We start from the raw sequence: 1,153,433 nt of genomic DNA on the forward strand, positions 1-1,153,433 counted from the left end.
TTGGCAACAGGATGGAGCCCCTCCCCATTGGAATCTCTTTGTATGACAGTAGTTGAATGTCGAAGTCTCTGACCGTATGATTGGTCGTAATGGTCTAAATGACAGAGATCTTTATCGCTGGCCTCCGCGTTCACCTGACATAACGCCATGCGATTTTTGTTTGGAGCTTTGTAAAAGATCGTGTCTACGTTCCGCCGCTACCTAATGATTTTCCAGAGTTGAGACACAGAACTGAAGAGGTTATTGCCGGCTATTGCCATTACTCCAGAATTGTTAACCAAAGTGTGGGAAAAATTGTACTTTATGTTGTATGAGTGCCGTATAAATAAAGGTGCTCATCTTGAACATTATAACGAAAAACTAGTTTAGTTTACATTTTATTTGTTGCAAATTGTCTTAATTAAATTGCTATAACGTATCACTTACTGGGACATTATTTTACAGACGTACTGTATAATGGGTGTAAAACGTCGTGCAATTGTTTATAATTGTTATAACGTGCGCGAACGTTTACACATTTTATATCACACTTAGTAAATATCTCTTAAAAACATTTGTGACAACAAATATTACAGGGAAGGTATAGTGTTATATGAACATAAATAACCATTAACGAATAAGAAAAAATGGCGTCTTAAACAGGTTGAATATGCACAGGGAATGCAGAAAACGGATATGTTAAACTAACATTTATTTTAATTCTTAATTTATACGCCAACGTGATACTTTGAGTTTATGTTCAAATTAATTATACTTATTATCAATGAACTTAACGAAAATATCATAAAATTCGCGGATGTTTTGAAACCAGAGATTTTCGTAAATAAGAGGGAAAATTTAAACAGTGGCATATATCATACTGAGTGATTGTACCATCGATATTTTGAAAAGCCCAGGACGAACTTGAGCTATTTTGAGTGGCCGGATGATTTTGCGAATTCATCGGCAGCAAAGTGGACTTAACATTTGTTTAAGCCTCTGCTTCACCCAATATGTGGGTATTAATGTGACTTTAGAAGTTCAATCACACGAATTTCTCAGCATTGAAAAAAAAAAAAAAGATATGAACTTAAAGAGAGTAACCCTGGCACACTTAGCCCAGCAAAAATGGTTCACATTGAACAAATGCCTATCTCTTTGCAAATATAAAATTATGCGTATGGTATATTTAGCGTCAAAATATGCAACTAGATATGCTACGCTATTTGTTTGTAGTAAAAATTGATAAATGACTTTGAAATTAAACTGACATGAAAATTCAATTACTCAACTATGAGGTCGAAGAAGATACGTTTTTGTTTTTGTTAATACTTGTTTAATGCGATGCATAGTTAAAGAATTAGGGAAAGTGGAATTGCTCATTTGGGGTCTAAGAGAAGTGATAGCGTTTGCAAACCAAGTTAGGTCAAATATACTAAAGTCAAATATTGAAAATGAAGTACGTTTAGGGGTGAATTTTCATCGAAATCGTTTAAACTGGAGAAAAGTTAGTAAGGACACACACACACAAGCTCACCAACACACACAAGCTCACCAACACACACAAGTGTCTACGCATAGCTATACACAGCTACACGTTTGGCTACATAAACACAGGAAGGTGAACTCAGTCATATTTTCCTTCGGAAACATTTGACTTTCCAAAATTGGCAGTTTCGAATTGTTGTATTTGAAATTTGGATCACAAATAAGCCTACACAGTGTAAACAAATGAAATATTTCAAATGATTTTGTTTTAAGGGGTTCTATTTCAGATCATTATTTTGTATTTTCGTTCCACACGGTTAAACTTGCTGACTTTTTGAGTCCCTGAACTTTCACAAAAATAAATTAATAAATCGCCTACGTTTTGCATAATTAGCTGGCACTGTTGAATTTTCAAAGTTTTCGTGCAGTATATATAAAGAGAATTAAATGGAATATAAAACTATAGCTTTTAAGTTTGAAGTCAATTTTACTCGTTACTATGTGATATAGTTTAATTTCTTTCAGAAAAAAAAATATTTAAATTTACCAAGCCTTTTAAAAACGTCATAATTTTTTATGATTTAAAAGGCCAAATAAAATGTCAATTTTTTTTTCTGAAAGAATTAATACCATATTAAGCAGTAGTTACCACCATTGCCTTTAAACAGAAACAAAATTATTCATTCAATTTGGCTCTCATATCCATACCGCACAAAAATTTTAAAAATTCAAATTTGCCATTGCTAGATAATTATGCAAATATTATGTGTGTGTGTATATATCTTTTGTTGAAGTTCGACCACTCAAGTTTAGCAGTTTTAAACGTAATTATAAAATAATGGCATGGAATGGGATGTACCAAGATAAGTTTTCGGCAAAAGTTACAACTCGTCAATACTAAAAGACAGATTTGAGCAGGCTATCAGCTTATCTGCTTCCTGCGCAACTGTCGCTGAAGTGTTGAACTCATTACCAGCGGTGGCAGTAGGCATCCTGCTGTGTTGCGGTGAAAGCCATTACTGTACACATTCCTTAGCTTTGCAGCTCAGTTCTGCAACTACAGCTATTCCAGTAATCCCTGCTCCCAAAAACACACACACAACTTTTCAATTCTTCGAAAACGCCGTGGCGTTGATGTCTGAGGCATGCCCATTTCCTGCATCCTGCAGAGCGACGCCACAAGATGCTGGATGCATGCGGTGACCTTGCAAGATGCCAATATTGCACGAGATCAGGTGCAAAAACATCTCTGAACCCTTTGTGCAAGATGCTATTGGCTGATTGCTAACTGGATGGGATCGACAGGTGGTGCACAATAAAAACCTATGCTTTTATCAGTAGTGGACTCAGCTTCGAATTTTGGGGAAGACGAATTTTTATAAATTTATAAATTTTTATAAATAACAGCAGCTTAAAGACTATTTTAACTCATTTTTGACAAAGTCAATAAAATTCCACACAGTGAAGAGAAATATTATTTTAATGTCTGCGAAGAGAATTGCTTAATATAGTTTGATTAACAATAATTGTTAATCAAACTATATTAAGCAATTCTCTTCGCAGTACAAATTATTTATACTTAAACAACACAGCCTATAATTATTTGATTATTTGAAGATTTTTCAATCATATATAAATAATAAAACAAAACATGCCAAATACCTACTTAGAGTAATCTAATGTAAAATGGTCTGGTCAACTTAGAATGGTTTTTATATTTAGTGTATCAGCTTACTCGATAAAAAAATATTTTTTGAAGGAAAGAGGGGAAAAGGGGGATCGAGGGGTTAGATGTTCCTTTTCGCCACACCTATTGGACCGCTCCTGGCTTTTACACCCAACAATGAGTTTCACATAAACTATAGTACTAATAATAAAGAATAACTACGCCGAGCATCGTTCTGTTGACGGCTATCAGTATTTTCAGCTTGCCTATGAACTATAAAATAAACAACTTCATTATTTTCGCATTCGTATAAAACAGATGATAATGCCCTAAGCGCGCAATTCCACGAAATGCAAAAACACCGAGCTGAAAATGATCTTTGCAAGAAACACATACTAGTTTTATATTTTTGTGCAATAAAGTGCAAGGCCGTCTGAGTTGCAGGAAACAAGCGATTATAGTGGTACATTTAAAACTACCTGCCTCAGCTAACTATGCACAGCGTAAAAAAAAAATTTCTTGTAATTTACGTAAAACACCAATTATCCAGGAATATACTTGAATTTACGGATATCTAAGTAAATTTACGGGTGCTGAGTTCATTAGTTCCGAAAACTTACAATAATCAAATTGGAGCGTTAACAAAACATTCATTACCTAAGTTTACCCACAGCAAAATTAAAATACTCTTCTCTTTTTTTTCTAGGAGCTGGTTGACCTTGTTTTCAACGGTCACGGGATTTCGGGATTCAAAATCTGGCGCAGTTTCTACAAAGCTGCAGTTAGTAATCTGACGGAACTAAGAACCGCACTTTCGTTTATTTGTTGTGTGCGCACTTCGCTGGAGAAATGGGCTTACATGGCCGGATGTTTTCTCGCACAACCGGTGGTGGGCTGAGTTGAGTCGAGGAACCTGTTGCGAAGAGAGTGGGGAGAGAAGGAAAGGGTTCCTCTCTGTGGCGATGAAAACCGCTGAGTTATATCCGACAGCAAGTGAGACCCCGAGCAGAAGAACATTCGTTTAGCGCCTGCCCCCCCCCCCCCCCCCCCCCCCCCCCGCGTGGGGCCAAGAGCTGGACACGCCCCGCGCGACGGGCGGAGACCCCCCCAGCCGCAGGGCCTAACTGCGGCCGCCGACGACGGGGCGCGAACCCGCCCGACCGCGATATAAAATTTTATCACCGGACGCGGTAGCACGCGCTAATAGCGGGGCCCCGTGTTTGCGCAGGGATCAGCGCGCGTCGGACCTCCCCGCCGACCGCATTTGCATAATCCTCCAATTTACTGCCATTAGGACGCGAAAGACGGTCCTCTTCCACCCCGTCTTGTGGACGGACAATATATATTTTTTTTACACCCCCCCCCCCCTCTCTCAACAACCCCTTCTTTCATTGCGCGCCCCTAATCACACAGCCTTCATTTGTTACAGGACGTCTCCCCGAGTGTCCGATGGACAGAGGGGTGGGGGGGCAAAAAAAAAGATAGGCGGTCCCTCTAATTACACCGCGCGCATGCTCGGGCATGTTGAAAAGCTTCGGACCTCACGCATGAATGAGTCTCTGAGTCAGGTAATGGCGGATTGCTGATTCGGGGTTTGTGGACAGCTTTGCGCATCGCGACGTCGTGTGTGCGGATGGTGAACTGCCGGACCTTCCCGTCCAGGGAGATGGGTTCCCCCCCCCCCCCCCTTTTCCTAATCGTAGTCATCAATTACTTTCGGACAGTACCTACTGTGGTTTCGTTCCCTGAAAGCCAGCCTCGAACTCTGAAAAGAAGTCGCCGACAGTCATCAGTCACGTGCGTTCGGACTGGAAGCAGTGGCGTACGCTGAAAAAAGGGGGGATGGGTGAATTATTCCCTCCCCCCTCCCCTTTCCCAGTCTTACAAAAAAATCTATCGTTCTCACCAACGAAAGTAAAGAATTTAAAAACAAATAGCGGACAATATTGTTCTATTCCTCTCTCTCCTCCCCCCTCTGCTGAATGAAATTATGCGGAAGCTCTTGACTGGAAGTTATATATATATAATTTATATATATAAGTTATATACAAGCATGAGAAGAATTCGAATTCACTTTCTGGATTACACTCTCCTGAGGAATGACCAAGAACTGTCAAAATAGTTTCTGTGGTCCACTTAACCAACTGTGAAAAAAAAAATTAGAAATCATAATTTTTTTAAGTGAAACTTCGTAACAGTTTGTATATAATGAGTCGACGCGATGAGTCATCAGAGCGTAATGAAAAGTGTAAAGCTCAGAGAGTAACCAAATTTGCAAACTCGAATTTATCATACTTAAGCTATCATGAAACATGTCAGTGATAAGTAGAGACATGCAGAATTCGCGGATTCATTTCGCGATGGGCTAGTATCAAAACAACTATACCTTCGTACCGCTTCTGCGATTGGCCCACATTTTATCCGGGGAACTGTGAGCCAATGGGAAACAACTAAACCAAGAAAGTGCCGAATTACGGACAGCCTATTTGAGACGTCTTACGCGTCAGTAGCCAATGAACAGGTGTCATTTCCGCGAGTATTTAAATGACTGTGGAGACTATCCTAGAGGTCGATGAATCCGCGAATTTTGCAGGTCTCTAGTGATAAGTATATCGTATGGGTAGAGACTGGAAAAATTCGCGCTTTCGATGACCTCTAGGATAGACTCCACAACCCTCTACATACTCAGGCAAATGTCACGTGCTCATTGGCTATTGACTCGTGACTTTTGTCAACTGGGACGCTTGCGATTCGATACTTTTTTGGTTGAAGGTTTCCCATTGGCTAAAAGTCCTTCAGATAAACTGTAAGCCAATCACAGAATCAATATAAATGTACAGTTGTTTGGATTCTAGCATATCGTGAAATGAATCCGCGAATTTTTCCGGTCTCTACGTATGGGTGTTTGCAGGAAGCATGCTGACGAGTCATAAAGGACTACGTACCAGGGACGTCTCCAGGGAATCCTTTCTGAGGGGGCCATCATGAAGGAAATGATTGTTTTGCAAAACACGACACGATGGCTCCCTTCACACTGGAGCGCGCCAACAGAAACAGCGCCACGCCGTGGTGACACGAAACCAAACAGCACTATTCACACTCGGTGGCGCATTCACACCGTCAGAGGCCGGGGGGTCGCGCACACATTGGCCCGTTTATAACCAAGCCACTTCCTGCCGCATACGAGTTGCTGTTTCTTCCACTCATGGCGAAGCTACCACACCGAAAGGGTTTATTTTAGAAGTTCCTGACGGAATCGTAGTCTGCGACATGCCTGCAATAGAATACTCAAAATACTTATTTTAAAAAAAAGTGTTGTTTTAGAAATCGTATTGTTATCGCTCAACGAAGGATCGTATGAATCCCGTATCTTCTGTTTTTTTTTCCGGCAATTATTTCGCTGTAGCAACAACACAAAGACTGCACTTGCTTCCACCAAGTCCATTTTCACACTGGCAAACTGGGAAAGTGGTGAAGTGGCCCAGCGTGAAGGAACCTAAGTAAGTCAGAAGCTTGGAATATTTACAAATTTATGGTATCAAATACTTATGTAATATTAACAAACAATTTTTTTTTACTAAAGAAAACATTAATACGCGAATTAAAGCATTTGATTTAACACATAAATACAACTTAGAAAATAAAATAAAACGTGATGTTTGGGTTCGAGATGTGCTATCGCCCCCTGCGGTCTCTACCTCCCCCCACCTCCCTCCAACAAAAACCCAGCAAGGAGCCACGCTTGCTATGTACTTGCCAGAAAGTGAGCCTGAATGGCCTTGGTGGAAGGTAAGTGATCTGAACACTCACCCCGCCATGCACTGGTATTTGAATACGATCATACAAACACATGCGGGTGTGGTGTTTACACTGGCAATCGATAACATGTTTGCGTTATAGCACAACTAGCTGCAGTACCCGGTTTTGCCCGGGCTGAACACCGGGTGATATATTGTCCGCGAGTTACAGCAAAATGGATAGTGATATGTCCAGTGTGGTGGACATTAAGAAATGACACATAATTACTGTTTGTGTATCTGTGACCTATGATTTTCTGTTTACCCATGGCGATCGGTTGAAAGGTTTAGAAGTTGATGCGCTGCAGCGCCATCTAGCGGCAAGTTACAAAAAAATGGATAGCATAAAAACCTTCTCCATGATAAAAACACTTCGATGTGCCAACTTTCATGGCGATCGGTAAAACGGTGTAAGAGTTTATCGACGTCATACATGCCAAAATCCAATTATATATATTCTTATATTTCGAAATTTTGGGGCTTTCACTTTTGAGGAAGGGGGGGGAGGGGTGGATGTTCAGGACCTCGAATGGTTCGAAACACTCCATCTCGAAAGAAATGATATTTGAAAATCCTGAAATTTTCGAGATTTTGGGGCTTTGTCCTCAGAGGGGGAGGGGTATTTTGAGGACCCTGAATGGCAGGGAACCACTCAAAATCGAAAGAGAATGATTTTTGAAATTTTTGAAATTTTGAGTTTTTGACTCCTTGTGGGGGAATTATAGTTTGAGGACCCCGAATGGCTCGGAAACACTCCAAATAGTAAAAAATTTACTTAAATTTAAGAAATTTTTAAAATTTTCCCACAAATTTGATGGGGAAGTCGATTTTGGGTAAACGTTCCACCATCCCCCGGACACTTTAGTTCGTAATGACTTAATTTTAATACAATTTCATCCAATTTTTCGAATTTTTGGGGTTTTCAGATTTGAGGAAGGGGTGGAGGTTCAGGACCTGGAATGTTTCGGAACACTCCATCTCGAAAGAATAGATATTTGAAATTCCTGAAATTGTCGAAATTTTGGGGCTTTGTTCCCAGAGGGGGGCGGGGGGTTCGAGGACGAAAACACTTAAAATCGAAAGAGAAAGATTTTTAAAAATTTTTAAACTATCGAAAATTAGGGACTTTGACTACCTGGGGGGGGGGGGGGGGGGGAGAGAATAGAAAAAATTAGTAGGCCCTGCCAACATATTAATAAATTTCGAAGAAATTTATTAGTTTAAGAATTTATGTACCTACATAATATTAAACTTGAAACACTATCCACACAATAAAAACCTAAGAATGTTAGTGAAACTAATTTTTTTTATTTGTCATAATACCTAAAAAAAAACGTATGTTTTCAAAATGAAACAAAGTATAAATAATGACCAATTTGACAAAAAAAATTGTACAACTCGAATGACATTGAAAACATACACGTGAATTTTAAAAGAATTATAAGTGCCCTAGGTAGGGAGAAAATATATATAGAAGAAATTAAATAAAAAAATCATATATAAATAAATTTACCTTGCGATCAACCAAACAAAATGTAACAATATAAAAGTACGTATTTTTAGAGGAATAAATTAATTCCACTGGAACCGTACATAAAAATGAGCCTATGTCACTCTCCAGCCCATAAATTATCTCTATGCAAAATTTCTTGGCGTAGCAAACAAACACTCGCTTTTATAATATTAGTTAGGATGTGCAAACTATAAAACGATTTAAAAAAAACAGTGACATCTACTGGTGTATTGAGGTACTACGATGCAGAGCTTTAATTTTTCTTACTCTCTACTAAATTCCTTACAATAGCAAAACGTAACGCAATGGCTTGAAAGCTATTGCTCGGCAGACATAGAGGAATGACACTAACAGTTTGTATATCTATGACACACATTACATAAAATTAAGATATATTTTTTTAACCCGTTTAAAATTTATTTTTTAGACAAAAGATAGCCTATGTCCATCCCCAGGATATAATCTATCTCCTTGCCAAATTTTATTATGATCCGTTCAGCCGTTCAGCCGGGAAAAGGTAACAAACAAACAAACAGACATACAGACAGACAGACAGAGTTACTTTCGCATTTATAATATTAGTAAGGATTGCATACTTGCGCGCACACGCATACTCACATACACACACAGTCTTACACGCTCGCTGTGTCGCCTGTGCACTTGCGCACTTGTTCATGTCTTTCAAATATTTTGTGTACACTCGACAAATTTCCTGTCTCTGCATTTATCATACTAAGTTCGGTGGTGTAGGAGACAGTGTACCGAGATTTTAGCCCTGGATCATTGGATTCAAGTCCCGCCTCAGGGCAAGAGTGTGTTTAGGATCATTTAGTGCAACCAATTCACACGCATCATCACAACAATTTCCTTGGTTTCTCTGAAATTCTCTCCAATTCATAATCCATTGGTTTCACACTACGTATTGTATAGTATCTTTATATCAAGTTAGATGTGTATGATGTTATCCATATGTACTTCTTGCTAAAGTACATAGCGTTGCCCGGGCTTTAAGAGGAGTATAGAAGCTTAGTTTAAGGGGATGGGGGTAGTTTCAACGAAATATCAGGTATACAGTGATTTTTCCCTTATTTTGGTCCAGGATCAACTATCACAATTTTACCAAACTCTAATAAAACAAACAACCATACGAGCACTCATATCGTAATAGGACAATATGGGAAACTCTGGAAAAATAGCTTTGGCGAAGCGCGAGCCACTACTGCAATGCTTTTGAGCTATTTTTGACTCCAGGCCGGTAGATTCCACTACTGTAACTGGTTTTATCCACTTAAAAACGTAAGAAAACTCCACGCTGCCAGGTTTGTTGCAATCACTTGTCTCGCTTTTTCTTACCAGTTTCTCACATTATGCCTTTTGCGATTCTTGCTCATATAAATATATATATACATACATTTTAAATTTAATAAATTAAAACTAATGGTGGTAGCAAGGATGAGAAAAAAAGGCCCTGTCACTGAAATTGTTAACGGTTTTGATGTAAAATATGTAGAGCATACTCATGATTTTATAAATACACCATTGCATTTCGAAAAATTAAAATAGTAATTATATGAAACATTGCATTCTTACTTTCCCCTTAAGTAGGTTTGGTGTTATGATTTTGTTATTCTTAAACCAAACATACCTATATTCATATTATGGAAAAGAAAATCGGAAAATTATAAGAGGTTTAGGACTGCAAAGAAAATTAATTTAGGGATCACTATATTGTATCATTCTGCCGTGGCGAGTGTGGGTATTCGCATCGTCAGTTCTGAGTTCGTCGCTCCGGAGACGCTCCGCGTGTTTGCCATTCAGTAAGTAACAAGACAAATCGATGTAGCTCAAAAACGGTTTATTTAATAAATGTGAAACTTTCAAAAGTTTAAGTTAACATCCTTGCAATGACTTCTGATCAGCTGTTCGATAATATTTTGTAAACATACCCTATAAATAGAGACCGGAAAAATTCGCGGGTTTAATGAACTTCAGGATGGACTCCAATATCCTTACACACTCGGGCAAATCCCAACTATACATTGGCTGCTGACTTGTGAGTCGTCTCGACTGGGTAACCGGTGATTCGACACTTCTATGAGTGAGGGTCTCTAATTGGCCCTCAGTCCTCCAGATTAACAGTGAACCAATGACAGAAGCAGCACTACGGTAAAATTATTTGAATTTTAGCCTAACATGAAATGAACCCGCGAATTTTTCAGGTCTCTACCTATAAATCAGTCATTTCAAGATATCAAGTCTGATTGAAATTGCACCGTGGAAGAACAGCTGTCCCGTGATTAGATTTTTAGATGTAGTGTATCCATGTAAGGATTTTAAAAGTTTATGGGGAAAAATCTTTAAACCGTTTGAACATTTACAAGTGGGTGGAAAAATTTTAAAAGTGGCCACGAAAGTATCGATGATGAGCAGAGGAGTGGCCGACCAGTCTAAATTGCCACTTCCTCCTTTGAATATTGCATTGACCAAAGAATTAGAGACAACAGAAGAATTACCGTTGAAATTATAGCTGGAAAAGTGTCAGCAAGTGTTGGAACTGTCCATAACATCATTCAAAATAAACTGCAATACAAGAAAACCTCGCAAGTTGGGTACCGAGACAAATTACGGACACCCACAAAGAAACGAGGCTTCAAATCAGTAAACAGTTGAAAGCTCGATTTTCCATTGAGGAAGAAGCTTTTTTTTTGAAAGAATTGTAATGGCCGATGAGACATGGATTCACTATTACGAGCCTGAGGCGAAGAGACAAAGCCTTGAGTGGAAACACACAAGTTCTCCAACGTGGGAAAGTGATGCTTACTTTTTTCTGGAACTCACGAGGCCCTTTTTATGCAATTATCTTGAAGACCAGCGAAGAATTAACAGTCAATATTACACTGATATGCTGAAAAACCAATTAAAGCCTGCAATTCAAATAAAACGTCAAGGACTTTTAAGGGGGAAAAAAAGTTCAATTTTGCTTCACGACACTGCATGGCAGCATACAGCAAAGATAACGCAAGAATACATTCAACAACTGGGCTGGGAGATTCTTACACACCCTCCTTACAGTCCAGATCTCGCCCCCACAGACTTTCATATGTTTGGTCATGTTCCGCCACAAACTATAATATATTTAGTCTTATCAAACTTTTTACACACGTTGGTGCAGTCTTTTTTTTGCAACAAATATGTCTTCTTTAATATGAATTGTAAGCAATTTACTTATTTGCTTGTTTGATGGAATAAAACTACCTACTGAATGCTTGCTGGGAAACGAGCTATTTAAATTTTAGATGAATTATGAAATTCATATATACTTTCGAATTGTTATGAACTTTTGAATACCTATGTGGGTATAAGTAAATGTATTGCAGAATGCATATTATAACAATAAACTTGATTTCGTATAGTAAAATTCAATTTTATTTTACACAATAATACGAAAGAACCATATACATATACGCAGTAATGAGAATATATGACAACTATGTATCAAAAGCATTCAAGCACGTGAGACTTATTACAGTAATGACACCTATCTGAAGAGTGTGAAGCGCAACATGATATTCAAATGTATGTGTTACTGCAAAGTTAAAATATGAATTTGCTTTTTACTGTTATTTGTTAGTAGTTACTATTACTGGTAAATTGCTAGATTATATCAGTATTAAAAAAAGTGATTTCGCTGATTACGTTTTGGAAAACTAACGACATTTTTGAAGCTGAATGCTAGTCACAGAAGACATTTAGAGGTTAATTCCGTGAGAAGCAAGTAACAACAGTCTAGCTAGCATGAGTGTAGTTATTTAATTCGCTCCATACTCTAAGAAATTTTCAAGTGTAATTATTTGCCCCAACTTTGGTCTAAGCATTTCTCAAACACATTTTTTCTGATCCAAGCTCACAACAATCAATATTTATAGGGCCTTACACAATCACCATAGCCTCAATTTATACGTCAATACCGTACAGGTTACTTTCTTCATCAAAGATTTTTAAACCAATGAACCCTCTTAATATATGCTAGCGTCCCAGGAAATATTTGTTCTGAAAATTATTTATTTAATTTTATTTGAATATATATTTTTTTTTTTTTTTTTTTTTTTTAAGTTTCGTGGTGGGATACAGAATTAAGTTTTGATTTTAGTAACAAATATAATTTTAAAAACTTTCACATTACTTAAATTACTTAAATTAATTTTAAAAATTTGCTAATCAGTTTGGTGGACAGGGAGGGTTGCTGTGGACCTCATGCTCTGCTCACATTCCAGAGGATACTGCTTGACCCCGGTCCGGCTAGTCTGACTACTGTTCAACTTGGTTTACCTGGGATCACTCCAGGCAAACGCTAATGATGGTTATATTCAGTAGGTCGTAACCGATTCTTTCCCAAACATACCAGTTGCGTTAGTTGCGTGCTGTTTTGCCAAGATGTGTGAAGTTTAATCCATACCGCTGCTTTAAACCTGACTGTACTCGTTTATGATTGGGATATACATAGCATTCAAAAAATATCATGCGCAAATTTAATAGGTGGAATATAATGACAAAATAAGCTGTTTTAATTAAGGAAAAAATGTCGGGAAAGCAACTGTCCAAAGTTACAGGTATGAAACGTGGCGCGCAGCTTACCGGAAGCACAACGCAGAATCTGAAATTACCATTTTTTTTTCAATACCTTCGCGGGCGCGAATTTACATAAATGAGTATCAGAATTTGGTTTCCGAAGAACGGTTAAACTGGTGCATTTATAATATAATTATTATACGTATATATATATATATATCTTTGTTTACTTAAAAGGCCTATAGATAAGATATCTGTGTGATCTTGGAAATTTGATCACATGCTGTTTTTTTAGAATGAATCTTAAATTTGATTAATACTTAAATTTTTAATCTCAAGCATAGGCATAGATTAAAAATTCCCTGTAAACATGGATGGTTTTTTAATGTGCTTTTTTAGTGTATATGGTCACTTCATATATTGCTAAGATTTATGTGGGGAGAACTACTGAGTTCGTAAGAAATGGCCCAATTAGGTTTTGTTACAGTTTTATTAATTACTAATATTTACATTACTAAAAATAATTGTACTTAAAATTTGTCGATAATCAATCACTGGCACTTAAAAATTTTAATTCGCAAGTCACTCAATGTCTGTTAGGTACCACAGTTCACACTCCTCACTGTATCTAGCTCAAAAGTGGTTCGCCCCTCACCACGCACCTGTTCACACACACAGTTTAGCGCCACTCAGTCGCACTCTCTCGAGAGGGTCTCTCACCCTCTTCGTCGATGTCGCACTTCCTTTCACTCGCGGAACTCTCCGAACTCGCGGAACTCCCGCGGAGGCCGGCGTCGCTGCTTAAGTAACTGTGGCGCCCTTCTCGAACCGACGAGAGCAGCTGTGACAAGTCGCGTCATCCCGGGCCGACCGACACCCGATTCATCGAGAACGGCGACGCTCGTTCACGCCACTCCACGCGGTGGCCTCTGTAAAGGTGATGATAGCCCGAGGCGAGACGATGCGCGGTGAGCGGAGGGGGGAGGAGATAGCGAGGACCCTCGTAATACAGTCAGGCACGCGTGGCATGCATTACATCAGTAAACCGCACGAACATGATACAGCACGTGACGCCAGTGGCCGTGCAGGGCGGCCAGCCAGCTCGGAACCTGGCACTGCGGTCTGGTCTCTCGCGTTCGTAACAATATATTTCACTATTGCTTGTCGCACTAGTAAGAACAGCATGTTCCAACGACGCGATGCTTTACGGTCGCGTCGCATCCGTCGCACTGCAGTGATTCCAGCATTACTGTCCGTATTAACACGGAATATATAGCTTTAAGGGTGATTAGGCCTCGCCATCTTGCCATTTCAAATATTTTGATAACACTTGCAATAAAACTAGGTGTTTTTTTTTTGACATGACATTGGACTTAGCTTTGGCTATTTGTTGAAGTCAACACTTATGAAATTGTGTGTTTATCATGCCAGTTGTAGTCGTCCGCGAGATATAATACGTTATTTCCTCGCGGCGCTTGCAGACTAGAACCTGTTTGCAAACATGTGGTTGCAACAAGGTATGTAAGGTCTGTGAGATATGATTTATGCCTTGGTACAACGAAAATTTGAGATAAATAGCACAAAATTTGAATTACAGCAAAAAGATTTAATAAACCGATATGGCGGGGCCTAAACCCCTCTTACCAGCGTGTCGCTTCACGCGTCTGCGCGCGGAGATGTTTTCATTTCTCCGGCCCCGCCTTTAAGACCCGCGAACCAGCTTCGGCGGCCGGCGATCGACTCGTCCGACGTCTTTCCAGAGGGTCTTTTCCGCCGGGTCGCGCCGGAGGTGGCGGCGGGTCAATCGAAGTTTAAGCGACGGGCGGGTTGGGGAGGTCAAGTCCTTAATCCTCGGCCCATCCCCTCCCCTTCCCGCGCTCGTGGCGCTGGCCGCTCGCACTGGTCAAGCACGGTCATTAGGAGCGGGCCGCGGGGACGACACTGATGAAGATTTAATGTGGCCGCCGCCGCCCAGACCCTTCCTCAACCTCCTCCTGTCGCCAGTCCATCCCCTTACCCCCGCCCGTGTGACTACTTCAAAGCCGACCACGACCTTCTCTTGGCGGCGTACGAAGACCACGCATCGCGGCTTACCGTCAGCGACCAGTCCCGGCGGAACTGTCCGCGCACACCTGGGGGCGATCGCAGTGAAGCTTCTTTAGGCGCAGATTCCCGCCCGCGCGCCGACACGCCCCGCTGCTTCCAAACCCTGCTCCAAGAACTACGCGAAGTTCCTCCCTCCACTCGCGGTTCCCGTCTGTGCTGGCATTTCCCGTGCCTTTCCATCCGACTGTTCCAACTTCGGGGACGTGTCCAAGGCCACAACTGCAGCCAGGGCACCAGACCACACTGCTGCAGCCACATGTATGCGTCCTAGACCTAGAGCGTATAGGGCTTGCCCTGAGACGCACTCAAATCCCACCCGCTCTCAGCTACTGGCATGCATGCCGGAGGGCCGTAGAACTGTGACGGGGCTCACCCTGGCGTCACGGGAGTCCAGCTGATGTTCCCCTCAATGTCTACCCGACACCTAAAAACATTGGTCTACGTGTGTGTAGTGTTTGCGTTGTGGTATCTGTTTTAAATAACTGTATTCTATGTAAGTGGCCGCGTTAAAAAAAAAAATGGAAATTCTGAACTGATAACTATCATCAGACGTGGTCAAGCACCATTTCCACAATTTTATTGTTGTTGCAATATGGCGATGGTGAGGTAAAACGTGACCTCAACTACGCCATAGAATGCCGTCTCCTGGCAATTCATGACTCCACGGAGGACATTTTCATAATCTTCCCGTGAAAGCTTTTCTTCTTTTAGGGACGCCACTGATGATGAACGAATTAATCAATTAATGTTGAATGGCTTTAACGTTTCAGCGACATGGAGGTCATTTGAGATTTGATTGGAGCATTGAAAGTAATGAAGGACTATGGGGAAACGAGAGTACCCCGAGAAAACCTCACCGATCTGGTTCGACCCCGTCTGATATCAAACCTGGACCATCGCAGTGCAAGGCTGGTACAACAGCGCTGTACGGCTTAAACAAATCATTCTACATGATGTTTACGATAGCGAAAGAAGAACCAAAGGTTGTTTTTTTTAACTACAATAGGGTATAGTTGTATTTAATTTCGTTATAATTAATTAATAGTTCTGTGGATTCCCCAATAATCGGGGCCGAGACCATATATTAGTTCAGCTAGTATTTTATTATCGTTTAGCGTTTAACGATTAACACAGCCCACTTATAATATTTTTAAAGGTATGAAATCACTAAACATGTTGATATTGGGTCAAGGCATGAAAAAAAATTAACACAAAAATTATAATTTTTTTAAATATTTCTTTTTAACTAAAACTTTTTCGGATTAGTGGGGTTCGGATTAGCGGGGTTATTTCATATTTATTTCATATTTCATGTGAACCGCGAAGTTATTGAAGACGAACACACACGACGAACACAAAGCAGGGAGATTAGGAAATGAAACACCGTGGTTTACGACAAGAATCAGCGGTGGAATTTGCACAGAGTTAATTCGGGGAACCATGGATAGCACAATTCAGGATTAACGACGGGATCCGGGATCTGAACCCCGGTCGTCCAGGACGCGAGTGCCATAAGGGAGTATGTCCCGTTACAGGTCATTATTTTATATCTACGTGTTACACGGTTAAACTTGCCGACTTTTCGAGTGGCTGATCTTTCAGAAAATGAATAATTAAATATATATCGCATACATTTTGCATAATTAGCTGGCTAAGTTGCATTTTTAACGTTTTTGTGGATTATGGCTAAGGAGAGTGAAACTGAATATAAAACTGGAATTTGTTAGAATTAAATGCAATCTTCCTGGCCGCTATGTGACTCCATGGAAGATGCTGAACTGAGAAGACAAGATCCAGGCCAACGTCTCAAGATACAGCCTGCTTGGACTCGGCAAAGGCGAGACTCTCTCGTCGCTGAGAGAGCCGCTGAATCGCCTGCTCAGCGCAGGAAAGGCGTGACGAACAAGCAGAGCGTCAAGCTACTTTGAGGGCCTCTGAGACGCAGGTTCAAACTGAACTACGTCTCGCAGAAAAATGCAAGACGACAGGCTGCTTAAGAGGCCACTCCAGTGTTTCAGGGGCACTACGCAACCCGCGTTAACATCATAAGATTCAATGCTATTTTCATTTTGTTTATAACTTATTAACTAATATATATTTAGAAATGATGCTTGCTTGATATGTAAGACAACGATTCTCTTATCAAAGCCTCTTTCTTCAAAAACGTGCATAAATTATGGTTTTATACTAATCTTTACTAATATGCAGAAGTTTATTGTCTAGGTTTGAACCATAATTTATGCACGTTTTTGAAGAAAGAGGCTTTGATAAGAGCATCATTGTCTTACATATCAAGCAAGCATCATTTCTAAATCTATATTAGTTAATAAGTTAGAAGCAAAATAAAAATAGCATTGAATCTTATGAGGTTAACGCGGGTTGCGTAGTGCCCCTGAAACACTGGAGTGGCCTCTTAAAGGCCATCCGAAACTCCTGAATTGTTTTTTTTATTTTTTTAATACAGATCAACAGTTTTACTCCGATCTAGATGACGTTTTGCACACTTGACCTCCGAAACACGAGAAAGGTTCTATGCGAGATTTCGAGAAACCCACCCGTTGAAGCAGAATTTTGATCTCCTTGACAACGGGAATTGCGTTTATTATTTTTTTTTTCATTCGAAGCGCGACAGTGGTGTACCTACGAGAAGGAGCATGCATAATGACTAATAAGCTGTGCGAGAGTGTTCTGTCCGAAGACTTCCATAGTGAAGCACGGGTAAATCTGCTGGTATAAAAATAAAACATAAACATAACATAAATGATAGTAGGCTATATGTGTGTATGTGTGTATATAAATAATTAATTTTATATACTCAATGACGTGAAAAATTTTCGTTTACAATAATTGTGTTAGCAAATGTTCATAAGAATTTTTAAAAATAATTATCAGTTGTAAACTTGGCACGATGGTTTGTGTTGTCTTACATTATTCTCATGTACACGTAAACAAACAAATTTAGTGTAGAGACACTGCAGTAGCGTGCTCATTCCGCGATGTGCCACTGTATCTAGCCTCACACAGGGCGGGCGCCGTTTATTAAAACGGCTGCCGATCTGTTCCCTTTCAGGGATTCGGTTCGGACACGTTCTGGAATACGGGCCGCGAGTAAGGTGACGGTTGCGTCCCCACATGGCAGTGCTTGTTCGCTAGCTCACCCGAACGTCTTGGAATACCAGCCTAAGTGTTTCGGAACCCACTCTAACCTTGGAGGTCTCGTCGCCTTATTCCTATATCACCTTGACCTTGAACAATGCGACGTGAAACGTCATGCTGGGATCACAATAGCGCGATAAGATGGACGCGAATATATTTTCTAAAGCTGGATCCACAATAATCCATCGCATCCGTTCGCCCCCGTCCGTCTGTCAATCACGTTACCACACTCTCCTGCTCTACCGGTTTCCCCACCACGTACCTAAATATTCCCCTCATGTGATCGGAATTTTCGTAACCCTCGAAAATTGAAGCCCCTCAGCAAAGAAGTTTCACTTCAAAAATTTATAAGTTATTCATAGAGACCTGCAAAATTCGCGGTTTTGATGGCCTTCAGGATAGACTGCACATACCCCTGTACACTCGGGAAAATAACGCAAGTTCATTGGCTGCCGACTTGTAAGTCGTCTCAGCTGGTTTGTCTGTGATTCTATCCTTCTTTGGTTGAGGGTTTATAACTGGTTGAGATTCGTCCAGATGAACAGTAAGCCAATAGCAAAATTATCTAAGAGGTATATGTGTTTGAATTCTAGCCAATCACCGAATGAATCCGCGAATTTTGCAGGTCTCTAGTTATGCCTGTTCTAAGCTGCATGTATCTAAGTTATAACGATTCTAAGTCTTGTAGTTTTGTGTTGTGTGTTTCTAAGTTACGTGTTTCAAAGTTATGACAGCTCTAAGTTGTGTGTACCTAAGTTATGACGTTTTTGAAGTTGCGGTTCAGCGTTGTGTGTTTCTAAAATACGTGTTTCTAAGTTATAACAGTCCAAATTTGTGACAGTTCTAGGTTATGTGGATGTTTTCAATAATTGTACGTTATGAAGTTCTTAAGTCATGTGTTTCTAAGTTACTGGTGGATCGTCGCGACTGGAGGACATGGGGGCCGGCGAGCGATGACCAGCGGTCAGTCCCTCGCGGCGCGTGCTGACCAGTCTCGGAAGGGCGGGAAGGGCGGGAAGGGCTGCAAGGTTTCCCGCTTCTGGGAGACGCGACCCCGAGGGCTGGGCAGGGTTAGCCACAGCTGACCGCCGCGCGGTGACCCACAAACATCCAGGTCGCTCGCCTGCTGTCGTCTAGCGGCGCACCTCAGCAAGGCGGTTTCGGTCCCCCCCCCCCCCCCCCCCCCCAACCATTCCTTACACGGGTCCTGGCGTCCGGCGGCCGAGAAACAAACATTTATTTTTCATTGTTTTATTTCGAGGTGAAAGAGATCCAAACGTTATATATACCCTGAAGATGGCGACTGCAAGATCGACCGAAACGTCGGTAGAATCTTCGCCTTCGTCGCTGCTTCAACCCACAAGCCAAGCAACTTTCTGTAATTTTTTTTAAAAACCAAATATTTTCTTCATATTTCTATTTGAAAAAAACATACAATAGAATGGTTTTCACGACACGAAGTAATTAGTAATATGTTAATTTAATACATTTTTTTTTTAAGTTTTGTATTTTCCTCATGAGAAAAATTATTCAATTATATTTTTCTACGAAGCGAGTTTGGCGCAGTGAAAACACAATGTACCCGCTTCAAAAGAACCCGGGCTCCAATATATATATTGCAGCCAGGCAGTTCCGGTTTCCCAAGGTTTTCCGAAATCTCTCAAGCCATTTGCTGGGATGGTTACTCGTAAAAGGCCACACCTTTGTTGCTTCTTCTGTGACAGATGTGTGTCGCTCTGTTTTTCCCTCTGTAACAACTTCGCTGGCGCAGAAGAAGAAAATCAGTACACAAGATGGCCGCCTTGCATTGGCCTTAGCAAGATGATTGATTTCACCTGCAAGATCACCTACTACCATAATAATCTCCACTTTCTTACTACATTTTAACTTACTTGCGGTTCTGTAAATAGAAATATGGTGTATACTTAAACCGATAAATGCTTATAACTACTACTTTCTATTTTATCAGAGGGTAAACCACCGACAGCTAATTGAATTGTAGTGTAGTAAACATCTTGTAAGCATCATTGGCACCCTCGGTACACGCGAGATTCCGGGTTTGATTCCCGGGTAAACTATGTAAATGTAGATACGGTTGTCGTATGAATCGTACTTCGATTAACCTTACAACATGAAAAGAGGGTGTTCACAATGGGGACGCCTCACCACATCAATAAACTACACTAAAAAAATGAACCAATTACATGTCAGGGGAAAGGAGCCCCTTTTTTTTGTCATATACCAACATCGGAAGCTCTGATAGAAAAACGTAAACTGTCAGCCGATTCACAATCAGAATTTTGTAGAAACTAGTCGTTGATATATTTTTCCTTGGCTATGCATAGTACGTATGTATTACTTAGTAGTCATTATGATGATGTTGAATAGGTTTACAAAGTTTACTTTACTAATGCTTAATAGTTTTGAAAGTACTCTTATCGTTTATATAACCAATAATTATATTGTTACTACATTACTCGTCAAAAAAATAAATATTATGTAGTTATATAGAAAAAATAGTTTATTTACACTCAAATCTTTTTATTAATTGAACGAATTTATAAGCATAAATAAATGAATTTGAATACCAAATAAAAACTTAATTATACCTACCTATAGTTTAAAATTTCGGTCTGCTAATCAAATGATTCAATAGTATACGTAGCTGCACTGACAGCGAATTCTAGCGGCGGGTGCGGAAACTAAACGTGATTCGCGTCCAGAAATGTAGTTGAAAACATAGTTTGCGTATATTTATCACGGCTCTGCATTATTAAGTTAAACTTCGTGTCCGAGTTTCGTACCATAAGTGTATTTGCAAACATGGAGAACACGTGAACTTGCTCTCGTTGCCGACGTAAGACGTTGCACGTCTCTGGCGCCACCGTGGACCGCGGGGAGGCTGCGGTGTTGAGTCATTCGCTCTTCTCCCTCGCCCTTCATCTCGTCGGCCCAGCCGTCCTCTCGGAGAACCTCTTATCGTAAATTACTTATTCCGCCCCTTCGGCGAAACAAACAGACCGCGGGTCAGCGAGCCGCGACCGTGTGTGGTCCGCTCCCAGAGCCCTCGGGAAGCTCCTTTCGGAACTGGCAGTGGCCTTCTCCTTTCTTCTGCACATTTATTTAGTGCAGTGGAAATCAAAAATAAAATATATTCCATTATATCTAAATTTTAAAATTTATAGCAATTATACTTACAATGTATTTTGTTTTATTTGTAACTATACTAAATACGCTTGAAGTGGATCTGTGCAAGTAGCTAAACAGACAAATTATTTCGAAACTTTAAATTAAGCAAGCACTAAGTATATCGGGGTAAAAACATCATCTTAATTATGTAAATAAATTGTGCCTACTAAGTTATGTGTAATTTGTTTCAGGAAAGTGGTTAAGTGGCCACAGTCTGAGCCACGTGACTCGTCTCAGATCCAGGCAGTTCTCAACAGTAGTGCCAATCGTCTGCGCACCCTCGAAAATGAATAGGGACAATGTGGGAAACCTGTAAGAAATAAGCGAGACAAGTGATGCCTGCGAACCTAGTGTGCCTACGTTTTTAAGAGCGTGAAACTAGTCACCGTGGTAGCATCTAGCGGCGTGGAGTGTGAAATAGCTCGAAAGTAATGCAAAAAAAAAAATTATCTCTTTTTTCACCAATGCTAACTGGCCATAGTTTCCCGTATTGTCCTGTTACGATATTCGTAGTCCACTGTGGTTCTGTCAACAGCGGTTGTAAACAACTTGATGTGGTTGTTAGTTTTCGTTAAAAAAAAAAAAATGTTCCAGGTACAAGTTCGTGTAATATTTTACCGAACGCAACAAAAAAGATGATTATGTAAATATTTTATTGTTTTAAAATTGATGCTGTTAGTAATTATCTAACAGAGGTACACTTGATCAGATAAATAGGATCCACAACACATTCATTCGATGACAGTAGAAAGTCGGTTATGGAATTCGACATATTTGATAATAACTGCCATGTAACCGTACACTTTCGCGTTTGTGAACATGTTTACTTAAACCTGTTCACCTGGAGTAGCTCGGAGTTCCGTGTAACCGCGCCCTAAAACTGTCAAGGTTGAGACAAGTTAGTTGGCACAAGACTTAAACAACATTTCTGCGGTTGCGAACACTACGAAAGCGTAATTTTGTTCAACTACATATACTCTGAATCCATTAAATGATTTGCAATGTCAACACAAGAGAAATGACACCTATGTAATGCCTGCGTGTGTACGTTACAAATCAGGATTCACAATTAAGGGGATTAGTCAAACATGCTCACACCATAAATATCAAAGCCTGTAGAATACAACAAACGTTTGATGAAACTAAACTAACACAAAGGCCTAATGAATCACGCTTGACTATCATAACTTTAAATGAATTTAATTTCCTAGCAAGTTATTGCTCAAGAAACATATTTTGTGCATTATTTCTGAAAATAAAATGTAGGTATTGTAACTCATCACTAAACAAATAGTACTTAAACTTTTATTGTTCGCATTAATTACTACGTGTCAGCAAGACAGATTGGTAGTCTACATAACAAGTTACTGAAGTGTTTTCGTTTTACTAGAGATTAATATGAAAACACGTTTTCTAGTTATAGTAAAAGTAATCTTTTAAAAACACGAAACAAATCCAAACAAAACACTTAAAGTGGTATTCCAAGAAGTTTGGTTAACGTCAGGTAAAACCACTGGCTTTTTGGGATACAAACGTAACCTAATTCCAACCTATGTGGAATATGCAAGTTTTACCTGGGCCCAACTTATCTAGTAGTTTAGTCTAGAGCAAAGAGTGGGGCGCCAATCGCTGCCATGGCTGGCCAATCCACGATGCATGCTACCTCACCTGCATGGCTTAAACCCTGCATGATTAGAGCGTATAGTCTTCGGCCGGAGACGCACTTCAGAGTTTTCCCTGCCTATACCCCTCCCAAACACTCTTAGTTTTAAACTTATGTCAGGAAAAGAAAAAAAAATCATCTCCTTCGACTGTCTTCGGGTGATCGCCCCCAGAGCCAACGCAGGGACACTTGAATCGCGCTCCAGAAAACACGCATAGGAAAAAAAAATTTGGCCGTACTTTCAAAAAATAAAATTCCTTTGGAAACCAGTCCAGTTGCCAATAAATAGTTTTTTACTCTACAACACACATCAATGGTTACTTTTGCATACATGAAATACGTTTTCCGATATAACACTGAGTATTATTTACGAAAATTGGCGCATAATTTTATATTTTAATTGATGTTTCATTCAAGCATAATTAATTTTAAAATATAAAAAAAGATAATCAAATACTTAAAAATCTGACTTTATTTTGTTGAATCACGCTTATTGATGTGCGCAGTTAATACTGGAAAAGTATTCAGTGATCGGTTTAAAAGGTACTGGGACATCACAAAGCATAAATATCTGCGTAAGAATCCGAACCGAGTATCAGTGAGAACGATATTCTTAAGGATATAGTTTTTTTTCCATGTAAGTGTACAAATTTATAAATATCTGTAATTCTACGTGAATGTTTCTGTTCCATTTACAAAAAAAAGTGGGGGGGGGGGGGGGGGGGGGTTTTGTCTGTAAAGTTGGTTTACGGACGATAATTTTACGTGATAAAGTCATAAGAAAACATTGATGAAAAATTGCATACCTTAACCTGTTTGATATTATAGAAGATTTTCTCGCACGGTGGTTGGCCGGTTCTTGCACTCTCAGCTCAGGCGGAACGTGACAATGATCATGCTTTTTCGTGCGTGCAGCCGACGTTCATAGATTTATAAGACGTAATCACGTCAAAATAAAAATGAAAGTGCGGTCCGGCCATCCTTTTTTTGGTTTTCCGTGGGGATGCTTCTTTGCTAAGCACCAATACCTTTTCTCCATTATCCAATAGATTTCAAAGTCTTCGTCAAATAACATGCCAGAACTCTAAAGAAAACTAGACTTGTGACATGTGTTGCACCCAAAAGTAGTTGCCAATCCGAAGCTAAAAATGTTTTTATTTATTCAGTCAACCATTTATTTATTTATTTATTTATTTAAAGTATTTGCAGGTAGCTAATTATGCAATGGTCTTATTTTACACTTTACCACATTTATTGGCCAACTATTGCTACATTGGATCTTGAAAATTGACAATGAAACAAAAAAAATTGAGATGACGATAATTAAAACCAAATTTAATTAGGTACTCGTTAAATGCTCAAAAACAAGAGTAAAGCGTTACATAATTCATCAAAAACCTACAAAATTGACAATTTACCCTAAAGTAAGTATAGGCATACACCTGGTATAATTAAATTAAGTGTAAACATTACAACTGAAAAAAATTGCATTTTATCAATACCAGTCACACACAAATTAACGCAGTATGTAAGCAGCGAAGTGAGTGTCCAAATATGCTTTTTTCTGCTTGTGTTAGAAGGTATCCAAGTTTTTAGCTTACTTCGTCACCTTGGTTCAGTTCGATCCAAGCCTTTCCGCTCATGCGTCTGTCGCATTTCTATGGATCTCGAAAATGTAGTCTCAAGCAAGGATGCATCGGTATCACTGTTCAGAACTTGGAAGCAAAAGCAAGCATGACCGCGTCCATCACGATCAACTTCCCGTGCATCCCTCAGCTACGGGATACAGTAGGTCGCCGACGGGAGACGGGCATCATCTCAATGCTGTGCAAGAATGCTCGCAAATAAAATGAGGCGGGAGGAAGCACACTTTATGAAATAGTTCCGACGGGCACCAGATGTGTGTGATAGGGCCAAGGCGCAAACAAAAGCTTGGAAGCAGCTTGATATAATGTTATGGACGCCCAGAAAATACTTCCATCCCCCTTGCGTCCTATCGGAATGATCTGAGCGCGCGACAGTTCGGGCCAGTTGTTCACTTAGCAGGGCGAGGGCTATAAAAGTCCACAATGCGGTGGAAGTCTCTACTAGTGATACCCCTCAGGGAGGGAGAGCTCCCCCCCCCCCCCCCCCCCCCTTTTTCGAGGCTCCTTTTTCCCTGCCCCCAGCGGGAGGGCAATTTTTATGACTAGAAAGTTTCGCCCCGTGACACTTTATGGCAGTCAGTCACCTCCCTTTTGGACGCCGCGCCGCGAGGAAAATGCCTGGCAGCTACCCCCTCGGGAGGGGTGTGTCGGAGCGGTCATCGGCATGTCGTATTAAAAGCCTCTCTCCCCCAGGGGTGCAGCCAGCCTCTGCCGAGCCGTCGACAAAGCCTGCAGCGAGGGGAAGGTGCAGCGTGAAACAGGACACTTCCCGGCGGAAGCACGGAGCCCGTGCTCGCTGCGGCACCTGAACTACGGTACGCATGACGCGCGCTCGGCAGCGACACCTGAACTACGGTACGCCCGAGGCGCGCTCGGCAGCGACACCTGAACTACGGTACGCCCGACGCGCGCTCGGCAGCGACACCTGAACTACGGTACGCCCGACGCGCGCTCGGCAGCGACACCTGAACTACGGTACGCCCGAGGCGCGCTCGGCAGCGACACCTGAACTACGGTACGCCCGACGCGCGCTCGGCAGCGACACCTGAACTACGGTACGCCCGAGGCGCGCTCGGCAGCGACACCTGAACTACGGTACGCCCGAGGCGTGCTCGGCAGCGACACCTGAACTACGGTACGCCCGAGGCGTGCTCGGCAGCGTCACATGAACTACGGTACGCCCGACGCGCGCTCGGCAGCGACACCTGAACTACGGTACGCCCGACGCGCGCTCGGCAGCGACACCTGAACTACGGTACGCCCGACGCGCGCTCGGCAGCGACACCTGAACTACGGTACGCCCGACGCGCGCTCGGCAGCGACACCTGAACTACGGTACGCATGACGCGCGCTCGGGAGCGACACCTGAACTACGGTACACCGGAGGTACGCTCTGCTGCGACACTGCGTGTGGAGGAAATGTCAAGAGGGCTTAACGACCTATCATGGTACAAGGCAATCGCAGTTATAGTACACCAGCACACAATTATAGTTTATTATTAAAACAATATTGTACATTTTTTTTCAAAATTAAGGTACATCAGCCCACAACAATGGCATACTAATAGGAAATAATGGTACTAGGGCACAAAGCAATGGTGCATTACTAAAACAAATATTAATATGACATGACTTAATGAAGCGTGCAATTTTTTGTCAGGAATTTTTCTCATTCCTATTATCGAGCATTTAACGCCTTAGAAGACTAGCAGGCATGTCGGAAGAATTCGATGGTCCCGACTTTATCTATACGGAACAAGACAAATTACATTGAGATTGAAACGACTGTGTTTCTTCGATCGTTTTCACTGCTCAAGCGAACCATTTCATGCAGTTACGTATCAAGTTAACTGAGTTGCTCTACGCACAACAAAAAATACTGCGCGTTACTTAAGAGCATGCACTTATAAGTAATACCACACTAGAAACACTAGTGAGCTTCGCAATTATCTATACATCTCGCTAACACACATAGGCACACCACCGGCTAGGCAGTATTATTGAATACGTCTTTGTTCTGGGCCCAACATTACTTATTTATTTAATTTTTATTGTGTTATTTTATGTGGCGAAGTTAAGGCGTGCCCACCTTGTCTTTAACCAAACTACATTAATCTTCTACAAAGTACACGTAAATTATTAGTATAACAAATTTACATAATTAAGTTAGTCTAAATAAACACAATAACCAAGAAGATGAAAACAAAATTACAGGTACAATACAAACCAAATAAAAGAATACTTGCAAGAAGCCAATAAAATATTAAAAATAAAATTTAAAAAAATAAAATAATATGCATTATTATCGTCAATCGTTTTGTGGTATAACATTTTATAAAACGTACCAAAGACATTAACTAGCCTAAACGTACTTATACATTTTCTAATAATATTAGCATATATTTACGCATATTAAATTACACACATCACTGATACCACAGCTAAACCTGAGCATGAGAACCTAGTAGGTACCTTCAAATATTTTCTTAAACATCGAAAGTGAATTTTGGAACCTGATTGACAAGGGTTATTCATTCCTGGAATGTACAGTAGTCACAGACAAATGTTTTGCATATGTAGCTGTCTTATGTTGTGAGATGAGCAAAGAACAATAATTTATCTGAGAACGTGTGTCCACACCATGTTGGGAACCTAGGTACTGAAACTTGCCAGAAAGATAGGAATGGGACTGTGTAATTATATAAAGTTTTCTTAAATGGTTAAGTACCACTGCATTGGCTATTAATAATTGACAATTTGGCATAAAAAAGATAGAGTTAACGATAGTATAGATAATATTATAGAAAACAAACTTTAAGTGCTAGTTAAATCTTCAAAATCAAGAGTTAAATGTTACAAAACCAACCAAAAACCTACAAAATAAATAAATTACTATAAATTAAGTATAGGCATACACATGCTGCAGTTAAATTAAGGATAAAACAACATATCTAAAAAAATCTCTTTCGGCACAGCCTACAGCCGTAGATAGATTTCGAAGTATCCATTTATTCTGTAAATATTTTGGAAACTTCTATAAACTTGTGAACATTTAAATAACTTAATGTACATAACATATTTATGTTCTCCAATATTACAAAACGACTGATTAAATATTTGCCTATTTTCCATGCAGCTAAAATATTGCGAATATTTTTAACTCAATGTATCCAGCATTCAATAGTTTACAAAGCAGTATTGAATAGCTTAGAATAAATTTCATATTATATGCCAACTAAGGTATTTATTTCATTTTTTGATCTTCAAACACTATTTTTTATCCCTTGCACTAATAACGTGGTCGTATTAAAATTTGATTTGTACCAATATTAAGATAATATTGAGATGGTTTGAAATAAATTCGAACGAATTTTATACTGAGAAATTTTTGAATTTCTTTTTTTAATTTCTACCCGTTTTTACGGTAATAACTCATTTTATCTAAAATTGTCTCAGCCAAAGTTTTAGATGAAGTTTGTAATTTATACAATAAATTATAACGGATTTGATAGTAAATATATATTTAAAAAAGTAATGATTATTTTTTACTTTCAAAATTTGTTATTTCCACCTCTTGCAATAATGGGGTTAGATAAAAATTTATTTTAACAATAGGTTAAGTCAATATTTAGAAAGTTAAACAAAAATAAGAATGTATTCGATGGTGTACATGGAAGGGAACTTTATTTATGTTCTTATTCCAACCCCAGGTTTTTTCAACCCCTTGCAATAATGGTTAGAGAGTAGCATATAAATTAATGTTCTGAGACTGGAGACGGAGTGAGGATCAGGAGCCGATGTCCCCTATCTTGGATTTTGATGTCACGGAGGCCATATTGGATGACATTGACCTTTACCTTTAACCTTGACCTTCAAAAATTCCTTACAATTCCTAAAAAAAAGTCACTATTTCGTGGGAAAAATTCCCGTTTTGAAGGAAAATTACCCGTTTTATTTCAAAAGTTCGAAATTCGAAATGCCTCACAATACTTTTGCCTTAGAAAAAACGAAAATTTCCCAAAGCTGCTTAAAATCCCCGTCGAAAATCCACCCTAAGTCGCTGAGGCCATGATCTTGACCTTGACCGTAAACTTGATATTATTTTATTTTTGGCCAAAAATTTCCGAAAAACATTCCCACACAACAAGTGTTGACAAATACAAGCTACAGACAAAAATTATCAAACCAAAAGGTAGGAAATCAAATATACTGCAATGAATCCTCGTGTTTGTAATTGAGTGTAAAACAACGAACTATGCTTGAACTTCAGAAATTGGTAGAGGCCGAAAGTTATAAGTCCGAACTGCACCAGCACACTGAACGCGGGATCGCAAGTACAAGCACACAACTACTGTGCACTTGGACCAGGTCGCGGCCGAAGTCCCCGCTACCAGCCGCGATGCTTCCCGTGCTTGTTCATGGGCGCTTCCCGTCTACACCCCCTCGCTGCGGTGTTCCTGCAGGTCGGGCGAACAGTCGTAGCTCGCGGCAGAGAAGCGGGCTACCGCGCAGTTGTTTGCCCGACCAGAAACAACGGCGACTCACTAGGGCGAGCAGTGAAAAACCACTCGCTCGCATAGTTCTATTTTTTTTAATTTTATTTACGGTATTTTAAAATTCGTACATTACCTTACAACATTAACCACTATCCAATTATAGCCAGTTGCATTGAAAGCAATCGAGAGCCAATGTTCAACATTATATAAATCTTGTAGTAATTGCTTGAAATGATTTCATACAGTTTTAAGTTCCATGTGATATTGCTGCAAAATACCACGGCTACTATTATAACTCAACGAAAAAATAAAAAGCTATCTATTAAAATGTAAATTTTAGTTTATTTAAAAAAATACAAAACACACTTTCATTGTTTTATGAACTAAAAGTAATAAAACTTTAGATCAAAGTAATTTGTTCAACAATGACAGACTGGACTATGTATATATATAAAGTAATTGTTTAATACGCTTAAAATAAGAATCAAGTATTAAACAAAACAATAAATTTAAATGAAAAAAACCGTAAGGTGCTCATATCAGTTGTTTTAATTTTCTATCACTAATAGCTATTCTTTAGAACAGAATCAGTATGAAAATGAAAAAAAGAGCACCCCACGCTTGTATGTAAATTAAAATTGATTTTTTTGTTTATTACTTGATTCTAATTTTAAGCTTATAAAAATACTTTATTCAATGTCGTAGTTCATTCTATCGCTGTCGAACAAATTACTTAAAATCAAAGAATTATTTTAAATCTTAGTTCTTGGAACAATGAAAGTGTGTTGTTTTTTGTTTTTTTTTTTAGTTTTTGAAATATAATTTTATTTTTTACTTTTTAGTTCATATTGAATTAAATTTTCTATAGATTGCTCGAAATGCACCATAAAATAAATTTCCAATTTCCCGAAAGTTTAGGGGAAGGGATAAATGAACCACACATTGCGAGGGGGTCCGATGGTGCCAGAAAGCCTCAGAATCATTGTACTTCAATTTTCCCGACTTTAAAAATATATCAGGGGGCATATGACCTCCCCCTTCCTTTCCTGAGGTCCCCAAATGTCTCGGAAACACTACATATCGAAATAGATTTTTTTTTTACATTTAAACCCCTTCCCTCCCAATTTGTACTATAAAGTCCAGCCTAGACAGTCTATCGAATCGCCAACCTAAAAAACGTCTCATTTCCTTCAACAGTTCGCGCTATATGACATAAACGCACACAAAATCTTTAGCTCAAGAGCCCAAGAATTCGATGTTCAAAATTAGCCTAAAAATAATTACATAGGCTGCGTGCGTTGGTACTTCTGCTTTGGATGCGGAACTTCGAAATTTGCGGGTAATGAACATGGAGTAAGAAACGGGATTCACTGCGCATGGCCGTTTTCTCATAGGCTGCCACCCCTGATTAGGAGTTTTTGTTATTTTTCATTGAGAAACAATTTTCTTACAACTTAAATCTTGTTTATTTGTGTCTAACTAATTATGTGTTTTGTTCCAAAAATGGTTTGGCAACACAACTGTTTATAAAAAGAACAGAAGAAAAAAATATTTTTGTTAAAACTAGCTCGCAAGAAATATTGTAAACTAATTAAAATAAATAAGTAAACAGTGGAAAATCGGGGGAAAAATAGCACACATACATAATAAATTTCAGATCAGTTGTGCCTTCAGTGGCATAGTCTACACAGTTCTTAGTCCCAATTTATTGTGAAGATATCACATCTAAAAATTATAAAAATAATAATTATTTTTGTAAATAGGTATCAGTACTTCAATTGAGTAGAAATTTACTTTGGCACTTTATCAATGTCGTGCTCATAAGTGCAAAAAATTCTACAGTAAAAAATAATAATCAAGACTATAAAATAACCCGATCCCGCTTCAGATTAACTACAAACCTTCAAATAATATTAAATAAAAAGTTGGTCACACTCGACACACCCCCTAATCGTAGTTTGAATAATTTCTTATCTAATTTTACATTAACAACAGCTCTGTGTACAGTTCATAATTGTGACAATTGTCTTTATAGAATAATCTCTAATTCAAACAAATTCAATCTAATTTTTTATTGAATTTATCTTCAATAATTGTTTCACATATTATTTTTACTATGTAATTGGCATGTACAAAAGTGTATATCTTATTAATATTGCCATTACTATAGCAATTTTTATTGTTTATTTTTTCTTGTGTTTGTGTACGTACTGTCTTGATCTTGATCGCTGCAGATTTGTGGCCTCCACACCTTCGTATGTTGGCCTTTTGCGCTTGAACATGTGCCTGCTTGCTCTTGGTGGAGAACGTCCACAGATTTTGCAATGACCACTATCCTATCTTCCTACTTGTCACCTGTCACATCCCAATTGTCACTTGTCACCTGTCGCTTCCTAGTTGTCACATGTCACCTGTCACTTCCCATTTGTCACATGTCACCTGTCATTCCCCATTTGTCACTTTTTACTTGTCACCTGATTCTCTGTGTGTGTGTGTCGTGTCCACCGCAAAAGCCTCCGGCTGTTTGTGGGCATGTTACGAATGTAATAATAAATAAATAAAAGTCAAGGTCGTGATTTGTGAATACAGAAATAATGACTAGGGGCAGGAACTTTTCGCGAAAAAATCTGAACACCCATTAGACTGAAATAAAGTAAGCCCGCGGCGACGGTTTCTTCATTATAATTGGTTGCCGTCTGCAAGAGAAGCCATTGCGCATTGCATTATTTGGCCGGGCCACTGTGGACGCACAGTTTCCACAAAGAGCTGCTGTGATTCTTGTGCCGACAGGAGACATGTGCATGAAAGAAAATCAACCAAAATCGAAACACAGACGATGCTATAGTATTTTAACACACAGTTGGTATCGAACTGTTTTCTCGAAAAATACATGGCCCTAGTAATGACTAAGAATGGCTATACAAACAATTACTAAATCTTAGATTATGTTTGAAGTCAGTGTTTAATTTTACTTCAGCGGTTTTAAAAAAAAACATTGAATTAAATAATTGTTATTTTTATGTCTGAAAATTGTTCTAATTATATATATTTTGATCCGAACATTAATATACCCCCATTTTTTTTCATTACTTTATTCCTTTCCGCCTTCCTGTTTTTCTCACGTTCCAGCTGCATCTTGCATCTTTCAGAATTTTGTCGCGAGAACATAAAGGTGCTCTAAAAAAAACCATAACTATTCATGTAGGGTATTTATATCAGTGTCTCCCGCCAAGTAGAGTTAGTAGTTTTTGTCACTCTCAGACTATTATGAAGAAATATCTCAGGAAATAACCGTATAGAATCAGTTATGTAATGTTATGTAATGTGTTACCTAAATGTGGAAACGCGGAATGAATGATTCAGGTGACACAGTTAGTCCGGAAATATTTTGAATCTAAATATTTTCCTGTCTTAAAAAAATTAGATAACAATTAGTATATATATATATATATATATAGCAAAGGTTAGAACACATTACGCGAAGCAGATTGTAGCAGATGCAGGATGTGGTAGTTGTGTGAGTGGAGATGAAAAAAAACCGTTGCATATGTATGCAATCAATTATTTCCACCATAAATGCAGTGTTTGTACAGTGCAACATTCGGTAGAATTTATTCTAGATGATAAAAAAACTAATGAAATAAAAATCCAATACCCTAACATTGTGGGCTAAGCTGACCAATAAACGTACAATATAGAAAGAAGAATCCTAAGTCTAAAATAATATGTACATTTAAATTATTTTACTCGCTCTTTCTAAATGAATGCAGGTTCGTCTCGGCTGTCAACCTGACGGAATGGTCCAGTCTGACAGGGCTCGGATCTGGGGCCGAGTGTACTTACTGGGTTACTGGCATCAGTGGGTCTCCCCCTCCCCCCCCCCCCCCCGGGGCTTTGTCTTCTGTCCCCTCTCCCTCGCTTCCCAACACCAAAAAAATAAAAAAAATCGGTAATCCCGCGAGGATGCCACCAGCTGTCCCGCGCCTGAAGAACTGCTGAAAGGTGGCACAAAAGGCCATCCCAGTAACGGTTCTCCCTGCGAGGAAGACGACGACGACGTTTGGTTCGGGAGAAAGTAAGGGTGCAGGCCCCCCCCCCGCCCAACTTTTTTTTTCTCTTCACAGATGACTTCCCATCGCAACTTCCCCGCGCGGTGCGGGGTCCATGATCCCAGCCACAGAGAGGGAAGGGCGTCGCGTCTCCCAGCAGGGGAGGAGGAGGAGATCTCGTCCTGTAACTGGAGCAGCGGCGCTTCTTCTCCCTCCCTCGACGGTGTTCCCAGGGCGACGAGTGCCCTACCCTCGCATGGGAACCCCGGATCACACGCAGGGGAGAGTGGCCCCCACGCCGCAAAACCCCCTTCGAGCATCCCTCATCGCAGCAGGGAGCCCCAAACAACTAGGTGTTGGCCCGCCGGATTACGCCGGGGACCGATAAATGATTCCTCCCTCGGCGCTTCCCACGATCGGCGGAAGTGCTTCACGAGACCTGCTCAATCAATGTTTTCACAGCCCGGACGTATCAGTCCGAGATATCAGGGCGAGATACAAAAAAAAATTATTAAGAAGTGAAGGACCTTATTCTGCTTATTTTACTTCTTCAGAAAAGTTCAATTTATTCTTTGAAAACTTTAATTTACGTGCCGGTTGAATCCTTGGAGGACCACTTTTTTTTTTCCAGCACGCCAAGATGAAATATCATGGTTTGAACGTGAGTTTGCGAAATTCTGCATGTGATTTTTGGAGCCACGGACGTGCTTGAATTCGTTAAGGTTTGCGTTGGTTCAGCGGTGTCGACCTTTGTGGCTCAGTTGGATGCAAGCCGGTTGATGGCGTGAAGGTTTCTGGGTTTAAGCCATCAGTAAGGCGTGGGCGGAAATTTTTGTCGTCAAAATTGGACACGCGTCACTTTTTACGGGGGAAAAAAAAATCATCAACGAACCAAATATTAGATTAAATGTGGTCGAATCACTCGTCGCCCACGAAGGTGGTCCGGGTTCTTTTTCCGACGGGGGTTACATCCTGAATTTTCAGCAATTGGTAAACGTGTCAGACGTTGCCGTGGGACGTTGTATTTTTCTCAGTAATTTCCGTTTTTTCAAACACAACACATTCATTCCTGTAATTTCTCCGCTATTATCTAACTGGGCACAACACAATCATCCGAGTCATGAACACTGGATACTGGTTTCCTGAAACTGCGAAATTTGCTATATTTGTAAGGGAACTTGGGCCGGTATTCCAATACACAAAAATAAGGGTTAAGTTAATGAAAATGCTACACCTGTACCGTTACCGTATCCCTAGTGCACGATGGGACATGGCCAGTCGCTTGTTTTTAGGGAAGGGATCTTGGGGTCCTGTACGTTGCCGTTCTGTTGCCCGAATTCCGTGCATGCGCAGAGCTCACTTTTCCGTTGCTTTCGTCCAGATGGCGAATCCAAGTCTGGCGCCATGAACTCGTATATAGTCACTTCAATCGTGTTTGGTGTGCGAAATTAAACGTTATGATAGCGAATATATTTAGTACACTTGAATGGTCATAACAAGAAATAATATCAACTATAACAAAGTGCTTCAGAAAATTAGAAAGGCGGTTCTATTTTTGTGCGATGGTGCTGCTATCTTTAGTATTTTTAAGGTAACAAATTGTATCGATGGTTACGAAACGTCTGCTAGAATGCGTTGGAAAAAGGTTCTAGCCTCGCGCGGGACACCGTTTATTAAAACGGTTGCCGATTTGTTTCCTTACTGGGATTCGGTTTAGACACTTTCTGGTATACAGCCCACGAGTTAGGTTGCCGATGTATCCCAACAAGGCAGTGCTTATTCGTTGCCTCACCCGAACGTCTTGGAATAACGCCCTTGATATTTTTAATTATTGTAAGGCAGTCTGGGCGTGCGAGTGTGTGTACTCGCATCTTCAGCAGCCGCCGTGCGAGGCGTGTGTTGTGCTGTTCAGGAGCGCTTCTCTTTGTGGAGGAATCGCTTTGGCCCCGAGTGTGGGTGAACGAAGGGTCACTTGGACTTGTGGTAGAAGCAATGGGATGAGAGCGTAGTTACGTTATTAGCGAGAGTATGGAAATGATATTTGTGCAGAGACATACTTTAATGGAAGTGTTTCATATATAACTAGTAGAGTGGGTTACCTACCCTGTCCCCGGTTCGAAGCCAGAGAGAGCAAGAGCATCCACCGTCCGAAGCTGTAAAGTGCACATACGCGTCAAAGACAATAAATAAGACAATACACAAGTGTTTAAGGAACCGGACAGGCGTGAGAGTAAGTAGTACCTAAGCACATCTTATTACTCCGTAAGCATGAAGATCCAGAGATCCAGAGTAACGCCTTGACCTTTGCCCTACCTAACCACATCTCCTTCCTTCCAGAGTTTTCTCTGGTGGTGTCAGAACCTCGGACCATTACAATAAGGACAAGAATAATTATAGTTCCGTTTCACTACCTAGTAATGGGCAAGAGATAAACGGTAACTGTTTATTTTCCTGATGTATTGTATATTTATTTCTATTTTTATTTTCATTGTATTACATATAATTTTTATTTTTCTATATTTTTTATAATTTGCATTTGTTTAAGATCTTTTGTATTTCATAATTATTTTTTAAGTTTAGTTTTACCATACGATAAATTAATGTCGTAAGTTTTAGTACCATAGTTAAGTTGTTCAATTGTTAAAGTAGCTATAAGGAAAGGTTGTTACACATTAATTTTTCTTCCATAATGCAAAACCTACTCGATATATTAGAGCTGAAAAGGTCGTGCATGAACATAGTGTTAACACAGAGAAAAAACTTAACACTCTATATATGCATTTTGAAATATTTCACGTTTACGATATTGTGGCCGTTTTAAAGGTTTGCGGTATCAAAACCGGGTCATATTACTTTTTTTTTGCTTTACCACAGTTAAAACGTTTGTTTAATAAAATTCTATACTAATTACAGTATTTAAAAGTAAATTCCCTACACAAAGAAAGGTGTTTCTGGAGTAATGTTAAAAACAAAGCACGGAGTTATCTACAGCAGCAAGTTTTGAAAATTACAGAAAGTTGCGTAATAAATGCAGTGTGGTGGGATAAAATGCTCTATTCATTTGATTCCATTAAAGCTTGTCGCTCGTCGAAGGCACTGTGGCGAAAATGCAAACGATGATACCCAAGTTCCAAATTTTTCTCCGTAGGTTTTTCAAAGCTTGCTTCAGTGAACCACCTCTTCCGACAGTAAATTTTGATTGCAGCTTCGATTTGGTGACAAAGCATTTCGATAAATTCACTCCTTACTCCTATTAAATTCTCCAACGTGTACAAGTACATTATGCGTATTACGTCCAGAGCTGAAGGTGCTGTTAGCGTCAGCATTTGGTTTGTCCAGAAAATCGTTCTTTACGTTCTTCCCGCGATCACCTACGTTGCAAACTAATTTGTCTCTCAGCATTTGGAAACTTTCGGTTGTAAAACCACTTGCAAAGAATAGGAATGCTTCACAGCTAAATGATTTTCGGACTTGTTAGCACATTACCTGCTTCGTCCAGGGCGCTTGAATTCATCGCAAAACCAGCAATTTTCTAGGTTTTTTACACAATAATTCTCTTCTCGATGGCTGTCAATTGGGTTTTCGTAGTTGCCACAGCGCATGCACTGCCCTAAGTAATATCACAGATGATATAAATCTAATCATGGATGACCAGTACGTAAAAATACTAGCGCTGTTATATCTCAGCAAATCATTTAACACAATTAATCACAACATTATTTTAGATAAAATCGGGCATTATTTTCTATTTATTTAACGTGACGTCGAATAATTCGATGAACGCCGGCTGCACGCACGAAAAAGTGTCCCGTTACGCTGTGTCCCGTTGCACACATTGTTCCGTTACGATGTGTCCCGTTACGCTAATTGTACGCTTGCGCCGCATCTATCTCTCTTCCACTCGACTGTTTGTAAAGTGAAGTGAAAAGTTAATGTGGTTTTCATTGCTTATTACAACAACAATTTCGGCAATAAAGGTTAATTATTCTCGCATTAAAAAAATCTTATTACTAGTATAATTTCAAGTACTTATTATTTTATTATTAAAATAAAAATGTTTCAATTTTATTTATAAAAGTATGCAATCATTTCATCAATGTTTTGTTATGACGTTGTCACGTTAAACTATCGTCCGTAAACCGACTTTACAGACAACCAATTTTTTTCGAAAGAACAACGCAATGGCTGGGATGATGTCTGAGTGGTCGCCGGTAGCGCGCTGCAGCAGACGGCAGTCCCCGTGGCTGGCGGTCCGTGGCTCTGGAGCGCCGCAGGGCTCGGCCCTTCAGTGACCTGCCCCAGTGCTGACCAAGTGCAGACACCACCTCTACTCTGACGACCTGCAGATGTACCTGTCAGTCCCTGTGGAGCTGCTGTCGAGGACATCAACTCCGATCTAGAATCTTCACATAGATTGTCATATGGGAATTGTTCGACTGTCAATTCAGAATAATATCTATCAATACTGATAGGTAGGGACACCTGTATTTCGCGATTTCATTTCATGTCAAGGTATTTCACAAAACACTGAAGCCTTTTCTAAGAGTCGTGGCAAATTGTGAGGGTGCAGCAGTACGGTGACCACATTCTCATTGGCCCCGTCAAGAGCGGGACGACACCTCTCACCGACCTCAGCCAATAAACCACAGGAGAAAAGCTACAGTATTTTGTGAAATACCTTGACACGAAATGTATTCGCGAAATACAGGTGTCCCTACTGATAGGATCAAAACATATGTTGGGTAGACTGGATTATGCCTTAGGTACTGTCAGAAATCACTTCAGCGGACATTCCTATAAAATTAAAACAACAAAAAGTAAAGAATTTAGGCCGTTTTCCTAGACAATGATCCGTATTGGTCTGGGCACGTGAGAAAATATATGTTCTCCCATTTCGTGCAAAGGTGACTTTAGTTGACTCTGATGTACTGCCACTATTGCGATGCGGTGTATGATAATTTAACAGAAAATCTGGCATCATCGTTCCAAAGGATCCATAATACATGTTTGAGGTTGATGTTTACCTCGAAGTCTCGTGATCATCTGGGGGGGGGGGGGGGGGGTGGTTAGAACACTCGCCTCCCACCAAGGCGACCGGGGTTCGAATCCCGGTGGGGCCGAACCCGGATATCCGCAAGTGGGAAACGAGGCGAACGCCGCCGAAGGGTGCTTCCACCTCCCCCACTGCCCCGCACTCCATCCCCCCCACCACCATGCATTCCCCAGGCTGGTCAGAGCGACAGGTCTGTTCCTCGGGCAGGGCAGCCGGGCCCTTATTCCATCCACGTAAAGCCGGCCCCCGACACGTGTATTTTCATTTTACCGTGATCATTTGTCTGAGTACTATGAGTTTGGTTGGTTTAAGACTTCTTGAAAAAACGAATTTTAAATCGCTCAACACTTTTTTTTTTATAAAATTTTGAAAAACAAATTCCAGCCCAGATTATTTGTGGAACCGACTGGCCTCGTTGAGTGATACCCACAGTTTTAATACAAGCTCGAAATCGGATAATTAAATTTGTATTCCCGCCCACAAAACCCGATACTACTCCAACTCCTTCGCAGTTTCTGCAGCGCGATGGGAACAGGCTCCCTGCAGAGTTGCGAGGCTCAGAAACGCTCTCCGAGTTCAAACGTGAGGTTGCGAAATACATTGTTCAATGTCGCCAATGATTCCACAAGAACTTCGGCTTATGTGTATGTGAAATGTTTGTAACCACTTGTACATCTGCTGCATTTCTGTTTTAAGTTCTTTTAATTTTTAATGTTATTAACTTTTGTTTCTTTGTGTTCTTTACTAGTGCAAATATCTGGATTATTATTTTCTAACCTATTAGTTTTAGTATTATAAGTTCATGAAGTATGATTTTTTTGTAGTAATATGGTTAGGCGTAAGAGAAGGCTAAAAGCCTTATCTTCACCATTGAATCAATAAATAATTAAATGATTAAAGCAACACAATTTGGAGCTGGGGCCGTGAGAATGTGTTTTGCAACGAAACTGACATTATTCAACCCTTCACGACAGGCACTACAGCTGATGAATGAAAAAAAAATGAAGGCTACGAGCCTTCTTACCCCAATCCTATCCCGTCCCATGCATCCTCCAAGCTGGCCGGAGCTGCTAGCTGTCGAGGCCCGCACACACGATCCGTCCAACTGCTCAGCCCGAACTGACAGGTGGGTTTGAACTGAGGCCTTCTGCACACACCGTCAGTCTCGTTTTATTTTGACGTGACAACGTCTAATAAATCGATGAAAAGCCGGCTGCACGCACGAAAAAGTGTCCCGTTACGCACATTTTCCCGTTACGCTCATTGTACGCTTGCACCGCATCTATCTCTCTTTCACTCGATTGGCCTATGAATCTACTATTATATTAAATAGGTTAAGGTAGGGCTTTTCAAAAGTAGCTTTTAAATTTAGTACTTTTAACTAAACTGTCATTTCATCGATGTTTTTTATGACGTTGTCACGTTAAACTATCGTCCGTAAACCGACTTTACAGACGACCATTTTTTTTAAGTTTGCTTGCGGAAGTCAAATTTGTTAGTTAATGTTGTCCAATGTGAAAAATCAAAACTAAGAAGTATATCAGATAAAAGCATCGCTACCACAAGGTGTCGATACATTTCATTCGGTACTTGAATGAGTACGAGAAAGGAAGGGGGCGAGTGTCCGTGGAAGGGGCGAGCCGGGAGGGGGGGTGGATGTGGCGCCATTGCTCCGACACCCTCCGTGACAGCCGTCGTCCAGCCCCCCCCCCCCCCCCCCCCCCTTTTCACTCTGGCGGCTCGCGGGCCATATACCTGACCCGCGCTAATTTTGTAAAGCTCCCCCCCCCCCCTGCCCCGGCGGCCATTGTCCGCGGCTCCCCTTGTGCCTCCCCGCGCCGGACTCTGGACATTGTCCGCTCCTCGCGCGTCACGGACTGTAACGGGTCGGGCGGATCGCGGAGCAGAGTCTTGTTTCACGAAGCGTTAACGGAACTTCCCGCCGCGCGCATCGAGGGCTGGCGGATCCACTCACAAACATGGAGCTGCCACGACGTAGAAACAACATAACCTAGAAAAACACGAGTTATGTATAACTACAACTCAGAAACACACAGCTTATACTGGCCACAACTCGGAAACATCATAGCTTAGAAACACACAACTTAGAACTGGCACAATGTATAAACACGTATCTTAGATATCCATAACGTAAATAACATGACATAATTATCATAACTTATAAACACACAACTTCGAACTATCATAACTTAGAAACACGTAACTCAGAAGCTCAACGCCGAACCACGTAATTTGTACACACAACTTGGAACTAACATACCTTGAAGGTGAAGCACACAACACCGAAGTACACAACTATGAAACAACATAACTTAGAAACATCATCACACAACTTAGAACTATTATAACTAGAGTCCCGGAAATTTCGCTGATTCCTCTGGCCTCAGGATATAATTCAAAGTTATAGGTGTGCTCGACCCATGTTTACTTTCCCATTGATTGATTTCTTAGCGAGAACATTTTTATCCTTGTTATTTGGCACTACCTGATTCGCTTACTTCTCTCCTATCTGGACATCGTTGGCTCACGGTCGTAGAGGGGCGTGTCCAGATAACTGCGGTCCAATCATGAACACAGTGCGACAGTGTGGAGGTCTGCATTCTAGCTTGCGACTAAATGAATGCGCGAAAATTCCGTGGCTCTAATTGTAACTCATAAGCACACAACTATAATTGGTGATAACTTAGAAACACGTAACTGAGAAGCACACAGCACCGAACCACGCAACTTAGAACAGTCATCTCTTACAAGATGATATCTTGTGTGCGTGTAAGTGGCTACAGCAGCCCGAGGACTGTCTCTCGACTGGCAGAGACCTCGATACCTCGCTGACTGCTCGCTCCGTGCGCACCGTCTCTTGTCTCCTCGGCGCGGAACACTCTTCCCTGGAGGAGGCCTGACCCCTCCGCCCGTCCCCGGACACACCCGGGACATTGCCGGAACACCGCGTGCGAGATTTCACGCGCACGCACCAACTATTTCAGCTTACTTATTTCAAAATTCGCTGACCTAACATAACCAACCTTTCATTTTAGTGGCGTTCGCCTTAGTCGTGCGAAAATATACGTACCCACTCAGAAAAAAAAAATAATGAAAATTAATTTTTGCGAGAATTTTACTTATGTCAAACATCAATCCCAACCTTTTACAGCAGCCAAAAAAAAAAAAAATTATTCTGGAAGATGTATGAATCACAGATAATTTGGGTGTCTGACTCGGAAATAGTGAATATTTTGGTTTCACAAGCGATTTATAAACGACTCAAGGGGGGGAAAAAATATGTTAATATTCTGATACGGAAATCGTACACCTGTTTCCTGATTTCGCTTTTAACTTTTTTTTTTGAGGGTCAAAATGGTAATAAAAAAAACAGTAATTAAATTCTCAGTGCAGATCCTTTAAAGCACCGTAGATAGGCAAGTGCGTGAAACACTTATCTTCTTCGATATGCAGTGAAACGTCAAGAGTCGTGACGTTAAGTGACGTAGCTTCCCTGTGCACGACGAGAAGACTGCGCGCCAGGTCGGCATCACGCGGCTCACTCTGGTGCGGTGACACGCGGACCGTGTGAACCAGGCTTGGATGGCCAGTGACTAGTGACCGGAAAAATTAGCGGATTCAATGACCTCTAGGATAGCCTCCATTAACCTCTGCACTTCTCAAGTAAACACGCGTGTTCATTATTTACTAAATTGTGAGTCGTCTCCACTGGGTAGCTTGTGATTCGACGCTTCTTTGGTCGATAGTCTCTCATTGGCCCAGAGAGCTCCAGTTAAACCGCGAACCAATAGCAGGACCAGCAGAATTATACACATGTTTGAATTTCAGCCTACCACGAAATGAATCCGCGAATTTTTCCGGTCTCTACCAGTGACCGCTCACGCGAGCACATTAATGGGTGCCTCCCTCGCTGTGTTTTCTTTTACCTTGTGTTTATTCTTCTTCTGTACTCTCTAGCATGTGAGTATTTTAGGGCCAATTTTTAACTACTTGTATTTACCTTATACTTACCTTTCAGGTATACTTACCTGTTGTTGGGGGCCTAATGGTCCTTCGTTTCCATAATTCTTGTAATATTTAGTTTCTTCCCTTTGTGAGCCGCTATTTTGGCCCCCAGATTCACTTCTTTCATTCTCCCATCTGAAACCAAGGTGGCGAACTGCTTTTTAATCTTGTTTTTTCCGACCCTCCATCTTTCTTTCATTCCTTCGGGTCGTTTTTAATTCATTACTGTTCACTATTTACTTGCTGTGCTCTGGTTTTTTTATACTTTTTTCCTGGAATTTGTAATAATGATATTTCTTGTACTTTTGTGTTGTTTCTATTGTATCATGTATTTATTTTTGAGCACGAAAGAGCTGAGTCAGCTGGAGCGTACTATTTTCTTGCCGGTTGTGTTCTTTTGTAACTATGTATTTTACTGCTGAAATAAATGAATTTAAAACTAAAAAAAAAATGGACTCTCGGGTCTCACATTTTCTTGTCTTAATCAAGACACTTTCCTGTGAATTTATCACGACAGCTCTCTTCTTGCGTTCGTTGTTAGGTTACTAATTTTCTCATTTTATACATATGCTATTTTATATTATTACATTATATATTATATTATAAAAATATATTATATGACATCAATATATTAGAATTTATTACATTTAATTTTTATATTTTAATTATTATGTACTTATTACATATGTATTTATCATATATTATTGAAGTTATAGGTACTTCTTTAGGCGCGTTATAAAAAAAGTATTATAGTGCATTTTTACCTTAAACGAAATTTTCACAGGAGGAAAAAAGGCTACATACAAATAAAAATTATATGTATATGTGCTTTTCAATATTTTACTTTAATAATTGATATTGAATACTGGTCCATATTATTAAAAACATTTATTCTTTTGTAAATATTAATGATATAAGTTATGTTAAAAAACTTTTTCAAGTGTATTTATATAAGTGAGGTTATGTCCCCGTATGTATAATTTAGTTGAACTATAAATTATTATATATTGTTTAATATATAATTGAAATTAATAAATTGGAATAAACATTGAGCATATATATTGATTTTCTAATTATTAAAATTTTATCTCGATTATTTTACTAAATTAAATGTATTAGCGTGTTTCTATTACTATTGATTACTGAGTACTTATTTGCATTTATTTATTTCTTTGATTTTATTATTTACAAACCGTATTTATTATATCACTCCAGTCCTTAATTATTTTATTTATATTAATTATTTGCATCAAATAAGTATAACTTCGAACCGCGTACATAAATTCACGCACCCAATTTTTTTTATATTTATTGTGTATTATACATTATGAATGTAATATATATTTTATCGTTATTTTGGAGATGTAAGAAGTAATATGGACACTTGCTTGATTGTTTACTATTACAATATAATCCTTATATGCGGTGATGATGTTCGATTAGAACCGTAACAAGCAAGAGAGCTGACGTGATGAACTTGCGGGAGAGCCCGTGGAACGACAGCAATGCCGAGGAAATGAAAACAACCAACATGGCGTAAGTGACAGGGCCGTCACTCCCCGTCTACGTGGAGCTCACAGACGAGGTGAGAGTGGCGTTCTCTGGGCTGGGAGAGACGGGATAACCCCGAGAAAACCCTCCGCCAGCTCGCGGCAACGACCGCCACGTTTCCCGATTCGCGAGGGGAAAAAAAATAATCCGAAGGTTCGACCTTCCAACTGGGCATCCAACCCGGAGTGCCTCAAGGGGTGAAGGGGTGGGGGGTGGGAGAGTGATCTGACCACTCATGGAAGAGTGATGAGGAGATCGAATTTAGAACAAAAAATTATAAACGTCCGCTCGTTGGTGCCACAGTCGCACTCAGTGCAAAAAATAATAATAAAAATATTAATTGGTTTTCTACGACATTGATGACAAAATGGCGGCCCGCGGGTCGCATCCTGACCACGCGGTATAGTTTAACCCGCCCCGCGGGGAAGTACCATGTATATATACCTACTGTCGTGTATTAGCCATTTTGTACGCATATATGTAGACTAGAATATCTAGAAGTGTTTAGCCTCATAATTCAAGAATGTCCCAGTTATATACTTTAATAGTAGTATAAATTGTGAGCGTTGTCGAGTTTTGACACAATTGAAGTTCACAATTAAAGAATAACTTAAAACAGTTTCAGATAAGCGCATGCGCGAATACTGCTTAGTTGTTTTTTCGTTTGCAGACTCCTGAGCAAAGGGATTTTTTTTTGTTCTGCAATTTGCTAAGAGTAAAACTGTAATTTTTGTTCAACGTGCGTTTCGTTTTAAGTTGGATTGGTCGTAATGGTCGAAACGCAGAGCTATTTTTCGCTGGCCTCCACGTTCACCTGACATGACCACCCCCTGATCTGGCCCTTAAAAAGTGTGAAGTAGGCCATCACTGGTCCACAAAATGGATTTAAAAACAAACACTAGAGTGCCAAATGTGTACTGAAACAATAATATTGACTAATGTGTATACTAGAAGCGTGGCTCCAGAAGGGGGGAGGGGGGCAATAGCCCCTCCTGAGCTTGACGTTTATTTTTATTTTATGTTTACATAAATTCTTAAATACAAGTGTTCAACTTTTAATTTGTCAAGCGTTGAATGAAACTACTAAAGCACGATTAAAGAAGACAATAAATTTTGCAAATAATCCAAATTAATGTGATGTCTTGCAACAGCATCCATCTTTGCACAACAAACCCCTCCCAAGAAATTTCCTGATGCTGCCCTGGTATACTGTGTTGAACTTATCATTTGTGCTGTTTTTAAACCGCCATGAAAAATAAATACGAAATTATGATTGCATCGCGATTACATCCATTTCCCTATTATTTTGATTATATCGCAACCATACGGTATACATAAATCGCTTTGTAAACTTCCCCTCGAGAGAAATTAAACGTAGTTATTTAATTTTACCCAGCACACCTTTTAGATTTGAGATAAAATTCGTCATGAAATTTCGTTTGCTTGAAATTGCTAGTGACCCTCCATTACAGCCTATCGCTTTGTGTTGGGGTCGAACATTCCTCCCTCTATAAAACCGCTTTGAAACATTACATTTAGCACTTTTCGGTTTTTATAGTTTCGTCACGTGAACTTTCCGCCACCCGCCCCCCTCGTGAAACACTTTTATAGAAAAAAAATATTAACGGTGTGAACAGAAAGCAAGTTTCATTTCTTTTGAAAAATTTGCCGGAAGTGGGCGAGGCAAACCCCGTATTATCACGTGACACCCACATTTCCGGCACACCTGCTTTCACAAAGACACTCCGTGAAGATGCTCGATATCCTTCCAAGGCTTTTTTCGGAATCATGTGATTTCTCACCGGTATTCCATTTTGTCTTTTTCTTTTTTACCTTACATCGACCTACTTACAGTATAATTTATTCCCAAGAAATTATTTTTTTAGATTTGAAATTACGGTAAATGTGAAGTCGTATTAAAATATGCATACACATACAAAAAAATAAATTATATTTAATCCAAACAATTAAAAAATATACAATCATTACAGCGCTAAAACTTTTAATATGTGTTCCATTAATAACATTTGTCCTGCAAAGCAGTAGTGTGTTAATAAAATTAAGCCTTATCTATGACGCCTGAACTCTATGCATCATCCTGGTCCAGTAGATACATGCAAACACACACCCCCCTTCTCTTCTATGGACCGATTGACCTTGTCAACGGACTTATAAATATCATATTTTTATGAACTATTTCTTTTCCGTGCGAATTATTATTTAAACAGTGATGTTCCAAGCATAATTGCTATTTTTGACTTATTGGTTGTATGATTGTTACAGATAAAAACGGTGATATGCACGGCCTTTACAGCCAACCATATGCCAGCATTTCAGTTTAAGTAAATTTTGAATGAACAATAAAAATTCCTTCTCTGTAATGACTAGATGACACCTGTGTGAAGATCGAAGAAAATCCGATAGAGCTAGATCGAGTTAGCAACATCACAAATTATACAGATACTTTTTGAACTTATTTAAGTGTGTAAATGTAGTGTGTAGGTAATAATTTAAAAAAAAAGTATTGACAGTAGGAGTGATTTTGTGTAAGTACAATTTCACCAACGCTATCCTCCTCTACACACGAACACTACAGCATCTTGTGGATCATTAGTAGACATTAGACGTCTCATTTGAAAACAGTAAAATTTAAAGTATTAAAGCAAAGTACTGATTTAATGTAACGTAAAGACAATTGAGTGTTAAACACCTACAGTAACAAACGAACTATTATAACTGTAAATTATCATCTTGAATTTACGAGGCTCTCCGACCCAGTGGTCCTGTTTGAAATAGTCTTACTGCTAGCCACTGTTGTAAAGTTAGCCGCAACGAACCCATCTTTTATTAAAACTTTGAAATGCATAATACAGAGTTGTGTTATTTGGATAATACTTGAAGCGAGACAAATGTAAAGATTTTTGTTTCCTGCCTGTGCCCAACTGCACAGTATCAAAATACATAAAAAGCCTTTTTTCAGTATATCGACAGATTATTGGATGAACTGGCGTCAAATAAAAATCTTATATCATAATAGTAAATAATGGTAGACAGAGAGAGAACAATAAATTTTGTGTACTTTTCATGTATGTGAATGCCTACACAAATTGTGTAGCTCCGTGTGATTTGACATTGCTGATAGTATATAAAATTATTTCATATGTTCTTGTTTTCAGCCTATTCTTTATTAAGCATTTTGTTTCCCTGGCTACATTGTATGCATTTACGTGGTACTTCTTGTCTTATAACACACACTGTATGCCTCAAATTAATAATACTTTTGCTGTTCACTACAAAGTGCAGTGGTAATTATATTGTTACGAACGTGAGCAAGGCCGCGATACGTGCAGGTGCAGAGCTGGCTGGCAGCCCCACACAGCCACTGACGTCACATGGACGTCGCAACATGAGATGTGCCGCGCGCGGTAGATTACAAGGAGCGCCGCTTTTTCCCCCTCCATCCATCTGCTCCCCGCGCGGCGCTGATAGCTTGATATCTGACACCTGACAGCTGGGGAGTCTCACGCGCCACCTGGCAGCTGCCGACACGTGTTTCGAGAGATTTCTGCAGTCGGGTCGGCGCGGAATGACGCGACTGGCCCCAGGCGCGCTCGTGAATTCTGGAAGGCGCCTGGACTGATATTTAAGCCGAGGACGCCGGCCTCAGAGTCCAGTCGGGAGTTCTCCCGCGGCGGAGTTTCCGGGGCGATTGTGCCGCGGGGGGCGGCAGAGTGGCGAAGTCCCTGGACGAAGGTTCCAGGGCAGAGTTCAGTTCCGGGCGATAGTGTCGCGGACGCGTACGATTCCGTACGATGTCCCGAGCGAGGCGTCGAGTGGGTCCTCGGCGAAGGGAGGTGCGACGGCGGCGGCGGAGTCCTACGACGGAGGTCCGCGAGGGGTGCTGCGGCGAGAGTTGCGCCAGAGGTGCGGCCCAGCGAGGTGTGCGGTGTGTGGAAACTGAGTGACTGGGGAGTAAACATTTTTAAGTGCGATTCATTATTTGCCATTTTAGAAAATTATTTGTAAGTGACAAGTAGTGGCCATCAATAAAACTGTGTAGTGATAAAATCTTTAGTTGGGTTATCCTTTGCGAACCCGCGATCGTAACAGTATTATAAATACAATAAAGAAACAGCATAGTTTATTATTAAAAACTTAATCCATATATTATTATTTTAAAACTTTAAAAATAGCAAGAATATTTGAAAAGGGATTTCTATAACGTACCTATACACTAATTATATGGTTTAAAAACAAAAAGGATATGAACATATATCGAAAGATTTGAAGTAGAGTATTTTGTTTTTAATTATTCAAAATTCGACATCACATGGGTGAAAGGGAGAAAAATGTGGAATAACAAATCAGAAGCATACTTCCAAAGCTATTTAAGTGAGAATCTAAATAAATAAATATATAAACTGCTTTTTATAAGGCAAAGTTAAACAACCGAAGATTATCAAGCACAATTTATAAATATTGGATATATATATGCACATATAAAAATTGCTAACCATTTCCCCTTTACCATTTTGCGGGATTCCACCCCAATGGGTATAAAAAATAAATTAAGTTTTATGTGTAAACGTTTATATCTCTGAATCTAATAGAGCAAGAAGTAAGAAACTGGACAAGAACTCCTTGCATTCAGAGTGATGTGTTTTTTTTGTTTTGTTTTTTTTTTTGCTCTTCGTATTCTACAACTAAAATTGTAAAAATAGGAATAAATTTGATTTTATAATAAAAATAAGTATTAGACACATGTTAAGTGATATATAAAGATTACTTATTATGAAATCACACACTAGAACTTTGCTTCTTTTCCTATCTATATAATGGAGCTGCAATTTATGATGTGAAATATAAAGTTCAGTATGTCGTTACAGGTAATTCATTACCGACTTCACAACTCGCATGAGTTAATATAAGGTTATATATTACCTGGTATCGGCCACACAGGTATGCACTCTAACTGGATGGAATGAAATGAACTGTGATTTATTGTTTGTTTCAAAGTTCGGATCATAAATTTGTGCCAAAAGCAAACTTAATAATATGTTGTACTTACAGATTTTTTTTTAAAACAGCACAGTGGACTTAGATAAAAAAAACGTATACTTATAATTGCACTGTTCGGGCTCAAAAAAACCGATATACCTAGTTCCTTAACAATATAAATGCTTACTTTCTTCAACATTATGTACTCTACAAGATAGATCTTATTATACTAAATAATAAATAAATAAAATGTTTTTTACATTCTCATCGTGAAATTATAAATATTTGCCCCTTGCCATATGACCGACGTTTACTGGTACAAAATTTGTCTTATCAGAGTTCAGTTAAAAAAAATTGTAAATTTTAAAATACTTCTATAAAAATACAAATTTTCAAGCAATATTAAACGTAGTTCTGTTCTAAGAATACGTAAATATTTATTATAAAACAAATATTTTTTCCCTAAACTAACTTAAAGCTAAAGTGTAATATGTTTAAAAGGTCTGGGCTAGGGAACTATTTGCGTCTCAAGCTTAAACCTATACGCCGTCGACAAGACAATTTAATAACCTAGTTATACCTTTAAACACAGCCTGAAAAAGCAACTTTGGAACACCTTTTCGGAATAATAACTCCGCGGCTTACTTACTGCGTGAATCTGTGTGAATGATATCAACCTCACATTATCTTACATTGGCAACCAATTACTTAACCTTTAGTTACATTCCAGGATATGTATGAATAAGTATTCAAATTACATTTTATCTTTGAATATGTACTTAACATTCAAGTTTGTTTTATACAATTTCATCTACATTATCATTAAATCTATTTTATTTACGTTTTATTTATTTTCAATATATATTGGAAATTTTGAGAATATATTATTATGGTTAAGTGTAAGAAAATGCTAAACACTAAGGAGAAGAAGTTCGTCTTGTATGATAGTGATTCTTAGCCATCTTAAGTCATATTATTTGACTGAGTAATAAATATATATATTAAATTTTACCTGATAAAATTATTGTAAGTGCGGATTTAGTAACAGAAATTCACTAATTCACTAATAAAACTGCATGTTCCATTAAGTAAAAATTTCTCATGCAGAGTTTGATATTTCAGAAATTACCAGAAGCACTCGGAGAACATCAGCAGAAGTCTCGCTAGGAATAACCAGGAGCACACGGAGAAAACCAACAGAAGCGTCACCATGAATGACGAGAAGAATTTTGAGAAGCCATCAAATTATTGGCAGGAATAATCAGGAGCACATGGAAAAAACCATGAAAATAATAAGATGAATAATCAGCACACTAGAAAACCATCAAAATATTGGCAGGAATCATCAGGAACACGCGGAGAGAACTAATGCATCCCACATGCAAAAAAATAATAATAATATTTACCTTCACGCAACCTGAAACTGGACATGGCCAATTAAAATGTTCGTTGAGTATCGTCGATTAAAGAACTCTTGGTTTGGAGACACTTCTATAGGTACGCCTAAATTTATATATTCACTGTTTAAAATGTGCACCGAGTATCGTCGAAAAATACCTCTTGGCTACTGACTGGATGTTTCTGACCACCAACTGGGCACCTGGCTACAATCTGGTTGTGTTGGCGTGATAACCTTTCCCACTGACTGGTAGTACGTATCTGGCCAACCGACTGATGTGCATGGTCACCGACTGGGCGTGATAACCTTTCCCACTGACTGGTCGTACGTATCTGGCCAACCGACTGATGTGCATGGTCACCGACTGGGCGTGATAACCTTTCCCACTGACTGGTAGTACGTATCTGGCCAACCGACTGATGTGCATGGTCTCCGACTGGGCGTGATAACCTTTCCCACTGACTGGTCGTACGTATCTGGCCAACCGACTGATGTGCATGGTCTCCGACTGGGCGTGATAACCTTTCCCACTGACTGGTCGTACGTATCTGGCCAACCGACTGATGTGCATGGTCTCCGACTGGGCGTGATAACCTTTCCCACTGACTGGTCGTACGTATCTGGCCAACCGACTGATGTGCATGGTCTCCGACTGGGCGTGATAACCTTTCCCACTGACTGGTCGTACGTATCTGGCCAACCGACTGATGTGCATGGTCTCCGACTGGGCGTGATAACCTTTCCCACTGACTGGTAGTACGTATCTGGCCAACCGACTGATGTGCATGGTCACCGACTGGGCGTGATAACCTTTCCCACTGACTGGTCGTACGTATCTGGCCAACCGACTGATGTGCATGGTCACCGACTGGGCCTACCTTGCCACCAACTGGACGTGGCTGGTTAATCGACTGTCATGTAGAGATTGCCTAAAAACACATGTGAAGGTATGCAAAGCACTCGCTTCGCCTTCTAAGAAAACTGTAGACATCGAGAAATGGTTGTAATTTTTTTTGTACTTGTAGAATGTTGTATAAATTTTTTATTGTAATTTGTTTTCCTCGAACCTGACATTTTTGTTAATTTTAATTAAATTATCTTTTTTTGCATCGAGTAAGATTCGAACAAAGGACGCACATCGATCGAATTCATTAATATTTTAACAAGTTAATTTATTTACGATTTTTGGAATTTTTTTTCCAAATTTTAGCTTAATAATTAGAGAATTTCAATATACGCCCAAATTTCAAGATGGCTGATGTCAAAGTAATATATGATTCCTGCACTCTAGCAGGTAAATGTTAAATTAATATTGTGACAGCGCCCTTTGGCAGATGTGTGTACTACATGACACTAGCGCTCTTGGTATTTATTACTGAAAACAAGATGGCGGGAACGCTCTCTAACAGATTATGTGTGTTAACTAGCGCTTCTGGTATCATGTATTGAAAAAGTAAATTTGGTGGCTTTGTCTCGAACATATGATGATATTTATTATTCCATTCTATTAAAAAAATTACAAGTTCACATATGTGTTAGTTTTTTACATTTATTTAATTCTCAGTCTGTTAATAGCCTCGAATGCCATGCGTTTAAAGACGTATGTTTTCCAACCCAGAGGTCAAAGCTGTGATGGTTTGAATCACAGAGCTTCCAATGCATTTTGCATAAAAAATTAAATTTATTGTGTTTATAAGGACTACAAGAACATTAGGAGGTAATGGAACATCGACTTTACGTGATTTAGACATCTCGATACTGGCGCACTCTAGGAACACACACCAAAAACAAAGACGACTAAATTCAAGATGGCGGCCTCTATGAGAACATAAAAAAACAAGATGACGGCCGTGACATCTTCCAAGATGTCGGACTCCAGGAGACGACAACAATATGGCATCTGTGTCATCAGAATCTAAAAATGTGGTTGACATCATATCCAAGATGTCGGACATGTTATTAGTATTCGAGATGGTGACTGTAACGAAAATTGCAAAGTTCTGGAATTGGGGCGCTCGATGACAATATGGCAGAATCATAGATGGCGACTGAGTTCAAAGATCGAGGTTAAAGGTCAAGGTCAATGTCAAATGTCAAGGTCTTATAACAAGGTCAAGGCCAAATAATGTCAAGGACATGGTCAAAGGTCAAGTTCAAGGTTTTCCAAGACGGCCGCCGTAACGGCACAATCCAAGATGGCGGCGGGTCACTTGCTCCTAGCTCTCCAGCTCCAGCGCTCAGAGGAACATTTATAAACTACTAATGGTCTACGTTTTCTTCTGCCACTGTTCTCTCTACGGTGCTGTCAAATTTAGTAAACAATCATCAGTGTTGATCTTGAAGTGACAGTTGGTAAATGGGTACTACTGGTACTACTTTTGAAAACTTTCAAATGTGAAATAAATTTACGTGACACAGGCTGTATATGTAGGCCTTTGCGTGGTCAAGGAGATCCGCTCGCAACAACAAACCTGGGAACAAAGGGAAATGTGAGAGATTTTAGGAACGTTAATTCCTTCCTAATGAACCCCTTTCTTTCTTCCGGCTACAATAGAGGCCATTCACAGCTTCCCCGCAGCTTCTCAGAAAGGTGTAACTGTTCCTGGAAAAGATTATCACCGTTGTCAGCGGAGAACTGCCTCCTCATTCTTTCTCAGGCGATCACTATCTGTTGTTTCTGGAGGAGCTTTACGCTCAAGCGTTGGAGGGAAAAAGAAAGTGGTTTCTTGAATGACAGATTCCTAAGAGCGCCCATGCGGCGCACGCATTGCAGGAAATAGAGCACCAATAATGCGGGTTCGAGTCCCAAGAACTCTACCGCTAAATTAAACGGAAATGAATTACATTTCATAATTTAATCCCATAGTATATCCCACGGTATCCCACTGTATCCCACCAATCGTATCCCCCCGTATTCCTCCAATTGTATCCCATTGTATTCCTTTGTATCCCACCGTACCCACAATATTTCTCCAATGGTATCCCACCGTATCACTCAATCGTATCTCACCATATCCCCCCACAATTGCTTTTACAGCAATTATAACCTAAATTCTATACAACAGTAACTTAAGTAATGGGTGGCACTCTGTTGCCCGGGACTCATCGCGGGCCCGTGGTTCGACGCCCAGCAAAGCACCGGGACCGCTAAGCCTGGTATCACTGCGATGATAGTGCATTCCGCGGTACGTCCTGCCGCGGTATTGGCAGACCAAAGGCCACGTCACAACATCAAATACTTTTTTTTTTTTTTTTTTTAAATAAAACTAATGCTTTACAGAGCTGGGTGGAAATTTTAAACTTGTCATTATTTGTGCTAATCTTAACTTTTAAAAACATTTGACGTAATTCAGAATTGTATGGACATACGCCATTATTGTGTTACGGGTGTAATTGTGAAGGCCCGTGACGTTCTCATTTGTGATCCCGGACTTGACTTTACAAGTGTAGCCCATGGCGGCATGCCGTGTTCACTACAGTAGCCCAACAACACGTCACTCCGACGTGGCTGGAAGCCAGTTCGATCACGAGCGTATGGTTGAGTGTTCTCAGCCCTTCTAGACGAAGAAGTTCGTCACCCTTCCGGGTACATAAGCCCCTCCGTCGGGCGGACAGGGAGAGATGACTATAAGACACCGCGCCGAAGCCGCCTCTGCGCCGTCTTGACCGCCGCCCGCTCTCCGTGACGTCACGCTGCAATAGCCAACCGCCGCAGCCAGGTTTGGACTGCTCAGACTGTTTGCTTATCAGACAACACTGCGACACAGTGTGCCGCAAACTGTATTGTCATCATAGCAGTTGCGGGCCTCGTGGTCCGTATGCCAGAACAAAGCATCGAACCAAGGCCCCGCGAAGAGTTCCAGGCCGCGGATTGCCGCCCACTACCTCTTGTTTTAAAAATAGAGTTTATGTGTGGATGTCTGTGAAAATATGATGCTGAGTTACTTCTATAGTGTTGTTTAACTTGTATCCTTTGGTGGGGGCGGTCGGGGCTTTAAAAACCTACCCCCTGCTGAGGGCTATTTGTGGATAAGAAAGTGGGGAGGGGGAAAAAAAAAAGCTTTAGAAACGGGTTTGAGTCCCAATATGAGCAGTTTCAGTCATACTGCCTGCCCGGTGCTCTAGTTGCCAGAGTTGACAGCCTGGATATGCAGAGAGCGTGTATGTGTGTCAGCGTTGAAAGATTGTGTAGTTTTGTCATTTTAGATTTTTTTCCCTCTTTTTCCCCTTCTCTCTCCCTTTTTCCCTTTTTTTTTCTTTTCTTTTTGAGTCTTTCATTTCTGGGCTCTCAGAATGTGATGATGATGTTGATGATCGGTTTCGGCGCGCGGGAGTGAAAGGCCCAGCCCCTGCTTCCAGGTATGCTTCCCGCTACTGATGTGAATTATTGTGGAGATGAGTGAAGTGACACACTGCACAGGGCGACAGCCCCGCCCAATACGACCCCTGGGAGCTCTCCCCGCGACAGGCCGCCACTCGAGTCCCTCGCACGCTCCAGGAGACTGCCGGCCATGTGGTAGCACAGCCAGTGCTCTGGCTCGCCGCTGTAGCGCACAGACTCGCGGGCGGGTTTCCCGATACGAGAGGTTAGAGTAGGCACCACCGTCCCGCCTCCCCCTGCACTCGTTGCGGTCAATGCCAGAGTCGAGGGTTCGCACACCGGTGACCCCAGATGTTCCTTTCTCGCCTTGCACTACCGGCTTGGAGCCCCCGAGAGAACTCGCGACTGTCGCACCGCGGGCGCGCGGGCGCCAGTACAGCCGCGGCGTGTTAAACGCCGCGCCCGCCTGCCCTGCTCGCTCTTCGAGGCACCTTTAACGACTGCGTCCTCTTAGATTTGCCTTTGTCGACCTCCTGTGCCCGCACACTTTTGACCCGCAGTGCGGAGCTCCTCGGGCAGCGTGCACTGAGTCTATTGGCTGTGGAACGATCTGTGGGTCGGTGTTGTTGCGTATCCGCTTCCCTATCTTTCAGGCGTGAGTGCGGGGTTGGTCCCGGAGTCTGTGGTGCGTGGCTCGACCCCCGCACTGAGTCCCCACGGCCGGGAGCCGTGAGCAGCCAGCGCACGAGTTCCCCGCAGAAACTGGCAAGAAGGAACTTTCTTATTTCTGAGGACGGACTTAGTGCGGAAACAGTCGGCGACAGCATGGATCATCCCCGAGGACCCGTCAGACTCCTCTACAAGGTAACTCGCTCGACCACTGTTGGACGCCACTCGCGCAACGAGTTGAACTCGCTCCGAGTGTAATTAGTTAAAAACTCGCTCTGCAGTTTTGGAAGGTAAATAGAAGCGGCAAGTAACTCGAGGAACTCGGCGACGACGATAATTGGTTACTCTTCGGACGAGTTTGAATAATGTGAGTAAAGTGAGATTTCTTCGTGCAAGGCAGTCACGTAGGACAGCTGGGAAGCAACGACAGTTGTTGCAACGGCAGCGCTAATTAATGTGGTGTTATTACGTTGGACAGTGTCTGGGATTCCACAGTCCCTCTTCGGCACGTCTTCGGAAAACTGATACAAACAGCTGTGAAGGTGGTATTGTGAACTGACACGTGGTTCAGTGGATGTGTCAAAGGTCAGAGTGAGCGGTACTCGCTCCGAAGCAACGCCGCACTCGTCGTGGAGTTGGTGGCGGCCCCCTGGGACAGCAGGAACCAGCCGTCGGCGAGGAAGACCGAGCTCAGCAGTTCAGAGAAACGAGTGTGCGACTCGTTGGAAGGCGACTGGAGCAGAAGACTCGCTGCAACGCCGACTCGCTATGATCGACCACGACATTGAGGCTAATGTAAGCCTTGTGTTTACCCCTACTGCTCAGGGGTTCTTACTCGTCGTGATTAGCCATTTTAATAATATTTATTACCACGCTTTTGACTGGTATTAACTTCATCTGTTAGACTAAATATGTTGTTATTCAAGTCCAGCCGGTATTTAATCAATCAGTATTATATTTTAATGTAAAAAAATCCCATTCGACTCAGCCTACAGGCGTAGGTAGATTTCGAAGTACCTATTTATTATGAAAATAATTTGGCAGCTTCTACAAACTTCTGAAACATTTTACTAACTTAATGTACATAACATATTTATGTTCTACACATTACAATTTGATCGATTAAATATTTGCCTATTTTCCATGTAGCTAAAATATAGCGAATATTTTTAACTCAATGTATTCAACATTCAGTAGTTTACAACACAGCATTGAACAGCTTAGAACGAATTTCATATTATATGCCAACTAAGGTAATTATTTAATTTTTTTTGTTCTTCAAACACTATTTTTCATCCCTTTCTCTAATAATGTAGTTATATAAAATTTTTTGCACCAATGTTTAAGATAATATTAAGATGGTTTGAAATAAATTCAAACGAAATTTATATTTGAAATATTTGATTTTTTTTTAAATCTCAACCCAGTTTTACGGAAATAATTCGTTTCATCAAAAACTGTTTTAGCCAAAGTTTTAGATGAAGTCTAGAATTCATACAATAAATTATAACGGGTATGATAGTACCTATATCAATTTTAAAAACAATTATTATTTTTTTTTTGCTTTCAAAACTTGTTATTTCCACCCCTTGCAGTAATGGGGTTAGATAAAAATTTATTTTATCAATAGTTTTATTCAATATTTAGAAAGTTAAACAAAACAAAGAATGAATTGACTAATCTACATGGTAGGGAAGTTTTATTTATTTTCTCATTCCAACCCCTTTCAATAATGGTTTGTGCTTTCAAAAATTGTTTCATACAAAAATTTTAAATAAAAATTATAATATTTACAAAAATTTGTGCGGATTTTATAGTGTTCCTACTAAGGGTGCTATGCATTTTTTTATTATTCAGCCCCTGTTTATTCCACCCTTTACAGTAATGATAGGTCGTATGATAAATTATTTCAGACAAGGTGTTACAATATATTAGAACGAATTTATTAGTGTACATGGTACTGAAATTAATAATTTTTTTAAAACTTTACCCTTTTTTGTTTCAACTCCATGCAGCAATGACTCATCTTATCAAAAATTATTCCAGAAAAAAATTTAAGAAATAAACTATAAGATTTGCAAACAATTTGAACTGATTCGATTGTGTACTTACTAAGGGAGTTATACTTCCAACCCTTGTTTTTTCCACCCCTTTCAGGTATGGTTGTTTGTATGGCAAATTATTTCAACTGAAAGTTTTAGATAATATGTATACGCTTTACAGACAATTTGAACGGATTTCATGGTGTTCATATTAAGGGAGTAGTGAATTTTTTTTGTCTTCAGCCCCTGTTATTTTACACCCCTTGCAGTAATGATTGGTCATAAAAAAATAATTTCGGACGAAAGTTGTATAAAATATTTTTAGGTTTTACAGTAAACAGGAATGTATTTAATAGTGCAAAGAAACGTATTTTTTTTATTTACACTCCTTTATTAAAACCTTTGAAGCAAGGGTAAATTATGATTTTCTGGAGCTCATACTTGAGGTAGTAAAAAAGTGATGAGTTTGGATTTTATTGGGTTAGTACAGTTAGATTATTTTTGCCATTATTTTCAAGAGCATATGAAGAAATGTTTATTTTGGCTATTTCTTCTGAAGGCATATGGAAATAGCTTATTTTTACCATTGTTTTCGATATCAAATGGAGATAGCATCAAAAAACCAAGAATCGCCAGGTGTTTTTATACCTATTCCATCCTTAGATGAATTGAGGGGGGTAGGGGTTGAAAAATGTGTAGTTATTTTTCATTAAGAGTATGCATAACTACTAACAGTAGGCTTGCTATCCTTAAATTAGTAGGTATATTATAAATTTTTAAAAAATATTTTTAACAGCGTAGGTATCCCTTGTGCGATTCCACTGTAAATAATATCATTGTAAAGATATAGTACACTGTAATTTTTTTTGTTAAAACAGTTTTCAATTTATTTAGAATTTTAATACGAAAAATTAGTTGCCAACTCAAAATACTGTTACTTCTACACTCTCCAATTTAAGTGGGCAAAAATGTGTTATTCACCTCAAACAAATCATAAATATTACTGATGGTATTTAAAAGTGTAATCGAAAATTACTGTCAATTTTCTTAAAGTTTATGTGTAAAGTTGGGTAGCAAAATTTAAAAAAAAATTCATTTTATTCAACTTTAATGCAATTGTGTACTGTGGCAATACGATAATTTATTTCAACCATCACATGTAGTAAAATTTACACCAGCTTTCTAGGATGTTTAACTGGTGTAGTGTAAGAAAAATAGCCTGAGCTGTTTAATCACATTAGTTCTTATTGTTTTTGTATTTTATAATAAAAATTAATTAGTGAAAATTGTAGTTAAAGGACGAAAATATATTTTCTGAAGCTGTGAAAATATTTTGTTTGTAGTATAATCTTAATATCATATTTTATAAACTCTCAGGTTATAGCTTAAGGGCGAAGTGATAAAAAATAAGAGAAATAATTTTCTTTACATTTATATATATATATATATTAAGTGTGTAGTATATCTTCAAAATGACACATTTTAGGAGCTCCCAAAAGATATCACAATCAATTGAAGTAGCCTAGATTTTGTAATGATAGGTACATGAATGTCATTGGAACTAAAAATGTATATAGATTGCTGAGTAATGAAAAGCCCTTCTAATTGATGTTTGCGCACCAGCCGGAGTAAACTACGGCATTTCTCTCCATCCTCCAGCTTAAGCGCTAAGGAACGCTAGGCATAGCATCGGCAATGTACGACCTGGAGATAAACACATGAGGAAGTCACAACTTTGAACAGTTATAACAGACTTTTCGCAAAGCTCCACGTAAGAAATAACGGTCATAACTTACTGAAAACACACAAAAATAGATCTATCATCTATACATATAAAAATCTATGTGTGTATGTATGTTCCGTATGGACTCCGAAACGGTCGCTAGTAACTTATTAAATCTTATCTTTAAAATCACGTTACTTAGAAAAAATTATAACTATCATAACTAAGAAACACACAACTAAGTACTGTCATCGCTTATTAACACACTACCTACTTTGAAGCACATAACATAGAATAATCTTCTTGTATCTTTCTAAGTAATTTGTCCTGCACTTACAAAAGGCATTTTCGGTACTTTAAAAATATGGAGAAAATATTTTTTTCCCCCGAAATTACGGCGGACATAATCCATTTGAATTTGCGGTAAAATGTTGTAAACATTTAATTGTATCGTCGGACAGTTTAAAAGTTGTATAGCTAAATAGCTCAGACTGTTTGCTTATCAGACAACACTGCGACACAGTGTGCCGCAAACTGTATTGTCATCATAGCAGTTGCGGGCCTCGTGGTCCGTATGCCAGAACAAAGCATCGAACCAAGGGCCCGCGAAGAGTTCCAGGCCGCGGATTGCCGCCCACTACCTCTTGTTTTAAAAATAGAGTTTATGTGTGGATGTCTGTGAAAATATGATGCTGAGTTACTTCTATAGTGTTGTTTAACTTGTATCCTTTGGTGGGGGCGGTCGGGGCTATAAAAACCTACCCCCTGCTGAGGGCTATTTGTGGATAAGAAAGTGGGAAAAAAAAAAAAAAAAAAAAAAAAAAACTTTAGAAACGGGTTCGAGTCCCATTATGAGCAGTTTCAGTCATACTGCCTGCCCGGTGCTCTAGTTGCCAGAGTTAACAGCCTGGATATGCAGAGAGCGTGTATGTGTGTCAGCGTTGAAAGATTGTGTAGTTTTGTCATTTTAGATTTTTTTCCTTTCCCTCTCTGTCCCCCTCTCTCTCCCTTCCTTCCTCTTTTCTTTTTCTTTTATTTTTGAGTCTTTCATTTCTGGGCTCTCAGAATGTGATGATGATGTTGATGATCGGTTTCGGCGCGCGGGAGTGAAAGGCCCAGCCCCTGCTTCCAGGTATGCTTCCCGCTACTGATGTGAATTATTGTGGAGATGAGTGAAGTGACACCCTGCACAGGGCGACAGCCCCGCCCAACACGACCCCTGGGAGCTCTCCCCGCGACAGGCCGCCACTCGAGTCCCTCGCACGCTCCAGGAGACCGCCGGCCATGTGGTAGCACAGCCAGTGCTCTGGCTCGCCGCTGTAGCGCACAGACTCGCGGGCGGGTTTCCCGATACGAGAGGTTAGAGTAGGCACCACCGTCCCGCCTCCCCCTGCACTCGTTGCGGTCAATGCCAGAGTCGAGGGTTCGCACACCGGTGACCCCAGATGTTCCTTTCTCGCCTTGCACTACCGGCTTGGAGCCCCTGAGAGAACTCGCGACTGTCGCACCGCGGGCGCGCGCAGGCGCCAGTACAGCCGCGGCGTGTTGAACGCCGCGCCCGCCTGCCCTGCTCGCTCTTCGAGGCACCTTTAACGACTGCGTCCTCTTAGATTTGCCTTTGTCGACCTCCTGTGGCCGCACACTTTTGACCCGCAGTGCGGAGCTCCTCGGGCAGCGTGCACTGAGTCTATTGGCTGTGGAACGATCTGTGGGTCGGTGTTGTTGCGTATCCCCTTCCCTCTCTTTCAGGCGTGAGTGCGGGGTTGGTCCCGGAGTCTGTGGTGCGTGGCTCGACCCCCGCACTGAGTCCCCACGGCCGGGAGCCGTGAGCAGCCAGCGCACGAGTCCCCCGCAGAAACTGGCAAGAAGGAACTTTCTTATTTCTGAGGACGGACTTAGTGCGGAAACAGTCGGCGACAGCATGGATCATCCCCGAGGACCCGTCAGACTCCTCTACAAGGTAACTCGCTCGACCACTGTTGGACGCCACTCGCGCAACGAGTTGAACTCGCTCCGAGTGTAATTAGTTAAAAACTCGCTCTGCAGTTTTGGAAGGTAAATAGAAGTAGCAAGTAACTCGAGGAACTCGGCGACGACGATGATTGGTTACTCCCCGGACGACTTTTAATAATGTGAGTGAAGTGAGATTTCTTCGTGCAAGGCAGTCACATATATGACAGCTGGGAAGCAACGACAGTTGTTGCAACAGCAGCGCTAATTAATGTGGTGTTGTTATATTGGACAGTGTCTGGGATTCAACCGTCTCTCTTCGACATGTCTTCGGAAAACTGATACAGACAGCTGTGAAGGTGGTATTGTGAACTGACACGTGGTTCAGTGGATGTGTCAAAGGTCAGAGTGAGCGGCACTCGCTCCGAAGCAACGCCGCACTCGTCGTGGAGTTGGTGGCGGCCCCCTGGGACAGCAGGAACCAGCCGTCGGCGAGGAAGACCGAGCTCAGCAGTTCAGAGAAACGAGTGTGCGACTCTTTGGAAGGCGACTGGAGCAGAAGACTCGCTGAGATGCCGACTCGCTCAGATCGACCACGACATTAAGGCTAATGTAAGCCTTGTGTTTGCCCCTATCGCACAGGGGTCTTACTTGTAATTAGCAATTTTAATAATATTTAGGTGCTACCACACTTTTGGCTGGTATTAACTTCATTTTTTAGACCAAACATATTGTTATTCAAGTACAACCGGTCTTTATTCAATGAGTATTATATTTTAATATAAAATAAATCACATTCGACTCAGCCTACAGGCGTAGGCAGATTTCTAAGTATCTATTTATTATGAAAATAATTTGGCAGCTTCTACAAACTTCTGAAACATTTTACTAACTTAATGTACATAACATATTTATGTTCTACACATTACAATTTGATCGATTAAATATTTGCCTATTTTCCATGTAGCTAAAATATAGCGAATATTTTTAACTCAATGTATTCAACATTCAGTAGTTTACAACGCAGCATTGAACAGCTTAGAACAAATTTCATATTATATGCCAACTAAGGTAATTATTTAATTTTTTTTGTTCTTCAAACACTATTTTTCATCCCTTTCTCTAATAATGTAGTTATATAAAATTTTTTGCACCAATGTTTAAGATAATATTAAGATGGTTTGAAATAAATTCAAACGAAATTTATATTTGAAATATTTGATTTTTTTTTAAATCTCAACCCAGTTTTACGGAAATAATTCGTTTCATCAAAAACTGTTTTAGCCAAAGTTTTAGATGAAGTCTAGAATTCATACAATAAATTATAACGGGTATGATAGTACCTATATCAATTTTAAAAACAATTATTATTTTTTTTGCTTTCAAAACTTGTTATTTCCACCCCTTGCAGTAATGGGGTTAGATAAAAATTTATTTTATCAATAGTTTTATTCAATATTTAGAAAGTTAAACAAAACAAAGAATGAATTGACTAATCTACATGGTAGGGAAGTTTTATTTATTTTCTCATTCCAACCCCTTTCAATAATGGTTTGTGCTTTCAAAAATTGTTTCATACAAAAATTTTAAATAAAAATTATAATATTTACAAAAATTTGTGCGGATTTTATAGTGTTCCTACTAAGGGTGCTATGCATTTTTTTATTATTCAGCCCCTGTTTATTCCACCCTTTACAGTAATGATAGGTCGTATGATAAATTATTTCAGACAAGGTGTTACAATATATTAGAACGAATTTATTAGTGTACATGGTACTGAAATTAATATTTTTTTTAAAACTTTACCCTTTTTTGTTTCAACTCCATGCAGCAATGACTCATCTTATCAAAAATTATTCCAGAAAAAAATTTAAGAAATAAACTATAAGATTTGCAAACAATTTGAACTGATTCGATTGTGTACTTACTAAGGGAGTTATACTTCCAACCCTTGTTTTTTCCACCCCTTTCAGGTATGGTTGTTTGTATGGCAAATTATTTCAACTGAAAGTTTTAGATAATATGTATACGCTTTACAGACAATTTGAACGGATTTCATGGTGTTCATATTAAGGGAGTAGTGAATTTTTTTTGTCTTCAGCCCCTGTTATTTTACACCCCTTGCAGTAATGATTGGTCATAAAAAAATAATTTCGGACGAAAGTTGTATAAAATATTTTTAGGTTTTACAGTAAAGAGGAATTTATTTAATAGTGCAAAGAAACGTATTTTTTTTATTTACACTCCTTTATTAAAACCTTTGAAGCAAGGGTAAATTATGATTTTCTGGAGCTCATACTTGAGGTAGTAAAAAAGTGATGAGTTTGGATTTTATTGGGTTAGTACAGTTAGATTATTTTTGCCATTATTTTCAAGAGCATATGAAGAAATGTTTATTTTGGCTATTTCTTCTGAAGGCATATGGAAATAGCTTATTTTTGCCATTGTTTTCGATATCAAATGGAGATAGCATCAAAAAACCAAGAATCGCCAGGTGTTTTTATACCTATTCCATCCTTAGATGAATTGAGGGGGGTAGGGGTTGAAAAATGTGTAGTTATTTTTCATTAAGAGTATGCATAACTACTAACAGAAGGCTTGCTATCCTTAAATTAGTAGGTATATTATAAATTTTTAAAAAATATTTTTAACAGCGTAGGTATCCCTTGTGCGATTCCACTGTAAATAATATCATTGTAAAGATATAGTACACTGTAATTTTTTTTGTTAAAACAGTTTTCAATTTATTTAGAATTTTAATACGAAAAATTAGTTGCCAACTTAAAATACTGTTACTTCTACACTCTCCAATTTAAGTGGGCAAAAATGTGTTATTCACCTCAAACAAATCATAAATATTACTGATGGTATTTAAAAGTGTAATCGAAAATTACTGTCAATTTTCTTAAAGTTTATGTGTAAAGTTGGGTAGCAAAATTTAAAAAAAAATTCATTTTATTCAACTTTAATGCAATTGTGTACTGTGGCAATACGATAATTTATTTCAACCAACACATGTAGTAAAATTTACACCAGCTTTCTAGGATGTTTAACTGGTGTAGTGTAAGAAAAATAGCCTGAGCTGTTTAATCACATTAGTTCTTATTGTTTTTGTATTTTATAATAAAAATTAATTAGTGAAAATTGTAGTTAAAGGACGAAAATATATTTTCTGAAGCTGTGAAAATATTTTGTTTGTAGTATAATCTTAATATCATATTTTATAAACTCTCAGGTTATAGCTTAAGGGCGAAGTGATAAAAAATAACAGAAATAATTTTCTTTACATTTATATATATATATATTAAGTGTGTAGTATATCTTCAAAATGACACATTTTAGGAGCTCCCAAAAGATATCACAATCAATTGAAGTAGCCTAGATTTTGTAATGATAGGTACATGAATGTCATTGGAACTAAAAATGTATATAGATTGCTGAGTAATGAAAAGCCCTTCTAATTGATGTTTGCGCACCAGCCGGAGTAAACTACGGCATTTCTCTCCATCCTCCAGCTTAAGCGCTAAGGAACGCTAGGCATAGCATCGGCAATGTACGACCTGGAGATATACACATGAGGAAGTCACAACTTTGAACAGTTATAACAGACTTTTCGCAAAGCTCCACGTAAGAAATAACGGTCATAACTTACTGAAAACACACAAAAATAGATCTATCATCTATACATATAAAAATCTATGTGTGTATGTATGTTCCGTATGGACTCCGAAACGGTCGCTAGTAACTTATTAAATCTTATCTTTAAAATCACGTTACTTAGAAAAAAAATATAACTATCATAACTAAGAAACACACAACTAAGTACTGTCATCGCTTATTAACACACTACCTACTTTGAAGCACATAACATAGAATAATCTTCTTGTATCTTTCTAAGTAATTTGTCCTGCACTTACAAAAGGCATTTTCGGTACTTTAAAAATATGGAGAAAATATTTTTTTTCCCCGAAATTACGGCGGACATAATCCATTTGAATTTGCGGTAAAATGTTGTAAACATTTAATTGTATCGTCGGACAGTTTAAAAGTTGTATAGCTAAATATGCGGGGTTCAACTGCGAACACTCGCGTTGTCCTGTCCCTGCGTCTATGCAGGTTTACCTGGGCCCATCTTAGCTAGTTACAGTCCAGAGTTTGAGATAGAGGAGTTAGTCATGGCCGTGGCTGGGCAATCCCCACCTAACACACGATGCATGCTACCCTTTCTGCATGGCTGAAACCCAACATTGCTATTTATTTATATTTATTTTAAATATAGACTTTATTGGTGGCGAAGTTACGGCGATACGTCTTTTCTCACACTTGACCACATTAACCATTTACATTTACCTACATTATCACTGCATTTTAAAAATAAAATAATAACGCATAGCAAAATCAAACTTGATCTAAAAAAAACTTTAATGTAAACTAAATACACAAAGATAAAAGATAAACAGAAAACTTGTTTGTATTCAACTCGAGATTGGCATACACACCTGCTGAAATGCAATTAAAGTTTAGGAGTCATATGTTGCCAATATGATGTATTTTCATTGATACCATTCTCCCACACATTTACGCACACATTTACGCACACATTCATACAGTAGGCAAGCCGCGAAGTGATCATACTGAGTAGGTGTTCCAGAGATGTTTCTTCAGCTAGGTTATTAGATAGCCTTGTTGCCTTGTCCAGTTCGTTCCATAGCCTTTTACGTAGCTGCAAGAGATCCTGATAAGCTATTGGATGAAGGCTTTGGCACCTAGATCCTTCCCCAACCCAGACCCCTCCCTTGCGGCTCCTAGCCCTGAAAGACACAGGTGGCGCGGCGCGGGAGGGCAACTAGACAACTAGACAACTAGGTCACGGCCCCACGCCGCCAATTGTCCCGGCCGTCCCTCGGCGTGTAAGAAAGAGAAGAAGAAGAAAAAAGGGCAATGCGAAAAGGTAGGGGTGGTATAAAAAAAAAGTGGGGCGGTTATCGTAGAAGACACCTCTGCCGGAGATTGCGGCACCAAACTTTGTTTCACCTCCCTTCTCTAAACCAACTAGTGACTAGACAAGTTCGCACTCCTGTCTCTCATGCCTCTTTTTTCAAGTCCGACGCAAAAAAAAAAAAGCTGAGCTAAACAAATAACAATGTTATATTGATATTTACGATGGACATTTGTCGCATTTGGAAGTGTTCTAGCTGCTATAACCATCAGCCCCTTATTAGTCTAAATGTAAGATATGTCATATTTAAATTTTAAAAAAAGACTCATGATTAATATTTATGTATTTCGTGAAATTTTTTCAGAATATTAGAATTATTTTCCCTTTTTTTAAATTCTAATACTCAAGATTGGTCCGTAATATCTCGTCAGCGTGAACGCAATTAGAGCCGGGAACACTCCAGAGAAACACGAATAAGGGAGACTGTGACCTGTGTCGGGGCATCATCCCAGCAGGCATCTCGCTGTGATGGGAGAGGAATAACCATCACGGAGACTTGCACTGGGGTGGAAGCCACGACCCTCAGGAGCGCGAGTCAACTGCCTCGGCACTGCGCCTCCTCGCGTGCGTCACACGCAGTCTGCGTCACGCACCCACGCTCTGACTTGACATTCCTCAACAGTAGCAGCAGTGGTAACCCTTCCCCCAACTATCAGTCGCATAGCAACACACACGATTTTGTATAAGTACACTGATAATTACATGGAGTTGTTTACAAATACTGTTGAGAGATAAACAGTTGCGGAATGATACGTAGGCCATTGGCACTTTTTTTTTGTAAATGGAACGTAAATATCCATGCAAATACAGGTTATTACATTTGTTCATTCACATGAGGAAGAATCTGTATCACTACAAAATAGTGTTCGCAATAATACTAGGTTCGGATTCTTAGGTGGGTATTTATTGCTTTGTGTCGCAGTTATCCCAATAGTTTAAGTTATTTGTAAATCGATCCCTGGATAGCTTTCCAGACTTAACTGCGTGCATTAATAAGCATAATAAAACAAATAATGTTCGATTATTGAATATACGTAAATCTTTTCCACAGGGCTAGTTTTTATAAACCACACCGCATTCCTAGTTCCTAGTTCTGTGATCCATTGTAAACAAGGTAAACATGCACGTGGAAGGAAGAGGGGTGTTTATGTAAAATTTACAAGTTTTCAGCGAGTTAATATTAAAAGTAAGTAGATGCAGTAACTGGAAATTAACGAAGATATCAGTATGTGGGTAGAGACCAAAAAAATTCGTGGATCATTTCGTGATAGTTAAGAATTCCAACAATTGTATCTTATTACTAGAGACCGGAAAAATTCGCGAATTCATTTCACGACAGCCTGAAATTCAAATAGTTATACCTCAGTGCTGCCTCTGCTATTGGCTCACAACTCACCTGGACGACTCTGGGCCAGTGAGAAATACTCAACCGAAGCTTTATCGAATCACAGGCCGCTACGTTGGGACACCTTCACAAGACAGCAGCCAATGAGAGGGTGACATTTGACCGGGTGTACGTAGAACTATAAAGTTCATCCTATAGGTCATTAAACCCGCGAATTCTTCCGGTCCCTACTTATTACTATTACTTCGAATGGAGGGCCGGGAGCCAATGAGAAGTCACCCGTAACAATCCACGACTACACTGTAATATTATTATTTTTTTGTAATTGGAACATAAATATTCATGTAAAATTACAGATATTTGTAAATTCGTACATTTACATGAAAACAACTGTATCACTACAAAATAGTGTTCGCAGTAATACTGGGTTCGAATTCTTACCTGGGAATTGTATTTGTGTTGTCCCAGTACCTCCAATAGTTAAAGTTATTTGAAAACCTTTCTCTGAATAGCAGTATTAACTGCAACACATTAATATGCATAATAAAACAAAATTAAGTCCAATTATTGAATATTTTATTATCTTTTCCATATAGTTAAAAAATGTATGCTTGACTGAAACGTCAATTGAAATATAAAAATTTTCGCCAATTTTCGTAAGAAATACTCAACATTAACTCGAAAGCATATTTTATATATGCAAAAATAACCATAGCCATTTAATTTACAAAGTTAATATATTTCTCTTGTAGTGTTACAAACTATTTCTTGACAACTGGTTTCCAAAGGAATCTGTTGTTAAAGTACAGAAATTTATTTTTCTGTGTATCTAGAAGTCACCTGTAACTAATCCACCACACCACCATCCAGTTCAGACAGAGACATCTCATAAATCAGGACCCAATGAACAAGTTACATTTGCCTCAGAGTGTATTGGTGTGTGGAGTCTATCCTGGAAGACGTCAATCAAACTTGCGAATATTTCCAGACCATATCCATGGAGACCGAAATAATTTCGCGGATTAATTTTATGATAGGCTAAAGTTTTAATACTTATAAGATTGTGCTGGGTCTGATACTGACTCGCAGTTCTTTCGTTGAATTGGGCCAGTAAGAAACACTCGACCAGAGAAATGTCGAGTCAGAGACTAACAGTGAAGACGTCTCTCAAGCCAGCAGCCAATAAACGGTTACATTTGCCCGAGTGTGCAGAGGACTGTGGAGTCTATCCTGGAGGTCAATGAACCCGCGAATTTTTCCAATCCGTATACCTAGTGGCATGTTTCTATCGCGAAATGATTTCAAGACTAGCTGAGAATTAAAACACAGTATATTAGTCTGTATTTCGTGATTAGCCAAATGTATTTCACGTACATGTATACTGTCAGCAAACCAATCACAATAATTCAGGACGGAAGTAAACGTGTCCTGAGTGGCCCGGTCAAACGAGGCAATGGCTTCTCTCGCAGACGACTGCCAATCAAAAGGAAGAAACAGATGGCGCGGGCATACCGCATTGCAGTCCAACAGGCGTTCAATATTTTTTTTTCGCGATAAATGCCTGAATAATTCGTAAATTTAAGGTGGAAATGTTAAACGGTGTATCGGCCCCACCGAGCGAAGGTTCGACAGTCGGATTGCCGGTGTTGGCGGAACTGCGTTTCCGGTCGGCGCGTCTGGAGACACGGCGCAGTGTGGCGGGGCGGGAGGAAGGAGTGAAGGGGAAGGAGGAGTGCGAGGAAGGGGTGGGAGGGGGAAAGACACGGCAGCAAATTCGCGGAGATTCGTTACAAGACAAGAACCCCCCTCAGACGCGACGCCGCATTTCCTAACGGCCTCTTCCGCCGATATATCTTAACCTGTCTCGCGATCTTTTTCACTGCACACTTGTTGCTCCTTGCGGGGCCCCAAGAGAGAGAATGGGTAAGGGAAAAAAAAGAGGAGAGGACGGAAAAGGAGGGGGAGATGCGAAAGAGTGAATGAACTTAAAAAAAAAATACCGCTCCAAGGAGATGCAATTTAAATTGTATGAAAGACTTCCCTCTTTACACGCCTTTTTTCCCTTCTTCCCTTTCCTTCGTGGCTGCTATTCATCTGTCTCCCGGAGTTTTTATCCCGGAAGCTCTTTAAATCATGTCGGCCTCAACCCTTTCGGGGCGCCCTTCGTGGCCTGCGCCCTCCCCCCCCCTACCACCCCTCTGCCCCGCGCACATGATCCACCCTTGAGGCCCTAGGGAGAACAGTTACCTTCCCGCGGGCCGCCGGAAGTGGAGGAAGAGAACTGCTCCTGGGGACGGCTTGCGGAAACAACCCGCACCGCCGCGGATTACTGCTGAGTCCCTGAGCGCAGTTTCTCTCGCGCTGAACCTGCACTGATGCGCCTGATCTTGGAAGGATAATCCGCTGAAAACTATGTACAATTATTTTTTTCCTGCACTTAACTACATATAGATACTTATGTTATATTTTAACTAATTTTCTCATCAAAAGTAGTTGCTATTTACTATAAAATTGTTTAAGAGACCATTACTTGCTTTCAGTCATTTGATGATTTTATTATTCATTTAATAAAATTATTAACAGGTACACTTTCAACAACAATAGGCACAAATCTATGATTTGTTCCACAAATTTCTGAGCATTGACCATAAATTAACCCATTTCGGTTTGATATTATTCTTGCTTGATTTAGTCGTCCAGGTGTTCCACCAATTTTAACTCCACTAGATGGTAATATTCATGAATGAATTACGTCTATAGATGTATACATTATATGATGTCGTGTCTTTCAGTACTCACCAGAGATTTGTATCATCCGACCTCAGTAACGAGCAAATGCATGTGTTTTCATGACGCAAATACACTCGGACTGGAAATTTAACGTACAATTCTTTAAAATAATGCGGAGCGTAAAGAATATATATGTATATTATATATATATATACACACACACACACGAAAATTGTGTTCTCAACAACATTTCTTGACGCGGATCACACGTAGTTTCCGAACCCACCGCTAGAATTATTTATTGGAGAAGCTACGTTGACTATTAAATCATTCGATTTGCAGACAGAAATGTTAAACGTTATGTTAAACGTAAATGTTAAATGTTAAATTACATAACGTAACGGTTCCCATGTAAGCGAAAAAGACTTGAAACGATACTAAACCTTGGCTTTCGCGGCCTCATTTTCGACAAGTAAATTTATAAATTCTTGCCCACCTTGTTAAAATTCATTAGTCAGCTAATACCATAAGTTTCCTTTTGGCTTTTTGAATTTTGGTTCGCGCCATCCGCCACAGATAGCAGCACCGTGGTTACACATTTCCGTTACATGTGACTTCCGCTCCATTCACGAGATTACTCATACTAAATACCGTATACCGAGAGCTAACATGTTAACAAACATTAAAAAAAAAAAAAACAGATTTGTGACCAGCACAAACTTCTTTTTTAACATAGACTCTACCAAATATTTTCTCGTAACAGCAAAAAAACCCAACAAATCTATTTATTTATTAGTGACAACAAAATTTCGCTTTCTCTAATAAGCCACGTGGACAATGCACACAGAATTATTTTCTGTCGTTACAGAATATTAGCTAGGGTCAGTAATGACAACATATTATGTGGGCATCTCCAAACGATTTTGTTGGGGTAAAGTTTAGGCCTATTATTTAGTGGCGAAGTGTTTCAGCAAGAATCGTGGGTCCTACAACGAACAATAAAGCTGTTTTGTCCTTAAGAAAATTAATTTGGAATATTCTTTGGATTTTTTTTTGTAAACACGGAACGAAATGGGCTGTGTTAGTTGAGATCCTAAGTATCTATATCGGGTAATCGGTTTTGCTATGCATTTCTGTAAAAGGATTTTAAAGATGTATTTTGATTGAAAAAAAATAATATGAAGCACTTATTTCGCGTGCATTTATACGACAAAAGTAAATAACCTCTTGCTAGTACACAGTCGGTTGCGATTTTTTTTTTTTAAGGGCCCTGTCCTCTTCTCGTTGCTGAAGGTTCATCAACATGCGATCGCATTCCATTTTCTACCGTCAGCGCCCGAGTATACTTACGAGCATTCCTTCGCATCCCGGCGCTGCGGGTCCGCTGCTGAGGATCGATGCGCTGGCGTCTGGGTCGGAGGCCATGCCGGCCGAAGGCACTGCAGTGAAGGACACGTGCTCGCACTAGGGGCGGGAGCAGGAAGGCAACTGTACAGGCGGAATATGGCCAATAAAAACACCGTGCTGCTCAGAAATACCAACATCAAAAAATTAAGTTTTTAATATAAAGAAAATATATAAATCTCTTAAATGTAATGATTAAAATATTTGATTATCCCTTTCCGAAGGAAAATTTCCCATTTCCCCCCTGATAAATATCCGGAGGGAACATTTTCCTCAGAGAAAGGAAATTTTTTTTGTAGAGTGCAAGTTTAACATGTAAATCCCTATACCCGGTGGACACGGGTGTAGACTAATTTATGGAACGGTGTATCGACGGATCGGCGTATTGAGTATAATTTCAAACTATTATAGCTACTTCGGAAATTTTTCGACAATGTTGATTTATCTTGGTAGTAATTAAATAAACATAGCTGCCATGTGCACATGTGTAGATGTGTATGTTTTGCAACTGAAATTGAAGTTATCACATTTTCAACACTCATACTTTGCGGCTATGCAGTTTTTTATGTTTTGAAACAAACGATAAAGCAATTTAATATAGCTTTTTGGTTGTTCCGTGATGGAAAACAGATAATCTGAATCATTTATGGTGAATATTCCCAGCAACGAACGACAAAAAATAAAGGTAGCCAAAGGTAGCCTTTCAAAAAGTTAACGACTTGTTTAGGTTTACCGCACAATTCTCTGATTTCCAAAGAAAATAAGAGCTTTTAGTTGCGACTGTGGTTTGTGGGCAAGAGGTGGCGTGAAATGTCGTGCTTATGAGGTGCTCCTAACCTGCAATATGATTCAACTTTCTGATTTTTTTCAAAGTTTAAGTTTAGTGAGTGTATTGAGCGATATAATCGATTCACAAATTTGCTTGTGTAAAATATGTCAAAATGTTCATTTATTAATGTTGAAAAAAAATTAGAGAATGCATACGCCATTGAAACAATGAACGATACTCGCCAACTAAATAATAGTTCCTCACAGTTCCAGACAACTGGATGTTCGTAGAAACTACTCCTTATTCCGGCTTTCGAGTTATGTTGCAAACAGGTTAAACATGCCAGTAGAAGGTATACTATACTTAAACAAGTTTCTTAAGTGTATTTAGTGTTCTGAATTATTTTTGTTAAATCATGTTCCAAGTAAACTTAATGTCCGTAAACTAAGGAGTACATCCGTAAATTTAATAGTATCATTGGATAATTGGTAACCAGTGTTTTTCACAGCTTTCAGAAGAAATGTATTTTTTTTACAGTGTACTGCTGGCAAATGTTTCACGAGCGAGATAGCCGACGGGACAGTGGTCAGACCGAATGGTTTTCTACCGTCTTTCGGTGTCAGTGTGTGGCCGGGTATAAAATTTAAGGTAGGCTGTATTTTTGGGTTTGTTTCGTGAAATTCCATCGCGCTGAATGGGAATGTTGTGTATGAAATAAATAAAAAAATTTAACACAATTGATGTTGCTTGATTTTTTGACGTGAATTCGATGAACGTCATACTGGACGGCTTAACTGACTCCATACCAACATCAGAATCCTCAGAGACAATAATCTGCATGCCCCGTCGCTTCTCGCGAGGCAGACTGCTGAGGCTCGCTCGAGCGCAAATATCGCGTCTCGTTCGCGGCTCGTTTTGCCCCGCTGGCTCATTTCGCTCGGCTTCCCTTTTGCCTCATTCGATACCTGCGACACTTCTGTGCAGTTTTAATTGCTTTTGCTCGGGCGACTTCGCTTGTTTTCTTTCTATTTTCCAGCATAACCTGTTTTGCGGTAAACAGCTCCAGAATCTAAGTAAATAACTAGAGACCTGCAAAATTCGCGGATTCATTTCGTGATATGCTACAATTCAAATAATTATACCTTAGCGCTGCTTCTGCAATTGGTTCACTGTTAATCTGGAGGACTGAGGGCCAATTAGAGACCCTCGCTCAAAGAAGTGTCGAATCACAGACACTCAGTCGAGACGACTCACAAGTCAGCAGCCAATGAACAGGTGGCATTTGCCCGAGTGTGTAGAGTGTAGTAGAGTCTATCCTAGAGGTCATTGAATCCACGAATTTTGCAGGTCTCTATAAATAACTTTATAGTTTTTCCACTCAACTAGCACCACTCATTGCTCACTCACGAGCAACTTAAAGTTTAAATCACGCAAATTACTCTCGGAGTCGCAGCTGTCACTGACTTCAATTCTCCACTCCCCAAAAACGCTCATTACGACATCACTGCAAATGTTAATCGGGTGTCATACGTATCACGATCAAAGTCAGCTCTACTAAGATATATTTATGTTAACCCTGTAGCTTTCAAAGTGATTTTCTTTAAGGAAAAACGTGTTTGTATATTACGCTCAGTTGTGAATTATTGTAATTTTATTAGCAGTGTATTTATTTGGCAAAACGATTAATAAACTTCAGGTTTATGAAGCACTGACTATATTGTCACTGTACCATCGAGTGAGCAAGAGATACTATTACTGAACACGCTTGCATTTTGTGTGGTCTTGGTATCCTTAGTAGGAAGTTTCCTTCACAAGATTTATTAGGGAGCCCACGATTTTATGATACTGCCAGTTTGCTCAAATAACTATAATTAATGCAATAGTACGACCTGATATCTTTCTTGAGCCGTAATATTGACACGACCTATGATTGGTTTTTCAGTTTTAAATAAATATCAAATGCGCAGAGGATTAAAAAATTCACAGGACTCCAGATATTTATTAATTGCTGTTTTGCAGGGAACCTAAAGGCTGTTGTAATGATTTGCAAAAGTGCAAAAAAAAATGCCATGCAAATTTTCGGGATAACTGCCCAGAAAGTGGAATATAGAAAAACGAAGATAACGAAAATAAAATTTGAAATTTTCAGTTATTACTTCAGTGAACTTGCAGTTCATGGCGAAGGTTAAAAAAAAAGCTAACACGTGGTCTGGACTTGGACAATGTTTATTCCTGGCCTTATACATGGACTTTAAGAGTTTTTCTTGCATATATCAAATGTATGCCAAGTTCCAGCAGTCGTACTATGGTCATAGAAAGTCATCAAAATTGATTCCAGTTGCATGACCAAAATTCCAAAAATCTTCCTGCACCCGTGGTGCCTTCATCCTGGTGCCGAACCTACTTAAGTATACTATTGATATGTATATCGAAGCAGTTTAAAAAAATGATCTGCAACATAATAAGAGCAACATTCAATTAGGAAACTAGAATGTTGACTGTCGAGTTTACGACTAAATGTCGAGTAGTTAGTAATGACTTTCAGTGGAAACTGCAGGTGTTATAGAATATTCTACCATTTAGTAGAAAAATTTCATCGTATATTTTTAGCATGATTTAGATAAACATTTTATATTGATATTTTATTGCGACTCTTTCATATGTTTTTAAGTGGCACTAGCTAACTACCAATGGTTTTACGAATAAATAAGATAAAAAATGTATATCTGTGAACAAGGGATATGAAGTGTTTTTAAATTGTCAACAAAGGTTTTCATTGTGATTATGGATTTTTTTTATAATTATAGGTTTTTAGTTGATTTTTGTATGTGAATTCGTCAAAAATGATTCGAATCGATTATTGAATGTAAATAAGTAATATGAGTAAATTTTATACATTTTAAACTTCAACTTGGAAAATTGGCTTCAAGCTATTTTTTTACGACTTTCCCAATGATATGCATATTTAAGGGCGGAAATTTATTCTTTAAAATAAAATGCGGGTATATGGGGGGTTTTGGGCGGAAAACATCCACATGATTGTTCCAAACAAAAAAGTTTCTTTATGAAAAAAAAATCGGGTATCGTATAAGTATTATAGGCCTACTACATCCCTACCTATTCTAGTCTAGAAGCTAGAACATGATACCGAAAGTAAATTATCTACGGTACCGTATTCTATACTACAATACCACCCAATTTAGTATAGTTTGCGATGCCACTCTTGTTACCAAAACTTTATCATCTTAAAGTTCACTAAAATATTTGTGTCTTCTGCAAATTATGTTAAGTTACAATTGTTTATACAGTTTACAATATCTTTATGTAGATAAATAAGGAATCATATTGTACCAAAGACACAATTCCTTGGGGTTTTTAACTACCACACTTATTTCAAAAATTTCTCATTTTTTCTGTAACTAGAGACCTACACCGGCTTCGTACGGATGCGAGTAGTATATATTGGTACTTCCTGGCCCAGGGTTCAAAGTGTGGTGTCGTTGGTGTCGACCGACTTCAATGACTGTGACGTCACGGCGGCCATCTTTGAAGACCTCGACCATTGATCTACATTTTAAAAATTTTCTAAAATTTGCCAAAAATTATCCAAAATTTGTCTAAAATTCGTCCAAATTTCCAGTTTTTATGAAAACAAAAACTCGGAAAAATTAATATTTCCCTGTTTCGAGGTAAATATTTCAGTTTTGAGGAAACAATTTCCCATTTTATTCCTGAAAAAATATCGATGGCTTGAAGATTCCACAAAGTGGTTTAAATTCCCCAAAGTGGCTTAAATTCCCCATGGGCAAGCCGCCATATGTCGGTTAGGTAATGACCTTAACAATTCGGATGTTATGATCGCCATTTTGAATGTAAATATGTCATCGTTGCAAGTTTCGTTACGGCTGCCATCTTTAAAATAAGTAGGGGGAATTTTCAAAAACTAATAAACAATTTTAATAATAAAATTTAAAAAATGTTCCACTTTTTTTGTAATTATGACTTCACATCATTGTATAGGTATCTGAAATTACTATCGGAAAAAATTGGGAAAATTGTTAAGATCAAAAATTATTTAAATACAAATTTAATAAAATTTTATTTTAAAAAACACTAACGACATGGAGTCCTCGGTAAGAACGAGAGCAAAAAAAAAAAGAAAAAAAAAAAGAGCAACGGATACCTCCTTCACAGAAGCCAACGGAAGACTGACTCCCAACCACTAATGCCAAGGTATATATTTTACCAACTAGTATTAAGTCACGTCCACCATCTTGTTTTCGTCTGCTGGAGGGCGCTATAGCCATGTAAGTATAATTTTTACTAGCTAGAGTGCAGTAATCATTTATTGCAAGGGCGCCCGCCATCTTTCGGCCACCTTAAATGCCGTCTTGGAAATTCGTAATTATTTAGCTAGAAATTCGGGAAAAATTCTAAAATTCATTTATAAACATCTGCAACTCCTGTTATTGGTTAGATACTTGATCGGAGGGAAAAAATAGTAATTTTACATGAAAAATTAATTCAAACAAATATGGTGGAAAGTACTACAGTAGGCTTAAATTTCTCATCTATCAGCCTCCAGTAAGCCGATGATGACATATTTAGTACCATATGAGAAATCAGTAATTTTTTAGCTAGAAATTCGGGAAAAATTACAAAAATCATCAAAAAGGTTAATAATTAAAAAAAATTATTGACTAGATTAAATTCCATAATTGGTTCGATTCTCTGTCAGTGATAAGAATAACTAAAGTTAAAAATAAATTTTAATTTTTGTTTCCCATTACATTTTGTGGAGTTTATTAATCATTCTCTTTACGAAAAACGACTCTATACAAGATACCTGTCCAAAGAAATAAATACGTTGCCACTGTGCCTACAATGGAAGACTAATTTTTCGATACTTTGAATACATTCCAACTAGGTCTTGTACAATCAGGGGCGCAACAACTAAATTTCCAAAGGGGGGGGGGGGGGGGGCAATATACCTTTTTATAAAGAATCATTGATCCCCCTATTGAAGCGGGGGGTACTTAATGCACGTGTATGAAATGTGAATTCAGCAATAACTGATTCTGTTTTTCTCCCTTTGATTAGCCTATGCTGTGATGTATTAAATAGTTGGAACCCAATGAGATCATTAACATGTTTAGCTTTAATTGCTGTTTCAACATATTTTAGTTACATTTAGGATGGAAATTGGCTGGTAACTTTGTATGTTAGTTTATCACCTTTGTTTTTGTTGAAGATCGTTAAATAATTAATTAGCATTATTTTAAGGATGTTATTACGTATCCCATCCATACCCTTTGAGTTTGAATGATGAGTTGCAGATCTCAAGGCAGGAAAACACATTTCATGAAGTTAATATTTCCACTGAAGCAGATTTTGAGTATTTTAAAATAAAGCATTTTAAAACTCGATTTTCAAGGGGCTCACGCCTCTCTAAATATTCACGTTGGCCCACAAGCAGCCATGTTTCTTAGCCCATTGTGCACGAGGAATTGTTACCTGGAGTTCATAACCACTCTGTATATGATGAGTTTCACTTCCCCATTTTTAGCTGGTCCAGAACAATTTCCATCAGAACTTATATTTTTAATGCAGGTTTGTGAGAAAAATGAGCGGTGTTTACTGGTATGCGTTGGTGCAATTAGGTGTGTGTAGGTTCGCCTGTGTGCTCTCCGCATCTCTGGAGCTAATCAAGCGGGATGTAAGTTATGTGGTATGATGTATACACATGCAAAATCTACCAACTCGTTTTTAAAACTTCGTGAAGTTCTACTTTTTAAAAAGTGAAATAAGGTGTTGTTTTAGCATTCAAAAATAATAACAAAAGCATTATACATATGAGCGTTCGCTAGTTTTTGAACAATCCCTTATTTGTCTGCTACAAAACACAATTATCTAACTATTAACTAATCACTTTTGCTAGGAACGTGAACATTTGGTTGGTTTTGCTTCATAGAGCTTGCGAACCCCAACCGTTTCACCCTCTGAAACCAGGATTTCGTAGAGCACATTAATTCTACTTCACTCTTTATAAATTTCCTATCTGGTTTCGATGAGAAAAAAGTGGATTTCAAAACATTTTTCACGTCCACATTTGTTTTCATCTATACTTTCTTCTTTTTTTTTTTACCATGCCATGCTATTTTCACCGACTTTAATTCGCTGTCAGCGTGGTATAGGGGAGGGGAGAGGCGGCAATATTGCCGCATCTTTACGGCGCGGCGTCTGTAAGGGCTTTCGTGACGCTATTGCAATTCCGCGTCCTCCGAATTCGGGGTTCGCGGAGAGGAGGGAGGGGGGGAGGGGGTAGGATTTACGCGAGGAAAACGTGACCGCTGATGAATACAGTGTAGGAGCGGGTAGGGCAAGGGATTTGAAGGGAGACGGGGAGGGAGGAAATTTGTGAAAACACTTCCTGAGGGTGAGTTGTGGGCGTTGGGAAAGAGGGATTGGAAAAGGGGTGGGGGGATGGGGACAGGAAGTCGACGGAGCGAAGAGGTGCAGCCCTCGCAGGAACACAGCCCCTGTCTGCTCCGCTGGTTGTTTCCGTTCGTCTCGACACAAGTGCTGCACCCCCGGCCGTGCACCTGGCGGGAGAACAGGGCAACAAGTTCTGGTAGCGCCCGGCCGTACCCGGTGTTTCCAACTCGCGGCTTCACCAGCACAACACACTAGCATTACGACACGCAGTCGGGGAAAAATATATATTGGCTGCCATTATTTGATCTGTAACATCTTAGCTCTCGGTATACGACATTTGGTATGGGAGTAATTTCGTGAATGGAACGGAAGTCGCACGCAACGGAAAAAATTTAACTACGGTGCTGCCATCTGTGGCGAATGGCGCAAACTGAAGTTCACAAAGCCAAAGGGAAAATTTAGAGTATTGATTGTTTATTGAATTTTGAACTAGATGGGCAGTATTTTAATAAATTTCCTCGTTGAAAATCGGATCCAAAGACGGGGGTTTAGTACTTGGTCCAGTATTTTTCGCTTTTGTCGTTTTATTTTAATAGTTTAAAATTTCGGTTTTGCAAATCGAATGATTTGATAGTCGATGTAATTACAGGGCAGCGAATTCTAGCGGCGGGTGCGGTAACTGTGTGTGATTCGTGTCAAGAAATGTAGCTGAAAACACAATTTTCCTTTATATTTATCACTCTCGGCATTATTTTTTAATAATTCTACGTTAAATTTCGTGTCCGATTCTCGTATAATACGTGTGTTTATGATATGAGAACAATTGATTTTGCTCTTAACCGAGGTTAGATGATACACATCTCTGTCGAGTACTGAAAGACTCGTTCACCTTTTTTTTTTTTTGGGGGGGGGGGGGTGATTTTGAAGTGAAATTTATTTACAGCCGTTAGGGTATTTCGAGGCGACGACGTCATCAAATCACCAAGAAAACGCGTAACGAAATTAAGGTCAACGCTCAGAGCAAGTATAAGTTCGGACAACTATACGATTATTTGTATGTTATTCGTCTGTTATTCTTCACCATGTTTGTTACAGTTTGTGAGTTTCCAGTGTCAACCTCCATTGTGTACCTTGTCAGCTATAAAACTATTTTCCGAAAATACAGTTGTCAGCAGCAGCAGCACTCGATGGCATGTTTGTATTAGAGCGCACTTGTGTACCTGCGCACTAGCATACTTGCCAACTTGCACTCTTCCGCACTCGGATACTTTTCACACATTTTTACACGCTCGCTTGTACGTTTGTATACTAGCACAATTGTACACGTGTTTTAAACTTATGTGTAGTCTACAAATTTCCTATCCTTCTATATATACATTTTCACGGTTGGTTTTTAACTTGAAGCCTTGAGTTCTGTCCGAGTATTATGACCAGCATTTTTTGGTTCCGACTTCATTAAAGACGGACTTTAAATTGTTTAACACTTGTATATAAAATTTTGAAATTTGTAGCCCAGATTATTTGTAGAATCATCGACTGGTCTCGTTAAGTAGTACTCACAATTTTAATACACGCTCGAAATCGGACCTTAAACTTTGTATCCCCGCCCACAAAACCCGATACTATTCCAACTCCTTCCCTGTTTCTGCAGCGCGACTGGAACAGGCTCCCTGCAGAGTTGCGAGGCTCGGAAAAACTCTCCGAGCTCAAACGCGAGGTTGAAAATTACATCGTTCAGTGTCGCCAATGATTCCACAACCACAGCCGCTTATGTGTATGTGTAATGATTGTAACCACGTAACTGGTATATTCCTGTTTTAAGTTATTTTAATATTTAACGACTTTATTAACATAAGTTTGTTTATGTTCTCTAGAAGTACAAAATGTCTGAATTTTAGTTATCAAGCAATTAGAATATTTTAGTATTTAAGATTAGGAAGTATGATTTTTGTGTGGTTCTGTAGTATCACGGTTAAGTGTAAGAGAAGGCTTGACAAATTTACTTCGCCGTTAAGTAGATAAATAAATAATTTTAGCTTCTTACGCATGAAGCGGCCACGACCCATTTTTTTTATTTAATTGTTTTTAACGCATAGTCGCCGGCAAGGTGATTAGAGACGGTAACACACGACCACACGGAGCAACACAATGACTGGGAACCATCCCAGCTTCTGCCTGGAGATATTTGTGGAAGCTCTGGAAACCACGTCGGCCGGACCGGGATTACAACACAAGTTCCCTGGAATGCGAGTCCAGTGCCTGCCTGGCGACTGCGCCAAGCCTCGCTTATTAGGAACTGAATATCACAGAAAAGGCATTGCTTTACGCTTGCTACGGCTCGGCTGAATTTATAACTTGTTACGTATTCAAATTTTGTCGAAAAGCACTCTTATATAAACGATATTCATTTATCTCTATTTAAATCACGGGTGTATGTACACAGTGGTTTCGTATGGAAAATTGTTTGCACGGACTTTTTGTAGCGATACGTCAATTTTAGATAGTTCTTTTAAGCAGAAAGAAATTTAAAATCAAATTCTAACATATTTTCCCCTGAGCACTGAATGCTGTGAACAAATTAAAGTGTAGTTTTAGAAATTTCGTGAGATCGACACGCATAACGTGCCAGGTGCTGTGACGCACGCAGCCAGACTGCCTTCCAAGTTTTTTTTTGTCCTGTAGGTTGGTAATCGTGGCTGGATGGACGCTGGGTTCCCGTTTCCCTCCTCCAGCGCTGTAACGCTGTTGCCGCGATGTTGATGGCGGCTTCTCTAGGGGGGTAGATTCTTGCGCCCCTCGCATTTTCTTATTTTCTTCCCCGCATCCTCCAGCTCCAACCCCCTGACGATTATCGCCCCATCTACTTCTATCTCTCTCTTTCTTCGTCTCCTCCTCGCAGCCACGTTCAAAGGAAGGATTTTTAAAAGACGCATCAGCTTCTCTCCATCTTTCAAACGTCCCGTTAACTTCAACGCCATTCCGTTAGGGGTGTGTAAAGTGCCCACGACTCAACTACCAGCACGGAGACCCGTGGCCCACGCATGGGAAGCGGAAGAAAAGGCCAAATGACCCATTGCGTCATTTCGCTTCACCTGTCAGCCAAGGGTGTGCAGCGCTTCAGAAGAAGCCACGCGATTTGAAAACTGCTCGAGATATCCGAATGGGGTCTGTTTACAAAAAAAAAAAAAACTAAGATTATTCTAAAGGCGGCTTAGTAGTTTTGTTTCCGTATTTTCTTTCTAAACTGTGTTTTTAGTAGAGGGTAAATGGCTTGAACGCGCGTTTTCAGAATAATTTCCGAGCATGAAACGCACGGAACAGAGTTTTGAAAGCACTTGTATTGAACTCTTATCTTGATTTCTATGTCATATAATGTTACGGTTACCGCTCAAAGCTCACAGTTGCCCTATGCACGACGAGAAGACTGCGCGCAGACAGATCAGAGCCTTGCGTTTAGAGGCGATATTGTGTTAGAAGCACCGGCGAGCGTCGCACCTATCATCCCTTCTCACTAACTCAATACACCCCTGACCTAGGCGGGGCCGCGGAGGTTGCAGTGGGCATTTCTCGGATCCCGACAGACTGAGAGTAATGTCGGGATGTTGGGATGGAATTCTTGCACACTAGCACTTGGATACTTGTCACACATTTTCATACACTTGCTTGTACGCTCGCTCACTAGCACGCCTGTACTCGCCGAAATGGAGGGTGGCATTTGGCGATCCACGGCAGCCGAGGATGTTAGCGAAGCCTGGAGGTCGGACGCAGTAGCGCCTGCTCCGTGCCCGCAGACCGCCCATCTCCGGCCCTGATTGGTCCTCGTGAACACTCGCAGTCGAAGAGACACCAGCAAGCTGGGCCAAGGGCTGCCGTCTGTCCAGCCGCAGTCTGCTGCTCCCATCGCGTACACCCTCATTTCCCTCCAAGCTTTTGCCTAGCTGCATTTTGCCTAGTCACGTTACTCCTAATTGGGCTGCACCTAAATGCGTTGTGCCTAACGGCATTGCGTCTATTTGCATTTTGCCTAGTTACGTTTCTTCTACCTGGGTTGCACCAAAATGCGTCGCATCTAAATGCGTTGTGCCTCACCACATTTTGCCTAATTACGTTCCTCCCACCTGGGATGCGCCAAAAATACGTTGCACATAACTGCTATGTGCTTTACTGCATTTTGCCTAATTACGTTTTCATAATTAAGTTGCGCCTATTTGCATTTTGCCTAATTACGTTTCTTCTACCTGAGTTGCGACAAAATAAGTTGCACTTAAATGCGTTGTGCCTTACTGCATTATGCCTAATTACGTTCTCCAAATTAAGTTACGCCTATTTGCATTTTGCCTAATTACGTTTCTCCTAATGAATTTGCGCCTAAATGCGTTGTGCGCCGTGCGCAACTGCGTTGTATACATTTTATAAAATCATTGAAAAACAGTAGTGAATTGATTACATGCATATATCATTCGTACATTCGAATTATTATGTATATATTTTTAATTTTTAAATTCTTTCGTTTGTTAGTACCCATTCTTTGTATAATTGTGTTAAGAATTGTGTACAAAATTGTGTGTAGAATTTATGGTAATTTTTATACTTTGTAAGTCTGAATTCCACCGACAAATTTCAGCTGCATATTCATCACTTAAAAAATAAGTTGAAAATATATTACGGCCTTTGGTCTTTTTCCAACTTTAAAACTTGAAACTGAACAACATTTTAATTGTATAGATAAGAGAAAGTATTTAATTCGGAACACTAAGCGTTTGAATTATGTTTAATTGAACTAAGTTCACCAACCACCGCGAATTTTGTCGCTGTAACAAAATTTATTTCATTGAAATAACTGGGGCTTGTAACTAGCATCAAAAACAAAAGGGGAAAACAAAAGTCGCCTAAATGATACAGCAATGTGTTAGATATAGTTATAGCCTGTGTACACGTAAGAGTCAAAACGTTTACGAATAACTTTGTCCCTGTCGACCAAAGCTAGAAGTGGTGATCACGTACGATGATTGGCTTAGGGTGTTGCACTGTAGCACGGTATTATTATTATTATTATTATTATTATTATTATTATTATTATTATTATTACTAAGACCAATTAATTAATATACTGTTTACCCTTTTTTTTCTATAAATACAGGTGCTGATTGGCAGTCAAGTGAACGGCCCCCTGTCCCATTTTGGACACATTCCTCAGGCAACCTCTTCGGAATCTAAACACGTGCGACCGTACCAGTCGCTCGCAGGAGCGAACCTAGTTACTGCGTGGTATACTGCAACCAACACGACCGAGCCCAAGGTTTTTTTCCTGTGCAAATGCAGATTTTTTTTTTCCCGGGGCCCACCAATCTGGTTAGAGTTGTTCATGGCGACAATTGCTGCAATTGCAATGGTCGGCCAATTACCCAGACAAAGCACTCCAATTGCATGCGACCCTTCCTGCATGGTTAATACCCATCATGATTATGCGTGTTGTCTGAGACGCACATAGGTCCATCCTTAACCCCAACCCATTAAACATGTAACAATTTAGCTTTGCGTTAGGTTAGGGGAAGAAAAAGTAATTACTGGATATAGAATAATGATACTTGTATTCAATCCTGCAGTGAACAACTTTAGGTTGAATTGTTAGATAAAGCATACATAATTAATTGATAACCTGTTTGTATAACCATACAACTAAACTTGGTCTAGTTATATATTATTCAAGGATTGTGAACATTTCTTATAAGGCCTATTATACACTTTATATATATAAGCTTAGATGAAAGTACAGATGAGCTAAATTTTTATCATTTAATTAGTTACCGATTTCTGCCTGTGACAGGTTTGACGGTAGTCCTACACAAAAAATGTATCAGTTGATTATTATTTAATTATATACGATGAATAAAAAATTAGTAAAATGATCTTTTCTGTCGTTAGGAAGAAGGTTAGACGGTTCAAGCCCGAAATGAAAATCGTTTCTGCTCTTTTCGAGAAATAATTTTCAAGTACAAAAACTGATCATATTATATAATATGTATCTGTTTTCAGGAAATATTAATTCTGAGAACTTTGAAAATTGTGGGGGGAAAAAAAGGGGGGGGGGGGGAAATCTGGCATGCTCAGTCGTGTCCGAGCCACAGGGTTTACGTGAAAACGTAACGATCTTCAAGTTCCTGCTCTGCAGACTACAACGGGCTGCTGATGGCGACTCCTCAGATCTTCAGTGGATAACATGACTTTTCATTGCAAGTTCATTTCGGGCGGGCTTTCGCGAATTCATAATCAAAATATGGCCCATTTTCACTACCCAGAGCCTAGACAAAGAAATACAAGTCTTTTTTTTTTTTTTAATATTTGTCGTTAAACTTCTGCCAAAAATAATTTCTTACATTACAATTTAAGACTTTAAACATTCTACACAATACTGGTTTATTGCACAGAATTTAGATTCGCATATTATTTAGGTAGGTACTGAATGTAGTATTGATCGGTGGCAACTGAAGAACGAAACAAGGCACACACTGGATCCAGTTGCCCGGCGAATGTCACGTGATTGCTGTGTTGCTTGTATTTTCTTAGCGGACGCTAGAAGTTTTTTTGTCTGAAATTCCTCAAAGGTCATAGTTTATGAGAGAGGAATTTTGCTAGTTGAACATCCACCATAAAAAAATATTTCGTATTCCTGACGTAAAAATAATTTAAAGTTTGGAGGTTCGTCTCGGGATACATTGCCTCTACAGGTCAGTAGACTGGGGCACTTGATTGCGGTCCTCGTGCTTTTATTTGGAATGCACTGCCATTTAATAAATTGTGTATTCGCTGCAGTTTCCCACGCCAGGTCCACTTACACAACAATAGGGCTGAGGAGGGCTTTACATGGCGATAAGCCATTTTTAACTTGGCTGCTCATTACTCTATCCTGAGCGAGTGCTCGCTTCGAATTAGTGTAGTTTCTCACGTGGCGAAAATCTGGCAATGATGCCACGTTTTTTTTAAAAAAAAAAAAAAGGAAGATAGGGAAAGAGGGGTAAAACTTTTTATTTTTATTTTTATTTTCTCTTCCTCTCTATTTCTACCTCCAGCTCTGGGGGTTGTTTTTCCTTGGTCGCTGCGGGTTGAGGAGTGTACGGGGGGAAGGAGGGGAGGAGAGTTGTCAGGGTGGTTGTTTTGTGAGCATGCCGGCGTGGGGTGGGGTGGGGGGAAGCTCTGAGGGGTTGGAGGGAGGAAGTTTCGTGAAGGTTGTTCTACCTGGGACCCGGGGTCGCGGCGCGCCAGGCCCGACGCGCGCCCGCTGCTCCCTAGGGTCAACGCTTATTTTCTGCACGTGATTGTAGCTACAGTTCCGGGCCTCTGGTCACTCGCTGACCGGCGCCCACAGAGGGGGAGGAAAGGGGTAGGTAGCGGGTCGGAGTTCACGGTAGGTGTAATGTCATTTGAATGAACTGGGGAGAGGAAGGGGGGAAAAGACCCAACTAAAACGAAACACGTCGGGGAAAAAAGGTACAAGAAAAGGGGGTTTCTTAAAAAAAAAAAAAAAAGAAGAAGAAGAACATGAATACGGAGCAGTAGTTTGATACCTCTCCCATTGAAACTCTTTCGAAAACCCTTCCCTTGTCGCTCTCCGTTGCGATAGGTCGGGAACTCTGGTGGTCACCCGGGACTGACCCTTCGCCGGCCGCCAGGAAGCGACGCGAAACTGTCTTTTCCTACCTGCGAGCCGGATTCCCGTTGTTCGTCGGACGCGCGCCTCACGGACAAATTTCCGCCGAAACTCGCTCCGCCCCGAGCTCTCCACTAAAATGATTTTTTATCGCTCGACCCCGGTCGCTTGCACGCACTTTTACATCCTTAAATTCAACAATCAGACGGTACTCTAGCGGCGTAACGGGCAGGTAAAAGAAACATGTAACATGTCAACCTTCATCTTTACGATATTATTAAAATATAGTGGTTCCTGGAGGGAAGGGTTGGTTGCCGGGGGGGTTGTTCTGGCCAGAGTCCCCCCGGAAGGGTGGACTGTCCGGTACGAGCCGCGTCCAGGTACCCGCCGTCCGTCGGCGGAGACAAAGGCTTCCCCGGGCCGCGCAGATGCGCCCCGCGGGCTCGCAGCGACAGCAGCAGCGGGGAGACGCGCGACGCCGTCTGTTAGCGACGCCGCCGCCGCCGGCCCCTGGGGCGGAAGAGCAGGTCCCGGACACCCGGACACCCGGACAGCTGAAACCCGGGCGTCTGACTCCCGAGGACTGTGTGCAGACGGGATCCCTGGCCGTTTCCCCCGGCTTCAGACCGAGATTCGCCGACAGGACTGTCGTTTATACCTCCCTAACCCAATTAAAATTATGCTGTATTTGTAAGAGGAATCCCGGTTAAGGCCCTCGCCAACCTGGGCACACATACGGTGTGCAGAGCTTCAGGAAAAACAACGCGATTTTAAAACTACTCAAGATATCCGAGTGGAGTCTGTTTACGAATAGCATTTAAGAGTTCGCTGAGGGGCGAAAAGTACTTTTAATTTCGGATTAAGTTTTTAAACTGTATTTTTAGAAGCGTTAATATGGCTAAAACGCGTGTTTTCAGAGTAATTTTTAGGCATAAAACAATCTGTACAGATTCTTGAAAGCACTTAAGGGACTTGCATAACACCTTTATCTTCATTTCTCCGCCATATAATGTTACGGTCACCGCTAAAATTTCACAGTTATCCTGTGACGACGAGACGAATGCGCGCCAGTTCAGAGACTTGCGCTTAGAGGCTATACCGCGCTGGAAGCACCAGCGAGCGTCCCGCTTATCATCCCGCCTCACTAACACACATACACCCCTGACGAGGCGGGCCCCTTAAGGGGGGATCTAGGTGTGTCTCAGGCCGATGCCTATGCACCTAGTCTAGCCATGTAGGGAAGGGTCGTATGCATCGTGTGCTTTGTTCGGGGATTGCACTGAGAGAAATGTTTATTTGCTTCAACAAAATAATTGCTTGTACATGGTGAAATAAATTAATTTTGTTGATTCGAACAAATTGTTTGTAGCAGAAAAGATTTTTTGTTGACCCAAAAAAAATAATGATTTTGTCAGCTCAACTGTGAATTTTGTTAGATGTAAAAACTCAATATTGTGTTACTCATCAAATTTGGTTAGGCTAACAAAAATATTTTGTTACAGCGAGTATATATTGGTTTCGCTATGTACAAAACAAATATTTGTTTGATTCAAACAAAACCATTTTCTCTGTGTGGTTGGCCAAGGCTGAGTTTGATATCGTATATCTGGGCCCAGGTAAAACCTGCAAAACACAGGGGAAAAAACCTGGGCACAGACACGTGGAGTGCAATTTGGCATGCATTAATAGTATAAGAGAATAGAGGAGACAGAGGATGGTCGCTATGAGATTCATTGATTCACTCGATCAGTCTCTGAACATGCCGAAACTCGCCCTTTGCTCGTGCAACTTTGCGATCAAAATTTAAAAAAAACTTTTATGAGAGATTTTATACGTTTGTACGATTTGAGAGTACCTACTTTAAATGCTGCTGACCTAACATAACTAAACTTTCATTTTAAATACTAACTCCTAGCCAACTGAAAATCTACTCCACCAAAAATATTTTGGAAATTTTATAAAATAACACGCATAACCTAACCTATTTTTTTTTACTTTACAACAACTGCATACAGACACACACACGCATATATATATATATATATATATATATATATATATATATATATATATATATATATAATATATGATGCACGAACCTCAATTATTCGGGCATCTGACTCGGGATCAATGAATAGGTTTCCTCCAATTGCCGAGTTATTTTGTTTACTCACTGTACACCAACAGATACCGGTTTTTGTTATAATTTTTACATTTTTACGTAGGAATTTGACACAGGACATATTTGAATAGAACTGTAATGACATAACAAACATTGAATTGAAACCCAGACATAAAAAAAAAGTGATTTTGTAACCTCTACGATGTATCAGCTTTTATTCGCCACGACTTTTTTTTTCACAGCTCTATTATTTAGTCCCTGTTTGTACCTGGCAACGTAACGTCAGACCTGGCAACACTGCGTCGGATCCGGCAACGCTAAAACCAACGGCGCGAGATGTACATAGCTGCTTCTACCCTAGAGCATTGATTACCAACTTGAATAATACCGCGATCCAGTGCAAATAAAAGCTACTAAGACCCAACCTTTGCTAAGACCTACTATCATAAAGGTGTTAAAAACACAGATGGTAAAATAGTGTACCAAACAAACTTGTGTCTTAAAATACTATTTATTTTTATATTATTTTTGGTACCAGTGAAATCGACTGCAGCTTACAAGCCTGGAACAAACCAACCAGCTTCAAAATACGTGTTTAAAAAATAAAAATGCGAATGAATTAACGACATGATTACGGGTCGAGGCTCGGTTATTGGTAAAACTGCTCTTTAGAGTTTCTCGCGCTACCCAGTAGGTCTTCGAAACACGTCCTTATTTTTCTTATCGTATTAAAATATTTGAATTCTGAGTTGAAGACCACTGACTCTTACTCGTGCAGCCAGACAGTGCCGGATAATGTTAGTTCGGCAGCTTCACGAGGGGTGTGTTAGCGCCGCCATCTTGAGTAACTCGTGGGGTCCTTGGAAACGAAGGGTTCACGGAGAGAAGATAGGCCCTAATGTTGGGTTATGATTGCAATACTTCATGGGTTGGCTGCCACAGGCATATTCCAGGAAGGACTGGGAGGTGGTTGAAACAACAATTCTCCCTCTGCCTCTCCTTTGTGTCAGGCGGGAGGGAATAAATTGCAAAAAAAAAAAAAAAAAACATATAAACAGACGTAACGTAACTGGTATTCAACGAGAACAATTCATCCCTATTACATTTGAACCTTATAAAATTATGTCATATTTGGATTGTGGAAATCATTTCAGACAAATGTTTACGTACCGTACGCCATGGGTAAGTTTAATTCTTATCCAGTTTAAGATGTTCAGTCGCCAGATACCAGGGGCATTCGTATCTTATTTTCAGAAGAAAAAACATGGCTGCCTCTGCTTTTTGCACAGATATATGTGAAAGTTAGTTTGTGATAAAAACATATCCCAAATTTTTACAGCATAGATGATTGATTAGTGTACTTATGAATTGAAACATGTACTCGAGTATGCTAACCACTGGCTAATTTCACGTATTTTTAGAAACTTTATGACAGAGTTAATTTATAATCAACTGCAATAACCAGTTTCAATCTCGCTATCTACTTAATCATAATATAATAATCATACGTTTTTTAAGGCGAGTTTAAACTGCCAATTTGAATTCATAAAAAAGTATCACGTCTGCATGTTAACTCCGTGAATTCAGTCCCTAAATCTGAAAAAAAAAATTAGGGATCTAATTTTATCAAGCATGTAATAAATTTCTAGCCTGAAATTGTGATTTCGAGAGCGTTAGTGGAGACAAAAAAAACTAGCCAAATTATTAATTTTTAAATCAAATCTGCGTAAAATTAAATATTGGAAGCACACTTCAAAGCACTGAAAAAAGTAAAAATTTTCCTTTATGCGGAAATTGAGCTTGTCTCATGATTCGGGGCAAGCATTTTTTCGCGAAAAAAAATCTAAACGTCCATTAGACTGCAACGTGGTATACCCGCGCCAGCTTTTTCTTCCTTGTGACTGGAGGCCGTCTGCAAGAGAAGTCATTGCCTTATTCGAACGAGCCATTAAGGACGCGTTTGCCTCTGCACTGGATTATTTTGATTGATTTGATGACAGTAGACATGCACCTGAAAGAAACTCGACCAGTCACAAACAAAAAACGATGTAACAGTATTTTGCTCGTCTCAAAATCTTTTTGCACATTCACGTACGGCGGACGTGTTACGCAGAAGGAACACGAGCGTACCTAGCGGCAGGAATTTTTCCTTTGCCAAACTCGCCCATTAGAAAAACGTGTTTCTTTCTAACCATAAGCATGGCTGATTCCATGGAGGTGTTGGACTATGGAACGGGTGTCTGTTCTGAAGTTTAGGTTAACTGGATAGCAATTTGATAGCAAAATAAATAGTAGCTGTATAAAGACTATAAATTCAATAAATTTGTTTAATAGCTTGAAAATAACTATCTAGGAGGAATTGTAAAGATGCCATCATGTGGTGAATATTATTAAACAAACATAATACCAACACATCTGCAAGAAATTGGCGTTAAACTTCATTATAATCAAAAATTGTTCTGCTATGTTGATCGGAAATGGGAGTGAGAAGTTGTTCTCACTTTTACTTTAAGTACTAGATAATGCCCGGCATGCGTTGCAATGCCTCAATCAATTTTTTTTTGTAATTTTTTAAACGTATACTAAGCATCTCTCTTTATCTCTCTAATTCTCTATCTCTCTATGTATATCTCTATAACTCTCTCTAACATTCTATTTATATCTCTATCTCTCTATATATCTTTCTAGCGGACCCGACAGACATTGTCCTGCCCAAATGTACTTTTTGTGAGATATGGATATGGCGGTAAGTATTTCTACGCTGGACATTTTGTATCTTCTCATTATACATACCCCTCCTCTTGGGCACGCCACTGCCGTTACCAAAAACCTTTCCCATGGTTACGCAGAAGGCAACAACAATGCAAAAGCCCGTTGCCATGGAGGCTAATTATCAACAATGCTTAGTTTTTTTTTTTTGCTTTTAAAGCGTGTATTTTTAGTTTTTCTTAACTCAGAATCGAGATAAAATATCCAATTGTGAATCTAAACCATCCTCGAATCCCCGTGAACTCACACACAAAATTTCATCAAAATCGCGTACAAACAGACAGACAGAAAAAGTACTGTTTTATTATAGTAAGATAGATAGATTATTCTTACATGTTCGCATCCATGCAGTATATGAAAAATCAGCATGCATAGCCCCACACCTATAACTATACGTATCTGCTGCCCACGACTTTTTCCGCATGGAATTTTGTATTATCTTGCACCATTTAGAAATTTAAACATTATAACATAACAGTTGATACAGTTGTAGTAGTTTTCTTATGTTCACAAATGATAATTTTTCTCACCTCTATTTCAGTCTTTGAAATAAAAATATGTTACTACCTAAATTTTGAGTAAATATGTTTCTACTTTCAAATGTAATGACGGGAAGACACTTCATAAAATGTCTTTGTAAACCAAATTTACTGTTTTTTCCGTCTCGAGCTAGAATGTAAAGATTGTCTGCATTACTGACCCGCGAGCAAGCTACATACATTTCAGAGAGAGAGAGAGTGAGAGAAAGACACCTATTGAATGTCTATCTAACTAATTTTTTTATGAGAGCATATTTTCATTAAATAAATCATGAAATCATTCAACGATAAAAGCTGTTTATTTAATTAAGCGGACGGGTTCGCTCCAAGGAGAAAATTGACGCGGCGAGACCTCGTGGACATAGAGAAATGACACACACTCACTATTTGTGTGGCTATGAAACATGATTTTTTTTTGCAATTTAAATTGTAATATACAAAAAGGGTATTGAAAATTTAAACAAATATGGCGACACTATAAACTGTCAGGATCATTATTTTTTTCTTACTCTCTACTTAGTTCCTTACAATAGCAAAACTTAATGGCTTCTAATAATGCGTTGCAATTTTTGCTTTTAAAGCGTGTTTTTTTTAGTTTTTATTAACTCAGAATCGAGATAAAATATCCAATTGTGAATCTAAACCATCCTCACTATTTGTGTGGCTATGAAACATGATTTTTTTCTGCAATTTAAATTGTAATATACAAAAAGGGTATTGAAAATTGAAACAAATATGGCGACGCTATAAACTGTCAGGATCTTTATTTTTTTCTTACTCTCTACTTAGTTCCTTACAATAGCAAAACTTAATGGCTTCTAATAATGCATTGCAATTTTTGCTTTTAAAGCGTGTTTTTTTTAGTTTTTCTTAACTCAGAATCGAGATAAAATATCCAATTGTGAATCTAAACCATCCTCGTATCCCCGTGAACTCACACACAAAATTTCATCAAAATCGGTCCAGCCGTCTAGGAGGAGTTCAGTGACATACACACGCACACAAGAAATATATATATAAAGATTAACAAGGAAAATATGGCACACACCAACTTCCTTACTTCTTACCTCCATGGTTGTTTCCTTCCCCACTGTTCGGGTACTCTGTCATTTAGCCAGGCCCACACAATACTCATTTCCTTGGCAGTTTTCATACCTATTTTCTGTTAGCGCGCCTGCTCTCGTGTAGATATATCATTTCAGCGCCCTTCCAAGGGGTTTGGCTCTGGGTATAAAAGTTTTCATGCCCGAAGTCTTAGCCCAAACCGTAATAGAACGTGTTCTATTTTTCTGCTATACCCACGAGCGGAAGGCAAGATGGCGGACCCACGTGTAGCAATATAAACCCGAATATAGTTTGTAAACATTAGGGGACGTAACAAACGTAATGGTATGCTTAATGAAACTTTATGTTAGTATGACTACCCTAGAATATTTCATCAACTAAAATAATCATAGAAAGAAATAATCGCAAGTTTTAAAATACGCTTATAAAAATGCATTACAGCATTATAGCAGGGAATAGAAGTCTAAGTAGCAAAGTGCACGCGGTTGTAGTGTCCGAACGTAATTGTTAGTATGGTTCAAAACCTTGTTACGTCAAAACATTTTTTTTTTTACTTTTGTTTAAATAACAGATTTCTGGATTATACATACTGTGCTTAAATTATGTGTTCACATGTAATTTAAACCAAAAAATGTAATTCCCTGATTAAAAATTCAAGGTTTATTATAATACGAATGTCTATAAATTATTAATAAATAAACACTCCATACAAACACACAACTTGTTAGACTAAATGAAAATACGAAATGGTTTTCCTGCACTCTAGATTTAAGTTTATTATACGAACTATGCAGGTTTCTTTGTCTCACTGGTTTAGAAAATTTGTTAGATACAATTTCTCAAAGTAAGTGGTAAAATAAGCTGGTAATCAAGTAACATATTTAAAATATGTGAATCGGGAGCAATTTTTTTTACTTCTACAGTGAAGTTATCCTAATTAATATTGTGAATATTATTTAAATGAACCGTCTGATTAATGTAATATTATAAATATATCATATATATAATACATTAAATCAAATCCAATTTCCCTTGTATCCTTTAAATTTTATATTACTAGATTTTGAAACAAACCTACCAATAAAAAAATTAAAACTTCGTTAATTTAAAAATTGCTCTCTTTTTGTTTTTAAATACTAAATCAACTTTGTTATATATATATATATATACATATATATATATACATATATTACAAATGAACTATAGAAGATAAAACATCAAACAATTATTCACCAAGTTACATAATTTTTAACATAAACAGCTGCAATTATCAAATCTTTTTTCATTGTTTGGTTAAATTGACAACATGTTTATCCTTGCCCATTATGCTTGCTTTGATCGGCAACTGCGTTGGCTGGTTTTCTGTTAACATTATAGGTATCGTGTGTATGGATGTAAGAATTATTTCTTCTCTCCTGCTATACTAACTTTTATATCCATGGGTATAACATAAGTTATAGCAGTAAATCGGCATCGTGTGGGGTGGGCTTTAGGAATTGGAAAAATTCGCGGTTTCGATGACCTTCAGAATAGACTATACAGTTTTCTGTGTACTCGGTTAAATAACGCCAGTTCATTGGTTTACTGACTTGTGAGTTGTCTGAAATGGTTTGCCTGTGATTCGATACTTCACTGGTTGAGTGTTTGTTACTGGCCCGGCGTCATCCACATAAACACTGAGCCAAAAACAAAAACTGCTTAAAGGCACTATATTTATTTGAATTTTAGCCTATTGCGAAATGAATCCGCGAATTTTTCCGGTCTCTATCTACCATTATTCCCAAGCTTTATCGTAAACATTTCATCAGAATACAGGTAGGCTGGAACAAACAACAGCAAAAGGCTTAAAGAAGCTGTAATTAATTGGGGAGCTGGCGTGCTTTTTCCTGTTCCGTAAATTAAGAACAAACATGCAGACGGTAGATCTTGGGCTCTAACTTGGCCCATGTTGGTTAAAGGACCTAAACGGGTACTGTTGTACACTGGTTGTAAGTATGATTGCACACAAGTAACGAACCCTACCGTGGCGTGTTGCAAACAAAACGGGCGGTGCACGCATTCCAAAATACCGCGTGTACTATTTGGCTTGTGAATAATATTCACGCTACGATTTTATACCACAGCATTTTTGAACGTCACTTTCAAAGCCTCGAATAAGTATAAAATGCGCTCTCCCGTTACAACTGACGTACAACCGTACACACTAAGGCCATATTTAACGTATGTTAGTTCGCTTCTTCGCACAACAGTTCATGTCCATCATCGTCAACGCATGAATCGCTTGTGGTGCTGCCCTCATTTGCTGGAATTACAAAATCGCAACAGACGTGGCGCGAAGGACACAATGTAAGAACATAAATAGCGTATTTTTGGTAAACATGCTTCTCTTAACCGTGCAACAAAATAAAACCAAAAAAAATACCTACATATAAAATATATGTATTTCAATACCACGGCCACCGGTGTTTATATGTTGGTTTGAATTGCCGTATTGGGGGAAAATTCCTTTAACAACATTTTAATATTTATTCAAAAAAGCATTGCCCACGAAAGTATTAAATGATTTCACAAACAAATTTAGTAAAAAATTTAGAAGATATACTTATTGGCGTACTAAAAAACTAACTTTAATTTTGCATTCAATTAATTAATATCAATAAAAAATAAAAGGACTGGAATGATGTTAAAAAAATATTTTAATAAATGTTTTGATGTTATCCATTTTCGATAAAAAATTCATTTTTCAATAATCATCATCATGCTCCAGTAAGTGTGATGTATGTGCATTAATATATTATTTTCTCTTTTTTATATGTTACAATATCTTGCGGAGAATATTGCATATAGAATGGGTCAATATAAGAACTTTCACAGATAAAAAGTCACGTATTTAGGTAAAATATTTTAACGGTTTTAGAATGTATCAAATTGCAAAATCAAGCAAAAAATGTTTACATGAGATTTTTATTATTAAATAGAATAAGTACTTGGGAAAAAAATTATAACCCAGATAAAGAGGCCTACCAATTTCCCAACTTTCACTTCACAGACACCGACAACCAGTGTCAGCTCAACCAGGTCTGCCACCCTTGGCAAAAGTCACATTTGCCACCCCTCCCACAAGTAAGGTGACCACCTTTGCGAACACAAATTATTGAACACTGTAGATAAGAAAAAATATGTCACATTCTCTCATACAAATTCATACCCCCACTTCCGATAAAAAATTTCAAACGAGATATTGAAATTTAACAAATAAATAACGAAGAAAAAACGGATATTTTTTTCAATTGATTTGGAAGGCGATGTTGTGTATGATGTTTAGCAATGTGAGTAAAACAAGATGTCGTCCACAAGCAACTTTATTCAAGTAGAGCTAGCATTCGCTTTGTTATAAAACCATTTTCAATGCTCTGTAAAATAAAATAACAACCAATGAATTGAATAGAATTAAAATTATAAATCAATTTTGAAGAGACAAATTTTCATTTGACTGTTTTTTTCATACTACATAACATTTGGATTTTTCCCCTCCCTTTTTGCAGCTCCTAATAAAGTATGTTGCCGCCCTGGGCGGTTACCTGACCCGCCTAATGGGTTCGCCACAGTGGCAGAATGATACGTACACCATTTGTACTACTGTCAAATGTGAGACAAGTTACGTGACGCGGAGTGTGCACCGAGATACACTGGACCACTGTTATATGGAATGTAAAATCGGCGAACGTGCGCGAAGTACGCTGCTTGGGTGTCGAAGGTTTGGGCATGGTTGTAGGTGAACCCTGCAACTATGGTGTTCCGCATAACAGGGCTCCATGGAATGAGGACCGGTCCGGCTATCCTGATTTCGATTTCCTACAGTTCCCTGGAATAGCTCCACGCGAATTCTACGATGTTTCCTTACTGCAGTCGTTAATACAGGCCATGTTTCGTATATTTGAGTGCCTTAAAGCACAAATGGTGTGACTCCACTTATTTTTTAAGTTAGCTTTAGGATCTTGTTTAGAAGAGCGCAGACGGTGTAAGTTGTAGTTCACCTACCAACCGCACAGGTAGCAGCACAAGTGTTTGCAGTCAGTGGCTCCATTGTGTAACAATCGTAATAAAACATTGAATATCCCCAAACAAATATAATTTGAGTTACACCACTTGTGCTTTAAGAGGCTCATTTGTGGTTGCCGTCTCTGATAAAATGTATGTCGTTACGCCATTTCACACTAACCCGGCCGTCGGTTGACCGACACCCAGCCAGCAACATCCAACCGACAACTGCACGTCCACAAGAAAACACAAGGGCCGGTATTCCAAGACACAAAAATAAAGGTTTAGGTGTTGAATATCTACACCTATACCGTAAATGTATTCCTAATGCACGATAGGACACGAGCAGTCCCTTATATATTTGAGAACGGAATTTGGTGTCCTGTTCGTTGCCGATTGTTGCCCAAATTCCGCGCATGCGCAGCGCTCATTTTTTCGTCGGTTTTCCAGATGGCGGACCCACGTCAGGCGCCATTAACCCGTATATAGTAATTTTTGTGATCATCTGGGAACCTACCTAGCGTGTTGATGTGCCAAATGAAACTTTATGATGGCGAAACTATCCTGGAATACATTTAGCACGTTTTAATGGTCATAACATGAAATAATTGCAACTTTTAAAAATCTTGAAGATATTAGAAAGGCCGTTCTATGTTTGTGCGATGGTGCTGCTATCTCTAATATTTTTGCCGTGGCAATTGTATCGATGGTTGCGAAACGTCAGCTAGAATGCGCTGAAACCAGTTTCTAGCCTCGCGTAGGGAACCGTTTATTAAATTGGTTGCCGATTTCTTTCTTTACTGGGATTATGTTTAAACACGTTCTGTAATACGCTGTGGACTAGGCTAAGAGCACATACAATAATAGCCTTTAAGTATATCAGCTTTTTATCACTTATGTGTTTTATTTATAAGTTTATATGAATGTTTATTTATATAAATACAATTTTAACAGCTGAACAGTAGGTAGGTAAATTTAATTAGTGAATTTAAACAACCGCCGTAACTCTTATTTACTCTTTGAATGAAAATGTAAAATTATTTTAGCGTGTTCTAAGAAATCTTAACTGAACTATAGTTGTGGTGAACATCGTAGGAACTATTCTGAGTGAACTTCAGAAGACAACTTAAGTGCGGCGCTTGTTTAATTACTGTTGGTCAAGCAATGTGTGTAGCTCGATAGATACTATCGGCCGAGTGAGAAAACAATCGCCAGTGGTGTGGACGTGTGCTCTGCGCACCGATTGTCGAAGGAAGCCGAATTTTCTTTGGTACCAAAAAATAAACTGTAATGCTTGGTGGTTACTGATTGTTAATTCAGGCTATTTCTCAGGCCATTATAAGTAACATGTCTTATGAAATTCCTAGTGGAGTTTACGCGGGTTGTAGGTAATTAAATGATGTTTAGAGTTTGTTGAAGCAGGTATCTGTTGAGCTGTCGCTTTTTTTTGCTGATGGTACAAAATAACAGGAATATTGTAATTTTCATATATATATATATTTTAAAGCAATAATATTTTAGAATTAGGTAAATATTTTTTGTTGCAGTATTCTATTTAATAATAATTTTCGTGATTGTCGTTTCATGAAGAACTTTATAGTCACTATAACAGCCGTTTGTTATTTACTGATTTGAGCCGTATTAAGTTCCTTGGTGAATTATAGTAACAAAAAAGTTTGCAGTTATTGATAGTTATGTGGTTTTATTTTTTAGTTTCCCTCCTAAATACATGCAGTCATCCTGTAATTGTAACTCTGCTATATTAAAACTGGGTTATATACTGCTATTTTGTGACCGCCGTTCCCGGGAGTTGGGTGTTTTTGAGAATGAATTTAGCTCATTAAAGTGCTTGTGGGATTTTCTCGAGACCCAACTCCTGGCAGAGCGATGGGGTTGCGAGCCGCCGTTGTCACCACGGCCCGCGTGTTAGCTTACGGCTGTGTCCCAACAAGACAGTGCTTATGCGCTACCTCACCTGAACGTCTAGGCCAGGGGTAGGCACACTTTCGAGTGAGATGAGTCAGATATTAAGTAAAGAGATTCTCCAATTTTTTAAAGAGCCGCAATATGTTTTTCTCTGTGTCTACGTGGAATTTTAAGACCATAAAAACAAAATATGTTATCCACAAATTCAACATAAAAGTCTTTATAATAGCTTAAGGCTACCAAGAAAAAAACCTGGAAAAAAAATGGTATTCATTAGTAGAGCTCTACTTATAAGACAAGAAAACATAAATTATTTTAATCAATTATTAAAATAAAATAAAAACCGGGCGAGTGCGGTAGCAGGCGTGAGCGCTGATTGAGAGCTTGCCTTGTGATTGGGCCGTTTCATTTGGTTCGACGTTTTTTTTTGTGCTGTGGCAGAGCAGTGAGTTGTAGAACCGTAAAATCCTATGAATAGAGCAGCATGTGGCTCGCGAGCCGCGGTCGCTGGTCTAGGAATACCGCCCAAGGAGAGAACACAGACGACAGACGACGCATCACGGCTAGATGTGGTCTCCAAATAGGATACCTCGCATACAGGGGCGCAACAACTAAATTTTCAAAAGGGGGGGGGGAATATACCTTTTTATAAAGAATCATCGATGCCCCCTATTGAAGCGGGGGGTCGGGGGGTCCTCCCCTGGGAAAATTTGTATTTGAAGGTGGAAAATGGTGCTATTTAAGCTGTTTTATTATCTAAAAATTTATTACACAGCACTTTCTTTGCCCCCGTTTGCCCCCAACTTCAAGGTTTCAGAAGGGGGGGGGCAAATACCCTTGCCCCTCCCCCCCCCCCCCCGCCCCCTGTTGTTGCGGCCCTGCTCGCATATCCACTACCTTCGCCGGCTTTTCTCTCGACAGCGCGGCAGTCGGATGTCGTTTATACACCGCCAGCATGAAATGTCTCGTACTCTTCTGTTTCCCCTCAAACATGCACAGGACATCGTTCACCCGGCTGTAGGGTAGGTGTGAAACAGGCCTAAAGCCTAAACGAAAAGAAGAAACAGGACTCGAGTGGATCTCCGTTGACGCGGTAACAGAATCCAGACCTATGTCCAGGACGGTGCAGATCCTCGTGAGCAGGGGCGAAGAACCGGGGGGGGGAGGGGGTTATGGGTTCAACCCCCCCCCCCCCCCTTTAGCAGCAAATCTTTAATTAAATTCTTATTCATCACTCAAACCAATTTCATATTAAAATTAATAACATTTTTACCATTGCAATATTTTAATTTAAGTACTGAAAACTGCTAAAAATAGCACTGTTTTACACCTTAAAATCCAAATTTTCCCGGGGGGTCCACCGCTTTAATACGGGGGGGGGGGGGGGGCATGCTTCTTAACACCACCCCCCATACACAAATCCTGGCTACGCCACTGTCGTGAGTGACGCGTTGTCCGTGCGCAGCCTGGCGTGTCAGAGGGCCGGAGTGGAGCCAGGAACCAGGGCACACCTGCTACCCCTCGACATCCCGCGCGCCATCTGGCCGGGGTGAAGGACCTCTCCCGCTGGCGGACAAGGGAGGCAACATCCCCTCCGGCCCTTCCCCAACTACACTCTTCTCTACCTCAAAGACAGCGATGATGTTCAGCCCACTTTACAGACATTACCAATTCTGCGTTTGTATTTGAGTTATGTTGTTGAAAATGCCCAGAAAATTATATCATGTTTTGGGTTATAGGCCCCGTTAAATAGTGTGTTTGGTTACGATAGGTTGGGCAATTTAAAATTGCTAAATGACGTGGTTCAGTACTCAAAAATACAATTACAAATTTTTTTTACGAAAGAGCACTTACTCCATAAAATTACTGGATCTTCTGAACACTGACAGCACGACGCCCCCAAAAGACCAGACCTGACCAAGCCAATGCGGACTTAAAGTCCAAGTGCCCCACCCCTTGCACAGTAGAACTTCTGTGGCCATAGGTGGCATGGCCACTTGATTTTATATTTATTTTAATTAATTTTGAATTATGGCTGTGACGTAATTTTAGTTTTAGTATTTGCCCTTTTCCTTTTTTTTATAAGTATTGGTCTTTTATAAGTTTTGTTAATCTTATTTTTAAATATGTTTTTATATTATTTTTTTTTTTAATGGTTTAACTTCTTGATATTTAATTATATCGTTTTGGACTTTGAATCATAATACGGTGTACGACGCTTCCCCCCCGTGAACATTCAAATGGACTGTTCCAAGGCAATAAGGTGGTGGGGGAAATACGTCAAGAGGGACGGAATGAGCTGTATGAGAGAGTCGTCAGCTGATCGCCGTGGTGAACGTGTATGCGCTTCGGGCGTGACGAGCGCGGTGATGGCTTGTGGTATTGGCCCACCATAACAGTGAACAATTTAAAAATAACTTTTGCCAAAAGACCCTAATTCCCACGTCGAGTGTATGTTGCGTCCTCGTACTCATTTTTATCGAAACTTCCGTCAAGCTTGCCATGAAGCGTCGTAAAATAAAATCACCCGGGTGTAATCAAGATGTTGTAGAGTGACATTAATTTTTACTAACTTTTATTTGAATAGTATTGTAATTTATTATTTATACATATATATATATATATATATATATATATTTAGAGCGGTTTTTGTATCAATGTCTGAATTTATTTATGCGTTTATTGCAGTATTTATTATTTATTGGTATATATTAAAACGTGGCTATATTAAAAGCCTCTGTAACTTTATAGGGCAAAAGGTTTTAGATATAATTGTAATACTTTTGATATTTGGTCTTAAATTAATTTTCTTACCATGCTCATGCGCAAATGGTCTCATTAAAGTTTTTGACATTTCAAGTAATTACGTTCTTTTCATTTTAAATACTATTAATCTGTTCTCTTCCTTTTCTAAAAACTTTTTGAATAATTTATTTATGAATTTTGGGGCACTCGTTTATCGGAGCATCGTGCAAAATAATAATTTAAAAAAGATAAACAAGATTGGAGTGTTGAAGGCTGTTCCCAGACGGGTGTCTAACTTGTGGTGGTGTGACACCGGGAGTGTCAACCGCGACAAAGTGCGCCACTCTGCTTGGAAGAGCAGATTTTTAATAGTATTTGCGACTATTTTGTGTTTGAGCATGGCGGTAAATTGGGTATATGAACTTGAGCGGGGCGGAATTATGGCTAATTTAGAAGCGGCAGGAGTAGTAGTCGAAGACGATGATGACGTAGAGATACTACAGCTCAAATTAATAGAAATGATAAGTAGTATGTAAATGGGGCTCCGAGATCAGGATGCAGGATGTGGTGCCGGTGCCGGTGTCCGCCATCTTGGATTCTGACATCACGGCGGCCATCTTGGATTGTGACGTTACGGCGGCCATCTTGGATGAGTATAACGGGACACAGCGTAACGGGACACATCGTAACGGGACACAGCGTAATGGGACAAGTAGATCACGGCGGCCATCTTGGATCCGCCATTTTGGATGACGTCATTGTGTTCTCGAACATTCCGACGATGTGTTATCCGCCATTTTGAATGATGACGTCACCGTTGCATTTTCCGTTACGGCCGCCATCTTTAACTTTTTTATTTATTATCCGATTTTAATGAAATTTTTTTTTAAAATTTATAAAAAAAATTAAATAATATAAATTTAATAAAATATTTATAAAAAATATACATTTACGACACGGAGTATGGAGTCTTCGGTTCGAACCCGACGAGTGCAAAAAATAAAAATGGCGACCGATCCTTCCCTCGCGGTGGCTGCTGGCAGACTGACCCCACCACTTATTTCAAAGTATATATATCTTCACCTAGTATGACGTCATGTCCGCCATCTTGAAATTTGGACGCCATCTTGAAAATCTTTATTTATTATCCGATTTTAATGAAAAAATTCCAAAATTCATCAAAAAATTAACGTATTTGAATTCTGTTTGATTATATCGATGTATGTCCTTGGTTCGATTCCCGGCGAGAGTAAACAGTCGATCCTTCCTCCATGAAAGCTACCTAGACTGATCTACCACCACCAGTACCAAGGTATATATCATCAACTGGTATGACATCATGTCCGCCATATTGTCTTCATCCGCTGGAGACCACCATATTGTTTTCGTCTTCTAGAGTGTGCCGATACCATGTAGTATAATTATCTGGTCACCATACTTTTGTCCTCAACTGTTGACATTGAACATTGACCTTGGCATTTGACCTTGACCTTGAAATTAGACCTTGACCTTGAAATTTGACCTTGACATTGAACTTTGACATTAACATTGAAATTTGACCTTGACCTTGAACTTTGACCTTGACCTTAAAATTTGACCTTGACCTTGAAATTTGACCTTGATCTTTAAAATTGTCCTTGACCTTGAAATTTGACTTTGTCCTTGAAATTTGACTTTGTCCTTGAAATTTGACTTTGTCCTTGTCGACCATCATGGATCCGACATTTTATGTTCAGTACATGCTACCAGGAGCGACCACCTGCTGGAGTACTCCATCTTGTGTGTGTGTGTACTCGTCTTATTCTAACCCGCTAGGGTGCAGTAATCATTTATTACCGAGGAGCCCCCCCGCCATCTTGAAATTTAGATGCCATCTTGAAATCATGTAATAATGTAGCTAGGAAAGCGGGAAAAAATCCAAAATTCATCAAAAAAATCACACATTAATTTACATATCGATTCGATCCGCTCCAGTCCTTGGTTCGATCCTCGATCGTTGCAATAATGTTTAATTTTATGTAAAAAATATTAATTTCAATAAACCATGTTCAACATTCGTAAAGAGACTCTAAATCCTCTACGACCTTCATCCTATCAGACATCAAGACCACCATATTGGAAATGCGTAATTTTAATGTTAGAGATTCGGGAAAAAGTTCAAAATTCATTAAATAATTCACTCATTAAAGTAATGATTGATTAGATCGATTCACGTTTTTGGTTCGATCCCTGACCGATACCAAACAACTTTAATTTTAAAAAATACCACAAAAGCGACAGGTTTGAGAAAATAAAAAAATAAAAACCGCAAGTTCTTTTAAAAAATCCTTTTATTACATAAATTCTACACTACTACAAGTACAAAAAACACAGACAAATTACAAAAGCCTTTTGGATTTTTCGATTCAAACAGTCTTCTTACTATACGGACTAAGCCTTTTACATGACTTTAAATGTCTATCCGATCCGTTCATCACCGCAGCCAGAGACGGACGGAAGTTCATATCACTTATATAGTCTCATTAGCCGGTACAACACACGAGTCAAATCAATAACCATGTTCATTATACTTCTCGGAGCATTTTTTATAATGACGATGTAAGCTATCTGGACGTGAAAATAGTTTATTGCACTTATTTCACTGAAATTGTATTCTTTGAACATTATTAGAACATCCGCTTCTTTCATGTCTGCGAGCATTTGAGGTGATAGTAAATGATGCACCACAGTATTTGCACTGATGCGAAGTACGCTCTTCATTAATTGAAGTATTCAATGCTGATGAAACTTCAGCTGATGGTAAAACAGCACATATCGAAGTCTCCTCCAGTGTTGTCATCAACGTTGCCAACGGGATCTGCACCTTCTCCGTCGTAGCTGTCGTAAAGGTTCCCGTAGACGATGATACAACCTCCGAGTTCGACGTTAAAATCGGTAAAGATGCCATCGTGTTCGCAAGAACAGGTAATTACGCGATTTATGCACCAGATTAAACAAACTAGGTGATCCTTACACCGCCGATGTCAGTAACAAACTAAGCGTCCTGCTGTCTAGGACTCGCTTATATATACATGCACCGTATGGAATAATACGCTAGTCAAATCAAGAACCATTTACAATAATACTAGAGTCAAAACAACATTAAAAATAGAAGCACCATCAACAAAAAGGAAGCACATTTGAAAGCACTGACAACGAAAAGGCACCACATTTGGAAGCACCGACAACGAAAAGGCAGCACATTTGGAAGCACCAACAACGAAAAGGCAGCACATTTGGAAGCACCGACAACGAAAAGGCAACACATTTGGAAGCACCGACAACGAAAAAGCAACACATTTGGAAGCACCAACAACGAAAAGGCAGCACATTTGGAAGCACCGACAACGAAAAGGCAGCACATTTGGAAGCACCGACTACGAAAAGGCAGCACATTTGGAAGCACCGACAACGAAAAGGCAGCACATTTGGAAGCACCGACAACGAAAAGGCAGCACATTTGGAAGCACCGACTACGAAAAGGCAGCACATTTGGAAGCACCGACTACGAAAAGGCAGCACATTTGGAAGCACCGACAACGAAAAGGCAGCACATTTGGAAGCACCGACAACGAAAAGGCAGCACATTTGGAAGCACCGACAACGAAAAGGCAGCACATTTGGAAGCACCGACAACTAAAAGGCAGCACATGTGGAAGCACCGACAACGAAAAGGCAGCACATTTGGAAGCACCGCCAACGAAAAAGGCAGCACATTTTGGATGCACCATCATAAAGGCAGCACATTTTGGAAGCACCATCGAATAAGGAAGCACATTTTGGAAGCACAATCGAATAAGAGAAGCACATTTGAAAGCTCCATCAACAAAAAAAGGCAAAAAAGAAGCACAAGTTGCGAGATCTAAGTCTTAATTAGAAATCAGAATACAAGAAATAAAAACAATACATTTTTATAATTTAAATTATTTATTTTATTTCTTTACATTATACAAAAGCAAGTAAAACAAGCCATTATTGTATGTAGCCAGCTTTACTCAGTTCCTTGAGTATGAAGGATATTTCTTTGATGCACGAATAGTTTCCTGCACAAAGCGAACTATGTAGAAGTCTTAGCCGGTCAACCAATATGTTTGGATCTTTCCATGATGTGTAATCCTTCTCTTCTACCACCATCTTTCTAGCACGATTATAATAAATATTATGATCTCTGGTGTCTTCCGTTTTACCACCAACCTCAGGGTAACTTTCATTTTTAAGACGGTGATCATCACAAGCTTGATCAGATTTATTTAATATATCACGTGGTTTCATCGTTTCGGTCTCAGGACACCACCATATTCTTCGATCTTGTCAGCTTTAGGTGCTTCATCATAGTCTATTTCTTTGTCAACAGCCTCAGAGTCACTGTAACAATCACCGTAGAAGGAATCGTCTTCACCCAATTTACCGTAAGAATTCGATGTTGATAATGTTGAAATGTCTTCATCGTCTTCATGCTTCCTTTTTAGGAGTCCATCATTTATACAATGTAGGAAAGATATACTTGAATTCGGCTGGAATATATTCTCACTTTTCACGTTAAGGATTGTTCCACTGTCTTCATTCTTCCATAAATCATCAACCTCCTTCAATTTAAGTTCTTTATCGAGATCGGAAGAGCCAGGAAAATTATTGTTGTAATGTAGATCACTCTTCCTTAGTCTAGTAGATTCATTGTTGTCCTCTAGCTTGTACGCAGGCTTGGCGTTACAAGTTCTGCCATGTCTTTTTAAGCTCTCTCTCCGCGTAAAGGACTTGCTACATCGAACACAACTTATCATATTGCGTAGTGGATTTTTAACACAGTCATTCTTCTCGTGTTGTCTTTTATTCTTTCTCAAGATAAACTTTTTGCTGCAAAACTCACACTAATGTTCTTTCGATACAGCGTCAGATCCTAAATCGGATTTTATATTAGTTGCCGAGACTAATGCCAGATGCAAACTAAGAGTTTAAATTAATACCCATTACTTAAACACAATTTTTTAAATATTTCGTCAGCGAGAGTTAATTTTTCTTATGCAAAGGTACTTGCTGCAACTAGTTCCGCTTTTCAACATCAGATGACGTCACGTATTGCTTGCAGGTAAATAATATTTATTTATTTTATGCAGGATGCGGGATGCTCACTATCGATCGCATAAGAAGGATAGCTACGATAGTCTCCAAGGAGAAGGAAGTTCGTCCTTCCTGCTAGTGCTTCTCAGATTTCTCACGGTCCGCCCTCTTGGATTGCGACGTCACGGTGGCCATAATGGATGAGTGTGACCTTGAACTTTGACCGGAACCGCAGGAACGATCGTAAGCACACGAATTAACCATCAAAATATTAACAAGAATAATCGGAAGCACACGGATTAACCATCAAAATATTAACAAGAATAATCAGAAGCACACGGAGAAAAACGGCACAAGTTTTCTTTGGTATCATACAATTTCAGGGTAAAAAAAAAATTTTAAAAATAAAAATAAATTAATAAAAAATAAAATAAAAAACACATAAATATATTCTGCTAGCTTGTGAACTTCTCATTGTTGAACAAAGATAGAGTTCTAGTACAAGCCAGAATGTTATGTATTTTTTATTTTATTTTTTATTAATTTATTTTTATTTTTAAAATTTTTTTTACCCTGAAATTGTATGATACCAAAGAAAACTTGTGCCGTTTTTCTCCGTGTGCTTCTTATTATTCTTGTTAATATTTTGATGGTTAATCCGTGTGCTTCCGATTATTCTTGTTAACATTTTGATGGTTAATTCGTGTGCTTACGATCGTTCCTGCGGTTTCGGTCAAAGTTCAAGGTCACACTCATCCATTATGGCCACCGTGACGTCGCAATCCAAGAGGGCGGACCGTGAGAAATCTGAGAAGCACTAGCAGGAAGGACGAACTTCCTTCTCCTTGGAGACTATCGTAGCTATCCTTCTTATGCGATCGATAGTGAGGATCCCGCATCCTGCATAAAATAAATAAATATTATTTACCTGCAAGCAATACGTGACGTCATCTGATGTTGAAAAGCGGAACTAGTTGCAGCAAGTACCTTTGCATAAGAAAAATTAACTCTCGCTGACGAAATATTTAAAAAATTGTATTTAAGTAATGGGTATTAATTTAAACTCTTAGTTTGCATCTGGCATTAGTCTCGGCAACTAATATAAAATCCGATTTAGGATCTGACGCTGTATCGAAAGAACATAGGTGTGAGTTTTGCAGCAAAGAGTTTATCTTGAGAAAGAATAAAAGACAACACGAGAAGAATGACTGTGTTAAAAATCCACTATGCAATATGATAAGTTGTGTTCGATGTAGCAAGTCCTTTACGCGGAGAGAGAGCTTAAAAAGACATGGCAGAACTTGTAACGCAAGCCTGGGTACAAGCTAGAGGACAACAATGAATCTACTAGACTAAGGAAGAGTGATCTACATTACAACAATAATTTTCCTGGCTCTTCCGATCTCGATAAAGAACTTAAATTGAAGGAGGTTGATGATTTATGGAAGAATGAAGACAGTGGAACAATCCTTAACGTGAAAAGTGAGAATATATTCCAACCGAATTCAAGTAGATCTTTCCTACTTTGTATAAATGATGGACTCCTAAAAAGGAAGCATGAAGACGATGAAGACATTTCAACATCATCAACATCGAATTCTTACGGTAAATTGGGTGAAGACGATTCCTTCTACGGTGATTGTTACAGTGACTCTGAGGCTGTTGACAAAGAAATAGACTATGATGAAGCACCTTAAAGCTGACAAGATCGAAGAATATGGTGGTGTCCTGAGACCGAAACGATGAAACCACGTGATATATTAAATAAATCTGATCAAGCTTGTGATGATCACCGTCTTAAAAATGAAAGTTACCCTGAGGTTGGTGGTAAAACGGAAGACACCAGAGATCATAATATATATTATAATCGTGCAAGAAAGATGGTGGTAGAAGAGAAGGATTACACATCATGGAAAGATCCAAACATATTGGTTGACCGGCTAAGACTTCTACATAGTTCGCTTTGTGCAGGACACTATTCGTGCATCAAAGAAATATCCTTCATACTCAAGGAACTGAGTAAAGCTGGCTACATACAATAATGGCTTGTTTTACTTGCTTTTGTATAATGTAAAGAAATAAAATAAATAATTTAAATTATAAAAATGTATTGTTTTTATTTCTTGTATTCTGATTTCTAATTAAGACTTAGATCTCGCAACTTGTGCTTCTTTTTTGCCTTTTTTTGTTGATGGAGCTTTCAAATGTGCTTCTCTTATTCGATGGTGCTTCCAAAATGTGCTTCCTTATTCGATGGTGCTTCCAAAATGTGCTGCCTTTATGATGGTGCATCCAAAATGTGCTGCCTTTTTCGTTGGCGGTGCTTCCAAATGTGCTGCCTTTTCGTTGTCGGTGCTTCCACAGGTGCTGCCTTTTAGTTGTCGGTGCTTCCAAATGTGCTGCCTTTTCGTTGTCGGTGCTTCCAAATGTGCTGCCTTTTCGTTGTCGGTGCTTCCAAATGTGCTGCCTTTTCGTTGTCGGTGCTTCCAAATGTGCTGCCTTTTCGTAGTCGGTGCTTCCAAATGTGCTGCCTTTTCGTTGTCGGTGCTTCCAAATGTGCTGCCTTTTCGTTGTCGGTGCTTCCAAATGTGCTGCCTTTTCGTTGTCGGTGCTTCCAAATGTGCTGCCTTTTCGTAGTCGGTGCTTCCAAATGTGCTGCCTTTTCGTTGTCGGTGCTTCCAAATGTGCTGCCTTTTCGTTGTTGGTGCTTCCAAATGTGTTGCCTTTTCGTTGTCGGTGCTTCCAAATGTGTTGCCTTTTCGTTGTCGGTGCTTCCAAATGTGCTGCCTTTTCGTTGACGGTGCTTCCAAATGTGCTGCCATTTCGTTGTCGGTGCTTCCAAATGTGCTGCCTTTTCGTTGTCGGTGCTTTCAAATGTGCTTCCTTTTTGTTGATGGTGCTTCTATTTTTAATGTTGTTTTGACTCTAGTATTATTGTAAATGGTTCTTGATTTGACTAGCGTATTATTCCATACGGTGCATGTATATATAAGCGAGTCCTAGACAGCAGGACGCTTAGTTTGTTACTGACATCGGCGGTGTAAGGATCACCTAGTTTGTTTAATCTGGTGCATAAATCGCGTAATTACCTGTTCTTGCGAACACGATGGCATCTTTACCGATTTTAACGTCGAACTCGGAGGTTGTATCATCGTCTACGGGAACCTTTACGACAGCTACGACGGAGAAGGTGCAGATCCCGTTGGCAACGTCGATGACAACACTGGAGGAGACTTCGATATGTGCTGTTCCACCATCAGCTGAAGTTTCATCAGCATTGAATACTTCAATTAATGAAGAGCGTACTTCGCATCAGTGCAAATACTGTGGTGCATCATTTACTATCACCTCAAATGCTCGCAGACATGAAAGAAGCGGATGTTCTAATAATGTTCAAAGAATACAATTTCAGTGAAATAAGTGCAATAAACTATTTTCACGTCCAGATAGCTTACATCGTCATTATAAAAAATGCTCCGAGAAGTATAATGAACATGGTTATTGATTTGACTCATGTGTTGTACCGGCTAATGAGACTATATAAGTGATATGAACTTCCGTCCGTCTCTGGCTGCGGTGATGAACGGATCGGATAGACATTTAAAGTCATGTAAAAGGCTTAGTCCGTATAGTAAGAAGACTGTTTGAATCGAAAAATCCAAAAGGCTTTTGTAATTTGTCTGTGTTTTTTGTACTTGTAGTAGTGTAGAATTTATGTAATAAAAGGATTTTTTAAAAGAACTTGCGGTGTTTTTATTTTCTCAAACCTGTCGCTTTTGTGGTATTTTTTAAAATTAAAGTTGTTTGGTATCGGTCAGGGATCGAACCAAGGACGTGAATCGATCTAATCAATCATTACTTTAATGAGTGAATTATTTAATGAATTTTGAACTTTTTCCCGAATCTCTAACATTAAAATTACGCATTTCCAATATGGTGGTCTTGATGTCTGATAGGATGATGGTCGTAGAGGATTTAGAGTCTCTTTACGAATGTTGAACATGGTTTATTGAAATTATTATTTTTTACATAAAATTAAACATTATTGCAACGATCGAGGATCGAACCAAGGACTGGAGCGGATCGAATCGATATGTAAATTAATGTGTGATTTTTTTGATGAATTTTGGATTTTTTTCCCGCTTTTCTAGCTACATTATTACATGATTTCAAGATGGCATCCGAATTTCAAGATGGCGGGGGGCTCCTCGGTAATAAATGATTACTGCACTCTAGCGGGTTAGAATAAGACGTGTACACACACACACACAAGATGGAGTACTCCAGCAGGTGGTCGCTCCTGGTAGCATGTACTGAACATAAAATGTCGGATCCATGATGGTCGACAAGGACAAAGTCAAATTTCAAGGAAAAAGTCAAATTTCAAGGTCAAAGTCAAATTTCAAGGTCAAGGTTAAATTTCAAGGTCAAGGTCAAATTTTAAGGTCAAGGTCAAAGTTCAAGGTCAAAGTCAAATTTCAAGGTCAAGGTCAAAGTTTAAGGTCAAGTTCAAATTTCAAGGTCAAGGTCAAATTTCAAGGTCAAGGTCAAATGCCAAGGTCAATGTTCAATGTCAACAGTTGAGGACAAAAGTATGGTGACCAGATAATTATACTACATGGTATCGGCACACTCTAGCAGACGAAAACAATATGGTGGTCTCCAGCGGATGAAGACAAGATGGCGGACATGATGTCATACCAGTTGATGATATATACCTTGGTACTGGTGGTGGTAGATCAGTCTAGGTAGCTTTCATGGAGGAAGGATCGACTGTTTACTCTCGCCGGGAATCGAACCAAGGACATACATCGATATAATCAAACAGAATTCAAATACGTTAATTTTTTGATGAATTTTGGAATTTTTTTCATTAAAATCGAATAATAAATAAAGATTTTCAATATGGCGTCCAAATTTCAAGATGTCGGACATGACGTCATACTAGGTGAAGATATATATACTTTGAAATAAGTGGTGGGGTCAGTCTGCCAGCAGCCACCGCGAGGGAAGGATCGGTCGCCATTTTTATTTTTTGCACTCATCGGGTTCGAACCGAGGACTCCATACTCCGTGTCGTAAATGTATATTTTTATAAATATTTTATTAAATTTATATTATTTAAATTTTTTTATAAATTTTAAAAAAAAATTCATTAAAATCGGATAATAAATAAAAAAGTTAAAGATGGCGGTCGTAACGGAAAATGCAACGGTGACGTCATCATTCAAAATGGCGGATAACACATCGTCGGAATGTTCGAGAACACAATGACGTCATCCAAAATGGCGGATCCAAGATGGCCGCCGTGATATACTTGTCCTGTTATGCTGTGTCCCGTTACGCTCATCCAAGATGGCCGCCGTGACCTCACAATCCAAGATGGCCGCCGTGATGTCAGAATCCTAGATGGCGGACACCGGCACCGGCACCACATCCTGCATCCTGATCTCGGAGCCCCATTTACATACTACTATGATAAAAGAAAATTTAGATGGGGGACGCGATAATATTCAGCCTGTTTGCACAAAAGAAAGGGATGTGGTGAGCCAAGTAGAAGCTAACCAATTAATTAAAGAGATTGACTCGTTGCCTTTTTTGCAGAAAGGTGGTCCCATGGAATTGCTAGAATTTTGTAAAGGCGTAGAGGAATTGTTGCAATTGCGCATTTTTACGAGCGCGACCAGCCTTTTTAAATGCATAGTTGGTAAATGCGCCGGTGTGGGGCGGACTATTATCGCGCGCGGACTCGCGGAAAATTTAGGTTGGAAAGAGGTTAAGGGTTTACTTTGGGATAACCTGTGTCTTAGACGGGTTAAATACGGGATAATCCATCAATATGTGAATCGGTTTCAAAGAAGAGATGAGTCAATGGGTAGTTACGTGCATGAAATTTTGCAATATGCGAACATTTTTGAAGATAATTTTTTGGAGGGAGAAGTAGTGAGTTTAATTTTGGAGAATATGAAGCCCGAAGTTCGTAGGGAGTGTTCATTCCTAAAGAGACCTGAAAGGGTAGGTGAATTATTAGAGTGGGCCGCGAAAGTTGATAATTTAATGTTCGCGCGGGTAGAGTACGAAAGGACCGCGCGCGTCGATAATAAGAGAGAGGGTGTTGAGGGTATAAAAACTGATACTGCTGAGTCCGAGAGGGAGGATTTTCAGAAAAAGGTAATTACAAGAACATGTTACCGATGCCATGTTCCAGGGCATTATGTGCGGCAATGTAAACAAGAGAAGAGGGTTCCGGGTTACGAGTTAAGGCAAAGAAAAAATGATTTTATTAAATGTTGTATAATTAAAGATAATAAAAATGATGCAGATAATTTAAGGCCACGTAAGGGAGCGAAGGTTGAGCATAAGGTATGTTTTTCTTGTGAGAAATTTGGGCATTTAAGCCGGAATTGTAACCAAAGAGATGGAGGGCCGAGAATATGTGGCTATTGTGGGCAAGAGGGACATCTCGCGAATTGGTGTAGAATAAAATCGCGTGATAAGAAATATAGGTTTAAGGAAAAACACATATTAATGGTAATGCGAAATATTAATAATTTTTGTATGAAGGTTGAAGTGGGTGATAGGAAGGTTACTAGCCTAATCGATACGGGAGCCAGTCAAAGTTTTGTGAATCAAAAATTCGCGGATGAATACATGAAAATAAAAAAAAGGATTAGGGAAGAGAAAAGTGAACCCCTGTCACTTAAAAATTCAACTGGCGGACGGTAAAATATATGAAAGTAAATCAAGCATTATTTTGCACATAAAAGTTGAAAAATTTTCCTGGGACCGAAAATTTTACGTGATACCTAATTTGATATTTGATTTAATTTTAGGTATGGATTTCCTGAGCGACACAAAGGCTATTATTGATTGTAAACAGAGAAAATTGAATTTTGGTTTTGAACCTCGGCATCAAATAATGTTAGAAAAACCTAAGACAAAAAAGATGGTGTGTGGGGGGATGGAAGAGGCACGGGAAAGGTTAAGTGAAAGAGAGGCCGACAAGATACAGCAGGTAATAGAGGAATTTAAGGATGTTATTACTACTCGGATAGGGAAATGTGAGTTGGCCCCATATGTCATTAAAGTAAACGATGAAGTGCCAATAAAATGTGCCCCATACCAGTGTGCTCCCCCGAAAATGAAGGCTTTTAAGGGTATTATTCGAGATTTACTCGAACAGGACATTATTACGCATTCTGACTCACCGTATGCCTCTCCCGCATTTTTAGTAAAGAAGAAAAGGCCAGGGGAATATAGGCTTGTGCTGGACTATAGATTTTTGAACCAGAAGGTGCTATTAGATCCCCATCCCATGCCGAAAATAGAAGTTCTATTGCAATATTTGAGCAAGGCTAAATTTTTTTACGGGTTTGGACCTGATTTCAGCTTTCCATCAGTGTATGTTGCACGAATCCAGTCGTAAGTACACGGGGTTTGTCACCCCCTGGGGTCATTACGAGTGGAAACGAGTCCCCTTTGGGGTAAATTTTGGTGCTCAATGCCTATCACGTATTCTGGGGAAAATTTTGAATGAAGAGCAGTTTAAATTTGTGCTTAGTTTTCTTGATGATATCTGTATCTATTCAGAGTCCTTAGAGGAGCATGTCAAACACGTGAGGGTAGTGTTGGAAAAATTACGATCTGCGGGATTTACCATTAATCCTGACAAAGTTTGTTGGGCCAAAAACCAAATACATTTTCTCGGGTTTGTGGTAGGAAATGGGAAGTTAGAACTGGACCCCTTGAAAGTGGCACCGATCGTGCGTTTCCCTCCCCCTAAGAACGTAAAAGGGGTTATGCGTTTCTTGGGAATGGTAGGGTTTTTTAGTAGATTTATTCCGAATTATGCGGAAATTTGTGCATCCTTAAATCATCTCAAGAAAAAAGGTGTAGCTTTTATATGGGGAGAGGAGCAAGATAGAGCATTTAAGGAACTGAAGAAAGCCCTTTCGGAACCCCCAATACTCTCGTTGCCAGACTTTGACAAAAAATTTATTGTGCAGGTGGATGCGTCTAGTTTAGCATTGGGCGGGGTGTTATTACAGGAAGGTCCTAAAGGCTTGCAGCCGGTGATGTACGTCAGTCGTACCCTTAATCGGCATGAACGTAAATATAGCGTGTATGAGAAAGAGGCTTTGGCCTGTATTTTCGCTGTAGAACGTTTTGAAAATTTTTTGGAACATGCCGAGTTCGAGCTTTGTACCGAAAACCAGGCGCTCACATGGTTATTTTCCCACCCCCGCCAATTAGGGAAAATAGGGCGGTGGATAATGCGCCTAACCCGTTTTAAGTTCCAAATCAGACACGTAAAAGGTTGTGAAAATGTCGTTGCCGACGCGTTATCCAGAATGTATGATCCTCAAGATTTTGAGGCTGAGAAAGAATATAGTGAGGTGGATGAGTTAGATGGGAGTAGTGAAGCTGAGGATATGGTAGTTTGTAACGTGTTGGGAGAATTTCCCGAATGTTTTGTAGATTTGAAGGAATGGCAAAGCAAGGACCCGGAAATTAGGGATATCCGAGCGGGTATTCATGAACCTAAATTTCAAGATTTTCAGGTAATTAAAGATAAAGTGTATTTCGTAAAAAATGGAAAAAGGTTAGTTTATGTGCCGAGAGGATTAATTAATATGGTCATTAGATATTTTCATGACTCAGTAGTAGGGGCTCATGGGGGCATTGAAAAAACTTTTGAAAAAATTTCGGCCAAATTTTATTGGCCTGGGATGCGGTCTGACGTGGAGCAGTATGTGAGACAATGCGAACTTTGTCAGTTGGCCAAACAGCCACGTAACACTAAAGTGGGAAAATACTCCGTGGAGAAAATTACTCGACCATGGGAAAGGGCGTATATTGATGTTTTTGGTCCCTTACCCAGGTCTATGAAAGGGAATAATTGCTTACTTATACTGGTAGATGGTTTTAGTAAATTTTGCATATTTTTGGCTATGCGCGATATGAAAAGTGCTCAAGTGGTGAAGAATTTGGTAGAAAAAGTGTGGAGTTTATTCGGGGCCCCTGAGCAACTAATTTCGGATAATGCTAGTTATTTTAATAGTGAAACCTTTAATCGTATGTGTTTAAGCTGGGGCATAAAGCATATTAATACTAGTCCATATTTTCCTAACCCGAACTTGGTAGAAAGAGTAAACAAAAATGTTAAAGTTGCCCTAACCATTTTTCATCAACGCGATCAACGCAAGTGGGATTAATATTTACCTTTTTTAAACTTGGCTTTTAATACGACCAGGCATAGTGCTACAGGAGTAACCCCCGGGCATGTATTTATAGGACGTGAATTATGCCATCCATTGTTAAATATTTGGGGGTTGGAATCCGATAATTTGCTTATACACAGCCCCCGAAAATTAGAGCAGCTATGGGAGCAAGTTGCTACAAATTTGGATAAAGTGAGGCTTAAAATGAAGTCTCAATATGATAAAGACCGGCTACCCAATCCTTTCACTGTGGGTCAAGAAGTAGTGTGCCGTCAATTTTGGCAGAGCAACAAAGCCAAATTCCGTGCCGCTAAGTTGCAAAGTCCATATGGGGGGCCGTTTATTATTAAGAAATTTCTAGGCCCAGCAACAGTGTTGCTTGAAGAAGTAGGAAATAAGTTAAGAGTGCGAAAAGCTCATATTACGCATCTTAAAAAATTTTGTGGTAAAAGGTAATGAGTATGTAAGTTTAGGAAAAGTTTATTAAATTTTGTTTAGTTTACTGATTTAAGTTTACCATAGTTGTACCTGTTCCACGAGTGTGTTCTAATTACGTGTTGTTCTATCTTGTGAAGCATCCTAAATGTGCCTTGAGGCTGTTGAGGCTGTTTCTAATACTCTCCTTTCGAACTCTAATTTTCATACTTGTCTTATTATATGTTGCTTTAAGTGTTCTAGACTTACGTGGAACATAGGTAGTTGTAAGATTATGTATTTTAGTTACTATTTTTAGATTTTTTTTTGGCCGGGGAGATTTGTGGCCATAGGTGGCATGGCCACTTGATTTTATATTTATTTTAATTAATTTTGAATTATGGCTGTGACGTAATTTTAGTTTTAGTATTTGCCCTTTTCCTTTTTTTTATAAGTATTGGTCTTTTATAAGTTTTGTTAATCTTATTTTTAAATATGTTTTTATATTATTATTTTTTTTAAATGGTTTAGTTTCTTGATATTTAATTATATCGTTTTGGACTTTGAATCATAATACGGTGTACGACGCTTCCCCCCCGTGAACATTCAAATGGACTGTTCCAAGGCAATAAGGTGGTGGGGGAAATACGTCAAGAGGGACGGAATGAGCTGTATGAGAGAGTCGTCAGCTGATCGCCGTGGTGAACGTGTATGCGCTTCGGGCGTGACGAGCGCGGTGATGGCTTGTGGTATTGGGCCGGCGGGGACTCGTGAATATTTTTTAACATAAATCAGCTGACGTATATTGAGCTTCGGGAAAGACTTACATTGTGGCGGGTGCTGCCAAGAGGATGAAGAGTCCACGCTACATTTTTCGTTAATGAAGCATTTAGCATGTGTGCTAAAGTACAGCCGGCTAAACTCCGGGCCAGGAGGTCCGGGGTGGGATGCGACGTACAACGTTCAATCCAAGTAAGTGATTCCGGCTCCGAACTTTTGCCCCTGTAACCCCGGGGCGTTGATATAAACTTTGCCCACCATAACAGTGAACAATTTAAAAATAACTTTTGCCAAAAGACACTAATTCCCACGTCGAGTGTATGTTGCGTCCTCGTACTCATTTTTATCGAAACTTCCGTCAAGCTTGCCATGAAGCGTCGTAAAATAAAATCACCCGGGTGTAATCAAGATGTTGTAGAGTGACATTAATTTTTACTAACTTTTATTTGAATAGTATTGTAATTTATTATTTATACATATATATATATATTTTTAGAACGGTTTTTGTATCAATGTCTGAATTTATTTATGCGTTTATTGCAGTATTTATTATTTATTGGTATATATTAAAACGTGGCTATATTAAAAGCCTCTGTAACTTTATAGGGCAAAAGGTTTTAGATATAATTGTAATACTTTTGATATTTGGTCTTAAATTAATTTTCTTACCATGCTCATGCGCAAATGGTCTCATTAAAGTTTTTGACATTTCAAGTAATTACGTTCTTTTCATTTTAAATACTATTAATCTGTTCTCTTCCTTTTCTAAAAACTTTTTGAATAATTTATTTATGAATTTTGGGGCACTCGTTTATCGGAGCAGCGTGCAAAATAATAATTTAAAAAAGATAAACAAGATTGGAGTGTTGAAGGCTGTTCCCAGACGGGTGTCTAACTTGTGGTGGTGTGACACCGGGAGTGTCAACCGCGACACTTCTACCACACCCCACTCTTCTTCCAGGACCATCCTTCTATTCCTGTAATCCACCTGCTTGTAATAATGCATGACCTTTGCATCCCGCATGTATGTGCCCAGGGTTTTCCCTCTGTCTTTACCTGGGCCCAACTTATCTAGTTTTAGTCTAGAATTAAGAGTGAGGGGAGTTAGTCATGGCGAAAACGTCTGCCATGGCTGGCCAATCCCCTCCTAGCACATGATGCACGTGACCTTTTCTGCGTGGTTTAAAACCCGCATGTTTAGAGCGTATAGGGCTTGCCCTGAGACGCACTTAGAGTCTTCCCTACCTAGACCCCTCCCTTACACACTTAGTTTTAACTTAGGTTAAGGAAAAAAAAAAACAAGTTCTCCAAGTGAAACTTCTTTGCTGAGTAGGGCTACAATTTTCGAGCGTTACGAAAATTCTGATTGCACGAGGGAAATATTTAGGTACGTGGTGGGGGAACCGGCAGAAGAGGAGGAGAGTGCGTCAGCGGCGACGCCACTCCAACGCATGCGCTATCGGTCGTGCTAATGTGCTGTGATAAACAATGAAGTACAAAATTGGTAATGATAACTGTATCAAACACGGCGAAGTTTTACTTTGCGACTAAAAATAATCAAATAAACTTATAGTTAAAAAAAAAATGGTTTTATCTTTGAATTAACTAAAAACTTAAAAAAAATAAAAAAATAAAAATTCAATTTTATGTCCAACAGCCGAGTAATGCACCACAACTCTGCATAACTAAAAGCGTGAGATGCTTGAAATCATTTGTCTTACATTTTCTATCACTATTTTTAGGATGTAGTCATTATGAAAATGAATATATGAAATTAATAACAATATGAACTTAAAAAATAGTAATTACGAAAATTGTAGGATATATTCATTACGAAAATGAGAGAGAGAGCACCCTTAGGCTTTTAGTTATACAGAGTCGTGGTGCATTATTCGGCTGTTGGACAAAAATTAATTTTAAATTTTATAATCGCGCTTTTTTTTTCTTCAACTGTATGTATGAATGGCCCAACAGCCAAATAATGCAACACAACTCTGTATAACCAGAACCGTGGGGCGCTTTCTGCTTTCATTTTCATAATGAATATATCCTAACATTAGTAATAGACAATTTAAGACTAATTATTATATCAATCATCCCCTTGCCATCGATCGGGGGAGGGGGGCAGAGGAGCCTGGGTCCCCCTGGAATTATTAAGAAGCCCCATGCATGGGCAATGTACAGCATACGGACACCGCATCCAAATATGACGTGTCGGTTAACCCCACGTGCAATATTCTCGGGCCACGGTTCTTCCCCCCTGCCCAGTAAATTTCCGTGGGCCCCACTTGCGAATCCTACAGATTTGCACCCCTGAAGCACCCCATTACTATTTTTAAGTTCATTATTGTTATTATTATGTTCATATATTCATTTTCATAATGACTTTATCCTAAAAATTTCTAAATGACTATATCCTTAAATTTTCGTATTTAATATATATCCTAAAATTAGTGATAGAAAATCTATTACAAATCATATTTTTATTACTGATAGAAAATTTAAGACAAATTATATCAAGCACCCCAAGTTTTTAGTTATTAAGAGTTTTGGTGCATTAATTGGCTGTTGGAAAATAAACTTACAATTAGTTTTTTTTGTTTTTTTAATTTTTAGTAGGCTACATTCAACGATAAAAGTGTTTTTCTATAAACTGTAAGGTTTTTTATTTGAAATCATTTTCGCATCCCTACTATTCTAAATAATTTATTATCTCTTGTTCAATACACAAGTACTGTTACGAACGCGAGAGACCAGACCGCGATGCCAGGTTCGGAGCTATCTGGCGGTCCTGCACGGCCTCTGACGTCACTGGCGTAAGGCAATGTTACGCGCGCCTGGTAGGATTACAAGTGTCCTCGCTACCCCCTTCCCCCTCTTCTCCCTACCCATCGTCCCACCTCGGGCTATTATCACCTCTAGCGGCCTGGGAATTCCGGGCTTACAGAGGCCGCCGCGTGGTGTGGCGTGAATAAGCGTCGCCAATATCGATGTTTCTGGCGTCGGGTCGGCCCGGGATGACGCGACTAGTCACAGCCGCTTTCTATTGGGAGCGATGATGTGCACTATACTTATTTTTGTGTCCTGGAATAACGCTCTTATATTTGACTACGTTTTAAAAATATGCGTAATACTTCCGCAGTTCTACAATATTCTCATAATTATACAGTATCATTTTAATCTAAATTATTTCTACTAATTTCCATTCATTGCAGTCTAAATAACATTATTTAAAAAATCTACGGAAAGCAATGTTATGACAAATAGTTTTAAGTACTTTTGGTAATAATTCAGCACACTTATAATATAGTAGGTACTTTTATTTCCTTCTCATGGACTATTATTATAGGAAAGAATTTAAAGTAATTGTGTTCACATTAAAAAAACTTTCTTTAGTATTTGACTTCCTAGGAATGATTCCACGTTATATTTAAATAAATCTATATCAACTCAGATCGAAAGGCATAACGCATAACCTTTGCTTCTGCGACAAAAACAGGCATTTTTTTCTCCGAAATCAAAATTTTTCCGTACCCACTCCGTACAAAATTGTATACAAAACTCATGACTCACGTAGACTCTCTGTATTTTCTACAGCAATAAAAGCTATTTCACTTACTCGACCATATAATCGACAACCATATCATGGTTATTTGTTGCACGCTTTTTTAAGGCCCGCCACGTTCACGCAGTCACGTCTGGTGTTTTGGTTGGAGCCCATTGCGCAGTCGCGCGGAGCGGAAATGTCCGACAGCAGCTGGCGAACTTGAGCTCCGGAGGTCTGACGGCATCATCTGCATCTGACTCCATGAACAATATTCGTCAGTGAGAAGCATGGTGAGTATGAACAAGCTGTAAAATCGCGTGAAAATAATTATTCCTGAATGAAAGTTTTTTACAGTACGTTTAAATGATTTCGTCTTGGGCACCATTTTGTTTAATTTGTTTTCCGTTATGTTACTTTGAAGAGAAAACGAAGTACCAAAAAAAGTACATAAAATGGTAAACGTGTGTTTGGTCCTAATATATACATTAAACTCTTGGATAAATTTTTTTAAAGTATCGAAATTCCATTAATATGTATATTTAAATTATTCTCTCTTTTGTATCTCAAGTACAGCCAAGATAAATATCTACAGCAATCTACCATGCCGTCCTGTAGATACAATCAAGTGAACCAGATGCATCAGGAAAAAAGTGAATGTGGTACGTTGATACAGATAATACACCAGACAGCGTGGTCGGACAACACTGCAAGAAATTGGCAGGGCCTTTACTTTCATGCTGTATTGTGAGGCATGATTCAAAATTATTGTTTGTCAGAAGATGACGCATCCTTGTTTTGGTAAAATTAAGCTTAGGAAAAAAACTAGCTCACAACTTACTACAGTAAAAAGCAAATACTTATTTGTAATTTTAACGACGCCTTCTGTACAACATACAGTACATTATTGTAGTTTTTGGAATTTTGAAGTCCCATTTGAAACCCAACTCACGTTTGACACTAAAATTGCCGATACCACTATAGCCTGTGAAAAGTAACTTGGCTCAAATCCGATAATTCTCAATAGTAGCACCAGTATCCCAAATATTTCTTGCAAATCAGTTCATGGTGTTTGTTCGCAAAACACTAATGACAGAACACGATTGGTCTACTTCTTTTAAAAACTGTAAATTTTAAGACAACAATATATATTTACATAACAGTGTATAGCTAACAACCATCCATTGGCTGCATCCGAATACTAGCCTAATGGATCAACTAAAAGTGCAGCGTAGTGAACACGACCATCTTTACGTTGGTTCCGAATTCTCACAAGGGATTCTTACATGCGTCCACTAAAATTGAGATTTATAGGGATGCGTCCCTACGTTCATAAGCTTTTTTTTGTATATATTATTACTTAAGATGTTTGGCAAATTTGTTTAAAACGTAATAAGCGTGATAACTCAGAGAGAAATAAAAACGTTAATAAAAATGACCGAAAGTCGAACTTATAGGGGTATTTAATGCTCATTATAAATATTTTGGGATTCATAATAAAAATTTAATTTAAATCTTTAATATTCACAACATCCATGCTTCATTATTATTATTATTTTTTTATTTTTAGTTATTAACGTTTTGCTGAATATTCGTAGATATCACGACTCAAAATGGCGACGTGCACATGAGTACGCCCAACTGTACAGGCGGTGTTATTAGTAAAAGTATTCGGATACCATTCATCACTTGCATTGAAGGTGCATTTGCTAAGGGATGAAGGGATGCGTGTGCTATGGACGTATAAGTATGTATTCGTATACAGCCATTGTTTCTCTTCACAAGGCGCAGTGGTCTCCGAGGCGCATTCGAATCACGAAATCTGGCAAACATGACAGGATATAAGGACTTTTAATTCCGACTGTAACGTGGTAATAGCTGGATGCCTCGATAGTGCGGGTCTAATGTCTTGAGAGCGGGGCTCCATTGTTCGATGTAACGGACCGGCAGATACACACTGTTCCCGGAGACCTGCGGAACCAAATAGTGCTCGCTCGGCACGGGTCGGTAACACATTAACATTTCTAAAAACATCGGATATCGTAATGACGCCGGTGCGTGTATCTACATATCGATGACAACGCGCAATGATAATGAAAATTATTTGTCTCTAGTCTCCTTATCGCAAATTATCACATTGCATAATACCATTGAATATATAATATATTCAATGATAATATGTACTAATTTATTTACTGAAAACCACTCTGTTCTTGGTAGGGACCGTCTATAAATTACGTGAGGCGGGGGTCGAACCGAATCTCACGTGGGAGGGAAAAAAAAGAAGGGGAGGGGGTGTTTCCGGCAAATATCATGTAATGTTTTTTCCCCACAAGAAACAGTGTAAATTTGCGAGAGAAAACTGGGTTAAATTAAGTAACACATGTTTCTCCACTAAAATATGGCTAAATCCTACACAATAACATTTATCACGGTTGTGCGAACGCCACAAAGTCACTCTTGAGACCACACACGAGTCCTCGTGGATTGAATTAGAATGAATATTCTTTTACGAATTTTAGTAGTTCCTATTTAGGTATCTTATTGTTCGATTTTCTCACTGTGATTCTAGACTAAGTTGTTTTAAATAAAAATATTAAGGTAATTTTTTTATTAAGAAATCCAACGCAATCAAGCCCAGATTAACTTATTTACACTAAAAATACGCATTATGAACAATCTCAAGTGTGGTTAGGGTGGGAGGGGGTCGAGCCAAATCTCACATCCCACCAAGGGGGGAAGGGGAGGTCAAAAAATCGCCAGAATCGCCCCATGTAATTAATGGACGCCCCCTTACCATGCTCACCTCTCGGTTAACATATCTGGAATGGGTCTTAGGCATTCTTTAGAAGAAAATTGTCAAGCCCAAAATTTCCTTGGTCACGCCCCACTGATGCTGAAGTCAAAATTGCGTGACGGTGCGATAAGAAAATGTTCCATGCGACAGCAAAATGTCGCGATAATTTTAACATATTACCTGCGCGACAACCAAAAAATTAACGATTGCATGTCAAATGTTTTTTGCTATTGTTACATACTCACCTAACACACGACAGACATCGATGCTTGCAAGATTTTTTAAAATATAATATGTATGTCTGAGAGAGAAGATCCACATGTATTTTCCCGCCTGAGGCAGGGTCTGCATGGATGGAATGCGGCTGACTCTTTAGGACACCCGAGGGACGGACCTGTTGTTCCGACCAACCCGGAGAATGCGCGCGGTGAGATGAAATGGGGTGCGGAACAGCGGCGGAATGTATTGGTGATAAAAATCCGGGGTTTCACCCCGCCGCGCCGGAATAAAAATCACTATGCGTACACACTTTCTAGAGATTTCACCGAAACATTTCCTAAACAAAACCTTATAAAAGACAAGAATAATACCAGAATTACCAATGCACCATTTCAACCGTCTTCTGAAATCAAAAGTCTGACACGCCTTTCATTAACGCCATGCTCACGACAGGAATAGAAAAATAGTTCATAACGTGGGTTAAGATTGGAAATTAATTAAGAATTGAAAATTAGTCATGTACCCAAGATATCACTCCATGTATATGCCTACTAGTAGGTATAGTGCAAAAGTAGTATGAAATGCGGAATAGTATGTGTCAAGAAACAATTGGACGGAGTTATGCAACAAGAGACCAACCAACAATTTGGTTGAAAATCCGATTTTGGCCCCATCTGTTGCTCACTCGCGTAATTAACTGAGAAAAAATCAAGAATGATATACATGTACTCTGCTGACATCTATGAGTAGATTTTGTTGTTGCAAATTCAAAATATCTGTATTTTATTTTTCAACAATAGACTAAGTAATGATCTAGTGTTGATTTAACTGTATAGTTGGTGATTGTTTTGCAACAACAGACCAACTGGCATATTTGAATTTGTTTTTGTTAATATTCATTTATAGTTTATCTTTGCACAGTTGGCATTATCGTTGTTGCTGTGACGTCGTCCGGCCGAAGGCCACCCTAAAGCCCGACCTGCAACCGCCAGTATCCGACCCCGCTAACGGAACGCGCCCCTAGCCATGGCCCACCCGAGTCAGGCGAGCGCCGCGGTACTTAGGTATTTCAACGCCCTTCATTAATTGGCAAGTAAAACTAAATCTGTTACACAGTAAATTCACTAAACCTTAATGAACCCACCACATTTAATTAATAACACCATACAACACAAGTGCGACGTAGGAGTGCCCGGGTCATTCACGTGTAACTTTCTACTAAAACAGCTGTGAGTGCAACCCTTGCGGCCTTCAGCCTAAATTCAGTAGTGAAATATGTGACGTAACTCAAACCGCCCCAAATTAGCATTATCATTCGCCACTGGAGTAGTTATCAAGAAACAGACAGTCTCCAGCTTGACTCTAACATTCAAACTTATTTTAGACAAACTTATTAAATGTCATTTCTAAAACATATGTAGATATTAAATTAATCATTGTGTTTTATTATGTGAATTTAGAGCCACTTAAATTTCGTTAATTATATCGATTTTTACGAATAACGGAACTTTAGAAACTGTGGCGCGACAGGGAGCTCACCCCTCCCCTCGTGCCAGGGCTGCACGCCAGTACAGCGCGACTCGCGGACCGGGACGGACGCACGTCCCACGGGGAGCCATCATCTTTCGCATTCATCGAACTTCAATCTGGTAATTATAGTCACAACCGAAACCTTTTTTAAATACTCCCCGTGTGCGCCCGGTCCTTTTCCGGTGTAGGGCCTAACCCAGCCGCGTCAATTTAACACGCCCCACACAACGCATTACGTGGGGCCGTGCAGTATACGGTACGGGCCGTCTCCCGCCACCCCAGAACTTTACTTAATTGCTTAGTGCACAGGCACTAGCTACATCAAAGCGTAGACGTGTTCTTAATTTAATAGCGAGCCGCGGTCCACACAGGTGGGCCCGCGCGTCGCAACTTACCAATTACGGGATTAGCCGATTCTAATCGAACACTCTCCCTCAGCTGCAACTGGCGTGAGGGCATAACGTTAGTGACAGCGCGTCAGAGCGCCTCGTGTGTAATGGACAATGTACGTTATGTTAGGGAATTCGTGTGATTGTAAGTGCCGTGTAATTTGCCAACGTAATTAAAAATCCACTCCGCACACTCTGTGCGTGACGTGCGAACGACAGTGCAAATGTGTACATTATTTCTAAACCTCACCAATCCAGTTAGGGATCAGCGTCCTATGCTGTGTAGGGCCAGTGGGGCAACAGGCATCAGGGATCCCTAGCATCATCACCACCGCAGCAGTTCCTAGTGGGCCACGCAGGGGCTTCCGAACCTCACGACCCACCTCGTGGCTAACCACCGCGTTAGCCTGGCGCCCTCCCGGACACGTTTCCCCGCAACAGAACAGCCTTCCCGCTAGGAACACCGCCGAGTCTCGAACACGAGAACCCGGGCGACGGCAGCTGTCTGATCTTTTCTGAGGAAGTTATGTTAAGATAACAATTTCTTAGTAGATTTTATATAGTCAGTATTTTAAGTAAATAAGGATAACATCTCAGATAGGACAAAACGTATTATGGAAATGTGCACAGTGCCATCTAAGTTGATATACTCTACAGAATACGAAGACAAACCAGAAAGTAGCTTAACCAAAGAGGTAAGAAGAATCCATATATTGGTTATAACATGAAACAAGTTTATTGCATATAATATTAATGCATTTTTTAATGTTTCATACTATTGAAGTTAAACAATACAATTCATGCATAAACTTTACTAATTAATTATGTGTTTAGTGTCCCGTTAAAAGTTTTAACACAAATATTTATTTTACAGGTGGACCAATACAATTTGAAACAAATACATCCTGTACTTAATGGCAGTGAAGGATGTATGGAAATTCTGAATGGTGACAAAGTTCTGGACTCTACAAATGCTAATGAGGTATATTATAATCAATAGTGTAATGTAGTCCATAGAAAAAAATAACATATTTATTACAAGGAGGTTAAGGTTGATGCAGTGCCAGTCCTGGGGTACCTGTATTCTATAATGAAATAATGTAGTTTTTAGCATTTTGTCGTAAATTAAATGGCATAGTTATCAATTATATATGTTTTATTTGTGTTCCTCCGTCACTATTTTGTGCTTTAAATGATCTTAATGATGTTTATAGGTAAAGGGGCGTTCCCCGCAGTACATAAAACTGACATCACATTACTGTCTATTTGTGTATGTTATGAATCATTGCAAATTAATACATTTGTTTTCCAGGCCTGCCCAATAAATTCTGCAGAAAAATTTAAACACCGAGAAACTGGAGAAGGTGAAGAGGAGACTGTAATTTTGATGGATTTGTGGATGTTATTGATATCACCGAAAATGAGCTGTTCAGTCGTGATAGAGTAGATCTGGCGGGTACACATCGTTTGCCCTACAGGCGTTTGCCCTAAACGTAGGGCAAATGCCTGTAGGGCAAACGACTTTAGGGCAAATGCCGTTTAGTGCAAACGACTGTAGGGCAAACGCCGGCAAGCACTTATGTTTTGGATTAACGAAACCGCACCAACTTTTAGGGCAGACGCCTGTAGGGCAAATACCTGTAGGGCAAACGACTGTCGAAAAACTTCTTTTAGGGCAAACGCCTGTAGGGCAAATGCCGGAGACTGGTCCGAATGGGATTATCAAACATTTTGTGTAAACGCCTTTAGGGCAAATGCCTGTAGGGCAAACGCCTGTAGGGCAAATGCCTTTAGGGCAAACGCCTGTAGGGCAAATGACTTTAGGGTAAATGAAGTTTATGTTATTTTGGGTAATGTAGATTTTTTCAATTATGTATCGATTCAAACAGTGTTCTTGTAGTTTAAATTTCCTCCGCAGGTGGCAGTACCTCAATAAATGTTTTCCCTCTAAATGCAAAGTTTACAAAAACGTCGCTAGATGGCACTTATGTAAGCCTATATCGAGGTTTGGTGGGAATTCGTTTGGTATGAACTTCCTAGATTCACCAACAGATGGTTCTCTGCGCTAAGTTCAATGTTATCGAATATTTTTTCTGTAAAATATTTCGGAACATAAGGTGATGAAAGGTCTTCGACCAAAAAAAAATCGTATGATAAAAAAAAAACAGTATTGGCGATTTAACAAAAATATCGCTGGAAAAAGGTTCAACTTTTTTTCCGGGGCTTTGCTTATTTCAATTTCAGCTGTCAGACGTGCATTACGCTATGATTACTTAAAATATTACGAGCATATAGGTAAATAATGCGAATACTAGCTGTTAAACATTTTCTTAATTAGCATAATAGTACTAATGCGGTTAAACTCCTACATATTGTTCATACTATTTTATTCCATAATGTATACACAACATACAGCTGAAGTACACAATGAAGAAGTATTCCAGTTCGTTTTGTTCTGGGGTTTCCAACATTTGCATTAATTACCTCAAAATCTTATTCACCCCTTTTTAACCTCTTAGCGATTGCATTTCGCTAAATGATTATAGTTTGATTAGTAGTGTTTAAGTCTTTATTATTACTAACATTTATTTTCTTTATGCTTAGTTATTTTTAAAATATATATACTTATAACCCTTTTTCACAGCTTATGGCTTGAATTCCACTAAATGGAAAATTCGTGGTTGGTAGAAATAGTATGTTTATTATTGGTAGTCAATATCTTTTCTTATAATAGATTATTTTCACAGATAAAACTTTTATTTTAAAACCATATATAGGTACCCATTTCACCTCTTTAGGGGTTGAAATTTGCAAAATGATAAAATTTTTGTTGGTAGTTTTTGAATGTTATTATTAGTACCCATGGTATTTTACTGCGCGTTATTAGATTCGGAGATATAATTTTTCAATTTTCAAACCATATTTATCCCTTTTTCACCCATTGGGGTTGAATTTCGAAATATGATGATTTTGTTGTTTATAGTTTTTGTGTGTTTATTATTGGTTCCCATTATATTTTGTAAAACTTTATTAAATTCAAAGATATGATTATAATCATGAACACAATTTTCACCCCTTTTTAACCGCTTAGGGGTTGAATTTAGTAATTAAAATTTGCGGTTATTAGTTCCATTAAGTTACGTTTATTATTGGTACCAAATATCTTTCATTTTGCTACATTAAATTTGGAGATTTAATTGGTAATCTTAAAACCATATTTACCCTTTTTTCACCCCTTTAGGGGTGGAATTCCGCAATTTCATATAGCATAGTATAAACGACATCCGAAGACCTTTGTTTGAAAAAAAAAATTTATCAAAATCCCACCAGTAGTTTTCAATTGATGCCGGAACAGAAATACAGACAAATAGACAAACATAAAAAAATTTTAAAAACTATATTTTCCAGTTAACAATACTGTAAATAGGCGTTTAAAAGTTGTTTCGTCAGTACTTTTGTATAGACTTTTCATCTCTAAAATAGATAATCTATAGATTTGGTAGCCGAGGTAATTTCCCATGTTACAAGAGGTAAACAAGCTGTGTAACCTGACAGACACAAAACAAAAATAAATAAATAATATTGATACCTGAAAAGAAAAATTAAACAAAATTACTAAGTTACGTATTAATTGTGAAGCATACGTTATTAATAATAAAAATAAGAAAAACATAATAAGTAATTACTTACGCATATAGCGCCTATCTGAATTGTCAAAATGCATTAGTAGTGATGATGGTTAATGTGCGAATAATAAACTCAAAGCGTTAAATTATATGTCGTTTATACAATATTAATACTTTATATATTGTAAAATATATTTTTTACTCGATATTTGACGGTTATGTTCCGAGAAAGACAACTGTCAACTCCGTTGTATTGTTATTTAATGCGTTACATTATGTCCTTAGAGGGAGAAGGGGAAGGGGAAGAAAAGAAGGCACATAAAAAAGAAAAAAAGCTCTTATTTGAATTCCTGATACAAATACTTTCTTTGCAACAATACAAAAATGTTAACTGCTTTCATATGAATGTGACATATTGTTGGGCCGGTATCAACAACAGTCTATCAGTTTATACCGATCCATATTGTTTACGATTCAAATGAGTATGACACGGAAACAAAATGTAAAAGGACAAAAAAAATACAGCCTTTAACATTCCAAGCTTTTGTGAGGTTAATTACTTTCGATTTATCTAAGTCACGCTATTTATGTGTCGAAAGAAACTTGAGATGGATAATAAGTTACCTGGTATGAACTGTAGTAATTATACTTCACATACATGGGTAAAAGGAGGGGGAAGGGTACTGTCTTCCAATTAACCGAAAATGTTGAGTTTGTTAGTAACAAACCTGCCTTATATGCGACAAAATATATTCATATTTAATAACAAATATTAAAACATAAGTTACAAATTAAAATAAATTTTATAAAATATTGGGAAATTTTGAAACTAGCCCATGTAATTAGTAATAATAATATTCAACACATGATAGTAATCAATCACTTGCATATATATAAATATAAACAAATAATATTATGTTATATATAAGAAATTTTCCGAACAATCACAGAAATTTCCAAATGTCGTCCCTACCACACTTAATTAAGCAAATCTCTGCCTAGTATGCCTACTAAGGAATACCCTAAAAACTATTAATTTGAAACATTTGTGTAACTTTATACATATATTCTTATAAAAAAAATTACAAATCGCGGTAATAAATAATTTTAGTAATAGTATCCATGAATAAGAACGAAATAAAAACAAGTGAAACACTGCTTTCTGCGAGTGGGATTTGATGACAATGGTTTCAAGCTCAATGTTAAACCGCCCTAGCTCTCAATACTAGGCTGCCGGGTAGGGCCTACATAAGTATCGCAATAGGGCATTCATCACATAGCACATAAATAAAATTTTAAGGGGTGAACTCTTTCAGTAGCATACACGAAAACACCTTTTCTATTACGTAATCGCATATCACTATAAATACGGCTGAGAAATCATACAATTACCATGTTATGTGTACTAAGGTTGTATACAAATTGATGTTTTGTTTGGATTCATAAACCATGTCAAAATATGAAACTAAACTAATAAAAACTACAAGTAATTTGTACGATTTCAAAGACGACACGTAGACAACATGGCATACACTGCGCGCTCAAAAATAAAACTGTCATTGTTATCTAGAAGTCTAGAAGTCTTTCCAGCACAGCATGAACATAGCAATGAGACAAAACAAAAATAACAAATAACGTATTTATTTATTAAACATAGGTGATGGTGAAAAGACGTCACTTGCTCCTACTAAGTTATGAATAACATATTTTCCAGTAAATTCTGTTTGTTTAATTGTTTTGAAAATATATTAACTAAAATTACACCTTTTTTGCGAATATGCTGATTCATTAGCATCTGAAACAGAGTTATAATTAATGATCTTTCTATGTTAATTATACTTTTACGTAATTCATTATTGTACATTCCACGACATATCAAAATCGTTCCTAGTTTACACTCATACCTATGACATTCATTCAAATATTGTGGCAATATGGATGAATTGATTAAATGCATTTTGAAAAGTTGTACCTACATTTCATTGGCTGTCACACATTAAATCAGTCTTTTATTATACTTCACTTGTTCCCATAAAACTTATTAGGGGTAAAGTTAAAGATGGTCTGGGCGAATTAGCAAAATATGCACACTCTCGATGGAAGTATTTTCACCGCATTCTACAAACATATTAATAAAACGACAGATTCAGTTGGGCACACGTTATACAAAAATTGAAAATAGGCATGAAGGTCTCAAAGGCTATTTTAACAGTAACTTTTAAACACTGAAAATGTTTTTATAAATGCATATATATAATCCTCTGCCTTAAATTATTTTAGGGTCATCGTTTTTTGGACGACTTCAAGTGAAAATTCCAGCAGGCAAGGATAATAAAATTTTGTAAGCTCCTTTTGCTAACGCTTGTTTTTATATATAGCAGCAATATTAAATTAAGTTAATTTGTTCGCTAGTTACCCCCCCCCCCCCCCCCCCAACCATGGAAAATATTAAATCATCAACATCTCTGTTAAAAAATTATTTAAAAAATACAATCCAGTCACTGAGATTGGCGCACCATCTGTTGTAAGTAAGGTTCAATTACCAGCTGCATTCTTAGACTTAAACGTTGGGAAAGCAAACCGTATGTGCTGCCATCTAATTTGTGAATTTTTTACTTTGTACTCATTTGGAGAATGGTTCCAACATTTGTCAACAGGGGCGACACACGTAAGGACATCTATCTTCGAAACGGTTCGTAGGGCAAACGACTTTAGGGCAAACGCCGGCAAGCATTCATTTTCGGATTATTGAAAATTCGCAAACTTTTAGGGCAAACGCCTGTAGGGTAAACGCCTGTAGGGCAAACGACTGTCGAAAAACTTCTTTTAGGGCAAACGCCTTTAGGGCAAATGCCGGAGCTTGGTCCGAATGTGATTATCAAACATTTTGTGCATACGCCTTTAGGGCAAACGCCTGTAGGGCAAACGCCTGTAGGGCAAACGCCTGTAGAGCAAACGACTTTAGGACAAACGCCTTTAGGGCAAACGCTTTTAGGGCAAACGCCTGTTTGGAATGAGGAATGCGAGAATATGTTTCGAAAATGCGTTTAGGGCAAACGCCTGTAGGGCAAACGACGCACTCCCGATCTGGCAACATTGCCAGTTATTACAAATAATGAGTATGCAGATGCCATAGAAGTAGAAGAAGAAGGCCAAGTCTTACAAGCAGATGAAGATGGCTTAGAACTACCACTTTCTGATTGTGTTGTGTCTATACCAGAAGAGGCTGAAGAAACATTAGAACTACATTCTTCTGATTGTATTGTACCTGTACCATAATAAGCTGAAGAAACAATAGAAATACTACCTTCTGATTGTGTCGTACCTGTACAAGAAAATGCTGAAGAAGAGACTGGAAAATGTGCGAGTTTTAAAGGACGACCCAGTAGAGGACGGAAGAGAAAGTATGCTGATCAAACAAGGCAGTCAAGGAAGAAATATACGAACACAAACAAGCCTTATATCAGTTCAAGAGGGGTTCCTGTTGAGCCTAAAGAATTCAGGGCTTTGTAAACTGCAGATGTCGTTACAGTCATAAAGTTTCGTTAGATGAAAAGAAGATTATTTTCAATAAATTTTGGGGAGCTGGCTCATATGAAACTAGATGTTTACTGATTGGAACAATGGTTTCTCAAGGAATTACGAAGAGATCAGGCAAAGCAACACATGATAAGAAGAGACATTTCTCAAGAGTTTACACCTTGGGTAGTAAAAATACACCAGTTTGCAAACCATACTTTCTGCAAACCCTCCGTATTTCCAGCTGCATGGTACCTACACAGAGCTATGTCAAAGGTTATTGCAGAAAGCCCTGTTAAGGACAAGCGTGGCTCCATGGGTGGCCACAACACAATTAAAAAAGAACGAGAGGAAGAAGTTGTGAACCATATCAGCAAGTACCCACAGAAATTAAGAAGCAGCATTTTGTTGGAACTGAAAAATTGGAAACTATGATAGTCAACAGAAAACACGACACTGACAGAAATAAAATTAACTGGTTGCAAATCAGGGAACTGAAAATCACAAGAGTACAACCATACTCCATATTCATAAAAACAGATTTCACACAAATTGACTACGTAGAGATCAATTTACAAAAAAAGAATCAGCCTGCTCAACCATATTTCCATAAATGTCTCGCTCAACTCTGGCAAAATGGGAAGCCAATAACACCAGCAAAACTTAAAAGATCTCAGATCTCTGATGCATCTTATTCCAAGTGACTGCAGGAAAATGTACAGGAGTCTTGTTGCTCAAGAAGGAATCGAAGATGATATTGATGGTTTTGGCAGGGAGCCAGACTTCGACATAGAAATCCAATAAGAACTTTTCCCACAATGATTCTTTAATACAAATGTAGTTTACCAACAACTGAATTTTTATTTATTTAGTTTTAAAATACTAATAAAAAGCAAAGAAAGATTACTGTTTATTTCCTGTTCATTTTATTTATCAATCGGAATATGCAACAAACGACCAACTACATAATATGTCAGAAAATGTCTAGTTATGTACTATGCAACAGTAGACCAACTGCTCATATCAGTACATTTTTGTCAAAAAAGGTATGTAATGAGTTATACAGAGTACAATATACTGACTAATTAGATACGTACATATAATTATTTTACATATTAAATCACTTATGTGTACAAACATCGATTACTGTGGAATAAATAAGGTACTTCCATCTTTGATGGTCAATATCTCAAAACATTGGTTTTATCGGTTGGTCTCTTGTTGCATAACTCCATCCAATTATATGTTTAGAAGAAATCTGCACTAAACACTTAGGTACCTACTTAAAGCTCTGATTAGAATCTTAATTTTGTTTAATAATTTCAGAAATTTATTATTTTAAGGCGTTTCTGGTTTATTTTTGCTATCATACGAGTCTGTGAAAGTGTTTACAACTAACGAATATGTTTCATGTTAAACATTTGTTCTCATTTGTGCACAAATTCTAGGTTATGAGCTCAAATGTTGCAACTTTTAGGTTCTATCATAGCTTTGTGTCTGTAGGTGCATAGCCAATTTCACAATGGATAAAAAAAATTTGTTAACAAATTATTAGAGACCTGCAAAATTCGCTGATTCATTCGGTGATAGCCTAGAATTCAAACACATATACCTCTTAGATAATTTTGCTATTGGCTTACTGTTCATCTGGACGAATCTCAACCAGTTATAAACCCTCAACCAAAGAAGGATCGAATCACAGACAAACCAGCTGAGACGACTTACAAGTCGGCAGCCAATGAACTTGCGTTATTTGCCCGAGTGTACAGGGGTATGTGCAGTCTATTCTGAAGGCCATCGAAACCGCGAATTTTGCAGGTCTCTACAAATTATTAATCAACAATTATCCAGTACCAAAATGCAACTCCAAATGCAGATCATACATACAAAAATTCAGCTTTTATAACATGGCTGAATTTAGCCTGTTTTCATTGGCTGTAATATGACCAATTCAATCATGAACTAGATATTTGTGGTATTGCTTAACCGTGTGCTAATCTGCATGCAGGTTAAGTATACAAATCTTAAGTTTTTCAGTTGTAAACCCACCTTAATGTTTAATTTTATCGATGTGTCGAAAGTGACTCTCCCTTCTGTCGCGCTTACCACTCACACTCTTCTCCCCCTCAAAGACAGTGGTTTAAGATGTTCAGCCCACTTTATAGACATTACCAATTCTGTGTTTGTATTTGAGTTATGTTGTTGAAAATGCCCAGAATATTATATCATGTTTTGGGTTATAGGCCCAGTTAAATAGTGTGTTTGGTTACGATAGGTTAGGCAATTTAAAATTGCTAAATGGTGTGGTTCAGTACTCAAAAATACAATTATAATTTTTTTTTACGAAAGAGCACCTACTCCATAAAATTACTGGATCTTCTGAACACAAGCCCAAATTAGACACATTCTACAGGAACACGTGCCTATTTTGAAGTAGGTATCTATTTATCCTGGAATGTTCTAGAAACTTCTGGAACATTTTGAGAACCTGATGTACACTTCCTACATATTCTCCAATTCCAAAATTATTGTATAAGCATTTTCTTATATTCAATACGGCAAAATTGTTTTGATTTTTTTTTTTCAATTCATTCAGCATAGAATAACTAGAACAGATTTCACACTATTGCTATTAAGTGCTTGTTTATTTTTTTTTACTTTCATACATTACTACATTACTATATATCATTCATTACACTAATAATAGTAAGGGAGCCCAATAGATTTTGGGATTTCCTCGAGTGCAGCAGATGAACATAAGCGAGGATACCTTGCACTTTGTTGAGTATCTCCACAAGCCCCTTATATAGGAGCGTGTGTCTAGGGCAACCCATCAGAATGGTAAAAAAAAATTGATCGTCATAAATACTCAAGCGCGCCAAATTAAGGTAAGGTGGGTTAATTACTAGCTGAAAAGTATGCAGCTCAATAATCTGATGATTTGAGCGTAACATAAGGAAGTGGGAGGGTCACAAACTTGCAAAAAAAAAAGTCGTCTTGACATTCCCTAGCGTGGTTGATTTTTTTTATTTTCAAGGAAATAATGCAAAAATAACGGGGAAAATATAATCTGCCGATTTCCACAAGCCGAAGTAACAAAAATTGTCTAAAAAATTTAGTCCGTGCAGCTAGGGTAAAGCTTGTATTCCCCACTCCATGCCTTTTTCACTTTCACTTTTTCCCTATCTCAGACTCTCTCGCACCTGATTCGTTTGTAATCACCTACCAGAAGCCTGTGAAGATGTTTTCATAACACCAGTTATTCTAGGAGATACTTCTGATTTAGGTATATTTCTTTTCAATACTTTAAGAACGTGCTTTTCATGGAATAAATACAATATTGTTAAGTGTTATGACGATTTCTTGTTACAAATATGGAAACCGCAGTTAATATTGACGACCCAGTTGAATCAGTATATTTGCAGTACAACGATAATTCCTCGGATGACGATGAAGATTGAAAAAAATATGTATATATTCAACAATTATATTTTATTTAAATTATTTTTCTGAATAAATTATATTTCTAAATATCTACTTAATTATATGTGCTTTTATTTGTCATATTTCATGATTATAAAAAAAAAAACATTCATAGAAAAAAACTTTTCTACCTGTCAGATTTTAGACTAGAACGACTGGGACATCAAGCTGAACCATCTGTATAAAATTCTGACACATTCGAGTATTTGAATAATGTGATTTTTTTTTTTTTTGCATTTTCAAAAATTCGCAACAAGCTTGCATCACTTCCAAATCGTCAGTCTTTTGATTGGGAGCATTTTTAGGGTTCACTTAACATCCCCTCTGAATATCTTATGCACTCGAAAATATATTTTTTTAAATTTTCTACCCTTCTGGATGGTCACCCCCACCACGTAAGCCGGCAGATTAGTATATTTTTGATATCAGAGATATGTTGAGGCACCTAAACTATCAATATCTGACACGCTCAAGTATTTCTATGTGATGGTTTATTTATACATTTTTGAAAACCTGTAGAGGCTTCCCCCACAGCAGAAAGAGAAAAGATTATATAACCTTTTATTCTTCCTATCATCTAATCTTCAAAATCCAAGAGGTCCCCACGATGCTCGAGCAAATCCCCACTTAGCCTCTAGCCTCATTAGTTCCCCTACTATAAGTGTTCATACAAAAATTTGTTTTCGGCTAAGGTTTAAGATGTTTAGGATTATAATGTGTTAACGAATCTGTTATTGTACGTATTAAGGAAGTTTATTTTATTTTTGTGTACTTTAAACCATTTTTCTAATCCTTGGACTAATAGTTTGTCTTTTCAAAAAATTTTATTCAGACAAACGTTTTAGATAATATTTAGATGATTTACTTTTAATTGTAACACATTTTATAGTATATCCAATAAAGAGTATTTTAACCTGTTTTTTTCCACCCTTTGCAGCAATGGTTTGTATAAGGTTTACAAACAGTTTTAACATATTTGATTGTGTGCCAAATAAAAGTTTTGTGGATTTTCCCCCCTTCAACCGCTATTCTTTCCAACCCTTGCAGTTGGTTGGTCGCATAAAAATTATTTCAGACAAAGTGTTTGGTATTAATCTACCAAAATATTATAACTTCATATGAATGTGATGTTTGTCATATTAAGTTGTAGACATTTTAATGTTTTTCAAACCAACCGTCCCCATTTCTACCCCTTTGGTCGATTTTTGCCCATTAACAAATTCAACAGAGATTTTCCATTACTATAGTTTATGTATCTGTTGATTGGTGTAAAATAACAGCATTTTTCAGTTCATAAATAAGTGATACTTACATAGTTCTACTTACTTAACTAGGAAATTGTATAAATACTTTCGTGAAGTGTACTGTAGAAGGTACATATTAAATCCAGCATGTTCAAGACCACGACCATACCAGACTAGCAATTATATCAGATTTTCTAATGTCAATATGCTAGTTTAAATGAGGATACCATATGTAAAAAACTGAAATGTAAAATATAACACATCAAAAACAGGAAACACTGTACTGAAATGAAAACTTACAGTAACTATTAACTCTGAACTATAACACAGGCAGCACAGTAATGTGACCAAGGTCAACAGTCAGAATCCACAAAAAAAGATTTGAGCTTGAGCAACTTGGTTCGTGCTAGATTGCAGAATGAGCCGAACTATAGAATGTCGGATTAAAGACCTTTCACTGTACTACAATCAATTTAGCTTTCTTATCACGTAGTATTCCATGTACTTTTGAAACTTAAGCCCGGTATTCCAAGACATAAAAATAAATGGTTTAGGCGTTGAATATGCTACACCTGTACCCTAAAACATATTCCTAGTGCACAAAAACGCTTCCAAACCTTTAAGATTATTTTGGTGTCCTATCTGCTACCTATCTGTTGCTCAAACTACCCGCACATTCGCAGAGCTCACTTTTCCGTTGATAATGTCCAAGTGAAAGCTCAGTGTCTGGCGCCATTATATAGTATAGCCACTTTTGTACCAAGCGTGTTGGCGTGCCAAATGAATTTATGATGGCACAACTATCCTGGAATACATTGTAAACTTTAACAGTTATAAGATATAATTGGAACTTATAATGTAATTGAGAAAATTCTATTTTTGTGCGATACTGCTACTATCTCTAGTAATTTTGCTGTAACAACTGTATCAATAGTTGTGAAAAGTCGCGCAAGGTACAGTTTATTAAAATGGTTGCTATTCTGTTTCCTATTGGGATTCGGTTTGGACACGTTCTGAAATATGACCAGTGAGTTAAGTTACGGTTTTATCCCAACAAGGTAGTTAGTTACCCAACGATCTTGGAATACCACCCTAAGAACTGGTTTTAATGCAGAAACATTATGAAATTAGAAAGGGCATTATTGAATAAAAACAAAAATAGTTTTTACATTGTGTATATTTTGTGAAGTAAGCAAACCAACAGCAATATTTATTTTTTGATCAAGACTGTCAAATTTCATAAGGTAAATTAGGTTAAGGATTTAAACTTTATATACAATAAAAATATACTGCCTAAAAATATTGTATGAAAATTATTCAGTAACTTATGTACAATGTTTTAAAAAATTTGTTAGAAGTAAAGCACTTTATACATAGAAATTTATGGACAGAAATATCAGATACTGTAAGTAACAAGATGGAAAAGTACTTCAAAATTATTAATGAATCTACTAACAGAACCAGACTACAAACTTATACAGTTAAAATAACTGAAATAATCAATGAATTAATGTCAATTACTCAGCATCATGTTTAATTACACATTTTGTCTTCAAATTCATTTTGAATCTCATTAATAATAATAAATCTGTTTTAGTGGTTGCTATTTGGTATAAAACCTATCGGTTTATATTATGTAATCATACAAATATATGCATTGAAATCTGCATACACAGCAAAATACTAAAGAACTTATCCAACTCACTAAAAATGTTGCTAATTAAATTTCCTCATTTTTCATTGCACATTATAAAAACACAGTAGAAATGATCATGGAATAATCAATGGTAGAAATTTAAAAATCTACAATATGTACATGATTCATAAACTTTATGCAAAATATGACCACTCTTACATACACACATAAACATTCAACACACACATTTATAATCTGAAAAGTTTTTTCAACAACTCATAGCAGAGATCAAGTTACAAATGCACCATAAAATTTCATACCAACATGTAAAAACCAAATATACAACTGTATATGTAGCTATAATGGACTATTTTAACTTACTGTCACATTTAGTGACACATCATCTTGTACACATGTAAATGGTGCAAGGTATATTCTGGTAATGCCTTCATTACACCAAACTGTAACAAATAAGTTATACAAATTTTCTTTTGTTATTATGTAGTAATTTTAATGCATAAAATAACAAAGTCTAGTTTTGAAACCTTCCCTCCAATTTTAACTCCCTCTCCCTCTACAGACTTATTTTACATTTCACTTTATTCAGCACCATTTTGCTCGAGTCTCATCTATTAATTTTAATTTACAGTAAAATTTCCACACATAAAAAAAACATCCTAAACTCTTCTGTCTACAATGAATAAAAAACTGGGGTAGCTTAGTAAAAGTTTAATATTACACAAGGCATTTTCAGTTCCACCTCTCAGTATAAAAACTTATTTTTATTTTCCTTCACCTAACTTTCCTCTGCAACAAAAGTAATACCCCATTTAAATTTTATTATCTTTTATAAAGTCTGCATTTAAAAAATTAAACGAAATAATTAAATTACTTATTTAATATATTTTAGAGAAAAAAACAAATAATTGAAAAAGTGTTTAAAGCATTTGCCTACTGTATGAAATACATCAATGTTCTACCATTGTTAGCAATGTTAGGTATGTAATTGATATATTCACTAATTAGTTAAATCTGTTTTGTATTTCATTAACAAAGGTTGTTTTTCCAACTATTTATTGCAAGACTTAGATAATATTGTAATTTTAAAAAAAAATTGTCACTACAATACGCAACACTTTATGTTTGATTTTACCATGTACGTAAGCGCTAAAACAAATGTACAATAGTTATAAAATTTTATTATACAGAGGTTTCCCTGAAAAAATTTGTTACTACATATGTTCTAAATTTTGCACATTTTTTATAAAACACTTTTGAAATTTCATAAACGAGGGTTTTAAAGAATTAATTTATGAAGAGAAGTATATAAATTTAGTATAAAAAAAATCCTTTATATGTCCCAGACAAATTTTCCATGTTGAGCTACTTTGTCCAACTTACTGTTTTCTTTCTTGCATTATAAATATAAACCAATAATGTAAAAAAAAATACATTTTCATCATCGAATGTGCGTTACGTACAGCTACACTGATGCTGTCTCTATTATGGCCAAGAAACATTTATTACAACAAACAGCAAAGAAGCAACAGACAATGGTTCTCGACATACTACAATGAAATGTCAGATCAAGTAACACTGAATGTAAGCCATGTAGTTATAAATAAAAATACAGTAATCTTCCAGTTTAACGATCTTTCTATGGACTGTGGAAAACAAAATGAATAATGACCACATTCTTCCATTAGGTGTCAAAAAAGGGGCACTTGCTTGTGGTTATTATTTTCTTGTATATGACAGTACAAAACTCTCAATTCGGTGTCAAGTTTTAAGCATATCATTATTAATTTTAATTGAGGTGCCTTGTTCAAAATCAAACAAGGATTCTAAAGCCCAATTGCAAAGTCCTGACGTGAGGCAAAAGAAAGTACTAGGTACTCCATTTGATTAACTTCCAATTGAAAAGTTTTAATATTCTGAAGAAGTAATAGAAAGGACATGTCACTGAAAAATTGTAGCAAAATACTGTCGGCCCCTGCTACCTGCGTTTGGTTCTCTCAAGTAGTCAATTTATTTGAAGAAGCAACCGTTTTGTTTATTTTCATGCACGTTTGTTCAGCGTCATAATGCCTTAATGAAAAATCCAACAATGAATGATCAAACTGCATTGTTCTGTGACTGTAGACTTGACAGATGATCATTATCAAATTGAAACAGTCGTTAAACTAAATAAATACTGTATTGAAATGACAACTTTAAAGGCGAAGGGAGAGGGGATCTATTTATGAAGTGACAGTAAGAAATACAGCATAAGAGATCTACATTCTAACCTAACAACAATATCAGCAGACGCCTCTCATTTAAACTTTGGTAAACAAACATCAATTTTTTCCCCCACCCAACTGATTGCAAAAAAATCTTTCTGCTACAGCGGCAAGAAAAATCCATCAACATTGGCACATTTAAATTTCTTATGCGACACACATTCGTCGGCACAGTAGAAGCTACCATTAGATGTCGCAACAAAATAGAAATAAGGTACAATACAAAATGCTGGGAGACTGGCGTTACGACAGATAAACCAGCAGTCAGCATCTCCGGCCGGCCAGCCTACCATCAGTGCAGTCTTGTGGACAGCTGCGTCGTCTCGCTTCTCTTGGGTGGAGGAGGCGGTGGCCTCTTCTTCGACGCCAGTGCCGCAGCAACACTGGGAGCTTGCCTATTACTATAATAATCCACTCCGTTACCCTGACTCCTGGACACAGGCCTGGAAGCGTACGTTACTTCTGGCACAGTCGGGTTCTGTGGATCCGAAGTCCTGTTCCCACCAACTAAGTACACGTTTTCGTACAAGTTATCACGGTGTCCGTAGTGTTCCTGCACCCAGTTGCTGACGTTGGTCTCCCGGTAGTCTGCAATTGGCGGCGGGGGATCCCGGAAGCCCAAAACTTCGTGTGGGGTCGTGGACGTGTCTAGCTTGCACTTCTGGGCCACTTGCCACTTCTTCCGCATCACTCGCTGCAAGTCTTTCAAAAAGTCTTTGGGTGGTGGAGTTAAGGTGGAGTCTGCGTCCGAAAGTCTTTTCGGGCTCATTCCTGCTGCGCTGAGTCTCGTACTCTCGCTCCTCTTTGGCGGTAAAGGTTTCTTATTTAGGGACCGGCTTGCATACGTGGGTGATGCAGGGGGGAGTGGGGAGCCTATTTCTTCGGGAGTGAAATTGAATGAGATTTTCTTTGGGGCTGTCCTTGACCGCTGTTTCGTCAGAAGAATGGGGCTCTTTGGTGCGCTGGACAAACGTGGAGGCGAGGAAGGAGTTGCTGGGCTGATGGGACTCTTTGTGCTTGATCCCATGGATGCATCACTCGAAGATGATGTTTTCCTCACCAACATGGGCGAGCCAGCTTTCAGCTCGGCCAAGTACGGAGGAACAGCGTAGTGCGAAGAGGAGCCGGAAACACTCCCGGTGCCATTTTCGAAGCTCTGTTGCCGTGAGAGGGAATTTTGTTTGTGGACAGGAAGAGGTTTCGGAGGCACCCGGGGCGAGGCAGGAGGGTCATGATAAGGAGGTGGAGAAAAACAGGCCCGTGTTCTAGTCGGGGTTGTTAAGGGCGACAAGGTGTTGGTGGGAGTGGTGGATGCTGAGGAATGGGGAGTTGTTGTCTGCTGCTGTTGCCTCCGAATTGTATTGGTGTCTATACAAGGACTAGGTGGTGGGGGCAGGGACACTAATGACAAGGAACTCCCACAGATATCAGTGTACACCGGTAACTCTGACGGCAGAGGCGGTGGGGGGAGCGAGTCCAAACTCAGAGTGCTTTCAAACATTTCTGACGGAGGAGGAGGCAAGGACATGGTCTCCGGATCACACACACTATCCTCTTGTAACTCTAATGGAACTATTACAACTTCTTCCTCGGCTGTGCTTTCCACCACTTCAGCTTTTGAGAAAGACTTGGTCGGTGACACAATTTCTTCTGTTCTCTCTCTAATGGGCGTAGATGCATTCGAGGATGATGCGGAAGGAGGGCGGTTGGAATCAAGAGAGTTGCAATGGTGGCTGTGATGCCTCTTCAGGGTTCCGGAGTTGCTACCCGAATCTTCGGTTGCACACGACCGCCGCCTACTTTGTCGCGTCAGTCCATTTCGCGTCAGAGTGCCGCCCCCGCTGGAGCTGGAACCCGGGCTGTGGCAGCGATCTGCCATCTCCCCGTCCACCACAGTCTCACCAACTTCTTTTAACTGTCGAGTGATAGACGTGAGAGGAAGTTTCGGGTTCATTGACGGCTTGCGCTTGATCGTACCCATAGGGAACTCACACTCGAAGCCCACTTCACAGGAAGAAGGCGCTCCATCACTCAGGCAGCCACTGGAGCTTGAGCTGGATGCACGGCTTCGCGATGAATCCTGACGCCGCAAACGGTTCGTAGGACCTGAAAAATATTATCATAAAATGTATAGAGCAAATATTTTCATACCGTTTTGGTAGTCCATCACATTTAACTTGATACAAATATTTTATATAATGACTAGAGAGTTATGCATTAGAATTGGAAAAGTGTTTGGAAACATCTAAAAATTATGTTCCGTGAAGTCACGAATCTTTAATTAAATAGTGAGTTATCACCAACTGCTCTTCACAATTGTGATGGAGTATTTGTAAGATGTTGCAACAATTAAGGTGTGTACTGAAGAACAAGAAAAGCCATCACAGGCCAGTTGCAATGTGCTCACAGCTGTAAGATCTAGGCCTGTGCGGTTCCCTGATTTTTTTAGAATACCATACTTGAACCAACCTTTAAAATCTTCCGTTTCGGTCCCGGGTATTTTTTTAAAGTTTCTATTACCTCCCGTAGTGATTATGTTTATTGCGCAGGAAAGGTAAACAAACACATACTTTTAATGTGACCAACATCTCACGATATAATAATGCACAAAAAATGTATGTCATAGTGTAAGTTACAATATAAAACATAAGAACCGTTTCACATGTGCAACTCAATTGTTGGCTACTGAGTGGCGGGTGAGTTGCTATCAACTGCTGAATCATTGTCTTGATAGGGATTTCCAGCGAGCGTTCACACAGGCAACTGTCTGGTCAAGGTCGCGCAACTATCGAGTGATAGTTTCTCGCAGTTGCTCTCCCCATCAGTTGCCTAGCTCTCCCCATCAGTTGCCTAGAATTGGCAGCTACCACCATCAACCACTGTTCCGTTCAGTTAAATGAAAGCTTTTACATGGGCAACTGTGTCTCGATAAATTTCCTTCTTTTTTACTGCAAACATATGTTCTATGTTTTGATACCGAAACATTAATTGATTTGGTCATGAGAGGCCAGCTCTGTGGGAAATATCTACTGTTGATTACCCTAATAAACTTGTAGAAAAAAATATGTAATACGAAATTTACGAACCTAGTACAATATCATCAACTATGTATTAATTGGTTATTATAAAGCTATAATAATCAAAAATTATTCTTGATGTATTTAGCTCATGATAGTATATTTTTCTAAAGTTACTATTGTTATTTAAGGGTTGCACATTCGTCTAGTCATTTTATTATTTTGTTGTTTCATGTCATTCATACAATTAATAACTGATTGTGACTGCAACTCATTCCTAAACAGGTAATCATCAACACTACTTCAACACCAGTTTCAAAATTTGGCTCAGATCATTGAATATTTGTAGTGACATTATAAAGTAGTTATAAAAATTGATCAAAAATTCAGTCAAAAATTGAGGAAATATGAAAGAAAAGGCTCCTTTCTTAAATCTGGCAGCATTGATAGGATGCGTCCATAAATTCTTTTTTATTGATTACTTTTTGATGTGTAACATCTTAGCTCTCTGTATACGGCATTTGACAGGAGTAATTTCATGAATTTAACAGAAGTCGCATGGCAGATGGTGCAAACAAAAATTTAGAGACAAAGGGAAACTTTATGATATTAACTGCTTAATGCATTTTAACAAGATGGGCAGTATTTTATAAAATTCCTTGTCAAAAATCAGGTCCAAAAACATGTTTAGTATTTTCCCAGATATTTTTCACTTTAATCAGAGCTGTTTAGTTATAAAGTTAAACATTTTACTCTGTGAAATGATTTACTTGATAGTCGTTATAGCTGCTCCGGCAACTAATTATTGGGCAGGTGCGGAAAGTACGTGTGATTCCCGTCCATAAATGTATTTTTAAATAATTTTCGTTTTATACGGGTATTTAAAACATGAGAACAAATTAATTTGCTTTTTACAGGGGTTAGATCTTACACATCTCCGACAGTCCTGAAAGACTCGCTCACATTATTTTTACTTCCTATGGACACATTCGCCCATTACCAATGCAATTAAAATGGATTTAACACCCATAACACAAGAGCGTGGTGCTCACTTCAGCGAACCAAACAGTTGAACACTGGGTAATATTGATTGGGATCTCCTCAGCAATTGGGTAACTATCGCTGAAAAGTTTTTGGCATGGCAACTGCAGTTGCCAGGTCTTGGCAACTTGTGAGCGAACGATCATTGGCAACTCAGTTGCCAGTGTGAAAGGGCTCTAAAATGCTATCTTAGTTTCAAAAACTTTTTTGGCCATAATTTTATTTGTTTATTTTCTGTCAAAGCATAGTATACAGTCAAACCTCTATCTATCGTTTTTCAGGGGACCAACAAAAAAATTCAGTAGATGCGGACATTCAATAGATGTGGACTTCACTCTTAGGTTTTGAAAAAAATATTTCAACCTCAAAATTACTGTCAGAAATATATCAGTTACTTGTCATTAAAGTTTAATCAATTGAAAAAAAAATAAAAATGGAAGCATTTTACTTAATTCAATTTACACTTTAAAAAAAACATAGCCTATGCACAACAGACCTACAATTCAATTTCAATTTATTCAATAATCCTAATTCGTTCATCAAGTGTTCTCTACTACAGTAAAACCTCGCTCGTACGGCCCCCGGTTCGTACGTACACCTCGGTCGTACGTACAGATTTTCGAAAAAAAAAAGTTTAAAAATATGAAAAATTGTAAGAAATACGTTAAAGTTAATTAAAATACAGTCGTATCCTGCAGAGTTCAGAACAAATACGGGCTACATTACACATACGCATTGCCCCACAGTAAAAAAAATTGAAAAAAAAAAGGCAGCAAAAATGTAAATTTACCGTCAATAGCGCGCCATGCGCGGAGAAAGGTTATTGTACTCGATCAGCTGTTACGGCGCGGCGTAGCCGCCGGCTGGCTCTCTCTGTTCTCAGCTGCGCATGCGCAGTATAACTCACTCTACGCTTCGCCCAGACTCGTGACGTTCCATCAGTAGCCAGCCAATAGATACGAGCTTAGCGGAAAAAAATATAAGCTCCACCTCCCGTGTACCAGTTTTGTCCAGTTCTAATACCAGTTTATTGGTATACGCACCAGTTTTCTCGCTGCCGTGACATGTTCAAGTTTACGTTCATCTTGATGTCTTTATACCACTAATTAATTATTTACGATCCCCAGAAATAAATGGTTAGTTTAAAAAATATGTGTCAACTTACAATACCCTACTTCCGAAATTATAAAATACGTATAAAACAGTTACCAAGACTCCGCTCATTTTATCTTGTGAAGTTTAAAAACGAGACGTCTTAATGCTCAGTCATAATAAGGGACATGTTTATTCTTGAAGTGATTTTATATACGTACGGTATAAAATGTTTTGTTTTTTACGTTACCATTTTAGCCGACATGAAAAAGTTTCGTACATAAATACAAGTCGATAGTGTGGCAACGTTTCGTGACGATTCGATTTCACAAAATATGGCACCAATGTTAGCCATCTACTGTTTGTTGAAAGTTCACTCGTAGCTATTATAAAATGGCTGCAGTTTTAAGGTGATTTTTACTATTTCTATATACTATCGTTACTGTTTTTATGACGGTTTCTTTCTAAGAAATGGTTATTTCTGCAAAATCTTTATGGTTAAACATTCATCTATTATAATTTATAGTGACGGGACCACATATTTTGTACGATCAATGCAGACAAAACGATAATTCGAACATCGGCACAAGCGGACTTTTTAACCTTAGTTGTATGGCAATTTTGCCGGGACCGTAGAAAGTATACGATAAACACGGACAATCGATACATGCGAGTTTGATAGATAGAGGTTTGACTGTATTTAAATATAATGCCTGAAGACATAGTAACTGGCTGCTACATACATTTTTCTGCGTGATCTCATCTTTAACAAAGAAGAAATTTCAAATAATAATGAAACGAATGTAATGGTATGAATACATCTAAAACAATATGGTGTCTTTCAGTTTCTTTCATATTTGGGTGAAACTGTATTTAGCCGGTTAGAATATTATGATTTCTGGCCTTTCGTACATTAAAGGCCAATTACAATATAAACAAACCATGCAAGCGATGCGAAACATATTGTGTTATAAAGCAAAGTATTTAAAACTGTAGACTATATAAAAAAAATGAATCCCATAACTGCAGAACCAAAAAAATTACGATGTATCGCCGCCGTCAGGATTTTGATGCCAGCAATGATTGACAACCTATTCTAAGGTTTAAGTTTAGTTATAAAATATAGTGGTGCACCGATGCGGATACCGATGAATCGTAATCGGCGATTATGGGTACTTACCGATTAATCGTAATCGGCGATTATCTTAACGATTACTTTGCCGATTATCTACGTCCCTGCGTAATTAAGTAGGTTTTTACCGTGTAATATTTTGTTACACATTTTAGGACGAAATACGGTAATATTTGTATATATTACAAAATTCATCTAACTCCGTCATATCAAGATTAGAGATATTTCGTTAAGTTTAATAAATCTCATTGCCTCGAACAATAAAAAATGCATTTTTCCTACACGTTTATTTACGTTTCGTCTTTTGTTCTGTCTTTTGTTTAGTGGCCTTGTATATTACCTATAGCCAGAGACGTAAAATAGATGGCACGCAATCAAAATACCACAAGCAGTTGCAGTGTATTCTATGAGAATCGATCTTTTCGAGTCGATAGTAGCGGTTCAAAATCGTGGTCCCGATACCTTTCAGAGTTTATCACTGCGTTTTACAAACTCGTTATGGTCGTCTTCTTTGTCTTCGTCGTCTTTGGTAACATTATCCGTTGTGTTATTTGTATGTGACGTTAAAAATAAAAAAGTATTTATAATTTTATACATTCAGTCAACATTAATAAAATCACATGTGCTACAATTGGTTTTGAGTCATTTTTTTATAATTATAGTGAGATGGCGACTAGGGAGAAAAAAAGGGAAGTGTGGAAACATTTTTCTATAAACTCAAGTGAACAAAATATAGCAACATGTTTACATTGTTAAACGGTAATTTCTCGATGCAACCTTATGTGATAGTCGATAATAATGCTAGTTTTCCGCAACAAAAACTTACCCACTGTAAATTACAATTATTAGACTGTAGTTCAAGTTGTTTACAATAACAAATATAAATAGAAGTTAATTTAATTTACACTTTGCAATGACTTAATAGTGTATTTTATATATTTTTATACTGCTATTATAACTGTATTCTCGATTTTACCTAACTTTGTTATTAAATTCACATGGGAATAAAAAATTTTGTGTGCATTATTACACTTAAAAAAATTTGTTCATTATAATCGGTAACTGAATCGGTATCTGCCGATTATTGCTCTCATAATCGGTAATCGAATCGGTAATCGGTAAAGTCATATTGGTGCACCACTAATAAAATACTTAGGCTAATGCAAAAAGTGTGCACCCTTTTTTTGTTTCTTAAAATTGTTTTTAATAACCAAATAATAACCCAGTTAACCTCATTCATAGCATTTTGTAGCACTAATTTTTTTTTGCTCTATAAGAACCAAAACCAAAACCAAGGTTCTTGATGAAAAACTGAACCGGAATGGAACCGACCAATAAAAACCAGAACCGTACAGGCCTAGTGCCTTACTATGATTGGGTAGAGTAGTGTGGGCAGTGTTTAATGTTGAACAACAGCAATATTTTCATGAAAGAGCAGTAAAGGCACCTAAACGCTTTACAGCACAACCTTGACTACAATAACTCAACCTCATACACCAACATCAGATTATGAGGCACATCTATGAGCAGAGAAGTAAATGATAGAGCTGACAACCACTACTAAGTATGTACATGAGTGCTGGAAAATAGACTACCTTATCAACTGAACAGGCCCCAAAACAGCACAATTTTGTCTGTCAACCTATAGTGAAAAAGGCTTAACATGAGAGGTTGAGAATTATTTACCTCCAATGATAACAGCATTGATCAACAAAATAAGTGTTTCTGAAGCAGCCAAGGCAGATGCTAGACACACCAGCTCCTACCTTTTAAAAGAGATGTACATAAAGGTAAAAATGCCTAGTGTTTACAAAAGTTTGTCTAAAAACTTTTGTCTGTACTGAATACAAATTTTTGTGCTACTTTTGCCTGGATGACTTTACAAGAAACTTTAAAATCATCATGTATATTTAAGAACCTTCTATTTGCACATTGAATCAAAATTCCAACATCTTTATCTTTTAAGAATTCTTTTTCTAAAATTATAATAGTAAGATGACAGTGTTTAAATCAAATTAATTAATTTATAAGACAAATTAAATTTGAACCTATACCACGGATTTTATATATATATATATATATATATATATATATATATATAAAAAAAGACCATTTGTGTGTTTAAATACCATAGCATCATCCTTTGTTTTGGTATATACCTAATGTTCGGACACAAATCCTAACACATCAACGCACCAAAAGGAAAATAGCTCATGTTGAAAACAGCTGCAAACTACAATCTGATATTAACATATATTTCAGAATAGCAAGCATTATAATTCTTTCACGAAAACAGAAATAATGTCATTTTTGCCACTGTTCAATAATTAGTACAAGTGGAATTGGACACATCTAAAGAAACTAGACAGTCAGAAGCTGCATGCAATAATCAGAATTTCAATTCCATACTTTAAAATCTCAGTACAACATACTTGAAAAAACCACAGTTTTGGTACTAAATAATAAAAGTACTTTATATTACACATTTACTAAATTGAAATAATGTAGTAGAAATCTGAAAATATCACAGTTCAGAGTGAAATAAAATATGTTAAATTCATATTAAATATTTGATAATTGATTCAAAAACTCATATTGAATAATTATTTTAATGAAAAGAATATACCCAACACAAAGTCAAGAGAAAAGAATATACTTAACATAAATAAAGCCAATATTTAAATTTGTTTTCTGCAAGACAGTAACTACCTACATACTTTTAATACATAGCAAGTATCTTCTAATAATGAATTATTAGTATATTATTTCATTTCAATAATATTATAATTTGTGAATAATTGGAGAAACTTATAAAATACACACATTAAAGTTAAATCCTTTGAAATTAACTCCTTATGACGAAGTTTCACCTTACACATATAAATATGCATTCACAGGATGTCACACACAAATTCATAATAACATTTCTCTGATTTTTACCCGAGTATTCCAGAACCAAAATTTCAAAATTACCATTCCAATTTTTTAATTTTTTTTTTTTTTTTAAATAAAGAACATCTGGACACCACCATCAAATAGCTGACCAAGTTCTCTCCACATTTCCTTTAGTTCAAACGGAATCTTGCAAACGCCAATTCATAGTGCGTATGACTATGCACTTAAAACACCATCTTTAAAAAAAGTGCTTCCTCAGCATCGGTGAAGGCATACTGGAGCGTCGAATTTTACCTCGAATCAGCGTTACTTGAGAATTAATTTCCATGCCTTTTCCAAGGATTTAAATTTAATTATCCGATTTCCACGACCAGGGGCGCAACAACTAAATTTCCAAAGGGAGGGGGGGGGGGGGGGGGGTGCGCCAATATACCTTTTTATAAAGAATCATCGATCCCCCCCTATTGAAGCGGCGGGGGGAAGTCCGGGGGAAAATTTGTATTTCACAAGGTGGAAAATGGTGCTATTTAAGCAGTTTTACTATCTAAAAATTGATTGCACAGCACTTTCTTTGCCCCCCGTTTGCCACCACTTCAAGGTTTCCGGGGGGGGGGCAAAATACCCTTGACGGCCCCCCCCCCCCCATCCACGACTAAAGCCATCTTTCCCGTCCCTCGCCCCCTGACGTTCCGGAACGCGGACACCCTGCTCAGGAGTGTCTGAGACAGGGAAGGGAGAGAGAGCCACGCACCTGGCAGGCCGTCGGCGCCGGTGGGGGTGGAGGCCTGGCGGTCGCCCTCGTCGGAGCCCGGGGTGGCGGCCGGCCGGCCCGGAGTGGAGGCCGCCGCAGCGATGGAGCTGACGGAGCAGCTGCGGGCGTGGGCCAGCAGGTCCAGGTCCTCCTGGGCCAGGTCGTCCACCAGGCCGCGGTAGCTGTCCATCAGCTGGCGCCCGTGCTGCGCAGACGAACGCACGGGCTCGGCTCGGATACACGCCTCTCGCCGCCCACTTTCCCAAACTTTCCTCTGTTTCCCTTAACTTTCTACCCGTTTCCCTTAACTTCTCCCTGTTTTCTCAAGTCTTTTCGCTGACCCATCTAATCCCCCCCCACATCTCCTCATTTCATATCATCAATCTATATCAGGCATGATAACAGATATCTATCACATTCACATTTTGCACAGATATCATATTTTTATGTAACCAACACTAATATTAGTCTCAAAAATACAATGAACATATTCGTCTGATAAAACATTGGATTTTTTTATTGTCACGCACTTAACGCATCACTGTTTATAATAACCTTCATGTTAAAACTATTCCAGGTGTTTTTCCGATGATTAACATCAAAATAATGTTTCAAGTTTTAAGACGTTGAGAAAATGCTACGGTGGTGGTAGCCAAGGTAAAATTGCTGATAGCTACGTATATTTTGCAACCAAGGGTTTTGTCAATTCCCCAGTGTTTTGAAGGTTTTCAATACACCTTTCAAATTTCTCAAGTTTTTCCCTGTCCACAAGATTTTTCTGAACACAAAAAAAAGCAAGCTGCACAGATTATCTGTCTTTAGTAGTGATGGGTTAAATCCCAAATTTCTTGAATCCAAACAGTACCTCCAATATACCACTCAAATCCGAAACTGTGGCGATTTCGTGCTAATTGAAATTTACAAATGTACTATTCAAGACTGGGGCAGAAAAATTAACATTGCACTAAATAAATTCACGTAATTTTGAAGACGTGGTAAGTGAGGGACTGGTGTAACCTATGTAATAGTGCCACTCAAGCCACTCATAATTATTAATTATTGATTAGAATAATTATGAACTATCCACAATCCCTGAAATGAAAATGAACCCTCAAATATAACTTTATCTGGTTTATTTTATAGATTGCACACATAAATTTTTTAACAACCATAAATACATCAAATTACATTTAAAGCTTTGTGTTTGGAAAAACTTCGCAAATTCACAGAATTCAAGGAGTGAAAAAATTAATATTTCATAAGTGTTTTGCACTTCAGTATTTTGGCAGTACCTAAAAAACACCAAAATTAAAAAACCTAAATTCTTACATAAATTCAGAAGTAAAAAATTTGTTTAGAGGCTAAATAGAGAAATTTTCAGTCTCAAACCGTTCTCAATGTCGTCGAGGTTCACGCGTGACTAGCGAAAACTTAAACAAGTAGCATGGACATATGTCTAATAAATATCATCAAAATCACATTACTTAAAACATTTTCTCCTGCAATTCACAGTTATCCCTGGACATTTCCTGGTTTTTTCTGATCAGGGTATCTACAAATACCTAGTGAACCATTTTCTGGACTTTTTTAAAACCTTTTAACAACATTTTCTACAAAGAATTTTTTTTTACATAAGAGTGATTTTTAAATAAAGATCCATAACAAAATTTAACATGAGCAAATGCAATACAAAATTTGAGGAACGTAGTGATTTTTTAGGTTGGATAGCTAAAACATTTTCAGAGATAATGTCCACTAGCGACTATAAAGTGAAGGGAGGTGTAAAAAAAAAATACAAGTTAGCAAAAGGCTCCTGGAAATAAAAGTTTTGTGACTTTCAGCACCGTTACTGTTCATTTGGGAACATTTTCATGACTTTTTGACCAGTTCTTCCATTTCCTTTCTTTTTCGTGACTTCCATGACCTGCGGACACCCTGCTGATGTTCTGAAATTCCCTGATTTTTCCCAGTTTTACCTGCCTGTAGCCAACCTGTGCATCTTCTAAACATGCCAAAACATTCACCTTCAGATGACGCAAGGACACGATTTTTCAATTCTGAATGACAAGTCTTTGAATCATTTGTGATTAAGTAAAGGAGAGGAATGTTTACTACATGTGTGTAATTGTGACTGAAAACCATTTCAGAGCATAACTATAGTAGTACCCAGGACTTACGAATTCCCATAATTAACACATTTTTTATTTGAAACATTTTCCTCAATTGTTTTAATGCATTATTTTCCCACTTTTATGAAAAAAGTATTTCCCACTATTTACGTTGCAACAGCACTGCATTTACAAGAAAACCATTAGAAAAAAGTAATTAAGTTGAAATTGAATATTATGAAGTTTATTTGGTATACGTTATTGTGTGGTCACTGCAGTTTCGTTTGCAATTATAAATAACCATCAGGTTTTTTTGTGTGTCACGTGCCACAGTAAACCATAGAGCCATGAACTGAAACTGGTGATGTGATAACGAAAATTATCAATCAAATTATCAAATTATAAATCAAGATGGCATCTTTCAGTGCATACCTTGGCTATTCTAATGCCAACAATCCACCTCTGCAGCGTGCTCTCATCTTCAGCGCACAAGAACTTGATGTACTTGGTGGACTTGGGTTGCTGAAGCCGCGGGTGCTTGATAGCAAAGCAGAAATCTGTAGGGGCTTTGTATTTCTTCTTCCAGCCCAAACCACAATACACCTGGAACAACATACATGGGTTCACGTTAGTTTGGCATTAGACAAGTGTTAGATTTTATTGCTGCACACAAAAGTAAAAAAAACATTTATTTTCATTTTGTAATAGATTTCATAATAAATAAATGTACAGACTGCTAAAATTTGCAATTAAAAAAATGTTTTGCAACCGTTCACATACGTTTAGTGACGAAGCACGCGCAGGTCTGACTACACTATCGGCTGTTGTACAATCATCTATGGAAAGTTCAGTTGCAGCTATGGAGTGTAAATAACAAAATGTTTTTTACATCCATGCCTATGCCGCCGTGCCGTACCATTGTCGCCCAGCCACAGACCTACAGTTGGAATCATGGCTTCCCAGTGAGAATGTAATGCATTGTGTTCACTATTTAAGACAAAACTAGAAGTATTACAATGTGCAGAATGTCATGGAAGGCCACACTTATGTTGGTCGCACTTTAGTTTTAAGCAAGTCAACTGTGCACACGATCGTACAAAATAAGGACTCTATGAAACATTTGTATAAGTCTGATGCTGTTGGTTGTACTAGCGGGAATATATTTGACATTAGATACTGGAACAGAAATTAACAGATGATTCGCATGGAAAAGGTTGTTAAATGAATGGCGCAATGAAAAAAAAAATCACGGGTCTGACAGGATTGGTATGAACCAATTGATGATACGTAAATGACTTAAATTTTTGAAAAATTAAAATATCAATATCGGGACAGTAATATCGGTATCACTGCCAGTAAAGGATGGTTTGGAAAGTTTATGGAAAGGTACTCTACATGAGTTGAAGGTCACACCCGGGCAGGCAAGCCAACCAGCTGACTGACGATAAATACATAACCACCTGTCTCCCGTTACATGGTGTCGTATTTATTATACAAAGTATTAGATGGTAGGCTTATGAAGACTAAATGATGTGACATATTTATCGTTGAATGTTATTTTATGCATTTATATTACGTAAAGATTTCCGTACACATTTTGGAACACTTTAAGTAAATTATTCTTGCTATTTATAGAGACCAATGCTTCAGAATACGCAATGTCGAATAACACAAGAATTTTTAGGAACGAATTAGCCGTGCTAAGTGAGGGATAGGTGTACATGAAATGTGAACATTAAATCACTCACCTGATTTACGTCGAATGTCGCCAAGCAAACAAGGTCTCGGGAAGACTTGACCTTCTCTTTGGGCCAATAATACAGTCCAGATGCCCTGAGCACGAAGTGGTGTTTCTTCCAGCCCTTCTTAGAGTCTGCTTTCAGATACAAGGGCCCTTCCACTTCGGGAACACCAACACCAGAGCCCGAGAAGAATTCCTGCACATTGAAGTGACACACGTCAACACTTGTATATTCAAATCATAACAGCAACTGCCCATGCCTGTAAGCTGACCCTTGTAGCTAATTACAGTAGAACCTCTCATATCCTACCATGACGGGACCGAGCCATGGTCAGAACGGCATAAATGTTGGATATCCGTAGGAGCAAAAAAAAAAAAAACTCCTTTCACAGCTATACAGTAGGGCCTATTATGTATAGTAATTAGGGATGGGGCGAATCCTGATTTCCTCGAATCCGAATCCTAACTCAAATCCTCGACTGGAATTGCCGAATCTCGAACCCGAATCCGAATCTTTTAACAGATGTCCACATATCTAATGTAAGTGAGATGTATTCTGCTTGCACTAAAAGTCCCTTGGCTTTATCACATGTAGTTTGGTACATTTCTGGTATAGCCTAAGTGTATATAAAGACAAAAAAATTTTCTTGAGAAATTTCAGTTTTAGTACAGATTAGCGGTTAGGGTTTTTTCTATAAATAAGCTAGAGGTCTGCGAGCCTAAGAATTTTACTTCGAGCCGAGCTCGAGCTTTTGTGGTACAGTTACACTTTTGGGAAATTATTTTTATCTTAAACTTAGTATAATGTTTGAATAAAGTATTAAAATGAAGTGAGCTTATTAATTTTGGGAAAGTATTGACAGTGTGTGTTTACATTTTGCACTGCTAGAAAAAAATAACATTTTTTTTTTCCATTGAATCTTACCTGTTTCCATTGGTTCATTAGTAACTGATATCATCCAACTAACATAACCAAGTATATGTTTGTGTAAATGTAACATATCTTTGGGAAAATTTCATCCTTGTCAATTTTTCTGGAGTCCTTACTGAGCTTCAACAAACTTAGCACCAAAAATCATGTTGTTTGAAAAGTACATTCACATTGTTTCAACATTTCCTCTTTTCAGCACAATAATTCTGAGAGAGATTTGTCACAGAGTATTAAATTCTGTTCTTTAATCTATCATGCAGAACAATAATTTGTTCGGTAAATATTTACTTGGGCGGTATTTCCGAAAATTTTTTTTAAAAATCCGAAAATACCTTTTTTTTATGCTCTTCAACTTCCTCTTTTCATTAAAATCGGCGGAGATTACAAATTCCAAATACTTTAGGAGATATCGAATTTTTAAATTTCTTCATATGCAGTTGAGCGGTATTTGTGAAAAAAAAATGTTAAAAATCCGAAAATACCTTTATTATATGCTCTTCAAATTCCTCTTTTCATTAAAAGCGGCGGAGATTAGAAATTCCAAATACTTTAGGAGATATCGAATTTTTAAATTTCAGCACAAAACCAGCGCATTCCTGTGGCGTGCGTGCACCATTGTTTCTTGTTTACGTACGAGTATCTATTTTTTTTATTGGATAATGATGTCACGTGATTGTTCGTGATAGGCCAGAATTCAAATGAACTAATACGTGATTATTTAGTTCAATTATTGTTTAAAACGGTGTTTAATTACCGCCTCCAACTTAGGTGAGTTTTTAACGTTTCTAATTTTAAAGTCTTATTTGTTATTTTGATATTGTTGCGCAAGTAATAAGTAACAAAAAAATTTACGTGAGTTGTTACTGTACATCCTTTGTTACGGGTTTGTTATGTAAGGTCAGTTACATTATAAATAATTTAAAACTAAAGAATAATTAAATTTAATTCACATTATTTTTAATATCACCTTAGTTTGAAAGTATTTATAATGTAACTGACCTGACCTAATCGACCATTTTAGTTTACTGTTCACCGTCTGTTCGGGTTTGTTTGGTCAGGTCAGTTACATTATAAATATTTTAAAACTAAACAGCCATTAAAATTAATTCACAAAATAATTTTTAATGTCGGCTTAGTTTGAAAGTATTAATAATGTAATTGACCTGACCTAATCAACCATTTTATTAATTACGCATTCACGATTCACGTATTCACGAACACACGGCAAAATAACAAAAATGGCGCCGCTCGAATGGTTCCACAGGTCTTGTATTGCAAAATTAAAAAATTCGATATCTCCTAAAGTATTTGGAATTTCTTATCTCCGCCGCTTTTAATGAAAAGAGGAAGTTGAAGAGCATATGATAAAGGTATTTTCGGATTTTTAACATTTATTTTCGCAAATACCGCTCAACTACATATGATGAAATTTAAAAATTCGATATCTCCTAAAGTATTTGGAATTTCTTACCTCCGCCACTTTTAATGAAAAGAGGAAGTTGAAGAGCATAAAATAAAGGTATTTTCGGATTTTTAACATTTTTTTTCGGAAATACCACCCAAGTAAATATTTACCATTTGTTCTGCACGTTAAGGAGTTAAATTAGCTCTACGATTGGCGATAGTGTTTCCAGCAGAAGAGAAGCGTCTCTCGCTGGCAACCTGCTTGGCTGGAATGCTTTAGTAAAATTGCTTAACCTCAAAATTAGTGTCATAAATATCTGTAACTGGTCATTAAAGTTTAATCAATTGAAAGTAATAAAAATAAAAGCATTTTACTTCATTCAATTTACACTTGCAAAAAAAACATACACACATAAACCTACATGGAAATTAGTCTTTTTCAATATCCTGAAATCTGAAATATGTTTACTCATGTCATTAAATGTAGAGCTGTATTGAAGAAGCCGATTTTGCCAATATTTAGTTGAATCGGCATTTCTGCCGACTTCCGATACAGTACGCTTGTTAATTTTCGGCCGATATTACTGAAAAACGAGAGACTGACATAACCTAAAAATCCACGAGTACCATTTTAACTTTTCGTAGTAGTACTGCATTCTTTCACATCACATTATTTCTTAGCAAAATGTGCCAACCGTACATATCAAAGTTTAACATACTTTTTTTTTTCAACAATGTTCTTTAATTTAATATGTCATAAATACATAATACATTACTATCACGGTAAATATACGTCTCGGTTGTTACGGTAAATATAGTGCAAATATGGTAGCCATCATGCTTCTGTGGTAATTATGGTATTCTACAAAGAATCTTTAGTTCTTATTATGGTAATTATCTTAAAATATCTATTGGGTTTGTACTGTAGTTATGGTACATCATCCATATTTCTTCGTATGTTGTTGTTCATTTGTCTTTTCTTCATTTACGTTTTACGTGCGCCATAATTTGAGACAGAAAGTTTCAGAAAAAATTTTAACGGACTTTATATCACACATTTAATGGCGTAAATGATGAGACCTCGGGCAATTTAAACGCTTTATACGGAAAAACCTACCATGCGGGACCTCGTAAGTGAGTTTTACTGTATTTTTCCCCCGTAAATAGTAAAAAACCGAATCCTTTGACGAATCCTATATCAGACCCGCCGAATCTTCGAATCCCTAGGATTCGGCGGATTCGGCGGATATTGGATTCGGTCGCCCCATCCCTAATAGTAATACAACTTATTTGTAAAAATGTTGCTGTATACATTTCAAACATTTACTTTTGTTAAATTATAAATGAGAAGATGAGTACAATGTAAGCATACCTTATTTAAAAAATTCAGTAATGTATTTTTGTTTCAGTTTTGTCAATCTTGATTTTGCGGAAGTGTCCCTCCACATTTTTTGCCCCCAATACATTAAGTTACATTAAAAAACATAGAACAGTACAAGATTATAGTACGAGCACATTCTACACCAACAATCACGGCTGAACTGACAGTTTGCGACATGAAAACATGTACTACATTTTCAAGTCTGAACAGGCTCGCCAACCACGGAGACTAGGTCGGATATCCGGAGGAGTCGGTTGTGGGAAGGTCAGATATGAGGGGTTTTACTGTACTAGGAACAAGATATGTTGGATTGCGATAAAATTGAAACAACACCAAAAAGAATGTCAGAACATAACACCAAAATTAAAGTTAATAAACCATATAGTACCAAAAAGCAAGTTATATCACAGAATTAAGCAGCATTTAACCAAAACTTAATTCAAATCATAAAAAAAAAGTATTCTTTTAATGTACGAAATTAAAGGAAAGACATTATTTCTGGACAAAAATTGTACCAGAGTGCATGGACAAAAAAAATTAATTTAATTTGTTTTATTATACGTCTCTTAAATCACTTTTAAGCCACAATTTATTGCTAATTTATATTTGTTGTTATGAATGTATCCGTTTTAGACCCATTTATTACAAATTATGCTATCGTAAAATGCAGCATTTAAATTTACCACTATTTTGGTAGAGCAAGTATTACAAAACAACTCGTTTTAAAAATAAAAAAATATAACATCAATATCCTCTGTTTTAAAAACAAGTTTGGACTAAATATAAAACCATAAAAACTTGTCTATACTAATTACCAGCAATCCAACATGCACAACTAGGTTCACAAGATAGAAAGAATCCAATTCAAATCTAATCGGACCACAAAGTTAGAACGCTTCAACATTCCTGATCAGCCACCAAAATAAGCGGTGAAACATGCTATAATAATTTAGGTATTTGTAATGTTTATTTTTAATTTTTATGCACCTACCAAATAACAAAAGGATTTAAATGAACTGTAAGATTGTGGCTAGAATGCATTATTAGATTTTATTACTCGAGATTTATAATTTACAATATTACTCTAGCAAAATATGAACACCTCAAGAATCTGCGAACAGTAAAATTTAATACAGTCGTTCAATTGACCAACCAATAAACATTATAAGAATAGACAATAACAATTTTATAACATAACAAAATATCTACAAATTCTGTAATTCTGCACCAATAGCTGTTCCTATTTGAATTAAATGTTGAAACTTCTATTAAGAGATGACATTGCTTAGCAAGCCCTGAAATTCTGCACATTTCCACTGTACACATCACAGTCCATCCTCAAATGGAACATATTTGATTTCATTGTACTTTTTTTTGGCCATGGTTCTTTGTCTGAAGGCGAGAAGGTGCGGTGGTTTGCCAGTTGCTTAATAGTTTTAGAGAGAGAGCGAGAGAGAGCGAGCGAGAGAGAGCGAGAGAGAGAGCGAGAGAGAGAGAGAGAGAGATACAGTTCAATAGCGTGAGAAAGGACTCAGTGCTGTTGCCATGCTCCAGGATTGCTGATATTTTTTTTTTTAGGTATTTTAGTGATTAAGTAAAAATGATGTCACCGGACTGCAATTTTTTTAGTGTTATAATTTGTGCCGGAAAAGCCTCATTGCGAGGGTTCGGAAATTTTATACTGCTATGTTTTTGTGAGGGATGTACTGTCACTTTCTGTGGGTGGTAACCATTTGTTTTGTCAGCGTCTGAACGAGGTACCGGTGTTTGCCGGGCAGTGGCTCACAAATTATATATTAATGTGAGTTCACAGAGAATTTAGCAGCTGTGGTCCGGGCGATAGCTTCTATAATCAACCTTTCATTTCGAACTGTAACTATTGACCAAAGTCGCAGGTATTTTGTCCACAATAAGAATCATGTGAACTTCATGTTTGTTCCGAGGACTCAGCCCTTTGGCTTGTACCGTGAGTTCTTTTGGAACCTTGTGATTTACTTGTAAACTATAGTATAATATTTATTTTTTGCGAGAGGTATTGAGTGATCTACTTGTGAATTCAACATGTATTTTTCTCTCGTGGTCTGGAAATGGCGACCAGAATGACCTGAGAGTTTTCATGAAATAATAGAAAACAGTTAAAAATTAGTTTGTGTTCGAGAGACATTATTCTAGTAACCGATCACCTAGAGTAAAATTTCTTTGGAACTAACATGATTTTTCGGCACCATAAATGAATCATGCAAGTATTTATAAACTACACTCCAGGCCGAATATTTTTAACTAGCCCCAGAAGGTCTGGGATACTGCAAAGGTAAGATAATGCGAAATAATATGTAGGTTGTCTCGGGAGAATCACCTGGCACGAGGCAACCAATGAAAGGGCATTTACCTCGAGCAGCAGGGCCCTGGCGTGGTCGTCGAAGTCGCAGCCCTGCTCAGAGGTGCTCAGGAGGAAGTTCTCCGGGTGGGTGAACAGCTGGATCTTGTCGGCACGCTCCACGAACAGCAGCTTGTTCTTGGAGTCTCTGGTCCACATCATCAGGTTCTCCACCAGCAGCTCATGGTCCTCGTACACCCGCTCTGCGAGAAAACCACCCAATAACGGTCAAAAACACGAGAAGAACAACAGTGGACGAGACAGCATCAAATCCCGGGTGAGCCAAATATCTTTCCAATAAAATATGGAGTCACAAAATGAGAGAGAGAGGAAGAAAGAGAGAGTGTGTGTGTCTGTCCTTATAAAGCTATTTTAATGCATTTGTGACTTGTTGAAGAGTGATAAAAAAAAACACATGGTTTTATTTGAATATAGGTATAGCATCGTAAATTAAAAAAAAAAAAAAAATAGACAACCCAGAACACAGACAAATAAGAAAAGATTGCCAAGGGAATTAACTTAAAACCATTTATTCAATCAGTTTACCGATATCCCATCTACCTTAAAAACTTGACCAATTAACCAATTTCGAAGATCATTTAGGCCTGGAGTAGAAAATATTTTATCTACTCAGTTGTTTCTTCAAGATGTGAAATTGTTACGTACAGAATGGGGTAGGCCTGTGCGAATTAATTTTTTTTTTATGTGAAGCAAATATCAAATTAAATGTTTTAGGAATTTGAAAGTCAAATCAAATTGCAAATATGTTTTTTCTTAATGTGACTATTACACATATTATTAAAATAATGGAAAAAAAATATTTTGACATTAGTAATGTTTATTCTTATTATAAAACCATTTGGGCCCTATTCAATAGAAATTAATTAATAACCAAGCATGAAATTAATTTTGTGCATTGATAAAAGCAGACATGAGCTTCATCAAAAACACTGAGCTTCACATCAGACGCGAAGCTTTGGAGCACACAATAAGCTAAAAATAAAACAAATACCAAATTCCATGATGAAGTAAAATCAAATATTAAAAATAGCTTTGATTTTATTTACAGTGTTTTATTGCATAATCGTCGCACATTGAATACTAAAATCAAGTTTGAAAAGTAGGGGTGGGACTTTTATGTGAAAAACACAATTGTTGGAGTTAAGTTTTTCATAAAAAACAAAACATGTTGCATAGAAAGTAGGTTATCTTGAAAAGTAAAGTATACAAAAGCATGCCAAAAAAATTAAATTGATTCGCCATGCAACAAAAAATATATTTCATTCAACTTAAAACATTAAACCGAAAACCGTGACCCAAACGTGAACCGGAACTAACGTAGTGTACCGTACCCATAACAAACAAACAAACAAACAAACAAAAAAACTTTACACTATGCATATGTAAAATAGTTATAAACAAAAATAAAGCAGTCAGCCATTTTCACTAGATATTCAAGAATATTAAAATACATTATGTATCACTTTAATGTTTTTTGCAAAAAACAACGATAAACCAAATCCCACTATGGTAGGAAAATGTTTTGTAATACTTCATACTGTTGATTGTGTCTAACATTAAAATATTTTCTTTTTAAAGTTTGTTCTACGATGTACAGCATCTACTCCAAAATATTTTCCCCAGCATTTAGAAACCTAATTGCGGGATGTACGTTATACATATTTCGGGCAGTGTAATTATTTAAAAACTGTAATTTAAAAACACTAGGAAAATGTAAATACGAGATTATGATGTGAAGTGCTTGCAAACTAAACATTCACGATTTTATGCTTGTTTTACATAACATAGATATGTATCACATTTTAAGAAAAATACCATTAGGTTAATTCTGTTAGCCAATCTGTAAATAAAATCTAAAGGATTTAATGTTGCCTCAAAGCAAGTGAACCACGACATGAATCACACACGGAGTGTGAATGGAAGGCCACGGCACCAGTAATAAGTTGAGATTGGTTAAAATTTATGGCAAAACAATAATCTGACAACACATGAAAGAAAGGGATAACGCATCAATAAGAAAGAAAAATTGGTTGTCTGTAAAGTCGGTTTACGGACGATAGTTTAACATGACGTCATAACAAAAAATTGATGAAATGATTGCATACTTTTATGAATAAAATTGAATCATTTTTATTTTAATAATAAAAGAATAAATACTTGAAATTATACTAGTAATCTGATTTTTAAAATGCAAGAATAATTAACCTTTACTGCCGAAATTGTTGTGATAAGCAATGAAAACCGCATTAACTTTTCACTTCACTTTATAAGCAGTCGACGAAACAGTTCACGTGTCGTGGATAGATAGCGCGATTGATTCGTTCAGTTCGCGTCCGTCACCATAGCACCGTAGGGGAATAATATTATTTTGTTTTTATAATACGATTTTATAACAAATACGCATCCCAAATACACCAAACTTATTTATAATGTGTAACAATATTGTTTTAAAACATTCTGCAAAAGATCCCGGGTGCAATTTAAATTATTATGAGTAACTGTAAAACACCATTGTTTGTTAAAAACGTATTTGAAAATTCAACATTCCTTTTAAATAACCGTACCGATTGTGCTGAAAATCGGTGGACGATCGTTAAATTACATAATATTAATAATTCAAACGACGAAAACATTATTGAAAAGTCAAATCGATGGTTGTTCCAATCGAGTGGAAGATAGATAGATGCCGCGCAAGCGTACAATGACCGTAATGGGACACTTTGTAGTGGGACAATGTGTGTTGCGAGACACTTTTTTGTGCGTGCAGCCGGCGTTCATCTATTTATTAGACGTACTCACGCCAAATTTAAAAAAAATATGCTGTAAAAAAAAATTTTTTTTTTTTACCCATGTAGAGGTCGGGCAGGTGCTCGATGACGGCCCACTTGGGATCCATGTGGACGTGGTTCTTGTCAGCGAGCAGCCTGGTGACGTAGGCGCACGTCATCTTCTCGTCCACCATCAGGCTCTTGGTGCTGCCGTCCACCGAGAAGGCCTTGATGAACAGCTTCTTCACGCTCGCCTCCTTCATCTTCTCCAGGGCTATGCGGATCTTCTCCGCCTTGATTCGGCTCGCCTGGTCCATCTGACCAGCAAAACACTCAACATGACTACAAAGCTAAATGCCCACACTTAGGGACTGAAAAAAAAAAATGCGTATTCATTATGCGATAGGTTAAAATTCATTGGTGATTACCTCTCTAAGCCAATTTTTTTCTGGCACACAGTTTATAGGTAATACGTCAGGGTCATTGAGAAACCATCAACTACAGAATTAACGAGTCACAGGCTACCAGTTGAGACGTGTCACCAGTCAGCAGCCAATGAACAAGTGACATTTGCCTGAATATACAGAAGACTGTTGAGTTTATCCTAGGGGTCATTGGAAAAAAAAAAATTGTCTGGTTCCCAGTCATACATTTTAAAGATGTAAAAATATAAAAAAATATAAACACAAATTAAAATTTAACTTTATAGGAAACATCATGCATAGCGGATTTAAAATTGATTAAATGATTTAGTTACAAATAAAATATATACATGTTTATTGGCGCAAAAATGCTAACTACAACTCTCCAGTGAATTTTTGCGACACCATTATTTTTTCGCACTTATTTTCTCATGATCAGGCCAATGTTAGGTTAACTGTAAGTCATGGTCATTGACTACAATTACATGTGAACACGGTAAAAACAATGCTCTCTTCTGTGAGTGTTTTGTGTTACAAATCTAACAGGCATACCTATATCTATGATGTTTACGTTGTTCTTTAAGTGTGTGAATAAAGGTTAAACTTAATTTTTCTACAAGTTTGGAATAATAAATGTTTTAAGTTTGTCACACTAAAATAATAAACAACTTGTAGCTCACTATATTTTTTATGTAAAAGTGTAACTTTACGTGAAGTTTAAAGTAATGATTGAAACACAACCAAATTAATGATCAAGGTTTTTGTTTATAAAGATGAATTAGTTACTCTCATATCAGTAGAGCCAACATTTTATGGTGCCATAAAAAAAATATTTTATCATTAAATATACTATATTTCATATTTATTAACATTAAAAATTAAAACACGTAATAATAAGTTAATATCAAAAATAATTACATAGATAAACTGCTTCAAGTCGTAAGACACTTCAAATGTCTACAGTAAACAATACTACTAGATATATTGAGAGTAAGTTTAACAAAAATATGCATCTTAAATACACACATACACACACGACTTTCATGATCTGTCGTCATCTGACAGATAACATCAAACATCTGAGGACCAAGAAAGCACGGCTGCACCTGTGTCGGCGAAGGAGCAAGGCTAAGGCCACTGGACTTGGAGCCATCCGTCCGTCCACCGCTGCCGCCGCTAGAGGCTGAGCTCTCGCTGGACAGCATGGACACATTGTCGGAGAAGGCCGAGTCGTTGTCGGGGCTTTCTGTTCTCATCACTGCGGGCAAAATCCAACAAGTCAGTGTGTTAGGAAATAAAAACATAAAAACAGGCTACAGAAAAAAGTCTAAAAAAAAAAAAAAAGCGTAACGGTGGGTATCGAACCCGAGCTGGCGGATTGCAAGACAATGCGCTTGACTACTGTGTTATGCTGCTGACTTGACTATTCATGAAAAAAAAAACCTCCCCCTATACTTTAAAATCTTTAAAGAACTTTTTCTTGCTTCCTAGGGCCCACTCAGGGAGATATTTTAGGACGTTGTAAAGGGCACCTGCCTGCTTCTACACACACAGTTTAAGCCAAATCCGACCATCCCCTTGGAAGGAGATGATCTTATAATGTAAAAAGTTATGCTAGTGTTCATATCTGTGACTAAGTACATGACCTAATGATTCAAAATAACCTATAAGTAAATTAGTGACCATGCAACAAATGATGGAAGCGAATCAATTTACAAGAAAATTGCTTAGTTAATCATTACAACAAGAAATTTTAATAGCCAACATGTCAAGTAAAACCATGCCTTAATGATGACTTGTTTTGAAGGATTTTACATTGGGCAATCATCGGTAGGGACACGTTTTGTAATTTGAGATAAATTTTGATGCAACTGCTAATTGATTTTATGTTTTTTGTCACACTTTTGGTGCCAAATCATTAATTAACTTTCATTTCAGAGTTGTATGTAGTATTTACATGCTTTGCAGTGCGATATCGGTCTTATCTAGACCCCCCACATCGTTCTGTGGGCCCCGTTGCTAGAAGTCATGATCCCCCCCCCCCCCCCCCCCCTCTAACAGAGATAAAAAATGTTTTTTTTTCCCTTTATGTACATTGCTTTAGTTATTTTTTTTAACCTTTTCACAATTATTTTTTAAACACATTAAAACTAGTTTTAAGTCAGTGTTTCGATTGTCAACGTAAATTTATTTTGAATAATGGCAAATATATGAGTGTAAGTGTTCTGCACTGTCAGCATGGTGTAAAGTCAATTGGTGGTGGTTTTGTTACTCACAGTTGTAGATTCAGACACGCTCTGTACGCACAGCATATTCCGAATAATAATACTCTGGTGTAATATTTCATCGGTATCCAAATTTAGGCCGTACTGTTTAATTGTTCTCTCTGATTTGTTTAAAATTGTCTACTTTTTTTGTTTTAAGTTTTTTTTTTCCTTCGCAGGCCCCCTAGACCCATGGGAACCCTGGTCTTATCACAAGCCACCATAATCTTGTCCCTAGCGAGAGGATCTGCGAGATCAGCGTGGGCGCCGAACCACCCGGGCACACTGACTGGTTGGTTGCATGTAAACTCACATCCGACGAACCGCTTCAGCCAAACCACCCGGGCACCGACTGGCTGCTCGTAAACTCACAACCTGCAGGGAAGGGAACTCACCCCCTTCGCTCTTGGCCAGCGGGTCGCCGTCCCCGGGCTCCAGCTTGAAGCGGTTGCCCTCGGAGCTGGACCGTGAGTGGGTGCGGCGGTGGTGCTGTGGCGGCACTGCCCCGGGACCCTGCAGCTGCTGGCCGCGCGCGCCGTCCAGGCCTGCCAACACACGATACACCAATTCTCACAACCAACACACTTCTTCCTCGCCTCTCATTTCCCATTGGCTTTGGAAGAAACTTTAGTTACACACACCTTCACACTGCAGGACAGGCAGTAAAAAGCAAAGCTTTGGTAATAAACTGACTGTTTTTTCAATTTTTGTTTCGTAGTTATAAGAAACTTAACTAAAATAAATTTAAAAATAAATCCTTCTAGGTATTTTCAATTCGTTTGTTAAAAAGTTATATTAACCCACCATTGGTTGCATGGTAATAATAAATTTTTTTCACATTTTCTTCATTCATTATGAAATCATATCTGATCAAATAAATGAATCTCCAATGACTACTTTCATTATTTATTCCATATATTATTTTTGCCCTCAATTTATTTTATATTAAATGGACATGAAGATAGGTTTTAAAAAAACAACAAAAACTATTTAAATATAAGTAGTTTCCATTCAATTGTTCAGAATTTGTCTTTAGTATTAATTTAAGCCCATTAAAATTTTTATACATTATACAAAACAGATTATAAATATAAGTGAAGAGTTTTATCCCCACAGAATATTTATCTTCGCAGGTTGGTATTGTATAAGAAGAACTTCTAAGAAGAAGGGTGCCTCACATGTTGCACTCAGTTTTGAATTTTTCCCTCTTTTTTTTTTTCCTGCAAGACAGATAAACAGATCTAATTTAAAGAAATATGTTCCAGCACTACTGTTAAAAAACTTAACTCTTTCTGGAGTGTCACATTGTCTCCGGTTTTACAAATGCAACAGGTTGCACTATGAGGAAAGTTCTGACATACTACCCACGCCATTAAACAGAGACCTGTTTCAATGCCAAAATTGAATCATTTGTTGCAACCAATTTGGGCGTTGGCCAATGAAAGTTGAACATTCAGCTAGATTAGCTTCTTTGAATTGTCTTCAAAAATAAAACCATATTATTTTTTAGTTTGAGAGAAATGCTCATAACACCACCAATGACTGGTTAAGGCTAAGTTAGACGTGCCTTAACCCTCACAAAAAAATATATACCTTGGCACATATTTAAAGATATAAAACAAACAATACCTTATATAAATCCAAAAATTAAAACAAAATAAGGAAACCAAGCATTTAAGAACATCTGACATTGGACAAGTAGACTTTAAGGTACACGAAATGCAGGAGAGAGTACATCTAAGTATGAATGATACAGTGAAAAGCTTTTAATCCGGCAGTTTAAAATTAGGCACATTCTATAATATGGCATTCTATTGTTTGGCACATTAAATAGTTTGGCAAATTTTGTAATCTGACATTCTAAAATGCGGACCATTCTGTAATCCGGCATTCTATTGTTCGGCACATTATGTAATTTTGCTTTATAAAGTTTAGCGCATTCTGTCATCTGCCATTCTATAATTCAGTACATTTTGTAATCCAGCATTCTATAGTTCAGTACAATATATAATACGGCATTATAAAGTTTGGTGCATTCTGTAATGCGGCATCAGTCCAGTCGCTTACATTCAGATTTTTTTTTGTTTGATTCTGGCTGTTTACCTTGGCTGCCAAGTAACATTACCGCAATCTGCCAGCATTTTTAATTCACTCAGAGTTTATTGTTTCTGTCCGTTTTTTCTGTTTTCTAGTGGGTTGTATTGCACTTTTAAATATTTGGCATTCCAGTAAAATCTATAGTAATGTTAAATAGTTCAGACTGGTAATGTCACAGACATGCTGGGTTAATGACTTTTCAATGCATTTTGTAAGCACATGAGTAAATACAGAGTTTCTTTTTACTCCCCAAAACTGCAGAATTCGTACCTCAGTTATAGGGTTATGATAAAAAGAATTTTAAAAGATGGAGTTTAAAATAAGGGTTTCATGGTGCATGGTTTTGTGGACAGTTTTTATATTCTTTTTATATAAATGTTATTTTTAGCACATAACAATAAAAATTAAAACTAACGCAATACAAAGTCGGTTGAAGAACAGGTTATTTTTTAAGTTAGAAAGCTAATTTTTTTCCAGTTATAATTTCCATGCAATTTAAGTGGAAAGTCTCTAACTACTTATTCTTAGGAATGCATAGACAAAATAATTGCAACTTTTCACTGACTTTCATGACCAGTGATTCAGTTCATTAATTTTTTTTTAAATTTCATATTGGATACAGAGACTCGAAAAATTTGCAGATTCGCTTCGTTACATGCTAAAATTCAAATGGTTATACTTTAATGCTTCTTCTGCAATTGGTTCACAGTTATTCCGGAGGACTGTGGACCAAATAACAGACCCTCAATCAAAGTAGTATCGAATCACGAGTTACCCAGTTGAGACGCCTCGCAAGTCAGCAGCCAATGAACAGGCATCGTTTGCCTGAGTATACAGAGAGAGGATCATGTAGTTTATTATGGAGGTCTTTGTACACGCAAAATTTTTCTCCAGCCCCTAGTCATTAATGAAGTAAACTTGCACACGAAGACAAAGCAGCAATCGGCACAAACCGAAACCAGTGTTGCACGTACCCGAATGCACCGCTGGTGCCGATGTTCGCTTGTTGCTGTTCGAGGCGTTCCTGCCGCTGCCAATGGCCTGGTCGTACTGGGACTCCAGGGCGCACAGTTCTCCGAGAATTGCGTCCAGGTCGACATCTTGGGAATCTGAAAGAAAAACACTTATCAGTTAAGAAGCATTTAGAAATATTTGACAACAACACTTAAGGAGGGTCCGTGGAGCCAAAAAAATCACAAAAAAATTAGATCAAGTAATTTACAATGCTTAGTTTAGGCTACAGTAGAATATAAGGCAGTATGACAAACATGGATATACATCCAAAGTGGTGGGATGGGGCATGAGACAACCCCCTTCTTTTTTTTCCCCCAAAAAAAAAAAACACACACACACACAGAAGTCAATCCTGGATGGACTGCTGTGAATATCCCAAAAACAATATATTTAAAAGACCTCGAAAAACCAAAAACTAGATAGCGTATTTGAAATATGATCCCCTAAAATAATTTAACTAACCGAAACCATTAAAACATGACAAAATTATTTATTTTTCTTGGTTACATACATCTCAGCATTTTTTTAAAATCAATAACAGCTTTTCTCTGTCATAGAGGTCAGAAATGAGAACTATTACTGCTTTTTTTCTCTACAAACACTTGGCATTTAAATCTAGTTCACTGCAAAACACTTACATACCAGTGATACCACTGAGTACATATCATTCAATGCAGTAATTTGAAGGAACCATTTTTATTGGTATTTAATTATAATTGTAAGATTAATTTTCAAGTACTGTTTAGCTCCTTGTTGTACTCAAATCAATATGTATACTATAGTTCTTTGAGACCCAGTAATTTTGTAAATTCCTCTGGTAGTAATTGAATGTTTTTTCAGAGTTTTTTTTTTTTTTTTTTTTTTTTTGCTGAGATGTGACAATATTAGGTATGTGGTTATAATCCACTGTGCCTGTCATGAATAAAATGCACTTCTTTCTTCCATACTAGACTGTTTATTTCTACATGATTTTAAATAAACTGATAATACAATTATATGTAATTGTTGAAAATAGTTTTTTTTTTAACTAAACAAGTTCTCATCTTTTTAGTTTTTTATTAACTTAGAGCCAAATTTTTATTTCAGCCCTAGCATGCACTCAAAGCATGAAATAATGTAGCGAACAGTTCTGGATTAACCATTTCTATATAGCTTTTGTCTTCAAATCTTTATTTCTCAAATATTGTTCATTAAATCAATAAACAAAAACTACAGAAAATTGAGTTTTTCAAGGCGCTGGGAAAACCTGATTTTTACTGATTTATGAATGATATACTAAAAATAAAGAATTTTAAGATAAAGGCTACATACAAATGGTTAATCCAAAACTGTGTAACACGTGATTTCATGCTTTCAGTAGGCCCAAACTATGATTTGACATTAAAATTGGCTTTTAAATTAATAAAACAAACATTAAATGATGACTTGTTTAGTAGAAAACCCAATTTATAAACAATTAAATATGAATTTATTAAAAATCATGAGCAACAACGCAAAATATAATAATCAAATTAATATAGGATACTATCCCCACAAAGAGTGATATGAGAATATTATTTTGCTTAACTTGCATGTTGTCAAGTCTTTTCTTAAAATTATAGCAAACATGATAACCAAAATCTAGGAACCAAAATTAACAAACTATTTAGATCGTGGGGCATCCAAAATTCCCTTCTTGCTCAAAAATCAATCACAAAATAAAATAAAAAGGAAGCAAATTAAAAAAATATATATGGCAACATGTTAGTTATAACTAATGAGTAATATTGAAGATTTAGCTCACCTTCTAAATTGGCCATGGAAAATCTATAGCTGTCGATTCTAGGCGTGTTCAGATCAGAGGGCAAAGTACGCAGCGTCCCAGAGCTTACATTGTCAAGTCCCTGAAACAATGAAAAAAAATAAATAAATAAATAAAAAAATAAATGTATGTTAAAAGTTACATAACAATATGAAGCAACTATCTTTACACTTGCTGTCAGCAGTAATTTTACCCTTCCAGTATTTTAAAAAAACATACATGAAAACATCAGTTTCCTATAAAGAAAAACCATAGGAAGGACTATCAACGAAGATTTAATTTTCTTTATTATTATAACAGTTGTATATGTATACCGAATGTTTGAATTACGCAGTTGCTCTTCTTCTAAATGCTGCTATATTAATGTGTAACATCTAACCCCCGTAACGATGTTACAGGATGTACTCGTTTTGCAAATACACATATAATACGAAACTCGGATACGAAATATAACGTAGAATTCTTTAAAATAATGCAGAGCGTGATAAATATACACGCAACTACATTTCTTGACGCGAATCACGCGTAGTTTCCACACTCGCCGCTAGAATTCGTTGCCGGAACAGCCACGTTGACTATCGAATCATTTGATTTGCAGAGCGAAATATAAACTATATAATGAAACGGCTCCCATAAAAGCGAAACAGACATTTGAAAGAAATCTAAAACCAGAATTTAGACATTTTTTCGACAAGAGTTTTATTAAAACTGTCCATCTTGTTAAATTAACTAAACAATTAATTCTATAAAGTTTCCCTTTGGCTTTTGTGAAATTTGGTTAGCGCCATCCACCACAAATAGCGACCCCGCGGTTCCATTCACAAAATTACTCCTACCAAATGCCGTTTGTTTAATAAAGAAATACAAACTCATTTCTGAAATAGCTTTTTTTATATGTTAGAACTAACTTGTTGCTATAATTCTATTATGCTTTAATAGTTTCTTGCGGGATAAAATGGAAGTTAGAAGGAAGGATACAGGGTTATTAGTTTTAAGAACATGGCAGCCCTGATGCCTTGCGGCGCGCATACGTCAGCGAGACGCCCGACATGCATCTGGGGCTCTCGTGACGTAGAAACGCCGGCGGCGCCAACGACCGCGCCGGAAGTGGCTGCTGCGGTCCTGGGGCGGAAGACGGGTGCAGGGGAGGCCGCAGTGACGCGGCTTCTTGCCTCGGATCTTCCCCACCACAACCAACAACAGAGGGGAAGATGTACAGGCAGAGAGGGGAGGGAAACAGACTCGGGGCGTGACGTCAGCTGCGTAGCCATGGCGACCCCGCATCCACGCCGCCGCTAGCGCCGCGCTGCGCCAGTCGCGTGTATCACCCGCGGCAGTAACAGACGTATTCACCGTGTTTTTTTTTTTAACCTTTAAAATAAATTAATGAAAATATAAAATATTTAATAACATTTTTGCAACTTACCGCGATACGTGTGGCATTCACAATCTTTTTTTAGAAACACTTCAACGAAATCAATTAATTAATGCATCTATATATTTTTAGTAGAGTTGTTTGGGCAATTCCAGACATTTATTTAATTAAATATCAGCTTTATCACGCCTGGTGATGATTTGTAAGTATAAATTTGAATTTCAGTAGCTAATAACACATTCATTTCCACGAAAGTCCTCTAAAACTGTTCCAGCAGTGCAAACACCTTCCCTTCCACAAAAGTGAGAGGCTTCGCGCAAGAGCAACGTTCTTAAGACACCTGCTTGGAACATCCAGTCTCATGCTATCACATCTCAGCGGGAAAAACAATAGCAACGCACCGTCCATGTTATCTTAGCATCGTGCGATTTACGCAGCGCTCGCCTGTGCTCGACTCTTTCAGCGATTCAAGTAAAAAAAAATAAGAATACTCTCACAGCAGTGCGAAACTTCGGTCACGTGGTAGTGATACCAGTTCCCTATAGGAGCAGGTTCCGTAACAACAAAAAAACCTTTCCTGTGGCGATTCTGGTCCGTATAAAAAAATAAGTACGTCCGAAATTGGCGGCCCATTAAACATGCACCTAATAGCTGGTTTCACTAACGGTTATAAAATAAAAATATGAGAGTCGATATAACAGTATGAGATTTAAAATATTTTAACTTATATTTTTGTCCAGATAAAATGGCAAGATTTAATCGCCGGAATTAACAATTAGTTACAAAATTTCAAAATTGGGTTAGAATTGCACTCTTGAAGTAGGTGATGAAATCGGGCGAAAAACGATAAAAAAAGGGTTCCTCCTAAAAGATAAAAAAAAAATATTTTTTTGAGGATTTGGAATGCAAACGTAAATTAAGTAAATTTGTAATAATATAAATTAAAACCATATCAAGAATAGTATGTAGCATTGCTTTAAGCGATAAAATAAATAAAGTTTCAATTTCTTTAATGTAGCGTATTTGATTTTGTTAAAAGTTTAAGCTGCTCAATAAATCTACAAGTTTAACAGTTCATCGTAAATGTAAAATAATGACCTTGAATGATACGCACCCTCTTGATGGACAAGCACGCAAAATCGCATAAGCAAAATAATTTAACAAAATACCCTCTTTATGTGTAATACCACATATTTTTTTTTTTTTTTACTCGTTCGAACGTTCAAATGGTCGCGTGACAATAATGCTCACGTGTCAAGGGTGTTTTATTTTTCCTTATTTCAATTTAAAGCAAGGTAACCGGTTGGTAGAAATTGCTAAAGGGTTTCTTTTCTATACATTCTCCGATGCAGGAAAACAACACAGTGAGACAACAGTGCGCAAAGACACGGAAAGAGGAAAATAGACTACATACGCCAACTGGAGCGTGAAGAACCCCGAGAGTGGTAAGAGGCAGAAGAAAGGAAGGGAGAATATGGAGGGGCGCGAAAGAGGTTCAGTCACGAACACGAGATCGCTGTCAAGACACGCGATTGCCGAGAGGAACTCAGAAAGTCCTCCCTCCCCCCCTCACCAACCAAGCAAGCAATTCCCTCCCACAGGATCCCGAACGGCGTTATAATTCACAATCAGCGACGGACACACGAATTTAATTCGGGAGGGTATTTGAAATTTAAAAAAATGTATCAAAGGAAAACATGGGCACGTGGTCGCTCGCGCGTTAGAAGTGAAAATTCGCACGTTAAGAGGGATAGCAAATTTTCTAGAGTATTCTCATATTTGAAATACACGTAACCATGCGTTGAGAAGAAAAAAATACATCTATCTGCTAGTGTATGTATATGTATCAAACTGAGAATGATTTAATGGGCTTATGGTAGCCAAAATGATAACATGCCCCTAATGGAAATGTTATATACAAATTGTCACAATTCCAATGCTAACACCGGATCCAACCTCGAAGTTGAGAGTTTAGAAGAGTCGCGAATTACGAGCTGCGAAAGTGTGCAAACATTTGAAAAAGTATGAGAAAGTATATGAACGTTTACAAAAGTACTGGAAAGTATAAATCATGCACAATCTGTAACCGGCTGTAAATGCGTTTCAATCCAAAACTTTTTTTTAAAAAAACCCCGCTACATTGAGCAATATTTGTTACAACATTAAATCCATTTCCTACCTCAAATTACACTGTGATTTTGATATTACTCTACTGGCTGTAAAAGGGTAAAAGGTTTCACTTCAAAACTTACGTCAACAACAAGGTGTTTGGACAGTCACATTATCATTCTCAGCATGCAAAACTGCCTTTGTGATTTGTGATTACATGTGTTGTAACAGTCCACCTTTCACCACCTAATATCATACTACCTTCTCTTATATTATTTTTTCATAAATTCAGGGGAGGGGGATGTATCCCCTTTAACCCCCCCCCTCCCCCCCAAAGTAAATGCTCACGACCTATACGAAACTGGCGAGAAGTACACAGCGTGTTTCCAAAATCGTGGTACTTACGTTTGGTGGTGATAAAAACAAACATCCCACAACGTACGCTAGAAACTCAACCGGTTGAGTTATGAGAATGGATTGCACCGTCACTTGTGCTTGTCTATTTACGATCTATCAACTCCTAAAATATTTTGTGTTAATTTTGACACAGGCTGTATATTATACAATTTAAGTATACTCGGTTGCGTTAGAAAAATCAACGACTTTGAACGAATTTCAGTAAGCTAAATGAGATTTCCGAAGGCCGTGGATCAAAATACAACGTAAGACTACACGCATTTCAGCTTAATCTGTTTTAGTTTCTGAAATTTCGATTGTCAGTTAAGCACACAAAACATTGTTACGAGTATAATGAGGGGGGACTGGGTTCACAAGGGATAGCTCAATTAAATTTTATTACAATTTTATCAATGACTAATATTTACATTTATACTAATAAATAATTGAGCTTAAAAATGTCTGATCACCAATCACTGACACTTAAAAATGTTTATTCGCAAGTCACTCAATGTATGCCGATGTATGTTCTACAGTTCGCACCCCTCACTGGAGTCAGGCTCAACAGTGATTCGCCCCTTACCCCGCGCCTGTCCTCACACACAGTCTCGCGCCACTCAGTCACACACTCTCGATCCCGTCGCGCCGCTCTCGAGGGGGTCTCTCACCCTCTTTGCCAATGTCCCTTCACTCGCGGGACACTTCGAACTCTCAGAACTCTCGCGGCACTCCCGCGGAGGCCGGCGCCGCTGCTTAATTACCTTAGGCGCCCTTCTCGAACCGACGAGAGCAGCTGTGACGTGTCGCGTCATTCCCGGCCGACCCGACGCCCGAAAAGTCGGCGCCCATTCGCGCCACTCCGCGCGGCGGCCCAAGGCCGAGGCAGGGCGATGCGCGATAAACGAAGAGGGGAGGGGGTAACGACGACCCTTGTAACCCCGGCCAGGCGCGCGTGGCATGGCTTACGTCAGTGGACGGCATGTGACACGACGCCAGTGGCTGTGCAGGGCCGCCAGCCAGCTCCGAACCTGGCATCGTGGTCTGGTATCCCGCGTTCGTAACAATATGGACCAATTTATATTTTAATCCTAGCATGAACTGAGAGGATTATATCGTGTGTTATACAGTTTTGAATCAACCGTTTGTACATGCGTTTGTCTAAAACTCTTTACTTCAACGTTTATCATGCATTATCATGCAACTAAAAACTATGTTTTCTCAAAAACATGAAAAACTTATATTCTAAGCTTTTTTTGAAAATCAATTATTCAACATTTACAAAAAAATTATATATAATAAACATAAAATCCACATATAAACGTTTAATTTAAAATTGTATGGGTAATGCACGATTTAATGCTATTTGTCCATGCTACGATTGAAATATAAATTTGCCTTATAAACCATTAGCCATAGTTATATTACGAATAAATTAAAGAAAAAAAATAGAAAAAAACGAATTTATAGAAATATAATTTTGGACAATGCCACTTTAAGGTGGAGAATTCACCTCCATCTGGGATGTGTATCCTTTAGAAAATTTCTATATTATCAGAATTATATGCCAAACCTTTTTTTTTTATGGACTACGGAATCCCCTGACAAGTTTATTGTATTTGTTAATTTAGGTGATGTTTAACATCTTAAGCTTAATATGATGAAATAAAAAAAATATTTGTATCATATATGGCCAATTTTCATAGTTAAATTCCAAAATTACGTTGTTGAGAAATATATATATATATATATATACATTAATGTAGTTATTGCAATTTCTGATTATTATTTTTTGTGGTTTTAAAGAGTTTATGCCTACGGTTATTTATAAATGACAAAATTGCATATTAAAGTGCAACCAATTTAAATACCGAGACTTAGGTTTCCGAAATATCCGTTTCCACTAAATTCCCGGACAGAAATGAATCCAGGACGACGTGGGGGCCAGCCAGGGCTATTGTTGACGAGCCCGGCCCAGAGCGCGCGCTGCTCGCCCAATGAGCTGACGGCATGCGAACAGACGGGCCCCTGATGTAGCGACAGCGAGGCAAGATATGAATTAACACCGAAGAAGCTTCCGGGCGTAAGGGGAGGCGCTTTTCGTTGGGAAGCATTAAAGAACAAGAAGGGGGGAGGGGTAAGAGAGAGAAAGAGAGAGAGAGAGAGAGAACCTAGTGTAAGGAAGGGCAGGACTACTACATCCGGCGCGGCGGTCGCTTCCATCCGTCTACGGGGTAGACGAAGACCACTGGAGGGGAAGAGGCAAGGGGGAAGTAGGAAGCATGGTAGCGTCCCCCCACGTGTGTTTGCTTACTTCCCCCCTCCTCCCTCCCATACCAACCATTCTCACAACCCCTTGCTAGCAGCCCGAAGACGTGGCTGTGCAAACAGCGGCGGGGCTTAGCAGCGACGGACGCCACGTGTCTACCGGGGGCGACAGACGCCGACGACGACGACGGCGGTATCCATCAGTCACTCTCCTCTCCCTTCCTTCCCCCCCCCCTCCTCCTCCTCCTCCTCGAGAGAGACCCTTCCGCCATTTTGGACGAGAGTGCCGAGGAAGGAAAAAAAATAAACCGGCGGCGTTAAGTGCGAGTTAAAAACTCACGCGCAAGATACTAAAAACAAATAATGTCCCGCGCAACAAACGTTAAGACACGTGTGTTTAATTTATTTGCAACATTATTTTAGACTCATGCCATTCACAGCTGCATGTCATAGAGAAAACCTGATGAATGGACAAAGAAAAAAATACAACCACGGACAGAAAACAAGCCAAACTCAAGTCAGTCAGCCCACTTTGTTGGTCTTAATATTTAAAAAGCTAACATAAATTTAATGATGTACGTACGTTGAATATTTGATAAATAAGTTTACAATCTCATTACACGAGCTACTTAGGCGAAATTAATCGCGTGAAACAATGATACACACCCTATTTCAGAAACATCATTAAGTTTTTTCTGCTTCCGTAGTAAACAAATAACATGCCATGATCCCGCAGCTCAACATTTATATCAGTGATAATTACGGGAAATCCGCAATACTTGGCGGCACTGGCCTTACGCAACCACGTAGGTCAGGGCCAGTTGCAAACGAGCCTGTGACGAGATGGAACTTTCTCCTCGATGGCGAGCGAGGGATCGTATTCCCGCGCCATCGGCGGGAAAGTTGTGATGGCGTATCGGGCCCGTCCACACGCCGCTTATCCGGCTCAAAAATATAACACGGGAGGGAGGGGGGTATTTTTCGAACATCAACTACGGCGCCCAGCAATAATAAACAGTAAAATAAGGAAGAACACTCCGTAATACCTTATTATTAAAAAATTAAATATAATTGCAATAAGTAAAAGTTGGCTGCATCATTTTTATTAAATACTTTATGCAACCTATTAGTGTGTGTGTATGTATATATCGGTATTGTCACAAGATTTCATCCATGTAACAAAAAATAAAAAGATAAAACAAAGCCGCATCCCATGAGCCATCAAAAATAATATAGCCATTTCCTTTTTAGGAAAATAATTATTGCAAAATCATCATTTATTTAATTTTTAAATTTGTTATTTGTGAGGATTCGCACTGCTACGTTGGGACTTTTCACGAGACAGCGGCCTATGAATGGATAACATTTTCCTAAGTAAACGAAGAACTGTGGATACGTTGTGTTGTCGCTCAGTCCTAACACATATCACTACAATGAAACATGAAATGCGATAACCTTTGACCAAGAACAAACACATTGTAAATAAAATAATAACTCCTAATGTTCACCATCAAAATATTAGCCATAGTCAAGACTGCTGCACCTACTTAGCAAACTCGTCCTGATTGGCCAACCGTGGCCGTTCACTGGGACCAATCACAGCTCGACTGGGTGCTGCGCCAGAACACCAGGCCTTCAGTCATCAATTGTTCTCGAAGTTGGCTGCAAACAGCATGCTGAAACGTTGGGTATACCATATTCTACCGACGTGGCCAAGAAGTATCAAGTGTCTCTGGCCACGAACTGCTTATTTGCCAATATAACTGTTAGAAAAACGTGTAATTTGAGAAAAATACTTTTACTTATACCGAATACTAATACGTAATACCTCCCAAAAACCAAATTTGTCTTCCGCTCTTTGGTCAAAGTAGTACAATAAGTGTGGAAATATTGTTTCTTACTTGTATCGTTTACGAGGTAGAAGCCTTTGATAGATGGACAGTCCTACGTGGGAAAAAAAAAAAACCACTTAAAACCATATTTCATCTGGTATTGTGGAAACCTAGTTGCTTTATTTACCCGCATGATCAATCGAGGAGTATCATTTACAGTGACAGAAATTTAAAGAAATATAAAAATACCACGCTCAGTGGCTTAATACCCCCCAGTGACAGCTGTCTCAACAACGTTCACAATGCTGGTAAACAACGCGTGTTTACAGACGGCACTATGTTGAGTAACGAAGCGTGCGTGATTCAGTAAAGAGGAAACAACCTTGCAAACAATTTGGTTTACAAAACCACCAGTGACCCTCCGAGGCCAAGGTCAAGGTAACAAAGGCGTCAAAGTAAATCTTGACACGTTTAAAATAGTGATAGGTTAAATCCCAACTTTTTAGAATCCGGATTCCAGAAAGTACCTTGAATACGCCCCTCGAATCCGAATCTAGGTGTCAAGTATCAAAAATCAAAAATAATGTACAATAAATTAAGGGAAAAAAATTAATTATGGTGTTGAAACAGTCTACCTTTTAAATGGTTGTTTCATAAACTCAAGTTTCTACACGTATTGTAATTTTATTCAAATTATTAAATGTTAAAAGTTCAATATATTGGGGATTGGTAACATGATAGGTATGAAGAAATATATGTATCTACTAAATTTTAGATGTTATCAGTGTTGGATTTTTTAATTCATATTATTTCCTCTAATATTTATTTCATCGAATAGTTTTTCCTCGAATATTCTAAAACTAAGTACACTTGAGGATTTGATCGCCCCGTCCCCAGTTTTAACTTAATCCAAGTCAAGTGCAGGCGCATCGATGCAGTGGTGGTTTGAGCGGTCAACTCAATCGCCTCCCGTCGGACATTTAGCACGTGGGGAGCGTGGCGGACGCTGCCCCGTGAGCCTGTGGCGTTTCTCGGGGCACACCCGGTTCCCCGCTACCGTTCATCCCGACATCATCACCCTTCGTCGTGTCTGCCACCTCGATGTGGACGAGAAGCTTGCATAATGCCTACTCGGGCACACTCACGTTATGCAAGCTTCTGCAGAAGAAAAAAAAAACCAAGCTATTTGAAAACTGCTCACTGTATTTGAGTGGTGTCTATTTACGAAAAACATTTATGAAAACTGCGTGGGCATATGAGTAGTCCTAATTCAGTATTTCGTTTTTAAAACATTTTTTTTTTGAAAAGTGAAAAAGGCTAAAAAAAAATTCAGAATATTTTTTAGCCATGAAACTCCCAGTATATATTCTTCGAAGCACTTCGAAACACTTGCATTACAACTTTATCTTCATTTCTCCGCCAAATAATGTTATGGTTATCACTCAAATCTCATAGTTGGCTCTTGCACGCTGAAAAGACACGGCAATCCACAGCCTTGCGCTTGGAGGCGATACCGCGTTAGAAGCACCAGCGAGCGTCGCATTTATCACCCCGCCTCGCTAACACCCCTGACTAAATCATTATCTGATGCATTACAAGTTGTTACTATTTTATTATACACGCTCAAATTTCCGGAAATAAACTCGAGTGACACATTGTTATGCGCAGACGATACCTCGCGCTTCTCCCCTGGCGACAACCTACAAAACAATCGCATCCAAGGCCGTTCCACTGCTGCGTGCAGCAAGTAGGTCACGTGTGGCTTCATTCGCGAGACCGGAACACAAAACAGTTGGTCGTACCTATGGGGACAAAGGCGGGGAGAGAATGAAAAGAGCGCCTCGCTAGAAATTCTACACCGCTCACAACACGGACTGATCTGGATGTCACGAACTACTAACATCATGCTATACAAACGGCGGGAGTTTGCACTTGAGATTTAAAAAAAAAATACTTATTTTTGAAATTCCATGAAATGCATAGTTTCACTTACTTAAATCGCACCACCAGTCACGTTTTGCACTAGATTTCGGACAAAAGTGATGCAATGGTGTTCCGAAAACTGTAAGGCCGTAAACATGACACAATATTCCACGCGCAATTATGTGCTGGCAATAATCCCCGTACAATCATCCAAATGTCAGGATCTTTTGCAGCCATGAACAAACAGGCTCTTGAATGAACTAGAAAATGCAACAAGGCAATCTAAAAACCTAGCTAATTTCAAACACAGGCTGAAAAAAAAGTTTTTGGTACACCTACTTACCTACTGCTTGAATCTGAGTGTTAATGTGTGACTGGTTTTAATGTAAAATTACTAATTATTGCCTTGTTTTGGAAACGCCGGATTTTTAAAGTGATAATTAGAGACTAGGAAAATTCGCGGGTTCAATGACCTCCAGGATAAGACTCCAATATCCTCTACACACTCGGGCAAATGCCAACTGTTCATTGGCTGCTGACTTGTGAGTCGTCTCCACTGGGTGGCCTTTGATTCGACACTTCTATGAGTGAGGGTCTCTAATTGGCCCACAGTCCTCCAGATTAACAGTGAACCAATGACAGAAGCAGCACTAAGGAATAATTATTTGAATTTTAGCATAACACGAAATGTGTCCGCGAATTTTCCGGGTCTCTAGTGATAATTACTTTCCAGTATGTGTATGGCTATGTTTGGTTTTTGATTACCTGTTATTACCTATTTCATAATCTATTACGTTTATTTTATGGTTTTTTTTTTAAGTTTAATAGAAGAAAATATGGTTAGGTGTAAGTAAAGGCATATCGCCCCAACTTCGCTACCAATAAACACGGTAGTAAACAAGCGCGTAATTTAACGCGACGTAGTGTGGATTAGATCTATATTGACAAGCTGTTCGTAGCATGTTGGGGCCATTTTGAAAATACCACGGCTCGTACTGCCTTGGTCACGTGCCTAGCAAGGGTCGCTACAACTGCTGCAGCACTTCGCTCTCGTTCACTGAAATGGCAACAGAATATTTCATTTTGTACTGGCTTCCTTCTTCACACAGACGCTATTTTTCTGTCAAAACTTCAGAAAGAACGTGTTTCGACACGGTAAAAAGATTACAAATACGTCACTAAAACTAAGAGAGCACATCAGAAGAGGATACTAGGAAAAACTTGAGAAAATTTTGAACGCAAGCCGCCCCTGCTAGCAAACATTTGGTCAAGCAACTGCAGAATATAGCAGTAAGTGCATAATTTCGCGAGGAAAAAAATCAGTGAGTTCGGAATCATTATCTCATTTTAAAACGCCAAGAACTATGGAGTTTTACAGCCAATATGAACACTTTATAAAACTCACTACGTATTATATTTGTCGTGAAGGCTTTAAAAAAATGGAAATAGTGTAGACAGGATATGTATGAGTTGAATTTCATATAGTTGTTGACAGGAATGAGGAATGGCAGTCTGTCTATTCCAAACGTTCGGACTAGCTGCAATGCGTTTCAAACATGCAGTGTTAAAGACGTATCCAGAAGCAGCAGACACCCGCAATTAAACGCACCGGCCACAGAGAACTTCCGAAAGCGGTCCACCAAAACTTCCATTTTTGATTTCATACTTAAGTAAATTATTTACGAGAGCAAACTTTTTCAAGGAAAAATTATCCAAAAATATATATATTTTTTTAATACTACTAATTACGCTCTACTTTTTGCAACGGGTCTTTTTTAATTTCACTACATTCTTAATTGCATGATAGTGTTGTAAAGGCATTAAAACGTTAAAAAAATTTTTAGAAACAATTATAAAAAAAACTAGGAATTATATTTAAATAAAATATTTTTTAATAATTTCCATCCATATTCACTTCCGTTTTTAAACATCTAAACCACGATTTCTTTCGACTCCAAAGCGCTTCGCAAGTTCCTAATTTTACAGAGTTCTCCCGAAAAAAAATTACAAGAAATAACACTTTCTAAGAATTTTAAAGTGTGCATACCTACCTTAACTGACGTTTCACTTACACATACGAAAATTTATCCTCCACAAAACATAAATAAAATTACTTTCCTTGTTTTGTTAGAATCTTTATTAAAAATAAAATGCTCAGTGCCTTAATAGAAGTCCCACAGCGACTCGCTGAAGCCGGGTAAAAAAGAGAAAAAACAGCGTGTGTAACTCAGTACACGTGATAGTAGTGAAACGTGGCAATCCAAACCTCGAATGTTAAGTATATTGTAAGGGGTAAAACGGCAGAGAGAGAGAGAGAGAGAGAGAGAGATAGATAGAGAGAGAGTGAGAGTGAGAGAGTGAGAGAGAGAACAATTTTCTGAATAAACATGAATTATTAACAAAATTATTAATCACTTCAAAATAACTGCTCAAGATATCAATAATTATAGATTAATCAATAATGATTAATTAGCAATAAATATTACTCACTGTTGAAATTTGTATAGTAAATATAAAAGCTAGGATTTATTATAATAAATTAGTTGGATTAAAATTCGGTCTTGAAATTTAACTCCCATCGCGCCCAAAGAAGTTTCATTTAAAAAATAAACTACGACAAGGCCGGTTCCGCGCGCAGCGGAGAGAGGTCGTCGCCATTCCGCCAGACAGCCCGCTGCGCAGGCGCGCACCGGAAATGCAAACGTCGCGACGGTTTGGGAGGGTAAAAGGGGGGGAAGGGGGGGTAGTTCGGTGCACTCACCTTGGGGCGACCCCGGCTGACCCGCGTCTGGATGCTGCGCAGGCGTTCAACGACCCCTCTCTATCTCCGTCGCAACCCTCCCGCCATTGCAGGCAACACACACACACGCACACACAACGCGCACGCAGAGGTTAATTCGCACGACCCGCACCAGATGGCGCACCTGGACGGACTGGCCCCGCGCAGGGAGACGACGGACTCTATTGCCACTTCGCGGCAACAACACTCCCTCCCTTTTCCCCCCCTCTTCAACACCCCTCATCATCGTCGTCGTCCTCTGGCGAGACAAGACTCGCGCATCGACCGCCTCACGCGCGAGAGAGAGACAATTCCGCGCGCGCGGAAAAAAAAGGTTGGCAGCACTGCCGGCGTCCGGCAGCGTACGGCGGATGGGTGGGGGAGGGAGGGAGGAAGGAAGGGAGGGAGGGGAAATACACACGCGTCCTGGGGTGCGTGCAGCAGACGTACGTGTGCTATATCGACGCGACGCCGATGATGAACGACGGACAGACAGCCAGCCCCTGTGTGCCTTGGCTTAGTGAGTCAGCCAGAGGGGAGACAGAGAGAGACAGGAAGGGGGAAGTGACGTCACGCACCGCGGCTGTGATGCTGCTGGCTGCCTGATCCTGCCCAGAGCGGCCCGCGGAACTCAGGCAGGCGACGGTCGGATCGATGCAGCTTACGCACCACCCTTCTCCCCCCTTCCCGCTTTTCCCACCCCTACACACCCCTCCTTTACCAATTTCCTCCCCCCCCCACCATAACACACGCTTCATACAACCCACCATTGTCCCCCGACTACCTTCCCCTCCTCCCTCCCCTCCAGCACACTGCTGCCCGCGGACCGCAGACTGCCGCTACACTTTACTGCTGAGAAATATGCGCGCGTTTTCATCGCGTCAGCACACAGCTTCAGAACGCCACAGCGATAACCAACAAGCGGGCAAAAAAATACCACACACTGTTCGCTTTAGATACTTAGTATGACCAAACTCTTGTTCTGAACTATGTATTATGGTTTACCTATTTTCTGCGTTAATTTCTATTTCTTAATTAATATGGACTGGAAAAAAGTTCGTGCTTTCAAATACCGCTAGGACTGACTCCACAATCCCTTACGTGCTCAGCCAAATGCTACCAACCAGATATGATATTTAAATAAAGGCTATTTTAATAACGTCCATCCATATTCACTTCCGTTTTTAAACAGATAAACCACAATTTCTTTCGACTCAAAAGCCTTTCGCAAGTTCCTAATTTTACAGAATTCGCAACAAAAAAAAATCACCTGAAATAACACATTTTAAGAAAGTTTGCATACCTAAAACCTAACTGACGATTCACTTTTGTTGCGATCACTTAAACATACGATAACTTATCTTCCCATAAAACATAAATAAAGTAAACTTGGATGCTTGCGATTCTATACTTTTTTTATTAAAAAGTTTTCCTTTGGCTCAAAGTCTTTCAAATTACCTGTGAGCCAATCAGATAAGAAATATGAAGGTACCTTTGGATTCTAGCCTATCACAAAATGAATCCATAAATTTTCCAGTCTATGTAAATGAGGAATCAAGCTGATTTTCACTATAATCTTACTGATCTTTTTATCTATATCCATTTCATTTTTTCGTCACATCTGTTCTTTATGCGCTAACCAGTAGCCAAGTATATAATTTTCAATGAACATAATTCAAAATCATAAAATCCAATTTGTATTACACGCGTAAGTAACTCAACCAAATGCCAAGCTTTTAATGTCCGATTTAATAAGGGATTGCACCCGAGGTGAGCCAACTACGGCATTTGGGCCAGCCAAGGTTTGGACAATTGCTCACAATACTAACAGATCACTCTGCTAGATCAACTCGAGGCAAACAAGAGTGCACATTCTTGCAGAATGTAAATCAGTTAATTATACTTTTCAATTGCTTTGGCTGATAGCTGGGATGTTACTTGACAGTTACATAATGACTAGACCGTATCAGAATTCAAGCACTCAGTTATGTACTTACGACATCACTACATAGTATAAAACAAAGTCGCTTCCCGCTGCCTGTCTGTCCCTATGTATGCTTAGATCTTTAAAACTACGCAACGGATTTTGATGCGGTTTTTTTAATATATAGAGTGATTCAAGAGGAAGGTTTATATGTATAATACATGCATAATATAGTAGAGAAACACTGATAATTTTAGAGGTTTTCTAATGTGATGTAAATAAACACTTTTTTTGCGCTTACATTTCAAACGCTGGCTGAACCCTACGAGATATATCATGTTGTTGATTGTTGATTATCTTTTGTTTTTAGTCGAACGAATAGTAAGTAAAACATTTTTATTTAATTATCGAAAATCGTAGTTTAAGGTAAGGTATTTAAATTCAAAAAAGAACTGAATAGAATAGGTATCTTTTGTTGATATTTGCTTATTATCTTTTGTTTTTAGTCTATATTTATATTTATAATTAGTATATTTAGTATCAACATTGCTCCCTTGCGAATCCGGGGTGGGTCGATAGTCGTATAATATACTATGTCTAATTGTGTACTACATCAGTTCGAACGTATGCACTTTATGGCCTCCACAAACTATAGGCCTAACCGACATATGATGTTGTTTTACAATAATTTTTGCTCTCTGCGTCGTGAGTAATCATTCTTCTACGAAATAGTTTATTAAAATGCACTGACGAACTTCGCAAATACTTGCGTTTGAAACGTGGAATCATAACTCCTAAAATTAAATTTAAATTGGCGTCACAATCCACTCCCGCTGTACACGCTAGGATTACGAATGAGGCCATCGTCTGAACGGACCCCAGCTGCATGCCCAGGAGTCATGCATGTCCTGTCTCGGCGTGCAGCGGGACTAACACATCCTAACTCACGTCACGCACACCGCATCGTTTATTAAGCCCACCCCACACGATGCCCATTTTCTGCTATAACTTCTGTTATACCCATGGGTATAAAAATTTTCATAAAAATTTGTATAGCAGAACCGCAGAAAGATTTCTTAACTCCATACACACGATACCTAGAATGCTAACAGAAAACCAGCCAACGCAGTTGCCGACCAAAGCAAACATATCAGGGGAGGATAAACCTGTCGTAGTCAACTTATCAAAATACTGAAAAAAAAAAAAAAAAGTGAAAGTTACACCTATTTGTGTTAAAAATTATGTAACTTGCGGAAATATTATTTGATATTTTATCTTATATTATTCATTTGCAAATAAATAACAAAATTGGTTTAGTATTTAAAAACAAATTAAGAGCAATTTTGGAATTAAAAATATATTTTTAAGTTGTAGGTTAATTTCAAAATCTAAAAATATATAAATTTAAATGATACAAGGGACATTGGGTTTACTAAATGTAGTTTATGTACGGTTTAAATTCTAATATTAATTTAATTATACAGTTAATCAAGCTAATTTCATTGTAATAGTAAAAAAATGCTACCGATTCATATATGTTATATATAAGATTTATTGATTACTTATATATTTAACTACATAATTAGAGGAATTGTAACTAATATTTTTTGTAACCCAGTGAGACAAATAAACACGCACATACCGCGTAATAAATTTAAATCTTAGGTGAAGAAAAACATTTTGCATGTTTTTTTTTACCCTCACAGGTGTGTCGCTATGAAGTATCAGTTTATTCATTATTAATTTATGGACACTCGGTTTTTAATAAACGTTGGCGTTTTAATTATAAAATTAACTTTTGGTTTAAATTATTTGTGAACATGTGATTTTACTTTACTATTTTAAAAGTAAAAATAAATCTAGGTACGTAGTACTATGAATAAAATCAATGGACTGAGACACCTAAATGTAGTTAATAATATTATATCATAAATTAATTCTAATAATTTATATTTGCAGAAAGCACAGTATGTACAATTTAATTATCTGTTATTTAAAAAAAAACTAAAAATAAAATTGGACTGATGAGGATTCGAACCACATTCAAATTCACCTTTCTTCCGCTGCCATCGTGCCCTTCGCCACTACGCTACCACAACTTCAACGAATGTCATAGGAGATAACGGGTAATATAGAATGCAACGTATTTTCATAACGTATTTTAAAATTTCCGATTACTTCTTTCTGTGGCAATTTCAGCTTAACAAATATATTCCATAGTAGTTTTACTATTATAAAGTTTCATTTGGCATACCATTACATTTGTTACGTCCCTTAATGTTGACAATACAGACTATATACGGGGTTATATTGCAACACGTGGGTCCGCCATCTTGACGGCTCCAGCTCGTGGGTATAGCAGAAAAATAGAACACGTTCTATTACGGTTTTGGCTAAGACTTCGGTTATGAAAACTTTTATACCCAGAGCCAGACCCCTTGGAAGGGTGCTGAAATGTTACCCACACGGGAGCAGGCGCGCTAGCATAAAAATTACATGAAAACTGCTAAGGAAATGGGTGTCGTGTGGGGCAGGCTTTACGAACAAGAAAGTAAAGCCGCGGGTCCATTCGGCTGCCAAGAACGACGCGAGAAGTTTACCCGGCACTTCAGCAGTTCCGACAACTATTACATTCTTCAACCCATCAACAACAAAGGTCACAAATTGGGGGAATCAAATCAGCTCTGTAAATATTTGAAACAATGGAAACTATCCCGTCGTTTCTTAACAGTAGCAATCAAAAAGGTTTGCCGTACATTGAAAAATTAAAAACTAACTGCTTAAACTCGCAATTCGAACACGTTCCAGGGAAATGGTAAAACGGGGGAGGGGGTTCAATTACGATCTAATTGTCGTCGTGTTGTACAGAACATCTGCTTAGTTTCAGTATTATCTGTGCCGTCTACACATTCACACACTTAACATTGCTGGTTTTGACTAGTTTTCTGTGTGCTTGCGTATTAATCTTTCCTGTCCGTCCTCCTTGGTTTCTCTATGACTAGAGACCGGAAAAATTCGCGAATTCATTTCGCGACAGGATAAAATACAAATCGTTATACCTCAGTGCTGCCTCTGCTATTGGCTCACAACTCACCTGGATGACTCTGGGTCAGTGAGAAACACCCGACCAAAGCTTTATCGAATCACAGGCTGCTACGTTGGAACGTCTCACAAGACAGCAGCCAATGAGTGGGTGACATTTAACCGAGTGTACGTAGAACTATCTTTGAATATATATACTGTATGGAAGTCGCCAGCCCAGGTTAAAATTTCTATTACGGTTTTGAGGTAGTTGGTTCATTCACCGCCGCAATCACCACCATCTCTAGGGCATCGACTTGTGGTGGTCCCTAGCGGAGAAGTGTCGAACTCTTCAAACACCCTTTCCCCCTCCCGTTGAATGACCTTGAGCTGCAGTGAATGATAGATGAGGGATGCGGGGAATGACAGCGGGCGACAGTGCTGCGCTCTAACGTGTACATAACAACTAAGACGATACAGGGCGTTACGGCAGCGCACTGCAGCGGTGAAGTTCCCAAGCTGCTCTTCATACGCTTCTGAAAAACGTAGAGTAAATCCTATCCACTCGCGACTTCTATACAGTATATATATTCAAAGGAACTATGGAGTTCATCCTGCAGGTCATTGAACCCGCGAATTTTTTCCGGTCCCTATCTATGACACACAGTGAAGACCAGCAATAGCGTACGTCCATAAAATTTTTTTGATTTAAATAATATCTATTTTTGACGCCGTTTGCAAAACGCACGTGTCAAACACGTGCGCAGGTTGTGGACAGGTTACATTCACATTGGTACTGTGTGCTTCGAGGTCGCGGTGCATGCCATTAGCGCCGTGTCGCCACACGGGAGCCATTGGCAAGAGGAAACATGGCCGCTGCCAGGCTCTCCCCCTTCCACCACCGGACATGCGAACAAGACCACGACGACGTCAGCTGATTAAAATTCCAGATGCAGGCGCCTGGAGGCGAGTTCTCGTAACGACCGCTTCTGCTGAACGCATCAGTAGATTGCAGTGCCGAAAATTATCCACAGCCAAGTTTGAAAGAGAGAATTGGGGGGGGGGGGGGGGGTCCGACGCCGATTTGATCACTACTCAAGGTTACGCAACTGGATCAAGGAACACAAAAAAGGCAAAGGTTTACCATCGGGGGAAAAAATACTTTCGGGTTCTTTATACGCAGTTCTGACAAATATTACGGATTGTCCGTAATTATTACTGATTTAGCTGTCGGGTTACGGAATCATGGATCTTTATTCGTTTACTACGGAAGCAAAAAAAAAACTTAATGGAACGTCTGAAATATTGTACGTATAATTGTTTCATACGATTAATTTTGCTCAAGTAGCTCTTGCAATAAAATAGTAAACTTTTTTTATAAAATATTCAACATAAATATAAGTCATGAAGCTAATTTTTGCTTTATGAAAAATCAAGTGGTTTGCTAACCTGTGTATTATTTCAAATTATGTAAAGGATGAATTAGGTCCTTACTGTATAGGATTGAGGGTTAAAGTATTTTATCAAGTCTAGTATTTGACATGAACTTTGTACCGTGTTCGTTTTACGCGTGGTTTATTGCGTGCATATGTGTTATTACTGATGTATGTACCTGGAAATTCGCAGCACTGCGTACGCAAAGTTTACATCAACCGACATTGCTCTTGTGCGAGAAATAAAGATTGCTCTGTCGAATTAGATTTTTTTTTATGAACCATTTCCAAGATTTAATACTGCTCCGTACGGTATTCAAAACTATTTCCAGGTCTAACTTACGAAACATTACCTACAGTTACGAAGGACACTCATCAGGAACTTACGTTAGTCGTGCTTATCTTATCTTTTACAACATTTCAACTTTTTTTTTTTTCCTTTCTGACTGCTCTACTTTAGCTACCAAAAAGAGTTTCCTGCCGCATCCGTTTTTTCAACTAATACTAGTACCCTGAAAACAATTCCAAAAAAACCAAAGAACATGTTCAAACAAATGAACAGAACACAGTGATTCATTGATGTGCAAGTACGTGGAGTTGAGTCCGATATGAGAAAAAAAAATACCGCTAACGTAAATTTCACTGTTTCATCTGGTCACAAGGTGAACTGCAAAACATTTATCACATCTGCACTTTTTTGGTGTTTTGCCCGTAATTCTTTCGTGACTCTTCCTGCCGCTGTACATTTAACTACCAGCCAGCAGTAGATTGCATGGAATCACGTCGATTTAATCAAGAGAGAGAGAAGTTATGCAATAAACAATATGTCCAGAAGTCACAGCATTCGCAAAGAAATACTCCAAAATATTATTTATACTCGTGTAATCTATATTTTGTTCGAAAATAATAGTTTATTTTTATATTATTTTTGTAAATACTATTTTTAAGACTTTTTTTTTGTTCCTTCATCCCATTTCACATATTTACATAGATAGTATTCGCTGTAACGAACGTCAGGGCAAAAAAAGTTGTTGATGACTACTACTCAGAGTGAGCTGTCCATCAGTAACAACAGAAAACTGTGACCTTTAGTCTGACACCACATGAATCAGCGAAATTTCCGGGTGTTTCGTTCATGGCACCATGAGAAAACCACGGCTCACTGCTCAGTGAAAGTATAGGAGGGAATACTAGACAGATACCACCTGATAACCCTTCCGCCATTGACGAGAGAGCCGACACAGTGCAGCAAACCATTTCAACGAAGCCCTATTGCCAAGTCTCTACTCTAGCATCCCGTGAACCAAGGGCGAAAAAATGTGTAGACACAAAAAATAAGGGTTCAGGTCTCAAATATGCTACACCTGTGCCCTAACCGTATTCCTAGTGCACGATATGACAGTCCCTTATTTTTAGGGAACGGATTTTGGTGTCCTATCCGTGACCTGTCTGTTGCCCAAACTTCCTCGCATGTGCAGAGTTCACCTTTTCGGTGTTTTCGTCCAGATGGCATACCCGTGTCTGGAGCCACTAACTCTTATAAAGTCACTTTCGTGAACATCAGGGGACGTACCAAACGTATTGGTGTGCCAAATGAAACTTAATGATAGCGAAACTATCCTGGAAGACATTTTGTACATTTTTAATGGTTATAAGAAGAAATATTCGCAACTTAAAAAGTGCGTGAGAAAATTATAAAAGCGGTTCTATTTTTGGGCAATGGTGCTGCTATCTTTAGTATTTTTTATCCGTTAAATTTTTAATTCCCCCAGTCATTTTTTCAACTCTTTGCAACAATGGTTCATAAAATCAAAAATGTTCCAGACAAAAGTTTAAGATAAAAATTAGAACATTAACAAACAGTTTGTACGAATTTGATGTGGAGCCTATGAAGGGAGTTATGATTTATTTTGTGCTCCAACCTTTGTTTTTTTCCACCCCTTGCAGTTACGGTTGGTCGTATCAAAAATTTATATAATGGCTAAAATAGGTAGTATTTATTTGAAATCTACCTAAAACTGTACTCGCGCTAAGATTTTGCCGACTGTATCAAATATACAATGAGGGAAGGGAAAATTTGGGAGGACGCCAGTTTATAGAAATACCACAGTGCCATACGTGCATGCCTTTTGATTATCTTTCTTATCTCTCTATCTCTCTCTCCAATTTCTACCATTTTTTTCCTCTCTCTGGCTTGGAACCAATTTTTTTTACGACGATATATTATATATATATATATGTGTGTGTGTGTATATATATGTGTGTGTGTGTGTATATGTGTGTGTGTGTATGTGTGTGTGTATATGTGTGTGTGTGTATGTGTGTGTGTGTGTGTGTGTGTGTGCATCGATATAGACGAAATTACGAAACTAAGGTGAAGAAAAAAGAGGGGGGTAGTCGTTCTGAGAAGCAGCAGCATGAAGAGGCCTCGCAAATCGTTAACCCATTTCACGGGGGGTGTGGGATGGGGGGGACCGCTGGCCCACCACCAAGGTAGTCCTGGCGGGTTTGGAAACATCCCCTCCCACCAACCCAAAAATAAATCAAAATTAAAAGAGCCGCACCGCCGCTCGTGCGGGAAAGCTGGAGTAACGGACCTGCCGACTCGCCGGCGCCGCACGCGGGCGATGGTGGCGCCCGGGAGCCGCGGCGGCGGAGCGCGGCAACACGTCACGAAAACACGCGCGTTAGTGTTCCAGGGCCGCATTTACAAACTACGCAAACGACGCAGCGTCGCAACCATAGCAACCAAAGCACGTAAGTCGCAAGACGTCACCATCCTACGACTTAAATAAAAAAAATAAAAAAAACCTAATTTATCACCCCCCGGGCTCCTTTTAAAACTTCATATTTTTATAAGGGTTATTTTCTTTCACTGTTCGAAATTTCAGCAAGTATAAACGTTCATGTATATAATACAAACAACGTCGCTATGTTTTTTTTTGTGTGCACAGAACGCCTGCGTATTTTTGAATAAAACTTTTCCCGGAACACTTCACTTCAAATATGGAACGCGAAAACGCAAGCCAACACGCAAAATATTTAAAGTTGTCGGCTCTTGCATTGCGTTTTTGCGCAGTGCGTAGTTTGTAAATCCGTAATTTAAAAAAAACTTGTAGTTGAACATTTTACGTATTGGGTAGTTTATAAACTAGGCCTTATCGGGAGAAATCAGTTCGGACGTATTATTTCCGTCGATCAGGCACCTCAAAGATCTATAGCCGACTTCACAATGTACCTCCAATTCCCCACAGTCATCAGTGTTTGCGTTTATCATTTCTTATTTACATTTACATTCAGTTGACCAAGATTGCGTCTCTTGTATGAAGATTGATGAACATCATTTAAGGCAAGTTGATTTCTGGATGATTGATCGATGATGGCGAGTGGTGATGGACATGAGAACGGGAGTCGTCAGCCAAACCAGAGGCGCAAATGGAAAAGAAATATTCACGTAAAATTACATATATTTGTAAAGTTTTACATTTACATGAAAACAACTGCAACACTACACAATAGTGTTTGCAGTAATACTGGTTTCTGATTCTTACCCGAGCATTTTGTGTTGTCCCAGAACGTACCTCCAATAGTTAATGTTATTTGTCAACCGTTCCCTGAATAGCTTACCACTATTAACTGTGCATATTAATAAACATAATACAGCAAAATACAGTTCAATCAATCAATATTAGACTATATTTTATATGGTTTTAAAAATTATGCGTGAATAGAACATAAATAAAATAAATTATGCGCCTATTTTCGTACTAAATACTCAGTATTATCTTGAAAATCGTATTTTTTAATATATGCAAAAATAACCATAGCCCTGTGTTATACAAAGTTTCCATGTCTTTCTTGCAGTATTACATACTAACTATTTCTTGGCAACTGGTTTCGAGCAATGCAATCTTTAGTAAATGTATAGAAAATGTTTTTTTCTGTGCACTATAATCTTAGCCGTACGATCTCCCCGGAAGCTTCTGTCATAACCGTGCGACGTAAAATCCATACCTTGGGCCTTTTTTTTCTCTCTCTCTGTGGAAGAATATGGAGGACGGATAAGAACACATAAAACAGAAGCGAAGCGAAGTGATCAAATTGACGCAAAATACTAGGTTCTACAAGGTGATTAACACATACTGATACTCATACTGTAACGAACAAATCAATCAATTGATTTAAAAATTGGATGTTTGCAAAAAAAAAGTCAGTATCAGAATTTATATCCACGTTAGTGTATGAGCTATAAAAGCTAATTTACAGAACTAAACGGGGATACACACTTTTATTTCACACATATTAATTTTCTGATTCCGTTAAAAATTAATAACACTGCGTAACTGGACTTCTAAAGAACCTGTCACACTGTCAAAATTTCGCTTCCAACACCTTTCAATATGTTGTGTCAAAGTTGGAGGGTTATGATGTCACCGAAAACGTCACTAGAGCAGCTATGTTTGATGTTTGTCTCGAAAAGTTGAATGACGAGTTTCCATAAAATATTTTGTGTATAGGACGGATTCTAAAATATCTTTGATGTTGGATGTCATCGGCCAATCAAAATCGTGTGTAGCGAAAACGAAATTGACATCCAATCCCGCCACAACGAATCTTTAAAATGGCGAACAACAAAAGGGGCGTTTAAAGAGGTTATAAAAGCAAAATAACAAAAATAAAGTCGATATGAATGTCGTGTGCGAAAAAAAAAAAAATTGTGTAAAAAGGAAATTTAGTTTCCATAACTTTCAAAAAAAGAATCACTAACATGTATTTCATTATGTAGCGAATATTATTGCGAATCTAATTTATACATTTTCAAAAACAGCATAACAAGTTGAAGAATTTCATCCAGCACTGATATGCATAGTTTTAATTTCCAAATTTAAATATAAATTGAAAAAGTCTGCGATACCTCTGACCAAAAAATACCCTTTGATAGTGTGCCATGATTAAAAAAACATATTTTAGGGTTGTCTGTCCAGTTATATATTTGATGGAGAAAATCGGAAGCCATTATTTCCCGTCCGGTACTACGCCCACCAAGTATATTGCCAAATATACTTACTGGAGACGAATAATTAAAAATGTCTTGAGTCAGTAACAAGTGGCAGAGAACTGCACGCTGCCCCCCCCCCCCCCTCCCGAGTCCCCAGGTCGGCGCCTCGCGCCAGGGGAGCGCCGCGGCGCCAGTCCGCTCTGACGTAACGCCGCGTCGCGCCAACAAGGTTCAGTGTGTCAAGGGAGAGCGCGGCCGAGGCAGGCGAGACCCGCCGCCGCGCGACGTGACAGATTACATTCCCATCACAACCTCCTCGCATCGACCCTGTTACACGTAGATTTTTTTTTATAGATTTTTCGCCACGTCGGGTTGTCTCATTTCCTTTTCCATTACTATGAATTTAGGGACTTTACTGAACATTTATTCCGTTAGCCCCCCCCCCCCCCTTACCCCGGGCGTGCACTGATGGAAATCACCGAAAATTTAAGGACTTTTCGACGAAGAATAACCTCTAATAAAACGTAAGAGTTCTTCCTGATTCCAAATAACTGAATCTTCATAGAGACTACGCCATATTTATATTTCCGAGTTGTATGTAACGTTCTGAACAAAGATAAACACCTACGTGGACAAAAAAAAAGTGTGTTAGCAATTTTTTCAAAGGTCTGTTAAAATACCGAGAATATTATTTTTTGTATTCATGTTCAAAGAAATTAAACTCGGTGTTCGTAAATTTACGAAGGAACATCGATTATTTGTAAGCAGAGTTCTTCGTAAGCTGAAGGCGAACACTATTGTCAACGCTGTGTATCGTACTTGTGAAGTTTACGCCCCTGAGGTCTCGTCCATGTAGTTATGAGGAGCTTACGCTACAGGGAGACTGTGCCACTTGGCGGAGTGTGTCGCCAGAGCGGCCGGGCAGCGAGCCACTCTCTCCTCGAGGTTGGAACAAGAGGAACCAGGAGACAGCGGCCTCCACTCCTGGACGTCCGCCCGCCGCCATCGCCCGGGTCGCAAGATGGCTGCCGAGCAAGATGGCTGCCGAGCTTCGAACCCTGGCCGCTCGCTCCGACTCCTCAGCTCCGCCGGCAGGCACTCACGGCGGTGCGGACATCAACTCAACGAGGTCCACTGTTCCAATACTGTAGCACGTTATACGTGCTGATTTCGATACCCACACTAGTCGTGTCAATATGTATAGAGTAAATTTCACTATGTAACGTAACATGATAAATGTAGACAGGTAATTATTATTCATCATATAACATAACTTACACATACAGGTCTTTAACTAACCCTTATAATACGTTATAAGTTATAAGCAAAATAATATATCACAAATCGATATGCATGATAATACAATTTGTTTTTGAGTCACGAATTATGTCACATGACCACTGATGGACCCAGAAGGGTTGCTATAGTGGCAAACACCCCCACCCCCCTCCCCAACATAAACCCAGAAAAATTATCATGTTCCTCTAATTCCTTATCATAGTTTGCCAAACTCACTTCAGTATTAATTTACTGCAGTGCTACAGATAACAGGACGTACTTGAACCACAAATAATATGTACTAAATATTTATATTCAACATGTACTAAAATTGTATTAAAAAAATTAATTTGGCCCTCCCCTGGCCATCATTCTGGATCCGTCCTTGCAAATGACTACTAAACGAAACTTTTTGATTCGGTTTTTGGTAACGTGCTGTATGTATACCTTTGCATATTAAAAATGAATACACTTCGGACATAATGGTACTACAGCTCTGTACCATTACATAGAGCAAGAAAAAAGGTATACATCACGGACATGACGCGAACTACATTTCATAATAAAATGTACTGGTGTTCTCTGTCGCCAACGAGGTACATAAAAATAAAAAAGTCACCTAGTACGAAGATTACAACTAGAAAACTTGGCCGCTATGGCTGGCTCATCCGCGACTCGTGCAACACTTTCCCGCCGACGACGCGAGGCCTAACGAGGTCGTATTGTGCCCCGGGACCCGGTAATCAAACAACCCTCCCCCCTCCCCCAAAACCCTATAGTTCGTGGACCTTCGCACGCAACGGTGCGTGGGTACGCGAGGGCGTGGCACGCACCTACGCATCGGCCCCGCCCCGCAGTTTCACGCACCAATCACGACCCGAGGTCAAATTACCACCCCCTCCCCCCTTTTCTCTTTCTGACCCTTCGTCCTTGCCCAGGGACGCGTCACTAACCGCCCTTTTCCGCTTCGCCACGTGGTCCGAAATCCTGCCGTTTTCATCTCCGGTGACCAGGCCCGTAATAAAAACGCAAACGCGCGTACTTCCGCGTGCAGTGGAGAATACAACCGAGTCTTTTTTATATTCCAAAAACAGCCTATAAAACATGAAAACAAAACCAGAGAAAGGTTAATTTTGTTTTTAACACTAAAATATAGCTGAAGGAGTCCAACCAGCAACATTTTGCACGTTAGAAAAAAAACTTATCGAATTTAAAATTATCTCTAGTTGGTGAGTGCAAATATACAAGAAAAACTATTTAAAATATCGTAAACACTATAACTTCTTATCCACAATATCAGCCTCATAAAATAAGCCTAACTTAATATCTGTATTTAACATTTACAGGTAAAGTATATTTATCAGAAAAATTCCAGTAACCACTTGCTACTGTAAAACAAACCTAAAACAGACTTTTTTTTTGCTTTGCGCAATATAACGGTAAGTGAATTATGACAATGACATAACAAATTCAAAGGAAGGAGAATAGAATTCGTTACAGAGCTACAAGCACATATTCCAAATATTTATTCTCCAAGTCCCGAAGGAATGCGTTAGATAAAGTACAATCTACTCGATAACTCGTTACATAATTCACGAAATAAGATGATTGTGAAAAGGGGGAGGGGAGCATACAACCAAAGTCTTTCGTAACCCATTTCCATGAACCATAAGAATAAATAAGCTGTCGTTTAAAAAGCTAGTTCGCGGAATGTTGACTGTTCTGAGAAGTCTCAAAAAATATACCGTTCCTCATCGAGCCTCTGTTAGTCTGAGAGTTGAATTTATTGGAAAGCCTCAAGATAATAGTGACTGGCTAATACAAATAGCTTCCCATTAGTAACGAATAATGTTTTTTTTTTTAATGACAACTGTATCAATGCTTTAATTAGAAACTATGCTGTAGTCATTGTAAATCTCTCAAGATATCTCTTCTTTAACGAAGACAAAAATTCAATATTACAAATAATATTATGACATATACACTATTAAGAATTTGGAAAATGATTCTTGTATTAAACAACATACTAAATTTTTAGCAGTAATGTTCTATGTGTATGGAAGAGTAACATAAATGAGTAAATCTAATAAGACGTCTTTTTTTTATACTACCTATTCCTTTAGCGATACAAGGCTTCGAAATATATATATCATACTTTTTTTTTTTTGTTTCTCGTACATTTCGCGTGTTGCATTCTGCGCTAGCGCTGTTTACTTCATTTCATCAACTTCACTAAATTCCGATACACCGCGGCCAATGAAAAGCTGATTTTTTATACAGTAAAACCCCTCATATCCGACCTTCCCACAACCGACTCCTCCGGATATCCGACCTAGTCTCCGTGGTTGGCGAGCCTGTTCAGACTTGAAAAAGTGACGCATCTACAATATGTCTTCGTGTCGCAAACTGTTCAGTTCAGCCGTGATTGTTGGTGCAGAATGTTCTACTACTATAATCTTGTACTGTTCTGTGTTTTTTTTTAAACGTAACGTAATGTATTGTGGGTAGAAAAAGTACATGTATCAAGCGACGGCGCAGAATCCCAGAAATTGTTACACGTATGTATAATTTATCATTTTTTGTGTGTAACAGCTTAGCTTTCCGTCTCGGTATAATGAATTTTGTGGGGGTAATTTCGTGAATGCGACGGATTAAAGGAACGGAAATGCGCAAAAACATGGTGCTGCCATCTGTGGCAGATTGCGCCAACCAAAGTTCACAAACACAAAGGGAAACGTTTATACTATTAACTGTTTAGTGAACTGGAGCAAAACGGGCAGTATTTTAATAAAATACCTTGTCGAAAATATGGTTCAAAGCCGGGGTAAGTTTTTTTCGCTCTTATCGAAGCCATTCCATTTTATAATTAAAAATTTTTGTCTACTAATCAAATGATTTAATAGTCAACGTAGCTGCTCCGGCAACGAATTCTAGCGGCGGATGCGTCAAGAAACGTAGTTGAAAACAAAATTCGCGTATATATTTATCACGCTAAGCATTATTTTTTAAGAATTCTACGTTAAATTTTGTGTTATAAGTGTATTTGCAACATGAGAAAACACGAATTTGCTAAGACTCGTTCACGCGTTTTTTTTTTATGGCGTAACCTCTCCTCCTTTTCACTCTACTGCTAGCTAGTAGAACATGGAGCGTCATAGTTCAATGGAAGCGAGTTGCTAGGAACGGACCCGGCCAAGCCAAGCAGTAGTAGGTTGAGCCCTGTGGCGAGAAATAGCGCAGATTCGAAACGGCCTGGTTACGTATCAACCGTTCCAAAAACATCAGTATTCGTAACGACTGGTAGCAAAGTTTGAACGGGTACAGCACTGGAAGTCAGGGAAGATTCTTCCAAACCTCCGTGGTTAGTGCGTGGTTCGGAACGAGCGACGCGAGAGGCGTCCTTCCACGGAGGAGACGGCTATTCACACCGAGCAATACAAGGGCAGGCAGTGCCGGGCCCGCGCTATTTACAAGAGAGCGGGCACTAAACTCTGGCTATTACGGCCCCATTGTGCGAGCAGGAGGCCGCCCGCACGTGCCGTCACCCAGGGGGGGAAGGGGTGGGAAAGAGGTAGGGGGCCTCGCGGAGGGGGGGGGGGGGAGGGACGCCTGCAGGCGTACCAACGTCACAACAACGCGGTGTCGTTGAGTGACCGCCTCCCCCGGGGCTTGGCTGTGTGACAACTTGCCGGCGCTCGTATCCAAGATGCAAGGTCCTCCTTTCCCTTGTGACCCAATAACGGAACAAAAAGGTTCAATAAAACCAACCGTTTGACAATCTCCTATAGTCTGTCTCCTATAGTCTGTATCACGTAACTTGTCTCAAATTCAACAGTTCCCGAAAGTAGTATCCTTCTCCCACTCTTTCGTCAACAGTGTTTGCAAAAAAAAAAAACCTCCGTGTGGTTACCAGCAATAGTAAACAAACAACAAGTAATATGATAATTTAACACTGCTTCTTCAGTGCTGTCAAATGTGCGAAAAGTCACATTTAGATACTCAGTTATGAATATTCAATCAACCACAAATATTGTAGGATCTGGGCCTACATTTACGCGATCTTTAATACTCGATATTTGATTCACACAGAGTAGACCACCAACAGTAATTAGGCATTACAAAGAAAAGTAATTGGTACCCAAAGACTCGGTAAGTTTCTTGGCAAAGTCAAAAATAAATGCGAGCGCAGTAACTACACTTTGCAATAAATTTATTTCGCGAACAAAAATACGATAACGAGTTCTAGAAAATTATGTCCATACAATACTATAAAATGCATTTACTTCTAACTTGGAATTTTCAATAAAATGAAAATCTATGCTTTTCGCTGAGGGAAACTTGCAGTACTGAACATGCACAGTGCATCGCTGAAGCTAGTTGTTTTTTTTTTTCGTGTGCAACAAAAAAGTATTTATGCTAACCCTGTTCACAAATGTACTTCCAAACCATTTTGTGTGTAATTCTAATGGTTATAACAACATTAATTTGCGCCCTGTTGTAGAAAGGGTTGCTGATTTGCCTGAGAATTGCCTGGCGTACAAAGACTAAGAGAGAAATATTTAAAAATCATTTTAGTTTAAAAACAGAGTAGTAAATTTGGAGGGACCAGAGTTAGAATCATTATCTGGCCATCCTGACAAAATGCAGAGGTTGGGCCTCACAGATGGCAACCGCAGTTCGTTGCAACATTCACGCACCCGCCGCTCGTCGTTGGCAGAGTCTGGTTCTGCACTGTACTAAATTATTTTTTTAAATGGAACAGAAATAGTCATGTAAAGTTACAGATACTTGTACATTTACACGAAGGAAAAAAACTGAATCACTACAAATTAGTAATAACAGTAATACTGGGTTCGGACTCAACCCGGACATTCATACTTTTGTGTTGTCGCCGTACCTCCAATATTTAAACTTTAGTTGTAAGCCGTTCCCTGGGAAGCTTTCCAGTATTAACTGCACACATTAATAAGAATGATCCAACAAAATAAAGTCAAATTGATGAATATTTGAATATATTTTCCATAGTTTAAATAATTATGCTTGAATGAAACATCAATTAAAATATAAAATAATGCGTGAATTTTCGTGAGAGAAAAAAACTATTATTAACTCGAAAAACTTATTTCATAAATGCAACAATAACCACACCATATGTTGTAAAAGTTTTCAAATATATTTCTTGCAGCATTAAAAAGTACTTCCTGGCAAGTGGTTTTCCAGAGGAATCTTTTGTAACAGTACATTATTTATTTATTTTTTGTGTGGGTTGCGGCAGATCCACTGTGTTTAAGTAGACCAAGCGGGTCGCGAGACGGAAAGTTCATTAAGAGCGGAGCGGCGACGATTATGAAAACCCGAAAAACGTTAACTGCGAGGTTTTATGGCATTTACGACTCACGAGAAGATTTGGCAACACAGGATGGTGCAAGTCGCCACACGCGAACCTTACCAAAAACATGAAAAGGAGCCTTAACGAATATGTATAAAATTAATTAAAATTTAATAATAGCTATTAAGGCTCGGAACCACACGTCAAGTTGATCCTTCTTATTCATCCTTACTCTTACTTAAAAGCTACTTCTAGAATTTCAATCGGGTGCACTATTTGTTTGAAAATATTTGTGACCGAACAACAAATGAAAGGGAAGTATCAAGTTAAATTTTAGAAATAGTCCCGAAAAAAAAATGATGACGATAAAACAAGAACAAAATCAACATGGCGTGTGAAAGTGAGCCTTAGTTGCAATCTCCATTGCAGTCCCGCTCTGGGCCTGGATGTTTTTAGAATGTCAGCTCGTTAACCCGTAATACACTTACACTCTCAGACTTAGTTCAGAACGTATAATATCCTACATTATATTAAATTATATTACAGGTTAAAAGGCAGCAAAAACCAAACCAATCAAACCACAAAACCGATCCTACTACAGTGCAAGTGACATATATTTTAACTCAGTTTTAAACCAAGGAGGAAAAGGCAAGACTTATAAAAATATTGCAGAAGTACATTACTCAATGTAAACAAAGAGGAACATATTAATTTTCCAGTTTACTCTGGTAAACAACCGACAATCTACATCTTTACAAATAATTTTAAAAAAAAATTAAACCCGATGCCATTAGCGAAGCCTACCTTATATATTTCGGGGTTAAATGCTGCCTTCCTTCATTGCCTATTGCCTTTCCAATATAATACTGTTCATGTCAACTACCATTGGTTTCTCGAAAAAATAAAGTTTTGTTATTGTGTACATACAATACAGCCATATCCGTAAACGCAACCAAAAGTTTTAGAAAAACTTCTATCAACAGAATGGCTCCCTAAGAAAAGTGGAGCACTTGCCCCCTTGTTTTTGAAGGATTGATTACACGATAGGTAAATTAAATGTGTGGTTTTTAATATTCATAATTTATAAAATGTCTAACCAGGAAAAAAGGCACATGAAATAGATGTGTGTGTATGTATGTAATCAGAGGCAGTGATGTTTCGCGAAACAATCTGTTTGCTTACTAGACTGCAATACGGTATTTTTTTTTTGCAATTGGTGGTCGTTTGCCTTATTTGGCCAGGCCATCTAGAGCGTGTTTTCACCTGAAGGAAACTGAACCAATCACGAAACACGGGCAATGAAACTGTTTTTTTACACACTGCTTGTCTCCAAATCTTTTCGTGAAAATTCACTGGCCATATATAAGCTAGACATATAAACAGCGCTAAATATGTAAACGCCCACAATAATAAAAACGCCCCTTCCCCTTCCCAACCAAATGCCCGGATCAGCCCTTGCATGAACTGTTCAAAAATAATTTACATGATCTGTAAGAAATTTTTCGGTAACATTTCTGAACATGTAATGCAAGTTTTTAACATACATGAGTACAACAGTACGGAAAATTGACCATAAAATATTGCATATTAACTGCGCATTTAACACTTTCCTAAAGAAAACACGAAGAGCTGACATACTTTTAATGATTAATTTACTGTACAAATGTACAGGTTAACAACCTCCATTATTACATATTTAGAAACGTTATCTAACATTGAAAAGAGTGATGCTTGCACGACGAGGCGTCGCGATACACAGAGCTATCTGGTCGTCATTACGTCACCGATACTCGTTAAACAGACGTCGCGATGAACGAACGAGGTGACGAGCCGTCAGGCGGCATCAGTAAATCAATCAGCTGTCGCGATGCCATCCATCTCTTCGACCTCCCGCCGACCGATGCAGAGCGGGGACGAGCCGCCTGCACCAGGAGCGGTTGGTTACCACTACTTACACGCAGCCCACACCCACCGCATGTACGTATGCACGTGCTATCTCTCATCCTAGAGACCTGCAAAATTCGCGGATTCATTCGGTGATGGGCTAGAATTCAAACACATATACCTCTTAAATAATTTTGCTATTGGCTTACTGTTCATCTGGACGAATCTCAACCATTTATAAACCCTCAACCGAAGAAGGATCGAATCACAGACTAACCAGCTGAGACGACTTACAAGTCGGCAGCCAATGAACTTGCGTTATTTGCCCGAGTGTACAGGGGTATGTGCAGTCTATCCTGAAGGCCGTCGAAACCGCGAATTTTGCAGGTTTCTACGTCATCTGTGATCAGGGCGTTCGGCGAAACCTACACGCAGAACCAGGGCTCATACAGAACGTCAGGATCTAATTGCCTTAACATTTTCGAGGTTTGCCTGACAATAAAACGAACAATTTCTCGTCGGTCTAGTTGGAAAACCTCGAAACTTCCTGTATACAAATTTTATATGCAAGAGAAAAAACGTGTCAAACTTCTTTATTACGAATACTAGTTGTAACAAATTGCTACATATTAACGCCTCAGTTTTACTATTCACCAAGAATATTAATAATACTAAGGTAGATAAACACAATTATAACTGCTAACTGTAATATAATGCATACTTACATCTGTTAAAGAGGCTTGCTGAAATTATCATTGTTTCACAGAAAAAAAAAATTCTAGGTTATAATACTTCAAGAGGACATTCAGAAAATAATTGCGTGTAAATGTAAAACTTTACAACATTGGAGTTACAAAGTTTATTAAGTAACTTGACGTATCTATCTAATCATTTTTAGGATTAATATTTTAATCCAATATACCAACAATATTATATGTTCGACTGTTTTAAGTCAATGTGGTTTGTAAGTTGTAGGTTACTTTTCTAAAGCCTTTTTTTTTAATTTAATTCAATTCTTATCCTCTTCTTAGTTAAATTTTTTTATTGATACTCGTGGTTACTTTTTTTTTTATTAGGGAATGTTGTATTTCTAAAAGGAGCATTGGTATTTAATTAACGGTATATTTAAGATGGAAGTTTGCCACTTAAGTGATTATTCTCCCTAACCTTTCGAAGTTTTCCCTTACATATTTTCCCTGACACTTCCATGTTTTCCTGATCTGAAGCAACTCTTGAGAATTCCCCGAGTGTTATAGGTCTTTTATAATTTTTCAATGACCAAAAAAAAGAAGAAATATTTCTATAGAAACAAAAAAAACTCAAATGTTGCGTTACTTATTAATGCCGAAATTGTCCTAAAGTACTAACGGACTCTTCGATGTCGTGACAGAATTGTTTGCACAGTGAATAAGAAGCCTGGAAACTAAGAATATAGTTATGTCTCTTAAATCGCATCCCGAGACTCCGCCACGGACGGAATTCAGCCTCGCGTGCAAATAAGTACAACTTAGCTGCATTAGAGACCCGTGAATTTCGCGGATTCAATGACCTCCAGGATAGACTCCAATATCCTCTACACACTCGGGCAAATGCCAACTGTTCATTGGCTGTTGACTTGTGAGTCGTCTCGACTGGGTGGCCTGTGATTCGACATTTCTATGAGTGAGGGGTCTCTAATTGGCCCTCAGTCCTCCAGATTAACAGTGAAACAATGACAGAAGCAGCACTAAGGTATAATTATTTGAATTTTAGCATAACACGAAATGAATCCGCGAAATTCACGGGTCTCTAATTATGACAGATGAAACAAGATACACAGGTTGTGTTACAACGAAGCTTTGAACCCAGCTCCGAAACTTACTGGGTTCTCACATTCGTGACCTTCCCGCGGCAGAGAGCGAGCAGCAGTCTTGGATGCATTTTACAGGAAAACCTTTTCATTAATATGAATGGCAACGAAATGGAACGGACGACTCGAGGCGTGGGACCAGAAGCGCCTCACCGTAAAGAGATCGATAAGGACTGGAAGCAACAGGGGGGGAATGAACCTCTACCTACCCATGCCATCCTAGGCGGAACTCGCCACCAGGCCCCCCACATCATTCTGTGGGCCCCGTTGCTAGAAGTCATGATCCCCCCCCCCTTTTTTTTCTAACAGAGATAAAAAAAAATGTTTTTTTCCCCTTTATGTACATTGTTTTAGTTAGGTATATATATATATTTATTTTTAACCTTTTCACAATTATTTTTTAAACATTTTAAAACTAGTTTTAAGTCTGTGTTTCGATCGTCAACGTAAATTGATTTTGAATAATGGCAAATAAATGAGTGTAAGTGTTCTGCACTGTCAACATGGTGTCACGTCAATAATTGGTGGTGTTTTTTTTTTTTTGCTCAAAGTTGTAGATCCAGACACGTTCTGTACGCACAGCATATTCCGAATAATATTACTCTGGTGTGATATTTCATCGGTAACTAAATTTAGGTCTTACTGTTTAATTGTTTTCTGTGATTTATTTAAAATTGTCTACTTTTTTGTTTTAAGTTTTTTTTTTCTTTCCTTCGCAGGCCCCCTAGACCCATGGGCCCCGTTGCCATAGCAACGTTAGCACCGGCCATGTGGGGGCCCTGCTCGCCACAGCGAGGTGGAGGTCATGCTCCGCGGATGGAGTAATTGGGGGGGGGGGTAGAGGAGGGGAGGCAGGGAGGAGTAGGAGTGCGACGACGGGATTTTCGGCGGATCACAGATTGCCGCGACGAGCATCGATCCAGGGCAGAGCTCGCGGCCCGGGGCCAGATTCCAGGCACCTCCGGCGTCGAGTGTCTTCCGCGGTACGGGTGCGCGCGCACTTTAGTCATGGTTAGGGATCCTCCATTAAACACGTGAGGCTCGAAAAGGGGGGGAAAAATCACGAAATATCACAAGGGGGGAGGAGGGGTGTAGAGAGATATCACGTGTATTTATTTTTTCACGCGATTTCTACTAAACCGAAAAGCGACGCGTGACCTTGACTCGCCGTAGCCAGGCAACAATATCCCCGCCCGGCTCGGCTTGCCAGTCGCCAGTAAGACTGTGATTTTGGCGCCGAATATACATGCTGTGCTTAATTTTCCAGAATTAAATTAGATTATACATATATTTAAAGATAATATTCTGAAATTTTTAAAAATATTTTGTACCGAAAAAATACACTTGATTTGTTGGGGGGGGGGGGAGGGGTAGTCTAAAATTTCACCACAAATCACTAGGGGGGAGGGAGGGGTCAAAAATTTGCTAAAAAAACATCACGTGATTAATGGACGACCCCTTAGGGCCATGAAAATTTCGCGAAAAGATTCCGAGAGTAAGCTGGAAGTTAAAACGCTGTAGCATCGTCTGGGTTTCGTGATTGGGTGAGTTACTTTGAGGTGCGTGTCGATTGTTACAACGACCAATCACACTAATTCAGTGTGGAAGCAAACTCGTCCTTAGTGGCTCGTGCAAACAAGGCAACGACTTCTCTCGCAGACGGCCGCCAATCACAAGGAAGAAACCGCTGGTGTGGGTATACCTTATTGCAGTCTAGTAGGTGTTCAGTTTTTTTTCGCGAACATTTCCTGCCCCTAGTCATGGTGCATCCATGACCGAGCTCCAAACGTTAATTTCATTCCCACCGATCTTTAAAATTACCGTCACTGACCAATTATTTCCCGACATTGTCTAGCCCAGCGAGAGAGAAAAAAACAGAACACCATTGCTTTAACAATTTTTAAAATAGATACCCGTTCCGCAATGCGGAAGCAACAACATTGTTCATCTCAACCATGCCGTTTTTCAATCACGCAAACAGATCAAAAAATAATTAAATATAATTTCTTGACATTAAACTCGCACCTCATACATACGCCAGTCGTAAATTGCCACAGCTTGGAATTCCGATAATCATTTGAGTAAAAAAAAAAATTATTTGGGGAGTGGCGTGACTGGTTAGAAAAATTCTGTTTGCATCGCATCCTTCCTCGTCGCGCCCTGCGCACTCCTGAGATTCCAGCATTACTCGGTAACGTTTTAAAACCGAAATGTGACGAAGATGTGGTTTTCAAGCTCGCATCTCAGTGAAACCTTTGAATATATATGAATCAGGAATTTGCAAAAGGTACCAAGTCCAAGTAAGTAGATTGTTGGGAAACAACATAAAACATATTATTGTCGACCTGGTAATGAAACTGGTTATCAGTAATTGATCAATTGAAAGTATAGTGGATGTGTGATGATTTTAAACGTAATTCAAATATATACACTTTTGTCTGAAATATTTTAAAAATCAGTAAAGTTAGTGGACTTGGTACTTTTTGCAAATGAATTATCATTCATTCAAACAATGGCACATAAAACATAATGTTTTGGTTAGATAATAGTGCTGTGTTGGTATATTATAATGCAAAAATTAATAATATGATACACAAAAACATATTTTACAACACCACCATCTGATACCATTTACCCATAAAGAAATGTTAAGTATTAAATTTACACATCTGAGAATGTGTAGTGTCATTGGTATAGATTAGTTGAATCTTAGTACATGCTATTTAAATAACTACAAACGACATGAAAACAGATCCTTCAAAAACAATCATGTAAGTCATAAACAAAATAATGCACTTGTTGCATACATGGGCATGTCTGTTAGTCTGTGGCAGGCCAATGTAGTATATTGTCGTAGAATGTGAGAGCTTCATCATGAACTACAATGTACTGCAAACACTTGCGAATTACTTCAAGTTTTTTTTTTTTAATTGGTACAGTTCCATTTCTGTAAGCTTTGTTTGTAGGCATTACAATGTGTCTCAACTGTCCTGGGAGCTGGAGATGAAAGGTATGATTAACCAACCCCTGTAGCTGGTCATATACTTCAACAACACCTTTCACATCAGATTTGTACACAAGCTGGTGGTACTTAGAAATAGAAGTCCAGGACTTGGTACCTTTTGCAAGTTCCACATATATTTACTAGTCCATTTATCGTATTTCTTATACAGGACTTGGTTCCTTTTCTTGCGGACAGCATAGAGAACACTTTGGAGATTCGGAATCTCATATAACATGAATTTGCTCAAAAAGTGGACTTGGTACCTTTCGCAAATTCCTGATTCATATACTGTATAGAAGTCGCGAGTGGATAGGATTTACTCTACGTTTTTCAGAAGCGTATGATGAGCAGCTTGGGAACTTCACCGCTGCAGTGCGCTGCCGGAACGCCCTGTATCGTCTTAGTTGTTATTTGCATGTTAGAGCGCAGCACTGTCGCCCGCTGTCATTCCCCGCACCCCCCACCCATCATTCACTGCAGCTCAAGGTCGTTCAACAGGAGAGGGAAGGGGTGTTTGAAGAGTTCGACACTTGTCCGCTAGGGACCGCCACAAGTCGATGCCCTAGAGATGGTGGCGATTGCGGCGGTGAATTAACCAACTACCTCAAAACCGTATTAGAAATTTTAACCTGGGCTGGCGACTTCTATACAGTATATATATTCAAAGGTGAAACTGAACGTGTTTGCTTATAACTATCAGTAACCCATATCACCTCTTCCCTTCAATGAGAATCCCTCTTATCGCCACTGCTTTCTAGGTGAATACGACCACCCATGTCGAACCCAAATTAATCCTCTTTTCGTTCCTTTCCCCATTTTCTTCGAATCCGTCCAAGTCCTCCTACAATCCTCCCACCTCTGCATCCCCATATACCTATAACACGGTCATCTTCAAAGTCGCATGTCCCCTTTTATACATTCTTCAATATCGTTCCACATGATATCCGACAGTTCGTTTCCTAATCGTTGGAAACCGGTAACAAAGTTATGCAACCAGTTTTCCTTAAAGTAGGCCTATATCTAGTTTTGGCGTCACTATTACGTTTACAGTTGAGATTGACCCTTTGACCCCCCCCCCCCCATTATTGCTTAGTGGCTTTATAATCCTGGGCTCTCCAAGGTTTACGCCCATCTTACAGATGTTTAAGTCATAACCCATCATTTTGTATGCGAAGCTCTGAAAACGTTAAAAATAAAACACGAATTTATCACTTTTTTTTAAATACATAGACTTAAAACAGATTTAAGAAAAGAGCTCTATACAACCCAAGAGAAATGCCTTTACTCTTTTCTCGAGTGAACACGAACGGGTGTATAGCCATACAATTTGATTTTGTAGCCAAATTCCGGAAGATCTGGAGCTAATGAATCCGCCGGCGATTTCCACAGACTCTTCAATAAGCATCTTGTTTCGGAGAAGGGCCGGAGCTAAATCGTGAGGAGCACGACGACGCAAGGTCAACTGATGTGCCGGGTAGTCATCCCCTCCCCAGTGTTGTGTAGCCGGCGGCCGTAAGTGGTGCTAACACCTTCCACAAACTGTGAGGAATGGGAGGGGTAGCGCGCGCCGGGTTTTTTTCCCCCCCTGCAGCCGCCATTCCTGAAATACCGGCCGGCCGCCGCACAAAGCGATCGGCTGCAGGAATCTCGTCGTGGAAAAAAGCGGGGCGGTGGCTGTTCGATTCCGGCTGTTCCTCCATCGAAGGCTCCCTCTTACCTGCCTTGCCGTCGAAATCACAACCCGAACACTGTGCCGCTTGGTTCCCATCAGTTGTACATACAACGGGCGATGATCTGTAGGTCTCACCGCGGGATCAAGTTTAGCATTCCCATCTCACAGTTACGATTTTGCAAGCGTGATCGGGTCCTCTCAGCAAGGAGCTTTTTTATTACAAGGGGCCCAGGCCCCCCCTGGCCTTCCCACCCTTACGGATCTACGCCCATGAAAGCTATAGTCTTATTCTGGTATGTCCATCTCGATTACGCTTTGTCATGGACACCCGAAATACCTCCAGGCAATTGAACGGATGGTTGATCACTACAGACCATGACGTATTCCTTCCTCAATTTCTCTGATCTGTGGTTGCATATGTCCGCCTTGTTTGTCAATTAAAGGCTAACCAAAATTATATATAATGATACGGACAGTTTTCTTGTTTTTGACCAGAATTGGATTATAATTTCTACCCAGGATTATCAAAATCAGTTGATGTAAACAATTCCACGTTTTCAGTAGTAAAGAGAGTGATTCACGAGCGGTTATTGCCACTCAGAATTTTTTTTTTATTTGTATCATTCAAATGTGGGTCCTATTCTCAATATTGACGGAGCAATTTTAAAAATTACGAATACTATACTAAACATTACTTCAGCGTTAAATGTGTTGCTATATTATCAGACCGCACTGTTTAGTAGAGCACAACTGCGTGTAACAAGCTCACACATGTCCGTACACTTGTACCGCTCCGCACGTGTTGCTCCACGTGACTGCACGCGGCTGTCTTTGACTACTGTAGCGGCGTGCGTGATGCGTTTTTGTGTTGTCCTTCGGTAACCAATGTCCTTCATCCGTCCCCATACGCATTTACCTGTTCATTGTATGGCATATGCAATTTGTCAGATGACCATGTCGATGATGGGATAAAAGAAAATAAAAAAATAATAACTTACATATTTTATACAACAATCCCAATAACTAGTGAAGGTCCGTGATAATTAAGTTGTAACAAATCAAACTTGCTCTCCTGAAAAACTTAAAAATTTTTGTGACACAAGTGTCCTCTGCCGTCGGAATAGAGAAATGTTAACTTTATGAGCGTTTTGCTTGCTCTCTCCTTCCACGCGTCCCCCATCCGCTCTCGTAACGATACACGAACTAGTTAACTGACTGTCGTAAACAGCGGGCGAGGCGAGAGTCGTAAAAAAAAAAAGGCGTGGGAACGAAAACCCGACGTTCGCAAAAAAACCACATCTCCGCCATAATTAACAATAAAAAAAAGGCACCACCCCACATGTCCAAGCAAACACTGACTACAACCAAGAGGACTGGCAGTTGGCTGGGAACAGTTTTGTAAACCACAATGCATAACGTGTAGAAACGCTGAACAGTTGAAATACATTTTGTACTAACTCGATTAATAAATAAAAAATTAATATGTAAAGCTCAAACAGGATGTACAGCAAAATCCACACAATCTTGGATTTCCTTTGACTTCTCCCGGATTTGTGTTAATTATTCGCTGACCTAAAAAAAGAAGTTAATTCCATAGAAAATAACCAAGATAAATTTAAGCACTTTTTCCCAACTTTCCATAGAAAATAATGCTTATAAATCAAATGTTCACTATACAAAAGTTTAACAAATTAATACGTGATGTATTGCTATAATAAAAACCAAATCGTGGTCTTCGATGCACCTACACGTTTGCGTCTTTAAAAAGTTTTCGGAATGCTTTACTTCCAATAAGGATGACGTAACCGCCAAGTCCAAACGCAATATGTTGAAACTTGGTTGATGACTGAGTTACGTTTTTTGCGTCTTGCGTAGTTTATGAACGATTATTTGAAAACATCGTTTATTTACTTTTTGCGTCTTGCATTTATTGTGTTGTTGCGTAATTTTTAAATCAGGCTTTACAGATTATTAATGTCGAGACACATCACAAATGGCATTCGGCCTAATCCACCAAAAAAAAAAAAAAATTATGCATCTCTGCACAAAACTCCTAGGCGCACTAGCAATGCAACAAACAAAATCTGAGAGAAAATAAAACACACACTAGGTCAGTTGATGCATCAACGATATAGGATCAGCCTTAGCCCGGCCATTTCGTTTTAACTCTCTGACATAAGCATGTTTCTCTTGATTTTTTTTTTCCAGAAATATAAAAAAAATCTTGACAATTGTCTGATTTTGGACGCCCTGTCAAATAAGGAGCTGTGACTTCGGTGGCTAAATCCAAAAACCTCGGCACGACTCAATTTATAAGCACCCAGTCCGTGCCGATTGGTTTTGAGGACATTTATAATCTCGGGAGGTCCCGTCATCTTTCGCCTCTGTGCATGACCTTGTGACGTAAATCCTTATCTTTACCTTCAACGATTTACTTAACAAACACTCTTGTCCCACTTTCACATACATATAATATAGAAACACACCTCGACGGTAACCGAGCCTAGATGTCCTCGGTTGTGTGGGAGTGACCTGATCTCAGCGCTCACTACTCAATGGTGCAACAGATAATGTGGTCGAACGTTGGTCACGCACGAACTCTCATGGTGCAAATGGCCCATGAGTCGCGTCCCAAACTTGTTGGGGATCCGCTGCAGTGCACCGGGAAGCCTTCATTTCACAGACGAGAGAGCCACACCCGAAGTTCCCCGAAGTTCATGCTCGCTTTTTTTTTTCGTTCTATCTCATTGTATAAACCGGTGTGGCATTAAATTTTGCGGTCGATTAGGATAGGTTAGCTACATTATAAATACTTTAAAACATTGTGGATGGTTGGTTATATTAGGTAAGTATAGCTACATTAAAAATAGCTACTGTAAAATCATTTTATGGTTGCTTAGCAAATAACTTTTTAATATGTAGCTATCCAGGGCTAGGAAACCGTTTACATGATTTCACAGTATCTTTAATGTAGCTATCCTAACCAAATCAACCGTCCACAATGTTTTTAAAGTATTTATAATGTAGATAACCTAACCTAATTGACCATTAGTTATCATGAGTTACAATGAACAAAAAAAAACCGAAGATACACGATCGCGCGTTTGGCTCTCTCGTCTGTGAAAAGAAGGCTTCCCCAGCGCACCACGGAGCGTGTCGTGCGCGCAGGTAATTTCGCGCGCGGAGGTTGGCAGCGCGAGTTAACTGGAAAGTGACGACACCCACTCCCGCTTGAAAGAGTCGCCCCCCGGTCAAGGAGAGTTCTCGGTAGCGGACGACCGCGAACACTAAACGGGAGGGGAGGGGGGGTGACGTCACACGACTGCAGGCAGAGTTAGTCCGCCAAGAAGACGTTGCTGACGTCACACGCGGCCTGCAACACTGTCGTGCTGACGCAAACAGTCGGGCGAAGCTGCGGTAAACACTGGCGACGTACATTTTGTTTCCCACTTTCCTAACATCGCATTAAACACTCGTGGTTAGTTTCTTATTTTAGTGTTACATGCATGCCTTTACAAGTCTATAATGATCTATTAAATTACCCGCTAAACACTGCACAAGAACAATTCTATCTACAATGCGTTCAAGATACAATAAAAGCTTATCCGACTAATAATAGACTATATAGTAGGCCCTACCTTATTGTAAATACTTCATTGGACTTTTTTCTTTTACATTTATTGTTATTGCAAGCATGTCAATTTTATTGTAAGTTGGTCAGTTTAAAACTAAAATTGAAAATAAATAAGACTACTTAAAATTTAAATAATAAAAACAAATTTATGGACATAAGTTATTGCTGGTATAATCTGTTTGTGCCTGATGACGGGAGCAGATGTCAATTGCCAAAACGTCGCAACTGTTTTGTCGTATGAAGCCTACTGCGTTTGTCTCATATGTTGTGTAATCCTGAATACATCTTTGCTATCATCGTTGGGTTCCTCTTTTTTGTATCTGCGTTGTCCGAGGTTCTGGTTTTGCCCGTGTTTTCTGTTCGTCTTGAAACTGTCTTGTTGCCAGTCAACTGTGTTCGTATAGGCTGTAATATTTTTTTTTTTCTTTTTCCACGACATTCGCTGCAAATAATTTGTAATCTCATGATTTTGGCTTTGCCGCGTATTAATGTATTTAACGTTTTGTTCCATTCCTGAATTTTTTTTCAATGAAATTGTGTTCAAACCAGCATTGTTTGTCCATAAATTTGTTTTAAATCAATCTTCACATTACAAGAATCACTCAAAGAGCGCGAAACGTCAAATATCTGGTATGATAAATGTCATTAGAATTTAAAATAACTTTATACCTCCATACTTGCGTCAATGTACCGATCGTGCATTTATTATCTACTCATTAAATCCTGCTTAATTCAATTAAAAAATTAGATCTATTCAAATATTTATACGAGTTGATAAATGTGTTTTCTTAATTTGCTGCCAACTTTATTGTGTGATTACAAGATAATGTATACGTTAATTTAGGGTATTCGATGTTACGCAGGGTTGTTTTGATTTAAAAAGTATCTTAATTGGGAGGAACGTATTTTACTGGTCCTGTTTAGCCACCAACGTTTCAACCACGTGTTCAAGATTTCAAGTGGTAACGTTATCTTAAATTAGAAGACGCTTTTCCAGATTCTCAAAATTGTGTTTCTTTTTAATTACGCTTATATCTGTTAGAAAGGAAACACTTCTCTATAATCTGCAGTTAGCAGGGTTTAAGTATTAAAACCTAGATGGACAGCAGATTCCAACATATTAACAAGAGACTACAATCGTTCACTTTGGTCTGGATGAGTGAGTTTGGGCCAAGGCAAACAAATAGGAAGTCACTACTCGATAACCAATTATATTTAAATAAATCTGTACACTAAACTTTTAAAATAGCTATGTATGGGAACAGTCCCTTTACTGCTCACTTGCATATACTTGTGTATCTAAATAAACCAATATGTCGAAATATAATACCAGAGCGAAAAGGTGGGTGTGTTTGTTTTTGATGTTAAAAATTCATAGAACATACAAACTGGCCCTCTAGATATTTTAATTTTTGTAATTTACCATTATCAAGAGCGAACGCATAATATCGTTTGGGTGAAGGGACAGAACCACTTTGCCCGCTATTTGCTTTTAAATTATTTTCTTTTGTAGGTCAGAATGATATATCAATAAAGATCGCTGGCTTTCGCGGCCAATGTCTGGAGTAGCTTGGCTTCTGGGTTGTAGCCGCGTACAGGTCGAATACATCACCGACGTTTCGGGCGACATTGCTGTCACTCCACCCTATTCGCCTTGGACTCTAGCCTTGGACGCGGCTACAACCCAGAAGCCAAGCTACTCCAGAATGACAGATGTTTTAGGATTTGGGTACGCCCCTGGCCATCGTTGTTCAAACCTGGTCTAGATAATAAGACGACCGCGACACACAGAGATAACAAAAATTTACCAAAAAGCTGCAAATTACGATTCTTCGCAGAGAACCATCAAAACAATAATTTGCGACCGACGGGTACCGGGCTGGTTTCGCATGTTCGAGGCCCAACACCGCTCCATCGCTGCGAATGATTGTTATCGAATCCCTGAGTGCCGCGGGAGGGGAAGGTGAGATTACGTCGGCCGCTTCCGGAAACCGCCCACTCAGCACACGAGTGCGGTGACGCACCGATTACCGCCAGGTGACTGAACGAGCTTCGCCTGCAGTGGGCGTGGCAGACTGTTCTCATCCACGGCATACTAGACGTTTTCTGTAGGAACCCATGCAGCACATGTAGATATATGATGAAATGCCAGTGAGCATAGGTCCAGAAACACTTATTTCTATTGCTACAACCGTTACGGGTTTTAATACACACACACACACACTGAAGCCTTATGTGGAATTCCATATCAGCAAACGTGCTGCAGCAACTGGAATATCAACTACAAATATTTTTTTTCCTCCTCTTTCTGTTCCTCGGCCTTTTTTTATTCTTTCCCTTCGCCCGCTGGAAATTAACTGTAGTTTACACACAATTAAATTATTTGAATTATTTAAAATTAACCTTAAATGATGGAAGAAGCACAGAATGCCCAGAAAAACCCACAATACAAACTGAATTCTCTTTCATAAAATTGTTCACTGTGGTTCTTGCATCAAATGAATATTTTTAGTTTCGCCACGAGAATGATTCACCTATTTCAATCAATGTAGGCGTATGTAATGGGGTAGATGAGTTAAAAGCATGTGTGAAGGTCGTTGCATAGACAGTCGTTGGCGATACACTAGGCAGTCAGTTCTTACAATTCGGCAGGGGGAAAGAACAGCACGAACTCCAGTTACGTCACGTTGATAACAATGGCGACGATAGGGCCGGGAGCGAGGTCGTGAACTGCAGGCGGACACGACGCGACGTCGACAGGAACTGCTGCTCACGTGGGAACAGATGCACTCCCCTCCCCCACCTTGTAAATATTCAGTGCGCCACCTACACTTTCGTCGGGTAGGAATAAAATTTAAAAAAAAAAAGCAAGGTCTCAGCCTTGGGATTACAGTTATGCGCTAAAAATAATACTGTTGATTTCAATATTGTTATAAGTGGTTCAGGGTCTCCACACGAATCTGTATTGAAATTCCCCTGACTTTCTCTGTCCACAAACTCACACACCTATTTTGCTATCTTCTGAAAGAATAGAGATAACTCAAATAACGAACATCTCACAGCCAGCCTAGTGTTCTCTACATTTTCGTATTTCAAACAAAACCTTGCATGTGCCATTTTATAGTTTGTATGACTAGCCACTAATTTTTTTTATATATACACAGTCTAAAGCTAGACGATGGCAGACAAGAGCATGACATTTTCTCCTCAAATTACTATCGCTGGAGAATTTCCATGTCTTCTCAATGATTTAAAGTAAATTCCCTGACTTTCAGGAATTTTGACATCCTCAATTTAATCGTTTCAAACCGAGCGAGAAAACGCAAAGGTAAAAGTTAGGACTCTTCATTCGAAAAGACCCGGGTTTAATATAATAATTAACCATTTTGTTTTTGGCAAATTTAAGTACGTGATTTTGTTCGTAATAAAATCAAAACAATGTATAACCTAAATAAAATATCTGCCAGCACAAAAATAAAGACATTGATTACCTATATAAACACCTTTAATGTTGAAATAATTTCGGATTTGAAATTTTTATTTGAAATATAAAAACTATTTTTTTATCATCGCTACCAAACTTTAATTTAGTTTAATATATTTATACTTCAAGTTGGTCATAAATACAAATCCCAACTTTCTTTGGTAATTTCGAACCTATTACATCTGTAGATATCACAAGGGCGTATCCGTTATGAATCATCATTAAACGTCAGAAAAATTGGGAGCGTCTGCTCTGCTAAATTTCATAGCTAGTGATTGTTTTTGCGAATTTCGGGCGGAAAACAAGTTTAACTTTTTTTTTTCCCACTGAGTTCACTAGGAATTTGAGTCAAAAGACTACGCGCCCACTACATAGAGCAGAAAATTTAAGGAACTATGGAACAGTGAGTTTTCGGAAATTTAATAACTCTAAAAAATGAGGTAGAAAAGAATGAGATACAAAGAAAAAAACTGCAGTTGAGTTGGTATAAAACACATCGCAAACAGATCTCGGCATTAATATATACATTTTGAATATAGTGAATTATGTGTTGACGATCGCAAGACTCAAAACTACTTTACTCCATAATTTCCATTTTCCTACGATCACAAGCGGCACCTCTCGAAATTTGAGTATAAAATACAATTTCACCACATATTTTCATCCCATGAAAACGAATAAATTATCAATAAGCATTCTAAAATAATTCATGTCACAAAAAGAGCGGGAAAGGGGGGAAAATTATTACAAGTGGAATCAGTACTGGAAACAAATTAAGCTGATAAAAAATGTATAGTTTAAAAGTTTTTCTGCTTATTGCATGCATGCAGGCCAAAATATGGGCAGTATACAACATACAAGCACCGTATCCGGAGATGACGTGTCTGATAACCCCACGTGCAAAACTCTCGCCCCTCCCCCTTGTGAATCCTACAGATTTGCGCCCCTGATACTGTGTGTGTGAGAGATATATATATCGATGAATTTGTACAGGGCAATAAGTAGAGACCGGAAAAATTCGCGAATTCATTTCACTATAAGATAGAATCCAAACAACTGTACCTTTATACTGCTTCTCTGATTGGCTCACAGTTTATCTGAAAGACTTTGAGCCAACGAAAAACCTTTAACCAAAAAATTATCGAATCGCAAGCGTCCCAGTTGACAGGTGTCACGAGTCAGTAGCCAATGAGCAGGTGGCATTTCCTTGAGTATGTAGGGAATTGTGGAGTCTATCCTAGAGGTCATCCAAAGCGCGAATTTTTCCAGTCTCTAGCAATAAGTAAACACAACAATTGTGCTCCTCTCTCTCGAACGCGCTCCCACGGGCCACTCACCTCGTGCCGAGACAAGTCCCAGGATATCCTTCAGCCGGTAGGGCCTAGGTCCGCTGTAGCGCGGGAAGTCGAGGCACGAGACACACGCCACGCCGCGCGGACACGAGTTTAGCTCGCTCCCAACCGGGCGACGACAGTTACATGCCCGCGCCCAACCGTGGTCTGCGCTCACAAGCCAGCCCGCAGGTGAGAGCGCGCGGCGACGCCAGCACGCCCTGGCGGCCCGTCGCCCAACTAGCTCGCCCGCCTGGCCGCGGCCCAGGGTTGCCAAGCGCTCACAGGTCTGGGTTCCCGCTCGCTCGCGTGTACACAGCGCCAGCTCGCGATCATCCGTCGCGCCCGTCCTTCGATCACGTGGCCTCAAGCCAATCAGAAGGCCCGGAAATTTACATCCGTCCATCCGTCAAAAGCTCCGACGGACGGACGGGAAAAAAAAATTATAACCTCCAAAATGTTTGCAAGGTATCGCCGGCAACCTTTATTACCTTAAAATGTTTTGAAGATTGTTTATTCGTTTACCTGCTCGCATACCATGTTTTTAATTTGCGTTTGAACTTTTTTTTTTTTTTAAATTTTGACATTTGAAATACAGCTTGAACAAAACAGATAAATGTTATTAATGACGCACGTTAACCTCTAAAGTATATAAATAAATACCAGAGCAAAAAAAAAAAGAGTTTAATTATTTATAAGTGCTTAGCTTACATGATTATCACACTAATACACCTTTACATAAGAAATTGTATACAATTTTAGTCAGCTGCCAGCATCCAAGTGGAAAATTACTGTGAAGGACGCACGGAGTATTGGGAATCGATCGGCCAGTTTTCGGACGGACGGATGACGGACGGACGAGACTTATCATTGAAAGCTCACCTGTCGGGTGGGTTTGTAAACTGCGCAAGAACCGCAACACGCAACCAATTTAATACGTCACCTACCTTAAAAATTACAAATTTCTTCCCCAGGCTTCTTCTGAAAATTTAAGTTTATGACGAAAACATATCAAAACCTACATAATTTGATTTTAAAGTGTTGTTTTCATTTGCTGTGCGAAAATGTAACAAAATATTGGCCTTCCGTGCACAAAATTACTGCTTATTTTGAAGTTTTAAAATATGGAAGGCGAAAACGCAAGAAGTTTAAAGTTGGCCTTGGCTTGCGTTGCGTATTTGCGTGGTTTAGAAACGGATATTTGAAAACCTCGTTGTAGAATTTGAAAATGCTGTCACAGCACTCACGCACGTAATTACTATTTACTATCCTCTGTGTTCTTCGCAGCCATATGTACCTACGCTACGCCAACGCAACAAAGTAGATAAATGTTGTTCTGATATTTTCATTTCGAATATGAAAAGCGAAACTAACTTGAATATGGTAAATATTTTTCCGAAGCAAAGCTCTGTACTTAAAAAGGCGCAATTAAATGCTTGTAGGCCATTTAGGCAAACATCTGTTTCATAAAATAATGGCTGCACTGATTTTTTTTATAAATATTCAAGTAAAATCACAGATATTTGTAAATTTGTAGTGACATGAAAACAATTGTTTCACTACAAAATAGTGTTCGCAGTAATACTTGCTTCGAATTCTTACCCGGGCATTTATTCTTGTGTTGTCCCAGTACCTCCAATAGTTAAAGTTATTTGTAAATCGGTTCCCTAAAAGCTTTCCAGTATTAACTGCGCGCATTAATACGCATAATAAAAAGTCCAAACATCAAATAATCGATTATCTTTCCCATGGTAAAAAAAAAAAAAAATATTATTCTTGAATGAAACACAAATTAAAATATAAAATTATGCGCCAATCATTATCTCACAAAATTGTATTTCGTATATGCAAAAATAACCATAGCAAAATATTTCTTGGAAACTGGTTTTCAAAGGAATCTTTTATAAAAGTAATACAGAAAATGTTTTTCTGTCTATAATTATGAACAGAGAGGCTAATGCAAGAGATGTCATGAAGTTTTGTACTAACCAAAGAAAAAATGAAATAACACCACTAAATATTAAAATTTTATTTAAATAATTAACCCCACGCCATTTTAATCCCCTCAATATGATTCCTGTTACATAAATAATTGAAACTATTAGAATGGAGATTAGACACTGTAGTTGTCTTAATATGAGGTCCTGAAGATCCTTACAACCCGAATATGGCCGAGCTTTCTTTCGCAGAGACCCTCTGGTTTAAGGGCGCAGACACAAGTTTATTTCAGGAAAGGAGAGAGCAGTAATTGTCCACTTTTCAGTGCGCAGCATTTGGAGCGCGACTACTAAACTGGAATAGGTCTACATCTATTCTACAGTTTTTTAAAGGTGTGTGGGGGTTTGGAGTTATATTCTGATATTCGGGCTTCACCACTGCTCAGGTTACCAACTGCACAACTAACGCACTGCAAAGCTAAGCGGGATTTGTTGTCAGTTTCAACACTCGTACCCCAGAAAAGGCAAGCTGAGGGTTCCGACATACATGTCGGTTACCTGAGTTCTTTGACCCAGAAACTGTATCCTTCATTGAAAATAAATAACAGCATGAAAAAAAAACACATTACACGTGAGTTTCACTGCTGATGCAATGGTGCCACGCAATACATTCTTAAAGAAACAGAGATCGGGTGCGCTATGAACATTTCTCACGGTGACTAGTAAAATCAGCACCTTTCGACGTTATCTAAACTTACGACCACGGGCCACGTGGTACCTCCAAGTCAGCCATATTGAAGCAAACCAGTGATATAAACAACTTAGGACAGAAAAGATGATACCAAGCTGCAAAGAAAGCTGTGCTTCTGTAGTGAGCAATTCGCTTTGAGGGGCCCGTCTAGTCTGGGTGTATGTGTATGTGAGGCGGGATGATAACCGCGACGTTCGCTGATGCTTCTGGCGCGGTATCGCCTTTGAGCACAAGGCTGTGAACTGGCGTGCTATCTTCTCGTCGTGCATACAACTGTGAAATTTGAGTTGCGACCATAACATTATATGACATAGAAATGAAGGTAAAGATGTAATGCAAGTCCCTGAAGTGCTTTCAAGAATCTGAATAGGTTTTTTTATGCATAAAAATTACTCTGAAAACATGTTTATTAGCTATTTTAACTTTTCCGAAATCAAAAGAACTTTTCGGCCCTCAGCGAATTCGTAAATGCTTTACGTAAACAGACCCCACTCGGATATCTTGAGTGGTTTTGAAATCGCGTTGTTTTTCCTGAAGCTCTGCACACTGTATGTGTGCCTGGGCAGACAGCGCCCTTACGCATGACAACATTAGGGTTTTGTTGCTACGTTCCGCCCCATCCGATGGATTTGGTGTTTTAACAGTGGAGACTCGTGAAGAACAAAATCTTCGTTTTAATAGTTTATGTTTAACATTTTATTTATTTACTATCGTCTTTATTGGTGGCGAAGTTAAGGTGAAATTCCTTTTATTACAATTAAAACACAATTTCTGCTGTTATATCATACATTAAAAGTTAAAAAAAACATAAGCATAACATAAACAAAACAGATGATAAAATAGGTAGTAAGATATAAAGCAGAAAGCAGGTTTAAGTTTTAATTAAACGTTCAAAGGTAAGAGGTAACCATGATCAAATTTAACCAAAAAGCTAATTTACAGATAACTAAAAATTAAAAAATATGAATACACGTGTTGTAAAGTAATTAACACTTTAAAAATTCGGCGTTTCCAAAACAAGATGATAATAATAATTAGTATTACATTATTCCAGTCACACGCAGATTCAAGCGGCAGGTAAGCCGCGGAGTGATCATGGTAAGTAAGTGTTCCAAAGATGTTTTTTCAGCCTGTCTGAAATTAGCTAGGTTTTTTGATCGTCTTGTCGATTAATCTAGTTTGTTACAGAGACTAGCAACTTCGTTAATAATACTAATAAGGACCGCATACTTTCACGGCCATTGCTTGGCTCGTGTGTTCATTTCTATCAGCGTCGAAGGCGAAGGGTTCACTGACGTTTCGGTCGACATCGTAATCTTCAGAATAGCAGTTCTCCTACTCGAGAAGCATAATAACCAAAAATTCATTAGCACACGCCAGAAAAAAAATTCACCTTCATGTCAACTTCTGATTTTTTAGTAGCCTAACTGCTACCCATAGTTCTTTGCACAAGGGTTATGAAATTTTTATTATTCGAAATAATTATTCCTTATATTTGAACACGAAAATTAAATAAGAGATGTTCAAAAACTGTCATCCTTTTAGTTCAATATATGAAAAAGTACAGTACATGTTACTGATGTGAGCAAATTTCTCAATACGCCATCTTGCACAACGCACAATCGGGTTAAGCGGGCGATGTTCCTGTACACAAATCAACACAGCTTTTGAAAAAAAAAAATAGTTACTAATGCCTGACGTACAATTGACATATACACCTCCCCTACAAGTTCCGGTGTGTACCTAGTTGCGACGTTTCATCCTGCATGTGACAAGTAACTTCTGCAAAAAAAAAAAAAACACTATGAAAAAATATTACTATTTTCAATATCACACAGCCAAAATTTTGTTGGAAAAATTAATGGGGGACAACTTACAATCTAACGTACGTCATGCCTACGCAACAGCCAAGGATTCAAAACCACTATATTTGGAAGGATGCATTGACCGCTATTTCACCAAATGCCGAAAGATAAATTAAGCTCTAAAGACATCTACTTGTGTGAAACTAGATTTCTAAAAAAATATATCAGTCGAGTTAAGTAAAAAATTCACCCATTTAGAAACGATATTGCCATTGCAAAACGAATGATACGGAACGAGCGCCCGTCGTAATATTTAAAATGTTTTATGAACTCACATTTAAACATTTATCGCAGTAATACGTAACAAAGTCAGAAATTAAATACTTAAAAAAGTTATAGACATAGATTTTCTTTAACTAAACATGATTTTTTTTTAAGCTCTCGCTTAAAGTGGTCAGTGAATGCCATAGCTTAGATTGCTTAGCTGTGGAAAATCAGTTATAAAAATAAAAAATTCTTGTTCCTAAGAATTTATTATGGCTGTCGAGAATGGGATAATGGTTTCGAATGTAATGGAGAGATAAGCTGGACGGCGCGTACCTACTGGGAGGCGAGTAAATAAAAAAAACCAAAACATCCGTCCGAACAAACCAGCCACGTATCCGGCCGCATCCAGGGGCAGCGGCCCGCGCAGACATAAATCTGGCAACCCCGCGCACAGCAGGGAGTCGGGGGAGACCGCGAGGGCGCAGCACGCACCGCGCTAAATGCCGCCCCTCCCCCGCCCCACCCCAAACTTACACAAATAAAGGACTCGTTTATAAATAGTCGCTGGAGGAAGTGCCACTCCTGCCCAAGCACGCCCTCCCCCCACCAACATCCTTTTTTTTTCACTGAAGAGGATCTTCAGTCTTCACGACGCCAAATACTCGCGCTCGCTGGGGTACCCGAATCTCCCAAGGACGAATATTTAAAAAAAAAGGGGGGAGAGAACAAGAGGGCTAATCTCAGCGGGCATCCGTTCTGTTAAGCCCCGTCTACAGCAGTACCTTTGAATATATATACTGTATAGAAGTCGCGAGTGGATAGGATTTACTCTACGTTTTTCAGATGCGTATGATGAGCAGCTTGGGAACTTCACCGCTGCAGTGCGCTGCCGTAACACCCTGTATCGTCTTAGTTGTTATTTACACGTTAGAGGGCAGCTCTGTCGCCCGCTGTCATTCCCCGCACCCCCCACCTATCATTCACTGCAGCTCAAGTTCTTTCCACGGGAGGGGGTAGGGGTGTTTGAAGAGTTCGACACTTGTCCGCTAGGGACCACCACAAGTCGATGACCTAGAGATGGTGGCGATTGCGGCGGTGAATTAACCAACTACCTCAAAACCGTATTAGAAATTTTAACCTGGGCTGGCGACTTCTATACAGTATATATATTCAAAGGCAGTACGAACCTGAAGGCGGTCCGTGTCCTTATCCTAAATGTGAATAACTAGAGACCGGAAAATTATTCGCGAAATGCTAGAATCCAAACAAATTTATATTCATATTTGTTTATTTGAAACGCTTTGAGCCAAAGGAAAACTTTTTAAACTAAAAAGGTTAACGAATCGCAAGCATCACGAGTCAACGGCCAATGAGCAGGTGGCGATTGCCCGAGTATGTTAGGGCATTGTGGAGTTCATTCTAGATGTAATTGAAAGCACGAATTTTTCCAATCACTCTCAATGACATCACATTATCGCACGAAAAGCTGTCCTGTCTACAATTGCGATGTCCGATGCTACGTATTTCTATAGTACTGACCAGAGCGCAGTAAATACAAAGTGGCAAAAAAATGTTTTCGGTGGTTTTTGTTACGGTTTTCATGCTTTGTAAATGAGTATTCAGCTAAGTTTTGAATATTCTTTTAACTAGTAATTTGTGAGAGTTCAGAAACATTTAGTTAGGTACTCGGTAAGGCAAAACTAAATTATAATAAATAGATTTCTGTGTTAAGACCTTTGGGACAGAACAGATCCAAAATTTTATCTTGGCCGTCTAGAATTCCTACCAGACCGTTCGTTTTGAAACGGGAACAGGAAACATCAAATATCATGAACGTTCTTCTTGTATGCTACCAAAAGGACTTGGATAACTAGTTCAAGTTGATGGATTCGGACCATCGCCCACACCACCTATGACGTCGGAGGATCACGTAGACACGGGCGGAACAGCGGCCCTGGACTTTGCGGGACTCTGGGCTGTTTTATTTTTGAGAGGGGTCCTCCCCCGGAAAATAAAATGAAAAATTTACTCTTCCGAACATTTTTTAACCCAGCCTGGAACTTAAAATTTCAACGATGATTTTGCTCATTCATCTTAAGGTATGTTGTATATATTAGTTCCTGATAATAAAAAGGATTATCCTCGAGTCAGATTTATAAATGCTTAGGATAAAAATTCCGGAATGATCACATCGTTTTATACGTGGCAATATAAAATCTTTGAAAGTCTATTTTTCTGATGCGATATAATGAATTGAAACGGTTAAGTCAAAAGACAATACAAATGCAGTTTTTATTTCCCCTTTAATATCCGTATTTTTTTCAACAGAACACTAGATAACTAAAAAAAAATGAAAATGAAAAGCACCGGCTCGCGGCTCCGAAAGGCTCGGTCTCCCGCGGCTTTCGCCAATCAGCGATCAGCGTTCGTCGGGACATAGTTCGGAGCATTGCAATTGTAGACGGGACTTTTTTTTCCCTAGTCACCTCGGACGAAACCCGCACGAGCGATACGGAAACCAGGGGTTTTCCAGGGCGCCGGCACACGGAGCGAGAGAGCTACAACTCCAATCCAGACGGGGCAAATCCCGTCTATGATCCCCTTCATCGCGAAGCCCCTTCGGCAGAACAAATCTTCTAATCGATTCCTCTCGATCGACTACCCGGCCAGCCCAGTCGATTGCGCGTCAGGCACTCGGCTTCCAGTCGTGCGCGAGTTCGACTCGAGAATCGTGAGCTGGGCCGAGCTGGTTGGTCTTGCGCCGACAATGCAATGAATGCAACAAAAGATACTAACGTTTATGCTTGCACATCGCGCATATCTGTGACGGTTCTTATGGTAATCGCGCTGAGATTCGCCTTTAACGTGCCTGTCGGAACAATTACTGAAGTTTAATATTTTTTACGAACAGATAATCCATAAGTCAAAGGCACTTTTTCAGATCTCGGGTTTTTCACGTTTCTCCTGCGTCATTTTTTTTTGAAACGCTATCAGCTTTTACAATAGAATTTCCATTATTAACGAACGATATCATTAAATATAATTGCTTGACTGAGTATAATTTTTTTTATCGGGTTATAAGTTAGAGAAGACCGAATTACAATTTAGCTAATAAATGAAACAATATATACTCTATACAGAAAAAAAATTCTATGTACTTTTACAAATGATTTATTTGGTAACCAGTTACCACGAAATAGTTTGTAATACTACAAAAAAAATATTGTAAATTTGTACAACACATGCTTGTGGTTATTTTTACATATATATTGAATATGTTCGTCAAAATATAACTTAGTATTTCTTACAAAAATTGGCACATAATTTTATATTTTAATCGATGTTTCATTCAAGCATTTTTTTTTTCAAACCTTGGAAAAGTTAATTGAATATTCAAAAATTTTACTTTATTTTGTTTTAGTGTGCTTATTAATGTGCGCCGTTAGTACAGGAAAGCTATTCAGGGAACGGACGGTATACAAATTACAAAATAACTTTTTAACTATTGGAGGTCCTGGGACAACACAAAGCATAAATTCCCGGGCAAGAAACCGAACCTAGTATTACTGCGAACACTATTTTGTAGAGTTAAAGTTGTTTTAATGTAAATGTACAAATTTACACACAGTACAAATATCTGTAAATTTACATGAATATTGTTGTTCCATTTACAAAAAAAATTTAAGTGTATGATTTTAATGGTCTTATTAGTAGTGGCATATTATGTTTTATTGGGCTCGCTTTTACTACGGCCGACCAGTCAGGAGGCGACTGCGCACACACAAGCGCATCAGGACGACGCCGACTACAGTGATATATTCGCCACGTGGCGTCACGATTGAAAACGGGAGAGAAAAGTATTTTGATGTGCCCTTTAAAAAAAAAAAAAAAAGGTCGAGATTTATGGCCGTCGTTTGATTAAGAGCAACACTGAACAAACCGTTCGCATCTTGTTTGAAAATTATATTTTATTTGGAATTTTAATGTACGTTTCCGATTACCTTAACAAGATAAATGGACTGTGGAAAAAAAAAAATTGAGTGTGTTCTAGTGCTTTATCACCACGGCGTTCATTTTATGAAAGAAATGAAATTGTATTTTATGTTAAAGTGAAATCCGCTAAAAGGAAGGTTATCTGGACCTATTTGTATATACATATTCTTGTTATGTACGGAATACGTACAATAACCGACGCCACTCACAATCTTAGTTATAATAACCACGCAATGGAATAAGTAGACCACCACAAAAAAATAATTTTCAACACAGCCTAAAGACTTATGTACATTTCGAGTACCTTTTTTTTTTTTTTTTTTTTTTTTAATAGTTTGGAAACTTCTATAAACTCCTGGAACATTTTATGAACTTAATGTCGCCGACATAATATGCTACATATTCGTCAATATTCAAAAAAGATCGAATTAACATTTTCTCCTATTCCATGCAGCGAAAATATTTTGATTTTTTTTTAACTTATGTATTGAATGTCTTAACGAACTTAATATGCCTAGTAAGGTAGTCAAGCAATTATTTTTTATCTTCAAACACTATACATTGTTTTGGACAATGATTTAAGGTAATATTATGATAGTTATTAATAAATTCCGTAGAATTTGATAAAAAAAATTTGAATTTTTTTTTTTTAATTTCAACCCCTGTTTTTACGGCAATAGTTCGTTTCAATAAACATTGTTCCAGCCAAAGGTTTTAAAAATAATTTTAGGCGTTTTACAATAAATAAAAATAGAAATGAAAGTAATTAAATGTATTAAAAAAGTATTTTTTTTTTGTTTTTTCTACCGTTGTTATTTCCACCCCTTGCAATAATGGTTTGTATTATCAAAAATTGTTTCAGACATAAGTTTTAGATAAATTATAAAATTTACAAACAATTTGAAAGGATTTGATAGTGTACCTACAAAGGGAGTAATGAATTTTATTTAATTCTACCCCTCATTATTTCAACACCTTGCAGCAATAAATAGTTCATGTAATCAAAAATTGTTTCAGGCCAAAAATTAGATTAAAATTATAAGATTAATACACAATCTGTATGAATTGGATTTTTTCCTTCGAAGGGAGTGATGATTTTTTTGTCCTCCAAACCTTGTTTATTCTACCCCTTGCAGTATTGGTTGGTCGTATAAAAAATCATTCTGACGGAAGTTGTAGATAATAATTTAAGGTTTTACAGTAAACAGAATGGGTTGAACAGTTGCCATGGTACAAAATTAGAAATTTTGTTAAATACTACTCTTTATTTTTTCAACCCCCTGCAACAATGTTTTGTCTTATAAAATATTGTTTCTGATAAAAAAATTAGCTAAAAATTACAAGATTTACAAACAATTTTAACGGAATTGATAGTGTAGTCTCTAAAGGAGTTATGAACTTTTTTTTAAATTTTAACAGTTATTTTTTTAACCCCTTGCAGCAATGGTTCGTCTAATCAAAAATTGTTTTAAACAAAAGTTTAAGACAAAAATTATAAAATTAACACATAATTTGTACAAATTCTATGTTATACCTACAAACAGAGTTATGTTTTTTTTTTGTTCACCAACCCTTATTTTTTCTACCCCTTGCAGTTATGGTTGGTTTTATCAAAAACTTATTCAGACAAAAAAATTTGACATTACCCTTACGAGTTATAAAACGTTCAAACGAATGATATATTTTCCATATTCCGATTTTTTTATTTAACCTTCCCCATGTCTACCATTTTGTTCGGATAGTGCCCATTAACTAACTCGACTGGGATTTTCCAATACTAGATTTTATGTATAAGTTTGGTAGTGATTCGAGAAAAATTGCGACAGTTATCGTGTCCATAATATTATGACATATATACATACATATAAACTTTTGAGTTGACGATGGTTTTGGGGTCTATGAACCATGAAACGAAAAACTATATAAAATTTTTCTCCAGAAGTCGCACCATGGTAACGGCTACAATAGGTAGTATTTCTTTGAAAACTACCTAAAACAGAGCAATCTAGACCTGGCGAGCGGATGGTAAGTGAAATCGACCCATTTTCTTCGTATTTTGTGCAATGCCCCATAGTCGACATACGAGTTGCCAGAAGAACCGTTCAGATCAGAATATTAAAATAACTACAGCACAGGCATGATCAACGTTTTGTTCTCCAAATGATCTGCACTAGTGTTAAAATTATTAAACGCTAATCTTTCGAAAATCCAACTGGGAGAAACATTTAAAAAACTACTGGTAGCGAACCTAATCAACGTTGGTTACTGCGGAGATTCAAGGCACAAAAATTCCTTTGCGAGACCTTTACGATCTCGACAACGAGAGATACGAGATACACGTTTTGACATTTCTGTCGGCGACTAATCTGTCCGGCACTGGCTTCACAAATCGTACACTGCGCAGCTTAGATGCGCACATCACCTCGACAACAACCCTATATTGTGTTTCACACAATGGAGCGATGCGTTTGCGTTCGCGTCCGCGATCGACTCCACACAACAACCACAACTCATGGTCAAGCACAATTTACGCAATGTTGTGACAATGCTATGATTTCTGAATTTAAATATATTCATAATGCAATCATATTTAATTGAAAAATGACTGGATCAACATAAAAATTCACGAATTTTAGGAAATAAAGTCAAACGCTTGTAAGTCCTGGCTTGTGTTGGAATCATTAAATCTTGTAGTACTTATACAGTTTTGAATCAGCTCTTCGTATTTAGCCTTCGTCGTAAACATTTAATTTTTAGTATATAATTTGTAACTCAATGGATTTTTTAGTTTTTCCCAAAATCAGAGAAACGGATATTTTTCATGGTTTTTTTAAAACATAACTATTATAGACAAATTATAAACTTTATATCATGGTGAGTTTCAAGACAAAGGCTACATACGAACGGTTAATTCAAAACTACTCACCACACGTTTTCATGATTTCAATTCAAATAAGGACTTGTTCAAGTTGATAAAAAAGATTTTATATGCATTTTAATGTGATTATATTTTAAATGTATACGAAATCGTGAGCTGAAACACCAAATACTTGTTATCTTCATCTTTGAAAGATTTGTGCAATGGGAGTGCATGAATTCCTGACAACAGCAATTTTTTGCTCAATTTGTGTTTTTGTCATGTGGTTTTTTTTGTAGTTTTCTTCTATAGACATACATGTGCATAGCAATGGCGCATGCTTACATCAAAACAAATACTTGGTATGCCACCCAGGGGTGTAGCCAGGGGGGGGGGGGGGGTTAGGGGTTCAACCCCCCCCCTTAGCACCAAATCTTTAATTAATTTCTTATTCATCACTCAAACAAATTTCACATTAAAATTAATAAAATCTTTACCATTACAATATTTAAATTTAAAAACCGAAAACTGCTAAAATAGCACTATTTTACACATTAAAATCCAACTTTTCCCGGGGGTGGACCCCCCGGACCACCCACGCCACTGATGCCACCCGCTTAAAACGTCTCCAGAGCGAGCCACGTCTCCTGACAATAATTGCCGACTCGGAAACGGCTCCAGCCTGAAGGCCCGCGCTGTCGCCATCTGCGCAGCTGCCGCGGGAACTACTCGCCGGGAGACCCGGGGCCAGCGACCCGGCCCGTCGCGTCGCGTCGTGATCCGCGCGGCGCAACGTGCCTGCCGTCACGTGACTGGAGGCAGCTCCGCCCGTGATGCCCGTGGAAACACGACACGTCGCGTCTCGTGAGCTCTCAGCTGCTCCCCGCGTCACGTGACTCTTTGCCTCACAGTCAACACTTCTCGGAAGCACCGCTGGTACCTGCTCGTTTCCCGGGAACAGCGTGCAACCTTTGAATATATATACTATATAGAAGTCGCGAGTGGATAAGATTTACTCCACGTCTTTCAAAAGCGTGTGATGAGCAGCTTGGGAACTTCACCGCTAAAGTGCGCTGCCGTAAACGCCCTGTATCGTCTTAGTTGTTATTTACACGTTAGAGCGCAGCGCAGTCGCCCGCTGTCATTCCCCGCACCCCTCATCCATCATTCACTGCAGCTCAAGGTCGTTCAACAGGAGAGGGAAGGGGTGTCTGAAGAGTTGGACACTTGTCCGCCAGGGACCACCACAAGTCGATGCCCTAGAGATGGTGGCGATTGCGGCGGTGAATTAACCAACTACCTCAAAACCGTATTAGAATTTTTAACCTGGGCTGGCGACTTCTATATTCATACAGTATATATATTCAAAGGTGCAACTTTGAATCTCACGAAAATTACTGTACTTTTACAAAACGATGGCTTAGGCTGGGTTCACAATTAAAAAAATTAAGCGAGTGCATAGCAAGCCATGCACACGACCTGTGCGAACTGCGAAATCGGTTCACAATTGAATTCTTACTGTTAATTTCAGCCAATGAAATTTCGCGAACTAAGCGACATCTGTTAGCAGTGTTAGTAAATAAACATATTAACTTTCAAAATAACGTTAATACTTTTATTATCTCGACATTTTCTTACCACAATATGGTTAATAAAAATTAACATATTTCTATTCCCGCCAAAAAAGCACCCTGCTCTTCTCTGATTGGCTGTTGTGCCATGCGTACGCGATCGAAATAAAATATATTCATTTCACTCCTATGCGCACGACCTCGCTCCCATGCACACGACCAACTTTCTGATATTGTGAATCGTTAGGTTAGGAAACATGGCGTTCATATCTATGCACACGACCTACTGTTACTGTTATTTTTTCAATTGTGAACCCAGCATTAGAATGAAAACCTCGTATCTCAATTTTTGGACGAAAATACGTTTTTTTATGTTTTTGGCTGGAAAACCTCGTATCTCACAAAATGTTTGGCTGAAAGAAATAAAATGTGCATCCTACTGCTTTCTATCGGGAAAAAAAGAAACCACGTATATCAGTAGCACGGTTTTTTGTCTCTGCTGTAAAATTTGCATTTTATGAGATACAAGGTTTTCATTCTAAGCTATCGAAAAGATTCCTTTGGAAATCAGTTACCAAGAAATATTTTGTAATACTACATGAAAGATACTGAAAACTTGGCTACGGTTATTTTTTTTGCATGTATAGAATATATACCATTCGAGTTTTTACTTAGTTTTTCTTAAGTATACTTGAGCATAATATTTTATTTTAATTCATTCAATCATAATGTTTTTAAACCATCGAAAGGATAATCGAGTATACACCAATTGGATTTTATTTTGTATTATTATGCTTATTATGTGCAAGTAATACTGGGAAAGCTCTTCAGAGAAAGGTAACTTTATAACTGTCGGAGGTACAGGGGCCGTATAAATGCCAGGATAAGACTACAAACCCAGTATTACCTTTGAATATACATATTGTATAGAAGTCGCCAGCCCAGGTTAAAATTTCCAATGCGGTTTTGATGTAGTTGGTTAATTCACCGCCGCAATCGCCACCATCTCTAGGGCATCGACTTGTGGTGGTCCCTAGCGGACAAGTGTCGAACTCTTCAAACACCCCTTCCCCCTCCCGGTAAACGAACTTGAGCTGCAGTGAATGATAGAAGGGGGGTGCGGGTAATGACAGCGGGCGACAGAGCTGCGCTCTAACGCGTAAATAACAACTAAGACGATACAGGGCGTTACGGCAGCGCACTGCAGCGGTGAAGTTCCCAAGCTGCTCATCATACGCTCCTTAAAAACGTAGAGTAAATCCTATCCACTCGCGACTTCTATACAGTATATATATTCAAAGGTATTACTGCGATCACAACTTTGCAGAGACAGTTGTTTTCACGAAAACGTACAAATTTGTAAATATCTGTATTTTTACATGAATAATTCTGTTCCATTTACACATTAAAAAAATTACAGCGTAGCTTCGGAGTGGGCACATGAACGTCTTAGCACAAAAAAAAATGGGGGGGGGGGGGGGGAGGGGACGTCTCAACTGGTGTTGACGCAGCCGGGGACACGAAGACGCGTGACCGTCGACAATGCGACGCCCGGCCATGTGGGCGCCTTTGTTCCTTCCATCTGCGATAAAACCACCACGCGCCGGTCGGTCAGCGTTCTCGCGTCCAAGCACACACCACAGCACCCGTCATAATGGCGATCATGTGCGAGAAGCTAAACACTGGGGGGAAAAAAAAACCTGCTCCACGTTGAAAAGGCACGTCTAGTACAAACTGATATTTTATTTTACTGATAAAAAATATATTTTTTTTTTAGCTAGTCTTTCAGTACTCGCGAGAGATGTTTAACATCTAACCTCGGTAACGAACAAATTCATGTTTACTCGTATTGCACGTATACTATACTTCTCACTACAACGATTTTAATTAAAAAAATAATTAAAACGAATTTTGAAAAAAATAGATATATTTTTTCGAGGTGAAAACGAACGCTCCCTGAATAATCCGCGTGCTCTAGGCTTCACCGTCTGCGCTCCACAGACAGATACGACAACCAAGACAAGCTCTATCCTTTAGTACCGATTTTCACGATCTCTGCCTTAACGAACGTAAATTTTGCATTATTGAAAGAATCAAACAAGAATGGCCACTGAACGAAAAGCTGTCGGGTGGCAGTAAGGCTGGGTTCACAATTAAAAAAAAATTAAGCGAGTGCATAGCAAGCCATGCACACGACCTGTGCACACGACCTGTGCGAACTGCGAAATCGGTTCACAATTGAATTCTTACTGTTAACATATTAACTTTCAAAATAACGATAATACTATTATTATCTCGACATTTTCTTACCACAATATGGTTAATAAATATAAACATATTTCTAGTCCCGCCAAAAAAGCACCCTGCTCTTCTCTCATTGGCTGTTATGCCATGCGTACGCGACCGAAATAAAATATATTCATTTCACTCCTATGCGCATGACCTCGCTCCCCATGCACACGACCAACTTTCTGCTATTGTGAATCGTTAGGTTAGGAAACATGGCGTTCATATCCTATGCACACGACCTACTGTTACTGTTACTGTTATTTTTTCAATTGTGAATCCAGCATAAGACGCGAGGAACGCGTGCGGCCGTCCACCTCCGCACTTGGACCCCGGCGGGGTCACGCGGCTGTGTGCACAACGGCCGATAAGAGGCCTGGGCGGCGGGCAGCCTCCGAGATTAGGAAGGCATCCGCCCGTCGCGCGCAGGTGTTTGCCCCCAGTTGTTTGTCTAGGCTGCTGTTCGCCGGCTGGCTGCCGCCCGCAGGATCATGGTGGTGGGGGGGGGAGGAGAGAGAAAATCTATAATTCAACAATCGATACTTTATAATGGATACATTTGACCCATACTAGTCCTTTCTTTTTTTTTTTTGCAGGATCTTATCGAATAATGCTAGATATTATAAATTATATATATTTTTTTTAATTTTTAGTTGTAAATGAATTCATATTTATCCTAAATCTGGCTGCATGGGTCAGTTTCTTATAAAAATGAGTAAATGAGAGCAAACGTCCACAATGATTTGTTCGCTCCAATCGTTTCGTTCGCTTATATGATTAAATTAGTGATTAAAATTATATATCTCTTATTCAAAATTTCACGCTGTTAAAAATTTTCACCTTAATTTCTATTATCCAGGGATCTTCGTTAATTTACGGTTATACTCGTAAATTAGCTGGTAATTATTTCACTTGCATTGAGCACGAATCCACATGAATAATCTTGGTATAACACAAAAAAAAACATTCAAAAAACTTGTTAAGTCAACAGCAAGAAAATACCCTCCTTCCTCACCCTCGCCCGGTTACCCTGTTATTACGAAGAACTATTAGTTTATTTCAAGTAATTTTCTACGTTGAGAAGTCAGTAAACTTACTGTATTTTCTAGCAGTGCTCACAAACAACTTTTTTTAAAATTTAATGTGATAAATCAATGCTAAGTATCTAAACGCATGTATCGATACTTTTCTTGCGAGACTTCTCGGGAATACAGTATCAATACTTTTTACACCGGGTCCCTGGGTCGACGCTAGCCAACACCCACGCAACACACCAGGCGGCACCACTGATCTCGATCCCACCAGGCCCCAGCCCGATAACTTGCCTCGTCACGGCCTGCCAGGATGTCTCCCTCACCCGGGTCAGACCTTCCCCGCGTGCCCCCGGCCCCAGGAGACGTCGATGGAGCTTGCGACTGCCAGCAAGGTGTCCAACTAACAGAGTTCCCCGAACTATCAACACGCATTTGCAAATTTTTCGCCCACAAACACCACGTAATATTACTAAAGAAAATGACCAATACATAGAGACCCGGAAATTTCGCGGACTCATTTAGTCGCAAGCTAGAATGCAAACCTCCACACTGTCGCACTGTGTTCGTGATTGGACCGCAGTTATTTGGTCACGCCCCTCTACGGCCGTGAGCCATCGATGCCCGCAGCTAGGAGAGAAGTAAGCGAATCAGGTGGTGCCAACTAACAAGGATAAAAATGTTCTCGCTAAGAAATCAACCAATGGGAAAGTAAACATGGGTCGAGCACACCTATAACTTTGAATTCTATCCTGAGGCCAGAAGAATCCGCGAAATATCCGGGTCTCTACCAATACATATTTCCGCGCTACTTCCCAACACTGGTCTGTAGCTTTATCGTACTGACTCTTCAATGTTGTGACGAATATTTTCTTACAAAATGACAACAAGGCCTGCTAACGAGGCACCAATGTTTCTTTTATCACACTTTGAGACACCGTCAAAATATAGAATTCGGACTCGCATGCCATAAGCTACCACTCAGCGCAAATATATTTTTTTGGACACAGAACTGCTTCGCAACAAGCAAATACTGAACCCAAAACACAATATGCATGGTACAGATAACGGGTCATTGACCACCTTGGAGCATTAGAACGTCTTCTTCAGACTCATTTCACCATGACTCCTTCGCAACCTCTTTTAAGCGTCACGTCCGTCCCGTGATTCACATCCGCACGTCCTTAAATGTTTTTCCATTTTGATGCTGTCAACAGACTAGAAGGTTTTTAAAAATGTTGGTCACAGGTTCTCTTTGTATCGGTAGATTATATTGACGATCATGAAAGTAAGACGTACTTATAGTTAATCGAACTCGATCTATTGCGCTCTGATATGTATTAATATAGTTTAAGTTTTACTACACGTAATTAAATAATATCACTACTAGGTATCGGGTCTATTTTTGCACCAAACACAAAACTTTAAGTTAAAAACGTAGCTAAACGTATAAACAAACATAAACAAAATTCAAAAAAACCTTTCAAGATAGTAAAGGTTTTCCGGCAATACCTCGCTTACTCTGGGAGTTTATAATTTCATCCTTCCGTCCGTCGAAAGTTAAAAGTTGTTGGGAAGCTTTTGACGGACGGACGGAATTTTTCTTGGGATGCTGGGGTGGGGGCTGAGCCTGGTGTTGTTCTCAGGGCAGCGAGAGAAAGGAAGACAGACACTACCCGCACAGCGAGAGGTCTGGAACTCTTGTGTTGTGCTGCTTGCGCCCTGCGGCCTCCCAACGCGAGGAGTGCCTGCTGAAGGACAAGAGGAAGAGATGGTCGCATTCTTCACCCTTTCCCGGGAGACTCTCAGGGGACCAGAAGGGCCGAATGCTTCGTTCGCCTTTCAGTCGATCTTTCTCAGGCTTGTTGAAACCTGCACGCGGCGGAAACGCGTCCGGGTTCAGCGGCGAACTGGACTACAAGCGCGAACTGGACTACGAGCGCGAACTGGTTCGCGCCGATGGTCACGGAGCTTGGAATTGTCCACGCATGACATGCTGTGCCTACCCGGGCACACATACGGTGCGCAGAGCTTCAGGAAAAACAACGCGATTTCAAAACTACTCAAGATATCCGAGTGGGGTCTTCTTACCAAAACCATTTAAGACTCCGCTGATTTTTTTTTTTTTTCCAAATTATTTTCCTAGCTTCAGGTGAGGGATATCCCCCTACCTCCCCCCCCCCCCTTCCCACCGCATCAACTAAATACCTGGTGAATTGGAATCTCCGTCGTAAAAAACAGTCAAGTCGTAAAAAAAACAGTCACTTCCATAAAATAGAGTCCTTTAAAACTGTTACCATAATGCACTTCAGCCACTGATTAAGGAGCGGACCGTCAGCTCGACAAGCGCCTTCGCGCAGAATCCACGCGGTAATGCATGCACCCCATCCCTTGCCCATGGATCAGTCAGCGTACTACAATTCCAGACCTTTGTTTGCTAATGCCAGATTTCTATAAACAAATATTTTTTTTAATGGGCCTATGAAAGGTTAAAATTATAATCCCGGCTTAGCTACTGCGTCAAACTTTGTGTGAGAAGATATGTGTGATTAGTATTAATGCAATGATCTTTCCTTTTTAGTCTTAGATTGCCAACGTGTGGTATTTTACTCTTAATTTAATCGCAGCTGGTGAGTGCCAACTTAATTTTGAATTTTAATTCTGAATGATAATTAAATTTTTGTTCTATCTTTATCTTAAATTATTTATTTTGAATGCAATGGGCAAATGTGAGTTTAAAATCAGGTGTGTCACTTTAACTTTTGCCATCTCCAGAGACGTTAAATAAATAAAATAGTGAGTGAGCATGAAGCCACTCATCACGCAAGGAAGTGTTAGTTACTAATACTGTCCGTTGGATCTTCCGTAAATCAAAAAACCGGGTGTGGCCAAGCATTAAAAACTGTTGTTCTTTTTAAACTTTCTTTTAAATTACTTGTATTTGTGTTTGCATCATTTACTTTTGTAAGAATGAATGTAAATTACGAACCATAATTATAATTAATAAGAAATGGGTGTTACGTCTTAAATATCCCTATAATTAAAAATTAATAAAAATAATTCTGCAATCTCGATACAAGATAATTCGATCAGTGCCCTCACACAACCATTATCATAAGGATTCTTTAATAATGTCCGTTATCTATATTTCGCTCATGACCAAACTATCCCAAAGCAATCTACTGGTTTCGTTGCATATTGGAATCCAGAATCGCATACCGTCTTCTTCCTCCTCTCTTTTTTCCCCTTCTTCCACTCTTACTTCGCTCAATCCTATTTCCAATACAGATATTTCTTTTTTATATAGATTCACCCTGTCAGCAGATTGCTCCCATTCTACTCTAGTTCCACATTCACTACTACATTTTTTTCCCCGTGTTATTTTTTTTTCCAACGTATTGGCGCTGTACATCTCCAGCGCAAATAATAAATCGTATTCTTGACGTATCTAAGCCTTCAATTCATTTCCTTCGATCAGTACCCCTCTATAGCATCTAGAGCATATTATTACTCTAGGTTTCCCTATAAATATCCTAGTCTATTTTGTTGAATTTAATTTCTTATACTGATACTAAAATCATTTAATAACTCAATGCTTCTACAATTACCATCTGTAATGAAATTCAAAACTTGTAAGCCTTATAGTGAACTAAAATTTAACCAAATCTAAAATAATAAAATAACGGTACAAACACTTACACGGTGCCCAGAGTTCGAAAATGGAACTAAAGGATTCCTTCGAAAATGGAACTGAAGCATTCCAGAATGCTTCAGCGATCTCCGCTTCTAAAACCGGAACTAAAATATATTTCGGAAGTGAATTGTTTTTCTTTCACGACAATCCCAAAATTAAAGGTATTCTGGGCAGAACGTGTTATTTCCCTAGTGCACTTCCCCAGTATAAATAAATAACTATAATTTTATTATTCCTAACTCAATTATACTTGACATACAGAATGTATCTAGTCTGAAGCACAAAGTAACGTTCTAATAATATTGTTATTTTGTTACTAGAGTATATATAGCACACAGTGAAAATTTTAGTACACAGAAATACACAACAAGTTTCCTCTCAATTTTGTGTGTTGAAATACAATCTACTCGAAGGCTATAAATCAGCACTCATAACAACTCAACAACAAATTACAACTCCAAAGATTATAGTTATATATCACTGTAAATAAAACTATGCAATCCATATGTGTTACAAATGTGGGCAATATATATTTTTGCAAAAAAAAAATCTGATCACTACTAGACTGCAATAAGGCATGTCTGCGCTAGCGATTGTGCCCCTGTAATTGGCGGCCTGTAAGAGAAGCCATTGCCCTATTTGGCCGGGCCATTCATGACGCGTTTTACTTAGCACTGGACGGTTGTGATTGGTGTGCTGACAGTAGACATGTACCTGAAATAAACCCAGCCAACCACGAAACACAGACAATGGTACAATGTTTTATCACACAGCTGTTCTGAAAATATTTTCGCGAAAAATACATGGCCCTACACAGAAAAAAAAATGTTTGTACTTCTATAAAATATTTCTTTAAAAACCAGTTTCCAAGAAAAAGTTTTCAATATTACAAGAAATATATTGTAACTTTGTACAACACCATAGATTAAATACGTCTTTTTCGAGATAATACTTACTCAGTATTTCTTTAGAAAATTGGTTCATAATTTTTTATTATAATTGCTGTTTCAACAAGCATAATTTTTTTAGACCGTGGATAAGATAATCGCACAATTGCACTTTTATTTTGTTTTATCATGCTTATTAAATACGCGCAGTTGATACGGAAAGCTATTCAGGAAACTGTTTAAAAATTACTTTGAACTATTGTATGAACTGAAACAACACAAAGTATAAATGCCCGGGTAAGAATCCGAATCCAGCGAAATCCTTTTTTTTTTTGTAGTGATACAGTTGTTTTCGCGTAAATGTGTACAAATTTACAAATATCTGTAATTTTACGTGTTCCATTTACAGTGTAGTTATAAATTATTAAATGAAATCACAGTAAACAAAGTTTAAAAAAAAAAGGGCCCGGGGGCAGTAGCGGATCCAGAGGGGAGGGAGGGCTAAGGGGCTCAAGCCCCCTCCAAAAGCATCTGGGTCCATAGGCGTGCCCAGACATTTCTGCTAAATTTATAAATCAGAAGCTGAATTTAGGATGTTAAATAGCCTAAATACATTCACTCATTGCCGTGTTTATATTTTTGTGCAGTATCAACGAGATATGTTTACTAGTTAATATTTATATCAGTATAATTTTAACAATCTTGAAAATGTTTTTTTTTTTCCATAGACAATGTTTAAAGGGTACTTACACATTTTTCCCCCTCGAATTTTCCAATAGCTTGGTCCAGATCTACCTTGAAATGAACTTCTTTTTAGTGAATGCAAACACAGCAATTCAGACAACAGAACTTTAGCAAACCTCTTAAATTTTTTTTTGCTTGGCCATTTTAAGGGACCTCGTGTTTTAAATAAACTAAGGCGGCTGTATTTCCAGAACGATAAAATGTTTTAAAATATTGTTAATTAGCACGCTGCAACACTGAAACACAGTTTGAGTGTCACAGTGCCAGGAATATACGAATATTAACGAACGCATTAGAGAAAATGCCGATCTGAGTGATTACATTAGGGGGGGGGGGGGCATGGCCCACCTGGCCCCCCCTGTAGGCACGCCTATGTCTGGGTCCACTATTGTTTTAGTGTTAGCCTTGATAAAGCCCAGCCTCAGCTGGGTCAAGCCCCCTCCCAAAACAAAATCCTGGATCCGCCACTGCCCGGGAACTACTGCGACTTGGGGCAGAACCGTCGGCCGTGAGGTTCGATCCAGTGACCTCGTGCAAGCGGCTTAACGCGTGACACGCCGCATGGCTGAGCGCTCGGCTCCAATTCCGCTCTACGAGGCCGGATCACTCGGCGAGTGTGCCTACCCCCGGTCGCCGATACGTTCTATCAAGCAAAACAAATAAAATCTTACGCGCGGCCTTAATTCACGAGGACACAAGTTGAACGCACGGGGTCATGGTGGCTGGGCTAGCAGCTGGCAGCGGACACGGACACACAAACAAACACAACACACAACACACACACACACACACGTTCTCAATGACGCAAAAAAATCGATGATCGAGGAAAACAAATTGATTTTTGTTTCCTTCGACAAGTCATTCGCAGTTCGGTAGGCTTCACGTTGATAGAGTGAAAATTATTGCGATTGTTAGGTGAACAGATTCTCAGGCGTGACTAAAACAAGTTGGATTGTTGGGAGAACGTTTCCAAATGCAGTAAGGTGTGTTTTTTTTTTTTCGGAAAAGGTAAAATAAAAATGTCTTCACTCTCAACTCTGGAAGTCAAGACTTATCTCAAAGGGCAACAAAAAGAAAGAACTTACCTACATTCATAGACGTAAAGAATAAATTAATTTCCAAGAATACAAGACATAAAGATGCAGAAATAAACCTAAGTTTTATGTAAATTTGTATTGAAATGTACGCTTTGTTATGCAAAATTTTGATTTTATTTTTCTGTCATTATATTTCAGTTAACGTGTCGAAGAAAGCTGTAATTCGTTTTCTTGATAGAAAAAATCAGTTTGACTTTAGAAGGTTCTGTTGCTAAGAGCAAGCAAACATTTCGTAAAACCAGGTTTTTCTGAGTTTGTTACATAATAAGGCAATATTGTAAGTTTGTAAGTAAAGTTTTTAAAATATTATTTTTCAACAAATACTTGTCAAACTGATAAATCAAAACTGAACTTACCAGATAAGCCAGTAAACCTAACAAGAGCACGCAATAACCTTGTTTATCCTTTTTTCCTTCTCAAGCTTTGGTTTTGGAGTGTCATAAGTTAAAATTTCATATATTTCGTAATTAATGTTCTAGGTTTGCTTTAACCATTTACATAGCGTGCAAGTAGCTGATACGTGGAGTTATTTTTTTTTTAATGGGTGAAAAACTGAAGGAATATTTACAACTTATTTCAACGAAGGAATGACTCGTGTAGCATCTTAAACCCATCATGAACTCTGGCCAATGAAATCCTTCGATGGTGACACACGATGGCCGATAGCTCTCGAACTTTGTTGCTTATATGTATTAGTGGTTAAAGTTTAAACCCTGCACCTAACCAATCTTTCGTTTTACCGCCAAGTTACAGATTTCACATAATATGTGTCTTGTAAATAAGTACAGGCGTTAATAAATGTATATATATGTATATATGTATATGTATGTATATATACACGTATATATAAATACATAAACATACGTGTGTATATATATATATGTATGTTTTATTATCACCGCCGTGTCGGATTGCTTCTACTAAATCCCCTTCTTGCGACCTTGAAATCGACACCTTCCCTTCCCCAGCAATGTTTGTCTAGCCACGTGGCTTTCTTCCACCCGCCTTCCCCGTCCCCATCGCAGAGGTGCAGCCAATGAGAGCACAGTTCAAGCACGCGTCGGCGAGTCGATCTAGGGAAAAGAAATTCGCGACCGGGACGAGCCCGATTTATTTTCGAGAGTTCACCCTAATAGTCATACAAAAATTAAAAGTCTATTGCTATTAGAATCAATAGGAAAACCCACAAGTCATGCGATATGCTCATTACCATATTTACAGTTATAACCATGATATAGCATTAACACTCTTGAATTTTTTTAGTGGCGGGGTTTGTAAAAATAAATGCACGTTAAGTAATGTACAGGAGGCCCGACACCATTATCCCCCCCCCCCCCCCCTCCAATCCCAGGCCGATGGTTTCGACCAACTACCCTGAATGGGATAAAGCATCTGAACCCCTCTTACGAAAATTGTCACCTAAATTTTTATTTTTATTTCCGTTCCACTCAAGCACATTTTTTTTCAAACCATGGAAAATATAGTCGAATATTCAATAACTGGACTTAATTTTGTTTTATTATTGTTATTAAGCTATTCAGGGAACGATAAACTTAAATTAACTATTGGAGGTACTGGCACAACTCAAAGCATAAATGACCGGGTACGAATCCGATTCCCCGCATTATACTGCGAACACTATTTTGTGCACGTACAGTTGTTGTCATGTAAATGTACAAATGTACAATTATCAGTAATTATACATGAATATGCTATTTGTTCCATTCACAAAAAAGAATTTACAATGTAATGTGCGTATGTATGTGTGTATGACTGTGCGTGAGAATGTGTGTGTGAGCGTGAGTGCGTGTGAGCGTGAGTGTGTGTGTACGAGTGTGTGCATTGTGAGTATGAGTGTGTGCATTTTGAGTGTGTGTATATATGTGTAGGTGTGTATAGGTGTGTGAGTGTGTGTATATATGTGAGTGTGTGTATATATATGTGAGTGTGTGTATATATATGTGTGAGTGTGTATAGGTGTGAGAGTGTGTGTATATGTGTGTGAGTTGGAAAGGGAGGGAGAGAGAAGAGTGGGTTCTCACTGAGCGACTGGCCGGCGGGTCCATCACCAGCCGTGTCACCGCCTGACCCCCTCAGGCACACCACATGACCTCCGCGCCCCGGGTAGTCTTCACCACGCATGCAAAACAAAAAAAAAAGTAGGGAGGGGTGGAGAGGGAGAGACGGAGAGAGAGGAGGGCACACACCTACTACTACATAATGCGGTCATTTGCAAGCATTAGCGAGCGCTCGCCCGACAGACTCGCACGGTTAATTGGACCCCCGCGTCATCACGGCCGCTACACACGTAGCGAGTGCATTTCGCACCACATCACACATGCCTGCTCTGCAAGTTTTAGCTCGTTATTTCATTTTTTTTTTTTTAAACATCGTAGAACATGCAAACATGTAAACATTCTTACCGTTGGGGAGTGGGTGAAATATTTAACATGTTAATTATAATGAGGCCAAAATGAGAACGACGACCCCCAATCTGTAAAGCAAAATATATTTTTTTTTAATTTGTTAATAAATGTTTGATAATATTCACATGTCAATTTTTTTTTACTATTATTCCTAGCGAGTTACTTTCAAGCTATTAAACTAACTTCCTGTTTTAGTCTCTAAGAAGCTACGGTTTGTTTTACTAAACAATACCAGTTAAAATTAGTGTTTTACACTTTAAAACACACTCATTCCACAGACTGACATGAAAATGTTTCTAACAGACTAATTTTCATAAAATAAAAAAAGCGTTGCATTTTTTTTGCATAGTTATCCGTAAGGTTTTTTTTTTTTTCAACTTATGGGGAGTTCCCCAAGGAGAAAACGAATTGAATAACAGAATAGTAACTTCAGGTCTAATTCAACGACGCAGGCTAAGCTATGAAATAAAGTTGCATACATTGATTAAAATAAGTCCGAGTAAATTGTGTTTATTGTAAAAAAAAGTTAGCATTGTACATTGTTTATACACTTTGCTAAGATGGAATTAAATAGGTGAGAGTAAAAAAAGTACTACAAAAAGGTGAACCACATAAAGACAGTTACAACTTATATCTCTCTATGGAGTTGGTTTTTTAATCATGGCAGACATAATAATAATAATAATAATAATAATAATAATAATAGTGCTGCAAGCTAAAACCAATTTCAAGTTATCTCAAACGCATAATCCTGTAGGAAAAGAAACTCACGTGAGACTTGTCATAGAGAAAATCTTGACACACTACCCAATACAAAAAAAAAAAAACAGGAGAGAAAATAACTCTAGCAAATAAGAAAGATAAAAATTTACACACACACACATACACACACCTGGTTTCTGTTTTGCAATAATGTGTTTAAACCGAGGAAATAATTACAAATTTTTTCCGGGTAGATTTGATCCACTAACACAGGCTTAGACACGTGCCATCCCTTGTAGAAATATACACGTGGCATCCTTTGTAGGACTAAACGTATTCCCTCTATAAACAGCTGGAGGTTCTCTGATGTTGGTTGCTATCGAACAACCTTCCCTGCCATAAAAACATGGTAGCGTCACGACGGAGTCTCCTGAGCCCTAAGTCACAGAGATACGCCGCCAGACGCGAAGAGAATAACTGCACCACCGCCGCCGCCGCTTACGTAAGACTTGCTCGATTCCGGAGAATACGCCGTGGGCGAAAACGAACATGTCAGCACGAACGACAGAAATAACGGGACAGCGCACAGAGAGAGAGAGAGAGAGAGAGAGAGAGAGAGAGAGAAAGAGAGAGAGAAAGAGAGAGAGCGCGCGTGTGTGTGTGGACCAAAAAAAATTTACCAAAGGAGGCCACGAGCAGAAACGTGTTTTTAAAAGAAGTGTAGAAGAGAGGCTGAGGATGGAAGATGATGCTAGCCAAGACCGAAAAGTACCGGCGGACCAAATAAAAAAAAAGAGGCTAAAATAAGGAGACAAAACACACGCGGAGGCTGGCAGGAAGAAGCCAGTGTCCTTGGGAGGACCTCCCAGTCTTCCTGAGCTGGACCAGGGCCCTATTTCATAAAACTCGACAGGCGTGACATATGCGACAATTATGTCAAAATTTACAAATATGTCAATTTGTAATTACAAGTGTACGTTTCATATAAAAAGAGGTTGACAGGCAAATAATCTTAAATAGCTACAATTAAAAACAACTGTCTCATAAACACGACCGTATGTGACAATTAATTGTAGGTCAAAATTTTTTTTAGTGATGTTTGTTTAGTGATCGCCCGCGGCCACGTGTATGTCAAAACATGATTTGGCTTTCAAGTGGTGCGTGCGATAATAGAACCCTGCCATACCTTTGCTTTTCAAGAACAATCGATTTGTACCACAACAAAGTAAGCAGTAAAATATTTATGCGACATATATAACCTGCACACATACAGTACAATGAACAGTGTGGATAAGATAAGTATTTTAAACCTCATTCGTGAGGAAAAGGAGGTGTTGTTTGGAAGATTTTCATGCAGTTTGACACATGAACAGAAAATGGACTCATGGAAACGCGTAACTGAAAAAGCGAAAGCCATCGGAGCCTTTACAAGGGATTGGAAGTATCTTAGGGATACTACATGGCAAAACTGGCGCAAGAGAACGATTGTAAGTATAAATTGTATGGGTACCAGATTATTAATAGGTTAGGTATGGACACAGGGGCATGTTATTCATGTGAATAATTTTTAGGTATAGCTACTCATGGTATACTGGCTAAACTATTGATAATAGAAGCAAGGTGTATTAATGAAATTGCTTCTTTTGTTACGAAAAGTTGTCGCGAGAGACAAAAAGAGCATGTTACAGATGTTTATTTTTTAGATTTTCGTAGATTTTCTAATTTCCACAAGCAAAAGAAATGTATGGACTTATAATTCGTACACAGATACTAACCTAACATAACCTAAACCAACCTAACGTCACATAATGTAGCCTTACCAAAAGTAACCAAACCTTAACAAACTTAACGTAAGCATACATAATCTAATGTAAATAAACCTATCTTAGGTTGGGTTAAGTTAGGTTATGTTTGGTGATGTTATGTTAGATTAGTCTCTGTGTACAAATTACATGTAACATTTAGCTTGTTTTGATTGTGGAACAGAAAATCTACGAAAATCGGAAAAAAATAAACATGTGCCACATGCACATTTTCGTAACAAAAGAGGCATTTTTCTTTAATAAATATTGCTTATATTATCAATAGTTAGCCGATATTCAATGAGTAGGTAGAATTAACAATTACCTTCATGTGTTTGCAACAAGTAGCCGCTAATATAGTATGACACTTCATATTTGGCATCAGTAGTGTAATTAATATGGTTTAAGAAATAAAAATAAAAAATTAAAAAATTAGATCTTTTGTATCTGCCTGTGCTAGCAATGGAACACGCCTAAGTGATATAGGATGTATATTATAATTCAATTACTAAAACCTAAATCTTTTTCATGCCCAGGAGAAAAAAGATAACAGAACAAAGACGGGAAGTGCAGGTGGGAAGAAATGTATTTATGACGAGGCAGATCATATTATCATGGACATTATTGGAAAAGAATCACCTGTTCTTGAAGGAATAATGGCTCCTGAATCTTCTGGGACTGACATTGCTGCAATTACATTCGCATACCACGAGGATTTAGGAAATCAGACTGGAGAAGTTATTGTAAATAATGCAGATGGTGTTGCTGAACCAACGTGTTCAAATGCATCTGACAATTTGAGCGGTACTCATTAAACACCATCTGCAAGCACAGGTGGCAACACAAGGAAAAGAAACATAAACTCTGCAAAGAAGGAATATGAATTGTTAAGAACAAAAAAAATTAAACTGCAAACGTTATTACTGGTACAGAAACTCGAAACAGCAAAACGAGAAACATATAAAATGGATCTAGAGTTACTGAAAATGGAGAAAGAAGCAGGCCTTCCGCCATCTGAATTTACAGCTCATTTGACTAATTCAAAAATATTTCCTGTTAACACCGAAATGTTGCAATTTAGTGCTTCAAACAGTGTAATTGAAGATGCTATTGTCATTGTTAACAATACATGTGAAAATAACTAATATATATGTTCTACACATTAACATCTGATGTATATAATCTTGTGTAATGAAACCAAAATAATTAAACGGACATTTCAAGAGAAACTTACGTTAATTTTCAATAGTTATGTATATTTTGTACCTAATTATTCGTTTCAGTTTTTGTAATAGTGGATAAATATTTGTTGATTTAATTATAATGGAAATGTCAGTGCATGATACAAAGCAAACTCATTGATATGTATATGGCTAAAAACAAAGAAACCACTTAATGTTCAAACACATGTATCAGTTCTTGCAATACTGCAATAGCCTCTGGATCAGCTGCGTCAACATCCTCATGAGCTTCCCCATCCTCGCCTTCTACATTTTCATCGTTTTCATATGGTTCATACACCTCTGATCCTAGGCGTTTCTCTATGTTATGCACAATTATACAAGACAAGATAATGTTACATGCTGACACTGGCTGCATTCTCAGATGATTAAGGCATGGGAACTTCTCTTTTAAAATACCAAGTGCATTTTCCACCAGTCGTCTTGTAGATTTAAAGGCTCGAAGAAAACTTGTAAGAGCATTTGTCCGAGGTATTTGTACTGGGATATTTGGTGTAATAAGCCACTTTTTTAATCCATATCCACTGTCTCCCAGTAATATTGCATGTGGAAATGGTCTCCATCCATTTTCCCACTGTTGTGACAACGATGAACATCGTAGTACTCGTGCATCATGTACTGAACCGGGCCACCGAGCACTGGCATACAAAAATTCTAGGTTAGGTCCACACACTACCATTATATTGATTGAATGGTTGCCATTCCTGTCTACAAATGAGACTTCATTATCATGTGGGGCATCTATCTTGATCAATGACCCATCTACAACTCCAGCAACCCTTGGAATGTTTGCTACACTCATGAAAAGCTGTGGAATTGCTTGGACAGATTCAGTTGGCCAGCGAACCTCTTCTCCAAGAAAGGTGTGAACCAGTAAGTGACATAACTTTTTTACACATCGGTGGATAGTGGCTTTTGATAAGCCATGTGCATCTGCATTTACATGATATTGTGCTCCTGTGCCCAGCCAATGCAATGCGCACAAAAGTTGTTCTTGAACAGTAAGTGCATGATTTCTTTTTGTTTCTGTCCGCAACTGTGGCCCTAACCTATTTATAATGTATTCAGCTGTTACCTTGCTAACGCGGAATTTCTCTTTGAAGACAAAGTCACTGAAATTGAAGGTTAGGTTAATCCGTGGCCTAAAAACTCTTTGAACTCGTCTTTCTCTTTCTTCATCACTCCCGCTACTGCTACTGCTGCTACTACTGTCCATTATGTCCATTCACATCAAATTAACCCAATATTTTAACACACTATTGCACTGTTGTTATTACCAATAATTAGGTGACACTAAATGGTTTACCTGTCACTTCCACTCTGACAATTCTACAAATTTGTAAAATTGTTAAATACAATTTACATATCTGTGTTTCATAACGCAGTATTACCTGTCAGATGTGACACATATGTCACATTTTTACCTGTCAGCTTTAAACTTTTATGAAACAGTTATATGTCAAATTGTCATACATTTATACATATTTGTCGTGACATATGTGTAGACTTGTCAAATTTTATGAAACGAACATATGTCGAATTGTAAATATGTCTGACAATTCATTGTCACCTGTCACCTGTAGAATTGTAACGTTTATGAAATAGGGCCCAGGACACGCTGCACTGTTCCTGATGCGACGCGCCCTCCAAAACATCTGTTTTCTGTTCCGCTTAATTATTAGCAGCCTGCTGCGTCCGGCTTCAAGGACGCCGCCAGCAGATGTTGCATTACCTCTTACCTAATCTAAGCGACAACTGGATGTTATCTTACCGTCATACACCTCCGATACTTACTGGTGTAAAAATATACGTGTCCGGAAGGATAGCTCGATTAATTAATTGCAGTTTTATTTATTGGCGAATATTTACACTGTTAGTTCAATTGTAACAATTCAAATGCCTGTCTAGAAATTATTTAAACTTTCTTTGGTCCACCATTCACTGCTGGAACTCGGCTCGACAGTGGTTCTTTTTACCAAGCACCTCGGTCCCAACACACTGTTCCACTCCGCTATGCTCCGATCATAGAACTCGAAGCCAGTCGATCGTCGCCCGCTATCGCTCGCCTAGGGATCACTCACTCTCTTCACTTCACTGCAGCTATTGGGTCGGTCTCCCTTTTATACTTCTCAGGTCACGCCATGGAAATGTCTCTTAGCCCTTCGAAGTGTAGCATCATTAAAGACTTCCCCCCCCCCCACCCTTTTTCAGACTTAACACTCGAAACTGCGAGAAAAATGGCGTCCTATTTATGCCACTTCTCACCAGGGTGCTCTGGGAACCTGCCAAATCCTACAGAGAGTCAGATAGGCGCTGACTCCTTGGGACGGAAAAAAGGCTCACTATAGCCCGTTCCACAGTGGCAAGGAAAAGGAGACGACCTTACGTTAAACAAAGTTTGATATAAAAACAGTTTACTTCGCCTTTAAATGTACAAAAGCAACACACCTTTACAAAAATACGTTAACTGGAACCAGAATACGATGGCTTAAATATATCGCATTCGATACGTTACGCTGTAGTAAAAAAAGCTTCAATTTAACTAACGAGGAAAAAATACCTGAAAATAATCACGAAGTATTAATTTTCATTTAAAGCCCACTATATCTAACATGCCATACTAAAAATGAAAAATAAACCTTGGTTTTATCCGCCTTGACATTGCCATCTAGAGAGAAATATTAACGGAATTAAAATTTTGACATTACGGTCTCGACACCATTTTTGTCGCCCCTTTTGATATGTAGACCTCCGGCATAGCAACAACACACACGTGTCGGCGTCGACATGACGCACGGAATTGTAGTGTATTGCAGCTAAGGCCAGTTCCACAGAAAGGGAGAGACGGATCTCACGAAACAGAGTGCATGTCTGCAATGGCACGTACGGACCCGTGCGGACTAGCTCGGCAATGCTCAGCTCTTACATTTACGTTACTGCGTGCGAAGAATAGGAACCTGAGTGTTTGGCCGCGGTGGTAGCCATGTTTGTTTATATTAAAAACGTGAAACATTGTTTTTTTTAAGTACGAGCGGGTTTCGTGTTCTTTCATTAAGTTGTGGTATATTTTAATTAAATTTGTAAATCCAATTGTTTTTAATTAAAATAAATTTTCGTAACCGTGATGTTTAATCTCACTGGTTGTCGTTTGTTACGGTTCCGTGCACTGAAGAAGCTTCAGAAGAATAGTGAAACGAAATATCTTGCGGGTCCGGATCCGTATTTACGTGTCCGTATCATTGTAGAACATGCCTAATCTGAAAATTACAGAATCCACTTCCTAACATTCATTCCCAAAAGACTCGCTCATAACGCCGCGCCGGTTTCAACAGACAACACGTGGGAACAAGTAGTTCCGTATATTAACACCTCGACTGACATGCACGAAAGAGAAATTAAGGACCCGGGGAAAATATTTTTTTCGGGATCCGTCCACATGGGCGTAGATCGTTGGGCGGGGGGCAGGGGGACCTTATACCCCCTGGAATTACGAAGCCCCTCACGGAGCGGCCCCACTTGAGCTTGCAAAAATCGTAACTGTGAAACAGGGTTGATAAACGTAAACCCATGTTTTATGATAAACTTTCTGTATTTTTTTTCCTGCTTGTTGCATGCATTTAGGCCGAAACCTGGACTGTTCAAGCATCCTACCCAAGAGATGACTTGTGTCAGGTTAAAACCCACGCGCTAAACCTCTCGCGTCGCGCAAGCCAACCTACGAATTTCCGAGAGCCTACCCTGCCGATCCATCTTATCTGCGCCCCTGCCCCCTCCATATTATTTAATGTATGACATCTCAAAATCCCGCGATTAAATTTAAAAATATATATATATCTAAAGAATGTAAATTTTAATGTGGCCGCAACTCATAGCTATAAATTTTTGCCTGTGCGAACAGCATAACTTGTAAGATTACCTATGAATCTTATTTAAAATAGATTTTTAATTTTCGTCCTATAAGGGTACACACAAGTAATTAAAAAAAATCTCTGGAAACTCAACCGATTACCCCCTCCCCCTCTTTTATTTCCCCAATCCCACACTACGGCCCTGCTGACAGGAGAACTCGGGAAATGCACTGCAGATGGCAAGGTCCTGCTCGCGCTCACCATTCCCTCGTCCTCATCGTCGGCCGGCGGCCTGGGCGGCTCGGCGCAGCGTCTCAGCCACGACATGGACGCCTCGGCGCCGCCGCCAGCATCCCCCGCAGGTCACAACGACGCCACTCAAACCCCCACCAATCACGACCGCGCGCCGACCCCGCCAGCGCTGAACGAACTGGCCCTCTCCGCGGTCCGAAAGCGACTAGACTGCATCCCCGGCTCCCGGGGGGGACGGAGCGCGCGCCTCCCACTTCTCCCCTTCCCCCTCCCTACTCCCTCCCACATCCCGCCATTACACATCATTCCCCTCCCGTCGTAGACTCACCTTCCCCTCCAACCAAAACCCTACCACCCCCCTCCTCCAAAACTAATCTATTCACGCACACTTCCTGCCCCCCCCTTTTCAGACGTAGCTTCGTCAACCCATCCCAATATTTTATCGCGCTCTTTATCTGGAGACTTATCGCCGAAAACGTTTCAGGATGGGGGGGGGGGGGGGGGGTGGAGAAGGAGAGAGTGGGGGATAAAAAATTATGGCCGTTCTCATGCTCGCCCTTCTCCCATCGCCGATTTAATTCTCTCAGCGGCCGTTTTATTACGTCAGCATTAATGAGGAGCGTAAAATAAAACTTAAAAAAAAAAAAAAAAAAAACCTTTTGATTAACAACCATTATCTAAGCAAGAAACAGAGTACTCCGACCCCAAGAATGCACATACCAGCGCACAGAAGTGCCTTGTTTGAAGTGAAGGTTAAAATATAATCTGATCTATTAAAGCCCTACTACATATATGTATCTATTAATGGTAGCTGAACAGCGCACTTCTTTTGAATCCAAAGTATGCGGCGAGTGAGAAATAGCTGGTTATGTTTTTTTTTTTTTTTGGTCCAAGCTGTTTTTAGTCGAGTTCAGTCGTGTGCCACAAGACGTTATCAAAGCGAAACGGTACCTTTACTAAGCGTTTTTAATTCAATTTTACCGCCGTTGTTTTTTGTGTACATTAGTAAAAAAATTTCCTCTCCTCTAAGAATATTTTTTTTATTCTTGATCGATTTGGGAAAGATTTTTTTTTTTAAATAAACATTATAAGTTACTTTTAAAACAGTTTACTTTTAATTCAAATACTTTAATTTTCAAACGGACGATTTCAAAGTGACAAAATGTGTTCAACCTCGGTCTCGCATTCATAGTGGTTACTTCGTTTTCTTGTCAATACTATTATTCGAGCGCTTGAATTTATAAGGTAAATATATAAATAAATATGATAAATAATATCACGATATTTCACTTGCGTTATGTTTTGTCTCAAATTTTCCCACCAGATATCTACTAAGTGTTATATAATGGTGGGAAAATGTCACAGGTGACCTTTCACAGCACACCGCGTTTAGTTCATATCTGGCGACGAAATTTGTGACGAAACAACGAATGCAAAAGAGATATCGAAATAAATGTATCTGGAAAATGCCAATCATGGTAAGAAAATTAAATAACGAACTAGGTACGCTATGCAGCTGTGTGTTTGACGTTGAAAATACGTCTACATTACACCGCGACTTACGTACTTTTTGAATCTGTGTGTGAACGTGTGAGTGACTGGATTTTAATGTAATACTACTTAGATATTATTATCTTGTTTTAGCAATGTGTATTTTACAAGTGTTAAATTACTTTCCAGCACGTGTATGCCTATGCTTAATTTTTATTTAGTCACCTACAAATTTGCTTTTTTGGTTAAATTTTGTAATTGCTACCCCTTGTCTTTGAACATTAAGTTACAGCTTAATTCTGCTTTCTATCTTATTAACTATTTTATCATCTATTATGTTTAATTTATGCTTCTTTTTAAAAAAAAATAATTGTATGATGTAATAGCAGAAAATGTGTTTAAGTGTAAGATAAATATAGTTTAAAAAACTAAAGAAACATGCTTTTAAAGATTATCAAACTAAAAAGTAAAGAATAATTTTAAAATTTAATTTATGACAATAGTATATAAGCAATACTAGTATAAATGAGAAAAAAGCTTGAGGCGCTTTGTGCCATATTTTTTGTATATTAAGCGCCCCATGCTTTTTTCTCATTTATACTAGTATTGCTTATATACTATTGTCATAAATTAAATTTTAAAATTATTCTTTACTTTTTAGTTTGATAATCTTTAAAAGCATGTTTCTTTAGTTTTTTAAACTATATTTATTTTTAACTTTTTAGTTTGATATTCTTTAAAAGCATGTTTTTAGTTTTTTAAACTATATTTATTTTTAACTTTTTAGTTTGATATTCTTTAAAAGCATGTTTTTTTAGTTTTTTAAACTATATTTATGTATAATTATCATAGGGATATGAGTTACCGACACTACCTATTACCATCTGAGATAACTATTTGGAGTTGCAACGTCACAAAGAAATGGTAAAGTCTCTACGAATCATTTGCAGTTAGATGTATGGATATAATATTAGAATTTACCGGGGAAAAAAAAAAAACTTTTTTTTTTCGGCGTGGCCGGGAGTAGAACCCACGATCGCTGAATCCGAAAACTGACGTTACAGAAGTCGCGCGCCATAGACCGCTCGGCTAACGTACGTAATGAAATGAGTGGGACATTTTACAGTGATGAGTCACTCACTCTTAGTCGAAAGAGTTACAGACGGACAGACAGAGTTACAGACGGACAGACAAACATACAGGTGAAGCTAATATAAAGCATGTAAAAAGCATGTAAAAAGTAACTTCACCACCAATAAAGACGAAAATAAACAAATAAAATGCAGTCATTTGAATTCTCACTCATGAATACAAACAGCCAGAAGACTGAGCAGAAGAAGTGAAATAATTATTCTCACATTAAAAAAACTCAATAGTCTTTAAATATACAAATCATACATCCCAAGATAAATCATGAGAATAATTTAGAACTGGAGACTAAGAATGCTTATAAGAGAGGGAAGGTTGGCAATTACGAGCTGTAACCTCAAAATGTCTGTCACTTTATTTAATAAGAAAACAAGAACAAAAATCAATCCTTAAAGTAATTAGACTACCCCCCCCCCCCCCCCCAAACAAAAAAAAGACACAATCAAATGACTCGAAAAAGACGCTGCCTCCTATTTAACGGACTAATGCGTGATGACTTTTATCCCTACAAGGAGAAGCAGGGAGGATGAGTTTCTGAGAACGTGTTCTGTCGTCGCTTGCCTTTGGCTCGTCAAATCCCGTTACCTGCAAAATTCGAGCTATTATTAGTCTAAAAGACTAAAATACAAATAGTTTTACTTTTGAACGGCCCTTGCCATCAAACCAAAGGGTTACCATACTATATACGCCCTGAAATACTATAAACCGATGTCTTAACTCATATATAAACACCTTGCAGAATCATGAGCAACCGCGAGATAAGGTGAAATGTGCCCACAGCAAATGAACATAGGACAGCTACTTGATTGTCCAACGAGCACACCACAAAATAACTCAGTTTTTCAGGTCTCTTAAGTATTACGTATTATTAAGGACAAACATTTCATGTCCGTAGAAGCGGTATACAAATAATGGTACTAATTGTAAAAAATAATATATAACGTATTTTTTTTTTAATTTATTGAAAGTTTAAAATGTGACTATTGCTATTGTTATTTTTATACTAGGGTCATCCAGAAAATAAAGATCATTAAAAAAAATTAAAAAAAATATTGAAGAAAAAAAACAATCGGATGTTTTCTTCACTTCTCTACATAATCACCGCCTGCATTGAACAATTTGTAGTATTTCCACGAGCTTCATAATTCCCATGTCAGACTCTTTAGCCGCCAGTTCATCAAGCCAGGTGATCGCTGCATTCAAACAAAAAACCGCTCGCGCATTTCCGCCGCGCTGCTCACTCCTCTTTCTCTTTTCAGGGTCAACTGGCTTCTGTAACAGCCGAGCTCACGACGATTTGGAAGGAGGTCGCAAGAAGTCCCGCTTGTGGAGTTGGGGTGATCAAATTGAGCTGCGTGATTGAAAATCCTGCCGAATTTGAGGTAAGGAGTGTTATTAGAATTCTGAACGCTCAGAGGATGAAACCGGCAGAAAACCTTCAACTGAAAGCACTCTGAAAGCTACTTATTCAAGTATAAAACACAATATTGAAGATATCTTTCCCACTGCATTGTATACCATAATCCCGCCTGGTTTAGTATATTTTGCGATACCACAGATTATTATTAAATTATTCATTTTCAAGTTGGTTTTTATGTATCAGGGTATCATAAAGTAATGAACAAAAGAAATGACCCTCGTTTTAAACATTTTTAGTCATGGCCTAATGTTAACTATTAGGCATTTGTAGAAGCCCCAATGAAACAGTAAGTTGTTTACATCCTTTGTGTTCGGTTTTCAGGCGGTTCTCTACTCTTTCCGTCGCCTAAATAAGCATACTTGAACATAACCTGGAGACGTATGGTCCTGCATTAATCTCATTTTGCTTTGACGTTATATAACCGTTTTTATTGTATTTTTTTCCACTGATGGCGCATAGAGAGAGCGTCGTCTGTGTAACAACGCGTGTGTGTGAGTGTGTTTGTGTGTGACGAGTGAGTGTCAATAAGTAGACACGACTTGTACACGAATATTCGACAGCCCTGCCGCCATATCTGCCTTCAGCATCGGGTAACGCACTCCCCGAACATCCGTATTCTGCGCGTGCGATTTCCGCGTGAAAAATGAAGTGTCGCGTGAAAAATGAGGCGTCGCGTGAAAAATGAAGTGTCACTCACAGTTTCCCACATTTTCACTCACTAGCTTACTCTCACTTTTTTTTAACTCGGTTTTCTGTAAAACTGTCATCTTTTTTTTTTCCCCGCGGCCGTCACCAGACTTCCGTAATTTTCTCTTCCCTAATCACGCAGTTGAGCGACGAAGAGGGGGGGGGGGGGGCTATTAATAAGACGAAGGCAACTTGTGACGCACGAAACTGGATAAACTAAATTGCATAGGCCTATATTATAAAACACTTTATTGTGTTAATAATCCGAAAAAAAAAACCATGCGTGACTTAGAATCTTTTTTTGGATAACTAAATCCTAATTTTATTCATTTAGAATATTTAGATAACCCAAATAATTGCCATTTTGAATCTCGGTTTCATACGCCTGTCATGGTGGATGGTTACTTTTATTCTCTTCCAGAGTTTTACTAAAACATGTTCGAAAAAAAGGACTACATACATTGGTTCAATTTTATTCATTACCGAACTATGATCAAACAGAAAATTGACTTATATTAATTACCTTGCGGGAGTTTGTGAAATAAAATAAAGTAGCCTAATCATGAATATTTGCCTGAATTCTGACTTTTAAGGGGCACGCCTCTTCAGGGGTGTTATTTATGTTGGTGAGGCGGAATGATAAGTACGACGCTCGCTGGTGCTTCTAGCGCGATATCGCCTCTAAGCGCAAGGCTCTAAACTGACGCGCAGACGTATGTCGTGCACGGAGCAACAATGATATTTTAGCGGGAATCAAAACATTATTATAGCAGAGAAATGAAGATAAGCTGTAACGCAAGTCTCTTGGATGCTTTCAAGAATCTGCACTGGGTGGGCGTTTATGCCTAAACATCATGGAACACGAGTGCAGTCGTTTTTACCCTCCTTTCAATACAGTTTAAAAACGAAATACAGAAACAGACCCTCTCATCGGATCCCAGCGCATTCTTTCGTAAACAAGCACCACTCACATATCGTGAGCAGTTTTCAAATCACGTGGTTATTTTTCTGAATCTCTACACAATGTATGTGTACCCAGGTAGGTTGGGACCTTAAGTTTTGAGAAGAAAAAAAACTCAAATGGCGGGTGGAGCCGGATCTTAGACAGGTTTTTGCAGTCTTTTGTATTAGAAACATAATTTATATATTTTTTTCAAAGTCGTACAGTATGTTCAAGTTGGCATATATATGTGTGTGAGTGTGAATTTTTACTTTGAAAATAAAATACTAAAAAAAAAAGGAGACTGTGTGTTTTAATTATTGTTTGTGCACGTAAGTTAGGCAATACAAAAAAAATCGTTAGTCTAATTGCAAATGTTTGTCTTACTGCCTTTTTTTTTCAATTACTAATGTCAAAAAGGCAAATGACCTTCCACGCCAGAATACTATTGTAAGTTTGTAGTCTGGTATTAGGACTATTACAAAACCACTTTAATTACGCCCCTCCCTTATATTTTTACCAAAATATTTATTGCCACTGCGTTCGGTTCGACTAATGTGGAAATGGTAGACGTTTGGACGTACTCAGTGGGGGATCCAGGATTTTGGTTTGGGAGGGGCTTGACCCAGCTGAGGCTAGGATTTATCAAGGCAAACACTAAAACAATAGTGGACCCAGATGCTTTTTGGGGGGGGCTTGAGCCCCTTAGCCTCCCCTCTGGATCCGCTACTGGACGTACTTACTGCAAGTTATGGCTACTGTGCCACTGAGCAACGCTCGTCATCATCTGCCACTATTTTCGGGGGGAGACGTAAACTTAAAAACGCCATTTTAGTTTCGACCGTTCTTAGGCCATAAATAGTTTTATAGTTTATTATTGGATACCTATTTGGCTTCTATAAAGCATGGTCCATAACTTAATGGAGTGCCTGAGGGTAATAGTGACTGGATGCTACAAATAGTAGTTTCCCCTGTGAAGTATTTGGCATTTAGTATTGAATTTATTATTGGGAATGAATATAGTTGTAAAAAATACAGTCAATATACACTGTTTTATAGCCTCGTAAACCTCTATAACTGTGTGATCACTGCCTTAACGAAGGCCAAATTCCAATATTAAGCGATAAAAAAATTGTTATGGCATATAAACTGATGAAACCAAGATGGCGTCTTTCCGTTTCCATATCTTCCCCTTCTCGATTCTAGGTTGGCGACACTGAGAGACCAACGCAAGGGTAGGGACACCGCGAGCGTGTGGAGAAGCTACAGCAGTCGAAAACAACGCCCTGAAATAACCCAGTCTCTCTTTCCCCTTTCCCAATCTTTTCTTATTCTTCTTCCTTCGCTCTGTCATTAACCGTGTCACTACGGGTTGGAAAAAAAAAAAAAAAAACTTCTTTGCCCGTTCCGGAACGCTGGTAAGGGGTAGATTTTTCTTTCCGTACGAATTTGTCACTCCGCAGAACGAGTTGTAATTGCGTGTGAGGAGGCGCACTTACTCTGCACGGGAAAGCCGGGACGATAGAATTGAATCCCCTTGGAAAGGGTACCTACCTACCTTTCATACTTATGGTGGCGGTAGTGTAGCTGGGTAGAAACTGGAAAAGTACCCTTTCCGATTTCTTAAAATGTTTGGGTTTTAATGCAAATATGCACTGGAAAGGTATCCCCTCGGAACGGGCACTTTTCAGGATTTTCTGTAAAATGACTCAGCAGAAAATAAACTGGAAAGGTACCCTTTCCGATTTCTTAAAATGCATATTATTTTGTGTTTTAAAATCCTAAAATTTATATATATAATTTAAATGCTGACAACTGTTTAGAAAACTTAAATTTTGGAAAAATATTATTTTATGTAATTCAATTAGTTAAACAATCAAGTAAGCTAAGCACCTATAACTCGTTACACACAATTATTTATTTTCCCACTCTAGTATTTATTTTCATATTAACAGAGTATCTTGCGTATTTAATACACTTCTGAGATTCAAATAATTTTTTTGTTTAAAAAAAAACGCTTTTCAAATGTGTTCAAACGTAAGTAAAAAAAATATGGTAGATTGGAAAATTTTGATACCTTCTAATATACTAAGATAGGACAGGCAAAAACCTAGCTCACATTCGCGAGGTTATAATTTCACCCGTTCGTACGTTAAAAGTACGAAGTTAACCAAACGTTTGACGGACGGACAGACGGAATTTTTCTGGCCATCTAACTGGCTGCAAGTCATGCGATTGATGGACGCATGACGTAGGGAAGGTCTATTGTAAACTAGACGCAACATAACTCCGAGCCTGGGTGACGGTTAGAAAATCGTTGTGTGTGTGTGAGTCCCGACACTGGAGAAGGCAGACGTGGCGCGGCAGTGAGAGATAATGCGTAACTTGATAACAGGGGCTACACGCTACTGCACAGAGTGAAAACTTAGTCCTTCGGTGAAATCCGACGAATACGTTGGAACTTACTAAACGTTTTCGTTTACAGTTTGGATCTGAGGTTTGTATGCATGTAGTGTATCACTTTTGTTCAGAGCCAGTGTTACATATGTAGTGCAGTACTTCAGTAAAGTACAACTTTATACATAAAATGCCTCCAGTGTTGTCAAAAGTTAAGAGTAAAAAACTGCACTCGCAGGCGCGGGAAATCGTCTATAACGTTCTGCAGTTTATGGAAAATGAAGCGCGATTGCAGGAACCCTCCATTTCACTAGAGAAAGCACAGCTGAGAACAGCTAATGCGACGGGTGTGTCTCGCACGACTGTACAAACAATATGAAAAATGGCTCACCGAACAATTAATACAAAATCAAATGATAGATAATGCTCCCTATCACAATGTAAAAATAAATAAAACGCCTACCTCCAGCTCGACAAAATTGGAAATGCAGCAGTGGTTAAGTAAGGAGAATATTTCCTTTACTAGCGACATGCTCAAACCAAACTTGTATAACCTCATAAAGAAGCACAAACCTTCGCTAGTGCAGTACTCGGCAGACAGACTATTGGTAAATAGTGGCCACACATTACTTCGTCTGCCCCCTTATCATCCGGATTTGAATCCGATAGAAAGAATATGGGCTAAAGTTAAAGGAGAAGTCGCTTCAAAAAATGTTACTTGCAATTTGGCAAATGTAAAAAAACTTTGCGAGGAAATATTTAACCGAATGGTTCCAGAAGATTGGATTCCGATTTGCAATCACGTCAAGACACTCGAGAACAAATACTGGGATAAGGATGTGCGTTTTGACATTGAAATTGATAAAGCGATTGTTCAGTTAGGTGATGCAAACAGTGACAGCAGTGACGTTTACACATCAGACTCTTCGGATGGAACAGTCAGTGGCGTTGAAGAACTGAGGTAGTGCTTGGAACGTCAGTGGTAAGTGGTCAATGTTTTCTGCTTTTCTCTACCTGCTGTGCAAGGTCGCCGTATCTGCTTATACCCCCTCCTCATCCACCCGACCCCCCCACACGTGTTGCAGTCAACACTCCTCATGTGTGACGTAGCTCAAGCTCGGAGTTATATTGCGCCTAGTGTAATCCCTGCCTGATTTCCGCGCACGCAGCCTGTCGGCAGCAGTGTGAAAGATCCTGAAAGGCAAGCGCGGTGAAGATGGTTACAGTTCTCAGCTAAATTCGCGGTGCTTGGAACTACAACGGTGGCAAAGATTCGCCTGGGCCCTGCTGTGCTCCAAAACTGTAAAGCCTCGCGGGACTTCTATTAGTCACAGAACTGCGTCATCACGAAGGGGCGAATACAGAAGGGAGATGAAACACAACAGATGTGCTGCCCGTAAAACACACATGTTGTTGCCTTCTCTTCCCACCCCTGCCCGCCTCACCAACCCTTATACAGTTCCCGCAGCTACTCCCGTCATAATGCCTATCTCCCGAAGAAAAAAGAAAAGTTGTAGGCTGAAGATTATTTTTTTTTTCCATATCAACCATATGGCAACAGACAAGGGAAAAACACTTGCTCCCTTTCTCACTCCCATCCCCTCTTTTTTTTACAACCCTTATTTTATTTATTTAACCCCAGTTTTTCATTCACTCATGACACTGCCCATGGCGAAGTTTTTGGAAAAGGGTTCCCTGGATGATCTTTAAACTACAGATAACTGGAGACACATTAAAAAAAAAAAACCCTCTTAGTAGTTAGAAATGTTCTAATTATTCTTTGTTTAAATCAAACACACACTATCTTCAGTCAACGTATTCCATTTTCACATGAGGGGAATCACAAACAACATTTAAAAGCAACATTAAAAAATTGGTTGTCTGTAAAGTCGGTTAACGGACGATAGTTTAACGTGACAACGTAATAACAAAACATTTATGAAATGATTGCATACTTTTATGAATAAAATTGAATCATTTTAATTTTAATAATAAAATAATAAATACTTGAAATTATACTAGTAATCAGATTTTTAGAATGCAAGAATAATTAACCTTTATTGCTGAAATTGTTGATGTAATAAGCAATGAAAACCACATTAACTTTTCACTTCACTTTATAAACAGTCGACGAAACAGTTCACATGTAGATGATTTGTAATTAATTTTAAAAACTGGCGTTTAGCTATAAAGTTTAAATATAATTATGAACAAGTTTTCATATAAATAAACTATTATCATAATCAAATATCTATCATCAACTATATGAATCACCATAATTTTTTAGTCAATTGTAACATAACCTATTATTACTGCACTCGCCGACAGATGCTACTTTTTTTAATAATAAAAGAATAAATACTTTAAATTATACTAGTAATCAGATTCATTATCTTACGTACATTTGACGTAAAAACACATTTATAAACAAATTTTTAAGTTTTCACTTCTGTCGGTGCGGCGCAAGCTTACAATGAGCATAACGGGACACAGCGTAACGGAACAATGTGCGTAACGGGATACTTTTTCGTGCGTGCAGCCGGCGTTAATCGATTTATTAGACGTTGTCACGTCAAAAAAAAGCTATTCCTCTTTCAGGGAGCCTCACTTCTAATACATTTTTATTTTAAAATTTTTATTCGGCTAGCTAACGTCTCCACTATTATACATGTAGGCTGATAAGGAAGGGCGGGGTTTTAAGAGTGGCTTACAAACTAGACTAAAAATATTTTACAGTTAAAATATTCAAAGAAACAAATCCTAGATACAAAAGCGCCACATTGGTTAAAAATAAGACTTTTAATATGTGTACACAGACCCTATCTAAAATCCAATATAGTCGCTGTACATCATCACGTAACTTGTTTGAAATTTGACAGTTTTCAAAAGTAGCACCAATTATATACGTATCCTTCCGCCATTGTTATTATGTTATAATAGTGTCAGTACACAATTACATGTGATTTTTAGTTATCGTAAAAGGACATCATGTGTTGATTTGCGAGTGACCGTTGGGAAATGGGTACGACAGGGTTCTACTTTTGAACACTGTATAATTTGAGACCAGTCACGTGACTCAGTGGTGGCCCGAGAATTTGCGGGGCCTAGGCCGTTTATGTTTGCGGGTCTCTTATATTTTGGAGAGGGGTCCTACCTTAACCCCCAGAGAAAAGGCAGAAACTTTGAAAACGGAACTATGTTTAACAATTTTGTCAATCAGGATCTCGAAAATCAACGATGGTTTTTCTCAATTATTTTTAAGTTTAAAATGTAAAAATAAATTTTAATTTAACGATCAGTTTAGAGTTACTAATTTTCTTGATTACATTAAGTTACGTAACAAATACTATTATAAAGTTAAATTGCAACCATTTTATATTACTAGTGCGTTAGTAAAAAGTATGCCAATAAAAGAATGTCCCAGTTATAAATTTTAATATTATCAACTGTGAGCATTGTCGAGTTTTGGTTCCAGGTCACAATTAAAGAGAAGCTCAAACAGTAGATAAGCGCAAGCATGACTACTGCTTTGTTGGTGTCTCGTTTGCAGCGCCACATGCGCAAAATTGCGACTCCTGAGAGTAAAGCCTTTTGTGTTCTGCTATTTGCTCAAGAGTGAAACTGTAATTTCAGCCCTTCCCATTGGAATCTCTTTGCACGAGAGTGGTTGAACGTCGAAGTCCCTGACCGTTGGATTGATCGTAATGGTCGAGATGACATTAAAGCCATGCGATTTTTTTTCCTTTTGAAGCTTGATAAAGGATCATGTCTACGTTCCGCCGCTACCTAATGATTTTCCAGAGTTGAGACACAGAATTGAAGAGGTTATTGCTTCCAATATACTCCGGACGTGTTAACCAAAGTGTGGGGAGAATCGGACTAGGTTGGATGTGTGCCGTGGTACATATATTGGACATTTGTAAAAAAAAAGCTAGGTTAGTTTACCTTCAATTTGATTACAATCTGTTTTGGATAGTCTAAATCAAACTGTTATAATATACCGTTGAAACCGGGGCATTATTTTCTGGACACTCTGTATTACTACATAGTGCGTTAGGAATTAGACGGGGCCGGCCCTGGAGCTACGCCCCTGCGTGACACAGACTTTTCTGTGCTCGTGTTCACTGACGCGTCATGCTCGCCTGGCGAGGGTCGCGGGTTCGAACCCAGAGTGAAGACGTGACTCCAAGCTTGTGAGTTATCGCGTCGCTCGACCTACCCGGGCGGTTCGGGTTCCAAAATTTTAACAATGGCGCTGCCGCCGCCTGAAGCCTCCGTGCCCGATCGCGTGACGTGGAATCCTGCAAAACAAACATACCCACTCTAATTTACTGAACTGACCGCGGAGAATAATAAAACTCGTGGCACATCGTGAATACGCGCCTTTTGCCATCGCAGCCCGCCGGCTCGGACTGAAGCCATAAATGCTGAGGTAATGATCCATACATAAACATTCCATTGGTGCACCACCGAACATTAAAATAACAATTTATGCGTCACTTAAAAAAAAAAACTCCATTCCTACCAATGTTTCATAACAATAATTACGTCTATTTTTCTCAGCAGTCTCACTCCCAATCCTTTTTTTTTCTTCCTTTTCAGACAAATAATACAACGGCAATAAAAGAATATATTAAGGAACACTGAAAGGTTTATAACGAAAATTAAAAAAAAAATAATATATAGTCCTGTTTCAAAAGAGCAATATGGAACGGAATATGATTTCGGGAGGCCATCCGTATATTTTACGCGGCAGGCTGATGTAACGGCTACAGTGGCGTGGCGAGACGATATTTCATTCCTCGTGTTCAGTGCTTTCCATGACACGGGAAGCCTACGATTCACTGACCCCGGATCGGTCCCGAACATATCCGAAGTACCGCTGCTCGCTCGTGCAACTTCACGGTCAAAATAAAAAGCTCTTAATTTTTTTTTTTTATTTCGCTAACCTAACCCAACTACCCTTCATTTTAGTTACCATTGCCTATACGATTAAAAAAACCTACAACCTTCCTGAAAATAACAAAAAACGAAAATTTTTGAGATGAACCTACCCCCCTCCCCCCCTCCCTCCCAACAAAGAAGTTATGATCAAATTTGCACAATATCATTGAAGACAGTATGTTACTGTGTGAGAAGCCACGTCGCCTGCGGCTACTACTGTAGGCCGATATGTCCATTGTGTTAGTGTCAGTAGGAATGAAAGTTTTTTTGAAAAAAAAATGTCAAAACTAAGTTTTTTTTCTTTCGAAATCCCCTTCCCCAACCTCGAAAATTTCCTGTATCCGCCACTGACCTCATTCGTGTGCAACAGTGGCATACGAGATACTGCGTGGCACACTGGGTGAACGTCCGCTGCGTGTGATCCAGTAAGTTGCAACTACTTTTTAAGACAAGCCCCTCCCCCCCCCCCCCCTTTCCAGGAGTTTAGTTCGTATCATCATTTTTAAACATTGTGGATCGTCAGTTAAGAGGCTATTATTGTCGTTTGAATGAGGTACTTTAAACCCCTTAACAAGTATAGAATAACTCTTTACGTAACTCGACACTATTTAGAGGAAATGGCGTGTAAAACAAAATTTGCAATTAAATAAATAATAGTTTTAAAAAAACTAAAAAACACGCTTTATATAGAAAACCAAACAAAAAAAATAGAAAATAAATTTGAATAAATTTGAATTAAGAATAGTGTAAAAAATATTAATAAATATAAATTAATAATAGTGTATAAGAAAAAAATGTATTTTATTTTTAAAAAAGCGTGGGTTGCTTTTTAAGATATTATCGAAATGATAATCCTTCTACTCAATTATGTCAATAAAATATTTATAACTATTGACACCATGCTACCCACACTTTTTTTTTAAAATAAAATTCATTTTTTTCTTATATATACACTATTATTAATTTATATTTATTAAATTTTTTTACACTATTCTTAATTCAAATTTATTCAAATTTATTTTCTATTTTTTAGTTTGGTTTTCTATATAAAGCGTGTTTTTTAGTTTTTTTAAACTATTATTTATTTTTTACTTTTTAGTTTAGTTTATTTATAATTTAAAGTGAGACTTCTTTATCGACGTATGAAAAAAATTATATAACATTGTAAAAATCTTGATAGTTATTACATCAATTTACTATTAAAGTAGATTTTGAATAGATATTGGCTGCAGTTAAAATAAAATCGATAAATATTGTTTTATCTCAGAAGTGTCTCTGGATGTGGCTCAATTTTTTATTTATTACATGACTTTACTATTAAAGCGAATTTGAGTAGATATTGGCTGCTTATGAAATATATATCCAATATAGCGTGTTGAAGAACTACAGTATTCAATAATTTCAATATCCTGCTATGAAAATCAATATTATCTTTGAAAGATTTGTGCAATGGGAGTGCATGACTTGATGTAAGCTTTTGGACATACGCCATTGCTAAGCACATGTACGTCTGTAGAAGAAAACTACAAAAAAACACAAATGACAAAAACACAAATTAAGCAAAAAATTGCTGTTGTCAGGATATAAACACCACACAATACTCCACAACAGGAACAGGGTCAACAAACAAAGAAAAACAAAGAAAAATGGACTAACAGAACGAAAAAAAACCCACAAATGATGACAGCACAAAAATACCGAACCCAAAAAATTTGGCACAACAGTTGAAACGAGACAAAAACACAGCAAAACGAAAAGACGAAACAAACATAATAGTTTTCCAAAAACAGAACAGAACGAAAAAAACCCCACAAATGATGACAGCACAAAAATATTGAACCCAAAAAAAAATTCAGCACAGCAGTCAAAACGAGACAAAAAACGACAAAACGAAAAGACGAAACAAACACAACAGTTTTCTAAAACAGAAAAAAGCGACGTTTCAGGAACTGCTATCTGCTCCCATCCTCAGGCAGAGACGCACATGGTACGAAAACACAGTCGCACAGACTTCATCAACTTTATATTTGTTTACTAAAACATCTTTACTTTTTGGACATACCGTTGATGGGAAAGCAAGGCAATAATTACGTGAGGGGTTTTGAGTAATGTGGTAAAGTTTAATTTGGTTTCGAAACCGCTCTGTAACCGCTGCTCCCAGTGGGCTGTCGAGGTTGAGGTTTCCGACTACGAAAACCAAGTAATTTTAAAAAAATACGTCGACGAGCCCACGCATAAGCTTCGCGTGCCTTTGATAATCACAGGCGTGAGAAATCACGCGATTTTCCGCTTAAATAACAAAAAACGGATGGGAGGTTAGAGCGAAAAGTTTTCAAGGACATACGAGTTTAATCTGAATGGATGTGTATAGAGCTCGAAGCGGTAATGCGATTACCGGATGGTGGAAAACAATGTTAGGAGGCGAGGTGAGCTTATGAAAAACCCGGGTGAGCTGATTAGAAATCTGTTTCCACCAATGTATGCCATGCGGGGGTTCGCTTCAATAAAATTCTTTGGAATGATAGAATACACTATTATTTTTTGTTCGTAATTTTAACTATTTAACCTGCTCAACCACACTTGCAAAACTTTAATGAATTACATTACTTCTTATGTTATTTTATACGGTCCAATATGCACGTAAGCGGACTATTTTAAATTGAGGTAGGTACTCTGAGTTCTCGCGGTGATTAATTTAACGTGAACGTTTTTAATGTTCACTAACATGAAGGATTTTCGTTTGATTCACAAAAGGCGCGATATCACGTTACTGTTTTAAAAAGTATTCATGATAAACATGATACCTCACTAACAAAATTAATTCAGAATTTTGATGCGTAATGGGTTCTACTCAGAATCACAGAACTGTTAAATAAGGGCTCAGGACTATTGTCGTGATCTCCGGACTGACATACTGCTCACACATTATTAGTTATTCTAGAGGATAGGTGTGGGTAATAGAGGCAATCGTCATTTAAACCTTTATAATAAAGTGTGAATATTTTTATTCATGTGAATGAGACTAATTGTTCAGTTTATGATCCGTTGAATTATTCAAAAGAAATTTAACAAATACTAAATAAAAAAATTATGTAACTTAAGAAGTTCGTTCATGTATATGTTATTTTTGCCTTGCCATTAAACAAGAGAGGACCGAGCGGACACGAAGATACGATATCACACCCGAGTTTCGTCCCATGCTCGGGCAACAAGACAGCCAACTGAGCATCACGAGTAGTTGATGAACTGCGCCCGTTGTTTTTGTCAGCGAGCACATATTATAATCGACTGCGAACAGAAGAAAATAAATGATTAGCTTATTTTCCATTCTCGCGTACTAAAATAGCAGCTTAGAGAATGAATTAAAATACACAGCACACAGGTGAATCGGTATTTTGAACATTTTCACCATGCACATTGCTGGTTTTTGTCTGGGCGAAAAAGAAAAAAAAGAGCAAAATCTCTACCTCAATATTTATCGAAGGACTGAAAAATATGTTTTCAGGCAGGTGAAAGCTTTTTTGTTTTTATTCTCTTCGCCTGCCTCTCGTGAGGGTAGCAACCCCCTCCTCCTTTTTCCCTCGGCCCTTCGGACCCTCTTGTTGCATAGCAACAGCTGCAGGTTTCCCTATTTCCTCCCCCTCTTCAGAGTGTGACGTCAGTCGCCCGTTTCCCTATGGAAATACGGTTGTAAGCTGTCCGCTATATATGTGTGAAGTGCGATTTTTTTTTTCCTGCACTTTTAACGTACACACGACGTACGATAACAGCAAGCGCGGCTTTCAGAAAAGCACTTTTGTGTCCTGAATATTCCCCAAACATTCGCTATAAAAAGAATGCGTAAAATTAAATATACAAATGTTTATTAATGGCATAGGTTGAAAAAAAAAACACGAATGTTCATTTTAAATTACAATACCTAAAGTGTTAAATTGCCAATTGGATGCATATATTAAATACACATAGACTACAACGTAGTTTTTTTTTTACACACATTAACATCATTGAAAAATTGCATCTAATATTCGTCAAAGTAAATTTTCAACGACCAAGCAAATATCTACAAATAAATATGCTGCAATGGCACCAACTGTAATGGTATTGTTTGTAACGGGACCATTCTTCGTTAGCTGACACCGCCAGTGCTTCCACTGGAAGGAAAGCGATCGGGTAGGAGTTGATTTTTGGGAGGGCAGGGGTTCGGGTTTGGACTGGACTGAGAGTTCGTGATTCTGGCGCTTGGCGTTAAAGTAATGCCGTCTATTCTCTCGGCGCTGTTCTGCCCCGCGCATGGACGGGTCGCTGGGTGCCGCTGCTCCGGCAGGGACTCGAACACAGGACCTCGGCCGCGAGTACCCGCCGCCCGGCGCCTGACGAGGCGAGGCTCGCGGTCTGCCGGACTCTGCTCCCGCTGGTCTCTCGGCGACAGAACATTCACCTCTGTGCAACTACATCGGTCCGGTACAACCATCCACGTAGCTGGTTTAAACAACTCTGAACTCTCCTGAACTCGCTGCACAAACGAACACAACTAACTGCTGGAACGCGGCGCGAGACAATGCATTGCAAGGCAGCGGTTCTCTGCGGCGATGGAAAAAAAAAAGTGTGTTTGTGTGTGTGTGTGTGTGTGTGTGTGTGGGAATGGTCGGGAAAAAAAAGGGGGGGTTAAGAACAGATACCTGGGTGCTGCATCGACAAAAAAAAGTTATGTCTGTATATTCAACAAGATTCTTAATGTTTTGTTAGTATATGATTATTGTTGATTCATGTTGAAAATACGTTAACTCAGTAACGTAAATTTAAGAAGATCCATGGATAATTTTTTAACCCGCGTCATTCGTAAATTTAGGGTGAAAATATTTATTAGCGTATCTAAGAGTAAATGGTCCAGAGCCCACTATTACGTCAGGGGTCCACAGCTGCGCGACGTGCAAACACTGTCGACGAAAAACTCTATACCTGTTCCAGAGGCGACTGAGATCACACGGGAAGCAACCCACGGAAGAAATGGATATTCACTTCAGCATGTAAGTTCTAGGGTTCATAAGTCGTGCAAGGAACAAATTCCAGCATCCAACAGATATTTCCTCTCCGTGATACCTTCAAAACTATTATGTTTTGCAAGATTTAAAATTTAAAATTTTTTCCGTAAAAAAAATTATATATGGAGTTAACCTTTTCGGTCATACATTACCATTTCCTAATAATTTTTTTTTAAATGTATGTAAAATTATTTTTGTTTATATTTTATTATAGTATATAAAATTATAAATCAATTATATTTTTTTTCATAGTCATAAAGTACTGTGCACAATGACTAACACGTTCAAACTCTTTCATTGTATTCGTCCATTGAATACAATGAAAGAGTTTTAACGTGTCGTCAAACAAAATCAAGGTCGTTGTAGAAGATGAGGGTTGATGAGATGAGGTTGGAGTATTGACGGCATGAATTATTGGTAGAGGAAACGGGGAGTACACGAAGGAAAAACCATTGGCAAAAAAAATGTCTGAGTTTTATCCCGCGAGGAATTGAACCCGGATATCTATAACTTTTTTATTCTCTTTTTCTATTTTTTTTTCTTTTTCTCTCTCTTTCTCTCCTGCCCTCTCCCCTTTTTTTTTATTTCCCGTAAAAGTGACACGGTAACCTGTCGTCCAGAGGCAGGGAAAACGCGGTAGCGTAGTTATATTTCTGCCTTCGAAAAGGCTATTTTGGAAACGTGGAGGCGGCTATTTTAAAAACGGCGCAGAATACGGCTGCCCGCGCCGTGTTTCCAAACCACGGCACACAAATCACGCACCGTCTGGCGCGCGTACACACGCCGCCGTGAAAAAAATAATAAAATAAAAAGTCGCAGGGTTAAATAAAAAAAGGAGGAGGAGGGGTGGGTTTTCCCTAAGAGTGACAAGAGATTTCGGGGAGGGGAAAAAAAGAGGTGAGTATTTAAAAATATCATGGCGCCCGGGCCAGACTCCGGCGACGGGTCGGGAAACCGCCGCGTCACACTATAGTGCAACAATGCTGGTTGGTTATCCAGGCGGCGGCCACACTCTACAGGACCACCACAAGGCCGCCGGACCGACGAAGGCTCGCATCCCGACTTCCATCAGTCTCGAAGGCCTCCTCGTCAACGCAAACCTTCACCTCTGCCGTGACGCATGCGGTGGTTAGTTCCAGCCAGTTCCCAATCTAGCTGTTCAATAGTTAAATTCCATTCGATGTTATAAAAAAAATTAAAATAATGTATTTTGGCGAAAACGTTAGTGAAAATTTAAGCCAGATTGATTGATTTTGTGGTTTTTATTTCTAAAAAAAAGTTTTTATTGTTTTATATGAAATTGATAGTTTGCACTTTTTAATCTCCTCACCTACCTCCCTTTACGCACTCAAAGGTTGGCGCCACTGTTTAAAAAGAACTATAAACAGCGGCTTGCAGAATATTTTCAGCAAAAGTATTTCATAAAAATAGATTTTTTTCTGTAGTCAACAATAAGTGATTAAATGTTTACATGGTGGACGAAGCATTAAAAATATAAAAGTATAGCAGACTTCAGTTACAAATGAATACCACAAAATAAGGTTTTATTTACCTGTTCCTAGGAAATTTGCGACAACTTCTTGTACGGCAACTATCAATACTAGAAAAAAAAATGTTTATTTGGGAACTACATATACAACCCTCAGTGAAAAGCAAGAAACTTGTTCCAAAAAAATTTTTTAACCGCCCTTCAAAAACACCACAAAAACCATCCCGAAACACCAGTGTTTGGAATTCGCGTGGTCCAGCGGCTTGAATCTGTAGCTGCCAGGATGGCGCGGTCGAGCGCTCTCTTTGTGCGCGACCCGCCTCGATTATCAGCGCTCGATATCTCAGATCGATATGCTCGATCGATGCGGCCCCGTACCGTGTTCTGATGCAAGCCGGGAAGCACCAACTAAATGGGCGGGCAGCTGGTAGCAAGCAAACCAAAATACCTACAACTGAAATCTCACAAACATACCACGATTTTACTGCAAAAACTACTAAAATTCGTTGTTGAGACCAAACTGCTTTGATTGAATAGTTTAGTTTAGAAAATCGCGCTCTATTACACGGAAACTTAAGTTGCGCGCATTTTATTGATATAGTGTTTTATAATAGTTACTATTGTTATTACGAAAATCAAGGCATTTATGTTGTAAGGTTGTGCAAAATAATAAACTTTGCCGCTATTGTAACTAAACCCCTTAGTTGTTACCTCTCTTTGATGCAATAATAGCGTATTCATGAGCTTGTGTACGACATAATGACACAATTAAGTTCATTAAGTTTAGAAGTCTATAAAATAGGCAAGTAAAATATGCATAGTGATTTTTATGGAACGTGACCAAATATTTCTTCTGAAATACATCTACTGTGTGCTATGAATTTGTGCAGCAAAAAAGCTAAAAATTATAACAAACCATGTTTAAGATTTAGAAAAATACATGCTAAGAGCCTGAAATACATATAAGTGAGATATAAGTCACCACATATGGATAAAACAATAACATTCACGTGTGTTAACTCCATCAGCATGACCATGTGACCATATTAACAATTTGTGATCATTTATGCTGACTTATACATGAATGATACATGAAATAATGTACAACAGAGTTGTAGGTTTTTAAAAGACATACAAGAAAGCCCGCGATAGTCTATCTTCTAAGGATGACCCACAGTAACAATTTTTTATATTTCAAAATTGGTTTTAAAAAATCAGTTATTTGCGAAGCTATTTTGACCCACATTAAATGTTATTTACCTTAGGCATTTAATTTAGGTTAAAACTGACCTTTATACCGTTATCATATTCGATCCAACAAACCGTGCTTATTAGCGCGATATAATTTAATAGGTACCTACCTAATTATTTTTTTCAGTTTATCTGTATCGTCCGGATTGATATATTTCAACTTTGTCGCGCGTGAATTCTAAACAAAATCGGTTTGTGTTGCCTTATGATAAAAAAATACTGTAAACATTGTTTACAAAAATAATTATTTAAATATGGGAAATTTTTTTAAAACACCTAACACTATCGAGAACTGATAGCTACTTATAAGTACTTATTTAATATAAATGACGCCACGTTAGTAGATCGCATCCGCATGCGAAGCCGGGACGGGTGGCTAGTTTTAATGTAATGAGTAAAACCACGAGCATCTTTAAACAAAACACGCGCATATTTCCAATAATGAAAAAAGAGAGACGATATAATAAATTATAAATTCTCAGCCAACAAAAAAAAAAATTGTTACGTAACACGATATATAAAACTACACCTAACGTACGCTAACCAAACTTGTCAATTTCCCACGAGCACGCATCGAACCCTAGCATCAGTCAGTGCCGCCAACAGAACAGAACAAGGCACCGCGCGAGCTTCGGAAACCTGGAGGGACAAACAACCGAAAAAATAATGCCGCGCGCCGGACGGCAAAAGGAAGAAGCCGACTCTCGAGTGGGAACGCGCGGCGCCACGCATTCACACGGGCGTTCCTGCAGTTCCGGCGCGGGACGGGAATCGATTTGCCCGAGAGAAGTTGGGGCGTATCTACTCTCCGTCCAGATGTAATTCCAGCCGCCCATCCCTCCCTCGGCCAATATCATCCACGGGCAGCACGTCGCCTTTTCAAGAAATGCAATTTGCTTCACAGCTGCACGAGGTGTTTTAGTCAATAACAGTTATTTTAAAGTACTGAAGCCAATGTACAACCTCGAAGGATAGCATTGATTTTTTTTGAGAGGGGAGTCAGCACAAAATACGGAAATAATTTTTTTGACAAGAATTTCCGACACGAATTTGAATGTCTAATCTCTGGTTGCGTGTCACTTCGGCTGAAGATTCGACACCGCTTAAAACACGTGAACTATGAAAGCTACAGAGTTGAAGTAAATATATCTTAATGAAGCAGACTTTGCTCGTGGTCGTTACGTATGACTCTTTCGGTTAACACTTGCAGTGAAGACGTAATGACCATTTTGATAAAATAACTGAGCACATCGGAAAAAAAACGCACCTTGAAGTTTTGCCAATAAAATTGTCCCAACAGACCAAAAGCGGAATCATTTCTGTATCTGAAGTTTCTCATTTTGAAACGGTAAAGGCGTGATTTTTGTTTCCTCCCACCAGCGTATTACAAACTATGTCATAAAAAAATACTAAATTTATATACAAAAAACAGGCTAGCTAGTTAGTCAACCACTTACCATTATTTTTTTTTTTTAAACACAAATGATGGAAGAATTTGCACCTGTCAAACTAAAAACTCCCATAAATGTTAGCTGCCAGAAAAGTGTATTAGTTTTAAGGGATATACTATACATGTAATTCCACCCACATCAATATTTACACAAACAGCATGATTAGAGATATACCGCCAAGAAAATCTGACTGATTATTAATCTTAGATTTAATTTCTGCCAAATTGATTACCTTTTTTTACTAACTTGGGCCAATGAGGAAATACGTACTGCAATACAGATAGTCCTTTTATATATATATGTATACATACATACATATAAATACATACACACACAAACAAGAGTTAAGAAGCTCAATCGCATGAATTTTCAAGAAGAATCAGCTGGCGAAAGCAGTATATCTTTGTCGACCTTCAAACAATGTCACCGTCCCAACTTGGAGATGCACGAATAGGTTACATTTAAACCGGTAGGGAAACCGGCGAACGAATAAACACGTTACTTTCACGGCTCCAAGGACGCCAGGGGAGTAGAGAGGCGTTGGAACGGCACGAATCGGTTGTCCGAGGTCAAGATCCACGTTGCGAGACGAACAGATGGTCACTCGGCTACGAACTAGAGATCAGCGGTCCATGTCCCTTACAAGAAATAAGGCAGGAATCCGAGTCGCGGAGTCACGCACTATGTCATTTGTACATCAGTATCGATTCACCACTTAAATCTACGGACGACGAAGGCCTGGTGAGCTGGCAAACACTATCCTCTTGACTCTTGAACCTGTTATAGTTTCACCGGCTTTACTAGGATAAATGTTCCTCCGTTTGTGGGATATACTGTTACGATTTATTAAAATAAAAATAATAAATCATTGTGGGAAAATTACTGTGTTCGTAAATGGAAAGCCCAATTAAATATTTTACTACACAGTTTTATTGATTGCCACTATTTACATCACTAACAAATAATCTTCTAAAAATGCCTAATAATCAATTACACTTAAAATTTTTTATTCCCCAGTCACTCGGTCCTTACATACCACACACCTCACTGAACCGCACCTCTGGCGCAACTATCGCCGCAGCACCCCTCGTGGACCTCCGTCGCGTGACTCCGTCGCCGCACTCCGCCGCTGCAGTCGCACTTCCCTTCGCCGAGGATTCGCTCGACGCTTCGTTCGGAACGCACCCGCGGCACTATCGCCGAGAAACTCGCTCGCCCAGGAACTCCGCCGCACCCGCGACACTAACGCGCAGACTCTTTAGCCCCGGAACTCTCGCTCAGACACTCGCCCCAGAACTCCGTCGCACCCGCGGCTCTATCGCCCGGACTATCGCACTGGAACTCCGCCGCACCCGCGGCACTATCGCCCGGATCAACTCCCAACTGAACTCACTCGGAGACCGGCGTCCTGGGCTTATATAGGCCCAGGCGCCACTTCTAGAAGTCGCGAGCTGCGGCTGGGGGGCTGTCGCGCCATTCCGCGCCGACCCGACGGCAGAATTCTCGAGACACGCGTCGGCGGCTCGCGTAACTCCGCAGCTGTCAGGTGTCAGATAACGTGTCAAAGGCAGAGTGTCGCTAGGGGAGCGTAGGGAAAGAGGGGGGAAGCGATGATCCTTGTAATCTACCAGGCGCGCGCGGCACGTCTCACGTTGCGGCGGCCGCGTGACATCAGTGGCCGTGTGCGGAGCCGCCAGCCAGCTCCGAACCTGCACGCGCCGCGGCCCTGCTCACGTTCGTAACATTACATTATCTGTTACTGCAGAATGTTTTCTTATACCTAGTTACTGCAAATTATAATTAAATGATACAACAGGTGTTGTATAGTAAAATTTAAATAAACTGTTTCCGTCACATTGATATTTTTCGCAATTCAAACGAAAGGTATCGCATTTATTTTTCTCAATAAAACTAAAACCAACACACTATATATTAATGACTAATTTAATCAGCGAAATGATAGCAACTGGAAATTATGTCAGCGGCCTTTTCCTAGCTGGCGAATCACTGGGATCCTGCACTCCACACCGAGTGATGTACAGAAACATCTGTGTACATCGCTGATCAAACACTGACCAGCAGTCACTGAAATACCAATTGCATATTTTTCATGGATTCAATTAGAAGTTTTTAACAGGTTTGCGATCAAACTTCATAGATTTGGAAAAGGTTTTACTATTTCAAATTCAAACGTGGTTGCTAGAGTAATTCTGGATTATATGTTCCTGACTTTTCCAGGCTTCACTTGAAAATTAAATAGCATCGCAACCAAATAGGAATACCATAATAATAGTAGTAATAATAATTGCCGTTTGTATGAGGAAACAAATTTTTAATATTGGTTTACCCTTCAAAAGTATCTCTTTAATTTGAGTGGATACATATAATTTTACTGACATCTATGGACATTGTTCTTGCTGGTAGTGCTGAAGGGAATTATATAGCTTACACCGTGTTTCAAATCAATATTTACAATAAATTTAAGTTTGATTTTTTTTTATACGGTGATACGGCGCACGATCATGAACAGAGGTTTGGGGAATAACTGAACCTTACAAGATTACAGTAGGCTTCGAACCACTAGCATAAACACTTGGTAGCGATCACAAAAAATTTTGATATAACGCCGGTTCGTTGTGTTCAATCTCGCGACACATGTCGATGACTCCTCAACTATTTAAATGAAATAATTTTTCCTGCAGCGGACAAATTCTTGGGTGGTTTCAGAACTTCATTCGATGAAACATAATTCGGGTGCAAGGTGCCCCCCGCTCCATCCTTCGATACTTTCTTCATTATTCGAAATGAACAGACGCTGTTGATCAGCCCCCAACTTGGAAGGCGTGTACCAGGCTAAGACCGTATGTTTGTAGGTCGGAACTGAGCGCGGAAAGTAAATGTAGGAGCAATGCCCGGCATGGGCTGAGTGCGGGATGTAAATGGGCGAGCAATGCCAGGCATGGGAAGCGGGGCGTGCGTCGTCCACGAGGCGTCTCGGCGGCGCGACGTAGACGCCCTCCGGCGGAGCGAGGTGTCGGCGCCTACCTGCCCCCTCTCCCTTCCCCCTCGGCCAAGCGGCGCCGGGTGATGGAGAGAGAAATGAATGCTCGCGCGCGCTGTCATCACCGGCGCCGACGGAACAAGATTCTCTCCTCCCTACGTACCTAATCCCCGCACATTGGTTCACGACCACTAGCCTCCTAAGGGCCACAGTGATAAGACCAACCCCCCCCCCCCCCCCCCCCGGGAAACCAACCATTCAAATATGGTTGTGCATACTTATATACGCGCGTTATAAACTTGGCGTGATAAAAATCTTTAACATTAATTTTGCATGCAAATAATTAATAGAAACAAAATAATAAAAGGAATAAGCTGATATTATTAATACTGTTGGTAAATTGTAAAATCAATGAAATTAAACAATTTAAATGAATACTCAGTATTTAATATTAATATAAAAAAATGTATAAAATTAATTATTTAGTTTAGTAAAATAATCGAGATAAATATAAATATTGAAAATCCATAAATATGCTGAACGTTTAATCTTATTTATTTATTGCAATTTTTTTATTAAAAACCTAAATTATAAATTATAACGCATATAGTATATCATACATACGGGAACGTAACCTCACTTATACAGAATCATTTGAAAAAATATATACATAAATACGATTTTTGTCATTAATACTAACAATAAAAATATGTTTAATTGTATAGACCAAAATTAAACATAAATCACTCAAGTATATGACTTAAAAGCACAATTATTATTTGTATTGACCCTTTTTCCATCATTTCAATTTTTGTTGAATGCTGCGCGTGCATCATAAAAATTCATTCTCATTTTTTTCATTACGCTTCTAAATAAGTATAACTTCAAAAACCCTTGGCCCGGGCCAGACAAAATTACACACACTCGAAAAGAAAAGAAAAACAGTACCTGATGTAATTCAATCATTTTATCATCGTTACAACGTAAACAGTGCTCGAATTTCCTTTGCTGCTGGCACCGCACTAGACACGCATACGGTGTTTTCGCCAATGTACTGGGATCACTGCATCGACACTGCGTTACTGTTGGCGGCCCGACTTTGGTGTGACGTGGATTTTTTGAGAGTGGATGTTTGTAGAGCAAATCAAATTATCCCTTACATTCACCCATGTCGATGTCCTGCCACTCAGTTTCTTCTTTCTGTCTTGTTACACGCTATTTCATAACAAGCACGTACCGACCTCTAGCTGTTCTTGAGTTCGGAGCATGTATTCTACACCTAGTGGCTTTTGCATGTCTAGTTTTTTTTTTATCATCCCGTAACGTTTGTTTCAAGAACTCTGAAATACCAAATTCCCTTCAGCAATTCGTTTGAAATCTCGAGGATAGCATGTGTATGCTTATTACTGCAGTGTTTTAACTTGCATGTAGAACAGTCATCGTTTGTTCATACTATTAACAAACAATATCGAGTGGTGTGCGTCAACATTTTTACTACCTTGATAAAATTACAATGAATTACTTAGTTAACAAATTACAACAGCGTCAATATAACTCCCAAAACCTATAACCATTACGCATATATTTACCAGTAAAAAGCATATGGGGAATCCTTGATGTCTCAGGAACACTAAAAATGTGACTTAGGCCAATTTCTTTGTGAAAGGACTATACATTCACACATCCTACATATATTTATACAGTGTTTGAACTATTTTCCACTCGGGCCAGAGCGACCTACGCGCACCGCGTGTGGCCTTGAGGTAATATCCCTCCTCCCCGCCCCCCTATAATTCCTTTTGCGCCCTGAAGCGCTCTAGCACACTGGTTAGTTCTGCCACAAGGGAACGCTGGTTCAACCCCCCGGTGGAGCGGAACACATCGACATAACCTGCTTTCACAGCGGTCACGATCACGTTCAGTAAGTCAACGCTCATTAAGTCTGTTAATGAAGCTCGGCGTAACACGTGTCTGCGACGTTTTAAAAACACGCCCTGAGAGCTGAGGTTCGTATTTACTGCGAGCTATATAGTGCGCGCGCTCATTAACACGAACAAAATGAGAAAAAAATAATAAGGGAAACATGGTGAAAGTTGAAAAAAAGTTCATTCAAACTAAATTTTCAACCATTAAAAATTATTTCGAAAAAAAAAAAGTTAATTGATAGTTATACTACCTAACTAAAACTTAGTCACATGTACATATAGTTTCACGAGTCGTAATTTTAACAAAAAAAATCATCTTCCATGTAAAAACCACCTTTCAGCAGTCTGAGTTTGTGCTTTTATAAATGAGTTTTTAAATTAACAGCTTTTACGGAAATTTTTTTCAGTGTCATTCTATGATGTGCACGACTAAAGGCGTTTATATATTTTTAAAAATATTTTCATTTAACATATTTTATGAAAATGATTTTTATATAACTGCTGTAAATATCTCTAATGAATGCAGTCACCAGCATGTAGTGTGAAAAAACTATACTTCATTCAAACCATTTCTGACACGCATTTAGCGTGTTCGGACTTCTAGACAGCACTTGCACATTACAACTAACGGAAGGATAAAGTTCACGCTCAGAGCAAAGAACATAAAGCCGGATTAAAAACGGAGTGAAGTCACGTGGAGAGGAGGATACAGCTGTAGCGCCATATTGAAAACACTTTTTCCTTTGTCCGTAAGAAAACATTATGTAAGTGGATCTTATGACCACCATATTGCGTCCCTTCACTTTTTTATTTAACCACGGCCAAACTCAGCACTGTGCTGTTATACAATAGGTTAATAACAAGCTTATTTGATACAATAAAAAACACATTCTCACACACTCTCACACTACATCTCCCTGCAGGTCATCTCATATCTCACATGCCATGTTGGCAGAGTTGGAAAAATCCCCAGGTTTTTCGGAGAGAAAAAAAACAGTGAGATTTTTTTCGGTTTTTTCCCTTCAATAAAACATGTGTTTCTTGACATTGCCTGTTTTTTTATATTTCTCAAAGAGTCTGAATTACGATAGGTTTTCTGAAAATGACGTTCAAAATAAACTTGTTAAACTGAACCTTTCGAAAACCTTCTGTTTACTTGTCTACACGCTTAGATTTTATAATTAAATATTATTTATCTATTTCTTGTATGAATTTCGAGAGGGTTGATAGTATTTTTAACAACAAGTATCTTCTTACTGTGGTTTAGTTTAATTGTTTACTCCTCCATTTCATATGAAATTTTCCTTTGTTCACAGGCACTTGACAAAATAACTTCGAAAACCAATACCATTATTTAATTTTTATTAATATTAATACAGAAGAATAACCCAAGTGGGTCATAGAATAAGTTATATTGACAAAAACCCAACATAAAACACTGCGCTCTGGGCAGATAACCTATAGCCGCCCCTTCCTTTTCCTTTACCAGTTCCCCCCAAACATCAGGAAATTGTACAAATGCAATCTTATTTTTTATCAGCACAAAAGGCAACTAAATACAAAGGTTTTTTCAAAGACTTGGGCTATTTGTCTTTTTTTAATTTAAATTTGTTGCAGTTTTTATACGGCTACCATAATGAAACAACATGAGTTATGGTATACCGCGTATGTGCCAAACGGGTTATAAATCCATTTCTGAAGTATTCGGTTTAAGGTCTAATACTTTTAAGCGCACTGCAATAGTTAGTATAAACTAACATTTCCACTTGACACGTATTTTTTTGAAAATCAAATCATTACCGTAAGTTTATTTTTCTTTTGTTTTCTCCCTCCGTCCCTCAAAATTGTTTGTCTTATTTTTTATGTTTCGCATTTTAAAATCTCCCGCCCCTGGAAAACTGCCCGTTATTAAATCAAATCGGGGCCTGGGTGCACGGCTGCCATCCCTACGTGTCGTGTCGGGGGGGGGGGGGGAGAGGGGGGGGGAACATGTTTTGCAAATATCGATGTATGGAAGACGTGAACCTGGAACCTCCATCAGGACTGCTCCAGCGTCTGTGGCGGAACACCAACCCCGGCGGAAGGCAAACTGATGACGCCGAGCAGGAAGAGAGGACAAGACAAGAAAAGAAAAGAAAAAAAAAGAGCTCCCCGCGGACTGCCAGGCGGCGACGAGATCCCTGCGATAACAAAGCGACGCGACTCTCCTTTGTTTACGATACGCGCGACGCTCCTTTGTTTCCGATACGCGGCGCTCGCCGCATACTGACTGCGGCGGACCGGCGCGCGGTCTTTCTCCCCCGAGACAAGACATCTGCGGAGCGCATAGCGCCTTTTGCAAGGCGCCGTTCCACCAACTGCAGTTCAGAGCGAAATGGCGCCCACCGTTGCCAGACCGATACTTCCCGGCTTGTTAACATTAAAATTATTATTTTATACCAGCCAATGCCCGACATGCGTTGCAATGTCTTTTTTTTTTTTTTGTAATTTGTTTGAAGCAGGTACAATCATTCAAAGCATTTATCTCCATTTTTTTTTTTTTTTCCAATTATCTACCTAGCAATCACGTGCGTATTCGAATGCAATATTGTGCCAAAATTTCAAAACAATCTGCGAAGAACTTTCGGTGATTTAAGATTGTGAACTAACGTTTACATTTTTATACATACAAATTCTTAATCGTGTCGCTTATAATTAATTTTTTTTTTGCGCGTGTAATCCGAAATACGATTTATGGGGCTTTTATTTATATTTTTACTTCAGAGTTATGTTACAAACATTTACGATGAATCTCAATAAACAAGGGCAACTGCAGCATAAAATTATGTTACTTACGTGCAAAGAATTGTTAAAATAATCACTATGTAAATGATATGTCAATATAAGCTGTGCCAGACACCTATTGTACAAGCATACTTCTACAGCTACAATCGACAACGTAAAAAATCAAGACGAGAATTGATTCTACGAATACCGTTTACTATCGTGAAAATAACCATTAGTAGTATGTAAATGACGGAACTAGATCTGGCTTCTGGCTGTGGTGCTTGGTGCCGGTGTCCGCCATCTTGGATTGTGACGTCACGGCGGCAAAAATTCCTCAAAATTCCTCAAAAATGACTCAAAATAACTCAAAAATTCCCGTTTTAAGAAAAAATTTCCCGTTTTCGAGGGAAAAATTCCCGTTTCGAGGGAAAATTTCCCGTTTTATTCCTCAAAAATCCCAACGGCTAGAAATGTCCTGATAGAGGCTTAAGCATCCTTAACTCAAGCCTCAGTTAAGCCTCTATCAGGATGTGACCTTGACCTTTGACCTTGACCCCGGCGGCCATCTTGGATCCGCCATTTTGGATGACGTCATTTCGTTTTCTAGAAAATTCCGGCATTGTGTTATCCGCCATATTGGACGATGACGTCACCGTTGCAATTTTCGTTACGGCCGCCATCTTTAACTTTTTTATTATCCGATTTCAATGAAAAAATTTTTAAAATTTATTAAAAAATCCATTTAATAAAATTTTAATGAAAAATATTTAAAAAATATATTTTTACGACACGGAGTTCGGAGTCCTCGGTTCGAACCCGGTGAGGCCAAAAAAATTAAAAATGGCGACCGATCCTCCTCCCGTGGTGACTTTTGGCAGACTGACTCCCACCACTTTTCTTAAAGCATATATATCGTCACCTAGTATTACGTCATGTCCGCCATCTTGTCTTCGATGCTGGAAGCCATCATCATCATTGTATCGTCGACGAGAGTGCGCTGACACCATGTTAGTTTAGTTCGTATCCGCTAGAGTGCAGTAATCATTTATTATTACTGTGACACCCGCCATCTTGAAATATGGCCGCCATCTTGAAAATCCGTAATTATTTAGCTAGAAATTCGGGAAAAATTCCAAAATTCATTAAATAAATCACTCATTAACTTACATATTGATTCGATCCGCTCCAGTCCTTGGTTCGATCCCTGAATGATGCAAAACATTTAATTTTATATAAAAAATAATAATTTCAATAAACCATGTTCAAAATTCTTAAAGATACTTTAAATCCTCTACTACCATCATCCTATCAGACACCAAGACCACCATATTGGAAATTCGTAATTGTAATGCTAGAGATTCGGGAAAAAGTTCAAAATTCATTAAATAAATTTGTAATCTATATACTGATTGATTAGATCGACTAAGGTCCTTGGTTCGATCCCTGGCCGATACAAAACAACTTTAATTTTAAAAAAGTACCAGAAAAGTGTAAGGTTCGAGAAATAAAACACCTCAAAGTCTATTACAAACATAATATTTATTACACAATTTCTATCCTACTACAGAATCACTTGCGAAAGCCAACAACAATCTTATAAACATTTAGCCCTGCATAGACGTGCAACGACTACTTCTTAGCTCCAAATGGCTCCCAAAGCTCCAACAGCCTCCAAATGCTTAACACAGCTCCAAATGGCTCCAAATGCTCCAAACGGCTCCAAATGCTCCAAATGTCTCCAGCAGCTCCAAATGCTTAACAGCTCCAAATGCTCCAACAGCTCCAAAAAAAGGCTCCAAATGCTCCAATAGCCTCCAAATGCTTAACACAGCTCCAAATGGCTCCAAATGCTCCAAACGGCCTCCAAATGCTTGACAGCCTCCAAATGCTTAACACAGCTCTAAATGGCTCCAAATGCTCCAAACGGCCTCCAAATGCTTGACAGCTCCAAATGTCTCCAGCAGCTCCAAATGCTCCAACAGCTCCAAAAAAAGGCTCCAAATGCTCCAACAGCCTCCAAATGCTTAACGGAGCTCCAAATGGCTCCAAATGCTTGACAGCTCCAAATGCATAACACAGCTCCAAATGGCTCCAAATGCTCCAAACGGCCTCCAAATGCTTGACAGCTCCAAATGTCTCCAGCAGCTCCAAATGCTCCAACAGCTCCAAAAAAAAAGGCTCCAAAAGCTCCAACAGCCTCCAAATGCTTAACACAGTTCCAAATGGCTCCAAATGCTCCAAACGGCCTCCAAATGCTTGACAGCTCCAAATGTTTCCAGCAGCTCCAAATGCTCCAAATGCTTGACAGCTCCAAATGCTTCAAAAGGCTCCAAATGCTCCAAATGCTCCAAACGGCCTCCAAATGGCTCCAACAGCTCCAACAGCCTCCAAATGCTTGACAGCTCCAAATGTTTCCAGCAGCTCCAAATGCTCCAAATGGCTCCAACAGCCTCCAAATGCTTAACACAGCTCTAAATGGCTCCAACAGCTCCAAAAGACTCCAAATGCTTCAAAAGGCTCCAATTGCTCCAAGAGCTCCATCTCCAATTGGTTCCAACTGATTCCTATTACTTTTATCGAACTTGGCATGATTACTAACATGTCTTTATCAGTATACATTTTGACTGGCAGTGGTAACGTTTTTTTACACCTTTAAGTTATAAGTTTTATTTAGAAATCAGATTTCGATAAATGATAGCTTCCATCTGGAAAGAAAATATATTAATTTATCTTCAAGTTTATACACATACATTTAATTTAATCCATTATTGTATGTAGCCAGCTTCCCTCAGTTCTTTGAGTATGAAGGATATTTCTTTAATGTTCGAATAGTTTCCTGCACAAAGCGATCCATGTAGTAGTCGTAGCCTGTTAACCAATATGTTAGGATCTTCCCATGAGGTATAATCAATCTCTTCTGCTGCCTTCATCATCCTTGCATGTTTATAATAAATATTATCTCTGGTGTTTATCGTTTTAACACCAACCACAAGGTCACTTTCGTCATCTTGCCAGTGATTATCACAAGCTTGATCAGGATAATTTATTTTATTACGCCGTTTCCATCGTTTTGGTCTCAAACCACCATCACAGTCTTCGCTCTTGCATGCTTTTGGTGCTTCAGTACAGTACTCAATCATGTCAGCCTCAGATGTGTCACCACAATCTTCAATCATGCCAGCTTCTGATGTGTCACCACAGTCTTCAATCATGTCAGCACCACAAACTTGATCAGGATAATTTATTTTATTACGTCGTTTCCATCGTTTTGGTCTCAGACTGCCATCACAGTCTTCGATCTTGCCTGCTTTAGGTGTTTCAGTACAGTACTCAATCATGTCAGCCTCAGATGTGTCACCACAATCTTCAATCATGCCAGCCTCAGATGATTCATCAAAGTCTTCGACCTTGTAAGCTTCAGGTGGTTCTCCATCTTTCACATTTTCATGGAGACGACTAGATATTGGAGTAAATATATTTTCATTTCTAATGTGGTTACAACTTCCTTCGTTTGTTTTAAATTTTAAATTATTATCTTGATCTAGATCAGTAATTTTAGCATTAGCTTTTTCGCCTTCGTTCCTCTTCCGCGATGTTGTAGCCCAGTCTTCGTTATCTTTATTCATCTTAATTGTACAGGTCTTGTAATGTCTATCCAAGTAATATCTTCTACCAAAGGATTTCTGACACTGACTGCAATGAAATGGTTTTTGACAAGGACCCAAATTACACTCGCTTCTCTCATGTCGTTTAGCATTCTTTCTCAAGGTAAACACCTTGCTACAGTATCTACAGTGATGACGTTTTGATACAGCAACAAATCCCGTTTCAGGATTCATATTAGTTATTGAGACTAATGCCGGATGCAAACTAAGAGTTTTAAATTAGATATATTACTTAAATAGAATTTTTTAATTATTTCATCAGCGAGAATTAATTTATCTCATTCAAAGGTACTTGTTGCAAGTAGTTCTGCTTTTCAACAACAGATGTCGCCACATGTTACTTGCAGGTAAATAATATTTAGTTATTTTATGCGGGATGCGGGATGCTCACTAACGATCGCAAAAGAAGGATGGCTTCGCTAGACTCCAAGGAGAAGGAAGTTCGTCCATCCTGTTAGTGCTTCTTAGATTTCTCAGAGATTATTTGACTGAGTAATGATATTTTTTTTTAAATTTCCACCTGATAAAAATATTACAAGTGCTGATTTATTGGCAGAATTTCAATAATTAAATGCGACCTTGAATAAAAAATGACATGACTCATTAAGTAAAAAAAATTCTTCATGCAGAGATCAATTCCTCATCAGTAACCAGAAGCACTCGGAGAAAACCATCAGATGTCTAGTCAGGAATAATCAGAAGCACCCAGAGTAAACCATCAAAATATTGTCAAGAATAATCAGGAGCACACGGAGAAAACTACCATAATATTGTCAAGAATAAACGGGAGCACACGGAGAAATCCACCATAATATTGACAAGAATAATCAGGAGCACACGGAGAAAACCACCGCAAGTTTTCTTTGATATCATAAAATTTCAGGAAAAAAATAATACTAAAAATAAAAATAAATTAATAAAAAATTTAAAAAAAATAAAATAAAAAAAATACATAAAATTCTGGCTTGTACTAGAACTCTATCTTTGTTCAACAATGAGAAGTTCACAAGCTAGCAGAATTTTATGTATTTTTTTTTATTTTATTTTTTTTTTAATTTTTTATTAATTTATTTTTATTTTTAGTATTATTTTTTCCCTGAAATTTTATGATATCAAAGAAAACTTGCGGTGGTTTTCTCCGTGTGCTCCTGATTATTCTTGTCAATATTATGGTGGATTTCTCCGTGTGCTCCCGTTTATTCTTGACAATATTATGGTAGTTTTCTCCGTGTGCTCCTGATTATTCTTGACAATATTTTGATGGTTTTCTCTGGGTGCTTCTGATTATTCCTGACTAGACATCTGATGGTTTTCTCCGAGTGCTTCTGGTTACTGATGAGGAATTGATCTCTGCATGAAGAATTTTTTTTACTTAATGAGTCATGTCATTTTTTATTCAAGGTCGCATTTAATTATTGAAATTCTGCCAATAAATCAGCACTTGTAATATTTTTATCAGGTGGAAATTTAAAAAAAAATATCATTACTCAGTCAAATAATCTCTGAGAAATCTAAGAAGCACTAACAGGATGGACGAACTTCCTTCTCCTTGGAGTCTAGCGAAGCCATCCTTCTTTTGCGATCGTTAGTGAGCATCCCGCATCCCGCATAAAATAACTAAATATTATTTACCTGCAAGTAACATGTGGCGACATCTGTTGTTGAAAAGCAGAACTACTTGCAACAAGTACCTTTGAATGAGATAAATTAATTCTCGCTGATGAAATAATTAAAAAATTCTATTTAAGTAATATATCTAATTTAAAACTCTTAGTTTGCATCCGGCATTAGTCTCAATAACTAATATGAATCCCGAAACGGGATTTGTTGCTGTATCAAAACGTCATCACTGTAGATACTGTAGCAAGGTGTTTACCTTGAGAAAGAATGCTAAACGACATGAGAGAAGCGAGTGTAATTTGGGTCCTTGTCAAAAACCATTTCATTGCAGTCAGTGTCAGAAATCCTTTGGTAGAAGATATTACTTGGATAGACATTACAAGACCTGTACAATTAAGATGAATAAAGATAACGAAGACTGGGCTACAACATCGCGGAAGAGGAACGAAGGCGAAAAAGCTAATGCTAAAATTACTGATCTAGATCAAGATAATAATTTAAAATTTAAAACAAACGAAGGAAGTTGTAACCACATTAGAAATGAAAATATATTTACTCCAATATCTAGTCGTCTCCATGAAAATGTGAAAGATGGAGAACCACCTGAAGCTTACAAGGTCGAAGACTTTGATGAATCATCTGAGGCTGGCATGATTGAAGATTGTGGTGACACATCTGAGGCTGACATGATTGAGTACTGTACTGAAACACCTAAAGCAGGCAAGATCGAAGACTGTGATGGCAGTCTGAGACCAAAACGATGGAAACGACGTAATAAAATAAATTATCCTGATCAAGTTTGTGGTGCTGACATGATTGAAGACTGTGGTGACACATCAGAAGCTGGCATGATTGAAGATTGTGGTGACACATCTGAGGCTGACATGATTGAGTACTGTACTGAAGCACCAAAAGCATGCAAGAGCGAAGACTGTGATGGTGGTTTGAGACCAAAACGATGGAAACGGCGTAATAAAATAAATTATCCTGATCAAGCTTGTGATAATCACTGGCAAGATGACGAAAGTGACCTTGTGGTTGGTGTTAAAACGATAAACACCAGAGATAATATTTATTATAAACATGCAAGGATGATGAAGGCAGCAGAAGAGATTGATTATACCTCATGGGAAGATCCTAACATATTGGTTAACAGGCTACGACTACTACATGGATCGCTTTGTGCAGGAAACTATTCGAACATTAAAGAAATATCCTTCATACTCAAAGAACTGAGGGAAGCTGGCTACATACAATAATGGATTAAATTAAATGTATGTGTATAAACTTGAAGATAAATTAATATATTTTCTTTCCAGATGGAAGCTATCATTTATCGAAATCTGATTTCTAAATAAAACTTATAACTTAAAGGTGTAAAAAAACGTTACCACTGCCAGTCAAAATGTATACTGATAAAGACATGTTAGTAATCATGCCAAGTTCGATAAAAGTAATAGGAATCAGTTGGAACCAATTGGAGATGGAGCTCTTGGAGCAATTGGAGCCTTTTGAAGCATTTGGAGTCTTTTGGAGCTGTTGGAGCCATTTAGAGCTGTGTTAAGCATTTGGAGGCTGTTGGAGCCATTTGGAGCATTTGGAGCTGCTGGAAACATTTGGAGCTGTCAAGCATTTGGAGGCTGTTGGAGCTGTTGGAGCCATTTGGAGGCCGTTTGGAGCATTTGGAGCATTTGGAGCCTTTTGAAGCATTTGGAGCTGTCAAGCATTTGGAGCATTTGGAGCTGCTGGAAACATTTGGAGCTGTCAAGCATTTGGAGGCCGTTTGGAGCATTTGGAGCCATTTGGAGCTGTGTTATGCATTTGGAGCTGTCAAGCATTTGGAGCCATTTGGAGCTCCGTTAAGCATTTGGAGGCTGTTGGAGCATTTGGAGCCTTTTTTTTGGAGCTGTTGGAGCATTTGGAGCTGCTGGAGACATTTGGAGCTGTCAAGCATTTGGAGGCCGTTTGGAGCATTTGGAGCCATTTAGAGCTGTGTTAAGCATTTGGAGGCTGTCAAGCATTTGGAGGCCGTTTGGAGCATTTGGAGCCATTTGGAGCTGTGTTAAGCATTTGGAGGCTATTGGAGCATTTGGAGCCTTTTTTTGGAGCTGTTGGAGCATTTGGAGCCTTTTGAAGCATTTGGAGCTGTCAAGCATTTGGAGCTGCTGGAGACATTTGGAGCATTTGGAGCCGTTTGGAGCATTTGGAGCCATTTGGAGCTGTGTTAAGCATTTGGAGGCTGTTGGAGCTTTGGGAGCCATTTGGAGCTAAGAAGTAGTCGTTGCACGTCTATGCAGGGCTAAATGTTTATAAGATTGTTGTTGGCTTTCGCAAGTGATTCTGTAGTAGGATAGAAATTGTGTAATAAATATTATGTTTGTAATAGACTTTGAGGTGTTTTATTTCTCGAACCTTACACTTTTCTGGTACTTTTTTAAAATTAAAGTTGTTTTGTATCGGCCAGGGATCGAACCAAGGACCTTAGTCGATCTAATCAATCAGTATATAGATTACAAATTTATTTAATGAATTTTGAACTTTTTCCCGAATCTCTAGCATTACAATTACGAATTTCCAATATGGTGGTCTTGGTGTCTGATAGGATGATGGTAGTAGAGGATTTAAAGTCTCTTTAAGAATTTTGAACATGGTTTATTGAAATTATTATTTTTTATATAAAATTAAATGTTTTGCATCATTCAGGGATCGAACCAAGGACTGGAGCGGATCGAATCAATATGTAAGTTAATGAGTGATTTATTTAATGAATTTTGGAATTTTTCCCGAATTTCTAGCTAAATAATTACGGATTTTCAAGATGGCGGCCATATTTCAAGATGGCGGGTGTCACAGTAATAATAAATGATTACTGCACTCTAGCGGATACGAACTAAACTAACATGGTGTCAGCGCACTCTCGTCGACGATACAATGATGATGATGGCTTCCAGCATCGAAGACAAGATGGCGGACATGACGTCATACTAGGTGACGATATATATGCTTTAAGAAAAGTGGTGGGAGTCAGTCTGCCAAAAGTCACCACGGGAGGAGGATCGGTCGCCATTTTTAATTTTTTTGGCCTCACCGGGTTCGAACCGAGGACTCCGAACTCCGTGTCGTAAAAATATATTTTTTAAATATTTTTCATTAAAATTTTATTAAATGGATTTTTTAATAAATTTTAAAAATTTTTTCATTGAAATCGGATAATAAAAAAGTTAAAGATGGCGGCCGTAACGAAAATTGCAACGGTGACGTCATCGTCCAATATGGCGGATAACACAATGCCGGAATTTTCTAGAAAACGAAATGACGTCATCCAAAATGGCGGATCCAAGATGGCCGCCGGGGTCAAGGTCAAAGGTCAAGGTCACATCCTGATAGAGGCTTAACTGAGGCTTGAGTTAAGGATGCTTAAGCCTCTATCAGGACATTTCTAGCCGTTGGGATTTTTGAGGAATAAAACGGGAAATTTTCCCTCGAAACGGGAATTTTTCCCTCGAAAACGGGAAATTTTTTCTTAAAACGGGAATTTTTGAGTCATTTTGAGTCATTTTTGAGGAATTTTGAGGAATTTTTGCCGCCGTGACGTCACAATCCAAGATGGCGGACACCGGCACCAAGCACCACAGCCAGAAGCCAGATCTAGTTCCGTCATTTACATACTACTACCATTGAATTTAAGTTTTGAGATAGCTGACACACGTTCATACTAAGGACAGAGTTGCTATCAAATATGTTATAATATAATTTCCAGATATTTCCCAAAAAATTTCAGCTTTGCGAAATAATTCCCTTGTGTTAATACACTTAATTAACAATAAATATAAAAAATGCAAGTTCATTGATTACGTAACTTCTAATGTGTTTTGTGTAATACAGCTAACATTATGATCGAAAGAATATTTTGCAACATATGCTATCTACAAAACATCATATTTTTTTTTGTAAAATAAAAATAACTGTTAGATTCTTCAAAGGTAAAAAACTGTGCCTCTCATACAAGGGAAATAGTCAAGGAAAAAATAAAACCTGGTAGTCAAACCTTATTAAAATTGTACAGAAAAATCCACAAGTACAAATTCTAACAGTAGCCCCCACATATTTCTCCCAGGTTATCATAATACTCAAGTGTATTAATGCCCTTATCTACTAGATAGACAGTTGTGCCAAAATGTCAATTTCGTAGATTCATTACCCTGTAGAGAAAAAAAAACCGCTGCAAATTTTATAAAACAATAAAATATTTTTCGTGGCGTTTTATTATCCATGGCAAAATTACACGTTTGCTTGTCCGTTACATATTCACGCCACGTGATGGAGGAAAACAAAAACAAACGAGTGAAGAGCGAAGATGTGGCGCCGCGCCGCGGCAGTAATGAGCCTTGTGGCGCCTGCCCCTGCGATGGAAGACGACCCGCGGATCACTACTGCTCGGCGGAATTGCCTACCACGCAGGGGCGCCGCTTCACCCGGGGAGTGGGGGCGCGCATGTAGGACAAGACCTCCCCCAGTTCATCGGGACTGCATCCGGGCCCCACCTTGGGCTCCATCGGGCCGTGAGTCACGCGCAGCCGAGAGAAGTCTTCCTGCTCTCGAGAGGAGACCGCCCAGCGGGCCCGTCAACCTCGACCTAGTGTCCCACCAGCGTTCATCCCGTAGTACTTCTCGGCTTTTGGGCGTGCCCGGACGTTTCGGCATGCCTCGTTGCAGCCATCTTCAATAACCATCAACAGTTGTAGGCCTGGTGCTATAGCACATTATTTATACAGGACCATTCATAGTCCAGCCTGTAGGCGGCCATGATTGTAGGACCAAATAAAATTCAGATCGTAGTCTTTCATGGCCAAAGTATTAACTATTAAGTGGCTCTTTTTTTTTTATTTAAGTCTCTGAATGGGGAGAACATAGTTGCTCACACCAGACAACAGGATAAAACTGAGGATTTACTGACTGACCAAACCCTTTTCCAACCATGGCCAGACAATGGGGAGAACATAGTTGCTCAAACCAGACAAAAGGATAAAACTGAGGATTTACTGACTGACCAAAACCTTCTCCAACCATGACCAGACAATGGGGAGAACAAAGTTTCTCAAACCAGACAACAGGATAAAACTGAGCATTTACTGACTGACCAAACCCTTCTCCAACCATGGCCAGACACATGGACCAATCACAGCTCGACTGTGAATGGCCCTACATAAATTCTGCGCCACAACACCAGGCCTTGAAGACAGCTGCAACAAGGCATGCAGAAACTTCAGGCACTCCATCATTTCTAGGGACGGAAGCCGTTATCGCGTATTTATTAAGGCACTTTGTATGTCTGTCCAGCTCAAATTTTGCAAACGATTTTAAAGTTTCTTCCCGTTGAACTATAGTGTTGATACTTTAAACATAGCTCACACAAGACTAAACAGCAGAAAAAAAACTTTTGGAATAAAATTTATTTTAATATGCTACGTTTTTAAAACGGACTAAAATTATAAAATAATTTCTCCTATCCCCATAGAGATTTATATGGGGATACAGTTTCCTAACCCCCATATAGATTGTCCTGAAAAATTGTGATTGTAAATTTTTAATACCTATGAAAATACTTATAAAATTAAAACGAAAAACGAGGGACGCATGCCATAGATAATACTAAGGAGTGTATGAAGCATCTGTCTCTGAGAAAATTCACACAACACTTCATATCATTTGCAGTGCAACTAAATAGTGACTTGGTGAACTATTTATTCACGCATAAATTCTCTATTGAATACGCCCCAAGTTTTTTTCATTTTAAATCTTATCATTATTTTCAAAGGAATTAAAAACGCACATCTCAGATTTTCAGGAAGATCTGTATGGGGTTGGGATTCGGTATGGGTCTTGGAGAAATTATTGTAAACTTTTTTAGTACGTTTTTAAAACGTGGAAATTTTTTTTAAAAATTAATTATTTTAATTTCCAGTAAACGATGTAACTGCAGACAGACATGTCACAACTAAAGCAACACAGATAAACTTCGAAAGGAACCGGCCATGTCTTACAGTAGAAAACTACGCCCACAATTTGACTACCGATAAACCATGGTAATCTGGAATCATGACCTAGTTCTTTTAATGATTTTTTTTTTTATCTCTGCGAACACATTTATTTAAGTCTTATAACTAACAGCTTCCCGAACTGAAATATTGGTTAATACAGTATGATTATCTATCTGTAGATAGCAAGTCTTCAAAATTCAACGAACTCACAAGTTCCAAATATACGGTGCGTGCACTCATGTTTCCAAAATAATGTATGATTACGGGCAACAATATATTCTCATTTTTTTCTCGGCCCCCAGAGCGATTTTTGCTCTTGTAAAATAAATATTGCACTGACTTTAATCCTGAAGTTCTCCTTACACCTAACACCTGCATATTTTAAATTAATTACTACCTTCATGTATTCAGAAATACGTTTGCTTATATTAAATTAAACGCTACGCAGAAACAAATCAGTTTTAATGTGTGTAATGAAAATGGTGTGGGGACACAAATATTTACTTTTGTTTTATGCAAAACTGACGCAGAATGAACGACACTCGCCTTTCGACATTGGTAAGAAATATCACACTGACGGTGTGCGATATTTCCTCCTATGTCTTACGCAACCCCAGCAACAAATCGTCTCTTGCTGCGGTCAGCCCGTAGCACCGCTTTTTTAAAAACTAGCAATACAACTACGCAGAGTAAGAGAACCACTGCTTGGAAAAATGTCCAGGAATTTTTTAATATTCTCTAATTATATTTTATTAAAAATCTTTTTCTTATAATAGTTGGGATAGTACACAAGAAATAAGCCTATTTCCTCCAGAATGAAATTATTTTTAAGTTTCAGGAACTTACAACTATGTACCGATGTAAAAACACGATAACATTCACTACTACTGAAATAACATTAATATAAAAAACAAAATGACTAGGCTACAAAAAGAAACATAAAAAGTAGCTAGGAGAAAACATAATGAGTAAAAATTCCCGTAAAAATTAAGTAAGATCTTTGGTGCCTAAAATATGGATTTATGCAAAGCGTAATAAATACCTTAAGATATAACACGCTTTAAAAATTACTACACACTAAACCAAAGTCCAACGTGAAACTTTATAGGCATTAGGAAATGAAGATGCATTTATGTACAAAATTTTTACTTTGTTAGCTTTTTTTATTAATTGGCTAGTGATGAATTGTTAAATATGTTACCGTAAAAACCATGCTAATTCCTATCACAAGTCATTAAACCTGGAAAAATAAAATATTTATAATCTACGTTATAATCGTAAAATGTCATACCCAGATTCCTTTAGTAGCTAATGTAGTGATCTTATAGTGTTAAAGATTTTAAACTTGTTATTCAGGTGTCAACCTGAGAGGCATGTTTGAAAACTCTGATATTTAAAAAGACGATGAAGGACATTCCAGTGGCAAACAGGTTTCCACGGTAGACTATAATGTCTCCTCCTCCGCGCCTTCATATCGTCATCTCCGCAAACTGCACGGACCGCGAGCGAGAAGAAGCCAGGCGGAGATTTAACGAGTCGATTGCCCTGCGACATTCTTCGTCCGACCAACTGGAGGTGTGCGGCTCAAAACACGGCCATCGTTATTTAAAAGGCGGTGATTACCTCGGCGGGCCTGGATGCTGATCATTTACATTCTTCTTGGAACTGAAAATATTAAATCTAGTGCATTTTTTTGTTAGATAAATCATTCGAACGCAAAAAAAAATATAATAAGCTAATTTAATTGTTTACAAGATCTAGAATATTACAATAATGCCGAGTTAAGTGTGTATATCCCGTTATAAAACATTATTTTACTTTTACGTTAAACACAGTTAAACTTGCAGAATTTTTGTGTGGCAGAATGTCAATATGTGTGTTTGTGGTGCACGAATTTTACATATCTAGCTGGAAAAGTTGAATTTTGTGTGTGTTTGTGGTGAAAGAATTTTACATATCTAGCTGACAAAGTTGAATTTTTAATATTTTAGTGCAGTATGGAATAATTGAATAAATAACTGAATAAAGTTTGGATTTTGAGGCAATTCTGGTGTACCTATGGATTAAAATTCTTTCAGAAAAATGTATTTTATTTAGCCTTTAAAAAACGTAAAAATCCTGATGATCGTAAAAAGCAAGGTAAAATTACTTTTTTTTCTGAAAGAAATTAAACCTTATCAAATAGTCGCCAGTAAAATTGACTTAAAACCGTAAAGATTCCTGTTTTATATTCCATTTTGATCTGCTTATCCATACAGCACAAAAAAGTTAAAAATTGAACTTTGCCAGCTAATTATGCAAAAAGTATGCGAGTATATTTAATTTTGTTAAATTTCAGCAATTCAGAAAGTCAGCAAGTTTAACCATGTGGAACGTAAATACAAAATAATGACCTGGAACGGAACATACACCCTTAAAAAATTACGGAAGAAGAGCAAGGAAGTTCCCAAATAAAGACATCACCACCCAAAAATACTTTGGAAGTAAAATTTTTCATTTCTAAAATAAATAAAAAACAAATCAATGCATGCTTCATGTGGTTGGTATCTCAGCAGCCTTACTATACCTCGAGGGCCCTTTTCAAGCGTGGCTAGGTCCTGTGCCCAATTGAAAGATTAATTGTAATACGAAGCACCAAAGTTGTGCCTTTACACGGTACCCCAGAAATCGGAAGATATAAAGTTTATAAGTAAAAATATTAAGTAATAAGATTCTCCAATTTTTTTTTTTTTAAGAGCCGCAACATGTATTTTCTCTCTTATCTACGTGGAAGTTTAAACGATAAAATTGAGAAAAATTATAAATATTTTATAGACTTAAAAAAACGACTACTTAGGAAAAAAACACGTAAAAGTAAAAACATTAATATGGTGATCATTAGTAGACTTCTAGTGATAAAGAGGAATACCTAAATTATTTTAATTATTAATTATTAGAATAAAGACACCCGGGTAAGAGCGGTGACGGGGGGTGCTATGGCAGGTGCGAGCGCAGGTTGAGGACATGCCTTGTGATTGGGTCGTTTCATTTGGTTCTTTGTGCTGTGGCAGAGCAGTGACAAACCTGTGAGAAGAGCCGCAGTCTGCAGACCCCTGCAGTACCCCACCACGTATCTGCACGCAAGGCGATGAACCAGACGCGACCCCTTCCCACGGTGATACAACAACGGGACTTTCGTGTGTTGAACCCCCCAATCCCCCCTTCCCTTTTTTTCCCCCCGTACTGCGCGTAGCACACGTAAAACAAACTGACCCAGTTATAGATAGATGAAATGTTTCCCCCCAAACAGTTGGATGTTTACCAGCTTTCCAGAACAGGACGGATTCATGAAAGCCCTGGGAGACACGTAAGTGGCGCAGTGGGTGGGCCCATTTCACGTCTTGAGCATTTATTACCGTAGCAATTCACGGATTCACCTCGTGATGGGATAACATTCAAACGTGTAAGGAATAAATCTCGGCCAATTGGAAAACCCTCGAATAAAGAATCACCGAATCAAGTCGGGCAACCGATGAACAGGTGATATAACTTGCCCGAGGATACAGAGGAGTGTGGAGACTATCCTAGAGGTCACTGAAAAAGGTTAATTTTTCCAGTCCTCAGAAATAGTATTAAATCCTTTCCGTACAACTTGAGGAGGGGGGATGATAATGAACTGTGCATATTGAGAGAAGGTGATACCATAATAGTTAGAGACCCGTGAATTTCGCGGATTCAATGACCTCCAGGTTAGACTCCAATATCCTCTACACACTCGGGCAAATGCCAACTGTTCATTGGCTGTTGACTTGTGAGTCGTCTCGACTGGGTGGCCTGTGATTCGACACTTCTACGAGTGAGGGTCTCTAATTGGCCCTCAGTCCTCCAGATTAACAGAGAACCAATGACAGAAAGCAGCACTAAGGTATAATTATTTGAATTTTAGCACAACACGAAATGAATCCGCGAAATTCACGGGTCTCTAATAATAGTAGAGACCTTAAAATAGATCCGAATTCCGAAATCATATAAACAAATCGTTTTTTTTCCAGAGTGAATTCGTAAGTATTATAATTAAGGGCATGCATATTTCGCGAAAAGTTTCCGAGACTAGCTGAAAGTTAAAACACTGTAGCATCGTCTGTGTCTCGTGATTGGGCGAGTTTCTTTCAGGTCAATATCGATTGTTACAACACCAGTCAGTGCGGAAGCAAACACGTCCTGAGTGGCTCGGTCAAATAAGGCAACGACTTCTCTCGCAGACGTCCGTCAATCACAAGGAAGAAACCGCTGGTGTGAGTATAACGTGTTGCAGTCTAATAAGCGTTCAAATTTATTCGCGAAAAATGCCTACCCTTAATCATAATTAGAGACACGTGAATTTCGCGGATTCAATGACATCCAGGATAGACTCCAATATCCTCTACACACTCGGGCAAATGCCAACTGTTCATTGGCTGTTGACTTGTGAGTCATCTCGACTGGGTGGCCTGTGATTCGACATTTCTATGAGTGAGGGTCTCTAATTGGCCCTCAGTCCTCCAGATTAACAGAGAACCAATGACAGAAGCAGCACTAAGGTATAATTATTTGAATTTTAGCACAACACGAAATGAATCCGCGAAATTCACGGGTCTCTAATAATAGTAGAGACCTTAAAATAGATCCGAAATCATATAAACAAATCGTTTTTTTTTCCAGAGTGAATTCGTAAGTATTGTTATGGATATTTGTTATGCATAGAGACCTGCAAAATTCGCGGATTCATTCTGTGATAGGCTAGAATTCAAACACACATACCTCTTAGATAATTTTTCTATTGGCTTACTGTTCATCTGGACGAATCTCAACCAGTTATAAACCCTCAAACAAAGAAGGATCGAATCGCAGACAAACCAGCTGAGACGACTTACAAGTCGGCAGCCAATGAACTTGCGTTATTCACCCGAGTGCACAGGGGTACGTGCAGTCTATCCTGAAGGCCATCGAAACCGCGAATTTTGCAGGTCTCTAGTTATGCAGTAGCCAGGCTTGGCTCTAGCTTGGTTGGAGCAGCACCGGGCACCCCGACACGGCGCGACGGAGGGGGGGAGAAGCACTCACCGCGGCCGAGATGGAGCTCAGCTCCGGGGCAGCCACGCTCCGGCGACACCCCGACACGAACACGTGGTGCGACACCAGCAGCCGGTACTCGTCCAAGGACGTGGCGCGCTGCCTTCGCCTCAGCGTGCCGCACAGCATGGCCCGTCGGTCCCGCCCGGCTCGCCTGGCGGAGTTAGTACCGTACCGTACCGTACCGTACCGTACCGCGCGCACTACCACCACCACCACTCCCGGAGGGGGGTGAGCTTCCTTCCGCAGACACGGCCGCCAGGTGACTGACTCGGGCCGCCGCCGCCGCGTCGCTACCTGGTGTGCACACGGGAGGAGGGGGGGAGCAGCCGGCACACTTCCCCTCCCCTCCTTCCAGGTACCCCTCCTCCTCCTCTTCAGGACCGACGACCAGGCGGCTTACGTGACCGACGCGCGGCGCGGACAAAGAAAACACACGAGAGAAAGAATGAAGCTCGTATGTGCGATGGGGGATGGGGGGGGGGGGGACCAAAAATAACGACGAGAACAAGTTTCCTCTCCCCCCCCCCCCCCCAACCAAACGAAAAAAAAAAATTTGTTGGACAACCGGAGGCGGGAAGTTCATCTCTGGAGCTATTTCTAAACCCATATCGTAAGAAACCATGCCTCTTTTACTTTACTTTTTTTTTTCCTTTCTAGCTGGTTTTTTTTATCATCATCTCCATCTTGTCCGCCTTCAAATCGCATTTTTACTGCCTACTCAGTAAGATGGGAAGTACCTTCTTAATATTTTTTTTTCTGAAAAAGGAAGGGGAAAAAAATGTGTGTTTCCTTGCTACTCAATGGAGTCTAAATGACGCAAAGAGGTTGTGATTTTATTCCAGAAATAGAAATGCATCCCCGAAAATAGGAATAAAAAATTCAATAGGCTACCAGAATAGCTTCAGGATGTCATGTAGAAATACATTGAACTACCAGAGTAAATAAATTGCCGTGATCGTTCACACAAGACGTTTATTACCTGCGTTCGCAGAACTCGTTAATGGGCACAACTAAACTTTTGCAGTACCGTTATCGAATTAGTTGATTGCGAAAATCTGGAAAACATGATAGGTCAGGCCAAGCCATAATTACTGCCTAATGAAATCAGTTAAAGTGGAACAGAACTTGTGAAATAATACTCCTGGTTTCGGTTTTCCACTGTTTACCAAAAGTCACCACGTACGATTCCTGCCCGTCTCTAAAGCCTAATTTACTACTGCAAACTAAAGAACGCACAGAAATATTTAGTACTTTTCTTAAAATATGACTGTGTATACTTGGCCAATAGTTTTTGATTATCGGGTTAACGTCACCTTTGTACACACAGTCAGTCAATGGTAAATATGTAGAGTCGCGGTATATGCGGAAAAAAAAATGCTAAAAATCCGAAAATACTTTTATTCTATGCTCTTTCACTTCCTCTTTTCAAATCAACCGGCGGAGATAAGAAATTCCAAATACTTTAGGAGATATAGAATTTTTTTAATTTTCATCACAATACCTGCGTATTCATGCTGCGATTACCATTGTTTCTTGTTTACGAGTATCTATTATGTTTCTTATTGGACAATTTTGTCACGTGACAGTTCCGTGATTGGCCAGTATTCAAATGAACCAATACGTGATTATTTATTTATTTATTTATTTATTAATGTTCCGTCGGAGGTATCGCGACGTAGGTGAACGACTACATTTCCTTCTAATAGCAAAGGAAATGTACCCGCCTCCAACTTAGGTGGGCTTTTAACGTTTCTAATTTTAAAGTCTTATTTTTTATTTGGATATTGTTGCGCAAGTAATAAGTAACAAAAAAATTTACGTGAGTTGTTAATGTTCATCATTTGTCCGGGTTTGTTAGGTCAGGTCAGTTACATTATAAATACTTTAAAACTAAAGAACCATTGAAATTAAATCATATTATTTTTAATGTACGCTTAGTTTGAAAGTATTCATAATGTAACTGACCTGACCTAATAGACCATTTTAGTTCCTACTGATCATCCTTTGTCACGGTTTGTTTGGTCAGGTCAGTTACATTATAAATATTTTAAAACTAAACAGCCATTAAAATTAATTCACATTATTTTTTATGTCCGCTTAGTTTGAAAGTATTATTAATGTATCTGACCTGACCTAATCGACCATTTGATTTATTACGCATTCACGAACACAAGGCAAAATAACAAAAATGGCGTCGTTCAAATGGTTGTACAGGTGTTGTATTGCTAAATTAAAAAATTCGATATCTCCTAAAGTATTTGGAATTTCTTATCTCCGCCGGTTTTAATGGAAAGAGGAAGTGAAAGAGCATATAATAAAAGTAATTTCAGATTTTTAGAATTTTTTTTCGCAAATACCGCTACTCTACATGTTCAAAATTAAAAAAATTCGAATCTCCTAAAGTATTTGGAATTTCTTATCTCCGCCGGTTGATTTGAAAAGAGGAAGTGAAAGAGCATAGAATAAAAGTATTTTCGGATTTTAAGCATTTTTTTCGCATATACCGCTACTCTACATATTTACCGATTTTCTTATTATAAATATTATTTATTAAGGGGGACTAGGTCTCGCCAGCTTGCAATCTCAAATATTTTGAAATTTCTTGCAATATAGTATCCGTTCCTTTTTTTTTTGTTTTTCATGGCATTGGACTTAGCTTTGGCTATTTGTTTGAAGTCAACACTTGTGAACTGGTGTGATTATCACGACAGTTGTAGTCGTCCACGTGAAGTAATAACTTATTTCCTCGCGGCGCTTACAGACTATATAGAGCCTGTTAGTAAATATGTGGTTACAACAACGTATAGAAGTTAGCTAGAGCTATGATTTATAATTGACTTGACATGCCAAAAATTCGGGATAAATAAATTAAAATTAGAATTACAGCAAAAAGACGGAAAATCCAAGGTGACGGTGCCTAATCCATTTTGAGGGATTTGCCTAGAAATGCATCCTGACAGCAAGCACCCTTGCATTCGTCGTTCGGTAACAATTTTTCGCACCAGATATCTACTCAACGAGATATGGATTCTGCCAGAAGTCACGCAAATGATGATCAGTGGCGAAAACATGCGTTAATTTTCACTGATTATGGATAATATTTAGTAAAATACACGAAAGCTGCAGGAATAAATTTAAAAGGTAAAGTACTCCATCAAGGACCCTGCCTGCCTGGGCAATCATGCGATGTGCAGAGTTTCAGAAAAACCAAGCGAATTGAAACCTTGCAAAATATATCAGAGTGGTGTATTTTTAAGATAATAATTTAAGAATACACTGGGAGCGAATGCGTGGTTCTATTTTGTTTTTGAACTGTATTTTTGATGAGTGAAAATAAATTTTTTGGCTGTTAAAGATTTTTCAAAGCACTCGAGATGCTTGCGTTACACCTTAATCTTCACTGTTTCGCCATGAAATGTTATGGTTACCGCTCAAATATTATCATTTCCCTAAGCACGACGAGACGACTGCTCGCCTAGCGCTTAGGGGCAATACCGCTCTAGAAGCACCACGCCTCACTAACACAAATACACCCCTGACTAGGCGGGCTTCTTAATAGGAATCTCGAGAAAATGAAAAAAACGAACATGGCATAAACTAGCTTTTATTGCCATCACTGTCAAGAAGACACTGCGGTTTTGCCACCGCAACCAATCCTTGCGCAATGGTTGCAAGACGGCCGGGTGTGTTCCGAACGCGGACGGGAAGACGGGCGAATGTTCCCACGGCAAAGCTGCGCGGCACGAGCAGTGGTACGGGCAGAAAGTAACGACCGCGGGTTTAGCTTCAAGTCTCAGGCGACGAGACGACCGTCGTCACTCGTCGCGTCCGACGCGGGCGGTGGATCAAACAATCTGACATTTTACCAGATCATCGAACGCCAATAAATTCTAACAGGAGTACCAAAGAAAAAACTGTGGCGGTCCTATACGAGGAGCGATGAGGGTGAACGCTCTCCTACAGCCTCAAACACCCTAGAATTAATAATAATAAAAAAAACTTCAATAAAATCTACTCCATAGCGTTGATTAACCTTCCAAGACGTCAGAGATGCGTTAGAATAGCAAAATCGCCAAATAGTTTATTATTGTTAAGTGCGCACTAGGAGACCAGCGGTAGTCTGGCCTGGTGGCCCCGTACGGCCGGTAACGTCACGGGCGCATACCTTTGGGAACTATGGAGGCCCGAGACCTCGCCACCCCCTGCTCCCGCTCCCTCCTTCGTCGGCGCAGTCGTCTTTCCCTTGGTGGCCTGGGAACTCTGCGGACTTACAGGAGCCGCCGCACTTGGGAGTGATGTGGCTCCGACGCGTTTCTGGATGCTTCGAGCGTCGGGTCGGCCCGGGATGATGCGACACGTCACAACCGTTCCAGTTCATTCCAGAAATACGGCAAACTGATTTATAAGCGGTGACGCCCGGCCTCCGAAGGAAGTGAAGTGCGAGTTCAGCGAAGAAGGCGTGAGAACACACCCTCCGCCCCCGCCCACAATGTCTTGTATCGTGTGTACCTTCGTTGAATACACTGAATATACAAAAAACCCAAAACAATTTTAAAGCAACTCCGATCAATGCAAGTTCGAGATTGCGTCTGGTAACCAACATAGCAGAAAATGCACCTAAGCACACACTCTAACTGCATCCGCAGCAGAGTGGCGCACAAACCCCAAGCGAACGGTGCAGACACGGAGCGACGGGACCGTGCGTGTGTGGTCGAGACGCACGAGACTGTGTTGTGTGTGGACAGGTGCGTAGTAAGGGGCGAACCACTGTTGAGCCTGGCTCTTGTGAGAAGTGAGAAGTGTGAAATGTGGACTTGACAGATATTTAGTGATTAATGAACAGACTTAAGTGCGGTGATTTAATTAGGAATGTAAATATTAGTAGCAAATAAAACTGTATAAAAAATTGGGCCATCATTATGAAATTATCTTTGAAAGATTTGTGCAATGGGAGTGCATGACTTAATGTAAGTTTTTGGACATATGTTCTTAGCAATGGCGTATGTCCAAAAACTTACATCAAGTGATCATTACGAACCTGTTTCCCCCAAATCGTAACATTATTTTTCAAAATGTTGGACTACCCATATATCTGGGAGGTACTGAACACCCACCAACACGCTCCTAATTCTTAGCTTGGTCCGCCACTGAAGAAAAGCCAATGTACGGTAAAACGATATTTAAAATAGGTAATAATAAGCTGCCATATGGCAAGGAAAAATACACAAGAGATAATTAGCAGACAGCGCTGTGGCTTGGCCCAGTGGTCAAGGTCAGTAAAGGCCCGAGTTCACTCGAAAATATCTTAACGCGACGGGTTAGCTCGATGCCGGACTATAGAATGTGTTGAATGCCTGCGATTAAAGAGCTACGATCGTGGTTCGCTGTTCATCTCGGCAAATGTAGCTTAATCGATGCATTTAATACAATAGTAAAGGGGATTTTGTGTGCAATTTTAGAAGTTTCTCGATATAACTTACATATGATTTTTGAAATTTTAAATTAACAGAAATATTGTAATTTGCAAACACACCTGTCTGAAAACATGTACGTCAACTAAGAACTCTGTTGTTATGAATGGTGCTACTGAAGCATACTGTTACACAGGAGCCTAATAAGGCTAGTTCCGGAAGTGATCTGAAAGATAAAATGTAATATAAGCTTTAATACAAATTGTTTTACGTTAATTAGCCTAATATTCAATATTATAACAAATGTTAAGTACGATATATTAGGCACATTATGTTACAATGGAAATCAACGTTTCCATGAAAGGTGTGTGTGATTTTTTTTTTCACATACCGTAACATTAATTGTTCACTACTGGCTATCATTAATTATATACAGTGTTGGATAGAATGCAATATAACGGCTACTAAGTGCAGCAATGCGTGGAAATTCAACTGAACATTCTAAAACTTAACGTATCGCGGGAAGTCGTACAGTTATTACCACTAAGGTCTGCAACTAGTTCAAGCTTTAAAAAGACTTACAAATGTTTTACCACCGAAGGTAAATAGTAACCAATCCTTAATCAAAACGTATTATCAAAAAAATCTAAAAATAAAAATTCTCTAGCTTTGGCACAGAAACAAAGACTAGGCAATTGAGTTCTCTCCAAGAAATGTTAAGAGTAAAAGTGTGCAGTCGGTTGAAAGGGCAGCAGTTCGAATAGTAAAAAATAAAAGTTATTTGCGTCCATGACACCGCTTAACTGCAGTTTGGTTTCGAAGGACAAACTTTCACCTCCGCTTTACGGGATAATGCGCGCGGAAAAATTGACCCGTATTACGTTTCTGCACCACTAAACCTTTCACCACACGGAACTGTTAGTTTCCGTCACAAGGCTGCAAGGGAACTTAGTGTCTTGAATAAAGAGTTTCCCAGTTAGCTATATAATTATGTATCACTTTAATAAAATGAAATAACTAATATTTATGGAAACAAGCCAAGGTACAAATGAAAAATAAAGAATTTTGTGTTTATTAATTTGTTTTGTTTTGTTTTAAGCCATCATATCAGTACAACGGAGCTACTAACGTTTGAAAAGGAGAAGAAAAAAGCTAAGCAATGCTTACTGGACTAAATAGATTACCGCATCTGCAGGCGACCTAGAGATATTTTAAGATGTCGAAAGTTAAAATGGTATCACGGAATATCTGAATTACAAATTATGCACACGCAAATTCTTAACAATGATTTACCACAGCAAAAATAAATTCAAACAACTGTCACAAATCGATCATAAACTGACGAAACGAAACGAGGATGGTAGAGTTTTAAGTTTAAAAAATGTATGTAACTGTTAGGGATTTCATAATCAAAATGCGTTAACTGCGGTTTTTCCTTAAAGTTCAGTGCCAGGCCAAGGGATGCCGATGTGAATGTCATTACAAATAATTTGGTCACCTGTTTTTGGTTAGCGTGCCCATTAGTTCATCAATTCCATCCGTAAATCCAAGCTATAACTAACAATGAAAGTAGCTTGATTCTCAACTTATATAATTTATACCTTTTTATAGCTCTAAAATACATATTTTATTCTCCCATTGTAGCTAACCCTTGAATTATCGTGATTCCCTAAATTGTGATGATTATTACAACCATGGAGTCACATGGCACAAGTACTGAACATAATGCAATTATAACCACACAAGAAACGTTACACGCAAATGTGTGTCAGTTTCGTAATTTCTAAAATGCATTTACGTAAACGTTTAGATGGCCTAAAATTGGTAAATTCGGAGCGGAGGACAGATAAAAAAATTATGATTGTGTAACTATGCGTAATTATTTGTAAAATTTAGTACAAATAATTTCTCGATATGGACCCCGCATGCACAAAAATATTTTAACTGAATGTACCACACACAAGATTTAATTAAGTTTTATTTTAGGGACCAAAATAATAAAACTGCAAGAGTGATCGTGTATGTTGGCCCCAACCTAAGTTCCTCTTCTTGCCTGGGGTAGAGATGATGAATGCTAGTTTGTTGAAGATGCGTTTGACACAAAGTACGTAAATTATGACTGGACGCAAATATCTTGCAAGATTTTTTAACGACAAGTACACCTGGTGTTATTATATCATTACCTTGACATAAGTAAAAACAACCGGAGTCAAGGGCATGATCAGTCTTGAAACTATTTTAGATACATAAAGTAAGCCTTATTTGTACGTCGCGAACAGCAAAGTTACATAGCCGCTAAATATTCCGTAGTTGTTCGTAGCTCAAACGTGTTGGTTCGCCTTTTTCCTGTGCCTCAAACGTACAAAATTGCTATCAGATAGAGTGGACTTCCGCCCTCTTGAAATTCAAGATAATAGCCGCCGTTTGGTGTGCGGATTATTTTTTTCATCTCATGGCTCGACATACCACAAGACATGGATTTGGACACTAGCAATCATCAACATGCGTGGTCTTGTGTAACTAATATGATCTGTGTCACGTACCTTGTTTTTCTCAAATATGACTGTTCTCAACCGTAGAACCGGCGGTACCGTTACTTGCAGAGCGTCGCGTATGGTTGTTTACGAACGCTGACAATCACAAGAAGTTTTTTACGGACATTGTTGACAGAAGAACAGTGGCGGAAGTATAAGTATAAAACTGGCAATACTTTCAAGAACCGTCAAAACTATACGTGACCTGCTAAAAAAAAAAAAATATATTCCTCTCATGGTAGTTAAAGTTGGAGTTTGCTTATTAACACAAGATTAAAACGTAAAACAACGATTGTAATCTACCCACAGGGTCTTGTGATGGAGTGCTGGCTGGTGGGCCGAGGTGTCCATGTTCGATTCCCGGCCGTGTATGCGACCTCCCTAAACCCTTCATCCCGCGGACGGCAATGGCGAACCATCGTAGAATCACCCGGCCTCGGCAAGCATAGAAACCTCACGGCTGCTATCAACGTGGCGTTGCCTGTGCTCACAACACCCAGTAATGGGAGAAACGACTCGTCACCATCAAAGATTGTATCTTTTTATTATTATTATTATCATCACGTTTTTAATAACTCCTTTTCTTGTCTGTTTGTCTGTTCGGTACAAATTTTGCAATCGATTTTAAACTAACTTCCAGAATAAGTTATATATAGACTTAAAACTTTAAACATAGCTTAGAAGCTGGATGACAATTCGCACACACAAAAAACTAAAAAACAGAAAATAATTTAAATTAATAAAAATATATATCAAGTTTTTAAAACTGACTAAAAAATATAAACTAATTTCTCCTAGCCCCATACAGATTGTCCTGAAAATTTGTGATTGTGAATTTTTAAAACCTACAAAAATACTTGTAAGATATAAAACGAAGAACGTGTGGCGCGTGCAATAGATAATAGTACGTAGTGTAGGGAGTAGCTGTCGTTGAAAAAAACAACTTACACATCAGTTCATATTATTTGAAGTGCAATAAAATTGTTATTGACTTAGGTGAACTATTCATGTATCAATTACATGCGCCCCACGTTTATCGTTTTAAATCTTACAAGTATTTTCGTAGGTTATTAAATTCACTATCACAAATTTTCAGGACAAGCTGAATAGACGTTAGAAATCTCTATGAGGTTATAAATTTGTATGGGGTTAAGAGAAATTATTTTATACTTAACAGCCGATTTTCAAAACTTGATTTATTAAAAAAAAAGATATTAAAATAATTATATTGTCATAGCAATAATTTGGACATGTAATTCAAAATTTAAATAGAAAATAAAATGAAAGGGTCCAATTTGGTGAGACTTAAAACGTTCTAAACCGTCGAAGTACGAGTGTTGAAATTAGCCCGGGGCCGCTCTACCGCGGTAGGGAACGGCTAGCGCGGTCGAGCGGTAGCAGCAGGAACACTTCGCCACGAGGCGATACTGCTAACGACACCCCCTGGGGCCCGTGGCGAGGGGGTGAGAGTTTTACAGCCTTCCCCCAAGCACACGCGCGCACGTGTTCACGACCGCCCTCACCTGCGCTCTGGCGATCACTCGGTGAGTTAGCTCCAGCCTCGTCTCTGCGCCTCGCCAGTCTCATCTGACGGTTGTCCTCAGTCATATTACTATGTAGTTATTGCAAGCCCCATCTAGCGTTTCTTTTTGTTCCTGTCAGCTGTGCATGTCTTCATCACACGTAGAAATTAATTACGCCCCAAGTCTGATCAATTTTATACATTAATCTATTAAGTGAACCCGCAAACTAGTTATAAATATATTCAAGTATCCATCAATTCTGAATATATATATATATATATATATATATATATATATATATATATATACACACACACACACACATATATATAATTCATCATTAATTGATTAATTGCACTTTTAAGAAGCAAATGAAGGAAATACGCTATTCAACACATTGTTATTTTTATATGTTCTGATACTCGTGTGTGCGAGCGAACATCAACACTGCGTGGCGTACAAGTTGACAGCAGTCTAATAAAATTAGTTCTAAAATATAAAAATCATAATGAGATGGTAAATAATAAATGGCATAGTTATTACATACACAAGTCGCTAAATTTTCTTACAGATTGACTTTTTGACTAATTAGCACAAGCATTAACTGCACGTCAATGTAAATACTTATATGCAGCGGTAGGTTACACAATGAGTTAAAACTGATCATAACCATGACTAAAAAAAAATTAATTATCATTAACAGGAAGTAGCGGGGTATCCATAAGGCGAATGCAAAAACATATGAGCAGTAGTGCATTACAACGTAACGCTGGGCCATTGATAAAGTCCCTATCGGCACGGAATAGCGTGTAGACACGAACGTTTTTATACAATCCAAAAACTGTAAACTGAAACGAACCACACTGAAATTTCCATAAGTTTTATTTTAGGGACTAAAATATTAAAACTACACGTGTGATCGTGTATGTAGGCCTAAACCTAAGTTCCCCTTCTTGGCTGGGGTAGAAATTATGAATGCTAGTTTGTTGAAGATGAGTTTGACACAAATTTCGTTAATCATGGCTGGACCCAAATATCTAACGAGATGTTTAACGACAAGTACACCTGGTGTTATTATATCGTTATTATTTTGACGTAAGCAACGAAAGTCAGGGGCGACAAGGCTGGAAATAGACGTATACGCAATATGTCCGCATTGCTACGTGTACTCACAAAACCCTTTTGTAAACAGTTAAACAGTTGGCTTGTTTAGTAAATATTTAATTGGAATGTTTTGAGATGAAACGATAAAAAAAAACTTATAGTAATGTCGAAGGATGCTAGAAAACATTACGTGTACCTGTCGTCGGCGGGGGAGAGAACCTCCCCACCAGTTGGATCGGCTAACTGGCGTGATGTGGAGTCATGATGGTGAGCTTTAGAGGCTTGTAAGTGCGCTGGATTTTCAAGTAGGTCCTCCTCACTTGTCGGCTGGGGTACTTTTATACCCGCGGAGGCCAGGCGTGGAAGCACCCAGAAGCTGCGTGTTACGTCACAAGTGTCCCGCCCGCGCTCCATGACTATTTCTTGCCAGGGGAGGGGGGCAGGGGATGGCCATGATTGACAGGCCGCTAATGGTCAGGCGACACGCACCTCTCTAGCTTTTGCTGGAGGGGGGGGGGGGGTGGTCGTAACCTCCCGGATTCAGCGTAACAGTATCATCACTTGGTTCATGTTTTTTTTTTTGTGCTGTCCAAAGTTGTTTGTCTGTTTTCTGTTCCTGTTACAACTGACTAGTCGTTGTCAACCCACTTAAGTTCATCTCTGCGGTAAATTTTATTTTATTTTATTTTTTTTAATTTCTTCAACGGAATTCTCTGTTCTGTCAATTCAATGTAACATTTGACATCGGCTGATTTTTGATTCTTTTTCTTCTTCTGTGTTTTTGTGAAATCATATTTCTTGTTTATAGTAGTTTCTCTATTGTATACATTGACAACCAGCAATGGCATATTATCATAGCAGAATTTTCGAAGAACGTTGGCAGAATTTAGTACAGTAATGCGCAGTTTAAGCATTAATTGTTTTTTCAAACGTTGATACGTGATCAAATTACTGCTTAACATGGAAACTATATGCAAAATGGTGGCCCTTATTTTTCAACTTTCTAAAAGTTTATCTCCCACCCCCCTTTATTTTGTTTCAATTAAAAAAGTTATGTGCCTAATTTTAGCTCTATCGGACAACAGCGAGGCAGCCCTCACCGACAATGCAATTTTGGGATTATTGCACGAACATTTATTTTTTCAGATAAAAAAATTATTTTCTGGCAGATTTGTATTTTTAGTGACGTTCACTCCTGTTAGAAAACTATTATGGAGTGGGAGCAGAAACATTTTAACATTCATAAAAAACATCACATAGCTAAGGGCCACCCTAACATGCAATGTTGGTACGTGCAGAGAGCGGTTACGTGGCGCACGCAAAGGTTATCCTGGACGAACCGTAGCTGGGGTGGAGAGGTTTTGAAAAAGCTTCCACGAAGAAGCGATGGCGGCACTCTAAGCGGACCCCGGGGAAGCAGCTCCCCTAACGCACGGGAGGAAACGGATTTTGGCACCGGAAATGACGCTCGGGTTGCGCTCGCGGGGGCTTTTATACCGCGACCGGCAGGGAGGAGGAAAAAGAAAAGAAGACGGCTCACAGTATTCCAAACGCACCGCACCTTATATATTTTTCTTCTCCTTTCATTCTCTTTTTAGCTACGGCCGGATATTGCCGCATCCCGCCGAGCTGAGAAACGCGATACGTCCACGTGTTCCACGCAAGGCGTTACTTGCGAGGAACAAGTCTAGTACTAACTGCCACTTGCATGACCACATGTCATAAGAACGGGTTCGTAAGAATGAAAAAAAAAAAATTACTAAAGACTGTAAAAAATTTCCGTTTTTATTTCCCGATAATCAAAAACATAAATAATTATACATTTCGTCTGCTGCTACAGTTTGCCTAATTCTTGAGCCGATGGAAACCCTTCAAAACCAAAGAAGTATCGAATCTCGAGCATTTCAGTTGATTCGTCTTTCAAGTGAGTAGCCAAAGAGCAGGTGACATTGACAAGGTACGTAGAGGAATGGGGAGTCTAAGCTAGAGGTCACTGAACCTGTGGAGTATATGCTAGAGGTCACTGAACCTGTGGAGTATATACTAGAGGTCACTGAACCTGTAGAGTCTATGCTAGAGGTCACTGAATCTGTAGAGTCTAAGCTAGAGATCACTGAACCTGTGGAGTATATGCTAGAGGTCACTGAACCTGTGGAGTATATCCTAGAGGTCACTGAACCTGGAGTATATGCTAGAGGTCACTGAATCTGCGAAATCTTCCAGTCCCTAAGAGTAAATATTTAATTTCTCTATAAAAATTAGCGTTTTCATTCGAAAAGCGTCGGTTTCTAACTTTGGCTGGAAAAGTCCGTAACTCACGATGCGATTTGGCGAACTGACGAAACACTGTGGGCGCAATACTGAATGAATGTGTGTGTGAGTGTGTGAGACAATGACAGTCCAACATAATAATAGTTTTAATTATGTTTAAATATTTTCTATTTAATATATTTTATGTTAGTATTTAAATATTTTATAGTATTTTTATATTTAATATAATAAATTATATGGCTTATATAAGTAATAAAATAGGATGTTACATTGTAGATTATTCATCAATAATTGCTGTAATTTGTATGTAATTTCATGTTCTATCCCTATATATAAAATTTTGACGATGTTATCTCTCATTGTTCTGTTTACGAGAAGGCGTACACGCTTTAACTGCGCCAAACAAATGTTGAATGAATCAATAAGCTGAAGTGGTTCTAGCCCCTTTCTCCACACAATGAAAATCTGCTTACGCTCCTGATGTGAACGTTTAAGAAAAAAAAATCAGGTATATTAAATCTACATGCTGAAATAATACACATATGGTGCCATTTTACATGTAACAATTTCATGGTGTTTATATGTATATATGTATGTATATGTATATATATACACACACACACACACACACACATATATATGGCACAATTTTTTTCTTCCACCCAACGAGATAAACTATTCATGATCCCGAATCGTTTCTCGAATTCCATAGCGTTAGTTTTTATAACGCAGTAAAATTCAACAACATTTTATGGCAATGGCTCTGAAGCAGTAAAAAAAAAATGGATTTTTAAGGAATTTAACGAGGCGTACGAACACGACCACCTTCACGCTGCCATTAAGAAAACGACGAAAGGCTATTAATTATGAGATTCAGGGACGTGTGGAAACTGGGAAGTACCGCCTGGGCCGTCGTGAACGAGACCACTAAGGAGTCACAGCAACTCGCTCGACCAAACTGTACAGCGGCACGCGGGCCGAGGTCCAAGGTCCCTGCTGCTGCGGTCACGTGGTCGACCGACAGTGGAGCATCTGCACCGCGGATAACATCACTTACCTACAAGGATGTTCAGCCGAACCCACGAACAAGACTACCTGACTACAGTGTGGATCAAGCTTAGAGTGGAGCATCTGCACCGCGGATAACATCACTTACCTACAAGGATGTTCAGCCGAACCCTCGAACAAGACTCCCTGACTATAGTGTGGATCACGCTTAGAGTGGAGCATCTGCACCGCGGATAACATCACTTACCTACAAGGATGTTCAGCCGAACCCTCGAACAAGACTACCTGACTACAGTGTGGATCAAGCTTAGAGTGGAGCATCTACGCCACGGATAACATCAATTACCTACAAGGATGTTCAACCGAAACCACGAACAAGACTACCTGACTACAGTGTGGATCACGCTTAGAGTGGAGCATCTGCACCGCGGATAACATCACTTACCTACAAGGATGTTCAGCCGAACCCTCGAACAAGACTACCTGACTACAGTGTGGATCAAGCTTAGAGTGGAGCATCTACGCCACGGATAACATCAATTACCTACAAGGATGTTCAACCGAAACCACGAACAAGACTCCCTGACTACAGTGTGGATCACGCTTAGAGTGGAGCATCTGCACCGCGGATAACATCACTTACCTACAAGGATGTTCAGCCGAACCCTCGAACAAGACTCCCTGACTACAGTGTGGATCAAGCTTAGAGTGGAGCATCTGCACCGCGGATAACATCACTTACCTACAAGGATGTTCAGCCGAACCCACGAATAAGACTCCCCGACTACAGTGTGGATCACGCTTAGAGTGGAGCATCTGCACCGCGGATAACATCACTTACCTACAAGGATGTTCAGCCGAACCCACGAATAAGACTCCCCGACTACAGTGTGGATCAAGCTTAGAGTGGAGCATCTGCGCCGCGGATAACATCACTTACCTACAAGGATGTTCAGCCGAACCCTCGAACAAGACTCCCTGACTACAGTGTGGATCACGCTTAGAGTAGAGCATCTGCACCGCGGATAACATCACTTACCTACAAGGATGTTCAGCCGAACCCTCGAACAGGATTCCCTGACTACAGCGTGGATCACGCTTAGAGTGGAGCATCTGCACCGCGGATAACATCACTTACCTACAAGGATGTTCAGCCGAACCCTCGAACAGGATTCCCTGACTACAGCGTGGATCACGCTTAGAGTGGAGCATCTGCGCCGCGGATAACATCACTTACCTACAAGGATGTTCAGCCGAAACCACGAACAAGACCCCCTGACTATAGTGTGGATCACCCTTAGTTTGCAGTACAGAGTACACGGCATCCACTGTTTCCAGGTTGATGCATCGTTAATTACATTCAGTTACTTAGTTTTTATTTAGTTTTGCTTTTTGCTGATTTTTCTTAGACTATAAGAAAATTCCATTATTACATTTGTAATTTTGAAAGAAAAAAAATCTATATCAAATGCTAATTATTTCACAGGAGAAAATATTTATACCTGATAGTCACTATTAATTACAAGGCATACAATTAAATTATGTACTAAATCAAATAGCCAAAAATTTTAATAATACTTTATGCAACAATTTTTTTGACAAAATCGGTTGAAATCAAGTTGGCATATTTTGAGTTCCATCTCCTTAGAAGTGAAAATAAAATATTATCATATTACGGTCTTGATGGAATACGAACAAGAAAAAGGTTTTTCCAAAATTTGACTTGCCGAATATTAGGTTTACGATACATTTAACAAAATTTCCATTACCATAAAAGATTTGTGTCTCAATATGTAGTGTTCTATGGCCAATAACTGGCAACAGAACACTCTGAAACACAGACAGCGCTAATGGCAGAAATTGAACGGTGGAAAGAGAAGAGTAAATGCCCTTTACAGTACACGATGCAAACTAAGGATGAAACCAGCTATTATCCTGTTTTATCAAGGTTTTCAATAATTTTCCACTGAAAATACCATCAGTAACTTATCTCAAATGTTATGCTACTTTCTAAATCGGCATAGTTACAACGTACTTAAGGATTATTTGATGTGACAAATCTGGTTTACAGGGTAGAAAAAAGGCCTGAAACAATGTACAAAGTGAAGTGTCTTCCACCCACTCAAAAGGACAACTACAAATGGGATCCAGCCTAATGTGTCGAAAAATAAAATTTGGCTCAAAAAATACTCGGCACAATAGCATTAAAAAAAAACTGAAATAAAATACAATAAGCATGATATATTATGAGCCTTTGTTCTACTTCTTCGTTTAAGTTCCCTGATATAATATACATTTCCCTGAGTATTTCCTGATTTTTCCAGGTTATCCCTGATTTCATTGATGCTGGACACCCTGATAAACAAAAAATTAAAATAGCTTTAATGAAACCTGAAATTTTTTTGACTTTTTTATTCTCAGGAGAAACTGGACGATTCAGATGATACTGAAATCACTAGAGAAAATATTAAGAATTAACTGTCATTTATCAGCTGTTATTGATTTGTTGACATTTATGACTGAGGTTATTAGAAATGTTATATTTGCATCACAAATTTATGAGTTCGAAACCCAAGCCAGATGGATATGTATCCCCTTTTCCAAATGTAATGCAAAGGCTGTAAGAAGACTAAAAACCTATTCTTACTTGTATATATTTAATTATTTGAAATCAATGGCGCAACAAACTGGATTAATGCCTCAGAATAGGGATGGAAACTTTTAAGGCCTGTAAAAAATTTTCATATCGAACTGCGGGCTCACAGCACAGAGGGAATGCTCATAAAGTCCAAACCACGTCTTTCTCAATTGCATCTGGCTCACATTGCTGGCACAAACATGAGCGTAGCTAGAAATATACCTAGGGAAGGAATATTCTCATGTAAATTTTGCATACTAAAAGGTTATTCAGACCATGGTCATTCGCAATAGGCTCATTAGAGCACCTAATATTTTTAAAAGTTCATAATTCTTATATATTTAAAATGCTAAATATTCAACCAAGGAGAGATGGCGCAGATGTTAAACGTCAGACCCCCCACTGGTCAGTACAAGGGTTCGAATCCCGGTACAACCATTCAGATTTCAGTTCAGTTTTCCGCGTTTGCAGAAATTAACGCCATGAGTCAGTATGTACATGGCCAAATCTTTCCCGAATTTCCCTGTCTTGTAATGACGCCTCCGTCTCTCATTACAATGTTATCAACGGTACTTCGAACCTATTACTTATCTAACTTCTACATGTTCAACGGTACGAAATTAATTTCTTCCTTTTTTTTTTCTCTTTAGGCCACGTCTGTCAGTGACAACGACCAACCACTGGATTATTAGCTCCTGTAGACTTCCACCACCGATGTTCTCCAACGACTTAGAAATGAGCTCCCTTAGACCACACAGCGCCCGCGAGAGATAAAACGAAACGTTTCAGTAAGAAAAAAGTGATGTTCATCCTTCCTTCCCCCTCCCTAACTACATTAAGCTGGAGGAAGATGGGGAGGAAGGCTTTAGGTGGAAGGGGGGAGGGAGAGGAGAGAAGAAGGCCGTGCATGCGCTGTTTGCACCTGGCCCCAGAGTCACGTGGGTCGCTATCTCGACGTGTGCCACCTGTCTTTTGGCCCGGGCCATCTCGGCGGCCGCGTGCTAAACGGGCGGACCAGCGGCTGGCTGCCCACGCCGTGGTCACTATTCCTCGCGCTGCGAGTCGGCGAACACAAACTCATACAGACTCCCAGCTGGGAGCAGCGTCTACTAGTCGCGGTACCGTCATGGGTCAAATCAAAAATTACGCACCTAATCTCTGACCTGCTTTCACACCACAGGGATGTTCTGTAAACCAAACCTTAAAATCTTCACAAACGAAAGTTGACGGAGTAGGAAAATTAAAATAGCAGTGTAAAAGTTGACTACCTTATTTTTTTAAATATCATTACCAAAAATACAAATCCCTTTCGTACATGTGAAATATAAAAGTGAATTGAACTGGTTGTAGGTAAAAACTTAATGCTAAGGTTATACTAAGAAAAACACGCTAAAACACAAATTGGCATAACTGCGTGCCAACATTCTAAAATAATGTGTAAAAGACAAACGAGTAAAAAAACCTAATAAAAATTATAATGCAATATTTGGACTATGTAAATTCAAAAATACAACGACGTATTTAAAAATGAATAATTTATATATGAATAATAGTGCAGGCTTTCAGGTTCCCCGTAAAGATATTTTCACAAAAGTCAGAATAATTTTAAGGAAGCTACCAGTAACTGTTTAAATCGTAAATTAGCGAACATTTCATACGTCAACGTCCAGTTGTAATTTCCAAGTAGATAAGGATCGCAGGCTTTCGCGGCCATGGTCTGAAGAAGCTTGACTTCTGGGCTGTAGCCGCTTCGGTGATATATTCGCCTTGGACGCGGCTACAGCCCAGACGCCAAGCTACTTCCACGCAGATGTTGGGCATGTTAAATCTTCAGCGGAGGCCAGACCATAGGGACGACGCCACTTACTCTCAAATTCCGTTGACAGCAATGGGACAAATTGGTGCGTTGGATTTGCACACTCCCCAAACACAGTGTGTGCCTGGCCAGCTTATAAGCAGCCCAATATATGACTTTTCCTAACCTAATTAAAAACTAAGTGTATTTGTAGGCGGGATCCGGGTTAGGGAGGGATTTAGGTGCGTCTCAGACCTAGTCATACTGGGAGAGAGAGGGTCGCATGCATCATTTGCTTTGTTCGGAGATTGGCCAACCATGGCAGCGTTTGGCGCCATGACTAGCTCCCCTCTCTTACAAATAGCGTAAAACTATGCTAAGTTGGGTCCAGGTAAAACCTACTTAGTCAAAGGGTAAACCATGGGCACAGACATGAGGGATGCAAGGATATGCATTAATTGCGTAGAGTATACGGGATACAGAGGATGGTATGGATGAAGAGTTGGACAGAGTAGAAGAATGTCTACCATGCCGGAGGGGGGGGGGGGGGGGTTGGGAACTTGGACTCATGATCCACTTTCATATTCATATTTTTATCCACTGCTGGATCGCTCGCGTCCCTGGTGGCGAGTGTCTACACTGGCCACTATGTGATACGCACACTCGGAAATAGCCGACATCTTCATAAATTCGTAGGGCGTGTTGAAAACTGTAGTCGTCCCGCACATATTCGTAACCGTCACCGCGTACTCTCTTTCGAGAAACGCCCTTTCGACGCTGACCCCAAACGACAGCAAGGCAACTCACTCTCCTAATCAGCTTACCGCGTCTGACGTCACTCCCCCTCCAGTTCCCCTCCTAGTGCGGAAACTCCGCGCAACTCACTTCGGCGCGGAATTTAAGTATTTTATGCACACGGAAATCACCTAATAATTTACGTATCCATAATTTTAACTACCTTCCCTAATTATAGATATATATAAGAATATAAAAATACATTTTCACAATAAAGTAAGTTCCCAAACTTCACAACTTCTTTTCCATTGTCAACTTAAGGCCCCTGCGTACACATGGTGCGCAGAGCTTTAGGAAAAACAAAGCGATTTGAAAACTACTCAAGACATCCGAGTGGAGTCTGTTTACAAAAAACATTTAATAATTCACTGAGGGCTGATAAGAAGTTTTGTTTCCGGATCAAGTTTTAAACGGTGTTTTTATAAGAGTGAAAATGGCTAAAAGGCGTGTTTTCAGAGTTATTTTTTAAGCATAAAACAATCGGTATAGATTCTTCAAAGCACTTAAGGGACTTGCATCACACCTTTAATTCATTTATCCGCTATGTAACATAAAGATCACCGGTCAAAATTTAAAGTTGGGCTATGCTCGACTAGAAGACTGCGCGCCTGTTCAAAGCCTTCCGCTTAGAGGCGACACCGTGCTAGAAGCACCAGCGAGCGCCGCTTATCATCCCGCCTCACCAACACACTCCTGATTAGGTGGGCCCCTTAAGGGGCCCGCCTCGTCAGGGGTGTATGTGTGTTAGTGAGGCGGGATGATAAGCGCGACGCTCGCTGGTGCTTCCAGCGCGGTGTCGCCTCTAAGCGCAAGTCTCTGAACTGGCGCGCATTCGTCTCGTCGTCACAGGATAACTGTGAAATTTGAGCGGTGACCGTAACATTATATGGCGGAGAAATGAAGATAAAGGTGTTATGCAAGCCCCTTAAGTGCTTTCAAGAATCTGTACTGATTGTTTTATGCCTAAAAATTACTCTGAAAACACGCGTTTTAGGCATTTTAACGCTTTCAAAAATACAGTTTAAAAACTTAATCCGAAATTAAAAGTACTTTTCGGTCCTCAGCGAACTCTTAAATGCTATTCGTAAATAGGCCCCACGCGGATATCTTGAGTAGTTTTGAAATCGCGTTGTTTTTCCTGAAGCTCTGCACACCGTGTGTGTGCCCAGGTAGGCGGGCCCCTTAAGGGGCCCGCCTCGTCAGGGGTGTATGTGTGTTAGTGAGGCGGGATGATAAGTGCGACGCTCGCTCGTGATTCTAGCGCGGTGTCGCCTCTAAGCGGAAGGCTCTGAACTGGCGCGCAGTCTTCTCGTCGTCACAGGACAACTGTGAAATTTGAGCGGTGACCATAACATTATATGGCTGAGAAATGAAGATAAAGGTGTAAAGAATCTGTACCGGTTGTTTTACGCCTAAAAATTACTCTGAAAACATGCGTTTAAGCCATTTTAACTCTTCTAGAAATACAGTTTAAAAACTTAATCCAAAATCAAAAGTACTTTTCGGCCCTCAGCGAACCCTTAAATGCTTTTCGTAAGCAGACCCCACTCGGATATCATGAGTAGTTTTGAAATCGCGTTGTTTTTCCTGAAGCTCTGCACACCGTATGTGTGTCCGGGTAGGCGGGCCCCTTAACAACTTATTACACTCAAAGCTTACCAAATGGCTTAAGATTTAAATACCTTAAAATACAGAACAGTCTTAAATATTATCAATTAAACCAAGCATATACAGCAAAACTAAAATTACTAAAAAAATTAATTTTAAGTCTGTAAATTATTTAAGTCCAGCGTGCGCTGATAACTAAGGGTTACAACACCACACGGTCGCTTTTCAAGCATCGAGAAACTTCATGTCTGTGGAAACGACATCTCGAAATTGTGTTTGACGAGCCTCGATAGTCACAAACAAACTCTTTTTTATATTTCATTTTCAACCACTGAGAATTTTCAGTCTTTTGTTTGGGAGTTTCGAACCGAAACTCAATTAGCTTTAGTGTCGGATATTGAGATAACATTTAATTTATCTTTTTCCTTAGTTGCAAGATGTGCACATATACCTACCTTTTAAAGGTGATGGCAATTTTATTATTTAAATTCGAGATTTTTTAAGTGGTTCTGATGAACATGTTTTAATTTAAAACTTTGATCGGACACTCAAGGGTAATCGGTAAACACCGTTTTGGTTAGTAGTCATCCATCAAAAAAGTCACAGACTTCCAAATAGTCGAGACCATCCAGGAGCCAACGGCTGACCATCCAAACGTCAGCGATCAGCCACCTAAGAGTCAATGATCATGCCCCGCTTGCCCGCCCCCCCCCCTCCCCTAGTTGTGGCCCTGATCCCAGGAGTCGGCGAACGAGACCACCCAAGTATCGGAGAGCAACCAAGAAGAGTCGGCGACGGGCCAGCGGGGTCAGCGGGCCAAGAAGAGCAGCGCGGCCGCTGAGCACGCGGCCCGCAAGACAGGAGGAGGATGGTCGGCAGCTGCGCGGCCGAGGAGCGCCATATGCTCTCTATCATGAATCTCGAAGAGGGGGGGGGGGGGAGGGGGAGGGAGGATGAGGAGGGCGCCAGGTGAGGCGAGGCGACAACCTATCTGAAGCCTCGCTTCTCTCCACGCGACGACTCTCTACCCCCCCCCTCCCGCCCAAGAGCCAGCGTGTTGGCCTTCTCGCTGCAGCGCAGCTGGTCGGAGCGCGCAGACAACACGCACATCACAAGTAGGGCTGGTGCAACATCGCTCTTAAGAACATCGATTTTCACACGAAAAAAAAAAGTATCGATACTAAAAAAAAAAAACATCGCTCTGAAAAACGATATATCGATGTTTTTTTTTTCCGGATGTTTAGAAAAATATACTTTCGAAATATATCGGGAAAAGCATGCCGAAATGACTTCTTCAAAAGTTAGCGCTGCACTGTGCAATTTACGCGCGAACGCGACTGGGCGTCCACGAACGGAATGAATGAAATGAATGAACGAACGATCCAACGATGAACGATGACGATGTTTTTGGACTTTCGTCGACAATGCCGTCTGCGCGCGCCAGCTAAAGAAGGGAATATGAGCCCATTGGAAGTGTACAGCGGACCTTGCAATCCCGCCATGGTACTACATGGTCACTTGTGACTCTTCTTACTCTTGCAAGAGTGAAATCATAATTCAGATGATTAACGCTACAAAACTTAACGACGCGTACTGCATTAAGATGGGAAAGCATAAACACATCGTAAACGCGGGGTTGTAAATCACGCCGAGTCTATTTCTGTTCAGTGAAATGCGTGAGTGAGTTAAGCGGCCCGTACGCACGCGAGTCTTTCTCGCGAGTCCAGCTCGACGAACTTGGCTCGCGATCCACACTCCGATGTTTTTGGCTACACAAGATACAAACACACTCCAAACTTTGCTCGTAAATTTCAGTATTCGAAATGAGTTCGTTGGATAGTCATAGGTGATTATTGTGATATTATATTCGCGAGAAAAGGGGGCGGGGGGGGGGGGGAGGACAGGAAATTTGGGCTATTAAGTAGAGGCAACAAAGAAGAAGAGGTTCACATCCTTAAAATTTAAATTTCGTCAATATTGACAGGCAATATTAGATCGATAAAGTTACTCGTCCACTAAAGTGGACACACTATATCTCAATGTTACATGATCTTGAGTGTGTGGGTTGTGTACCTACATTCTTGTGACATTTTACTTTGTGGCTATGAAATAAATAAATTTTATTTAAATTTTGTTAATTATTTTAAAATATTCGTATATAAATATTAGCATTATAGCGTAAGATTATTACGACTATATATATATATATATATATATATATATGTATATATATATGTATGTATAGACACTGGGATGCGAAACGGTCCCATGACCTGCTACATAAACGTCAATTTAAGAAACTCGTGGACAAACTTAGTAAGAGAGTCGGGGTGCTAAAAAGCATCACACATGGTTACTTGTCCACCAAATCGCACACGCGCAGTGCTTGGAGTAGTATTTAAACCCGAGCCAGGCTCGCCCTCCCCACACTCGCGCGAGCCAATGGCGAGCGAGCCCCCTCCTACGGCCTTGTCCAACCGAGAGCCCGGCTCGTCACAGCCGCGCAAGTGCGAATTACCTTCTTCGGAGGCCGCACACCCTTTGCGTGTGCGGGGCAGCTTCAAGCAACAAACCAGAGAACCGGTAGGACAAGCTTGCAGTCCGAGGTGATTAACGATGCAGCTGCCGTCCGTAATTGCAGTGCCGTAAAACACTCACGTGACTTGCAGTACTGACAGCGGACAACTAGAAGAGGTTGTAACCACTACCCCACCAGCTGACGCAAAAACCTGCGTAAACAGCTCTGGTTCCTGTAATAGGATTAATTAGATAGCAAAAGTAGACTTGAAGCACCTATATTTCTACGTGTCGATGATTTGGACCACAGCTATCTTAACAAGCCCTACAGGCTACTATCTTGGGCCAGTTATAGACAAGGAGAAGGAGTGGCTACCCGGCCAAACAAGGTGATGGCTTCTCTTGCAGACGGCCGCCAATCACGAGGAAGAAACCGCTGGTGCAGGTGTACCTTACTGCAGTCTAATGACTTAATGACTGTAGAGACCTGCAAAATTCGCGGATTCATTGACCTCTAGGATAGACTCCACAGTCCTTTAAATACTCGCGGAAATGACACATGTTCATTGGCTACTGACGCGTGAGACGTCTCAACTAGGCTGTCCGTAATTCGGCACTTTCTTGGTTTAGTGTTTCCCATTGGCTCATAGTTCCCCGGATAAAATGTGGGTCAATCGCAGAAACGGTACGAAGGTATAGTTGTTTTGATGCTAGCCTATCGCGAAATGAATCCGCGAATTTTGTATGTCTCTAGTAATGAGCGTTCAGAAATATTTCGTGGAAAATACCTGCCCCTAATAATCAGAACCAAGTGGGGCGCATCGGACACATGGATGGACCGATCACACTCGAGAACAAAACGCATATCTGTTTCGAGTCTAGCCTATGAGTTAAATACAACACCAAGTTAAGTAAAGACAGAAAAAATCGCGGATTCATTTCGCGACAGGCTAGAATACAATTACGTCTGCCTGCTTCAGTGATTGGGCCACAGTTTATCGGAAAGACTTCAACAGAATCCCAGTTAACAGGTGTCACGAGTCAGTAGCCAAAGAGCAGATGTAATTTGCCCGAGTGCATAGAGGATCATGGAGTCTATCCTATAGGTCAGTGAAATCGCGAATGGTAAGGTATCAAAGCATCTTATGAGTGCACGATATCGGGAGATACTTTATGTAGCGGCCCTCATAGTTTTCCCTGAATGCTTTTTTCCCTGAATGAACAAATGTCTTTAGAGCGAAAAACATTTTTTTTTAACATAACCTTTAAGATAAACAATGTAAGTCAAATGACTCTATGCCAGTTCCTGAAACGCCACAGTCGTTTAGTCTTAGAAAGCCTACCGTGTTCATCCATGCAGCTGTCGTCGTATTGTCAAAATTGTATGTTCAGTTTCATCTTTGGGTGCGTCCTTGCGTCGCTGTGTTGTCTAAATTGTGCTTTTATTTTCTTTCTGCAGTTGACTGTTCTAGTTGCGACTATGACGTCGTCGTCGGCCCACAGCGTTTGTCTGCACTGTATTTTTTTTTTTTACCCCGACTCATTTCTTTCCACTGGATCTCGGCGTGTTACATTTGACACCAGGTGCTATTTATTGGTTTGTCCTCAGTGTATTGTCCGACGTTGAAAGCGTTATGTCCATAAAAATTGTTTTGAATAAACCTTCCCCACTGCACGAAAATACTTCAAATCAAACACCACAGTTGAAACTGGGGGGAGGGAGGGAGGGAGAGAGAGAGAGAGAGAGAGAGAGAGAGAGAGAGAGAGAGAGAGAGAGGAGAGTAAACACTCTTATACCGACATCGGGTGATCAGCGACGTCTGACAGGTCCTCCCGCGCGAATGCCGCTGGCGGAAGGACCTGCGTGGAGTCGGCCGTGCATGAAGTGATCACTAGGGACACGCATATTTCGCGAAAACATTCCGCGACTAGCTGAAAGTTAAAACACTGTAGCATCGTCTGAGTTTCGTGGTTGGGTGAGATTATTTCAGTTCCACGTCGATTGCTTACAACACCAATAACAATAACAGTAGTTGAGTGCGGAAGCAAATGCGTTCTGAGTTTCCCAGTCAAATAAGGCAACGACTTCTCTCGCAGACGGCCGCCAATCACAAGGTAGAAACTGCTGGTGCGGGTATACCTTGTTGCAGTCTAATAGGCGTTCAGATTTATTCGCGAAAAATGCCTGCCCCTAGCTGATCACACACGTGTGAATGCTCGCATGGCTCGAGGAGTGCCGGTCGTGGTCGGCCCGGGGCAGCTGCGAACTGAACGGAACTGAACTGAACTGAACTGAACTGAACTGAACTGAACTGAACTGAACTGAATTGAAATGAACGGAACGGAACGGAACGGAACAGGCAACACAGACGAGCGGGACCGCGGGCGAGACGAGTTACAGCCGGACTTTGGGAAAGTTCCCGGTACACTCCCACCCATGAACCGACTTCGCCCACGCAGCCAGCTGCCACAAGCTGCACCTCCTAGGTACAGTCTGTGTCGGAGTGACTTGTTTCGATGGTCTGCCGATGTTGTTCTGTCGACTGTGTTTGTGGACAAACAAGCGTTGTTGCCAAATTTCGCGAAACAAACAATTTCTTTGCAACTGACATTTTGGAAATCGGGCACCACCGGTGCTACTTTTGAAAACAGGCACGTTACATGACACTGATTTAGAAGCCCTGTTTGCTCAAGAATGAACAACGCCTAAGGAAATTCTGTCTGTACCATAGTAATCGATCACTAAAAGATTAAAAAACAGGACTGTTCGAAACTGTCATACACTTATGTAAAAACGTTTGAATCCAAAAATTTCAAATTTTTCTTAATGTGCACGGCTGTAGGTTTCGTGTAGGTTGTAAAAGAAGACTTGAAAGCCGTACAAAGTTATATCCTTCCCTCCCTCACCCTCCTCCACCGCGCGTTATACCGGTAAATATGTAATGTGAAAATATTGATTACTTAGACGTTATGTACAAAAAATATTTTAAAATGTGTGCGCTTTTAAACAAAAGTAAACATACTACTGAAATTTAAGAAAATGTAAAAAAATTATATTAATTTAATTTAAATCACAATTTAAAACAATATTTCACATAATCATCCTTTTTTTCCTTTAAAAACGATCATCAGTTTAAAAAAAAATTAATTGACGTGTCATCAAATAATAACTATTCTGGAGGTTTTAATACACTGGTAATTAATTTTATTTAATATTCATGGTAAGCTAACATTGTCAACATAGGCTACTATTTTATGCAAGATATAATATACATGATGAAAGAAGGATTCCAGCTCATGAGCATTTTTATTGTTCGGCAACAAGTATTGTAGGTGAATGTAGGCAAGGGACCATTATTTAGAATTTTAAATCATTTTTCTTACAACGCGAGAATATAAAACCAACAAATTACAACTCTATTATTTTCTTGTGTTGACAGAGCAATTCAAGATAAGTGTTACATTTTACATAATGATGTGTGGTGTAACAACTCGGCAATCATCTTCCGCACTGTAAAGTTCACAGAATAATATTACCGTTATTTAAAAAAAAAACCTTTCAATGTAGGTGGCGCTCCACAAACATGAACAAAACAGTTCAAATCGAAACATATGAACCTCCTCAATTGAACTACCAAGACATAACTCAAATTCAAGATAACGTTAGACAAACACCGCCATCGTACTGCATTGATTTAACATAGGTGTATTTTAATCACTGTTTGTGTGTGTTTTTTTTTTAGTTTTGACTTAAATTAAAACTTGGTGTGGACAACATATATAGACAGAAAAATTTACAGTTTGATTTTCTCTAGAAATGTAAAACGTTTATATTAAATTCAAAACAATTATATTCTTCAGAGAGGCTAAAGTTCAAACTTGCCGCTAGCAGGCAACTGGATTATATAAATACGTACGTCATTGATTTGACACAGAAAGTTTCAAGTCTGCATTGATCCCAAAAATGTAACGTAACAGGACATATTAAAACTACCAACATTACATGGGCCTGCGTGGGTAAACACGTATAATGCAAGAACCATAAAATTGTAACGAATAATAATAATAGCAACCACTATGAATTCAACCTTCAACCACAGGTAAACAGACTTCATAGTTGGAAACTTTTAAGGTAACTCGGTTAAAATTACTATAGACAAAAGAAACTCTAGAGCACTTGTATAACGAAGAAAACTACGACAAACGGTAAAACAAAGCTGAGATTTTTTGCGCAGGTATATCATTCACGCCGCCAATGCTCCATTCTGACTTCATCCATCACCCATCATCATCTCTAATGATCTCGATGTAATTCATTCATTCATTCATTCATTCACTCTTCTTCACATATGTAACAACCACGGTGCTGCCATCTGTGACGGATGGCGCGAACCAAACTTCATAAAGCTAAAAGGAAACTTTAGATTGTTAACCTTTTTTTTTATGAATTATCACCAGATGGGCAGTATTTTAATAAGATTTCCTTGTCGAAAATAAGGTCCCAAGCCGTGATTTAGTATTTTTCAATTTTTTTTTCTCTTTTATCGGAGCGGTTTCATTACATAGTTTAAAATTTCACTCTGCAAATGTAATGATTCAAGTAGCTGCTCCGGAAACGATTTATAGTGGCTGGTGCGGAAACTGCGTGTGATTCATGTCCAGAAATGCAGTTGAAAACACGATTAGCGTGTATTATTTAAAAAGAATTCTGCGGCTAATCACGTGTCCGAGTTTTGTATTATAAGTGTATTTCCAACACGAGAACACACGAATTTTGCTCTTTACCGAGGTTAGTTGTTACACGTCTCTGGCGAGTACTGAGTACATCGCCTCCACGATGTTTGTACAAGCGAACGTGTCGCGTGTTTGTAGGCACGGCAGATGTCAGCCACAACGTTGTAGCTACTGCTCAGACCCGTGCGCGCTCTACCTCTGTCTTAGCTGCGTGAGGTCGCCTCCGGGGTTGTTGGCAGAAGAGAGGAAAAAAGAGACGAAGAGGAGAATTAGGGGGGTGGGGATGAGGAAATGCGGGAGATGTAATCTCTCAGCGGTGAGAAACAAGAGCCTGAAGGTCGGTTCACGGCTAAAGAACGGAACAAGTACAAGCAATTACGTGTATTCTAACGGTGACTTTCATGTTCATCGTGTACTCATACTGTGCAAGGAATTCGTTCTTCACGCGGAACGCGTGCGTGGAATGGCGAGATTTCATGTCACCACACGTCGTGAGCGCTCAGAGGTTGGCCAATAGGAACTTAGCGGATATAGTATGTTTCATGTAAGTTGTCACAAATTTCAAAATTCACAGTTCTCAAAAGTAGTGCACATGGTGTCCGTTTCCCAAATGCCAATTGCAAATCATCACGTCATGTTTGTTTACGAACACTTGACAACCTAAAGAAGTTGTTTACAAATAGTGTTAACTGAACAACAGTGACACAATTTTTGACACATGTCACTTTTGAACAAGTTATATAACACAGACTATAGATGGAAGACTGGAGAAATATAGGGTATTCAAACTAATCTGAACACTTTTGTATTATTGCTCAGTCAGGAAGAAGTTAAAATATGAGGAAAATGTGCAAGGCAAGATAAGATTTAAGTCGAATTTTGACCTGTGGTTGACAAGAATGGCTGTCAGAAGTCAATTCCCAAACGCTAAATGGTCTGGCGTAAGGCCTACACCATATTTCATTTGCGTTTTTAAAAAGTTGGCTCTTGAAGTGTTGGTGCATTGACAGAAAAACTAATGGGTTAATATTTTGATACAGAAGTTATCATGTTAAATATTTTATCAGAATGATGCAATATACATACACATAAATTAGTTATTTTTCAGATTTGTGTGACTGGCTGAACGCAAAAATAACGAGCACGTTATTCAATAAATGCATTTTTAGTAGGTATATATAGTATGTCCTGGTGCAGGGGGGTTGGGGGTCGGGAGCCGGGGAGCCACGGCCACCATCTTGGATTACGTCACTTCCGGCGGCCATCTTGGATTCGACCTTGACCTTTGACCCCGGCGGCCATCTTGGATTACATCACTTCCGGCGGCCATTTTGTTTTTATCTGCCATTTTGTTTACTAGAACATTCCGCCAATTTGAGTTTCGTCCGCCATTTTGAAAATCTTTATTTATTATACGATTTTAATGAAATCAATTTTAAAATTTATAAAAAAATTAAATAAAATTTAAAAATATATTACTTAATAAAATTTTAATTAAAAACCTGCGCATCGAACACCCCACTCCTCTACATTACGAGTACACCAACTAGCCCCCCCCCCCCCCCCTCCTCTGTTACAATGACTTCGTCATCGAACACCCCACTAACCCCTGTTACATTTTTTCGTTACACCACATTCTTTAAAATAAATTTATTATCAAAATAAAAATATATATACCATCGTTGTCTGCTGGAGGCAGCCATCTTATTTAGTGGAGACCGCCATCTTGATTTCATCTGATGGATGTCGTCATCGGGTTTAGGTTTCTAAAGTATGTTAGTGTATATAAGGTCGAGTTTCAATTCTCTACCAACATTATTATGAACCTTATAGACCGAAATTTACAAAATCCACAGTCATTTTGTTGTTGTAACCATAATTTTTTCTTAAAGTCTTATCATTTATAGGTTTTAACTAAAATATATGTTATCAATACTATCGTTGTGGATGCGTTAGTTAAAGTAATGATAATTAAAAAAAAAATTATCACTCCATCTTAGCGGACCAGAAATTTTTCAGTCTCCTAACTTACAAGTAATATTCTCTTCTCATGTTTGCGTACACATGTTTAAAAGCTGCATGGAAGCAGATATTTTTTAATGTTTGCGTATAATATCATTTCACTTTTCCGAAACCAATTTTAAATAAAATAATAGGAGAATTCATGTTTTATATTAAAATAGTAAAACAATATATGGGTAAAATTGTATTTATTAAAAATAAAATCTCATGAAGAGAAAAACGTACAAGAAAAACAGAACTATACAGCAAAGGGAAACCATGCAACAAATGGAAAATTTGCAACAAAATAGATATAACAGCAAAAACAGAAAACTATACTGCTAAACTGTAACTATACACCAAAATGGAAAATATATACAAAAAAATAAAACGACAAAACGGAAAATAAATACAGCAGAAAAACTATACAACAGATTATTTTACAGGTCATTGCCAACATATCCGTGGGGGACCGTGCGGATACCATCTTCGCAGATCAGCCGTTTGTCGTCCTCCCACGTGATGGCCAGCTTATTGCTATATTCGCTGTATAGTATGTGCTGCCGGGAGCGAATGGCTCTTACACCCGCCCTCCTTGTGCGGTGTTCTTGCAGGGCAACCAGGTAGTCGCTGAATATGATGCGGTTTTTGACCACGCACCGCTGGATGCCCTTGGCCTTTTTCTCGCTCTTACCACCACACCTGTAGGCGTAGAGTTTGGCTCGTAAGCTTACAAACTCCTCCATCACTTCTACCCCACATTCATCTTTGAATTTGCCAACAACTTTCTTGTTGGTGGGGGAGAAGCAAGGGTGGCCGGAAGGGTAGCAGCTGGTGTCGAACTTCTCCATCAGTATAGGGTCGGCTTGGAGGTCATGGTAGAAGTCCTGTGTCTGGATCTCATACACGAAACTGTCTGTATCCATGTACGCCAGATGAATATTTTCAGAGTATTTAGGCTTCATGGTATTGTAGTGGAAGTCATACATTAGAATCTTTGATAGGTCAAGTACGGCCAGTCCGGCATAGATCGGCTTGTCAAATATTATCGTTTCATGGTTCAGGTGGACTAGAGACAAATTCGGCTCGTACATTGTGCGATCCTTGAAGGATGGGCGGCACACCAACTTCTTGAACCTCTTCTCAGAACACACCAACTCCATTTTGAGCCTTCGTCTCTTGTTCTCCATCAATTTTCCGAAGGTGGAGTTCACAGCCAACTTGAAGAACTCCTTCTCGAATTCGTTTGCTGCTGCTTTACGCTTGTTGGTGTTCAGTCGAATATAGGGCTCCAACCATGCCGACTGCTCAAACTGAAGAACTTTATGTATTCTTATGATTTTTAGTCCATGCGATACGGCTTGCTGGAGGTTTTTATAGTGGACGATGTAGTGCTCTTTATTTTCCAGCGTTGTCATCAGCTTTGATTGTTTTGAGCCGGGAGGACATTGATTCACGGGGAGAAATGGCAGGTCTTTGTGACTTTCGTGGAGCTCGGGAGGGTACTCCACGTCACACTCAATTATGTATCCAGTAGGTGAATTTTCCGGAATAGACATAACATCAACGGATGTATCCGACCATTTGAAATGACGAATTGGAAGCGGTAGAGACATCGCCCACCCGTACAAATTATTTGCATCAATATACTCTAGGAATATGGATGGCTTGGAAGCATCATATGTCTCAGGCACATATGAATTATTCGCAACACAATGACGTTTGATGCTTTGCGCTACACCACCACGAATACCAGCCTCCACAAACATATACATGTCATAATCTGTGAGTAGCTCTAGCTGTACACCTGTGGTTCGAAGCATCGCGTCGAAAGCGAACCCAGGACAAGAAATGTAGTGAGATGGATCTAAACTATATGTCTCCAAACATATGGAACGGAAATTCTCGAATACATCTGCTAGGATCAGAACATCCGTCTTCAGGTACAAGTCAGCATACTCCCCCAAAGTAGCACACTGAAACTTGTCCCAGACTTTCACTGCATGAGCATACTCCGTCTCTGAAATCCCAGAATCAGTCAGAATATTAAAGAAATCATCGATAGGTGGAAGACTCGTATCGTCTAGTCGAGCAAAAGAATCAACGAAGTCGTAGGGGAAGACTCCCTTGCGAGTAACCAACTCCAAGTCATCAGGAGCGAAAAACTCAGCAGTACTGACAAACTTGTCTGCAGGCAAGAACTCAGCGAGCGAAGCAAGACCCCGACTCATGAAACGGAACGTATCAACAAACTGAATGCTGAACTTATCATGTAACTTTTTGGAAAAAGTTATCAGCTTCTCTTCCGAATTAGGAATGATGAAGATGTCTTTAGTGTCGTACCCCAACTTCCTGATAATGAAGTTCTGATCGTACGCCAGGTTGTGGAAGAACACAATCATCTTTTTCGGTCTGCGCCTGAGAAGGTTGCAGTCATTACATGCAGGTCCAATAAATTCACCGGTGAAGTGATTATGATCACGAACTTTCTTTGCGACCCCTCCGAACTTTCCTTTACAGTAGCAACAACACCTTGCTTGCAGAAAAGCAGTGTTCTGCGAATGTGTGAGCGGAGTCATAGGAACAGACGTAGAAAATATTTTCTGTACGTCATGTCCAATCTCCACAATGCGGGATATGAATTTGTCTTCTGCGTCACAACCACGATACACTTCAGGCTGTGAAGGAAGTGAAGAAGTGAGGTGTGCTGGAATGACGGAGTTATCTGCTTTCACATAAATGCAGTAGCTGTATGCTTTATGCTTTTGGTACTGCAGCGTGTATGGCTCATCAGGATTCGGGTGACACGTATGGATTTTCTCCAGAATAGCTTCAAAGTCGCAATATACCACGATGGGCATCTTATCACTGTGATGGAAGTTTTTGAACTTCAGAACAGGTGGCTGGCCATTTTCATCAAGCTGTGGCATCTCAATCCTAACAGCAGCATGCTGTTTGCAGAGCACACTGTGTTTTTCCAAACACTGAAGACCAGTGAGCCCACTAACCCTATCCTGATCATCATAATGCTTGAAGCATCTTTTGCAAACATGAATAGCCTCAGTGTGTGTAGTGAGTTGGGACCGAACCAGGGCAGAAAATTTTTTAATGTATGTGAAATGGGACGAATCGTCATTGACCAAGAGCAGTAGATCGAAATGATGTTCTTTCTCTTCAGGAGCGACTCGTGCAGGAACAACATTCAGATTTTCGTCGATACTGTAGATGTTGATAGAGACTCCGGGGTTCTGTTTTTCAAACAGCGGTATTTGCTTGATTGGAGTAGGAAACTCGATGTTCGTGAAGTTGAATTTCTCTTCCAAGTCATGGTACCGCTGGTTGACACGTTCAGGATTCCGCCCTTCCACATACTTTACCAGGATCGCCCACTTGAAGCACATGTGATCATCCAGGTTTTGTGGATTGATCACTGCATGTTTTGTTTCGATGGAAGTAGGTAGGTCGATGTAGGAGCTGGCACGGAGTGGATCAAGCTTGTTGATTCTCAACTGTAGTCTCTTAACGGCCGATAAAGTCCATCCGGACCCCTTACCCATGTAATCTTCCTCCTCCTTGCAGATCTTGGAGATGGACTCGGCAACTGCTTCCTCCACCTCGTGAACTGCGTAGAGGGGGGCATTCATGGTTTTGAAGGCCCTCTTGTCTTCGCTGGCATCCACAGGTTTCTCGTAGTCACACTCCAGCATTATGTTAAATTTCAGCGGTCCATTCTCTTCAATCTCCTCCATGAGCTGGCTTATTATTTTTGCCTTGATGGAGTTGAGATATGCGCATATGTCCTTGGCAGTACTTGTTGTGTTTTCTGCCACGTATGTTTTCAAGTTGCCCTTGAAACCTACTTCGGCGGTGATGAAGCCGTGGGTATTGGCCAGACCCATGCCGGTCACCACCTTTGTACGACCTGGCTTGGACATAACTGCAGGCTTAACTACTGCCATCCTCTGCTTTTTGGTCGGAGGTGGAGCAGGCCTCTTGCATACCTTAATGTGGGCTTTCAATTTGTCAGCCCTGGCGAACTCCTTAGCACAGTTCTCGCAGGAATGCACTATGCGGTTTGGGTTTAGTCCACAAGCAGACTTCTCATGTCGTCTGGCATGGCTGGAGTTCTTGAAGGCCTTATAGCAGAAACTGCACCGCATGCTTGATGTCGTGGTGATAGCACCGGTACATGATGCAAGGTGCTGCTGCATCTTGTCACTGCGAGCGACAGTCTTGCCACATAGGTGGCACTGCTGGTAGTCACGATGCAGGTTCTCGGCACACTGTCGCTCGTGTCGGTAGCAATTCTTAGATGCCGTGAAGGAGGCAGAGCAGAAACGACATTTATGAACGGTAGATGTCATCTCGACAATCGGTAGTCCGGTCTCAACGTACGGAACACGCGAAGGAAGCTCGACGTACGGAGAACTGCAACAAAAGAATTAAGAATACAATGTAGCTAGATGTTACATGAAAACAAACATAACCTCAAAACTCTAGCCCTCAAGCTTACTAACCTAAACTGCTAGCAATGTTACTAAATAAAAAAAATTGCAAACATACCCTCAAAACTCTAGTCCTCAAGCTTACTAACCTAAACTGCTAGCAATGTGACTAAATAAAAAAAGTTGCAAACATATCCTCAAAACTCTAGCCCTCAAGCTTACTAACCTAAACTGCTAGCAATGTTACTAAATAAAAAGGTTGCAAACATAACCTCAAAGCTACTCCTTCATGTACAATCCTAAAAATGGTAGAATATTTAAAGTACTGATAAAAGTTAAAGCTGAAAAAGTATTCAATGTTAACTCAAAATGATTGATTACATAACCTCAAAACTACACTAATGCACAACTCAAAAATGCTAGAATATTTAAAGTACTTACTGTTAAAAGTTTAAGCTAAACAATTACTGGTTACCCACACATTAGTGTACAGAGAAAAAACTAGCTAGCAGATAACCTACGAAAAAGCTGAGAAACATAAAAATATTAACGAAACATGTAGCATACCTCAGAAAACGATGAAGTGGAGCTGCAGAAGATGATGTATCGTTGGCGGTAGGAATCATGGTAGCAGCGAAACTCACACACGAACTAGCTCACTCAAACTCCAATAACACAATGAAGCTCCGACAGCTAATCCTGGCCTTTTATAGCCTCGGACCTGCCTGTTCTTGGAAAAACCATTAGGAACAGAGTATTTCTGTTGTATCCGCCAATAGGAATGTAGTACATGGAAGTACCATTGTCTTCGGAAAAACCCAGCATGACTTATGTGCATGTCGTAGCAGGTCTGTGAGGGGTGGGGGTAGAAATGTAACCTGACAGCCAAACAGAGGAAACCTCTCTCGGGTAAAACCACTAATTACCTAGGTGATTAGAGATTAGGGCGCGAGGCACTGCCTGCATCGTGACTCATCACTCAGGAATGTCGTCTCGCAGTGCCGAGGGGACCCAAACAATAGACTTGACCGTGCATGTCACAACAGGTACATTAGTCTGCGACTTTGTGGCGCCATGAGGCGCTCATGAATGTCTGAGCCTGCCACAAACAGCTCGTCAAAGAATCATCACGAAGCACTCGAGCTGCAGTCATGACGCGCATGCTACAACAGGCCCGTTAGTCACCGACTTCGTGGCGCCAAGCTGACACTCGGGTAGACAGGTAGCTAAATGATAATACTAGTAATGCAAGGAAATAAAAAAAATCGGGTATGTTTAATACATTTTTTAAAAGTAAGAACACATTACAAAACTAAAACATTAAAAATTTATTCTACATTTATTATGACCAACATTCGTTTAAAATTTTTTAGCATTTCATTGCGAACAATCAGTTGAACATCCACAGAATGACACATTTTGCTGATGTTCCAGGAACAAACCCTTTTCACAACCATTTAAGGAGACTTTCCTTAAGCTCTCTTTTCATTGGTCAAATAAAACATCTCCCTCTCTTCCCCTTTTACAATGATGCTGCTTCACCATCACGCTAAAATTCTGTAAGACCAAAAAAATATATACTTCCCTTAAACCTTACGGTAGAAATTTCATCCTAGGATGCTGTTACTGCATCTAGAAATTAAAAATTATATTATCTCATACAGGTTTTATTTACATGTTAGACTTAACCATCCTACCACACACACACACACACACATGCACACACTTACACACACATGCGTGCGCATTCGTGCACTGAGATGAAATACATACTTGCCCACATAATGTACTTTTATTTACAAAGGCAACATATTAAAACACGTAATATTAAAATTTTGTGTAGATTGGATGGTACCAGAAACCATACTGCAAAACGAGTGGACAACACTTGAGTCTTTTACTATGATTGGGCTGACGGATTGCCTCTGGAACGCCCTTGTTACCTTCAACGACTCAGAATTAAAACTTTTATCCATCAAAAAACAACAACTGTTTAACTAAGCAAACATACACCCTACACCCCTAAAAAAATTGTTATTACACAAGGCATTATTTACATGGCAGGAGACCGCACACACGAAGTGCGCAGCTTCAGGTTAGAAATATTGATTAAAATAACTGCTAAAGATGCTAATTTGTTTATGAAAAAATTGCACATGAAATACAGACACTTAGTTATTTACACACACGTACATACATACATACTTACACCCTGCATGGCTTCAGAAGGAAGTACGATATTTTAAAAACCACTCAAGACTTACATCTGTTTATGAAAAGGAGCTAAATATTAAAACATTTTCAAAGTTAATTTTAGAGATGAAATATCATGTGCAAGTCCTTGCATGCGAGAACATTTTATTACGTAATTATCTTCATTTTTCCCAAACCATAGGTCTGATGTCTGGATACCACACAAATCACATACTTAAGATATGCACTACGAGATGACTGCACGCCAGTCCAAGCCCATGCGCTTAGAGACGAAACTGCACTAGAAGCGTTAGCAAGCATTGCAATTATCTAGCTTCACTAATGCAGATTCACCTCTGACTAGGTGGACCTCCTGAAACAGTAAACATAGGACAGCGAAACACATTAAAATAATACATTTCAATACATTTCAATAATATAAAACACTGCATATTTCACGAAAATCGCCACGCAACTGACAGCCCTTTCAGTCACAATTCTGCGAATGCTATCACAGAATGCTAGATTTAGAAAGAAAGGATCATTCATTCCTTCATTATGGAACAAAGTGATACATCACATGAAGAGAAACAAAAAAGGCACACACTTCGTTCTTAGACTCGTGCCGCCTCCTTGACAGAGATAAAAGATTTAACACATAAAATAGTATATATTTCATTTCCAGCGATGAAGCTGTACCAATATCACCTTGACAAGCTTAGATGATCTAGGGAGAGACAAAGTAAATATATTAACAAAAAAACGACTAAAAATCATTTACAAACAAAATACTTAACATTCCTTCGATTACATATTTTTCTCAATTTAATAAATGAGAGAACACAAACATTTGCTTAAATCACTATTTATCAATTTTAAACTCTCGTGTACATCAGGAAAAAATATATTGTAACATTCATTATTAGTTGTAATGTAAAAAATGCAAAACAGTTTCTTTGTGGGATGTGGAATGCTCACTCACGATCGAAAAAAAGAGGGGCTTCGCTGTAACGCAAGGGGAGGGGGAAACCATCTTGAAAGTTGATGTTTCTCATATATTTGGATGTATAGTAATCAAGCAAGTAATAACATTTTGTGGTATAATCTCCGTCTGATTAAAGTTTATTTGCTAACATGAATTCACAAATTAAACGAATCTATGAGTACATTTGCTTATCTTTTATAGAAAAAAATGCACAGATTGATTGTTTTATCATGAATAACCAGGAGCACACTAAAAAAACCAAAAACATTCTCGCCAATAATAACCAACAGCACACAAACAATAGAAAAAAACGATGTGTCAGTAATAACATGCAGCATGCGAAGAAAATCACCAAAATATTGTCAAGAATAACCATCAGTACATGTAGAATACTAATAAAAATTAATATGAAAAATGCTGAAGTGCACGGAGAAAATTATCAAATTCTTGTCAGGTAAAAAAAGCAGAAGCAAATGAAAAAAAACTCAACAAAATTTTAACACAGTAAAGTTGGAGCACCCGTAGAAATCTATCGAAATTTCATGTGAAAAAATAGGAGCACTCAGAGAAAACTATCAGTGAGAAGATTAAAAACATCATAAATTATCAATTTTTTTAAAAAAGTTCAAATAAAATCCTGCCAGAACTCTCATGTTGCTTAAGCGAAGAGTTCACAAGCTGACTTGTGCCAGAACTCTCATGTCGCTTAAGCAAAGAGTTCACAAGCTGACTTGTGCTAGAACTCTCATGTCGCTTAAGCAAAGAGTTCACAAGCTGACTTGTGCAAGAACTCCCATGTTGCTTAAGCAAAGAGATCTGGCAGGATTTTATTTGAACTTTTAAAAAAAATTGATAATGTATGATGATTTTAATCTTCTCACTGATAGTTTTCTCTGAGTGCTCCTATTTTTTCACATGAAATTTCGATAGATTTCTACGGGTGCTCCAACTTTACTGTGTTATAATTTTGTTGAGTTTTTTTTTCATTTGCTTCTGCTTTTTTTACCTGACAAGAATTTGATAATTTTCTCCGTGCACTTCAGCATTTTTCATATTAAGACTTTATTGGTATTCTACATGTACTGATGGTTATTCTTGACAATATTTTGGTGATTTTCTTCGCATGCTGCATGTTATTACTGACACATCGTTTTTTTCTATTGTTTGTGTGCTGTTGGTTATTATTGGCGAGAATTTTTTTGGTTTTTTTAGTGTGCTCCTGGTTATTCATGATAAAACAATCAATCTGTGCATTTTTTTCTATAAAAGATAAGCAAATGTACTCATAGATTCGTTTAATTTGTGAATTCATGTTAGCAAATAAACTTTAATCAGACGGAGATTATACCACAAAATGTTATTACTTGCTTGATTACTATACATCCAAATATATGAGAAACATCAACTTTCAAGATGGTTTCCCCCTCCCCTTGCGTTACAGCGAAGCCCCTCTTTTTTTCGATCGTGAGTGAGCATTCCACATCCCACAAAGAAACTGTTTTGCATTTTTTACATTACAACTAATAATGAATGTTACAATATATTTTTTCCTGATGTACACGAGAGTTTAAAATTGATAAATAGTGATTTAAGCAAATGTTTGTGTTCTCTCATTTATTAAATTGAGAAAAATATGTAATCGAAGGAATGTTAAGTATTTTGTTTGTAAATGATTTTTAGTCGTTTTTTTGTTAATATATTTACTTTGTCTCTCCCTAGATCATCTAAGCTTGTCAAGGTGATATTGGTACAGCTTCATCGCTGGAAATGAAATATATACTATTTTATGTGTTAAATCTTTTATCTCTGTCAAGGAGGCGGCACGAGTCTAAGAACGAAGTGTGTGCCTTTTTTGTTTCTCTTCATGTGATGTATCACTTTGTTCCATAATGAAGGAATGAATGATCCTTTCTTTCTAAATCTAGCATTCTGTGATAGCATTCGCAGAATTGTGACTGAAAGGGCTGTCAGTTGCGTGGCGATTTTCGTGAAATATGCAGTGTTTTATATTATTGAAATGTATTGAAATGTATTATTTTAATGTGTTTCGCTGTCCTATGTTTACTGTTTCAGGAGGTCCACCTAGTCAGAGGTGAATCTGCATTAGTGAAGCTAGATAATTGCAATGCTTGCTAACGCTTCTAGTGCAGTTTCGTCTCTAAGCGCATGGGCTTGGACTGGCGTGCAGTCATCTCGTAGTGCATATCTTAAGTATGTGATTTGTGTGGTATCCAGACTTCAGACCTATGGTTTGGGAAAAATGAAGATAATTACGTAATAAAATGTTCTCGCATGCAAGGACTTGCACATGATATTTCATCTCTAAAATTAACTTTGAAAATGTTTTAATATTTAGCTCCTTTTCATAAACAGATGTAAGTCTTGAGTGGTTTTTAAAATATCGTACTTCCTTCTGAAGCCATGCAGGGTGTAAGTATGTATGTATGTACGTGTGTGTAAATAACTAAGTGTCTGTATTTCATGTGCAATTTTTTCATAAACAAATTAGCATCTTTAGCAGTTATTTTAATCAATATTTCTAACCTGAAGCTGCGCACTTCGTGTGTGCGGTCTCCTGCCATGTAAATAATGCCTTGTGTAATAACAATTTTTTTAGGGGTGTAGGGTGTATGTTTGCTTAGTTAAACAGTTGTTGTTTTTTGATGGATAAAAGTTTTAATTCTGAGTCGGTGAAGGTAACAAGGGCGTTCCAGAGGCAATCCGTCAGCCCAATCATAGTAAAAGACTCAAGTGTTGTCCACTCGTTTTGCAGTATGGTTTCTGGTACCATCCAATCTACACAAAATTTAAATATTATGTGTTTTAATATGTTGCCTTTGTAAATAAAAGAACATTATGTGGGCAAGTATGTATTTCATCTCAGTGCACGCACGCGCACGCATGTGTGTGTAAGTGTGTGCATGTGTGTGTGTGTGTGTGGTAGGATGGTTAAGTCTAACATGTAAATAAAACCTGTATGAGATAATATAATTTTTAATTTCTAGATGCAGTAACAGCATCCTAGGATGAAATTTCTACCGTAAGGTTTAAGGGAAGTATATATTTTTTTGGTCTTACAGAATTTTAGCGTGATGGTGAAGCAGCATCATTGTAAAAGGGGAAGAGAGGGAGATGTTTTATTTGACCAATGAAAAGAGAGCTTAAGGAAAGTCTCCTTAAATGGTTGTGAAAAGGGTTTGTTCCTGGAACATCAGCAAAATGTGTCATTCTGTGGATGTTCAACTGATTGTTCGCAATGAAATGCTAAAAAATTTTAAACGAATGTTGGTCATAATAAATGTAGAATAAATTTTTAATGTTTTAGTTTTGTAATGTGTTCTTACTTTTAAAAAATGTATTAAACATACCCGATTTTTTTTATTTCCTTGCATTACTAGTATTATCATTTAGCTACCTGTCTACCCGAGTGTCAGCTTGGCGCCACGAAGTCGGTGACTAACGGGCCTGTTGTAGCATGCGCGTCATGACTGCAGCTCGAGTGCTTCGTGATGATTCTTTGACGAGCTGTTTGTGGCAGGCTCAGACATTCATGAGCGCCTCATGGCGCCACAAAGTCGCAGACTAATGTACCTGTTGTGACATGCACGGTCAAGTCTATTGTTTGGGTCCCCTCGGCACTGCGAGACGACATTCCTGAGTGATGAGTCACGATGCAGGCAGTGCCTCGCGCCCTAATCTCTAATCACCTAGGTAATTAGTGGTTTTACCCGAGAGAGGTTTCCTCTGTTTGGCTGTCAGGTTACATTTCTACCCCCACCCCTCACAGACCTGCTACGACATGCACATAAGTCATGCTGGGTTTTTCCGAAGACAATGGTACTTCCATGTACTACATTCCTATTGGCGGATACAACAGAAATACTCTGTTCCTAATGGTTTTTCCAAGAACAGGCAGGTCCGAGGCTATAAAAGGCCAGGATTAGCTGTCGGAGCTTCATTGTGTTATTGGAGTTTGAGTGAGCTAGTTCGTGTGTGAGTTTCGCTGCTACCATGATTCCTACCGCCAACGATACATCATCTTCTGCAGCTCCACTTCATCGTTTTCTGAGGTATGCTACATGTTTCGTTAATATTTTTATGTTTCTCAGCTTTTTCGTAGGTTATCTGCTAGCTAGTTTTTTCTCTGTACACTAATGTGTGGGTAACCAGTAATTGTTTAGCTTAAACTTTTAACAGTAAGTACTTTAAATATTCTAGCATTTTTGAGTTGTGCATTAGTGTAGTTTTGAGGTTATGTAATCAATCATTTTGAGTTAACATTGAATACTTTTTCAGCTTTAACTTTTATCAGTACTTTAAATATTCTACCATTTTTAGGATTGTACATGAAGGAGTAGCTTTGAGGTTATGTTTGCAACCTTTTTATTTAGTAACATTGCTAGCAGTTTAGGTTAGTAAGCTTGAGGGCTAGAGTTTTGAGGATATGTTTGCAACTTTTTTTATTTAGTCACATTGCTAGCAGTTTAGGTTAGTAAGCTTGAGGACTAGAGTTTTGAGGGTATGTTTGCAATTTTTTTTATTTAGTAACATTGCTAGCAGTTTAGGTTAGTAAGCTTGAGGGCTAGAGTTTTGAGGTTATGTTTGTTTTCATGTAACATCTAGCTACATTGTATTCTTAATTCTTTTGTTGCAGTTCTCCGTACGTCGAGCTTCCTTCGCGTGTTCCGTACGTTGAGACCGGACTACCGATTGTCGAGATGACATCTACCGTTCATAAATGTCGTTTCTGCTCTGCCTCCTTCACGGCATCTAAGAATTGCTACCGACACGAGCGACAGTGTGCCGAGAACCTGCATCGTGACTACCAGCAGTGCCACCTATGTGGCAAGACTGTCGCTCGCAGTGACAAGATGCAGCAGCACCTTGCATCATGTACCGGTGCTATCACCACGACATCAAGCATGCGGTGCAGTTTCTGCTATAAGGCCTTCAAGAACTCCAGCCATGCCAGACGACATGAGAAGTCTGCTTGTGGACTAAACCCAAACCGCATAGTGCATTCCTGCGAGAACTGTGCTAAGGAGTTCGCCAGGGCTGACAAATTGAAAGCCCACATTAAGGTATGCAAGAGGCCTGCTCCACCTCCGACCAAAAAGCAGAGGATGGCAGTAGTTAAGCCTGCAGTTATGTCCAAGCCAGGTCGTACAAAGGTGGTGACCGGCATGGGTCTGGCCAATACCCACGGCTTCATCACCGCCGAAGTAGGTTTCAAGGGCAACTTGAAAACATACGTGGCAGAAAACACAACAAGTACTGCCAAGGACATATGCGCATATCTCAACTCCATCAAGGCAAAAATAATAAGCCAGCTCATGGAGGAGATTGAAGAGAATGGACCGCTGAAATTTAACATAATGCTGGAGTGTGACTACGAGAAACCTGTGGATGCCAGCGAAGACAAGAGGGCCTTCAAAACCATGAATGCCCCCCTCTACGCAGTTCACGAGGTGGAGGAAGCAGTTGCCGAGTCCATCTCCAAGATCTGCAAGGAGGAGGAAGATTACATGGGTAAGGGGTCCGGATGGACTTTATCGGCCGTTAAGAGACTACAGTTGAGAATCAACAAGCTTGATCCACTCCGTGCCAGCTCCTACATCGACCTACCTACTTCCATCGAAACAAAACATGCAGTGATCAATCCACAAAACCTGGATGATCACATGTGCTTCAAGTGGGCGATCCTGGTAAAGTATGTGGAAGGGCGGAATCCTGAACGTGTCAACCAGCGGTACCATGACTTGGAAGAGAAATTCAACTTCACGAACATCGAGTTTCCTACTCCAATCAAGCAAATACCGCTGTTTGAAAAACAGAACCCCGGAGTCTCTATCAACATCTACAGTATCGACGAAAATCTGAATGTTGTTCCTGCACGAGTCGCTCCTGAAGAGAAAGAACATCATTTCGATCTACTGCTCTTGGTCAATGACGATTCGTCCCATTTCACATACATTAAAAAATTTTCTGCCCTGGTTCGGTCCCAACTCACTACACACACTGAGGCTATTCATGTTTGCAAAAGATGCTTCAAGCATTATGATGATCAGGATAGGGTTAGTGGGCTCACTGGTCTTCAGTGTTTGGAAAAACACAGTGTGCTCTGCAAACAGCATGCTGCTGTTAGGATTGAGATGCCACAGCTTGATGAAAATGGCCAGCCACCTGTTCTGAAGTTCAAAAACTTCCATCACAGTGATAAGATGCCCATCGTGGTATATTGCGACTTTGAAGCTATTCTGGAGAAAATCCATACGTGTCACCCGAATCCTGATGAGCCATACACGCTGCAGTACCAAAAGCATAAAGCATACAGCTACTGCATTTATGTGAAAGCAGATAACTCCGTCATTCCAGCACACCTCACTTCTTCACTTCCTTCACAGCCTGAAGTGTATCGTGGTTGTGACGCAGAAGACAAATTCATATCCCGCATTGTGGAGATTGGACATGACGTACAGAAAATATTTTCTACGTCTGTTCCTATGACTCCGCTCACACATTCGCAGAACACTGCTTTTCTGCAAGCAAGGTGTTGTTGCTACTGTAAAGGAAAGTTCGGAGGGGTCGCAAAGAAAGTTCGTGATCATAATCACTTCACCGGTGAATTTATTGGACCTGCATGTAATGACTGCAACCTTCTCAGGCGCAGACCGAAAAAGATGATTGTGTTCTTCCACAACCTGGCGTACGATCAGAACTTCATTATCAGGAAGTTGGGGTACGACACTAAAGACATCTTCATCATTCCTAATTCGGAAGAGAAGCTGATAACTTTTTCCAAAAAGTTACATGATAAGTTCAGCATTCAGTTTGTTGATACGTTCCGTTTCATGAGTCGGGGTCTTGCTTCGCTCGCTGAGTTCTTGCCTGCAGACAAGTTTGTCAGTACTGCTGAGTTTTTCGCTCCTGATGACTTGGAGTTGGTTACTCGCAAGGGAGTCTTCCCCTACGACTTCGTTGATTCTTTTGCTCGACTAGACGATACGAGTCTTCCACCTATCGATGATTTCTTTAATATTCTGACTGATTCTGGGATTTCAGAGACGGAGTATGCTCATGCAGTGAAAGTCTGGGACAAGTTTCAGTGTGCTACTTTGGGGGAGTATGCTGACTTGTACCTGAAGACGGATGTTCTGATCCTAGCAGATGTATTCGAGAATTTCCGTTCCATATGTTTGGAGACATATAGTTTAGATCCATCTCACTACATTTCTTGTCCTGGGTTCGCTTTCGACGCGATGCTTCGAACCACAGGTGTACAGCTAGAGCTACTCACAGATTATGACATGTATATGTTTGTGGAGGCTGGTATTCGTGGTGGTGTAGCGCAAAGCATCAAACGTCATTGTGTTGCGAATAATTCATATGTGCCTGAGACATATGATGCTTCCAAGCCATCCATATTCCTAGAGTATATTGATGCAAATAATTTGTACGGGTGGGCGATGTCTCTACCGCTTCCAATTCGTCATTTCAAATGGTCGGATACATCCGTTGATGTTATGTCTATTCCGGAAAATTCACCTACTGGATACATAATTGAGTGTGACGTGGAGTACCCTCCCGAGCTCCACGAAAGTCACAAAGACCTGCCATTTCTCCCCGTGAATCAATGTCCTCCCGGCTCAAAACAATCAAAGCTGATGACAACGCTGGAAAATAAAGAGCACTACATCGTCCACTATAAAAACCTCCAGCAAGCCGTATCGCATGGACTAAAAATCATAAGAATACATAAAGTTCTTCAGTTTGAGCAGTCGGCATGGTTGGAGCCCTATATTCGACTGAACACCAACAAGCGTAAAGCAGCAGCAAACGAATTCGAGAAGGAGTTCTTCAAGTTGGCTGTGAACTCCACCTTCGGAAAATTGATGGAGAACAAGAGACGAAGGCTCAAAATGGAGTTGGTGTGTTCTGAGAAGAGGTTCAAGAAGTTGGTGTGCCGCCCATCCTTCAAGGATCGCACAATGTACGAGCCGAATTTGTCTCTAGTCCACCTGAACCATGAAACGATAATATTTGACAAGCCGATCTATGCCGGACTGGCCGTACTTGACCTATCAAAGATTCTAATGTATGACTTCCACTACAATACCATGAAGCCTAAATACTCTGAAAATATTCATCTGGCGTACATGGATACAGACAGTTTCGTGTATGAGATCCAGACACAGGACTTCTACCATGACCTCCAAGCCGACCCTATACTGATGGAGAAGTTCGACACCAGCTGCTACCCTTCCGGCCACCCTTGCTTCTCCCCCACCAACAAGAAAGTTGTTGGCAAATTCAAAGATGAATGTGGGGTAGAAGTGATGGAGGAGTTTGTAAGCTTACGAGCCAAACTCTACGCCTACAGGTGTGGTGGTAAGAGCGAGAAAAAGGCCAAGGGCATCCAGCGGTGCGTGGTCAAAAACCGCATCATATTCAGCGACTACCTGGTTGCCCTGCAAGAACACCGCACAAGGAGGGCGGGTGTAAGAGCCATTCGCTCCCGGCAGCACATACTATACAGCGAATATAGCAATAAGCTGGCCATCACGTGGGAGGACGACAAACGGCTGATCTGCGAAGATGGTATCCGCACGGTCCCCCACGGATATGTTGGCAATGACCTGTAAAATAATCTGTTGTATAGTTTTTCTGCTGTATTTATTTTCCGTTTTGTCGTTTTATTTTTTTGTATATATTTTCCATTTTGGTGTATAGTTACAGTTTAGCAGTATAGTTTTCTGTTTTTGCTGTTATATCTATTTTGTTGCAAATTTTCCATTTGTTGCATGGTTTCCCTTTGCTGTATAGTTCTGTTTTTCTTGTACGTTTTTCTCTTCATGAGATTTTATTTTTAATAAATACAATTTTACCCATATATTGTTTTACTATTTTAATATAAAACATGAATTCTCCTATTATTTTATTTAAAATTGGTTTCGGAAAAGTGAAATGATATTATACGCAAACATTAAAAAATATCTGCTTCCATGCAGCTTTTAAACATGTGTACGCAAACATGAGAAGAGAATATTACTTGTAAGTTAGGAGACTGAAAAATTTCTGGTCCGCTAAGATGGAGTGATAATTTTTTTTTTAATTATCATTACTTTAACTAACGCATCCACAACGATAGTATTGATAACATATATTTTAGTTAAAACCTATAAATGATAAGACTTTAAGAAAAAATTATGGTTACAACAACAAAATGACTGTGGATTTTGTAAATTTCGGTCTATAAGGTTCATAATAATGTTGGTAGAGAATTGAAACTCGACCTTATATACACTAACATACTTTAGAAACCTAAACCCGATGACGACATCCATCAGATGAAATCAAGATGGCGGTCTCCACTAAATAAGATGGCTGCCTCCAGCAGACAACGATGGTATATATATTTTTATTTTGATAATAAATTTATTTTAAAGAATGTGGTGTAACGAAAAAATGTAACAGGGGTTAGTGGGGTGTTCGATGACGAAGTCATTGTAACAGAGGAGGGGGGGGGGGGCTAGTTGGTGTACTCGTAATGTAGAGGAGTGGGGTGTTCGATGCGCAGGTTTTTAATTAAAATTTTATTAAGTAATATATTTTTAAATTTTATTTAATTTTTTTATAAATTTTAAAATTGATTTCATTAAAATCGTATAATAAATAAAGATTTTCAAAATGGCGGACGAAACTCAAATTGGCGGAATGTTCTAGTAAACAAAATGGCAGATAAAAACAAAATGGCCGCCGGAAGTGATGTAATCCAAGATGGCCGCCGGGGTCAAAGGTCAAGGTCGAATCCAAGATGGCCGCCGGAAGTGACGTAATCCAAGATGGTGGCCGTGGCTCCCCGGCTCCCGACCCCCAACCCCCCTGCACCAGGACATACTATATATACCTACTATTTTTATCTTGCCGAATAGGCTTTTGTAGGAACGTGTATGTATCGTAATAAAAAAAATGTTACCGGTAGACTTATGTCTCCGGTAACGTAAGCACGCACACACGGTGGACGGCCGTGTCCTTTTGCGGTCGCTGAAGACGTCGTGCTGGCACCGCACTTTGGCCTCCCTGGCGCATTCGATTTCCGCGGGAGTACGGGACTACGCGGGCTGGGCGGCGGATCGCGCGCCACAGTTTGGGCTCCCTGGTTGGCAGCCACATGAAACCACTATTGTATAGAATGTTCTATCCCTCCAAGTTTGGGCGCGGAAAGCGGTACGCAAGCCCGCTTTCGCGCTGCCTTGATGCAAGACACCGGGGACCGACACCGATATGTACTCTTTCTCTGCTCGCCGCCGCCCGTCGCCGCCTCTACCAATGACGTCACTATGCCCTACTGCAGATCGACGGACTTATGCTCTGGTAAGCCTCGGCGAATACGGACCTAACCACTGGAGTGCGAGACGCAGCGTCCCTAAGAGTTTGAAGTGTTCGTGGTGTTGGGAATTGTGTTCATGGAAGGAGCTGTTATACTCACGAGTGGGATTCGCTGTGAACTTAGCCATAGTCTAGAGGATATTTATGTATGGGCATATACTTAGCAATTCTTGCGGTGAGGTTGGCCATTGTGTTTGGCGGTGTGTGACATACCAACTGGACATAGAGAGAGAGAGAGAGAGAGAGAGAATGAGCGAGAAGGCCTACAGGAGACCACAAACACGAACGACATTACCAAACAATTCTGAACTCGCTGTGCTGTACGACCACAAGGATCGTGTTTTATAACTGTGGGTGTTTCGAGCATGGCTTCCTGTGGACGGAGCGAGTTCGTCGCGAAGTCATCGTGACGGACACCAGCCTGCTGATATCTACCGAGACCGGCGTCGTCGGCGCTGGAGTACTCGTCGAGCGAGTGCGTAGAGTTCGAAGAAGGAACTACGCATCGACTGGCAACTCGTTCCGTCTAACGAAGCCCGACCTGCTGTCTCTGCGAGACGAGTAACCAAATATAACGTCGCCACGCACTCAGACGGTGGTTCGTTACACATTGCAAAGACTTCTTTAAATAATCATGTGTAATAATTTACCTTTTATAAATAGCAGTAAACATGATGTTTCATAAAGTAATTCATGTTTGTATACGGGGTTACTTGATATTCTTAATGTTTTTTAAATAACAAGTTTACTGTTATTTTTTCTCTATTCAAATGCGAGCCTGAATGGTTAGCTTTCCTTTTTTGATGTTTGAAGTGGCCTACTTGTTTGGAGATTCAAGTAATTGAAATGGAGTAATGGTTCGCTTTACTGCTTTGTGTTTTGGCATGGCCAGTTTGAATTTCCAGTTCTGGTTCAGCTCGTTCAGTATTTTCGTAATTTTGATTGATTTTCAATTTCCCTATTTTAAAGATATATGTTAGGGCTCTTTGTGATGAGTTTTGATGTGAGCATTTATTTGTAACTGCTTGTTTAATTGTTCTCCGAGCCCCAGTACCTGTGCCCTCAGAACTATTGAGACTTCCAGGGATTTATTATGAACATACTGAGCTTGTATATTTTTGCCTTGAGTCAAATAAATATTGTCATCTCGTAGGTGCCACCTGTAAATTTCTTAATACTTGGTAACCCGTCCCTTCCGACGTGTGTACCAAGGAAAAAAAATAATTCAAAACAGAATGTGTGGTAAAACACTGTCGCAGAGCCTGTGTTCCGTTTTTTTTTGTTGAGTTTCTTTCCTACATGTGTAATGTCCGCACATTAATAACAGCAACGTTCTGCAGAAGTACACGCGTCCTGAATGACCCCGGCCTTTATAGGACGATGGTATCTCTGGCATAACGCCACCAATTACTAGGAAACAATAGCTGGTGCTGGCGTACCTTAATTTCAGTCAAGTCACTAATGGGGGGCGGGCGTATTTGTGTTGCGTGAGGCGGGATGATAAGTGCGACGCTCGCTGGTGCTCCCAGCGCGGTGCCGCCTCCAAGAGCACAGGGGAACTGTGAGATCTGAGCGGTACCCGTAACATATTATGGCGGAGAAACAAAGATAAAGGTGTAATGCAAGGCCCTCGAGAGCTTTCAAAAATCTGTACCGGATGTTTCATGCCTAAAAATTATTCTCCGAAAACACGAGTTTAAACAATTTTTATTAAAAAAAACAAAAAAACACAGCTTTATAAAATAAATACGGAAACAGAACTACTCACCCGCCCTTAGCATATTCTTAATGATTTTCACAAACAGACACCACTCTGATTTCTTGAGCAGTTTTCAAATGACTTAATTAAAAAAAAAAAAAAAAAAAAAAAGCTCTGCACACTGTACGTGTGCCTAGGTAGGCAGGGGCCTTAAATTCCTTTATCGTGAAATGAACCTGCCGACTATTCACTCATCACTAAGCGCGCGTGAACGCGTGTGAACGAGTGTGAACGAGTGTTTTCGGACCTTGTCCCGCGCCGTGTCGTGTGGGCGAACCCCTGCCGGCGGCGCGGCGGGTTGCGACACGACCGCCAACGTGATTATGAAAAAATTCCCGCCTCGCCCCGCCCCTCGCGAGTCCATCTCCGCCAGGACGTCCCGTCAAGGCGGCGCCAACGAAAACTATCCCCCCCCCCCCCAAGGGCGGAACAGGCCACTCGCACGCAGCGCTACTCCTCTTTTTAACGCCCGCTGCCCAAAACAACCAGCTCCCCGGACGATAACCCAATTTGCTTCCCTCGCCTTGTTATTTACGGGTGAATTTCCATACTCTCGGTCCAGAATAACACTTCGAGAGCTTTCTCGGAAATGCAGCATGTCGAAAAAAAAAAATAGGTATACTCACGTTCTTTCATTGATTCTCGCGATGAAGAAGATAGATTCAAAAAAATTTCATGGACATGGACATATTCCATCGTTGTTTCACATTGGATGTCATAAGAAAACCTCAAGAATGGAAAACAAAGATGAATGCATGAACGCCAGGAGATCAAGCCAAAATATGATATTAAATGTTAAAATGCCTAGAAAGCAAAGAGAATACCGTGGAAGGAATTTAGTTAGATAAATAAATTTTTACACCACAGACAGGCTCTACACGACGAGACAGTTGAAAAAATAAACGTAAATATAGACAAACAACAATATTCGGCAACACAGCGACGAAACAAACAGATTTTCTGGACAACACAACATCGATAAAACAGACAGCGTAGGCGTCCTACGACAAAAATGCTTCGACCCTATGGCATCCAGTGTAACCCAAAAATGCCATATGTTCACGAAATTGTTTTAATTTAAATACGCTCACGCTTGGCATGACACTAACAGAACATTTTCATACACCAAGAGTGGATCAGAGTTAAAAAATTTTACTTGCAATCGTTTACATCAACCAATGCGTTTAGTGCTCTTTAATTTCAAACAAAAAAAATTATCTGTGTACCCGTAGTAACACTATACTTCAATGTCAAACTTAGCCACTTTTGTTTTATTGCAGACTATGTCTTAGAAGTTTGTTTTATATCTATCTAAACATAGCACCGCAACAAACTCAATTATTTTTCTAAAGCATCTAGCAATTGTTGATAATGACCCTAAGTCCAAAGCATTTTTTTAATATGGTATTTTTTTAAATCATAAAAAAATCAAGCGTAATGAAAAAAAAACTACTGAACTACCAATTGCCCGAGTGTCCACTTCTCCGAACTCTGGGGAATGGATGATGGGCAACCCCCCCCCCTTTTTTTTTAAAAAAAAAAAAGCCATCTGAGTTTTTTTTTTCCAACGAGAGAAACTAAAAAATTACCGCGTCGCTTCCGTACATAAAGCACCTAAGAAGCAACCGGCCAAATGGTCGTTGGATGTACAAGCGCTTTCGAAGAGAAGATGGTCGCTCGGAGAAGAGGTCTTTCGGACAAATGGCACACACACACGTAGAACACGATGTTTTTTTCTTTGCGCGCGAGTGACACGAATGGAGACCCGAGTCGGTGGACGGCCATCCCCCCCACGCACGTCAGTTCTATACCCGAGGCCGGTTCAGGCCGATCACGTTTTTACATTTTGCGGACTGCGCGCATATTAAGGTCGATGCTGTTTATTTTATCCTCCTGTGACATTTTCCCAGATGTGACATACGCTTGTTTGTTTTTCCGATGTAGGCTACACACTGTATTTTTATTTAATGGAACAGAAACATTCATGTCCAATTACACACATTTGTAAATTTGTACATTTACATTTAAAAAAAAACTGTGTCACTAAAAGATAGTGTTCGCAGAAATACTGGGTTCGGATTCTTGCCAGAGCATTATTCACCAATTTACATAAGAAATACTCAGTATTATCTCGAAAAAAGTATTTCATATATTAAAAATAACCATAGCAATGTATTGTACTAAGTTACAATATATTTCTTGTAGTATTACAAAATATTTTTTTGGTAACTGGTTTCCAAAGGAATCTTTTGTAGAAGTACAGTTTTTATTTCTGTGCCCAAACACTTTATTTTAAAGTTTTTTTTTGTTGGGGGGGAGGGGGGGGGGGGCAAGATTACAACGACACCGTGCGAGGCTGAGTTCTCAGGGCATTGTAAATCATCTTCGTATAACTTAATTTCCTCCCAACAACTTTCATCCTCACGCTGTTTACAAAATGCAATTGTCCTACAAACAAGTCAAAGGAATTTACGAAGTGCCGTGTACTGTGCAATGGTTAACATAATTTCTTAAACACGCTATTAACCATTTTTAAATATTCCAAAGCCCTCGCAACTTAAATTATTTACGTAAATATGAAACGAAGCGACAATAGAAATACAAATATATATTTATTTTTCATAACACAGACACCTTGTATTACACATTAAAAAGTTTTTAAGTTTAGCGAATCTACTTTAATTTATAAGCTTCAAAATAATAAATAAGTACGAGCACTATAAAATATCAAAATTTTGTAGATTTTTCTCGTTATATAACTACGCGTTCAGACTCTAGGTAGAAAAATTAAATGTGCGGCTCTTAATGTCTGCCATATTATCTTAATTGTACACTAAATGGTTTTAATTAGTAAATATGCTAATTAAGACATAATTTAACAATTAGACTCACACGTGTCCGTTTCCTGACATTATAGGGGCAGCAGCAGCTGGTGGAAAATAAAACAAATTCGTTGCCCATGCGGGAATGGTACCAAAACTGGCTAATTGATACTAACGAAGCGAAAGTAGATTTTCATAATTACACGGTGTCAAGAAGTAAATGATGGGGATTATCGTCAGTGAATTATGCCCTTCCGTCAAAGTATAGTTCAAGATAATATGAACTTAATTGCTTAAAACGCACCCAATGCTACAGACATAAAAAGATTAATAACGCAAACAACACACAATACTTTATTTTTCGTTGTATTTCATTTTACCAGACTCGTATAAAACATATATTATGATACTTCTTATTTTATGCAGTTTTTGTATGACTTTATAAAGGTTTCCTTTCCATATATTGATACTCTAAATTTTCGATGTGTAAATATCTTACCTCTCAGTATACGCCATTTTGGGGGAGTAATTTTGTGTAAATAGAACGGAAATGTGTCGATGCGCCTAAGAAGTACAACCTCGAAAACGCAAGCGATGATCATTAGGGTTTTTTTGGGGCGAGGAGGGGGGGAAGAGAGAAATATCACATGCTTAGCGTTGAGGCATTTACAAGCGACGCGTTTCGGTACTTCTGATTGTTCAACTAGCCCTGAGAAATAAATAGGCAAATTTTGTTAAATATAATTATAGTTAGTTTTGAAAAAAGGTAGAATATTTTTTACTGTTTTTTTTCCTTCCTAAAATGAATACTTTTCGTATATTCATCATACTAAGTAGGTTTTAAAGAATTATAAATTAAATATATTGGCCTAGTTTTCGTATTATACGTTTTATTTGCAACATGATACCGCATGAATTTTCTGGTTACCGAGGTTAGGTGTTTACACATCAACTGGCGAGTACTGAAAGACTCACTAACCTATTTTTTTTATTATTCCCATTGACTACATAGTCACGAGAAGGGTTTCCCCCCTTTTCTTTGGTAACCCAGCGCTCTTAGCATACGCCCTACCGCCCTGGGGCCCCCACGGGCGTGGATGCGGATACGCCGCATACGCAACCGGGAAGAGCGTTAGAGCTTTTGGCTATGCAAAGGGACTGAGGCTACCCATCTCAGTTTATGCACCACCTCCGGCCCCCTACTCCACTCAGCTAACCAGAAAGTTGGATGCTCCCTCCCATTGACTACAGCAAGCTTCTGAAAACCGACATTTGTTTGAACGTATTTCAAATCGGCAACGAGGTCTGGCAGAGACCGGGGTGTCGGGAACCCGGCCACGGTGTATCTGCTGCGGGAAATCACCGCAGGCTCGGCCTGGCGCGATCTCGGTGAAGTCGCAGCAAACCGAGTTGCGAACTCGCCACCCCTGGGACGTCTGCCGTTTCTCACCGCTGCGCCATCTCGACCCATGAACAGTCGAAGCCGATTACTATTTGTGTAATAGACTGCACCACAGTCGCACGTCTACACTTAAAATTTAATTCAAATCTTCCCTCACGCGAAATCCATTTTTTTTTTCCCCGTCCACGCAAGCTATCTTTTGATCAGGCGATACGAATGAGAAAAAAATGTCTGCAATAAACGTTCGTAGTTCTGTTGTTTTGTGTTATTTTTCATTACCTGTGCAGTGGCAAAGAGAAAACCGTTAAGGAAATGGATGTTATACTAATTTGGCATTACTTAAACATCCTGAAACATTTTAAAACAGATATGTTAACACTAACCATATGTTTATATATTTGCTTTTTGCGTAAACGACTGAAATCTGTCCGTAAATACTTTCTACAAACATACAATATTATTGAGCTGATTTAACAATATGATTATACTATTATATTATATCTATATATAAAAGATACTTATATTTAGTAATCAAAATCTTTAAAAAAGAATTAAAATAATTGGTTAACTAATGCATCAGTACAACTATCTTTCGAAAACGAAGTTCTGATGCTCATTTCGTTAACCTCGCGCCCACGACGAGATGGCAATCGGAAAAAAAACTTCCTAATCGATCTTTCAAATACGCAGAGTTTTTTTTCTCTCGAATGAATGTTAAATCTGAATTAAAATAGATTCTATCACATACAATTCGATTTTTAAAAATGATGGCTTGTCGTGTGTTTGAAGGGAATGTAATGGCAGTAATCATTTAATATTATAAATTTGTTGCATGGGTGAGAAGCACGTGTTGTTCACAATAACGCGCTATTATGCCATCGTGCTGTTGTTAAAGAGTCCATCTTTAGTCACCGACCAGAATCTGGACAGCCGAATGATCAGACAAGACGTGAGTAACGATGACGTCACCGGAGCCCCCCTATACACCCTTCTCGTAGCGCCAGACACTTCTAGCCCCCGGTCGCACATGAGTAAACTCCCACCCCCTCCCGCCCCTTCAGGACGCGACCAAGTGACTCAACTCAGTCGGAGGGGAGGGATCGCTGTGCGTGTCGGATTTCGGACACGACGCACACGCGCGCACACGCACGCACTCTCTCGGGCAAACACCGATGTTTGTTCCCCTCAGCAGCGCCTGGAACAGGGCGCCGACGAGACTAATGGATCCTCTGCGAGCAAACACGAGGGGGGACCCGCTGCATTCCGAACGTGTCGAAACGAAACGTGCGTGAAGCGAAATCAACTTCCATTCCTTTTTGCGCAAGCAGTTTGGTTTCACGGCTGGACCTTACCCTCGACGGAAAAAACTTTTAAGTCAAGTCACGTTGAATTATAAAATTCTCCGGAAATTCTCAACTCTGTTTATCGCAATAAAGCTGGACTGAATTAACCATCCGTCTCATACGTCCGTCCGCCAATCAAGTAACATACAGCCAATCAGATGGCCCGAACAATTCCAACCGTCCGTCTGACCAAACCTTGCCAAATTTGAAATTTCGAAGGACGGATGAAATTATAACCTCAAAAATGTCCGAAAGGCAATGTCTTTATTTTTAAAGGTTTTTTAATTTATTTTTAATTTGTGAAGCAGCTTCTGTACTATGTCTTTAAGTTGCTTATGAACACGAATTTGAGTTTAATATTTGAAATAACAATTGTCTGAGACACAAAAGTAATTAGTAATGCACGGTAAATCGCAAAAATATATTTAAATATTTTAAAGTTTGTTTTATTTATTAAAAGTGCTTAGCGTACATGATCGTCAAAATGGTAAACCTTTAAAATATTAATTTGCTGAAAAATATACGCCTTGATAGTTTTTGGCAGCATCCAAGTAGAAAAAAAAATATTATAGACAGACGTGCGGATCATTGTGACTCGCTAGGCCTCTTAACGGACGGACGCGACAAAATGGATCTTTACTATGGCAAACACTATAAAAAAACCAGACTTTTAGATCGATATCATTTTGAATTAATTTTCTCGGCAAGGCAACCTGGCAACCGGCTGGATTCGCGGTATTATTTGGAGACAGGTTTTTTTTTTTTTTTTTTTGGCTGACGGTAATAACCCAACAAAGACCAGAGACCAGCATAGTATATAGAGAAAATGAATCCACCATTTTGCGTGGAGTGATTTTGGAGAAACCACGGAGAACCAAAGATGTCCCTGCATCAAGAAGAATCTTCCAGATGAAATGACGCGTGCTCGCACAGGTCGATGTTGCAGATCGATGGGTCGTAATGCGGAATCCCGATCTTACTCACCGCCCGGCGTCTTAGTCACTGCGAGGTATAAGACGCCCCCCTCCACCCCCCTCCAAGGCCCCTGGGAGGATCGCGTGCTGCCGCGAGCCCCATCGCTGATGAAGCGCAGCACGAACACTCTCCTAATTAATTTCCCGACGACTTTACTGATGAGTCGACCTGGCGGGTGTCGTCACACATTGGCGACTCATTCCGTGTTAAAACTCCATCAGAAAATTATTATGACCTAATAAAATTTACATAAAACAAACGAGGCCGCCACGCACGTCAGAACTTCACGTTTAAATAATCCACTTAAACTGTTAAAACCCAACAATAAAGCATACTATGAATGTTCCCCACATAAAGTTCACAATTGTAATAAACATGGATGTGCATATCATGTCAAGGGACTTTACAGCATGACTCCCTACTACTCTTCACGGTCGAAATGCCCACCCCTGGGCATTTTAACTTATCCTTGCGCTCTGATTAGTCATCACCTCGACTTAACATACCGGCTGTAAACATGGTTTCTCTACAAAAACGTTTTTACTATATTTATTTTTATGTTTCAAATTTAGCTTCCCAAAATCCGTTCCAACAAATTTTGCTTCAACCACAGCCTTATGGGAAGCGGCTTTGAAGTAAATATCACAAATACTCATTTTCGTTTATGAAACTGAAGTAAAACGTTTAGGACCAGGTAACAGTTTTAATGATTATTACCTCCTACCTACCATCAAAGTAAAATGGTTTTGAACAAATTACTTAATTTATACGTAATTTTCACAAGGAAGATTAGAATTATTTGTGTTTGCGAGTGGTGACTATAAATGTACATTAACACTCGAATTTGTTTATTATTCTAAAACCAGTAGCTTAGTGTCCGTGTCCTGTTAAATATAATAAAATAGAAACTGTGTGTATATGTCACCATTTAACCTACGGAATGAACGAACCTTGCAAAACAATGCATCAAAATTGCAATACAATTTGTTGCTGTAAGTACTCCACCAAAACCTGCATTCACTCTGTGGTAGTTTATTTTTTTTTTCAGTAAAAGATTAGTTCAGTACTTGTGAACCACAATGGAAAAAAAAAACATCTTTACTTAAGTAGCTAACTTTGATGAGAGCTGTTCCAATAATTAAGTCATTTTTCAAAGTTTTCACTATTTTTTTTTGTTATTATACGTTTATTTATTTGTAAAAGTAATCATCTTCCTCCTGTGATTAAGCGATAAGACAAGGCGAACAGCGCTTCAACTTAGCCACATGCAAAAATGAAACGAATAAATAAATACTTCATAGGATGACAAATGACAATTGCCATCATAGTTGAAATGTAAACCTCTGGTTTGTATCTGTTGGAGCTACGGACTCTGCCCCGGACGGCGAACAAACAATAAGGCCCGTTCTACAATGACACAGAAACGGAGACGGATCTCACGGAACACAGTTTCTACAATAGCACGCAGACGGAGACGGTCCCGCGCGGATTATCTCAGCAATGCTGTTATTCTTGTTCTAAATACGTTAAAAAATTGTTTTAAGTACTTAGAATATTATTACTTTGTCGTTTATTTTTATTATATATTTAAATTATACCCGTGCTATGACCTCGAAGCATATATATTTTTAATTAAATCATCGTAACTTTGAAATGCACTCTCACTTGTTGACACGTTTCAGTACTTTGTGGGAGCAGCCAGTGCCGGATTTAGGGGAGGGCAACCGGGGCGAAAGCCCCGGGGCCTCCACAAACGGAGGGCCCCCAAAAATCCTTTGATATTCTTTTTTCGCTGTTTTACCTTTACCTACACAGTACTTTGTAAATACATGATTATATTATTGTTAAATATTAACATACATATTCATTAACACTAAAATTAAATTTCATATAATTCTTGTCTCCGATTATATTTTATGTATGTTATTTTTTTTAAATAATAAGAGAATCTACTTGATTTCACAATAAATTATTTATTGGAAAACTCGACTGAAAAAAAAAATTGTTCATTTTATTTGGAAAATAATTTGGGGCCAGGGGGCCACCGCTCCTCTGTTGCCCCGAGGCCTCCAGACCTCTAAATCCGGCCCTGGGAGCAGCAGACTCGACGGTGAAATGTTACCGGAGATGAGTGTCATCCTCGGCGGACAGACCCTAGGTGACGGGTGACGGGTCTCTGACGCAGTCCCTCGCTCCTGATGGCCGTTCGCGGCAGAGGCTGCGGACCGCGACGAACGCCAAGGTCACCGCCCGCAGCGCCCACCCCCACGCGACACTAGCGCTGCCCACTGTTTGGGAACCGCACTTTCAAGGGAAACTACTCGACGAATCCTGTATTGAGGACGGGCATCCACTGTGCCTGCGAACAAGTTACATTCGCAGAAGTGAGGAAGTAAGGAATATGCGGAAAATTTTATGATAATCAAAAAATTTTCCTAAAAACATAACTTCGGCGTTATTATCACATCTAGCATCCCCATTCCACAGCCTAGGTCGCCTCCACGATTTTTTTTTCCTTACCTAACTTATTCTAAATGTACTTACTGGGTTGGGAGGGGTCTCAGGCCGAAGCCTATAACGCCTTATCATTAGAGTCCCGGAAATTTCGCGGATTCCTCTGGCCTCAGGATAGAATTCAAAGTTATAGGTGTGCTCGACCCATGTTTGTTTTCCCATTGGTTGATTTCTTAGCGAGAACATTTTTATCCTTGTTATTTGGCACTACCTGATTCGCTTACTTCTCTCCTAGCTGGGCGTCGTTGGCTCACGGTCGTAGAGGGGCGTGTCCAGATAACTGCGGTCCAATCATGAACACAGTGCGACAGTGTGGAGGTTTGCGTTCTAGCTTGCGACTAAATGAATCCACGAAATTTCCGTAGCTCTACTTATCATGAGGGGTTTCAATAATGAAGGTACAGGATATAATGCATCGTATGCTTTAATAGAGGGTTGGGCAGCCATGGCAGCGTTGCCTCCACAGTGAAACGCTTTTAACTTACAAGAGGGGGGGGGGGGGCTGGGACTGCTAACCTCCAAAACTCCCGATCCACTCCCATTGCTGAAAATAAGTGACACGTTCGCTTGACCAATAAGCATCAATGATGTATAACGAAACTAAAAGGTAGGAAACGGACCTTTTTTATTATGTAAACATATGGGGCCACGGTGGGTTCCTAACTACAAGGTCCAAGTTATTCATCCCTCCTCTTCTCAACAAATAATTAGCCATAAAATAGAAATCAATTACATGCCCCCCCCCCCCCTCAACGTACGACCATCGGCAGCTGAGCTTGTGCTGTAATGTGTGCTCATAATCAATAGCAGCACAGCTTTAAGTAGAACGTGTGCATCTATCCTGGTGGAATTTTGTAATGACAAAACTAGTTTAGGTAGAACGAGTGTGTTACTATGGTGCGAGTTCCTAAGTGATGTCATGACCCCTCCGGATAGAGTTGAGTCTCTAAGTGATGGCAGCGCCATTTAAGATAGAACAACTAATTCGGCGGCTATGCTTATGTTACTATGCTGTATGTTCTTAATATGACCTGTGTACATACCACTGATAAAAATGCCCTAGTTGAAAGTCTAAATTTAACTATAATTATTTTCAAAATTTTTTAAACTTTTTACTGATACTTAAGTTCTTAAAAGTTGTTTTATGTACCTGTGGATTTTTTAAGATTTGAAATTATTTTATTTGTAAAACATAATATTTTTAACTGATTATTTTTAGAGTTTAAAATGTACGAAGAATTAAGTATTTTTTCACCCTTTAAAAAGTACAGATTACTATTATGAAAAAAATTATAGAAATGGGTGTCCATAAAAGAATGAACAATTTCAATGATATATATTTCAAGTATAATTTAGACTACGTACAAAAAAACCATACATCAAATTGAAGGTAAACTAACCTGTTTTTTTATATAAATGTTCTATGTGTGCACTTTTATTTACATGGAACGCAGTTTTTTTTTTTTTTTTTTCAATTTTTGAAACAAAAGATAAAGCATTTTAACACAAGTGTTTTGGTTGTTCCGTATTGCAAAAAAAAAAATAGATCAATTTAAACACATTTGGAGAGTATTGCCAGCAACGAGTGACCACAAAACAAAATAATTAAGGTTTCCACGCCAACGTTTACTTTCTAAAAATTTAACGAATTGTAGGTTTGTTAGGTTTGCTTGTAAACGCCGCATTGTTCGCAGGTTATGCAAAGAAAACAAGAGCGCTGGTCGCAGCGCTGAGTTTGTTTTGTGGCAGGTGTCTGGGGCAGGGCCGGGCTTCCAAGGCCACGCCCACAGCCGGGGAACAACAGCACAATCCAGTCTCGCCGCGCCGTCACGGCTCGCCGCATGCGGGACCCGCCTGTCCTGTCTCCACGCTCCACTCTCCGCTCCCACCCCGCTCCCACCACGCTCCCACCCCGCTCCCACCCCGCTCCCACCCCGCTCCCACCGACCACACGCGCCCACTGTCACTGTCACTGTCACTGTCACTGTCACGCCTGCGCTGCGCCGACTACTGGAGCCACTACTCCCCCGCCGTTTGCTTTCAATTTGCATCCTTTTGCTGGCGGGAATGATAGTTTTTGACGTGGCAAACGTCTAACAAATCGATGAACGCCGGCTGCACGCACGAAAAAGTATCCCGTTACGCACATTGTTCCGTCACGCTGTGTTCCGTTACGCGCTGTGTCCCGTTACGCTCATTGTACGCTTGCGCCGCGTCTATCTCTCTTCCACTCGACTGTTTATAACGTGAAGTGAAAAGTTGATGTGGTTTTCATTGCTTATTACAACAAAAATTTCGGCAATAAAGGTTCATTATTCTTGCATTTTAAAAATCTGATTACTAGTATAATTTCAAGTATTTATTCTTTTATTATTAAAATAAAAATGATTCAATTTTATTCATAAAGTATGGAATCATTTCATCCATGTTTTGTTATGACGTCACGTTAAACTATCGTCCGTAAACCGACTTTACAGACAACCAATTTTTTTTAGGAATATATACAAACCTCCTCCTCCCCCCCCCCCCCAAATAAATCCCCTCCCCTTACGTACGTCCCTGAACAACTAGGAAGAAACATTACCAACCACCGATTAATTACGTGCAGATTTGTAAGGAAATGTACTCGATTTGGTTGTTTTTTTAGAGCACAGTCTCTCGAAGGAAAAACTAAAGGGCTGAGCCACTTATAAACTGGTCGATATTATTACGGGATAAGGAAAAAATAATTAAGGGGAAAAAAAAAAAGGTGAAGAGATGAAACTAATTAGGGGAGCAGACGAAAATAATGAGCGGAACAGACAAAAATAGGCATGGGATCAGACGAAAATAATTAGAGCATTATTACCAGATCCTTGCTGGACTGTTTAAAGTTCCACGTTCTCTCCAGATGACGACACATCCATCATCAGAATTCACACTGAATCGCGACTCGTCGGAGAACAGAACCTATCTCCATTCGGAGCGCCTCCAACTACGATGCTCCTCCGCCCAGTGGCTACGGGCTGTGCTGACTCTCTGTTGACGGGACACTCGCCCTGGGTCTACGTGCATACAGACCACCTGCACGAAGACCATTACTGACAGTTCGAGGTGACACCCTGACGGCATTGTTTGCGAGGCACGTGGCAGTTCGTAGTTACTGGTGACGGAAGAACTTCGAAGTAATTTGCCGCATCAATAGACATTGGTGATTTTATAAACTTTCAAGCGGACTTTCAGCTCCGTAACATTCTTGGCTGCTCCCGGATACCTTTTTTACTCACCCAGCCGTGTCTAACTACTTCAGCGACGTATTTGGTTGAGTTTAACGGTAAATTTGCAATTTGCGAATATTACCGCAAGCCAGCCTTCAACCGATAAAGTTTATGACAGTTTGAACAACTTTTAACGTGATCTTATTTTAAATTAATGTTAATTAATGCTCTTCGGGAACATCTTTAGTATTTATTTTAAAACTCATTTCCTGTAAACTGCGCCTCCTTGGGGCATTATCAGCAATCAAACGGAACGTAGTATGGACATAGCAGTTGTTGTTTGGTGTTAACGTATTTTATTTAAATACGTTTAGTCTTACGTATCTACGAAATACTTCAACCTGCTATTTAGTAAAAGTAAATACGCTGAAAGTGTTAAAATGTTGGTACGAGCTCCGACAATATCGTCACGTCGCTGATTTTTGCATCGTCATTTTAACTTCTGTAAAATTACTGAGGGCTATGAAACAAGCAGGCCGCAAATAATTTTTTTTTTATATCTGATACTAGCTGTGCGTTGATTGTAAAGGTACGATTCCTAAGGCGCGACTCTAGCCGCGCGGTTATCGTCGCGCGGCTAGAGTCGCGCGGCTCGTGAGGTTGCCCCATTCCTAAGAAGCGGCTGAAAACTATACTTCATGCGGCGCGACCATAGTGCAGTTCCAGTTGTTGTAGCAATGGATGAACGTAACGTTGTTAAATGGTTACTGCTGGACGAAGAAGAAGATGAAGAACTGATGACGTTGTTACTGAGTCACAACATCAAAAACATTGATGCACATTTGATGTTTAAAGCAAGACGAGAAGAGGGATTCTACACAATCCTTATTAACAGACACTTAATGAAAGACGACGAGGGAGTTTTTCCGTTTAAATGTAAGGCAGTTCACTTATATTTTGGGACTAGTGGAAGATGACGTCAAATGTAAGTCGTGCAACTAAGTAAGAGAACCAATAACACCTGCAGAGAAACGGGCCATAACATTAAGGTAAACTATTGAACTTAATTATAAATTAAATATAACAAAAGCACTCATGTCAATATTAATTTTAGTTATAAAATTTAATTTCTAAAATAAATATTACTATCAGGAATTGTAACTTTCAATTGCCATATTAAGTAGTAGAGCGAATAAAATTGCTTAAAGTACAATTATCTTGCATAAAGTAGTATGAGAGAAATATAACGACAAAGCACGCGGTCAATACAACTGTGGAGATGACACGAATTGATAAGTTTTGTATGTTATGACATATTTAACATATACGTTTCGTTTGTTTGACTGATAATAGGATTGTTGTATTGGAAGGAACCTTGTAACAATGACTGTGATTGGTGTGTTTCGCCACTATTTGTAACATCATCATAGTAATCACTCGCCGAATGACTAGGACATGAAGTGTCCGACAAAGTGGATGAAGATCGTACAGGAGCTCCTAAAGGAGACAGGTTTGTGTGCTGTGCCATCTCAAGTGCTCTTATTTCTAATTCTGACACAACACTGCAGATGCGCATCTTAGCTTGTGCACGTAGAGAGGGTGGTAGCTGTTTCACTGTTAGCGACATACTTCTGAAGAACACATCAGTTGCATCATTTTCACGTTCCGTTATTTTACTTCGATTAAGAGCTTTCAGGATCTCCTCTCGTTCATTAGATCAGCCCACACATTTTCCCGTACATTTTGATCCTTATACTGTGGATGCTTTAAATCATGCAAACATGGATGCTGGCCAACTAACTCAGCAAGCACTACGTCTTCTGTACTTGAAAATGCCATGTGTATGATGAGCAGCTCGGTCCGCGGCGCGCGGCGGAAGCGACTGGACTGGTCCCGCCACCAGTCGGGTCGCGTCGCGCTGCGCAGCCGCGCGCGGCCAAGCTGCATCATGCTGCGCATGCGCAGAAGCTCGGGACGCTCTGCCGCGCGGCTAGAATCGCGTGAGTCGCGCCTTAGGAATCGTACCTTAAGATTTTCAACGAGCGTAGAACTGTTAAAATTTTGTAAAAGAATAACATTTTGAAATAGGATTTTGTGATTTTAAAAGTTTTAAATAAATTTTAATAATTTTATTAATTTTAATAAATTTCGTATTAAGATTTATAAAGCCAATGTTAAATTGACTTTAGTGGCTGCCTTTTGACTTTACCGTATTTTTTTAAAATAAATACTTATGTTAAATTTATATTTTAACTTACTGAGTAACTAATTTTAAGTAAAATATAATCAGGTTACTGCTGCAAGAGATGTTAGTGGATTTTGTTAAACACTGGCAATTGTAAGGTGTTTGTTACCATGCTTTTCTGGTTCAATATATTAAATAGATGTACCTATAAATGTGTTATTTAAATTTGTTGGTAAACCCACCTACCAATTTCATGCTCCCTAAATTTGAATCTTCTCTGCCAAGTGTGTTTATGCGTCGTTTCTCAGACGTTGGGGTCTTAAGGTGAAAATTTTTTGGATGTTTTGTTTTAGTTTTCGCCACACCAGCGAGAAAGCGACAGGCTTGTTGGTACTCGTCGGGCGTGTTGGTAGCCCTGCAGGGGAGCGGCAGAACATGAGAGACACGTCTTATCTATTACCTTCTGTATTTGTACCACCACGTAAATCAAAATTCGTTGTATTGTAAGTAGCGGTACTGAGCGGCATGGACATAGGTCCCAAGGGGGAGGGGGGAGGGGAACGATGGACGTAAACGTCAAAACTAGGTTTTATGGAAAACTTTCTGTAAATATCAAAGTTTTCTGCTTATTGCATGCATATAGGCCAACAGATGGAAAGTATACCAAATAAAAACATCCTGTCCAGAGATGACTTGTGCTGGTTAAAACCCACGTGCAAAACTCACAAACACCCCCCCCCCCCCCCCCCAACACATATCTGCGCCCCTGCTGAGCGGGGTTGTTTCGCCTGTAGCTCTTCGCAGCGACATCTGGCTTGAGAAATAGTTATTATTTTTGGGGTGGAAAAAGGAGTGGGAAGGACAAAGGGGTTGACATATGAGTAGTTGGAAATAGGGGGTTCAAGCACAGGCGCAGGAGCCAGGAGCCCGCCATCTTGGATGACGTCATCGGCGGCCATCTTGTATGACGTCATCGGCGGCCATCTTGGATGACGTCATCATGACCTTTGACCTTGACCTTTGACCTTGCTAATCTATGCTAATCTATGCTAATCTATGCCAATCTATGCCAATCTACGCTAATCTATGCCAATCTATGCCAATCTATGCCAATTAGTATGCCAATCTATGCTAATCCATATGTTAATCCATGCTAATCCATATGTTAATCCATGCTAATCCATCCGCCATTTTATATTTCTAGAAATTTCCACCAACTTCGAATCGTGACGTCACCGTTGCACTTTTCGTCACGGCCGCCATCTTGGATTCGAATTTTTTTTTTCGAACTTTTGAAATTCGATGTAATCATCAGCCGCCATCTTGTTTCGTCTGCTGGTGGCCGCCATCTTGTTTTCGTCTGCTGGTGGCCGCCATCTTGTTTCGTCTGCTGCATGCCGCCATCTTGTTTCCGTCTGCTGGAGGCAGCCATCTTGCGACGTCATATAGTTCTGTTGGTCGCCACCAGATAGCAGCAGGGATTATTTTATTTTTTTTCTTTAACTAAAATAATTTCAGTGCCGAGGCTGGGATTCGATCCATGGGATGTGAAAACGTCCAGGATGTCGTGGTTACGAGGCGGACACCTTGACCACTAGACCACGAGACCAATTGGGATATGGTGGAATAAATAATCTATATATGCCACGTACTGACGTCAAGTTTGCAATTTGCGCAGCTGTGTCTGCTAATATACCATCTGCTATGTGTCTGTCACTTAGATTATTGCTTTGCGAATAGCTAATATCATGCTGCTTGCATGCTTTGTCTAGAGAATTTATGCCTGAGTCACCACGTGCTAGTCGTTTCGATAATTTCGTCCCTGGACCACAGTATTGATATCCTGGCAGGTGTAGTTCAATTGGTAGCTTGTTAATAACAAAATTTATTAACCCTCCACCTTTCTGTACCTTCCTTCTTGCTCGAGTCATAACAACGAACTGATAGTATTCTTTATAAGTATGCCTGTTTTATAGGTTTACACTCAGTGTCATGGAGCTCGTAGCACAGAGCGAGTCGTTACCAGTATGCATCACTAATGATGATGAAGTAGATGCTTGTGATTCGCGACATGGGTCTTTATTACCCTCAACTGTTCGATGCATAATCGCAGGCCCATCCAACTGCGGAAAAACGTGTGTACTACTGAGTTTACTAGAGGAACCAAACGGTCTTCGGTTCGAAAACGTGTACCTATACTCGAAATCACTACAACAGTCAAAGTACTTGCGCTTAGCCAATGTTCTACGCTCGGTGGAAGGAGTGGAGTATTTTCCATTTAACGATAATACCAATGTGGTGCCCCCTGACGAAGCGAAGCCTAATTCGGTGATTATTTTCGACGATGTTGCGTGCGAGAAGCAAGGCATAATTAAAGAGTACTTTTCCATGGGCAGACATGCCAAGGTAGACTGCATATACCTGTGTCAGACATATAGCTGTATACCCAAACATTTGCTCCGCGATAACGCGAATTTTATAGTACTTTTCCGCATGGATGAACTTAATTTACGTCACGCTTATGATGATCATGTAAACACAGACATGACATTTAATATTTTTAAAGATATGTGCTCATTATGCTGGAAACATGAGCATGGGTTTCTGGTGATTGTAAAGGACAGTCCCCTACTTAAAGGACGATATCGTTGCGGTTTCGACCACTTCATAGTTGTGCATCATTGAAGAATGAACAATAGCGTCTCCAAGTTTGGTGGTGGGAGTCTTAAACGTCAGTATGAGTCGTGTTTGATTCCTACATATGATGGACAATGCAGTGCGGATGGTAAACGTTTGAAACGCGTGGCTACACCTAAAGATCCTGATGATGCTGTTAATAAAAACTATGTTGACGGTATTTCCGGATTGATTACTCATGCCTTAAGAACCATTTCGGATGAGTTGAAGCAATGGTTTACTGGACTCAATAGCTCACTCACTAACATGAGAAGTGTACAATTAGAGCTTACCAACTACTTGCATACTATGGAAACGAATAAGCAGCACTCTGTGGATCAACTGAATAAAAATCTTTCTGAAATGCTAATAAAATTAAGTGACATGTTTACTTCGGTGTTGGAAAATAAGCTCTTTTCATTTGAAGGAAAGTTGCGTGAATCGATTTTGACTAGTGTTAAAAATGTGCTAACATCAAACTTAACAGATGCTTTCCAGACAATAAGTGTAAGTAGCATAGATAACACTCAGCGGTTTACACAAATGGCTCGCACTGTCGATAGCATGAAGAATGATATACATAAATTACTTTCTCTCATCAATACAGGTTCGAAGCCTGCTGCTCCTAAACCAATAGCTCTACCGAAGCCTGCGACTCCTAAACCAATAGCTCCCCGTACTAAGCCTAAGACATCGTAGGATGTAAAGCTGGGTACACAAGTGCGATTGCTCTCACTTTTATCGGTTCGGGTTTAGAGCTATATAAGACTTCAGTTATCTCGTTTGTCTTCAGTTATGTCGCTCGAGGCAGATAAGCTAGACCACGTCATTAAGAATGTACGTGCTAAATATTTATTAGCAAAACGGGCTCGCCTAGAGCGTAATGAAATCAATGAAGCTATTTTTCAACCAATTACTTCCTGACTTGAAAAGGTAGCACCTGCGCCCATTGTGAAACAAGAACCCTTACAATCTACTTTTAAAAACCCTCAACCTAAGGCTACATCTAGTAGCAGCGATGATGATTTACCACTGAATCTATGGTATAGGAAACATCAGAATTCTGAACCTACTACATCAGATGAATCCAATACCGATGAAGCACAAACATATCTAAGTAATTTTAACCCTAGAGTAAATGATGTCATATATGGAGTATATCGTCGCAAAAACAGATGGTTTATAGGAAATTCAGAAATTTTCTTTCTCCCCAAAAGTGAGGTACGTGTGAATGATGAAGTTTTTCGGGCTGCACCTGGCTTATACGAACTACTATTCACACGAGATCCATCTGTATACTCCGACATGGCCTTAAAACAGTATAGACATTTACTTAAAATCACGAATGGATATTTTAAAAATAATAATGCTTTGACTGGACAGTATAAGACATTGGAACATCCAAAATTCGGCATTATATACCACATGTTTGGAGGTATCGGGTCGCAGCGGAAAGGTAGTGGACTAGTGCAAAAAACATTTGATTTGAAGCGCAAAAGAGACTATATTTACTGGGATGATCCAAACGAGTTAGTTTCTCGACTTCGCTTGTTACTGGCTTCACAATCAGCCGGACATAGTGGTCACGATAACGAAATACTCTCTATTCTGGAAGAACTGCGTGAAGCAGGTTACATATCATGAGTAAAGCTGGGATTGCCCGAGAGCTTCATGCTCCTGCAAGACGGAACTACAAACGTCGTAAGGTTATAGTGTATGGTCTTAATGATTTATTTCAGGCAGACCTTGCTGAGATGATTCCATATTCACGAATAAACAAGGGCTTCAAGTACATGCTAACAGTCATCGATGTGTATAGCAAGTTTGCCTGGGCCAGACCTGTACAATCGAAGAATGCAGCCGATGTAACCAAGGCTATGGCAGACATTCTGCGTGATGGGCGCATACCGTCACACCTACAGACAGATCTTGGCAAGGAATTTTACAATGCAGCCTTCAAGGCTTTGATGAAAAAGCATAGTATCAATCACTACTCCACATTTAGTAATGTTAAAGCTTCTGTAGTAGAAAGGTTTAACAGAACATTGTGCACCAAGATGTGGCGTCAGTTCACAGTTAATGGTAATTACAAATGGTTGGATCTTTTGTCGAAACTCATAAGTGAATATAATTCCACAGTGCATTCTACCACGAAAATGAAGCCTAAAGATGTAAAGGATGATCGTCTGCTTGGGACTGTATTCACCAACACGAAGAAGAAAGATACACGCAAGCATAAAGCTAATGTTGGTGACATTGTGAGAATCTCCAAGCAACAAAGGTGTCTTTGAGAAAGGTTTCACAGCGAATTGGAGTTCTGAACTTTTCCGTGTGACACATGTTCGTGAATCGGAACCCAGGACCTACTACCTCGAAGACTTGGACCACAAGCCTATTCGTGGTGGCTTCTATGCTGAAGAGATCCAGCCTACGATGTATCCGGACACATATTTGGTGGAAAAAGTTCTCAAACGAAGAAATGGCCGGTCTTTTGTGAAATGGTGGGGTTTCCCGTCTCAGTTTAATTCGTGGGTAGCAGATACAGAAATCGAGAAGCGCTAAAGGTGAATAACACCTCATTTACATTTTTTTTTCAAGTACTTAGTCATGATTATTGTTTATACATACATTGCATTATTTAAAGTATGATTATCGCACAGGAATTGTCTCATGTCATTTATGAAGTTGGGTAGTCTAAATATATATTTGGCTATTCAATTGTTCTAGCTCCTGTAGCATACGCCTGTTTTGTCTGCTGCGGGAGTGACGTCTGTGCTTGGGAAGAGGCTTTCACAACAGCGCGTGTTCGGGTAGGAGGAAACACACAGAGCCACTCAGGGTATTTGTAAATGTTGTTTGTGACATTCCCGGGCTAATGGAATGTGTTGTGCAGGATATTTCGAGCGAGTTCTGGGGTCTCACAGCATCGCTCCACTAACGTGGTAGTCTGCTTCTAACCACGCTCCTATCATCATGGCTTCCACCAGTGTTTACGCGGAGAGTGTTTGCGATTGTAATTTAAACAGTGTTACGATGGACGATTTTCGGGAATTTGTAATGGATGTAGTACGTCGCTACATAGGTATGGACTTTAATGATATACATTACCACCTTACATCCTCCACCCTCAACATTCTCACTGAGTTCCCTGAGGAAGAGGTATTTATTACCTATTTATATCATGCTGTTATGACCTGCATCGAGGCCGCAAAGGAAGCGCAAGAGGTGAACGAAGATGTGGATGAAGGAACGGATAGTGGCTTGGGGGATAGTGATGAAGACGAATTGTAAATTTGTGTGTACTACGACACCAAGGGTTGTTACAACCAGTCTGACATTCAGCATCCTAGAGACAACATCAGCACTGCAGCCTTGCAGTCATACCTGTAGAACTAGCATCAGCCTTGCAGAGCTAGCACAGCTTCACACATCAGTTATCGTGAGTACTGACAAAAAAATGTCATTATTTCTCTGCAACATTCAGTGCCTCACATCACAAAAGGGGTATGTGGTTAAGCAACTTGCAGCAATGTTCATCGAGGACGGTGATGTATTGAGGACCTATGAATACATATTCAAACCACCATGTGACTGGTCCGAACTAGACAGGCTGTCGCAAAGCGAGAATCGTAAACTGACTTATGAAGTGCATGGACTCTCGTGGAACGAAGGTGAAGTGAGCTTTGACCAAATCTCATCAGTGTTATGTGACATCGTCAACCCTGAAGAAGGAGATGTAGTATACGTCCTAGGAGACAAACAAAAAAGTATCTTTAGTGAACTGTGCAGTGCCAACATTGTTGATTTACATAATGAAAGAAACTGTCCTAGCTTCAACAAACTTTTAAAGACTTATGGAAACCGCCTGGATAAATGTATAAAACTGTATGGCAAATTCCATTGCGCCCATTGTAATGTTCAGCTACTTAAATTCTGGCTATTCGACCACCCATACTACTATGTATAATTGGGTCTCGAGTTAATGTTGCCTTTGTCACTATGATGTGTAGTGTGTGAATATTATGTGATTTTATTACTCGTTATTTACTTCTTTTAAATCATCGATTGTTCTTACCCCTTGCTGTTTGTAATAAGATTTAAATAAATATGTGTTTAACATTTACGTTGTTTGCTTTAATTTCAAAACATTTAATTGCCGCTATTATTGAATTGTAACTATAAGTTATTAGTCTCCTCAGCTAGAGTGATTGCTTTAATACATAAATTCTAACACTACCTTCGAGATGTCTTCCGCCACTACGAGAAGAGAGAGAGACTCTACACAACACCAATATTTTATAAATACTCTATCATATTTAATAAACATACATTAATAAATAATAATAATATGGCTACAGGTTCCAAACTTATCTCGACTGGTTACACATTGCATAACACTTGTAGGTTTTTAAATTCAAACTTGGCACCATCCGGCGACAATACCTTGAATTAAAGATGGCCGACAGTGGTGCCATCCGGTAGCGACTTTATGAATTAAAGATGGCGATGGTGGCGCGCTCCGGCGGTAACTTTAGGAATTAAAGATGGCGACGGTGGCACACTCTGGTAGCAACACTAGGAACTAAAGATGGCGATGGTGGCATCATCTGGTATCGATTGTATGAACTAAAATATGGCGACGGTGGTGCCATCTACCAGCCAACTTGAGAACCAAGATGGCGGTGCCTCTGGCAACTAATTTTTGAATTTGGCGCGCGATACTAGCGACATCTACCAGCCAACTTGAGAACCAAGATGGCGACGCCTCTGGCAACTAATTTTTGAATTTGGCGCGCGATACTAGCGACATCTACCAGCCAACTTGAGAACCAAGATGGCGGCGCCTCTGGCAACTAATTTTTGAATTTGGCGCGCGATACTAGCGACATCTACCAGCCAACTTGAGAACCAAGATGGCGGCATGCGACACCTGCCTGCCGACTCCCTAACTAATATTTGAATTTGGCACCATCTGGTAGTCTGTGCTGGAATTAAAGATGGCGATGGTATAATAATAATTTGAATTTCATGCATTTGGGAAGGCAAAGACACCCTCCCCCCTTTTATCATAAAACTTGACGTCAGTACGTGGCATATATAGATTATTTATTCCACCATATCCCAATTGGTCTCGTGGTCTAGTGGTCAAGGTGTCCGCCTCGTAACCACGACATCCTGGACGTTTTCACATCCCATGGATCGAATCCCAGCCTCGGCACTGAAATTATTTTAGTTAAAGAAAAAAAATAAAATAATCCCTGCTGCTATCTGGTGGCGACCAACAGAACTATATGACGTCGCAAGATGGCTGCCTCCAGCAGACGGAAACAAGATGGCGGCATGCAGCAGACGAAACAAGATGGCGGCCACCAGCAGACGAAAACAAGATGGCGGCCACCAGCAGACGAAACAAGATGGCGGCTGATGATTACATCGAATTTCAAAAGTTCGAAAAAAAAAATTCGAATCCAAGATGGCGGCCGTGACGAAAAGTGCAACGGTGACGTCACGATTCGAAGTTGGTGGAAATTTCTAGAAATATAAAATGGCGGATGGATTAGCATGGATTAACATATGGATTAGCATGGATTAACATATGGATTAGCATGGATTAACATATGGATTAGCATAGATTGGCATACTAATTGGCATAGATTGGCATAGATTGGCATAGATTAGCGTAGATTGGCATAGATTGGCATAGATTAGCATAGATTAGCATAGATTAGCAAGGTCAAAGGTCAAGGTCAAAGGTCATGATGACGTCATCCAAGATGGCCGCCGATGACGTCATACAAGATGGCCGCCGATGACGTCATCCAAGATGGCGGGCTCCTGGCTCCTGCGCCTGTGCTTGAACCCCCTATTTCCAACTACTCATATGTTTACATAAATACACCCTTGGTAATTACATTAATGCACTTTCAACTTCGAAAGAGCTTCGCGAAAATACATCCATTTTACAAGACCTTCACAAGTAAACTCAACGTGACTAACGTTGCAAGAAAATTTACCCGGTAGCCGTGGACGATGAGACAGGCACAGACCTCCACCGGCAAAAAAAATAATAATAATAATTTAAGCCCACTTAGCCGGTCGCAATAGTATTTCTCTAGGTCCCGCCTTTTCGTAAATATGAGTGCAACGCTGAACTCTACCCGCAGTTGTAAACAAGGTTTTTCAAATATCATTATTCTGCGCGCCACCTCCCGAGCGGTATACAGGTATAGTCTATGTCACGTAAATTGTCTCAAAAATGACAGTTCCCAAAATATATACCAGTGGTACCTGTTTCGCGACTTTCACTTGCAAAGCATCACACGAAGTTTGTTTACGAACGCTGACAACCACGTAAAGATGTTTGTAAACACTGTTGAGAACAGCAGCGGCAGAAGGAAACGTAGACCAGTTGGAATCAGTATGTAGGCCGACTGTAAAATTTTGGACAGTTACATGACGTGGACTGAGGTGATCATTCATCAGTGGCGCGGCTCGAGGCTGGCTGTCATCTCCAGCTATCGCCACACAGCGATGACCAAAGTGTAGGTGTGGCGTACTTCGCGAGGCGAGATGATTCTGCAATGGTTCGCCGCTGCCTTCTGAAACACGTGAGGCGAAGGGGCAGCACAACACCCGGACTCGGAACCCGGAAAGAAAAAAATTTCCCCGCAGATGGGGGGGGGGGGGGGGGAATCTACCCGGTCGGAAATGCAATCAATCGCATCGTGGTCGATACATTGTACAGCTCGCACGGCCGCGCAGGGGCTAGGGCAGAGTCGTCGTCGCTCGTCACGACTTCCCTCGCACGCCCACGCGACATCCGGTCGGCGGGTCGCTTCCGCTCGCGGGTCACGTGACGCGGCGTGCCTGAGGCGCCGTGCCTCGCCCGCAGCTTCCTGCGTACCCCTCCCCCCTCCTCCCTCCCGGGGCCTGTTTCCTTCCGTGCCCACAACACGTCTCCCACGTGTCTATGCTGCCGAGAGATGTACAGGCTGTTCCCAATTCATTAGTGCATAATGCTGGTTCTCGCACGCCATGTTTATTTTAATTTCTTTTTCTCATCATGGCACACGGTGCGCAAAGCTTCAAGAAAAACAACGCGATGTCAAAACTTACTCAAGATATCCGAGTGGAGTCTGCTTACGAAAAGCATTTAAGAGTTCGCTGAGGTCCGAAAAGTACTTTTGATTTTGGATTATGCTTTTAACTGTATTTTTTTAGAAGAGTTAAAATGGCTAAAACGCATGTTTTCAGAGTAATTTTTAGGCGTAAAACCACCGGTACAGATTCTTGAAAGCACTTAAGGGACTTGCATTACACCTTTATTTTTATTTATCCGCAATATAATGTTACTTTCACCCCTCAAATTTCACTGTTATCATGTGAAGACGAGAAGACTGCGCGCCAGTTCAGAGCCTTGTGCTTAGAGGCGATACCGCGCTAGAAGCACCAGCGAGCATCGCACTTACCACCCCACCTCAGTCACTAAAATATACCTACCCCTGAATAAGTAGGCATCTCAGGGGCTATTTCGCTAAATTGTACACTATACCCCTCATGTGTTTGTTGTTCTTACATCAACAATATTCCCAAACGGAACTTCACTGAGTATAATACAACGTTTGTAAAAAGTCGTGCAAGTGATAATAATTACCAACACTTGCGCTACTTCCTCCACCTGTTACATTACACTCAGCGAATGTCTGTTGAACAATTTGTGACAGAAACACAAATTCAAAGAGAGGTACAGTGTTAAATTTACAGAAATAGCCTTCCATTACTATAGTAGGCCTAATGACGAGAAAATGAAAGAAAGAAAATCAACAGGGCGTGTGTAACCCAGTCATAACACAACTAGACCAGCACCAATCACCATACAGTGCATGGTCGGAGCTCTAATGGCGAAGCGGTACGTGCTCAGTTTTGGCCTGTTGAGAAACAACGGAAAGCGAAGCACTGACAGAAACTGTGAAACAGTGACAGAAAGAGGAGACAAAATCCTTGCTACCACGCACTACTCCTGCCATTATCAAACGAGCTCTTTTCCGCAGAGATGTTGGTGTGATCACTTCTTGTTGGGAAACTTTCTTAGTACAGTCTTTGTGCTTCCCTTGCATTGCCGTCGGCAAGCCCCCACACCGTTAAAAATTACAGTAAATTTGGGACTTTTCCACGAAGAATATAACTCAAATAACGAAGAGTTCTTCTAATCAAAAAATAACTGGAATCGTTTTTAGAAAATGCGACGAATTTCGACTCCTGAGTTATATGTTTCGTTCTAAACAAAGGTAAACTCAAATATGGACAAAATATGATGTTCTTACTGTAGACTTACACGTTTTTTGAACTTTTTATTAATATACCAAGAAAACTCGTGCATTCATATTAAAAGTTAGTGAACTCAGTGTCCGTAAATTAACTAACAACTGTTCTTAGCGTTCTTCATAAATTAAAAAAAAATTAACAGTGCATACATGATGTGATGAATGTCGCTTTTCCTTTGATTCTCTTACGCATCCATTTATTTGGAGATTCACAGCACAATTAACGACTCATTTTGGCGTCTCCACCCCCCTTTTTTTTCTGTCTGAAGTGCTTACAAAATGTAAAGTTCACATGGATAGTACAAAAAAAAGTTATTTTCGAAGATATTAACGTCCCCGAATTATTCTGAGGTCTTAGTGGGGTACGGCTTAAAAAATAATAAAATAATAATATTGGAGCGGTGAGATTCAAACACTCACGTCAGTTCCTTCAAATGAAAATTTTAATGTACTGGAGCCTCAAAATTTCACACTTGCGGCTTTTTGCGTTTTTGCTTGGGTACACGTTCTATTATTCGGATTTCCCCCCCCCCTTTTCACGAAGTAAACTTAATGCTATCACATATAAAAGTATGGTGATTTGGTGGGAACTGTATATGGGGGGAGGGGGGAAGAAAAAAAAAACAATTAGGACGTAAACAGATCAGCTGCAGTAATGACGTGTCCTTGAGTCAGTCAAGCTTCCTGGTTGATGTTAGGTTTTCGGCCGCTGGTAAAGAGAGCGTGGCACGGGTGGAAGAGGGGGGGGGGGGGGTAGTAGCTAAAGAGCTGCAGGACGTGACTTGGCACGAGCTAAAATAATGTTATGGAGGGGGGGAGGGGTCGTGAACTCTGGCACTGACCCCCTCGGCCGCTTTTAACAGCTGTCTTCCGGGGTGTGCGTTATCTCTCTCTCTCTCTCTCTCTGTCTCTCTCTCTCTGTCTCTCTCTCTCTCTCTCTCTGTCTCTCTCAGCCAAGGTAGTTGTATCACTCCTCTTCGACAAAATTATCCGAGTTCGATTCCCGATGATAAAGTGAGGAGTGTAAAACTTTTTTTTTTTGCAAGTGGGGAAGCGAGGCGGACGTTGTCTTTAATTTAATTCTGTGAGTTCTTAGAGGTACTCTCTTTTGCACCCTTCCTTCAACACAACGCCCATTCATATATTCCTTCGCATTCCCTTCACTGCTCCATTATCATGTCATAGCTTCTGGTCGTCCGTAATTAAGCCCGGTGTTAAAATTTATTACTTTACAATTTTAGTGTTACTGCACTGTGTTTAGTTAAAGAAAAAGGAACTTTTTCGTACTCTTAAAAATCATATAAAATTATAATTTTGGCAATGACTTTTCAAAACGTTAAAAAAAAAAAAAAACTATTTTAACAGATTTGCAAAATTTCGGACTCACCATTTAACCACCCAAAACCGCCACTTGCCCTACTTTATTCCGTCATTCTCTTCTGGTCTCTCTCTCTCTCTCTCTCTCTCTCTCTCTCTCGCTATGAACAAAACACGCTCATGTATTTTTTTTGTATCCTTCCGCCCGAACAAAAAAAAATGCTGCAGAAGCAATTTTTTTTCGCACGGCTATTCTCACCCCCTCCATCGGTCAGGCGTGGAGGCGCTAACTCGCCCCTTCCTCCCCGGCGCCCGGCGAGAGGAAATATCTTCTCCGGAGCTAATTGCCGGCGCCGGCGCCCGGCGTTGCCGCGGTCCCGCTAACGACAACTTTACAGAAAGAAAAAAAAAAAAAAACACACACACACGCAACTCCAGCAAACACGAAGCAGACTTCGCGCTAACACGCAAGGTTGCACTCTGTGGTAAAGACGAAAAATATGAGGTGAAAATTACGGAGTTCAGACACTCCCTAAAGGCTCGGGTTCGATATGGCGGTCTTCACCCAGTCCCGCTGGAGAGCGCTAATACCCAACCCGATTACTAACTAACCAAAAAAAATTTCCTCGTTACACAGAATATAGGTATATATTTTCTGTACTTTAACAAATGATTCCTTTGGAAACCAGATGTCAATAAATAGTTTGTAATACTAAAAAAAAAGGTATTGTAACTTTGTACAACACATTGCTATGGTTATTTTTGCATATGTGAAATAAAGATTTTGGAGATAATACTCAGTATTTCTTACGAAAATTGACACATGATTTTATATTTTAATTGCTGTTTCATCCAAGCATAATTTCGTTACACCATGGGATAGGCATTCGAATATTCAATAATAGTTTGACTGTATTTTGTTTTATTATGCTTACTAATGTGCGCAGTTAATTCTGGGAAGCTATTCAAGGAACGTTTTACAAATAACTTTTAACTATTGGGGGTACAGGGACAACACAAAACATAAATGCCCGGGTAAGAATCTGAAACCAGTATTACTGCGAACACTTGTTTTGTAGTGATACAGTTTTTTTTCTCATGTAAATGTACAAATTTACAAATATCTGTAATTTCACACGAATATTTTTGTTGCATTACAAAAAAAAATAATACTGTGTAACAGGAGCAACATTTCCACAGATACGTAATTAGTAAGTGAGGAGAAAAAAACATGACGACAAAATTGTGTAGACTATAAAAATTTTGAAATTTATTCAAAAATATTATTCTTATCCATTAATATTATTTTTAATCGTTTATAAATAATAATAATGCATTCTATGGTGATCTGTATACAGCTCAGTATCCGATGAGTTTGCGCGTCATGTCAGCGTGAAATGAAACGGACATTAAAAAAACTGGTATGATAAAATTTAACTTAAAATGTTACGTATAAATTACGCGGATGAAAAAAAATTATGCCTGGTACATTTATACCTTTTTAATTTGGGTGAGGGAGGGGAGGGGTTGCTAACCACAATTTCTGTCCCAAAGGAGGAAACAAAACACCAATGCGGGCCGCAAGGTGCAAGCTCCCGACCCCAGCATGGTTGAATCTGCCCTCACCAACTCTTCTTCCTGGACCATCCTTCTTGTTCCGTAATGAACCTGCTTCCAATAATTTAAACCCGCATGAACGAACCCGGTGTCTATGCAGGTATTATTACCTGGGCCCAACTTAACTAGTTATAGTCTACATCTATGTAGGGGAGTAAGTCAGTCATGGCATCAAATCACTGGCGGCATGGCTGGCCAATGCCCGAACAAAAAAAAGCACACGATGCGTGCTACCCTTTATGCACGGCTGAAACCCAGCATGTTTGGGCGCAAAAGGCTTCGGCCTGGGACGCACCTAGAGTCTTCCCTAACCCAGACCCCTCCCGAACAAAATACACTTGGTTTTAGTTAGGTTAGGTAGAGGCAGGGGCGTAGATAAGGGGGGGGGGGGGGTTTAGGTGTTCTAACACCCCCCCCCCCCCCCTTAGCACCAATTATTTTTTCTTAACTGAAAGCAGGTTAGCTGAAAGCCTGGGTGTCTTACTGCTATCACCGGCGTTGACTGGGCTTCCAAAAGTGTAAGGAACTCTGTGTGTGTATATAGAATTGAGACAACGACATGGTGTCATGTAACTCTTCAAGCTAAAGATAATTGTTTCCAGGAATAGATCAGTTCTGCCGAAACCCCACCCTTTTTATTCCTTTTTTTTTGTATTGTCGAGCTTCGAGCATGATTTATGATTTTGAGTGGACGTAAACAAGGCACTTGGATTGATAAACTTAAATTGATAAAATTAATTTCTTACTTCATCACTCAAAACAATTTTTTTTATTAAAAAAATTAACAATATTTTTACCATTACAATATTTAAAGTTAAGTACCGAAAACTGCTATAATAGCACTATTTTACACCTTAAAATCCAATATTTTCCCGGGGGGGGGGGGGGGGGGGGGGGGAACCATGCTTCTTAACCCCCCATACACAAATCCTGGATACGCCACTAGGTAGAGTAGGGGGGGGAGAGAGAGAGAGAGAGAGAGAGAGAGAGAGAGAGAGAGAGAGAAAAATCTTTGCCCGCCGAGGATGTGAGCATCTGAAGCCGCCCCAGCCGTAAACGCAGATAACGGCAGCTGGAGGGAAAAGCCCTGCGCCCTTCACGCCGCACCGCGCGCCCTGAAGAGTGGTCGCTCCGAAGGCCTCGGCGAACATCTGCCGCGGGAACACGTGCCGCGTGGTATGTGTTGGGGGAGGGGAGGGGGAGGGGGCGGACAAAGCCGAATATGAAAAGGAGAAGAAACCTTGGCTGTTGAAACGGGGTGGTTGTGGAGGGGGAGGGGGAGGAAATAAACCCGGCGATCGCCAGCTGTCCCGCGCCGACCAGAGATTGGGAAACGACGACACAGATGGAGCGTTAGCCGTCAGAAGTGAAGCCTTTTTTTCTCCCTCTTATTTTCACATATCAATATGACGGGATGTTTGTTTACATTTGTATAAGGTGTTCTAGTCTGCTATTACTAACGACCTTAGTTAAGCTGTTTGGAAGGAACATTATATGAAAATATCACTGGTTAATATGTTTAAATATATATAGTAAAAGTCAGGGGCGCAACAACAGGGGGGGCAAGGGTATTTTGCCCCCCCCCCCCCTTCTGAAACCTTGAAGTGGGGGCAAACGGGGGCAAAGAAAGTGCTGTGTAATCAATTTTTATATAATAAAAATGCTTAATTAGCACCATTTTCCACCTTCAAAACCAAATTTTCCCGGGGGAGAACCCCCGGACTCCCCGCTTAATAAGGGGGATCGATGATTCTTTATAAAACGTTATATTGCCCCCCCCCCCCCCCCGCTTTGGAAATGTATTTGTTGCGCCCCTGGTAAAAGTCGAAAACGAATCTTCATAATCCAAATGTAATGATATGAGTTCACCAATTCAACCTCCAATACGGGTACAGCTGATTCATCTGTAAACAAACGGCCACCATATTGGTACGTCTATATCTCTGAAATCCCCCCCCCCCCCCCAAAAAAGCCTAGAATCGGACCACATGTTACATCTGTGTATTTTTCTAATCTCTAACGCCGACCCGTCGAGAGGGATCACGTGATACGTGACAACAAGTATGGCGGCGAAGAGAGTATGGGGGCCACGCGGGCAAACTGCCAGAACAACATCCAGTTAGGAACTGCGTGCTGTGACGTAGTTGAAGTATCTTATTGCAAAATCCGGAACATTGCGGAAATTTTTATTGACAATGCCTGAATATGTGTAGTAAGAACGAGTTAGAATTTTCATCATTAACAAGTTACTTCCCCACCTCCCCCCCCCCCCCCCAAAAAAAGTCGTTTAACAAGTTCACATAGTCAGGGGTGTAGGTATTTGTGTTGGTGAGCCGGACTAAGTGCGACGCTCGCTGGTGCTTCTAGCGCTGTCTTCTCGTCCTGCATAAGACATCGCCATAACGTGGCGGAGAAATGAACACTACACTTCAAGCCAATGCTCTGGATGCCCTACAAACATGGCGCGGACAAATAAGTAATTTCACGCAGTATCCATGCAGTAATGGATACATGCATGACTTCTCCCAGGCCTGTTCTTTCCTAACGTGGACTAGTAATGCGCAGTAATACAATTTGGGGATTCCAACAAGGAACGGCTTCATCACCCCTCTTCCCATTTCCCTCCAACAACCCCAACCCAACAAACTGTCATTAATTATATATTATTTTACGCCTTGCATATTATCTTGCATAAGTTATTGTATTCTTGAGCTTTGAAATCTGGATTCTAATTGATGCACTCTTCTAAGAATCAAATTTTGGATTCGGGTTTGAGTAGAACTGGGTTCAACCCACCACTTTAAACAACTCCAGGTAGCACAACGTTATATAGTCTTAACAAAATATGCATGAATAGAACACGCTTCATTAATTTTTCCCCCTACAAATGCGCTTAGTTTGATGATAAGAGAGTGTCTGGGTTTCTCCCATCCGGTTTTATCTTGCGTCACTGCGTGACGCATTTCACGCTACGATCAATTCGAAGTTATGGCTATTTCATAACATGGTGGGTGCGCACGATATGATAAGACCTGCAAGACGCAGGTGGCACCTCAAGCCCGTGTCGTGAAACGTTTCTCATGTCTGACAGTTCTCAAGAGAAGTACCAGTGGTACCCAACTGCCACTTGCAAACCAACACATGATATTTGTTTACTTACACTGACAATCACAACAGATAAACCAAAAAATGTAATTCCTCGTGCCAAAAACTTAAAAAAAAAGGCAACCGCGGTTTTTTTAATGATAAACTGCGCCCACTCGGATATCCTACGTAATTTGATGCATAAGTTTCCAATGCCCTCGGTTCATTTCATTTTAGTTTAAATTACAAGAGGATTTGGCGTGGAATATATACATAAATGCGTCATAGTTATTAACAACGTGATACATTTACGTAATCAGAGCGTGGATCCACATCAACAGGTTCATGGCAACGTTCATTTTTAGGTAGGCAAAACATCTTGCGATTTGGGCTCGATAGCTCGATGTAAACCTGTTGCTCTGAACGAAGCGGCAGAGACACAGAGACACAGTAGGTGGAGCCTCATACGGAACCAAACAGCGCCGACTCGCCACGGTTTAGTTAACACATAAACCATTCTAAAAATATCAATCATCTTAATAACACTTCTGTTGCGTGTACCTACGTGGTTCTTGTAAAGCGCTACATGATTTACATGTTTCGAACGGGTAGAGCACCCGAAGAATAATGCCTCGCGCAAGGAGATTTCTTAGAATCCTTACCACGACATACTGACGCGTATTCCCCATCCCTTATTTTCCCTTCCATTCCGCTTACCCCTTAACACTCCTCAGCTCCGCGCAGACATTTGGCATTCGGTTCACGCAACAGTTCATCATTACCACCCATCGGGCTGAACAGCTAGTGGACGTGCATTGAAACGGACAATTCACACTAGCTTTGAACTACATTTCAAGCACGGTCCCTAAAATACACGCAAGCCAACTACTAAAAGTTTTATTTTCTTACTTATCTCTAAATGTGGATTTTCTGATAGACAAAAGTAGCTGAAGAATTTGGCATCAAACTTCGTGTGCTATTTATTTAAGCATTATGTGTGTGTGTGTTAATTACGTGTAGCTAACACACACTTAAATAAAATAAGTAACCACCAACATTTCTGTGCAAACGATGTGTTTTCAATGAAGAGACTACAAGATAGTACAGATTGTAGAGACTTAAAAACCATCGAATTCATTAAAAACTATTTACGTCCACCAAAATATAATATTTTATTAAAAACAATCCTAAGATATGTCTAGTGAAGAAAAAATAATTTTGTATCGACCACTAATAAAGTGTTATGTGGATCTCTATTCCCTACACTTAAATCGTGGTAACAAAACGATTTAAAACGGGTAAATTTTGAAAAGCGAGAAAAAGAAAAGAAAAACAAATATGGTGGCTAAAATTTTTATTTCTTGTAAGAAACCGTGCTCGACCTCGGCACTGCCCCACACGCGGAGCTCAATCGAGAGCCACTTGAACCTCGACAGGGAGTCGGTGGCGGCGCTAGGAGACAGCGCGCGTCTGGCGCACGTGTGTCTGGGTCGCGGACAATGTCGGCTGATGAACGACAGTCGCCGCTGTCCCGCTCCTGAAGGGCAGACATATCCCGCGGGGAACCGGAGGCAATCATTATTCCTCTCCCTCCCCCCCCCCTTTCGCAATACCCGCATGCCTTTATCAGTCTAAGGAACATACATACCCTGAAGGCACATACTCAAAATAATCGTCGCTCGCTCAAGCAGCTTCGCGATCGATTTGAATGAAACACAAAAGCGAGCCAGTCTTTCAGTACTAGCCAGAGACGTGTAAACATCTAACCTCGGTACCGAGCAAATTCACGTGTTCCCATCATTGCAAATACACTTATGATACGAAAGTCGGACACGAAAGTTAACGTAGAATTATTTTTTTGACGTGACAACCTCTAATAAATTGATGAACGCCGGCTGCACGCACAAAAAAAGTGTCCCGTGACGCACATTGACCCGTTACGCTGTGTCCCGTTACGCTCATTGTACGCTTCCGCCGCATCTATCTCTCTTCCACTCGATTGGAACAGCCATCGATTTGACATTTTCGAGGCACATTAAACTTGAAACACTCCCATTCGTTTCCTACTTTTCCTATCATCGTCCTATCTTTAACAGAATAACACAGATTGGAAGAAGTTAAATAGCAAACGAGTATAAAAGTTATAGTTAAAATAATCTATTCGTTAATGTAATAAACATATTTGAATTAATGAGTGAAAATAAAAGTAAATTTATCAATTAAATTGTAGATTTCATTTCACTCCTTCTTTGTATCCAAACAAAATAGTGATAATTCAATAAAAAAGATTCAATTTTATTCATAAAAGTATGCAATAATTTCATCAATGTTTTGTTATGTCGTTGTCACGTTAAACTATCGTCCGTAAACCGACTTTACAGACAACCAATTTGTTTTTTAAAAAAGCCGAGCTTGATGAAAATATATACGCAAATTGTGTTTTCAACTACATTCCTGGACGCTTATCACACGTAGTTTCCGCACCCGCCGCTATATCGTTGCCGGAGCAGCTACGTCGACTACTGATTCATTTGATTAGCAGACCCGGAATTTTAAACTATAAAATGAAAGAGCTTCGATAAAATCGGAAAAGACTTGAAAAAACACTGCCAGTAGTATAGAAATGTATTTCCGGCGGCTGGCTTCTGGCTGTGGTGCTGTGTGTCCTTTCCGCCATCTTGGATTGTGACGTCACGGCGGCCATCTTGGAGGAGTGTAACGGGACACAGCGTAACGGGACATAACGTAACGGGACAAGTAGATCACGGCGGCCATTTTGGATCCGCCATCTTGGATCCGCCACTTTGGATCCGCCATCTTGGATGACGTCATTTTGTTTTCTCGAACTTTCCGCCATTTTGTTTTCCGCCATTTTGGATGATGACGTCACCGTTGCAATTTCCGTTACGTCCGCCATCTTTAACTTTTTTATTTATCATCCGATTTTAATGAATTTTTTTTTAAATTTATAAAAAAAATTCAATTAATAAAATTTTAATAAAATATTTATAAAAATTGAAGTTTTTAGACACGGAGTTCGGAGTCCTCGGTTCGAACCCGACGAGGTCAAAAAAAAAAATGGCGACCGATCCTTCCCCCTGTGGTGGCTGCTGGCAGACTGACTGGCCCCCACCACTTTTTTCAAAGCATATATATCGACAGTGAGCATGACGTCATGTCCGCCATCTTGTCTTCGATGTTGGAAACCATCATCATTGTATCGGCGGCGAGAGTGCGCTGACGCCTAGTTAGTTTGATTCTTACCCGCTAGAGTGCAGTAATCATTTATTACTGTGACACCCGCCATCTTGAAAATCCGTAATTTTAATGCTAGAGATTCGGGGAAAAGTTCAAAATCCATGAAATAAATTTGTAATCTATATACTGATTGATTAGATCGACTAAGGTCCTTGGTTTGATCCCTGGCCGATACAAAACAACTTTAATTTAAAAAAATACCACAAAAGTGACAGGATTGAGAAAATAAAAAACACCGCAAGTACTTTTAAAAAATACTTTTATTACATAAATTCAATACACTACTACAAGTACAAAAAATAATACACAGACATAGAACTAAAGTCTTGTGGATTTCTCGATTCAAACAGTCTTCTTATTGTATGGACTAAGTCCTTTACATGTTCGTAAATGTCTATTCAGTCTATCAGGTCGACATAATGGTACACCACAATTTTCACACAAAACCGAATTATCGACTTCATTAAAAGGACAGTGATATATTTCGTGTCGTTTTGCAATTTGAATATTTGCTAATGTTTTGTTACAAAATATACAGCTTGATTCTGATGAATGTACAGACAGTCTATCACAATTCCTGAGGTGACGTTTTAATCTTCCATAACGTTTAAACTTGCTTAAACACCTGTTGCACTGATATTTAATGCGTTCAGAGTTATTATTACAATTGTGTATTACATAATCACGTAATTTCAAGTTTTTGATCTTGTCACAGTACGTACAGTTGGGCGATGGAACACTGTTGGATGCTCCTTCCTTTATCAATGACACTGGAACTGTTGACAACCATTGTAACACTTCTGTCATGTTAACTTCTGAAGCCGTTGAGATCTGCTCTGCAGAAGATGTTGCACGCGACGAAATCTCCTGCTGTGCGGAGTGAGCAGGTGTAGCTGTAGACGACGTAGTCATCGTGGTCTGCACTGATGATGGTAGACCTTCGATCCAGGTCGGTGTTGATACTGGTAAAGACGCCATCGAGGTCTCAAGAACAGCTAGATACTGGTCTATTATTCAAGGCTGACTACCCGATGCGTTCATCACCGCAGCCAGAGACGGACTAAATGTTCATATCACCAGGGTCTCACTTATATATATTCTCATCAGCTGGTACAACACATGAGTCAAAACAATAACCATGTTCATTATACTTGCACTTAACTGTCTCGGAGCATTTTATATAATGACGATGTAAGCTGTCGAGGCGTGAAATTAGTTTATTACACTTATTGCACTGAAATTGTATTCGTTTCAGTAAATTATTCGGACAACTGCTTCTTTCATGTCTGCGAGCGCTTGAAGTTCTAGTAAATGATGCGACACAGTATTTGCACTGATTCGAAGTACGCTCTTCATTAATTGAAGTCTCCTCTGCAGTCGGTATCGAGATCTCCGCAGCTGTCGACAACGCAGGCATTGAGTTCTCCGCTGTCGTGGTCTCCTCTGCATCCGGTATCGGAATCTCCGACTCCATCATCATTGCTGTCATCGAGGTCCCCGCTGCTGACGGTAAACAGTCTATCCCGGTCGTCATTGGAGCAGTAACTACGAAATTTACTGAAGAGAGCAGGTCCGTACTGCACCGCGGCCAGAGGTATACTGAGGCTCCACTCGTCTGAACTTCGCTTATATACCCGCAGTCTACTGGAATACTACATTAGTCAAAATATTGTCTGTATTTAAAATTAATTTTTATTGGGTACCTAAAAATTGTAGAAATAAAAAACAAACACAAGTTCAGGTTTTACACATTTATTTATAAAAATTACACAAATGCATGTTAGGTTAAGGAATTAAGCATTTTCGCAAGCAAAGTCTTTAATGCCGCACGAACTGCCTCTTCGACTCCGGTTCCAACTGGTTCGCAGGTCACGGGATCAGGAACACAGGTTTCCAGCTGGTCATCTTCTGCGATGTCGTCATCTCGAGCGAGACATGGTCGATGGCGTCTGTGACCACGTCTGCGCCTTGGCTCTACTGCAGTGCTAGTTGGGACAGATTCACTGCCTGAACTTCGACGACGTGACGCACGCCGTTTGGACGTCTGCGTAGAAGCATCACAGGTAGCAACAGGTTGCAACACGCTCATGTTTGGTGTTGCACGTGCAGACGAGGCGACTACCTCATCGATGCTAGCAGGAAGGATTGTGTGCGGTCTCATGTGATAGACGGCACAGTTTCCAGGTTCGCAACAGTCTAATAGCTGCTGGGTCGGTTCGTAGGACACAGGAAAGTGCGCAAACCGCCAATGCTGAGCACCTCCATCACAGGTTTCTGTATATGTACGTAGATACCCGGAATCCCAGTAGCTGTACTCGACACTGCTGAAGCTAGGTCTTGCGCTCACGTACACGTTAGCAGGATGAAACGTAAACATCTTCTTGCAGGTCGAACATCAACTGAAGACACGTACGTAGGTACGACATTTATATATGCAGACTCCTACTAACACTGTGTGTGCCATTTCTGCATTAACTGCGAGTTTGTACAGGCACAGACACGTTCAAACTTGTCACGTGGCTGCACGTCGTATATTGCACTAAGCTTGCGCAGGGAAGGACAGCCGTAGTCGGTCTGTAAGTCTACAATTTCAGCTGCTCCGTCGTCACACAACTTGCTCAGCCATTTTTTCTGTTCAGGTCCGGCAACGTATATTGTTTCGTTTTGAACTAGTAAATCTTGAAGTGTGTTTTTCACTTGGTGGTATGGGATTTTTCCTTCGTCCCACTCTAGTCCGTGATAATATTTGCATAGCCATTCGTTCGAACGTTTACTTTTTTCGTCTAGTAGTTTCCAAGGATACGGAGGTCGGAAGCTGCGGGTTCGAGTCTTGTCTCCGGAGGTGACGGCAATTTCTTTGAGTACAAAGCCGTTTTGACTCTGGAAACCTTGCAGGTTGCAGTACATCTTGTCGCTAGCAATGCTTGATCGTAACTGAATTATTATCGCAAACGAAACAGTATTTAAGTCAGAATTTTCACAAGTTTGTCTCGACAATTGTATGATGCAAGCCGATCGTGAAGTATCAGACAAAAAGCATAGGTGTTTGGTGGAATATTTCCGCTAGTCGATATCTCGATCCTACAGTCGATGATGTTTGAATTTAATCGATCATCCTGTTTGGAAACGTCAAACACCATTAACGGAGCCTTGTTCTTGAAACTGTCGGGACTCAGTATCGGTGACTGTCTCCGCCCATAGTAAGCTTGCTGAAACTTGGCATACATTTGATATGCGAGAAGAAATCTTCCACTTTCAAAGTCCATGTTCATATCAACGTACGGATAACTTTCGCTGTTTAAAAATATTTTTACATTACGTAATTGACAGTTATCGAATAAGGAGCGACTTACTCCTGCATTGAGCTGTCTTCCGGTCTGAAGCCCGACGATGATGTATCTTGGTTTTTCCGTAGCGAAGCTGGACTTTACTATCCAATTGATACGCTGACTATGAGGCAAGCCAGGATAAGTTTCCAGGCTCCAGGATCGGAATGGCACATCGAAGGTCTTGCCATTTTCTATGTTCTTCAACATCTTGACTCGTTCAACGGTGCTCACTTGGATGTGGGGCAGCATCCACTCGATAGACTGTAGTGTTAGCGAGACATCTTGAGGGTTTTCTGCAGCGGCGACAATTGCATTAATGTGCGTGTTGGCTAGAAGCAGTACGAGCTCTTGTTTCGAATTAATGATTATATGCTTGTAGTCCTCAGCGAATCCGAGAAGCATGGACAGAGGAACACAAACTTCGAACTTTCCTTCGGCATAAACCGGAAGCTTATATTCATCCTCGAGAGCCCAACCGGCCATATTTGCAGCAGTCAGTTCATTTGGCGTGAGCGAAAGGTAATTTTTCATAGCAGATGTTATGCCTACATTTCTTGTCTGGTCTATCTCGACGCCATTGAGTACATAAGTAATGCGCTCGATGAGGTGAAGAATACCATTGCAGGATATTGACGTCGTTGTCGGATGCGTACCATCCGCCTTTGTAAGCATGCCTCTTATACGTAGAAATGACTGTGAAGGTAAAGTACAAATATCTTGGTGCTGTACAGCAATGCGTACTTCCGATGGAAGTGCGTACGGTCCGAGCAGGAAAGGCTGGTACTCGTGCAATTCCATTTTCGTAATGCTGTCATCAAAAATGACCGGATCTTCCACGTTGAGGATTTCGTCTTCCATATTTATTCGGCACTTGACCAATACTAAGAAGATACTTTATGTTGTCAGGTGTTAATGCACCGATGTCTGGTAGAGAACTGTTCTTATTCACGTCAATACGACTTCTTTTATAACTGTTCGGTGTTACGAACTTTATGCCCATCGCTTCAAGTGCAACCGTAATGTAATTTCTTCGTCTTGAAAATTCACCAATCGTCCTCGCTGGTCAACGATTCTGACGACGACTTCGTGTGCGCACTTCACGACGACTGGAACGTAAATGATACTTTGCGGTACTTCGACCAGTTTATATCCTGGCGGGACCATCGGCGAAAATTCGTGCAGCATGTTGCTTAGTCTTCCGTTGAGATACGTTCCACTTGCCAAATTACAGTTTATTCTTATGACATTCACAGGCAAAATGTTTACTGCGCGCGTAGATTCGTACGTTCTTCCTGCATCATACACCTTTGATTCGAATCCTAACATCGAACCTATGGTCTCAGGTTTCGTAAAGTCGACAATTTCACTGCATGTTAGAATGCTTTTTTGAGTGTTTGGATTTCCACGCAGTTGAAAGTCTACATCCTGTGGTAACATATCCCTGATGTAATTTGCAATGTCGTCAATTTCGTAAGATCCAACAGGTAACTGTATTTCATGAGCGGTCCCATCGCTTTTCAGGAAGCAGATCTTGCAGTTTTCTTCGTCGATATTCGGTATGGCATTATACGTTTGAAAATCTACGAGTCCGATACACCATTCTCCGTCTAAATCCAGAGGCGGGAAATGAACCGCCCGCAGCTCAGATGCGTGACCTGTCAAGGTAAGTGTTATCGACATGACTAATAAATTATCATCACTGCACAACCTTTAAGTAGCAATTTTTATTTGTCAGCTAAATTATTTTTTTAGTTAAAAAGCGAAGACACAAGTGTCCGCAGTTTGTTTGATTAGGCCTCTGTTCCGTTTCGTAATTGTAGAACAGTGTAGTGGTCCGGCCCAGGTACCGCCTAAGTTCAGGCGGAGGTCTCAAATTACCGAAACTGTCGTAGTAAGTAGCTTTTTTTCCAGACTTTATATACGCTACCCAGTGCGTGCCGCGACCTGCAGTCGTGTCTAAATTAATTATGGCGCGTTCGTTGGTTTTTGGTTTGCTGGGTAAAGTGTCTCGCATAAACACGTCGCGGAAATTTGGTATTTTCAATTTGCGAGCGTACTTTATTAAATCTACGTTGGTGAGCGGTCGTTTCGGCAGAGAACTTAGGATTTTCGTTTCTTTTTCATGCCTCGACCTGATTTGTGAGGACGTAAGTACAGTCCTGCGCCGTTTTTTTTACCCATGGCAATGGCTTCCATGCTTGCATTATGTCGCTGTGCTTCTTTTAACTGCTTTCGCTCATTCTTCGAAGTGTTGACTGCCCGCACTATACCGCTCGTTGCACCGATGAGGCCGCCGAGAGCACCCAATGCAGGCAAAAGCAAAGGAAGAAATCCTCCTATAATCTTCTTGTCGAGAGTCTGTAATTTTTGCTTGGCTTTTTGTATGCCTGCTCCAGTCTTGCGTTTGGTCTTGCGTGAGTTAGTCTTTGACTTGATAGAGCTGGCTTGACGAGCACCCAGTCCAAATTTCGTCTTTGCCTTCATGATTTTAGATACGCCCCAGGCCGCGATTTTTTCTCCTAGACCCGCGTGCGTCGATTTACTTATTTCTTCAGCTTCCTGTGCCAATATCTCGTCGGCCCGGTGCCTGGATTCCAGATCCTTGCTTAATGAATATGCGATATCGTGCTGCTTGCACTGATCGTCGAGAGAATTAATGCCCACGTCACCGCGAGCTAACCTTTTCGCTAGTTTAGTGCCGGGGCCTCAAAATCTGTATCCGGGAATGTGTAGCTCGAATGGCAGATTGTTTATCAGCGAGTTCACGAGTCCTGCACCACTGTGTTTTTTGTTCTTACCTCTTCGAGTCATTACGCGCAACTGACCAGAAAGTATAAATGTGTTTGATTTTATACAATTTATTTAGTACAATGCAGGTCGTCAAGCAAGATGTTTGTTTGCCCGTGCGCATTACGCAAAACGATGAAACTAGCGGTCGCGAATCGCGACATGGCTTACTGTTGCCTTCTGCTGTACGATGCATAATGGCGGGACCGTCAAACTGTGGCAAGACGTGCGTTATACTGAGTTTACTGGAGGAGCCAAACGGTCTTCGGTTCGAGAACGTTTACTTGTATTCCAAGTCGTTGCAACAACCAAAGTACCAGCGCCTAGCAACTGTTCTACGCTCGGTGGAAGGACTGGAGTATTTTTCGTTTAGCGATAATACCGATGTGGTGTCTACCGACGAAGCAAAGCCTAATTCCGTGTTTGTGTTCGACGATGTAATGTGCGAGAAGCAGGGTATTATACAAGAGTACTTTTCCATGGGCAGGCACGTCAAGGTAGACTGCGTATACCTGTGTCAGACGTACAGTAGAATACCCAAACATCTCCTACGAGATAATGCGAATGTTATAGTGCTTTTTCGCATGGACGAACTTAATTTACGTCACGCCTACGACGACCACGTAAACACCGACATGTCGTTTCAGGAATTCAAAGACATGTGTTCCTTGTGTTGGAAAGACGAGCACGGATTCATAGTCATCGTAAAGGACTGGCCTCTATATAAGGGCAGGTACAGACGAGGTTTCGATCAGTTTATCGTCAAACATGAGTCATAGCATTTCGAAATTCGGTCGTAGCAGCAGACATACTGTATGCCCCGACTCTGATATCCGCAAATACATTATACTACTGTCTCAAAAAGTAGAAAGTGTGAAAAACGAAATAATAGAGTATCTCGTTGCCATCGACCTGCGTGTGGAAGCCTCGGATTCTCGCATTCGCGACATGATCGAAGTATCGAATGCTCAAAGACGTGACGATTTGAGGACTTTTCAAAGTAGTCTGAAAGCATCACTATCTCACTTGACAACTAATTAAGATTTTGCCACACACAAGAAAGAAGTTTCTGCGAATGAATAAAAAAGTATATAAAGAGGACTTGCAATAAGTTTTCAGCCAGTACAATGTCAGACCTGGCCAGTGACCTTCATCGAGCTATACAGTCTGTTCGTGAAAAATATTTACTTGCTAGACGAACCAGACTTGCACGTGAGATGGAAAATGAGGAGATATTTAAACCAATCACTAGTCGTCTCGACGAACTTAAAAACATGGAAGAACCAGCTATCATTGTGAAGACAGAAGTTGAAGATGAAATGCCAACTGTAAAGAAGAGAAAGTATGAACCAGATCGAGAAGAAGAAGACTTAACAAGTACAGAGACCATGCACAAGAAAAAAATACCGAAAAAGGGACATCAAGTGAATGCAATGGTCCGACCATACCTGATATCGTTTACGAGTCGGAATAATGACACGACCTACGGAGTGTACAGAAAACATAATAAATGGTTCCTCGGTGCTAAAGAAATAGACTTTCTACCAGGAAATATCGTTCGCGTAGAAGAGTTCAAAACGCGCGGGACTCCTGGTCTGTACGAATTGCTGTTTCGCAGGGAGCCTAAAGGATATTCTCACAAAGACTTACAAGAGTACAAAAAACTGCTAGAGCTAACCAATGCACATTTTCGCGATAACGATCCAGATAGTGGAGTATATAAAGACGTAGATCATGAAAAAATCGACATTCTCGCTAATCTCTTCAGTGAACTAACAATACATGGCGAAGGTTTAAAAAAGCTAGAAAGTGGTCAGATATTTGACTATGTATATTGGGACGATCCTAATGAATTAGTTGATCGCCTTAGAATTCTACATGCTTCGCTTAGCGTAGGAAACTATTCGCACATCAACGAAATAGTCTCCATACTTGAAGAACTGAGGGAAGCCGGCTACATACAATGAGTCGAACCGGAATCGCTCACGAACTTCATGCTCCTGCTAGACGAAAATACCTTCGTCGCAAAGTCATAGTTCGTGGAATTGATGATTTATTCCAGGCGGACCTTGTTGAGATGATACCGTATTCCCGATTGAATAAAGGTTTCAAGTACATGTTGACAGTCATCGATGTTTATAGCAAGTTCGCTTGGGCTAGACCTGTCAAATCAAAGACTGCAACTGAAGTAGCCAAGGCCATGAACAATATTTTGCGTGATGGGCGTGTACCGTCGCACCTGCAAACGGACCTCGGGAAAGAATTCTACAATGCAACCTTCAAGGCTTTGATGAAGAAGTATGGCATCAAACACTACTCTACATTTAGTAACGTCAAAGCCTCCGTTGTCGAAAGGTTTAACAGAACTTTGCGTTCCAAGATGTGGCGGCAGTTCACGGCTAACGGAAATTACAAGTGGCTTGACATCTTGCCGAAACTAATAAACGAGTATAATTCCGCGGTGCATTCTACCACGAAAATGAAGCCAAAGGACGTAAGGGACAATCGCCTGCTTCGAACAGTGTTTTCCAACATGAAGAAGAAAGATCCACGAAAGCGTAAAGCTAACGTCGGTGACATTGTGCGAATCTCCAAGCAGAAAGGTATCTTCGAGAAAGGTTTCACTGCGAACTGGAGTCCCGAACTTTTCCGTGTGACACATGTTCGTGAATCAGAGCCTAGGACCTACTACCTCGAAGATTTGGACCACAAACCTATCCGTGGCGGCTTCTATGCCGAAGAGATTCAGCCTACGTTGTATCCTGATATGTACTTGGTGGAGAAGATTATAAAACGAAGAAACGGACTGTCCTACGTCAAGTGGTGGGGCTTTCCACCTCGCTTTAATTCGTGGGTGGCAGATGCAGACATCGAGAAATCCACAAGACTTTAGTTCTATGTCTGTGTATTAATTTTTTGTACTTGTAGTAGTGTATTGAATTTATGTAATAAAAGTATTTTTTAAAAGTACTTGCGGTGTTTTTTATTTTCTCAATCCTGTCACTTTTGTGGTATTTTTTTAAATTAAAGTTGTTTTGTATCGGCCAGGGATCAAACCAAGGACCTTAGTCGATCTAATCAATCAGTATATAGATTACAAATTTATTTCATGGATTTTGAACTTTTCCCCGAATCTCTAGCATTAAAATTACGGATTTTCAAGATGGCGGGTGTCACAGTAATAAATGATTACTGCACTCTAGCGGGTAAGAATCAAACTAACTAGGCGTCAGCGCACTCTCGCCGCCGATACAATGATGATGGTTTCCAACATCGAAGACAAGATGGCGGACATGACGTCATGCTCACTGTCGATATATATGCTTTGAAAAAAGTGGTGGGGGCCAGTCAGTCTGCCAGCAGCCACCACAGGGGGAAGGATCGGTCGCCATTTTTAATTTTTTTGACCTCGTCGGGTTCGAACCGAGGACTCCGAACTCCGTGTCTAAAAAGTTCAATTTTTATAAATATTTTATTAAAATTTTATTAATTGAATTTTTTTTTATAAATTTAAAAAAAAATTCATTAAAATCGGATGATAAATAAAAAAGTTAAAGATGGCGGACGTAACGGAAATTGCAACGGTGACGTCATCATCCAAAATGGCGGAAAACAAAATGGCGGAAAGTTCGAGAAAACAAAATGACGTCATCCAAGATGGCGGATCCAAAGTGGCGGATCCAAGATGGCGGATCCAAAATGGCCGCCGTGATCTACTTGTCCCGTTACGTTATGTCCCGTTACGCTGTGTCCCGTTACACTCCTCCAAGATGGCCGCCGTGACGTCACAATCCAAGATGGCGGAAAGGACACACAGCACCACAGCCAGAAGCCAGCCGCCGGAAATACATTCCTATACTACTACTGCCCATCTTGTTAAAATGTTTAAATTGTTGACACTATAAAGTTTATTTTTGTCTTCGTAAATTTTGGTTCTCGCCATCCGAAACAGATGGCAGTACCGTGGTTGTTACACGCTTCCGTTCCTCGACTTCGTCGCATTCACGAAATTATTCCCACCAAACGCCGTATACCCATGGGCAGAAAATGGGCAGCGAGCGGACAAAGGTGGAGCAGAGCCGGACCGGTCGCCACTTGCAGTTCTGTTCTCTCTCATCCTTTGAAAAGGGGGGAGAGAGGCCCTTCCCCCCCCCCCCCCCCCCCGGGAGGGAGTGGGAGCCCCTGGTGGGGGGGGGGGGGGGGGGAGAAGCGCCCGTGCACCTGGACGCACCGGAAGTCCGCCGTCAAGTCTTCTGCTGCGCTCCTCTCCACCGGCCATCCTGCCATCCGGTACTTTCGGACGTGGCAGCCATGAAGGTATTACATAATCTATTAAGGCCCGTCTACAATAGCAATGTCCTAAACTGTGTCCGAAGGACATTCGTCGCTGATTGGTCCACGCGACCCTCTGACGTCATGCGTCAAGTGGGCGAAGGTCCGAACCTACCTGGTCCGAAGACATTCGTCAATTTGAACTTTTTGTCCCAACCTGTGTACTTCGGACACAGAAAAAGAACAGAACACTCAACGATATTTGAATTTCCGGTTCCCGTTTGAAAACGTGGTGTTTGTTTTTGTTATTGAAGGAAATGGAAGGTGTTGTAATTCTAGAAGAGCAAGACGACATTTAAATTAGTGCTGTTCGATTGCTGTGATATGAGTTCATTTTTTAGCATTTACATTTGCCACTTTGCCTTACTGAATAAATATATAAAATTGAACTCCCACAACTTTCAAAAGTTCAATCTCAATCTACAAAGCATCAAAACAATAAACAAAAACATTTTGTTTGGCACATTTACTGCGCTCTGGTAGCTACTTTAGAAATCAATACATTCGGACATCGGACATCGCAATTGTGGACAGGGCAGTTTTCGGTGAGACAATGTGACGTCACTCACATTCGGATAAGGACACGGACCACGCACAGGTTCGGACTATTGTAGACGGGCCTTTAGGGGCATACGCTGGCGTGGTATGGGTGGGGGCGAAATTCTATATAAAAGAAGGCTATTAATCTCACAAACTAATGGCAAGAATTCGAAAGCTGACTGTGGCCAAAGTGAAATTCTGCGTACGCTCCGGTAGTCTATGTAGCCGGGTGGCTGTCCTAAAGCTGCTCTCTCTGGGTTAGCAAAACAAACCGCAGCTACGTAAAGGTTAGGCAATGCTGGAAGTGTGTTTAATAGCTCGGAACTTACTTTTTAGGAAGAATCGTATAAATACCACCACGAAGTGAGAATTGCACAACAAAGATGTTAGCAGCACCTTAGCAAGAAATCAGCCTTAAAAATTCATTATTACAAAAAAAAAAAAATTTTCCCTCCAGATTGGGAATTGAAGGCGTTCATAGTTCTAATTTTTACTTAATAAAAGTCGTTAATATTCTCAAAATAAACTAAAGATCGCTCAAAATTATGACAAACCAAACATTTCCCCAACACCTTACCTCTATGGTGTTCACAGCATCTGCAATTCATTTGTATTATTTCACATGCTTGGCGATAGCTGTCTGCTCAGCTGATGTAGCAGGAGAATGGTCTCGGTCGAACACACCCAAGTTAGTTATTTGTTTTTGTCATTACCGTTGATTACGTTATTTCCCTGTGAATTTATCACGACAGATTCCTTTCCTTTGTTGTTGGGTCACAATTTCTTCTCGCCAGATATTTACTAAAGGTTTTGTTTTCCGACCTGTATAAAGTCACGCTAGTTATCACAATTATTAAAACTTGCGTGGCTCTTTCTTTTTTGGTCGCTATTATAAAATATTCTGTACATATATGTTGAGAAAATTGGAGACGAAACAAAAAATGCAAAAGAGCAATCGTGATAAGTGTACAGGAACAGCATCCAAATAATAGCAATGGCGAAAAATGTAATACCCAACATAATGTTTAAAATGTCCACCTTAATTTTACGAAGAACACTGGTTAAAAATTACCCACGAATCTTCGTTAATTTACGGTTATCAGAACATGAATCCACAAGAATAATCTTAGTATGCCAACAAAAACATTGAAAAAACTTGTTAAGTCAACAGCAAGAACATCCTGCTTCCTTACACTTGCCTGTTTACCTTGTTTACAGCGAAGCACGGAACTCGGAAGTCAGAATGTGGAGTGGTTTTTTACGAAGATTCAGTTGTATGGAATTACGAAGAACTATTTGTTTATTTCAGGAAATTCCTTCCAAACAAAGTCCGTAAATTTACCGATTTTCTAATAGTGCGTGGTATGTGATACCAGCAAAACCTCAGATGGATTTTTAGATTTATGCTGATTTCAGATTTTTTTTAAAAAAATTAACATGACTTAAATTGTAGAAAAAAAGGAAATTCTATAATTCTCTATAGGGCTCATGACACAAGAGTTATTTATGAATACTTGCCTATATTGTTCCGAATAGCAGAAAGTAAGCAGAATTGATCTGCTATTGGCGTCACAATTAGCAACAAAACAATTGCATACAATTTTTATGCGGTGAAACGTCCGAAAATGTTACCCTAAAACGGCAATAATGAAATACAAAAATCCCATAAAACAATTTATTGAGGCCGAGCAATTAAGTTGGTTACCACACGATAATTGCAAAATTCCTGGGTTATTTTATTTTACATTGCCGGCGCCATTTGTAGTAACATGTGCTAACAAAAACGAGCGTGACCAGGGACCACTTTCTGTAGATGTATCAAAGCGTTAAATTACCTCTAGAGTGCATTTTCGAAGCAACAAGATCGTTAAAAGTTTTTTATTTCTAAAAGGCTTATTTATCCCATGCGGTAATCACGAGAACACGGTTAATTCACAGCTTAATTGTTCAGACATGGAAGCCTGGAAATAAAGACGCAAAAAAAAATGCTTGTAAAATCATGTTACTATATCTTTTTGGTATCCTTGAGTAGAACTATAGAAGCCAAGAAAAATTAATAACCATAAGAAAGATATTTTTTTTAGGTCTGCAGTGAAGCTGTCTGGTGAGAACAAGAATAACTATTTGATGGCATGTCCAAACTTGAATGAATCACGGTAGAATTTAAATCCAACTAAGTCGTGATATTATCTTACGAATGTTATTTTTTGTGTGTAGAGCTTTATTACGTGCATTCTTAATATATATTTTCCTGTCTTCTGAAATTATAGAGCCAGCTCACTTACCTGGCCTATAATTCGGTAGTCGTACATGTTTTTGAGTAGCAAACAGTCAGGAATACTGGGTAAATTCACAAAATATCGAACTAAAATAAATTAATTACATGATTTTACTGCGATAAACAATGTTTTATTTTTTTTAAATTTAACACTACATTTAAAACACAATAAATGATGGAAACTATTTCTTGCTTTTTTTTTTTGCCTTTCTTTTTATTGGTTTGAAGAACTTGTCTGGTTGTCAAACCAAGCGAGAGGAAAATCTGTTTCTGCACACACACACAAACGCATACACACATTTTTAATCTTTCTACTAAAAAATTTGTTTCAATTTAAACTTTCTTCTTTGCACGTAATTCCACATCCTTAATGTTCTCGTTCGTAGCTTTCTATCGCACGGAGTTCCTGAATGGACGTCGTTTAATGACGCTCTGGGCGGTTGAAAGACGGGGGGCCATTTGCGCGTAAACGAACACACACTACATCGCACACAGCCATGTCTGAAATGTAAATGCAAAGAAACGCTAGTCACTCTTAAGTCCTGAATACGATCAACGTTAAGAACATCACAAGGATAGCACAGTTAAATTACAAGTAATTCACTACAACTAGCTACAAGCATACATTGCTATATAAGCATTTTCACAAGGACGGTATTAGTATTATGCAGAGTTCGCTTTAGGTTTAACTCTTGCTTAATACTGTGTTGTTACTAAAACGTTACATTTTCAAAAGGTCTGAACATCAAAAGGTCTGAATATCGCACTACGATGTAATTTCTGGATTTTATCAAATAAATAATAAAATGCATGTGTCTGCTACAATGTAATGAATATTTTATTTATTTATTTAAGTTCGCACCACAAATTTAACTTTATTAACAGCACGGCACACTTTCCAAAAGGGGAAAATTTACGTCTGCATTTAATTTTGAAATTATTTACCTTAAGTAATAATATTCTAATTTTTTTATATTTTTCCTTTTGGTTACACACTTCCAACTATAGCAGCGTTAATTTATCGTAATTTAAACAATACAATATAAACAAAGGAATAGAGTTGAATTTAGGTCCATTGTAACCAGGCCATTGTACTTGTTTTTAGTGCTTATCACCACAACTATCTTTGTGCAAATGCTTATACATATTCTGTCAGGTACTTTAGAATAAACAAATAACAACTCCAAATAGAGATAACATTTCCCGCAATGCCTGTGATTAACTTATATCACAAATATTAAAAAAAAATCTATTATTTATTTTGCACGCCAGTATGTGTACGCGTCGCAGAAGCCAGATTCTTGAGGTTCGATTGTGGGATAAGACGTAATTGACTGAATCGTAGTTATGTAACATTGTCACTAAGCTTCCCCTCTTTTAAGACCATCAATTGTGTTACGTGAAAAATATTGCAATCATCAATAATGCAAAAATACGTATGCTATAAAAATGTGAGGAAACAAGCTGCCAAAATAGTTTTGGCAACACTGATTTCACCAAGATCAACGTAGTTGTGCTCAACTATAAATACAAAAACTTTATTTTTTTCGATGAAAGCGTTGATTGATAATATTTGAAACACTTGGTATGTGCAGAAAATCATTCCTGGGAATATGCAATTCTTGACAATCATTAATACACACAGTCTCAGTTGAGTTCGTTTTTACAGGCGACTGTATGACAGTGACTGCCATGCAAACTGAACTTAATACAAAGAACGCCATGGACAACTGAAATCTCCAGGAGTGGATGGCTCAGTGGAACAGTTTGAACAAATACTCCCTAAATTATTATAATACTATAAGAGGTCTTCGCGACATATTACCTACAGCGTTTATTCCCCACATAAATACGTAGAATAGCTGCTCATCTTGCGATTAATTATGGAGTTCAAGGACTATTAAAAAAAGAGAGCGAATCTTTAAGTACACGCCAGAGATGTGTAACGTTTAATCTCGGTAACGAGTAAATACATGTGTTCTCATGTATAAAATAGACTTATAATACAAAACTCGGACACGAAATTTAACACAGCATTCTTTAAAATAATTCCGAGCGTAAAAAATATATAAGAAAATGTTATTTTTTCGACTACATTTCTTGACGCGAATCAACCGTAGTTTCCGCACCCGCCGCTAGAATTCGTTGTCGGAGCAGCTACGTCGACTATTGAATCATTCGATTTGCGGAGCGAAATTTTAAACTATACAATTAAACGGCTCCGCTAAATGAAAAAAAAAAAAAAAACTAAACTCCAGCTTTGGGCCGGATATCCAACAAGGAATTTTTATTAAAATAATGCCCATCTTTTAAAATTCAATAATAAGTTAATACTATAAAATTTCCCTACCTATTTGTCAACAAAGGTTCGCGCCATCCGTCACAGATGGCAGCACCGTGGTCTCACATTTCCGTTCCATGCGAATTCCGTTCCATTCACGAAATTACTCCTACCAAATGCCATAAACCGAGAGCCAAGATGTTACATATAAAAAAATTATCAAAATAAAATTAGGGAACGATGTGATTTTAGGTGCTGCTTATTTTTCAAAGCAAACTCGAAGAAAAGGCAATTTTAAATATAGATATTTTTTTTTAATATGTGTCCTTTTTTCCAGGTTTTGTGAGCGACGTGATGAGTGAGCTGTCTACTAATCAGATTTTCATTCCTTATTTTAATTAACTGATTAAATAATTTTTAACAGCTTCACCGTAACTCCACATTTGAAACGTTTGAAAATAATCTGTTTGGTTTATATTTCTTTTGTGTTTTTTTTTACGAACACACTAACATCAGTTTAATCTTTATTTTACTGAGCAAGGCAAAGTCAAAATGTGCGAGGCACCCTGCCAATAAAGCGGAGTTTCGGGGACACCCGAACGAAACATCATCATCATCGTCATTAACCTGGGAGTCAAACGTTTTTCATTCACGATGATTTACGAGTCTGTCTCTTTCACACTCACTTTTCACTCCAAGACAGCAACAGCCATACGCAATGGTGTAACAGCTCTATAGTTACATCCATACAGTCACTGCTCTCACCTCCAGCTAGAGATCGCCGGCTAAGTTTCCCAAGTTCAAGCACACTGCCGAGAGAAAAGTGTTCTTTTTCCCCCTTCGGGAGTCGAAACGGCACATGAAAAGATTTCACAAGAGATTCCTTGGGAAACCAGTTGCCAAGAAATAGTAATACTACAAGAAAGGTAAAATGCAGTTTTGTGGACATGTTTGTTATCTGCCTGCATCTAATCTGTCTCCTCGATGCTAGCCGACTGTGTTCGTCTGTGTTGTTATATTATTTTACATGACTAAGTTCCTTCAATGGAATTCTTGTGCTGGTTGAGCATATTTTTGTCCGTGCAGTCCTCGTTGTGTTGTCCATAATACTTGTTTAGTTTAATCGTTGGTTCCGTTTGTCCATCAGCTGATTCAGTTTTGTATTCTGTGAATTTTTTATAGTCACATTTTTTTTAAAATATTACATGAAAAACAGTGCTAAACTGCAATGGTATATGTCCAAAAAAACTGCATTAAATAAAAATTTCCCACTGCATGAATCATTTAACGAACTTTCAAGAAAGGTATTGTAACTTTGTACAAAACATGACGAGATAATACTATTTCTTACGAACATTAACGATAATTTTATATTTTAGTAGTTGTTCAATTCAAGAATATATATATTAAAATCATGGAAAAGGTAATCGGGTAAACAACAATTGAAATTAATTTTGTTGTATCTTGCTTATTATGTGCGCATTTAATACTGGAAAGCTATTCTGGGAACGGTTTACAAATAAATTTAACTATTGGAATGCATAAATACCCGGGTACGAAAACGAACTCGGTATTACTGAGAACACTAATTTGTAGCGATACAGATTTTACATAAATATTTCTGCTTCATTTTATATATACCTATATAAAATTCCCGGTCTATTCACATCGAATTATCCGCAGGAAAAAAAAAAAGGAAATCCGATTTTCCCGACAAACTACTCTAGAAATGTCTCACATAATCGCTCCCGCCCGAGATTTGAAAACAGAAGGCAGTCAGTCGGAGTACGCTCTTGAAACTTAATCGCTAGCGAGAAATCGCACGGGCTGCTCGTGACTCGATAAGTATGGACCGGCCGGACAGGCAGGCAGCTGCTACCTCGCCCAGCCTCCCCGCCGCGGCGCGTCGACCGCGATGCGAGATATAAAACACTCGTCGCCCCGACACAGCCAATTAACTACAAGTCTCGAGGGCGCCGCGCCGTCGCGTCGGCGTCGCTTCCGAGTACCAGCAGCGACGGGGCACGATGGACGAAACCACAATTAATACACTACCACGAGGCAACGAGAGAATCGACAATTTTTTTTGTATGTAATGTGACACATTGAGAACTGAATTAAAAATACTCAAGGCTCGGTCTAACACGCCATGTTGATTTTTTTTACCTCCCCCCCCCCCCTCCCTTCTGGAAAATATTTTATTTAAGGGCTATTTCTAAAATTTTAACTCGATATCACCCTTGAAATTTTTTTTTTTTTACCTACGACAAATATTTTCAACAGATATTCACTTAGCGTAACATCATGGGCGTAAAAAGACGCGCAAGTGTTCGTAATTATCGTATGCAGAGTTACTTTTTTCAAGGGGAGGGGGGATGGGGACTAAAAACCACTTAGCCCGTTGTTTTCTTTCAAATAAGTTCCTTTTACTGGTGTGAATTTTAGGAATTTTTTAAAATTCATTTTCGGGGAGTAGCGATACACTCCACATCCCATCCACTACGTACGCTCCTGTGATTACCATCATTTGATCGCTTTCTTACAACAACTATGTTACACTAAATGACTATATGTTGTCGGGTGAAACTAGCAGTGGCAGAAAAAACAAATGCAAGAGAGGTATAGAGTTAAAATTTCAGTAATAGCCCTTAAACTAAAGTATGAACGAGGGTAAAAAAACGAAAAAATCGGGATCTCACAACTCACGTTAATTTTTCTGTATATTTTTCTCGTGCTATAAGTTAAGAGCTAGCTGTTCCTTTAAATTTAACATAACACGTCCTGTCTTGGATTTGTTGTTCTCCTGAGAGTCACATGAGTATAAAAGGTTACTTAGGTGTTGGTAATTGTTTTCACTTGCACGACATTTTACAGCAATCATATCACACGTAGTAAATATATGTTGAAAATATTTGCAGCATAACAAAATATACAAAAGAGGCGTAGCTGTAAATTTACAGAAAAAGCCCTTAACTCATATTAATGACGATAAAATAATATTTAAAAAACCACATAGATTGTGAGATCAAGCCTTTAATATATTGATTACACGAAATGATATTAAGTACCCAGTGGTGTATGTAAGTAAACGCAGGATAAAGATTTAATTCTCAACGACAGACAAAATGCGCGCCGATAAAAAAAAAAATTGTTTTTTATTCTTTTTATTTCACCTTTATAGTAGTTTAATGAACATAAATTAAGCCATGCGTATATTTAAAAAAATATCTTAAGAGCAAGATTTGCTAATTGAACAAGTGGTTTGAATTTCTTTCATCAAATATTCCTTCACAATTTTCGTAGATTTCATTTGTTTTCGAAGGATTAAGTTTGAATTTTCTATATTGTTTTATATTTGAATTATTGCAAATTAAGTTTGAATGTACTCAACAATGCGTCTGAAAATGGGATTTAAATAAATAATTGGAGATGGCGTACAATAGGTAACCTTTGAAATGTCAAACGTTATATTGTAGTTCCCTCTAAAAAGCTTTAAAAAATGCTATATCGGAAATAAAGAATGAATACACACAAAGCCTTCCGTGCGACGAGAAATGCAATGCACTGCACTGAATCTTTCTATAGACATTCCATAAAAAAATTTATCGGCCCAACGCTGAAAGTCCTATGCCATGTGGGAATCATCATAACCAGCCGGTCGCAACGTGAAGGACACGATGATAAAGCAAAATATCGCGTTATTGTAAACATGTGGTTTTTAACCCAGTGTGTGTGTTTTAATTATTATGTATGCAAGACACATAAGACACCCCATAATTTTTTACAAGATTTTCGAATCGACATACTTAAGAAAAATAAGTTTTTCCAAACTGAACGTTCATTCGGACAAAACCATTGTGCGTGAAACAATTTAATAGATTTCACAAATAAATTATAGCCTTTAAAATATACACATTATATCAATGCATCGGTCCTGCCATTATTAAAAATAAATAAACCTGACACGCACTACTTCGTGCCCGCAACATGATGTAAAAATAAGATCTTTCTAATCGGAAAGTACTTTTCGCTCGCAAATTTTTTCGCGCTGACGTAACGCATGTGTCGGACGTGCTCAGTTGGGAAATTATTTTACTGGCGTCACCATTGGTTAGGATTTCAGCATTACCGGAAAACAACGCGCTGTTAAAAACCTTGCGCTTAGAGGCGATACTGAACTGAAGCACCAGCGAGCGTCGTCCCTATCGCCGTTACTCTCACACGAACACACCTTCCGGATGGCGAAATCCTGAAACTTCTCAGGGAAGTGGTATAACTACCTCTTGTAAGTTCGATTTGAAATAAATAAATAAGAAAAAAAATATGTGTTGTGTTTTAGAACAATATCTGACGTATATAAACTCTGCCAAATACTTGAACTTAATTATAAGTCCCACTCATGCATAAACGTAAAACCAGTTCAATAATTGCTGAAAAGGAGGGATTAGTCACGCTACAATGCGTTTTCAGTTTCGCAGTTGAAGCAAAGGTAACGTAATTAAATTCCGTAATTACGTGGCTAGGATTAAAGGATTAAATGGGTGAATGGAAGCGCGAGATTTCAACATCTCCTGATTTCACGAACACGGTAAAGGTTTCTTTAAAAATACTATAAATTTGTGCAATATAAAAAAACAATATAAATACACAGGCACTTTTAAACTTTTGTGAATGCCCGCGTTTATTATCTTATTTTTCATTAAAAGTTCACGGGCTGAAAATACTGGTACAGACACATTTAGTGCTTGGATTTGATCGTTCAGAAGTATCGATGTTTCGTCCCAACAAACCAGAAGCAAGAAACAAAAACCTTAAATGACACCATCAATTTTCACTGTTTTATTAAATTGAATGTAATGGCCCTCGGCAGTATATGAGCGAGTCTTTCAGAACTTGCCAGAGATGTGTAACATATAACCTCTGTAACGAGCAAATTCGTGTGTTCTCATGTTGAAAATACACATAATACAGAGGTGCCCCTCCCCCAAACACTATGACTCACCCCCCCCCCCCCCCCATAACCTAATGATGCGCCACCCCCCCCCCCCCCCGAAATTTTTTATGCCATTTACTCAATGATTTACTCAATTATTTTATAATATTATACTTTTTTAGTATTATATTTTATCACATTTTGCATTAATTAAAACTGATTTTCTAATAATAATTTTGGTCATATCAGGTATATTTCCATCCTGAACCGACAGATGCCAAACTGCTTTTGTTGAGGAAAGTGCGGGATTGCCAATTTGATTTACAAGATCCCTTTCAATTATCAAAGCACCAGAAACGTATTTTCACATTAGGAGCTATAATTATGTAAATAATATATACATTTTTCTCGTCTTTTAACCACCCCTCCCCCCCCTGAAATTTTAATGACGCAGTCTGCGTCGTTACCCCCCCTTGTGGGCACCCCTGCATAATACTTAACTTGGACACGAACATTACCGTATAATTCCTTAAAATGATGCCACCCGTGATGAATAATCAATAACTGTGTCCTAAACCACATTACTGGGCGCAAATCATACGTAGTTTCCGCACCCGCCGTTAGAATCCACTGCCCGAGCAGCTACGTCCACTATCGAATCATTATATTTGCAGAGTGAAATTTCCAACTATATAATCAAAACGGCTCCGATAAAAGCGTAAAAGACACGAGAAAACCCTATCACTACTATAAAGCACCAAGGACACGACAGTTCGGAGAGTTCGGAGAGTTCCGCGAGTGAAGGGACGTGCGACATCGGCGAAGAGGGTGAGAGTGGCGCGAAGCGACGGGACCTTGAGAGTGCGACGAGAGTGCGACTGAGTGGCGCGAGACTGTGTGTGAGGACAGGCGCGAGGTAAGGGGACGAACCACTGTTGAGCCAGGCTCCAGTGAGGAGTGTGAACTGTGGAACTTGACAAGACATTGAGTAATTGCGAATAAACACTTTTAAGTGCGAGTAATTGTTGATAAAAATATTTTTACGTACGATCAGTAATGTAAATATTAGTAATTAATAAAACAATGATAAAACCTGATTGGGCTATTCCTTACGAACCCAGTTCTCCCCGCATTAAATCGTATTAATGTATATTAAACAACGGCTTTGGACCTGATTTTCGACACTATATTTTATTAGAATACTGCCAACCTTGTTAAAATTCATTAAAGTGTAAATACTATAAAGTTTCCCTTTGTCTTTGTGAACTTCGGTTCGCGCCATCTGCCACAGATGGCAGCACCGTAGTTACACATTTCCGTTCCATTCACGAAATTACACAAAAAGCGGTGTGCCGAGAGATAAGATGTTACACATCAAAACTATAGACGCCACACGCGTACACGCCCTACCCCGCTCTGAACGCAAAGCCGAGGAGTTATTTGCTCAACCAGTGAGCCAAAATGAGCTGGACCAACTTGGGGGCCCGACATATACATCCGGATGAAGGCGAGTTTAACTGAAACTTCCTCTCGCTTAAAGGCTTTCCCCCTTTGCTAAGGATTAGCAGTTACGGAACCGCCGCCGGAGCGCTAGCGGCAAGCCGCGATTACACTGGACGGCCGCAGCATTAAGCCCACGCCCACTGCAGCTCCGGCAGGATGGAGTGAGTGCGAACTGCAGTTTAAAGCCTCAATTACACTGCGCGAGTTCGCCAGCTGCCGGCCTGCCGACAAGCTCGATTCCTAACAGACTCGCCCCATGTCGACATGTCCATATTAGTACACAGTGAACACATGTTACCATTGTATTTTCACACACGCACACGCACTTTGCGATCGCTGCACGAAATTGCAAACTTAACAAACATAAAAGCGGTTTGGTCAATGCTTTAAAATCGATAAACGAACAGTTAGTAAAAGAGGAATGTAATTAATAAAAAAAATGTGAGCCGGTCTTTCAATACTCGCCAGTAACGAACAGATTCATGTGTTTTCATGTTGCAAATAAACTTATAGGCCTAATACGAAACTCGAAAACGAAATTTAATCTAGAATATTATAAAATACTGCCGAGCGTGATAAATATACAAAAAGTTATCATTTTAGGGAACAACTGTAAAACTTTTTCCCCTTTTTTTAAAACCTAACAATAATTCTGTTTGACAAGATTGTAATAAACTAATCCAACCGAACCCAACCCAACCAATGTTAGGTCAGGCCAATTATTTCCTACAGTTTTTCTCAAAGTTGGTGCATTTGGTGCGCAAGTGCGTAGTCAATATTAGCTCCATTCTGGTATTCAATTCCGTGCGAAAATCTAATCAAACATACCACTTCGGTCGGGAAAAAAAGATCGTTCAAAAGAGCGAAAAATAGAAAGCACAACATTTTCATGCAAATAATTGACAATTAAGTGAGAAATAAGTAATAAAAACATGCAAATTAATGTCAGAATCTAAAATAAAAAATAAAATTGACTTGAGACAAAAATAGAATAAAGGAAGGATATGTTTAAATGCAGGTTACTTTGTAAATCTCGGTAATATGCACAAAACAGCATCGTTGGTAGCAAAACACGAGCTAAAACACTTCAACACGCAATAATAAATTAATCGCCACAAACTCGAAAACAATAAACACGCACAGGTCAGCCCGTCTTTTAAAGATTTCTGAGACACGCGCACAGACACATTACAGTGGTTACGCATTTCCGTTCATTCGACTTACGTTCCCTACCAAATGCCGTATAACGAGAACTATGTCCACACGCAAGTTTTATATGTAAATATGCCACAAAAACACTCATATATATATATATATATATACACACGTATTTAACAAATATCTGAGTTTCCATACAGCAAGCACGCAGGTCACTATCACCACGTCATGTTGTCGTCTTCACTTGCCATGATCTAGAATGTGTAACATGTGATTGAGTACTATTTCACATGTTTAAAAGTAATAACAATTCGAGAGTTTCATAATTTTGGAACATAAGTAAAGTCACATACTTAAACAACAGAATATGTATTTTTATTTATTTTTCCAAACTGTAAAAACTGACTCGCGGCTCCCCAAAGCTGCTGTACTTTTACTGGTTGTTTAGTCCTTTTAAGGCAACCGTGCAGAGCTCCAGGTGTTGACGTGCCATCTACAAACCGCTCGAGATGATGTCGAATAGCGGAATAGCGTTTAAGAGCCACTGCACTTGCCTATACAAGTTCCGTTCCATGGTTTCGTTTATAACGTGTACTTTCTTGACAGTGGAAAAAAAAAAAAAAAGTTAAAACGGGTGGTTTCACGGACTTTTTTTATGTATGACAAATTCTTAACACAGAATTGTAAATAGTATACGGAAGTGAAGGAAGACTTTTATCTTTGCTATCCGCCATAAAAATATAAGGCCACATCCTGAGTCCCATAGAGGCACGTTACCGCCGCGTAGACTGCACGCCAGTTCTATTCCTGGCGCGTAGAGGCGAAGAGGCGTGTGGTGCGCGAGCCGGTGTCGCCCTTATCGCCACGGTGGTCCCCTTTAAGTGCGGAATTGAGAACTGCGTTATCTACTTGGGGACGAAGACAAAAACCGAGATAGGTAGAGACTGGAAAAATTCGCGGGTTCAATGACTTCCTAGGATAGACTCCACGATCCTCTATGAACTAGGACAAATTGCACCTGCTCATTGGATAATGACTCGCGACACGTGTTACCTGGGATGCTTGTGATTTGACACTTCTTTTGTTGAAGGTTTTCCACTGGCTTAGAGTCCTTCAGGTGAACGGTGGTCCAATCACTGACTCAGAATGAAGGTGAACGAGTTTGGAGTCTAGCCTACCGCGAAATGAATCAGCGAATTTTTCCGGTCTCTAGAGATAGGCATGTTGAATGATTTCAGACGCTCTTCAGGGACCTTCCTACCATATCGCGAGACGTCCTCAACTGGGTTGTCCGTCAACTCGCCTGTTTCTCGGTTCGGCGTTTCTCACCGGCTCGCTGTTCTCTGGATGAAATCGCGGAATGTGGTACAAACGTATATACTTTGTATGGAATTCTAAGCCCATCGCGAAATGTACCCGCGCATTATTCCGGTCTCCGCTGATGACGTACATCGCACGCGGTGAGCAGCACGGCATGGGCGTCGCAAGGATATATATTTTTTTTTGGGGGGGGGGGGGGGGGAATTCAATCGATTTAGTTGTTTGAGGAATATCCATCCCCTGGGGGAAAAAAAAGCGGGGGGTCCGGGCGTCCTCCCCCGGCAAAATTTGGGGTTTGAAGGTGCAAAAAAGGTTTTTTTGAAGCATTTTTCTTTCCTAAATATTCTAATTATAGTTGGTTGCAATATATAATTTGTTTTTTATAAAAAATATGTTCAGAGAACAAATTTGTAAAAACACAGTTAACTTATCTGCGGGTGCTATATCCACACAAAATCATTAATTTAAAGTTTTAAACATCAGGAGAAACTACGAAACTACGAAACTAAATATATATTATTGGAGGGGACGAAATTGAAGACTTTTATTATTGCGGGGGGACGTGTCCCTCCCGGTTGCGACGCCCATGAGCACGGTGTGAACACACGTGCGACCGACACTCGCCGGCTGGGCTCGTCCAGTGTAACCGAGGCGCAGCGCCGCGGGGCGTGGGAAGGGCGGCTCGCTCAGAGCGAATTGTCTCTGTTTTCGCTCTGATGGGAGCAAATGGCGCCCCGGTTCGTGGAGAGAGGGGGGGGAGGGGAGGAAGGCGTCGGCGCGTGGGATCCGCACATTGGCCCCCGGGGGGCCAGTCCGACCCGGCGAGAGATGTATAGAAGCCGGCGCTGTCGACGCAACGGCGGAGGCCGCCACAGACGCAGATCCGGAACGGTCCCCGTGCTAGGCAATCGTCGGACCGCGTCTCCCGTCGAGCCAGCTGCGGTCTGTGAGAGCAGATCTTCAGAAGAAGGAGGAAAAAAAACTCGTGATTTAAAATCTGCTCGAGATATCAGAGCATCTACCATGCATGAAATGCAAGGCTGCGCTGTAGATTATGCAGTTGTTTATTTGAGATCGCGTCTCTTTGCTGCTGGACAGGCTTATGTAGCTCATAGTCACGTAAAGTCACTGGAAAAAGAAAAAAATTAAGAATATTCTGAAGGGCGGATGAGTTTTTCTATTTCTGTATTTTTTTTTTATAAAAGTGTAAAAGTGTTTTCAGAATAAATTTAAAATAACGGAACACCCGGTCCAGGTCCTTGAAAGCACTCCAGGGTCTTGCATTACATCTTTCATCTACATTTCTCCGCCATATAATGATATAGTTACCACTCAAATCCCGTAGTTTCACTATGCACGACGAGAAGGCGACACCGCGCTAGATGTGTCAGCGAGAGTCGCCCTAATCATCCCGCCTCATTAACACAAATACACTAGGTGGCCCCCCCTTAAAGACAAAACGACTTTTAAGGCCCTCGGCAGGAGACTGATACCCTGATGATGTCGACCGAAACGTCGGTGAACTATTTTTTTTTTTGACGTGGCTGAAACCCACAAGCCAATAAACATCAGACGATGGCCGCATAAGCCCGCGATCCTTATTATATTAATGGTTATGACGTCTCGAAAATGTTTTAATAATTTATGGACATTCCGTAAAACACATCAATAATATCATTCAACAACAAAAATATACAACCACAAATGCCGGATACATATTGTTCAATACACGTAATGTTAACTGCTGCTAATTTACCGACGAAAATTGCTTGCGACGTCTTGAGTCTCTCATGTTAATTAAAACTTATACAAAGTTTATTATGCAACTCGATGCAGTTCAAATAAAAAAAAACATTGTGATTATGTGTAACATCTTAGTTTTCCGTATACGGTATTTGGTAGGAGAAATGTCGTGAATGGAAAGGAAATGTGTCAACACAGTGCTGCCATCTGTGGCAGATAGCGTTAAATAAAGTTCACAAATTAACTGGAAACTTTATAGTTTTAACTGTATAATGAATTTTAATATAATTTGACAGTATTTTAATGAAATACCTTGTTGAAAATCAGGTACAAAGCCGGAATTAAGTATCTTTTTTCAAGTTTTTTTTTTTTAGCTTTGACATTTCATTATATTATTTGAAATTTCACTCTGCAAATGGAATGATTGAAATAGTCGACGAAGCTGCTCCGGCAGTGAATTCAAGCGACTGGTACCGAAACTACGTGTAATTCGCGTCAAGAAATATATTTGAAAACACAATTTGCGTATATTTATCACGCTCGGCATAATTTTAAAGAATTTGTGTCCCCAGTTTCTTATAGTAAGTGTATTTGCAACATGAGAACACACGAATTTGCTTGTTACAGAGGCTAAATGTCACACATCACTGGCGAATACTAGCTCACTTTATTTTTCTAAAGGATTAATGTACATGGACAACGGCTTGATATCACAAACCATTTTGGTCATTTAATATAATTGTCATTAAAATTATGCAAGAGCGTAGAAGGTCACACAAGTGTAAATAATTATGAACACGTGCGTACCGTTCTAACCGCCATTAGAAAATATTTAAAATACAGGTTGTCCATAAAAGAATGTCACAATTCCAATGCTATATTGTAACAGTTTAATTTACAGTATTTACAACAAATCACACATAAACGTGAAGGTAAAGTTTTTTTTTTACAATGGTTTTAATATGTGCACAGTTATTTATACGGCACACATCCAACCTTGAAGTACAATTCTCCCCAAACTTTGGTTAACAAGTCCGGGAGTAATGGAAGCAACAGCCTCTCGAATTCTGTGTCCCGACTAAGGCAAATCATCAGGTAACGGCGGAACGTAGACACGATCTTTTATAAAGCCAAAAAAGGAAAAAAAAACGCATGGCATTATGTCAGGTTAATTTGGAGGCCAGCGATAAAGATCTCTGTCGTCTCGACCATTACGACCAATCAAACGGTCAGAGACTTCGAAGTTCAACCACTTTCATACAAAGAGATTCCAAGATGGCCCTCTACTAATTGGGGAAAGAACCATTCTTTCGCGCTGCGAGCGAGAAAAGCTGGCGCACGCGCTTATCTAAAACTGTATGATTTACTCTTTAACTGTCACATTGAAACAACACTCTACAACGATTACAGTTGATTCTATTAAATTTTATAACTGGGACATTATTTTATGGACATACTGTACATCTGTTGAGAATATTTTAAGATGAAACACAACATGCATGCAAGCTATCGTAATGACATGAAAATGTGTGTGGATGAGCCATGTGTGGATACATAATTTATATTTAAAAAAATAATAATAAAGATGGCAAAAGAACGCAGAATTTAATTTCTTTGACGATAAGCTTTGTCATAACGATAGGCCCAACATAAATTTTATGGGGAGAAGGGTGTAACACGCCAAAAGCCTTTCATGTAAATGGTAAGTTAAAAAATGGCTCCCCATCCTCGTTCTGTCTCCCGTAGTTTTCGCGTCCCTGTCTGAGCCTGCTTCCTGGGATACTTTTTTTTTTTTTTTTACAGGCACTTCATCACGTTTACCGCTTCGTTTCTCCAGGGCCGTTTATTACGTCCTGACCGGGCGAGTGGTTTCAACACCGCCGCGCAAGCTGGGATCGCAAACTTCACGAAATTCACAGAGCGTGTCAGATCAATCACTGATGGCAGGTCCCCGCGTGCTCTTAGAAGGCTTTTTGGTCTTTTTTTTATTCATCCAGCATCCCAGCGGGCTGATTTCGAACACTCGCGGAGATTCGCTCCACCGAGATACGTATGTACCACATTTGGTGATTACGAACCCACACGGCGCGGCGGTGTGTGTTTAGTTATGATCCGCGAGACTTTGTGAGCCACGGAATAAATCAGTGTCTTCGAAGGAAAGCAACCACGCGTGCATTAAATAAACTATCGTGTCGGCGAAATATGAAACAAAAAGTATCACTGATGAATTAAATTTACTTTTTTTTTTTTAGAATTTATTTTTATTTTGGGCATTTAAACCACCGGCGAATTGTTTGATAATAGTTTCATTTAAAGCTGGAGTAAAATTAATTTGTGTCGCCAATGTTGCAATACCTGTGTTTTGCCATAGCAAACATAAAACCATACATAAAAATACTAAGGTATTATTGTTATTAATAAATTCCGACGAATTTGATACTAAAAAATGTTTAATTTTTTTTTTAAATTTCAACCCCGTTTTTACGGTAATAGATTGATCGAAAATTGTTCCAGCCAAAGGTTTTAGATAAAGTTTAGGCGTTTTACAATAAATTACAAAGGAAATGAAAGAAAATGTATTAAAAATAGTAATGACATTCTGTCTTTCAACCCTTTTTATTTCCACCCCATGCAGTAATGATTTGTATTATAAAATATTGTTTTAGACAAAAGTTTTAGGTAAAAATTATCAAATTTACAAGCAGTTTGAACGAATTTGTTAGTGTACTTACAAAGGGAGTTATGCAATTTTTTCAAATTTTAACCCTTATTTTTTCAACCCCTTACAGCAATGGTTCGTCTGATCAAAAATTGTTTTAGTCAAAAGGTTTAGATAATAATTATATGATTAATACATAGTTTGTACAAATTCGACTTATGCCTACGAACAGAGTTATGATTTTTTTGGTCCGCCAACCTTTGTTATTTCAAACCTCTTGCAGTTATGATTTGTCTTTAAAAAACTTATTCAAATAAAATATTTTGGTATTACTCCTACGAGATATACAAAGTTCAACGGATGTGATATTTCCCATATTGTGGGAGTTACAGCGATTTTTCTGTTTTTCAAAAAAAAAAAAACCTTCCTCATTTCTCCCTCTTTTGACGGATATTGCCCATTAACGAACTCGACCGAGATTTTCAACTACTAGATTTTATGTATCAGTTTGGAAGTGATTCGAGAAAAATTTGGACAGTTATTGTGTCCACAATATTGTGATATAAACTTTTGAGATGGCGATGGTTTTGGGGTCTATGGACCATGAAACGAAAAACTATATAACAATTTTCCGGAAGTCGCACCATGGTAACGGCTACAATAGGTAGTATTATTTCTTTGAAATCTACCTAAAAGTCTCATTATTAGGTCGTTGTTATTTACGTTTTGCTAAATATTCGTAGATATCACGACACAAAATGGCTACGTGCTCGTCATGTTTTCGGAGGCCCGAAGGCCAACGCACCCGCCTTCCGCCCCTCCCAAATGCGCGCCCTTTAAGGGTAGATTGGGAGTCTGCTTGCAGATCTGTATAGTCCAGAGCCCCGCCTTACTGAAGCTACCAGATCCAGAAAACATGCCCCCTCCACCACTACAGCACCCGCTGGGCTGGAAGAGTGGCTTCACAGGAACCTGGAGGCTGGAATCCCCAGGTGGAGCTACGTCCGGGTAAGGGTTCAAGTCAGGTGCTCCAGCAGATTCTATTGCCATGCGATATATATATATATTTTGTTCCAGTATACATTGTCCATTATATATTTCTTGCCAGACATGCTTCAGCACACTGCTACCCATCAGTCAATCCAGGTATAATCCATAATAGGGGACTGACAACTGGGGCCAGGTCCTGTTAAGGTCCTGATTAGCCAGAAATCAGTCAAGTCGTTCCTGGTGCGTGCTTTATATCCAGGAGAACATATTCTTAGTATACCAGCAGTGGAAAAACACTGCTCCGCTAGCAGCTGCAAGGGGAGAACTGCTCACGGAGCTAGTGGCCCGGTTTCATCAGCCACTTGCAGTCTCACTATGACTCTCCGAGCAAATTCACGGAAGAGAACCCAACTCTCCTTCCGCACCACCACATTTTCAAGGTCATAGTCACACCCAATCAGACCCAGATGGAACTTCAGCTGTTCTCGAAGATCCTCAAATTTTTCACAATTATACAGTACATGATTGACATCATCCACTGTGTGGCAGTGCCCACACAGAGGACTCTCTGCTAGACCAAATTGGTGGAGTTTAGCCTTAAAGTTACCATGCCCAGATAGAAGTTGAACCGTGGCTCGCGTCAGTTCTACATGTTTGCATTGGAGTCGATCTTGTACCAAATGTGAACAGGTGGTGCTAGCGTGCGGCACACCCCTGAGCCCCCGACTAGCTGCTGGCAGCGGCGCACATGTCCCGACCGGCAAGCCCGCAGCTGCGCGCCGCCAGCGCCCCTGGCGACCGGCAGGTGTGGGCGAGGCAGGTGCGCGACTCGGCGCATGCGCACAAACAACCGGTGGCCGTCCGGACCGGTGGCTTCGCCCGCGCGTGTTCCGACACGACACGCCGCCTCGTCGCGTCTTCGCCCCCCGGCCCCCGGGGGTTCCACCCCTCTCTCTCTCTTCAATCCGAGTTCCTCTCGTCCCCTCAGCGAGGAGATGGGCAAACACGTCAGGAGACGTCAGTGAAGCCACTTTTCGACGTGACAACGTCTAATAAATCGATGAACGCCGGCTGCACGCACGAAAAAGGATGACTCGTTGTCCCGTTACGTTGTGTCCCGTTACGCTCATTGTACGCTTGCGCCGCATCTATCTCTCTTCCACTCGATTGCAACAACCATCGATTTGACTTTTTCGAGGCACATTAAACTCGAAACACCCCCATTCGTTTACCAACTTTTCCTTTCATCGTCCTATCCTTAACAGAATAACACGGATTGGAAGAAGTTAAATAGCAAACACGTATAAAAGTTATAGTCAAAATAATCTCTTCGTTAAAGTAATAAACATATTTGAAATTATGAGTGCAAATAAAAGTAAATTTATCAATTAAATTGTAGATTTCATTTCACTCCTTCTTTGTATCCATACAAAATAGTGATAATCCAATAAAAATGATTCAATTTTATTCATAAAACTATGCCTTCATTTCATCAATGTTTTGTTATGACGTTGTCACGGAAAACTATCGTCCGTAAACCGACTTTACAGACAACCAATTTTTTTTATTGCATGTTTACCCGCCCAGAACACTGCGGAAATGGTACTTCTCCACGTCTGAAAATGATTAGTAATTATGAATTAGAATCCCCGTCGTAAAACACAGTTATTTAACTCCTGTTTCCAAAATGCAAGCACTAAACTTCAGACAATGTTTTGGGCGTTCAACCGACAAGGTGCAGGCCATTTGCTAAGGAGGAAAAAAAAAAGCTTCACCTGATTTCCATATAGACATGCAGACGTGAGTCAACCCCTGCTTGAAACGCTCTTTAAATGATTCTTGCAATGGAGAACATTGATTTAAAACATTTTAAAGAACATACGCAATTGCTGGTGTTCACGTTATGTCACATGAATGGACAAGAAACGTGAAAAACAGAAAAAAAAAAGAGTCAAAATCAGCGGATGCCTAATGTTAACAGCAAAGAGAATTTCGTGGAACGAATAAGTCAGAAAAAATATAACGGCACAGACGAAAATAATAGACTTCCTAAGACAACAGTTTTCGTCTCTGCCGTCGTCATTGTGTCGTCTTGAAAGTATGAATAATCCGTGCTTCGATGTGTTGTCCAATGTTGTTGTTTGTCTGTTTTATGTCTGTTCCAGTTGCAACTGTCTCGTCGTTGTCAACCTACTGTGTTCGTCTGTGCCGTGATATTTTTTTCTGACCAATTACTTTCGCGGGATTCTTTATGACGTCTATGCATTTGACACTTGACATCGGATAATTTTGGTTTGTTTTTTTCCCGTTGTATTTGTGTATTACTCCATCTTGTGAATTCCTGTTGGTTTACTTTCACGACATACAGTGAAATCCAGCAGTGGCGTTGCGTAGATTTTGAGCGTGTACTTCTATGGCGTGCTGGCAACACTGCACTTGATTGTAAGGGAATACAAGCTGTTTGAAACAGTATGCCATTGTCGCTACTCTGGTCGCATGCGTGTTCCACAGCGGTAAATAAAGGGAAACGAAAATCTCTGGCCAGGGCAGAAGCTGACTGGTAGAGACAGGGTTTCAGGTCACACAGTTGCACTGACAGAGACGAACAGAAACTAAGGGCAACGGAATAGGTTTGGTATTAGGTTCGCAATGATACGGTAGCTAAACCTCAGCACCAACAACGTAATTATCTATGAACAGCGCATTATAAAACATGTTTTACCTAAATCAGTTTCACGTGCCGTGGGAACATGGTAACATGCTATATCCAACGTCCCTATATAGAGTTATTCAAAACAATCTACAACTTCAGTTTGGTGATTACTTATGAGCAAATAATACCAAAATATATTTATAATTTTGTTCCTAAAGTAATTTTTAAGGGAGGTATACGCCATCAAAAACAGGATCTGAAAATAAATATCGCAGAGAAAAATGTAGTTATGCAAAAAATACGCGAATAATGTTCTCTTACAGCTATATTACACGTGGAAATATGGTCAACAATATTGTTAGGATTTACCGCGGGTTCGTAAAGGATAGCCCAATTAAAGATTTTATTACACTATACAGTTTTATTGATGGCCACTATTTATGTCACTTAAAATTAATCTTCTAAAATGGCAAATAATCAATTGCACTAAAAAAAAATGTTCTTCCCCAGTCACTCGTTTTCACACACCGCACTTCTCGCTGGGCCGCACCTCTGGCGCACCTCATGCCGCAGCACCCCTCGTGGGTCCCCGCCGCAGGATCCGTCGCCGCCGTCGCAGCTCCCTTTGCCGAGGACCCACTCGACGCCTCACTCGGAACTTCGCTCGGAACTCCGCCGTGACTGCGACTCTATCGCCCGGAACTGAACTCTTCGCTTTGGAACCTTCATCCAGGGACTTCGCCGCTCTATCGCCGGGAAACTCCGCCGCGGGAAAACTCCCGACTTCACTGAACTGAACTCACTCCCTGCCCTGGAACCTTCGTCCAAGGACTTCGCCACTCTGCCGCACCCGCGGCACTATCGCCCCGGAAGCTCCGCCGCGGGAAGGCTCCCGCCTGAACTCTCTCTCTCTCTCTGAATTCCCATCTTCAGGCCGATGTTCTCTTTTTATATTTCAGCCACCATTTCTGGAACTCACGAGCGCGGCCGGGGCCAGTCGCGTCATCCCGCGCCGACATGACGGCAGAAATCTCTCGAAACACGTGTCGGCGGCTCGCGTAACTGCGCAGCTGTCAGGTTTCGGATGTCAAACTGACAGCACCGCGCGGGGAGCTGAGGACTGGAGGGAGGGGAAGCAGAGACCCAGGCGCGCGCGGAACATCTCATGTTACGGCGGCATGTGATGCAGCCCAGCTAGCTCTGCACCTGCGCGTGACGTGGCCTTGCTCACGTTCGTAACAATATCATTCCTAGGGGTAAGTATTCATCGCGAAAATAATGTGCCAAAACACTGTTGCATCGTTTGTGTTTCATGACTGGTAGGGATCCTTGCAGACGGCCGCCAATCACAAGGAAGAAACAGCTTGCGCGTGTGTATACCTTATTGCAGTCTAATAAAAATCCAAAATTTTTTGCGGGGAATAATTACATGCTCCTAATCCTTTTAAAATTAATTTTATAGTACTTAACTGTAAAGAAGGTAAAAAATTTTTTTTTTTGCAAAAATAATTGTTCGTATCTCTCCCTGATTTTATGTTACTTTAGTAACAATTAAGGGCATGCATGTTTCGCGAAAAAGATACCGCGACTAGCTGGAGGTTCAAACACTGTAGCATCGTCTGGGTTTCGTGATCGGGTTTGTGTCTTTCAGGTACACGTCGATTGTTACAACACCAATCACGGTTTCAGTGCGGAAGCAAACGCGTCCCGAGTGGCTCGGTCAAATAAGGCAACGACTTCTCTCGCAGACAGCCGCCAATCACAAGGATGAAGCCGCTGGTGCGGGTATACTCTGTTGCAGTCTAGTTAGGTGCAAGACAAATGTGTTTTGCCTGATACGTCGCCATCGCCAGCAATCAAGACGTTAAACATTTCGTGTTTTGGTACACGATTTTAAATGAATTTATAATATAACAATAATTAATTGTTTGTAAACAGTTAGTCTACTTAACAATTTCATATACAATTCTTTGAACTTAAAGGCAAATTTGTTTGTCAATCACACAGAGCGTGTACTGTAAGTATGAAATCATGTGTCATACAATTTTGCATTAACATCTAAATTGTTAGCGTATCATTAATTAAATGAATAAAATTAAGTTTCTACAAACTATAGAAACGTGTGTTTTAACGGTTTTGAAAAAAACTATGATTTAATTGATTTAATGAATGGTGTACTAAAAATAACGAGTTTGAAGACGAAGACTACGTATGGCAGGTTAAACCAAAACTATACACCACGTGATTCCATGCTTTCAGAATGTGGTACTACTGATATAAAAAGCTGCCATTAAGTTCATAAACAGATTAAATAAGCACTTGTTTAATTTAAAAAAAATCATTCATTTTATAAACGATTAAATACGGTTATATTACGAATTTACTACAATTTCTTGTGCAACAACAGTAAATGTTATAAGCTAATGATGTAGGACACTCCCCCGTTACGAGCGTGTCGAGACCAGAGCGCTGGGACCACGTCGCGCCGGGAGCCAATCAGAGCGCGGCGAGGCAATCAACCAGCGTCCTTGACCTCTGGCGACGGGATTCACGAGACTCACTGATCCCCGAACCAGTCCCCGGCCGAGACGAAGTTCGCAGCTCTCTCGTGCAAACTTCGCAGTCTAAATTAAAAAAAAAAAAAAAGTATTTTAAATGTCCCTGAGCTTTACCAAACAACCTGTCATTTCAGTTCTGATCATCTAGAAGTTTGAAAAACCCGCCATCACGTAAAAAAACAATAACTAATATTTGCAAGAATTTTCGTACTCAAACAACGTTTAGAGGTATTATTTAAACAATAGATCTAACATAAACATCATTTTATTTTAGACACAATCACCTAGACGTACGAAAACCAAACCTCCAGAGAAAAAAAACAACACAATCTTGGGAGATGTTATATGTACCAGAACTAATTTAACCTACCTTTTACATTCAAACAAAATCCATAGATACAAGAATAAAAATTATTCGGGTTTCTGACTCGGGATCAATGAATCTTAGGTTTCTCACTGTGTACTCACGCGCGGAACTTCGCCAGCTGTTTGCGTCGACGTGTATGTATGTGTGTGTGTGTTCGACGCCGGTAAGGCCAGGTTCACAATTAGAAAACATGAGCGAGTGCACAACATGCCCAGCACATGATTTGTCACACGACCTGTGCGAAATCTGTTCACAATTGAAATCTTAATGTTAATTTTGGCCAGCAAAATTTCGCGATGTATCCGACATCTGACCAACTGCCAAATGATTATCCCACGACATATGACCAGTAATTTGTGAACACCTTTTTTCAACATATATAAATTAGTTTGGGTTCTGTAAAATTTAGAGTTTTCCATTCTACCCATGAAACATTTATAATTTCTTTTTTTTTTATTTCAAGTGACTGTTTATCTAAGCAGTAATAGTAATAATTCATTATTAAATCAGGAATTACATGCATCTGAACATTGTAATGTTTCGATAATTTCGTGCCAAAATATTATTGATAATTATAAACAGTTCTATAGACCCGTCAAAATGGCATCCTAATATACTCTCATTGGCTGTTGCACCATGCGTCTGTAACAGAAATAAAATATATTCATTTCACTCATTTGCACTCGACCTCTCTCCCATGCACACGACTATCGTATTGTGAATCAATAGGTTCGAAAATTAGGCGGTTGAATATTGTGCGCACGACCTACTGTTACTGTTATTTTATCAATTATGCACTCAGCTTGAACACATTAAGTCTGTGACTTCTGACATATCTCAAATTTGACAGTTCTCTGCAGTAGTACCCGTTAGATCCTCCCAATTCCCAACTGTCACTTGCAAAGCATTGCATGATGTTTGTCAACGAACCTGACAACCTCACAAAATGGCGGAACGACACGAAGACCACACTTTCGACACTTATTTTGAGACAACTTTATGGTTCGAGAAAAGTTACACAACACGTAAAATAACTTTCCCCACACGAAATGGCTTTAACCGCCTTCTTGTATTTCCGATTTGTTAGCTTATTCCAGATACTAATGAAGACATACATATTTCCGTACACGGGACTATGAAAGTAAAGTTACCCAACTGTTAAAACATATAAAATGAGAAAGTGAGCTAGCATTGCACTGTTGGACAGGAAAAAGAAAAAATTCATTGTGAATATTTTCCTGACTTTTTATAAACAGAAAATAACGAACCCGCGGCTGGACCCGTAAGCGACCTGCTTGTCAATAATGCATGCAATTTTTGCATCCCGCATGTCAGTGCTCAGGATTTTCCCTGTGTTTATGCAAGTTTCACCTGGGCACAACCTATCTAGTTTATAGTCTAGAATAGCCAGTGAGGGGAGTTAGTCATGGCTAAAACGTTGCCATGGTTGGCCAATCCCCTCCTAGCACATGTCGCAGGCTACCTCTCCTGCATGGTTCATAACCTGCATGATTAGAGCGTATAGGCTTCGGCCTGAGACACACTTAAGAGCATTTCCCTAACCCAGAACCCTCCCAAACACACCTAGTTTTTAGTTAGGTTAGGAAAAAAACTGTATTAAAATTCGCGCCCAAAGATGTTTTCACTTCAATAATAGTAATGATAAGATAATGAAAAAAATATATAATAATAGATTCTGCCGTTCTAGTTGCGGGCAGCGTAGCGCGAGAAACACCCAGATGGACAGAGTCCACTATTCTGGGGTCGCAGGCACGTTTTCCAGCGAGGAAAAATGGTACGTGAAAGAGTTGGGTTGGAGTGTTTTGGGGGGGGGGGGGGGGGGGAGAGAGGAGAGCAGCGAGGGGTCAGTGTCGCCGCATTCCTCCGCAGATCGCCGCGTAATTGTCGCAACGAGCTGTGCCGGCGAGCCGCGCTGTTTCACAACGCCCCGCAGAGGCCGTGCTCCAACTGCTAGTCGCGCACAGTCAAAATGGTTGCCTCGTCCGAGTTTCATGGTATTACATGAACTAACTGATGTGAAACTTTTTTTTTTACATCCGGTAGAGAAATGCATAATTTTTTTTAATTAGCAATAAGTCTGTGGAGCCGTCGTCGGAGTGTGTGCAATTGTCGATGCAGCACCCAGTCTCTCTCTATCTCTCGCATTCTCTCTTCCCCCTGAAAATAACCTTCCTGAACTGCACAGAACCGCCGCCTTGCAATGCATTGTCTCTCGCGTCGAGCTGACAGTTGTTTTTATGCCGCGGGTTCGAGGGTTCAGTGTGTGTGTGTTCAGCAAGCTCCAGGGAAGGTGGTTTTTCAGGCCGATGTTAGGCCAGTACTATTAGTTGCACCTTTGAATATATATATATACTGTATAGAAGTCGCCAGCCCAGGTTAAAATTTCTAATACGGTTTGAGGTAGTTGGTTAATTCACCGCCGCAATCGCCACCATCTCTAGGGCATCGACTTGTGGTGATCCCTAGCAGAAAAGTGTCGAACTCTTCAAACACCCCTTCCCCCTCCCGTTGAACGACCTTGAGCTGCAGTGAATGATGGGTGGGGGGTGCGGGGAATGACAGCGGGCGACAGTGCTGCGCTCTAACGTGTAAATAACAACCTAAGACGATTCAGGGCGTTACGGCAGCGCCCTGTAGCGGTGAAGTTCCCAAGCTGCTCATCATACGCTTCTGAAAAACGTAGAGTAAATCCTATCCACTCGCGACTTCTATACAGAATATATATATATATATATATATATATATATATATATATATATATATATATATATATATATATATATATATATATATATATATATATATATATATTCAAAGGTTGCACAGAGATGAATGTTCTGTCACCGAGAGAGCAGCGGGAGTAGAGTCCGGCAGACCGCGAGCCTCGCCTCGTCAGGCGCCGGGCGGCGGGTACTCGCGGCCGAGGTCCTGTGTTCGAGTCCCTGCCGGAGCAGCGGCACCCAGCGACCCGTCCATGCGCGGGGCAGAACAGCGCCAAGAGAATAAATGGCATTACTTAAATGGCAGCTGTAAGAATCACGAACTCGCAGCCCAGACCAATTCCGAACCCCTTCCCTGTCAAATCCCAACTCCTTCCAGTGGAAGGAGTGTCAGAAAACGAAGAATAACCACCTTACTAATGGTGCCATTAAATATGAAAAGTATGTAACGAATAATGCACGAGGAGGGGGGTGGGAGTTAAAAAATTGAATTGAAGCATCGTTACAGCCTGTTACAGATAGCAGCATCAGCAGCGCATGATTTCTTATACTTTCCAATACTTTTATATTTTCTCATACTTTTGCATACTTTCGCATTAGAATAGTGACAATTTGTATAGACATTTCCAAGGGTTATGTATCATATTATAGCTATCACAAACCCCATTAATTCATTCTTTGATGCCATTGAAGACATGGACAGACACTAGTTACTAAAGTTCTTGTTTTAACGCATATTTAAGCGTGTTTTAATTTTTGGGTTCCCTAAATCTTCCCTGCCCTCGCTTCTAATGCGCGCGGCGACCACGTACACGTGATTTGTTTTTAAGTGAAACTTCTTTATATTTGGAAGAGTTAAGTTTAGGCGATTACGATATCAGAACTCTACAAAAAGTGACGTAACAAAAAAAAAGCGAGTCTAGCAGTACTCACCAGTGATGTGTAAATATCTAACTTCTGTAAGGAGAAAATTCGCGTGTTCTCATGTTGCAAATAAAATTATAATACGTAACTCGGACACGAAATTTAACACCGAATCCTATAAAATAACGCTGAGCGTGATAAATATACACAAACTGTGTTCTCAACTACATTTCTGGACACGCATCACATTAAGTTTCCACATTCGCTGCAGGAGCAGCTACGTCGACTATAGAATCATTCATTTTCAGAGCGAAATGTTCAACTATATAATGAAACGGCTCCTATAAAGGCGAAAAAATACTTACAAAAATACTAAGCCCCGGTTTCGGACCTGATTTTTGACAAAGGAATTTTATTATAATACTGCCCGCCTTGTTAATATTCATCAAACAGTTAATACTATAACGTGTCGTAGAATCTATGAACTTTGGATCACGCCATCCACCACAGATGGCAGCACCGTGGTTAAACATTTCTGTTCCTTGCGACTTGCGTTCCATTCACGAAATTACTCCTACCAAATGCCATATACCGAAAGCTAAGATGTTTACACTTAAAAAAAATTTGTAACTATTAGGAAGATAATGGTATAAATGCAATTTTTTTTTGCCACCATGTCTGTTCCACCTGCACTTCCGTAGTGACTCCTGACAATTGATTGGGACGGGCCTTGTAGCTGCGGATACGTAAACTGCGCGTATTCTGAAGCCTTTCTGAACACCATCAGAAACTGTTTACATAAATTTTAAAGCACATAATTTACACACAACCTGTAACTGTACCGTACTGGCATTAACACTACAGATTATGGGCCGCGACTTTATGTACATTTAATATTTTAGCTATCAAGTTACACGCCGAAAACACAGATGACAGCAGCGCTGCCTGCAGTCTATGAATTTTACGTTTAACACCGAGTCCACAGTCCACGCACTCATTAATATTCATTAATATTAATACTTATTAATATTAATACTCATTAATATTTCTGTCATGCACTTTGCAGATCAAAGCTACAGAGCCAGAATGCAAGTATTACATAACAGAGCAATGCGAGCTATAGGCTACTGTTGAAAGATAGGTACGAGAAAATTGATGTTATGCTAGAGGAATTGTGTTTGCTAAGTGTCCGTGAATTTCTTTATTACAATTGTATGATTTTTATATTTAATATTAATATTGGAGTCTTGCCAAAATATTTAAGCAATAGGTTAGAAAAAAATTCAAATGTACATTCTTATGCCACACGTAATTGAAATAAGTTCCATTTGCTTCAGCTCAACAGTCAATCTATGCTAAAGGTCTCCAGGAATACAACAATTTGCCAGTTTGTATTAGATGATGTCCACATTTAAAAATGTTCAGGAAACACGAAACTATTTGTTATGCAAAAGACAACAATGACTTGAATACCAACTTATAAGTCGGATGGTGTATATATGTATACCAAAGTGATTTTGTATGTTTACGATATTATAATGTTGTCAGTATTGGATGTATGAAACCTATATTTTATTTTTATGTGATTATGTTAGCCTCTGTGCTATTAACAACAACAATAATAATATTATGATACGTATTTTGTACAACGAAACAGACGTAATTAAAAAAAAAAGAAAAAAAATTTGCCCCGTAGTATTTGACTCTTACAGTAAAAACTTGTAATAATAGGATTATGCTTACCTATTTTATTAGGTAAGATTCCAATAGGAAAGTTTTGAACGTTTCTTATTCGCATCTTTAACGGCTTCTCAGGAAGTAATTGTTTTCAAGAATGTGAATTAAGATATTAACATACTAATCAAAAAAAATTTTCTCTTCAATTTTAAAATTAACATGATCAAAATGTTATACGTACAGGTTTACAATTGACTACTGCACAGTAACTTATTTATGAAATAGCATGTATAACAACTAATATGGCGGTGATTTGGTAATTTGTAAGCTTTGAAAATTAATATAATTTTACTTCTATACTCCTTGGCCTAAGTAGTTGAAACAGAAAAGTGTTCTTCATTTTTAAATAAATAAGAAAAATAGAACATAAAAATAGTACATTATCATTTATCAAAATGAAATTAAATTATGTATGACTAAACTTAAACTTCTTGTAGTTTTTACATTGAACAATGATAATCTATAAAACAGCATGAATATTTACGAACATTTTTGCAGTATAAATTTTTACTGTCTCTGTAGTTCACGTTTCTACTTGGAGTCGTCGCGCGCGTCATCTAGCAGGTTTATTTTGAACTACGACTCATGGTTCATTAAAATCCCGGTAGATAGCGCGAAGACGCTGCACGCGTTGTCGAAGCACGTGCGCAATACGATAAAATTAATTGACTACGAAAACTTATTAATTCTTAAGTACAGAGTAATATTTTGTTACTTAGTTTTTATAATTTAAATAAAATTGTTCTACAAATCCGGTAACATTTTCTAGTTTTTCACGTGTAGCGGAAGACGATAGTATTTATCGATTCAAAACACCAGTCGAGTTGAAGACACGAATTCGCCATTTACGTCAGAGAACTTATAAAAGTCAGACTTGTGGATTTTTATAAATTTACATTTAAACTTTTAAACAAATTACATGTTATATATATTTTGCCACAATGTAGGTAGCAAATTAGCGTATTTTATTTTAAGTTAAGAATTTTAACGTTATGCTCTATTACGAGCAAAAATTTGATTCGTTCCTTATTTGTCCACACTGGTATTAATATACTTTTTTTTTTTACTACTCTGAAATATAATTTGTTTATAAAATGACAAATTACGAAGGAAAGGCACATAATTAGATGCAGGTAATAGATACAACTAAATTAAATAAATATATTTTACTGTGCACACGAATTAAAAAAAACACACACACTATCCCCTCACTCACTCACTTCTTGCATGTTTATTGTAGACGCCTGCTACAATACATGACATGCTCCGGCCTTCGCAAGCATGACTTTGAATTCTGAAAATTGCTGCCAAGGTTCAGCCTATTTTACAACTTATTAATTTTGCGTGTTACGTTGCGAATTATTGAAGAAAAAGCAGTTTGAAAAAACCAAATAATCTGTTGTTTTTTTTTGTTTACACCAATTTTTTTTTTTTAAATTACATTAGTTATTTTGGTTCTCAGCATGTTCAAATGAAAGCCATACGCCATCCTGCTTTCTGCCACTTATGTTGAATCATAAAAGTTATACTTAACATCAAAGAACTGAAGTTCGTTGCTACTGTATATTGGGCTACCACTTTAAATAATTACTTTCGCTTTAGACCAAAAACTTCTGACAGAAATGCACAAATGTCTTCGCATTTATGAATAACGGATGTGAGCTTTTTAAAGAATACGATTACCGAGACTCCATCATTTTGAAATAATTCCGAGGGAGACTTAATGATGCACACCTGATGTTTTGGAAAAAAAAAAACTCTTTCGCCACTCTTAACGTAATGTTTACAACAAGACGTGAAAATGATTTAATGTGCTTACCAAACGAAAATCCCAAATAGTTTCCTCCAAGATTATAATTTCGGTTGTAAAAAACGTCACAAGACTAACGTCACAAGACTAACGTCACAAGACTACGCAAAGCCAGATTCAAACGTTGTTATCGAAACGGAAGGATGTTTACTTTCTCCTTATCAACTCGTCGACCACGACCGCAGAGTGACGAGACCATGTGACGAGACCATGACTCGATGAGCGCGGTCGGTCCACCACAGTCTTTCCGGGACCCTGGGCCATTTACATTTCCAGGGCCCTGGCAGTATGGAGAGGGGCCTTGACAGTGGGTCTGGGTGTTATCGAATAGCCCCCTCAAAAAAGGCAGGAGAAATTTAAAAATTAATCTTGAAAAACTATGTTTTATCTTAAAAAAATTTTAATGTTCTTTCTAGAAATACAGTGTGTCCATAAAAGAATGTCCCAATTATGGTATATTATAACAGTTTAATTTAGACTATCTATAACAAATCATACATAAAACTGAAGGTAAACTAACCCAGTTTTTTCTTACAAATGTTCAATACGTGAACCTTGAGTTAAAAGCAGCACATCCAAACTAAAAGTCCAATTCTTCCCACACTTTTTGTTAACACGCCCGGAGTAATGGAGGCAATAGCCAATGCAACACTGAGTCTCAACTCTGGCAAATCATTAGGTAGTGGCGGAATGTAGACACGATCTTATACAAAGCCCCAAAGAAAAAAAATCTCATGGCGTTATGTCAGGTGAACGTGGAGGCCAGCGAAAAATGAGCTCTGTCGTCTCGACCATTACGACCAATCCAACGGTCAGGGACTTCGACGTTCAACCACTCTCGTACAAACGAAACGCACTTTGAACTGAAATTACAGATTCACTCTTAGCGAATTACACAACACAAAACGCTTTACGCACAGGATTAGTCATTTTGCGTAGGTGGCGCTGCAAGCGAGAAAACAACGAAGCAGTACTCACGCATGCGCTTATCTAAAACTGTTTGAATTACTCTTTATTGTGACTTTGAACAAAAACTATACAACGCTTACAGTTGATACTATTAAAATTTATAACTGGGTCATTCTTTTATGGACGTACTGTATTCTACTCGGGTTAATTTTATTAATGCTAACTATCAAATTCCGGTGAAATCGCGTCATTATATGAGGCAATAAAATATTTGAAGGTTTTTATTATAATGAATTCATGAAAACTCAATTGAAATCGAAAGATATTGACTCTGCATTAATGCGAATAAAAAAGGAAATTATTGCTTTTCCCATTTATGTCGTTATTTTTCACAGTAAAACAAGACAAAAAGGACCGCAAAAAAAATGGCCGGCGCGGGATTGCCTTGCTTTGGAGCGGCCCTATTGGTCCACCAGGAACTCCAACTGCAAGCTTCAACCGCGGGAACGAAAAAACGCAGAATATCTGGTATCTAATACAAATGCAGGAATTCCAACTCGCAAAGCAAATGTGGCTTGAGTTGATGACATGTCATTCGTACCATTATCCTCATTAATTTTTTCCGAGAATAAATAAATTCACGATTAAAATGTGCACAAGTTTATTGGGAAAATGGCTTATTTGTGCTAACAAGATAATGCCATGTTATTTTATTGCTCTGAAAAAAAAGTGCATGTAGACTACGCTAAACTGCATGGGTGATTTTTTATTTAATGATAATCCATTTGAATTTATGCCAATGAATAGCAATGAGTCAAAATGACTCCGATCTTTGAAGAACCTTGTTATGGTTGATAAATCTACAATATTCAATCATTCGTAATGTAGGATAGCATTATCACAGGGTTGAAAAAAAAGTTAAAAAAACCAAACTATCAGTTTTTTTTGTTTAAACAAATTTTGTTTGGTTTAAACCAGTTTTTTTTAATAATAACATTAGTTATTTTAGTTCTCAGCATGTTCAAATGAGTCATACAACATCCCGCTTTCTGACACTCATGTTGAACCAGAAAAGTTATAACATCAAAGAACTGAAGTCCATCAAATCTGCACATCTGACGAGGATTTTCCATAGAATGGGTGTTTGCGACAGAAAGAGGATTTACAGTACAATCAGGGATTTCCTACAAATTAGGAATATTTTTAAATGATAAATTTATTATTTCCCTTTTTTTTTTACACTTTTGACTGCAATTTACTAATTAATTTAATTTTAGAGGAGTTTTTTTTTTGGGTATAATTATTTGTTCCCGTAAATCACAAGAAACATTAAAGAGCAAACAAACTATTGTTGTTACTAAAGTGGAATTAGACGTTTCGTTAAAATATTATTAAGATATTCTATACAAAAATACTTAAAAAAAAAACCATTTTATATTTGATAAAAATGACTTGATTAAAATCATGGTTTAAATTGTGGTTTAAATCAGGCAACCTTGAGTATAATTAACGTGGGATTGTAAGTAAAACAATGGAAGTAATATATACTTAATGTTAAATAATAAAAAAATCTGCACCGCTAATATGCCGAGTTCTACTGCGAAACACATATATTTAAACGAAAATATTTTACTCTAGCTTTTACGTAAAGTTGGTGATACTGACAATTTTTTTTCCCCACGAGGAATTTATGTACGAGACGTTTTGACAAAACACGATAAAATATAAACTTACAGAATTATATATTTCTGTTTAATAAATATTTTTTTTTTGTTATGGCTGAGAGACCGCAAAATGTATGTATTTTTTTTTACAATATATATTATAAACATCAACTTTTCTGACCCGCAAGAGTCAGAGAGTAAAGAACACTAGCTGAAAAAATAGATGTAATAATTTTAATAATTATTTTAACAAAAATCTTAATCGTATTAAAACAAAAGTAAGAACAGGGGATCAGCACTGGCATAATGACGTTTTAATTACTACACGGCAACGTAGCATTCATTCCGTAAAAGCCATCCGACACCTACGTCGGAGCGGACTCCACGATAATAACCTACTGCGTATGGTTTATAACACGGCTAACTTAATCACTGCACCATGTGAGCAAAATAATAAACATATTTTTAGCCCTATAAGAGTACCTATTTTTTTTAAGCGCATTTTTGACTTTTTGAAAAGTCGTCATCAATACTGTGCGCTGGAAGCAGCGAGTTGATTACGAACAATCGCGAGGACATGCGGTATTCTCCACGCTCCACCGAAACACACACGGCATTCGACAATAATTACGAACCAATATGCAGCGTGTTTTTCGTTACAGTATGAATTCATGACGTCAAAAGGGCCAGCAATCACTTAATAGTTAATGTGCGCGTTGAATAAATAATTGTTGTCAGTAAATCGTGACTACCACGTGTCTTTGATAACTTATACATATTTTAGCGCTTTATTTTCTTGTTTGAAGTATTTAGCAATTTCTGCTGATCCGTTTCATAACACACTCAAATGTGTTAATATAAAATCAGGCCACTAAAATTGCGCACTATTTCAAACTCGTTTTAGTCAATTACATCGTTAACAATTTCGCAGTGTATATAGTATAGTACCAGTGGGTCATATACCATTCGAAATGTGTGTTCATAATGAACAGTTTAGTGGCGGTCATCCCCCTAACCCATAACCCCTCATACGAGATAATTAAAGGTAATCAATCTACTCCAGTCCGCGCCTGACCTTTGAAATGTGTTCAAAATCTGTGTAAAAATGTAATTTCTTACATTTTTTAGTGCTTTTGTACTTGTATAATTTTTTATAATTTATTATTCTTAAAAAATTAGATAAAACATAATTTTTATAAGGTATTTTCTAGACGACACAAATGCGTTGAATTGCCCTTGTAAGGAACTTAAATTATATACATTTTTTCTTCTAAATTTCGGACTCTCCATTTAACTGGAAGGTGTTCCATACCACCTAAATCTCTTACGTCATTCGCCCTTTGCCAATGTAACAGTTACGTCATCACTTCGCGGCTTACCTACTGCTTAAACCTGTGTGTGTGAATGTGTGAGTAGCTGCTTTTAATGTAACGCTACTTATTATTATCACATTGTTTTGGAAACGCCGGACTTTTTAAATGTTAATTACTTTCCAACACGTGTATGCCTATGCTTCATTTTTAGTTACCTTGTAAATTATCTTTTTGGTAACACTTTGTAATGGTTACCTCTTATATTTGGACATTTAGTTCAAGCTTAATTATGATTTCTATATCTTTGCCTATTTTACCATAAAATATGTCTTATGTTATGATTATTTTGGTAAAATACCAATGCATTATCTAATATCAGAAAACGTGGTAAAGTGTAAGAAACTTCGCCACCGATAAAATACGATAATAAATAGATAAAAATACCGTCGCAACGTCATCAATTGTCGGTGTTGAACGGGAAAAGGCTTTGAATATATATACTGTATAGAAGTCGCCAGCCCAGGTTAAAATTTCTAATACGGTTTGAGGTAGTTGGTTAATTCACCGCCGCAATCGCCACCATCTCTACGGCATCGAATTGTGGTGGTCCCTAGCGGACAAGTGTCGAACTCTTCAAACACCCCCTTCCCCATCCCGTTGAACGACCTTGAGCTGCAGTGAATGAATATAGTGGGGGGTGCGGGGAGAATGACAGCGGGCGACAGTGCTGCGCTCTAACGTGTAAATAACAACCTAAGACGATACAGGACGTTACGGCAGCGCACTGCAGCGGTGAAGTTCCCAAGCTGCTCATTATACGCTCCTGAAAAACGTAGAGTAAATCCTATCCACTCGCGACTTCTATACAGTATATATATTCAAAGGGAAAATGTGTGCTCGTAGTCAGCTCTACGGGCACGCAACTCGCGAATGCAAGGCGGTGACGGGCCGTGACGGTGACAAGGCACGGCGGTGACAAGGCGCGGCGGTGACGGGCCGCGGCGGGACCGTGACACCAGACGTCGGATCGCGTTTCGATCGGGCCCCGTCGTTACCGTAAACGCCCCGGGGCACTCGTCAGCCCGCGCGCGCCACTCCCAGCAGAGTCTCTCCCGGCAATCAGCAGCACGCGCAATCTCTCCATCTGTAATGGGGCTGCTACCTCCCCCACCCCCTTACCCCCCAGACCCAACAATTCCTTAACTTTTTCTTCATCTCGCGGGGGAAGACGGTCCAATATCTGGAGCCCCTCCGGGAGCCTGGGATTGAGAGGGCGGTGGAAGAAAAGGGCTCGACCGCCCACGCCTACTAATATCGCGGCGAAAAGCCAGGCACGAAGGGGCAAAGAATGAGGGAAACGGATAAAAAAAAAGCCGAGATGGAAAGAAGGCGGCAGGAAAAAGAAGACAAAGAGAAGGAAAGATGATGAAAAACGAGGGGGGGGGGGGGGGGGGGGGGAGAAGGCGAAGGCGAGTCTCGGCCCGGCCCACGAGTCGAGACGGAGTTAGGCCCCATCCTTAGACGACTTATATAGACTACCAAAAATAACGCTCCACGCCCTTCTTCCACCCTCTCCCACCCCGCCCCCTTTCCCTTGGCCTTACACGCGCGACGCCGCACGAGCCCGCTGGGCCTGCTGCTTTTCGTCTTCCTCCCTGCTCGTGACAACCACCCGCGGCTGGGTCTGAGGTACAGCCCGTTCCACCAACACCGAGCCCGACTCTCAGCACCGAGGTACAGCCCGTGCCACCTCCACCGAGCCCGACTCTCAGCACCGAGGTACAGCCCGTGCCACCAACACCGAGCCCGACTCTCAGCACCGAGGTACAGCCCGTGCCACCAACACCGAGCCCGACTCTCAGCACCGAGGTACAGCCCGTGCCACCTCCACCGAGCCCGACTCTCAGCACCGAGGTACAGCCCGTGCCACCAACACCGAGCCCGACTCTCAGCACCGAGGTACAGCCCGTGCCACCAACACCGAGCCCGACTCTCAGCACCGAGGTACAGCCCGTGCCACCCACACCGAGCCCGACTCTCAGTACCGAGGTACAGCCCGTGCCACCAACACCGAGCCCGACTCTCAGCACCGAGGTACAGCCCGTGCCACCAACACCGAGCCCGACTCTCAGCACCGAGGTACAGCCCGTGCCACCAACACCGAGCCCGACTCTCAGCACCGAGGTACAGCCCGTGCCACCAACACCGAGCCCGACTCTCAGCACCGAGGTACAGCCCGTGCCACCAACACTGAGCCCGACTCTCAGCACCGAGGTACAGCCCGTGCCACCCACACCGAGCCCGACTCTCAGTACCGAGGTACAGCCCGTGCCACCAACACCGAGCCCGACTCTCAGCACCGAGGTACAGCCCGTGCCACCAACACTGAGCCCGACTCTCAGTACCGAGGTACAGCCCGTGCCACCAACACCGAGCCCGACTCTCAGCACCGAGGTACAGCCCGTGCCACCAACACTGAGCCCGACTCTCAGCACCGAGGTACAGCCCGTGCCACCTCCACCGAGCCCGACTCTCAGCACCGAGGTACAGCCCGTGCCACCTCCACCGAGCCCGACTCTCAGCACCGAGGTACAGCCCGTGCCACCAACACTGAGCCCGACTCTCAGCACCGAGGTACAGCCCGTGCCACCTCCACCGAGCCCGACTCTCAGCACCGAGGTACAGCCCGTGCCACCAACACCGAGCCCGACTCTCAGCACCGAGGTACAGCCCGTGCCACCAACACTGAGCCCGACTCTCAGCACCGAGGTACAGCCCGTGCCACCTCCACCGAGCCCGACTCTCAGCACCGAGGTACAGCCCGTGCCACCTCCACCGAGCCCGACTCTCAGCACCGAGGTACAGCCCGTGCCACCAACACTGAGCCCGACTCTCAGCACCGAGGTACAGCCCGTGCCACCTCCACCGAGCCCGACTCTCAGCACCGAGGTACAGCCCGTGCCACCAACACCGAGCCCGACTCTCAGCACCGAGGTACAGCCCGTGCCACCCACACCGAGCCCGACTCTCAGCACCGAGGTACAGCCCGTGCCACCAACACTGAGCCCGACTCTCAGCACCGAGGTACAGCCCGTGCCACCAACACCGAGCCCGACTCTCAGCACCGAGGTACAGCCCGTGCCACCTCCACCGAGCCCGACTCTCAGCACCGAGGTACAGCCCGTGCCACCAACACCGAGCCCGACTCTCAGCACCGAGGTACAGCCCGTGCCACCAACACCGAGCCCGACTCTCAGCACCGAGGTACAGCCCGTGCCACCAACACCGAGCCCGACTCTCAGCACCGAGGTACAGCCCGTGCCACCTCCACCGAGCCCGACTCTCAGCACCGAGGTACAGCCCGTGCCACCAACACCGAGCCCGACTCTCAGCACCGAGGTACAGCCCGTGCCACCAACACTGAGCCCGACTCTCAGCACCGAGGTACAGCCCGTGCCACCCACACCGAGCCCGACTCTCAGTACCGAGGTACAGCCCGTGCCACCAACACCGAGCCCGACTCTCAGCACCGAGGTACAGCCCGTGCCACCTCCACCGAGCCCGACTCTCAGCACCGAGGTACAGCCCGTGCCACCCACACCGAGCCCGACTCTCAGCACCGAGGTACAGCCCGTGCCACCAACACCGAGCCCGACTCTCAGCACCGAGGTACAGCCCGTGCCACCTCCACCGAGCCCGACTCTCAGCACCGAGGTACAGCCCGTGCCACCAACACCGAGCCCGACTCTCAGCACCGAGGTACAGCCCGTGCCACCAACACCGAGCCCGACTCTCAGCACCGAGGTACAGCCCGTGCCACCTCCACCGAGCCCGACTCTCAGCACCGAGGTACAGCCCGTGCCACCCACACCGAGCCCGACTCTCAGTACCGAGGTACAGCCCGTGCCACCAACACCGAGCCCGACTCTCAGCACCGAGGTACAGCCCGTGCCACCAACACTGAGCCCGACTCTCAGCACCGAGGTACAGCCCGTGCCACCTCCACCGAGCCCGACTCTCAGCACCGAGGTACAGCCCGTGCCACCAACACCGAGCCCGACTCTCAGCACCGAGGTACAGCCCGTGCCACCTCCACCGAGCCCGACTCTCAGCACCGAGGTACAGCCCGTGCCACCAACACCGAGCCCGACTCTCAGCACCGAGGTACAGCCCGTGCCACCTCCACCGAGCCCGACTCTCAGCACCGAGGTACAGCCCGTGCCACCTCCACCGAGCCCGACTCTCAGCACCGAGGTACAGCCCGTGCCACCAACACCGAGCCCGACTCTCAGCACCGAGGTACAGCCCGTGCCACCAACACCGAGCCCGACTCTCAGTACCGAGGTACAGCCCGTGCCACCTCCACCGAGCCCGACTCTCAGCACCGAGGTACAGCCCGTGCCACCAACACCGAGCCCGACTCTCAGCACCGAGGTACAGCCCGTGCCACCAACACCGAGCCCGACTCTCAGCACCGAGGTACAGCCCGTGCCACCAACACCGAGCCCGACTCTCAGCACCGAGGTACAGCCCGTGCCACCAACACCGAGCCCGACTCTCAGCACCGAGGTACAGCCCGTGCCACCAACACTGAGCCCGACTCTCAGCACCGAGGTACAGCCCGTGCCACCTCCACCGAGCCCGACTCTCAGCACCGAGGTACAGCCCGTGCCACCAACACCGAGCCCGACTCTCAGCACCGAGGTACAGCCCGTGCCACCTCCACCGAGCCCGACTCTCAGCACCGAGGTACAGCCCGTGCCACCAACACCGAGCCCGACTCTCAGCACCGAGGTACAGCCCGTGCCACCTCCACCGAGCCCGACTCTCAGCACCGAGGTACAGCCCGTGCCACCAACACCGAGCCCGACTCTCAGCACCGAGGTACAGCCCGTGCCACCAACACCGAGCCCGACTCTCAGTACCGAGGTACAGCCCGTGCCACCAACACCGAGCCCGACTCTCAGCACCGAGGTACAGCCCGTGCCACCAACACCGAGCCCGACTCTCAGCACCGAGGTACAGCCCGTGCCACCAACACTGAGCCCGACTCTCAGCACCGAGGTACAGCCCGTGCCACCTCCACCGAGCCCGACTCTCAGCACCGAGGTACAGCCCGTGCCACCAACACCGAGCCCGACTCTCAGCACCGAGGTACATCCCGTGCCACCTCCACCGAGCCCGACTCTCAGCACCGAGGTACAGCCCGTGCCACCGCCACCGAGCCCGTCTTTCGAAGTAGTCGCCAGTGCCACATGCACAAACCGCCGACGGGATATAGCCCATGCCACATACACCAACCACAACACGGAGATATAGCCCGTGCCACATATACTTAAACCGAATCTTGAGACACTCAAGGAACATATAACGCAAACGCCGTAACGCGTCATGCATAGGTCAACTATGAGATTTGAATGATGAGAAAAAACATTATATGGCACAGATATTAAGATAAAGGTGCAATGTAATACAGGTCCCTCGAGAGCGTTCAAGAATCTATAGCGATGCCTAGAATTTTTTCAGGAATCACTTTTCTAAAAATACATTTTAAAAACAAAACACGGAAACAGAAATAAGCATCCACTCTTCGTAAATGACCCCACTCGGATATCTAGAGCAGTTTAAGCATGCCAAACATGAAAAACATCCGCCAAAGATTTCACTGAGTGAAAAATTTCTCCGCTAAATAATTTTAATTACACCAAAACTAACTGTACACCAGCTAATTTTGGCATCATCGCCTTTCAACCCACACGTCACAAAATTACCAAATTAATTCGCGTATTTCGCTTATCATTCACGCCCGTCAAGGTCGTGCTCTGCTGGCGGTCCTTGCACGATTCGCAGAGAGAGAGAGAGAGAGAGAGAGAGAGAGAGAGAGAGAGAGAGAGATTGAAAGAGAAAGAGAGAGACTGAAAGAGAAAGAGGGCTTTCCTGTGGCGTGCGAGCAGAGCATTTCTGAGCTCTGGTAATCTAATATATCTCATCTTCAGACGTCAACGGACTACTCCGTTAGAATTCCAAACGCACCACGTGTTGCTGGAAAACTTACAGCACACATAAGCACCGCACAACACAACCCAGTGGTTTCTTCTATGGGCGGAAAAAAAAAAAAAAAACCCCTCCGCAAACATTTTTATCCCGTTTTCCGCTAGATTACCAAATTACCATTTTTGAGAGACTAGTGGCATCGATCGAGTGAAAACGTAAAATATTAAAAAGATAAACATGCTGATAAAGCGAAATGAGAACTGATTTAATGGGAAATCAATTTTTTAGTAAGTCTTTATTCCAGCACGTTTGGGATCACGGACATGCCGGATTAGCGACATTGCCAGATTAACGAACGTCAATGGGTTTGAAACGGTAATTTGTGTATTAATAATTCAGTACAGTGGCATTTTAAACAATATGCTCTACCGAAAGAAAAACATATAGATGATTATTGGCCTTCTTAAAAAAAAAATCTTTACGGAAATGTACCCATGCAATGTAAAATGTAATCTGTTAGAAAACAGGCAACACTGTATAGAAATGAAAGCCGACAGTAACGACTGAGCGGCCAGGGTCAACAGCCGAAATTCACCCGAAAAAACCTAAACGCGAGCGGCTTGAGTGACGGATTATGTGCCGAACCATAGAATGTTGGATGGAAGTTATTTCACTGTTTCTTGTTATTTGCACTAAACTAGATAAGAAACCTTTTTTTCCACGTTTGACACTGTGTTATCTCTTCGCCTTCCTACCCCACGCGGGAAAACTGGCCACTGCAGAATCATGCAAGTCAAACTCTCTTTGAAAATGGCTGGGGGTCTAGTATCCTGCGTCCGACCTCATCACATTGCCACCGTCACAAACGTGGTCAAAATCAATCGTCAACATCATCCACCATCATCTTCAAAGTCATGTTGGCACTGTTGAGCACACATATGAACATAGTCGAGTCCAAATCAGGTGAAAAACTAAAACAAAGCGGGGGAAAAAAAAACATCAAGCATTACATCAAACCAAAGTTGCTCACGTTTATTCCTGTTCGTCAGGTTGTTGAATACCGTTTGGTCATAATGATGCTGGAATCACAATAGCGCGAAGGACGCGATGCGATTGATGCGAGTATTTTTGTTTAACCAATCACATTCCACAAATCTGTGACGTCAGCGCGATATTCTCCGTTAGCAATCACCGTCTTCTTGGTTAGCAATATTTTCTATTTCCATCGCGTCGCGGGCCCGACGTTACTTAAATTAACGTGATAATTTTTATTTTGGAAAGATGGTTAAACTGGTGCATGTGTATTATTATAATAATAATTATTATTAAAGGTTTTGTTTACTACATTTATTTGTGAAATCTTTCAAACGTGTTCAAGCACTGTGATTTTTCCAATTGAATGTTACATTCGAATTACACAATTTTCTTTCAAACATTTCGATCAAAAAAAAAACCTACAAGCGTTGATGGTTGTCTTATCTGTTTCGTATGTAATGGCAAGAACATGTTTATATTTATTTAATCGTTTATTTCTGTTCGTCACGCCGGCATGAGATCCGCCATGTTCACAATAACGCGATATTATTTTTTGTCGCATCGCACAGTTCGCGTGGCGCCCCCGCGTGTGCTATTGCGAATTAAACATAATGCCTGTAAAAACAAAAGTTAGTTATTGTTACGACAAACTGTAAAAGTACGATACCTACTCTTGTCATCTTAAGTTTTATTTTTAATCTCTGTATGAATGGTCACCCCCTTCTCTTCCTTCCCCAATTCCCTCTCCTATAAGGCGTCCCACTCTTAAATGGCAGTGTGGGAGTAAATGTACGCTTTCTCTCTTTTTCCAACACACGCCGACTGCCGTAAGCGCTGACCTTGTTTCTGCATGCGTTGTTGCCAAACATATTAAGTAAATTTATAAATTCGTATCAACGAACGTGTGTGAACTGTTTCTTGTTTTAGGTTAAAAAGAAGTGATTTGTTACAGATTTATGAGCGTGATAGTAGTTATAGGCCTGAAACCTTGTAAATTACTCAAATGGATTCTTTAAAATGCTCCTGAACCTGTTCGTAACGTGTTAGAGATATGACAGCAGCGCGCGCCATAAGCCGTGTACTGTAACCTAAGCGTGAGACGGTCTATAGGTGTGCACGAGGGTGTGAAATGACAAGTGCGGGCGTATAGCGATGCTATGGACCGGGGTAAAAAAAAAACCGACAGTCTTTTTTTCCCCCCATCGACACAGCTGTCACGTGTTTGTGTGCAGTTTCCCCGCCGCACGGTGTTTGTCCCGGTGTTTCCGGTGGAGTGCAGCACAAAAAAGGAAGCCCCGTGAATAGGCACAAACACCCACGCATCATTCAAGCCTTTCTTGTCTCGTCCGCTTGCATCCTCCACAAACGACTGTTTCAATCACTGCGATGGCGCCGACAGACTTCCCCATTCCTCGCTTCTTTTCATCTGCAGCCGCGCCGCCGCGTCAGCGGAGCATGCAAGGGGTTTCCGAGATCACAGGGGAGGGTGGTAAACAACTCCCCTCCAACTCCCCTACAAAGAAAAGTACGAGAAACTTATCACGGGTGATTACAACACAAAAGGACTGTGGACATTTCGCGTGACGCCTGGTATAAGCATTAAAAAAAAATTACCCAAGCACTGAGGTAAGAACGCAGAACTATAAAAAGAAGAAGAAAAAAAAAGAAGTATAAATTGATACAACTGGCTAGTCGCAAGACATGAAATACCTTACATGTTGAAACTGTAAACCTGTAGGGAAAAAAATGTTCTTCAGTGGGCTTTATTTATCATAATTAGATTTTCTACAAAAAAAGTGTGAAAATTATATTTATTTGGAAAGCGCTTTTTAAGCTTTCACTTTTCCATAATTCAATACGTGAAAACGTAATGCATCCGATAAAAAGAAAATTGTGGCCTTGAATACATATGTCTGTATCTTTAAAAGTTTTCGTAACTTTTAGCTTCAAAAATAGGAGGCGGAAACGCACGACAAAATGCAAGAATTTGAAAGTTTGTCCATTTTTGCGTTGCGTTTATGCATTGTGGCGAGTAACACCGTATACTTCCGTTTTAGGTAGATTTTGAAGAAATACTACCTATTGTAGCCGTTACCATGAGGTGACTTTCGGAAAATGTTATATAGTTTTTTCGTTTCGACCCCAAAACCATAATCAACTCAAAAAATAATACATATCACATTTTTATGGATGCGATTACTGTCGTAATTTTTCACAAACCACTTTCAAAATGATACAAAAAATATACTATGTAATGTAAAATCTCGGTTTATTTCGCTAATGGGCAAACTCCGACCAAAGGGGTAGAAATGGGAAAGGTTTTAAGAAAAACAGAAAAATCTTTATAACTTCCATAATATGAAAAATATCGCACCCATTTGAACGTTTTATAACTGGTAGGAGTAATAACAAAAACCTTTGTCTAAATATATTTTTGACACGACAAACCGTAACTGCAAAGGGCGGAATAAACAAGGGTTTGAGGACAAAAAAAAATCACTACTCCCTTAGTAGTTACACCATCGAATCCGTTCAAATTGTTCAAAAATCTTATAATTTTTATCTAAAACTTATGTTTGAAACCATTTTTTGATAAGACGAATCATTGATGCAAGAGAATGAAAAAAGTAGGGGTAGAATAAAAATTTCCGTACCATGCCCACTATTAAATCAGTTATTTTTTATTGTAAAACTTATAAAAAATATTATCTACAACCTTCGTGTGAAATATTTTTTTACACAACCAACCATTACTGCAAGGGGCGGAAAAAAAGGGATGAAGTACAAAAATATTCATAACTCCCTTAAAATGTACATTACTGAATCCGTTCAGATTGTTTAAAAACTGTATGAATATAATCTAAAAATTTTGGCTGAAACAATTTTTGATACAACCAACTGACATTATCAATTTAAAATGCAGGAGTTTGGCAACGGATTTTTTATGTACCGTAGTTTTCTCATGATTATCTTAGGCTAGTTTTATAAGGTAATATAACGTAAACTTTTTATATACGTAACTCTGCCACGCACTTGGGACTTTATAATTTTATGTGGCCAGTCACTGAAAATTTGTTTATAAGAATAGTTTTGGTTTATTTTTTGTTTACATGATTTCGTTTAAGACTTGCGAGGTAATGTGTGTTTTAGGGTCGTTTTTAGTGCTCGGTGGTAATTTGCAACTGCGCGTTGTCTGTGATAATTGTTTTAGCTATTCCACCTTAAAATTTTGCACGCAAGTGTTGCACGCTCATAGTTACAAAGTTACAATACAGGTTTATTTATCAAATATGGAACCCAGCCAAGACCATGCGAGTTTGCTAACTGATGTATTATTCCATTGTTTTGCACGAATATATATTTATTTTGAAAATATTTTTTAATACTTACGCCCTACAAACGCTCCTCCATTTCGTACCTCTGCTTGTTGTTTACCAGGTTAAGGCGATATTCTGCTCAGAATTGTTAATAGTTTTACAAGTAGGTTTCATTTCCAAGTTATTTAAGAAACTATTAAATAATTTGATGACCACGCGAATTCATGTCGGGTATCGCGTTTGGAATGGTTGCCAGGAGCTATATCGAAATATGGCAGCAATTTCAGCATCTTGCGTGGTTTATAAACGGGCATTCGAAACGCGTCTTGCGTTTCTTGGATTCTTTTTTTTAATGGTTGATAAACACAGCCTAGGCGCCAACTTGCTCCAATGCGCATTTACACCCTAATAAACATAAAATAATTTGTCAATAGAGTCTACACTGACCGCCAAATATTATGATGTGACTAATAGATAGCTACATATATTTTCATGGAGTGGGTTAACAGTGACAGAAAAAAAACTTCACTGTCACTAATAAAAGATGTTTTTGTTGATACAACAAAATATATATTTGGCTATCTCTATAAAATATTTGGTGGGAGTGTATACTCTTAAAATATTTTTTGATGCCCAAAAATAGATATTTTCCGTGCATCCACGTAGAAAATCAAGTAGGTGTTGTAGGCAGCAAAATTTTAGTGGTACAAATGAGTCGGCAGAAAAAATGAATTACACTAGTTTATAAACTGATCGCATGGCGTGCGAGAGCAAGCCTTACGAAGATCCTTCAGGTGAAATGGTCCTTGAAGACAGTGTTCGGAAGCAGCCACGGAGCGTTTAGGAACTCACCCCCGCGCGAGTGAACGTGGCTGCGTCGAAGCCCCGCAACCCGACGACGGGGAGACGCATCCTGCGTCAGAAAATAACTGCCGACTTATTCGCGAACGCCGCGAGGGAAGATAAGCTGATAAGAAGAGCGTCCGAGGGCGTGGGCAGCCTGGGAGGGGGTTTGCCCTGCGATAGCCCGCAATGCTGCCTACTTCCCGGACATGGCGTAGCTTCCTCGCGGCGATAGCAGCCCTGCTTCCTGCTGCCTCTGCCCCCGCCCACCAAGCGTGTTGATAACCAGGGCAGTTGGAGTCCCAACGGTGCGAGACACCCCGAACAGGTCGCGTGGCCCCACGCGTCATACGTAGGGGCATGCAGATTTCTCGAAAAGATTTCGAGACTAGATGAAAGTTAAAACACTTTAGCACCGCCTGTGTTTCGTGATTGGGTGAGTTCCTCCCAGGTACATATCGATTGTAACAACAACAATCACAGTGATTCAGCGCGGAAGTAAACGTGTCCTGAGTGGCTCGGTCAAATAAGGAAACGACTTCTCTCGCAGACGCCCGCCAATCACAAGGAAGAAACCACAGGCGCGGGTATGCATTGTTGCAGTCTAATAAGTGTTCAGATCTTTTCGCGAAAAAAACCTGCCCCTAGTCATACGGAAGACTGAGATACATCAATACATTCTGAGGGTGGGGGGGGGGGGGGGGGAGAGAGAGACAGAAATTCACCAGACGCCACCTTGGACTCAAACCAATCTTTGATCGCGAACGTTTTTTTTTTTGACGTGAAAACATCTATTCTCTCGTTACAGCGATAGTCGGTCGAACTTTCTCGTGTGACAAAATTACCGCCATATTTGAGTCGCTAATAACTACGAGACTAAATAATGCGTTAACGATGGTCGAGCCCACAGCGTGTTTGTCGTGCAGAATTTTGTTTTGGCTGTGACTTCATTGTACCAACGTGCATTGTACAATGCGCGTGATAGTTTTCTGAGTTTCAAATTGGTGTAGCGTGGAAACACGTTTAGCGAGGACATTGAGTCGAATGTCACTGTGAACAGTTGTGGAGCGCTACTAGGACCCAAAGTGTGACAATAAAAATATTCGCCTAAATATAAGCGAAAACTGGTATTAAATTAAAAAAATTATAAAATAATTCCTGATGTCATCTCATCTAACTAGTTAATATGATCGGAATTATGGCAAATGCAAGTCAGAGGAAAGCTCGTGTCGAAAGGAATCCTAAAAGCCTAAAAAAAATCCAGTGCTGAGTGAATGCGAGTGTTACGACAGCGTCGAAAAGGAAATGAAAAAAACAACGGCGCAAAGAGATTACGTTGCTGGCTCATCGGACATACAGCGACCAGCGACAGGTTTAAACGTCTACGGATCATGTGCATGCGTCGTTAGACGGCAATACAGAAAACAACGATAAAATACGAAACATTCTTATGATTTTATCTCGACGTTTTCACGAAAAATCAAAGGCGAGGACCAGAATTGCACCTTTTTCTGTTTTTTACCATTTTTTTACTGTTTACTCGTGTAAATGAGTTTTCATTAAGCCAGAGTGTACGTACATTTAACTGAATTTCTGATGCTGAAAAAGAATGACTATAATCTGATTAAAATTCTAGACATCCTAAAATGATTTCAACATGGATGTCAATTATTTATATCAGTAATTTTATTAAAATATGTAGGTACTGTATCTCATGAAGTAAATTATTAAAAAAAAATTAAATACAAAAAAAATTGGTACGACCACCTTTTACAGTATGAATTTCAAACAAAAATCACGTGTTTTGCGAAGAGAAGATCAGTTATTTTAATTGAGGTTTTTATTCCCCAAATATTTACACATTACAATTTTTTTTTCCAGTTTTTAAGCGTTTTGTACTAATTTTGCGAGTAAAACCTCTGCAGTACAGAGCAAAAGGCGACCACTGTTGCCAGATTGATACCTCTCGGCTTATTAAAATAAAAAAAATAATATTTTGTATACCATCGTTAATTAAATAAGTTTAATGTTTTTTATTAATTTTACTACGTATTTGATTATATCTAATACCATATATAAGTGCATATTTACAGTAATATTACAGGTGCAGTAATTATAAAAAAAAGAAAAATTACATTTTAATGTTAAACACCAATTATTATTTCACAGGAGAAACTCTATTTGTAGCTATTAATAACAAGGCATTCCTTTAAACTATGTGCTATGTTAAAATAGAGTACCAATTTTTAATGATTAATATTTTAAAAAAAGTTGACAAAACGTTTGAAACGAATATGGCGATTTTCAGTTACACCACATTAAAATATATATATATATATTATCAGATGATATTAATTATGAATACAAGAAAATATATTTACAAAATTCTCATTCCTAATATTCCTTTACAAAATAAATTTTTTAGACACATTAAAAAAAGTCACTACATTGATAAGTTGTGTTTAAAAATTTTATTAGTCGATGGTATTTACCTGGTAACATAGCACATGAAAAAAGAAGAGCGCTATTGGCAGAAATCGTGCGTTGGAAAGAGAAAGTAAACGTCCATTAAAATGCACACTGCAAATTAAGGATCAGAGAAGATGCGTTATACAGAACCAGCCGGATTGTGGTGGGGGGGGGGGGGGAAATTGAACCTCTTTGGCCGTTGTTTTGCTGTGAATTACTTTCCTTTTGTTGATGGGAATGGTAGCTTTTTATTGATATTGTTTTGGGATTTTTTTCCAGCGATTGTTCTGAATATTTCTCTGCAGCTGCAGTGCGCGCTTGGAATGCGCTTGAAGAGCCAATAAGGCAACAAATGCCACGTTCATCTTTCAGGAAGTCTGTTATAAAATATCTCACAATCAATAAAAAAAATTGCAGAGGAATAAGTAGTGGATGTGATCCTTATTTTTATGAACTATACAGGTTTTATTGTGTGTGTGTGTGTGTGTGTGTGTGTGCGCGCGCGCGTGTGTATGTGCGTGCGAGCGCGCGTTTATTTAAATGGTTTGTTATAGATTAAAATTTTGTAATTTTAATTAATGATATGTTTTTACTTTTTATGGTATTTCGAATGAGATTTATTCTCAATTCTTTGTTAAAAGTATTACTGTCCTCTGTTTACTTAAAAAAAAAGTATAAATTGTGATATCAGTAATATGTGGTTTAATATGCGTATATATAAAGGATTAACTGTTTCTCATGTTATTGTCTTTATTAGGATAGTTTAGTTTTGTCTGTTTGTTTTGTTATAGCTTTACAAGTAATTTTACAAAATGTATGTGAATATTAAGAGGTAGACAGGGTGGCACGTCTTAACTTCGCTACGTAAAATAAGTCCATAAATAAAATAAATAATAACTAATTTCTAGAGACCTGCAAAATTCGCGGATTCATTTCGTGATATGCTACAATTCAAATAATTATACCATAGCGCTGCTTCTGCAATTGGTTCACTGTTAATCTGGAGTAATGAGGGCCAATTAGAGACCCTCGCTCATAGAAGTGTCGAATCAGAGACACTCGGTTGAGACGACTCACAAGTCAGCAGCCAATGAACAGGTGGCATTTGCCCGAGTGTGTAGAGTGTAGTAGAGTCTATCCTGGAGGTCATTGAATCCGCGAATTTTGCAGGTCTCTACTAATTTCCATTTATCTGCGTACACCCCTGGTGTCACAAAATCGTAACATAATAATTGTAAGAACTTTCTTTTTTCTGTTGCGGAGTCATAAAGTTACCAACTCGCGATAGTAGACAATTCCCTAAACGTATTAAATTACAGACATGCACGTGCACATAATCTCGGGGCCTGGCGCTCCTAAACCACGACCGGCGTGAACTGACGTAGCGGCGAAGCTGAACGAGCACCTAAACCCGGCCTGTTGGGGCACAAAACGCGCGCGCACCGGGTGAACGGATCCAGCGTCTCCCTCAGTGTTTTCCACGTAGCTTACAACAAAGATGGAACCAACTACACGCGCCCTTTCCCTACCCCACCCCCCCCCCCTTCCCATGCGGTACAAAACGTGCGATCATCCGATACAGATTTTATCTCCCGCCTCCCAACGAGCGCTGGCAGGGAGCTTCGCAGCCAGCGGTCACTGCCGTTGAATATTCAGTGGCGCTGGGCGGTAAAACCTGCGCGGGAGGGGGTTCTTTTTATTCGTTCCACGGGGTCGAGAAAGCCAGGACCACGCAATTAGCTCAGGATGTATGGGCTCTTGCGGGGCTACGTGTTTGTTTCGCTGCTGGGAGTCGTGGGAGGATCACGGCATAGGTGCAGGATCCTCCAATTAAATTTAAAAAAAAAAAAAATGTGTGCGTGGGGTCCACGCGCGAGTGAAGTGAAACTGCTTCCTTATTATATTATTAGGCACAGGACACATAATTCTCTTTGGCTGAGGTCGCAGATAAAAATATATATATATATGCAAGTATGCGAGCGCTAAATTATGCTATTGCGCGAGTATACGAGTATGAAAGTATGCAAGTGCGCATGTTTTCTGCATCATTTCTACCTCTCCCATGTCGTATCCTATTCTCCCGGCTCCCCCAACACGTACCTAACTTTTCTACTCATGCGGTCGGAATTTTCGTAACTCGCGAAAATTGTAGCCATCTCAGCAAAGACGATTCACTATAAAAAAAACCGACAAAAAGGGAGCATACGCACCTCTTGGGTTGGAACCATAAAAGCGTGAAGGGCACTATGAATAACATAATTTTCTAACCAATCATGTTCGACACATCTGTGACATCAACAAGACGAAAATCGTAGCCGCAACACATTTTCAGGTTAAATTTTTTTTTTCACTTTTCATGACATTACGTGAATGAAGTACCTAACTGTATGTAATAATCATTAGTGTTATTATTTTTTCGGATGAAAGCTGGATTCGTGAATTTGGGAAAGTTTGTTTTTACTAAATTTATGTGTTTTGTCTTTTTAATGTGTCTACGCATAGTGATTTTTCCGAATTAACGTTAAATATACATTTTGGTTATAAAGCTATATAAACTTTGGCAACTGTCATATGATTGGTGCGTGTACAATGGCAAGAAAGATGTAATATATAATCGTTTATTTTTGTCAGTCAAAGGGGGAAAACGATGTTCACAATAATGCAATGTTTTGCTGTCACTTGGAGAAAATGCCGCGTCGTAGTGAGAGTTAAAAATTTGCAACTGTACTCGACACGGGAATTTTTATTTAGATTGCAAGTGAAAATACAATAACATGCCAATTGCAATTAACGCAGGTGTGTACTAAACAGTAACGGAATGCCGTTCCTGCTTCAAAAATTCAGGGAATTTGTAAGAGAGGCTAGCCAAAGACAACACTGTTACCCAAGTAATCAACACTACAGGACCTTCCCGATTCATGCACTCAAAAAAGCGAACACACAAAACTCTGTCACGAATCCGGGAAACAGAACTACTCACCTGCTATCAAGGTGTTGTTAAATGCAGACATCAATTAGGCTGGTGTTCCAAGTAACAAAAATAAAGGTTTAGGTGTTGATAATGCTACACCTGTACCGTTACCATATGCCTAGTGCTCGATAAAACACGGCCCGTCCCTTAAATGTAGGGAACGGATTTCGGTGTCCTATCCATCGTCGATCTGTTGCCCAAATTCCGCGCATGCGCAGAGCTTACTTATTCGGTGATCCCGTCCAGATGGCAGACACGCGTGTAACATCGGGGAACGTACCAAGCATGTTGGTGTGCTAAATGAAACTTAATGTTAGCGAAACTATCCTGAAATACATTCTGCACACTTCAATGCTCATAACAAGGAAATAATCGAAAACTTAAATAAGTATGTGAGAAAATTAGGCAGGCGGTTATATTTTTGTGCGATGGTGCAGCTACCTCTTGTATATTTTTTTTTTGCCGTAACAAGTATCGATGGTTGCGAAACGTCAGCTAGAACGCGTCGAATCCAGTTTGCAGCCTCGCGCAGGGCACCGTTTTATTAACACGGTTTGGCGATTTGTTTCCTCACCAGGATTCGGGTTTGGACACGTTAGGTTGCGGTCGTGTCACAACGAGGCAGTGCTTATTCGCTGCCTCGCCCGCAAGTCTTGGAACACCGCCGTCAGTAGCTGTCCGGCTCGCGGACATGCGGCAGTGTAGCTGCGCCAGTCGGCGCTAGCAGCAGGCCGCGTGGGTGGTGTCGGCTGCAGCGCAGGTTCGCCCACTGACCCGGCGAAATGTCAGCGTGTGTGCGAAGGTGTGCTGCAGTCCCGCCTCGAGCGAGGTAACGAGTATTTCGCGAATTCCTTGCGTGGAAAAGTAGGCTTCAAATACGTGCATAAGGTGCTTTACTTCACCATAATTAGAGCCACGGAATTTTCGCGCATTCATTTAGTCGCAAGCTAGAATGCAAACCTCCACACTGTCGCACTGTGTTCATGATTGGACCGCAGTTATCTGGACACGCCCCTCTACGACCGTGAGCCAATGATGCCCAGCTAGGAGAGAAGTAAGCGAATCAGGTAGTGCCAAATAACAAGGATAAAAATGTTCTCGCTAAGAAATCAACCCATGGGAAAGTAAACATGGGCCGAGCACACCTATAACTTTGAATTCTATCCTGAGGCCAGAGGAATCCGCGAAATTTCCGGGACTCTAACTATAATCAATTTGTATAAATTCACACACTCGGTGTAAGTGTATTTTTAAAAGTTGTCGTGTGGTTTAAAAAATAAAACCTCATAGTTTGCGTATTTTTTTTAGAAATTTCTTGTGCAAAATTACTAATCCATCGTGTAATTTTACACCAAATGTACGTTTATATTATAAAAAAAACATCATTACTGTAAAATACACAGTGGCCGAGTAAATTAACGATTCCTCCGATAGTTTCACACCTAAAATGTCGTATTAAATTTTCATTAACAAAACAACATGAAAATAATATGTTGTGATAATACACCAATGGGTGTGTTTAAGAGCGTGCATCAGATGGAGTTAAACTTTCTAATACAGTCATCCAGGATTCGGAAGATTACTACTATACTTTTACACGTTTAGCATTTCTGTTGACGCATTAAAAGAATTTAAATGTTGGTGAACATTTTAAATGCATAACATTTTGAAAATATCAATCGAAAGTTGCTTTAAAAGCATACTGTAATTGCCATTTTTAGCCATTTTCAAACGGCGTTGTAGCCAAGAAATATAGGCACATCTCCATTCTGTTTTAATAGGCAAAAACTGTATTTCTTCGCCAGAAACTTTGTCGCTTTGTCCCCCATTGTCACCGCGACAAATTTCGAGTAATCTTCCTAAACCGAAGGCACTGCACGCGTTTATAGCATACTGCTGGGCGCGCCGGACTGCCCTGTCTGTGTGAGAATGGAACAAGAGATACTCGCGGTTCCTATCTGGAATGCGAAGAAGCGTCAAAGAGGAGACGAAGATAGATTTCTACCTGACCCGGCGCGCCGCGGCATTGCTGCGTAAGCTCAGATTACCAGGAAGTATTACCACCCTCGTAAATAACCAAAAGAAAATTTTTTTTTGTTGTAAATTTGTAAATGTACTATTTTCCTAACTCTGATCATTTAATGTGTTTTAAAGGATAACTATATAAGAAAATAAGCTTAATTAAGTTGTAAGTAAGTTTATTCAAAGTTAATTGCAATTTTGAATGCATTAATAAGCCGCACGATGACTGGTTGTTAGACTGTAAGGTATAACTAAGTGTCTAAATTTTGGCTGTTAGGGTGTACAGAGAGTTTCAATCCTCCAATGAATACATAAAAATGTGTTTAGATGTAGCACCAAGACTTGGTGACCAAGTACTAAACAGCTATATCGTATTTGTTAGCACTTCGAAAATTCTAATTCATAGATAGTGTTGATGATTTTGGTGGTTGCTACCAGTGTAAAAAAAAATTAAGTACTTAATTATTTATGTCAATTACATCATATTTCTGCACGAATTAATTATTTTGAACTGATTTTTGCTACAAGTTGACGCTTCATTTTCAACGAATATCCAAAAACTTATTCCACAAAGTATTTTTTTGTAAAACCATTTCTAGAGTTCAACAGTTTAATGGTAAACGATTGTTTTACCATTATAACTAAATTTATGTTATTTATTTTAAAGGTCCTCTGATTCATAATGGTTCGTGTCAAAATAATTATATAACTATCTAAATTAATTATAGGTTAAACCCGACATTCGTTTTTATGAATTTTATTGTCAATGTAATTAAATTGATTATAACTAAATTTGCTACTTGATTATAGGTATAGAGTTGATTTATTCAACCTGTGAAGTTATCTCGCCAATACATTTTTTTTTTGATTGCTTGAATTGATACATTTTGCTTAAAACTTCACACCATTAAAGTATTTTATAGTCTGAAGTTAATTTGAAACCAACAATTGAGAAGGTCATTTGCAATAAAACCTGTGTTCAGAAATTAGTTCAATTGCAATTATGTAACTTTTAAGTTCCAGAAAATATTTAAATTTTAACTGGACAAATATGTGAACAATAACTTTTACATTCAAATTCTGGAACACATTATTCCTTATTATTTTTTTTGTACTTTGTAGGACTGTATCAACTTTAAATGTACACTACTGTATCTTATTTATGTTCACGTCGTTTGTTATATTGTGTATATGTTGTATATGTGATTGTGTTACTGTATCTTGACCAGTGTTCTTTGCCGTGTGTTCTTGTTAGCCTACATTGATAAAAATAAAACCACTGTAACTTATGTACTGGTACTTAATCATGCAATTATGTAAATTAAAATTGTTTTCATAGGATAAAATGTCTGTGCTATACAACAGAAAACCAAGAACAATCTCTGTGTTGCTGTAGTTTATGTAATTTTTGTTTTTCATTGTCCTTCTGTTGGTGATCGTTGTGGAAGTAACTGAGAAATCGAGGTCGAGGTAACTCACAGGAATGACTATCGCTCGTTACTAACGCACTAATTACATAATGTATAAAAATTGTGTGCGTGGGTGCCACGCGTATTACAAGTGACATTTAGTTCCGTACTAAATGCCATTTTGATTACGAAATGCGAACTGTGTTGCTATCAACACTACGTATTTTTTATTTGTACTTGTGGCTGAAATTGGGTATTACTAATTTATATATGAGAAACAAAATTGTTTGTTTGAAACGCAAAAAATTTGGTTCTTTTTTGAAAGAAGTAAATACATCAATGTTATTTTATACACTAAGACTGTATTATGTACGGTGATTATAATTTATTAAAATTGTGATCCACATATACTTAATCGTATAAAATGTGAACTAAGCTACTACGGAGATTGAAAAAAGAACTGTTGGCGACTTCAGCGTGTATCTTAGAGTGAAAACTACGAACTTATAATTGTCCTGCGAAATATCTTGCTTCGACTATTATGCTGGACCACGAACTTCAGGACGAGGGATAACTAAATCAAGAACCCCATAATTCAAATTTCATAATACCTTGAAGAACCTGGGTATACATGATGATAGTCAAACTCCGAATATAGAGTTGATGTCTAAGGATCTACTGGTTATTTCTACTGCTACCTACCAACAAACGCCGTGACAATGAAGACATTTATGGAGTGTCATGACTATATGTTATGGTTGGACGAATAACACCACGATATCCTTTGACTTATGTTTGGAACTACAGAAGGATTAAAGTGGTATGGAGTTACTGTTAATTGACAGTGTAAATATGTATGTGAAGTGCTTTGAAATATTAGTAGGTAATCCAAACGACGTGTTGATCTGTAGATTTATTCCTGATTAATTAATGTAACATCAATATTATAATATTCAATTTGCTGCACCAATTATTGTGAAGTAATTTTCCATAACTATCATCAATTTAGAAAAGTTTATCGTAAAGTGCTTTACCCTAACTGACAAGCCTGTACCAGCTATATTTTGTTTTATATAACTTTGAGTTCTCTATAATTGATTATGCTAGTCTAGAGTTGGTTTGTATTATCCCAGATAAAGCAAATTAAATGAATTTAAACTAATTTGGAATGTTAATATCTCCGACTTTGATTTTACATTGTTTCTCATAGAGGAAACTGAACCTTGTAATTTGGCGACATGTACTTCATGTTAAATTCAGTGTCACATCCAGAGATTAGAGAAATATACAGATGGAGAATGTCTGACTTTTGACGAGGGGGTTTAGATTATCGTATTTTGTCCGTAGTATTTAAAGATCATCAAAAAAAAATTGGTTGTCTGTAAAGTCGGGTTACGTACGATAGTTTAACGTGACGTCATAACAAAACATTGATGAAATGATTGCATACTTTATGAATAAAATTGAATCATTTTTATTGAATTATCACTATTTTGCATGGATACAAAATGAAATCTACAATTTAATTGATAAATTTACTTTTATTTGCACTCATTAATTCAAATATTTTTATTACTTTAACGAACAGATTATTTTAACTATAACTTTTTGAATGAAAGTGATTGTTTAATTGGAATGTTCAACTGGCTCCATAAAATAGTATATTCCCTTGCACGTCGGTTAGGCGGTTCAACTTGATATTAAAATTTCTAAATATTATTAAAATTCTCTTTTATGTTTCTTTTTGTTTATTGCTCTTTATTTAGGAAAAATGAAAAAAAAACCAAAAAAAAATTAATTAATAAAAAATAGTTTAGTTAAAGTACTAAATTTAAAAGCTACTTTCGAAAAGCCCGCCTTAACCTATTTAATATAATAGTAGATTCATAGGCCAAACGAGTGGAAGATAGATGCGGCACAAGCGTAGAATGAACGTAACGGGACAATGAGTCATGCTTTTTCGTGCGTGCAGCCGGCGTTCATCGATTTATTAGACGTTGTTACGTCAAAAAATTAATTAATAAAAAAATTTGGTTGTCTGTAAAGTCGGTTTTCGGACGATAGTTTAACGTGATGTCATAACAAAACATTGATGAAATGATTGCATACTTTATGAATAAAATTTAATCATTTTTATTTTAATATTAAAAGAATAAATACTTGAAATTATACTAGTAATCAGATTTTTAAAATGCAAGAATAATTAACCTTTATTGCCGAAATTGTTGTTGTAATAAGCAATGAAAACCACATTAACTTTTTTCACTTTATAAACAGTCGACGAAACAGTTCACCTGTAGATGACTTGTAATTAATTTTAAAAACTGGCGTTTAGCTATAAAGTTTAAATATAATTATGAACAAGTTTTCATATTAATAAACTGTAATCAAATATCTACCAATTATATGAATCACTATAATTTTTTAGTCAATTGTAACATAGCCTATTATTACTGCACTGGCCGACAGCGTAACGGAACACAGTGTAACGGAACAAAGAGCGTAACGGGACACAGCGTAACGGAACAATGAGCGCAACGGGACACTTTTTTTGTGCGTGCAGCAGGAGTTCTTCGATGTATTAGACGTCACGTAAAAATAGTTTAGTTAAAATACTAAATTTAAAAGCTAATGATTAATTAATTAATAAAAAAAATAGTTTAGTTAAAGTACTAAATTTAAAAGCTACTTTTGAAAAGCCCGCCTTAACCTATTTAATATAATAGTAGATTCATAGGCCAAACGAGTGGAAGATAGATGCGGCACAAGCGTAGAATGAACGTAACGGGACAATGAGTCATGCTTTTTCGTGCGTGCAGCCGGCGTTCATCGATTTATTAGACGTTGTTACGTCAAAAAATTAATTAATAAAAAAATTTGGTTGTCTGTAAAGTCGGTTTTCGGACGATAGTTTAACGTGATGTCATAACAAAACATTGATGAAATGATTGCATACTTTATGAATAAAATTTAATCATTTTTATTTTAATATTAAAAGAATAAATACTTGAAATTATACTAGTAATCAGATTTTTAAAATGCAAGAATAATTAACCTTTATTGCCGAAATTGTTGTTGTAATAAGCAATGAAAACCACATTAACTTTTTTCACTTTATAAACAGTCGACGAAACAGTTCACCTGTAGATGACTTGTAATTAATTTTAAAAACTGGCGTTTAGCTATAAAGTTTAAATATAATTATGAACAAGTTTTCATATTAATAAACTGTAATCAAATATCTACCAATTATATGAATCACTATAATTTTTTAGTCAATTGTAACATAGCCTATTATTACTGCACTGGCCGACAGCGTAACGGAACACAGTGTAACGGAACAAAGAGCGTAACGGGACACAGCGTAACGGAACAATGAGCGCAACGGGACACTTTTTTTGTGCGTGCAGCAGGAGTTCTTCGATGTATTAGACGTCACGTAAAAATAGTTTAGTTAAAATACTAAATTTAAAAGCTAATGATTAATTAATTAATAAAAAAAATAGTTTAGTTAAAGTACTAAATTTAAAAGCTACTTTTGAAAAGCCCGCCTTAACCTATTTAATATAATAGTAGATTCATAGGCCAATCTAGTGGAAGAGAGATAGATGCGGCGCAAAGGTACAATGAGCGTAACGGGATAATGAGTCATCCTTTTTCGTGCGTGCAGCCGGCGTTCATAGATTTATTAGACGTTGTTACGTCAAAAATTAATATTTGCACTTATAGAAATTATTAACTAATTTGGAAAATTTTCTATCATAGTTCCTAGTTTCCCATTACAACTATTCGAAATGTATTCAAGTTAAAGTGCGGTATGTATTATAACACCATTTTTACTTTTGTGATTATAATATATTAATATGAAACAAGACTAAATAGGATGAGTGAATCGTTGGAGTGTACATATATACGTATGCGTAGCACTGTGGCTGTGGCTCGCATCGGTTGTTGTGCGTCCGTGGCCTTGGGAAGGGTTTATCTTGACAAGGGGCCCGCAGGGTGGGGGGAAGAAAGGTAACACCTCCCGAATGGTGTGGAGAAGACAGTACGAGAGCGATAACCGACACTTTTTTTGTCTCCTCCTTTTGCTCTCTTCGCGGTCACACACACACACACCCAAATGCAGATGCCAGGCGCGAGCTGAGAACTTGCTGCTCTGATGAACGCTCTTAATTTTACTCATAAACAGTGTCCAATATGTAAATTTACTCACTTTTTATCCCTTTGTGTCTATCAGGCAACATTTCATGAGCAATATTACCACATCAGATAGTTTTACACAAAATGTAGGTTGATGTAAAAACTCAACATAGGTTTAAAAATATAGTCGCCGTGTAAATTTACGAACTTATTTAAAGTTTTACACCCCACACTTTAAAATATTTCATAAAATTATATATACAAACGTTTAGTAATTTTAAATATTTTAATGTAAGTAAAAATATGCAGTTTGTGTAATTTTACATAAACATTTCTATACAACCAAATTATGCCATAGGATTCATTAAGAATACACAAAAGAAATTTTTTTATTTCATTTACTTTTGTATCAAATAACTCATTAGGTTATGAAAGTGGCATTCAATTACTTACAGATTTATAAGTTTAAACGATAGTCAAGTGATTGAGACGGTAGAATATTGACTAAAGGTCGCGAGTTCGATACTCCTCTAACTCATTCAGATAATTAAAAGTGTTTACTTGTATAACTTAAGGTTTCAAATTTTAAAATCGCTCGAAAGTACACTGTGATCATTAACAGCTATAAACTACACAAAATAAAATATTTTTGGAAGTAGCAAAAATTAACATTTTCAGTGTAAATTTACCCAACGATGGGGTAAACTTAACTGAAAGTTGTGGTAAAAATACACATGCACGCATATATGTAAATTAATATATCAAAGAGTAAAATTACACCAACGGCTATGACATACTTACCAGACTATAGCAGGCGTATTTTAACACTTCTGATAGTATTCTTACTTGAACAAAAAAGTAAAAATACATAAAAAAATGTAGGTGTTTGAGGTTTAAAAATATGAAAACCAAGATGGCCGAAATTATGGTGGTCAGTAAAGTTTTTGATATCTGGTGGGTGACACCAGTATACTCTAGCAGATAACAAGTGAAAAAAGATGGCGATCAACTCTGGCATACTCTTGCACACGAAAATAAAATCTATTATGTCGGCCAATGAGGCAGCTTTATTTATCACCACGATGAAGGGACGTCGGAACGTTTTCATGAGTTTGGGGGGGGGGGGGGGGGGGCGAAAAGATGTATCACACTTACCTCAGTCCTAGAGCGGAGGGTCCGGGGGCTCTCCCCCGGGAAAAATTTAGAATTTTAGATGCAAAATTGTGCTATTTAATGAGTTTCCGAACCAATATATTAAATATACCATTCCAAGAATTTGATGACGTAGTATGTATTAAATACTACTCTGACAGTAGATGTAGTACAATTTAAATAAAATACCATCTAGGAATTGTCAATCATTTTACAGTATATTGACAATCATAAATTTGATTTTCTAATCAATGTGATCACCAATGCAACGTTTGTAACTACTGGTTGAGAAAAATACTACTAGGACCAAACATCTATTCTGGGAAAAGGAGGGGGGCGAAATGCTACTCTCGTCCCCCCCCCCCCCCATGCATAACAGCACGGGGGCGACTCGCCCCTGCTGCCCCCCCTGTTCCGACATCCCTGCCACGATGGTAGGGACAGACATGGTTATGGTGGGAAAAGGGGGGGGGGGGGGGCAGTCTGCTGTTGGTCATCGTGAAGAAAGGATGTCATAAATTTTTTTTTTTTACAAATGCATCCATCAGAAACAGAAACTGTAAAATTTTGAGTCCATTACGTAAGTGCTACTTTCATTAAATCATTATTTAAAAATGTTATAATTAATTACATTTTTATAGTTTTTACTGCTAAGTTCAAAAGTAATTTTTGTAAGTTTCTAACGCAGTAGGCCTACTTCAAAGTCTATGACATATATACAATTTTTATAAAATATATTTTTATACAATTTTATATTTATATATTTTTTTTAAAATCCTAATGGCATCCAAGATAGTACCTAGCGTATATAATTTTTGAAATTTCAATATGGTGGATTTAAAATGGTGGATCCAAGATGGCGTCTCTGTAAGTTTCAAGAATGCAAAATGGTGGATCCAACATAGCAATCTCTATCTATAATTGTCTAGAATCCAAGCTTTTAGTGGCTTGGCCCGGCGACTGAGGGCATGACTACAACGTCTACCTACACGCTTCCACTTCGCGCATATTCGCCTCTGTGACCGGCGCGCGCAGATCTTTCGCTCTTACTCCGTAACTTGTGAGAACTATGAGCGACGATAGGGTTTCAATCGTTCATTTACATCGCAACAGAGTAAATAACGACTTGTGTCATTTAGGATTTCTTACTAAACGCTTATTTTCTTTTCCGACGCAACGCTTAACAAATGTAAAAAAAAATCGCTTTGTACGATTTTTTTTAATTAGTTAAAACAAAAAAAAAAGGATAAAAAAATAGGGATGGGTAGAATCCACTTTTACTGAAATCCGAATTTTGAATTTCTAATTAGATTCTTAAAAGAGTAGCTCGAATACGAAACCAGATTTCAAGAGTCAGAACTAAAATAATGTATGACTAAAAACATAGATTTATTGTCATAAACTTTTCACCTATTAATATTTTTAAGGTGCTCAAAAGTATATGATTTAGACACTTTCTTGTTAAAAAAAATCCTAAACTCCTCTTAAATAATAGCCTACCTCTTCACCCTGCGTGAAACACAGGACTTCCGCTAGTCCCTTGTAAAAGTAAATTAATACAACGTAAAGAAATATTTTTCGTCTTTGAAGCGTACAGCAACAGCACATGCACTGTTAAAAAATTTCATTGTATATTTACATAGAACACCGGTTAAAAAATTATACAAGAATCTTGTTAATCTCGTATTAGTAAAATAAGGGGTAGTAAGTTCACTTGATTCAAACATGAATCCACAATAATAATAGTAGTAAGAAAAACATTAAAAAACTTGTAAATACGACTACCAAAACACGCTTGTTTTCTTCACATGTGTGTTTACCTTGTTTATATATATAGGAAAATCTAACACAGGAGTTGGGATGCGGCATTGTTTATGCAAAGACAAAGTTATCGGAAATCACGAAAAAAAAAAAAATCTTCGTTTGTTTCAGGTGGATTCTTCGTTGAAAAGTCCGTAAATTTACTGCGATTTCTAAGGCCGGTATTCCAAGAGTTAAGGTGTTGATTATGCTACACACATACCCTAACCGTATTCAAAATCCACAAAACATCTTCCAAACCCTTAGATATGGGAACGGATTTTTATGTCCTATCCGTGACCTATCTGTTGCCCAAACTTCCGAGCATGCGCAGAGCTGAATTTTTTTCGGTGATCTCGTCCAGATGGCGGATCCGCAACTGGCTCCATCAACTCGTATATAGTCACTTTCATGAACATCGGGGGACGTACCAAGCGTATTGGTGTGCCAAATGAAAATACACGTTATTGAAACTATCCTGGAATACATTTTATACAATTTAATGCTCATAACAATAAAATATCTCGATTTTAAAAGTACTTGATAAAATTATATATGTTTTTTTTGTACGATGGTGCTGCTATCTGTAGCAGTGGCGTAGCCAGGATTTGTGTATGGGGGGTGTTAAGAAGCATGCCCCCCCCCCCCCGTATTAAAACGGGGTCCGGGGGTCCTCCCCTGGGAAAATTTGGATTTTAAGGTGTAAAATAGTGCTATTTTAGCAGGTTTTGGTACTTAAATTTAAATATTGTAATGGTAAAAATTTTATTAATTTTAATATGAAATTTATTTGAGTGATGAATAAGAAATTAATTAAAGATTTGGTGCTAAGGGGGGGGGGGGATGTTTGAACCCATAACCCCCCCCCCCCCCTCCTGGCTACGCCCTTGATCTCTAGTAATTTCTGCCGCAAAAATTGTATCGATGGTTGCGAAACGTCCGCTGGAATGCGCTGGAACCTGTTTCTAGCCTCGCGCAGGGCACCGTTCATCAAAACGGTTGCCGATTTGTTTCCTTGCCGGGATTCGGTGTGGAACACGGCCCCAACAAGGTCTTGGGAGTGTGATACAGGGGTTTAGTCACTCACCACGGCCAGGCTGTCCAGCTCGCCCAGCCACACGCTCAGCAGCCGCTCGGGGTCGTCGGGGTCGGGCTCGGGGTCCGAGTCCAGCTCCGCCTCGCTCGTCGAGTTGTAGCTCGAGTCGTCGCAGCGCTCCATCCGCCTGCCTGCGGACAGCACGGACACGCGTCTCAGGAGCTGTCGCAACTTGCAAGCACGCAGCGCCGAACCACCATCACTTAGAAACACGCGACTTGGAACAGTCATAACTCAGAAATACACATCTTAGTAATGATACAACTTAGAAACACGCGACTTAGAACTACCATAACATATAAAAAGTTACTTATACACACATCTTAGAACTGCCGCCACTTAGAAATATGTATCTCAGAAACATATAACGCCGATACACAAATCTCATAGATATATAACTTAGAAACACAAAACGGATACCTTCCGTTTTGATCGTCACGTGGGACCAGTGACGTCAGTAGAGGTGCGCGCAGGCGGGTGGCTACGGCGCATGCGCAGTCTGGCGGAGGCCGGGCCATATTGTAGCGGCAAGCAGGAGAGAATGTGTGGCGGAGCGACGGCGGAAGGACGTAGTGGTGTTGATGCTACATCGGGAGGTCACCGGCAGAGTAGCGGTGTAGGGCTGACGAGTGATGGTCAAGGGTCGGCACGCACGGACCGTCACCAGGGAATGGCGGTGACATGACTCGTGCTGACCAGGACTGACGTCGTGCAGCATACACCGGGGGTCCCGGGAACCACACAGTTCCACAGGACGGCGGGTCGTGTCGCCGGGGGAACAAGCATATGGGTATCCTGGTCGTCGACCCATCATTTTCTTGTTGCATATCTATGTGAGGAGCTTCGTCCAGGGCAGCACTGGAAGGAGAGACCTGCCGAGAACACACCGTCCCAGCCGTGCCGCCGAAGAGGAACATTGTAAACAGCAGCAACTCTGGCCGCAACGAACCCATCGTCGCGGGCGCCCGGACAACAGCCATATTGAGGTGGGATCGACAAAATAGTCAGTAACAGTGGCGGACACTTAGGTCGGTTAGGGATTATTCTAGCACGAACTAAAAACTGTATAAGGTCCTGAACTATTTGTTTTTGTCACCGTTCTTGGTAACCTATGGTTTATAAAATCTAAGGGGCAAAATACATTATTGTTATTTTGTAAAACGCGTTAGTTCTTTGTAGAATAGGGCTTAAACACGCAATTTATAACTGCCATAAATTAGACACACGTAACTTAAAAACAACCAAACTAGAACTGCCACAACTTAGAAACACGTAACGTCGAAACATACAACCTATAACAGCCATAACTTAGAGACATCAATTTAGAAACACGAAACTTGGAAAAACCCAACGCCGAAACAACATAACTTAGAACCATCGCAAGTTATAACCACATAACTTAGAACAGGCAAAACGTAAAAAAGGCCATCTTGTGTGTTTCCATGCGCACAGACACTCGTCACTGTCCGCGCCGGGCTCGCGAGACACGCGAGACACGCGAGACACGCGAGACTCGCGAGACACGCGAGACACGCGAGACACGCGAGACACGCGAGACTTGCGAGACACGCGAGACACGCGAGACACGCGAGACACGCGAGACACGCGAGACACGCGAGACTTGCGAGACACGCGAGACACGCGAGACACGCGAGACACGCGAGACACGCGAGACACGCGAGACACGCCACCGTCGCGACGCGAGAGAATCCACGGTCGCTAGTGAGGCTCGAGACTCGCAGTACGCCTACCAACGCCTACAGCTTGAAACAGTAAAAAAAATTGAGAACAAATTTCTATTTATACCACTAATCCATGTAAAATAGCCAATATGTTGATATAAATAAGTTATTATATTTCACTGTGCGAAAGTTTAACAAGTAAAAAAAAAACCTGGAAACCAAGAAGTTGAAAGCCTGCGTTTAGATTTTGCGTCTAGTGCAGGGGTCGGCAACCTGGATGTGAAGCTGCGGCTCTTTAGTTCCATACGCAAATATTATTTATTTTATAAAAAAAAACATTTATATATCGTTCTGAATCGATGAACGAGGATTAGGCACCATTTCTATCTGTCAGCCACTTGTACTCGCCATTCCCCGCACCCCTCCCCCGTGTCACGCAGTCACTGTCGTCAGTCCGGCGGAAGCTCTCGAATGACACCGTCGTCGGATGTTTCTATGCAGGTTTGAATTAGCTTTCGACGCAACACAGTTTGGCGTCTTCACCAGTGCTTTGGCTGTGACGTATAGTTTTTTGTTTCAAGTAGAAGAGTTACAAGCGAATTATCTTCTCAAAGGTATGTATGTACATATATATAATAATAAAAAAACCGAAGTAAAGGTAAGAAAAATTAGTTATTTTTGCAGAAGATATTCAGAGCGGTAAATTACTTCATTTTCAATTTCCAAAGCAATATCGCGATAAAACCAGTGCAACTGTTGACACGAATTACTTCATCACAGTTATAAAAAAATTAAAGATGAATTTGCTGACAGATTTCAGCAATTCAAAACCAACGAAACCACTCTAGCATTCATAGTAAATCCTCTCAACACAAATAGTAACGAAATTCACATTGAGCCATTTGGAGTTGATACTGGATCTCTATAAATGAAATTGATCGATTTAAAAAGTAAAGCTTTGTGGAGTGGAAAATTTACAGAATTGAAAAGCAAGTTGGAAGAGTTGGAGGTCCAGAAATGTATGTACGTAACGCAACAAAAGTGGACAGCTTTAAAAGAAATGCCGTGAGTTGAGGCACTTATATTCGACGCATGGAATAGTCTTCCAGATTGCTACAGTAAGATGAAGTTGGCATATGGAATGCTGACTATCTTTGGATCGACATATTCGTGCGAGCAAGCGTTCTCTTGCATTAATATATAATTAAAAGTAAAAAGAAGCCAACTAACAAATGAAAATTTAGAGTCGTGTTTGAAACTTAAAACAACAAGTTATGAGTCAAATTTATCCAAACTTTCTAAAACCATGCAAAGCCAACGCTCCCATTGAATTTGTTTGTTCAAATGTATGATATTGGTTTTTTTTTGTACAAGTTACATTGTTTAGTAAAATTTAAATTTTCTACTTGAATAACCATGCAAAGCCATCGCTCCAATTGAATTTGTTTGCTCAATTGTTTTTTATTGAAGTACAAGTTAGTGTTGTAAGTAAATATTTAATGGTTTTAACTTCTTACTTAAATAATAAGTGATTATCTAATAATACCATATATATATGATCTAATTTGTTGTGAAAAAACACTACTTATATATGTATAAGTATATATTTTTCTTATAAATCAATAGATTAGTTTTTTCATAAAAAAAAGTTTTATTTATGCAAGTACTAGCCTATTTATTGTTGGCAAGAAAAATATTTGTGGCTCTTTAAAAATTTTGAAATTTTGTAAATTGTATTTTTTGACTCTTCCGACTCAAAAGGTCGCCGACCCCTGGTCTAGTGCAATCTAGAAACGGGTATTAGAATATAAAAAAACCACATTATTTAACTTTTTGCGTCTTGCGTTTGATGCGTTCTTGTTTTCTTATGTAATTGAGAAACCTGGCTATATATTTACCTTTATTTATTTATTTATTTATTTATTTTTGGTTCCGCCAAACACACCAGAGAGCAATACCGGACACCTCTATTGCTGTTAACACAGGCACGCGTGTGCCAAATAATCTTAAGGCAAGGTGTGGCACTTCTTATTAAGAGGCAGGGAGCGAAATCGAAAGGTTACCCATGCACCGGTCTGCTGGGTGTTGCAGCAGCGGCTCGCACAGCTCCACAGCACTCTGACCAGCCTCTGTCGCTTACCAACGTGACACTTCATCACGCCAGTTGGCCGATCTGACCGGTGGGCAGCTTCCCTCCCCGCCGAGCACCGTCCCGCCATCTTGGATTTTCCCATCTTTTTGCTGCGATTATAATTGTTGACCATTTATCCTAATTTTTTGGTATGCCAAGGCATAAATAACATCTTCCAGACCTTCTACGCCTTGTTTCAACCACATATTTACTAACAGGCTCTAGTCTGGAAGCTCCACGAGGAAATAACTTATTGTTTCACGCGGACGACTTCAACTATCGCGATACCCTTAGTAACCCAGGCCGGCACACCAGAGCGCACACTCGGCCCACTCTCTACGAGACCGCGGGCTGCAGCTGGAGCGACAAGCACCACGCATGCGTGATGGATCGGCGGCGGAGGCAAGGAAGAAACGTGCACGGCCGGGCGAGAGTCACGGAAGGAGAAATCATGCGCTAGGAAGACGTATAAGACATCTACTACGCGAAATAAAAATCATCTTGTAATAGAGCTGCTTCCTTGGACGCATTTTATGATGGTTTTCTTTTTTTTTTTGGAATCACCAGTACCTACAAGCGTTCCAACGGCCAGCAGAATAATATATATATAATTATAATCCTGTATAAGTACAGAATGTCCATTAAAATTTTCCCAGTTTCCATGGCATATTATAACCGTTTAATTTAGACTATTTACAACAAATCACATATCTAAATGAAGGTAAACTGACCTAGTTTTTTTTTTTTTTTTTACAAATGTTCAATATATAACTATTAAGTTATAAGACACACATCCAACCTAAAGTCAAATTCTTCTCACACTTTGGTAAACACGTCCAGAGTAATGGAAGTAATAGCCTCTTCAATTCTATGTCTTAACTCTGGCAAATCATTAGGTTGCGGCGGAACGTAGACTCGATATTTTATAAAGCCAAAAAAAAAAAAAAAGGAAAAAAAAATCATATGGCGTTATGTCAGGTGAACGCGGAGGCCAGCGAAAATGAGCTCTGTCGTCTCGACCATTACGACCATTCCAACGGTCAGGGACTTCGACGTTCAAACACTATCGTACAAAGAGATTCCAATTGGGAGAAGGTTTCATACTGTTGCCAAATATATTCTCACTAATAATCGCCATTTTGCATAGGTGGCGCTGCAAGCGAGAAAACAATAAAGCAACATTTGCGCATGCGCTTATCCAAAACTGAGTTACTTACTTTGAACCAAAAAATAAAACGCTTACAGTTGATACTATTAAATTTTATAACTGGGAAATTCTTTTATGATCCTGGACATAAAAACTCTATTACAGTACAAATTATGTTAGGTTTTTTAAGTTTTACAATCATAATTAATTGTTATATCACATATTTTTTATATCCAAGATATTTTGACGTACTAAATTAAAAAAAAAAGCAAACCTCATGTACCACAGGATCAATAATGCATTCCCGACTGTGCCAACGGGATCAAGGGATTAACTTGAAATGCGATACGAAACTTTGCCTTTAATTTTTCATTATAAACCACTCTTCATCAAAGTGGTGTTTGGCGGGATAGTCAATTGTTCGCGTTTGTCGAAATTTAAAAATTTAAATTTATTATAGTCGAATGTCTCATCGACACCACACATGTAAGGGAATTGATGTTTTTCAAGTCGGCATGGCTTTCAGCAAGGTGTAGTTTCAGTGTCTGCCTTGAGTGAAGTCATGAAAAAAAAAAAAAAACAGGATGGAGGGATGTGTTTTAGAAACTGAGTCTTACCAATTGTGATTTCACTTCTCCCTTTTCTCCCTTATCGACGCATGAATGTAAAACACAAGGATCATTACCCTGTGAGAACAGGGGAAACTGAATAGTTCGTAACATGTAGGCCTGTAAAGGATAAAGGAAGCTAGCTCTCAAAATTATTTTTACCGTAAATCACGGCAAAATCTATATAACATATACATTTAGCGTTCAACAATTTTGCCCATCCAGCTTACAGCTGTCATCACAGATAATTCATTATTTGCTTCTTTAAAATAAAACAAGCCATTTTTTTCAATGTCATTAAGTCTAACACTAGGCCAGGGATGGCGAACCTTTATTGGTGAAACGTGCCATTTTTATAGAAAAAAACATTTGTGGCTATGACGTGCTACCAAAGAATCTTGACTTAGTAATAATAATAGATAAAAATAAAACTAGATGCTATTAACCCAAAAACTCATTATTTGCAACCCGAAATGTGTGCAGCAAAAGAAATGTTTACAATTACATGTTTATTTAAAGAAAATAAAAGGTTAGATGCTAAATATCTTAAATAAGGCTCGTACTTTGTTACTTTTAGCGATCAAGTACATAGATTCTATAATTACTGGCGTGCCTGTGGTGGCACTTGTGCCATTGGTACTTATTCCGTGCCCTACGCCTACTTCTGAAAATAAATTCTTCATCTTGCCTTGGTTTATTGTAAAGACTTACGTTTTTTTTCGTTGTGTACAAATATTTATTGGACATTTGGCAAAGATACACGAATATGTATTATCAGCAATATTGACATTTTAAAGTTCTAATGCTTTCGAATGCCTAAACTTGCCGTAAACTCAGCACTTTACAACTTGAAAGAAACATTTATTATCAGTAAATAAAGGGTACTTGAAACTGAGCTCAAACAAAAGTGACATGATATGCTTAATTAAATGAATTTAAAATAAAAAGGGTGCTAATAATATTATCTAAAAGCATGCTCGTGGTGATTTCAAAATACATAAACATTAGTTTTTTATTTTAAAAAATGTGTCTTTTCTTTCCTCGAATAATTTAAAAATCGATACTCAAAGTGATACAATCTGACCTGAATTGTTTTATAATTTCAGTATTAAAAATAATATTTTTACAAATTAAAAAAATATACGTAACTATTTCTATAATTAACAAATAAATAAATACATACGGATGAAATAAAAAAATTGGTTGTCTGTAAAGTCGGTTTTCGGACGATAGTTTAACGTGACAACGTCATAACTAAACATGGATTAAATGATTGCATACTAAAAAGTCAAATCGATGGTTGTTCCAATCGAGTGGAAGAGAGATAGATGCGGAGCAAGCGTACAATGAGTGTAACGGGACACAGCGTAACGGGACAATGTGTTAACGGAACACTTTTTCGTGCGTGCAGCCGGCGTTCATCGATTTATTAGACGTTGCCACGTCAAAAAAATTCCAGTGGTAATTTAATTCAAACAAAAGTGAAGATTATACTATTACAATACCTAAACATTTTCTCGCGGTTTGCGCACGTTTATACCTTGTTTGAGGGCTTTTAACAATAAGTATATCGCAATAGCTCTTTTGTGTTTGTTTTTGTCTCAATCTGCTTACCTGATATTTACTAAAGATCATCTAAGAGCGGGCAAAGGTCACGCGAACGCTCGTGATTACGACTACTTGCGTGACCTTTCACAGCTCGAAAGTAACTTCTAGTAAATATCTGGTGAGAAAATTTGCGACCCCCCTAAAAATGGAAGAGAGCTATTTGAGTAAATAAACAGGAAACGCTCTTAAATTAATAGCAATCACAATGAAATTAAATAACCAAATCAGCTTGTGTGAGACCGAGTGTTAATGTCTGCAGATTGAATTTATTCACGAAGACTTACTTCTTGCTTAGAGAATAGTTCGTATGCAAGGGATATCTTACTTGTAAAAAACAGATCGTGACGCCATTAGCAATTACTAATAACTAAAGGTTCTTCTTAGCTCCAAGTAACTGCATCTTCGCAGAAAATACTGCTGATCACGACTTCCGAGTTGTGTGTTGCATTGCTAACAGCGTGAACGAACACGCGGGAAGGAAGAAGAGGGAGTCTGTTGTTTTGTTAGGATTCTGTTGCCGTGTACAAAATTAGTAAACTTATTACGAGTAAACTTTAGAATATACCATTAAATGTTTTAATATCTCTGGATAGTTCGCAAACAGTATTTATTTATTTATTCTTTTTTTTGGTGAGAAAATTTACTGTTGCAGGAAACCATGTTACGTAATTCTGAGCTATAAGGAGGAGCACAGATGTTGAATGAAAATGTAAATAAGTAATATTAAGAAGTCAGAAAAGACTAAAAAAACTTGTTTGGAAAAAAAGGGAGCAAGTAACGCCTATTGTGAGAATGTTTAAAGTGGTTCACTAATGACATGAAATACGCGTTAAGAAAAAGATTAGCATCTTAAAAGAAATTAGCTTTAAAGTAAAAGGAACAAAAGAAACCAGGTACGAGGAAACAACACAAAAAAAACAAACATACAAATGAAGATAGATATTACTGGATGCGAGGGAAGGTAAAAAAGGTGAGGCGAGGAGACGCTTGCCTGAAAGCGGTCGGAGACTAGGTCAAAAATCAAAAAGCGAAGTCACGATACACGTATAAGAGAGAGAAAGAGAGAGAGAGTGATGGAGTTACGTGAAGAAGACGTTCGGACCGTCTAGACCAGCGACGCCAGTCTGGCGCAGTAGCGCTAGACCGGGTTTATAAGGGACGCAACGTCGGGACTGCGCAACACAGCACACCGACAAGCCTCTATTGCACACCAACACGACACTACATCACGCCAGTTAGCCGATCTAGCTGGTGGGGAGCTTCTCTCCCCCGCCGAATTAGGTACACGTAATTTTTTCTAGCATTACACAACCTACCAGCGCACACACAGGCCCGTGTGCCAAACTTATCCCACAAGACACGCGCCCCGCCCGTTGATCCAAGTGATTCTACAAAAGTGTGGGGTGCACCTGATTTACAATGCACTAAGCGAGTTATAGAAACTTCGGTTTCTGGTCTCGCACACACTAACTGCCCCGGATGGCAATATGATGGATCGGCGGCGACTGCGCAACACGTAACCAATCAGGAGGCGCAACTGTATAGGTGGAATATTGCCATTAAAAAAGCTGTGCGGTTTAACAATGCCAACACCAAAAAATTAAGTTTTATATTTAAAGAAAACATAAAATTCTTCAATATAATAAGTAACTTAAATAAAAAGTAATTTTATAAACATTATTAGTTTAGAATTTATGGAATGGTGTATTAACGGAGTGACGTATTAAGTATAATTGCAAAATATACCTTGGAATAATTTTTGACAATGTTGAATTATCTTGGCAGTAATGAAATAAGCATGGCTGCCATGGCACATGTAGAGACGTGTGCACGTATGTATGTTTTTTTTTTTTTGGGAATTAAAACTTGAGTTATGATTTTCAACACTCATACTTTGCGGCTATGTAGTTTTTAATTTCTGAAACAAAAGATAAAGCATTTTAACATTGTGTTTTGGTTGTTCCGTAATGCAAAATATATAATCTTAAACATTTATGGTGAATATTCCCAGCAACGAACGACCACAAAAAGGTCAATGTTGCTAACATTTACTTTCGAAAATTTAACGACTTTAGTTGTTAAGTTGCTTATTAATGCAGTCACAGTTCGCTGATTTCCAAAGATCATAAGAGGGTTAGTTATAGCATTGAGTTTCGACTCTTTCTTCCTTGCTTTGTGCAACCAACGAAAGAAAACCACGGTCGTTTGTAAAGCACGGAAGCCTCAAGACGTCAATAACCCTATACACCATAAAATTGTAAAACAGCAGAAAAAAATTGTCTTCCCAATGCTTATTTTAAAAATTCATTTTTATCTTCAAAATAAAATAATTTGCACATTTATTGTATAATGCACATTTTGTCTGTGTCGGAACATTTATCTTCACATATGGCCACCGGCAAAGCAAACGAAAACGCAAGACAGTTGGAAGTTGAACCATACTTGCATTGCGTTACTGCACCTTTTGTAGTTTATAAACCGTTACTCAATAATGTGGGTGCTAACATTTTGCGTCTTGGGTTCTTGCGAAGTTTATGAACCAGGCCTAACAGCCACTAAAAAAAGCTGAGGTCAAACAAGATAGCATAGTCTTTCAAAATTTTAATAAAAAAATACAATAGCAATTGCTTTCTTACACTTCGTATTACACGGAATTATATACGCTCAAAGTTGATGACTCAGTTGTTATGATGCTATGGATTGACCAATAAAATCATAAATAACATCAATATTTAGTATTACAAAGATTTCATATTCTAGGAAAATATATGAAGGGAAGGGAAATTTATAAATTCAAACAATATAGCATGTCTCACCCTTAATTTGCAATGTGCATTATAATTGACCTTTTCTCTCTTTCCAATGCACGGGTTTCTGCCATTAGCGTTGTCTTTGTTTCGGTGTGTTCTGTTGTCAGATATACGCTATAGAGCACAACCGTTTTAGATGCACCTAAATAATATAATGAATTTTTAAAGATGTATTTGAAACATTATGTTTTTTAAAGGAAATTTTGGAATTTGAATTTTGGAAATACATTTTTGTGCTGTATTTCATCAAGAGCAACATCTGATAATATTTAATTCTTACTCTAAGGGGACGTCACAAAAAAAATACGCAATCATGGTTTGAACGATTTTTGTAAACAAATGTTTCGAAATAAATCCCACTAATATTATAAATGTGAAAGTTTGGATGGAAGGATGTTTGTTACTCAATCACGCCAGAACGGCTGAACGGATCTGGATGAAATTTGGCCTACAGCGAGCTCATAACCTGGATTAACACATAGACCACATATTAATATGAAATTCCATCCTTAAGGGAGTGAAAAAGTGATAGTTCCATTTGATAATTTTATAACAGAAAAAATCATAGGTAATAGACATACAAATAGTGAGTGAGTGTCATTTCTCTATGTCTGCCACACGATCATACACATAGTAAGGTCTGGCAAATTCATATTTTTCTCCTTGGTGAAACCAGCCCGCTTAGTGGAGCTCACAGCGGCTAGCAGAAAAAAGGCGCTAATAACAGTTTTGTTCTTAACTTCGTCAATAGATAGAGTTGCCTTGAATTTTACACGCGCCATCGTTTGATGCGTTTGTCATGTATTTAATTTTCGTTTGTTTGTGCGTATGCGTTCCTATACCATTCATCCGATTGCGATGAAATTTTGGTGAGTTGTTATGTGCATGCCCGTGAAGGTTTCTGAGAGGGTATAACTATTTTGCAATAGTTGGAGCACGAATCGTTTCAAAAAAAGTGTTTATTTCATATTATATAGCGGCACTTCGTCTGTTTTTGTTGTATAAGTGCGCACGCATGACACAATTTATTTAAATATAAAAGAGAGACAGATATAGAGTGATATATATAAATATAGTGAGGTAGAGAGAGACAGAGAGATAAGTTGAGATAGAGAGAGGTATAGAGAATGAAATGGGTTAGATAAAGAGATATATAGATGTATAGAGCTATATAGAGATTTATATATAGAAGATATACAGATAGTGGGATGTATATATGCAGATATAAAGAGATAAATAGAGATAGAGAGATACATATATATAGATGTAAATAGAGATAAATATATAGTTAGAGAGATGGATTGATGATTTGTATATGTATAACTACTTCAAACATATTACAAAACAAAACTGAATGAGGCACTGCAATGCATGCCGAGCGTTAGCTAGATAATGGAATCTTTTCAATATTAGTAATCTCTTATTTTTAAGCTTTTTTTATAGTGCTGTATAGAGTCTCGATTACATACAGACCACCAATTTTTAGATGTATACAGGTAAATAACTATACACTGGCAGAACAACGTCTGTCGGGATCTGAAAGTGATAGAAATTATTTTGCACACTTGGCATTCAAATTAAGAAGACATTACTAACTACATCTGATTTCAAAAAAGGTCCCCTTCATCCTGTGTTCAGCCCGGGCAACGCCGGGTACTGCAGCTAGTAATTTAATATTAGAAATGTTGGCTCTGTTTGTGCATAATCAAGAATACCTTGTTATTAATTGTGATCGGTTGCTACAAGAAGTTACTCCTGTGAAACAATAATGAGTGTTTAGCACTGAATTAGAATTAGAAAAATCAAGAAAAGGCAAAATTTAAAATATTATAAAAATTATTATGGTTAAAGATGGTGTTCAAAATAATTTTTTTTTTTAATATTCACAAGACGGGTTGTATCAATCTGACAACCGTGTGCGCCATTTCCTCTGTACTGAAATCTAAGCGTGAGACAGACTATATCACCTGTGTATATGACAAGGACTAGGTCAGAAGGTACCTGTCACCAGCTACATATGCTCTGGAAATCTTTGTTTGGCACGTGTGGGAACATTTTTGATAGTAAATAAATATTGTTTAAAATAATTAACATATAAATATGCTTTTATTTAAACACTTCATATGTTGAATGTACCTTCAAAACTTAAAATTCGTTATTTTGGCTCAAATATTAGATATCTAATTCCTGGCCCTTGAGATATACATACATTCGGTTTCGCGATACTTTTTTTAAAATCTAATTCTGTATTTGGATATGAGAAATAGTACATTCAAACCATAAGAAGGGACTGGAAAAATTCACTGTTTCGATGACCTTCAGGAGACTAAATAAGTCCTCTCTGCATACGGGCAAACAACGTCAGTTCATTGGCTGCTTGCTGACTTGCGAGTCGTCTCAAGCTGGCGCTTGCCTGTGATTCGATACTCCTTCGGTCGAGGGTTATCAACTGGCCCAGAGTAGTCGTCCATACAAACAGTGAGCCAACTGAAAACGTAGCTTGAAGTTACGTGTATTTGAATCTGAAAGCTTGTCCGCGAAATTTTCCCGCTCACTTCCCATAAAGTAATTTTTTTCGTGCGCGCAATCACCGGACATCGAGCAGCCGGCAGACGGACTCGGCGACCGCCTCCGGGAACAGGGGTGTGTGGCATGCCAGGTTGGGGATGCCAGACCACGCGATGTCCGCAGGTTGGCCACCCCTGGTCTGGAGCGACGCGCGGCCGCGGGAGAGAGCGCGCCCGCTGACACACACGGGCGCCAAGTAGTGATGGGCAGAACGGTTCTTTTGACCGAACCGGTACTTTCGGATCAGTTCCGTGAAAGATTCGTTCAGAACGATTCGTTCATCTCGGTCATTTCGTTCTTTTCTGTGAATAGGATCTGGCTCTTTTATCAGGTGTCGTAACTCGTTCATCCTTTAGAGTATTGGCTACGTGTTTGCTTCCAGCCTCCCCTCGTTATCGCGTGACCCGATAACGAGAGGAGGCTGGATCGCGTGGGTGGTTATCTTTATCTACTCTGCATGGGTAAATGAAATTTCAAACGTCTAGTTGTATACTGACTGTTATAAAATTATTGACTGTTGATCGCTGCAAATGCTTCATGCAGTGATTCTATATAATACGGGAGCATTAAATCTAATAATGTTAGGTACGAAAGTGATCTTTCTTAACTTTAATTTGTAATCGCACTATTATAGCTAGTACTTGAACATTGCTTTTCGTAGCCAGTGAATCACAGTTGCGTATATGAAACAAGATTATTTATATTGTATTACTTTTTAAGTTACAAATATTAATATACAGGCTATTTACACTCTAGAGAGAGTAAAGTGTTTACATGTAGACCAACACATTTAGAGAAAAAAGACAAAAATTGAATACTACTACTGCGATTCAGTATGAAGAGAGAAAAATGAAGTAGGTACATTAATTAACACCTAAATGGTAAGTGTGAACATTTGTAGTTACTTTCCCTGTTATTTTTAATTCATGTTTTTTTTCCCCCCAAATTTGTGTATGTGAATGTGAAAACGCAATTTTAAACCACTACTTAACAGTTGACATTTTCAGGTATAGATACTTTTCATGTTACCCTATTTTATTTGATCAGTTATCGTTTGCTCTTATGAACATGCTCACGCTGTGATTACTAATTCTTCAGACTCCTGACGTCATGAATCATTTCACGAACGAATCAGACCGGGCGCGTGGCCGGTTCTCTCATCTCGTTCTCTCGTTCTCTCCGCGTTTTCGTTCTTCCGAATCTTTCAAGGTACCGGCTCTCAAAGAGCCGGTTGGTTCTCTCGTTCTCTCCGCATTTTCGTTCTACCGAATCTTTCAAGGTACCGGCTCTCAAAGAGCCGGTTCTTTACATCGCGAACGAATCGCAAGATTTCGTTCTCTCAAAGATTCGTTCTTTTTGAACGAATCGTTAACGAACGACCCATCACTAGCGCCAAGAGCTTCGGCGTCGTTAAAAGAGGACCTCTGTTGCCGAGGATGATGACTCTTTGAGGGAGGGAGGAGGGAGGGTAGGATCTCGAGTGGCCTCACAATCGATAAGTGGCCTCCCGCGGGGTCTGCTTCCGGTCGCTTTGAAACCACGAGGCACAAAAACATTGGTTATGTAATTAACACTAGTCTCTGGAGGAGGTTGGGTAGATTGCGTGAAAGACGATGAAAGGGGGAAGGAGGAGGCTAATTTCCATAGCTTACGGACGGTTGCTGCTCAACAGCGCGTCTAGAAAGTGATGTGATATCACGAGCGCTTACACTCTCTTCCACGTACTACAAAAAATATAGTCTAACTATTTACAAAACATGGCTATGGTTAATTTATCACATATGAAAAACTTTTTTCGCGATAGCACTGAGTATTTCTTACGAAGATTGGTACATAATTTTATATTTCTAATTGAGGTTTCATTTAAGCATTTCTTTTAAACCACGGAAAAGACAATCGACTATTCAATAACTGAAATTTGTCTGGTCTTGTGCTTATTAATGTGCGCAGTTAATACTAGAAAGCTATTCAGAGAATGGTTTACAACTAACTTCAACTATTGGGGGTACTGGGACAACACAAAGCATAAATTCCCGGGTAAGAAACTGAATCCAGTATTACAGCAAACACTCTTTTGTAGTTACAAGAGTTGTTTTCATGTAAATGTACAAATTTACGAAAATTTGGAGTTTTAAGGAGGATTTCATTTCCATTCACAAAAAATAAATACTGTGTAGTATCACACTTTTCTTTCATTTCGTCCTCCAACATATTTTGAGAGTTTACATCACCACAGGCATAGTGACTATGTCTTACGTGCAGAATATTAAATCCATGCATTTGTTTGTTTGAAACAAATTGCAATTCTCAACCGAGTTTGTGAAAAAACAAACTGCCGGGAGTTGCGCTTATTACATTGAATTACACCTGAAAATGAAATCATATGTCAACTAAAATTTCTAACCAAATTCCTACAGTTAATGCCAATTTGAAAATTTTATTACCATGTGCCCATTCTGAAATACGGCAGATAATTCTACCAGCTGATAATAATTTTATACTTTAAAATCAAGCAGCTATGGAAATTAATGAGTTTTTTTCTAACGAGTTAAATTTCAGAAACTTCACCCTCCGCCAAACTTGTGAATGCGGTTGATGGGAAGAGACACAATAATGTTTCAGCTGACGTGGTTATAAAAGTAAACCAGATTTACGCCAGAAAAATTGGCTGGGGTCCCCTCTGGCCAAACTTGTAACACTGGCTCAGGCATCCATCCCGGTATCTGAACCCTGACACACGCCGCCAACCAAAGCACCGCTGACCCAATTAAACGGTCCGGTGTGGTCGAGAAGTTGTGTTGTTTCTTCACTTGACTCTTAATGTTTGCTCGTTAATTTAAACGATGAACAACTATGCACTTGATATTTTTTTTGTAAATGGAACAGAAATATTCATGTAAAAGTAAATATACTAACAAATCTGTACATTTACATGAAAACAACTGTATCACAACCCAGTAACACTGGGTTCGGATTCTTACGCGGGAATTTATGCCTTGTGTTGTCCCAGTACCTACAATAGTTAAATATATTTGTAAATCATTCCCTGAATAGCTTTCCAACACCTATAAATCGTGCACATAATAAGGTTGGTGAAACAAAAAATGTCCAATATATTGAATTTCTTTTCCATAGTTTTAAAAAATTATGCTTAAATGAAACATTAATTATAAAAATATTATGCGTCAATTTTTGTAAGAAAAACTCAGTACTATCTCGAAAAACGTTTTTCATATAAATGCTAAAATAACCACAATCATGTTTTGTACAAAGTTTCAATATATTTTTTGTAGTGTTATAGACTTTTATTTTGGCAAATGGTTTTCAAATGAATCTTTTTTTAAAAGTACAGATTTTTTTGTGTGTGTGATATAAGCCAAATACACTTAAGTTCCTACACAGTTTACATCTGTGGCCTTGAAATCTAAGACACGTCAGAGACAGCACACGGTCACTCAAAGCACGGCGACACATTTAGTTTGAATACAAGGTGTAAAACGGAGGAGGATAATTAGCACAACGTCGCGCAAATTAATGGTAATTAGAGACACTTATGTAGTTGGTAAGTGGGAAGTGAAGAAAGGTTAATGAAAATGCTTCAGAAGAATTGCACACCATACCCGTCATCTGCAATTTGAACACTATCGAAAGTAATGACACTATAAGAACAAAAACGAGTGCGTAGTCGCCGAGCACTTCAATAATCTACTTGAATGATATTACTAAACAATATAGAACACAATGGAGGTGCACAATAGTACCAAACATGGCGTCTAAAAACCTGCGCAGAGTCTTACAGTTGTCTGACTCTACTTTATTCATCCTCTCCGCAATTGAGCGCTTCACTCCTGCGCGTTGCACTTTTCGTTACGCTCTGATGAGTCATCGCCTCGACTTACCCTACCAGCTGTAAATAAGCTTCACATTAAAAAAATGATTTCCAAATAAATAAAAAAAACATAAACCTTTTTAAAACTGCCTTTGTTTATACATCTAAAATAATTACTTCTTCCATCCAACTGTCGTATATTATACTCAAACAAAATTCTTTAACTTCTATAAAATATAACGTTCATTTCATATATCATTCATTATACCATACTATATTTTTAGTTCGCAATAAGTGCCTTGTGTGATTTATCTACTTTTTTTCGGGAAACATAAAATAATAAATTTTACTGGAATCGTTACAGCTAAGAAATTAAGAAATTAATTATATTGAAACGGCACTGCCACAGCCATTAGTAAAACTTGATGATTTTAGCTGAGAGACAAAACTTAATGTTGCGTTTTAATAAAAAAATACGATTTTCTTTAAATCTGTAATATGTAACTGTTTTCTACGTGTATGTAATAATAATTTTGTCAGCAAGAACTTGTTAGTGCAGCAGGAATTTACGATGGGAAATTTGACAATTAAAGTAACAGTTTTATTTTTACGATCATGGCTGAGATTAGTGATTTAAACATATTACAGTGATAAAGAGGAATCCATATGACACAGAGAAAAAAAAATCATGAGTAGAGATTTTTACTGTCTTAATTAAATATCAGGCAGCAGCAAATTATCGCAGCCAAGAAATATTAAGGATATTCTGAAATATCGACTATTATTAACAAATAGTAGCCCGTTCTTCACATGTATGAATACCTAGGCTACGAACTGAGATATGATGACTACATACAATGCACAAAATTTATGTTACGTTTACACATTTTTTTGGGGGGGTCCTTGAGAGGTGCCTTACGTCTGAAACATTCTTTAAAATCATTAACCATTGATTGAAGCTGCATGACATGTTTATAAACCCGCTTGTAAGTGAACATATAAACAGTTAAAGAAAGAAGTGCCTTTGCTAGCATAACTCGACCCATTTACGAATTTAGAACGTGTATGCAATACCTCTTAGAAAGTAGCGTGAAAAATTCAAATGGCCCCGGTTGCCAACCCTGGCTTGAAATTTAATCAAAATCTAGGCAAGACAAAATGCCTTTTGACTGGTGTATTACCCATACGATGGAATTTGTAAGTAGATATTGTGTTCGGGAACACAGATCACGATGACATACAGCTACTTCCCTACAGAAGCAATTTGAAAAGGGTGCGGAGGAGGAGGGGAGAGTAAATACAATAATAAAACATCAAGTGCACGGCCATAACATTTTCTGAACCGACCATTTCACGCATTAGTACTGCAGTCGTTTGTTTTATGCGGATCATTACAATGGGCGCTACGCTTAACGTGTGGGTTATTTATCTGCACGGAAAATTGCACCCAGGGCTGTCCCAGCTCAATAATGTCAAAATTATGCGAATGGCAATAATGCAGTATTTGGTAGACGGCTCTCAGGGGGCCAATGCATGTTCAGTAATACTACGCAATATTTGCAAGTTGCGCAATAATGGTAACGAGTGTTGAGCAAGTATTACGTATAATTGAAGATGCGGAATATTTTCATACAGAATTTTTAATTGTTATTGTGCCACCCAATAATCTTTAACAGTCTACGGTTGATGCGATTATGTATTAGGAATCTGTTTGCGTGAAAGGACACCGATTGAATAATCATTTTTTGAGACACGGAAATTTCGCGGATTGTTTTGGTAATAACGTAGACTGCAAATATGTACATTTTTGAATTTTTAACATGATCCGATCAGAATCCTCTCGCCACTCCCTCTACGACTGTAGGACAGTCAACTGCCAGCCAGCGGTGGAGTGTCCGAATCACACCGGCCCACCCAAAATAAGGCGCATTTCTGCAGTAATCAATCAGCCAATAGGAAAGCACATGCAAATCAAGTATACACAATACTGTGCATCTTAGTTTTACACCAAGTTAATACACAAAAATTCCGGGCCTCTAATGATTGGTAGGGTCATGCACTTTTCGCGAAAAGATTTCCAAACCAGCTGCGTGTTAAAACTTTGTAGCATTGTCTGTGTTTTTCGTGGTTGGCTGGGGTTTATTTCAGGCGCATGTCTACTGCCAGCACACCGAACACAACCGTCCAGTGCGGAAGCAAATGCGTCCTGAATGGTCAGGCCAAACAGGGAAATAGCTTCTCTTGCAGACGGTCGCCAATTACAAGTGAACAATTACTAGCACGGTCATGTTTTATTGCAGTCTAATAATCGATCATATGATTTCGAAAAAAAAAAAAATACCGGGCCCTAATGATTAGTAGAGACCGGAAAAATTCGCGATTTCACTGACCTATTGAATAAACTCCATGATCCTCTATGCACTCGGACAAATTACATCTGCTCATTGGCTACTGACGACTCGTGACACCTGTTAACTGGGATGCTCGTGATTCGATACTTCTTCTGTTGAAGTCTTTACGATAAACTGTGGCCCAATCACTGAAGCAGCAAAAAGGTATTTAGATTCTAGCCTATCGCGAAATGAATCCGCGAATTTTTCCGGTCTCAAACGATTAGAGATGAATTATTGCAAACATGTTTTGCACTAAGGCCGGTATTCCAAGAAACAAAAATAAGGGTTGCGGTGTTGAATATGCTTCACTCGTACCCTAACCATATTCTATGTGCACGATAGGACACCAGCAATCCCTTATTTTTAGGCAACGAATTTTCGTGTCTCTCCGTTGCCGTTATATTGCTCAAATTCCGCGCAAGCGCAGAGCTTACTTTTTAGTTGATTTCGTCTAGTTGGCTGAACCACATCTGGCGCCATTAACTCGTATATAGTCATTTTTATGATCATCGGGGGACGTACCAAGCGTGTTGGTGTGCCAAATGAAACTTTATGATAGCGAAACTATCCTGAAATACATTGTGTACACTTGAATGGCTATAAAAAAACAAATAATCGCAACTTTAAAAGTACTTGAGAAAATTAAAATACACCCTTTAATTCGCGCGATAGTGCTGCTATCTGTAGGATTTTTGGCGTATCAAGTGTATCAATGTTTACCAAACGTCCGCTAGAATTGATTGAAAACAGTTTCTAGCCTCGTGCAGGGAAAGGTTTATTAAAAACGGTTGATTTTTCGTTACCTAACAGGGATTGGATTTGAACACCGAATACGGTCGACGAGTAAGGTTACGGTTGTATCCCAACAGGGTAGTAATTATTCGCTACCTTACCCGAATGTCTTGGAATACCGCCCTAAGATAGTCTGCAATCCGTTCTAATGATTAGAATAATATTATTTTACGTGTAGTAGTTATTTAAGGACGAATCACGGACGCGCTGAGTTGCAGTATGTGTTATCTGATCAGCTGAGTCAAATGTGGAATAAACTTCTTTTGTCGATAAGAGCCAAAAAGAAAAGTCTGGTTGTAAATGCAGACAAACTGTACAGGATGTCCATAAAAGAATGTCCCTTTGTCAATGGTATTTTATAACAGGTTTTAGACTATTCACAACAAATAATACATCTAACTGAAGGTAAACTAACCTAGTTTATTTTGAAAATGTTCAAAATGTTCCAATTCTTCCCACACTTTGGTTAACACCATCGGAGTAATGGCAGAAATTGCCTCTTCAATTCTGTGTCTCAACTCTGGCAAATCATTAGGTAGCGGCGGAACGTAGATGCGATATTTTATAAAGCCCCAAGGGCAAAAAACCTATCCATATTTCCGACTGCTTCGTTTTGCATTAACTTTTAAGTACCAACATGTGTTTTCAGTCGTTATTAAAATTCTAAAGACGTGGCAGCGACTATATGAGCTGCCGCTATCTTGTAGCAATCTCATTAACCATTTGCTCGCTGTGTCACAGTCGATTGTAGCTACTTCATTTCGTACCAGCCCACCAATAGAAATGCACCTATAATTTCTTCGACAATGCTGCTGCCTGTCGTCGCAGATTGGAAATGTATGAACTATAGTTCACGCGAACGTAGATCTATGTGTTAGCGCAACGTTTAGAAGAATGATCTAAATCTCGTTCTTGGGTGAAGAACATTGGATCGCGGATCAAAGAGCAGAATAGTGCAACTGACAGACGTGGTTTTGGACACGGTGATAACGGCGGTCGGAAAGCCATACTGAGATCTGGCGTTCCCAAAATGGTTTTGCTACTGACATGGAGTTGGGCAACGTAACGAGATGGCATTCTGTGGTGTGCGGGATGATCCTTGAAGCGAATGGATTCCCGCTGAGATTTTCTCTGTCGGCCCAGGATCAGATTGGTGTCGGTCTCGCACTTGAAAGCGATGCTCTTATACCGTCTGGATCAAGCTTGGAAGAGGGTTCCCTTGCCCTGTTAAGCGCTGACGTAGTGAGCGGCAACACAGCTCCGGTCACTAGCCTGGACAGCTAGGAGAGGGTGGGTAGGCCTCCATGGGATCACGGGGTCCCTGGGTGACTGAAGAGTCCCAGAATGATCTGGTAGGTCGGGGTAGGCACCAGCAGCACTGATAAGGACTAAGATCTAAGGACACAGTCAACTATCTGGTAAGCTGAGTCAGCTAGGCGGCCGAGGTGGTGCCAACTGTCTGGTAAGCAGAGTCAGCTAGGGAAACGAGGTGGTGCCAACTGTCTAGTTAACTGAGTGAACTAGGGGCCGAGGTGGTGCCACCTGTCTGGTTAGAAGAGTCAACTAGAGGGCCGAGGTGGTGCGAACTGTCTGGTTAGCAGAGTCAACTAGGAGGCCGAGGTGGTGCCAACTGTCTGGTTAGCAGAGTCAACTAGGGGCCGAGGTGGTGCGAACTGTCTGGTAAGCAGAGTCAGCTTGGGGGCCGAGGTGGTGCCAACTGTCTGGTTAGCAGAGTCAACTAGGAGGCCGAGGTGGTGCCAACTGTCTGGTAAGCAGAGTCAACTAGGGGCCGAGGTGGTGACAACTGTATGGTTAGCAGAGTCAACTAGGGGCCGAGGTGGTGCTAACTGTCTGGTAAGCAGAGTCAGCTTGGGGGCCGAGGTGGTGCCAACTGTCTGGTTAGCAGAGTCAACTAGGAGGCCGAGGTGGTGCCAACTGTCTGGTTAGCAGAGTCAACTAGGGGGCCGAGGTGGTGCCAACTGTCTGGTTAGCAGAGTCAACTAGGGGCCGAGGTGGTGCCAACTGTCTGGTTAGCAGAGTCAACTAGGGGGCCGAGGTGGTGCCAACTGTCTGGTTAGCAGAGTCAACTAGGGGCCGAGGTGGTGCGAACTGTCTGGTTAGCAGAGTCAACTAGGGGCCGAGGTGGTGCCAACTGTCTGGTTAGCAGAGTCAACTAGGAGGCCGAGGTGGTGCCAACTGTCTGGTTAGTAGAGTCAACTAGGGGCCGAGGTGGTGCCAACTGTCTGGTTAGCAGAGTCAACTAGGAGGCCGAGGTGGTGCTAACTGTCTGGTTAGCAGAGTCAACTAGGGGGCCGAGGTGGTGCCAACTGTCTGGTTAGCAGAGTCAGCTAGGGGCCGAGGTGGTGCGAACTGTCTGGTTAGCAGAGTCAACTAGGGGGCCGAAGTGGTGCCAACTGTCTGGTTAGCAGAGTCAGCTAGGGGCCGAGGTGGTGCGAACTGTCTGGTTAGCAGAGTCAACTAGGAGGCCGAGGTGGTGCTAACTGTCTGGTTAGCAGAGTCAACTAGGAGGCCGAGGTGGTGCCAACTGTCTGGTTAGCAGAGTCAACTAGGGGCCGAGGTGGTGCGAACTGTCTGGTAAGCAGAGTCAGCTTGGGGGCCGAGGTGGTGCCAACTGTCTGGTTAGCAGAGTCAACTAGGAGGCCGAGGTGGTGCCAACTGTCTGGTAAGCAGAGTCAACTAGGGGCCGAGGTGGTGCCAACTGTCTGGTTAGCAGAGTCAACTAGGGGCCGAGGTGGTGCTAACTGTCTGGTAAGCAGAGTAAGCTTGGGGGCCGAGGTGGTGCCAACTGTCTGGTTAGCAGAGTCAACTAGAGGCCGAGGTGGTGCCAACTGTCTGGTTAGCAGTGTCAACTAGGGGGCCGAGGTGGTGCCAACTGTCTGGTTAGCAGAGTCAACTAGGGGCCGAGGTGGTGCTAACTGTCTGGTTAGCAGAGTCAACTAGGAGGCCGAGGTGGTGCCAACTGTCTGGTTAGCAGAGTCAACTAGGGGCCGAGGTGGTGCCAACTGTCTGGTAAGCAGAGTCAGCTTGGGGGCGGAGGTGGTGCCAACTGTCTGGTTAGCAGAGTCAACTAGGGGCCGAGGTGGTGCGAACTGTCTGGTTAGCAGAGTCAACTAGGGGCCGAGGTGGTGCCAACTGTCTGGTTAGCAGAGTCAACTAGGAGGCCGAAGTGGTGCCAACTGTCTGGTTAGCAGAGTCAACTAGGGGCCGAGGTGGTGCCAACTGTCTGGTTAGCAGAGTCAAGTAGGAGGCCGAGGTGGTGCTAACTGTCTGGTTAGCAGAGTCAACTAGGGGGCCGAGGTGGTGCCAACTGTCTGGTTAGCAGAGTCAGCTAGGGGCCGAGGTGGTGCGTACTGTCTGGTTAGCAGAGTCAACTAGGGGCCGAGGTGGTGCCAACTGTCTGGTTAGCAGAGTCAACTAGGGGCCGAGGTGGTGCCAACTGTCTGGTTAGCAGAGTCAACTAGGGGGCCGAGGTGGTGCTAACTGTCTGGTTAGCAGAGTCAACTAGGAGGCCGAGGTGGTGCCAACTGTCTGGTTAGCAGAGTCAACTAGGGGGCCGAGGTGGTGCTAACTGTCTGGTTAGCAGAGTCAACTAGGAGGCCGAGGTGGTGCCAACTGTCTGGTTAGCAGAGTCAACTAGGGGCCGAGGTGGTGCCAACTGTCTGGTAAGCAGAGTCAGCTTGGGGGCCGAGGTGGTGCCAACTGTCTGGTTAGCAGAGTCAACTAGGAGGCCGAGGTGGTGCCTACTGTCTGGTAAGCAGAGTCAACTAGGGGCCGAGGTGGTGCCAACTGTCTGGTTAGCAGAGTCAGCTAAGGGCCGAGGTGGTGCCAACTGTCTGGTTAGCAGAGTCAACTAGGGGCCGAGGTGGTGCCAACTGTCTGGTAAGCAGAGTCAGCTTGGGGGCCGAGGTGGTGCCAACTGTCTGTTTAGCAGAGTCAACTAGGAGGCCGAGGTGGTGCCAACTGTTGGTAAGCAGAGTCAACTAGGGGCCGAGGTGGTGCCAACTGTCTGGTTAGCAGAGTCAACTAGGGGCCGAGGTGGTGCTAACTGTCTGGTAAGCAGAGTCAGCTTGGGGGCCGAGGTGGTGCCAACTGTCTGGTTAGCAGAGTCAACTAGGAGGCCGAGGTGGTGCCAACTGTCTGGTTAGCAGAGTCAACTAGGGGGCCGAGGTGGTGCCAACTGTCTGGTTAGCAGAGTCAGCTAGGGGCCGAGGTGGTGCGAACTGTCTGGTTAGCAGAGTCAACTAGGGGCCGAGGTGGTGCCAACTGTCTGGTTAGCAGAGTCAACTAGGGGCCGAGGTGGTGCCAACTGTCTGGTTAGCAGAGTCAACTAGGGGCCGAGGTGGTGCCAACTGTCTGGTTAGCAGAGTCAACTAGGGGGCCGAGGTGGTGCCAACTGTCTGGTTAGCAGAGTCAACTAGGGGCCGAGGTGGTGCTGTCTGGTTAGCAGAGTCAACTAGGAGGCCGAGGTGGTGCCAACTGTCTGGTTAGCAGAGTCAACTAGGAGGCCGAGGTGGTGCCAACTGTCTGGTTAGCAGAGTCAGCTTGGGGGCCGAGGTGGTGCCAACTGTCTGGTTAGCAGAGTCAACTAGGGGCCGAGGTGGTGCGAACTGTCTGGTTAGCAGAGTCAACTAGGGGCCGAGGTGGTGCCAACTGTCTGGTTAGCAGAGTCAACTAGGGGCCGAGGTGGTGCCAACTGTCTGGTTAGCAGAGTCAACTAGGAGGCCGAGGTGGTGCCAACTGTCTGGTTAGCAGAGTCAACTAGGGGGCCGAAGTGGTGCCAACTGTCTGGTTAGCAGAGTCAGCTAGGGGCCGAGGTGGTGCGAACTGTCTGGTTAGCAGAGTCAACTAGGAGGCCGAGGTGGTGCTAACTGTCTGGTTAGCAGAGTCAACTAGGAGGCCGAGGTGGTGCCAACTGTCTGGTTAGCAGAGTCAACTAGGGGCCGAGGTGGTGCGAACTGTCTGGTAAGCAGAGTCAGCTTGGGGGCCGAGGTGGTGCCAACTGTCTGGTTAGCAGAGTCAACTAGGAGGCCGAGGTGGTGCCAACTGTCTGGTAAGCAGAGTCAACTAGGGGCCGAGGTGGTGACAACTGTATGGTTAGCAGAGTCAACTAGGGGCCGAGGTGGTGCTAACTGTCTGGTAAGCAGAGTCAGCTTGGGGGCCGAGGTGGTGCCAACTGTCTGGTTAGCAGAGTCAACTAGGAGGCCGAGGTGGTGCCAACTGTCTGGTTAGCAGAGTCAACTAGGGGGCCGAGGTGGTGCCAACTGTCTGGTTAGCAGAGTCAACTAGGGGCCGAGGTGGTGCCAACTGTCTGGTTAGCAGAGTCAACTAGGGGGCCGAGGTGGTGCCAACTGTCTGGTTAGCAGAGTCAACTAGGGGCCGAGGTGGTGCGAACTGTCTGGTTAGCAGAGTCAACTAGGGGCCGAGGTGGTGCCAACTGTCTGGTTAGCAGAGTCAACTAGGAGGCCGAGGTGGTGCCAACTGTCTGGTTAGTAGAGTCAACTAGGGGCCGAGGTGGTGCCAACTGTCTGGTTAGCAGAGTCAACTAGGAGGCCGAGGTGGTGCTAACTGTCTGGTTAGCAGAGTCAACTAGGGGGCCGAGGTGGTGCCAACTGTCTGGTTAGCAGAGTCAGCTAGGGGCCGAGGTGGTGCGAACTGTCTGGTTAGCAGAGTCAACTAGGGGGCCGAAGTGGTGCCAACTGTCTGGTTAGCAGAGTCAGCTAGGGGCCGAGGTGGTGCGAACTGTCTGGTTAGCAGAGTCAACTAGGAGGCCGAGGTGGTGCTAACTGTCTGGTTAGCAGAGTCAACTAGGAGGCCGAGGTGGTGCCAACTGTCTGGTTAGCAGAGTCAACTAGGGGCCGAGGTGGTGCGAACTGTCTGGTAAGCAGAGTCAGCTTGGGGGCCGAGGTGGTGCCAACTGTCTGGTTAGCAGAGTCAACTAGGAGGCCGAGGTGGTGCCAACTGTCTGGTAAGCAGAGTCAACTAGGGGCCGAGGTGGTGCCAACTGTCTGGTTAGCAGAGTCAACTAGGGGCCGAGGTGGTGCTAACTGTCTGGTAAGCAGAGTAAGCTTGGGGGCCGAGGTGGTGCCAACTGTCTGGTTAGCAGAGTCAACTAGAGGCCGAGGTGGTGCCAACTGTCTGGTTAGCAGAGTCAACTAGGGGCCGAGGTGGTGCCAACTGTCTGGTTAGCAGAGTCAACTAGGGGCCGAGGTGGTGCCAACTGTCTGGTTAGCAGAGTCAACTAGGGGGCCGAGGTGGTGCCAACTGTCTGGTTAGCAGAGTCAACTAGGGGCCGAGGTGGTGCTAACTGTCTGGTTAGCAGAGTCAACTAGGAGGCCGAGGTGGTGCCAACTGTCTGGTTAGCAGAGTCAACTAGGGGCCGAGGTGGTGCCAACTGTCTGGTAAGCAGAGTCAGCTTGGGGGCGGAGGTGGTGCCAACTGTCTGGTTAGCAGAGTCAACTAGGGGCCGAGGTGGTGCGAACTGTCTGGTTAGCAGAGTCAACTAGGGGCCGAGGTGGTGCCAACTGTCTGGTTAGCAGAGTCAACTAGGAGGCCGAAGTGGTGCCAACTGTCTGGTTAGCAGAGTCAACTAGGGGCCGAGGTGGTGCCAACTGTCTGGTTAGCAGAGTCAAGTAGGAGGCCGAGGTGGTGCTAACTGTCTGGTTAGCAGAGTCAACTAGGGGGCCGAGGTGGTGCCAACTGTCTGGTTAGCAGAGTCAGCTAGGGGCCGAGGTGGTGCGTACTGTCTGGTTAGCAGAGTCAACTAGGGGCCGAGGTGGTGCCAACTGTCTGGTTAGCAGAGTCAACTAGGGGCCGAGGTGGTGCCAACTGTCTGGTTAGCAGAGTCAACTAGGGGGCCGAGGTGGTGCTAACTGTCTGGTTAGCAGAGTCAACTAGGAGGCCGAGGTGGTGCCAACTGTCTGGTTAGCAGAGTCAACTAGGGGCCGAGGTGGTGCGAACTGTCTGGTTAGCAGAGTCAACTAGGGGCCGAGGTGGTGCCAACTGTCTGGTTAGCAGAGTCAACTAGGAGGCCGAGGTGGTGCCAACTGTCTGGTTAGCAGAGTCAACTAGGGGCCGAGGTGGTGCGAACTGTCTGGTTAGCAGAGTCAACTAGGGGCCGAGGTGGTGCCAACTGTCTGGTAAGCAGAGTCAGCTTGGGGGCCGAGGTGGTGCCAACTGTCTGGTTAGCAGAGTCAACTAGGAGGCCGAGGTGGTGCCTACTGTCTGGTAAGCAGAGTCAACTAGGGGCCGAGGTGGTGCCAACTGTCTGGTTAGCAGAGTCAGCTAAGGGCCGAGGTGGTGCCAACTGTCTGGTTAGCAGAGTCAACTAGGGGCCGAGGTGGTGCCAACTGTCTGGTAAGCAGAGTCAGCTTGGGGGCCGAGGTGGTGCCAACTGTCTGTTTAGCAGAGTCAACTAGGAGGCCGAGGTGGTGCCAACTGTCTGGTAAGCAGAGTCAACTAGGGGCCGAGGTGGTGCCAACTGTCTGGTTAGCAGAGTCAACTAGGGGCCGAGGTGGTGCTAACTGTCTGGTAAGCAGAGTCAGCTTGGGGGCCGAGGTGGTGCCAACTGTCTGGTTAGCAGAGTCAACTAGGAGGCCGAGGTGGTGCCAACTGTCTGGTTAGCAGAGTCAACTAGGGGGCCGAGGTGGTGCCAACTGTCTGGTTAGCAGAGTCAGCTAGGGGCCGAGGTGGTGCGAACTGTCTGGTTAGCAGAGTCAACTATGGGCCGAGGTGGTGCCAACTGTCTGGTTAGCAGAGTCAACTAGGGGCCGAGGTGGTGCCAACTGTCTGGTTAGCAGAGTCAACTAGGGGCCGAGGTGGTGCCAACTGTCTGGTTAGCAGAGTCAACTAGGGGGCCGAGGTGGTGCCAACTGTCTGGTTAGCAGAGTCAACTAGGGGCCGAGGTGGTGCTGTCTGGTTAGCAGAGTCAACTAGGAGGCCGAGGTGGTGCCAACTGTCTGGTTAGCAGAGTCAACTAGGAGGCCGAGGTGGTGCCAACTGTCTGGTTAGCAGAGTCAGCTTGGGGGCCGAGGTGGTGCCAACTGTCTGGTTAGCAGAGTCAACTAGGGGCCGAGGTGGTGCGAACTGTCTGGTTAGCAGAGTCAACTAGGGGCCGAGGTGGTGCCAACTGTCTGGTTAGCAGAGTCAACTAGGAGGCCGAGGTGGTGCCAACTGTCTGGTTAGCAGAGTCAACTAGGGGCCGAGGTGGTGCCAACTGTCTGGTAAGCAGAGTCAGCTTGGGGGCCGAGGTGGTGCCAACTGTCTGGTTAGCAGAGTCAACTAGGGGCCGAGGTGGTGCGAACTGTCTGGTTAGCAGAGTCAACTAGGGGCCGAGGTGGTGCCAACTGTCTGGTTAGCAGAGTCAACTAGGAGGCCGAGGTGGTGCCAACTGTCTGGTTAGCAGAGTCAGCTAGGGGGCCGGGGTGGTGGCGATGCTGGAATGCGTAGCCTCAGCCCCTCGTCACAGCCAGAGCTCTAACGGCTTTCCCTATTTGCATACATAGAGTATTCCATATCCACGTCCGTGGTGGTCCGGGACGGAAAGACCGTATGTCTAAGAGAGCCAGGTTTACAAAGAAAAACTAGGAATATGGGGGATCCCCCTCCAATGGAATAATGTACTATACTGTACTGTGACGTCAATTCCTACCTTACCGTAGCCTCATTGCAACGCTCAAAACAAAGTGGAAATGGTTCTTAACCACACCCGATGACGGTTAATGAGCATGAATTAACAATTTGCTTCGTTAAACACGGTCCCTTCCTTAAAACATTGTATTTTAAAACTGTTTCCACCTTGGAATACACTGCACTTCAACCAACGGCGCAGATCATTAGCTGGACAGAAAGCTGTCTCACGCAGTGTCCGTGTAGCAAAAGCGAGCATGGCCACACCCTTAGCTCTGTAAGTAGGGAAACAAATGCAGCCCTAATTAGCGATACGCAAACACGTGGCAGGGGAAATTAAACACACATCCCGGTGAACGCACAGGAGTGAACGATCAAACAAGTTGAAAGAGTTGTGGGGCGCGGGGAAGCAGGGGTCTCCCGGGAGAGCGAGGAGGGCTTTCAGCCCGAACACGCGGAGTATAGACACGCACGCGCCCCGCAGAGCTGCGGGCGTCTGTGGGACGAGAACACGCCTCGTGTGGCGGCAGCTATAAGCAGTTCACGTGGGCAGGGTTGAGACAGGGAGGGGTGGAGCAGGCAAGTAACGGCCGCCCCACTAACGCCCTCTAATGACGAGCGCTTAATGGAGCTGATAACACCCGACCGGCCCCCCTAGAGGTGCTGCTGCCAGGAATGCTAGGTCGCAACAGTATTAGATAATGGTACGGAAGCTCTGAAATAATTGTACGCTTAAACAACATTATGCTAGCAATAGTACTATATTGTCGTACGTAACTACTAAAAAAATTATATATATATACATTTTAACAATTTTTTGTGCGTTTAATTAGCAAAATAATAATACAGGAATACGTAACTACTAAAATAATGGTACACTTAAATAACATTTTGGTGGGTTTGTTAGGTAACAATAGTACTATAACGTGGTACTGTACCACTTAAATAAATGGTAGGTATATAAACTTGAACAACATTTTGGTACATCTGTTTGGTTAGCAAAAGTGTTATTTATAGTAGTACGAACTGTTACAATAATTGTACACTTAAACTACATTTTGGTACGTTCTTTTATAAAAGCTTACACAGACAATTTTTTTATGATTGTAAATATTGTTATACCACAGGCGTCAAAGGCAGATGAAAAATAAAAACAAAAAAGATTGACTTCGTGCGTTGCTGAGATTGAAATCATGTCTCTTATCTCAACATTGTGGCGCCATTCACATTAATCTTCACTTCTTATGCTGAAGAAAAAAAATGTTGTATTGTTGTTTATAAACCAAACTTTTGTCATATAAGTTCAACAATTAAAACAGTATCTTACAGTCAACATTTATAAAATTTAGTTTTAGTGTCGTAATTAGCGATACATTTACGTACCATGCCGGCTTCACAATAGTAAATGGTACACAAATTTAAAAAGTGTTTTTTTTTACTAAGTAATTCTGGTTACAATGTACTTATGTCACAGAGAAACCTCAAGTATGAACAAAAGAGATGAATACGCACACACACAGAAAACAATACAAAACCAGTTGATATCAACAGTTAAATACATAAACATCATTGAAAAAAACGTGGAAGGTAGTATTCAGAAAAATATATTACAGCACAGATTAACATAGTGGTGTGGCAACGACGAGATAGTTGCAACAAGAACATTGTTTAAAGACAAAATCCAACCTTGGACAACATAACGACAAACAGGCGAACTCAGCGATTTGACTAAACCGAACATTCTGGTCAACAACAGCTCAGACGTACAATACTACGCCAAAACAGTTGCAACGTTTCGGTAACGAAGATATATATGACATACACTATCACCAGCAATGGGACCGTATATCTAAAAGAAAGAAAAAGTGAGCTAATCGTTCAGTACTCGCCAGTTATGTGTAAACATCTACCCTCGGTAACGAGCAAACTTGAAACCACGGTGGTGGGCTGAGCTATGAATCAACTCCCGACTGCAAACTCTCACAGCAGACACAACCAACTCCCTTGATTCCTTCACAGGTTTAAGAGGAAACACCAGCCCTGATGTTCTCAAAGTTTCGAGTGCATAACATGTAGTAAATTGAAAGAGCAATAAGAGTTTTAGAGAGGTGGAACCCATTGATCGAACAGAACAAATCAAAATTCAAAACATAGTCTTTAATGCTTTCAATAAAAATTTGCAAATCTCTTGCACAAATTTCTTACACGTGATATGCAGTATACAGGCACACAGACGGAAAAAGCCTTTAAATTGGACGACAATATTAGGACTGGTACAAAGCCCGAGTACGTAGCTCAAACTCTTATTTAACATCAAAATAAATACCACGGTAAAGGTCTGAATACGAGAATAATATAGGAAAAGATTAAGTTTGATTACAAATATAGTATGAAGCCAACTTTCAAAGCTAAAATTAATATTCGCTCAATACTCGAGTACAATGAGATCAAAACATGTAACATTTTTTACAATATGGCTATAAATATAAAACAAAAACAAGTCTATGCCTTCATTAGCATTACATGTCAACGTTACAATTTCACACTTTACAACTATGTCTTTACACAAATGACATATTAACAGAGCGCCTCTGGCCAAAAACAATACATATAAAAAAAGTCTACTGACAAATACTTGCATTACATTCAGATAACATTGAGGCACTACATTTCTGGCGCGGGTGCGATAGCCGCAACGTGTGACATGGGCATCTCATTACAGTTTAAACCTTGCATACAAATGAACCCTATACCGTTCTCCGAACCCGCTAACATGACACAAATCATGCATCGGCAAATATCCTCCTTAAGGCCCTTTGAAATCTTACAAGCAAGGAAGGAAATACACGAGTGATGCAACAATAACGCAGAGAAGTTACGGCATATTTCTTAGGTGCTGCAGACGTTCCGAGCAAAACCCAGAACTCAGAGTTTAACATGACTAGATCAATTCTCTTGACTCAATACGCCAGTTACTAAGGGTTGCCTCCGTCTCCACGTTCACACAACGCATTGCAAGCCCACGAATACTCGCGTAACAAATCAATGACCTCGCCGATGAACCAGTTGCGAGGCCAGAAATGACATCTACTCATCACGAGTTTTAACTTTTCCATACTCTCAACAAACTGTATGGACACATTGCATAAATCACGAAACAAGTTACATTATTGAAAATCTTAATGCCAAACGTAATTTTGACACGCGGGAACGAAAGCAAATTTACAAAAATTGAAATTACAACACTAAGATTCGTGACGATTTACATCTGGCACGCAGCCTTCGTGCGAAGACCCATTAAAAACTAAATTAAGTTGGCAGATGCACATGTTTCCAGCTCGGAGGCAAGACAACGACACTCGCCAATGCCATAAGTTAGCACAAAACGACTACTGCACAGGCTCAGGGGAAAGCTAAGGAGGGGGAAAATGGAGGGGGGTAGTCTGTCGTCGCGGGCAAGCTCCTCGGGGCAAGGCGAGTGTGACAAATAAATTGATAAATAAAATGGTCACTTTTCAAATACAGAAAATTTCTGGATGCGAATCACACACATATTTTCTACGCCCGCCGCGAGAATTCACTGCCTGAATAGTAAAACTTGATTGCCACCATCAAACGCAGAATAGCAATTAGAAGCACAAAACAATCAGAAATTTTAAACTATTAGAAACGAATCCGATAAAAACCCGGATTTTGACACGGAAATTTTTGACAACGAATTTTATTAAAATACTGCCCACCTTTTTGAAATGCACTAAACCGTTAATACAATAAAGTTCCCGCAAACGTTAGAAGATATATTTGTATGGCATTACTAAAATATTAACCCGAAACATTTTAATACAACACATATAATAACACTAAGCATATGTTTGTTTATTTGTTTTTGCTTAAACGACTAAAACCAATCTCTAAATATTTCCTTGTTAAACATGGTTATAAAGTTATTTTAAGAAGTGACGTGATTAGAACCACGCCCCTTGAGGCTGTGCTATGCTAGTAAGCCTCTTGAGCGTTTAGAAGGAGAATATGTAATACGATCACTGTAATGCCAGTTTTCTTACGTAATTTAACACTTGTGATTACTTTTCCCTATGACTATAATAGTTTACCAAATATATATATACCAGGGTATAGTTTGACCATCATACAGTTTTATTTGGCACACCAAATATGTTTGGTACGTCACCTAATATTTACTGAAAGTGACTATGTAAGGGGTTTATGCTGCTACACGTGTGTCCCACCATTTTTGTGAATCATTTCCGTTCATCGACTTCGTTCCATTTCACTAAATCACCGCCGTATACCGAGAGCAAAGACATTTACTCATTAAAAAAACACACACACACGTTTCAAATAAAATTTCTCCATTGCAAGAAACATTAAAATAAAAAAAATTGGTTTTCTGTAAAGTCGGTTTACGGACGATAGTTTAACGTGACAACGTCATAACAAAACATTGATGAAATGATTGCATACTTTTATGAATAAAATTGAATCGTTTTATTGAATTATCACTATTTTGTATGGATACAAAGAAGGAGTGAAATGAAATCTACAATTTAATTGATAAATTTACTTTTATTTGCACTCATGAATTCAAATATGTTTATTACTTTAACGAAGAGATTATTTTAACTATTACTTTAACACATGTTTGCTATTGAACTTCTTCCAATCCGTGTTATTCTGTTAAGGATAGGACGATGATAGGAAAAGTAGGAAACGAATGGGAGTGTTTCAAGTTTAATGTGCCTCGAAAAAGTCAAATCGATGGTTGTTCCAATCGAGTGGAAGAGATATAGATGCGGCGCAAGCGTACAATGGGCGTAACGGGACACAGCGTAACGGGACAATGTGCGTGACGTGACACTTTTCCGTGCGTGCAGCCGGCGTTCATCGATTTATTAGGCGTCACGTCAAAAAATACCACGGCACAAAGGCTAAATGGACGGCAACAGCACCGTGACGGCAGTGCGTTTAACAAGTCTAATCGCCGCCGCAGCGAGCCTAATGGGGGGCTCCAGCGAGAGGTTGGGGGGGGGGGGGGGGGCTTCCGGAAGACCAGGCGAGGCGCGCGCGGGGGGGACTCCGGGAAATTCGATTATCCCGCCCGGAGCAGGCGGGTTCGCGCATCTCAAGTAGCGCCGGAGCCGAGTCCTCGTGGCAAGGCGCGAAGGCAATCCTCCCGCCGTGCTGTCCTCGACGAGGCGGGGCGGCCCACGTTTCAATCAGTTCAGAAGGCAAATAAAGGCACGGGTGGAACACCGGGAGGCGAAGGCATGCAAACTGTTTTCACCTGTGAATCACCGAGTCCACCTTCAGACCCAACTGGAAGCACTTTTGATCTTTACAAATGCACTAGCAAGCTACACAGAAGAAGGGAGGGGGGGGGGGGGGAATTTTTTTTTCCGTACTTTTACAAAAGATTCCTTTGGGAACCAGTTGCCTAGAAATAGTTTTGTAATATTACAAGAAATATATTTAACTTAGTACAATACATGGTTATGGTCATTTTTGTATACATGAAATACATTTTTTTTCGAGATCCTAATGCTTGTGTAGTTGTACAACTGTTTTCATTTAAATGTACAAATTTACAAATGTCTGCATCTTACATGAATACTTATGTTCCATTTACAAAAAAAAAATAATCAACCATGAACCGCACCAAACGAAACATTTTAAAAGTTAGCATTTATTTCTTAAAAGACCACCAATCGACACAGGAAAAAATCGATAAATTAATTTATAAATTTTTTCTAAGTGACTACAACTGCGAATAACGACACCATCGGTGGTTTCGCAAAAAAATTATCTATGTTTGTTATGGATTAATCAATTTTCCATTAAGGAAATACAAACGTTAGAGAGGACATAATTATTGCGTTGCGGCTAGCAACCGATAATAATTAAAGTTTATCTTCACTGCTAATACAATGTTAAACTTATTATATTTTTCATGTTTCTTAGCTACTCTAACGACGTATGCATCAAAAATGTATTACTTTAATTTTTTTAACAGGTCTTTAAACAAGAAAACATTATAAATGAATGATTTGATAAAACAAAAACAGAAAGTTTCAGCAGATTCAAATCGTTTATGATTGACAGGTATAAGGGGTCGTTATGACAGCAGTTAGGTACTGATTTGGCAAGCTTCCTGGTTGTTAACGTGGTTTGGCTCTATAAAATGTAATTGAATTGCCAACTAATATCACATTATTTTGTTTTAGGATAACTTTTTTGGAAAATGTTATTCCGTGGAAAGCAAAAATCTAAGCATTATATACAATTTCCACCAAGCCACCATAATTTTCTAAAATTTTTCAGATGAACCAACGCCTGTGAACACGCCGATACTATTGGCGAGGCGCAGTGGGCTCATCAGACAGACATACACCGACATAAAATATTGACAAACCCCTGTCATTAATAATTTGCAGGTATGCATGAATCATTTAGAATAGTTGGTCAATCAAAATTTTCAAATATATGCTTGTAAATTATTCACAAGTTTGGAATTTATGCCTAATAATCTCATCCAGAAAAACGAACATTCACAACTCAGCTCGACTACATGGGTGACATTTGTTGATTTAAAAAACCATAGTATATGCACTAAGTGGTAAATTATGGGCGTACACCACTACAGGGAATTTCCGGACGAAGCCTAAATTAAAATATATAAAATGAAACAAAAAAATAACAATTTTCAAAAGATAGGTAGCCTATAAGGAAAAAAAAACTTTCATTATTGACTCTACTCTCAAACTGGATTTAAAATTTTTAGTTTCATAACTTTTTTATTTCAGGGCAGTTACTATGAAAACTTTCACTAAACAGAATGTCTACAATAGGTATATCGTACAAATATTCTGAACATTTTTAATACCTATAAACAAAATTATCCTGCATTTTTTAATTAGGCCTAAATATATATATATGTATATATATACACCTTTTAATTAAAAAATGCAGGAAAATTTATATATGTATAGCCCAGAAAACAAGATCAACAATCAATAGTTTCTAAAATTAATAGTAAAGTAATGGTTTTTAAACTGGAAAGCTAAACCTTTTAACAGAAAATTTCCACACGATTTAAGTTTACAATCTCCATTTACTTATATTTAATATGAGACTGTTAACTGTAGTGAGTCATCAAAAAAACAAATTTATAAATTTCACAAAAGGCTGCTAGAAATTAAAGCTTCGTGACTTCCAGCAAAGTTTCTGTTTATTTTGAGACTTTTCAGTGATATTCGTGGCCAGTCCTTCAGTTTCCTTTCTTGTTCGTGACTTTTGGGGTCCTATAAGCACCCTGCATATAATCATTGCAAAGTGTGTTTTTGTTGCCTTTTTTACCACATTTATTGTAGATATATTTTAAAAAAAAGCAAGGCAAGTCTTCATAGTTAAAACTTTTGTTTTGTTTTATCCACTAGAAAATAATTTTGTTACAGCTGGATGGTACCGATAATTTGTCTTCTATAGTCATATTTCCTTTTTAAAACCCTACAATTAGCTAACAACACCATGGGGTACCTAGCCGGGTCTAAAACGCAAGGGTGTGTATTCTTCACATATAAAACACAATACGAGTTAACCGAGGAAACGCTAAAATTTCCACGGAAAAAACTTAAATTCTGTTAAGAGTGTGTGGATCAGGTAGAGAGGAGGATTCGTCAAGGAAAACAAAGGGAAACGACGGCTTTTGATGAGTTAATGAACGGGTCGGACGAAGCTGATTAGGACGAGGAACAGAGAACAAAGCAAAACTGTTCATCTCTCGAGACCGACAATTACCAGCTACAGGACGCCGACACTTGACTCGAAGAAGGGTAGGTGCAAAGCTGTCAAACAGGAAATTTATGATCCTATAATCGTCTGTAGAGCAAACAATACGAAAACCCTCCCGCCGACTTGGCCGATGAAAATTATCGCGCGTATTAAACGCCAAAATGCAAAGCAGCTATACACTCCAAGTAAAACTTTCTTTGAATGGTAGGTATTTGCAATGGGGGAAAAAAAACTTATGTAAATTTTTTTTTGACATACGACATTGCTTGTATACACTGGATGTCACAGAGAATATCAACACTGGACAAAGGATGCAAACGCAAACACACAGAAATCAAGCAAAAATATCAACACAGTACAGAGAATTTCGTGGAACGGATCAGTCAGAAAAAAATATCACAGCACAGACGAAAACAGTTGGCTGACAACGACTAAACAATCGCAACAATAACAGTATATACAGACAAAACCGACTTTGGACAACACAGTGTCAAACAAACGAACCCCACGATGATACTAAACCGATACTCTGGGCAACACAACGACGTCAGCACAGACGAACAAGTACGCTTCCTAAGATATCATCTTATTTTGGCTTGTTTTCAGTGTTTTTGTGTATTCTGTCTTTTATTGAGGTTTTTTATGTGAGACTCAGTGTAAAAAAGCAATGCCGTATGTTAAGCAACATAAGTTCCCTAAAACATATTCCGCTTTTAACTTACTCATGTATGCCGAATCAATCTGTGCCAGAGAAGCAATTTTCACATGAAAGTGGACAGGTATGTTGTCCGAGCTCAGAAGGGGGACAAAATTAATGGGAATTCATTAAAATATTTTGTCTGAAATTAAAAAAATTGACTAATTGCATCGTGATCGCTCACTAGAAGTCTGTTGTCATAACTGGCTAATTTATACAAATTTGCTTCTACAGAGCCATTTTTTAAAATACTTCTTTATAAAGAACCGGAATAAGGAAAAAATTCGGACATGATGGGAGAGGGAGACGCTTGCCTAACCCTATTGTATTTTTTTAAAAAACTTTCTTGTATCCGTTCAGTTACATTGCAAGAAAATTAGGTTTATCGTTTATGTAGATCAGTATGGAAGTTTAAACGTTCGATGAACCACCAGAGGACCCTGATCATTTAATTTAAAATGTTATCCATGTTCATCACGAAGAGTTCGGTGCATCTTCATATGTATGGTCGGTACCAACTAAACTGAATATTTTGGAACAGATTAATGACAGTTCCCCATGTCAACAACTAGGTAAAATTAAACTAGAACTGTAAAGTCAGCCTTACACCTGTTACAACTGTCAACATATCGGGGCATATAGTATATAAAATCATATTTACAGTTTTATCAAAAAAAAAGGGGGGGGGGTTGTCTGTAAAGTCGGTTTACGGACGATAATTTTACGTGATAACGTCATAAGAAAACATTGATGAAAAATTGCATACTTCTTAATTTTCAAATATTATTTACATTTTGTGCAAATTTAATTTAAATAATTAGTTTAAATATAATCACGAACAATTAGTTATAAAGCCACGCTTTAACCTGTTTTATATTATAGAAGAATTTCTCGCACGGTGGTTGGCCGGTTCTTGCACGCTCGGCTCAGGCGGAGCGTGACAATTTTTCGTGCGTGCAGCCGGCGTTTATTGATTTATAAGACGTTATCACGTCAAAAAAAAAACTACCACGAATTCAAAAGGTATCACATTACCCGGAAGGCTTCAGAGTCGCGCCTCAGGGCGTACCCGAACTTGACCAGTGCGCGGACGTGTGATACCAGAGACCTGCAAATTTCGCGGATTCACTGACCTCTAGGATAGACTCCACTTTCCTTTAAATACTCGCGGAAATGACACCTGTTGATTGGTTACTGACGCGTGAGACGTCTCAACTAGGCAGTCCGTAATTCGGCACTTTCTTGGTTTAGTGTTTCCCATTGGCTCACAGTTCTCCGGATAAAATGTGGGCCAATCGCAGAAGCGGTACGAAGGTATAGTTGTTTTGATGCTAGCCTATCGCGAAATGAATCCGCGAATTTTGCATGTCTCTAGGATACGTCACCTGGTCCAATAGCAAAGTGGGGGAAAACGGCAGGTGTCTGGAGTGTTTATGTGTTGCCGCAAGAATACGAGAATTTTTCTCCTCTCACGCTGCTGGCTTTCGAAACGTCTCAACTGGACCGCCTGCGATTAGGCACTTCTTCAATGGAGCGTCTCTCGCAGGCTCAAAAGCCCTCCATTTGAAACTGTGTGCCAGCAGCAGGAGCAGAACAAGGGGTATCCTGCCACGAATTAAATCCGCAAATTTTTCTGGTTTCTTGATACATTTTTTTTGTGAAAGTTTTGTTATTGATTCCCATTCTTTTAAGGCGGGCCCATCTCGAAATCCAATGATAAAATAATAAGATGCGCATGAGATTGCAGTTTAGTACGCCGCCAAATAATATATACGGTGAATTTCACACGTCCCATATAGTATTTGCTATAAACAAAAGTTTTGTAGCTGGATGCCAAAACTCTTTTCTTCTTCAGTGTTCCAACGTTTTATCTTACTTCTAATGTGTTTTTCTGCATAAACACAAAACGGGCTTTAACTTATATATACATACATACACACAAACACACCCTATGGGAATAGAGATTGTTATTCATCGCACAAATTAGATTTTTTTTTCCCCGTGCTACACGTGGATCTGCACTGTAAAGAATTTTTGTACCTTTACAAGGGTAGTACTTGGAAACTCTGTTGCCAACGATATCAATTGTAAAATTGCAAGGCAGAGATTTGCAAAATAGCAAATGGCACGAAGCTCTGCCTTGTTATTTTACATGTGATATCGTTGACAAATGAGTTTCCAAGGACTACCTTTGTAAAAGTACCAACATTTTTTTTACAGTGTGACTGGCGAAAGAAGCTCGTTCTGCGTTTTTTGGTGTTTTTTTGGGGGGGGGGGGATGGCAACGAGAACACAGCTGCTGTTATGACTTGATGTAAGTTTTTGGACATACGCCATTGCTGTTATGATCCGTGATTATTGACTTAAAAATAATTAAACCTCACTGGAAATATTTCTTCGGAAAGTTGAAGTAGAAGATATTTAAGCGATAAATCATGACCTCCTCTTTTCTGGCAATTTCTCGGAAGAAGCGCACCCGATGGCAACTCGGTTGGATACAGAACTGGTTGCTCACAGTGGGAGCAACAGACGAGCACACGACAGCGGCTTCAGCACACGTATTATTCAAGTATAGCCATTCAGGTAAGAGGAACTGCTAATTATTCCCGGTTTATTGGCGCATTCAGCTGCACCGCTGCAGCACGGGGTTTCTATGCAGGGGAATACTGCCCACGTCTCCGCTGCTAGCAGACCACTCGCTCTGGCAGAAGTATCTAGATGGCTTCAGAAACAGTCGCTTACTGATGCAATGAAAATGACGGCCTTGCAGATGAGGAACTATACAGCAAGATCAAAAGTCATTATTTCTCTGATTATCGCGTCTGCTTTTGAGTTGCTACAATTTTAAAGCATAAGGTTCCATAAATTATCTGTTATCTGCTTTGTGCACAGAAAAAAAAATCTGTACTTACCTTTGGAAACCAGTTGCCACGAAATAGTTTGAAATACTATAAGATATATATTGTAAATTCGTAAAACACTTGGATATGATCATTTTTGCATACATAAAACACCTTTTTCGAGATAATATTGAGTATTTCTTACGAAAATTGGTGCGTAATTTTATATTTTAATTGATGTCTAATTAAAGCATAAATATTTTAAACATTGGAAAAGAGAATATCATATTCAACAATTTGACTTTATTTTGTTGTAGCATACTTATTACGTGCGCAGTTAATATTGCAAAGCTATTCAGGGAATGGTTTACACATAAATTTAACTGGTAAGTTAATACTGCGATCCCAGTATTATTGCGAACACTATTTTGCAGTGATACAGTTGTTTTCATGTAAATGTAAAAGTTTCCAAATATATGTTAAGTTTACATGAACAGTTCTCTTCAATTTACAAATAAAATTTTACAGTGTGACCATAATAAGCAGTTTTCAAGAGCATTGAAGTGTTATGCAGCAGGCAATAGACAAACGCTCCATCGAAAGTGCTTTGCAGCAGCAGGGGCCAACCATTATACCCTTCCTTCATAGTCTCCACTGACCTCGATGGCCCCGCCTACCCGGGCGCACACTCGGTGCGCAGAGCTTCTAGAAAAATCACGCAATTTGAAAAACTGCTCAAGATGTCCGAGCGGTGTCTGTTTACGAAAAGTATTTAAGAATAGCCTGAACGCGGATGAGTTGTTCTGTTTCCGGATGTCGTTTTTTTATAATACTATATTTTTAGGGAAGTGAAAACGACTTTCTTTAGAATAATGTTTAGGGACGAAAACACCCGGTATACAAGTTCTTGAAAGCACTCAAGGGACTTTCTTTACACCTTAATGTTCGTTTCTCCGCCGTATAACGTTACGGCCGCCGCTCAAAACTCGTAGTTGTTCCTATGCACGGCGAGAAAGAAGACTGCGCGCCAGTTCGGGGGAGACACTGCGCTAGAAGCACCAGCGAGCGCCTCACTAAAGCTGGGTTTACGATTGATTTCCTTAACAATTATAACTTAACATCGAGCACATTATTGAGTCAAAACTACATTTTGCAGTTTATGATTGACATAGAAGTCGTTAATTCTAACCAATCACAGCACAAAACACATAGTCGGCCATTGTTCGAAATGGAGAAGCAGGTTTAAAATAGGTTATTGACAAATGGGATATCTATTTTTTCGAAATGGATGATGATTACAAATTACAAATATACAAATTCTAACCCAATATACTGCCTCGCTCGGTCCAATAATAAGACATAAACTTCCGGCTGAAAGGTTCCGGTTTGTTGTGATTGGTCACTTCCCTTAAGTCTTAACGAAAAATATAAAATATAACCATTTCTGTTAAGTCTTAAGTCATCATATGGTTCGCACACGACCCGTCAAAATTCACACACGACAATCATAAACCATTCCACTAGTTTACATAGTCATATGGTAAGTACACGACTAAGTCTTAATTCTTAATTCTCAATCGTAAACCCACCTTAACACAGATGCACTGCAGACTAGGCGGGCTCACCTGGCGAGAAGAACGCGACCCACGAGGACTGGCGCAGGCGGACAGACAGGAGAGAGGCTGGTCGCCGACTGCAGGCTGACTCGCGACCTCAGACGCCGTCGAGGATACCGGGAAAACGCGGCGAAATGCAAGCGCAAACATTCCCCGTGCGACAGCGAACAGCGTGCGCGCGATGCACACCGGGGCCTGATAAGACCCCCGCTTATCTGTCGCCACTTGCTGATAACGAAAATTCTTCGATACTGCTCCACTGGAAGGAGTTTGGACGCAGTAAGAGAGAGAGGGGGAAGTCGCTTGAATTCACTAGAAATCTACGTACGTCACGCGCTCCGTCAATCGTTCTCTACAGAAACTTTAAAATCCTCAAACAGAGGGGCGCAACCGAATAGGCGGAATACATAGAAATTTCTTAAACGTAATGTATTAAATAAAAAAAATAATGTTACAAACACTATTAGTTCAGAATTAATGCAATGGTGTATTAACGGACTGGCGTAATGAGTATAATTGCAAACTATAATACTTTGATAAAATTTATGACAAAGTTGAATTATCTTAGCAGCAATGAAATAAGCATGGCTGCCATGTATGTTTTGCAATGGAAACTGAAGTTATAATTTCAACATTCATACTTGGTGGCTATGGAGTTTTTAAGTTTCGAAACAAAAGATAAAGCATTTTAACATACAGTTTTGGTTGTCCCGTTTTGAAAAAATTGATTATCTGAAACATTTTTGAATATTCCTAGCAACGAAAGACAAAAAAAATAATGAAAAAATGTAGCCAACATTTTTTTTTTTTGAAAAGTTAACGACTCATATGTAATAAGTAGCTAGGTTGCCGATAAATAACGCAGAGTTCGCTGATTTTTAAAGAAAATAAAAGCGTGTGTTATAGAGTTGTTTTGCGACTCTTTATCTTCCTTGCTTTGTACAGAAACCTAAGTTCACCGTTCTCTACGGGAACTTAAAAGAGTCTTCGATGGCCATTCGCTCAAAAAGGTATTCACGCCACGTCTGAGTGAATCAAGTGTGTTGGATCACGCCCAGGCTCCGAAATCACAATTTATGAGCAATAGGTTTGATCAGATCATGCATTTTTAACGAAAATAATTCGATATTTTCAGGTGCATGTGTAGTGCACATTGTACTGTTGGCACGCGAATCACAGCAACTCTGTGCGGACGCAAACCCACCCTGATTTGGCCGACCAAGTAAGGCGAGGGGTCCTATTGCAAGGAAGAACCCATGTTAATGTTACAACTGAACAACCATACTCGCATGAGAATCTTTCGACATGATAAATATTATAATAACAACCATGACAGTAAGAAAAAATATATGTAGGCTAACAATTCATTGTGTCTCTATTGTATGATGAATGCTGCGCTATATATACATTTAAATTGAAACTAAGGGTTGTAACGCCAGGATTCTAACGTATTTTTAAGTTATCATTATTTTTATTACTTAAATTAAAACATAAAGTATTAAAGGATATTTGAACTACTGTAAATCTTTATTTTTTTAATACCTATGCGCAGTGTAAAATTTGCGATGTTCACGAAAGCAATAATAAGGATGAATCAGGCCATCCTTTTCGAGATTTCTGAGACTTCCACAGATGACACCACCGTGGTTACACATTTCCGTCACACGCGACTTCCGTTACATTCACGAAATTACTCCTACCGAATGCCGTATACCGAGAGGTAAGATGTTTACACATTTAAAAAAAAAAAGTTTTTTTTGGGAATGTCTTGGCACCAAACGTTTTCGTAAAATAGCCCTACATGTATCGCTTTACGAGTTGCAATTCTTTACGAGTTGTCTTCTCAGTTTTTAATTATTCCGGCAGGCAGCATCAATTATAATTAAAACCAGGGAAATTTCGCAAAACACTGAAACATAACGCTTCCAGTTTTATTTACAAGGGGTTGAGAATGTGGGGGTGGGGGAAGACTTGAACCCTCAATCGCGAGATTCAGAAGTTTTAAGCTTTCACGAATTAATAGCGCGGATGTGCGAATCGAAACTTATAACATGGACAGTATTACCTGGACGTAAAGTGCCGAGACAGCTTACTTGCGCGCGGTAAGAATCTCGCCCGGGCACACACCGCCCCTCCCCAAGTGTTGATCGTCTAGAGACTTCAGTAAACACGGCGGAAGGATATTATCGTCTTGCAAACACACGATGCACGGGCCGGGATGCACCGGGGATTAATGAACAGAGCGGAATGTGCGCCACGACTGAAGAGCGAGCAAGTCACGACATTCTTTCTGTACTTTCACAAAATATTTGTTTGCCAAGAAATAGTTGGTAATACTACAATAAAGACAATGTAACTTTTTAAAACACATTTGCACACATGAAATAATTTTAATTCAAAGCATAATTGTTTTAAACCACGGAAAAGATAATCGTAAATTCAATAATTTGACTTCATTTTGTTTTATTGTGCTTATTAATGTGCGCAGTTTGATACTGAAAAGCTATTCAGGGAACTGTTTACAAATAATGGAGGTACTGAGCTAACACAAATAAAACGCCCGGGTAAGAATCCGAACCCATTATTAATGCGAACACTATTTTGTAGGGATGTAGTTTTTTCATCTAACTGTACACATTTACAAATATCTGTAATTTTTCATGAATATTTCTGTTCCGTTAAAAAAAACATTTATAGTGCACAGTTAAGTTGCTGTTAAGTACAATGGCTCTCATTATCACTACTTTGTGTCATTGTAGGATTCCAAGTAATTTATACGCATCATCCATGTCATATATAATTGTTGTGGTTTTGCAGATAAGAAATCAAACTATTTAACACTCGAGTGATAGAAAATAAAAACATGTTTTAAGTAAAATAAACATTAAACTAAAAGTATGCTAGGGTAAGGGCCAAACCTATAATCAAATTCTATCCCCGTTTTTAATCTGATTATTTCTAGTGGTTGTTTGAAATGATGTAGTTAGAGCAAACAGTTAAATATATTTTCAATTACCCAGGAATCTCTTGCAAAAATTTTAACTTTAAACTTTTTGTAATTACTTGTTTGCTCGCAAATTTACTATTCAAGCAACTTGAAACTTTATACCTCTCTCTCACGCCGCAATGTTGAGTTGACTACTGAAAACATTTAGTTGTAAATCGTATCCAAAATGTCGGATTAAACCGGTCAGCCTACTTGTATGTTATAACTTAACTGCCAACATAATGTAATACAACTATGTATTAAGCAGAACTGAACTGCATTAGTGACCGTGCGATTACCAGATGTATACCTCCCCCACCACTGTGATTTAGGTTATATTTTCGATGGGCTGGATTTCTGAATCAAACTGCAGATGGGTTCGATGTAAGATATATTCAGTTGAATATGAGTTTGATTCCCCGTTGGTCTGTTTGGTCCAAATCTAATGAATCCGATGTTGTGGATTCGATTGTTAGTGGGTTTATTATTATCCTATGCCACGCTTCGCTACGGCAGTCTGCAGGCAGAACACACTTGCACTGCTCATTACTAGAGACCTGCAAAATTCGCGGATTCATTTACCTCTAGGATAGACTCCACAGTCCTTTAAATACTCGCGGAAATGACAACTGTTCATTGGCTACTGACGCGTGAGACGTCTCAACTAGGCTGTCCGTAATTCGGCACTTTCTTGGTTTAGTGTTTCCCATTGGCTCACAGTTCCCGGGATAAAATGTGGGCCTATCGCAGAAGCGGTACGAAGGTATAGTTATTTTGATGCTAGCCTATCGCGAAATGAATCCGCGAATTTTGCATGTCTCTACTCATTACGCATGCCCCTCCTCGTTGGTACGCCACTGTCGCGCTTCAAATGGGAAAAAAAATAAACTGAATATAATTTTAAAAATCAACTCACGAAACAAATAAAAAATCGTTAGATGATAAACGGGAAGAAATATAAACCAAAGACATCACGTATTTAAAAGCTTTTATAAGTAATCCGCATTCATTAAACAAAAATACCATGTCAATGTATTGGCAAAGTTGATTACAGAATGACTAGATTATGATCCGAAAGTGAATAAGGCGTCACCATATAATACTATAGCCGTTGCCAGGAGACGAATAAAGCATAATAAAAAATGCGATAGCCGTTTCCATGGAGATTATCGGGAAACAGTATGAAAAATCACTAAGGAAAATTAATGTAAAAAAAAAACTAAGCCGAACGAATCTCTATAAACTCTCTTTGAGGTGCCAATGCACCTCCCGCCCCCTGAAATCCAACTACCAAATATCACAGCCTATTCCTCCGCGCTACGTGAACTACATACAGACATACAGAGAAACTCTCTGTTTTATTAATATAGATTTTTGCGATCCCCAGTTTGTAGAACTTCAGGTGGGTCAAATGCCCAGCATGCTTTTATTTCCTATGGGTCCGATTTCATGTGGGCTTGATTGTCCTGTAGGTTCATTTATCAGTGCTTCCAATTCTCAACGGGTCCCTAATATTGGCGAGTCCAATTGACAATGTGGCCCATTCAAAGTGAGTTCGATTTAAGGTTTGTCTGGGTTAAAATGTTGCCGTAATAGTACGTTCCCGACGGCCAATGAAATTTCTCGAATTACTTCCATTTAACACATTATGTCGATATGACATGGTAAGGCATCATTTCATATCTCGTTGAATTCCATTCCCAAAAGGGAAGCTTGAGTATTACTGGGTTGTGCAAAGTTGTTGTCTGTACTCACTGGTCTTGTTGCAACTATTTCGTCGTCAGCCTACTGTGCCGTCTGCTGTAATTTTTTTAAAATCAGACTTAACTTCTTTCAGGGAATTCTCTGCGCTGTCTATTGAACGGAATCGGTGTGTTTACTCTGTACAGGTATTATTACTTCTTTGCTTATTCCAGTATTGCTGTAAACAAACACTTGGCTAGTGCGCACAGATTAAATAGAAAATAGGATAGGATTTTATTTGGCATGCAAATTCCATAAAGACAACAAACTTTAACAATAATAATATAAATGGCTAATATTTATTATTAAAGAAAATTATATAATATATAGACTGACAATAGGCCACTCTCAAACTATTTTAAAATTAAAATAATGTTGAGGAAAAAAAATTGAAGTTGGCAATATGTTGGACACAAACCCTACAAATGTCACTGTTATTTTCAGTAATATTATAAAAGAATTTATTTGTACTTTCTCAGGGTATATATTTTTTGAATTATAATTCGGCCAACCCAAAGCTAAAAAAAAAAGTTGCTTCGAACCTCTAAACTTAGTTGTCTCAGTCTGACTGTTTTATGTTCGTGTTGTTTTGAATTAGGCCATAGAAAACAACGGCACGTTTGTAAATAAATAGTTTTGGGTCTAGGCCTAACAACAATATAGCTCTCAAAACACACTGCCGTGAAAAGTACTTGGAAATTACATGGCGTCAAATATGGCCTACCTGAATGTAGGATACCTGTACCGTAACACTTTCGCACACAATCCGTTTATTTGTGCGGATAACGTGTAAGTTTTACGTGCACTCAAGTCACATACACAATTCCCAGCCGACACAGACGTAAATTCCGCCCGCAAACGCAAAACTCTCTGTGTTTTTAAGGACCAAAACGTTCCATTTCCCATCATTCCCGGCGCCATGTGCTCAGTTGGAGGCGCCGCGGCGCCGTCCAGAAAATCAAAGGGAACAAGTTTTAACGATCTAAAAAAAAAAAGTTAAATAATCAATCTTTTACTTGCTAACTTATCTAACTGTACAGGGAATAGTGTTCAAAACATAAAGCAGTTCAATAAAGATAAATTTATAACATGTAAAAAAAAATCAAATAGTTACGTCAGGTATCGTAGCAACGGCAATCAAAATGTAAACAAAATTTTTAACGCATAGCTTCAGCGCTCTTCACTACTGTTATAGTACACTAAGCATTTGACATTGGCTTGTTCATCGCATCTTTGTTGCCCATTCTTGAGTTTTTTTTTATGACATACAGATTAAACCAGCAAATTTGTTTTGTCCACGAAATTGTTTAAAATCCATCCCCAAAACTCCTTAGAAGTTTGGAAACTGTCCCAGCCCGACCCAGCGTATATTGTTAAATTCAAGGAGAGAAAAGCGGGAACCAGTTCGCAAAAACACGAGCAAGCAAGGACGAACAGTTTCGGGTTTGCATGAGTCACCGCCAGTCAACTCCTTTTACGGGAAAACAGGAATTGCTGCGTTTTAACCAACAAGATGGGAAGTTCGGAGCATACGGCTGGGAGGCTCTTTGTTCACTTCAGCGTGTAAACCGTGGCGCTAATCAAGTGAAACTAACCTCGTTCTGAGAAGCTACCAGTCACTCTTCACCAGCCAGAAACACCCACGCGTGGATATGCTCGCGTAATCCGAGACTCGTCCTGTCATGAGCGTAATGACCAGAATAAATGACAACTAACAACACACTTGCAAACTGTCACAAATCTTCATTCAAATAACTTATAAAAGTGCCACCATTATTTCGCGGAATCATTTCACTCCAGGCTAGACTCAATACGCACATTATAAATGTGTGTGTGTGTATGTATATATATTCTTTAGTGTGTTACCAACTATTTGGCAACCTTGGGTGTCAACGGCACTATAGTTAAATAATCGACATAAAGCCTATGTACAATGTATTATTCTTTTTTATAAATGGAAAATAAATATTCATTTAATATTACAGATATTTGAAAATGTGCACAATTACATGAAAACAACTGTATCACTACAAAATAGTGTTCTTAGCAATACTGGTTCCGGATTCTTACCCGGAAGATTATGTTTTGTGTTGTCCCAGGACATCCAATTGTTAAAGTTATCTGTTAACCGTTTCCCAGAATAGCTTTCCAGTATATAAGCATGATACAACAGAATAAAGACCAATAATTGAATAGACCAATAATTGAATATTAGTTTTTTCCCCATGATTTAAAAAAATATATACATATTTTAAGTGCAACATCAATTAAAATATAAAATACTCATAAATATCTCGAAATAACGTGTATTATATATGCAAAGAATATATAAAACCACAGCCTTGTGGTGTACAAGGTTACAACACCTTTCTTGTAGTAGGTTTGACAGATCGTTTCTTGGCAATTTGTCTCCAAAGGAACCTCGTGGGAGACTGCAGGGAGCTGTCATGTCGGGGGACGGAGGGGACGCACCACAACGCCGAACGTACAATAACGCCGAAAACCATAACGCCGAATGCCAAATTTACTACAACGCCGACAGCTAGAAAACTGCTGTGTACCACAACGCCGAAATACATTAACGCCGAAAAATGTCATTGCAGGACTGCCACAAAAGTTTGGCTAGGTAAGGTTAGGTTAGGTTAGGTTAGGCTAGGTTAGGCTAGCCTAGGTTAGGTTGAGGTATTTCGGCGTTAATATACATTTAAGAAACACACAAATTCATTCAGTTGTTTTTCATTTTGCTCCTGTGGCTCCCCCCTCCCCGCAGCAACATTTTTCGGCGTTACTGTATTTCGGCGTTGTGGTACACAGAAGTTTTCTAGCTGTCGTCGTTGCGGTCAATTTGGCATTCGGCGTTGTGGTATTCGGCGTTATTGTACGTTCGGCGTTGTGGTTACGACCCGGGGGACGGACCCAGGTCCAGCCGCGGCCCGAGGTCGCGCGACGCGGCGCAAAGGGCGAGCAGCAGCGCCGGGTGACTCGGGTGACTCGGTTGAATCACCGGACCGGTTCCCGGCGCGACACCGGCGTAGCGGTGACTCGCGCGCCTTCGCGAGGCGTCCTGACCACCCGCCCACCCTCTACACTCTACACCGGGCCAGGCGGCGCCGACTGGAGAACTATGGACCCGCGCCCAGCCAACACCACCGAGTCACCGAGTCTCGGTGGTGTTGGCCCAGCCACGTGGCCCGTTGAAGGAGGGGGAGGGGTCATTGGGGTCCGAAACACTCCCTTCCAGGGATTTAAAAAAAAAAAAAAATATCTCAGCGACCTCGATACATATGGTTACAAAGATAATATTTTGGAAATAATTAATTATTTTAATACTCACAGGGCTACAGTAGTGTGTGTATTTCCTCCTCATTATAGCCCGACTTGCCTCATACTCAAAAGCATCAGCAACTGTGGTTTTTTTTTTTTTTTTAATTAGACAACATCTAATGCCTGTTCGGACGCGTGTTTCACGTATTTAATAACATTTTGTATTTATAAGGTGTTTTAACGAAATCATCTGATAATTTAATTAAGAACAGAGTATTAAACTAAAAAAAAAAAAAATCTTTTCTCTTTTCTCAAGCCAAATCGTAATATATGTGATAGGTACTACCCGGCTTTACCTGGGCTAAACACAAGGTGACATATTATCCGCGAGTTAAAGCAAAATTGATAGCGTGGTGGACATAGAAAAATGACACACAATTAGGTACTTTTTGTCTGTCTATGACCTATGATTTTCTCTTTACCCATGGCGATCGGTTGAACGGTTTAGAAGTTGATGCGCTGCAGCATCACAAAAACCTTCTCCATGAGAATAATACTTCGATGTGCCAACTTTCATGGCGATCGGTCAAATGTTTCCGTAGTTTAACAACGTCATACATAAATACATACATCATACATAAATACATACATACCAACATCCTATTTTATATATATTTATATAGATTTCCGTGTGTAAACGGTGTTGTTCTAGAAGACTAGTATTCCACGAAACTCAGACAGGAAATTTAATGTAGAATATCTTAAAAATAATGTCGCGCGTGATAAGTAGACTATACGCAGATTGGGTTTTCAACTACATTTATTGACGCGAATCACACGTAGTTTTCGCACACGCCACTAGCAGGCAGCTACGTCGACTATCGAATCGTTTGATTATCAGACCGAAATGTTAAACTATGTAATGAAACGGCTTCTAAAAGCGAAAAAAAATTAACAAAAAAAAAACTTAACCCCGGCTTTGAACCTGATTTTCGACAAGGAATTTTATTAAAATACTGCCCATCTTGTTAAAATTCCCTAAAAAGTTAATATTAAAAAGTTTCCCTTTGGCTTTGTGAACTTTGTTTGGTTCACGCCGTCCGCCGCAAACGGCAGCACCGTGGTTACACATTTCCGTTCCATGCGCCTTCCGTTCCATTCAAGAAATTACTCTTACCAAATGTATACCGAGAGCTAAGAAGATATACATAAAAAAAATAAAAAAATTTGGTTTTTGATATATATATTGTACTAACATAATTAAATTGTTTCAATTTTTAACTTACAAACAAACGTTTTTAACGTATATTTGGTCAGTTAGCAGTATACCTCCAAATCAACAAACTTCTAGTATTGGTCTTTATATACAGCTACAGTTTGTTTTGCTAACCAATTGCTAACCAGAGTGACTTCAACTTAGAACAGACACCCACATAGTATCCATGGCCATAACTGCAACCATGTATGGCACTACATTAACTCGTTACAGCCGCAATGCATGCGAAGGTTACGTAAGCAAATGTAACTGGAGGTGTAACGAAAATACACGTTCAATTCATGGAAACATTGTCCGTGTTGGAAAAAACGGATAGAAACTCATTTTTCAAGTAAGTTAATTTCTGTAGCCTATTTGTTGCAGCTTCGGGAGCCAAGAACGAATACTGTCGGATCAACAGGAAGAATGCTTCGTGGATGAAGTCTTATTATCTTGTTCGTACTGCGATTGAGTCGCTCACACCACTCGCACCTATACCTTTAAATATGATAATGTGGCACACACCACCATAAAAAGACGCGAACAAGATCGAGATTCCCCGACGTGACTGAAAACTAGGTGATATTTAGATTTACAGAAGTATAAATGTCCAACTCTTCATCAATTACTGTACCTATTTCAGATCGTAAGGATAGCAAAATTATTTTCCTATAAATTAGATTTCATGCACTGCAACTAGCCTCATTTCGAAATAAAAATTTCGCTGTAAATTACACATGCTTAACAAAAAAAAATTACTGGAAGTTACGTAAGTTAACGGACAATGTCTTGAGAAATTTACAGAGGACCCTGGACAAATTTTGCCAGAAGATTTCTGCGATTTATTTTTACCACAAAATCTAACGTGGCATAACGAGGCGGCTGAATTCTCCTGCACTCAGCTACTGAACAACACACTACATACATGGGCACACAGGGTTGCAACACGTCTCTCTCTCTGACGTAGTCGGATCCCGGGGCTGACCAGTAAAAGAAGATAAAAAATTGCGCGGATAAGATGCAGTCGTGTGTAATCAACGCGTATTTCCTATTGCACTAACAGCCATTGGGACATCAGCAACATGATTTTTTTTTTTGCGCTCGAAGCACGGTCTTACACGTCATGTTGATATATATATATATTTCTTTTTCTCTTCACTGTTTTTATTTTTTTATATTTTAGGGCTATTTCTGTAAATTTGAAAAATATACTTCTTTTGCGTTCGATGTTCTGCCACAAATATTATAATCGGATATTCAATAACAAAATATTAACCTGCTGGGTGTAAAATGTCGCGTAAATTTGAGTAATTATTATCACTTGCACCTAGTGAAAATATTTTTATAATATTTGTGACAACCACGAATACAAGAGAGGTGTACGTTGAAATCAACAGAATTTGTCATAAAATAATGACGAGAAAATGAAAAGAAAAAATTCAACATGGACAAACAGTTCATCGGCGTCACATACCAGGGTCAGAAACTCACTACCCAAATATTATTTAATTTATTTGCTTTAGCAAAGTTCAACCCGAGTGAATTAGGGAAAACGCGGTACACAGACATAAGGACTGCCGGATACCGAGATTCGAACCTGGGTTCTCATCAGAAAAGATGTGTGGGGAACTGGCAAGTTTTAAAATCACCAGTGAGCAAAACATATTTCCCCCCCCCCTCCCCCTTAATTTTGTACTTTTTGTGTATACAACTCCGAGTCGCGTAATTGTACTTGTTGTTAATAAGTGTTGGTGCATCGTTAACACAACACGAATCGCACCCGTGTCTCACCCGGGATTCGAACCCAGGGCCCCCCGCATCGGAACTCGGTGTGTTGCCGACTACGCCACGGAGGCCGAGTTATCGCGAAACCCGTCACACACACGGCGCAGAGGAAGAAACAACCGTGCCTGGTTATTATTTTCGAAGCAATTGACTCTTGAAACTTTTCAAAGTCAACAAAAAAAAATCTATACCAGGGGTTGGCAGACTTTCGAGTGAGATGAGCCAAATATTAAGTAAACAGATTATACAATTTTTTAGAGAGCAGCAACATGTATTTTCTCTGTATCTACATGGAATGTGAAAACAATAAAAAATAGATAAAATTAAAATATTTTATTAACAAATACAACATAAAGTCTTAAAAATAAAGGCTACTTAGAAAAATAAACACGTAAATGTAAAAAAATAAAATATGGTAGACATTATTAGAGCCCTACTGATAAAACAAGACAACATAAATTATTTTAATTAATTAATTATTAAAATAGAAAAGCCCCCGGGCGGAGCGATGGCAGGTGGAGTGTAGGTTGAGAACATGCACTGTGATTGGGCAGTTTCATTTGGTTCGTGTGATGCGGCAGCGCAGAGTCGTAGAGCCGCAACATCCTGTGACAACAGCCGCATGCGGCTCGCGAGCCGCGGTGTGCCGACCCCTGCCCTATACTAATAATTAAACTGTTGAGTCGTGTTTGTACATGGACTACATGTCCAAAAAAAAAGTGTTAGTTTTGGTAATAAGAAGTTATAGAGACACGAACAAATTTTTGTACGTCTGTTAATTCGCCAGTCACTTAAAAAAACCATCCCATAATTATTTTATCATATTCGGCACTATAATAATGTATGACGTGGAGTAATCCTACTAATATTATAAACATGAAAGTTTGTAAGTAGCCTATGGATGTTTTTTACTCTTTCACGTAAAAAATACTGAATGGATTTTAATGAAACTTTACAATAATATAGCTTATACATCAGAATAACACATAGGCTACATATTAATATTAAATTCCATCCTTAAGGGAGTGAATAAGTGAAAATTTCATTTTATAACAGAAAAAATCATAGGTCATAGACATACAAATAGTGAGTGCGTGTCATTTCTCTATGTCTGCCACACGATCATACACATAGTAAGGTCTTGCAAATTCATATTTTTCTCCTTGGTGAGACCAGCCCGCTTAGTGGAGCTCGCAGCAGCTAGCAGAATAAAGGCGCTAATAACAGTTTTGTTCTTAACTTCGTCAATAGATAGAGTTGCCTTGAATTTTAAACGCACCTTCGTTCGATGCGTTTGTCATGTCTTTAATTTTCGTTTGTTTGTGCCGTATGCGTTCCTATACCATTTATCCGATTGCGATTAAATTTTGGTGAGTTGTTATGCGGATGCCCGTGAAGGTTTCTGAGACGGTATAACTATTTTGCAATAGTTGGAGCACGAATCGTTTCAAAAAAAATGTGTTTATTTCATATTATATAGCGGCACTTCGTCTGTTTTTGTTGTCTAAGTGCGCACGCAAAAGACAATTGATTGAAATATAAAAGAGAGACAGATAGAGTCATATATATACAGAGTGAGATTGAGAGAGACAGAGAGATAAGTTGAGATAGAGCGAGGTATAGAGAATTAAATGGGTTAGATAAAGATATATATAGATGTATAGAGCTATATAGAGATTTATATATAGAAGAGATAGAGATAGTGGGAGGTATATATGTATATATGTAGCTATAAAGAGATAAATAGAGATAGTGAGATACATTTATATATAGATGTAAATAGAGATAAATATATATTTAGAGATATGGATAGATGATTTGTATATGTGTAACTACTTCAAACATATTACAAAACAAAACTGAATGAGGCATAGCAATGCATGCTGAGCATTAGCTAGATAATGTAATCATTTCAATATTAGTAATCTCTTATTTTACAGCTTTTTTCTATAGTGCTTTATAAAGTCTAGATTACATAAAGACCACCAATTTTTCGATATATACAGGTAAATAACTATACACTGGCAGAACGTCTGTCGGGATCTGAAAGTGATATAAATTATTTTGCACACTTGACATTCAAATTAAGAATACAATTACTAACTACATCTGATTTCGAAAAAGGTCCCCTTCACCCTGTTTTCAGCCCGGGCAACGCCGGGTACTGCAGCTAACCTTGATAAATCACATCGTTCCTGCAACATGAATGCCTTTGTTTTCTCACGCACAGCTCTAAAACCATTCAAAGAAATGCCTGAATTCAAACAAAAACGAAGTCGCGAACACATATAGTTTTCAAATTAAAACAAATCCCCATCGGCAGAGCATACAGGCGTAGGTAGATCTCGGAGTACCCATTTATTTTGGAAATGTTTTGGAAACTTCTGGAACTTTTAAAGAACTCAGTGTACATAACATTCTATATGTTCTCCAATACTCCAAGACGATTGATAAAACATTTTCTCATACTCCATGCAGCGAAATTTTTTGAATGTTTTTAACTCCATGCATCTAGCATTAAATAGCTTGGAATGAATTTCATATTACCTTTTCTCAGAAGTTATGCAATTTTTTTTAAATTTGAAAACTTACCTGAAAACACGGAAGTAGTTCATTTCATCAAAAATTGTTTCAACCAAAAGTTTTAGATAAAGTTTAGGAGTTTTACAAAAATATTATAACAAATTTTATATTATATCTATTAAAAAAGTAATGACATTTTTGTCTTTCCACCCTTGTTATTTCCACCCCTTGCAGTAATGTTTTGTTACATAAAATTTACTTTACACAAAAGTTAAACAAATAAAAACATTAATTCGATAGAGAACATCGTAGGGAAGTTTTATTTATTTTCTTATTTCAACCGTAGTGTTTTGAACCCCTTGCAGTAATGGTTCGTCTAATGAAAAATTGTTTTAGACAAAGGTTTTAGATAAAAATTACAAGATTAATACACAGTTTGTACTAATTCGCTGTTGTGCCTTCGAAGGGAGTTATGATTTTGTTTTGTCCTCCAATCCTTGTTTATTCTACCCCTTGCAGCAATGGTTGGTGTATAAAAACTTATTTTAGGCGAATGTAGTATATAATAATTTAAAGTTTCACAATAAAACAGAACGGATTTTTTATTGCAGATGGTACAGAAATTATGATTTTTTTTTTAACTAGGCACCTTTATTTTTTCAACCCCCTACAACAATGGTTCGTCCTATCGAGAAAAATTTTCGGACAAAAGTTTTACATAAAAAATTATAAGATTTTCAAATATTTGAACGGATTTGATAGTGTACATACAAAGGGAGTTATTATTTTTAATTTAAATTTATCCTCTTTTTTCAACCCCTTTCAGCAATTGTTCGTCTAATAAAAAATTGTTTCAGACAAGATTAAAAATACAAGTACCAACTCCTCGATGTTGTGCGCACGAAGGTAAATGTTTTTTTTTGTCCTCCAACCCTAGTTTTTTCAACCCCTAGCAGTTATGGTTCATCGTATCAAAAATTTATACAGACAAAATATTTTGGTAATACTCCTACGAGTAATAATACGTTCAAACGGATGTGATATTTTCCATATAGCGGAATTACAGCGGTTATTCTGTTTTTTTTTTTTTTTAAACCTTTCGCATTTCTACCCTTTCGGTCGGATAATGCCCATTTAACGAACTCGACCGAGATTTCCCACTACTAGATTTAATGTATCAGTTTGGAAGAAGTAATTCATGAAAAATTGCTGTAGTTATGGTGTCCACAAAAGTGATTATATATATATATATATAACTTTTGTTATGACGATAGTTTTGGGGTATATGAAAAACTATAATTATAAAAATGTTCCGGAAGTCGCATTATGGTAACGGCTACAACAGATAGTATTTATTTGCAATCTACCTAAAATAATGACATACCGAGTGACAATGATTCGAAATTTTACCCAGTGTTAAAATCGTTTGCCAACCATTGACAAGGGGAGCTGGGAAACCAATAAACTGAGGTGTGCAACATAAAGTAACAGAGAGGCGCGGGCGAGCTTTATAGTGGTGCGGCGCGTAGAGTGAGTTACGACCGCGTCCACAGCTGTTTGCCTCGCGCGAAATGGGGGGAAGCGGGAAACTAAAACACGCGCCTCGAAACGCGCCCGCCACGTCTCGCGGCAGTATCTGCACGGATACCAACTCGAAACACACGTCGACAAAATGAAATAAAAACACCTGCGTTTTAATCTAGGCTTAGATACGTTATTTAACGTCTCCTTTCCGTACTGTTGTGCAGCGTAGAGACGTCGTTTACGGATGCGGATGTACGCGAATGAATATATATTATAATATATAAATAAATAAATATATTTTTTAACTTTCATAAAAAAAACAGTTTAAAAACGAAATCCGGAAGCTGATCTATTCATCGGACCCAGCGTATTCTTAAGTGGTTTTCTTAATCATTTCAATATATTCGTCAACTGAAATTTATATCTCAATTATACATGGATTAATTAAATATTTTAATGTGAGAGTCATGGTGTAGCATGCATTCCAGTGGAAATAATTCTTTAGAAGTATGGAAAATAAATGTTATATTAATTTATGTTGTAACGTAAAAATTATATAGAAATATGTATTATAATTGAAGCTAAAATTATTACTGCATAAAATTAAAATAAAAAGTTTAGTTAAAATAAGAAAATGCGCGTGCAGTCCAGGCGCGACAAAAGTGAAACTACTTGCTTATTAGGTATAGAGAGAGATAAATTATTAGTATTTTATATTAAACGAGATATAATAAATGAGGATAGTGAGAATGCGGGTAGATCTCAAATAAAAAATGCCCTTTTCCGCGCTCCGTACTTTCGCATCCGTTCACTGGCACTTTTTAGCGCCTCTTTTGGTGCTTTATTCCCACGTTGCCTTTGATAATACCTCGTATCTGCTTCTACATTTTTATTATTTTTAGACACGTTGTTAAATCACGATATCCAGCTGAATAAAATGAAAGAACAAAAAAAAATAATCCAATCGAACATAAATACACTTATAAAATCTATCTCATTAGTCTTGACATTTCAAACCACAGTTTTCAAATACCAAAAATAAATTACGCTTATAAAGCTAATCTCTATACATATTATTTAAAATTTTAAATTACACTATTCACATAAAGATGTATGGTACTTACAAAGTTAATTGCACAAACAATAAATCTTTTCCACAGGAATAAATAAATTGTATATACTTTGAATAAAATAAATATGACAGCGTCAATCGTTAGCCGTAACGAAAACTGAAGATTAGACAAACACAAGTAACGTTACGAGAATTCCGTAGCATCACTGCTGCGTCATTTATACCTCTCCCCTGCCGTCTTCTCTACTATTTCCCCTCATGCGATCGAAATTTTCGTAACGCTCGAAAAATTGTAGCCCCCTCAGCAAAGAAGTTTCACTTCAAAAATTAAAATATCATAGAAAATGACTAAGTGTGACTGAAAAGATTAAACAGATCTCACTTGGATAACTAGAGAGATTTTAAATCGCGTGGTTTTTTCTGAAGCACTGCAAACCATGTGTGTGCCCCCGTGTATGTGTTGGCTGTGGTGGGGGGTTAATCCTGCCGAGCATTTCTGCAGGCGGGATCATGGAAGTGTGACTGTTTTTTATGGCATTTTTAAAAGAGATTTTTTTTTTTAATTTGACTACCTGACAGCCCGCCATAACCTTGATGTGAACGAGATGCCAATTCTTGATTCATTCATTCATCCTTTCAGTAACGATGTTAACCCCAAAATATTAAATAAATTATTCCCATGATCAAAGCGTGTTAATTTGTATTTATTTTACGGTATGACTTTTAGTTTCATAACACTATTTTTGGTATAACAACAAAGCTATATAGCGAGTAAAAAAAAATTGTATGTAGTCGTCGTAAATACTAACGTGAGATTTCCTGAAAACGTCTCTTTGGTACCTACACCAGAAATTTGATTTTTCTCCCAGGTTCAGCCCACTTCAACCCGACGTCTCCTCCAATCCCCTCATCACAAATTTATCAAAAAAAAAACAAACACATATGATAAGGATATTAATAATCCAAAAAAAAATTGTGTACCACGTTAGAAGGACGTGTTATGGACCCTGGAATGTCTAGATATGAAAAAAACTTTAGCAAGGCTGGATCTGCAGGATGTTCACGAACAAGCACAATATCCTATCAAATATCTCACAGCAACTCAAACCCACATAAACAATTTTTTTATGCGGTTTCCGCCCGAAGATCGATAAACAGCCAGACGGAACGCGAAAATACTCTTAGAGCCATCTGTCATGAAATACACATGGGTTATAGTTACCTCTCGCCGGAGGAAATCTTCCAGAGTAAATATGCGCACGTAATTGCTCAAGATTCATAGTTAACTGAGCCAGAAAACAAATTTGCAAAAGAAGGTAACTCGTTGGCAGCGAAAATGGAGAAAGCCACCTTGGTCTGAAGTTCAAGCCCAGGGAAGAACATGCCCGCAAAATTCAAGTTGAATTGCATTTTTTTTCCTTAGGGAAAAAAAATTAAAAAGATTTATACAAAAATAACTCTTATATTGTAATATCCCAGTTTGCATTTTCCATCAAATCATATTCGCCTCACGAGTCTTGTTTGGTTTAAAAACAAAACAAAACAAAACTGGCGAAGTTAAAATTTTGAATATTATACCACCTCTCTCCTATACATTAAATATAGAATAACAAAAATGTGGACATTTTTCTCAACACGGTCTCTCTCAAGTTTAACATAATGACTATAGTCTAATTAATTAAGTAACAATGGCATTCTTCATCCACTCGAATTCCGTTACACGTATAACGTGCTGACGACCAGACTTTGACGGCGTACGGTGAAAGGTATTGAAAGCCAACTCCTTCGCCTCCTTAATACCTGGGGGAAGACGTCACCCAACCCTCTGCTTCCCCCTTTCCAGAAACGTAATCAGTTTTGAAATGAATTGTTTTCACCCGAATACGCTCACAATACCTGCCGGCTCGATCTGGCAGGGTAAGCTTCCTGAATAATTACCGCAGCCGGGTGAAAATGATGGGTAAGGGGGGGGGGGGGGGACTGGCAACACCCCCAGGTCGAACAAAGCCGCGCGCTGCGAAGAACAGACTTTTGTTTACCGCGCCGTGGGAGAGGAGGGGAAGGGGGGAAAGAGGGGCTAGAGGGATGCGCCGACTTGTTTCAGTTCTATTCCCGTCCCATTGTGCCCAATAAGGTTAACGAGGCCCGTCGCTCGCGGTTCAAGTACGAGAGGGATCGGTCGCCGCGTTTCGTTACAAGTCCCCCGAGAGAAAGAGAGAGATAGCTGGTCCAGCGCCCAGCCTCCTCCGACTTCTTCCCAGACGAGATCCTGGAAACACAAGGAAATAAAGGCGGGAACCCCCGCTAGTGCATTCAGACCAATACAGACCCACCGCCCCAAAAGTTGGCTTTGTTACAGGACGCTATCGCTTCGTTAATGTCCCTCGGGCAATATTCATTCAAACAGCTTTAACTACTTCCAAACTTTACAAAAACTCTCTTTCCCGACATGCTCACTCACTCAATTGTGGCTTTCTGAAGTGAAACTTCTGTACCGAGAGGACTAACGTCGCAGCTCCAGAGCGTCACAAAACTCGGATGGCAACGAAAAGTGCAACGATCAGGCGTGACGCTGTACGCCGGAGAGGGGGAAGCGACTCAGGATTGGGGCACTCGATGGCATTTTCGCACTCGCAGTTGCTTGAGTGCAGACTTAATCAATCGCATAGTTGCGCACACATAATGTTTCACTTCGAACGCGCATGGTAGACACGCACCCATATTTTTTTTTCGTTGCTACTTTTTTTTTCTTCAAAAATCTATGTCTTATGTATTTTGAAAATTAAAATGGAATGGAAAATTGGAAACTGTATTTTCTTTCACAATATTATGCGCAAATCATGTGATCATATGTAAATGTCGACTGCAAACGCAGTACATGTAATTCAGCTTTTACAATGTAGTACAGAGTAGTTTGCTTTCGTATAAAATCAGTACACAAGTGGTTGGCTTTACTACTAAATAGAGGCGGAAACGTGGCGGATATTGCCGGGGAAGGGAGGGTGGGGTTCCTCGGGGATTTTCCGATTCCCATCGCTAACGCATTCCGTCGCTGCTTAACTTCGCCATTTCAACCTTCGACCACTCGCCATAACCTCGATATTAACGAGATGCCAATTCTTCATTCATTCATTCATTCATTCATTCATTTATTCTTTCAGTACCGATGTTAACACCAAAATACTACAAAAATAATTCCCATTATCACAGCGTATTAATTTTTATTTATTTTACGGTCTCATTACTGTCAGTTTCTTATCACTCCTTTGTGTATAACAACAAAGCTATATACCAAGTTAAAAAAAATAAATTATATGTAGTCGTCGGGGATACTAACGTGATTATTTCTTGAAAACGTCTCTTTGGTCAATGAATCCAAAAGTATTGTTAATCTTGCTCAGCTTTCTTCTTTAATCGGTAGCGCCGACACTTTCCATCATTTCATATTCTTCCACGTTCTTTTGATGTTCTGCGATACGCTTTACTTAAATGAGTTAAAATTATTATTATTTGTTTTAAATTGTTAGAACACAAGCTTTAAACAACCGTAAATTGTTCGCAGTACTGCATTATAAATCAAACAGTAATTTATCAGTCCCAGACCTCACAATAAACAACCACAACCGCTCTCTAAGGCCGCTCGGCGCGAACTGAGTCGTCTCAACAAAACAGTTTTGGTGTCGCTCATTATTTCTGCCACCCAGTACGTTTTCCAGTCAGAAATATTGTTAAAGTTCCTGAACATTTCACGGAACTCATTTGTCTATAGTTACAGTGGGGAAAATATATTTCACATCAATCAATGCTATCTCTAAGGAATTTATTTAAAAATAAAACAGTGGAATGCATACGCAAGGAAAAGTACCCTGTTTGTGTGGTATATGTATCTTACAGTGTACAGATTATTAACTACCATTACACGTTTAGGAACGTTAGTAAATTGTTTTCTTTATTACAGTGCAGGCTATACCATGTCATTGAATGGGTCCAGAGAATTATTTGGAAAATAGTTCCACAAAATGCACATCTCATTGAAATACTAGAAACGTCTCATTGTAAAGATTCAAGTGTAATACGTATTCACTGCACACGGCTGTGAATAACCATTACGTTTTTAATATTCGACTGGAATGTTTAAATTGCTATGCTTGTAGGATTAAGGGGGATTAGGACTCACCATCTTGGATTTTCCCAAGGTTTTTAATATAGCTCTACTTTTGAAATATTTATCACAATTTTTTTGGCATGTCAAGGTATAAATTATATCTCGCAGAACTTATTATAACTCGTTGCGAACACGTATTTACTAACAGGCTCTAGTGTACTTCACGCGGGCGACTACGACCATCACGATACAATCACACCCGTTCACAGGTGTTGATTTCAACAAGAAGCCAAAGCTAATTCCTAATGCCTAGATACCTGTAAAATTCGCGATTTCAAATCCCTAAAAGGATAGACTCCATGATCCTCAATGCACTCGTGCAAATTACATCTGCTGATTGGTTACCGACTCGTAACACCTGTTGACTGGAATGATCGTGATTCGCTAATTCTTCTGTTAAAGATTTTTTCATTCGCCCAGAGTCCTTCAGATAAACTGTGGCCCAATCACTGAAGCAGAAAAAAAAAAGTCAAAAGTATTTGGACTCTATCCTATCGCGAAATGAATCCGCGAATTTCACAGGTCTCTACAGTAATGCCACGTAGACCCAAACGTATTTAGGCGTGTACACTTCATTGTAAGCTGGCGTTTTCGGAATACTTGGATTAGGAGGATGGCAAGGCAGTGGCGTAGCCAGGATTTGTGTATGGGGGGTGTTAAGAAGCATGCCGCGCCCCCCCCCCCCCCCCGTATTACAGCGGGGGGTCCGGGGGTCCTCCCCGGGAAAATTTGGATTTTAAGGTGTAAAATAGTGCTATTTTAGCAGTTTTCGGTACTTAAATTGAAATATTGTAATGGTAAAATTTTTATTAATGTTAATATGAAATTAGTTTGAGTGATGAATAAGAAATTAATTAATGATTTGGTGCTAAGGGGGGGGGGTTTGAACCCCTAACCCCCCCCCCCCTGGCTACGCCCCTGTGGCGAGGCATGATAATTTGGCAACTGTAGATCCCAAATGAGCTTCAGTGTGCAGGCCCGCGAGGCACGCTGTCTCCCGGTCTCTCCCCGGTCGCAGACGGGCCGTGCGTGGAAGAAGGCGTCGCCCCGAGCTGCAGGAAATCAATAAGGCCGCGAGGACGTGCCAGGGGCAGATCCGATACCAAGATTTGCCCCGGGTTTCAGCCCCCTCTCCAAGGGGGACGGCAACCGATACTGAAGCACAAGGGGATGGATTCTGGAGCCCGCCATAGTCTAGGGTGTATTCGTGTCGGTGAAGCGGGATGATAAACGCGACGCTCGCCGGTGCTTCTAGCGCGGTGTCGTCTCGTCGTGCACAGGGCGACTGTGAGATTTGAGCAGTGACCACATCATGAAAGTAGTAAATGTGTACTGCTAGTTCCTCGGAATCTGTACCAAGCGTTTCATGCCTAAAAATTAATCTGAAAAGAAGCGTTTTTTTTTAAAGCCATTTTAACTCTTATAAAACGAAATACGAAAGTAGAACTACTCAACAGACTTCGACGCATTCTTTAATGTTTTTTTCGTGAACAGACACCACTCGGATATCATGAGCAGTATTAAAATAACGTGGTTTCTCCTGAAGCTCTGCACAAGTCTGTGTGCCCACATGGAAAGGAGGGGGGGGGCATTAAATTTCCTCAACTGAGTCGTAAACCACCCCTACGCGCTCACGGCCGGATTGTAAGTATGAGGAGGGGGGTAGGGGGGGGGGCAACCCCTGCTAAGCACTCGCCCTGGGTAAAGTTGGCCAGGAGGAAGGGGGCTAAATGAATACAGCGAGCGAGGGAGGGGTTGGTAGCGGGGAGAGGGGAAGAGAGCGAAACACTTACCCCGCCGGGCTCATAATTAAAACAGCTCCCGCTAAGCCGAGTTCACGTCCGTCGAGCCCCGCGGCGAGTGCGAGCCTGCTTCGGTGACCGCCGCGATGCAGATGAAAGTTACTGCCCTCGAGAGACCGAGTTGCTGAGCCGTTTTCACGAGAAATCTTTATTTCTCATTTTAAGACTCCGGGCCCACTCGCCGAATGACCAATTTCAGTTTCTTGTCATTTCTTACTATTAACGATGGATTTTTTTAAAATGCAAATTCGTTCTGACAGCTCTACTGCTTTTGTTTTTACATAACACTTTTTTTGCGCGCGGGGGAGGGGTCAAAGAACGCGCAAGTGATTAGAATTACTATCACTCACACGAATTTTTACGATATTAGATAATCTATGGTAAAATTTCTGTTGAGAAAATTAGAGAAGGACTTAAAATGCAAGAGAGCTGTCGTGATGAATGACAGGAAAAAAAAAAGCTCTCAATCAATCACAATGGCCAGGAAATGAACTAACCATCTTGATGTGAGAGACCTAGTCTTAAGGCCCGATATTTTTATTTGAAACCCTACAACAAACCGCTAAAAGAGACCTCCTGTGCATTAATATGTATTTATTTGAAAATTTACCTACAACTGCGAAAAGTGAAATGCGCCTACAGTTATTATTCATTTTAAGAAAAATAAAGGTTTTTAATTCGATATATTTTTATTTCGGAATAAATCGATACTCCAGAAAATATTTTTGAAAATGTAGCATGGGAGACGAATGCAAGAAACCCGGTGGGTATATAAGATAACAAACAAAGGTGTACTTGGAACAACGACAAGGGTAAGATACGTAAATTTGACGAAAAGAAAAGCTTCAAACTCTAGAACGTATTTTAAGGCATTCAGGAATGGTTTACAATGAAATCGAGTGTGGAAAAAAATGTAAGCGAGTATTTCAGTACCCGCCAGTGATGTTTAAACATACAACCTCGGTAACAAAGTATATTAATGTGATCTCATGCTGCAAATAAACTTATAATACGAAATTCGGACACAAAATTTAACGTAGAAATCTTTAAAATCATCACGACTATATTTCTAGACGCGAATCACACGTAGTTCCGCACTCGCCGCTGGAATTCCTTGCCGAAGCAGCGACTTCGACTATCGAATCATTCGAGTTGCAGAGCGATAGCTTAAACTATATAATGAAACGGCTCAGATAAAAGCGAAAAAAGAATTTTAAAAACTAAACCCCGGCTTTTGACCTGACTTTCGACAAGGAATCTATTTTAAAATACTGCCCATGTAGTTAAAATTCAATTAACTGTTAATAATTTTAAGTTTCCGCACATGTTACATGATTATAAATTATAACAAAGTATTAAAGGATAGTTGTACTACTATAAAGTTTTATTTTTTAATACCTGGCGATTTATGGACATTCATTTTCTAATAAAGTTATGGAATACGGCCCGCGAGTTAGGATACGTTTGCATCCCAACAAGGCAGTTCTTATCCGATACTTTACCCGAACATGGAATACCGCCCTAAGAAAAGCGAGACAGAGACGTTCCTCCGATTTTGTCGGAAGTTTATTATTGTATAGTCATTATGGGAGTGGTGTGTGGGTCTCCGTATGCGGGTAACAATTTGGAAAAAAAAAAAAAAAAAAAAAAACATGTACAGTAAATAATATGTAAAAAAAAAAGTAGTATTGCTTACGTCCTGCTTACTAATGGCAATAACAAATATATTTGTTGAATTATGTGTGTTCCGTTTGTCAAATGTACATGTTATATCTACACGCTCAAAAATTTTTACGTACATGCAGAGGCAATTTAGTTGATTTTTTTTCTCCTAACATTGGCTAGTTATTTTCGCAACAGTCTCTCGTTTTAGGAAGTTTTGTTTGTTTATAACTCGCACCCGACATTTTTTCCGGCCCATTTTATATTTTAAAAACGAAATAAAAAATGTTTCAAGTTATTTTAGTAATAAAAGTTAACGATATCATATACGTGCGTAAAGCTTTAAACATATTCCACAAAAATATAATCAAGTGTAATACTGTGATCAATCTTCAGAATAATTTTAAACATGTCTACAATGAAGGTGATAAATTAAATGCATAAAATTAAAACAGATTTATTACTATACAATATTTAAATATGCAGAAGAAACATTTTTTTAGGCTAACTGCAAACAATTATTTTCATTCGAATACAAAGCATACCTTTAAAATATACAAGTTGGCGAATTATTTTGAGGATGGTAATAACATAGGGACTAACGTCAAATAATTTCTTTGTAGTCCCTATCTAGAGTCAGCCCCCTGGCTATGATCGCTTGTAACACGTTCCAGGAGTCCCCAACCCAATGATGGGCGGACGCATTGAGCGGCGATAACTGATCCTGTGTTAGTCCAGGCAGCTGGTGGATGAACTTGGTCTGATCACGGGCTCTATTAGTTTTTCTGAGGCGTCTCAGAGATGTGTTAAGACTTGTGTAGGCGCCTCCAGATAATCTTTTCCTCGAGTTAACCTCAAGTAGGCTGAATGAGATTTGGGGAGGGGGGATGGTAGAGAAAGAGAGAGATAATGTGTGTGTGTATGAGAGAGAGAGAGGGAGGGAGAGAGAGAGGTTGGCGGTGACGCCGGGGTGAGTTTCCTCCGCCTCTCGTAGCTTTTCCTTCCCACCAGCTCCGAGTCGCGATGAAATGGCGTATTTATTTCCCGATGCCTCGGGAGGCCGCACCAGACCAGCTCGTCCCACGAGGGATAGTTGGGCGCGTCGTAAATCCGGCTTCTCGTAGACACACATTGTCTTAGGCACGGAACCTATACCATTTCGCGGTACACGGGTTGAGTTTGAATTCTACCGACAAACTTCGTCCACAGGTGCATCAAGAAAATATAAGTTAAAAACACTAAGCAGATTATATTCTGATGTGCAGTCCACGGCTGATAACACCCCTTTGAACCTGGAGCTGAACTACTTGTTTATTGGAAATACGTAATAGAGAATGTTGTTTTTTAAAGATAAGGTATTCAACCACCGTAAAACATGTCACTGTTGCAAAATGATTTCATAGATATAACTAGGGTTAAAAACCTTATTTACCATTGATTTTTATGGCATGAAAGAACAATGTGGTTTTTATGAAATTATTCAACGACAGCAACACGTTTTGCGGTGGTTAAATAAATTTATTCAATTAAATATTATTGATATAATTAGTGTTCGATCTTAAATTTACTTTCTTTGTAATTGGAAACTAACTAATTGTTCAGCTAAATCTTCAAAGGCGAATACCAGTACTGATAAGTACTTTAGACCATAAGTCGTGTTGATGTTTACAAACTTACCTTTACACGGCGAACCTCTTGCAGTTGAAGTAAGTCAATTTTCACGGCCACGTGTATTATATCGGGAAAATCTTTCCAGACCAGCTGTGTGTTAAAAATTTGTAGTATTGTCTGTGTTTCGTGGTTGGCTGGGTTTATTTCAGGCGCATGTCTACCACCAGCACACCAATCACATCCGTCCAGTGCGGGAGCAAACGCGTCCAGAATGGCCCGGCCAAATAGGGAAAAATCGCTAGCACGGGCTTACCTTATTGCAGTATAATGAGCGGTCAAGATTGTTTCGCGAAAAAATACATTACCTATCGATTGATTTATGATTCATACTGTATTTATACAAACTCGCTGCTCTGTGACAGATGATCGAAAATCCCGAGCTAGTGGTGACGACGGGGTCTTCAGTCGTGCGATTCGCGTGTGGATCAGTGAAAGACGAAGATAGAACGTCAGAGAAACGGTTGGCAGCTTCACCTACTCTCGAGTGTGAATGGATCTGTGCAGTCTGTTACTGCAAAAGGTCGTATGTCAAAATGTCTCACTTTCCAGGAGATCAAAAAAACTGTTTCATTCATCAGGGTTATCATATTATGTTATGAAATTTTGGAAGTATTCTTAGAATAAATTATGCTTCTTACTTCACAGTTATTGACAAAAGATTTTTTCCCATAACATAGGTTGCCTTCCGAAATACACAAACAGCCAAAAATTTAAAAATGCCATTTTTTGACCTACGAACTTTTGCAGTAACAGCAACGATAAGGTGAATTGCGATGAAACTGAAATCTCCTAGCAGCACGTCAAAACACCGTAGAACATCGAAATGCAAGCTGATACGACAAAAAGCACAGAAATGGAAGTTATATGGTGGCATTTAGTGACATTCAACCGAAACTTAATTCAAATCATAAAAAAAGTAATCTTTTAATGTTTTAAATTCAGGAAAATCCATTTACAGACAAATAATTGTACCAAAGTGCATGGATCAGAATTTTTTTTTTGTTACTGTGCATCTCTTATTGAATCAGTTTTATAACCATGAATGCACGCTAAGATATTTTTTATTGTTCTGAATGTATCTGTGTTTTATAACAATTTATTACAAATTATTTTATCGTAAAAATGCAGCATATTAATTTTACCACTTTTTTGGCGAAGTAAGTATTACATAACAGCTTTTTATAAAAATAAAAACAATAACACCAAAATCTTTTGTTTAAAAATGAAATTAGACTAAAAATAAACCATAATATCTTGTCTCTATTTATATGTAATGAAGTTCCAATACACCACGAACTGGTACATACTACAGCCTTTAAAGAGAGTGCCCTAGGTATAAACCAAGGTCAGAGGTACTTCATCCTTTGAACTGGGTTTTACTCGACTATGTCACGTTGCTACTACGTGGTTATTATTGGCTCAGGGAGTTTACAAAAGTTCTTTTGTCCAGCCACAAAAGTAAAAAAAAAAAAAAGCATTCATGTTTCAAGCATAGATTAAAGACATTATAAGACACCTATTCTTGTCTTCTGCGCATGCAGCTATCTTTAGCTTACGATTTGTCATCAGATCTGTCACAAATAAACACGAGATTTCGTTAAAATGATCGAATATTAAGTAATAATTTGACGCAGAAAATGTTTTTAAAAACCTAGCTAGTTAATAATTATTAAAACACTTAAATGCATTGAAACTGAGACATACAATGTCATGCGAGATTTCATGACCTTAAAAATACGCCAATTGACATCCCCCACGACGTATTGCTTCGACAGTTCTGTTGGAAAAAAGCCATTCAACGTTGGAGTAAAACCATTTATACTGCACAGCCTACATGCGCGGTCCACATCCAACTTATTTTTCCACAGGTCAAATTGGCGAGATCCTATATAAATTATGTGTAACAATCTCAGATCGTGGAGTAAAATGGGGCGGGAACGAATAACTCTACTACTTGACGACGAAAAACAAACACACTTTTGCAATTTAAAACATACACATAAGTTAAAATTAATCGCTCAGACCATTCCCATTTTTCATAAAATTAATTTATGTGGAAAAACAACCCTATCCATTCCACAGCCGTTATTTCCACCAGCTTTACTTGCCATTAAACTTAGTAAGCCCTTCCAGACAATAAGGCGCGGTATCACAAACCGTGTTGTTTATTCAGCTTTCTTGTCATTGCGATTATTCAACGGCTTTACCTATAAATTTATCACAGGAGATATCTTGCACTTTATATTTTGTGTTTAACTTTCTCATCATATATTTGCAAAAAAAAAAAAAAAACATTATCTTATAACAGTAAACCGTCGTGCAAATGTAGATGTTATATTCAGTTGCGCGAACTTTTACAGCTCGAAAATTGAATATCATTGTAAATAAAATTCGGTAACCAACAATAAATGCAAGAGAGCTATCCGAATGAAAAAATAAATAAATAAGAAAAGAAATAACCAACATGCCTTCTGAGAGCAAATCTTAAATACTTGGAGTTTTCAATGCTGATATAGTGATATGCGAATGTTTGGCATTATATGAAGTTTAGACACGACGTTGATATTTGATAATCCGGTTGTTACTTTCTCTCGCACGCGCTCTTTTCAGTTTCGCTAAAATCGAGAATATACTTAACTTAAATTTAAAGTGATTAAAAGAAACATTTAACTCGAATGTGGAGTCCCCACGTTTGCAAGCAGCCCAGAAGGTGACTAAAAATGCCACTTCGTCGACTTCGTTTGTTTTAGAGTCACGGTGCACAATCTCCGAAGTATCATCTGTCGAAATATTATTGTTCTCAATAGCATGTCCTCCTGTCACCGCTGTCCAGTCAGGTGACAGCTGGGAAACGGGCACCCCACTGATACCTACGTCCACTGAGAACTGTCAAAAGTTCGGTCGAGCCGCGCGACACAGGCTGCGACACGTAACGGTCACGTTGCAGCCCTGCCCTGGCACTGGCGTTTCAAAGTTGCGGGGCCCCAATCAGCGTCGGCGTCTGTTCGCCCGACCGCCCGGGGCTCGCGGGCCGTCGACAGCCGAACAACCCCCTCCCCCTCCCCCTCCCTCGCGCGTGGTCGCCGGGAACTGCCGCGGGCAGGCTCTGGAGGGTCAGGCGGGTCGGGACGGGAACTTCCAGCGGAATTACGACGTAACAAGGCCGCAGCCAGATTGCCGGGGAGCGAAGCCAGGAGGAGGAGGAAGGGGGAGGTTGCGCGACGGACGTAAAGTTAGTTGGCGCAAGCATCCAGAAGTCTGGAACTACTGCGTAACGGCGACCTCTCCACCCCCTTTCCCAAACCCCGATTCCAATACTCCCTGAACTAATGCCATACTCCGTGCAGTCGCGTCTGTCCGACAGTGTTGTCCGACCATGCTGTCTGATACGTATACAGGAGCAGCGTATCCGGTTCATGTGGTTCACTGAACTAGGCCTACATGGTGCACTATTATTATACATATTTATCTTGGATTTACTCGAGAGCTTTACACCTAATTGAAATACTGACATGCGCACTAATGGAATTTAGATATGTCTTGAACATTTTAAATAACACTTTGGTATACTATATATTGGCCAAACCTGTCACTTTCATGCCTACACATTTTTTATAATTTTTGATTACGTTTTTCAGGTACATACTTCGTTTTCAATTTAAAAGCAAATGAACGTGAAAATAATACAAAACGTTGGTGCCCAAGGCGAAGTTATAGGTACCTAATTAAAATCTGTTGCTAGGAAATGATTGTTTTTGCGTTATCTTACAGTTAATCTGTACTCGCCATGCTTCTCATTGGCGAATATTGTTCGTGACGTCAGATGCAAACGTTCAAGTTCGCCAGCTGCGGTCGGACGGATCCGCTCCGCGCCGTCAGCACCAGACGTCACAGGTCACGTGAACACGTGGACCAATCAAATGCAAAATGCCATAGTCGCATCCGCACTGACAACTCCCGACACATCAGACGGAGGCAGGTGTGCACGGACGTGGTAGTTCCTTTGTACTACCATGTCTGACGTGTCAACTGCTTGGTCAGAGCTTCCGGCTGGGAGTTGGAAGGTCCTGTGTTCGATTCCCTACCAAGTGAGAAATTATGGAAAGCGGTGGTGAACCCATCACCGGATCACCACCCCGTGGGCGATGGCTGGAACTCTATACCAGCATCCAGGTCTACCAGTCCATGATCGTCATGTCACCAAGTACACTGAACAAAATAATTATGAAATCTGACAATTTTTATAAGGGCATCAAATGCACATAATTAGAGGATCAGAAATAAGAATCACGGGATCAGACAAGTTGTGTTTTCAGCAGCAGTATGAGCTACAAGCAGCATCGGAACAGGGCGCAGGATGAACGCTACTGTCACGTGCCTTGAAAACAGGCCGTCAGGGTGTCACCTCGAACTATCATGAAAGTGGTCTGTATGCAAGTAAACCCAGAGCGAGTGTCCCGTTAATAGAGAGCGTGGAAGAGCATCGTGGAAGGGCGCGCCGAATGGAGATAGGTTCTGTTCTCTTAATGAGTCGCGATTCAGTGTGAAACCTGATGATGGATGTGTCGTCATCCGGAGGGAACGCGGAACAACCCAGCAATCATCTGGAAATAATGCTCTAATTATTTCTTACATGGCATTTTTTTAAATGATATCTTTGCTTATAAATTCAATAATATTATAACACAAGAGTCTAGCGGCAGCACTGCTACTTCCTGCAATTGGCTGCAAATGCCGAGCCTTTCCGAAGTTGGCCGAACGGAAGCGCCTACCCCTGGATGTTTTTTATTTTTACGCGCGCGTTTTTTCTCTCCAGTTAAAAAAAGCCACACAGACTGTTTAGTGGATGGATGGTTATATTAGGTAAGTATAGCTACATTAAAAATACTGTAAAATCATTTTATGGTTGCTTAGCAAATAACTTTTTAATATGTAGCTATCCAGCGCTAGGAAACCGTTTACATGATTTCACAGTATCTTTAATGTAGCTATCCTAACCAAATCAACCGTCCACAATGTTTTAAAGTATTTATAATGTAGCTAACCTAACCTAATTGACCATTAGTCATCATGTCCTTACCTGAAAATTACAAGTTGCGTAAAATTGCAAGGGAATATGGGGCGTCCCGAGAATATTTGTGGAAGACAAAGACTTCCTAGATTTTATACGGTATGAAAAATATACAAATCCACTAAGTACGTTTCTTCAATTAGGTATTTTCCTCTAAAAACAATTACAAATAAATACCGTTGCCTTTTTTATGGTCTTTCCTTTTAACACCTCCATATTTATTTACAATGAACAAAAAAAAAAACGAAGATGCACGATCGGACGTTTTGCTCTCTCGTCAGTGAAAAGAAGTCTTCCCGTTGCGGGATCGCACCGCCGCGCCGGCCCCGGAACGAGCATGAGCGGTGCATATATATATATATATAAACATATATATATATGTTTAAGACTGCTTTGAGCCACTCATAATTGGAATGGTTTAAGCAGGCGAATATTACACAGCTACGGTAATAGTCCCTAAAAACTCCATCAATGCAAGTAATCTAGTTTCGTAAGATACGCCAGTGTTTTTTGTACTGATAATTTGTGACAAAATTCAAATCGTGCATTACGATAATTATACAGTTGTTGTACAATGTTCGTAGCTTTCGACTTTAGGAAATATAATAATGAATTTGAATAGATACAGATTTTGTTATTAGTGCAATCTTATTAACGGCGCCTACACTATAATATTAATATTTTCTTTGTTTAAAATGATATTTTATACATACCATTTAACAGTTTATGTTTAAATCAGATATTCTAGAGACAACACATGGTTCGATTAGTTTTGAAATTGACCAAACAAAATATTTTACAAAATATATGGTACAGAAGTATAATTGCAACATAATAGGAAGTTGAATGGAAATTTTGTTAGTCATCTTTTAATTTTTGCAAAATATTCTAAATAAAATATTTTCTTTGATCGAAATAACTGATAATTTACCCTGGAAAAAAATTGTCTTTCGGTCAATTAGCAATATAACTATAACAATCATTGCACAATATTAGTTTTCCTAGGTTCTGCCGGATTACATATAAATTTTATTTATTGTCATTTTATCCACGCCGTGTATGTTTTTCATCATAAAGAAAGAAACGAATGAAAATTATCTCGTTGTATGAGTTTTAGTGCATTATAAAGCTCTCTTAATGTGTTACCATTGAAATATGATCATTAAACATGTTAACAACGAAAGAACATTTTATTCATTATTTTTATGGTTTTTTTCCTTGCCATTATTTTCAAGAAGCAAACAGTTTTTTTTTTAAAGAAACATCTTTACAGTAGATAGAGGGGAAGAAGGTTATATGAGACTTTTAAACAATAAACGTCACGCCTTGCCAAAAAAAAAAAAATCCATAAGGCAGACCTTAAGTGTAATTACTGCCTCTTTAAGTAAAAGCTTGCACACACAAGCAACTTACGCTCATACACTCTAACGCTAAAAATGCTAAATTGAGGCAATGCTTTTTGCGATTTAAGTCTTACGTAGTGTTAAGAGAGGATTTATGGAGTACTCAGAAATTTGCAAGTGAAAGTCAGCCTTTACCCATGGCCTTCCCCATTCTGCTCAATAATTTACATTGCAAATTGTTTAATATTTAAGCCGTTTGGATAAAATTTGACGCCAGTAACACCCTCACGTTTAGAAAACTTTTCTGATTAACTGCGGCTTAGAGTTAAACCAAATGACATTGTCATCACACAAACATTAGCACAAGGTTAAAACACACATACATAACAAACAAAGAGGAGAACACTGGCGCATATAATTTTTTTAGTACTTAAACAAATATGTGATTAAATGCAGTTTTTAATGTGTTATTTGATCGACCTAAGTTATTAACGTTGGCACAGCAGATAATGTATTCAGAAAAAGTTTTTAAAAAAATATTTAGTTTTGTAATACATAAATTGAGGCATGGAAAGTTGGAAAGTAGTTGTATTGAAGTACCGACAAATATGTTAGTGTTTTTTTCCCTAAAAGAAGAGCAGTTATTTCAATTATACGTGGTATGTCAAAAAAAAAAAAACACACACACACACGCACAAACACACACTATACTCAAATACATTATTAATTGGTGATAGGCTATTTTGTACATTTTATTAAAAGTCAAAAGTCGAATAGTTTAAATATGTGTATAAAAACATTCACGTTTCAAACAAATAAAAAAAATTCCATTAACCATTCTGGTAACTGAAGGTGGAGAGATACCCACAATCTTATATATTTTTAAAAATATTTTTGTAAACTAATTTACACGTGTAATGTTAAAAATCAAAAACTATCATAGCACACAGAGTCCCCTAACACTGGTACAGACTGGTACACTGGTTCAGTGACATCAGTTATTCCTCGTGGCAATATTAACTGCAGTTAAGTATAATCAATTTTAGAATAATAGTCACAAAATTACTTGTGACTTTTTGAGTTTAGTTTTTAAAATTAATTAAAAATAGTTTATGAAGAAATACAACAAGAAAATCGAATACAGGGTGGTCTGAGTCTCTGAATTTTAGACGAGAGTACTCTCTGCTCAAAGGCAAGGTCACCGCTATTCGTTTATAATTTGAATACGGTATACGACACAATTCTGAGAGATATTTAATTTTGGTTTTGAATTTGGCCTTTGATTTTGTTTGGTGCAAACTCCCTTATATGATATAATTTTTACATTTATATATTACATAAAAATTAAATATTACTGATGCAAAATAATAATAATTTAAAAGGTATTATGTAACATAAATATATAAAATTAAGTTGAATATGATATGAGCACATGTAAATTGAGAATACATTTGTAAGTTGCGTGGAACTTACTTTGGATAGTTATAAATTATGTTTTTATAACTTTTGATAATTATAAGTCGTACAATAATAGCTCTGAGATTTGATTTTATAAAACTTGGCGTTTCTAAGTCGTCTAGTTGTGTGTTTTTAAGTTACGGCTATAACAGTTGTTAGTTGTGATTTTGTAAATTTGGGTTTAGTGTAGAAACGCGAAAATTACAGCTGTTCATAGTTTAAATTACAGACACTTAGCTTCTGTCATTTCAGAAAGTCGATTTTGTTTAGTATATTTAAATACACATATATTTTGTAAATCCAGGATTAGTCGGTCAGCACAATGAACTACGATCAAAATAAACACGATTTTTTGTCGCTCTTCAGCAACAAGCATTTCCGGACATTTTGCGGTTTTTAATAGAAATATGTTTCAAATCTGTACTGCTAGAATTTCCTAGGCACTAAGAATTCATTTTATTTTCGAGGCATCCCGGAACTACGGAATGGCCGGTATATTTTATTTTTTATTTTGGTCGTGTAACCCAGGCTTCTTCCACGAGTTAAGGCCCCTCGCCCCTGACACGTTTCGCACAGTCCAGAAAGCGTGCGTACCCCCTCCCCTGCCCAAAACCAAGCCTCCCGTCCGCTGCGCTGATTCGTCGACGGCATCGATCAATAGCGGACGCACCCCCTCCCCTATCCCTCCCAGGGCGAGCCCCCTCCCCCCCTCCCCACTCATCGGTCTCCCGTGCCCCCACAACACGTCACTTTGTACCCCGAGTCACCTGCAGCGCGCTCGCGCGGAATACAAATTATAGCCGAACTAATCCCAGCACGAGTCTGTAGCTAACGTCAGTTCCAAACGGGCAGGTGAAGGCAAAAAACCAGAAATGAATAAAAACTTTTTTATTTTTCCATTCGGTATCCCCATTAAGAGTGGCTTATAGTACCATTTAGTGTGAAAAGTTCTCCATGGTCTTCATGTTCCCCCCCCCCCTTTCTCATACTATCACTTGTATTTTACTGATGATACGATGGTGAATTTTTTTTTCGCACAAGTGAAAACTAATATTCTTTGAACCCTCGGTTACTTTTTTATTACATTGATTTTCGCTTACTGGAAAATAAGCATTAAAAAACTATACTAGATAATGGAATTTTTTTATGAACAAAACCCTGTTAAAAACGAGCATGTTTAAGACATTGAATTATGTTAATAACAACTATACAAATAACAAAAATTGGTAAGTTTTTAGCTAAAGTCTATCCAGCCGAAGAAGTTATTTATTTATTTATTTTTGACGCTTTACTGTCGCACCAGTTGTCTTGAACTCTGTAACACACTAAGTCGCGCCCCTGCCCGGCGCATGGAATGCGCTGCACTCCTCACAAGAAACTCGTTCGTAATACATTTTAAATTATATATATATATATATATATGATCAAGTCTTTCTAAACTCGCCAACGATGTGTAACATCTAACATCCGTAACGAGCAAATTCATGTGTTCTCATGTTGCAAATATACTCGACCTCACTTGCTATACTTGTATTAATGGTTGCGAAACGTCCGCTAGAATGCGTTGAAACCAGATTCTAGCCTCGCGCAGGGCACCGTTTATTTAAACGGTTGCCGATCTGTTACCTTACTGGAATTAGGTTTGGAAACGTTCTGGAATACGGCCCGCGAGTCAGGTTACGGTCGTGTCCCAAACAAGCAAGTGCTTATTCGCTACCTTCCTCGAAAGTCTTTGAATGCCGCCCTTAGTCTTTGTAAATCTCTTAGTGTGTGATGTCTGCCTAAGGAAGGCGAGATTTCAATATTAAAATTAGAAAAAAAAAAATTGTTAGGGCACAAAAACTATCGAAACCAACATGGCGCTTTTAGGTTCCTATCCATCCCCCCTGAAGTGCTTATCGCTCGCCTCGGGACGGACAGAGTGGAAGTTACGGAGCTCGGAGCGATGTGCGGCCACGTTCGGGCGGTCAACTTTACGAGCTTTTAACGGCGAAACGGCCCGCTTTCCGAACGCGTGGTGCGATAGTCGGGAGTTAAGTGGCACCTGGTTAGACCATTAGCCGTGATATTAAAATTTAAAAATACAAAGATGAGAGATAAACAATAAAGTGTGGGAGGGGGAGGGAGGGAATAAAAGGAATGAGGAGCGGAGGAAGATGGAGCAAAAAAAAAAAAACATGCGCTTACAATAATCTCGGTTATAAATAAGTAGAGAAATAAAACCGCCCGACATCGAATTTACGCGTATCGCAACCACAAACATTAAAAATTGTCCATATTTACAATTCGAAATAAAAATAAAGATATTTAACGTAACATAAACCAATATACATATATGGTTGAGAATCAACCTTAGTTTTATTTACAAAATGCAAAACAAAATCTTGTTTCCTAATGTAGCATCTTTCCATCTTTGAGTGGAAAATAATAAAAGACCCCTAAAATTTCTTCTACGACGACTGCACTATTAACATTTTTCACCTTAAATAAAAGAAGAACGCTGGTTAAAAATTATCCGGGGATCTTAACAAATGAATCTTTATCTTCGGGTACAAAGTTCACTTACCTACTTTAAATATGAGCGCACAAGATTAATCTTGGTATATTACGAAAACATTCAAAAACTGGTTAAGACTCATACAAAAAAATTTTTCTTCCATACAGAAAAAAAAACTCTGAAGTTTGTAATACAGCGTAGTTTCTACGAAGAACCCACTGTCTAAAATTTAGAATAACTATTCTTTTATTTAAGGTAAATTGTTCGTTGAAAAGTCCGTAAATTTTCTTTAATTTTTAAAATATAGTTATAAATCCCCGGTATTTAATATGTGCATTGTTCAACAATTCCTAAAACTATTTATAGCACATTAAAATAATGCATCAATAGAGACCGGAAAAATTCGCGGTTTTATTTCGCAAATGCGTATAACTTTAGGCTGATTCTGTGATTAGCGAACAGTTGATTTTAAGGCCTCTGAGTCAATGAGTAACCCTCGACAAAAGAAGTATTGAATCACAAGCATCCCAGGTGTCACTAGTCAGCAGCCAATAAGCAGAAATAATTTCCTTAAAACAAAACTACGCTGTGAAATATTATGATTTTACATACATGTAGGTGGGAGCTGTATCTCTAACAATGTAGGTGTATTTTTTACCCCATATGTGTGAGTGTATTTTAGCCCATACCGGATTGTGTAAAGACACGGTTTTATCATGAAATAACAGCAATGACGTTAGTGTATATTCATCCATTAATTACAGTTAATTTAACCAGGTTGCATTAAAAATCACATAAACACTATATACGTAATTTTTTTTACACAGCTTCGAATAATTTCAATGTAAATTTACACATGCATTATTTATGAAACTATACGGTTTAAGTATGTGTTAAATTATATTTGCTAGTGTAAAATAACACCCTTATTGTATGTGCAAAATTAGACTTCTGTATAAACGTTTCTATAGTTCATCTAGTAAAATTATAAATGCACTTCCATGTAATTTTCGCATTTTGAAATATTTAATAGTATGTATCATCAAATGTAAAATAACATCTACATTGTAGACGTCAATTTAGCCTACTCACCACGCGCAAGTCATTTAGCCAAGTCTTGAGAACTTTTCGCGAAAAAAAGCATGGCACTGATTACCAGCGTGATCCACCGATCTTCAGTACATACCTCACAAACATCTGCTATGCATTTAGAAAAAAAACATCGATCAGTAGTCTACAGAATTGCGCCAATAGCTCTTCGTTACAAGACTGCTTCATCTTCTGCTGAATCTATAATACTCAAAATGCGAGCCTGCTTACAAATTGAGTGATCTTGATCTATTAATTCTCCCTCGAAATTGCATTCCCTCCCTCCCTCCCTCACATAAAACCTAACAATATTTTACATCAAAAAGTTTAAAAAATATGTTTATTAAAAATATCATATAAATGTTTTAACGAATAACATCGGTCAAAAGTTCGAGCTTCGGCTAGAGAAAACAAGTAATTTCTAAAACTAAATCTGCAAATAAATTTTATGAATTTATATATACATCGCAAACAGTCCTTGGTCCGACTGCTTATGGATGCACTAATAACATAATTTTACAAAGCAGCCTGCCACAAACAATAACACTAAGTGGAATGACCACCATCACTAATTTGTTTTTAATAAATATTTGAAATTCATTTTAGTACAATTTTAGTTACGGCCTATTAGGATAAAATATAATAAATATAATGGGGTGTTCAAATTTCAGTGAAAGTTTCCATTTGGTGCATCGTATTTCAAGGTCAAAGTATAAAGTCGTGGTTCAGGCCACATAAATTCAAAATGTTGGCCGTTATTGATCACATTATCATTCACACCCTGGCCCATATTCTCAATTCATATACCAACTCGCTTGCACACTGCAATTTAAAATGAAAATATTTCAACATCAGCTAGGAATAGAATCCTCATGTTGAGGCAACTCAATTGAGATGGCTATAAGGGCGATTGGCTCAGGGGAAAAAAGGGGGGGGGGGGGAAGGGAAGGCCGCATAGTTGTCATATTTCCCCCTTCCTGAACTAAAAAAATAAATAAAAACAGAACATATATCAACATAAGCTCTAGTTAGAAAATTTGTAACTATTCCTCACAACCAATCGTTAAAAAATTCATTTTTTTTTAAATAATTGATGGTTTTCCTTTTGTCATCGTTTATTATTGTCTGGCACCACGAACCGTCCTCCCTCATTTAAAAGGTTAAAATTCTGTGAAATTTCCCCCTCACCCTCCTTTTTTTTTTGAGCTGTTTCTTTGTATGAAATACGTATTATTGGTTGTTACCTCGTCGAAGCCTTCACAAAGTACACACGTGACGTGCGAAGGACGAACGACCACGAGCGTGTTATCGTCGAGAGAGAGGGAGCCTCCATTCCCCCGGGCTAACAGCTGGCCCTCCACGGACGACCAGGAAGCACCGCAGTGCCCGTCCGGCTGGCGTGGTCCTCGGAGGAGTTGAGGGGGGGGGGGGGGGTTTGTTGGGGGCATCGACTAGGCCCGGCGACTGCGATGACGACGACCGCGGCGCGCCAGAACTGCTTCCCGCCGTCGGCGCCGAGGTCGACCCCGCGCAGTGGCGTAGCCAGGATTTGTGTATGGGGGGTGTTAAGAAGCATGGAACCCCCCTCCGTATTAAAGCGGGGGGTGGGGGAGTCCTCCCCCGGGAAAATTAGGATTTTAAGGTGTAAAATAGTGCTATTTTAGCGGTTTTCGGTACTTAAATTTAAATATTGTAATGGTAAAAATTTTATTAATTTTAATATGAAATTTGTTTGAGAGATGAATAAGAAATTAATTAAAGATTTGGTGCTAAGGGGGGGGGGGGGGGGGTTGAACCCCTAACCCTTCCCCCCCCCCCTGGCTGCGCCCCTGACCACTCGTCGTCCGCGACCCGCCCGCCCTTCCAGCGTGACGACGGCCGGGGGAGGGGGAAAAATACGTGGCGAGTCGAAGCAGTTTGCCTCTTTGCCGCGAGAGCGCTGCACTGTACGGCCTTTGAATATTACATCTGTTTGAAAAAATGCAAGCCTTTTGTCCCAGCTGCTCCAGCAAGAAAGCTACGCAATTAAACTTCAACATTGCCAAAGATATACATCATTTAAATGTTTGACAATGCACCTGTGGTAAAATATTTCTACCTTTTCGATACAAACTCATTTTAATTTAGTGTTGAAAGTTGCTAGAGCGCTACTTGAAAAAAAAAATGTATTTTCATCTGAATTTAAAACTCAATATTTTAAACTTTTGAAGCACCGTTTTAAGAATATTTTTTGCATCAGGGCATTACAGGTACGTGAGCCACGCAAGGAACGCAATGACGCAATACGTAACACACCCGAGTAAATCACTGTTTTTCTCGAAGCGCGGAAGTCTCAAGACGGCACAAATCCTACAACTTAAAATTGTCATGCATATTTCATATCTATATATGACGTAAATATTTTGATTTAAAAGTGTCACCTACTTTATTTCACTGAGCAAAAGTTTAAGAGCCCCGCCTACCTGGGCACGCATACGGTGTGTAGAGCTTCAGATAAAAAAAAAAAACCACGCGATTTTAAAACTGCTCAAGATTTTCGAGTTGAGGTCTGTTTGCGAAAAGCAGTCAAGAATTCTCTTAGGGAAGATAATTAGTTTTGTTTCCGGATTTAGTTTTTAAACTGTATTTTTTAGAAGAGTTGAAATGGCTAAAACGCGTGTTCAAGAGTAAATTTTCGGCATGAAACAACCGGTGCAGATTCTTGATAGTACTTAAGGGACTTGCAATACACTTTTGCCTTAATTTAATCCCCATGTAATATTACGGTTACCGCTGAAATATCATAGCTGCCGTATGAACGAGACGACTGCGCGCCAGTACACAACCTTGAGCTTAGAGGACATACCGTGCTAGCGAGCGTAGCACTTATCATACCGCCTCACTAACGCAAACACATTCCTGACTATAGCCAGCGCACGGTAAGTTCATACTTTTAGGAAGCCCTGCTTCAAGCTGGGATCTATTTTCAAGGTGACTATGTATCCTTCGGCCAAATATCAACAATAACATTGCCATGTGGAAAACCATGGGACTACCACATGGCAATGTTTTGGTTGGGTAACTGTCAAATAGGGATGTAATTAATGGATAATAAAATTGCACTGCAATTTTTATAATTGGTTAAATGTCAGTAGAAAATGTCATAACACAATGTTTAGTAATTCAAATATTAAATATAAAAAAATCTAAGAAAATTTTTATAGTTTAGATTTTAAACACAGCGTGGTGCTGTGTCTTCACATAATATCTATAAAAATTGATGTTAAGTTTTACTAAAGAAATTTTGCTGCTTCGAGATTACTGTATCACAAAGTGCTATGGTTGAAAGCATGAAAATTATGTCAGTATCATTTATAAAGAATTTAACTTTAAGAAATTATTCAGTATGAGGTAGCTATGTAAACTGTTAGTTTCCTAAAGCCGTGAGTACCAGGCACATCACTGCCATTACATCGAGAGGTCATTTGTGAATAGAAAATAACAAGTTAGTAACACTTTTCTGGCACTACGAACCGAGTCAAGTATCGGTTAAAGGTTATGGCTAACCAACATGTTTTTTTTGTAATTAGAGGCATTATTTTCTATCAAGCAGAATAAATTTTAAATTCAAATTCTAAGTTATACATTAAACATTTCTGTAAGTGTGTATTTGTATGTGTCTATGTGGTTTGTCTCATATAAAAACTATATCACTTAAGTATGTACAATGCAGAAAATAAATTGTTGCCATAAAAAACTTAACTTAAGAATCTGTAATAAAATAAATATATTAAATAAATCGAAACTCAGCAATAAATTATCACTACCATCAATATTATGTTATATCATGTAATGAAACTAATGTTTAAGAATCACATATAAACACAGCAGAGAAATTACATATCACTAAACACGTTATCCAGAACACCTGTAATTAAAAAGCATACATTAGCACATTTACCCTGAGCATATGTAATTAAAAACATGAAATTTTAACTAACATACACTTATGACCCAACATTAATGTACATCGACACGACACTTTACAAAACACTTAAAACTCATTATAAATTATTAGGTACATGTTCATTACTCACGATCTGGTGCTCTGATCTTCGCTATACTCACAATGAACCTTAATCAGAGTCAGATATTACAATTCCCTCACTCAGTGGTACTGCCAATACTTCTGTGTCTCTGCTGTGCCCTTCCCCAGCCACGTTATCATCCTCGCTGCTGCTTTCACCTGATTCACCCAGGTGAACAATCAAGGGAGCCACATCACCAATGTTCTAATAGTGTGTGTACTAGCCAAAAAGAATTAGCTACCAACTACATTGTAAAAATTCCTACCTACGCAAACTCAAATGGATCATTAAATGCAGCTTATAAGCAATAATTTAAAAAAAAATTATCATACCGATTTTATAATCTCTAATGTTTACCAAACATACGGGTATTTTTCGCAAAACAAAAGATTATAATAATTTTCAGAAAGACTGCACTAAAATGTAAACACAATTATACATTTTTTCTTGAATTAAATTAATAATATACATTAATTTCTATTTTTTAGTCGGTGAACCTCCTCCTCCTTGATGTTGTGGGTTGAAAATGCTTACAAATGAAAGAAAACGCTACGCATTGTTTACACAATTATGTTTACAGTATTTAATTGTAGGCCTATACTGACCTCTAGGGACCTATGTATTATTTAATGTGCTGTCTTGAACAGCCCTGCAACCTTTTCCACGGGTGCACAGCAGATAAATCCATTACCTAATATATAACCGAAAATATAAGAACGTGTCTGTTTGTAATTTGCCCGACATTCAAAACAAGAAAGCTGCGAGGAAGGTACTTTTACACTATTTTACAAACACGCCCCAACCTAACGGAACGTTTTCACGCACATACTTTCATAACGTGTTAATTAGTCACTCACTTTTTCACGGTCGTGACGCCCAGATCTAGAAGAAATGCTTTCATTTCTGCGACATCACCCTGTTCCAGTTGACCTGTATTCATTAACATCGTAACTCTTCGTGCCACGTTGATAATATCTTGCTGTCTCTGATGACCGGTTGTCTCCTTCTTCTTTACATTCATTTTAATAACCTAACAAACCGTAATAACTAACACAAAGTTACACTGTAAAAGCAATAGTTCACTACAAGTTACAATTAAGACAACCCTTTCAAATTAGAAAATTAATTAGTACACAAATACACTGGATGTTTTCGGAAAATCAGAAGTCGTTTTGAGCAAACAAGCGTTCAACATGGCTCGGGCCGACACACAGTTACGTAGGTGATTCATCCGCAACAGCTTGCAACGTAATCTGTAAACAAAATAACTTAACTTTCGTATATATTAAACAATATTACTCCAGGATCTGGAAATAAACATATGTGAAACATTTTAAGCAACATTTATCGTTATTTCAGCTGTTCAAAATTACATACTAAGAAACTATTTCTTCAAGTGTGTAGCCAACATACCGATAAATATCGTTGCCACGCGTGTTTAAAAACTTACATATAAAATTAACAAATACTAATTATTTCAGTATTCATACACACGTACGGAAACGTAATAGCTTGATAAATTATGTCGTCCTATTTTGTTTATTTATTTGTCAAACAAATTGCACAATAGTAAACCAAATATCCTTAGTTCCATTTTTCAACAGTTCTTCCCAAAAGTACGAACTTACCGTGCGGCGACTATAGGCGGGTCCCTTAAACAAAGGAAAACGTGATGTAATATAATGTAAATTAAAAAAAAACATTGTGGGCTTCTCAGCACATACCGTCTGCGTCTTTAAACGTTTTCGGTACACTTCACTTCAACTATAGAAGGCGGAAACGCGATGCTTCCGTTGAGTTTTTACGTGTTGCGTAGTTTATAAACAAGTATTGATTGAACTTTTTGTGTCTTGCGTTTCTTGCGTAGTTTATAAATCCGGTCTAATAGCCAGCTGCCCCATTCTGCATCTTGATACACGATAAACAGTTCTTACAAGGGTCTGAGTCGGGGCTCACCGATTTCGTGTGCGTAGAAGCTTTAAATATATATACTGTATAGAAGTCGCCAGCCCAGGTTAAAATTTCTAATACGGTTTGAGGTAGTTGGTTAATTCACCGCCGCAATCGCCACCATCTCTAGGGCATCGACTTGTGGTGGTCCCTAGCGGGCAAGTGTCGAACTCTTCAAACACCCCTTCCCTCTCCCGTTGAACCACCTTGAGCTGCAGTGGATGAATATAGTGGGGGGTGCGGGAAATGACAGCGGGCGACAGAGCTGCACTCTAACGTGTAAATAACAACTAAGACGATACAGGGTGTTACGGCAGCGCACTGCAGCGGTGAAGTTCCCAAGCTGCTCATCATACGCTTCTGAAAAACGTAGAGTAAATCCTATCCACTCGCGACTTCTATACAGTATATATATTCAAAGGTAGAAGCAAGTAGGTGCCCCTTTCAATGTCCTAAAAAATCTCGCCTGATGGGCACGAGGAAGCGAGAAAAAGAGTTAGAGGGATATCGTCCACAAATTTTGAAGTCAGTGGCTGATTTAACGTTATTATTATATAATAATGTTATTAAAAAAAAGGAAACAAATTCTAGTGACGAGAGATGATTCATGTTCCTTGAGGTTAACAAGCGCGCGCGCTCTAGCCCTGTGCTACCAAGTCTGTTGAGAAAACATATGTATTACTAGGATGTTGTAAGGTATCTAAGGCACCCATTAAAAAATTATTAATATTACAAACACTTAAAACACAAAATTTTTATTAGAAATTCAGTTTCTTTTCCTATTGTGCAATTTAAAATTATTTAATTATATATTCGATAGAATAAGTGCATCTGTGTAATTTACCGATAATTTTAGAAGAAGAAAATTAAGTCACCACAAAAGAAGATAATACAAAAATTCAAAAGGGCATAACTGCACCAAAGCAAATCTGCCCAAAAAAAAACCTCCGGGCATACAAACATTGTCAAGAGCGGCTTCGCGGCCCCGCACGGCCACTGACGTCACGCGCGCATACCTTCGGGGATTATAGCGGCCCGGCCTCGCCTCGCCCCCCTGGCCCGCGCCCTCCTTCCGCGGCGCTGTTATGAATCCCTTGGCGGCCTGGAGTGGCGTGAATAAGCGCCGCTGTTCTGGATGCTGTGGATAGCTTCCAGTCCATCCGAGGCACAGCTTTGACGAGCAAGCGGCGCTAACCTCCGACCAGGCATCGCCACCCTCGCGGGTCATATCATTCATAACAATTTGCCCGACTCTATCTCCCCCTTCCCGGAAACTCCAAAATTCTCTCCCCCTACCACCTTGTACAAAAAAAAAAATAATTCACCCGAAATCCAGTTAAAAATACGGCGAAAGAGTTCATCAGTTCCCCATCGCTGGTCCGATGTCGTCCAATACGCGCTGACAGCCCCGGGCGCGACCGAATGACCAGTGACTGGAGAGACGGGGGAGGGGTGTGGCGATTGATCTGCCCTGAATGGCAATGAATCAAGACGCGTGGCCGGCCGTTAATCAAGCGCCAGCAGCAGCAGCGCGCCTCGCGGCCGTGGGGAGGAATTATTCTGCCCGTCTGGGCCATGGGGGGGAGCATAAAGCAGGTTTATATAAGGGGTGGAGGGTGAAAGGTGAAGGGGAAAGGAGGAGACAAGGAAAAAAAAACACAACTGACTGCACCATATTGAAACACATTTTTTTGTCTGTTTCTACAAGAAAGTTTTGAGTGTATATGACTGGTGTCAGTGGCTGACGCAGGAAGTGAAGGGATAGGAGGAATAGTCCTCCCAGAAGTTAAAAACAAAATTGAAAAATATCAGTAAAAGCAGTATGTTATTTTTGACGATGCAATGTGACCTGTTTGAACACCTTCAATTTCAACAGTGTGAGAATCCACGTCGATTACAGCTACTACTGTAGGCACATGTATGTAAGTTGAGAGTGAGCACTAAATAAAAAAAGGCGGATGTTAGTAAAATTTTGTACAGAGTTTTATTAAATCGTTTTAGTTGGTAGTAGGGAATTTAGTACCCTGCCGTTGTTTTTCTTGCAATTTTTTACGTAATTTTTTCCTGCATCGTGCTAAGTTTCGTAGCACAAATGGTCAAATTATCTCTATCATGGGACACAGTATTATTCTATGTTGCCTAGCTCTGTTGCGTAATGCTTTGCGTGTTTTGCTGGGTAGTACTTCAGGCCTACCTGTGTTGCATTTCACAGCAATATTATTTTCTGCGGGTTTTGAACTGCGCAATTACGGGAACCGTTACTGTGTGTGCCTTCCGTAATGTTCACGAGCCCTGCTTGGTTCTTGTGGGTATGTTAAGTTAGTTGTACGTGCTTGTACACTGTTAGAAACTACACTAAATTTACGGAAATTAAGACGAAGAATTTACCTGAAGAACCGCAGACTTCTTCTTACTGTTTCTTCGTGAAAAATACGCCGTATTTCGACTTATGAATGTAAACAAGGTAAATACACACATGGGAGAAAAAAGATATTCGCTGTAGACTCAACATGTAGTTGTCCGCAACACTGTTATTGCTAATTCATGTTCAAATTAAGTGAACTCAGCACCCATTTACTTAAGATGCTCGTAAATTTATGAAGATCCATGGATAATTTGTAACCTTGTAACCAGTGTTCTAAGTAAATTTTAGGTAAATATTTTTTTACAGTGTATACGCTTAATATTTTTGTATAAAAGTAGACTTGGGTCATTTCCCCGGAACTTTTGTGCTGGGGTAAATTGAATCTTTATTTATATTTCATGTGACCAGGGTGCTACGCCCATGCTCTTACGTAATGAGGAGCTTTATATGAGTAAATTTATATCGCAAGCAGCACTATGGTTTTATGTGAACTGCGCACCTTTGTTTTGAGCATTCAAAACACGTCCTCTAGTTAGCCCGTGTTAACGGCAAGTAATTTGTTCACTATGTTGTGTAACATTTAACCTAGTTAGTTTGAACAGTTTTAAAAATATTTTCGCACACTGAATCGCACTTACATTTTCACCGCATTTATGAGCTACGATTTATTTATTTTGCCAATGGTACAATTTGGTAAATTCATGAACATTCCTTTAGGGGGCATACTTCACCTCTATTTATTATTTTCAATTATGAACGAAACCGGATTTTGTAACCCTGCTTGAATATTGTCAAGAACTTCGAAGTTGACGCAACTGTTTCCTTTCCACATAAGCATGCTCTCTTTTTCTTTCACGTATGCATTAATACGTGCACGTGGTCTTCTTATTAACTTCATGCTTATTATTTTTTTTGAAAATCAGAGGAACATCTTAATTTCAACATGCTGGAGCCTCTTCATTAACAACCGACGATAACAGTGTAAAAATGCTTGGAAATAAATAATTTATGCTTTGTCATGCTAATAATTAGGATACATATATAAAAAATAAAATACAGAAAAAAAATAAAATACACTATTAAAACTAAGATAGCGGGTGCTGACCCTCCCTCCTGAACAACGCAGTTTTAAGAGAGTAGTTACATTATTTTGCTTCTATTATTTCGTGTTTTGCACATTATTTTAGATAAAATTATAACATAAAAATATATACTTGTTTGTAAAAGATTTTTTTCTACTTAACAAGACAGTATCAAATGATTTTTATGAACTTAAACTTATGTCAGCACTAGCATGCACTGAACGCATGAATTCATTTGGTATAAAGTCGTGGATTAACAGTTCGTATGTAGCCTTCGCCTTCCAACTCCTTATTTTTAGTATTCATTAAATTAATATAAAATTAATTTATTTTAAGAATTACAATCGTAATTATATTTTTTAATACCCACGTTTATATACCGCTAAGTCTAGTAGAAGAAAAAAAAATTATTTGAATAACAATGTTAAAAGTAGTGGCGTAAAAAATATAAATACTGAATGGCGACTATCTCTCCCCCCTTAATTCACATGCAACACGGCACTAACTCAGACCAGTTAGTTAATCTTGCTCGCACAAAGCCCCCGCGCAGATATAAAAACAAGTAATTGTTTTAAAGCTACGCCCACAGTCCCCTGAGCACGCATGATCCCACATTTACATCCCCCTCCCTAACAAAATAGCTTGAACAACATAGAGGGGTGCATTAACATTAACATACACCAAGTAAACAACAGAAACCTTGGTTCATAGTTTAAAACTTGGCGTTGTGTTGCAATGGTGGACATACTGCTGTATAATGTAATATACATACCTACCAAGATGCATGTGTCATTTTCCCAAAACCCCACTCTTACTCAAACAACATTGCTTTTAGGAGCATATATTTTGCTTATAAAAATAATAAGGTGACTTCTGTGACTGAAATTTCACGAGGTTCAAGTTCGATTAATGATGAAGACATGGGTGTTTTAGACTTTTATAAAAAGATAAACGATATTTAAATACGCATTTGAAGAAAATATGCAAATACAATTAATTACAAATCAACAACACGAGTACCTTCCTATTGGTTCATACTAGGGATGGACCAATAAAATATTTAAATCCTCAATTCCCATCAAATCCTTAGTATTCGAAGGATCCGATATTCGAGGAAAAATGTTCAAAGAAAAATATTAGAGCAACTAAAGTAAACAACAAAAGTAAACACCGATAACCTCTAAAGTTTGAAGTTTACTAATTCAATTTTTTCTTTATATATGTCTGTTACCATCCCCCAATATAATGTACTATATTATATAAATAAAATAACAATATGTATTTATTATGAAAACTGAATGTAAAATAACTATTTAAAAGGTAGTATGTTTCAACACCATAGTTATTATTTTTCATTTATCTTAAATTATTTCATTTTGACACTTAACACCTAGATTCGAATTTGAAGGGTATATTCAAGGTATTCTCTTTTTAGATTCGAAATCGAGAAAATGGGGATTTGACCCATCAATAATTCATGCGTTTATCTCAATAAATTAATGGTATTATTTATCGTCTGGTATGCCTAAATGATTTAATATGCGTTCGAATAGGTTGATATTTCTAAAAGGAAGAACCGCATAATGTTACTTTAAATAAAAAATTTCAATCACCCGTTTGTATTCAAAGAGTGTCTCGACAGAATTTTATTATATCATTTCTGGGCATGGTTTATAAAAAAACTTATAAACCAAAGAAGTAGAATGAATCAGAGAGAATAAAAGCTCTGCATAAAAAAAATGAAATAAAAAATGAAATAAAAAAGTTTAGTTAAGAAGAGGGGGGGGGGGGGGGGGGTAGGTACCACATTTCACTAACACGGTGGAGCGTTTATAGCACGTCAAACCTGGTCTTTCACGCGCACACAATTTTTGCCGGATTTTTTTTTTTTCGTCTGGCAGGAAAATGACATCTAAACAATAGCAAGGTGCCCACCTGCGTGATGACTGGACTTAGTTGCAGCGTACGTTGACTTTATGTTTTTAATTAAACTGTTGACGATAGTTAAAATACGTTTTCTTGATTAATTTAATAAAAACACATAGTTTGTACACCAATGCAACTTAAAACACATAATGCGAACATCATTAGGTAGTCAACCACCAACGTTAGCCAGAAACGGAATTTATACACTGCTATTACTTATCTGAAAATAAACGAATATTACCTTTGACATGCCTTGTCATATACTTCACAGCAAGCTATACGAAAGTATTTAAACTACCTTAAATGTTTTTATTGAATTTATATCAACAATCAAAATTTTTTGTGATTTCATAAAGAAGATAGCGACTTCTAGCCTATTTAACATAAATTTGCACATAACAACACAATTCCATGGTAAGTATTTTTAAGTAGATTTCAAACAAATACTACCTATTGTAGCCGTTACCAAAATGCGACTTCCGGAAGATTTAATATATAATCTCATTTTTATGGACACGATAACTGCAGTAATTTTTCGCAAATCACTTCCAAATTGATACATAAAATATAAATATGGAGAATCTCGGTCGAGTTCGTTAATGAGCCATATTCGACCAAAGGGTTACAAATGTGGAAATTTATTGAAATACAGAAAAATCACTATATCTATCTCCCATAATATGACGGATATGACATCCGTTTGAGCGAATTATATAATTTTTGGGAGTAATATCATTAACTTTTGTCTAAATAATTTTTGATAAGATCAACCATAATTGCAAGGGGTGAAAAAAAAGGTTAGGGACCCAAAAGAAAGCATAACTCTGTTCGTAGGCACAAAATCGAATTAGTTCAAAGTGTTTTTAAATCTTATAATTTTTATCTAAAACTACAATATGAAACAATTTTAGATCAGACGAACCATTGCTGCAAGATGTAGAAAAAAATTCATAATTCCCTTAGTAAGGACACAATCAAATCTCTTCAAATTGTTTGTATATCTAATAATATTTATCTAAAAATTTTTGCTGAAACAATTTTTGATAAGTTGAGCCATTGCTGCAGGAGGTTGAAAAATACAAGGGTAAATTTTAAAAACATTCATAATTTCCGTACAATGTAGACTAGTAAATTCGTTCTAATTTATTGTAAAACAATGAATTTTTATCTACAACTTTTGTATGAAATAATTTGTTTATGCGACCTATCATTACTGCATGAAGTGAAATAAACAGAGATTGAATGTCAAAAAATTTATAACTCCCTTAGTAGGCACACTATTAAATCCGTTAAAACTGTTTAAAACCCTTACAAATATTATCTAAAACATTTTTCTGAAACCATTTATGATACATTTAATCATTGCAAAGTGTGGATAAAAAGGGGTTAAAATACAAAAATTAATTCATAACTCCCTTAGCAGGCCCACCATCAAAATCGTTCAAATTGTTTGTAAATCTTATAAATTTTATCTAATATCAATTTCTGAAACAATTATTAAAAATACAAATTTTTAGTGCAAGGGGTTGAAAGAATCTGGGGTTGGAATATTAAATTAAATTAAACTTCCCTAGTATGTACATTATCGAATCCATTATAATATTTGTTTAACTTTCTAAATATTGTCTAAAACTTTTGTTAAAATAAATTTTTATCTAACCAACCATTATTGCAAGGGGTAGAATGAACAAGATTTGAAAGTTAAAAAAAATACCTTCTTAAATAGATATACTATCAAATCCGTTACAATTTATTGTATAAATCCTAAACTGCATCTAAAACTTTGGCTGAAACAATTTTTCTAATACGAATTATTACCGTAAAAGAGGAGTTGAAACGAAAAAAAAATATTATAATTTTCTTAGTTTCAAATTAGTTTGAATTTATATTAAACCACCTTAATATTAACTTAAAACTTGGTGCAAAACAAATTTTTATACGACCACTTTATAAGTGCAAGAGACTAAAAATTTATTCGAAGATCCAAAAAATTAAATAATTACCTCAGTTGGCATTATATGACATTCGTTCTAAGCTAATCAATGCTGGATGCATTGAGTTAACAATATTCGTAATATTTACACTGCATGGTAAATGAGAAAATATTTAATCGATCATTTTGTAATATTGGAGAACATAAATATGTTATGTACATTAAGTTCTTGAAATGTTCCGGAAGTTTATAGAAGTTTTCAAAATAAACATTTTCAGAAAAATTAGGTACTTCGAAATCTATCTACGCCTGTAGGCTGTGTGAAATATGTTTATATTTAAAACGTAAGTTTATTTTCCATATGTTAAGCTCCATGACATTACACGACGATATTAAAACGTATTTCTGATTATTTATTTTTTTACATCACGCGCAGTTTACAGATAAACTGGAAAAATTCCTCCTCACTCCTAGCAAGTCCAGGGCGGAGGAATTTCGCTAAACAGGCAGGGGAAAAAATACTTTCGCCGTGCGCTCATGAAGCAGTCACCACTGATTTAGGACGCCGCGTCATAATTACTTTTCCACGCAGGCAGGCAACGTGTTTTCTTCGTTCCAACACGAGCGTCGCCAGACGGCCTCTGCTCACCACAGACACATTACGCCTCGGTAAAGGCTACTTACTATGCCTCTGAGAAGAGAAGTCGTGTCGCTAACAATAACACTGCCGTATCAGAAGAAAATATGTTAGTTACACAATCACGCAAGAACTACGCAAATAAATTAAATGAAATATTTGGTAACGACAATTTTCCACAAGGAATATCATTTAAAGGGATTTATTTTGTGAGAACCAGATGTGTAACTTTAAGGGGGGTTTAGGCCTCACCATCTTTCAATTCAAAATATTTTTGTACCGCTTCCAATAAAACTTCGGTACTGATTTATTTTTGATTCGACATGACATAGGACTTAGCTTTGGCTACTTGTTGAAGTCAACACTTGTAACATGGTGTGATTATCATTACAGCTGTAGTCGCCCACGTGAAATAATAAGTTTTTTTTCTCGCTGCGCTTAGAGACTAAAGCCTGTCAGTAAATATGTAGTTGCAACAAGGCATGGAAGGTCTGTTAGATATGATTTATGCCTTGACATGCCAAAAATTGGGATAAATAGTTCAAAATTACAATTATAGCAAAAAGATGGAAAAATCCCAGATGGTGGGGAATAATCCCTCTTAAAAAAGCCAAGTATATTAAAAAAAATTATACAAAGTCGTTGTGGATAAAATTTACACACAAAAATGTTTTTGGTAATGTGCCTAAATATTTAACAGAAGTTATTTGCATACATGATTTCTCTATTTCTTTATTACTCTCTCTCTCTCTCTCTCTCTCGACTCGTAGGCCACCATTATTAGTTGGACCACAGAAAATAGTAACTGACATAGAACTTAATGATAAGTATTCGATAATACTCGCGCGCCGCCTTAATTTTTGCCTTAAGGGTTGGTTTTATCGAAATCTCACATGAACAGTGACCTTCCTCGTGTTTTAAACATGGAGGTAAGAAGTAAGGGGGTTGGAGTATACAATCTTTGCCATTGAAATACTTGAAGTCAAAATGAGAGCAACCTCTAACTCCTTCATATACTTCTGCATAGCAAAACAATTTTCGGTTATAATGAAGTTTAACCCTAATTTATTGCAGATGTTTTGATATTATGTTTCTTTAGCAATACTCAATACATGAAGGCATATTTACGATTCTTCCTAGCGAGTTATTTTCAAGCTATTAAACAAATTTATAGCATATCAGTCTTTATACAGCTACGATATGTTTTGCTACCCAATTGCTAACCAGTTGATTTTAACTTCAGAACAGACAACCACTCCATAGGTTCATACCTCCTTGGTTTCAAAGGTCTAGAGTGCTAAATCTCATAGAGATCGGGTGAACGATGAGTTATCAATGCAATGACGAAATTTGATCAAAAATAATTAATATCTGCTTTAAGGATTGGTTTCATCAGAATCTCACCTAGACGGTACAGTAATTACCACTACAACGATTTCCAGTTCAATACGTTTTCAATCAAGGAAAAAAATATATATATTTTTAACGAAAAGCTAACGTGAATCAAATTAATAGCATAGGGTAGGGTGGGGCTATTTGGGTCGTGGGGCTATTTGAGTCGAAATAAGACTTTCGGCTACTGCGCAATAACTCCGCGCATCATCGGCACGGACTGGACTTCAGAAGCGAGAAGAAGGTTGTGCTGAGCAGACGGACATGTTGTGTGCGGATGTTATGTGATATTTTGTGTACGGACGGGCGGCGAACGGCGCAAGGTAATCACCTCACTGTCTTGAAATATTAAACTCTAACTTTAATACCCGGGGAAATAGTGATATCCAAGTGTAACATGAAACTTTATTGTAAGTGTTATATGTCAAACGAAAGAAGAAGCATTTGTGAGTTTCTTAGTATATTCACAGAAAGAATTATTTTTAATGAATTGAATATTTTGCTAATTTTGTGATTTAAAGTAATTGGGGCTATTTGAGTAGTTTTTCTGGGGCTATTTGGGTCAACAATGGGGCTATTTGGGTCAACACAAAAGTGATTGTTGTGATACCAAGGATATATTTATTAAATGTAAAGATGGTTTTTGCTAATATTTATTATATTACATTACATTTATATGAAAAAGTTTTGTTGCACACCATATTATGTAATTTTATCTCACTTTTTTTTCAGATGGTTCGCACTTACAAAAGGACTCGTGCATATTTAAAGTGGACAAGTGAGCAGCTTAATTTAGCATCCAAAGCTGTCTTGGAGTGCTGTTTAAGCGTGAGAGCGGAAGCAAGAGTATAACGAGCACATGCCATCAGGAACGGTAGTTAAAATGTCGGAGTCTGGGTACATAAACGAGGAAATATTTCTCTTTTGGTTAAAATATTTTAATGTTTTTAGGGTTCCCGGAAAATGTCTTCTCGTAACGGATAGACATTCTTCTCACTGCTCCCTCGAATGCTTGGAGTTTTGTGAACAAAAGGACATTGAACTTCTTTGTCTGCTCCCACACACAACTCATGTGCTTCAACCCATGGACAGAACTGTGTTTAAGACTCTCAAAACATACTATCATGCTGAAGCCACGCAGTATATCCATAGCCAACCAGGTGGAAAACTCAGCAAGTTCAATTTTTGGGAACTGTTCCAAAAGGCCTGGATCAAAACTGCAACGCCAGTTCTTGCAGAAAAAGGTTTTCAATGTACAGGAATACATCCATACAATCCTGAAATAGTCCCTGAAGATAAATTTTTACCATCGACACTATTCTACACACAGCAAGAACCACCTGGGCTAGAGAGCTCTATTTCATCGACTCCACTTTCTGGAGAATCTGCTTCTACGCAAAAAGATCGTGATTCCTCCGAGATATCTACTGCAACTTTAACCACGAAGCAGTTGTCTTCAAAGTCTCCAGATTTTTCACAGATTCTCTCAACGCCAGTTAAAACAAATAGTAACAAAAAACAAGGAAGCAGAAAACAAAAATCTCGACTTTTGACATCAAAAGATAATATTTATGACTGTAGAGCAAAGAGGCAAATAAAACTATTGAAAGGACAACCATGCAAGAAACTAAAGAAAAATTCCAGTGCAAGAAGTGTTCACTGTCCAGCTGAAGATTTACGTGAAATATCTACAAATTCATCTTCTGAGGATGATCCAAACGAAGTATCAATGCACTGCGAAGGAACTGATAACACACCGTGTAGTTTTGTAGCCTACGTTATAACTCCTTGGAATCGCTGAAGAAAGGTGACTGGATAGCTTGTCAGCAATGTGCTCGCTGGTATCATGAAGTTTGTGTTGGAGCTGTCGGTCAGAAAATGTTTGTTTGTGGGAAATGCATTTAATGCCTATGGAAACTCGTGTTTCTGTTTACATTTTAAACATGGTCTTAGTGGACATTTTATTTATTAGAAAACATTTGTACTCGAAATATTGCCTAAAGGGACTTGCACATAACTTCGAAGCACAATTTATGTTATTTAACAGCTCATTTACTCCAGAATTAAATATAATTTTAACGACTCAAATAGCTCCTTGCGAAACCCAAATAGCCCCACATATTCTATTATTGACATATTTTACAATGGGTTTGACTTTTATTTCTGTAGTATGCATTTTGATAGATACGACTTCTATAACTGAGATAAGTATCTACATGTTATTCAATAAGTGCAATTACAATGTTTAACAAAAATAAATTTTTAAAATCGATTTAAGATGTAAAATTTTTGATTTTAATGTTAGGGTACTCAAATAGCCCCACCCTACCCTACCACTTATTGAGGGGAATTTTAATTCCACCCTCACCCCCTCCCCCGCCATCACCAGGTCTTTCAATAGGCGCACTGTGTCTCACCCTATATTGGCTTCATCGCTCCAAGAAACCAGACAGACATATTTCACTCGCCTCACGCCAAGACCATCTGAGTTCGATTCCCGACTGGGTAAAACCCCAGATTGTTCACCTTATGGATGGAAGTGTTGGCGGACTTTGCAATGGTTTAACGGGAGGTACTTTCGTTTCCGTTATTGCTACATTCTCATTGCTGCAACCCCATCGCCTCTAATGACTTCAATTACATTTATACATATTTTACGTAAAATGTAAAATAAAATAACATAACGGAATAGCAGTTCACAGCAGTTCGGGAAATTGTAAATTACACGTATGCCGTCGGGCTGGCCACGTACGTAGTATAGAAAAAAAAATATTTTCACACACATACACGAATATATACTATATAAAATGATTTAATACAATTTCTGGGATAAACGCTATTGCAGTTTTGCACTGTTTGTCATGGGAAATATTCAATAACGCAAAATAAGAAATAAAAAAAATGAAAACATAAACCCACAGAGAAAAAAAAACTTAAATCAGCTGATGCCAAACAGATAAACCCAACTATGAACCTAAACAGGTATTATGGATAACACAACGACAGCAGCACAGACGAACACGTTCAGACTTAAATATCAGACATGACAAAATGTGCACAGGCGTTTGTATTAAATAAAAATTCCTCATTGCATTAATCATTTAAATAACTACATAAAATGTTTTACTCAATTTCATTCGCAAGATAAACCACTAAATCTTATTTATGACGTCCAGGACTCAAATAAATACTACGACCTACCTTTCACGTGTGCATGGCAAATATAGTTAAATGCAATATACGAGGTGGAATTAAAGACGATTGACACGCACAGGATGTACTCCACTCAAAAAAAAAACTCTCCGCAGACTGTACCCGCCACGTACCGATTGCAATTGTTTTATTTCAGAACAGCGCTGAGCAGGTACAAACATTACTCTGTACTCTTACAAAAACTATAAACCTAAAATTTAAGAGCTTGGTCTTAAATCGGGCTATTTAATTACCAGCTTATTATTTATAACTTATAAACAGTCATTGGAAAAGAATACTCAGAAATTCGTGTGAAAAAACAACTTTCAAACATGTTCGATGTAAAGTGGTTCTCTATAGTTTGCAAACAGCATTAAACGCATGTGATAATTCCCGTTATTGCACACATGATAATGTGAAAAAAAATTTTTTAATGAACAACTGAAAAATGAATATTAAGTTATATTAAATATTCTAAAGAGGAAACAAAAATATCTGTACACGATCATGCTGTACTTTTTCTCGATAAAAATATATGATCACATCACATAGGCTACCGGTCCTGCTTTTCACATTTATACATCCTCGCCTACGAATGATTTATTTTGGCAGTCCATACGTCCGTAAACAGTTTACCAGAATCTATAAACAAAAGCTTTCATCGCGAAACTTGACACCCCAAACTATCAACATCATGCTAAAATTAACTTAAATATCGCATTTTATAACACTAAGAGACTAGAAATAACACACACCGAGTTAAATTCGCACAGTAATAAAAAAAAATCATTTGCAGAGGATGTTTGTTCTTGGAAACTGAACCTGAACATCGCAGTTACAAGAAACTGTTGACTTTCGCAGCTTCTGCGGCCTACACAACGTAGCGTATTTTTTTAATACGGCGTGTTTAACTTTTTCTACGTTTGTATAATTTTCTGAGGTAAATGTTTTACCTTGAACTCTCTGTGCTAAATGTTACGCTCAAACATTCATAACGTATGCTTATAGCATTAGCCTAGCAAAAGAGCGAATAGAAAATTAATAAATTAAAATTGCAATAACAAAAGCTGAACCAACAATATGCCAACCTGCACGAAAAATAAAAACAAATACTGCTAGCTCATTATATGAATCTAGGTGGCCGGCTGCCACGAAATGCCACCTCCCTCACTCCCCGCGGTTCAGACAACATACTATAAGTGAGGAAACTACTAAGCGAAAATCACGGCTAATCGAATTTATATTTATTTAGGTTATATACTATCTTAGGTTATATGATATAATATATTTATTTAGGTTATACAATTCAGGTAAATTTCGTAAGTAATTTAAACAAAACAAATGTACAAGTATTACTAAAACTAATTTTTAATTTTTAAAAATATGTATGAATGAAATTATTTGTAATGGCCTAAAAGACACAGTTTCAATTAAAAATATCAATTATATTTACAATTTGATATCCACAGTACGAGCAATTGAACGAATTACTTGCCTTGAATCAACGAATCGGACTAGTATTTTTTCTCACGGGCAATTCTAGTCAGTTTCTTTGTCCGTTTTTAATACTTTAAATAAGTAGTTTTTAGTTTTACTCCTTTGTTGTCCGTTCCCTAGTAACTTCGCGGGCTTGGTTCTCTCTCCCCCCCCCCCCCCCCCCCCCGTAAAAAAACAAAGGTTTAATTTTAAATTGAGAACCCGGTTAACCAAATGCCCGGTTCTACTGCATGTAAAAAGTAAAAACGCAGGACAAAGCCAAGTGTAACTTGGATCTCGGATGAATGACTGGATGAACGTCGACGTACAGACCATTAGTGAGGATGAGGGGGTGAAGTGAGGTGTGATTGGAGTCAGTGGCTAATGAATTTGTGGCTGTGAACTCGAGTATCCTGAGGAAAGAAAACCCAACCAGTACACGGCAGCGTCCACCACGTCTCGCACTTGCGAAAGCCCCGGGTTAGAATCAGCCGGGAATCGAACCCGGTGCACAAACTTGGCCGTCGAGCTGTCTCTCTCTGGCGCAGCAGGCCTTAACGCGGTAATTCAGAGGGCCGTGTCGTATAATCGACTGCACAATCAGTCTGCAGGCTACATGAAGCAGATGATGCTCTCAACGCCCTCTGGGCTGGGGTTGCGAGGGGAGTGGGGGAGGAAGGGTGGCAGTCCACCATCACCATACTGGCGCACATTTGCACAACAACGGGGTCTCGCCCCTCCCCCCCCCCCCCCTTTTCTACACGAGCTCCCGCAACCGCCGGTAGTAGCACCGGGGGTGGCGCCACACTTCGCACCACAGAATTAAACAATGCGTGCATTCTCCGCCCTCCCGTTTTTCCCCTTGAGCCCTGAAACCCGACACTCCCCCCCCCCCCCCCCTTCCTTTTGTCACTAATCAACCAATCACCACATGGCTGCAGCATTTTACTACACAATGGAAAAAAAAATCTGTACTTTTACAAGAGATTTCTTTGGAACCCAGTTGCCAAAAAAAATAGTAAATACGTTTTTATAGATAATAAATACTAAGTATTTATTACGAAATTTATCGCATAATTTTATATTTTATTTGATGTTTCATTCAAGATCATTACTTTCAAATCATGGAAGAGATAACAGAATATACAAAAACTACGTGTTATTTTTAACCGACTTCATTTTATGCTTATTATTGTGCGCAGTTAATACTGGAAAGCTAATCAGGGAACGGTTTTCAAATAACTTTAACTACTGGAGGCACTGGGACAACATAAAGCATAAATGCCCGCGTAAGAATCCGTACACTATTTTGTAGTGATACAGTTGTAAATTTACACATATCTGTCATTTTACGTTAATATTTATTTCCATTTACAAAAAAAAAAAAGAACTGTGTACCGAATGTGTAGTCGATAAAGCAGGAGAAGGTAAAAAAGAGGGGGGGGGGGGGGGGGCTGCCAAGTGCTAGTATTTCATATTTCACATTGCAGAATATTTTTTACGACCTTGGCCCGCGGATACCGCGCAGATTACGACATTTGGCGCGAGCATCAAATTCCGCGAGAATTCCGCACGCAATGGTCATAAAATATTTACAGTATTTCATCGTTAGCTTCTACTGTCGACTGACGTAAATTTTACGGAACATATCACGCGCAAAATATGCGTTGCTGTATGGTTCTTTTACAGTTAATGAAGAGTTTTGGAAAACATAACGAATTTTTTTTTTATTTCAGAAAACTCTCTCGTTTTTTCATCACTCGCTCAAAAAAAATTGTCATAACCTTTATTATTACTTGAAACCCAGGTCGATCGAAAGAAATCGTTTAAAATTTTGGAACATACTTTTATGCCAATGTGAATGACGTTTTCGTGAATACTGCGTGAAGTCGCTTCTTGTCAAGATTATTGTCTGCGCCATGTTTGCAGGAAACCCAAAACATTGGTTCAAGTGCAGTGTTTCAAATTGGATCGTAGGCTTTCGTGGCAGAAGCAAAGCAGTAGTAAGGTCGGTATCCCAACACAGAAAAAAAAAACGTTGGGGTGTTAAATATGCTTCAAATGTACCCTAACCGTATTCTTAGTTCACGATAGGACACGGCCAGACCCTTGTTTTTAGGGAACGGATTTTGGTGTTCTATCCGTTGTCTATCTGTTGCCCAAATTCCGCGCATGCGCAGATCTTATGTTTTCGTTGATTCGTCCAGATGGCAGACTCGCGTATATAGTCATTTTTGTGATCATCAGTAGCCGTACCAAGCGTGTTGGTGTGCCAAATGAAACTTTATGTTAGCGAAACTATCCTGAAATACCTACAATTTGTACACTTTAATAGTCATAACAAGAAATAATCGCAACTTAAAAAAAGTACTTGAGAATATTAGAAAGTCCGTTATATTTTTATATGATGGTTCTACTATCTCTGGTATTTTTGCCGTTACAATTGTACCGATGGTTGCGAAACGTCCGCTGAAATGCGTTGAAACCAGTTTCAAGCCTCGCGCAGGGCACCGTTTATTAAAACGGTTGTCGATTTGTTTTTGTTTTTTTTACTGGAATACGGCCCGTGAGTTAGGCTACAGTTGTATCTCAACAAGGCAGTGCTTATTCGCGACCTTACTCGAACGTCTTGGAATAACGCCTTTAAGTGTGGTGCTTGCATTGAGGAAACATTTTTAAATGAATGAACTCAATGAGAATGACGTCAAGCACCATTTCCATAATGTTTAACGTGTTGCAATACGTCACAGCACGCCATCTCCTGAAAATGTCTAACTCTGTGGGGATTTTTAGTGAATTTGCTGCATCCAGGCTGTATTCCGTAAATTCCTCCATGCTCATTGCGCACGAACAACGAAGTTCTCTCACCAAAGCGGAAAAATTCATACACAGTCCACGTTATTCTGTTTCCGGCTAATCTTGCCTATCATCTGTACGTGCTCTGGAGTTCAAGAAATGCGCGTGTCCAGTTAAACCCACGAACAGAATCTCCTGCCTCTTTTTTTCCTTGACGTCTCTCGGCCTTTTATGATTATTCGCTGACCAAATATTATACTTCTATAGGAATATAGGTATCTGCGTTACTTTCTAGCACTGCTGTAGCTCTGCCTTACAGATTCTTTAATTTCATGAAATAAATATATTATCAATGACAAAAATGACAGGCACAATCAAAACATAGAATCCAGTCTCCTCGCGTGCCATACTATACCACACTATTCAAAAATATTTCGAACAGCAACTGTTCCGTATTGAGTATCCAGTTATATTTTAACATAATATATTATAGAAAGCAATTAGATGTGTTCGTGATGCAAAGCTGTATAGTTACCCTATATTAGATTTTAAAAATATGGATACAATTTTGAGCAATGTTGTCCCCTGAAGCAATTTTTTCCGTGTGACGTATCCAATTGTATTTTAACGTAAAATATTGAAATAAAGTAAGTAGTTGAATGTGTTTGTGATGAAAAACTGTAACAAAACCAAAATTATTTTATTTTAAAAATATGAAGTATAAAACTTTGATATAAACTGGATACGCAGTAAGGAATAATCAGGCGCGTAGGAAGCAAATATTTAATTGGGGGGAGGGGGGGGGGCAAAGGAGAGTATCATTATATGTGGTGGATTTAACAAAGGGGGTGTCCGGGGGCTCTCCCCCGGTAGAATGAAAAATTGTATTCTAAGGAGCAAAATGGTGCTATTTAAGCATATTTCGTACATAAAAATAGAATGTACTACTAGCAGAAATTTTAACTTTTTTTTATAACAAATTTACTTAAGGCTCGGCATCACAAAACAGTGTTCACTTTTCAGTTTTCGCCTCGTAGAATTCATTTTAAAGGCAAGTTGGAAAGGTCTATACATAAATCAAATCTCAAGTAAGGCTCCAAATTTTTGAAAATATACTATTCAGTATTCATTATATTTTTTTATTGGAGTACTAGAAAGTATTTAGATTGTATTCAGAAAGGTCAAAATAAAATTTTATTTTTTAGCATTTAAAATTTGAAAGTTAAAAAATTAAAATATATATAGATGAAAAAAAACGTTTTGCAATAACAATCATATAATTTTATTCAGGAAAGTCTAGTTTTTTTGACATTAAAAATGAAAAAAAAAACTTTTTTAGTTTTTTTAATTTTACTGTCAGACTTAATAAATCAATGTCAATACAGGAAAGGTCTATACATCAAAAAAAATCTGAATTAAGGTTCCAAAGTTTTGAAAATTTACTATTCGTTATATTTTTTATTGAAAGAAGTAGTAGAAAGTATTTACATTGTATGTATTCAGAAGGGTCAAAATAATTTTTAGCATTTAAAATTAAAAAAGTCACAAAAATTAATTTTTCGAAAAATGGAGTTCAACTTTAAAAAAATAAAAAATTAAACATGGAAAAAAGCTTTTCGCAATAACACTCATATCATTTTATTCAGGAAAGACGAAATTTTATTTTGGTATTAAAAATTAAAAAAGTCAATATTTTAATATTTTTACTGTCAGACTCCCCTTAAGAAATAGTTTAAAATGCGAACCCCACAGAATAGGCGAGTGAAGATGCTTAAAAATAACTGCAAATCTGCTTGATACATTCTTGTTCAATGATTTGTAGATTCAAAGAATTTTTTTTATTACTCGATGGAATAATCACGAGCGACGAGCGGAAAAAAATAATGTACTGACATACTAAACTTTAATGTTAAATAGGTATATTACATATTATGGTTTTCGGGATCATGTAAAAATTCGTCTCAGTCTAAACTGCTCAAAAGTAATACCTGAGTTAAAGGAATCCAACTCTTCTTTAGGATCTTTGTCTTCACAGGCATTACAGCATTTTAGCCGGTGGTTGTGATGACTGTGCAGAACGGTTGTTGAAGAAAAAGTTGATGCTTTTCTGAGTCATTGTACGCAGCAAAAATTAAAATACTGTTATAAATTTTCTCCTTAAACAATAAATGTTTTCATCACTGCCATTCCACACTACTCACTCACGATACTATATATAAATAAGTTTATTTTAAACAGTTCTGTAGTACGGCTCACAAAGTTTCTTGGACTTAAAAGCAAGACGTACAGCTGTTGAATGATGACTGATGTGGAAAGCGCTCTGCACTTCAGGTCGTTACCGTTAGGTAGAAACGATACGGGGTGAATGCAAGGGTCTGAAGGTCAGGTAGACAAGGGTGGACAAAAACGGAGCGTAAGCTACTGCAACGAGCGGAATCATTTACTGGTCTTATATCCCACAACAATATTTCCGCTATCAGCACTGTGAAACGTGAATATTTAGAAGAAAACAAGAACAGTTGCTGTATTTATTGTGCCTGTACACTTATCGAAAAGTCTTAATTTATTTAAAGAATAAGGTAACGCACAGACAAGAAAATCACACAAAACCACTTAGCATTGCAATGAAGACAATGCCTCTTGTTCATCTGATGCAATGGCCGGGCAAAACCATCACTTTGCCCGGCCATGAAATGTTATGGCCGGGCAGTCGCCTGGGTCGCCCCCCCCCCCCCTCCCCCGGTTCCTACGCGCCTGGGAATAATTACTCTTGGCACATCATCATTGCAACAAGAAGACTGAACTCAAATGAGAAATGCATGGCACAGTTAACGAGTTGATAATAAAAAGTCTGGGTGTAATCACTTAATTTGAATTTTCTGACATTTCCCTGAATATTCCATGATTATTTTAGAACTTTAAAAATCACTGGAAATGTCGGCTGACGTCAAATGGCGAAACTTTTGGCTTAAATGTGTAGTTTAGCTATTCAATGGGTTTAATAACTGAAAATGTTCGTCTACTAGTAAGTAAATTTAATATGTTAACAGGTGATAACTGAATATTCTGGTAAAACATAAAAGAGTAAAATTTGCTGAAACTGGCAAAAGGGTTTGGGCAAATTAGCTGGTTCTTTGACCTCTAGGATAGACTCCACAATCATCTACGTACTCAAGCATAAGACCCCTGCATATTAGCTGTAGACTTGTGACACACTTTACCCATAGGCGTAGCAAACCACTGTGAAGAGTACGGCAGAAGTGATTTATACGAATAGATTTTGGATAGACTCCTCTTAAATTAAAAAAAAAAAAAAAAATATTTGAAAACTCATTTTTAAAAATATATCTGATGACCCTTCAAAGCTTTTTAAAAACCTGAAATTATTAGTTGAAAATGATCACTCATGAAAGGTAGATTCTTAAATTATGTATCACTAATTAAGATTTTATGTTCTAATACGTGTTTCAAGACACGACTACCCTCATTTTGCATAGTCAATGGCCAAAAGTTAAGACATACTTGAGTCATTTTGGACCGGTTAATGAGTTGCATAATTACTGCGAAAAAATAACAAAGCCCCTGCGATTCGGTACAGCCTGTGTTGAGGGTTTTTCATTGGCTCGAGAGTCGGTCGGATAAGGTAGAAGTGTTTGTATTTCAGCCTACAGCGAGTTGCGAACCCGCGGATATCACCGGTCTCTTGTCTAACGTAGTGCCGTATTTTATCGACAAACCATGACAAGTGTACCATGATTACGTGGGTTTGCACGCCATGCGGCGCTGGTGCAATCGTGTGAGTAATGTTTCACGGGAGACGCTGTATCGTTCTGCCACTGCTGTTCTGTCAACAATGTTCATAAACCACTTCACGGTTGGCAGTGCTCGTACGCAAACATCATATGATGTTTTGGAAGTGTCACTCGAAAATGGGTACCACTGTTGAGTGAGAACTGTCAAATTTGACACAAGATACATGACGCAGATTTATCAGGGATATTAAACCGTCAGTGTATTACCATGATGCAGACAACTAAATATTTTGGCACGCTGTCACAAAACAATAAAACATTTCTGAAATGTTCTCATACCGTTGTTTAATTTAAAGTAATTGTTAGATAATCGTAAAATTATTTGTGTTACTCTTATTAACTACACACACAATACGTAAAAATTATTTACAACTTATAATTTATGAACGTATTAGAACAATTTATTTACGCATAGGGTGAATTAATTTAAAATACTGAAAATTTTAATTCGAAAATGTTTTATAATAACAACAGCCTACATGTTTTACTGCTCATTCCCATGGAAATCATCAAATAATGGTACATTTGTGTGCCATGACCGATTCATCACGGTACACGGCACATGGTACATGGTATGGCTGGATAATGACAATGACAACCCTGCTATGCACGCCGCGCAGAGAAGGAAAGGTTGGGGGGGGGGGGAGGATAGGGGGCAGAGGTCGCCGAAGGAGGGGGAGATTCTGCGATCCACAGCTCCTTCTGGACAGGCGCGTGCATGCAACCCGCAAAACGCGAACCGAGATACCGACGTGCTGAATAGCCTTAACACGCACCGATACGGCCACAAGGCCAGAAAGAGGAAACACGAGCGGAAAAGGAGAGAGAGACAGACCGACAGACCGGCAGAGGGGATGGAGTAAGCGCCTTGGGTGAAAATGAATTATTTCCACACACTAACGTTGAAAAACTTCAATGATCCTCAATTCAAGAGCATCGAGTCAATTTACCAGGTGGTTCTTAATCTACTATGAACTTACGGGTCTGCACGAAACCCTGCATCGAGTAAGGATCAAACCAAATACGGATAACAATCGAATCAATCATTATTTTAACAACTACCTTTTTTTATGAATTTTTGTTTTTTTTCCCGAATTTATAAGTTAATAATTACGTACTTCCAAGATGGCGGCCAAGATGGCATCGGTATCTTACTAAATGTTGGTGAATGAGGAATTTAAGCAGTTTTTTAGTATTTTTTACCATGTTTTATTAAATAATGTTTTTTCTAAATTAAACATTTTGCATTTACCAACGATCGAACCAAGGACATGAATCGAATGAATCGATTGGATCCTGGTAGATAGGAAATTTATGTCTCATTTAGGATTTTATTACTATTTTTTTATCAAATAAATATTCTTTTACCTGATATTACAATTTTTGAATCCAGCAAGGATCGAACCAAAGAACAGAAATCAATCGAATCAATGATTATTTTAATACGCGAACGTTTTATGATTTTTTTTATGATTTTTTTTAAATTGTATAGCTAAATAATTAACGATTATCAAAATTTAAGTATTTTAAGATGGAGGATGTGGAGTTTTCTAAAAATAGCAGTCGAGGTCCTAATTTTTTTTTTTTTTTTTTCCTAACCTAACTAAAACTAAGTGTATTTTGGAGGGGTCCGGGTTAGGGAGGGACCTAGGTGCGTCTCAGGCCGAAGCCTATACGCCTAGTCATGCTGGGATTAGCCATGCAAGGAGAGGGTCGCATGCATCATGTGCTAGGAGGGGATTGGCCAGCCATGGCAGCGATTGGCGCCATGACTAACTCCCCTCACTCTTAAATCTAGACTATAACTAGAGATAGGTTGGGCCCAGGTAAAACCTGCATAGACACAGGGAAAACCCTGGGCACATTCATGCGGGATGCAAATTGGCATGCATTACGTGTAGGAGTTTACAGGAGACAGAGGATGGTCTGGATGAAGTGTTGGACAGAGTAGAAAAGAGTCTACCATGCGGGGGTTGGGCACTTGGACTAGTAGTCCGCTTTGTTTTTTATCCAGGACTGGATTTAGTGACCAGGGACGCAAGCGCCCCTGGTGGTGAGTGGTTGCACTGACCACTCACTCCGCCGCCAGTCAGCACCTAAAAAAACTAAGAAACTAAAACAGAAAAAAGATAAATGACTTACAAACTAGGCATTTCGTTACGAAATATGCAAACACCCAAATCAGGGATGGACGTGCAGTGCTTAAGATAAAACTAAAATTAGAACTAAAAATATATATATATTTTTTTTTAATAATTTTTTTTTTAATTTTTTTTATAGATTTTTTATTATTATTTTAGAAATATATATATTTTTGATGGCTATTACTTAGTATCTAGGACTTATTACTAATTTACAAATCTCTAATATCTACTACTATAATACTAGTTAAATATAGAGGAACTGTCGGTGTATAAAGTTACAGGTGAATTAAGTCAAGACCTATTCGCATTCTGGCATTTGTTGCAAGCTTGTAATTCAAAATCCCATGTCTTTCAGAAACACAACCGGCACTGGAGGTGAAGCCTGCCAGGCGGGCCATGCCCATCGGACATAGGGAGTCAGCCCTAACACAACAGGCAGTGAACTCCCGGGAGCCGAACCTACACCTGCGTGCTTCGGACCATTTTGAATAAGCAAATTATTCGTTAATGTCTATAATTTAAGTTTCAACTCGCGGGAGACTGATTGGCCGATCGCTCAGCCAGCCACAGCACACTACGGAGGTCTGTGAGCCAAGATTGAATTTGGCATTTTATATTTTCCATGCAACTCTGGATCTTGTTCGCCCAGTGATGAAATATATGGGTTTCTGCTTATGACACATTTATCATAGAATTTTTGCGCAGTTCGGAAATAATAATGTTTTAAAAGTTCGAGTTTGAGCTCTCTGTGCATAGCCCTTACGGGGCAATACACAGGCGCATCTGTCGCAATACGAATACTCTTATTCTGAATTCTCTGTAGCTTGATTAAGTGAGATTCCGCTGCTGTTGCCCACACCGGCGCTGCATACGTGATTATTGGTTTTATTAGTGCGTTATAAATTATTATTCCGTTTTTAACAGAGCTACCTAAACGTCTGCTCATGACGGGGTAGAGGGTCATGAGCCTAGTGAAAGCTGTTTTTCTTTTCGCCTCTATGTGATCGCGCCATAGTAGTTTCCTATCCATGTGTACGCCTAAATATTTAACCACATTTTTGTGAGGAATTTGCTCATTGAAAAGTGTTAGTCGTGGTCTATCTTCAAGTGGCGGGAGATGTTTACGCGTAAAAACTATAGCTTCTGATTTAGTAGGGTTTACCTTAATTCGCCATTTTGTGCACCACTGTTCTATTGAATTTAACGCGGTTTGTAATCTGTCTGCTGCGAGTTCTAGAATACTAGATCTGCTAAACAATACCGTATCGTCCGCGTAGCAGCCAAACTGAACTGATCGGTGTGCGGGCTTAGGCATATCGTGGATATAAATATTGAATAAAACCGGCCCCAAGATGCTGCCTTGTGGGACTCCTGCTTTAATTATTTTTAAATCGGACTGTGCTCCTTCTGTCGTGACTCTAAACGATCTATTTTCTAAATACGAGGCCAGTAATTTAATATAACAATCGGGGAAGCCAGTTTTATATAATTTATAAATTAAGCCTTCATGAAGTACTCTATCAAAGGCTTTTTCTATGTCCAAAAACGCTGCGAGATTATAGCTATTCTGATTGAACGCAGTTATTATTTGTTCTGTCATACGGACCAGTTGATGCGTTGTTGAATGCGCGCTGCGAAAACCAAATTGTTCGTCCGGCAGTACGTCATTTTCTTTAATGTGAGCATTTAGTCGCTGTAGAATTATGCATTCAGCTACTTTTGACAATGTACTCAGCAGACTAATGGGCCTATAATTTTGGGGCAGTGTCTTATCTTTTCCGGATTCATGAAAAACTATCACATTCGCTTCTTTCCACTGCGATGGAAAATACTGTAGTTTAAGTATTCCATTTATTAATTGAGCTAGGTATTCCAAAATTTCATCGGGCAGTTTCTTAAGTACTACTTGAATGCCATCGTTTCCCGGTGCCTTACGTGGTTTCATACGCCTGATAGCCTGTTTAACTTCCTGAGATTGAGTTAAGTAAGGTTTTGAGGTTAAAGGCTGATTAAGTTTAATTGTAAGGTCTCTGTATATTCTGGCATTAAATTGCGGGTCACAGGGTTCGATATTAGGTTGAAAGGCTAATTCAAGGGTATTCGCGAAGGCTTGTGCCTTGTCTGTCGGTGTAAAAGCGAACCCAGTGCGTGTTTGTAGCGGAGGTATTTTATCTATCTTATGAAGGAATCGCTTTGTCATACTCCAGGTGCTACCATCTTGCACCTGTAGCTGAGAGACTTTCGTCTCCCATTGGCTGCTCCTCCATAGAGTTATTTCTTCGGAAATTATTTTCTGTAATTCATTAATTCTCGCTTTAATGTCGCGCTGCCTACGTCGAGTATATTCGCGCCTTAATCTATTTTTCTGAGAAATTAAATCCCTAATATACACCGGCAGTTCATCTTGCTTAAATCTAACCACCTTTTCTGGGATGCACGAGTTAATTGCAGTTTGAATTTTAACTGTAAGTTCAGTGACTGCTGATTCGATGTTATCTTTTGTTTCGAAGTTGGCAGCATCGGCTGCAGGCAAATTATCGACTAAATACGTCTGAAAGCCTCTCCAGTCGGCTTTCTTGTAGTCTTTAATTTTTCTCGGAGGACTGATGTCAGTGTCCACGTCATCGAATAGTAGATGTACTGGAAAGTGGTCAGACGACATTTCGTGAAAGACTCTGAGTTCGAATCCCGTTTGAACTCTCTTATTTAATGCAATATCTAAAATATCGGGGTTGTGCCTTAGTACTCCGCTATCGTGAGTGGGCTCTGAGGGAGCATGTACTTGATAATTTTTGTTAGACTCGTGTCTTTGCAGCAGTAGGCCATTGGCTGTATTGCTCCGACAGTTCCAGTCTTTATGTTTGGCATTAATATCGCCGACTGCTAGGAATGTGGGAGCTGAGCCATATAAGATGTCCAGCTCGTTTTCAGTTAGTGACCTGCCCGGTGGTGCATACATCGAAATAAGCACAATTTGTTGTTTATTGACTTTAAAAGTAATTGCCACAGCTTCTAATTTATTAAATTCAGGTAAATGAAATTCACTATGTTGTATACTTCTGTGGATTAGTAGGGCAACCCCTCCACTTCTGGTATCGCGGTCGCGCCTATAAATAGTGTAATTTAAGATAGTTAGACGATCTGTTGGAATTAAGTGTGTTTCGTTTATCGCCGCGATTCTAATATTATGTTTAATTAAATGATCGGTAAATTCGATTATTTTATTTCTAATTCCTCGTGCATTCCAGTAAAGGATGGTACTTAATCTACTGTCTACGGGGGTAGTATTAATGGCAGAACCTAAATTAAGGGTGTGCGGCATTAAAGCTGGCCGCTAATGCTGTCACGAAGCCCGTGGTGGCTTTTATTTTGTCCTCTATTGTCTTGGACGGATTACACCAAATAGCCATTAAAATGCACATTGGTTCCAGGACGTGTGCCAGGTTAGGGTCCTGTGTAATGGCATCCGATTGGCCTACGAGCTTCAGAAAGTCGCTCGCGTTCATCGCTGGCTTCTCCGCGGGATTTAGCTGCGGTGAAGCAGTTGGCATTACTGTTGGTGAGTCAGTCTGCAATGGGCTGGCTTGTTGTTGCCCAGGCGCGACTTTCTTGGAATCACTGGGGGGAGTGGTGGAGTTGGGTGGCGCCTTAGTACCTGGCTGATCCATCACTTGACCTTGCGCCCGGCCTTTACCGTTTTTGTGCCCCGAATGGTGTTTCTTCGGGGGCCTCTGGGGCAGGGGCTGGCCTCTAGGTCTGGGTGGGTTTGCCAAGACAGGATACTCCAGTTCATGCCTATCGCTCAGCACTGAATATTGGTTAGGGCTCTGCCATTGCGGGGGGGCGGGGTAGCTCGGGGCTCGCCACGGCTGCCTTGGGGGCTGGGGGCAGTAGCCTGAGGGGCCGGCTTGTTGTGGGGGCGGGCGGACTTGAGCCGCGGCTGTTGCTCGCTTGTTTTCGCGCAATGCGCGTTTGGACTGCAGCTCCCTGTCTTTCCGCTCCTGTTGCGGGAGGTGACGCCAGTTCTCCCTCTTGTAGGCCATGCAGCCTCTGTAATTGGCGCAATGCGGGCCTTCACATCGCGCGCACTTTGCCTTCGTCCTGTCACCTCCCTGGGGGCAAACCTCGGTTTTGTGCCCTTGGCTGCACCATCGGCACACAGGGGAGGCTCTGCAGCCTTTTGCGGGGTGGCCAAACCTCTGACAGTTGCCACATTGGAGGGGGCCTTTGGGGTGTCGATAGTCCTCAACACGAATGCTGAGGCCTCCGAATGACTTCAGGTCGTAAATCCTTTCTGGATTTACGGCCTTCGGGAGCTCTACGACTAACTTATTTATAGGCTGCCTTGTCTGCCTGTTGTACAGAAACCAGAAGTTCTGCACTGGAAGACCCATTGCGGCGAACTCGGCCTGAATGAATTGTTTGTCGGTGCTGCTATGCACTCGACAAAACACAAACTTGTTCGGGATCTCGTCCCGTTGCAGCAGCACAGAGTGTTGCACTCCGGCCCGCTCCAGTGCACGCACTGCCCTGTGGTACTCCTCCACAGTGGCAGTGTGAATCATGAGCTGGTCATGGCCGCGACTGACGCACGACCAGCGCTCCTGCAGTGCTGCATCCAGCACTCTTTTAATGGCCGGGTAGCTGTGGCCAGAATCAACAAATACATACAGGGGTTTCACCTGCATTTTCTTTGCCTGAGGGGCAGGGTTTGGCGGGGCAGGGCTCGAACCTGCGGACGTGTTGGCGGCCGTTTGACTGGCCGAGTTGTTTGCCCTTCTGACGGGCTGCTTGCGAAGTCGCTCGGCCTGCTGCCTGGCGATCGCGGGGTTCGTCAGTGGGGGGCGCAGTCTTTCGTCCTTTCCTCCCGTTTTTTGTTTTTTTGAGACGACTGTTGTAAAGCCGTCGTCGCTAGACATTTCTTGTTCGTCGTCGCTCGGCAGGGGCACATCAATGCACTCCTGCATCACCTGCTCGTCACTTAATTGGTCAGTCATGTCGCTAGTTACACCCTACAACGCACTAACACCCACTGACCACGCACCCGGGATTAAGCCGGGTTGTGGCTAGGCTGTAGGGTTAGCTACAACCCGGGTTGTTTTGCACGCTTACACTTCTTAGGAAAACCTGGGAATACCACCTGGCCTGTGCGCGAGTAAACAGGCTGTTCCTGGAATCTCGCAGCTCCGCTTGACGCGTCCGTCCTCGGCCAAGGCTCGAAGCGAACTCGAGGTCCTGATCATAAACCACGAGCGGCGAAAACGCCCGAACATGATCGAATCCTTACGACTGACAATCCACTACAAGAATCCACCACAAAATCGTAGTCTCATAAGAATAACATTGTCCACGAAAGAACCAAACCCTACTACTGATAGGATTTGGTAACGCTTTGAATTTATTTAAAATGAAAAATTTTTAGTTCACAAAAAAAAATTGGTTGTCTGTAAAGTCGGTTTACGGACGATAGTTTAACGTGACAACGTCATAACAAAACATTGATGAAATGATTGCATACTTTTATGAATAAAATTGAATCATTTTTATTGAATTATTACTATTTTGTATGGATACAAAGAAGGAGTAAAATTAAAACTACAATTTAATTGATAAATTTACTTTTATTTGCACTCATTAATTCAAATATGTTTATTACATTAACGAAGAGATTATTTTAACTATAACTTTTATACATGTTTGCTATTTAACTGTGTTATTCTGTTAAGGATAGGACGATGATAGGAAAAGTATGAAACGAATGGGAGGGTTTCAAGTTTAATGTGCCTCGAAAAAGTCAAATCGATGGTTGTTCCAATCGAGTGGAAGAGAGATAGATGCGGCGCAAGCGTACAATGAACGTAACGGGACACAAAGTAACGGGACAATGTGTGTAACGGGACACTTTTTCGTGCGTGCAGCCGGCGTTCATCGATTTATTAGACGTTGTCACGTCAAAAAAACTGTTGAGAAGGGGAACAACTGGATCGCGCAACAAACGAGGAGCGTCACGCGTGAGCGACTACTCCAAGCAGGAAGCGAGCGAACCAACCCCCCGATGGCAGCACATGGGCACCACGTGCGCCAAGAGCTGTGTGAACTTCCCCCGTCACCGCCGAGTGTGTGTGAGCGCGCCCCGCGGCGCGTGACGTCACCGCGACAGCTGTCGCCCGCGGCGCGGCGGTCGATCCAAGGAGGTCGCGCGGGGTTTACTATTTGCAACCTCCTTGGGAGGGGGTCGATTCGGCGGGAGGCGAAGCAAGGACGTGTTGTTGCAGGCAGCGCCAACGAGAGAGAGGGAGAGAGAGACAGTTGCACCGAGTGCGGCAAAATTATGCCACAGACCACCGCAAAGGTATGCGGTTCGAAAGAAGATCGACAGGAAAAACGCTAACTCGAGGTAAAATGCTTCTCGAGTGAATTTTGTTCACAGCAAAAAAAAAAAAAGTAGTTTGTTTTTACAGAGAATCACATAGTTCCAAGGGAAGTTTGTGTGGTGATTAAATTTGCCTGTCTGTGCATGTCTTTGATGACTTTGTATATCGGTTGTGTGTGGCTGTTTGTGTACTTGTGTACGTGTGTTTGTGTGGAACTTTTATCACGGCTTGATCGATAGCTGTTACCGTTACACGGCGACCAAAAACTTGGAGCTAATTGGCGATGGGTCTATTTTCTATGTTCATTAAATTAATTATATTCTACACGAGAGAAAAAAAAATATTAAGAAATGGGCCAAACTTAAATGTGGAAAGACAAACAGACTTTCTTAGTAACAGCTATTCAATAGAACAGAGTAAAAATGAATAATTTATAAACAAAATTATTACTTCCCATATTCCCTACTTCGTTCCATATCCGTAAAATCTAACTTCAACTAATATTTTAACTATGGCACACTGAAAGAACCTCTTTTATTTAAAAGTTAATACGGTGCAATTTTTTATTATTGTATTCTCCCTTTCAACCTCTAAAGAATCATCTATCTTCAGGCCATTTCCAACTTTTCACCGACTTCTCCATATAGCTCACAGTAGGTCATTCCTCATAAGCATCACGTAATTTTTTAATACCCGCTGGATATTCTTCTTCAATCGTACGGAACAATTACGAAGTCATATTTTTTTCAACTTTTTGGTTGAAATGTTCAGAATGACAGAGTTTTATGATTCTCTTGATTGTCGGGAGGACTCACTCAGATTGTCTGATTCAAGTTCCACTTCTGATTCACTTGAATCGTTCTTTCAATCACAAATACTGCTTGTTCCGGCCATTCTGGTTATCTTTTTGGTTTTTATTTTAATTGCAAGCACTGTTATTAGAGCATTAACAGTAATAATTTGTCACCTTTCTTTTCAGGTAGATTTAAAAGAAATAATACCTATTGTAACCGTTACCATGGTGCGACTTTCGGAAATTTTTTATATAGTTTTTCGTTCCATTGTCTATATACAAAGTGTGTGCACATGCGCTTGTTTCAAAAAATAGATACAGGTATCCTATAGTCAGCTGTGAGTTCCTTGAATTATTTATTTGCTACCAGTGCACTCGCGTTCCTCCTTGTTCAACAAGTAGCGTAGATAGCGCTGTTGAAACAATTCTTGCATTTCCCGCTTATATAGAACTACCTGTTATGAATTTCATATTTCGTTCAGGGATTTAGAGTGTTCCAAATGGCAGAATTGTTTTGGTGTATTTCAACAGTGAGTAATATTTACTGTTAATTAATCATTAATGAATGATTAATAATTATTGATATCCTGAGCAGTTATTTTGAAGAGAGTAATAATTTGGTTAATTCATGTTTATTTAGAAAATTGTCTCCTTTCGCTCTTTCCCCCCCTCTCTCTCTCTCTCTCTCTCTCTCTCTCTCTCTCTCTGTAGTTTTGCACAGTTTAAATCTCTTCTACTAAGCAATTAGTCGTCAAGTAGTTAAATTATCATTGTAAAGCTAACAAGCTATCACTTTGTATTTGAACCTCCCACTCGAGGTTTTTTTTTTGTTGCTAGAATTATAGGCTCACCCAACAGATAGCGTCAAATGTCGCGCATAACGTGGTCTCAGTTTCCACGGTAAGAGATGCACTTCTGCATCTCCCCCCTTGTTCTATGATTCCAAGGCCGCCCGCAGTCCAGCAAAGTGCATTAGGGCACGGATCTGCGCTCGGCTCCCTGTCGGCTGCCATACATCACAGGCAGCAGTGCGAAGTGGGTGAATGCCGCATTTCGCAATACGCGGGGACTGGTTTTACGAACGAGAACGAAACCAGCGCGACGCCCGGCGTACTTTCACCGTCTCGGACGTTTTATGTGGGTCGTAAATTCGTGGCGTTGCCATCGCCCGACAGTGTTAAAATACCCACTCTACCGTTCAAAACGACAGACGCGACGTCCCGAAATTCGCTTCGCCGTCCATCGTAACCCCGTCCATCGATCTGTTCGAACTGCGGCGCAAATTGCATGGCACAATGTGCGGTTCGAAATCAAACGCAAATAATGGCATAGCACATCGCACGAACAGTCACCGAGAAGAACGACCTGTTCTTATTGTATACACACTGGCAAAATCGTAAAACCAGCCAGCCCCCCCCCCCCCCCCCCCCCAAAAAAAAAAAACTAAATTTCAAGTATTTTTTATTAGTTTGTGCAACGACAGCCATATCAACTAACTTATACGTAAAAACCCTAATGTTATCTTCTGAATAACGCTAACAACTTGTAAGTAGGACCGGCATTTATTTTTTCAACGAGATTCATCCAAGCTTACGTACTTCATAAGGTCATTTAATCCCAATCACCTTAGAACATAAGGCAAATACACTGTAGACTAATGCCGGATAGATCGAAGATTTTTGTGTGAAAACCTGGTGTTGACGTCACATCAATCAATGCATCTATTTTATACAGATGGTACCAACATTATGACAACGCTAACGTTTTTCCTCTTAGAGAAAAAATTGTTTTAATCATACAGATTTAAGTGGGAAATATAAAATTACAGTTCTTCGAACTGCTTAAAAAGAAGTTACTTACAATATTATCCTAGTAGCACCTTTTGCCGCTAGGTTATTTTTCACACTCTCGCATGTGTTGTTAGCAAATAGCTGTTCGATATTAGTATACAGTGTATTTGCGTAATGTAACAATAGATCAGATAAATAAATAATAAGTGAATAATAAGTGAAGAATAATAAGTAAATAGTATTTCACCTCGAACTGAGACCTCGCAATGTTATGTTTTTAGTGACTGTAAATTTTAACCACATAACTAATAACTAACATTGCTCTTATGTCCTGTTATTTTTCCAAGACTAAATTCCTTTCGCGATTTTATGTGCTGTCTGATATTTAAATTTTGACATTTGCTGATTTAGGCTTAAAGTTTTTCCATGACAAATAGTGCAAAACTGCAATGCCGTATGTCCAAAGAATTGCATTAAATAATTGAAAATTTAATCGACAATCAAACAATTAGAAATTACGAAACGTAAATAATTGTATCAGTTTTTGAAAGTTAACTCAACGAATACATTCTTACAGAAGTAGTATATATAATTTAGATACATTTAATTGCGGGTTAAATTTTTAGTTCTTTTTGAGGAATGCAGTATCATGATGATTATGAACACTATCATATTTGGATTCCAAGCCAGAAATTAAATTCAGTTATATTTAATTGAGTGTTACTTTCTTTAATTCACTTAGAGGCATGCAGTATCGTTATCTCTATATACACTATCCTCTTCATTTCAACCCAGAAATTAAATACATGCATTTGATTTTGAACCTACTTACATGACTACCAAATTCTATGGAAATCCGGCCGACGTTTCGAAAGTTATCATCGGACAAAGTCATAAACGAACGAGGGTTGTCTGAAAAGTTTCCTACCTCAACTAGTCAACAAAAATTGGGAAATATGTTTGCTCATACTTTGGCATGTACTCTCTGAAATTTCAGCCATTTTAGACGTGCATTTGTTTTTTAACAATTGTTTGCGTGTATCGATGCACATGTTTGTGTGAATATGGAAAATGGATTATCGAAATGTCATTTAATATTTGTTTTTGAAAGGCAATACCCCTACGCTAAAATAAAGACCGTTGGGCGCTGTGTACTGGGTTTATGCACCATCATTTACCACAGTGATATTTTGGGCAGCTGAATTCAAACATGGTCGTACCAGCTTGGGTGACTATGAACTTTTGCGGCACCAAAAACTGCGAAGGCAGAATCAGCTCCAAAAAAGCAAAGACTGTTCCTTGGGCCGGGAAAGTGGTGGTGATTTGTTTTCTAGGAGAGTCATGAAATTGTCTTAATCAATCATCTTGGGAAAAAAAAGGGGGGGAATATGACAGGAGAATACTACGCATCATTACTTGACAAGCTGAAGGCAGAATTTGTTGCAGAAACATACTATTTTGTTTCACCAAGGCAATGGACCAGCTCACAACTTAGCGGTTTCCATGGCGAAAATCTAGGAATTACTGTTTAAAATTGCTGGACCACCTTCCGTAGGCTACTCAAGAGATCCAAACCCAACTGACTTTTTTTTTGTTGCGATCGGAGGACAGTTTTTTTTGTCGAATGAGGAGGCCATCACCTTCGTAAAAATCTCTTTGCAGGGACTATCGCAAACGATTGTTAAAAAAACAACTGCGCGTCCAAAATGGCTGAAAATTCAGAGAGTATGTTCAAACGCATGAGTAAACTAATTCCCCAATTTTGTTGAAGGTAGCTGCCATCTTCATGTTGAGGTCGGAAACTTTTCAATCAACCCTCGTACATAAAAAAAAAAACCGATCGCTTTAGTTGATACGGAGGGCTCGCTTCGGTCGGTGGAGTTATGCATATCTTGCACGTAACTCCATACTGATTAAGTAGCGACGAAAATTCCTGTGTTAACAATATATAGTACGACATAAATAAAATAGTCACTAAATAAATCACAGTATCTAAACTCATACTCGACGCCACTAACATTACCAGTAGTAGACATTCATCCCGTTTACCATCACGTTAATCACAATGTCCTATTTCCGAGAAGCATACAGATCACAGGAATGAGAGCCACACCCGAATAGTTCCGTTTTTCTCCGAAGTTTGCCGATCACTCGTGAAAAAACACCATACTGCAAGGATTTATATATTTTACTGTCATAGAGTATTTTAAAAAATTCTGACCTAACCAAACCTACTTTTTATTTTAGTTACGATAACTTAGCCTAACCTAACCTACAATCCAGAAACGGAATCTAAATTAACATTTTACTTCAGTAAACTTTGGAACTGTTCGGTTTGTGGCTTTCATCCTTGGGTACTGTGGACTATCCTAGATTTCTGCAAAAAAAAAAACTCACGTCGTAGAAGTGTGTTTTCACAGGAAATAAAACCTACATTGGATATTTTAAGTTACGGATTGTGCTATATTTGAAAATACTCAATGTGACCAACTGCGAAAAGTAAAGAGCCTGCGACAACTGTTCGAGTGTATTTAGCACCACGGCAATCATACCACTGGCTGTATCGAGTTTCGTAAACCATTCGCTGACGTGGGACAGAGAAAGCGCCAATATGCCCGGCGGAGTATTTGTGAAAACTTAAAAAAAAAAAAAAAAGAGAGAGAGAGAGAGAGAGAAAATTGCGTTTTAATACGGGCAACCGCAGGGCAAATGAAACACGCATCAACGGTTCATTCTTTTTAGTCTTTTATAACACGGAAATATGAACCTGCGTAGAGACACGTATTACAGTTTCGCTCGGCACTGATAAAAAAAGAACTGCGGTTACCGAATGAATGAAAACACAGATACCGTAAAATGCAGGGGGCGACTAAAGGGATGTACACAGTAATAATTCATATTAAATTATTTACGGACTTTTCAACATAGAATTTCCTTCAAATAAACAAAAAGTTCTTTGAAAGTTCAAATAAATGGATCCAATCTGTTTTGTTGAGAGCATTAAATATTTTACAATAATTTTTTTTTCTAATTCTGTTATTTATATATATATATATATATATATATATATATATATATATTTGTGCTCTTTCGTTTTACAGGTTTGAAGCATTAAATATATATTTTTTTCATACCATAAATATTAATTCTGTGTTAAAGGCAAGATTAACAGTTTTGTGCTCGTGTGTATTTTTTTTTGCAATAGAAACTGAGGTTATGATTTTCAATTCTCAAACATTGCTGCTATGAAGTTTACATTTTTAAACCAAAGATAAAGCATTTTAACATAGTGCTTTGGTTATTCCGTATTGAAAAATAAATAATCTTAATCGTAATACGTTAACATTCCCAGCAAAGAACGACCACAAAAAAATATGTTGCCAACATTTAATTTCGAAATGTTAACGACCTTTTGGTTGATAGGCTGCCTCTAAATCCCGTACAGTTCTCGGATTTCCAAAGAAAAAAAAGAGCGTAAAGCTACGGGCACACAGGGCGCTATGCTCGCTATGTTCGCGATGTTCGCTACGCGAGTAAAATACAGCAAGCTGCATCTCAGGTGTCACTGGCCACGCATGTTCGCTATGTCTGATATGTTGGCGACGTCACTAGGTGTTTGGTTCTCGGCTATTTTTTTCTAAAACGTCGCTAACTTCGCGCAGGCGCAGATAAACAAAGACAAGAAAGCTGGATATGCGGGATAATGCCTAGGATTTTATTTCAAGAGAATGCTATGAAACTGAGTTGTATTTTTTTTTGAAATGATCCATAAATTTGGTTATTCCTGACAAGCAGCTGCTTCAGTAAATTATGAAAGTGTTCAAATTTTTTTTAGATTTACTCCATGAATCCATTTATTTTTACGTTTACATACTGTGAAATCCAGCAGAAAATCATCGTCGGAATCATCACTTGAATCCCACGACATGCGTCTCTCCGACATCACGAACTAGACAATCCTGTGTGGCCACCAGGCGCAGCGAACATAGCGACCATCGTGAACATAGCGAACATAGCGAACATCGCATAACTTTCTGTGAGACCTCAGCTTTAGGCGAGGGGTAGTATAGAAGTATTATTGAAGATTGCACAATTATTGAACAAAAGTTTGGGCAAGTTTAAATTTTACAGCGCTAAAAGTGTCGTGTATAGGGTATGTAACGCAATATTTTTAGTCTACCGTTCGGAGCGGTCCTGTACGCACGCGCGTGTTTCTATGACAACTAAAAAAGCTAAATCTGCGGCGAAAGAAAAAGAACGAGAATTCATCGTTGAGTGCATTCTGTTACACCGCGATTTGCCTGCTTTGTGGAATGTGAAAAGTAAAATTTGTAACGGCCGGGACGAAAAATAATATGGCCTATGATTCATTGCTAGGCAAGTAAAAAGAGATGTTTCCCGAAGCATCAAAAGGTGAGGTGAAGACAATTTAATTCTCTGAGGACAAACTATCGCAAAGAACTGAGGAAAAAAAAAACGCATTTAGGGAATCTGGAGCGAGCAAAGATTTTATATAGGTACGAACGATTCTATATACGAATCTTGATCACACACGTTGCTCCCCTGAAAATATTGATGTAAATAGTTTGTCGTTTTTATTAACTGAATATGATTGTACTGTGCGTGCGCAGGGACGATTAAATTAAAATTGTGCAATAACATTATTGCTCAACTATACTGAAAGTGTATGAGGCCCCTTATTTATACGCCATTGAGTTACCACTCTTTATCTTTGGTGACTATAATTTCAATTATAACTCAAATCATCCATCCACAATGCGATGCATTATACTCACTTTAAAAATAAAATTAAAAATTGAAACGTTAGTGCTGGTTCAATCCAATGATAAACTTTTAAATTGTGACAGGATTTAGAACGTTGTTCGAGGTTATCTGGCAAAACTTTATTTTGGGAGAAACTGAAAGACATGTTTCGTCCTATTTAATCCCTGAACCTTTTATTGTCGCCTCCATCTGAATGCAAAAAAAAAAAAAAGTTTGAGGGATGAAATAGGACGAAACATGGCTTTCAGTTTCTCCCAAAATAAAGGTCCTCCTCGCAAGTACACTCCTCGTCGTGTCCTGGTCGGGCCCCGTCGTCAAGGCAAAGGCCGGCAGGACTTCGACTCTGAGAAGAACCCCAATCGGAAGTCCCTCCCGGGAAATACGAGGAAGAGGGACGCCATCTGCCACGGCCCTCTTGCCCCCGTCAGGAAGAGAGGAGTGGGGGGGGGGGGGGGGTCTGACGAGTAGACGACTTCACTTGTCGAAGAGGGGAGATCGGCCATCGCCAACTCGGCAGATGGAAATGTTTCACCGCCTCGCGATCTGATATGCCGGACGGGAAAGTAGGCGAGGGAGTTCCGCACCCGTCGCGCACTGGCAAAGGGCGGATCTTCAATGAAAACACGCCAGCGGAAGTGCTAGTCGGACTCTCGCCTCGAGGGTTCTGCAGAAGAAAGATCGGGCTACGGAAGGCGAGTTCCACCAGCGAATATCTCGTGGGTTTACAGGATATGGTTGGCGGTTAACGGACACTGGTACAAGTATTTTGCTGTCAATAACGTAACGAAATTGTACTTGTAAAAAATTTTTGTTAACGTCTGAAACACCCATACGAAATATGCTTTGAGCTTCCTGGCTTCTTCTGGATACAGTAACCGTTCTCTTCGGTGTGGTCATTACAAAACACCGGATTTCAGAACCTGAGACTACCCACTTTCTCCCCCCAAAAAACCCCAAATTTTTACTGACGACGCGTGAGGCAAGTAACAAACAAGGCCGTAAAGAGAAACTCTTGGCCCGGGGGCAATTAATTTGAACAGCCCCTCCCCCCGTTCAACTAATGGACAACTGTTCGAATCCCACGATTTAATAAACAAATATTTTAAAAATGTTAATATTACAGTGTCCATAACAGCAAATGTCACCCCCACATATCACATAAGTTGTAAAGTTTGCAATGAATTATTTTATCAGTAGACTTGATATTTTCGTCCTGTTAGAAAAATATCTGGAAAATCAACTAGGCCGCCTTCCCTCGCTCTTCTCTTCTCGACGGCGGTGGTGACCCTAAAATTTGCGGGACTCTGGGCCCTTATATTTTTGAGAAGGGCCATCATATCGGTAGGCCTGGGGCTATGGAATACCTCCCCAGAGGAAATACGGTGTGGAGGGGGCAGAATCTCTTTCCGGATGAAGGTTTTGCTATCAAAAGCCGATGAAATCGCTTAATAACACGAGGCAGTAGGATTTTTGAAGGTTTCTTAAATCGAAATCGGAAGGCACATAAAAATACATGTTTATAAAAAATTAATATTTCCTTTTACAATGTCCATATTTTATTACATAACATTAGAAGCAAGAACTGCTCGACAGCCACAGTGGCACGTGGTAAGCCGGTGGGTTACATCAGGGTGCTCTCTTGCCTCTCGCTCCTGAAGGGTTTGTATTTTACAACAGCGCAACACCTTAACGTCTCGCCAACGGCTAGGTTTTTAGAGGCGGTTTACACACAATGACACAAAATGGGAAGTTATCCGCGGCGAAGTCTTGGCTGAATAAAGGTTTTGTACTTTTACAAAAGATTCATTTGGAAACCAGTTGCCAAGAAATTATAATAATACAATAAAGATATTCTTTGTCTCAGCGACTCATCTCACAAGACGTCCCTGACAATCCCGGAACTGTAATCGTGATTCCGGTTTTCCACGGTTTCCAGAAATTACCCCCAGGCAAGTGCCATTATGCCATGGCTCAAGTCTTGCAGAAATTACGAGTTATTTTCCTGGTGCTAGATTATAATCAGCAAACTTGTGCATAACCACGTTAGTCCACAAGTTTTCAGTGGTCGCTGCCACAGTTCACGTTCTTTCCTTGTCGGACATGATTCGGTAACATGATTGTTAGATGTTTTTCAATTGGCCACTAGTCCTTCAGGGCGTTTCAATACCTCAAAACTCAGGCTCTCTTTGTAAGTCGTACACTGGTTTATCGGCTTTGTGGAGCTAACACGGAGCGCAGGTTCGCTGTGAAATGAACTATGTACTTAGTGCACTAGCAACATTCACGTCAGGTCGTTATGGCGTAGAATTTTAAACCCGTGCATCATTTTCTGCCAATATACGTAATTTATAGTGGAAATTAGTTTTCGTCTAATGTCCGATGAGTTAGCAGTGGACGAACTCGTAAGTGAAAAGGTCCTAAAACCTTAAATTACTCAACAATGAATAAAGCCATCGACGTAGACATTGCGTTGTTGAGACTATTACGCGCAATATCACGCTACTGGAGTAATAGGTTACTAAGTTTATCATTTTAGGGTAGAGAAATCGTGCTAAGCATACGAAATCTGAGAATACTTTTTTTCTTCCGTGTTTCATGTCTTTGCAATAACGTGGAATACTGACATTTATTCCCTATTCATTCTCCTTTATCTGTAACATCTTTTATACATGGAAAAGGAATATAATAGTAATATGAATACAGCTGTAGGGAGAGAAAAGAGGGAGATTACTAAGCAAAAATCGATGCATCGATTTTGAATCGATTCTGTCCATTAATAAAGAAAACCTGCCACCACGAATTCAAACGGAAACAACAGTGACAAAAAGTAGCAAAACATTTTGATACTGTAAAAATGATTTAAATACCGATTTATCTAAACATTTTAAGGAAACACACAATTTTCTAAAGCGCGTTACCAAAATTGCATGAACAGTGTAACAGTAAAAATGGTGGAACAAAACAAGTTTCCGAAAAGTGCAACATCTATTTTCGTGTGTCCATTTCGAGACATTAATTCGCACGCTTGAAAAATAAGATCAAACATGGATAAACGGCTTTCGTATTTGATTTTTCCGCATATCCTTGTCAAAGTTCATGTTGTGAATAATTACATTAGGCTAAACAGCATGAACTGCGCCAGTTTAATTACTTCTGCAGAGTTTATTGAAGTCCGTCTCAAACGAGTTCACAACTTCTTGACAGTTCTGGAAGCAACTCTGTCACCATGGCAACGCAGCGAGCACCCTCTAGCAACATGCCGGAGTTTGGAAGCACTCCTGTAAATACTCCAGCGTGAACCTTAACTAGAATACACCCAGCTACACGCTCTACACGACTTCATTTTCAAGCATGCCAGGAAATGTGTTTGGATAGCTTCGAGACATAATAATCCTCTAATTTATGACCTGTTCCAAGATAAATGTATTAAAACCAGAAAAAATCGGGCAATATTAAACTACAAGAAACTTTATCCCCCATAGGACTTTATACTTTCTCAATGTTTCAGGACAGTGTTTCAAGCCGCTGTATGTAGAAACATGAAAAGTATGGGATACATTCTATTCGAAGAGACGTATATATCAACAAAGAAGCGTGGGCCTTAACAATTGTAAACAAACACAAGCGCCATTATATAAAACGGCTGATTTCAACCGTCATATGTGGGATCAAAGACACATATGACCATACTATCGTTAGTGTACGCTTTAAGCATGCCATATTCGGCAAACGTTGGCAACAAAAGCGCCGACTGTTTCAACCCCCGACGGAAAACCAACTATTCATTGATTCCGAGTCAGACACCAAAATAATCAGCGTTCGTGCGTCATGATATTCTTCTTCTTCTTCTTTCGCTGATGTAAAAGTAATTTCACGTAAAAATTTGTTCTTAATTTTAGATGTGTTAAACATCTTAGTTTTCGGTATACGAAATTTGGTGGAAGTAATTTCGTGAATGTGACTGAAGTCAAGGAAAACTGTGCTGCCACAGTGCTGCCATCTACGGCGAAAGGCGCGAACCAAAGTTCGCAAGGACAAAGGGAAACGTTAAAGTATTAACTGTTAAATGCAATTTAACCGTGATTTAATAAAATTCCTTGTTGAAAATCCGGTCCAAAACCGGGGTTCAGTAATTTTTTTCAAGTCTTTTTTCGGTTTTATCAGAGCCCATTCAATATATAGTTTAAATTTCAGTCTGCTAATCAAATTATTCAAAAGTCAACGTAGCTGCAATGGTAGCAAATTCTAGCGAAGTGCGTGGAATTAACGTGAGATTTGCGTCCAAAAATGTAGTTGGAACCACAATTTTTTTATATTTATCACGCTCAGCATTATTTTAAAGTATTCTACGTTAAATTTTTGGTCCAAAATTAGTTTTATAAGTGTATTTGCAAAATAAGAACACACGAAGTTGCTCGTTACCGAGGTTAGATGTTACACATCACTGGCGAGTACTGAAAGACTCACATTATTTTTCTTTCTATTAGGTTAAGTAAGCCAATTACATAAATAATACGTAAAATCGTCGTAACAGTTTAAATTTCCAGCATTAGTTACTTATTAGTTTTTTTGACATGAATTTCCGACAGTAGTATGAATGTCCTTAATCTAGGGTTCGGATGTCACTTCGGCTGAGGATTCGACACCGCTTAAAACACGTAAAATACGAAAGCTACAGGGTTGAAGTAAATATGTCATAGTTAGTAGAGTAGATTAGACTTTGCTCGTTGTCGTTACGTATGACTCACCTGGTTAACATTTGCAGTGATGACGTAATGAGCGATGGCGGGGAACGTCGAACTGAAGTCAACGAGAGCGGCGACTCCGGAAGAAATATACCAATTTGCGTGATTTAAACTTTAAGTAGCTTGTGAGTGAGCACTGAGTGGCGCTAGTCGAGTGGAATAACTATAAAGTTAATTACTTTGGTTCTGGAGCCATTAATCGCAAATTGCCTAAGCAAAAACGGGTTATGTTGGAGAAAAGAAAGAAAATAAGCAAAAGTGCCCGAGCAGAAGCAAAAAAAAAAAAAAAGCGGAGAAATGTTGTAGGTATCGAAGGAGGCAAAAAGTAGCCGAGAGAAATGAGCCAGTGGGGCTAAACGAGCCCCCGAATGAGGCGCGAAATTTGCGCTCGAGCGAGCCTCAGCCGTCAGCGAGAAGCGACGGGGAATGCAGACAATTGTTTGGTAATGGACGCTCTCTGATGATATGCTGTTTTTTATATGGAGTCAGTTGATCCAGTGGTTGTGAACGATGGGCCAAGTTTGGCGTGGTTTGGCGTCACAATTTTTGGTGTCGCAATTTTTCTGACGTGGCCGCACGACCGTCACGTAAGACGTTCTTCGTATCCGTGTTAAAAAAATAAAGCAACATTAATTTAGTTAAATTATTTTATTTATTTCATGCACAACATTCCCATTCAGCGCGATGGAGCTTCATGAATCAAACCCCTGGCGGCTGTAGTCCAAAATACAGCCTACCCAGATTTTATTTTGCATGGGGGGTAAGTTTTCACTCGTCCAGGCGATCGTAACTAAAACGAAAGGTTGATTACGTTAGGTCAGCGACACTGGAAATATACTCTGAACGCGTGGAAATGTATGAAGTAGCACCGAGACGAGAGTTGTCCGGGACTGATCAGGGGGTGGTGGATGTTGGGCTTCCCCCTCCGCCGTCACTCCACGCGGTTCGACTCCACGCACCGACGCACCAGCGCCGTCGACGCCGGTAACTCGATTTTCACGTGCCGGCGGTTCCCGATATATCGCCGCATGCATCGATCGCGCACCTCTCTACCCGAAACCCACGAGCGATGCGCCACACAAAACAGATTATCGCCCCCCCTGGGGGGAAAACGCAATAACTTTGGCAACTGTTTTCGATGCCAGGCTATAGCGTTCGCTCGTTTTGGGAGGAAATTAGATTAAAATCGTTCACCTCCTCTCTCCTACCCCCCCCCCCCCCCAAAAAGTCCACGTTTGCTCGTCTATTGGTTCTTTTCACCGCGACTTTAAACATAGCAACCGGAAACATAAGTTATAAGCCAATGAAATAATAAAATCCTTTCAATAGTATTTATTTTTATTTTTAGAAAGATTTCATTTTTTAGGAAAAATATGTGAAGAAAAATATTTTAAGAAGTAAAATACATAGGCTACTTACCTATAAATTCAAGCACTAGTATCTGTGTGGTTGAAAAAGAGATGATTGTATCTGCCACAAGTTACAGTGCTATGGGATTTTTTTTTGGCACGTCAGAGACAGTTTTGACACAAAAACAAATCCTTAAAAGTAAATGTTATTTTATCAAAAAATAATAGTTAAATGTTTATTCAAAATTTACGTTTTCGTGTTTATGCTATAGACTACACATTATTTTATTCCTGCCACTTAAGATCTAGATTCTTATTTCATGTAGGCACTATTTTAAGAATCTGAGAAAAATTTACTAAATCCTTCATTACTTTAAATTAAATGAATCAAAACGTAACAAAAAAATTTCTAAGCTGAATGCGAGAAAATAGAGTCACGCGATAAGCTGTCATGGAGATTAAATATCTGTACTACTTGTGTATTTTAATTTAACTTTAAATTAAAAAAAAATACCAGAAGAGGTTGATAAAAATTGTAGTATTAATTTATTCGTATATAGCTAAAAGGGGAAAAAATGGGGGGATAGTTCAGACGGCACATTAATGTCCCGCCTACCTTTGCACACACACGATGTGTAAAGCTTCAGAAGAAACCATGCGATTTAATAACTGCTCAGGATATCTGAATTCTGTTTACGAAAAGTATTTAAGAATATGCTCCTGAGAACGGATGATCAGGTGTTTCCGTGTTTAGTTTTTAAACTTTATTTTTATGAAAATTAAAATAGTTATAACGCGTGTTTTGAAAAAAATTATTTAGGCAAAAATAATATTGTACAGATTCTTAAAAACACTCATGGGATTTGCGTCGTAACTTGATCTTAATTTCTCCGCCACATAATGTAATGGTAACCGCTTAAATCTAACCAATGCCCTACGCACGACGAGAAGACTGCGCGTCAGTCCACAGCCTGGCGTTTAAGGCGTTACCACGCTAGAAGCACCAACGAGAGTAGCACTTATTCCGTCTGAACAACACACATACACCCTGCTCCTTCTCTAAATATGCCTACCGCAAGAATTGCCTGTTTGGAGACGCTGAAAACATTACCTGTTTGGAGACGCTGACATTTGCCTGTTTGGAGACGCTGACAACACTGCTGCTATACAGACACGCTGAATGCATTGCATGGGTAGTGATGATAATGATAATGCTGGATTGATTGACCAGGAGGCTTGTCTGAAGTACCAGTCATCGTCAAGAAGAGATGACCATGACATCCCATCTTGAACCATAGAAGGACCAGAAGCTTTGCCCAACTTTTTTCTTCTTCTATCGTTTACGAGTCCGCTAGCTTTGGAGAGCGGGTGAAGTTAAATATATTTCTGCTTTCCTTGCTAGAGTCTGTGTGAAAAATATTTACTCCTAGAATAATATCTCAAATGTTATCTTTTTTGAACTCGTTAAAGCATATCTTTAGAACTAGAGGTGAAAGTAAATAACATGATGAAATTACCAGTCATCATGCTTCTGAGAGGAGAAGATTGTGAGACGGGGAGGGAGTAGAAGGAGGTAGGAAAGTGAGGGTGACTTTGTATGGAACATTCATTGCAGGTATGATTAGGTAAATTTCCATTCAGATGCAAGCGATCTCTTTCCTTGTTAGAAAAGTTCCGAGATTTAATTTTTGCAGCCAGGCGAGTCACGGTTCAACACACGTTATCAGTCGAGACTATACAAGCTTAGGCTATGATGCAATATAGTCTGTCTCGGAAAATATTTTTTAAATTTAAGAGTAGTTCAAGTGGTACTCATTCCACAAATGTCACTTGAGAAGCAACGCATGATGTTTGTTTACTAACACTATACCCACATGAAGTTGTTTGCAAACACTGTTGAAATAACAACGGTGGCAGGAGACTTAACCGACCATTTAAGGGCCAACTTCGAGAGAAGTTACGTGACAAACACTACACCCGCTTGCCATAGCTGTGATTTAATATGTCTTTAAATTCTCATTAATCATTTGGATTACGGGACTTGTTGCCAGGCATCTGTCTCGATGGCTTAATACCACTGAGCTGACGTTATGAGTTGCAATGCCAATGCATTCATGAGAATTGATTAGATGGCTACCAAGCCAAAAATAATCTGGGAATTATTTTTATTGTTTCCCTGGTTAATTATTATTTATTTGTTCTCGACGCTTTAAAAACGGTAGAAAACACGTTTTGAGGAATTCAAATAAAAAATTTAGACATCAGTTTAGAAAAATCAAAATGCTTCAACTACTGGAAAATATAACGACGAGGATAGGTTATTATTTAAGTTAGTCACAAATTGATATGATTTATCTTATGTAGTGGCAAGAATTTTAATAGTTGGCACGATGGCAGAACCATCTAGCTTCGTGGCATTAATTTCATATTGACTAGTTAGTATTTGCAAGCATGCGTCATTCAGTTTCAAAATGGCGATGTTGCTCGATAATTGTGCAATAGAAAAGCAGCGTGTTTTAATGTGGCTGAGGCAGCAATTTAAAGAATTTTATGCAGCTGGTATTGGGGCACTGATAATACGAATGCCTACATTCTGACGGAGATTATGTTGAGAAATAAAAAAAAGTGTTAAAGTAAAAAACATCACTGTTGGTTTTTTTAAAATTAAATTTCGTGCCTGTCTTCATGGCTTCCCCTTGTATATATCTCGAAAATACAAAAAAATATACTCGTAAGTTAAAGCTTTTCTAACTTTTCTGCGGTAGTTTTCAAATAATTTTGGCGAAAACGAAATAGTAAAAAAATCGTGGTATAGAAAAACTAGCACCAGAGTGATTAAATGTTTGAAAAATTCATACAAATGTTGTACTAGATCGTACGGGAAATGGGATCCACGTTATCTTAACCAACGAGCGGCATAGCGCGTCTGGTGTGGTTTTTTATGTCTTCCAGGCCTCCGGGCGGGGAACTACATTCATCGCTGCAGCAGATTTTTGACGTGAAAACGTCGTGAAGTTCGGTACGGTTGTTGGGTGTCATACCGAAATTATGAGCCAGCATTGAAAGTCGAGAGTTTGGAAGAATTTGACGGAGGTAAGCGCGAAGCAGCCATAATTTCAATCAGCCACCGCGCGACGTTTAGTCGAGCGACGAAATACGCGACGAGTGAGTGCACGGCGAGCGGCCTTCTAGAGTGAGTGCACTTGTTTATTGCGAGCTTCGGGACGTATAAACTACCAAACTGTACAGAATACAGTACTGCGGACATTTTACGGCTATCTAGAGTTATGTACCATAAAATTTGAAAAAAGAAAAAAATACACGTGTGCGAGTGTCTTTCAGTATTCTCCAGTGATGTGAAAACATCTAACCTCGGTAAAGAGCAAATTCATGTGTTCTCATGTTGCAAATACACTTATAATACGAATTTACAACACGAAATTTAACGTAGAATTCTCTAAAATAACGCCGAGCGTGATAAGTACACGCAAATTGTGTTTTCAACTACATTTCTTGACGCGAATGACAAGTAGTTGCCGAACCCGCCGCTATAAATCGCTGCCGGAGCAGCTACGTCGACTATCGAATCATTCGATTTGCAGAGTGAAAATTCTTAACTTAGTATATATAATGAAACTACTCCGATAAAAACAGAAAAAAAAACTTGAAAAAAAAATAAATAAATTTACGGCTTTGAATCTGAATTTCGAGTAGTAATTTGATCAAAATACTGTCCACGTTGTTAAAAATTCATTACACAGTTATACTAAAACGTTTCCTTTGTGAATTTTTGCTCGCGCCATCCTTGCTGCTCCATTCTGAACTGCATTAAACCCCGAGTATGTATACCCTAAATTCCTCCCTCCCTCCTATTGCCTCTCAAACTCTCTAGGATGAAATATAAAGTCTGGGATGGTTACGGGAAGTTCTAGAAAGTTCTTCACTGTAGTCCAAACAATCGATACACAGGCGAGTCTTCCGGCTATATTCTTCTTGCTAAGATTTCGGTTGATACCCCTGAGTTTGAAGCTGTTTTGGAAGGAACGTTCTTAATTTTGCTTTAAGGGTACTGTCATAAAAATCACACAGCAATAGCCTATCTATGACTTGTGATGTCACAAGTTGATAATTCCACATGGGAAACAGGTAAGGTTATGTTTCTCTCGAGTCCTTAAATGTTGTTAATGTAGAACATTAACACGAAACGTCTCGTGACTAATAAACGCGGTCACAGTATGACCACTCTCAAGAGTCCCATAAATGCCTACTGCACGCCAAGTGTCCCATATATGCCCACTGCACGCATGAGTAGCATCAGCACACGTTTCGCTGGATCAATAACATGAATACACAGTCAGCTAGAAGGCTTAAATTAAGTTCGCTTTACGTGACCTTTTTAAATTTATTTTGTAATTGCATGGGGGAGATTCACGACCTCCGACCAATTTTTTGGGTTAGCAGAGGTAGAAGATGGACGCTGACAGCGCACTAGGCGTCGCTGACAGCGCACTAGGCGTCGCTGACAGCACACTAGGCGTCGCTGACAGCGCACTAGACGCACTCTGTTGGCAGGTTCTTCAACTATTCGGCCGGGATCTCGTGCATACTTTGAGTTCTAAGTAACTTTTGTCTACGATGCCGTTCGAATAACAACTATCGAGCAATAGAATTGAAGAAGAAACTTAGCTTAACGACTATATCATGCATTTATGGGGATATAAATTTATTAACTATTAGTAGAGCCACGGAATTTTCGCGGATTCATTTAGTCGCAAGCTAGAATGCAAACCTCCACACTGTCGCACTGTGTTCATGATTGGACCGCAGTTATCTGGACACGCCCCTCTACGACCGTGAGCCAACGATCACCAGCTAGGAGAGAAGTAAGCGAATCAGGTAGTGCCAAATAACAAGGATAAAAATATTCTCGCTAGAAATCAACCAATGGGAAAGTAAACATGGGTCGAGCACACCTATAACTTTGAATTCTATCCTGAGACCAGAGGAATCCGCGAAATTTCCGGGACTCTAACTATTAGGTATTGATTTCTTTATAAAGTTGCGATAAACTTGAAATAAACTAAAAACTTATTAAATATACGGTTAATTTAGTAAAAGGCTTACTTCCTAAATACCATTAAAAATTATAAATATATAGTATTTGTAAAAGAAAAATACTAGTTCCAAATCATTACATGATAATTACGCAATAGTGACAAGAATCAAGATATTATGTTCGTGTGTTTCATAAAGTAAAACAATTAACGATACTTTAAAAATAATATTTTGAATATTTACAATGAGTTACACAAATGAAATATTACAGGAATACATTTATTTTAATGAGAATATATAATTAAAATCATTATATTTAAATGCGAAAATGTTTTTATCACCAATTAGGTTTATTACGAACTCCGTGTTCAATGAACAACTCCCTTAACGCCAGCTTCCAGGACTTCCTCAGGTTAGGGCTCTCCGCGCTGTTTCGCTGGCGGAGGAGCAGGAAGGTGGTGAGGAGGAGGGTGAAGGCACTTCAATTAATCACGCGAGGCGAGGTGATTTCCGCGCGAAATCCTGGAGCTACGTCACGCTCTGCCCGGGCGAGTGAAGATGGGTGCTCGCGACGTGATGATGCTACCGACGGCGGAGAGGCAGCAATAAACTGTTTACCCATGCCAACTTCTGTTTCCTGCATTCTTCTACTACGATATTGATGCCTGCCCTTGCACCCCACCATGTCTGTGCCCAAGGATTTCCCTGTGTCCATCAGGTTTCACCTGGGCCCGTGTATAACATAGGGGAGTTAAGTCATGGCTTCAATTGCTGCCATGTCTAATCAGTAGAGACCGGAAAAATTCGCGGGTTCAATGACCTTCAGGATAGACTCCAATATCCTCTACACACTCGGGGAAATGCCAACTGTCCATTGGCTGCTGACTTGTGAGTCGTCTCGACTGGGTGGCCTGTGATTCAACACTGCTATGAGTGAGGGTCTCTAATTGGCCCTCAGTCCTCCAGATTAACAGTGAACCAATGGCAGAAGCAGCACTAAGGTATAATTATTTTAATTTTAGCATAACACGAAATGAACCCGCGAATTTTACAGGCCTCTACTAATTAGAGAATGACTAAGCTTTAGCCTGAGACACACTTACGTCCCCGAACGCACTCATCGATATATATTTTAGCTGAACAAAAGTTTGTTTGGATTTTTTATTTTACCATGAAAAATATATTTTTTTCCTACGGTGTAACAGTGTAGTTTAGCCTGGAGGATCCATTTATTATGAGAGACCACGCGGGAAGGCTGCAGCAACTCCCTCCGCCGTCGACACACCAGACAAAGGAAGATCTGGAGGGATGCTGGTGCTAATCCTAAGGTCCCGCGGGAGAATAACAGCTCCCGTTAAGACGGCGGGATTACCGTCCGGCACCACAGATCCTACCCCTCCTCGCGCACTTCTGGCCCTTCCTGCCCCCCAGCAACAACTGAAGGGATAGCAACACAGACGACACTGGAAGATAACCTTGAATGTAGAGAGTTGTACTTCGACAGTGCGACCTTTGAATATATATACTGTTAGAAGTCGCGAGTGGATAGGATTTACTCTACGTTTTTCAGAAGCGTATGATGAGAAGCTTGGGAACTTCACCGCTGCAGTGCGCTGCCGTAACGCCCTGTATCGTCTTAGTTGTTATTTACACGTTAGAGCGCAGCACTGTCACCCGCTGTCTTTCCCCGCACCCCCCACCAATCATTCACTGCAGCTCAAGGTCGTTCAACGGGAGGGGGAAGGGGTGTTTGAAGAGTTCGACACTTGTCCGCTAGGGACCATCACAAGTCGATGCCCTAGAGATGGTGGCGATTGCGGCGGTGAATTAACGAACTACCTCAAACCGTATTAGAAATTTTAACCTGGGCTGGCGACTTCTATACAGTATATATATTCAAAGGTGCGATGCTCCTTTGGATCAAGTGCCACCTCTACTCCGGTGGGACTAGCTACCTACCGCTTTCTGCACTGGGCTTCTGGACTATCCGTAGGGCGCATGTATTTTACGCTAAAAAAGATTTCGATACTAGCTGAAAGTGTTAAAAAAAAAACACTGAAGCATTGTCTGTGTTTCTTCGAGTTTCTTTTAGGCACGTGTCTCCTGTCGGCGCACCAATCACAATGATTCAGTGCGGAAGCAGTGGCCCGGTGGAATAAGGCAATGGTTTCTCCTGCAGATGACTGCCAATGACAAGAGAGAAACAGCTGGCGGCTGACGCGGGCATACCACTTTGCATTCTATTGGGCGTTCAGATTTTTTTTTTCCCGCATCAAATGCCTGCCCCTAACTATCCTTCGTCGGCCGACTACAGAATATTTTGAGGAGACTGTACAGCGTGTGTGCGCGCGAACTGTCCGGACTGTACTCGTGGGGAGATCATCCCCGTGTGGGGAGGGTGTTGGCAGAGTATAGGGCGGGGGTGTACCAGGCTGTTCGCTTCAGAGGTATGTATCATTTAATTTAGGTCCGTGATGTTTGCGATGAGTTATGTTATTCGGTTTTCACTGGAACGTCTGGGTGCAGGAATGTTAAAGTAAAAAAAAAAATCGTTTATAAATCGTTGCTCAAGCTTCCTGTCAAAGCGTTCACGATGATCTGATGATTCGTAATCGTTATGCTGGAAGCAGGGTTTGCACCACATGTGTAAACCACGTAATCAAGTAATCAACTATAGCTGATGCTCGCAGGGAATTTTTAACCTCATGTGACGTCAAGGGCCACAACTGGTTGAACAGATTCCAACACAGGCTATATAGTGTTGAAGTTTGCAACGTTTCTTTCTTGACAGGCTGGAATCGACTGGTGACTGAGCTAATGAAAATGTTGTTGCTGTATACTAAACATCTGTGATTGGCTTGAAAATAGCTGCACTATGTTGCAAACAATTTTCCTATCCAGGTGAGTAAACGTGAAACACAGATTCATAACTAAATATTTTGCAAGGGAAAGTGCCTAGTGGTCTCTCACTAGATGCAATCATTTGGGTTCCACATTTGGGCAACGCATAAAAAAAAGTTTCTATACTTCCAATTTTTTTGGAAATAGTTCTTCATAAAAATCTGCTATCAGCAAAACTGAATTCAACAAGACCGACTCTGAGCGGTATCTGTTTCCTGTTGCGTGCTGCAAGAGTGTACAGTCCCGTGCGCGCGTGTGCAATGCTTCACCAGCTGCTACAGTGCACCCTGCCATTTCGCGGTGTATTTTGTCATCAGGCTGGGCTGTAAACGTCTGTAAGTTTTAAATTCTTGTGTAATAAGTAGAGACCTGCAAAATTCGCGGATTCAATGACCTCCAGGATAGACTCTACTACACTCTACACACTCTGTCAAATGCCACCTGTTCATTGGCTGCTGACTTGTGAGTCGTCTCGACCGAGTGTCTGTGATTCGACACTTCTTTGAACGAGGTTCTCTAATTGGCCCTCATTACTCCAGATTAACAGTGAACCAATTGCAGAAGCAGCGCTAAGGTATAATTATTTGAATTGTAGCATATCACGATATGAATCCGCGAATTTTGCAGGTCTCTAGTAATAAGTAGAGACCTGCAAAATTCGCGGATTCATTCGGTGATAGGCTAGAAGTAAAACACATATATCTCTTAGATAATTTTGCTATTGGCTTGCTGTAATGGATGAATCTCAACCAGTTATAAACCCTCAACCAAAGAAGGATCGAATCACAGACAAACCAGCTGAGACGACTTACAAGTCGGCAGCCAATGAACTTGCGTTATTTGCCCGAGTGTAAAGGGGTATGTGCAGTCTATCCTGAAGGCCATCGAAACCGCGAATTTTGCAGGTCTCTAGTAATAAGACCACACGACAGAATACCTCTAGCTAGAGAACGGAAAATTTCGCTATTTCACTGACCTATAGGATAGACTCCATGATCCTCTATGCACTCGGGCACATTACATCTGCTCATTGGCTACTGACTCGTGACACCTGTTAACTGTGATGCTCATGATTCGATACTTCTTCTGTTGAAGTATTTTTAATTGGCCCAGAGTTCTTCCGCTAAGCTGTGGTCCAGTCACTAAAGCAGCAGAAATACAGACTATTTGGATTCTAGCCTATCACGAAATGAATCCGCGAAATTTTCAGGTCTCTATATCTAGCCAATGGTAATTATTTAGACCATCGGTCATGCATATTCCATGTAAAATTAACTTTATTATCTTAGGCCAGACAAGACTTCACAAGCGTGAGCAGTGTCAAGTCTGTGTTGTGTGTAGGGACTGGAACATTTCACGGGTTCATTGACTTCCAGGATAGACTCCATAGTCCTCTGCACACTCGGGCAAATGTCACATGTTCATTGGCTACTGACTTGAGAAACGTCTTCACGGCTAGTCTCTGAGTCGATATTTCTCTGGTCGAGGGTTTCTTACTGGCACCCAGTACTCTGAAAGAGTACAGTGAGCCAATAGAGACCCAGCACAGTGGGCTAAATATAACGTGTCTCAAAATTCACGCAAGAAGTAATTTTGATAGAAAACACGTGTTTGAAATTAAATATTGTATTTTTTACTGATTAATTATAAAGAATACAGTATAGGGGTATGTGTGGAATATTTGACTAACCATGAACTGCCAACTGTCACGTTGTGGGCAAAATTTTACAGCAGCAAAAATGTTGCATAATGCAAATATTGCGTGATTTCAATTTTAGCCTATCACGAAATGAATCCACGAAATTTTCCGGCTTGTAGGTATGTGCTAAATGATAGAGGTATCAGACTGTATAAGTAGAGGCAGTGATTTTTCGCGAAACATTCTGTTCGCTTACGCTTACGCGATTGCAATACGGTATTTGAGCGTCAGTAATTTCTGCTTTGCAATTGGTGGCCGTTTGCAAGACAAACCATATTGCCTTATTTGGAGAAGCCATTTAGAACGAGTTTGCTTCCGCAAATAATTGCTGAGATTCGTGTGCTGACAGTGGGCTTGCACCTAAAAGAAACTGAACCAATTAAGAAGTTGTTTAAAACGCAGCTTGTATCGAAATCTTTTCGCGAAAAATCACTGGCCCTGTGTTCAAGAATGTGGTCGAATATGCGAGTGAGCAAATAAGTCTTCACACTTTCGTCGCGCTCATATGACGTCCTCGCCTCGACTTGCTCTACCAACTGTACAGAACTTTTACTTAAAAATCGGCGCGCCTTTCGAACGATTGAGTTCTGAGCAGGCTACGCGAGTACAAGAAAAGGGGGGGGGGGGGGGGGAAGAGAAAGAGAGCTATCTGGTCATGGAATAGCACCAGAGAAAAAATTAAAAGTGCCTGATACCCTCCCCCTGAATGTTAAAAAAAAAAAAAACTTTTCAAAACAATATTTTTAAGACAACCTTCAACGTAAATTTCGACGATGGTTTTAATCATTTTAAGAACTGAAAAAAATCGCGGGTTCAATGACCTCTAGGATGTACTCCACAACACTCTACATACTCGTGCAAATGTCACTTGTTCGTTGGCTGCTGACTTGCGAGACGTCTCAACTGGGTAGCATGCGCTTCGATACTTATTTGGTTAAGCGTTTCTCACTGATCCCAGAGTTCTTCAGGTAAACTTTGAGCCAACAGGCCATCATGAAACGAACCAGCTAATTTTTTTTTCCCCGGTCTCCACTAATTTATCTTAGGGAAGATGGTATTACAAATGCCGGCGCGAGGCCTGTTAGGACCTGCGGGAGATCCACTCACCGAGTGTGGCGCGCTAGAGGACCGACGGCTCTCAAGCACTGAGACGGCCACTCGGTTGCACCCCGCGACCTTGAAGCAGCAGCGAGGTTTGTGCGTTCACGTCTTGAGTCTCGAGATACGGCACACATGCTGATGATGAGTGTAGAAGTGTGGGAATGGGGGGGGGGGGGGGGGGGAAGTGTAGGAGGGGTAAAAAAAAAAAAAATACGTGGATGCCCCCTCGCGCTGGCGAGGCAAGAAATCCCAGTTTCAACATCTGTCTAGCAGCTCCAGTTGGGACAGTGACGTGAATTAACTCGTCAACCGCACGACCACGGGCTTTGCGGTCCAACGAAACGATCACTAGGGGGTCAAGCTCTATTGGAAATTAAGTCATTTTATTGGGCATGTGTCATTTTGCCTAAAGGCGTTTTGCCTAATTTTAGGCAAAACGCCGTTTAGGCAAAACGCCGTTAGGCAAAACGAGGTTTTGTCATCATAGTAACATTTTAGGCAAATAGCCGTTAGACAAATAGCCGTTAGGCAAATCGCCGTTAGGCAAAACGCCGTTTAAGAATTCGGAGTTAGGCAAAACGCCGTTAGGCAAATCGCCGTTAGGTAAAACGCCGTTAGGCAAATCGCCGTTAGGCAAAACGCCGTTAGGCAAATTGCCTTTAGGCAAATCGCCGTTAGGCAATTCGCCGTTAGGCAAAACGCCTTTAGGCGAAATGACTTTAGGCAAATCGCCTGTTACTCCATTTTATTTAGCAAAGTCTCGTCTGTAATGCAGGTTATGTCTTCAAACTTGCGACACGTATACAAATGAGCGGAATCAGTTCTGGTTTGTGTGTGTGTGTATGTGTATGTATGTATGTATGTATGTATGTATGTATGTATTTATTTATATATATATCTTCTGTACTTCGGAGGCATAAGACACTGTCACAAAAACCAAACAGCAATTTGAGAAATTTAAAGAGTACATCACTTATTTAACTCAACTATTTTCTACCCTAAATTAAGTGTAATTTTTTTTACACATCGTAGATCTTAGTGTTGTATGCCACTAGAAATAAAATCAAACGATGGTCAAGTTTATGATTAAAAGTGCATATTGCCCAAGAAGTGTGCATTGTGCCTTATGCCTCCAAGGTACACACTCAAGATGGCCACAAGTTACAAGTCGCGGCAAAAAAGTCCCGGAATAGACAGTAACGGTTCATAGTCACAGGTGTAGGTAGATTTCGAAGTACCTAATTCTTCTGGAAAAATATTTTGGAAACTTCTATAAACTCCTGGAACATTTTAAGAACGCAATTCTGCCGACATAACATCCTATATGTTCGTCAATATTCTAAAAAGATAAATTTAACATTCCCTCATATTTCACGAGACGAATATGTTGAATGTTTTTTTTTTTTTAAGCTTAATGCATCCAGCATCGGATGTCTTATCGAATTTCATTAAATGCTTAGTTAGGTAGTCATTGAATTATTGTTTGATCTTTTAAGACTATTTTTCATCCCTTGCACTAATACTTGGTGGTATAAATTTGTTCGGACAAATGTTTAAGGTAATATTAAGATAGTTATTAATAAATTCCGACGAATTTGATACTGAAAAAGTTTATTTTTTAAAAATATTAACCCCTGTTTTTACAGTAATAGTTCGTTTCATCAAAAATTGTTCCAGCCAAAGGTTTTAGATAATTTAGGGCGTTTTACAACAAATTATAATGGAAATGAAAGTTAATGGTATTTTGGTTTTTCTGCCCTTGTTATTTCCACCCCTTGTAGTAATGGTTTGTATTATCAAAAACTAATTCATACTTTTAGGTAAAAATTATAAAATGTACAAACTATTCTAACGGATTTGATAGTGTACCTAAAAAGGAAGGTTTTTTTTTTAAATATACACTCCTAATTTTTTCAACACCTTTCAGCAATAGTTCGTCTAATCAAAAATTGTTTCAGTAAAAAAAATTTATATAAAAATTATAAGAATAATACACAATTTGTAAGAGTTCGATGTTGTGCCTTCGAAGGGAAATATGATTTTTTTTTGTCTTCCAATGCTAGTTCTTTCTACACCTTGCAGTAATGGTTGGTCGTATAAAAATTATTTTAAACGATGGTTTTACATAATAATTTAAGGTTTTACAGTAAAACAGAACGGATTTAACAAAGCTCATGAAAATTAAATTACGATTTTTTTTTTCAAATTCTACCCCTTTATTTTCTCAACCCCCTGCTACAATGGTTCATTTTATTAAAAATTGTTTTGCTCAAAAGATTTAGATAAAAATTATAAGATTAATACAAAATCTGTATGATTTAGATTTTTTGCAAACGAAGGGAGATCTCCCAAAAAAATCGTATCTATACGATTTTTTTGGTCCGCCAACCCTTGTTTTGACAACCCTTGTTTTCTCAACCCCTTGCAGTTATGGCAGGTCGTATAAAAATTATTCAGACAAAAGTTGTAGTTAATAATTTAAGGTTTTACAGTAAAACATAACATGAAACGTAAATTATGAATTTTTTAAAATTCTACTCTATATTATTCAACCCCCTAAACAATGGATTTTCTTACCAAAATTGTTTTAGGCAAAAGTTTTAGGTAAAAACTTAGTAGATTTACAAATAATTCGTACGGATTTGATAGTTTTGCTACTAAGGGGGTAATTAAATTTTTATATTTTAACCCTTATATTTTCAACCCCTTACAGCAATGGTTCATCTAATCAAAATGGTTTCAGACAAAAGTTTTAGAAAAAATTATAAGATTAATACATAATTTGTACAATTTCGAAGGTACGCCTATAAACAGAGTTACGATTTTTTTTTTGCCCGCCATCCCCTGTTTTTTCAAGCCATTGCAGTTATGATTCGTCGTATCAAAAACTTATTCAGACAAAAATATTTTGTTTATTTCTCCTACGAGTTATAATGCTTTCAAACGGATGTGATTTATCCATATCATAGGAGTTAGAACTATTTTTCTGGTTTTTTAAAAAACCTTTCCCATTTCTACCTATTTGGTCGGATATTGCCCATTAACGAACTCGACCGACTAGATATTATGTATCAGTTTTGAAGTGATTTGAGAAAAATTGTGACAGTTATCGTGTCCACAAAATTGTGATATAACTTTTGAGTTGATGGTTTTGTGGTCTATGGACCATGAAACGAAAAATTATATAAATATTTTCCGTAAGTCGTAACACAGTAACAACTAAAATAAGTATTAACTATTTCTTTGAAATCTATCTAAAACTGGCAAGGTCCTGTGAATAGTAGGTCTGTTTAAATTAATGTAAAATTTTGTTTATTACGAATAAAGAATGACACTGGTTTGTGTAAACGTACGAAATTTATATTTAAATGCACTGAAAAAAACTTGAAATTGGTACATCAATTATTTGTAAACACATTAAAGGGTGCTTAGAAAAACCCATAAACAGAATTATATTACTTTTTCCTTGACCACTGCAGGGAATATTATAAAATTTTCCATTGGCCAAAGCATGTTTATTTCAATTGAAAATAAAGACAATTATGTTTTGCTCTATTTACAAACAATAACATTATCATAACATGCATAGTTAACGGATTATTTAATGGAAAATATGCACAAAGTGTTTTCTTCTCGCATCACACTCTGAGGCATCTACAGATTGAATCCAGACTCACGTGTCTCTCCCTACACCCCCCCTCCCCTTTTCTCTCTCTCGCTCGATATATATATATCCAAATATAAATAACAGCAAGACTCAACCCAAAATACAATATGCATGAAACAGTCAATGAATTAGCGATTGAGGCTTAGCCTATGTTATGTATGTCTAGCCATTTCATTAAAATTCTCTGAAGAAACTATGTCCCTGATTATTCCCTGATTTTTCCATATATTTAAAATTTCCTGGCAATTCCAGGTTTTCCCTGATGCGGGACACACTGTTATATTTAATCTGATTACAAAGGGACACTCCCCCCTCCCTCCCGCTTTTTTCTACCCCATCCCTTCCAGCAAATTTAACGGCATTACCGTCATAGCGAGGCGAGTGACGAGTGTTGGCACAACACGAAACCAGCTAACTACATTAAAAACGGCACTAATTTATGGGCAGTTGAAACCATTCATTTTTAAAAAAGCTGGGACAGCAGTTTCTACTCGAATGGTAATTACGTGATTTCAAATCTCAATAAAAATGTAATCGCTTTTGCTAACATTAAAAAAATATAAATGCTTTGCTTGCTCATACATCAATCAAATTAACATAACATTGCCATCCATTCAAAAACAGGTGTCGTATTCGTTGTTAAAGAGTTGAATTAATTTTCGTGACGAATAATTATAATAAACTCGATTTAATACAACTCTTTACACATACGCCAGAGCAATTTTGCATTTTTTGCCATGGAAAAAAATTCAAGAATGCAAAATAAGAAATACAAAGAGAACATAAACCCACAAAGAACAAGCCTAAGTCAGCTGATGAAAACATGTCAGCTGATTGAACGATGAAATTTAACATGTAATATGTCAACACAACGAAGACAGCATAGATGAAAACATTCTAACTTTAAATATCAGACAGAACAAGAATTCCGTGGAAAGAATTTAGTCATGAAAAAATAATAGCACAGACTAACACAGTAGACTAACAACGAAGAGACAGTTTTATCAAAAATAGTAACTGCATACCGACAACAAACCTGGACAATATTGCAATGGCGCATGTCAAAAGAATTATATCAATCAAAATTCTCCATTGCATGAATTATTTAAAGAACCTATAATGCACTCGGTAGCGGTGAGTTATATTTCTATCTTAGTACTCGCCACAGAAATTGAAATATTAATAAAACGTAATGATTTAAAAGTTAAAAAAAAAGAGGAAAAAACATAAGGTGGAAGGAAACTGCATTAAGTAAAAGTACGTTTACCTGAGCTTCGTCTACAAATTTCACAGATATCGTAAGGTAAAAATATGAAAGCTACTTACCTTAATTGATAAGATATTATTAATAATAATTATTATAAACATATTTATATTATATACGACCTAATGCAGTAGTTGTTGAGTTATAAGTTAAAAAAAACATTGTATACGTCAGATATTTTCCAGATACAATATTTTATGTTATAAACAAATTGTAAAAACCGTACAAAAATGTAATTTGTAAAAATTCAAAAACGCAAAAAAAAAAACCTACATTTTACACTTTTCAATTTCACAAAAGCAAGGAAATGATTTTGATAATATATTTTAGGCGTTTACGGCTTTGTACAAAAAGAGCAGTTTATTTAAAGCATTTAGCCACTCATATTTGGTGAGAGATCTTGTAACTCTACCTATTGTATCTATAACTAGAAACTAGATGTTTTGGTTTTATGGGCAGTGCACAGCATACGGGCACCACATCCAGATATGATGTTTCGATTAACCCTTAGTGCAAAATTCTTGGCCCGCCCCCTGTAAATTTACATGGGTCCAACTTAAGAATCTTACAGATTTGCGGCCCTGAAACATTTTAAGTTAATTATTGTTATTAAGTCCATATATTCATTTTCGTATAAACTATATCCTAAAATTTTCGAAATTACTATATCCCTAATATTTTCGTGAAGACTATATCCTAAAATTAGTGAAATAAAATCTATTACAAATAATATTATCACTGATAGAAAATTTAAGACAAATGATATCAAGCACTTACGTTTTTAGTTATACAGAGTTATGGTGCATTATTTGTCTGTTGGACAAAAAATCTAATTTAAATTTTATTTTTTAATTTTTAGTTTATTCAACGATAAAATGTTTTTTTAAAGTTTTTTTAAACTATAAGTCTATTTATATTACGCCATTTTTACTTTTTTCCAATTTTTTTTTGTTCTAGTAGTTTGACATACATAATACAATTAGTGTATTGTAAAAGTGCACCATGTATCAGTTAAAATGACACTGTTTTGGTGAAATAAGTATCATCGAACAAGTAAATGTTGTAGGAAATTGTGCTAGCTTTATGAATAAACATTGCTCATAAAAAGTAAACTCAACAATACAGAACCTCCTCTTTTAAAAACTAAATTGGCCTAAAAATAAAACCATAAAATCTTGTTTCTCCCTCTAATCTATCGTAAACCTTTACATCACTGCCTTCCAACTTTCTTTCCCCACACTGTATGTCATAAATCATTGATCACATGTTTACTAATCTCTGACTATTTCTACAACTGTCTAGAATCATTACGACAAACGCATTAACCACCATCGAGAGGTCCTTCATTGGTGGCTGTAGTCGGTGAAACGTCGCGATCACGTGAAAAGGGTTGTGGGTTAGTTTCCTCCTTCAAGCGTCCCGGCACTTCATTTAAACGAGCTCTGACTTGGTATCCAGGTTATTCTTGTGTTCGCCGCATTCTTGAATGACCCTGTCGCCTTCTATGCATATGCGACGCAAAACCTACCTCAAACAATAATATACGTGCGGGAGTCGGCCGAACATGGGTTAACGTCGTAAATTCACATTGCTTTATTAATATTTCATGAACATCCCCACGTGAAGATTACGGTAATTAGCGCTAATTTATCTGAGCTTATGTTCAATGTTACGTCAGGTGCGCGTTATTGGCCCGTTCCAATGTTGGTTTTAGATAGGTCTATTTTAAAGGAATAATAAGATAGATCTGCAAAAAGCGAAAATGATGGCCGGAAATCCCCATGTAGGCCTACCTGCACTGTATTTTTTTTTGTAAAAAGGAACAGAAATATTAATGTAAAATTAGATATTTGTAAATGTGTACATTTGTATGAAAACACCTGTATCACTAATACATATTGTTCGCTGTAATACTGGGTTCGTAATCTTACCCGGGAATTTACGTTTTGTGTTGTCCCAATACCTCCAATAGTTACAGTTATTTGTAAACAGTTCCCCGAATAACATTATAATATTAACGACACACGTTAATAAGCATTATAAAGAAAAATAAAGTGCAATTATTGAATATTCGATTATATTTTTCATGGTTTAAAAAATTATGCTTGAATGAAACATCAATAATAACATAATACTATGCGCCAATTTTCGTACGAAAAAGTCAGTATTATCTCGAAAAGCGTATTTCATCTGTGCAAAAATAACCATAGCCAAGTGTTGTCCAAAGTTATAATATCTTCCTTTTAGTATTACAAACTATTTCTTGGCAATTGTTTTCCAAAGGAATCTTTGTAAAAGTACAGATTTTTTCCTTCTGTGTGCCACACTCCAAACAACAGGCAGTGCGGGACAAAGAAAAAAAGAAAGCAGCTCTGTAACCTATTTTCTGTCCTGTAATTACAGTAATTCTCGTAGTTGTAAACGAAGTATCTATCATCCATGAATTATTACGAGCCGGCACTGACACAGGTAACTAACTGTATCAAACATCCTCCTGTAAGTAAAATATTGTCTTCTCGGATAATATCTCCTGAGCTACCTTGTTTGAACTCGCAGAGAGCATATTTTCAGAGCAAGCAGTGAACGGAAATAAACAAGCGAAGATACCAGCCGTCCAGCTCCTTGAGGGAAGAAGGAAGTGTGTTGAGAAATTTACCACAAAGCAACAGCAAACAGTTACTTTTCTGTAGACACAACATAGCGCAATAAAACACCGACAATTTGAACAAAAATAAAATCCCGCAATACTAAAACAATGTTACCAACGCCCAAGCACAAAAATTTAGCTAATCAGGGAAAACAACTTTTATCTCAGCCTGTATGTCTCGATACATCAATCTTGAGGCATCACCGTTGACGTGTCGATCTCCAAGTTACATGCGTGGGTTTCGACACCCCCATACGAAGTTCCACTTAAGGTTTTTTTTATTTAAGTCGTAACAATTAATGAATTTTTTACCTTAAACATCTAGCATTTAAAATAAAGAGTATAATAATTATTGTGTGATTTTTTTAATAAAATGATAAATATATAGTTTAGGAATACTGCAATTAGACAAAGAATACACTATCATCACTAGCACACAAGCTAGATTTAGTTAGTGTAGTTATATTATTTGTGAAAATAATATTTAAAAAAAAAGAACGATTCTTTCAGAACTCGCCAGTGATGTGTAGAAATATAACCTCGGTAACGAGCCAACTTATGTGTTCTCATGTATTTCATGTTGCAAATAAACTTATACTACAAAACTCAGACAATAAATTTAACAAAGAATTATTTAAAATAATGCCGAGCGTGATAAATGAACTGATAAAAAAATATAGCTGTTCAAAAACCAAACTTTCTGGATGCGAAACACACACTTTCTGCGCTCGCCGCCTGAATCGTAAACGTTGCTTGCCGCCATCAAGCGCAGATAGCAATAAGCAACACGAAACAACAGGACATTTTAAACTATTAGAAATGACTTTGATAAAACCCAAGTTTTGGGCCTGATTTTCGACTAAGAATTGTACTGCCAATCTTGTTAAAATTCAACAAACAATTAATATTATAAAGTTTCCACACACGTTGAAAGTTATACTTCTATGGATTTATTAAAATATTTACCTGAAACATGTTAAAACAATTATATAACACTAGGTATATGTTTGTATATTTGTTTTCGGTTCAACAACTGAAATTAGTATGTAAATACTTCCTACAAACAAACAAAAACATTACTGAACTATTCAATATTAATATATCATTTTAAAAAGTAAACAAAAATCCCTTTCGGCACAGACTAGAGGCGTGGGTAGATTTCGAAGTACCTATTTCTTCAGGAAATATTTTGGAACATTTTAAGAAATAAATGTACATAACATTCTATATGTTCGCCAATATTGAAAAATAAAATATTGATTTAACATTTTTCATGCAACGAAAATATTTTGCATGTTTTTAACTCAATGCATCCAGCCTTAAATGTCTTAACGAATTTCATATTATGCCTACTGAGGTAGTTATGCAATTATTTTTTACCATAAAAGACTTTATCATCACTTACACTAATACGTGGTCGTATAAATTTTTTTGACAAAGATTTAAGGTAATATTAAGATGGTTAAAAATAAATTCCGACGAATTTGATACCAAAGTAGTTTTTTTATTTCAATCCTTATTTATTACAGTAATAGTTCGTTTCATCAAAAATTGTTTCAGACAAAAGTTTTAGAAAAAAATTATAAGATTTACAAACAATTTGAACGGATTTGATAGTGTTCCATAAAGGGAGTTATGATTTTTTTTTAAATTTTATCCCTCTTTTTTATTAACCCCTTACAGTAAGTAATTGTTGTCTAATCAAAAATTATATCATACAAAAGTTTTAGATAACATTTATAAGATTAACAAACAATTTGTAAGAATTCGATGTTGTGCCTACGAAGGAAGTTATGCCCCCCCCCCCCCCCGCCCCTTTTCCAACCATTGTTTTTTTTGAACCCCTTGCAGTTATGGTTAGTCGTATCAAAAACTTATTCAGACAAAACGATTATGGTTATTATTCCTATGAGTTATAATGCTTTCAAACGGATGTGATTTTTTCCGTATTATGGGAGTTACAGCGATTTTTCTGTTTTTCAAAAAAAACCTTCCCCATTTCTATCCCTTTTGTCGGATATTGCCCATTTAAGAACACAACCGAGATTTTCCACTACTAGATTTTACATAATGCCTTGAGAACCACATTAATTAATGCACAATTTGAAGAGGGAAAATTTTTTTTAATGATGGTTGAAATTGTAAACTAATAACACCTTGGATTTTTTTCTTTCTTTCCAGAAACGTTGTCCTCATTCAGTGTTATAACCAATCAACCTAAAACCTTCCACCAAATACATCACACGCGTTATAAATGGAATTCAAAGTTAAGCTCCTCGACCTCTTTATTTTAGCTAAAGATTGTCAGATAGAGTGAGAGAGAGAGTGTGTGAGAGAGAGAGAGAGAGAGAGAAAGAGAGAGAGAGAGACGCGACAGGTTCAGATTTTAAGGTCCCTGCCATTACGCCGCCTAGGTATTGGAGTGTTCTATGTCCACTTTTTAGGTTTTTTATGCTATGGACACGAAATTAATATTAGTATTTATTTGTACTATATCCACACACGTCTACGCACATAAAAATGTTTGTTCTTAATTTAAGACCAATATTATTTTGTTCTATGTCATGATATTCATAGTTGTTTGAACTTTCAAATGATTATATCTCAGTTCCGACTTCAATGGACATAGAACACTTCAATTTTCAGGTGACGATTTTAGTGTAGAAGGCTGTTTACAAGCACAGTTCGGACGCATGGGGGGGAAAAAAAAAGCCGAATTTAAACGAAGGTAAAATATTCGGGTGTGTCGAACAGTTTTTATGGTTTGTAGGCTTCCCGTGGCGGGGGCGCGTGATGCGGCCACGTGGCAGAGGACCAGAGGAGCAGAGGGGCAGAGGGGCAGAGGGGCAGAGGGGTTATCAACCCGTGACCCCGGACAGGAGCGGGGAAGGGCGACCCGCGGCTGTAACCGAACAGCGAGCACCCTTGTTGTCGCGCCGCGGGCCAACCTTATCGCTGCCTCCGTCCGGCCGGGACCCTCCAAGTCTTCGACCTGCGCCCCCCGGGGGGCAACAGAGGCCCACATCCCCCCCTCCTCATCAACACTCTGGAATGTCATCCACCGCGCGCGTCAACACGAGCCTAGTCCCAAGGGCTTCGCGACCTTCAAGTCTCCTGCACAGTAAACTTCAATTATTTATTATTATTATTATTATTATTTCCAATTTTTACATGCATACACAACCACACGAGGTTTTTTCAAGAAATCTTAACACTCGCGAAACCAAGCTTTGTACGTGTGTTATAATACTAGTTTATGCTACTACTCTATTTATGCCACGTGCGATATTTTAACAATATTATCAGGTTTAATAAAAAAAAGAACATTTACAAATAACGACAAAAGTTAAAAAAAAAAATACAAAAAACTAAAAACACAAAACCGTAAATATTCTAAAATTATAATTTTAAAAATATAAATTACTTATTACATACTTTTAATACTGTGTTTCATTTATTAAAATATGAATAAAATGTCAAATGGCGTGCCGGCTACTTTTTTTACGTGACCGAGTCGGGCCTCTGGAACGCCCTTGCTTCTGGTTGGTCCACTCTCTCCCCCCCCCCCCCCCTTTTTTTGTCTTGTGAGAGTTGGCGCACTGGCATAGCCCGACACGTGGCCAGTTCCCTCCTGAGCAGTGATTGGCCGAATTGTGCTCCGCCACATTGCCGACTGGAGCTCTCTTTTAAACACGGCAGTTGCACTCCTGTGAGCTCGACTGTTCCGTCCCTTTGAGTCTGAAGGCGGAATCACAATAGCCCGTCGCCCCAGTCCACCTGTCGGTCACGTGACCTGCGGCTTATCGGAGGGCCCGAAAAAAATTTCATCCGCCGGCCTGTCAAAAGTCTGGCAAACTCATACTTTGATGGACGGACGGATAGATTATATAATGCGGCAGTCAACTGTTACTAGACTATAGGACTGTGGCGTTTGTATCAGGTAGTTAAGATGTTTTGTATAATAACATTTTCGGGTTATTAAAACTCATGTCCAAACAATTCAAATCACAACTCTTGAAATCATGGATATGGATATGCTAGTTACAATACGTACAAAAACACGACATAACTAGTAAACAACATCGAAATAATATCTGGGAGAAAATCACTGATTGCTTGTTGGTAGCACTTGGTATAATATTTTGATTGGCGGATGAAGTCATGTTGTAAATCGCTTGGCTGGCTGCGTGGCGTCGAAGAATGAAAAAGTGACGGATGGACGTACGGATAACGAACGTACGGATAACGGACGGACGGACGGACGGAGGCGACGGGCTATTGTAATTCTACCTTGAGTCAAAGTCGCCCTCGTAGGGCCAACACGAGGAACCCGAAAGGACGGCACCGAAACAAACTTGCCCACCGATCGAGACATTACGAGGAGGTGCAAATCAAAGGAAAGCCCGTGCATTTATTTCTACACTCCAAACAGGTTCACCCAATAGAACGCAATGGACACTGTCGAAAGTTTAGAACACGGAGATACTTGACATAGCTCGCTGGCAACTTAAATCCGAGAGTGATACCAGGCAATCTACAGTACCTATAGTTTATTTTCTCGGAGTTACGCGCAGATTTTTCAGCGGTTTTTTAAAGTTCAAATTTGCGCAAATGCACTATACGTTACTTGTCTACGTTAATTCTTAATCTGGACTCACAATGACGTCCGTCCTTCACCCGTCCACCAACAAGCCGAGCGATTCTCAATGATCCGCACATGCGCGATTACCATTTTTCTAATTGGTTGCTGCCAACTATAAGTATTAAGGATTTAATTTTTGAGATAATTTCTCATGTGATATTTTGCTAGTCTGACGATCATGTATGCTAAGCAATTATAAATGATTAAACAAACTCCAAAACCTTTATTTAAACATATTTTCGAGATGCCGTGCATTATTAATTACTTTTGTGTTGAGACATTTTTTTTTCTCCAAATATAAAACCTACAACGTGTTCACGGAAGCATCTCAACAAAGAAAATACTAAAAAAAATTCCTTTTAAAATAAAGGCATTGCCTTTTAAGACATTTTTGAGGTTATAATTGCATCCATCCGTCGAAAGTTAAAGCTTGGCAAGGTTTTGAAGGACGGGCGGATGGAATTTTTTGGACCATCTGATTGGCTGCATGTCACGTGATCGACGAACTTGTGACGAGCGGATGAGACGGATCACTTAGAGTCCAGCTCTACTCCAATTGTCGGGGTGCAAGGTGGTGTGCGTGAGAGAGTGAAAAAAAAAAAAAAAAGGAGAGAGGGAGAGAAGTTTCTTATAGGAGTCTTCAAAGAAACAAATTACACTTCAGATAAGACATTCGTGTACGTAACTACGTTTCTCAACTCTCTGCTATCTTCAACTTGGTCCACACCATGGCAATAAGTTAAACTGTACCTATATTACGGGCTTGAATACGTATCACAACTTGACTGCACAAATGTTCGGATTAGCACACCTAACTCGGCAAGTCTCGAAAACGGTTCGCAATAAACAAGAATTAACCGTTTCGGGAACCAACGGAAGGCATTACAGTCGGTTATCTCGACGATTTAACTTATGGAGCGGCAATAATATCATTAATTCCCATGTGGTTCTTTAGACTACTAATGAGCGTAAAATAAAAACATCGCCGTCATGACAATTTATTTTATTTTATTCGGGATTAACTTCACTTCAGCTGTAAGGTCATTAGACACCGACGTATAAAACGAGCGCGATGCGTGCAGATTTTGCCCGGAGGGGGGGGGGGGGGGCAATCAGTCGTAGTTAGGGCCATGTACTTTCGCAAAAATGTTTCGAGACTAGCAGTGTGTTAAAGCACTGTAAGAATCTCACGTGGCGCAGCAACAATTTTGCGCGGAAGCAAACGCGCTGAATAGTCCAGCCGAAAAAGGCAATGGTTCTTTTGCAGATGGCCTCCACTTTATACAAGGAGGAAACGTCTGGCGCGGGCATATATATCTGCACTTTAATAAACGTTCAGCATTTTTTTTTATTTCTCGCGAGAGAGAGAAAAAACACCTGCCTCGAGCCGTAGTCTACGGCAAAGGAACCATCGCAGAATTTTGCCAGGAGTGATGGAAGGAAATCGCGTGGGGCAGGAAGCATGTTTCATGGACCGGGACTCGAACCCACTTCCTACAGAAGGCTAATTAAACGTCATACACCATCGCGCCACTTCGCTCACATTGATACAAACATAAGAAGTTACTACATGAGTTGACGGCGATAGCCTCTCACAAAGGCAATCCGAAAATACTGGTGCGACTCCCAGTGCGGTGAAACCCTGATTTCATGCTATTGGAAAATGTGGCTGACGTTGCCGAAAGCCGTAACGCGTGCTAATATTAGTTTCACCTATTTTATTTTTTACATAATAATTTATATTTTTAGTGACAAAATCATTTTACGAATGTTGCAGGTACAAGTTGATATCACACATGTTTTTCTCTTGAGTTTTTTTTTTTTTTTTTAGTTTTCAGCAAAAGTCACAGTATTAAAAAAATTCGCTATTTTAGGAACAAAATACTTTCAAGGAAATTGAAGTTAAAATTTTCAGTTTATTTCTTAATACTGCACGGTTGTGTTGGTTGAAGCAGGACCTCCAAGAACGTTAGGTTAATCGAGAACTATGAGCTTTCATTCACATGATCATCTCTCAGCTAGCTGCTTGTAAGATGTCTGAAGAGACAATCTCTATGGAGCTGCGACACGCGCTATTACGAGAGGAAGCGTTTCCAACGGTCGTTTTGTATTTGGAACACGACCTTGCAGCGATCAATTAAAAAAAAAAGTATATGGAACCTCCAGCAGGACGAAGAACTAGTTGGGTTCGAGCCGACCCAGCAACTCAATCTGCATTCGTCACGGAAAATGAAACAGGAGGTGCCTTCCTCATCAGCACTTCATCAGCATTCCCAGATGGCACTGCGGTGAGCGGGTGGCGTTATAACAACTTGAAGAAGAAAAAAACGTGTTAACGTGCAGTGTTTTTTTTTAAGGAACATAATACTCAACACAATACTGAAATATCAGTTCATTGTTTTTTTTAAAATATATAAATGAAAGAACAAAGTAAAATTTTCAAAAGCAATATTATTTCTTCTTCATTTCTTACCATGTTCACTTCCACATTTGTTAAATCCATGCATTTTTATTTTATTAATTACATTATGCAACAACAGACCAACTAGGAAAAAATCACTTGTAGAGAAATACAAAAGTTTTGAATTTTCTGCATTTGTATTGATTGGTTGTTAATTTTCTTATAAGTTTAATAATGAAGTGATGATATGAAAAACTGACGGGAATGGGTAAAGGAAACGGGAATATCCTGATATAACTCACACGCCCACGGCAACGTCATCCACGTTATCCACATGCGAAAAAAAACCACAACCTAGCACAAATAAGCATGACAAGGAAATGAGCTTATAAGCAATATATATATTATCATTTAGAAAGATAATGTTCAAGAAGGATGTTAGAAAGAACGAAACAATTTGCGAACTTAATGGAAAACCTTGAGACCGCATACTGAATTTAGTTGCTGTTAGTTGCTATCAGCGACGGCAACTAAATGAACACGCAAGGCTGTACCCACTGTTTTATCAACACGAGCGAGAAATTATTACGTTTTTTCCCTCTGGATCAGAATTCCTCCTTTAACATTTCCCATCCACAACTTTAACACATATTCAGTGTCACGTAACTTGTCCCAATTTTTACAGTCTGAAAAGCAGTGCCAACAGTCTACATATCTTCCTGCCACTGTTATGTCAACACTGTTTGAGAACTGCTTCATGTGATTCTCTGAAAGTGACGATTGGGAAATGGGTACCACTGGTAGTACTTTAAGGCCCCCCCCCCCCCCTCCCTACACACACACGCGCGCGCGATCAGTCCGGCTCCCAGTTCGAACTGCTCAGTCCGAACTGTCAGTTTGAACTGAATTGAAGCCATGTGCAAACACGATCCAGGTGCTCAATTCGGACTACTCAGCCCGAACTGACAGTTTGGACTGAACTGAAGCCTTCCCCACACACGATCAGTCTTGTGGTTGCCGTTGATGTTGGTTGTATTTTTTCATGTAAAAAATGGAAGATACTTTGGATGTGGCATACGCAGTTGCACCTTTAGTTAGAAAAAAGAAAACAAAATAGCAAAGAGACCAAACAGTACAAACAAAGATGTCTGCCACGACACTCAGCTGATAGACTGAAGGACTGATTGTTTGGACTGAAGGTTTGTACTGACGAGACGCTGTTCCCACACACAGAAATTCGGACTGAGGGCTCTCCAGCCCACAGTCCAATTTGATGTTTAGCCATCAGTTCGTCAGTCCACCAGTTTCGACTGATCAGTCCACCGTCCTTGCTCACGCACAGCAGTTACGACTTTTGTGTCTGAACTGAAAGTTCGGACTGACGTGTATTATGGCCTTTAGAGAACGGTCAGAATTGAGACAAGTTACATACGATTTAATTTTTAAAAAAAACTGTGCCTGGCCGCTACGCTCGTTTGAAGTGAAATTTCACACTTAAATAATCAATTTGAGCGATTTAACAAAATATTAAATAATTCACTTGAACAATGGGTCAATCTATAAACAATAAAGTTCACAACAACGGTTCACATTTGAAACAACCACTATGACGAAAAACGGCAAATATTCTTACGGTCACCTGAATCTTTATTTTTTTATCCATCCCCCCTCCACCACTCTAACGATCGTCCAATTCCTGAGTGTTGCACTTGTGTTCCGTTCTGATGAGTGGCATCGCCTAGACTTAAGTCGGACTCTAAATGCCCAACCATTTTCCATCCATACGTCAATCACGTGACCTCAAGACTATCAGAATGCATGAACACGTTTCCCACGCTTTAACTTTCGACGGACGTACGGAGTAAATTATAACCAAGGTATTGCTGGGAACCTTTACTATCTTAAAAAAAAAAAGGATTCGCTTCTATTCGCTCGTTACGGTAACAGTCGGTCGAACTTTCTTGTGTGACAAATACAGTCAGATTTGAATCGCCAATACTGCGAGACTAATAATGCGTCAGCCATGGTTCAGACCACAACGGATAGATCATGTCTGTAGGTGTTTGTCGTGCAGTATTTGTTTTGTTTGTGACGTTATCGAATCTGTGTAGGCGCCTGCGTGATCGGTATGATTGATAATAAATTACATATTAATACGAAACACTTATGATTTTATCCCGATGTTTTCACGAAACATCTACGGCGCGGACCCACACTGCGCCTTTCTTTATTTTTTTTTGTTCGTTTATTTGGTTGGCTGCTTCCATAACAAGTTTTTAACTTATATTTTAAAAGTTTGAATTTTGGTTTGATAATAGACTGAGGCATAGAATGTATGATAAACTAAAAATATATTAATGAAAATCAGAAAAAAAAAATTAATTCTGGGTAAGCTGTATTTTGGACTACAGCCACAAGAGGTTTATTTCATTAATTTCTATCACGCTGAACGAGAATGTTGTTTATGAAAAAAATAAAATAATTGGGACACCAAACCTCAACAAACTCGGCAAATCGTTCACCACCACTGGCTTAACTGACTCCACATCAACATCCGGATCGTCATTGAGTACATCCACGTCCATTACCAAACAAATGTCTGCATTCCCCGTCGCTTCTCGCGAGGCAGACGGCTGAGGCTAGCTCGAGCGCAAATTTCGCGCCTCGTTCGTGGGCTCGTTTTGCCCCACTGGATCATTTCTGTCGGCTACTTTTTGCGTCATTCGATACCTACGACACTTCTCCGCATTTTTAAATCGCTTCTGCTCGGGCGATTTCGCTTGTTTCAATTCTATTCTCCAGCATAACCTGTTTTCACTTAGGCAATTTGCGATTAATGGCTCCAAAACCAAAGTTACTAGCTTTATGGTTATTCCACTCAACTAGCACGACTCAGTGCTCACTGACCTAAAGTTTAAATCACGCAAAACGGTCTATTACTCTCGGAGTCACAGCTCTCGCTGACTTCAGTTCGACGCTCCCCCACCAATGCTCATTACATCATCACTGCAAATGTTAACAGGGTGAGCCATACTAAGATGTATTTACTTCAACTCCGTAGCTCAGCCGAAGTGACACCCAACCCGAGATTAAAGACATTCATATTCCTGTCAGAAATTCCTGTCAAAAATTTAGTTTAATGATGGTTAAGTGCTTACCCTTAACTGTCGTCAATCTAATGTACCGATACAAGAGGAATTTCAAACCAGTGTTTTACACCTTCCAGTCAGTTGGCAGCATGGAAATTGTAAAGCATGTGACGTACGCGCCGGGTGTAAGGATGCCAGCTGTGAAGTGTGAGGCAGCCCTATTAGGCCCGCGCTACGTGCGCTGCAGGCGGGGCGACGCGCCGGATGCCACTTCGCATCGCAGATCCGCTTCCTTCCGCCTAACTGTCCGCCACGCACGGGCCGCCTACTGCGCGCCACTGGAGGTGCTTGATTCCCTCATAAGTGTGTCAAGTTGTTTTTTTCTCTCAAGCTAATTGTTGCGCCATATTGATTACACGCTCAAAACACTGACAGAAGTATCGTTTTTGCAATGCGGAAACAAATGATGAGAGAGGATTTTTAAGATGCGCGCGCAGCAGACAAAAATAATTGACAGGATAAAAAAGGCTACATACAAATAAAAAAAATGTAAGTGTTTTTAAAACATATACTTTAGTGATTAATTTTAGCTACTGGTCCATATAATTTAATTTATTAATTTATTGTGAACATTAGTGATAAAAACTGTGTAAGTTATATAAACGTTTTCAAGTGTATTTATATAAGTGATGTTATGTTCTCGTATAATTAATTTGCATTATAATTTATTATATAATTATGTTATAAATAATAAAAATTAATAAACTAGAATAATCATTCAGCATATTTAATGATTTTCATTACTAATCAAAATTGATTTATATTATTTTACTAAATTAAATTATTAATTATGTACACGTGTTTATATTATTACCTACTAGCAGAGCTCGGTAGACGTTTTCCTGCCAGTGTTTATTTAGTTACACACACACACACACACATACAGGGGCGCAACAACAGGGGGGGAGGGCAAGGGCATCCCCCCCTCTGAAACCTTGAAGTGGTGGCAAACGGGGGCAAAGAAAGTGCTGTGTAATCAATTTTTAGATAATAACACTCCTTAAATAGCACCATTTTCCACCTTGAAATACAAATTTTCCCGGGGGAGGACCCCCGGACCCCCCGCTTCAATAGGGGGGATCGATGATTCTTTATAAAAAGGTATATTGCCCCCCCCTTTGGAAATTTAGTTGTTGCGCCCCTGCACACACACACACACACACATGTATATATATATATAATGGATGGTTTGTATGTAATCTAGAATCTATAAAGCGTTTGAAATGGTATTCCATTTTAAACTCACTCACCAAACACTTATCACAGCTTCAAAATCACTATTTGTTTTTATGGAGGATTCGATTAAGGGCAGTAAAAATCATAATACAACAATTTTCATGGCGATCGGTTTAACAGATCAGAAATTGATGCGCAGCAGCGCCATCTAGGGGCTAGTTACAAAACAAAATGGATAGTGTTACGATGATGTAATATTGTGAGGTAGCTATTATTACACAGTTCTATTGATTACTAATATTTACACCACTAATAATCTTACTTAAAAATGCCTAATCACCAATTACTCATACTTGAAAATGTTTATCCCCAAGTCACTCAGTTTATATCAAGTTCCACAGTCCGCATTTCTCGCGGCGCTCACGCGGCACCCGTCACTGAACCCTGTCGCCAAGAGAAACTCCCGTGGAGGCCGGCGTCCCAGCTTAAGTAGTTTGTGACGCCCTTCTAGAACTGACGAGAGCAGCGGTGACGAGTCGCGTCATCCCGCGCCGACCCAACGCCCGAAGCGTCGAGAATAGCGTCGCTCGTTCACGCGGCGGCCCGCGGAATTCCCAAGGCCGCTCAACGATAGATAACAGCGCCGAGGCATGGCACCACGCGGAGTGAGGGAGGGGGGGGGGGGGTTAGCGACGACCCTGGTAATCGTGCCAGGCACGCGTGGTATGCCTTACGTAAATGGATGGCGCATGACGTTAGTGGCCGTGCGGGGCCGCCAGCCAGCCTGCTATCGCGGTTCTGGTCTCTCGCGTTTGTAACATTAGCATAAAATCCTCCTCCATAAAAAACAATTCGATGTGCCAACTTTCATGGCGATCGGTCAAACCGGTGTCGGAGTTTATCAACGTCATACATACATACTAACATCTTATCAGTTATATATATGATATTGAATAGTTATTTAATTGTATAAATTTGATGAAATACCAACCGTATTTATATCACTCCAGTCCTTTTGTTATTCTATTTTTATTAATTATTTACATGCAAAATTAAAGTTAGTTTTTTTATTACGCCAAGTAAGTATAACTTCTAACGCGCTTACTATGTACACACATCCATTTTTTTTATTGAAGTGACTGTTTTTAAATTTGGAGATTCTAATTCATATCTTCTATCATCAGACGTTATCAAAAACCATTTTCGCAATGTTTTGGGCGGAACAGTATGTCGATGGAGAAGTTAAGTAATGATTTCGCCGTCTCCTGAAAATTCCAAACTCCATGGGTGGTACATTCTAGTCAAAATGAGAACAACACCCTCCAACCCCCTTTTATCATCTGTATAGCAAAACATTTTTTTTTGTCTGTGTTTTTAGTTCGTTTCGAGGTACCACCGAGGCATTTACTTCCCCCGATATTCTTCCCAAATAATTTCATCGTTGTGGAATTTGTTTTCTACAAGCGGTGATGCGGATGACTCCCTTCACCCACCCCAGCCACCCTCCTGCACTACAATATCCACTGCACGCGGTGTACCGCGGGCCCTTTGCCAGGTGTGATTTAATCAGTGTTGGTAAAATACAGTACGGTACAATTAGGATTTTAGGATCAGGGGGCAAAAAAGTAATTTTTTTGGATGTAATTTTATTTATCTATTTTATATTTTAAAAAAATGTGAAACAAAACGTTCCACTCACACTCTGAAAGTTCCGGATTCGAATTTCGGATTATTTAGGCTATTCTCATTTTATTCCCCCTCCCCTTCCTTTTCCTTCGTTCATGGTTTACCGAAATCCTACGTGGAAATTATGGGGATAATGCATTACTATAAATTAGGTTTGCTGTGGTTACGTGAACAGACCACTCGCCACACCCACTGGATTTATCACAGGCGTGAAACGTGGCTGACGTTGCCGCGTGCCGGTTGGGTTTTCTCGTCGTACTCCCGTTTTCTCTCTCCTTTTCATTTCGCCAATACCTCATTAGCATAGCGCAACCTTTCATCATTTCTAACGACTCCGATCGCGAGGATACTTTAAAAAGGTGGTGGGGGAAGTACATTTTAGATTTAGTATTTAAGTGAAACATGTAGACCTTTTTTAAGGTTATAACTTGTATGAAATTAAAAATATTTACATCGCTATCTTTTGGCATTTTTAACGATTTGGGGCGTACAAGTAAAGAGAATCAACTAGAAAACAGGACAAAAACTTTTTAGGTTTAAAAGCAATGCTACTGGCTGCTTCAAGAAACGTTTAGAATTACTTTCAGAAAATTTATTTCATTTTACCTGGCCTTCAAAATTCCTCAAATTTGTGAGGATTTTGACAGAGAAGCAAACTAAAATAGGTTTTTGATATAGACATAAAAATGCTATCACAAAGGTTTTAAACCTTAAAAGTTTCAATCCTGTTTTCCAGTTGATTCGCTTATTTGTAAGCCCCAAAAATAATTAAAAATTGCAGCTTTGGCAGTGAGCTATGCAAAAGTATGCGATATAGACAATTTTTCATTTCGTACAAGTTAAACCATTTAAAAAGTCTACAAGTTTACCTGTGATTAATGTAAATATATAATCAACAATCATAAATGCGAGGCCCTCCTTGAAGCCCGATCAATTCCCTTCCCTTCCATAATACGTGTATCGGTCATGGCCGATTCGTTCCCCCATTTCCCAGACTCGCGTAGCGTTTGCCAGATGTTAACGGTGCCACACTGCCAATGACACGTGCCAGCAAGCAGCCGCTCTCAAACCCTTAGAAAGAACACGGCCAGTCCCTTGTTTTAAGGGAACGGATTTTGATGTCCTGTCCGTTGCCGTTCTTTGGCCCAAATTCTGCGCATGCGCAGAGCTCACTTTTTCGTTGATTTCGTCCAGATGAAGAACCCGCGTCAGGCACCTTTAACAGCTATGTAGTCATTTCTGTGAAATTATCTGGGAACGTGCCACACGTGTTGGTGTGACAAATGAAACTTCGTGATAGCGAAACTATCATGGAATACATTTTGTACACTTCATCGGTCGTATCAAGACATAATCGCAAATACGAAAGTACTTGAGAATATTATAAAGGCCGTTCTACTTTTGTGCGATAGTGCTGCTATTTCTAGTATCTACCTATGTTTTGCCGTAGCAATAATTGTATCGATGGTTGTGAAACGTCCGCTATAATGGTTAGAAACCAGTTTCTAGCCTCGCTCAGGGCAACCATTTATTAAAACTGTTGCCGATTTGTTTCCTTACTCGGATTCGTTTACAGACACGATCTGGAATAGGCCCTTGAATTAAGTTACAGTTGTGTCCCAACAAGGCAGTGCTGGTTCGCTACCTTAACCGAACGTCTTGGAATGTCGCCCTTAAAGGCCATTATATGCGGAGATCAGCCTAACCAAGAGGTTTTGGAGTATGGGATAGTCCCTTACCCAAAAGAAACTATACGAAACAATGTTTTGAAGTGAACCAGTAACTTAAACATCGACGAATGTTCAAGATGTTAAAAATTAAACAAATAAAGTAATGAGAACATGAAATATGATTTTTAGCATTAAATGAGGTTTACGGTATATAATGAACAGTTTCTATGATTTAAATGACAAACATTATACATCACAGATGATAGGGTAATAAAAGGGCCGGTGCGCTGATAGAATGTTCCACGTTTGCGTCGCTACCCGCTCTGGCTCAGATCTACACACCCACGATCAGCATGTTACGAGTATTCTTTCGTTTTCCGCGACTTTAGAGTACTCCAAACGCCACTGACGTACCTTAAGGCTCGATCACGCACGCCATGCTGATTTTTAAAATATCTTTTCGTCATTACTTTTATTTAAGAGATTATTTCAAAAAATTTTAATTCGAAACCTCCCTTGACGTTGTTGTTCTTGTCACGCATATTACTAACAGACGTTCACTCAGTGTAATACCATGGGTGTAAAACGTCAAGTGTATCTCTTCGTAATTATTAGATATCACTTGAGCGATGTGTTTTACAACCCTTATGTTACACCAAGTCAGGAGTCGGCAGACTTTCGAGTGAGACAAGCCAAATATCAAGCAAACAGGTTCTCCAAATTTTTTAGAGAGCTGCAACATGTAATTTCTCTGTATCTACACGGAATTTCAAAACGATTAAAAAAATATATATTTTATTCACAAAGTCAACATTAATTCTTAAAAATAAAGGGTACGGTACTTAGGAAAATAACCACGCAAATGTAGATAATATGGTAATGATTAGTAGAGCTCTACTTATAAAACAAGAAAACATAAATTATTTGAATTAGTTATTAAAATAGAAAAGCCTCCGGGCGAGAGCGATGACGGGCGGTGCGAGCGCAGGCTGAAGACATGCCTTGTGATTGGGCCGTTTCATTTGTTTCGGCGTTATTTTTTTTTTGCGTGCTGTGAGTCGTAGAGCCGTAACTTCCTAAGAAAAGAGATGCATGCGGCTCGCGAGCCGCGGACTGCCGACCCCTGCACTAAGTGGATGTACGTTGAAAATATTTTCGACAATAACAAATGCATGGGAGGTATTGATGTTAAAATTTTAGAAATAGCCCTTAAATAAAAGTAATTACGAAAAAAAAATGTAAAGAAAAACCTTCATGATGTGTGAGACTGAGACTTAACCAAAGGACAAAAATTAATCCTTCTCCTTTCCACCCCCCCCCCCCCCAACCCTAAACACAAATAACGAAATAACGAGCGCGTTTAACTCAGTAGGTACTCATGATATAAATTAAACTTCTTTGGCATTCAAATCTCGACTTGTAAGGATATCGCAAAGGGTAAAACGGCAGAGAAAGGGCGAGAGTGAGAGTGAGAGAAAGAGAATGAAGTAAATTTTCTAAATAAACATGAATTAACAGAATAATTACTTCAAAATAACTGCTCAGAATATCAATAATGACTGATTAATGAATAATTAACAATAAATATTACTCACTGTTGGAATACATCTAATAAAATAAACTGCGCGTGTTACTGTTTCTTAAAACAATTCTACAATTTGGAACACACCATTCTCTAAACTAAATATGAAATTCATAACAGATGGCACTATTAATGCGGGAAATGCAGGGACTGACTCAACAGCACTCTCTACGCTGCTGGTTGAACAAGGAGGAACGCGAGCGCGGTAGTAGCAAATATAAAATTCAAGGTACATCTGACTGTATAGGATACCTATATCTATTTTTGAAACAAGCGCATGCACACACTGTCTTATTATTTTCATTCATCTATCTCTTTCTCATCGCACAAAGAGGATAACGAAAACGAGCTCAGTAACGTATATAGCATAGTGCTCTCTTTATATATATATTTGGCCAAGTACCTATTTTCTGTCATTTACACGTCAGAAACGTTTCACAACAATGCTTCACGAAAACGTTGCATTAAAATTCGGCATTTAAATTTTCCTCTCGCGCTTAAATAAGTTTCACTTAAAAATTGCAATAATTTCATTTTTTGTCACACTTCTAACGCAACCCACTTTTTTTTTTTTTTACTTTTAGAACAGGTAAATAAAAACATCCGAAGATGGGAGAACGCTGATTATTTTGGGCGTCTGACTCAGGGGTAATAAATTGCAAGTTTTCCCCAGTGATTCAGACACCTGGTCGCTTCCTTCGCGTGATGGCGAGCTCGAGTAATCGACGGACAGTCATCAGCTTCGAGCAATCGACACAGTCAGCTCGAGCAATCGACACAGTCAGCTCGAGCAATCGACACAGTCAGCTCGAGCAATCGATGGACATTCAGCTCGATCAATTGACGGACAGTCAACTCGAGGAATCGACGGACAGTCATCAGCTTCAAGCAATCGACACAGTCAGCTCGAGCAATCGACACAGTCAGCTCGAGCAATCGACACAGTCAGCTCGAGCAATCGATGGACATTCAGCTCGATCAATTGACGGACAGTCAACTCGAGGAATCGACGGACAGTCAGCTCGAGCAATCGATGGACAGTCAGCTCGAGCAATCGACGGACAGTAAACTCGAGCAATCGACGGACAGTCAGCTTCGAGCAATAGACACAGTCAGCTCGAGCAATCGACGCACAGTTACTCTAGTTTTTGGAAATGAGGGGAGGGAGTGGGTATGAGAATCGCTCGACGCGTCAATAACGGGACTTCCGGTATAGCGACTGCCGTGGACTCGATCAAAGGAGAGGAGGCGGGAGTGAACTGCGAGGAAAACTAATTTTCGGTCCCGACCCCCCCCCCCCCCCCCCCAGCGTGAACAAGTCTGCCAACATAACACGGTCAAAACCACGCGGGTACCTGAGTGCGCAGTTGGCACACTGTTTGTCGCGAAGCTCATTTCGTCACATTCCGTCTGCAATGACCTCGTTGTCAGAGGGTTATTGAACACATCAAGAAGACAGAAATAGAAGAAGGCGGGTGGTAAATCGCATATGAACACCAAACTTCAGAAATGCATTTACCTTCAGCATAACATACCTCACTACACACATATATATATAAATATATATATATATATATATATATATATATATATATATATTTCAAACTTGTAATGGAGTACAAAACTTAAAATATAACATATTTGTAAGGTAAAATTTCCGTACCTTTCTTTGTACAGGTTCATAAATTTCACAACATGTTAGGAGTTTAACCAAAATGTTATACAGATGATGCTCGTTTTGACAGGTGAGCTTTCTCTAAGTTCACGGATTCTTTTAAAAAAAGCACGATGGGTGTCGTGCACACGTTTTCCCTACGCTTTAAGCCACTGGAATAGGTTAAACGTTAAAGGCAGTTGTATTCTAAATTATTTTGTTTCTAATATTTCGTTTTTCTGCAGAATGATTAAAAAAATAATAATTCATGATACATTCATATTTAATTGATTATATTTATCAAATACTTTTGCAAATAAATAAGTCCTCATTAAATTTTTTATTAAATTAATGTTAAATTCTAAAAAAAAAAAATTTAGTATATGATTCATAAAACAATTAACAATTTGCTTTCCCCAAAACCCTGAAAAACGAACTATGCTGTGTTCTTGTGAACCCTTTTCTTTCTTTGTCCGTTCTTCAGGTTTTTCTCTATGACACACATTGTAAACCTACAATGGGCATATGCAAAAAAAAAAAAAAAAACAAATTCAAATCAACAATTCGGGAGGTGAAAGAAGAAAAAAAGGCTGGCATATTTCACAGATTTTTTTATTTTTCTATGTAAAAGAGTTGTGCATGAATATACTTTAAAACTGTAGTCGTTTTTTTTGTTTAAGAACCATAATTTTCAATATATTTCACTTCTAAGTTGATAATTTAGGGTTTTTGTGTACCGCTTTTTAAATTAACTATCCAGTTTTTCCCTACTAAATTGTATTTGATGTGATCCGTACCATCTGCACAACAAAATAACATAGTAGGAAAGCGATAAAGCAAGTTGCCGAATGTGTGTTGTAGTCTTAAGTGATGCTAGAATAAGCGCAAATATTTTTGGTGAAAATCACCATTTATCTCTCGACGGAATTTTTTTTTTTTCAGATATTGTGTTACACTTTTCAGTGCTCCTTCGTGCTGCAGGGTTCCAGTATGGTTCACGCGTGTTCTGTGTGACAAAACCCGGCAGCCGGCACGAGCCCCATTGTTCAGCGCCAGTTAGGGCGCGTCTCGGCGGGCGTCCATGACAGCGCCTCGCACGTCGGAGGACGACGTCGTCGACGGCGGTGGTCGCGCCGCGGTCGCGGGGGGGGCCTCGCCACACACGTCGCCCGTCGCGAGATAACGACCCCGGGCAGGCGCATGAGCGCGGAGCTTGTCCAGATTAGCGAGCTGACAACCCCTCCCCCCCTCCCGCCCACCTTCTCTATAACCTTAACAGCCGGGCGAGTCTGCACTCTACAACGACGCAGCGACCCATGCGCCCCTCCCCCCCCCTTTCTCCTCCCGGCAGAGCAGTGTTGCCAACTCCTCCACCAGGGCGTCTGCAGCTCACGAGAGATCCGAACAAGTCACGAACAAGTAAGGAAAACTGAGGTGTGCTGGTTACGAATTTCACGGAAAAGTAATAAAAAAAAATATTATGTACTGGTTACGAAATGTTACCAAAAGTCCCGAAATGAAACAGCAACGGTGCTGGAAGTTGCGAAACATAAAATTTTTCAGAAGCCTTTTATGCTAACTTGAATTTTTTTTTGACCCATCATTACAGTTTATAGTCAGGTATTATATATACACATAGTTGGAGACTGACCACTTAAATCATGAATAATTTCTTTTCAAGCAATGCGAAGAACTGTAAGTTTATAACCCCCTCCTTCCCCCCCCCCCCCCCCAATTAACCTGTATGATAAAAAAAAAATCTATGAGAAAAGAAAGATATTTTCGTTGCCATAATGTTGTATCGTACGTATTAAACACGCACATTGTTAAATGGGCATACCGCCTGCCCTCTATCAGACTGACGTGATGACAACGCCAGGTTTTCACATAAAAATCTTGGAGCGGTCCGGTATTACTGGCCGCGGTGAGGAACAGCGTAGGTGTCCGAACCTCGGGCAACTAGCAAACCACGAAATGTTTCAGGGACACCCGATGAACGGCGTAACTACCTGCCTGCTTCCCTCGCGCGCGTATGCCGTCACTCTACGACGAGGTCAAATGTTCGCCCAACCATTTGCAACTCTTATGGTTCGAAAATTAAGAAAAAATACAGTTCAACAGATTTTCACGGTGTCCAGTAAAACCCAAAAACAGAATTCCCGACATTTCTTTCCTCTGAATTCCCTCTAGGCATCTTACATTTTTTTTTCTGACTAAAGCATGCAAGTCAATCTCATAGTAAACCGAAATAAATTATTACGTCACTTCTTAACATTGCCGTAGTTAGTTTAGTCGTAACAAAACTGTTTACAGACACAAATGCTGGAAACTATGCAAAAAAAAAGTGTTGTTTCTCACACATTACACACTCCGAGGTAATATCACAGACGTAATTCAGTCTCTCGATCCAAATATGAATATTTGGCCCACCAGCATTACAATAAAATATAACTGAGCGCAAATACGACTTGCATTGTGCAGTTAATACTTCAGCGATACAGGTTGAGACTTTGTACAACCAGTTCATTTAAAATTCCCCGACCTAAAAGATACTTCACCGACGCACCTGGACGATAAGGATTCAAAATTCCCTGATAGTTACGGAATTTTTTCTGTTTTCCTTGACGCTGGACACCCTTATTTCTTACACTTTGTTTAGTAACATTACATATTTAGACATGTTTGGTAACATTCCTAAACATGCAATGAAATAATTGCACTGCAATTGCTATAGAGGAAGAGAGAGAGACCACAATTGTATGGTTAATTTCCCATGCTTCGAATGACGTTTTTAACCCACTGTAGGGTACGATTTATATCACAATAATAAATTGGGTTTATACAGACTGTGAAATTGTTCTTCATGATATACATTTTAGTTGACGTCATCATTATACTTATTACACGTAATATTAAAATGAATATATATATATATAATTTTATAAATACTTTTAAACACGTAGAGTTAAATTACAAAATAACCATATGAAATGATGAAGTGTGTCTGTAAGGGTTAATAACGTTACCGGGCTGGCATCGGTCGGCTGTGTGCTCAACAGGGGGAGCCTGGAACTTCCAGTAAATGTCGTCCGGAGAAGCACGAGAGGCGCGGCTGCTCTAATAGAAAAGCAGTCGACTCGTAGTTCACCCGCTCCACGAGACAATAAAGAAGCGACGCGCCGGCCCGCCCTGACGAGGAGAGAGACAGAGAGAGAGACAGAGAGAGAGAGAGAGAGAGAGAGAGAGAGGCCGGGTTAGCGCTCCGACGCGCTCCGCCATCGCCGCGTGAAATTGAACGAGCGGCTTATCTGCCCGAACATAAAAGCAGCGTCGAGACGCCCCATCCAGTAGTAAGGGGGGGGGGGGAGAGAGAGAGAGGGGTGTTAACGCCACCGTGACGGCAAGAACAGGAGGTGAAGCCTCGCGCATGTCGCTGGCTTCGTGACGTCAGCCGTGCGGCCTTTTTATTTTTATTTTTGCGAACCTCTTTCTTCAGATGGAGGTGATTATGTTATTGAAAGATAGTGGTAGTGGCGTTTAGCAGCTACAGTTAATATAAATTTTATTTTAATATTTTATTCAAACTGTCCTTTTTTTAATCGAGCAAAAATATTTGCCTTCGGAGTTTTCTTCTTATTACTTATGCTTCCGTACTCGTTATGTCTCTACCATCTCTACGTAACGTCACTCTGTGTATTAATTGCATAAAACCCACAAATTTTTAAAGGTATATTTGACATGTAACGATGGTGGAGAAAAGTTTATAATTAAAAACGTAAATGGTTTTTGCAAGGAAAGAAGACCAAAATATTTGCGCTCTGAAAGTTAACTGCCTTATACCATAATAATCTTATCCATTAAAGAGACATGTCTACTATTTCAGTGTAATTATTGTAAATTATGGTTACTCTTGTTCAAAGAAATGGCTTGAGTTGTGTGTTAAAATATTTCGTGGTATTCCTCCTTTATTTTACGGTGTACCACAAAGCCACGATCGAGAAAATTCATGATGCTCTTGGGACCTATTTCACGAACACTACAATTTAACAAGTTCACTAACTGCAAGTCACGGGTGCTAAATAACGTGTTTCGCATAAATATTTCTTTTAAACTACTTGTACAAGTTAGTCAACTTGGTAAGTAATTTTCACTAGTCAGGTGTATGTACTTGTTGTTTACATAAGAGACAACATTTCAGGAATTATATTTATTTGGAATGCTTCACAAAATGTTTTATCTTATTACACGAGCTACATGAGCTAGCGATATTTATAGTATTAAGAGCTGATGAACACTGTTTACGTAATAAATAAATAACACTCTGTAGTTCCTGTAATAAATTCAGGACAATCCGTAAGTACTTGGGAGCACTGCTCTGCTGACGCAATGCGCGGCAGAGGTCCAGAGCTAAGCGAAAAACGAGCTCACCTTCCGTCCTCCCCGACCACGAGTCCCGCGCCATTAACCACGGGATGTTGATGGTCGATGGGGAACGGCATGGAAAAGGTGGAAAGGGGAGGGGGGATCCGCGCAGACGTCTAGAGCGCCTTTCAGAGCCGCCAGACATCGGCGTTACCAAGTGCCCGAGAGGGAGGGTGCGCGACAGTTGTGAGCTATACTGAGGGCAAGCGTGAGTGAACACTGACGACCACCCGAACAGGAAAAAAAAAAATAAAACCCGAGCCATACAAACACAAACGGGAGACTTATACCACGTTCTTAGCTGATAGTAGCATTTGATAACCACCCCCTCTCCCAACTTTCCAAAACAATCCGACGAGAAGTGAAAAGGGGACAGAGGAGTTCAACATTTAAGACACCCAAGAGAAAATAAATAAATGGACGAGTTCCATATTAGCTACTCTCTAACCCAAGGGGTTGACCACATCTGCATGATTACATGGCAAGTGTGTGAAGACATTTTTTCCTCTTCGGCTAATTTTTGCGTCATATTGGTTAGACGCCCAAAAAAAAAAAAAAAAAGAAGCTGAAGTTCAGTGTATTGACTTTTTCTGAGGATTCAGGTCTCTGTAATGAAAATATCTAGCCGAAAAGACCAACCCCATCGAATTCTGTCAAGTCGTTCGGATTCTATTATTGTTTTTATATTCTCGTCATTCGTGCACGATGCGACCAGTTGCTATCCTCTTTAAGAAATGTCGTTGTATATGGACCACCAATGGCCGTCCCGACATTTGCCTGTATTGACGCTGGGATAAGTGTTTACGGAAAACAGAAATCAGGATAGCATGGACGGGATGAAAGACCGTAATAATACTCCACTGCATTCCCAATGCACCACATTTCCCCGAGAAAAAAAAAACGTGGAATAAGAGTTCGCTGAAACAGAAAACGGCAAACCTGTTAGGCCCGTTCTACAATGACACGGAAACTGAGACGGATTTCCCGGAACATTTCACTGTCGATTCTCTGCTGCTTCCACAATGCACGGAAGCGTAAAAATCGCAACCAATGAGATTGCATTTCTAGGTTAAGAAATATTAATTAAAAAATATATTATACTTCAATACCATTGCATGGGCAGAATTTACATATACAATAAAAATAAACCACAAAGTCTAAATAGAACACTATATATGCTTGAACTTTCAACGTAATTATAACATAAACAAACATGGCTACCACCGCAGCCAAATACTTGGCTTATATTGGTCGCACGGAGCTACGTAAACGGAAGAGCTCAGCAAAATCTTCTGTCGGAGGTTAATGAGGAAAACTTCACAAACATTTAATTGGAGCATAGAGCTCTATGTCAACTTCCAGGCATGCCCATCGGTAATCACATTTGTGCTTACAATGCAAACGCACGCAAATCAAAGCAAACGCGATAAAGTTTTTTTTTCCGTTAAGTACTAGACTCAGCGAAATAATTAACCCACTTATACACTGAGACCGGAAAAAAATTCGAGGATTCATTTTGCGCTATGCTAGAATCCAAACAAAAATGTACATTCATATTTAACCTCTGACTGGCTCACAGTTTATTTGAAAAACTTTGAGCCAAAGGAAAACTTTTAACAAAAAAAAGTATAGAATCACAAGAGCATCCCAGTTGACAGGTCTCACGAGGTAATAGCCAATGAGCAGGTGGAATTTGCCTGAGTGTGTAGGGATTATGGAATCTATCCTAGAAGTACGAGGGACGTATCGAAAGTAAGTTACAGTCTTTTTTTGTAAGAGCAGATGTTACACCAGCTGAAACAAACAATTGTAAGAACCCACGCCCGTTGCTGGTTCTACGACGGAAGAAGCGTCAGCGGAGGAGGAATGGCACATGCGCAGAGCGCCGAAGAAGAGAGAGTAGCAGCAGACCGGCGTGCCCGAGGTTATTCGAGTACAAATCACGACGGCAGGCAGACGTGTGCTGACAGCGTGGTCGCCAATGGAAGTGCGAGCTGTTATCCCTGTATTGAAGGCCGCACTCTCTGGACGTCACTTCCAAAACAATGCTGAGGTGGAGCAGGCTGGGCGACAATTCCTTGCATCGCAGGGCACCGAGTTTTACCAGAGTGGTTTCTTTAAACTGGTTATACGCCACAACAAATGTCTCAATGTTAGTGGTGACTATATCGAAAATACCATGATGTGTGTATGTATGTGTGTGTGTGTGTATATATATATATATATATATATATATATATATATATATATATATATATATATATAGCAAAAAATGTTACCGTGTGAGAAAAAAAATTTCAAAACTTATTTTCGGAACGTCCCTCGCGCAATTGAAAGCGCGAATTTTTCTAGGCCCTACGTACAGAGCAATGGGCCGAGCGATTAACTAATTGGTTAACATAAAAAATTTACAAAGGTCTACAAACATATTTAATTATAAATTAAATATTAAGATTTTATATTGTCACCGGTTCCCCTAGCCAGGGCGAGTGATGACAGCTCCAGTCTTCTACTGCGATCTGCGTCTTAACATACGTGGCACAAACGTGATTGCAAAATTAATAACAAAAAACAAAAATATTGAATCCGCATAAGTTTCGTGTCTTGCTCTCACGCAAAAAGAAAAAAAAAAATCCTGACAATTATGAAACAGAATATTTCGCTCAAGTCTAGCTTGTCAGTATGTGCAGTGGCGTAGCGAGGATTTGTGTATGGGGGGTGTTAAGAAGCATGGTCCCTCCCCCCCCCCCCCCTCGTATTAAAGCGGGGGGGGGGGGGTCCGGGAAAATTTGGATTTTAAGGTGTAAAATAGTGCTATTTTAGCAGTTTTCGGTACTTAAATTTAAATATTGTAATGGTAAATTTTTTATTAATTTTTAATATGAAATTTGTTTGAGTGATGAATAAGAAATTTAATTAAAGATTTGGTGCTAAAGGGGGGGGGGGGTTGAACCCCTAACCCCCCCCCCCTACCCCCTGGCTGCGCCCCTGAGTATGAGACGACAACGCAAGTGTCGCGTGCTCGATGGCAGCGGAGCACGGGAGGGCAGCCCCGCCGCCCCAAGGCCGCCGCCGGCGCCAGCTCTCCGCGCATGCGCGCAGCACGTGACGCGCGGTCCGAATCACCGTTGCTTAGTTTTTATTTTTTTAATTTTCTACTTGGTCACCTACCGCACGCCTCTTCCATTCTCGACAATGACGCGCCTTACAGAGACAGCGATAAACGAAATGCGCCGAACGAATAACTTGAGGGTGATTTTTTTTTTTTTTTCGCGCGCAAATAAGATACGTGTCTACTACTGTCAGCATACCAATCATAAGCCATTCACTGCCCGGCCGAATAGGGCAGTGGTTTCTCTTGCAGACAGACCTCCAATTACAAGGGAACAATCGCTGGGCAGTCTAATGAGCGATCAGAATTTTTTTTTCCCACGAAAAAATACATGTCCCTCATGCAGGGGAAGGGGTGGGAACAGAAACATAATGATGCCATCTTGTTTTCAACAGTTTTATATTGTTGAATATTGATAATTATTGACCTTCGTTAACGCAGATATCACACCTCAAGAGGTTTCCAGTAACTATAAAACTATATATTAAAAATATTATTACAGTTGTATCCTCTAACGAGCTCGCTGACGACATGACGTTAAGGTAGTGGTCTCCTAAATCTTTGCTTCTGTAATTACGTGGTTTTTGCAGTTATACTGAAATTAATTCATAAATTTACAACAGTCAAGTGTTAATTAACGATTTATATTTCATATTCCGTGCCCTTAACTGCTTCGAATTAACCGTTCATATGAAGCCGTCGTCACGTAATTATTTATTTTTTAGAATATCGTTTAAAAAAATTAAAAATATATATATTTTTTTATATCAACGGTGCCTTGAACAATTATAATATTACCAAAAAAACACCTACATACGATCGGTTCATTAAAAACGGTATGCTTCTCAATTCATGTTAAGATTGAAATATAAAATGATCTTTATCAGAAACGTTTGCATTTATCTGAAACCTTGCATTTATTTGATGAAACTATTAACTTTAGACGCAAGTCAAAGGAAGGGGTCGGGAAAAAACAGGAACGGAGAGCGAGCGGAGACGTGAATGAAACGCGACGCGAGGAAGGAAGGAATGTTCCGCCGCACGCACGGTAGCTGGAGAGACGGGACGTGTTCCGAATTGTTGGTGTGTGTAGCGGGGAGGAAAAAAAAAGGGGGGGGGGGGGGGGGGGGGCTCTAGCCTCTGTGGTTCGGCGGGAGACAGCGGCGCCGTCTGTGCGACGCTCGAGGAACTAAAAACCCCCGGGCGCCACTCGTCGACCTCTTCAATGAGGATCCTCTAATTCTGAAAAAGGGGGGGGGGGGGGGGGGTGAGAGGGGGTAGAGTAAAAAAACACATATATATAGACACACATCCACCAGCAGCGGCTAAGCGAGGCAACAGATGAAATGATACAAGCTACAGCTCGATAAAAAAAAAGCAGCGAAAAAAGAGCGCGCGACCCACCAGCGCCAGCGGCTCTGGACGACCGCTTGGAGTCGCGGTTCACAGGCAGCCGTCGTCGGGCACAATCGCGAACACGGCTTCACACGCCGAGGTCAGCCGGGGCACGCACTTCGGGTATCCACAATCGGGAAGCCTACAACTCACGTACTTTCGGTTCCCTGCAAGAATTTCCGAAAATTTCCGAAGTTTTGGCGTTCTGGTATTAACGCCACTTCAGCCGCTAAATCAGAAGTTTCCAATGAAAACAAGCATGTTGTGACTAACCTGACCTAACCTAACCCTTCGATTTTTTTTTTAAATTTCAATTTTTGAGAGAAATCCGAAGTTGCGCGAACGTGGTAGGGAACCGAAACTACGTGAGTTGAAGGCTTCCCTCCACAATCATCATCCGCATTCATTAACATCGCATTCATTATTCTTACAAGTTACATTCATTCAAGTCGACGATTTACAACAGATCAGCACCTTAGTTATAAAAACATCGGTTTACAGAGCAGCACGGCCGAAACTGCTCCCAAAGAGATCCGAACCCATCATGTTCCCGAATATCATTAATTTAAATTGCTCCTAGCCTTTTTTTTTTTTTTTTAGTTTTACTTCTGTAGGCGCGTTATAAAAAAATTTTGAGAGTGATATTTTACGATGCGCGCGCACCAAGCAATGAATTTTTCACATGATGAAAAAAAAAAGGCTGCATATAAAAAAGGGCAACATACAAATAAATATATGTGCTTTTAAATCATATGCATTAGTGATTGATATTGAATACAGGTCCATCTAATCAAAAAAAAATTATTTATTGTAAATATTAATGATGGAAATTGTGTTATAAACGTTTTGAAGTTTATTTATATAAGTGATGTTATTTTCCCGTATGTGTAATTTATTTGCATTATAAACATTCACCATATGTATTGATTTTCATTATTAATTAAATTAAATCTCGATTATTTTAATATATTAAATATAAAATTATATACATGTGTTTATAATAATGTTAAAAACTGAGTATTTATTTATTTTGAATTTGATTGAATTTATATTTTACTAACCGTATTTATAATATTACTCCAGACATTTTATTACTATTATTTGCATGAAAAATTAAAGTTAGTCTTTTTTTTACGTCATATAAGTATGAGTAAATTTTTTTTTAGTTGCACTCATAGCGTAGGTTCCAGGGCTGTGGCTGGCCAGAAGACTCTCATACCTTCATAACCGTTGTACAAATTAATGGTAAGTATAAATTTACATAGCTTTAAAAATTTCTAAAAGGGATAAAAATGTTTGTTACAAGATAATAAAGAACATAATTGAACTATTATCGTAGTGTCGCACGCTCTCCAGTGAGACAGCACAGGGCTCTCAAGTACTGGATTGCATCGTACCTATTTGATAATTGATAAGATACAAATAGTAAGGTAAAGCGACACTTATGTAAAAATACGCGTCACTACAACAGATTTCACCAGTTTTACCAACTAGTCTGAGTGCTCGTGAAATCAGTAAACTCCACGAAACAAATGAAAAGCTGCTTGCTACAGCATGTCGTCAGGTTGGCAGCTGGCAGCTGCTCGTCTGGCCACTTTTCAAGACTCACGTCACTGGCGCGATGCCCGAAACTCGCCTGTCATCGAAGTTCCCCGGCCGGTTTTTCTCCGGAAACTATTTACTTCAGAGTGCGAAACCTCGCTGACTAATACAGAGTTATCTTGATTTTTCTTAAAAAAAATAAAAATAAAATAAAAGGCCACGCTATGTCAAACCGAATATGAACAAAAAGAGACCCGGAGATTTCGCGGAATCATTTGGGTCGGGCTAACATAAACGGTCCTATGTATACTCTACCAGTATGCGCTTCTCATATTGGTTTGATTCTTACTGCAGAACCTCCCCTTCCTTTCACAAGGTCTACGTGATTCGGTCACTCTACTGCTGGCTGGTAGTTGACTGGCCCTCATTCCTAGACGGGAGTGTCGAGAGAATTGTGATCCAATGCAACGGTTTGCAGTGTATCTTCCGATCAAATGAATCCGCGGAAGTTCCGGGGTCTCTATAATTTGTTTTTTTTTTGTTTTTAAGGCAAAATTATGCTTGAAACATCGTGCAAGCTGTACCCTGGCAGTGTTTTATAGGGTTCAAGGTCACGAAACATACAAATTTACGCCTCGGGCTGGGCACTCTCTCCTTCGAAATACAACAAAAGTCTGGGCGAGTGAGCTGCAGAACAAGTTAAACAAGATCGCCAGTGCAGTCCCCAGCGAGGCGTGCAGTCCACAGCGAGGCGTGCAGTCCACAGCGAGGCGTGCAGTCCACAGCGAGGCGTGCAGTCCACAGCGAGGCGTGCAGTTCACAACGAGGCGTGCAGTCCACAGTGGTGCGTGCAGTCCACAGCGAGGCGTGCAGTCCACAGTGGTGCATGCAGTCTACAGCGAGGCGTGCAGTCCACAGCGAGGCGTGCAGTCCACAGCGAGGCGTGCAGTCCACAGCGAGGCGTGCAGTCCACAGTGGTGCGTGCAGTCCACAGCGAGGCGTGCAGTCCACAGTGGTGCATGCAGTCTACAGCGAGGCGTGCAGTCCACAGCGAGGCGTGCAGTCCACAGCGAGGCGTGCAGTCCACAGTGGTGCGTGCAGTCCACAGTGGTGCGTGCAGTCCACGGCGAGGCGTGCAGTCCACAGTGGTGCGTGCAGTCCACAGCGAGGCGTGCAGTCCACAGTGGTGCATGCAGTCCACGGCGAGGCGTGCAGTCCACAGTGGTGCGTGCAGTCCACAGTGGTGCATGCAGTCTACAGCGAGGCGTGCAGTCCACAGCGAGGCGTGCAGTCCACAGCGAGGCGTGCAGTCCACAGCGAGGCGTGCAGTCCACAGCGAGGCGTGCAGTCCACAGTGGTGCGTGCAGTCCACAGCGAGGCGTGCAGTCCACAGTGGTGCATGCAGTCTACAGCGAGGCGTGCAGTCCACAGCGAGGCGTGCAGTCCACAGCGAGGCGTGCAGTCCACAGTGGTGCGTGCAGTCCACAGCGAGGCGTGCAGTCCACAACGAGGCGTGCAGTCCACAGTGGTGCGTGCAGTCCACGGCGAGGCGTGCAGTCCACAGTGGTGCGTGCAGTCCACAGCGAGGCGTGCAGTCCACAGTGGTGCATGCAGTCTACAGCGAGGCGTGCAGTCCACAGCGAGGCGTGCAGTCCACAGCGAGGCGTGCAGTCCACAGTGGTGCGTGCAGTCCACGGCGAGGCGTGCAGTCCACAGTGGTGCGTGCAGTCCACAGCGAGGCGTGCAGTCCACAGTGGTGCATGCAGTCTACAGCGAGGCGTGCAGTCCACAGCGAGGCGTGCAGTCCACAGCGAGGCGTGCAGTCCACAGTGGTGCGTGCAGTCCACAGTGGTGCGTGCAGTCCACGGCGAGGCGTGCAGTCCACAGTGGTGCGTGCAGTCCACAGCGAGGCGTGCAGTCCACAGTGGTGCATGCAGTCTACAGCGAGGCGTGCAGTCCACAGCGAGGCGTGCAGTCCACAGCGAGGCGTGCAGTCCACAGTGGTGCGTGCAGTCCACGGCGAGGAGTGCAGTCGACAGTGGTGCGTGCAGTCCACAGCGAGGCGTGCAGTCCACAGTGGTGCATGCAGTCTACAGCGAGGCGTGCAGTCCACAGCGAGGCGTGCAGTCCACAGCGAGGCGTGCAGTCCACAGTGGTGCGTGCAGTCCACAGTGGTGCGTGCAGTCCACGGCGAGGCGTGCAGTCCACAGTGGTGCGTGCAGTCCACAGCGAGGCGTGCAGTCCACAGTGGTGCATGCAGTCTACAGCGAGGCGTGCAGTCCACAGCGAGGCGTGCAGTCCACAGCGAGGCGTGCAGTCCACAGTGGTGCATGCAGTCTACAGCGAGGCGTGCAGTCCACAGCGAGGCGTGCAGTCCACAGTGGTGCGTGCAGTCCACAGCGAGGCGTGCAGTCCACAGTGGTGCATGCAGTCTACAGCGAGGCGTGCAGTCCACAGCGAGGCGTGCAGTCCACAGCGAGGCGTGCAGTCCACAGTGGTGCGTGCAGTCCACGGCGAGGCGTGCAGTCCACAGTGGTGCGTGCAGTCCACAGTGGTGCGTGCAGTCCACGGCGAGGCGTGCAGTCCACAGTGGTGCGTGCAGTCCACAGCGAGGCGTGCAGTCCACAGTGGTGCATGCAGTCTACAGCGAGGCGTGCAGTCCACAGCGAGGCGTGCAGTCCACAGCGAGGCGTGCAGTCCACAGTGGTGCGTGCAGTCCACAGTGGTGCGTGCAGTCCACGGCGAGGCGTGCAGTCCACAGTGGTGCGTGCAGTCCACGGCGAGGCGTGCAGTCCACAGTGGTGCGTGCAGTCCACAGCGAGGCGTGCACACACAGTCGCGCGGCTGCCTAGTGCGAAACTTGCAAGCGAGGAGAAGCTAGAAACCCAACTCGCTGTGGTCGTCTCAACTCGCCGGCTCATCGAGCGAGTGCGGAATGGAATCGCAGGCGGCAAGCCTTGTTCGCTGGTGCGGCCTCCGGATCAACGAAATGCGGGCGGTCCATCGCCACAGAAACGCGCTGGGCGAGTGGCGTAGCTGCGAAGGGCCTGGGACGAAGACTCGTCGCGGTCGCTGCTGGGATCCCGCAGGTGCGTGCCCGCCGCCCAACTCGCTGCCTGCGAGCCGAGTTGGTGGAGGAACCTCAGCGCACCTCGAGTGGGGCGGACTGCAGGGAAGACGATGACCATCGCTCTACGTAAGGCGAGTAACAACTTCCTTCACCAGCCACAGCACTCGGTGGCGAGTAACTTAAACGTTCATAAGTTATTTGAACACTTCTCTTGGAGTCTCAACGAGTGCGCTCGTTCGAGTATGAACTCTGATTTTCCATTTCAAGTTTGCTTTCAAAATTAATTATTTAATAAATTAAAACTGGTTTAGGAAACTTGTAAATAGCCCGCGTGATCATAAATTTAATGTTTAATGATAGTTTAAGTTATAATTTTGCTTATTTGTCGGAACGGGCATTTAAAGTTGTTTCTTGTTGGGTTTGGCTTTAATGGAGGTGTCATTCAGTTTTCCTAAGAGCGAGTTATGTTATGCTTAATGTAAATGGTTTTATTCCGTTAAAAGATACATGGGAACAAAAGTATTACACCCTTCGGATGAAGATGATTTATAGTAACAAAGTTATGTTTGTATATAGTTTGAATTGTTTTTTTTAATAATAATAGATGTAAACTAGATCTAGTTTTGTCGCTGGTTCATTATCCCTGCGTCCTTGAAAGATTTTTTTTTGTTGTCTAACCACGACAATCTGGCAGATCTGGTTCATCGTAAACTTCGCAAGAAGCGAAACAGTGCAAGCAGGCAACATGCCACAAACGTTAAGAAAACTACGGTAGTTTATAAAACCCGCAAGTTGCAAGACTTCAGGCAACATTACAGCTTGAAGCCATTGACTGTGTAAAAAATTTCCTTCGTAATACTTTTCATTAATTAATGTTTTCTGGGGAAACGTGTGCAATTTTTAACGATTATATTTTAAAACATAATTTTATTACACTGTGCGACAGTGGAATAAGTGAAAACGTGATGCGTGTGACAAAAATAAAACCGTATCCTTCTATGCACAGAACGCCTGCATCATTATTCAAATTGCAATAAAAACAAGATTGCTGAGCAGTTCACTTCGAATACAGAAGGTACAGGAAACGCAAACCGAAACGTGCGAAGTTTAAAGTTGGTCTGATGCTTGCGTCGCGGTTTTTGCTTCTTACGTTAACTCGCATAACGGGTATTCGAGATGGTCGTCGTGTTCTCCGCGTGGTTTCCAGATTGGTCAGTTAATTGACGAGCAGTTTCCCTTGGGCACGAAGTCCGTCGAAATGTGCCGTCCCCCGCGTGCCGAGCAGACACTAACAGCGCTCGGCGGAAGACCGGGCGGCAGATGGCTGGAGGGGCGGGCACGCACTCTGTATGCCGGCGGTGGACACTGGCTTGATAGATGGACAAGGAGGGTGTGGAAGTGGAGGGGGGACCCCAGGCGGGGGACGTGCCCTTCCGCTTCCGGCGGGGTCGCAGCGCCGGAAATCAAGTCTCCTGCTGTCCAAACCGGGCCCCTCGTTCCGGGCGCTCCCTTGCGCCGCCTTCGCTACAGAGCGCCGTTCCCACACACACCTTCTTGGAATACATGATCTCCCAGCAGGTCTGCAAGTATTTCATAATTTACTAGCTGCAGTACCCTGCGTTGCCCCGGTTAAACACATGGAGCTTTATTGTCTGCGAGTTAAAAGCAAACTGGATAGCGCTATTTATGACAGTGTGTTGGACATAGAGAAATGTCACACAATTGCTGTTTGTATGTTTATGATCTATGATTTTTTTTACCCATGGCGATTGGTTATTTATTATTAATTATAAATTATTAAGACCGTTAATCGAAATAAAAACTACCGTATCTCTCAAGTTGGAAAAAAAAATACACATGCATGCCAATTTTCATCGAAATCGGTTGACTTGGTGAAGAGTTCACTGGAAACAAACATCAGGACACTGGATTTATATATATTGTAAGTTTTGCTGACCGAACAATAGCTATAATGTATCAAACAACCAATCTAAATTTTTGCACCAAGTACCTACTTCCTAAATCTTTCAAAACATTCTTATTAATTATTCAGTGTATTGACAAAACGTTTTAATACAGGAACAAAAAAAAAAGGGTGCGTAGCTGCCATGCCCGTTAGAAGTTAAACATCACATACAGAGTGACCCTTATAAGAACGTATCAGAATATATGCAAGCATGCGAGTGCGCAAGTTTGCGATTAGGCCTATGCAAGAGTGTAAATACACAAGTGTGCTATAGTGAAATAGGTCATCGGGCGCCCCACTCCTTTCTTGCATCGATCACCCAAAATTCCTGATCGTTGAAATTTTCGTTGCCTTCTGAACGTTAAACGTTTCTTTACGCTCTGAAGTCTTCGCCTCGACTTTTTCTACTACGGGCAGTAAAGAAGTTGCATTTCAAAAGTAAACAATTCCACACTAAAAAAACACACACTTTTACAAATGTATGTACAAATTTTTGCAATTTTGATTTAATTTAACTGAATTTTCAAAAGAACAAAATAGTTCTTTCTATCGTAACGAAAATAAGGGGGAGCTGAATTGTTGCCCCTTGGAAGGGCAGCCCTTCAGGATTTTTCTGGCAATGGTTTGTTTGTACAGCGACTTGAAGGGCAGCCCATCCAATTTCTGAAAACATGTTTCTATAAGTGTTTCAATAATCCTGAAAACTTGCCCCTTGGTAGGGCAGTCCATCAGGATTCTTCTGACAGTAGTGTTTTTGAAAGGTTGTCAGAATTTTTGTCCCTAGGATGGGCAGCCCTTCAGGATTTTTCTGACAGTGGTTAGTTTGTAAAGCGACTGGAAGGGCAGCCCTTCCAGTATCTTAAAATGTGTCTATTTTCGTAATTTTATAATCCTGAATTGTTGCCCCTTGGAAGGGCAGCCCATCAGGATATTTTTAACAGTGGTGTTTTTGAAAGGTTGTCTGAATTGTTGCCCCTTGGAAGGGCAGCCCTTCAGGATTTTTCTGACAGTAGTGTTTTTGAAAGGTTGTCTGAATTGTTGCCCCTTGGATGGGCAGCCCTTCAGTATTTTTCTTACAGTGGTTAGTTTAAGTTAGGTTAGGTTGGGTTAGGTTAGGTTAGGTTAGGTTAGGTTAGGTCACTTTACAAACCACCGCCAGTCGTCCTCGTAAACCCGAAGGTCTCCGACCAGCTCCGACATCAGCCGAAGAAATCGCCAGCCAACAGGTTGAAAAGGGGGGGAGCACGGCTCGTTACTTACTTGCACTGCGGGTGGTGTCGCTGATACTTCAGGCGTTCACGACTCGAACATGCGCGAGTACAAGAGTACTCGTTACAACGCAATAAGACAACTGCAAACAGGATTATTTAACTACCATTACGTTCTTTAAATGAGTCATGCAATGGGGGAATTTTTATTTAATACAACTACTTCGACATACGACGTTGCAGTTTAGCACTGTCTGTCATGGGAAAAATTCATAAATGCAAAATACGAAATGAAAACATACACACACAGAAAACAAGCCTAAATCAGCTTATGCCAATCAGATAGTTTCAACGATGACCTAAACAGGTATTAGAGAGAGCACAACAACGACAGCACAGACTAACGCATTCAAACTTATCAGACAGCACAAGAAATACGTGGAGGGAATTTAGTCATGAAAAAAATATTAACAGCACAGACTAACACAGTGGGCTAGCACCGACGAGAAACGTTTAAACAATAACAAGATAATGCAGACGGACAACAAAACCTGGACAACGCAGCACATATGCGAACACAACGACGAAGATAAACAGATGTTACGGACAGCACAACGATAACATCGACGAACACTGTAGGTTTCCTATGACGAAACAATTGCTCCGTTTTTTCGGGAACTGGCATCTGTTCCTGTCAATCAGGCACCGACCAGACCGATCTGATCTTTTATATTTGCTTTTCTGCGTCGTTTCCGAACCGTCGCTAACTGTAAAGCATAGAACAGTATAGAAAAAAACTTAAAAAAAAAGGTAGACTGTGTTTAGAGAATGCTAAGACTCCGGGAAGAAACGGGGTGTAATTATGGTCCTTTGTCTTCCGCTGCAGACGCCGCTAGAGGGGGGGGGGGGGGAGGAATACACAGAGGCGAGGGCTGAGCAGTGACGTCACGTCTAGAGGCCGCGGCGACCACAATACGCCAGCTTCAAACGAAAATGAAATGTTGATTTAATTTCACCGCGCGGAATGGCGGTCCTAATTGGCTCTTCTGAGACGCGCCATTAATTTCTGGACGGATGCCTCGCGGGTACGTAGGCGGCGGGGGATGGAACAACTGACGCAGAAGAGTACAGGAGGAGGGGGGGAGAGGAGGGGGGGGGAGACACGTTCACAAGACGCCGCGAGCAAGGCTTGGTTCATCACGAAGTTAAACCGGGAGGGGCAAGGAATGAACCACTGCAGTGCCGTTTGTGTGTATTGTACGCGTGGCGCGTCAGCACACAGAAAATATTTTTTTTTCTTTATGTACTTTTACAGAAGATTTCTTTGGAAATCAGTTTAAATACTTTGTACAACTCATGGCTATGGTTATTTTTCGCAAATATGAAATACGTTTTTCCAGATAATGAGCATTTATTACGTAAATTTTCGGATAATTTTATATTTTAATCGATGTTTCATTCAAACATATTTTTTTTTTTAAACCACGAGACAGAAAATCGAATATACAATTTTTTTTATTTTTTTATTTTTTGTTTTACCGTGCTTATTAGTATGCGCAGGTATTACTGGAAAAGTATTCAGGGAACGGTTTACAAATAACTTTAACTATTGGAGGCACTGGGACAACACAAAGCATAAATCCCCGATTAAGAATACGAATACAGCATAACTGCGAACACTATTTTGTAATGATACATTAGTTTTCATGTCAATGTACAAATGTACAAATTTCAGTAATTTTACATGAATGTTTCTGTTCCATTTACAAAACAACATTGACAGTGTACACTTCTGATGTGTGGGAATTGGTTTCATGTATTTCCACACGCCGTGTGTGAGAATACTTAGCCAGTTAGGAAGTTAGGAAGTTAGCAAGTTAGTAAAGTTAGTAAATTTAATAAACAAACAAAATGTTCACTGACATAAATTGTACATTCGTTCACTAAACTGATCAAGGATTGAAGAAGTTAAGAAGCGAGTGTGTGGAACAGGGGCTAAAATATGCTGTCACACGAATAAGGAGGGGGGCGGGAGGAAGAAAGATAAGTTTCCCAATATGCATACAACCACTACAAAATTATTATAGGTTTTAATTTACTTAAATTTGTATTATTTAGTTTTCAGTTTAATGCGCAGCATATAATTAAGTGAATTTGAGTGATAAAAATGTTAATAGAAGGAATTATTACCTTAAATTATTTAATGAAGGTGGGATTCATATTATACGAATAATGATGTAAATATTAAAGCCCATCACCACGGTAAGGGGTTTTCCAATTAATCTGGGACCTGCAAACACCCCCCCCCCCCCCAATCCGGGATCAACACCCATGATTTGGAATCTATGCCATGTTTTTTATCCATCAGTAAATAAATTCATTATTTTTTGTTATATAAGAGCTGGAATGTCGTTAACAGCCTTGTTTAACAATACTCACTTCATTATGCATTTTATTTTTACGAATCTTCCTAGTGAAGTCCTTTTCAAGCTATTAAAAAAAAACCTATAGCATTGGTGTTTATACAGCTACAATTTGTTTTGCAATCCAATTGCTAACATTAGTGACTAACTAAATATTTTTAAGTGATCGAGCCAAACCAAATGTTTTTACAAGTGTGAAATATTAATATGAAATTTTACGGAGTGAAGCATATTCAACCATACAAAAAAACGCTAATAAAGTTTGGCGTGATTTAACTGACAACAAAAACGAGCTCATTCGTTCCGTGCTACGTATCGTTTTGGCGACAACGCTCTCGTTAGAATTTTTTTTATAAATAGCTGCAGTAAGTATCCTTGACAATGTAACTTCAAATGTAAGCTAGGAAATACGTTGTAATCATCTTAATTAAAGCGGGTCACTACTTTGTTATGAAGGTGTTGGTCACACAATTTTGAAACGATCTCATCGATAGTTTGATTACGTTTCCTTGCGCCGTGGAATCGGCAGACGGATAGCGAAACGAAAAAAAAAAAAAAAAAAAAAGTGGTTGTCTGTAAAGTCGGTTCACGGACGATAGTTTAACGTGACAACGTCAAAACAAAACTTTGATGAAATGATTGCATACTTTTATGAATAAAATTGAATCATTTTTATTGAATTATCAATATTTTGAATGGATACAAAGAAGGAGTGAAATAAAATCTACATTTTAATTGATAAATTTACTTTCATTTGCACTCATTAATTCAAATATGTTTATTACTTTAACGAACAGATTATTTCAACTATAAATTTTATACATGTTTGCTATTTGACTTCTTCCAATCCGTGTTATTCTGTTAAGGATAGGACGCTGATAGGAAAAGTAGGAAACGAATGGGAGTGTTTCAAGTTTAATGTGCCTCGAAAAAGTCAAATCGATGGTTGTTCCAGTCGAGTGGACGAGAGATAGATGCGACGCAAGCGTACAATGAGCGTAACGGGACAAAGCGTAACGGGAGAATATGCTTAACGGGACAATGAGTAATTCTTTTTCGTGCGTGCAGCCGGCGTTCATCGATTTATTAGACGTTGTCACGTCAAAAAAAAAGTTGCGCTTCCGTGTTCCGCGGTAGCGGGTCTCGCGCTGACGTTCCTTACGTAAGCGCGAACGAGCGTGAATCGACTTTTAACCCGCGCTCGCGGCGGTGAGGCGGGCAATCTCGCGGAAGCGCGGCTCAGCTCGGGCCATTCTCCGGCTCCGGTCTGCGGGCCGGCTTCATTTGCGAAGTGTGGCCCTTAGCTCTCTTCCCCTCCCCTTGCCCTTGGCAACCACCGAGCAGAGTGGCCCCGTATCTCGAGAGCGCACTCAACGGCGTACCTCCCCCCCCTCACCCCTCAACGAGGCACTTACTGAAATAACCACCCTTCAAGTTTACTATTTCTCTCTCGCTCTCTCTCTCTCTCAACAGAGTGAGAGAGTCGACAAAGTACACTCGTGCACGCAGCCGCACCTAAACAATTTGCCACGAGTAGGCACACAAGTTTAAACACTGAAAGACCGCCTTTTAAGCTCCTGACTTTCATGGAGGCATAAATCTTCCGTGCTAATTATTATTATTATTATTATTTTCGTTTGACATGACACAGGACTCAGCTCTGGCCACTTGTTGGAAGTCAACACTTGTGAACTCTGGTGTGAATATTGTGATAGTCGCCCGCGTGAAATAATAAGTTATTTCCTCGCGGCGCTTACAGACTGGAGCCTTTTTTTAGTAAATATGTGGTTGCAACAACGTAAAGAAGGGCTGGGGGTATGATTTATGTCTTGACATGCAAAAAATTGGGATGAATGGTTCAACATTGTTATTACAGCTAAAAAGTGGAATAATCCAAGATGGCGGGACCTAATCTCCCTTAAAAGCCCCGCTGACCCGGGGACACACACGGTGTGCAGAGCTTCAGGAAAAGCAACGCGATTTCAAAACTATATAGGATATTCAAGTGGGATTTGTTTACAAAAAGCGTGATGAATTCGCTGAGGGCCGATAAGTAGGGGCATGCAGATTGCGCGAAAATATTTCGAGACTAAATGCAAGTTAAAACACTGTAGCACAGTCTGTGTTTCGTGATTGGGTGAGTTTCTTCGAAGTACGAATCTATTGTAACAAAACCAATCACAGTGATTCAATGCGGAAGTAAACGCGTCCTGAGTGGCTCTGTCAAACAAAGCAAAGAATTCTCTCGCAGACGGCCGCCAATCACAAGGAAGAAACACCCAGGTGCGGGTATACCTTGTTGCAGTCTTATAAGTGTTAAGATATTTTCGCGAAAAATGCCTGCCCCTACCGATAGCAGTTTTGTTTCCGGATCAAATTTTTAAACTGTATTTTTAGAAGAGTTAAAATGGCTAAGACGAGTGTTTTCATAGTAATTTTTAGACATAAAACAACAAGTTCAGATTCTTGAAAGCACTCAAGGGACTTGCATTACACCTTTATCTTCATTTCTCTGCCATATAGCGATACCGTCACGGCTCAATTTTCACAGTTGCTCTGTGCACGACGAGAAGACTGCGGCGTCAGTTCAGAGCCTTGCGCTTAGAGGTGACACCGTGCTAGGAGCTCCAGCGAGCTTCGCGCGTATCATCCCGCCTCACTTACAAAGAACCGTTTGCAAATTACGTTTACAAATAATTTATGATCTGCGGCCGTATCGCCCGCTGGCTGTTCCCACTGTGACGCAACTGACGTCACCACTAGCCAGTCGCAGTTGAAGCCAACCCACACGAGGCATTCACTACGAAACAGAAGCCTCTGGAAGGTGCGAGGAAGATTCGGACCAACCTGCAAGTGCTCGAGGGCCACTTTGCCAAACTTGGTAATAATTGTGGGCCGCGCTTCGACAACAACCCAGTTTTCATCAAGATTATGCAAACAGAATAGAATAGAGAGGTATCAGTATGAAATAATATTCATAGGTTAGTTTAAATAGAGGTTTAATAATTTTTAATTGCTTTAAACACTATTTTACAGTTGCATAAAACGGAAAAATTAAATATGAATAAAGCTATCATGCGTAGAACCACTAAACATCACAAGTTCTTTTGTATTTTTTTAAAAACTAAAATGCCAATAATTTATCTAAATATAAACTGAAATAAATAACGAGCTATGAAATACTTCTTGAAATTTACTTTAAAAAAATTTGTGTGGGCCGCATAAAGGAGCTGTGCGGGCCAACAGTTGGACATCCCTGGTTTATACGATTAAGTCATTCTCAGGTGTTTAAGGAAAACTCTGAAAGACGTTAGCCACGTTTAAGAAATAAATTGTTTGTAACTTTTGATATTGTTTAGAATAAAAAAAGGCCCACCGAATAATGTTTAAACCACGGCAGTTCATCTGGGCAGTTAAGTCCGTTAAGACGTGTAAGCAAGCTTTATCCTCATGAGAATAGTTGAGTGTCGAGTTAAGTGCGTTTGCGAGAGTCACAGAAAAACTTTTTTTTTTGTACTTTGACGAATGATTCCTCTGAAAACCAGTTGCCAAGAAATAGTTTGTAATGCTACAAGAAATATATTGTAAGTTTGTACAACACATAGCTAACGTTATTTAGGAAAGTATGAAATACATTTTTCGAGATAATATTGAGCATTTCTTATGAAAATTGGTAAATCATTTTATATTTTAATTGAAGTTTATTAAAGCAAAACATTTTTAAACCATAAAAATATAATAAAAAATTAATTTAGGACCTTATTTAGTTTTATTATTAATATGCCCAGTTAATACTGTAAAGCTATTCAGAAAATTATTTTAAAATAATATAAATTATTGGAGGTACTGGTACAACACTAAGTATATATACCCAGTATTACTGCGAATACTATTTTTAGCGATACAGTTGTGCTCATGTAAAAGTACAAATTTACAAATATCGGTAATTTTACATGACTATTTCTGGTCAATTTACAAATTTTTTTTCAGTGTTGAGTGTTTTCATCGCAGAGCAACGAGCGTGTGCTAACACCCGATGAACGAGACACTGTGAAGACAGCTTGAGGCACCTGAGTACTGTACACAAGAGCCATAAACAAGCACGACTGAAGCAATCAAGACATCGGCGAGATTTTTTTAATTAGCCGCGCAATTTCCGACCATCAAATCTGAGCTATTCTCTATTCTCGAGCCAGCCACTCACAGGGCTTGTTCCTACCATCCCCGACAATTATTGCTCGGGGGTGGGTATTTCGGGAGTCCATGACAGACCACCAGGACCATTCCGAATGCGAGTCTGAGCGCTAAACGTTTCACCGCTGCGCAACCTCGCTGGACCATCGGTGCCAGCAGTGGGTGCGATGGACGGCAAGACCAGCAATCATGGCGCCCGGTGCCCGAGAGAGCGCCACCGCCGCCTGACTAGCAGTCACCAGGGTGTCCACAGTTAGTACTTTCGTACTAGATCTAGTACTTTTATAACCTTTTTTAGTGGTCTAGTACAGATCTAGTACATTTTTCTTTAATATAATATTATAGTAACTCCAATATGTTTTATTATTAAGCGTAATTATTTAAAAAAAAAAAACAATGGAATGTATGTGTGTGCGGTGTGATATTTAAGTTCGAGCATTGCAATGTCATAATAACTTCCTAAATTGTTAAAAACCATTAAAAAATTTATAATTTAGTACTTTTTTCTTCTTTCAAATCTAGTACTTTTTTCTCGCGTAAGTTGGTACGAAATATTGTTTCCTTGTGGACACCTTGGCAGTCACGTGCGCCCCCTCCTCTAGACGGCGCTCTGGCGGGTCAGTGCCTATCACCCGGCGCGCGCCCGAGTCAACGACTGGGACGTCGCGGTGTCAGCGTCGTGTGTAAGCCAGGGAGGGAGGGAGAGAGAGAGAGAGGGGGGGGGGGGGAGAGAGAGAGAGAGAGAGGACACCCCTGCGCTACCGGATAACTTTTTTTTTTACAGCTAGTTGTAATAAGTGCTAGGTTTTTTTACGGTAATGCATAACATGTGCTGTAACACATTTTACACGACAAAATCGATGCTGGGATACCTAAAGAGACTCTGCATAAAAAGCGCCTTGTTTTGCACGACAGGGTGTAATAATTGCTGGCATGTTTTACGGCTAGTCAAGATGAGTGCAGGCTTTTTATAGCACACGATAATTTCTGTATTTTTTTTAACGGCTAGATTATTTTACGACAGAACATAATAGGTGCTGGGATATTTAAGGACTATGCATAATGAGTGCTTGTTTTTGTACGACATGGCGTAATAATTACTGGCATAATTTATAGTTAGCAATGATGAGTATTCGGTTTTTTTATGGCACACAATAATTGCTGTGTTTTTTTACAGCAGGACATGATGCTCCGATGTTTAAAGACTCGACATAATGAGTGCTTGTGTTTGTACGACAGGGCGTTATAAGTGCTGGGATATTTTACGACTGTACATAATGAATGTTGGAATATTTTATGAAAGGGCATAATGATTATGTGATGAGTTATTTAGGCAGTGCATAATATACTGTTTTTTTCCAACTAAATGAATGGTTAGTGTCGTGTTTTTACAAGCGCTAGGGTTTTTCTACGACAGCATTTGATACCTTGCATAGTGGTTTCAGTTGCAGGCGTGTTCTAATATCAGTTTGCTTCTATCCACCAGCGAATATGGAACCCAAAGACGATGCGTATTTCCTTTAAAGTGCGATATTAAAGTATGAATTAATGAGTAGTGAAAAAAACACGAATTTGTAAACGGAGTGTTAACTGCAAGAAACGATAAACGTTTGTATCAAATGCTTTTTCAAGATCTTTTAAGCCAATCCAAAAGTTTTAAGGTTATTCCAGAATGACGCCTATCACATTCCCACAGACACTTGTTTTCAAATACAAGACTTATTAATTTTTCTACAACCGTTATGACCTATTGATTAACCTAAAAAATATCACATGGACGGCACAACTAACAGAATCAAACTGGTTTGAACGACTAACTAGTTACGATGTGTTCGTGCGTAATCTGCAGAGGTGGTTGCAGGCAGTGTAAACACTTCCATTCCATTTGCACTGTTTGATTGGCTCTTACGAACTCGTCAGAACACGCGTCCACTGTAACCGTGGCCTCAGCCATCCAGTGCGAAAACAAACGCGTCCTGAATGGCTCGGTAAAATGGGGCAACGGCTTCTCTTGCAGACATGCCGTCAATTACAAAGGGAACAATCGCTAGCACGGGCATACCTTGTTGCAGTCTAGTGTGCGATCAGATTATTTCGCGAAAAATACACGCCTCTAGCCCATGGGCGATTCCTGCCCAGCATACCTGTTACCTGAAGCTGTTTTTTTAAATCTTCTCTAACGATCTCGCATGAGTTGTTGAACAAAATAAAATGTTCGAGGCATGCGCGCGTCTTTCTGACAGCGAGCCGATTCCAGCGCTAACTATAGCACATCTTCTAGAAGGGGAAGCGGAGGAGGGGAGGCATACGATTCACACGTTCTCGGACAGTCGTCGAACATATCCCCAAGTTCGTTCAGATTCGCGGCCGAAAATAACAATTTAGTTTTTGGTATATTATACTACATCTATTTTCAATCAATGTTTGCCCGCACCTCGGCTGCGAGCAGTGAATATCATAGAAAATATAATTAATCAAGGGTCTAGTATGCAATTTGTCTGATTTTCTTTCTTCTCTAGTTCTAGGTGCTGACTGGCGTCGGAGTGAGTGGCCAGTGCAGCCACTCACCACCAGGGGGTGCGAGCGCCCCTGGTCATCAATCCAGCAATGGATACAACTCCCGCGTGTCCATCTCTTCATCCAGACCATCCTCTGGATTCTGTAAGCTCTTAGGCAATCAATGCATGCCCTTGCATCCCGCATGTCTGTGCCCAGGGTTTTTCTTGTGTCCATGAAGGTTTTACCTGGGCCCAATTTAACATAATTTTAAGTTAGTTTTAAGGGCGTATGACCCGTTCCAGGTCATGATTTTAGATTTATATTAATCACTGATCAACTTTTAGACATTTTCAATCGTTTAACTTTCACGAAATGAAAAATATATATAGTTGCATACTTTTTGCATAATTAGCTGCCAAAGTTACATTTTTAACCTTTTTGGGTTGTACAAATAACGAGAATTTAATTTATTGCAGAACTGAAACTTTTTAGGATTAACTGCAATGCCACTGGCTACTTCAAGAAATGGTTTGCATTTCTATCACAAAAACTCATTTCATGTTTCTTGGCTGTCAAGATCATACAAATTTTGAGAATTTTGAAATGTCAGGTAAAATTAATTAATATTTTCTGAAAGAAATGCAAACAATTTCTTGAAGTAGCCAGTGGCATAGCAGTTAATCCTAAAAAGTTTCAGTTCTGCAATAAATTAAATTCTCCTTATTTGTACAACCCAAAAAGGTTAAAAAAGTAACTTTGGCAGCTAATTATGCAAAAAGTATGCAACTATATATATTTTTCATTTCGTGAAAGTTAAACTATTGAAAATGTCTAAAAGTTGATCAGTGATTAATATAAATCTAAAATCATGACCTGGAACGGGACATACGCCCTTAAGATAGGGAAGTTAGTCATGGCTTCAATCGCTGTCATCGCTCGAAAAAAGCACACGATGGAAGCGACCCTCTCCCTGCACGGCTAATCCCATTATAACCAGGCGTACAGGCTTCGGCCTGAGACGTTGGCCTAAGTCCCTTCCTAACCCGGACCCCGGCTACAAATACACTTAATTTTAAGTTAGGTTACGAGAATAAATCGTGAGAAATAATACATAGAGACCTGCAAAATTCGCGGTTTCGATGGCCTTCAGGATATACTGCACATTCTCCTGTACACTGGGAAAATAACGCAAGTTCATTGGTTGTTGACTTGTAAGTCGTCTCAGCTGGTTTGTCTGTGATTCGATCCTTCTTTGCTTGAGGGTTTATAATTGGTTGAGATTCGCCAAGATGAACAGTAAGCCAATAGCAAAATTATCTAAGAGGTATATGTGTTTGAATTCTAGCCTATCACCGAATGAATCCGCGAATTTTGCAGGTCTCTACTAATAGATTAACGATTCTAGAGTATTTTTAATGTCACTGACCCCAAGCCAATCTTTCATTCAAGTTAAGATCACCTAGATTTGCGATAAACAACCTTCCTGTGGAAAAAAAATGCTCATACATAAATAACATTCCTAATGCACCTAATACTTTTATAACAACAAAAATTAGTGCATGCACTAATGTACGCGCGTTACAAGTTATACGTACTCCTTTAGCATACATACGAAAATTAACAAAAAGTATTTAGTTAAAGTCAAGTGGTGGAGACGAATCAGCGTTCGTCGCATCAGACCGAATCAATAAATTGGTAAAGTGGTAAATATCATCGACACCATGCATGGGGTGAGTCTGAATTAGTTTCTGGAAAGTATACGAAACGATGCGCTGTTGTAGCCATCTGCACCGGGACCGGAATCTGTAACATCTTAATTCAAGGTAGCCTATACGGCATTTGGTATGAGTAATTTCGTGAATGGAACGGAGGTCGCTTGGAACGGAAATGTGTAACCACAATGCTGCTGCCATCTGTGGCGGATGGCGCGAACCAGAGATCACAAAGCCAAAGGAAAATTTTATATTACTGACATTTTAATGTCTGTTAACAAGTTGGGCGGGCAGTATTTTAATAAAATTCCTTTCCGGAAATCAATTCCAGAACCATGGTCTAATATTTCTCCAAGTCTTTTTCGCTTTTATCGGAGCCGTTTCAGTATATAGTCCAGGATTTCGGTCTGCAAATCAAATGATTCAATAGTCGACGTAGCTGCTCCGGCAGCGAATTATAGCCCGGGAGGGGGTGGGGGTAGGGAGTGTTTGTTGTGCCAAAACTACGTGTGATTCGCGTGGAGATATGTAGTTGAAAACAAAATTTGCATACATCTATTACGCTCGGCATCATATTAAAGAGTCCCGCGTTAAATATCGTGTCCGAGTTACGTATTATAAGTGTATTTGCAACATGAGAAACAATTAATTTGCTCGTTACCGATGTTAGATGTTACACATAACTGGCGAGTACTCAAAGACTCGATCGCACTTTTTTGACGTGACAACGTCTAATAAATCGATGAACGCCGGCTGCACGCACGAAAGTGTCCCGTTACGCACATTGTTCCGTTACGCTGTGTCCCGTTACGCGCATTGTTCCGTTACGCGCATTGTTCCGTTACGCGCATTGTTCCGTTACGCTGTGTCCCGTTACGCTCATTGTACACTTGCGCCGCACCGACAGAAGTGAAAACTTAAAACTTTGTTTATAAATGTGTAATATGAAATTATTTCTACGTCAAATGTACGTATGAAAATGAATCTGATTACTGGTATAATTTCAAGTATTTATTATTTTATTATTAAAAAAAGTAGCATCTGTCGGCGAGTGCAGTAATAATATTTTATGTTACAATTGACTAAAAAATTATGGTGATTCATATAATTGATGATAGATATTTGATTACCATTTATTTATATGAAAACTTGTTCATAGTTATATTTAAACTTTATAGCTAAACGCCAGTTTTTAAAATTAATTACAAGTCATCTACACGTGAACTGTTTCGTCGACTGTTTATAAAGTGAAGTGACAAGTTAATGTGGTTTTCATTGCTTATTACAACAACAATTTCGGCAATAAAGGTTAATTATTCTTGCATTTTAAAAATCTGATCACTAGTATAATTTTAAGTATTTATTCTTTTATTATTAAAATTAAAATGATTCAATTTTATTCATTAAAGTATGCAATAATTTCATCAATGTTTTGTTATGACGTCACGTTAAACTATCGTCCGTAAACCGACTTTACAGACAACCAATTTTTTATTTATTTAATCCCTACTTCACGTTTGTTACACACGTTAACTCTTTTCCCCACTCGCTTTCGTTGCCGGCAGTAAAAGAAGTTTCCCTTGAAAACCAAAATAAATTAAAAAAAAAAAAAAAAAAACGGTCGGACAGGGCGGTAACGGGGGATTATTCGTCCGTCTGAATCGGGGTCGGTGAACATCAGGTCGCTCTCCCGGGAGTCAGGTGGGCGGGTGATTCGACCGCTCGCGGGGACTTCCCCTTGAGACGGCCGCGGCTCCAGGAATACCACCGCGCCGTCCGCGCTCCGCCCCAGGGAAGCACGCACGCAAACGAAGAGGGAGACCATCAACTTTTTCCGCAGACATCCACACATGAACTCTGTTTTCACAACAAGTGGTAGTGGGCGGCAGTGGCGGATCCATGGTTTTTGGTTTGGGTGGGGCTTGACCCAGCTGAGGCTAGGCTTTATCAAGCCAAACACTAAAACAATAGTGGACCCAGATGCTTTTGGAGGGGGCTTGAACCCCTTAGCCCCCCCCCCCTTCTGGATCCGCTACTGGTGGGCGGCATTCCGCGGCACTGGAACTCCTCGCTGGTCCTTGGTTCGATGCTCGGCTCTGGCACACGGACCACGAGGCCCGCAATAGCCGTGATGACAGTACAGTGTCGCAGTGTTGTCTGGTCAAGTGAACAGTCTGAGCACCAACAAGGAGGGAGACACACAAGTACGGCTCTCTAGGCCCCCCGTCTGCCCGGGCACACACGCGGTGCGCATAGGGCTTCAGGGAGAAAAACAACGCGATCTGAAAACTACTCAATACGTCCGAGTGGGCGCTGTTTACTAAAAGCATTTTAAGAATTCGCTGAGGGGGGAAAAAAACTTTTGATTTAGGATTAAGTTTTTTTTAAACAGTATTTTTAGAAGAGTTAAAATGTCTTAGACGCGTGTAATTTTTTAGGCGTAAAACAACCGGTACAGATTCTTGTAAGCACTTAAGGGCCTTGCATTACTCCTTCATCTTCATTTCTCCGCCAAATAATGTTACGGTCACCGCTCAAAATTCACAGTTATCCTATGGACGACGAGAAGGCAGCGTGCGCGCCAGTTCAGAGCCTAGCGATACCGCGCTAGAAATACCAGCGAGCGCAGCGCTTGTCATCCCGCCTCACTAGCACACATACACCCGACCAGACGGTGCCCTTAAGCCGAGGCCACACAGAAAGCTGTGCTATGTTCTGCGATGTTCTGCGATGTTCGCTGCGCCAGGTGACCAGTTAGGATAGTCTAGTTCGTGATGTCGGAGAGGTACATGCCGTGTGGGATTCGAGTGATGATTCCGACGATGATAATATTCTGCTGGCTCTCACAGTATGTAAACGTAAAATAAAAGTGTTCATGAAGTTAATCTATAAATAAATAAATTTCATTATTTGATGAAGCAGTTGCGTGAGGACGAAGCCAAATTCATGTATTATTTCCGAATATATACAACTCAGTTTAATATCATTCCCTTGAAATCAAATTCCAGGCATAGTCCTGTATAACCTGCCATCTATAATTTTTCATCATTTATTCCATAATCTGATTAAAAGTCTCATTATTTTAAATGATTTATGCTAAGTGAAATTAATTAACGTTATTTTAGACTTATATACATCCCCTTCATGAAAATTTAAACAAAATTGTCAAACAAAAACTGTATTTTCAGAAGAATCAGTGCTTGGATACCTATGTTTAAAAAAATTAGTGTCCACGTTACATCCACCACACTAGTCTAACTGGAACTGAAAAAAAAAAATCCTTTGCCTTGAGACCAACTTAGGTGGCGATATGCCACCACGGATATCATTCCAAACGTAGAACAATTCTTCTGTGTCTTTGGGCCACTTCCATGATTTGCATGAATGTTTCATTGCACTGGCCTGAGCGCCATCATCGTTGAAATATGTGGTCACGCCAGGCAACATCTCTTCCTCATGGGTGAACACAACATATTCTCCCTTTTTTCTCCAGAATCTTTGACTATAGTTGCTCTTCAAGCACAACACTTCCACTGTCATTGTTAGCACTTCTCCTATTCGTTGTTTCTGTATACATATCTATTTCACAGTCATTTATTTCACTTGTAACACTTCGGCACAGTATAGTTTTAAGTTTATTTATTTTTTAACCAGAGGGGTTGGTCCACTCCACTCTCTTGTACGCTAAACTTTAGGTATAGAAAAAAATGCATGTATTGCATTGCACTGCATTCAGCACGTTTTGGTATGCGAGACAGGAGTTTATATACACTTAGTGGAACAATGCCACATTCCGGGAACCCTTCCTGGAGGTATGCTGGAGATTAGTTGGACAAATTATTCATAAGTCGCTTTATAAGTGTGCGGAAAAGGTTGTTTCTACAATACTGGATCATTTCTTCCTTCAGGACTTTCCTTCCAACTTTCATGGGGTAAAAGACTGCCACGTCGAGGGGCTGATACAAGTGGGGACTGTTTGGTGGGAGACAAATTGTTACCGGTATCATGGCACACGGTAACGTTTGTTGTTTAATTATAAGCAAAAATTGTTTTCTGTATCAAAAACTGGAAGTGACCCGTATTCCGAGAACGAAGACCCGTGACCCGTGACTCAGTCGGTCGGGGCAAGAGTCGAGTCGAATCGACTGGAAGAGACACGAATCACTAAAGCGTGACCCGTGAACCGGGTCATCCTAACCACGTGACTCCCGTTTACGGCAAGGCACACGCCGGGAACCGGTTTCGGGATCCGAATCAATTGACCCGTAACCCGAGTCACCAAGAATCGTTGCCGAGACCACCGGCGAAACGCCCAGAAGAGAACCGTATCACTGAACGGTGACCCGTAAGTACGATGTGAATCCCAGGGCGGGTATATAAGGGGGGCCGTCAGTCTACACCTTCAAACAGTCAGCCGAGCCCGGACCCCAACTCTGTGGTTGCGGACTGGCGAGAAAATTCTGCCTAAGAATCGCGCAGCTCGACACTTGTATTTCTGGCAGCTCCAAAATTAGTATTTAGTATATTATTTTTTAAGTCATAATTTTAAGTTCTAATACTAGCATTAATTAATAAAATTCTGAACATGTGCCTGACCACATCCTGCGGTGCAAATAAGCAACATTGGACTAGCCAATGATTGACATGCCCAGGCTGGCAGCACGATGTGTCAGAATTAAGTCCTCCCGCACCTCCCAGTACACTGACGCAGCAGCGAGCTGGCCCAGCGGGGCTCTAATGAATTTTTGGCCCAGCGGGGCTCTAATGAATCTAGTCGTGCTTTTGGCCCAGCGGGGCTCTAATAAATACACAAACACTACCAGCCTGCGTAGCTTCGGCTACAAAATTCACCCATTATTATATAAATGTTTATTTTTAATTATTAAGTGAGCAGACCCACTGTCGGTAAATAGGTGTCCGACCATGTGCCTGACCACGTCCTGCGGTGCAAATAAGCAACATTGGACTAGCCAATGATTGACATGCCCGGGCTGGCAGCACAATGTGTCGGGCATGCGTGGTCGTGGTAACTGGGGCAACTTGGGTGCTGCGGACATATAATTATAGCTGTAATTTGTACTTCTCTTTCAGCTAACCTGGCTAACTGGCAGCCTGGCGGGAAACGACGAAAGTCGCCCCCTAAAAACCAGTCATGCCCAAAGCCCCAAATGCGGACAGAAATGTCCAAGTGCCCGCCCTTGCTTAGTATATACTTTCTACTCTTCCAACTCTTCTTCCTGAGCCATCCTTCTATTCCCGTAGCCAATCCACATTTAATTAATGGATGAAATTTTGCATCCCGCATGTAAGTGCCCAGGGTTTTCCCTGTGTCTATGCAGGTTTTACCTGGGCCCAAATTATCTAGTTTTAGTCTAGAATAGTCAGTGAGGGGAGTTAGTCATGGCGCCAATCGTTGCCATGGCTGGCCAATCCCCTCCTAGCACACGATGCATGCACCCTCTCCCGCATGGCTAACCCCTGCATGATTAGAGCGTATAGGCTTTGGCCTGAGACGCACCTAGAGTCTGTCCCTAATCCAGACCCCTCCCAAACACACTTAGTTTTAATTTAGGTTAGGAAAAAAAATATATACACCTTCACTTCACTCCACGACTACTTGGGATCGTCACTGAACTGACCTGCCTTCGTCGCCGTCTAAGACGTCAAGCTGCTGGAAGAAGCAGACATGCCAGGACGGACTCTGAAAGATGTAGCGATAGAGTACTGCGCTCCCACACTGGAACACTTTCGTATGCAAGTGAGACGTACGAGTGGTTGGTTATGCTGGGGAGAAGACGAATTGTTAATGTTGTAGTACCGCTGGTAGTTACTGAGAGGCGAGGTGTGGGGCATGGTGTGACGGACGAGATGGGACTTGACGAACCACGAAGGTGCTCTGAGCAGATAGTAAAAGAGGCCCTTCTGTTTGTTGTCGACGAGTGGTCAGAGAGATTCCAGTTGCAGTTTGAGAAATCATCACGGACGAGTGGGCGAACCGTCCGAGCTGCCTTCCGGAGCGGACGTCGACGAAGAGCAGCGGTGCGAAGACGTAGCGGACGTTGCCGGACCTGGTGTCAGGGGTTGGAGCTGTCGCAGCTGCCGTTAGTCATCTGACGGACATCGGGCGGCGGATGTAAGCCGCCTTGAATCGGTTCGCCAGAGGACGACCAGCTGAACTAAGAAAAATGACGAGGCGAGCGGAGTTACACATTTCGCGTCCACAAACCGAACGGGATTCACTTCCGAGTAGGAACTTTTAAATATTGTGAAGACCCTGCTGATAAATCCTGTTGTTTATTTATAGTTTGCACTTAAAGCAAATTTAAGACTGCTATGCCGTCATAGAGCCACGATTCAGTAGTGATTGTTTGTGACTCAAGTAAATAAAATGTGCAAACTGTTGGTTAATTTTTTGGTGAATGGAAAATCTTAAATCTTACAAGCCATTTTTCGTGCAAACAGCTTTGTCGTAATTTATACCCGGGTGATGGTTGTTTATATGCGGTTTGTTCTCCATCATTTTTAGCGCCGATCATTTCGAAGTCTTCCTTTTTTTAAAATTTGTTGTGAGCCATTTTTTCGCGTATAATTGCTTTGAAGTTGCACATTGTTTGTTCTCAGTTTCACTAGAGAGTCTAGCTCCCGGCAGGAGTGAGCCGTCTCAGCGGAGCTAACAGAATACTGTCAGATCATCAGAAGTGTAACTGTTTTGTGCTGCACGTCGAGTCCATGTAATTTATGTTGAATAAATGTCGTTGTTACTGTCAAAGTACACCCTTGCTATTTTTTTTAAAGATTTTTGGAGGCCTCCTCCCAGAATTCCCCAGAGACTCACACTGTTCTCTTTGCAAAGATTCAGTTCGTTCACAGAAAAATGACAAGATAGGTAGGTTGTCGCAAATGATGAAATTTTTCCCAGGTATTTTCTTTATGGCAGGTAAAATGAGAGATCCAAACCAGTGACTCTTTTTTTTTGAGCAATGTGCTCGCCAGTTTGAGCATAGGTCACACTAGGCTTAGGTAATATTTTCCCGCAAGAAAATAAAAGCGCACAGGCTGCAAGTGGATGCCGAAATGCACGGGCCTCGTCTCGTCTTGTGCCTCCCGCCCACGACAACCCAGGGGCTGCACTCTCGACGTGCTGGACGCTGGGCTGCTCGCGCATGCGGGTCTCGCCCGTCGCCGAGCCGCCACTCTGGACAATTACACGGCGCGTGCTCGGACCGCGACACCGCCATCTGCGGTCGCTGCTTCCGCCGGACGACCACTTGACCTGCCTCGTTGTGGAGCTGTGCATTGCCAGGTGCCAGGGCCCGCGTGGGCTTGTCAGTGCAGGACCACGTACCAACAAAACAAAGTTTAAGGGGGAGAGATAAAAAAACCAAATTAAGAACTATTCAGCTTGCATAAGGTCTGATTTGAATATATCAATGTCCAAATCAAAGTTTGACAGTTTCCCTCGCTCAAACAAATATATCGCTACCAGCCCCACTGTTGCCACGCACCAAACACTATTGTATGCCCTGAACACATAAAATTTTCAAGTCCCGAAGAATATCAATTACCACTCGAGAAAGGCCGACTCTGTAAATGCTAAGTCCCAAATGCTGCTGAAAACCACTTGAACAACATCTGACTTCCCATCTCTCGCTCGGGGCTTACAGAGGCTAAGTGCATTTAGTGACGGCGACTGGCGAACAGCAACGGGCGAGTCTGATGGCGTAGCAGTTGTGCAGATCCGCCTCGGGTGTAGCTCCGACGTCACAATACGTTGTTCAGAGCGAAGACTCTCGTCCTCAAAATGGGGGGTATATATACTTCCAGAACCTCAGCCGATAACAAAATCGAACGAACTAGAGTTAAACAGGACGCGCCGCTCGCGACCATTTCCGCGATTTTTTTTTCTAGCCTAACTAAAACTAAGTGAATTTTGGAGGGGTCCGGGTTAGGGAGGGACCTAGGTGCGTCTCAGGCCGAAGCCTATACGCCTAGTCGTGCTGGGATTAGCCATGCAGGGAGAGGGTCGCATGCATCATGTGCTAGGAGGGGATTGGCCAGCCATGGCAGCGATTAGCGCCATGACTAACTCCCCTCACTCTTAAATCTAGGCCATTTCGGCCGCCAAGCCCGCGGGAACGAGTCTAACCGATGTTGCCCGAGCGGCTCCGATCTGCGCGCAGCGCGCGCTGCGTTGCGGGAGGCGTATTCACGAGCGTAGGCGCAGACAAGTCACACTCCACATGTACGCGGACATGGTCTGCGTAACACTTCCATTACTCCGGACTTGTTAAACAAAGTGTGGGAAGAATTGGTCTTGAGGTTAATTTTGTGCGTTTAACTAAAGATGCACGCACTGAACATTTGTAAAAAGTCTAAATTAAACTGTTTTAATATACCACTGAAACAGCGAAATTTTTTTTATGGACACATTGTAGTTTAAAGGGTAAATTAAATGCTTTCATTCACTTAATTCATCTACACTAAAACGTTTTAACATCGAGCAAACAAAGAAATTGCTACTGGACAACAAAAAGGAATAGAGAGTTTAATAAGAATACTTACTACACGTAAAACTAAACAAAAAAACTCAGATTCTCATACCATTCTTCAGTCCCCTTAACGAGGTAAAACCTCTCCCTTCTGATGCATGGTAAAAATAAATTATTATGTGAGACAAATAAGTTTTCATTCAATGCAAAAAAAAAAAATGTTTACCCAGATACGCGAGGGGGTAAAGTTTCTTCAAAAACCTGGAAAGTCCCAAACAGGCAGTGGAGAGGGGGCCTTATCTCCCCATGCATCACTATTAATGGCACGCAACATTTTCGTCGAAACATCCAATCGAAGTAGCGAGTTTCTGGCAGCAGTTTGCATGTAAATTACTGGCCAGAACATCGTGACAAATGCCGCGAGAGCACGCGACAGGATACTAAATCCCAAAAGCCGCGCGATGCAGCTTGCAACATGATACACCATCCGTGCTACCCGCGAATGCAAGTAGAATATCAACCATTCGCAAGGCACTGGGGTTTGTTTACAAGTTAACGTTTCAGATTTAATTCACCATTTGTTGTCACAACCAATGATTAGAGACCAGAAAATTCCGTGGTATCGATTTGCGATACGATAGAATTCAAAATGTTTATTATTTTCAACTACTTCTGTTTTTGGTTAACAAACAGTTGATGTAGGTAATTCTGCGTAAATATACTCAAATTAAAACAAATACGTAAGCGAGTATTTCAGTCCTCGCCAGAGATGTGATAACGAGCAAATTTATGTGTTCTCGTGTTGCAAATACAATTATAATACTAAACTCGGATACAGAATTTAACGTAGAATTCTTTAAGATTATCACGAGCGTGAAAAATATATACGCAAATTGTGTTTTCAACTACATTTCCTCACGCGAATCACACGTAGTTTCCGCACCCGCCGCTAGAATTAGTTGTCGGAGCAGCTACGTTGACTATCGAATCATTGTATTTGCGGAAAGAAATTTTAAACAATGAAACAGCTCCGATAAATACGAAAAAAAAAACCTTAAAAAATCTATTCTCCGGCATTGGGCCTGATTTACAACAAGGAATTTTTATTAAAATAATGCCCATCAGTTAAAATTCACTAAACAATTAATACTATAAAGTTTCCTCTTGGCTTTTTTTGAACTTTTGTTTCACACCACTCGCCACAGATGGCAGCACCGTGTAGTTGCACATTTCCGTTCCATTCACGAAACGACTCCCACCAGGTGCCGTACATCGAGAGCTAAATGTGAGATTGTGTCCACGCATGCTTGCACGCATCTCCACACGACGCGACGCAGGGGCCAGATGCGCGCGGCGGATAGCGGCGAGGAAGGTCGCCGGCGACACGACGGGCGTATCTGCGCCGGGGGATCTCCAGTCGCGTCTCCTGCACGTCCCCTCGCCCCCTCGCCCCCACGCCCCCACGCACACGTGTGGCGAAGCAAGTCTGCGCGCGTGGGAGACAAAATAAAGTCGCGCGTGTTGGTATTTATCAGCGAATGAATGAGAAACACGTGAAGACATGGGTGGGAAAATATTTGGGGGAGGGGGGTAGGGGAGATCGTCCCCCTCCCACACCCACGCCACGCGGAATTAAGAAGCCCCACTGAGTGGGCCCGCTTGCGCTTGAAAAATGGTAACTGTGAAACGGGGTGGATAAATGTATAAACTATGTTTTACAGGAAAACTTCATGATATTATAAAGTTGTCTGCTTATTGCATGCATATTGGTCAAAATGTGGGCAGTATACAACAATAAAGCTGCCTATCCAGAGATGGGGTGTGCACAACTCTCTCTCTCGCTCTCTCTCTCGCTCTCTCTCTCGCTCTCTCTCTCTCTCTCTCTCTCTCTCTCTCTCCCCCAAGTGACTTTTCACGGGCTCTGCTTACAAATCCTACAGATTTGCGCCCTTGCGTGAAGATAGTACTTACGATACACACTTAATTAATACACACTACAGAAAATCAAACAATTTTTACTGCATATGTGTTAATAGTACTTTACTTGACTCTACAACATCCGCAAAACTTTATTCGTCATACATTGATTCGCATATGTGTTTTTAAAAATTAATTCAACTTTACCAGGTTTTGCGGCGGTTGTAATAATTTATTTTAACACTAATTAATAGAGACCTGAAAAATTCGCGGATTCAATTCGTGAAATGCTACAATTCAAATAATTATACCTTAGTGCTGCTTCTGCCATTGGTTCACTGTTAATATGGAGTAATGAGGGCCAATTAGAGACCCTTACTCATAGAAGCGTCGAATAACAGGCCACCCAGTCGAGACGATTCACAAGTCAACAGCCAATGAACAGTTGGCATTTGCCCGAGTGTGTAGAGGATAGTGGAGTCTATCCTGGAGGTCATTAAACCCGCGAATTTTTCCGGTCTCTACTAATTAATTCCAGACGCTTGGTGTTCCATTTAATGTACTTTCCATATTATTTGAAATAAACCGGTGTTTCAGCATCAAGAAGTGTATGCGTAACAGTCTTGGAAAGCTATTTAGATCATAGATCAAGTAATTTTTTCGTAGTGAACAAGCAGCCGAAGTTTGTCTTTTGAATTTTGATTCAACTTGTAGTAACCTCAAAGTGCGTATTGAGGATGATGAAAATAATCGCAAAGATACCTGAGGCCGCTGGGGAACGTGGGAAAGATAAATAAGAGAGCAAAAAAAAGGTGGGGGGGGGGAAGAAGGTGTCTCACCGCTACTCCATACCCAAGTCATCAAACATCATCCACTTCCAAGGGCGGACTGGCGGTGTGAGGTCACTACTGCCTGCACCGCAGCACCGCACCCTAGTAGCCTGCGCCAGACTTCTCTTTTAACACACTACTTGCGCCCGACGTTTTGGCACGCCTTGTTGCAGCCATCTTCAGAGGGAAATTAAGGCACAAACGATATCAATTTGACGAACGTGGCATCATGTAGAGACCTGCAAAATTCGCGGATTCATTCGGTGATAGGCTAGAATTCAAACACATACACCTCTTATATAATTTTGCTATTGGCTTACTGTTCACCTGGACGAATCTCAACCAGTTATAAACCCTCAACCAAAGAAGGATCGAATCACAGACAAACCAGCTGAGACAACTTACAAGTCGGCAGCCAATGAACTTGCGTTATTTTCCCAAGTGTACAGGGGTATGTGCAGACTATCATGAACGCCATCGAAACCGCGAATTTTGCAGGTCTCTACTTAGAGACCTATAAAATTCGCGGATTCATTTCGCGATAGGATAGAGTCCTAATACTTTTGACATTATTTTGCTTCAGTGATTGGGCCACAGTTTATATGAAGGACTCTGGGCCAATGAAAAATCTTTAACAGAAGAATTAGCGAATCATGATCATTCCAGTCAATAGGTGTTACGAGTCGGTAACCAATCAACAGATTTAATTTGCACGAGTGCATAGAGGATCATGGAGTCTATCCTTTAGGGATTTGAAATCGCGAATTTTACATGTCTCTAGGCATCATTCCTGGAACTAAGAAGCAAAATGGGTCTGCAACCGACGTTAGTATTTCGTGGCTGCCAATATATATATTATTTTTCGAATTCAAACCTATTACCTACAGCTGAGAGGTTCGATTCGAGGCAATGAATGACTCATCAGAGAGAAACGAAAAGTGCAACGCTAAGAGGCTTTTAGACAGAGAGTGGGAGGACGTAATGGTGGGGGGGGGGGGGGGGGGAATATAGAATAAAGTAGAGAGTCTGAGAAGTTTTTTTTTGAACACAATTTTTTTGTTACAATTAACTGCGATAACTCCAATGTGAACCACCACTGTAATATTTATTGATTGTTTTATCGTTCAAGTGGACGATGAAAGTGTGAAGTTTCACTTCTAACGCAAGCATTTGTTTTTTTTTTTTCGGTGCGGCCCGGAGAAGGAACGATTGTTTGGGAAGCGGAGCAAAAGTAATTCCGTGACTAATGAAGGGCCGACGAGGGAAGTGATCCCTAAAGGTACGCGAGATTGCTAAAGGGGAGGGGGGGGGGGGAAGCTCGGGCAAAGTGCGCCATCACTCAATCTCGGTCGCGGAGGAAAAAAAAAAAGCGCTCCGGAGCACACAGCCTCCCCCCAGACAGGAGGAGGAAGTGGGGGGGGGGGGGGGGGACCTATTGATCTCCTTCGGCGCTGCAAGGCCAGAGGCGGGCCGACTCAACCCTTCCACCGATCCAACACACCTTCCGCAATCCTGAAATCCCAGTCCAAGCACCTGCTCGTTCGCGACTCGCCCGTCCAGAGACCATCATCCGGAGCCCTGCTCTCCAACTGCCTAGCACGGGCAGAAGGGCCGCATTAAGGGGGAGGGCACATGGAGTAGGCCCGCCTCCCCCATCGAGATCATCTCTCTCCCTCTCCCTCTCTCTCTCTCTCTCTCTCTCTCTCTCTCTCTCGACGTCACACTTGGAGGAAGCTGGGGGATTGAATCTGCCGCGGCCCACACGCAGTGAAGAACCATCGATCATCGTCCCGAGAGCGACTGCTGGGCCGCTATTCCAAGACATGAAAATAAGACCTTAAGCGTTGAATATTGTTAAATATTTCAACAGCTGAATCTCCAAAACAATTACCGTCTATTTATGTGTTATCTACGATACGTGAAAAATCGTGTTAAACGTTTGTTTACTTTCAAATGTTCAGCTTTGTTTTTGGATAGTTAAATATATGGTTTTCTAAATATATGTTATAAATATATTTATATTTTATTGTAAAGAAAAATCCCTTATGCAAGGAACTAATTTATTTTTAAAAAGCTCATGTTAGATGTGAATTGAATAAGAGAGGTTCCAGAACTAAATAGGTTTATAAAAAAAACAGTCTGTAAGTCAGAAGTATATTTCGACAATTGCAATTAATAATTGTGATAAAAGTCACTTAAGGATGAGTGAACTATTTAAAACATTTAATACAAGAATCTACTAAAGAATTCCATGATAATTCGTGAAGAATTTTAATATTGTATTTCATGGATTGTAATAGAAAATCTGAAGCATGGCATGAATTTGTAAGAAGATCAGAATATTGCTTTGAAATTATAGTTCACGGCAAGAGACGATATAAACTATTATCTTACAAGTAAATTAAATAATATAAATCTAGGAAGTTAAGATTAGTGGTGCGGTTTAGAAGAATAACTGCAACTTCAAGACGTTCAACACATTAGTTAATAACGAGTCCACCACGTCAACCGAAGTAAACCGTGACTTGTCTCCCAAACTATAGATCTTCAAAAAATTAGTACAGGCGGTACCTATTTACCTACTCTCGCTCTCAGAGCGTCAGGTCACATCAGGAGTTATTTCACTGTCAGACGCACACAGAAAACAACTTTCTGTATTCTCACAAAAAATTCCTCCGGAAACCAGTTGCCAAGAAATAGTTTGTAATCCTATAATAAATATATTGTAACTTTGCACAGTACATAGCTGAAGTTATTTTTTACATTTATGGAAAAGGTTTTCCAAAATAATAATGGCTATTTCTTACGAAAATTGGCGCATAATATTATATTTTAAATCATTTTTCATTGAAGCATATTTTTTTTTCTTAAACCATGAAATGATAATCGAATATTCAATGATTTGACTCTTGTTTTTTTTTTTTCATCACGCTCATTGACGCGCGCAGTCGATGCTGGAGAGCTGTTCTCCAGCCCGCCCACCCTGGCACACCCTGGCACACCTTGGCACACCTGGGACTGCAAGAGGTCACGTCCCAGGCGGGAGCCGACGTCACCCGCGCGTGACGTCATCGAGGCGCCGACAACTCGCGAGTGCACAGGGGAAAAAAAAAAAAAGGAAATCACGTGCTTCTGCAAAAGAGTCCTTTGGAAATAACAGACGCCAGGAAACAGTTCGTAATACTGCAAGAATTATATCTTAACTTTGTTCAACACATGGCTCTGGTTATTTTTGCACATATGAAATACCTCTTGAGAGATAATACTAAGAATTTCTTACGAGAATTGGCGCATAATAAATATATATATTATATTATATTATGCGCCAATTCTCGTAAGAAATACTCAGTATTATCTCTCAAGAGGAACTTCATATGTGCAAAAATAACCAGAGCCATATGTTGAACAAAGTTAAGATATAATTCTTGCCGTATTACGAACTGTTTCCTGGCGTCTGTTTTTCCAAAGGACTCTTTTGCAAAACCAGTATATATATATATATATATATATATATATATATATATATATATATATATATATACACTGGGTTAACGTTAAAAATCCTCGAAATAGTTCACATTATAGGTTTTCAAGTTTCATATTATTGCATAATCAAACAACTTTATTCAATAGTGTTATAAAGTGGTAACAAAATTCAAAAACACTTCATATTGTAAATAAAAAAAAGGTGAAAACAACCTTACATTGTGCTCAAAAAATACGCAGCATTCAATAAAATTATACAAATAAGCCACTGGAACATTTAAAGCATCCTTATTGGAGTGTAATGATTTAATTTTCACCAAATATTTCAGCATATACACATATGTGTATTTCAATTAATTCAAAAACATGTCGTTTCGTATCAAAACACACAAGCACCAATGCAATGTATTGGTTATCAATGTGTGCGTGGCACTGCTTGGCGAATGCTTCACCGCCCTGCCTGCAGGAGCGCTGGTAGGTCGCCTACTCCCTACTCCCTACTCCCTACTCCTTGGTTACGTGCTTAGGAATAACCTTTAAGGAACAAACACATTATTATAAACTCAAATCTATGTTTTTTTTTTAAATTATGCCTATTTGTTTCTTCTGGTATTATGCGAAAACGTCTAAACGAATTTCGATGAAACAATTTTTTTAAGTCATTTAAATATTTAGCTAACTTAATCAATACTATATATATCTCGGCACGCTGTAAGTGTGAAAAAGGAAAGCTATTAATGAAATAGGTACATTTTTTTTACTGATACCACGCCAATACTAATTTTCATTCGCCAACTTTATAACAATGCATTAAAGAAATCGCAAAACATCGAGGTTTGTCTTTTTTTTTTCTTTGGTCAAGTACTGCCAGTTTATTTGTGTTTCGAAGACCTGTATATTTTCTCTAGATGCGTGATAACAGTTTTATTTCACAGACACTCATGTTAGTGGTAATTAACGGGTTTTCTGGACCATTTAATTTTTCATTAAACAACATGTCATCACTTTTAATATTTTCTCAGTTACGATATTTTTTTCTTCACATGACAGTGTTGGTTGGATTTAAAAAAAAAAACTTTATTCACGATAAGTTAGTGTACAACCGACAAATTTCGCCAAAAATATTGTTAAAGAAACCATTTTAGCTAAGTCAAATATGAAAACAAAAAATAATATTTGACTACAAACTACAGCTTATTTTGAGTCTTTGTTACAGTATTGATCACGAAATTTTTCTCAAAAACGAACACAATTTGAAACTATGGTTCAAGTGACTGGCATCACTGATGATCTAAATACCTTTAAACGGAGATCTTTTCTGCTGGAAATCCCCTGGATTCATTGTCAAACTCGTGTCTTACCTGAAACAAAAAGAAAACTCCGTTGCATTTTCTGTAACTTTCAACCACATGCCGTATTACAAGTTTTAGTTTTGTATTACTTAGTATTAGTTTCGCAATACTCGAGAACTTTAATGACTAGAAAAAATTTGTTACAGGAAAATATTGAAAAATTTCTTCCAGCAGTATACTATTGTCGTAGGTCTACAGTTTTCATGCGCTTCAAAACAATGAAAATACAGATTTATGCATAAATATGAGATATTCGATAAATTATTCATTAGATTATGTTCTAACATACTTGGAGTAGTAAAATAAAGACAAAAACCAAACAATGCACGGAATGTAGTCTACATAGCATGGAGGTATATGTCCATGGAGTGGGTGTCTGTTCTAAAGTTGAAGCCACTCTGGTTAGCAATTAAAACTACCCGTCGCTGTATAAAAGCCAATAATAGAAGTTTCCTTATCACATGTCAGATTATTTGTTTAATTTCATTGGTATTTCTGTTTTTTTTTTTAGGGATTTATTTTTAAATGCGTTTGGTATATGTCATTTGGTGGGAGTAATTTCGTGAATGGAACGGAAATTTGTAACTACGGTGCTATCATCTGTGGCGGATGGTGCGAAATAGTTCACATATATAAAGGAAAACTTTATAGTATTAAATTTTCAATGAATTTGAACAAGATTAGCAGTATTTTAATAAAATTCCGTGCCAAAAAATCAGATCCAAACCAGAGTTTAGAATTTTTTTCAGTCTCCTGCGCTTTTATTGGAGCCGTTTCATTATATAATTTAAACTTATGCTCTGCAAATAGAATGATTCTATAGTCGACGTAGCTCATCCGGCAATGAATTATAGCGGCAGGTGCGGAAACTACGTGTGATTCAAGTTCAAAAATAAACACAATTTGTGTGTTTATATATACATAGATCGCGCTTGCCATTATTTTTAAGAATTCTACGTTAAATTTCGTGTCTGAGTCTCATATTATAAGTAAGTATCTTTGCGACATGAGAACACATGAATGTGCTTTTTACCGAGGTTACATGTTGCACATCACATCTCTCTGGCGAGTACAAAAAGACACGGTTACATTTTGTTTCCTTTGAAAATCACGATAGCTTTCAACAACCGATACCTATTTACTAAATATTTTCTAAAAGCGGTAAAACGTATCACAAGTGTACATAATTACGATCACGCGCGTGAACTCTTCCTTCTCAAAAAGGTGAGAAAAATTTTTACTCAACGCCAAGCGAAAAAGAGGTATTGCAATAAATGTTTTGAGAAAATTCCTTAATTAATAGCAATGAAATGAAAATGAAATAACCAACTAAAAAGCTCGGCGCGTGAGACCGCGCATTTCTAAAATCACGTGACCCAACCCTCCACAACTGGAAAGCTGAGATCAAAATCACCATACACAGTAATATTTTTTTTTTGTAAACGGAACAGAAATAATCACGTAAACTTACAGGTATTTGTAAATTTGTAACATCTTCATGAAAACAACAGCATCACTACAAAATAGCGTTCGCAGTAATAATGGGTTCGCATTCTTGCCCGGGCATTCGTGCTTTGTGTTGTCCCAGTACCTCCAATAATTAAATTAAAAATTGTAAAACGTTCCCTGATTATCTTTCCAGTATTAACTGTCCCCATTAATGAGCAAGGTAAAACCTAATAAAGGCTGTTGAGTTTTATAAAATTGCGAACAAATTTTTGTAACAAATACTCAGTATTATCTCGAAAAACGTATTTTATATATGCAAAAAATAGCCATATGTTGTACAAAATTACATCTTTTTTGTAGTATAACAAACTATAGAGGTGACAACGTCTAATAAATCGATGAACGCCGGCTGCACGCAAAAAAATGGGTCCCGTTACGCACATTGTCCCGTTACGCTGTGTCCCGTTACGCTCATTGTACGCTTGCGCAGCATCTATCTCTCTTTCACTCGATTGGAACAACCATCGATTTGACTTTTTCGAGGCACATTAAACTTGAAACACTCCCATTCGTTTCCTACTTTTCCTATCATCGTCATATCCTTAACAGAATAACACAGATTGGAAGAAGTTAAATAGCAAACATGTACAAAAGTTATAGTTAAAATAATCTCTTCGTGAAAGTAATAAACATATTTGACTTAATGAGTGCAAATAAAAGTAAATTTATCAATTAAATTGTAGATTTCATTTCACTCCTTCTTTGTATCCATACAAAATAGTGACAATTCAATAAAAATGATTCAATTTTATTCATAAAAGTATGCAATCATTTCATCAATGTTTTGTTATGACGTCGTCACGTTAAACTATCGTCCGTAAACCGACTTTACAAACAACCAATTTTTTTTGCAACTGGTTTCGAAGGAATCTTCTGTAAAATTAGAGGGATTTTTCTCCCCCCTGTGTAGCATAGATCCTATAACGAGCGGAGCGGAATGAAATATTCAGCTGCACTCCAGATACCTCCGTCCCCCGCCAGACGCGACTCGCGTCTGCGCAAACAGACCTCGAGGTGACACCGCGGGCTGTTTACCGACGGCGAGTAAACTGGATATCGCGCGGGAAGTGGCGTGCAAGCAAGCTGGCGTCGTGCAGGTACAACACGGGGGGGAGTCACGATTGTGTTTCAGTTGAAGCGCTACCCACTTCGTAAAAACTGCAGGCGAACACTGCCTCAAAAAAAAAAAACAACAGCCCCAAATTTTATCTTAAATATAGGCTACAGTTTATTTTCTGTGCGAACCACCTTTTAAAATCTAAAAATTTCCAATTCCGAAAACTTTGAAGGCAAGGAAAGATACTCGAATAGCTATTCAAACTGATTAAATTATAATAATTGTGTAATTGTTAGCTTTTATGTTAGCTGAAAACATCGATAACTGACCTTTTATATAGCAGAAAAACATGCAACCCGAAATAAAAAATTTAAGTTTTCGGCCAGTAATACCCGTAGTTGGCGGGTTGGATTCATGCTGTTGCCTTTCAGAGCGATTTATTGAATTCAGCTAGGTAAAGCGTAATTTTTTTAGGTATTTACTACTATGATAAATAACTAACGTTATGGTAATCAGAAGTATACAGGTGGTGAACATGAAACCATCCTGATTACAAATGGCAAGTACATGAGCTAGAACAATGCAGTTTCCGTTTTTTTTTGCTGCAACTCAAAACGTTTTTTGCTTCTTAATTTGTTACAAATGGTATGTAATTAATTATACTGATACTCAGACTGCATGCAACATGACAACACAAGAGCGTGCACAGTGGGTGTTATGGTTCGCCAGTTCCTGTACAAAGAAATAGCCGACGAGATTTCGAGAAGGAGCCACCAGACGTGAAAAGACAATTATCAAAGCTTGATTCGAAGCTGGGAGCGTCAACCGACCACCTGGTTCTGGTAAGAAGCGCACGTCTGATGGAACAGTGTAGAAGTCCGAGAATCCTTCCACTAAGTGTTGCAAAAAAAACTTCGTTTGTTTGCCGACAGAGTGCAAATTGTGTAGGCGCTAGAGCCACGAGATAGACCAAAACAGGGCACAATTAGCTATTGAAATGATAAGATGTTAATGATTGAAACCCGGACTACCTTGCGACAGTGGTGTTTGCGCACGAAGCAACCTCCCACACTTTTGGGGAAGTTAATCGTAACAAAGTTCGCATCAGGGGTTCAGAAAACATTAACAACGTTCGGAAACACGCCAGAGACAGCAAGAATGTGAATGTGTGGTGTGGACCCTCAGGAACAGGATCATTGGACAATTTTTTTCTTCGTCGAGCGAACTGTAACCGAAATAAATTTTATCTGGACACGATTGAGAAATTCGCTGTCCGTCATCTTCTCCTTCTACGGCCACATGTGATTTTCCAGCAATACGGTGCACCACCGCACTGGAATTGGCAAAGTCCGCAGGTTTTCGGAAACGACCTACGCACAGCGATGGACGGGAAACTACGGACCAAACTAGCTGGCCATCGCAATCTCCAGACATTACTCCTCTTGCTTTCTACTCGCGGGACTGCGCGAAGGACATGGTGCACGCATCAACCACATGCGATCTGGTCGATCTCCGCAGAAGAACTGTGAAAGCAACAAACTCTTATCACCCCAGACATGCTGCGCAACCCATGGAATGAAAAAGAGTATCGCTTGGATATTCAGAGAGCCAAGGGATGGTACAGGGAAGTGGCAAGGGGGAGGAGGGAATATTGCCCACCCCCCCTTTTTCTCCTTCCGAAGTGGAAGCATTCACCATCAATGGGTTTCCAAAAACAAAAACAAGGATCTGTGGTTATAAAATTTGTAAATAATCCTCACCAACTACAGTGATTTTTTTTCTGCACTATAATGTTCTTCCTTTGTTGTTGTTTATTATTGCATAGAACTATTAACCGTCACCCCCGCATAAAAGATGTTGAATTATAAAAAATGCCCACCCCTCTCCCTCCTTTCAATTTTGTTGAGGGGCTCTAGTAGAAGTTCACTGAGCGGGAGGAAAAAAATATTTTAAGTTGATTTACAAAAAAAAAAAAGAATATACAGAACGGTTCTTTTTCAAATATTTTTCTCATGATTGAGATTTGTGATCAGATAGGTTTTCTGTGGACAACCTATACAACTAAAAAAATTTGGAAGCTGGAGACAGTCACACTATATCATCTATAAAAATAATAAATCAATTTTATTTTACACGATAAGCTTGAATACTTTACGCAATGGTAATTGTAAATTTATAATGATTAAAATATAAATATATTACTTAATATTACATTTATAGTGAATCATATTTTTTTTCCCCCGGTAATAACGTGTACCATACATTATAGGTTACTGTATGAAATAAGATAATTTTAAAAGTTTCAGCATTGAAGAATGTTCATTAATACCAGACGATTACAGCGTAAAAATCTGGAAGGCATATTAACGAGGCATTGTCGTGCCAATAATAACTACGTTAAATGTTTTAAAATATGTATTATAGCAAATACTGGTAATTAAATAGCGATACCCCTTAACGTCTCGTTAACAAATGTCTCTCTATAAACGGTTACATAATATATACGGGGTATAAGGGAATGAATCGGCAATTTACCTGAATTCAATTCGGGAAAACCATTTCGAAAGACAAAGTACAATTACATGCATTTTTCTGAACGAAACCATACGTTAAAGTATGTACAATAGCGTTGCATTTTAACATATAAAGTTTCAGTTCCATATATCCATTGAATCCTCCTTACCCCTACGTCCCAAAAACTAAAATACCACTCTCTCTTTATATATATATAACACACATACATATATATATTTTTTTAATTTTGCAAATCAGGAATTTTTTTTTCAAAGACTTTTTACTGTAACAGAACCACATAAAACATACATTTTAACTTTTTTTTTTACCATATTATGGCTCAATTAACAATTGAAAGTTGGGTAGGACCCCTGCAACCCTATATCAACTAGTGCACCTACCTTCCAATTTGCAGAACAAAAAATTACTGCGTAACGTGTATCAACTTTCTCAAATGCTGGTAAAGGGGAAAACAGAAAATTTTGCTGGAAAAAAAAAAACACGTGTTCATAATTTTCCTCGGAACATTTTCTCACTCGTAACTATATACAGAGCTAAGCTACTCAGAACGTCCACACGTTTAACGATGTTTAAATTAAATATAAAAAATGGCCTAAAACGTGTTTTATTTTATATGAATATTTCATCCCCGAGAAGCCGGCCTGTAGGCGACGAAGAGGAGATACGCGCTCGGCGTTCCAAAACAGCACAATCTCCCCCACCCCTTCCCTAACAAAGACACCAGACCGGCCGTCGTTCTTTTGTTTCGCGGCAAAGAAGGGAGAGAAGGCTTTGCCGCCCGTTGCTCCGAAGTCGCCTCCCCCCCCCCCCCCCCCCCGGCCCAGCGCTACAGCGATCGAGGATGTGGAGCTAAATCCAATATTGCGAGATCCGAGACGTCTTCGGAACAAAATACATTTTAAAAAAAAAAGTATAAACACGATAGCGGGTTGTTTATGCGGGACCGAGCAGAACAAGATAACATTTACTAACCAGTCCAGAAAACAAAACATGGGAGAGTATTTTTCCTTTCATGTAACTTTTTTCTCAAATAAGATTAGTTTTCAAATGTAGTAACCAATGGTATACTGTAATCTCAACCACTGTTGCTCTGTCACTAGTGTTTTTAAACAAGTTCATATGGTTGTCAGTATTCGGAAACAAATCTGTGCTTGTTCGTAAAAAGGGTTTAAGTCTGAAATCATAGTTTTGAGAAAATCGCGAGTGTAAACAATCAAATTTATTGAAGTCAGTTTAAGCCTTATTAACTACTTTATAACTTTGGAAACTCATTAATTGTTTTAAATTAATGTATCTCATCTCTCTTATCAATTTCGCAAACTTGTCTGTAATAATAACTCATTTTTAACAATTTTTGACTTTACGCAACAAGCACATAAATATCATGCGGTGCTTTGCAAGTGGTAGTCGGTAAATTGACACTAATGCCATAGGGGGAGGGGCAGGGAAGTCCCCCCCCCATACCCTGGAATTAAGATTTCCTCACTGAGTGACTGTGAAATTTGGTATGATGTCAAAACTATGTCTTATGGAAAACATCCTGTATATTCTAAAGTTTTCTGCTTTACTGCATGCATTTAGGCTAAAATATGGGCAGTATACAACATACAAGTACCTATCTTGATATGACATGTCGGTTAACCCAACGTGAACAAATTCTTGGGATCTCTCTTACCCCCCCCCCCCCCCTGGTTATTTTGGCTGCCCCCCTTGCGAATCACACAGATTTGCGCCTCGATGTCATGTTTGCGTTAATGCAAACTCGCATATTTGTGTGCTTACATAGGACTACTTAAAAACTTGTATAGCTACATGCGTTCTAACATTCTTGAGCATTTGCATACTTTCTCACTCGTATACTCGCTCATTCGCATACATTGGCACATTCTTGTACCTCTTAATGTGAAATTTCACTTCTAACGCGCCCATATATATTTTTTTTTTGTGCGTAGGATAAGGCTTTTTTTTTTTTTTTTTGCGAGGGACAATTTTTCTGTACCCAGTAATCATGTAAGCTAAATTTTCAAATAGCTGAACATTTTTGTTTCTTAAAATAGCACGGAATCATTAACTAAGGCAACGTCACGCTGCAGAGAACATTTTCGTACGCTCATTAAGGCACGGTTACTCATAGACAGATTCCGCTGCATGCTTGTCTATCGAATTGAATAGTACGTGCAATGCTTCTTTTTCTCGCACTGTCTTAAATTGCGACAACCGCAAGTCTTGACCGAATTTACTCAGACAACCTAATGCCATCGAGTTCGTAATCTGATTATCTTTATTTTGATAAGTATTTTAATACGAAAACGGATGAGTGTAAATATATAGTATCAACTCACCTGTTCATACCTGACAACCCTGTAGTAGGGACTAGACAAAGATAGACAACCCAACTTTTTCTTATTCCTTATGCTTCTTACTCACAATATTGATTTCGTTTGGTTAACAAATAAATGAAGAAGTTAAGAAAATATTTATTACATTAATTTTAATTAAGGGTAGCCTTGACTTAATTTAATCAGGCAACCTATACGCGATATGTTTGTTAATATATTATGATAACTAAAAAATATTTTTAATTTGGTAAACGGATGGGTGAAGGTAAACCTTAGTCGGGATATTGTACTAACAGTTAAGCATTAGTCTCCAACAGTAACTCTATCGCATTAAAATTATTCCACTAAACGAGTATAAACATATGACTTCAAATGAGATTTAGACGCTACCACACTGAGAACATTTATTATATAATGCGTGCTAGTGCAAAAATTTCGATTAAAATATTATAATACTGCATTATGTTACATGATCAAAATTTTTAACAGTTTATGATAAGTAAGTATACATTTCTCAACATGCCAAACGAATGTAATTAAAAATAACATAAAAAACAGATTGCGTCTTCTCCAATTTTTTAAAAGTTGTAACATTATTCACTTTGATAACTGAAATCATGGTAACTGAATAATTTGATACGAAAGTTTTTTTTTTACCTTATTTCAGCTTGTCCGCTATTTATAAATTTCATTGTGTTGGAAACACTTTTCATTTTTTTTTAAAATTTTGCTGACGACCACATTTTTAATCAGCTGATCTCGTCTTACAGCTAATAATTAAAAAGCCCGCCAAATTAAGCCTTCGGAAAATTCTATATCATGGAAACTAATGCTATAGAAACTTTACAAACAAACATGGCTGCGATAGTGTTGGAAAATGTACTTATATGAACAACCTCTTTGGATATATCCATTGTGGTCAATCCCTTTATTCGCTTCAATATTTTGTTTATCTTGTGTTTAAGTATGTTGGCCATTGTTCGTGTTCTCATATTTCAGATTACATGCGTTTATCTTAAGTATATAATTTTTTTTTATTTTTTCACTGTTGCCCTAAATTTACATCAGGTTATGGGCCCAGGTCATTAATAGTGTATTAAATTAAAGTTCGCGAGTTCGAAAAAAAAGTAATTAGAGTGGAAGTGTTTATCGGACTTATCGCGCCGTTTAGATCTATCAACAATTACGGACTTGAAATGGCTGAATCGCGACTCCCAGCTATTCAAAAGTTGGAAGGAAGGGCCAACTACTCAACATGGAAGTTCGGTATGGAAAATTACCTTGTTGGAGAGCAGCTTTGGCAGTATGTTACCGGCGAAAAAACGGATCCGTCAAGGATGCATTCGCCAAATCGAGGATTAATCTAATGATAGAAGAACATCTTTACCCTGTGGTAATGGGTTTCAAAACGTCTAAAGAGGTATGGGATAAGTTAGAGAATACTTATGAGGATAAAGGCTTGGGAAGAAGTCTCTTCCTACTTAGAAAGTTTTTCAAAATTAACCTTTCTAAATTTGACAATATGGAAAATTATCTAATGAAATCATGTCCATCTCTCAGAAATTAAATAATATTGGCTCACCAATAGAATATGAGTTTATAGGTGTCATTATGATAAATGGTTTAACGGAAGAATACGATCCTTTAATTATGGCATTGGATGCATCAAAGGATTCTATTATGAGTGACCAAGTTAGGACATTGCTATTACAAAAAGATTTTTAAAATGAACCCAAGGAGGGTGCATTATTTTCTAAAGGAAAACACACGTTTAAATGTTTCTCTTGCAATAAAATAGGGCACAAGTCTTTCGAGTGTCCTAATAAAAATAAAGTTAAAGGAAATCAAACCAAAAATAAACCCCCCCAATTTCAATAGGAAATATAATGATAAAAAGCATGATCAATCTAAAATTTTATATGCAACTGCATTGTCCACAGATTTAGTTAAAGAAAATAAATGGATTATTGACAGTGGAGCGACAACCCATATGTCTTAAAAAGGATTGGTTTAAAGAAATAAAACCTAAAAAGTTAGATATAACAGTAGCTAACAGTACTAAAATACAATCATCTGGAGAAGGTGATGTCCAATTAACTGATGATTTAAAAATAGGTGATGCTTTGTATGTTCCCGACATTTCACATAATTTATTATCAGTTAGTCAAAAGACTAATAAAGGACTAACAGTTATCTTTGATAAGAATGAGTGTCAAATTTTAAACGAAAAAGAGTTGATAGCATCAGGGCAAAATAAAAATGGTCTATATAAATTAAACAATCATGATCATGAAGTTAAAAGTTTGGTTGCTGGTACTTCTAGTCAAGTTTGGCATAGAAGGTTGGAACATGCCAATAAGTATTCAATGAAACTATTAATTGATAGTATGGCCGATGGCATCAATATGTCAGGACCTGTGGATTCTGAAAAGGGTATTTCACGTGTAATGGGTAAAAAAACCAGGAGACCTTATAAAAAGGTTGGCACCAGGGCTGAAGCTATTTTAGAATTAGTACATAGTGATCTCTGCGGTCCTATGTCTGTACCGAGTTGGGGTGGTGCAAAATATTTATTGACATTTGTGGATGACTTTACAAGGAAAAGTTTTGTTTACTTGTTAAGAAATAAATCGGATGTGACTAAGACATTTAAAATTTTCAAGGCTCTTGTTGAAAATCAAAGTAAAAAAAAAATTAAAAATCTTAGAACAGATAATAGTCGTGAATATGTTAATTTTGAAGATGGAGAAGGAGATGGTTGCCGATTGTTTAACGAAGGCTCTAACTTATAAAAAATGGAAATTTTTGTATGGACAGTTCTGGTCTGATTTTTTTTGGAATCAGATAGTATTTTCATACCTAATTTTTTTTAGTTTGCATTTTTGTTTAATTATTTGTTCATATAATTAAGGGAGAGTGTTTAATTAAGGGAGAGTGTTGGAAAATGTACTTATATGAACAACCTCTTTGGATATATCGATTGTTGTCAATCCCTTTATTCGCTTCAATATTTTGATTCTATTGTGTTTAAGTATGTTGGCCATTGTTCGTGTACTCATATTTCAGATTACATGAGTTTATCTTGTAGTATATAATGTTTTTTTTTCTTTTTCCACTGTTGCCCTAAATTTCCATCAGATAGGGATGTTTTCGATGACGTTATGACAATCCAAATTTATTGCATTTTCTTTATTGTTGTAAGGAATTTTATATTACGGTTTGAAAGTGTGACAAAAACTTATAAGTCCTCTATACACTCTACAGCTTACGCTAACTTCAAATTCCTAAATTATCGAATTTTCAAATCATCTATTTTATTTGCTGGATAGTAGCGAAACATTTAGGTATTGGTTACCGAACATTATATATATATATAATATATATATTCACTGTGCGACGCACAGGCTTGCCGAATTAATTGCTAGCGGAAAACTGTTGTGATACGATCATTATTCTTACAGATTCATAGACTAACATATTCCTTAAAAACCATAAAATGCCTAAACACTTCACATCTATTAGCTGTTATCTCACTCACTTGGAAGCTCACCTATCAAGTTTTTTATAATTAATTTATATGTTATTTGTTACATATCGTATGAAATAATATAAGCATTTATCATATTTACTCTACGATAAGAGGGCATGTATCCAAATCAATTCCTAGATAATGAGAGACCCAACGATGTTAAAAAATTGTACTTCTACAAGAAAAATCCTTGGAAACTCAGTTGCTGAAGACATAACTCGTAAAAGTGAAAGGCAAAGCTTTGCAACATTTGTAATTTTATAAACACCTGCCTTGCAGTTTTACAAGTTATTTCGCTAGAAACTGAGTTTTCAAGGAATTTCCTTGTAAACATACAAATTTTTTTTAAGGTGGACGAACTCGCCGTGCTGGGAATGGATTGCTGCAAGTAAAAGACTCATAATGAGATACAGGTCCTGCCAAAAGACTACGACCATTATGGGAATAAAGATATTAATGCTTTCGTTATGAATATCAGGAATGACCTTTTAGATCCATAAAATCTTTAATTAAGTAGAAGAATTCTTAAAAAAAAATTTTAATAATGAAGTTTGAGTACATTTTTGTACGTTCGACAGACACATCGTAAAAATTAATACCTAATGTAAGACAATTGTGTTTTTATTTAAAACATCGCAAATAGTAAAATAAAGGTGCAAGGACAAGAATATCAGTTCCAAGAAAAGTACATATCACTTTTATTTCGATTTTCACAAAATTTGCAAATCGCGCATCAAATGTCGTGAAACAGTAATTTTAAAAATATATATTGCGGTTGTGGGAGATGAGTTGTGCTTCGTATTGCGTAACCGTTGCCCTCGCTTTCGACGAGATCCCACCATATTGATCCGACAATATTTGTTAAAGTCCCGTTTTCATTGCATATCTATCCTGAATATTGGTATGTAATGCAAAATATTTTAGTGTTATTGTGCGGTGTAAGTTAACCGTCTCCGGCATAACCACCTGGAGTGAATCAATGATTGTCATGTGAGCGGCTATTAGATAACGTCATAGTTGCACCAGGCCACATAAATGATGACCTCAACAACAGCACAAATCTATGACCTTGTGGTCTGTCGAGCAATACAAGTAAACGATACATTTGTACTGCAAGCCTTGAGCAATAGTTTCAAAATTAAAAAAAAAAACACAAATAAAATACTAGTCGACACCTTTTAATTCGCCATTCTACGGTTTCAGCATACTCTGTAATCCGGCACCGATCGAGCCGCTCGCGTAAGGATTTTTTTTCCCCAGGAAATTCGTGAGTTTGTTGACCTTGACCACCAGGTCACGCCAATGTGCGTCCCGCGTTTCTAGTTCGCTCAGTTTCCGTTTCAGTAAACTATTTCCTGTTTCATATTAAATTGCAAGCACAGCAGTCTACAGCCACAGATAGACAGGGTCTAGAAGAATTCACTGTTTCCAATGACCTCTAGGATAGACTTCACATTTCTTTAACTAATGATTCACGAGATCTGTTACCTGAGTTTTCTTGTGATTTGGACATTTTTTTTTCTAGGCTTTCTCATTGGCTCAAAGTCATTTTAATTTAATCCAATCATAGAAATAGCGAAGAGGTGAACGTGTTTGCTTCGGTGTCTAGCCACAGATAAGCTTGTTACAACGTGATTTTAATTTCAATTTTAGTAACTATTAATTTTTCCTTGGTATTCCTCCCCCCCCCCCCCCCCCCAAAAAAAAATACTACATTGACGTTAGACAACTCGGTAAAATCACGAATACAGCACGACGTTGGCCAAGATCGTGCCAGATTAGGCACGTTCTACAATGCCACAGAAACGGAGATGGATCACGTAAACTGAGAAGAATCTCATGGAACAGAGTTTCCACAATAAGCACGCAGAAATAGGACGGACCCCATACGGATTAGCTCGGCAATCTCGAGATCGTCCGTTTGCGTTGCTCATTGTGACCGATAGAAGCCGAGTACTTGGCTGCGGAGGTAGCCATGTTTGTTTATGTTCTATATACGTAAAAAAAATAATTGTTTCAAGTAAATACAAGAATATCCAGTGTTCTATTACCACTTTGTCGTTTATTTTTAGTATATGGGTAAATTCTGCCCGTGCTGTTCTCTAGGAAAAAATATATTTCATAACCTTGAAATGCAATCTCTAGAGACCTGTAAAATTCGCGATTTCAAATCCCTAAAGGATAGACTCCATGATCCTCTACGCACTCGTGCAAATTACATCTGCTGATTGGTTACCACCTAGTAACACCTGTTGACTGGAATGATCGTGATTCGCTAATTCTCCCGTTAAAGATTTTTCATTGGCCCAGAGTCCTTCAGATAAACCGTGGTCCAATCACTGAAGCAAAATAATGTCAAAAGTACTCTTTCCTATCGCGAAATGAATCCGCGAATTGTGCAGGTCTCTAGCAATCTCATTTGTTACGTTCCCGAGCGTTGTGGAAGCAGCGGACGCGATGTTGAAAATTTCCTGGAGATCCGTCTACGTTTACGTGCCACTGTAGAACGGGCCTTGGAGAGTTCTTTCTGCGTGAATTCCGAGTACAAGCAACGTCTAAAAGCCGCAGCTTCCGGACACACAGCGGCGCTGCGAATGACCTTAGGATACTGGAAGGGGCAGGTTTTTTAAGGGGGGAGGGTGCCGCCGAGCCTCGGCCGATATAATTAATGAACGCGCGGACAGCATTGTTCGCGCGCCGGCCGCCAGGGGCGCGATATCAAGCGGGCCACCCTCCTGTTACTGCAGGAGGGAGCGCATAACAGCGCGCAGTTAACACACACACGCAGCAGCCATCAAAAAAGGAAGGAAAAAAAAAAAGGGTCGAGGAAAATACTGCAAGGGGGAGAGGAATGCCGACCATAGTTGAGGGCAGAGTTCACGGGCACAATACAAGCTGGAAGGGTGAACTATCTCCCCCCCCCCCCCGAGAAAATACATATTTCTTATCTCTCTCTCTCTCTCTCTCTCTCTCTCACATACACACATACTTTGTCCTGTTAGAGCCACGTCTCCCTTTAACGGTCTTATCCACGCCACCATATTGGCTATTTCATTTTATTGATATCCCTTTTGACCAAAAATTTCCCCGTAAATTCATTCTGATAAAAGTTTTTCATTCGATTTTCTCAAAATATATTTACCATAGCGGTAAAACGTCACGCAAACGTTTTCGCGTGACGTTTTAAAGCTCGAAAATAACGTTCAGGAATTTGTTTTCCCTTTCCAGTAGAATGTTTGAATAATTGCTAAGACCATCGTACCTATATCGGAATGTACAACCTGATACAGAGTTTTCCCTGAGAAATTATTTCTCAAAAAACATCTAAGTTGAATTTATCTAATGTTAGCTGTTTGCAGCTTTTAATTGACACAGCATTTCCTTAATGATCTGTATGCATACGACACGCTCACGATTAGGTAGACTAGACCATATTATCTTTGAAAGATTTGTGCAATGGGAGTGCATGACTTGATGTAAGCTTTTGGACATACGCCATTGCTAAGCACATGTATGTCTGTAGAAGAAAACTACAAAAAACCAAAAGACAAAAAAAAACTAATCAAGCAAAAATTGCTGTTGTCAACAGGATATATACACCACATAATATTCCATAACAGGATTATGGTCAACAAACAAAGAAAAAGAACTAAGAGAACGAAAAAAAACAAACCACAAATGATGAATTGAACCCCCCCAAAAAATTCAGCACATCAGTTGAAACGAGACAAAAACACAACAAAACGAAAAGACGAAACAAACACAATAGTTTTCCAAAACAGAAACAAGCGACGTTTCGGGAACTGCTATCTGCTCCCGTCTTCAGACAGAGACGCACATGGTACGAAAACACAGGAGCAGATAGCAGTTCCCGAAACGTCGCTTGTTTCTGTTTTGGAAAACTATTGTGTTTGTTTCATCTTTTCTTTTTGTTGTGTTTTTTTCTTGTTTCAACTGTTGTGCTGGCTTGTTTCTGTTTTGGAAAACTATTGTGTTTGTTTCGTCTTTTCGTCTTGTTGTGTTTTTGTCTCGTTTCAAATGTTGTGCTGAATTTTTTTGGGGGGTTCAATACATCATTTGCGGGTTTTTTTCCGTCCTCTTGGTCCATTTTTCTTTGTTTTTTCTTTGTTTGTTGACCATATTCCTGTTATGGAATATTACGTGGTGTATATATCCTGTTGAAACAGAAATTTTTGCTTAGTTAGTGTTTTTTGTCTTTTGGTTTTTTGTAGTTTTCTTCTACAGACATACATGTGCTTAGCAATGGCGTATGCCAAAAAGCTTACATCAAGTCAGACTAGACCATAGCTTCTCCAGTTATAGGTACCTATACAACATGAGAAAAATAAAATAACAAAACATTTAAAATTATTAAAATTTAATTTTTTCGTATAAAAAAAGGCTGGGTGTATAGCCGCAATGCGCGATGTAAGTGAAACATCGTAGACATAGCTATAGGTAATTTCTAGGGTACACATGTATGCATTTGAAACACTTGAACAAGTTTGCAAGTACACGAGTGTACAGGCGCGTATACATTCAGGTGTGAGTGTGTATAAGAATTAAGCGAGTGCCTAAGTATGCGAGTAAAATATATTGCAAACATGCCACTGAGCGCTGTTGCTGCCATCTGTGTTTTTTAGTAAGTAATTTGATAGACAACGTAGGTTCACAATTGTAACAAACATGATGACGAGAAAACTGCAAATAGTCTTAAAGTTGCTTGACCCACTTTATTCGTTACTAGCTGAAGTACCCGGCGTTGCGTGGGCTCTACACACCAGTACACATATGATCAAGTCTGTAGGACATATACTTGAGAAGACGGGACATTTTTAAACGACCCCGCAACCCTCGCTGGTAGCTTATTAAGCTCTGAAAGTGAGTAAATAATTAAAACGTCGCCAGGAGACGCAGAAGACATCAAAAATGCAACAGCCGTTGCCAAGGAGACGAAGAAAGCGCCGACAATAATAAATACAGAAATTTCTATCTTTAACGCCCCCCCCCCTCCCCCAGGAAGCTGAATTTTGTAAAATCCTTTCTGAGCGGATGTCTATGTAGCAAAAGGAATATGCCGATTTTCAAGTCTGCAGTTTTTATAGTTCCGGAAAGTTCGTGATGAGTAAGTCAAAGGGTGGTATTTCACTTCATAAAAACTTTCATCCCCTATTTAACTCCCTTGGGGAATGAATTTTCAAATATTCTTTCTTAGTGCTCACCAACGTTATACAAAGAACTCCTGTGAAAAAATGTAATGCTCCTAGAAACCCACCGGTTTAAGCTGTGCGTTGTCTATCTGTCAGTCAGTCAGTGTTAGAATTTTTATTAAGTAGGTTTCTCCCCTCTCTTACTCAATCTCCTCCAACCTATCGCCGCACTCAATAGGCGTTGCAAATTTTCTTTTACCATTTCGCTCTGATCTTGACCTACCGTACCGGCTGCACAGAAGTTTCACTTCAAAAATACTCGAGAAGATTACGCACGGTGACTCCCGTGCCCTGCCGGGCGGGCGCGCGCACGGCAGCCGACTGGCGCGACGATGTCCAGGGCGGGCCGCCGGTTGGGGGGGGGGGGGGGGGGGGGCGCGACCTCGCGTCACGCGACCTCCCGTCACGCGACACCGCAGGGCCTGGCGACTCACCTGCATTCTCCTTCCGCTTAAAGCGCCCCATACACTAGCGGTCATGCTCGGCGAGCATATCCGCCAGTGTGTGGGCTGGTGCGGCCTCTGTCAGACCTTTGAATATATATACTGTATAGAAGTCGCGAGTGGATAGGATTTACTCTTCGTTTTTCAGGAGCGTATGATGAGCAGCTTGGGAACTTCACCGCTGCAGGGCGCTGCCGTAACGCCCTGTATCGTCTTAGGTTGTTATTTACACGTTAGAGCGCAGCACTGTCGCCCGCTGTCATTCCCCGCACCCCCCACCCATCATTCACTGCAGCTCAAGGTTGTTCATCAGGAGGGGGAAGGGGTGTTTGAAGAGTTCGACACTTCTCCGCTAGGGACCACCACAAGTCGATGCCCTAGAGATGGTGGCGATTGCGGCGGTGAATTAACCAACTACCTCAAACCGTATTAGAAATTTTAACCTGGGCTGGTGACTTATATACAGTATATACATATATTCAAAGGTCAGACCGAGCATGCTCGGCTCGCCGCCGGATGGCTGTTCCCTCCGAGCCGAGCCCCGGACTGAGCATATCCACCCATGTGTGGCAGGTCCCAACATGCTCGGCCCGAGCCCACAGCGAGTGTGCTGTCTGCTGTCGCATCATCATGTCTTTTTATGACAGAAATATTTTTTTTGGAAGGAGTTCATTAATTTAGATCGCACTCTTCGACCAGTGTGGGATATAAGGAGTAAGGAATATGTCAATAGGCATATAGAACGAGAGGGCTACGAACAGCTAGTGAGAAAAGCCAGATAAATCTTTCCAGACGCCGACGTCGACTTTGTGAAGAAAAAAAATTGGCAATTTACGTGCAAGCTTTCGTCGTGAACAGCGAAAAATTAAAACATCCAAAACAACAGGAAGTGGAAGTGATGATCTTTACCAGCCGACATTGTGGTACTTTAATTTACTATATTTCACTGTTGATCAAGAATATGTGTGCAAAGGAATTTCTTCACTGCAGGCAATGAAAAAAATAAAATCTGCCGCCTGGGGATGAAAACACTCTGAATAGCATCGCGAAGCGCTTTGTCATCGTGCAGGCGGCGCGACGCAAGCCACTGGGAGGGGGGTGGGGGCAGATAAGAAACATTCCCACGGAACTGCTGCAAGAGTTCTTGGGTGCGTCTGGTCGAGCATTATCATAAGCCAACACGATACCGGAAGTCGTCGTGCACCGACGATTCTTCTGGTTGGCTCGTTTGAATTCTCACTCCTGGCGGGATTTTCTACGACATCGTTCAACACAAACTGATGTAGCGGACGAGTCAGCTGCAATAGAATCTTTTAATTACACTCCTCAATACATGTTGAAAACCTGTTCACAGCGCAAAAAGAACGGCGTTGCTTTCACCTCCCATTCAACGCACGTGCGCTGACGGAGGTTTTTCTAACTACCCTCGTAGTACGGTGGAGAAGTGCTTGCTGGTTTGGACTGATGAAGACCCTGTCACACTATCAAATTATCGCTTCCAACACCTTCCAATATTTTTGTGTCAAATAAAGTTGGAGGGTTATGATATCACCGGAAACGTCACTTGCGCAGCCATGTTTGTTTGACAAGTTGGATGACTTGAGTTTCCAATAAATGTGTTGCATATAGTGCGGTTTCTAAAATAAGTTGGATGTTGGATGCGATCGGCCAATCAAAAACGTAAATGACATCTGTTTCCGTCACAACGAAACTTACAAATGGCGAAGAATACATGGCCGACTAAAGAAGTTAAAAAAAAGTTATTATGTTTTCTTTAGGAAAAACACTGAAAATTCATTTCATTGTATAACAAATATTATTGTAATTTATATCTATTCATGTTAAAAAATTTTAAAAATGCACTAACGTAATTAAAAGTTAAACAAATTCCTTCAATCACTGTGATATATGAATCAATTTCAAAATTGAGAAAAAAATTGAAAAGTTTGAAAAACTCAGACGAAAGATGAACTTTGATAGTGTGACATGATTAAAAACATACTTGAGGTTACCTGGTCAAATAAATTTGATGGAAAAATTGGAAGCCATTTTCCGTCTAATACATCTCCTCCAACTCTATTGTCAAATATGTTGGAGGCAAATGTTTGACAGTGACACAGGGCCTTGAGTAAACCAACAAGCACGGACAGAGGCCGCAGTCTGTTCAGTAGCCGTACCGGTCTGTGTGTGTTGGAACCTGTAAAACAGTTCTGTGACTTCTTCTGTGCAACTGTAGGTCATGGAAGCCATTCAGTTAGGCAGGCGCGATTCCAATGTACAATAACAATCACGCTATGAAAATTTTAATTTTTAAGGTTAATAATCACTGGTTAAAATACAAACTAGCTATTCACGTAAGCAATCATGAATTCAAATGTTTATCTACATGTACAAGGAAAACAGTTACACAAAATTACAACATTTTTTTTTCCTGTTTCTTTAGTTCTAGATGTTCGTACGATTCTTAGCTAATATTGTCATATTCGCGCAATTTCGCCACAACTAAAAGCAAGCATATTTTTCAGCAGTGATACCAGAAGTTTCACGAAAACTACTTTTTTAAGTATGATTAAAATGTAAATTATTTTTTTTCTCAGTTTTGTTTAGTGTATTCAACTTTAAGAGTGTTCTGTTGTTAACTAAGTGCTGCGTTAATTTTTTTTTTCTGCCGGGCTCATCCTTGCGCCCAGCTGGTAGTGCTGTATGCTTTATCAATATCGCTGCGATACGGTGATCCGTATAAGAGAAATATTAGTATGTACAGACTATAATCGGCATTGCAAGAAATAATTTCTTCATTTCCGACACATCTAAACTTACGGATATCATCGGAACTACATCGCAAATGTCACTCAACTGATACTGGAATCGCAATAGTGCGATGGACGCGACGAACGCGACGCGAATTAAAATAATTTTCTAACAATTACGTTCGCGTGACGACAGCAGCGTGACAAACTTCGCGGATGCGACAGACTCAACGGGCGGTATTCCAAGACGTTCGGGTGAAGTAGCGAATAAGCACTTTGCCTTGTTGGGATGCAGCCGTGATCTAACTCGCCGACCGCATTCCATTACGTGTCCAAACCGAATCCCGGTAAGGAAACAGATCGGCAACCGTTTTAATAAACTGTGCCCTGCGCGAGGCTAGAAACTGGTTTCAACGCATTTCAGCGGACGTTCCACAACCATCGATACATTTGTTACGGCCAAAACCCTAGAGATAGCAGCACCATCGCACAAAAAATATAACCGCATATCTAATATTCTCAAGTACTTTTTAAGTTGCCATTATTTTTTCTTATGACCATTAAAATGTACAAAATGAATCCCAGGATAGTTTCGCTATCATTCCAAGCTTGCTACGTCCACCGATGATCACAAGAATGACTATATACGCGGGTCCGCCATCTGGACGAAATCAACGATAAAGTGAGCTCTGCGCATGCGCGTAAATCGGGCACCGGCAACGGACAGGACACACAAATCCGTTCCCTAAAAATAAGGGACTGGCCGTGCCCTATCGTGCACTAGGAATACGGTTAGTGTACAGGTGTAGCATATTCAACACTTAAACCCTTATTTTAGTGTCTTGGAATACCGGCCTCCGACTACAAAGATTTATTATTTCCATCGCGTCGCGGGCGCAACGTTATTGAAATGCGTGTACGATTACAACATTAGGCCTACTCTTTTTAGCCCATGCCAATGAAAATGTTGCAAGCTGAGCCTTCTGAGGCGCGAGCATCGTAGTCTTCAGCGCTGCCTGAGGGACTTTTCCCTCCGTTCTTATTTATGAAAAGTACGGAGCGGCTGCTACTTAAAAATACCCACAACCAGTTTGTAGTTGCCACACACATCACTTCTGGAAATAGAATACCCTGTCCCGTCACAGAACTGAATTAATTGTTTGCTGTTTTTCCCACAGAACTCAATGATTCCGCATGTCCTTGGTTATAAATGAGTTGATTTCAAACATACGTACATATATTATTACTCAGCCAAAATTCTGTTCCAAACACGCTGTTGCATATTTTATGGCATATTGCTGTATGACCTCGCGGTGTGCTGTCGCAAAGCAATTGTAGGTAAGCCCAAAAAAAGGGCTTCCAAGATTCATTTGACCATCCCCGATTTGGCAACGAAGTCATTACAGCAATATGTAAGCATTTAGCTAAAAATAAAATTTTTATTCAAAATCAATGTAAAAACATGTACTCCCATTAATATTGTAGATAAGCCCTCCAAAAGATTGGCAAATGTGCACTTTTAAAATAAACCCTCTTATACGAAAAATATTTAATTTTTTAAGTAATTGCAAACTCATTCGTATGAATAATATTATTAATTGGCAAGTAAAAATTCTTATCCAAATAATAATATTAATTCAGTGAATATCCATGATTGTTAAACCAGGATTAGAGCTGAACAAAAAAATCTGTGAAAAATCTGTATGTCACTTTACACTTCTTCGCTTAGAAAAACATTATTTGCGGCTGTCCTTATGTCAATAATCACGACTGATAAATTCAGCAAAAACCAAGAAGTAAACTCTGCCCTCAGATGTTTACGAGGTCACTTCCGGGACGCTGATAAAAAAAAGGCTGGTGATACAATCTGTTATTTATAACTCGAGTGTGATGCAGAAGTCTCGTTCACACGCTAAAAAAAACACTTCTACTTCCGAGAACAAGTTGACTGTGTAACGTGGTTGATGAACGTAAACGCAAAAACTATGTTTTATGAAGAACTTTCTGTACTATATTTTAAAGTTTTTTGCTTATTTCATGCAGATGGGCTAAAATATGGGCAATATACACATACAAGCACCCCGTCTAGCGATGACTTGTGTCTGTTAAAACCCTCGCGCAAAACCTTTGGGCCGTCCATCTCCCTGCGAAAATCCTTCAGATTTGCGCCCTTGCAGGCTATCGCTATGAGTTTGTTTAATAACTGGATATGAACTCACCAGGAATAATCACGAAGAACTATCAAAAAGTTAGCATCAAGCAAAGATAAAAAAAAAACCTTGAGCAAGAAATCAGCGTTAAACTTTATTTTCCCAAAAAAAAAATATATATATGATATCCCAGATGGGAAAGAGATCATTAACATGGCAAATGTTGCACATAAGCACAGTGTCTCAAATGAAAGAAACATCGGGTGCTCAATTAGCACGGAACGATGGATATTTAGAGTTAAGTGTCCTGCTGTATGCCGATATGTTGTTCTATGCATCTACAGTGTGCATTTCGGTTTGAGCATACATCTCCAAACTACGGCCCGAGGGCACCACCAATTAAACCTGTTGTAGTTTCGATTTTAGATTACGGTGTAGAATTTACAATGTAAGTAAATTATACTAAATAATAATTTTTCAACGATCAGTTAAGAAACACAATAACTGGCATTCTTAATGAAATTGGACATTTAAACTTAATTAAAGATATGAGATTTATCCTAAAAACTTGCAATAGTCACATAGGTAAGGCTTACAATTAAATAAAACATTATTATTATGACTAATGAGACTTATGCAGCTGTAACTTATCCACTTACAATTAAACACAATAACTGACATACATAATAAAATCGAACATTAAAACTGTAGTTAGTCCAAAAAAGGAACTTTGCGCTCAATTCAAAACCACAGTAGTTTGGTGTGATGAGCTAGATAGGTCTTGGCCATTGGAACTTAGTGGAGGAGTCAGTGTGGCCTTTGGCTAAAATGTTTGGAGACCCCTGGGTTAGATTAAAATGGTATTCGTCTTACGAAAAACCCCATGCAGCTCACAGAAGAAATGTCTTGCTACATTAAAATGTAACAGAATCGAACAATAATAATTTCCATGTGTCTGAATGGCATAAAAGGACAACACAGTGTTTTGACTGCTAAAAGGCTATTTTTGCGTTAGAGTGAGGGCGGGATAATAGGTGCGACGCTCGCTGGTGCTTCAGGCGTGGTATCGCCCCGAAGCGCAAGGCTCGCACTCTTCTCGTCGCTGTAACCGCAAAATTGCACTGTAACAAGTCCCCGCTGCACTGTGTCAGTGTGAGCGGTCCAGATACCTGCCGTGAGTAGCCCGAGTACCCAGGTCATCTCCGACTGCACTCCGGCGTGCCGGCAACCGGAGCGGTTCCCCCGCTGGGGTGCTGTCACAACTTAGAAACACACAAGATATAATCTTCTAAGTTATGCCTGTTCTAAGTTGTGTGTTTATAAGTTATGACGTTTCTAAGTTGTGTGGTTCTGCGTTGCGTGTTTCTAAGTTACGTGTTTCTAAGTTATGGCAGTTATAAGTTGTGTGTTTCTTTGTTGTGATAGTTCTAAGTTATGACTTTTTAGATTATGACGTTTCTAAGTGGTGTGTTTCTACGTTTTGTTTCTTAGTTATGTGTTTCTAAGTTATGACAGTTCTAAGTTGTGTGTTTCTAAGTTGTGATAGTTCTAAGTTATGACTTTTTAGATTATGACGTTTCTAAGTGGTGTGTTTCTACGTTTTGTTTCTTAGTTATGTGTTTCTAAGTTATGATAGTTCTAACTTATGACAGTTCTAAGTTACGTGGATTTTTTCGAGGTTTCTAAGTTATGACTGTTCTAAGTTGTGTGTTTCCGTTCCCCGCCGACACGGACCGCGTGTGAGGCTCTCTACGAGTACCTGTTGGCTTGCGAGGCCTCCGGAGCCGGCTGTGCCGGTGCGTGTGCGAGCAGGAGTGGTCCGGGTTAGGGAGGGACCTAGGTGCGTCTCAGGTCGAAGCCTATACGCCCGGTCATGCTGGGATTAGCCGTGCATGCATCGTGTGCTCGTTCGGCCACTGGCCAGCCGTGGTTAACTCCTTTATCTTAAACCAAAATTAAAACAATGTTACGTTGGGCCCAGGTAAAACCTGCGTAGGCACAGGTAAAAACCTGGGCTGAATCATGCAGGATACAAAAGGCATGCATTAGTAGTGTAAGGCAATGGTTCCCAACTTTTTCAGCTGGCGACCCACCTTTCCTTGTCCGAATACATCCACGGTCCATCGGTCCATGGTGGAGTAAAAATCCTTATATGTATCGTGTCCCTTCCTTATGTATATATAATTTACCATGATATATATAATCGGTACTATATTTCCTGAAGAAAGTTTTTGGTTTCTTTGCATTCGCCTGCACTTTACCGTTTTCAGAATTAATTAGGTTACTATTTGATGGGCCAGGCTCAACTTCATCAATAGATAGGTACTTGAGAAATTGTCCTCTTACCAAAAGATCCTGTTTTCAACCAGATGTCCATCTTCAAAACTTTGCTAAACCACAACACAACCACAAAGCGAAAATTCAAACCAAACACCAACACGTTGTAAAACTAGCTGCACCAAATATGTAACACACTGCACGATTTCCACAGTAAGACTGAGTGACTGAGGTTAGTAAACAATAGTGCTCACGTGGCGTGACCTTCGACAGCGGGTCGGTAGAACTGGAGGGGGAGCGGCGTTGCCAGAGTGTGCACCACCTGTGTGACTGTGAGTCATCTGGAAGGGATGTAGTGGTTCTGTTGTCTGCACCAGATGCCAAAAATCAAGAACCAAGAAAACAAATAAAAAAACAATTAGTTTTGTTTCGATTTTTCTTATTTTTTTCTGATGGTTTATTCCATGGTTTCTGATAGTTTTAGGATCGAATCGCGACCCACCGGTTGGGAACCGCTGGTGTAGGGGAATACGGGACACAGAGTGAGGATTTGTTTGGGACAGAAATAATTTGCCAAGCGGTGGTTAGGAGGGCATTTGGACGCTAGGTCCACCTTCATATTTTAGACATATGTGAAGTTCGGCGCTCGCTCGTGCAACTTCGCCGGCGGAATAAACACAAGTCGCTGACTCAACCTAACCACAACATTCGTTTTAGTAGCAATAATCACCTAGACGTGCGAAAACTTACGATCCCAAAGAAAAATTAAATTTTTATTTTTTGTGATAATTTTATTAGTGTGACATATCTTACCCAATTAACCTATTACAATGACCAAAAATAAATCAGAAAATACATTAACGTTGAGTTTGGAGTCGGAGGGAATTGGGTAGTTGGACAGTGGATGTGTGAGTTTGGTTAGTGACAGTGACAGTTGGATAACGATTTGGACAGTGAGTTCGTTAGCGAACACGCGGGAGTTGAGCGAGACGGCGAGTACGCGAGTGTGTCCGTTAGTCAGTTTACTAGTGAGCGTAGAGTGTCCTCGTGAGATCGCGAACTCCGTTTCGAGCGAGTGAAAAGTTTTGTGTCGGTTTGCGGGATAGTGTAATGTGTGTAATGTATGGGGGAACGAATAGTGAACTTTCGGAGTGACCAAGGAACATAAAAGTAAACAGAGATTGCTCTTCCAAGTTAATAAAAAAAAAATTTCCTTCTGTTTCTCAAATGGTTTACAAACGCTTCTAACATTACCAACCCCACAGCATAAAACCAAAGAATATATTTTTGTCCCAAACGATTTCAGGATCTATGTTAATTTAGAGAGGTCTTCGGACAGGATCTAGATATTATTTATGAAATTATACGTTTTAGTCAAATATACTGTAATTTGTACTTCCTTGTCTTGATATTGATGAGGAAAGTAAAGTATTTTCATTTTTTTTTTAGATACTAAATATTGTGTTCGTTAATGAAGTTGAACAAACGTCAGGTTTACCTATTTGTTCCGCGATAAACCATGGCTTCTAAACTCGCGGTATTTATTTATATAAATTCCTATCTAATTCTATTCACACAAACTGGCTTAATATAAAGTTGTGGCTACAAATAACGCAAATATGTACATGCCATTTTTAATTAAAATGTGTCTTCAAAGACTCAAATGTTAAATTAAAACACAAAAAGCAGCATAAATGTTTTAATTGAACCTTAAAGTTTACTGAGTTCTCCCGATATCCTTACACTGAAGGCGTCATACATTATTTAATCGCTAAGCAACACATTCATAATCTTACATACACCAGACAGACACACGCAAAACCCAAAGATCTTTGACGAGAGTGATTTAAATCAACAAAGGCACCAACCTGATGGTGTAACGTTTACTGATTTTAAACTTTATTTGAAAACATTTGTAAAATAGTTTCCTAAACACTAAAACGTTCTACGAGTCTATTAATCAAAATTAAGAGTTAATCATTACAGTTTGCTTACAAGTCACATCATTAAAAGTAATTATTTATTCGTCTTATTTTTACACTTGGCGTAGTTAAGACGCGGACACCGCCTTTTCTTACACTTAACACCAGATTAAAAAAAATACTTTTACAAATAAAAATAAACATTAAATATTAAAAAAAAAAAGTTATCACTAAAAAAGACTAAGCTAAGAAAATTGGTCACACTTAAAATACTGGGGAAAAAAATATAATAATTTTTTTTATAATGTGCTCTTAAATGGTGGTCTTGTTCCTTGCAGAGAAAAAAGTACACAGTACAAGTATAAAATTAAAAAAAAATAGCTAAACAAGAACAAAAACTATAATTTACAAAAAAAAATTATGTAAAATACACAGTATTACTTTAAAAACTATACATTATTTAACCCTTCATATTAAGCTAATTAACTTATCACATAAAATGTATAAGCCACCATATACACACACTCGTACCTTAAAAAGAACGGATCACAGTCCCTACACATACCAAGTTACGATGTATATATTTCAAAACAGATCTTCCGTAAGCTGAGAATGAAATGCGTTGCCTTGCTGGCTCTCCAAGTGCATTACAAGCATGCGCTGCAGCTACAGAGAAGGATGGAACATGCGCTGTAGTGATGCAACGGAATCAACACAGCATACATAGTTGCTTCCAGAACGAGTGACGGGAATTTAGGAAGTGAAATATTTTAGCTAGATGCGATGGGGATTGTGAATGAATAAAATTTTCAAACAGAAGTAACTGTGTAGTTTTAGCCCTTTGCCTAGTCTAAGTCATGACAGTTTTTCGTAATAAGGAGAAACTTGGTATTGTTGTGGTTTTAAATTTTAAAAAATGAATATAGTATGATGTTGGTATGAATATTGTTGCAATAAGTTTTAATCACAAATATACGTTATGATATTTATTTTTATTGATTAATAAATAAAGTCTGATCTTAGAGCTATTTGTATTTTTATTTCCTCCAGCTGAAAGAAGAGACATACTTTTTTCCCTTACGTTTTATCTAATGGAATATTAATACCAAAATGTAGCCAATTCAGATACGACAAATGACACCCATCTTATTACACATTTTCTGGTCGGCGAAAAAACTGCAAAAAATTCTGAGGAAATGACATCAATTCACAAGACATCTTACACGGAAATAATTTCGGCGGTCATGTTAGTAAATGTCAGGCTTCTCTTATTTAAAAGTGTTGTTTTTTTATTCCTGTTGCGATCCACCCCATTATTTACAAGGGTAAATATCCATAGAGGTTTTTTTTTTTTTTTTTTTTTTTTTGCGAGATAAAGAGAGCTGAATGTCTCGTAGTCCTCCCAGTTTATAATACGCCCGGGAAAGTTAGTGCAAAGCACTTCAGCAGTTACGATACCGAAGAGCGTACATATATATAGAAAAGCGCGCAGTGAGTGCATGAAGTTCCCACGAACGTAAGGTTTCTAGGGAGAGGGGTGAAGCGGTATACGCTCCGATAACACGAGACCTTCGTTTATTGTTATGCTATTATCACGGCATGCTGTGGAGGCGGGGTGGGTGGTGGGTGTTGGTTACATTTAAGGGGAGGAAGGGGGGAAGAGAGGCTGAGCCTGGAAACACCGCCGAGCAGATAGCGCCACCGACATGAATAACAATCAGGCCCTGAGAAGGTTTCATTGTCTTGGACCCGGGCCCGCTACTTCAATGTAACACGTCGTATGAACTGGTTCAACACCTCGTAAGTCGTGCTCTCAACAATTAAGCTAGTGCGACATAAAGGTTGTATGTCACGTCCCAGGCCATTATTTTTTACATCTGCTTTTCACACAGTTAAACTTGCCGACAATTTGAGTGACTGAACTTTCACACAAAATGAAAAATACTCATTGCAATTTTTTTTTTCATAATTAGCTGGCAACGTTTCCTTTTTAAACGTTTCTGTGCAGTGTGGATAAGGAGGATGAAATTAAATATAAAACTGGAAATTTTTAGGTTTAAAGTCTATTTTACTGGCTACTATGTAATGAGGTTTAATTTCTTTCAGAAAAAAAATTATTTAATTTCAGCTAGCCTATTTTACTGGCTACTCTGTGATTTTCATCACGAAAATATTTGTTGGAAACACACTACGTCTTATGTTCTGAAGTGATTTTTAAGGCTGGTATACGAATTTGAATTTGGAGCTGAACCCATTAGCAGCACTCAAAACCAACCAGTATAAAAGGTCAATTACGTTTTCAAGGAATGGTTATAAAATTAGATATATAAAAATATAAGCTGTATATAGGTCCATGGTAAAACTGAGACCTAATTTATGATATGAACGGACAAATTAGTGTTTGACATCTTCCATACATAGAGGTAATTAGAGACGAAAAAAATGTAATGATTAACAAATAAATTCATAATCTCGTATATAAATGCATCAGTGAATACAGTGTCAGTTAATTCAAAAAAAATTAAACCAATTTTTTTTTAATAATAACCTGAAATATGGAATTACTGCGTATCTCAAGTCGTGTTTTCATTGTTGTTCACCGAGAGATATTCCTGACCAGTCTGACAATCCGGTATAACGGCGCATATTGCCCTGTCCGACTTCAAAAGTGTAATATATTTTTTGCATCCCTTGGTTCACTCTCCAGTGAACGTGGATGTCCATCCTACACCATGCCCTTGGCACACTTGGACGTCAACCCATTCTTACGGAAGAAACGGTAAACTGAAAAAAAAAAAAAAATTCACGTAGGCATACAAACACGCTGTAAGTAATGCATTATGACGGAACAAACGCAGAGAGAAAAAAAAATTGTCAATTTTCAAAACATTCGGGATTTAAGAAAATAAAAAATACAACAGAAACCAAGATGGAGACTTTGAAAAGTGGGCGTGTATGGTGCAGCGAAGCGAACAATGTCGCTCACTCTTCGTTTTGCCATTCTCTTCTTCGAGTTCGGACAACGAGGTAGCGCAACCTCTGACGTCAAGACTGGACTCTATCTCTGAACGCATTCGGACACGATCCAAGTTCATTTAGCGTTATCTACACAGTTATATGGGGAAAAAAATATAATGAAAGTAAGTAGTCCAAAATGTTTTAGAACATTGATTTTAAAAAAAAAATATTGTAATTTTTACAACACACTTTTACTTTTTTTTTTTTTTACTGCTCAAGAGTGTCTGTAGATACGTTCATCAAACGTTGGTACTATACAGTTTCCCTTTGGCTTTGTGAACTTTGGTTCCCCGCCATTCGACACAGACGGCAGCACCGTCTGGTTACACATTCCCTTCCCGTTCGCGAAATGACTCCCGCCGACTGCCGTGCGCAGGCCCCGCCACGAGCGTGAAGGCGGCCAGTTGAAGCGATGCTGCGCACGCGCGCGTCGCGACGCTCCGTGGGAACTCTCCCCCCCCCCCCCCCCCCCCAACTAGCGTCTCTGCGAAGTCTGAGACGAGATGGACGCGAAGCTGCCCGAGCGCGCGCAGACTTTTTTTTTCCCCCCCTTGTCCCCCGGGACATTTACATTTTACAGCAGCGCCGTATATGTGTCCTTTGACCTCTCCTCAACCAACCCCCCCCCCCCCCCCTCCTTTACCAAGGACACCTTAAAAAAAATGTGTAAAGAAACTGAAGTAATGAATATCGCATCGGCTTGGACGAGCCACGCGCAAATCAGCTATGGTTCATATTTTTATCAGTAAAATAAAATAATGCACGAAGTTGGATGTTTGCGTCATTATATATGTATTTACATGCACATATAGCATCACTATCATAAAAAAATATGACGCTAGTTCAAACAATACTACTTCTTACTTGTTCAAGCTTCTATGGACTCAATTTATCATAACAATCTGCAAATGACCCCGTTGGGGGGGATGGTAATAAAGTCATGTTTTGGTTTTTTGCTTATAATTTGCATCGAATTTACGATGTAAGAATGCTTTATTGTTTAGAAATTATAGAATTAATCCAAATGTTGCTTCATAAATGCTGTAAGTTAATTTAATGGTCAGTTTATGTTTCAACGCTGGCATGATATGACACAACACAATCGTTTGGCAATCAGATTCAAACTTACAGTTATTAGACTTTCCCGTAAAACTATTTAAGTAACTGATATTTTCTTCAACGCACAAAAAATCAGGGATTTCACAAAAATATGAAAAATTAATGTTGCCAAAGTTAAAAAAAAAGAATTCCTAAGTAGTTTAGAATGGATGTCCTTAGTTCATGCTAGGGTTAAAACATTAATTGTCACGTAATTTTCTTAGAACTATAAAAAATATATGATAAAACTATTTACAAACAAACAACCATAGTTGTTTAATGAATCAAACTTAAATCAAACGCCGAGTAGTGACTTCATTTTCTTGTCATTACAATTATGTATTGCTTTACTTGTGAATTCATCACGGCCGCTCTGTTGCATTTTGTGTTTCGTCTAAAAAATTGTCAACAGATCTTTACCAATATTATTTAATAAAAGGTAAAAAGTTACGCAAGTGTACATAATCATGAACACTTTGAGATAGACCTTTTAAAAATATAAAATATCATCCAATACCCGATATTTATTTATGGTCAAATAATAAACGCAAGAGAACAAACATGAAAAATTTATAGAAGAAGACCTGAAATAATAGACAAAAACAAATGAGTGCGTGGAGTCAAAGCGCGACGAAAGTGAAACAACTTGTTGATTATATTATTAGATATAGGAAACAATTATTTTTGTTTGAGGTCGCAGTTTATATGTATACTAGCTGCAGTACCCAGCGTTGCCCGGGCTGAACACAGGGTGAAGGGGAACTGTTTAGAGATCAGATGTAGTTAGTAATTGTCTTCTTAATTTGAATGTCAAGTGTGCAAAATAATTTATATCACTTTCAGATCCCGACAGACGTTGTTCTGCCAGTTTATAGTTATTTACCTGGTCTGTATGTAATCTAGACTCTATAAAGCAATATAAAAAAAACTGAAAAATAAGGGATTTCTAATATTGAAAAGATTCCATTATCTAGCTAATGCTCGGCATGCATTGCAATGCCTCATTCAGTTTTGTTTTGTAATATGTTTGAAGTAATTACACATATACAAATAATCTATCCATGTCTCTAAATATATATTTATCTCTACATCTATAGTCCTATATATCTATGTATCTCTCTATCTGTATTTATCTCTTTATATCTACATATATACCTCACACTATCTCTATGTATTCTATATGAGGGTACTGATTGCTTCGTTGTTAATATCACACGGGTGTTTTTTTTTACTTGTATGGGAAAATTTAAGAATGATAAGGCATCTAGTGCGTGGCAACAATGTTAATAGGCAATAGGAAATAAACTTCTAGCGCCTGCGGCATTGTCAACACACACTTCGTACGTGTACTGCATGTTGTATCTAAACCCCTCCAACGCATTTGATTCTAAATTGGACTTTTAGTAAGGATCCCTAATGTTATTGATAATATAATATAGCCTATAGCCTTCCTCGATAAATGTACTATCCAACACTGAAAGAATTTTTCAAATATCGGACCAGTGGTTCCTGAGATTAGAGCGTTCAAACAAACAACCAAACAAACAAACTCTTCAGCTTTATAATATTAGTATAGATATAGGAAACAATAATTGTTCTCTTTGTTTGAGGTCGCAGTTTATATATATACCTATATATATAATGTATGCGAGCGCTAAAGGATGCAGTTGCGCAAGTATGTAAGTGGGAAAGCATGCAAGTGTGCAGGTATGCTGCATCATTTCTACCTCTCTCCTGCCGTCTCTTCCTCTTTCGCCCCCCCCCCCCCAAGTACTTTACTGTCACCTCCTCAACCCGGTTCCCCCACCACGTACCTAGCTATTCTCTTCATTCGATCGGAATTTTCATAACGCTCGAAAATTGTAGCCACCTTAGCAAAAAAGTTTCACTACAATAAGAAAATGAAATAAAAAACTCGGCGTGTTTGAAAAGTCGCTGTTCCTCAGGTTAGCCGTGAAAAACACCGCGCGGTAGGCCCATGTCACACGATGCGGTTGAACCGGAGCCGCTGCGAGTTTTCACTCGGTGATTTCTTATGCACCAATTGTTTACATGTACTATTTTGATCAATTTACTCAAGCCGGTATTTCAAGACATATTTATTAACAGTGTTCGAATTTGCTTCACCTGTACCCTAACCTTATACCTACTGCACGACAGGACACCTGCCTGCAGGGTGTCCACAAGGAAAAAATATTTCTTACCAACTTAGGCGAGAAAAAAGTACTAGATTAGAAAAAAGTACTAAATTATAATTTGTTATGGTTTTTAATAATTTAGGAAGTTATTATGACATTGCAATGCTCGAACTTAAATATCACACAACACACACATACATGCCATAGCTTTTTAAAAATAATTACGCTTAATAATAAAACCTATTGGAGTTACAAAATATTATTATATTAAAGAAAAATGTACTAGATCTGCACTGAACCACTAAAAAAGTTATAAAAGTACTAGATCTAGTACGAAAGTACTAACTGTGGAGACCCTGCCTGCCTGTCCCTTATTTTTAGGGAACGGAATTTTTTTGTCCTGTCCTTGCCGATTGGCCAATTTTCGCGCATGCGCAGAGTTCACTTTTTAGTTGATTTCGTCCAGATGGCGGACCCGCGTACATAGTCATTTCTGTGATCATCGGGGGACGCACCAAGCATGTTGGCGTATCAAACTTTACGATAGCGAAACTATCTTGGAATACATTTTGTAAAATTTAATGGTCGTAACAATAAATAATCGCAACTTAAAACGTACTTAGAAAATTAGAAGAAGAAAAAAACAGTTCCATTTTTGTACGATATTGCTGCTATCTCTAGTATTTTTTCAGTAACAATTTGGTCGATGGTTGTGAAACGTCCGACAGAATCTGTTCAAACCAGTTTCTAGCCTCGCGCAGGGCACAGTTTATTAAAACTGTTACCGATTTGTTTCCTTGCTGGGATTTGGTTTGGGCACGTTCTGGAATACGGCCCGCGAGTTAGGATACGTTTGCATCCCAACAAGGCAAAGTGCTTATTCGCTACCTTACCCGAACATCTCGGAATACTGCCCAAAGTGCATTCCTGAGGGACCTGCATCGCGCACTCGAAGAAAAGCGGTCGGAAGAACATTCAGTCGAAAAACGCTGCACCAAGTTTTAGCCGCAGCGCACACGGGGGCAGACGAACACTAAACCTGTCTGAATTAAAAAAAAAAAAAAAAAAAAAAGCAAGCATATAAACTGAGTCACAGGAGCGAAGTTCCCGACCTGGGCCTCCGCCATATTTCTGTGAAAATGATGATGGCAGCTCTGACGACGGAGATTGAAATTCTGGGTGTGAATATCAATTTCATTAATATTTTTGTTTTATTATTTCATCTGTTTTACGTCAGTAAATTTTTTTAAAGTATTTATATAATAAGCCAGTAAACAAATACTCAAATATAAATTGAGTTTTCTTTTGGACTACAAAATAGTCCTAATAAATTTGTAACGTAAATATCAGATTTTTTTAAATTATAATTTATGACAGTCTTGAATCTCTATTGCCCCACCGGCAGGAACGCGTTGTTATGGGCCACGTATTTTTCGCGAAAAGTTTTTCCCAACCAGCTGTGTGTTAAAACTTTGTAGCATTTTCTGAGTTGCGTGGTTGGCTGGGGTTTATTTCAAGTGCATGTCTACTGTCACCACACCAATCATAGCTATGCAGTGCGGAAGCAAACGCGTCCTGAATGGCCCGGCCAGATAGGGCAATGGTTAGGAGCAGGCATTTTTAGAGGGGGAAAAAAAATTATCTGAACGATAATTAGACTTCAAATACGGCATGCCCACGCAAGTAATTTGGGGGCCAACTGCAAAAGAAGCCGGGCCATTCACAACGTGTTTGCTTTCACGCTGAATGAATGATGATAATTAAGAGTCCCGGAAATTTCGCGGATTCCTCTGGCCTCAGGATAGAATTCAAAGTTGTAGGTGTGCTCGACCCATGTTTACTTTCCCATTGGTTGATTTCTTAGCGAGAACATTTTTATCCTTGTTATTTGGCACTACCTGATTCGCTTACTTCTCTCCTAGCTGGACATCGTTGGCTCACGGTCGTAGAGGAGCGTGTCCAAAAAACTGCGGACCAATCATGAACACAGTGAGACAGTGTGGAGGTTTGCATTCTAGCTTGCGACTAAATGAATGCGCGAAAATTCCGTGGCTCTAATTGTGATCGATGAAAGAAACTCGACCAATCACGAAAACCAGACGATACTACCGTATCCTGCTATTCACGAAAACATTTCGCTAAAAAAAATACATGCCCCCCCCCCAGCGATGCGATGGCTTGTCTTGCAATCGGCCGCCGATTACAAGAAAAAAACACTAGCTAGCGCGGGGGCCCAGGATAGGACACCCCTCGTTTCAGTCTAGCGAGCGAGCAGACGGCATGCCCCCCGCGCGCAGTGTGTGACGCCGACCGTAAGTCTGAGACGCGATCGCGCGAACCGAAGGCTTGTTTTTTGGCATTGATTCGGCGCGAAGATCCGGACAAACAGCGAGGGGGCGGGGGGGGGGACCTCGCATTGTTGCCCGGGTAACCGCGGGGCGTGTGGGTGAGGGAGAGAACGAGGTGACAAGGGAGAGGAAGGAAGAAGGTGTGCGTGAGTGTGTGTACGAGAACCCTCCACTACGGGTCCGGCCGTTCATGAGGTCACAGGACCCACACAGCTGGCGGGGCAGTCTATTTCCCTTGATACCTCCGACGCCTATCTGGGACACCCCCCCCCCTCCCCCCCCCCCCCCGCCCCACCAACCCTCGAACATACCAATTCTCTTACGAACCTCCTCTTCGGTCCTAACTTCTTTATCCGCTCGTAACTTCCTATCGGCCGAAAAAAAAAAAAAAAAAAAAAAAAAAAAACAGACCACCAAGACAATCTTATTCCATCGTCCAGCTATTTCTTCAGCGGGACTTTGAGAAAGCCTGCAAATAAAGAGTAAAGCCAAGCTAGCTAGCTTCTTCTTCCTTGGGCCTAAGCTATTACAATATGTGCACACGGTTAGTTATTGTTCTGTCCGGTAGACGCAAAGGCGTAGTAGTAGTAGTAGTAGTAGTAGTAGTAGTAGTTGTTGTAGTAGTAGTAGTAGTAGTAGGAAACAGGAATTTCGGGCACAATGTTATTCTTATGGGCCTGTGGCTTGGTGGCTTACTCAGTTGTAGTTTGTCAATCATGAGGAATCGTCCATGATCGGGCGTGTCCGCCGCTCGTTGACTATGATAAGGTCCTCGGTGACCATTTTTGACGACTCCACATCCGCCATCTTGAAATCCACAATTTTTTGAAAACCTGTCATTATTTAGCTAGAAATTTGGAATGAATTCCTAAAATAATCAAAAAAGTCACTTAGTAAAATATTTATTAATTGGATCGATTTCTGTCCTTGGTGGGATCCTTGATCGATGCAAAAAAAGTTGTATTTTTGGGCAAAAAATATTGAATAACATATGGTGAAAAATTCATAAAAGAGGTATAAAATTCTCATCTATCGGCCTCCAATAATTTCGATCGAATATTATCCTTTGTTAGATCTTTACTTCATACAAAAAACATAAATAAATGTAAAAAAAAAAACTTATTTGGAAAACTTCGTGGAAAATCTTAATAGCGACTTTATTTCTTCATCCACCAGCGGCCGATGCCATCTTGGAAATTCTTAATTATCAACCTAGAAATTCGGAAAAATCTAAAAACTCATCAAAAAATAACTAATTTACTGCTTGATTCGATTGAATCCTGTCCTAGGTTTGATCCTTGCTCGATACAAAAATATAAATTCAGATAAAAATATTTATTTCTATTTTACATTTAAGTTACTGATTCGAGAGGAAAAAAAATACAAATAAAAAAAATATTATTTAATTTCTACAAGTACAAAAAAACAAGCAAATTTTACAAGGTTTCTCGATTTGTACAGTCATCTTAGAAGGCGATTCGTGTCCTTTGTATGCCTTGACATGTGTTTTTTTTTTTTTCAGGGCATCTCCACATCACAGTAGATTAGCCAAACACGTAAGTATATTCAGTGGCAAGGAACGAACATCCAGTAGGTAGGTAGCAAGGCACATCCAGTTGGTGGTTAGACATGTCAATTCAGTGCCCGGGCACATAATCGGAGACCAGCCACGTCCTGATGTAAGCTATCCAAGTTAGTCGGTTAGACCGGCACGCACATCCAGTCGGTCAGTCAGGCTACCACGCCACAAGTCGGTGGCCAGAAACGTCTATGCAGTGGCTAGGAATGGAAGTCCAGTACGAGACCAGCTACAGTTGGTAGCCATGCGCATCCAGTCGCTGGTCAGAAACATCCAGTCAGAAGCCAAAAGGTATTTTTCGACATTACTCGACGAACATTGCAAACAGGTCATGAACAAAGTCATGCGCATAGGCCAAGGTCTACGAACCAAGAGATAATTTTCGACGATACTCTACCAAAATTTGAAACAGGTCATGTTCAATGTCAGGTGTTTAACTAGGATCTCCGAACCCACGAGGTGTAGCATGGCTCGACTACAGGCATACGGACGCACATTAGAAATAAAGGAAGCGCATTTAAATCGGTAGCACCATCAACGAAAAGGAAGCACAAATGGAAGCTCAATCGACAAAGGAAAATAATACACACACACACACAGGGCGCATAATGAACGCGCAAAGAACACGCAATACACACACAGTATACACAATGGACACACAATACACACAGGACAATAAATGGACACACAGTACACACACGGGACAATAAATGGACACACAGTACACACATGTCACGCAGTACACCAACATGACACGCAATGGTCACACAGTACATCCACAGGACACACAATGGACACACTGAACACACTGTACACATAAAGGACACGCAATGTACACACAACACACACTACACACAGTACACACTGAACACACAGATCACACACAGGACACGCTATGGGCACACAATACACACTGGACACGCAATGCACACGCAACGTACACACAATACACACAGTGCACGCAATGAACACACAATACACACACTGAACACGCATTTGACATAAATGAAGCATATCTAACGAAAAGGACACACATTTATACGAAAATTCAACTTGTTAGGGAACAATCTCATCCAAGGGCGCCCATACCCGGGGGCAGGGGGGGGCCGTGGCCCCCCCCTAGCTTTCAGGGAAGGAAAAAAAATATAGTGTAGTCAGGTGTTTTACTTTAAAGAAAATTATTTAAATTCGGTATTATGTAGAAGTGGTTCAACACGAAGATATTATTGTATATCGTTTTTTACATGTCTACTTCATTTTTTATGTTAGTTGAAGCATTAGTTTCTGCTGCTGCGATATAAGGTGTTGTGAACAGGGAGAAAACGCTGTTCAAGTGCAACGCCCGTGGCGAGTCATTCCCCTTCGTAATCCTGCCCAAGCTCACTCGATAACACAACGCAACAGATTTAGACAAGTCAGAGTTAGACGACGCGACAGTTGACATGTACTTGTAGACGGCGAAATGTTTTGCTACTTTTTCGTCATAATAATGTGTATGTTCACAAATAACATCTCAAAACAGATTTTTCAATAGTCTTTAGGTCTACAGTTTTATGCATCTGGTCTAGATTTAGTTTAGTGTATTCAGTCAGTAAAGATAACTTAAGTGTAAATAAATCAGTGAAAAGTGTAAAGATAAAAACCATTGTTATTATGTAGTGTTTCTTAGTTTTCCTCATTCGTCACATCCGCTCAGAATATTCACAAATTTTAAGGTAAGCTAACACCTTTAAAGTTACTCAAATAAGAATTATTGTTCAGAAAAGTCTACAACGTAAAATTTATGTTGGAATTTTGAATTTAGAGGAAAACCACTTTTTCCCCTTCAAAAGTGTTTAAAGGGATAAGGATTCCGCTACCTTCAGTAGACTCGGAAGCAATTTACACTGGAATCTCGATTTTACGTACGCTCACGGTCGCTTGGATTGCATTCGTAAAATCGTTATCTTCATAAAATTTTAAACACCCCACCCCGTGAAGATACATGTTATAATTTATTGAACGGAATATATATATAATATAAAATAGTAAAAACAATGACTGCCGTCTTCCCTCTACCCTCCCCTGCGTTCCCCTTATTTTTTTAGCATTCCACAACTTGCCTCATTGCACGAGTGATATAAAAGTGACATCACAGCGACTAAACACAGTTGCACCACGCATTGCATCATGTTAACTTTTGTGTGGTGACAGTAGGTTGTCCGACATGCCTTTCTTGGATATATTTCCTTTTCGTAAGACGCGTGCTACTAAAATAAATTTATATTTGAGTTTGCAAACTTGTCCACTCCTTGCCAGAGACGACTGAACACAGACGAGACTATCCAGGGTAGGGTTGATGAGCTGGAAGCATGGGCGCAAATCTGTAGGATTTCCAGGGGGGGCCCGTGAATTTAATTTAAGAATTTTGCGCTAGAGGTCAACCGAAACAAGTCTTCTCTGGATATTAAGCTCGTATGTTATACACTTTATTTTTACGTAAGTGATATTAACAATAAAGCAGAGCAACATATGTTTTAGTAATTATCAATTAATGACTATAGAAGTGATCTCTCAAACATGTTTGAATAATTTGCTAACCTAAATACATAAAATATCCATGAAAAAATCTATAAAAATAATATACGTGAATATAATGCAAATAGATAACACCCCACCCATACATTACCATTTTCCAAAAGTGTTTATTCTAATTTCAATTTAAAAATAAATGATTAAATTAAAATAAAACAAATATTTAAGGGGGGCTCCCATACAACAAACGTGAAAACAGAATAAAATTTCACAAATGATGTATTTCTGTTGCCGCTATAACACTGCGCCCTAAAAACCCAAAGCGCCACAGCTAATAAACGGATCAACATCAAATGAACGATCGAATCATATTAAAACTCTTAAAGACTATTTTATTTAGTAAAGGCATCAACCAGGTAAAAAAGAAAAAAAAAATTTAATGACACAAATGAAAAATCTCGGAGATAGAACTATGAAATTTATCCTACAGCTAATTGAACCACATACATTTCTCGGCTTATATTTAGTATAATCAGTATTTTGGCAGTGAATTATTTAGTTAAAATATGCCTCTTGATTAGTTATTAAAGAGACGCGTTTGCTTCCTTATTAACTTAAATACGGATGTGTAACGTTTAAATACTTCTTTCTCACTCTTACTTCTGTTTACTCGTGCAGTGTTGCAGTTATCAAATAACAAATGTTATAAAGTGATTATCGGCCATGAATTGTGAAAATTATCGTTTGATAATAAAAGGGGAGTGATTTTAAATTCCATATTGACGAGGAAAAAAATTATTCCATGTATATTCACATGTAACGTACAGAGCAGCTAGCCTTACAGAATGGAGATGAGCTAAAAAATTCCAGAAAATGGTATATAAGTTTCAGTTCGTAAATAAACTAAATTCTGCTATAATTACTGTTAAAGTATTAAGTTGTTTATTTACTGGAAAAAATAACGTTACATAATCACTTAAATAAAATATATATTACCTAAATAATAGTCACTACTTATAAAACAATCAAGCTTATCAGGTGAGAATCAGATTATGTTTTCCGTTTCTTCCGCGTCACGAACTTATCCATGTTGATGTTTGCTAAGAAAGCAGAAGACTGGGGCACACGAGAGCAAAACCACTTTAAAAACAGACTACCTGAAACGGGTCGTTACCACAACGCCGAAATACCACAACGCCGAACGTACAATAACGCCGAATACCATAACGCCGAATTCCAAATTGACCACAACGCCGACGACCCGAAAACTGCTGTGTACCACAACGCCGAATGACCACAACGCCGAATGACCATAACGCCGAAAAATGTTGCTGCGGGAGTGCCAAATGAGCAAACTAAAAACAACTAAATTAATTTATGTGTGTTTCTCAAAAGTACCTTAACGCCGAAATACCACAACGCCGAATGCCATAACGCCGAATCGGTAATTGACAATAACGCAGAATTCAATGTTGACGATAACGCCGAAATCCAAATTGACCATAACGCCGAATCCATACTTGACCACAACGCCGAATCCGTATTTGACCACAGCGCCGAATCCCTAGCGTGTTGCCTACCAGCCAGGAACCTAAACGCAGTATTTGGAAACTTATTTTCTTTATAACGAAAGCAGCAAAGTTTAGAATCTTATCTGTAGTTGTAAAGTGGCACAATTAATTAAAGTAAGTTATAATTGTCAGTTATTATATGAATTGTTAGCGATGATTAGTAGCCCCGGATACTTGGTGAACGGAATAGTTATTTATAAAATCATTCCTCTCGAGCTGTCTCCTCAGTTAATGCTTCGTTATCATTTCATGATAGCATTTAAACTCACTTCCATGTATCATTATTAACCCGCATGCCTAAGTTTCATTGTGCACTGTGGAGGTACATATAACTGAAGTAGCTATTCAAATGCTTGGAAAACATTTAAGTCTTGCAAGATGACTACATAACATAATTATGCATTGTATTAAGGTGGTTTGGACGCAATAAAAGTTGTAGTTTTATATTTGTACCAAACAATGTCCAACTTTTAAACATTGATTCCGGTTTTCAATGGTTTCCCGAAAGGATAATGCTGAAATGGCGCGGTTGAGATATTCGGGCGTTTTTAGGGTCTTGAAAATTACATTTCATAAATTCCTTACATATCGCAGGGGTTTGTGAATTTTTTCATGTTAAGAATAAATCTTGTTCTAGCCGCAAATGCGTTCTTAAATGCGATATAAATGTGTTTAACAAAAAAAAAAAGCATAGTACACCTAATATTTTTCTAACATGTTACATAATTCATTTTCAAGGTAGGCCGTTCACGGTAAAGTGGACACTTTGAAAATCACTACTATTTGAATAACAACCAATATTATATTTCGTGGAGGTTTCGGACATATAATTTTTGTTGGGTTAGGATTCCTGCGTAGAACTGTTTCACAGCGGAAAGTTTTAACATATTTATGTTGAAAACTTTCCGCTGTGAAACAGTTCTACGCAGGAATCCTAAATATTGCGCAACGATTTAAAGTGGCCGCCTGATAGCGGGTATGTTTTTAATGTTCGAGGTGTGGGAAGGGCGGGAGAGCTAAGAGCGATACAGACACGCGCATCAAGGTCCTAACGCCTATATCCGCCAGGCGGTCTTCTGACATGCAGCAACATTGTCGAAGACTCCCCTCTAAGGCAATTTCAGTGGGGATCCTATCATTTTATGACGAAATATTAAATATGAAGGTTTTTTGCACGTTCCTAAACCATTTTCAAGTCAGTGAAACTTCATTTTCAAACCTAAAATTGACGGTGAAAATAACCATTTTAGCCATTTTCAGCTTCCAAAAGAGGTTATTTATATAAAGGATTGTATAAGCTGGCATCAATGGTCTAGGAACATGTGTAACATATGTTAAGTGGTATTGGTAGCAAGTGCCGAGCACACACGCGGTACACTTGTGTGATACGTGAAGTGCTGAAGCTCTGCACAGTATATAGTATAATCTAAACGACCACCTTAAATAACTTCACGTAACTGGATATAATAACCCAAAGATATCACATGAATACCAGAAGAACCTCGTATTTTACAAAAAAAAATTCGAAAACTCAGCAATTATAAAAAAAAGAAGAAACTATTTCGTTATGGGTATATTTCAGCATATTGCCTATCGCATGTAATTTCATTCTGAATAATTTAATATTGGTTTTTACTTATTGTATGCTCGTGTAAGATGCATATTTTGTCTTTAACAAGCTGTTTTGAGAAAAATATGCAAACTATGCTTACAACTAATGTATACAGAATTAACGATATTTATAATAAACATCAAACTGTGAATATTTCACACTTGAACGCCTTTAAGGGGCCCGCCTATTGCAACGCCCTTAAGTTCATTTGTATCCAGCTAGTACATTTTCTGAAATAGCACCCTAAACACCCCAGTTTTGGCTATTTAGACGCGACCTAAAAGGTGTTTATATTGCGCATGTTTTCTTGAAAGAAGTGTGTGTTTTTTTTTCGTAGATAAACAGCATAAAGATACTTTACTAAATCTGTAAAAAATTATTCTGACATGCTACAATGCAGTTTAGGCACATGTAGGCGAGCTCCTTAGGGAAATGCCAGTTAGTTTTACAGTGGTTATAATTTTTTTAAATATAAATATAGTAGGCTTATTGGTATTAAAGAATCTCTTCATTATTTCGACAGTATTATACAATTATGTATAGCCTATTTACATTATTTTATAGCAATGAATCAAATATTTTTTAAATTTATGCACCTAAAGTATTGTAAATATTGTTATGAAAATAGCCTAAAATGGTATAATACTTTTTTTTGCAGACAAGTGGTGCACTATTTGCAAAAAGCGTACATTTTAAAAAATACTTTATGTGTAAATTACGAACTACAAACTACTACACTTATTGAGACAAATGTTTAAGACGCTCGTCCACTTACAGGTGACTTGTGTGAATGAGAGACTAAATCGATATACCGCCTTTATCCTCGGTGCCTCCAACTCTGAGTCGCCCTTCACGCACAAGCAATTGAACGAGCATGCAGCGTTTTCATTGTGCAGCGTGTACCTACGGGACTTTAAGCGGTAACCCTATCATTTTTGTTATAACTACGTAAGTCTGAATCGAATAATATATTAGTAACTGCAAGAGTGGAGGTTAGCTACAGCATTAGCCTCCCACCTAGGCGATCCGGGTCCAATTTACTTCCAGATTTTCAACGAAAGTTCGCAAATTTTTCGGGATCTCGTGTTTCTCCTGCCCATCATTCCCGGCACTACTTCATATCTAATTTATTTCCTCAAATCAACTCTAAGGAGCTGACATTTCAAAAGGCCGCCTCGTCTTCTCGAAACCCTTGTAAAAACGTCGCATTTTCGAAATAAAAAACCTTCAACTTGACCTTGAATTGTAAAAAAAAAATTATTCTTTCAAAAATATATTTCATTTCGATCAATGTTCCATTTGCCCTATAAAAAATAATAAAGTGTTATGTTTTAACTAGGGGAAAAATCAGTACTGATATTGAATGTGCAAAAAGATAAACATGTTGGCTGTATGTTTAGCTTCACAGTTGCAAGAGAGTGCGCTTATCTTACGAATACAGCATTTCAATGCCTGGCAGGTAGGCAAAAAGTTATGGTTTCGGCGTTATGGTCATATTAGAATTTCGGCGTTATGGTCATATACTGGTTTCGGCGTTATGGTCATATTGTAGATTCGTTGTTGTGGCATTCGGCGTTATGGTATTTCGGCGTTGTTGTACATTTGAATTCTCTTTCAGTATATTTAGTGACTTTCTTCTGAGTTTGTTTTTGTGGCAGTACTGCAATGACATTTTTCGGCGTTAATGTATTTCGGCGTTGTGGTCATTCGGCGTTGTGGTACACGGCAGTTTTCGGGTCGTCGGCGTTGTGGTCAATTTGGAATTCGGCGTTATGGTATTCGGCGTTATTGTACGTTCGGCGTTGTGGTATTTCGGCGTTGTGGTGCGTCCCCACCTGAAACCTATAATACTGTCGTTTCAGATGACAAGGTAGTGTGGGTAACAATAGGGAGGAAAAGCTAACGGAACCCTACCCTAGCTTCTTCCTTTGGAATGAACGTTTTCTGGGAATTAAGGGTTTCAAAGTTCTCACTGGAAAACTCCATACCATGGCTTTCGCAGAAGGGGTAGGGGAAAATAACTACGGAACTCGAAGGTAGGAATGCAAAGCATGTCAAAGTGTCTGTCGTCGTTGTAAATAATAATAATATATATAAATATATATAAATATATATATAAATATATATATATAAATAATATATATATGTTGTGTACACCATTAACTTTAAAATCACGAAGTGGGCCCCCCCAAGGAGGGGCCCATTAATTCCAGGGGGGCCCGGGCCCCCCTGGCCCCCCCGGGATCTACGCCCATGGCTGGAAGAATTCCCTGCCTTGCATTTTTATGGACTTCACCTTATCATATTTATCAGTTAATCTTTAACAGATCGGCTTGAAAAATATTAATGAACGCACTTTTAGTAACATAATCGAGGAGAACAAGCACACAGTTCAGTGTACACCTGTATTGTTTCATAAAAGTGATCATAGGTAGGGATTGGAAAAATCCGCGGTTTCAATGACCACTAGGATATACTCCACGATTCTCTATGTACTCGGGCAAATATCACCTGGCTATTGGCTACCGACTCGGGACACCTGTTTATTGCGATCATTATGATTCGATACTTCTTTTGTTGAGTGTTTGCCATTGGCTCAGAGTCCTTCAGGTAAATTGCGGTCCAATCACTGACGCAGCATTAAGCTAAACGAGTTTGGATTCCAGCCTGTCTCGAAAGGAATCCACGAATATTTACGGTCTCTAATCATAGGCTTATTTGGTGAAGAAAAACGCTGCTCTGTAACGACAGACATCCATTAAAAACACAGTACATTTTAGTGCGAGAAGCCCTTGAATTTGTGATAGCCATAGGGAATTATTTGTTTGTATAGTAAGTTAAAAAAAGCTTAGTTAAAAACCCGCTCGTCACGTCTACTTGCTGCGTCACTTATACCATTTTTGAGCGTTTTTTACTGGGAAACCGATGCAGCGAAGGTAATGAATGCGACACATGTCAAGATAATGCCTAATGGCATGGGTTGCTGGATATTAGCGGAAAGGAGAGGAAGTAGCTAGGTACTCAATATCGTTTCTTTCTCTCACGCTTCACAAGGTTTCAAGCTCAGTTGCTATGCTCACGAGCTGGAAATGTTGGAATGGGTAAGGAATGTTGAGTATAGTTCATTTGCAGTAAAATTAATATTTTTACAGCCTTGACATAATTTTTCAATCGAAGAAATTTCGAACTTTGCGACAAATAGTGTACCTAGTCCATTTTTTTCTTTTCGATTTTGAGTTTGATGACGCAATAACGTATACAATATTCACTAACGGTAAATGGATGTAGTATTAGCTTAAAAATATGAATACGCTGTGCATTAAAATTAATATTTTTATATGTTTTCATAGTTTTTTAAATTTTTTATTAAATATATTTTGGTGTCAAATTTTCCGAATTTTAGATGGTTCCTGAAAAATGTATTCGTAAAATCGCGGCTTCGTTGAGTCCGGGCTCCGTAAAATCGAGGTTCTAATGTACTCTTAATTCTGAAGTTAAGTACTGAACATGTTATTTAAGGGTTTATCAGGGCCGTATTTACGCGCAGGCTATCTAGGCTGTAGCCTATGGGCCCGCACCACAAATGGGGGCCCGCACCACACGACACGAAAAAAAAATTATACTGCGACGTGGATCTTCTTATATTCTTAAAATATGCGTCGACATAGTGTCCAGTTGTTTTGTGTGGATTAATTGCGCCGAACTAAACTCTTCTGTGGAAAGCTGATATATGAGTTATGTCAGCATTTAGAAATTTTCGATTATTTTCATTGGTTTTGGTGTCACTTAATTCCTTAACCTCTAAATACTGTTTGGTTAAATTGTCTAGTTAAATAATAAACTAATTTTTTCTGCGCTTTTCTATCACTAAATAAACTTATAGTCCTCGACTACTGAATCCATCTGTGCTAATTCTAAATGATAAGCAATTATGATTCATATCTAAACATAGTAATATACATTTAATTGTGAAACAATTTTTGACTATAATTATAAGCGTAGTTCAGGTGTTACATTTAAAAACAACTGTTTTCTGACTGTGATAACATATTTAAATCGCTTCTCTCCCAAAGTTGAATCTTTTGACCAACACTTTTTAAACTTTATAATTATTTTAATTTAATTTGTACGCGACATTTATTTATGGGTAAAGAGAGCAATTAGTTGAAGGACTGTATTCTTGATATCCGTGTACCCGAGACGCTGCAAAAGTATAAGGACTGTATTCCTGCATTTTTGTTGCTAAAAATTCATTTGTTTCAATAAAATAGTTAATAATTAATTAATAAAGTAGCCAATATAGATTTTTTATGGCGAATGAGTACTGTAGTCTAGTATTTTAGTAACAGGACAAAAAATTTTAATAGGGTCAGAACTGGAACTATTTTATGGCTAGTAACAAGCCGCAGTTGTCTTCCAAAATATTAAAAATACTTCATACCCCTAAGTCTGGCCCCCCCCTACAAATTATCATATGGGCGCCCTTGATCTCATCGCAGGGATACGATCTCATCAGAAGGTATCGATAATACAGGTTTTAATATGTACATTTAACGAAAAGGATATACATTTTCAAGAACATTCAACTCAGTAGGATGCGCTCGTCAATTTACAGTAGGCTACAATGCCTCCAACAGTCTTTGACTCCTACTGACTATCTCCAAATGTATTCGGCTCCACAAGTCATTGGCTCCAAAAAGTTACCGGCTCCAGCTGTCTTAGGCCTAACTGCTCCAACAACATTTGGCTACAAGACTACGAGGTTACGAAACTACAAGACTACAAGACTACGAGACAACAGGACTACAAGACTACATCGCTACAGGTTTCTTGGCTACGAAGCTACAAGTCTATAAGGCTGCAAGGCTACGAGGCAACATGGCAACGAAGGCAACGAGACTGCGAGGCCACACGACTGCTAGAGTACGAAGCTACAAGTCTACGAGGCTACAAAGCTCACTAACACACATTCACCCCGACCAGACGGCGCCCTTAATGACATTTACTTCCGAGTGCAGCGCGAGCGCTTATCGCGTGAACCTGCCGGCCGGCCTTGAGCGCAATCGCCGAGCCGTCCACGGGCGGTGGTGGAACAAGTGCGGCGACATGGGCGAACACGAGCACGACCTCTCTCTCTCTCTCTCACTCTCTCTGTCTCTCTCTCTTCGCCTCCTAGAACCTGTGGACAGGGGAGAGCCGAAGTGCAGCCGACGCGAGCACGCTAATTTCTCGTTAGCCTTGAACGACGAAGCGCCGGCACAGAAATAAACACCCGGCGGGCAGCTCGCTCACCCTTCACTCGCTCACTCCGAGTTCAGTCGCCTCGGAAGGGTGAGCGAGCTTGTCGGCGGCGCGCAGTTTTCGCCCGTCGACGGGGCCACGCGAGGTCGGGGAAGAGGCCGGCGATGCTCGAATTTAATTCATAAAGCCGCACGCAACTCGGGTACCGCAGTGAAAACACTACGTGTACAGCTGCGCCTGTTCCTGTGACAAAGGACGCCTGACCGCTGGGATAAGCTGCCCTAGAGTTAGAATCTTGGCATCGCCTACTTTTCCTCCAAAGTGATGATAATTAAGGAGACTTGCGTGCCTTTTTACACCCATGATATTACACAAAGTCAATATCTGTTGAAAAAATTTGTGACAGAATAAGAAATGCTAGAGAGATATCAATTCAAAATTTTTAAAATATCACTTAAATAAAAGTATTACCGAAATTATGAAGAAAAAAAAATTGTCAGCAACGTCTTTCATTGCACGAAATTGATGTGTAAACATATAACTTCGGTAATGAGCAAATTAACGTGTTCTTAAATCGGAAAATAAACTTATAATACGAAACTCGGACACAAATTATAACGTAGAATTCTTTTAAATAATGCCGAGTATGATAAATATACGAAAAGTATTTATTTTAGGTAAAAGCGTTAAAACTTTTTTCCCCTTTTTAAAACTTAACTATAATTTAGTTTAAGTTGGTACTATTGATTTATGAGAGATAACCTCAACCCTGAACCTGTTAAATTTCTCCCAGACAGGAATTATCATAGCCTGCGTTTTTGACGTTATACTTCTTTAGGCGCGCTGATGGTGAAAATTTAGTTTGCACTAGAAATGCAATGAAATAAGCGCGCGTTTCACAACAGAAATTTTACAGGTTGACAGTCCAATGCGCATGCATGCATGAAGTCGTCAAGATGGCGGACCAACGTGTGGCAACATGCACGGGTGCACGTTGCGCGAGCATCGGAGGATGTGCTACGCGTATTGGTGTGCCAGAGTGAAACTATCCTGGAATACATTTGTGAACATGAATAGTCACAATAAGATATAATCATAACTTACAAAATACCCATGATTTGTTAGCCAGGAAAACTGTGTTGGAACAAACATGGCGTCAAAGATATTTAACATTTCTTTGGTTCTCTACAGCAATATGAACGTGGCGCTATCTTTTAAGTATTTTTCAAACTAAAAATTGCCGTCTAATAGATAAATTAAAACAAAATTAACCTGAAATATTTTAAAAGACATATTATGACACTAAGTAGCCTACATGTTTTTATATTTGTTTTCGCCTAAACAATAGAAATCAGTTTGCAAATACTTTCTACAAGCAAACCTTAACCTTTAATATTTAACAGAAAAAAATCATCACGAAATTATTAATGCGTATTTTTTAAGTTTGACATGATTTATTTTTAAGACTATAAATGATAACATAAAGTAGCTATTAAAAGATAGTTGTACTATAATAAAGTTTAGTTTGGCACACTAATGCACTTAGTACATACCCCGAAGCACGCAAAATGTAATATATAAAGATGAATCACGCGGGTGTGCCATCTTTGGAATATTTCTGAGACTTCCACAGATGGCAGAACCGTGTTTACACATTTCCGTTTCACTCGACTGAAGTCCCATTCACGAAATAGCTCCAACCAAATGCCGTATCCCGAGAGCTAAGATGTTACACATCAAAATTCAACATGTTGGGTGAGACCGAGCCATAAGTAAACCTTAGCCATGGCGTGCAACTTTCTAGCTGGAAACACGTTACAACAGTTAGTTTCATATCTAAGCAGTCTTACTGCCAGAATGAAAACACTAATCAGGAAAAATCACTCCACGTTAATATAACGTGCAGATACTCTTTACGAAAAGTATGCCTGTTATATCTGAGACACCGATGAGCCTAAGTGTGCTAAATTGTATGCTAAAGACTGTATAGCTGCAGGTTTGCTTCGCTTGTACGATAAGGTACCGATACGAAGGAGTCAATCCGTTGAGAGTGTAATGCTTTAGACGAGATACAATACTAAAATCTAAGTTCATATTATGATTTACAACGTAAGGTCTACACGTGATATGAGTTTAAACATTTCGTTCCGTTGTGCCCAGCAAATCGTACCATCACAGAGTTAATTTGCTATGCACAGCAATGAAAATAAATAAATAATCCATTATTTACGTCATACATTGAGCTATTGGTTCGAAACCCACCCAATGAATGAAATAATTTATAAATTGTTATTCTGAAAGCCGTTTGCCACTAAGCCATCCTACATCGGCATAAAATGGGAACTTTAATTTTAGCTTCTACTGACAGACCCTCTCTTGCAGCCGTTTATCATTTCTCATTCTCATTATTTTTTACTTCTCTCTGAAGGAAAAAAAAATACTTCTGTGTGGTCCCTTCTTGGGTCTCAAAGTTAGCTTTCTTTGCACCGACTGAATTTATTACGCTTTTCTTACATTCCCTCATATATTCACCCCGTCATTAATAAACTTTTTTACATGTCAAGTTTTTCTTCGTAGTAACATATCTAACTCCTTACCTACACAGAAAAAAAATATTATGTACTTTTACATAATATTTCTTTGGAAATCAGTTAATAGTTTGTAATGCTACACGAAATATATTGTAACCTTGTACAACACATGGCATTGGTTATTTTTGCATATATGAAATACGTTATTCGAGATAATACTGAGTATTTCTTACAAAAATTCGCGTATAATTTTATATTTAAATTGAAGTTTTATTGAATCATAAATTTTTTAACCATGGAAAAAAAATCAATGGTTTACTTTTTCATTAGGTTTATTAATATGCGTAGTTAATAATGGAAAACAATTTAAGGAACAGTTTACAAATAACATTAACTATTGGAGGTTTTGGGTCAACAAACACTATTTTGTATTAAAACAGTTTTTATGTAAATGTACGAATTTACAAATATTTGTAAGTTTACATAATTATATTGTTCCATTTAGAAAAAAAACGGTATACCGTATCTACTTAATGGTCTTCGTAGTTCTGCGCTGGGGTAGCGTGGTAGGTATGATGTAGACCAACGATTGACATAGACAGACATAATCTTGTCTCCTACGAACGGGGCCACTATTGAGGTACGAGTTGCCCAATATAACCCTCGTTATTATCTTATTTCTACAAATATTACTATGACAAATATGCTTTTTAATGTGTAACATCCTAGATCTCGCTATATCGCATTTTCGTAGAAGTAATTCGGAGTCGCATGGAAACTGAAATGTGTTAACACCGGTGCTGCCTTTTGTGGCGGATGGCTGGAACCAAATTTCACAAAGTCAAAGGGAAACTTTATACTGTTAGCTGTTTAATACATTTTAACAGGACGGGCAGTATTTTAATAAAATTCCATGTCGAAAATCAGGTCCAATGCCGGGGTTTGGTTTTTTTTTTCAAGTCATTTTCACTTTTGTCGAAGCCGTTTCATTATACAGTTTAAAACTTCGGTCTGCTAATCAAATGATCCAATAGTCGACGTAGTTGGTCCGACAGCGGAAGCTACGTGTGATTCGCGTCAAGAAATGTAGTTGAAAATACAATTTTCGTATATATTTATCACGCTCGATATTAATATAAAGCATTCTACGTCTAATTCCATGTCGGAGTTTCGTATTATAAGTGCAGATATTTGCAACATGAGAACACATGAAATTGCTCGTTTCCACGGTTAGATGTTACACATTTCTGGCGAGTACTTTTTAACTTGTATATATTTTATATATAATTTAATACAATTTATAATGTGGGGAGAACTGGGTTCGTAAGGGATAGCCCAATTAAGTTGTATTACAGTTTTTATTACAGTTTTATTGATTACTAATATTAACATTAATTACAAATAATTGCACTTAAAAAGGTTAGTTCTCAAGTCACTCAATGTCTGTCAAATTCCGCAGTTCGCACTCCTCACTGGAGCTAGGCTCAACATTGTTTCGTCCCTTACCTCGCGCCTGTCCACACACACAGTCTCGTGCCACTCAGTCGCCGCACTCACACGATCCAGTCGAACTCCACGTCGCACCACTCTCAGGGAGGGGAGGGGGTGTCTGTCACCCTCTTCGCCGATGTCGCACTTCCCTTCGCTTGGAATCCACTTGAAACTCGGCCCTCACACGGCACTTGGCCGAAACACTCGCGGCACTCGTCGCGGGACTGTCGCGGAGACCGGCGTCGCTGCTTAAGTACTTGGGCGCCCTTCTCGAACCGACGAGAGCAGCGGTGACGAGTCGCGTCATCCCGGGCCGACTCGACGCCCGAACAGTCCAGAAGGGCGGCATCGATTCACGCTGCTCCGCGCGACGCCCCGCGGGATTCCCAAGGTCGCTCAGCGGTAGATAACAGCGCCGAGGCAGGACGATGAGCGGGCGGCGAAGGATGGAGGGGGGGGGGGGGGAAGAGGAGGGTAGCGTCGACCCTAGCAATCCTGCCAGGCACGCGTGGTATGCCTTACATCAATGGATGGAGCGTGACGTCAGTGGTCGAGCGGGGCCGCCAGCCAGCTCCGAACCTGGCATCGCGGTCTGGTCTCTCACGTTAGTAACAATACTGTGGGAGGCAAGGACGACGCCCGCCAGTTAACTGAACAGCCTGACGGCCCCGCAAGGCTACTGACGTCACACACATACCTTCGGGGATTAAAGCGGCCCGGCCTGCGCTGTTATGTATCCCTGAGCGGTCTGGGAATCCCGCGGGCTTCCAGAGGCCGCCGCGTGGAGTGAGTAGTATGTACATGTTCCTCCTGACACTGGGTTCTGGGTGTGGAGCCGAGAGCCGACCGCCATCTTGGATTCTGACGTCACGGCGGCTAAATTTGGATGACCTTTACCTTAGACCTTGACCCTTGACCTTTGACTTAAAAATTGGCCAAAATCTGTCAAAAACTCCTCAAAATGAGCCAAAATTTCCAGTTTTTTGGAAAACAAAAACCAGACAAAAAATCTCAAAAAATTTAAAAAAAATACAATATCTCTTTTCGAGGGAAAAATTCCCGTTTCGAAATAAAATTTCCCGTTTTTAGTTCTCAAAAATACCATCGTCTTGAAATGTCCCCATAGTGGATTAAGCATCCATGTCTAAAGCCTCCCTTAAGTTGCTGGTGGGAATCTTTGACTTTGACCTTGACCTTGACGGCCATATTGGATTCTAGATCTTTGAACATTTCGTTACGGCCGCCATATTGATAATCTATTTACTATCGGATATTAATGAAAAAATAATAAAATTTATAAAATAATTAAATAATTAAAATTATATTTAAAATATTTGAAAAATACCGTTGCAATTTCCGTTACGGACACTATCTTGAAAATCCGTAATTTTTATGTTAGAAAAACGGGAAATTTTTTAAAAAGTATTACAAAAATTAATCAATTAAATTAAATAACAACATTTTAATAAAAAATTATTAAGATTGATTGAGAATTTTTTAAATTTATTAAAAAATTACTGGTTTACTTTCGCCGGAAATCGAACCGCGGTCCGAATTCGTTTTATAACCAAACATTTGATGTAGACAATTTTTAAAATATTTTTTTTTAATTTCTTTTAAATTCTAGCATTGAACTTACGGATTTTCAAGATGGCGGCCGTAACGAAACATGCAACATTTTAAAAAATATTTTTAATCAAATTTTGATTTTTTAAATAAATTTAAACATTTTTTCATTAAAATCGGATAATAAATATAGATTTCCAAGATAGCGGCCGTAACGAAATGTGCAAAGAGCTAGAATCAAATATGGCCGTCAAGGTCAAAGATCCCCACCAGCGGCTTATGGGAGTCATGGATTCTTAAACCACTATGGGGACATTTCAAGACGATGGTATTTTTGAGAACTAAAAACGGGAAATTTATTTCGAAACGGGAATTTTTCCCTCGAAAAGAGAATTTTTTTATTTTTAAAATTTTTTGAGATTTTTTGTCGGGATTTGAAAAAAACTGGAAATTTTACCTCATTTTGGGGAATTATGGACAGCTTTTGGCCAATTTTAAAGGTCAAAGGTCAAGGTCCAAGGTCTAGGTCATCCAAGATGGCCGCCGTGACGTCAGAATCCAAGATGGCGGTCGGCTCCCGGCTCCACACCCAGAACCTAGTGCCAGGAGGAACATTTACATACTACTGGAGTGGCGTGAGTAATGATCCACTATTCTGGATGCTTCGAGCATCGGGGTGACGCGACACATCATAACCACTCCAGCAGTTTCCAGAAAGACGGCCAACAGGTATAAAAGCGGCGACGCCGGCCTCCGCGGGAGTTCTGACATTTCCAGCAGGCGAGTTGAGTGAAGTGTGAGTGCGGCGGAGCAACGGGACCATGCGAGTGTGATTGTGGCGCTAGGGACTGTGTGTGCGGACAGACGCGAGGTAAGGGACGAACCAAGCTCCAGTGAGGAGTGTGAACTGTTGACAGGAAAGATACTTAGTGATTTGTGAACAGACATTAAGTGTGGTGATTTAATTAATAATGTAAATAATAGTGATTAATAAACTGTATACAAATTAATTGGGCTCTCCTTACGAACCCGTTTTTCCCCACTTATAACAATACTAACTAATATCATATAGTAAAATAAATGTTGTTAAAAAATTATCCAAAATTAAAATAAAAATCCAAACATTAGAATCCACAACAACATTCCATTTCTCTAGCCATAATTAGTATTTTTTAAAATCTTTTTACTTGCAGGTAAATTATTTTCGAAAGAAGAAATTTTAAAAATCTTTAGAACATTACAATTATGATTGGCGTCGTAGCAAAACAATTATGTTTATTTAATTTGGACTGGGTTTAATGCAAGTCATCAGCACTAGAACCTTGGCTATGTAAATTTAACTTTTAGCGGATGGAACCTAAAGCAGGGATTAAAAATGTGTATTGTTGACAGCGCAGCAACTACTGAAGATAAAAAAAATTACAATTGATAAATTAAGCATTAAATATTAAAAAATAACGTATAAAGACTAAGTGAATATGTGAAAATGATAATCTTGGCAATTCGTATACATTGTTGGGAGGTCCCTAAAAACTAATTAAAATCTAACACATACAGGTTGCTTCAAATTGTAGAGCTAAGTTGGTACAAAATACAGTTTTTTTGCACAACAATAAAATGTAAATTGTAGTATATTACTAACAAAAAATGCGGGGGGAATTTGACAAATAATAAACCACAATAATATTTGATTTTCCTTTCTAATTTCAAAGGATGGCGTATTATAAAATCGTTACTATAATTTTTCAACTACATGAATACATCGAGATATCCAAATAACCCTTAAAGAACATCTACACATTGCGAAAGTTTAAGCCTATGTAAACGTAGGCAATTTTTTCCTTATAAATCATTCTTCGATCACTTCGTTGAGCATGATCTGCACTTAGTTCAGGATGAAATATTTATGTTTAACAGATACTATTCACATGGTAAACACATATTAATTTGAAGGGGGAAAAGCTCTACCATTGTTTTAGCTATTAAGTAAAGACATTTAGTAACAGTTTTATTGCTGAAATAGTTTTAAACATGATTCATGTCCGTAAAAAAAACCCTTGATTTTTTGATCTTTAGATTCTTCTCCAAATCGTAATACTGAATTATTTTTTTATATACGTTATTGCTTTTACACTGTATTTCATAGAGAAACATCAATAATGGACAACATTAATACGCAAAGAGACAAAAAAAACAAGAAATAATAAGGCGATCTCAAAAATTAAACGCATAGCCATCACAGAGAATTCCGAGGATTACATGCCGTGTAAATGAACAAATGGCGCACGTTCTAGAACAATTTGGAATCAATATTCCCCTATTGTATGAATAATTCAAAGAACGTAATATTTAAATGCTGATAAAAAAAAGCGCTTCGGTTCCAACAAGAAAAAAAATATTAAGTATAAAAATTAGAATTTATATGTATTTTTCTTGCTGCTCTCAATGATATCCTCCAGTTCTTCGACACACAATCAACCCCCCCCCCCCCCCAAACAAACACACACGACAATATCAAGGAATGTGTCATCTTCATCAACCCTTATTACAGACCAACCCGAAGGGCAATATTGACTCCATCCGCTTGTGTGCACAGCGCATGTCAGCATCTGTCAATACTAGAACCTGTTCTCTGCATTCCGTCGTGGCGACCCGGCGTCGTTCATCTCTTCCCCCCCCCCCCTTCAAACCTACCACAACCTCATACCGTCCCGGTCGACAATCGCCCGCTAGTTGGTCGATCACTCACCTCCAGTCGACCACACACGCCCACTACCGCTCGCGGCGACAGGAACACGGCCCTCCTGACAGGCTAGCTGCATGCGGTCTTCTCAGGGGGAAGCCTAAAACTCACATAGTTTTGGTTCCCTACCACGTTCCTGCAACTTCGGATTTCTCTCAAAAATTAAAAAAATCGAAGGGTTAGGTTAGGTTAGGTTAGGTTAGGTTAGTCACAACATGCTTGGTTTCATTGGAAACTTCTGATTTAGCGGCTGAAACGGCGTTAATACCAAAACGCAAAACTTCGGAAATCTTCGGAAATTCTTGCAGGGAACCGAAACTACGTGAGTTGTTGACTTCCCCTTCTCAGGAGTCCACGGTCGTCATTACTCCCCCCCCCACAAACCGCCCATGAAGACGACATCGAGCCCCGCAACCAGCGGGGAGTACGCTGTAACTTACGTCACGTAAGAAAACACTTGTCCCCCATGTAGATTTTTTTTTGGGTCCACCCCAGTTTACACGAAGAAATAAAGAGGGTGTTAGGCCTGCATTACAATTCCCGTCGGTCCGTCCGTTCATCAGTAAGTCGGTCAGCCGCCGAGCGATTTACAACACTCCGCCGTTCCGTCTCAATATTTGACCATTCGGATTGTGAAAAAAACTTGACAAAAACTAAAAATAAGAAAAAAAAGATTATCTTATGTAATTATATTAGTTGAACAATCAAGTAATCTAAGCACCTACATATCATTAAACATGATTTCTCTCCCCCCCCCCCCCCCCAACACATTTTTTCCAGAATTACCATGCGTAATTCTGTGACTATGACCATTTTTGATTTAAAAAAAACAGCTTTTGAAATGTGTTTTAATGTAAATTTAAAAAAAATTTGGAAGCAGCTAAACAATTAAATAGAACGTAACACCTTCTAATTTAGTTAAGATTTGACACGCCAAAACCTACCTGATATTATACCCGTCCGTCTGCAAAAGTATGAAGTTACCAATCTTTTGAAGAACGGGGCGGATGAAATTTTTCTGAACATCTTATTGGCTTAGGTCACGTGATTGACGGACGGACGGATGACGGATGGATGGAGGCAATGGGTATGGGGAAAAAACAACAGAAAAACATAAAATAAACTTATAGTGAGTGCAATTAAATGGTGAACAATTCGTAGCAATTTCCAGATATTAAATTTAAAAAAATACGCCTTATGACATTAAAATTCAATTACCCAACCCGACGGATGACGGATAAGGCTCTGCCCTTAAGACCTACTTCCACCTCATTGTGTATCCTTCCGCCACATAATAAAAAAATATTAAAGCTGGCATAAAGACTTTCGTTTGAAAGTCGGTCATGAGAAAATCCAAAATATTTTACATACAAAAACAAATACCTAATTATTACGCCAGCTGTTTTTCTAATTGATTGAAACATCAAGTGCACAGATTTCAGTGGCCAGCACTTAAAACCAATAAGCCTTTATAACGACGCTTTGATATGTACGCCGATACTTCTTTTTCCAACTAGCCGCTAACTTAACCGTGTATGTAAGATTATTATTACGTAAAAGTGAATTTCAAAATCGTTCAGATTGACGCAATACACTTAATCGTTCCTTCACAACACGGCACGATTGAGCGGATACTTTATTAAAGTTATTTTTGAAAAAAAAAAAAAAAATAATAATAATCCATGTCGTTACATGCACGTAAATTAACCTTAAATTTTTGCCGAGAACAACTCCCATCAAATTGCAAGCTTGTGTGGAATGTTCTTTGGCGGCATGGCTCCTTGCTTAATCTTGTTTACTTTTGTTCTGGATGCTTCTCCATAGCGCACCGAGATCGTCATTTCCACAACCGCAGTCCGACCACAGTGCTGCCATCAATCCTGAGACACTGTTACAAATTTACAGAAATTTAACGGAAAAATACCTGCAAATGGACCTGATTTTCATCGTGGGGAAAAGAAAAAAAAATTCAGTATTTATTGTGACGTCGGTAGACATTGATGAAAATTGTCGAAGTCACACGAAGCGTTGTTCGCTGGTGAAGCAAAAAAAAAAAAAAAAAGTCGTTCCTATTGAAATCACGGTGTAAACATTTATTTCACTTGTACCTCGAAATTTAAAATTAAAATAAATAAAACATGTCAAAAAATTGCTGCAACTAAGATTTAGAGATGCATAAATGCCACATTTCCAAATCATATCGCGTGCAAGAGTCGTAAGGCAACGGTGAATGTGACATCCTGATAATTCTTTTTTTCCATTTGAATTCAAATACAAACCACAGTGCCCTAGCCTCATCACGAAACACCTTTATTTTTTATAAAAATCCACTATAGAAACCACCCTCCAACCCTAAAAATTAATAACACGATGATGGAATAATTCACGAAAACTTCCGCAACTTTACGGAACGTTTTTCAGTGTTACAGAAGTCTCTGAAGAATATTCGCAAGAATTTTCCCCTTATAATCAAGGTTTTTTTTTCTCCTTGGTGTTACGGAGGTCCCTTAACAATTTTCGCCAACATCTTGCCTAAACATACGGGAGGAGGTTTGATGGAGTGAGAGACGGCGTCGGGACACGACAATATGGCCGCGCGTGGCAGGCGCACACAAGGCGTCGCAAATCAGGCCGCGCGGCAGGCTGGCTGGCAGGCTGGCAGGCTGGCAGGCTGCTGGGATAAGGGCTTCCTCCGAGGCCTCCTCTTCCAACCTCCTACCCTTCCCCCATCGTCCGTCAGACTGGGGTGCGAGAGCTGCTTCAAGGTCGCAAGAGATAGCGTATTATACTTGCCGTTTATAAGTTACTGGCTGAAGTACCCCGGCGTTGCCCGGGCTATAACACACCATAATACAAGAAACATCATTATCAGGTTTCAAGTCTGTAGGACATACATTTGAAGAAGAAAATAAACGGGAAATTCTGATTTCAAAAAAGTCCCACTGATTGCGCAATCTCGGTGCACCAGGGCTACGCATCAGCAAAACCGGGACGCCAATCTTCAGCTTCATTTTTGTTGGGAGGCAGGTAACCCCTAGGCAAGACGTGACGGAAGTACCAAACGATAGCGCGTTACAAATCGGCCCGGGATGACGCGACTCGCGACTGCGGCTCTCGTTGGTTCGAGAATGGCGCTCAGGTACTTAAGCAGCGACGCTGGCCCCCGCGGGAACTGCGAAATCGGCGAAGAGGGCGAGAGACACCCCTCAAGAGTGGCGCGAGACTGTGTGTGTGGACAGGCGCCAAGTAAGGGGCGAACCACTGTTAAGCCTAGCTCCAGTGAGGAGTGTGAACTGTAGAACATGATAGACATTGAGTGACTTGCGAATAAACATTTTTAAGTGCCAGTGATTGGTGGTCGTACATTATCAAGTACAATTATTTATTATTAATTTAAATATTAGTAATTAATAAAACTGTAATAAAAAATTAATTGGATAATTTATTGGGCTATCCCGTACGAACCCAGTTCTCTCCACATTGAATCGTAACAGTATATTTGCAAAATTGTGCATACTTATAAACATATAATGTCCCCAAAGCATTGTTACAATATTTGTGGTTATAATATTATTTTGGTCAGAAAACAAAAACAGAAAAATAATTTTCTGGCTTTCTTTTCCAAATTATAATAGTCTATCATAATTGAGAAAATAAATTGCTATCACCGATTTATTTAAGCCATAATATGAACTCTTCGGACATGATCTAACCGGTTTATCGGAGTTCTTGTTTGAACGAGTTCCGAAGCAGCATGTCCGAAATTTCTTTTTAGTTTATTTATAGCTGTTCGATTGATAACTTATACAAAAAAAAATGTGGTTGGCTGCCTTCTCAGCAATATTTCTCTTTTAATATAAGGTTATTTTTCAAGTACCGAAATTAATTAACACTTACCACTCGGAAATCAGTTCAGACACCGCTCGAAATGAAACCGGGGACATGAATCACGGCCTAGTCACGTTGATCACGGCGCCTCTGCAAATTTTGCAATATTCCGTGGCAGATGAATAAACGTGGCACCAGCGCATTGATCCAAGCAACCCGTCCCTCGCGCCAGTGATATATGTAACCCCCCCCCCCCCCCCCCCCCATCATATCGTCAACGGGTGGAATCGGATATTATTTTAAGAGGAAACATTTGCATGTCCGCTTGTTCGAGCGAGCGCAGTCGGATCCCCTGGTCGATATCCGTCTGAGGATCGCGACTGTAAATCACGCTCGTGCGAAAACGGGTTTTAAAATCCTAGATTCAATAATCCGTGCGTACACAGTCCAGCTGCGTTTAATTGGGGACAAGCCTAACGAGTTTTTTTATGCTAAATGTAAACTATCGTGGTCACAAAAATGACCATAACAAAAAAAAATGGAACATATCTTGTATAAAAGGTATCCAATTCAAAAGCTTTATTTTTTTTTAATCCGTCTCACATATATACCGACAGTTAAAATTACTTTAAAATTTGCAAATAACGAGCTAAACCCACTCCGGTTTTGAGAGTGTAGATGAAGGTTTATAAAAGAGTGTTCTCTTTGAAGAATTTATACAAAATAACTGACTAAAATAATGCCGAGCTTTACTTTCAATTATTATATGTTATCTGAATCGGTTTACTCAATGTAAGTTATCAAAGCAATTAATTTGGTTGGTTTTTTTTTCTGATTTTAGTTACAAATAAAGACATTTTTATCCAATGTCCCTTTGAAATAACGTAGATTTTTTAACAGTTAAAGCATTTTTGAGATCAGTCCATGAGACATCGAGTTTCTTCTTACAGACTTATAATGTGTAGACGATTAGAAGGAAAACTAATGAGGTGATCTAAACTATAACTGTGAAATGTAACAAAACTTTAAAAAAAGTGTTATTTTACACAGATTTAGATGGCAGCTGTATCTCCACTAATGTAGGTGTATTTATCACCACATGTACACAATTTTGTTGTAAAATAAAGTAGGTGTTATTTTACACATCACAGTTAATTGAACTATTTAGCATAAAAATTACATACACACTATGCCTAATTTTACACAGTTTGATTAATTTTAATAATTTAAATGTAAATTTACACACACATTGTCTACGTGATTACGCATGTGTTACGCTGCTCTATATTTGTTTCTATCATTAATCATATAAAATTATAAACCAAGTTTGCACTTTGTATGACATCTTGGAAGGTTCTGTAGTTCGGTACTAGGTTTCGTTAGTTTGTGGTGACTAGGGTTCGAGCCATGATCGTAAACGCTCATCTCATGCTCCGGATGCAACGACCTAGACCAGGGGTCGGCAACCTGCGGCTCGCGAGCCACATGCGGCTCTTTGGATGTGAAGCTGCGGCTCTTTAGTTCCGTACTAGAAATACTGCATAACCAGGTCATTTATACAGAAAATACTTTTTTTGTTACAAACCAGTAGTAAGTCTGGTTTTTTTTCCACGCTTGTTATATTTTACTAAACAAAATGTCATCAAGCAGTTAAATTATCCATTTAAAGCTATCCATCCGCCCGAGTACTTACGGGCCCACCCAAAAGATAGGCTTATATATGAATAAATTTTTCTTATGAATAAATAAATTAGTTTTTTAATCAAAAAACTTTATTTATGCAAGTAGGTACTATTTATTGTAGGCAATAAAAAAATTTGTGGCTCTTTAAAAAACATTTAAATTTCGTAAATTTTAATTTTTGGCTCTTCCGACTCAAAAGGTTGCCGACCCCTGACCTAGACCATTAGGCTGCATAATAGGTTGAAAAACATGGAATTAAATAAGGTACCTATATACCTAAACTAGGAAAATAAACCTACATTTGGTGTAACATCACACGTCATAGTGGTAACTTTACTCAAGGAATGTATAAAAATACGAAGAACTGTATGTGGTTTTCAGAAATACAAGCTGAAAAATGTAAAAAAAAAAAAAAATACACTAACAGTGAATGTTAAATTAAATTTATTATTTTAAAAAGTGAACTGTGAACACGGAATTTTATAAAATTTAAAACAAACTTCGCTAGTTATGTAAAAATCAGTGCATAAAACACATTCCGTAGTACGCTACAGACAAACTATTATTTTACTTTTTTATATCGTGGTTTTGTTACCACTCCGACAGCTAGATCATTGCAGGCGGTCACAACACAAGGGGAAGGGGGGAAGGCAAACCAATCAGCATGTATTGTAAGCAACCATCACAGCATTTGCCTGAAGTGATTACAGGAAGCAGGAGCGCGAATCTGTAGTATTAGCAAAGGGGGGAGGGGGGACAACCGTGAAAAATTTGCATGGAGAGGGGTGAAGAAATGGAGCCCGAAATGTTTGCACGTGCATTTTAACCGACACAATAAATCTCTGGAAAGGGTGCTCGTATGTTTTATACTGCCCATATTTTGGCGTACCTATATTCCTAAAATAATCATAAAACATTAAAATATACGGAAAGTTTTCCATCAGACAGAGTTTATGACGTACCACGTTTATCAACTCCGTTTCACGGTAAGGATTTTGCAAGTGCAAGCGGGGCCCTGAAGTAAGGGGATTTTTAATTCTAGGAATCCTGCCCCCCCCCCCCCCCTTCCCGGATATCTACGCCCATGAAAAACTAAGCCCATGACGAGAAACTGACAACTGACATCAGAACAGCCAGACCAGGATCGAACCGTTTCGCCGAATCGCTGATAAAAGTACGTATGAGGAAATAGTTCTCTTGTATCTGTGTCAGACAACTGACTTACGTGTAGCAAATGCATGCTTCAGGGAGGAAGCGATAGTAAAATAAATAATGAAAAAAAAAGAAGACTTACGGTGTTTGGCATCTAGCACCTCGTTGCTTAATATTTAAGTAAAACATTGAATTTATTGAAATAATAGCAATTCAATTTTATTTTGGCATGATTAGATTTCAAAGGCAATTTTTTTTGACTAAACACAACAATGTTAAGTGTACTTCTGACAATGATTTAACGGCAAAGAGTACTACGTGTATCTCACGGAAGTAAATTTACAAGCATTTATATATTAGTAACAAAAAATTTATTAATTTTTGTTTTATATTTTTTTAGATATTTTACTAATTAAAAAATAACATTTTTATTATATAACTATTAGTTTCATAAATAACTGCAGAAATTATTCAATACAATGAAACATTGTTTTTGCAGAGCTATTAAAATTATTTTCTGTACCAGATTCAACCAATTCTGAAATGAACAAACACAGACAGCCTTTTATGTCTTACAAAAAAATCGGCTTCTCATCATGGTCAATTTTTTTAACTAATTGCATATTTTTATAAGTAATTTTTATGAAAAATTAGAGTACATATTCAATACATTTTGCAAGTGTCACCTAGATGTGTAAACCCAGAAAATAAACTGCTGTTATGTTACAACGAAGCAAAAATTTTAATTATCATTGCCTTTACAAAGAGCAGCAAATAACATGTAGCAGATATTGGCTACATAGATTGCTGAAAAATACAAAATGTAATGCGTATAGAGTGGAATGAATATACGTTCTTATAAGAAAAATATATGAAAATGCAATTCCTTAAGTTTGTGAGTGAAGCCGATTCCCAAATGCATTTATCTTGCAATAGCAGTATGTCACGAACAAATACTCGGCATTTTTTTAAATGCAGACGCCTGCAATTAAAAAAACTCTTTGCTACACGTTTCAGGCTATTAAAATACCGAATTCAGTTGACCACTAGTTCAATAGCCAGTGAATACGTATCTTGTTACATTAATTAAGGGATCGCACTGGAGGTATGGCGCTACCCGGTATATAATTACCAACGATACTTCACAAGATGTGGTATAGCTACTGTACAGATGTAATTTACGTACGTTATTCTCTAAGTATTTAAACCAGCTTATAAACATTAGAGAGATTGGAATACTGTTTTTATAAATCAAGTTTTTTCTGTAATGGTATTCTATAGAATGATTTTCAATTATTACTGTTTAGTTATGATTTATTTTTTGGAGTCTGTAAAAATACGAAACATTTGTAACCCCAACTACTGCTGAATTTTATTCATGTATGAATAGTTAAATAAACAAATAAATACACTTGTACAATGAAGTGTTGCTGCAAATGGCAGCAAACTACACACGGTCTCATGAAACTATCGTAAACAATAAAATAATTCCAAAATAGCGTGTATTAAGAATTTTTATTGTATAGTAGAGGATAGATTAATTTAAAATGTTTCTTATCCTTAACTCTCAAATAAATGTAACGTTATTGTCGTTGTATTACCATTCACTATGATTTTTTCACTTCACAAGCGATAAAAAAATTTGTCTTGAAGCACTTAGATATTTACATGAATACAGTGTTAACCTGCCAAACAGTTACTTAGATGTTGTTTTGGTATTGCATTTATCGATTTTATGTACAGCATTAATTTGTAGTTTGATATCAACAGTTCTACCACAAAAAGGCAGACAATTTTAACTCAGTGAATTGTCCGATTTCTATAAACTTTTATAAATTTTCCAATTGGAACCAATGGCAACAAAAAATTGGGAATTTGTTTGCAAGGTTTTTACAGATGTTAAAACTAATAAACCAAATTACTCTCGAATTTTCTACAAACATGTATTAGTATGTGATCGTTCTGTTATGTAAAACGTTAATTAAATAGTTCTAAAAATTTTTTTAAATATTTCATTCAACCATAAAAAATAATTGTGATATAAACCTTTTTTTAATGTCACCCATTTCCAGATGAGACAAAAGCCCTCAACCTCTTGGATGGAAGTTAGTTATGGCAACCACTACACCATCTAAACAAACAAATTGCAAATGGTGAATATCTCAAAACCTTGAAGCTTAACTCTTTAAGACTAATTACCTCCAACATGCACATCGCATGAAACAAAAAACAACACCTTTCTTGCAAAATAACAGCTTTCATAGCTCAACTCGTCAGTAGTGCTTGTTTATCTGAGACATATGAGACCACTCAGAAAGCATGACAAAGGTAGTACATATGTCAGTATGAGGGTCTACTAATTTGAAGAAAATTTGTGCTCTGTAAGGAACCATGTACTTGCAACTCCTTTTTTGTGGGCAGGAACTTGTTATCAAGAACAACACACACGGGGAGAAATATTTGTTTCAAACTTGGGCTTAGCGTCTTGTCCACGCCGAGGTGATCAGAAACGGCCGGAAAGGTTTAGAAGACTTCACTATCCTCTAAAGAGTGGAAAACATGACAGAATAAGAGAGGTAGCGAAATGGTAAAACCCTGGATTCGTATTTGGGAAGAGCTGGGTTAGATTCCAGACCAGTCATCCTGTTTCAGGTTCCCCACGTGTTTTCAGAACCGCTGCAGGAAAACGTGGAATAATTCCTTACCAAATGCCATTGCCTAATTATTCATTTAGCAATTTCCTAAGTTTTTTTGTCTGTATCCGTCTGTGAAGTGATTTCGCCAACGATACTTAAAAGTAAATAATGTAAGTACAACTAGTACATAATAACATTTCTGAAGCAATAAAGAAAGCAAGGCTGTGAGGGTGCATCAAGAAAGTAATCAAATGAAATAATGGCTTATATATTGGACTTCGTGATTATATTTTTCTTCTCTGCCGACTATAGTCTGTGTGTCAGAGAATGGTCTCAAATTTTACAGTTCTCTAAATTAGTAACATAAGTACCCTACCTATTTGCCAACTGTCACCTGCACAGCATGAATTGATGTTTGTTTACAAACACTGTTGACACACCAACAGCGGCAGCACGATATGTAGAACATTTGTATTACTTTAGACGGCCAAATTTGTAACAAGTTACATAACACATATTACAGCTATTTACGTCTATGGATTTAACTGCAGTTAAAATGGAGTTATGCAGTCATTACACGGTGGATCTTGTGAATTGAGATACGGGACTTAACCCCGTTATTTATTTTCTGGTATTCATTTTGAGCTAGGCAATTTACTTGGCATATCTCTTTGGATGTCTGGCATATGTTATAAGAAATTACAGACGTGACAATACTGGGTGCTATATTATAGGAAGTGTGCCGACTCTTAATTGAAGTATACGACGTCAACCCATTGAGAAGAAACTGATTCAGAGACCATAAAGTCTGTAATGCATTAGTACCAACCATTATTATTACTTATTTTAGTCAGTTAAAATGTAAATTAATTAATCTATTTATTCAAACCAAAATATTAACATCATTTAGTGCGTTTATAATGGAATACAAAAAAAAATCTTTGGAAACTTCTTGCAATGGAGAAGATGATTTTTAATTTTTTTTTATTTGGACATACGCCAACTGCTGGTTTAACCTATTCTATAGAGAAACATCAAGAACGGCAAATAGATGAATACACAAAGACACAGAAAACCAGCCAGAATCAGCCGATGTCAAAAGTTGACTCCATAGACAGCACAGAGAATTCCGTGAAAGGAATTTGTCAGGAAAATATCACAGCACAGACGAAAACCGTGGGCTGAAAACGACAAGACAGTTTCAACAGACAAAAAACGACCTTGGACAACAGAGTGACAGACGAACCTAAATATTATACTAACCAGATAATCTGGATAACAATAAATCAGCGGCGCACAGATAAACTGTTTCCATACAGAGTTTACTATGTTTGTCTGTGATGTCGTGTGTCCAAAATATCTATTTAGCCTCATCGCTGGGTTTACCTGTGCGTTGTCGTTGGTTGTCCAGATTGTCTGTTTAATATCAACGTTGGGTTCGTCTGTTTGTCCCTATGTTGGCCAAGGTTGTTTGTTGTCTAAATTTACTGTTATTGTTGCAACTGTCTCGTCATTCTCAGCTCACTGTGTTCGTCTGTTCTGAAATATATATCTGACTAATTATTTCCACGGGAATTCTGCGCGTTTTCTATGAATTTATTTTACTTTACTTAGTTTTGGCTTTTTTCTATGTGTTTGTTTATTCGTCTGTTTGTCCGTTCTTGAGGTTTCTCTATGATATACAGTATAAAAAAATTGTTGTAGTTTCAAAAAAAACTTTAAAAGTATATATATATATATATATATATATATATATGTATATATATATAAAGAGAGAGAGAGAGAGAGAGTAATGTGCACCAGGTTAATCACGTTAAGGCTTGCTTCCAACAAAGCAGAGACGTAAAGAAAACAGCAGTAGAATCAATAAGTTTCTTTACTGAACATTATAGCAGATTTATATTCATGCACGATTTCAAAAGTTATACTAAAAAAAAAGCTTGCCAATCTAAAACCTCAAGGTTGTAATTAGTTCCCAGGGATTTACAAAAGATCAAACCTACCGAAGCACGACACTGGACATGCCACTTCCTCATTGCTCCAAGGCTATTAAAACGAGAGAGAAAAAGAGAAAGTAATCTAAATGTTGCACGAGGCTTTTTTAAAGTAAGTGCCATATTGAAATTTAAAAAAAATAGACTTTTCTTAACAATTTTATTTTTACATGAAAGCCTGTGCATTAATTCTACTTTTCTACATAATTTCCATCCACAATAAGTAAGGCACTTATCGTATCCTACAAACAGCTTTTAAATCCCACCCTTAAAGAAGTCTGCTGCCTGTTAACGACAAAGTCGTAAATCATCTGTTCTCTTTCACTTTTTCGTCAACTTTCTGCACCCAAAATCTTCAGCAATGGCAGAAGGTCGCACACTTCGTTCCTCATGATGAATATTCGTGCGACCATCTTTAAAAGATCGAACCGATTTCCGTAACATTCCATCCGTCATAATTAGGGACAGGAAAAATTCGCGGGTTCAATTACCTCTAGGATGAACTCCATAGTTCTACGTACACTCAGTCAAATGCCACCCACTCATTGGCTGCTGTCTTGTGAGACGTTCAAGCGTAGCAGCCTGTGATTCGATAAAGCTTTGGTTGGGTGTTTCTCATTGGCCCAGAGTCATCCAGGTGAGTTGTGAACCAATAGCAAAGGCAGCACTGAGGTATAACGAGTTGTATTTTAGCCTATCGCGGAATAAATTCGCGAATTTTTCAACATACACTTCACTTATCTGACGACGAAGTTCAGCCGCTGTCACGTCTCTAGCACTAAGAATATTAATCACAGCGCGTATTTCAAAGTCAGTGGGATTCTCAATCGGCGGAGACATTTTAAATACGCACAATAACGGTCAAATGGTTCCGTAAAGGGGCCTGTGGCCTGGCAACAGATGTAGGCAATCAGCTCGCGGGCGCATGATGCTTACCGCGCTGCAGCGGCCGAATTTCAAAAAAGTATTTGCTTTAAAAAAAAATCGTAAATAAACTACTACCGCATCACTTTTAAGTATTGAAGCATTGAGAAACCTGGAAATGGTGATACATCTATGTCATTGAAAAAATTTACATTTATAATGGCGTACGTTTAGCATTGTCTTATTATGATTATAAAATTCCAGCTGTATTGATGGCTCTCGTGGTGGAATTTTTTTCAATCATATAAGGTAAAAATGCGTCAGGTTTCAGAGTTTATTTACCTTAATATCACGGTAAAAATCACTCTTCAAATGGCAAAGTGACTTCAAACAATCGATACACGCCAACAGGAAAGCTATTTTTATTTAATATCCAGTAGACTAAATCTACGTAGATATAATTTTATTATGCAGTGCAAACGTTCCTTAAGGTCGTACTTCAATAATTCGGAGTCTTAAAACCGACTATTATTTTTTTTCTTATGAGTGCAATATAAATACATCACTTTTATTAAGCTTACTTGTATACTTTGCACTTCGTTGCATTTTTTTAAGACAGTTACATATGATTTCCAATCATGGAGTTTACCGTCTCGTGATTGAAAACGATCTTGATTTCGACGGGCGCCAAATCAAGTAAACCTTATTAGTTTTCCAAATAAAGTATAATTTCTGATAATACACGTAATCGTGGAAATATTAATGAATTACATCGTATAAACTTTTTGGAAGGAGAGAAAAAAAATATATATCACGTGACGCAAAACCCTCATTCAGATTAGTTTTTGGACATTTGTGTGTTTGTTATATATATCTGCACGTTTGACAGGATTTTCGCATGTTTAACTGCCGACTGAAAGACAACCAGGATAAATCTGGCAAAACCAATTCCATTGGCGTGAATTAGTTGCACCCGCTCATGCAGTCGCCATGCATCCACTACAATGCTGTGACGAGAAGTTCGGCGCTGATACGGCAAGCTCAGCGCCTACCTGGGCACACACACGGTGTGCAGAGCTTCAGGAAAAACAACGCGATTTCAAAACTACTCAAGATATCCGAGTGGGGCCTATTTACGAATAGCATTTAAGAGTTCGCTGAGGGCCGAAAAGCACTTTTAATTTCGGATTAAGTTTTTAAACTGTATTTTTAGAAGCGTTAAAATGCCTAAAACGCGTGTTTTCAGAGTAATTTTTAGGCATAAAACAATCAGTACAGATTCTTGAAAGCACTTAAGGGGCTTGCATAACACCTTTATCTTCATTTCTCCGCCATATAATGTTACGGTCACCGCTAAAATTTCACAGTTATCCTGTGCTGACGAGACGAATGCGCGCCAGTTCAGAGACTTGCGCTTAGAGGCTATACCGCGCTGGAAGCACCAGCGAGCGTCGCGCTTATCATCCCGCCTCACTAACACACATACACCCCTGACGAGGCGGGCCCCTTAAGACGTCAGCGCTGCAACCAAACGTAACAAGCAGTTAAAGATGTCCGCCTGGCTGGTCGCCGAACGGAAAGTGCAGATGTGCGGGTGTTAACGCGCCATTTACAAACCGCTCGAACATTTATTGACATGACAGTGTCTGTTTACGTGTAGCACTTAAGAGCCATTGAACTTGGCTATACAAGTTTCGTTTCGTGGTTTCGTCTTTAAGATGTATTTTCAACAGTGGAAAAGGTTAAACGGAGTGTTTTTTTTTACGGACTTTTAAGGTCTGAAATATTCAAATCTCTATATTGTAAGTGGCGTGGGGTAGATCCGTCCCCCTCCCTGCCCCTGGAACTAAGAAGCCACTTAATGAGGGGGGACCGCTTGCAAAAGAGTGACTGTGAAACGAGTTTCACGTCAAAACTTTCTGCATATCTTTTCAGTTTCCTTCTTATTGCATGCATATAGGCATTAAACAACACACAAGCACCCTATCCAGGATTGACTTGTGTCGGTTACACAACCAACACACAAACTCTCGGGCTGCCCTCCACCCCCCCCCCCCCCCTCCTCAAGTCATGGGACCCCTTGCGAATCAGATTTGCGCCCCTGAAGTGGTATACGGTCACCGTTTGAAGTCCCACAGAGCGTTACCGACATAAAGACTGAACGTCATTTAGATGCTTGGCGCGTAGAGGCTGTGGTGGGGCGTCTGATGCGCGAGCCGATGTCGCCCTTAGCTTTGAATATATATACTGTATAGAAGTCGCGAGTGGATAGGATTTACTCTACGTTTTTCAGGAGCGTATGATGAGCAGCTTTGAGCAGCTTGGGAACTTCACCGCTGCAGGGAGCTGCCGTAACGCCCTGTATATTCTTAGGTTGTTATTTACACGTTAGAGCGCAGCACTGTCGCCCGCTGTCATTCCCCGCACCCCCCACCCATCATTCACTGCAGCTCAAGGTCGTTCAACAGAAGGGGGAAGGGGTGTTTGAAGAGTTCGATACTTGTCCGCTAGGGACCACCACAAGTCGATGCCCTAGAGATGGTGGCGATTGCGGCGGAGTCATTCCATATCAAATCAACCAAAGAAAAATTAATTTAGAAACTTCATGTTTCAGATTTATATGATTTTTTGTATATTGGTAATATCAACTAAATACATTATAAATCTATTTTTTCTAAAAAAAAATTCTGAGTAGTTTTTTTTGTATAAATTTTTGAAAATTGCAAAAATAGCCAATTTTAGCAATGTTTTATATCACTCAAATACTTGTAGGTTTCCAACTAATGGTGCTAGAAGGCTGTTTGACAGCTCATTTTAAAGGTCATTGAATGGGCTTCAATTTGGTATGTAACATGACCAACTTTGGAAAAAAAGATAATTTTTATTTGTTTTCAAAATTTTTAATATTGAATTTCTAAAAAACACCATTTTCGATTTTTTTTTTTTTAAAAGTATGTTATTCCTACATATATTGGTTAGATTTGTGCCAAATTTCAAGGTGGAGAATCAATGGGATCATGAGTAAATAATGATGAGAAGTTTAGTAGATGCTTAAGGGGGCATGGTAGATAAATAAATGCTTTAAGCGTCAGTTGGACGTTATTGGTTTTTGGAAGACAACATTGAAAAACTGCAAAACAAAATCCTACATAATGTTATTTGCCAACTTTATTAGCAGACATCCTAAAAAGACAATTCTTGAGCGTTGTTTCTTCCGCAGCAATTAAATGTTCGAAATTACCAAGGCAGAAGTTTTGGCTTCAAGTAATCTTCAGTTTTTAATTAATGCATTTAGCTCTGGTTTAGATACCATGCCGCCTTAAGAAATAGTTGCAGCAAGGAAGAGTAGCATAATTTTACATAAAATTTTGACTTAGTAAAGTATTCAAATTTTATTGTTATAGACGAAATTTTTTTTACAAATTATAAAACACGGATAACAAATCTTACCTTACATTCATCCAGTGTTCTTTGATTAAACATTTGATCAATATGATAATACAAAGCACGTGATCTTGCTGAACAGATGTAGCCTAAGTTAAAAGCACATGATCTTGCTGAAAGGATGTAGCCTAAGTTATAACTGACAAAACATATAATTGCTCATGAAAAAAATCTGTTTAGTATATATTTAATTATTTACAGTTTTCACTTAGGTTGTGGCATACTTCGTTCAAGCAGGTGTGATGTCTCTACAATCTCTTCTTTAGTGAGTGTAAAAGTTCTCCCAGTTGCTGTACAAGGTTCAACCTTTTTAAGAAGATCTTCAGTTCTAATGTCTAGTATATCAGTTCTTGGTGTTGGATAAAAAAAGGAAGCAGCAGGTCGTTTGGGATGTAAAAAACTGACTTTAACTTCATTATTATCATTATTTTTTGCCAATATACATGCAAGCCACCAAAAGTTATCGTATTTCACAGTAACATGTTTTGTCAGTTATAACTTAGGCTACATCCTTTCAGCAAGATCATGTGCTTTTAACTTAGGCTACATCTGTTCAGCAAGATCACGTGCTTTGTATTATCATATTGATCAAATGTTTAATCAAAGAACACTGGATGAATGTAAGGTAAGATTTGTTATCCGTGTTTTATAATTTGTAAAAAAAACTTTGTCTATAAAAATAAAATTTGAATACTTTACTAAGTCAAAATTTTATGTAAAATTATGCTACTCTTCCTTGCTGCAACTATTTCTTAAGGCGGCATGGTATCTAAACCAGAGCTAAATGCATTAATTAAAAACTGAAGATTACTTGAAGCCAAAACTTCTGCCTTGGTAATTTCGAACATTTAATTGCTGCGGAAGAAACAACGCTCGAGAATTGTCTTTTTAGGACGTCTGCTAATAAAGTTGGCAAATAACATTATGTAGGATTTTGTTTTGCAGTTTATCAATGTTGTCTTCCAAAAACCAATAACGTCCAACTGACGCTTAAAGCATTTATTTATCTACCATGCCCCCCTTAAGCATCTACTAAACTTCTCATCATTATTTACTCATGATCCCATTGATTCTCCACCTTGAAATTTGGCACAAATCTAACCAATATATGTAGGAATAACATACTTTTTTTTAAAAAAAAATCGAAAATGGTGTTTTTTAGAAATTCAATATTAAAAATTTTGAAAACAAATAAAAATTATCTTTTTTTCCAAAGTTGGTCATGTTGCATACCAAATTGAAGCCCATTCAATGACCTTTAAAATGAGCTGTCAAACAGCCTTCTAGCACCATTAGTTGGAAACCTACAAGTATTTGAGTGATATAAAACATTGCTAAAATTGGCTATTTTTGCAATTTTCAAAAATTTATACAAAAAAAACTACTCAAAATTTTTTTTTTTTTTAGAAAAAATAGATTTATAATGTATTTAGTTGATATTACCAATGTACAAAAAAACATGAAAATCTAAGGTGTAGAGGTTAAGGCCTCTGGTTGATTTCATATGGAATGACCCGGCGGTGAATTAACCAACTACCTCAAACCTTATTAGGAATTTTAACCTGGGCTGGCGACTTCTATACAGTATATATATTTAAAGCCCTTAGCACCCCCGCGCTCCTAGAGCCCGTGCTCCCGGTCGGGCGACCCGAACAGCGGCGCACGAGAGCGCGGGACAATTCCCAATGTAGCGTAACGAACCGTATAAACCGGAAAGTCGATTACCTGCCGGGGGCAAAAAAAAAATTGCTACAGCATCGGCGTGCAGAATCAATGGTTCTGCGCTTCGACCGACCTTCGAATAAAACCGGGCTTTCAGCTTCGTTTTCAAAGAGGCCAAGGTCAAACTACGGCAAAGAAATCCTTAGCCCTGGCACAAAGTAATATATACATATATATATATATATATGTGTGTGTGTGTGTGTGTGTCAAATGTTAACTGCATAGACACAACAGAGAATTCCTAGGACGGAATACAACAGTGAGCTGACGAGACAAATACAACAAGAACGGTAAATGCATACAAACAACAACATTGGGCAACACAGCGACAAACAGAGGAACACAATGATGATGTTAAACAGATATTCGGCTGTTTTTATTTTTGGCCTGTCTTCTGTATTTGTATTCAACTTTCTTTGTCCGATTTAGTTTGTTTTTTTATGATAGACAGTGTCAACCAACAATGGCGTATGTCCAAATTAATGTTTTAAATCAATGTTATCCATTGTAAGAATAGCCCAAAGAACGTAATAAATAAACTGGACTCAAACCCCAGGGGACCAGGGTTCGAACACCGGCATACTGATTTAACGTTTTCTAAGTTTCCCGAAAAGCTGGCTTGGTTCCTTACTGTTGGCCATAGTCGGATTCCTAGTTTGTGTCGCATGTGTCAATCCCTAATGACATAAGTTGCCGACGCGGTAAGCAAAAAATAATAATTAATAGAAAATAGCTGTCAAAAATTATTTTTTAATTTCGCTATATGTAAAAAATTAATTAATGTCAACTGTCCCCTCATTCACACGCACTCAATAATTGTCGTGGTTCGCCACGCCATCTCACGTGGCGTAATCGGTCGAAGCGCCAACTTTGTTACTAGGGAGTCTGAGTTCGAATCCAAGGCAAAGCATAGACGAATCGGGGGGCGCTAGTAAGGCCTGGTTTATAAACTACGCAAAAACGCAAGACGCAAAATGTTCGGTAAGCACTGTTTTAGAGTACAGGTTTATAAACTACGCAAAGCGCAATAACGCAATGCATGTATTGTTAAAATTCCAACTATCTTGCGTTTTGGCTTGCGTTTCCGACGGCCATATTTGAAAATAACTGTTCCGAAAACTTTTGAAGACTCGGACGTTATGTGCATAGAACCCCACAACGTTCTTTTAATATATACATCATGTTAAGACTTGTTAAAATTTCACACAGTGAAAGAAAATAACGCTTGTAAATCAAATTATTGACATCTTAATTCATTTTCATGAAAAGTGTGAATTATCAAAAGAAGCGCTACTGTTTTAGAATGTTAAATTATACGTTTAAATCACTTTTTTGGACATACCCTATTGCTAGTTTGCACTGTACAACATAGATACAACCAGAAGAACAGACAAATAAAGATTAATATACAAACACACAAAAAAAAAAAAAACAATCCTGTAAAGAAAGACGTGGACGGCATCAGAATGTGTTAAAAAGTTTTTTTTTTCTTTCTTTGTTCTTCTGGTTTTTCTAGACCAATACAGTGCAAACTAGCAATGGCGTTATGTCCCAAATATTTATTTAAATCAATCTTCCTCATTTGCAAGAATCATTCAAAGAACGTTAAGTTATAGGATTGTTCTAGCGACTTGCGTGCTTACAACTGCGATTTTTCTTGCGTTTGTTGCGTTGTTTCGTAGTTGCCCCTAAACTTAGGGGTGACTCTACCTCCCCCCCCCCCCCCCCAATTATAACGGTTCATGCATTTTAACCCTTTAACCCAACAATCGTCTCCCTCCAGAAAAAAAAACTTTCTAAACCAGAACATTTAAAAAAAAAATAGTTCATCAAAATCTTATTTTAATGCAAATATAACATTAAAACATTGCACTTTAGGGGCAATCAATGTCGAACGATAAAGGTTTTTAGTTTTTGTGTTCACTTATTTTTTTCTTATAAACCACCTTCCCCCCCCCCCCCCAAGTGTTCGAAAATTCTCCGACCCCCCCCCCCCCAAATGTTTCTCTCCGATGCTATTCGCGCCACACACCTCCCCTGGGGACGGCTGCCTACGCCCTACGAAGCGGTCGGCGCCGGCGCCCGCGACTACGAGGACGGAGTCAGCCGAGGCCGCCACTCGCTCCGACACTTGGACGCCGGTCGTGCCCGCAGAGAGTGTTCCCGTCTGAGCGGCTTGCAGCACACGCCACAGGCGAGATCAACCAGCCACTTGCACGTCTCTGAATCCCACCGACTCGACAACTGCTCCGCAGCCAGTTAGCGTTCCGACCACAAACCACAAGAGGAAGGCAGATAAAACAATCCCCACTTAATACTTCAACTAGCGCTCTTTTTTTTCTTTGCAAGTCAGCAAACTGAGCGGTATTTTAGGCAACCTTATAACATTAATAGTCGTTTACGTTTCAAAATTGTTGGCAACTATGTTTTTTTTTTTTTTGTGGTCGTTCGTTGCTGGGAATATTCGCTATACATGTTTAAGATTATCTATTCTGCAATACGGAACAACCAAAACAATATGTTAAAACGCTTTATATTTTACTTCAAAAATAAAAATAAAAATTGCATCGCCGCAAAGTATGAGTGTTGAAAACGATTGTCAGTTTCACTTACGAAAAAAAAAATACACACGTGCACACGTCTCCACATGTGCACATAGCAGCCATGCTTGTTTCACTGCTGCCAAGATAATTCAACACTGTCAAGAATTATTCCAAAATATAATAGTTTGCGATTATACTCAAAACGCCACTCCGTTAATACACCAGTCTATAAATTCTGAACTAAAGAATGTTTGTGAAATTACTTTTTTTTTTATAATTTAAGTTATTATGTTTAAGAAATGTTAAAGTTTTCTTTATGTTAAAAACTTGATTTTTGATGCAGGCATTTTTCACAACCGCACGGATTTTTTAGTGGCCATATTCCGCCCATTCAGTCCCCCCACCCCCTCACCCTGGGTCATAACTAGTGGAGGCCTCTCTCCTCTGCAGAGCACAAAAACGTAAATAAACCTCCACGACAGCACACGCTTGGGCCGTGTGTCTTAATTAGTCCCACACAACCCGCAAATGATTCGACACAAGTGTGCATCATAAATATGAAAATATATAAACAACGCAACGGCGAATCAGTAAGATTTCACTGGATATCTATTGAAACTAGTCCTTTCTGAATCTGTATGGCAGTTTTAACCAGGCACGGATCTATGCTCTCTTTTGAACGAGTTGAAATTGTGATTAGACAATCCCCCCCCCCCAACACACACACAAACATACAATCACCACCTCCTTAAACAAAAATAAACATACCATAGGCTAGAAACTGAGTAGTAAATATCTCCGGTGGAAACATGATCAGAAATAGGTAATGACTTATATCAAAATATTAGTAGATATAATAATGTTATAATTTTTGTATTTTCCTTTAATGTTACACTCTGATGGTCACAAGTCTTTGTCAGCCAATCCTGCACCCCTCTGACCCGGCGCCCGGGACAGCCCCCCCCCCCCCCCCCCATCCACATCTGACCAGGGTTTTAACAGTTTTTCAGTAGCAGAAGTTTTTAACAGTTTCTTTCATATTTAGGTTATGGCGTGCATCTAAAATTATATGCATGAAGTCACAGAGGAGAGAGAGAGAGAGAGAGAGAGAGAGAGAGAGAGAGAGAGAGAGAGAGAGAGAGAGAGATCGGGATAATTCGCGGTTTAATTTCGCTGTAAGCTGGTGTTCAAATAATTCTTCATTTGTGCTGCTTCTGTGAATTGCCCACAGTTAACTCTGAGCCAATGACAAACCCTTAACTGTAGAACTGTCGAATCGCGGGCAACCCTGCTATGACATGTCTCAAGTGAGCAGCCAAATAAGCAGTGGCATTGACTCGGGTGTATATACAGCACTGTGCAGTCCATCCTGATGGTCCCTGAACCGTGTGCCTAGTTATAAGTAGAGACCTGCAAAATTCGCGGTTTAGATGGCCTTCAGGATAGACTGCACATACCCCTGTACACTCGGGCAAATAACGCAATTTCATTGGCTGCCGACTTGTAAGTCGTCTCAGCTGGTTTGTCTGTGATTCGATTCTTCTTTGGTTGAGGGTTTATAACTGGTTGAGATTCGTCCAGATGAACAGTAAGCCAATAGCAAAATTATCTAAGAGGTATATGTGTTTGAATTCTAGCCTATCACCGAATGAATCCGCGAATTTTGCAGGTCTCTAGTTATAAGTTATAGAATGCTCTGTCTATGGCAGGACGAGAGGAGGCATGGCCGTTTTGTGGGAAAGGGGGGTAAGCAACTCCTTTGGGTCCAAGCGCCAACGGCTGAGTTCCGAAATATGTTTATGTTTGTGGTACCCTGATTGATAGTAAGAAAAAAATTACAATTGAATCTGTCTGTGGAGGAAGGAACTAAGTCAATTTGTTTTTGTTTTCTCACATTTTAATACACGTGGACAATATGAGCCAAGACGCTTCAAACAATGGTGAAAATAAGTTAGTCAAATAGTTCCTCGTCTCTTAAAACACACATTTAAGAATATTTTAAATTTGACTTAGTTCATTTTTGCACAGACCGAATCAATTCTGCTGCTAATAAAATTCATCGAAAACTCTACAGGTTATACATTTTTTTTTCAGATCTTGTCTGGAGTTTTGGCCACGCTAGATTATATATTTTAATTCGGGGTGTTTGTTTTAATTAAGGTGCATTAAGTAATGAGTAGAGACCTGCAAAATTCGCGGTTTCGGTGGCCTTCAGGATAGACTGCACATACCCCTGTACACTCGGGCAAATAACACAAGTTCATTGGCTGCCGACTTGTAAGTCGTCTCAGTTGGTTTGTCTGTGTTCTTTGGCTGAGGGTTTATGACTGGTTGAGATTCGTCCAGATCAACAGTAAGCCAATAGCAAAATTATCTAAGAGGTATAATTATGTGTTTGAATTCTAGCCTATCACCGAATGAATCCGCGAATTTTGCAGGTCTCTAGTAATGAGGAAGGGCCAGACATTACTTGCCCCCGGGCCCGAAGTGTCTCTCGACGGCCCTGTACTCCCTGGTCTGACGTCATGCCAACGCCAGAGCCCCAGATGACAGTGTGATGCATCGGCGGCGGCAGTCGACCGACGCGCGAGACGAAACGTCACCGACGCCAGGCTCCAACGCGCTGGGACCGCCCTCAAGGCCCTGTCACACCGTGCAAGCTTGGACGAGCAACTGGGTGACCGAGGGGTCCCAGTGATGTGAGAGGTATGGTTGGTGGGGCCGATGTTGGGATGGGTCTCCTCAATCTCTCGACCTAGCCGTGCGCTCACCAGTAACATGCTGCGATTGGAAATGGCGAATCTTTTTTCCCGGTTCTCGGAACCCATGTTTGGCACTGGTAACAGTGTCAGGCATGTAAAATACCCATCTTTCTCCTAACCAGGTCTACGCCCAAACGGGATTATTTGCCTGGGCGAGTATTGGTGAATTTACGAGGTGTGAACCTAATGTACATGTGCAAGCTTGGAGCACACTCAGAGGAGAGTCGCTCTGATGACGAGTGGAAGTGGTGAGGTACTTAACGCTCGGGTACTAGCCTGCACAGCTAGTAGAGGCGGATGTCCTCGGCTGGATCACGAGCAACTGGGTGACCGAGGGGTCCCAGGGATGTGATAGTTGTGGGTCCGTGTCGGTACCACTGGTCCCTCAGTGAGGGTCCCAGCACTGAGGGTAGCCTGGGGGTATACGGCGGGTTGATGGCTGGTTCAGTGGCGCCGAAGTTGGAATGGATCTCAACCTATCGACGTAGCTGTTCAGTTGTTAGAATCATGCCGCGATTGGCAATGGCTAGAGACCTGAAAAATTCGCGGGTTCATTTCGTGTTATGCTAAAATTCAAATAATTATACCTTAGTGCGGCTTCTGCCATTGGTTCACTGTTAATCTGGAGGACTGAGGGCCAATTAGAGACCCTCACTCATAGAAGTGTCGAATCACCGGTTACCCAGTCGAGACGACTCACAAGTCAGCAGCCAATGTATAGTTGGGATTTACCCGAGTGTGTAGAGGATATTGGAGTCTATCCTGAAGTTCATTGAACCAGCGAATTTTTCCGGTCTCTAGCAATGGCGTATCTATTTCCCGGTTCTCGGAACCCATGCCCAATATTTGGCTATACTAATTTGTACATGTAAAAGATCCACGAATCTCCTTTTCGGTTTATGACCTGACGGGATTAGATGGTGAAGGAGTATGTTGCCTGCAAGGTGTAGAGTGTAGACCTTAAAGATCTGTCAAGTACTTGTCGGTGATTGAGGGCTTCCCGAAGGAAGTGGAAGATCGGGGCTACAACCAAGGGCTAGGGTGCAGACAACTGTCTGGTTAGCTAAGCTTGATTGCGATTGGAAGGAGTGTATCTCCTTCTAGATTTGACCGCAGCCACATCTAATACAAAGCTCTGTTTGGGGCTGTGGTAGGTGATCCGGGAGGGGTCGTTACCACAACGCCGAAATACCACAACGCCGAACGTACAATAACGCCGAATACCATAACGCCGAATGCCAAATTGACCGCAACGCCGAAAGCTAGAAAACTGCAGTGTACCACAACGCCGAAATACAGTAACGCCGAAAAATGTTGCTGCGGGGAGGGGGGGGGGGCCACAGGAGCAAAATGAAAAACAACTGAATGCATTTGTGTGCTAACCTTACCTAACCTAACCTTTGTGGCAGTCCTGCAATGACATTTTTCGGGGTTAATATATTTCGGCGTTGTGGTACAGAGCAGTTTTCTAGCTGTCGGCGTTGTAGTCAATTTGGCATTCGGCATTATGGTTTTCGGCGTTATTGTATACGTTCGGCGTTGTGGTATTTTGGCGTTATGGTGAATCCCCATCCGGGAGTGTACAGCCGGCCCGAGCAGGGCGTAAGGGCCAGTACAGTGGTATGTGGTTGGCTGGAGGTGTAGGGGCGCCCAAGGCCAACTCCTCTCACATAGCAACGCCCCGGGCAGGGAAATATTCTCACTTAAGGGTTGATGACTCTAGTGCACGAACGGTGAACTTAGCTGCAATCTCTTAAATAAAGGATCTAGACTGTACAGAAGCTGGCTGTAACCCGACTCTACCTACAAAGGCGCACACGTCGAGACACAGGTGTGTTAGCCACATGCAGGCGAGGATAGCCTGAATCATTGTCAAATTTTTTCTCCAATATCTGACAATAATGTTGGGTAGGGGGGGGGGGGGGGGAGAAGTATTGGACGGAAAATGGCTTCCAATTTTCTCCATCAAATATATTTGAACAGATAAACCTCAAATATGTTTTAAATCATGTCCCAGTTAAATTTTAATTTTGTTCTATGTTATCTAAATCTTTCCAATTATTTTTTTTTTTTCAATTTTGAAATTAAATAATGCATTACAGTGCTGAACGGAATTTTTTTATCTTGTTATTATGTTTGTGCCTTTGTACATTTTTTGAACATGAATAAATTTTAATCTCAATAATACGCGTTACACAATTAAATTAATTTTTAGACTTTTTTTTAACTTATACAAACATAATTTAATTTTTATGCATAATTTTTTTCCGCATACGACATTCATATTAACATTATTTTAGTTATTTAACTTTAAACTCTTTAGTCGGCCATGTGCTCTTCGCCATTTGAAAGAATTAATTGAGACGGAAACCGATGTCATTTACGTTTTCGCTAGGCACGATTTTGATTGGCCGATCGCATCCAACATCCAACTTATTTTAGAACCAGTATTATATGAGAATAATTTTATGGAATCTCTCAAGTCATCCAGCATGTCAAACAAACATAGCTGCGCTAGTGCCGTTTCCGGTGACGTCATAACCCTCCTACTTTATTTGACACAGCATATTGGAAAGTGTAACAGGACCTTCAGAGCGTACACAGCGCGAGCAAGGCCCGACTGACATGGACGCTAGACTTCTAGGTGCATTAATTTTTCGCGCAAAAAAAAAGATCGCTCATTAAGAGTGCAATAAGTAGAGACCTGCAAAATTCGCGGATTCATTCGGTTATAGGCTAAAATTCAAACACATATACCTCTTAGATAATTGTGCTGTTGGCTTACTGTTCATCTAGACGAATCTCAACCAGTTATAAACCCTCAACCAAAGAAGGATCGAATCACAGACAAACCAGCTGAGACGACTTACAAGTCGGCAGCCAATGAACTTGCGTTATTCGACCGAGTGTACAGGGGTATGTGCAGTCTATCCTGAAGGCCATCGAAACCGCGAATTTTGAAGGTCTCTAGCAATATGTATGCACTAGCAAATGTTCCCTTGTAATTGTCGGCTTGTCTGTAAGAGACACCATTGCCCTATTTGGCCGGGCTATTCAGGACGCGTTTGCCCCCGCACTGGACGGCTGTGATTGGTGTGCTGGCAGTAGACATGCGCCTGAGATAAACCCAGCCGACCACGAAACACAGACAACACCACAACGTTTTAACACGCGGCTGTTCTGGAAATCTGTTCGCGAAAAATACATGCCCGTACCGATTTCTTATTTAAACACTTTATTTACTGAAAAAAAAAATAGTGTTAAAATAGTACAGACACTTTCATGCACTACAGTATTCATCGAAACTTCCTAGTGCCTTAGGAATGTTTATTAAAACAAATACTATAAGCACTTATTAAATGTGTGATATTGACGTTTATTAAGTGTATATACATAACAATGACAATAAAATAAATTCTAATAATATAAACTTGGAAATAAAGCAAGTCAATCCGGCGAGTAGGCTAGAAAACAAAACAAACATGTAACTTGTCGATAATTCTACAGATATATAAATTGGTAGCAGTGGTAAACATATCCCAATCATCACTTGTAAAGCATAACATTGTGTTTTATTACGAAACCACAAACAAGGGACCGCCAAAAATGTATTTATTTTTTGACACTCCAACAGGTTGAGTCAGCGTCGAAATAGTTCGGTCATCCTTACACGACTACTTTCTCGCTAAACGCAGACTTCATAGTAAATTCTCCACTAGTTGAGTCTGCACCAGTAACGGAAGCGTTCCCACTACTCGGGAAACAGCCTATATTTCAACCTTGAAAGGTATCAAGTAAGGACAACAGGTGATAACACCAGCTACGCTTTACAAGGTCTGTGAGATAACCACCGTACTATCGCATAATCCCAATAAATCCACGCTGTCACTAACACCCAAAAAAAGGGACAATTACAGTAACGTGAAACAACCATGAGTAACTAGAAAAACGGAAGCTCGTGCGTGATTTACGATCCTCTTATTCTTCCGTGTTTCGAAACAAGTTCGTGACTGTACCTAAAATATTACGTGTTGAGTGCACAAGGTGAGATTGGTGGTGAGATGTTATCAAATCGTTCCTTCGACCCAGAAATGCAAGATGAGATGCTACAAAACCTGTAATTTCAGCTGTGGCACTTACAGCTACTTCTGTTGGCCCAATATATTAGTGTGTTAGTGTGAAAAGTAATCAACTTTTTTTAATACACGTGTTGAAACTTTAATTGTGTTTATTTTTTTTTTCAATTCCTCCCTCTTCCACCCCCTTCCTCCGGCATCCACAAAAAATAATCCTGTATATCCTCAATTCCTTCAACCGACTATTGTGAGGACATCTAGCCCACAAGTAGAAATAAGTTCTTTCAAAGAGTAGCGTTATGTCAGTGAATAAAAAACAAATTCGTAGCCACACAGTCTTGCGTAAACTGTACACAAAAAAAATCTGTACTATTACAAAAGATTCCTTTGGAAACCAGTTGCCAAGAATAAGTTTGTAACACTACAAGAAATATATTGTAAATCTGTATAACACATGGCTATGGTTATTTTTGCATATTAAATAATATTTTTTTACGAGATAATACTGAGTATTTCTTAGAAAAATTTACACAATTTAATATCCGAATTGATTCCATTCAAGCATACTTTTTTAAAAATGGAAAATGTAATCGAATATTCAATAATTTGGCAATATTTTGTTTTTATCATGCTTATAAATGTGCGCAGTTAATACTGGAAAACTATTAAGAGAACGGTTTACAAATAACTAACTACTGGGACAACACAAAGCATGTCAGGGTGAGAACCCGAAACAAGTATTACTGCGAACACTATCTTGTAGTGATACAGTTGTTTTCATATAAATTTATTAATTTAAAAATTATCTTTAATTGTACGTGAATATTTTTGTTTCATTTGAAAAGAAAATCTTCAGTAAATAAAATGATAGTTGAGAATGAAAGAACAAAAACTTCAGCAACAATTTACTTTACTATCTGCAACAACAACAATTTATTATCTGCCAACCAGTCGGCCTTCGTTCGTGTAGATAGGAATACGTCACGTGACAGGTCGGCCCTGGGCTTGAGTGCCAATGTTTCTCTTTGGTTAGTGTCTACATTTTCATACGAAACACGTGTTACTAGTGGATATTTAGACTTTATCCATGCTCAAATTATTCATTCCCGGCCCTAAATTTTTCATGTGACAAAATTACAGGAATAGAGTAGGAAATACTGAGTTTGAGTCCCAGAAAAGCTAATTAATCCCGAATGGATTTTGTACAGTCTGCGACATGTAACTTGTATCAAATTTAACAGTTCACAAAAGTTTGTTGTTTTGTCAACGGTGTAAGTAAACAAACAGCATCAGATGCTTTGTAAGTGACAGTTAGGAAATAACTACCACTAAGATTAATTTTGAAAACTGTCAAATTTTAGACAAGGTACATGAAAAAGGTTATATCTGTAGCCTACTTTGATTTAATTTGTTCTCTAGCCTACTTTGTTTAGGATATGAAGTTACAAACTCAAGAATAAAGAGAATAATGAAGCAACTGCACATAATTACTTAATGTTAATTTGTTCCCGATAAGTTGTCAGAGCGACGAAGAATCATTCAAATACACAAATGAAGACACGCAATTTGGAATGTCTTCATAATGCGGCGTTACTATTCACACAAATTGAATGTTCAACACTAAATCCATAATTTACGCAATTCAGTTATGTGACCTTTGTAAAAGGTTAAGGTGAAGTTAACAATGATGGTAATTAACGTACAGTTATTGTTTCTAACAGCATAATGTGAAACCACTGAAACACCGGTTTTAAAAAATGTATAAAAACTCGATGTACCTATAACGAATCTCCATCATTATTTCTTTTTTTAAATAGAGATATTTTCAGAACATTGTTCGGCAGGTTGGCAATACATGGCGTGGAACACTGCTCTTCCGATGTATCCCACAAGGAAGGAACCAACGCCTTCTTGAATAAAAATCGCACAACTGTCCAAACTGCTTACGACGATAACATAAAATCAAAATTAATTGAAGCAGGTCTGAAATTAGTACACTACGTTTGTATACAGGTTTGGTATTTCCCCCACACAAAATAAATAAAGTCCGTGTATTAAACTGAGTAACTAGGAAAAACTGATAAAAATTTAAGGAAAACTTGGAAATACCTGGAAAAACTTACGAAGCAGAGGAATGTGAAAGCAGACAAAAAGACAAGTTTTTTATATAGTTATTTAGACTGTTCGTGTTTAATCTAAAAACGCTACAATTTATAAATTTTTATTGGTATGTACTGGTAACCATATTTGTTTTAAAATTCTAAATGAATTTTAATTTTTTTTATTAAATATAATTTTACGTAACTTTATATTAATGTTAATACAGAGTAATACAAAGGCACAAGGGACAAAAACTTTGACTTTTATCAAGGTACCTCAAAATTTTAAAAACAAATGCCTTAAAAACTATATTAACCCTCTTTATATGGTAACTGTGTGAAATAGAGGCAACACATATCAGATAAAGCTATCTAAATCTCTTAACGAGAATAAATCCAAAAAATCCTTTTGAAAATAAAATGAATTTGGCTTGTTGTTCTAGATGCTTTCTACTGACCTCTGCACTCAGGACGCTTTGGTCATTAAAAAATATTGCTCAATATTTTTGAACTTTTTTTTTCCCTTAAGGCGTTCCAGATTCTGTCAAGCTGTTCAAGGAATGGTGTCACAAATAAATGTCCGTGGTCTTGAACGAATTGAAAAAGGACGTAACTTCTAGAATCAGCTAACGAGGCGTGCAGTGTCTGTCTCGCTGTTTGAGTCTTCGGGGGTTTCGAAGTTGCTCTTCTGGGGAAGATACGGCGCGGCACCTTTGTGGCGGCCGTGCTTACAGCGCCTGTGTCTGGCAGGCGGCGGAGCTAGGTACTACAAAAGGAATACAACAGGCCTGCGCACGTGTGTTGCTGTCTGCTTGTCTCGACACAACAGCGCTGAGAAAACAAAACAACGCGCAAGCTTTAGTCACAAGGCATCTAGATCAAAAATTTATTTGAAAAAAAAACAGTCGTAGAGGTAGGCCTAATAAACTATTTCCATAAAAAAAATTGGTTGTCTGTACAGTCGGTTTACGGACGATAGTTTAACGTGACAACGTCATAACAAAACATTGATGAAATTATTGCTTACTTTTGTGAATAAAATTGAATAATTTTTATTGAATTATTACTATTTTGTATGGATACAAAGAAGGAGTGAAATGAAATCTACAATTTAATTGATAAATTTACTTTTATTTGCACTCATTAATTCAAATTTGTTTATTACTTTAACGAAGAGATTATTTTAACTATAACTTTTATACATGTTTGCTATTTAACTTCTTCCAATCTGTGTTATTCTGTTAAGGATAGGACGATGATAGGAAAAGTAGGAAACGAATGGGAGTGTTTCAAGTTTAATGTGCCTCGAAAAAGTCAAATCTATGGTTGTTCCAATCGAGTGGAAGAGAGATTTTGCGCCACGGACTATGCAGCAATGCTAGGAGGAACGGGCTAGCAAAGAACAATGAAAATGTTACATTGAAATGCATGAAAACAGAATTACGCCACGGACTCGGTCGCAATGCTAGGAGGTTCAGGTTAGCAAAGAGCAATATAAAATAAGCGTAACGGGACACAGCGAAACGGGAGAATGTGCGTAACGGGACACTTTTTCGTGCGTGCAGCCTGCGTTCATCGATTTATTAGACGTTGTCACGTCAAAAAACAGATTTTGCTATTTTGACAAATAGATTATTAAAACCTTTTATGCAATACATAAAGATGGTCCAGAAGTCTCTAGAATATTCCAAAACTAATATTACCTTCTGAAATCCACACGTGCCTGAAGGCCAGGACAAAAAAAAAATGAACAAAAAAATGTGAGCGAGTCTTTCAGTACTCGGTTACGAGCAAATTAATTTGTGCTCTCATGTTGCAAATACACATAATAAGAAACTGGACACGAAATTTAACGTAGAACTCTTAAAATATAATGCCAAGCGGGATAAATATATACGCAAAGTGTGTTTTCAATTACATTTATAGACGTGAATAACACGTAGTTTCAGCTCCCACCGCTAGAACATCGTTGCCGGAGCAGTTACATAGATTATCGAATCATTTTATTGGCACACAGAAATTTTTGACTGTGTAGTAAAACGGCTCCGATAAAAGCGAAAAATACTTGAGGAAATACTAAATCCCCGGCTTTAGACTTAATTTAAAAAAATGATTAAAATACTGTTCATCTTGTTAAAATTAATTACACAGTTAATATTATAAAGTTTTCCTTTGGCTTTTTGAACATTGATTCGCTCCATCCGCCACAGATGGCAGCACCGTGGATACACATTTCCGTTCCCAGAGAATTCCGTTTCATTCTCGAATCACTCCTACCAAATGCTGTGCACCGAGGAGCTAAGTAAGATGTTACACATCAAAAATATTTAAGATTTGCAACGTTCGAAACGAGCGAGAACGTAAACAACACTGAGATTGACTGTTGCTAGTCTTACATTTAGTTATTTATACAAATAACTATTCTTTTTATTTAAATGTCACAGGTACACGTCAAACAGGCGCCAGCACAGCATTCACCGCAGGAGCGGAGCAGACATGTTTTGACCAGCACGGCGCGCCGGCAGTACGGGAGGAGCAGTTAGAGTATCGTTGTAGCAGTGCACTTTGCACCGATACTATCAGAGACTCGCGCGACCGATGGCTGCATGATTGTGGCTGATCGTTAAGCTGGGTGCACGATTGAAAAATATAGCAGTAGCAGTAGGCCGTGCCCACAAGAATTGACCGACATGTTTTCGAACCTACTGATTCACAATAGCCCATAGGTCGGTCTTTACGCATAGGAGGGACATGAATATATTTTATTTCTGTTACGGACGCACGGCGCAACAGCCGGTAAGAGTAGATTTAGATGCCATTTTGGCGGGGCTAGAGAACTGTTTATATTTATCAATCAATTTGTGGCAAAAAATTGTCAATATATCACAACGCTCAGATGTAATTCCTGCTTTAATAAAACGTCACTAACAATTAATGTAAATGAGGTTATAAATGTTTCGTGGTTAGAATGGTTAGCTAAAAATTTTAAATTAACCAAATTAATTTATATTTTGAAATACTATGTTTACAAACTACTGGTCAGTTGTCACGAGATAATTATTTGGTAGTTAATACAGTTATTTACTAACACTACCAGCATACACATCCCGTTATTTTATTGGATATAATTAACAGTAAGATTTCAATTGTGAACCGATTTAACACAAGTCGTTTGCATGGCCTGCTATGCAGTTGTTAATGTTTATAAATTGTAAACCCAGCTTTATTCGCTTGAGGTCTTTCTGACGTGTTAGCTCACCGGTGGTACAAATGCCAGGTGTGTATTTCGCGGGAACATTTGACTGCTTGTTGGAATTCGACACACTGCTATCAAGTTTGAAAAGCCTATGTCATAATTGGCTATGCTATGCTCTTTTCGCACTTTACAGGACCAATCATAATTAGAGCCACGGAATTTTCGCGGATTCATTTAGTCGCAAGCTAGAATGCAAACCTCCACACTGTCGCACTGTGTTCATGATTGGACCGCAGTTATCTGGACACGCCCCTCTACGACCGTGAGCCAACGATCACCAGCTAGGAGAGAAGTAAGCGAATCAGGTAGTGCCAAATAACAAGGATAAAAATATTCTCGCTAGAAATCAACCAATGGGAAAGTAAACATGGGTCGAGCACACCTATAACTTTGAATTCTATCCTGAGACCAGAGGAATCCGCGAAATTTCCGGGACTCTAATCATAATGCATTTGCTGCACCATGGAAGGCCCTTGATAGGCACTGACAAATAACAACGCCCTGTTGAAAAGTCGCTCTACCAACCAAAATAATAATTCCGGGATACAACGTTTTGAGAAACATCCTGGCGCGGAACTTTCTAGAAAACGGTTGTTTTGTTTGACAGGGTTTTCGTGTCACACGATTATGATTATGCACAGAGGTTTGTTTAATGTGACAGGAACCATGGGATGCTCAGAGAGACCCGTAAATATTGCGGGTTTATTTGTTGCCGGGCTAAGCTTCATTCATATGTATTCTTTGTCCACTTTTGCTTTTCTAAAGGCTGATTTCTTTAAACGCGTTGTGGCGATTCAGTCACTCAATCGCTAGCTGGCCCACAGTTGTAGAGGGGAGTGCAGAAATAATTGTTATCAAATCGTCAAATCATTCCAAAGGACATGTTTGCAGTCTACTTTGCGAACGAAAGGAATCTGCGAAGTTTCTGGGTCTTTACTTATACGTAAGAGCAGGCATTTTTCGCGAGAAAACAAAACTGAAAGCCCATTAGACTGCAATGCGGTATGCCCACACAAGCTGTTTCTTCCTTGCAATTGGCAGTCGTCTGCAAGAGAAGTCGTTGCCCTATTTGACCGGGCCATTCAGGACGCGTTTGCTTCCGCACTGGATGGCGGCTGTGACTGGTGTGCAGAGAGTAGACATGCACCTGGAATAAACCCAGCCAACCACCAAACGCGGACGATGCCGCAGCGTTACGACACACAGCTGGTATGTTAAATCTTTTCACGAAAAAATCGCAACGGTTCGAGTCATAAGTTTTTGACTCATGGATAGAGACCCGTGAATTTCGCGGATTCAATGACCTCCAGGATAGACTCCAATATCCTCTACACACTCGGGAAAATGCCAACTGTTCATTGGCTGTTGACTTGTGAGTCGTCTCGACTGGGTGGCCTGTGATTCGACATTTCTATGAGTGAGGGTCTCTAATTGGCCCTCAGTCCTCCAGATTAACAGTGAACCAATGACAGAAGCAGCACTAAGGTATAATTATTTGAATTTTAACATAACACGAATAGAATCCGCGAAATTCACGGGTCTCTACTCATGGAACACACGACCCTCGCAACACGAGAGCGACGCGCGTTGCAGGCTCGCAGGTGTGTCCAGCAACGGCGCAGAGCGGCGTGCCGGTAAAATGCACCCGGGGGAAACTGGCGGGTCGCTCGCGCACACAACAACTTGCACCGAGGCTGAGGAGTTAAGTTACTCACCGGGTCGCGACAGCGGGGATGCGAACGCGTCCAAAAACAACTGCAGCGAATCACCGCGGGCCTCGGCCAGCCACCTCGCCGCTGTCTCGCCAGCACCTCCTCCGGCCATGCGCGCGACACACACACTGGAAGGGAACGCGTGCTGCACGGGGGCCGGTCAGGTTTGTGGTGGACGGGAGGGAGGGAGGGAGAATGAGAGACGCTAGCGCCGGCGGCGGCAACGCGGCGAGTTAGCGGCGCGAGCCAACCTCCCCCTCTCCGCTCCCACCCACCAGTCAGCCTCATTCACCGCCGTCTGGCGACGTCGTGTCGATAGTACGACCAGTCGGTCGCCCGCCGCAGTGTTGCCACTTCCGGAGCGTGCGCGACCGCGAGTCGAGGTACTTTTTTTTTTTATTAACCGTCGACAGCTTTCACCAACAAGGAGCAATAATCTTTATCGGTACTTTTTTTTTTAGCTTGTTATTCACAACTAGTTAGTTGTAAGGCGCCTAGGCTTCCGTTGCGAAATAATGAATATAACAAACACTTTAATTTCATTTACACGAATTATTTGTTAAAAATTTAACATATTTTAATATTATGCAAATGAAAATTCTTATATATATATATATATATATATATATATATATATATATAATATTAAAAAATTACAAAAAGTTGCAATTAATTATGAACCTTCTGGAAAACTACATTGAGCGTTGATTGTCTCTGATCATTCAATAATCTTCCTTTCTATGGATTCGATTCAATATTCACTAGGATGGCAACCATATTGGCAGTGCGATTCGTATGAGTGTGCTCAATTGAGAGTTCGCGACAACATTAGCATTCTACAATTTAAATGTGCCTTAACATCTATTCGCGATCAGTTTAATCCTATCAGCGCTGGAAAACTGACACAACAGTGGTTGGTAGATTCATATTTGTAAGTGGAGGCCAACAACTTGACTTATGTTAAACAGATATACGCGGCAAATTAAGCCGCGGCTCGCAATTTTATAACTGAAAAATGCTGAAACTATCGGCTTCATCAAAATTTGCATGCATATTATCTTTGCGTCACGGACTCGGCAGCAATGCTAGGAGGAACAAGTTAGCAAAGAGCAACGAAAATGTTACACTGTAAGCGTATAAAATTAGAATTCATGCAGCGTTACAGGTCAGTGAGTCAGTGATGAGCGTATTTATATAATAAATCACATACTTTTTAACCAAACAAATAAATAATACGCCATTTCTGATTTATACTGTATGTCACAGAAACAAATTTAAGTATCGACAACAAAGATGAACACTCCAATACACGGATGATAAGTCAGAAACAGCTGATGTTAAATATTAAATGCCTAGACAGCACAGAGATTATTGGCTTGCTATTTGCCAAAGAGAACTGACATATTCAGCGGATATAAACCAGACCACGAAAGTTTTTATTAACAAGTAGAAATCTAACATAGACACGTTTTTGTTTACGTTGTGAAATGTCAAGAAGTAATTTTAAGCAGAGCATAGGTATTGAATCTAAACTCATACGCACAGTGGGCTATGAGATTTTGTAATTTCAACAAATCTACAGCGTCTTCCGCCGTGACACACGTTTTTGGTCTGTATCATAATTACTTAGTTTGTACTTTTAAAGTCATACAGGCCTTAAAAACTGAGTTCTTAATAATATTCATTTTCTTAAAACAAAAGATATAAATTTCAAGTATGCACCGAAAGCAATGACAACTATGTAATCACCGTGAAAGTTTCAATCATCACCCTACATATCGATTGTTAGTTTGTTGAATTTCGATCTTCTCTCTACACATATCTATGCATAGATTATTTTGATTGGTTAAACAGTAACATTATGATACTATTCTATGGTAACGCGTTGGAGATAAAAGAACATTATAAAGTCGCTTAACAGAAGTTTTCGTATTTTTAAGGCAAGTAAAGATTTTTGTTAAGTTGACGTAATATTCTCCTAAGCAGTTTATTACGTGGCGCAGTTGGCTGCACAGAGATCTGGGTACGAGTCCCGGGTAGGGCATGCGTGTATAACTCCATGCGAGGTTTCTTGGCTCGTGAGCTTTAGATTCGTCGAAAGTGATACAAACTATTTAAAACAACATTACGGAAATATAAATTTATGGTTTACACTGTATGCCACAGAGAAAAAATTTAAATATTGACAAAAATATGAATACATCAACACACGGAGGGAAAGTCAGAATCCGGCGATGTCACATGTTAAATGCCTAGACAACACAGATAATTCCGTGAAAGTAATTTAATTAAAATCTGTATACTACGAAACTGAAGGACACAGTTATGCAACAAGAACAGAAAACAACGACCTTAAACAATATAGCGACGTATCAGTCGGAAAGTGCAGCCGCCGGGGTGCTGTCATAACTTAGAAACACACAACTTAGAAACACAAGATAGAATCTTTTAAGTTATGTATGTTCTAAGTTATTACTTTCTAAGTTATGACATTTCTAAGTTGTGTGATTTTGCAATGTGTGTTTCTCAGTTACGTGTTTATAAGTTATGATCGTTCTAACTTATGACAGTTCTAAGTTACGTGGATTTTTTTGAGGCTTCTAAATTATGACTGTTCTAAGTTGTGTGTTTCGAAGTTATGTGTGGTTCCCCAGCCACCGTGTTCAGGGTGAAATTCTTCAAAAGACTGCTTCATGCATCTAGGGCTCGCAAGCCGAGAAATAGCAGAGAATAGCCGCGAAAAAGAATACCTATTGTAGTCGTTGCTGTGGTGTGACTTCAGGAAATTTTTACATAGCTTTTCGTTTGATTGTCCATAGACTCCAAAACCATCGCTATCTCAAAAAGTTTATATATACCTATATATACACCTATATATGTGTGTATATATACATATTCCAGCTGATGTAACCGTGCTTCGCTCAGAAGAGTACCTAAATGCAGATAACTTTCGCATTGCTCTTTAGTATACTGTATAATTTTCATAGGCTGTAAAAATTTAAAAACAAATACTACTTTTATGAATTTTTAGCGCATCTGTGTGTCTGTCTGTGTATTGCGTTGTCACGTCTATTGTCACTTTATATATAGCTTAAATTGTATGTTTGGTTTTAAGTTGTTTGTGCAATTTGTTTTATTTTGCTTATTAAGGTATCTTTTTATGTTTGTTTTAGTTGTCATTCCGTAAATGGCCTCCAGCTGTAGTATGGCACGTAAAAACCAAACCAAATAAATAAATAATGAAACTGAATCGAATTTTAAAAAATCCCCAACCCACCTCAGTTCACCCTCTTGGGAATTAAGATTCGTATAATTACTTCTAAGTGGATTTTCGTAGAGCATAAGATACATACCTGCCAAATTTCAAGATTTTAGGTCCTATAGTTCCAGGATTGTCTCAGTCACTAAATTCCTTAACCCAGATTCCTTCATCACATTAAGAGATGATTTCCGCTAAATAAAATCATTTCCATACTGATACATAAAATACGAAGATGTAAAATCTCAGTCAAATTTTTAATGGGCGAAATCTGACCAAACGTGTAGAGATGGGGAAGGTTTCTTGAAAAAACAGAAAAATCACTCAGCTAAGTTTATTTCTCATCCGTTTGAGGTTATAAAACCTCGTAAGAGTAATACCAGAAAACTTTTGCCTACATTAATTTTCGATACGACACACCATTATTGCTTATAGAAAAAAAATTCAACGGAGTCATGAGGACTGTCGACAGAAGTGAAAACGTTTTCGCAATTTTTACGAAAAAATATTATCACACAACAAATGTGTTCTATCACGTTAGTAAAAAAAACTCTTAAATTACTATAAAATACGCATTGCATAGTAATTTTAGGTATTAAAAAATAAATAATGATTTTCTTAACTTTTAGGTTATATTGCTACAAAGACTCCGTTTTCTTCGTTATTCAATCTATATATCTATATGAGAATATTAATATATTTTATACTCACTTTTTACTGCACAGTAATCGTATACTTAAGATTTAAAAGCGCAATAAGTTATACTAATAGGAACAGATATAGTGTTACGGTTAACACGTCACGTGACCATGTCTATGACGACTTACATGAATTTACTCCCTATCATAACCTAAACATATTTCGTAAATGCATCGGCCGGGTATTACACATTCTCTTCTGATATCTTTTCTTAAGACCGCAATCAATGTAAACCAAATAATTGTTAAAATAATTATTATTACGTACCAATAATAACTATTAAATTAATAATGAAAATTATTACGTATTAATTGAATATACTAAACGCAGCGACACAACAGCGAAGAGCAGCTGACTGTATCTTTCTCGCTCGGGTACACTCGGCGGTCCCGAGTTCACCCGATCGAACCTTTCACCTCAGAGCGTGACGGATCAGCCTAACTTACTACCTACGAAAAAATGTGTGTGCGGTGCGCCAAAATAAGTTTTCACTTCAAAAACAGGAGTTGAAGGACCAAACAAATTCATAACTTCCGTAGAGGGCATAGGTACTATCTTATCCTGTCACAATCCTTACAATACTATTATCTAAAACTTTTATGTCAAACGTTTTGATTAGACTAACCATAACTGTAAGGGGTTCAATAAAAGCGGGTTGAAATGCAAAAAAAAAAAAAAAAACATAATTTACTTACTGTGTACTTTATGAAATCCTTGGACATTGTTACGAACGCGGGAGACAAGACCGCGATGCCAGGTACGGAGCTGGCTGGCGGCCTCGCACGGTCACTGACGTCATGCGCCATCCATTGACGTAAGACATGCCACACGCGTGCCTGCCCGGATTACAAGGGTCGTTGATAACGCCCCCCCCTTCCTCCAACACTCCGCTCCCCGCGCGGCGCCCTGCCTGCCCCGGGCGCCGGACAGCCTGTGGGAACTCCGCGGGCCATCGCGCGAGCTGCCGACGCCCTTCTCGACGCTTCGGGTGTCGGGTCGGCGCGGGATGACGCGACTGGCCCCGGCCACGCTCGTCACTTCTAGAAGAGCGCCAGGGTCTATATAAGGTGAACGCCGGCCTCCGAGGGTGACTCGGTGAAGGGAAATGCGACGGCGGCGACGAGTGCGACGAGGGTTCGGCGACGGAGGTCCACGAGGGGAGCTGCGGCGAGAGTTGCGCGAGGGGTGCGGTGTGTAAGGACTTGAGATACTGAGTGCGAGTAATTGATTAGTAGGCATTTTAAGTAAGATTATGCATTAGTGTTGTAAATATTAGCAGTCAATAAAACTGTGAAAAAAAATAATTGGACTATCCCTATACGAACCCAGTTCTTCCCACTCTACGATTATTAAAATCGTAACAATATTTATTTAAAGCTTTCTAAATACTATCTAAAACTTTGTTCTGAAACAATGTTTGATACAACTAACCTTTACAACCGAGAATGGAGAAGAAGAAAAAAGGGGTTGAAGGACCAAAAAATTTCATAACTTACTTAAATGTGCGCTATCAAATACGTTCCAATTTATTGTAAGCCTTACAAATTACATATAACACTTTTGTAACTAACCAGTTTTGATTATACTAACCATTACTACAACCACTTTCAGCTTATGTTAAATGTTATATGCTCGGACAGAGCATAAAATTATGTGAATGGAATTTAATCAGGAAAAAAATTACAGCATAGGCGAAAAACGATACAGTTGCAACAAGAAGAGTAAATACAGATGAACAACAATCCTGGACAATACAGTGACGCACAGATGAATCCAACGATGAATCAAAACAGATAATCTGGGTAACACAACGACGACAGTACCGATGGATGAACTCAGTAGGCAAAACAGTTACAAAAAATTACCTGATATGGTTTTTTTTTTACGTGTGTTTAACGTATGCCCATCATTATTAACCGTTCAAAGTACGTACTCGTTTTCTTTTTTGTTATCCTTAAGAAAGCAATGAAACGATATTTATAAATTAAATTAAATTTGAGTCGTGGTGAGCAGCATTTGGACACGGAATATCACGAAGGTTCAATTTAATCCGTAGGTTTTATTGTCTGTTTTATAAGTCATGTAAAACTAATTGTCGAATTGAAATTTGCCTGCACATTTGTCCTGTTTAGTTCTACCAATTTTTTTCCATAAAACGAAATCAAAGCAGCTGATGAGAATGGAAAGCTAACTCAACTTATCAAAAGGAAGTTGACTTCTTTTCAAGCTGCCGTTGATTGCCGGGATAAATTTTCTTATTTGTTGCCTGGCAACGGTACCGTTCGTTTGGCTTCACTTGAACTGGCAAGAAGCCTACGTTTCACTAACCTCCGATCAGTACTAAACAAATTCGAAGTTCGCCGCTCGCTCATAAAACTTAGCGGTCGGAATAAAAATAAATAAAATTACCATTTTGCAGAGAACTCACGTGTTTTCACAATTTTAAGGGCATTTTGTCTGTCGCTGACCCAACACTTGTTCTTAATCTTTCATATCCCGCTCTGCCGAAATATCTTGCGCCAATGATGAGACAAGAAGCAGAGCAAAAGAATAAGGCTTTTGCTATCTTAGGTATCATGCATGTTGTGCATGCCAAAAAAAAAATATTATTTTATTATTTATTTGTGCTTTTGCGTCTACACGACTACTATATCATCAAAGACAGAGAGATATGCAACATGAGTAAGATTGGTTGGGTAAGGAACCGGTTTATTACATCCATTAAATTTTTTTTAACGTAAATGTAGGTACATGTTTGCTCAAGATATGAACTAAACTTGTAATCAAATATATGTTTATGTGTCTTCTAATCTTCCCGAAGAGAAGGATAAAAAAAAAAGTGAAGACAGAAAGAAAATGATGCGCAGAACAAAATTTAAAAAATCACGTCAATGTTTCTATCGATTGCAACACAACGCAACCATTGCTAAAGACAGGAAGAACGGCCACGTCGAGAAGACTGTCATTCACTCGTTAAGGAGCTGTCTGTTCGGGAAGGTCGACGGGGACGGGAAGCGCGGAGCTGCCTGTGGGCGGGGTCACCGCCGCTCCGGTGGAGCGTGCAGCGGTCCCGGTGACCGGCAATCAGCAGCGCAGGTACTTCCCGGCGGCGTCGTCCGCGCGCCGGCGACCTCCGAGGTCACGCGGTGGGCAGCCCTCCTCCCCCCTGAAGGCCAGACACCGGGTCAAGAGAGATAGAGAGAGAGAGAGAGAGAGAGAGAGAGAGAGAGAGAGAGAAAACACGGTGGGCACGCGTGTGGGGTGACCAGGCCCACGCGTCGACGGGCTATCCAATTTGGGCCTCCAGACAGACCCGTTGACGCGGGGGCGAAGCCCCTCTCGCCCCCTACCCAACCCCCCTTCCGTCTTCTTTCCAAGGGCCGCAATGACTTAAGGGCCCCCCGCAAAACCCGGGCCCACGTGCGGTGTGGATGCAGAGCTGCGGATAGAACGATGCAATTTGAAAACTGGTCAGGATGTCCATATGGTGACTTTTTACGGCAAGTCCTCACGAATGCGCTGAGGGTGGATTGGGCAATTGCGGCAAAGTTACAAGTTATTGCCATGTATTCAAACCCTACAAAGCTTCCAAATAAACCAGTAACCCTAAACTTTACCCGACGTTTAAAACGAAACAGTTTTTTTTTTCTAAAATATACCTACTTTTATATGAAACTCCCGTTTAATCCAATGTTAATGACTGGGACAACTACTACTAGCGCCGTTAGTTCGCAGGCTGCCGCGAGCTTCACTGAGCGGATGAGCCACGCCAAGGCAAAGGATAGGAAGTTGCCAGACCTGTCTATATTACCGTGCCTTGAAGGGAGTGGCAATGTTGGCAAACCTGCGTGCGCGCAGCGTATCGCAGCGCCGTGAGTAAAAGGTACCATACAACACGAAGGTTCTGGGGAACTCTCGAACGCTGCACATCGGCATCTACCAGCGTTTTGGCTCGCGCATCACACGCGTCTTCGCCTCTACGCGCCAGGCACAGAACTGTAGTGCAGTCCTCTCGTCGGTAGCGCGCCTCTACGGGACTTGTAGCGGTGACTCTATCCCCAATAATATCGTAGTGTAATATTAAATTTAAAGTCTCCCTATAAGTGCCTATCCTACTCACTATACCGTGCACAACATTTTTTCATGCATAAAAACGCTCGTGAAGACACCCGCATCTGCTGTCCAAAAAATTACATGTTACAAACGACCCAGGGGGGGGGGGGGTAAAGAAATCTTACGCACCTCAAATTTGTTATATCACCTTCTAGTCATACATACTTTTAATTGATAACTAGTACTGTCAAATTAACACAGTACCTCTATTGTATTAGTTGTTTGGTAGCAAAATTCTGTCACAAAATACTTACACACATTTTTCTACTATTTTTAAACACACAAGTTATCATTGTTTTGAAAATATTCTTGACCTTTTTCCGCTATCAGAAAACAGTAAATATCTGGAAATAAAGGTTGGGTGAGAAAAAAGTTACTATTGTGATAAATTTACAAGGATGGCTTTAAAATGATAGCATAACAGCAAGAAAAAAATAGCTTAATCGGGGTCATTGGAGATATTTTAGGGTTAAAAGTGATGCACTGGAATGCTTTAATTGAAGGGGAAAAGGAGTATCCCGAGAAAACCAATCAGGCTCTCCAACGTCCACTAAATTTTTCTTTCCAACTTTCGGGGAAATCCTAGTTCGACATAGGTAATCGTCAAAATGTGCATTTACAGAGTACAAGTTTACAAGAGCTAGTACTGCTTCTAGCCAACACGCACATTAATAAAATGCAATTGTCGCTGCTGCAGAAAACCACATGATGTCTCGCTAACACTACAGTCTATCGAGTTGGATGCTGACTCACTTCCAAGTGAGCACGATCAAACGTATCAAGATGCTGAAGATTGTGGAAAATGGCAAGAACATTGACGTAGCATTGCGATCTTGGAGCCTGGAAACGTATTCTGGCTTGCCTCAAAATCAATGTATTAGCTGGATAGTAAAGTCCAGCTTAGCTACGGAAAAACCAAGATACATTATCGCCGGGCTTCAGACTGGAAGACCGTTCAATGCAGGTGTGAGCCACTCCGTGTTCGATAAATGCTAAATATGTAAGTAAAAATATTAATAAACACCGAAATCTACCCGTACCTGGACATGAACATGGATTTAAAAATGGAAAATTCCTTCTCGCATTTCAAAAGCATGCCAATTTTTAACAAGTGTACTATGGCCGCGTATAGTCACCGATACTTAGTCTCGATAGTTTCAAGAACAAGGCTTCGTTAATGGTGTTTGAAGTTTTCAAACATGATCATTGAATAAATTCAAACATCATCGACTGTAGGATCTAGATATAAACGAGCGGAAATATTCCACCAAACACTTATGCTTGCTGTATAATACTTCACAATCAACGTGCATCGTACAATTTTCGAGACAAGCTTGTTAATTTTCTCACATAAAAACTGGTGCGTTTGAGAGGTAAATTTAGTTACGACCAAGCAATGCTTACGTCAATATGTAGTGCATCCTGCAAGGTTTCCAGACCCAAAACGGATTTGTTCTCAAGGAGATTGCCATTACCTACGAAGACGATGGCAGGACTCCAACCCACACATTTCGGCCTCCGTATCCTTGGAAACTATTGGACAAAAAAGTAAATGGTTCAACGAATAGCTTTGAAAATATTAGCACGGCCTGCAGTGAAACGAATGTAAAATTCCTTACTACCAAGTGAAAAACACTCTTGACTATTTGCTGCAACAAAATCTGCGTACCATCATTTACATTGCCGGGCCCGAGCAGAAGAAATGGCTGAGCAAATTTTGTGACGGAGCAGCAGAAATTGTCGACCTGCAGACCGACTATGTCTGTCCTTCCCTGCGCAAGCTTAGCGCAATGAATGGCGAGCAGCCTCAGGTCTGTGACAAGATTGAACGCGAATGAACATGTGCCTTGCGCAACTTGCAGCTAATGTGGAAATGGCTCTCCGAGTGGGAATAGACTTGTTTGAGCCTGCATGTATGAATTCGTGCAACGGTTCGTGTCTTCAATTGCCCGACCTGCATAATGATGGTTCCGTTCCATCCTGCCAATGTGTACGTTAGTGTATGTCCTAGCTTCAGCAGTGTCAGGCACAGCTACTGAAATGCCGGATATCTACTCACATATACGGTAACCAGCGATGAAGACACTGAACACTGGTGGTTTTCGCACTTTTCTCTGCCCTATGAATCGACTCAGCAGCTGCTAGAATGCTGCGAATTGCGACGTCTATTACATGAGGCTGCACACGATACTACCAGCCAGCAGTGAAGAAGTAGTCCTTCGTCACATTCAACACAAAACTGTACAGGTGAAGACTTGTTTCAACCTGTTACAACCTGCGATGCATCTACGCAGACGTCCAAACGACATATCGCCCTCTGTCTGTGATCCTGTTCCAACAAAAACCATGTCAAAGTCATGTCGCAGACTGTAGTCACAGACGTCGTCGTCCATGTTTCTCCAAAGTAGTCATCGCCGAGAGAATTGACGAAGATGACCAGTCGGTTACCTGTGTTCTTGAACCCTAGACCAGTGAACCATTTGGAACCGGAGTTGACAAAGCAGTGTCTGGAGTTGTCGAGGCAGTCCGTGGCAGCATCAGAGACGCTGTTTACCTGGTACCAGCAATTTAACCAAATAAAAATACTTTTTATTAAAAAAAAAGAGGAAATGGTCGCTTTTTTGATTCGCATATTAAATTGGTAACTGCGGGTATATGAGCGAGACCCAGACGACGGAACCCTCAGTTCGTTACTGATTACAGTGATGTAAAGATAGTCTAGTTTGACTCGTCTGACATACAAGTTTCATATTACGACTAGCTGCAGTACCCAGCGTTGCCCGGGCTGAACACAGGGTGAAGGGGAACTGTTTAGAGATCAGATATAGTTAGTAATTGTCTTCTTAATTTGAATGTCAAGTGTGCAAAATAATTTATATCACTTTCAGATCCCGACAGATGTTGTTCTGCCAGTTTATAGTTATTTACCTGGTCTGTATGTAATCTAGACTCTATAAAGCAATATAGAAAAAAACTTAAAAATAAGGGATTTCTAATATTGAAAAGATTCCATTATCTAGCTAATGCTCGGTATGCATTGCAATGCCTCATTCAGTTTTGTTTTGTAATATGTTTGAAGTAGTTACACATATACAAATAATCTATACATGTCTCTAAATATATATTTATCGCTATCTACATCTATAGTCCTATATATCTATGTATCTCTCTATCTGTATGTATCTCTTTATATCTACATATATACCTCACACTATCTCTATGTATTTTATATGAGGGTACTGATTGCTTCGTTGTTAATATCACACGGGTGTTTTTTACTTGTATGGGAAAATTAAGAATGATAAGGCATCTAGTGCGTGGCAACTTCTAGCGCCTGCGGCATTGTCAACACACACTTTGTACGTGTACTGCATGTTGTATCTAACCCCCTCCAACGCATTTGATTCTAAATTGGATTTTTAGTAAGGATCCCTAATGTTATTGATAATATAATATAGCCTATAGCCTTCCTCGATAAATGTTCTATCCAACACTGAAAGAATTTTTCAAATCGGACCAGTGGTTCCTGAGATTAGCGCGTTCAAACAAACAAACAAACAAACTCTTAAGCTTTATAATATTATTATGGATATTCTTGTGAACTCGATGACGATGTCTTTACCATCTTTAACGCAGAATTCGATGGAAGTTTTACCATCGACGACGCAGATTCTGGCGATGGTGAGTCTGACAACTACGCATAAATAGATTGAATGTGTACCATCGACGACTGAGATCTCGATGTCAACATCGTAAGCGAGGACGAAAATACCGTTGGCATCGTCTATGAAAGCTTCGAAGGCCTCAATGGAAGTTGTACCATTGACAGAGGATATCTCGATGGAAATTATGCCATCAGCTGCAGAGGTCATGGTCTATCATCGTCGTCGGGGACCCTGATTGCAGCAACGCCGATGGCAACTACATTCCGATTGCTACGGTGCTACCAGCCGCAGAGATCCCGGTGGCAGAGATATCAATTGAAGGCGTACCATGGTAACTGACAGCACGAGAGGAAACTTCCATACAGTGTCTTCAGCAGCAAAGAAATCGATAACCAAGGAAGCAACAACTGATAGTGTTCCATCACCAACTTCACCTGCTGTGACAACTTCAAAAACTTCAAGATTTGTGATTGTAATAATAACTCTAGACGTTTTAAATATCAGTGCAACATGATTTGTAGCCAATTTAAACTCTACAGAAACTTGAAAAGGCACATCAAAAAAGGACATCAAAGACTGGACGCATATTCAATAGGACGAAAATGTAACTTCTGTGGCAATATGTTTACAAACATGTTCAGTGCAAGGCATTGCAAGGCATCATGAAATTTATTACTGTCCTTTTAACTAAACTGAGAACTTTCAGCTGTGTGCTATATATATGGTAATCGACTGTCATGTGGATACTGCCTTGAAATTACATGTCAAGACATACAAAGGACTCGTTTCGCACTCCAGGAAGACTGAAGAAACAGAGAAATGCTGAAGACTTTAATAACTCGCTTGTTTGTATTTGCAGTACTAACTAAAATTTACATAATAACGTTTATTAGTAAAAGAATTAATTTTTTTAACCAGGCACTTTTATAGTTAAATTTTAAATTGAGGTGATATTTCATTAAATAAATAACTTTAGGCTAAAAATACTTTCTTGCATCGATGAAGGATCGCACCGAGTACACGAATCCATCAAATAAATCATTATTTTAGTTAATGATATTTTAAATAATAATTTTTGGTAACTTTTTCCCGTATTTTTAGGTTAATAATTACAGATTTTTAATATGGTGGTCCAGATGGTCGATGATATGGTGATTGGTACTACTGCACTCTAGCGGCTAAAAAAAAAAAAACAATATAATGGTATTGCACACTCTAGCAGAAGAAAACAAGATGTCGGATCCAAGATGACTGCCATGATGTTCCATTGGTTGAGAGTAGCATATGCCTTGGTAGTAGTCAGTCCATTTAGAGAAAATTTTTGGGAAGTTGTTAATTTTTTCTTCACAGCATCCTGCAACTCGACAATTCACTCGATCATGTAAAGGGTAGAATTACGCTTCATTATGATGTCTTGAATGAGCTTTTATTTATTTTTTAAATTTAAAACTTTTTTAAATTTCAACATGTTTCTCAAGTTAAAAGCAGACAAGTTTAATTATTCGTAAGTTATGTAATAGCCTGCAGTAAAAATTTAACAAAATTCTGTCAACTTTATTTATAATTTATTAAGTATAAAAATATCTCCTAGCATTGAGAGGTTTTAAAAGTGATCAATTTGTGAAATTATACTATAAATGCTTTTCTTCAGTAGAATAATTGACGTATTATATGTGCACTGTTGAATTACTTTACACTAAATTTATGTACTCTGTAATGCAAAATAATCAGCTATAAATGTGGGTACAACTTAAACAAATATTTAGGTTAGTAGAAACCACTAGTTAAACACAATTGTGTCTATACATACAACTGTTCTGGAGTTATTTAAGGGTATAAAAGATTTGTCATAAAATCATTGAAATTCGAAGCTTACGTCTGAGAATAACAATAATAATAATAATAATAATAATAATAATAATAATAATAATAATAATAATAATATTGTTCAGTCGATGGAATATTTCTCAATCGCAACGGTTGATTTTGCGTAGCAATCAGGTTAAAATTAATAGCTTCTCGCGGATACCGATCAGAAAACTGTATCGTAGTGTGACGTCACCATCACAGTCGTTACTGCATATCTGTGCAGTTTGTGATTACTTCATTTATTTATTTTATCTTTGTATTATTTCTCTCAGCATTTAATTTTTTTTTGATCGTTGTTGCTGTGTTATAAGCTAAGTACCTCTATGGAAAAGAGAGACTAGAATGGTTTAAAAAAGAAGGAAAGGTTTTTGGAAGGCCATGTATATTTAATTTGTTTTTGTGAATAATGCTTGATCAATATAGGACGATTGGATGGATTTTAAGTAAGTGTACAGATATGATTTGTTTTTAATTAGAATGAGAGTTAAATTTATATACTATAATGTAATATCATACGCATTCTTGACGCAAATGAATTGAAGTTATTAATATTTTTTTTTTATCAATAATAATCACAATATAAATCGTCTCACACCCAGAGGTTGAGTAAGTAGTTTCAAAATTTTCTCCCTGAGCTAGAAAAAAACAACTGGACATTGAAAAATAAAAATATTATTTATTACTATTATTCAAAAATACCATGTCACAAACCTAAGGACTCTTGAGTAAGCCATGTCCAACGTAAATCCAGGACATTAACAAGTTAAAGGTTGTACCGTCTGGCTTATTAATAAATTTACCTTAGATATGGTTGTTAATGATAATAAATGGTAATATTTAATGAAATAAGGCGTCACAGAAGAAGTGGAACCCATCCGTGGGGCACGAGTAGTGAGACGACACAATAATAATAATTATTATTATTGTTTTTTTGTTGTATATATTTTGTCTTTATGATTACCTAGTTTGTTTCATACACTATTGAGCTATGCCACGTCTTAATCCCATTGTTTATAGCTTAAGGAATCGAACCGAAGGATCAACTGATGTTGACGAGAATGTAGAAATAGGAACACAGTTATCCAACAGCGATGCATTGACCGCAAATTCGGAAGAATTGAGTATGTCAGGATCACTTGAAAATCATGCCCAATTGTTAGACACACACGCAGGAGAGAGTGAGAGCGTGAAGCGGCCCATAACAGATACACAACCGGCTATACCTCCATCTACACCACCACCTAATGTTGAGTTACCCACTTATGACATGGATATCACAACCGGCGGCTTGCATAGTCTAGCGCCATCAGATAATGTAGCAGCTAGTGTAGCTACTTTTCAGCCTGCTACTGTCACTAATTTTAGTGCAACATCTGTACCCACACCTACCATCATTGACATGGAAGTATTACTACAAGCGCTGAATAATCTTTCAGCTAAGATAGATCAGGGACAGGTTGATCTTTCAGCTAAGATAGATCAGGGACAGGCTGAGCTTTCAGCTAGGATAAACCAAATGCAGGGTAACGTAAATAACGTACAGGAATGTATTGAAATGCGTTTGTCAGAGCAGAAAGAAGCACTAGAGCGGTTAACTGAACAGGTAGCACAAGGTCATTCTAGAATAAATGATCTGGAGTCTAGTACAACAGCTTTACTAGTTACGGCCCGGGAAGAACGTCAACGAATCCAGGATCAGTGTGTTCGCAATCATACTGTACTTAGGGAAGAAATGCACGGACAGACTGAACAGTTACAGTTGCGTCTCGAACAAGTAGAAGAGGCTACCGCAACCTTATCTATTCGGATCGATACACTGAGTGACGAGTGTACGCAGGTAGCAGAGAAGGCGGCTGACTGTCACACGGTACAGCTGTGCCAGCGCGTCGAAAGTCAATTGAATAACCAGTTCAGTGTTCAACAACACCTGGAAAGTCAAGTGAAGGAGCTGGAGCGGCGGTTTCAGGGATTAGACACAGACCAGTTCCCTAGATTACCCACACAACCGAGTGACAATCCAGTACACAGCAACAGGGGCGCTAACGGACCAGCAGAGTCACTAGTTACACAAACATCTAAGCGATCCGTGCTGAATGCTACCGTGGGCGGTCTTACCATCGATCAGGCTGCACTACTACACCACCCAGCTAGGCAGTGGAGTGAATCTATGCCAACCTTTACGGGCAAGGCAACAGAAAACCCCATACGATTCCTAAATAAATTTGAGGAATATGCCCGTACATTCGGTCTTAACGACACCGAAAAACTTAAATGTTTAGGCTCTGCGCTCAGAGGAAATGCGTTCTACTGGTATGAAATGTTACAAACAACTACCACGTCATACCAGCAATTCATCGACATGTTCAGGCAACAATACTGGAGTCTGAGGACGCAAGGCAACTTGAGGGCCCAATTACACACTGAGCGATATGACCCCAAGAAGGGCATGTCATTAGAAGCCCACATTTCTAGTATGTATGAGAGGACTCGTTATCTAGATTTGGTTATGTCTGATGACGAATTTATAGCGACGGTGCTTACTCAGCTCCCGCTAAAATACCAAATCCAGCTAGCTGGTAGAACATATGGTGAGGTCGGGGAGTTTAGAGAACAACTGTTGATGTTTGATAAATTGGAGAGACTCAACCGCAGTCAGACGTCACGGGAGGAAACAGAGCGCAGTAACGCTTATCAGAAGCATGTGCCTATGCACAATACATGGCAGAACCGGGACGTCAAAACAAAGGACGACAGGCGAGCTTCCGTAAACTACATGAATTGGCAATACCAAGATGAGAATCCCTATCACAAACAATTTTTTAAGGGACAATATCAAGGTAAACACCAGAAAAGACGTTCTATGCCTTACAGGAAAAAAACATGGTGGTCCAGCAACAGGAATCACAGCAGCGACCATGAGGGCGAACGACGGGATCAATTTGAAAGCAAGAAGGGAAACAACAGACGCTCACCATCCCCGGAGCTACGGACACACAGGGAATCCGACAGAAGGAGGCGCGCCTACTCGGAAGACGAATACGATGACCATCGCAAGTATTTCCAGACGTCCGAGCAGCAGAGATCCTATCGTGCAGAGTACCGACTGCCAAGTCAGTCCCCTACTGAGCAAGACCGACAGCGCAGTACGCACTCAGCGGAAAACAACTCTGTCAATAAACCACCTTCCACTTCATTCCCTCCACCGTTCACCACACCACTGCAGCAACAGCAGCAGCTCAGTTACTTCGCTAGAAATGAGCCAATTAACCCGATTGCGGCCAGCTTCCAGCCGACAGTACACAACACAGCCAACGGCGGTGTCTGGGTACCTACAACTGCAGCTACTTCCGCAACGATTAGGAATTAACCCCGATTACCTACCGAAATACGCAACGAACACAGAATGAAGATGATTTACCTACTAAAGAGGAGGTTCAGCAATTCGTACAACAGAAATTATCATCCGAAGCTGCGGCAAGACAGAGGAAGAGGACTGCGTCCAAAAGAAAAGGATTTAAAGTCGGAGAATGGGTTCTAAGGAAAACATCTGTAATAAGCCGTAAATGGGAATTTGTAACACGAAAATTATTTTTATTATTTACAGGTCCTTTTGTTATTACTGAGGTTAACAACGAAATTTGTTACACACTTGCAGATCCTGTTACGAAACGTGTCGTAGGCAGGTACAATCTAACGCAGTTAAGAGAGTATAAGGCACCTATTATTATAAACAACTAAGTTTCGGCACGCTGATATGCGAAAGTTTATTGTGAAGAAAATGCAATATACAGCTGGTGGAATTAAATTGTATCGAAACGATAGTCTCGAGTTCAGACATATTATTCAGCCGTATCGTGGGAACTGTTATTGCCTTGTTTGTAATCACCGAGGAGTCGCGTGAAGAGGTGACTGTCAGTGTTTGTTTCGACGAGGCCGAGCCCCGTCGATGTCCGGCGTAAGAATGCATCGTCATCTACGTCAGGAATTTGTGCGCAGTTCGTCGAAGGTCAGAGTACCTATACATGTTTATATAGCCGCGATGCTATTACTGCGTTTTGAATGTCAACCCAAGGGGTTTAGACATAACACGGCAGCACCTACAACATGAAACTATTCGGTAACAACGAAGTCAATATATGTACACGAAAACTGTTGTTTAATTTTGGCAAGATTTTTGTTATATAAATAACCTTTAAAACAGCTGTATTGTGTACGAAAACAATAAATTAGCCAGCATGCCTGCAATGAAAAATTAGGAATGCCTATATTCTGTCAAGATGTACCACGTCATGAATGGATGTGAAAACACAACACTGCATTCAAGATTAGTAAGATACAACTACAAGCCGACATGCGTACGTCAGTAACATTAGATTTTACTAAGTGCGTAAACTTTCCATGTTTAGAAATTCCATACATTATTCTTTGACAATGAAAAAAAAAATTAAAAGATAACATGTAATTTTAAATTTTAGTTACACTTCACAACGCCATTATTTTTCTTCTTAATTTTTAGTAGGATTGTGAAAGCTATTAGGATGGCGTCCTCATAGGACTGCAAACTAGGAAAGCACACTTTCTTTTCGTGTGTAACACTATATTCAAAGATAGATTATGAAAAAAAAAAATTAGTAGAATAGGTTCTAATTTTTCACCACTGAAAATAAATATCAGAGAGGAATTTATTCACTATTTTATTTGGTAAACTTTATCGACAAGATTAAGAAACTATAACACTGGTGAGATGCGAAGCAGAGTCTCAACAGATGGTAAAAACAGTCATAATTTGCTGTAGCAAAATGGTTATACGGTTGAAATAAATGAGATTCCATATGTTTTAACAGCATTTAAGATACATTGAAATAGCGGTAAGAATAGGTATTGTTATTACTGAAGACCGCAAAAACGTACGTGTAAAAAAGCACACTCACGGAAGATATGTAGTCGCAGGCTGTGAGCCGTTCACTAAAATGTGTGTTTATATATTTTTTTAAATTTTATCTCGTACCAGCCTGTTATGAAAAACATTTTAATTGCTATTGTAAATAATAATTTGTAAGATGAGGTGAATTTAATTATGATTTTCCAATTAATGTAATTGATTTAAGTTGTTTGGAGATAAGCAAGGCAGAAAGCCACATTTTCGCATTGTACTAAACAAACAAATACGAGTAACCTTTCTGTAAATGTAATTTTATACTTTAAATATCCTCACGCATTATTAATGTGAATTTTAAGGTATATATTAGTGTTATGATTTATCGGTAATGCAAGTATAGTATCAAATTTTTATAGTCTTAAGTGAGTATTATTAAGTTAGAGGGTATAAGCCAGACTGTACGACCAACTTGAAGTACCGAAGGTTAAATGTAAGCAGAAAGTTACACCGTCAAGAGTGTAATTGGCATGGCTAATTGCGGTTTGGACACACTATGTTAGGTGTGCGACGAAGGTAGTGAATGAAAGCTGGGACTTATTAAGTGACGCGATAGTGAGAAGACGACGGATGGTGTGGTGTGTAAGAGTGGAAATTATCCGGCGAATCCTGCATTGCGACACGACTTGGTGGAACCACATCCAACTGCAGTCATTGCAGGGCGTAGTAGCGGCAGACCAGTCTGCTGGTTCAGGAGGTGGAGCGGATCCTCACGAGGTCGGCACCGTCATGGATCGTCAGAGGCCGTGATGTTGTCCGAGTGACGGTCGTCGTTGCAGTGGGTCCTGCTCACCCCCGCCTATTGTTGAGTGCAGGCCCGAACCCCATCACATCTCTCGCCTCAGCACTCTCGGTAAATCTACTTACCGAGGTGCCTGTGTTCCTGTCACTTCTACAAGAACGTTGCAGTGGAAGCAGCTTTAATCAGCTATCAAGGTTCCACGAGTTAAAATTCTACAACGGAAAAGCGCAAGTGTGCGCTGTTCCAAATCAACTCATCAACTGTGCTGTGTTATGTGCTAAAAGTGGCGCTGGTGCGCAGAATGAAGGTTTTTTTGTTATTTAGCAATAGAGTTAAAAATAGGCAGTGCCAACATTGACCAGGAGTTTGAATGAAAACTGAAAACAGAACAATAATCTCCAGAATGTACAAGTGTTATGTATGTTTTCATTTCCTTTCAAAGAAGCGGCAGTCTGTGACGTCACCATCACAGTCGTTACTGCATATCTGTGCAGTTTGTGATTACTTCATTTATTTATTTTATCTTTGTATTATTTCTCTCAGCATTTAGTTTTTTTTTGATCGTTGTTGCTGTGTTATAAGCTAAGTACCTCTATGGAAAAGAGAGACTAGAATGGTTTAAAAAAGAAGGAAAGGTTTTTGGAAGGCCATGTATATTTAATTTGTTTTTGTGAATAATGCTTGATCAATATAGGACGATTGGATGGATTTTAAGTAAGTGTACAGATATGATTTGTTTTTAATTAGAATGAGAGTTAAATTTATATACTATAATGTAATAGCATACGCATTCTTGACGCAAATGAATTGAAGTTATTAATATTTTTTTTATCAATAATAATCACAATATAAATCGTCTCACACCCAGAGGTTGAGTAAGTAGTTTCAAAATTTTCTCCCTGAGCTAGAAAAAAAAACTGGACATTGAAAAATAAAAATATTATTTATTACTATTATTCAAAAATACCATGTCACAAACCTAAGGACTCTTGAGTAAGCCATGTCCAACGTAAATCCAGGACATTAACAAGTTAAAGGTTGTACCGTCTGGCTTATTAATAAATTTACCTTAGATATGGTTGTTAATGATAATAAATGGTAATATTTAATGAAATAAGGCGTCACATTAGTATTATGTGAACTCGAGAAGACTTTTGGCTTATTAGTGGCCATACATATTGACAATACAAGTTGTTATCCAGCAGTCTGTGGACATTGATTCCTAGAAGAAGGGGGAAGGGGGAAGGGGTCCAGCGGGGCCCTATCCCCCTGGAATTAAAACGTCCTTCACTGTCGACGCAACTGTAACTGTGAAACTGGGATGATAAACGTAACATTAACGTCAAAACTATGTTTCAAGGAAAACTTTTTGAATCCTATAAAGTTTCCGCTTATTGCATGCATATAGGCCTAGAAAATAAAGCTATAGATCACGATATGTTTGAGTCCATCATTCGACTGTGCACTGCTTTCGGAATATTAACCTTTCTCAAAAATCTCAGGTACTACAATGAGGGCCAATTCGTGAAATATTCAAATATAAATTCTGAAAAACTTTCATAACGAATAAAACTGATTATAAAATTAATTCATTTTATCCACACGTGCCATTGGTTCTTTAGTTTTCTAATAATTGGGTTTTGGATTTTTTTAAATATGGAAATAATGCTGATGATTGAGCAACGTCTGAGACACTGCAGTACACAGTTTCAAAAAGCTGTGAGGAATCCTCTTAAGTAGTAAATCGTATAGTTTACAGTTAAAGTTTATTTATTTAAATTACGGATGTAGCGTAACTTCATTAATGCGCATAGCTGGGGTTAATTAATACACAACTGAATTGGATCGAGTGATTTAAATGGCTGTTTTGTCGCAAAAAATTCTGATGCTCTCCGCTCTATATTGCGCTATTTTTTTTACTATACTTTAGCTTGTTATGCTTCCTAGATATTAGCTTTACCCGAGGAACACCATGAGGAGGTTAATGTACCTCGTTACTAAACATTTATGTTATGTGTTTACGCACAAATCACTTCGTAGAAAAGCTGAACTTAATACTCTATGGGCCGTGACCGAAAACATTTTACTGCGGCAGTGAACTTTTAAAATGTTTGAGGAAATAATGTTGAACACCGAGGCGCGTTGGCTGGCTGACGCCGCTGGTACATTAAGATAGCAGAAGTTTAAAAATCAAGCATAGCCTTGTGCGAGTTCCAAGACTAGTGCACTTTAGTATACTCTGCTTCAAAACACTGTTTCACATTAGATCCCGATTGCAAAATGTTCAAGTATCAGTTTCAAATGAACGGAACGTGTCAATGTTTACAACGTTTTGATTTTCACAGTTTTTACAGCAAGTCGTAAACCAATGATGGCTTCGTGAGCAGAAAAACAAATAGTCTATGTCACTGCTTTAGACTGCTGCTGGAACAGGCATGATTCCGGCTTTGCTGGAAGTAGAATTTTGTTCGGAAGTCGACCGGAATGGCCATCACACGTTCATTGTTCACGTCAGCGAGAACAACACTGTGCGTTTGAAAACTCCTACCTCAGCTAATGAAGACAATAGGAAAAGTAGAAACTACGAGACTACAACTACTCTTCACTGTTAGGAACTGCAGTAAATCTATGGAGTGTTCGATGAAGAATTCGCCTCATAAATGAGCTGTTGTTCGTAGTTCTGGAAAAATGGATCTTTGTAGGAACCATGCATAATTCCGAGTTGTTTAGATGTAAACAAGGTAAACGGCACGTTTTTAAAGCTTTTTGGTACAAGATCATTCCTGTGAACTCATGTTAAAAGTAAGTCAACTTAATATCCGTAAATTTAGGAAGATATTCATAAAATTACAAGCTGCCTGGAAAATATGTAACAGTGTTCTTCGTATGACATTTAATGTTGTTTGATGTGTGATTGGAACAAAGTCGCATGGAACGGAAATGTGTAATCACGGTGCTGCCATCTGTGGCGGATGGTGCGAAACCAAAGTTCTTAAAGCCAAAGGGAAACTTTATAGTACTACCTGTTTGATGAATTTTTAACAAGATAGGCAGTATTTTAGTACAATTCTTTCGAAAATCAGGTCCAAAGCCGGGGTTTAGAATTATTTCGTCTTTTTCGCTTTTATCGGAGCCGTTTCTTTATATAGTTTAAAATTTCTGTCTGCAAATTGTGTGAGTCTATAGTTGACGTAGGTTCTCCGGCAGCGTATTCTATCAGCGGGTGCCGAAACTAGTGTGATTCAGAAATGTATTTAAAAATACAATTTTCTTATATTTATCACGCTCAGCATTATTTTAAATAATACTACGTTAAATACATTGTCCAAGTTTCGCATTATAAGTGTATTTGCATCATGAGAGATTAGATGTTACACATTTCTGGCAAGTACATACGCTATTGCTTGTTACAATGGATAAACTTTACTAACGGAAATGTTTCCTTCCAGGAATTCTGTGTGCAGTCCATCCATATAAATTTGAACGTAAGCTGATTTTGGCTTGTTTTCTGTGTGTTTTCGCATTCAACTTTTTTCAGTTCCTGTAGTTGAGGTTTATCTATTGCATAGAGTGTAACCAGCAATGGTGTATGTGCAAAAAATAAATTTTAATTATGCTTCCCCACTGCAAAAATCATTCAGAGAACGAACGTAGCAGTGCTCTCTTCGAAATTTAAAAGTGAATTTTTTTTTTAACAGTGCATCCCTTCCATTCACACACACACACTCACGTTCACAGAAACATGCAGAGTGAGAGGCAGTGTCTTCCGTGGAAACTACTTCTGGATCGAGGGCGCAGTTGTTGCCCGCAGGATGAGATGGCAAGCCAGCGAGTACACGGGAGATGTACGGTAAGAGCGAGAGGGAAGGGCAAGGGGGGAGGCGAGGAAAGAAACAGAGCAAGGAGATAGCTTGTTGTCGACAGAGGAGTGCGAGGGGGTTGGTTGGGAGAGACTAAGAGAAGAGGAACGCAGTTTCATTAAGCCCGCGGCATCGTCTGGCTGCAAGCAAACTTCCCGGCTGCGTTGGAGTGAAGTAGGGAGAGGGGAAAGTAGGGGGGATGCACTTAGCTGCCAGCCGGGTTGTGTGTTTGCCCGGGGAATGATAAACCCCAGGAGCGGCTCCGGGATTTATTTTTTGTGTAGGCCCGGACTGTACCGCAGGGGCGCATGCACAGTTTTGGGAGTGCGGGCACTACCGGGGAGTCTTGCCCCCATTTCAGAGGGTGATCCGGGGAATTTTTAAAATTCAGATGCAAAATGGTAAGTTTTGTGGCTTTCTGAGGGTAATTTATTTCTCTCTGAAGTTCAATACGTATAATATATTAATCATAAAATTCGTTATAAACGTATGATTGCATGTCAACAAAATACACTTTAATACCTATAAAGGTCACAACATTGTTAGGATTAAACTTGTGTTAATTTAAGGTGAATATTACGATACAATTCGTGTGTTAAAGTAAAATGTTACAAATCTGCAGGCAAATGTATAGTTTCATTTCATTGCCAACTGCCCTTTTCAAAATAAATCTAAAGTTTAATATGAATTGTGTATTCTTATAAAAAGTCTTGTTTCCAATTTTCAAATTTGGAAGTGTTGGGTAGGCACAGGCCTACCCGGCTTACTCGTTGGAGCCGCCACTGATAAACCCCTTTCCCCCCACTCTCTTACAACCCCCTCCCCTGGATGTAATTAAATAATAAAGTTTCATCCATCGCGTTTTTTTTTTCACCGTGCTCTAACGATGTATAGGTTGTCCACTTACAGGTAAGATTCCGCCCGACATGCTATTCTGATATGATAGTGAGATCATAATCTTTAATTTTCTCCAAAATCATTATAATTTTGCGTGGATAATTTAAAATGACCCGCGTCCTGAAACCTTGAGAATAAATTCAGGGATTATTTTCCTTTAAGAATGCAGAAATTCATTACAAAATTTCCTTTGAAAACTTAAAAACCTAATTTTGACATTAAATAATTATTTATTTACATACATGATACTTATCCTGCGTGAATAGGTTTGTCAGGAATATGTGCGTTTGCAAAGCAGACAAATATCTCTATAGAATACATTAAAGGTTATATTTTCAACTGCATAGAGACGTCTTGGGATCGCGAAGCTTCGATAAGTGCATTACAAATCATGTTCGGCACTTTGGAAATCTTGTTGAAGGTTTTATTTCAGTTAGTAAGGTATTAAAATATTAAGGTACTTGTTTTAATATGTTGTCAAATGTTAATTCTGTGTAAAGCTAGGCTGCTTGCTGTATAAGTTAAATTCTGTGCAACTGAGAGCAGGGATCAATCGAAGTTTTCATGCTAGTAAGTTAACCAGGTTACATCCCTTTCAGTTTCAGGCAAACGGTAGACCCAGTCGCCAAATGGCGTTGTAGATTTTTAGTAGAAAACGTGTCATTCAAAAAAGGCCAACAGTGGAAAAATAACGTGGTCACTACAACATATTTTGAAATGATTACAAAATTATTTGTTAGTTTCAACAACAACAAAAAAACATTTGTTATTGGCAACCATAGGTCACTTATAAACTGCTTCTTGTAAACTACAAATACAATAATTTGCTATCGCCACAAAAAATATTTTTATGCCGTATTTTGTCAAAATGTATAGCTTTTTTTTTGTGATCACAAAACTGTTTTTCCAGTAAAGATTTGTAAAGTTGACTGATCACAATAATCATTCAATAATTTTTAAACTTTTCTATATAGTTAAGTTTATTTTTTTGTTTAGATTTTAACGTAGAATATTTGACTAAAGATTTATCAAAACGAAAGTTTTCATCAACGGACGAAAAATCCGGTACGCAATATTCGTAGGGGTGTATGGAGCCATCGACCAAACGATTTCCTATAAATTTGGAGCCACGTCACCCACGAACAACTAAAACCTAAAGAAAAAGAGGCAATATTAGCCTTGAAGTCATTTAACCTTACTGACCGCTAACCGGGATTGCGCTATGCACGAATAGTAATGCAGTGGCTGTCGATATTCAGGTTAGATTATAATACCGTGCGTATCATAGCTGTTGAATTTTATTAAGGGAGTGAGACAGAAACCGACAGCTTTTAGGCCAAAACACCTTATTATTTAATAAATTTGGCTTCGTTGGAGCATGGCATACAATTAAATAAATGCTTGAACTTAATAGTGACTGGTTACTTCAAATATTTTTACCTATGAAGTCCTTTTCGTCAGTATGCAGAATGTAATATTTGAAAATCTTTTAATGAGCAATCTCTACATTATCGAAGGTAAATTTTAAATACCAAACAACAGCTTTAACAAAAATTTAAAACCAATATGACTTTCTTCAGTTCCTATTAGCCCCCTTTCCCCCCCCCCCCAAATGATTATAATACATTCCATAACCCATTTCCCGCATGTTATTACCGTAGATTTTTGTGTTGTATTAGATTATGGAAAACGATATATGCTTGTTACTGCTACAAAAATTATCAATGAAGATGATGGATATGACATTTTTTCAGAACTTTTTTGTTTTCATGAAAATTATGTCACGTGAGGGGAAGTAGGCGATTTGGCACGATTACGAAGTTACGTAATTCGCTCTCCGCGAGTGAAATGCTGTTGACCCGGCAGGACAGTCAGCCATTAATACACAGCCGCCGGGCATTTATCCAGCTTTCTACGATACACCACTCAACACGACAAAGAAATGCCCGGGATGCGAAACTGCTTTTCGGTTATTCTTGCTTAGGCCTGTTCTACAATGGCACGGAAGCGTAGACGGGGCACACGAACGGAGACGGATATAACGGAAAGGAGTATCTGCAATGGCACGTACGGACCCGAACGGATTAGCTCGGCAATGCTTGAATCTTCCGTACACGATACTCCGTGCGACCAATATAAGCCAAGTGGGCCTATCTGACCGCGGTGGTATCTATGTTTGTTTACCCTATATATAATATATACTATAATATAGTATATATAGTAAAAAAATTCTCAAATATAAGAATTCTTTCGGTCTATCATTACTTCGTGGTTTATTTTAATTTTTTTATATATATATACATATTATGATAGTTTTATGTTCTCACATTTCAAAACATTTTCAATTAAATTAATTTTTAATAACCGTGAAATTCAATCTCACTGGTTGCCATTTGTTTAAGTTTCCTTGCATTGTAGAAATGGCAGACGGATAGGGATACGTAAATATCTTTCAGTTCCGTGTTCAGTTCCCAGTTTTATGTTTCCGCATCGATGTGGGACGAACATTTTTACTATCTATGGTAATGTGACTTGTCTCGAATTGGAAAATTCTCAAAAAATATTACCAATGTTCTAAGTAGTTGAAATATGGTGGTTTGTGGGAGTGAGGAGGCAATATGCTAATTATAAGAAAAAAATAGAGGAGATGTTAAGGACATCTACTACTACTGGCCGGATGACCTTGACCTTAACCTCGGTGACATGATCACGCAGTTAATACACTCCTGAACGTTACAGCCGTCACCATCGAGTGCCCCACTCATCAACCGCCATTCTGAAACTAATTCTTCTTCCTGCTGTGGGGCCAAGTGTGGTACCTATGTATACCAAGAGACTTCGCAGAGGTTAAGTAATGTCACTGCGACCATTTTTAAATTGCTGTCACACGTCAGTCCTGTTGGTCGGGCGTATACGAGGCTGAAAGCAGACAGAGGTCGCTTCAGCAAGAGTGAAAGTGTTTACAAACTGCCAGCCCCTCTCCCGCCGCCCAGTTGCAAGCGAGTGTGTTTACGACCGCAGCAGCGAGTGCCGGCCCACGGTAGCCTTCAACTCACATAGTTTCGGTTCCCTACCATGTTCGTGCAACTTTGCTTGTTTTCATTGGAAACTTCTGATTTAGCGGCTGAAGTGGCGTTAATACCAAAACGCAAATCTTCGGAAGTCTTCGGAAATTCTTGCAGGGAACCGAAACTACGTGAAATGTAGGCTTCCCGCCGGTCCACGCAGGTCTCGCAGAGCCCATGCTAAATAAATAAATAAATAATAAACATTCAGAAGTCAGAAGCCGATAACACGTTTTACCAGAAAAAAATGGTTCATTAGGAAATAAAAAACACAGTATATGTGTTTATATTAAACACTTTATTAATTAAAATTCACAAGGACCTCTGGAGGGTGCAGTGGAGACTATCACTAATCACAGCAATGGCGCTGGCATGCTGTGGCGGAGACCCCCTGATGGAGCATGGACCAGGAGACTAGCTCAGGACAGAATTAAAGCATTTTTCAACACATATAAAAGAAAACTTAAGGAATCAGCATTTATTGTCAGCAATAGCAATATTATAAGTCAATAAAGCATTGAATTAATCATTAATTCATACCTTTAATTTAAAAAAAAATTACTACAGAACTCAGTTGCCAATAATATCACCCCTTTTGAGCGCGGCCAATCAGGATAGCCCTTGCCTGCCACTGGCTGTGCAAGGAGAGGAGCTGTAACATGTATATAAACCCATAGTTTTCCAGTGTCCAATATCAGTATCTCAACATCGCTGGACCATTTCCCAAGACTAAAGCTGGTAACCGGTATATTCTGGTAGCAATGGATTACTTCAGTAAATGGCCAGAGGCGTACGCACTTCCTAACCAAGAAACCACTACCGTTAGCGGATGCAATAGTCAACAACTTCATTTGCAGATATGGTTTACCAATGGAGCTCCACTCAGACCAATGCCGCAATTTCGAGACGACAATATTTTAGGAGGTGTGTCGGTTGCTAGGAATAAATAAACCCAGGACTACAGATATACATCCTCAGTCCGATGGAAATGTAGAGAGGTTCAACAGAACTCTCAAGGAATACCTTGCCAAAGTTGTGGCCGAGCATCAGCAGAATTGGGATCAACACATATATTTGTCCCTGATGGCATATAGGTCTGCCATCCATGACTCCACTGAGCAGACCCCTGAGAGTATTGTGTTTGGACAGGAGTTGAGGCTGCCCTGTGACTTCAAAGTTCGGTCGTCCTCTCAGGAAGCCGACCAGCACCACTGATTACGTGAATTGTCTAGAGGAACGAATGGTGCTTATTCATGAAGAAGCCCGCAAAAATCTTCGATTAGCGATGAATCGAATGAAATGAGGTACGACCTGAAGGCTAACTCAACTGGATTTCCGGAGGGCGATTTGGTGTGACTGTACAACCCGCAACGAATGAATGGAAAGTTCCCTAAGCTTCAAGCAGCGTGCGAAAGCCCGTATTAAGTCTTAAAGCGACTAAATGATGTGGTCTACCGCATCCAGAGAGAAAATAAGGGATGGATGAAAGTGGTATATCTGGACCGATTGAGGGAATATGCCAGAAGGGATGTGTTACCTGTTCGTGACGAACAGGTTTAAGGAAGGGGCAGTGTTACATGCGTGCTAGGAGGCAAGGCAACTGAACGACCCTTCCAGCGAGTCTGACCAGTGGCCCTGCACGGGCGCTGACGTCACGCTTGCCACACGTGCCAGGCCGGATTACAAGGGTCTGGATAGCCATCCCCCTCCACTCCCCGCTCTCCTTTCCTACATGGACTATTGTCACTGACTCTTTAAGCGGCCTTGGAATTCTGTGGGTTTCTTGAGGCCGCTGCGCGGAGTGGCGTGAATAAACGCCGCCTTTCTCGATGTTTCGGGCGTCGGATCGGCCCAGGATGACGCGACTCGTGACTGCGGCTCTCGTTGGTTCGAGAAGGGCGCTCAGGTACGTAAGCAGCGACGCAGGCCCCCACGGGAATCACGCGGCGGGTTCCGAGAGTTCCAAGAGTTCCGCGAGTGAAGGGAACTGCGAAATCAGCGAAGAGGGTGAGAGACACCCCTCAAGCGTGACGCGAGATTCTGTGTGTAGACAGACGCGAGGTAAAGGGCGAACCACTGCTGAGCCTAGCTCCAGTGAGGAGTGTGAACTGTAGAACTTGACAGACATTGAGTGATTGCGAATAAACATTTTTAAGTGCCAGTGACTGGTGATCGGACATTTTATGAGTACAATTATTTATTAGTAATGTAAATATTAGTAATTAATAAAACTGTATCAAAACTTAATTGGGCTATCCCTTACGAACCCATTTACCCCACATTATACTCGAAACAATACCTATGCTTGCATTTGTTATATTAGAATATGCTTAGCATATGTCTATACATTTTATGCATGTGCACTTTTTTTTTGTAACAGTTATGTGTATGCTAAGCATATTTTTTAATGTATTATGCTATACAATATATATATATATATTAATCGTCTAAATGAAACATTCAAGACTTCTGTATTTTCTCCGTGGTTTTCTGGTAATTTCTGAGTAAACCATCTTTGCATGTTTATTTTCTCTCGATATGAGACATGCAATTGTATTCAGAGTTTCATTTGATGAGTGAATTCCTGTTAGTTTGATTCGATTCGGAGATATTTTTTGTGTTATAAAAACAAACTTTCTTTTCATTCCTTTAGGTGTGGAATTTGTAAAGTGATACAAAGCACTTAGTAGTTTTTGCGTGTATTTTTTTCATGTCCATCAACTTACCTCCCGAATCTTCGGAGACATATTATAAAACTAAACTAACGCTCTTTTACTCCCTTTGAATTCAAATTAAAAATAATAATTATATGTAATAGAAAATATAAATGACGTTATTCTTTATGTATGTAATTCATTATGAGATATTTTTTATTTCCACAGAGTAGGTTCTGTTATATGATAATTGTTTTATAGAACCAAGCGTAACCCATCTTCACCATCTTAGAATATAAATGTCTTAATGATAAACATATGTGTTAATCTACTATATGGGCTAATTTTCCCCTAATTACATACAAATATGTTTAGTACCAAAAAAAATAAGTTATGTCAGAATTTTTGTAATATTATTAATTTTTATTATAAAAACGAATTAACCTCATTATTCACTCCATTAGGGGTAAAAGTTCGTAATTTTATGAAACCTGCATGTTAATCCAGTATATGGGCTAACTGCCTAAGTTTTAAATTATATTCATGTCCGTTCATGTATGTATTGACAAACATACAGACATTTATATTTTTTATATCGGTAGGGTAGACATGTGACACTACAGTTTATTTATAGCTTGCTAAGTAGAACACGACTGTTAATAATCTAATACATATCTCCAATACTGACATGCCGTCTTTAATAACACGAGAACAACTATGAGGTGAGCTTTGTTGAAAGTTCTTCAATGATGATGTTTACCGCATAGGCACGCTGTAATGAAATGTCAAACCCAAACTCGTTTGGAAACTTGTTTTCGTTCCGTGGGAAACAAAACTGCGTGTACTCCCGAGGAACAGGTGGTCGCTCTTCGAACACTGCGCAGTGCAGTTTCGCGCCGGGGAGCAGGGCTCGGTATATCAGCCTTATCCGTAATTGCGTATCATTTAACTTAATCACCGGCCGGGGCACAACCAGCCGTGACCGCTCTGGATTAACAAGCTGTTCCACGTGTGTTAATTCTGACATTCGGCGAAAGATTACACAACCAGAAGGGAGGCGAAAAAAAAAAAAAAAAAGAAAACAAATAATTTATTTCAAAAGTAAGTTACGTTGTTAATTACCCTCAAACCAATCATGCAAAATACGCTGGAAATTACTTGGGCAACTACAGACGCCTCCTTGTAAGTTATGACGCCATCACTACCTGCTTCGGAGCATTTGCGTGTAGCGCTCTGTCTGATAAAAGTTTTTTTTTTCCTTTCTCGAAGACCATTCGTCATTTCCATGCGAAGTTAATAACAAAAACACATTTTTCTCCTCTTATCCCCACATGTCGTTTACAAGATAACATGAGAAATTTACAGACTATGTCAAGACACCGTGTTTTGGAAACAATGTTTTCCTGCCTGATGAGGAAACGCCATTTAAAAAAATTAAGAAAAGGTACATTTTTAGTGATTATTTTCGGTAGTAAAACATACGGCCACATCTTTGAACTCCGATGAAAAACGTGCCTCTCAGGGGCGTACGCATGGAGAAGGGTTTGGGAGGGGGGGGGGGGGGAAGAGAGATATGAATATATCAACTTCCTCCCTCCCCCCACCCCCACGAAATCCTAAAAAAAAAAAATCATTCCTACAAACAAAAGTAAATAATTTGAAAGCAAATAGCGGGCAAATTGATTATGTTATTCCCCAACCCCCCCAAATGAAATTCTGTTTACGCTCTTGATTACAGACGACGGACTTCCGCCCCCTATCCCTACAGAATGAGTCACATGTACTAATTATGGGCTTGCAGTTCTTAATAACAAAGGAGTTTAGGTGACTGTAATTGCGAGTTGAATTGAATAAATAGGCGAAGTTGCTGTCGGGGTTAAAACCCGTGCTATGCTGAGTGAAACAAAAATAAAGAACAACGCGGGTATCAAAATAGACGAATGAGATCCGCAAGCATGTGTTTTGATCCACGTGGAAGCAGTTTCAGCTATGGTATCTGTCCGGTGCTCTTTATGCCAGTCCTCGCGTTGCAGATCGTTGTGGAGTGAGTAATTTTAAGTGAGCAATTTGTAGGTGCTTGCCGTGCCTGAGTTTTGGAAAAGAAAAAAAATAATTGGAACTGAAAATTTTAATTTCATTTTAAGGACAGTATTTATAATATTATGAGATAATATTGACATGTAAGTGACGAAACGTATATTCAGCTGAGATAAATTATTATGTCGAAGCTACAAGTAGTATTTTTAACTGAAAAGTTTTTTCCTGAATATTTTGAACTAGTCCTGTCGCGTCAAATTGGTTTGGACCCAAATATAATTATTTTAAACGTGCGTTTAAATATTTGCAAGATTACGCAATTTATCAACAGCTAGTACCACAGCAGTAAACGATAATACCTTTAGTTTGGTGGATTACTGAGATAAATATCTGGCCGCAAATTTATGGAATTTCATTTGGACGAGATGTCACAATTGGATGAGATGTCTTTAATTTTCAACTTAGTTGATTTTTACCTCAAGATTTCAGCTTTTCAAATACAAAGACCAGAAAAATAAACTTTTGTGTCCATTAGATACATTGTTCCCTTTTGTGTTATAAACTTCATTGCACCTGAACGACGGTTAGTCAAAATATCGACGATAACCTCCACGAACAAGGGCATGGATCTCCCAGTGAGGCAGTGAGGCGCCGACAGCACGGGACGACAGGAGGTACAGTCTGTGCCAATTCAATTCAATTCAAAAGGCTTTTATTATTCACATATTTCACTTTACAGCATTGGTATATACAACAAGACACTCCAGCACTCCGTGCTCTTTTGCCTAATCTATGATGACAAATATTTACGTTTTATAAATTGGTAATCGTAAAACATGAGTTGGATTAAAGGAAAATTTAAAAAAAAAACATTTAGTACTGTTTTTTGGAACCTCCTTGGTTCAATGTCTTTGCTTTGAGGATATGTCTAAATTGCATTTACAATTGATATTATTTACATGCACGCAGATCGCTTTTCTTTCACTGGTTGTTAAAAAATATAATTATGATATTTACACTGGCTCTAATATTAATCTATATACATTCGTGGATAAGAGACAAATATTTAACTATATACATACATACATGGCACTCTGGTGGGCGACCATGTCAATTCACTTTGGTGAGCACTATGGTTGGTGTCTCTTTGATTGGTTGCACATGTGTTGCCCAGTCAGGGTGGCCTGCCAGGGTGGTACTCTGTTATTAGTTTATGTGGGTGCGGGTGTGTTATGTCCAGAGACACGGAAAATTCGCGGGTTCATTTCGTGTTATGCTAAAATTCAAATAATTATACCTTAGTGCTGCTTCTGTCATTGGTTCACTCTTAATCTAGAGAACTAGGGGCCAATTAGAGACCCTCACTCATACAAGAGTCGAATCACAGGCCACCCTTTTGAGACGACTCACAAGTCAACAGCCAATGAACAGTTGACATTTGCCCAAGTGTGTAGAGGATATTAGAGTCTATCCTGGAGGTCATTGAACCCGCGAATTTTCCGGGTCTCTAGTTATGTCGTGTTGTCCGATGTTCTGTATGAGTCTGGACGGGTGTTGTGCTGCCTTATTGAAAAATTTGTCTGTATATTGAATAACTAATTGGCGTGGTGTTAGGTGTGTCTTCAAGTTCGGGTAGCTGAATGTTAGTTACATATTTGTATTTACCGAGTGCTGCTCTGAGTAATTTGTTAAAACATGTTTTTATTTGGTGGAAGCGGATGTCGGGTACGTGGGCGAAGATTACAGAGGAATATAATAAGATAGGTACAATGTACGCCTTGAAGAGGCGCACTCTGTCAGTGGCGCTCATTTCCCAACGGCCCACGGCAACCCGTGGTGATTGTTTACGAACTCTGGCAACCACATGAAGCATCGCTGACAGAACAACGGTGACTGAACCACATCGGCACTATCTTTGAGAACTGTCAAATTCGTGACACTGACTATACCATGGCGCCAACCGAGGAAACAAGTGCGGGGAAGGGGTGAAGGTTTTTTTTTTGGACCGGAAAATGCGCCAACAGTTATGCGAGAGAAGATGTCCTTTGTTCTGCTGCCAACACAATGACCCCGGGGGCATTTGTTCCCACGCGTACGCCTTGTTTTACGACGCTCTGGAGGAGTGAGGAAGAGAAGGGGGAGGGGGAAAGGAGCATTTGCGTAACTGTCAAAAGTTATCCTTCAAACACCAGGCCGTGACGCGAATGTTGGTGGCTCCACCTACCTTCCCTACATAAACAAAACACGTACAAACCTTGCTAGTACGCGCGCGTTTGTCATATCCTGATTGATCGCTACGGCTCTCTCAGGGACCCTATGCGCACCGGAGTAGCCAAACATTTCAGCCACAACCACCGTAGCATGTACCATAATTTCAGTCACAACCACCGTAGCATGAACCATGATTGCAACCACAACCACCGTAGCATGTGCCATAATTTTAATAAAAGGCATCGAAATAATGTCGCACTGTATCAGTATCAAGTTGAAATAGAAACAATATGTAATGGGGTGCAGACACTTTATGTTAAGTAAATATCGTAAAATTAAAAAAAAAAATAGTGTGTGAGTCTACGCGTGACAGAAGTGAAACATCTTGCTTATTAGGTATAGATAAAGATAAATTATTAGTATTTTTTAACTAAACAAGAAATAATAATTGATAATATTAATGATGCGGGTAAAATATCAAATTAAAAAAAAAGCCTTTTCCTGCGCCATGTACTCACGTATCCGTTAAATGGCACTTTTGGTCTTCTTTTGGTTGTTTATTCTCACGTTGCCTTTGATAATACCACTTATCTGCTTCTGTATTTTTATTATTTTAAGCATGATGTCAAATCACGATCTCCAGCTGAATAAAATGAAATACACTCCAATCGAACATTAATTACATTTATAAAGTCCATCTCACAAGTATATAAGTCCTGTTTAAATTTCAAATCATAGTGTTCACGGACAAAAAAAAAATACATTTATAAAGCTAACCTCTTAAATCTATACGTCTTTTTTTACATTTTCATTCACACTATTCACATAAAAATGAAATTTACTAATAAAGTTAATTACCCATATTTATCCCACACGAATAAATGAACTGTAGATACTTTAAATAAAACAAACGAAATATGTTAGCGTCAATCGTTAGTCGTTACGAAAACTGAGTAGACAAACACAAGCAGCGTTACGAGAATTCCGTAGCATCACTGCTGCGTCATTTCCATCTCTCCCCTGCCGTCTCCCCTTCAGGCCGTTACAACTAGCTTATAGCATGCTCCGCTACGTACCTGTCCCCCCCCCCCCTTTCTCGTCTTCCCATTCGCCCGCTAGTGCATGCGTTGGAGTGGCGTCACCGCTGACCCACACTCCTCTACCCGTTCGTCCACTTCTCATGCGATCGGGATTTTCGTAACACTAGAAAATTTTAGCCCCTTCAGCAACGAAGTTTCACTTCGAAAAAACGCAGTTACATTTTTGCAAAGTTATATCTATTAATATCATATATATAGTATTTTAACATTTTAGAAAAAATAGTAAAAACTAAATGAATAAAGTAGCTAAAACTTTTCACTTAAAAATGTTACTTGTAGCTACATGACATAAAAATTTATCTCAGCTGAATTTACGTTTCGTCACTTTCATGTCAATATTATCACATAATATGAAAAATACTGTCCTTGAAATGAAATTGAAAATTTTCTGTTTAAAGTTTTTTAAAAAAAAAAAAACTCAGGCACCGCAAGCACCTACAAATTACTCACTTCACTAAATTTCCTAGTCGAGCGTCACCTTATCGTCATTAAATACACTAGTTTAATATAGCTTTTTGACACAAACGTTTCTATCTCGCAGCCCACAGAATTCAGCAAACAACTGTTCTCGCTTGGAACAGCACTCCCTCTAACTTCGGAACCAGACCTGAAGGGTTGTGCGTTTATCGTGGTTTACATATACTAGTTTTGAGAAGCTCGTCTGTTTAGTTCAACGCAGGAGACCATGGTAGCACAGAGTCCTTGATCCACCTCACAACCATGAAGGCCACGCGCCTTCGCGAACGCACTTAGGGCGGTATTCCAAGACATTTGGTAAGGTAGCGAATATGCACTGCCTTGTTGGGTAACTGCCGTACCCTAACTCTCGGGTCATATTCCAAAACGTGTCCTAACTGAACCTCTGTAAGGTATCAGATCGGCAGCCGTTTTAATAAACGAGGACTTGTGTGAGGCTATAAACAGTTGTACTTCGTGGAATGCATCGTAATTTTAGCTTACTTTTTAAAATTATGGAATTATAATGTGAAATAAAATATTTAATTTTGGTTATACAAGAATAAACGATGAATTTTTGGCCGTATTTATGTTTGCTGTTTTTTTAAGATATTGGGGGGAAATTGTAATCGTAAAAGTTCCTTTAAAGTTCATTAAAAAGGAAAAAAATATATATACAGTTATGGATAAAATCGGCAACAGATAGGACACCAAAAATCAGTGCCCTAAAAATAAGGGACTGGCCGTGTCCTATCGTGCAGTTGGAATATGGTTAGGGTACAGGTATTGCATATTCAACACCTAAACCCTTATTTTTGTGTCTTGGAATACGGCCCTTAGTCTCCACTAGCCATTGGCGTACGCCTAGGATGGTCGCAGTGTGTCCGATGCAGTTGTTCTTTTCTTCCCTTGTGTGAAAGTCAAAATACCCGCTTTCATCCGCACTTATAAAAACTAGCACTATAATTTTACGCCAGGTAAAATGGAACAAAGGAGCAGTGTGACACTAAATTTTTTTTCTGTTGTTATAGCTTTATGATGGCTTAGTTCAAATAAAAGTGTGGAATATTAACTGTACACTCTATTGAGGATAAGATGAACTGATTTTGACAGTTCTTGAACTGAAAATTTACAGCTGAATATACTTATCCAATAAACCAAACAAACAATTATACATGTAGCATGAACCATGTGAAAATGTTTTGTTTGTTTTATGAGGACTGTTATTTCAAATAGCTTGAGGTTAAATAGTTAAATCATAATTTATACAAATTATTACCACCTTTGCTAAAATGCACTATTAAATTTTCAAACTATGCATATTGAACAAGGTTAGATATGGAACACATACTTCCAATGGTTATAGCAAAAACTTTGTCCTTTATTTTTGGTTTCAAGAGTGTTATTTCGTGTGATACAATAATACCATATTTTTACCTGAAACCAGAGAAAACTTTGCAATTTCCCCGTTTCTCGCCCAGTAGTTGAAAATATCCGGAATTGGGGTAATTATCCACAAATTGGCAACACTGGGGATGGGGTAAGAGCGCTTAACCAGCGATGGCAATTCAAATAGCCTGCAATTAAAATCGACACGATAGATAGCGCTGCTATAGTTAGCCAGCAGTCCTTTCGTAAATTTACAGAGAGTTTTACAACTTAAAATTAAATGTTATTTCCAAAGTTTATGACGGAATTAAATGTAGAAATAAAAAAAATCCCTTTCGGCACAGCCTACAGGCGTATGTAGATTTCGAACCCCGGTTTATTCCACCCCTTTGCAGTAATGGTTGGACGTATAAAAATGATTTCAGACGAAATATGTAGATAGTAATTTAAGGTTTTACAATAAAATAGAACGGATTTAATAGTGTACAATATAAGCAAATTATACATTTTTTTTTAAATTCTACCTTTTTATTTTTTCAACCCCCGCAAATAAATAGTAATAAAAAAACAAAGATAATATTTAATGTTATTGTTTGTTTAATGTGAATTTTTGACGTAAACGTTTTACTCCCTGATAGCTTCTATAATAACTGAAGAAAATGAAACTAGCAGTTATAATATAGTCCATAATTTTTAAGAATAAATACCTCCCGACCCCCCCCCCCTTACACGTGGGGGCATTCCATACCCCCCAGACCCCGGCACGCCTTGCAACCCCAGTTAAAATGCTGAAATGACGTCTCTCAGTGTGAGGAAAGGTAGCTTCATTCATACCACACCCGGCACGGCTGGCCTGCGGTCGAATTACCCATCCCACCGCGAAGCGTCAGCGGGCGGCAGACAGCTTACGCTGGGGAGAGGGGGGGGGGGGAACCGAAAAAAAATGCGTAAAGTATACAGGCTGTTCGGAAATTACTGGGCATAAAATTAATGGGCGGTAGAAAAAAAGTGCAAAAATTAATAGTTTTTGTTAAGGAACATATGTTTGGAAGCGCAACTCTTCAAAGTTACAGGCACGAACAGTACCACGGAAATTTTAATTTCGCGCGCATCCAGGCACTACTCCACTGGCTGAGAGGTCGGGAGATCGCAGCGACGTGCCAGACGCATCCAGTGTCTGGTGTTCTTAACACTTCGTGTTATGAAACTGCCAGTACCCTGTAGTCGTTGGTTAAACAGTATGAACAGTCTTCATGTTCGGTACATGTCTATTGTCAAAGACTTCTTGGTAGATGCATAACGCTCTTGATTGCTATTTCCCTAGCCTCTCTGTGCACCATTAACATATCAACAATCTCTGCGAATGTAAAGTCTACCGTGCTATTTCTGTGTGTCAAAATTGTAACCACAGCAGAGTTGTCACTAACGCTAAACGTCTGAGCCTTGCTCGTCGCCTACTTCTCGCGGAGTGTTTGACTGCCACTGCGCTGCGATAACGCGTCCTCTCAGCCAGTGGAGTGCTGCCTGGATGCACACGAAATTCCTGCCTGTAACATTTTAGCGTTGAATTTCTGGAGATACTTTCCTTAACAAAAGTTTCTCTTTTTTTGGCATTCCTTACCAACGATATAACTTATGCCTAGCCATTTACGAGCAAACTTTAGTGCGACTTTAATATATATCCCATTTTCCTGGAAAGAGAAGGAAGGTAAAGTGTAACATGGCAAATATCAAAACACTAGCTGCCCGACCCGGCTTCGCACGGCTAAACTAATGGACAAAAATTAAGACACATCTCCCATTTACAGTAATGGTAAATTTAAAAAAATTCAGTGAAAATTTATTACAATGCTGTATAATGTACCGAAGAGAAAATGAATAGCACCGATGGTTTCCCGACTCGTGCACGCAACGTACAACTGATGTAGGTACCCGTACTTCGCTACGGCAGTCTACAGGCAGATCACTCTTGCGCCGCTCATTATATACATGCCCCTCCTTGTGGGTACGTAACTGCCGCGCGATGCCCGTTGCCATGGAGAAGCAGAAGGCATGAACAATGCAAAATCCTGTTCTCATGCAGACAAAGTACCCACTGTTGCCTGGTTTTAACCACCCATGGGATCTAATTTTCGGAAAATGTCATCCTGCGTAACATAAGGAACATTACTGTGAAGTTTCAAGTCTGTAAAATATATATACTTGAAAAAAAGGGCAATTTATGATATTTTAAGTACCCGCAAAATTTCAACGGTGATGAGGACTGCACTAACAATGAAATAGTCGTTGCCATAGAGACGAATGAAGCATCAACAAAGTAACAGCCGTTGCCATGGTGATTTCCTACCAAAAACTGGAAATTCTGATATATTACGACCCCGAAACTCCCCTTGGGATCGGATTTCCGCAGAATACGTTCCTAGTGAGCGTCTACATCACAAAATGAGTAACTATGATAAATTTCAAGTCAATCGGGTGTATAGTTTTAGAGATCTCGTGATGAGTGTGTCAGTAAGTGGTATTTCGCTTATATATATATATATATATATATATATATATATATATATATATATATACACATACACACAAATCCTTGTCAGAATTGTAACGGGAGAGGAAAATTATTGATGGTCCGAAAATAAAAATTAATTAAAAATAATAAAAATATTTTTAGTAAAAGAAAAAAACAAATTAAACACAGAGAGAGGAAAAAAAAACAATAGTTTAGGTTTGCGATTTAAAGTGATAAAAAGTATTTAAATACTAATTGAACTCTTATGAGGGTACTAATTGCTTCGTTGTTAATATCACACGGGTGTTTTTTACTTGTATGGGAAAATTAAGAATGATAAGGCATCTAGTGCGTGGCAACAATGTTAATAGGCAAAAGGAAATAAACTTCTAGCGCCTGCACTTATAGCGCCTGCGGCATTGTCAACACACACTTCGTACGTGTACTGCATGTTGTATCTAACCCCCTCCAACGCATTTGATTCTAAATTGGACTTTTAGTAAGGATCCCTAATGTTATTGATAATATAATATAGCCTATAGCCTTCCTCGATAAATGTACTATCCAAAACTGAAAGAAGTTTTCAAATGGGACCAGTAGTTCCTCAGATTAGCGCGTTCAAACAAACAAACTCTTCAGCTTTATAATATTAGTATAGATTAGTCGGTTGGCTCCAGGGTCTCCACTCCTAGTGCTTTCGTAAAAAGATGTAGTATTTTTAAATAGATTTTTAGTGAGTAGTATATAATAGCAGAAGCTGGCACAGGGTTCATGGTGCGAAGCCTGAGCCGGTGTACGCCATCTTGGATTAAGACATCATGGCGGAATTTTGGATCCGCCATCTTGAAATCGAGCGCCCACTCATTAATGTTGCACTTTTCGTTATGCATGCCTTTTTGGATGTGTATGACATCTTTTCGCTACGGTTAACATATTGGATTCTAGAATGTTGCATTTTTTGTTATAGTAGCCATCTTTAATTCTAATAACATGTCAGCCATCTTGGATCTGACATCACAACCACATTTTTTTGATTCTGACATCATGTCCGCCATCAGTTTTCGTCTGCTTGAGGCCGACACCTTGGATGATGTCCTTTTCTTCTAGAAGCCGCCATCTTGGATACCAAAATCTTTATTTCTGCTGTTCGCTCATAGAGAGCACTAGCATCGCTCTGTCTCATTACATAAGGTCGATGTTCAATTACCAAACAGAGGTGATATGGCCCCTATCAACATATTTAATTTAATTTATTATGCAATACATTGGAAGCACTGTGATTTGAACCATGCCAGCCTTGACCTCTGGGTAGGAAAACTTATGCCTTTAACTGCACGGCCATCAAGACATTTACAAGACCGAGAATTAATTAAGGTATATAAAAAATGACACACATATTCGGACTCGTAATTTTTTTCAAATCGAAGGAATAATAGCACACCTGATAGAGGGCATTGTCGCCGTATTTTATTTTTTAATACTCGCTACCATGAGCGCTAGTTAACACCCATCACCTGCTAGGAATAGCTGAGCCATATTGATTTCAGTAATTGATACAAGGAGCACTAGTTTCATGTAGTACACAGGCATCTGCTAGAATTCATTGCCGCCATATTAGTTTAATTTTGACCTGATAGAGTGCAGGAATCATTCATTACTGTGGTATCCACCATCTTGTCGGCCATCGTAGCTGCCATCTTGAAAATCTTTAATTTTAAGTCTATAAATTCGGAAACAAATTGTGTATTACATAATCACGAATTTTCAAATATTTGATGTCACATTACGTACAGTCGGGTGATGGAACACCATCAGTTGCTGCTTCCTTTATCGTTGTCACTGGCCCTTTTGTCATCCAGATCTGCTTCGCTATCAGTATTGCTGCTGTCAGGATCCCCGACGTTGATAAATGAGTTAACATTACAGGTGTTGTAGGTGATAGGTGATACATCGTGGTAAAGATGTCATCGAGTTCTGCACTAAAGGCCATAGAGGTCTTCAACTTTCAAGTCCGAGTGACACTGAAGAGTAACTGTCCTGTTTCTTCCACAAACATGATTAACTGAGAATCACAACCATGACGAGCTAGTTATATATTTATAAACAACAGTCAAGTGACACTTTGTAACCAATACCATTTCAGTTTCTACCTTCACAGTATTTCAAATGGACCGCCAAAGGGTCACGACCTTGGTATAACACACCACACTGTTCGCATTGTGACAAATTTAACATGTTCATTTGGACAGTTCCAGTCTTCATGCCGTCAAGCATGCTGGGTTAACATAAAGATCCTGCTACATTATTTGCAAAGTTCTTTGCTTGCGCTTAACTGACCCAGTACAGATTTCGTAATGTCGATGTATGCTATCTAGTCGTGAAATCAGTTCACTACATTTGATGCACCAAAACAGTATTCTTTGCAGTACATTATTTGGACACTCGTTTATTTGACCTATGATTAGAGACATGCAAAATTCGCGGATTCATTTCGCGATAGGCTAGCATCAAAACAACTGTACCTTCGTACCGCTTCTGCGATTGGCCCAAATTTTATCCGGGAAACTGTGAGCCAATGGGAAACACTAAACCAAGAATGTGCCGAATTACAGACAGCCTAGTTGAGACGTCTCACGCGTCAGTAGCCAATGAGCAGGTGTCATTTCCGCGAGTATTTAAAGGACTGTGGAGTCTATCCTAGAGGTCAATGAACCCGCGAATTTTGCAGGTCTCTACCTATGATTTACTTAGGCGACTTTTTTTTTGACATTTTGTTTGGCGTATCGACAGTATGGTGCAGACGAACACAAATTGCCAACCGTGCCTCGCCCGGGACTCGAACCCGGCACCCGCCACACTGGGAGCGGCGGGAGTCCAGCTCCGCCACGGAGGTTGGCTAGCCTGCGCCCGGGACGATGTTTGGCCACTACGCGCCCTCGTTCCGTGCAGTCGCTTCATCTCCCAGAGGCCTGATACTGGGCTTCTTCATGATCTGAACACTTTTATTGTCTCGCCAACAGAGAATCAAGCACACGTGCATCGTAAAACCCATTCACCCCCATTTAACTGTAGTTCACCAACATAATGTAGCTACGAAAAAAAAAAACTTTTCATGTTAAAAACAGCTAATTAATTTATATTAAAATCCATGTAATATTAATTTTATGCTTCATAGTCTATCCTCAAGAACCATAAATTTTAATAAAAATGGTGCTTGTTTTTTTTTTTTAGAAAACTCTCACGAATTAAAAACATTAGCTTCTTTGTTATGCGTATAAAATTAATTTAATAATGAAAAGTAAATGCAAACCCTTTCCTAAGTTTCATTTAACACAGACGTGAATCGGATTCTGATGAAATTAGAACTCTGTCTACTTAGTTCTAATCTTACGAATAAAAACATAAATTTTTAACCAATTTTTTTTAACCGTATCCTTACACCCATAATGGCGGTTATTAAAAAAAAACGCCAAACTTGTCATCGCAATTTAAAAAGCAATACACAGTTCGTGGCGGGGTATGGAAAAGGGTAAGTCAGTTAAACATGAACGTTATAAGAAAAATAGCGCTACCTCCAACTATCGTTTACACCAACCAAGCTCCCTTACGAAAATATACCTCAGCTCAGAAATGAAAATTTTAAGACCGAACAGCTGTGTTCTGTCCTAGCGAGGAACAAAAATAAATTTTGCTGGAACTAAATACGCATTCACACAGAAAGGAAAAAAATCCTTCCAACGTGTACACATAACTCAGGCTAACCCGCTAAACTCATATACATATATATGCACAGCAGTAAACGAGGAATTCACACTATGTATTCATGACAAATTAAATCATTATTGGTTTCCTTATGTTAAGTATTTACTTTATAACTTCAAACGTTTTCTAGGAGACCGCGACAAACAATAACATAGCCCCTCCTACAAAAACTTTAACTCCTGATATTTGTAAAGAAATATGTCCAACTTGATTCAGCAGATTAGCAGATATGCATAATAATATTTTCCCCAATAATAAATTAGAAACAGACATACTTGTATGTGACAATTACGCCAATTCACATTTATTATGTTACACATTTATTATTAGGCTATTTTAAAATGCAATTTTAAAAAACATTATCAGTAAATTAAGAATTACATTGGCAATTTGATAGGAAACCATACTTTCCTGAGTCACATAACTTTTGACTGGATGGATCCTGGACAACGTTAAATAAAGTAGAGTAATGGTCACGATTATATATATATATATATATATATATATAATTTAAAGCGTTAAGCACTAAAGCACGGCACCAAATAACCTAGCGTCGTGATTGCTTGTGTGGGTTTAAGTAAAATATGGTGAGGATGGGAGCGAAGGAAATTTCAAGAATTGCATCAGCTCAAAGTCTACCTACATCCGACGACCGAATTTTGGAATCACGAGGACGAAAAATCACGTAACGTACATTTCTTCAGTCCAAGAAAAGAGTGCATCAATTTTTCGACCATATTTTAAAAACCACAATTCCAAGATGGCGCCCAAATTTTAAGATGGCGGGTGCCTCGGTAATAATAAATGATTACTGCACTCTAGCGGGTAAGAACTAAACAAATATGATGGTAATGCACTCTATCAGACAAGTACACACACAAGATGGCGACCTCCAGCAGATGAAAACAAGATGGTGGTAATGTCCTCTAGCAGGTAATATATGTTAACTATCGTTCCTGGTAGCGAGTACTAAACACAAAATGGCGGATCTCAGATGGTCGTCAAGGTCAAGATCAAATTTCAAAGTCAAGTTCAAAGTTCAAGTTCAAGGACAACGTTCAAGTTTAAGGTCAAATTTCAAGGTCAAGGTCAAAGTTCAAGGTCAAGGTCAAAGTTCAAGGTTAAGGCCAAAGTTCAATGTCAACAGTCGAGGTCAAACGTATGGTGAACAAAAAATTATACTAACATGGCATCAGCATACTCTAGCAGACGATAGCAAGATGGTGGCCTCCAGCGGAAGAAGACAAGATGGTGGACTTGACGCCATACCAGCTGACGATATATACCTTTGTACTGGTGGAGGGAGGTTAGTCTGTAGGTGGCTTTTATGGAGGAATGATCTGTTGTTTTTTTTTATTTTTTGCTCTTACCGGTTTCGAACCAAGGACGGGAAACAATCTAATCAATCAGTATTCTAATAAGTTATTTTTTTGATGAAATTTTAACTTTTTTCATTAAAATCAAATAATAGATAAAGATTTTCTGGATGGCGTCCGTAACGATAATTGATACAGTGGTGACATAATTAAAAATGTCGGGTGTGGTGCAAGATGTTTTTATTACTTTTTATTGAGAATTTTTTTAATATTTTAATAAATTACTGGTTTACTCTCGCCGTAAATTGAACCTAAGAACCTAATTCGTTTTGTAACTAAACATTTGAAGTAGGCGATTTTTAAAATATTTTTGGAATTTATTTGGAATTTCTAGCATTAAAATTACGGATTTTCAAGATGGCGGCCGTAACGATAATTGCAAATGTTACGTCTTAATACAAAATGGCGGTTCTGTCTCGAACAGGTGATGCTATTATTACTTCAAATTAAAAAAAAAATTCAAGTCCGAATATGCATGTTATTTTTATATAAACCTTATTTAATTCTGAATCTGGTAAGTGTTTCGATGGCCGTATGTTCAACCTAAAGATCAGAGCGGCAATGGTTCGAATCATAGCGCTTCCAATGTATTTTGCATAAAAAATTAAATTTAAAATGTCGATAAGGACCATAATAGCTCTGGTAGGTAATGGAACATCGACCGTATGTGATGAGACAGAGTGACGCTGGCGCTCTCTAGGAACAAACAACAGAAACAGAGTCGGCGGTATCCAAGATGGCGGCCTCCAGCGGAACAGAAAATATCAATATGGCGGCCGTGACGAAAATTTCATCATGGGTGAGTGGGGCGCTCGATTTAAAGATGGTGGATCAAAGATGGCCGTCAAGGTCAATGTCAATGTTCAAGGTCAAGGTCATCCAAGATGGCCGCCGTGACGTCAGAGATGGACGTGATGTCAGAGCTCGGTCGGCACCACACAAAAAACCCTGTACACACAGCTTCACACCCTGAACCCTGTCCCAGGATATACCAAAACATACTACTAATAACTAGCCTTATATAATTACAATTTATGCATCCATATCCTTCATGGTTTTGTTATTTATGAAAATTCATAACCACGTCTAACATTTTATTGCGTTATTGTTTTACTTAAGGATGTTTGGAATTCATAACTCAAATTTCTTACAATTTTATATTATCTTTGAAATAAGCGCAAATGAAGCTGCGGGTAGTAATATAGTATAACGTAATATCATTTCTGCTGAGGAAATAATTTTATTTTGAGTTGTGTCCTTCAATTAAAGATCTAATCCCACCTCGATTATCTAATAAAATTCATTTTGTTACCCTGAATTCAACACGAAATTACTTTGGAGGAGTATTTAAGATACACTTCTCAAAATCATGCTGCCAGATTTTGTATCGTCGTTATTTCATAAAACCTTTTAAGTAGGTATTTTATAAATATTTCTGCATACGTGCCTGAACCAGACGTGTAGTAATTCGAAGTAGAAAAAGAAACTAAAAATAATAGTTATGGCAGCGAGGATGTGACACCGTTTTAAGCAGTGAAACATTAGTCGCTGAGTTATAATGTCCTCGGGGGAGAGGCCTAGTGGAGAACTCCGCTAATAATAATTATTGTCAGGAACGAACCCGCGAAATACCGTCTCCGAGTCGCCGCCCCCCAGCCTCAGTTTCATTCCGAGACGTCGCTTGCCCCCACTTTCAACTCAGGCACGGGTTTCCATGTACATTCAAGCTGTTTCCGTTGTTTTTTTTTTTAAATTAGAAGCCTTTTATTTAATGGTGAAACCACCAAGTACTTAAAAAAACGACACGGAAGATGTGATTAAAAAAGTGTTGCAAAAGGAAACATTAGAATGATAAACTTCAATGGCACAATATTGAAAGAGATAAAGCAAAGCAATGTCGCATTAAGTTAAAAAAAAAATTAATAGACTCGAAAAAAGAGAAGCTACAGTGTATTTTAACCACACGACGCTATACTAATTTTGCAGGACTCCTATCCATTCGAGAAACACTAGGGGTTAATTAATTTCTCCTGCGGGAGCAATTACGGGCACAACTCCCAGCCCGCATATTGAGATTTTGTTTAAAATTTCCCGGTGCCGGTTTTGCTATTATAGCCTTCGTTTAACGGAATGCGTCTAGAACTAATAGAATAGAGAAAACGACTTATGCGATCCACCGTTTTGCCCTTATCGACGGCAAAATTGAGGTAAAAAACCATAATATGAAAATTCTAAGCAGTTATAAAATCTTCAAATGACATGTAACTGCAGTGCAATAATGCGAAATACATTAAAGTAAAACTAACGTCTTAAATTAGAGATACACTTAATATACAGCATGTTTATAAATTATTAGGAAAAGATCAACAGCATCTGTTGTGAGAAATAAGCCCCAAATGTACGAAAAAGTCATTTCGTTATACGAGATTCATATTTAAATTACGTGTGTGCGTTTTGAACAATTGCTGTAAACTGGATATCAACAGGACAGAAAAGAAAAGGTTGCCAATCCCATATTTTTGTGTTTCATTGCTTCTGATTCTTCAACAACGTGACTTCAGTGTAGTTCAAACCTTCCAATGGTATTAACTGTATTGTATGGCTTCGGAGTATCAACATTTTTGCGCCTTAATAGATTATTATTTTAATACTACGAGATGACATTTTTAAAGAGAATTTAGTATGGTTACTTATTTCTTTCCAAACACAAACATGTTACGTTAGAACTTATTATTGAAAGTAGTATAAAAATAACAATTTATTTCTGATATAAAACAAATTGTTTAATACCTTTTTAAATAATACGAATGTATTTCCAAGCTGGAAAAAACCAAAAATGAACACAAAAAATTATATAATTTTAGACTAAAGACAAAATAAATTTTATATTCTTTGGTAAAATCATTATACAAATAAATAAAACCACTTTTATTTCTGCATTAGATTATGGAAAAACTAGGAGTAAAGGTGTAGAGTTTTATAATATTTAGGACCACAACTGTCTTGTTGAATGATTGCCAACAACGGAAAGTAATGTTAATAGGAAATAAAAAAAGAAGTAAGTAAGAACAAGGCACACGCGCAGCAGGAACTGAAGCTGTGATGGAAAACCCGCAGAGTCGTTCAGAAGACTACTGCCGCGCCCAACGCCGCCAGATACCACGGGGAGATTTACGAGAAGGGGTTATGAATGAAGTCTTCAAAAACTAGAGGATGCATAAAACATGATGCTCGTGTCTATCAAGACTTACGATCGTCTTGATGGCTTTATGGCGGAACTCCTTCGGACAAGTTAATGCAGTATGGAAATTACGCATTCACACAGTACCAACGCCTATTTTTTTTCCAAGGCTCCCCTTTACTCGTATTGATTCGTTTTTACCTCAAGATAAGAGAAGTTTGCTCGATTAGTATTTCCCCGGGATGAGACGAATATCCCTATAAAGTTATTGTATTAAAAGTAATTAAAAATAATTGTAAGGTTGGCACAGTGACACACTTAGGCAGCATTTCCACATCCGTATGAATTTTTAGAAAATCCTTGGCGATGTGACTACACCAGAGAACAACCTTAGAGCCGGCCAAAATTTATAAAAGAAAATATATATCAAAAGTATACAAAACAAATACATATGCTTCTAGGTAGCTTTCAAAGTCATGACATTGGCAGAACTCCCAACAATTTTCTGCCTAGTTTTTCGTTTCAAGGTCCCTAGACCCTAAAGCCATCATCAAAACCAAAGTTTATATACATATTTTTTTTGTGGACACCATAACTGTCGTCATTTTGCACAAATTACTTCTAGACTGACAGTAGTATAGGATAGCCGGAGCTGGGACAGGCGGCAGGCGGTGGAGCGTGGAGACGAGCCACATCTCTGACGTCACGACCATCTCTGACGTCACGGCGGTCAACTTGGACGTGCGTAACGGGACACAGCGTAACGGGACACATCGTAACGTGACATAACGTAACGGGACAAGTAAATCACGGCAGCCATCTTGGATCCGCCATCTTGGATCCGCCATTTTGGATGACGTCATTTTGTTTTCTCGAACATTCCGCCATTTTGTTTTCCGCCATATTGGATGATGACGTCACCGTTGCAATTTCCGTAACGGCCGCCATCTTTAACTTTTTTATTTATAATCCGATTTTAATGAATTTTTTTAAAAAATTATAAAAAAAATTAAATAATATAAATTTAATAAAATATTTATAAAAAACAAACATTATCGACACGGAGCTCTGAGTCCTCGGTTCGAACACGACGGGTGCAAAAAAATTAAAAATGGCGACCGATCCTTCCCCCCACGGTGGTTGCTGGCATACTGACACCCACCACTTATGTCAAAGTATACATATCTTCACCTTGTATGACGTCATGTCCGCCATCTTGAAATTTGGACGCCATCTTGAAAATCTTTATTTATTATCCGATTTTAATGAAAAAAATTCCAAAATTCATCAAAAAATTAATGTATTTGAATTCTGTTTGATTATATCGATGTACGTCCTTGGTTCGATTCCCGACGAGAGTAAACGGTCGATCCTTCCTCCATGAAAGCTACCTAGACTGATCTACCACCACCAGTACCAAGGTATATATCATCAACTGGTATGACATCATGTCCGCCATCTTGTCTTCATCCGCTGGAGACCACCATCTTGTTTTCGTCTGCTAGAATGTGCCGATACCATGTAGTATAATTATCTGGTCACCATACTTTAGTCCTCAACTGTTGACATTGATCATTGACCTTGGCCTTTGGCCTTGACCTTGAAATTTGACCTTGACCTTGAAATTTGACCTTGACCTTGAAATTTGATCTTGACCTTGAAATTTGACTTTGTCCTTGTCGACCATCATGGATCCGACATTTTATGTTTGTTCAGTACATGCTACCAGGAGCGACCACCTGCTGGAGTATACCATATTGTGCGTGTACTTGTATTATAGAGTACATTTCCATCTGGATAATTTTATTCTAACCCGCTACATTGCAGTAATCATTTATTACCGAGGTGCCCCCGCCATCTTGAAATTTGGGAGCCATCTTGAAATCATGTAATTATTAAGCTAGAAATGCGGGAAAAATTCCAAACGTCTCCGATGAAATCAATTATTAATTTACAAATTAAATCGATGGATTCCTGTCCACGGTTCGATTCTTGACCAGTGTCAGTTGTAAGAAATTATTAAATAAATTTTATATTATTTTTTCCATTACCTTTCGTGGTGTTTATTAATCATTCACTCTACGAAAAACAACTCAAGTCAATATACCTGACCAACGAATTAATACAATGACGATTATCCTATTATGAAAGTCTAATTTTTCAATAATCTGAATAACCTATAAGCCGTTCATGTACAAAGCCACACATGTAGATCAATTGCCTTCAGTCCATGAGACCGAGTCATGTCATTATCAGACGTATAGGTTAGTCATTTCAGGACCGCATGACCTTCGTCGTTAGCTAATTATATTCAATTAATCCATCGTGACATTTTTATACATTCTAAAGGACCAAGTAACCTTGAAAAATATTTTAGTAACACCAAGAGGTTTTAAACCTGTAAAAATTCAATCACTACATTTTGTACTACACGCAATCAACAAAAAGGAAGCACCGTCAACGAAAAGGAAGCACTTTTGGAAGCACCGACAACGAAAAGGCAGCACCGCCAACGAAAAGGCAGCACCGCCAACGAAAAAGCAGCTCATTTGGAAGCACCGACAACTATAAGGAAGCACCGTCAACGAAAAGGAAGCACATTTGGAAGCACCGACAACGAAAAGGCAGCACCGCCAACGAAAAGGCAGCACCGCCAACGAAAAAGCAGCACATTTGGAAGCACCGCCAACGAAAAGGCAGCACCGCCAACGAAAAAGCAGCTCATTTGGAAGCACCAACAACGAAAAGGCAGCACCGCCAATGAAAAGACAGCACATTTGGAAGCACCGCCAACGAAAAGACAGCACATTTGGAAGCACCGACAACGAAAAGGCAGCACCGCCAACGAAAAGGAAGCACATTTGGAAGCACCGACAACGAAAGGACAGCACCGCCAACGAAAAGGCAGCACCGCCAACGAAAAAGCAGCTCATTTGGAAGCACCGACAACTATAAGGCAGCACCGCCAACGAAAAAGCAGCACATTTGGAAGCACCGACAACTAAAAGGCAGCACCGCCAACGAAAAGACAGCATATTTGGAAGCACCGCCAACGAAAAGACAGCACATTTGGAAGCACCGACAACGAAAAGGCAGCACCGCCAACGAAAAGGAAGCACATTTGGAAGCACCAACAACGAAAAGGCAGCACCGCCAACGAAAAGGCAGCACCGCCAACGAAAAAGCAGCTCATTTGGAAGCACCGACAACTATAAGGCAGCACCGCCAACGAAAAAGCAGCACATTTGGAAGCACCGACAACGAAAAGACAGCACCATCGACGAAAAGGAAGCACATTTGGAAGCACAAGTTACGAGAACTAAGTTTTAGTTAGAAATCAGAATACAAGAAATAAAAACATTAAATTTTTATAATTCAAATTTTTTATTTCTGTACATTATACAAATACAAGTAAAACAAGCCATTATTGTATGTAGCCAGCTTTCCTCAGTTCTTTGAGTATGAAGGATATTTCTTTGATGCACGAATAGTTTCCTGCACAAAGCGAGCCATGTAGAAAGAAGTCTTAGCCGGTCAACCAATATGTTTGTATCTTTCCATGATGTGTAATCAATCTCTTCTACCACAATTTTACTTGCTTGTTTATTATAAATATTATGATCTCTGGTGTATTCCGTTTTAACACCAACCTCAGGGTAATTTTCATTATCGAGATAGTGATCATCACATGCTTGATCAGATTTATTTAATATATCTCGACGTTTCCATCGTTTCGGTCTCAGGACACCGACACAGTCTTCGATCTTGCCTGCTTTAGCTGCTTCATCACAGTCTATGTCTTTGTCAACAGCCTCAGAGTCGCTGTAGCAATCACCGTAGAAGGCATCATCTTCACCCAGATTACCGTAAGAATTCGATGCCGATGATGTCGAAGTGTCTTCATCGTCTTCATGCTTCCTTTTTAGGAGTCCATCATTTTTACAGAGTAGGAAAGATCTACTTGAATTCGGCTGGAATGTATTCTCACTTTTCACGTTAAGGATTCTTCCATTGTCTTCATTCTTCCATAAATCATCATCATCCTTCAATTTAAGTTTTTTGTCGAGATCGGAAGAGCCGCGAACATAATCTCTCCCAAGACAAGGAAAATTATTGTCGTAATGCAAATCGCTCTTCCTTAGCCTAGTAGAGCCATCGTTGTCCTCTAGCTTGTACGCAGGCTTGGCGTTACAAGTTCTGTCATGTCTTTTTAAGCTCTCTCTCCGCGTAAACGACTTGCTACATCTAACACAACTTATCATATTACGTAGTGGATTTTTAACACAGTCATTCTTCTCGTGTTGTCTTCCATTCTTTCTCAAGAGAAATTCTTTGCTGCAAAACTTACACCTGTGTCCTTTCAATACAGCAACAGTCACCGAATCAGGATTCATATTAGTTACTGAGACTATTGTCAGATGCAAACTAAGAGTTTTAAATTAGATACATTACTTAAATAGAATTTTCTAAATATTTCAACTGCAAGAATTAAGTTACCTCATACAAAATAAATTGTTTCATGTGGTTTCGATTATTAGCTTGAGATGTTGCCACGTGTTGTGTTGAGTCATAATTTATCTAGTTCTTTTATGTGGTATGCGGGATGCTCACTAACGTTCGCAAAACAAGGATGGCTTCGTTAGACATCAAGGAGAAGGAAGTTTATCTTTCATGTTAATGCTTCTCAGCTGTCTCAAAGCATATTATTTGTCTGAGTAAAGTTATTATTTTTTAAATCCACCTGATAAAAATATTGTATGTTCTGATTTATTGACAGAATTTCACTGATTAAATGTAACTCTGAATAAAAATGACATGTCTCAGTAAGTAAAAAATTCTTCATGCAGAGATAGATCTCTCACAAATAATCAGGAGCACTCGGTGAAAACCATCAGATGTCTAGCCAGGAATAATCAGAAACACTTGGAGAAAGCCATCAATATAATATCAAGATTAATCAGAAGCACTCGGAGAAATACATCAGATGTCTAGTTAGGTATAATCAGAAGCACACGGAGTAAACCGCCATAATATTGTCAAGAATAATCGGAAACTCACGGAGAATATCACCATAATATTGTCAAGAATAATCAGGAGCACACGGAGAAAACCACCATAATATTAACAATAATAATCAGAAGCACACGGAGAAAACCACCATAATATTGACGAGAAAACCACCACAAGTTTTCTTTGATATCATAAAAATACAGAAAAAAATATTTAATAAAAAACATAAAAAAATTAATAAAAAAATTTAAATGACAAAATAAAATACAAAAATACATAAAATTCTGGCTTGTACTAGAACTATATCTTTGCTCAACAATGAGAAGTTCACAAGCTAGCAAAATCTGATTATGTATTTTTGTATTTTATTTTGTCATTTAAATTTTTTTATTAATTTTTTTATGTTATTTATTAAATATTTTTTTCTGTATTTTTATGATATCAAAGAAAACTTGTGGTGGTTTTCTCGTCAATATTATGGTGGTTTTCTCCGTGTGCTCCTGATTATTCTTGACAATATTATGGCGGTTTACTCCGTGTGCTTCTGATTATACCTAACTAGACATCTGATGGATTTCTCCGAGTGCTTCTGATTAATCTTGATATTATATTGATGGCTTTCTCCAAGTGTTTTTGATTATTCCTGGCTAGACATCTGATGGTTTTCACCGAGTGCTCCTGATTATTTGTGAGAGATCTATCTCTGCATGAAGAATTTTTTACTTACTGAGACATGTCATTTTTATTCAGAGTTACATTTAATCAGTGAAATTCTGTCAATAAATCAGAACATACAATATTTTTATCAGGTGGATTTAAAAAATAATAACTTTACTCAGACAAATAATATGCTTTGAGACAGCTGAGAAGCATTAACATGAAAGATAAACTTCCTTCTCCTTGATGTCTAGCGAAGCCATCCTTGTTTTGCGAACGTTAGTGAGCATCCCGCATACCACATAAAAGAACTAGATAAATTATGACTCAACACAACACGTGGCAACATCTCAAGCTAATAATCGAAACCACATGAAACAATTTATTTTGTATGAGGTAACTTAATTCTTGCTGTTGAAATATTTAGAAAATTCTATTTAAGTAATGTATCTAATTTAAAACTCTTAGTTTGCATCTGACAATAGTCTCAGTAACTAATATGAATCCTGATTCGGTGACTGTTGCTGTATTGAAAGGACACAGGTGTAAGTTTTGCAGCAAAGAATTTCTCTTGAGAAAGAATGGAAGACAACACGAGAAGAATGACTGTGTTAAAAATCCACTACGTAATATGATAAGTTGTGTTAGATGTAGCAAGTCGTTTACGCGGAGAGAGAGCTTAAAAAGACAAGACAGAACTTGTAACGCCAAGCCTGCGTACAAGCTAGAGGACAACGATGGCTCTACTAGGCTAAGGAAGAGCGATTTGCATTACGACAATAATTTTCCTTGTCTTGGGAGAGATTATGATCGCGGCTCTTCCGATCTCGACAAAAAACTTAAATTGAAGGATGATGATGATTTATGGAAGAATGAAGACAATGGAAGAATCCTTAACGTGAAAAGTGAGAATACATTCCAGCCGAATTCAAGTAGATCTTTCCTACTCTGTAAAAATGATGGACTCCTAAAAAGGAAGCATGAAGACGATGAAGACACTTCGACATCATCGGCATCGAATTCTTACGGTAATCTGGGTGAAGATGATGCCTTCTACGGTGATTGCTACAGCGACTCTGAGGCTGTTGACAAAGACATAGACTGTGATGAAGCAGCTAAAGCAGGCCAGATCGAAGACTGTGTCGGTGTCCTGAGACCGAAACGATGGAAACGTCGAGATATATTAAATAAATCTGATCAAGCATGTGATGATCACTATCTCGATAATGAAAGTTACCCTGAGGTTGGTGTTAAAACGGAATACACCAGAGATCATAATATTTATAATAAACAAGCAAGTAAAATTGTGGTAGAAGAGATTGATTACACATCATGGAAAGATACAAACATATTGGTTGACCGGCTAAGACTTCTACATGGCTCGCTTTGTGCAGGAAACTATTCGTGCATCAAAGAAATATCCTTCATACTCAAAGAACTGAGGAAAGCTGGCTACATACAATAATGGCTTGTTTTACTTGTATTTGTATAATGTACAGAAATAAAAAATTTGAATTATAAAAATTTAATGTTTTTATTTCTTGTATTCTGATTTCTAACTAAAACTTAGTTCTCGTAACTTGTGCTTCCAAATGTGCTTCCTTTTCGTCGATGGTGCTGTCTTTTCGTTGTCGGTGCTTCCAAATGTGCTGCTTTTTCGTTGGCGGTGCTGCCTTTTCGTTGTCGGTGCTTCCAAATGTGCTGTCTTTTCGTTGGCGGTGCTTCCAAATATGCTGTCTTTTCGTTGGCGGTGCTGCCTTTTAGTTGTCGGTGCTTCCAAATGTGCTGCTTTTTCGTTGGCGGTGCTGCCTTATAGTTGTCGGTGCTTCCAAATGAGCTGCTTTTTCGTTGGCGGTGCTGCCTTTTCGTTGGCGGTGCTGTCCTTTCGTTGTCGGTGCTTCCAAATGTGCTTCCTTTTCGTTGGCGGTGCTGCCTTTTCGTTGTCGGTGCTTCCAAATGTGCTGTCTTTTCGTTGGCGGTGCTTCCAAATGTGCTGTCTTTTCATTGGCGGTGCTGCCTTTTCGTTGTCGGTGCTTCCAAATGAGCTGCTTTTTCGTTGGCGGTGCTGCCTTTTCGTTGGCGGTGCTTCCAAATGTGCTGCTTTTTCGTTGGCGGTGCTGCCTTTTCGTTGGCGGTGCTGCCTTTTCGTTGTCGGTGCTTCCAAATGTGCTTCCTTTTCGTTGACGGTGCTTCCTTATAGTTGTCGGTGCTTCCAAATGAGCTGCTTTTTCGTTGGCGGTGCTGCCTTTTCGTTGGCGGTGCTGCCTTTTCGTTGTCGGTGCTTCCAAAAGTGCTTCCTTTTCGTTGACGGTGCTTCCTTTTTGTTGATTGCGTGTAGTACAAAATGTAGTGATTGAATTTTTACAGGTTTAAAACCTCTTGGTGTTACTAAAATATTTTTCAAGGTTACTTGGTCCTTTAGAATGTATAAAAATGTCACGATGGATTAATTGAATATAATTAGCTAACGACGAAGGTCATGCGGTCCTGAAATGACTAACCTATACGTCTGATAATGACATGACTCGGTCTCATGGACTGAAGGCAATTGATCTACATGTGTGGCTTTGTACATGAACGGCTTATAGGTTATTCAGATTATTGAAAAATTAGACTTTCATAATAGGATAATCGTCATTGTATTAATTCATTGGTCAGGTATATTGACTTGAGTTGTTTTTCGTAGAGTGAATGATTAATAAACACCACGAAAGGTAATGGAAAACATAATATAAAATTTATTTAATAATTTCTTACAACTGACACTGGTCAAGAATCGAACCGTGGACAGGAATCCATCGATTTAATTTGTAAATTAATAATTGATTTCATCGGAGACTTTTGGAATTTTTCCCGCATTTCTAGCTTAATAATTACATGATTTCAAGATGGCTCCCAAATTTCAAGATGGCGGGGGCACCTCGGTAATAAATGATTACTGCAATGTAGCGGGTTAGAATAAAATTATCCAGATGGAAATGTACTCTATAATACAAGTGCACGCACAATATGGTGTACTCCAGCAGGTGGTCGCTCCTGGTAGCATGTACTGAACAAACATAAAATGTCGGATCCATGATGGTCGACAAGGACAAAGTCAAATTTCAAGGTCAAGATCAAATTTCAAGGTCAAGATCAAATTTCAAGGTCAAGGTCAATTTTCAAGGTCAAGGTCAAATTTCAAGGTCAAGGTCAAATTTCAAGGTCAAGGCCAAAGGCCAAGGTCAATGATCAATGTCAACAGTTGAGGACTAAAGTATGGTGACCAGATAATTATACTACATGGTATCGGCACATTCTAGCAGACGAAAACAAGATGGTAGTCTCCAGCGGATGAAGACAAGATGGCGGACATGATGTCATACCAGTTGATGATATATACCTTGGTACTGGTGGTGGTAGATCAGTCTAGGTAGCTTTCATGGAGGAAGGATCGACCGTTTACTCTCGTCGGGAATCGAACCAAGGACGTACATCGATATAATCAAACATAATTCAAATACATTAATTTTTTGATGAATTTTGGAATTTTTTTCATTAAAATCGGATAATAAATAAAGATTTTCAAGATGGCGTCCAAATTTCAAGATGGCGGACATGACGTCATACAAGGTGAAGATATGTATACTTTGACATAAGTGGTGGGTGTCAGTATGCCAGCACCCACCGTGGGGGGAAGGATCGGTCGCCATTTTTAATTTTTTTGCACCCGTCGGGTTCGAACCGAGGACTCCGAGCTCCGTGTCGATAATGTTTGTTTTTTATAAATATTTTATTAAATTTATATTATTTAAATTTTTTTATAATTTTTTAAAAAAAATTCATTAAAATCGGATTATAAATAAAAAAGTTAAAGATGGCGGCCGTTACGGAAATTGCAACGGTGACGTCATCATCCAATATGGCGGAAAACAAAATGGCGGAATGTTCGAGAAAACAAAATGACGTCATCCAAAATGGCGGATCCAAGATGGCGGATCCAAGATGGCTGCCGTGATTTACTTGTCCCGTTACGTTATGTCACGTTACGATGTGTCCCGTTACGCTGTGTCCCGTTACGCACGTCCAAGTTGACCGCCGTGACGTCAGAGATGGTCGTGACGTCAGAGATGTGGCTCGTCTCCACGCTCCACCGCCTGCCGCCTGTCCCAGCTCCGGCTATCCTATACTACTACTGACATATAGAATATAGCGGTTGAGTATGAGAAAATTCGGATCCTAGGGGTAGAAATTAGGAAAATAATGCATGGCATCAGCCATGCAGAAAGGGTCGCATGCAGTTCGAGTGCTATGTTTGGGGATTGGCGGGACGTTCGACATGTCCAACTCCCTTATCTTAACTCTAGACTTAGCCAGCTAAGGTGGGCCCAGGTAAGGCCTGTAGTTACAGGGCAAACCCGGGGCTCTACAATGAGGACATGCATTAAACCCAGCAGGTTAGATACAGGACAAAGGGATGGTTCGTATAGGTCTACCCTGCAAGTAGCGGGGAGCTTAGACCTTGCGGTACGAGTTAAATTTTGTTCCACGCGGGGTTTAGCGGATTAAGTGGTGGGCACTTCTGTCGTTGCCCACATGGTTGTAACATTTGAGAAACAAAACATTTTGTTCAAAACTAACAAAGACTAAATTCTTATAAAAAAATAATGCGGCGTTGCAATATAGCCGTGGGCCACCCGGTGCGTATTCAGCCATTTTATTGCTTGATTTGCGAGTGTTACAAGATAACCAATACTAGAACTACACCTAAATATGTTAAAAACTACGTTTAGTAACTAATTACCAGTAAAATGTATTTTATAAAAAAAATATTAATTTAGTTCACGAATCTTCCAAAGTTTTAAATATCTGTCGGGACGAGCTCAGTCGCCTCGTCTAGTGAAGCTGCTTCCATGTGATTGGTCGATGCGAAGACGCTCAGCCAATCAAAACTATTTACTGTGGCAGATGTGCAAGAATTGACTTCGGTCTTTTTTATTTTAGATGCTCTTCAGGGTTACAATCACCCAGTGACGGTATGTAAGGAATATTATCCGTGGCACAATCGTCATATAAGTTTGTGCCATCCTAACTTAAATATAATTTATTTTCCAAAATATGGTTTGTGATGCATTGGTCATACACGACAATAAATTGAGGCATAAGTTGAGGTTTTTAATTTTTTTTTGTTTCTTTGCAATCTAACTATATTATATATTGTACATTTTATATTATACTATCCATCATATTTTTAACTACCCATTTTAACTAAATGTGTATTCGTCGCAATTTTCCACACGGGAGCTGCATACTTAATTATCGGATTTTTACACAACAATAGACTATGCTACATTTTCATCTGCTCCTTGTGTGGTATAATGATATAAGCCTTGTAAACGCAGTTTTTGTTTTCGCAGCAGTATGATTTCACCACAATAACCTTCGGTTCACATGAATTCCTAAGTATTTAATAACATCCTTATGACGAATCTTACCATTAGATTTTGTGATGGCCGGATATTTTACATGGGGAAGGTTCCTTCGCGTTGATACAATTGCTTCAGATTTAGGGATGTTAAATTTGATTCGACATTTCGTGCGCCGTTGTTGAACTTCTGAAAACGCACGTAAGAGAGGAGACAAAAAAATCGAATACTCCGAGTTTGCCCAAGTGATCGCAGCGTACCTATTAAGGGGTTATTATAAGTTCATCGTTACATCCATCGAGCCAGCTCGCAGCTGAGTTGTGTCTATGTCAGGATGAATCAATAAATGCTACTATAAAATTCGAATAAGGCCCCTGGGGGAGTCGCCATGCCTATGTTGGGTGTTACCGGCATGCCCAAAGGACCAAATGGTGGGGTTAACTCGCGTATTGGCTCGTATAGCTTCTGCTCCTTCCATCAAAAATATTATAAATGGCATATACCCATAATTGTCCATTAAAAATATAATTTTACACTTAATTCCGCACGTTATTATGACTAAAAGTTACATTTCATCAAGGAGCCCGTCTAGTCAGGGCTGTATTTGTGTTTGTGAGGCGGGATGACAAGTGCGACGCCCGCTGGTGCTTCTAGCGCGATATCGCCTCTAAGCGTAAGTCCGTGGACTGGGGCGCAGTCTTCTCGTCGTGCATAGGACAGTAGGGAGAGCGTAGGGATACTGTGACCGATGTAAACATAGAAATGTAAACACCGGCCCCAGTACCCCCATGGGCGCCGCCATCTTGTTTCATGGGCGCCGCCATTGTTGTTGACATTGGTTACCAGGGCGCGCCACCGCCGCCGCCACTGGACGCCGCCATTGTTGTTGACATTGGTTACCAGGGCGCGCCGGTAGGCCGCCATCTTAGTTCAGCCTTTAGTTACCGGAGCGCGCCACCGTCGCTCCGAATGTGGGAATTGTATACAAAAAAACCTGGGCACTGGGTGGATTCGATCCCGGGGACGCACCAACATCGTGGTTACGAGGCGTGCGCCTTGACCACTAGACCAGGGAACCTGATGAAGTATGGGGAATTAAATAACGAACATATGCTTCAAATAAGCTATGCCTAAAAGAAGATATGTCTTTAAAATTTCGAAAAGCCAACCCCCCACCCCAAGTATGCTTAACCGCCATGTCTTTAAAAAAGTATGCCTATAGACCCCACCACTCCACAATCGCCGCCATGTTTAAATTTCGAAAAATATGCCTATAGACCCCCACCACTCCACAACCGCCGCCATATTTAAATTTCGAAAAAAAAAATATGCCTATAAACCCCCACCCCAAGTATGCCAACCGCAATTATGCTTAACCAATATGTCTTTAACAAATACATGCTTAAAGGCCCCGCCATATTAGCTATGGCTAAACCCCTCCACTACGAGTATGCTTAACCCGCCATGTTGTTAAATTACGAAAATAAATAAAATAACGCTATATTTAAATCTAAAAAAAATACAATCATACTAGCTATGCCTAAACGGTTAACTTTCGAAAATAACCCGCCATGCTTAAAAGCCCCACTATACCAGCTATGACTAAAACAAACATAACCTCAAAATCCCGCGCAGAGAGAGCGAGATGTTGCCTGCTGGAGCGTCACTCGTAAACTGCGCAATTATAACCCCACACATCATATTATAAGCATAATAATGTCTTTAAAAACAACACTGTGTGTGTGTGCAACATGCCAAGTAATAAGCATAGTTACTATTACGTCGAGTAAAATATATAATATTGCGTAAACATATTTAAATTTAATAATATTTTTACAGGTCAATGAGTTAGCGCCTTAGCGTTAAGTAATAAACATATTTAAAATAAGGGGCGAAGACCCAGAAAAAACAACACCGGAACACACCCCACCCACCCCGGCGACATGTAACAAAATAAATGTCGTGTAGGGAAGCATGTTCTCACACCGGGGGCCGCGATGCGTCTGCTGATGACTTGTTGACAAAACGCCGCTAGGGAAAACGTTTACCGATGCGGTACGTGGCCGGAGGGGGAAGGTGACTGCAGATGACTTGTTGACAAAAAAGTGGTGACCGACGCGGCGCGTGGCCGGAGGGGAAAGTGAAAGCGCCACTCCCAGACCGCGAACGCTCCAGGGGGCAAAACAAAAGCCGGAGAGGAAACCTACCGGATAACATCACGGTAATTAACCCAAGTCTTTACGGAAACGGGAAAACCTTTCCACGACACTAGGAAACGGTTGCCACACTTTTTATGAATTTTATTCACTAAATAAGTATCGGGGTACGCAGTTACCTGAATCTCAGGACCATAAAATCCGCCTTTAATTTCATTACCGTCCAAATCACTCAAATGAAACACACGTGGAAAATTATTCATAACTCCGACCACTCTGAAAACTTCGTGCGACCACCTGGGTTTGAATCCCTTCTCAAACACTGTCTTGTGTTTTGATATACGTACGTACGAACCCACGCGAGCCTTTAACCGTCTAGAATCTATTTTCTTAACATACCTGTAAACTGTTTGTAGCAAAGAGTTATCCCTCACAGCATTCGGAGCCATGCCTATAGTGCGGTGGAACCTATTATTGTAGACAGAAAGTAATTTCGGTAAAAGTGTAAGCCACTTATAATTGCCTTGTGCCGAGAACTCACGGTAAAGCATATCCTTTAAAGTCCTATTAAAACGTTCCACAACAGACGCCTTGACTTCGCTATAACTAGAGTAGTGATTAATTGCATACTTTTGCATTAAGGCTTGAAAATGTTTATTGTAAAATTCCGCTCCAGCGTCGCTTTGAATATTCTTAAAACTTCCCGCCTCATTTAAAATACTCTTCATGGCCGCGGTGACTAATATTCCCGTCTTTCGTTTAACTGGAACCGCATAAGCACGTTTGCTATAGACATCTATAGCAGTAAGGATGTACTTGAAACCGCTATTTATCCTGCTGTACGGAATCATCTCCACCAAATCAATCTGTAATAAATCGCGAAGCCCATATGTCAACACACGTCTACGAGGAAAAATTCTGCGAACTCCGCGATGCAGTTCATTAGAAATCCCACGTTGTGCGACACTCATTTTACGATATATCCAGCTTCCTTCAACTCTTCAAGAATAGATATCACCTCGTTGCTATGTCCGGTATGGCCAGCAGCTTGCGAGGCCATTAGTAATCTGAGGCGAGCAATAAGTTGGTTCGGGTTGTCCCAATAGATAAATTGCTTTGTGCGTTGCAAATCCAATGTTTTTTGTAACAAGCCACTTCCTCGCTGAGATGAGTCAATATTCGGAAACAATCCTTTAATGATATCAAACTTTGCATGCGTTTCGCTTTTATAACGTTTTGTCGTAGGATTATTTTTTTTAAAGTAAGCATTTGTAATATCTAGTAAATGTCCGTATTGTTTTAAGGCAGAATCGGAGTAGGTGTGCGGCACTCGGCGGAACAATAATTCGAATAAGCCGGGAGCAGGCTGTATCAATTCTTCGTTGACGCGAATTAAATTATTATCGTGAAAAAATACTTCCGTATCCCCTAAGAACCAATGGTTGTTGCGTTTATAGAGACCGTAGGTCCCATCACCCGAGCGAAGGTTGTAGCTCCGTACGTAAGACTGTAATTCACCCAATGAATCATTCATAACATTGCGACGTATACTAGTGTCAGAATCATAACCATCACTCATTACCGGTTCCGGCTTCACCTCTGAAGACTCTTGTTTCGGAACAATATCACGTTGCGGGATCACAAACGACTGTCCAAGACTATCCAAACGCGAATTAACAGACTTGAACATTTCCTGATTAATCGCATCCCTCTCCATTCGCGCTCGCTTAGCCAAAATATATTTGGCACGTATGTTCCGTATGACATGATCTAAAGCGTTTGCCTCGGCAGACATGACTGAAGATAACCATACAGCATAAAGCCTTTTTATATACAAAATGTCAAAGTTTTAGGAGGCGGTCTCTGAGGTGTGGGCCGCTTAGCAACAGGCCTCACAGTCGATGCAGAAACCAATCCATCAACACCATTCTTAACAACACCAATAGTACGAGCCAATTGAGAAACACGTTGCGAAATGTCAGCGCCACTAGCGGTAAGTTTCAATATCAGTTCCGCCAAGATACCGTTTACCTTTTCTATAATCGTATTCTCAAATAGATCGAGTTTATTCTCCAACAAAGTAACATACATATCACCCAACTTTGTTGGCAGTACCGACAGACGAGAATTGATTTGGTCCACAGACCGCTGCTCCTTCAACTCCATATTACGTAAAAACTCGATAATACCAACCTGCACATCCCGTACATTGACTAACGATGAATTGAGCTCCGTAAACCGCCGCAACAGCTCCTCCGTCACCGTGCGAGTGATTACACTCGCGACAGAGTCGATATATTGTTTACTCGCGCCATCCCCAGCATCCTTTGGCATACCCACACGCTTTAAACGTTTTCCGCCCAAATCGCAATTCCCATCAAGATCGCGAGATATACACGAGTCAAGCTGACGTTTCAGAGGACCACCTCCAAACTTTGATACGCTGTAGGACATCCTTCAATGACTCGCAACAATAAAATGATCAAAACCACAACGATACCTGCCATTAAGTAAAGGATAATCCTTTACGATAACAAGAAAACCATGTTCATTTTTCCAACACAAGAAGCACATATCCTTAAACGCGCGAAACTCCATATCACTGTTTACATGATCATCGTAGGCATGTCGCAAATTAAGCATATCCATGCGGAAAAGCACGATAACATTCGCATTATCACGAAGCAAATGTTTAGGTATTCTGCCATAAGTTTGACCTAGGTTAAAACAATCAACATGTGCGTGTCGACCCATAGAAAAATACTGTTGTATGATTCCTTGTTTCTCACACATTATATCGTCAAACACAAACACTGAATTGGCCCTGGCCTCGCTAGGAGGTACCACATCAGCATTTTCCGTATACGGGAAAAATCCCAAACCTTCCACCGCTCTAAGAACCGTAGCCAGCCGTTTATACTTTGGTTGGTGCAGCGATTTTGAATATAGATACACATTCTCGAACCGAAGACCGTTCGGTTCCTCGAGTAAACTGAGTAGGACACACGTTTTTCCGCATTCGGACGGACCGACAATCAAACATCTTATTGTCGACGGTAATAAAGAACCATGCCGCGACTCGCGAGCACTGGCTTCATCAGCCTGTGTAAGCCGCACAGGCAGCGACTCACGCTGTGGCACTACTTCCATTACGCAACTAAACAAAAAACTATAAAAACAGCATACTTATACCAACTGGAATCAGTATAGCGTTATGCGTTGTACACGAAAGAAGGTACAAAGAGGTGGAGGAATAATAAACTCTGTTATTAACAAGCTGCCAGTAGAAGTACATCTGCCAGGATATAATTACTGCGGTCCGGGAACGAAACTCGCCAAGAGGCTAGCACGCGGCGATACAGGAGTCAACTCCCTTGACGAGGCGTGTCGTCTCCACGATATTAGCTATTCTAAAAGTAATAACCAAAGTGACAGACATATAGCCGACGGTATATTAGCGAACAAAGCCGCACAAATAGCAAAGAACCCCGCAACGAAATTCGGTGAAAAGATTGCAGCGTGGGGAGTCAATAAGATAATGAGAGTAAAACGTAAGATTGGCGGCGGTGTTTCAACAAAGAAAAACCGCGCGAAAAAAGGCGGGCTACTACCTTTCATTTTCCCAGCGCTGGCAGCGCTAGGCAGCCTGATTGGCGGAGCGGCGGGTATAGCCAAGACCGTAAACAACGCACAGCACAATAGTAAAATGCGGGCGCTTGCAAAAAACGGTTCGGGCCTATACCTGCATCCCTACCCAAAGTCAGGGGGAGGGGTCAAGCGGAGAAGAAGGAAGAGGGGTGGGAAAAGGAAATGAGGATACTGAGTAACCTGCCAAAGCGAGCCCTTACCACCACAGACATAAAGACAGCAATTAGGAAATTAAAAATTCCACATTTTAGAAATGTGTTTATGAAGGATAAATTACCCACAAAACCATATCACAACGAGAGCGGTATTATTAATTTAGATACGAGTAAGGGGCCCGGAACGCATTGGGTAGCGTATGCCAAGACCGGTCGTACGGCTCGGTATTACGATAGTTTTGGAGACCTTCCGCCCCCTTTAGAAATGCAGCGATACCTGAGAGGCTGCAAAACAACATATAATTACGATAGACAGCAAAAGTTAAACTCATTCAACTGCGGACACTTGTGCATAAAGTTTCTCATCTCGGTATATAAGAGAACCGGCTTCGAAAGAACATGTCCATCACGCTAATACTAAGTGGAAACACATCGGAACTGTGTTCAACACACTTCCCACCGATCGACGTAAGTGATGGGTTATGGCAGCTCGCTCTCGTGGATTTTACTGTATACAATTCCATCCCGAACGTGGACGAAAACAACCGGATGTTTAGGTACAAGCTGAAGAACGAAGAGATGACGCGAGAAATTAAATTACCTATAGGTTCCTACGAAGTCTTAGACATTGAAACGTATATTAAACAACACCTACCCACAGACGTAATGTTTTCGTTGAAAGGTAATCCAAACACTCTACAATGCGTATTGCACAGCAATGCACAAATCGACTGCACCGGCGACTGTTCCCTAGCCCCGATGCTTGGATTCGAACCGGAAGTCTACGAGGCGAATAAAATTCACGAGTCGACCCAGCCCGTAAACGTGATGCCGGTAAACGTGATTAGAATCACGGCGAATATTATTGGCCACAGCTTCCTTAATGGAAAACCAAACAGTACGATACACGAATTTTCCCCGAACGTTCCTCCAGGATATAAGCTCAGTGATACGCCCCAAACACTCATTTACAGTCCGGTTACCGTGCAACAAATACGAGAGTTGGTTATTAGAGTGGTAGACCAGAACGGTAAATTAATCAACTTTAGAAACGAGGTGATTACACTACGCTTACATTTGAAAAAAGTATGGGCGTAAGATACTTTGGTTTGCATAAAGGGGCGGGGGTGAGCAAGCATAGAGCCAGTACGAAAGCAAACATCAAGCGGTTAACACCTGCCAACGTGAGGTTCCTAGAAAAATTAGGTTTCAAAGTATTTCCAAATGGAATATAGTATACTCGATGTGCAACAATCACCGCAGTTTGACGATGCAGTCTCAAAATGTGAAATGCACACGTACAAACCATACATTGCGGGACCGTACGAGCCAAGCTCCGAGATAGTTATAGCAATACAAAACTCTGACGTGTATACGCACATTGCTAAATCGTTTCTGCGAATTCGCGGTGCATTCACGAAACCAAACGGGCAGAAACCAGACAATGCAAAAATCGTAAACAATGGTATACTGCATATGATAAACCGAATATCATTCGAACTTAACGGCGTGACAATCGACGAGGTACGTGAAGTTGGAATTGTGACAACTGTGAAAAACTATTTATCGCGCACGCGTGATGAAAAATCCGTAAATAAGATGGCGGGATGGTGTCCGGACGGCGACTATAGTTTACCACTTACAGCGCAAGGCGAGTTTGAAATATGCGTTCCGTTGAACCAGTTGCTAGGCTTTGCAGAAGACTATAAACAAATATTAATAAATTGTAAACAAACTCTCGTTATAATCACCGCAAACAGTTATATTAACGCTATAATGGACACAAGCGATCAGCCACAGAAAGTGACATTAAGTTTGCAATCTATCGACTGGCTTGTTCCGCATGTAACGGTAAGCCCCGCCCAGCGCACACGGCTGTTGAAAATGATTGAAAAAGGCCGCGACATAGATATGGCTTTCAGATCGTGGGGAGTAGAAGTTTACCCGAGTTTACCACCATCACAGAGCGTCAGTTGGGCTGTAAAATCTAGTTTCTCCAGCGAACGCCCTCGTTATATAATAGTGGCATTTCAAACCGGCAGGCATAATGTTCTAGCCGCAAACAAATCTAAATTCGACCATTGTAATTTACAAAATATCAAGGTCTATCTTAATTCCGAGGCGTATCCATATTCGGACCTAGCAATAAACTTTACGAATGGATACTACCTACTTGCATATAATATGTACTCGGACTTTCAAGCGAGCTACTACGGTAGACTAAATACGCCTCTACTTGACCCGGAGGGATTTAAAGATAAGGCCCCTCTCTTTGTATTCGACGTGTCACGTCAAAACGAAAAACTGACCTCAACCATCATAGATTGTAAAATAGACATTACCGCAGCAAACAATATACCACCGCTAACACAGGCATACGCAATTATTCTACACGATAGATTAGTATCGTACAACCCGAGGGATCAAAGTATTAAAATAATGAGCTAAACGCGATATATGTTCAGTCGTGTCTCAGCCGCCATGGCGAAGTGTGTTAACCTCCAAGGCTTCTTCTCACAGCACGGGTTTATCGTTAAGGAAGTTAGCATCGCAGACGCGGAAGGGAACGTGATTACGCGCTCGTTTCAACCACCATTTGCGTGGGAACATTTAATTAGAAAACATCAACAAACAAACACATGGCTCACCAACACCTTCCACAATCTGAAATGGGAAGACGGAATATTTCCCTACACAAGCCTGCCAAACATATTGACGGCGCACCTCAGTGGAACTATAATGGTCGCCGGAGCCGAACAGAAACGTTGGCTAGCTAAACATTGTCGCAAACATGTGCGCATAGTGGACGTTCAAAGTGAATATGGCTGCCCATCATTAAAGATATTAGATAAAACGTACAGCAACAACCGCAGAGGCACAAGACCGGTATCGTCGCGCCACAACGCAGCGCTGCTCAGAGCATGGATGGTTGAAAACATTGCCGAGAGCAATGATAAGGCGGAAATGTCAGAGGAGGAGGGGTAGGCCTCAAGGTCACCGCAAGCGGCGAGATGTCGGTATAAATATAGCTCGGTGGTCCAGAGTAAACAACATCCCAATGCCTTCGTATCTAAATACCCAAGTAACAGATCATGCAATGAACTGTTCCGAATACCGTGATTGCATAATACAATTAATTATTCATCTGGTAAATATTGTTTTAAATAGACACGCAGGTCCGTGCGTGAACAGTTGTGCGGAAACAGTGACGGTGTAAAGATGGCTAGCTTTAATCCCCGGAACACGTATCCAGATGTAACTCCAAGCGTAGGCAGTGTAGAGTATAGCGAGTGGAGTCAGGGCGCGTTGAGACATGTTACGGAAGAATGTGACTCTACCGTGCACTCGAAACATATACACAACCCAAGACCGGAAGACCTGCCTCTAGAAGTGATTCCCTGCCCCGGCTTCGGCGAGTGCTGCGTTAGTATGCTACGCACCGATACAACTCTACCCGCAACAAGTGCAGAGGTCTACGCACACGTCTTCGAGACGCAGCCGCCATTGCCCGCCTGCAGCCAGACTTCACCGCCGCCGGTAGAGCCGAGACGCCGACGCCGCCCTTCCACCCGCAGAGCGCGAGGCCTCGATGAGGGCGACCTGGGTCCAGCGGTGAGCAGTGACGAAAGAGTGTTAGACATTGCCAGAACCGCACTGCGCAAAGTACTTACAGACCTTTTAAAGAAAATATAATTTATTTTATACATAACTTTTGTATTGACATGTAATACCATTTATACGTTAAATTGTTTTCAGTGTATTTTTTTAATTTGCGTGTAATATCATTTAAACGTAAACACGTCTTCAGTGTAATATCTTTATACGTAAATTGTTTTGTATTATTTTATACGTAAAAACAACATATAATCAGTGTAATATCTTTATACGTAAAATGTTTATACGTATTATTGATTTCAATGTAATATCTTTATACGTAAATTGTTTTCACGTTTTGTATTATTTTATACGTATTATTGTTTTCAATGTAACTTTTATTTTATACGTCAACATTGTCTTCAGTGTAATAACTTTATACGTAAAATTGTTTATACATAAAAATTGTTTATACGTATTATTGTCTTCGGTGTAATATCTTTATACGTAAATTGTTTTTTCAATGTAATAAGTTTGTAACTCTATTCCAACGGGTGTGGGCTATTAAAAACAGAAAAAAAAATGTCTCGATGTATTTTTCATTCTACTTGACCCTGACAACCACACTAATGTGTTCACTCGTTACCATGCAAACCACATAAATATTATTTAAAAAATGTCTTCACACTTGACCTTGCAAACCACACTAATGTGTTTACTCGTGACCTTGCTAATCACATAAATATTTTTTTGAAAATGTCTTCACACTTGACCTTGCAAACCACACTAATGTGTTTACTCGTGACCTTGCAATGACCTTGCTAACCACATAAATAACTAATGTGTTCACACTAAATTTTGTCTTAAGACGGAAAACGTCCGTGTGACGTACGTGTGGTGAAAGTGTGTCCAACCCGGACTGACCTAGCTGGGCATGTATAAATACCGCCGTCTGGAGGTGATTGCTTGCATTTGATGTCGACGCATGCTACGTGAGGTAAGTCTCCTCCGCTAGTGTTAATTCTACGTCTCTACACAGTCCCTCCCGCTGGCTGGGCTGGGCAGGCTCCCCTCCCCGACTGCCGGCTGGGCGGACTCCCTCCCCGACCGCGGGGCGGGCTCCCCTCCCCAACTGCGGGGCGGGGAAAGGCTCGTTGTCATGACAACACGGAGCGGAGGGGAGTACGCTCAGTCGCTCAGTCATGTTTACAGCGACACATAGCTTGGGCTTCACTCAAGACCCTTTCCTTTAATATTAACAAATGTTTATTTTATGTTTCCAGAACATTATTTGTACCGCTGAACATAACTTCCCGTCTATCCCCTCCTCGCCATGTCTACTCCCCCCAAGGCGAAGCGACCCCGTCCCAGTGAGGCTTCCACGTCGGGCACTCGCGACAGCGCGCGGGCGTCCGGGGTGGAGCCGCGTGAAGCTGGCGACTTGCCTCCCCTGGAGAGTGTTATCTTGGACTCCGCTTTTGCTAACCGGATAGTGGACTTTCGGATCGGAAATGATGTTGAGTCTATTGATCCCGATTTGGACCGGTTTCTACAGAGATGTAGGGTTCCCTTTCTGGCCTTAACTTCCGTCTTGGTACGCCCTTTTAAAGTCTACATTTCACTCTCGGCTTCATTTGTTAAGGAATCTGTGGAGGGAGGCGAGAGTGAGACATTTCATTTTACAACCCACTCAGCCGCGGTAATGCTCTCTGATGAGGTAGGGGAAATCTACGATTCAGTATTCATTCCGGAAATCAATAGGAACGTTAGCGAATTCGCTGCACGTGGCAGTGGGTGGGCTCTACAGCGATTGATTAACATGGATGTACATGTTTCAAGCTATAGGGCGTTCACCGTTGGCGCGCCGCACACGAAATTACCGACGTTTTTATCCAATAGGAAAGCTTGTGTTAATATTGAATGTCCCGAGCAGCATTGCTTTCTGTATGCCGTTATGGCAGGTGTGATGCCGGCGGAAGGCAATATTAAACGAGCCAGTTCGTATCCAGATCCACTTGTGGCTTTCAATACGTCTGGTTTGAGTTTCCCGTCCACTCTCCATCAGATTAAGACATTCGAGAGGAACAATAATATTTCCGTTAACGTTTATGCTTGCGTAGACAGTAAGGGGAGTATTGTTGATGAATGTTTTAGTGGCAAATCTGTATCCTCTATCCAGCCTCTTCGCGTATCCTCTGAGCGAAGAGCGAGACATGTAAATATTTTAGCGATTCGTTCTAGTGGCGCGGCAGAGCACCTACACTTTGTAACAATTAAGAGTCTGTCCAGATTATTAAATTCACAACTGTCCCGAGGTAATTGTAAGAAATGGATTTGCGAGCGCTGTCTTCAATACTTTACAAGTGAAGACAGGTTAACTTCACACACTATTCTCTGCAGCCAGCATCAAGCGGTGCGTTCCTGTTTCCCTACAGAGGAGAATAAATATTTACAGTTTACAAATATTGCAAAACAGGATCGCCTCGGCTTTATTGCGTACTGTGACACCGAGTCATACCTTAAGCCGATATCCACCTGTTTACCCGGTGATGAGACATCTAATACCACACGGGTAAACGAACATGTACCATACGCATGCAGCATTTTGTTAGTGTGTGGATACGATAGCTCTTTGACCAGGTATGTGCAATTCGAGGGTGATAATTGTATTGCTGAAATGGTTGCCGAATTAGTTTCAATGACAAAGTGGGTATGTGATATTTATTCAAAGACCGTTCATATTAAGACGCCGACTCCAGCCGTCTCTGCAAGGCTTGCGAGTCAAACACATTGCCATATCTGTAAGAAGGTATTGGCTGGGCAGAAGGTGCTCGATCACTGCCATTTGACTGGTGAAATACGTGGTTATGCCCATTCGAAATGCAACCTGGCTTTCAGGATGCAAAAGAAACAGCTTGTCGCGGTATTCCATAATTTGCAAAATTATGATGCCCACTTTTTAATGAAGCATTTAGTTTCGCGGCGGATTGCACAGCCGGACGGCTCCTTTGTTGTGGAGAATCCCGGCGAGGTCAAAGTATTAGGCGTAACTCTAGAGAGTTACAAATGTATTACTAAATACATACCCGTCTCAGATAATGCGCAAGGAGGCGTGCGCGCTGTGCGTCTTCGGTTTATTGATTCACTTAACTTTTTAAATTCATCTCTGGAAACTCTCGCTGGCAATCTCACGCCGGATCAGTTGAAACTCACCCGTTCAATGTTTCCAGATGACGCACAGTTTCAGTTAGCTACGCGTAAAGGTGTGTTTCCCTATGACTTTGTTAAGTCTAGTGAACGTTTGCAGACTGCCTCGCTACCACCCAAGGATGCGTTCCATAACGTAATGAGTGGCACGGACGTGAGTGATCTGGACTTTACTCACGCTCAAAAGGCTTGGGACGTATTCCATTGTGCCACACTGAAAGAGTACGCACTTAGTTATCTTAAGGTGGATACTTGTTTGCTGGCCGACATATTCGAATCTTTTCGTTTCGTTTGCCTACAGCATTATTCGCTTGATCCCGCACATTACATTACCGCTCCCTCGCTCGCATGGGATGCACTATTAATTAAAACCGGTGTGCGTCTTGAACTTGTGACCGACCCGGACATATACCTCTTCCTAGAGTCTGCCGTTCGTGGAGGTATTACAAACGTAAGTCGACGTCACGCGAAAGCTAACAATGTGTACATGTCCAGTCACGACCCGAGCCTTCCGTCTTCGTACATTTGTTATTTCGATGTTAACGCACTGTATGCTCACACAATGTTGGATAAGCTTCCTGTGGGTAATTTCCAATGGGTTCCCAGGGATGAGTATACGAGTTGGGATTTCAACACCATTGACATCGATGGTGATACATCGTTTTTCGCGGAAGTAGATTTGACCTTTCCCGATGATTGTCACGATCGCCTATCAGATCTGCCTCTGGCCCCTGTGAATGGCGTACCGCCAAACGGGTGTATGAGTAAATTACTGTTAACTCTCGCGCCGCGTACTAAATATATTGTTCATGCCAAAACACTGCGGCACTACGTTCAGTATGGGGCGGTCATCGGCCAGGTTCACCGCGTGCTGCGGTTTGCGCAGGCGGCCTGGATGAGGGACTATATAGCCTTTAATGCTGAGCGTCGTGCCCAGGCTGCGAACCCCTTTGAGAAATCGTTTTTTAAATTACTGTCGAACTCTGTGTACGGAAAAAGTTTGGAAAATACGCGAAAGCATAAGGATATACGCATTGTTTCACGATACGATTCCATTTATGGGGCGGCTGAGCTGATTGGTCGTCCGACATTCAAGGCTCGGCGAATCATCGATGAGAGTTTAGTCCTCATAGAGATGCTTAAAGGGACGATTACCTTTGATAAACCGTTGTACACAGGTGTCGCCATTTTAGATTTATCAAAATTAGTCCTCTACGATTTCCATTATAATTACATGCAAAAGAAATTCCCTCCACAGTCTCTGCATCTCCTGTACACGGACACGGATTCGTTAATTTACCACGTTGTGTGTGACGATATTTACGATTCGATTCGCCCCGATTTAGCTTCCCGTTTCGATACATCTAATTATGCTCCAGGTAATGAGCAACGCTTCCCCTTGGTTAATAAGGGTGTAACGGGGGTGATGAAGGATGAGGCCGCTGGCAATGTCATCACGGAGTTTGTTGGTCTTCGCCCGAAGCTTTACGCGTTTAAGATGGAGGACGGTTCTTCTACGCGTAAGGCCAAGGGAATCAAGGCCAGCGCACTGCGTTCACTCCTGTTTCCTCAATACCTGGAATGCTTGCTTCAAAATTCACGGGTTCTCGCGACCCAACACCATTTCCGATCGCGAGGCCACACTGTGTTTACGGAGCGTGTGACCAAGGTAGCATTGTCTTCAGGAGATGATAAGCGTTGGCTTTCTGAAGACGGTGTCAGCACTCTACCTTGGGGACATAAGGACCTACGCCTTTCCCCGGACCATGATTAGCCCTTTCCTAGTGTTACGTTCAGCTATGCTGTCGTCTCCGAGTGATGGGGTGGCCTAGCGCTTCGTTCCTCCCACCATTGCACGTGGAGAATAACCTATTGGTATGTCACAGTACACAAGTAATTTAATTTCCTCTTAAAATAGGTTATCTCTTTTACACAAGTAATTTATTTAAAAAAGATTGTTAACATAATTTTTTAAAGCTAGAATGATTTTAACGTATTTTATACACATGATTTTAACGTAATTTATATATTACTTTTTAATGTTAGAATGGTCTTAACGTATTTTGTTTTAAACATGTAATTTAATTTTACAAAGGTTGATGTATTTTTTTCTTTACAAGTCTTACGTAATTTTTTATCTGTTTATATATTTTAATTTACACAAGTAATTGTTTTCTCTTTAAATTATCTTAACGTACTTTCTTTTACACAAGTACTTTATACAAATGTTAACATATTTTCTATTTCCAAATCTTGACGTACATTATTTTCCCCATATTTATTTTCTCTTTACAAATCTTAACGTAAATGTTTTACACACTTGGGTATGCTGTAGGTACTGCGTATGTATTGTTCTGCAGATCTCCACAACATGAGATGGCTGTAACAACTTGCGCTGATATGTCGGCCCTTATACCCAAAGAAATCGCCGAGATGTTTTTTACGGAGGAGGGTGGGCCACAGCCACCGCGGGAACGTGAACCTGAAGACCGCAGCGATGGCTCGACCACGCGTCGAGGGATTTGTAGAGTTGGCGGGGCCTTCGGGGTTGGAGTTGTCCGCCACACATGTGTTATACATAAAGTAAAATAAAACCAACATTCTTTTTTACCCCGTGTGTTGTCTACATTATTTATTTTTTCCACCTCTGTGTATTCCTTGTGCTTGCTCCTTTCCTGTACGCAGCGATAGCCTGACCTTGTTTCTCTGTCACCCAGCAGGTAAACACGTTCCTGGTCGCCAGCGCACGAGCGGGGCTTCCAGCACGGCGTTTGAACACATTGGCCGAGAGCCAGTTACTACACAGAGTTTTTAAATATGCTTAATATTATTTATTTTAAATATGATTACACAATATTTTGAGTTTTAAAAATGCTTAACACATTACTATGCTTATTACTTAAAGCATTTTTTTAAAGACATTATTATGCTTATAATATGATGTGGGGATTATAATTGCGCAGTTTACGAGTGACGCTCCAGCAGGCAACATCGCGCTCTCTCTGCGCAGGATTTTGAGGTTATGTTTCTTTAGTCATAGCTAATATGGCGGGTGGGGCTTTTAAGCATACTGCAACATGGCGGTTGGAAATTTAATTATAGCATATTTTTTTAAATTTAAATATAGCGTTATTTTATTTCTTTTCGTAATTTAAATATGGCGATTAAGCATACTTGTAGTGGAGGGGTTTAGTCATAGCTAATATGGCGGGGCCTTTAAGCATGTATTTGTTAAAGACATATTGGTTAAGCATAATTGCGGTTGGCATACTTGGGGTGGGGGTTTATAGGCATATTTTTTTTTTCGAAATTTAAATATGGCGGCGGTTGTGGAGTGGTGGGGGTCTATAGGCATATTTTTCGAAATTTAAACATGGCGGCGATTGTGGAGTGGTGGGGTCTATAGGCATACTTTTTTAAAGACATGGCGGTTAAGCATACTTGGGGTGGGGGGTTTGCTTTTCGAAATTTTAAAGACATATCTTCTTTTAGGCATAGCTTATTTGAAGCATATGTTCGTTATTTAATTCCCCATACTTCATCAGGTTCCCTGGTCTAGTGGTCAAGGCGCACGCCTCGTAACCACGATGTTGGTGCGTCCCCGGGATCGAATCCACCCAGTGCCCAGGTTTTTTTGTATACAATTCCCACATTCGGAGCGACGGTGGCGCGCTCCGGTAACTAAAGGCTGAACTAAGATGGCGGCCTACCGGCGCGCCCTGGTAACCAATGTCAACAACAATGGCGGCGCCCATGAAACAAGATGGCGGCGCCCATGGGGGTACTGGGGCCGGTGTTTACATTTCTATGTTTACATCGGTCACAGTATCCCTACGCTCTCCCTACTTAGGACAACTAAGAAAGTTGAGTGGTAACTATATCATAAGATGGCGAAGAAATGAAGATGAAGCTGTCGTGCAAGTTTCTTGAGTAGTTGAAGTCTCCTTGCCGGGTGTTTAATGTCTATAAACTATTCTGAAAACACGCGTTTTAGCCATTTTCACTCTCCTGACAACACAGTTCAGAAACAAAATCTGGAAACAGAACTACTCGTACACCCTCAGCGAATCTTTAAATGCTTTTCTTGAACAGACGCCAACCACACATAACTTGAGCAGTTTTTAAATTTCGTGGTTTCTTCTGCAGCTCTGCACACCGTGTGTGCCCAGGTAGGCGGGACCCTTACTTAATAATTATTATTCCAACTTCATCTGATTATTAAGGTGCTCTCTACTGATGTATCAGCTGCTGCCACAAACAAATTGAAGGGGGGGGGGTTACATGGCTGCCAATGTTTGATTCCATAGACGGATATTTATAGAACTCTCACAATGTAAATTACTAAGTGTAGCTACATGAATGCTCTCAGTGGCCACTTTGGAACTATTTTAAAGTGACCTATTTTCTACTTGCAAATCGTGGTACTGCGAAGGCTTTGTTATATATAATCTCGTAGACAAGGGCGAAAATTTATCCAATCAGCTGAACGAGAATGAAAACTATTTGAACCTATAACTGAACGAGAACGAAGTATTGTGAACATGTATCTGAACAAGAATAAGATAATGTGAATCATAAGCCCAACAAGAATGAAACACTGTAAACCTATAGCTGAACGAGAAAGAAGTAATGAAAACCTTTTGTTTGCTAAACGAGAATGAAACAATGTGAACAATACATTCTTATTAATTTTTAAAAATTATTTTACATATTATTTTACACCCCCTAATTATTTTTTTAATTTATTGTAAAAATAACATATCAGAAATATATAATTTAAGAATATTATGTTAAAGTTGCAATAGATACACTGTAAAAAAAGTAACAACTTACGTTATTGAAATGATTCGTGCAATGGAGAATTTTGATTTAATAATTTTTTTTGGACATACGCCATTGCAATTTTGCACTGTTTGTCATGTAAAAAATTCAAGAAAGCAAAATAATAAATAAAAATGAAAACATAAACCCACAGAGAACAAGCTTAAATCAGCTGATGTCGAACAGATTGACACAAATATGAATAAAACAGGTATTATGGATAACACGACGACAACACAGACGAACGCATTCAAACTTAAAATATCAGACGTCACAAGAATTCCGTGGAAGGATTTTTGTCATGAAAAAATAACAGTACCGAGGTACACCGTGAGCTAGCAAAGACGAGACAGTTTCAACAAGAATAGTTAATGCAGACAGACAACAAACCGGGACAAGCAGCAAATATAATACGAACACAACGATGAAAATAAACAGGTATTGTGGATAACACAATGACGACAGCACCGACGATCCCAGTAGGTTTCCTTTGACAAAAAAAGTTGCGACGTTTCGGGAACTGGCATCTGTTCCCGTCATCAGGCACAAACAGACTGTTAACTTCAACGGAATTCTTGTGCTGTCTGATATTTTAAGTTTTAATGTGTTCGTCTGTGCTAACGTCGTTGTGTTGTTCATAATACCTGTTTTGGTTTCATCATTGGGTCCATTTATACGATATCAGCTGGTTTATGTTTGTTCTCTATCGGATTTATGTTTTCATTTTCATTTCTCATTTTGCATTCTCGAATTTCTTTCATGACAAATTTCTTTGCACTTACTTTTATTTTAAATGCAATTCGTATGTCATACAACTACATGAGTGTCGAAAAACAAATAAATAAATAAATCGCTAGATACTTTAAACTCAGATTGAAAACAAAGGAAACAAGCTGATTACACTACAGCAACATTCGAAATAGATACACAGGGCGAAATATGAGAAGAAAGCAGTTCGACACGCGAATGATAACTTATTATTTCACAGTAACTGCGCAGTTTGCAACTGAACGGTGGAGGACGAACGATATTGCCGAAACGGGTCCTTTTGATAACATCCAACGAAGGAAATCGTTCATCTCACTAAACCATACTTCCCACCATTAACATTGCTAGAGATGGGTGGTATTTAACGTAACGTTAAACCAAAAGTGTTACAGAGCTGTAGCGGGTATACATATAATATATTCCACGACGTAGCCTGTTAAGTTAATAACAGAGTAGTTACACACTTTTATTATAAATTTTTCGCGACATGGCCTCGGAAGCAAATAATTAAAACAATTTATATTTAAATGCAGGCTAAAAATTTAAATAGCTTTAGCAGACCACTAAATTCAGGACAATATACAATAAACATTGCAGTATTTTGTAATATTTATTGAGCATAACATAATGTTACGCGCGACACGAACGGAATTCTACACGTGATAACAGTAATAGGCAGTTACTCAGTCCGAGCTCGGCAAGTTGTTCGCGATATATTCAGTACATGATAACAGTAACTAACAATTCCGCTGTTATATTTTGGCTGTTAGCATGTGGTTGGCTCCATGAATCGTATCAATAACAGCAAAGAACACATAGTTAAACTTGTTAATAAATGTTACTATTTTTATATGTTCGCTGTTGTTTTGACTTCAAATTCGGCACTGTGTTTCATATAGTTATTGTAAAATAAAATTTATTCGTTAATTCTTTACTCTGTGTGAAAATACCTTTTTTTATTTTACATGTACATTCAGGATAATATTTAAAACAACTTAATTATTAAGTGGTTAGGGTAGTATAGTAATGCATGTTCTGAAACAGGCTTCAGACTAATACCCCGATTACATTTTTACTTAAAAACTTAAAAGAAAAATGGCTTCCATCTTGGAATTACGGTGACCATCTTGGACTCATGGCCTTCATATTTTATTCTAGAAGTTTCTAGCATTTTATATTCTAGAAAATTCTACTATTTTTATTTATAGAATATCACAACATATTTTATTATTTTCTCATCCTATCTCATTTTAGTTATGTATCCGTCATTTTGTATTTAATAAAATATTACAAAATGAAAAATATAATTAAATTTAAGATAGTTTTTATGTAATTGAGTTCTGAGAGTCTCTGGTTCAAAATCACCAGAAGAAATTAAATAAAAATTAATTGAAATATTATTAAAACATTTAAATTTAAAAAGCTTTTCCGTCACGAAAATTAGAACCCACGTTTCTATCTGGACGAAAACAATTAAAATAATAACTCTTCTATGGTGTCTACAAACAGATTCACCGTCCCACCACCACTTCATTATTGGCTATACCATTCCCAATTTATTATTAGTTTATGATAATTATTATTGGCTGTACCTCCCCTCCCCACTTTATTACTATTGGTTATCACCCCTCCTAACTAAATATTCGTATATGCTAATTTACTATTAGCTAGTATTCTAAGTTCCCATTAGTTTGTTATTATTCATTAAATTTCAACTTACCACCACCAACACCACAAACTCTGGAAGGCAATCTCATTGCATATCACAAAATACAACGACGACAAACGTCCATTTCTACAATCCTACATATACCCAACTCACATTAAACGTCATCGGTGAATAGAAAATCAGCAGTATATAAATGGGCATACTGGGACGGATTACAGATTGTGGTGCCTGTGGTGCCAACATTGCTGACGTCACTGCGGCAATTTGCGGTGTCAAATTTATTCAAAATTCCTGTTTTGAGGGAAAAATTCCCGTTTTTATTCCAGAAATATTAAAAAATTCAAAATGTCCACATTGAGGCTTAAATTCCCTATGGGCAAGCCTCCAATAAGCCTTTGAATGGAAGCTTTGAACTTCACCATGACCCCGGCCATCACAGTTGAACTTTAAGTTACTCCCTCCATCTTGGATTCTAGAACGTTTCACTTTTCGTTACGCATGCCATCTTGTAGGTATGTGTTTGACGTCATCGTTGCGCTTTCGTTACGACCGCCATCTTGGATTCTATTACGTAGCAATTTTCGTCACGGACGACGTAATGAAAATCCCTAAATATAATCCAATGTCGTTGCTGTGACAAAATTTTCTCGAACAACAGTAATGCTTGTCAACACAAGAAGAGAGAATGTGCTAATAATCTTTGTCGAAAAATGTTTAGCTGTAAAAAGGGGTCGCTAGCAATTTACAAGAAATAAGTGGAAAATACCCTTAATGACATGCAAAATCATGCTGTTCGGCAGAAAGGAAAGGTTTCGCTGCAACAACGATGTATCGATGTGCATAAGAATACACAAGAAATTGGTACAACTGCAGCATCAGTATCCGGTTCGGGTTTGAAAGGATGGTCTTCGTCGACCAGACATCCTTGCGGCTACTGCGATATGTCGTTTGCATTTGTCCATGATGCACGAAGACATGAGCGGAGTAACTGCATGAAGAATACATCTCGCATGACGCTTTGCTGCGATAAAGCCATGTTTGGTATTGACAATTTGAGACGACACACGAAAAACACTCAAGGTGAAGTCCATGCGCCTACTGTGAAACTACCTGTAGACATTTCAATTCCTCGATTTTGGTTGGAGAATCGTATGAGCGCAAGCACACAACCAGAAGGGCAGCAACCGATTGCGATGACGCCTGGACATTACACTTGGCGGAATCAGCATTTCGTGGAATTTCGAAAGACTACTATTATCTAAATAAGTTTAGTGACTCGAAATACATTTTTACTTTTCTTGACGATAACAGGCAGAACATTATCAATTAGCTTACCGATGAAGTAGCCACATGCGGACCCTTAAAATATAACTTGTGGTTGGACTGCGTCTATGGTAAAGATAATCCGTTCGGGGACAAAGAGAAGAAGTGCGCTTTCAAGACATTGGGTGCTACAATTTACATTTCTGTCAATGTAAAGCAGTCAGTTACTGAATCGAGAAACTCTGTCAGGAAGAGGAAGACTATGTCAGTAAAGGATCTGGCTGGTCTATGACTTCAATAAACCGATTGGACCTCAGAATCAGTCAGTTCACGCCAGTGCAGAACTAAATATTCATAAGATTGCTAACTTTTACAAGAGTTCCTGTGGTAGAGTAGAAATTATGTAATACATTTTTTATTTGTAATTTTGTTGTTTTATTCTTCAAACCTGTCATGTTTGTAGAATTTAAAAAAAAACATCTCTTTTGTATTGATCAAGAAGCGAACAAAGGTGATCGAATCAATCTTAATTTTAATTAGTGATTTTTTTAATGATTTTTGGGATTTTACCGAATATAGCTTAATAATTATAGAATTACAAGATGGTGGCCAAATGTCAAGATGGCGGGGCGCCCCGGCAATAAATTATTCCTAAACTCTATCGGTAAAAATTAAACTAGTATGACATCAGCACAATCTAACAGACTAAAAAAAATAAGTCAGATCCAATATGGCGGATTCTAGCCTACTTAAACAAGATGGCCGCAATGACGTCATACTGGCTGACGTAATATATGCCTTTGCATTAGTGGTGGAAGGTCAGTCCTTAATTGTCTTAATTGTCTATGGGTCAGTCTGCCGGTGGCTTCCATGGAGGAAGGATCCATCGCCATTTTTTATCGAATGTTCTCGCAAAGTTCGAACCGAAGACTCAATGATGTGAGTTTTTAAATTAAAATTTATGAAATAATTTTTATGTATTTTAATATTTTTTCTTGTTAAAATCAGATAATAATAACAGATTTTTAGATGGAGGACAAATTTGAAAAATGGCAGAATATTTTAAATTAAATTTTATTCATTGATTTTTTCTTCATTTTTGATAAATTTTCAGTTAAATTGTATAATATTCATGGAATTTCAGATGTCGACCGTAACGAAAATTCCAATGTTTTAGAATCCATGATGGCGGTTTTTAACGAAAAGTGTAACGATAACGTCATACACATACAAGATGGCGTGCGTAACGAAAAGTATAAAGTTCTAGAATTCAAGATGGTGGGCGTAACTTAAAGTGCAACTATGTTGGCCGGGCTGAAGGTGTAGGTAAATACTCCCCCATCCACAGGCTTATTGGAGGCTTGCTCATGGGGAGTTACAGGCTTATTGGAGGCTTGCTCATGGGGAGTTTAAGCCTCAATGGGGACATTTAGAATTTTAGAATTTTTCTAGAATTAAAATTGGGAAAATTTCCTAAAAGTGCGTTTTTTTAATAAAAGTTTTATTCAGAAAATTATTTATGTATTTTAATAAATTTCCTGTTGAAATCATACAATAATAATGGATTTTCAAGATGGCAGACAAATTAAAAAATGGCGTTATTTAAAAAAAAACATTTTATTAATTGAATTTTTTATAAATTAAAATAAATTTACAGTTAAAAATGGATAATATGTTTTTACGGATTTTCGTTATGTCGTCCGTAACGAAAATTGCTACGTTACAGAATCCAAGAAAGCGGTATAACGAAAAATGAAGCTTTGACGTCATACGCATACAAGATGGCGTGCGTAACGAAATGGCAACGTTTTAGAATCTAAGATGGCGGGCGTAACGAAAAGTGCATCCGAGATGGACGGGGTCAAGGTCGAGTTCAAAAATCCCCTTCAGAGGCTTATTGGAGGCTTGCCAATTTTGAATTTAAGCATCAATGGGGACATTTCGAATTTTTAATATTTCTGGAATAAAAATGGAAAATTTTTCTCAAAACGGCAATTTTTCTCTCGAAAAATGGAATGATTTTTTTCTTAGGAATTTTGAGGAATTTTGAGACAGTTTTGAGGATTTTTGAAGAAATGTGACACCGAAAATGGCCACTGTGACGTCAGAACGGTCGGCACCACAGGCACCACAACCTGGAATCGGTCCCAGTATGCACATTTATATACTACTACATGCTCATAATTAGTAAAAAAAAAAAAAAAAAAAAGACGAACACATGAAAATGATGAAAAAAATATATAGACAATGTATAAAATACCTGGAAATGTACCACACCACTCTACATGGAAAGGCTATGTCTACTACTGCTGAAAGTTTTTTTTTTTGTGGTTAAGTAGATATTTCGATACACCTGTAAAGCAGCATGCGTATCTCGTCTTCACGAATGGTACGCTTGTCGTCCTATCAGCTCAAAGCAAGCTTGATGCTAAACTCAACAGAACTTGCAAGCTTGTGTGGTATGTACATTTACTCGCATTTAGCGGTACTGCGCTAATGTCGCTACACAGTCCTCAAATTTGTTTTTTCTTGATTTGCTACGACACATTTCTGTTTGCCGTTTTCGTAATGTCACCACCGTCGCACTTACATGTGTACATATTTGAACGCAGGCCCCCGAACATGACAATTTATTATCCTACCTGCGCACTCATCCTTAAACTTGTCCACTTCTTCCTTATTGGTGGGTGAATAACACGGGTGGGTGAATAACACGGGTGGTTGGTAGGATAGTCAGACGTGTCGAACTTTTCGAAAAACAAAGCATTCATAAGCTATGTGTTAGTAGAAGTCCTCGGTTTGTATTTCATATACGACAATCCGTGCGGGTATACGCCAGGTTTAGGTTCATGACATCGCGTCGTAATGAAAATAGCACATCAAATTTTGGACATGTCCAATACTGTAAAGCCTGCGTGAATTTGTTTACCAAGTAAATATCCCCCCCCCCCCTTGCGCCAAATGTATACAGAAATAAAAGTCTGTACTTTTACAAAAAAAAAAAATCTTTTATGAAACCAGTTGCCAAGAATAAGTTTGTAAAACTGCAAGAAATATATTGTAACCTTGTTAAACACATGGCTATTTTTCATATGGTTATTTTAATAATGGGACGATATTCAGGGAACGGTCTACAAATAACTTTTAACCATTGGAGGTACTTCCCATTCCTTAGCGAGAGTAAATATAGGGTACTAAAACAAAATCACAAATAGCCAAATACAAATAACAGGAAGTCACAACTAATGAGTACTAAATGAACATGCATAACAAGTGCAAATAAATTGTTATTTTTTTGTGATAATGCTCCAGTATGACAAACTTAAATAACCGATGAACACCGAAAGATATAATGGCAAAACACTTATGATATAGAAGCTATGTGAATGCGCTGTAACGGCCGCTGTGTGCTCTCGTCTTGTGGTCAGGGGCATAGCTAGGGGGGGGGTGTGTGTGTAGGGGAGCAACCCCCCCCCCCTAGCCCCAAATCTTTAATTAATTTCTTAATTATCACTCAAACAAATTTCATATTAAAATTAATAAAAATTTTACCATTACAATATTTAAATTTAAGTACCGAAAACTGCTAAAATAGCACTATTTTACACCTTAAAATCCAAATTTTCCCGGGGGAGGACCCCCGGACACAACCGCTTTAAAACGGGGGGGGGGGGGGAGGGGGGGAGCGCATGCTTCTTAACACCCCCCCCCCCCCATACACAAATCCTGGCTACGCCACTGCTTGTGGTACACAGTTCTCCCACAGTCTGCTGAGAAGCAGCACCGGTCAAGCCCAGCTCCCGGTGTTGCCACGCGCCCTCCACACCAGCAGTCCCAAGGGGGGTGCTGTCATAACTTAGAAACACACAACTTAGAAACACATAACTTAGAATTTTCAAAGTTATGACAGTTCTGAATTATGACTTTCTACGTTACGACGTTTCTAAGTTGTGTGGTTCTGCGTTGCGTGTTTCTAAGTCGTGTGTTTCTAAGTTATGATCTTTCTGAGTTGTGTGTTTCTAAGTTACGTGGATTTTTCCAAGTTTTCTAAGTTATAACAGTTCTAAGTTGTGACTTTCTAAGTTATGTGTGGTTCCCGTCCCGAGGGCGCGGGACGACCCGTCCGCCGACGCGGACGGCGAGCCGCCAGCGCAGCGGCGAGGCGTAACTCCTCCCGGCCCGCCTCGTTGCGGCAGCCTGGAACAGTTATCCCGGGACGTCGTGTGGGAGGTCGTGAGGCTTGCCGGACCCTGATGCGCCGCGGGCCGATCAACCAGGACCATACGCCGCCGCCTGCCCCGCCCCTTCCCCGCTCGCGGAACTGCAATCACGGCCATTAACGACGCGCATGAATTATTCAGACGTCGGCCGGTGATCGGATACGAGCGATACCGCACATTACAGTGAACCGCGCCGGGCCGTGCGACTACCTGCAGCACGATGCCGAGTCCGTGGAAACACAGGAGCCCTCAATTATAGTACGTTACGCTGGTGCGACTCGGAGTAACGAAAGAAGAACCTGGGTGTACGTTAAAATTATACAAAATGAAGCAATATTTTTACACACACGCACACAAAACTATCCCAGAACCTATAAAACCGCGGAGGTCTTCGTTGTACAAATGTACGTTCTTGCATGAAGTCCGTAAAAAACTAAATTAACTTCATGAAATTTCTTGGGTTGTGGGTATTAGCCTCTTCAAAAGTGAAGAATTAAGGGGAATTAGGCCTCGCTATCTTGCAATTTAAAATATTTTCATACTGCTTGCAACAAAGCTTCCATGCTACTTTTTTTTTTTCGTTTGATATGGCATAGGATTTAGTTTTGGATACTTGCTGAAGTCAACACTTTTGAACTGGTGTGATTATCATGATAGTTGTAGTAGTACGCGTGAAATAATATTTCCCCCCCCCCCCCCTCGTGGAGCTTACAGACTAGAGCCTGTTAGTAAACATGTGGTTGCAACAAGGTACAGAAGATCTGGGAGATGTTATTTATGCCTTGACATGCCAAAAATTGGGATAAATAGTTCAAAATTAGAATTATAGCAAAGATATACAAAAATCCAAGATAGCGAGACCTAATATCCCTTAACAACGTTTTGGTTGACATCGCAGTTGCCATAGTTCAGTGTAACAGTCTCCTACTGAGAGACTTGGCAGTTTTCTTGCCTTTAAAAACTGTTACCCTGATGATGGCGACTGCAAAAACGACCGCAACGTTGGTGACATTGCTGAAACCCACACGCGAAGAGACGCCAGGCAATGGCAGCGATCCTTGTTAATTATTTGTCACGTTGGTATAAGTGTGCCAATGTTATTCTCAGTGAGATCATGTCATGCATCGCTCCTTACACGGAAGGCCACGCTACGTCCAGGCCCTAGGGTTATACAGTGCATCGGCGAGTCACGAGGGCGTGGAAGACGTCAAGCAGCGACGATTTCTCTTGGGGACGACTTCGAGAAGCCATTAGTCATAGACACGGAGCTGATGACCACTGTGTTGCAACAAGTACGTGTGGCGGCGAGTAGGTTTGGCAACTGTGCTGGATGGAGATAGTTCCGGCGCTTGAGAGGGTAGGAAGAAATACGTGGAAGTGACGGATACGGGAATTTTTTTCGTTTTTATGGGGAAAAAAAGCCAAAAAGGGGGGGGGATGTATTTGGAAAAAAATTTGGATGTGTGTATTCAAACAAACCAACACACTTAAAAGTAGCCTACACGGTTTTTTTACACAGTTGAAATTACAGGTGCTCTAAGAACTCACTTTGCTGAAACCAAAATAGCATACTACTTTCATTGATAGTTTGCAAAACTCCCCCCTTCCCCTTCAGTGGAGGGGGGTAATTCACCCCCCGCCCCCCAGCGTCCGCCACTGGACACAGAAAAGGCGAAATACTTTTATTCCTGGCCAATAACAGTGGATTTGAATGCACTCACGTCAATGTTTTGGACAATGCCTTTTAAAACTGCGCACGGAACTTTTGGGGTGAAAGCTAGTGGATGTTGTGGAAGCCCAGAGCCCTAGATATAAATAACTCTTACCATGCAGAATAGTATGTATAGGAAATTTTGGTACAATTGTTTATTCAGTTCGTATTTTATGGTTTATTAACAAAATTACTTGTCCATCTGACTCATTTGTGGTGTAGTTGCTACCACGATATATGCCCATCGCCATAATCCCATATCATAATACTACATAATAGCGGTTTTTATGGTAAGTTATAATCTAGTACACGGGCGTTAATCATCAGAACGTCTGCGACATGAGCTAGCTCAGTCATATGATAAACTTTCACAGTGTGTCAGGATTTAAAACCTGTCTGAGGTGATATGTTTATTTTATGTAGAACTTGACAGCCATATTTCATCCAATACTACCCCTCAAAATTTATTGTCAAATATAATTGGAGACTCCAAATTGATGGCATGATAGACCTTTATCCAGGGGGTGGTAATGTCTGCATTATTATATGGTAACTGGGTAATCCGGTTATATTTATCAGCTCATGGTTTGCACCATGTTGGTTAAACACCCGGTACATTGGCTGAAATGTAGTTTTTGCATTGTTGTGGAAACAGTTCTTCAGGACCGTATTTTATGGAATTGACTGCATTTCATGAGGGAGATTATAATTCATGCATACTAACCAATGCTTACTTACCACCTTTCCGCAATATATTTGGGAGTGACAATATGTTTATGGCGAGATCAAAAAGTGATCAACTACGTTACATCATGCCGTCACCTGACATTTCCTATCTCCATGTCTTTGCCCATGTGGTGGCCATGTTGAAGGACACTGACCACCAGTTGTCTGTTTTATTTTATTTTATTGCTCTTACCACATTCCTGCTGCAACGGAAGTACACATGATTGTCCATACGGTAACACGTGCGATGCCTTTAATCGTAATTTTCCTCAGTAATATTTGTATCAAAAGTAAGGAATAAAATGGAAACAACTTTAATTTTATTTTTACTTGGGGATTAACGGCTCGTCATTAGAGACGGTGAATCCCCACAATACAGAACAAGAATATTGGGGAACAAATCGGCCTTGGTCGAGTAAGGAATCATCCCATCATTTGCCTGGAAGAGATAGGGGAAGCCGTGGATGACCGATATCAGGATGGTCACACACAGAAAAATAATTTACGTACTTTTACAAAAATTCCTTTGCCAACCAGTTGCCAAGAAATAGTTCGTAACACTACAAGAACGATATTGTAACTTTGTACAACACACGGCTATGCTTATTTTTGCATATATGAAATCCGTTTTTCGAGATGATATTGAGAATTATTATTATGAGAATCGGGGCATAATTTGATATTTTAATTGAAGGAAAAGATAATATATTATTCATAACTGGTATTTATTTTGTTTTATTATGCTTATTGATGTGCGCAGTTAATACTGGAAAGCTATTCAGGGAACTGTTTACATATAACTTTAACTACTGTAGGTACTAAGACAACACAAAGCATAACGGCCCTGGTAAGAATCCGAACTCAGTAATACTGCGAACACTATTTTGTATTGATACAGTTGTTTTCGTGTTCGTGTGGGCCTACAAATCTATAAGTATCTGTAGTTTTACGTGAATATTTTTGTTCCTCTTATCACTATGCCGCTTCGCTCCATGAAGTCTATGAATATTAGGTACCCCAACACTTCTGTAGGAAATAATTAAAAAAATATATAGATTTGAAACAAACTGAAAAGTATATTGTCAGTAACGTATTTTTGTTTGTCATGTAAGCACTGCCAGTAAAGCTGAGTTTATAAATACCTAACGGTTAAATTCAAGATAAGTACGGCGCAAAAAGTCCAATAACGACGATTTCAAACACCCGTTTATAAATAATGCCTACTCAAAACGCAAAAAAGTATCGTAAGCATCGGATAGCGTTAAAATTTTCGGGTTTCGACCTGTGTTTCTGCCTTCTGTATTTAAATGAAGTATTAAAAAAAAAACTGTTAAAGCCACAGACGTAATGTGTGGAGAATTATACATCTTTATTTTTATCACACTAATTAAGTTTTCACTTATAAAATTATCAATTAATGGATTTATATCATGCTATTAAGAATTTCACACTCCTTATTAAAATAATATTATAAAACAAGCACGCTGAAAAATTTGTTTCCTACAGTTTTGCGTTTCAAGTTGCAGGGTTGGTGATGTTTTGTGAGCTGCATGTTTTATAAACTTCTAGCTGAAGTACCCGGCGTTGTTCGGGCTGAACACATCATAATATAAGAAACATCATTACTCAGATTCAAGTATGTAGGATATGCACTTGAACCACAGGAAATTGTGATTTTAAAGTGCCATTGATTGCACAATTTCGGTGCATCAAGCAAACACGGGACGTCATCTTCAGCTTGATATTTTTGGGAAGGCAGGTAACCCCTAGGCAAGACGTAACGAACGCACCAAACGATAGCACGTTACAAATTAAAGGCAACGCCATATATTGACGAAGTTTAAAGTAAATTTTTACTAGCGTCTTTAGTTCGCTAGCAGCAGTGATCTTCACTAAGCGGATGGGTTTCGCCAAGAAGAAGGATAGGAAGTTGTCAGACCTACTATATGACCATGTGGCAGACATAGAGAATGACACGAACTCACTGTTTGTGTGTCTATGACCTACCTTCTATGATTTTAGGGATAAAAGTTCATAACTATAAATGTAGTTTGTGTCACTCTCCGGCCCATAAACTAATTATATGCAAAAAATCATGTCAATTCTTTGCTACTTTGCTGCGTGAAAAAAGGAAAAACAAACACACTTTTGCACCTATAATACAGGGTTAGCCTAAATTATTCATCGGGTTTCAAAGCACTGTTTATCGACAATCATACAACGTACAAACATGGATGATACATGAAAAGATACATACACTCACCAAGTTTCCGGTACATTCTACAAATGTTTAATGTATACTGGGTGATACATGTAAAGATAGATATACTCACCAAGATTAAAAAGACCACGCTAATAGCAGGCCTGTGATGGCATGCTACAAGATGGCGGCAATGCGGGAGAAGAGTTTTTTGTGTGTTAGAATATGCGAAGTGTTGGTCGATTACGAGCGATCAATGTGCATTCGTGCGTAAATATGGAAAAGCTGCACCTGGTAACCAGAGAATTTTGCGTTGGTTTCGCCAGTCTCGTGATACTGATGTCTGTGTAAAGAAAAAGCCAATGCTTTGAAACCCGATAAATCATTTAGGCTAGCACTGTATTAGTACGGATGTACAGTAGTTTTCTTGCGTTTTTTTACGTGTTGCGTACTTGGGTATCGCGTTTTTTTTTTTTGCAAAGCTTATAAACCCAGCATAACCGGGTTAAACTCTAAGCGAAAATCCGTAACTGAAACATGAACACGGCCTTGTTCGTAGACTACTCGCGGCAGTATCTTTCCCGAATGTTATCGCACTGCAAATCCGTCCCTGGCATCCGCCCACAAAACTAATAAAAGGCATCATCAGTCAAGCTGGTCCCGCACGCGCCCGTATCCTAGCAACCACGTGTTTGTAAACACGGGCCCCATCTTTCGCTGCTGCGGTTAAGGGAGGAAAATTATACGCAAACATTAAACTACGAGCGGATCGCGTGTCATGTTTGTTGTATAGTATGTGTCATGTTTATGGTACCTTCACAACGTAGGTACATCTGCGCAGGGTAAAGGCGATTGAAATAAGTTGATACCATAATTGGATCGTACACAGAAAATTCATTTTCTGTACTTTTACAAAAGATTCTTTTGGAAACCAGTTGACAAGAAACAGTTTGCAATAATACAATAAATATATTGTAACTCTTTTTACAGAACGTGGCTATGCTTATTTTTGCATAAATAAAATACTTTTTTTGGAGATAATATTGAGTATTTCTTATATAATATTTAAATTTATAAAAAAAAGATAATCTTATATTCAATATGTTTTGTTTAATTATGCTTATTGATGTGCGCAGTTAATACTGGAAAGCTATTCAGGGAACGATTTACAAATAACTTTAACTACTGTAGGTACTAAGACAACAGAAAGTAAAACTGCCCGGGTAAGAATCCGAACTCAGTATTACTGCGAACACTATTTTGTAATGATCCAGTTGTTTTCAGGTAAATGTACAAGTTTACTAATATCTGTAATTTACATGAATATTTATGTTTTAAAAAAAATTACAGTGTATCTAAAGCTGGAATCACAATAGCCCGCTGCCTCCATCCGTCCGTCGTCCGTCCGTAAAAAGGTTTGGCAAACTCTTACTTTCGACGGACGGACAAACGCAATTACCTCCATGGTTGGTTGCACCACTGACCTGTTATCAGAAAACAGACCTGGGTAGTTTGTTTTTGTTCGCTCAAGGTTCAACGGATTTGCATAATAACATTGCTGCTATTAAAAATCTCATCCATAACAAAACTGAATATTTTTTTCCCGAAAATTCTAACGGGAACACCCTATAAATAACAAACAACGCGGAGATAAATCTAGAGAGAGAGAGAGAGAGAGAGAGAGAGAGAGAGAGAGAGAAAATGGATCGTTGGCTGCATTTATTTGAGAAAATGTTTCGACGGACGGACTAACATTGTGTTGTAATTCGCATGGATATCTGCGTGGCGCTGACGAACGAAAGTCCGACAGACGGACGCGACGGGTTATTGTAATTCCTAGTAAATTAATAGAGGTATGTTATATTTGTGTTATTTTCTGGTAATAGAGTAGATTCCACAAAAACGCACACAAGCAAGTCCTCGTCATGCGTTCATTGGCCACTGTCACAGTTCACATTCTCCCAGGGTCGCACATGATTGGGCCAGATTTATTTTTAGGTGCTCGTCATGTCTTATAGTCCCACAGAGCATGTAAAATAACACGCGATCCACTGAAAAAGGACCAGTCTAGTGTCAACAAATGATAACACGGTATTTTGACTGTATATTCTACTAATCAAACACTTTTCTTCCGGTTTAATATATCAGCGGGATTGATAAACTCACTTCCATGTACATCACAAAACAATAAAACCTCATTTCATTTAGCTAGCAAGTTAAACATCGTACTTTTAACGAGCCTCATTAAAATTGTTTCCCCAGTTTTTTTTTTTTTTTGGCAAATTCTGCTGTGCCGTGTTTGAGTTAAATTCAATTCAGCCACGAACAAAGATAATTTAAAACGTTTTATTTCAAAATTATTTAGATTAGCACGAATGCACAATAAGAAAACAAACAAAAAAAAGTCCTTCTAATGACGTGATGTAAGTCTAGTGTCAAGACAAAAAAAAATCAAGTTGTGTTAATACACAATTAATTAATCATATTTAGCTGATATTATTTTTGTTACTTTTGAATCCATGACCATATTTCGCTCGTCCAAGCTGTGCGGAATGCATACGCACCGGGCGGAACTTCCGGTGCCGCGTAGCAGTCAAATGAACGAGAATTTTCTTAATCAACCTCGCTCAAGCTTCACGGGTCGCCTAACCCACAGGCGAATTGAGGGGCCTTCACAATGGGAGTGCTGCGGGTTGTATCTGCCCAGGGATGCGAGAAAACACACTTTATGCGTCGTGGAGAAAAAAAAAGGAACGGGTTGGTGGGCACCTCCCGTAAAAACCAAAAAGCAATTAATCTTTTTTTTATCTCTCACGAGAAATCCGCGCAAGCATCAGAATGCTGGTGAAAGGATTCTTTATGCTCTGATCTTTTTATCTTTAATATTCTATCAGCGTAAAGTAATTGATGAAAGAACACCACAATATTCACCGCAAAAGGAAAAAAATAAATAACTTTTCTTTTCCAGCCAGTTTGATCACTGTGACACAATCTCCGACACTCGCCCCTGCCTATAGACGCACGGCAATGTGACTTGTACCTTCGATGTCGTTCAGCAGAGATGTCGTCTGGGTGCAGAGAGGGTAAGTGGGATGGTCCCACGGACGGGTGTTGATTTCCCCAAAATCACAGAAACCTGAGTTTTCAGGGTCTTGAAAAAAAAAACATATTTTTTGTTGATTTATGAATCGTATACTAAAAATAAAGTCTCAAGACAAAGACAACATACGAACGGTAAATTCAAAACTTTATAGGGCTTACTACAGGGCCGTTTTATGAGAATGTGAGGCCTGGGGCAACAATATTCCGAGCCCCCCCCCCCCCCCCCATTTTTTTTATTGTAGTGATAATTTTCAGATATGAAAAACTCATATTTGCATTGACATGTATGTATGTAATAACTAACATAAAAAAGGATAAGAAGTACCATAATGAAATGCAGCCTCTATTCGCAGAAATATGAAACATTTATGCAGGGAAAACAAAATAATGTATAACAACAAATTTTCTAGTTAAAATGGAGTAATATTTCATAGCCAACACCCACCCCCAATATTTATCTGCTTCATTTACGAAAGTCTTAAATCGTTCTCAAATATTTACACAATTTTATGAGTTGCAGATCCCGACCAATCAAAATTACATATTTATTAACTCACTTTGCAATAAACTTCTTCCTTGCCTTTTTAGCAGCAAACAAGTTAATGAGTCCATCAAATGAAATGCTGTTCACAAGATCATGTTCTGTAGAAATCACCGCTAACGAGTTTAATCTCTCTTGTGACATGGTAGATCGGAATTGATTCTTCAGAACTGACAGTTTTGAAAATGATCTTTCACTTTCACAGTTTGTGATTGGTAGTGTCAAATACAAGCGCAGTGCTATTGCTACATTTGGAAATACATCAATTATATCACTGTTATATAAGTGCTGCAAAACCTTTTGTGGCGTGAATGATGTAACACTGTCTTCAACTTGTTGCTCTCTGAGAAATGATGATAAGTGTAATAATTCATTTGTAATAACAGGCTGCAGATCCTTTCTGTATTTCCTGACCAACTCGGTAGCACTAGATTTGAGTTCATCTTCACTTGCTGTAGTTAAGTTACAAAGAAACCCAAATGTTGAGGCATATCTTTGTAGGAAGCAGCTCTCTTCTCCAGTTCCATGCGGAGCTTATCAGCAATGCATATAAATGTGGAAATTCTGAAATTCTCGCGGGATGTTACAACAGTTGAAAGTTCGTCTTTTCCATTCAAAAACTTTTTATTTTTGGAAGATCTAGTATCTACAAAAGTTTGTAACACATGGTTGCTTAGTTGTGTTGCTTCAACTTCAATTTCATCAAAATTATTTCGCAAATCGGAAACAAAATCTTTCAAAGAATTCATCAGTTGATGACCAGTTATGACATCGAGTCCAGGCTTCTCAGATGCTTGGTTACTGCACCGAATCTTTCCATAATGTCGTACCAAAATACGGTCATAAAAGCAAATTCTAAATATTGCATTTTCTTCATGAGGGAGTTCACTTCCATCCTTGTGACTTACGTTTCATTTTTGTCGTTGAACATATCATTAAATGCACAGAAAATCTCATCATAATGAATGACGAGAGTTTTCAATGCATCTTCTCTGCATGACCACCTTGTTTCCGACAAGCTCTTGACAGTGATTTTTGGCTTTACGCTATTTCCTGTGCTTTCCAAAATAACTCCTTCAAGAACTGACCACCTGTGAGTGGAAGCAGCGAAAAATGAGTACAGCTTTTCTAAAAACAGAAACAGTTTTGTTGCATGAATACATTCACCAACGCTGTTCTTTCCTACTAAGTTTACTGAATGTGCTGCACATGGAACATACAGCACAGAGCTGTTTATTGATTTAATGTGCGCTTGCAGGCCCTCGTATTTTCCTGATATGTTGGCTGCATTATCATAGCTTTCTGACCTCGGCAATCCTGGATATCAATGGTGTTGTCTTTTAGAGTACAGGTTACAACTTCACTTAAATTTCTTCCTGTGTGGCTATAAATTGGAATGAAACACAAAAACCTTTACAAAATGTTACCGTTAAGGCAGTATCTAAATACAAAAGATAACTGATCTGTATGGGTAACATCAGTTGTAGAATCAACTATCAGTGACTAATATTTGGCCTGTCTAATCTCATTTAGCATGTGTTTCCGAACTTCGTTGCCCATTAGCTCAATGAATTATTCACATATATCAGAAGAAAGATACGATACATGACCTTTTCCTTTGTTCCCATGTATCCTTAAATGTTCCTGTAAAAAAGGATCAAACTGAGCAAGGAGTTCCGAAATTCCTAGGTAATTACCATTATGAGGTGATCCAAGCATTTGATTATCACCACGAAAAGGAAGACCACGACTGCACAAAAATTTTACAACTGCCACTACTCTAACAAGAACATTCTTCTAGTAATTTGTCTCAGTCACTTGTGCATCTAAATGTGATGAAATTGACATTTTATTATTTTTTCTTGAAACCCATTTTAAAGAACATGCTTTGTGTTCAATACTGTTTTCATGGTCCCTCAATTTTTCTTCTGTTTTCTTCCAATTAGCAAAACCATTTACAAATTTTGATAGTTTACAATTACTGAAAAGTTTGCACGCAAAGCAAAACACATTTCCCGTACATTTAGAGTACAATGACCATTTTCTCTCCTGTCGCTCTCCATTTTCAAGAACTCTCACAAATGCAGATGATATTAGTTTACGAGTACATTTTGGATATTGCCTAGCAGAAGCTGTGTAGTCTCCATCATTATTACTAAAAAAAAAGTCCGGCCCCTTATCAACACAATAACTAATCATTTCGTCAGTGATATTGCCAGGCCATGCCGCAGGATCTTGCTGGATTTCTTCTATTAACACTGCACTATCAAACTCTACACTTATTTTAGTCCTAGCACAGTTTCTAGAAGTTATGGGAATTTCTGAAATTGTGTTAATGAGATTACAATTATCTATTTTAGTTACTTCTGTATTTTCTTTAACTTTATCAGAGCTTGAAAGTGGCAAGTCAAAGGCAACTTACCATCACAATCACATGGTTCTAGTGTTTGAGGAGGTTTATGGACCGGCGTCGATGTCGGTGACTTACTCAGTAGTTATAAATAAAACCATACAAGTTACAGCACGGTCTGGTTTTATTGTGGAATCATGCTTTACAAAACTAAATAAATAGGTATATAAATTTAAAGACAAGTTTATTACGCCATATATAAAATGGGAATTCACTTTAAAAAATGATATATTTTTTTGATAAAATTTGAGGCCCCCTTGAATGTGAGGCCCGGGGCAAATGCCCCTTTTGCCCCCCCCCCCCCCCTAGACGCGGCCCTGGCTTACCATATTATTTCATTCTTCCAGTTCGTGTTATGACTAACACAAAATCCTTTAAGATCATAAAAGCCTTTAAATAAGGTCTTGTATGGTAGAAAAAAGGCATTCTTTAAACAATTGAATGAGGTTATATTTTGTAATTATTTAAAATCATGTGCAAAAACACGAAATATGTTATGATACACCCCCTAAATGCGATGTTTACATTTTATTTTTTTTATTTTTTAAGGGCTGTAACTTAAATGTTAACAAGTCACCTTCTTTGCATTGTTGTTCGGTAACAAATATTTCCAACAGATATTTACTTAGTAATTTCGGGGCAAGTAATCGTAATTATTAACACTTACATGACATTATACACTCACTATACTACAGTTCAAAATATTTGTGACCAAACAGAAAATGCAAGGGAGGCGACGTGTTGAAATTTCAATTTTAGCCCTTAAATAATGGTAAAAACGAGAAACTGAAACATTCGATATGGCGAATGATACCGAGCCTTAAAAGGGATTTGACCCCGCCATATTGGATTTTCGTATTTGTTTGCTATAATTATAATCTATTTATCCCATTTTTTTTACATGTCAAGGCATAAATCATGTCTCCCAGATCTTTTTTATCTTGTTGCAACCCCATATTTACTAACAGGCTCCAGTCTGTAAGCGCCGCGAGAAAATAACTGTTTATTTCACGCGGGCGACTAAAACTAACATGACAATCACCCCAGTTCACAATTGTTAACTTCAACAAGTAGCCAAAGCTATGTCCTATGTCACGTGTAACAACAAAAAATTAGCATGGAAACTTTATTGCAAGTAGTATCAATTTTTTTTTAAATTGCAAGATGGCGAAGCCTAATCCCCCTTCAAGGTAAATTGTGATATGTCCAGGGGAGGTCCGGGTTAGGAAATGAGAGCTTCTCAGGCCGACAAATAGTTACACCTGTGAAGTCATTGGCGTTTAGTAGTTGACATTTTTGGGAATGGTTACAGCTGAAATAATATTATCAATTGACTCTAAGTTATGGTTTCTGAAAATCTGTTTAAATGTTATCTCTGCCGTAACGAAGAAAATTTTTCGATATCAAATTATAAAAATGTATGCCATACAAACGGTTGGAACCCATATGACGTCTTTGGTTCCACGAGCGGAAGCCAACAAATATAATACCATTCCTTTAAAATGTGTAGAACAGTGGAGTTTAGCCTGGTGGTCAAATATATCGTTAAACTATAGCAAATTTTTATTATGAAATAATTTTGTTACGAGTGACGAGGCTGACTAGCCATCCTGTGGGTAAGGGGGGAGTTGCAGGTTACCCGGTGAACGACGGCGCCTCTGTACCTCTCTCAACGGTTCGGCACAACCCAGATCCCCGTCTGCATAAAGTGGCGTAACTAGGACGCCGTTGTTCTTAGTACTTCGAGTGTAAGTCGGAGATTCTGATGCCGCGACACTTCGAAGGGCTACGAGACCGTCCCAGGGCAGGACTTGGCAGGCATATAAACGGAGAGACTGACCTGCGAGAGCAGTGAAGTGAAGAGGGCAAGTGACCCCTTGGTGAGCGATAGTGGATGACAGCGACGGGTTTCGTGCATCGGGGTTCGAAGTATCCGAAGTTTTGTATGAGCGGCGGATGATTGAGTAGTGAGGGGCAGCGTGTATAGACTGAGGTGCGCAGTAAGAGACAAACAGTAGAGAGATAGAGATAGAGAAAGAGAGAGAGAGAGAGGAGCCACTGTCGAGCCGAGCTCTAGTGGGAATAGTAAAAAGTGTACTTACGAAGGTGTGATTCATTTGTAGATGAACATTTAGACTGTTGTAATTTAAGATAGTGTATTATTAGGTTAATAAATAAAACCGTAATGAATTGAACTATCCTTCCAAACCCGCTTTATATTTGTAACATTTGGTGTTGGAAGTAGAGAAAGCCATAATTAATAAATTTAGGATTGAGTGGTTTGAAAAAAATAATAAATACATTTTAAAAATTAGAATTGAACTATTGAGTATTAAGTTAGAAACTGTGGAAAGTTTTCATTGTAATAAAGTTAAATTTAGTGTTAGTTTTGAGTAGAATTGCAATTGATCACATGTGAGGTCTTAACCTTCTTGTGACTTTTTGGCAGAGGCTTCTATATAATCACTGTTGAGGCACATAATTTATAATGTTAATGTCCTTTTGTAACCTCAGCGTATGTAATGTTTTTATCTTGATGATAATGTATTCTAGTCATCATCATTATATATTCACGTACTTACCTATTTCTTTATGTAATTAAGTTCAGTATTTTTGGAAGGAGAGATTGTAACAGCTAACGTAAAGTTTAATGGAGTCACTTCCTGTGTTAGAACCCGAGAACAGAATGAGTATTATATCATTTTTATGTTATTTGGAATAGTAATTTTTAAAGACCCTCTCATGAACAGATTTAATACACAAGGTTACAAACTTTCACACTTGCTTCCCTTTTTGTTTTGTTTTGCCTTTTTGTACTACGATTTTGTGCTGGCGTGACAAAGGACAGCTCAGGATAGTGGGTACCATTGGGTACTACTTTCGTGAACTGTCAAATTTGAGACTAGTTACACGATAGACTATAGCAAGAATCTTGCCTATACGAGATCAAGCTGGATACGACATAGGCCCTTAAGAGAATCATGTACCCGACTGCCAAACAGTATGTATCAATTTTCAAGAAAACTCATTTAAAAACTGTTCAAGATACTCATTTCTTTCCTGTTACAGAAGCAACAACTTTAAAAATATTTGACTTTGTTTCCTTATGTTTTCCCTTTCTTTCTCCCACTCTCCCTCGCTCTTTCACTTTCTCTCCCCTTTTCGCAATCACTTTCTCTCCCTCTCGCTCTTTCACACTCCCTCGCTCTCTCTCCCTCTTTACCCTTCGCTCTCTCCCCCACTCTATTTCTTTCTATACCTCGTTCTCTCCCTTTCTTTCTCTCTGTGGCTCGCAGATCACCCAACCAACACTTCTGCCATGAGTATGTTTGTTTACCGCACCAATTGAACTTTATTGCAGCTCCGTCTTTCCATGTGACGTTTCACCCGTGTCTAATGACTTCGATGTCGTTGAGTCGATACACTCCTAAGTTAATTCCAAATTCCAAAAATTCATTAACTCTGAACTAACAGTAAGAATACAAAATGAATTCCAGCTAATTTGAACCATCTTAAAGTAATGTTGTTAAAGGGATCTTCTTTCTTTTATTAATTTTTACTATCTTCATCACTATCTTCAGATATGTTTTCGTAATTATAATGTATTTTTCATGCAGCAATTAAAAAGTACGTGTTAAAACTTATTGCACTATGTCTAGGCCATCTGATACTGGTCGAAGTTTCGCAGTTGGCAATGCATCTTGTTTGAAATAAATTCATTAAAAAAAACTGTCAAGTCGAACAATCCTTGCCACAGCTGCAAACACCAACGTTAAGTAGAGCGTTAGTTCGCAACCGCCTGTACCATTATATATATATAATAAAAATTTGTTGTACCGGTGCATACGCCCGTCACATTTTCACTTAAGCCGAAGAGGGTAACCAGACTGAGAGGCTATCACCACGACTACGAGGGTTACATGTTGGAACCCTCTAGCATCGAGTGGTAACTCGCTGTGCAACATGGCACCACACGAAGAAGGTATGTTATCACGACTACGAGGGTCGCGGGTTTGAGTGTAGCAGTAGGCACTGAAGCAGAGGCGTCGGCCCAGGGACGCCGCACCCTGAGCTCTGCCCCTGTGGAGGTGGCCGAGAGACGGGCGTGTCCCTGGGAGGACGGCACAGCCCCGGCATTCCCTGGAACACTCCATAAGAAAAGGCGAGCACGATCTTTTCATTAGTCGGCCGCGTCACTCGGCGGCCGTTATGGAACTCGTTCAGTCAACTTGAATTCTATTGAAGCCAAGTTCAAACTGATACAGAAACGAGGTTTGATAACATTGTTAATGAAGAAGTATTTAACTTTGTGTGCTGTCAGTAACTATGACAAGTGCCTTTTTTTTTGTAACCATTATCCGAGGTTTGCTAAACAGAACTGAGTGTCTTTGTAAGCAAAATGGAAAATATTTGCATAACAAATATTTATGCCAAACGTTTTGTTTACAGTATATCTAAGTGATCAGGTGTAAGGACCACTCCACCCCCGAGTCCTTCCTCCAGCAATCAGGACGACTAAGGCGCCCTGACGCCTCGTTAGCAGCTCAACTTCGGCCAGCAATCGTCAAACCTCCAGTAGGCACTTCAATTTTTTTTATATCTTCAGAATAAAATTAAATCACGACGTTGAAAAGATCGGAACATAAATTTTTTCTTTCGGGACTTTAATCGCTCTAAGTGTGCTGGGATTGTGAAAGGAACTTAACCTGTTTATTATTTCTGAAACTATCATAATTGTGTCTCATGATTAATGGTAATTTTCCAATTAGAGATGGCCCATTCTTTAGATAATGTAATTTTAAATCCATCTTAATATAATCCAATAATTTTAATATATTTGTCAATCAATTTATCAAGTATCATAATTTAATGTGAAAGTAATTAAAAGTTAAAGAAACATAGAGGTACTTACATCTAGACGAAATCATTATTTTTCCTTTTGAAACTAAAAGATCCACCAGTCAAGTCTTCAAGAGAGAGTGAAGTGTGACAAAATGATAGCAGAGCTTATGTTTACAGTTTACTCTGTTATTACCGCTGTGTAACAATCTAAAAACAAAATGTTAAGTAGTAAGAAAAAAATATTATTTAGTTTCCTATGGTTTTTTCACAGTAAAATATATAAAAGGAGTATAACTGATACCATTCAGACATGGATAAGGCCTACAGAGAAGCATCACAATAAAAGGTAAGTGTATAAATGATCTTTGGCTTTTAACATTACATATTGGTTTTATATTGTTGAATGTTTTAGTTGCAGATATTTGTTTAACTTACTCTCATCAATATACTTATGCAGTATTGAAGTACACATTTTAATTGTCTTACCATGAATTTTGAAGCAGTTGATTAATGTAATTGTACTTTATTATGTAGGTACTTGTTATTACATGTTTTAATTTTTAATAATAATAATAAATATGAAATTCACTACATTAAATGATTAAATTTGAATCTTTATTACACCATACAATCTTGGCTCTACCCATATCACACTGATTCATAGACACCTTCAAACAGAAAGAGCTTTGGAAGGTGGAACGGATAAAAATGGATACCATTCTTTCATTAGAGTTAACATTCCTTTACCTTCACAGAGGACAAAAAACCAAAAGTCTCCAAAACGATGCTCTTGATTTAAGTAATGATAATGAAATGGTGGGTAGGCCTACTTATACCTACTGTCTCCAGCTACCCAAAACTCAAAATTAGTTTCATTTTTTTAACAAACCATGTTTGTCATGTACACATACATACTGCCAAACTTAGTGGATAAATGTTTAAATATATTAAAAAATGCAAAATTTTAATTGATGAAAATATAACTTTGCAAGAATTACAATGTTTTATTGTAAAAAATAATAAAAAACACATTAAGTCATTAAAAAAATGCTCAAATTTCTAAATACGTAAAAAATTACCAGCATTTTAATTTGTATTTGTGTTAATCTTGAACACATGTTTATAAAATCATAGAAACAGTGCAAAACAAGTTTTTTGAGCTGTGTATGAACAGATTTAAGTAAAATTGAATATTCTACTCCCGGACCATTACCGCCCACTTCCAAAAGGCTTATTTTAGATAACATGTGACTTACCAGCTAAAGACAACGGCAGCACTGTGCGTTTGTTGTGTCAAGCCGTTCCCGCAGTTTGTGAGCCGTAACTAGTGATATGTGTCTCAAGAATTTTTTCCCGTGAACCACCAAAACAAACATACCTTAGTTAAAATTGTTAATCAAAATCTTAAATAATTAAAAGTTAACAGCTTATTAGTTTTAATATTAATGATTATTGAAATATCAAGCCAAAATTTATTTTTTGTTAATCCTAAGTCTGAACATGATGCCAGTCATTTTCGCCTCTTTCTTTTCACTACAACTAAAGCCGACTTGCACAGTCGTGACTTGAGGCAAAGTAGAGTATTCCCCCAAATGATTATAATCTGCAAACTTTTTGCTTGGATTTTACTTACCTGACTCTGCAAGCGGACCTAAGTCTGTTAATTGCAAGATGTGAAGTATTGTACAAGCATATAAATTTAAGGAACAAAGTGTTTTTTGATGTTAATAATGTGGGTTCTCTTTTAAGTAAAACTATCAAAATTATATGTAAACTTTATATTTATGGCAAAGACTGTACAGAAAACAAGTTTAGAAATAGTTTCACATGTATTTACATGAGGTCCCAAAGCATAATTAATTTATGTACTTTATAATTAGTATTAGTTAACTATTTCATTAATGATGCATGTTAAACAGAACACTAAATTTTTTTGCATTAATTGAAAACATTCATAGCTGATACAATAAATCTTGATGAAACAGTCAAACAACAAACTTTATTCAATTTATTTCACAATATAATCAAAGTCATTAGTATTTTAGATACGTTCGAATAAATAATTATTATTTAAAAAAATTGGTTGTCTGTACAGTCGGTTTACGGACGATAGTTTAACGTTACGTCATAACAAAACATTGATGAAATGATTGATCCAGAAGAAAAGAAAAAATCATATTCGGCCTGAGACTGAGCCGTAATAGGTTTTTGCAACCAAACCATTTAGGCATTAAAAATATTATATTCTTTGAGGAAGGTTTTTTTTAATTTTTTTTATCTTTTGTATGATAAAATCTACCTCTGCATACTTTTATGAATAAAATTGAATCATTATTATTGAATTATCACTATTTTGTATGGATACAAAGGAGTGAAATGAAATATACAATTTAATTAATAAATTTACTTTTATTTGCATTCATTCATTCAAATATATTTATTACTTTTGAAATGTTGCGTGCGTCGTATTTATTTTTAAAAGTACAAAAAAGAATTCGCAGCTGCCGGTATATTTTTAAAAATTTTGTTCACGGTAGGGGAATAATATTATTTCGTTTTTATAACACGATTTTATAACAAATACGCATCCCAAATACACCAAACTTATTTATAATGTGTTACAATATTTTTTCAAACATTGTGCAAAAGATCCCAGATGTAATTTGAATTATTATGTGTAACTGTAAAACACCATTGTTGGTTCAAAACGTATTTGAATATTCAACATTACTTTTAAATAACCGTACCGATTGTGCTGAAAATCGGTGGACGATCGTTAAATTACATAATATTAATAATTCAAACGACGAAAATATGATTGAAAAGTCAAATCGATGGTTGTTCCAATTGAGTGGAAGAGGTATGCCACACATGCGTACAATGAGCATGAAGAGAGATGCCACGCATGCGTACAATGGGCAAACAGGATACATCCGTAGTGGGGCACTTTTTCGTGCGTGCAGCCGGCGTTCATCGTTTTATTAGACGTCACGTCAAAAAATCATTACTACTAAAATATTACATCAAATCACCCGAATGATTAAAACATTATGTGACAAAAGACTCCTAAATATTTGAAATTCATTCAACCAGGTTTGCTCATGCTTTGGAATGTACTCTCTGAAATTTCAGCTATTTTGAACGTGCATTTATTTTTTAACAATCGTTTCCGCGAGTCGATGCAAATTTAATATGTATAGAGATGTGATAAGTATAGAGAGCTGCCATTATTTTTTTTAAAGGCAATACACCTAAGCAAATTAAGGACGAGTTGGACGCTGTGCAGACGGGCAGCTGAATTCAAACATGGCCGTACAAGCTTAGGTGACGATGAACGTTTGCGACACCAAAAACTGCGAAAAAAAAAGGCAAAGACTGATTCTTTGGCAGGGAATATGGTGGTGACTGTTTTCTAGGAGTCTCAAGGAACTGTCTTAGTCAGTAATCTCGAAAAAGGAAAAACATGCCAGGAGCATATTACGCATCATTACTTGACAAGCTTTGCAGAAACAAATAAAAATTGTTTCATCAAAGCAATGGACCAGCTCACACCTCAGCGGTTTCCATGGTGAAAATCTAGGAATTTTGTTTTGAACTGCTTGACCACCCACACCCAATTAACTTTTTTTGTTCCCTAGGCTCGGAGGACAGAGCATTTTTGTCGAATGAGGAGGTTATCACCTTCGTAAACATCTATTTTGCAGAAACCCACGCAAACGATTGTTAAAAATAACTGCGCATCAAAAATCGCTGAAATTTCAGAGAGTATACTACAATGCAAGAGCAAACACATTTCCCAATTTTTGGTGATGAGCGCTGACATCTTCACGTTGAGGTCGGAAACTTTTCAGACAATCCTCGTACTATGATTGTTAAGACTTGCATTATCATGGCATTCAAATCATTATTAATACACTGAGCTCTGTGGTGGCCAGTGAAATGAGACCCATGCTGTGAATATTTGTATAAATCCGCAAAAGTGGATGAGTCCAAGATTAAAAACTACAACACAACAAACCCTAAAAACAGTACCCAGTTCCAGCTACAATAAATATAACTAAATTAAAATTTTTCGTCTTATTGGAGCCTATTTGACTGACATAATTCTTTGGCAGGTCGGGAACATCTCTGAACCAAACTACCTCGGCCTCATGTTTCACTGACACACTAGCTCACCCACATGTCAAGGCAAAAACACAGGAAAGTTACAAAGTCTAAAGTTACATCTTCACTCCAATACAAGAAATGGTACTTACATAAGTTATAGGGTTTGACTCCAACAATTGATTGAAAATATTGGCAGAATGACATATAAACCTGGATGTATGCAAATCTTAAAATATGTCCAATCTTGAAGTAATGTTGTTAAAGAGCCCTTCTTTCCTTTATTAGTTTTACGATCTTCATCACTATCTTCAAATGTGTTTTTATAATTATAATATCTTGTTCTGCAGCAATTACAAAGTACAAGTTAAAACGTAAATTTGATAACCACTAAAAGTATAGTATCAAAGCCTGTTTTATAATTTTAATGAAAACCTGAATCATGTAAAATAATTTGATCCATAATCATTTCAAAAGAAAACTTAAACATTTAATTGTAGGATTGTTAATGCCTTCAGAACTTCTGAATTTGTAACATTTTGGTAGTAGCTTTCAGCATGCATCCAAGTTTTGTATTTTAAAGTTTTCTATATACCTAAATTAATTAATTATTAACAAAAAGGAATGTTACACAGGTGAGGATAAGAATAGTCTCTTCCATTTTAATTTTGTCAAAATTAATCTTTTGCGATTCCCTATAAATCATCGCAAAATTAAAACCACATACCAGTTAATCAGTCATTTTTTTTAGAAGTGTTATCTGGACTGTCAGTTTACAGTTTACAGCTTATATGCCTTGATGAGGTCTGTTCATTTTATTTGTGTTGCCAAGTCTTTACTTTTTTCACAGCTAAATGAATCCATTAAATCATCTGCATAAAATAAATAACATGTTTTATATAAATTCCAGCATCACATTTTCACAAAAACTCAAAAACTTTTATTGGCAAATTAGGATAACTGCTAACGAACATGAATGAAAACTTGACAGCAAACACTAAACTCCTTAACATATAAAAAGCTTATAAACTAGGTACTATCGCAAAACACTGAAGAAATAAGAAATGAGTCAAATGTTTACCTCTGAATGTTAAATGTTATGAAATATGGTTCAAACTGAAAAGATTTTAGTAGGGAAGGAAATAATGAATAACAAATTTTTAGTAAGAAAAACATTAAAATCTTTTATTTCACAGTTTACAAAATAATAATCACAACTTCACACGAGTTATACAAAATAAAAAAAGTTTTATTTCATTATACTTGTAGTAAATATATAATATAAATAATTTATGATATTGAAAAAGTTATTTTTAAAAATATCTAATAGCACACACATATGCACACACGCACACACGCACACACGCACACACACACACATATAGACTAATACTGTATCCAAAATGTTATTAGTAATACCATAATATACTAAAATCTATTTTCAGTAAATTTAAAATTTTTAGATAGATAGTAACAACCCAGGCTCCCGTCCCCAGTTTATTAAAGATTTAACATGTTAATTTACATTGTTGCATGCTTTTTTGGGATTTATGATTGTTTGATTACTTTATAGGGAAACAGCCAATTAAAAGTTATTTTTAGCTGTTTGTGTAGTTATGGTTTGATGTGCTTTTACTTTTTTTGTTGTTGTAGTTCTTTAAATCGTAAATGCATGGGTACGGGAATATTTCTAGAAAAAAATCAAGCTGATGAAATGTTTTGACCAGTTTTATGAGTGTGAGAGTGACAGACATTGTTTGTGCATGGGAAAGATTTGTAGTATGGGTTGAAATGCTGTAGCCATGTGTCAGTATTGGCTAGGCTAATATTTTATGTGCATTTTTGTGATTGGTCAGATAGTTCATTATGTGATTTTTCCTCTTGGAGGACAAAGGGCAGCCAGGAGTGGGTCAGCGGTTGTACGAGGTACTGAGAGGTCGCTTGTAGGGAGGTGGCTCAGATTTAACAAAAAATGTAGACGCAGAAACATTTCTTGCTTTGGTTAGGGCTCTACTGTATATATTTAACCTTTCTTTGTTTTGGAACTTTTAATTGGTGTTTTTGACCATAGTCGTCGTAACAGCCCAAAATGATAATTGAGTTAACTTCTTTATTGTTCCGAGAACTGAGTCCTTCGGCTTGTACTATGGATTGCAAGCAACCATGGGCTTTACTTGCGAAAAGTATGCGAATTTTCAACTTTCAGTACCAACATAAAGTAAATTTGTGTGGAGCCTGTGAAGATGTTCTGTGCGATCTGTTTGTATTTTTTGTCATTAACTTGTTTTTGTGGTTCAAAGATAACAACTACTGTGACTTGTAAATTTTCGCTAAGGATAAATAAATATAGTACAACAGTTTGTGTCCGTGAGATGTTATTTCAGTAATCAATAATTGAGAGTAACATTTTTTTCTATTGAACTGAACTAATATTTCAACATTCAATCCAAATCTCTTCAGATTTTTGTGTTAGTGAAACCTAGACCAATTTTGAGATAGCTTGAGGTTTGGATTATTAGAATATACATAAAACATGAAAAATTATTAATAGATGTGACAAAATTTCTTGACAGTTTTATGTCAACCGCCGATCCATCATATTGCCATCCGGGGCAGTTAGTGTGTGCGAGACCAGAAACCGAAGTTTCTATAACTCGCTTAGTGCATTGTAAATCAGGTGCACCCCACACTTTTGTAGAATCACTTGGATCAACGGGCGGGGCGCGTGTCTTGTGGGATAAGTTTGGCACACGGGCCTGTGTGTGCGCTGGTAGGTTGTGTTATTTATGTCAACCAATTATAAAAAGTCATTCTGTGGTAAACTGACCAGCTGATAGTCAATTTCTTGCTACCAAACATCCCTGCATATTTTTTGGTTCCAACTAACTTGTTTTAGGTTATTTAGACAACCTTACCCTATAAATCTCCCTTCTGAAAATTGTGTAGAAGTAAAGTCACAGATGAAAAGGAAAATTCAGACTATACATCACTCTGCCTAACCTTGACATTGTACTACCCTGGGAAGTATCAAAGCCCAGGTCCCAGTATTGTCTGCCGCGTTCCGCGCTAGCGTAACACACCCACCGGCAACACCGCTGGGGTCGGATGCTTAAGTGTTAGTGTGTTTATTTGTTTAGGTCTATTTTGTGAAGAAAGACAGATGGCGTAACTAATTAGCACATTTTATGTATTTGTAAATGGCAGCAAGACAGACTGGCAGAGAAATTTGGTTATTGTTTATCGTTACAGTGAGTCAATGATGAGCGTAACTATATATAGGATTAATATAAACACATGTATGAATTAATTATTTAATTTTGTAAAATAATCTAGATAAATTTTAATTAATATTGAAAATAAATCAATATTCTGAATGTATTATTCTAGTTAACTATTATGATAAGTCAGAGAGTGACTGCTACGCTACTTAACTACACCTATGCTCCTCCTCTTGGGTATGCCACTGTTCTTTCTTGAAGGTACCCCATTCCATGCTTCATGGCTTATATGCTCAGAATAAAAAATAATAAAAAAAAAACTAAATTTAATTATATTATAAATATGGTTAGTAAAGTTCAAATTTAATCAAATAAAATGTAATTAAATACAGTGTTAAATATTAATATAAATCTGTATAGTTAAATAATTGAGATAAATTTTAATTATTAATGAAAATCAATTCATACACATAATTCAAATAATAATGTAACAATTACAATTTGTAATGCAAATAAATAGTAAATAAAGGAACATAACATCACTTATATAATTACATTTGGAAAAATTTATAAAAACAATTTCTATCACTAATATTCACAATAAATAAATGTTTTTAATTATATGGACCAGTATCATACACTAAAATAGGTATGTGATTTAAAAGCACACATATATTTTCTTATTTTAAAGCAGACTTTTTTCATCTTATCAATTATTTGTTGCATGCTGTGTGCACATCGTATAAATTCACTGTCATTTTTTCATACTGTGCCTAAAGAAGTATAACATAACCTCACTTAAATATAATTTCAATGTAGCCTATTTTCATTCTGTCAATTGTTTTGCATACTGCACGCACATCATAAAAAATTACTCTCATTATATTTCTGTAATGCACCCAAAGAAGTGTAACTTCAAAATAAAATCTCATTAAATTTGAATTTAATATTTAATTCCCTTATATAATTTTAGTTAGCAATAAGGCACATATGGCCCCTGTTGAAAACAGATGAATACAATTAATTTAATTTAACATACAAAAAATATTTATTAAAAATTAAATTTATTTTAATATATTGTATATGAAAATTATTTCTTAATCTCTAGGTACTGAAGAACCTCTTGAAAAAAATAAATTGCATATTAATTGTCTCTGGTGATTCAATAATCTTCCTTGCTGTTGATTGATTCAATATGCACTTTCACTTGACTTGCAACTCTTGATCATGACAAACACACATACAGTTGGTCATGTGAAGATGTATTGAACAATAAAATATGTATTTCATATATCAGTGCATGTCACAAACCAACATAAGGGAAGATAATGGGCATACAAATGGAAAGATAATGGTCATTTATATAAGATTAAATACAAATAGTATTTTAGCTTTTGTGCAGTGACATTCAGGACAAAACTTAAAATAAATATGTTGTTTACTGTTCAGGTAGTTTATTCAATTTAGTGGAATGACACACAGGATAATGAAGTAAAATGGAAAGTATACAGGAAGATATATATAGGTTCACAACTGGCACAATAAATTTTAATGAAATAACATACAGTGAACAGAATTAAGTGAAGTGATATGTCACCACATGGTGACACGTAAGTCCCTGAAGTCTCATAAAATGTTGGTGATCAATCTCTTCAATAGTCATCATTAACTTTATACACCAAGTATAATACAGATGTAAAAAATCAGAATCTGAAGGAGTAAAACTAATTGCTAAGATAATGTTACTAGAGTAAAATGTTCAAAAGTGCTTTTTCTCTCTAGTATGCTATTGTAAGGATGATTATTACAATGGACATTAAAAACAGAATACTGGTTATTGGACAGTGTAAATCATGGATTATCTTGAGACACATTTTCGTAAAGAAACACAGTGGATTTTACTTCCTACATTTCCCCCTGCCCAAATCATTTGCAGCTATAAACAAGCAACAAATGTAGATAAATTCCAGATATTACGCATACCAACTGCAAATGCATGATACATGGTAAAAGTAGAAAATAATAAAAAGTACATTATGTCTTTAAGAGGTTATTTCTTTGGTACTACTAGGAAAAAGGGACCTTTAAAGTTTTAGTTCCAGGAGAAAAAATAGTACTCCTGATAAGATTTGTACTACTTCACTCATAGATTAATATAAATTTTAATTGTTTTAAGTTGTCGGCTCGTGAAATTTATGCTAGAATGCCTTGAAAAAGCAGGCCTAGTATAAGTGCAGACACTTAATTTTTCAGGCTTGTGAATATTCATGATACAAAATGCTGCAGTCCTTCTTTTAATTTCTGTTTCTTTACAAGGTGATTAAAAAATAAAATAATCGGAGTAGTTGATGACTAACATTATTCGAAGTAAAAAAAAAGTTACATCATCATGGGTTGTAATTGTAGTACATATGGAGTTACGAAAATGTGCCAAAACGCACCAATGTTAAGCGTGCCCGTTCCATAAATTGACCAGTGGTAGTCGCAACAGGACACATGCAGGTGGGAGATGCAATACACTCAGTTATCACTACTGATGAGGAGTGCATTGCCACCGGAGGTTCTGTGTTTGCACATCTACTGCAAAATAACGTTAAATAGCAGCTCCTTCTTTTGTTCCACTTCAGTTTGGCACAGGCTTCACGCTGGGGTGTTGGATGCAAGTCCTTGCCTGGCCGCCATATTCACTTATATCTTTAAGTGTTCCATGTAAACGTTTTTCTAATAGTTTGCTATTAATAGTGGCGCTGTTGCAATGTGAATTGCAGCAAATGCTTTGGCATAAATCTGAAAGTAATGCATTAATGCTACAGTAAAAATGATGGTTCTAATATAAAAAAAAATATGTTACATACCAGAGTTTGTAAATCTCAGGTACATACAAATGAGGTTATAATATATGTAAAATATTTTTTTTTCCTTTTAAAATATTTAAAAAAGATTTAAGTAACAAAGTATAAGCATCAAGAACTCTAATTAAAAGTTATATTGAGTAACATTCCAAAAAAAAATATTTTTTGACACTTTCCAATTACATAGATTGCAGATTTTTTTGCTACCTAATATCACTCTCAATTTTTTGTTTTTGCTCCTCCAAATCCTCTTGTTTGAAAATTTGTCACCCTTACACAATATGCCTTCCTCCTCTAAATTTCTAAGATGTAAAAAAAGAAAGCTCTGAATATATCTCTTGAGTTGAGACAGCCTTCAAAAGTAATTGGCCCCGAATTATAAGAAAAAAAGAGAAGATGTAGAAAAGCATTAAAAAACACCTTGAGAAAACAAACTGATTTCTTTAAAAGCTATCTAGAATGAGATCTGATGTGCACTGTAAAAACTTGTTTCACTAGAAAGAATGCTCCCCAGTATGTAATCTATCGTGTTTATCTAAATAACATTTTGAACTAAAAGATTTTGTACAAAAAGGATGCTCTCCTGTTTGAGATCTGATGTGTCCAGCTAAATCACTTTTCATTCTAAATGATTTTGTACACAGTGGCGCATGCTTCACTTGCCCCATGGAATATTTAATGACTTGAGTTAGTCTCCATGCCTTAAAAATAATATTTCTTTAATATTAATTGTAAACTTTATTTTGGATTGTGTTATTTTTTAAATATTGTTTCAGGTTTTATTTTATTCCTTTAAATAGTTGCGGCCTTTTTATTTTTATGTTGGCATAATTTAGTCATTTGTATTTTACGTTTATTTAGTTAATTTATTTATACGTCTTAAGTTTATATTTTTTTAGGAAATTAATTTTTACTCTTTCTGAAAGAGCTTTGCAAGGCTGTTTATATTTATATTTAAGTGTGAGAACTGTACAGAAAGTTGAATATGTTTCTGGAACTTTCTGCATGAAACTAGATTCTTCTTTCCTCACCGAGAGAGGGGCATGGTGGATGAGAAGAGGAAATAGTGACATATTGCACCGTGCTAATGAAGCGTGCAGGCAGGCTTTAGCCTGGCCTGGGAGGCTACAGACGAAAGGCAGAACAGTGCATGATTGTTTTAGCGGACTTCATTCGTGGCAGTTTTAAACATGAAAAATGTAGTTTTAAATAGATGCAGCAGCAGTTTAACTGTGGTACTGCTACCACAATGGGGTTTGAAATGTTCGTCGAATCCTAGGGCGCCACCACATGTATAATGGGCATGTGGACCCAGCTACTCTGTTCTCAGGGCCGTGACGTAGCCTGTGTGTGACGAGGCCTGAAGTCTGAGTCCTCTATGGAGTAGTGGAAAGGCCATAGCATCTCGTCATGGTCGGGCGTTCTGGATTGTTCGTCCTCATCGTACGGTGTCCCGACGAGGGCGTGCCTTCTGCCTCCGACTCCGCGAGTAACCGCCTAGCGGACTCGGACGCGCGCGGAGCGGTGATCGGTGACTGCGTCTCCCTCTCCGGGAATCCCCGGAAATCTGGTTCCTGACTGCATGTGGAGATGGTTCACTTCCCGCCGCGCTGTCTCATTCCGCTTCATACTCGTGTGCGATTCGCACATCATCCTGGTGATATTTCGCAGTACGCCCGCTCGGTAACTTGATTACGACCGCAGTGGGTCCTAGCACTCGTACCACAAGAACAGGTCCGGTCCACCCGGGCGCGAGTCCCGCGTAACAGTTCCGGCTTCCGTCCAAGAACGTGTGCAGGCGTGCGTAGACCATCATGCCAGGCATCTACGCCGGTGGCGGTCGTGTCGTGACAGGCGTGTGTTGTGTCTGGTAATTCGCTTGTCTGCGCCGGGCTTTGTCATGTATCCTCGCGATGCCACATGTGCGCGCTACCGGGGTGTTCTTTGAGTCTTCTCTTTGCCCGTCCTACACTCGACGATTTCGCCCCTGAACACGGGTAGCTGGGGATTTGCCGGTAACTGTGTTGACGCAGCATCGTAGGCAGTAGGTGATGTCTGGAATGTGAGTATCCAACTGCGTGTGATCTTCTGCCAGTCTGAGCCTTAGCTGCATCTTAATATCTTGATTATGTCTTTCAGTGGGGTTGGCTCGGGGGTGGTATACCGGCATGGTATGCGGTGTATCCCGCCATTTTCCACATAATTCCTTCCACTTCCGTCCCGAGAACTGTGATGCGTTGTCATTTAAAAGGACGCGCGGGTAGCCCCAACGCGGGAAGAATTCAGTTTCCAGGGCTCGCGCAAAAGTGCCTGCGCGGCATTTTGTCAGCGGGAAAGCCTCAACCCAACGCGTAAAACAGTCGGTGACGACCAGCAAAAACCGCTTCCCTCGTGCCGTCCTAGGGTACGGCCCCATCAAGTCCAGGGCAATCGTGTGGAACGGCTCAGCGGGTTGCCGTGGTACCTGCTGCTCCCGGCCATCTGTCCGCCGCGTCTTCCGTCTCGGGCAGTGCTGACACCCTCGCACAGCGTTCCTCACATATTTGTTTAAACCCGGCCAGAATAAGAGGTCTCGTACTGCGCGAATGGTCTGGTCGGTACCCGGGCGCCCGGCAAGTCGGTCCACGTGTAACATGTTTAATATATTGCGCCTTGTTCCTGCAGGTGCGAACGTCCGCCACGGTTGTTGTTTGCCCGCGGGGCGCGCTTGCAGCTGTCTGTCGAGCACGCGGTAGCCCTCGCACGCTGCCTCGCCGCACTGCCGTATCTAGAGGTGTAAAAGTAACGAAAAAAAAGCGTACCCGTATGTATTCGTTACTATAACAATTAGTACTCGTTACTATCGTATCGTTACGTTACTCGTTACTTCTGATACCGCATAACATGCTATGTTATGTTGCAGCAACGAATTGAGTCGTATTGTGTACGCATACAGTATCAGTATGATGTCGCGTAAATAATAATAAATAGAATATAAACAATTAACAATATTTATTAATTAACAGTTTTTGTTAAACAAGAAACAATTAAATCTCATTAGAGCGGCTTTATTATATTATCTCTTTTAAGATAAGAACAAAAAAAACGTGAAAATACGCGATAATAAAAAACAAAAACATACATATTTCTAATTTGTAAAAAATACTTTCTTACGTTGTTTCTGTTCCAATCTCAAACTTTGTCTAAACACACAATGCCTTTAATAAACAGTAAAAAAACTTCGACGACGAATTTCCAAATTATACTTTACTTAAAATAAACAAACATCGTTCTTTGTAACGTAAATTCATCGAATATGCACGCGGATGCGTAAAACATACGAAAAATGCGAGTAACGAAATGCATTCATGTGTAACGTTTCGTTACTCGTTACTAGATGGCGCACCCGTTACTCAGTACCGAATACATACGGTTTGCTACAGGTGCTACAGCTCTAGCCGTATCAGCTCCTATGAGTGTCCGTCCCCACGCTGTGCAACGCACACGAATGCGTCAAGATCGTCCAACTCCGCGCCTGGTGGTAGGGTGGGGGGTTGGCTCACGTCCGTGAAAGCGCACCGTGCCGCTGCTTGCCCGCGCGTGTGCCTCTGTGTCGGCATGCCACTTGTAGGTGGTAAGAGCTCGCCCCAGTCCATGTCGTCCTGTGCCTCCACGCTGTCATCCGGGTGACGTGTTAATTCATCAGCCAACTCATTTTGTTTCCCGGCGACGTGTTCTACGGTAAAATCCAGCGCTTGAAACGTCATGGCCCACCGCGTCAGCTTCGACCACCGTCCCTGCATCGTGGCCAGCCATTTCAAGCATTGGCTGTCTGTTCGCAGTATGAAGTGCTGCCCCTCCAGGTGCGGCCGATACCTCCTGAAGGCCCACACTACCCCCAGACATTCCCGCTCATTTACGCTGTACTGTCGTTCAAAGTCCCCGAATTTTGTGCTGGCATACTCGATGATGCAGGGCTCGCCTGCGTCTCCCAGCTGTAACAAGATGGCCCCTATCCCCTCCTGGCTAGCATCCATTTGCACGATTATCTGCTTCTCCGGGTCCAGGCGTGCCAGCAAATGACATTGTTGGAATCTGCTCTTCAGTTTCGTGAATGCCATTTGCATGTCCGCGGTCCATCGGTACGGCTTCTTCGGCGACAGTTGTGCGGTTAGGGGCGCGGCAACTACAGCGAACTCTGGTATGAACGCGCGCAACCAATTGGCCAGCCCAATAAACCGTTCCAGTTGTTTACGAGTGGTCGGCACGTGTTTATTAACAATGACAGACAGTTGTAGTGTCGTCTTGCGGTTCTCCTCAGCATTTACTACCAGGCATATGAAATTCAGCTCTGTTGTTCCCAAGTGGCATTTTTCTGGCGTAAGCGGCTAAGTGTCCCAAAATTAGCGCAAGGGGGTGCGCATTTTCGTCCCACGTCTGCGACCAAATAATGATGTCAAGATATGCCAGCATAGTATCCAAACACGCGCGTCATCATATTTTGGAAAGTGGCCGGCACATCTTACAACCAAAAGGGCATGATGCAAAACTGGAAACGCCGGCCGTCTGGTGTTGTAAAGGCAGTTTTGCCAATCTTCGGGCCGTATGGGGACCTGCCAGTAACCTGATTTTAGATCCAATGAGGAAAAGATTCTTGCGTTGCTGAATCCCGCGATCGTGTCCGCTATATTTTAGAGGGGCGGGGGCGCGTTTATTGTAACTTTGTTAATGGGCTTGAAATTAATGAAGAAACGTAATGTCCCATCTTTCTTTTCTGCCAGCACCATTTGAAAATTGTACGGATTCTAGCTGGGTTCGATAATCCCATCTCTCACCATTTCTTACACTTGGTTTAGTATGGTTTGCTTGCCCGTGTGTCCATAGCTGCTCGGGGGTATAAACATAGGGACGTGAGGGTGGGTGGGTGGGTATAGTGTGTCGGTGACAGTCGTACGTCTCAACGGGTCTGCAGTTGCGAACAGTTCACTACGGGGTGCAATAACACTCTGGATGGTGGCTTGGTGCTCGCGGGGCACACCATGTTTGAAGTCGTCGAGACTAACCTGGTGTTTGATTGGGGGCAGTGAGCGCCCGAGGCCGTACACTGTACGACGGCCCTGGTTGCCGATGTGTACACAGCCTACGCGTACCTCGATCGTGGTGTTCTGGTCATTCAGCCACGGCTGCCCCAGGATCACGTCATCCCGGAGGTCCTCGACTACCAGGGCGGTCGTGCTCGAGTTGTAGTCCCGTACCTCCATCCACAGCGTCGCGACACCCAGGGTCTGGCAGGCGTCCCCAGTGGTGGCCAGCTGTAGGCAGTCCAGGTGGGCCTCGAAGCCCGTCCCCTCGGCGAACCATGCGGCGACCCAGCTATGGCAGTGTCAATTAGTGCGTGGACCGTGCGCCCATTTACTACCACTGGTATGCGCAGCAGTTCACCTCCCTCTGCGCTCACATGCCCCAGACTCGGCGCCCCTGCGGTTGTTGTTGCTGCTGTGGTTGTTGTTGTTGTTGTTGTTATTGTTGCGTCTTCTCCGGTGTTGCCAGATTGCCCGAGGGTGGCACGGTGATTTAGCGCGCCAGACTTGGCTGTCCGTTTCCCGCCCTGTTGTCTCGCTTGGGCGCCGGCCAGTATCGGTTTCTCACTGGGCAGTGCTCGTGCCAGTGATACATGCCGCAGGGACATGAGTGGCATTGTGGTGGCGGGCCCACGCCTGTGCCACGCCGGTGGTGAGCATTCCTGCCGACGGTTGCTCGGTGGTGTGACGTATGGTACTACGCTCTTGCGTCAGCTGCCATCACCGCCTCCATTCGTGCCGGCTGTTTCGAAGTCCGTGCCGCCTTCAGGTCGTATTCCACGGAGCGTGCGTGCTGAGTGAACTCCTAGGCCGTCTGGTGGATGGCATGGCATAGATAATGGACGCATCTCTGGGCGCATCAGCTCTATAATGATTTCCAGCATCTCCTCTTGAAAACAGCCGCTTATGCAATCAGATTTTTTTAACAATGAATGCCTCTGCTGACTCCGCCGACGTCTGCTCCTGACAGTACAGCTCAGCTCTGACATTCATTTCCACTTTTACGTCGGTGAAACGTGCCTCAAATCGCCGGGTAAACTCGGCCCAGGGCATGTCAAACTCGCCAACAATGCTCCACCATGTCTTCGCGTCCTCGCGTAGCACGTGCCTCCAACACGCACAGCCCACTCCATGTCCGGCACGCCGTACCGCTCCTGACTCTCGCGACACATGCGCAAAAACTTTCTCGGGTCGTCACACGTCGTCCCGCGAATTCAGGCAGGTCGACATGTCCCACAGGTGTCGCATTGGCATGTGCCAAAACCGGGGATGTCGGTCCTCGCTTCCCTTGTGCTACGTCCTGACATGCTGCACAGTGGTATCAATTATCCGGAAAAGAATTCTGTTCTTCTCTGGACATACATTGCACGTGCTTAAAAGCCTGGCAGTTCCGGCACCATATCTCCTCGCATGTTAGTTCCATATAGCTGGTCACTGTGCATTTGAACTGTTCTAGTCCTACCGCATTTCCTTGCCAAGCAACCCCATTGTTGTGTGTTTCGGTGCTTTGCAAACATATGCACGTGTCCGTCCACAATGGCACCCGTGATCCCGCCTACACACTTGGGTCGTGCACACGTTACACAGTACATGCTATTAATGTCTAACATGAACTCAGTTTTCACTCTGCCCGCCCGGCACTTATTTCACTGTTGTCCACCATTCCCTTGCACACTGTTCACAAAGACTCGGCTCAACTATCCCGCGTGCTCGAAGTGGCCACGTTATCAGTCTTGTTACCCGCGCTCGGTGCTCTCCGCTCAGAAACAATCGCACAAGTACACGTTTACCGATCTTTCACTTGCCTCGCCACACGCTGATGGGCACCATTTGCTACCGCAATGGGGGTTGAAGTGTTCGTCGAATCCTAGGGCGCCACCACATGTATACCCAGCTACTCTGTTCTCAGGGCCGTGACGTAGCCCATGTGTGGCGAGGCCCGTTTCCCCCTGTACCACTGAAAGCCTCCGAGGACGACGACAGGTGCATGAAGCTCCTTCCTCTAGCAGTGCTCGCGACTCACTTCCGTTCGTCCTCGCTCTGCAACATTCGGGAGCGGAGTACTGACGTCACATTGGTGGGCGCGGGCCGACACACGTACGCACGCACACACACTTCGGCGGGCGGTCGTAGAGGGTGGTGGAGGAAGGAGGGGGTTTGCAGCGTGTAAGGGAAGAGGTGGTGGCACATCGGGCTCAAAAGGGCGCAGCCCGGAACTATGTCAGTACACAAGTTGAGAAGGAAGTAAAGTGCTCATGTGTAGTCCGCGTGGGAGACAGCACGAAAGTTTGTGAATTATGCTTGTGTATATTTTGCAGAGATAATTTATTCATGCATTTAAACATGTAAACTGAGTCAGGAAACTGGCGTAAGCAGATCTGCTTTGTCTATCAAGACATCGCTGAGCTTAATTATGTCCAAAATCCAGGTTACTGGCATTACTGGCGTTCTTTACGAGGGACCTGAACTCAAGTTAAGTGGACCTATCCTAGTGGGCATGTCATGGTTTAAAACCCCGCATGATCAGCTGGAGTGTTTTCCCATTGTATTGCCGCAGAGCACAAGTTGGAAACAAATTTTGACAAAAGATTAGTATTACGGTTCCTGGACGTGAAACCCGTAGTGAATTTGCTCTTAGCAGAATTTCGGCCATAAAACTTATGCGCATAAACAACTCCACCTGTTCTCAGAATAGCTGTGTTAAAAACTGTACACCACCAAGAATTTATGCCATATGTATGCATTTCAGTTCAACCCGGGTTGAGAAACTGTTCCAATGAACTTTTTTATTTATATACTTTTTAAAACCTTTTTTTAAATACTACATATTTAAAGAGTAGTTGTAAACTTTGTAATAGGCCAAACATTTGTTTTGTGGTATGTTAGGGTTGGGGAATGTAATTATTAAATTAAATACTTTTCAGAATTTATTTGCCATATTGTCATCATATATAATTATCTTTATATCATATTTATCATATATATATATAATATATCTTTAACGTGCACAAAATTAAGCAGTAGTAAAAATGTACACTCAAATTATGTTTATAGTTATGAACTTTTATGAAAGTTTAGTTTTAAGTTTTGCATCACCGCTGTGTTAAAAAGAGAAAGATTTTCTTATTATTAAATTTTTTTGAAACATTTAATAATTTTTGTGCTTTTTTGTAAGCTCTATCAAGTGGACATTTCCTTAAAATTTTTAGGAGTCACAGATTAATCTGGTTTTTTAAAACACCTGCATCAGGAAATAGCTATTGATTGGAAAAAGGTTTAAATTTTTAAAATTTTTTGAAGACCATTCCCAGTAACATGTCTAATTTTCAGTGGTTTTACCTTGAGTGGGAAAGTCAGTGCAACAGTTCACACTTGTAGGGATGCTACTCGGTATATACGGTACTGTGAGTAGTTAATTACATACTATCCATATGATTTTATACACAGTTCATATGTGAAGGGACACTGTCCTGTCTCCTGTGTGAGATCTGATGTATCCAGCTAAATCACTTTTCATTCTAAATTCTTTTACACACAGTTTACAATTGTGGGGATGCTCCCCAGTATGTGATCTTCTGTGCATAACCAGTTTACATTTACAAGTAAATGATTTATTACACAGTTCACAAGTGAAGAGGCACTCTCCAGTTATGATGTGATCTTAAGTGTAGAGCACGTTCCCACGTCGAACTAAATAATTTACTACAGAGTACACACTTGTAGGGATGCTCCCCAGTATGTACTCTACTGTGTTTAATTAAATTACTTCTTGCACTATATGATTTTGTACACAGCTTACACTTGTACGGATGCTCACCAGTATGTGATCTTACATGTAGAATAAGGTTCCATTTCTTACTAAATGATTTACTACACAGTTCACACGTGAAGGGACGCTCTCCAGTATGTGATCTTATGTGTAGAACAAGTTTCGATTTCAAACTAAATGATTTACTACAAAGATCACACGTGAATGGACGCTCTCCAGTATGTGTTCTGTTGTGTATAACTAATTCACATTTTGCACTATAGGATGTACTACACAGATTACACTTGTAAGGACGCTCCCCAGTATGTAATCTACTGTGTTTAGTTAAATTACCTTTCGTACTAAATGATTTTGTACACAAATCACAAGTGAAGGGACGCTCTCCTGTGTGAGATCTGAAGTGTTCAGCTAAATGACTTTTCTTACTAAATGATTTACAACACAGTTCACACTTGTATGAATGCTCCCCAGTATGTAATCTTCTGTGTTTAACTAGAATACTCTTCGATCCAAACGATTTACTACACTGTTCACATGTGAAGGAATGCTCTCCTGTTGGAGATAGGATGTGTTCAGTTAGAAGACTTATTTGAGATTCTCCACTGTCCTTAAATGTATAGTTGTTGTGATTGTCAGATGTTAAGGCAGCCACCCATGGGCTTCCTCTCACAACTTGATTGTTGGCTTCTTCATGGCTACAAGGCAGGCACAGAGGATCAAGGCACTTGCAATGTGTTGAAACCCTGTTGCAAACATAGCAAAGTCGCACATTCTCAGTCAAAATCGAATTTGACAAATAATCACCTCCAGGGGAAAACTCGGTGTTCACATATTCACTTTCTTCACCGCAACAATTATCAGCTTTGGTTCCAAAAGCTTGAACCCAAGAGGTGCTCTCCACAGAAGTAATGAAGTCCTATAAAGAGAAAAATATGCAAAATAATTTTAAATTATATATATTTAAAGCACTGTTTATATTGGTCTGCTAGGTAAAAAAAACATACTTTATGACTAACATAATAATAAATATACATATATAAATATTTTTACAGAGGTTTTTGATATTTATGTTTTCATCATAGCAGCTGAAGTTTAAATTCTTAACATTCTAATTTTAAATATACCCTAAAGATTTTATGACATGAAACAAACAAAAAAAAATCCTAGACACCCTTTGAAAGTTGTGTTGCATGTAGGGATGTGGAGAGAAGTAAGATTGGTAGATAGGTTGCAGGTAGGGATGTGAAGTGAGGTAATTTTGGTATCAAAATAATGGAGTCGGAAGCATAATTGTTTGGCCGACATGGCAGCAAGACTAAACGATTGTTGCAAGCGGTTCTGCCTCCAATCCAGTTAGTTGTTCTTAATCAGGTGGCACTATAAACAGCCTTGCACAAGAAATTGTCTTGACAAGTCCTTTACTGACTGTAATTTTTGTACATGCTCTGGCGGGGAGCCCCTGCCACGTTATAACCCCAGGAAGAGACTCAGACCCAATAACTGCACCTTAACATGCTTCTCGAAAATTAGCTGTGCTTCCAGCGACTTGGCTGCCTTGTAGCAAGGTGGCCACTGAGTTTCCGACGAGCATCCCTTCCGAGGGATTATTGCTCTGAGGGGTTATTTTTATTCTAAAGGGATTTTTTCAAGTTTTTCTGGCAGATTAGCCATTTTGCGTACCAGTACGCCTATGGTGTTATCGGCCAGAAAAACAGCTGCGTACTAGTACGCTTGTAAATGCAAATGGGTTAACGACATAGACCAAACTAAATGGCGTCTCGAGCGGCCGACAGCTCGAGGGGTCGCTGTTGTACTGGCCCCCTGTTGTAAGCCACAAGGCGTGAACCCATTCACTCCCTGAGTTCTAGGCTGGCCGGCGCTCTCGTCACGACAGGGAATCACTCGCAACAGGGGTCAGAGAGCCAGGTGTCGTCAGAACACTTACATTTTTATTTATATAGATGTATGTAGTATGTAGTCTTAGTTGTAACATTAACAATTATCTTCAAAGTGGGTAAAAATCATTCTGATATGGAGGAAGAATAATACATTTTGGTTTTTCGGTGGAGAAAACTCAAAATGTAGGGGGGTCATTTCATGTCAAATCACCTAATTAAAATACACTATCCTGCTTCAATGTCACAGATTTAGTTCAAGTTTTTTTTTATGCATAAATACCTATAACATGAGTAACTGTGAATTATTTTAGAAATTTTAAATTAAAACTGGAAGAATGAGAATTTTTCGAAACTTTCAGTTTTCAAGCGAATAATGTTCTCCGACGATCTTCACCAGTACACTTAAATTACTATAAAACCTACAATTTTCATGCTATCTAGCTCATTTAAATTGCAAATAAAAGCTAATATTCCATACTTTCTATATGTGGACAGAAAAGTAACAAATTCCATCACAAAATTTTTACACTGAGCATGGAATACAATTTTAAGCTATTTTGCACCTTTGCTCACTGAATACCATTACTCAACAACTACAATAAGCACTAGCTTGAAAATTTATTTTTACATACACATTAGCATTTGGTAACTATATTTGAAAAATGAAAAGGGTGTTTTTCTTTAAATTATTAAATTTTTATTACTGAGGTATGTAATAATGCCCAAATCCAAAGTAATTGCCACATAAAAAAATTAAAAATAATTGGATTTAAATTGAGTTTACCAAATAATATGCTAAATACAAATCTCGCTTTTTTTTTGTCAAAGAAACTTACCAAAGTAACTTCGTACTGAGTCCAGATAATGTTACTTAGTGTTTATAGACTATATGCACATCTCACTACTCTGTCATATTGTATGCCAATTCTTCAATAATTTTCTGTTTATCATGTTGTAGTGCATATGTCCTGCCTGATGATGATGATATTGAAGGAACTTGAACTTCTTTAATACAGTTTTCATAAGGCACCCAGTAGCAGTTATCCTTAAATGGCCAGTGAAATGTTGACAAAGGACCACAAGGATGCATGAACTGAACTTTAGCATCTCTTTCAACATCTGACACATCAAGTATTTTACCTACCCACCACTTTTGTTCATATTTAACCGCAAAATATTTCTCTGGAAGAATATTCATCACTTCTGCATGTTTTTGTACACCAACTACTGCTATAAAAGATTTTTCAGAAACAGAAACTCGTTTAACAATCAAAGTTTTTTCATCAGTAGGTTTGAAGTACCTAATGATTTTCTCTAGTGCCTGTAATGGATGTTGTATTTGCTTATCGTTCAATAAGAAATTTCTCATTATACTCTATTTAAACCACAGATGTGTAAAAAACTTCAATTCATTTTATATTTATTTAGCAAATTTGAATAAATCTTCAGAGTTTAAAATTTGTCTGTCAACAGTTCTCTGAAGACTGGCTCTTGTAGCCAGTCGTTTGATTGTACTACCCACTACATCACATGCATTTTTACCATGGCTGGTGGCAAAGAAGCGCCACTCAGCAGATAGACCATGGTCTTCTTGATGGAAACACTAGTTAATAAAATTTTTATAGTTTTTGTACTGTGCAGCACTACCATCACTGAAGTAAAATACATGACTCAAATGTGGTACTAATAGGAATTGAAGTTTTTTACACATCTATGGTTGAAATAGAGTATAATGAGAAATTTCTTATCGAACGATATGCAAATACATCATCCATTACAGGCACTAGAGAAAATCATTAGGTACTTCAAACCTACTGTTGAAAAAACTTTGATTGTTAAACGAGTTTCTGTTTCTGAAAAATCTTTTATAGCAGTAGTTGGTGTACAAAAACATGCAGAAGTGATGAATATTCTTCCAGAGAAATATTTTGCGGTTAAATATGAACAAAAGTGGTGGGTAGGAAAATACTTGAAGTGTCAGATGTTGAAAGAGATGCTAAAGTTCAGTTCATGCATCCTTGTGGTCCTTCGTCAACATTTCACTGGCCATTTAAGGATGACTGCTACTGGGTGCCTTATGAAAACTGTATTAAAGAAGTTCAAGTTCCTTCAATATCATCATCATCAGGCAGGACATATGCACTACAACATGATAAACAGAAAATTATTGAAGAATTGGCATACAATATGACAGAGTAGTGAGAAGTGCATATAATCTATAAACACTAAGTAACATTATCTGGACCCAGTACAAAGTTACTTTGGTAAGTTTCTATGCCAAAAAAAAGCGAGATTTGTATTTAGCATATTATTTGGTAAACCCAATTTAAATCCAATTATTTTTAATTTTTTTTATGTGGCAATTACTTTGGATTTGGGCATTATTACATACCTCAGTAATAAAAATTTAATAATTAAAAAAAAAACACCCTTTTCATTTTTCAAATATAGTTACCAAATGCTAATGTGTATGTAAAAATAAATTTTCAAGCTAGTGCTTATTGTAGTTGTTGAGTTATGGTATTGAGCGAGCAAAGGTGAAAATTAGCTTAAAATTGTATTCCATGCTCAGTGTAAAATTTTTGTGATGGAATTCGTTACTTCTCTGTCCACATATACAAAGTATGGAATATTAACTTTTATTTGCAATTTAAATGAGCTAGATAGCATGAAAATTGTAGGTTTCATAGTAATTTAAGTGTACTGGTGAAGATCGTCGGAGAACATTATTCGCTCAAAAACTGAAAGTTTCGAAAATTTCTCATTCTTCCAGTTTTAATTTAAAAATTTTAAAATAATTCACAGTTACTCATCTTATAAGTATGTATGCATAATAAAAATACGAACAAAATTTGTAACCTTGGAGCACATGGCTCTAGATGATTTGACATGAAATGACCCAGGGGTCAGCTTGCCATCGACGTCGGCATATATTCAGGCAAATACGTTAGTACATAATTATATAGACTGATATAACCTTCCCGTGATCCCAACAAGTAAAGCCAGAGACACAGGCATTGCACTGTGGATAACACAAAAGAGCACAACACGATCCGAGGGAAGCTTCAATATATGCGACACTCACCTGCTTAGCTCCGCCCATGGGTGCGGACACTGCAGCGGATTGGACGCTGGCCAGCGACTGTTCCCAGTAGCCATACTCATCTGCATGGAACTCCACCTGCAACACAACCTCGGTGAACGGAGACACTGCCGTGTGGCCAGGGCACAGTTTCCACTGCCTAGCACAGAGGCCAGCACCGTACCTTGACATGCTCCATGGGTTCCAACAGCACAAGTGGCTCTGGCTTGACCTCTTCCTGCAACAAACCACACAGCTGCGTGAGTGATACACATCACACCAATTTCGAAAATTATTTTTTTTACTGATCTTTACTTGGTTGCTTACCCTGCAGTAGCATACTTTATAAGAGTGGGTCTACACCTTATTTCATCCATTTCTAATCGTTAAGCTGTAGTTTTAGAACATGTTCTTCATGACTAATATAACACCATAAGTAGACAATTATAGACAGTCAGGGCTCTACAAATTCTAGATGCCATGTTGCCAAGACATCTAACTTTTGCATGCTGTCAAATAACTTCTGCCAAGATACCAGGAAATAACCATACAGTGGTTTTGAAAGCATCAGCCTATTTGGTTAGTCATAAAAATCTTGTACAGAAATAACTGGGTCCAAGAAACCAGGATAGTATTTAAATTACAATAAATTAACTCTAATTAATTATTGTACCAAATTTCTATAAAGCAGTGGTTCCCAACCAGTGGTCCGCGGACCATCAGTGGTCCGCGAGAGCTAAAATATGGTCCGTGAAAGATTTCAAACTTTGAATGAACAAAAGCGAGCGCGGCGCGCAGGCGACCGGGGGAAGGTCAAGCAACTGACTAAACATTATGGCGCAAGCCGGTCAGACAATCGTACGTTTTCTTTTGTTTTGCTCAGCAGTGTTGTGTTAGTGATTCTGTTCAGCTGTTTAGTGGGTCAACATCTGTAACTCCTCAATGTTCTTATGGATATTTTGATAAAATATGAACAGGTTAAGTAGGCTACGCATTTTTCTCTGTTAAACCTTTTTAATAAAAACATGCAATTACAAAACAGAATGTGGAGGTTAGTTTACGTATGATTCTTGTGTTTTTGTATTACAAATGTTCACAACAGTTAGATACAGTTAGTTGAAAACCTAATTATATATAAAATAAAGCGATATGAAATTAAAAATTAAGATTGTAAAAGAACACTGGCCACCCAAATTAAAAAGTGGAGCCAGCGACAAAAATTCTTAAAAATATGCTATCATAAAATTGTTGAATTGTTATTATGCTGTTTTAGGTTTTTCATAACGAAATAAAAACACTGTTAACTCTTTTAATGCCAAGTCGGATAAATCGCCTTTTCTGTGTCGTATGAAAATTGGAGGATCGAAAAATCGGCCTTTCAAAGAAGCATTTACGGCACTTGCAGCGCACTACCGTTGTTGGTTTGACTCGCCCTACTATTGAGTTGCTTTTTCTCAAAATAGAGAGCAGAGCTGTCACGCTTCTGTCTTCCTTCCCTGATAAGAGAGCAGGGTTCTCGTGCTGTTTTCGAACAGTACGTGAAACAGATTGGTACTGCGTTTGTGCGCATTTCTTCGTTTATAACTTAACTTACCGTTGTGAGAAATTCAACTTTTATTTTAAAAAATTTATCATTTGATTCTTTTGTTAATTATAAGTGTTAATTATTTTCTACATAAGTATGTGTTCTGCTTATAAAAAATTATTTTGCAAATATTTACAAAAATTATATATTTCTGGCAAAAAAATTATTAAGTTGCTTTATAAAAAAATAATTATTCTTCATTGTTGTTTGAAAATCATTTTTGTAATAGTTGTAGTGATAATATTTTCCCACGAAATTGTTAGTGCCAAGAATTTTTGATAACCATGCCCTATTCGCACGCCAATCCATTAAATATAATATAACTCTTTCATGAGAACTTTAAAATAAAAAAAAAATAAAAAAATGCATTATATGTTTTTATTTAATCTAAAAAAAATGACAAAGAATAATTTATTTATAAGATGTAAAAAATGTATACTTCCATACTATAAAGGTAAAAAAGTTATTAATATTTAACTCCAGATATGTAATTCATTTAAAAATGACTTGGCACTTTTAGTATAACCGTCATAGAATTAGACAATTTGAGGCTGGCACCAAGAGGGTTAAGTGAAATATAAGGTACCTACCAAGACCCTTGTTTTTAACGATTGGACAACATTATTTTTTAAATTGTGTAGTAAATATTTAAGTTTGTAAAAAAGATGACAGGGAGGTTAGAATTTTTTGGAAGCCAGTTTATTTTATTTATTTAATGATTTATTTTATGAATTATGAACAATTTTAGCTATATTATTTTTTATTCTTTTACTTGGAATAAAAACATAATATAAGCATAACAGTGTACATTCTATTGCATTTTGGTTTTGTTTTCAGAAAATACCGCCTAAGAGAAAATATGATAATAGTTACATTAAATTTGGATTTACTTCGATAGAAAGTAATGGAGAAATAAAACCACAATGTGTTCAACTGTTCTCGCGAACGAATCCTTGAAGCCAGCGAAATTAAAACGTCACCTAGAAACGATTCATCCAAATTTTTCTGACCGACCACCAGAGTTCTTTCAAGGAAAATTGGAGAATTTAAAAAAAAATGAAACTCGGGCCTAGTGGTACAAGATATGATTCGTCTGAAAAAACATTAGTAGCATCGTTTGAGATATCGAAATTAATAGCACAATCAAAAAAGCCTCACACAATAGGAGAAACTCTTGTGAAACCTTGTTTGATCAAAGCCGTCGAAGATGTTTTAGGGTTAGAAGCAAAAAAAAAAAAAAGAAAAAAATACAAGATATACCTTTGTCGAACAACACGGTGAAAGCTACAATTGAAATCATGTCAAATGATATCGAGGAGCAACTTGTTTCAAGAATTAAAATGTCGCCATTCTTCGCTTTGCAGTGCGATGAATCCACTGACATTTCTAATTGTGCTCAGTTACTTGTTTTTGTCCGCTTTTTAGATGACGACAACATAATCAAAGAAGAACTGATGTTTTCTCAGGAATTGGAAATGACATCAAGAGGTATCGACGTCATGAATATAATAACTGGATATTTCCAGAAATATGGCATTATGTGGGAAAAGCTAGTCGGTTTCTGTACGGATGGTGCTCCTGCGATGTTAGGATCACATTCCGGTCTAGCAACGTTAATCAAACAGAGGAATCCGTCAACATTAACATCGCATTGTATCTTTCATCGCCAGGCGTTATCTCCCAAGACTCTTCCTAAATGCCTTAATGATACAATGAAATTGGCCATAAAAGTAGTAAATGTCATTAAAAGCAGTGCCTTAAATTCACGCCTTTTTAAAAAACTGTACACTAAAATGGACTCCAACCATGAGAACCTCCTTTTCACACAGAGGTTCGTTGGTTGTCGAAAGGCTATATGCTGGAAAGATTATACGAGCTGAGAGGAGAGATTGAGTTGTTTCTAGGTGAGAAAAAAATGGAAGACTTACTAGTACAGTTTTCTGATTTGACATCCCAGATTCATTTGGCATATCTTGTGGATATTTTTACACACTTAAATAAGTTGAACTTGCTAGTGCAATGTTCAGGAAACAGACAATTAGAAGGCGTTGCAAATATTTTTATTTTTGAAGATAAACTTCGTGCTTTTATTTGCAAACTTAAGTTATGGATTAGTCAAGTTGGCGAGGGCAATTATAGTGCGTTTGCAACATTGAAGGCACTCCTTGACGACAAAAAGTATGTCATGTTTAGGGAAAGCATACAAAAAAAAACAGCAAATGTCATTTGCAAATGTTGGTTGATGAATTCAACCATTACTTTCCAGAATATGACAATACAGAAGCTAATGTGGACCAAAAACTGATACGCAACCCTTTTGGCACTAACGCTAGAGAAGTTGAAGAAGAAATCCAAGAAGAACTTATTGAATTACAAAATGGCAGGAACTCTAAGGACGCTTTTGAATCTGATTCTTTGGAGACGTTTTGGTGTAAGAAAGCAATTCCATATACTAAAATTCGAGAAATCGCTTTGCGCTATCTTATGCTTTTCCCAACAACATATTTATGCGAACAAGGATTTTGTGCATTACTGATCATTAAAAACAAATCCAGGAATCGACTGAATGTAAGTGATGATATGTGTGTAGCTTTGAGCAAAAATATTAACCCAAGAATTCAAGATCTTGTACAGAAGATGCAAGCTCAAAAATCTCATTGATGCAAACTGAATTGTGTACTAAAAATATATGTTTTCAATCATAACACTGTTAATTAATGTTTATTTTGATTTTTTAGATTGCTTATGTTAAACGTTTCGATTAACATTAAACGATTAGGCTTAAAGTTTATTTTTAGATTGATACAGATTTTTTAACCTTGTGGTCCCTGCTAATAATAATGAAATTAAAGTGGTCCCTGATCAAAAAAAGGTTGGGAACCACTGCTATAAAGGGACGATTTAGTAATTTAATGTCTAAATAAAATTTAACCACTCAGAAACATATATATATGCATATATGTGTGTGTACACACACATATATACAACACTGGCTCTTAGATTTTGTGCCTGGCTCCTAAACTTTCAGAGATTTTCAGGAGGCCTGATATAGATACATAAACAATATGGTCCCACATATCTTATAGGTACATAAAAAATGTGTATTTGTGTGTTTGTCTTCTATGCGTTCATGCATCGTTAATCCGATCTCGATAAAATTTTGCACACTTGACCTTTTAAACACGAGGAAGGTCACTGTCTAGGTGAGCTTTTGATAAATCCAACCTTTAAAGCAGAATTTAAAATGGTGAGCGAGTAGTATCGGATAATTACTAGTATTTTATGACTGTTCCTCTTTTCTATGGTCTGAATAATAATGGTAGTGTACGAGTCGAGAGAGAGAGATAGAGATATATCTAGAGATAGAGATAGAGAGAGCTATACAGAGAAATAGATAGAATAATATATATATTTATACACATATACATATACAAATGCTAGTGTTCAATAATTCAATTCTCCAATCAATCTTTGTCTTAATTGAAATATATACTTATTTTATATCAATGTTTACAATTTACCTCCATATTATATCAAATATTAACCTAATTGTCCTGCAATTTTCTTTTATTCTTTTGTTCTAATCCTTGTTAATTTTTTCCACCCTAGTGATTGACATTTATTATGTATTATATTCTGATGTATTATTTGTTGATATTTGTAACTGTAATTGTTCTTGTCTTGAAATGTATTGTACACTGTGCCTACCTAGGATCTGCAATTCGCATGCCTGTTGGGTCCACACTGTCCTGTGTACCTTTTATTTTCGTACGTTGTGCCCACTTACAATGTTCCTAACTGTTGGTGGGCATGTCACAAATTAAAATAAATAAATACAAATAAAAATAGTAGACAATGATATAGAGATAAAGGGAGATCGAGAGAAATGCTTTGTGTATGTGTACCTACTTCAAACAAATTACAAAAAAACTTGAAAGAGGCATAGCAACGCATGCCGGATATTACTTTCTGTGATACAAGAGATGTAGGTTTTTTTATATTTATAAAAAAATTGCTGTTATGTATTTATTTATGGGAGCAATTTAAATTTAATGTTTTATGCAGTGATTGGAATAGAATAAGTTTACATATAACTCTACCTATTCCAATTAATGGATATAAGATCAGCTAAATTACATATAGAGACAATATGTTATATATATGAATATTCTACAATCTCACTAAACTTCATACCTACATAAGAACTGCAGTCGATTAAATAAAAATTATTTGCTCAAAGCCCCTCTTGTCTAGTATTACCTAAGAAATATTAACAAAGTAATGTACTGACCAAATAAAATTAATCAGCCAATAAGATAAATAATAATAAGTTTCTTATTTACAATGAAATAAATAGTATGGTTTCTAAGTAAAATGTGACATAATTACCTAGTTGCTCAAAATTTGCTTGATATTCAACTGTATGTGTATATTTTATGTTCATGTGGAAATCAAATGTTTAACCTAATAACATCTAGTTATCTCCCTCCCTAGTGACAATTGAAATAACAAAAATCATTTTTATAAAAGTAAACCAAATAATCACATGAAATTCACTAGAAAAAGTAAAGTTCTAGCAGGTGCTTTTACTAATGTACCTAGCCTAAAAACATGTTTTGGTACTTTCAGAAAATAAAATGTAAAGAAACAATTTACACTTAAATTTTTTTAATAAAAAAAATGGTAAATATGTAGAGTTGCGGTATATGCGAAAAAAAAAATGCTAAAAATCCGAAAATACTTTTATTCTATGCTCTTTCACTTCCTCTTTTCAGATCAACCGGCGGAGGTAAGAAATTGCAAATACTTTAGGAGATATCGAATTTTTTAATTTTCATCACAATACCTGTGTATTATTCATGCGGCGATCACCATTTTTTCTTGTTTACGAGTATCTATTATGTTTCTTATTGGACAATTTTGTCACGTGACAGTTCCGTGATTGGCCAGTATTCAAATGAATCAATACGTGATTATTTATTTATTTATTTATTTATTTATTCATGTTCCGTCGGAGGTATCGCGACGTAGGTGAACGACTACATCAATTCCTTCTAATGGCAAAGGAAATGTACCCGCCTCCAACTTAGGTGATTTTTTAATGTTTCTAATTTTAAAGTCTTATTTTTTATTTGGATATTGTTGCGCAAGCAATAAGTAAAAAAAAATTTACGTGAATTGTTAATGCTCATCATTTGTCCAGGTTTGTTAGGTCAGGTCAGTTACATTATAAATACTTTAAAACTAAAGAACCATTGAAATTAAATCATATTATTTTTAATGTACGCTTAGTTTGAAAGTATTCATAATATAACTGACCTGACCTAATCGACCATTTTAGTTCGTACTATTCATCCTTTGTCCCGGTTTGTTTGGTTAGGTCAGTTACATTGTAAATATTTTAAAACTAAACAGCTATAAAAATTAATTCACATTATTTTTATGTCCGCTTAGTTTGAAAGTATTAATAATGTAACTGGCCTGACCTAATCGACCATTTTATTTATTACGCATTCACAAACACACGGCAAAATAAAAAAAATGGCCTTTTTAGAATGGTTCTACAGGTGTTGTAGTATTGCAAAATTAAAAAATTCAATATCTCCTAAAGTATTTGGAATTTCTTACCTCCGCCGGTTGATTTGAAAAGAGGAAGTGAAAGAGCATAGAATAAAAGTATTTTCGGATTTTTAGCATTTTGTTTCGCATATACCGCTACTCTACATATTTACCAAAAAAACTTGTAGAACTCAGTTAAATTTCTTGATGGGAATTAAAACATGTATGAATCAGAATTAAAACATCCAGTTTGGTTATGTTGATTGCAGGGTGTTTATTTACCACTGATAATTAGTGAATTAAAAATTTAAATTGGAAAATGCATTTCATTTTTTTCCTAATGTTCATCTAATGATACTGTAAAAGCGCACTGCGATAATTTACTGACTGAAGGTTGACTAAGTTTGGATCGATCAGCTACATGGTAAATATGTAGTTGAGCGGTTTTTGCGAAAAAAAATGTTAAAAATCCGAAAATACCTTTATTAGATGCTCTTCAACTTCCTCTTTTCATTAAAAGCGGCGGAGGTAAGAAATTCCAAATACTTAAGGAGATATCAAATTTTTAAATTTCATCATATGTAGTTGTGCGGTATTTCCGAAAAAAAAATGTTAAAAATCCGAAAATACCTTTATTAGATGCTCTTCAACTTCCTCTTTTCATTAAAAGCGGCGGAGATAAGAAATTCCAAATACTTTAGGAGATATCGCCGTTCTTATTTTGCTATACGAGACGTGTAATCAATGGACTGAAGCCATTTTTTTTATTGCAGTGTGTTTGTGAATGCCTAATTAATGAAAATGGTTGATTAGGTCAGGTCAGTTACATTATAAATACTTTGAAACTAAGTAACTGACCTGACCTAACAAACCGGGACAAAGGATGAACAGTAACAACTCACGTAAAATTTTTTTGTTACTTATTACTTGCGCAACAATAACGGTAAATATTTACTTGGGCGGTATTTCCGAAAAAAAAATGTTCAAAATCCGAAAATACCTTTATTTTATGCTCTTCAACTTCCTCTTTTCATTAAAAGTGGCGGAGATTAGAAATTCCAAATACTTTAGGAGATATTGAATTTTTAAATTTTTTCATATGTAGTTGAGCGGTATTTGCGAAAAAAAAATGTTAAAAATCCGAAAATACCTTTATTATATGCTCTTCAAATTCCTCTTTTCATTAAAAGCGGCGGAGATTAGAAATTCCAAATACTTTAGGAGATATCGAATTTTTAAATTTCAGCACAAAACCAGCGCATTCCTGTGGCGTGCGTGCACCATTGTTTCTTGTTTACGTACGAGTATCTATTTTTTTATTGTATAATGATGTCCGTGATTGTTCGTGATAGGCCAGAATTCAAATGAACTAATACGTGATTATTTAGTTCAATTATTGTTTAAAACGGTGTTTAATTACCGCCTCCAACTTAGGTGAGTTTTTAACGTTTCTAATTTTAAAGTCTTATTTGTTATTTTGATATTGTTGCGCAAGTAATAAGTAACAAAAAAATTTACGTGAGTTGTTACTGTACATCCTTTGTTACGGGTTTGTTAGGTAAGGTCAGTCACATTATAAATAATTTAAAACTAAAGAATAATTAAAATTAATTCACATTATTTTTAATATCACCTTAGTTTGAAAGTATTTATAATGTAACTGACCTGACCTAATCGACCATTTTAGTTTACTGTTCACCCTCTGTCCGGGTTTGTTTGGTCAGGTCAGTTACATTATAAATATTTTAAAACTAAACAGCCATTAAAATTAATTCACAAAATAATTTTTAATGTTGGCTTAGTTTGAAAGTATTAATAATGTAACTGACCTGACCTAATCAACCATTTTATTAATTACGCATTCACGATTCACGTATTCACGAACACACGGCAAAATAACAAAAATGGCGCCGCTCGAATGGTTCCACAGGTCTTGTATTGCAAAATTAAAAAATTCGATATCTCCTAAAGTATTTGGAATTTCTTATCTCCGCCGCTTTTAATGAAAAGAGGAAGTTGAAGAGCATATGATAAAGGTATTTTCGGATTTTTAACATTTATTTTCGCAAATACCGCTCAACTACATATGATGAAATTTAAAAATTCGATATCTCCTAAAGTATTTGGAATTTCTTACCTCCGCCACTTTTAATTAAAAGAGGAAGTTGAAGAGCATAAAATAAAGGTATTTTCGGATTTTTAACAATTTTTTTTCGGAAATACCGCCCAAGTAAATATTTACCACAATAACAAATAAGACTTTAAAATTAGAAACGTTAAAAACTCGCCTAAGTTGGAGGCGGTAATTAAACACAGTTTTAAACAATAAATGAACTAAATAATCACGTATTGGTTCATTTGAATTCTGGCCTATCAAAAACAATCACGTGACATCATTATCCAATAAAAAAATAGATACTCGTAAACAAGAAACAATGGTGAAATCCAAATGAATGCACTGGTATAATTGTGATGAAATTTAAAAATTCGATATCTCCTAAAGTATTTGGAATTTCTTATCTCCGCCGCTTTTAATGAAAAGAGGAAGTTGAAGAGCATCTAATAAAGGTATTTTCGGATTTTTAACATTTTTTTCTCGCAAATACCGCTCAACTACATATGATGAAATTAAAAAATTCAATATCTTCTAAAGTATTTGGAATTTATTACCTCCGCCGCTTTTAATGAAAAGAGGAAGTTAAAGAGCCTAGAATAAAAGTATTTTCGGATTTTTAACATTTTTTTTTTTTCGCAAATACCGCCCAACTACATATTTACCCCAACAAAACACGCTTTTTTTCCTTTTATTTTTCAGATGCTCCTCTACTTGACGACTGATGATTCTGATGAATGATGACGGTTTGTTTTGATGGGAAAAGCATTAATGAAGTGTATATATGAAAAAGTGCATACATCTGTCTTGGGCACATCATTCTCGTCTCCGCTTCTTTTGACAATTTCAACAGGCGGCACATCTGTCCTTTTACAAAATATTTGTTTGGATCCCATTGGAAAATATTCACATTATTTGTCCAGCCTAACCAAGAGCTTCACAAACGCACAGCACAACACAGCACAGCACAAATCGCTTTGTTTTAGGCGTGGTCTCTTTTTGACCTTTTAACTCTCGGGGCATCCTTGCACGTTTTAATTGTTTGAAACAGTATGTTGGGAGGTCGTTCTACGCGTTGGGAGAAAATACTCTCATGTCAATCAGGTGCTCTCAATACTCCTCATTTATATAATAATTTGTTTTTCACTAAAGTATTTTTGTTTAAATTAAATTACTTGAATACTGCAGATTATGTAAAGTATGCCCTTAATTATAATATTATATTTAAACACAAAACATAATTTAAGTTCTTAATATTAAAGACCCAATATTAGGTATTGCCAAAACAGTTTCACCATCAGACAAATTTTAATTGGAAATTGAATTTTTTAAAACTTCTACTTTTGTGTTGGGTTTAAGAAAAATCTTCAAGACATTTTCTTCGCCTGTATGAGCATTACCAACACTTTACAACCTAGATTCATTTTCTCCTAATTTACAATTCCTAGGTAGCAAAATATATTACATATTGGTCAATATTAAAATGCAATGAAAACATAACACGTCAACTGTCTGCGCTCCCTCTGATTGCACAGGCCGTTATGCCCGTGCTCCGCACCGCCAGTACCGTATCCCGTTTTCGGAGCGCACCCTAGCCCAGCCGGAATGAGTCAAGCGAGTGCCCCGGGCGTGACCTCAATTAACTAAACTAAACATCAGGACACAAAACCCCGGGGACTCGACTACGTAAAACAATTACCAAACGAGGCATTAAGACAAAGTTAATTAATCACAAGGAGTGAGCAAGTGCGTCGTAGAGGCTCCGTGCTTGTGCGGCACGCACGGAACAGAAAGCAAACCTCGTTACTAGCCATAGCGACTACTGGCCTTGATTAATTGGCCTGTGATAGTGGTCTAGCCAAACTAAGGGAATTCAAACCCAAACAGTGCATGTTGATACAATTTATAGTTAAATTTACAGTCGCCAACTTGGTGCCGCTTTTTAAATTAGTAAATCAATTAAAACAAATGTTAAGCCTTATGTAACTATTTACCAGGTGCAAAGAATTAATCAAGCACCTGGAGTATGTTTTTTACTCATCATATAACAAATTAAGTTATTATAAGTTTTTGACGCCGACTCACAAAGGAGGTGAAAGTTGCCTCCCTTGCGAAGCGGCCATCTTTCGGCAGTCTCCTACCACTCCGCGCCGGGAACAGACGTGTGTCCGTGGGCAGCATTCAAGTTAGTTTCACTGATTCATTTTTTTTATTCTGCATGATACATTCATAACTAAATCCTTTTATTAATTCACCGCTGCCCACGTCGACTTGGCGCGTATTTTACGGAACCAGGCCTATCCCGACCATCTTCATTGTGATACCGTGCTGTGTATCGGATCACTGAACTTACGGTAGTGGTCGACTCCAGCGAGAGTATTTTAATTAAGGACGCCATGTATATGCCTGCCGGCTGCACTCAAGTAAGTGTTTCTTCGAACTTAGGAGCCCGCTCATCGAGCCCCCCCCCCCCCCCCCTGCACCCGTTAACTTTTGGCGCTATCCGTCTCCAGCGAGCATCGACCCATGTCCCGCGAGACTGCCGCGGTAATCATTTTAGTGTCGCGTACTGTTGTGTTTTTTTTTTGTTTTTGATCGTCTTGTAACTGTAATTGTGTAACCGCTTGACGCTGCCAAGTGTTGGTGGTAGTTTTTGTAGCGGGACTGAACCGCGGAGCGAACATGTAGAGCGTACCGTGAACCCCCGTGGACCCCCGGTGAAGCTCTTAAATTAAATGTAATTCTCACAAACTTGTGTGCATCATTTCCATAGTCTTCCGTCCTCCACACGGCCGAGTGGCCTTCACATCCAAGAGAAAACCGTTCAGGTTATATTTCAAGCCGTGTACCTGGCGGGGCATGCGGGGGCAGAGTACCCACTACCCGACATCAACGGCCTAGCAGCTCGCTAGCCTGGCGCCCCTCCGGACAACAACAGCATCGCGATGCCTTTAGCACCCGTCAGGTACCCCCCGGGCCTTTCACAGAGATCGGGTGACGGCAGTTTCATCGCCGCTTCAACTTGGCGTATGAAGCACAATTAGGGATATGCGACGTGCTATTTGCAGTCAAGAGTTAGTAAGTACAATGAGCCATATGCGCCGCGAACGAACCATATAGATTATAGCCTGGACATTTATCAACCCCTATGTTAATATGTTTTTTTTTTCATAATTACAGGGACAATTATTACATATTAGATTGCCATCGTCCGGGTCTCGGTCTCGAGTCCCGGTGTGGCTCCTAGCAGAATTGGCTGTTGTCGATGTAGTGTTTCCGGATGGGCGCCAGACTAGCTCTGTTTCTAGTCGATAGGTGGGTCGTGGGGTCGGTTGCCCTGCGTGGCCCACTAGGGCCGTCGGTGGTGTTGCGTGGGATATGAGGAATTCCCTACTTGGCGGTGGTTGGGAATCGTATAGTTAATTGATTAGGCGCTGAAGTAGTGCAACAAATGACGTGCGTCGTTTATTCATGCGACTGTGGGTTTGGTGTAATACCGTTGATTACACACCAAGTCGTACAGAGGGTGACGTCACACAATACAGAAGTTACACAATTACACAAAGTTAGTCTGAAAAGTTACGTAATCAGGCGTGGCACAAGTTTACAAAAATGTTACGTGATGGCACGTTGCACAAGTTGACTGTATGTTACGTGGTGGCGTGTCGCACCAGTTTACTAAAAAACGTTTCAGGTTCAAGGCGTCGCACAAAATTACTAAAGGTTACGTATTAGCGTGGCACTAGGCGGTTCTGAGTCTGATTACCCAAAAGAGGGGTGAGGGCGATTGGCGGTGGCCAATCCCATATATCAATGTCTCGAGGCGGTGTTCGCGTCCACTGTAGTGGAGCGCGGACTGCAGCTAAATTCGTCCAAGTTCCCTTACGGGGTGGTGTCAGCACCAGGGCGACTGGTTTTAGTTTAAGTTCGGTGGTTCGGGAGGCGGCCTGTGCTGTATACTGAAACTACCCCGCAGACCAATTGTGGTGCAGGGTTTTTTAAAAGTTATGCGGCTGGATTAAGTCCTGGACCGAAAATTGGACCGGGTACGCACGGAGAGATTAGTAAAAAGAGGTTTCGAGGAAGTGACTATAATTACCAGAAGTGAGTTCAATGCAGACAATGGATGATGTCTCTCCGTGGGACGTGCGTCCGCCCCGGTCCACGAGTCGCGCTGTACTGGCGTGATGTCATGGCGTCCGGCCGAGGCTCGGTGTCTCTCGCGCCAGGGTTGACCTCATTACGTTATTTTCTAATGTAACTTGTTAATAAGAGATTTTAAGGCCGCTAAATTCCTACATTAATTATTAAGGCTAAATTAACATTACTCATCCCTTCTACAATTTAGAGTTAGTATGTTTACGAATTATGTCCTTCAAATTATACGTCACACCAGAGACTGTTCGTCTCTTGCCGGACTGTTCCGGTGGGGGATAATAACGAAACACAAGGGGTTAATAATTATGTCACATGGGTTAATTAACTAATCTAGGCAGAAGGCCGCCAGGGGGGACACTCACACACGTATCGACACATTTACACACGTGAGTGCCCGGGCACTCCTACGTCGCACTTTCGTTAATAAACTTTTAATTTATACGTAATATTGTTTATATTCTGTGTGTGTTTTAGTAACGTGGTCGGCTGTAATGTCGGTCTGTTTATTATGGGGCCGGGTTCTACCTTGGCTGCTGGTGGCTCGCCTGACTCGGGAGGGCCATGGTTAGGGGCGCGTTCCGTCAGCGGGGTTGAATACTGGCGGTTGCAGGTCGGGCTTTAGGGTGGCCTTCGGTCGGACGACGTCAAGGTACCCAAATAAATTGTAAATAACCAACAAACTTATATAAAGAGTAATCATATTTATGCAGGTGTGACCTAGACCTGACTTACTTGTGCTGTACATATTCCACGAAAACTACCACAGGCAAATATCACTCCAGCTAGGAAAAGGCAGTTCTGTTTCAGTTTCTGCAGGGGCCCAATTTTAACTCTGTGGAATTAATTCTGCTAGCTGAATGATCAGCTACTTTCATTCTGATAGACAGCTAAATATTTATTCTGTAAACTGCTATAGCAGATACCAGAATCAATATAGTGGGGGAAAGTCTCTAGGAAGTGTGGCAACATTGCTTATAGTGTTGACATCACTGATAGAAGGCAAATCACAATGAGGGAAGGACAAATTCTCATGTAAGTGTGTTAAAGATTTTTTATTATCTTCATCTCTTTTCTCTACTTGATAGACGTAGAAGTTTTGTGTATTAATACTTAAGTAATAATTAAAATGATTTGTAAAGTTACGCCCCAGAAGTGGACAATTCTATTACTTATATGGAAAAAAAAAATGTTTTAAGCAGGGAAAAATATTATTGTGATGCAATTGTCAACTTTATTTCTTATTGAAAAAATTACTTCAAAAAAACTAATATTTACTAAAATGTTTGCAGAGATCCATTTTTTTAGTATTTAAAATATTTTTATTAAAAAAATCCATTTTTTTAGTCTTTAGTTTCTGTTTAATTGGCTCCAACTGCAAGTGAACGTTCAACAATAGGGTTTAGCAAATCTCTTTCGGAATCAAGTAACTCCACTAGCGGAATTATTCAGACAGCATCAAGAATACTCTCCCAGTGGGTGGAAATACACTAAATCTGCTCGCCTGTGTTCAGCTCGCATCGGTTCCGCTCGGCTTCGGGTGCATTGGTGGCAGCTTGTTTACGCTCCCGCACGGGTGGAGATGGAAGGTGTCCCACGTCCTCAGCTTTAGATGTATACATCTCGTTTGTGCTGATTCATGGTGATGCATTGTTGTAGACTTATGCATAGTGGTTTTCTTCTTTATTTTAGTTAGTCACGCGAATCGGTCACAAATTTATGCCTTGCCACCTTGCCGTGGTGATATTTGGGCAGTGCTGATGAGCTGGGCACCAAATAGAAGGGATCAGTGAGCTGTACGTTAGTACACACTGAGACTCCGAGATCTCGGCCCATGTGGCTACAAGAAGGTAGGTAGAGGCTTGACAAAAATACTCCTGGTTGTAACTTCCCAGTATTCTGTGCTAATGATAACAGAATAATAAAGGTGGTTTGGGTGGAATGTAGTTTTATTGTTGACGCCATCCCCGCTGCCTGTTCTGAAATTATACTAATTAAATACGTGAAAGGAAATTTGGTCTCAAGGGTGGGGTTCTTTGCCTCGTGGCTGCAGGCAGGGACGCGTCTTCAAAGGGCCCCCTGGGTTGTTATGGCCACCCAGGACGCCTTAGTTATGAAAATAACACACGTGGATTTAATTGTTTTATTACTGAACCACACGTTACAACTTTACTTTGCTTAGGCACTTTCACGTAACTGGCCGTATCATCGTCGACCTCCACTCTGCCCACACGGCCCTCGAATGGCAGTATTGTATAATGTCTCACGGTGTTCCGAAAACAACATCAACGAGGGGTGCAGGCTACCCTGAGCTACAGTGACGATTCGTGACGCGGCAAGACAGGTGCCTAGCATGTGGTAGTCCGTACGGCAAGCAATACGAAAATATGCTAATGAGTACAGGAGAGATTACAAATAACACTGAAATAGACATAGGCGTGATGATGAAGGCAAACACTAACATTAACACGGAAATCAAACACTAAAGTCATTACGAGCGAGTCCCGGGCTCGGGATGGTCTCGGTACTTTTGCTCATGATAATTATGTAACTCGAGGCTCGTCCTCGTGGTGGGGTGGGCCACGTTAAGCTGGGAACGGGAGCGGCGGAACCCGGTGTGGTATCTCGTCCGCGACCGTTGCACGTCCCAGGGAATGATGCATTCACAAGTTCAGTTAAATGTTCGGCACAATGCCACCCTGCGTGGGCAAAGTACTAACTCTCCGAAGTGAGATATAAAAGCGTGAGGCGTAGGCGCCTCGGCGGGCTGCCTAAAGCATTATCAATTACGTAGCATACGTGAAAGACTCGTAGTCGAGTCGCACATTTTAATTAAGGACCGTACGAAATATCGTACGGCCGGTTAGGGCCGACCGTGGAGCTGTAGAAAAGAAGATTCAGTAATATTACTTATGGACGTTACATGTGGAATCTGGCGCGAAAGTTGGATGCTCCCCGTGCGCGGGGCTGCCGGCCCTGGTGAGTTCTGGAAGGCTACTGACGACTCTCCCTGGCAACCGGGCCAGGGAGAGGAGGAAAACCCGCGGGAAAACGACGGAGCGCGGGAAGATGATGCTGGCCAGTTTTGTGAACGGAAATATTTTACACAATCATTAATTAAATAACAAGAATTATTGGGCCCATTACAAGTTTTAGTTTGTGTTTGTTAATTTAATTACATATGCACTGGATACCATATACGCATCGCCACACCCGGCCGGGCGCTTTGTGCATCTAGCCGGCCGTGATTGACGTCACGCCGTTCGAGGCACTGCAATACGCGGCACGCGCAGGCGTGTTCGGCGCACTGACACTGGTTCAGGTGTTGGGGACACATAACGGCCTGTGCTCTCAGAGGGAGCACCGACGGCGTCGTCATTGTAATAGGGTGCTCGTACATGTGCTCTTCTTGTATATGACCTAACTCAGTTGTGATTATAAGTGGCATGCTAAGATGTAAATGATTAATTACTGTCCCCCTGGCTTATGGTTGCAAATCTAAGGGGGCAGGCACTATTGGCATCTTGCATTAAACAGAACGCATGTGAACACCACATGACTGCTTAAATTTTCCACTAACAACATGCGACCTAATTAACCAAACACAAATATTTTACACTTAAGCATAGTTGCCATCTCCCAATGGCAACACTTCAAAACACAAAACTCTAAATCGCATTATGGTAAAACTCATACACCACTTAAAGCATGGTCAATAATTTATGTAGTATACAGTGATGAACATGGTGGCTATGGGCTTTAAACTAATTAACTGCCACAAGGGCTGAAAAAAGAGCAGATCCCGAAAATACTTTGGCCATATTAAATGAAAAAAAGAGTCTAGTGCACTTGTTACCTAACATGATGGACTTGAGTGGGCGGAACTGAGAACATTTTGACGACTAAAAGTCGTTATGTAACGTCTGGGGTGCAAACTGCATCCAGACTTGACGCCAACCGCTGGTGCTCCCTCTGGTTCGCACAGACCATTACATCCCAACAACACTTACTTGTAAGTGCAACGAACACGCCCGAGCGTGATTTTCGTCGTGTGAGTGAAAGTGCGCCGCGACGAACACCAAGTCGACTACAGCGCCCGGCCAGGTGTGGCAATGCACAAATGTATAATTAAATCAGTAATTCTTATGTTTAAAAAACCAAAATAATAACAAATTAAAGATTCTGAAATAATATGGAAATTATGTGCAATTGTTAAATAATCATGTATTATCAAATATTCCATTTAGTCCAAAACTGGTCGGAGCTGTTTTCCCATGCTACAAGCGTCTTGGCGCGAGGTCGCGCGGCGCTCTTGCGCCAGTTGCCGTCGGAAGCTCACAGGGGTTGGTCGCTCTGCGAACGCAGGGTCTACAGTTTTCGCGCCACGTCCAGTTCACCGCAATAGTCGTCAGTTTACCAAATCGTTTCATTTAGGTCTGCGCCCGACCCCACTCAGCTGTACATCCTTACGTGCGGCTCTTCGCATAATTCATTTTAATCCCAACATGGATATTTCTACATTCTACGTAATTTTTCACGTCCTAAGCATTCGGACAGTGGACTTGAGTCATATGCCGTTCCCAGGCTTCGATGCCAGTGAATCGTTATTTGTTAAGGGCTTCTAGTAAGCCTCGAGTGCCATGTACTACATCTTTAATACATGTGTCTTCGATTTAGTTGATTTTAACTGTGTAATATATGTATTTGTAATCTAACCAAGTAATAACTTTGTCAACCTGTAAGAAGTGACTGTGACTCTCGTAGGTTTTTCATCTAGCCGGGCTTACACACAATTCGAAACATTCGCATTGTAGTGGGTTAGATTTCAACCACCTTTAAGAACGTTTGATTATATTTTGCTGTCATGGTATGTTTAACTTCATTTTCCGTATAAACAGTTGCAATTTATCAGCTCTGCGATAAATTGCCGCAGCCTTCGTGTTAGTAACGGTCACAGGACAAATCATTATACACGAGTTTGCAACCTATCCTGTTCGCGCGCAACATTAATGTGTTGAACCAATCGTGAAGCGACGGTCTGACAACAGACTCGGCCAGGCATTGGACAAGCAAGTTTATCAGTCTTAATAAAGTGCAGTGTCTTTTCAATCAGTTTCCCTTTTATTTTTATGCATTCTGGGTGGCCTGAACAGCCCAGGTAGTTAAAAATCACGATGCACTCCTGCCTGCAGCCACGTGGTCGAACCCCCCTTTTTGCCCCTGAGATCATTTTCAGTTTTAATAATTATTCAAAACTTAATCAGGCAGCGGGAGTGGCGTCAGACTAAAAATATAATATTATGTAGTAAAACTAAATGTCCCATGTTTAAGTGAAGCAGCTGTTGAGTCCAAGCCAGCCATGGGCGCTAATCACATAGCTGATTAACTAGAATTTTAAAAACTTACAATACTGTTGAAAATTTGGTCAGGGATTAAGAAATGTTGTGGGGCTCCGCGATGCGAAACATGCCTAGCCCCAATGAAGATGCAAATTTAACTGATGGAGCCCATGGTCGTCGCATGCAACCAGGGTCAGTGCAATGAACATGCAGTGAAAGATGGAGTAGGTAGCTACATTTTTAGTATATTCGTGCTAAGTCATAATTATTTTATTTCAATCCTCAAAGAAACATTACATATAATTATAATTACTGGTTTAAAAGCACAACAGTATATTAAAAAGGAATAACTCTAGTCGATAACTGCTTGGGTGACAGCGATACACCGGCCGAGGTGGCCATTCGTAGCATTGCACCCACTGCTGCATACACTATAAAAAGGCGGCGATGCAACATAGTGGCCTGTGTGGATCGAAAGAGCACCGAAGTATGTTGTCAAATGCTTCCTGTCTCTCCTGAGACAATCATGGTCGTTGACTCCCCTGTAATATGCTCTGCCACATCGGAGTGTGTTTTGCAATGTTTAGATGTTAGCACCTTGGAATGTGTGTAGTGGGGGAAGAGTGATATTACACTGCAACAAGGGTTATCAGGGAATGATGCCTGTCTCATGTGGGTCTGGCCCATCCCTTTATGTGGACAACACCACTCTTAGTCCCTGAAGTGTGACAGGGGAATGTGGTATCACATGAACCATCATGGCCCTCAGGCTGCTCTGCATCTGGGATGCTATGCTCCTCACATCTCCCCTGCTGAGGGTTTATCTCCTCTGCTCCCAACTCAATGAGTATGGGCCACGTTCGGTCGATGTCACCTACCCCATTGAGGGGTACGAACATCACCGCCCTTGGCACTCTCCTGACAGCACTACCTTTCAGGGGCCTGTAGTGTCCTGCGGGAATTCCTTCTGTGGAATGGTTTGGCCTCGGGCAGTTATGGCTCAATACTCAAAGTAAATGACCAGTCTTACAGTTTCTAGTCCAGCAGACAACAGCAAAGGTACAGTTCGGGCATGGAGATGCAGGGCTCACTGGGCTCTTTTGCTGAGGAACATTATTTCCAGGCCCAGGCCGAAGTCAAGTGCAATCGGCTCATACATGCAGTTCAGCTTCAGGTATAGCCTATTAACTAAGCATTTCAGCTCGTGTAATGTAATATCACACATATGAGGCATGGGATAAGTGATGGTTGGTACTTAGAATGAGATGGGGGACAGTAGTGTTTGTTGATGCTTGGAGAAAGATGTGGAACAAGTGGTGGTCGGTTGATGTTTGGTATGAGAAGTAGACAAATGGTGGTTGGTTGATTCTCAAAATAAGATGTGGGATAACTGGAGGTCGATTGATGCTCGGGACCATAAGGCATTTGGATGATGAACAGAATGAGATGTAGGTTGGGTGGTGCTTGTTTAATGCTTGGAACAAGATGTGGGATGGGTGGTGTTTTGTTCATGCTTGGTACGAGACGTAGGATGACTGGTGGTTGGTTAATGTGTGCTGTAAATTAGGCATTTCTCTTGGCATCATTAAATTTCTAATTTTGTGCTTTAATTATTATAGCAAGGCTCATATTTAAAATTGTTCTAATTTTGTATCCTAAGAGGACCTTATAATTTAAACTTTTGCCTATTTTCTTGACCACAGCAGCCATTCATGCTTTCTTCTTCTCAAGCTGAGTTAGCAGTGCATTTCCTGTTCCTCCGGTCTCTGCACAATCTGGCTTGTAACTTCTCCCATCCAAAGCTCTGGCGGTACACCTGTGTATTCGAACACCACTCTTCCATCTGAAAGTTTCGTTAGGCATAGTGTGCCAGTCGGTGCCAGCATTTTCCCCATACCCCTTCACCATCACTGTTTTTTTGCTGTTTCTCGGAACCCAGATCCAGCCAATGCCAGGATCCCCTCCCCAACTTCCCTCTCCCATGAGGGATTTATCTTTGTCTACGTTGGCCCCCGAGCACCTTCTTGCACTATCTCTCGGCCTCCTGCTGAACTAAATTTAAGCCCATTATCTCTGTTTTTTACCGTCAGGCAGCACCATTCCTTAGACCCCCATATTCCGGCGGTATACTATACCATGGCATATCTGAGCACCATTTAGTAGCCATGTTGATAATTATAGGTCGGTGCCACTAAGTTTAGTTCCACTTCCCTGCCACCGAGTGCCACTGGATGGACGATTTTCCTGTTATCCCCCCACCTTCCTGAATACCCTTCTGGTTTGGGAGCCTTTGGTACCTTTAAACCTCCCCCTCCTTTTATTGGGCCATCCTAAAACATTTCGCGACTCGACAGTCTCCTGGACTGCCCACTTTTACCCCTCCATGGACTTCTTTCTATGTAATTTGCCCCTCCCCATTTTTTTGGGCCCAAGTATTGCCAAGATGTGTACGCCCCACCCTCCAACACTATTTCCGCACCCAGGTGGAATGATACTCAAGGTAAATCCCTCATGGGAGAGAGGAGTTGGGGAGGGTATCATGGCAATGGCTGGATTTGGGTTTTTGAGAAGCACTGCTACTGCTCTCGGCTCTCGGCGCGATACCAGAAAGAATCTTCCAGGCCCTCATCATGACCGAATGCTAATGCCATGCTCGTCTCTGTTGCTTTTCGTTCCGGTTATCCGTGAAAAGTTTGGATACAAGATGTAGTCGGAAAACTACGGGATCGACTCCCACAAGTTTGGTTTGTTTTAACATGTAGTTTTTGTTTACCGGTTTCTGTTGATTTTCCATTGTGTATTCTGCCTATATGTTGTGCTAAGTGGCTGAGCATGGACCACTCTTTGACTACCCATAATTATTAAGTGAAATGCTTTTTAAACTTCGATGACCCTTAATTTCATTTGTAAATTTATAACTCTGAGTCGAAGCTCTTTTAGTTAGTGTTGTCACTAATTAGGCTGCACTAATTGTGATACAGTCGTTTTATTCCCTACTCCAATACATACTGTGCGGGAAACCTTTACCACTACCAATGTTACATCATCTATTTTCCCTTACATCTCCCTTCTTCATAAAAAAAATATCTTTACATAAATCACATTCAATACACCACCATAAATGCAACTCTTAGTACTGTAATTATCATTCTCAATACAGTTTCACAATTCTTCCAGCTCAGTATCCTTCACATCTCCCATTATCAACAAACAGCTGTACAAATACAGTTACAGTCACTAAACTATATCTCGATACAAATTTAAGCACTATATTCAAACATCAGTATACCACTTAGAAGGTCTCAGAGTCCTTCCATACCTTGATTTTAAACTAGATACATGACTTGCTGGTTGATCAGTTGCCAACTTAACCACACCCTGTATTCCTGCAGGAGTACCCTCAGGACACCTATACATAATCACCTTGCTGTGCCCCCACATTACACACAGTGCTCAGAGCTTATGCTCCATCTGTAACTTTCCCTTATCTCTGAATATGAATGGATGATTACTTGCCTTGCTGACCGCACAACGGTGCCACCAGCTTGACGTGGCGATTACAATGCCATCTCGCGTCTGGCAGTCCTACTAGCGTTCTGAAGTGCAAATACTTTTTTTATGGCTTGGTGACTTCTATAAGTATTATTTATATTCAATGGTTCAATCGAAGCATTTATTATTTTCTCATTGCTAGGAATGTTTGATAATTTTTTTTTCCACGTAAACAGTAAAGGAAAAAAAAAAGAAACGAAAATGAATGTATAACAACAAAAATTTACTAACGTTTGTAATGTTTTATGAATTTGTTAAGGAAGTGTAACATAAAAATAAATGCTGGTAAACAATTGTCATTGGTAAATTTTTCTTATGTGCAGGATAGAGAATGATACATTTATACAATGAGTAGGGTTAAGAAACTTGTCCTACCTCCTTCGCCATTCAATGGAGTGTTGACACATCTACGTCAGCCGCTAATATGGGCTAGGCTGGAATGTGATGTGAGAATAGAAGATCTGCAAACAAAGAGGTTCGATGAGGCACTATCTTTGTTACAAGTAAGTTATAATATTTACAGAATTATTATTTTTGTAGCTTTTTTAAAAATTTTGAATTATACATATATTTTTTTGCTTTGTCATACAGTCAATAAAAAAGGTAGAGTATGCATTCATATTACAAACAAAATTAAAACATTTAAAACACTGACATTGTCCAGTTTGAAAAAAACACAACAAAACACATTGAATGCAGTCAACTCATCAAAATACATTTGTGTTTACAATAAAAATTTAATGTAGTGAGTACTGTAAGGCACTGTGACTTCAATTATTTACATGACGAAAATTGCACAAACACGATTTTTAATTTCTTTATTCTATGATATTTAAAAGCATTTCAGGCAAAGGTAGCACATTGTTCACATCAGTCCACTCCGTGGGACAAACAGTAGTTCCGAAGGTCACTGTGATTCGCCGCTCGGTCGTGCAACTTAAATTCTTCAATATTCACTTGAAATTGGAAACATATTATGGTGGAAAACAGTCTTGGCCTCTGCCGTAACTAACTGATATTAAACATCTCTGTAATTTTGAAAACTATCTCGGCTGCGCTATATTTCTAAGGATCTCTGGAAAACCACACGATCAAGCTGCAGCTAGTATCAAACAAACAGCAGGACACCGACAACAACCAGTGGGAAAAAAAGTGTCGGCTACGCTTTTTGAGCAAACACAACTTTACGCCTAATACACGCTTTTAAAGTATTTCTAATGTAGCTTACCTAAGCTAAATAACCGTCCACAATATTAAAACTATTAATTCAACTGACCAATTTCACGATATCACAAATTTTTAATATGGTAGTTCCAACTCCGCTCGCATTCACTTTAAACACCCTTAAACGTTTTTACATAACTACCTATTATATGAAATTTTAATTCTACAGTTTTTAGCCAAAAGTGTTTCTTTAGCTATACAAATCATTCAAAATGCCTTTAAAAAGAACCGACTGCTGAACAGCAAATTAGTGCATGACGTAACAGACGAATAGGCAGTGCAATTCCACTCACCAGCTTATGAACCAATTTCCCAATACATACAAACACCATCCGTATGTTAATTATTTTTATGCCTTTAGCTCCTACGCACACTTCATGAAACCATATTTGACTTTTTTTAAATGCAGTCCTAACCAATTTTCATTTTGTATATGTTTTAAAAAAACATACGGAGGTCCACAGAAAACACTTGATAAATTATCATACACTTCTACTTCGTAACTTGGCTGGTGCAGCAAATATTTTACGCTTAACAATAGTTTTATTTTCTCTTTTTCTGGATAATTTATCTTGAAACTTCGTTTCAGTTTCGTTTCTGTGTAAGGTATGTTCTTTGGAAGTTATGTGTCTGGTAGAAAATTTTTTTTATTTTAATTTAGGGTTTTTCTTTGTTTCGGTAGCTAACTATTTTTATTACTCTTCTGGATTCCAGGCAAAATATTACGTTTTTTTTTCTGTTTAAAGTTGCAGATGTACTCACATTAACTCGATCCTTCAAAGTCGAAACTGCAATGCTCTCCGAATACTCATTACTTTACTATACACCATCCGATTTACCTTTTGCATGTTTTATACAGACTTCTTTCTTTCTTTCTTTATTTATCACACACAACAACAACAATTAAAATAAATTTTTTATAAATATTTATAAATGAGTGTAATAAACACTTTTACACTGGATGTAATAGCCCCGTATACATTGAGCGGAATAGCCCCCATGTATACAAATCGGTAACAATTCTAATAAAATTAAATTTTGTCCAAGAAATATTTTTTCAAAATCAAAAATATATAAAAATGACTTGAAAATAACTATATATTTTACTTGGTGTAGTACTTGAATTCCAAGGATTGATACCTCAAGGAAGAAATGCTTGTCCGTTATCTCAGAGTAGCTTCGTATTCAACAACAATTCATCTACGATTTCCACTTTCGATTGTTGTATCCAGACCTGTTAATCTGTTCTCTCAGGGAGATGAAATAACTGTTACTGTCAAGAGTTTAGACTAATTGTAAGATAAGCAGGTGCCATAAAGATTCCCGTATACATTAAATTCGACTTTTAGGGGACTTTCTTAAATTACCACGCTATATCCTATTTACACCTTTAACTAAAACATTAAAAAAAAATTATTAAAAAAAAAATGTGGCTTTTCTTTCAGAATGACCAATGGTTTACCAATGTTTCAACCCTTTTAATATTATTTAAACATTGGTCTAATGCAAATTTTTATACGACTGCATAAAAATAGTGTTTGAAGGTCAAACAAATTCATAACTACCTTATTAAGCATAATATGAAATTCGTTCTAAGCTATTCAATGCTGGATGCATTAAGTTAAAAACATTCGTAACGTTTCGCTGCATGGAATATGAGAAAAAGTTTTGTCAGTCATTTTGGAATATTAGACAACAAATGGGATTTTACGCACATAAAGTTCTTAAAGTGTTCCACAAATTTGTAGAAGTAACCAGATCGTTTCCAGAAGGAATAAGTTCTTCTTAATCTACCTACGCCTATAGGTTGTGCCAAAAGGGATTCATTTATGTATGTAACCTTTTGTTTTCATTCTGAAAAAATCACGTTTCATAGTGCGCGCATGCGTAAAAATTCAATCTAATCATTTTCTCATATCGCACCTAGAGAAATTAAATTCAAAAAGTATTAATAACACACCAATATAAATCAAAATAAAACATGGTTTTATTTTAATAAAAAAAATATTACTTAAATTATTACGTGTAAACTTTCGGGTTCTGAAAGTTTTCCATGGCCTGAGATTTCAGCATGACAATGAATAAGAGACTAACTCATAAAAAAATTATATACCTATCCTGAACGTGGCGTTGTTGACGAAATCCTGTCTATGGACTTGAACTGAGATGCTGTTAGGGAGCAAACTACACTCTGGTGCCATCACTGCTGGATCCAAAACACGGAACCCTAAATAATTTTTAAAATTTCTCATAATTCTTTATTAAATTTTACCAGAATTACTTAAGTATTATTTTCATGCAATGCTATAGATAACAGTACGTAGTTTGTGAAACGTAGATTATATGCCCTAAATAATTAAAATCTTAATTCGACCCACCTCTGACCCAAAATCCTGTACCCGCCGTTGGATGCCTTGCGAAGGATCACTTCTTCCTGGAGGAGACTCTATGCCGCGCAAGCGAGCTGGCGACGGAGCCGGAGTCTGTGCAGTCGTACCTGGAGGTGGCCAGGAAGTGGATGCAGGACGGCGCGTCGCTGTGCGCCATGGACCAAGAGTCCGGCGCCATGGTGGGCGTGCTGGTGGCCAGGGTGGCCAGCCGCCTGGAGCACTCCCTCACCCAGGAAAAGCTGCAGCTGCTGGCAAGTATACCACCCCGTGTGGCCATGTGGTGGGCGTGCTGGTGGCCAGGGTGGCCAGCCGCCTGGAGCACTCCCTCACCCAGGAAAAGCTGCAGCTGCTGGCAAGTATACCACCCCGTGTGGCCATGTGGTGGGCGTGCTGGTGGCCAGGGTGGCCAGCCGCCTGGAGCACTCCCTCACCCAGGAAAAGCTGCAGCTGCTGGCAAGTATACCACCCCGTGTGGCCATGTGGTGGGCGTGCTGGTGGCCAGGGTGGCCAGCCGCCTGGAGCACTCCCTCACCCAGGAAAAGCTGCAGCTGCTGGCAAGTATACCACCCCGTGTGGCCATGTGGTGGGCGTGCTGGTGTCCAGGGTGGCCAGCCGCCTGGAGCACTCCCTCACCCAGGAAAAGCTGCAGCTGCTGGCAAGTATACCACCCCGTGTGGCCATTTGGTGGGCGTGCTGGTGGCCAGGGTGGCCAGCCGCCTGCTGCACTCCCTCACCCAGGCCAAGCTGCAGCTGCTGGCAAGTATACCACCCCGTGTGGCCATGTGGTGGGCGTGCTGGTGGCCAGGGTGGCCAGCCGCCTGGAGCACTCCCTCACCCAGGAAAAGCTGCAGCTGCTGGCAAGTATACCACCCCGTGTGGCCATGTGGTGGGCGTGCTGGTGGCCAGGGTGGCCAGCCGCCTGCTGCACTCCCTCACCCAGGCCAAGCTGCAGCTGCTGGCAAGTATACCACCCCGTGTGGCCATGTGGTGGGCGTGCTGGTGGCCAGGGTGGCCAGCCGCCTGGAGCACTCCCTCACCCAGGAAAAGCTGCAGCTGCTGGCAAGTATACCACCCCGTGAGGCAATGTTTTGGTGGGGGGGGGGGGGGGGTAGATACCAATGCCCCCTACCCTTAAGAACGCCACTGTTCGGTTTGTTTGTAAGATTTTAATGTAAATATCGATTAATATAGTATTCTTAGTCGATTGCTACGGACAGCTGAAGCCTGCTTTCTAAAAAAATATTTTTTGTAACAATATTTTGGGGACGATATTAATGCATTTTCTACATTTATGTTATTTTAATGCTTCCATTATTTAAAAGTACTTAAAACTAGTGATTAAATGTTTGTTGAATGTTACTTCAATGTTTGTTCATCATATAACTTCATCAATGGAAAATGAGGCTGATGTTGCCATTTGCACGTGGGTTTTGTAGGTGTTCTCTCGTTTTCCCATTCACCCTCATTCAGCAACTACTCCATTTCCCTCTTACCATCCTTCAGCTCAGCTACGAATGACAAGTCGGTCATCTAACTGCCCCCCTTTTTAACAAAAATATTAACAGGAACATAGTATATTTGTAATAGAAAAAAAGCAGGAGAATTTTTGTTTTTAATGTGAGAAATGACTACTTTCTGTTGATTAGCCCATGTGCAAAATCCGTTATCTGCAGATCAATAAAAATGTGGGAAATTGAGAAAAACCGTATACGAATTGAAACATATGTCATAGAATCGTAAAATTGATATTACAAAATTGGGGGGAAAATTAGTTCTTTGTTACGAAAGCTCTATAATATAGTATTTATCGATAGGATTTTATTTAAAAATAACAGGTTTTGCACCTATAATATAAAATAACAGCTTTTGCAATTGATATGTCACCCATTTGCATTTTTTTAGTTGCAAAATATGTTAAATCCAGAGTACGTGAAGTGAGGTAAATGAATAAATGAAAGGCAGATTACGTTGAGGAAGACAATGATTCGGAAATAAAACATATGACAAAAATATATGTTTTTTAAAATTAGGTATTACCAAATTCATCGGCTGAATAATGCTGTCAATAATGTTACATAATGGCAAAAATATTTAATTCTGCAGGTCGATATTACCACACGCATTTCATTATGTGACACTAGTTTTATTAAATATTTTACAATGGATGTAACATGATAAAATATTCAAGTGTTCACGTTAGCTGTTATCAAATACATTGACAAAATAACACTCTAATTAATATGGCAAATATTACCCAGGAGAGTAATTATTAATAATTTTCTCAACTACCTCGAAATCATCCATCTCTTCCTCACAATAATTTATTTCTGTGGCTGGAACATCAGCATCAGCATCAGCAATCTGTCTTTAAACTCGAATAAATGAATGGTCAACAATTGAAAAAAAGATAGTGTGTTTTTAATTGTTTAGGCGCTTCCAGAAGCATCCAATGTGAGAGCATTCCGATCATAGTTTGATTCTTGTTTTTAGCCACCAAAGCCATCAGAAATGAGTCTGATTGTAGTCACCTCATCAAGATCCAGATTGTTAATCCAGTGATGTAAGTCTGATGTTATTGGTTCAAGCGTCTTCTGTACAGACATAAAAAAAATTTTTCTCTTGTTTTGAGGGGAGATTCAAACACCTTCAGATATTGTAAAATTAAATAAATACATTTGTCTTTCGTGTTATGCTACTTGGTTAGGAAATTTTGGCAGAGTTAAGTTCTAGTGACAGTCATAATTTAGGACCAACTCACTATCGGTTTTCTCCCGAAGTTTTTGATAAAACGTATCTTTTGTGTGCTAATAACTCATTTTCAAGATTATGTTTTACAGTCTTGTCCGTTTCATCATTGATTTTGTTCTCCACACTCGTGCATGTAGAACATCTATCAGTGTTTGGGGCATCAAAACTGATATTGAAATTTTCATTTAAAATTGTTCGGAAAACTTATATTCAACTCGCAAATTTTCTTTCGTGTGCTTCTACAGAATAGTTCCCACATTTTCTTCACATTTAAGTGACAGATCAAGTACTGAAGCACCGTGTTTTGTCCTCTGCACTAATGAGACTGCATAGGGTGAAAAGTTTTGATGATTTATTTTACTGTGGTCCTTTTCAACACAACCACTTGAAATTGATATTTATTCAAACAATTAACTAAAGCACACTCAAGTAACAAGTTATAATAGGTATTGCAAATGGAAACTAGTCGTAGCTGTTATGGTGGTCATAGATGTAGTGGCTTTTGGAATTGCATAAAATCCCAGGGGTTTTAACAAGTTTTGCTTCTGTTGCCCAGCTATACATACCAGGTTTTGCAACTGACCTCACTTTCTTATTTTATATAATTTGTTTAAGTTATAAAGAGGAAGACGAGAAAAAAATTAATCCATAGATATTATTATATCAATTTCATTTTTTGTTTATTGTTTTTAACAGCTTTTGCATTTGGGCTGTTTGTTCTTGTTGCCATTCTCGATATATATCATTGGTATTTACTTGTTTCTGATAGACATGGTTTGTTGGTTTCCATTGGATTCTGTTTGTTTACTCATATGTTGGTTTCAAATGTAAGGCATGCTTTTGGATTCTGTTGTATTATAATGTTTTCCATTGGAATATGTCAGTTTGTATTGAATTAAATTTTAGACATTCTGTTGGTTTCTGTTGTTTTGTGTTATTAATTTAATTCTATTGGGTTTTTAGGTTTTCGTTGTAAGATGTTATGTTGGCTATGTTGTAATTAAATATATTCCATTGGATTCGGTTGTAAAATATAGTTGCTCTCTTTGGTTTTTTGTTATTTTCGATTGTTTTACATTGCATTGCATTGGGGTTTATTATTTACTGTTATTTTCTATTGCTTTTAATTTGTTTCTGTTGTATTTTAGAAATGTGTATTGGATACTATTGTAATATATTATGTTGGTGTCTGTTGTGTTCTGGTGCCTTACATTGAATATGTTGTTTTCTAGTGTCAGACATTTAATTATTTTGGTTATATTTGGTTTCTGTTGTCAAGGATTATATTGTTTTTCATTGTTTTATAGAGCATTCCATTGGTTTCTAATGTTTTGTTGGTTTTCGTTTTAAACAATTTCAATGGTTTGTTTTTCTATTGTTTATAATTGTAGTTAAATGATTTTTGGTTTCAGTTGTGAGTTATTTTGTTTTATTTTAATGGGTTCTTTTTGATCCTGTTGGGTGATTTAGGTTTATGAGATTTTTATTTTTCCATTGGATTCTCTTGTGTTTTATTGTTCGGTTAAGTAAGTGAAGGGAATTTATGTTACATTAAGTTAGGTTCTCTGCAAAAATCAGATCTCATAGCTGCAGAATACTTATCACCTCTGAAAAACCAACGAGTGCATTCTGCATGTGGCCCCTTTAAGTTTAACCTAAAGGCTTCAGTTCAAGTATCATTGTTTACAATACTTGTAGTTATTCGTTTTTAGGGCCAATGTCTCTTCAGAAAAAATGTAAACAAATTACACCTCTGGGTAAGTGTATCCTCATTCAAGGGTTATAACCTCGTCTTATGTAAGAAATAACATTGGGAGGTTTATGTTAGTTTGTGCATGGTTAAATGTATGCTTTCCAAAATCATTGGCATAAAAACAAGTAATTATTATAATAATTTTGGGCTATAGCCAGTATGTTACAGTTGTTACAGGGAGAAGCTTTCCTCAAGGTGATGAGTCTTCGTTGTCACATGGCTGCAGCTGGAAACATTTTTGAAAACTTCGATACAGATTCTTTCTTTCATATTCACGCAATTTGTGTGAAACCAAAATTTAGAGGCAGAGGTAACTACAAATTAATTATTTAACACCTAATCACTAAGGGCTTTCTGGTTGGTTTGGTATTTATGTGTTTATATCATGCTGCATCTCGTCAGCACGATCAACACACTATTTGATCCAGCTGACGACTATAGTATGGTGATGAAATATAGTTTTATGTTTCAGTTGTTGATTAATATGAGAACACCCGTATATACAAGTAGGTATTAAGTAGCCTTCTTGAACCAAAAAAAAATCATTTAAATTTATGGGACTTATGGGCCTGCTTCATTCGCGCAGTCGCGTTTGACTGATACGTCAGAGCGGATGGTGCAGATGTGAATATGGCATTTGATTGGTTAACGTGACCATTGACATCAGATGCTGATTGTACAGTCTTGTGGAGTGGATCTGTCCGACCAGAGTTGGCGAACTTGAATTTCCAAGGTCAACAGGTCAGTCAGCACCATCAACACCTTACGTCATGAAAAATATTCACCAGTGAGAATCATGATGAGTATAAACAAACTGTAAAATCACGCGAAATTAATTCTTTTGAGACAGATGCTTTAATTTATGGTTTATATACGAGTAATGAAGTCTTGGGAATCATTAGTATAATATATTTTCAGTTAAGTTACTTTGAAACTGAAAACGAAGTACCCGAAAAAGTAATCAAATGGTAACTGAGTGTAGGCATTAAAATAACAGATTTGGTTCAAAAATATTTTATATTCTTGGTTAAATTTTAAAAAGTATTGAAATTCCATTAATTTATATTTACATTAATCTCTCTTTTGTATAAAGATATCGAGTATAGCCAAGGAAAATATCTATAGCAATCTACCGTATTGCCCACTATGTACTATTACATGAACTATATGCCGTCACACAAGTGAATGTGGCACGCTGCTACAGAAAGTCCATCAAACAGCATGGTCGGACAACACGGACAGACAGATAATACAGACACGACTGCGCGAATGTGGCAGGTCATTTACATTTGAGGAAACGGTTTAAGTAGTGTATAAAGGGGGCTCCGAGCGCTGGCTTCATGGCCGTGAAGTCAGTGGTGTCGGCCGTCATTTTGGATTGTGAAGTAACGGTGGCCATCTTGGATGATCTTTACCATTGGCCTTTGACCTTGATCTTTGACTTTGGTCTTGACTCTAGTAGCCATTTTGGATCCGCCATTTTTTCCACCTCTTGTTTTCTAGAATATTATATCATTTTGTTTTTACTCCATTTTTAATTCTAGTAACTTTCGCCATTTTGGATTACAACAGTCTAGAGCATTCTACAGCATTCCCAAGTTTTCAGAACTTTTTGAAATTTTTTAGAAGAGTCTTGAACATTCTAGAACAATTTAGAACAATTTATATAATTTTCGATAAAAATTATTCTGATTTTTATCTATGGGCGTAGTTTTAGAGTTGAAAAACTAATAGTTTGGCTCTTTAGACATTTATAAAACAGTCGAAAGCATTATACAGTATTCCCAGACGTTTCAGGGTGTTTAAAATTTTTTAGGAATTGTTTGGACGTTTTATAACATTCTCGAGTATTGTAGAGTGCTCTCGAATATTCACGACAACTCTGGACTGTTGTAGAAATTTATAAAGCAAAACTTTAAGCCCTTATATTTCCGAAGGTACGCCCTTTAGGTAAAAACAAAAACATTCTGGTTTAAGGGGGGTCAAAGGGCTATCACTGCATGTAAGTCCCTTAATCGTACCTTAATTAGTTTTTGAGTTTTAGCCGCACGTACATTCCACACTTTCTTTTATAATATATATTGATTACTACGAATTTTCAATATGGTGGGCATATCGACTTACTGGTGACTGGTCTAGAGGAATTTAAGCATCTTTTAGGACTATTTACCATATTTATTGAAATTAATATTTTTTATCTAGAATAAACATTTTTTGGTTCGAGCAAAGATCGAACCAAGCACTGTAATCGATCGAATCAATCAATTTATTAATTAGAATATTTTTGGAATTTTTTGAAATTGTTCGGTCAAAAATAAACGATTTCACGTATACCAGCAAAGTAAAGGTTAAGGTCAAAACTACCTACCAGAGGCTTTTGGAGGCTTGTAGATGCGGACTTCTAACCTCCTTGCGGAATTTAGGTTCTTTTTAAGGCACAAGTCTTTTGAGGTTTTTCGAATTCAAATTATTGCATTTTTTAGGAATAAAACGGGAAATTTCCCCCTATAAATAGGGAAATTCAAAATTTTTAAAAAGTGTTTCGATTTTTTGGTGGAATTTGTTTTCCAAAAACTCGAAATGTTAGTGGGCTTGGGCGAATTTTCGGAATTTTTTTTAGCCATTCTTGACAAATTTTGAAAGTAAAGGTCAAAGTAATCCAAGATGGCCGCCGTGATGTTAGGACGGTCGGTCATTGACCCCATCCTCAATCCTCAAACCTGAAGCCTGGCGCAGGACAGGCTATCCTATACTACTTCCATCCATTCTACCATCAATTCATTTATCCACCCATGCATTCATCGCCATCCATCAGTTTATGTTTATCCAAACATTTATCCATCCTTTCATCCATCCACCCATCCACCCATCCATCCATCCATCCATCCATCCATCCACCCATCCATCCATCCATCCATCCACCCCTCCATCCATCCATCCATCCATCCATCCACCCACCCATCCATCCACCCATCCATCCATCCATCCATCCATCCATCCATCCATCCGACCATCATCACGACTGTGTGATGGAGCGAGGCAGTGCCCGCGCCACAGAAGCGCCGCTAGGCCAGGCCGTGCCCGCACTACAGAAGCCCCGCTAGGCCAGGCCGTGCCCGCACTACAGAAGCCCCGCTATGCCCGCAGGCATCGGCATGGGGCTGCTGCTGAGCGGCGCGCGGCTGGCCACGGCGCTGAGGCAGCCGGCGCTGGCGGGCGTGTTCACGAGCGACCGCGGCCAGACGCTGGCGCGCAAGCTGGGCATGGGGGTCGCGCACGAGGTCAGCTACGCCGACTGGACCGACGAGGAGGGCGAGATCGTGTTCGACAACCCGGGCCGCGGCAACTACTCCAGCATGGCGATGGCCATGCGCGTCCCGCGGCTCTTCTCCGAGTCCACTATGTACTCCCTGGGGCAGGGGCTGGACTTCTGACCGACCTGGCTTCCGCCGTTCAAGCTGTTAGACCGTGTTCACCGCAACAACCTAGAACTTTATCTTTCAAACTTAAGAAAAATTATTTTTTAATTTTTTTTTAAATTTGAAGTACATTATGTTTATGGAAATCTTCGTGTTTGAATAAAATTTATTTGTATTTCCTCATAAAAAAAACCCAACATTATTAACAATGATTATTTTGTAATAAAACTCCGTACTTCATCAGACCGTCATGAAAGTGTAAAGTTGAAACGGGCAATGATGGTGGTTGTGGGGCACGTTTTGACATGCTTAACTTTTTTTCTCTCTTCAATTTTATGATTAATTGTAAATGCATGTAATGAATTTCAAATCACCCTATATGCATCTTGAAATAAAAGAATATTCTTATATTTACTTAAGTGTATGCAGTAGCAAAACTTGTGTTAATTAAGTTTATGCTAATATTATTTTTTTCAAGTGCATTACAAATTAAATACAAATAAGCAAAAAAGAGCTGTTCTTCTATTTTTGAATATAATACGATAACGACAGCCTAATGGTGATTATGATTAATGAATGGGGTAAATAAAATGAAAATTGCATGTGTCCATTTAAAATAAAGCCCTAATTATTGTAAATAACATTTCTTACCTCTGATAAAAATGTAAAATAATTTATGTGTGTTTATTGAAATTTAAGTTTTTGAAATAAAATTGGTATTCTTACTACGTACATTGTATTTTAAAGTACGTACTATCAATCCAGTGTAGAACATAAATTGTTCAAGACTAACAATTCGTAGAATCAATGATCTCCAGGATGGACTGCACAGGCCCGCAAAATAGTATTTGTTCTGAAATTGTACACGTCTTGAATGGCTTTCAGCAAACCACTTAACAAAGAAAGACAGAATCACACGAAAGTCCTCTCCCACTTCAGGAGATGATGTACGAACAGTATTGCCATGAGTACACATACATATTTTAATTTTTTCCAAGGAAATATAGTTATGGTGCTTGTGTCACTGAAGAAGGATGATATCAAGAATAGAATATTAGAATATTAAAAACATTTTCTTTATTAGATTATATAATCCTATATATACGTAATTACTTTTGAGCTTAATATAACCTCTAAAGTATTACGAACACATGTAAAATATTTCATACAAAGTGTATAGTCCATATATAAACATTGTTTTTAATAATCAAAGCTCATCTTTGGCCAAGTTTGACCAGGAGTGGTGTTGACTGACGGGCAGTGATGCCCAGAATTCCGCCCTTTCTTTCAGCAGCTCTGTAGACATGAACATCTCAGAACCAATGTGCAGATATTCCAGAGCAGATGTTGTCACAGGCTTCCATTCAAAAGAAACATTCAGCCTCTCAGTTGTCGGCTTCCTGGAAGAAAAAAAAAGATATGTTAAGATTTCAGATACGGCGATTCACAACTCATCTAACACCGTAGGACTGCATGGCGGAGAAATTCAGAGTTCTTTTGATAGTGAGGTCGGAAGGTGTTCGAAAAGCATGGTCCACACGACACAGTGTTTTCCGTTGGTTTTATATTCATACTTATGTGACAAACAACACTGGGAACGGCACTTATAAAACGGGACTAGTTACATTTTTAGCAGCCTCGACTCAAAACACGACCGCTTTGCTCGGACGTCAGACATGTTCTCCTCTAGGCTGGGCTGTGGAATGTGCTGGTGATTCGCTGGGTCCACCTCCTGAGGTGCACGGGAATGAACAAAAGGCTACCTGCGCGCTGACCTGGCCACAATTCCCTCGAAATTCAACAAACATTTAAACACTAAAATTTGACCTTACATTTGAAAAAAAAATCTACAAGTGGTAAAAACTTACAAAGTGTTACTGCCCTTGCATATATCATTGTTTTACTAGAACATAATCATCAGTAAGAAGATAAGTGCATTTCTTCATTTAAATACCTACTTACATGTATAGACTAATCAGGTGTTTTGCCGATTCAAGCTTTCTTAGTCTTGAAGTTTTGAAATTATATTAAATCGTACTGTTACGTTGTCTCATTCACATTTTTGACTAAGCGAGGTGGCACAGAAGTAAAATGCACTCGGAAGGACTAGTTTACATCTTGGGCCTGAATAATTGCCAGAATCTTCCGAAATTATTCTAGGGAAGTGCTAGGATGGTTATTATCATATCTAGAGTCATCTCGATCTAAAACAATTTCATAGGCACACAACATTGATGGTTCATACTCGATATCATAGAAAAATCTCAATATTAGATAACAAAGATGAATACATTAACACACTGAGAAAAAAAACACTGACAGCAACTAATATTGTTGACCATTATTGAGGTTTTCCAATGGCATCCAGTGTGAACCAGCAAGAGCGCATATTCATGAAGTTGTTTTAAATCAATATTCCCCATTACAAGAATATTTCAAAGAACATATTGTTATCTTGTAAGTATTGTACAGCATGTCCACAGAAGAATGTCCCAGTTATAAAATTTAATAGTATCAACTGTAAGCGTTGTAGAATCTTGGTTCAAGGCACAATCAAAGAGTTACTCAAACCGTTTTAAATAAGCGTATGCGCGAATACTGCTTTGTTGTTTTCTCGCTTGCAGCGCGAAATAATGGTTCTTTCCCCAATTAGTAGAGGGTGAACATGTAAACTTAATTTAGCAACATGATGAAGCACCATCCCGTTTGAAATCTCTTTGTACGAAAATGGTTGAACGTCGAAGTCCCTGACCATAGAATTGGTCGTAATGGTCGAGACGACAGAGGCTATTTTTCGCTGGCCTCCCCATAAAAGATCGTGTCTACGTTGCGCCGCTACATAATGATTTGCCAGGGTTGAGACACAGAATTGAAGAGGCTGTTGCTTCCATTACTCCGGACGTGATAACCAATGTGTGAGAAGAATTGGACTTTGGTTGGATGTGTGCCGTATAACTAAATGTGCACATTCTGAACATTTGTAAGAAAAACTATGTTAGCTTACCTTCAAGTTTATGTATGATTTGCTGTAATTAGTCTAAATTAAACTGTTATAATATACCACTGAAACTGGGACATTGTTTTATGGACACACTGTATCGTGTTCCTCCTCGTTTCTGAAGAGACTTTAATGTATGAAGGCATAAGTGCTTTTTGTATTACAGACAAAAGGTCCGTAGATACAGTGAGGGATGGAGATGGAACACTGATGGAAAGAATCGGCGAGAGGAAACCGTAATTTCCCTAGAAAACCCATCGTCTCACGGAGAGTCGTCAACGTTTTACACTGCAAAAAAAAATTCAATTTTTGTTCCCACCTGAATTAAATCCCGGGATCACTTTGGTGGATGAGATCTGACCACTTAAACACCGTGAACTCTTGAGGAAGATGTAAGAATATTACATTATAGTACTGTGCAAGTAAGTTATTATTTAGGAGAGAGAGGGTATAGAATGCATACATTTGCTATCATAAAATTGAATTGCATTCTCATTGTAACACATGTAGTTTTTACTCGCTCCAGAGGACAAGATAGCAATAAAAACATAAAATTCAAATGACTCAATGACATGCAATCGGGCCGGAAGATAAAATTTGCCAGTGGCCAATGGACAGCAAACAACAACAAGTGTGTGGAGTTTATCCTGGTGCCAGAAAATGACGTCAATGTTGTAGGCATCTGGTCGTAATAAACCAAATAATACTGACAGCTGAGTAGCGGCTGGTGAGCGGTCGCAAAGTGCGATGGTATGCACACCGGACTGCACTGGGTTGGATATTTGAATTATTCTTGCACTGGTTGATATTTATTTTATTTTATTTTATTACTGGATTTCTATGGTTGTCATAGAAAAACTTCAATAATGAACAAATAATGAATATGTAAACACAGGTTGGCTATTTATCAATGTAATTGTAAAGGTATTCATTTTGGTAGTCCATTGTTGAAAAATTTCTTTTACAACCAGAGTAAACCAGCAAAGACTTATGTCCATAAAATTTTATTTTAAAAAAATTACTGGATTTATTTGTGCGTAACAGTCATGGGACCATAGTTCTTTGTCGTATTGCAGCATTTCACCAACCGTTTCTGCCATCTACTTAACAAAACTCTAACACTGACTGACAGACCACGCACAGCTTAAACATGTGGGTCTCGAAGCATGAAATGTTGCGTACGAGTTCCTTATATAACAAAAATTAGCATTATAACTTTTTTTTTGAGAATTCATTCCCTAAGGGGGGTTAAATAAAAGATGGAAGTTTGTATAGAAGTTTGTAATTTTTGAAGTTAGAAATAAGGAAATTGTTGTTTAGCCTTCTGTTTACGAATAAAAGTCATTTGTATTAGGTTTTTTTTTTTGTAATTCATCAAAAATAACGATCAAATACTTTCTCATCGGGCACACGGCTAGTAGTAAAATAATAAACCAGTATTATGTTTACGCGAACAATACACTTGCAGAAGAACAAACCAATGCTCTGTTGTGTTTCCTGTAGTAACCCGGGCGTCCATCGATAAAAGCATACTAGAGATAACTTAGTTTTTCATAAAGTAATTATTTAAAATGCTTATATACTTCATAAGATAATATTATATTTACCCTGTCCGTGCAAAGTTGGTCCACATCGTCAAAAGTATGTCTGTAATTCTGTTGTCTTCATCGGAAGGAACCAAATCCGGAAATACTCGATTTGAAGGAAATAGATACTGCAGCTCGTCTGCATGGCAGACGCCTGAAATAAATCATTAATAAATACATACATATAGTTTATTCTGCAAGTTAAATAGTTTGTAATGTATGGATTTAATTATTATGTAGTGTTTCATGGATGAAGCAGGGTGGTTATCAGAGGGGTAGTTAGCAGTTTGAACATTACGTTGGGTATTAAAGTCAGGGCGTGACATAAACCACGTGTCTGGTTCGTTTTACATTACTTAATATAAATTTTATTTTATGTCACTACACAAAATATTGTTAAACCACTGTAGACAGGTTGTTTTAGGTCTCATGCGCACCCCAACATCGCACCGACTCATTAAATAATCGATCGATGATGCGCATATTCATACATTCATTCAGTTGTAGAAGTGAAACATATTTACATCTTGTGTGGTACGTCGAGGGTATGTCGTCATTAGAGAGTAACTCTCAGAGGTGCAACTAAAAGTGCAAAAATCAAGAGTCGAGCGTTCGATGACGGAGTGGGGGAGAGGAGGCCCATTAGTAGGGGAATTGATGGCGTGTTTGCATTATAGAACATCTGCACACTTGTACACTCGCATGATTGCTCTCTAGCATACTTGCACGCTTGATGCATTCTTAGTTGTACCTCTACATGCGAAGTTTCTCTTATAACGTGGTGTATGGCGGCCTCGCACACATTGGTGTTTTTATATTTATTTTAATGTTTTAAGCAGAACAAAAAGTCCAAACGCACAAAAACCGACCTAGTTTATGAGGGTCTGGTTCACACCTTGTGGCCGTGTGCATACATTTAGTTACAAGTGGGGAAAACAGGTCCGGAAATGAGAGCACAATTATTGATTAATTGCAGTTTTATTTTTCAGCAAATATTTACACTGCTAACTAAATTACAACAATTTAAATGTCGTCCACAAACTAATAATCCTTTCACAAGTCCACTATTAACCCTCCCCAATGTAGCTCTACTATAAAACAGCTCTCTCTACTGAGTCTGTTACCACGCTCCTCGGTCCCCACACCAGGCCGTCCCCGATGCTCTGAGCCTCGATGGTCCGATCATCGCGCACGAAGCCCGTCGCTCGTCGCCCGCTATCGCTCGCCAAGGGGTCACTCACCCTCTTAAATTCACTGTCCCTCACAAGTCAACCTCCTCGTTAACATACTTCCCAGACACGCTCTGGAATGATCTTGTAGCCTTTATAAGTATCGTGTCATCAGAATCTCCGACTTAGCACTCGAAGCTGCGGGAACACTGCCACGTCACGCGGACTGGTCTCCGGAAACGTGCCGAGACCTGGAAGGAGGTAGAGAGGCGCCCCGCTGGCCGGATTACCGCAGAGGGACTGGCAATACTTCCGTCACCCCCCTACCCTCTTGCAGGTTGACGCGCCGACCGGTTGGCCAGCCCCGTCGCTAGCATCCTCGCAACAGTATTTTACCTCGACTGAAGATTAGGTACAGAAGGGGAACGGATAATGAGCTATGGCACAAAACTAGTAAACTAGTGTTTCAAGTTGTAGATAAATTAATGCCTCTTCCATAAATTTGCAAGCAGATTTTTATGTGACTAAAAATCGGGAGCTTGAATGTTGTGGCGATTTAATGTACGGTCCTTTGATTTTGTCCCTAATAATTTATTAATTCTAAATATTTTTGTATCCTATTTCTTACGTTCTCAATGGTGGTAGATATGGTCTCTACTTAAACAGTTTAAGCCTGCTGGTAATAAAGTTTGCAGGGCCATAATCAATGAAAATGCAGTTCAACTAGAGCTATATAATCCTAAAACGCTTCTGTTTTTCTGTAACTTTTGCGATGTTTTCTCTGCAGCGTTCTGAACCAGTTACAAACCTTTTGGCATAATGAACGAATAATTTATATCAGGGAAACACTTTGTAATTTGAAAGCAGAAACTACAGGACACATTACTGTGGCTGAATTTTATAGAGATCTGTGACTTCGTGTCACGCAGTTTAATGAACTGGCTATCTTAGTTCCCTGGATATATTAAACTAAGGGTTTTGTAAATTCTATGAACACTTGTCCCCTGCTACAACTGCCCGCGTATTTCTTTGTACTGATTATCCAAGAAACACCAACCTGCCATTTTTAAATGAATTAAAAAAAAATGCAGAATTTTGGTTTTGTAGTTGGAGATCCTCAGACGGATTAGTGTATCCTGTGAATGTCATGTTTTAGGAAACCAATGCCTTAGTTGTTATCGCTCTCCCTTCTAGATATGGAATCATGTTTCTCGTGAAACGACAACAGGCTCCATTAGTCAGGCGATTAGAAGTGCAGGCTGTTTGTGACAATCATTTCTGTTAGAAATGTCAGCAACAACGACGAAGGTAAAATGATAAGTTTACTGCGTATATCTACTGATAAAAAAACAAAAAAAAAATGGAAATCTAACGTTTTACAAATGAGCGATAAACCTCCGCACGGGAAATCATTACAGTTTAGAATTAAAATAATTCACGTGAAAAAAATCTAAATTCGTAACTTGTTTCATTTTTGTAATATTTGCACGTCAATAAATAATTCACGTATAAAACAAATAATTCCTGGAGAGATGTTAAATATTACATGATGTTCTGTTGATAATTAGCGTATGATCGAACACATGAAATATTACGTACGTGGAATGTAGTGCATATTGTTAGTAGGAATAATGACATTAAAATTTGTGTAGTTGCATTTTCAAGTAGATAGTTTCATTTAACGACAAAGTTTACAGATGTTTCACTACAAAAGCACGACATAGGTACGTTTTATAAAAATATTTAATCGCCAAAAATTATTTTCCATTTGTAAAAAAAAAACAGGTAATATTCATAATGCATCAAGGTCACTTTTAAGAAGTTCGTTTTTTTCTGTGTTCTCACAGATTGGCAATGCACTGTACAGCCACATTTAAAAAAAAACATATCTTCATAAAAATTTGCAGATGTAAAAAAAGAGCGCGTGTAACTCAGTACACGTGATAGAAGTGAATCTTATTTGGCAATTCAGACCTCAACTCGTAAGTACAGGATGTCCCAAAATTATTACTTTCTTCAAAATAACTACTCAGGATATCAATAACGTATAATTAGTATTAATAAGATTCGAGGAAATTATTTAAAGAATCAAAGTGAAAAATTGTAGTCAAAATATCAGTTCTCTGCGAGTTACTATCTCTTCAAACAATTCTGCCATTTAGAACACGCCAAATCTCTGAATGAAATATGAAATTCATAACAGGTAGCTCTATCTATGCAGAAAATGCAGGGACTTTCCAAACAGCGCTCTCTACGCTGCTGGTTGAACAAGGAGGAACGCGAGTGCGCTGGTAGCAAATATAAAATTCAAGGCATTCACAGATGACTGATTAGAATACCTATATCTATTTTCTGAAACAAGCGCATGCACACACTCTCTTGTCTTATTCTTTCTTTCATATATATCTCTCGGTTCTAGTTTTTTTGTTTTGTTTTGGCTGGTGACAAATAATCGCAGAAAGAGGAGAACGAAAACGAGCACAGCCACGTATATAGCAAAGTGTTCGCTTTTATATGTTCGCGTAAGAAACGTTTCACAACGATGTTTCACGAAGTTGCGTTAGAGTTCGGCCTTGAAATTTTACTCTCATCGCGCCTAAAGAAGTTTCACTTCAAATAGATAATCTATAATGAAACATGCCGCGTGCAACCGAGCCTCGACACACGGGATCTCGAGGAGGAGGAGGGGGAAGGGGGGGCAGGGCCGGTGCAAGGTAAATTGGCGCCCTAGGCGAAAAACCTTAAAGCCCCCCCCCCCCCCCCCCTCGGGCCAGACACCCCAAAAAATATTTCCTTGCCTCAAAATACATCACGTAAGCTTAAGATATTGTCAACAATCAAATGTAAACAGGCTTGTGTTTTTTTTATTTTTAACTTTTTACTTATTGCAAATCATAAACAGGTTACCGTGGACTTTGAATAATTACTTACATAAATATAAACATTCCAAAATGTTACAATAATCGATTTTCATCTAGTTTCAATAATCGTTAAAAATATTATATGAGCTGTTGTGTGTCGTGCTGCGCCGCCCCCCAACTACTTGGCGCCCTAGGCGGTTGCCTAGTTCGCCTGTACGGACGCGCCGGCCCTGTGAGGGGGGGGGGGGGGGGGGGGGGGGAGAGAGACGGGCGGTACGTACCGAAGTCCGTGTCGAGGCCACTGAAGAGCTCGCTGAAGCTCCTGGTGCCTCTGTACGCGAAGTAGTAGTAGTAGACGGGGGCGCTGCTCCTCGTCGCTTGGAGCCGGACCGCCTGGTTCGTGCCGTGGAGGAACCAGCTGTCCGTGAACATCTGTTCCGCGCCGGAACAAACCACGCGAACCATTAGACCGTTCTTAGAGCACCGGTCTGCAATGGCACGTATAGACGGAGACGGATCTCCCGGAACATTTCACTACCTCATCTGCCGCTTCCACAAAGCACGGAAACGTAACAAATGGTGAGCAATGCGATTGCATTTCAAGGTTACGAAATATTAATTTAATTATATATATAATTCTTTGAGATCATAGTTCAGGCACAGAATTTACATATACATATACGTTTAAATGTCCGTGTCAGTATAGAACGGGCCTTAGGCCGGGCTATGAACTGCGCAAGAAACATAATAAACGCAAATCGCAAGTTCAGCAACCACAACCTACCTACAACACTGTTCATAAATTAAGCAAGGCGTAAAAACGCAACGCAAGCGTTGCTCAACTTTTAACTTCTTGCCTTCTATGTAATAGAAACGAATTGTTTCGAAATCTTTGAAGGATGGAGAGACGTCATGTGTATATAGAAGGCTACAATTTTTTTAAATAAAATGTTTCGTGTTTTCACTTACTAAACTTTAGCGCAGCGAAAGAAATTAACACATTTCAATCAAATTTTTGAGGATTCCATACTTTTATAATAAATTTAAATCTAAAAAAAAAAAAAAAAAAGGCTCAGGGAGGAATTTTTTTCTACACTTTTACTACTTAAAGTTGTAGTGTTCATGGCGTCGAACTTTATAAAAAAAACCTTATTTTTCTTGCGTTAGTTGCGTGTCGCAAGCTTGCGCTATTGAATTTCGTGTGAAGTTTATAAACCCGGCCTTACGGTTTATACAATCCTTTCGACCAATGTTTCTTCATACCATTGACACAATATTAATAAAAAATATATTTTTTATTTATATTTTATAAACTTTTTATCGCATGATTGACACTAGTTAATTTATTTATTTATATTTCATAGGGTTTATTAACAGTTCACTTTCTTCACTCTCCCCCCCCAAAACTTTTAACTTAAATGCCATAATGATTACCTTACTTTACAATTATAATACCGCACGCTATCCATGCTTTAGCTGGGGGTCGAACCCAGCACGTCTAGCCACGAAGTTTGGCTTTTAACCAACCGTGCAGTGTATGTTGGTTGAATGAAATTTACGTTATAATGTATTTATTCTGTAATATTTCTATAAAACCACAGTTTACTTATTGTTGAGCTACCTTTACGTGATTTTCAAACATATTTTTTTCAAATGCAATTTCATCCTGCTATAAATTTTTTTAACTAAAAGAGCACACATGTAGAACACATATTTTAGAATCCTTCATAAAACCATGTCTATAGCGATAACGCCCTTGCCTATAGCTTGCTGTGAATAATTAATCGACAGATGTATTCCTAATAACTATCATATAATATTACTTCTACTTTTTACAACACTGCAAATGCAAATTTCAAGAATCTAAAATAAAAATATTTATTTTCTAACTACTCAATGTAATATTTTCCTGGAATGTTACTTTTATGTTGTTAGCTAATTATATAAAAAATACTTACATCAACAACACTGAATACGGTATCGTTGTTGATCGGGTTGTTTCCAAAGTAGAATTTTCTTATTTTTTGGCTCACTTCATCTACTTTTGGAGATGTTTGCCCATAGAACATAGAAATTGGTGCTACGTGGTCAAAATTGTTGTTCAGCTGTGCAACAAGCTCTTGACTGGCATAAATTGCTGAGGAGAAAATTTAAAGAAAGTTTAAGCACTGCACATGATTATTTTCTTCAAAAAACATGCAAAACACAAATAACTTTCTTTATTACATATGTATGAACAGACAATTTATTTAACGAAACAAAGTACAAAATTGGTAGAATGGTAAAATGTAATTCTTCCATATTTAGAATATTGTTTAGAATTTTATTTTACATCAAAAAGAAAATATTTTAAAATTACATATCCAAATATAAATATAAAAAAATTTGTAACGGTGGGTTCTTTTAAATGAGACAATTTTTGGTTGAATTATAGTTATACATTATACTAATTTATTTGAGTGCTTCATGCAAGTTAAAAAATTTAAAATATATCTTTTGTTAGTTTCACATTCATATTCACATAACGCGTCTAAATAATGAAGTAAAAAAGTGTGATTATTTATCAAAATTTATCATGAGGCCAAAGTGTTTTTCTTTTTACTCTAACCTGTACAGATCTCACGATATTTTTAAAAACTTCACACACATAATATTCATTAAAAATGCTCATCTGCCGGTCGTCTATAATTATATTATAATTTCCTATCAAATAATTCTAATGTTCTCAGCCGCGTAAAATTATTTATCGCTGGTTTCATGACTTGTATTATATTTATAGAACACAGGATGATTTTTACATGCTTTATATTAGCTTCACCTGTATGTTTGTTTGTCTGTCCGTCTGTAACTCTTTCGACTAAAAGTGAGTGGCTCATCACTGTAAAATGTCCCACCAATTACATTACGTTCGTTAGCCGAGCGGTCTTAGGCGCGCGACTTCTGTGTCGTTTGCTATCGGATTTAGCGATCGTGGGTTCTAATCCCGGCCACATCGAAAAAAAAAATTTTTTTCCGGTAAATTCTAAGATTATATCCATACATCTAACTGTAAATGATTCGGAGAGACTTTACCATTTCTTTGTGACGTTGCAACTCCAAATAGTTATCTCAGATGGTAATAGGTAGTGTCGGTAACTCATTTACCTATGATAGTTATACATAAATATAGTTTAAAAAACTAAAAAAAACATGCTTTTAAAGAATATCAAACTAAAAAGTTAAAAATAAATATAGTTTAAAAAACTAAAGAAACATGCTTTTAAAGATTATCAAACTAAAAAGTAAAAAATAATTTTAAAATTTAATTTATGACAATAGTATATAAGCAATACTAGTATAAATGAGAAAAAAGCTCGGGGCGCTTAATATACAAAAAATATGGCACAAAGCGCCTCAAGCTTTTTTCTCATTTATACTAGTACTAGCCGAACCCACCCACTTCGCTGGACGTGAAATAAGGTAACTGCATTGAAGGCAAATACTTAAGGCGATTGGTGCATGGAAAATATTACGACAAAACTAATTTAACTGTACATATTTATTTTTGATGCTTCTTTTTAAGACATAATATACCTAGGATATTTTTAATAAACTTTTTTTTACTGAGTTATGTCATTTTAAATGCATTTATTTTTATTCCAAGCCAGAATTATTTAGAAAACACATAATTATGTTAAACTTAAGTATAGTTCAAGAAACGAGTGTACGAATAGGTTTCTGCACATATAAAAGTAAGAAGAAAAAATTTTCATCGTCAAAATTACAGTTTAATATTGACAATTTCCATTGATCACTGCTGGACTACTTCAGGAGCGATTTAAAGAATAAATTTAAATGAAAATGAAAACATAATTGGCAGAACACTATTGAGTTATGTATATATTTTCATATCCTTTTGTTTTTGATACGATCCGACTCAAAACATGCCCTCTGGAGTGACAGTTCTAGTGCTGCGTGTAAAACTCTCGCCGCCGGGAAGAATGTCCCCGCGACGTGGTGCTGAGGGCGGCGCTTGTCGGAACCAGGTAGTCCGGCGGAGCTCCAGCCGGCGGGCAGCCTGCGGGTGGGGAGGGGGAAGAATGGGGTGTAGAGGGATGACGAGAGAGGAGACCGAAGAAACGGTCTGTCAAGGTCGCGCTCATGGCGCTAATATACAGTAATACATCTGGAGATGACAAGGGAAGACCAGCAGAGGATGCGAGGTGAAGCCGGGTATCGGCTTCCTACGCTGGAAGAAAATGAAAAAGAGCGAAACACGCCTCGCGCGGCCGAAGAATCCTCCAAACTAAACTCGCAACAGCTCCGAAACTATCAAAACAATCAAACTGAAAATTTTACTGGAGTATCTATAAAAATTTTTCCCCACATCGCTTTAATATTTTTTTCGAAACATGAATGCTTTCATTTTTAAAAATTAAATACTTATTTACTGCCAAAATTTTTTGTGATTACGCAGAGTAAATTACAACATCGAGGAAAATTTTTTGTTTGCAATTGTAAGTGGGGGACACTAGCGTATGAAATAAGGAAGAAGCCTCAAATTTTATTTATATACCCCTTTTGACGCATTCAACCCCATACTTTTATTTTTACAGAGAGTTGAAGTGGGAATAATGTTTCAGTGGGTAACACTACCGACATATGTCTTCGGAACGCACTTCTTTTTGTTATTATACATCTCAAAATTTATAATTTCATACACAATGTTTATAAAAACGAATTCTTACTTACCTCATTTAATCTATTACAAACCTCTTGTAATATACGTGTATTAGTAGAAGAACCAACGTAACATGCAAACCTTAAGTAAACACTGGTAGAGAATTGTTTGGAATAACTGTAATGCTATGCATATACTGACAATGTAAGAAACTTCCAATTTTATTAATTGTTTGCATAAGAATTAATAATTTTAAAAAGATCATAGAATAGGCCTTTATAGACTGAAAACCTTTCACGTTGTTTCAAGTCGCGTACATAAAAGTTTTTTAATATATATAATTACCAAATATTGTTGAATATATTTAACATTTTTATACATGTTACAACACACATATAATAACAAACCTATATAGTATATAAAAAGACAAACGCCAAATTTTAGCATTTTGTATTTCTTTTCTCTGTGTGAATAAAATAACAGTTCTTAACGTAGTTGCTAATACTGTACTATATTTCTAAAAAAAAAAAAAAATACGAAAACCCCTGACATCGTCACCATAACAATGATAAATTTGCAAAATAATTACGGCACATTTTTTAATGCTACGAAGCACACTCTTAAGAGAAATGTTTTAAACTTATGTTGGGATATAAATAATATCTTAAAAGCATTCTGAAACAGTTACTTTGAGGGAAACCTTAATATACCGAACACCATACCATCCTTTAATCGAGTACGATTTTCGCTTCTTAAGACCCATTTGTCTTCAAAATGCACTGTACTGTGTAAGTAATAAATCAGTCTTAAAATCAGTTAATTATTTTATCTTCCTATTTCGTATTCTAATTGAAATAAATATCAGATAAGCATGTGTTACTTGTATCACGACATCAAGGTATTATTTATCAGTAATTAATATTTCATTTTATTTTTTTGTTAACTAATGTGCATAGGGCAGTGCACTAGACATCACTACCTGTGTGTAGTGTTGCGTTACACTTTTTAACGCATTAGAGTTTACATAAAATGATAAATTCAAAATTTCGTTTAAAAGTATAAATATCAGCGATCAATTTAATTAATGTCCAGTATAACTCAGTCAGTAAAACATTCGGAAATATGTATAGGACCTGTTAACCTAAATATTTGTTAACAGTTAAACTGAACTAAGATGTGTTAGAGTGGTTTTTTCTCTGTCCGTATATTAGAGGTATGGAACATCAATAAATATAGTTTAAAAAACTAAAGAAACATGCTTTTAAAGATTATCAAACTAAAAAGTTAAAAATTATTATAAAATTTAATTTATGACAATAGTATTTAAGCAATACTAGTATAAATGAGAAAAAAAACTTGAGGCGCTTTGTGCCATATTTTTTGTATATTAAGCGCCCCATGCTTTTTTCTCATTTATACTAGTATTGCTTATATACTATTGTCATAAATTAAATTTTAAAATTATTTTTAACTTTTTAGTTTGATAATCTTTAAAAGCATGTTTCTTTAGTTTTTTAAACTATTTTATTTTTAACTTTTTAGTTTGATATTCTTTAAAAGCATGTTTTTTTAGTTTTTTAAACTATATTTATGTATAATTATCATAGGGAAATGAGTTACCGACACTACCTATTACCATCTGAGATAACTATTTGGAGTTGCAACGTCACAAAGAAATGGTAAAGTCTCTACGAATCATTTGCAGTTAGATGTATGGATATAATATTAGAATTATTTACCGGGGAAAAAAAAAATTTTTTTCGGCGTGGCCGGGAGTAGAACCCACGATCGCTGAATCCGAAAGCTGTCGTCACTGAAGTCGCGCGCCTTAGACCGCTCGGCTAACGAACGTAATGAAATGGGTGGGACATTTTACAGTGATGAGACACTCACTCTTAGTCGAAAGAGTTACAGACGGACAGACAAACATACAGGTGAAGCTAATATAAAGCATGTAATACACATCTGTCGCCCATTTACTTTAAATACAGAATTATAAACTACATATTGTGAAAACATTCTGCAGCAGTTTTTGCTGAACGGAAAAACACGGATGAGAAGACAGACGAAATGTGTTTGGTAAGTGATTTTTCGTCAAATGAAATGGAACAGGACAGTGCTTATCAGAATGAAATTACAGAACTACTTTTGTGCAAGGAAATGTATTTTACAAAGACATTTCAAGAGAAATCACCTTTAAATGAAATAGATCTTGCTGACATGGAAGAAATAGACTTAGATTGAGAGGCCAGGCCCCTTTCAAGTGACGAAATTTCTCTTGAAGGGCTGAAATATGTTTCTGGCTATATAGCTCACCGTTTCAGAAATAAATATCCTGACCTTGGCACTACGGATTTCAATTCGGAGGACGATAGCTGGATACATGTACATTCAAAGGGTAACTTAAAATGTCCCACTAATGAATTTTTTGAATTAATAAAGATCGCTGAAATGTGTTTTGATAATATTCATGGCAACAATTTGTGCAAAAAAGAGCGGATTTTTGAATCACTGACTAAAATTATTTGCGGAACTACTGAAAATAAATATCCAGAAGAAGTTATATACTGTTTTGTCAGGACAAGAACGTATATGCGTATCAAGTATTTGAACATGAAATATTTTAACGAACAAGACCAAAAACGCAAAGAAAGAAATAAGATGAGGAAAACTATCCTCTAAGATTTTTCAGTGCGATAGTGTCCACTTTCCTTCACCATAATATGTATGTTCATAATTTATTTACGATGTTTTTTAATTACTATATTTAAGAAAAGCATTTATTGTGAATATCGCAGCAATTATGTAGGGCTTAAGGTATTTATTGTATTCCAAATATTGAGTATGTCATTTTTATTGCCTTTATTAAAAATAATATATATATTAACAATGTAACAAAATTGCGATATTTTTGTATTGCTATTGCAATTTCGTTTCTTGTAAACATTATTGTAGACTTTTTCATATGGAAATTAAATTTGCTATAGGGTTGTTTGTATTTTAATTTTACAGTTATAAGATTTTTTATATGTTGTTTACTGTTTACAAACATTTGAAAAATATTTCCTTAACCATATCTCAATTTCCATGGCAATAGTCTTGTTAGCTTTTCGGGTAACTCTTCTACATGGATGATAAGATGGTGCGACATCTAAAACATATCACACCACCTTTACATAACTATAAAACTAAGAGGTGTTTTCTTTACATAATATTAAAGCACAATGTTTCCTTGTGGCGTAGGTGATTTAGAATTTCCATTTATCTAGAAAAATGGGCTTTCAGAATGTTTTTTAACACACAGTGTTTGGGAAGGTTTTTGAAGAAAAAAATTGACTACGCGTTTTATTTTTTTGCAGCTGAATTCGGGCACTTGCATGAAATATAATTAATCCGTAGGAAGCGCAATGGTTTAAAGTATTGATGTTGAAGATTTGAAAAGATTTATTGAAATAGTGTGAGAGAATGAGCGAGTTGAGTGAGAAGAGTGCGGGAGTGGCCACATGACGTCTGCGCAGTTGCGGACAAAAAATAATCCATTCCGCCTCCCCATGGCGAAGGATGAGTGAAAGAGAAAACCTGATAAACCTTCCCCTCCTCCGGGCACGATAGAACCTTATCGGCTGTGTGTTAGAGGGAGAAGAAGATAAAACCTTCGAGGTTCTGTTAATTCCTCCTAGATGGCAGGCCGCAGAGCGACCGCCAGCAACACCCTTCCCGTATGAAGGCCATCTCGCCACTGACGAGCTGGAACTAAGCTCTTGACCTCCCTACATAGTAACAGTCACCCACATAGGCATCTAGACTCTTTAGTGGTCATATGATACAAAATTCATTGTTTTCGGGCCTGTGACCGTTTTTTACCGTGCACCAATCGCCTTAAGTAATGACTGTTATACGCAAGACCCCATTAAAATTCGTATAGAAGTTTTGTAGAACACCGCGTACCAACTGCTGCTGCCCACGACTTTTTCCGCATGGAATTTTGTATTATCTTGCACCATTTAGAAATTTAAACATTATAACATAACAGTTGATACAGTTGTAGTAGTTTTATTATGTTTACAAATTATATTTTTTCTCACCTCTATTTCAGTCTTTGCAATAAAAATATGTTACTACCTAAATTTTGGGTAAATATGTTTCTACTTTCAAATGTAATGTCGGGAAGACACTTCATAAAATTTCTTTGTAAACCACATTTACTGTTTTCCCGTCTTGAGCTGGAATGTAAAGATTGTCTGCATTACTGACCCGCGAGCAAGCCATATACATCTGGCCGTGTGACAAACAATCAGACCTTAAGTCGACACCAGCTGTCTTAAGGCTCTGACCCTGAGAATTATTTATTGTCATCGTGAAACAAACTGCTATTGGAAACTGTGGGCACTTGAACCCGAACGGGAAGTTATTCGGGATGATCGGTATGCGTGGTATGAAAACAGTTTCACCTGAGCCACATCCAGTAAGAATCTCAGCTTTGATTATATTTCGTTGTAGAGCAGTTTACTTTAAGTCGGGTTCCATTGCACAATTTTGGGGAAGTAAGGTTCCTCAGAAGCATTATTGGAACACCGACTTTGAGAACAATTTCGTGAACAGGAAGACCACTTGCAGTGAGAGAACTCAGCTGGATAATTATTGACGTCGTCCTGATTAAGGACGCTGTTAAACTATGTGTAAACTACTTCAGCCCCATTCAATTCGTTTAAAATTTTTTCATTGATTGCAGCAGCTTGGTCATTTCTTGGAGTGAGTATGGCGCGTTCACATAACCACGTATGTTCCTGATGTTGTATGTTTGACAGATCCCCGAATACCGAACGTATGAGTTTGTCTCCCGAAGATAAGACTCTGCCAAGTATTTCTGGAAGCGTCACCTGACCGTGTTGCTCAGGGAGGGCACCTGTGTTCTGTCCACAGCTTCAACTGCTTTTTTATTCGCCATCGTGCATTCATCCCAAACGATTAGAGAGCAATCTTGTAACACTTTTGTCATATCACAATTTCTTGTTATTGAACATGTTGGTGATTCATTAGTGTCTTTATGAGAGCAGATTTTCATGAAATAAATTATTCCACGATAAAAGCTGTTTATTTAATTTAATTAAGCGGACGGGTTCGCCCCAAGGAGAAAATTGACGCGGCGAGACCTCGTGGACATAGAGAAATGACACACACTCACTATTTATGTGTCTATGAAACATGATTTTTTTCTGCAATTTAAATTGTAATATACTTTGTTAATAACATCAATACTTGATTTGATGGTTTCCAATTGAAATGTTAGGAAACGAATAACTTATTTTTTTTAAATTTATTTTTTCACAATTTCACAGTGAACAGAAAACCGGTTTGTCACATGAAATTAACTGAGCAGAGAACAATGAGTAGCTGTCAAACAATGTATCACGCACCGGCGCCATCTACTTAAAATGTTGGTTTGTCTTGAATTTTTCCTGAATTTTCTTTGCTATAAACCTCACGGAGCCCGAGACCTTTCCAACGACTGCAAAACCGTGGAAATCGGTTCGTGCGTTCTGGAGTTATAGCGTCAGGAAGGAAAACCCGACTTATTTTTATATAGTAGAAGATTGCTTATATACTATTGTCATAAATTAAATTTTAAAATTATATTTTACTTTTTAGTTTGATAATCTTTAAAAGCATGTTTCTTTAGTTTTTTAAACTATATTTATTTTTAACTTTTTATGCCTAAAAACCAAAGCCGAAACGAAGGATCCAGAGAAGTTGCAGCGAATAAGGGAAATAACTTGGGATATGGTCTTAGGTTATTTTTCCTATTGCAGTAATTTCAGTACAATTTGGTTCTAGTATTTTTCAAAATTATAACTTTATTCTTTGAATAAAAATTATAATAGCACTAATCACTAAATAAATTATATGATTTCCCCTTAGTTTCTGAAAGTAAGACGCTTATAGCAATATCTGATTTATACCATAATTAATTGACTCCGAATGTAGGAGTCACTAAGGCAACGATGCTTACAACTAAGTGATAAACTGTCGAAGAACAGGTTGATATGATGTATTAATGTTAATTAATTTAACATAAAAAACAAATAATATACTTCAGAATGGTAGAAGGTGTGAAATAATAATATTAATTCTATCAGCAAATTAAAAATTTAACTAATGGGAGGAGTAGATGTGAACCACATAATAATTCCTCCAATCTAAGTTATTTATTTTGTAGAAGATTCTACTGTGATTAAAGCATAACACTTTTCTATTATATCTCCACAGTCAAGGACGACAAACCAAGATACACATGTATCTCTGTACCTCGGAGGGATGACACTAAATTACAAAAAAAAAAAATTATTCAAGAGAGCAGTTAAACAAATTTTAATTATGTGAATTTTTTTCATATCATAGATCGTAGAGTTGTAGTCCACTATAAAGAACGTCTAACGGTTGGTCAAGTTTATGGTTAAAAGTTCATTTTGCCCAAAACCAAAAGTGGACTTAGTGTCTTATGCCTCCGAGGTACAGATGTGTATATGTATGTATGTGTATGTATATGTATACATTGCGCAGATTTAGACAGGTTGAATATTATTTCATTGTATGATGTGTGCTAGAGAACGCCACCCTGTGTAACGTGAAAAGCAAGCGGCTCTTCGCGTAGCAAACCCTGCGGTATCCTTGCGCCCTGCCTTGTCCACTCCGCCAAAGACAGCAGAGCCACCGTCTGTTATCTTTATCATCGTGACTCTATCCACCCCCGCAGCAGGCAGATGATAGCGTGCCGCTGCTTGCACTGCGGCGGGCGATTACAGCGCAGCGCTTCGGCAATTCTGTAAACTATTTGCACTAATCTAGCGAGTTGCTTTCAAAGAGGTTCACTAGATGCCGGAACGTTCGCTTCTTATTTGGCTGGCCGCGCACTCATCTCTCCACCTTAGGCTGCGGTTTCAACGGATTAATTTCCGTTGAACACGCATCCACTGTATCCGTAGCCTTAGGTCACAGCCCGTTAGCACTCAACTGCACCACAACAGTTAAAGGTCTTTAACCCAGCATTCTATGGCCCGGAAGAAAAGTTTGTAATCTGGCATCAATCGATCCGATTCCATTCAGATTCTTTTTTTTCTCGGGAGTATTCCGACGTTGATCTTGTGTTTTTAATTCGCTGAGTTCAAAGTTATTGTCAGTTTTCATTTTAGTAGCTACAGTGTTTTCTGTTTTCTAGCCGGTTGCATTTCACATTTCACATTTTTCATTTGATACTCTTGTTGAAGGGCCTGCTAGTGCTTCCAGAGCGGTATCTGCTCTGAACTTGCGCGCAGTCTTCTCTTCGTGCTCAGGGCAGCTATGCGATTTTAGCGGTAACCACAACATTGTGTGGAGGACAAATGAAAATAAAGGTGTAATGCAAGTCCCTTGAGTGCTTTCAAGGACCTGTACCTGACGTCAACCTGAAAACACGCGTTTTAGCTACTTTCACTCTTTAAAAAAAACTGTTTAAATCAAATTATGGAAACAGAATTACTCAATAGCGCATTTTAAAATTCTTTTTATTTACAGATAACACTCAGATATCTTGAGCAGTTTTTAAATCGTGTCTTTTTTTAGCTCTGCCCTGGTGGGAGAAAAATACACAACCATTTAATAAAATAGTTTTTATAAGAATATTTAACATTACTTATTAATCTTACGCGCGTAAGAAATTATTTTTCCTCTACAGATATCACAATGATTATACCAAATTTCTTAACTATTATAAAAACTATTTTTAAAATATACTTAAACTTATATTATTCACAACTATAATTTTGTATATACATACTAACAAATCATCTTAAGCTTCCTGTAAACAATTTCTCAGAACAAAGTCATTTAAGTTCAATGTTTATTTGAAAATGGACATTTATCAGAACTCTCTGATTAACTTGCGCAACAAGTCTGTCTCTCGCGAAGGCGGCGGGAAGAAACACAGAATTATTTACAGCCATGTTAGTTACTTTTCACTTGAGTTTAAGTGGGTGTTCGCGGTAAATTACTAGCACCAAATCACTCGCGATCCCGGTGAGGGCAAAAAAAAAAATTGCGACGGGTCCTACATTGTTCCCCCCTACCCACTCTTCCCTCTCGGCCATCCCCCTGCCACCCCTAGCCAGGGGGTACGTACGGGCAGCCCGCAGTCCCCCGTCGCCGGAGTTGAGTCCGGTGATCCAAGAGGTGTTGGACACGCGGCGGTCCAGCAGCAGACTCAGAGGGTGGTCGGGCAGGAACACCTCCTCTCCTCCGGCCGCCTGCTGCTCTATGACGGGCTTGAAGGGGATAAGCGGGTCCACGTCCCACTCCTACGGGTCGGAAGACGCTCCTTAACTTTCACACCTAACCTCAAACATTTTTTTTTTTAAAATAACACCGCAAAATGTAAGGTGTGGACTAGAAGCGCGCAACCTTTGACCAGCAAGGGCCAGTTGTAAATAATTAAGGGGGAGAGATAGTTAGATAAATGCAATAGCCTATAGGTTTAAAATTTGTTTAGACCATAATGAATGTTTATCGTTTTATTTTGGAAATTTTACTTTTTCACGTGACGACGTCTAATAAATCGATGAACGCCGGCTGCACGCACGAAAAAGTGTCCCGTTACGCTCATTATACGCTTGCGCCGCATCTATCTCTCTTCCACTCGATTGGAACAACCATCGATTTGACTTTTTCGAGGCACATTAAACTTGAAACACTCCCATTCGTTTCCTACTTTTCCTATCATCGTTCTATCCTTAACAGAATAACATAGATTGGAATAAGTTAAGTAGCAAATATGTATAAAAGTTATAATTAAAATAATCTGTTCGTTAAAGTAATAAACATATTTGAATTAATGAGTGCAAATAAAAGTAAATTTATCAATTAAATTTTGGATTTCATTTCACTCTTTCTTTGTATCCATACAAAATAGTGATAATTCAATAAAAATTATTCAATTTTATTCATAAAAGTATGCAATCATTTCATCAATGTTTTGTTATGAAGTTGTCACGTTAAACTATCGTCCGTAAACCGACTTTACAGACAACCAAATTTTTTAAATATGTTTTCAAATTAAAATGACGGGTTTACTGTCGACTTTTAGTTAATAATGTGGTCTTAATCAGGAATGGTAGGAATATATTGATTATAGAAGCGTTAAGAGACCAGCCTCGTCAGTGGGTGTATCTGTTGGTGAGGCGGGGTGATAAGCGCGACGTTCGCTGGTGCCTCTAGTGCGGTGTCGCCTCTAAGCGCAAGGCTCTGTCTGAACGGGCGCGCAGTCTTCTCGTCGTGCATAGGGCAACTATGAGATTTGAGCGGTGACCGTAACATTATATTGCGGAGAAATTGAGGTAAAGGTGTAATGCAAGTCCCTTTTAAGTGCTTTCAAGAATCTCTACCGGTTGTTTCATGCCTAAAAAAATTATTCTGAAAACACGTTTTCTAGCCATTTTAAATCTTCTAAAAATGCAGTTTAAAATCTTAATACGGAAACCAAACTATTAATCGGTCCTCAGCGAACTCTTAAATGTTTTTTTCATGAACAGATACCACTCGGATATCTTGAGTAGTTTTGTAATAGCTTTGTTTTCACCTGAAGCTCTGCGCACCGTGTGTGTGCCCGGATAGGCGGGGGTCTTAAGGTAGGTTGAAGTGAATGCATCGCAGTGAGCGAGGAAAGCAGGCGCGTGCAGGCCAGAATTAGTTCCATGAGGTAGCGCCTGACAGCTGGCACCCTGCGACGATCCAGCCCCCGACATCGTCTTACAGTAAAGAGATATCATCAGGTCAACTACCAGATGTGTGAGTCGTCTTTGGTGACACACATGTAGAACAAACTATCAGCAGACAGTGTTCAGAAGACTCAGTATTCTAACAGAAAAGAAAATTAAGTAAAATAAAAATTGTTCAGCGGTGGATACAGCAATATTTTTTTTTCTGGAAGTAATTTTGAAAAACAAATTCAACACGTATATTTAAAAAAAAAACTTTCATTCCTACGGACACATACACAATGGACATATAGGCCTACAGTTGTAGACTTAGGTAACGTGCCTTCGGTTACAGTAAAATACTGTTTTCACTGATATGTTGTAATTTGTTTTTCATAACTTCATTGAAGGGAGGGGTGTGAAGTATTCCCCTAATACCTCCTTGCGTTCCAATGAAAATTTTTAATGGTTTGTAATTATGTTTAGTTCTTAAGTTTTTTAATACTATATTTATAAAAACATATTTTTGTTACTTCATCACATGCCACATGTTGTATTAATTGGTCGTTGTACGGAACATATAAGACAGAAAATGTTGTAAGAAATGTTATACTAATTCATGTGTCTGGTCGTTGGATGAGTTTAAAAAATGACATCTGCCACTCAAAACGAGTGAAGTGTGATATCACTGCCACAGAGAGAAGATACAGGCACCTAGATCATCTTTAATTTTTCTGTAAGTAAATATCTGTATGACATAGCTCTCGAACGCCTTGGCCATAAGCATCATGGACTTGGAATACGTAATGCGTGTAGCCTAAGTAAAGGCGCTCAGTAAAAATGTTCGGAAAAGTCTTAACTAGTCTCCGTACTCGAGTTGAAAAATGATGGCTAAAATTTTTTTTGAACGGAAGGGGCGTAATTTTGGTTGATTGAAATTTCAAAATTATGATTGTGAACTGGTTTTAATTTACAGGCGGGGAATTTCAATGCAGAGGCGTTGAAGGAACTGGTGCAGCGTTGCGAATAGTGCTTGTAACTGAATGGCGATTGTGTGAATAGTCAATCGGTCTGTTGCAAATAAATTCTTTTTCTCGCGCGTTAATTTTTTAAATGACCAAAAAGCCCTCGTACTAGAATTAATTTAAAAAAAAAAAACAAAGTATGTTTTAAATTTAATAGTTGTATCAAAATTGTAAAAAAAAAAAGCAGCTCAAGAAAAGCGCTTCGTTTAATGAAATGTTATTAATATTTGGATTAGGTGCATAGAAGAGTACACTCCACTTGCCCTAAAGTCATTCGACCTAAAATGAATTTCGGATGAATGCCTGTTAGGTCGAATGACTTTTAGGGCAACTGACTTTTAGGCCAAGTGACGTTTAGGAGATATGACTTTTAGGGCAAATGACTTTTAGGCGAAATTACTTTAGGGCAACTGACTTTAAGGCCAAGTGACTTTTGGGTCAAGTGACGTTTAGGAGATATGAATTTTAGGGCAAATGACTTTTAGGTCAAATGACTTTTAGGGCAACTGACTTTTAGGCCAAGTGACTTTTAGGTCAAGTGACGTTTAGGAGATATGACTTTTAGAGCAAATTACTTTTAGATAAAATGACTTTTAGGTCAAATGACTGAAGGATTATTTTAAATTTTAGGTCAAGTGACGTTTAGGAGATATGACTTTTAGGTCAAATGACTTTTAGGTCAAATGACTGAAGGATTATTTTAAATTTTAGGTCAAGTGACGTTTAGGAGATATGACTTTTAGGTAAAATGACTTTTAGGTCAAATGACTGAAGGATTATTTTAAATTTTAGGTCAAGTGACGTTTAGGAGATATGACTTTTAGGTCAAATGACTTTTAGGTCAAATGACTGAAGGATTATTTTAAATTTTAGGTCAAGTGACGTTTAGGAGATATGACTTTTAGGTCAAATGACGCGCACCCGGCAGCCCAACTCACCATGAACTGCCTGTCCGTCGCAATCACGTCGGCGGCTGGCTTCTCGCGCAGGCAGCTCACCAAGTCCGCGGAAGGTGCAGTCGGGCAGGACAGGAAGCGCGCGAGCTTCTCCGCTTGGTGCCTCGAGTCGCCGTTCGGCGCCAGCGTCCACATGTTCAGCGCATTGCCGCTCTGGGAGATCCCTCTGTGAAACAGGCCTGAAAAAGATCCATGAGAAAGTTACGACACACGAAATTTTACTTTTCGTTCCTACTACCTGTTTACCAGTAAAACAATTTAAAAAAAAAATACATAAAATATTAATTCTATGAAAAATTCATTACTACAACTGATAATTTTTCCCAAATAAAATAAAATATTGAACTTTACTATCAAGAAATTTATTTCTACGGCCCAAGAAAATGTCTGCATTAATAAAAAAACGTTATATATAGTTACATAATTTTTTTAGTTTAAGTATTTTGAGGTTCAACGATGATTCTTCCGAAATCCTCAGGGCCATAAGTTTTAGCAATTAATACCTACTTTTTCTATATACATTTAATTATTCCATAATCTGAATTACTTAAAACAGTAAATTTTCGTCTTCGTTTGGTTCATGGTCAGATGTACAAAATGTTCCGAAACGCGAACAAAACTGGAGATTTGATTTGGGTGGAAGACAAATAACGAAACAAAAATTCTTCTTGGGAAAACACAATGTTTTCATTTGTCCATGCGGAGCATTCGGAAATGTGGTCAGTGATTTTTCCTTCTAGTTTGATCGTCTAGTGGGGAAAATTTCATTAAGAAATACCGAAATCTGTCTTCAAGGGGGCAGGAAACGAGGATGGGGAGAGGGAGGGGGCTTATTTTTTTCCAGACTCTCATGTAGAACGTGAACTCCCTCCTTTTTTTTTTTTCGAAGGTGGTCAAGTCTGCGAAATTTCATCGAGATAGCCATAAAACTGTGTATTTGAATAGAAAACGAACATAAACTTGTATATATATATGTATAATATATATATACATATATAATATATATATACAGTTACGTATGCCGCTTGCCCGGGCCATGACGCCCACGCATGCGCGCACGGAAGCTTGTCTCCGAGCTACCAAATGCGACCACTCACGCGTAGTTTCAACTGGGTGGCCTACGAACATACTTCTTCGTGCAGCTTCGGAGAAGCTCTTTCCAAAAAAATAGAAATAAAATTTTGAGAAAAGTAGGAAAAATTTCCCTTTCTTAAAGAACATAACATTTTAATCCGTCAGTTTAAACATAAATACAATAACTAAATAATAATTAATATATTTAAAAACGTTTTTTAAAAAAAACACATTAAAAAGTTATAAAATGATTTTTCTTAGCCCCGTAAAGATTTATAACCCCATGCAAATTCCTGACCCAATAAATATTGTCATAAAAATTTGTGATTGTTTATTTTAACACTTATTAATTAACTTGTAAGTTTTGAAACGAAAAAACGTGAAGCGCGTGTGATCGATGATAGCAAGGAGTGTAGGAAGTGTCTGCCGTTGAGAAAAATCAGTCAATAGTTCATATAATTTGCAATGCAATACAATTGTTAGTGAACTATTCATGCATTAATTTTCTATTGCATGCGCCCCGCATTTTTTTGTTCGTTTTAAAACCTACGAGTTCATTCATAGGTGTTAAAAATCAACAATCATACTTATTAGGACAATCTGTATGGGTTTAAAAATCTGGCTAGGAGTGATTATTTTATACTATTTATTCCTTTTAAAAACTTAATTTTTCAAAATATTATTTTTTATTTAATTATTATTTTCTGTTTTTCAGTCTTGTGTGTGAGAGAAATATTACAATTAATTAAATTTAATTTCTAGTTCAGATTTAGTGTCTGATTTTATTCCTAACCCCATACAGATTGTAATTAAAATTTGTTATTGTGAATTTTAAATACCTATAAAAATACTTATTAAGTTAAAACTAAAAAAAAGAGGGGCGTTTACAATCGATTATCGCAAGGAGACAAGCCGTGACGGACGCACAAAACGACCGTACGTGTCAAATTCAATATAACGTCATCCATTGACGAAGTTCTAAACTAAACTGTTATCGGTGCCATTAGTTCGCCAGTCACCGTGAGCTTTGCTAACCGGACGGGTCTCACCAAGGAGAAGGATAGGAAGTTGCTTGACCTTACAGTATGACCGTGTGGCGGACACTTCTCCAATACCTATATGCGTAATATAGGTACCGCCTGCGAGTACTGCGCTATGCATCCCGCAACACTGTACTGTTCTGCTCGTAGCCTGACGTCACGAATCTAGGGACTTTGCTAAACAAAAGCAAACGAATTTGTAACGAACTGTCAAACAAACTGAAAACGAAGCGAGTTAATGTTGTATTGTCATACAGTTCTGAGCTATGTTCAAAGTTTCAAGCCTCTAGCTCATTGGGAAGTTAGTTCAAAATCTATTGCAAAATTTGTACTGAACAGAGAAACAGACAGACAAGAAAGCGAGTTAATAAAAACGTTTTAATAACAGGACTGAAGCCGTTTTGTTGTAAAAGTTATGTATTGACTTCTGAAACGGTTTTATGGCTTTAAATGTTTTACTAAAAATATTTTATTGGGACGATTTGGAAATTAAAGATTCGTACGATATCTTTGAGTAATTAAAATTAAATTTTATTCCAATATTTTTTATCTTATGTTTATTGTGACGTTGTTCAAACAGATTGCTAGCGCATTTCTAATCAAAATAGTATCTAGTTATGACTAATTTGTAGGTGTTGCTAAAATACTTGAAATGAAAGAAGACCCCTTTTATATTACAAAAAAAAAAATAGTTTCATCTTTAGAGATTATTTCTCAAAAAGCAAAATAATTTCCGGGTCTTTATGTTGTTTATCCAGTGCAATGTGAGTAGAAAAGACAATAACGTGAAGTCATTGAACTGTTACGCAAGAGCAAAACCAAATTAAAATATTTTCATTTTTCACAATGTTATCGCCGATATTTTGACACGCGAAATTTTGATTGTAACATTTTCTGTCCCTCATCGACTGCAAAAAATAAGTTTGACTTTTCTTAAGTTTTCAAACTGGGACTGTATCTAATGTAATTAATTATGCTCTTCTTAAGAGTGTGAAGATTAGTTAATTTTATTACTTTGGATGTTCGCAGGTGCTTGAAGGCCTTGTGTTTTTCAAACTGGGACTGTAATGTAATTAATTATGCTCTTCTTAAGAGTGTGAAGATTAGTTAATTTCATTACTTTGGATGTTCACAGGTGCTTGAAGGCCTTGTGTTTTTAAATGCCCTACTTTTTAAAATTGCAAAGCAGACGGAAACCTGTCATCACAGTCACGTCCGTGCTCGGTAAGGCGACTAAGGCGACCGTCACGCACCGCGACTGAGCGGGGACAGCATGTGGTAGTGCACGCTGGCTCCTCCGGCGCTCTCCCCGAAGATCGTCACGCTGCCCGGGTCGCCGCCAAACGCTGCGATGTTGTCCCTCGTCCACCGCAGGGCTGCCACCTGATCTTTCAGGCCGAAATTACCCGGCGCCGCTTCGTCACCGGTGCTCATGAAACCTGGGGGGAAAAGAAATCGAGAGCTTTAGATTTTTTTTCTTTATTCTACAAACGAAGCGCCTACTGCAGTATTAAGTAACAATAATTTAAAAAATAAAATAAAAATAAAAATAAAAAATATATTTTGAAGGGGATTACTTTGGAAATATGTCCTGTATCACTGAGTCAAATGTATCATTTATCCACTGTTAGAAATAACACTAAATTTACGTACTTTAAAACGAATAATTCACCTAAAAAAAGAGGATTTCTTTGTGATTTCAGTAAGTAGGATCTTAGTCTAGACTACGAAGTATTTAAACTTCCAAATATTTTTTTTCTGCCTAAAGAGGGTAAGCGAACATGTTTAAGAAATGAGTGAGTTTTTGCATAAGTCTAAACCAGTTTTTAAATGAATAAATACCGCAGTCTTTCACGGCCATTGTCTGCATTTTCTTAGCTTCTGGGTGTAGACAATTACGCAAGACAATTGCCTGACACGCCCTACACCCAGAAGCCAAGAAAATGAAGTTTTTAAATGTTTTTCTTACATACCAAGATTATACTTGTGGGCTCATATTCAAAGTAAGTGAACTTTGCAACCGTAAATTTACGAAGATAACGATTATTTTATGAAGATCGATAATATTTGTAACCAGTGTTCCTCTTAATTTCATGGTGATAATGTTAGCAGTGTCTCGGTGACATTAAAACCAAAGTTTTTTCCCCCCCACAAATTCTAAATAATTTTTAGTTATGTAAACTGGGCGTTAAATGTATTTGGACGTAATTTTATGAACAGTTTATTTATCTTTGAACTGTAAAATATAAAAAAAATTCATTACGGGGCATTCATTGCTTAGAAAAAAAATTGACTTAACATAGTTTTCAACATGAGCGCCAAGAAGCTTCTGTCAAAAACAAAAATGGCATTGTGGCCTCTGCTGCGTCTCCGTACCTAGTGGACCTAGCCGGTAGTTGACAGTGACCAGGACGATGTCGTGGTCCATGAGGAAGGTCGGTCCATAGAACTGGCTGGTGCCTGCACCGGACACCCAGCCGCCGCCATGGAACCACACCATAACAGGCAGGTTGTTCATGGTGTGTCCAGCTATCTGTTAACCGGACAAACATAACAGTCCATAACTATCCATTTCATCTGATTGCGCCGAGTCAATTGAATCAGTAAATTGAAGTTGAAGTGAGGAAGATAGCAGGATGGTTTCCTGAGCCCCGAAATGTAAAAACAAAATAAGATAACAGCCAATGTTGGATACCAACTGTCCCACCACTTTGTATCTGGTAGGCCTAAACGTTGATTTTTTTTGCCCTTGAACTTTGCCAAAATGAGAAGTGATAGGAGTCCACAGAAAACACTTGATAAATTATCATACTCGTTCTACTTCGTAACTTGGCTGGTGCAGCAAATATTTTACGCTTGACAATAGTTTTATTTTATCTTTTTCTGGATAATTCATCTTGAAACTTCGTTTCAGTTTCGTTTCTGTGTAAGGTAGCTATACTATTACGTATAACATTACATAATTTCAAAATGAATATTTAAAAAAGATATTCAAAGCTTTCGAAAAAATTGCATTTATTGAATAATAAGTTTGTTAACTTCTTTAAATTTAAAGTATTTACACACTTCAATAGTAAAATTACAAGGTCATCGCTTACAGTCCGCCGTTTGCACACGGAAGATCTGTAGCCTACGTCCGCTAACTGTCTTGCTTTGGAGGCAGCTCAGCGCTTACTCATTAGGGTCACGTTATGGAATAACTTCGATTGTTAGAGGCTTTACCCCAAATACTTATCATCCTTGGAGGCTTCGCCCCTGACGATTACATAACGGAGGGCTTCGCGCCCCTAAATTTCAATTTGTTGAAATATTTGCACCCGTTTGATGCTTTGCCTCCAAATTCACCCACAAAATCTCCCTCGAGTGTGCCCACAAATTCGCCCTCAAAAACCTTATGGAAATAAAATTGCAGATATTTTCAATATAGGTAAGCATGTCGAGTTTTAATGCTGCAGTTGTCCGTTAAGTGTTTAAAACAATAGAAACCGTACGTGAGAAGAAATCCCTTAATTTAATAACGTTGCTCTATCTTAGGTATAACCGGTAGAAAATCGATAAAACGTCTTAGGAGTAAAACTGTACATCTCATCAACGTAGTTAGGCCTACGAGGTTTAATATTACAGTTTCCATATTATTATAATCCAGGTAGACTGACTAAGATCTCTAAAGTTACACACTGTAATTTTTTTTGTGTAAATGGGAAGAAATATTCATGTAAAATTACAGATATTTTTAAATTTTTAAATTATATGAAAACAACAGTATCACTAAAAAATAGTGTTCGTAGTAATACTGGGTTCAGATTTTTACCTGGAATATACATATGCTTTGTGTTGTCCCAGTACCTTCACTAGTTAAAGTTATTTGTAAACCGTTCCTTGAATAGCTTCCCAGTATTATCTGCATACATTATTAAGCATAATTAAAAAAAATAAAATCCAATTATAGAATATTAGATTACCTTTTCCATTCTTTAAAAAATTATGCTTGAATGAAACTTCAATTAAAATACAAAAGAGAAATGTAACATTTTCCGTAAGAATAATTCAGTATTATCTCGAAAGCGTATTTCATACATGCAAACACAACCATAGCCATGTGTTGTACAAAGTTACAATATCTATCTTGTAGTATTACAAACTATTACTTGGCAACTGGTTCTCCAAAGTAATCTTTTGTAGAAGTACAAAAAATGTTTGTTTTTTTGTGCAGGAGTCTTTGAAATATAGATGCACTTGATGAGCATATATATATATATATCTTTATATAAGGTACCTGTACCCTATATGGCCTAGCACTCAATATGGCCTATTGACTAGTTCTTCTTAATGTCACCATCTATACAAAATATGGCGCCAGCACCCTTTTCTAAAAGTAAGAAGAAGAGTGTGTTTCGTTTACCAGGTGCATAGTATCCATGAGCTGTCGGTGCAAAGAGTAAGTGTGTTATTTGTTACAAGGCATTTGTGGATTATAAATTTAATGTTGGTAACTTTTGTTTATAATAATTATATAATAAATTGTATGAAAATTGTTTATGTGTTCTTTGACAGTAAATAGTGTCTAGATTAAAGTAGTGTCATAGCAGTTCGCAAGAAAATTAATAACAATGTTTTCTAACCTAAAAATCTTTATGAAGCAATAGGTACCAATATGGCCTAGTAGGCCATATTGAGTATATTTTCGATTTGCATTTCCTCTCCCTCCCTATATAACATGATTTATTTCAAATTTGATTTTTTTATAACTAAAATTAATACTTTGGCTTCTTGTATATCTTTGTTGAAACTGTCTAAAATTTCATCAGATTTTCGATACAGTGTACAGAATTCGAGATATGTTATGTTAAAATCTGGAAATTTATAAATAACTTATCATTGCTTTGTTGTCTACAATAAATGGTTTCTTATTTTCAGAAATGAAGTCGCCATCAAAGAAAATAGGCAGGTGGAGACAGGAGGATCTAGAAAAAGCCTTATAAGCAAGTAAGAAGAAAGAAATGTCAGATTACAAGGCAGCGGAACGTTTTGGTATTCCACGCAGGACCTTGGGGAGATATGTAAAATCTGGCAGAGTTACCAAATCAAAGTTAGGACGTAAGTTCGCTTTGTCTGAGGAACAAATTGCAGAACTCTATTCTCGAATCAAGCGTCTTGCCGAAGTTGGTTATCCTGTTACACCGAAAGTTTTAAGGTTATGTGTGTACAAGTACTGTGAGAAAAACAACATCAAACATCAGTTTTCTGACATTACGCAAATCGCGAGTTGTAAATGGGCAAGACAATTTCTGATACATAACCCTAGACTTTCGATCAGAAAAGGGCAAAACCTCAATCCTGCTATAGCGCAAAAATTAAACAAATATGTAGTTGAAGACCATTTCAGTAAAATCAAAGCGATTTACGAGGATAACAATATTTTTGGAAGACCACAAAGACTGTTCAACATGGACGAAAAAGGATGCAGACTGAATTTACACAGAGAACCAAAAGTGCTAGCAGAAAAAGGTTCACGTCGAGTCCACATCATTGACAATGAGCACGGAGAAAATGTGACGATTGTCACTTGTGTGAGTGCAACGGGTGTAGCCATTCCCCCAATGATATTATTCAAGGAAAACGAATGAGGCCAGAATTCGCTGATGATTTGCCAGTAGGATCAGTTTGCAGCATGTCTCCGAAGGGTTCCATGACAACAAGCACCTTCATTGAATGGCTGCACCATTTTGGACATCATACACCAGCAGGTCGTTGTGTCCTTATTTTCTATAGTGCCAAGAGCCACATGGACTACGAAATAGTGGGCACTGCAGAGCGGTATGATATCGTATTATACTGTCTTCCTTCTAATACAACACATGAACTGCAACCTCTTGATAAGGCAGTTTTCCGTTCCTTCGAATACCACTGGGATGAAGAGGTAATGTTGTACTGGCATCACCATGGTGAAAGAACTCTATCAAAACAATGTTTTGGAAGAATCTTCACAAAAGTATGGGACAAATCACTCACAATGTCAAACATAAAGTCTGGGTTTAAAGCAACAGGTATGTACCCATATGATCCTAATGCGATTCCTATGATTGCATTTGCACCAAGCACAGCATCTGAATTACCACATCCTGGACCACCAAACTTAGGACCATCACAACTGCAGCAACCACAGCCTGGACAATCACAACTGCAGCAACCACAGACTGGATCATATCAACTGCAGAAACTACAGTCCGAACCATCACAACTACAGCAATTACAGCCCGAACAATCTCAACTGCAGCAACCTCAGACTAAACCATCACAACTGCAGCAACTACAGCCCGAACCATCACAACTACAGCAACCACAGCCCGGACAATCTCAAGTGCAGCAACCTCAGACTGTACCATCACAACTGCAGCAACTACAGCCCGAACCATCACAACTACAGCAACCACAGCCCGGACAATCTCAACTGCATTAACCACAGACTGGATCATATCAAATGCAGCAACCTCAGACTGTAACTTCACAACTGCAGCAACTACAGGCCGAACCATCTCAACTACAGCAACCACAGCCCGGACAATCTCAACTGCAGCAACCTCAGACTGTAACACAACTGCAGCAACTACACCCCGAATCATCACAACTGCAGCAAGCACAGCCTGGACCATCATGGTTGCAACCACAACCTGAACCATCTGTGGAGCAACTTTGCAAAGCCTGTTTTGATCCCGATAATGGGAAAAACAATGCTCATAACAGTTCATTTTCTGATTTACTGCCAACCCCGAAGAAAAAATAACTCAACATTTTTGAAGAGAAAACCTGCTATAAACAGCAAAGGTGTTCTCCTGAAGAAATCATTGTTTTCAAAAAATGTGCCCACCATTTCTAAGCCATCATCACAATCAGAAGCCCTTCCAAGCAAACATGCAATGAAGAAGGCCAAGTTGACTTCGGGTAAAACTCAAGATTCTTGGTATTGTAGGGTATGCAACGAAACTTCAGTGAAGGACATGCGTTTGTGCATTAGTTGTGGACAATATATTCTTGAAGAATGTGTCGGACTGACAAAAGATGACAAAGACTATTTCTGTTGTCCATACTGTAAAAATTCAGACTAGAAGTAATTTGTTTCTATGTGAATGTGATTTTTTTTTATGCCACTTATGTGTAGGCCATATTGAGTACACTGTGTACCCAATATGGCCGATGTGCACTTTTTTTAAAATACATTGTTATGTAATTCCCTTCATATTGATGTTCTCGCCATCTCTCTGGTATGTGTAAATGGTATTCCTTCTTTTCTTTCCAGGTGGCATTATGCAATTCTATGTCATTAAACAATTAAAAACAATATCTGAAGCTTAACTAGGCCATATAGGGTACAGGTACCTTATATATATTTCTTGTGTGCGTGTGTATGTCACTGAACTCCTCCTAGACGGCTGGACCGATTTTGATGAAATTTTGTGTGTGAGTTCACGGGGATTCGAGGATGGTTTAGATTCACAATTGGATATTTTATCTCGATTCTGAGTTAAGAAAAACTAAAAAAAAAAACACGCTTTAAAAGCAAAAATTGCAACGCATTATTAGAAGCCATTATGGTTTGCTATTGTAAGGAACTAAGTAGAGAGTAAGAAAAAAATAAAGATCCTGACAGTTTATAGCGTCGCCATATTTGTTTCAATTTTCAATACCCTTTTTGTATATTACAATTTAAATTGCAGAAAAAAAAATCATGTTTCATAGCCACAAAAATAGTGAGGATGGTTTAGATTCACAATTGGATATTTTATCTCGATTCTGAGTTAATAAAAACTAAAAAAACACGCTTTAAAAGCAAAAATTGCAACGCATTATTTGAAGCCATTAAGTTTTGCTATTGTAAGGAACTAAGTAGAGAGTAAGAAAAAAATAAAGATCCTGACAGTTTATAGTGTCGCCATATTTGTTTCAATTTTCAATACCCTTTTTGTATATTACAATTTAAATTGCAGAAAAAAATCATGTTTCATAGCCACACAAATAGTGAGTGTGTGTCATTTCTCTATGTCCACGAGGTCTCGCCGCGTCAATTTTCTCCTTGGAGCGAACCCGTCCGCTTAATTAAATAAACAGCTTTTATCGTTGAATGATTTCATGATTTATTTAATGAAAATATGCTCTCATAAAAAAATTAGTTAGATAGACATTCAATAGGTGTCTTTCTCTCACTCTCTCTCTCTCTCTCTCTCTCTCTGAAATGTATGTAGCTTGCTTGCGGGTCAGTAATGCAGACAATCTTTACATTCTAGCTCAAGACGGAAAAAACAGTAAATGTGGTTTACAAAGACATTTTATGAAGTGTCTTCCCGTCATTACATTTGAAAGTAGAAATATATTTACTCAAAATTCAGGTAGTAACATATTTTTATTGCAAAGACTGAAATAGAGGTGAGAAAAATTATCATTTGTGAACATAAGAAAACTACTAGATACAACTGTATCAACTGTTATGTTATAATGTTTAAATTTCTAAATGGTGCAAGATAATACAAAATTCCATGCGGAAAAAGTTGTGGGCAGCAGATACGTATAGTTATAGGTGTGGGGCTATGCATGCTGATTTTTCATATACTGCATGGATGCGAACATGTAAGAATAATCTATCTATCTTACTATAATAAAACAGTACTTTTTCTGTCTGTCTGTTTGTACGCGATTTTGATGAAATTTTGTGTGTGAGTTCACGGGGATTCGAGGATGGTTTAGATTCACAATTGGATATTTTATCTCGATTCTGAGTTAAGAAAAACTTAAAATACACGCTTTAAAAGCAAAAAAAACTAAGCATTAATGATAATTAGCCTCCATGGCAACGGGATTTTGCATTGTTGTTGCCTTCTGCGTAACCATGGGAAAGGTTTTTGGTAACGGCAGTGGCGTGCCCAAGAGGAGGGGTATGTATAATGAGAAGATACAAAATGTCCAGCGTAGAAATACTTACCGCCATATCCATATCTCACAAAAAGTACATTTGGGCAGGACAATGTCTGTCGGGTCCGCTAGAAAGATATATAGAGAGATAGAGATATAAATAGAAAGATAGAGTTATAGAGATATACATAGAGAGATAGAGAATTAGAGAGATAAAGAGAGATGCTTAGTATACGTTTAAAAAATTACAAAAAAAATGGATTGAGGCATTGCAACGCATGCCGGGTATTATCTAGTATATATATATATATATTTCTTGTGTGCGTGTGTATGTCACTGAACTACTCCTAGATGGCTGGACCGATTTTGATGAAATTTTGTGTGTGAGTTCACGGGGATTCGAGGATGGTTTAGATTCACAATTGGATATTTTATCTCGATTCTTAATTAAGAAAAACTATAAAAAAACACGCTTTAAAAGCAAAAATTGCAACGCATTATTAGAAGCCATTAAGTTTTGCTATTGTAAGGAACTAAGTAGAGAGTAAGAAAAAAATAAAGATCCTGACAGTTTATAGCGTCGCCATATTTGTTTCAATTTTCAATACCCTTTTTGTATATTAAAATTTAAATTGCAGAAAAAAAATCATGTTTCATAGCCACACAAATAGTGAGGATGGTTTAGATTCACAATTGGATATTTTATCTCGATTCTGAGTTAGTAAAAACTAAAAAACACGCTTTAAAAGCAAAAATTGCAACGCATTATTAGAAGCCATTAAGTTTTGCTATTGTAAGGAACTAAGTAGAGAGTAAGAAAAAAATAAAGATCCTGACAGTTTATAGTGTCACCATATTTGCTTCAATTTTCAATACCCTATTACAATTTAAATTGCAGAAAAAATCATGTTTCATAGCCACACAAACAGTGAGTGTGTGTCATTTCTCTATGTCCACGAGGTCTCGCCGCGTCAATTTTCTCCTTGGAGCGAACCCGTCCGCTTAATTAAATAAACAGCTTTTATCGTTGAATGATTTCATGATTTATTTAATGAAAATCTGCTCTCATAAAAACATTAGTTAGATAGACATTCAATAGGTGTCTTTCTCTCTCTCTCTCTCTCTCTCTCTGAAATGTATGTAGCTTGCTCGCGGGTCAGTAATGCAGACAATCTTTACATTCTAGCTCGAGACGGAAAAAACAGTAAATGTGGTTTACAAAGACATTTTATGAAGTGTCTTCCCGTCATTACATTTGAAAGTAGAAACATATTTACTCAAAATTTAGGTAGTAACATATTTTTATTGCAAAGACTGAAATAGAGGTGAGAAAAATTATCATTTGTGAACATAAGAAAACTACTACAACTGTATCAACTGTTTTGTTATAATGTTTAAATTTCTAAATGGTGCAAGATAATACAAAATTCAATGCGGAAAAAGTCGTGGGCAGCAGATACGTATAGTTATAGGTGTGGGGCTATGCATGCTGATTTTTCATATACTGCATGGATGCGAACATGTAAGAATAATCTATCTATCTTACTATAATAAAACAGTACTTTTTCTGTCTGTCTGTTTGTACGCGATTTTGATGAAATTTTGTGTGTGAGTTCACGGGGATTCGAGGATGGTTTAGATTCACAATTGGATATTTTATCTCGATTCTGAGTTAAGAAAAACTAAAAATACACGCTTTAAAAGCAAAAAAACTAAGCATTGTTGATAATTAGCCTCCATGGCAACGGGCTTTTGCATTGTTGTTGCCTTATGCGTAACCATGGGAAAGGTTTTTGGTAACGGCAGTGGCGTGCCCAAGAGGAGGGGTATGTATAATGAGAAGATACAAAATGTCCAGCGTAGAAATACTTACCGCCATATCCATATCTCACAAAAAGTACATTTGGGCAGGACAATGTCTGTCGGGTCCGCTAGAAAGATATATAGAGAGATATAGATATAAATAGAAAGATAGAGAGAGTTATAGAGATATACATAGAGATAGAGAATTAGAGAGATAAAGAGAGATGCTTAGTATACGTTTAAAAAATTACAAAAAAAAATTGATTGAGCATTGCAACGCATGCCGGGCATTATCTAGTATATATATATATATATATATATATATATATATATATATATATATATATATATATATCGATCACTACTGAACCGGCCTCTACGCTCCAAAAGAGAAATGCTGGAACCAGAACAGCGCGACGGACGCGACGCGAAGGACACGAAGCGACAGTGAAATATCGCGTTATTGTGAACAAATTGTTTTCACCCGCGTAGAAAAAAAAAACTGCTAGAAAAAAAATATTTTTTTACTACCCTCGCATACGCATCACACAAACGACAGCCATTCATCTTTACCAGTTTTTTGATTGACATTTTTGAGAGGAATGTGTTAGATCGAAATTTAACTGACATACTGAGACATTCATTCGAAAAAAAAATAAATCAAAGTGCGTGAACACATTTCAAAGATAAACTTAGAAAACAACAGCTTTACAGGTATACGAGTAATAATAATAATATTGCTTAAGCAACAGTCTAACCATCGTTCGAAAACAAAATTCTGTCGCTGATTTCAGTACCATCACGCTCGCGACGCAATGGGAATAGAAAATATCTCTCTAAACGGAAGCCTATTCGGCCTGCGAATTTCGTCGCTTTGACGTCATAGGTGTGTGTCGAACGTGATTGGTTTTCAAAATTAATTTATTCGCGTCGCCTCCATCGCGTGGTGCTGGGGCGCTATTGTGAGCCCAGTACAATTCCATAACAAGCATGACTGACGAGGTACTTGATTAACTGATTTAGTTTACTGGGTACACTTACTTAGCACCTCGAGCGTCATCCATTAGAGGCAGATAACTCAGCACATTCGTGAGAACCATATTAAGTAACGAACAAAAAAAATTCAATATAAATATTAATATTACAATAATTCAAAAATATTTTCTTACTTAGTGTATTCTATGAAATGGCAACTTATTTATTGATGGATTATATTTACACTTACAAGACAGTATAAATAAATATTTAGAACGTGCATGTCAATTTCCAATAAATATAACTATTGTATGATGTTGTGCTTTACAGCTACGCAAAATTAAGATATTTATTTTAGTTTACATAAAAAATATATCATAAACTCAAAAATTGATACACGTAAACTTTAATGTTCTTCCAGATTTATGGTTTTTAAAATTCACTTTCTACTTTCCTTTATAAATAAATTTGCGATTTCAGTTCTATTTATTCGTGAAATGTGTCACGTATTAAGGAATTGGCCTGTGTCTGGTGGGTTTGAGCAATTTAAAAACGGAAACGTCTAAAAGGGGGGGGGGGGGGTAGCTTATGTCAATCTTTACGTGTGTATTTATACTACAACCAACATGCTCAATTCACGTACAGCTACGAACAACAAAGCAAAAATTATATATAAGATTTTGTGTTATGGGCCTTAAGTATTTTGTCAAATGTTTGTAAAGTTTCAAATGAATGAGTTCATCCTTTTGTAACCACTGAAATAATCATTTTAGCTTAGTCTCCATAGCGAACTTCTACTTCCTAAATTGAAGACGCTTAGACTGCATACAAATTACAGTAGATTATCAATACATAAATATATTTTTGCTCTCGGCATTCTAAACATTATTATAAAACAATGTGATTGTTCAATTGGTTTATATTATGACTACATGCGTTCGGCAATCGTTATGTGTTATACCTGTCCACGCTGTGGTGTTGCTGTTACCTGGCCAAGTTTTGAAACCGGTTACAAAAAAAAATTATGGAAATGAAGATACTCGATGTCGTAAGAAGCAAAGTACTACAAACAGACTGCATTTGGTCTGTTCGTACCTGAGGACGGGAACAGATCTCAGTTCCCGGAAAGTCGTAACTGTTGTATTAAGAAGCCTATTGTGTTCATCTGTGCCTTCGTCGTTGTGTTGTCTACTTCGCTGGGTTCGTCTGCGCGTCTCTGCGTTGTCGTTGGGTTGTCCATTCTATCTGTTTAGTATCATCGTTGGGTTTATTCTGGTTGTCGTTGTGATGTCCAAGGTGGGTCTCTTGTCTTTATTTACTGTTCTGGTTGCAACTATCTCGTCATTGCCAGCCTGCTGTGATCGTCTGCGCTGTGATATTTTTCTGACTGATTCCTTACAAGAAATTTTCTGTCTTATCTATGTTTCTAATTTTTGACATCTACTAATTCTAGGCTCGTTTTCTGTGAGTTTGCATATTCATACTTTTTGTCGGTTATTGTGGTTTCTTATGACGCACAGTATTACCAGCAATGGCACGTGTAAAAAAAAATTCTTGGATCAATATTCTCTATTGCAAGAACCATTTAAAAAACGAAAAATGAGAATTTTACACCTAATTATTTCAATGAATTAATTTGACCACTGTGACACATTTTTCTGTTGTTATAGAACTTTGTTCAATTAATCATTACCCAGACGCTTAATGCTACATCTTAAATACTTTCTCAATCATTTGAAATAAAACAATTATCCAGCTCTAACTTCAAAGGTGTATGCCAGTTTTGTTGAGCACTTGGGTCCACACGTCGTATTAAGTTTTAGAATAATTAATCCGAAGTTTATTGGATTGAATTCTGACTCAATCTGTGGGCAGAATACATAATTTCAGTTATTATGAAAATACTGGTGGAATGTTGCTTTGTGCAACATAGAGTATCGGAGACATAACGAAAAACTGGTTGTCTATCGCCTGAAAATATTCACGAACGAAACAAACATATCACCGCGTGCAATGAATAACTTACGCACAAAGTTCATGATATGAATGCTGTCACACTTTTATCCATGAAAAGTATTCTTTCGGAGACAGCGACTAATGCACCAGCGAGGTACAAGGGTCGGGATGAGTAAGAAAGATGAGGTAGCAAACACTTTAATTTTCTCTAACCATCGCCTATTAGCGCGGAAAGCTGGCGGACACTGTACCCAGACTGCATGGACAAAAACTCAGAGTTTTAGTGCTCAGGAAATGCTACACGCTTAATTGCTTTCGCAAGGCCATTGAAGCACAAACCATGATCTGATTGACACGCTCTGAATGCTTTTACTAGAATCTGAACAGAGGTTTTTTTTTTTGCGTGCATCCAAACTGAAAAGTCTACAATAGGCACTATTTATAAACTCTAATCTAGCCATGATATTTTAACAATGCTGAGAAAAAGAAACGTGAACAACAATTTTAAAGTTAAATTTAGGTGTCATTGAATTTGTCTATCGCAAATAAATAAACAAGCTGGCTAATATGAATTTCCCAAATTACTTGCTTTATTTTTATGGAAAATCAGTATATCTATTCCACCTCAGATTTAATCCATCTTTCTCAAAACGGTTTTAATATTGGACACTTAGGTGAAAAATATTACCTATACATGTTACTGAACTTTTAAAATAGCTGGAATAAGTAACCAAAAGTTTACTTAGAATAGAGTTAGTAATGTGATTGACTGTAAAATTTCACGCAAAATTGTAAGATTTTCCATACCTGTACGGCTGATGTAACCATAAAATTTAACTCGTTTTAATTGCGAATACGCGTGCCAAATTCAATTTTACTGGCGATCCTACAACTGTGGAAAGGTTTTGTGGGAAAAAAAAATGTTGGTCCTTTGATATTTTCCAGCAACTGGGTCGGTTATATCTAAGTGGTAAACTTAGATGTAGTGCACATTTTCGAATTTGTTTATGATTTTCCATACTTATTGGACATCTTGAATCATCAAAATTTTCACGCTTATGGTTGTTTTGTGTACCAATGTGGTTTAAAAATTTCATGAATAAAGCTGGCCATAAAGTATGTAAAAATTTAAATAAGATCATCCAAATACACACACACATGTAACTAAATTTTGAGTTTGAAGGCATTGTCGCTGCAAGAGAAATGTACCCTTCCTCTTGGGATATTTTGAGGGCCAAGCTCTCAAAATACTGAAGTTTGGGAGCGAATCCATTTTTATGGGGACTTCGTGGGCCAATCCGCCAATTGGGGATGAAGTCTCCATAGGTCATATATGAGGGTCTATTTGAGGCGAACATCTAATGGGGGAAAATATTCTAGCAAATGGTGTACGTTTGGGAGGTGTACCCCCCCCCCCTACTTCGGATAACCTATCTCCCCAATGGGAGCTTTGAAGGCGTAGCCCCCAATGAATGAAACAATATAATATTTTTACAGCGCCGTAGGTATCAAAATAGGCTAATAAACACAAGTCTTTAATAAATAAATAATTATTTAGCCATGACACACAATATATTATTGGCAACATTTATAATATATACTCAGAATACTGCATCTGAATTGGGAAATATATAGTAATGTACACACAATAGTAAAAATTATTTTTAAAATAACCAATATGATAAATTTCATAAGTTGTAAATGTAAATACAAATAATTTAAAAAAAATAGAAATTAAGTGCTTTTAGTTGAAAATGCTGTAACATAGATTCTATGTATAATGAATTGTCTGCAAACATGTTAGATTGCGTTACAGCATTTTCAACTAAAAGCACTTAATCTATGTATAATGAATTGTCTGCAAACATGTTAGATTGCGTTACAGTATTTTCAACTAAAAGCACTTAATTTCTATTTTTTTAAATTATTTGTATTTACATTTACAACTTATGAAATTTATCATATTGGTTATTTTAAAAATCCTTTTTACTATTGTGTGTATCTGATAATGAATATCCTGGATATAAAACTCAGATAATGAAGCATTCTTACCTCCGGAATGTATACATTGAGGTACAAACAATCTTCCGAGCCACTTATGTTCTCTTGTCTCGCGAAAATGCTTCTCTGTATGCAAATAGATGCATCTGTTGTCGCATTCCTGACGCCCTGCCAGGGTTCCGGTGCCTTTGGACTCTGAAACATTACCGCACGAACCAACTCATTGATGAACTAGTTAAAATTACGTATTTTAAATATGCACCCAATGTTCACAACATTGATGCCAAACATTGTGAAAAATGCAGTACATAATATTTTACTGCACCGATAACAACAAAGAAATGTGTGTATGTATGTATATATATATATGTATATATATATATATATATATATATATATATATATATAAACAATGACAAGGAAATTGTTTGTCTCTTTTTCTGGAACGTGAATTTTTATACACTTAGTAACAGAAGCTTGCGCATACATGGCTGCATTTTAGTGAATTTTAATGCCATGATCCGGATTATTTATGAGGCACGAGAAAAACTAAAGGAAAGCATGACATTTTATGTTTTCCTAATTGATTTTACCTCAGGTATTTCTGTACTCACATGTGGAAATATTAAAATTTTTTTGAACAAGTTAAGATATTGACATAAAATTTTTATGTCCTTTATACGAAGGAAAATAAATATGTTTAAAGACTTTTTTTATTTTTATGCTAATATTTTACACTTAAACTAGCATAATAAAAATATCAACTTTATTTCTTGCCTCACTTGTAATTGTGTTGTTTTTGTAATGATTTTAACGATGTAATTTAATATCGTACAAACAACGTTAAATCGTAAAACGTTTTGAAAAAATAGTATGGTACAGCTGCTGCGAACACGGAGAAAGTATATTACTGAAGTTATTTTTGAAGCTACGATAAGTGAGTTGTTTACCTGTAGCTATTTAGCTGCAAAAGGAAAAAAAAAAAAAACATTTTCTATAACATGAATATTTTCTATCTACGCTTTAATTCGTTGGTAACAGATGCAGAAATCGAGAAATGCTAAAGACTTTAGTAATTAGCTTGTTTTGTACGTGTTTAAAATAGAATATATGTAACATAAATTTTTGTTGAAAGAACTTCTGGTATTTTTTCTCAAACCTATCACTATTATGGGAAATTTATGTGGTATTTAATCAAATTATTTCTTTGCATTAATTAATTATATAAGCTAAAACAGTAATCCGTCGATTCAACCAGTCAATTCAAAGGTGAATTTTTAATGATTTTTGAATTTTTCCCGAATGTCTAGCCAAATATTTACGGATTTCCAAGATGGTGTACAAGACGACCTACAAGATGGTGGGCGCCTTGGAAATAAATAATAATGCACTATAGCGTGTAAAAATTAAAACAATATGGTGACAGGGCACTCTGCCAGAGAACGTGGCACTAGAGACCCTGGTAGCAAGTACTGAAAATAAAGATGGCTGCTCCCAGCAGACGAAAACAAAATGGTGACTCTGATATCATAATCCATAATGGAGGCCTCTGGCAGACAAAAACAATATCGCTGCTGTGATGTCATAATCCAAGATGACGGCCTCCAGTAGACAAAGACATGATGGTGGACGTAATGTCATACTAGCTGCCATAATATATACATTGGTATAAGTGGTGGGAGGTCAGTCTGTTGGTAGCCTCCATGTAGGAAGGACCATCGCCATTTTTTGTCCTTAGTGTGTTTGAACTGAGGACTCCAAGCTCCACGATATAAGAGCATTTTTATTAAAATTTTATTAAAATATATTTAAAGAGTTTTTATCAAAATTCAATTTTCTTTATTTTTACTATAATAGTTACACCAGAGGTGCCCACCCCCCCAAACACTATGACTCACCCCCCCATAACATAATGATGCGCACCCCTCCCCCCCCACCCCCGAAATTTTTATGCCATTTTCTCAATGATTTACTCAATTATTTTATAATATTATACTTTTTTAGTATTATATTTTATCACATTTTGCATTAATTAAAACTGATTTTCTAATAATAATTTTGGTCATATCAGGTAATATTTCCATCCTGAACCGACAGATGCCAAACTGCTTTTGTTGAGGAAAGTGCGGGGTTGCCAATTTGATTTACAAGATCCCTTTCAATTGTCAAAGCACCAGAAACGTATTTTCACATTAGAAGCTATAATTATGTAAATAATATATACATTTTTCTCGTCTTTTAACCCCCCCCCCCCTGAAATTTTAATGACGCAGTCTGCGTCGTTAGCCCCCCTTGTGGGAACCCCTGGTTACACATTTTCAATATGGTGGCCATAACCAAAATCGACACAATGGCATAATAATTCTAAATGGCGGAAAACAAAATTAAGGAAATAAATATGTTTTTATTAAATTTAAATCTTTTATTAATTTTCTCAGATAAGAATTACGAATTTTCAAGATGAAAGCTGAAACGAAATTTGCAATGATGATGTCACAATTCAAACAGGTGGAAATTTCTAGAATACAAGATGAAGGAATCCAAGATGGCGGATGTGACATCATAATTCAAAATGGTAGAATCCAATATGGCGGATCAAATATGGCAGAATGCAATATTGGCCAGGATCAAGGTTAAGGTCAAGTTCCAGGTCAAGGAAATCCAATATGGCCGCCGTGACGTCACTATTCAAGGTGGCGGACAGTCTCCTCGCTCCTCAGTAACATGACCTAGTATTATAAACTATTTGAAAACACAATTTGCGCATATTTATCACGCTCGGCATTATTTTAAAGAATTATACCTATGTTAATTGTCGTGTCCGAGGCCAGAGTTTCGTAACATGAGAATACAAGAACTGTATCGTTACCGAGGTTAGAAGTTCACACTTCATTGGCGAGTACTGACTGACTCACTCACATTCTCTCTTCCACCCCCCCTCCCCGCGATAAATGATCCTAATGTAGTCAGTTATCATTGCTGGTAAAAGTTCGCTCTGAGCTGTCAGTGGAGACACATCAATAACGTCAAAGTAAGTTTTATTTCTTAAGACACATTTCTTTCTGAATCACAATAGCGTGACAGGTGGCAAAGCAAGAGGGACGCGAAGCGAATAAAATATATTTCTTACCAATCACGTTCGACACATATGTGACGTCAGCGCGCCGAAATTCGCGAGCGCGATGACGTCACTGAAATGCGTGTCAGGATTTTGTTTTTCGAATATTGGAGAAACTGATGCACTGGTGATATTACTTTTTCCTTTGGTCTACTTAAAGTTTTTATTTAATGTTAAAAATATGTTCACATAAAGTTTTTTTCTGAATGACTGTAGTAAATTTTGGATTAAACATATTCATCTCTATAAGGTCCATCGATTCAATCTTCTAAGCTTTGAGGGCTTTCGTATATGTGGTGAGTATATAATGGCAAGAAAAAGGTTATAACTAAAAGTGAAAATGTTAATGTTCACGCGATTAAAAAAACAGAATGATCAATATTACACGATATTTTACTGTCGCGTCGCTCTGTTGTGGTTCCAGTATCAGCGCCATGTTGACTGTTGCTTCGAATACTGTTTCTATGACACGAGAAAACTGATTTCAGGGGTTAAATACTGGTTTCAAGCACACGTCATGTGCCTCGATGGCTGCGGCCTCAAAATCCACGATCACAGAGTCTGTAATCAGAGGTCCCGGATCATGCTATATGACCTTGGAGGTTCCGTCACTTTGAACCTCTGCGCATAACCATGTGTCGAAAACCCGCACACCAACAGCCAGTCCCGCTTTCGGGAGTTACGTAACCCGTAAAGCACGTGCTGAAGTTCACGTTTTATTTGTGACGCAGTTTCGCTTTATACACACGCTTATTCTCGTATCGGTTTATTTGCTGTAAATGACCCAAGGTAAGCCTAAAATTCACTCACTCACGCGATTATTTTCCCGCACGTAAGTTCGCCGCTCGCTCGTGAAACTTCGGAATACCAAACAACGTTTTGCGATACTTCAAACATTTTTCAAGATTTTAGATTATTTTAAATGTCACTGACCTTCCACATTCAACCTTTAATTTTGTTACTATCACCCAGACGGCGAAAAGCTACCCTCCCGGGATTTTTTTTTTTTCGCTAGGATTTTATTACTTGTACAACGATTTTACACGTGAATTCCAGCGAGAACGACTAAGTTCACGTGAAGTAACGTGAAAATTAACGTTTTGTTTGAAGAGGAGCTTGTCTATGTCAATCTTTCGCGTTTTATGTTTCTATAGCGATACCACGTTTCTATATCACAACCGAGAAGAAGAAACGTCTAGCTGTGGCGTATGGTGTTATCTTTGCCTATTACGTCCTCGTTCTTCATGCTAGTGTACATTTTAGGTTATCCGAGTCTTTGAAAGTTAGTGACAAGGATTATGACATCAGAATTGAAATTGTAGTAATTTATTTTAATTATAACAAACAATTAAAATATGCATGGTTTTAGGAAAGTTTATACAAGCTCTAGATTGACTATATGGCTAAATAATGGCCTTATAGTTTTAAATATACCAGGGAATAGAATGTTATTTTTTGTCACATATAGAATTATGTACTGAAAATATTTTACCTACATAAAAAACATCGCCCGAATTTCAAAAACTTTTACAAAGCAAATACTTTCATGCAATAATTCATTCGTCATAATTTTTTTTTTCACGAGCTATGGCCATCTCCTTGTCTTCTGTGCTTAAATAACTCGATAAAAACCACATTTCACAGCTGAGTCACAATAAAAAATATTCTTTTACCACTGTTATCAAAATAATTTTGAAACTCAAAACCCAATTAGTTTTTCATGACATTGTTCACTATTTAGACAATACGAATACGAATTTTTACACAGCAGGGAAGATTTTTTTTCTGTTACAACTTATAAAATGTGAATGAACTAGAAAAGAATAACTTAACGTTAAAAAAAACTGTTTACTTGTCACGTTTTACTTGTTACGTGAAGTCAACATGATCCAGGCCTAAAGAACCGTAGGAACTTCTTCAAGGCTTTACCTAAACATCTAGCCACCTATCCAAAAGTGAATAAGGCGTCAACAACGAAAGCCGTTTCCATGGAGATCTTTGGGAAAATCTTTTTGAAAATCGCTAGCAAATTTTAATTAGAAAAACTAAGACGAAATTTGAAAATATATTTTTGGGGTGATCCACGTGCCAAATTACACGGCTTTTAAGTATTTTCTTCTCCGTGCTTCACAAAATATAGCCAGACTGACACGGTATTAATCCAGAAGCTAGAAGATTGTCATATGAGGCTCACTGAGGTTGGAGATGTTGCGCAACTCCGAGACGCAGCTGAAAACAAGCCCGCGTTATCTTGAAGGCCATGCCGTCTTTGGTTTTCTGAACACAACAGTGCTTTGTAATATTGTCTTTGTTTTACATAAAAGCAAACACTCTTTTCATTTATTTAACAGTTTACCAGAGTTGAATCTGTAACTAAAACAGGTTCTCTCTCTGCCCATTTTTATTCTGAAACTTCTCGCACCGATTAATACGTAAAGTAACATATTTTTTTCGTGCGTAAAGCATCGTGATGCAGTGAATTATGGTCCTGCAAACCTCTGTCATCTGGTCTGTTACTACTGCATGTTACCTTCATCGAACGACTTTATAAATTAAAATAAAATAAACCATGTAACTGTTAAAGCCCTAAAAATGACAGGCTACTAAGCATTATAGTTTTTTTTAAATACATATTTTTCACGCGCGCACACACACACACCTACACACCTACACACACACACACTGCAACACTGTAAGTTTTTACGCAAATCAGCAACGGCAGTGCCTGGTGACAATTATGATTTTTAATTTAGTAGTTGCTGAAATTTTTTGCAAACATATTAATACAATTGTTTGTGTTGACTTATTTTAACACGAATTGAATTTCAGCTTAAACGGGTTAGAATTCATCTTCGTCTGCTACTTGATTATTTCAACTTAATTTAATGCAAAAATTTTTATACTACAGTTTATAAGCAAGTTGGAGAGTTTACCATATGATCTATTTTCGTTTTTCATTAAGTTTCTGAATTATTTCTTGATCGAAGTTTATCTGAAAATTTATTACCAAACGCGGTAATTCTTATAACAATTTATTTACCCATGAAACAAAGTTAAATTTACAAAAAAACCCAATCCACAAATTTTAGCATCGCGGTCAAGGGAAAGTAGTAGATTAAAACTCAAAATTTTTGATAAAGTTTCGACAGGATGACTACTGAATTTTTTTATCCAGCTTTGACCTCTGACTTAAAAACGCGTTGAGTCATGAAAGGGGGAGATTAGTATAGGCCATAAGGAATGTTGGAGTAGGACAGTTGCCATTACACAAGGCGAGATGATGTTTAGTAGGTCATGGGGAGAAGTAAGGAGGTAGTTACTCGCTAATCACTCCCGCTCTGCCTTGTAGTCATGCAAGGAACCTGCATGGGAGAAGTGCATTGCGAGTTCTTGCATCACGCATTGTGCATAGCTCCTTGCTAGTCTCGAGAGCGGCGGGGTCGCAAAGAACTTGAGAAATAGATGACCTCGAGCATGAGCTGATTCACCAGGCTGAGTTGAAGTACGCCTTAAGTGCATATGTCAACTTACTTGTTTCGGGGGAGTGACACTAAACTCCAAAAAGAAAAGTATGCAGTACGAAAATAAAACAATCGTGTACTTCTAGCGTGATTTAGAAAATAATAATAATAATTCTTAAAATATATTTCACAGATTTCTTCAGCATATGCAAATGCACACAATAATATATTATAAACAACGTAATTTACGAACCCAAAGTAGGATATAAGGAAAATTATATTTATTTATGATTTGGTAATGGTGTGTAAAAATTTAATATATATATTACTATGGTTAATTTCATTTATTGAAACCTAAGCACAGTAAAAAAAATACAAAGCTGATTATCTGGCTAGTATCAATTGCAGAGGCCAAAACTTATTCAGTTCAAACAACACTTGCATACCTGAAGACTCGACAAGTAAAGTACGAAGGGTCGCAAGTAAATAACTCCGTAACCACTTGAATTCGGTAACGGCCTCAGACTTTGTTAATTACCCCGGAGATAGTCTTAATGTGTGTTTTTTTTTTTTTTTTACTTGAGCTTAACGTTTTTTCGGCAGTGAAGTCATTAGAGACGGATAAACTCAATTCTACATGTATTTCAGAAGTTCATTCCACATTGATTTATTACATCCAAATTATGCCTTGCGGGAGACTTTATGGCTTACCAGCCAGAAACTAACCACCGAGCTAAAAAATAAAAAAAAAAATAAAAAATAAACGTATCTTAGCGAGCTATTTTTTTTCTCTGGGAGATTAACACATTGCTAATCTTTCTATCAATTTTACAGTTCACGAATCGCAAAAATGGTTTATTGATGTGCCGTATGCAATAACGATTCTAAGAGGGGGGATATAGGGAAGGACCATGAAGGGCAAACGTACACTAGAAAAAATGAAATTTTTTGGATGATTAAAAAATAATAATAACTCTGAAAACGCTTGAGTTAACGAGATGTACTTATTGTACATGATCAAAAGTAAGATTTTAAGGCAAGTCTAATGGCTCTTAAATGCTATTCGTATCAGGCACTTTTAATAAATTTGAACGGTTTGTAAATCTTGCGTTAACACTCGGAGCTCTGCACGCCGTTAGAGTGTTTCATTTAAGAAAATCAAGATTATATTAGAGTGTCTGGTTAGAATTAACATTTAAAAGCTTTTAAAATCGCCTACAAAGGATTATTTTTGTCTAGATTTTAATATGTAATTACCGGACATTGAAAATGGCTAAAAATACTGTTTATTTGAAAGTTATCGAGCATGAAACATTTTTAGGCAGTATCTAAGTGGGGTAGGTGGGTGGCGAGAATACTCCGCTATAATATTAACAGTTTACCACTAAGAGTTCCTTAGAAACTCGTTAACAAACGAAAATACTGCACGTTGGTTTAGTGCCTAGCGCGTAGAGGCGAAGAAGCAAGTTATGTGTGAGCCAATGTCTCCCTTAGCGATCTCGCTCTTATAAAATTACGATATCATGCACCAAGTAGGCCAAGCAAGAAGCTACGGTAAACGGATTGCCTAAATCCAAGGCTTTCACCCTCCTCTTTGGTGCTTCATATTGAAAGATATATAGTGTAACTTATATAATGATTACTTTCTACCAACCTTTCCTTTAATGATCCGTATTTAGTGCGCAAAATAACTTACGTACGACTTTTCCTGTGTAGACATGTTTAAAATGGTTAGACTGTTCCAAATACTGAAATTCTGGTATGAAATCACAGGTCCTAAATAAAAACAATAAAGGCTCCTCATTGTTTGTCCCTCTAAGCCCCATTTATTCAAACACTAGCCGTGTTCCCGATGGGAAAGTATTTGATCCTCATTTTTTTATGAATAACCAAAAACCCCGATACAACTGACGACTTTTATTTACAAACAGACGCTTAAACACCAATTTACATATTTATTACTTTAAAAATGACAAACTTGCACTCAAAATTTCATCCTCTATTTAATCCTGTTAGGGGAGTAATTTTCAAAAATCTTTTTTTGGTGCTCACAATCGTTATACAAGGAACTCCTGTCTTAAATTGCATACTTCTAGACCAACCGGTTTAAGATGAGCGTTATATATCTGTCAGCCAGTCATTGTTTGAGTTTTATTAAGTAAATACCTCGACGTTGCTTGGAGAGGCTAGACAAAAATAACTGTCCATAAATACCACGCACACTGCACGAATTCACATCACACACATTCACTTCACGTTTACTTAACACATCACATGCATACGCACCCCACAAACCACAAATCATGTACACCAAACTCACACACACCGAAAAAAATTGATACCTTATTCTCTACCAATATACATGCTCCACAACTTAAGAATCCGATGTTAACGACCTAAATATGTGCTGCTAAGCGAAGAATTATCAGTGTTAGGATAGCCAAAAAGAAAAAAAAATCAACCTAAAAAAAGATTCTACACTCGAGATTGTATTGATTTTATTTTATTCCTTTATAAAATCAGTAATATAGTTCCCTCGTTATAGATTAGTAACCACGGAGTTACGAATTATCAAAAGACGGCATGCTGTGAAATGTTGAAGTCAATTTTTTTTACAAATTGTTCCGCCCAAAACATTGCGGAAATGGTGGTTGATAACGTCTGATGATGGTTAGTAAGTACGCATTTTAATCTTCGTCGTTAAACAAAGTCAGTTGAAACTGTTTCCACAATGCAAAAACTTCACTTTAATCAATATTTTGGACATCTACCTAATATCACGCAGGCCATGAGCTGAAAAATAAACGGGTTAACCCGGTTACCACGTAATCATGCAAACACGTGGCAACCTCCTGTTAATAACAATGGCAGTTACCACTTATAGAGCTGGGATAAGATGACCCCCAAAAAAATACCATTGACAAAATAAATTGTGGCCTTGAGAAGGGCACATGTTTGTGCGCACAAGGGACAAAACAATTACATTAACCCTCTCTACGTTCACCTTAGGCGTATCGCGAACACTAAACCCACCCTACCGAAGGTCGTCGAGCTGAACTCCTCATAGTTGGTCGAAAATCCGACTTCGACAGCGAGAAGTTTTGGGTTCGAATCTCGGGTAAAGCGTTATATTAGGTGAACGTTTGCTCGTAAGCTAGCCTCTTTTAACTAAACCGCATGCAATCTAGTGCGTTAGGAAGCCCAATACAGAATGCTCTGCAATTGTGAAGCATAAATTTAATGGATGAAAGGAAATGACAAAAGAAGCAACGGAAAGGAACGGAAGTCACATGGAACGGAAATGCCAAACCACGGTGCTGATAACTGTGACGAATGGCGCGAACTAAAGTTCACAAAAACAAAGGTAAAATTTAGTCTTTAAAGTGAATTTTAACAAGATGGGAATCATTTTAATAAATTTCCTAGTCCAAAATCAAAGCCGGGGTTTAGTATGTTTAAAGTCTTTTTCACTTTTATTGGAACCGTTTTATTTTATAGTTTAATCATGTAGTTGACGATACGTGACAGGACCACATAGGTGGTCCTGAGGGGTACTGTGGTTAATTAACCCCCTTTTTTATAAAAAAAACCTTTTTAACAAAAATAATATACTCCAGACTGCACCTGATCTCCGAAGTTCAATTGAATTTTTCGTAAAAAATTTGTATTTCTAATTTTTTATTACTACTGTAATGTATATATATTTTTAAATACTTTCCAAAGTGTCAGAAATGCTTTAACCATTTAAGTCACAGTTTGTCAATTCACAAGATATAATTAATTTTTTTTATTGTAACTAAACTATTTTGTGCGATAATAATCTTACGATAAACTTATAATATTATGTATGATTTTTAAAGTAATTAATGAAAGTAATATATATATTTTTATTTAATAGTTATAAATAAGATGTCCACTTGAATGTAGTACACCGTAACCAACACATATAATTGAGATATAAATTGTCGACTTTATTGGACGAATATACTGAAAGGGTTAAAAGAGCCTTTTAAGTGGTTATAATTTTTTTTCGTCTTAAATTTTTGACTTGCATATTAAGAGGCCACTTCAGTGTTTCAGGGGCACTACGCAACCCGCGTTAACCTCATAAGATTCAATGCTATTTTCATTTTGCTTATAACTAATTAACTAATATAGATTTCGAAATGATGCTTGCTTGATATGTAAGACAACGATGCACTTATCAAAGCCACATTCTTCAAAAACATGCATAAATTATGGTTTTATACTAATCTTTACTAATATGAATAAGTGTATTGTCTAGGTTGGAACCATAATATATGCACGTTTTTGAAGAAAGGGGCTTTGATAAGAGCATCGTTGTCTTACGCATCAAGCAAGCATCATTTCGAAATCTGTATTAGTTAATAAGTTATAAGCAAAATGAAAATAGCATTGAATATTATGAGGTTTAAGCGGGTTGCGTAGTGCCCCTGAAATACTGGAGTGGCCTCTCAAGTGGGAGGCCTTCCACACAGCAAGTCAACTTAACTGTGATGCGCCCTTGCGCCGCAGCACCGACCTGGAAGCGCAGCTGCCCGAGCGGCGGCCTGGCGTAGGGCACGCCCTGGAAGGCGGCGAAGGGCCGTCCCTTGCGGGAGACCAGCCAGTGGCCGGCGAGGTCCCCCTGCGCCACGGTCGCCAGAAGCTGCCCGCCTCCTCCTCCCGCCGCCGCCGCCGCCACCACCGCCGCCGCCAGCATCAACCACGCCGCCATCACCGTGACTCCGCAGCACGGAGATGGCGGTCCCTTGCGGGAGGCCAGCCAGTGGCCGGCGGGGTCACCCTGGGTCAAGGTCGCCCGCGGCTGCCCGCCTCCTCCCGCCGCCGCCGCCGCCGCCACCACCAGCAACAAGCCCGCCGCCGACACCATGGCTCGGAGATGACTGCGCTCGACCGGCAAGCGGAAGCGACCCGCGGGACTACTCTCTCTATTCCCCCTCCCCCCTCAATCGCCTCGCCTATCCCCTCCCTCCATCCCTCCCTCCTTCCCCCCTTCCCATACTCACACGGGCTATCCGGCGAGATCCAGTTTCCACAGTTTCCTTCTTCGCTTGGACCATGGAGCTAATTAATATACAGTAATACACATCTGGAGAGGACAAGGGCAGGCTAGCAGAGGATGCGAGGTGAAGCCGGGTATCGGCGTTTGTTCCCTGCTTCCTACGCTGTAAGAAAACCAAAACGAGCCAAACTTGCCTCGCGCGGCCTAAAAATCCTCCAAACTAAACTCGCAACAGTTCCGAAACTATCAAAACAATCAAACTGAAAATTTTACTGGAGTATCTGTAAACATTTTTCCCCACACCACTTTAATTTTTTTTTCGAAACATGAATACTTTAATTTTTAAAAATTAAATACATATTTACTACAAAACGTTTTGTGAATATGCAGAGTAAATTACAACATCGAGGAAAAATTTTTGTTTGTAATTATAGGTGGAGGAAGTAGTATGTAAATGTTCCTCCGGGCACAGGCTCCAGGGTGAGGTGCCGAGGTGCCGACCGCCATCTTGGATTGTGACATCACGGCGGCCATCTGGGATGTGTGTAACCTTGACCTTTGACTTTGATCTTGACCCCGGCGGCCATTTTGGATCCGCCATCATGGATCCTCCATCTTGGATGACGTCATTTTGTTTTCACGAACATTACTGCATTTTGTTTTCCGCCATTTTGAATTATGACGTCACCATTGCAATTTCGTTATGTCCGCCATTTTTAAAATCTTTATTTATTATCCGATTTTAATGAAAAAAAATTAAAATTTATAAAAAATTCAATTAATAAAGTTTTAATAAAAAATTTAAAAAAAAAATAATCATTTACGGCACGGAGCTCGGAGTCCTCGGTTCGAACCCGGTGAGAGCCAAAAAAATAAAAATGCTGTCCGATCCTTCCCTCATGGTGGCTGCTGGCAGACTGACCCCCACCACTTATGTCAAAGTATATATATCGTCACCTAGTATGATGTCGTGTCCGCCATCTTGAAAATCCGTAATTTTTATGTTAGAAAAAGGGGAAAATTTTTAAAAATCATTAAAAAAGTAACTAATCGAATTAAATAATAAAAATTTAATAGAATAATACTTAAATACCACTGTTGCACATATCTTTATAGTCGCCATCTTGGATTATATAATTGTTGCATGTTTCGTTATGCCCGCCATCTTGGTTGAGTACATTGTCATCGTTACACTTTACGTTATGACCGCCATATTGGATTCTAGAATGTTGCATGTTTCGTTACGGCAGTCATCTTGTAATCGTGTAATTATTTAGCTAGAAATTCGGAAAAAATTCCAAAATTCATTGAATAAATTGAAAATCAATATACTGATTGATCCGGTCAGTTCCTGTCCTTGGTTCGATACTTGATCGAGTAATATATTTTTATTTTATGTAAAAAAATAATAATTTCAAAAAATCATGTTCAAAATTCTTTAAGAGGCTTAAAATCCTCTACTACCATCATCCTATAAGCCATCACGTCCACCATCTTATAAATTCGTAATTATTTAGCTATAACTCGGGAAAAAGTTCTAAATTCATTAAATAAATTTGCAACCAATAAAATGATTAATTAGATCGACTTAGGTCCATGGTACGATTCGGAATGAAGATGAAAAAAATTAAATACAACAACAATTAAACATATTAGTGACAGGTTCGAGGAATAAAACAACACAAGTTCTTTCACAAAATAAACTTAATTACATAATTCCTATTCTACTACAGGATCACTTGAAAAGGTTAGTAATATTATAAACATTTAGGTCTGCATAGGCGTGAAATGACTAATTCTTAGCTCCAATCGGTTTATACTAGACAGAGTCCAGCCAGAACCTTTACTGACATAGTTCTCCTCCTCTTGACAGAGTTTTTCGACAGCGTGTTTAACAGTTTGCTTCGCATCATCAGAATTGTAAATTACTGCAGCCGATGTCTTGAATGCACACTTCTTCACTTCGTCTTCGAATGGATACGGCTTTCCATATATACAGTCCAACCACAAGTTATATTTTAATGGACCGTTTATTGCTACGTCATCAGTAAGCTGATTGATTATGTCCTCTCTGATATCATCAAGAAAATTACAAATGTCTTTCGACTCACCTAACGTATTTTGATAATAGTAATCTTTCAATGTTCCACGAAATGCAGACTACGCCAAGTAGAACCCATTATCATTCACTTGCAATGCGTCGAACACATTCGTAGGTTTATTTTCATGTCCAGACGTTATAGCAATCGGTTGCTGCACATCGGTTTTCTTGCTTGTACGCTTACGAGTCTCCAATCTAAAACGAGGAGTCGAAATTTCTGCAGGTAGTTCAGCAGTAGGCGCACAGACTTCATTCACCTTTACATTTGTTCGCATGATGTCGCAAACTGTCAATTCTAGTAAACCATTTATGACACTCATCACATCGAAACTTCATGCGAGATGGATTCTTCTTGCATTTGCTCCGCTCATGTCTTCGTGCATCATGACAAAATGCGAACGACGTACCACAGTAGCTGCAAGGATACCGCAGTGATGAAGACGAGCCTTTCAGACCCGATCCAGATACTGACGTTGCCGCAGTTGCACCATCTCCAGGCATACTCTTATGAACATCAATGCATCGTTGTTGAATAGAAACCTTTACTTTCTGCCGAACAGCAGGACCCTTACATATCTTCATGTGCGTTTTCATATTATCATGCCTTGCAAATTGCTTGCGACATTGGTTACAGCTAAACATTTTGCGAGGAGGATTCTTAGCACATTCTATCTTCTCGTGTCGTCGAGCATTGCTGTTGTTTGAGAAAATATTGTAGCAGTAACGACACCGATACAAATTAGTTGTTGCCGAACCACCAGCCATTGAAGTCTCCATCGAGGACGAAACAGCGTTCGTCGAGGTTTCCTGTGCAGCCAGCACTACCGGCATTAAAGTCTCTTCTGCTGGTGGTACCGCGACTGTTGAAGTCTCCTTCAATGTTGACATCGTCGTTGTCGACGGGATCTGCTCCTTCTTCGTCGTCGCAGACGTCAGGGTTCCCATAGACGATGGTACAACGTCCATCAAGTTCATCGTTTTAGACGGTATAGATGCCAGCGAGTTCACAAGAACAGGTAATTACGCGACGTATGCACCAGTAGAATCAAACTAGGTGATCCTTACACTGACGACGTTAGTAACAAACTGAGCTACCTGTTGTCTAGGACTCGCTTATATACATGCACCATGCACCGGATGGAATAATACGCTAGTCAAATCAAGAACCATTTACTACAATACTCGAGTCAAAACATCATTTAAAAAAGAAGCACACCAAAATAAGGTAACACATTTGGAAGCAAATTCAAAAAATGAAATGAACATGCAATGCACGCACTAGCAGCTTTCATCACAAAGTTAACATTTAAATTTCATTCAAGCGAAGTATCAAGCCAATGACACAACATATAAACATCCTATTGGTCATACTATCCTCAAAATTTCACAGTCTTATAAATCACACCAGTTATAGAAGGACTTATAGTTTATAACACACATCATTTCAGCCATTGTTCTTTAACAAATTCGAATTTAAAAATGTAAAATGTAAGTACTTGTTAAATCGAAGAACCAGGTACGTAAATATTTTATATACTTTATGTACACTGTAGGCACAAAAACTCTGAAAGTACTTATGTAAAAATGATATTTAATAAAACTCATATTAAATTGTATATTTATTCCCAATAATAAACATCAGATAAAAAAAGTAGGTTTTATTCTATAAACCCCATTTTTCTTAGTTCTTGTTTCTTTGAGGACGTAAAAATTTTCAGCATTTCGCGAACCAAGTAGAAGTTTTAGCCTATTCTTCAATCATTTGGATTGTCTCTCGATGAACAATAATTGGTCTCGCGTGCTACGGCTTCCATCATCTTTACATATATGTTATTATTAGTCTTAAAATCCCCAAGCCCACGTCACTATCACAGACGCAAAGTCGTCATCATCATCGTAGCTGTCATCAATATTATCATGAGCTGCATCAATATCACTCATTTTATGATATTTTTTCCACATTTCAGTTGTCAGAGATTTACCACAATCTATGATCTTGTGAGCTTCACAATATTCTCTATTGTTTTCTAGACATGGTTAGCTCCATTCTTATTTTCTTTAAAAGCCTGTGTGTACAGTTATATTATTTAATCCTTCAACCCATCATCCCAAACACAATTAACTCACCGTAGTATATAAAAAAAAATCAACAAAGTTTCTTTCATTTAATCTTAGGAACAGTATCATCGTTTCCACCTATAGTAAAGTTTCTTGAGCCCAAGAGTCTTTCATTATACACCATGCAGTGTTCTTAAAGAGATGTGGTATACTAACAGTTCTACATACATATCCATCCTATCAAAGATTTGTTTACACATTAGAAAAAACCTTCACGTTATTTTTACGTGTTTTATTAAATTATCACTTCGACTAAAATAATTACCACACATAGTAATTTCTAAAAAAAGTACTCTTTGCCCAAGAAATTATAACCATCATCTCTGAAAACAACCATGTCCCATCTATATCACAAAGTAAAAGAGAGTTAGAGAAGATAGGTCAAACGACAAGTGCTAGTCACTCATAGGGTAAGGAACATGTGTTCGATACCTATCTCAGTCATTGTAGCATCTATGTATTTTTCTTACCTCATGTAGAAAAATATCTTCCAATGCATACGAAATTTAAATTATTCACGGGCAACTAGTCAAAAGTACCTAAATTCAAGCACGCTAACCTGAAAGAAAATTTAAAAAAAATTTCTCAAGGATAGAGGCAGAGACTGATCGAGACACACCTACCGTCACCCGCAAATGAACATTGACCCCTCGCGCGGGAGTTGTAAGCTTGCAGAATGCTGCAACAGTCATATGTTTGCACGAGACATGCATACATCACGTCGCTAGCCTTCCAACTCATTTCACGTAAAAACCCCAGTGAAATCATAATCCAGCATACGTAAAGTACTTGATGGAACCACTTCAAAGTATGCATCACTGAACCAGAGCAGAAAATCAGCTTACGAATGTCTAACTTTCATCAATTAAAAAAAAAATTGTAGCACATATACGAGAGGAGTCGAACCCCACATACAATACTGTGAAAGTCGATACCCTGATAATTATAAGCGGCAAAATATTTTAAATCAAGACCCTGACCAGTATACATATATTTTTCATGTTGTAGAAATCAGGTTAGTAATCAGCAACGAAGGAGTGAGTAACTTGAACGAAGAACCGCTTACCAAGTATCCAGAATCTTACTGATACAGCCCATCCAGTGCACCAGCTTACTCCGAAGTGTGCTCAATTGATTAACATTCTTTAATGTTTTAATATCAGCACCGTAGTGTACACCAATATATGACAGGTTACGATATAAGACCATAAATTTCCCTCAAGTCTGTTAGTTTTATTTCGGGGAGTAATAAATTATTTCTCAGAAATAATAAATCAAGTTCCTATCAGATTTGCTCTAATGTTACGGTATTACTTGTACCAGAACTTTACCAAATCATCTCCCATAATAAATATTAAATATGCAGATGACATACCTACTCAGACAAAAATAAATTTAGCCAAAAAAAACAGTCTTCAGCATTATTGGTAAAAAAATATATTACACGCAAACAAGACAAAACGGGCATTACAAATCCGACCTAAATTTCATGTCACATGTAGTTTATTACATTAAGATAAACGATGTAGGTTAGAGAAGAATAAATAAAAAATTCTTTGATTCTATAATTTATTTAAAATTGTACATTTATAATCAATAAAATCTGACACTGTATATATCGTATACATTTCTCAGTCCACGCGACATTCAATTTTATTAAAATAAATTATTACATTTCGTATTAAGAGTGACAAAATACAACTAATTCATACAGATCACGATACATCAGTTCAGGAGTGTAACACTTTAGAGGACCAGAGATGTTGATGCTAGAAACCTACCTTTACAAAATTTATAATGTTTTTTCAAGTAAAATTTTCGTGTAACCTGTACACCGCACTTCTCACACAGAAATTTTACACGGTCAATATTTCTTCTTCAGCCATGCTTTTCATGGATGCGTGTACTTCGTACTCGTTCAAATCGTTTACCACAGTAGCGGCACTGATACAGATATTCATCACAATTACCATCGCTTCCCCGATGTACAACTTGTAAATGAACTTTGCTTTTACAATGCCTAATCAAATAACTTTTGTTTGTGAAATGTACACCACATGGGTCACACGAAAATGTCACACGATTAACGTTTCTTCTACAGACATGATTTTCATGTCTTCTTGCATGTTGACGGTATTTAAAACTTGTGTCACAGTACGTACACAGATGTCTCGTCGTTACACCTTGAGTCACCGACGGCTTGGAAAGTATATTACTTTCAATGTATACTGCTGTTGTAGACGACGAAGTCCCGTATGTTGCATGAGCTGGAGATTTCCCAGTCGACATTGACAGATCATCTGTACTGGATGTCAAAGAATCTGAAGTATACACGACTGATGCAGAAACTGAGAATTGCTCACAAAATGTTTTATTTACCAAATGCGGTGTAGTTCAGGTATCGGAGTCTCCTCTGCGTTCGATAATGCACACAATGAAGTCTCTTGGAGTGAAGAGACAGTAGATACAGCCATCATCGGGATCTCTGGAGATGGTAGCCTCGTAACCATCGGAATCTCTGGAGCTGCCCTCATCGTTGTCATAGGGATCTGCTTCGTCATCATCGCCTCCGTCGTCAGGGACCCCGGTGAAGACGAGAGACCCTCCGCCAAGATCTCTGCAGCCGTTGACCCCGCCACCATTGGGATTTGTACCGATGTCGACGTTGCTACCATTGAGTTCGAATACACATGAATATTCATATACCAGACTTATATGCAGACAATCAATTAATCCAATCTGCACTGTACCACTACAAGAGGTAGACTGAGGGACCTGCTGTCTAAGACTCGCTTAAATAACAGTGTCCGCTTGTATAATACGCAAGTCAATACATCATCTATTGTTATTACTTAAAAAAATTAGACATTTCAAGGAATAAAAGTTTAAATTATATATTAGTAGTTAGGTTATGCCGATCCGAGCGCAGTGGCTGGTGGCAAAGGATTCAGGATTGGTGACCCTTGACCCCTGACGTCACTGTTATGACCTTTGACCCCTGACGTCATCATCGATTTCCTGGAAATTTCCCGATTTTCCGCCAAATTTCCTCAAAATTTCCCGTTTTTCCCTCAAATTTTCCTCAAAATTTCCCATTTTCCTACAAAAATTTCCCTACAAAATGTCCCCACTCCCGAAATTTTCTAACAACCCGCAAATCTCCGGATAGAGGCTTGGTATCCCCCTTACCTACCCTCCCATCTCCGGATAGCGGGTTGGTATCCTCCTTACCTACCCACCCACCCATAGATGACATCACCGCACCCCCATCTTGGATTACGTCATTTCCGGCCACCATTTTGAATTCTAGAACTTTCAACCATTTTGTTTTCCAGTATTTAATATTATGAATTCATAGCCGCCATTTTAATCACACCTGTTGCAATTTTCGTTACGATCGTCATCTTTGTTTATAAATTCACAACAATAATTTGTTTTCGTCTGCTGGAGGCCGCCATCTTGAATGTTGTTACTATCGCCATCTTGATTTTTTTTTCTTCTGTGCTGGGGCCCACCATCTTGTTTTACATTATGTTCCGCCATCTTGGATTTCCCCATCTATGTTTCTGATGTTTTTTTTCCCTATAGAGTATCATCGCCATCGCTCTATTCATACACATAAGGTCGATATTACGTTACATACCAATGTTATTATGGTCCTTATCAATATATTAAAATATTTTTTTATATACAAAATACATTCGGAACTGCTGAGATTCGAACCATCACACAGCACTGACCTTTAGGTTAGAAAACATACGCCTTTAACCGCTCGGCCATCAAGACAATTACCGATGTAAGAATTAAATAAGGTATATATATATATATATATATATAAAACATTAACACACATATTCGGACTAGTAATATTTTTATTGAAAGTAATAATAGCATCATCTTTTCGAGAATTATACGACATATATATTTTTATTATTGTTTCAATACTTGCTACCAGGAGCACTAGTGTCTAGCAGAGTGCGGCCGCCATCTTGTTTTCCGTATTCGCTACCAGGAGCGCTAGTGTCTAGCAGAGTGTGCAGCGGCCATCTTGTTTTCAAAATTCGCTACCAGGAGCGCTAGTGTCTAGCAGAGTGTGCAGCGGCCATCTTGTTTTCAATATTCGCTACCAGGAGCGCTAATGTCTAGACAAGTGCAGCCGCCATCTTGTTTTCAATATTCACTACTAGGAGCGCTAGTATCACTTAGTACACACATTAACTGCCAGAGGGCGTCATATTAGTTTGATTCTGCCCTGCTGGAGTGTAGTGCTGTCTTGACCTATAACATCTTAAATATGTCCCTCACCTTGAACTTTCCACTATATTGGATTATAGCATTTATGTTCGTCATCTTGTCACCAACACTATCTTGGCATCATCACATTTCACATTACTGTCGACACCCTGAACTTCCCGCCATCTTGGACTATATCATCGCATTTGACTTATAACATACCCACACCGCCGCCAACTTAGATTTTGTTATCACACACTTTAATCTTGACCACCAACATATTATATTATCATCTCATGTATGCACCCACCATACTTGATTATATTAGCATACTAACTTTCATCCTCTGCTAGAGTATGTAGCTTAATTATTCGTAATGAGCATCACCTGATCCTCCCAAATACTAAGATTTAAAAAAATGTATTGTCATTAAACTTATCACGGTCCTTATACCAAAGTCATACTGCAGACTGTGCACTGTAGCACCCTACTCAAACTGACTTACATAGCTTGTTTTCTTTACATGCTTTCATTCGCGCTTACAATTTCTTTGAGGGCTTTCATTTGCGCTTACATTTTCTTTGCGCTTACATTTTCTTTGCGCTTACATTTTCTTAACATGCTTTCACTTGAGACTACAATTTCTTTGAGGGCTTTCCTCTACACTTATGTTTTCTTTGAGTGTTTTAAGGTTCGCTTATGTTTTCTTTACATGCATTCCTTTGCGCTTACATTTTATTTATATTGTAACTCTGTATTTCATGTAAACAATATTTAACTATCCATATATATTATTAATCTTAGTAGCAAATGTTATGGTCATGCATGCATCCTTATTTTTATAGTTGTCACCATAAAGTAAGCAGGATAAATTAAGGGAAATTAAAAACATAGTATACATTAAACATTTATTTTATTTATAAAGTTTATTATATACACAGTCTTTTTACACAAAGATATATACATCTATTTATCTAGTGGGTCGAAATGGCTAATTCTCAGCTCCAGACGGTTCACCGAATTCAGCGTCCAACCAGATCCTTTACCCATATATTCTTCTTCTTCCTTGCAGAGTTTTTCAATACTCTGTTTAACTGACTGCTTCACGTCGTTTGAAGTATAAATTGCAGCAGCCGATGTCTTGAAAGCACGCTTGCTCACTCGATTCTCGTGCGGCTCCGGTTTACCATATAGACAATCCAACCATAAGTTATATTTTAAAGGCCCATGCGATGCTGTATCGTCCATAAGCTGTTGTATTATATTCTGCTCAATATCACTCAGAAAAGTGCAAATATCTTTTGCCTCACTAAAAGTATTTAGATAGTAATAGTCTTTCAGAACTCCTCCAAATGCAGATTGTGCCAAGTAAAATCCATTAGCATTTGTCTGTAACTGACCAAGCACAGTGTTAGATTTATGTCCAGTTGACGATGCGGGTGGTTGTTGATGCTGATTTCCTTTAATGCCGGAGCCTGTGCGCATGGGTACCTCTAGTTTAAATTGAGGAGTCGTGACGTTCACATGCTGTTCTACAGGCAAGCGAACTACACCTTTACAAATCTTCATATGTCTTTTCAAATTATCTTTGCGAGTAAACCACTGATTGCACTTAACACACCGAATCTTTATACGAGAGGGACTCTTCATACATTTACTTCTCTCGTGCCTTCGCGCATGATGAGCAAATGCAAACATCATGTCGCAGTAGTTGCAAGGATGTCTATTTGATGTGCCTTCCATGTCTCGGTTAGCTGTGTCCAAGACCGATGGTGCTTCACTTAAGTTTGGTGTGCTATTTTCAAAATCAATGCAACGCTGTTGTGCTGATGTCCTAACTTTCGACCGCTTAGCTCTTCCTTTGCATATCTTCAGGTGTATTTTCAAATCATCATTGCGAGTAAACTTCTTCCAACATTCATCACAGAAAACAATAGTGCGAGACGGATTCTTCAGGCAATTACTCTTCTCATGACGTCTCATATTAAAACCTGTTGAGAACATCATATTACAGTGCGGACACCGATGCTTGATTGGTGGCGATGGCTCCATGCAGGATTCCGAAGAACTCGTGGTAGGATCCATACTCTCCCCAGATGTCTTTGTAGTTAAACAAGAAAGATAGCTCCCAAGCGATGTTCACTCTTCGGAGTCAGGATGACAACTAAGCTACTAATTCCGTCCACATCCCTACATATATAAAGACAACACCTACCCCCACTACGGCACTCTTCACATCATCAAAATGTTTACTTAGGACTCAGCTTACACAGGGTCTCTCTCTCTCTCTCTTCTACTCCAAATCATTCAACTATCATAGAAGTCTTGAAACTATCTAGATGATGCAGATTCATAACCTGACCAATTCAATCATGAGATGATTCTTGGTATGGTAAACACAACTAAAATACATCTCCTCCAGCTGCCATGATATATTATTAATAAAAAAAAGCCTAGCATCCTCTTAAATATTAACATCCTTATAGGACTTTGCACACCTCATTTAATTTCAAAAACTCCCAGCCACTATATCTACGCGGAACAATAAATAATTAATACTATCCCAACTCAGTCTCACACCAGCATATTTGTGTAATATTATCCACTGTATTTTTTTCGTAAAGTTAGCATTCCAACATAACCTACTGACATAATACTTAAATAATGTTATGTAGCATTCCGTCCCATTATATCAGTTAAAGTTGTTACCGTGCATAACTATACTCTAGCCATTGTTCCAAAGCAGCCAGAATTTAATACTATCAGTCCATCATCATCAAACTACTTAATATAATTCCATAAACATTTACCATATGCAAACATTAACTACACCATATTAAATATGTACTTGGTCCACTCAACAATCCAAAATGAATATCGGTCAAAAGGCAGTTTTAAATCTACGAGCCATAACATACATTCCTATTCCTCAGCCTGCAGTACCCAACATTCTTCAGCTTACAAACTCTTTAAATTAAACATTTATACATTTATGTACTTTCTTTCATGCTTTGAATGATTCTTGCAGTAAAGAATTTTGAGTCAAATACCACTTACAGACATGACCAGTCACATCATGCTATACAAAAAAAATCACAGCACATCTCGACTTAACCATAGGATAAATCCATACAACATCTTCAACTAAATAGATAATACTTAAGATATGTACAAAGTCCGATCTAACATTCTGGTCGAGTCATTGCATATGAATACAAATATGAGGAGGGTACATACAAGCTAAGTCATTACATACGAATACAAACATGAGGAGGAGGGATCGTAGCATACATAAATTACACCCAACTTTACTCAAATACCAACTATATCAACCAGAAAGTAAATTATAAGAGTTCTGTTTCCAATTTAAATTACTTTCCGATCAATCATTCAGAAACCAAGGCACAAAACAAAACATAAAAATTTCGTCTAAGATCAAAAGAACTGCAAAGTCAACATATAATAAAACTGATGTCACAGTCTAAGCCATAAGATCTATGTCCATCGCATTTTTATCAACCTTTTCCCTTATCCACCTAAAGTGTATGAAATCTAAGGCCAGCAAAAAGAAATACTCGATACATATCGCCCATTTTAATTGTCCTTTTTCACAATGAAAATACCTGTAATGATTATGCGTAGAGATTCCGAAACCAATTTCTTACTTAAATAACAACTACTATGCCACCAATTCATATTATGAGTACTGGTAATACCACATCTCCTTACCCACATAATACGAACGTAGTGTCAAAAAAAAAATAATCAACCATCATTCTCAGTTCTCATATTCCTCAACATGTTAGTAGATCTACATAACAACAATATGTAAAGTCATATGTATAAGTATTTACAAAACTTGCACGAATCTAGAAGTTAAACCATACAGGCTAAACATCACTTTAAGACTTTTAAAAGCAGTTCACAACGAGTTTTCCCGAACGATGGAACATATATTTAGCTTTTGCATTGTTGCTAAGCTACATACATACACCCAAGTTAATGACATTAGCAATCATTCGATTATTGAGTAACAATATTGAAGCAACATCTATAATGTAATGTCAGAAAAAGGAGAAGTAAATGAAATGAGAAGAATCTAGAATTAACAACAAATGCTGGAATTTGGCGCATAGCTTAATTTTACTATCTATCACTGATACAGGTAGGTACATGATAGCATGGACAAGTTCTTGCACTTTCAATTACGGCCGATAATATTCGATGATTCTGGATTCAACTGCGAAAACATATCATGAAAAAAAAAAGTTCTTTATCAGGTTCTTGTAGTCGGACATTACTTAATGTGCCAAGTTAAATCTCTTTAGGTGAATATCTATTACACACCGTTAGTGAACAATCATTTCCAACTGCTTCACTTGAAAATCACATCATCATCATCATCAGGAAGCTGGCGAGATCTTGTAAACTGGAGGCCAGTCTCATAGTAGTTTGTGCTGGGCTGGATGCTTTCATAAGAATGAAATTATATGTTGCAGCGACTCATGTGCACATTCAAAATATCGCTTTGTAAAAACAACTTTCCACATCTATCACACTGATGCGACTTGGAGGTAGGATTCACAAGACAATGATGTTCTTCATGTCGCCGAGCACTACTGCTGCTTGCAAACTTCTGCTTACAATATCTACACAAAATTCCGGATTTACACTTCACAATATGGAGGTTAAAATTTTCTCGTCGCATCAACAACTTTCCACATCTGTCACACAGAAGTATTATATCGGGGGAAGTCTTCATACATTCATATTTTCCAACACGTGATGATTCTGGTGACACTATAGGTGATGTAGGCGTTGGTGATGACGGGTGCGATGACCTCGGCTTCATTTCCTGTGTAGTAGAATGATTCACTGCTAGTGATCTACCACTAAATATTTGGCCCATTGCAGGAGAAAAAATAACCCGGGAAGGCTATCCCAAAGAGTCTCCGCTATTTAAAGCCCAGAAACAAACTGATGGATTGCTATTTACATTGCGCCTTATATACTCTCGAAACCATGATCACATCATAATAACCAATTAAAGAGAGCCAAGTTCTCTTACATACATAAATATGTATTCACATGGACATTCACTGCACTCACTGAATACACACAATGACCATACAATGAGACTAAAAACTAGCTCCAAATGGATCCAAATACCTTCAGTAGCTATAATAGCTCCAACTGCTACCATAGCTCCAACTATCTCCAATAGCCCAAATAAGTTCATTAGCTCCAACTAGCTCCAATAGTCCAACTAACTTCATTAACTCTAACTAGCTCCAATAGTCCAACCAACTTCATTAGCACCACCTAGCCCCAATAGTCCAACTATCTCCAACTAGCTCCAATATCAACAACTGCTACATTAACCCCAACTAACTTCATTAGCTCCAACTAGCTCCAACAGCTCCAACTAGCTCCAATAGTTCCAACTATCTCCAATAGTTACAACTATCTCCAATAGTTCCAACTTCTATAATAGTCCAACTGCTGCAATGACTCAAAATGAATCCAACTGATAAAATAGCTGCAAACAGCTCCAACTATCCAAATAAATCCAATAGCTCCAACTAGCTCTAATAGCTACAATAGCTTTAACTAGCTTCAGTACTTACAATTAGCTCCAACCTCATCTGAATCTAGCGCCTCAATTGCCCCATAGACTCCAAAGCACCAACCGATTTCAGATATAAGATTACACGAAATAAAAAAGTTTATATTCATATTAAAAATTTATTTCACAATTTTATACACGCTTCGGTAAAACATATTATTGTATGTAGCCTGCTCTCCTTAGTTAACGAAGTATAGTCAATGTTTCTTTGGTGATGAATACTTTTTCAGCATTTTGAAAAGCAAGTAGAAGCCTTAACCTATCGACCAATACATTAGGATCAGCTCATGATGTTTAATCTATCTCGCCTGCTGCTGCAATCTTCCTAACATGTTTGTTATTAATATTTTTAAGCTATCTGAAGTCTTCTGTTTTAGCAACCATCTCATTGTCTTCCACGCAGTGATCATCATAAGAATGACCAGGTTTATTTATTTTAACACGACGTTTCCATCGTTTAGGTCTCACCGCTTCAACATATTCTTTAATAGTTTTATCTTCGGGTGCTTCATCAAAGTCTTTGATGTTTTCAGTAACTCAACACTTCCCTTGTTTAGATCTCACAACTTCATCACATTCTTCAATCTTGTCAGTTTCGGACACTCCATCACATTCTTCAATCTTGTCAGTTTCGGGCACTTCATCAAAATCTTCGATACCTACGGTTCCATCGTTTAGGTCTCAAAACTTCATCACAGTTCATAATCTTGTGAGCTTTAGGAGCCGCATTACAGTCTTCGATATTGCCAGCTTCGAGTGCTTCATCAAAATCTTTGAAGTTGTCAGCTTCAGCCTATTCTATGTTGTTCATAATTTAGTGAAGGTAACTTGAATTTGGTGTAAATAATTTTTTTTAATTTCGAATGAAGACACTACTTTCATCATTAGATTTCAATTCTATTTCATTAGTGATATCTAGTTATAGTTGGTAGAACCAGCATTTTCAACTTCGAGTTCATAATAATTTTTTAATAATTTATCTTCTTTCCTCTTCTTTGCTGTTGTAGACCTGACATCGTTATCATTAGATAGCCTGGTTGCACATATCTTGTGATGTTTATTCAACAAATATCTTCGACCAAAGTATTTCTGACACAGATTGCAACTAAATGGCTTTTGGTAAGGACTTAATGTACACTCTGCTCTGTCATGTCGCTTCGCATTTTTTTTTTCCCCTCAAGGTGAATTCCTTGTCGGAATATACACAGCTGTGTCCTTTCGACTAATACCAGATGCATATTGGAAGTTTTAATTTGTAACAAATACTTAAATATTATTTTTTTAACATGCCATCAGCGGTAACTAATTTTCCTTTTTTAAAATATGTAGGTTGCAAGTAGTTTCGCTTCATGCTAACATATATCACCACATGCTGTGTCAAAGTAAAGTTTGTGTATAATTAGGTAGGATGCTCTTTCACAGTCACAAGAGATGGAGAGATTCGTTAGACCTCTAGGGGGAAGAATTATTTCTCAAGGAAAAGATCAGGTAACATACCGAACTGATGCTGGTAGCGATAAATAATCCATGTTAGCTTCTACAACCAATACAACTTATGTGTTATTTTAATAGTAGACTTATAAAATTCCAACACCAAGAATAAATGTTACTACTAAGATAAATAAAATAATAAATTGGAGAAGGAGATGTATCAATGTATTTGAATATTAGAATATGTCGTTGCGGATGAATGTATGTGTGTTGACAGCTTTCTTAATATTTTTTTTTATAACAACTGCCTGCAGTCAACTAAAGAAAAATCAAGCTATAATAAAATAAATTATCTCCCACGACGGACAATTTCTTTTCTGATTTAGGTGGGCACCATATATATATAGTATATAACTTATGCTAAAGCATATAATATGCTTAAGCATAAATAAATTTTAATTTTAGATATGTTAAAATATATATGCTTCAGCATATGTTTTAAATATATATATAATACAAATATGCAAGCATAAAAGATATGGTGCCCACCTAAATCAGAAAAGAAATTGTCCGTCGTGGGAGATAATTTATTTTATTATAGCTTGATTTTTCTTTAGCTGACTGCAGGCAGTTGTTATAAAAAAAATATTAAGAAAGCTGTCAACACACATACATTCATCCGCAACGACATATTCTAATATTCAAATACATTGATACATCTCCTTCTCCAATTTATTATTTTATTTATCTTAGTAGTAACATTTATTCTTGGTGTTGGAATTTTATAAGTCTACTATTAAAATAACACATAAGTTGTATTGGTTGTAGAAGCTAACATGGATTATTTATCGCTACCAGCATCAGTTCGGTATGTTACCTGATCTTTTCCTTGAGAAATAATTCTTCCCCCTAGAGGTCTAACGAATCTCTCCATCTCTTGTGACTGTGAAAGAGCATCCTACCTAATTATACACAAACTTTACTTTGACACAGCATGTGGTGATATATGTTAGCATGAAGCGAAACTACTTGCAACCTACATATTTTAAAAAGGAAAATTAGTTACCGCTGATGGCATGTTAAAAAAATAATATTTAAGTATTTGTTACAAATTAAAACTTCCAATATGCATCTGGTATTAGTCGAAAGGACACAGCTGTGTATATTCCGACAAGGAATTCACCTTGAGGGGAAAAAAAAAATGCGAAGCGACATGACAGAGCAGAGTGTACATTAAGTCCTTACCAAAAGCCATTTAGTTGCAATCTGTGTCAGAAATACTTTGGTCGAAGATATTTGTTGAATAAACATCACAAGATATGTGCAACCAGGCTATCTAATGATAACGATGTCAGGTCTACAACAGCAAAGAAGAGGAAAGAAGATAAATTATTAAAAAATTATTATGAACTCGAAGTTGAAAATGCTGGTTCTACCAACTATAACTAGATATCACTAATGAAATAGAATTGAAATCTAATGATGAAAGTAGTGTCTTCATTCGAAATTAAAAAAAATTATTTACACCAAATTCAAGTTACCTTCACTAAATTATGAACAACATAGAATAGGCTGAAGCTGACAACTTCAAAGATTTTGATGAAGCACTCGAAGCTGGCAATATCGAAGACTGTAATGCGGCTCCTAAAGCTCACAAGATTATGAACTGTGATGAAGTTTTGAGACCTAAACGATGGAACCGTAGGTATCGAAGATTTTGATGAAGTGCCCGAAACTGACAAGATTGAAGAATGTGATGGAGTGTCCGAAACTGACAAGATTGAAGAATGTGATGAAGTTGTGAGATCTAAACAAGGGAAGTGTTGAGTTACTGAAAACATCAAAGACTTTGATGAAGCACCCGAAGATAAAACTATTAAAGAATATGTTGAAGCGGTGAGACCTAAACGATGGAAACGTCGTGTTAAAATAAATAAACCTGGTCATTCTTATGATGATCACTGCGTGGAAGACAATGAGATGGTTGCTAAAACAGAAGACTTCAGATAGCTTAAAAATATTAATAACAAACATGTTAGGAAGATTGCAGCAGCAGGCGAGATAGATTAAACATCATGAGCTGATCCTAATGTATTGGTCGATAGGTTAAGGCTTCTACTTGCTTTTCAAAATGCTGAAAAAGTATTCATCACCAAAGAAACATTGACTATACTTCGTTAACTAAGGAGAGCAGGCTACATACAATAATATGTTTTACCGAAGCGTGTATAAAATTGTGAAATAAATTTTTAATATGAATATAAACTTTTTTATTTCGTGTAATCTTATATCTGAAATCGGTTGGTGCTTTGGAGTCTATGGGGCAATTGAGGCGCTAGATTCAGATGAGGTTGGAGCTAATTGTAAGTACTGAAGCTAGTTAAAGCTATTGTAGCTATTAGAGCTAGTTGGAGCTATTGGATTTATTTGGATAGTTGGAGCCGTTTGCAGCTATTTTATCAGTTGGATTCATTTTGAGTCATTGCAGCAGTTGGACTATTATAGAAGTTGGAACTATTGGAGATAGTTGTAACTATTGGAGATAGTTGGAACTATTGGAGCTAGTTGGAGCTGTTGGAGCTAGTTGGAGCTAATGAAGTTAGTTGGGGATAATGTAGCAGTTGTTGATATTGGAGCTAGTTGGAGATAGTTGGACTATTGGGGCTAGGTGGTGCTAATGAAGTTGGTTGGACTATTGGAGCTAGTTAGAGTTAATGAAGTTAGTTGGACTATTGGAGCTAGTTGGAGCTAATGAACTTATTTGGGCTATTGGAGATAGTTGGAGCTATGGTAGCAGTTGGAGCTATTATAGCTACTGAAGGTATTTGGATCCATTTGGAGCTAGTTTTTAGTCTCATTGTATGGTCATTGTGTGTATTCAGTGAGTGCAGTGAATGTCCATGTGAATACATATTTATGTATGTAAGAGAACTTGGCTCTCTTTAATTGGTTATTATGATGTGATCATGGTTTCGAGAGTATATAAGGCGCAATGTAAATAGCAATCCATCAGTTTGTTTCTGGGCTTTAAATAGCGGAGACTCTTTGGGATAGCCTTCCCGGGTTATTTTTTCTCCTGCAATGGGCCAAATATTTAGTGGTAGATCACTAGCAGTGAATCATTCTACTACACAGGAAATGAAGCCGAGGTCATCGCACCCGTCATCACCAACGCCTACATCACCTATAGTGTCACCAGAATCATCACGTGTTGGAAAATATGAATGTATGAAGACTTCCCCCGATATAATACTTCTGTGTGACAGATGTGAAAAGTTGTTGATGCGACGAGAAAATTTTAACCTCCATATTGTGAAGTGTAAATCCGGAATTTTGTGTAGATATTGTAAGCAGAAGTTTGCAAGCAGCAGTAGTGCTCGGCGACATGAAGAACATCATTGTCTTGTGAATCCTACCTCCAAGTCGCATCAGTGTGATAGATGTGGAAAGTTGTTTTCACGAAGCGATATTTTGAATGTGCACATGAGTCGCTGCAACATATAATTTCATTCTTATGAAAGCATCCAGCCCAGCACAAACTACTATGAGACTGGCCTCCAGTTTACAAGATCTCGCCAGCTTCCTGATGATGATGATGATGTGATTTTCAAGTGAAGCAGTTGGAAATGATTGTTCACTAACGGTGTGTAATAGATATTCACCTAAAGAGATTTAACTTGGCACATTAAGTAATGTCCGACTACAAGAACCTGATAAAGAACTTTTTTTTTTCATGATATGTTTTCGCAGTTGAATCCAGAATCATCGAATATTATCGGCCGTAATTGAAAGTGCAAGAACTTGTCCATGCTATCATGTACCTACCTGTATCAGTGATAGATAGTAAAATTAAGCTATGCGCCAAATTCCAGCATTTGTTGTTAATTCTAGATTCTTCTCATTTCATTTACTTCTCCTTTTTCTGACATTACATAATAGATGTTGCTTCAATATTGTTACTCAATAATCGAATGATTGCTAATGTCATTAACTTGGGTGTATGTATGTAGCTTAGCAACAATGCAAAAGCTAAATATATGTTCCATCGTTCGGGAAAACTCGTTGTGAACTGCTTTTAAAAGTCTTAAAGTGATGTTTAGCCTGTATGGTTTAACTTCTAGATTCGTGCAAGTTTTGTAAATACTTATACATATGACTTTACATATTGTTGTTATGTAGATCTACTAACATGTTGAGGAATATGAGAACTGAGAATGATGGTTGATTATTTTTTTTTGACACTACGTTCGTATTATATGGGTAAGGAGATGTGGTATTACCAGTACTCATAATATGAATTGGTGGCATAGTAGTTGTTATTTAAGTAAGAAATTGGTTTCGGAATCTCTACGCATAATCATTACAGGTATTTTCATTGTGAAAAAGGACAATTAAAATGGGCGATATGTATCGAGTATTTCTTTTTGCTGGCCTTAGATTTCATACACTTTAGGTGGATAAGGGAAAAGGTTGATAAAAATACGATGGACATAGATCTTATGGCTTAGACTGTGACATCAGTTTTATTATATGTTGACTTTGCAGTTCTTTTGATCTTAGACGAAATTTTTATGTTTTGTTTTGTGCCTTGGTTTCTGAATGATTGATCGGAAAGTAATTTAAATTGGAAACAGAACTCTTATAATTTACTTTCTGGTTGATATAGTTGGTATTTGAGTAAAGTTGGGTGTAATTTATGTATGCTACGATCCCTCCTCCTCATGTTTGTATTCGTATGTAATGACTTAGCTTGTATGTACCCTCCTCATATTTGTATTCATATGCAATGACTCGACCAGAATGTTAGATCGGACTTTGTACATATCTTAAGTATTATCTATTTAGTTGAAGATGTTGTATGGATTTATCCTATGGTTAAGTCGAGATGTGCTGTGATTTTTTTTGTATAGCATGATGTGACTGGTCATGTCTGTAAGTGGTATTTGACTCAAAATTCTTTACTGCAAGAATCATTCAAAGCATGAAAGAAAGTACATAAATGTATAAATGTTTAATTTAAAGAGTTTGTAAGCTGAAGAATGTTGGGTACTGCAGGCTGAGGAATAGGAATGTATGTTATGGCTCGTAGATTTAAAACTGCCTTTTGACCGATATTCATTTTGGATTGTTGAGTGGACCAAGTACATATTTAATATGGTGTAGTTAATGTTTGCATATGGTAAATGTTTATGGAATTATATTAAGTAGTTTGATGATGATGGACTGATAGTATTAAATTCTGGCGGCTTTGGAACAATGGCTAGAGTATAGTTATGCACGGTAACAACTTTAACTGATATAATGGGACGGAATGCTACATAACATTATTTAAGTATTATGTCAGTAGGTTATGTTGGAATGCTAACTTTACGAAAAAAATACAGTGGATAATATTACACAAATATGCTGGTGTGAGACTGAGTTGGGATAGTATTAATTATTTATTGTTCCGCGTAGATATAGTGGCTGGGAGTTTTTGAAATTAAATGAGGTGTGCAAAGTCCTATAAGGATGTTAATATTTAAGAGGATGCTAGGCTTTTTTTTATTAATAATATATCATGGCAGCTGGAGGAGATGTATTTTAGTTGTGTTTACCATACCAAGAATCATCTCATGATTGAATTGGTCAGGTTATGAATCTGCATCATCTAGATAGTTTCAAGACTTCTATGATAGTTGAATGATTTGGAGTAGAAGAGAGAGAGAGAGAGACCCTGTGTAAGCTGAGTCCTAAGTAAACATTTTGATGATGTGAAGAGTGCCGTAGTGGGGGTAGGTGTTGTCTTTATATATGTAGGGATGTGGACGGAATTAGTAGCTTAGTTGTCATCCTGACTCCGAAGAGTGAACATCGCTTGGGAGCTATCTTTCTTGTTTAACTACAAAGACATCTGGGGAGAGTATGGATCCTACCGCGAGTTCTTCGGAATCCTGCATGGAGCCATCGCCACCAATCAAGCATCGGTGTCCGCACTGTAATATGATGTTCTCAACAGGTTTTAATATGAGACGTCATGAGAAGAGTAATTGCCTGAAGAATCCGTCTCGCACTATTGTTTTCTGTGATGAATGTTGGAAGAAGTTTACTCGCAATGATGATTTGAAAATACACCTGAAGATATGCAAAGGAAGAGCTAAGCGGTCGAAAGTTAGGACATCAGCACAACAGCGTTGCATTGATTTTGAAAATAGCACACCAAACTTAAGTGAAGCACCATCGGTCTTGGACACAGCTAACCGAGACATGGAAGGCACATCAAATAGACATCCTTGCAACTACTGCGACATGATGTTTGCATTTGCTCATCATGCGCGAAGGCACGAGAGAAGTAAATGTATGAAGAGTCCCTCTCGTATAAAGATTCGGTGTGTTAAGTGCAATCAGTGGTTTACTCGCAAAGATAATTTGAAAAGACATATGAAGATTTGTAAAGGTGTAGTTCGCTTGCCTGTAGAACAGCATGTGAACGTCACGACTCCTCAATTTAAACTAGAGGTACCCATGCGCACAGGCTCCGGCATTAAAGGAAATCAGCATCAACAACCACCCGCATCGTCAACTGGACATAAATCTAACACTGTGCTTGGTCAGTTACAGACAAATGCTAATGGATTTTACTTGGCACAATCTGCATTTGGAGGAGTTCTGAAAGACTATTACTATCTAAATACTTTTAGTGAGGCAAAAGATATTTGCACTTTTCTGAGTGATATTGAGCAGAATATAATACAACAGCTTATGGACGATACAGCATCGCATGGGCCTTTAAAATATAACTTATGGTTGGATTGTCTATATGGTAAACCGGAGCCGCACGAGAATCGAGTGAGCAAGCGTGCTTTCAAGACATCGGCTGCTGCAATTTATACTTCAAACGACGTGAAGCAGTCAGTTAAACAGAGTATTGAAAAACTCTGCAAGGAAGAAGAAGAATATATGGGTAAAGGATCTGGTTGGACGCTGAATTCGGTGAACCATCTGGAGCTGAGAATTAGCCATTTCGACCCACTAGATAAATAGATGTATATATCTTTGTGTAAAAAGACTGTGTATATAATAAACTTTATAAATAAAATAAATGTTTCATGTATACTATGTTTTTAATTTCCCTTAATTTATCCTGCTTACTTTATGGTGACAACTATAAAAATAAGGATGCATGCATGACCATAACATTTGCTACTAAGATTAATAATATATATGGATACTTAAATATTGTTTACATGAAATACAGAGTTACAATATAAATAAAATGTAAGCGCAAAGGAATGCATGTAAAGAAAACATAAGCGAACCTTAAAACACTCAAAGAAAACATAAGTGTAGAGGAAAGCCCTCAAAGAAATTGTAGTCTCAAGTGAAAGCATGTTAAGAAAATGTAAGCGCAAAGAAAATGTAAGCGCAAAGAAAATGTAAGCGCAAATGAAAGCCCTCAAAGAAATTGTAAGCGCGAATGAAAGCATGTAAAGAAAACATAAGCTATGTAAGTCAGTTTGAGTAGGGTGCTACAGTGCACAGTCTGCAGTATGACTTTGGTATAAGGACCGTGATAAGTTTAATGACAATACATTTTTTTAAATCTTAGTATTTGGGAGGATCAGGTGATGCTCATTACGAATAATTAAGCTACATACTCTAGCAGAGGATGAAAGTTAGTATGCTAATATAATCAAGTATGGTGGGTGCATACATGAGATGATAATATAATATGTTGGTGGTCAAGATTAAAGTGTGTGATAACAAAATCTAAGTTGGCGGCGGTGTGGATATGTTATAAGTCAAATGTGATGATATAGTCCAAGATGGCGGGAAGTTCAGGGTGTCGACAGTAATGTGAAATTTGATGATGCCAAGATAGTGTTGGTGACAAGATGACGAACATAAATGCTATAATCCAATATAGTGGAAAGTTCAAGGTGAGGGACATATTTAAGATGTTATAGGTCAAGACAGCACTACACTCCAGCAGGGCAGAATCAAACTAATATGACGCCCTCTGGCAGTTAATGTGTGTACTAAGTGATACTAGCGCTCCTAGTAGTGAATATTGAAAACAAGATGGCGGCTGCACTTGTCTAGACATTAGCGCTCCTGGTAGCGAATATTGAAAACAAGATGGCCGCTGCACACTCTGCTAGACACTAGCGCTCCTGGTAGCGAATTTTGAAAACAAGATGGCCGCTGCACACTCTGCTAGACACTAGCGCTCCTGGTAGCTAATACGGAAAACAAGATGGCGGCCGCACTCTGCTAGACACTAGTGCTCCTGGTAGCAAGTATTGAAACAATAATAAAAATATATATGTCGTATAATTCTCGAAAAGATGATGCTATTATTACTTTCAATAAAAATATTACTAGTCCGAATATGTGTGTTAATGTTTTATATATATATATATATACCTTATTTAATTCTTACATCGGTAATTGTCTTGATGGCCGAGCGGTTAAAGGCGTATGTTTTCTAACCTAAAGGTCAGAGCTGTGTGATGGTTCGAATCTCAGCAGTTCCGAATGTATTTTGTATAAAAAAAAAATATTTTAATATATTGATAAGGACCATAATAACATTGGTATGTAACGTAATATCGACCTTATGTGTATGAATAGAGCGATGGCGATGATACTCTCTAGGGAAAAAAAACATCAGAAACATAGATGGGGAAATCCAAGATGGCGGAACATAATGTAAAACAAGATGGTGGGCCCCAGCACAGAAGAAAAAAAAATCAAGATGGCGATAGTAACAACATTCAAGATGGCGGCCTCCAGCAGACGAAAACAAATGATTGTTGTGAATTCATAAACAAAGATGACGATCGTAACGAAAATTGCAACAGGTGTGATTAAAATGGCGGCTATGAATTCATAATATTAAATACTGGAAAACAAAATGGTTGAAAGTTCTAGAATTCAAAATGGTGGCCGGAAATGACGTAATCCAAGATGGGGGTGCGGTGATGTCATCTATGGGTGGGTGGGTAGGTAAGGAGGATACCAACCCGCTATCCGGAGATGGGAGGGTAGGTAAGGGGGATACCAAGCCTCTATCCGGAGATTTGCGGGTTGTTAGAAAATTTCGGGAGTGGGGACATTTTGTAGGGAAATTTTGTAGGAAAATGGGAAATTTTGAGGAAAATTTGAGGGAAAAACGGGAAATTTTGAGGAAATTTGGCGGAAAATCGGGAAATTTCCAGGAAATCGATGATGACGTCAGGGGTCAAAGGTCATAACAGTGACGTCAGGGGTCAAGGGTCACCAATCCTGAATCCTTTGCCACCAGCCACTGCGCTCGGATCGGCATAACCTAACTACTTATATTCAAACAACCAATCGCACATCGTACATACAAGGTTCATTTAGACTTACTAGAGGAGCAAGAGTCTGTAAACAATGGAACTTTCAGAATCCAAACAAAATTTAAACTACTGAAATGAAAATTTTATTATGTACAGCTACACATAACCTCCAACTGACTCCAAATGTCTAAAAAACATGACTTTATCCGATACCAGGCTAGGTCCAAAGTCAATTATTTTTTGTACCTCTCATCTACAGTTCAGGGGAGCTTCAGTGTTGATATAGCTACAGCCAAGACATGCTCAGTACCACGCATCTTCAAAATCCTAACCCTTCAGGGTCGATCCTTGTTAAGCCTTACGACAAAAGTCTCCGAAACAAGAGACCTACTCTATAAGTTTACTAGACATTTTTAGGCTTGTCATAGCACACATCGATAAATATCTTCGTAAATTACCCAAAATATTATCAGACCACTAGCATTTGATTTATGCACATACAGTAGGTCACCATCATATTCATCAACACAAGTACATTCTACATTAAGCTCCTCACTTACTTCCATCAGTCTACTCGGCTACACTCAGCACACAAAAACTAAAAGAAGTCAATTAATAACCTATTATTTATTTAACAGCATACCGACGGCTAGTTAAATAATCCTGTCAGAGAACATGTTAGCAAAGTTTACATTTATATAGGACCAGGAATCCATTGAATCTTCATAACCTAGCTACACATACACAGTGCTGGATGCAAGTTAATTCTACACTCATTTGTGATCACTGACACTCATATTACATCATAGACACTTGAGTCAACACTCATTTTCCATAATTGACACTAAAATCGACACTCATTTTCCATAATCCATATTCAATTCGACACTCATTTTCTATCATCGACACTCAATTCGACACTCGTTTTCCATCATCGACACTCATTTCGACACTCATTTTCTATCATCGACACTCAATTCGACACTCATTTTCCATCATCGACACTCGTTTCGACACTCAATTCAATCACCGACACTCAATTCGACACCAATTTTCCATCATCGACACTCAATTCGACACTCATTTTCCATCACCGACACTCATTTCCCATTATAGACACTCAATTCGATACTCATTTTCCATCACCGACACTCAATTCGACACTCATTTTCTATCTCCGACACTCAATACGACACTCATTTTCCGTCATAAAAACTCATTTTCCGTCATCGACACTCAATTATACATACTCTTTCCAACTTCGACACTCATTTTCCATCATCTACATACTATAAAATAGAAACTTTCCATCATTCACACACACACAGATATATATTTAAATATTCATACTCAACTCAATTCTTTAAAGTAGCAAACACATGAACTTTATTAGGGTATGTACGAATAACGACACATTTTTAATATCAATTTTTAAATTATATTTATATCAAAAATACAAAAGTATAAAAATTCGTCAGTCAATACACATTAATAACTTATTCTATATACCTACCCTGAAATTCTAAGTTCATTAAGAATAGTCCACGTTTCTTTTATAACTAATAAAATTTCGTAATCTTGCGAAACAAGTAAAAGTCGCAACCTGTTCGTCAACACGTTCGTATCTTTCCACGTTATATAATCAATTTCACTTGATGACACCATCTTCTTCGAGTGTTTGCTGAACATATTCTGAAAATCGTTGTAATAATGTTTATGATAATTTAAATCATCATCATCGGTGCTGTCCACTTCTTTATCAAACACACTGACATCTTCATCGTGCTTATCCCAGGATTTCGAATTTTTTGACATTGGAGTACCATCATTTCCATCAAGTTTACTTGATAATTGACCAAAAAAATATTCCAAAGTCCGTAGAAGTCTACTATAAGACGACTTGTCACTTTTTCTGGAGATGTTACTTTCATTATCTTCTACCTTACTTATATCTCCAACACCATGTAAGCTATTTCCTTTCTCAAGACCTGGAGAGATTTTAACACAATCGCTTTTAAGACTAGGTCGATCAATTTCATTGTAAGACATACTGTCCCCGAGCATAACGTCTCCATCTATGTACTTTATCTCCTGCGCGAGCTTGGCTTTACAAGTGTGGCCATAGGTGGCATGGCCACTTGATTTTATATTTATTTTAATTAATTTTGAATTATGGCTGTGACGTAATTTTAGTTTTAGTATTTGCCCTTTTCCTTTTTTTATAAGTATTGGTCTTTTATAAGCTTTGTTAATCTTATTTTTAAATATGTTTTTATATTATGTTTTTTTTAAATGGTTTAGTTTCTTGATATTTAATTATATCGTTTTGGACTTTGAATCATAATACGGTGTACGACGCTTCCCCCCCGTGAACATTCAAATGGACTGTTCCAAGGCAATAAGGTGGTGGGGGAAATACGTCAAGAGGGACGGAATGAGCTGTATGAGGGAGTCGGCAGCTGATCGCCGTGGTGAACGTGTATGCGCTTCGGGCGTGACGAGCGCGGTGATGGCTTGTGGTATTGGGCCGGCGGGGACTCGTGAATATTTTTTAACATAAATCAGCTGACGTATATTGAGCTTCGGGAAATACTTACATTGTGGCGGGTGCTACCAAGAGGATGAAGAGTCCACGCTACATTTTTCGTTAATGAAGCATTTAGCATGTGTGCTAAAGTACAGCCGGCTAAACTCCGGGCCAGGAGGTCCGGGGTGGGATGCGACGTACAACGTTCAATCCAAGTAAGTGATTCCGGCTCCGAACTTTTGCCCCTGTAACCCCGGGGCGTTGATATAAACTTTGCCCACCATAACAGTGAACAATTTAAAAATAACTTTTGCCAAAAGACCCTAATTCCCACTTCGAGTGTATGTTGCGTCCTCGTACTCATTTTTATCGAAACTTCCATCAAGCTTGCCATGAAGCGTCGTAAAATAAAATCACCCGGGTGTAATCAAGATGTTTTAGAGTGACATTAATTTTTACTAACTTTTATTTGAATAGTATTGTAATTTATTATTTATATATATATATATATATATATATATATATATTTAGAACGGTTTTTGTATCAATGTCTGAATTTATTTATGCGTTTATTGCAGTATTTATTATTTATTGGTATATATTAAAACGTGGCTATATTAAAAGCCTCTGTAACTTTATAGGGCAAAAGGTTTTAGATATAATTGTATTTTTTTTGATATTTGGTCGTAAATTAAATTCCTTACCATGCTCATGCGCAAATGGTCTCATTAAAGTTTTTGACCTTTCAAGTAATTACGTTCTTTTAATTTTAAATACTATTAATCTGTTCTCTTCCTTTTCTAAAAACTTTTTGAATAATTTATTTATGAATTTTGGGGCACTCGTTTATCGGAGCAGCGTGCAAAATAATAATTTAAAAAAAGATAAACAAGATTGGAGTGTTGAAGGCTGTTCCCAGACGGGTGTCTAACTTGTGGTGGTGTGACACCGGGAGTGTCAACCGCGACACAAGTTTTATCGTGTCTTTTTAAATTCTCTCTTCGTGTCATCCGCCTACCACACTTGCCACAACTTAGTATTTGACGGAATGGACTTTTAACACAATCGTTCTTTTCATGTCTACGAGCATTATAGCTTTTATCAAAGTATTTGATACAGTTCGTACAGTGCCCTTCAGATCGAGATCAATATTTGAATATCGTACCTTCACTAGACTATACGTACTCCAGAAGGAGAGCTTCGCTAGAACTCAAGGGGAAGGGAAATCTTCATGTGTGATAGCGTTTCTCAGTTGTTTCAAGACGTAGTAATCGTCTGATTAATGATCTTTTGTTTTTGTCTGATTTCCACCTGATAAAAAAAATTAAGTGATGATTTGATAATATGATTTCGGAAATTTATACGAAACTCTGAATAAAATTACCTGTCTTAGACACCAAGGACAATGCAGTTTGTCTTACATGTTAATGCTTCTCAGCTGTCTCAAAGCATATTATTTGTTTGATTAAGGTTATATTTTTTTAATCCACCTAATAAAAATATTGTAAGTGCCAATTTATTAGCAGAATTTCACTAATTAAATGTAACTCTGAATACAATGACATGTCTCATTCAGTAAAAAATCCTTCATGCAGAGATCGATTTCTCACAAATAATCAGGAGCACTCTGAGAAAACCATCAGATGTCTAGCCAGGAATAATCAGAATTACTTGGAGAAAACCATCAGAATATTAACAAGAATAATCAGGAGCACACGGAGAAAACCACCATAATATTTACAAGAATAAGCAGAAGCACACGGAGAAAACCACCACACTTTTTCTTTGATATCATAAAATTAGAGGGAAAAAAATATTTAAAAATAAAAATAAATTAATAAAAAATTTAAAATAAAAACAAAAAAATACATAAGATTCTGCTAGCTTGTAAACTTCTAATTGTTAAGCAAAGATAGAGCTCTATTACACGCCATGGATTTTCAAGATGGTGGCCATAACGAAAAGTCCTACGCTAGGAAGTGGGATGTTATATGGTGAAAATCTCCAGAATAATAAATGGTGGAAAACAAAATAGCGGACCCAATATGGCGGAACTAAGATGGCCGAAAAACCAAATTTGCGGATCCAAAATGTCCACCGGCGTTAACGTCACCCAAGATTGCCGTCGTGATGTCACAATCCAAGATGGCGGATGACACCACCTACACCACAACCAGGAACCAGTAGCAGGAGCCCCTTTTATGTACTACTCCCCGCTGTGCTGAGGGAATATTCACAAACCAATGCGGGAGAATATAAATGAATAAGATTCGAGAAGTGGGTTTGAATCCCAGTGTAAGCGATTGCAGCTCAGCTCAGTTGTAGTAGGCGTCACAAACTTTCCAAGGGCGCAAATCTGGAGAGTTCGCCAGCTAAGGGAGGGGGCTATCCGCCGCGGAGGTAACCGCCGATACAAGTCATATTACTAGGCGGCCTAGGTCTTTGTGCACGCAATAAGTAGAGAAAGTTATAGTATTTTAAGGATTTTAATTCCACGTGGCACCTCGAAACACCCCCCCCTCCTTTTCCGGATCTACGCGTGGGCGGGATCAAACATAATCAACGAGAAGTTTTGTCGTTTCAAGTACACTTCCACGGTCGCTATATAATAAGACACTATGTGTTGTGATCATATTTTATAAAACGTTCAGCCAAGTTCGATAAACAGCTAAACAAGGAAAGCATTTTAAATATTTTTTTTTGTTTCACTTAATTCTCGGAATAAGAAAATCAGTCTCCACAAGCAGTTAAAAAATATGGCAATGTGTACCTACTCTCACGGGAGATTTATGATCTTTATAGATCGGATTTATATCGAATTTAATACTATAAAGTTAATAAATATTGTATAAAATATGTGCTGTATTATAAATTTGTTGTTTTATACATTTACTAGCTCAAATTCCAGGATATTACACGATAAAAAACGTAGTTGAATCCAAAAGAGCTTAATAAAGCAATATACACAATATTATTTATTTTTTAACTGTTCAGAGAGACTTCAAAGACCAATGAAAACACAGCGAAGACGAGTACTGAGAAAATTAGAACAATCTTAAAGTTTTCTCGCTGAGGCAGAGCACGCGGCGAGACAGTGAGTCGGCGAGGTTGCACTGAGCGAGTGTGCGAGTGTGCGAGTGGCCAGGGAAGTCGCTCACTGTGAACGAGGCGTTGCCGGGCTGTCGCCACTCAGCTGCGACGTCCAGCCACGCTTTCTCAACCAGTCACGCCAGGCCAGAGGTGTGCGAGCGAACTGAACCATTGTCCACTCCCGGTGTGAAGACCAACATCTTTCGAGCTGGAGTTGGACGCAACTAGCAGATCCGAACTCATCCGAAGTTCGCATCTCGCTCGAGAAAATTTAGTGGCCGGAATGAATAAAATGCCGTTGCGTGAGAGTTAATGCCAATTTTATGTAGTTAGAGTGTTTTAAATGTCGCTGACCTAACCAAACCAACCTTTATTTTTAGTTACGATCACCTACACATGATCCCCATGGAGGATTGAATATTAATTTGACTTCGACGGTATCAAACCGAGGTCACCAAAGTCAATGTCGAAAAAAAATACAATTTTTAAATTTTTAAATTTTTTTAGATTTTGTTGAGGGAAAATGTAATTTGGTGTCGAATCAAAGTCACATTTCAAGGTCGATATTATACAATATGGCCGTCGTGACGTCACAAATCCCAAATAGTGGAGGATCGTTTATCCCATCGTCAATCATTATCCTGCATCCTGTCCACGGTACCCACTGTACCTACTACTCCGATCTCCTGACGAAAATATAAACAACTAAATTTTGCAAAATAATTATTCATACATTACACCTTAACCTAATCTACCTTTTACAGAAACAATAGCGAAAAAAAAATATGAAGTTGCACGAACTCTGATTACTCGGGCGTCTGACGCTGGTAACAGGTTAATCCCAATCCTTTTGATGGGCAAAGATGAAAAATTTCCTTCCTAGGTTCATGACTGGGCGCTGTGTAGTTCCTTTCGTCTCCGTGCGGGGAAAGGCCACGGGGAACCACCGCAGAATCACCCTGCCGTGGAAACCGCAGCTTCCCAACACAGCGTCGCCACCTGGCGCCAGGTGGCGCCACCGCCGCGCTTGGAATCGAGGTCGTAACAGAAGCGCGAAGTGTGACGGAGCATCGATGGAGTGCACTGGCCTGGGGAAATGAAAATAGACCTGAGAAAACCCACCGGTTTACCAGACGCTTTCCCACACGTGAAAAATCCTGATTTCACTCCTCCCCCACTCCCCTCCGTTTCCCCTTTGGAATTGAACCAGATCGTCTTCGTTTTAGACTCCTAACGTAAGTAGGTATTCAATTATTTAATATCCAATTAAAATAACATTTACGATATATATTTTTTTTAAACCTCAATGTGGCTAAAAATTTGAAATGTCCTCACAGTTAATTTTTTTTTACGTACGTCAAAACTGTCATTGAACGATTTAAAATTTCAAAGTTTTAAGTATAATACGAATAGTAATAATGATTCACTTTGTGTGGTGGACATGCCTAACAAATGAGGATAAATTATATTTAGCAAGGGAGGTTAAATAAATAATATTAGTCATAAACCCAAAGGCTATAACTAACATTTTACCCAGCAAACCCGATAATTCGTGAGTGCGATGACATACTCGACTCCACAATTCGACAGTTACTGAGCGCCCAATGCTCAGACACAGGTTTATATTTAAGTATCTGTGCGTGCCTACGAAATTTTCCAGCCTTCGCACACCAATCTGGTGAGATGAGAAATTTATTTTGTTTAAGGACATGTTATTGGTTATTTTAATGGTTCTTGTAATGAAGATTAAAATTTATTTATTGAACCTACGCCACTGCTGGTCATAGAAGAACCTCAAATACGGACCACAAATATGAATTCATAAACACATTGAGAACAAACCAAAATAGGCTGATGCCAAGACAGCAAAGAGAATTCGTGAAGAAAAAAAATTATCAAAAGAAAATTATAACATATATGAACACAGTGAGCTATCGTTGCAAACCAGAACAGTATGTAACAGCATGTGACAGTCGCTGTATGTAACATGTCACAAAAGTATTGGAAAAATAGAGGTGATAATTCCATTATTTGAATGAAATAATTTTTCTACGGCGACAAAATTCGCAGTGGTTGTAGAACATTATTTAATTAAACATAATCCAGACGCTCAGTGATCCATCTTAAAAACTTTTTTATTATTTCCGATAAAAATGTTGTTCACCTCCAACCTCAAAGACGTATACCAGCCTTGGGAAGAAATTTAGACATTTTTTCGTATAGATGTTTTCAAATTATTTTATCGTGATGAACCTGCAACCAAAGAATTCAAACTCATCCTGGACATAAATGGACAGACAGTTTCTTAGACATATTATACCCCGGTTTTATTTTCTTTTTAGCAATTGGACTACCGTATTATAACTGGCTTATAAATATCTTATAAAAATTAAGTTTATTAAAAAATTATTTATTGAAATATAATTAAAACGAAGTACGTATATTACATTATCTTCAAACATCATAACAAAGCACAAGAGGTAAATAAATTATTATTATTATTATTATTATTATTATTATTATTATTATTATTATCGTGCTTGACTGTTTTCTAAAATGGGACATTCAAGTTTATTATTTCACAAACCAAAATTATAAATAATGGTTTATAGAGTCGTAGATGTAAGACTGATATTATCATTTGAAGGTATTATAAAGGTTTACTGAGCAATTATTCAGTCTTATCTGCAGCGTGGTATTTTTTCTTGGGGAGGGAAAAGTAACATCAATCAAACCACTTATTACCATTCAAAAACATATTTTACGTCCAATTTTCAAAATATCTTTATGTACCATTTCATGTAATATTGTAAAATTTAAATATTATACTTTCAAATATTATGTATTAGAGCTACAGATAATAAATTTACCTTTTACATTAATTGATAAAACAGTTTCTAAAAAATCTTTATAGTTTTTACTTCCAATAAGTTCAGCTATTCTCAAAGGAAAAAAATTAAAACTAAATGTAATTTTCAAACAGTGTGTATATTAATATTTTGCTGAATAAATAAACTGATGAGATTTCTTTAACATTAAGTAGGGTTTTCTTTTCTCTGGTAACATATGCATATGAATTTTTAATTTAAACCTGATCATAAAGTTTGTATTTTGTTGAAACAGAACAATACTATATCCAACATAATAATTATATGCTCTTTTAAAAACATTTAACTTTAAAAAAATTTTCTTGTTTGTTTATTATATTCTTTGTTGCATTTTTTTCTTTTTTTTTTAATTTGTGTGATGTTTATTTTACTTATCCATTATCTCTAAACAGAGTAAAACAATGTGCCCATTCGCATCTGCCTGTCTGCTTACTTGCTTCTAAATTACAGATGGATTTAGATGCTATTTTCAGCATCATTTAGATAATTTCTTCCGAAAGGTTTACCTAGCATAGAAATATCGATGTTTTGTTATCAATTGAAAAAAAAGACGCTACTATGAAGCATATATGGCCTACGCTAATTTAAACTTGACTGATAATTCAAAGTAAAGTCTAGATCTTAAAAAGGCGATAGCATATGTCTATATTCTAAGGATGACCCACCCTTTTTTATCCTTCATAATTTGTTAAAAATTGATTAGTTATTTTCGAAGCTATTTTTACTGACTTAGTATTAATCCTTATCCAATTAAACATGTTGGTTTCATTAGGCAATAAATTTATATTAAAATTGTGGAAACACCTGACACTTGCGAGAACTTGCTACTTATAAGTACCTAAATCTAAATGACGTCACATTAGTAGATCGCATCGGTGCGAAGCCGGGAAGGGTCGCTAGTATTGATATAATAGTTAAAATACCGATTAAAAACAATTTATTTGGACATACTCATATGCCATTGCATTTTTGCACTGTTTTTATGGGAAAAAATTTCAAGATCCTAAATACCGCAAGTAGCATAAAGCACTCACGCACACGCAAGCTGAGAGTGTTAAAGTTACTTTAAAAACACTCAGTGTGTTTTGACAAAGTATGTGAGAAAATTTTGAATAAATAATAAAAATACATAATTTACATCCTATTTTCGAAATATAAATTAAAAAAAAAAAATTCTTTGTTCGCAAACAGCAACTTCATGCCCTCTCGTAGATTTAAATGATTTTTGACACGGAAAAGTCAACGAAATCTGAGAATACGATACTGTAGAGAGTCGACAATGATCGATAAGTAAGGACACATTTTATCGTCAACGATAAACTTGGAGACGAACGCCGCTGACTCTCGATCGCAGCGGCCCCGGGTCTACTGAAGGATTCGTCGTGGTGTTAACGATGCATTTATGCTTCGCGGTATTTTTTCGAGAGTCGTGCCATTAGGTTGAAAATTTTGTTTAATGTTTCGCTCAGAGTTCCTCCACGTCTGCCCGGCTTGACCCGACGCCTGTGACTCGCCTGCCAAGGACGGCGAGAGTCCTGCTCTGTCGCCCGCCGTGTCGACTTTCCCTCCGCTCCTTCCTGGCGAGGACAGCCACTCCAGATATCCTTGTCTTTATTTTTCCTTGTTCAATAAATGGCAAACTGTTTTCGCCAAACAACCAGAAAGCAACCTTTGTTTTAGTCCCAAATTAACAACTCAGCTGTGGTAATCGGCTGTGCACGGGATTATAAAGATTTTTTTAACAGGGCCTGACCTATTTTAATGATCGTCGCAAAAAAAAAAACTGGTATCTGAATTTTAATATTCCCGACACATTGATTCTTCAGCTAATGAACCGCAAATTTAAATTATACATCGCTGTTCTTCGCGATGTCCTTTTAGGCCTAACTGTCATGAAAAATCTGGATAAAGATTTTTTTGTCCGTGCTGTCCTCGTTGTGTTGTCCATAATAAGTACTTGTTTAGTTTCATCGTTGGTTCCATTTGTCCGACATCAGCTGATTCAGGCTTGTTTTCTGTGAATTATTTTTTTTGTTGAGACACTTCTGGTGTCTCATGTTATTATGTTTAATTATGTTTAAAGTTTAATGTTAAAGTAATTTTTTTTAGTTAATGCTTTCATATTTAATTTTATTTATATCTTCAGAACTCTCAGTTAAAATTAATCAAAGACGTTGGTTTTTCGTGCGGCCATTTACCTCTGCTGAATGGACTTGTCCACGTATGAAAGAGGGGGAATTAGCGGAGGGAGGTGGATGACGTCACGGGAGTGTGTCGTATGCGTGAGAGAGACTGTTTGGACTCTGGGGGAGACAGTGGCTCGCGGGCGTTGACCGACGACGGAACAGCTGATAGTTGCATGAATGTGGGGTCTCGGTGTAGCTCCGTGCACGGGAGTATGGACGCGACCCACACGGCCGTTGTTAGCTGTTAACCCTGGAGACTGCTATGCGGAACTATCGTTGCCGCGGCCTGCATCAGGTGATTTTTATTTATAATTTGGAAGGAACGGCAACGTATTTACCGTAAGCGATTTTAAACTTTTCGTGAGACGCGAGTGTTAATGCACCTCGTCCCGAAGTGCGAAGCCCGCTGCCATTTGACTGTGCTACATGTGTCACCTACGCCGAGTCTACAGCCCGGGTACCCGGAGGCGCCACAGTTTCGGTAAATTCCTGCTACACGGCGAGAATGACTGTAAGTAAAACTTTAATTTGTTATTGGTGGAAGAAGAAGTTGGTTTGGGACGGTAGGCAAGCTTTGGTGTGGACTCCCCCTCACCCCCGCGTATTTCAAGTAAATTTATCTTTTTTTTTTATGTGTCAGAATAAATTTACGAATGCTGCAATAATCTACTCAACACATAAGCAAGCATTTTATTTTTGTTTATGCGTCCCTACCGTGTCTACGCGACTAACCATAGTAAAGTCAAAGTCAGCTAGGTTCAAGCAGAATGATCGTAACTGGCTGTCCGGGTAGGGACGGACGTGGGCTGCTCGCCCCGGCACGGGGTAGCAGGCTACATTGTCTTCATATTTTTATTTATTTTTTATTTTCGGATTTTTTTTTTCATGACAAACAGTGCAAAACTGCAATGGTGTATGTCTAAAAATAACTGCATTAAATCAAAAATCCGTATTGCACGAATCATTTAAAAAACAGAAAAGTATTACTCGCAAGGGGATGAGGAAACACATCGGACGTTACTGTAGGGGACTCATTTGTAATCAAGATTTTTTTTTAAGTTTTAATCTTTATTACAGTTAAATATTGGTTCTGCTTACCGCAATTGTGTTTCCGTACTAGTTAGCGCTAGGTAGGTTGCGTTGGTACTCGTGTGTTACGCATCTATGGCGTCGCCCTGGTTGCTTTGGGGAAGCCTACGATTCACTCATCCTTCTGGACATACCCGAATACTCACGTTGGCAAGCCTTTCTTTCACAGACGAGAGAGCCAAACCCGAAGTTCATGCTCGCTTTTTTTTTTCCGTACCACAACAGGTGTATTTATTTGGGGGAAACAGTTTACATGATTTCACAGTATCTGTAGCTATCCTAACCAAATCAACCGTCCACAATATTTTTAAGTATTTATAATGTAGCTAACCTAACCTAATTGACAATTAGTTATTATGAGTTGTATATTTATTTACAATGAACAATAAAAAAAAACCGAAGATGTACGATCCGGTGTTTGGCTCTCTCGTCTGTTGAAAGAAGGCTAGCCAACGTGAGTATTCGGGTATGTCCAGAAGGACGAGTGAATCGTAGGCTTCCCGTTGCTTTGTTCCCTGGCCGCTGCGAGGCGCTGTGATCAGCGCGGCGAGCGGAGCTGCGACACGGCAGCCGTCGCGACCCCCGGACGAAGAAACTCGCGCAGCTGACTGCTACTGACTGCTACTGACTGCTACCTGATGCGGCATTGGACCTGGCAGCGTGGTCAGCTGCACCGCCCGAGCGAGACGCGTCATCGAGAGGCGCGGCAACCCACTTAACTGCAGTCACGAGCAAACAAGTAAGGTGGGACGACGTAAAACAATATGGTCTGGAACTGGGACCGTTTCTTTGGTGGATTCGCGACACAGTGGGACTTATAACTTTAAGCAGCATGATAATAGCTTTCATTTGTGAGCGACTGACACTTATATTTTGTATCGTAGGACTGAACTGCGTAAATTTCGAGTATAATACTATTACAGTGGATTAATATAACTTTAACTTCAAGCATAATGGATGTATAGTTATGAGTCTTGGTTTTTTTTTTAAAGAGCTACCACTCTGTCGCATTCATTTGTGCTCATGACAGAGACTCCACTACAGGCTTATAGCGGAGTGCGTGTTGTTGGTTGAAATATAGCTTGTTCCACGCAGCAAGGCGTTTTTATCGTTAATCTACTTGAGGTGACACACTTTATTTTGGACCTTTAATGTTCATGTTGGTCCTTCGTATGATTCATGGCAGAGACTTAAAGTATTTGGACTTTAGAGGTTTTTCAAACAATGTGTTTTATCATAAATTGCGTGACCAGTAAAGTGGAAGTGGCTATGTGTAAGTAGTCGGGCCACGAGCAGTGAAGCCGTGCGCGTCTGTTTGCCCTTCAATAAACTGTTAAGGTTTTTGGTATCTGTTGAGAAACCCTGTTCTATCAATTTTATGTATTGAAGACAGTTTAAACGATGCATTACTCCGAGACGTCGATGCATCTGAAAAACTTAACGAACTTTAGTCGGCTTAAAAGTTGATTGGTGTTGCTTAACCACACGAAGATAATTTTTGCAATATTGTCGCACTTATATTTTAACGTCTTTTAATAAGTTTCTTGTGCGATGTTAAAAATAAAAAAAAACAGCTTGCTAGTGAAGTTTACACTTATTGACATGAAATCACTGCGTGACGTAAATTCGTTATAGTATATTTAAGTATATACTTATATTTTTGTAATTAACTTTGGAGATATATTAGTTTATAATGTACAAGTTAAATACGCACCAACACTATTGTATATCGTGGTGTTTATTTTAAATATTTTGGCAATTTTACGCTGCAGCGTACTATTAAGGCTCAAACCTAACTTTAATTTTAAAACTATTTATCTATTGTGTACCAAAATCAGTCATAAATACTACATTGAATGTATGCAGCTGTTTATATATTGCAGTAAAAGAGATACTTCATAAAGATCCTTTGTCTCTGAATACAAGTTTAATTTCTTCAAATAATTCAGGGGTGCCTAATTTTTATGTAACCTATGCTAGGGCTATGAAATATTTGATTGCACCCAAAATTGTAATCTATAATATAATTAATTTTGCCGAATTTTCCCATTTGTAGTTACAAATACCGCATCATATTACGATTTAAAAAATAAATAAAACACAACCTTTGTCCATCTGGAACAATGTATACTCATGTAAAACTACAGATATTTGTAAATTCATATATTTACATAAAATCAACTATACCTATCACTAAAAAATACTGGGATCGGATTCTTACTCGGGCATTAAGCTGTGTGTTGTCCAAGCACCTCTAATAGTTAAAGTTTTTGTAAGCCGTTTCCTGGATAGCTTTCCAGTATTAACACGATAAAACAAAATAAAGTATAATAGTTGAATACTCGATTAAAATAAACTTATGCTGGAATGAAACATCAAATAAATAATCAAAATAAGCGTAAGAAATAGGTACTCAGGATTATCTCGAAAAGCGTATTTCACATATGAAAAAAAAAACATAGCCATAGTGTTGTAAAGATGTACTATATCTTTCTTGTTGCATTTCAAACTATTTCTTGGCAACTGGTTACCGATGAATAGTTTGTAAAAGTACAGAAAATCTGTTTTTCTGTGCGGTGGTCGATTGGTCAAACCACTCGGCTCCCAGCGAGGTGGCCCGGGCTCGACTTGCAAGGATCGATGCCATACACTTCATATAATACGTGTATTACGTCATACGTGACCCGGTGCCTTTCCCATTGTCCCGCCCATTCGCTCCGCCAATCCTCCACTCCCATCTCATTACCTGTTGTTCGGCAACATAATACATAATTCATTCGCTGCTTTTAAAACAAATTATTTCATTGAGCATTCTCAGTTCATCTCCGGAAAATATAAAAACACTTAACATTAAAATACAAATGTCAGTGGCTCAAATTTGACCGCGAATTTTACCATTACCAAAATATAGGGACGATTGATTTTTTTTTCTTTACGCAGTGACGTATACCTTGTCACGGTGTTCAGGATCCTAAAGTAGCTAGCTATACCTGTCATACGCTTATTTCAAGCCTCATCGTGTGTGTGTGTTTTTTACGTGAATGTGTCTTTTAATACGGAATGCTAGTTTGAAAAGTTGAGAGTCGCGAAAAATAATGATTATGAAACGTTATAAAATGTAAACCAGTCTTAGTATATTAGAGTTACGCATATATAGGTAGGTTAAGGGATAAACGAACGCATCATAGTAATTTTTTTTATATTCATAGGTCACTACCAGATTAAGATAATACTAAAAACAAATTGAAGCACGCTGTGTCAAGACACGGCCACGAATCTTTAATTTGAATACGCCGTGTGATTGGGACAGTCGTTCCAATCAACTGTTATATAAATGTTATTTCTGTAATATGTAACACGCATAATATAAAAAAATAACAAAGCAATTAATGACATTATGATACAGAAATTAAAGTATGACCCATTCATTACTTTTCCACATGACTTTCAGGCATTTGTCCCAACAATGGATCAGTTTGAAAATCCGTAGGTTGCGGGAAGTCACATTCGCTCGGCCCGTCTGAGCTCGTCGTCAGAGTCAGGCCTCTCACCGCCGAGGAACTCCTTCATGGTCCAAACAGATGGAAACCAGGTCCAGGCTGTGAGTTGACTGCTCCAAAACTTCCCAACCGTATCACAGGAATTTTTCACGGAACACCATCTTGCCACAGTGGTACGGGCAACACAGTATTTTCCGTAATCTTCCACCATCTCCGAATGGATCTCTCCAACTGTCTTTACTTTTCCTCAAATAAATTTTATCACACCTCGTCGCTCCTCCACAGTTGACGATGCGATCACTGACGCCATCTTACCGGTGACTGAAGAACGTTATCAGTACGTGGAACCACGAGATCTTGCATTGCGCCCAGTCAGTAGCGCCCTCTAGATCCCTTTCCAGCAAACAGTTTCGTTTTTACTAATTATTTCCCTACTTAAAAAATTGACTTTACTTAGTGATACACCCTCGTACAATAAGGAATGTCTTTTAACTCATATTATAACTACTTATCCAAGAGTTATGTCTTAGATTGATTTTAATGGAAGCTTCGGTTCACTGAAAATCCAACATTTCTTGGTAAAAATTTCATTACTACGTGACGTGAAAAATAATCTTTAGTAGTGATTTATTTTTTAAGGAAGATCATAATCGTAGCAATAGTGTAAGTATTATCAACCCTGTTCAGTGTAAGGATAGGTATTTTCAGATCAGCATCGCGTACTGTTAGCAACCCAGAGATTTCAATCGCTTTTAAGTATATTTAAAAGAAAAACTACCAATTGTAAGTCGTTACAATATTACTGTATCCTGAAAAAGATTTCAGTTCTTAGACCATAAAACCATTATCATTTCAAAAGTTTATATATTTAAGCATCTGTAGGCTATATTATACATGTATATAATACTTTTTATGGACACAATAACTGCCATTAATTTTACCAACTAACTTTCAATCTGATAAATAAAATATTGAAGTGGAAAGCTCGGCCAAGTTAGAAATAGGTAAGGTTTTTTTTTGAAAAGCAGGAAAATCGCAATAACTACCATATCATGAAAACTACCGCATCCGTTTAAAGTTGTTATCTCTCTTAAGATGAATGCCAAAAAGTTTATCTAAATCAATTTTTGATACGACCAACCATTACTGCAAGGAAAGGGAAAAACAGGATTTGAAAAACAAAAATAAAAGCCACAGCTCCTTTGGTACAAACGCTATTAAATCCGTTTGAAGTTATAAACGTTCCAAACATTCAAAATTACCAAATACTTTTGTCAAAAATCCACAGGAATAAAATTGTGATATTTTCAACGTGCAAAGTTTGAATGCTGCAACTGTCCGTTAAGCATGGAAAATTTCTGAAAAAGTTGTGAAAAAATACCAAACATTCTGACTTGATGTAAGCTTTTGGACATATGCCATTGCTAAGCACATATATGTATGTAGATCAAGTCATGCACTCTCATTGCACAAATCTTTCAAAGATAATACAAAACATTCTACTAGATTTAAAACTTTAACTCTATCTGCGGTGTAACCAATGGAGATGCGACAAAGAAGCATAGACTACTTCTTGACTTTTGGCCTGAAGCTATTAGTATCAACGATTTTCAAACGTCCTTGAAGGAGACCGTAACAAGACACGTCAAACAATTTGGCAAACCTACAATCTTACAGACGTTGCATCAACCAAGAATCCAATAGGTAGTTAGTGACTGATCACAAAAGCCTACGATCCAGAAAATGCCATAAAACCAAAATTGTAAATCTGGCCAAATCCGATAAAACGCACAGTAGAATATTTAGCCCCTAAAATAACACACACACTCAAACATATACCAACACACCAAACTTCTATACGAGTTTACTTAGTGCAATAAATTATGTTATAGGAATTTGCAAGGAACATCAACATAAATTATTTTGCAATAAAAATACGGGGTCACACTCGAAATCACCCAGGCATGCACTTAAATCCAGTCTTGCGTATACGAACGAAGGGACATATTATGCCCGTTAGACCTCATTATTTCCAGCCAGGGGTCACTTTAATCGGTACAACGACGATGATCACTTTTGTCACTTAAAAAAAATGTGATCTAGAATATAGGAAAAAGGTAGGTATTGTAGTATATTGTCAGTTACAAACTTAATCACGTGTTTTTTTTTGGTTGTATAACTATCGTAACGCAAGCTTCTAGGTTAAATGAGCAACATAATAACTAACTTTTCTTTTATAATGATGTTACCTAGTCGTTGGAAATTAGAATGGCAACAAGAGCTTAAGGAAACACAGAGCAATGTATAACACATATTTAGTACGGCATGTACAGAAATTTATTCACACATTCTACAAACACATATAATCCTCATACATTAATATAAATTTTCTTATTATGTTGGCTTTTACACCTTACTGCTACAATTCATGTTCCAGCGATTACCAACAAAACACCTGAAATAAACTTATACAAAATTACGTACCATTCACTACTTTTTTAAACATTTTCTCATAACTAACACGAATTATTCCTCAATAAATAATTCTAACTGGACCCTTTTCTTTTAGTTATAATTACAAATTCTTTTTAATACAAAATACTTAAACCTTCAAATACAGATCCAAATTAGACATTGTTTTAACAGTACCAGAGACTTAGGAACGAGATATTTCTAACACCATTTAAATTTCAACACTTCTCCCCAAATAAAATTGGCTAAAATCTTCAGTGTCGTTTAAGTGATAGCGGCGAATGTTTTTTATTTCCGTTGATCCTTGACCTGATCACCCCAGTCGGACCGGAAACATCGACGGAGCGAATGTCTTTATTCTACCTCTGCCGCCGTGCTGATTCCCTGATACTTGCACATTTTCGTCGTCTCTTAATTCACACTATTTGGTAATAAAACGAACACTATACTAGTGCAGAAAATTGGAGACAGATCACCTAACATGCTGTTGCTTGAAATTATTTTAAAACAGTTTTTCATTAAAAATTTACCTCCTTGTTTATGTTCATTGGTAGTCTTAAACGCCACGACTGGTAGTCCCGCTAATGCCACTGCACTACGCCCTTAATGTTTTAATCAAGTAGTAACACCTTTTATTTTCACCGTATTAATAGAACGAGAAAATATATTTTTCTTTTTAAAGTATTGCTGAGCAGAACTCTGTTATGCTCCTAGTCGCAAACCACTTCATGACCCTCGGCGGAATTTTCTATGTTCCCCTTGGTCATTTTACTGCAAAGTCCGACACCTACTTTTTACTTCCGAAGTCCCGTGCCAACTTGCAAATTGTTTCTGGGCTACCACTGAATTATTACCAAGTCCGTAACTGACTTGTATAATTTGCGGCCTCTCTTACCGCCTTTTTCGGCATCCATGCGCAGCTTGAAGACCTCAGCGGGCAGCCTTTCGGCGTCGATGATCGAAGGTGCGGGTCGTGGTCACCGCATTATTCACGCAGCCGGTTGAGAGAAGACTCTGTGGAACTCGTGCTAGCAGCCTGCTTATATACTCGCTGCGCTCCATACTAAAACAGCGAGGAATATTCTGGACGTCCTGAATCGGAAACGCGGCTCGGAAACTTCCGACCACGTCCACGTGCTCCGATCAAAGGCGATTCGGCACGAGTGGACCCGAGGATCTGCTATCCAACGCGAGTAGTATATGAATGGCGGAACTAGATCTGGCGCTGGCGCGTGGTGCCGGTGCCGGTGTCCGCCATATTGGATTGTGACGTCATTGCGGCCATCTTGGATGGTTGTGACCTTGACCTTTGACCTTGACCTTGAATTTGATCCTCAAAATGTGTCAAAATCCGCCAAAATTGGGCAAAATTTGCCCAAAATTCCTCAAAAATCGCCAAAATTTCAATTTCTGTGAAAAAAAATTCCGCCAAAAAATCTCAAAAAATTCCACAATTCAAAAATTCCCGTTTTCGAGAGAAAAATTCCCGTTTCGAGGGAAAATTTCCCGTTTTTAGTCCTTAAAAATCCCAGCGGCTAGAAATGTCCATATGTAGGCTTAAGCATCCATGTCTACAGCCTACGATAAGACTCTGACGTCATCATGGATTATGACGTCACCGTTGTAATTTCCGTTACGGCCGCCATCTTTAACTTTTTTATTTATTATCCGATTTTAATGAAATTTTTTTTTAAAATTATAAAAATATTCATTTAATAAAATTTCAATAAAATTTTTTTAAAAATCATACATTAACGACACGGAGCTCGGAGTCCTCGGTTCAAACCCGACGAGTGCAAAAAAAATTAAAAATGGCGACCGATCCTTCCCTCACAGTGGACGCAGGTAGACTGACTCCCACCACTTTTTTTCAAAGCATATATATCGTCAGGTAGTATGACGTCATGTCCGCCATCTTGTCCTCGTCTGCTGGAAGCCATCATCAGTGTATCGTCGGCGAGAGTGCGCTGACGCCATGTTAGTTTAATTCTTATCCGCTAGAGTGCAGTAATCATTTATTATTGCTGTGACACCCGACATCTTGTCATTTGGCCGCCATCTTGAAAATCCGTAATTATTTAGCTAGAAATTCGGGAAAAATTCCAAAATTCATTAAATAAATTTGTAATCTATATACTGATTGATTAGGTCGACTAAGGTCCTTGGTACGATCTAGGACGATGCAAAAAAAAGGAAATATAACATCAATTTAACATAATAGTAACAGGTTCGAAAATAAAAACACTGCAAGTTCTTTTACAAACATAATATTTATTACATAATTTCTATTTTACTACAGGATCACCTGCGAAGGTTAGCAATCTTACAAACATTTAGGTCCGCATAGGCGTGAAATGACTAATTCTTAGCTCCAATCGGTTTATACAAGACAGTCCAGCCAGATCCTTTACAGACATAGTCCTCCTCTTCTTGACAGAGTTTCTGGATACCTTGTTTAACAGTTTGCTTGATATCGTTAGAACTGTAAATTACTGCAGCCGATGTCTTGAATGCACACTTATTCACTTTGTCATCGAACGGATAAGGCTTTCCATATATACAGTCCAACCACAAGTTATATTTCAAAGGTCCGTTTGTTGCTACGTCATCAGTAAGCTGATTGATTATGTCCTGTCTGATATCATCAAGAAAATTACAAATGTCCTTTGACTCACTCAACGTACTTGGATAATAGTAGTCTTTCAATGTTCCACGAAATGCAGACTGCGCCAAGTAGAAGCCATTATCGTTCACTTGTAATGCTCCGATCACAGTCTTATGTTTATTTTCATGTTCAGATGCCACAGCAATCGGTTGCTGCACATCAGTTTTTTTACATGTACGCTCACGAGTCACCAATCTAAACTCAGGAGTCGTAATTGCTGCAGGTAGTTCAGCAGTAGGCGCACTGACTTCACCTTTACAGTTTATCGAATGTTGGCGCAAATTATCAATTCGAGTAAACCATTTATGACACTCGTCACAGCGAAACTTCATGCGAGAAGGATTCTTCGTACATTTACTCCTCTCATGTCTCCGTACATCATGTGCAAATGCAAACGTCATGTCGCAGTAGCCACAAGGATGCCTAGTTGAAGACAAACCCGAACCAGATGTCGCTGTTACTGCAACTGAATCATTTCCAGGCATACTCTTATGCACATCAATGCATCGCTGTTGTATAGAAACCTTTACTTTCTGCCGCACTGCAGGTCCTTTACATGTCTCCAAGTGATCCTTCAAATTAGCATTTCTTGTAAATTGCTTGCGACACTTAATACAACCAAACATTTTACGATAAGGGTTCTTGGCACATTCTCTCTTCTCGTGCCGACGAGCATTGCTGATGTTTGAGAAAATCTTGTCACAGTAACGACATCGATGTTCGTTAGTTGACGATTCGCCATCCATTGAAGTCTCCATCGAGGGCGAAACAGCGTTCGTCGAGGTTTCCTGTACAGTCAGCACTACCGGCATTAAAGTCTCTTCTGCTGGTGGTATCACATCTGTTGAAATCCCCTCCAATGTTGACGTCATCGTTACCAACGGGTTCTGCTCCTTCTCCGTCGTAGCTGTCGATAAGGTTCCCGTAGTCGATGGTACAACCTCCGAGTTCAACGTTAAAGACGGTAAAGATGCCATCGAGTTCGCAAGAACAGGTAATTACGCGATTTATGCACCAGATTAAACAATCTAGGTGATCCTTACACCGCCGTCGTCAGAAACAAACTGAGCGTCCTGCTGTCTAGGACTCGCTTATATACATGCACCGGATGGAATAATACGATAGTCAAATCAAGAACAATTTATTATAATACTAGAGTCAAAACAACATTAAAAAAATAGAAGCACCATCAAAAAAAAAAGGAAGCACACTTGGAAGCACCGACAACGAAAAGGCAGCACATTTGGAAGCACCGACAACGAAAAGGCAGCACATTTGGAAGCACCGACAACGAAAAAGGCAGCACCATCATCGAAAAGGCCGCACATTTGTCATTGGCTCCAATATTCATTGGCTCCAATATTCATTGGTTCCATCAGTCTATTGATTCTATCAGTCTAGTGACTCCAACAGTCATTGACACCAACGGCCTTTTTCTTCATCAGCTCCAATGATATTTGGCTAGAATGCTACGAGTCTAAGAGACCATGAGACTACAATTCTACGAGTGTACAAGACTCCTCCAACTACCTTCAAGTGTATAAAGCTCCAAATGCTCCAACAGCTCCAACACGCAATGTACGCGCAATACATGCAATTTACACGCAATAAATGTAATGATTACACAGTACACACACACACACAGGAAACGGAACGTACACACAGTACACACAGGAAACGGAACGTACACACAGTACACACAGGAAATGGAACGTACACACAGTACACACACAGGGAACGGAACGTACACACAGTACACACAGGAAACGGAACGTACACACAGTACACACAGGAAACGGAACGTACACACAGTACACACAGGGAACGGAACGTACACACAGTACACACAGGAAACGGAACGTACACACAGTACACACAGGAAACGGAACGTACACACAGTACACACAGGAAACGGAACGAACACGTAATATTCACGCAATTGACACACAGTACACGCAGAGTACACGCAATTTACGCAAAGTACACCCAATGTACGCAATGTACGCAATATATATGTAATGTACACACAATGACTACGCTTCGTTCGCGCAGGACAAGCATTTAATGAAAACGAAGCACGTTTGGACGGAAATTCTATAAAACGAAAGCTCATTTAACGAAAAGGAGGCGCATTCTCTCGTTCATTCAACTTGGTAGGATACGATCTTCAATGATAAGTTAGGATATAATCTCTCCAACAGTCTATGAATCCAACAGTTTATATTTCCATTAGCCATCGACTCCAACAGTCATTGGCTCCAACAGTCATTGCCTCCAACAGACATTGTCTCCAACGGCCTTTTGGTTCATCAGCTCCAATGATATTTGGTTAGAATGCTACGACTCTAAGAGACTATGAGACTACAATTCTACGAGTGTACAAGACTCCTCCAACTACCTTCAAGCGTACAAAGCTCCAACTACTTCAGCAGCATTATGTTATAATAGTACAAGGCTACTTGACTACGAAGCTACAAGTCTACATGGCTCCAATTGCGGCATCTGTCTTCGTCTGAATTTTCTCTTTGACTCCAACTCCGCCCGCCAGCATCTCTTCGATCTGCACCTCGATTATGTTATAATAGTACAAGGCTACTTGACTACGAAGCTACAAGTCTACATGGCTCCAATTACGGCATCTGTCTTCGGCTGAATTTTCTCTTTGGCTCCAACTGCTACAGCAGCATTATGTTATAATAGTACAAGGCTACTTGACTACGAAGCTACACATCTACAAGGCTCCAATTATCACATCTGTCTTCGTCAGCATTTTCTCTTTTGCTCCCACTGCTCCAACAGCATTATGTTATATGATTCCATGGATACTTTGTTACATAGCTACAGGTCTACGAGGTTCCAATGCATCATGTTTACGAAGCTTCCAGAACACAGGGTTACGAGACTGCGAGGCTACAGGACTACGAAGCTTCCAGGACACGAGGCTACATGGCTACGAGACTACATGACTCTAACTGATTACAATAGCACCACTCAGTGGTGAGAGTTAGGTTATCTCATGCAAAAGTACTTTATGCATGTAGTTCTGCTTTTCAACAACAGATGTCGCCACATGTTGCTTGCAGGTAAATAATATTTAGTTCTTTTATGCGGGATGCGGGATGCTCACTAACGATCGCAAAAGAAGGATGGCTTCGCTAGACTCCAAGGAAAAGGAAGTTCGTCTTACATGTTGGTGCTCCACAGATGTCTCATGGCGTAATATTAATTTGACTGAGTAATGATATTTGTCAATTCCACCTGATAAAAATATTGCAAGTTTTGATTTAGTAGCAGAAATTATCGAATTAAATGTAACTCCAATTAAAATGACATGTCTCAATAGACAAAAAAAAATCCATGCAGAGAGTGGTTCCTCAGAATAGTCAGAAACACTTGAAGAAACCACAGGAATGATTGCAAGAACACGGGAAAAACCATCAAATTATTGACATTAATAATCAGGAGCACACGGAGAAAACCATCATAATATTGGCAAGAATAATCAGGAGCACACAGAGAAAACCATCATAATATTGACCAGATTAATCAGAAGTACTCGGAGAAAACCACCACATGTTTTCCTTGATATCATAAAATTACAGGAAAAAATATTTAAAAAAAATAAAAATAAATTAATAAAAAAATAAAAAAAAATAAAAAAATGCATAAATTTCTGGCTTGTACAAGAATTCTATCTTTGCTCAACAATGATAAGTTTACAAGCTAGCAGAAACTGTTTATGCATTTTTTTATTTTTTTTATTTTTTTATTAATTTATTTTTATTTTTTTTAAATATTTTTTCCTGTAATTTTATGATATCAAGGAAAACATGTGGTGGTTTTCTCCGAGTACTTCTGATTAATCTGGTCAATATTATGATGGTTTTCTCTGTGTGCTCCTGATTATTCTTGCCAATATTATGATGGTTTTCTCCGTGTGCTCCTGATTATTAATGTCAATAATTTGATGGTTTTTCCCGTGTTCTTGCAATCATTCCTGTGGTTTCTTCAAGTGTTTCTGACTATTCTGAGGAACCACTCTCTGCATGGATTTTTTTTTGTCTATTGAGACATGTCATTTTAATTGGAGTTACATTTAATTCGATAATTTCTGCTACTAAATCAAAACTTGCAATATTTTTATCAGGTGGAATTGACAAATATCATTACTCAGTCAAATTAATATTACGCCATGAGACATCTGTGGAGCACCAACATGTAAGACGAACTTCCTTTTCCTTGGAGTCTAGCGAAGCCATCCTTCTTTTGCGATCGTTAGTGAGCATCCCGCATCCCGCATAAAAGAACTAAATATTATTTACCTGCAAGCAACATGTGGCGACATCTGTTGTTGAAAAGCAGAACTACATGCATAAAGTACTTTTGCATGAGATAACCTAACTCTCACCACTGAGTGGTGCTATTGTAATCAGTTAGTCATGTAGTCTCGTAGCCATGTAGCCTCGTGTCCTGGAAGCTTCGTAGTCCTGTAGCCTCGCAGTCTCGTAACCCTGTGTTCTGGAAGCTTCGTAAACATGATGCATTGGAACCTCGTAGACCTGTAGCTATGTAACAAAGTATCCATGGAATCATATAACATAATGCTGTTGGAGCAGTGGGAGCAAAAGAGAAAATGCTGACGAAGACAGATGTGATAATTGGAGCCTTGTAGATGTGTAGCTTCGTAGTCAAGTAGCCTTGTACTATTATAACATAATGCTGCTGTAGCAGTTGGAGCCAAAGAGAAAATTCAGCCGAAGACAGATGCCGTAATTGGAGCCATGTAGACTTGTAGCTTCGTAGTCAAGTAGCCTTGTACTATTATAACATAATCGAGGTGCAGATCGAAGAGATGCTGGCGGGCGGAGTTGGAGTCAAAGAGAAAATTCAGACGAAGACAGATGCCGCAATTGGAGCCATGTAGACTTGTAGCTTCGTAGTCAAGTAGCCTTGTACTATTATAACATAATGCTGCTGAAGTAGTTGGAGCTTTGTACGCTTGAAGGTAGTTGGAGGAGTCTTGTACACTCGTAGAATTGTAGTCTCATAGTCTCTTAGAGTCGTAGCATTCTAACCAAATATCATTGGAGCTGATGAACCAAAAGGCCGTTGGAGACAATGTCTGTTGGAGGCAATGACTGTTGGAGCCAATGACTGTTGGAGTCGATGGCTAATGGAAATATAAACTGTTGGATTCATAGACTGTTGGAGAGATTATATCCTAACTTATCATTGAAGATCGTATCCTACCAAGTTGAATGAACGAGAGAATGCGCCTCCTTTTCGTTAAATGAGCTTTCGTTTTATAGAATTTCCGTCCAAACGTGCTTCGTTTTCATTAAATGCTTGTCCTGCGCGAACGAAGCGTAGTCATTGTGTGTACATTACATATATATTGCGTACATTGCGTACATTGGGTGTACTTTGCGTAAATTGCGTGTACTCTGCGTGTACTGTGTGTCAATTGCGTGAATATTACGTGTTCGTTCCGTTTCCTGTGTGTACTGTGTGTACGTTCCGTTTCCTGTGTGTACTGTGTGTACGTTCCGTTTCCTGTGTGTACTGTGTGTACGTTCCGTTCCCTGTGTGTGTACTGTGTGTACGTTCCATTTCCTGTGTGTACTGTGTGTACGTTCCGTTTCCTGTGTGTACTGTGTGTACGTTCCGTTTCCTGTGTGTGTGTGTGTACTGTGTAATCATTACATTTATTGCGTGTAAATTGCATGTATTGCGCGTACATTGCGTGTTGGAGCTGTTGGAGCATTTGGAGCTTTATACACTTGAAGGTAGTTGGAGGAGTCTTGTACACTCGTAGAATTGTAGTCTCATGGTCTCTTAGACTCGTAGCATTCTAGCCAAATATCATTGGAGCTGATGAAGAAAAAGGCCGTTGGTGTCAATGACTGTTGGAGTCACTAGACTGATAGAATCAATAGACTGTTGGAACCAATGAATATTGGAGCCAATGAATATTGGAGCCAATGACAAATGTGCGGCCTTTTCGATGATGGTGCTGCCTTTTTCGTTGTCGGTGCTTCCAAATGTGCTGCCTTTTCGTTGTCGGTGCTTCCAAATGTGCTGCCTTTTCGTTGTCGGTGCTTCCAAGTGTGCTTCCTTTTTTTTTGATGGTGCTTCTATTTTTTTAATGTTGTTTTGACTCTAGTATTATAATAAATTGTTCTTGATTTGACTATCGTATTATTCCATCCAGTGCATGTATATAAGCGAGTCCTAGACAGCAGGACGCTCACAAAACCGCAGGAAATGTGGAAACTATCTCGCAGGCTCCGCGGCAACAAAAAATTTATTTCAACCCCAGCTATTATAACAGCCACCGGGGCTAAATACATCGCAGAAGACAAGGCCAACGCAGTCGCAGACCTACTGGAGAAACAATTCTCCCCGAACACAGACGTAAATGACAGAAACTTCACTTTAACAACAACACAGGCGGTAAATAACTTTTTACAAACAGGCACGCAGTCTGTTCCTGAACCCATAACGTTAAGGGAACTTTTAAAGCTAATTAAAGCCAGTCCGAACAACAAATCAGGCGGCACGGACGCAATAAATTACGAAACACTTAAAAAACTCCCTCTAGAGGCACTCGAATATTTACTGGCGATATTCAACGCAATACTAACACACAAAACTTACCCCGATTCCTGGAAACTTGCAAAAATAATCACAATTCCTAAACCAGGGAAAAACCCAGCCATCCCAGAAAACAGGCGACCTATAAGTCTTCTAAACAGTATGAGTAAAATTTTTGAAAAAGCCTTACTCTCGCGCCTTCAAACACACGCAGAGGAACACGACGTGATTCCAGACATTCAGTTTGGTTTCAGGAAAGGTCACTCAACAATCCACCCCTTAATTAAAATCGTTGAAGATGCTACCGACGGATTTAATAACCCATCTAAAGCCTACACAGTAATGACAATGCTCGACGCAGAAAAAGCATTCGACAAAGTCTGGATTCCGGGTCTTATTCAAAAATTAATAAACTTCAATTTTCCAGACACATATATATACCTGGTGGCCCACTATCTATGGCGTCGTAACTTTTATGTTGCTCTGGACGGGGCTAAATCGACTACTCGCGAACTTACAGCTGGAGTGCCACAAGGCTCCCCACTCTCTCCTTTCTTCTATAATATTTACACAGCCGACATACCGCATGCAAACGCCTACGTACAGATGTATGCGGATGATACAGCCATAATTAAACAATCTGGTAACCTAATATATGCCATGGTATGCGTCCAAAGGCAGCTAACTGCACTTGAGCAATACTACACTCGGTGGCGAATTAAAATTAATGCAGCTAAATCAACCACGCTTGTAATTTCAAAACGTAGAGGCAGACCAGACAGGGAACTAGAAATTTTTCACCAACCTATTCCTAATGTTTCACAGGCAAAATATCTAGGACTCACGCTAGACAGGACATTACTATGGAGCAAACACATTACTCGAGCAACAAACATTGCAACAGGATCCTTAAGAAGCCTGTACCCAATGTTAAAAGCACCTAATTTACCACGCAGGAAAAAACTCCAACTTTACACTCAAATTGTACGCCCGCAGTTGCTATATGGTTGCGAGGTCTGGGGCTATGCTGCAAATCACCATATAAATCGGCTACAAGTTAAACAGAATAATTTCCTAAGGGCCATTTTAGACTGTAACAGATTTACGAGTAACGAAACTATTCACAACGCACTTAAAATTCCGTACATCCGCGAAATAATATCAAAGAATAATAATAAAATGTACCTAGATTTACCACAGCACGAAAACGCACTGATAAATTCAATAGCGATTTACGACCCGTCCGAGCAACGAAAACATAAAAAACCTCGATTAAATTAAAACAATAATTATTACAAAACGAAAGCGACATGGATTCAGTTTTTAAAAAAAGTCTTCAATAAATTTTAAATTACATAAAATAGCTCTCCGAACACCTCGTGCGGGGGCTTTCGGGGCCCCGGCCAATCACAGGCCTAGAAGCTCTCTGATTGGTCGGGGCGCTGGGGGCCCCCAAACAAAACTGTTTTTTTTCTCCCGACACCAAGGCAGTCGCATTCCAGCTCCGGGCGTGTTCACACCGCGCAGAGCCTACAGTTTAAAGTTTAAAGTTTACACGGCCTATACAATTCAAAATGGTCCGAAGCACGCAGGTGTAGGTTTTGGCTCCCGGGAGATTCACTGCCTGTGTTGTTAGGGCTGACTCCCTATGCCTGAAGGGCGAGACCCGCCTGGCAGGCTTCACCTCCAGTGCCGGCCGCGTTTCGGAAAGGCATGGGATTTTGAATTGTGAAACAATTATAATTTCTATATATAATAACAACAATAAAAATAAATAAATACAAGCTACAAAATAACTTCAGCATCATTAACTCCACTTCTTTCGATTCAAAATGGTCCAAAGCACGCAGGTATGTGCGGCCCCCTCGGGTTCACTGCCTGTGATGTTAGGGCTGACTCCTTGTGTCTGAAGGGCGCGGTCCGCCTGGTAGGTTTCACCTCCAATGCCGGCCGCGTTTCGGAAAGGCAGGGGATTTTGAATCATAACAATAAAATACACTTATAGCTCACCACTTAATAATAGCAAATTAAATTTCTTACATTCTCTGCATTTTTCTCTCTCCTAGCTAATTCAAAATGGTCCGAAGCACGCAGGTGTAGGTTTTGGCTCCCGGGAGATTCACTGCCTGTGTTGTTAGGGCTGACTCCCTATGTCTGAAGGGCGAGACCCGCCTGGCAGGCTTCACCTCCAGTGCCGGCCGCGTTTCGGAAAGGCATGGGATTTTGAATTAAAAAAAGCTAGTTCCGTAAATCCATCATCACCTAATTAATTTTCCCTTCCCCGGGGTACGTAACATTTTACAGCCACACCACTACAACACGCGCGACAATCCACACACATGTCGTAGCACCTTGTCAAGGCAGAATCATGCAGGTGAACTGGCAGAGGGAGCTGCCCCAGCCCTCGCTGGGGATCCGGGCCGAGAGGCATGCATGCCTGTCAGGGCAGGGCTCTGGGGGCTTGTACAGTAGCTTTAAGTCTAGATTTAAAAAAAAAAAATAAATAAAAATAAAAAAAAAAATTATAAAATAATAAAATAAAATAAAAAATATATATAAAAATTAAAAACAAAAAAAAATTAAATAAATAAAAAAAAAATACTGGACGAGGGAATCTCTCTGCTCGAACAATAATAGAATAGGACGACCTTCATTTATTAATTTCACTTTCTATTTTTCAGGTTTAGAAGACAACAGCCAGGGGGCTAGCTACAGCAATACTGGTTTAGCCTAACTTTGACCGAACTATATTGGAACGCAATAGTTCGGTCCTTAAGGCGGCCAGGTGTTTACTAATCTATGTAATTTCTTTTACCGTATCACCAACACGACCACACGATGATATGCCTGTGTGAAGTGACGTCCTGAACTACCTTGTTACATGCAATAATGGGCTAACTACCCTAGCATGTTTCTGTGTTCCCAGGGGTTCGTAGGAGCGGCTTGCACAGCTTTACACTACACGCCACACCCGAATTTAACTAGGTCACTTGAAATTACAGCACACCGACAAGCCTCTATTGCACACCAACACGACACTACATCACGCCAGTTAGCCGATCTAGCTGGTGGGGAGCTTCTCTCCCCCGCCGAATTAGGTACACGTAATTTTTTCTAGCATTACACAACCTACCAGCGCACACACAGGCCCGTGTGCCAAACTTATCCCACAAGACACGCGCCCCGCCCGTTGATCCAAGTGATTCTACAAAAGTGTGGGGTGCACCTGATTTACAATGCACTAAGCGAGTTATAGAAACTTCGGTTTCTGGTCTCGCACACACTAACTGCCCCGGATGGCAATATGATGGATCGGCAGGACGCTCAGTTTGTTTCTGACGACGGCGGTGTAAGGATCACCTAGATTGTTTAATCTGGTGCATAAATCGCGTAATTACCTGTTCTTGCGAACTCGATGGCATCTTTACCGTCTTTAACGTTGAACTCGGAGGTTGTACCATCGACTACGGGAACCTTATCGACAGCTACGACGGAGAAGGAGCAGAACCCGTTGGTAACGATGACGTCAACATTGGAGGGGATTTCAACAGATGTGATACCACCAGCAGAAGAGACTTTAATGCCGGTAGTGCTGACTGTATAGGAAACCTCGACGAACGCTGTTTCGCCCTCGATGGAGACTTCAATGGATGGCGAATCGTCAACTAACGAACATCGATGTCGTTACTGTGACAAGATTTTCTCAAACATCAGCAATGCTCGTCGGCACGAGAAGAGAGAATGTGCCAAGAACCCTTATCGTAAAATGTTTGGTTGTATTAAGTGTCGCAAGCAATTTACAAGAAATGCTAATTTGAAGGATCACTTGGAGACATGTAAAGGACCTGCAGTGCGGCAGAAAGTAAAGGTTTCTATACAACAGCGATGCATTGATGTGCATAAGAGTATGCCTGGAAATGATTCAGTTGCAGTAACAGCGACATCTGGTTCGGGTTTGTCTTCAACTAGGCATCCTTGTGGCTACTGCGACATGACGTTTGCATTTGCACATGATGTACGGAGACATGAGAGGAGTAAATGTACGAAGAATCCTTCTCGCATGAAGTTTCGCTGTGACGAGTGTCATAAATGGTTTACTCGAATTGATAATTTGCGCCAACATTCGATAAACTGTAAAGGTGAAGTCAGTGCGCCTACTGCTGAACTACCTGCAGCAATTACGACTCCTGAGTTTAGATTGGTGACTCGTGAGCGTACATGTAAAAAAACTGATGTGCAGCAACCGATTGCTGTGGCATCTGAACATGAAAATAAACATAAGACTGTGATCGGAGCATTACAAGTGAACGATAATGGCTTCTACTTGGCGCAGTCTGCATTTCGTGGAACATTGAAAGACTACTATTATCCAAGTACGTTAAGTGAGTCAAAGGACATTTGTAATTTTCTTGATGATATCAGACAGGACATAATCAATCAGCTTACTGATGACGTAGCAACAAACGGACCTTTGAAATATAACTTGTGGTTGGACTGTATATATGGAAAGCCTTATCCGTTCGATGACAAAGTGAATAAGTGTGCATTCAAGACATCGGCTGCAGTAATTTACAGTTCTAACGATATCAAGCAAACTGTTAAACAAGGTATCCAGAAACTCTGTCAAGAAGAGGAGGACTATGTCTGTAAAGGATCTGGCTGGACTGTCTTGTATAAACCGATTGGAGCTAAGAATTAGTCATTTCACGCCTATGCGGACCTAAATGTTTGTAAGATTGCTAACCTTCGCAGGTGATCCTGTAGTAAAATAGAAATTATGTAATAAATATTATGTTTGTAAAAGAACTTGCAGTGTTTTTATTTTCGAACCTGTTACTATTATGTTAAATTGATGTTATATTTCCTTTTTTTTGCATCGTCCTAGATCGTACCAAGGACCTTAGTCGACCTAATCAATCAGTATATAGATTACAAATTTATTTAATGAATTTTGGAATTTTTCCCGAATTTCTAGCTAAATAATTACGGATTTTCAAGATGGCGGCCAAATGACAAGATGTCGGGTGTCACAGCAATAATAAATGATTACTGCACTCTAGCGGATAAGAATTAAACTAACATGGCGTCAGCGCACTCTCGCCGACGATACACTGATGATGGCTTCCAGCAGACGAGGACAAGATGGCGGACATGACGTCATACTACCTGACGATATATATGCTTTGAAAAAAAGTGGTGGGAGTCAGTCTACCTGCGTCCACTGTGAGGGAAGGATCGGTCGCCATTTTTAATTTTTTTTTGCACTCGTCGGGTTTGAACCGAGGACTCCGAGCTCCGTGTCGTTAATGTATGATTTTTAAAAAAATTTTATTGAAATTTTATTAAATGAATATTTTTATAATTTTAAAAAAAAATTTCATTAAAATCGGATAATAAATAAAAAAGTTAAAGATGGCGGCCGTAACGGAAATTACAACGGTGACGTCATAATCCATGATGACGTCAGAGGCTTATCGTAGGCTGTAGACATGGATGCTTAAGCCTACATATGGACATTTCTAGCCGCTGGGATTTTTAAGGACTAAAAACGGGAAATTTTCCCTCGAAACGGGAATTTTTCTCTCGAAAACGGGAATTTTTGAATTGTGGAATTTTTTGAGATTTTTTGGCGGAATTTTTTTTCACAGAAATTGAAATTTTGGCGATTTTTGAGGAATTTTGGGCAAATTTTGCCCAATTTTGGCGGATTTTGACACATTTTGAGGATCAAATTCAAGGTCAAGGTCAAAGGTCAAGGTCACAACCATCCAAGATGGCCGCCATGACGTCACAATCCAATATGGCGGACACCGGCACCGGCACCACGCGCCAGCGCCAGATCTAGTTCCGCCATTCATATACTACTAACGCGCATCAATTGAAATTCGCGCGCCGAGTCCGTGCAGTGTATGGCGGGTGGTATCCCACTAGCCCGCAGGGGCGAGTTTCCTCGTTACGCAGTACCAACCTGCGTAACAATGATAATAGTACAATGCTTTACTCGTAAAAAGAATTCTATCACCGTCTTATGGCCTTATGTTTTACTTTAGGGTAGCATATTAAAAAATAATATGCGACAAAGAGAAGTTCTCCAAGTTCATTATGTGCAAACGTTCAAATGGAGAAACAATCTTAATTAGGCTAATGTCTTATCACACATTGTATCCTCAATTATCAATCATACAATCATTCGCTGTCAGGGAACCCTCAAGAAAAAGAAGAGATGGTAAAAAATAACATTGGCGTGAATAGGCATGGTACTTGGTCGATCAATATGTCTTCAGACAAAAGCCCATTTACTAATTGTTTCCCGGCCCGGTCAATATTAATCAACTAAAAGTTTTTGAAAATGCAGGACCATGCGTGGCGTATTCGTTCTTTTATTTCAGTTTTGTTCGAGTGGCTGAGTCGACTAGCCGCACACGGGACATACTGACTCGTGCCTCTAGCTCTTTTTATGAATTAGGGACAATATTTTAACCGTGAAGTGACCGCCTATATAAACACTTCCAGGATCGATAAAATGAATGTGTTTGATCCTCCCAACAGTGTCATCTCTGCAGCAAAGCCATTGTTCGTAGTTCTGAAGATCTTCGGCCTATCGCCAATCAAACCTGCTGAAGACGAAGACAGCCTCGTTTACAGAACACGCAGATGTGGCGTCACACAGGCGGTAATTTACATCGCTGTTATAATTTCAAAGCATGTGTATAGTTTTTACAAAAATTCATACCCTATAGAGGGGGATTCCATTGTAGAGGTGTCAATATATATTTTCTCGTTTTTAATGTGGAACGCTTCAGCAGTAGTGGTGCTTATCTCGGCTACAAGCTGCCACAAGGCTGAAATAATAGAAAGATTGAAGCACATGGATGAAATACTTCTTGGAATGCATTGGATCAATTATAGATGGATCCAAGCATTTCTCTGCATTCAGTTAAGTTGCTCAGTGGCGTTTTTAATTGGTTTATACTCTATGGAAATATTCTTTGGTGTTGGTCGTCCGAGTTACTTGATTATAACAAACATATTTGGTGATGCCATCGTACGAATATATATACTGTCGTACTTAAACTTGATTTTGATATTTGAAAAAATATTGGGTCATATAAATGAAAAAATTCAAGCTCTGTGCGAACGTGGCTATTTTGAAAACGTTTTAACTAGCGACGCTTCCACTTCAACCCGTGCTCCAACGAATACGGTTAACATTAGTATTGTTGGCCAGCAGGATGGTCCGCTACCCCGTGCCCAGATCTCAGATGGTGACGTCACTGCAAGCATGTTGAAACATCTGCGAAAAACATTCTACTACCTGCACCAGACAATTCTACTGGTAAACACCACGTATGGATTTCAGATGTTGCTTATTCTGTTCACAAATATGTGTGATCTTATGTCAGTGGTAAACTCCGTGTGTAGCATGTTAGCGGATTCCTCTAAAACGAAATATCACCTAGGTATATATTACGTGATTCCTTTGGCTGTGTGGAGTATTAGGTCCTTGTGTGAAATAGCGTCTGTATCGTTTTTGTCTCAGAGCGTATCCGACAAAAGAGCGAAAACCATGTTCCTCCTGCACGAGCTGAGCCTGAAGCAGGACATGGGACCGAGGACCGCGGCGGAAGTCCTGTTGTTCGGCCAGCACGTGTTCGAGCGGCCGGTTTCCTTCACGGCGTGGGGGTTCTTCGCTTTCGACCGCAGCGTGTGCTGCTCTATCTTCTGTTCCCTGCTGAGTTACGCCATCGTGTTGGTGCAACTGCGCTGAACCCGTTCCCGGCAGGCGGCGCTCAAAATGTTCGTTTCTTTACGTTCGCGGGAAATTATTCTCATCGTTCCTGTAGTGTTTCACAGCTACGTAGTATATTATTATTATTATCATGTACTAGCAGAGCCCTCGACTTCGTTCATGTGCACAGAATAATTAACAAGTTGGACATTATTACACTCATAAGCCAACAAGAAGAACAAATTTTTTGGTGCCTAAGATTTTGGATCTGATTGTAGTTATATTTGGGGCGCTGAATATAATTATGAAATAAGTTTTTTTCTATCGGCTCTACTTTTGAGATAAGTGTGAAAAAAGAAGTAAAACCGCCTACTTGACCCAAGCCACTTCGTCACAGGGATACACCCAGGCTGGAAATACCCCACTTCGTCACTGGGATATTCCAGGATGGGAATCTCATTCTTCAGTTCAACATTTCAACTAAATTTGAGGTCAGTTTGTGAGTTTTAGCCGTGCAGAATATATAGAAATTGATACAAAATAATTTCCAGTAGAAGAAGTTGTGTAAATCACCCTGATGTGTTTTGCTAAAAATACGGAGAATACACATTAAAAGATAACATACTGATAGTGACCTTGTAAAGAGAGCTTATCACGGATACTTTGGTGTTAAGCTCGGCGATCATGTTTAAATCATAGACACCGCATCAGGTTTGTAAAACTTGTACAGAACATTTACGCCAGTGGACTAGCGGAAAAAAAAAAGGTTTGAAATTCGACGTACCGATGATTTGGAGCACACCCAAAGACCACATCGATGACGTTATTTACGTCTAGTTAATATTACTGGAATCAATCGAAACAACCGTAGCAGGTGGACTTATCCTGATTTAGTCTCTGCAGGACGCCCGGTCCCTCACTCAGAGGAAGTACCTATCCCAGCATTTCACCAGCTTCCAGTTCTTTCTGAGGATGAGTGTTGTCCCCATAAACACCCTTATGATACTAATGAAGGTGACAGTGATTATGAGGGGATGTCAATAATTCCTCAATGTTTCAACCAGGATGAGTTAAATGAGTTAACCTGCCAAAAGAAGCTTCTGAATTACTGGCTTCAAGGTTGAAGGAAAAATAAATTACTGGAACAAGGAACAAAAATTACTTTTTGCCAAACAAGAGAAAATTATCCGCTACCATTCTTCTCTCAAGAATAAAATATTGTATTTTGTCACGATATTAGAGAACTCCTTGAAAAAATGAGTCTTCGTGAATATTTTCCAGATGATTGACGCCTATTTAATGATTGCTCTATGCCAAGCTTGAAATTTGTTCTTCTACACAATGGGAACAAATATGGTTCAATACCAACTGCTCACTCAACGACAATGAAAGAAACATATAGCACCATAGCTTTAGTCTTGGAAAAGATAGAATATAAGGTATCGTGAACATTAATGGCTGATTTGTGCGGACTTAAAAATTCTAAACTTTCTCCTCGAACAGCTATGTGACCACACCAAATATTCATGTTTATTGTGCCTCTGGGAGAGCAGAGACAAAAAACACCATTGGGTTAGACAAGAGTGGCCTAAAGAGAGAAGAAACGGTCGCTGGAGAAAGGAAAAATAAAAATAAAGCAGGAATATTTAACGGCCCAGAAATAAGAAAATTCATTAAGGACCAAGACTTCGTAAATTCCATGAATGAGGCTGAGCAAAAATCCTGGACTTCATTTGTTGAATTTGTCGGAAATTTTCTGGGCCAATGAAAAGCAGAAAACCGTGTTGAACTGGTAAGCGTAAACGATAAGCTTAAAAATTTCAAATCCCTTGGTTGCAACATGAGTATTAAGGTGCACTATTTACACAGCCACCTGGATCGTTTTCCTGAAAATTTAGGAGACAGTAGTGAGGAGCAAGGTGAAAGATTTCATCAAGATATTAAAATTATGGAAGACTGCTATCAAGGAAGATGGGATACAAAATGATAATAGATTATTGCTGGAGTTTAAAAAGGGACTGTTTCAATATATATTCAAGAAGTTCACAAAAAGTAAGGTTTCGAACTGCTGAGTGACTAGATGGTTCCATCGATAACTTGGTACCTACTATATTTGTTTAGATAATAATATTAGTATATACTAAAAATATATGTGTAATGTATTGATATTTGTATAACATTATAATATTTGTTTATTTTAATAATAAGAATTTCAATGTTTAATTTTTAGATTTGTTAATGATTTAACCGAAAATAACGTAAAACGTTCATTTCACTAGAACGTTATAACTTAGAAATTTGACCTCCTAGGTGAAATCCAATGCCATATTTAAATTCATGGCACCAAATTCGTATGAAATCAGCTCCAAATACCCCGGCACCAAAACTATTGTTGACCTGTGTTATTTATTAATATTCACCTACCCCTGTAATACACATTGTTCGTATTACGTTCAGGAGCAAGCACAACAATTTAGTGGAATCACTTAATCGCAAACGTGCTACGTAGATCTCATTCACCAACTTACTCCCAAGTTGAAATCAGCAATGGACTCAATTTGAAAAAAAAAAACTTAAAACGTATTTTTAAAACTTAAAATTCCAGGAATAGTCTTGTTATTGAAAAGTATTTCACAAATCAAGCATTAGTATTTTTATAGAATGAGATTTAATAATCAATATACAAAATAATAATTAGTTATTTTTAAATTTACAATAAAAATATAATTAATGACACTTGCTATACAATTATGGCGTATTACTATCATATATTAGGACCGTTTGAGATATTACAATAAAATAACGACTATCTAAAATTTTATTAAATTAAAGGCCAGGGGCACCAACAGTTTCTGGGTTAAATAGTTTCTTACAGAAAAAAAATTATAATTTTTGTTAGGTATATAATTTTCTAGGAGGAAAAAAATATTTAATATGCAATAATAATAGGTCCAGAAATATAAGTGTACATATTGTTTTTAATGTCAAAAATACTTTGTAAATAACTGAGTATGATTCACAAATTCCAATATTGCATATACTTTTATTTAGGCTTTGTGTGGTTTAAAACTGAGAGTTTGTTATTATAACATGTTTTTATAAAAATTTCAGTTTTGGCATAAAGGTCATAAATGACTTAAGGGTGAGTGTTTCGTTCCAGGACATTATTTTATATTTACGTTCCATACAGTCAAACTTGATGAATTTTTTTAGTTACTGAAATTTCACAACATGTATATATATATATATATATATATAATCATATCTTTTGAATAATTAGCTGATAAAGTTGGATTTTTAAAAGTTTCTGTGCAGTATGGATTGACGATAACATCATACATGTCGAATATGGCGGACGAAACGAAAAATACAACATTAGAGGGAGTGGGACGTTCGATTTCAAGATGGCGGGCGTATCGAATAGTTCAACATTTAATTATACAGTTTTTAATTTTTTTGTGAAAAATTAAAGAACTTCGAGTTTACGATTAGGGCTTAGGGAGACTTGTCGATGGCGAATTTTAAGCCGTTTTAAGGAATGTAGGTTCTTTCAAAGACAAGAGACTTCTGGGGCATTCCGAATTTCGAATTTTTGTATTTTTTTTTTTTTTTTTTTAGGTAATATGGGAAATTTTCCCTAGAAACGGAAATTTTCCCCTCGAATTAGGGAATTTTTTCAGATTTTGTTGGAGGAACTTTTTCTCTAAAAACTGGAAATTTTGGCCAATTTTGACGAATTTTTTGCAAATTTTGAGTCATTTTTTTTGGTAATTTAACCCATTTTGAAGTCAAGGTCAAAGGTCAAGATCGTAAAATATGGCCATAGTGACGTCACAATCAAGATGGTGGTCGGCATAACAGGCTACTCAACCAGGAATCAGTGCCAGAAAATACATTCCTATACTACTTCTTGCCATTCTGGTAGTGTTTCCAGTTTGCTAAATATTCTGCGATGACAAAAAAAAATTATCTACTGCTGATAGAATTTAATTAATATAATTCGTAGCTAAGAATCCTGAAACCCCCCAAACACATGTTAAGAGTGGCTGAGAAATTGGAGATAGGCATTTCCACACTAAACGTCATCGTCACGAATCGTGAGACTATTTCATATAAATGTGGCAATGTGCCTTTAAAGATCAGTATAATATAAGTAGGAAGCACGCCGAATTTAAAAGAAAATGGTTGGCTTGTTTAAGCACATTCAAGCAAGTGTACCCATCAGTGGTTTTAACATTAAATTTGTTTACATAGCTTGATGTGTCCATTGGTAGAAAGTTCAAATATTGACTAGTGCTAATTTTTTTTCTGCTTACATATATTTTTTGCCCCCTTGAAAAACGTTGTTAACAGGGTCTTACTGTATTGACGTTCTACAGTCCGGCACTGCCATGGTCCCGAACAGGCAAGATTAAACACCTTTCGCTGAATATATGTGAATGCACGAGCAGCATTCCGCATACTCTACGCACTCCCCGTTTCTTTTGTTCAATCAGAAAGTAATAATTGTGCTAAGCGAATAAATAACTACTTGAGATCAACAATGGTTCAACAAAGACTTGCATAATTAGCTAGGAACACTATGCATCGAGTCAAGACCTGCACAGGCATTAAGTTTGAATACACCATTGAAATGTTTGTTAATGAAAGCACGATAAACTAACTGTTAAGACCAAACATAGCATTTCAAATTAACTTAATTAATTTATTAAAAAATTATATGTTAAATCTTTGTCATATTTAGCTAAACAAATATACGAGGGCTGTTTTTTTTTAAGTCCAGTTCGTCATTAAAAAACATACACACGTAAAAAAAACGTTTTTGATACTTTTAGTTTACTACATATTTACTTTATTTTTTTTCACACATTCGCCATTCAGTTATAAGCACTTTTCGTAACACTGCACCAATTTATTTAACACTTCTGCATAGAAGTTCGCAGCCTGTGAAATACAACCGCCAGGAAGAGAGGCTACTTGCATTGCAGACGAGTGAAGTGGGAAGCTCGTACACAGGGGCAGGTGAAGATCCTATTGCACACAACAATCTAATCACAACGCGCGTCCCCACACGTCTGTCCATGCTCTTCTTGTGACCTGGGGTTGCCGGCGAGTAGCCTTGCCTGCCAGCCGTGTGACTCGCGAAGATGCCATCATCTTGTTCGTCACGGTGTCTGGCTGCTACGAGAAATGCCCCTGTAAGCGGGCTTTCCGCTTAACTTTTCTGCACTGCGGTTAGCCGCGCTTCCTGGCGCGTGACTCGCCTGCTCGTTTCGTCGATCTGGCTGCTGATCGCAGTTTGCTGGACCGTCTCTGAAGATGTCGGCCGCGCCGCTTTGTGGGTCACTGTGAACGGTTCGTTGTTAAGCTGATGACGAACTCAAGATTGCCATTGTCAAATGGTTTTATTCCCAGGCGGCGAACTTCTGTGCAAAGCGGTTAAAGAAACTGGTGCAGCGTTACGGAAAGTGCTTAGAACTGAATGGCAATTATGTTGAAAAATAAAGTAGATACGTGGTAAACAAAATATGCCAATAAAAACATTTTTTTCGCGAGTTTATTTTTTTACGACCAAATGGACACTATTAAAAAAAAACAGCCCTCATAATTGGATTAAATCGTTCGAGGGATAAATATAATTAAAATACTGTTAAAAATTACATTATGTCTTGTTCGAATAGCTGTATAATATGTGTAAGGTTTATAGTCTTTCGATTTTGTTAAAATTATTATGTATTAATTAATGGGGAGGGAGCCCCAGGCGCTTGGTTACTATCGATGGCCCTGCTTGCTATGCAGGTCAGTGTTCACCCTATACCACGGGTCGGCATACTTTCGAGTGAGATGAGCCAAATATTAAGTAAAAATATTATCCATATTTTTAGAGCGCAACATGTATTTTCTCTGTATCTACATGGAATTTTAAGACTATTAAAAAACCAGAAAAAAAATCAAAGTATTTTATTTACATATTCAACATAGTCTTTAAAATAAAGGCTTCTTAGGAAAAAATAGTAAATGTAAGGATATGGTAGTCATTAGTGGAGCAATTCTGATAAACCAAGACAACCTAATTATTTTAATCAATTATTAAAATAGAAAAGTACCCAAGCAAAAGCGGTGGCGCTAGGTGCGATGGTGGGTTGAGGACATGCCTTGTGATTGGCCCGTTTCATTTGGTTCGGCACTTTTCTTTGCGCTGAGAGTTGTAGAGCCGTGACTCCCTGTGAAAAGAGCCGCACGCTGCTTCCAAGTCACGATCTGCCAATCCCTGGTCTAGTGCTTCCTTGTTTGTCAAAAATAAAATCTTCACATAGGTGGGCTTTTTTAAGTCATGGAAACTTGTTAAAACACAAGAAATCATCATGAAATCACCTCTGTATATTACTAACAAGAGAAAATGTATCTTTAGTAATAGTACTATTAAAAGCCAGCCAAATGTCAAATTACATGTTGGAATACTGGCTAAAAGTTACTCTCCTGGAGTACTACTACCAAAGACAAAGTAAACTTTTGTCGGATCTCTGAAATGAAAGCAGACTCCAAATATTACATCAGCAACCATTAGCATAACACAAAAAGCATGTGCCTGTGATATTGTAAGAGTGATTTGCATGATTGAGGTGTTCTATGGTTGTGTGGCTATAAATTTTAGACTGTAGAAATATTCTTACATGTGTGATATGTTCCTGAGTGTAGAGGAGGATATCCACACCACATTTAATACATTATTCTCTTGAGTAAAATTAGATAAATAACTGAACACTAACTTGAGTATACCAATAGTTACTTTGTCAATCCGAGAGATCACTGCAGACAAAACTTTATTAAAAAACAAAATTCAGTTTTTCTGCAGTGCCAGAAATGTTTCCTCAATGCTAGACTTGTAAAGTCAATTGCAAATGCATCGGAAGGGGACCGATCCCAGCTTTAGTGACAGGTTCTTAATCTTTATTATATGAATTATTTTGCAATGACATAATTCAAACAAATTCCAAGACAGGTGATTCAGGATCCATGGGAAGAGAGCGATATTCCATATAGGGTTGATCACTTACTTACAATGTATTATCAGTAGATTTAGCTCTATTTTAAATCCTGCACAATAATTATCAATCATTTTCCTCAAGGCCTGCAAGTCTTGCAGTCTTTGTTAATCTTCTGCCCAGAACACACCTCAATGCTTATGTCCAAGTCATTTTGACTGTGAAAGCTAGAGATTTAATTGTCAAAATAGCATAGAAGATAATGCTATATTCATGTGCAAATGTTTTCGTTTATATTCCAGCCTTTAATGTTTACAATGTTTTGGGCATTTGAAAAATTATATATTTGGTCAAGTCAATGCACAACCTAATTTTTAAATAATTTGATTCCTAGAAAAAAAACTACAGAAAAATAGGTCAATTTACAGACTCATTTGAGCAAATGTTTAATACTTCTGTTCTAAAAACAGACTTTATTAATACAAAATATTTTACTTGAAAAAATGATTTTCCGAGTAATTTCATAACTGCCTAAGTAGTTACTGCCATTGTGAAGATCACAATTCACGAAAAACCAGGCTATACAAAACCTAATATGATATACGATAACATGGTTTTTGTCCAGATTTGATTTATTTATTATTATGAAATTAAATGTCAAAGATATTATGCTATGAGTATTGTTATGTAAGAGTAAATATTATATTAATAAATGTTTTCTACGAGATTAAGCCACAAACAATCTGAACTCTCTATTTACATCCACAATAGCAATTCCTGTATTTCCTCATATAATGTTGCAAACTATCCTGAACTGAATTTATTTTAAATTATTTTATGTTATTTTGTTCTATAACAGCTTCTCAAGCTAACTGATTTTGTGATTTAATTGTCATTGTTTGTAATTTTATTAATTACAGTTACTTACCAGTATCTTGCTGCTTAATATGTGTACGAAGGCTGCCGGATATGGTCTCACAACAGCCAATCAGCACCCAGATTTGAGTTAACAATAAGCATTTTGCTCAACATGGAGAAGTAGTAGAAATAAGTGAAAAAGAAATGTTTTAGGCATATGCTTCGTAAGGCTTAGCCTGACGCAGTCATGTAGTATTTTTAATATTGTGTAAAATATTTACTACAGTTTGTGAAAATATAGTGTGCGTTGAAATTTACATTCTGCAAAGGCGTGACGTGAGTAAATGTGGCGAGAAGTGACTATGTTTCACTTAATTATTTAGGGATTTCAATTGAAGCCTAAGCCATATCCATTACATTCAAGCCTTTCTTAATAGTGCCACTATCCAAGTCTAGTAACTTCATTGGAAACTTTCTTTTTGTTTTGCCTCACTGTGTTTTAAACTGAGAATAACAGTATTTAAATAAGTTCGAGCAGTTTAATTAATATTTCGCGACCTTTATAAGCTGGAATAATATACCAGAGGTCTGATTTTTAAGTAATCATCGAGAACCCTGAACAAACTAGCCATGGTAAATTTGAACAATTGATTGTGATACAATTGCATAAAGTTAAATTCGGAAATATTTTAAAACTGAGTTAACATTTTTCTGGATCTATTTTAATTTTGAATGAATTTAAAGAACTTTTGAAATAATCTATCTCACTGTACATCCTGTTAATTCTATCCAGTTACACATCACCAGGTCTGCCTTAATAATAATAAACAATAATCATATTTTTTCATTTTAATTTTGTAAATCTAAATCAACCTACATAAACGCCTATACTATTTGATATTTAGTGTTCCTGTGTATGTATTATGTCTTGTAAGTGTATATGTATGTTTAGGTGTAGTGTTTTAAGTGTATTAAAGGTGTTTTGTGTCCCGTTCCCAAACTATCAAGATTTTATTACTACAGTCTATATATTTACCCCCAAATTTTTCACACCAGTAACATATTTTATTGTAGTATCAACCAATCTCAGTTTTTATTTATATTTACTAGTATTTTATGTCAGTTGTATTAGTCTTGTGTGTGTTATCAAATAGTGATCTTAATACGATTACATCACAACTCTGGGAAGTAAGCCCACAGAACGAAAGTGGCTACCACAACGTGGGGCCGTAAGCATACAATGAGACAATCAACAAAACAGTATTTCTCATGTTTGCATGCAAGAGAGTCGATGCTTAGTCATAAAACTGTAAAAGTTATTTCAGATTAAATTTTATCACAGAAGTACAACAATAAAAAAATTTATTTGAACAAAAAAATATCAAAAAAAAAAAACTTACATTATGCAGGCACTGTTTGCATGAAAATGGATATTCAATTATTAACTTATTGAAAATTTTAGAATTAAAGTTTTTAAATAGCTGCTAGCTTGTGATATATAGTTCACCCAACATAAATTATGTAACATAATATTACACACTTAAAGGTGCTTGTTTGCACTACAAGATGCCTCAAACAACCAGCTTGATGAAGTTCAAGTTCCTTCTGCCCATTCTCAAGGGTAAAACAAGCTCCTCCTGCTAGAGGTTATCAAAAACACTTTTGAAATTTTGATGATCCTAGCATGGCCGGAACTAGGAGATTCTTTAGAGGGGGCAAAGCTTAATTTGCCGCACCCTCCTTACCAACATTATAAAATACCCTTTTTCGTTAGAAGCGGTGGTTGAAATGATACCATTCACTTATACATAATTGAGAACTTATATTTATCAAGTACACTAATTGGAAAGCTAATACAATTACATTTTTTATTATAATGAAATAGACTGTTATCAAACTATTGTTTATTGTTTGCACAACAGTGAAAATTAATGTCTTACCAATAAGTTTATTAAGTACTAAAATTACATAAGGAACATGTGATTCTGAATTAAGTATAATATTGTATTGATAACCATACAAATAAATTCAATTCAAAATTTAATTTTTCGAGCATGATTAGCTGCAAAAGTGTTAATAATATCATCAAATTTGATCAAAGCAGCTCGTTTGTGTTCAATAGATATAATACTTAGATTTGTTAATCTCTGCTGGCCCATCGTGCTTCTCAAATAGCTTTTAATAAGTTTAAGTTTACTAAAACTTCTTTCACCTGACGAAATTGTAACTGGAAGGGTGAGAAACATTCTCAGAGCAGTAGTAATGTTAGGATGTGCCTCCTCCAGTTTATTTTTGTAGATAAGGCTCAACATTGTTGATGCTGTAGCATCTTTTAATTCATAGTCTACTGTTGATGTATGATGCTTAAAACTTTCAATTTAAAATACGAATGCTTCTTTGTTAAGATCGGCACTGCGTTTCCTAATTCTGCTGCTTTGACTTTTAAATCTTCTACTTCCATTTTATGAATTTGAACACCACTTAAAAATCCAAACTTTTTGTTAATGTTCTCCAAAGCCTTAAACCTGTTACTCAGTTCCATAATTAATCTGTCAATGACTTCCAACATTACTTGATGTAAGTTTTTTTGACATACGCCTTTGCTAAGCACTTTTTCTGTAGAAGAAAACTAAAAACTAAAATAAATAAATAAGTAAAAATAACCAAAAGACAAAAAGCACAAATTAAGCAAAAAATTGCTGTTGTCAACAGGATATAAACACCACAAAATATTCCGTAAAAGGAATATGGTCAACAAACAAAGAAAAACAAAAAAAAATGTACTAAGAGAACGAAATAACCCTACAAATGATGACGACACAAAAATATTGAACCCAAAAAATTCAGCACAATGGTTGAAACGAGGCAAAAACACGACAAAACAAAAAGACGAAACAAACACAATAGTTTTCCAAACAGAATAGAACGATAAAAACCCCACAAATGATGACAGCACAAAAATATTGAACCCAAAAAAATTCAGCACAGCAGTTGAAACGAGATAATAACACGACAAAACGAAAAGACGAAACAAACACAATAGTTTTTCCAAAACAGAAACAAGCAACGTTTCGAGAACTGTTATCTGCTCCCGTCCTCAGGCAGAGACGCACATGGTACGAAAACACAGCCAAGTGATCACCCGCGCAACGGGTCCTTGAGATACTAGCTCTCATCGCAGTGGTTTTACTCACTCCAGACCACGAATTATGGTAATACTTGTTTCTTAGAGTGAAGTAACGCATTTGAAGTACGAATATATTTACAAATTATGCATAATCAAGTTAAATAGAATTTCTCAATTTCTTGGCTAACTTATTGGTTGCGATATGTATGTACACTTTCAAAACTTTTTTTAATGACTAGTTTCATTTTGTTTTAGTGAACCACTTTTCATATTTTGCCGCCCCCTGATATTTGCCGCCCGGGGCACATGCCCCCCATGCCCCCCCTTAGTTCCGGCCCTGGATCCTAGAGAGAATTATACAGCTTACACTGCATTAGAGATGCTGATAACCTATTGTAATTACCAAAATCTAAGACACAATTTTTAATTCACATCCCTCTTCAGTTCCTCTCTTCTATTCGAGTAATGGATGAAAGGTAATGCTGACGCATTAAATTTTTCAAGTAGTTTGATTACATCACAGCACCGACCAGGTCCTATGCATAGTCTTTAATTGTCGATCTTGGCTTCATCCTCAACGAAGGTGAGGTTTTTTTTTACATGTTTAGTGCTCAGTAACTTTCTGAAATAAATAGGAACTCTACTTGCACAGTGATTATCCAGAGTTACTATCTTAATAAGTAACCTGCTCTATTTGTAATTATGTGATGGAATATAATTTTAGAGAATTTGTTTGATTTCAACTCTGAGGAGGCAACAACAATGTGCAGTTTTAGAGTACAGTAATTCTTCTTGCATTGACTATGCGCCGAAACTCGCCTTCCTAGCATGAGTTCGTTTTGTTGGTGCACTGTGATAGATAGATGGATAGTGGTGCGGCAAGGGTGAAGGGTGTTCAAAGAGGAGATTGCGTTATGCAAGGACATGAGATGGTTTGGAAGAGAGAGCTGATGCCAGTTCAGTGCAATAATATTTCTAGGTTACTAAGACTAAGTTACTTAACCCATTTAGAGTAGGTACCAAGTCTGTAAGGTGCCACAAGCCTTACCATGGTACCGAGGCGGGTGCTTACGAGCAAGATCTTGGCTAAGCCTGTGCAAATACTAAATTTTTTTAATGTGAAGCGAATATCAAATTGAATGTTTAAAATATTTGTGAAGTCGAATCTAACTGCGGATATTGTTCTCGGCAAAGCTGCATTACACTTATTTTATAAAATTAAGGATTGAAATAAAACAAAAATCTGTACACTTGTAATGTTTGAACTGATTACGTGATTTACTGATTGGGACCTATAAATAACATATATAATGTATGGTTATTTTTAATGTTTTATTTAATTATAAGTACATATTGATCACTTTATACAAGTAAATGGAGTGGCTTCTTTTGATTTTTTTAAGTAACCAACTTTGTTTAAGCAACACACACAAAAAAAAATTTTCATGAGAGAATCTTAGGCTTTCACTGTTTTAAAGCTTTTCAACAACGAAGCTACACATCAGATGGGAAGCTTAGCATCAGAACCAATGCTTCCTGGCAAAATAAAATTGAATACTAAAAAGAGCTTAAATTAATTCCCTCAGTCGAAGCTTCGCACAGGCCTAGTCTTAGGTTCAACCATCAGAGCAGAGTCTAGAGATGTACTTCATGTACAGGGATGAGCATACACAGACAACGAATAAATAGGAAGGTCCAGTGCATTAATAGAAGGACACCATGACTAACTCCCTTACAGGCAGACGATAAGTGCGAAGATCACGAACCCAGCAACCTCACCTTTCCCCCATCTCCTTCCCTCGTATCCATACCGTGCATCCTCCTTTGCTCCTCCCCTTTTAGTCCAGTTTAACACTGGTGGTGTCAGAACTTTGGTTATGTTAAAACTGCATGAAAGAACATTTTGGCAGCCATTACAAATTGCATCAGAAATTAGGCACCATTATATTTGGTGTCAGCAGTTGGGACCCTTACAATTATTACAATTGTTGAAGAGTCCAATCACATCCTCCATAAGCTACATCCCATTTTTAAATCCCAAAAACTCTGAGTATAATACATTTGGTGAATTTACTGTAAAATGCAACCCATTTTCTAACCTCAAAATGTTACATAAATGTGCATATTATGGTTGAGTAAATTCAGCATTTTTTTTGTAAGGAAGTCTTATTACAGGCTATTGAAATATAGTACTTTTAGATGAGAAGTACAATTCACTACAAGAAGGACTGCTTCCAAACCTTCCACCCATGCTTCACCCCTGATTGCCTTCAATGTTAGTAGGGTTTAATATGGTGGCTTTCATATATTTGTGATAAATGGTGGATGATAGATGGATTGAGCTCAATGTCTCATAGACAGCTAGGTCATTAGACACAATGAAAAGTGAAAATATGCTAATGGAGCATTAAATGAACAGGTGAGGGGAATGGGAATTCCCAGAGAAAACCCACTGATCACGGTAATGCCCACAATGTTTTCCACGTGTGAAAAATCTGGGTTCAATATTGCCAGGAATCAGACACAGATACAACTGATCAGATTTCTCAACTGCCTTAATATAACGGATGCTGTGGAAATTTGAGATGAAAAAACTAACAATAATATTACTGAATATGGCAATGATGTTGAAGTTAAGTGAATGTTTAAGTCAGATTTCTAGTTTGCAGAACTGATGCACCGAACCCAAATTCAGCAGATAACCATTTATCCCGTACATGAATGGTAAACACAATAGCATAGTTAAGTATGTAGTATTTCAAGTTTCAATGTTTGCTATCTTATAATTTTCCAACTGTTCCTTAGCAACCACTAACAAACTGCTGATAGAAATTATTTCCTGTAGGTTTGTGCACATACATGGAAGACTATGTAAGTTTATATTAAATTTTAAGATTTTTCAATCAGGAAGGTCAATTCATATAGAAACATTATTTGAACAGAAATATATTTTTACTTCTAACTATTGTTCCATAAAACAAATACCTATCACACATAAGAAAATTACTCTTTTTACACAGTTAAAAATATTTTTGCGCCATATCAAATCATGTGCGTAAATACAGAAATGCAAGCTTTAGTTTAAACTTAAGTATATTTGTTACATAAAAATTTTTCCCAACAATATTATGACTGGCATTATTTTTAAAATTTATTATTTTTATACTTCTTATAAATAAGACTGATTTTAAAGGAAATTATTTATTGCTCCCAGAAGGAACGAATTGTAAGAGATCATTTTCCTGTTATTGTTTAGCTGCTCATGTATACAACAGGAATTAAGGATGATATACAGGATGAAATAAATAAAGTCAAAGTTTGGTAGTTCTTTTCTGAATCATTAGTTACTACAACTATACTGGTAGGTTTCATTACAACACAATCACACTATACAACAACGTGCCTCCATCACTTCAACTTTCATATTACCTTCTTCAAGTATCATCACACTTTGTACTAAAATATTTTCACATCACAGATTAACTCAAAGAGGAGTGACTTTCTACATGTCACACAAAAAAATTTCAGTTTTTATAAATTCATAATAGCACCTCTTATTCGTCTAACATTTTTAGAATTAAGATTTTTTTTTTAAAAGAAGCCACATTAAATAATGTAATAAAAAACTACCTCAGCTATTAATTTCTCTTAAATAGTTATGTCTACAGGACCTACAAAACATGAACAACTTCTCATCTTCCCTTCTTCGTTACTTTTTTTTCTCCACGACAAGTGTTTACTCACGAACGTGGAAACCAACAAGAAATCACTAGCATCATCATCATCATCATCATCATCATGAAAATCATCATCATCTTCATTCCCCTCGCTCGCTACCAACTTAACATCTCACGTAAAACAACAGCCATGCGTGCAAAGCAGCCGACGCAAAAATCAAAACACTGCCTGTCGCGTAGCGGGCAGGGCAAGCAGTCCCCCCCCAGTCGGCTGACCGGAGAGAAGGAGAGGTGTCGGCGGGGGCCGGGAGGCAGCCCGTCACTCGCCCCCGGACACGGTGACCTCCCGCCAGCCGGCGCCCAGACCCGCGCGGTGGGCCGCGGACGAGTCGAGGCGGTCCGGGCAGGAGGGGGAGGGCGGGGGCGAGGCGGAGGCGACGGTGGTGGTGCTCTCTGCCTCGCCGTCGCTGGCGTCCTCCTCGGGGATGGTGGAGGTATCGGAGGACTGGTGGTGCAGGCTGGCCGTGTCCTGCTGCCTGAGGGACGTGCAGCCTTCGGGACTGCCTTCCTCACCTGCGCGCACACATACACACACACACACACACTTCCTTAAGCTTTGAGTCGCTACCAGACCACATCAGGGGCGTAGCCAGGGAGGGGGGGTTAGTTGTTCAACACCCCCCCCCCCCCCCAGCACCAAATCTTTAATTAATTTCTTATTCATCACTCAAACAAATTTCATTAAAAAATTAATAAAATTTTTACCATTACAATATTTAAATTTAAATACCGAAAAACTGCTAAAACAGCACTATTTTACACCTTAAAATCCAAAATTTCCCCAGGGGAGGACCCCCCCCCCCCCCCCCCCCCCCGCTTTAATACGGGTGGGGGGCATTTTTTCTTAACACCCCCCCATACACAAATCCTGTCTACGCCACTGGACCACATAACCTGGTTTAGATCATTATTACGGACAAACACCATTGCTAGTTTGCACTGTATGTATGGATGGATGGATGGATGGGAACAGATCTCAGTTCTCAAAACGCCGCAATTGTTTTATCCTGGCAAGCCTACTGTGTTCCGTCTGTGCTGTCTTTCCTCATGTTATCAGAATACCTGTTTAATTTCATTGCTGGGTTTGCACATGTGTCACGGTGTTTTCTATGTTTTGTCCGAGATTTTGTTTTTATCTTTATTCACCGCTTTTGTTGCAACTGTTTAGTTTTCGTCAAGCCACTGTTGAGTCGATGCTGTGATATTGTTCCGACTAATTGCTTCCCCGGAATTCTCTGTGCTGTCTTTACATTTAACATATGACATTGGCTGATTTTGACTTGTTTTCTGTGTGTATGTGTATTCACATTTCTTTGTTTTATCTTCGGGCTTTCTCTGTAATATACAGTGTAAACTAGCAATGGTGCATGTCTAAAAATAATTATTTAAATCAATCCTTCTCATTGAAATAATCATTCAAAGATCACATACCCAGTGATAACAAATTCCTGGTGAACCAATGTCAGAACTATTTCATGAACTGTTAATAAAATATTCTTACTACTCTTTTATATCACAGGTTAATATTTTTTTTTATAAACAAACAGGTATATTTCAGAAATAGCTGGGCATAAATATAATGGGTGGCAGAAAATGCCAAAGCAAGCAAGCAAGCAAGCAAGCAAGCAAGCAAGCAAGCAAGCAAGCAAGCATTTGCTAAGAAAAGTATGTCTGGAAACACAACCCTGCAAAATTACAAGCACCAATGGTAACATACAAATTTGAAATTCATGAGCATCCAGGCAACACTCCAATGGCTAAGAGAACACGTGAAAGCAGCGCAGTGTGCCTTTAAAGTTCAAACGCTTCTCAGGAAGCAGGTGACACACCTGGCACAGACATTTAAAAGTTAAGCACATGAACTAGCAACCAACACAATATAGTTAGGAAAATAGATGTAATTATTGCAGTTTTAAGTATTATAGTCCTATAACTTTGCTTAGTCTAATGCTTGCACCAACCACACTTGATAATGAGTCATCAAGTACCAACCACCAACATTCATGCACAGAGTAGGAAACTTAAACTAGAGGTCTAAAATTCTCTGAAATTGTCATGTGAATGACCTAGCAATAATTTACAAGTTGCAATAATATTCAGTGTAAGTAAATTCATGGCAACTTTTTCAATGTCTAAAACAAATGCCATTCAAAATATTAATTCTCCATACATCATACTCTATTCGGACTTTACGTTATACTTTCGTCTCTACAGCTGTGTACTTACCACATGGCCTTAAAACCAGGTACAGTAGTAAATCAGAGAGTGAGATGATTCCTATGACTTTGTCGTCCTCGTCAACCACCACTAACCTATGGACCTGGAAAAAAAACAGAATAAATACTTTTAATATAATACAATTGCCTAAAATCAACATTAAAACCTTATTGTAATTATGTTAAACATGATAACACCTAACACTAGATAGATTTACACTCACAACTATTAAGAAAACTGTACAGACAGCATTTGTATGGTTAGCAACCCTCTAGATTTCCAATTGATCAGAATTTTGAACTTGTTGAGGACTATTTTAGCCATCTCTTAACAGGCCAAGGAAAAACCTACATCTGCTAAGTAAATATGAAAATAAGTGTTAAAGTATTTGAAGCGAAGTAGTGGTGTTGTACCTTATCTATCTAGCTTTGTGTATTTATCAGAATATCTTTGGACTATTATGTAGTGTAGGTATGTTGTCAGTGTGAGAAATACAGTTATTTAGTATATAAATAATGTGAGTCGAGTCACATTCATTACCTTTGGTTGTATTTTGTATTATTAACTTTATAAGACTCAGTATTAAATATCCAAAGATCTGACAACTCTATGGCTTTTACTATACTCTATTTTTCTGAACAACAAAAACAAACAAAAAGTATTTTAAGTACACTTATCTTAAATAGGCTTACAAGTATTCAAATTAATAATATATATTCTTGTCTGTTAGAAAACAATACTTTTTATGTTAATAAAATCAAGAAAATATTGATTCTCTAGCGCTAACTTATGCTGGTGCTCTGTATTTTAAAATTTCAAAAGTTGGTGATATTGTTCATTAATTAATTTAATTAACATTAAGCCCTTGATAACAGTTCTTAATTCTCAAGGATCAAACAAAAAGAATTATGAAAATTTGATGCTCAGTTGTTTAGAAGCAGAGGGCTTTCAATCCCAGTACTTTACCTCTGGATTTAGATTTTAAAATATTGCTGACTAAATTTCTGATGAAAGCTTGCTCGTTCACCAATATAGGTTCAGGCAGCCAAAAATGTTATAATATAATTTCAATTGGTGAACAGTTAATCTCACCCAGAATATACCAAAATGGCTAAGGCCATTTACAAAATCAACCACTGATTTTTATATACTTTAATATCTACAGAGTAATACTTTTACTGCACAAACTTAAAATCAGAAATACTTTTAGGCTTTTAGGCTTTAAGTTTAAACAGTATTCAACTCAGATATATGCCTAATATATCCTTAAGCCATAAAATGGGACAAGCCAAATTATATACATCCTTCTTCCATCATTCTAAACCATTCAACTGATCACCAAGGGTGAATAGAAAATCATAGGTTATAGACATACAAACAGAAATTGAGTGTAATTTCTCTATCACTGTCACATAGCACTATCCATTTTGCTTTGGCTCATGGACAATATATCACCCTGTGTTCAGCCTGGGCAACACTGGGTACTGCAGCTAGTAAAATATAAGTTTCAGTAAGTATCTGTACCTATGTAATAGTAGTAGTAATAATGTATTGACATGTACTTTACTGCCCAGGTGTTATGGGTGTTGCAGCAAGGGTGTAGTTATCTTAAAGTAAAGATAGGTGGGGGTCTGCACTGATTCATGTGCATTAGACTCTTACGGAGGTGTGGCATCACCATGTGGCGTGGTGACAGTAAGGCCATGACCGGGCAAACGTACCCCCCCCCCCCTTTTTTTTTCCAGAATGCTCCAGAACACTACTATCTTTAATTAAAGGTTATGCTGGTAATTTTTTGTTTTATTTATCCACCGACCCTCATACAGGTAACACTTCCCCAGATGTGGCCTTTCTCAAGCACAGCGCTGTGGCTTGTTGTATCACGTGGACCTGACCTAGACGGTGACTACCCTGTGGTGGTTTTCATGTGTCTGGAGCTCAAGGTATAAAAGACTGCTTCTGAAATCTGCCACACCAACATTGAACTAAAAAACACACCACTACACTTGAATTTAACACCAAGTCTTAAAAATAAACTTTTGATCTTCTTTGGCATTATACCACAAATTAAACAACAGCATGAAGGTGGCGAGGGATACACTGCGAGACACAATAGCAACAAGACTTTTAACAACTCAGATGCTAATGTTCACTTCAGGAGCAGTAGTTAAAAAAACTACTGTGATTGTAGTTTATGTAGGTTGATGGATGATGTGAGGTGATACATCTTTAATGAAAAACTTGCAACTACAAAAAAAAATCATCATGTAGACTAAGTACATACTTTCCCAGACCCATTAAATATAGATGATTTTATGTACTTGCATTAAAAAAGATCAAATGCTTATATATTATTGCTAGGGACAAGACTATATGGTGAATTGTGATAAAACCAAAATAACAAAGAAAGAATTTCAATACACAGCATAACACAAAACCGCAAATTAACACACATAACAGCACTGAAATGTAAGTTATACCTTGGAATTAAGCAGCATTTAAGCAAAACTTAATTCAAATCACAAAAAAAAAAATCTTTTATTGTTTGAAATTTAAAGAAATGTCATCATTTCTACACAAAAAATGTACCAAATTGCATAGCAAAAATGCTTGCCAATTTATTTTTAATGTTCAGAATATATCTGTATTAGATAAATGTATTAGAAATTATTTTATCATAAAAATGCAGCATACTAATACACTATTTTAGAGTAGTATTACTGTATTTATGAAAACAAAAACAATAACACTGAGATATTCTGTTTTAAAAACCAAATTGGATAAAAAATAAAACCATAAAATCTTGTCTCTAATTATTGCTGTCCCCACCACTTTGTTCGTGTAATAGTTTTAGCATGATCTGTGCAAAAACAAAAAAAAAAAAAGCTTTCATCAAGCAGAAACAATGTAATAATTATTATGATTAAAAAGGTCAATGTTTCTTCATGACTAAAATTTTAACAAGTTGAAATTTCATTAAAATCCAGTCAAAAGTTTTGGCATGAAGCTGTAATAAATTGACAGACAAAAACTTTAATAAAAATTTTTCATCTCTGTATATCTTCTTATAACCAAATCTGCCACCATTTTGAAAATATATTCATTGTACAGTCTGCTACAATTTTACTATATTGTTATGAGTATAATGTGGGGAGAAAACTGGGTTCGTAAGGTTTAGCCCAATTAAATGGTTCAGTTTTATTTATTACAAATGTCTACACCATAAATTTAATTACTACACTCAATATTTCTGTCCACAACAATTAAGTCTTACACTGGTCATTGAAACATTAACACTTTCCACTGGAGCTTGGCTCGACAATGCCTCGCTCTTGAGTCAGCCTCTGTCCGCTTCCTTCGCACTCTCACCCACGCCGCGCCGCAGCACAGTCCCCAACTATCGCTGGTCACACAAGAACTGGCTCGCCAGGCCTTCACTCGCAGGTATCGCCTCCCGATAGGTCCGGTTCGTTCGTTCACCAAGGGCCACTTGCCCTCTTCACATCTCGCTGATCACATGCATATCGCCAGTATCACTCCCCGAGGGGGAGACACTTTCCGCTGCTCCGCTCTTCGCTCGGAACTCGCTCTGAACTCAGCGGAGGCCAGCGTCACTGCTTTATTACGCTTAGTAAACTTGCTAGAACCGACTGGAAGGGTTGGTAGTGTCGTGACACCTTGGGCCAACCCCGACGCCCAAAACGTCCGGAAAGGCGGTGTTTATTCGCGCCACTTCACGCGGCAGCCTCGGGAAACCCACAGAATTCCCAGGCCACTAAAAGGGTCGTTGACAATGGCCTGAGGGCGGGATGGTGCAAGGGGAGTGGAAGGAGAGGATAGGGGGCAGCGAGGACCCTTGTAATTCGGCCAGGCACCTGTGGCATGTCTTACATCGGTGGATGGCACATAACGTTAGTGGCCCTGCTGGGCCGCCAGCCAGCTCCGAACCTGGCGCGCGTCACAGTCCTGTCTGCATTCATAACAATTATGTATAAAGGTTTAGATAGAATACAAAAAAAAAAAAAAAAATTTAAAAATGAGCAAAACCAATTTAATACCTTGTGCAGTAGTGGTTACTGATACAAACCTTTTACATATGAAGTTAATTAATGACATTCCTTTGTTACAAACAATAAAAATGACTAATAGTTTGCTAGTGATTCAGTTTAATGTTAACAGTGTAGTCTGACTGGAGAATTTTTGATTGCTAGTGGGCTAAACTTAGGACTGATTATGGTGATGCTTTTCTGTGCATTAGTCCTTATCACCTTATATCTAAGTCATATAACTCAAATTCAATTATTCAGATGATGACATGACATTTGCTATGAAACTTTTAATCGTTAACTTCAGTTTTATGGGGTGGCAATTAAAATGAAATTTTATTAATGTCCCTAATTTACTATTAAGATTATGTAAGAAAATTGAAATTCTCAATAAAAAATAATTTAAAACACTCAACTTAAGAAGATTTTTCTGAAAATCCACCGATCATAATTCTTGAATAGTTTTCAAGTAGATAATCATCATCTAAAGAAGCAAGTAATAAAATAACCAAGTAGGCTACTACAAAGTATTCCCTGAGTTTACAATGTGTTCTTATTTTGTCCATACTATTTTCAACAAAACCATTTTTCAGGTTCACTAAATTGGACTATAATAAACAAAAAGTTAAAAAAGATACACTTCAAAATAACAGTAAAACATTACCTCCGCCCTCACTATCTTATCCATCACAGCCTGCAAAGTCTCGTCCATTTTGCACTTCTGAACGCCTTCAAACCACTCGTTTCGATGCTCATTGGCTTTCTTCAATGAAACATCCAGGTTATTATAGGTTTTCTCAGCTGCTAAATTCTTTAAACAAAAAAAATTAATTTAGTTATTACTATAATTATCGAATAAATTATATCTTAGAATATCATAGACATTGAAATCATTGTAGAGAATAATGGGTAATGAGATTATGAAAGATCTGTGATAGAATAAATAATGGAGAAGGAAAAAAAAAAAGGGGGGGGGGGGGGTGTAACCAGAGAAAAACAATCTGTTCACAGTAAAGTCCATGTTTGTTACTTATAGTACTTGAATTCTTTAGTAGATGTAGACAAAGCTACTACTCCAGATTAACTTCCCCAAGTAGGTACATTAAGAAAAACAGAAGAAAAACACTAGAGCCGACACACATAAAATACAAGATAGGTAGTAATATTATTCAGTAACAAATTGTAATTTCTTATATCATAAAAACTAGACACCATAATAAATAATGTTTGTATGCCACAAAACAAAAACCAAACAAATGGTTTATTTTGGAATGCCCCAGTAAAAAAAAACTCCTCAATTAGAATCAAAAAAATATACAAGTCACAGGTCATGCTAAATTTTATCTCCCGAAATATCAAGGGTGATGTGCACCATATCTTAGCTGGCCAATCTTTACAGGAATGACTAATAAAGGTTTTTTTTTGTAAAAATGATTAAAAAAAACACACACACATAAACACTACTACTCATTGACACACCACTATTTCTCCAAAACTATAACACCTACAGACTTCAAATTTGGCAATTATATTCCTTTTGCTACAAAGACATCCAATAAGAATGGTTTTTATGAAAATCTGTTTATAAGGAAGGTTGCTGAGGCTTTAGAAAATAAAATTTCATGTTTTTCAACCTTTTGAGTTCTATAAAATTTAACAATGCTTTCTTTGTCTCCATGGCAACGGCTATTTGCAATGTATTTGTAAATATTTGCCAAAGAGCCCGATGTTTCAAGTCCTAGCAACACCAGGTATTTTGGCTAGTTTTAAAAAATATATAAATCTAGAGAGAAACTAATAATCAAAGGTCATAATGCACATGAAATTTATCTTCACACTAATAATTAAAAAAAAAAGTATGATCATGGTATGATCGTCCCTGTTTTGAATAGCATTTGCCTGATAGGAACAATAATGAAAAAGCCTAGTATTGGTAAATTATAACTTTTTTTTAACTAAAATCAGTAATGGAAGTTACAATGAAGATTGAAAAACAAGCTCTTCTGGGTATCATCACCATTATAACTCAAAAATATTAAATATTTTGTTAACAAAAAAAGAATAAATTACTGTCTACCTTGATGCATTTACTTACAATAACGTCAAATTTGGCATATATGTCCACAAGACGTCCCTCGTTGTCCACAATGGGCAGAGCTGAAACTCTCCTCTCCACAAATTTCTTCAAGGCCAAGATGATTGAGGTATCTTCGAACGCGGTTTCTATGTCATTGTACGTGCCTATGTGCAGTTCACGTAAGGTTTTGTTCATGTAGCTTGGTTTTGGCAAGTCGTTAATCTAATAAAATGGAAAAAAAAAATGCAGTGTTTATATTGCTATTTCATAATACTGAACATGTATTGAAGTATTACATACAATTCTCTTCTTGTTTGTTGGAGTAAATAAAAAAAAATATTTCATTTTGTTGCAAGTAATTTGCATATCAGAACCAGTAAGTGTGTCAAATCATGTAAAAACAAAATAAATCACAAAAATAAAGTCTAATCTTGTTTGAGTGTACAGTCCTTCACAATTCATTCTAACATTATATAATGATACATCTTTAAACCCTAATCTTGTAATCTATTTTTAACTTAAAAATAGATTTGTCCTGTCAGTTTCTACTGTAATACAATGTTAATATCTGAGCAAACCACAACTGCAATATAGGTAGTACTATTATAAATAAACTATCAATTTCCATGAATAGAAAAAATGAAAAGAAAATACTAAATTATTGGTTTTAGAATATGGAATCCTTAGTCTTCAGACATGCCTGGATACGACACATGAAATGACACCCCAAAATGGAGCAATGCCAAACAGCAGTTCAGGATGAAAAGAAGAAACCCAATCATCACGAACAACACCATTCACATTTTTTTTTTTCACCAGCTAATATCTGAATTCTGACCTACAAGCCCCTATCCTTATTGCCTACGTGGAAGGCTGGCTTGATAATCATCATCAGTTAGGTCAATTTTTCCCTCCCCCTTCCTCACCAAACAAATCACCTGTAATGTAATTTCTTTTTTTCAATTGTAGAAATTTAACGACATCCTTGACGTTCCCATCGAGTATGAGCTCTCTCTCTCTCTCTCTCTATCTCTCTCTCTCTCTCTCTCTCTCTATATATATATATATATATATATATATATATATATATATACACACACACACACACACATATACACACACACACACATACACATACACGCGCGCACGCGCACACACACTCCATACATTGAGCATAACAATATTCCCTTAGTAATACCACTCTGTATACCACTGTATACCACTTCTCTTAGATGTACAGCAGTGCACACTGTTTTTAATTATTCTGGTTTTACACCTTTGATGACAATGGTTCATTAAAGATGGATAGACTCAAACTTACTATGTGCACATAGTCAGTCATAGAGAACAGACTTGGGCTGCAGATAAGAGTGATGCTGGGGAGATCAGAACAATAGGAATGAAGTTTATGAGGAGTTTGTTGGCAGTTGCGAGGCAAGACAGGATCAGGAATGAGACGGTGCAAACAATAGCAGGAGTACAGGACTTGACTAAGATTACTAGCAAACTATTTGTCATTTTAATTTTTTGTGACAGAGAAACATCAAAAGGTAGGTACTTATCATTAACAGCTATTTATTGTTTGGCCTACTTTTTAAGTATTATTTTTATTCCCTCTATAAATGTAGTAAAACTGTAGCAGACTGTACAATGAATATATTTTTGAAAATGATGGCAGATTTGGCTAAAACCACAATTGTTAAAAAAATTTTCTGTTAATTCATTTCAGAATTGTGCAAAAACTATTGAGTGGGTTTTAACGAAATCTAGCTACTTAAAATATTTGTCACAAATAAACATTAAGCACTTTTATAATCACAATAATGCATAGCTTTTGTTCGCATATATCACACAACAACTATTACTTCAACAAAGTAGTGGGGACAGCAATTATGTATATAAGCATCTGATCTTATTTTAGCCAAGTACATACATTCATCCATATTTATATAATTTATATAATAATATTTTTGTAATAGCAGGTTTTGCATTAAAAAGGTACCACTTCAAATCGTTAAATGTGCGTGGCTGCTATGCATGAATCTATATAACACAATAGAAAACAACAGTTGCATATGCTTTTTAACTACTGCCCCTGAAGCAAGTGTTAGCATCTGGTTCGTTGGGGTCTCGTTGATATTGTGTCTTTCAGTGTTTTCCCTCACCACTTTCAAACTGTTTATTTTTTTCTGGTAAAATAGCAAAGAAGATCATGTTATTTTAAAGACCGCCCGCCTACCTGGGCACACATATGGTATGTCCATTGCAGAGAATGGTAAAAGAGAGACTGCTTAGGAAAATGAAGGTGTTAAAAATACACAGGAAGACAGCCTCCAGGAAAATGAAGGTGGAGGTGGGAAGAGCAGATAGAGGAGTGCAGAGGAGAGAAGAAGAATGGAACATAGTGAAAGAAAGAGGAGGAATGGTGGAGTTACAGCAGATGGAGGCATTTTACTTTTCTGACTCAGCCCCAGCCTGGAAGCAGTTGTTAATGATGATGAAACTCAAAAACACAATCCCAACTGGAGAAGGACACCACTTGAGTGTTTGCCCGGAGAGTTTTCAGGAAATCAAGGAAACAATAAAATCAAGACCAAAAAATGGACCAGGATTCGAACCCGGGCCTTCCAGAATAAAGAGTTCTACATTTTAACATACAGTACCTCACTCGTAAATACACTCAACTTATAAATACTCCTGAAATGCTTTGAGAGATTAAAATTTGTCAACAAGAACCATATTTCACTCTCTCGCCCCCCCCCCCCCCCAAAAAAAAAATAATTCTACAATTTCTGGGTAAAAATTGTAATTTTTTTTTACAGAAAAAGAGTTCCGTTACCCTCCTGAGTGGTGTGTGTGTTCTTCAGCAGTAGATGTACACATGAGACATAAATTTGTTTAAGCTTCCAAAATACAGAGCTAAGCCATCATATTAGCTTACATACAGGGGAAGTGCGTTAACATACAACCCCATCTGTGTAGTATAATTTTCAGTGTCATTACAACATATATGGAATGAAGGAACTTAAATTTATGGGAGTGATAATGTGTGTATGGCTTGTTAGTTTTACATTTCCATTTCAACCAAACATTCTTGGAGAGAAAATCACAAAGCAATCAACAGATGTGGTATGAACCTAGAAGCCAGGAATAGTTGAGAAATGAGTTATCATAATCTGAATTCAAGTAACTTATTTTTGTTGGTTAAAGTCAAATAAATAGTTAGGTTCTATTAACCTGGGATCAAACCGGGACCTTTAGCTCACCAGCCAGAAGCTATGAACACTGAACTGACAGGTCGGGCAATCAAGCATGATTCATGTTTAGTACAGCACATGAGTAATATAAAGCCAACACTAGCAATACTTACATATAGGAAAAGAAACCTGAGAATTCGTTTGTGTGTGAGAATGTACAGCACGTTGCCAGTTTCTGGATCAATGACAGGTAACCTGTGGATCCTGTTGTGTATCAGAGTCCTGATCGCATCATACAGCGATTCATCCGGACTGATGCTGACTAGAGGTTTCACTTGCTTCAGTACATCTGGAGAAAAATGCAAAACAATTATGCAAAAAAGGTTTCAGACACTATATACACTTAAAAAAAAATACTAATTACTACAACTTCTTTTAACATTTAAAAAACACAATTAAAACAAAATTTTGGTAAATGACAAACATAAATAATTCTGAATAATGACTTGAATTTAAAAAACATTCAGTTACATAAACATTCGTGAACCCTTTAAAAATATGCTTGATTTGCTACCCAAATTACATAGAAAATATTTTTGTTTCCAGATTAATTTTAGAATAATGAAAATGGCTAAAACATGTGTTCTCAGAGAAATTTTTAGGTGAATCAACTAGTACAGATTTTTGAAAACACTTATGGGACTTAAATTACACCTGCATCTTTATTTTTCGCCATATGATGTTATGGTTACCGCTCAAATATCATAGTTTCTCTATGCATGACGAAAAGACTGTGCGCCAGTACACAGCCATGTGCTTAGAGCTGATACTGTGTTAAAAGCACCATTGAGCATCACACCAATCATTCTGCCTCACTAACACACATACACCCCTGTTTATGCGAACCCCTTAAAAGCTAAATTATTTAAATATAAATCCACAGAGTGCACTCTAGCTTTCCTATTGCCCTGTATAGCTTGACATTGCATAGGGCCCAGCTTCAGACACCTGTTGGTGTTACCACTAATGGGATAGCGTAATGATTATGGCCACTGTAGTTGCCCCTTGTGAAATAATTAAGTTATTTTCTCCTGGGCGGTCTCAGACCAGTAAGTATGAAGTTATAACTAGGTAGTATCTAAGCTGAGGAAGATAACAGTGTGCCCAGTAAAACCCACAAAAAGAGTTTCCTCGACTTCTCCAAGTATTTAACAATTATATGCTGACAAAAATATGTAATATTTCTGTATAAAACAACCAACACAAATTTTCACGCTACTTCCTAACATTGGCAAAGACACACATCCTTCAATGTCATGACAAAACTATTTACGCAGTAAATAAAAAGCCTGGAAACTATGTACAAAATGTTGATTTTCACACCAAACACTCCCGAGGCAACAAAGCAGACAGAAATCTGCCTCACATTCCAAAAACATGTTCAGCACACAAGCATTGCAATAAAAAAAAAAGACTGATATACAATGTACAGTTCATGGGTTAGTGACAAGCTCTGTACCTTTAGCAAACCCAGTTAATTTAAATTCCCTGACCTAACATGTATTTCCCTGAATGTTACCCAAATTTCCCGTAATCCGTAATTCCCTAACTATTCTAAGTATTAGTTTTTGCTGTTTTCTCTGATACTGAAACAGTAGTGGTCCTATAGGAGGCGCGATGGGGGGTTATCAAGACTCTCACCTCCTCTCACTCCCTCCAATAAACACCATAAGAAATAAATTACAGAGATAGAATTTAATCACCTTTTTGGTTTTGATAAATGACTTTCAATATACTAACAAGTACTTTTTAATGAGGTAATATTTTTCCAAAATTTCAGGCTCCTAATTTAATTTTGAAGTATCCCATAGCATCCAACAGCCAACAGTAATTCGCCACCCGCCCCCCCTTTTCCCACCAAAATAAACCCAAGAATTCGAAGCTGTGCCCGGCAATTATGCTGGAAACGCTGCATACATTCACTGCAAAAAAAAAAAAATTAAAATTGAAGTTGTAGGAAAAAAGTAACACTCCCAGCTGGGAGAGCGTGAACACGGACTCACTTCTCCACGTGTCCAGCTTGTGCTCCTCCAGCTCATCCATCTTGACGGACGGAGAGGTGTAGTACATCTGCAGTATCTTGATGAAGTCCGTGATGGTGAGCATTCCCACGAAGCTCTGCTGAGCGCTGTCCCACAGCGGCGCTGCTCTCACACCTGGAGGACAAACACAACACCTCGCCACCGTCACAAGTCAGCAGGAGGGCGCTCTTCAGGCACTTGGTCTTCCACATGCAAGCCATCACAACACATCACAGTCACAAGACAGTATGTGGATGTGTACACATCATCAGGCCTCACTTCAGGCCATACTCATGCCTGGGGAAAAAAAAATACTTCACCGTCACGAGTCTGCAGGAGGGCTCTCTTCAGGCACTTGGTCTTCCACATGCAAGCCATCACAACACATCACAGTCACAAGACAGTATGTGGGTGTGTACACATCAGGCCTCACTTCAGGCCATAATCATGCCTGGGGAAAAACAGAATACTGCACCGTCACAAGTCTGCAGGAGAGCTCTCTTCAGGCACTTGGTCTTCCACATGCAAGCCATCACAACACATCACAGTCACAAGACAGTATGTGGGTGTGTACACATCAGGCCTCACTTCAGGCCATAATCATGCCTGGGGAAAAACAGAATACTGCACCGTCACAAGTCTGCAGGAGAGCTCTCTTCAGGCACTTGGTCTTCCAAATGCAAGCCATCACAACACATCACAGTCACAAGACAGTATGTGGGTGTGTACACATCAGGCCTCACTTCAGGCCATAATCATGCCTGGGGAAAAACAGAATACTGCACCGTCACAAGTCTGCAGGAGGGCTCTCTTCAGGCACTTGGTCTTCCAAATGCAAGCCATCACAACACATCACAGTCACAAGACAGTATGTGGGTGTGTACACATCAGGCCTCACTTCAGGCCATAATCATGCCTGGGGAAAAACAGAATACTGCACCGTCACAAGTCTGCAGGAGAGCTCTCTTCAGGCACTTGGTCTTCCAAATGCAAGCCATCACAACACATCACAGTCACAAGACAGTATGTGGGTGTGTACACATCAGGCCTCACTTCAGGCCATAATCATGCCTGGGGAAAAACAGAATACTGCACCGTCACAAGTCTGCAGGAGAGCTCTCTTCAGGCACTTGGTCTTCCAAATGCAAGCCATCACAACACATCACAGTCACAAGACAGTATGTGGGTGTGTACACATCAGGCCTCACTTCAGGCCATAATCATGCCTGGGGAAAAACAGAATACTGCACCGTCACAAGTCTGCAGGAGAGCTCTCTTCAGGCACTTGGTCTTCCAAATGCAAGCCATCACAACACATCACAGTCACAAGACAGTATGTGGGTGTGTACACATCAGGCCTCACTTCAGGCCATAATCATGCCTGGGGAAAAACAGAATACTGCACCGTCACAAGTCTGCAGGAGAGCTCTCTTCAGGCACTTGGTCTTCCAAATGCAAGCCATCACAACACATCACAGTCACAAGACAGTATGTGGGTGTGTACACATCAGGCCTCACTTCAGGCCATAATCATGCCTGGGGAAAAACAGAATACTGCACCGTCACAAGTCTGCAGGAGAGCTCTCTTCAGGCACTTGGTCTTCCAAATGCAAGCCATCACAACACATCACAGTCACAAGACAGTATGTGGGTGTGTACACATCAGGCCTCACTTCAGGCCATAATCATGCCTGGGGAAAAACAGAATACTGCACCGTCACAAGTCTGCAGGAGAGCTCTCTTCAGGCACTTGGTCTTCCAAATGCAAGCCATCACAACACATCACAGTCACAAGACAGTATGTGGGTGTGTACACATCAGGCCTCACTTCAGGCCATAATCATGCCTGGGGAAAAACAGAATACTGCACCGTCACAAGTCTGCAGGAAAGCTCTCTTCAGGCACTTGGTCTTCCAAATGCAAGCCATCACAACACATCACAGTCACAAGACAGTATGTGGGTGTGTACACATCAGGCCTCACTTCAGGCCATAATCATGCCTGGGGAAAAACAGAATACTGCACCGTCACAAGTCTGCAGGAGAGCTCTCTTCAGGCACTTGGTCTTCCAAATGCAAGCCATCACAACACATCACAGTCACAAGACAGTATGTGGGTGTGTACACATCAGGCCTCACTTCAGGCCATAATCATGCCTGGGGAAAAACAGAATACTGCACCGTCACAAGTCTGCAGGAGAGCTCTCTTCAGGCACTTGGTCTTCCAAATGCAAGCCATCACAACACATCACAGTCACAAGACAGTATGTGGGTGTGTACACATCAGGCCTCACTTCAGGCCATAATCATGCCTGGGGAAAAACAGAATACTGCACCGTCACAAGTCTGCAGGAGAGCTCTCTTCAGGCACTTGGTCTTCCAAATGCAAGCCATCACAACACATCACAGTCACAAGACAGTATGTGGGTGTGTACACATCAGGCCTCACTTCAGGCCATAATCATGCCTGGGGAAAAACAGAATACTGCACCGTCACAAGTCTGCAGGAGAGCTCTCTTCAGGCACTTGGTCTTCCAAATGCAAGCCATCACAACACATCACAGTCACAAGACAGTATGCGGATGTGTACACACAACAGGCCTCACTTCAGGCCACACTTATGCATGGGGGAAACACAACACCTCAACGTCACAAGTCAGTAGGAGGAAACAGTTTAGGAAGGTTGAGCCAGTTTTATTTTCCAGTACCGATAACTCTCAAGTTAGAAAAAGTATTGGTTGAAGTATAAAAACCAGTACTACTGAAAATTTTGAGTCGTATTTCAAGTAATCTATTTGAAGCTAATTTTAAAGATGTACAAATATAAGTAGTCCACTATTTTGTCCAAGGAAACCAAACACTAGTGAAAACTAGCTGATGCAAACCTGGAGTAAAAATTTTTCCAAGTGTGCTGCCGGCATTTTAAAATCTAAATATAAAATCCTAAATATCCATCTCCACACACACATATTTTGAAAGGAATGTAGCTTTTTTAAAGACTACTATCTAACTGTGTCAGCCAAAGGTTGTGAAAACATTTTTACTGTTTGGATTAAATTATCACTGCGTGTCAAGAATCAAAAATAAGACCTTGAAATAGTAACTGTAAACATTAAGCAAGGTATAAAATCCGTTAAACTTTACTGTCAACCTTCTTTAACATGATAGAAAACAATTTTTTTATATGACAAGCCCTTACGGCAAAAGCTGACTAACTTAAAACAGACTTTGACTCTTTTTGATCTAAAGTATAGAGATATGAACTGCCGGTAGGCCGAGTAGCTAGCTATTTGCTGACTGGTGGTTCTCAAATAGGACCATCATGAGGTTGTGGGGGGAAGGGAGGCAGAGAAAAAGGGTCCCGGGGGATTGGGGGAAACCCCGGGTTCGGGGGCACCCAGTCGAATTTGAAGAATTGTTTTCAAAGCACGAGTTAACCTTGATAGTAGCACGCAATTACAAATTAATTAGATGAAATGCACGTATTTTACATTTACAGTTAAGGTAAGGTTTAATATATATTTTTTTTTTAATTGTGGTTATTTTTCTCGGCGGCGCTGGTCGCACCGCGTGCTCGGGCTGCGACACTCACCGTTGTACACGAGCGCGAAGAACGCCTTCTTGACGAGCAGCTGCGTGTCGAACACCACGAGCTTGGCACTGGTCGGTATCAGGTCGTAACACTTGTGGAACTTGAAGAACTTCACGAAGATCTGGTCCTCATCCTCTGCAACACACGGGCAAGTTGCTGGTCATGACACGATCCATTGTCGCGATGCCTTCCACACACTGTGCAACCATCACACTGTGCAACCATCAAACTGTGCAACCAACACACTGTGCAACCATCACACTGTGCAACCATCACACTGTGCAACCATCACACTGTGCAACCATCACACTGTGCAACCATCACACTGTGCAACCATCACACTGTGCAACCTAACACTCCATAACACCAACATAACACCAACAGCTGATTTTACTATCTTGCATTTACGTCGGTTAAAAATAATACTTTTAAGAGAATGAACAAGAAAAATAACACAACATGGCTTCTTACATGAATAAAGAGCTATGTCACTCATGGTAAAATAAATGTAAAACCATGACCATGAAAAATAACACAACATGGCTTCTTACATGAATAAAGAGCTATGTCACTCATGGTAAAATAAATGTAAAACCATGACCTTACAAACAAAAAAAAAAGGTTTTTTTAAATAACCTAGGCTTTATCATTCAATGCGTACATTTCAGAATGGTCAGGACAATAAACAAACAAGTTTTGGCCTGAAATGCACATAGATACGAGATAAGTTATATTTTTTAATGAATCCATGTAATATAAAAATAATGAAACATTCTGCACCTTAATTTGTAAAATAAATCTGTCATAAGAGCAATGGTGGCATGCCCGAGATAACCCAATAAGAATTTTGAAAAGAGCTAGGCTTCAGAAACAAAGGTTTCAAGGTTTCCCCTAGATTTCTAAGAAAACGTTCATTTATTTAGCGTGAGTTGCGAATAGAAGGGAAGGGTCCCTCACCCAGTTAGGCTTCAGATCAGAACGTCCCGACAAGTGGATTGAGCGAGAAATCACGAGTAAATGGGTGCGGTACGCAGGAATCACCTGAGAAAACCCACGTCTGACTGCAGCGCCCACCATGTATCCCACCTCGTCAAGAGGGGAAAAGAGGGAGTTGATAGGGCAGGGGCGTAGCCTGAATTTTAGTTAAGGCGAGAAATTACTCTTCCTTAAACTTTTCAATGAAAAACATTCCGCAAGTACAAAAGCAGAGAATACCTCTACTGAGGAGGCTGCCACTGGATAGGGCCTAAGATGGGCTTATTATACACTGACGATTCGTGTGTACCAACATCAGAATGTAATTCACATTCAGAGCTAAATTATGAATATATATTTTTTAATAATGTGACTTGTGGAAATACTGTAATTTTATCTTCTTAATACGATTGTTTTGACTCGTACAGCATTTTAGTGTTGAGGAAACCATTTTACATTTTTTTTTTTTAAATAAAGGTGCGAATCAACAAATGCTACACCGTCATGTTGGAGTCCTTGTTTTTTTTCCAGCCGTGCTCGTCTCAAGATCGTTGTTTTATGCACATGCCTGTCTGATGTATTTAAAATAATAAATAGGATGCATAACAATGAAATAATGTGAAGCACCTAAATGTAAAGGAATCGGGAGATCTCAGTAAACGTTATGTTTAAATACAATCATTTGTGTTAAATTTTTGCGCGCCCATTGAAGGCACTAATTGTACCTTCTTATTTGCGTATTTGCTGTATTTATAGCTACCACTTTAAATAAAGCCAATTTGTGTATATTGCATTAGATGGGCATTTATGTAAGTTAATATAGCGAATTTAGGGGCCAAACATGTAATAAATTGTGATACAAGTAGATTAACCTAACATTCTCTAAGACAATGACGAACGCCAACTTTAGTCTGTAATAAAATATTACGGGAATCCTTCATTTTTTTCACGAATATCAAGACACGGAAATACAAATTAGACGATATTTTACTAGAGCGTATAGATGTATTAAAGAGACCCATATCCTGAACCCGAGGTATTAAGGGAAAAAAAACTAGATACTTATATTGTTCGGGAAAAAACTACATTTCTTTGGTTCTATGCTGTGTGGTTGGTAGTATCTGAATCGTTTCTGGCCGATTTCAGAGGAAAAAAAAAAAGGAATCATGTTTACTCTGAGAGTGAAATATTTTTTTACTTCGTTACTCCTTGCCTCAACTCCTCGTAATTTTGGAAGGGTAGGTAGGTAGGTAAGTAAGTTTCCCGATATCCTATCCCCCCTTTCTCCAGGGATGTAACTATGGGGAAGGGGGGAGGATAAACTGGCATAGTAATTTTTACTACAGATATTTTACTTGAATATCGTAGTGTTAGAAAACACAAAAATGTTGAAGGATAGATGAACTGAATTATTTGTATTGAAAGATACATAAATGTGTATCGTCAAATATTTCAAAGATGGTATTTTTCGAGTACTATCCAAATTGCTATGTATTTAAAAATGAAATGACTGCAAATAAATCTATTTAAGTTGAATCAAAAATATTTGTAATTGGTGGAGTTAATATGTTGTGGCGATATAAGATTATGCCAGGAAAGGTTTTAGTTTGGTTCGTTTGAGAAAAACAAAAAAAGGGGGCGCCAAAATGAGTTCTTGCCCCGAGTGTAAACTAGATTACATACATCCCTGCACCCCCCCCCCCCCCCCCCAACTATCTAGGAGAGACAACTTCTAGTTGGCCGTTAATGGGTAACACGTCACGCTCATTAATTATGAGTCACGGGTTCAACCCCAAAAACCCAGCATAACAAACTCATGAGCACTCAGTCTGTAGCCCAATGCTTCAGAACTAAATATAATATTTGTGGTCCCGTTGCCATATGACTATGCAAATCTTTGTGATATAAAACTTATCTAAGAACAAGACGTAAATGATCACATAAGCAAACTAAAAGGAAGTCCCAAAACACAAGGACTAAGCGATCGTCTTACGCCCTGCTAGCCTTAACGTCACTGCAGCTGACTTTGGTGGCCAATGAGCAGGCACGGAAAACTGTGTGCAATGAAAAACTAAGATTTCTAAAGCTACCTACTTAAAAAAATTAACATGATACGGAACGATTAGCTTTCTAGTTCGTCTCAGCAATACTTTATTAATCAGCTTATTCTGCTGGGACAGCTTAAATCCAACTTATTTAAGCTTACGATTAAAATATCCACGCACATCCACACATGTCACGGACCCAGAAACCCTCGCACCGAATGATTGTGCTTCAACCGACTGAGCTACGGAGGTCGGATTGTCATATTTTGAGCGCATACTTGTTTCAAATTTGACAGGTCTTAAAAGTCGTAACATTAACCACTTTCCAAATGTCACTTTGAAAGCAACACATGGTGTTTGTACACGTACACTGACAGTAGCTCGAGGGGGGGATATGGGGATACATTCCCCGACCCCGAAGTTGTGAAAATTTTTGCCAAATCAGTTTATACAGTATGTTACTGTGTGATAAGCCACGTCACCTACGACTTCTACTGTAAGCCCATTTGTCAGTTCCCAGGGCCGGATTTAGGGGAGGGCAACCGGGGCGAAAGCCCCGGGGCCTCCACAAATGGAGGGCCCCCACAAACGGACTCATACAAAAAGGACTATGGAAAAGACCAATCTCCGGAACTATTTTACTACCAAATTCTCGCAGATCAAAATTTCAGAGCTACATTTCCAAACCTTGAAATTGCATTGAGAATGTATTTGGTTTTGATGGTTTCAAATTGCACTGGAGAGCGCTCATTTTAAAAAATGAAAATTATAATAAATAGGCTCCGAACCACGATGGGACAAAACCGTTTATCGAAGCTTTCTCTCCTGAGCATTGAAAGCGATTTACTCCGGGAATTGGATTTCAGCGAAATCATCAACGATTTTTCGGCGAAAAAAGCTCGGAAGGTTCCGTTCATTAAAACTAAAATTTAATTTAATATAATTCTTGTCTACGATTATATTTATGTATGTTTTTTTAAATACTAAAATAATCTACTTGATTTCGCAATAAATTATTTATTGGAAAACTCGACTGAAAAAAATAGTTCATTTTATTTGGAAAATAATTTGGGGCCAGGGGGCCTCCGCTCCTCTGTTGCCCCGAGGCCTCCAGACCTCTAAATCCGGCCCTGCAAGTTCCAATGGACTGGTCGACGTGCCGCAGGGACCGATGTTTTCGTGCCCGGCAGTATAGCGACGGGACGGGATGGGAGGGATGAGCAACAGCTGGGCGCGGCGCCAGAGGCGCGCGAGTGCTGTGTGTACAAACACAAGCACACACGCGCGCAGAGCTCGCTCGCGCGCGCCAAGAACAGCCGCGCCGTCACACGCCGTGATCGCAGACACGCTAGACGCGACCAGAAGACTCTTCAGAGATCCCGTCAGCGTCCGAGTTCATCGCGTCACGTGACCACCGGCGTCGCTGCGGGGCGATCACGTGCAGGCCGGTCCATAAAAAAGGGAGGAGGAGGGAAATGCAACCTTCCCACCCCCCAAGAGACAAGGGTTGAGTTTAGAGATTAATTTAAATGCTTGTGTTTGCCCTGATAGGACGAAAATCACAAGTCCATCATTTATGTAGATTATAGGAAACCTTACAAGTAAAGCTATATGGACAGATAACGTTCACAGTTACAGTCATTTAGATTTGTTTTAATAACTGCGGGGTTTGAAAAGATGTACAGTAAATAATGCAGAGGGGGTCAGACAGATTTACATGCCCCCGAACTCTTGGGTTCTTGGCACGCAACTTCTGACTTCAATCTGGTAATTTAAGGAGCACAACGATGCAGGATTATCGCTTTTTTTTCTGGATTATCGGACGTCAACGCAATTTTAAAGCGAATACCAAAGAAAAATTAGTATAAGTACAATAATGTTCCTATAATCCGGCACGTTAAGAACTTTTCTGGAGCCGGATTGCCAAAAATGCCGGATCAACTGATGGTATATCCCTTTACCGATAAACGCCAAGTTGAAGAGCAAATGCGTGCGCAAGATGGTGTCCGGCTGCAAGCGTTGTTCAGCGGAACTTGAGTATGAACATTCAAAATATGCAATGCCTTCAGAAACACGACCGTAACTGGAGGTGAGACTCCCAGACGGGTCATGCCGAGTTCTGCCGAGTTCTGCCGAGTTCTGCCGAGTTCTGCCGAGTTCTGCCGAAGAACTGTGAGAAACTGGCCATGAAGGGATTTCCTAATTATTTAAATGCTAACACGACCAAGTGGCTCAACTAATAAACAGGCCAATTTTTTTTGCAGTCATTTGTTTGTATTTTGAATTTTTTTACAGGTTATTTTCAGGCAGTTTTTCAATTGTCACAAAAATAAAGTTGATCATTTTACCGTAATACATAAGCACAAAAGGCTGTAGATAGCATTATGCTGGCCAAGCAAGCAGATTATCGTTACGTATTCACTAAAAGATACCTCCTCAAACCCCCCAACAGGCTACAAGGATGCACGTAAGGACGCGAACGTCGAAAAGCTGTATCAGCGATTCTGTATGGTTCCTTGGAAACAGAAGGTTCCTTGAAAACAGGCCCCTATTGCAAGCAGCTAGCGCTCTGGGCAGATAACCTTTAGCCCCTCCCCCTTTTTCATTTTCCAATTCCCCCTAACATAGAAAATGTTACAAATTCAAACTTATTTATCATCAGTTCTAAAACAGCACATTATGCAACAAAATACCAATGTTTTTTTCTATGACTTGGTTAGGTTATTTAAAGTTTTTTTCTTATTTCTATTTAATAAACTGTTGTTGCAAGATTTATACGGCTATTATAACTAACGTAATAAAACATGAGTTATAGTATACTGTACCTTGTTAAACGAGTTTTAAATCTATTTTAAAGTATTTCGTTTAAGGCCTAATATTTTAAGCGCACCGCATTAGTTAGTATAAACTAACATTTCCCCATGACATTTATTTTTTGAAAATCAAATAATTACCGTACGTTCAAAAAAAATTTAACTTTCCCGTCCCTCGTTTTTTTGTCCTTTTTTACCTCAAATTCTCCCGCCCCTCAAAAACTGGCGCTCTGGGCAAATGCCCGGTTTACCCGTTTGCTCGAAAATATTTAAAAAGGTTGGGTGGCATCCTTCAAGATGCACTTCTAAGGATACGTTGAGAAGATTTTCGAAAACAGCCATTGTTTCAGATGCCCATCACAAGTAAAACGCAGTTATTTTGAACACTAATTTTTCTGCAACATACAACAGCAAACATATTAACTATTTGTAAAAGGCTACGTAAGCAGATACGCACAACTACATTTTTTTTTAATAATTTCTTCACAGTTATTCACAAGTTAATACATGTACCTCACTTTCATAATATTTCTTTAAAACAAAAACAGAATAAGAAAAAATTAAATAAAAATGTCGGTTGAAGAGAGGATATGCAATCTACAAGTGAAGCAAGGGCACAACAGACGTCCCCTTTTTATAATGAGTCAGTCGTTAACCACTTTTTTATCATGCGCACAGCAACTTTACTCCTCGTCATTCTCGCCTATAGCACGCCATTAATGCATCCCTCCCAACTTGGCAAGAACACCATAATAAGATTGGAAAAACACTAAGTGTTCGCGTAAATCATACTCGATGATTCAATCAATGTTAAAGAAAAATGCAACTTACGTACGCAACATCCTAAACACATCAATAGTTTAACGGATGCATACCTCTAAACAAGCTACGTAATACCTAAAGGAATAATTTAAAAACATATTAATAAAATAAAACCACAGTAAACCAGAGCCTAATTGATTAAAATATAGACGAACTTACAAAGAGAGATGATCCACAGCTTTAGATTACAATTAATAATTTTTATGGTCACAAGCATGAACACAAATTAAACCAAAAAAAATAATGTGGAGTCTATATTGTTTAAATCTATGGTAAAATTCTCAGTCACGGTTTTTTGTTATAAAATAATAAAATTCCCAAAAAATACTTTTTTCGAACACTAAAACGTGTCTCTATTGACCCTGAAAACAGCAGCATTTTTCGTGCGCCCGCAATTATACTGTTTTGATGTCTGAAGTCAGGAACATTTTCCTGAACAAATTTCCAGCGTGATCATCTACATTGAACGAAATTTTATGTTATATTAAAAAAAAAACTACCATACCAGTGGTACTGGCACTAACTACAAAATTTTGTCACGCAATCTTGAATAACCCTACAATTGATAACAATTCAAAATATAATCACACATGGTTTAGCTTTTCGAGAAAAAAAAATAATTTTGCATGTCTTATGTGGAATAATCTTAAATGGATTAGCTTTGAGCATTCATACTGTTAAATAATTACTATTCTAACTTAACAAACTGTTTGAAAGTATGGCTCATTTAAGCAAATAACTTGCTAAAAAAGCATAGTATATATATATATATAAACAGTATAAATAAACAAAGTTACACGATTAAAGATGTTTGCCACAAAGGCATTGCAAAATGTTTTTTTTCTCTCGAAAAGTATAGCATGTTTAGTTTTAATTTCAACTAGCTAGTGCCCGGCATGCGTTGCAAGGCCTCAATTTTTTTTGTTAGATGTTTGAAATAGGAACACACATACAAAGCACATTTCTCTATCGTGCTCTTTAATTATTTTTCTCTCTATGAATAAGTTATAGCTCTCTTTCTCTCTCTCCCTCTCAATGTTACGAACATGAGCAGAGCTGCGTCGTGCGCAGGTTCGGAGTTGGCTGGCGGCCCCGCAAGGCCACTGATATTACGTGGCCGTCGCAATGTGAGACGTGCCGCGCGCGCCTAGTGGATTTCGGGTGTTATCGCTTCCCCCCTCCTCCCCTCCTCCCCTCCTCTACCCGCGCGGCGCTCTGTCTCGGCGCCCTTAACCTGACACCTGGCAGCTGTGTGAGGTTCCGCGTGAGCTGCCGACGCATTTCTCGATAAATCTGGCGTCGCGTCGGCGCGGAATGACGCGACTGGCCCCAGCCACGTTCGTGAATTATAGAAGTGGCGCCTGGGCCTATATAAGTCCAGGACACCGGCCTCAGAGGGCAGTTCAGTTGGGGAGTTGGGATATGGAGTTTTCCCGCGGCGGAGTGGCGAAGTCCCTGGACGAAGGTTCCAGGGCGGAGCAGTGAATTCCGGGGCGATAGTGCCGCGGGAGCGGCGAGAGTCCCGAGAGAAGATCCGAGCGAAGCGTCGAGTGGATCCTCGGCGTAGGGAAGTGCGACATCGGCGGAGTGCGGCGACGTAGGTCCACGAGGGGTGCTGCGGCGAGAGTTGCGCCAGAGGTACGGCCCAGCGAGGTGTGCGGTGTGTAAAAACCGAGTGACTGGGGAATAAACATTTTTAAGTGTAATTGATTATTAGGCATTTTTAGAAGATTATTTGTTATTGATGTAAATATTGGCAATCAATAAAACTGTGTAGTAAAATATCTAATTGGCTATCCATTTACGAACCCAGTGGTTCCCCCACGACGATTGTTTTTAATAATCCGTAAAAATATATACCCTTCCCTTTACTTCTCTTTGTATATACCTATATATACATATATATCCCTCTATATCTCTATCTCTCTCATATATATTCCCATTATATCTGTATCTCTATAAATGTCACCCTATAACAATTAAAATATTAAAATTTTATGTTTTACCTATCTATATTTTTACCTGTCACAGGTGTGACATAGTTACATAAAACACGCGCGTATTAGCATGCAACATATGTGTCAAAATTTCAAAGTATTTCGTAAAGAGATTTAAGATTTTGAAAGATCGGAGATTTAAGATTTCGAAAGAATGAACATTTACATTTTTATTTATATAGATTTTTATCAACCTCAGGGTTACTTGTCGCTGCATACCAAAATTTGTAGTCACAGTACCCCAAATTTGGGCGTAGTTAGAGATTTTAAAAACTTTTGAAGAAAAAAAATATGTCTACACCTCAAGAAATAGACACTTTTTTTTTAACTTTGGGTTTTAATTCGAAACCGTAATTAATTGGCCTATCAACTCTTTTCGGCTTGATTCTGAATTATGGAACATTCTGAATAGTCTCTGTGAACGCAGTTATGTAACATCATATCTTAAGTGCGACACTGAATCAAACTCAGTGGACTGCTATAGCAGGCTCGGACTGTTGGAGTGTGGAGAATCAAGCTATTAAATAAATCCCGCAAAATCGCCTCGAAATCAATACACGTAAAACTTTTTTTTTTCAGTAAGAGGTGTACAACTCGAAAGAACCACTCAGGGTCCATTTCAAATATAAAGGACTGGAGACGCTATTAAAGGCATGGGAAAGAGTGGGATGGAAAGAGTGGGATGAAAAAAATGGGAGGAGGGAATTATATGAGGACTGTTATGAAATGTACATGGGGTAGAGGAACGATACTTTGTATATGCGTGTTTATTGAACTAAGATCTTGGATAAAATTAATGTACTGAATTTTTCACCCGCTCAAATAATAATAAAAAAATGTTTTGCACAGCTTTATCTGAAACACAACGTGTCCAAAATATTATTGACTGGTTTGCCGAGATTTATTTTAATATTTTGATGTTGCGAGTCGATATGTGATCATAAGAATAAAACCGGTCTCTTGATGCCACTATTTTAATTAGGAACTCTGATACAGCCTTCTTGTCTTGCAAATATCGAGCGTCGCGATTGACAGAAAATTCTGATCGAGATTAATCGCAAAAATATGTTCAACTCGCTTCAAATTGATTTCCACCATACTTTCCGATAGTGTCAAAGAGAGAGGAAATGGTAGATCATATAATGGTGGGTTACACAAACTCAAAAATTATTCGATAAAAAACCAAGGTAACTGGCTGTTTCTCATTGTGTTAGAAGAGTTCTTACGTAGTGTAATCTGTTTTTGAGATGAATGATAAACAATGGATCATTGTTTCAGATAGCATTCATACTTTTATTATTAAGAGAAAGCTTATGTTTGTTCTGTAAAAAGTAAATTTGAAAGCTACTGGATAGATAACAAATATTCTTTCACTGTCATAAATCTACATTAATCCATATGACAATGGGTTATGTTTTATTTCTTTACATATATGTGTACATTTATATAAATATATATTTTTCGACTAAAACAAGAGAAGAGACAAACGACGAAATAGACCTTTTTTTGCTTACGCTGATTAAAACGGACACAAAAGTGCTGAATACGTTCATTTTGCAATGCACCTCAGTTAAAACGCCATAATCGGTATCACAGTAAATAAAAAATCAGGTTTACGTGAGATTCAACTAAATATTTTTTAAACAGGTCAGCTGAAGCTTTTTCCCGGCCTTTTTAGGTCATGCGAAGATCACGCCTTTCTACTTACCAATGTTATATACTGAAACCAGTTTACTTAACTAGTAAGCGTACTACCTAGATTTTTTAACTGTTAGTCAAATGTCCAATTTTTGTTTATCTAAATTATATCAGGGATTCTAAGTGAATTTATTAGACAGAATATCATTTGCCACTAGCAGTATAACCTGTGACTTAAAAGGATTAATATGCAAACCATTATTTATTGTCCGTTTCGAGATTATATCAAGATTCACATTTAACTTACCTATGACATTGATGGCATATTGAGGTGGAAAGGACACGAAAAATTATCAATCATTGGCATATAGGTGTTGTCACAGTGTTGTGTGCGTGTGTATGTATGTATGTATGTATGTATGTATGTATGTATGTATGTATGTATGTATGTATGTATGTATATATATATATATATATATATAGTGAATGAACATTATCTGATATTATTTCAGTCTTTCTATAATTATCTTTATGATATCGACACATAATTAGTTAAATACATTTAAATTTTAAGGCCAGATACTAAAAAAACTAGATAAAACATAATTTTATATAATTTTAAGTGATTCATAAAATAAAACTGGCTCCATTAAAAAAACCTTTACCCACCAGTGGTACTTATCGTCAACGATTTAGATTACCATTTCATCGCAAAGAATTATCTTGCATTCAGCATCCTATGTACCTATATGGAAACTTATATTGTTGTAATTGTAAATGTTGACTTGGCGTAAGTCAAGACTGAAGTCAATTCGCTCTTTTTTATACGGTCTTTGTTACAAATGTTGCTTTTTCTTACGAACCAATATTTTTTTTTTTTACGTTAAACATTGACGTGTGTTTATCTAAGCGTAGAGTAGATGTATAACAGCTAAAGAATTTTTACAATAGAGTCAAACGTTTTCAAGTTTACCCGTTACAAACTCTCTCTTCCACAATTTTTTTACTATATATATATATATATATATATATATATATATATATATATAAATATAAATATAAATATTTAGTACAATATCAACATTTTTATATTTTCAACAACGCAAAAGGTTATTTCACCTTGCTCAACGCATGGCTACGGGTCACTTTGTCATGACGTCTTAAGGAGCGTGACGTGGCGGGAAGGCACAAAGTACATCTTAAGCAAGGTTCCCGAAAAATGTTAATTAAGGCGCTAACCAGCTACAACGACGCCAAAGGTCCAGGAGGCCTAAATAAAAACACGTTCCCTTCCAATTCTGCCTCCCGAGGTATCTCGGCTGTCCAAACGTCTGTTCGCCAGTAGCCTCTCCCCGCTGAAGGTCCATCAATCACAGCTCTGTTACGCGGCATCATAATTAGAACTGGCTTCAGTTCAAGCTGTCCACGTTATCATTCAAAACCTTTAACAAGCGTCCGCCCAAATTATGACGGGAAGAATTTTCCAAGCTGGAGACCTAGAAGTCCAACTCACTCTTAGTTCAAAATTTACGCGTTCTTAACCATATTTTTTTTTTATAAATAAGAAAAACTGTCATTTTATTTTACTATCGACGAAGCTTTGTCTTTGCAGCAGGCTACGCTCGAAAATACACTAGCCATACACATAAATGTTGTACCACGAGCGAGCTGTCCTTACGAGGGAGGCACTCTTGAGCTGCCGAGATGTTTTTTGTCCCCGTTACGTGGGCCTAGCTGCCTTGCAGTTACGAAACATTTGTAAGTGATAAGTTACCTCTCTGATAATTGCGACAATCAATCGACACGATTTTGAACTATTTATCCCAATTTTTTTGGCATGTCAAGGCACCAATCACATCTCCCAGACCTTCTGTACCTTGTTTCAACCACATGTTTACTAACAGGCTCTAGTCTGTAAGCGCCGGTAGGAAATTACTTACCAATTATTTCACGCAGGCGTTGATAATCACACCAGTTCACAAGTGTTGACTTCAAACAAATAGCCAAAGCGTGTCCTTTGCCACGTGAAATCAAAAAAATAAAATAAAAAAGTAGCAGTAAAACTTTATTTGCAAGCGGTATCAAAATATTTTTAATTTCAAGGCCTAATCCTCTTTAAGGCTCGGTCTTCCTCGCCGAGTTGGTAATTTCATTTACTTGTGATTCTACTAATTAAGGCATTTTCCTGTAAATTAATTCCAATGTGTTTTTTGCGTCTGTTCTTGTCTCTCTCGAAATTTCTCTCCACATATATTTACTAAATATTTTTTTATCGATCTGTAAAGATCGCGCAAGTAATCATAATTATAAACACTTGCGTGAATATTTACCTCTTTTAGGTCATATTTAATACTAATCTGCTGAGAAAACTTGAAAGATAAAATTCAAAAGCCCTATCGTGATCACCTGTTCCTCGGCGGGAGATCTCCGGCGATGCACCGACAGACACGGGCTTGCTCGGTCGTGCTCGGCGATATCGGTGTCGTCCTCGCTTTGGAACTGCTACGTAACACTCCCTCTCCCCCTCTCCCTCTCCCTCTCCCTCTCCCTCCCCCTCTCCCTCTCCATCTCCCTCTCCCTCTCCCTCTCCCTCTCCCTCCCCCTCTCCCTCTCCATCTCCCTCTCCATCTCCCTCTCCCTCTCCCTCTCCCTCCCCCTCCCCCTCTACCTCTACCTCTAGCTGTACTTCTACCTCTACCTCTAGCTATAGCTATAGCTATAGCTATAGCTCTAGCTCTAGCTCTAGCTCTAGCTCTAGCTCTAGCTCTAGCTCTAGCTCTAGCTCTAGCTCTAGCTCTAGCTCTAGCTCTAGCTCTAGCTCTAGCTCTAGCTCTCCCTCTAGCTCTCCCTCTCCCCCCCTTAATCACCGCCATATTTCACCAACCATATGATAGGACAGACATTCATAATTTATTTAAATTTAAGTTTAATAACTCGTAAGTCTAACACAAAGCGCCGAGAACTTATAAAATAAATTAAATAAAGCCTATTAGCATCCCCAGTATTTTTTTTTTCCGTATGAAAACCAATCGGAACGTGAATTTCATATTTTGCGTCACTGGAGGACATGTCCCGGCGGTCGAGGCCTCGCCTAGGGCCTGGGTCTCGGCCCTCGGGGCCGGCAGCAGCTGCTGCGCCGAGCTCTGCGACCCTCGGCGGTCCCCTTGCGCTGTCGGCAGTTCAGGCGTGATCTCCGAGTCCGCGAGCTTGGTCCGGCCCGCCGCTCGAACCACGTTTCCCGTTGCGCCTTTTGTGTGCTGCGAGCGCTGAACGGAGATCATCGGGAACTCCGGCGTGAACCGACCCTCGGGTTTGTTCCGTAGCAGTGACACCGCGCGCGCAGACGTGGCCGGAATTCTCGCGGACTATATGCAGGTCGATTTAATCGGACGTGAACATTAAGAGTATTATCTGCAAAATTTCGGATCATATACAACACACGTATCAAAAATTGTACTTACTGTGTTGTCACGCAAATACTCATATTTTAAATGTTTGAAATGCTTGTTATTTTATAGTTTAATGTTTTAACATTTTACTTCTTCAAGATTAATTAATAGAAGCGTTTTTTTTAGTCAAAACCTATTCATATTTTCGACTGCTTAGTTTTTATAAACTTTTAAATAACAGTATTGGTAACCAGGCTGCGACTGTGTGCTGCTTGCTATCTTGTGGCAGTCGCGTCGACCCATTTTCTCGCCGTGTCGATTTTAGCGACCTCATATCGTTCCAGACCGCCAACAGAAATGCACCTAACATTTATCCGACACTGCTGCTGCCTGTTGGAAATGTATGAACTATTAGTTCACGCGAACGAAGATCGTATAGTCCCAGTTTGTGTTGGCCCAAAGTTTAGAGTAATGATCCTTGGATCAGTCTTTGGCTTAGATCATTGATCGAATGGCAGAATGTCAGAATGGTGCAACTGGCCACCAGACAGCCAGGTTCTTGGCGCCGAAGAGGGCGCAGGGAAATCTCGAGGAATTGAAAAGTAGGCCTATGTCTTCTAGTCCTGAAAAAATATAAGAAAGGGAAATGTACAAACCCTTAATTACAAAGCAGTATCATTATTTTTTTTATACCAAGCAGTATATTGGTGTCTTAAAACTGGCCTGTGCCTATATTTATCATCAATTCGTGTGTTCTTAATTATCTGTATCTGATTTTTAATTCTCCACCAATATTTATCAAACGTAAATTATGCAAACAACTGCACATCAGTTTGAATCACAATCTATTATCCATAGTATTTCCATTCATAACTATAAATGTATCGTTTCAAAGTTTTAATTAAACAAATAAGTAACTATTTTTTCAGACCGGCAGTGTTGTTAGGTAGTTTTGGTGGAATTGATAAAAGTTCATATCAATGTGTTGTGATAATAGTGTGTGTGTGTTGATATTTAATGGGTCGTTGTGTTGTCCACAAAATATGTTTAGTATCATCGTTGAACAATTTGATTGTCGTGTGTTGTCCAAGGTTGTATTTTTGTCGTTAATTACTAATCCTTGATGTTACTGTCTCCTTGTTTCTAGCCCACCGTGTCTGTCTGTGCTGTGATACTGTTTTGACTGATTCCTTCCACAAAATTTCCTGTGTTGTTTATGATTTTGGACAGCGGCAGATTTTAGCTTGCTTTCTGTGTGCTTGCATGTTAGTAGTATGTGAATGACGGTCCGAGATCAGGCCTCAGGCGGTGGAGCCGAGAGCAAACTCCGCCATCTTGGATTTGTGACGTCACGGCGGCAAAAATTCCTCAAAATTCCTCAAAAATGACTCAAAATGACTCAAAATTTCCCGTTTTAAGAAAAAATTTCCCGTTTTCGAGGGAAAAATTCCCGTTTCGAGGGAAAATTTCCCGTTTTATTCCTTAAAAATCCCAGCGGCTAGAAAATTCCTAAAAGTGGCTTAAGCATCCTTAACTCAAGCCACTGTTAAGCCGCTATCAGGACTTGACCTTGACCTCGACGGTCATCTTTATCCGAGATCAGGCTTCAGGCTGTGGTGGTGTTGTCGGCGTCCGCCATCTTGGATTGTGACGTCACGGCGGCCATATTGGAGGAGTGTAACGGGACATAGCGTAACAAGACAAGTTTGACCTTGACCTTTGACCCTCAAAATTCGCCAAAATTGGGCAAAAATTGCCCAAAATTCCTCAAAATTTGTCAAAATTTACATTTCTGTGAAAAAAATTCCGCCAAAAATTCTCAAAAAATTCCACAATCCAAAAATTAGAATTTTGAAAAATCCTCAAAAGTCGTTTTGCCCTAGAAAGAACCCAAATTCCTAAAAGAGGCTTAAGCATCCTTGTCTACAGCCTCCGATAAGCCTCTAACGTCATATTGGATTGTGACGTCACGGCGGCCATCTTGGATGGTTGTGACCTTGACCTTTGACCTTGACCCCGACGGCCATTATGGATCCGCCATTTTGGATAACTTCATTGTGTTCTCGAATATTCCTGTGATGTGTTTTACGCCATTTTGGATGATGACGTCACCGTTGCAATTTACGTTACGGCCATCATATTTAACTTTTTTATTTATTATCCGATTTTAATGAAATTTTTTTAAATTAAAAAAAAAATTCAAATAATAAAAATTTAATAAAACATATTTAAAAATTGTACTTTTACGACACGGAGTTCGGAGTCCTTAGTTCGAACCCGACGAGTGCAAAAAAAATAAAAATGACGACCGATCCTTCCCTCACAGTGACTGCCGGCATACTGACTCCCACCACTTTTTTCAAAGAATATATCGTCACCTAGTATGACGTCATGTCCGCCATCTTGAAATTTGGACGCCATCTTGAAAATCTTTATTTATTATCCGATTTTAATGAAAAAAATTCATCAAAAAATTAACGTATTTGAATTCTGTTTGATTATATCGATGTACGTCCTTGGTTCGATTCCCGGCGAGAGTAAACGGTCGATCCTTCCTCCATGAAAGCTACCTAGACTGATCTACCACCACCAGTACCAAGGTATATATCATCAACTGGTATGACATCATGTCCGCCATCTTGTCTTCATCCGCTGGAGACCACCATCTTGTTTTCGTCTGCTAGAGTGTGCCGATACCATGTAGTATAATTATCTGGTCACTATACTTGTGTCCTCAACTGTTGACATTGAACATTGACCTTGGCCATTGACCTTGAAATTTGACCTTGACCTTGAAATTTGACCTTGACCTTGAAATTTGACTTTGTCCTTGTCGACCATCATGGATCCGACATTTTATTTTCAGTACATGCTACCAGGAGCTACCACCTGCTGGAGTACGCCATATTATGTGTGTACTTGTATTATAGAGTACATTTCCATCTGGATAATTTTATTCTAACCCGCTACAGTGCAGTAATCATTTATTATGGAGGTGCCCCCGCCATCTTGAAATTCGGCAGCCATCTTGAAATCATGTGATAATGTAGCTAGAAAAGCGGGATAAAATCCAAAATTCATTAAATAAATTAGTAATCCATATAATGATTGATTGGATCGACTAAGGTCCTTGGTTCGATCCCTGGCCGATACAAAACAACTTTAATTTAAAAAAATACTAAAAACGTGTTAGGTTTGATAAAATAAAAATACCCCAAGTTCTTTTAAAAAAATTTTATTACATAAATTCAATACACTACAAGTACAAAAAAAACACTGACATATTACTAAAGCCTTTTGGTTTCCTCGATTCAAACAGTCTTCTTATTGTACGGACTAAGCCTTTTACATGACTTTAAATGTCTATCCGATCCGTTCATCACCACAGCCAGAGACGGACTGAAGTTCATAGTACTTATATAGTCTCATTAGCCGGTACAACACATGAGTCAAATCAATAACCATGTTCATTATACTTCTCGGAGCATTTTTTATAATGACGATGTAAGCTATCGAGACGTGAAATTAGTTTATTGCACTTATTGCACTGAAATTGTATTCTTTGAACATTATTAGAACAACCGCTTCTTTCATGTCTGCGAGCATTTGAGGTGATAGTAAATGATGCACCACAGTATTTGCACTGATGCGAAGTACGCTCTTCATTAATTGAAGTATTCAATGCTGATGAAACGTCAGCTGATGATGGAACAGCACATATCGAAGTCTCCTCCAGTGTTGTCAGAGGCGTTGCCAACGGGACCTGCTCCAACATCGTCGGCGCCGACGTCATGGTTCCCGTAGTCGATGGTACATCCTCCATCGAGTACGACGTTAAAGTCGGTAAAGATGCCATCGAAGTCTCAAGAACAGGCAATTACACGACTTATGCACCAGAAGAAACAAACTAGGTGATCCGTACACCGTCGACGGCAGTAACAAACTGAGCGTCCTGCTGTCTAGGACTCGTTTATATACATTAACCGGTTTGAATAATACGCTAGTCAAATCAAGAACAATTTACTAAAATACTAGAGTCAAAACAACATTAAAAAAATAGAAGCACCATTAACAAAAAAGGAAGCACATTTGGAAGCACCATCAAAAAAGGAAAAAAAAAAAAAACAATAGGAAGCACCGTCAACGAAAAGGCAGCACATTTGGAAGCACCGACAACGAAAAGATAGCACCGCCATCGAAAAGGCAGCACATTTGGAAGCACCGACAACTAAAAGGCAGCACATTTGGCAGCACCGACTACGAAAAGGCAGCACATTTGGAAGCACCGGCTACGAAAAGGCAGCACATTTGGCAGCACCGACAACAAAAAGGCAGCACATTTGGCAGCACCGACTACGAAAAGGCAGCACATTTGGCAGCACCGACAACGAAAAGGCAGCACATTTGGAAGCACCGACAACGAAAAGGCAGCACATTTGGCAGCACCGACAACGAAAAGGCAGCACATATGGAAGCACCGACTACGAAAAGGCAGCACATTTGGAAGCACCGACAACGAAAAGGCAGCACATTTTGGATGCACCATCATAAAGGCAGCACATTTTGGAAGCACCATCGAATAAGGAAGCACATTTGGAAGCTCCATCAACAAAAAAAAAAAAGGCAAAAAGGAAGCAAAAGTTACGAGATCTAAGTCTTAGTTAGAAATCAGAATACAAGAAATAAAAACATTAAATTCTTATAATTTAAATTATTTTTTTTATTGCTTTACATTATACAAATGCAAGTAAAACAAGACATTATTGTATGTAGCCAGCATTCCTCAGTTCCTTGAGTATGAAGGATATTTCTTTGATGCACGAATAGTTTCCTGCACAAAGCGAACCATGTAGAAGTCTTAGCCGGTCAACCAATATGTTTGGATCTTTCCATGATGTGTAATCATTCTCTTCTACCACCATCTTCCTTGCACCTTTATAATAAATATTATGATCTCTGGTGTCCTCCGTTTTACCATCAACCTCAGGGTAACTTCCATGTTTGAGACGGTGATCATCACAAGCTTTATCAGATTTATTTAATATATCACGTCGTTTCCACCGTTTCGGTCTCAGGACACCGCCACATTCTTCGATCTTGACAGCTTTAGGTGCTTCATCATAGTCTATGTCTTTGTCAACAGCCTCAGAGTCACTGTAACAATCACCGTAGAAGGAATCGTCTTCACCCAATGTACCGTAATAATTCGATGTTGATGATGTTGAAGTGTCTTCATCGTCTTCATGCTTCCTTTTTAGGAGTCCATCATTTTTACAAAGTAGGAAAGATCTACTTGAATTCGGCTGGAATATATTCTCACTTTTCACGTTAAGGATTCTTCCATTGTCTTCATTCTTCCGTAAATCATCAACCTCCTTCAATTTAAGTTCTTTGTCGAGATCGGAAGAGCCAAGAAAATTATTGTCGTAATGCAGATCACTCTTCCTTAGGCTAGTAGATTCATCGTTGTCCTCTAGCTTGTACGCAGGCTTGGCGCTACAAGTTCTGCCATGTCTTTTTAGGCTCTCTCTCCGCGTAAACGACTTGCTACATCGAACACAACTTATCATATTGCACAGTGGATTTTTAACACAGTCATTCTTCTCGTGTTGTCTTTTATTCTTTCTCAAGATAAACTCTTTACTGCAAAACTTACACCTATGTTCTTTCGATACAGCGTCAGATCCCAAATCGGAATTCATATTAGTTACTGAGACTAATGTCAGATACCAATTGAGTGTTTAAATTAGATCCAATACTTAAATAGAAATTTATTCATATTTCATCAGCGAGAATTAATATATCTCATACAAAAGTACTTTATGCATGTAGTTCTGCTTTTCAACAACAGATGTCGCCACATGTTGCTTGCAGGTAAATAATATTTAGTTCTTTTATGCGGGATGCGGGATGCTCACTAACGATCGCAAAAGAAGGATGGCTTCGCTAGACTCCAAGGAAAAGGAAGTTCGTCTTGCATGTTGGTGCTCCACAGATGTCTCATGGCGTAATATTAATTTGACTGAGTAATGATATTTGTCAATTCCACCTGATAAAAATATTGCAAGTTTTGATTTAGTAGCAGAAATTATCGAATTAAATGTAACTCCAAATAAAATGACATGTCTCATTAGACAAAAAAAAATCCATGCACAGAGCGGTTCCTCAGAATAGTCAGAAACACTTGAAGAAACCACAGGAATGATTGCAAGAACACGGGAAAAACCATCAAAATATTGACAAGAATAATCAGGAGCACACGGAGAAAACCATCATAATATTTGCAAGAATAATCAGGAGCACACGGAGAAAACCATCACAATATTTGCAAGAATAATCAGGAGCACACGGAGAAAACCATCATAATATTGGCAAGAATAATCAGGAGCACACGGAGAAAACCATCATAATTTTGACCAGATTAATCAGAAGTACTCGGAGAAAACCACCACATGTTTTCCTTGATATCATAAAATTACAGGAAAAAATATTTAAAAATAAAAATAAATTAATAAAAAAATAAAAATAAATGCATAAATTTCTGGCTTGTACAAGAACTCTATCTTTGCTCAACAATGATTAGTTTACAAGTTAGCAGAAACTGTTTATGCATTTATTTTTATTTTTTTATTAATTTATTTTTATTTTTAAATATTTTTTCCTGTAATTTTATGATATCAAGGAAAACATGTGGTGGTTTTCTCCGAGTACTTCTGATTAATCTGGTCAAAATTATGATGGTTTTCTCCGTGTGCTCCTGATTATTCTTGCCAATATTATGATGGTTTTCTCCGTGTGCTCCTGATTATTCTTGCAAATATTATGATGGTTTTCTCCGTGTGCTCCTGATTATTCTTGCAAATATTATGATGGTTTTCTCCGTGTGCTCCTGATTATTCTTGTCAATATTTTGATGGTTTTTCCCGTGTTCTTGCAATCATTCCTGTGGTTTCTTCAAGTGTTTCTGACTATTCTGAGGAACCGCTCTCTGCATGGATTTTTTTGTCTAATGAGACATGTCATTTTATTTGGAGTTACATTTAATTCGATAATTTCTGCTACTAAATCAAAACTTGCAATATTTTTATCAGGTGGAATTGACAAATATCATTACTCAGTCAAATTAATATTACGCCATGAGACATCTGTGGAGCACCAACATGCAAGACGAACTTCCTTTTCCTTGGAGTCTAGCGAAGCCATCCTTCTTTTGCGATCGTTAGTGAGCATCCCGCATCCCGCATAAAAGAACTAAATATTATTTACCTGCAAGCAACATGTGGCGACATCTGTTGTTGAAAAGCAGAACTACATGCATAAAGTACTTTTGTATGAGATATATTAATTCTCGCTGATGAAATATGAAAAAATTTCTATTTAAGTATTGGATCTAATTTAAACACTCAATTGGTATCTGACATTAGTCTCAGTAACTAATATGAATTCCGATTTGGGATCTGACGCTGTATCGAAAGAACATAGGTGTAAGTTTTGCAGTAAAGAGTTTATCTTGAGAAAGAATAAAAGACAACACGAGAAGAATGACTGTGTTAAAAATCCACTGCGCAATATGATAAGTTGTGTTCGATGTAGCAAGTCGTTTACGCGGAGAGAGAGCCTAAAAAGACATGGCAGAACTTGTAGCGCCAAGCCTGCGTACAAGCTAGAGGACAACGATGAATCTACTAGCCTAAGGAAGAGTGATCTGCATTACGACAATAATTTTCTTGGCTCTTCCGATCTCGACAAAGAACTTAAATTGAAGGAGGTTGATGATTTACGGAAGAATGAAGACAATGGAAGAATCCTTAACGTGAAAAGTGAGAATATATTCCAGCCGATTTCAAGTAGATCTTTCCTACTTTGTAAAAATGATGGACTCCTAAAAAAGAAGCATGAAGACGATGAAGACACTTCAACATCATCAACATCGAATTATTACGGTACATTGGGTGAAGACGATTCCTTCTACGGTGATTGTTACAGTGACTCTGAGGCTGTTGACAAAGACATAGACTATGATGAAGCACCTAAAGCTGTCAAGATCGAAGAATGTGGCGGTGTCCTGAGACCGAAACGGTGGAAACGACGTGATATATTAAATAAATCTGATAAAGCTTGTGATGATCACCGTCTCAAACATGGAAGTTACCCTGAGGTTGATGGTAAAACGGAGGACACCAGAGATCATAATATTTATTATAAAGGTGCAAGGAAGATGGTGGTAGAAGAGAATGATTACACATCATGGAAAGATCCAAACATATTGGTTGACCGGCTACGACTTCTACATGGTTCGCTTTGTGCAGGAAACTATTCGTGCATCAAAGAAATATCCTTCATACTCAAGGAACTGAGGAATGCTGGCTACATACAATAATGTCTTGTTTTACTTGCATTTGTATAATGTAAAGCAATAAAAAAAATAATTTAAATTATAAGAATTTAATGTTTTTATTTCTTGTATTCTGATTTCTAACTAAGACTTAGATCTCGTAACTTTTGCTTCCTTTTTGCCTTTTTTTTTTGTTGATGGAGCTTCCAAATGTGCTTCCTTATTCGATGGTGCTTCCAAAATGTGCTGCCTTTATGATGGTGCATCCAAAATGTGCTGCCTTTTCGTTGTCGGTGCTTCCAAATGTGCTGCCTTTTCGTAGTTGGTGCTTCTAAATGTGCTGCCTTTTCGTAGTCGGTGCTTCCATATGTGCTGCCTTTTCGTTGTCGGTGCTGCCAAATGTGCTGCCTTTTCGTTGTCGGTGCTTCCAAATGTGCTGCCTTTTCGTTGTCGGTGCTGCCAAATGTGCTGCCTTTTCGTAGTCGGTGCTGCCAAATGTGCTGCCTTTTTGTTGTCGGTGCTGCCAAATGTGCTGCCTTTTCGTAGCCGGTGCTTCCAAATGTGCTGCCTTTTCGTAGTCGGTGCTGCCAAATGTGCTGCCTTTTCGTTGTCGGTGATTCCAAATGTGCTGCCTTTTCGATGGCGGTGCTATCTTTTCGTTGTCGGTGCTTCCAAATGTGCTGCCTTTTCGTTGACGGTGCTTCCTATTGTTTTTTTTTTTTTTCCTTTTTTGATGGTGCTTCCAAATGTGCTTCCTTTTTTGTTGATGGTGCTTCTATTTTTTTAATGTTGTTTTGACTCTAGTATTTTAGTAAATTGTTCTTGATTTGACTAGCGTATTATTCAAACCGGTTAATGTATATAAACGAGTCCTAGACAGCAGGACGCTCAGTTTGTTACTGCCGTCGACGGTGTACGGATCACCTAGTTTGTTTCTTCTGGTGCATAAGTCGTGTAATTGCCTGTTCTTGAGACTTCGATGGCATCTTTACCGACTTTAACGTCGTACTCGATGGAGGATGTACCATCGACTACGGGAACCATGACGTCGGCGCCGACGATGTTGGAGCAGGTCCCGTTGGCAACGCCTCTGACAACACTGGAGGAGACTTCGATATGTGCTGTTCCACCATCAGCTGACGTTTCATAAGCATTGAATACTTCAATTAATGAAGAGCGTACTTCGCATCAGTGCAAATACTGTGGTGCATCATTTACTATCACCTCAAATGCTCGCAGACATGAAAGAAGCGGTTGTTCTAATAATGTTCAAAGAATACAATTTCAGTGCAATAAGTGCAATAAACTAATTTCACGTCTCGATAGCTTACATCGTCATTATAAAAAATGCTCCGAGAAGTATAATGAACATGGTTATTGATTTGACTCATGTGTTGTACCGGCTAATGAGACTATATAAGTACTATGAACTTCAGTCCGTCTCTGGCTGTGGTGATGAACGGATCGGATAGACATTTAAAGTCATGTAAAAGGCTTAGTCCGTACAATAAGAAGACTGTTTGAATCGAGGAATCCAAAAGGCTTTAGTAATATGTCAGTGTTTTTTTGTACTTGTAGTGTATTGAATTTATGTAATAAAATTTTTTTAAAAGAACTTGGGGTATTTTTATTTTATCAAACCTAACACTTTTTTAGTATTTTTTTAAATTAAAGTTGTTTTGTATCGGCCAGGGATCGAACCAAGGACCTTAGTCGATCCAATCAATCATTATATGGATTACTAATTTATTTAATGAATTTTGGATTTTTTCCCGCTTTTCTAGCTACATTATCACATGATTTCAAGATGGCTGCCGAATTTCAAGATGGCGGGGGCACCTCCATAATAAATGATTACTGCACTGTAGCGGGTTAGAATAAAATTATCCAGATGGAAATGTACTCTATAATACAAGTACACACATAATATGGCGTACTCCAGCAGGTGGTAGCTCCTGGTAGCATGTACTGAAAATAAAATGTCGGATCCATGATGGTCGACAAGGACAAAGTCAAATTTCAAGGTCAAGGTCAAATTTCAAGGTCAAGGTCAAATTTCAAGGTCAAGGTCAAATTTTAAGGTCAAGGTCAAATTTCAAGGTCAAGGTCAAATTTCAAGGTCAAGGTCAAATTTCAAGGTCAAGGTCAAATTTCAAGGTCAAGGTCAATGGCCAAGGTCAATGTCAACAGTTGAGGACACAAGTATAGTGACCAGATAATTATACTACATGGTATCGGCACACTCTAGCAGACGAAAACAAGATAGTGGTCTCCAGCGGATGAAGACAAGATGGCGGACATGATGTCATACCAGTTGATGATATATACCTTGGTACTGGTGGTGGTAGATCAGTCTAGGTAGCTTTCATGGAGGAAGGATCGACCGTTTACTCTCGCCGGGAATCGAACCAAGGACGTACATCGATATAATCAAACAGAATTCAAATACGTTAATTTTTTGATGAATTTTTTTCATTAAAATCGGATAATAAATAAAGATTTTCAAGATGGCGTCCAAATTTCAAGATGGCGGACATGACGTCATACTAGGTGACGATATATTCTTTGAAAAAAGTGGTGGGAGTCAGTATGCCGGCAGTCACTGTGAGGGAAGGATCGGTCGTCATTTTTATTTTTTTTGCACTCGTCGGGTTCGAACTAAGGACTCCGAACTCCGTGTCGTAAAAGTACAATTTTTAAATATGTTTTATTAAATTTTTATTATTTGAATTTTTTTTTTAAATTTAAAAAAAATTTCATTAAAATCGGATAATAAATAAAAAAGTTAAATATGATGGCCGTAACGTAAATTGCAACGGTGACGTCATCATCCAAAATGGCGTAAAACACATCACAGGAATTTTCGAGAACACAATGACGTCATCCAAAATGGCGGATCCAAAATGGCCGTCGGGGTCAAGATCAAAGTCACAACCATCCAAGATGGCCGCCGTGACGTCACAATCCAATATGACGTCAGAGGCTTATCGGAGGCTGTAGACAAGGATGCTTAAGCCTCTTTTAGGAATTTGGGTTCTTTCTAGGGCAAAACGACTTTTGAGGATTTTTCAAAATTCTAATTTTTGGATTGTGGAATTTTTTGAGAATTTTTGGCGGAATTTTTTTCACAGAAATGTAAATTTTGACAAATTTTGAGGAATTTTGGGCAATTTTTGCCCAATTTTGGCGAATTTTGAGGGTCAGAGGTCAAGGTCAAACTTGTCCCGTTACCCTATGTCCCGTTACACTCCTCCAATATGGCCGCCGTGACGTCACAATCCAATATGGCCGCCGTGACGTCACAATCCAATATGGCCGCCGTGACGTCACAATCCAAGATGGCGGACGCCGACAACACCACCACAGCCTGAAGCCTGATCTCGGATAAAGATGACCGTCGAGGTCAAGGTCAAGTCCTGATAGCGGCTTAACAGTGGCTTGAGTTAAGGATGCTTAAGCCACTTTTAGGAATTTTCTAGCCGCTGGGATTTTTAAGGAATAAAACGGGAAATTTTCCCTCGAAACGGGAATTTTTCCCTCGAAAACGGGAAATTTTTTCTTAAAACGGGAAATTTTGAGTCATGTTGAGTCATTTTTGAGGAATTTTGAGGAATTTTTGCCGCCGTGACGTCACAAATCCAAGATGGCGGAGTCGGCTCTCGGCTCCACCGCCTGAGGCCTGATCTTGGACCGTCATTCACATACTACTCATGTTCATCTTTTTTTATATTCATCTTTTTGTCAGATTTTGAAGTTTCTAATGCCCCACGGTGCAAATAGCAGTGGCATGTCCAAAATAACATCTTGGATAAGTCTTCCCGATTGGAATAACCATTCGAAGAATTTGCTGTTTATTTAAAGTGCCTTGTACTCTGATAACTTATTTTTCCCTCCCTGAGAATTAAATGGAAAGTACACGTGTTTGAATATTCCAGGTGTTGCTATACTCTAAATAATTAATGTAAATAACTCATCATCGTGCACACAGCAATTCTATGCGCGCCTCATAATGATAGAAACTAAAAAAAAAAAAAAAAAAAAAAAATGTCTTAGTGGTGAAGATGGGTTACAAGAGGGTAGGTTTCCTTATTATCAACAGTGTCTCCTTATTGAAGCATAATTTATTTTCTTCACAGTGTATATTTATCTGTATAGCGTTCAAACGGTCTTTTTTTCAACATACTTTTGGGCATTGGGAGAAGAAAGCCAATTGGAAGCTCGTTTCGCTTGTACAACATTTATGTGTATGGCTAGTGTATTTTCGAGCGTAGCCTGCTGCAAAGACAAAGCTTCGTCGATAGTAAAATAAAATGACAGTTTTTCTTATTTATAAAAAAAAATATGGTTAAGAACGCGTAAATTTTGAACTAAGAGTGAGTTGGACTTCTAGGTCTCCAGCTTGGAAAATTCTTCCCGTCATAATTTGGGCGGACGCTTGTTAAAGGTTTTGAATGATAACGTGGACAGCTTGAACTGAAGCCAGTTCTAATTATGATGCCGCGTAACAGAGCTGTGATTGATGGACCTTCAGCGGGGAGAGGCTACTGGCGAACAGACGTTTGGACAGCCGAGATACCTCGGGAGGCAGAATTGGAAGGGAACGTGTTTTTATTTAGGCCTCCTGGACCTTTGGCGTCGTTGTAGCTGGTTAGCGCCTTAATTAACATTTTTCGGGAACCTTGCTTAAGATGTACTTTGTGCCTTCCCGCCACGTCACGCTCCTTAAGACGTCATGACAAAGTGACCCGTAGCCATGCGTTGAGCAAGGTGAAATAACCTTTTGCGTTGTTGAAAATATAAAAATGTTGATATTGTACTAAATATTCATATATATATATATATATATATATATATATATATATATATATAGTAAGAAAATTGTGTAAGAGAGAGTTTGTAACGGGTAAACTTGAAAACGTTTGACTCTATTGTAAAAATTCTTTAGCTGTTATACATCTACTCTACGCTTAGATAAACACACGTCAATGTTTAACGTAAAAAAAAAAAAATATTGGTTCGTAAGAAAAAGCAACATTTGTAACAAAGAACGTATAAAAAAGAGCGAATTGACTTCAGTCTTGACTTACGCCAAGTCAACATTTACAATTACAACAATATAAGTTTCCATATAGGTACATAGGATGCTGAATGCAAGATAATTCTTTGCGATGAAATGGTAATCTAAATCGTTGACGATAAGTACCACTGGTGGGTAAAGGTTTTTTTAATGGAGCCAGTTTTATTTTATGAATCACTTAAAATTATATAAAATAATGTTTTATCTAGTTTTTTTAGTATCTGGCCTTAAAATTTAAATGTATTTAACTAATTATGTTGTAACCCCCTCTTTTGCCTGACCGGGCCAGAAAACACTAATAGGGACCAAGCAGAAGGCTGGATTACAATAATAAACCCAGGCTGATGGTATTAGTTTATAATATTCAGTTCCAAAAAGAAAAATATACACAGTAAATATTCCACATCATAAAAAGCCATTACTTCAGTTACAGACTCCAACAGTCTTAAAATCATATAAAGACACATAAATAGGATTATCAATGGGGGGTCAAGGTCTCTAGCAAAGGGGGCATACATGCCGTTCCCCTCCAATACCACCTCCAGGCTCACAAATTCTGGAACCACCTCCCCCCGTCGTCCGGTGCACCGGTTACACCAGACCACTTAACCCCACTAAAAATCTCATAAAAATTAATATATATATATATAAATATATATATATATTTAGCAAAATAGCATATGTAAACAATCGATATAAAAATATTTAAATATTTTAAAATTTCTCTGTTCAGGTACTATTACACACATCAATATCATACACATTAGGTCACTGGCCTATTCACAATAATAAATACATTTTTGAGCACCAAGATAGAGTTACTGAGTATTTAAGAATGTACCTGCACTTGTGCTAAAACAAATTATAATAAAACACCTATTTTGGAACAATGCTTCAAGCTGGACTGGCAATAAAGTCTATACCTACTATGTAACTTGTAATCACAATATAATGCCACAAAACATTTATAAAATTAATAATCACCTAATAAGTATTATAGTTATACCTAACCAAGAACAAAAGTTTCCTCGGTTCACTATTTCCGTTACGAATTTACTTTATGAAGATAAACAAGGTGAGCACCAATAAATATAATAAATAAAATTTAAATTACAACGGAAATAAAATCAACTTTACTCTAGTAGGAAAGTAAGATTTTTTTTTTTTTAACAAACTACTCATCCTATTTGTGTGGCAAACCTGACTAAGCCTCAGCATTTACTAATCGCCGGAATTTACAGCCGAATAATTAGTCGGCAGCAAAAAGCAACAACGAAAGAAAAGCGACACAACAAAGCGGTCAATCAGAGCACAACTCCACGAGACAAAACAAAATATTCAATCTGAGCAAAACCTTCACATGCCTAGACTCATAATTAAGAGAGAAATAAATCTTCGATACATCCACAAAAAAAATAAAAATGTCAACATTTACAGTTTGAAGGAAAACTGATCTATGAAGAAAAATCAAATTGCCCCTAGCAATTTACAGAAGTGTCGGATGAGCGGCCCCATTCTCTCCAGCCGCTGACGTGCCTTGAAGTCGCCGAGCTGACGTCATCACTGCTGCACTGATTTCACAAAACTTCTATTCGTAGACTCCAGCTTCTACTTCAATATCCAAGCAGGTAAAACACGGCATCCTCGTAGCAGCACTCTTCATATCTTCATTCGGCATGAAAAACTCTCTCTGCAGTAAACTTCCTTCTTGTCCTCGGCAAAAAATATTATTACAACTTCTGGCACCCCGACGTGTAGATTTATCAGAGCAAAACGTTTTATTCTCGTGATCAGTCCAATACTCCGACGCAATTCGGCTTCATTTCTTTCTCCACTTGCTTACTCATCGTCACAATCCCTCGTGAAACTAATGCTGATTGAATTCATAACTCTCGTTAGCTAATCGATGAAAGGTGAGCCTCTGTTCCGTTGTACCGTTGTCTCGGGCGCGCAGCTGAATTTTCATTTTAACATCCAGTCCTATGTTGCGAAGGCTTCCCCACAGCTAACCCTCTTTTTCTCCTACTTCCAGCGCTTCACATCAACTCACGCCACCAGCTGTCTCGCATAGAGTAAGTAAAGGGAGAGGCGCCACTCCCATAGTAATGATTGTTTGCTTAAATTTGTAAACAAAACCCTTGCGATCATACCATTTCTTTGCAACTTGACAACGAAAAAATTACAGCCAGATACAACCTGAGAAAGGTTTAGCGCGTGATAGTTGGCACCTTTGTAGTCACCATATTTTATATTTTTTCGATAAAGGATACAGATATTGTGAAATTTCTTTATGTTAGTCCTTATAATGGGACGTTAAACTATTTCCGCAAAAGAAAAAAATTTCTGCAACAGAAAAAATTACCTTGGTTCAAGGTGGATTTGAACCCGCGAACACCATGCCTGAAAATTTTCGATTCTTTACACCTTTATCCCCATGACCACCATTTCATATTAGAAAATTGGATACAAGTATGTGTAGTTATATAATATTTTTCTGCACTAGTAAAGTCCAAAGTATATAGTCAGATTGAAACTGATGATCGTTTAGTAATAAATTTTAATTCTGTTCATTATATTTATTTTCCACTATTATATATTTTTTTTTAATTTTCAAATTCAAAAACTACAGAAGTAGCTAGCGGGTAAAATGGAGAACGACAGGCCAACGTCCTCTAATTTTCGTTTTCGGCAATATGCCACGCAGCAAATTTAAAAATCTAATCTTTCACTTTCAAATCCCTTTATTACCACGAGACAATACAAAGATGGCCGTATGTAATTATAATAACTGGATATGTAATAAACTAAAGAGATCAAAATTTGTAATATTTTTTTTTTCGATGTTGGTGAAACATGGTATGATCCAATTTTTAAGGATTCAGTTTGTCCTATCTACTGTCACCCCCCTGCTGTCTCGTCTCAACTGCCTAACGCACGCCCAATACTACCAATTCCTTCACCCGAGCGCTAAATTCCCTCGCGTACCAACAGCACAAAAACTAACGCTCGCACGTCAAACACACCAGTTCGCAGCGCCACGCGACAAAACCCGCAACTCACTAGATCGCCGCGCGCGCTAGCACACAGATAGCGTGTACGATTACGCCCGCGCCTCGATCACACACAAAACCTAAGCAAACACAACGTGGCACTCAAAGGAGTGTCACAATGTGTCGATATCATAAAGATAATTATAGAAAGACTGAAATAATATCAGATAATATTCATTCACTATATATATATATATATATATATATATATATATATACATATATATATATATATACACACACATACATACATACATACACACGCACACAACACTGTGACAACACCTATATGCCAATGATTGATAAGTTTTCGTGTCCTTTCCACCTCATGATGCCATCAATGTCATAGGTAAGTTAAATGTGAATCTTGATATAATCTCGAAACGGACAATAAATAATGGTTTGCATATTAATCCTTTTAAGTCACAGGTCATACTGCTAGTGGCAAATGCTATTGTCTAATAAATTCACTTAGAATCCCTGATATAATTTAGATAAACAAAAATTGGACATTTTACTAACAGTTAAAAAATCTAGGTAGTACGCTTACTAGTTAAGTAAACTGGTTTCAGTATATAACATTGGTAAGTAGAAAGGCGTGCTCTTCGCATGACCTAAAAAGGCCGGGAAAAAGCTTCAGCTGACCTGTTTAAAAAATATTTAGTTGAATCTCACGTAAGCCTGATTTTTTATTTACTATGATACAGATTATGGCGTTTTAACCGAGGTGCATTGCAAAAGGAGCGTATTCAGCACTTTTGGGTCCGTTTTAATCAGCGTAAGCAAAAAAAGGTCTATTTCGTCGTTTGTCTCTTCTCTTGTTTTAGTCGAAAAATATATATTTATATAAATGTACACATATATGTAAAGAAATAAAACATAACCCATTGTCCTATGGATTAATGTAGATTTATGACAGTGAAAGAATATTTGTTATCTATCCAGTAGCTTTCAAATTTACTTTTTACAGAACAAACATAAGCTTTCTCTTAATAATAAAAGTATGGATGCTATCTGAAACAATGATCCATTGTTTATCATTCATCTCAAAAACAGATTACACTGAGTAAGAACTCTTCTAACACAATGAGAAACAGCCAGTCACCTTGGTTTTTTATCGAATAATTTTTGAGTTTGTGTAACCCACCATTATATGATCTACCATTTCCTCTCTCTTTGACACTATCGGAAAGTATGGTGGAAATCAATTTGAAGCGAGTTGAACATATTTTTGCGATTAATCTCGATCAGAATTTTCTGTCAATCGCGACGCTCGATATTTGCAAGACAAGAAGGCTGTATCAGAGTTCCTAATTAAAATAGTGGCATCAAGAGACCGGTTTTATTCTTATGATCACATATCGACTCGCAACATCAAAATATTAAAATAAATCTCGGCAAACCAGTCAATAATATTTTGGACACGTTGTGTTTCAGATAAAGCTGTGCAAAACATTTTTTTATTATTATTTGAGCGGGTGCAAAATTCAGTACATTAATTTTATCCAAGATCTTAGGGGGCATTTCCATCTTCTGCTTTTTTTTGGGTTATGGGAATATTTCCCTCAAAATATGTTTGAGATTTTTGGCGGAATTGTTCCCTTAAAACTGGAAATTTTGGGCGAATTCATAGCAAATTTTGGAAACTTTTGAGTCATTTATGGCAATTTTGGCAAATTTTGAAGTTCAAGGTAGTAGATGTATTTGGTTCGTTCTGGGACACCGGAGGACGGAGGGGGATCCGGGGATCCGATCCAGTCACCTTAAGGCTTCGCTTCATCACCCATGTTGGATTACGTCACTTCCGCCGGCCATGCACACACGAAAAAGTGTCCCGTTACATTCAGCAACCATGTACGCACGAAAAAGTGTCCCGTTACGTTCATCAGCCATGTACGCACGAAAAAATGTCCTGTTACAGTAGTAGGATATAGCCGGTTCTGGGACAGGCGCAGGATCCAGGATCCGACCTTGACCTTTGACTTTGACCTTTAACCTTGACCTTTGACCTTGAACCTTGACCTTTAACTTTGACCTTGACCTTGAAATTTGACCCTGACATTGAAATTCGACCCTGACCTTTAGCCTTGCGACCCTCGATGTTGCCAACCTGATGACGTCATCTAATTCGTATGCCAATCCATATGCTAACCTAACCTAACCTAACCTAACCTAATCCATACGCGCCGCGTTGCGAGTGTAGTCGGAGTCAAGGTAACCCCGGAACTCGACTTGACCGGACTGACGGCCGGAAACGTAAAACTTCGCTGACAGGCTCGCCGCTATGCTTTTGACGGCTGGACGACGGGAAGAAACACGAACTAACGGGCCAAGAAACATAACGAGAGAGAAGACAATTTTTTTTCCCCTGCCAGACTCCCGTCTGCTGTCCGTCCAGCCAATAAGAGGCCGGTTTCGGTTTCAAAGTGTGCAACACGACAATAAGAAACAGTCTTAAAAAATCAGGCAAAAAAATTAATTTAAAAAAAATGTTTAGTTTAATTTTAACGCACTCGTTATTTAACTGTAACGGAAAGAAGGAAAAAAAAGAACATTTAAACATGGCCGCCGTATCTCGCAGTTCTATCAAAAACAAAGGAAATCATTATTTCATAATAATTTTGTTCCGTTTGCAACTGTTTCTGCGAATGCTTTGAATATAATTCTGTAGTGAACGCAGCTTGCTACGCGTTCTGTTGCCTGCTCGATTGTGTATGTGCGTCGCACGGTGATGCACGGGGGGCTTAGGGCACGGCACCTCACAGATCCTAGCCGGTTCCGAACCACTTGGGATACCGACTCGGCGCTCACCCACGTTGGGAGCGACGCATGAGTGACAGCGAGGAACACCGAAGACACGCTACCCACTCTAGCCTTGCTCTGGTGGTTCCTTCACGTTCCCGGTCATTCTGAACCAGTCTCTCTCTCTCTCTCTCGCTCTCTCTCTATCTATCACTCTGTGTATATATATGTATATAATGTTCGTTTAAAATCTCAAATCTCCGAAAGTCCTTCACCGATTTCTTTGACATTTTGACACAACGTTGAATTCGAATACGCGGGTGTTTTTATTTGCCTGTCACACCTGTAATAGTTAAAAATATAGATAGGTAAAAAAAAAATTTCATTGCTATAGAGTGACGTATGAGAGATTATAGATATAGGTATGTAGAGGAGAGATATCTATTGGGATATATATAAATATGTACAAAGTGAGATAAAGATGGCTAGATATTTCTATTTATAGATAGAGAGATAGAGATATACATAGGGAGGGAGAATTATAGAAAGAGAAAGAGGGATAGATGCTTTGTATATGTGTACTTATTACAAAAATATATATATTTCATGCATTGCAACGCATGCCCGGCATTAACTTTTGTGTGTGTGTGTTTATATATAATTTGTTTATATTTTTGTGTGTGTGGTGCTTTTGTTCGTACCAAACTAGCGTTAATAAAATATATTTCCGAAAATTTTTTTAAAGAACCTAATAGTTACAAAAAGCTTCACAGAATCGTCGATGCAGCCTTTTCGTGAAAGGACGAGTCGCCCACGTCCTTTCGTGCATCCTTGTGGCCTTTGAAGGGTTTGTGGCGCTATATTTCGGTAAAAACAATATAGTTACAATAAGTCTGTCGCGTGGCCAGAAACCTGTTGACTACAACGTTTTGAGTTTATCTATTACCCTAAAATGACTAACTTGAAAGCGTAAAAATAAAAGAAAATTACCTGAAAATAAACAGTAAAAAATTTGCGAATGCAAAAAAAAATTACTGGCACAAAAGTATACCTATGTTAATTCGCCAAGTTGTGCTAGCGTAGAAATAATTCGCAAGTTCTTGTTTCTCACGGAATGAGTCTCAAACTAAAGGATCCATTAGTTGAGCTGCGTGGATAAAAGACACAGCCTTACTTGCAGGAACGGCCAAAGAATATGTATGGACTTGCATATCGGGAATATATTTGTTTCGAACTGCGATTTTTTAAAACGAATGTTTGTATCGGCATATATGCACACGTGGCGAGAGCAACGTGTGCACTCGTGGCGAGAGCGCAGTGTGCACTGGTGGCGAGAGCGCAGTGTGCTCTCGACCGGGAGACGCCGAGGGCGCGGTTTGGGCGCCGCTGAACTATTTTTAACCGCCCGGCGCCGTGTCTTAGGCCGTGGTCCAATTGGATTAGCACCGCGCGAGTTGCAGCCTGCGTTCTGTCGAGTTTGTAAGGCCGGTTGCCAGTTTATACTCGGCGATTTCTTCTAGACCATTTTTTGTTTACATGATCGAAGCTGTCTTGAGAGACCTGCATTGTGCACTCTTAAGAGAAGTGACCGAAAGAATATCCACCCCATAAAAGTTGCGGATTTTTAAGGCCCCTCCCCCCCTCCCCCTCACACACACGATGAGTCAGGCTCCCAGCTGACAGTTTGGATTGAAATTTAGGCCCTCTGCACACACGATTAGTCCAGGTGCTCATTTTGAACCGAACATTCTGAACTGACAGTTTGGACCGAACTGAAGCGTTCCCCACACACGATCAGTTTTGTGGTTGCTGTTATGTGTGTCGTTTCATCGTATAATATGGAAGAAACTTTGTATGTTTAGTTTGCAGTTTTAGTTAGAAAAATAAAAAGAAAAAATTAGCAAAGCTGATGGACTGAGTGTTTGTACTGACAGTGTGGGACGCTGTTCCCACACACGGCAGTTCGGACTGATGACTCTCGGGCCCACAGCCCGATTTGATGGAAAGCCATCAGTTCGTGTGTCCATCATTTCCGACTGATCAGGCCACCGTCCTTGCTCATACACAGCCGTTACGACTGTTATATTCCGACTGATAAGTTCGAACTGACAGTTTGGACTGGTCGTGTGTGGGTAAAAACGTACAATGTGGTAGAAACGCACAGTGTTGACTCCAGTCCAAGTTTCTAATATTAAAACGCTTCGATCGTCTCATGTTTTTTTTTTTCATCTGTTTATGTTCAACAAGTACAGCATGAGTTCGGTATAAACCACGCAGCTATGATTCTAAAGCAAAAACTGCTTTAACTCTAAAAAATATCATATGTTTTTATGAGCAGTGTTTCATATTTCACATAGACTAAGCTCTCACAGAGTGTTTAGTTAGTATCATAAAAAAAAACCTGAAATTGTTAGGAAATTTTGAAGTATGGAAAAGGAAAATGTGGGAATAGGTATGTTAGGAAAGGGAGTTAAAAAGAAAGTAATAGCTAAATAAAGGCTCATCCTGCATGGATAGACCATACCAACTTTGTTCATGCGTATAGTATTTGGGTTGAGTCTTAATTGTGATACTATTGTGCCTAGTATTTCTAAAAAAAGGTTTAATTCTTTGGCACTTGAGGCTGAATTCCATCTGTGATGATGCCTTGGAGTATGGTGAAGAAATATAACTCTGTGCCTAGTTTTCAGAATTTTCGTTGCTGTGTAAACATTCTTGTCACGGCATTGAAGAAGTATAAGTTAGGTAGTTACACACACACACACACTAACACACACACATATATATAATGATTGTTTTTTATGAAATTATAGACGGTTTTTGGTCAATGAAAAATTATAATATACCTGTAGAAGTTCAAAAACTTTTGTTTTGTTGTACTCCGTAGCTAATCAAAGAGTCGTTTAATTGTGGAAATTATTTTAAAAATTAATTAAATGCTTTCAAAACGATTGTACCTCGCTTATTAAAGAGCTGCTGTATGACAATGCACGATTGTTTTGTAATAAATAATTTTTTTAATGCATTCAAAACTCTTTTTTTCGAGGTTAAACTGACCTGTCAGTGATTGGTAATTTGTAAGTTTAGAAGTTTGAGAAAAAATAAGGTTAAAAATACTTAAACACGTAATTTATCGACGAAATTGGACCGCGTTACCATTTTAGGTATAAAAGCGCCTGTCCCAGAACCGGCTATATCCTACTACTGTAACAGGACATTTTTTCGTGCGCACATGGCTGATGAACGTAACGGGACACTTTTTCGTGCGTACATGGTTGATGAATGTAACGGGACACTTTTTCGTGTGTGCATGGCCGGCGGAAGTGACGTAATCCAACATGGGTGATGAAGCGAAGCCTTAAGGTGACTGGATCGGATCCCCGGATCCCCCTCCGTCCTCCGGTGTCCCAGAACGAACCAAATACATCTACTCAAGGTCAACAGTTACGGTAAATGTCATGTAATATGGCCGCCGTGACCATACAATCCAATATGGCGGACCCCTGCTCCGACTTATCACTCAGACTCCTTTCCCCCATATATATTACTGCATATACTACATATACCATTACATTATACTACATATACTTAACATACTATATATATTACTACACTATCAGTCTATTTTAGGTAGATTTCGAAGATATACTACCTATCGTAACCGTTACCATGGTGCGACTTCCGGAAAATTGTAATATAGTTTTTCGTTTCATAATAAATATACCCCAAAACCATCGTCAACTCAAAAGTTTATATATATTATATTCTTACGAACACGTTAACTGCTGTAATTTTTCACAAATCACTACCAAACTGATACATAAAATATAATCATGGAAAATCTCGGTCGAGTCCGTTAATGGGCAAGATCCGACAAAAGGGGTAGAAATGGGGAAGTTCTTGAAGAACAGAAAAATCGCTATAACTCACATAATATGATGCCTACCACATCTGTTTTAACGTTATAACTCGTAGGGGCAATACAAAAAAACTTTTTTATCTAAATACATTTTTGATACGACTAACCATAACTGCAAGGGTGAAAAAAAACATGGTTAGAGGAGGCACACTATCGAATTCGTTTAAATTATTTATTAATGGTATATTTTATCTAAAACATTTGTCTAAAACTCTAAAACATTTGTCTAAAACAATTTTTGATAAAACGAACTATTACTGCAAAGGGTAGATAAAGAGGGGTTAAAATAAAAAATAACAAATCATAACTACCTAAGTAATTACACCATTAAAACCATTCAGATTATTTTTAAATATCATTTTTTATCTAAAACTTTTGTCTGAAACAATTTTTAATATGATAATACAAACAATTATTGCAAGGGGGTAAGAAATACCTGGGGTTAGAATAAGAAAATAAATAAAATTTCACCACTAGGTACTGACTAAATATTGTCTAAAACCTTTTTTTAAATAAATTTGATTTAACCAACCATTACTGCCCGGAGTGTAAATAAGGTTTTGAAAGTATACAATAAAATCTGTTATAATTTATTGTATGAATCCTACACTTTTTGTAAAACTTTGGCTGAAACAATAATTGATTGAAATTTAAATTTTAAAAAATTAAAAATAAAATTTAAAAAATTAGAACTTTCTTAGAATCAAATCCGTTCCATTTCATTTTAAATCATTCTATTATTATCTTAAACCATGGTAAGAAGCATATTTTTAGGCAACCACGCTATTAGTGCAAAGGATGAAAAATGGTGTTTGAAGGTCAAAAAATTTGAATAAATACCTTATTTGGCATAATATGTAATTCTTTCTGCAATTAAATGTTAGACGCATCGAGTAAAAAATATTCATAATATTTTCACAGGATTAAAAATGAGAGAATATTAATCGATCATTTTGTAATATTGGAGAACATAAATATGCTATACACATTAAGTTCTTAAAATGTTCCAGAATTTTATAGAAGTTTCCAAAACATTTCCAGAAGAAATATGTACTAGGAAATCTACCTAGACCTGTAGACTGTGCCGAAAGGGATTTTTTAAAATGGTGACTATACTATTTTCATCATAGATTAAATGTTTCAATGTATTTTAAATACCATAGTGCTTGAATTTATACATGTTTATTTCCAAAATGACCAATGTACCAAATACGCAGCGCTAGAAAATTTTCAAGAAAATCGTTACAATTGTGTCTAATATAATTTGAGTAACTACAATATTGTGACTTTTTGCACTCACTAATACATATATGTAGTTATTAACTTCAACATAAGTGTTCACGTGCATGATTAAAATGTTATAACGAATATAGCCTTAATCTATATATTATTAATTGGTAATTATTTTACATTTATTTCGATACAAAATGCTAATAAGTAAAAACCTTATATTAAATTTTTAATTTGCCTGAATGTTTGCTTCGGTTTACAAACTTTATTCACGATGTTTTTAAAACCGCATGTCTCGGAAACATGCAACTACAATCTGAATCAATAAATTATTTAAGAATTTAGTTTAAAGCGAAACGTTTTACAACGTCGAGTAAAACTCCACTTTGTTTGAAGATAAGTTTTGTCTAAAAAGCAAACATAACCACGTATGTACATACAAGGTTCCTGCTTTATCTCAACATCATTAGGAAAACGTTTCATAATTGCATCGCACTGCTGAAAAACTAGGGGGGAGGGGGAAATAAACGTTACCAACGTTCACAGCTGTGCATATTACTTTTTTGTAAAGAAAATATTTAAGAAGGGTGGAATCCCCACACATATTTTCTGACATAAATGTCAAAAATATGGCAACCACTCACGGACAACCTGCGCAAGATGACATAAAACTTTAAACATAGATTTGATTAATGTTATGTTACTAAAAAAAACCCACAAAGTCAGTGTTTGCTAAGCAATGCAGAAACGTTTCACTGTGATGACTATTTTATTTTTATCATTTTGTATATATAGAAATCGTTTTTGCCAATTTAATACTATAAATACTATAAATTGTTTAATAATCAATGATATTTCATGACGATTAACATGGCTTAAAAACCGTATATTACAGTCTCTTTCGTAGGATCTAAAATTAAAACATCATCTATTAAATTAAGCCATGGTAGTCGTAGAGAGATAATAATAGTGAAATTTAAACTACAGGCATACAATATGCCCTAGTCAGGACTAAAGCAAAGAGTTTTAGGAAGAGTAAAAATCGCACAGCAAGCTGCCACAGGGGAAATGTTTTTCGGCTCGGCCTACAGGCGTAAGAAGACTTCGAAGATCACGTGTCTGTACGCTGGAATAAAAAGGGACAAAGTCCATGTTAACCAAATGTTACTCCTTGCAAAATTTGTCTGTCGTATGAAAAATATGTTTCAGACTGTAACGTTTAAAATAATACTAAATTTTTTATAACTACTTTAAAATGATTTTGTAATATATGCTTTCTAGGGTAGTGATTAATTATTTTCTAACTCTTGAGCTAATACATGGTGATGTTAAAAACCCTTTAAAACGTTATTTTGATATAATATTGTTTAATTGTGATTTGGTTAAAATTTAATGACAGTATAGGGGATTCCCGGCAATGGTAGCTGATGAAACAGCGACTACACTTTTAAGAATCATCAGTTCAACGAGATAGCGTTACGTGAAACTACAATACGTACAATAATTTAACACGATTTTTTTATTTCACTCATTAAAAAATCTACTTTTTTTCCAAAGTGTTTTCGAAATATTTATAACATATTTTTTTTTTTAATTCAAAACTTCCCCACGTGAAAAATAATTAAGATTTTTATCTCTACACAAAAAGAAAAAAAAAAGTACTGAAAGAAAAATCTGTCGCCAGTAAATATCAAACAGGATACAGCACAAATGCAAAGGAATATCGCTTAGGGAAATCAGGGGGAAAAAAATACCCAAGAGACGCTGTGGATGCCCCATTTTCATTATTTTGTAAAATGTAACGATGTGAAAACCACCACTTACGTACTGCTAACGGCGTTTAGAATACCGTCTAGCCACGCGGTTTAAAAACTGCTCAAGGAATATGAGTGGCGTCTGTTTACGACTAGGAGAGTAGTTTCTTAAATTGTTTTGATTAAATTATTTATTTATTTTTGCATGTTATTTTAATAAATTCATGAAATGACCATGAAGCAGACAATAAGTATTTATAAGTATTTATTTATAAAAGTTGTATAAATTAAAAAGCGATTTAATGGTTTTCAAAAATTTAAATACTACTTTACATTTTTAATCCTCGTTAACATGCAATATTGAGAGACTAAAATAGTTTTGTGCACAGTTTTCAATTAATTAACTCCACAAAACTATATTCTTCGGATATCATTCATTAATAACTAAAGATCTGTTATTACCAAAAACCTGAAAAACTCATGTTCCTACGATTGAGAAAACCAAATATTTAGTGATAAATAAATGTCATCCTAAAAATAAAATATTTAATAATAAAGGCTACAAACAAACGGTTAATTTTAAACTGTTTAGAAGATAACACTCTCATTAATTCTAAGAATGAAGTATTAAATAGTCTTTAAATAGTCAAAATCATTAAATACTCTCTTGTTAAATTGAAAAAAATATATATATTTTTTTTACAAAGAATTATCCATAGTTACCTATGTTATTAACTTATTTAAAACCATAAGAAAAAAAAGAAATTATAAAAGCAAATTAATTTACGAAACTACGGTCTAAAGAAAATTTCAATGTCAAAACGCTAGTTTTGAAGTGAAATTTCTTTGGGCGCGATGAGGTAAAATTTCAAGGACGAATTTTTAATGCAGCGTTTTCGTGAAACATTGTTGACGCGAAAGGACAGAGGACAGGTACTTGGCCAAAGATATATAAAGAGAGCACTTTTAGTTACCAGTTACCATAAAGCTATAATATCAACATTAGTGTGAATATCGAGGGGGGGAAAAATTGAAAAATTAATTTGAGTGATATTTTGGCTATAATGTTTTTATTTTGATCCATTAAATACATTCCTTTATGTAATTATATTATATTTTAGAAACTTATCTAATTTCTTTATCTCTGTCTGTCTCTGTCTCTCTCTCTCTCTCTCTCTCGCCCTCTGTCATTTTAACCCTTACGATGTACTTACGAGTTGAGGTTTGAATTTTGCCAAAGAAGTTATAACACGTGTATTATTGTTACATGCGCTCTTTTTTATCGAGTTTGATCTATAAAATATATTACAATTTTGGAACAGTGAAAGTGGCTACAATGAGTATTGTGCCAAGTATATCGCGGTGCCGAATTATGACCTACCTACGCCACAAAATGTTACGATCCCCACTATTGATAAAAATATTTTGGGCCCTGCGCCTAAAGCGACACTGCATTATATGCACAATCGAGCGTTACACTTATCCTTTCGTCTCACTAACACACACACATACACCGTTACTACCACCCAACACTCCTACTATAGGCCTACTAACCGAAAGCCAATAAGGATTAAATTTCTTAAATTTACTTTATTCTCTCACAAAATATGTTTTTAGAAACTAGACGTTTTTATGACGTGGTAGGACTCATAAATAGTTGAAATTAATTTTTTTATTTGTATTTATCCGGTAGCCACAGATAAAAGTATCTGCGTAACACGGGACTTATCGGGAATAGTAGGTACATGGTTATCTTCACATGTAGCTCTAGAAAAGGCGCTTCATTGCAGTTCAATAATTCGTTCTATCGAAGATGCGCAGTACTTCGCGACATTTGCTGCGTTAAGAGGAAACTCCCAAATTCTGTTCGAAGCGAGAGATCTCCCATATGAAACTTTATCGCACACACTGTCGGACTGGACACACGGTTGCGGCCAAAGGCAGACCTTGCTGCAGCACGTCAGAACCGCTCAACTGAGGCTGTCACGATGACAGCTCCTGGCATGAAGAGAGGCGGGGAAGTCCAGGCAAGGACCGGGACACGCGGGTGTCACGACGACAGCTCCAGGCAAGGACAGGGACACGCGGGTGTCACGACGACAGCTCCAGGCAAGGACAGGGTCACGCAGGTGTCACGACGACAGCTCCAGGCAAGGACAGGGACACGCGGGTGTCAATATGACAGCTCCAGGCAAGGACCGGGACATACGGGTGTCACGTCGACAGCTCCAGGCAAGGACAGGGACACGCGGATGTCACGACGACAGCTCCAGGCAAGGACAGGGACACGCGGGTGTCACGACGACAGCTCCAGGCAAGGACAGGGTCACGCAGGTGTCACGATGACAGCTCCAGGCAAGGACCGGGACACACGGGTGTCACGTCGACAGCTCCAGGCAAGGACCGGGACACACGGGTGTCACGATGACAGCTCCAGGCAAGGACCGGGACACGCGGGTGTCACGACGACAGCTCCAGGCAAGGACAGGGACACGCGGGTGTCACGATGACAGCTCCAGGCAAGGACCGGGACACACGGGTGTCACGATGACAGCTCCAGGCAAGGACCGGGACACACGGGTGTCACGACGACAGCTCCAGGCAAGGACAGGGACACGCGGGTGTCACGATGACAGCTCCAGGCAAGGAACCGGGACACGCGGGTGTCACGACGACAGCTCCAGGCAAGGACCGGGACACACGGGTATCACGACGACAGCTCCAGGCAAGGACCGGGACACACGGGTGTCACGACGACAGCTCCAGGCAAGGACAGGGACACGCGGGTGTCACGATGACAGCTCCAGGCAAGGACCGGGACACACGGGTGTCACGACGACAGCTCCAGGCAAGGACAGGGACACGCGGGTGTCACGACGACAGCTCCAGGCAAGGACAGGGACACGCGGGTGTCACGATGACAGCTCCAGGCAAGGAACCGGGACACGCGGGTGTCACGACGACAGCTCCAGGCAAGGACCGGGACACACGGGTGTCACGACGACAGCTCCAGGCAAGGACAGGGACACGCGGGTGTCACGATGACAGCTCCAGGCAAGGAACCGGGACACGCGGGTGTCACGACGACAGCTCCAGGCAAAGGACCGGGACACACGGGTGCGGCCGGAGACAGACCTTGCTGCAGCACGTCGAGCACCGCCTCCTTGCGCGTGGGGCTGACGGTCTCGAACTCCTTGATCTGGTCCAGGCCGTGCAGCTGCTCGTCCTCGTCGGGCGAGTCGAGCCGCACGCCGCTCGAGTAGTACTGCAGGCCCAGCATGCCGCGGAGGGCGGTCCGCCCTCATGACTGAGCCCCGGCCCGACCCTGGCCGGAGGAGGAGCGAACCAACCCCGCCCCGCCCCGCCGGAAGTCGAACCAGTCCGACGCGGTGGTCACACCCTGCTCCCCGGGCTCGCCACGCGCGGTCCGGCGGCCGTCCCGACGCCAGGCCGACTGTCACGACGCCACAGGGCCGGGTGCGGCTCGACGAGGAGGGGGGGGTTGTGTTAAATATAGGCCCGGGCCTCGCCTGCCAGAACCCGCGGCTTATTGGCCCCGGCCCGCGGGGTCGTCCGTCACTTTGAGACGTGGGGGCCCCGACGCCAGCGTGTCGAAGGCCCGTATACTCGCCCCTCCACCCGCGTGTCCGCGGTGCCAGCACGTGGCGAGCGTGGCGGGTCCTCCTGGTGTTGTCCGCTAGATGGCAGACGCCACGGTATGCCCCGTGCGAACTATGTTTAATTCATGTGCTACCAGAATGATTGCTACGTTAGGCGCGTCATGCAAAATTTATGAGTGAATATTTACCTTGCGCGCGCACCGTACAAATAAATTTTTACAGGATGAAAAAAGCAACATACAAATAAAAATTACACATGTGCATTATAATTTAATACAGATTTAAAATAAATAAATTAGAATAAGGATCCAGCATACTTACTGATTTTCATTACTAATTGAAAATTGTGTATAGATTTTTACTAAATTAGATCATTAATTTCATGCATGTGTTTAAATTCAATTTTAATACAGTGCATTAATTTAAAATTTTTAAATTGATTGTATTTATAATTTACCAACTGTATAAGGATTATTCCAATCCTTTTATGATTTTATTTATTTTAAATTAAAGTTGATTTTATATGCCGCCAAGTAAGCATAACTTCTAACGTGCGTGCATAAGTACACGCGCCCATTTTTTTCTCTTAGAATTTTTTTTAAATTATACCGATTTACTTAAAAAAAAACCACTGTACTTTAAATTTAAAAAAAAAGTTTTTTTTCATACATGCTTGACATCCGATACTGTAATATATTATTTAACAATTTATCTATATAATATTTATTTATTCCCACCTCTTACCAATAGGTGTTTTTTTAACACCTTCGTATGTGTTATTAGTATAGAGGCGTCGAGTGAGTATTTATTTGCTTCAAGTCTTGATGCCTAGCAACTAGCAGCTGATTTCTTTTTTTAATGTTTACAACAAACATAGTTTAAGACTTTATGGAATACGTAATTTTTTTGAAAAAAAAAGTGACATTTTTTTAACAAAAGGTTTAAATGCCACTATTAACGTTTTGGCCGCCGACAAAAACTCAACTTTTTTAAGAGTTCAAGATATAAAAATGTAGTTACAATATTTCTCTTGGATAATTTTAAATAGAATGAAGTAGCCAGTAGCAGCTCATTATGCTAAAAAAATATATACGCAACGGTGTTTTTTTTATGTTTCACGTAAGCATCAGCTGCCAGCTGCCAACCATCAAGTGTCTCGGCGGACAGTCGCCAGCCGCAGGTCGCAGCTCTCACTCGCCAGGAGTCCGCGAGCCAACGGGACGAAGAGCTGTTCGCAAACCCTCGATGACCTCCATTTATGAATCGTTAACGAAAGTTTAAGGGCCCCCCCCCCCCCAATTGCACGAAGCAACGAATAAGCATCGAATCTGTAAAACAAGTGGTTGTGACCTACAATAGTCACAGAGGTCCCGTCGTGGTAAGTATTTCCGAGCATAACAGTGCGCGTTAAACCGTGTGAAACTAACATCCAAAGCAGCTCCCCAAAAGTTTAAAAAAAAAAAAAAAAAAAAAAAAAAAAAAAATATTAAAATTATTTGACATTAATTTTGATTGACTTATTAGTGTAGTTTCGGCTAGCGACCCAGTGGAATACTTGCACTACACTTAAACGACCATAGCTTTGTTGCGATCTTACAAAAAAAACTGTAATATTTATAATGCCATTCCATGAACAAAACAGGTGAAAAATCTACATAAGTAAGGATTCTGCATTTAATAAATATCAATTCTACAGTATTGTAGGGCGAGATATGCAAGCAGAGGATAGTGAAATTTTAGGGATAACTACAGAAAATTGCAGTAAAATATATTCACACCTTCTATGTAATGGCTCTCATAATACAGACGATGATACTGAATCGGTCTCATACCCGTTCGCAGGCTTTCAAGGCCATTGTCTGAAGTAGCTTGGCTTCTGGGTTGTAGCCGTGTTCTTGGTAAATAATTACCAACGTTTTGGTCGCCATTGCAGTCGCCATGACCAGGGAGCAGTTACCTACTGCAGTTACCTACTGAGTAGGTAACTGCTCCCTGATGAAGGCGACTGCAATGTCGACCGAAACGTTGGTGAATTATTTGCCAAGAACACGGCTACAACCAGGAAGCCAAGCTACTTCAGGTCTCACACCCACCATAAAAAGATATTTAATTAAGCTGGTACAAAATTACACTCCTTAAATCAAACACAAAATGATGCTAAATTACTTTTGAGGACGAATACTTTGCAGCAACGTGTAGCTACACAAACATGAGCACGTTTATCGTGAAAACTGTATTTCAAAAACGAGTATGTTTTAGTACAAAGAGCAAAGATTTTTTTTATTCGTACGTATAAATATTCCCTGAATAGAGAAAAAATTTTTCTTTAAGAGTAGAAGGTGGTTTAGGATTTCAAAATAGAAAACTAATTACTGTGAAAAATTTACTAAAAAATAAGATAAATATATGTTTTCAGTTATTATTTATGAATAACACGGATTAAATATACCACCCAACAGCGACAGTAAAATGTAACGAAAAAACTAAAGCCAAAATCCGGTGTATTGCACAAATGTTTGACGTGTATAGGTAGTGTATTTATATGCCAAACGTTTCACGGAAATACACTCGAAGTTTAAACAATAGATATCACGTTAACGAAGTGAGAATTTTATTTTTCAATATTTCCTTGATTTTTATTTGCTACTAGAATATATACAACCGAATTTTTAATAGAACAAAATTACCGATTTCGCAAAACAGCAACTATAGTGCATCATTGCGGATGGTTGGCAAATTCACACAATAGCTATTCATAATAAGGTAACTCAAAGTTATTTATTTCCCGTAACATGAGATTCCCTTGTTCGCAAGAGACGTGGAATTTTGCACCACAGTTTAACGAAAAAAATTGCCACACGGGTAGGTGTAAATGGAGTTATCTGGTCATCTCGCAGAAAGACAATCTTAATTTAAATTTTAAGTGGACGTCTGTCTCAGGTGTTCCGTTGCAAGTCCAAACAAAAAAAAAAATCTTATTTAACGGAGCATTTCCTAGCTTGTTTAATTTTCTTGAGTTCTCCAAATGACTTAATTTTCCAACGGGGAAGCGTCTTGGCACCAGGACTGATCCCCCCTCTTCCCCTTTTCACTAAAATTAGCAGCGGCCGTCAGAATTAGAGGGTGTGCGTGGGGCCAAGACTGATGTCAAGATGCAGAAATTCCTCGCCGATTAAAATCGAACTGGCACAAATGGCCCCACCTTCCTTCCTTCCCCCCCCCCCTTCTTCACCACGTTTCCAAGTACTCCCCTCCCAAGTACACCCCACTCGACCATCATCATGAATCTTCGGTTGCCGCGCTCACTTTAAGCACCAGACACCAATTAAAACACCATTTTTGTCTGTGTAAAATTACGCTGCTGTATGTGTGATTCTATCATATATCAAACAAAAAGTTCCAAACAATTATGCACTTTGTAAAGATAACGTTATTACGGAAGTGAAGTATAAAGTAATTGCATAGATAACAAAAGCGTCCGGATAAGTGACTTGCATACTATAATGCGTAACCGAAACATTCTTCCTAGCCCTTGAAATGAAATTTTTGAAAATATGTACTATAGTTTACGAAAAAAAATATATTACAGGGAATTCGGATCTAACCTTCGAAAAAAAAAACTGATCGTGGTCTACAAATGGTTGATCATGTTTAATGTCTGGTGAACATTCAGTTAGCTTGGCAGCAAGCAAATAAAAAAAGTTCGTCTGATATATAGTAGTTTTTGAACTGGCGGACATTGAATTATCTTATATCTTGTTTTACACCGATATGAATTTTTTATTTGTGTGGTTATACATGTGCATTTAATACAACAGCATTATTTATATAATACACGCATAGATACATATGCTCACAGATATACACGGAAAAGACAAATACGTTTACTAAACACGTACCACTCAGGTTTAAGTTCATTTCTTAAAGAAAAAAAAATATCGAACGAGTACCTAACCGTGCTTGTTTTATAGACAAGACAGGTTATCACTTGCCGGGCGTGGCAGGCAGTTACGTTCCTGAGCCGAGAGTAAGATGGAAGAAACAACACTACCACACAACACCTCCTTTTTTCCTAGCCATGAACAGCAAGACACTAAAACTATTTATGGCGCGAGGGAATAAAGCTCTCGCGCTGCGCAGCTGGCACCACTGCGGGAGGAAAGTGTCGTGTCCGTGGGATTTACCGACGCACACGGACACGCCTGTAACTAGCCAGAGTATGGATAAAGAGCTAGGTACGTAAAATTACTTCTGGAAATGAATAGATATTTGTAAGCAGATACAAAATTTTTAATATATTTTTTAAAATTGTATTACTTTGTACGTCATGTTTTAGTGCCATTCGATAGCCATGTTATATATATGTGTGTGTATCTGCATAAATACATACATAAACATTAAATATATACAGGATTAACGTCGGCTGCAGCTTCATCTACGCAAAACATGGTCTAAATTGCTTCCATAGGCAAGTATAATACGTCTTGGAAGTTGGAACTGAGCCACATTTTTATATTCTAAACTAGCATAAAACCCGCGGCTTCACTCGCGTAATTTCAGGGTATTGATAAAAATCCGACCATTTGAAGAAAAGTACGTGACTATTTCCAAATATTTTAACTAAGGCCTTTTTAATTTTTAGTATAGATAAAGTATCTGATTTCAAAAATTCCGTTTCAGAGTGTTCAGGTATGCATTTTACGTTGACGAAATCACACTTCACGTCCTCCTTTTCATTTCATGAGGTAAACATTAAAAAAATATATTAAACACAAACCTATTTCATTTTAACTAAGTTTATGCCATCGCTAACACTAACACGTTCAAATACTATGGTTAATGCTACGCTTAAAAAATTAAATAATTTCACATTATTACAATTACCTACCATTATTTAAGTATATTTGATACACTCGCATCTTTACTTAAAATAAAGAGTACAGGTATAAAATTCATTATCCAACGTATTAGTCGATTCTTAATTTGATTAGTATTACTTAAATAAAATCCTCACTTTTTTTACTCCTCTCCTCTTTTCCCACACGAATACCAATGTAAAAATTCAGAATTAAGTAAAGTATAGCAACATATGTATTAACCAAACCAAAACTGAACTAACCACGTCAACTTTCTTTTTACCACCGATGTGAATACAAAAAAAAATCGCGTATTAAGTTTAAATCTTGCCAATACTGATTTAATGAATAACGTAACGTTTTTATTTTTTTTAAATATTAATCCCCGATAAAAATTAGAGATGAAATTTCAGAGAACGTTGAATAAGCGAAGCTGAAAGTATGTTTATTTATCATTGCCGATATCTTAAATTAAGTTGATTTAATGAGAAAATAATATGTTTTAATGTAAAATATATATTAAAAATATTTTAACTTTTAAGTATAACTTCAACATATTGTAAAAAAGAGATGGTAGATTTTGTACATTAAATTATACCACATAACTTAAAGCCTGATTGATTAACTTCAGTGATACGACTTACCACATTTTTACCCCTTTTGTGGTCGAATACGGAAAATTGTAAAGGTTAAAAAATTATATTAAATCATATTTTTTGTGCGCTGTTCTTGCTCAGTTTCTTACCTTCATCTTAATTTGCTTCTATATATAATGTATTACTATAAGAACTAACGTGCGTCCGTTTCACTGCTTTTGAAATAAAATATCGAAAAATGGTAATAAAACTATGTAATTAATTAGTTACGCTATTTATGATAATATTCTTACATCCAGATTGTTTTACTATAGACAAAGGAATTTTATTATGATAAAACATAAATTAATCCGTTTTCAAAATCTTGAAACACGAAATTCGGAAAACTTAAAAAATGCAATATGTAACTCTATATGTTTAATGCTGATTTTTAATTTCTAACCATTAGACCTAGTAGATTTGGAAATATACATTTTTTTCTTTAAACCAAAATTAACCCTTTACAAACCTCTCGGGGGCGGAATCTTGCAAATAAGTAAAATAATAAATTAATAGTTTATTATTTTACCATTAATTTGTCTTACTTAAATAGTTTCGGAGTTAATTATTTAAAATAAATGAAAACTTACCCCGTTTTCACCTCCATTAAAAGCAGAATTTTAAGAAACGCAAAAAATAAGAAATAAGTAACTCTAGATGCAAGTTTTTTTTTTTAGTATCTAACTTCTTATTCTCAATGAATTTGAAGTGTTAGTTTTTTTTTGTACACCTACCTCTTTAACCAACCTTAAGATTTTAATTTCGCAAACTGGTAAAATGATGGTTGGTAATTGTTGTATGTTTACTATCGGTAACTTGTATATTTTGTTATGCTTGGCTAGCTTAAGAAATATAATTAATTATCTGCAATATATATTTACCTCTTTTTCACCCCTAAGTGTTTGTTTTTCGCAAAACTTAACATATTTTGGTAGAATGGTTTTGTATGTTAATTATTGGTAACAAATATCTTTTATTTAGTTTGAAAAGTTTCAGATGTATAATTAACTTTCTTAAAACTATATTTACCCATTTTTCACCCCGTTAGGGGTGGAATTATGTTATTACACATAGCATAGTTTACGTTAGCCAAAGACCTTTCAAATACCTACTGTTGGTGTTTTCTCGGAAAAATGGGAAAAAACAAAAAATTTTCGGAATTAATATTTTATCATTTTGTTTTCACTACTGTCTTATTTGCAATACCACACCACGATAAAATGAACTAAGATTAAATGGAACTTTTGACATTTGAAAATCCTCTAGGCATCGCGTAAGAAGACACGGCAGCTGTAATATCATTATTTCTCAACCAAGTCATCCATCGCTGATCAAACATGTACGTGGATGATAACAGTAAGGTTTTCGCATCGTGACTTTACGCTTTTAGAAAGCTTCTCGTAATGAGACTAAGAAGATTAAAGTAGGCTACAAAACAACTTTCTTACACACTGTGTGCTCAAAAATTAATGAGCCATACTCGAGGCTGGGTTCGAACCACTGACCCTTACTAAGTCACAGAGTAAGTCACCTTTGCATGCACAAACACTATCCCTGCTGTCTGGGCGCCTTTGCTTAGATACATATTACATTTACTTTTCATTTTTAACTGGATACAGGATTGACGGTTTCCCGTGCAGTACGTAACATCTGAAAACGGTACAATTCCTGTTAAGATATGACGACGTTTGTACGGATTAAAATATTCAAATTAGAGCTTTACATTCCTAATGAGTTGCTGTATAAAAAAAAACAGCGGAAGCCATAACTGCCTCCCTGCGAGGCTCAAATCGCCAGTGTATGCTTTTTCCTTCTCCTCCCCAAATTTTTGCTACCAAGATAAGTTTCCTTCGGCTACATTATTTTCCCAAACGTGGGCGACTCTGATACCCTCGCAGCTTACCTGCACTCTTCACTATCTCATCCTTTGTGCTCTAACGGAGCGGAAGAGACGGGATCGGTTACCAGATCGCAAAGGCTGTTCCGAAACTCGCGAGAACTGGTAACACACGAACATCCCTTCCCATACGCGTGCTAGGTGAATTGGGTTTTAGGTAACTCGCCAAAATTCAACCTTAGCATTGCCTAGAGCAGCTATCTACCATCCTTCAATTAATGGTCAATCACAAATATATTTTAAAAAAACGTAACGGCCGTATTTTTTTTAAATAGTAGGATCCTTTTATCATCAGCAACGAAATCGCTGAATCTCACCCACCTCGCTCTTATTTTATGACATTTGGTTTTGTTTCAGAAACTACACAGAACCACAAAAGTTAAGACAAAATTGTCGTTGTATAAAAGTATAAAAGTATGATTTAAAAATTGAAATTTGGCAAGATTGTGTGATCATAAGTTTTTTGAATGATTCTTTCTGTGGGGAATGATGACTTAAAATAATTTCCTGGAAATCCGCCATTTTACACTGGTTGTCGTGAACAAACATTCTTGGAAGTTTTTCTACAACATCAGTGCATAACCAGCAATGACATATGTCCAAGAGATTTATTTCAGATATATTGTGTTGTGTTTCATGTTCAGTTCATGCGGTAGTCGAGTAGCGATGTCCTGTCGGGGTGGCGGGAAGCTACCAGAGACTGGCGGGCTGAAAACGGCCCGCGGGGAATGGGTTATCCTCTACTGACCTAGAGTTCGAAACACGCGCGCCTGGTGGAAATATGACGACGACCGGCCACGTGAGATTATTCTTATTCCCGAAAGCATCACTAGCAGACTAGTGCCAAATAGCATTGCCATTGTAGGAAACCTATTCTGTTTCTCGGTGTTGTCGTTGTGTTGTCTACAATACCTGTTTAGGTTCATCTTTGTGTTTATCTGTTTGACATCAGCTGATTTGGGCTTTTTTTCTGTGGGTTTATGGTTTTCGTTACTTTATTTCTTATTTTGCATTTATGAAATTTTTCCATGAAAAACAGTGCAAAACTACATTGGCGTATGTCCAAGAAATTGTATTAAATTAATGCTATATTCACACCAAAGGATAATCACGTCCAAGATTTGCCAATTTATGTCCAGAGGGCAATAACAGTGTAGACAACATTACGCGCTCCCTTGATACAGCCATAGTTATTGTAAAATTTTGTGTTTCGGATTCCCTCTCTCCTTCTTTACTTCATTCTTGTGCTGGGCAACCAACGAGATTGTCAACACTGAATCAATTAAGCGGAATCAATTTTCGATGAACCTAATTAAAACTAGTGACTGGTAAAACCCCGATTTGTTTCAAATCATCTCGAATTCATACCACACAAAGCGTTGGTATCTCGATTTTACCCCGTTGGTTGGGGAAAAAATCCAAATAAAGCTTAATTAAATAATACAGAAACACTATGCAAATCTATCACTATTATATTTTTACCTAATAGAGATTTGGAAAATTAATTGTGCAAGTTGTGAGTAATCCCACACTTTATAGTTCACAAGGTTGCATTATGTAACACAACTATACTAAGGTTTTACCTTAAACTCGTTATATAGAGGTCTTATCTCTAAACGTTTATGGAAACATTAGTCAACGCTATACAAGATTATAAAAATTGAGCTGCTTAAGTCAAACTGATACCTGCTGAGTTACTAATCCATTATAGGCCAGGGTTTGCCGGAAATGTTTTAATATCCCCACGGGAAGTTTTCTGCGAGGGTAATGTGTGATGGTATATAGCTACATGAAGTTGCGCGCAACAACGACGCAAGGATGTACCTGCTCCGCTGGTAGCATATCTTTGGACGTCGCAAAGCAACCTCGTTGGCGTGAACAGCACATTCTCAGACACGTCTGAGCGCCTCTTAATTCTTGCTGGCCAAGCCATGCTTAGGTTAAAATTTCACACAGATTTTCGCACAAATTAATGTAAGAAGACGACTCCCAAGTTTTAAGATTAGCTGGCACGAGCTTTCTCTCGCTATCTCTGTCGTACGGGTTACGGGAAAATGCACGTGTTTCGTCCAGACGACAGCAGGCTTTCGCGCCAATAAAGAAAGAATGGCAGGTAGATCGTGAATGTGGAAGACTCAGTCTGGTTCTCACAGCCCAAGGTCGAGGATCGTCATTTCTTCTGAACTGACGGGCCGGCACCGCCGGTGTAACTCTCAGCGTAGACGTGCGAACAATAAAAAGAAACCGACATATTTTGTTTGAAGCATGCCAATATTATATATGCTTCTTTGGTTGGTGAGTAATCCTTCTTGGTGAGAACGCGCACAGAGAAAACAACCAATAGTGAGTTGCCACTTGCAGCTTGCAGCGATGGTATGAGCTGAGGCCGTCTGCGAGTGTGTCAAGGGAGGTCAAAACACCCATCCATCGTTCGAAATGACTCGAGTTCCCGTTTCTCGCAGAACATTTCTCGCAACCACGAACCAGACGGAGGGGGAGGGAGAGCAAATGGCCTCTCATCACAGCACGTGGCGTATCTGACCGCGATTGTGCCGGAAACGATGTGCTGATGTTCGCCTGATTACACGCAACCTGTCGCGCATGCGCGTGCTTGCAGCTGCATACTTCCGGCCGTTATTGCGCATTTCAATTTCAGTTCCGCAACAAGAAAAAAAAAATTTTCCCAGGTGTTTGTTGCCCGAGCTTTCATTAAGGCTAAGATCCTGAGTTTCTCGCGAGCGGGCAAAGACACGCGTAGTTATCTTTGTCCTCAACAGAGCGCATTAGCAGTACTGTTGAACAATGTAGCGACGCGCGGAAAAAGGAGGGGGGTGGGCAAAAGGACGCTGTTCTCAGAATTCTTATCGCCCAGCGGGGTGTCATGTTTACGACCGGTCTGGGAGAGGGGGGTGGGGAAGGGTGTACTCTTCCTCGGCTAGCATTAGATTTCCAATCCCTTTGCCTCTCTGTCCCTTTCCCATACACCCATCCAAGACTACTCGATCCTCAACAAAGCGCAAGAGAATAAATATTACTATTTTTGGTACATTTCAGTTAGAAACCCGTACGTAACCGAGTGCAACCCAAGGTAATTATAATAAATATTAATTTGGTGCACTACACATATACGATATACAAATTGTATGTTTTACTGCGGTGATTATGTGGCCAAAACTATCAAGATTTGGTCTCTTTTCCAAGAACGCTCGTTCACAACTAACCGCTACATTCAAATAAGTTGGCCAGTAATGTAGTTTTCCTGCCCCCGTAAAAAATATAATAATAATTTTTAACTGTGTACTACAAAGGTTTTGCGCTCCTACAAATTTTATTTCTTTACACATTTTGTCAGAGGTGTGTGCGTATGTGTATTACACAAACAGTTGAACGTTGACCATCTAATAGCATGACGTTATGTTGCAAAGCGGTATTATTTGCTATATTTGATCTCACATTAGGACTGTATTTTTCTTTGCAACTATATATACAGGTGAACTTTTTATACTATCGGAGAATATTTTGTAGCTGAATATCTGTCTTCAAAATATTGCAGGTTATTGCATTAATTTTAGTGTTTTAAATGTATTATGTTTTTAAGCATGTATACATGAGGCAAGAGCTAGAAAAATGTTTGGTTTCCGTTTTTAGCTGATCTGCAGCTTATGGCTTTTGATTACACTTCCTTTTTTTGTATGTGATGTTTAAAAACGATGTTATTTGTAAATGTCCTGCCATTCGTACTTCTTGTAAAAAAACATAATCATATTTTCGAAAAATAAGCTATCATTTAGTAATTTATTATTGCAATATAAATACGTGTGTATGCCAGTCGCGTCTGGCGAAATGAGGAGCTCCTTCACGCTATCCCTACTGGTGACGTCAAGCATCACTGGTAGTTCGTCTTTTATGTATGAACTGGAAGTCAAAGAGGCTCGAAATAAACATCAGTTGTAACTAATAATAATAATTTAATTCTGAAAGGGCCACATACTCGAAGAATCGCCTTCTCTACGCAATCAAACATGTTGGAAGTAAAATATCTAAGGAGTAGGCTACACGTCATAGGTTGTATAAGAATATTTCGGAGGGAGCTAACCAAAGGATATTTTATCAAGCATACAGATAAAGTGATATTTTAAGAGTAGTAATTTCCCCCCCCCCCCCCACCCCCCAACACCACCCACAAACTGACGGATTTATTGACACATCGGTACATAAAAAAACACTGCTCCAGAATCTGTACCTGAATCGTCTTAGTGGGGAAAAGGTGTACATAAATTACGATCACTGACTGAGGTTATACAGAAGGTAATCAACCAGAGTAAGTGATTAGGAGCAAGGAATACTAATCCAATAAATATGCCATTGATATAATTTAATGATAATTTTTACTCACGTTTTAGAATTTGATATTGCTGAATAGGAAATTTACATTTTAAAATATTGTAACAATGAAAAATTGCGAACCAATAAATATTTTTTGCTGAGTGTATAATTTGATTATGTCTTAAGACAAATAGAAACTAGATATTATGAGTACAAAATATTTGTAAGTAATAAAAATTTACATAATAAAATACTTACATTAATACAAAATACAAATATTTTTCTTAGATATATAAGTATAACTTCAATTCATTTTCGGCCAACGAACATAAAGTTATGCTTTGGGCCCTGATAATAAATAATACCTACATAATTACATTTTCACATTTCACCAAAAGTACATGAGGTACAAAAGTCAACAAACCTTAAAACACAATAAAATATACCCGGTATACATTATATTTTAATACAAACACCAATACAATACTAATTTTAACTTAACATTTTTTGGAGTTATGCATAATTTTATTAAAATTAATCAGAAAGTAATGCAGTTACATGTTTACAACCTTGCGTACATCACTTGCCTTTGACGAATCCGGATATGTTCAATGTTTAGCCAGCCGAAAAGGATGTTTGGATTTTATTTTTAAACACATGTGAAATTAGTCCTTTCTTTTAACACTTCATCGCTGTCACGTGAATTTAAGGCATCTTACATTATTATTGTACTTTTGTTTTGTAGTAACGATCGGTAGGCTAAATATATACATGTGTTTGTTGAAACTTCGTTTTAAACATCCATAAATTAATTTTGTCAATTTATTTATTGATACCAGTAAAATACAAAATAAATGATATTTATTTTACGACCTCTTAAATTATTTAAATGATATATAAAATATGACCAAATTTTTTTTTCAAATGAAGACGTATTTTCAACTGGAAGTACGCGAGAATTACACAGATTCATTTACTTGCGTATTGCATAGCATACTTCACTTCTGACAGCCTTGCGAAGTCACTTCCAAAGTATCTACAAGTATATTCTTCAGGCGAATTCTGACACAGCATTATAATCTTCCATTATATCTAGAAGACGTGTTCTTACATTTGCTTGGAGTTTTCAATTATTTTTTTGAAATAATAAAGGCAATTTTAAAGTTTAACTCCATTTCAGAAACACTTACGCAATATATTTGGTGGTTCTCTGTAGTGGGTTGGAATTTTTATAGGCCAGTGTGTGAGCGAGTGAATTACTTTTTGCATATTCGAGCAATTCAAAACTTAGGCAATAAAGTTTAATTATAACAATTTCACGTAAGCTAGAAAGCTCAAAGGCTGGTAAAACAATAGAATTTTATTTAATATAATTCTAGATCAATTTCATCTAAGTATAACACACCCATTTAAACACATTTTTTATACATAATAATCTTACTTCAGCAAGGTCTTCGGTTTCTTGTAACACAAATAAAATTACCTAAAAAAATTACTGGACATACTTACAAAAGTTTTTGGATTGTAATATTTGCCAAATAATTTAAATAAATCTAACTGAAAATGTAAGAACACAATATAAAGGTCTTTAAAATTGTATTTTGGAAAATTACCTGAATATTTATTTGCTAAAACTCCTCATTTCACTTGTTCAAAAGTATTTACATGTATACACATCCGTGCGTGTATGCGCGCACTTGGAACTTATGTTTCTTTGATCATTTATAGTTGCAAATAATGTAGCGGAAGTTAAATTGAAAAATATATAATTCTTTCTGGCCGATATTTGTTTACAAACATAATTTTACATGACCCCAGAAGAAAAATTAAAAAAAAAAAAAAAAGAATCGCCACTGCTTTGGAATTGTGTTTCTAACGAACTTGTGTAACTAACGAAAATGTTTAACTGCTCAAGGTTAGTGATACAATAAATGCTTGGGTAGTGAAAAATCTATTGTTAAAAACCAAAGGTAATTTTAAACGATTTTTAGTTAACCATTGTTCAACGACAGCATCGAGAGATTGGCCCTTATTTTTGTATCGTTATATACATAACTAAATCATTACGGGAGGAAGTTGCCATAGGCGGCTGGTCCTTCAGTTACTATTTTTTTTAAACATCTCTATAGAGTTGCAATAGTAACTATTAATATTTTGATCATAACTCATTTATGTAACATTACACCCAGAGGTATAGCCCATTCTACCAGAGCTTAAGTCGAGGTACAAATATAATTAAAGAAACACAATTAAATAAATATAACTAAAGAAATATAATTAAATAAATTTATAGAAAATCACTGTCATTTTGCAAATAAATTTTTTTTAAAATAATTGAAATATTCTAATAAAATCTTAATCATTATTTATTTGTCTTGAATGTACGATTCTTGAATAGAAGTATAAATAATAATTTAATAATTTAAATTGATTTTGGAAGTTATATTATTATATGAAACCATTTTGCTATTATTGTAATACACTGTGATTGCAGGATTCATTCATGTGTTAAGGTAAAGTCATATCAAAATACATAATGAAGTCACTAAGATAATATGTGAACTAATGTTGTAATAAAATGTAATGTGCGACGTTCACGTAGATGCCCGTAAACGAAACAGGTTAGATATTATAATCATATTTAGCACTTTAGTATTTCCAAAATAAGTTTTTTTTAAGACGCCCAACTATTATAATAAATCTCTATCTACTAAAACAATTCAGTAATTGTAGTTAGATGATTTTAAATAAAAAATATTCTATGAATAAATTTGTCACGACAAGTGAAGCATATTAATAATAATTTACATCACTGAAAAGCTGACAAATATATCTATAGAAATTGTCGACAACGTGAGACGGTTTTCAATTCATTGATTACTATTGCTGATACTAGTGTTGTGTTTTGACCGTTTCGAAGCGATAATATTCCCGCCTGAACTCCTGCGATATTAGAGCCATCTAGTGAGTAAACTCGGAACTAATCGGAGCTCTAGCGGCAAACTGTTGAACTCGTTCCTTTCATCAGCGGCAAGTGACAGTTAAATCACAGTATTTAATACTCAGATTATTTAAATGCTGTACGTTGTATTAAAAAAATTACTAGACAGAATTGTTCATCGTACCTCCTTTAAGTTGTGTGCAAAGTAACAGCCGTGTACCGTTAAAATATATACCTAATATTTAGTTTTGAAAATTTCAAAATTAAAATTAAATAAGAAAGAATTTTTTGAAAAAATTTTTATCGTCATGTTTACAAAATTCAAAGTTTTATTTACAATTATGTCTAGTATGTATTTTTTATCTACTACGATATTCATGGCAGAAATAATTTTCTTGGAGGCTGCAAAACGTGTTTTGCTCCTCATTCGTATCCCGTGACCTAGATGCTGTGGGAGTCACGCCTTCTGATGTCAGATTTACAGGTTCGCGGACATGTGCAAGCACACCTGGAGGGTTAACGTTGGTGTAACTGGCCGTGCGCGCACAGGAAACCATCAGGTCCGACTCCAACCGGGATCTGCCATCAAATAACCTGCTGTAGAACTCTGGCTGTTCGCCAGGATAAGTCGATGAGATCTAACCTGTGCGTGCGATCATTTAACTAATCGATTAATCTTATGTTCAGTATAGCTATAACTTCGTTTATGGTTTTTTAATGCCTTTTACCGGTGTATAGGTTTCCGCATCAATTTTATCGCTATATTCGTGTTTTGTTTCAAGTATTGTATTGAACGTATGTAGTAAAAATAATTTAAACTCAAGTTTTATGACAACGTTTCTAGGACAAACCAACTTTCGGACAAACCTACTCTATGAACAACCCTACTTTAAAACAATCTAACTTAAGTACAATCCTATTTCAGAACAACCTACTTCAGTACAAACTACTTCAGTAAAAAACTACTTCAGTACAAACTACTTCAGTACAAACTTATTTAGTACAAAGTACTTAACGGCAAACTACATTTGGCCACACTACTTTAGGATAATCTCAGTTAGGGCAATCTAAGTTAGGACAATCTAAATTATAACAAAATACACTGGAAAATAATTAAATATTTTTACAGTAAATGTACGTGACAACAGTGTCACAACTGACGTGGATGTATTTTTACTCTATGTTCAAGAAATATACTATCAAAAGTGTAAACGTACATTTGCCATAATCTGGTAAATATGTCTTAGATTTTGGTGTAGTTTTGTTAAAAATAGATTTACATATGGATGCATGCGTATTTTTAAAATAGTCAGTTGATTTTACTGTATCGTTGAGTAAATTAACACGTGGATGTTAATAACATGTAAAATTTTAGTACTTACAAAAATATTTTATGATTTTTAGCTTATAGCAGTTACCTATAAAACAGTGTGTCTTCCAAACTATTTTTTTAAATATTTTTATTACCTTTAATTGTTCTAGTTAACACTTCTAACAATTTGAAGGAATTAGTGAGTATCGAATTCATAACCTTATGGTCGTCTTAACGACTTGACCATTATTTATACCTATAAATTCCAAAGTAATGAGAATACACTTTTCGTAAACTAATGTAAATTAAATGGGATTTTGTCAGAATAAATTGTAAAATACGTTATATTATGTGTTTTGCAGTTCCTTGGTAGTATCAAATCTACCTGAAAAATATTCTGACTTTAAAAATGACGCATGTGTGTACCTACAAGTACAGAGTACTGACAAAAAAAAGGGCGATACTAATTAAACACTTGATGTATGGGTAATTTTATCTATACGTCTAAACGTGTAATGTAACAAGTTAGTTATTGTAATACAATATGATCATCCAGTAGCAAAATTTGGTTTTATAGAAACAGTTGTGTAAAATAACACTGCTTTTCAAAACAAGAAAAAAAAGTAAAATTATTAAACCCTTGTATATGTAATTTTAAGAATTTTTTACAGTGTTGATTAGAACACACTACGTTAGGACACATACATTAGGACAAAAGTAATTCGGCAATAGACACAACCATATTCCAAAACGCACTAACTGTATTTGGTATGTGTGGGAAAGTGACATAGACACTTATAATTTTATCATTAAAAAACTGTGAAAAGTATATAGTTGTAGTGGAGGAGAGTACGCACTTGGGTTGTTGCAGGTTGGTTGATGTACGGTACGTTTGACGAAATAATCAACGAGCCAGTGATCATACCCAAGATTTACAACGCCGGCGCCGCAGAGAAAACCACAACCGATTATATTCAGTGGTAACATGGCTGTCTGTCATACTGTAGCAGAATGTTGCACCTGGGACACCAAGTGATGTTTACCTCCATTATAACCCCCTCCCAACTTTTCCACGCTGACATTCAATTTTCTGAAGATATCTGTTTATGATTGTCGGTGATAGGAATTTTTCTTATAAACCTTTTTCTTTGCGTGGTTCTGTGCACGACGCAGAGGCTCATTACGATATTGCTGTGTGTGTTTGTGTGTGCGTTCGTGCAAGCTCGGGCATGCTTCCCACGCAACCCACAAACCCACGTACATTGTACGTAACGTTCGAATATTCTTATTTCTTGGTACGTCTGCAGAGCCATTTCACGAGTATTGAAATGTAAAACCTAATTTAACTAATTTAAAGTCCAGGCACATTCCTTCGAATGCAATTTTTACATAAAGACGTTTTCTGTTTTTATCTATTTTTGTAATTACTGCACAGCGTTTTAACTTTAATTATAGATTAATTGTGTAAAAACAAACTTCGTTTAGCTTACTTTGGCACTTGCGCAGAGAATGTCGTAATCACTTTGAGCTTTCTTGAAGCGCTGCCAAAGGTAACAGTTCATCTCAAATTTTCTACAATAAAGTGACTTAAAATATCCCTCGTGTTCGTGTAAGGTTAAACAAATTACAGTGAATTAATGGTGTTTGGGTTAAGTGTAAACGTGTCATGTGAATAAATTTAACTTCTGGCTACGACTGAAAATAAGTTTGCCTTAAGAGGCGGTGATTTAGCAAGCCAAACTCAACCTTCGCTTCACTTATGAGATACTCCTTATTAACAAAAGAACAACAATAACAGACAAACAAATGTATGTATGTTACCGTCCCTCAAATAATTATCAACAAAGAAAACATACGCGTGTCTAAAATAGAGTAATGTAAACTTTTTGTAAGGTAATAAAATGTGTTTTTTTTTAATTACACTAGCGCAATAATCCGAGGGGCGCATTTAAATTGCCTCATCCACTTATTCTACGTGATTTGACGAAAGAACACTGTCGTGAACAGGAAGTTTGTTTTGAGGCCGGATTTAATAGTCAAGTGAGGACCATTTAAGCATAAAGTTTGATCGTTAATCACATTAATTATGTATTTTCTTTTAGTCACCACTTTGCAAGCCAACCAAAGCAGCACTGGTCATATGTTGTTAGTTTTCGTTATCAATTACTACAGACGACGCGCGTAGGAAACAAACATTTTTTAACGAAATTTTATTAAGAGGATTCACTTTTTCGGCAATGTTCGAGATTACTAGCTTCTATACCTTGTTGAAACCACATATTTACCAACAGGCTCCAGTCTGTAAGCGTCGCGAGGAAATAACTTATTTCACCCGGGCGACTACAACTGTATTGATAATCACACCAGTTCACAAGTGTGGACTTCAACGAGTCGCCAAAGCTAAGTCCTATACCATGTTAAACCAAAATATTTAGCAAGGAAGCTTATTTCCAGCGGTATCGAAGTAGTATTTGAAATTTCAAGATGACCGAATGGCACTATAATGGTTTCAACAGTTTTTGTCATCATAATTTTATACCGTTTGATATTGAAATGCTGCCGTACTTAAGACAGATATAACACATTTTCAAAGATTTTCAAAGAGGATGACAGTGTATTTTACTAGTATTATTTCACTTGAAATCATTGCCTGGAATGAATTCAATGGTAAACACCAATTATTTCACAGAGTAAACTACTTGAAGCAGCTTGTCTGTCACTTTTAACTTCAGGCATTACATGAAAAAAAATGTTTTAAATAAAAAATAAATTTACAAAATTCAAATATAGAAAAAAGTTATGGCCTAAAAAATGTTGAAACCAAGATGGCGGAATGAAATCTTTAAAATCTTATCTTCGCAAGAAAATATATAAACACGCGACTTCAAATTTCATTGCCAACACATTCTCATGTTTGTTAAAGCGTATCTAAAAGGGGACATTTTCAGTGATGGAGACAAGTGGCGCCATGGTCAAAAAACGAACTCGCATTGGGAAGGCTACGAAATCTAATCCCAGTCAGACTTTTTTCTTCTTTTTTGGGGGGACGGGGGGTGGGGATCCGTTTTTTTCCAGTGGTTTCTTTAAATCCCTTCAGCAATTCTGGGACGGTTTGTTATCGTTGGCTGTGGCCGATTCACCCGTTCGATTTGTGACTCGTCTCTGCTGACCTCTCGCTGTTAAAACAAGACGCCAAAAAAAAATTAGAATTAAAATTATTCATGTGTACAAATTAACTCTTCTCTGACGTATGGATAGGCTAGAAGTTACGAGAAACAGCGATTTAACTAACCAAGAATACATCGAAACACCAATTATACAATTGTAAAAACACTCTGCTAAATTTAATGTAATGGAATCGGCAACTGTCACATTTGAAACCGATTTGCGAATCACAAAGCCAGCTTTCAATAGCATATTAGCACTCGAGAACTCTCGATAGTCGGCCCGCGATAATCGAGACGCCAATGTAACGCACGGCGTTTCGAAAACTTTTACCAAGCTAACTCGATAGGAGTAGAAGTTTACGCGTTCGTAAACGTAACCCCGAGTAGTTTAGCCGCATTCGAAATGTGGAAAGGTTAACTCGATCACCTCGGATTTAATCCTGCGTGATCGCACGGCAAGTTGAGTCGAGCATACAAGCAGGAAACAACGCATCAAGTAAAATTAGTTTTGTCTGTTTCACGAGCACACGAGAAATATTGTCAAAATAAAAAACGTCGGCCGACAAAGATATATAACATAAATGTTTTATTTTTTTATCTGTATGAATGTTATTAAACGACACTTCGTCGATTTCCAGACTCTTTTTACTGTTAAAAAGCTACATCATTCCACACGGACAGCCTTAAGTTTTATTTAAAAATGAAAGTTACCATAGGATATAGCAAAATGTAATTATAACTACAAATTAAAATAAAAACAACCGAACTGACGGCTTTTTTTAGTTTATGCTTAATACGTACAGCCTTATGCAATTATCTTTGTCATCATATCGGCACTAGATCAAATAAATTTGAACTGGAAGGCTAGAAACGAAAAAAAAATTTTCGACATTAATTTATATATATTTGTTTTTATGGTGATTCTTAGGCCTAACATAAAACTGTAATATTTATCTAACCGTGCGAAGCAAAGTTCCACAACTAGTTACCTAATGATAAAAAAAGAACAATTTGTTACTTACGGTTTTGCAATGATTGTTATAAAAGCTATGTACTTTTCTAAATATATTTCCAGCTAGATAAAATTAGGCAGTGTTACAAATGAAATTATATTCAGTCATGTTCACGGAAATTTTTTTTTAATGTTGTAACAAAAGTACTATTTGTAGTGGCATGCATTCTTCGCGAAAATATTTCGACACTAGCTGAGAGTTGAAACACTGAAGCAACGTCTGTGTTTCGTTTCGTTTTTCGAGTTTTTTTTTTTTTTTTCAGGTGCATGCCCTTCGAACACCAATCACAGAAATTCATTGCGGAAGCATTTCTGTAAGTTGCTCCGCGTTTTTTTTTACAGCCATTAAAAACCGATACAGAACATTTGCCTATCCTTTAGTTTGAGTTTGAGACAGGTATAAAAAAAAATCGAAACGGCCACGAGACTGAAATAAGGAATGCCCGATCTAACGATTATTTTATTTTTATTGGAGGCCCTCGCTGACCGGATTTGGGCGTCAGTGACTTCTTCCCGTGGGGTTGCCGAAGGAAAGGTTTTTCAAACATCGTCAAAAACTGAAAATGCGAATTTGGGAGGAAATCACCGCTACACCCCTCGAAATGTGCCGAAAAGCGGCCGCGAAGAGTTCCGAAATCAACGTAATCAATGAATCGTTGCTGATTGCTTCCATCTTCCTGATGTGATATTCAGATCTTGATTTCTTTTTTTAAAAAATGGGGATGTTTAATGGTTCCAATAAAATAAACCTCATTTCTGCAAGTCGGTCAGTTTTTTTTTCATATCACTTTAAAACCGATACACACACATTTCGCCCCGTCCTGTAGTTGTTTAGTCGCGAACGCACTCTCGAAGAGGAGAATCTCAAGACGGTACCAGTCGCCTTGGAAGACGTCCAGGGCCAGGAAGGAATGAGAAGGGGGGGGGGGAGGGATGCCGCAACACGGAGCCGCACCTCTGATTGGCTGGCGGGGGTTCCGCAGGTTTTCGCAACCGGCTGCGCCGCGGTCATTGGCGGTCGGCTTGTTCGCGATGGCTGTGCGCCGGTCCGCCTCGGGCAGGTCAGACCAGCGAAAACTCTCCCCCCCCCCCCCCCCCACCCAGTGACAAACTACCCACCGGAAGCGAGGCGGCCCAGGAAACACTCGCCACCCGTCACAGGCAAACCGGTACCAGAACTTCATTAGGTGGATGTTATATATTATGGCTTAGTCCTAAAAAAAAAAATCTTTTTCGGACAGATATTATATTTTCTTTCACAAGCCCGTGCATTAATCACCCAAAATTTAAAAAATAATAAACCTGTAGTATTTCCGCAATTATCTTTTAACACTTGAGAAAAAAAATCCTAAACCTCTATCTATAGTGCAGTCCAGCTAATTTAAAACATACTGAAATTGATTTCTGAAAGAACTTTACAAAATTGTTATTTAGGAACACAGCCTGTGTTAAAAATAATTCCATATTAAAAAATATATATATGTGAGCGAGTCTTATCAGTTCTCGCCAGAGATGTATAAACATCTAACGTCGGCAACGAGCAAATTCATGTGTTCTCATGTTGCATATCCTACTAATATTATAAATGCGAAAGTTTGTATGTTTGGATACTTGTTACTCAATCACGCAAAAACGGTTGAACGGATTTGGATGAGATTTGGCACACAGCTAGCTCATAACCTGGATTAACACATAGGTCACATATTACTATGAAATTCCATTTCTAATGGAGTGACCTAGGAGTAAATTCATTTTTATAACAGAATATCATAGGCCATTGACATACAAACAGTGTCATTTCTCTATGTCCGCTACACGGTCATACACATAGTAAGGTCTGGCAACTTCCTACCCTTCTCCTTGGTGAGACCCGTCCGTTAGTGGAGCTCGCGGCGGCTAGCGAACTAACGACGCTAATAACAGTTCAGTTTTGAACTTCGTCAATAGATGGCGTTGCATTGAATCTTAAACGCGCTATCGTTCGGAGCGTCCGTCACGTCTTGAATTTTCGTTCGTTTGTCCCGTGTGCGTTCCTATACCATTCATCCGATTGTGATGACATTTTGGTGAGTAGTTTTTCGCATGCCCGCGAAGGTTTCTGAGTCAGTACAACCAATGGTTCGTCTAAATAAAAAAATTTTCAGACAAAAGTTTTAGATAAAAATTATAATATTGTGGCCGGCAGGGCCACATTTTTACTTGTAATTTATTTTTTGTTGCTGGTCTCTAGTTTTATATGGTTTTTTATTTCACGTATTTTTACGCCTTTTTTAATTAATGTTAATTTATCTGTAAATTTTTTTAATTATATTTGTTTCTGTTAATTAGTTATACGCCGTTTGGTAGCTATCGATTATGAGTTTAAGAATATCGATTGTGTTTCACGTAAATACCACTTGGTGAGCGCCCGGCGGTTGGCTGATGACGTCAGACTTTCGGCTTGCCGGGAAGAAAAAATCAGCTGGGGCCTGGGGAGAGTTGGTGCCGAGCGACCGTCGAGGACAGAGCCATGTGACGGCGCGGACTGGTGTGCCGGATGGCAACGGGCGACGAAGAGTATGGGGGTGGAGGCTCCACGCTGGGTGACAGGGCAATGGTTTGCCCTGTGATACTGAACTTATCAAGGTAAAGAGAGGCCGCAATTTTGATTTTTACCCTCGTGGTGCTGCACTGGTTTTTGGCAAACCTAGTGAACTGTGTATTTTCCCATACTAAATTTTATTTGGACGGAACTTTTATTAGCCAGTTTGGTGAAGAGGCCCATTTGTTTCACACGTTGTTCCAGTGTGGGATTTTTTAAAAAAGGTCGCCCGTTTGCCTGTAGTTGTAATAAAAGTATAAGTTTGGAAGAAACGAACATTTTGCAATTTGTTTTTGAGACTTTGTCTTCGGAATTGGCATACTTAAAGTTGCATTTAGCTAATATATCAGCTTGTGCAGTATTATTAAAAGTATGCGATCGGTATTGGACTACATGCGCAGCCTGATGTTGGTTGGTGCGGCCATTCTACGTTTTTATGAAATCATTGGCAAGTTAATAAAGAAGTAAGACTTTGTTTGAAGTATATGATAAAAACTTCGGTGGTAACATAGTTATGTTACGTGAAGAGTTTTTGCTACATTTCCCTTAAAAAAAAATAAGATAATTTTTTTTTGGTCATCGTTCACGCCTTTGTGAATTCGTACCTATGGCCCGGCGTGGCATTAGACTCTGGAGTTGGTGAGGAAGGTCAGGAAGCCAGCGCACGCCTAGGATATTAACTTTGTTTTTTTGGCAAGTCTTTAGCAACGAACTTCTGAAGAAAGACTAAACCGTTGATTGAGAGTTTAAGAACTTTATTTAAATAATTTGTTTGTACTTCAGTATTATTTTTGTAGATTTTTATATATATTTGTATTGATTGTCTTGTTTGATTTTTGGTATTAGGGCAGTCAGTAAATTTTGATATTTTATAGTGGCCACGCCTCACGCCCTTATATATTTTTATACTTGTTGTTATCAGTATTTATATTTTTACGATTTTTTAAAGGTTATTGTTAGTATCGCAAATGGGGATAAGATGCTGCCATTATTAACGTCAGCTTTTGTAACTAAGCTTGTATGGTTATGTATAGTAAAAATTATTTTTGCAAATTTCTATTTTTTAATAACATACGTCCAAAGTCTTGCCTCTTGTTTGTTTAATGGTTACTCTGCTATTATATCCTTTGAATTTTTTGGCCTGACCCCTGGGCAGTGGTGTGGGGAATTTATATTGTTTAGCTTTTTATGCCTGGTTTTAATATTTATTTTTTCCCTTCGCGCCCAGAGTGAGTCGGGGACGCAACCCCTCTTCCAATTAAGTAGGAAGAAGGGTTACAATATTTACAAAATATCCGAACAAATTTGATTTTATGCCTACGGAGTTATGATTTTTTTGGTCCTCCAAACCTTGTTTATTCTATCCCTTGCAGTTATGGTTGGTCATATGAAAAACTTATTCAGACACAAATATTTTGGTATTACTCCTACGAGTTATACTTAATACGTTCAAACGGATGTCATATTTTCCATATTATGGGAGTTAGCGATTTGTCTGTTTTTCAAAAAACCTAATTTCTACCCCTTCGGTCGGATATTACCCATTAACGTACTCAACCGAGATTTTCCTCTGCTAGATTTTATGAATACGTTTGGAAGTGATTTGTGAAAAATTGCAACAGTTATCGTGTCCACAAAAAGTTATATGTATAAACTTTTGAGTTGATGTTTTTGGGGTCTATGGACCATGAAACGAAAAGCTATATAAAAATTTCCGACAGTCGCACCCTGGTAAATGGCTTTGAAATCTACCTAAAGCACCCATAGGCCACGTGGGATTCGAACCAATGACTCCAGTTAGCTGTCCCACCCCCCACTAACCATCAAAAGTCTAAGACTTAATTTCATTAACCAAAACGCAACCTAACGACCCTTTCTTTATTATACCCCCCTTCCCCTCACATAAAGAAAAGTATCCGCAAACAAGCGCTAATGTAGAAAGTATTTCTGGTAGATAAAGTTTAATGTGTGAAGTAGGTACCGTATGTTAGTTTTAAAAATTAAGTGAAGGGAAACACAACCTACATTAAGGAAGCACTTAGCGTTTTCCTGAAGCGATATTGGACATTACCGGCATCAGGACGGACGGAGCGGAACTGGACCCAAGGCTCTACAGAATGCGAGTCGTCCGAATCTAGTCTGTGCTTCTAGCGCGGTGTCGCCTTTAAGCGCACGGCTGTGGACTGGCGCGCAGTCTTCTCGTCGTGCATAGGTTAACTACGAAATATGAGCGGTGACCTTAACATAATATGGCGGATAAATGAAAATAAAGGTGTAATGCAAGTCCCTTGAAGTGCTTTCAAGAATCTGTACAGGTTGTTTCATGCCTAAAAATCACTCTGACAACATGGCTTTTAGCCATTTTAACTCTTCTAAAAATACAGTTAAAAAACTTAACTACTTTTCGGCCCTCAAAGAAATTTCTAAACACTTTCCGCAAACAGACCCCACTCGGATGTCTTGAGTAGTTTTCAAATCGCGTTGTTTTTCCTGAAGCCCTGCGCACCGCGTGTGTGCGCCCGGGCAGACGAGGGTCTTTAAGGCCCTGCCACACTTGTCGACCGGTCGCTTCCCAACACTTCCCAATAAAGTCAAGTCAACTAACGTTGGACGGTAGTAATGACCACGAGAGAAGTCCCTAGCGCAGCCATGTTTGCTTCGCAACTTGGATGGCATTGGTTTCCATCAAATATTTCGCGTGTAAGACTATAGTTCTAAAATATATGTTGGATGTTTGACGAAGGCAGCCCATTAAAGTCGTTCCCAGAAAAAAACAAAACTAAAATGGCTCGCGCTTCCTTCTCAGTCAGGGTCTCGTGACCTCCAGCAGCGCTACTGTTTATTCGGGAACTTTTAAGGTGACCTTCGTGACCTGCAGACACAGGGTCAACACGTCTTCAAAATGGGAAAGAAAAAAATCTGGGATTCGAAAAAATTATGAAGGTGAAATAACTGAAGTAATAATATTATTGACGTCTTCTGTGAATAAATTAACGTTAAAAAAAGGAAACGAAGTTTTAGAACTGTTAAAGATCGTAGAACATTCATTTCATTATATAAAAAAAGTATTACTGCGATTAAAATTTGCAGAAATGTAGAAAAATTATATCAAGTTCAAATATCCCATCAAGTACTAAAAAATTATTTCAATCTAAAAAAAAAGGGGGAGGGGGCTAAATATTCAGAAGTTTGAGCAGGTTCAGACTAATAATAATCTTTGATGGTGTAACACGATTTAAATGTTTGAGATTATCTGTCCAACTTTGACGGGGTTGTCTCGTCATATTCGTCCAATATTACGTCTCGAACTTAATTTTCAAATATATTTGGAGACGAAAATTCCATAGAAAGGGCATTTATAGCGAGCGCGCACGCACGCGCACACACACACAACTCCACCTTCCCCAACACACACGCAGTGTGGAATCTGTTCAAACTTCACGATGCTACTAGCGCAGCACCATCTATCTGCCTGCACGAGAGAGAGAGTGAGGAAGAGGGATATGGAAAGGCGGGATATCACAGGCGGGGCGAAGTTTGCGCTGAGCGCTGATAGCCCACAGCGGTGATAAGAACTTTCCACTGCCAACAAACACTCCGCGCTGTACCGCAATGCAAGTGGGTACACTCTCAGCGCGCACAGAGTAACTCTCAGTCCAGCCCGCAGGCTTGGTTCATGCCGCCGACAGCAAGATGAGCGAAGGCCGTTTACTTTAACTATTAGATTATTTTATGCAGAAAATATTAATATATTCGAACATTGGTAAATATTTTTGCTCAAGTTTTAAATACACCATTCAGAATTAAAACAATGTTCTCGCATTATACTTTCTCTTTTACAAAACCATTAAGTATGATAACACCAGTAAAGCCTTATAATTTACACTATAAAAAAAGAAATAGAGTAGCGACATCACATATAAAATGAGCATCTCGGTTCTCGTGAAAGGTTAGTTAGGATCAGAACCCAGCACCCATCGAGGTTTTATCAGAGGTCCGCCTGCGATCACTCACTTCAACAAACCAAGTACAACACCTAACAATAAAAGTATATCGAACAACAAATATATTTAAAAACACGCACAAATCAATTTGATGTCGGTGGCAGGCCCAAAGTCGCATTGTTGAATTCGGAAGGCAGTCTACGAAAACAAAAATTCACACTAAATACAGATTTGGCCAGTCAGATTGTCCATGATTGAAAATTAGACCACAGAACTTAGAAGTTGACTGGGTATCACCGAATTATGTGAAAGACTGATAGTTACAGGCATTATATATATATATATATATATATATATGTGTGTGTGTGTGTGTGTGTGTGTGTATGTGTGGGGAAAAGTTTAATATCAGCCCAAAAAAAACCGACTATTTGCATTTTGGTAGTATCTTAAATAACCTATATAAATATGTTAAAATTATTTGCTTGAAATTTATATATATATAATAAACAATAAATAATGTTACAGTGCATGAAATTAACTGTGATAAAAATTCAATTATAAGTAATTGAACAAATAATAGCTATCTCATACATACTTTTTTCTGAAAATTGAGATACACATACGGGAAGTACATTTTTTTAAGTTAAATCAAAAGTATAAAATCGTGTGCAAAATATTTTTTACATGCAGACACGTACTTCACACTCTACAAACAATGCTAACCAAACGTATTTGACAATTCACAAGTCTTTTTGTCGGTAAGATTAAAGTGAAGGATGCATTGTTCTTATAATGCATGATATATTTTGCCTTATCTAATTGCTACACTTGTTTTATTTTTTATATCATACTTGAATAAATGACTGCGCCTTTGATGAAATGCGTGAATTGTTATCTAATCAGAGAAAAATTTTCATTTAGAAACCAATTAATCTAACTAATGTAAAAATATGTTCATGTATTTTTACTACAAAACCAATTTTTTAAATTGCATTACACAAATCGATGGTAATTTTATACTTTCGCGCTTTCCTAAAGGCTACATTACGATTGAGTTCTTAATCTATACTAATATTATAAAGCTGAAGAGTTTGTTTGTTTGAACGCGCTAATCTCAGGAACCACTGGTCCGATTTGAAAAATTCTTTCAGTGTTGGATAATACATTTATCTAGGAAGGCTATAGGCTATATTATATTATCAATAACATTAGGGATCCTTGCTAAAAGTCCAATTTGGAATCAAAGGCGTTGGAGGGGGTTAGATACAACATGCAGTACACGTACGAAGTGTGTGTTGACAATGCCGCAGGAGCTAGAAGTTTATTTCCTATTGCCTATTAACATTGTTGCTACGCACTAGATGCCTTATCATTCCTAATTTTCCCATACAAGTAAAAGACACCCGTGTGATATTAACAACGAAGCAATCAGTACCCTCATAAGAGTTCAATTAGTATGTAAATACTTTTTATCACTTTAAATCGCAAACCTAAACTATTGTTTTTTTTTTTCCTCTGTTTTATTGACCTTTTTTTCAAGTATATATATTTTACAGACTTGAAACTTCACAGTAATGTTCCTTATGTTACGCAGGATGACATTTTCCGAAAATTAGATCCCATGGGTGGTTAAAACCAGGCAACAGTGGGTACTTTGTCTGCATGAGAACATGATTTTGCATTGTTCATGCCTTCTGCGTCTCCATGGCAACGGGCATCGCGCGGCAGTGGCGTACCCACAAGGAGGGGCATGTATAATGAGCGGCGCAAGAGTGATCTGCCTGTAAACTGCCGTAGCGAAGTACGGGTACATCAGTTGTACGTTGCGTGCACGAGTCGGGAAACCATCGGTGCAATTCATTTTCTCTCCGGTACATTATACATCATTGTAATAAATTTTCACTAAATTTTTTTTTATTTACCATTACTGTGAATGGGAGATGTGGCTTAATTTTTTTCCATTAGTATAGCCGTGCGAAGTAGGGTCGGGCAGCTAGTAATTAATAATAGAAATAGTCATATCCTTAAAGTATGACTTATGAGCGTAATGATCAGCGACACATCCCTTGAAATTACAACAGCGGATTGTGAAAAGTGTTAACAGAAAGAACACATGTAAAGGTAGGAACGCGAATTAAGACAAGAGAATCAGTCACAGGGGAAGCATCGTTTTGACCTCTCAAATAAAGCGAAGAGTTGAAGTGCTGTAACGAGATAAAATTCCATCTCAAATTCGCACATAATGCAGATAAATAAAAAAATTATTTGAACAGTAATTGAACGAAATTTGTAGCCAAAATAAATTTTATTCGCTAGATAATTGTGAATAATAACATATAACAATGATTTTCCAAAGTTTGATGTTATAGGAGGAAACAAAACCCTAGAAGTCGTGTTTTCGTGTGTACCATGCTTCAAGTTGCTGGGACTGAATTATTCGCCACACAAAGCTGAAATTATTTTGCAACAAGTCGAGCCGTAGAAACTTGGTTTGCAATTATTCAAGCGTAGTAATTTAGATTGATTTTTCCACGGGGATAAAAGACAATTACTACTGAGGTACGTTCACAGAAATGTTACTGACTTTTCGTGTTTGTCTCGGCACGTTATTGCGAAGCGATTGGAAGTGGAACAAGGAAAAACGCCGGCACAGATTTGGGAAATTGTTCTGTGGGCATGCGACCATGCTTTTAACAATCACGGGGTACTGTGACCCCCTATTCCCAGAAAGGTGGGTCTGCTTGGCGCTGTCGGAAAACACGTTATGCTAAGTCAAATTCAGAGTAAATCTATAACGCGACTTCCGGTCACTTTCCAAGCGAGTCAATTTGGAAACACGGGCCTCTCGATATCCTCTGCGGAACACGCTGTCCCATTCGTTTCTCGGTCGCAGATGTCGTATAATAACATCCTAGTACCACGTCCCGCCCCCACCCACCCCAAAACCTCGGGCACGGACAACTTGGCTGCCAAAACCTTTTAGCAATCTTATCTTTTTCTCTCTTCACAAGATCACGACTTCTCTAACATATTCTAAAATTATTCCTCTCCAAGGGCATACATCTATCGTGACATGAACAATAATATCATACTTGCAATACAATAAATTATAATGAAATATTACTGCAGGAGTTTTATTCATGCAAAAATCTATTTCTAGTTACCGCGTTTCTTTCATGTACCAATTACGGCGTTTGTGGTTGTCGATGATAAAATCATTAGTCCTGCACTATTTCTGTAGTGAAAAAGGACATGGTATCATTTCTGTATTATTGTTTTAGTTTTATGTCAATATATTTTATCTTATGTTGTTGTTGACTGTAACAAATCGAACTGTGGTGTGTTCAATACCGTAGTGTGCGGACACTCGGAATGGTCCAAGGATGAAAATTTAAAAAAAAAATAATAATAAGGGCAGAGAGTCTGGCGGTTGTAAAAAGAGACTAGGCCTACGTATAGACGAAGGGACCGCCAAGCACATAGCGGGCTCCGAACTACTAGGCGGCCAACACGGTGCTCGTGAAGCAGAGTCATGCCACATGTGTTGGGCTCGAGCCCGCAACTGGCAACAAGAGAGTTCTCAACTATAGCGATGCGTTTTATTTTAGTCGTCAAGGTGTTGCAACACTAAAATAATTGGCCTAGTGTGCTGTCACTTGGTACAATTGTAAGGCTGGCTATGTTCCAAATCGTTTTTATTCATCTGTCGGCGGAAACGACTGTCACAAGTCGATTACGAATGTTTGTATTAGCCGGAATGCGTTACACTGAAGGTTCGCAAACTGCTGGCATAAATTTAATGAATGGCAGGTAAGTAGTATGGTTTGGTATGTCCGGGCGCAGGGTTCAGGGTGTGGATTGTGGCGGTTTCTGCTGCCTTGGAACCTACATCACCGATGACGTCACGGCGGCCATCTTGGATGACCGTTACCTTGACCTTTGACCTTGATACCAGCAGCCATATTGGATCCGCCATCTTGGATCCGCCATATTTAAATCGAGCGCACCACTCATGATTAAATTTTTGTCTCGGTCACCATATTGATTTTTTTCTGTTCCGCTGGAGGCCGCCATATTGGATACCGTCGACTGTTTCTGCTGTTTGTTCCTAGAGCGCGCCAGCGTCGCTCTGTCTCATCACATAAGGTCGATGTTCCATTACCTACCAGAGCTATTGTGGTCCTTATCGGCATATTTAATTTAATTTTTTATGCAAAATACATAGGAAGCGCTGTGATTCGAACCATCGCAGCTCTGATCTCTAGGTTGGAAAACATACGCCTTTAACCGCACGACCATCGAGACATTTACCAGACTGAGAATTAAATAAGGCATATATAAAAATGACATGCATATTCGGACTTGTAATTTTTTTTAAATTTTAAGTAATAATAGCACCACCTGTTAGAGACAGAACCGCCATCTTGTATTAAGTCACAACTGTTGCAATTCGCGTTACGGCCGCCATCTTGAAAATACGTAATTTTAATGCTAGTAATTCCGAAAAAATTCAAAATAATATTTAAAAAATTGCCTACTTCAAATGTTTAGTTACTTAATTGATTTCGGTCCTCGGTTCGAATCCCGACGAGAGTAAACCAGTAATGTATTAGTATATTTAAAAAATTCTCAATAAAAAGTAATAAAAATCGTCTTACACCACACCCGACATTTTGAATTGTCACCACAGGATCAATTTTCGTTAAGATCGTCATATTGAAAATCTTTATTTATTAACCGATTTTAATGAAAAAAAGTTTAAAATTCATCAAAAAATAACTTATTAGAATACTGATTGATTAGATAGATTACCGTCCTTGGTTCGAAACCGGTAAGAGAAAAAAAAGACAGATCCTTCCTCCACGGAAGCCAACTAGACTGACCTTTCACCACTTAAGTCAAAGTATATATATCGTCAACTGGTACGTCATGTCCGCCATCATGTGATGAGACAGTGCGACGCTGGCGCTCTCTAGGAACAAACAGCAGAAACAAAGTCGACGGTATCCAAGATGGCGGCCTCCAGGGGAACAGAAAAAAATCAATATGGTTACCGAGACGAAAATTTAATCATGAGTGGGGCGCTCGATTTAAAGATGGCGGATCCAATACGGCTGCTGGTATCAAGGTCAAAGGTCAAGGTAACTGTCATCCAAGATGGCCGCCGTGACGTCATCGGTGATGTAGGTTCCAAGGCAGCAGAAACCGCCACATACCACACCCTGAACCCAGCGCCCGTACATACCAAACCATAGGTACTACTCAAGTAATTCCAAAACAAGCCAATTTTGTTTAATAACGTATTTCCGGGAACGAAACCCTGCGATTTTACAGACACAGAGTGAGTATATGTGATGACAACATTCCCAAGTGTTTAACACGCTCGGTAGGCCTTATCGCCATTACGGGTAGGTGCGTAAAATTGTGCAATCACGTTACTGTTTCTATCCAAGCTGCTCCCTCCGCTACCTTCGCGGCATTAGATATAACCAATGCATGATAATCATTCACGTGTAACCTCTATGTTCCTGAGTGGCCGTTTGAAAAGACGCCATAAAAACGCTCTTTGTTGTTTATCAGCGCTAACACTGTGAACAAGTAAAACTTTAAATATCGTAGTTTCGTCACTGATTTTCACAATCATTTTAAACTTTTTAAAAAATATATATTTCCATTCATATTAATTACAATTTGTTAAGATTAAATGTTAAAATCGGTTCTACAGTTCTAATAAGCGGGACTGGATCGGATATTCTATCGCAGTACCTGCCTGAAGACTGGTCTACGCACGGTTATTTTAACTTTATCAATTCCAACAGGTCTATAAAAAAATTAAAGCCGGATTGACTTTTATAGCAAGGAGTGCTGTAGAAGCCTAGTTTAAACGAAATTTGGGCAAATTAAGACTTCAAAATCTTTTTTTCATAACCACTGTGGAATTCTAAACAATGATACGTGAGATAAGGTAACTTGTTAAACAAGCAAACACTAGCAAACAAACAGGCAAACAATTTTCTCACAAGATAGTAGCTCTGGAAAAAAAAATAGTATCATTTTTTTCGTTGTGTCACATTATCACATAGTGGCAATACTTAAAAAATTTGATAGTCCACATAATATTTAAAATATGCATTTCGATTCCAAGTTAGAACCATAAATTTCATGTTCTTTAATTTACGTAAATATAGAAAAAATACGTTTCAGTTATTTAAAAGGTTTTTAGTAAACGAACTGACAGGACCACGGTGCTCGTTTCTGGATCAGGATCTTTCAGCAAGGGTCGAAAGAACTGAAGTTGAAATTATCAAAGCACATTAGATTTAAATGTGCTAGGAGCCTACTTTGCTACCGAACGCATGAGCTACGTCCTGGTCTATACGTAATCGTGCACCTTTTAAAAACTGGCAACTGTGAAAATCCTCAATGCACTTGGATCGCACCACATTTGTAAACTCAACACGCCGGAGTACTGGCTGCTTCGGAAACTAAGTAAACCTTGTAAGATTACCTTCCTATCTGAATACATATAATAGTTATTTAAAACTTGTTCGTAGGCTTTCGAGGCCAAAGTCCAGGCCCTCAACTGTTCATCGCCCTTTGAGGATGGCTGCAACACGACAATCCGAAACGTTGGGCACATCATAATTTCATCAGACGCAGTCTTAAAAAAGTGCCAATAATTGTTATAAAAGTTAATGCTACGTTCTTTAAATAATTCATACAATGAGGAACTTTTATTTAAGACCTTTTTTTACACACTTCTTTACAGTTTTGCACTGTTGTTCATGGAAAAAACTCAATAATTAAAAATAAGAAATGAAAATTAAAACGTAAACCCACACATACACACAGAACAAGCCTAAATCAGCTGATGTCGAACAGATTGACCCAACAATGAACCTTAAAACAGGTATTATTGACAACACAACGATGACAGCACAAACACATCATTCATACTTTAAATAACAGACAGTACAAGAATTACGCTGAAGGAATTTAGTCATTCAAAAATAACACCACAGACGAACACAAGGGGCTAACAACGACGAAAAAGTATCAAAACGAACAGGAAATGCAGACAGACCACAAAACCTTCAGAGCGCAGCAAACATACGAACACAACGATGAAAATAAACAGGTATTAAGGACAAAAAACTACGACAGCACTAAAGAACGCCGTAGACTTATTATGACAAAACAATTGCGACGTTTCGGAACTTGCATCCGTTCCCGTCATCAGGCACAAACAGGCTGACCTCCGAAAAATGTCCCACAAAATGGTATTAAATCATAATAGTTACTGCTTGTGAACCACAGCAACACAAATCGCGCGATTATACTACTTGGGCTCCAGAACTTTGCCATCAGCCTCCAATTAAAATATTGTATTTAATTAGAAGTCTATTACCAAAATATAATAAAATTTTCTACGTTACTACAGGATTTATGCTAATTTCATTCCACGTGGGTTTGCAGGACAGCTACTTCCTCACCCGCCTTCACCACGACTTGGCTGCCCGGTGAAGCTCTCCGTCAGCTGCGTCCCCGTAGTTGCAGACATCGCCATTGCACTTACACTTCACGTTAATGCATTCATGACAAATATAGTTTAATGTTTACCTTTGTGCATAACGAAATCAATGGAATTTAATTTAAATTACAAGACTTAATGAAATACATACACATATATAATTCAAACTTTTTTTCATTAATATAAGGGGTTTGTACCTTAAAACCTCTGCTACAAGCGCCCCCGTCGCTGCTAAAATTCTCGTAACGCGCCTTCTACTTGGTTCCTTAAGGCTTGGTCACACACTGAAAATTTATAATTAAATTTTTATGGCATTACTTGCATTAACAGCAATTTCGGAACATTTGAACACGTTACTTCTCTTGCGTTTTGTTTTTCTGTCACAAATATTTTCAACGGGTAATTGCTGCATATAAATATACATTATGAGTGAACAAAAAAAGTCGCGCGTGTTCGTAAATATCACTTTTTACACCCATTATCAGGGCCATACACTTTTCGCGAAAATATATTCAGACCAGCTGTATGTGAAAACTTTGTAGCTTTGTCAGTGCTTCGTGGTCGGCTGGGTTTATTTCAGGCGCATGTCTACTGCCAGCACACCAATCACAGCCGTCCAGTCACGAAAGCAAACGCGACTTAATGGCCCGACCAAACAGGGCAATGGATTCTCTTGCAGACAAGAAGCCAATTACAAGGAAACAATCGTTAGCAGTTGCAATTTCTGTCTAATGACTAGAGACCGGAAGAATTCGCGATTTCAATGACCTGTAGGATATACTCCATGATCCTCTATGCACGCGGGAAAATTACATTTGCTCATTGGTAGAGACCTGTAAAATTCGCGATTTCAAATCCATAAAGGATAGACTCCATGATCCTCTATGCACTCGTGCAAATTACATCTTCTGATTGGTTACCGACTCGTAACACCTGTTGACTGGAATGATCGTGATTCGCTAATTCTTCTGATAAATATTTTTCATTTGCCCAAAGTTATTCAAATAAACTGTGGCCCAATCACTGAAGCAAAATAATGTCAAAAGTATTTGGACTCTATCCTATCGCGAAATGAATCCGCGCATTTTACAGGTCTCTACTCATTGGCTACTGACTCGTGTTACCTGTTAACTGGGACGCTAGTGATTCGATACTTCTTTTGTTAAAGGTTTTTCATTAGCCGAGTATCATTCAGATAAACTGTGGCCCAATCAATGATGAAGTAAAAAGGCAAACGTTTATGGATTCTAGCCTATCACGAAATGAATCCCCGAATTTTTCCGGTCTCTACTAATGACCGATCATATTATTTCGTGAAAAATGCATGGCCTTATCATTATATTACACTTTGTAAATTCCATTTGCAAATATAGTGACAGAAAAAAAATGCAAGATCGCTAGTGTGTTCAGTTCAAAGAAATGTTCGTGAACTAATGGCAGCGACGAGAAAAGGAAAACGGAATCAACATCACGCGTGACACGGTGTTAACTAGCCGAACAACTAACTACGGACGACCTTGTTTACGTGCACGGCTTCTGAATGGTTGTCCGAGGGCGAGCCTAGCCCGCGCCCTGCAGCAACAGCAGCTGGACGAAGCTATTTCGAGCCGTTGGCAACCCTGGCGTTCCCCCCTCCCCACATCCACCTTTCACGCCCTGGGTCCCTTCCCCATTTTCCAGCAGCACGCCTCGAAAAGGTCCAAAACAACACCACGGCTGCCAACATTCCTGGCGGCAAGGCCGCGCCCGTCGCCCGAGCGGGCAGGTTGGTACACATGGACCCGTCATCAACACGACGTCAAAGACAAATCTAACACCAAGGGGGACCGGGACCGTTTGAAGACTGAATATCGATGTAGATGTAATACTGCAAAGTAGCGGCTTCTCAGAGATACGGCGAATAAAGTTGGTTAAGGTTGTGTCAGATATATTAAAAATACACAAAATAATTGTTCACATATTTAAATGCTAAGTTTGTATGTATTATTAATGAAGGTGGCATAATCAACCTTGCACTCAAGTTATTATTCACCACATTTCCCTGAAGCCACTACTACTCTCAGGAATCACCCGAGGTAGATGTTACACACGAGCTACAAAGTGACAGGATTGTGGCCACATCATTGGAGAAAGCCTGATTCGCCACGAGAACCGTCAAAAACACGCGGTTGGACACAATGTTGAGGTTATAAAATTACGTAACACTTTCTATGGCCACATGTTTCAGGGCAGAAAAGTGTTCGAACCTTCGTTACTAGTGAATTGAAATGTAAACAACCACACGCTGTCATTATTTACATCACACGATTTCGACAGTTCAAATGGGAAATCGAAAGCAAACGACACGCGCCAAGTACACACGGAACATTGGTCTGCCACATCACCAACCTATGCGTGGTAGACTGATTTTCATTGTTTTGCACATCAGCTCACGATTTTCCACTGGTGCTGTCAAAATCGCAGGTGCTGTTAACCAAGCACAGTGCTTTTGTTCATATTTGGTATTCAAAATACTTAATGGTTTTCGGTTGCCGTGGTAGTCAATTCGTCAAGCTCATGTGATGTGTCACTCATATTTATGAGCTTTTGATCGACATCCTAGAGGTTCGGAGCCCACGACAATATTCAAACCTCCGTCGCCTTGGAGCTCTGTGCAAACTCCTGCGACATAAAAAAATTATTTTAAACTTTTGAAATGTTAAATGCAAATTTATAATTTGAAGCAGTGAATGCAATTCATAAATACACTGACATGTGGGCTTGGTTAAGCTTTAAAATCATCACATGAGTCAAGCATAAAATCGTGGTTACAGTATAACTATTAACGGAAATTTTGTATTTAGAAAAAGCTTCCTCTAAACACTACCGTCAAGAATACAGGAAGGTATCTTGTAGGACAATGCTGTCAATATATTTTTTAATAGTAGCAGAGCAGTAGGAATATCCGAAATTCAGTAAATGACTTAATCACATTAATGTTATTTAAATAGGTGTAACTCTTAATTTGAAGGCATATTAAAAACTTAAATAAGCACTAACGTAAATCATAAAAAAATTTAAAAAAAGTGTTTTGTATAAACATTTTCATGGTCATTTGGAATTTTATATAGCCAAAATACGAAATCTTCCGACACTGATATGAACGTTATCTCAGCTCATGGAGTAAACAAAATTGAAGCCCTCATTTTGTCCGATGAAGTCTTATCAGGATATTTTTATTAACCCAAACAAATAGCTCTAAATATGTACGGTATAATTTTTTTTTACACAGGAAAAAGATATCGAGCAGAGTTATTACTTTAGGATGCAATCATTATCAAGTAAACAATGCAATGTAAACATTCGCGGTAAAGGATCACTAATGAGACACGCTGCTTCACCCATACTGTTGAAAATTATCTCTTTCAATTCCCGAAGAACAATGCTTACAAATTATATGTACAGGGATATTCGTAAATTCAATGATATCTTCGTGAATTTACGGGTGCTGAGTTAGCTTTCTTTGCACATTATTGCACAAGAATCATTTTTAAATACAACTAAAACTAAAAAAAATCGGTTGTCTGTAAAGTCGGTTTACGGACGATAGTTTAACGTGACAACGTCATAAGAAAACATTGATGAAATAATTGCATACTCTATTAATAAAACTGAATCATTTTTATTTTAATAATAAAAGAATAAATACTTCAAATTATATTAGTAATCAGATTTTTCAAATGCAAGAATAATTAACCTTTATTGCCGAAATTGTTGTTGTAATAAGCAATGAAAACCACATTAACTTTTCATTTCACTTTATAAACAGTCGAGTGGAAGAGAGATAGATGCGGCGCAAGCGTACAATGAGCGTAACGGGATACAGCGTAACGGAACAATGTGCGTTACGGGACACAGCGTAACGGAACAATGTGCGTAAAGAGACACTTTTTCGTGCGTGTAGCTGGCGTTCATCGATTTATTAGACGTTGTCACGTCAAAAAAGTTAATTTTTTTTAGCTAAAACGCTCTGCTTCCTTCCATTTGTATATTTGTGCCGTTCATAGCAGAATACAGAACTAGGAAGTCTGAATCCAGTGTAGTTTCTACGAAGATCCAGTTATTTAAAAAAAATTGCTCTCTAAATTCACAGACACGTAACCAAGAGAACAATGAATGTGCGTGTGCGTGTGATGACAGTATCAAAATAAGAATATTATTAATATGTTAATAGTTTTTTTAAAATTAATATGTTTTAGTTTAGTTTTAATTACATGTTATGTGGAATACATAATTTTATATGGTTAATGTAAGGTAATACTAAACTTAAATGTTAAATTGGTAGATAATTCATTAGTAATTGAAGTAATCTGTAATTTTAGTGTGTAATTTCATGTTTCATTCCTGGATATAACTTATTATACGCTGTTTATGTCACTTAGGTACAGTGCAAGAGAAGGTGTACGTACATACACGCCTTAAGGGGCCTCCCTAGTAGCTTCAGAAGTTAGCGGAACACTATGTTTTTTAAATAATGATGGGACTTTATTGATCGACACTACGAATCTAAAAATTTTTCACCCACGAGAAGATACTACACGAACTGTCTGTATACTTTTACATTTATGTTTTTTTCTATCAAAATATGAAATAAAAAATCACCAACTTGTCCAACTTTGGGGCCATTTTATACTGCTTAGGAGAATGACAGAAAAAAAGTACAAGTCTAGAAAAAAATGTAATTTTTTTCTGAAGAAATTCATGTATTTAAAACATATAGTCATCGCTTTGAATTCCGAGATATCTTTTCCGCAATTTCTGCAAATCTTGAAAGTTTTCCACCGTCTCGTGCTGCCGCTCGGCGAAGCCAGCTCGCAGCCACAGCACAGGTAGCGTGGTGGTGGACCCTGGCCCGGGGGGGAGGCAGGCTACCTGTGTGTGCGTGCGTGCGTGAGAGGGAGACAACCCACAACCGGCACCGGTAAAAGATAATCCCATGACCGAAAGAAATTCTCAGAATTGCTTTTAGTGTGCCTCGCCACAGTACCATGTGCTCGACTTACTCTGTGACTATATTCGTGTATCTCTAAAACATTGCTTTTGTTTAAACTACAAATATCCTAAAGCTTACCATACTAGATCATGTATTACGAAATAAAGTATTGAAACTAATCAATCAACACATTGAAAGTTGTCCTACAAACTATTTATTGGTGGCTTTACAGTCTCGCTAGCTAATTCGACAAAAATTTTATTTAACTTTTAACATGAACATACACTTCAGTGTTTTCCTTCTATTTTTAATAAATATTCAAAAAACAATTATTATACTACCCAATATTTTTTTTAATTATTTTAGTTTTCCAAAATGATCTTACACATCTTACAACGCTGAAGAAAAATTTATACTGGTATTAACCAAATGGTTAACTATTTACAAAAGTTTTCATACTTAAAAATGTAGGTTTATATAAAATGTATCTTAAACTAAAAGAAAAATCATATTTTGAAAACTAAATGTTATTTTTCTATGCTTTTTGGTTAGATAGATATCTGATGGTCTTCTCTGTTTTAAAAATGTTCATGGAATGATAAATAAAAAATAAAAACAAGGGAAGATCTATATTAAATAAGCTAGTCAGGAGTATATATATGTTCCTCCTGGCGCAGGAGTCACGAGGAGTATTGAAGATGAGGTCAGTGACCGATCGCTCACATATGTAATTATGGATGGTACGTTATTAATTACAAAATTCAAAAACAATTTGGAAGTTAAAAAGTATAAATAGTGGCAATGTTTAATGAAGATGACGTAAATTTTCAGATAAACTTATTTCTACAGCTCGATTAATTAATAAGGACAGGAAATAAATTTTTTACAGCAATTATACAAAATTATTAAAATTTTACAAACCACAATTAATTTATCCAAAAACAAAAATTAAGTAAATATTGCCCATACATTACAACATCCATGAAAGAACCTTGCAAATTATTTTTTTTAGATGCATTATTTTGCATTCAAGTTCTTTTTGTTTAATACTTCACCTACTTATAATTGTTACATATTTGGCACATGGTCCGTCACGCCCAATTAAAGGGCCTGAATTAATAGAACGCGTTTCTAATCAAATTTCACGCCTGTTACTTTACCTGCAACCCGGAGCAGTGTGACATAAATTATTGTACACTCGTGACGTTGGCAATCAACTTAAATATTTATGAGTTAAAACAAAACATAACTATAACGGATAGTAAAAAAAATGTAAAATTTTGAAATCTTGTTATGTTTTTATATAGTACACAAAGCAGTTAAACCATAAATTATTTGTTGTTGGAAAAAAAATCCGTAATCTTTCATGCTTTTTTCCTTGATTTTTATTTCCAGATATTTTCGTTCTAGAAAAAAAATTAAGGTAGCCTTATTCCAAATTTGTTATGATAGACGTTTGTTAACTAAGAATATAAATTCGCTGTACAACCACAGCTTGTACACAAGTCGTAAAAAAACATGGGTTCTACTTACAGGCCGTATTGAACTTATTAGGTTTATGACAAACACAACAGCAATAAACATATGGCTGAGTCTGCTTCCATGTACACTTTTTTTTAAGCTATCACTTTTAAAGCGGGTAAAGTGTACCTATCAAGTAGCTTAGCATTACCCAAAGTGAATGTCGTGCTCCAGAAAATGTTCGAACTATGTAATATTTGCATCACTGTTGCGTTACAGACCTGCAACTTTTTTCAGTGCGCGATGTCACTCTTATGTAAAAATATGTCGTGTTTAGCGCAAACGTGTTCGAATGAATCCACATCGAGCTGCCAAAGAATACCTATCGATGTCGGCAACCTACATAAGTATACAAACCATCGTTTACAAGTGTATTCATACGTAAGTATATAACTGGCGGCGGGCCATGATGCAGTTGGTTCTTCGCGTACAGTCCACTGACGGGATAAGAAGCGTCAAAGATCTTATATGGCTATTCTGTAAACTTGTATGTAATTTCACTGCCTGCTTTAGACAAACAACATCCATTACTTTCAGCTTTGGCTTGAAAAGAATTACTCCGGCCGGCTTTCTTATAAGACTTATTTCAGCTCCTCGTGCGACCAGTGTGTATAATTTGTCCGCGGCCTTATCTTTGGGTGAAAGTTATTTGGAAGGGAAGTTGTGTTGGTAATGTTATTGTTCATCATGTATTACATAACAATTCGACTTAGATACGCACATGTGTTTTTAAAATATAGGTATGTTTAATAACTTGCAATACAAAGTACCCATGTGTTGAATTTCATGTATTGAATTTTTTATTACATTATGTACGAACATAATAATTACAATATTTCATAAGAAATTTTTAACACTTTTTACAAAGCACTCTCTAATTTCTTCCACACCTCATGGTTAACCTTACTATTTTATTTCATGTTTCAGTTGATTTGAACTGTTTGGAATCATAATATGACGGACAATGAAGAATATTAGTTTCAGTAAATTTTATGAGAGGATTTACTTATTACATTAAATATACCTCAATTTTTACCTCAAAGGAAAAAGTTGCATATCATTAAATGATAAATATTTGTTTCCCTTTAATATAGTTTATGAACATAACTTATTGTGATAATAGGCCTACCTATTAGTTAAATTGTGTTTTTGCAATGCTCTCCTATTGCAGTAAAATTCTTGGGCAAATTGAATAGCATATAGTCGATCTTTAACATAAGCTTTAGAATACATAAACGTAATAAATTATGTTCTCGTGATTTTAACAATTAAATATTTCTTCGCATGAAAAAATTAATTAACTAAAAAAATATTTCAGTAAATTTATACTCAAGGACTAAAAACGTTTATTTTAGTTTTAAAAAATATTGTATGTATGTATACTTTTCTGAAAAAAATATATTCAAGAAAACAAATTTTCTTCTTTTTTATTTTGATCTTGAACTTACTTGACAAGCAATATTGAACTTCAACTTTATACTTTCGGTATAGCACTTTTCGATTTATTCTTCTTCAAACGGGAATTAAATGTAATGAATAAATAGCATTTTCCTCTATAATTATTGCAGCCGTATACTGAAAAGTTTAACTTTCCTTTATTTGCATGACGCGGAACTCCTAACTAGACAAAACGTTTGTTATTTATTTTGAACGTAATATTTATGTTTCCTTTCGAACTTAAATGAAACTCTTAACATTTAATTTCATCAAAAGTTATACAATATAAGTATCAAGTTAAAATATTTTTAAGTGAAGTTGTGGCTATTTTGTTGTTGAAAATGACACTCTGAAGTTTGAATGAAAGTGAGAAATGATAAAATTATATTTGTAGTTAAAAACAGATAATTCATTTCAAATTCAATCTTTTGTACATGCATATTGCCAAATAAATTCCAAAATATATTAAATTCTATGCATTTGAATCTATAAGTATATTCTGCAGCATTAATTCCTATAAGCAAATACTTATTACGTACAATGTACTTTTAGTCCTGTCGTATAGTTATACAAAATGTTTTATCAAAATTATTGTTTCGTCTATGCGGTTATGGTTGAAAAAGAAAAAAAAGTAACTTATATTATTTTTAAATTCGGTTGTTAGTAAGAACACGTATTTAGTGTAATATGACATACATTACTATCGATAACTCTATTTTAGATTTATCTGTCTATGTTATAGGTATTTCAACTTGATTCTTTTTCTTCGGCTTATGACAGCAGCAAATTTTGTTTTATCGCATATGTAATGTTTTTATGTTTTGCATATTATAATTAATGAGTTAGTATTTGTTAGCGGGTGAGGCTTTTTCACAAATGGACGCGTTCTTGGCGGCTAGCAGGTAGGACGCGTGTATTACGCAGGCTGGATAGGGAAGTACGACTGCGGGCGAGCTCCATGATAGAAGCAACGGGAGTAGTAGCACTCGGCTATTTATATAGGTTGGGATAGCTGTGCGAATGGTAGAACAGACCACGGGTCTATGGTGAGGAAAAAGGTCCCAAGATCGACATCCCGACGATGAGACCGTTTACGAACTGTCGATGGATCATCAGGAAAGTCAACAACTTGTTCAGAAACTTGAGTCCCTCTTTCAAAATTCAGTTTAATACCTGGAGATGACTATATTCGATGTTCTACCAAGCGAAGCAAACTCTTAATTCATTACTAGTTGATGTTTAATATTGTGACGCAAAATAAAATTGTGAATTAGCTTACTTTGCTCATGCCAGGTTTTACAAGATTGGTCAAAGTTAATTAAATGAATAAAAATTGTGTCCCTTTGCTGCTGGCTACCCGCAAGAAATTATCATGGTGAATAATAGATAATAATTTTAAGTCGACATGGAATATTATATGATTTTTATGGGATTGTGTTTTGGTAATGGTGTGTGTATTTATAAGAAACTGTCTTGTGTATTTTATTACATTCACTTCACGAAACGAATTGTCTGAACGTAATGTTATTGTTTGTTTGTTTCAATATTTCGTTTTATTGAACAATAATACATAGTTTGCCGCTTCGAGCGACTACAGAAATGACAATACAATTAGTTTACAGTGTTCCAAACATTTTAGTTTCCTCTACTGTACATGGGGCGAATATGTCTTATGTTATGTTTACTGAAACAATATCATTATACATGCTAAGTGAGATGTTGCGATTGAGTAGAAGCGAAAATATGTCTTAAAACCCTGGTAATGCTATGAATTCTATTCATTAGTTTACTCGGTGATCCGCAGGGTCTGTTGTTATGACTGAATACATGTGCACTTCCTCTATGTAGCGTGGCTTCATTGAGATGAAAGCATAGCTCACGTTGATGAAATACTTATTAATTAAAAAATAATAATGTTATTTTATGCTTCAATTTCTGTTAGTGTCGTACACAGATTTAAAATGTAATGCAGAGTTCCTTAGTTTTATGTATATCGAAATTTGCTCATGTGTAGAGTAGTTATTAAAAGCATAAAAAACATTTATGACGAATTGTTGTGTATTATTTCCATTAGGCGTAACCATGAAAATAGATAAGATTTTATCATTATGTGAAACCTACATTTGAAATGTTGGCGTTTAAATATTTATAAAAGCGTGTGAACTCTTAAAGCGCTATTTATCTATTTAGGAAGTAGGTAGTTTCTTTGATTTTAGAAGGTTTTTTTTTAACAAACAACAAAATTAATTAAAAAATTTGAACTACTGCAAGCAAAAAATACTTTATTCAATTTTTATTTTAAAATTAGCCTTATATTCTACCTTGCTTACACTTTATTATCGAAAAGGATTTTTTTTGACAGAGATGAATACCGTAAATTAATACACAAAACAAACATGTTTTCGTATGATACAATAACAGCTAGTGACAGTGACGAAACCAAAATTATTTTGATAGTTTGTATAGAAAATCCCCAACAGTAGTGGTGGTATATGTAGGGATTTCGTTGTAGATGGGTACTATTTCACAATAAAAAGGAGTTATCGTCAATTATCAAAGCAGCCATGTTTCGTATCTTCTTTGACAGCCTAAATACAGCACCAAATGACGTACTTGGCTAAAAATTAATTCCAGCTGCATGTGTACATTCCGAGAGGAGGGGAGAATCTCAGGGTGGCCCGAACCTCCCTGAAATAAAAAAAAAGCCCATCGGAGGGTGCCCGCTTGGATTTGCAAAATCTTCACGTTATCGCGCGGGCCTCAAGGGAATCCTACAGATTTTCGCCCGTGATTCCAGCTATACATTTCACTGACACCTTGAGCACAACAGTCAGTGCACACTGAGTTCTTACATACCACCCGCACTTGTCTTTGATAAAATCTGAACTCAGGTGGATTCAGCATGACTGACTAAGCCTGCAGTCTGAATCCACCTGTAGGCTGCTGTTGCAACAGCTAAGAAATTTACACTGCTCGTAAACAGTCTGTATGTAACTCGGAACGGGATTCCAGTTCATTCGTGTATATTTATTCATCATATTATGCAACGTTAAAGTCATTAAAAAATATTAAAAAAATAAAATGCTAAACATGTAATAAGTGCCAGAAAATAATAATATGCTGTAATATTTAGTGTAACTAAATACGACGTGAACCCTAGAATACAAAGTTGACGATGTGTCGTTGGTGGGATCACTTGTTTGTTCCTGACATTTTTTTCTCTACAGAATTTTAAAGTGAGTTTGACATGCACTTTTTCTTCAGGAAGTAAGTTAAAAATTTGTTTGTCGTTATTGCGATTTCAAAAGTTTATTTGTGTCTAAGAGTAAAAATATTTAATATTATTTTCATCATTTTATTCCCAGTTTTATTACTCAATCTATTAGTAGGACGTGATTTCTCGTCGCGGTGCGGAAGACTTTTATGAATGAAAGCATAATGTTCGTGCAAAACCATTCATCTCACAAATGTCAGTTCTAAAGTATAATGTTGTAAATTTTTTTTTAATTATAACAATTTTTACAATTTTTTTTCTGAAAACACAAGCTAACACATCAATTTTTGGTGACAATTTTTTGTAATGTATGTAAATCTATTAATTATGTAGAACATAATTAAAAAATAAAAATAAATGTTTTAAACAGAATTGACGATTGTTTGCATTTAATGGATATGGACTGGATCGCAACACTAATTTAATGTTTCAAGTTAATAAACACTGTCAGGAAGCAAGCAAGGCAATATGAGAACATTATCTTTTGGTTGAATGTAGCGAAAGGGAAAAACAGTCACCTTTCTTGCTACGATCTTGTTCGCAGATAACGCAGGTATAAGTCCACACAATGACAACCCTCCCATTATTCCGCCCCCCTCGCTGAAACGCCCTCTCCCCCCTCCACCGCGGCGCAGGCGACAGGCTCAGGTATATCGCCACGCCCAACCACTGGCAGTAGCACGTGGCCAGTGGCCCACCGCGCTAAACATTTTTACTAGGGAGGCCCCTTAACAGCGCCAAACAAAAGTAGAATAAATAACAAATTAATAAATCTGGAACAACGAGGAACACTTTGTTAATTATTTTATTTCATGTGAATTCTTCGTTGAAAAGCCCGTGAATTTACTGGGATTTCTAATTGTTGAAAATCGAAAGAAGGATGCACTATTACGACAAAACTATACCGAGTTCCCCTTCCCCCTTTTCCGGTCCTACAAGATCTTCCTTTATCCACAGACGTTTAGGCTGTCTCACACACCACGTTGATATTTTTAATTACCTTTTTAAGGTATATTTATAAAATTTCAACTTGAGACCTCCCTGCATTTGTTCTGCCACAAATATTTTCCACAGATATTCATTCGGTGCAATACCATGGAGGTAGAAAGGCGCGAAAGTCTTAGTAATTATCATCACTTGTGCGACTGATATTACACTTGGTGGGTAATTGTCGAAAATACTTGTAACAGAACTAATGCAAGGGAGGCATCTAATTAAAATTTAGGTAACAGCCGTTTGAATAAAAGTAAAGATGGGAAAAAAAAAAAAAAAAAAAGTGTGTTTGGAGTCTACGCGCAACACAAAAACTTCTTGCTTACTATATAAAGATATAAATAAATTGTTAGTATTTGTTTGTTTTTTAGTTAACAAGAGATAATAGTTGAGAACAGTAAGGATGCGGGTATGATCTCAAAAAAAAAAGTCTTTTTCCGCGCACTTCTCTTGCATCCTTTCGCTGGCACTTTACGGCGCCTCTTTTGGCGATTTATTCCCACGTCTCCTTTGATAATACCTCTTATCTGCTTCTGTCTTATTATTTTTAGGTATGATGTTAAATCACAATCTCCAGCTGAATAAAATTAAACAAAAAACACTACACTCGAACATAAATTACACATATAGACTAGTGAGATAGCCTAAGTCCTTTTGACATTTAAAATCACAGTGTTCACATACCAAAAATAAAGTAAACTTATAAAGCTGCTCTCTTAAGTCTATGCGTATTTTTTACATTTCCAATCACACTATTCACATAAAAATTAATGATACTTATGGAGTGAATTGCACAAATAATTAACCCTTTTCCACACAAATAAAACAAATTTTAAAAAAATTGGTTGTCCGTAAAGTCGGTTTACGGACGATTCTGTAACGTGACAACGTCATAACAACACATTGATGAAATGATTGCATAATTTTATGAATAAAATTGAATCATTTTTATTTTAATAATAAAAGAATAAATACTTGAAATTATACTAGTAATCAGATTTTTAAAATGCAAGAATAATTAACCTTTATTGCCGAAATTGTTGTTGTAATATGCAATGAAAACCACATTAACTTTTCACTTCACTTTATAAACAGTCGACGAAAGAGTTCACGTGTAGATGACTTGCAATTAATTTTAAAAACTGGCGTTTAGCTATAAAGTTTAAATATAATTATGAACAAGTTTTTATATAAATAAACTGTAATCAAATATCTATCATCAATTATATGAATCACCATAATTTTTTAGTCAATTGTAACATAACCTATTATTACTGCACTCGCCGACAGCGTAACGGGACACAGCGTAACGGAACAATGTGCGTAACGGGACACTTTTTCGTGCGTGCAGCCGGCGTTCATCGATTTATTAGACGTTGTAACGTCAATAAAGATGGTAGCGTCAAACGTTAGCCGTTACGAAAACTGAGGAGTAGAAAAAAACAAGCAGCGGTATGCGAATTCCGCAGGATCACTGATGCGTATTCCTACCTCTCCGCTGCCGTATTCCCCTCCAGCCGTTACAGCTAGCATGCTACGCTACGTACTATCACCTCCCCACTTGTCTTCCCATTCGACCGCTAGCGCATGCGTTTGAGTGGCGTTGCCTCTCCTCTACCGATTCCTCCAACCGTATCTAACTATTCCCCTCATGCGATCGGAATTTTCGTAACGCTCGAAAATTGTAGCCCCTTCAGCAAAGAAGTTTAACTTCAATAAAAAAAATGTGAGCCAGTCTTTCAGTACTCTCCAGGGATGTCTTAACATCTAACCTGGGTACGAGCAAATTCCAGTTTTCTAATGTTTCAAATACACATGTAATACATTTAACGTAGGATTCTTTAAAACAAAATCATACCGGAATAATTTTAAAACACGCATTATAACACTAAGTATATGTTTTATATTTGTTTTCACCTAAACGACAGAAATCAGTCTGTAAATACTTCCTGCATACAAACGTTAACCTTATTGAATTTATTCGACATTTAAGATTTAACAGTAAAAATTTCATCACGAAATTATTTTATTCAACGAATATATGTATGTTAACAGTATGGTTACCGCTGCGCTATCTATACAATTCAATGTTAACCGAGGATTGTCAAAATTATAATGCGTATTTTTTAAGCTGTCATTATTTCTATTCATGACTATAAATTACAAAATGAAGTATTAAAGGATGTTTGTACTCTTGTCATTTTTAATTGCTTAATACCTATGCACGATGTAAATTCTGCGATGTTCATGAAAGATATATAGGTATACGGATGAATCTCACACAGGTACACAATATTTTCGAGATTCACGAGACTTCCACTTCCGTTCCAATCGACTTCCGTAACATTCACGCAATTACTCCAACCAAATAATGCCGTACTCTGAGAGCCAAGATGTTGCACATAAACAAAGATTGGGTGTGGCTGTGTCATGGACACGGCCGTTTGTTGTACGTAAACACGTGTACGTAGGTAATATTTTCAATACAAAATACGCTATTTTATTTATGTTATAAAAATTATATATATATATATTCACTGTAAATATTTTACACTAATGTTTCATATATGCAATTGATATATTTTGACGAGAGATGACGATTGAAACTCAAACGAATGTGGTAGCTTCTCAGAGTCAAAAGTTATACTAAATGGAAATATCGAAACGCAGCAAAATGACCTCAAAATGGCGGCGCTTCCCTCTTCACCGCGCGCGATGCGTCGCAGTCCTCACTTAGCGTAACAAATTCTTTGATCCTTTATCTATCGAGTGGTGTAATTAAATTTCTGATGGAGATGACAGATACGTAGCTGCAACACCAAACTGTATCCCCCAGTTTTTGTTATCATTCGTTTATTTTTTTTAATTGCCTCCCACTATGGAAGCAATTTTAAAGACGTATTCACTTTTAAAAAAAAAAAGAAGTAAACACTGCGCGTGAGACCGAGGGCCGAGCCACTGTGCCTGGGAGATCCGAGATACGGCCACTGATTGCGTGACCCCTGACCTCGCGAGCAGGCCCGGGTTCGAGGTCAAGTCGTCAACCAGCCTCGCCCCCGGGGCAAGACGCGGCGCTCGCGGGGAGCCTTGCAGTCACGTGACCGAGCCGGCGTCTCGCTGGCGGCGCTGGAGGGCCAGGGGAAAGTTTTAATAGGAAAGTTTAAGTTTTAATAGGAAACGTTTTGCACACTTAGTTGCAAACGCATTCTACTGTAGTGCTGTGACTAAAATTTATCTACATTTTCACACATTTTTTTTTTTGTCTCGCAAAATGTACGATGTATCTTACACGTTTATTACGGAGTTGGCGTCTGTTCCGAGACTGAAGTGAGCAATTAACAAACCAGACTGCAGCTGCCTAAAGGCTAAACTAAAAGGTTTGCTAAATAGCTTTAAAAGGAACTAGCTGGGAAGTGTCGCAAAAATGAAGTGAGTAATGCCAAAGGAAGTTAACAGCAAACTGAGCTAAATTAGCGTTTAAATTACATCCGGTCTGTTTAAAAATAAGGGAGACTGCGACACGTTTCTTTTCTCCAGATATTTATATTCCACATGAGTGTATTTATTGAACAGCTAATAATGTTAAGGATTGTAGATCTACAAGAAAATCCCAAGGCAACCTTCTTTATACAGAATTACTTTGTAAAACAACTTTTATTGTAGCACTGCACCAACCAAGTCTCCGCCCCGATGTTTTTACAAATTATCATTGTAATGTACTGTACCGTACAGTGGTTGGCTGGTTGGCTCAGAGCACTTGCTCCCACCCAAGGTGGTCCGGGTTAGATTCCCGTCTGGGTAGAATCAGTACTTTTTTTTTTTTTTAGCAAGTGAGGAACGTGGCGGACGTTTCCGTCAGTCGGTAGGGTTCGCCAATCTACACCAGTTACACCTTAATGGGCGTAAAATGAATTTTCGGAAGAGCGGAGCCGAAGAAAGCTATAAGAATAAATTATTTGATATGCCAGTTTAAGGGGATCTGACGGGTCTGGCTGGGAGTAGGGGTGGGGGCGGGGGTAGTGTGGAATGAAATACTCCCTCCCCCTCCCTTTCCAAACAAGCGTAAAGCCCGGAGGTCCTCCCCCGAATAATTTTAAAAGTTATGATTAAAATCTTTTTATTTATCTGAGAACCCTTAAAATATTTTTCAAAACCCAACATTCTTAAAATAAAAAAAGAGTGCCTCTTATGAAAGGTAGATCCTTATGAAACCACGGCTTATGATTGTGTCCTAATGCGTGATTAAAGAGAAAACTAATTTATAATTTTGCATATTCAGTTTCCATACATAAGTCACTTTAACCTGGTTAATGAGTTGCTTCAAAAGACTTCCTACCGCCACTAACGCTCACAATGCATTCATCAACTGAACTTTCTCACAGTTTCGCTCCGGTAGACGTCGACGAGATTTTATAAAACATTAACTCATTTGTTGTACTTTATTCGCAATTTTATGTTTCAAGAAGTTATTATAATAGTAAAACTCAAGGGAACTCCTCCATAGCTACTTTAACAACAGGCAGTGCTGCGCTGGTTTTCCTCATTATTCGGTAGCTATATTTTAGTTTTTTACTATAATTTAAATTTACTATATAGTATTACAATGGTTGGCATTTTAAAAAAAAATTACTAAATTAATGTGTATTTATTTAATGTTTTAAGAACCTATTTTTAAGAACTTATTTCAACTTAACTTTAAATGAGAGCATGTAATCATGTTATGATCAGTTTTGAATCAATCATTTGTAAGTAGCCCTTGTCGTAGAAATACCCTGATTAAGGACAACATTCAAAAATACCTATAAGCTTAGGTTTCCAGGATTGAGAAAAAAAACCTAACTTTTATGAAATTTGGAATGATGAACCTATAAGTAAAGCTGTATACAAAAAAAACTACATACAGTAGATGCTAGGGTTGAACTCAAAATCTTAAAAATATTTAAATAAACTTCATTTAAATGTTTAAAATATTAATAAGCAATAAACTATGGAACTCATTTAAATCACGAGCATAAACACAACATGTATTAGCAAAATAATATAGTAATCTACCCTCTTAACAGGGATCATGCTCTAACATCTTAGATTTCAATTCTTTTTTCTTAATATAATTCCTGTTAAGAAACATTTCTTCTAGTTATTGGCAAGACAATGACTGCAAAATAGCATAGTTTAATATCAACACAAAAACTCCGGCATGTTGGATTAGACAGTATATAGTCAAAATATAGATCATGTGGTTTGCAGAGTCAAAATTTAATTAATGCTTCTTAACTGTAATTTGAAACCTTTTTTTAATACCTAGAGCCAGCGTTGTAAAATGCTGCATTTACGAACACAGGAAGAAGGAACTAAAACTGTCACTGACGTAAGCTTGGAAGAAAAAAGAAGGGAATGTGACAAACAAAGACCTTAACCATGTCCACACAAATCTGCAATAAAATTTCTCTGACTTTTCACTGTCTTTCCATGGCCATAATTACAAATTTCCATGACTTATCTACGACTTTCCATGGTCTAAATTACAAATTTCCTTAACTTTTTTTAATAACTGTAATTTTGTAAAAGAAATAAAGACAATTGCTCCTAACATCATTTTAGCTTATCTAATTGCATACTATAATTTATATCGAGATTATGACTATGCACTAAAACATAACCACAGAAAAAAATTATTTCAGTTTGCGTTTCCAAGATTTCAAGTAAATTTCCTGACTTTCCCTTACCAATTCCCACATGCTGCGAGTGTTCATGTTTGCAATTGCATTTCTAGTAAATTATTTTCTATTTACTTTAATATTTCATATAAATATTTTTTTTTTAAATATTTGGCTCATAAAATTATCGCTAACGATAAATGCTGATTCTTTTCGTTCCCTTTTAATTGGATACTCTTACTGTATAAGTGGGGTAGCATTGTACAAGAGTATTTTACGACTGTTGTCGCAGGTACCATTGACAAGTCTAGATTCCACGGAATTCTATTTGCTGTCCAGGAATTTAACAAATGACATAAGCTGATTTTGGCTTCTTCTCCGTGTTTTTATGTATTAACTGTCCATTCTTGAGGGTATTCCATGGCCTACAGTGTAAGCCAGCAATGACGTATGTCCAAATTTTTTTATCTATCTTTCCAATTAAAAAAAATCATTAAGATAACGTCGTTGTTTCGTTCTTTGTGTTCCACAAACAGCGTTAGAGCAAATCCAAGCAAGTTGACCGCCTTAACGCAGCAATGAAGAACTACCAAAAGCCAATAAGATAACTGGAAAACCGAGTCTCCCAATGGTTTTTGTTCCTTTGCCTTCCAAATTACAGAGGAGGAAATAATATACTCGGTGTTGAACTTTAAGGCTCAGAATTACTTCAAAGGGTTCCCACCCTCTTCCTTACGCCGATTTCACCTGAGAGTTGCATGTCCTTCATGTGTAACATAACACTTTTTTTCCCTGCTAGTTGGATTCTCCGGCAAGATAAGAGTTATGCCAGTGTGTGACTCCGTGCAAATAATCGTGCAATATATATTTTCTCGTTAATTATCACATCATGTAAGACAAAAGTTATTATAAATGGTCAAATAGTTATTGATTGTGACAGAATAAACAAATTAAATTATGTACAAAGTAGTATTGCTAGAAGTGGGTGTTGGTAGAAATGGGAGCTCACATTATATTGGTTGCACTTGGTTGTGAAAGAATTTTGTTTTATTGTTATACC

At 38.9% G+C, this 1,153,433-nt stretch overlaps 6 protein-coding genes across 18 annotated transcripts in view; 2 read left to right on the forward strand and 4 right to left on the reverse strand.

Annotated features, from left to right (window-relative positions):
* Positions 1 to 134,752: 134,752 nt before the first annotated feature.
* On the reverse strand, positions 134,753 to 753,521 carry LOC134531738 (uncharacterized). 8 transcript variants are annotated; one of them, XM_063367605.1, is made up of 12 exons: positions 753,401 to 753,521; positions 457,845 to 457,984; positions 171,607 to 171,706; positions 169,784 to 169,918; positions 167,108 to 167,257; positions 165,555 to 165,706; positions 164,106 to 164,343; positions 161,250 to 161,440; positions 155,152 to 155,340; positions 153,836 to 154,006; positions 151,296 to 151,500; positions 134,753 to 143,473 (listed from the first exon to the last, which is right to left on the reverse strand). In XM_063367605.1, the coding sequence occupies exons 1-12, from the start codon at positions 753,507 to 753,509 to the stop codon at positions 141,660 to 141,662; spliced, it is 3,594 nt and encodes a 1,197-aa protein (XP_063223675.1). In that variant the 5' UTR covers positions 753,510 to 753,521; the 3' UTR covers positions 134,753 to 141,659. The 8 variants fall into 8 exon arrangements, with proteins under 8 accessions (XP_063223675.1, XP_063223676.1, XP_063223678.1 ...); XM_063367606.1 differs by lacking the exon at positions 753,401 to 753,521 and adding an exon at positions 664,403 to 664,464; XM_063367608.1 differs by lacking the exon at positions 753,401 to 753,521 and adding an exon at positions 499,036 to 499,120.
* Positions 753,522 to 768,382: 14,861 nt separating this feature from the next.
* On the forward strand, positions 768,383 to 770,512 carry LOC134532353 (uncharacterized). The gene is made up of 2 exons (XM_063368781.1): positions 768,383 to 768,458; positions 768,492 to 770,512. The coding sequence occupies exons 1-2, from the start codon at positions 768,402 to 768,404 to the stop codon at positions 770,367 to 770,369; spliced, it is 1,935 nt and encodes a 644-aa protein (XP_063224851.1). The 5' UTR covers positions 768,383 to 768,401; the 3' UTR covers positions 770,370 to 770,512.
* A 90,663-nt stretch (positions 770,513 to 861,175) lies between these two features.
* LOC134531742 (uncharacterized) lies at positions 861,176 to 887,544 on the reverse strand. Of its 2 annotated transcripts, none has more exons than XM_063367613.1 (5): positions 887,326 to 887,544; positions 877,453 to 877,506; positions 877,272 to 877,367; positions 873,093 to 873,204; positions 861,176 to 863,394 (listed from the first exon to the last, which is right to left on the reverse strand). In XM_063367613.1, exons 1-5 carry the CDS (start codon positions 887,419 to 887,421, stop codon positions 863,231 to 863,233), a joined length of 522 nt encoding a protein of 173 aa, XP_063223683.1. In that variant the 5' UTR covers positions 887,422 to 887,544; the 3' UTR covers positions 861,176 to 863,230. The 2 variants fall into 2 exon arrangements, with proteins under 2 accessions (XP_063223683.1, XP_063223684.1); XM_063367614.1 differs by lacking the exon at positions 861,176 to 863,394 and adding an exon at positions 872,741 to 872,983.
* A 4,121-nt stretch (positions 887,545 to 891,665) lies between these two features.
* Positions 891,666 to 911,297, forward strand: LOC134532354 (arylalkylamine N-acetyltransferase-like 2). 4 transcript variants are annotated; one of them, XM_063368784.1, is made up of 6 exons: positions 891,666 to 891,715; positions 892,373 to 892,530; positions 899,895 to 900,074; positions 903,218 to 903,436; positions 907,855 to 907,996; positions 910,834 to 911,297. In XM_063368784.1, the coding sequence occupies exons 3-6, from the start codon at positions 899,919 to 899,921 to the stop codon at positions 911,118 to 911,120; spliced, it is 804 nt and encodes a 267-aa protein (XP_063224854.1). In that variant the 5' UTR covers positions 891,666 to 891,715; positions 892,373 to 892,530; positions 899,895 to 899,918; the 3' UTR covers positions 911,121 to 911,297. The 4 variants fall into 4 exon arrangements, with proteins under 4 accessions (XP_063224854.1, XP_063224855.1, XP_063224853.1 ...); XM_063368785.1 differs by lacking the exon at positions 892,373 to 892,530; XM_063368783.1 differs by lacking the exons at positions 891,666 to 891,715; positions 892,373 to 892,530 and adding an exon at positions 899,709 to 899,802.
* A 954-nt stretch (positions 911,298 to 912,251) lies between these two features.
* On the reverse strand, positions 912,252 to 965,098 carry LOC134531743 (venom carboxylesterase-6-like). The gene is made up of 10 exons (XM_063367615.1): positions 964,961 to 965,098; positions 953,890 to 954,033; positions 940,576 to 940,732; positions 939,453 to 939,638; positions 936,068 to 936,264; positions 932,535 to 932,709; positions 921,678 to 921,856; positions 920,001 to 920,151; positions 915,711 to 915,843; positions 912,252 to 912,505 (listed from the first exon to the last, which is right to left on the reverse strand). Exons 3-10 carry the CDS (start codon positions 940,715 to 940,717, stop codon positions 912,313 to 912,315), a joined length of 1,356 nt encoding a protein of 451 aa, XP_063223685.1. The 5' UTR covers positions 940,718 to 940,732; positions 953,890 to 954,033; positions 964,961 to 965,098; the 3' UTR covers positions 912,252 to 912,312.
* A 74,184-nt stretch (positions 965,099 to 1,039,282) lies between these two features.
* Positions 1,039,283 to 1,153,433, reverse strand: part of LOC134531744 (5'-AMP-activated protein kinase subunit gamma-2) — an 810,162-nt gene continuing 696,011 nt past the window's right edge. For both annotated transcript variants that reach the window (XM_063367618.1, XM_063367616.1), the window contains exons 9-15: positions 1,056,912 to 1,057,046; positions 1,053,303 to 1,053,455; positions 1,051,413 to 1,051,588; positions 1,048,061 to 1,048,264; positions 1,046,630 to 1,046,776; positions 1,041,929 to 1,042,022; positions 1,039,283 to 1,040,215 (exon numbers count right to left, since the gene is read on the reverse strand). In XM_063367618.1, the coding sequence (XP_063223688.1) occupies positions 1,039,962 to 1,040,215; positions 1,041,929 to 1,042,022; positions 1,046,630 to 1,046,776; positions 1,048,061 to 1,048,264; positions 1,051,413 to 1,051,588; positions 1,053,303 to 1,053,455; positions 1,056,912 to 1,057,046 (1,163 nt within the window). In that variant the 3' untranslated portion in view covers positions 1,039,283 to 1,039,961. The remainder of the gene's footprint in view (positions 1,040,216 to 1,041,928; positions 1,042,023 to 1,046,629; positions 1,046,777 to 1,048,060; positions 1,048,265 to 1,051,412; positions 1,051,589 to 1,053,302; positions 1,053,456 to 1,056,911; positions 1,057,047 to 1,153,433) is intronic.

The sequence above is a fragment of the Bacillus rossius genome, chromosome 5 (assembly GCF_032445375.1).
Source record: "Bacillus rossius redtenbacheri isolate Brsri chromosome 5, Brsri_v3, whole genome shotgun sequence".
Taxonomy (NCBI): domain Eukaryota; kingdom Metazoa; phylum Arthropoda; class Insecta; order Phasmatodea; family Bacillidae; genus Bacillus; species Bacillus rossius.

Bases quoted from the DNA above. Each gene is read 5' to 3' on its own strand.
- LOC134531743 (XM_063367615.1), bottom strand. From the start codon at position 940,717: ATGAACAACCTGCCTGTTATGGTGTGGTTCCATGGCGGCGGCTGGGTG. The intron at 921,857-932,534 runs GTACGTACCCCC...TTTTCTCCTCAG, and splicing joins CGGGGGACTGCGGGCTGCCC to CAATTTATGCCAGTCAAGAG. The intron at 920,152-921,677 runs GTAAGTATTTTT...GGCGCGGAACAG, and splicing joins CCGTATTCAGTGTTGTTGAT to ATGTTCACGGACAGCTGGTT.
- LOC134531738 (XM_063367605.1), bottom strand. From the start codon at position 753,509: ATGGCCGGAGGAGGTGCTGGCGAGACAGCGGCGAGGTGGCTGGCCGAG. The intron at 155,341-161,249 runs GTAAATGCCCTT...TTCAATGTGCAG, and splicing joins CCAGGGCCCTGCTGCTCGAG to GAATTCTTCTCGGGCTCTGG. The intron at 154,007-155,151 runs GTGAGTGATTTA...ATGTTGTTCCAG, and splicing joins CGACATTCGACGTAAATCAG to GTGTATTGTGGTTTGGGCTG.
- LOC134531742 (XM_063367613.1), bottom strand. From the start codon at position 887,421: ATGGGATCCAAACAAATATTTTGTAAAAGGACAGATGTGCCGCCTGTT. The intron at 877,368-877,452 runs GTACGGTGCTGG...GTTGTGTTGCAG, and splicing joins AACCCATGGAGCATGTCAAG to GTGGAGTTCCATGCAGATGA. The intron at 863,395-873,092 runs GTGATTATTTGT...CATTACTTTCAG, and splicing joins CACCGAGTTTTCCCCTGGAG to ATTTATGCCAAAGCATTTGC.
- LOC134532354 (XM_063368784.1), top strand. From the start codon at position 899,919: ATGAGTAGGGTTAAGAAACTTGTCCTACCTCCTTCGCCATTCAATGGA. The intron at 900,075-903,217 runs GTAAGTTATAAT...TGCCTTGCGAAG, and splicing joins AGGCACTATCTTTGTTACAA to GATCACTTCTTCCTGGAGGA. The intron at 907,997-910,833 runs GTAACTACAAAT...CTATGCCCGCAG, and splicing joins ACCAAAATTTAGAGGCAGAG to GCATCGGCATGGGGCTGCTG.
- LOC134532353 (XM_063368781.1), top strand. From the start codon at position 768,402: ATGGAAGTATTACTACAAGCGCTGAATAATCTTTCAGCTAAGATAGAT. The intron at 768,459-768,491 runs GTTGATCTTTCA...GATCAGGGACAG, and splicing joins CTAAGATAGATCAGGGACAG to GCTGAGCTTTCAGCTAGGAT.